This window comes from Ambystoma mexicanum, chromosome 5q (genome assembly GCF_040938575.1).
Source record: "Ambystoma mexicanum isolate Mex_15411 chromosome 5q, UKY_AmexF1_1, whole genome shotgun sequence".
Classification (NCBI taxonomy): Eukaryota; Metazoa; Chordata; class Amphibia; order Caudata; family Ambystomatidae; genus Ambystoma; species Ambystoma mexicanum.
Window position 1 is genome coordinate 933533019 of NC_090933.1, and position 1153433 is coordinate 934686451.

General features: G+C 45.5%; 2 protein-coding genes and 1 pseudogene across 2 annotated transcripts; 2 read left to right on the top strand and 1 right to left on the bottom strand.

The window, feature by feature from the left end:
• Positions 1 to 44547: 44547 nt before the first annotated feature.
• GRHL2 (grainyhead like transcription factor 2) lies at positions 44548 to 611609 on the top strand. Its single transcript, XM_069621448.1, has 16 exons — positions 44548 to 44684; positions 143157 to 143346; positions 159745 to 159812; positions 170228 to 170621; positions 237128 to 237183; positions 249072 to 249228; positions 258897 to 259008; positions 366910 to 367004; positions 433730 to 433888; positions 470796 to 470883; positions 470993 to 471138; positions 536403 to 536434; positions 543670 to 543764; positions 555135 to 555220; positions 607987 to 608051; positions 609867 to 611609. The coding sequence occupies exons 1-16, from the start codon at positions 44665 to 44667 to the stop codon at positions 609979 to 609981; spliced, it is 1878 nt and encodes a 625-aa protein (XP_069477549.1). The 5' UTR covers positions 44548 to 44664; the 3' UTR covers positions 609982 to 611609.
• Positions 602947 to 603087, top strand: LOC138499045 (small nucleolar RNA SNORA49; annotated as a pseudogene).
• Positions 611610 to 720551: 108942 nt separating the features above from the next.
• On the bottom strand, positions 720552 to 994194 carry NCALD (neurocalcin delta). The gene is made up of 4 exons (XM_069621449.1): positions 994004 to 994194; positions 773655 to 774051; positions 741610 to 741715; positions 720552 to 721359 (listed from the first exon to the last, which is right to left on the bottom strand). Exons 2-4 carry the CDS (start codon positions 774030 to 774032, stop codon positions 721262 to 721264), a joined length of 582 nt encoding a protein of 193 aa, XP_069477550.1. The 5' UTR covers positions 774033 to 774051; positions 994004 to 994194; the 3' UTR covers positions 720552 to 721261.
• Positions 994195 to 1153433: the final 159239 nt, after the last annotated feature.

Sequence of the window (1153433 nt, forward strand, 5' to 3'; positions counted from 1 at the left end):
CTGTCTCTTCACGGATGCGGATGGCGTCCTCTTCTTTCCTGCTTGCTCGCAGCTCCAGCTGCTCGTCCTCCCACACAGAGGCAGCCTAACGGCCCAACTCGCCTTGATTCCACAGGTCCTTTGGGATTTCGGCTGACGTCCTGGCTCCTCCTCAATTCCCACCATGGATGTCTCCTCATAAAAAGGGTCCCCTGCTGGTCTCTTCTCCCCCGCAGGCCTCCATGTTGCGCTCCCTCATGCTCTCTGACTCTCTCCTTATACACTTGCAACCACTTGACATGTTGCAGTTGTGGATTATCTATTGGGCTTGCCTGATCATAATTAAAGGGACATACCTGACCATCACAGTATTTTGCATGCATCTTCATCCTCCCAGTACTAGAGGGGTGGAATGGGTTTTTAGTGTTCATCACTCTCAGTCGCCTCTTCCTCGTCCCAGTACTGTCATCGATCAAATGTGGGGAAATTAGGGGAGCAGACTTACAATAGCCTGTACAAGCTGGGGGAGGGTTAAGTTGGTCTTCAATAGGGAAAGGGGATACCATATTTTGCCTGCCTGTGGGCACCCCACTCCCAATCCCCAAAAACACTCCTCTGAGGGGATGCTCCCTCACTTCTCCACCCCCAGGGTTACGATCCAAAAGCGATGGCCTTTTCCTGGCCACCTGAGAAGAGGATCCAGGTGGAGAAGGAGTGAGGATACTCTCAAGATTCTCACACATACTAAAAACAGAGTTAACTGCAGCATTAGTAGAAGTATTGTAAACTTCTTCATAATGTTGTTTTGTAAACAGATTTTGCATGTATGAAGTTTGGGCGGATTGAAATATACTTTCATTAGAGAACTTAAAATGGTTGTAAGCTGTCTCTTTTTTACCTTTATGGTTCCAGTTCAATAGGAATGTCCGTGATTATGAACTTTAAGTCAGTTTAACTGTGCTGAATGCTTTTTTGAGATTTAATAATATGCACACGACTGCAGAATTAGCAATCTTGGGTCCATCTATTTGGGGGAAAGTATCCTCAGTGGCAGTGCTGGCTTACACTGTGGGCACATTGATCATTAAAATGTGACGTGTTGTAAAATGTTCTTGTGTGCTGTTGGGGATATGGAATTTACATGTTACCCTTTAGAACTGATTGTAAACTATGTGGCCTTTTGGACAGTTTTTCTACTTTGAAATGCACCATTTCAACCCCATAGGTGAAAATGTTTTCTTGGGGTGAGAACCCCCCCCAAACCCTCCCTAGATCCTTATCATTCCCTTGCTACATTCATCCACTCCCACTGTTTCAGGAGAATATAAACATCTACACTGAAAGAAATCACAAGCCACTGACCTTTTATCATTTATGATGGACGGGCCCCCTTAGATACTCACTGCCCCAACACCAACAGCTATCTTTGAGACTTGATTGGCACATCACAGCCTGTGATGCTATTGTGTCAACGGTCACACAATATTGCTTTATAACATGCTACTGCATTCAGTGAGGTTGTTGAATTTGGCTCGCCTGCCCACTGGGTAGCAAAAAGTTAACGCTTCAGCCCCACATTCAAAAAAGGTTGGACAAGCCTGTTTTAGAACATAACACACCTCATCTTCTTGAAACCAGATCCAAGTAGGCTGGTATGCCCATTGGAATCAGACTTGCACTGCATGTTACTCAGATCTTCAATTGTGCCATTCGACTTTTTCTCCATAACCCTCCTCCTTGCAATCTGACTGCAATACCGTAATTCTCTCCAACTACTCTCCTACCAGAAAACTTTGATTCGCCCTTCTTCAAACGTCTGGGTAGTTCGATCTTCACCTCAGTTCGAGGTACAAATTACATCTCCTGACAACTATTATTTTATATCATACCTATCCATTCTCTCTTTCACCTTTGCTAAATCTACCTTTACCATCCTGGACTTCCCCATCCACCCTGGACACACATGGGTGTTTGGCTTCCTACCGCTGAATAATTCAAACGGAGTCTCCCCTGTCATACTATGTGGTGTAATCATGTACTAAAAAACTCTTTCCATTATTGCACATCCCAGTCGCTCCCCAAATTGACTGCCATTATAATTCCATTAATTATCATCCTATTGTACCTCCCAACACATCCATTGCTCTTTGGTTGATATAGTGCTGCAGTCACATGTCTGATGCCACCTGGTCAAAAATTCATTAAACACTCTAGACAACCATTTGTGCTCCATTGCCTGTGACCACTGTCTGGGGAAATTCTTCCCTCTAGAATATTGATTCCATAGACTTGATTAGACTTGCAGCAGATGTCCGGCCATTTATACACTAAATAGCCACCAAGACATAAGACATCACGGGTTCGTTTAAAACTGAGCTGCCCTAACAAATTCATTGTAAGCTCATCCCACTGCATACTTAGTGCTTGATGCACTTTCATTGTTGGTTTCTGAATCTTCTGTATTTTTTCGCTCTCCTTACATTCCTCACATTCTTGTACCCCTTTCATGATTAACTTATACATACCCAACCACCAGAAATCTGTAAAAATTATTGACTTGATTTTTCCAATGCCTAGATGACCCACTGCTAATACCCTATCACGCATGTATTTAGGTATCACTAACATCTGCCATCTACAAATGTACCAGTCTTGAATTCCCAATTCATCTCTTACACACTTGTATTCTATAAACACACTATCATCACCCACCATATGCCACCCACGTTCTACACCTTTCTGTAACATGAGGTACGACTAATCATCACGACATGCCACATTCCATGCCTGTGTGTCAATGCCACCTTCAACTACAAAGATAGCTTGCATATAACCTTCTGTAGGCAATACTTCAACATATGTGCACAATACATTTATTGATAGACCATTGACTACCACATTCTTCTTTCCTGTCACATTACACTACAAGCCTCAAACCCTGTAAGCTGGTTTACTATCCTACGTGAGAATCCATTCATCCCTTTTTTATTAAAATATTGCTACCAAGGGTATATGATCAGTTCTTATGATAAATGTCCTACCCCACAAATATGTTTTGAACTTGGTAATCACCCACACACATGGTAATATCTCATGTTCTATTACTGAATACCGTGCTTCTGCTCCTTTCAAAGACGTAGAGGGAAATGCCACCATAAATTCTTCCACACCATCACTCTGCATCAATACTGCTCCTAGACCTGACTCTCAGGCATCATTGTACACAACTGTGTCCAACACTTCCTTAAATCCTCGCAACACAGGTGCTTTGATCACTTCTTGATTAATCCCTTGAAATGTATTGTCACACTCCTGTGAGCATATGAACGGTAAACCCTTTCAGGTTGGCCTCCTTATGTTCTTTGTCTTGTTTGACATATCCTTCATGAATTTTGAATAGTATTCCATTAAACCTAAAAACAAAGCTAACTATAGTCTGGTCGCTGGATTAGGCATCTCTACTATCACCATAACCATGTCGAACTTTGGTCGCAAACCTTCCATTGTCAGCTCATGACTCAGGTAATCCACCTTGTTTTGTCTGAATTTACATTTTTCCAAAGTTAATGTGAGTCCTGCTTCTCCCAATTTCCGTAATACCTCTTTCAGCCTGTTGGTATGCTCATCATCACTACTACCTGTGAGAAACCAAATGGAGTCTCACCCGCTAGTCCTCAAGCATTTGTCATCCAGGTGGCCAGGGGACGGCCATCGCTTTTGGATCCAGTTCCTGGGGGTGGACCATTGTGGGAGGATCCCCTGGGTGAGGGGTCTTCACGGAGTGGGTGTGAGGCAGCCGATGGTGAGACGTGGTATTCCCCTATTTTGTTTATCCAACTATCCTATTTTTTAGGATTCACAGAGGTCCCAACCCCACCCATCTTTTTACACAAACACTGGGCCAAGAAAGAGGGTGACTGAGAGTAGCAACATTAACTTTCACACATTGTACTCAACATGTCCCGCTAATCGGGTCAGGCACTTGACTCAAAGTGCATACACCTGATAACAATGAGCTCTCCTCACATGAATAAAAGGCAGAACCCAAAGACACACTCTGAGCAAGGCAGAGCACAAGTACGAGCAGAGCTTCTGGGACAAAGGCAAACCTACTGGAGCGGAGCGACAGACCCAGGGGCAAGAGCAGCAGGTCAAAAACCCCAAGAGTTCCCTACCGGAAGTCGTATCCTCCAACAGGCTGGGGAAAACACATGGAGAAGGACAGATCCTACAAGTGAAGACTGCATTGTGTTTCAAGGGTGCTAGCGACTCTGAATGGCAGAGTTGGGGAGGCCAAGCCTGTGGTACTGACCTTGGCTCGTTAATTGGATATCACAAAACCAAGAAAGAGGCACACACAGCCGGTGAGTTGGCAAGCGATCTGAGCGACTGGTGTGTGTTAAAGTTTGAAGCAGCAACATTATATCGCAAGTTAAGGCTGTACGATTGTGGATGAGACGCAAGGAAAGGCATACCTGTGAATGAACTTTGAAGTAAAAGACAGCTGTGAAATCAGCGATACTAAGTAACGGAGTGGTCTGGCAAAAGGAAGTAGCCCACTCGAAATTCTCTGTGAAAGGTACATTGTTTGAAGTGATAAAGGGAATGATATAAAGTGAAATAAGTGAAAGTGATATAAAGAAGTTTAACTCCTAGAGAAAGGGAGAGTGAAAGTAAAACTGTAAACTGTGAGTCAAAGTGGTCCTGTGATGGTCTGTAAAGAAAGTCAAGTACAATCGAAGGTCTTCGACCTCCGAAAGTGGTCCGAGCCCAACAGAGGGAGACTGAAGTATAATAACCTTGAGGAAGGGAGCCCCTTGCAAGTTTGTGTTGAACTTTGTCGTGAGAGGTCTGAGCTGACAGAGGTGGACCTACTTGAACTGCATGGTTAAAGGTCTGAGCCCATCAGAGGGTGACCTTTGTGAAACTTTTTGGTTGAAACATTATTTTCAAAGTCAGGAAAAGAGACTTTAATGTAGAAGGCCAGGCAGACCTCGATTCACATTTTTGATTGGTTTGTTGTGTTGGAAAGGAAGCCGTTTTACTTTTATCTGTTTCCAGGCTTCTCCAATTATCAAACTGTTAGTTGCTCCTTCCTATGCGACCTATGGGCAAGAATAAATTATTGAACACAGAAGAAGGAAGACTCACAGTTGACCTGTTCTCAGGTTTTTCCAATTATACCCAGACAGCCACAGAATACAATAAAAGTTCTGGACTTTGCTGTTAAAAAACCAAATTGGTTCTGCCCACAGTATCGAAGACTGTCTACAAGATTGAAGATTCAATAAAAATCTTAGCTTTTCGTGCGTTGAGTGGTCCTTCAAATCAAATACGTTGGTCACCAGTAGAATAGTCCAGGAGCAGCCCTCCTTTCTTTTCTCTGCTAGACAGGTGCCACCACACACGTCACCTAGGGACAGGCACTCCATTCAAGGACAGGGTGTTTTTCCTTAGAGACAGGCACGCAGAGTTGGGTATTCATCATCGGCCCTACCTTCCCTCCCCTCTTCCCCCTCCACCCTCCACTCTGCCCCGAGTGGTCCAGATACCTGTTCTTCCATCTACATTACATTTTAGTCACTTTTGTCCTACAAAACGGTTGTTTTTGTGATACCACATTGTATACCGCTAAACATATTTCAGAAATCCCCCCTTCCAATCCTTCTATTTCACTCTGGGCTCCCCCGGTGCAGGTAAGAATAACACTGGACCTGGAATGTTGCCCATGGCTGATTTAGAAACAGTTTTCTGTATGTATTGCTTGGATTACTACAAATTGCTGGTCCACTTTCTGGATGCATTGCTTAGTTTATCCCTTGTTATTGACCCTCTATCTTTTTTTTATACGTTCTGTTATGTTATGCTATTAAGATTTATTCTGGGCACTGCTGCTATTTTCATAGTCTCCAGGGAATCTGAAAAGGAAGAAGGGACGGGGAGGGCTAGTTAGTGGGACAGAGAGGGATAGTGCAAGAGATCCATTTGCTGTGCTGTTGGTAGCCTCAGTTCATAAGAACAGTCACTGTGTGTTGGGTGTGCTTCCAGATGGTATGGGTCAGTTGTGGTGGTGTGTGGGTCTATACGGGATTGTTTTGTGTTTGTGGTGTTTTGCTCGAGATTTAGTTGGTTGGGTTGGGTGAGATTACAGAGAGGGTGTACCATTTGCTGTGTGGTTTCCGGTTTGTGCTGTGGCAGAGGTATGTGTATGTTGTATTTGGCGGTTGAGCAGTGAGTTTGTAGGAATGTTGAATTTTTTTCGTAGACTTAGTGGTGAGGGAGCTCTGTGCGCTCTTGTAAATTACATTGTCGATTAGGCTGAATGCCTCCTTTTGCGCTTTGTCAACATTATTCTTTCCTTTTGTTGGACCAGTCCAGTTCATTTTGGTTCCTTTTGTTTTAACAATGGTTTGTGGTGCCTTTTCTATTTTTGAGATCAGGTTTCTTTCCTAAGTAGAGATTCCTGGTTAGGTGGGAGGGTTAAAGAGGCAGGTATTTAGTAATTCTCTGAATTTTAGTTTTTTTCTGTTGTTCGTAGTTCCTTTAGGAGTGAGTTTCAATGTTTTACAAGAGAATGCTGATCTGACATATTTCAGTTTCGAGTACTACTTTGGTTCAATGCTTATGTCATTGCTAGATCTCTGAGTGTTCATTTTGATCTGTAGATGGAGATTTACTCCTGTATGAATTCCATTCCTTAGCCATGTATTGCACTTTGTGTTGTTGTGTAGTGCTTTGACTTGTAGCCAGTGAAGCATTCTCAATGCTGGTGTGTTGTGTTCCCACTTGTTGAGTCTGAGGATTAGCCTTGCCACTGTGTTAGTGTTCTGTGTGGGAAGGTGAGGAAAGGTAGAATCTGTTTGATTGTGCATAGGTGGAACAGGAATCATTTATTTATGACTAGGTTGACTTGAGGTTCCATTGTTAGGCTGTTGTCCATTAATATTCTGAGATTTCGACCTACTTTTGAATGTTCCAGTCGATTTCCCATTTCACTGGGGCATGGAATGTGATTTTGTTCCAAAGGATTGTTGGACAGGGTCATGATTTCTGTTTGTCCGGGTTGAGTTTAAGGCTCTTCATGCTCATCCATTTGTTTATTTATGTGAGGCAGTTGGTGAGGGTTTGGTCTCCAGTAGTGTTGATTTTGTAGATGATCTATGTGTCGTCTGCGTAGTTGTAGCAGGTGTATGCATGTCTTTTGATGAGGTTGATGATTGCGGTCATATAGATGTTGAAGAGTAGCGGTGAGAGGGTTGAACCTTGTGGGAAACCACAGGTTAGTGTGAGTGGTGCTGACTTGAGGGGGCTTAGCCATGTTGTTTCCATTCTTTCTCTTAGGAAGGAGTTTATGCATAGCTATCCCATGTTGTTAATCCCTATTTCTTGTACTCTTTTGATGAGAGTTTCATGGTGGACTGTGTCAAAGGCTGCTGATTTGCACTGAGGTGATATTGGAGTCGTTTTTAGATCGTCCCAAGTGGATAGCAGTGCTGTTTTCATTGCTGCCATGGGTCTGAAACCTATGTGTCCCTGTTTAAGTAACTAATTCCTTTCCATATGTTCCAGGATTTGTTCCTATGTGTCTAGGAGTTTTGTTCGGGTAAGGGTTTGTGATAGGTCGATAGTTGGTTAGGTCTTCTGCATTTCCTGAGGGATCTTTGAGGTGTGGTTTAATGTATGCCGCTTTGAAACTTTGAGTTACAACTCCTGTTGCCAGAGAGTGGTTCATGAGGTTCCAGAGGTATTCTGCAGGCATGTCTTGTTATAGGATCATCTTGTAGATGTCCAGTGCAGGGCAAGGGTCTTCTGGGCATCCTGCTTTGTTGCTTTGATTCACTAGGTTGGTAAACTTTTCTTTTGAGATCGCTGAGAAGTATTTTAGTCTTGCAGTTAGTTCCAAAGTTGGGTGATTGGTGGAACTGTTGCTTGTGGTCTTGGGCATAATCTTGATGACTTGCAGGAATGCTTAGGATTTTGTTTTTTAAGTGGTGTGCAAAGTTGTCGCACCGTTTCTGGGAGGGAATGGGTGTGTTGTTGCAGGCTGTTGAGGTTCTTTGTTCATTGATGATGCTCAACATCTCTTTCTGCGTGCTGCTTGCTTTTTTGAGGCCTTCCTTGTGGTATTGTTTTTTTCCCTGGAGGGTTCCTATTTTATATAGTCGTATCTGTCTCTGGTATTCAGGTTTTGTCTGCTGGTCATAGTTTCTCTTGTTCCAGTTTCCTGTTTGTTTTCTTCAGGGCTCTGATTTCAACCATCTTGCTGTCATTTTCTTTTGTGAAGGGGTGAAAGGCTTTTCCAGCGTGATAGCATCTAGTGTTTCCCCGATCAATTTTTGGAGTGTCTCAGTTCTTTCTTCTAAGTGGGCTGAGTTCAGTGGTTTTGCATCTGGTGTTGTGGTCCATGGTGTTTAGGATTTCCAGTTTCTTTTCTCAGTGGTATGGATTTTTAGAAGGTTGGATTATATTTGTGTAGGTGCGTGGATCATGAAGAATAGTAAAAGGTGGTCACTTCAGGGTATGTGCATTGGGGTTGCAGTTGTCAACGGGTTTCTTTTGCATAACATTGCAACAAGGGTGTGCCCTGCTGAATGGGTTCCTCCCTTCACCATTTGCTGTAGTTGGTTATTGTTAGTTGAGATATTAGTGATTTAGCTGAGCTGATATTTTCTTCTTCAAACCATATATTGAAGCCTCTGAATATGATCAGCTGGTCATATTTTATGGCAATGCTGATTATGGCACCTACAAATGTGCCTGTGAAAGATGGGATGCATGTGGGGTTTATGCAGATGAGTAGTAATTAAACATTTCTTTGGTGGTCCATGGCTAGGTGCAGGAGGAGTGATTCACAGTTTGGGATATTTAGTGATGGTGTTGATATGATCTTTAGGTGGTCTTTGAGTGCAACAGCGAGACTTCTGCCTATTTTTCCATCCATGATTGATTGTTTCAGTTTGATGTTGTTAGGTAGGGATTTGTGGGCAACTCCCTTGAATACTTCATTTAGCCAGGTTTCGGTCTGGAATAGGATGCCCGCTCCACCATCGCTGAGTAAGTCGTATATCTATGTGATCTATTCATGGCTTGTAAGAATGTCATTGTTTTTTCCCTTGTTTCCTCCCTTGCCTTGAAGCACTTTGAAACACATTGTGTATAGGCGCTATATAAATAAACTATCATATCATCTTATATCTCTGTGCCGTGTTTTGACATCGATCTGGATTTGACTAGGTTTCAGTGAATCTTTTGTTAACCGGGGTTAGTTTGTCCTTTGGGGGCTATGTTGGTAATTTGGTTTGTTATTTGTATGTCTTTCCTTGTCTTTTGAATCTGCGTTAGGTTTTGGTGTTTGAGTTGTATAGGAGATTTTCTTTGGTTCCATTTCTTCATTGAGTAGTTCAGGACGGTTGCATTTTGGGTTGATGCGTTCTTCAGGGTTGTTTGTAGGTTAGTGTCGGTCAAACTTGTTATCTCTGCAGTTTTTGGTATCCGTCTCAGGTTTGCCCTTGTGTTTCCATCGTCCTTCCTTATATAGTTTTGGTAATTAAGGATTGCTGGTTGTCGAGTTGTGTTATATTTTATTGTATTGTATTGTATTTAGTTACATATATAGTGCTCTTTCCCCACTTGTGTGGCCTCGATGTGCTTTTTCCTGGTTAGAACGTCCTCGGTGACCGTAGTCAATGTGGTGGAAAGATCTAAGGAGTTTAGCTGAGGAGATGCATGTGTGCATATTACCGTTTTAGGACTTGGGTGGCTGGCAAGGCTCGTCTAGGCGGCCCCAAGAGAGGGTGGGCACTGTTGGAGGTTTGCTATAGGTTGCTATTGTTGAGAGAGTCTATATGTGGCCAGCTATACCGAGTTCCTTTTCGTTGGTAGTCGCTGGATGCTAGTGGCAGAGGTGTTGAGGTACGACAGGTGTTTCAGTCTGGACGGCTATATGTGATTCTAGACCGGATTAGCATAGCCATAGCAGCATTCTATCGTGCATGGATGCTTGCCGGTGCTTGCGGCCTGTGTCCACACCGGTGGTGTGAGATATATGCACCGTAAGCTTCAAAATTGTTCGGCTGGGGCGAACTTTGTCCAGTGCATTAGATGAAGCAGGCCTAGATTTGAGATTCCTATACCATTGAAGCCTAGGTTTCACAATGTAGTAGCGTTCACCGTATAAGAGACAAAGATCGAGGATACGCATGCAATTGAGAGTCCTGTATAGAGGTAGAGAGGCCTAGGTTTCACAATGCAGAAGGTTTCATCATATACTAAAGAAAGACATAGGCTACACCTAGATTAGAGGGACCTGTATAGTGGGAGAAAGGCCTAGGTTTAACAATGCAGTAGTTGTCACCCTATAATGAACAGAGATGGAGGTTAGGTTTCACGATGCAGTAGGTTTCAGCATATAATAAAGAAGGACGGTGGCTACACCTAGATTTGAGAGTCCTGTATAGTGAGAGAAAGGCCTAGGTTTCACAATACAGTAGGTTTCAAATCACAGTAGGCTAGGACGGAGGCTTCCCCTAGATTTGAGAGTCCTGTAAAGTGGGAGAGAGGCCTAGGTTTCACAATACAGTATGTTTCACCATATACTACAGAACAACGGAGGCTACACCTAGATTTGAGAGTCCTCTATAGTGGGAGAAAGGCCTACGTTTCACAATACAGTAGGTTTCAAATCACAGTAGGCTAGGGCAGAGACTACCCCTAGAGTTGAGAGTCCTGTTAAGTGGGAGAAAGGCCTAGGTTTCACAGTGCAGTAGGTTTCAAATCACAGTAGGCTAGGATGGAGGCTTCCCCTAGATTTGAGAGTCCTGTAAAGTGGGAGAGAGGCCTAGGTTTCACAATGCAGTAGGTTTCACTATATACTAAAGAAAGACAGAGGCTACACCTAGATTTGAGAGTCCTCTATAGTGAGAGAAAGGCCTAGGTTTAACAATGCAATAGGTTTCAAACACAGTAGGCTAGGACGGAGGATATACCTAGATTTGAGAGTCCTGTATAGTGGGAGAGAGGCCTGGGTTTCACAATGCAGTATGTTTCACCATATACTAGAGAAGAACGGAGGCTACACCTAGATTTGAGAGACCTGTATAGTGGGAGAAAGACCTAGGTTTAATAGTGCTGTAGGTTTCAGAATAAATACAGTAGGTTTAGCATTATAACAGATACATATGGTTTGTCATACCTGTTTTTGAGTGTTCCCTAAGAGAGTGATGCAGGTAACATTTGCAGTTCTATCTTAATAATCAAAGTGTCGCCCCAATGCGGCACTCTCTAAATGTGGCTCAAAAGCAGAACGAAAGGTTTCCAAGGATGTGATGCAGGCTAGTGTTCACAGTACCGTCCCAGTGTAGCTCATTTGGTAATTGGCAGTCCCCACCCTTTCTGGAGCTGGTTGGTGATGGAAGCCTGGTAAACTATGTTCTTAGGTAAGGTAAGGTAGATTGATTGCTCTACTCCCCACCCATGCCACACCTACCTGGGTAGTCACTGCTGGTTGATGGCTAGCTGCTGGCTTCCACTGCTGAACACCTGCAGACACAGTATGGAGCCGCCAATGTAGGAGCCGCCCTTTGCCTTGGGGCTCTTAGCCGCAGGGACTGCACGTGCAGGTGGCTACCCTCGGAGGTCGGGTAAGACTATCTATTGCGTCAATCACGGGATGGGGCGAGCAGGGAGGCGGGTGGAGGCAGGGAAGGGGAACTGGAGGCAGAGGACGATCGGTAAGTAACGGCGGGGGCAGGGGAGACAAATACAAATTTGGAGGCACTGGAATACAGGGCCTATGTTCTGTAGATGAGGTCCCAAATGCGGCCCACACTCCAACCGTCCATTTTGAAGTACCAGGAACATTCACGCCGAAATATGTGACATATGATGAGCAAATAAACCAACAGAGAGCCGCAGTGGGGCTCTGTCCAGTACCTATCAGAAGAACAACTCCTATTAAAGTACCGATACCAAGGAAACCATGGACAGTAAGGTACCCATTGAGAAAACCATATCAACAAATGAAACGAAATGAAGATCATCTAAGTACAGTCCCTGAAGAAACCAAAAAGGTCTTAATGGAAGACAAATGGCGATGACAAGAGAACCCGGACTGACTCACATATAGAAGAAATGACCACCAGGGAATGACGTAAAGAAACGAAACGCCATGGGCCAGGGATATCGTGAACCTAAAGTTTGAGGACGATGTCAAAACTAAGAAGCTTAAGCTGTAAGCATGATGAAGTTATTCGACCAGTTTACACATGTACATATGCTTGGAACTGCAAGAAAGCTAAGTAGATTTTGCGGCTCACTATGCTTCGTAGACCGATAGTGCGGCAAGTGCCACCTATACATATCTACTTCAAAAAAGGCACGTTATATAAGTATATTTCCACGTTGAACAAGAAGCAGAATCAACCCAAAGGCTACTATAGGCCACACGAGAAGAGCTTCATATTTAGCAAAATCGAGAATAAGCGGCAGAGACGAAACTCAACAGAGGCAACTCATGCCAGGAAAACCAAGGTCATATCAGTAGAATAGACGAACAGTAGCTACAATTAATTGAAGCGAAGAACAGAATATCCTGCTCCAAAAGGTCAAGATAACAAAACAAAGGCAGGTGGTGGGTGAAACGAAAATGAAATCCATGAATTACATAAAGAAGAGGCAAATTCACGGTGTCTGAATCACGTGACCAGCCGAGCAAGGAGAAGTGAGACCTTCACATCTACGCATGGCAACAGGCCAGGCGAAGATATAAGAACGTTTCCAGACAGGAGATGCAGTCTCGAGGCCAACCAAAATGAAATAATTGACACATGGCCACTAAAGTGATGATTGATTGTAACAATAATTAGAGGAAGGCTTGGGGAGCTAAGGGGCACCCTGCACCTGGCCGACCATTCTGCGTGCTGCTAAGCAAAGTGGAAAAGTATGAGTGGGGTTGGTGCCAACCCAAACACAATGGACCAAGTAATCTAGGGTCCTATAGTTAGTAGAACCAATAGGACGTTGTACTTTTTGTGACATCTACAGTAGCCATTTTGAAGGACGGGCTTAGATGCCCATCCTGACAGTATTTACCCAATCCACTTACTCCGTTACCATATACAGATATAGTACCTATATTAAAGTTATCTTTCCTGAACCAATAGAAGTGCATGCCAACTTTTAAGTGTTACACGTCAATGATGACGAGTTTTCAGTATAAATGTTATGTTTTTATGAAGTTCGTTGGAGTTTTGAAGCAAGAGAGAAGATCATGGATCCGCTGATATTCATGAGACTCCCCGCTTTTTGTACTTGTCATTAAACGGACTCCCTTTGCCAAACCGTCGAATTGTCATTATTGATTTGGTGTTGGAGTAATAATCTGCACCCCCATCCATCTCAAGGGTGCTGCTATCTTGTCTTAAAGTGCTTCTGGGCAAACCCCGACTCTAAGGGCCGGTTGGGGGTCCCAGAGCACAGGTCACAAAATGTACACCATTCACCTGCAATGCCAAGATGGAATCAGGTGTGCAAATAGAGGTGGCGAAGTCCAGGCAAGGCTGGCTGTAGATGGCCAATCACGGGATGGGGGTGGGCAGGGAGGCGGGAGGAGGGAAAGAAGGGGAACTGGAGGCAGGGGATGATCAGGAAGCAATGGCGGGTGCAGGGGAGACAAATACAAATTTGGAGGCACTGGAAAACAGGGCCTAGGGTCACAAAATGTACACCACTCACCTGCAACGCCAAAATGGAATCAGCCATGCAGGGGGCAGTGGCGAGGTCCAGGCAAGGCTAGCTGCAGATGGCCAATCACGGGACTGGGCGGGCAGGGACCCGGGAGGAGTGAGGGAAGAGGAACTGGAGGCAGGGGACGATTGGGAAACAACAGCAGGGCCAGGGGAGAAAAATACTAATTTGGAGGCACTGGAAAACAGGGCCTAGGGCGACAAAATGTACACCACTCACCTGCAACACCAAGATGGAACCAGGTGTGCAGGGAGCAGTGGCGAATTCCAGGCAAGGTTGACTACAGATGCCCAATCATGGGATGGGGGAGGGCAGGGAGGTGGGAGGAGGGAGGGATGGGGAATTGGAGGCAGGGGAGGATCGTGAAGCAACGGCAGGGGCAGGGGAGACAAATACAAACTTGGAGGCACTGGAAAACAGGGCCTGGGGTCACAAAATGTACACCACTCACCTGCAACGCCAAGATGGAATCAGGCGTGCAGGGAGCGGTCACGAAGTCCAGGCAAGGCTGACTGCAGATGGCCAATCACGGGGTGGTACGGGCAGGGAGGTGGGAGGAGCGAGGTATGGGGAACCGGTGGCAGGGGACGATTGGGAAGCAATGTCAAGATGGAATCAGACATGCAGGGAGCAGTGGCGAAGTCCAGGCAAGGTAGCATGACAGATAAAGTGATATCGGTCCTGTTCTTGCAAGAGAGCTTTCTTCACAGAAAATAGTTTAATGTAGTGTTTCTTGGAGTTCATTTCTTGGAGTTCATTGGTTCCGTGGCATGGTGGGTTGAGATGATTGGTTTCCTTCTGTCTGGTTTGTTCTTTCATGACATCTTCTTGGGTGTCTGTCTTTTCTTGTGCACAGCATTTTGTTGAGGGTTTTTTGCTGGGTAGAGGACTTGCTTCTTGGTTGTCAGTTCCTTCTTTGTATTTGATGTGTATTGATTGGGTTAATGTTCCATATTTAGGTGTGTGGATCTCAAGAGATTTAATTGTGTGTTGTTCAATTGCAGAGTTTTTATTGGTAATACGTTCTGTACCACCGGGCAGGATACTGTAGGGACACAAAATACTGCAGGGAAAGGTACAAGAGGGGTGTAGTATCGCAGGGTTTCAAAGTTGCAAGTGGTGGATACTGCATGGTCTGGATATCACAGAGGATGGATATCACAGGGGCTGGATATTTTGGGGGCTCGATGCAGTAGGGGCTGAATGAAGCAGGTGCAGGATGCAGCAGAGGTGAGATTGTGTGGGGAGGATATTCCAGGGAGGGTTATTGCATGGTGAGTATTTCAGGGGTACAGCATGGCGGAAGCATGGTGTGGCAGGTTCTCTGTGTTTCATTGACACAGTGTTGTAAGGCATGAGGGTCAAGTGAGCACAACTATTGGCTGGTGGTGGTGTTGCTGGTGTAAGAAATCAAAGTGTAATCTCAGGGGCGTAGCAAAGCTTCACACTGGCAACATTTCACAACAGTATGATCTCATGGTGTTTGAGTCCTAGAGTGGTATGATCTCAAAGGGGGCAAGCCTCACAGCAGCAGATGCACAGCAGAAAGCTCACAACAGCAGAATCTGAAAGTGCTGACATCTCACATGTATAATTCCTAACCTGAGCTCACTCTCAGAGGGCCAAAGTCGTATAGTGGTATGCCTTCACTGTGTCACATGCTCTAGGTGATGCAGCCTTGTGATAGCAAGACCTAAAAACCCTCCCAGTGGTGGGTTCTCCCAGTGACAAGGACTCACAGCAGGGAAGACTCAAGGACTCTCACTGGCAATGGCTTACCAAGGAAAAGTCTCACAATAGCAAAGGCTCACAATGGGAAGGACTCCCAATGGGAGGCATTCTCAATGGCAGCGACTCTCAGTGGCAATGATTTGCAATGGCGAGGATTCTCAATGGGAGAACACTCAAAATAGCAGAAGACTCACGAGGGAAAAGGAGAAACTTGCAATGGTGAAGATGTGAAGATTTGCAGTGGCAAAGACTCACAGTGGCAGAGCTCTGCAATGGCAACTCCTCATAGTGGCGAGGCCCCACGATGTTAAGTGTGAAGTTCCAAAGAGCTTTTCACATTGGCAGAGTTTTGCAGAGGCGGAACTCTACAGTGACAGAACTACAAAATGGCAAAAACTCATTGTTGATCATCTTACAGTGGCAGAAACCTGATGGTGTCAGACAAAAAGCAGAGCTCTGAACTCCCATTTCGCTTGAAAGGTTTCACTGTATTTAAATTGGACATTGGTCGGACCGAGCAGTGAGTAGATCCTACATTGGAAAACCCTATGGTGGTAAAATCTCACATTAGCATATTCTCAGTGGCAAAAATCTGTTAATGGCAAAAAGTGACAGTGGTAAAACGGACAGTGGAAAAACCAGCAGTTTCAAAACTGACAGTGGCATAGCCTCACATTAGTACAATCTCATATTATCACATTCTTAGTTGCACAAGTCAGACAATGGCAAAACTGATATTGCCAAACCTGGTAGTAGCGAAACTGACAGTGGCAAAACTGGAAATGTCCAAACTTTATAGTGGCAAAGTATCTCATTAGCACAATCTCACATTAAAACAATCTTAGTGGAGAACGCTGATAGTGGCAAAGTCTCACCTAAGTATAATCTCATATGATCATGAGCTCAGTGGCCAAATCACACAATAGCAATACCTGATAGTGGACAAGTCTCACATTAGCAAAATCTAACATTAAAACATCTTAGTGGAAAACGCTGAGAGTGGAAAAGTCTCCCCTCAGTATAATCTCATATGATCATGAGCTCAGTGGCCAAATCACACAATAGCAATAACTGATAGTGGCCAAGTCTCACATTAGCAAAATCAAACATTAAAACAATCTTAGTGGCAAAGATGATAGTGGCAAAGCTGATAGTGGCAAAGACTCACTGCGGTATAATCTCATATGATCACCATTTCAGTGTCAAAATCACATTATGGCAATAACTGATAGTGCCAAAGTCTCCCAATAAAACAATCTTAGTGTCAAAGTCTAGCAGCATGGCAGACTAGCAGTGTTGCAAAAATATCCTTTTGGCAAAAAGCAGTCACAATGGCAGACTATTGCCAATAGACATCCCTTACCTTGATGTAGCTGTAGCCAGGGGATTGGGCATGGTGGAGGGCTAGGGTGCCCGGAAAACAGGCAAACAGGAAGGCACCCTTAGCCTCTGCCCTTCACCGGCTGCTTGGGTAAGGCTGTCCTAGGCTAATTGTAGAAATAGGACTGAGGGATGGCTCAAGGTGATTTCTTAAAGAGATTGTAGGATTGGGGCGCAAAAAGGCTCCTTTCAAACTGTACTCTGTTGTTTGAAAAATTAAATAGCAGAGGCAAACATATCATTAATTCAGACGCAAACAATACCTCCAGCAGGACACAAATGGCTTTTCTAAAGGCTTAAAAAAGGTAGGGGAAATCGGGATTTAAGCTAAACACCAATCAAAAATACCTTAAGCAGGACACTGAGACAAATTCTTCCAAATGCCAGCACTACCCTCCAAACGAGAACAGAATGTTTGTGCACTGTAGATTCAAATCACACCCATGTATATGAAACATAATATCAACATTCAATATAAAGAACATATCTGAGCAGTGACTGATTTATGTACAACATCATAGTAAGGGCATTATGACGTGTGTACAAGCAACATCCTGTAAATACTCATGTTTAACACGTCAATGAAATTGAGACAAAGTCCACCATACACATATTTGTAAATGCATTATATGTGCACTTGTAGTCATACTTCTGTGTACATACAAATACATGAATATATTATTGATTTGTATACTGGAATTTCCACAATGCAAATAAGCACACATTTACACATTAATACATGTGCATACAAATTGCATACAATGCTGCAAACTTAACAGTTTTCAAGAACAGACACATGTATGCATTGGTGAATTCACATGCAACCTCCACATGCACACAGTTACATAGCTATATCATTTATACTGATTTACAACAGCATTTATAATGCACCCAATCATATAAAAACACGTGTGGAAAAATAGAAACGTTCACATTTACACTTACAGGCATGCATTAAACCATAATACACATACAGTACATACGTATACATTGGTAGTCTAAAACCATATGTAGGCATAACATTAGCATACAGACATTTGTGTATTTACTAACTCATCACAAAACTGTATGCGCCATTAAAATACGTATATGTACACAACATTCCATTTCTGTACTAACCACACCCTCTTTAAAATGGAATACATATTTCACACAAATGTAGTCAATGTTATATGTGTACATTTATATATACATACAACTCACATGTGCACATAAGCATTTAGAAATAATGTAAATATATATATGCAAGTTTGAATCGGGTTCTGTCTGTTTAAATTACACATACATACATGCATAAGCGTATGAAGATACACGTAATACTAACATTACAAAATATTTTATGTATCATGAGAAATAGAATATTTGATGATACAAATGTTTTAGTAGCTTACAAGTAAATGTAAAACTGTGTACATGTTTGCATACAAATTACATACATTTAAATTGTACAATTTAATTATAACACAAAGCCACTTATGTAAGCAGGCTTTTTATCTAAACATGACTTTAATTAATTCAGATGCATGCAATCAAATATAGAAATACTAACACAATTTACGTAAACCAAATCTTGGATTACAATGTGAAGTAAATATGCATGTTGTTATTAAACTTTTGACTTTTTATTTACATTTCCACCTTGTAGTAACACTTTTTATAACAAAAATGCATTTAAAAGACATAAATAATAGCTAAACCCTTATTATAACCTATTGTAAACTATTTACAAGTGAAAGTGCATATTACAGTATAATAATAATTGTATTGCATGGTTTAATACATCATGTTACAGATGGCCTTAAGAACACCCAGACTTCATAGGATGGTTCAAGGAATTTTATTTTGCAGGACTCAAATAATAATTTGTGATAGTATGCAGTGAACATGTGGCACATAAAAGGCTGTTTCTCTCTTGTCTCTTCTGGGCTTCCCACGTCTCTAGTCTTGGCTTACCTATTTCCCCGGTTGGCAACTAGAGATCGATAACAGCTACTATCTATAACTTTATCCAGGGTGAGGGCCACCAGGCCGCAGCCTTATCTATCTTTCCCCCTTCTGGGTTTTTGTACATGAACCTATCCAGTTAACGCTCTGTGATTTGTATTGCGATGTGGTCTGGTGCCTTTCCAAATGTCCAGCTCCGCTCACTCTGCAGCTTTCATACACATATGCTCCTTTCGTTGATGTTCCTTCTCCTTACTCCCTCTCTTTTTTCTCTTATTTACTCCACTCCCTCTCCCTCACCTTCCCTTTTCTACTCCCTCCTTCTATCCCTCTACACTCCACTCTCACCCGTCTCTCTTCTTAACTCCCAATTCTCCTCTATCCATCCCTACTCTCTACTGTCTTCTCATCTCTGTTCTCCTCCCTTTCTCTCCTCTCAACTCTCCTCTCCTTCTCTTTTCCCACTCAATTACTGCTTACATTCCACCAGGCACTCCTCTTGCTCTCACTCACATATTCTTCTACCCTCTCTCTATCACCACTCACACCTCCCAATTACCATGCACACACACTTATATGCACGCACCCCTCTCTCTCTCACAGTCAACACATCACCTGCAACAATCTCCAACACAATCCTCTAAATGCTCTGCTTCTCCATCCGTCCTCGGGCAGGATGCCTCAGCCCGCCTCAACTCCACCTGACCTCACCTGCACAATACTTGCTCTTTTGGTTTCTCGCAGGTTTTTATACCCCTGATTTCCAGTGGTGGTCTTTCCCTTCCGACCTATTGGTTTGTCCGCTCACCTGGCTCTTGAGGCCAATCTGATCTTTCAATTTCCCCTGCGGTCATTCTGCAGCTAAGGGAGTTTTAACATCTTTCTTAGCCCCACCCTCTTTTCACATGTAATGCTCAAGTTAGTTTCTCTGATGCATGTTCGGGCAACCGTATTGCCATTGCACAGATACGGTGAGTCCTATTTAAGTGCAGCAATAGTTCACTTGACCATTGTTGGAATTTCATTCTCATTTGTGAAGCAGACAGTTTCATTCCACAGAGAATGGTGACTTCCAGCTGCTGAAGTGCGTCCTGAAACAGGTAGTCCTTAAACAAGAGAAATAGAATTCTGGCTAGCATAGGGTACCACCGGCATTGGATGATTGACAGTAATGCCTTCCACATGCAACAAGGCACATATAGAGGGGTAGAGACTAGGGCACTTCCAACTCCCTCACCCTGCCTCTGAGGCAAGACTGGTTATGGTGGAAACCCAGGTAAGACTCCTGCCCCAAGGCGAGAGAGTGGCCTATACTCCTCTGGCAGGGACATGACCCTGATCATGTCACATCCCTCCACTCTTTCTTCTATGTTCCCCTCTTCCTTGTGTTTTCTAGCTATCTGGGGTAACTTGAGCAAAACTCAAGATTAGTCTGTTTGGACCCAGCCCGGTGTTCTACTGTAAATGAAGAGGGCTGAGGGGCTAGAAACTATTGTAAAATTTTGATGTTGGTGTCTTTCTTTCTAGCCCTTCAGGCCAAAGAGGTGTGGTCTGCGATTAACTTGAAATGGGGTCTGGTTACATAATATCTCAGGCTGTGGATAGCCCATTTTACAGCCAGACAATTGAGTTAAATGATAGGATAGCTTGTTTCTAATGTTGAAAGTTTTATGCTGATATATAAGATTGTCTTTTTTTCGCAATTCTAAACCTAAGATAAAACTCCCCATAGGCCATCAAAAGAGGCATTTGTTTGCAATAATAACACATGTGAAAAATCTGGCATGGCTAGTTTCAGGATCCGGCAAAGTTGGGCCTTTTTGGGCCGCTTGGTCAAAGCAGATGGAGTTGGGGTGAGGTTTTGTAAACTTGTCTGTTAACGGTTCTGCTAAGGCAGAGAAGTTAGGTATGGACCACCCATAGTATCCCACTAGTCTTTGAGAATTGTACATTCTTGACCACTTAAACCTTACTATGAGGTGGTAATAAAAGCCTTTTAGACAGCTAGAAACCATGATATTTAATTGGCATCTGGGCCAAGTGATATTTAGATAGATTAGCAGTGAGGTCAGCATTCCTGAGACAGTCACTGACGATAATAAGATATGTTAGGTGGTTCATGTCTTGCTATAGATGACCACCTCGTCGAAGTCTAGCCTGAATTCAGTCCATCAATTTTTGAAAGGTGGCCGGTGTGCCTTGTAGGCCGAAGTTTAGGACCGTGAACTGATATAGCCCCTCCGGTGGGAGAAGGCTGTTTAATGCTTTGCCTCCTCATCAGGTGGTACTTAAAAATATCCCTTTGTAAATCCAGAGTTAATATGAATTTGGCATCTTCCAGGATCTCCGCCAGCTCATTTATATGCTGTATGGGATATGCATTGTATAAGGAGATTTCATTCAGCCTCTGGAGGTCTATGCAGAAATGCTAGCTGCTGTCAGATTTTGGCACTAGCATGATTGGGGATGCCCAGCCACTGTAGGATCTCTCTATAAACCCAATATCTAGCATTTTATTCCATTTCTCCCTGATGGTCTTCCTCCTGGCTTCCGGTAGTTGAAAAGACTTCATCTGTATCACTCTTCCCAGCGGGTCTTATGAACAACACCCGCACTCTTTCTGGATTAGGGGGGAACACATTGAGATATGTCTTCAGAAGCTTCACCATATCCTTGTGGCAGAAACAATGTAGATTCAGAGGTACGGTTACCCTCTGGACGTTGGTTGTCAAATGAATCCCTTGGGTGTTGTTTTCATAAGGGGCCAGAAGGAGCGGGTTGCTATTCTCATGGCAGGCCTTTAACCTGATAATGTGGTGTGACCTATTAGCAGACCTGAGTGCCTTGGGGATGAAACATTAGCAACCCTCAGACTTTCAGCATACACTCTCTTGTGTTCCATGCCATGGGCTGGTCATTGGTCTGCTGGCTGTCAGCCTCCTGCCATTCTTCTCTCATGATGTTTAAAATGTCTCTGGGGTTCCTGCCATATACAAGTTCGAACATGGAAATCCTTGTGGGTGTCTAAGGTGTCTTTTGCACTGTGACGGGAGACCACGGGATAAGGTCATTCCAGTTCTTTCCATCATCATGCACCAGTTTTCTCAGGATCCATTTGAGAGTTTGATCGAATCTTATGACCAGCCCATCCATCTGGGGATGATATACCAACATTTTTAAGGTCTTGATATACATTAGGGTTTTCATGTTTGATGAATTCCCATGAGGCCAGGGAGGTGGGAAAATGACACAGGAGTACCTCTGGGGGTAGTACTCAATGGGGGATCCCATGGGTGGGGACCCTCTCTCTGGGAGAAGTGAGGACAGAATAGGGAGAATGCAGAATCCACACAATTGTACGGCCAGACCTCTATCACCCAAAATACCAAAAGGGAGCAGATAAGCCGATCCTCCCTATCTCCTCTAGCTTCTAATTATTTCCTTATACATGTGCATCAGGCAAATAGTACTATGACGAGGAAGAGTGAGGGAAGAGTGAATATGGATAACTCCAAATGTACTGCCATGAGGAAGAGCAGGGTAATGAAGAGGCCTACATCGAACCAATACGAATGTGCTAGCTGTTGGAAGCTAGAAAGACAACCAGGCATAAACACTTATGAAGGACTCTCCTCGTTGTCAGTCCAGCCCCTGAGCAGCTTCATGCTTGGGAGCAGAGCAGTGCAGAGAGGATGCACTGCAGACTCGAACGCCTGGAATGAGCAGGCGGGGACCGAAAAGGTGGAGAAGAGCTAGAACCTACCTAGTTGTTGGGAGATCTGGTGTCCAGTGACAGAATTCAAGTTAGTCGAGTGGTCCAGGCGAGACCCGATGCATGGTGAGAACCCAGCATGGTGGAGCTGCCAGAAAAAAAATGCAAGAGCCCAGGAGAAGCCACAGAAGCTGACCGTAGTTGCTGAGGGCCGGTACCCTCACGTGCCAAGAGCAAAGATACGCAGAGGGGGATCAGGAAGGCACAGTGGGACCCCAGAGGCTGGGAGTGGGAGAATGTGCAGAGGCATCTTTCTCTTCCAAGTGGGGCTGAAGAGAAAGATGAGTTGAGAACGGAGGGGGTGAAGGAGCACCCCAAAGACTCTTAAAGAGAGGCCTGGCAGGAAAGTGAAACAGGCCTAGCAACGAGACATCATAGAGCTGAAAGAAGGGTCAGGGAACCGAATCTTGAGAAACGAGAAGTCCAGGGGGAAGAGATTCTTTGGCACACGTTATGAGAAGTCCAGGGGCAGAGATCATCTAGCACAAGTTATGAGAAGTCCAGGGGCAGAGATCATCTAGCACAAGTTATGAGAAGTCCAGGGGCAGAGATCATCTAGCACACGTTATGAGAAGTCCATTGGGAGAGATCCTTTGGCACAAGTTGCGAGATGTCCAGGGGGAGAGATCCTTTGGCACAAGTTACAAGACGTCCAGGGGGAGAGAACCTTTGGCACAAGTTACGAGAGGTCCAGGGGAAGAGATTCCATGACAAACTTACCTGAAGTCACATTATCTCGTGGATGACATGATAAAGCATCTGCCTATCCTTCCTTATTTCCAATGTGGACAGTAATTGCAAAATGGAATATGAAAAATTAAAATATCCATCTCTAATCACGCATAACAGTTTTGAAGAACACTAGATTTCTTTAATCAGAAAGAAAAAAAAACATCTGATTGTTTTAAAGATTAACAGTGCCTAAAAACATATGTAATCACTTATACAATTTTCTAGCTAAATATATCATCGTGTTTTTTCCATCAGTGTTCCTCTGAGGAATACTGCTCCTAGTACGATATTTGAAATATGTTTCTAAAAGAAATGTCTTATAGACATTGTATTCTGGAATACAATTCCCGACATGCCCATCTCTAAATGCATACTTGGTTAAACTGCATATTGTGTCACAATTCGATAACTCAGTGAGTTAAAAGCTCAATTTTGACATGTGCCAGTCTGCAATTTCTAAGTTCACATTTCATCAGGGCTGAATCAGCGCTTCATCCTTCTGCTGTTGACAAATTAAGCACTAATACATTTTGTAGTGCTGACACTTATTTTTATGGAACTTAGAAGCAAGAGGAATCAGGAGTCAGACATGAAGCGCTATACACCACATATGATATACCAACTATTCTATCCCGATGGGAAAATCTCAGCCACAGTAACATTAACATGTGCAGTATTTGTGCTCAGAATTATAGGTCTCAGAAACATTAAACAATCAAGAAGCCCTTGTTAGAGCATTAGAGAAAGCCAAAACACATGTGAAATAAGGAGGGCATCTGGAAGGGGGCATGTGATGGAAGAGTTAGTCCAACTAGAGTGAACATGGTAGGCTCTTGGTTGATGACCCTAGACACTGGTGGGATGTGATATATTTAGGGAATCAATGACATGATCTTTGCAAGGTTTCCAGTATGCTCAGTCTCTAGTTGTACCCTACAAATCTTTTTGAGAGTAAGTGAAATGAACCAACAGTAAGATTGTAGCTTTGCTCTAACAGCTTTGAGGGACCCTCATCAACATATCTATGCCCTCTACACAGAATCTTGTGTCTTCTATTGCGGTGCAGCAGGTTCGGTAAATAAATAGCAAAGGAGGCATCACCAGATGTTTTGCCCCAGGCCTCACCAAACCCTGTGACTGCCTTGCTCACACACGGAAACTCTACTAAACCTCCTACAAGACATTTTAAAGATGAACACACACAATGTGTCGGAAAAATAACTTACCTCGCCATGGCAAACTTACCTGCAATCACATTATCTCATAGATGACATGATAAAACATCTGCCTAGGCTTCCTTATGTTCAAAGTGGACAGTAATCACAAAATGAAATATGAAAAAAAATATCTATCCATCTCGAATCACACACATCAATTTTGAAGAACACTAGCTTTATGATCGGAAAGAAAATACACATGTTTTGAAATAATAACAGTGACTAAAAACATATGTAATCACTGATACTTATTTAGTGAACATACTGTGGCTAGTCTCAGCTGGAGCACATTTTCTAGCTAAATAAGCCATGTGGCCTCATTACAAGTTGGCCGGTGGGGTAATAACGTGCTGGTAATAACGTTTAACGGCACCTTCCCGCACAGGCCAACTACACGTGTTCTGGTGGGGCCCCTGATTTCCCTCCAGCTTGGAGCTGGAGGTACGTCAGGCACCTTACTGGCAAAAATCGCAAGTATTACCGGCACTGGTATTACCGCTGCTAGTATTACTTGCAAATCCCACCATGGAGTCCAGTGGGACTCCATGGAATGGGGATTTACCACTATAATCGGCACTCATAATCCAGCGGTAATACCGCTGGTCCAAGTGCCAGTAACAGTAATACAGTTTGGTGGTATCGGTCATATTTACTGTCGGGATACCACCTTATTTGTAATGAGACCCCAGGATGATTTTTTCCATAAATCTTCATCTGAGTAATACTGCTCCTAGTCCAATATTTGAAGCATGTTTCTAAAAATAATTTCTTATTTTCGAAAATACCAGACCCAGTCCTTCTTCGAAGGCATCGCCTTTCCATGGCATTGTTTTTTTAGCCCATTTGTGCCACTAGATAAGGGAAACAGAACATGCAAGCCATTCTTGGTTGAAAACCACAAGAAGCCGTCCATGCCATACTGCCAGGCCTCAACTCTTCTGCACGGCTTCACATGTAACCCCAAACGTGTTTTGACCCCACTGGGTATCATTGATGATGTGGAGCTTGGGAAACTCCATTCATATATTCATTTACATGTGTTGAGTTGTGAGACGCCATCCACAGTATAGAATTGTTTTGTGCCGCTCTAAGTGGAAGTGGGGGCAAAGGCAGAGACAAATGAGGGGAACATATAAAACGTAATTCACAGTTCATCGGGCATTCAGACCACTATAAGCATATACGGGAACAGGGAGAAGAGCAGTAAGGCTAGGACACCTAGCAAGTTACACGCCTGGGGTAGGACAAACAAGGTTCCAAGAACTAGTTCCCCACAGTCAGGGCTCACAAGTAAGTCCCGGAGTGCAGTTCAGTAACCGTCTCACAGGAGTTATAGTGGAAGCAATGTAAATGTATGAGTGTGAGGCATTCTGGGTGTAGGCCAATATAAAGAGTTGGTCATCAGCAGTTTTCGGAACTACAGATGTTTTTCATTAATTGTGATGGTCAGAGGCAGATGTTTCCAGGGTTAGAATCACCTCGTCCAATAGACACCCAACCTAATTTCTTTATTGTGACGGTTGACAGGTACACCCTTCTGGCCATTGTCAGTCTCAGATCCCGTTGAGGAAAGTACCTCTTGAATTTGGGTTTGAGGCATGGACAGAGATGTGTATGGAATGTGTGTTTACTTTTTAGTGGTTCATTTAAGAACGAGAAATGTCACAGATCTAGCTCCCCCAATTGCAACAATTCCACCCCATAATTTGGGACAAACAACGGGCATTGTTAATCAAAATGGTTTTGGTTTCATTTAAAATTACAAATCAGGGAAATGCAGGTGGTCCCCTAACTAACAATGCAGGGAAGTCACTTCAAAACATGACAAATGATTTACGACTACAATGATAATAAATGCCCTACGGCCTGCCTGAATTTTTATGAATAACATTTTCATTAAAATTCACTCAAAAATCCATACATAGGAAAAACAAATACAAGAACCTATTTCAGACAATATGATCAGGTATTTCATTAAAAAATTCAAATCTGAATGCTATAAAAAAACAAAAAAACAATGCATAGTAGAGAATTATGTCTAGCTAATGCCAAATCCACCCCAAAATCAAAAGGAAAAGCAGTTTGCGGAATAAAGTTTAAAGCAAAACAATTTACTGAAATTGATCTCAAATATGATTCTCAATACTCAAATAAATTTAAATCTAAAAGGTTGCACATTAGGTATGGCAAACAATCATTTCTTAGCTTGGGAATAGACAATACTTGGCTCTATGTTCTATGATGTTGGATTTGTTGCAAATAATTGTAAAGTCTTGGGTTTCTTAAAGGTTCTGTTTCACTTGGACTACTGGAATAGTGGGCCTACCTCACTCTCTATTTTTAAGGAACCAGGTTTACGTTCACACCTCCTCAAGTTCAATATGTTCCCCGCAGAATGGATTTCAATTACTTCATTTAGTATGACAGACACCAATTAGAGGACCTGCTACTTCATTTAGTATGACAGACACCAATCAGAGGACCTGCTACTCCACTTAGTATGACAGACACCAATTAGAGGACCTGCTACTTCATTTAGTATGGCAGACACCAATCAGAGGACGTGCTACTCCATTTAGTATGGCAGACACCAATCAGAGGACCTGCTACTTCATTTAGTATGGCAGACACCAATCAGAGGACCTGCTACTCCACTTAGTATGACAGACACCAATTAGAGGACCTGCTACTTCATTTAGTATGGCAGACACCAATCAGAGGACGTGCTACTCCATTTAGTATGGCAGACACCAATCAGAGGACCTGCTACTTCATTTAGTATGGCAGACACCAATCAGAGGACCTGCTACTCCACTTAGTATGACAGACACCAATCAGAGGACGAGCTAATCCATATCCAATTTAAGACATCTGCAGTTTCCAGCGATCCTAAAGTGCAGGAGAATGTCCTCATATGATGATGCTACCTACGGTTTCATTGTTTATTATACATCACAAATGATGTGATGTAGCTTTTAAAGACGACTCCCAAAAATACTTTTAAATGGTATCTGGGAAATAGTTCTTCTTAAAGTTTTCTTAAAGTTACAAGATTATTTATTTGTCCGAATGTCTTTCAGGACGGAGTTTCACGGTTTTGCTAAAAGGATGGAGAAGATTGAGTCGACGTTTTTGATTTTCTCACAGCGCCTGGGTGCACCAAGTATGTAATTAGCAGATCTAAGGATCCTTTGTGATTGGTAGGGAATGATTTTTGATTAAAAGAATTACACTTCCTGTCCATATGGTGCTCTGTGAGTGACACAGAATGCTTTGAAGTGGATCCTTTTCTTCACTGGTTACCAGTGGAGGATTCTCACTGCTGGGCTGATGTGTTTCCTCTGTTTAGTCTTATAAGAAGTCCTGCTGCTGTGCTTTGAAAGTGCTGTAATGTTTTGGTGAGGTAGTCAAGCATTCCTAAGTACAGGCTGTTTGTGTGATCTAGTCTCGGCAGCATCCGTGAGCGTCCTATGTGGGAAGATGAGATATGTAAAGGTGCATATGATTGAATGCAGGTGATAAAATCATTTCTGTGGCATTATGTTGACCTGTGGATCTAGTGTGAGTCCCCTGTCCATAACGATTCTCAGACGTTTCATCACTGTTGATGCTGCTTCTGGTCTTGCTCCCATGTCTGTGGGCCAGGGAAGTGGTGCCTGGGGTTCGTTTTTGTTGCATGGCGTGACCATTATTGCTGTTTTGTTTGGATTTCGTTTTAGGTGGTTGTTGATCATCCAGATGTTTATCTCATTGAGCCACTTATTGAAGGAGCTGTTTGCTTCTTTGTCAGTTGACATGTTGAAAATGAGTGGAGTGTCATCGGCATAGAAGTAAGATGTTAGCCCATGCTTTTTATTGGTTTCTTGATGGGTACCATGTATGTTAAAAGTAAGTCATGAGAGACTTGATTCTCATTCCTCATTCCTCAGATGAAAGGGGGTAGATGGCAGGGACATCATTTAGGGGTTGCCAAAGGTCACACTTGCGACCCCTGAGGTCTCCCTTGCTACCCCTGTGGTCTCCCTTGCTAACCCTAAAAAAAGAATGTAAAGAAAATTATTTATTTTTTTACAAATGGAAGCTCCTGGGCTGTGGCCCATGCCATGTGGCTCTTTGTTTCTCGAGGGGCTGGCTTTCTTTTTCAGGCTTCTTTAAAAAAAAAGGGTGTTCCACAAGTGTACCACTTTGAGCAGTGACCCTAAATAAGGAAGAATAGGAATAACAAATAATTTATCTTTCTGGAATTCTATACAATAAATGCTAGACTAATTAAAGGTTTATTTCAGGCACATTTCAGGGGGTGAGTCACTGATTTAGTCTGTTCTTAAACACCTCAAATTCACAATGCAGACAAAATCCCCCCAAAAGCATTTAGAGTATAATAAGCATCCATTTCGGACTATGTATTTTGCTTTTTCGCAAGTTGCAGTTATAGCATATTTTTTTCTGCCGATACATATGGTGATCCATTCTTGTATGAAATGTATATCACATTAGAGGGATAGTGTAACCATATTTTTCATAGTGTACTTAGGAACAATGCTATGTGATGCCACCTACTGTTTTGTCTAGGGGTGAAATGTTGTGTTCCATCGCTTCCTGTGATGTCATTTAGGGATGGGGTCAAATGACATCACTCCTTTGATGTCATTAGAGGTCAATGGTCATGTGATGTCACTTCCGCTACCCCTGGCATTTTGGTGAAATGACATCCCTGGTAGATAGGTTGTTTTGTTTTTTGTCTGTGAGGGAAGATTTTAATCATTGCAGTGCACAGTTGTGAATGCCAGATTCTTGCAGTCTCTTGATTAAGGTTGTGTGGCTCATAGTGTTGAAAGCTGCTGATATGTCAAGTAGGATGTGATGGAAAAAGTAAAATCGTACCATACATTTATGTACCACTCATTTCCGCACTTGTGAAAACTCAGCCACCTGAGGCTGGCATGTTAAAATGTGTTATACTGCCTATAACCGTTTTGCACTCTGTCCTAACCGAAATGTACATCAGGTACTTTGCGATGAGCAGCCTGCTTTATAGTGTGCCTGCTTCTTACATATTACCTGCTTGGCACAGGCAAGCATGTTTTAGATCACTGCCTTTGCAGGTGAGATGGCTTCAGTGCATAGAATTTGCAACATTAGGCAAACCAGGCACTGCGTGAGCCATGTGATAGCTGTAGTCAGAGTAGAACATTCTCACTTGCTAGAAATGTATCTGAAAATGTCTGCTGCATGTTGCAAAGTTTGCTTGCCAAGGTATGAGAACTGCACAAATGTGTGTAGACCATATTATGATAATCATGTACTACAGGTTGAAACCCCCTAAATCATTGTATACTGTTGCCAGTGTAAGGTGCATGATCCAGCCCTTCCACAGAAGATCTGTGACGTTGACAGTATATAAACCATCTAGATCTGGGAAGAGGGGTTGCTGTGCCGGAAACAGTTTGAACGTTGGATTTGTGTGCTGTCTTGTGGATTGATTGTATGCTGCTTTGCTGATTGCCATTAAAGATGCTTACCAACCTAAATGACAAGTGGATTATTGATTCTGTGGCGTTTATTTTTAGATTGTCCAAGATCGAAAGTCGTGCAATTCCTGTTCCTCTCATTGATTCCACATGCTCAAGGATTTCCTTGTATATGTCGCTTTTCAGGATTGGCAGGTTGGATAGTGGCCTATAGCTAGTTGGGTCCTCTGCTCTTCCAACGGGGTTCCCTGCCATTACATTGGGATATGTAAGATAGTAATGACTGTGTTTATAAAATTAGATGCATTCGTTTGGAGACAATCACCTTACCTTTCAGAGGTGGCAACAAAGAACTATTACTGAGATGGAAAGAGTCAACATGGATGACTGTGATAGACATGTCATAATGGATTAAATCAGGATGATGAATTTTATGTCTTTCTATGAAACAGCTAATGTAATTTTGATGTTCTATTAATGCACAATTAATTAATGTAACCCTATATATCTTCACATTTTACTTTCTTGTCTCTTGTTGGTTTCCAACACAGTAAAATGGTCAAGAAAAATGGTGTGAGGAATTCAACCATCCGCATTGTGTGTGTGTGCTCGCCTGGGCATTTTGACATTTTTAATTAAATGGAATGATGGTAGACCAACCTCAGGAAAATATGTGGGGCTAATCCACAAACATATTCCTATGCTCACATCACGACAAACCCATAGACCCCAGGATATCTAAAGAGGGAAGAAAGATCTCTTCTCTAAACATCTCAAAGGGAACAGACTGAGATACAGAAGTCAGAGGACCCTCCAGCCGTTCCAGAACCCGTACCCAGCCATCATACAGTGTGCCCTACTAGGCTCTGCAGGAAGCTGCCTGGGCAGGGAGTGCCAAAAGGTCTCTGAACCTACAACCAAGGACAAGGCAGTTGCCTGCAGCACACTCCAGAGCTGTGGGCAGTCTACCTTAAAGGACAACACAAGCCCATTGAATAAGCTGGGAGAAGTAACCCAACGAGCATCTATGGACGTTCGCCTTAAAGGAGATTTTGGAACCAGTCGATTTCCTTGAGCTGCAACCGAGGGCAATGCTGTCCGTTGTCAAGCACCATCACTTAAAGACATCTGATATGTCACAAACAGTGCTTCAGAACGGCTGATCAGCACTGAGACAATATTTTCTGACCCTGAGCTGCCATATAGGCCAGACTTCAGCCATTCATCCAACTTCACTTGCCAAAATGTCTTGCCGCCTGATACCCACAGCTGACTCCCGTTCGAACTCTGTCGCAAAAGCCTGCAAAGTGCTTGAAGCAGACTTGAACCAGTTGAGCACCAAGAACACCTACAGCACAAGTTACATTGTGGTTCTGTTCCCCTGGTCCTCCCCAAAAGGCCCCTAGAGACATATTAAGACCCATTGCTCCCTTTGTGCTGAAGCCAAGAAACCTTAAACTGTTGTGGTTATTAACCATACCGACAACCCTCCTGTCAGTATCTAGAGTGCACCATTTTCCTTCTTTAAAACTGTCTGTCCTCTGCATTCCTTTACAGGGTGGGTTGTATTTCGAAGTGTTGCTAGAATTGTCTGTTGTGATATAAAACAATTGATATTTTTGACACAACCTTGACTGGACAGTCCCTTTTATCATTGGATAATAATTGTATTTTTGTTGTGTTGCAACTAACCAATGATCCACAACCTTTCAGAGATAAGCCTGCAGTTCGGTTGATGTTTTCAAAATTGGACAAGGTGATTTATAATTAGCTTTTTATTAGAACTTTTTCATATCCCTTCTGGTGTATTAGAGGTGTGGTGCTGACTGATGGTTTAGAAACCGATATTCACCCATGGACAACTGATATCCCGGGAGCTGATGCGTCACAAATGGCCTTTTAAAAACATTTTTTGCATAAATCACGCTTTGAAATCGAGTGTTTGTCAACTTATAAGTCACATGAAAGGGTCACTATATAAAAAGAAAAAAATGCAAACATTTCAAATCTATTTCTCAAAATATTTAACATAATATTATTACAGAATAGCAAATTGAATATTGAAAAAAGGGAACTGGCAGTAAATCCAACACTAAATAGTTAACAAATAGTGCTGATCGAACCTTGAAGGTCATTCGTGCATTCCATAGCGTAATAACATCATACGTGATGTTACAGCACTTCTTCACGCTACACAATGACATCACAATGTCCACTATTTAAAGCAGCCATTTTACTGCTAAAAACGTATAAAACCAGTGTGCTGCTAGTGAAGAGACACTCCGTTACTCACCAGATAAATTATATATTTGTTTTAGGACAAATTAGTTTCAAAATCCTTTTCTCTAATAGGTAACACTTAAGAAGAATAGGGTTAATAATTCACCAATGAGGATTTTCGATTTGAATATTAAGCTTATTTCTTGTTTCTACATCCCCTAGTGAAAAAACGTATCTAGTGAAAAAGCTTAGAAACGTGGCAGCTCGATATTTCCAACTGACACAAATGTATTATAATTTGTACAGCAGAAGACAACTATCAAGCTATTTGCAATAATTAATTGCTTACAAGATTAGATATTATTTCTATTATCACTGAAGACAGTTAGTCATATTTTACAAAACATAAAGTTATTCTGAAAATATACTTTAATTCCATTCTATAATTTGATTCTAGAGTAGATCATCTTTACCAGACATTGGTCAATGAAATCTTACTGTACTATATGATATGACATGATATGACATTTATAACGCGCCTGCACACAACTGTTTCTAGGCGTGACAAGACAAGGAGGGGCAAACAACGGGAGGACAAAATAACGATCTTACTAGGCCTTCTGTCATCCAGATCGTGCAAGTGCGGTGAAGTGGGAACGGGAGAAGTGCCGGGGGGGGGGAAGGGCAGTTCACTCATAAGCGCAGAGAGAAGGGACTGTAGGGTTGCAGATACAGGCCCTTAAATTCTGGGGAGCCTAGAGGCAGTGCCAGGGCAACTGGACATGTAGGAGCCTCGGTCAGAGTTCAGAGGGTGACCAGGTGACCAGTGTGCGGAGCAGTCAGGTCCATCAGCAGGGGATAGGAAGCGAGAAAGCGGAAGCAAAAAGGAAGGTCTTGAGTTGCTTCCAGAACCGAAGTTGGTGCTGCTCAAGTTTGAGAGAGGCAGGGAGGCTGCTCCGGAAGCAGACCCAGCCTAGGAGATAGATCTACTCCCAATTCTCTGCTTGGAAAGTGCCTGACCCTCAGAGAGTTGGAGGTGGATAAACCGAGAGCTCGAGAAGGAAGATGTTTTGGAAGAGAAAGTTGGTGGTAGAGCGGCCCGAGGCCCCAGAAAGCCTTGTGGATGATGCAGAGGGTCTTGAACTTGATCCTTGCAGCCACGGGGAGCCAATGAAGAGATGTCCGACCCCGAGAGATACAAACCCTGGGCTTGAGGCCAAGGACAAGTCTTGCAGTCCTGTTCTAGATAAGTTGTGAGGGTCGAAGAGTAGAGGCAGGAAGATTTAGAAAGAGGCTATTGCAATAGTGCAGCCTAGAGAGGACTAGAGCTCTGGAGACAGTGAGCTTCTGGGGGAAAGTGAGAAAAGGGAGAATAACTCTGAGAAGGTACAGCTGATATTTTCACTTTTTAGAGACGTCAGAGATGTGAGGAGAGAAGGAGAGGGTGGTGTCAAAGATGGCACCCAGGTTCTTAGCCTCACAGGAAGGAGCAGGAAGAGGGCCCAGAGTGGGCGGCCAGAGACAGAGAGGAAAGGGGAGAACAGGTGTCCCAATGAGGAGGATCTCAGTCTTACTGGCATTAAGGCAGAGATCATTGGCGGCACGCCATTCCTGAATTGTGGCCAGTCTGGTATGCAAGAAGAAGCAGAGGTGGCTGAGGGGAGCGTGAAAGAGAGCTGAGTGTAATCTGCATAACATTGAAAATTGGAGCAGAAAGTAGCGATGTAGTGGGCAAGAAGTGCCAGGTGGTGGTTGAAGAGTCAGGGAGAGAGGTTAGCCCCCTGGGGAACAACACGAATAGAGAGAGAGATGGAAGAGAGGAAAAACCACAGGTGGACATGAGAGGGGCCGTCAGTGAGAAAGAAGGTCAACCAGACCACGGCCTGATCACTAATACCAAGGTTGTCGGGGAGGTGATTGAGCAGGATGGCATGGTTGACTGTGTCAAAAGCAGAGGATAGATCGAGCAGAATGAGGGCAGAAGGGAGAATAGAGTCAAGATTGGAGAGCAAGTCCTTGTGTGTGTTCAGGAGAGCAGTGTCCATGCTTCTGGCAGCTATGAAGCAAGGCTGGTGGTCCTGGAGGCAACCAACAGATTCAGTATGTATATTAAGCTGGGAGATGGCCAGCTTATTCAAGCATTTGCCCAGGAAAAGTGTGATGGAGATCGGGCGATAGTTAGCCAGAGAGGAAGTATCGGCCAGGGCTTCTTTAGAAGGGGGTGCACAAGAGAGTTCCAGTGGCAAATAAGTGATTGCAGAAATCGGCCAAAACTGGAGCAAGGGTGTCAATATGGTCCTAGATGGTTCTAGATGAGCAGGGGAGAACCTGCTTTGATGGGACTTTCATAGATCAGACTTGTCGAGAAACATTGTCAGGAGTGAACAGGGGAAAGGAGGAGAAAGGAGGAGAGATGGTCTCAGACAGGCCAGGAGTGGTAGAGGGGGGGGAGAGGAGGAAGAAGAAGAGAGGATGGAAACACATGTAGAGGATACGAATATATTCCTAAAAGGAAATGAGAACACTCTAAAAGAGGATACTAAGTGATTAAGAATACTGAGGATATTTCAATAAATGAGATTGGATATTCTAAAATGACAATAACGAATACAAATATTGAGGAGATTTTTCAAGTATACAAATTGACAATAATATAGGTAAGGACATCACAGAGGACATTCGAATAGGATATACTAAGGGCAAAGAAAAATAAGAGAGACTTCAAAAGAATATACTAATTACAAATTAAACTAGGCACATGTTTTTATGGAAAGAATCTGGACAAAAATCAAATACATTACTGATCGGAAAGCACAAGTTTATTTCCTTCTTTTCTGAATTGATCTATTTGGGACTGTGCAGGTGAAGTCCATGTGGAACAAATATGCTGCTACAGATCATATGGACAGATCATATAGGTTGAATCTAAGTTCTTCTGGTGCACTATCATTAATCTTACTTTAATGAATTCCTTAAAAGAGGTTTAATTCAGGAAGCTTCCTTGTCCAGTTACCAGCTATCGGTTCATCCATTTTTTGACTACAAGGGCTGGGGTTTCTTTTCTGAGTAGGTTTTTGAGCACGCCTGGTGGACGGGGTTGGTGGGTGATCCAACCTAATTTCTCTTGTTAACTAATTAGTGGAGGATCTCTTCTGGAATTGGTCTGAAGTGGTTTAGTTCTGTTGGTGTTGGCTGGTTTTCTGTTTCTGCTAAGTTGGTAATTGTACCTCAAGTAGTTGTGCTGAAGGCTTGCTGGATTTAGTTGAGTTTTCCTCTGAAGTCAGCCGTAATGTCAATGGCAAAGCTTTCATGAATGTCTGGGTGTGTTGTTGTATGAGATAGGGATTTTCATTTCGTTAATGATTTTGTACATTTCCTTTTGTGGGTTTGCTGCTGTTCTCATTCTTTAAATGTAGTGGAACTGTTTGGCTTTTAGGGCAGCTGCTTTGTATAGCTGAATCTGGTGTTGGTATTTGACTTGCGTTTTATGCAGGCTTTCTCCAACTTTTGTTGGTTTTCTTGAGTGCTCTGTGTTCTGGAGTGAACCATCTTGATGCTATTTTTTTGTGATGGGATTAACAGTTTTAGGGGCATTGGGCTTTTCGTAATTCAGGTATTAAGTTCCTTTGCAAAAATATTTGGCATCATTTTGTTTAGTTGGCTGTCATTGGGTTTGGTGCTCTCCATTAGCTCTTCTAGATTTTCTAGGTTAAGGTTTTTCTAGTTACTTTTGGCTATGGTCGTGAGGTGTATATGTGAGTCCAGGGTGCAGGTAGAGATGTTGATGGTAAATTGGATCATGAAGTGGCTGCTTCAGATAATCAGCATGGGGAGAGGGTGGAGGTGGTGAGCCCTTCCATGGAGAAGAGTGGACCCAGCATGTTTCCAGCCAGATGAGTGGCACTGCTGATCGTTTATTTGAGATGAAGTCTTACCAGGAAGGCACTGAAGCAGCTTGCCGGTGTTCCATTTTCTCTCGTAAACCAGATGTCAAAATCCTCTAGTATAACAATGTGCTTGTGTTCCACTGTTAGGCTTGCTATTGCATCTTCAAATTTCTGTGAAAATCTGGGATTGTATGTGGCTGGTCTGTGTATGAGTAGGAAGACTAAGTTCATTTGATTGCTGAATTTGAAGTCAACGTGAAGGGATTTGCAATCTTTGATGTCGGTTGATGGTAGAGATGAGATGAAGAGGTGATTTTTGGGAGCCACAGCAATATCTACCCCTCTTTATTCTTGGCGATCTGCTTGTAGAATGTTTCAAGTTTTTTACGAGGGTTTTGTGGGCTATTACTTTGTAGCCATCTGATAGCCATGCTTCTGTGAAGAATAGCAGGCCTGCGCAGCCTTTGCTTTAAAAATCATTGATTTCTATTTTGTCTTTTGCCATTGAGTGTACAACGATCAGGCTGCAATGTATTGTGTTATCATTTGGTGATGCAGTGGTGTGTCATTTGCGGAGTGAAATGGGTGAGGGGGTGTCTGTAGTTGGTGGTCCTAGTGTTTGTGCACTTGTGTATGTTCCAGTGCTTGGGGACGTTTGCTCTGTTTCATTGCTGAGAAGTTCCAGCAGGTTGTCAGGGTCATTTCCCGGGGGTTTTCCCTCTTCAAGGTTGTGTGTGGGGTTGGTTTTCCCTGCCTAGTTCTCTGTATTATCTATGGTGTGGTAGTTCCAGCCTCTTGATGAGAGTCCATTGGTCGTTTGTTGTTCAATTTCTTGAGATGACCCCTTCAGGTGAGTTTTTAGTGTTGTGAGGTTCAATTGTGGTGAAAACTATTTTTGTAGAAGGGGCGGGGTCTTTGGAATGTGTCTGTGTTTTTCTACTGGACTGCCCCTTCTTATTTGCACTTTGTTACTGGGTAGTTGATTTTAAAGGTTGAAATATAACTTGCAATGTAAATGGTTTTAGGACTTGTTTTTGTAAACGTGATTAATGATGATTTAAAGCAACAGACCACTGGTGACACAGCTGTGATGTGTTGATGGAGATTTGAGGTAGTCTGCGGCAAGGTTTGGGCAATCGGGATGGCACTGTTTTCTCTCCAGCTGACATAAAATGTTTTTTTCAGATTTTCTGGTCTCTGAGGCATACTTTTTATTGACAAAAGTGGGAAGGTTGGGAGGTACTGACCAACAGGGTGGCACCGAGGGGATGGACAGTAAGATGTTGCCACTTGCAACGTTGCAGGTGTGCACAGGAGCCACGTGACAGTGTGCAAACAGTACTCCTTACAGGAACGTGGATTGACCATGGATGGGTGCTTGCACTGGCTCCATCGGAAGGGCCACAGACACATAGAAGACTGATGGGAGAGTGATAGCTCCTTATTTTAGTGTACTTGCAGGTCTATCTTAGAGCACGTCGTCCGTGCTGTTTTTGAACGAGAGCCTATAGCGCTGCTTCTGACATCTGAACGCTCTGATAGCTTTGCCTACCCGGGGACCCACACATGAAAACCAATGTGAATTGATTGTGTGCCTGGTTCCACAAAAACTATAGGGCTTCTCCAACCTGCACTAGTGGGAATGCCCTCGTGCAACAAGAACCGCTGCGGGTGCCACAAACTCGAGGAGCACTGATGAAACTCTGCCCCCATCATGAGAACCTGACCCAACCACGGTGAGCCTTTGGGACAGTTGCTGCATGTGTGTTCGATTGAACATGACTTCTGCATTTCTTCAGCCTCCTTTTGCATCAGAGACGTGATTCTCGGGCATAATTATAACAAGAACGCATTCAGTCATAAATAACTGATTCGATTTTAATAATTGTTTGCTTTAATTATAAAGATCGTGAAGACATATATCTTTCATTATGGGGTTCGTTTAATAAATTATACGAATTATTATTTTAGTTTTGTTTTGGTGTCTACCTTGTTTTGTGTGTGTCAATCAGTTACATTTTACAGTGGATATATGTATTTATGACTGTTAGGTTATGGGTTAATTGCATTAGATTGCATGGTGAAAGTTTACTGTTATTATATCAGTATGAAATACTAATATGATTTAACATCTACAGTTATATGCTTGTGCTGTTATCCATATTATTGGAAATGCATGTTTATTATAAAAGTTTAATAAATTAAAATAAAATATATTGTTATTATTTTGTATTTGGAATTGTTGTTTTAAATTGGTCACATTGTACAAGCTCCAATCTACTACCTTCTGCATAGCTTCAGTCTACCTTTAAGCTCACTGCCATAAACGTACTCAATGATATTTGAGGATAAATGTCTGCCTTTGAAGGGAGTTGGGCGAGTCACCAGGCTCTCAGTGATTTCAAATGGTGCCCTTTAGGTAGTAAATATACCTCCCTGCCTGGCCCCATTATTGCCATCCCCTGAAAAGTGACCTCTTGGAAAGGGTCTTTCTTGACCCACTGGAAATGTCTAACGTGGACTGATCTTCTAACAGGCGCGCCAGCCATCGAGGCAGAGGGAATGAGTTGTTAACGTGCAGAATTACTTGAACTTCAGAGATTCTAGGTTTAGAATTGCTGTAGTTTTGGGGAGCATGGGTGTTAGGAGGCCTTCCAGGGGCTTACGTGCAGAAATGAGTATGGGCATGTTGCTGGATGTCATTCGTTTGAAGTGGGGGTTCATAAGCAAGCAGTCCTTCTGTGACAGCCTTTGGAATTGCAGGATGTGTTTTGCAGCCAGATGTCATCCCGCGTGTTCGTACATTGTATTCATGGATCTTTGGTATGACCATACCACTTTGGATCAAGGCGAAGGGAGACTAAGATAGGTTTAGGGCGTATGAAAAGCATCAGGCGGAGAAAGGAAAGGGGAAGGGTAGGATTGGAGTTGCCAACTCAAGCTTACATGCACAGTGCTTGGAAACGTAAAACATTAGGGCCTCATTGCGAGTTGGGCGGTAGCCCTTGAATGCAGCGAAAATTGAAGTTTTACCTCCAGTTTTTGTTGGAGTTAAGAAAACACCATTTACAGCCTGTTTTTGGTGCTATCAGCGCGGCGCTAATTGGACCAGCGCTTACAGCGCCACCCCAACCCCACTGGGTCCAGTAGACCCAATGGGAATGGGGACTTGCTGCCCCCCCCCCCACAACTCGGGATCCTGGGCAACTTGCGTCAGACCGGTTTGCGACAACGCAAATAGCACTGGGCGGTATCCCGGCGCAATTAGCGCCGGTATACCGCCCAACTTGTGATGAGGCCCTACATTTCATTTCAGCCTTGGGGTATGAACCACTTCTCTCAGTGAGGCGAGGGAATTTTCAGGAAACCATCAGTGGTTGGAGGCCTAGTGTAATCCGTAGTCTAGAACTGGTGACGGTTGATTGGGTAGGCTCAAGTGTCCTAGGTTTGGGCCTACGATTAGGTTATTCGTCTAAGGCAGCGGTCTGCAACCTTTGGCTCTCCCAGGGGTTTTGGAGTCCATCCCCCATCATTCCTAGCCAGCCTAGTTAATGGTGAGAGATCACGGGGGCTGTAGAGTCCTAAACATCTGGAGAGCTGCAGACTCCTGGTCTAAGGTACAAAGGCCTGTTGAAGAAGGAAGGACTTCCATTCAGTGGCACCGTGTGTTCTGCTCATGTATGACTGAGTTATACTCCACTGACTCTAATGAGAGCAAGCCAGTCTTATTAACCTGATTTCAAGTGGGTTTAGATGGTATTTTTCTTATCCAAAAACCAGCCACTTGGGCAAGCTGTAACCTGAGGGGAAAGGCGCACGATCTTCCCATCCGGGCCCGACTTTCTACCTAACGTGCAGGGGGGGAGGTGACTGTTGAAGGAGTAGATGATGCTTTTAATGAGTTGCCTGAATAATGCGCATAATGTGCAGAAGAATGAACGCACTTAGAAAGGGCAGATGCAAATCACACAGAGAAACAGCAGACAGCACAGGCCCAAGGCTCCTTGCAGCTTGATTTCCTACATTAGATCAAATAAAAAAGTTCTCCCACACATGGTTTTATTCTCTGGATGGAAATGTAGCCTGGCTACATAACCAAGGACACCTATTTGTCAATTCCCTTTTCTAACTGCACAATGTGCAATGTATATTCAACCCTGTACGGGTGAGTGGGGCGGCTGGGGCAGCACATCCATATTCAGAGCTCTTTCACTCATAGGATCTTCTGCTATAAAGGAAAACAGCGGAGGCCCCTGGAGAAAGACACTGCTGCTAGAAGCAAACACAAGAACGGCCAGCCAATAACTGTGAATATTTCCAACTCACGCACTGGCGCGGGAAGCCCTAACTACCCATATGTTCAAAGGACTGCTTTGAATCATGTTTTTATAAATGCACAAATGTTATACCTTCTATGCACAGTGCCAAGAACTTGCATGTGTCAAACAATGACTACAAGCAGGTCATTGTCACACAGGCTTTTCTGGGTTGTGGGAAAGATTTCAGGGATCTCAAGTTTTGTCATGCCAAGTGTGAAGCGATGATCAAGTCCTGGCGTGTTGGCTTACACCTTATTGCATTTTGCTAATGTGCACAGGAATGCAAAACGTCTTGCACTACAAATGCCAGGATGATTGGCACATCATGTGAGGGCTCTTCTACTGCATACTTTTAAGAAAGAGCTGCGAGCATGACGCAGTGATGAAAGGTGAGCATGGGTGTAGTGTTGTTTTCCCACTTACAAGCTTGCTCTGGAATAGTCATACCCATTGCATAATGTGCATGCATGTAACGGCTGTGTGGCAGAGGATTAACCATGCATGGCTTTGATGTCTGGCACAGACATCTCTCTTTCTTCTTAATGAAGTCGATGCATGTCATCCCATTTAGCTAAGTAGTAACAATGGATTTTCATGTTATGTATCTACTCATAAATTCAGTGTAATATGATATAATAGGATGCACCATTTATAATGCGCCTGTAGACAGGTGCTTCTAGGCACGACAAGACAAGGTAGGGAGACATAGGGAGGACAAACGATCTTACAAGGCTTTGGGCCTCATTACACGTTAGGCGATAAGGGTTTACCACCGCCTTACTACGAGTTCCCTTTGCGGGACCCGACCTTTACGGCTGGTTTTACCAGCCGTTAAAGTAGTGTGCCGCAAAGGGAACTCAGTGCTAATTACGGTACCGCAATTTGCGGTACCGTAATTAGCGCCTTCCCCATTCCCATTATGCCCTATGGGGGCAAAAATGGGAATGGGGAAGAGCCTTGGTGAATGGGGAATTACCGCCCCACTCACCTTGGAGTAGGGCGGTAATTCCGCCATCCACCAAGGCGGACACGGTAAAATACCGGCGGCAACAATGGCGCTAATAGCGCCATGGTTACCGCCTACCGTGTAATGAGGCCCTTTGTATCATTCAGATCTTGCAAGTGCAGGGGGAGGGGGAGAGGAGAAGTGCCAGGGGGAGGGAAAAGGGAAAGTGCAATCAGGGAACATTGCTCTGAGTAAGTGCAGCCGGGGGAGCCAGCACTGGGTATTGCAAGGAGGCAGGGGACTGTAGGGTTACAGATACAACCCCTAAGTGTACGGATGCCCGGAGATAGTGCAGGTGCTTACACGACGTGCAGGTGATACAGTGATGATTACAACTTTGTCTTTGACAAGTCTTGCAAGTAAGTGTGAATATTTCAGTGATTCACTCTTTGGCGGGTTTATGTGACTTTAAACTCCAAACACAACATACGTTTTATGTTGCATTTTAAATGAAATTTGTTTTCTACTGGCGAGGTAATGGGTGCTAGGGAAAAAAAAGTGGAGGAATGAGGTGCCTGGTAGGTTTTCTGCTAATGATGTAGAGACACTTTTTCATCTTATGATTGTCTGTGACGCCTTGTCTGAATTACACTATGGATTTGTTGGTACGTTTGTTTATGATGAACGTTGTTTAAACAAAGAACAGTTTGGTCGAGAATTTAAAATAGCAATGCAATTTTGCTGAATATTGCAATTTTACATTTTTAGGAAACGATTTTAAAAATACCCTATTGATTAGGTGTGGAAAGGTTTTTGCTTCTGAATTTAAACATGTTAAGAATGCTGACATAGATGTATTTGTTTGTATTGTAATTAATAATTGTTATAATGTTATTGCAAAGGTTTGTTATAAACTATATGCAAATAAATAAATAAATAAATAAATGAAAGGAGATTTCATTTGGGCTCACATCACTTAGCGTCCTGGTAGGAGGTAAGGGACATTTTCGGTCAGAGATAGGCCCTCAAACCATGTTCTGTCCATGGGAGCAGCTAAAGAAAACACTGATAGAAGAGATCTCCTTTTTTGTGCTAATCCCTGCCATAAACCATTGGCTTGGCATGAGCAATGCCTGTGCCATTTTGGGCCCTAGCACCCTTCATGCTTAACTAATCCAGTGGTTAAAAGCTGCAGACAGTGAAGCATTGAGAAGCAACTGTTGCTGGTGACGTGCCTTATGCTCTTGCATTTGAATACTCGCCCCCTAAGCCCGTAGACCTTGCCAATAGATCATCACTGTTACATAAGGCTTGCCTTTTTGAAGGGGTTCCCTTAACTAGGTTGATGTCTCTGCCATAGAAACATCACCTCTTTGGCCTCCCTCCCCTCCGCCAGTCAGTGGTCTCCAGGCTGTTGTCAGAGAGTGCATGATCGCCCCAGGAGGAATGGCCTGTTTGAATACAGGAAATGGGCCAGTAGCTCTGCGTTTGGGATCTTTCTAGATCGACCAAACACGCCCAGGCACTTCTTCTTCTTCTTCTACATAATAGTTACTCCGATCTCTCCATTAACATAGCATCCATTACATCACAATGCATTACCTAATGAAACTAAGCCATCAAATATAACTCAATCTAGTTAAAACCGCCTCCTTTACAGTTTTTAAAATCACCAGCAGGCTTTTCCTTAAAACCTTAAAAAATCTTTCTAGATCGTCCAAAAACGCCTCGGCACTTTTTAAATCGGGAGACACAGGAATGTAGTGCCGCGGCGTCTACAGTGTACACTGGTGAGCAGAGATGTTCTGGCTGCCCAGAACCACGTGCTGACGCTTCCTTCAAATCTCAATGAACATCGGTCATAGTATGGCCTATTACTGACTAACAAGTGGCTAGTGCTGTCTGTGCTCTAACGCCAATGGGATAGCTGAGTTGGTTTGTGCATGGCTGCAGCTGTCTGTGTGCAACCTGCACAGCCCAGGTTTGATTTGCTTGTGGACTGCATTAGACTTCATCGTCTGTTAACCTGACAACAAGCGCTTTACACAACACCGAATAGACATTTCATCGTCCTTAGCTCAGTTAAATTCTGAGACAGAAACTACAAAATCCGCAGGCAAGTCCTAAATGCGAATTCAAGCTTTTTTACATGAAATGCCAGGCGGCCACCCTTGACAGGTGTTGTAACATAAAGGAGGTTTTATGTAATCCTCTCTGGAACGGGAAGCGGCAGAGGACAGGATTGCCATGGACGTCCTAAATGGCCAGGTCCCGACTCCCGATACCATGTCCTGCCCGGCGTGCCCACTGACGTGATTTTGTGTTATGATTGTTTGTTGTTCTCACGCATTGCTGCCAGCCCGAGCCGAGACCTCTTTGTACACACACAGAGAAGAACTCACAAAGCCTCTCCTCTCGGGTATCAGTGGAGCAGTCTGCAGTGAAAAGGCGTGCGTTAACACAAGACCAGTACGGCCTGGGGGAGAAGGGCGAGGTTGGGAGCAGCCCGCTCGCTCTGTATGGAGAAACGTAAGACGAGACCCCGGGAGGAATCTGAAGCAACCCTCCCCTCCCGCCTCTCCTCCTCCCCCTGTGCCCCACTGCACAGTCCTCCTTGTTGACGGGTCCAGGCAGGGTTAGGCATGGGCTCCCCTCCACTGTTGAGCGCGGGTAGCGCGGGCCGAGTCCCGGACAGCTCCCTCCTGGTGCACAGCCTCAGTGGCGCGCACTTCAGCCGCAAGAACAGCCACGGGTCGCCGAAGGGAAGCCTGGCTGCGCGGGTGCCTCTCCATGTGCGCCTCCGCCAATGGGAGCACGCGGAGGCTGGCGCCTGTCCAATCAGCGCGGGGCTCCAGTCGGCGACGCACGGCGAGTGGAAGAATGTGGCTTCTGTGTGAGAAGTACCTGTTGAGCGTGCGGTGGGAAGTGCCACAGAACTTCTAGCACACGCCGAGTCACTGAAAAGAGGGCACTGGCGGGGGGTAGCGGGGGCCCGGGGCAAGAGGGCAGCACTGTGAGAGTAAACGCCGACTCCAGGCGCCGCTCGGCAGCGGCACACCTGGAGAGGTGGGGCCCCTTACCTGTCTCCCTCTCTCTGGCTGTGATTGGACTGAGAGAACAACAAAATAAGAGAGGCAGGAGGGAGGGGGGGGGGGTAGAAGGAAGGCGGGGGAGCGGGGTGGAGGAGGGTGGGGGGGAGACATACCTGTAGCTCGAGTTCTGCCATCTCACACAGGCACACACCTCCACCTGCACAGACCTGAAAGTCCAGTTTCCCCGGCGCTGAGGGAGAACTCCAGGGGGGAGAGGTTACTGCACCAGACATGTCACAGGAGACGGACAAGTAAGTAGCACACTGGCCCGGGCCTGGCTGACAGCAGCTGCGCAGGGAGTCCCCTGGACACTGCGCCCGGAGAGAGTCCCCGGCGGCAGCCGGAACCTCGCAGCCACTTCTCGCCAGAGGAGCGGGCTCTGCTCTCTGGGCTGCCCTGGGTGACACACACACACGTCGCTTCTCTCTCCCGAGCCCCGGCGGCTCTGTCGCGGGCTGCAGGGTGGCTTCTCTCGGTCTGAGCTGCGCTGGAGGTGCCCGGGCGAGGGCCTTCGCAGAGAAGAGCCTTTTGTGCGAGGGCAACAAAGAGCTTTTCTGTGCAGTGGAAACGGCCATCTTCCAGGACTTGACTACCGCGTGGGATGGGGAGACCCCTACCCTACTACATTTATTAGTTAAAAAAATGTGGATTTTGATTTTTTTTGGTTTACGTATTTGAGAATATGGGACCTAGTCCATAGTTTTTTTTTTTTAACTCGTCTCTGCATGGTTAACAGCTTGGGTTCACGTGTCAGCTGTGTGACCCACTTTTCTTTTTAAGCGTTTGGAATGAACATCCTTTCAGGCGGATGCTACTTGAAAAGTTTGCTAATTCGCCACTCCGTACTTTTCACTCATCTCAGACACGGCGCAAAATAAAGTTCCCCCATGCGTTGTTCAAATTACATGACGGTTATCTTTTTTGCAATAAAATGTGATTTTTTCAGCGATGATACCCCTATTAGAGTTCTGATGCCTTTGGCTGCTACTTTTCAAGCAAGAAAGGCCCCTTCCCAATCCCCACAGTGTTCCATTCCCATCACAGTTTTAGAAAATGTGGATTGGAGGGGGAGCACTAATAAGGATGGCCATGCTATATTTCCATGCCAACGGTTTTACGTTTTTCATAAATAAAGGCCAACCCTTCACTCAAATACACTTCGGGGTGCTGGTCAAACATGGCACATGTTTCGAGGCCCCTCTGCGCTTGGCTTTCCCTTTCCCCGGGCGGGCTACAGTGAGTGCAGGCTCTGCCATTTTGTGTACATTTGCTTTATTGCTAATGTTGTTCAGTGGCATGTGCGCCTATCGCCTTTAGGGTCATGTACAGGGAGGCTGGAGATCAGGTGGGTGGCGTTTATGTATTTATCTGTTGACTCGTCGTGTTGATTTTTAGAGCCAAGAAGCCCCCTGGGCCTCTACATCACATTAGCGAAATCGCACGGCGTGTGGATGTAGGCATGCGTAGGGCATTTCTATTATAGCGCAGTCCTAGTTGGAGAGCACCAGGGTGCTGTCCAAGGCACCGGGGGAGGGGTGATTCAGGATTGTTGACACTACTATTACTACAGGGACAGGGGGGTCTGCAGAGTTAATTTAGGCGGCGCAGGGATCTTCCAAAGGCGGACCTGCATAAAGGGGAGTTGGGGTGGTTTGCGAAGAACATTTTACTGGTGTATAATCAACCAGGAAGACTGGGTGGAGTTCAGGGAGAATTTGAACTGCCTTTTTGTGATACCCTTCGTAGCACACCAGCAGGGCTCCGGTTCATCATGTCTATTATGTTTTTAATTAATATGTAATCATGTCATGGCCACCAGGGGACACTGCATTTGAAACCAATCATGGATTTTTTTTTATTTAATATGACCGTTGCCTATTTTAGGCCCGCATCTTGTTTAAGATTCCCCTGTGTACACTTTCACGTCAGCAGGCAATCTGCACAATGGTCTGGACACAGTAAAGCACATGTGTGTGGCCACTCCCTGGCGTCATGCCAGGGTTGCAGCACTAGATGTGACCAGTGCGCCTTCATACCTTCAGAAACTGTCCAGAGACTGCGCAGACCCTTGGCCCGTCCAAGCTGTGCAATACTTATGGTCAGTAGCAGTGGTCGAAGTGTACGAAAAGAAGTAGTGGAACTATGTTCCCTACTGGTCTGCACTGCTCCCCACAAACCCCACCGCCACGCCCCCTCACATGCACAATACAAACCCCAAAACACATGTGCCTGCTGTTTAAGTGAACGTTCAGTGCAAGGCACTGAAGTGCAAGTTGAACTTCTTCATACACTTTTATTTTAAAACGAAACCATTCCGGAACGGTTTCTTTTTAAACTAAAAGTATAGGAACGGTAAAACTAAATTAAAAGAAGTAGAGGAGCACCGCTCCCGCCCGCTCCCACACGCTCCCACCCACTTCGACCACTGGTCAGTAGAGTAAAGCAGTGTACATGAGAAGCAAGCTGGGCCTGTACCCCGCATCCACCATCTAGCCAAACGCAGCAGAAGGGCCTGCTGGCTGTCACGCAACCGCCCAGGCAGGACCCAAGAGAAGCAGGAACTTCTCTCCTCTCTAGCAGACGGCGCGCTTTTTCTAAAGGACGAATCTGCAGCATTTTGCCTAAATCACAAATCACCTAAGCCAGCCAGTATATGTAATTCCTCTCACGGTCTCCCCCCGGGGGCCTGTCGAGCGCGCATCTATCCCTGCCCCTGTCATGGGACTGTCGCAAGCTGACAGCCTGCCCCTCTGCATGTCTCACTTGTTATACCCATCCAAAATAAAAATGATTTAAAAACCATCGGGGCCAGCAAAGGTAGCCCGGAATAAACGTATGCAGTCTGGTCTGCTCTGCCATTTGAACCATGGTCTCCAATCCCTGTTCTGGCCGGCGGGTCTCTTCTGGTTGAGTGGTCTCCTGTGAGTTTGCCATCAAACCGCAGCATTCACCCACACTCACCTGCTGCATGAGAACTCCCCACCAATCGCATTTGCAAGAAGCTTTAACATTGTTATTGTTTCCTTTCATTTAAGAAAGCTGCCTCTGGCTGCATGAGCTGTTTGTGTGACACATGTAATTCAATAAAATCATGTTGAAAACGCAAGCAGTTTGGTTTATCAATCCCAAACTGCTGTTGGTTGGAATATTTGCAAACTAAGTGACACATTCACTGCATACTCACCCTCAAACACCAAACAACAGATAACCCTGCCGTAGTAGGAACCAGAAGACACCATAAAATGCACACACTCTGTAACACCCAGCTGAACGCAACACACTGCAGAAAACTAAACCAATTACACACAACTCATCCCACACACACTCATACAACAAACACCACCTAACCCGCACCGCAGTGACTGCTTTTCCAGAACTGAAGTTACCTACAGTGCATCATCGCTCTCTAGCGCTTTCCCTCACTTTGACAATATCTAAGCCAGTGGTCTTCAAACTTTTTTGGCCTGGCCCCCCCCTGAGCAAAATTTGTGCAGGCCGGGCCCCCACAAAAATGCCAAATGCACAGTATGTATTGTGCGTCATCACCTGCTCCCATCACAGTCGCTGGGCTCCCTCATCCCACTCCTGCCCAGTCCGTGGGCTCTCCCCACCCCATCACACACCCTGGGTTCTCCCCAGCCTACTCCCACCACTATCCCCCCATCCTGCTCCCACCACAGTTCCTGGCCTCCCCCCATCCTGTTCCAAACAAAGTCCGAGGGCCAGTGGTGGCTGGTGAATTTTTTAAGTGGAGCGGCATAACTATTTCCACCAAAAATGCAGTAGCGACCGAGCGCAGAGAGGTTTAAAAAAAACAAGAATGGGTTAAAATGTTGCATTGTAGAGCATACTTTTAAAAAAGAGGGTAAATAGCCAAACAGTTTGCAATTGGTGCTGGGGGGCCAAGGGGCAGGCATGGCATTTTTTACTGCACATCTATGATAGATGTCCAGCAAAAAGATACCATCCCTGTCCCCTGGGCCCCACTGGGCCTAACACAATCAACATGATTATGTGTGCATGGAAGGCGCTGGGGTGCCAAGGGGTAAAGCATGGTATTTTTGACTGGACATCTATGATAGAAATCCAGTAAAAAAATACAATCCCTGTCCCCTGGGCTGCACAGAGCCTCAGAAGGAGAGCTGATTTTGGCAGGTGGGTAGGTGCTACGTGGGTGCAATAAAGGCATTTAGGCATTTTAAAAAAAGCCTTTGCTCTACAACCCTCCTTCCCCCTCTAATCACTACTTGCCAAAATCAGCTCAACTGACCAAAACAAACTAACACACACACACATTCATACAGCAATCACTCTATCATTCACACGAACATCCATCATCATACACTCACTCATAACACAAGCATATATTTATCCATACACGTTTAGATAAAAAAAAAATTAACATAAACATACCTTCTGCATTGGCCTGCGTTTGGGTGCTGAAATGCCCTGCTCCAGGCTGCTCTGTCAGTATGTGCGAGGAGGCGCAGGAGCTCCCCCTCGCACATGCAGTACCCCAGCCAGCATTTCCAATGAGCTATGCAATGCTGGCGAAGCAAAACGCCACAGCCTTGCATGGCTCAGTGAGCATGTGCGGCTGGACAACTGAACTGAACTGTCAAAGGAAATACTGGGCCTCATTCCGGGTTTTGAGCTAACCATGGAGTACTTAGCTCCATGGTTGCCTCCGAAACCGTCCAAAATCCGGCATGGTGAATGGAGTAATTATCGGTCCATTCCAGGGTGGGAGGGACCGGTAATTCCCCATTCACCTTTTGCCCTTCCCCATTCCCATTTCTGCCCCATAGGGCTCAAGGGGAATGGGGAAGGAGGTAATTACAGCACCGTAAATTACGGTACCGTAATTATCTCCGAGGTACCTTTGCGGGTCCCGTACTTAACTCCTGCTAAAAGCAGGAGGTAAGGAAGGACCCGCAAAGGGAACTCGGAATACAGAGGTAAGGGATTACCGGCATCGGCACCCTTACTGGTGCCGGTAATCCCTTACCTCCAACCTCGTAATGACCCCCAGTGTTTAATTTAGTTTAGTTTTTTACTTGTAAAGCACCCCGGGCCCATGGGCATCTGGGCGCTATTCTTACAAGTTACAGAGGATACACAACAAAGAATACAGAGTAAAGGTTACAGAATAACGTTATGTATGTACATCAAATAGTGGAATGATACAGATTTGATGTTTCCCATTGACAGTTCAGCCAGCACAGGAGCACTCCCTCGGCTGGAAAAAGCAGCTGAGGGAGTGCTCACGGTTGCACTGGGCTGGCTCATTCGCTCCTCCATAATGGGTTAGGAGGCCACTGGGTGGGTGCCCCCTCGCCATTATGGATGAGGCGCCAGGCTTGGACTGGCCTGTAGGGCAATAGGGCAATGTCTGTACTAAAAATGCAAAATGCTAGTTTGGCCCAGTCAAAATGGGCCACCTTTGATGAGTTTCTTCACTATGCAGTCAGTCATTTTGACCGTTGTTGCTGAATAAATATTATTTAAATATCACAACAATTTACTTACATTTTAACACAAAGCCCCCCTTGGGTACTATTGAAACAGTCTGTGACTAAAGGAATGAATATCCATTTACAACTGCTGGCACTTTTTCATTGGTGCCCGAGACCGTTTCATGCTTCAGCCCGACCATGTGAGCGGCCCCTGCCCATTACTTCCAATGTAAAAAAATATTAATTTAAAAAAAAAAAGTTTTTTACATTTCCTGCTGGGCTCTCACTGCCCCCCAGGGAGGCACCCGCGCCCCCTTGGGAGGGCGCGCCCCACAGTTTGAATACCACTGATTCTAAGCCCTCCATCCTTTTCAGATCTGCCATAGCGCCTGGAGACCATGAACATGACAGTGGTGTGCGGGACAAATCACAATAACACAAACTATGTGCCTTCTCCCCATGAGTTGTACATATGGGGAGGAGTTGACGTTCACGCTGGCGTTTACTGTATGAGGGACATCCATCTATTTCCCAAACAATAACATGTTCTGCCCGAGTCCGAAACATTACCCTCATGCATTCCAGCTCAACAGATCGGAGAGGTGGTCTCACTTATGTTGTAAATCACACGAAATGTATCTTTGGAAAGATGACATGGCACCATTGGGCGCGCAGACAGTAGTCCATGTGCTGCCCCCACACTCCATACACTCCCGCATTCCCCCTCACACACAGACACGTCGAGGGGTGTCGTTTCAGGGCTCGGCCCTACTTCTTTGCTGTCAGCGCCGGAGTCGCGCGCGAGATGGACTACCTCACTTCCTGCTCCGGGGTCATGTCACGGCATGACCTCAGGAATTCCAGGCTGGTGGGCAGAGCCTCCTGGGAGCGGCCTGCTCCAGGCTCTGGTGTCAGAGTATGCAGCGACTTGTTCTTTCTGAGCGCAGGTGGGGCTGCGCACAGGCTCGCCTGCTTCTCTCCGCACGAGGCCTTTGTACGCCTTTTCACCGCTTAAACCGGCCGAGCGGTTGCTTTATAAGCCCCAGCGTTGCGTAATGTAAGCTTCCATTCCCCATGATGTCAATGGAATCCGCCCCTCTGTGGTTGATGGGAGGAAGAGGAACGCCTTGCTCCTTCTTGTTGGATGAATGACAATAAGTACACGACGCTTTTCCCATGGCTTCTCGTGTCTCGTCTGCCTGCTCAGCAAGTTCACTGAAGCTATGCTTAGCAGTATGCTGTGCTGTACATCAATACACAGCATCAGTACACAACCTAGAATAGCCGCAGAGCATGAACACACAGCATCGCGGAGAAATGCACAGTGGTGCGTGGGTTGTTGGAGAATATGTGTAGAGGGGCGTGTGTCTTACACGGGTGTCACTGTAGAGGTATATCTACCATGTAACTGTAACCAAGCAAGCTCACTGTAACAGCGCCGCAATGCCCCCGGGCCCTGTGCGCTTTATAAATTCAAATAAATAAATAAAATATGTGTGTTATGGAAGTGCTGCACACACATGTGCTTGTGTTAAACAATTATCTTTACTTTATATCATGTGTTTTTGAGTGCCAAGAATCAACATAACTGTGAGCTCTTTAGCCCCCACTAGAAGTCTGGAAGAGTCTGCTGAGTTTGACACAGACTACAGCTACCTTTGACTTCAAGACCTATACAGATATCCTCATGTGACTTTACACATGTGACTTTACACCCGTGTTGATCATTTAGGAGACCCTTATATATTTATCTTAATCACATTTGTGATTTAAAAACAAAAAGATTTCTAGTCATTTTATGTGCCTTTTGGACTGTCGAAGAGTTGAAAGTTAGGTGTTGCACATAGGCACAGCACCGAGCAGATGCCACTTGTTTTACTGGCCATAATCATAAAGAACTGGATTAGACAGGGTTCCCAACATTTGAAAAAAAACATTATTAGTGTGACACGCTTTAAATACACTAGCTGAGAATGCAAAAACAGAAAATAACATGTGACATTCGTGTTTTTGTATTCTGCACAAGGTTTAATTATAACCATATGCCACTTAAAAAAACACAACAAATAATGTAGGGGACCCTGTCTGATCCAGATATTTAAAAATAGGGCCAATAAGGACAACGTGAACGAAATGGCATCTGCTCAGTGCTGTGCCTATGGGCAACACCTGACTTTCAACTCTTCAACAGTCCAAAAGGCACATCAGATCCCAGGGATCTCTGGATTTGCTTCAATTTTAGGATTTTCGAATCGGTTTAAAGGTAGCGGGTTCAAATCTGAGCTGCTTGCGCACCTGTCCTGATTTGCTACAGTGCAATTCTTCGAAAATCAGGCCCCATGTGCCAAAAACGTTACTGTTAAATTTGAAGTTAAAATGAGCATTACTCAAATCTCTTGTTGGAGTCACCCATGCGGCACACTGTACCAGCAAATCGCCCATAGTCTCCAAGAAGTTGCTCCTGGGTGGTCTTTTGTATCCAGGAGCTACATTTTGCTCCTGCTTAGAAACCCCTTAACTTTGATCCCTGGAATTTATGTAGGTATTTTGCATATCACAAAATAAAGAGGCAGAGCGCCTCCCGAGATTTTCTAGATGTTTTGGATGAATTCTCCCTTGATCCCTTGCAATTAACCACAGTGCAGGGCCCTGGCATAGTGTAACATTAAATAACATCAAGGCACAGCATCTGCTTCTGTGGCAAGTAGACCCCCGGGAGAACAAAGAACGTTCCCCTTAGCAAAGGGTGACCAGGTGGCATAGTGCGCTCAGACTACTTCTGCAGAACTTCCCTGCTGTACCTTCCACCCATCACTTTTTTGGCTATAGTTTGTGTCCCTATTTGAGAGAGGGGAGGGCCTGATGTGGGTCCCTTGGTCGCTGCACCATAATGAACTAAGCTGCACCTCACTGATTAGGCCCAACAAGGCCGAAACATGACTGGGGTTGCTTGTGTTTCCGTGCAGAGGGGACCTGACCTAGCAGTTCAGGCTGGGCTGCTCCCACTGGTGGCAGTACTGGACTGATTTGCATATGGCTGGACCCCATTTGCAATTGCACAGACGGGCTAAAAAACTGTGTCGTGGAAGGTTGCCGCAAGAAGTGCCAGTGGTTTAGATTAATTCAAAACTTTCCACCCATCACTTTTTTGGTTGTAGGTGATCCCCTGTGACCACAGAATGCCTTGCATCTTTCAGAAAAGGCATAGATCAAAATTCAGAACTGATTGCAATCACTGCCTCATGACATATAGGTAGGCCCCACTACTGAAGGAAACAGCAGCATTTTGGGAGTGATTTCATTGGCCACCTCCCATTTGAGGTTTTTAATGGGCACGTTTGCATTGTACTGGAACACATCCGATCTCATAGCGTGGATACCTTTCAATTTATATCGAGCGGGCAATGATTGACCAGTTATCAGGCACAGCAAGTCACAATATGCTCGGCAAAGCTTGAGTGGCATAAAAGAATGCAGATGCTATCTCTCTTGCATTTTTAATCTGATTATACCAATGTTATTAAAATATTAATACATCAGCCATTTCAGTGGTGTAGTGAATAACTGTTACCAGAATGAATACACCAGAAATTCTGACTGAGGACGGAGGGCTTTCCCAAGGGCTGGATAGACTTTTTGGACAAGGGCAGCATTTTTTTGTATGGCATAAAAACAAACATTTTTGCTTTATTCACCATTAAGCATGGAAAGAATTGGGCTCGAACGAGCCGGAGCTGCACACTGGAAAAATGGCCAATCCAGGAGCGGCATTCCATGGAGTCCCGTGACCCAACCTCCTTCCCCCCCAACTTGAGGAAGCTCTCTGCCCTGCAATATACAACGACTTTGCAAATTCACAGGAGAGTCCTCCTTTGCTCACCCGTGAAGCCTAAACTCAAACAAAGAAACAGCCCAAAGCTGTATGTGCGTCTCAAGTGTGCACACATTTTACTGTCATGGTAACTATTGTGACTGATGACATGAGCATCACACCAAGTGTGCATTGCATGTTCAGGAGGAATAAGCACATCTGAATAACTATCACAGGCATGTTTGATAAACTGGTGGTCATTCTCAATTTCCCAAAATGCACTTTGTTTTTATGCAAAGCAGCCAGCAGCCTATATTCAGGGCACCCACATTATTTGATACACCTAGCTCTGCCCTTCAGTCTCGCCCACACCACTGAAAATCTGAAACCCCCACCCGCACCCAATCCCTCCTGGTGTGTGCGCGAAGGGGGAAGGTGTTCCCCCAGTAATTTGTGTCCATTTCCAGCACTGCCATTAAAGACAGTAATGTCGGGCACCCATGTAAGCACATGAACTCAGTATGAAGCTAGCAATGGCCACCACCTGAATCATGTGAAAGGTCTGGAAGTAGCCTGCGTGGCTCGACAGATTCCGCGTGGAAAGCGCCCTTTGTTATTTAACACATTTTGAAGCTGAGCTTTCTTCCCGGGAAAATTATGAACACAATGCAATTGATCATGCTGTACTACAAGTTGAAAACGCACTTTTCTTTGGTCACCAATGAATCCATTCTCCTTTGACACTTAGTGATGATAGTGATACAACCACCTGAATGTTTCTAACGATGTTCCCCTGTAACCATGGAACACTTCCACAACAATGTCTCTTAACCTCTGTAATCTTGTTTCAAGAATTTGTTCTTAAACTGTATCTAAGTGAATGTACTGTACCAGCGCCTGAATGCCTTAGGGCCGTATGTGCGCTTTATACATTTAAATAAATAAATAAATAAATAAACCAATAGAGCCTTAATACCATTATAATTGCTTGGATTTATTCTGTGTCAGACCTTAGTAGGCTCATAATATTAGTGCCCTTTAGTTGTGAAATGACAGTTTAACTATCGTATTGTAATCCTTTGCTTGTAGCATTACAATTTCCGGTTATACCACGATCCTCGACTTTGATGTCACAGCTGCCCAATTCAGGTATCATGACGTCGGGAAAGGGCTGCACCATGTGATAATGGCTTCCGAGGTTGACGGCCATTATTACATGGTAGTGCCTTCAACCGAGGCCACTATGGCCATTGGTATCCATTGGGGTGTTCAAAAGGAAACCAGTGTGCAAGCCGTGCTTCATCACTGTGTACCGCGGTGCCAGCAATAAGGTGAGGTGGGCAGGGCCAGGGTACCACACTGTGGCGGGTGCATGCGCGCAGACTGTGAAGCTAGAGGGACAGTGGCATGCGGGGGATGTGGTGGGGAGAGAGCCGGGGAAGCCATGCAACCATGAAAAAGGGGGAGAGCAGAGCAGCAGGGGGCAGCGACAGGCTTATGTAAAGGAGCTGGGGCTTGAAAATGGCAGCGACAGGCTTATGTAAAGGAGCTGGGGCTTGAAAATGGTTCTGGGGTGGTGAAGCAAACCTGGGCAAGGCAGGCCTGTCCTCGGAGACATGCCGGCATTCCACGCTCTGAGTGGCCCCACAACATTCCAAGGGCCTGATTTACAAAAAAGTTCTAACATGCGAAATTCCCATTGAAAAGATGTTTGTAAATCAGGCCCTAAGTGTGATAAAGTAGTGTGCTAACAGCGCTGGGACCTAAAGAAAGATTTACGGACAGAAATAAAAGCACAGACGATTTGGCCTCTGCCCTCAATGGCTTGTCCTCCCTCTGCTCCTAGGAGAAGCACCCAGCTCGCTTCTATCACCGACAGTGGCATTTTAAGAAAGTAAATGCATTGGGGTCTTCCAGCGCGCTTTCTGCTGGAGTCCAGACGTTAGGCACGGGACTGAGATTCTACCCATGCTGTGTGCTCTCATCCAAGACAGGCGCGTGCCGTTGCCCCTGAGCTACTCCCGCCCCAAAAACAGCCTTTACAAACACTGCAAACTGCTTCCAACGTCGTGGGCCCTATTGACTATTTCAGATGGGGATGAACGCCTGTCATGCTGGATTATCTAAAATAAGGCGTCCCAACGAGTACATTAGAACATTACTGTATGTCACCTTGGAAGTGCGTGCGTATAAGGCACACGGCCACAAGCCTCATGCTAGACGCGACATGGAACTTCTCTCAGACTTGCAATGTCCCTTTAATACAGGGAAGCCTGCAACATCTGTCTACACACCAGCGCATGTTTCTTTGCACAGTGCTGCTGGAGCATCACTACCCATCTGTAAGAAGAAAATCAGCCCACCGCCCGACTGTAATCAATTATTACTGTTGTCTGTGAGCTCACACTGCCCACAGAGAACTGGAGCACTGCAGAAAAGGAAGCTTGCTGAAAAGAACACCCGCTGCCACTTAAACACTTCATTAAACGGTCAATGAGCTTTTCAGATTCCTTTATTCTAAAGTAACTTTCTCTGAGAATTCCTAGTGGTCAGTTGATAAGGAGAAGCATGCCCGGCTGGAGTCTGGCACAGAAGGGCAGAGCGCCACCTGCCTGTTAATACTTATTCTGTGAGGGCGTCGGATTGGTTATTTGAAGGGCATACTGCCACCACAGAAGGGGACTCCTGACACTATTTTTGAAGGGTAAATATGGTTTCAAAGTGCACAAAAGGATTGTTTGCAACACATTCCAAGAAGTATGTATGCTGGTGTGCTTCCTCCCCCACATCTGGTAGTATGCATGGATTAGCAGGCATCGTGCATCGCAGGGAGCAAGCCACAGCATATTAAAGGGCAGAGTGCATGCATTATAATGAACCTGGAGAAAGGATGTTATTGCAAGTCACTTTGTAGTGTCTCCAGATGACCTCAGGACTTCCCATTTGCAGCTGTCATTTGGTGCTAATTTATCTCATGTTCAGTGTACCAATGGGCAGGGTATTACATGCATAGTTACCCCACTCACTGGCATCCTCAGACGCCTGAACCACAAAAAATACTGCAAAAGCAAGATCGGGCCATCTGAACCACACCTCTCACAATCAATGCACAAATGAAGGCAAAGACAAGAATTGGAATGAATTTCCATTTAATACAAGAGCACATAATCAAGCAGGGGAAGTAGCCTTCTTGAAAATTCAAAAATGAACTCTAAATGTATGATCCAATTTGACCAATCCTCCTGATGAAGCACTATGTGTTAAGTGGGCAAACACGTGTCGAGGACTTTCAGATATCTAAGACAAAGTTTTCATTGTGAACTACCTAAAAATAAAATTCTATCAACCAAAACAAGTTTATTCCGTTGCTGGATTTTGGAATCCAGTTTTTCATTCATTCACCTCTTAAGGTATTGGGCAGTCTCAGTAAGAGGACACTCCAATTTGCAAACAACTAGATAACACCCAACCAAGCTGCAATCAGGACTCGCCAATGGTTGATCCAAGACTGCAACTTTTATATGAACCACAGAATTGGTTTGACCAAATTCAACATGTGACTTGGCGGCTGCAGGCATGTCTTTGCAGCAAGTGCACAACAAACTGTGATATTTGACCTCCTTAGACCACCATTGGCATTATTGCCAGACCCCTACTCTGCGGAGCCGCCTAGAGACGGTGCATTTTAGAGTGAAAGAAATAATGTGACGGTTGCAAAACACGGTGAAGATAAATTTATAAGGAGGAGTATACCTTTTACTAGGGCACTGCACTACTCGTGCATGGCTGCTAAAACGCGCCCGGGGCTGCTTGCAATCCTATGCAGAGAGGTTATGTTATGCCACGTTATGTTACGTTGATGGGATTTGTACAATACACCGCTGCCATTAACTTGGCCCCCAAGGACACTGGCAGATCAGAAACAGAGAGGGGTGGATTAGGATAGGGGAGGGAGAACATCTGCAAAATACCTTTGCTGCTGTGTTGCCGCATGCAGACCGGAGGTACCCTGAGCTCTGTATGTGGTTCAGCTTTAGGGGTTAGTTGTACAGAGCACGGAGGTGTTTTAACTCCAGAGGGGAGCCCTGTGTGCCCATGGTGCTAGGATGCATTGCAGAGTGTGTGGTATGTAAGTGGGTTGCAGAGGTAAAGTGCTGTGGTGTTTGAAGTCTGATGAAAGGGACCTTTAGGGTGTTGCGAGTGTATAGTTGGTCTGCGTCTAGTGCACAGAAGTTGTGTATGTTAGTGCTGGAGGACAAAGGTGTGGCCCGGTGTGCAGTTTAGAGTGGCCATCTGATGAGTATGTGGCGAGGTCTCAGTAGTAGAGACCTTCAGGTGTGGAACTTGTGAGAAGACATACCGTGGAATCGTGGTGCAGGTTCTAACTCTGGCCGCGGGCAGTGTGCAGCGTCAAGTCCTGGATGAGGGAGTCTGCAGCAGCGGGAAGTAGAGAAATTCAAAAGTTATTGGCTTCAAAGGTCTGGTGTAACATGGCGACATGTTAGTTCATAGACTGTTTATATTCCTTTTCAAATTTGTTCTGTATAGATAGGTCACGTCTTCCTGGATTGTGGTTTAGCCAAGAAAAACCACACATCAGGTAAGTTTAAAAAGGAAACCCAGAATGAAGAATGCACCCAAGAATAAGTTGCAGGGTGATTTATTATTTACAAAAGGTGCCCTTCTTGATGACACGTGTTTCGGCTTTTCTTAAAGCCTTTTTTTTCAAATCAGGGCTACTCAACCGAGTTAGTAGTACAAACTGTTACAAAGCATGATTTTTAGCCAATTTGTTGATTGTTCTATGTCTAGGTCTGGTAGCTAAGATGGGCTCAATTAGTTTTTTAATGTTTCTGCCTGTTTAAAGATAATCCTTGGTTCATCATCAATGTGGTTTGCAATATTCCATCTGTTAATTAACAACAGCGCAAAGCGCTGAGAGAATAGAATTAATCAATGCAGAAGCTAATATGCATTATCTACATATAACTAAGATACACATCTAAATCATGATATTCCTGTCCTGAAGGGATCCAACCCGGATATCAAAGAACACATACGTTATATAAAGTATTAGGGGCATTCAAGACTACAAGGTAACATGCAACCACTTACTCTCTCTTGAATACACACGTTATCTTTGAAAATGACTAAATCCTCTCTCCCCATCTCTTTTTCTTTTTCTCTTCCTATGCATCCTCCCCATTACCAACCCTCTGTTTATCTGGTTTTGTTTTCATCTTTATATATTTTTATTTCCATTGGATTATCTTGCATTTCTCTCATGTTATTACTTTACATAATCACGTATGAAACAATGGTTATCATAATTTCGTTTGCTTTAATGATTCTTTGTTGGGAACATGCTTTGTAACAGTTTGTACTACTAACTCGGTTGAGTAGCCCTGATTTGAAAAAGGCTTTAAGAAAAGCTGAAACACGTGTCATCAAGAAGGGCACCTTTTGTAAATAATAAATCACCCTGCAACTTATTCTTGGGCGCAGTCTTCATTCTGGGTTTCCTCTTTAAACTAAGTAGAGAAAGATTGCGATTGCTTACCATAGAAAGTGTTGCGTAGGGATTCTGAAGCAGGAAGGCTTCAAATGGTTTCTGGAAACACCTTCAAACTTTGCAAATGACAGGGGAAATGTCTAAGAATCGTTCATGTGGATTTACATAGGGCATCTGGCAGGCACCCACAGACATTCCACGGTTAGCTGTCTGCAAACTCAATGGTTGTGATTAGTGGCAACAGGGGGCTTATACTCTGGGTGCAAGAGGCGTTGCTAGGGGGGCTTATGGGGCTCTTGCCCCGGGTCTTTTGGTTTTCAGCCCAGGATAGAAGCTGAGGTTCTACAACCAAAAGGCTAGCTAGCCCCCAGTCCCGACAATCCCAACATTAGCGTAGCCCCAGGTCTTTTGCAGACCTAGCAACACCCCCACTGGGCGCTAATCCGAATGGGCCTCACCGGCGGATTGCAGTAGGGCCTTTGCTGTGCAGTCCAGTGGACAATTGCTTGGTTGCTGTCTTTGCTGGAAAGCCAGGTCTTTAGCCTTCTCCTATCTGCAAGCGGATCCTGGACTGTGCAGAGCCTCTTTAGGAGATAGTTCCAGGTGATGGAGAAAAATACATTGACATAACTAATTTGGAATGTCTTAAAGAGATACAGTCATTTTATTAAACGGCACTGTAACACAACAGCCAGCAGAATGTCACTGTCTAATTCAAAAGCAGCAACATTCACCCAATGAGCAAATCCGTTTTTAGCTCTGACGACATGGCTGTTACCAGGACCTCCTCATTTAGCCTTGAAGAATGATGCAGTTCCAGGGAAGATGCATTCTCGCGTTTCCCGGAGCAAACCAACACTTGTCCATCGTTAATGTTTGCTGCCCCTGCCGCTTCCTTCGATCATGTGACTGTTAATCTTCTTGCAAGGAGGTAGACTGGAGGGCTCTCTGAGCATGTCCGTTTACATAGTCTAGTCCCGCCCCTGTCCCCCATCTTGTTGCCAATGCCTCCCCTGTATCGTTTATTGGTTCAAAGGCCCACGTTGCAAAGTCTTGTTGTTTACTTTTCATCACCCAAAGTTCATGCGAATAGTCAAGAATGATTTTATATCCCCTCGCGTGTATGGCCTACCAGCTCAGAATTTGCATGTTGGGGTGTCTGATTCACATATAGTTTTCAGACTGTAGCCAGTGAAGAATGTTTGCGGGCACAAGGACGGAAGAAGCTGCGCGAGAGTCGTTCCCAGTTCAGGGTGGGGTTAGGAAACACAGTGGGCCTCATTAAGAGTTTGGGGGTAACCATGGTGCTTTTAGCGCCATGGCTGCCTCCAAAACCTTACGGACTCCGCCCAGGTGAATGGAGCTATTACCGGCCCATTCCAAGGTTGGCGGGTCCGGTAATTCCCCATTCACCAGAGCCCTTCCCCATAGGGCTCAATGGGAATGGGGAAGGCGCTAATAACGGTACCGCAAATTGCGGTACCGTTATTAGCTCCAGAGTCCCTTTGCAGGTCCCGTCCTTAACACCTGGAAAAACCAGGTGTTAAGGGAGGACCCGCAAAGGGAACTCGTAGTAGGGTGGTAAGGGATTACCGGAACCGGTGCCCTTACTGGTGCCGGTAATCCCTTACCGCCTTCCTCGTAATGAGGCCCAGTGTTGACCGGTGAAGGGCACTGTACAGATGGCACGTGCTTTGCACGTGACATTAAGGGCTTCCTAGAAGCCCGCCTGTTGAAAAGAGTGTGCAGAAAGGATCTCACACGCAGTCCAGCTAAAGCCCCGACGGTGCAATCCACGCGGGCTCGTGTTTGCCTTTAAATCAGCACCCATTTTATCCTGTTTCTACCTTGTCAAGTGGGAAACAATGCTTTGCCAAATATGGCACAATGCATCAGTCGGCATCTAGGCTTTAAATATATAACAGCCCCAAAAACATCCATTGATACTTGACTTCTCAGAATCAACCAAGGCTGCAGGCGGGCAATTCAATAATTGCATTATGTTCTGTTATTCTATCCAGCATTTGTTCTGCACCAATCACCTGCCCCGAAGCCCTGTTGCATAATTAGGCGTATTGTGACCCTGCCCGAGTGTTGTAAGATCCTGAACCCTCAGACGAACAAGAATGGACTTAGAGATGGAACTGGCAGTAAGACGATAGACAAGGACTGGTAGGATGAGAAAAGAGGGTCGGGGCAAGTAGGAAGCATGTACAGAAGGGAAGTACATACAGGGAGGAGGATGGAGGTATATGGTTGGAGATCATATGGGTGCGTGCGTGATAAATAAAGGTCATGAGAAGCTTTTGTGCAGGTGGATTCATGGTGATGGCATCATCGAGGCCAGTTAAATCTGGACGTGAGATCGGGTTAGTTATTGGTTGTGTGATGGACTTGGGAGGTGCTTAAGCGGGCCCTAGCATTGTGGGGGCTTTACCCAGGTTAGTTGATAGTAATCAGTTTCAAAGCCAGAGGATAACTGGTTTTACCAAGCCCGTTGATTAAGTAATCTACGGCAAGTGTCGATCGTGTTAGAGATGATTGCATTTGGAAAACCGAAGGAGATCAGTGGAGGGGGCGAGGTCATGAGATACAGTTCTGTTTGATGCCATAATGTTTACACTGCTCTCTGAGTTAAGGATTTGACAGGTATTGGCTAATGTACAGGTGATCCAGAGATCATCAGCACTGGAATACAGTTGATGCTGATTATTGTACAGGGCATTTTTATATACTTTTACTTAGTTTCCGATGAAGGTTTTGGCTACAGCACAAGTTCTTCTCAGCCAAAGGCCACCTGTGGCAGTTTCCCTGCAGGGCCAGACTTCACTCCTATGACCAGCAGTGGCCTGTTCCTGGGCCAGGCGAGCAGTGGGTCAGTGCCCTTGTGCAGCGTCCCTGGGATGATACTTTCTAGCAGCCGCCTCTTCACTGCTGTGGTAGAAGCGGCTCCTTCTTGCATCAGGATCATCACCATGTAACTCGGCATGCAGGAGGACAGTCAATGGCCCTCATTACGACCCTTGCGGAATACGAAAAACGATGGCGGAAATGTAATACCGCCATCGAATACCGCCCGTTGCGATCATGACCCGTCACCGTAAAGTACGATGCCATTAGCGACACCGTAGCGAACGCCAACGCTAACTGCACCAAGTACGCGCACGCGCGCACTGCAAAACCGCAATATCCGCCATGGCGCAACGGTACGCGAATGCTGACCCCAGCGGACATTCACCTAACGCCATCAAGCATGGCGGAAAGTACCATTCCGCCATGGCGAGAACTACGGCATCGCGAACCAACCGTAATGGCTCTACTGAGTGCCTGTACTCCACTCCCTGGCCACATTGCACAACTCCTCGTAGGCGCAATGCAGTCACACCATGCAACCAGCGAAATGTACAAGTCACCCATGCATGCCAACGAACAAATGCATGCAGGGGCCCCAAGTGCCCTGTGAGTGGCCATCCACAATTGGCAACACACCATTGCCGTACTGATGCAGGACAGGCATCTGAAGGTGCAAGTACACCAAAATGAACTGAAAATTCCATGACACAAAACAACAACAGTCCCCCATCGCTTGCCACCAGTGCAAATCAACATCCAAAGCAGTAACCCGAGGGAGACTGCACCAGCCCTGTACACATGCCAGTAGTCAAACCAACCATCAGCATAAGGACGTACCACACAACTGTACCCAGAAGCCAGAACCCAATGCAGAACACCTCACAATACATCGCGCCACAAATCGGAATATGCCACATTACCAGCAAAGAATAACGCTACACGGTTAATATCTGAATATAAATTTTATGCACATCAAAATCACCAAGGCCATACAGCCATTTGAACATAAACTCACAAATGATCAGCATTACTGTGGGCTGCATCTGCAATAAATGACCAGCTTCCCCATGTGTGACGCCCTGTACCTTCATGGCACACAGGGGCTACATCAACGTCCAAAAAGGCAACATGGAAGCGCCTAGGACCGCAGGGCCGTCCCATGAAGTAGGCACTAGTCCAGCTGGAAGCTAGGTATGCTGCACCTAGCCACTAGTACTGCGTAAGGGCATGTGGGCCATTGGCGATCGTCCCATAAGATCGTAATGGTGCTCCACTGATTAACTCGAAGCTGCAGGTGTCGACTGTAGAAGCCATCTGCAGGAGTGGCGTACAGATGGCAGCGGCAGAAGGGGAGGAAATACCTGTCACCCAAATGAAAAAAATGACAGTATGGTCATCCGAACTCCATATGCATTACTCACTTCATTCAACACACCAAACCTACAACCATATGCATGCTAGCCCACTCATAAGGATCAATTGCACCCAAAAATCACTTGCGAATCATTACGACACAAATCGAGGTGAATACACTATTTCAAACGAGTGTCTGTGTGCATGCGCCTGTCAGTACAGGATCCATCAGATGGGATCATCAACGTGCATAGACACAAGTGATTGAAGGCGCGTCGAGACAGGGAGGGTTCAACAAGGGCAGACAGACGATGGTCCCACTATGGCAGCTCTGCATCACATAGCGCAGGGGAAGGGGATAGATTCCAAATAGCCATGTACATGGCAGACTCCCAATTAAATCATCTTTCCATGCATCCATTCATCATTCCCTCATCCCGTTATGAAAACGCCTGAATATTCACTCACATAACATTCGAAATTTCCATTGAGTCTGTGCGTAATGCAGCCTTCAAAATCCACTGTGCTCCTGCCCGGATTCCTTGTGTAGTGAAGTCACATGTATTTGGGAACGTCCTGCCTCATCGTCCACAACGCTATGGCGCATCCCATTCAAACCATATCAATCATTGCATTCCCGTCATGGGCCCTGTCCCAAGGACATTCAACAATAGAACGTTACATTTCCAGTCAGACCTGTGGGCGTCTCCACGCCGCTAGTAGAAAACTGAAAGCGCTGTCCTTCGAATTCCTCATTTGCAACATCACGTTGAAAAGGCATCTGTGAACGCTTGGATTCACAAATACATCTATGCAGTGCGGCTGTGTGTGAAAATGGTAACTGGCCTCAATCAGTGATGGGACTCCCCGCCGTCAGTGAACGTCGGTACAGTGCTGCATGAGGGTCCACCATTGATCGAGCACTACATTCCACTGACCCTTCACAAGTCTGCTCGCGAATGCAAATATAGTATGTGCAACAATGGGACCATAGCAGAACTAACCTATAAACCAATATTCCACAGCCATCGGGATCAAGAACATGATAGCAAATGCAAGATGCCATGCGTCGAATTGCAGCGTCGTGTGCGGGACGTGCTCGCACGAAAGGCATTGCAGCTGACACAGGTGGAATGAATCACCACAGGTGAAGGCTATACAGCCTGAAGACACATAAATTGCACACCCAAACCGCTCCCCCAACCACACCCACTCCAGAATGCTACCGGCAGGACTAGCGATGTTGGGCCTGGGGGACCTGATTGCACTGCAAGTCCTCCAACTTCAAGAAGAAGACGAACGCCAACTACTACAACAACCGGCCGCACAGAGGAGACGCAGGAGGAGGAGGAGGAGGAGGAGGAGGAGGAGGGCAAGGCATGGCCAGCAAGCCCCACCAGCACAGCCACTACCACCACGCAGGCAGCCCGCAATCCAACGCATCCGAGCTAATCCGTTCAACCTCACAGCTGAGCAGATCCACACCCTCTACCGTTTGGACCGGGACACCATAACCGCCATTGTCGACATGACACACGCTGACCTTGTCAGCATGATAGATAGCCCAACCGCCATCCCACCCCTACTGAAGGTGGTGTCTGTACTCCACTTCCTGGCCACAGACACCTACCAGCACACAGTCGGACAGTTGCATGGCATTTCACAGCCACTATTCTCACGGACACTATTCCAAGTGCTTGATGCCCTCCTGAAGCACTCAGACGACTACATCTCTTTACCACGCTCAGAGCAGGAGCTTACAAACACAAAAGTGGGATTCCATGCACTTGGCGGCATACCGGGTTGCATTGGTGCCATCGACTGCACCCATGTGGAATTGGTTGTCCCACATGCCATGGAGGCCCAGTACCGCAACCGGAAACAATATCATTCAATCAATGTGCAAATGGTGTGTGACTCCAACAGGATCTTTACACATTGTTCTGCCCGATTTCCGGGATCAACACATGATTCTATGGTCTTGCGGAACTCTAGAATACCACGCTACATGGAGCGACATGCAGGGCGCCGATCATGGCTACTCGGTGAGTCACATTTAATGCATGAGTATGTGGGGTAGGTGATGCGTGAATGACCTGTCAGGAAGGGGGGGGGGTGCGTACGTAGCAATGACATTCCACAAACATCCTTTCTTGTCCACATACAGGTGATTGCGGGTATTCACTGAAGAGATGGCTCCTTACACCAATCTGGAACCCACAGGACCAGCATGAGGAGGACTACAACCATGCCCACTCACGTACCCGTGTGGTCATAGAACAGGCATTCGGCCTACTGAAGGCTCGTTTCCGCTGCCTCAGCAGGTCTGGCGGGGCACTCCTGTACCGCCATGAGAAGGTGGCAAAGATGGTCATGGCATGTGTCATGCTACACAACATGTGCGTACGTAGGAATGTGGCCATGCCCCCCGACGCAGAACTGCTAGCACCTGAAGATGGTCATGATGAGGGTGGGGATGTGGCAGCACCTCAAGGGGTCCGCGAGGCACAGGAGGCCCGTGAATTACGGCAGAATCTCATAGATGCATGCTTCTAGCACTCACGCCTGGTGGCTGTTACATGGACACGGGACTTGTTGCACTGTGTGTGTCTGGGACATGCACAATATGGACTGTACGCCAAGATAGGCCTCGTACACAGAGATCAATGTCCACACATCTCATAGGATGAATATGAAGAATTGTATTGCAGATGTGAAAAGACATTACACACCCAATCGACCCGCCACCCAAAGAAGCCCAACACACCCCCTCCACCCTCCTACCTCCCCCCCGAACACCAGTGTCCAATGACGCTCATTGTCAGTGGGCAGACGCTATTGCAAGCCCCCTCTCTGGGTATCAGGGGCACCCCTGCCTGTGGAGCGCCGGGTCCTCCCAGATCTACGTTGGGGGCTGCCCTGGACGGAACTTGCAACGGATGATGTCTCTGCCTGCTCACGTCCATGCATGTCCCTAAGGGTTTGTGAGAGCTCAGTGAGCACACGGCGCACAGCGGCAAGTTCACCACATACGTCTTTGGACGTCGCATGCAGTTCACCCCTCAGGCTCTCGGTACTTCTCTCCATTTGTGCCCTTAGTGTCTCTGTACTTCGCTCGATTTCTGCCCTAAGTGTCTCAGTAGATATTTCAATGGCTGCCTTAGAACCCCCACATTCATCAGCATGCTCCTTGAGGAGCGTGGCTAGTTGCTGCTGTTGCACTATCATCTGCTCGAGGGACTGTTGCCTCTGCTGGGCCATGCCCATTTGCGGTGGTGTCACAGAGGGGCTGGACGCCTCATGTTGCCTTGCAACAGGCCTTGTGGGGGTTGGCCAGTCGTCGTCTTGTGGGTGCCCCTGCGTGGTTTCCTCATGGTGTACGGGATGAAACATGCAGGGGGATTGGGACAGGTCATGGATGTGTCCTACTTCGGCAGCACCGTTTTCTGTGTCGGAGCATGCTGGCATGAATGCAGTGTCACCTAGGGTGCTGCTGCCACCAGAAGCAGTGCCTTCTCTGGCATCCATTGGGGGGACCTGTGGTGCTGCTGTTGTGGACATGCTGGCTGCTGGGGTGCCTGTTGATGTCCCCTCCAGTGTGCTGCCACTCGATTTGTGCAGCTGCCGTGCCTTGATCCGTGCAGCTGAGGTGGAGGGTCTTTGGCCGTTGGTCTTGGCCCTCTTTGCAGGTGTGCTGGTAGGGGTGTCCTGAAGCTCGTCGTTGGAATCGGACCTTGTGGTGGAGTAAAGGAGGGCGAGCGTTATTCATGGGTCTGTGGTAATTGTAATGGCAATTGTATCACATGCATTGGGGTGGTACCTGGGGGTGATTTGGGTCAGGGCCTTGGAGGTGGTCTCATTTTTGTGTGTATTGGGGATGCAGATATTTTGCAGTCTGCAGTTAGGGTGTGCATGCTGCACATGTAGAGTGTGTTTTTTGGTTTTTTAAATATTTATTTATTTGATCTGACTTTTAAGGGGCGCTGTCATGGCATTGTATGTGGTCGTTCTCCTGAACATGTGTTTCTATTGCACTATGGGGACACATGGTACTTCACACGGTTGGTAATTGGGGATTTGGCATAGTTTTATTTGGGCCACCTACCTGATTCTTCTGATGTCTGCACTCCTTTCTCCATCCCTCCGACTCCCTCTATGCTCTCCATTCCAATGGTGGAGGCACAGATTTCTTCCCAGGGGGTCAACTTGATGGGTGATTCCGATCCTCCCCCGGTAGCTGTGGCAATGTTCCGGTTGGCAGAGAGTATGCTCCGGACGCGTATCCGTAGGTCGTCCCATCGCTTTCTGCATTGCTGTGGGTTGCGGGGTGCGGTCCCCACCGCACTTACCCGCTGTGCCACCAGCGCCCATATGGCCTTCTTGTTCGCAAGTGCCGTCCTGGTCATTTGCGTGGAGAAGACGACGGCAGCATTCTCCTGGAGGGTCTCTGTGAGCACGGTGAGTTCCTCGTGGGAGAGGTGGACCTGCCGCTTGCGGTCGCACGCTTTTTTAGCAACTTTTCCCATATTGATTTTTTGGACTGGGGTGGGTAACGGGTTGGGATGTGTCTCAGGGTCGGATTTTTAATGGTTGTGTTGGGATTCTGCTTTTATAGGTGTACGGCGTGCTGTTTCCCGTTCCGGCCCCATGTTTTTACTTCCGTTTCCGTATATTTACGGTGACCGTATTTTGCGCTGACCGCTCATTACGGTGACCGCTAAGATGGGTGGCGGAATTGCACCTAGGGCGACGTACGACGGCGGTAAGGGGCGTTTTGGGGTCATTTCCGCCATCGCGGACTTTGCACTTCCGCCATGGCGTAATGCTCGTGCCCGATGGGTCAGAATTAGCCGCACTTTCCTCCATCGTGCAGTGGCGGAAACGCTATTTACGCTATGGCGGTCATGTCAGTTGATTTCCGCAAGGGTCGTAATGAGGGCCAATGTGTTTATAGAGTTATGATACTCATGCTCGAATATTTCTGGTGACGGAGGGTGGGAGCCTGGGATCTATGTGAAGGAAGTAGAAGAGTGCATGCTCTGTGCATTTTAAAAGCAATACACAGTTTCCGGCTCCCACTCTGACTCCAAAGCATGTGTTGTCTGGTGGCGGGGGAAACTGGATGCTACCTGGCCTTCCGTAGCAGATTTACCAGAATGGAAGGAGCACTGCTAGGTATCTTCACATGGTGGCCATCCTGCAGAATATCGCCCTACAAGTATTGGGACCATCTGCAGAAGAGCAATAACCTAGCAAGTGTGCATGCATACATACACGTTATAATGAGTGACCAATGGGAACAACCCACTACTGAAATCAAGCAAAAGGCAAATAGCTTGTTCCATGGGCTGTAGCCTACTCAGGAGACCCTCAATGACACTAAATCTCTCTCTCTCCCATTCCACGGTTGAATACCTGTTTGCACAGTGGTCTGAGCCCACCCATAAGGTCCTCCTTAGTAGGATGAACTTGGGGTCAGGATGGGCCTCAAGGCTGCGATGGGCCATGTAGAAGGGATTGGTCTCAGGGGTCTGATAGGCTTTAGGGCATTCATGGGCCTTGTGTTAGGGATGGCCTTTGGGAATTGGACAGTGGTCGAAGTGTACGAAAAGAAGTAGTGGAACTATGTTCCCTACTGGTCTGCACCGCTTCCCACAAGCCCAATTGCCACGCCCCCTCCCACACACAATACAAACCCCAAAACACATGCCCCTGCTGTTTAGGGGAACGTTCAGTACAGTGCACTGAAAGTGCAAGGTTCAACTTCTTCCTACACTTTTATGTTAAAACGAAACCATTCCAGAACGGGTTCTTTTTAAAATAAAAGTATAGGAACAGTAACACGTAATTAAAAGAAGTAGAGGAGCACCGCTCCCTACCGCTCCCGCCCACTTCGACCCCTGGAATTGTATGGATATGAGGGATGGATGGGCACCGGAGCAGGGATGAAGCTTGGATCAGGGATAAATTCGGGAGCCGTGTTAATCCACGATACAGAGATGAGACCCAGGCCAGGGAGGTGCCTTGAAGCAGGGACTGGCCTACAATCGGGGATTGTCCCCAGATCAAGGATTGGCTTCGGAGCAGGGTTGAGCATTAGGGCAGGGATCGTCCTCAGGGCAGTGGTGGGTATGCAGGCAGTATGACTGAGGTCATAACAATGTTGGTTATACTGCTACAACGTAGTACTTCTTAACTTTGAATGAATTGTGCTGCTTAATTACATCTCTCCTCCACACATGTTCTTGATGTAATAATAGATTGTTTTTGATAAATGAATGATTGTCTTTCGTTTATGTACAAAGACTATGGGCCTGATTCACAAAGCATTTGCCTAAGGGTTTGCTCCATTGTAAAAGGCTTCTGTGAATCAGGCCCTTTGGATAGTCACTCTGAGCATGTCCTTTTTGGCCTGTGTCCATGGCCTATGTACTCGCTGTGAAAGCCACCAGGCACCTTTTACCTGGACTAGGCACTTCCGTATTTTATTTGAATCCTCCCTCTTTGATTGGTTCCTTATGACCCACTTTTATATGTGGTATGTCCCAGTTGTATAATTCATTCCAAACAATAAAATCAGGGCGAGGCGCAGGGATGGGCCTCAATATAGGGATGGTGCTTACAGTAGATATGGGCCTCGGGCTGGATTAGCTTTATGGAAGAGATTGCCCTTAGAGCAGAGATGGGCCTCAAAGCAGTGCTGGGCATTAGGATATGAATGGGTATTTGGATAGCAATGGGGTTGGAAGTAGGGATGGACCCAAGGGCTCATATCAGCCTTGCACAAGGATGGTCTCGACTGAGTGATGGGCTTTGGGGCATTTTAATGGAGATTATAACAACACCCATCACGTGGAGAAGCATCACACTTTCAATAAAATGTGATGCTTAATTATAACTTATATAAAATAATCTCATGAGCACAACATTTCACTTTTTACATGAAAAATAAGTAAAGGTGTTTCATGAATGAAATATTGATTGCTGTTTCAGCACATCGGTTCCATCAATGGAGCCCTCGGGAAGTCACTGTGATCAAATAGAAAACCGGTCCCCATACTCATTGTTTCCTTCCTGTGGTTCCACCTCAAATGAAATCACTATTTTTCAGTTATGGAATGCCTAGAACTGTTCTGTATCTGTGATTTGTCTATTTACAGTCCAATATTCTATTCCACCATCGCAAATATAATCTGGTGTTGATCAGGGAGTGGGCCTCTGAGTAGGGTGGGGGTGGTGGTCAGGGTAGGTTTCACAGCCAGGATGGGTCTCGGCTACATGATGGGACTCAGGGTACAGATGGCCTCAGATCCGGAATGGAATATGAAGCAGGGTGTGCATTGCTCCTTTCCCCGCTGAGTGGACAGACTTCTCTTCTTCCCTCCTCACTTCTACCTCTCAACTTCACCTCCTCAGAGACCTTAACATCCACATGGATGCTACCTGCCCTTCTTAAGGACTCTTTCCGAACCTCTGCGATGCAATCTCTCCCTCTATTCTTCCCTTTGGCCCTACTCACTCTGCAGGGCACACCCTGGATGTTCTGATCTCCTCAACCTCCCCCTTTCCTACTCTCTCACCTCTCCTCTCTCATGGAATGATCACTTTCTCCTTTCCTCCCACCTCTCTCTCTCTACACCTCAGGCCACGTCGACTCCAGCACTGTCATCTACCCATGAAGTGTGTGTTGACTGAGGCTTTTGCCTCTACTTTCTCTCCTCCCTTTCACACCCTGACACAGCCCTATCTAACCTTCATCTTCCTGTCTCTAACACTCTTGATGTACTTGCCTCTGTCATGAGGATCCGCTTGAAGCCCAAATCCAAGCACAACTCTTGGTACGACTCCAACCCTGTCTTCCTCAAACGCAAGTGCAAGGTGGCAGAGAGGAAGGGTAGGGCATCAGGTGCACCCTCTGACAAACTGGCCTGCCCCCTGCTCCATAGACAATACAGACTCTCTGTACTCACCAAGAAGAGAGCCCACATCCAAGCCTGCGTCTCTGCGGCATCTAACAAATCGGCCGAACTCTTCAAAATCTACAAGGAGCTGGCCAATCCTGCTGCAGTCTCTACCTCTCCTGTTCCCTCCCAGGCCCTCTGTACGGCCTTGGCTTCTCATTTCATCAATAAAACTCAGGATATCTTGTCCACCCTCTCTTCCTCTTCCTTCTCTTGACTCACTTCCGGCCCGCCTGTGTCCATCTCTCCTCCTCCCTTCTCTACCTTTCCCTTGTTCACCCCAGACAATGCTTCTAGACAAGTCTGATCTATGAAAGTCTCGTCAAAAGAGGTTCTCCCCTGTTCATCCAGAACCATCAAGGACCACTTCGACACCCTTGCTCCAGCCTTGGCTGATTTCTGCAATCACTCCTTTGCCATTGGAACCTTCTCCTCCCCCTTAAGCACTCCCTTGTGCACCACTTCCTAAAGAAGCCCTCTGGTGATCGTTCCTCTCTGGCTAACTATCGCCTGATCTCCATCACTCCTTTCCAGGAAAACTCTTGGAAAAGCTGGCCATCTCCCACACTGAATCTGTTGGTTGTCTCCACAGCCACCAGTCTGGCTTCAGAGCTGCCAGAAGTATGGAAACTGCTCTCCTGAACACATGTGAAGACCTCCTCTCTAACCTTGATTCTAACCTTCCTTCTGTCTTCGCTCTCCTCCTATCTGCACTGAGCCACCCGCTGGCTGCACATTTTGAGTTACCTGCACTTCCCCGTAACTCCTCCCCCCTTGGCACTTCTCCCCTTCCACTTCCCTGCACTTGCGCGATCTGAATGACACAGGGCCTAGTAAGATCATTGTTTTGTCCTCCCTCTGTTTCCCCTTCCTTGTCTTGTCGCACCTAGAAACACTTGTGTACAGGGGCGTTATAAATGCCATACCATAACATATAATATAATTGACCAGTAATCGGTCAAAGAGCAGGCATGTGTTCTATAGCCGGGACTGGCCTCAGGGCAGGGATAGGCATCTGGCCAGAATGGTGCTCGAGGCACGGGCAGGCATCATGGTGTCATAATGAAGGGCATAGCTATGTCAGCCATAAGGCAGGAAAGCGCACCACTTATTAACTTCAGAAGCATTGTCTTGCCTACAAGAACATCTTACACACACACGGAACGTTTGTTTGATTGGTAACGAACATGTTTTAATCAATTAAACATTTTCTGCAGTTCAGGCACATAGCTCACGTCTATGTACCTGCCAGGAGGTCGCTGGGAACATATAACCCTTGGCTGTTGTTGTTCATCTCCACGCTATATACACACGGCACTCACTCTTACTTCCCATAGACATATTAATATATGTATGTATATATATGTATATATATATATATATATATTTGTTTTTTTTCAGTGTAAAAACTGTAGTTGAAGTGACGTTAAAGTGACGGTTTATTGAAATGAAACTGGTGAAATTCGCCATATGTTTAAAGCTATGCCAACCTAAGTCTGAGCCCCCCCCCGTTGCTAGTCCCTTATGACATCACATATGCATCAGTATGACATCAATGGAAACTAGAGCACACTGATGCTATAACAGATAACATCATGGATGACATCACATAGACCTGTGTTAAGACGGATTTCTGAACTCTGTCCTGGAGGCGCAGAGGTTCAGAAGGCCAACCTAATTACTTGGAACAGGGTAACCTCTGGACAAGCCAGACCAATCAGGGTAGCGATCGCGGCGGTCAAGACTAGGTCTCAAGAGGGGTGAGGGTGACTGAAAGCCCGCAATGAGCACACAAAGCAAGGACACTTACAAATTACTCCAAACAGGTGTTATATTAAAAATATATACACATTTATTCCAAGGCCTTTGGCAACGTCTAGATCATGGTGAAAACAACAACAAAAAGTTTAGGGGTTGCCATATGCTCAATAGTGAAGTCGAAGCCTTGTAGACTTATGGACCACCTAAGCAACTTTGGATTCTCTCCCTTCATGTTCATTAGCCACTTTAAGGGCTTATGGTCAGTTTGCACAGTGAAGTGGGTCCCATAGAGGTAGGGCCTCAGCTTCCGTAGGGCCCACACAACAGAGAAACATTCTTTCTCCACTGTGGACCATCTGAGCTCTCTGTCCTTAAGCTGGCGACTAATAAAATCAATAGGGTGTTCCTTACCCTTCTCATCTACTTGCGATAGTACAGCTCCTATCCCAGTGTCAGAGGCGTCCGCCTGCACAATAAAAGGTCTTTGATAATCAGGGGCCCTGAGGACAGGGGCCTGGCACAAGGAGTCTTTTAAGCCATTGAAGGCCTTCTCACACTCGTCGGTCCAAGTTACCTTCTTGGGTTTCTTCGGAGTGGTGAGGGCAGTCAGAGGGGCAGCTATGGTGCCATAGTCTGCCACGAAGTTGCGGTAATACCCTGTGAGTCCTAAGAAGGCTCTCACTTGGGTCTGTGTAGTGGGGGTAGGCCAGTCTTGTCCTGCTTGTACTTTACCTGGAAGAGGCTGCATCCTCCCTCCACCTACTTCATGTCCAAGGTAAACCACTGAGCCTTGTCCAATCGTGCATTTACTAGCCTTTATGGTCAAGTGTGCTTTCTGAAGAGCCTGGAGCACAATCGCGAGGTGTTTCACATGGCCTTCCCAGGTGGTACTGAAAACTGCTATATCGTCCAGATATGCAAGACAGAGGGCCTCATTCCGAGTATGGCGTTAAGGGATAGCGGCCACCGCTAACGAGAGCGGTGGCGGTAATCCCTTACCGCCATACTCCGAGTTCCCTTAGCGCCATGGTGCTTTTAACACCTGCTTTTAGCAGGCGTTAAATACCATGGCGCTAAGGGACCTTGATGTTAATTACGCCACCGTAATTTACGGTGGCGTAATTGACGCCTTCCCCACTCCCATTATGCCCTATGGGGCGAGAATGGGAATGGGGAAGGGTAAATGGGGATTGGGGAATTACCGCCCCGCCAACCTTGGAATGGGGCGGTAATTCCGCCAACCACCAAGGCGCTGCCGGTCCGGGTACGGCGTCAACCAAGGCGTTAATAGCGCCATTGGTTAGCGCCGTACTCGGAATGAGGCCCAGAATTCGTCCAACCCATTCAACACATGATTCACAAGCCTCTGGAAAGTGGCAGGTGCATTTATCAACCCGAACGGCATTACCCTGAATTGGTAAAGGCCGTCTGGAGTAGAGAACGCTGTCTTCTCCTTGGCATGGTCTGCTAAAGCTATTTGCCAATAGCCAGCAGTGAGGTCAAACGTGCTGAGGTACGTTAACCTTTGACTTGTTTACTCCTTTCGCCTTGGGTTTCCCCTTTGGCTGGGGCGGCGTATTGGTCTTGGCCAATGCTGCCATGTTTGAGACCGTGTGCAGGGTTTGTCGGCAGTGTCTCCTACGAGCCCTAAAGCTCTGAGATCATTGCCTAACAAGACCTTTCCTGGGACGTTTCTCTGAATGCTCACTGGAATCCTGACTGCTGTACCATTTAGAGTAAGATTTACAGGTATTACTGGAAACATGCGAGGTGGGCCGTCAGCCAACTTAGTGGGCATCAGAGTAGCTCTGGCAACTTCCTCTGAGTCTACCAAGGTAGAATCCACTAAAGTTCGACTGCACCCACTATCTCTAAGAGCTGGAGTATCTACCCCATTGATCAGCACACTGTCTTTAAAGTAGTGCTTGTATTATCTGGAATCCTAGCATAAGCTTCTGCGACTTTAGGCTCCCAGGAACCCAGGGAAACTAAAACTACCTAAGCTTCTATCCCACTGGGGAAGGAGTCAGAGGAGAAGGATGCTCCTTTAATCTCTTCTTCCTCGTAGGAGGAGAAGGCCAGATTAGCGGAGTGGACCCCCAAAGGTTTAACCTTACACCGGGGATCCCCCTTCACGTGGTCAGTTGCTCCACAAGCAAAACAAGATCCATTGGGTCTGTTTACATAGGGAGGCTTATTGTAACCAGAGTTCTGTTTCAGAGGCTGACCTCCACTACCCTGTGAGTTCTCTTGTGTCTTACCCTTATTTTTCTTTTTGTGGCCCTTTTGAGAAGAAGATTTATCAGATTCTCCACCCTCCTTATCTTTGGACTTTTTCCCTTCCTCCTACTTACCAGGATGAGTTTTGTCCTTATGGGACACTCGATGTGACACCCATAAGTCTGCTGCAATGGCCAGCTTCTTAGGATCTATCTCTTTCGAATCGGCCAAATGCTGCTTAAGCTCCGGGGAAGAAGATGCAAAAATGTGTTCCAGCATGACAAGATTTATCATGCCTTCAAAGGTAGAAACCTTATAACCTTCGACCCAGCCAGTCAAGTTTTTTAAGGATTCGGTTACATAAGATACCCAAGTACCACCTTCTTTTTTCTTGTACTCTCGGAATCGTTTTAAATATTGGGCAGGAGTCTTTCCAAACTTTAAAATGAGAGTTTGCTTTAACATTGCGAAATCAGCTCGCTCAGCCTTCGACATTTCCATAATGGCACTGCAGCCAGAATGGGGCAGTCTGCTGAGTAACCAGGCAATCTTATCAGCATTGTCAACTTGTTGAACTTCACATGCATACTCAAACGTATTCAGCCAGTCCATAATGTAATTCCTTTCCTCGTACACACTGAGCAGATCTTTTGGAAACCGTGGATGAGAGGAGGCCCCAGACCCATGTCCAGGACCCTTGGAACCATTTGCAACCTGAAGCTTGGCCAGTTCCAACTGGTGATCCCTGTCTTTCTGTTTTTCTGCCTGTTCGATTTTTAGCTTGACCCTATTGAACTCAAGCTCTTCCTGTAGTTTGGCCATATTGAACTCAAGCTCCTTCTGCCTAAACAGCAGCTCTTGCTTCTTGAATTCAAGCATGGCCTACCCATCGACACTGGCAGAGGAAACATTAGACATCACATCCTCCCTGTCCTCGTGGTCGCGGTGGATCAGTGCAGTGGCAGAACCGTCGGTTCTACCAGTGAGAGCAGCCCCACCTCCTTCCGCACTGTCCTCAGACGTTATAGCGTCAAGCTGCGCTTCTTGCCACGCCACGATTCTTTGGATCATATCCAATTTGGTGCCTTGAGAGGAGACACCTCTCTCCGCACACATCTTTTTCAATGTTTCGGATTTGGAAGCATTTAAAGTTAACAAGGTATTTGTTTCCATACTGTTAGATAGGACTATGGCCTTTTTAAAGTTATACTACGACAATTCACTACGTGTCCTGGTAGGAATAACTTGAAATGCCTTAGTTTGTGCGCAATACTGGATGCCTTCAGTCGTATCCCACCGCTGTACACCAATTTGTTAAGACGGATTTCTGAACTCTGTCCTGGAGGCGCAGAGGTTCAGAAGGCCAACCTAATTACTTGGAACAGGGTAACCTCTGGACAAGCCAAACCAATCAGGGTAGCGATCGCGGCGGTCAAGACTAGGTCTCAAGAGAGGTGAGGGTGACTGAAAGCCCGCAATGAGCACACAAAGCAAGGACACTTACAAATTACTCCAAACAGGTGTTATATTAAAAATATATACACATTTATTCCAAGGCCTTTGCAAAAATGACCGTAGCGAGAAATCACAATAAAACTCTGGTAAACCAACAAATACCAAACCAATACAATATATATACAAATACAAACGAGTCTAAAGCGTTAGATGCACGAAATGTGTAGTCCACCTAGAAGGGGAGGAAAACAGGCAGTGCGAAATAATGATTAGACCCAGTCCGCCTTCAGAGGCACCTAACTAAGAGGAAGTCCAAGCCCTACGAAGAGTGGAGCCTTGTGCTCAAAAGTACCTGCACACGCTGGTGCCAACGGGCAAACAGGGGAGTCTCTTTGAGGGAATCAGGCAGTTCAGTTTGGTGCACAAATGAAGAAGAACAGAGTTCCGCGACTCAAGCGCAACCTCCACTGTGGGCAGAAGCAGAGCGCGAGTACGGAAAGGCGTGCTGTTTGACACAACGGGGAAAAGCTCTGGCTCCTGCAGGAGGGCGATCAGTTCCTAGCTAGGCTACTCACCGGTCCCCAATGCAAGCAGACCCTGGCTTCTCCGCGTCAGTTTCAGTGCTGGCAGGTTCAGGGGAGCAGGGGACGTCTCGTCGTCGTGTAGATTCTGCAGCAGCAGAGTTCAGTTAAAGATGTCCCAAACTAAGTGAACCCGTACAGTTTATTACCACAGCAGGGCAACGGAGCGGCCGTGTGTATCTCAGCCAAATGTACACTACTCACTTCAGACCTGGGAATGCCAAGTGTACGAATCGTGTGAGAGTGACAAGGACTCGAAATACAACACAACCTGGCGGCGGTTACAGAGCAAGACTCCTGGGTAGGCTGGTCAGTCTGCTGGATGGCCCAGAGACACTTCCGAAGGCTTACGTGCAGGAGATGGTGAAGATGCCGAGAATAGCTGTTCCCGCTATTCCAAGGGTCGAAGTACCAGTACAGGCCTTCTGGTTCGATCAGAGGTAGAAAGGGTTTCACAAGGCGACAGCAGTGCAGAGGAGCAGTCCTTCAGCGGGTCACCAGCGATTCCTCGGTTCAGCCTCGTGGTTGCAGGATACTTGGCTCCTGTATTCCTTTGTTCGTGAGAACTCAGGAGATCGACATGGTAGTGGCGTTTCCAGCCCCCTCTTATCCACGGTTCCCTTCGTGCCAAAGCGGCGGGAACCCAATGGGAGATCCGCTCATCAAACACTCACACCATACGTGGACCTATCACGGACCAGGTGGTCCCAGGCATTCACACCACACTAGACTCTCTGGCACCCAGGATGTGTATTGGGAGCAGATATCCCAGCCCACATCCTGGAGGCACACACAAGGCCTGTAGAAGCCCGCGAAAGCATCTGTGTTTCGCAGGAAAGTACATGCCCAAATAAGGAAGGCCCCAGGTCGGCTCGACCTGGGGAAGGTGAAGGGGGCAAGACGGTCAGCGGACAGGACAAAGGAGCCTCGTGGTCTGGCCATTTTGGGAGCCAGGCCACCATTTTAGGCTAAGCGCGAGAAACGCGCTCAAAACGCCAAAAGGAGCTCAAAAACACAAGAAACGATCGCTGCCACCATTCCCGTCCGTGATTCACTTGCACCGATCATTTACATTCCAAACAGAGTATCTAGGGCCTGTAGAAGACTAGAGACCCAAGAAAGCAGTAACTTAGCTTACAGTGCCCTCTTGTGTCATGTTGAACGAAAGCTGCAACATGATAAAGAAACTACGGAAAACAGCGTTTCCCGGTACTGACTGTCTTAAGGGCATGTCAGTTTCCCCGTAAGAATGTAGCGAAAGCCCAGAGGAGTGCGGCAGAAGGCTGTACTTCTCTGGCAAAGTCTAGATCATGGTGAAAACAACAGCAAAAAGTTTAGGGGTTGCCACATGGAAGGAAAATTACCCACAATTAAGAAATCTTTCCTAACAACCTGCACTTATGACATCATCAATGACATTGAATACATCTCAGACTCGGCATTGACGTGCTTTATTTGCAGACATATGAGAAACACACTGTACAGCTATACTTTTAGTGTGTGTTAATAGGGATGTACTATATATCCTCTTAGTATGTCATGCAGACTTAGCTGAATGTGTGAAAGTAATTTTCCAGTAACAAAAAAATGAAGGTGCCTTTCAAAAGCTACAATGTCATATACACATATACACTAGAAATATTACACCTGTAGCCAGTAAATACCCCTCCCCCCAAAGTAAGTAGCCATATTTCCACTGCTTTGATCATTGCAGGGGGATAATACTAAGGCAAGTATATTTTGCATAGTTGGGGAGTTCCTTCCTCTTAGTTGAACTGACAGTTACGTTGATGTGATATTACAAATAACGAGAGCAGATAACGCATTTATGGTACTACTCTTCCCTTGACTTCTACAAAGCCGTAGCTACATTACTCACAACTCCTGTTGAGTTTATCACCAAGCTCTGAAAGACTATAGTGAAGACCTATTCAGATATGGCTGCATCCGACCGGATTTCCTGTCTACACGTCCTAAAGATGGAATTTCTACATTGTAGGGATGACTTTCATGCAAAAAGTATCCATTTAAGTACAGAGAGGTTTAAATCATACAGAGGGACTAGAATGTCAGTTGTTTGTAAATACACATCCATTATTGCCCCCCTTTGGAAGTATGCAGTGCTAAATGTCACGTTATGACAAACGATTTACTTGACGCCATATACTTCATTCATTTATTAGAATGTAGAAATGTTTTTTATTCAAATAAGGAATCTGTCTCACTTTCACATTGGAATCCGACCAGAAAAAAATAAGCACTCTCATTTTTCTACGGCTTCTGTGCAGGTCTCAATCGTACATCCCTGTCAGGGAGTCAAACTTGGACAGCGACAATTAACAAATCCACAGATCGATGAGACCAATACAAACGGGTACTACACCCTGGTGTTAAATAATTCTCCAAATACTTCCATTTATTCTTCTGATGATTTATTTTTCAAAATTTCAATAAGCATTGAATTCTTCAAACATTTGTTTCATAGTTCCATTTGGAACCATTTTAATATGGCAACCGTAGTGCTTAGCAGCCATGACATGCACATTTTTCCGATCAATAAATGATCACCAGGTGGCTAAAATAAACAAAACAAAAATCTTACTTTCAACTCATGATGCACATGTTTTCCAGAAATCCATGCAAAGACAAAAGTATATAAACAACTCTTCAAAATAAGTCTCGTGACTACAACTTCAAAACCATTCCTATGTGCACCCAAGTTGCTGTTGGCTGCATTCAGCACTCCTACATGCATACAACTTAAATAACATTGAAGTCTTAGAGCTCATGAACCGACTTTACGAACACCAATGATGTCATATCACCCAGTCACAACACCCCGTCCTGTAGAATGCATACTCATGTGTTAAACCATCTAATTCTCGAACCAAATACCCCTACTTTCACTGTGAAGTTTTCAAGCTTACCTCTGTTAACAAAACTTAAATTCCTCTGATGTAGTTTCGTATCTATGCCAAAAGTTTCATAACACGAGGAAATCACTTCAGTTCAACTAAACACTCTTCCGCAGTCAGTGCGAAACATCAACAACGTGGCGTTACCACTTCATTCACACAGAAGCGGCAGCCATCTTGTCGTGTGGCTTCCATACATGATGATTTATTTATGTTTGAAAATTCTTCATAATTTGGCCGACAATCAATCGAAAAAAACAATTTTTTCAGCCTGGTTAAATCAATGTCATCAGATCCTAATGGATTTAAAAAGCGATGTGATCACCCTGATGGAAAATCCAGATGTTGTAAAAAAAAACTATGGGAAATTGATTGGATCAACACCTGCTCAGACAGAGCCAAATACTCGCTTATGAAAAATGTTCCCCCAGAAGGAAAAGCTTATAATTCAATCTATAAATATCTTGAAAAATGTCCGGACAAACAGAAGAGAATTCTGCTTATGAAATTCAGGCTAAATCAATTCAAGACAAAAGCGGTAATTAGACGATGGCCTAAATATGAGAAACTGAACCCGAACTGCAGATTCTGTGACCATTTTGAAGAGAACATCAAACATCTGGTTTTAACCTGTAAAGCTTTCTCTACGAGAAGAATGACACTGCTTAATACAATTGTGGCAAACAAACCTCTTCAAACCATGGAAGAATGGTGGATGGAATGTTTCACAGAGGCTAATAATAAACTAACACATGCCTTGACATTTCTCCTTAAAAACATTGAAGATGAACTAGCAAAATCACATGAAAATGGATGTAAATATTAGCCAACATGCTGTGTGATACATTTTGTCCAATTAAGTGTTTATTTTTTCTATTTACTTATATGACTTTTATCGTTTATATTGTTTATATTCCTTACTCTGTGACATTCTCTGTCTTCACCTGCTTATTGGTCAATTATGATATCTTTTTAAACGAGTAATCAAATGTAATGTTACTTCTTTTAAAGGTTTTTTATAAACCAATAAAAAAAAAAAAAAAAAAAAATTATGTTTTATTAATACTGACACACATCTGAGTGTGTTAGGAATAATCCATATCCCAGTGTATGATTTACCAAACATATTAATGTGAAAAAGTACACTCCCACATCGTCAAAAACCATTAGACTGCTGCTCCACAAATAATATGATGTATGCCCCTTCCATGTGTATTATCCAACTTGCAAAATCATGATCTACCAAACATGTTTATATCACGTTGTGAAATGCTCATATGGGCTCCCTTCCAATGTGGTCAAACGATTCTTGTTGTCGCTGTGTGTTTATAATATGATGTGCACCCCTTTCAATAATGTGGACTAAATGAAACCCAAATTATCCATGTTCTAGCACCATCATCCAACAATCGTGTTAATGTGAGATGCCGTACATATTCCTCCAAATGGCCAAGTGCTTATATGCACAACCTTCCATAGGAGGTTAAACCTGTGTTTATGTGTCGTGCATGCAATGTAATCCCTATGCGCATCGTGTCCTGATTTTGAATCACCATGAGGAGTACGTTAGTGTCCCAGCCCCATAGATTATACAACAATATAGAACATTTAACTAAAGAAAACTTCTACACGACCATTCTTTGGTCATTCCCAAATGGTACATTGACTGGTAATTTGTGGATCCAGAATGCCTCTTTTTACAAAGGTTGTTGCTCTCTGCTACCTCCTTTAGGATGGTTTGGGACCAATTCAATCACTTGGAATTTAAGTTGTGCTACGTGATGGTTAATTTCAAAGAAATGTCCAGCTACTGGTGTTTTTAAGTTCCTGTTTCTGACATCTCCTTTATGTTCTTCAGTTCTTTCTTTTGTCATCCTTGTAGTTTCTCCAACATATACATTGCCACAAGGACACTTCAAACAATAAATGGTGAACTTAGTCATGCATGTAGCAACTTGTTTCAACTTAATCCCCATTCCTGGGTTCGGATGATACAAAATGTTGCCTTTGATAGCATTATGGCAATGAACACAATTTAGGCATGGATACGTGACAACATTTTGTGTATGCAAAAATGTTTGTTGAAATTCTTTACTCTTCAAATCTGCATGGACCAATTTGTGCCTCAAACTACTCAAACATGTGTATGAGATGTGTGGAAACTCTTTGAACATGTTAGACAAGGTTGTGTTTGTTTGTTAGATTGGGCAGTATTTTTTCAAAGAGTTGATGATTTTGGGTGTGGTTGGACTAAACGTAATGGGTAAAGCAATTTCTGAGATCTGTGTTGTGTAGGCTCTCTATACTTCAATAATTCAGTTCTACGAATAGAACTTACTTTGTTTAATGAACTGTAATCACTTGTGCTGGGCAACCACGATTCTGAAGTTTTAAACTTATTACAGAAGCTTCCTTTTCAAAATCTTGAATCTCTGCATTCATCCTTCTTAGTTTCAAGAATTGGGCATAAGGACGATTACATAATAAATGTCTTGGATGGTAAGACTGGCAGTGTAATAATACATTTTTGTTTGTGGATTTATGATGTACCGTGAATTGTAATAGTTTGTCTTGATTTACTATCATATTAGTATCAAGAAAATTAATAATTTCCTTAGAGATGTTAAAAGTAAATTTAATGGACTCATGGATGGAATTAACAAACTTCACAAACTCCAACAGATCTGATTCACATCCTTCGCAGACGCAAAACACATCGTCAATATATCTTACGCATAAAAGACCTCCTTTTTTCCATTGATTTGATGTGATTTCAAAATCTTGGTATTTTCTATTTCTTACATAAACACATTTGCATAGGTGGTGCTAATCGGGCCCCATGGAGGTACCCTTATAAGTTGTTGAAAAAAAGATTCCCCAAATTTGAAAAAGCTGTTGTTCAACACAAATTGTAGTAAATAAAAAAAACGATGATTTACATCATACAATTGTTGTTCTAATGCTTTTGCCACTGCCTCAATGCCTTCCTCATAAGGAATATCAGTACATACACTACAAATATCCAATGTCCCCAACTAACTTTGTTCTGCAATGGTATCCATTTGCTCCAATAAAGTAATGAAATGTGTCGTATCTTTCATGGTTTTAGCCAAAAAGACTGAGTTGAAAAGACCTACTGTGATGCTGGAAATGCATCGGAGGGACAGGGCCTCCGTATCCTTGTCCTTTACTGCCTTTTTATCGTGTGGTCTGTCATGTTTTCCACGCAGGAGTTCATGTGGGACTCCTGGCAGTGCAGCTCTCTCTCTTTTGGTTTGGTGAACAGACCCATGTGATACCATTACGGCACCCATGGGTGGTGGTACAACCCTGTGCCCCTAGTGTATGATTTTTGGACACATGTGGGTGGCCCGCAGAGCAGGGTATGGGCTGGTGGCAGCTCCATGCTCAATTTGACATGTGCTCTGAGTATCCTCCATTTTGGGATACCCAGGCCTGCCACTGGAATCAGTTGATTCCTGATAGAAAACAAGATGGCCCCTGTGGCCTCTTGCTTTCTATTGCCGGTTACCTTGTTTTCCCAAAGTTCTGGGAAGCCCTGACTCTGTCCCTTCCCCCTGACTGGCTGTTGGGTGGAAGTTCCATATATGGTGTTGTTGTTGTTGTGAAGTCCAGTCCAGACTGGCTGGAGCCTTCCCAGTGACTGTATGTTGTGGGTACACCCTGTGGGTGGGACCTGGGTGAATGGAGTGTGTTACCAATATGCACTTCTTGTTGTGGCTGTCTGGTTTCTGGTATGAGAGACAAAGACTGAGACGGCCCTGCCCGAAACTGGCCTGAATGCAGTGTGTAGTGTTGAATGGCTGGGTACTTGTCCCAATCCACATTCCTTGTTGTGAGTGTCTGAGAGGGAGGAGGATGGCCTGAATGCACTGTGTGCCTGATTGGCTGACTGACTGCATGAATGCCCTTATGTATGATTGGCTGCTGAGAGTGTCCCAGCAGTGTGGATGAGAGACAGGATAGTATATCTGGGGACCTCTGACCACTGGAAATTGTTCAGAAGCTGTGTCTACACTTGAAGAGTAACTGAAACTGCTGATCCTCGACGCCCAGCTGGAAGAAGAAGATTTGCTGTTGCATTTGCTTTGACCTGATCTGAAAGCTGCCAAATTCGTTGAAGACTGATCTGAGAGAGGACCTGGTAAGGCGCCCTCTTCCCGTGCTCCGAGGGATCATCGAGCACCACTAACCTTTGCCGAAGCTCCCTGGAAGTTAGACCCTCGAAAGGCTGTCGACCCGAGACAGGACTGCCGAGGAGAACGAAGCAAAGCACCCGGACTTCGCCGCTGTCGAAGTCTATTGCCGTCGACCAGGGTTCGCAGGTTTGTGTAACCGCTGGAGGCCCGTCGAAGTTGTGTTGCCCAGCCGTGGGGACCACTTGATGCCGTGCCGCCGATGACCAGAGCCGCCCGCTCCTTTGCCTAAGAACCTTTGAATCGATGGACTCCCTTGTCCGCAACGTCGACCGCTTTATCCCGCCGGAGAAAGTCAAGGACGACCAACGCGCCGAGGAGAATCCGCCAGTGGGTTTCCCGCCACCTGGAGGCCACAAAGACTTCGGTGACTCGACGCCCTTGTTGGGCCACAGTTCTTCTGAAACTCTTTGCGGTCCTGAACAATCCATCGCCGAGGTGCCCCACACACCTCATCCTCGCAGGACGTCGCTGAAGAGCACCACCTGGATCGACGTCGTGGTCTTGGCACCCTTGAACTTCTCATCGACGCCGTCAACGCCAAGTTCACCATCTTTGACGCCTCTCGACGATCCGTGGCTCCTGCTTTAAAGGGAGTCACTCAAGAAGGATCCTTCGACGCGACTTCGAAGAACTATACTCCACCAGGTAAATTGGAGGGATAAAACATTATAGGAGGAAATAAGACTATTGGACAATATATGGACTTGGCTTGTGCTATATATCTTTATTTTACAGGTTGCCCAGGTGGGGGGATCTCCACACAGACCTGTGTCTATTGGTAGGGGCCAGTATTCTGCCCATTGTTTCAACCCTCTTGCGTTCCTTCCTATCTCTATTGTTGGTTTCCTCGTTATTGATCTGTGTGACATTTTAACCGTACAGTTGATGCACTTTAATGAGATTTGATAACATTGGTGGTACCACTTTAGAATTGTATATCTTTATCATTGTTGATTTCCGAGTACAAAGTGCGTTATTGTGATCGTGCACATACCTTTAAATATTAATTATATAAAGACTGTGTTTTCAGTAATACAGTGTGTGAACATTCCTTTGTGGGGGTTCGGGGACTACACTGTACTTAAGAACCAGCCCGCATCACCTCCTGAGAAGCTAGGCCTTGATTGCTCGTCCATTGCTACCACAATAGAGAATCTTGGCTGGGGTCCTCTGTGCCTCTCCTCTACCATATAGTGAGCGGAAGTACAGGCACCCCCCACCAGTATCTTTACACCTACCCAACCAAAAGTCAGAAATAAGGTACTACCAAATGTTCTACCTTCTAAAAGTTTGACTTGTGGTTGGGTTAAATTCAGTCTAGGGCTGCGTGGGCTGTTGTGTGTCCCCCCAACCCTTGCTTACTATACTGCGAGCGGGAGTTGTGGGGGTGTCCCCCGCAGCTGTCCTGCAGTCCCAAAAAAAGAAAAAAGGGCTGCAGGGGTGTCTCCCGCGACCCCTGCCCACTATACTGTGAGCAGGGATTGCGGGGAACACCCCCACAACTGATGCAACAAAAAAAGGGGGATAGAGCGAGATGGAATGCAAGGTAAGTAGGGGTGCGAGTGGGGGTGTGGGTAGGGGTGTGTTGGAGTGTGGGTAGGAGTGTGGGTGGGGGTATGGTTGGGGTGTGGGTAGGGGTTTGGGTAACTTGGTAATCTTCAGGGGAAGAAAAAATAGTCTTCAGCCTTTTCTCTCTCGAACATTTCCGCTTCGGTATTCAACCCCAAATCATCTTTCACATGATGAACCTTGTTGAGTACTACAGGTTGTAATGTGTTGTCAATATAGGTACACATTTCTTTGAAGATTGAATCATTTTGAGCCCCAATTGGTCGCCCCAGAGGTTTTACTGGATCTTGATAACTTTTGGTAAACAATAATACACAGGAATAATAGGCTCTGATTTTTTAAGTGCCTGGTGTGTGGCTCCACTAATATAGCCTTCCTCAAGAATCAATCCAAGAAATTGTTGAATTCGAGAGGTGGGGTCTTCTGGCAGTAATTTATAAGTAATGATATCCTGTGATTGTCTATGACATTCTTCGATCTAATCTGAAGTATTCATAATAAACATAGCTCCCTCTTTATCTGCCGGCTTCACAATTACATTGCGATTTTGACAAAATGTTTGCAAAATGTCCATCTCTCTTTTTGACATATTAGAATGTTGCAACTTTCTGTTAAATTTTACTTGACTCAAATTTTTATAGATCCTTTCTTTTAAAGATGTTCAAAGCTTGTGATTAAATAGTAGGAATGTATTTACTGACTCAGCAATGTTCCTTATAAGGATGTATATCACTAGTTTCCTCAATCTTTTCCGGAAACTGTAATTTTAATGTGATTTTTTGGAAGAAATGTTCCAATTCAACAAAAGTATCAAAACTTTAATTGTACATCGTTGGGAAAAAGCATAGTCCGTTTTGTAACATTTTGATAACTTCTTTTGGAATTTGTCCATTAGAAAGATAGATCATTAAGTTTTCCTTAGTTGTATTGAACGTTTCTCTTGTTCAGATTTCTTTTGTTGATTTGTTGGATGGTCTTTCTTCTGATGTTAATGAACCATCTTCCTCCACATCATTTGAAGAACTTGTGAGATTTGATGAATCTGTCCCAGTTTGTGTGTTTTGTTCGTAAACATGTCGATTCTATGTGCTTACCAGTCTATCCTCAAGCAAGCTGTACACTTGATCTAACTGATAGTCCAATGTGTCTCTCTTGAATTTCCATAATTTTGTCTGCTGTAGATCAGATTAATACTCTTCTAACCTCTCGTTAATGGTTTTTTAACGCTTCAGTCAACTCTTCTGGTTGAAGAACATGTTAGATTAGCAGCTTAAACCAGAAGTACTATGTAAGTTGGTAAGCAGACTCTTCACCCCTGTTGGACCTTAGATCCCCATTTGATCCTCTTTACAAGGATAAGAAGGATAGGCAAGGCTGCAATATGCAGATGAACTATCCAGAAATGCCCAGCCTCAGCCCAAGAGGAATTCTGCTCCCCACACCACTACAGCCATCCCTATAAAATGATGAGCTGGCTTCATGCACTGCCTGGAAATCCGTCCAGGACTTTGCTCCTAGAGGAGCCACAGTTCAAACCTCACCCCCATTAAAAAATTCCCCATAGTTGTTGCCAGATTTCCTGCCAGTTAAACCTGGATGTTAGTGGCCACGGGGAGTGAAACATTATTACAGTGAGCACTTCACACACAAGGATGCCCTACTGTCTCTGGGCAAACATCTGGCCCCATCTCCTACTATTACCCTCCTTGTCACACATCCACATTTGTTTTTTTACGCCGCATATTGAACACAGCCTGCAGAAGAATCTCTGGTTATATCTTCTCATAATAAGATGGTATGTGTTACTGTAATTTGATAACCTAATTTTGAATTCTAGTACCAGAAATCTCTGTACTAGAAACTGCCCTCATAGAAAATTGCCCGACATCACAGGCGGGTTTCACTCTTTTTCTTCCCAATCGACATTAATTTCATTTACTATCAATGATTGCACATGCCCACCTACCATCACAAGCATACACCCCGCACCTTTACATTGGTTTGGCTGTCTCATTTTTATCCCACTCCTGCTTCTCTTATCCTCTCACACTTTCCCCCCATTTGTTTTCCTTCACAGATGTGCGCAGGGCGCAGGTACACTATACCACTATGCAGACAAGGCTCAGCACAGTAAGACCATTACAGTGGTGATGTGTGCAGTATACATTTTTAACAACATTGTTAACAAACCATAGCATAGGCATTTTTTCTAATCTGAGTTAGACAGGAGAATAGGTTTGTAGGTTTGTGGGAAAGATAGAATTGTAAGCACTACAACAATTATTTTGATCTTTTGTTTTTATAAACTTCAGGAGACGGGGTGAATGTTTTAGATGGCACCTATTGTCTCGCTGTTTGCGTGAGGCCAGATTCACAAAGCATTTTTAAATGGGAAAACCCCATTGAGCAATGCTTTGTGAATCGGGCCCCATGACTCTGATCATAATCCACCAGGATTGACAGACAATAAAGATTTAAATGCTCTTACCTGTGAAATCATTCTGCCCAATTGTTGAGGGAAGAAGCATTGGTTATGGAGTGCATTGGGTTATGGCACAGAGTCAGCCTCGCTCTTTAGAGGACAGGGAAGGGGAAGGGGCAATGAGGTCATCAAAAGCATTGATTCATTGGGAGATTCAGCTAGTAGTGACTATTGACAACCAGTAGCCTTGATTTCAGGATTAAAGGGGTGGGGTTCAGACCCAGGTGCAATTTTTCAAATCTTGTGGTGGTGCGTGACAATAATGCCGCCATGTCCCACCGACCCTATTCTGACGTGTTGTAAAAATGGTATTGTGACATGATGAGAAAAATGCACACAATGGGTTACTCCTCCATCCTTTGTCTTGGCAGAAATGTTGGTATATTACAGGCAGATTTATTATTTAAGCAATAAGCCCCTAGCCAATGCAGCATTACCGAGTCAGGTAATGTCCCGGGGCCCATAGTTATAGGCCCGAGCGAAGTGAGGGCCTTAGCGAAGGCCTCTGGGCATTACCTGACTCGGGAATGCCCCCGCGGTGAGGGGCTTATTGCTATTTCTACCCTGGCCTGCAAGACCGGGGTATTTAAAGCATTTATTCTGTTCCGAAACGCTGCAAAAAAAGTAAAAAAATATGTCCGCCAGGGAAGGGGAAAACGGAGTCTGTTTTCCCTTTCCATGGCAGCCATCGGGAGCGGACGCGCTGGGGACAGAAGTGTTGCCAGCGTGTTCTATCCTGAAAAGGAGAAATAAGAAGGTAAGTGGAGTTGGGAGGACAGGGAGGGGATTGTTTGCGGGGGGGGGGGAAGGAGGGAGGAAGAAGGAAAAAAACGTACCTGAATCCCCAGCGGGGGAGGATGGCAGCCTCTAGCTGTGTGGAGGCTCAGAGCGCGGGTTGCCCCGTTTCGGGCCTCCTCATTGGCTGAGGGGCAGCCACGCCCCTGGGAACAAAGGAAAGGAATCCTGGCCGACGGATTCCCGGTCGGGTAAAGCCCCGGCGAGGGCCAAACAAAATGTTTGTTACACTCTGATTGACCCTCGCGGGGTACTAATTTTGCATAAGTGTTGCAGACACACATTGATGAATGGCAGCACGTTCAGAAACAAATTATTAGCATGCAATGAACGAGAAGGCAGCAGGGGTTTCCGAGCAAGAGCTTCAGGAATGGCCTTTTAACAAATAATGTATATGTGCTTGTGTGTGGGGGGGTGGGGCTGTTAAACTTTTCCATGTATGAGCCCTGCGCTTGCCCCAGAGCACAGAATGCAAGCACAAGCCTAGAGGTCATTTTTACCCAAAAATGTGCCAAACTAACAGAAGAGGGGAGACTCGGTATGCAAACACACACCAATACAGTGATATATGGTGGTGACAGCGCCTATATGTATTATGCCACAGACAATGGTGGGCAACATAAATGTCCGCCACTTTCTGTTACCATTAAAATGTCGTTTGGCGTGAAATCGACAATATTATATATACGTGCAGTGTTTAGAAAGAACCCGCAGTTTGGAAACGGCTTCAATAAGGGCCCGTTGCAAATAAATAAAAATGTAGTTCGGTAACAAATCTGCATGTGTGTACACAGCTGCCCCCGCCACCCCCCCCCCCCGCCCCCCCCGCGGACTAGGCCCAACTCACATGGAAGCCTGAATAGGCCACACATGTTTGTTTAGGAACGATATTCAGATAATATTGCGATGCCTGTAGTATTTATTTAGGCAGCAGGCACCAGGATGTTCACGGAAGTCAGAGGCCTTGTTTCCCGGCTATTGTTCACTGGGGTACTTAATTTAAATACAAATCAGCCTGCAAATATCTGCAGGAAATCAGACTGATCGCATAATACAATGACTTGATCTGTTTTTTGCTGCTATAAATCATGGCAGCTAAAAAAAACTCTGTCAACATGCACTCTTCCTCAGTGGATAGGGAGAGCAATGCACACCAAGCCTTGGCAATAATGTTTGATTTCATTTTAAAGAGTCCACATGTTTTAAACTCTTTATATTGCAATCTTGTCCAACAAATAAAACTGAATAAATAGAAAAACTTCGAAATTTGAAGTAATACATGGTTTGTCGACTTTCTAGTTGGAGACACAGAGTTGCACTCTATGGTAGTCCACCTGTTTTGACCTTCTTTTGAAGGGGGTTAGTGCTTATTGTTTTCTTCTTACCTGTCAACGCTGCCCTGAAAGCCCCGCAGTTTAAAGAGGACTCATCTAAAATGGTAGGCTTTATGGGAAATTGCACCAGTTATTCCCTTCTATGCCAAGGACACTAAAGACATTTGGAGCAACAACAAAAAAACTAAGAAGGATAGACAAATCAAGAGCAAATGTGGGATTTGTGTACATGTCATTTTAAACCTTTATTCAGCAATATAACACATCAATGGCCACAGCTTTAGTTGACCTTCTTCAAACATCCAAAGGGGACCAACCCAGTTATATGCTAAGTATTTTGAAACTGTGGCAGAACCAGGGTTGGGTGCCCAGTGTTGCCCCCCCCACCCCACCCAGCCTCCCGCTGGTGTCCTATTGGCCACCCCCCATTCCCGGCACCAAAAGCTGCTTCCTCTACTGGAAAATAAAACAAATATGGTACAATCATGCTCTATGGGGATTGTATCTCGGATAATATGCTGTTTGTAAACAGTCCTCACATCGAGAACTCCACACACAGTCTTCCAGTTAGTCACTTTAATAGGAACAACATGGTACATTCCTAAAGAAATGTGGCGTGACAAGACGGGACTGTACCTGTGAACTGGACTGGAATATGAAGCGGACGGGAGTGGGCGACTGGAAACGGATGGCACTGGCAGCATAAAGCTACAGGAAGAAGAGAAACACATATATAAATAATAGGCTCAAAGGATGAACATAATATAAAGATACAAAGACCATGATAAGAGCATATTCAAAAGACAATAGAACCGATACAAGACACGAATGAAGAGCACAGAAGACGCGCCTCCATGGAAGAGGTGATAGTTGGTCCGCTGCATGCTGTGACCATACCTTGAGCTTGCAGCGACAGTGCTTACTCTCTGGCACCCTTGCTAAAAGATAGCTAACACATTGAAACAGATACAGAACACTGGGGAACATTGACTGAAAAGATCTCGTTAAGCAGGGGAAAGTGTGTAGGGAATCTAAGAAGGAGTTCTAAGGAAACCCTGGGATGGATCTTGGAGTCCGGGACTGGGACAGTAGTGCCTAAATCAGGAACTGGAATTGCAGGGCAGAGGAAGCCAAAGGCATGAGAAGGAAAAGAACATAATAAGCAGGAAACAAATTTTGACAGCAGAGCTATCTCTCACTCTGGAACGTAGACCAATGAAGTGGGAGCCTTATTGCAGACTATGGCACTGACACAGATAAATTAAATGACACTGCAAACTGGCAGCATTCTATGAAGGAGCCAGGACCTTCCTAACAATAGAGGGAAACCATCCTAATAGTAAGGACATAATTCCGTTACAATACCTGCAAACGGGAAACATGATAGTGGTGCTGCATGAGAAACTTGGGAACACTCATGGATCAACACAGCTCAAGAGCTCTGCCAGCTGCGGCTTTAAGCTGGGAACATGGAGCTTGCAATCCCGCCTTCAGACTGGAGAACAGGGATCTTGCAAACAAAGCCTGAGACTTGAAATGGGGAGACTGACCTTCAGGCCCCAAGCTAGAAAGGAATGCAGGTCGCTCTCCTATCTGGGAACACAGTGGAACAAACAAGCCAAAGGATCAGGGTCTTATTCATCAGAGCGATACAGGTCCAGGTGGAACGCCATTTGCTGGAACCTGAGCTGAGGCATCAGAGGACTTTTAAAGACACATTCACAGGTGAAATCCACTGGCATTTGACCCAGCTGCAAGCACTTAAGACTCCACCTCCTGACTGCGATCCTTCTGTGATTTGAGGAGATGCAAGGCTGCAAGCACCTAAGGACACTATGAACTGGAGTGTTGCTCTGGGACTCATCAGGGAGTCATGCTGAGATGTACCAGGTGTCCTACACAGTGCAGGAGCACGATAGGCTGAAGACAGAACCACACACAGCGCTTGCACCTGTAGATGTTCCAAGATTTCATAAACACAAGGACCACGATGCAACATTCTGGCTGTGCCAGAACTGGATTAGAGAATTCATAATGGCGGTTTGTGGATTGCTAGCAGGACACTGGATTAGCTCAGGAGCACGACCTACTGAAGAGACGACCCGCCTGGCCATTGAGCAGCAGCCCCCCCTGGCAAGATGACAGGATCCGGAGAGGAAACAATGTTGGATGAAAAAGTAGATGAAGTAAAGAATGGTCTCTGTGTCTATACAACCCATGGCATGGGTGGACTGCTGATTGTATTGTGGATTGTGAGCGACATTAAATTGATGAAAACACCCCCCAAAATACAAATGAGGCTGCAAAAACAAAGACACAGCCCAGATTTGGTCACTCTAGACTTACAGTAGTTTAACAGTATGAAGAAAGAGACATGATATTTTGTGTCTGAGATTTATATTTTTGGAGGACAAACGCAATTATCCAAAAGGTGGTAACTGGGTACAAGCTCTCAAATTGAGCGGAACAATGCTGGGTTTCTTTTATTTTATGTTTTCAGTGTGGGTGCAAGTTTTAACATGCTTACTTACAAGAGCACTGTGAAGAACTCAACATCAGTCTTAAAAACTCTCAGTAGGGGACGGGAAGATGACATTGAGCGGAATATTGTGGATGAGACTACACCTTTGGTCCTCTTTGGAGATATTGCAAACTGTGATCTCATCCATATACATTTCATATTTATAACATCAATAATACATCCTGCATTTTTATCAAAGGGGTCTGCAGAACATGAAAAATAATGTGGATGTATCATAAAACATATATACTGAAAGGGTAAAATGTTAAGTTAAGAGTCCCATATGCCACTCCAATCCCCTCGATAGTGGTCTTGTGCACCGACACCTTGTCTGAGAAATAGAGGCATTACGACCCCGCTAGGTATACCCAGACTATAGTCTAGTGTAGGGAGGCGTAGTAAGGATAAATGTAACAATACCCATAGGGAGACAACGCGATGCACGCAATGGGGATGAGGGAATAGGAGGTGTCATTATGTGTATATGAATGTGTATTGTGTCAAAGTGTAAAAATGGTAGTGATGAAAGATAAATGATTCCTTATGGAGAGGAGTGTTGTTTCCGGACAGCAGTTTTCCAAAACTTTGCAGAGAAGTCTTTGGGAAATTAGTGGAGCATGGAATGCGTCATGGACCAAGAAAGCGCTTGGGCATTCTCTGTTAATGTGATGGCTGAAGTTTGTTGGGTAGTGTCGATAGGCACTTGTCCCAGATATGTAAACTGGGGTTGACCCGGCCATTTGTCAGAGAAGATACAACCAAGAATTGGTTGTGTGACTTCTGGGGAGACAGAAGGAAAGTTGGGAGAGAGAACATTTTGCGATCAATATCCTGTAAGGGCCATACCATCATGGCCTCTTCGAGAGGGTATGATCATTTATGTGGGGGTGTGGCAGTGTTAACTTGTTGTCATGAAGCAAGCGGCTAGGCAGAGTGAAGGACGCTACACACATGGATTAGCTCTCCCAACTCACAAACCTGCCTGTTCAATCCCTTCCTCCACTACTGTCACCATGCTTTTCACCATCCATGACATCCCCAATCTCCTAGACTCCTGGTGCTCTAGAGAAGATCCACTGGCTCCTCCAACCCAGAGTCACACAGTCTCCATCTCAATGCCCCAAGGAGTCATGCGTGATTCACCGGCCAATGGGAAATTCTGGTCATATATCCTGCTCAAATTAGAACCATCCAAACCCTTTATGACCCCCGTCCTCAAGCCTAGCACCAAACCAAATTAACAATAATAACATGCAATCACCTGCAAACTGCCTGCAAACGCAGTAGACATGCCAGCAATATATTGCATTACATGACCACTTGTTGGGTTGGTGCCTAGTCCCACCATACTTTGAGGTCACTCATGTGGCCTCACTGGATAAGTCATAGTTTCATGAGGATACACCAATGGAAATAGCAAGGCAACGACTTCCTGAAATACCATTATGATACATAGTGCACAAAAAAGACCACTTACAAATCACTTTTCTATAACATATAATACATGGGAATATATGGGAGAAGAACTCAGCAGTGCAAATGACACCTATATAAAAGAATAGCATTGCACAGCATATGGATCAATCACACCATGTAAAAGTGAGAAACAGGCACCCACTATTGGAACAGTTACTAAAGTTATAATTTTTTTAAGCGAAAGTTGGGTGATGTCCCTTACTTGGAAGAAGCGTCATAAGAGACTGGATCTGGTGTATAGCCCCAAACCACTTCAGAGCTGAGAGGGTAGCAAGCCCTACAGGAATGAAGAAATGGTCAGGGACATCATTTCGGGGTTGCCAGGGGTAGCTGCTGCTTCCTCTCAGCTACCCCATGACCTGTCCTTGTAGGTTCTATGTTCATTCATTGACTGCTGTTTATGATGAGTTTTTAGCAGTTTTTATTTCTTTAAAAAAACCCATCGAAAATTGTATTTTATATTTTTGGGGGTCCCCCCGCCCCGAAACCACCAACCTCCAATATCAGTTTTACTCAATTCCCATACCCTGCATTTAACCACATATCACCTGAAGCACGGGGATAAAGTTAGGACATCAGTCAGATAATCCAAGACCTTTATTCGACCTGGAGCCATGAGTCCTATAAAACCAGGGCAAGAAATATTACTACATTACTCCCATCCTCCCCTATAGAACCGATCAGAGAGGACGTGGAGGTAAAATCTGATGCCAACGAGGGTCTAGAATTTATTTCTGGATCCAAATCTGATGGAGGGACAAGTGACACCATCTCTTCACCTGATGGAATGGCATCTATGAAGGAGGCATTAGTACTACTAGCCAAACACCAGATCGAGGCAGAGCAAAGACTACAAACTGGGTTGGAACAATTAATAGCCGCCCGGAAAAAACCCAGCATTCCCCAGGGAGTCTTACAGCCAAACAAAGAGGGAGACGATCTGGGAAATTGTTTCCTGAACTTTGAAAGACTAGCACACCAATTCCATTGGGGAAATGAACAAAAAATGTGCTATTTGGGCCCCCTTTTGAAAGGAGAACTACAGACATCATACCAACTATTGAATCTCCAAAGGACTGCCTCTTTCGCTGATATTAAGGAGGGGATCCTACAACAGGTAGGTCAAACTGGGAATTTTGACCACCAACAATTTAGGATCTTAAAAATGGGTCCTGGAGAAATACCAGTTGAAATTGGAGAATGGGCAAAATTACATTGTCCTTATGGTTAGGTAGAAAAACTCTTCCCAAAGTATTAGAAGCCTTAAACCTGGAGCAATTCACAAACTCTTTACCTTCTTCACTCCAGTGGGATGTTTTGCAATTACATAAACCCACTCTCCCTCTAGCCATTGAGACCGCCCAAACTTTCTCTGATGCCAACAACTATTTTCACTCTTTACACAAACCCGAGGAGAGGAGAGAAAGTAAAGGACCTCCTAAACCCTCCTTTATACCCAAAGAGTGGGTTGAACTTCCCTACCAGTCTCGAGAGTTACAAAGCTGGGAGAAAGTAAGAATAGAGAAGAGACCTGAACTCAAACTCCGGGAAGAACCAAAGGGAGAAGAGACTAGCCCCACAAAACCCCAAATGATAACATGCTTTTCCTGTAGAGAACCAGGACACTAAGCCTGTAATTTTCCTTTAAATAGAAAAGAGGAACCCATGGAGATAAGATGTATGGTGGGGGAAGAGTGGGATTACCCAGAAAATAAATAATTAAGAAATACAAATTCATTGTAATTTCTTTTGTGGTACAGCTTATGCAGCGGCAGTGGTTCATGTAATCCCAGTACAGGCCTTAGTGGATTCAGGTAGTAAACAAACTGCAGTTAGCGCTGGCCTAGTGCCTCCAGAATGGTTAAAGGGAGCTTCCCTAGTAAAATTAATATGCGTACATGGGGATCAGGAAATCTACCCTAAAGCAAAGGTCCCCATTCAAGTAAAAGGGATCACGACCAATTTCCCTTCTGTCATTATCCCTGGGTTGCTGGAGATTACCATTATTGGAACCGGCTTCCCGAATTGTTCATCATTATTACACAAAGTCTGTCCATCCAAGACATCCTTTTCCCCCCCTCACAGCTGGCGAAAGGATAAGTTTGAAACAAATAACGTATCGGACTGGGAGTAGATCCAGTAAAGATTACAACATGCAGTACCCCTTCGGGACCATACAGCATCAGTCCCTTGTGTGGGAGCCCATTTTCATAGGGGAAGGGTATGTGGGAAACCTGAGGGTATTCTCACTTCCACTCCCTTGGGACCTTCTGCACAAGTGGCCAGGGAAGGGCCATCACTTTTGGATCCCGACCCTGGGGGTGGATAAGCGAGGGAGGATCACATGGGTGGAGGGTCCTTGGGGATTGGGGGTGAGACATACTCAGGCAAGGTGCTGTATTTGCCATGTTGCTTCCAAAATGAACCCTCTATTCCAAAGACAGTAATGGGATATTGTTATTTGTGTTCCATTAATCAAGAAAAAGGTATGAGATACCATCAGTCCAGATGTACCAGGAAAAATGCAAAAATAATTAAATATGAGTTGGGCAAGATATGGTATCCCCCTTTACTAATTGAAGATACACCTAACCCTACCCCGACCTTTATGGGTTATTCTAAGTCACCCCCCCCCTAATTATTCCACATGTGACTTTTGACATTTCAGGGATGAAGAAGAGGCAACTAGGAGTAAGGCACACAACATGCACCACTTTGGTACTGAGACGAGGAAGAGGGCCTCAGAAGAGTACCATTGTAAAGATCAGACATGTCTCGCTAACAAGCCTAACTATATTCAGGCAATTAATTGAAAAGACACACACCTGCAAAACCTTTACACAGCTCAGGTGTATAAAAGTGGTGTGTACAGGAGAGTAAAGGGAGATACGGATGGTAGCAGATGGGTGTGGTGCTGTAGCAATAGAAGCACACAAGGACCGGAGCAGCTGAGGTTCCGGGTGAGTGTGAAGTTGGACCAGGAGCTCTGTGGTGCAGGGCAAAGAAACTGGAAGGCGACCAATTGGGTTTTCGTCCTTCATTCCAATTAAGGAACTGCTGGTTCTCCTGTGGCGCTGCAAGAGCGTGAGTGTGTCTGAGGGGCAGAGTGAATCCCCCTGGATGGAAGTCGTCAAGTTTGTGGCCTGTGCGGTGCAGAAGAGGACTTTCAAGTGAACCAGTGAGTTTTTCAGACCGTGAAACCCTGTGTTACTGTAACTGCAAGATTCGGGAAGAGAACCGCTATTGTTAATGAGTCCGGAAACTGATAGAATGCAGTGGCGTGTTCGCGTGCCTTGTTAAAGAAATAAGCATGTTATCAAAAGCCTCCGAACATTACGAATCCTTCTTTTGTGAACTAATTAAGATTGTTGAAGTGGTCGCGTACCTGAAAGGAATGTTTTTCGAAAGTCTTCAACCACAGAATGAGAGTACTGAAAGCAACGTAGATTGAATATCAAATTAGTGCACATTGAATACTGAATTAAAAGGAAGTGTAAAGGAAGTGAGTGCACATTGAATACCGAAGCAAAAGGGAAGTTTGACTTTAAACCAAACCAGTAAAACACTGAATGCTAACTGCGTATAGCACCACAAATGAACTCAATCCTTGAAGCTGAATACAAATAAGCTACATAATACTGTATTCAACTATGAACTGCAATTACACATCATTGAATGATTGTTACACCATAAAGAAAGTCTAAACAGTGAACCACAAGAAGTATATGAATGTTGACAAGGCTGCCATTTGGAAAGGGATGTGTGACACATGGTGGCAGAGCCATGGGGCCGACAAGGAGAAAGATGCAGAGATGTGAGTTCCAAGGAGCCTGTGTGAGGTCTTGAAGTCTTGGGGAAGGGACCTCTGAGGCTTTGCAAGTGTCTTGGGATGGGATTGGGATCTTAAGAATACCTCTTTTGATTGGTTTGTTGTGTTTGAAACTTGGGAAAGGGAACCTCAGGGGTGACTTTGAATTATATTGCTTTTTGAACTGGGGAAAGGTAAACTTCAAGACCTTTATTCGTGAAGCTTTCTTATGCTTGGGGAAGGGGAGCTGAGGGGACGCTGTGAGCTGGAAGAAGCTCTGTCTATTTTGATCTTGACATCCCTACACATTGGTTTGTTCTAGTTGTGAGGGAAGAATAGATTTTGGACACAGACGGACTATTAAGTTGAACTCTTTCACTCAGACATTCCTGTCATCAGGTAGGGAAATCCCACCTTAGCATAGGGCAAGTTAGGCCTTCAACCATCCTGCAGTTAAGTTAATAAATAACTTTTGCCTTTACAACTCATAGACAGATACATAACTCTGACAGTTTATTATAAAGCTTCAAAAAATTGACAACAAACCCTAATTTAATGTTCTTGCAGATGATTATTACCAGGTGGGACCAATCCTGAATTGCATATGGTCTTTCCTCTTCTGTAATGCATTGGCAGGCTGAAAAGCAATGGTTTGGAGGGTTGCCCAGAGCTGTGCCCGTGGTCATGATTCATTCAAAACCTTCCAGCCATCAACTTTTGATTTTACTTTCGTCACCCCATATGCTTGCATGATGAAAGCTCACTATTACTGTCCAGTTTGTTAGCGACATTTAAACTGAATAATGGGTGCCATCAAATACAGGGTCATTAAGATGTACAAAAGCAAGGGGGTTTTGTGTATTATTTCACTTAGGTGCAAGCAGTCCCCACGTGCTATCCTGATTGCTTTCATGTTGAGGTTTAATCTATGCATGGACATCTGAGTGTTCCCAATTCTCTGTGCTGTGAGAAATCTGAGGGTATCCTCACTCCTCCTGTATCTTCTTCTCTGGAGGCCAGGGAAAGGCCATCACTTTTCGATCCTTACTCTGGGAGTGGAGAAACAAGGGAGGATCACCTGGGTGGAGGGTCTTTGAGGATTGGGAGTGGGGTACCCAAAGGTGAGACATAGTATCCCCTTTTCCCTATTGAAAACCAACCTAACCCTCCCCAGGCCTTTATGGACTATTGTCAAACATCTCAGCTCATTTTCCCACACTTTACCTATAACAGCACTGGGATGAGGAAGAGACGACTAGGAGTAATGAACACTCATAACTCCTTTCATAACTCTAGTACTGGGACGATGCCTGCAAAGTACTTTGAAGGTCAGGCATGTCCCTCTAACTACAGTCAGGCAAATCTGAGAATTCAGATCTGCAACCTGTCAAGTGGTTGCAGGTGTATATGAGGAGAGGCAGAGAGCAGCAAGAGGATGACCAACAGGGAGGCCTGTGTGGGAGAGACCAGTAGGAGATCCTGTTTGTGAGGAAGCAGCCGTGGTGGGACCTGAGAGGAAGCCAGGATGCTGGCAAAAGTCCCAGAGGACTTGTGGAGCCCAGGGTGAGTTGGGCTGTTAGGCTTCCACAGGTGTGAGAGCTTCTGTGGTTGCGAGAAAGCAGCTGAAATTGCGGAGAACGAAGAAACAAGACAGTACGCCATCTGCATCCATGGACGAGGAGTGAAGCTGCTGGCGTGCAGTGGAAAGCATCAGGCCCAGGCCACCTGAGAGGACGGGGACTAGAAGGTGAGGCACCCTTTGATTTCTGAACACAGCTGAGCAGGATATTAGACTTCTCCATACTTTTGGGCCAAAGCCACATCAGATACGTGACATAGTTTACAAACATTGACATGTACGCAAAGCAGATAAGGATCTGTTCACTGTCTTGCCTGGTCGCCCTTGACTCACTTTCTCACTTTTGTAGGGCTCCCTCACTTAGAGACAAACTTTTTCTGAGTTTTCTACCCTTTGTTAAATGTGTTTCGTGGCTTTCACAACACACAAAGGGCTTTTTTAAATACTTAATTGTAAGGTATGTCAGTAGGCTGTTCCTCTATATACATTTAAACAGCCTGTTTTTGGGACTTCATATACCTTATGTTTTAACATCAATTGCAACACGGAATTTGTTTTTTATGTTCTTAGTTTTCGTGGCAAATGGTATGTTGGCAGTACTACGTGTACATTGAAGATTAGGATATTGTAGCACATTCGAGCAATTACACATGCTCACATGCTGACTTTTCCTATCCTATTGCAAAACATGTTCATAAACATCACAAAGGGTAATTGGATGGAGTTTCATTTTTTGATGTGACTCATGTCATTAAACACTCCAGTGGTGGTGACAGGACCCTGAGTTTGAGACAGCTTGAAACAAGAACAATTCTGGACTTTCAAACTAAAGTTCCCTTGGGCCACAACATTGATGAGGAACTCTACACATTCATTGGTGTCTGACATGTTATTTTTACCTTGTGATGCTTGATAGGTTTTTCCTGATTTCTCATTTTATTGTATTCTTGTGTGGTTTATTTTTTTTAATTTTTTTTTGTGTTTAATCAATAAAAGATTTTTACAAAAAAGTATTTTTGCTCTTGTAAGTTCTGATGAAGATGAGCGCACTTAAGAGACCGCTTTCAGTTTCATTTTTTTTTCCCTCAGTTGTCGAGTTCCCCACTGTCTTTTTCAGATTGGTCAATGTCCATTTGAAAATTTGAGTTTGAAGGGTTTGCGCGCTTCAGGGCAATGTCTAAAAGTTTGGCTGCGGCCCTCGACCATCGTGCCGAGTCTCCAGAAATAAGCCGATACCAACCCAACTACTCGTTTAATACCGACGGATAGGATAATAGCGGTGTCAAGTACGCCTCTCTTTCGGTGGACATTGCTGGGCAAGATGTCAAAAGATGCCTCACCGTTTTGAGCTGGTCAGGATTCTCGCATACGCGACATGAAGCTGTTATTGATTTAGATCTGATGGCCAAAATTTCTCTTGTGAGTAAAGTGTTAAGCCGAGCTCTCATAAAAGTTCTTCTCAGAGCTCTGTCCGGAAATATTTTGTAATATTTAAGTGGGGTATTTAGTTTGTTAAGCCCCGGCGGGAGATCTTTCAATAGTTTGTACGAGAGGATTTTTTCATTTGTCAAAATCCAATCTAGCTGCAGTGATTTTGTTTTCACTCAGCCAGGGTTTGAGATTAGCAGCTCTTCAGTGCAGGCTATTTCTTCCAGTTTGTCTTTCCGTTTCTTAACCCAATCTGTTAGGGGTTTGCAACCCCCTTTTTGGAGTTCTTCTGCTACCACCTGAGCAATGGGAAGGCCATTGGGCATAAGAATTTTTCTATACAGTAGCATCGCCCCTTGCTCCACTGTAGAGAGGAGAGGCGTAAGACCAAGGTCTCTTCGAATCGTCACCATTGGGGCTGACTAAGGAAGGCCCAGCACCGCCTTTCATACAAAGCCTTCCAATTTAAGCCAAAGTTCATCCGGAAGCGTTAAATTTGCACACATTCCATAAGCCAGAGCGGGAACAATCTTAGCCTTATAGAAGCGACGAGCTGGTGTCCACAAGAATTTTCCAAATTTTTTGTCTACAGCTTTTAGTTGGGTTGTCAGGTTTCTTGCTTTGTCACAGGGCTTTCGTGGTGGTGTTGTCATTTAGGGAATTATCAATCCACACCCCGAGATATTTGTAGTCTGTCACCACTTCCAATTTGTTGTTTTCCAGGAACCAGGCCGAAGGGGTTTTATAGTCAGATGATGATTTGGTGAAAAGTAAGATTTTGGTTTTCTGGGTGTTCATTTCAAGATTGTTCTCTTTGATATAAACAGACAGATTTGATAATTGTCGTTGAAGCCCTATTTTTGTCTGGTCCATCAGGATCAGATCATCAGCATACCATAACCTGGAAACTTTAGATAGTCCCACTCTTGGCGGGAATGAACAGATTTTTTCCTCGGTATATTGAAAGTCGCCTATAAAGGCGATAAACAGAGCCGGTGCCAGGGGGCAGCCTTGTTTTACCCTGCGCTTTGTCGGGATTTTTTCTGACAGGAGGCCTTGCTGGCTCAGACGGACATGCACAGACGTGTGCGTGTGCAAGGCCATGATTGGATCCAGTAACGGGGTCGGGCATTCCCAGGTTCTCAGTTTTTCCCATAGTTTTTCATGATCGACTATATCGAAAGCCTTCGATAGGTCGACCAGTGCCAAATGGATTTTTGGGGAGCCTGACTTTACGCTTGACTTGATGATGTTTAAAATTAAGATGTTCATTGCTGTCCCGGCGCCCTTCAAGAAACCTGTCTGGAAAATATCAGCTGCAGGGGAGGTTCTTACCCACTTCTGAAAACGTGAAAGCAGCATAGTTGCAAAAGGTTTTCCCAAGATATCAGGCAGAGCAATTGGTCTATAATTTGACGGGTTTTCTCTGGGCCCCTTTTTGAAAATTGGGACCAGTATGGCATCGGTCCAAGACGTCGGGATCTGTCTAGCTTTATGGCAGTGCTTGAAAATTTCTTCTATGGCAGCAGCCCATTCTTCCAGGTGTTTTTTGATGTTAATATTGGTTAACCCAACAGGGCCCGGGGCTCTTGAGATTTTTAGTTGTGTTATTATTCTACGGATCTCGTCCACATCTGTAAGCGAGACCCAGTGGCTGTTGAAATGCTGTATATTTTTGTCTGCAGAAGACATGAAAAAGTGTACTGAAAAATGATACCCAGTTTTGTTCTGAGACCGCGTTTGCTATCGGAGGTGCCCTTACCCCACTGGTAGTGTTTAGTAGGCTCCAAAAGTCTCCTGTGTTTTTTGAGACAAGGGATTTCTGCATGGCTTCAGCGTCATTGTGATAGAGGCTCACTGCGTGATATTTTATCCATGATTTATAATGGGCAGCTTCGTTTCGGTGATCCGACCATGCCTCAGATGTTTGGTGCCTAGTAGCAAAGTTTTTTAGATTTCTTAGCTTCCTTCTCTTTATCACCACCAACCGATCGTAGATGTGGTTGTGTACAGGTTTCTTACCCTTTGTTCCTGAGAAGGGCACCCTGTGCAGTAGCAGTAGAGGAATATAGTCTGGTCTTTTGATGACAGAACTGTTTGTTGTAGACTCCAGGTCCGTAGTCAGCCTGTCCTTTATGGCTCTGATATTCTCGGCCGTAAGGCGCAGTCGTGACTGATGTTTATTTGATTCCACATCAAAAGGATATAATGACCTTTCAGGTAACTGAACTCCCCATGATAGTTGTAACAAATTATGATCGCTTTCCCGCGTTTTCACAACTTTGAAAGACAAAATCCATGGGATCAGCACTTCAGTTACGAAAATGTAGTCTAAAGTAGCAAAAGAAACATTTCTTTCCCAAGTTGGAATCTGAGGGCCAGAGTCGCTTATTGTTGCTGCATTAAAGAAATTCCTTGATTTCATCAAGTTTGACCATTCACGCCCTCTTTTGTCAGCCATTGATTCGGTCTCTACTGATTTTTCAGAAGTTGTATGTATTTTGCATTTAGCATTTAGATCACCACAGATTATAATGTTGTCAGTATCAAACTCTAGATTGATTGTATCGATTACTTCAGCCACGTCGTTGCAGAATTTCTTAGATGACGTTCTCTCCGGGTTCCAATATAGATTTAAAATCGCTAGGTCTGAAGTTATCCATGAGTCCTGCGAAGCATCGTATCGCTTCCATGAAGTAAGGGTGCCGAGGAGACCATATGCTTCAGTGATTTTGTTTTTAGGCATGATCCCAGATCCTATACGGATAGCCGTTAGGAGGCCCGACGATGGTCTTCCCATTAGGGATCTGGAAGCTGGAGAAAATTCTATTGCGAATCCATCCAATGACAGTGGATCAACTAACCAAGTTTCCTGTAAACACAGGATATCGAAGCACCCGCGATTAATGTCACTTGGGGGTGTCAGATGGTTAAAGCCTCTGGTGTTCCACGATGCCAAGACCAGATCTTTTTTTGCCAAATTGGAGGTACGTTTCAGTTCATACCTCAGAAGTTTTTGGATGCTAAGGATTCGCTGCTATTTCTGGTGTGAACGTCCAAACGTATCAGCCAACCAGTTCCGCGGTCCTTTTGAGACTTTCGCTTTTTGCCGGGGAGTTTTTTTTTTTAAGGATTCCTCCCATTTATTCGTGGAGTGGGTTCTGACTGAAGGACTCTGCGCTGTTTTGTAATAGGTTCGCTTCTGAAGAGTCCGACCGTTTCTTCTCCTTTGCAGTGAGGGTTCAGTCAATTCGTCATCACTACTCCCGACGGAGTGTTCTTGGTCATTTGTCGGGGGCCGATGTCTGGTGTCCCTGCTCCTTGAAGGGTATTTCCAGCACCTTTGGTTGTAGAGTGCTTCCGTTCTTGAGATGTAATGCGCCCTGACGGGCGAAGTTCTCCTCTTTGCGTTGTTTTCCAGCTGATTTCGTTGAGGTTTGGTTACTGAGAACAGATTAAATCCGAGTTTTTGAAGATCTTTTAAGACATCGGATGTCATTTCTGCAAGCACTTCGTTTCTTATATGAATAAAGGTTTTAGCTTTATAATCCGATGATAGGGTTCAACTAACTTGACATAATTTGTCATTAGATGTTGTAGCTGTTTTGTTTTTGCTAAGATTTTAAGCACCATTTTTCTGTTCAGGAACAAGAAACCATCTTTAGATGACACTTGTTCGAGTTTAAAGACTGAAGTTCCAACAAGCTTTTCGTCAAGTTTCTTAGGTCCATTTAGGAGCCGAGTGTTTTCAGCCTGCTTCGCCGACCTCTGAGTGTCCATACGGTGATCGTTTAATTTTTCAGGGATCACAGGCTTGCTTTTTCTTTCCTCTCCGGGACTCCTACGATTTCTTTTGACTTCTATTTGCTCCTCGCTGACCGTCGTTTGCCGATGCCTCAAGTTGTTCGTTTCTTTGCCATTTCCAGCTGTGTTGTCAATTGGTTGGGTGGTTTTGCTTGTAGCTTGTTGCATAGGTCTTCCTTCTTGTTGTGGCAATATGACTATGACATGAAAATCTTCTAAGTTATCATAGTGTTGGGACAAGTTCATCAAGTCACTATTTTGCTGGAATTCTTCGATCATCTTTGGTGATGTGGGCAGGGGCTGACAGACTGAATTAGGTGTTGGAGTAATTTGGGAGCGTTCTGTCACCCTGCCTTTAGCCTCTTCTGGTTTCTTTCCTTTTATTCCAGTGCCAAGGACCAGTACAGGGTGTGGTGCCTTAGCATCACATTTCTTTGCTCCCGGTGTGAGGGTCTGATTAGGTTGTTGAATTTCAGTTCTAGTTGATTTAGTTTTATGGGACTTCTGCGCTGCTAGCTCTTTCGGAGTCCTAAGTTCGGCTGTTGCGGACAAGTTCTGCAGAGGTTTTGTACAGAAGATGGGTGCCAGGTCTGTAGAGGGAAACCCCTCACAAGTCTGGGTACCAGTGTAGATTAAAGGTGTAGAAACTTGTACTGCTGGGTCCCTTTTCAAAGGCTGGGCTTCCAATTTGGCGATTTTAGCCTCCATGATAGTCTGAGATAACGTAGTTTTTGAATCCAGGGCTGTGATAAAGCCCTCAATGAAGGTCAGTTTAGTCAGCATTTTAGATGAAGTGGAGGTGTTATCTTTCAGTCCTTCATTGATGGACTCATAAAGTTTGGCAAAGGGGTTTAGGGCTATTGTAAATGATGACATTATGTGTAGGAGATCTATTTTTTTGCTTGGAGAGTCCTTCTGAGCCGATGTTGATACGTCACTCAGTCTTCGACTGGCGATCGGTGTGTGAAGACCCTTGTCGCCATTGTGAAAGTGGACTCGATCCCTGCTAGCTCTGTCTGCGAACAGTGATGAATTTTGAACACCGCTGATTTTCTCGACTGATCGCCCTTTAGGGTGACATGAAGATTCTTGTATGTGGGCTTTTGTCCATACATGATGGTCTTCTGTTGATCCTGCTGCAGGTTTACTGAGATTTCGATCTCCTAATGTCGAGTTTGATAGAAGAGGACTACCGGCCACCTGAATTTGGGGGGGCACTGGTGTCTTCGGTGTTTCGCTCTTTGAGGGGCTCTCACTCATTCTTTGAGGGCTTACAGACACCGACGAGTCCGGTGGCATCTCAACACGATCGTTCCGAACAAGTATGCTAAAACGTTTTACAGCAGTTGATTCCTTAAAGGCTGGTTTGTTTGCATTTTGGTCCTGCCTTGGGAGAGTTTGGTCAGTCTTTCGGGCTTTACTTACAGGCAGGGAATCTTGGACCGCCTCCAAGATCTCAGCATCAGAAAGCTCCGAATCATGATCAGGTTTTCTTTTGTGTTGATTAAGAAAATATTCTTTAAAGGAGGACGAAATCAAGGAAGTTGGAATGCTCTTTGCACTCCCTTGGCTTTTGGAACCCATTTTTCTTTGTGTTTTCGTGTATAGTTTGTTTGGTGTTGGCTTTGTTTTTGTCATACCTTTTGTATTTGACTCTGTTGGGGCCAGATCTGGAAACTCTTTACCCTGATCCTTTGTAAACATTGTTTCCATAATTTGGTTTGTGACCTTTAAGGGGGTGATGATACCCAGTTCCTCGGTGGTCTTAGTCGAAGGGTCCACAGAGATTAGAGTTGAGTCCTGAAGCCTTTTTTTTTGGGCAGAGGAGTTTCAAATGCTTCCTCGAACGCTTCCTCGTCCGAGCTCCTCGGGATGTGGGTTATAGATAAGTCCTCTTGGTCCGAAGTTAAAGAGTCGCTCGGGGCGATTCTGATGGGACAATTAACTAAGGCAGAGAGTGCTTGAGTTCCCCTAGACGGGTTAAAGTTTCTATGGATCAATACAGTCTTTTTGACATTTGCTTCGGAGTGCACCTGAGCGTGACTGACTCTCATTTTTTTTAACTTTGTCTCCCGCCCATTGTCCATGATTGAAGGGTTTTGGGATGCGTTTGACAAAGCATCTTCCGATGCTAAGGAGACGTTATCCGCCCCCCACCGTTTAGGCTCCAGCCGAGACCGTCCTCCGACAGCCTCCGGCAAGGAACCACTCGTTGAAACGGTAGAGCAGGTGGAGGCCTGGAAAACTGTTTCCTCGATGGCTAACGCTGTTTCACTGTTTACCCCTTTCGATGCACCTTTAAAGACTTCTCCATCGTCGGCAGACATTCTGTGTTCCGCAGGTAAAGCCACTCCACCACCCAATTTTAGGCCTATGGCAACGCCTTTGTCTGGTTGGGTGGGAGGTGGTGGAGTTGATTGTCGGCTATTTATTAACAGTTTTTGTTTTGGAGGTGATTTTTGAGCCACAGAGTTCTTTAGAGTGTCTACCACCGGCGTAACCACCGGCATAACCAAAGGCAGACTCCCGTCCAAGTCGTCAGCAGAAAGGTTAAAAAATGCAGACGGCGTATCATTTTCCCCTCCAAGTTCGTTTTGCAGGGTGTCACTTCGGAGCCAGCGTTTTTCGGGGGCTGCTTCGGACGGAATGGGCGGGGGCCATGCCTGGCAGAGGCTCACACCAGTCTTGTACACGTGGTACAGAAGCAGCCAGAGGTTCGCAATGTAGAGGGGGCAGCAAGGTGCTGGGTCTGAGATAGATCCAAGGTGGGGGATAGCAAGTAGACAGAAGGGAATGATGCGCCGTGAAATGAACTGCGTTTACATTAGACAAGTTGTTTGCGTATGTATACAAACAATAGATAGGATGGACTTGAGCAGGACTGGTTTATGTCGCAGGGGAAAGGCCGGGTAGGTCCCGCTTTCCTCGGTTCCCGACTCCGGACACCAGACACATACCAGACACACTGCTCTCAATGGCGATCACAAACACATACACAGAGCCTATGGTGTAGGCGTAGGCAAGGTTAGACGTTATGGCGGCAGGAGGTTGTGATAACTCCTATCAGCCTCGTCACGTACCGCACCGCACCTCTCACCTCTCCTCTTAAATTGTCGGGTCTCCTATACCCACCCGACTTCAGGGGCCAAAGTACTTCCCCTGTCTGCACCGGTCCGGTCGATACACCGATGCCGTCTCTGCTCGGGATCATCCTAACGCCGAGACTCTCTCCGTTGCTTCCGGCAGCACGGCTCGCGGATTAGAGGAAAGGACCAAGATCTGCTAGGTCTGCGTAGCGTAGCGTAGTGTTACTGTCAAGCCGCACCAGCAAGATTCTCCAGTAGGATTCGCACGATTCACGCTGGCCGCTTCCGACAGTCTCTCAACACATGACAAAAGTCTCCTCCATTTCCTCCTTCACCTGCTGAACATCTCTTGTTGGGTTCGCTGTCTTCCTTCAACTTCACCCAAGCACCTCTGTGTGGTTTATTTGTGTGGCTTTCACCCGGGGCAATGAGTGAGATGCCGTAGTGGGATGGAATTTGCGTCACTATATGTGTGGTTTGATTAGCACCACATTTATAGTAGGGTTTTCAGCAGCTCATTTCCATGTGTTCCAGTTTTAATGTTAGTCTTCAGAGGTTTTGGCACTATGCACTTTATACTTGAGCATGCAGCTTTCTCCCTGCCTGTTCATGTTCAATATTTCTGTGAAATTCTCATACTATGCGATTATCCTTGTGATTTTCTGGTTAATGATGAAACATTAATTTTCCGGTTTAGTGTATGTGTTTGGTCCCATTGAATTGTTGTGACTCCATGTTTGTACTTTTTTACATGATCACGCATCTTGCACTTTATACAAGGCTGTTCTTGGTTTGGTGTCTCCTCTCACCTACATCAACATTCCGGCCAGTCTATTCAATTATTTTAAAATTTCGTGTATACTAGTGAGCATTGTACTCCCGTTTAAAGATGGCTGATAGATAATAATGGTGATTGTGAAAGTTGTAAGATGTTCTCACCAGTGGGTGGAACCATAGAGTTTGCACTTAAGCATTTATATGGTGAATTGTGTTCGCCAATTTATGTTTGTGAATTTGTGCATTTTGCACTTTAACTAATTGGTTCTTGCTTTTGGTGTCTTCTCTCACCCCTATAATTACGTTGCCCCCCGTTTTTAGAATTGTGTCTATACTTAGCATTTTACTCATGTTAAAAGATGGCTGCCCCGTTGTGCTTCTTAGCACATGGCCAGATGATAGAGTTGTGGGACTTTTCACAAATAGGTGGAGCCATAGAGTTGTACTTTTGCATGAATGGTTTGCTGTTTACTGCATGCTCCATAGGAACAAGCACCCAGTTGTTTTGCTTTTCTCCCTCGTGGTGGCACCACCTCGTGGTGGCTGGAAATGCAGTTAATACACTTTATATGGACTTTTAAACTTTGCAGTCCTGTGCTTAAAAACACATTGCAGCTGAGTGTGATCCCAGCACATTTGTGCCATTTCTTGGTGTCTATACTAAAAAACAAAAAGAAAAAGTGCTGAGAGCACCAGGACTGCACTCCAAGAACTCCCTTATCATAGAGGCTGCAATTGCCCCAGTTATATGTAGTGGACACACGATTGACCAAAGTGAAAAAAACATTAGACTGAATCTCAAGAAGATAACAACAGGAATGCTGTGGTACAACATGTTTCACAGCCCTCTGGCTCCTTGAACACATACCATATATATACATAGTTGTGTTCTGTCATGTCCTTGATGCTTATCAATATGGAGAATAAAGAATTAAACTGACCACCTAAGAAATGTATTTTCCTTACACCATTTCCAGAGGAACGAGTACCGCTGCCTTACTGCCGAGGAGGAATCCTTTGGCTGTGTTTACATAAATATACATTATACAAAATGAAGTTGGATAGTTATATCCTGCTAAATCTGGCGCTCTCATTGAGGCTCGTAATGAGCTTTGACAGTTCTGCCTAAAGCAATTGAATTCTAATAGCTTCTTTAGTTGTACTCGAACAAAATTTGAGCTGAGGTTTTTAGTTAACAGTCAATGAAAATATTTAGTCTTTGCGAAATAATTCAAAAATCAAGAAGGTTTATTATTCAAAGAAGAAAAATAGCAGGATTAGTGCATAGTTAATTTTAGAGCCAATGCATTTCGGAGTACAACTCCATCTTCAGGGCATCAAATATGCCTTGTATTCAAAATATGTGTAAAAGAACATACCAGGAATGGAATAAATTACACACAGTGCATTTAAACCATAGTTGTTGGAGATTTAACATATGCATAATGAGCCATCATGTAAAACGCAAGAGCCAATTGTTTATGATGAATACATTCATACATACCCGATGTTAGCGTATGTCGAAATACGTAGAGTTGTAAAGAAAAAAAGAAAAAAAAGAGGACAAAAACTAGGATTGGTATTGCACAACATAGACCAATGTGAATAGCAGTACTTCCTATATTGCATATACCATGTGTACATTTATCCAAAGTACCTTAATGTATCTCCGTTAGGTCTCAAATTGCTTCTGTGTGAAAATGTCTTTCTCAAGTGGCTATGCTGCGGGAAATCAAATATTTTGAACTTTGTTTAGTCGTGGCAAGTGAAGTAGCTGCAGCTTATGGGGAGTCAGTGTAATACAATCAGTAATAGAATTAGAAGTATCGCTTACCGATGCGCACTTGAAATCGTGTTACGAAAAGAAACCTTTTTCCGTGTGTACGCGCGCCGCGTTTGTGTGAAATATATTGTTGTGTTTTGTTCTCATGACAACCCAATGTGGCGTTACGGGGCGGCAGCAAACGTGCTGACGTTCCGACGCCTCGCGTCCCGTATCCCCATGGAGACAGGGGAACCAGACGGGCGGGGCGCTTGAGTAGTCTTACAATGGACGCAATGTTTAGAATATGTGATAAAGTACTAGAACTCCTAATGCATGTAGTGAAAGTACGAAAAAAAGAAATGAAAAGATAGAAATGGGGGAAAAAAGAGCAGATATAACTAAGTCAGTCCGCAGAGTGCAGTGGTGAAGTTCTTATGCAAGTTTTGTATCTCAAAAAGCCTGTTAATTAAATAACGAGCGATGCTCACATCTTATTAAGTGTATTGTCCTATGGGGTAGATAATACAAAGTATGTGTGTGTGGGACAGAGTTGTGTGCCTCACGCAATCATGCATCGTTGATCGTGTGTTGATTCAAAATATAAAAAACTCACTGTGTGTAAAATGAAAAAGCGTTTTGCAAACCACTCATATGCAATGTCTCAAAAAATACAAATAATGGACAGATACATTCAATTGCTGACACAAATGAAATGATGTGTATAATACCTAATGTTGTGTATGAGATGATATAGAATACAGTGAAAAAGAGAACCTAATGTGAATGCAGTTCATTCTTAGTGCACATAATGATTATAAACAATCGTGTCCATGTTGAACATTCATGTTTATATTACAAAAAGCATGCCCAATTGATCTCTTCATTCAATCATCGGGGAGTCAAAGTCCCCAAATGTTCGAACCAGAAACATTCCCTTCTGTCAAGTTTGTTCTGGATGTTTTCATGTGGCTCATTTTTGTGAACCACTTCCAGCATAAGAAAACGGATTTGTGCCAAATTGTGTCTTTTGTTTAGCCAATGCATTGCAACAGCTGAGTTCATGGTTTTGTTGCGTATGCATGATTGATGTTCGTTCCAACGAAGTTTGGCTTTCCTTTGTGACTGTCCAACATAATATTGTCCACATGGACATTTAATTGCATAGATAATATTGGGTGTGTCACATGTAGCAAAAGATTTCAACATGATTTTTTTGCCAGTGTAGGGATGATTGGTTGTATTACCTTTCTGTACATAATTACAGTTACTGCACTGTAAGCACGGAAAGGTTCCATTACGTTTGCTGTCCAATTGTTTTCTGGGCAGGCATGTCTGTACTAAACAATCTCTAAAGATACGACTGCGTTGGTATGCAAACGTAGGTTGTTCTTTGAATAATTCTTCGGTTCTTTGGTCACAAGACAACACCTGCCAATGTTTCTTAATTATTGATTTTATACGACTGCTTTGTGTAGAGAATCCTGTTATGAACACAAGTGGTGGTTCTGTTTTGGATTTTCTTGATGCTGTTAATAACTCCTGCCTGTTTTTTTGTTCCACTTTCTGCTTTGCCTCTGTGATTTCCTCTTGCTTGTACCCTCGTCTGGTTAATTTGTCGCCCATCGTCTGTAGTTCAAAGTTGTAATCTGTTGGGTCACTGATAGTACTTTTGACTCTTAGCATTTGGCTGTATGGCAAGCTTTTTATCAGACTTGGTTGGCGAAAACTCAGTCTATGAAGTAAATGGTTCCGATCTGTTAGTTTCGTGTAGATGTTGTGTTTTTTGTAATGCTTTTCCATGGATTGCATATTCACATCGAGAAAGTGTATGTTTCTGTTGGAATGTTCGTGGGTAAATTGGATTCTTGTGTCGATCGTGTTCAAGTACGTGAATAACTCTCCTAGATGTTCCTCTGTATCTGTCCAGATTCCAAAAACGTCATCAATATAACATATCTAAATTGCCAAGTCTGGTTTTCATGTTTGATTATTTAGTACGTGGTCTGTTTCAAATTTGTACATGAAAGTATTTGCATATGAAGGTTCCATGGTGGCGCCCATTGCAGTCCCTGTCATTTGCATGTAGAATTGTTTTTTGTATTTGAAATAAGAGTTTGCTGATATGAAGCGGAGTAGAATGATGATAAACTCTTTGTTTGCTTCAATATTTTCTGTATTCTGTATTTCTGTATTTCTGTATTCAACAGGGAGCACTACACAAGATTAGGACTACAGGTGAGAGCAATAAATCCCCTTTGGTATCAATCTGTACCACAAAGATTTAGTTGGTAGCTGTGGCTGAGTAGTCATACTTATCTCAAGAGGGAGATGAGCAGTATTCAGGGTTTGCACAATAGGCCTTCAGTACTATGGCACAAGGAAACACTGACCAAAGCTTTGTATTAAAAAGTAGTTGTATATTTATTTTACACACTACTAGATAAAACACATGTATCACAGTCATCAAGCAAGTTAAATTAAGTCAAAGGAAAAATATACACACTCCCAAGTTAAATTGTAGATCAAGTGAACCAGAGTGAAAACTGAGCAAAATGGCACAGTGACAACTACACACAAGGGATCCTCTAACAATTCCTCACAAGGGAGGGAAAGCACAAGTTATATAGAAATAGGTTCTTACACACCCTAACAACACTTCCCATAGGTTTGTGGACCAGTTTCAGCAAGACAGTGAATCAGTATAGAAATACCTAAATGAAAACTGAGCAAAATGGCATTTCACAAGGTTTAAAAATGGGAAGAAAAGGGTAGTTAAAAGAAATAGGTGCACCACACGGTTCTAGCTGAGAATCAATCTACAGAAGGCAGATCTAACAAATGTGACCAGAGTCAGTAGGCCTGTGCCAAAGTCAGTTGGTACAGGGCAAGGGCCCAGGAGCAAAATGTTCTTGTAGCTGCAGTCAAGTCTTTGGTTAACGAAGTGGAAAAGGTGGATGCAGAAGTTGAAAAGAAAATGTTAAGAGAGAGGGGCGGCCAGCCCAACAGGTAGGTAAAGGATTTAAAACACCTTTAGTGCTACCGCGAAGAAAGGGCAGCCTGGCGGAGCAATGTACCGTTAAATGAAGAAGTGGCTCCTGCGGTGGTGGTTGTTCCTGGTAGTTCCTGCAGTTCAGGTGATCCAGCAGAGGAAGAGAGGCTCTCGTCGTGGACGAAGGTTTGACTTACTGCATTACCCAGGGATGAAACCAGCCGTGGTGCTGCCCGACGAATAAAAGGTATGCTCCTTTAAATCACGGTCCGGGTGGACTGGTGCCTGGCTATCCGGCCTTAGAGTTCAGGGTATGGGAGATACGACCAAGGCAGGTCCGGGAAGGCGATTGGGAAACTGGTTGGCCCCACCATCTCAAGGGAAGAAGGCTCTTGCAGGTGAAGATCTTCTCTCGTCGTGCGGAGAAAAGTGGTGAGACGCTGTAGCAGGGCTTCACCGGTGGTTCAGTCATTGCAGATGTCTTTGGCTTCTCTCCACTTTGGCTTCTTAGTTCAAGTGGCGACGTCTTGCACTTCCAGTCCCCAGGACCCTGCTTTTATGCAAAAAGATCGCCATTCATACAGCTTAGCTGTCACTCAAACAGTGGAGTGGTCATCTTGGCTGCAGACCCTCCAGCCTATCAGGATAGAGTGCGACATGGGTTGCTGAGGCAACCCTGTCCAGGGGTCCTACTCCCCCTCCCACACAATGGACCCACCCAAGACTCAGTGGCGCCGAAAGGAGGGGATTCTCGGCAGAAGCCCGCCAAAAGGACGAACAAAGGATCCCCGACCTGGGTTAGGAGTTTAGAGAAAGACACGAGAAAGAAGTTATATTAAAGTTCTGGCAATAGAAACCACCGGAGTAAAGTTAATATTAAAATACATCGGCGGTATGTTAGAGGCTGTCAGAAAAAGTGGTAGCCTCGAACAATGGGAAAATCCCATTTGCGGTCGAATATTTATGGTAGTAACCACTGCCACTAGCCCGAAACCTTTTAGAGAGGGACTGTATGGAACCCTCTCAAAAATGAACATAGGGAAAAAACTATTAACCCCTTCCAATATCTCCATAGTAAGATGGGTTGCACTGGTTTAGTTCATAGGATTTGATTGGTAAAGTCAATGGGGACTTTACATGCCCTGGGAGACAGTAGTCAGTCCCAGGGTATGGAGTCTATGTTTGGGGGTCACTATGACACCCCTGTGTCACTGCACTGAGGGTGCTGTGTAACACATGTGAATAAAGATGGTTCCTATGGGGTTCAGAAAGATCCCATAGGCATTAAACACAAAAATAGCCTAGAACACACATAGCAAAAATGCCTAAGAGTGGGAAAAAGAGGCTCACTCTTAGCAGGTAAAAAGAAACAAACCCTTCAAATCCAGCAAAGCTGCTTGGGGATTTGAAAAACTGCCTATTAGAAAGCCCTTGTATAGTTAATATAGTATGAAAAAAACAAAATATTCCCATCAGTAGGTTTTTTGTATGGAGTTCTTCTGTTGCCAAATGGAACTTTATCAATTTTTTAACATACAGCACTTAGTAACTGAACACAATCATTGCATCGTGGGTGCACATGACAATTCAAACATGACCTGTTTTTTAATCAGATTATTTTTAACCATTATTCGTACATCTGGAAAATGTATAGACTGTTTACTTATCTCACCCGTGAATTTAATTCTGTTATTGATCAGGTTAGGTTTCCTGAGCTAAGAAAGTCAGACATTGTCCCTGACTCCCCAACTAAATGCTGAAGATGTCATCTATGATATTGTATGAAATATTAAAGCATCTCTCCTCTTATGGATTTTTGTATACCATCTATTTGTCTAGTTTTCTGGTATATTACATTACTATAAGAAATACAGTTTTACTCGATTATTGCCAAAGAATATTTTCTCCTCCGATCTGGCCGACGGCCACACACACGTTATATTAGTCATTTTTAGATGCATTTTGTTTTACTATCAACAACACCATGATATGTGTGTTTGCTTGCCTGTTCCTCTTATTGGACTCCAATGGTTTTTAAATCTAACATGGATTGTTTCAAAGTGCAACATGGTTTTAATGCCCCAATCTGTAAATATAGATGGTTTCGGATAACATACATCCACCACTTGGGTCCTGAAGCAGATGAGGGAGCATAGGCCAAGATTACCACTTCCCTTGTCAGTAGGTCCTTGGATGGCTTTTTCCTATCGGAGACAATCAAATATCCCTGTGTGGAGCTAGCCAATAGTTGCCCCCCTGTTGCTGTTGCAACCCACCCGGACTCCATTGCAATCCTTAGATGTAACCATTCACTTTACTGATTTGGTAAATGGGAGCTGGAGTACCTTGTTAGCAGGATGAAATGTGCAATTCGTTTTTTAAAGATAAATGAGCAGTAGTCAAACTTGAAATACTTCATTAGGCTAACACATATTTTGATTTATGATATCATAGGTCCCTTTTTCAATCAGTTCTCATACAGCTGAAGCAGATTGACATTTTATATCATTTAAAAACGGTGGTCCCACTCTGTGCTCTGAAACCCACACACGGTGAATATTGTTCACTTTGCAAAGGAATTATTTCAGTGACATGCTACTTTAATTAGTCAAATCTGTGGCAGCGGTTATTTATTTATTGAATGAATCTTTATTATAACAAAAGGAACAGCACATAGTATGAATGTGCAGTTTTCCGTAACAACAAGTGCTCAATTAGAACAACTCAGTGCCTGCCTTGCAGTTTATTACTTTCGGTTTCCAGATTTATCTGGCATTAACATAAGATGCGACCTTAACTCAGAACTAAGCACCGCACCGCACTGACACATCTTGAGTTATATAACCATATACATCAAGCATTGTAATTCTTCCTAACTCCCTACACCTCTCCTGCCATTCACCTCCTCGAAGGAATAAGAATAACATCAACATGTGTCAATGCGCAACAGAATAACCTGATATCCGTGGGTACAGAACACAGAACAGCAGAAAGTGCATGTGAAAACAGAGTAATACAGCTTGAGAGATACATTTATTTAACATTTATAAAGCCCTCACACAGCCCGCAGGCATCGAGGCGCTGTTACAGGAATTGTTTGTTTTTCTTAGTTGCGTAATCGATTTTTTTTTTATTGTCTTAGTTACGTATTTATAACGCGCTTAAACACCCAGAGGTTTCTAAGCGGGGACCCGGGAATCGAACCTGTTGTTGCTTCGTGTCGTCTTGCTTCCAAATCCTCCCGGGAAATCTTATGATAATCTATGCATGGGGCCCAAGTAGCCACTGCCCATTTCAGCCGAGTATGTTTAAATAGTGTGTCAGTGCGTCTTGTAGAACACTTTCTGAAATGTTCGATTCCCCATGTCTATAACTGGTTTTCATAGACAACCAGAGAGCATGATCCTACTTCCTCAAAGAGCTGGGCTTAACTTGTACTCGTGTACTATGCTCTTTCAAAGGTTTTAAGTGTCTGGGTTTAAATGGTGGGCCTACATTTGTGCGAGTAAAGCAATCGTGCCTGAATCATTTATGAAGGGTTATTTTATGGGATCTCCCTCCAAGAAAAGATAATAAAAATTGGGATGAAATGCAGCATTTTCAGTGCAAATCTCATAAATATTTTTTTACAAATTTACAATCGCTTTTGTAGTCAAACACATGAACAAATGTAATGGATGCCTGGCCACCAACCGTACACAAGGATATTTTGCGACACATTTTCAAGCCGACTGTGTCTGGAAAAAAAACATGAAAACTGTCTCAAAGGTATATGTCAGCATAGCCGAGTAAAACATATGTCCATACTGTCGGTGCTCAATAATGTAGGTTTATATTGTCACTGTAAAGCATGCTCATGCTGGTTGTGCCCATTATATTCCAGCATGCCACTGTAAAAACACATTTTCATGCTAGTTGCACCAAATTTATGCCAGTGATAAGAACATATTTTCATGTTGACTTTGCCCAATATACGCCAGTATTACCACTGTAAAACTCTTCCATGCTAGATAATAAATTCCAGTTGATCACTGAAAGAATACACTTTCATGCTGGCTTTGCTCAACGTATGAACATATTGCTACAGTAAGAACACATTTGTATGCTGTCTTTGATGAATATATGTCATTATTGCCAATGTAAAACGATGTTCATGCTGGCCGGACCTAGTATATACCAGCATTGCACTCTAAATACATTCTCATGTAGCCAGTGCACATTATATGCCAGGAAAAACTGTTAAATATGTAGTTATGCAGTCATGGCCAATATATGCCATAATTTGCCTGTAACACATCCTATTGAAGGCAGTGGCCAAAATATACCAGAATTGCAAATGTATGATATGATAGGTTATTTATAACACGCTTAATAACCAGAGGTTTCTACACGCGGACCTGGGCACCAAACCTGTGTTGCTTTGCATCGTCTTGCTTCCAAGGTGAGCACATTGCAGCTGAGCTATCCTCCCGAGACATGTATAGAGAGCCTATGCCCATGCCAGCCCCACAGGCACACACACACACACATAAGAGTAAAGAAAATCCAAATCTGCAGGGCAGATTTTTCTGCAGAAAATACATGTTGTTTTCTTATGAGCACAGACTTTCAAAATTCTCTGCAGCATTTAGAAATCACCTGCAGATTTTGAAATGTTTGAACAGTTACAACAGTTGTCCCCTTTGTAACTATTGAACTTCTGACTCCACAGACATATGAACGTTTTCCAAGGATGTAGACTGCCCCTGCACAATAGCGTGAACGCGCGCGAACAAACACACACACACACACACACACACACACACACACACACCACTCACACATGAACACAAACAATTTTTACACTTGCCTTTGGAGGTAGAGTTGCCAATTGGTTGGCACTGCCACCCAGGAGTCCCTCCTGCACCAATTGAGGAAATGAGGAGAGTTGCTCCCCAAGTGGTTGCAGATCTAGATGGAGTCTCTCAGTGCATCCATTCAGGACAATGCCCAAAATTGGGGCTTTGCATGACAAGGAGGTGAGGGCCTGAGCATAAGGAAGCCAGTTCATAAGTGGCTGAATACTAATGGCTAATACGCACTGGCTACTGTTGGGGTACCAGATAGGCAAAGTTAATTTTAGAAATCTTTTGTGAATAATTATTCAGGGAATTGCCTCAGGAGCATGCCTAAGTAAAGGCGAATTGTCGTAATGCACATAAGAAACTTGCAGTAAGAATTGGCACAGTCCTCTAGTTTAACTTTAGCAGGACTGATGACTGAAGAAAATCATCTTTTGTTTTTCTGGAGCAGTGTTTAATGGACATTTAAAAAGAATAGGACATGTCTGTTCTCTGTAGACGTTTGGCAATTGTGGTACACCTTTGATCAAATATTGACTGACATGGCTGAGCCCCCTTTCTGGTGCTCAAAGCTCATCAAACACCCACACACCCTTCCTCTTCTTCTATTAAAGCTCGGGAAAGATTATTTCTGAAAGCATTCCTAATGTTAGCATTGCACAGTGCATTTGGGCCACACCACTCCTCAGAGAGTGCATCGAATTTAGGAAGGTCATGTTTTGTAATCTGTTTACTCCTGTGAGCCATGGTTCCTGGGAATCTTCCCACACGTGATGCATGTTAGCTACTTCCCTGTACACTGTATGAGTATGAGACCAGGCTATGCGGCGGAACTAGCGGAGTATACACACGGCTGGCAAGCAAATGGGATTTGCCTGCCTTTGTGTGATCACAAGGAGTGGCCGCTCACTTCCAAACAAGGGCTAGCAAGGCTTTTTCCTCGGGCCTCTAAGCTCCACGAGACAGTCTTGTTTAGACAAATGTGGAGAACAGAAAGAATGCGACCAGTTCTTGCATAGAGGAAGTAAAGGAGGTTGAACACTGAACTCCATTAACCCTTTCAGTGCCCCTATGGATGTAAACACGGGTTCAGAGAAAGTGGGCTTAGTTTTCCCTTTGGACGTTTGTATACGTCTTGATCAAGGGGAACAGTTTCTGTGCCCCCAAGCCCTGGGATACTCCAGTTAAATAATTGTCAGTACACTTGGCAATTCGGTCTTTTGGAACAGCAGCAGTAAACCGTTTAAGTGTTATCATATTTTGTTGTTTTGATAGAAGGTCCATTGATCATACATTTGAAACGTGCAATTTTTAGGAAAATTCATAATCCCTTGATGTGCTGCATTATTTTGTTATGAAATAGAACAGGTTTTAAAATTTAAGATCGCAGTTGAATATTATCCCTTTGAGCCTGAGCTGATTTCCTACTGTGTGAAGAATGTGGCCGTGCTAGGAAAAGGGTGTTTTGAGAACGGCCAGCAGTATTTGGTGACTGCAATCAGTGGTGCAATGCTGCCCATTACAGAACAGAAGGGGAAATAAGATCCAGGAGAGTAAGTCAATCCTGCAATCAGCGGTGCAATGCTGCCCATTACAGAAGGGAAAATAAGATCCAGGAGAGAAAGTCAATCCTGCAATCATTGGTGCAATGCTGCCCATTACAGAAGGGGAAATAAGATCCAGGAGAGAAAGTCAATCCTGCAATCAGCGGTGCAATGCTGCCCATTACAGAAGGGGAAATAAGATCCAGGAGAGTAAGTCAATCCTGCAATCAGCGGTGCAATGCTGCCCATTACAGAAGGGGAAATAAGATCCAGGAGAGTAAGTCAATCCTGCAATCAGCGGTGCAATGCTGCCCATTACAGAAGGGGAAATAAGATCCAGGAGAGAAAGTCAATCCTGCAATCAGCGGTGCAATGCTGCCCATTACAGAAGGGGAAATAAGATCCAGGAGAGTAAGTCAATCCTGCAATCAGCGGTGCAATGCTGCCCATTACAGAAGGGGAAATAAGATCCAGGAGAGAAAGTCAATCCTGCAATCAGCGGTGCAATGCTGCCCATTACAGAAGGGGAAATAAGATCCAGGAGAGAAAGTCAATCCACTGGGTTACCATCAGTCCTTACCATAATCGGAAACGGTAGCAGGCGCCCTCTCTACTAAGAACATGGCAATATACCCTGTTCTGTGGTGTTTTACCCTTTGAGAGTCCGCAGGCATTGCTTTTTGCTCACTGCACAAAGACTCATGAGCAAACGGATAGTCTTCCTTAGTGAAAAGTACAGTGAACAAAAAGCGATGGCTGCAGACTCTCATATGGGAAAGAACCACAGAACAGGTTATCGTGCCATGTTCTTTCTAGAGAGGGGTGCCTGCTACCTTTTTTTATTACCATAATCAGTACATGGATTACTGCCAGTGGCGACTGCATTACCGGATTCAAAATCGTTATTCCGTAACGGTGGCTATTGCCACCCAAAATATGATCTGTTTTGAGCTAATCTTAGAAAAGGCCACGGCCGGGAGAGGTTGCTACCGGAAGTGAAGCTGAGGACCCCAGGTGCTCGGATCATGAGAGAGGGTTGGTTTTGACACAAGATGTCGGCCACTTGTCTATCAATTCCCGTGTCATTTCTCTGGGGTGGTATTTCTCATCACTGGCGGTAAGCTTTGACTCAGGAGATATTTGTTTAGCTGCTAGCATTGATGTCAGTAGATGTAAATGATGTGCACCTTTTATATTTTGCACCTCTTCATTCCATCTATCATTTCTCATTTCATCTCCTCTTTTGTAATTTCCTCCTCGCTCTTGCCTACATCCTGGCTCTCCTTTGAATCTCAGCTTTTAGGTCACTTGCCTCTTTGGGCTGTAAGTGTCTTCATGGACTTGTTCCTCCTTATTGTTCCTCACTCATTTCTCTTTAATCTCCACCACGACCCCTGTGCACCAATTGCACTTTCTTCTCAGTTCCAAAGCCACTTTTTACCCAGTCTAGTCTTCACTCTTATTAATTATTTGCTCCTAAACAGTGGACTACTCTTCCGCTCTCGCTATTCCTTCTTCTATTTCACTCCACTTGTTCAGTTCGCAACTAAAGTCTCTCTTACTCTCCTCTACTGCCTAACGTAACTTATTTGTTTCACTCTGTTAATGAATTTTTATTGCGCTGTTTTGTTTGTGTACAGCGCTTTGGCTTAAAGTGCCTATCATTTGATGGGAATACTTTGCATATCAGGTGAGACATGAATATGGCCTTTCTGTGTAACTGGGCATAATGGAAGCTGTCCTTACTGTGACAACCGGCCATAAAAAGATAAACACCTTCATGCTACTAGTACCACTGATTCTATTTTTCCAGACTGTACCTTGGTGAAGAATCCAGAGCTTTTCGTGTGATTCCAGGGGGGGCTTCTTTACTCAGTTTAGCAGTCTCAATGGGAGTATATTCACTTTCTCATTCATAATTTGATTTTCCGGTCAGGTAACTCAGTAAGTTAGGCGCTACAATGGTGTTGTCTATAAAATGTGCATGATACCTATTTGAAGACCAACAGGACCAACTCACTATTTTGTCATTCCAAGGTAATAATTACCTCCCTTTCATTGGTAGCCGTAGCATCCGGCGCTCAGAGTGCTGTAAAATGGCAGAGCGAGCAGTAGCAACAGTTCCATGAAAGAAGGGCCATTCTCAGTGTACTAGCACTAAGTGGAACTTCCGTTCTACCCAGTACCATCCGTCAGCATAAACACAAGGAATAGTAAAAGGGTACAGAGCCAACCCACTTTTTCTAGTGATGCTTAAGGCTTTGATTATGTTTCAACAAACGAAAACGAAATATTTCAGCGATGCAGAAATCTGTCAAAGCACTTGAGATCTCCCTAAATACCTCCCTGCTAGAGTTCTTCAGTCTTCTAGCTCTAACTTTCAGCAAGTCAGGCGCTTCACCAAGCACAGAGTGGGGGGTAGATCTCTCTTTCTTTGGCAGGAGCCTCCCTCTGGAATGACCCTTCTGCCCCTCTCCGTCTTGAGCCGGATCTCCTTAAATTCTGGAAGCTTCTCAAGAGCTTCCTTTTCTCCTCCTCCTTCCCCCTCCGCTTACTCTACTAGTCCCACACACCTCTATGTCTGGTTGCCTGTATCCATCATTAGCCTTACTGGGAACAGTCTCCCCCTCACCCCTTACCAGCACTTGCCCTCGGGCACCCTTCCCCGACTAGCCTACTAAGCCTGGTCCACCCCCTCCCTCAGCTCAAGTTGACACCTAATCCTTTTCCTTGAGCAATTGCCCTCCCGGGCCTCCCTTAGCACTTTCCCGGCTCCCTGGCCCCCTCTCCCCTGCACTCCTCCCTCTTCCCCTCTCCCTGCACTACCTGTTATTGCACTTGCACAATCTCAATGTCACAAGGCCTAGTAGGACCGTTACTGTTATTTTCTCCTCTGTCCTCCTGCCACCCCCCACCCTTGTCTGTGGCACCTGGAAACATACCAATGTTCGATACATTAAATTAAATTCTATTAAATACATTAAATACACATATCTTAAGACTGCTCCATCCACAGGAAACAGTGAACACATGTGTGGCTATAGTGTGCATGTGGTATAGCATGGCTGCTCCAAGTTGAGTATGTATATCGTATATACATTTTGGGATTTGACATTTTCATCCTATCCCAAAATGTGACCCTACATTCATGAAAAAGGTGATGCAAGCTCGAATTATCTTAGAAAGATAACTAAGACACGTATGAACCAATAAAAATGGCGCGAGGGGGTCACCATGCATACACCAGGACAGATAGTAGACCTCCAAAGCAGCAGCATGTGTATGTTAGTCAAATTAAAAAGTGCATGCATGCATGTTAGAATGTATTGCAAGCTGTGTGTGCAAGATTTTGAATGTGTGTAGATGTCTTTATGTGTGAATGAGGCTGTGTGTATTAGACTGACTGTGTGTTTGTGTGTGTGTATGAGTGATGCATGCATGTATTTGGCAGAGGGGGCCTTTGGTGCCTGAGCCATTAACTTTATTTATAGTGCCAATGCCAGCTTCTATGTTGTTTGTGCAGCATCATCAAAGTGCAATACTTGGCAGTCAGGTATGGCTTAAGATTGCATCTTCCTGAAAATGATTTACAGTTATCGTACTGGCATACATTCAGAGCTTTCAAGTTTCCCAGTTCCATGCATGAGAACGTTATCCAGATCAATTTTTTCTTGAGCAATCTGTAGATTGTGGCTTCAGTTTCATTAAAGTGATTTCAGTCTAAAGTGAAGTAACACTGCCTTAATGATTGCATCGTATAACATCTGGAAGATTGTTGATGGCAAACTTGGGAAGGGTCAAGTGGCTGAGTGAGATGTTATTAGCACGGCCTTGAACTGAACCGAGATACATTCCTTTTGAAATGTACATTCTGTGTGATTGATAGGTATATGAAAGGAATCCTATACTTTCTACCTAAAAGCGTTCCGATGGAAATCGTAAGATACGAGCCAGGCTTACACCCATTGCATTCATTTATCATGTGGAAAAAGATTTTGCTGTGGAGAAAGTGTTTAGTAAACTCATCAGATAATCTTTATACTATAGCGGGCACGGACCCTTCTAACTTGTTCACTAACCAACTTAAAGCTAAGGTAGAGGCTTGTCTCACCAATTTGGGTGTCTCAGTTGAAATGCTGCAATCTAATCCACAAAAGGTAAAAATGATTCTAAAAAGTGATGATTGGCTACAGACTGCATGTACAGTATCGCTTTCAAGTAATTTCAATCAAGCATATTCATTATGGAAATGTTTTCCTGGTATGGAAGCTTACTTAGAAAAGTATCCTTGCAAAAGTTTACGAAATGTCTTTATGAGATTTAGAGTAAATGTGATGAGAACCAATAGTATTCTTAAAAGTTGGAAGTTGCTGACAGACCCATGGGTCTGGTGCAGATTTTGTAGGAAAGAGGGGATTGAGGAAACATTGCAGCACATTCTACTCACTTGTCCAGCTCTGCTCCAATATCGTATCTCATATTTTGCACAATTTGTACAGCATCTACACTGTGTAAATAGAGAATTACTGTGGTATCAAATGAGACATGGCCATAACACTGCACTCAGGATTAGAGTGACTGCCTTTTTAAAAATTGTTTGTGATTTATCTTAAATGTCGTCTTTGAAACTTTAAGAGTTTTGATTTTAGGTTTTTCTTGATTTGTCTAGTACTTTGCTTGTTTAATCACAAAATGTTGGTTAATTTGATTTGTCAATCTGTAATGTTCTTCTTGTATAGTAGTGTGTTGAATGGAATAATGTTTAGTACATATTCAATACTGTTTTATCTTGTAAATGTATCTTTTATTCTCTTGTTATAAAATGTATTTTGTAAAGGTTTAAATAAACCACATACAATTAAAAAAATGTAGAATTTTGCTGCTGTTTTATGTCTGTTTTACATGTTTTAAGTGTTTTATATATGAAATATTCATTTGAACTAATATACAAGTTAAAATTAAAATTAAATTTAAAATGTGATTTACAGTAATCACACTGGCATAGATTGTGGCTGCAGCTTCATGTAAGTGGTTTACAGTGATCGTACTGATAAAGATCCTGGTCACAACATAATGAAAGTGATTTACACTGACTATACTGTTATAGACTGACTGCAGCTTCAAGAAAGAGCTGAACTCTAACCAATCTGACATAGGTTCATGATGGGGATTTGTGGAAGTGAGTTACAGTGATGATCATGGCATAGATTGGCTGCAACATAAAAGAAACTTACATTGGGGCTGCTGGCGTACATTATGGGCGCAGCTTTGTGAAGTGATTATAATACTATGGTTCATGGGTGTAGCTACATGCGGGAGACTTACAGTGGTAATGCTTGCATTTGTTGTTGACACACCCATCATGGAAATATTGTAAAATGCTCCAGTGCAATTTTGGTGACATAACATCTACTGTATATTTTCATGTGTTACTCTAGAGAACCAATTCTAAATTATATGGATTTTTACACCATGTATCTCGGATTGTGCTGTAAAATGCATAATGAATCACCTTTATATTATTTAGGTCTTCCTTGCTATGCTCAATCACTGACGCTAATTCATAGGAAATGTTAATGCCCCTTCAAAGAAATATGTCCCTTCTGCCACTGACCTTGAATCATTAAAAACACCAGTGCCCCCTCAGGAGCCACCCGCCACCAAAAGCTTGTGCACTTAATCATTTTAATGTCTGCACAGCCGGCTGGTGAGGCCGAAACATGTCTGGGATTGCTTGTGATCTCGCACAGAAGGGATGTGCGGGCGGTCCCTTTTGGGGTGCGACCAAACCCGATTTGCATATGGTCATTCTTCTTTCTGTAATGGCTTGACAAGCAAAGAATGATGGTCTTGAGCGTTGCCCAGAGCAATGCCTGAGGTTACGATGAATTCTAAACCTTCCAGCCACCCCCCCTTTTGTTGTGCCAGTCCACCCCCCCTTGTTTTTGTGTTAAGTGTAAGATGTAAGGTTTGATTAAAAAACATACCTGCATCTTTCACCTAGTGCCGCATGCAGTGCGCCCCAGTGGCAGCATGTTGATCATGTGCATTGCACACACGCAGTGGCCCTTGCCAGCCATTGAATCAGTGGCATTTGAGGAGCTTGTGGGGCCCCCTCTGCAGGGCTGCATGGCTCCCTGAATTCTGTGTTACTCCACTGATAATGGGTGCAAAACCCTGCACCTGGGTCAGCATGTGTGTGCTATTCTGGGTGAAGCACATGACGTGGTTGATTTGGCCAAGGAGAAAATCTGATGGGCATCATCATAACAATGATCAAAGTCTGCAACTCCTGTTGGGCAAACTCTGCATACTGTGGTTGCCCATAACAGCAAGATTGTCCTATTGATTATCTTGCAAATGTGTAGGCACACAGTCCTCCTAAGCTCTCTAAAGCACCATATTGGTTCTATATAAATACAGGTAAGTAGGTCTCAACACATTGCTCACATATTTACTTGCCTGCCCATGTCATCAATCTCCTGTGTACACAGAATGACATTTCTGACTTTATTTGGGCAATATAAATAATAAAGTCACTTTTGTCTTATTTGTCAGTGAGAGTGGGGTCTCACTTTTTTAAAGGCTCCTTGGCCCATGCCCTGGTGACTAAACTAGTGCAAGAGACTTTTCCCTGCATGAATGAATTTTGCAAGTGGTGTTTTAGTGCAAATATATTTCCAAGCTGCATTACTCCACCTCAACTCCACTCCACTTGCAGGGAAAACCATAAAAATAATTCTTATGAAAGAATATTCTCCGGAACACCATTCTAAATTCTTAAAAGCGGGTACAAGTATAGTTAATCTTAGGAGACGGTGGACTATACCAAATGTTCTTGCATTCACACCTTCTCGCCTTTTTGCCAGTTGTGATTGTAGAGCAAATATTTGAAATGTTTTGAAAGTGGCAGGAAGTGCAATTTGCTAAGCAAAGTCCTTCAGCCATATGTAGCTGCTCCCGAATTGCAAACTACTGTATCCAGCATGTTTCTTGTAACTCCCTGTGATCCGCTTGGTTTCTGCCTGGTGTTTCCTCCTAAACCGCATCAATGGATCCAGCCCTCCAACCCCCAAATGAAGCAAGAAGGTGCTTTTCTAGGATTAGATCAAGAACAAGGATTGGGCCAAAAGACAGCTCTGTGGCTAAGGAGAACCTGGTGCCTGTAGTGCTTATTCCCAACACAAAGTATCAGATTTCAGAGCCACTGCGGAAAGAGTGGCCATCGCTGGTGGTATCCCATGTCTGTAGAGTGCCTTCCCAACCCGACGTGTCCTGGGCTAAGGCTCAGGAGAAACACGTTGGTCTTGGAAGCAAAACAATGCAGAGTACCACAGGTTCGCGTTCTGCTCCAAAAGATTCATTAATTAAGAGTGCAGAACTTTAGGAGATTCTCGGAAACATAAAGCCAATGTGTTTTTCTTGGAATCTCAATTTTGGGAGTGAGTTCTTCTTGGGAGAAGCTTTCTGAGAGTCTGCAATGGAAAACAAAGTGGGAAACTGTCTTAATGGCAGTGGAATCCTGTTTGGGGAAGCAGCATTGAGCTTGCCAGAAGTTTAGTCAGTCAAACCCAAGGCCCATGGTTAATTCAATATTTGTCCATTTGGCCAATGCAGTGGCATGGTCTATGTGTATGCTTTTCAAATCACTGCTAATAGTTGGCTTGTGCAGCAGAAACCAACCCCATAGACATTGTTCCCAATAAAACCAACTTAAAAAATAAAAAATAACCACTGTGGAACCAGAGCAGATGGCAAAATCGCAGAACACGCTGAATGGACGGCCCCTCCCCGTGTCTTTAAAAGATGTGTGTGTGCCTGCCTAGTCTGTGTGCTGAGGAGCAGTTTACCTTTCCTTAAACAAAGCGTTGTGTCAACAGCACAGCCAGGGCACAGACACTCATCTCCGGTGAGGGGCGTGGAAACGTCTGTTGATTGTGCTATAGTAACGATAAAGCACACACAGGCGTGCTCTTACGACCCACACCAACCCCTACCAACCGTTCACGAGACGTGCACGTGTATCAGCAGTCGATTTCACATACTAGCATATTAGTAATTGATCCAATTGTTTACACTTTAACGGTGGCTTCTCTGAATAGCCTGAACCAGGAAGTCCTTTGACTTCCAGTAATTGCAATCAGTGTTGGCGGCCAGGTTCCCCGGTTAGTCCCCTTAAGCGCAAACCTTTAAGACTCAGTGCAGGTGCAAAACATGGACAAACAATTTGAGGACAGTAAAGGGGTTTGCGAACAATTCAGCATAATGTTTAGACTCAGTATGCATATCTACCACTGTTTTGCTGTTCGATGGTTGAAAGTTTCATTAAAAAATGTAATTGGGGTTTTGTTAAAACGCTGTTGCAGAACAATTGTGCTGGCTTGATGAGTAAACATTGGAGAACGGCGAGCCTGGTGCGTATACTCTCTAAGAGCATTGTGCAGTCACAACAATACCAGGTGATATATTCAAGTATAGCCACTGATGGGCAGCCATATTTGAAGACATGATAAGGAAAAAGCCAACTGTGATGGGGATAAGAGCTTCTCTGGGCCCACCTGCTCTCTGAGTCCCCTGCCCTGTCTGGTTATCAACCACCCTCTTATAGTGCCCTGAAGTCTACAGAAAAGGATGGACTCACTCGCATCAGGAGCCAATGGACTCTCTCCCAGTACATGATATGAAAACTACATGAATCAGGGACACAGCTCTGAAACGTTTATCATGGAATCAGTTTTGCGCGGGACACGTTTAGTAGTGAGGAATGCTCACTCTGACATCTCCAAACATTGACGACAACAGGAACCAGGGCAATAATTAATAGCAAAGAGAACAACATTCCCCATTTCTGAGAAACCTGAGCAAAGTGTGATTTGGGGACCTTGTTTGCCAGTGAAGTGCAAACGTGATGGTTTGGTAGATCTGTCAGCATCAACATTTGTCTGAAACCTCCACTGGGTAGAATGTAGATGGATTAAACAAGAAAGACAAACAGTTTATCAGAAGAAGAAACCATGGAGCAAAGAGAAGAAAACATACAGAGCAAAGTTGAGCTGAAAGTAGAAGGACAACAGAACAATTCCGAGATACATGGCAAAGACAAACCGAAATAATGTGAGTGAGCATACGAGGGAAAAGGATAGGGTGACCAGAGTGTCAAAGCAAAAAAACGGGATGGGCAACAACATAAAAGAAGGACTACCCTAGTCACACCTCATCGCCCCCGCCCTCCTCAATCCACCTCAGTCCCTCTCTAAACACTTGCGTATGGGCGGGATACAAATAAACTATCATCTCATATCATATCACTACAACCACCTCTCCCCTTAACTAGCCCACCAGCAACCCACCCCCACGCCCCATTCCACAGTATTTCCAGCACTGTTCATATGCTTTGCTATGCGTTCATTACTCATCCAGTCTCTGTGGTGCAAGCAGTTGATCCATGTGTCTGGGCCTTCAAATGTTGGTGCTTCAAGTCTTACCCGAGAAGGCAACATTCCAGAAGTGTAATAATAATGTTCATTCAAAATAATTGTTGGCAGATTCCTACAACTCGGGTGGGTTTCCTAACATAATAACTGGTTGCACCCACTAAGTTCCCAATTCTGGGGCAGTCCCAACAAAACTGGAACTTTTGTTCACCCTAGAAAAGGTGTGTTTACATTTTTAATACAAGTTTAAAAAGTAGCTTACTGTACACACGACAGAAAAGCAAAGAACAGGTCCCAGAGTAGAAAGAGTGAGAGACAGGAAAGCATGGTATGATTCGAAGGGAGTAAACAAATCCTAGTGGGTGAAAAGAAAGGGAAAGTTCAGGACTGTGGAATTACGTTTTTCAGAATTAATTGATAACACAGAAACGGGTACACTAAAGTAATGGCGTGAATTAGAAGTACTTTACTGTATGTAAAACACCTAAAACAGTTAAGAGAATGCACGAGCATGGTTTTTGTGTAATCTTTATTGGCATTTGTTTTCAATTCACCTTGCACAATCAGAACTAGCATTTGGCTGTCACGATATAAGAGTACATGCTGTCGGGGGATCTGGGAGGCATTTTCTAGTTCTCTATATATCTGGCACAGTGACCATGTTTGATGACCACTTTATATTATGGGCAAATGGGCGAATTTCCTGTGCTTCGTTATGTGTTATAATAGAACACTTATTATTTTGTGACTAGGTATAAGGCTACTGCAAGGTTGGTTTTCTAACTCACATGAAATCTGGAGCTCCCCTGGCTAGTAAATATTCTGGGAAAAACGGATCTTAGTTTGTTGTAAGGTCAATTCCTTGTGTATATACTTACATAATGAAATATGGCCGAGAGTGAACATTTCTCTGGTGTGTGCAGTAGTCTGTTCATCATTGTGCGATACAGGTCTAGAGGTGATAAAGGTATGGCCACTTAAGGGAGACATACAAAAGACGGTTAGGCTAAACATATAGACATTTTAAAGTCTGCAATGCCAAAAGATAGAAAGGGTCCATATACAAGCATTTTAAGGTCGACATACATATTTGGATACACGATGTAAATTAGGGAATGTGAACGGGGTGAATGCACATTAAAATGGGATATAAAAGCAGGACAATCTGAATGAAAAGGAACAATGAAATAGAAGTGTGTATTTCGGCGTTTTCCACTTTATCTTGGGCTGCATGGGAAAAGGAATGGAAGGCCCTGGCAAAAGGGGTATGGGGTGAATACCCCATATTTGCACTTCTCAATCTTTTAAACATACAGTGTTCCACTGTCAAATTTCAACACGTTTTTCATTTTAAAAGAGGCCTGTCGACCTTTCTAGAAAGTCAACATTTCACTATTTATATACATGGGGATATGTTGTTGTACATCAAAAGACACACATGGCATGTCGACCTTTGTACCCGGTCGGCCTTTTACTGTCAATCTTTCAACATGGGGATACCTTTATGTAGATCAAAAGACACAACTGTGATGTGAATGTTATGTATGCATGCTCAGATGTTTACAGAGAATACAATATAAGGGGATTTTTAAATGGGTTTGAAGGATGCAAAGACATGGGTAGGGTATTGCAATATTCCAGGTTGTAAGACGGAATATGTAGGGGGTGGGTAGTCGAACAAAAGAGTATTCATTTATTTTGCCAATGATTGTCAGGAAGGAACATATGTCATGTCTGATGACAATGAGTTCTAGAGTGTGGGAGCATAGTCTGAGGACCCCTGTCTCCTGGTCTTTCCTTTGCATTTATTTTGGCCATCCAACAATATTGCATTGGAGGTGCAGGTAGCATGAGAGGTGTCGCTTCTCCCTCTGGTCATGTGGTCTGTTGGTGCGGAGGGCTTTGAGGAGGATGAACAATGATTTGCATTGCATGTGAGCATAGAAGACGATTTAGTTGAAGTCCATTGGTGTGGAGGTGATGTAGTGAAATGTTCACTAATTGAAGATGATGTGTGCTGAAGTATGGAATAACACCTGGAGAGGGCAAGCAGTGGAATAAAAGTTGATTTGGTGGAGGAAGGGTTTGAATATCTGAAGGAGTCTATGGTTGTGTCAAGCCATCCGTCCTTTCCTGCTGATATGTTCTTTGAATATATGCCTGGTTCTATGTTAATGTTAAACGTATTTGTACTGCACACCGTCAACACCAAAGTGGTCCCCAGGTGCTGTGGCGGATATGAAAAGCAGGTGTGGAGGGTTTTTAGGGTGTTGTGGGAATAGGATAGGAGAGTGATAGCTCTGATGTCCTGTTGGCAGCTTCAGTTCGGTTTGCACTTTCCGCTGAGCTTCAGTGCGGTTATCAGGTCGATGTGAGTTTCCATGTGCTGTTGATACAGGTCATGTGTTGTTTGTCTGTTTTTGCAGTGTGGTGAAGTGCGTGCGGATTGCTGTGCAGGGCAGTGGTTGTGTGGGTTTCTGTGTGAGAGCTGTATGGGGAAAGTTGAGGTGTTATAGTTGGGTGAGTGGTTTTTTGTTGTTTTCTTTTTCTTCTTACCTCTTAGTTGTTCATTGCTCCACATTTTTGGTTAACCTGAGTGTTTGGTATTGTAGTTTGTCCTGTGTGGTTGGTCCTGACCTACCCGTGTTTCCTCTGTGGACTAGCGGTATGTGGACATGGCGTCCCCCGCCCACCCTCCTGGTCCCTCCCTGCTCATTCCCATGTGAGGTCCTGACCTACCTATGTTTCCTCTGTGGGCCAGAGTATGTGGTAATGGCATCCTCGCCCCGCCCTCCGGTTAGGGAATATAAAATTAGGGAGGATGGGTTCCCTCTCTGGGATTCTCTTCCCACTGCGTATAAGCTTCCTGGTTGTTTCCTTCTGGTTCTGGAGTCGCGAGCCACGTTTTGAGTAGTTTTCTGAATTGAAGATGATCCCTTGTGTTACGTATGTTTTTTGGTAGCTCATTCAAGGTTATTGGTGCCAGGTGAGAGAAAGAGGAGCCTCCGAATTTTCTTTTGTTGTACGTTTTCTGGTTCTAGGCATATGTTGTTGCTTGATCTGAGTGGTCTTGTCGGGTGTTAGATTTTTAATTTCTCTTGTAGGAGCTCCGCTCCTTGGCCAGGGATTGCTCTGTGTGTTATGCACATTGATTTAAACTTTATTTGCTGCTTTATTGGTAGCCAGTCTAGCATTTTCAGTGCTGAGGTAATGTGTTCTCTCTGTGGTAGTTTGAGCAGGAGTCTGGCTGGAGCATTTTGGATGTGCTGGAGATTCTTCAACAGTCGTTCGGGCATTCCTGGGTATGGGCTGTTGGCATAGTCTACTCTGGACTTAATGAGAGCCATGATGGGGAACGTTTTGTGGGTGAACAAGAGGAATGGTAGGATCCTTTTTACCGTGTGTAGGAGGAAGAAACATTTCTTGATTATAGCGTTTACTTGTGGCTCAAGTGTTAGTTCATTCTCCATCAAACCTGCCAGGTTCTTTACTATCTTTGATGGAGCTGCCGCTCTACCAAGTTCCGTCGGCTATGGAATGTAGGGACTGTTTTCTCTGCTTTTAGATATGATCATTATTTCTGTTTTGCCCGGGTTGAGTTTGAGGTTGTTTGAGTTCATTCAGCCATAGAGTTCTTGTAGGCAGCCTTCCAGCGTTGTGTTTTCTTCCAGTGTGTCTTGTATTTTGTAGATTATTTGTGTGTCGTCAGCGTAGTTGTAGCATGTGAGGCCGTGTCTTTTAATGAGCTTGATTAGTGGAGCCAGGTATATGTTGAAAAGCAATGGGAAAAAAGATGATCCTTGTGGTACTCCAGAGGTGGATTCTCTTGAGGTGGATTTGAAAGGTTTGATCCATATGGTTTCTGTTCTGTTTGTTTGGAAGGATTTAATCCATATTAAGGCTAGGTCGGTGATTCCTATTTCTTCCAATCTCCTGATGAGCATGTCGTGGTTGACTGTGTCAAATGCTGCAGAGAGATCCAGAAGTATTAGAGCTGTGCTTTTGTCTGAGTCTGCATTCGCCTTTAGATTGTCCCAGATCGAAAGCAGTGCCATTTCCGTTCCTCGCATCGGTCTGAAGCCAACTTGTGCCTAATCCAATAGTAGGTGTTTTTCAATGAATTCTTGTGTTGTTCTATAGACGTATGTTTTTAGTAGTTCTGCTGGGTGCGGGATGTTGGACACGCGTCTGTAGTTGGAGAAGTCCTCCATGTTGCATGGGGGGTCCTTGAGGGGCCGCTTGATGTATGCTGATTTGAGGGATTGTGGTACTTTCTCTATTGAAATTGATTGGTTGAAAAGGTTTCTGTAGTATAGTATTCCATGGGTGTTCCTTGTGCAAGGATTGATCTGTGCATGTCTGGGAGGGGGGGATTGGATGCACGGAGGAGCCTGCTTTGTTGCTATTGTTTACCAGCTTGATGAATGTCTCCGCTGATATTTGGGGGAAGCTTCAGAGTTTGTTTTGGTGATCCTTGTATGGGTGGGTGGGTCGCATGCTGAGGTTGCTTGGTCTGCTTTGTATGATCTGTTGGATAGTGCTGATATTGTTTTCGAAGTGGTCTGTGAGGTCTTTGCATAGTTTCAGTGTGTTGTTGCAGCCAGGCGGGTTTCTTATTTCGTTTATGATTTTAAACAGTTCTTTTTGGGTGTTGGGAGCTTTGGTGATTCTGTTGTCAAAGTATTTCTTTTTTGCCTTTTGGATTTCCTTTTTGTAGGAGTGAATTTGTTGTTGGAATTGAAATTTCTTGGCCCGGTCGTTTTTATTCCTCCATTATAGTTCAAGCTTCCTGTTTTCTCTTTTCATGTCACTGACTAGTGGGGTAAACCATTATGCGGTTGCTCTTTTGCGTGATGCATTAAAAGGTTTTCCTTGGAGATCTTGTGTATTGTTTTGGTGATCCATTTGTGAAGTATTTCTGTTTTTTGTCAAGGTCGGCTTCATCCATTGTTGTTGCCAGGGGTTTGTTGATTTCCAGTAATTCAATTAGGTTGATATTTTTTATGGTTCTCCAGTTACTTTTCATGATAGTTGGCAGTTTGTCTGTTTGGTTGTTGGTGTAGCCAGTGTGATCACGAAGGGGATGTTGAAGTGGTCTCTACAGAGGATCTGCATTGGTGGTGCCGTGGTAATGAGGTTTTTGTTGGCAAAGATTGCGTCTAGTGTGTGTTCTTCCATGTGAGTTGCTCCCTTGACTAGTTGATGTAGTTTCATTTTCTCCAGTTGTTTGGCTAGTGATTTTTGAATGTTTATGGTTTCTTCGTTAAACTAGATGTTGAAGTCACCAAGGATTATCAGGTGTTCTTGTTCAATGGCTAGGTTGGTGATTGCTTTCATGAATTAATTTGAGGTTTATCTTGGGGTCCCTTGATAGGCAAATGATTAGGGATTGATGGTTTTAAATTCTCAATTGGTCTTCTGTTTGAATTTTCAGGTGTTCCTTGTATGCTATTGCCAGTCCTCCTTCCCTTTTGTTTTTCCTGTTTACTTGTGCACACTTGAAGTTGTCAGGGAGTCAGTTATGGACTGTGATTTTGTAATTGTCATCTAGCCATGTTTCAGTTATGAATAAGATGTCGATACCTCCGTCGCTCAGCTGGTCATAGATCTCGGTGGCATGCTTGTCTTGCGGATGTTCAGTTGGAGTGCTTCTGTTTTGTTGTTGCAGATTGGTTGGGGTCTCGGAGAGGCTGCTTCATCAGTGAGGTGGTCAGTTAGATTGATAGTTGGGTTGATGAGTTTTGCAGCTTCACCATCTTTTGTGTTTTGATGTGGTTGTTGACGGTGCCCTTGTGTTTTTGTGATATATGGAGTCAGGGCGTTGGTATCGTATCTTTCTCTTCTTGTGTCCTCTCTTCTTTTTTTGCACGGTTCCAATAGGGTCTCAGCATGTCCTGACATGTCAGTGGCATTGTAGTGTCGAGGTTCTGTGGTTGTTGCGAGGTACGGTGTAAAGTATAGGGATTTTTCTCTTATGATGTTTGTTCTGTTGGTTGTTTTGCTTGTTGGGGTGTGTTCTGTGTTCTTGGCAGCTTTTACTGGAGGAGGGTTAGGGTGTGGATTCTCTTTGGCAGTTTCCAATTCTGTGTCGGGGCCTTTTGTGGTCCTTGATAGTCAGATGGTTTGGGTACTGAGGTTACAGGGGCAGTAGCTCACAGGTAGGGCCTTGCGTTTGGATGATATTGAGGTTTATCCTCTTGCATTGTGATAACTGGATGCCCTCTAAGGGTGGCTGTCTACTTAGTGGGTTAGGTTCAGGTGCTCCTCTATCTATGGGTGGACTGTCTAGGAGGAGTAATACACGTTGGAAGGGGAAGCGGAGTTGGGTATGGGAGGTCGACTACGGGTTCCCGGTTACTTGTGCAGTGATCTGGGCATAGTTACAAGCTTTTGGTGATTGCTGGGTGTTCCTGGGTAACGGGAGGGCCTAGGATTCAGTGATGGCAGGCAGTGATAGAACACACCCGGACTTGAGACACCCAGACAGTGGGAGAAGGCCCAGGCTCCACAATATGGCAGACAGCGATAAAATACACCTAGATTTGAAATACCTAGCAGATTTGAGAACGTGCATACGTTTCACCAGGTGGTTGACAATGAGATAATACACTTAGGTTTTGCAGTCCTAGATAGTGGAGAAAGGTCTAGGTTTCACAAAATATGGCAGACAGTGATACAATTACACCGAGATCTGAGATTCCTAGATAGTGGGAGAAAGGCCTAGGTTTCACAAAATGGCAGGCAATCAAAAATACACCTAGATTTGAGATATCTAGTTAGTGTGAATAAATGCCTATGCTTCATCAGGTGGGTGACAATGAGATAATAAGCTTAGGTTTTGGAGTCCTAGATAGTGGGAGAAGGGGCTATGTTTCACAAAAAGGCAGGCAGTGATAAAATTACACCCAGATTTGAGATTCCTAGATAGTGGGAGAAAGGCCTAGGTTTCACCATACAATAGATACTTCAATATAAGCATGTAAGTTGTGTTCACACTGGATTCCCCAGAGTGTGTCCTAGGTGTGTATATTTAGTGGTTAGATTACTTATTGTAGGAGGTGGTAGCAGTTACTACCAGTAGTTCTCCCTACCTTGTCTGTTGACGCAGGTTGACGGATGTCCTCTTTTGGCACATATGGATACTGTCTGAAGGCGCTTATGCTGTTTGCGGGTCGGGGTGTGAGCGGGGACCTTATTGGCAGCTGCATTGGGAATAGGTGGGCTTGCCACTGCATTCAGGTGTAGGTGGCATGCAGTGCTTTACCTGTTGCTTGGTCTCGGCGTGATGTGGCATCCGGGTAGATGGGCGAGATGTACGGTAGGGTTATCAGGTATGAAATAATATGTGGATGGGGTTTGGCATTAGGTTTTTGATGGCAGGGATTGGCGATTATACTTTTAGTGGTTGGCAACCTTCTTCCCCTGCAGACACCTCCTGGGGTTGCCGGTAGGGTCTGCCCTTTGCCTTGGGGCCCTAAGCCACAGGGGCTTCAATGGGCAGAGGGCTGCCCTATCACTATGACACTTATGGTAACCGTTGGCCAATCAGTGGAGGAGGGAGGGACGGGAGGCGGTATAACAAGCAGGAAACACACAGGCTACAACCCGGTGTGAATTGGTCAGCGCGCAGAGGCTGGGGACAAAATTTGCTTTTTAAAAGTCCAAAGTGGGGGAAACACTAAAGGGGCGATACTCACCTGCACCAGGGACCTAAATGGTGTGGTGGGTGTCGCAGATGGATATTGAACACTTTTGTGTGGTTCACATGGAACTTGGCCAGTCCGGGGAGGAGGGAGGAATGGGAGGAAGGATAACAAGCAGGAAATGCACAGAATACAACCCATTTCGAACGGGTGAGTGTGCCGAGGCTGAGGGACCAAATTTACTTTTTGAAAGCCCAAAATGGGGGGAACACTATAGGGGCGACACTCACCTGCACCAGGGACCTAAATGGTGCGGTGGGTGTCGCAGATGGATATTAAACACTCACGTGTGGTTCACACAGAGGTTGGCAATTAGGGAAAGAGGAAGGGATGGGAGGCGGGTTAACGAGCAGGAAACACAAAGGCTACGACCCGGTGCGAACAGATGAGCGTGCAGAGGCTGGGGACAAAAGATACTTTTAAAAGCCCAAAATGGGGGGGGAACACTATAGAGGTGACACTCACCTGCTCCAGGGACCCAAATGGTGCGGTGGTTGTCGCAGATGGATATTAGACACTCTTGTGTGGTTCACACAGAGATTACCAATCAGGTGAGGAGGGAGGGATGGGAGGCGGGATAACAAGCAGGAAACACACAGGCTGTGACCCAGTTTGAACGGGTGTGCACACCGAGGCTTGGGGACAAAATGTACTGTTTAAAAGCCAAAAATGGGGGTAACACTATATGGGCAACACTCACCTGCACCAGGGACCTAAATGGTGTGGTGGGTGTCTCAGGTGGATATTAAACACTCTTGTGTTGTTCCCACAGAGCTTGGCCAATCGGGGAGGAGGGAGGGATGGGAGGCAGGATAACAAGCAGGAAACACACGGGCTACCTCCCGGTGCAAATGGGTGAGCGCGCCAAGGCTAGGGGACAAAATGTACTTTTTAAATGTCCAAAATGGGGGGAACACTATAGGGTTGGCACTCACCTGTACCAGGGACCTAAATGGTGCGGTGGGTATCGCAGATGGACATTAAACACTCTTGTGTGGTTCACACAGAGCTTGCCAATCAGTGGAGGACAGAGTGATGGCAGGATAACAAGCAGGAAAAACACAGGCTATGACCTGGAGCGAACAGGTGAGTGCACCATGGCTGGGGGACAAAGTGAAGCGCTTTGAAACACATTGTGTATAGTCGCTATATAAATAAACTATCATATCATATCATATCACTGTTTAGAAGCCCAAAATGGGGTAACACTATAGTGGCTACACTCACCAGAACCAGATACCTAAAATATTGAAGACTAGGGGATTTGGCAATGAGAGAAAGGTTGAAGGGGACCTGTTCAAGAGGCATGTTAGAGAACCACTCATTATTTAGAGTCTGAGGTTGACTCCATTGATTAGGATGGATTCAGTTTTTGACGCATTCAAATTGATGTATGCTGTTGACATCATTGGCCTAAAGGAAGTCCTGGCTGGAGCTCGGACATCTGGTGTCACCGGTCAATGACATTTTGAGGTAGCGCTAAGTGTTGTTTGCATAGTGATATTAATTTTTGTTGTAGGATCAAAAAGGTGTGTTGGGAGAACCACAACTTTTATGAATGTCTATCAAAATGTGTAATTGATATAATAGAGTTCGTTTTTTCAATGAAACACACTTTCTAAAAGTCTATACATGTTTCATGCTACAAAGTGCTTCCTCTGGACTTCAAATTTCATAAACTAATTTTTAACTCCATAATATACATATATGTTTTCCCTAACGTTAGACCCCATTCAGTGTAGAGTTTTCTTAACAATATAAAATACAATTAACCTATGTGTGTAAGGCAAGATACACCTTCTGTCTCAGTGTTTGCCATTAAAAAACAGAACAAGGTGTTTTCGTGATTCAATGATATGCCTTACAGTGTTGATTGTGCCCATAAAGAATGGGCTAATATTTGCTTATTATTCTATGCAGTATAAGATAGCAGGTTGTGGAAGTGGATTGGTGCAAAACTGACCAACCTAGAAGAGGACATGTGGAGGTGCAGTTTGCTCTATGAGGATTTGGATGTGTATGTCCAGTAAATTTGTACTCAGGATGTCAGGGAATAACTGTTAACTACTCATGATAAACTGAAAACAAAGTTGTAATACAGACTTGATCACCAACATGTCTCTCATGCATGCCAACAATATCTTCCTTTGCGACTTCAACATCCCTGTCAACCAAGCAACCAAGTCAATGAAGGAAGATCTCCACTACGTACTCAACACACTGAATCTCACACAGCACACGAAAGACCCAACTCATAGGAAAGGTAATATCCTCAACCTCATAATCGCCACTCTGCCCACCCTCCATAACAGCTCTTCTTTCCCGCTCGACTGGTTGGATCAGCTGGCAATCCGCATTGAGATGAGTCACACCACACCTCTCGAGCAAACTCATTGCAAACAAAGCAATCAAATCTTCTGATCCTTCAAGAACTTTCCAGTGGAAGCTCTCATGGAAGACCACAGCAAATTCCACCTCACATGGGCTGATCTACCTGTGACGAATCGGGACTGCAACTCGCTTCCCCAAGCATGCAACACCATCCTCACAAACAACATCAACTGCCATGCCCCAGTGAAACGGTGCACCCTTAAGCCTAAACCTTCCACACCTTGGTAGACTCAAAAACAAAACCTCAACAAACGAACAATCAAAAAACAAGAAAAGAATTGGTGAAAATCCTGCAGCGCATTTAACCTCGCCCTGCTCAAGGAGCTCTGAGCTACACACAGGCGATTGATCAACACTGCCAAGGCCAACTACTACTAAAACACCATTGACAAGGCAAACAATGAAAGCAGAGCCCTCTTCAAAGCCATCACGCACTGCATCAATCCTCTGCCTGACCCACCCATAGCACACACCATCACAAAACCCACCACCATCAACTGGTTTTCGTCAACAAGATCAATATGATCCACCAACACATAGACACCAAAGCCACAACTGACATCACACTACACATCCCATCTTGCAAAACCACAATTACCTGGACCACTTACGGGACATTAACTATTAAAGGCCTTACTGCCACCTTAGCATCTCTGAAGTCCACATCGTATACAGATGATATCTTCCCTGCCTCTGAATTCAAGACCCTTCCAACTGAAGCACTCCTCCCTTACCTGACAATCATCAACAGCTCCCTAACTCAAGGCACCTTCCCCTCGACCCTCAAGACTGGACAAATTACTGCCCCATCACCCATCTTCCCTTCCTAGATAAGATCCTTGAGAAAGCAGTAGCTATGCAACTCCTCCAACGCATTAAAGCCAATAACCTCTTTCAGTCCTACCAATCTGGCTTCAGGCCAAGATGGAGCACAGAAACAGCTACCATCAAGGTGATTGAGGTTACCCATAAAACATCGATGTTGGCCATCCTTGTCTTCTAGTTCTCCTTGACCTCTCAGCAGCATTTAACACAGTACACCCCAAGACACTCACTGACAATCTACATCATTGCATGTGGGTCAGCGACTGTCCTCAGCTGGTTCAAATCAATTCCTCCGGATCACCAACTCTACCCATCTCCTGTGCAGTCCCTCTAGGATCCATCCTGTGTCCCGTGATTCTCAATCATTACATAGAACTGCTCTGAACTCTCCACGCTCTACACAACATCCACATTCCCCAATATGCAGAGGACACACAGATCTACCTCAAGATATCCTACATTGAAGACAACCACATTCTCAAGACCTATCTCACATTGGTTGAGTCCTGGATGTCCAGTGCTTACCTGAAGCTCAAACCCTACAACACTGAATTCCTATTTCTTTTTAAATGCTATTCTGATATGGTTAAGCAAGTCAACCTTACACAAGTACATACAGTTTATGAGAACAATCAATAGCTAAAATCCACAGTTAATATGAAAAATAAAATTAAAATAAATATTTCCACATTGTCCCACTAACATCCATAAAGACCATTTCCAATCTTAAAATCAGCAATTATTTCACTATTACATTACTCATGCATGAATGTTTTTTTGTGATTATCAAAACCTTTGCATATACTAATAATTCTTCTCAATTAATAAGTTAAATATAGTGCTAAGATAAAATTACAAAATAGAGAAGTGAGAAAATCCATCCTACCAAGAGCTCAAATTTATAGAAATACCGAATTCATATTGCTGACCAACAACACTGAACACTCTGACATCCATACCTGACTCTCTGCTATGAACCTTGAGGGCTTCACACCCCCGCTGGGCACCTGTGCCAAGTTCCCTCGGGTTCTACATCGACAAACACCTCACATTCAAAGAGTAGTTAGCAAGGAAGACACAAACGGCCTGGTACCAGGTTTCTCTCCTGAGGAGAATCAAAGCCCTTCATCCCAGAAAACAACTTCAGATCTGCTGGCCAGGACACCAGTAAACTCGTAATGAGTTCCATAGACTTAGGACAAGGAAACTTGCATCTCACGTTTTTTAACTTATACCCACTGCTTACGTTACACTGGTTTCCTCTTTTGGATGGACTAGGCAATGTCCCTTTTTTGGAAGGTGATTTCTTTTTTTGTGGGCTCTGTGTTTGGCTCATTTAAATGTTGGGACACACTTGTACCTCTCTGCTGCACTCACCCCTGCCCACTCGTAACCCTGCTGCACTCTCTTCCCAGACCATGTTTGTTTTTTGCTGTGCTTCTTTTGGCTTCCATATGCCCCTTCTCTTTCTGCATGTACTGACGTGCCCACTGCTAATCCCACTCGGGCTGTTTTCCATTACTGCAACAGACTACCTACCTCACGCATCCGAGGCATGCCATGCACCATTTTCAGAGGATGTGTTCGCTCTTCAGCCTGGATTTGGTCTCATTTGAACAGGGGGGCTTCCCCACCCCCGTTCCACCCAGCTGTTCCTTCACAGCCCTTCTGCCCAATCTTGCCAGTAGACTTTCCACAAGTTACTTTCTGTTAAAAATAGCTGTGGCACAAAAGGGTGATGCAAAAAATAACATTATTTTGAAAATGATATGGCAAATATTATCACTTACTAGCCCTGCACTGATGTGTTTAGACCATAGGTGCCCACAGAACATGCCATATAGAGGGGCTCTGCTCTTGTGTTATCTGATCTGAAGAGGCCCTCTAAGATAAGGAACACCTTTTCATGTGTGATAGTTGCGCATCACTTCCTGCTCACTGTGCACCATCCCGTTTCCGTTTCTTCCACCTTCTTGCTCCACTCCATTGGAACTCCCTTCCTCTCCCTATCCGCTCCATCACCTCATACTCCTCCTTCCGCACTTCTCTAAAATCCCTCCTTCTCCTATCTCCTTCCTGACAGTTCTCTTTTGCCTTCTGACAACTGTCCTATCCAGCACATGTTTACTCTATGATATCTTGTAAATTGTTCCGTATACTGTTATCTGTCACATGATTCATGAGTTATATTTACTTGCTCGCAATGTTTGTAATGTTACCTGTTGTTTCATGTAAAGCACTTTGGTTAAAAGCGCTATGTAAAATTCAATAAATACAAAAATAAATGAGGTATATTATCACAATTAACACTAGACAATAAGAATTTCTTTTTTACTTCCTCAAATCAAATCATTTTATTCTCAACTTCTAAATGTAGTAAATGTAAAACACCTGAAGCTTAAAATTTTATCTTGAGCCTTTTGTATATGAGAGCATTAAAATGCCTCCATTTCTAATCTCTCCGATCATTGCAGCAATAAAAGGCTTGTGGTGTTGTTACCAAATGACACATCATTCAACAGCAGGAGAGTCTACACGAGTGAAGATGAAGCCTGGAAGTCATACTTGGAGAATCCCCTGACAGCAGCAACAAAGGCCATGATGAGCATCAACGGCGACGAAGACAGTGCTGCAGCTCTGGGACTGTTGTACGATTATTATAAGGTACCTTGTTTTGCTACTACGCCTGCTGCTTATTTATCAATTTAACATTATGATACAACTAATTTCCATTAAAGCTAGCGGCTGTAGACTTCTTTTATGAACATCACAATTACCTACGAGTGGCTAGGAAAAGGTTCTGTCCCATTGCATCTCCGGACCCGAGCTCATTTTAGGGGCCTAGTCATAAATAATTTTCTATGCGTATCTCTGACTTACCCATGACCTATTCCTGGAGAGGATAATTAATTCGCAAAAGAAGTTACCCTGTCACATTACTGACTATTAATATTACTCATAGTAAATTCTAAGTCAGTTACATAGTTTAGTAGCATGGGGTCCTTCAGACCAGATCTCACAAGCAAGGGGCCTTTCTGGCTAGGTTTCTCAAGTATGCCATTAGATGTTCACCTTTGCCCATTTCCAATGAATCATTAAGCTGTCATTGGATCTTACAGTCCACCTTTTTCCTTAGGATTCTGAGTGCCACACTCACACTCTGCCTCTTCAGTCTTTATCGTTCTCAATGTAGCATATTTGTCCATCAAATCCTAATGCCAGTTGTCTGGGACATGTGGTGGTAACCTTATGCTCTTGAGATGATTAGGACTACAAGGCCCATCTGCCAAGCTAGGATAGTCAATGGTAATGGATCATGAGAGTTGTAGTCCAAAACATCGGGAGAGCAACAGGTAGAATGGTCTATAAAGGGTATAAAGGTTTGACAAAGCACCGCTTGGCATGGCATGGTTTTTTCTATGAATCCAATTTCGACTAGTCCTTTACTATCTAGATTGTGCTTAGTTCTCCTTTAGTAAATTTTCTTTTTCCAAAGGTGAAAAGAGAGATCAATGGTAAATGTGTCCATCAGCTAAATAATGTATAAACGTACAGCCAGCTGATTTAGAAGATTACAGATCAGGTTTGAAGGCCAGAAGAGGCTCGTTAGCTTAAATCAGACTACCACCATGTGTTACTTTTGACACACACACAACTCACGCTGTACAAATACACGTATTTGACTTTAAGCTGTGTTGGCTATTTGGGATTCCTGTAAATATGCATTTTGATCATATTTTCAGTTGCAACAATTTTCTAAACAATTATACAATATGATTAAGCAGCCATTTGGTATCCTTTTTGGGGTGCAGAATACATCAGAGACATGTGGTACTCATAAGCACAATACTACGCAGACACCCATTCATTTGCGTTATTTGCATTGCGCTGAAATCTGAGAACTTGGTTAGTAATTTTCAAAAGAATTTTCAAAAGACGACATTTGGAGTCTTCTAGATTTTGGAAGTGACATTGCTTGAAGTTCAATGTGTTTCACACTAAATATACTTCTAGCAACTTCTCCAGGTGATGCTCCTGCTGACTGGGCAAGGTCCAATACCCAGAAGGCACGTTTAGCTCCTGCTTAATAACTCTTTACTGCGATGGCTGTAGCAATACCTCTGTTTTCTGCTCGTATTCATGTGTTAGGACGGTTTAGAGGAAACCAATTTTTATTTTGTATTGTAAATGAACAGCTTTTAAGTATGTGATTTGTTTGATTAATCAGATACGGTTGATTTTATTGTCGTTTTTTAGAATGCCAAACTTGCCAGATCTTTTTCATGGCAAAACCTCACTACTCCACGTCTACCATAAATGTCCATATACATCTAACAATGACAATAATAACAATAATTAATGGAGTCGAAACCCTGAGGCCTACGGGTTAGTGGCGCTAGAGAAAAGAACAGATAGATAATTATGATGATAATTATAATGTTGACTATTTATATAGTGCATAGCACAAATTAAATTGTATCTTGGCATGTAATAGGTGCTGTTTATACTTTGGTACTCAATTTACCATCCTCGGAATGATAACGGGCTGACTGAATTCAAATGTGCGAATGCCAGGTTCACACAGATGCCATATGCGAGTGTTTCCCCGACTGTGCTATCTTACAGGCACATACTTATTCGGGAGGTCAAGAGCAGGGGGACATGGATAGAGTTGGCAGGGTGCAGATTCTATATTGAAGATCGAGGGCTGTTGGAGTTTGGCCAGAATGGGGAGGCAAGGCTTCTTTGACATTAGTCGCCCTTCCACGGTGCCCATCTGAAACACTCATCTTTCAAACTTCTTTTCAATGGTCCAGTTTTCCGGAGTCTTCTGAAGAGCAGGTATGAGAAGTTTCTAGAACACCCCTTATTTCTAGGAATCTGGCATCTTGCTTTTGCTGCTTGAACAAAAGTGGTTATGCTGCATTAGAAACAAGTGATCGCTCCACTTTCAGATGAAAACACGTTGCTTACACTCTACGCTTTTACGAGGTTGCTCCATTTTCTCTAAGACACAGCATCTGCATGAAACCTCTGGTCCCCCGGAGACTTTGAAACACTTTCGTCAAGGAGCACAACATCAGCACATCAGGGGAGATACTTTTCTTGCACCTGTTTTTGTGAAAGCTATTCCTTTAGTGAATCATTTCACAAAGCTACCAATGACGTCTCGAGCGCCACCTGCAGATCAGGGCAGCTCATGGGCGCATGTTCAGGTTGATGGAAATCGTGCTCTTGTTAGGAAGGGGCAGATGCTCTCTCCATTCCATGCGTGGTAGAGTATGCACCCTTGCTTGTGGTTCCAAATAGACACGTTTTAAACCTGAAAGACAGGGTGCAGAAGATCCCACCATTTGCAGTCATTATGGACCTTCTCCCATTCTGCGCTGTGATCAGCATTGGAGGTGATTTACCCGCTCTGGGCAAGAAGCCATCAGGTGGGCAAAGCGGTTTGGAGGCAAAACCATTATCAATTCCTATTTTTATCTCGGAAAGATATTTCTAGATCAAATCCAGATGCAGAAACCAAAAATTGCTTCTTACTGCTGTGCCAGCAAAGGCATCAGTGTTTTAGACTCAGGGAAGTAGCTGCAGGAGTGCGGTCACGTATATTACTATGCCAGCTTATTGAGGGGCAGGAGGTGTGGGTGACTGGCTTGGCCCTCGGGATCAGGGCATTAGGAATCCTCACTGAGGGACTTTCTTTCCCTGGGCCTCGGTTAATAATACATTTCCCATGAGAGGCTAAATGTGCATCCACTAAGCAGTGCACTGTGTTCTCACATTGGGGGTCATTTTTTAATTTGGGCTATTAGGGGTCACTTGCGACACCTTTAAGCCTAAACTGTTGCATAAGTGTACAGATAGGAAGAAATGGCATATGAGGAGGGACACTCAGCTTGTAGGTGCTATTTGGTTATTTGCCCACCCATTCATTGCACACGGCCATGCTAATTCCTGTGGCCATTCCCAACCAGTTCCTGCCCCTCCCCGCCCAAAACACCTCCTCATGGGAACTCTTTGAGCTCGCTTTCATCAAGCCTTACCATCAAACCTTGCACTCAAAGTGACTGCCAGTGTTCCTTTTCTTAATTGGAGTTGTAAACCCTCTACTGGTGTAATGAAAAGGTCTTAAACAGGTTGCCCAGCCACTCAATTCATAAACACTCTGCATGTCCTTCAATGAAGTCTTGTTAAAGACAAGCATTGGCAAAGCCAATAGTTTTGGCCTGTGTATAAGTATTGGGCAAAAATAAACAGCATAACAAATCGAACAACATGAAAAACACTGTGACGGTGCAAAAAGAAGGTATCAAGACAATTTTTGTGCAAACTAAGATGCTCCCTGCTAGAGGCCAACGCAATAGAAGCAAAGACTATCAATGCCAATAAAAAAAAGAAAAATGGGTGTCAGTGGGGGGTGAGAAAGTTGCAACCACCAGAATATGTGCAGCTACTAACAAGCCATCTAAAAGGGAGGACAAAAGCCACAACGCTTCCATAAAACAGTACCCGCTGCTGGTAGACACAGGTGCATCAGCAGTGGGGAAGGCTTTTGACCTAAGTCAAAGTCAACTTACCCAGAAGAGGAAATGGCCGGGAAGAGCTATGGAAACAAGGAAATAGAAAAACCACGACAGGACTCATCATCATCCATGAAGGTCTCTCGTTCTAGGCGTCCCTATCTTACCATCAAATCAATGGCAGCATCCCCCTCCTCTGGGACTTCGGGGGGGCGGGGGGAGAGGACTTCGAAAGATGTGGGATTCCGAATCCTGGAGGAAAAAAGAAAAGATTGACCAAAAAGGTCTCAATGACTGGGCCAGTGGAAGTAATCAAGTATACCAGTCCAAAGAAGGAGGTCAGCAATGTATCTGCCTGTGTTTGTTTGGAACGTCTCTTCCAAACGGGTCAGAAAATAATTTTAAAGAGGCAGAATATTCTGCAGCTGTTTAAAGAAATTCCCAGATAACATATAATGGACACATGTGACATTAAACAGGTCGAATCTGTGAAGATAAAAGAACTGATTTGGTTCTCATACATCTCTTTTCGAGACTGACAACGTTCCTGTCATTAGAGAAGGCTCATTCCTTTCTATCACTGGGGAATGACACCTACAGGCCTCCTGGTTTATTTGATAAAACTCATTCAAGTGGGTTTCTGATTTATGATAGAGATGACATCTATGAAGCGTTTATGAGGGCCGATCCTTCAAGAGCAGCTGGTCTAGGTGGGATCCTCATGGTAGTTTATAAACAAAACTCATATCTTTGGTCATAGATCCTATTTTAATTGTTCAATTACATTGTGGCACTCAAGGTAACACCACTGTCTTGGAAGATATTGATCTTGGATCCCCTTGTCAAGAAGTAGAATAGGGAACACCTGCCTAATTATAGGCCTATTGCCTTGTTTGACTTTGGAAGTACAATGTTTACAATGACCCTACTAAAGAATTTGAGAAAGTGGATTGTAGGACATAAAATAGGGAGAAAAGAAATCTGTTAGGCCTAGACACTTTTTTGAACACCTATTTTCTGTCCTTATTCAAAAACAATGCTAAAATCCAGGGTCAGCTAGTATATGTGCCAATTTAGGGTCTATCTCAGGCCTTTGATTCTGTGAACATTTACAGGCTCTGGCTCAAATAACAATAACAAGTTATGGGCTGTCCCATCCCTTTGATCAGCATCTTAGAACATCTACATACAGCCACCTCTGTTCAAGTCCATCTTGATTTTGTGGGGGCTCTATCGTAAGTGATTCTGTTCTATAGAGGATTACGTCCGTCGAGGCTGTGTTTTAGACCCGGATCTTCTTAATTTGTAAATCGATGACCTAGGTCAAGTTCTTGAAGATGTGGTAATTTTTCCACCCAAATTGAGAAGAGATCTGCATATTAGACATATGCTATATGCTGATGGTATTATATTAATAGATTCAACGGCCGTTGGTCTACAGCGCTCTTTAAAGTCTATTCTCCATTATCTGAGCAAGTTGGAATTCAAATTAAATGTGGAAAAAAGGAATATTTTAATCTTTAAGCCCAACAGAGCTAAATTGGGGAACTTTGTATGGTACCCCAATAATACAAAGCTAGATCGAGTAAGCAAGTGAAAGTTTCTGGGCATTAATTATGAAGAATGCAGTTGAGTGAAGCCCTAGATATAGAACTTGCAAATAAGAATTGGCCTCTCATTTCAGAAATGAAGAAAATTGATGGAAAGTATGACAAGTTTTCAATTTTGCTTCTAATTAAATTTTACAAGGGAAAAATGGTTCCCTGCTTAATTTACAGGGCTAAATCTAAGTCACTGAGAATACAGTGCCATAAACTGGAGGGTAAGATATGGAGAGGTGCTCTAAACTTTCCCAAGGGTGTGCCCATCGCACAATCTGACATAAATTTGGCATAGAATCCTTGGACGCTTGTGCACTGTGAAGATCGATTCCTTAATATAGGAAGGTTGTGATCCCTTATGTTCGCTCTACACTAAAATGACAAGGCAGACGTGACCTTCTCTAAATCAATGGACTGGTATGAGGCAAACATTATTGGTAAATATAGACGTATCCGACAATGAACTATCGCTATTTCCTACAAAGGTTTTAAAAAATTGCCAACTCAGGAACTCAGGTACGAGAGATTTAATCTCAAAATACTAACTGTATTGCTCTGTACACACTATTGAGTAGAGTTTGGGGTCTATTGCAACCTACCCCAGTAATTGGGAATATTATTTCCTAATATTAAACCGTAATCTGCCCCCCACACGGGAATTTACCAGCATTAAAGCAGTTCCAGGCGAGGGCAACGATGCCTGAAGAAGATACTGCAAACGGAGGTCTGTGTGCGAAACTCTGGAACATCGATTTACTGACTGTCCCCATTTAATACATAAACTCACCAAGTATTTCAGAAATGTTACCGACATTTTAAAAAATATGGAAGCTGCAGAGATCTTTCAATTAATTATGAGTGGAAACCAGATGTCTCTGTGCATAGCAGCAACACATTTTATAGCGATCTTTTAACAAATAGTGAAGAGTTATAAAGATTATTCTTCATTTAGAGTTTATAGTTATAAAAGTACGATGTATAGTTTGCTGGAAATGTGCATTTTATATGAAAAAGTTTTCTTTCCTCATGTATTTTTCTCCTTTTTGTGAAAGGTTTGTTTAAATCGAAACAAAATAATAAAAATAATAATAAGTATTAGACATTTGCCAGGCTCTGCTATTAGATGCCCACGTTCTCCCATCATTTTGCACCTGCTACTAGCAATTGCCAGTTAATACCAATACAGCGGTGCCTGCCAGAGGCCTTTCCCATGCCTACACAAAAGCCAAAACTGTTGGCATTACCAATTTGTGTTCTATCTTTACCACCTTTTTCAGAATATCAGAACTGTTTTCCAATTGCGCATCCGGTTGCAAAATGTGTTGTGGGCCACTTGCGAGTCTGGTAACATAGAGGCTTATTTGCTTTCGCGAAATCTGTGGCCCCTGAAAGTGCCTGGCCCTGCAGCGGTGTCCGCTAAGCACAAGACACATAGTACCACTAAACAGTACATATTGCTTTACTGAGGTTACTGAGGGGAGTTATAATGCCCTTGATCACCTTGATTGCAGGTCAGTTGCACACGTCTTAAAAAGAGGCCTCATTACGAGAATGGCAGTAGTGGGTTACCAGCACCGGTAAGGATGCCGGTGCTGTTAACCCCTCACCGCCGCATTACGAGGTCCTTTAGCGGGAGCCGCTAAGGGACCAGGGAGCTAATAACGGGCCCGTTATTAACGGGCCCGTTACTAGCTCCCTCCCCATTTCCATTGAGCCCTATGGGGGATCGAATGGGAATGGGGATGGGTATTTTGAATGGGGACTTACCGGGTCCTCCAAGTTTGGAATGACCCAGTAAGTCCCCATTCAAGGAACCCGGACACGAGTTTGGAGGCAGCCATGGCACAAATAGCACAATGGCTACCTCCAAACTCGTAATGAGGCCTGATGACTCCATGCAACACTTCTTATGTAACAATGTTTATGTTTTAATGAATTTATTTAACATTTGTGCAAGTGTATCGCTCAGTCTAGGGTAACTTGCTGCTGGAGAGCCTGGAGGCTGGGCTGGGATTTAATTAGTGGTTGGAAACTTCCAGGTTTGAATTGTTTTGAAGGCTAGGGGATTGTCTAAGTTGCATGTGTTTCCAGGAGTGCATTTTCGTAGATTGCCGGCCTGGGTCGAAAAGGCACCGCCCGCTGTGCCTGTGAGGTAGACGTGGCGAGGCATGAACAGCCTCAGTGCTCTGGTTGGAGTACTTTTGATGAATCTTTCAGACCAGAATCTAGGACACGTACCAGGACGTGAACACTGGAAGATAATAAATGATATTTGGGATTGTCACTGTTTGTGTCATGCTACCACAATGCAGGCTCGGGCTGACCTATAGCACAATGCCTGAAGTGCCGGGCCCCCATGCAAAGGTGAGCCCGTTTCTTTTCTCAAAGTGGGCCAGTCGGATCCGTAACTTCAATGTGCAGCTGGTCGTTTTGCCCAATGTGACAGAACCATCATTCTTTTCGAATGCATTATTTGCACCCCATTTTACCAACACCCCAACCCCCCTTGGGTTCTAATCAAACAGTACGTCATGAAAGGAAGAAATTGTCCTTTGGCCTGTGGTACCTGAGTGAATTGCATGCCCCAGTCCGACCCTGCCCTTATGTGAAACACAGATACACAGATGGTGTTCACTATTGAAAAAAAGTGTATGCACTCGCCTGGTTTGCGTATAAGAGAGACCGAATCACTTGATTTACTCACCGGATTCAGTGCAGTGTAAAAGAACCAGAACCCCAGTATTGAATAAGAGAGAGACTGAGAGAGGGAGAGAAAGAATGAGAGAGAGACAGAGAGGGGGAGAGAAAGTATGAGAGACAGAGAGGGGGAGAGAGGGAGGGAAAGAATGAGAGAGAGGGAGAGAAAGAATGAGAGACAGAGAGGGAGAGAGAGGGAGAGAAATTATGAGAGAGAGACAGAGAGAGGGAGAGGAAGAATGAGAGAGAGGCAGAGAGGGAGAGAAAGAATGAGAGAGAGAGGGGGAGAGAGGGAGAGAAAGAATGAGAGAGAGACGAGAGAGAGAGACAGAGAGAGGGAGAGGAAGAATGAGAGAGAGACAGAGAGGGGGAGAGAGGTAGAGAAAGAATGAGAGAGAGGGAGAGAAAGAATGAGAGACAGAGGGAGAAAGAGGGAGAGAAAGAATTAGAGACAGAGAGGGAGAGAGTGGGAGAGAAAGAATGAGAGAGAGAGAGAGAGAGAGAGAGAGAGAAAGAGGGGGGCAGGAAGTATGAGAGAGAGACAGAGAGGGGGTGAGAAAGTATGAGAGAGAGACAGAGAGGGGGAGAGAGGGAGAGAAAGAATGAGAGAGAGGGAGAGAAAGAATGAGAGACAGAGAGGGAGAGAGTGGGAGAGAAAGAATGAGAGAGAGACAGAGAGGGGGTGAGAAAGTATGAGATAGAGACCGAGAGAGGGAGAGAAAGAATGAGAGAGAGGGAGAGAGGGGGAGAGAAAGAATGAGAGAGAGACAGAGAGAGGGAGAGAAAGAATGAGAGAGAGACAGAGAGGGGGAGAGAAGGAGAGAAAGAATGAAGGTTTCTATCTGAAAAAAGGTGGACTCTATACATTTTCGAAATACCAATGTTACGATGTATCCTTTTATGAAAAACATAAACTAAGCATTAACATTAAACATTAAATGCACAGAATATTAGTATTACTGAAAAGGTATTTGCCAGGTGTTCCGATGTAATGACACATAGCACAGAAACATAACAAAGGTCATATCAAATACTTGGAGTTTCCATAAATGGCCTATTGCTTACGTTACCCTAGTAAACAACAAAAGCCAAGTTCAATATGATATCCTATATATTATACATAAAGTCCTACAACATGTGTATGAACTCTTGTATTCTATTTTCTAACATTAAGGTGGCATTAGAAGTGATGTTACACTGATAATCCTCTGGCATAACAGGAACACCTCTGCCATAGCAGTTTTTCTGGTAATGACAGTGCTGTGTCATATTAAATATCACTTAATGAGATTTACACCAATTGCCAATAAAGCATGTAATGGCACCAAAAGCTCTGCTTTCAGATTCCATGCTAGTGAACTTCCTCTGCGTTGTATATTCATTGGATGATCAGGAATCATTTAGCGAGATATCAGGTGTATTCATTTTGTGCACCTGCGTTTGGGAAATTGTTCAAGTATCCTCTGATAAGTGCTTAAAAAACAACAACCACTAGTGCTAGGCTGGGATTTCTACAAAGTTTCCCCTGATTCTCACCTTGGTGCTGTGATAGAGCAGCCAGCATTAAGAAAAAAATACTAAATTACTAAACATCGGCAAACCATTTACATCAACAGTTAGGGTTCTATTCGCATCCATGGAAGGGCGCTCAGGCAACCAGGTGGCTGGAAACACGAGTGAGAACTTCCAGTGTACTGCCCATGTTTTACCAGCCACCTGAGACCCTTCCCTGGGTGCCACTGTTTTTTTTGCACCCCTGGCCCCTCTGACAGGCCCCTGCTGCTCTCCTCCCGACCCTTACCCAGACCTCAACGTCATATCCCAACCCTCACCACAATTACCTTCCGTGGCTCTCGGCACTGCCGCTTCTTCCTGTCGGGCCACTGTCAAAGAAAAAGAAAAGGGTCTTGGTCCCTTTTCTATTTTTTATGGGTGCTGACATCTTTTTGTATTTACTGGAGATTAGGGTTTGAGTAATAAGCGTGCAGCGTATCTTCCTTGAAATAGGTGCAAATGGCTGATCCCCAGTGTTGGGGAGGGGGTTACTGGGTCAGTAACAGCCCTGATCCCTCGCCGAGGCTCTGTCTATACTCAGGCCTGACAGGTGGGTTGCACGCTGTTTCCACAAAGTAAATTACTTTGTTTTAATTTACTTCATGGAAATTACTTTGACAGTTTACATATGTATGTATTTATTTGTGGGTTAAGGGGAAAAAGGGGGTGGGCAGGTTTTTTTTTTTGGTATGGGTTGTACTGAAGGGGGAAGTGGGTTTAGGGAAACCCACCATGAAAAAATACATTTTGATGTAAACTGTCGAAGTCATTTCCACGAAGCAAAAAGCCAAGAACGGCATTAAACAAAAAATTAGCAAAACATAAATTCAAACTAACTGGACTGAAGTAGATAAGGTCTCAAAGAGTCTCGGAATACAGAATAACCCTAGATGGAACGAAGGAAAAGAGGAAGAGCGTTCCAGTGCTGAGGAGCAAGCTGGGAAAATGAGTGAAAATGCGACTGAGCACAAGGAGTATAAGGGACAGCAAGAAGAAATTGGGATTGAGAACGAAGCGAGCGAGAAGGGTTATAGAATGAGACTAGCGAAGCAAGGTAATCAGGAACAAGGCCATAGAGAGATTTAAAGACAATACTTCAAAAATAAATGTGATGCGAGACTGGAATGAAACCAGCCAAGAGACAGAAGAGAAGAGGGTTAGAAGACAGAGTAGGCGAATGGAGGCGTTAAAGACAGATTTAAGGGGAGCTGAACGGGTAAGGGGGAGACCAAAAAGTGCTGAGGAGCAGTAGAATAAACAATAAATTAACAAAGAAATCCAAAGTTTAGAGGCTTCAAAAGTCATGAATGAGCAAGCCTCCAGGATATTGTAAATGTGAAAATGGCAGGATCGTGATGATAGGTGATGAATTAGACGTCTTCATTTGGAAACCATCATTTTGTCATTCACACCTCTGTAAATCATCTGTACTGTACTGTGCCAAGACAGAAAGCTGGACTAATTTGTGGGTACTAGTCCTACATGAATTCTTAATAGACGTGCACCTAGGTGAGCTTGTCGTCAAATCCACATATACCTAAGGAAATTAGGGTGAGATTTTAATTTGTTTCATCTATCTTTAATGCAAATCTCTTTATACTTAATCATGAAATTGCAAGCAACGCCTGACTCGCATTTAAAATGTCCATGTACTTTTGGGAGACCCCAGATGACCAACAAGAGGTCACGTCTCAGGTTTGAGGACCAGAGGGTCAGGAAAGGAAAGCTACAGAGATAAACCCCAGTATTACAAGCAGACAAAGGTGCAGAAGAGGCACCCCGGAAGATGGTCTGCAAACAGAGCTGCTAAGTACTGGAAATGGCCACCAGCCATCGATGTGAGGCCCAGAGACCACAAAGATAAGAGGAGGCTGCTGAGTCCTGCAGAAATGCACGTGGGTTGAAGGTGTATTGGTGAACCGAGCCGTCCGGATTTTACAGGTCGGAATTCAAACTCTTACTCCAAGGACTGCAGACAATGCCGATGAGCATGGAAGGATAGCCAGAACGAGTCATCAGAAGGCCGTGTCAGCTCATCGAGGAGGTGTAGCGGAGCCGTTAGGAGATATGTGAGGGGGAGGTGCTGCGAGGGAAGTGAAGGACACTGAAGGGTTAAGGACTGAGCGTGGAGGTGCCTCAGGGAGGAAGAGCCAGAGTTAGTTATGATTAAATGGTTAACGACATACAACGCGTTCTGTCGTCCTTGTGCGAGTGTCAATGCGATGATGAGAGACACTAACAGGTTCCAGCAAGCAAGGCAAGGCCAAAAGACTCTTGTCAGATGGCTCTGGCAATAACAGAAATCAGGATAACTGAACAGCAAGATACCACAATGCTGATCCTCAGGGTCAGAGCAGTGATGCTTCATAGAGGACAAAGGACAGCAGGACAGGATGCAGGAAGTCTTCTTGAGGAGGAACAGCTGCAGGACGTCCCACACATGAACGAACACCTCAGAGAGCAACCATAGTGCCTTTTCCAGCAAGGCAACATGGGTCCCTTACTTCTGCCCTAGTCGCCAGAAAAGGACTCAGGAGCTCAACAGGATGCACACAGGGCTGCAGTGTAAAAGGATGCAGCTGCTTCTGGTGGACCAGGTTGGGAAAGAGCCTGAGATAGTAATCCCCTGGGTGGAAACAGCACAAGCTTTGTAATGAGGGAGAAAGTCCTCAACACAAGCTTGCAGCAGCAATCACTATTCCCGACAGATTTGCACAAAGGGCTTCCCCAGCCATTCCGTCAACATCCGTGGGTCATCTAAAGCTTCGGTGGCCAACCAATCAGAGCTTGCCAGGTAAACTCTACTTTTACAGACACACATTCAGGGATGTGGATTGAAGTATCTGATAGACCATCATCAGTCAGAACAGGATGTTACTTGGAAAAGGGAACCTTTTGTGCATTCTGGAGAGAGTTCATATAGGCACACATGGCCAAAATGGCAATTTCCCACAGTCAATCACACAAAATGTAGCCCCAATGCAAAATAGCTACATCACAGTGCTTACAATTCCATTAGCAGTCATTTGCTCCTGTTCATGAAACAATGTGCTACTCATGTGGTAAAAAGGTCCCAAAGCTGTTCAGAAAATAACAAGTATAAAGCTTCCAGATGCCTGTGACACTAACACACATTCAAGCTACTCAGACTCACTATGGGAACAAATGGGGAACATTTGTAGGAACCCCCAGCTGGTAGTCAAATGGGCTACTTGGGGCAGCACAACGAAACAAAACAAGTCAGCAAAAAGTCAAAGAGACTAACAGAGTCAACACAATGAGAGTTAAAACATAACTTTCTGACATTACAACTTGCCTTTGGGACTCAGGAAGCTGCATAGAGTATTTTCAGCACATACATACACATAACAGGGTATTATGGAATTAAGAAATGTATATACAATTGCATTACACAACTCACACAATTAGATCTGGGGTTTGTCCGTAAAGGCATTTCTTACCTTGTAAATGTTAATATTATTGACCAAAGGCTTCCCTTAATAAAGATTTGGGTAGACACCTGTAGGCTCCGTGAATGATGTGACAGCATTTTATTGGTCAAAGATCAGTCAGAGATAGGAAAGTAGTATCTGGGACACAACCAGAATTCGGCAGTGTAGTATTGGATTTTTTACAATGTAGGGAGCAATTTGTGTGTGTGAACTATGTAGATCATGTCTTTGTCGTGCAAGGATATTAATGTGTCTTTCTCTTGGGAGAAAATAGGCAGGAGACATTGATTTAACCATGTAGGTTTACAGTGAGCTGTGTTGATGGCCACTTATTTTGTTTCTTTTTTTAGCTCCCTATACAGCTAGACCACAGGACTGTTCTACTGTGCTTTGACATAAAGAGGTTTAAATTCAAGGATTAATTTTCAGCATGATAGACTTGGTTCAGTTCAGTTGTTGAAACATTAAGTTTCAGCCAGCTGGAGTCCATCAAGCTTCCTAACCACCTCCTGCATTCAGTTTAGATCATCAAACTCGTCCAACCAATGTCAATCCATCTGAGCGTCATCAACATAGTGCCATATGGGGATCTCATTAAGCATGTTAAAGTTTAACAGTAGTGGGACTAAAATATTGTATTGATTACGGCCAAAGTAGCTGGTATTGGGGAACCACACAGCTTACAGTAGTTACTGAAAGTTGAAAGAGAAGTAGGACATCAAGGCTGAGAATGGATGAGCTGAACAGGCTCACTATGTTGATGTTCATCCTCAAATGGATGAATCTTCATAAGTTTACTAACCTCATCAGACTTAGCAATGACAATTTGATATGTGTTCTCAAATACTGCCAGGCCCCATTGTGTGGGCATGTGTTGGATATTCACCAATAGGTTACTGCCTGTAATTAAGGAATAAACCCTAACGGGTGGGAGCATTGCCGGACTAGGTAATGCCCCGGGCCAATTAGAAGCCCAAGATTATTGCTATTAGTATCCCAGAATGCAGTTCTCAACGTAAAAAAATACTGAAAAAAATGGTGCCATGGATCATGGAGAAGGAAACTACACGTAGTCCCTTCTCCCTTTCCATGGCAGCCATTGCCGCGTTGGGGATGCGCCGGGACCACTAGTATTCCCGGTGCCAGTGAGGGGCAACGGGGCACCAGGTAAGTAGGGCAGGGGTGAGGGGGGCTAAATATGTTGATAAGGGTGGTGGGTGTGGTGGGAAGGAGACACATGGGTTTAGGGGAGCACTTACCTCGGGCCTGGCGAGGGAAGATGGCGGCCTCCAGCTCCAAGGAGGCTCAGAGTGAGGTTTTTACTGAGTGGTAAAACCCCCATTGTGAGCCACCTGATTGGCTGGGAGGCCACCACACCCGCTCTCCGGGTACTATGTCCAGAAAAGGCTATTTTGAACATAATATATTGTACGTATAAGAAGCTACACGATGGGGTGAATGACTTAACTTGCTAAGTATTGCGTACATCTACATACATGTTGAAATATATTTCCTTTATCGTATTTCAGCCATGATTGCAAACTATGGTTTTTAAAAATGTCAGATGAGGGCCAACAGGCCCATCACATCTGCCTTATTTCCAACACACTACCATGCCAAAGACCCTGGCTTTTCCCGCACCTCCCCTCCAATAGATGTTTTCCAGTACAATTGCCAGGTTGTCTACTTTCTGTAATTGCTCCCCCACATCCACTGCTAGGCTTCTATGAATCTGTGAGTCTATGACATGCTTCGCTATATTTCTTTGCTTTCCTCCCTTCAGTTGGTTATCATGAGATTTTGTCCAAGGATCTCTTTCCAGATGTGGACACGGTCCCTGGGCCTGGCCTTGTTAGTGGGCGGCAGGGCCATCTGGGGGATTTTTAAGGGAGGCAAGGAATGGCAGACCTGCTGAGTCAGCAGCACCTGCCTGCTCAGCTCTCCTTGTGCGGGTGCAGGAATCTGATATAAATGAGAGGGAATTATAAAGAGAGATACCTGAATTAGAATGGGAAACTCGACAGTCAGCCATCTGTCCATTTCACACCGCCTCCCTTCTCATGTAGGTACGAACAGCAGATAGGATAAGGGTATCGAACCCAGGGACAGGCTCAGGGCATGCCAACAAGTGAAAGGACTGCCTCAGAGAGGGACAGGCAAGCTTCAAGTCCCACATCAGAGTTGTGACCAATTCTCAGTGGAGGAGCCCACCTGCCAATCCCTACACCAGCTGCTTCAAGTGACACACCTGAGCTGTGTTCCCCAGAGAGAGGTTGGAATGTAGCATCAGTCCGTGGCAGGGAAAGAGGGGGCTGGACGGGTGAGCCAATCTCAAGTCCCACATCAAGGTCATAAGCTGTCCCAAGGGGGGAGACCGATAATCAATCTCCACTCCAGCTAACACATCTGAGTCCTTTTTCACCAGAGAGAGGCTGGAAGGCAGGGCCTAAGCCCTTTACAGCCCACATGCCTATCAAACACTAGGACATTTTTGTTTCAACTCTTTACATTCCCGGGGGACTCAATTCTCTTGTCAAGTTTCCCAAGGCGCTACCCAGACCTTGGAGAGTGTCCATCTAGACTGATCTTATCGGTACATAACCATCCCATTAATTATATTTATCATGCTATGGGATTTGACCCTAAATAAGATTCTTGTGTTAAATGAAGTCTGTTGTGGCTGGTCTGTTGATCCTATCACCATACTTTGAGACTATTCACTATTTTAATCACCTTTGTATGTGTGTATGGGATTTATAAAGGGGCAAACGTAGGTTGGAACACTGATGCGCAGTACAAAGGGAACACACACACCGTCATCTATAGTTTTCAGATCCTCACCTCTCGCCTCCTTAGGTCCACCATCCACAGGACGCACACACATGCTAAACCTCTAGATTTAATCATCATTATCAGCACCTTACGCAAAGGTGACTTTCAGAATCTGTATGCACTCTGGAAGCTGGGAACCACCAAGATCACAAAATAAAAGCCATTGACTGAAGGCAAAGATTGCTAAAATATACCAAGTGCAAGATGGATATGAACTTTAATTGCGTGTTTTCAGCTAACAAGAATGAGGCACCATTCCCAGCGAGGGGAGTGAGAAGTGACGTTGTTTTATTTGATAGAAACTGCATGGTGTGGAGGCCACAGTGGTTCTCTCCACCTGACCACATCCAGGTTTACATTGTTTGAACCATATTCCTTCTCGTTGCCTGTTTGCTTTCTTAGGTGCCTCGAGAAAAAAGGTTGCTGTCCGGGAACAAAATGAGTGATGCCCAAGAAGATCAAGACAAGAGGTACAGTATCACTGCAAGGATGTCCTTCCTTGCAAGAGTTATTATGCATGAACTCATGCCACAAGTGGTGTGATCTTGGTGCCATCTGTCGGAAGAAATGTTTTAATGACTGAATGGTTGTGGTTGCCAGGTTACATTTGCCCAGCAAAACATGCGGGTCTTAACTCTGTCATGTATCTGTAATGTTGTACAGCTCTGCAAAGCGCTCCGCTATGTATCTGTATTGGTTAATACTTCTGTAAAGCGCCCTGTTGCTTCTCGAAGCTAGGTCTGCACTTAATAAATACAATAGTAATAATAATAATAGTAATAATAACAGCTTTGTCACGGAAGCCTAGGGTGTCAAAGATCCATAATGATGCTATGAGGACAGAGCAATCTCTGTCTTTTTCGTACTTTTCTAGACAAAGGCACAGCAGTGGCTGCATTACAGAAACTTTGCACCCGTGCAATTGAAACTTTCGATGATATTAACACTAGAGTAAAATTTCCTGAGTGACAACAACAGATGCTTTCAGTGCATTTGTGCACCTGGGCAATGGATGCCCTAGGGCTAATACGGTTTCAAATTGCAGTTGAACCATTGACATTTTCTGTGATACAGTCCAAAGTAGATTGAGAGAGGATTAGTGCAGAGGATAATTTGATATTTTGTGATTGGACATTAAGAAAGGTTCTCCTTATAGAATAATGACATTTTGCACCAGTGTTTACATTGACTGAACTGGGCAAAAGAAGATTTGCACAGACTGATAGGTGCACAAAATGATGCAAATGTCATGTTAAATTGCACAGCACCGTGACAATGTGATCCGGGCATTGTGCATCTTAAGTAGATGTGTTGTTTGCAGGAAAATGCAGTTTCTATTTTTTGAAATTAGTGGCAAATTGCGTTTTTATTTACTACAAACTACAGATAAATGAACATTGTATTCCTATGTTTACGCTATTAATGAAGTTCACGGTGTAATAGTATGCATATATCGATAAGGCTCAGAAACAGTAAACATGTCTGTTTATGGGATGAGGACTTTCATAGTCAGTAACCCTTTGGTGATGAGAAATTGAGCATTATATATCATCTCTTGGCAAATAGGGAAAAGATCAGAACATATGTGACAAGGCAAAAGCATCCCTTGGCAGTGTGGTGTAAAGTGTCATTGCTGTGTACCAGGACTTCTTCGCTAGTATTGGGACTGACTATCGGCTTATGCATACACATGGGATTTGTAAAACTAGAGCCATGCAAAAGCAGATGGTGATGGCAAAAGGGGACTGGCAGATCCTTTGGCTGTGCTGATATCCCTGTGTATAGTACGCAGATAGACCCTAGATGTTCTCCAGCGTTACACGTGTTACTCTGTATTATTGTACAGACACATCTGACCCAGCAACATCACAAGTCTACCCTAAAAAAAACAGTGGCAGTGCTGAAGTGGCTGCTGATCACTCACGACTTCATGCCCTTGGTGGCAGTGTTAAGGCAAGTAGTGATCATGGTCATGATAGGCAATACATGAATGGGACATGCGAATATCAGCAGGGACTAATCCACATAAAAGAGCGAACAACATATATGCTGGGGATAAACTAAAGGTATTTAGACAGTTTGTATTGTTGTACTTAATATTTATGTAAATGTGTAAATGTGCCACAAAAATGAAGATATCCCAACCTTCAGAATAAAAATATATGGAAACACACTTTCCAATGCGAAAAGTAGATTAATAAACACACATCAAGACCAAACTTGCAACGCAAACTATGATATGTGACCATAAAAGTGATAACATCAATACAATGCAGGTTAGAGCATTCTCTATAAAACCTGCTATTTATAAACACCATGTATACAACGTGTACACTGAACATTCTTCAATAATGTATACATTTAAAATATAAAGATATGTTTGATGATTTGTATCAGCACACACATATTGGGCATTTATGCAATAATATTTTTGTCTGTATATATTTGTCATTGTATTGGCTGCATAGGAGATCCTCTAATGTATATGATATTGTCGCTGTCAATTTTATGATTATATATAACCGTTTCTATTGCAATTGTGGTCGATGTGTCTTTATTAGTCTATTTTATTGATTAAAATGTTTCTCTTTTTTATTTATGTACTACTTTATGTGAATGTCAAGATATCTTTTACATTTGCATACGTATTTTAAGAATTGCTAAGTGCTTGAATACTTTGAGGCCACACTGTGTTTACCTTGTGTTCCTTTTCATCTGATCATAATATGGGTAACCAGAGTCCTGGTGCTGCATACTTACCTCTCTGTGCATTCAGCCAGTTTTCTCGTTCAGAGATGGGAGCGCAATGGTAGCCAGCATAGGAAGAGTCCTATACCTCCTATATTGAAAACTCTGTCTGCCCATTGATTTTGAGATCCTACATGAGCTTCGAAATACGACAGAAAACCAAACAAATGTCACCCCTTACCAGGATGCTTTCAATTATCTACTAACTTATATTCGAGATATCTGTGTGCAGGTATCGACAGCAAGCACACAGGTGTTCTAATCTAATTTACTTCGCTTACTCCTGAGCAATTCTCATTCCTTTATAAGGGAATCGAAATATGGAGCCCCCGAATAGATACCTATCCAGCCATTATTTTTAACAACTTGGAATCATCCTCTTCACTCACAAATCTTTTAATGGTGATAGTAAACACATCCCACTCTACTGCAACTGTCCCTGATAGTTTAATGCAGGCGGACATTACAACTGTCTTTAAGAAGCCCCAGGATGATCCAGAGGACACGGCCAATTACATCTCTGATCTCCATGTGTAGCAACACGTACTGACGCTGCTGTGCTTAAACAATTAAACAGCTAAATACAAGAACAATTCTTCTTGACTTAAGAGTAGTGAGGTTGTTTTAACGACCATGTTGGATGACATGAGAAAGATGGCGACACAGATGGCACTGGCGCTGGATCTCCCACTTCCATGGACGACGGTATCCTTTCAGACAGACTGAGCCAAATAGGTATTACCTACCAGATAAATAGATGCAAGCGATTTCCATTGCACCCCACTGTTCTACATTCGAGGCATACTCTGCAGTGTAGCACAATGACTGTTGCTTTCACCCCTTCTATTGGGATGAGACTTCTTGAGTTATACGACAGACACTGCCTAATCCATGCCGATGATGCTTAATTGCTAGTCCATCACCAACCCAGGCCATCAATGTCGAAGAGTGATTTTCCCATCCGTATAATTGATATCCACCACTGGAAGGCGACCAGTAAGACTGAAATGAAACACTGCAGAAATGGAAATAATTATGAGTGACAAAGCTGTATGCACATGTAACTAGACATTTGAATACATACATGTTAAATATTTCAGAAAGGGGAGATTCTCTTTTTAATGAATATGAGCTGGAAACCCTAATGCAGTATGAGGCCGCCGGTCAAAGGAATGAAAGCATATATGACCAGCGATTGGCAATAAGTTCATCATGATTACCTACCGGTGGCTATATATACACGTCATTTGTTTTATCTTTAAACCATCCGAGGTCACTGAAGCAATGCTGGTTACTTGGCATCGCCGAAGAAGCGAGCAGATTAGTGTCCTCGATTTCAGGCTAGCACTGGCACTTGCAGGGGTTAAACAGGTACAATGGGCAGGGAACAACATGAAATCTCTAGAGGCACCGCTGTGATCCTAAAAGAACACAATGAGCACCTTGTAGAAGTCAAACAGATAAAGCACGATTTCCACTCAATGGATCAGCGGCTGGGAATTCATGTTCTCTTGCACATGACTGGAAAATAATCATTATATAAGGGTAGACACCTATTACCTCCTTAAATGCAGGCAGCACCTCGATGCCACGTTCTTAGCAACGGCAATGTTGGAAGTAGTGTGAGAGGTGCATTCTCACTGCTGGCCTTTCCATGGTCTCCAGCCGCTCAGATGAACATCTAGACAACCCTCTGCTATACTGTGGCAAAAAGCCCCGAGCTGGCGGGCCATTACCACCTAATGTAATCCCCCTGGGGCCCATAGTTAACGGAGGCCCCGGGGGCATTACCATTAGGCAGTAATGGCCTGCCAGCGAGGGGCTTATTGCCATTAGTGTTAGCGGGTTTTATAGCCCGGGATACTATTGGTGTTGTTATATTTTTCAATCTGCATTTGTTTTGCAGTTTGAAAAGGCAGCCACTGCAATACGCGTTAGTTCTAGAGAGACTAGAATGCGCGCACTGCTTTCTTACTACGGATCAACAGGGCGCCATTTTGGCCCAAGTTGATCCGTAGTAATGAATGGGGAGGTAATGTGCAACAAAACAGTAAAAGCACAATAAAGCTTGTGAATGGTTGGAACGCAAGGCCAAAGCACTTTTCAGTGATAATGCAGGCTATTTTGAAAGCCGCAGCGCGTTGTGGCATCCTCGCAGGTTCTGCAAGTTTATTCACATAAATGGCGGTGTACGGCAGTGAGTGAGGAGGCTTTCACATCCGGCGCTAGATGCATGCTAATGCGTAAACGGGATTATACTGTGGTAAGGATCGCAATTGAGCCAATCCACGTAAAGTGTTTCCCGTAGCATTGGCGCGCCGGGTACTAATTCACGATTAGTAAGGCATCTAGTATAAATCACACTAAGGCCAATACGCAGATGATCAGGAGCTTATAGAATACATCCTTTGGTCTGGATTTTAGGCTTCAAGAGCTGTTGGGTTTTATAATGGAAATTGCACTTCGCACAAAGTCTCTTCAACAACCAATAGTTTTCTAAATACTACCTGCATACCGAGATTTGATCACAGATGCTGAGTGCAGCGAAAAGTGTCTGGTCTCGCTTCAGTTAGAGGCTCCCCACATTGAACCAAGCAGGTTTCCTCAGGACCTCTGTGGATTCATCCCAGCAATAAGAAAAAGAAGAGTAAAGCGGACGCAGGGGGCCTACATAGGCTCTGAATAATGGGGGTGCTTGTAGCAACATGGACCGTCTAGAATAGACATTAAATTGTTTGTGCTGGTGGTCATGACAACTATTTTTGTGACTGTTGTTTGTCTGTGGAAACCTTTAAATTACTATGACGAACTATATTTACTGATATATAAGTGAGTAGCAATTTGGCAGATTATGTTTTTGGTTTGACCGAGATTTGATAGGCAGTCACACATGGCTTCATGGAGGCTATGCTTAGTCAGGAAACTAGGTGGTGTTTTGGTAAAATCCCTCTAGAGTACTGCGGTCTGCATTTATTTTCCTGGTAGCTGGACGGTGTGTTGCTGTGATGGACAATCTGGAATTTGAATGTGTTGGGCGAACAGGAGGATACCAGTTGATGTGGGCTAGGCAATTGCAATTGCCTAGCCCACATCAACTGCTATTCACCATCCAGCTGCCATGACAATCAGAATGGACCTCCTCTGAGGGTGAACAAGAGTAGCAGGGAGGGGAGAAGAGATGGGGTGGTTGAAGCTAGCAGTTGAATGACTTGGGCTTTGGAGGAGTTTAGAAGGAAGACCTAAATGACATCCAGTAATGGATTGACAGCGAAATAGTCAGACAAAAGCCGGTATTTTGGAAGTTTCTCTTTATCTCTCCAGATAATAGCAGGTTCCTATTGCAGATTGGATTTCTTCAGGATGCCTGAACTCATCAAAAATGGCTGCAGTCTTTGTTTACACATTCCTGATCCCAATGGTGGTTGTTGTGAGGCCAAGTACATTTCCTTAACTTTGGGACTGCTATGGTTTTAAGATGACCTGGAACCCGGTTCCTAATGTGAGACTTGCTTGCTGTGCACTATTGCTTATTTCTAAGAGACTCTGGGTTAGTGATGGTGATTTTATAGGAGGGGGTAGAACGTGATGGCACAATGTAGCCTGCTATGTATTTTGTCATAGGGACATATTTGTTATTAGTGTAAGTGACGTACTCCCCGGCTTATGATGGACCAAACAGACGATATCGAATCCTTCTCAGTTCCTTAAGCAGGTTGCCTGTGAAGTCACTAAACCCATGCGAAAAACTGGTTCAATAAATAGACCAATGGATAGCTGCCATGTTACAATGGATGCAAGTTAGAAAAGCTTTCCCAACCCTAGTTCCAACGATAATAGCCAAAGCATCATGTAGAACAGCTGGCCCACTGGCAGTTCCTACAATCAATACATGATAGTAAAATGATCAGCTAGCTAATGGGATGTTAGGTTGCCAGAAAATTGTTGTATATTGATGAGTAAGTTTTAACAGAACGAATGTAGTTCACTGAGGGGGAACACACCCTGTTTTTGAAAGGTGCCCATCTAGGAGTATATGTTGTGGATGCCCTCCCAACATCCTCTCAGCTATCCCCATAGACCAGCAGTGAAGGGGGTCCAAAGGGGAGGTATGAAGGAAGTAGACAACATGCACAAAACACACCTGAGAGCTCATTTTCCATGAGCATGGAGCAGAAATGAATGACGTAAAAGCCTTGCGTAAGGCTGTTATGCCATTCATTCACCTTACGGCCCATTTTCCAGGATTTTTGTGGTGAGGATGAGAGGCAGACTGCAACTTGTGTTTCCACATCTTCTCTTCCTCTCCACCATACAAATGCTCCAGAGTTTGCACCAACATGGATTTTCATTCCGGTGCAAATGCTGGCGACCACTAAGGGGTTCACCGGCTTTACACACTAGCATAAAGCAGGCGGACTCTGTAGGGATCCATTGTACATGCTGCCTGCCATATGCGCCTGGTACGCAGTTTTCACAATGAAAATGAAACACTGCCCGTCATGCTTGCATGTCGGGCAGCATTTAATTGTTATTGTGTACGCTGCTTGCCAAGCTGCGCTCACAATTAAAAGTTTCCTGTTGTTCTTGCGCACTCTCCTCTTTCCTTACTGTTTGCTCCCTCTCACACAGCCAACACCAATAATTACCAGGTTTTCAGCCAAACACCCAAACCTCCCTCGAATGTCTTCGCTCCACAAGCAAAAAACATGGAGTCTTGACGCCCTCCAATCCTTCTTGAGCTACTCATCTCCCTTCTCTCAGCATGACACAGCTCCATGACAACATGTAAGACGCATGCTTGTTACAGTGACGGGCTCACTGTTGGCTTTCTGTCAAAGGGCAGTGCTATACTCTGACGCAGTACCGTTGGTGAAGGAGGCGCAATGCTGTACTCATCATAGCAGGCCTGCTGCTGAGATCGGAGCAGAGCCTAGGCCGGGGCACTCATTCTCATTGGCTCATTTTGAGATTGAGGGAATCCGGGATAGGCAGAGGAAATGCTGTATTCTGTTCCGTGACATCATCCCCTGGAATACAGGAATACTACTTTCATTTTATAATAGTGGGCGCAGTAGCGGAGGCAGTTTTGGTGCCGGGGGAGCAGATAATAGTGCACCAGAGGGAGGCTGGGGGTGCATGGACACCAGGGGGAGCCAAAGGGGGCCACCGCCCACCCCCTAGCTCCGCCACTTAGTGGGAGATATTGCATGTAGAAAGATGTATTATACAAGGCAAGGCACCATTAAACATCGCCATAGTGCACGGTTAGGTTGAGCTTCGAGGTACTGTTTGGTAACACAGACACTCAGATAAGGAAAGTAGGGCAGTGGCTTTGAGTACATGTACTTGATTTCCCTTCCAATAGTGCCTTTTTTCTATTTCAGCTTAGGGGGATGTAGCGGCTTGCTATTGAAGTCAGGGTTATTGAGCAGGGCTGTAGAACACCTAAAGCAGGCAGTGGGACATGCGTAAGAGCAGTGCAAAGAGAGTCATGCAGTGCTGTCACTGGCCGGCCAAAGCAGAGCTGCCAGGATATGGGACATGCCTAGGAGCAGTGAAAAGAGAGTCATGCAGTGCTGTTACTGACTGGCCAAAGCAGAGCTGCCAGGATATGGGACATGCCTAGGAGCAGTGAAAAGAGTCATGCAGAGCTGTTACTGGCCGGCCAAAGGAGAGCTGTCAGGATATGGGACATGCCTAGGAGCAGTGAAAAGAGAGTCATGCAGTGCTGTTACTGACTGGCCAAAGCAGAGCTGCCAGGATATGGGACATGCCTAGGAGCAGTGCAAAGAGAGTCATGCAGTGCTGTTACTGGCTGGCCAAAGCAGAGCTGCCAGGATATGGGACATGCCTAGGAGCAGTGAAAAGAGAGTCATGCAGTGCTGTTACTGGCCGGCCAAAGGAGAGCTGCCAGGATACTTGGAAATCTTCATCAGGTTTATGATGAAGGAAGCTACAGAGACCTTAGATCCGCCTACACTGGACACAAGGAGGGCAAAGGGGAGGCAACTGCTCACGGGCTAGAGAGGTAGCAGACGAGGGCATCATATATCAGCCAGAGGAGTAACCCTTCAGGACGACTGTTCATGAGATGTGGGAGATGAGTGAGTGGCGTAAAGAGCTTACTCATCAGAGAAAAGGTGTGATTCCATGGAACCGCCTCACAGCAGGAATAAGCAGGGAAACACCAATACATACCATGCAGGGGAGTAATAATTGCGTGTGAACGAAGACTATGTTGGCCGCTAAGAGCCTTGTTCTTTTGAAGTTGTGGAATCTGGCATAAAGACCCCGAGGGCAACCACCTACATGGTCAGCATCAGCTCTGCTGGAGAGTCATCATTTTCTGCATGGTTCTTATCCTGTTTCAGTTCCATGTGGAAAATCCGAATGGACCTCCTCCGAGGGTGTATGTGATCAAGGTGGAGATCAGGATTAGAGACTTCCATTGAAGAAACTGGTTGCCGTCATTGCTATAGATTCTGAAAGACTCCGTCTCACGTTTCACAGGGACAAGAACAGCCTGTCCGGGGGCATCAGAATGCTGATCCTGCGGAAAGGCATGGAGATTCCATGCATGGAGTGGGAAAAGCCAAAGTCCAGATTTCCCGCCAGGCTTCCGCTGCCTGCAGTGACCCCATCCCAGATTAGGGCTGAATTGGGAAACCCCACAGAAATAAGGTTTTCTGCAGGAACCCCCATATCTGGCACATTCAGAATGTAACACAACCAGAGTGTGTCGTGTCACAGTTGATTGAAAAATGCAGGTTCTTTCTTTTGAAGCCAGAGGATCCAGCAGAGTGATCACGTCCACCTCTATGGTCAGGGTGGATCTCCTGATTTCCTGCATGGAGCTGATCTAGCCACAGGAATCCAGTACGTGTTTCTGCTGCAGACGGATGCAGAATCCATGCACAGTGGGGGAAGAACTGTGGTGCACATCTTCCACCCGGAATCCCACTCTGTGAAGGGAATCTATTCCAGAATGTGTCAGGGGCGGGAAACCCCACATGCACAATGTTATCTGCATGTTTCTCCCACCTCTGTCTCCTTCAGAATCATAGTATGAGTAGAGTTCTTGGTTTTACAGCAGATGGGGAAATGGAGGCTATCGACCTCATTCGATGGAAGCTAGAAAATCGAGTGGAAAGATCCTGACTGCATCTGTGGTCAGTGTCATTTCCAGCCACCAGAATCTTCTGATTTTCTTGGCATGGAGGCAGAACCAGGAATCTGCCCATATCGCAGGTTCTCGTGCGTGTTTCTGCTCCATGCCCACATGGCGAATATCAGTAATGGCATCCACCACGAAAAACATTGTGGTGTTCATTACTATTCACTCTGATAGTATCCTCCTGATAGTATTCCTCCCTACCTTTCCTCCCTCCTCTCTTTCTACTCTCCCTCCACCCCCTTCGCTCTGCTTACCTCTTCCTTCTCTCAGTGCCCGCCCACTGTGCTCCTTCTCGCTTCCGCTCCTTTTTGCTCCTCGCCCCACTCCATTGGAACTCCTTACCTCTCCCCATCCGTTTCATCTCCTCCTACTCCTCCTTCCGCTCCTCCTTAAATCTCACCTTCTTCTACCCTCCCCCGAACTGCCCTTCTCCGCTCCCTCCCCTATCCCTCTCCACTCCAGGTTTCCAACCATTCAAACTCGGTAAATTGTTCTTCATACTGTTCTTGTTCATTTGAATCATGTATTTTATTCTACTGCTTCTCATGTTGTTTAATGTAAAGTGCTTTGGCATAAAGTGCTATATAAGAGTTAATAAATACAAATACAAATCCACCTGTTCTCTAGCAGGAGCAAAAACAGCCCACAGGAACAATGTGTTGCACAGGTGTCTCCCACACCGTGTGCCATAGAATGAAGCTGTGTGTGGGGGTCATTTAACCCTATGAATCTGTGTAAATGCACAAAGGTTACGGCTATTGAGTTACTCTGTCAGCTCCAACGAGGATGTCAGTCCATGGAAGTGTAGACTGGTTCCCAGTCATACTTAAAGAGAGATGGTGACAGAAAAGGTCCAGATTGTTTGAAAGCTTTCTTTCTTCTGGATGTTAGTCACACTTCCCTCATGGGGAAAAGGAATATCTAGTTGGAATGACTCATGTATGTGTTTGTATTTTTTTGCAGAAGTTGTCTAGGAAATAACGATGCTCCAAGTAATGTGAGCGGAGGAGAAAACCGTATACAGGTTTTAAAGACTGTGCCGGTCAACCTGTCCTTAAACCCAGAACATCTGGAGACTTCCAAAAGGGATCACTACAGCAACAGCGTGTCCGGAAGCCCCACGTCGATCTCCGTGTCGGGGATAGCGGTCGTGAAGGCCGAAGAGTTCACGCCGGTTTTCATAGCCCCCGCAGGACATTACTCAAGGGGGCAAGGCGAGGAACACCGTGGAGTGATCTTTGAACCGTCTTCATATGACGTGCCGAGCATCGTGCCACATACAGATTACCTGAAGGACGATCAGCGCAGCACTCCGGATAGCACATACAGCGAACCTTTCAAGGATGGGATGTCAGATGTAAGTGACCTCTTAAATATACCTTCTGCCTAGTGTATGATCGCATTTGTTAGCCACCTTGTGGGACTTTGCTGGATTGATCTGGCTGTGTGAATCAAAGCCAGAGTGTCGTTGAATGGTAAGATATAGTAGACTTGTGAGAGTATACCCTATATCAATTAGGAGACACCAGTTCTCTTGTGTTCAGGTGTCTGCTTACTCCTCATTGTCAGTGTGGTGAAGAATATTGATCGACTGCTATTCTGATGGATCAGAGCCATTTGTGGTGCAGTGTGGCGACCTCTTAGCGCAGCGTTTCCAGTGGCTATGCATTCTTTCCACCGGTAGGTTTTGTTAAAGGCTGTATGATTCCTGTGTGCCTTTGCAGGCCCTTGTTCATTGACTTGTACCCAGAATCTTGACTCCTGAGATTCTATCCGGGGCTACAACCAAAAGACCAGGGGCTATAGCCCCCTTAACCTCCCCCTAGCTACGCCTCTGTCCATGTGTGCTAGAAACTCTGATGGCACTTTAGAGACGATTCCTTAAGGACGAAGGATATGGCCCTTACTAAACCAGCGGACTCCAGGAGCCTGTTGATCATGTAATCATTGGGTGTTTGCGGGACAGGTGCCGCTAAAGGCGAGACGTAGTAACCTGCTTTGGAACCTCACCATTTAACATTTCATGCTCTCAGAACCTGCTTTCAGATTTAAGGAGCTATATCTTCAAACTGCTCCAGACCAGGGCAAACAATAGACCTCTTGCTGGAGCCGCAACAACTCTTACTTTGCAGAAGTGAACAGTGTGTCAACTTAGAAGACATAAAAGTTGTCTTCCTACAAGTAGCTGCACAGTTCAACCTGCTGAAAGATGCAGAACACTCCTGAACACTAGGAAGGAAGCAGCAGACTGCATGGAAGGGGGAGTGTCCTGTCTGTGGCAACTTTATTCCTGCGCATGGTTTGTGGTTCAGCTCCCAGTCTCAGGGCTCAACAGCATCAGGAAGGCAATCTTTCCTCCGCCAGTAATGTGAGGACTCGACAGAACCCAAGAGGAGGAGCAGCAGCCTGCTACAACAATATCCCGTACGAAATCCAGAAACGCCATCCCCACAATCCCCCAGTCCTGGTGCACCTTGCTACCTCCCAACCCTCACGCAGGATGACTTTCCTCTTGAAAACCCCTCCTATTCACCATGACCCAAACCTGGACTTCCTCCTCGCTCCCTAAGGGGGGATACCTTACTTTGTCATATCCAAAGCCAGTCTGATTATTTCCACACACATCATGAGGGATCTCTTATCTGACTTTATTCTTCTTTCTTTGTCAATGCTAGATCTCCCAACCCAGTCAGTCTTTTGTGGGTTCAACTAAAGGCTGCACAGCTGCATGGCCCTAAGACATTAGCCCCGGCAGTAGACCCCGAACATAAATCCTAACATGTGCATGCAGACTGACTTTGAATTGAACAAACCTACACGGATTCCATTGTTTTACACTGTTTCCTTGTGGCAGATTTTTCAAATTATCCAATATATTAAAAACATATACTTATTCTTGGACTTGATTTGTGAAGAAACATAATATTTGGACAGCATTTTTTGACCATTGATCAATATTGTGTGTCTCTGGATAAATGTAACTAACCGTTTTTAGAGAATAACTTATTTATTGCCCAACATATGTCATGTGGTTGGGGGAATGGTAGGACATCATGGTTTGAATGCTTGGAAAATAAGATTTTGAAATGTTTCACATTTTAGTTGTTGGGTGTGCAGATAAGGCACACCCAATAACCACACAGGAAGGACATGACGCACAGATGTGTAGTCTGTTTAGTTTTTTTTTTAATGTTATTGATTAGCCACTCACGTGCATAGTGATGGGGCTGAATGCTAGAGTGGTGCGATGCATTCTGAGCCCTGACCCAGGGCACACCATTATGGTTATGTCCTGATGGATACACCACATATGAGAATGATGAGTGCTTACATATTATTAGACATGCAGTATTTGCTTGGAAATATGGTGCTGCGCATCAGAAATGCCTTGGCAGGACGATGCACACCTTTGGTGCAAAAATGGGCCTCTGTCTTTCTTGAAACATGTGCAGTGTCTGCTTCCAGCCCCAGTCATTGCCGGATCAGAGAAATGGGTGTAGTGATTGCTAGTGTTGTCCTGTCATTGCCAGGCTGGACTCGGGACTAATGATAACACATGCACCCAGGGAGCTGATAATCTCATTTATTCTCCCTAATACAATACAATATGGTTTTTACTCATCTGAATGTTGTTCTTACAGGTCAATTTCTGTCTCTCCCCTTAGTAATTATGTCCCTTGTCCCTATCCTGTTTCCTGTCCGCCCACAGCCACAGGAAGTGGTGTCTAGCGACGAGGGCCCGCACCCTTTTTAGTTTGGACTATCAGGTGGCGCTGAAAGTGCTGCCTATAAGCCAAAACTATTGTCATGGGAAGTGAAGAAAGGAGAGAGATGACATGTGAGGGTGGACACATAGCCTGTGGGTGTTGTTTGACTGTCTCTGGCCATGCGGATTAATATGGCCATTTCAACCCACCACCTGCCACTTTCCACCCAAAACACATGCCGCTGGAATCTCTTTGATCTAGCTTTATCAAGCAGTAAGATCAGACTTTCTTCTGTGAAGGCCTACTTGCATTATTTTAAAGACACATTCTGCAAGTTAATGGCTTAATTGCAGCTGATAATGACTACTGGTGTAATAAGAACGTCTTAACAGAGCACTTGATATATAAACCATGTGTGTCTTTGCAGCTAAAGGCCTATTAGGAAGAAGCACCTGAAGTCCTTTGTAGGTGTGCACGTATATATGTAATAGAAAGACGGATACACAGAACAAGGTGTATGCGCTGTTGGTATTAATTGGAAAATAAATTGGAAAGAAGTTGGCTTTGCACTTAAGCCTGGTGGGTGATGGCAAACCTGTTGGCAGGGCAGGCCAGGCAGTAAAGACAGGCTCACTCAATCTCTATTCCACAAAATGACTCATTTAGTGTCAGTACATGCCATTGTTTATGTTAATTTTGCCTTCGGTGCCAATGCATGTGTGTCTTGAAGCACCTTATTGAATGGACACAACCATCACCTGCGGAAGAATGTTCACGGACACTGGAGAATGATGTCTAGGAAAATTAAATAAGCACTGAGAAATACAGTCAGCAATATCATAGCTCAGAAATACTGTCAGCAATATCCTAGCTCAGAAATACTGTCAGCAATATCACAGCTCAGAAATACAGTCAGCAATATCATAGCTCAGAAATCCAGTCAGCAATATCCTAGCTCAGAAATACTGTCAGCAATATCACAGCTCAGAAATACAGTCAGCAATATCATAGCTCAGAAATACTGTCAGCAATATCACAGCTCAGAAATAGTCAGCAATATCATAGCTCAGAAATACTGTCAGCAATATCATATCTCAGAAATACAGTCAGCAATATCATAGCTCAGAAATACAGTCAGCAATATCATAGCTCAGAAATGCTGCCAGCGATATTATACAACACGCACAGAATGACAATTGCCTAAAACATACCAATCTCGCCAGAACACACTGAGTCACCAGACAAACAGCTTTACTCTGCTCTCTTTTGGAAACCATGTTCACATGTCGCTCGCCACCGCTGAGCCTTCGTTGGCACTTGAAGACATTTTAGAGTACCGATGCAATGTTGCCAGTTATATCTTGACCTTGGAAGCTGGCTCAGCCCTGTCGTGTGTGGAACCACCGGCTGCTGGCAGGTGTCAAGAAGCGCAACCAGTCCTCATCAAAGGACCTTTTCATTATAATCCCACTGCCGCCCACTGCAATCCTTTTCACTAGATGGGCCCTTTACCAAACATAGCTGACTTTGTAACTGAATGTTGTTACACGGAACAGACGAAATCCAGGGATACTATTTAGAAAAATAATGTATTGCTTTTTATTTTCAACGTGAAACTTCACATATTAACTAAGCTAGTCCTACAAGACAGAAAACAGACAACAAAAAACTCAAAAATGTTCACATAATAATGAAAAAGTCCTAACAGAATTCTAAAGAAACATCCATCCATACCACAGCCATGCATCATCCATTGACGAACATTCCCATATATCCATATGTGAATTTGTATTTTTAATTTTAAAACTACTGATCGCGGACTAAATATAGTGTAAGGATGGCAGATTTCTTTTATTCATACATGTCTTTATATCTGGATGTGGTGCCATGAGAGCGATTGTATTACCATTACAGACGATGGTACACTAGGACTTGGATGGCCATCTAAACTTTTTATACATGGCCGCCGGCCTCTTTCCGAAGTCCCTCGCATAACTATATGGTTCGGCCTCCATATCTTTACCATTGGTCACTATTCAAGGCAGGGATGAGTAGGAGCCTTGCATCAAGTTTAGTTAGTTGTGCGGTACGCGATAAGCTAATACTAGAAAGTCGAATGCCTGTCTAGTCACACTTGAACGTTTGACATCAAGAAGTAACGATTCCGGGTACGCTAATGGAAATCGCGTTTATAGCCGAATGCTGTGCCATCGCAGGGATTGGAATATTACAACACATGACGGCACATCATGACTGGTATGGCCGCCTTACCCTTTTCAAATGGTCGCCGTATTTGTCTGTTCAGTGTGCTTTACATGTTTTCCATACAATCACATGATCTGTCAATCTCTAGCCATGCCATTGGTCAATATTCAAGGCCGAATGAGCTGGAGCCCTACAATTTGGTTAGCCGTTCTTGGAGTATGTGATTCGCTATCCACATGAAACTGACTGCTGTACCAGTTTTGGGCGTACGCATGTCACGAGGAAATAATCAGTCCCTGAGCACGCTAATGATATCCACTTACAATAACGGCTCTAAAGTAAGCAGGGTTGAGTGGTGGCATTCTTCTGGATTATTCTTCAGTTACGACATGGACAGGCCCTTTATGTTTATAATTGCCTTATTCATTTTAGGCATCTGCCATTGGCAGCAATACAACTCGTGATCAGTACAATCCCAAACAGTTGAAGACCTTAAATGAAGTGGGAATATGCTTGTTGTGTACATCATATGTTGGTAATCAAAAGCACTATTGGCTGTTGGCCTCTGCTTGGCTTTCTTGGTTTTTTCCATCTTGCCATTTAGAAATGTTGTCATTATATTTTTCAAACATGCACTCAGAATCTGCATTCTCTTGCTTGGCCCATCAATTGCCAGTTTTGATCTTTTGAGGTATGGCTTTAGCTTTAAATCATTTAGCTTCTGCAATTTGCTGATTTGTGGCACATTTTGCTGACTGGGCTTTTGTGTGTGATAGGTTCTTGGCTTTTCTCAGGGGCACTCAGCTGAGGGGTCACCAGTTTTTGTCCAACCTTTTGGTTACTGTTTGTTCTAATAAATTTCACACTTCCCTGACAACATTTGAAGCACTTTATTAATAATACTGTGTCTGTCTTCTCTACTGAATAAACAATTGTGTCAATAAAAAGTGTTTGGGCTGTGAGACAGCTTTTCTAATTAAATGTTAATTTTAATTAATTTCATTTAATCATGGTCATCTGATGAAGACGTGGTGAAAAATCAGATCTATACGTAGAAACCGGTCGGGTTGTTCAAGCTAAATGTGGAATTTTGGTTGGAAGATGGAAATTTGAAGAATTGAAACCATCCTTCCTTTAGTGGACAGTTTACAGTCATTTCTCTGTCATTTTACAACATGTGTGAATCTTCTTCAATGGATGATGCCCGGCTGTGGTACGGATGGATGTTTGTTTTGAATTCTGTTAGGGCTTTTTCATTATGTGAGTGTTTTTTATTTTTATGTGTTGTTTCTGTTTTCTAAGATTTTCTTTGTTAATATATGATTGAAATTTCACATTTGAATGAAAAGGAATAAATTATTTTCCTAAATAATACCCCCGGATTTCTTTTGTTCCATTTAACAATAATTATTGTTCCCCATACCGGGGTGGTAGGGACACCTGCTTTCTGCTTGTTTTTCTTTACTAAATGTGTTATTTTAGAATTTTAGAAATACAGATATTTAAGTCCTAATAGCAGAAACGGTTTTTGATGTAATAACATAAAAACGGTTCTTTAACAACTAAGTATTCAATGTTATTATCGTCCCCTTCGTTTAAATACTGCAAGTGTTTACAATATTGATGCAACCAGTTGATTTACTGTTTGAAAGGTGCCCTTCTTAATGTTACACACTGCAAGTTACATGCACGCTTAATGTTACACAATTCAAGTTACATGCACGCTGAGCGCTCACACATCAGCCATTGTTTATAAGTTGTCTGCCCGAGGTAATGGTAAATTGTTTCACATTGGGCCTCATTACGGCTTTGGCGGTCGCCATGCCGCTATTGGCGGTCTGGCTGCCACCAAAACCGGGTCGGGGTTCCCTGAATGGGGAATTACCGGGCCATTCCGAGTTAGGAAGGCCCGGTAATTCCTCCCTATGGGAACCCGGGCCCGGACCTTCCCCATTCCCATTCGAGCCCCCATAGGGCTCAATTGGAATGTGTGCGGGAGCTAACAACGGGCCGATTACGACCGGCCCATTGTTAGCTCCCTGGTGCCCTTGCGGGACCCGGTAAGGACGCCTGGTTTTACCAGGCGTCCTTACCGGGTCCCGCGAGGGGACCTCGTAATCAAGCGGAATGGGAATAACAGGTCCGCATCCATTAGCGGACCCCGTTAACCCATTTCGCCTTACTCGTAATGAGGCCCATTGTCTTTCCTGTGTCTGCATATCAATGTATCAAGGTACATTCATTTGGTTATTCCAATTAATCCAAACACATTTCAACTAGTGTTTTGCTTGGACTTTGCACTGTCAGCCCCTTAATAAATAGGATCTGATGTGGCTGCCTTCCATTGCCATTAGAAGTGTCTGTCATTCCACGTGGTGTGGTGTCGTTTTTCCATTACACTTGTTCACATGTCTAGTATTCTGGGATATCCCTTTTCTCAAGCTGTTCAATGGGGTTTATTAACTATTGAAATAGCCCACACTTTGCTTTTATTTAGTTTTGGTGGAGCTGAAACTGCTTTCTGTAAGCTGAAACTATTGTCATGGGAAGGGAAGATGGGAGAGGGATGTGACTTTAGGTGGGACGCCTGTGGGTGCTGTTTGGTTGTTTACCCATGTATTGACTGCCCCTGGCCATGCTATTTATCATGGCCATACCTGGCCATTTCCTCACCCTCCCCACCCAAAATACGACCCACTGGGATCTCTATGAGCTAGCTCTATCAAGCAGTAGTTTCAGACTTTGTTTGGTGGGGTCTGTGAGTGTTAGGTCATGGTTGTGGTTTCCTTGAGAGCTGTCATTCTACGGGTGACAAGACTAAAATCACATAAAAATAGCACTGTCCTAAGGCAAGCAGAATTTAATCAAATGAAACCAAAAGCAAGCTTTTCAGCTAATGTGCATACTCATAGTTCATTACTGTGTGGCTCTGATCTGGAGGTGTACTTTCACTGATGAGTTCTAGGGGGTTCTGTAAATGTGTGGCTTTTTTGCTGGAATGGCATACTCTACTATCACATGGCAGGAAGAAGAGATTTGTATTGCTTTTTTAAAACCCTTGATAATAGTGATCACAAGTGTATTTCAAACCGGTCATCTCCTGTTAGTTAATGGTTTATTTGTCGCTCCAAATGTGCCAATAGTGTAATAAAAGTGTCTTAACCAGGTGTGTCTTTGGCCACTTGATTTATAAATAGGATGTGTGTCTTTGCATCTGAACTCCTGTTAACACAAGTATTGGCAAAGCCAGACGTTTTCGCTTGTTTTCAGGCATTAGTCAGCCACTGCTACCACATGCTCAGGTACTCACACCATGTTCCAGCAGTTGCAGTCTCATGACTAGGTTGTACCATTATCCAGTCCCTGGCAAATGCCTATGTGATGCCTACACAAAAGCCCAAACTGTTGGCTTTGCCAATACTTGTTTCATTTCATGCAGAACCCCACAACTGTATCCTAAATTAATTCATGTTTGTGTATTGTTAAGTCTTTCACCTAAAGTCAATACAATGAAGTATACCAAAAGAAAGGAGGATGGCAGGGATTTGGGGGACCCCAATAGAAAGATAAATACAGGGGTAAGGCAGACCCTGTGTATGAGTGGACAATGGGGTCAATGAAGCAGGCATCACAAAAAAAAGTTGAATACAATGTATGCAAACAGGTAAATTATGTTGGAACCACAGGAAACACTTTGCCTGATTGTCACACTGCCCAATTTATGGTAAGGTTCCTTGAAAGTGAGCATATTCAGTTTACTCATGGGAATTATAGGTCTGTCGTGGGGCAGCTAATTGTGTGAGAACAAAAATACAGTTAGAGGAAAAGTTAAATGGAGAGATATTGGGTCGCACCGTTCTACCTCACTGTGTGGCAGTATTAGGGCAGGGGTAAGGGTATTTTCTGCTGTATAGTAATGTAAATGGTCTTGTTTAGCGCCCGTCTGCCACTATTCTCACTATTTCCACTATATTTCAACATGTATCAGACTCCGTTCATCAGAATCTTCAAAAAAGACAACATACCATGTTACAACTACGCAGATGACACTCAGATCATCTACAAAATCAAAGACACCGATGCCGACCACTCAACCCTAAGCGATTGTCTAAAAGAAGTCTTCAACTGGATGGATGCCAACAACCTGAAAATCAACCCAGGAAAGACAGAAATCATGATCGTATCCAAAGACCAAGAGAACGAAACCACCATCCCATGGCCTACGGAAATGGGAAACACACCAACACCATCAAAGGTAGTAAAAAATCTGGGAGTCCTAATGGACAACACCCTAACCCTGGAACCATAAATAAATGCAACAGTGAAGAAATGCTTTTTCCTCCTCCACACGGCAAGAAGAATTCTACCTTTCCTCTCCTTCACGCACAAAACAATCACTATCGTCGCCCTAATCATGTCAAAAATCGACTATGCAAACAGCCTCTACCTCGGAACACCAGAATACCTCCTGAAGAAACTTCAACGGATCCAAAATGCACTAGCAAGACTACTCCTCAAACTATCCAGAAGAGACCACATCGCTCCAGCCCTAAAAACACTACACTGGCTCCCAGTAAAACATCGCATCACCTTCAAAACAATGTGCATAATGCACAGGGCAATCAGCGGGCACGGAGCAGAATTCCTACAAAAGAAAATAACAGTCTACAAACCAACAAGACCCCTCCGTTCAAGCAACAAAATCTGCCTGGAACTCAAACCGTGCCTTAAGAAAAAACTTGGAGGCACCTCCTTCTACCACTTAGCCGCAAAAACCTGGAACAACATCCCAAAAGAAATAAGAAACACTGAAGATCACCTAAAATTCAGGAAATCACTAAAAACCTGCTCTTCAACACCACAGACTAAATCAGGAAACCAAAACCGGAAAAAGGATGACTAAACTGGAAAGGAGACGGACATCCCCGACCCGAGAGGATAACTCCCACGGCACCTGGACGGGTGACACCGGATAGACTGGAACACAGGCGGCACACACGGAGACTGAGTCAACTAGCCCAGACAATCCCACCAACACTTCGCCCGCCCTTAGTTACCGCCAGGTACCACAGTGGTATGGAATTGTCGAGATATTGGCAATCACCACACTACCTGAGAGGTTGGCATTGGCAGGTGCACTGGCCACAGAAGTATGAAGGGAGGATAAGAGGAGCTATGAGAAAGCATGTTAGAGATGGGGGCCAGAGGAGTAAGGAACCTTATATGCCAGTCGGACCGAGATCAGGACAGAGCCGCATCAGGGGAGACCACACAAGCCGAGCGCCTCAATTCAGGATAGAGACGCAAACTAACCAACCATACTAACAATTTCCCTTTCTGCATACACCTCTCAAACTCCAAACCAAACACAATCAAACCTACAGCACAACAAACCGCACAAACTTCACTACACTGCAACAACAAAACAAAAACACACATAGTCTTGCACAACAGTACACAATGACTACCGGCCGCAAACACCCCAGGCCCAGCCAACGGACCCACCGGGCTGAGGCCGCCAACAGCACATCACTGCTCTCTTGCACTTTTCCTGCTTCCTCCCACTAACTAAACCTCCCCTCCTCTTTCAGAACCGCCAGAGCGCCAGAGGACCACTCCGGTGGTGATAGTGCGCGGTACAAATGTCCTTTAACATTAACATTAACAATAAGTATTGGCGTCCTTGCTGCGCTTTGCTCTGTAAGAAAAAAGAGGGGTAGGCTTCATTAGTGGGACTGTGGGAAAGGCATATGCGAAACAGGTGGGGTTGATGGGTGCAGGACAGAAGAACCCGATTCCCAGTGCCAATCTGCTTTCTATGTTAGCCATAGGAAAGAGCCCAAGATATGTTCACTACAGCGCTTTGGGTCTGGTTAGCTGCTGATGTGGGAGCGTGTGATAGGGCTAAAGAGGAGAGCTTTGTCATGGCTTGGTTGGTGTTGATGTGCTAATCAGATCATTTTGTCTTGTTTTATTCTTTACTTTTGCACTCTGTTGAATATTGCAAGCAGGGGACCTAATACCATCTAAGTGCAAACATAGGTGGTCTCCATATGCAATGTGGATTTAATTGAAAATTCCCTCTTTTATATTTTCTTTTACTTAGCTTTGCTGTGTGTAGTAAAAGTTGACAAAAGGCCACTGTTTCTACCATTTATGATGGCATTTTGCATGACCTTGAGAAATAAGGGGTAATTATTATTATTATTATTAGGGTGTGTATTGGGTGTGGTTCTAGCTTTGGGAAGCAATGGAGCACTTTACAAGTCATATGGGGAGGTATGCAGTGAGGGAAGCGGATCTCACAAGGGAGTGGGGAGCTATCAACAGGGGATGGGGAGGGTCGCAATTTTGCGTCAAGGAATCCACAAGCAACCATGGCGGTGGCACGTGGGAGCAGTTCAGTCAGTGCTCGGTTAGGTGGCGAGTAGTGGACCTAGGTATTAAGGAGGAGGAGACATTCTTTGAAGAGGGGGTCTTGCTCTCATTCCTGAAATGTAAAAGGGATGAGGCCAGTCTGGTGTTGATCAGAACGAGGTTCCAGACTCTGGGGGTATAGACATAGAAGGCATCTCTTCTGGTGCTTTCCTGTCTGCACTAGCAGAGTTCAAGTCTGCACATATCCTTGTTTCTGGTGGATTGCAGGTAGCTTGGGGACTTGAGGGTGGCACCCGTGTAGATGATGCAACAGGATTTTAAGGTGGTATGTGCTTGCAGCAGTTGCCATTGCAGTTCGATGAGGGCCGGGGTCATGTGGTGGAATTTGGAAGTCGCGCTGTAGCCTCATGTAATGTACATATGTACATATGTGAAAACCAGTTCACACTACACCACGACCCCACAACACACGCTTGTAACATCATTGCTGTAGTCAAAGTGAGGTTCCCTATTACAAACTGTGGCACTTGCACGTAAGTGTGTTGATGAATATAATCTCAACTATACCCTGACCTTTGGCATGAGAATGGAAGACTATGATGGACAGCCAGATGTGAGCTCCTTTATTAGAGCGCCTGGAGACCAACTCCGTTGGCGACGGTGCGCTATATAAATACCTTTAACATTAACATATGAAGCAAGGAATGTAATCATGTATGTGCGTGAAAGGAGGCGACCGTGACCGTGAGGCTGAAGGATGCAGGGCAAAACGCAGCCAACACTTACAGGAAAAGTCTGCATTTCTGGACCACTTCTTTCTTCACAACAAAAGAATAGTGCAGAAACATAAATAGAGAGAAGGAGGCGAGTTCTAAACAATTTACAAAATAGTGCTGCAGGAAGCTACACTGCTTATGGACAATGGCACCAGATGGCATGCTTCCTAGAAAAGGAAAGGAAACTGGAGAGGGTGGCAGTGCCGCATACAGCCCAGCTTAATTGCTTAATAACAGAAGTGGGGTGGGCGCCAGGGAACTGAGAGAGGCAGACAAAGTGGCACTTCACAACAGTGGGAGGAGGATAGCAAATGTAGGCCCTTCAGCCTTACACATCTGAAATTAATGGATCCAATCACATAGGAAAACATGGTTAATAGCTGAAAACGAATAGCTTACCAGGGCCACTGCAACACACTATTATAAGAGAGAAGCAATGTTAGATAAATCCTATATACTTTATTTACTATTTAACCAGGGAAAATGATTATGATATAAAAGTGACAATTGCAAATATCTTTCCAAACTATGGTCAACCTTGACCTATTATTGATCAGCCTTTTGTTGCCTGGATTTCACTGATTACGAAACTGCTGGAGAGGGCATCTTCAAGTGTGTTTGGTAGGGAAATCTGTGCAGACAGCTGTGGGTAGGGTGTCCAACAGAGATGTCATTTCACCAAAATGTCAGGGGTAGTGGAAGTGACATCACATGACCCTTGACCTCTGATGACAGGAAGTGATGTCATTTGACCCTGCCCCCCAAATGACATCATGGGAAGAGATTGGCACACAGCCTTTCACCCCTTTACAAAACAGGAAGTGGCATCATATAGCATTTCTCCTCAGTACACTAAGAAAGATATGGTTACAATATCACTGTAGTATGATATAGATTTCATACAAGAATGGATCACGTTAATATTAGTGTGCATAGGCCCATATCACCAAATGACTGTGAATGTAACCAGATGTCAATTACAACAACCTGGACTATTGTACATCACTCGGGCAAATTACAACAACCTGGACTATTGTACATCACTCGGGCTAAACTGTAAACAGGCAGAGCATCTCAAAGAGGCCTAAACCCCAAAGTGCAGACATCCAGTGCCTACCAAGTGTCTGGCCACAGACGATGGTCTGGAGGGTTGCCCAGTGGTTATGAAAGACACACTCTGAACTGGGAATCCATTTCCATATTTCACACTTCGCTGGAGGACGTCTTTAGCTCCCCAAAAATGGAGCAGAGGTAGCATTTAAGGAGGCTCAACATCGGTGCTTTTAGGTGAATTTAGAGGATGCCTAATCACACTGAGGTATTGCACCACCAAACCATTGTTCACCGATGATTCACCAGGAGACTGGCACCTAGTAACCAAAAAAACAAGACTACCAAATCCCAATGGGGGCCAAAGTGGTATTGGCAAGGGAGTCTGTGCAGTGCCTCTGATCCCAGCCTGGCCGGCTGCATAGTATGCTTTGCATTGCTCCAAAAGCTCCTCTGCGAGTTTTGGCAGTGCACATTTGATCGCTCAGGTATTGCCTTGCGTAGAACCTGACATGAATGTTACATGCTGTGGATATTTTGATCGGCCCTCTAATGTTCAACTCTTCACCAGGAAAAAGTATGTGAATTTGCCGTTATTTATGGGTGCGAATCCAAACTTCCTTTTAAATTCAATGGTCCCTCAGGAATGGCTATGCTGGATATGGTGGAAGGGAGATGCAGCCGAAAACATCTGAAATGCCAAATGTTGCAATCCTCTGACCCTAGCGGTTTAACATATCCATGTCATAATTGCGACTTCTCCGCTTGAACAAACTGTGTGATCTTGGCCAGGGCACCAATGTGCTTCTGTTCCTCTAGCTGCCCCAATTGGCAGAGCTTGCAAACGGAATGAACGCCAGAGCGATATTTAAAAAAGAGAATGTTTACATTCACACATGGCTCGAATGGGGGGGGGGTTATCTCACTCACCAGAAAATTTAGCATAGACCACAAAATATGCAGCTGTGGTATATCACTCTGTATCCAGTTTGCAAAACGGCAATGAAGACTCAGGGGTAAACAATAGAGCAGAATTCAGCTATATACTGAAGAAATGTTGGATGACCCTAAAATGTGAACCCAGACCTAATGCCGTGCACTATGTTGGTGCTAAGGCACACGAGTACTGATGGCTAGAAGCTCTATAGAGAAAAACCCACATAACCATGACCTCGAACACTGGCCTTCCAGTTATGACAGCATCAGTGGCGCTGACGCGCCCCCGGCTGAGGTAGGAGCTTGTGCTTTGCTTTAGTTTGCTGTTTTCAACAGCCCCTGTTGACAAAAACGAACTAGAAGCTCCATTCAATACAAGGTTCACAGGAGAGATTCCAGGGGTAGTGGCTGCAACAACAGGGATCGCAGCTGCGACCTCTGGTGACCCTCAAATGATGTGTCTGGTGCCCTATACCTCTCTCTGGTGTGCTACCATGCATGTGAGCACACAACCTGATCTCCTAAACCCACACATTGATGTCTCCAATAACCACCTGTGCACTGGATCACTGTGGCCATTTCATGCAGAGAGATTTAAGGATATTGTGAGAAAGAGTGTTTATTTTTGCCATTTTGTTTTTTCTTTCCTGGCACACTTGAAGACTACTTTCCAGTGAGAAAAACAAGTATTTATCTGCAACTGTTCTGTATGATGCCTATAGGTTCAAATAATAAGCAAGAATTTCATATTGCTTGTGTGAGTTGACCGAAATGGAAGACTATGCAAGCAACATGCACGCCATGGAGGGGAAGAGCCTCAAGTTGCTTAACTGTAATCTAGTTCAAACCTTTGATTAGTAGGTTTCAATCAGTTCGACCCCATGGAGCACCCCTAGAAATTGCTCATGAGTCAAACTGAGCCAAATGAGAATTTTCCGATTTGGTTCGACCCAATTCAAGCCGTAGGCGACTGTGGCTTGAATTCGGTAAAAAAAAATAATTTTAAATCCATGTACATTTTAAGAAAGGATGTGTCAGTTTCTCAAAACCTTTTGTTGACACAAGTCATGTGATACACTTCTGCATCTCATCCCTATCACCAAATAAAACTGGTGCCCTATTCTCAAAGATGGTCTGACACCCTTTGGGCATTTTTGGAAATAAAGGGTTGTTTTTTCATTTCAAAGCACATTCCCAAATCCACAAATGCAATGCTCTTTAAAGTGCACCAAAATAGTAGCATTCCCCTGCACCTAACTGTATATAATCCTTTACTTTCTCACTTCCATTTCTTTCCCTCAAACAAGGATAGAACTCCTTTTTTTAACATTGCACAATGACATCATTGTGAAATGCCTCCACGTGGTTTCTAGGAGCCTACCATATATTAATGTTGGGGGCATGCTTCCGACGCTAATGTTTCCAAGTGGGCGACCAGGAGCTCACTTGGGCTGCTGCACAGCCGCCCTAAAATGCCAGTACACCTTTGTGGCTACGGTGATCTGTGCATTTCTAAAAATGTAGGCAAATAAAAAAGCACCTCTTTTGCCCTTTTTTCATTTTCATGTCCCTGTTGTATTGTCTCCTTAGCCACCAGTAATACTGCATTCTATCATGCGGGTCCAGTGTCCTAAATCAGGGCTGGTGCAAGGAATTTTGCCACCCTAGGCAAAGTGTCAGATTGGCGCCCCGCACTCAGGGTCGTAACCCTTCTCACCCACTTATCCCCATTTTCTTACTGTTTTACAGGTAATTGTCTGCACTTGGAACATGATAACCTGGGTGAAATCCATGTAGCCAAACACTTGAGCAAGTTTTCTGGCCTCAAAAACACCTGAGCAGGGTAGCATCTGCCCTCTGAAAAAAGTGTGCCTACCCACATGTATCCTCTGCTTGTGCGCTGAAAAGCAACACGTGGGCACAATGAGGGAAAACAACCTCCAGAAATGCATCCTCTTTCCACATCCTGGGCATATATTCATGACTTGCTTGCCCTCTCATCGTTTCTCCTCACCCCATGTTTGGCTTGAACAGTACTCTGTTTTATAAAGATGACTTAAAAAGTACACAGACCATAGTAAGGTATTCACAAAAAACCTACCCCGGCCGGGGAAAGCGGTTTACTCAGGAAATTGGTGAGAGCGATCCTTTCAAAAAGCCCTCCTGCCCCCAGAACTATCTCACAGTCACTTTCAATCCCCGCCATCACTGAATACACAGACATCCATTTATCCTGTCGCAGTTTATCAAGACTTGACTCTTCAAACAGTCGGGTCCCAACCAACCTGCGGTTCACCTGCGTCCATGGGTGCCGCGCCAAGAAGCTGCCTGCCAGGGGAAAGTGGCGCTTTACAAACCTGCATAATACAACCTTCCATAACTGAATTGTCATATATTTAGTACTGCAGTGCCATGGTAATGAAGGACTTTGTTTTGCCGATTAGTGGTAAATACCGCCTTGGGGCGTGATATTGTACCTACCCCTACAATCCTCCCCATGCTACCGAAATCCACAGGGCATCCCATGAAACATATAAAATATGTGGTGTTAAAATTCCCTGGGCATCATAGACAACCCATGATATCGAATACTCACCAAATCTCCCCTGAAAATTCACATGACCAATTCCAGCACCACAACCTTTTCCAATCTTGAAGGCATTCCACAGTGCTGTGTGAACAGCATATGTATGAATGAACTAGTATACCTAATCAAAATTCCAGTACATACAACTCACACTTCATGCTACTGCACTTATCACACATATGGCTCAATTCACTGCCTCAGTCGGGCCATAACATGAATCAAACCCTGCTGCTAACCCTGTACATAACACAAATGGCATGCTGCTACACTGTATATTTCACATACAAACCGATGCTCCATGGTAACTGTGCATGGAGCACACGGATTATTGCTTCACGTCCCTGTACATATCACTCACACAGATCGATGCCCAGCTGCTAGTCTATGCGTAACAAGTATGAATGCATGTCCTGCTGTCAGTTCTCAGATGCTGCCCTCGAACATATCACGCACATGTCCAGCCAGTTTCCCCGAAATTATCAAATGTGAATAAATGCCACGTCACAACCTCTGTATATATCACAGAGAAATTGACGCACACACCAGCCATGGTACTGTGTGGCTGATCCACTGTGAATCTAGGTTACATTACCCTGCTACTGGCCCAATTACGTGCTTCAATAAATGCCCTGCTGCCCTGCTCCCTGTCATGTCAGCTTGTATTCCCCCGCATACTCCAGGTTGCTTCTCTGTCCTCCACTCTCACTCTTGAGCATTTCAGCCCGTCTATATAGACTATTTGCCGATCAGAGCAACCTCCCTCACCTTCCACCCACCACTTTCACTTTTTCCCCACAAACTGCAGCCCTTCTTCAGGATAGCTTCTTCGGGAGGGTAGCTCAGGGGCAATGTGCTCGCCTTGGAAGCAAGACAACGCTGAGCAACACAGTATCGATCACCGGGTCCTCACTTAGAAACCTCTGGGTATTAAGCGTGTAACAAATAACATATCATATCATACCAGCAGACAGACCTTTCAGCAAGCAGCCCAGAACTCCCTGTGAAACATCAAGTAGAGAAATGACAAACAGAAACATTCTCCTGCACAGTCTCATTTCAAAGCAAGGCATGAACCCATTTGAATTGTTGGTGCCACTGCATCCTAGCAAAATCTGAACGTATTTTTGTCATAATGTAGGACAGAGCGCCAAGAGACCATTAACATAACAGTAGTGCACTATACAGAAAGCATGCTATTAGCTGTAGATCGTAGCTGTTCTTAACAGCATACAAACATGTAAATTGAAATTTCATAATACTCAGAGAATCACATAGCCACAAATCCTCCTGTCGTGATACACAAGGCTCCAGCTAGCGTACAGCAGGGCGGGCCACCACGGATGGTCCTGTCACCAGAAGACCGTCCACTCGTCCAGAAGTCGGCAAAGAAAGAACATCTGCACGTGCAAGCCTCAGTCACGAGGGCAGCGTGGACAAGCAGTGCTAATGTCCAGGTGCCCCTTGAGGCCCTGCGCAAGGCACAGCACGCCATGCCAACACCAGATTCTGAATCCAGCCCGAACCTCACAGTGCAGTGCCTGCTCAGCAGACCCTGCTGAACTGCCTACTGCAGTCCTGCAGAGACACAGTGCAGCTGGGAGTGCCGCCCGCCTCACGAATAATCATGCATTTGCAGATCTAACATTTTCACATTATAGGCAAGCGCCTAACCTTGCCTAGTGTTAGCACTGGCCCTGCCTAGAATGTAGCATCACCAAAGAGCTAAATTTGTGCCAAGTCGAACCATCAACCACTCACATCTATACTAGCTGCTTGAATTTTGGTTCAAAAGATTCTAATTATTGCGAGCTTTAGTTCTAAATGGTTCAAATCTTTCCAGCCTAGTCACACCCCCATTGTTTAGATAGTATTGTGTCTTTTTCGAGCAGGTTCGTGCATTCCTAGTCCAAGTTGCACATCCCTTTGTGTGGTCCGAAGTAACCGAGGAATCTAGCTGGGTCCCCTGAAAACTGATGACTCAAACCTATAGCTTTCTGTTTGCTCATTCAGTAAGGCTATCACGAGACAGACTGCATGTTTCTCTATTAGCATCAGTGTCTGGGGTACGGCGAGGCAAGTGTGTGTAGTTTTTCCAGGGGGACAGATTGTGTTCTTTGCTCACACTGTAGTGAAGCGAGGCTGCTGAAGTGCTGCCTATCCAACAGTTGTGTACTATGGTGTGTCTCGTCCTAAGGTTTCTATGGTGTTATTTTAAACTTGCTGTGAGAAATCTTTGACAATACACAACCATTACAAGATATTTAACTTTCAGTGAGAAAGCTTCTTTAGGTTTTAAAAATTGAGTACTTAAGGAGAGTTGGTGATGCCTTTGGCCAATGCTCTGGGTAACATTTAATAGTTTTGTATGAAAAAGAACTTTTTGGAAAAATATCATCTTAAAAATAGTAGTTTTAACAATAATTTCTGTCTTTAGTATTACCTTTGTATTGAAATTATCGCACAGCATCGAAACATTCCAAACTATGACATTTCCTCAAAAGGCTTAGAGCAGGGTTGTCCAACTCCAGGCCTCGAGGGCCGGAATCCTGATGGGTTTTCAGGATATCCCTCATTAATTTTTATCATGAGAAGAAATTTGTATACATTTAGAGTCATTGTATGCAAATTTATTTCATGAATATTAATGAGGTGCATCCTGAAAACCTGCCATGAATGCGTCCCTCAAGGCCTGGAGTTGGACAAACCTGGCGTAGAGAGTGAATCTGGATTTTAGGAACTTCCCTCCAATTGACCCAATCATTACTCCAAAACCTCAGGCATCAGATACAAACTGGACCTGTCTGATTCTTCCGCTAGAGGGATTCTTACTGGGGGCCTCAGGTTGCTTCACTTTTTTAAGCACACTGTGATATTTGCAGGCCTCCACATGCGCTCCTCTCGGCAATCAAGCACCTTCTGTCATTCCAGTTGATTTTAACGCCCAAATCTAGCTTCATTTATTTAGTGAAGCTTGAGCCCGGCCAGGATTGCAGAACGCCTGGATCACTATGAAGGAGATTTACCTCTGTCGTACAGGCACCAAAAAGGGTGACGTCGGTGCTGGGTGGTGGAAAGGAAAAACTAATCCCCTTTGCCTGGATCATGTCCAAACACAACACCGAAACTAAAAAACATATACATGATCTTCCTCTCAGATTTCAATCTCTCTGCAAGGTCATCGAGTACACAAGAGTGACAACTTCCAACTAACCCTGTTCTGAAAGATCCAACCAAACCTACAAACTAAGACAGCGGAATGTCATGGTTACCGGACACTCTTGTGTTTCCAAGACTGGGGGGGGTCTCGAAAATGTGCATCAACGGGTTGCATCAAGTCCAAAACGAAGCAGCCAGTCTTTGCCTCAACATGAAGGACCACAGGTTCAGGACAGCCTCCTTGAGAGCACTCCATTGCCTCCAGTTCTGGGTGAATTTAAAGTCTTCCTCCCAACGCATATAGAGATGCCAGTCTAAATGGGTACATTTTGGGTGTGGAATTCCAAAATGTTTTTCATAACTCAAGAATAGAGCCAGCCTTGAGCAAACCCTACATGCATGTCCTCAGCCATCCCACTTTCCTATGATGTTCACCCAGACCTCATCCACTTATTCTTTGTAAAGGTGTATGGAATTCAGAATGGAGGGTAGGGTACACAGCATTTAGATGCCAGCTGCTTGTGTTCCCTGAGGACCGAAGGGCAACCACAAATGAAAGGGTGAGTAACAGGGTGGCAACAGGGTAAGTGGATCGGTGTGATCGGTGCAGCGAGCTAAGAAGTGGTTGTCGACCCTCCTGACTGGGAGAAATTCCATAGAACAGGGTATCAGACCCATGGTCGTTCTCAGTATAGAGGATCCCACACTCCTTTTTAAATAAGCGGGTAGGTTACACAACATGCAGGCTAAGAAGGGAAATGCACAGGGAAATTAAGAAATGTTCCCAGGAACACACAGTATTGCCCAGCGCGGAAGCCGGGATCAGAGTGCTAGACTGTTGCTACTGCAGCTGATCATTTATTAACTAGACAACCATTCACTGCATGCTTCTTACTTATTGCAGCATGACGGATATATGGCCTTAAAAATACTTATTGGATCAAATACACTTGTGATCATTGTATATGACACGAACATCCTACTTCACTGCCATTAAAACGTTTGTGCTGCTACTAACGTTTTATCCTGGGCCAAGGGACCTTATTTCCACTCTGGTCTTAAATAGCGAGCAACCATCACTGCATGCACACCATCCATGAGACAAACACCCCGCCGCACAGCCAAGTGAAATCGCCGTTCTGGCATTTCAGCCAGTTGGCCTGGAATATTGGGACCAATTGTATTCAAGCAACTTGGAGTTTCCTCTGACATTGGAAACGCAACCAGAGTTACAGGGTGTAGAGTTAGAGCCAACTGGTCACACGCCCTGTGGTCTAAGCTAGGATCTACGCATTATTATTAGGCTATAATTCTAATCCAACCTGGTCCAGCCTTTCAATCACCTGCTAATTAACATGCCCTGAGAATGGAAAATGCATCTTTAATGGCAAATGTAAGCTACTGTTTACCTTTTGCAAGTGTCCTAAGAAAGAATTGAGCTGTTTCCAGTCTTGTCTTGCTCAAAGCATCTGCTATGTGCAAGCTGTGTTCCCTCCCCACCCCCTTCCTGAGAGCTGCTTAAGGCAGAAAGAGGTGTTTCCTTCTTATATCCTATCACATTTCCTTTCATCCAGTCTAGCAAGGATTACATTCTTATCCCACCCCTTCAGGGGGTGGGGCATTCTTGCACACATGTGAACGACTAGCATGGGTGGGGGGGGGGAGGGCAATGCCCTGGTGCAGAAATGCATTGAAAGAATGTGCCTTTTCAGTAGAGCAAGTTTTGCCCTATCGCTAATTTGACTTGCACCGGTGCAACGCGTCTGTAGTACCATTCAGGTGTTTCTGCTTTCTGTCTTGAATAATGATCAAAAGTCAGGAAGTGTTGTTACTTTATTTTTGACATTGTTGGAGGATGTTGCATTTTTTGGACTGGTTTTGTGTTGATACTCATTGCAGTGCCAAATGTGTGCAAAAATGAAGCCCCTGACTCTGACCGGCCTGAAAGTAGAAACCTAAAGATGCATAAATGTGGATGGAAAGCTTTGAATTAACCATGACCTCTGGCACATTGTCTGTGACATTTGCTCTTCCATGGTTTGTACCATTCTGTTTTTAGCGGATGGCAAAAAACATACATAAATCAGCAACCATTCAGAGGCCAGTTTAGGCTGAACTGATATGTCACAGCCCTTGGGCCACCAATCAACCCTAAACATGTTTCATCCTCATTGAGTGTCACCTGTGAGGTGCAGCAAGGGACCCTAGGTTCTGCAAGCTTATAAACTACGCCTTGCTACACCCATAAATCTTTTGGAATGGGCCCAAGGCGGATTTGCTTAAGTTTGTACCACTTATTCTATTTTCTCCAGAAGACTTCAGACTGTTTACCCCTGCTGGGGTAAGCCTAGGTGCTCTGAAACTAGTACTGTGGCCATTGGGTGCAGTATAAAAGCATATTAATATGGCTTTATGGAAAACAGTCTCAATATACAGGAAGTGTGCCATGGACAACGTGAGGGAGCCGTTCGCGATTCTGGCCTTGGGTAAAAAAAACAAGATAGACATCTAGAACTTTGGAGATTAAAGGTGGATAACTTTATGAAGAGAAATGACAGTGTAGGAAACGCTAATGCACAATCCAGTATTGGTAAAAAAAGAAGTTGATGTTACGGGGCTGGATTACCACTATTGATCAATGTGAGAGTCTTAAATTGAGGAAATCACTAACCCGGGAGGATATTGGTGTGAATTCCCTACCAAATTATCTCAGAACATTCCCTTCCCAAGGTATAGAGATGTGCTACTTGGTGTCTCTTGAACATCTTAAATACAAGGGAGGTTCAGTGGATTCGGAAAACACTGGGGGTGGTTAATGCTCAAAGCCGTTATGGTAAGAATAGTGAGGTGGTGGAAACTCCTCGGCACCTGGTAACTGTTTGTGAATCCCTAAAACAGACTAGAAGTTTCTTCCTGGGTGAATATAAATCTATGGGGGAGACTCTTAATGTATTGGATTGGTAGAAATGGGTACTAATAGGGATCAGACCAGGTTAGTAATCGCTGCTATGAAAATGTTGGAATTTGTATTGTCTACTGAGATCGAATAGGAAAATTGTGCGTCTCCTCTGTAGCGATTGAAGTTAGAGATGAATGGGAAAACTGGGTATGTGTAAATTGAATGGTATACATGTGATGAAGAGTTGTACCCAAGGAAATGGGAATGGTCTTTTTATTACTTCATGATGGTTTCAAGATATTAATTGTGTTGGATAGGGAAGGATTTTAGGATGAATATGATGGGATATAATGTTAAAGGTTTTTATTCTGTTCTTATTAACAATCTCTTGTTTTTTTTGACAATGAAACCATTAAAACATTTAAATTTTAAAAAAAAGCATATTAACATACCATAACTTCTCTAATGGCACAGATGGCCAAAAGGGTTATAGAATGGGAGAATTCGAAGAGAAAAGTACACAATACATGTTTTAGTATGTTTTATCCAAAGATTTACATCTTTAACTTTGAGGCTGTTTTTAAAAGTTCAAACCTATGTTTAAAACATGATGACTGGTCCTTAATAAGTGCTTACTTTTAATCTATATCTGACTTTTGTGCAGGTCCCACTCCCCTAGGAGCAGCCAATGGTAATATGTTAGTGCCAAAGAGAAGCAGACAGTATACAAAATTAATAACTGTACAAAGTGTACATATGTTTGCTTTTTTATTTTCATTGATGCAGACTTTCTGGTGTCTTTCATTAAAAGGCTACACTGCACTAACCGGTTCAGCTGGTTTGCCGATACTGGCGAGCTCGCAGAACTGCGTGTTTTGGATATCAAACAGAAGCCTGCTCAGGGAGATTATCAGTGTCCGTAAGTCTTGGGCCCACCTCCAATAACTGGGAATCCGGACACTTTGGTAGCAGGTCTTAGAGCGCCCACATCTGGTCACTGGATGCATCGTCCTGCTCTAGCATCAGATGCCAGAACCTTGCTGTAAATGGTTTTCGATCAGTGGTCGAAGTGTGCGTGAGAGGTTGGGAGCGGTGCTCCTCTACATTTTTTAATTAAGTTTTACCATTCCTGTACTTTTAATTAAAAAAGAAACCTTTCTGAAATGGTTTCAATTTAAAATAAAAGTGTAGGAAAAAGTTGAAACTTGTACTACAGTGCAGTACACTGAACATTCATTTAAACAGCAGGCACGTTTGTTTGGGTGTTTGGGTTGCACGTGGGAGGGGGCGTGGCGATGGGATTTGTGGGGAGCAGGGGCAGGCCAACAGGGAAGATGGTTCTACTACTTCTTTTTTCGTACACTTCGCCCACTGTGGTCGATTTCCTGTACACGTGTGCCTATTTTAGGACATAGGATTTCCTGCAGTGACACCTGTGGTCAGTAGCTGTGTACACGTATTGGGAAGGAACTAGGGTCCTCCGCACCCCCAAGCGGTTTAGAATTAGGCAAGACTTCCTTTAGGCACTACAATGTATTAGGGGGAAGGAGGGGCACTTGGAAGGCTCTCTCATGCAGATATAATCACATACACAGAGATGGACTGAAGAAGGACATGGGCAGACACTGAAGAAGGCAGTTATTGTTTAAATATAAAGCACAACTAACTATTAGCTGGATACATTTGCAATATCAAGATCCTATGCATGGTATGGTAGATGCAAAACTCCCCTCCTTCCCAAGAATGTGGCTTGTGCTAAAAATGAACGACAGGCTTCCGTGGTGTTCGCTAGCACTGGCAGAGGACACGTGACTCACCAGCTGTCTACTGTCCGTCAATAGTCCATGCAGGCTAAAAATGGGATTTTTATGTTCCACGTGCCAAAATGCAGAAATAGGACATATTATGAGTATTAAGGGTGGGGGGAACCTACACAGCTCAGATAACATGAGTAGAATGAGTGCAATATGGATAGAATGAATGAACATTGTTTATCAATGTTTAGGTTGTCCTGGGGATAGGCCTCAAGGTTTGTAAAAGTCTGCAGAGCTGCAGTCTGTTTCTATGTAAGGTATCAAAATGTAGAGCATCATGTTCTGACAGAAACCACTGACAATGAATAAAGGAAGTTTTTGGAGCATCCCTTGTCTGGAAGAAGGATGGATTGGGATGAAGCCATAGCCCGTACCCACTGACACTACTACAGCAAGGCCGGACTGTATAGACTCCTGTGTGTGACCACTGTGGCAGGAGGAAGGAACGGATGAGGGACAGGAGAAGACCGCTCAGGCAGCAGAGTCCTTTGCTACCATCCTCATTTTTGTAAGATTAAACTTGTTGTCCTTACAAGATAAACTATTGGCCTTATTTCCCTAGAAGGGTGTATTTATTCTGGTGTGAGTGTAATTAGGGACACCTTTACAATTAGGGACACCCTTACACAAGGAAGCCTTGTTTCTTCCTCCAAAAGGAAAGAATAGACCACTTGTCATCCTATGGTTTTCAATCATTTGTGTTGTGCGATAAATTTGAGGTTTTATGAAATGAAATGGGCAAAATAAATGTCACAGAAAAATAGCTGTTTTAGACATGCGATATAGAATATTTGAAAGAAAGAGATTTATAATCAAAGAATACATTTCTCACTTTAATATGTTTGTTAATTATATCTCATGGAAAGATATATTTTCTATGATAATGTGCACACACCTCTGATTTCGGGCCCAGGTCCCTGCCCGCCCAGTTGCACACCCGCACTGCCTCTCGGCAACCCTTGCACTTGGGTCTGTATCTGTAACCCACAGTCCCCCCTACCTGCAATTTTGGACACCTGCTGTCTGCACTTTCACTTGCATCTGCCACCTGCTGGCCACACTTCTTGTTATTGTTTTGATCCCATGCACAGCACTACTCCCCTCCCCTTTCCTTTGGCACTTTTCCCCTCTCCCTCCCCTGCACTTGCGCGATCTCAATATCACTTGGCATAGTAAGATCGTTGTCTCTGTCCTCCCTCTGTTCCCCCTTCCTTGCCTCATCACGCCTTGAAACACTTGTGTATAGGCGCGTTTCAAATGCCATATCATATCATACGACATAGTGCCTCAACGAGCATGCTAGGTAGCACTTCAATTTATGCACAGCATAATACTCCAGTGTTCACCCTGCTTAGTACCCTGCGTTATACACTGCACAATTCCCCGATGCACACCACATAGCACACTAATATACACCCCACACAGCACCCCAATGTACACACCAAATAGCAGCACTATGTACACATGGTCTAACACCACAATGTACACACCACACAACACCCCAATACACACCCTGCGTTGCACTCCATGCACACCTCCATAACAACCCAATAAACACAGTAAATGGCACCCAATAAACATAGTGCATAGCAGCCTAATATACACACCATATAGCACACCAATAAACGCATAACATATCACTGAAATGTATGCAGAGAATAACATCCCAATATACATCCTGCAGAGCATCCCATGTACACACATCATATTATCTCAATGTGCACACAACATAGCAGTCAAATATACACACCACATAGCACACCAATATACTTCCCCCTATGACTGTAAAGCGCTCTGTTGCTTCCCGAAGCTAGGTCCACGCTCAATAAATACCCTAATGATAATATACAAACCATATATCACCCAAATGTACAAGTATGAAACCCCAAATATACACCCTAATTAGCACTCCAGTGCACCACCAACGGACCTACACAACTAACAAATACTTGTAAATAAGGGGCACTGTTGAACAGTCAACAAGATGGACGTATCACCATTGCGCTCCATCTCACAAGCTAATATCCTTCAAAAGGATCCTTCATTGGTGCAGAAACCTCAGATTATATGAGGTTGAAACTTAACCAGATTCTGATTACTATTTGACAAGCTTCTCAGGATCTAAATACGCTTCCCCTAACCCTCTCGGTGCAGCCGTGGCCGGCAGAAGTGACTCAGATAGAAGACCTCGCCTTTGAGCCAGTCCCCGAAGGTAGGCGTCCTGCACTGGGCGGTGCCGCTGGGACCTCAATGGTCCTCGTTGTGGGTAGCGACCATGCTAGACATGCAGGCAATAGGCAGAAGAAGCTGCTCCTGGAAGGACTTTGGTGTGGTGTCTCATGTTCTGTTGTCTCTGCAGGGAGCATTCTCGAGCTCTGCATGGAGACCACCCTCTGACACAGGCACAGAACTGTGTCTGTCCCCTTTATCCCCGAAGGGGGGGCATATATTGGGACTTTGACACTGGGGGAACTGGGCTTCTGATGACCAAGCCTGTGTTGCTAATACAAGTTAGTACAAAATAAACACCCCTCACCATCACCTTCATGTAAAAACATATGACTAAACAGTAGTGGATCATGTGTGCACCAGAGTGCCTACAACACTAGAAAACAGACACAGGTTTTAAATTATATCAAAAAAAATATCTGCAACAAAGCCTCCACTTTTATAGACAGAAATAAAAAGAGAATCTGTTATGGAAACTACTACAAAAGCAGAGAACACATTAGAGAGAAGAAGAAGGTGCGATCCTGCACCAGGAGTGCATAATTTGTCTATTGCACTGGTACATTGTAAATAGACTAACTACAGTTAATACCTACAGATACACCGATACTAGAAACAATGACATAAACTGTCGTTGAAGAATGGATTCTCAATGCTTACTCAAAGAGGCTAAAAACAACCTGCCTAATTTGAGTGCAATTAACATAGTAGTAGCTAAGGAAGGATTCATCGCTGAACACAGAAGGATTAGCACAATGTTGGGAATGACATGAGGCACAAAGAAACCAGGCCCAGTGTCTAGCTATACGCTAACATTGTCAAAAGCCTTCACCAAATCTCAACCAGCAGCAAGCACAGACGCAGGAGACGGTGCCGAAACAGAGTTACAACACGACTTGTCTCAGTTGGGTCCAAACTAGATCACTTAAAGGCAACAGTCCATTCTCTGAAAACCAAACTAGACAAGGAGAGTTCCAGATTCACTGAAGCAGAGACATGAATAAACTCACTGGAAGATGACTTTACGTCAATAACCTCCAGGACAACTGCGCTGCACAAAGAAATACGAAAAATAAAGATCCTGTCGCAACAACATCAGAATAGTAGACCTAGCGGAGTCCGGATATGCAGGAAAGGCAGAGACAATTGAAGAAACACTTCTGAAGGAAATACTACGAGACCCCTTCTTCCCTGCTATTGGTATCCCGCCGGATTTACTGGCAGGATACCACTAAACATATAATGAGGCCCACTGTGTTAGGCCCACTGTGTTAGGCATTCTGAATGGTGCCAGTGCTACCGTCCTCCCCATTCCCATTGAGTCGTATAGGACTCAATGGGAATGGGGAGTAAAATATTCTGACGCCTGGCAATGGGGAAATACAGGGTCCACCAGGGCTGTAATAGCCCTTTATTTCCCCATTGCGAGGCACTGGAAAAATGTGTACGTTTGGCGGCAGCCTGCCGGTTTTACCGGCAAGGCTACCACCAAACTTGTAATGACGCCCAATGTGTCCAAAGTACAAACACTTACAAAACCATTACATAAGTAGGTAGCACAGGAATGAAAAAAGTATGTAACAAACATCAAAATTCACTTACTACGTACTGTAATACCCATTTCAGATTACATCTGCCAGCAGCATTCCAGACAGGGGTGCAACAAGGCTACAATTTCAGGGGGGCTAAAGTTGAAATGTTGGGAGAGGAGCTAATGTCAGAGGCTTTGATGGAGGGCCATTCTTACTAGTGTGGGGGCATCTAACTTCTTCACACATTCTAAATAGACTTTTGATGGATTTTCAGTGTTCCCAACAGTTAACTTTCTCCACTTCCGAAACCACACACAAAAGGACTGCTGCGAGAATTAGCTCTGTCTGCCCCCTACCTTTCCAATCACTCCCATGACATGCAAGTAGTAACCCCATCCCAATTTCAATTTGCTACAAATGTATTCATACTAATGTAGCTGCTCACAATTAAATGCTTTACATTAGTAAAACCTGGGCCTTTGTTGACCGTGCAGATGCAGGTAGGGACTGTTTATACTCGGTGTCCTGCCCTCTCCTTCCACGACTCTGTAAATCAGCCAGCTCAAGTAAACATAACCCACATTTTCAGGGACGGGTGCTCTAAAGCCCAACCTCAACCTGCCCAATGGTGATTGCGCCACTGATCCCAGCAATCTCACAAAGGAGCATGTCTCACCTCTGACAGTCACTGGAGATCTGGCGGGAGAGTAATCGCCCCTTATCAGTTGAGAGTGAGTAGCTTTTCCTGACCTGTAGTCTTCATTGAAGCGACGGCATCTCTGCGCCATCTGGGACAGATGTTCCTTGTACCTTCGTGCCTAGATTGCTCCATGCCTGATGTGAGTAACGTACCAAGTAAAGTTGTCTGTTTCATTTGAGAAATAAAACCCTACAAAGACCAGAATGCATAGCAAATACCACGTGTTGCTCAGTTGCACCTGACATGGATAAATGTGGGAACTCACTCTGGCAATGTCGCATACAGTGTAGGGACTCCCCGAATACATATTTCTCTGATGCCTTGAATCGAAGTGCTGTGGCGCAGGCTTAGCACATCCCAGGTAATAATATTGAGTGATAGAGAGAGGGTACGTACTTCAAGTGCAGACGCTGGAAATACAGACTCAGTAGGTAGCTACTCAAGGACGCGCCCGGTCCAATGTTATCACACCGACCTGAAGACCCCATGATGTGGTTTAGTACCGGCATACTGTTTGTTTATTTATAGGTGAACCCAATTGTGTCCTTCCCTTCTGAAGTCTCCTTCCTCTCGCAATGCACTACCCATCATCCACTGCAGCCTTAAAGCTTCAGTGGCCCAATGCCTCAGGTATTCTTGCAAATCCATGAGACCAAGGCCCTTGTCCTAATACCGTCCCTTGAAGTGATAAAGACGATACAAAGTGCCAGGATGCCAGCAAAGGTGACCATTTGCTCTTTACACTTTGAATTATTGTGTGTACAATTTGTACAATGTATGAAACAACTATTAATTGATAAAAAGTTGGAAATAGAACTACCAAGCAAGTGAACTTTTTTAGGCTCATCTCACAAATCCTTTTGGGCATAGATGCAATTTTATATTACAAGTGTGTAGTCTTCAGAACCCAACTATGGAAATCTGGCATTAAGGCACTTCTCACCATAATACCAGTTTCAGCTTACATCTACCAGCATCAGCATCCCAGCTTAGTTCCAACTAAGATAACATTTCAGGGGGGCTAACCCTGTTAAATGTTGGGAGAGGAGCTAACTTCAGAGACTTTAGTGGTGGCCCATTCTTACGTGTGTGTGTGTGTGGGGGGGCGTCTTATGTCTTCACACATTCTAAATAGCCCCCTGAGGCATCTTCAATGTTACAAGCAGTTAACTTTCTCCACATCCAAAAGCACAAACTTAAGGACTGCCGCGTGAATGAGTTGTGTCTGCTCACTACCGTTTGTGACGAATCCAAGGATAACGTCCCTGTGCATAGGCGAGCGAATACTGCTCCAATGGCTAAACCAGGTACTTGCTATTGCCCTTACTCTAGCCACTCATATGTCACCTAGATCAATATACTGGTGTAACGTGGCACCAGTTAAATATGCAAATAGAACTGACACAAGGAAGCCACACGCGGATGCAAGAAATCAACCTGAAACCCGTAAGCAGCGTTCTAGTCCTTTTTCCATAACTGAAACCAATCCAGGCAATACAAGAGAAGAAGGACGAGACTCAGTTGGCTGTTGGAGTGGTTGGGGAAGTCTTGGAAGCAGACAGCAGAACGAAAGCCCAAGAAGTGGTGAAGGAGAAAGGACCTGAGGGCGAAGAGATAGAGACGAGAAGTGCCTGAGCGATCCCAAGGACGAGATCTACAGAAGTCACAAAAGGCATTACGACATGATGCGGCCGCCAGCTTGGTGAATGCAGACGGAGACATGCAGTGTACAATAGCTCAAAGCAAAGTAGTTACAGAAACCACGGCCGGTGTCAGAACGCGGGAAGCGTTTATAGGCAACACCGGCGATGATATACAGAGCAGCAAGGGGGACCGGTGTCAGAGCGTGAAAGGCACCCACCACCAAACCTCAAGCGAGTATCAGCAGACGGTGGAGCCGGGGTACTTGGAGGTGGAAAGGGTGCCCCGCCAAGCTGAGTCACTGGCTCCAACTACCTTGCAGGATTGAAGGGGAAGCCCACAGAATGGAGATTTCCTCTGCTGGTGGCAGCGGTGCCAATGTGGGGAAGAGAGGCAACGTCCCTGGAAGCCCCGCTCAGACCGACCCAACAACTTGGAAGCGAGCCGTGTTGCAGCCGTCAAAAGCTACCGCTTGGGGAAAAGTGACAACATCCCTGGAAGCCCCGCTCGGACTAACCAAACAGCTGGGAAGCAAGCCGTGAATACCAACCCTTTTAGTTAGCAAGCAGACAATGTGATCCTGGACAAATCACCATATCTGCACGCTATAGAAGGACACGGCCCCCTTGTCTTTTTCGAGACTCTCATCAAGAACGACCAGCTAAAAGTCACTATAAAAATTAAATTCTGCGTGATGTACATAACGATAGAATCAGAAGCCAGTTCTAGTACTGTCATCACCACTTGAAGCCACGTGTGATGCTGCCAGTGCGCATGTGTGCTTATGCTACTGATCTTAAAAAACGTGTCTTTTCAGATGTTTTTAATTATGCACACACCATCATGGGCCAAGTACACACATTATGATGTAACATTAAAATCCATCCACATTATCGACATACCTATAAAAGACAGGCGACGACGTGGCCTTGAACTGACCTCGAGGAGGAGGATAGATGGGCCCAGGCGGCCAGCCCAGTAGGTCTGTGTTTATTCTGGCAATTATGCCTTTGAACTTAGAAGCCTTTGGGCCTTCGTGCTTGGCTCGAATGCGTCACGTGGCAGCAAAACCACACCCAGTCCTCTAAAGGGATTCCGGCAGCAGCAGACTGGCCGAGAAACTAAACCAGGTCTGATTGGCTTACTGAAAGGTGCATCAGGATAGGTTGCTACGAGAGGAGGCGGGACAGCACCAGTTCCCCAGGGGCTGAGCAGAGAGAACCTCAGCCATACACAACACGAGCTGGCTGGCCCGCCCCACCCCATCGAACCCTCCATAAAGGATTATTGTTGTATACCATCTTTCCGGTTGCCATAATGATGCCAGGGCCCGCTTCCACACACCACCCAGCAGTGAACTTGTGCCCCGGCCCCAGCACTTGATTGGTTGCTTGCGGCAGGGAGGGAGAGCAGTCCCAGGGTGACTTTTTATATGATGAATGTGTGCCTGCAGGCAGTCCAGGCACACATTAATACTACAGTGTTCTGCTTCAGATTTCCAGGCCCGCCCACCCACTCCACAATACATGTCTTATATATGCAAATGTGACATTTGCAAATTTGAATAAAAGGCATTTTCTTTTTCAATAAGCAAAGGATTAGTCATCATGTTTTCTGTCCTAGCCAGCTTCGGGTCCCCCCTCCAGGCTGGCATCCAGACTCCCCCTCTCAAGTTCCAATTCCCCCACCCTCAAGTAGGTGGGGCCGCTATCCAGGATGAGAGGTTTGGGGCCCAAGGCACGTGCCCCATTTTCCCACCCATAAAGATGTTTCTGGTTGCAGCTTCTCACCTACATATGTAATGTCATGTAGTAGACACCCAGACTGTATATGTGACCATTCTAGGGGATTCCTGGTGCTGAGGCTTGTCCAAGTCCTTAGTGACTATTGCACTAATGTCTGGTTTGTAGACCTTGTTCTGTGGTAGAAAGTGGGTTGGTTGCTAGGGAGTTGAAGAAAGCACACAGTATGCAGTGGGTATGGAAATAAAGTTAAGTGAGGCGGAAGTGAGTTTGTTTAAGGTTGGGTGCAGGCATCTTGTCTTCTCCGGTTCAACCGAAAGGGAGTGCAGAAAATTAGACGTGTAGAAACGAGATGGAGATAACTCTAGATGCGTATTCTAGAGGGCAGATCTGGTACTACCAGGTAGGTGTACTCGGAGGGAGTGCGATTGGTTGCGTGACAGGCATGAGACTTGGTCAAGAAATTTGGTGGTCAGAGTAAGTGCAAATAGGGAAGGTGGCCAGTCCCTGGTCTAGCTAGAGTGACGCACCTGGGTGGCCAACGACCTGTGTTGGTCGATGGGTGTACATGTTTAAACCTAAAGCTGGAGTGGGATTTGATTTGTGAGACCCTCATTTGTAAATTCTGAGTTGCGTCCCTTACACTTGACTATCGCCCCTTGCGGCAAGTGTGGCAGCATTGTGAACCCTTGATGCGCCCTTAAGGGACGAAGTTAGAGTTGTACAGGTCTCTGCTATCCAAACAAGAAGCAGGATTTCAAGGTGGTATGAGAGTGTAACTGGTTAACATAGGCAGGGATAACCCATTTTAGCAATAGTGGTTGGGGTAATCTAGTTATACAAGAAAAAAGGTTCCACCATTGATCATTCATTCTATTTCTTTTACTTAATCTAATTCTATACAAACGGGTATCAGAGCCTGGCATCCCTCTCACCCTATCTAGTGTGATGAACCAAAGATCAAACAAAACAAGAACATTTACTAATTTAACCAATCCATGACTAGTTTGAATAGACACTATATTTATTTACAAGATCTAGAAAGAACAAAAGTATCATCATACAACATAAATTAACACTTTAAATAACATTGTACCCAGGCACAGTACCTTGGAGGATTAGATAAAAGTATTTAAAGATAGATAAAGATAGATAGAAATCCCACAGGGTGTGATTCGCCTCAGTCTTGACACGTATCTCTGATGCCAAGAATGGTAGAAAGATGGGTAAGGCGAGACAAGGAGTGAAAGGACAAAGAAGAAAAAGAAGGACCAATTAATCTGTGGTAGATACAATGCAGAGGAATGTTTCATTACGGATCACTTGGGATGTCTCATATACTCTACTTTCCAGTTTCATTTGTTACAGTAGGGTCTGCCAACGTGTAAGCAGCATTGAGGGCCAAGAGTGGAACTCAGATTCCCTGCATCAGGGCATATTCATGCATTTTAGTATCATGTCAGGGGCTCACCGAACACATTTGGAGTAGCCATTATCTCACCCCAATCAACTTACCCTGAAATGGAGGGAAGAAGGGTGCTCCAGGCTTCTACTCCCTACTCATTAGGTTGTGGGGGGCAGAGGAACTAAGGTTGTGTGTAGCGGCAGGAAATAGCCCTGCAGTCATATAGAGTCTGTAGGTACCCAGGGATGCCAAGGCAGGGTTACCAACAGAATAGGAATGAAGTCAAAGACACAGTAGTGTCAGAGAGTTATGGAGTGCCTGCCTCAATCTGGAGAGACATCTACATCAAGCCGGTGAGGGGCAATGAGTGAGAGTGATCCATGTCTGCTATATGAGGCTGCAAGGGGACCCTACACCCAAGCATTGCAACTTAGTTTGCTTCTCCGTGTGATAGGAGTGTGGGAAAACCGCATGCACAGGAGTAAGTAAGTAGGGATGGAAGAAGTAATCATGTTAGAAATATGTATAAAGTGCCTATGAAGCAAGAAGGGCGCTGCCCGTATTCAGACCTGGATATCATTATGGAGAAGAAAGTCCAAGTGCAAGAGTCTAGTGTTGTGCGTGCAAAAGCACCAATGGCAAAAACCAATATAAATATAGAAATGTGGCACTCGGTACATAGCACTGCAGTTGTAAAGTAAATTTCATGTTGAAAAGATGCGGAAGCGGTAGAACTGCATAAATACCTAATCGCGAGTGGCAGGGAGTCTGTCTCACGGTAGAATGTTGGTCTACTGAGGAGCCAAAGGAAATGCTAGGCACGTTATTATGGAAGCTAATGCACTGTTTCCATTGGTCCGGCGGGCAGGAGCGAGCTCACGTCAGCGCGCCGTTGCCGGGGCAACCCGTTCTGTATAGGGAAGCGGCATGGTCTTCAAGTGGCTCCGTACATGGTTAAAGAGATCCAAACTCGGCCATGGTGCCTGCACTACATTACAAGCAGTAAGATATTATGCAAAATGAGTTCATTCTCATTTGCTATTGACCAAAATGCTGTAAGCCTATTGCGTGTTCTCTAATGTATATGTGTTAAGCTCTCTTATAATCGGTCCAGAATCTAGTGTGCCCGTATTCAGGGGAAATAGCTGGATTGATGAGTATGCAACCACACCATGGTGGAGTCCATACTAGAATAATCCAATGTTGATTTTCATATTCCTGTAGAGGCAGATGGAAGAGCCAAAATGAGTTGCTGTGCAGTGTTAAAAGTATGTCTGAAGGGGAAATGGCAGATCCATTGGCCCAGTTAGAAGCGGGCTTTCATTGATGTTTCGCATGGGGGTACCATTATTGTAACTCAGTATACAGGGGGTGTGGTAAATAAGTCTGGTATTGTAAGGTCCAGGATGTGGTCCCTAGATAGAATACAGTGTATTTACCGCTGCTAAGAATAGTGTGGTCCTCAGTCCGCTGGTAGAGGTATAAGGACCATGTTGGCATGTATTGTAGTCTTTGCACCATAGATGCAAACCAGCTTAATCAGTCACCCATATGCCAATATCAATGCGGTTGACGTGATTCTCCTCTTGGTTTAGTATATGTGTCTGTGCTGCTTACTTTAGGGACCTGAAAGACAGAGATGGATGTTGATTTTGAGATGGACTGAATCTATGTGAGAGGTAGACATTCCTCATTCAGACCACAATTGTACGTGTCCAGTCTGTGGATCCATCTCATTTCTTTCTCCAATAAGCTTCTCTGTACATTTGGTACTCATTTGACTACATCCATAATCCACATCAGCAGATCATTTGGAGAATGTTGGTAATCGATGTAATGGTTCACCATGGGTGCCGTAGTTTTTTTGCAACAGATTTTAGATCTATGTTCTGAGATCCTGACATGAATAGACCGCCTCGCTTGTCCAACGTATCGTAAACCACAAGGGCATTTGTTGCAATAAAAAACTTGATTGGTTTTGCAGTTAGTCAGGTTTCAGAGTGTCCATGTACTCACTCCTATTGTAACAGTTTTAATTTGTCTTGTGAATTTGCAAGCAACACAGTTGCAAAATGATACATGACAGCTCGAAGGTTCCAAAGACCAGAGCGCAGTGCTTCTGTGATGAGCTGAGAATATATCACCATGTCTCGTAGGTTTTTGTCCCTTTAGATGGCGAATCTTGGTACTGGTTCTTCCGGAAGATTAAGCTGTGCTGGTGCCAATATTTACATATCAATGTTTTGACTTGAAAGGTATGTGAGCCGTGTCTGATGACACATGTCATTTGTTTATTGGTGTCTTCCTCTGTCTGATTTGTGGGGTCAGAAAGGCTTCTCTGTCTGTAAATCTTGCCTGTTTCTTGGATCTACACAAGCTTTCTTGGATTTCCACGTGCTTTCAATCTTTCGTCCAACTGTTCCGCAAGTCTATAAAGTTCATCAAACGATGTACAGTTCCTCCTGATTCCTAAGTACTGATCTACGGTAGATTCTCTTTAATATGAGCCGGATTGCTTCCCAAATGCATAAGGGTATTTCTGTCAATACTTTTGCGAAATAGGCTGAAGTCCAGTTTCGCATTGTGATGTTTGATCATGAGGTCCAGCAAGTGTATCTCTGAGTGACTGTATTCCACTGTGAATTGAAAATTGGGGTTACATTCATTGAGCCAGGTGAGAGTGTAACTCAGGGGTGAGCTAGCCTATAGCGGACTCTGGAGATTTCCCGGTAGGCCTCTGCGCCGTCGGCATCTTTTTTTGTGGTATTTCCAAATGTTCCCATAGGAAAAGAGTTGGTCCTTCTGAAAATGTGGAACATGGGGCCACTTTAAACATTATTTCCAGGGCCTCTTTTGGCTCCCAGTCCACCCCTGGTGTAACTGAACAGCTCTGGTGAGACTTGGGGATGTTACCGCACAGTTTTCTTTGTGTGTGTGTGTGTGTGATGTGTGGTGTGTGGTGTGTGTGTGTGTGTGTGTGTGGGTGTGTGTCCCTTTATACAGCACAAGGCTTCAGATCTAAGGCAGGTCAGCTCCCTGCGGGCGTGAAATGGGACGCATGTATAGGGAGTGCGGTGAGAAGCAGAAGTTCAAACATGCAGAGTTTAGAGCTTTCATTGTTTGTTTTGTATATTTACTGGGCCAGCTTTGAGAAGATCAGAGCACTGTACAAAGTAATGGGTGGAGGTTCATTATACAAGTGGGAGAAGGTGACCCAGGTGACTGGTAGACTAGCTGGTAGGATAAGGATCAAAGAGGGTGTCTCAGGGGAGAGGTGACCTCCGGCTGGTTCAACACGACCTACGGGTCCATAAGAGCAATGGGGAATGCGTTCATTCAAGGGTTCAGTTTTGGGCGCTTTCTGTATTGCACTTTCCCTTGAATTGTGTTACTGGAAGAGCCTCAGATGACAGAGACCCAGCTTCAGGAAGGATGGTCATGGTTCATAGGCTATGGCTGGTCAAAAATGACACTCCCAGAGGGCAAATGACAGAATCTATACTTACGTCCACTCCTCTGGCGGATGGAGGAGGCAGCGGGCAACGCCAGTGACGGCGTGTCCCGTGGAGTTGAGTCAGGCAGAAATATGCTCTTGTGTTCCTCCCAATGCACGGCCCTGTCCTAGAATCATGGGAAGAATACACTGTGGGTCGCTACACTGGGCAATCTATTCTCTCTGGAGTTGGGTAAATGCAACAATAATCTCAGAAATGTGTTTTAGTATCATGTTTACTACCATGGACACCTTTTCTTGTACATGTTGTTTATACGTTCTGAATACGTATCGGGGGCTTGACGTGCTCTTGGAGTCGCAGATATCTCAGATGCGCACCAGGTTAATGACACAAGCATATGAAAAAGGGGTGGATTTTTACAAAAGCACACTGCAGTGATCATAGAAGCACACTGAATTCATTAATTATGCAAGAGTGGTATGTGACAAGCCTTATCGCCTGCCCTGGGGCATCCAGTTAAGTGCAATAGGTAGGGTAGATTCTCATCCCCTGCCCCTTTGGGGGGTGTCATTTTGCAACCTGAAACTCCCTGTGGAGCCACCTCTCCAGCCCCTAACCAGCATCCTGTGATCCCGCAGCTCCTGCTTTTACTGATAAAAGAGGACTGGCTTCTTGTTTCCTGTTTAGATATCTTTTCTGATGATGTATTTCCGGGTTACTTTGGGAATTTAAGCGATTCCCTTAAGGAGTTCAGAGCAAAGGGTTGAAATGATTTTTCCCCCTTTCATTCTTCATTCCCTGTTAGCCCCTGTTTCCCACTGGTGGCCAAAAAACATGCCTCATAGAAGGCACAAAACCAACATTCAAAACAAACTCCATCACAGCACTCCACTAAAACAATGAATACACCTACATTCTTCTCAATTACCGCTCTTCACCTGCTCACACAAATGAAATCAATGAACTCATTTGAACACACCCCCCAGATATACTGTTCCTCACAAAAACATGACTCAAACCTCACCACACATCTATTATCCCTAACATGCTTCCCCAGTGCTTTCCCATCCACCACCGAGAGATCCCACAAAAACAAAGTGGTGGCACTGCCATTATATATAAAGTCACTCACACTTACCAACCCCACAAACCCCATACACATCCTTTGAAGCACTCTCTCACTTGCTCCCCTTCATCACATCCACACCTCACCTTTCTCCACATCATGTATTGACCCCCAACACAGAATCCCTACTTCCACATCAACTGGACTGACTACACAACTAACACCACAGCTCCCACTGCATCAATATCTACCTTGGTGACTTCAACTTCCCATCTAGCAATTCCATACTAAAGAGTATCCCCACTCCACTCACTCCCTATGACCTCACACAACTCAGCCCACACACATGGCTGGCAACACCTTGGACCTTTTCATTTCAAGTAAAAATCACGTATCCATGGAAAATCAAATCTGGATATTGTGGTCAGACAACTTTGCTACCCCCTTCTTGTTCACTCTACCACAAAATATCCCTTCACCTGCCACATACCCACCTTCCCTTCAGCCAGATTAACCAAACACATTACAGACACAGCCTTAGAACAACTCATACGACCCCCTTCTCCCGCCACACACATGCCTCCACTCACCACAATAATTACACCACCATCATCACACAGGCACTCAACAAAATTGCCCACCTCAAATCACACAAAAAAACAGCCACCACCAAAAACCATGGATCAACAGCTCCCTCCTTTCTATCAAGCAGGAAGCCATATGCCTAGTAAGAGGCTGGCAAAAAAAAATTAAAATCCTTCTCCAAACCGCCATCCACGCCTTCCACAATCCCATCCACTGCAGTAAGCAACTCCCTCCTAAACTACTTCTTCTCCAAAATACACATCAGGAAATCCTCTCCACACTGCTCTCCCACTCCCACTCAGCTCCTACATATTCCAACACATGAGACACCTTCCACCCCATCGACACAGACACCCTCATCATTCTTACGACCAAAATAAAACCTTCACACTTCCTCGATGATGCAGGCCAACCTCAAACCGCATCCAATTACATCACCGCCCTCACACTCCAATGGCTCAACATCATCAGCTCCCGTCTCTCACATGGTACTATCCACTTTGCACTCAGAACTGGACAAATCTCACCCCTCTGCAAAAAAACATCTCTTCCCTGAGAATTACTACCCCATCACTATCCTGCCATACCTCGCCAAAATCATTTAATGCTTCGTCATTACCCAATTGCAACACATCACCACAAACAACCTACTCAACTCCTTCCAATCTGGATTTCGACCTCGACACAGCACTGAGACTGAAATACTTCAGACCCTCGATGACCTCCACAACATCACAGACAAAGGACACACAGCACTACTCGTGCTCCTCGAACGCTCTGCAGCCTTTGACAGTATGGACCACACAATTCTACTGAACATCCTATTCCACAGGATGAAACTCTGAGGCACCGCCCTCGACTAGTTCACCCCCTTCCTCACTGGAAGAACACACGTTGTCTGATAACCCCTTATCCTTCAGACCCACCCCGGTCAAGTACGGGGCCCCACCAGGCTCTTCCCTGTCTACATTCCTCTTCAACCTATATGTTGTATCCATTGGACAGATCCTTAGCAAACACAACATTAATTTCCACTAATACACAGATGGAACATAAATATACTCCCAAATCTCACCCCCTCACAACTCCACATCCTCAATGGATGTCTCTCCACCATCACCATCTGGATGGCCACCCACTTCCTCAAGCTCAAAGCCTCCAATGGCAATACCATTTCATCTGCTCCCTAGACACAAACCTGAACTCCCTAGGACAGAAGAACTTGCCATGGACAACCCACACATATTCCTCTTCACACCTGTCAAATCCCTTGGCTTTACCATCGACCCCACCTTTCCTTCACACACCACATTGTTGCTATCACCAAAACATACAATCTATAACTACACCTCCTACGTAGGATTCGACACATCCTGACACCTGATGAACTTCTGCACTGCAGTCCAAGCACTAGTTCTCTCCAAGCTGGGTTATGGCTATGGTCTCCTCAGAGTACTCCCCGGCAGCACTCTTGCCCCCAGCAAGCCATACAAAATAGAAGACCGAATCATGCGCCACCTACCCAAACATTCACACCTCACCCCAGCTCTCACCCAGCTTCCCGTACCCCAAAGAATTGCCTTCAAAGGACTCTGCATTGTTTTCAAAGCCATCCACCACAAAGCCCCATCTTGCCTTCATGTAAAACTCAAACACATCACCCGCACAAACAGCAGACAAGCAAGCCAGTATCTGGTACACATTCCACTCTGCAAACTAACATGCACACTAAAATAAGCATTTAACAATGGGCATCCAGGGCATGGAACACCCTACCTCTTTGCAACAACACTGCACTCTCCAGCACCACTTCCAGAACAAGCCTTAAAACATAGCTGATTCCCCAAGCATAGCCCTGCACATGCATTTCCCCTGCTTCCACTTGTCTATTCCAATCTTTCTATCCTATCCTGAATACATTTTGTAACTTCTGTTTTACCTCCCACCTTGTCATCCTTTGAGCCTTGCAAGGCGCTCTGAGACCCTGTGGGTAGGGCCTGCTCTGAACAACAATTCTAATAGATACATGTGTAATCAGGAACTCTTCATTAAAGTCATTGGACTTTAGATGAGAATCTCTGACTTAAAATTCAATTGTAAAATGGAAAGGACATAGTTGAACCTCGTTTTGCCCATCTCATGCTTCACAAAGGGGTGGCACTATGCTGTGGACCTGGGTGAAGTAGTTCTTATGCAGAGTGTAACTGGGACATTCCTTTGAACATGTCAGGGGTCCTGGGGATTTCTCTGTGTGGGGTAGAAATCTTACCAGTATAATGTCATAGCAAGACCTGCCCCAGAGTCAGTGTGATGCAGTGGGGCACGGCCCCTGTGCCTGTCTTCCCAGGATGTGTTGAGTAGTGCATATGCATAAGTACCTCTTTCTCAATCACGGTGCCTACCAGCTTCTGTCCTGGACAGTTCTCTCTTTCTAAGAGAGGGGACTGGCTTAATTGGTCCTCTGGTAGAGGGCATTATAGGAAAGGGGAGAGAGACATGTTCCAAACTAGGAATTATGGACCACAAGGCCGGGGGAGCTGGAGCACCTCCCCCTGGATGACCCTGTGCAGGGAGGGTAACTGCTAAACATCATATTATTTGACAGGGAAAGGATATGGGAAGCATGTAATCTTAACACTGTGGGTAGTAAAGGTACTACCACTGAATTGCCCTATGGAGGACCCACACCTTCGCACACAACATAGGAGCGGTAACCGTAACACACCGGAATGTGCAATGGGGAGGGCTATGGGCCAGAGTCAAAGAAAAAAGAAGGGGCAGAATTGGACACTGCACCTAACCAACCCTACTAAAAAAACACATATTTCCGCATACACCTCTCAAGTCGTGAACTGAACACAACCAGACCGCTAAAGCACAACAAACTGCACACACTTCACTACACCAAAAGAACAAAACAAACCACACACAGCCTCGCCCAACAGCACATGACGGCTACCAACCGAACAACACACCTACGCTCAGCGAACAGTGTCAACCGAACTGAAGCTGCCAACAGCACATAACAGCTCTCTTTCTCTTTTCTCCCACTCATTCCTACTAACCAACCCACCCCCTCCACTTTGCCTTACAGATCTGCCAGAGCACCAAGAAACCACGCAGGTGGAGACAGTGCGCTGTAGAAGAACCTTTAACATAACATAACATAACATAATCTTTCAGGGGATTCACAGGAGGGAGCAATTACCACAATGCACCTGGGTCCTGCAGAAAAGACCCGGCCAAGAACATGAGCAAAGAAGTAGTTGCTCTAGTACAAATGGACTATCCTCCCACATGGGAGCCAAATAGGAGATCCAACAACTACCTCACAACCCCATATTGACTGCAGGGAAGCAGTAGAGCAGCACAACTGGAACCAGCAAGGCAGCACACAATACTAGGGGCGACCGGGGAGCACTCACCAAACGCATTTGGACAACGACTTATCGAGTACGGGAGGGAGAAAGAACACAAACAACGCCAGAGACTGCATGACAGGCTGGACAGAAATGGAGCCTGAAAAGGAGTGAGGGCTAAGAGCCCTTATGAAAACTTCCAGGGAAAATACCAGCCACCCGTGGAAGAGATGGGAGGAGGTGGAAATAGATGAGAAAGAGATTGGCCCAGGGAAATAGCTGACATCTCAAAGAACATTCTAGAGAGGAAGAGGGTCTATAAAAAGCAAGGAGAGTCAGTCTGCATGAAAGGTCTTTGGGTGATATGGGAGAAGGTAAGGATGACCAAGAGAACATAGAAGAGTCTATAGCAGATGGAGGGCAATTGGAGGATAGTTTTGTCATGTTTGGAGAGAGTAAAGGTATGGTGTTGAGATTGAATCAGTAGTACCAATTTTGTTGTGTGCTTGGATGTGAGTGAGATTGAGAGCGAGAAAGAGCTCACGAGAAAGGAGTATGAAAAGGACAGGAAGGAAGGAGTGGCGACACCAGGTATCAGTGGAGACAGGAGGGATGTGGAAAGTAGAGACAGGAGAAGCCAGGAGTGTGATAAGACCAGGAGGAAGAAGGATGTAGAGAGGCAGAGTGAGAGGAGAATGAAAGGCAGAGTGAGATCAGGAGGGAGGAAGAGAGTGGAGGCAGGAGAAGTGAGAGGAGTGATTAGGCCAGGATGGGGTCGTAGGGTAGAGTGGCTGAGTTTGAGACGGAGTGAAGGGCACAGGGTGAGTAGAGAAGTGTCAGGAGTGAGTGAAAATAGGGAGTGAAAGACTGTCACATGGGATGGGTATAAAGATTATACCAGTTTAGATCCCCTAGAAATTCCCTGAGGGGGGAGTTAGAGAGATATGTCCCCTAGGTTAGGTCTGGCTTACACGATAGGAGGTACCCTGACTGTAGTGAACTTGTATCATGTCACGACCTTTGAAGGTCGTACGCCTGGGCTAGGGAGGTGGCAGACCCCTGTGAGGTTGAGGAAAAGCATAAAGGCACCACCCATTGACTGGGAACCCCAATTGACTGGGAACCCCAATTGACTTTTTTTGGTGTTTTATTATAAAAACCGAAAACCTATTTACGTTGTCATGTGAATTATTGAGAACCATATCACTAGATGTGTATACTTGTACACGATAACAACTGTTGGGGGTGCAAATATTTCAGCCAATTAGGATGCATAATTTTGTGTGCCACCTGATTGTCTTAATTTCTAACCATTTCAGCATATCACAATGCATGGAAAGTCCTGACCTCCTGATTGGTCAAACCTTTTTCACACCCAGTACTGGAGTGGGAAACATCTGAATTCCAGGCCACCAGCAGGATAGCAGAGGGGATGGATGTCCCCCCAATCTTCCATCCCATTCCTCCATACGATAGCCTCCAATTTCAACCCACCCCTATTATAGAGCGCCGATGGCTCTCCTAAAAACTTGAATTTACCGCCTTTGGATTTTGGCTATTGAAAATAGAACATATGCCCAAGATATATTTTCTTTTCGTGCAGTCCATTTGTGTTGCAGATGATGGGCTGAATACGCAATGCACAGTGGGACCTGGTAGCCATACAAGCAGCGAAGGAACCTGGGTGTGGTAGGAGGGCCAGGCTGCTAGCACAGGGGCTGTGGAACTAAGCCCTCCATCTATCTGTAAGTGCTGGGCTGGCACTGGATGCTTATAGTTACTGGCCACCTGCGCCACCGTGGAGGCTGGTTACCTGCTAGTGCCAGCAACCCCCACAAGCTCTCCACTCACATGGGTGATGGACCTGGCATTGCCATTTTACATTTCCGCCCCTGATAAAGGGTAGACAGGTTTAAGGGAATGGAAACGGTGTTCCTGTGTATGAGCTGCAGGGCAGACAGGGGCATGAATAGGCATGCGGCTGCCGTGTGCTGCTTCCTGCACATTCCTGGGCCCGGAGGGCCAGGAGCAGGGGGAGACTGTGCACATTCCTTGGCACATCCTTCTGTAAATCAGGCACGCGCTCGATAATGCAAGGCCAAAACTAAAATACCTGAAACACTGATTTTGTGTGTGGGCACGTGCATGTGAAAAGTCACATGTGGATGCACTAATTCCCTTTGTGAATAATACTTTTCAAGCAAAAAACAGAATTGTTTCCTTGCATAATCACTTTTTTCTTTTTGGGCCAAGTTCATCCGGCAGTTTTCCATGTGCGTGTGTTCAAGGGATCCCCCTTTTCCCCATGGGAGAATTAGTGGGAGTAGGCCGAACACAGATCTGGTCAACGCTTAATAACCTTTCGACCATTGAACGAATCTCCCCCAAAATATGCAGTTTGGAGGCACATTTGGCAGGCATTTATTCTGGAAAGTTCCAGCCAGATTTCTGCAGCGGGTCAAAGGTTATTAGAAATAGAATTTTGGGAAAGGTCAATGCAAATTGGTTATATCTTAACCATGGTGCAGCAGCAGTCGCCCTATAATGGATGATTACCATAAGCAGCGATTGAGTGAGGATTAGTCATTTTTTTAAAGGGCAGATTTTATTAGATGATCTTTTTGATGAGAATATGGAGACTTGGTGTAAAATAAAGCCAATCACAGCGTTTCAACTAATGTCAATTTCCCATTCTGTTTATTGACACCTCATTATTGTATCAGATCCAATTAGACATACATATTTTTACACAAACCCTTAAAAAAACACTGTAGTAAACAGTCTTGAACTAGTGATAGGATAAGCATGTAACACTATAAAAAATAAAAAAAAATACAATAAACTCCAAATTCCCAAACCCTGAATACAATCGTGATATGATATGATATGATATGATAAGGCATTTGTAACGCGCCTATACACAAGTGTTTCAAGGCGCGACGAGACAGGGAGGGGGGAACAAGGGGAAGACAGACAACAATCCTACTAGGCCAGGGGTCATTCAGACCGCGCAAGTGCAGGGGTAGGGGGAAGGTAAAAAGTGCAATGGGAAGGGGGAGGGGGGAGTGCAGTACAAATAGTAGAATAGAAATAAAATAATAAATAAATAGGGCCAGCTGAATCATCACAGAGATCAGCTAGAATATAATTAAAGGCATTGCACCACACAGTGTAGTGGTGTGAGCACAAGTATAACAACCTATTGGTTACATTACACCGTTTTCAGGCAGCGGATCAGTAAGTCACATCATCTCCCTCAGTGGTTTTATTTGATAACCAGGCAGCAGAGGTAGGTAGATATGTGTAGGTCGGGAACGAGCGCTATACAGATTGCCCGGGGCTGTTGAAGAGGAAAAACCCGAACCCTAACACTGTTTATTATGTGGACCATGTATTGTTGTCTGGGAGGAGGTGTTTGCATCCAGTTTCCCACCACTCTCCTTTTAGTGACTACCATAGCTTTGTAAAGAAATGTATTGTTCAATTTGAAGTGATCTGCAGATAGCACTAGTAAGCACCCCAATGGTGAAGGAGAGGCACCCACTTCTCTTGGTCACCTCCATCAAGTTTGTGGAGACTTGTCTACAAGATCGTGCCAAATGGAAAGCCAGCAGGGTGGGTTTGCATCTAGGACCCCCATTAGTCCTATCCGGGTCCAAATCATGAGGCTTAACTGAAGTGTTGTGTACTTGCAGTGTATGAGACAGCGTTTAGGGCTAGAGGAGATAATCCCAGTCCAGGAATATATCCACACCCGCTGCTCCACTTTGAGTGGCACCTCAACATCTTCTCCCAACTTGAGCAGTGAAGGAAGCGCTGCCATAGACCTCTTGTCTTGGAGGCATGCATCCAGTCTGGGTATCCAGCTGGCAGTAGTCTCTTCCACGATTGTACTTTCAACATGTCCACTGGTGTGAGGTGGTCTGGGGAGGTCAGGCCAGTGCTTCTTGAGTGTGGCCCTCGGCCTACTTCAAACCACACATTTACGTTTCAGCAGAGTAGCACTGCAAGGCCAACATCCTTGTGAACAGCGGTGAGATGAGACAGAACGGAATACTTGCCAAAGGAGAGCAAGGATGGCTTAACTACCGAGCAAAATAAGAGAATCATTGCACGGGAAAAGTATAGAAAATGAAATACATGTCCATTAGCTTTGCAAATTACGTGAGGAGACAACAGTCATTGCAGTGCTGGAGGATGGTAATGGCAATCCCAGCCAAGAGCTGATACTGACATAGTTAATCAAAATGGCTTCAAATGTTAGGCAAGCTTAGCAGAGCCCCAACGCTCGCTGCCACGTTTTCATGAACTACACTGAACCACAGCCTCTTCAAGAAAACCTATGAAAACAGGAGCGTTCTATGACCAATGCCCATTCTGGGCTGGGAGCCAGTTAAACTATACATAGCTAATGGGTCGAGATTGGCTGCTAAATTTGTCCCTGTAATTCATAGCAAGAAATGCAAATGATATAATGTTAGAAATTCCTAAATAGGCAGTCAAGTTATGCATAGTTATGATGAACACAAGACAAGTGTTGAAACAAATGAAAAAAGGAAAAGCAGGGGTAAGAGGAAGCACAGAACTGCATATGCTTGGCAGAGAAGACAGCAGGCCCGATCTTACCGTGCAGGCGCTGCATGGAGGGTAGGGGAGCATAGCAGACCAGTGGAGAGTGAGCAGAAGGCACAAAATACTGCAGGCCCCCGAAAATGAGTATGTCTTTCCATCCGGCAAAAAACACATGCAGACAAAACGCTGTAAAATATTTTGAAACAATTTTTTAAAGAGAAAAGGCCTGTTGATTTTGCTTTTGTTTTAACCACAAAGGTCTCTGCTATGAACATATACTGTATGTTAGGCAGCTGTTTAGAGCAACAAATAGCTCGGATTTTAACGAGATAAGTTTCAATTAGAATTGTTAGCAACAATATGCCTAAAGAAACTGAGGCTATGAGCCAGAATATAGAAGCATTTTGAAAGTGAGAATAGAATGCTAGTTTCAAACTGATTTGAATGAAGCAACAACCTAGATAAACATTTAACCAGCAGGATGACTGGATAAGAACTTAAAGTAAATTGGAAACATAGTATAATTGTATAATTGAAACCCTATTGTTTTATGAAATCCTGAAACCAATGTTGAATTTAGCGAGAATTTGTGGAGGGTTAACATCATTGATGAATGATTTCATGAAGTATAATGGGTAGAATGTCCCAACAAGTAGATGTTTTGATAAACAGAAATATTTTCAGAACTTTGCCAATCACTGAGTCTGAGCTTTCTGCTCCAGTGAATAATTATTTAATGAGTGATTTTTTTGTCATACATAATGTGCGAATACATATTGTACTCAAACATCATTCAAATATAGACTGATTAACCACACGCATTCATTCTGATCCTATTGCCTTCATAACGTTAAGAAGACAGGAACACACAGTGCAAACAATACATGCCTTTGGCTATGTAGAAATTGTTACTCCTTTTTTTATTTGACATTAACGTTCAAAGTTGATTTTGCCTTTAAAAGTGACGAACTTCAAGCAGAGCTGCAAAGAGTCACGGGAGCAAATATCCCTGGGTTGTACACTAATCCCATCATAGTCTCTGGGAAGGTAATTATCACCCAGAGCAAGTGTGACGAATCAACTTCCGGGGCACCAGTGGTCCAGGGATGGATATTGGTTTCAAAAACATCAATGACCCACACACCTCTAGTACACCACAAGGGATCGGAACAGATTGGAACACAAGTAATTTATAAACCTCCTTGTCCAATTTTTGGTAACATGGACGGAAGGGCAGGCTTACCTCTGCCAGGTCGTGGATTGCTGGTTAGTTGTGACACAGCAGAAATACAATTATTACCCAATGATAAAATGGACTGTCCAGTCAAGGTTGTATACACATTTCTACTTTATTATTACTACAACAGACAGTTCTAGCCCACTACAAAATACCACCCACCCTGTAAAGGAAGAGAGAGGACCGACTGTTTCATAAAGGAAAGGGATGCACTCTGGATACTGACAGGAGGGTAGTTGTAAAGTAATCAGTCTTACTGTTCAAGGTTATTTGTTTCAGCACCAAGGGGCAAAAGGTCGAAACTGTATCTAGGGGCCTTCAGTGAAGGACCAGGGGGACAGAACCACAATGTACCTGGTTCTTAAGAACTTCTTGACGCTCGACAGCGTCGAGGCGGTTCTGGTTTTGGGGTCAAGAATCATTGTCTATGTGCTGGTTGGCGGATCTGGAACACTGGTCGAGGCATCTAGGAGGGCTCTGGTGATTGCAGCGTGACAACAGTCAGTGGTGCAGCCGGTTGCAGTTCAAGGACTCGACTGTCTCGAAATGGTCCTTAAAAGATGAACGCTGGTTGATGCTTGTGTGTCCCTTCTCCTAGCTTCTTCCAGGGCTGTGTCATTCTTTCAAGGCAGACGGCACAAAGCTTAGGAGAGGGTTTGCAGGCAACAGCCTTATCCTTAGTTATGATACCCTCCAACACTTCCCATCTAGGAAGCTTGCTGGTAGAACCTAGCAGGGCACACTGTGTGCTGGCTGGGTACAGGTTCTGGAGCTGCTGGACGGGTCCTCTGAGTCCGGTATCTCCCTCTGTTCCCTGGGAGATGGTTAGGGGAGGGGTCTTGCTTCCCTCTTGGAAATCTGTGCCTTCCTTTACTGGTGGAAGATGTAAGGTAGACTGTACCTTCAGCCCAGGTCCAAATGGGTCCTTCTTCTTACTCCTTTTGAAGTTGTCAGATGATCTGCTAAGTGAGGGGTTCAACTCTCTTTGAAAGCCAAAGGGGTCTCAGTGATTGGTGCAGGCTAAGCCTACCTTAATGAAACAATCCTGGGACCCCACCAACAATCTTCTGTTGTGCATGAGGTCAGGGCCAGAGTGCTCTGCAACAGGAATGGTAAGGGGTGACAACATATACCTAAGTCCCACCCATCTTCCTGTCTGTTGTAGATCAAAGTGTCTCTCTGTTTAACTGAGCCCTCTGTGACTCTTGATTAATGCGCAGGTTTCCCTTGAAGTTTGTGACGAGAGGAGACATCCAGTCTCCATCAAATCGCATACTTCTCCCCTCTGAGAGGGGTCCCCTCTGCAGGGCTATCTACGGTATCTAATGGGCGCAGACATGCCATTCACTGCCTTTCATACAGAGGGGTGGGAACTAGCTTAAAGTTGACACATTGCATACCAAAGGGGTGTTAGCCCCGCCGTCCAATTGTCTGTTCGGCAACCAAGCCCCTTCACCAGGCTTGCCTCAATAATCTCTCATTAGTATGCACTGCCACCACCTGAACTAAACAATAGGAAAGCAGATCCATGGTGCCTTCGATATATATTTTAATTAGGCTGCCCATGGCCGGAAGAATGCATTCCTTCCCCTTACTTGAGATGCTTTGATGTACCCGTGGCTGTCACAGTCCATCTGAACATGACAGGTTAGATGGCACCTGTAGGCTGTGTCCTCAAGGAGTACATGTGACTATGCATTTCATGTGGTGAGCAGAGTAAATGTGTGTGGAATGGCCTCACACATTTTCTGAGGTTGATCTCCCATCATTCATTTTCGTTGTACAAAAATCCAAAAAGCACAGGCAAGCACACACTACCCGTGCCGATGGTCGAATTCCTCACATGCCCCCCAGCCTCAACATGTGAACCACCACCCTACGGAGGGTCTGGTTCATCATCAAGGCGAAGGTACCGGCTGAGGCCATCTGCATTTCCATGCTGGGAGCCTGGCTTATTCTGGATGTCCATATCTAATCCCTGTAGGGATATGGCCCAATGCAAAAGTTCAGGGTTCTCCCCTTGCATGGCCATTAACCCTCGCAGAGGTCTGTGGTCTGTCTGGATTAAAATGAGACGCAAAGATGTAGGGTTTCAGCATCTTTATGGCCCACACGACCGTATATGCCTTTTTTTCTATGACAGCCCAGTTTCTTTCCCTTTTTGTCAACCGCCTGCTAATGTAGGCAAAAAGTTGTTCTACGCCTTCAGAGTTCAGCTGCACTAACATGGCTCCAATCCCAAAATCAAAGGCGTCTGCTTGGCTAATGAATTCCTGACCGTAGTATGCCACTTTCAGAACTGGTGCCCTGCACAATCCATCCTTTAAATCCTGAAAGGAGATTTGACAGGCGGGGGTCCAAGTTACCTTCTTTGGCATCTTCTTGGACGTTACATCATTCAGGGGCATGGCAATGGTCCATACCCTCTGATGAATGACCGGTAGTACCCGGTGGGACCTAGAAAGGCTCTCCCTGCATCTGTGTGGTGGGGATGTCCCAATCCTTCACAGTCTGTACCTTTGCTTCGAGAGGTTGTTTCTTACCTCCACCTACCAGGTGGCCTAGGTAAGTGACGGTACCCTGCTCTTTCTGGAACTTTGTGGCCTTGATAGTTAGGCTTTCACTCTGCAGCGCCTGAAGCACTTGTTTCAGGTGGGATAAATGATCCTCCCAGGTGTGGCTGAACACAGCAATGTCATCTAAAAAGGCGAAACTGAAGTTTTCCAGTCCAGACAAAACCTGGTTAACCATCGTCTGAAAAGTGAAAGAGGCATTCTTCAATCCGAAGGGAATCCCAGTGAACTGATAATGTCCTTCTGAGGTTGAGAATGCTGACCTCTCTCTCGCTCCACCGGTCAAGCCGATGTGCCAACAATACCCCGCTGTGAGGTCAAAAGTACTCATACTTGGCAGCAACGAGCTTGTCAATGAGCTCATATGCCCGAGGAATGGGGTGAGCATCTGTCTTCGTGACAGAATTGAGCCCCCTGTAGTCCACACAAAAGCGAAATTCAGTCTTCCCACTGCTGGTCTTTTTAGGAACCAATACAACTGTGCTAGTCCAGGGGTTGTGGGATGGCTCTATCAATCCTAGGGACAACATCTTGGAAAGTTCCTCCTTGATGCTGTCCCTGACGTTATCAGACATCCAGTGAATCCTACTCTTCACTAGCTACTGTCTCCAGTGTCCACATCATGGGTTCACCAATCTGCGTGACCTGCAGTCCGAGAAAACAGACTTGCATACTGTCCCGGTAAACAGCAACAGTCTGTCAGTTGCTGTTCTGACAGGTCTGTTGCAAAGTTGGCACCTACAACCCATCTGTGGCTTCAGTGTGCAAGTGGTTCGGGAGGGGATCGGTCTCCTCGTCAGTCTCTCCATCTGTCACTAATGCCATGACCAAGTCATCCCGGCTATAATGGGGTTTTAGCCGGTTGACGTGAAAGACGCTGCACATCTGTTTCGGTCCTTTCACGTCAATGAGATAATTCACCTCACAGATCTTTTCCAGCACACAAAAGTCCCAGTCCATTTGTCCTGAAGGGCACTGGGGTTGACAGGCTCCATAATTCAGACACACTGGCCTGGAGAATAGACTGTCACGGTGGCCTTCTGGTCGTTCCACTGCTTCATCAGCTCCTGACTGGCCTTCAGATTATTTGTTGACTGTGCAATGTACTTTACCATTCTAGACTGAAGGCCGAGTACATAGTCCACCGCATCCCGTGACGGGGATGAGGGTTTGCTTTCCCATCCCTCCTTCACTAGACTGAGGGGACCTCATACAGGGTGTCCAAACAGATGCTCAAGGGGCTAAACCCTACTCCGTTCTGTAACACCTCCCTGTAGGTGAACAGAAGGCATGGCAGGAGAACATCCCATTTTCTCCTCAGGTGCTCTTCCAAGCCACCTATCATGCCTTTCAGGGTCTTGTTTGTATTTTATATTTGTATTTTATTTATATAGCGCCCCGAGCCCAAAAGTATCTGGGCGCATTTCTTAAGTTACGGATACAGGCAGACATTATATTTACAATGTGGCAACAATATTACAGTGCAATGCAGGTCACTTTACAGTTGAAACTCTCAACAAGCCCATTGGTTTATGGATGGAAGGATGCAGAGAACCGGTAGGTGACTCCACACTCTTCCCACGTGGCCTTCATATAGGCTGATATGAAGTTTGGTCCCCTGTCAGAAACAACTTCCTTGGGGAATCCAACATGGGAGAATATCCCAATCAGAGCATTCACAACCACAGGGGCTTTGATGCTCCTCAGAGGGACAGCCTCAGGGTATTCTGTGGTGTGGTCTACCACCACTGAGATATATCTGTTCCCTGGGCTGGTTTGAGGAATCAAAGGACCCACAAAATCCATGCCTATTCTCTTGAAAGGCAGCCCAACCATGGGTAGTGGAATTAAGGGTGCCTTTGTGGCACCACCTGACTTGCCAGAAGCTTGACAAGTCGGGAAGGACCGGACAAATTCCTTAATCATCATGCAAACTGGGGCCAGTAAAATGTGCAGACAACCAGTCTGTTGTCTTAGTCACTCGCAAGTGACCTGCTAAAGGAATTTGTTGAGCCAAATTCAAAATGAACTTTCTGTGGCATTGGGGAATCACCAAGCTTCTGGTGTCCTCACCCTCAGAGTCTTTTGGCTCACTGTATAGGAGTCCATCCTTGCAGTACTCTTTTAACAGTCCAGTGGAACACTCTTTCTGGGCTTTAAGGAAGTCAGGCTGATCTGGGTACCCAGCTGATGCAAACTGACCCAGCTTGTGCAGGTCTTTCAGATCTGAACTCACCTGGTGCTCCACTTCAGGTTCCTGTGCTGTGCCAGGCAACTCTGAAGTCACTGATTCCCCTGCTACCAAAGTAGGGTCCTTAGTGGCTACTGGCCCCTCTCCCGCAGCAATAGGTGACTCAGCAGTTTGTAGAACTGGACCAGGGGCTACCGGCCACACCAGGCTCTCCAACAAGCCCTCTGGAAGTACTCCTGGCCCTAAGGTTCTGAGTGTTCAATCTGGCACTCTCTTTGGCCCTCGATCGTGTAGCCACTACGACTATTTCGGGATCAGGAACATCATTACCCACCAGACATGGGACAGGGATTGAATCTTTCACCACCACACAGCGCTGGGTCGTTTCACCTCACCAGATGAACATTACTATCACCAAGGGGCACTTACTCTTACCATCAAACCCACTTACGCACAAATCAGGCCCAGCAATAAACTGGCCTGGCTGTACTCACTGCCGGGTGACAGTAGTGATGCAAGCCACTGTGTCTCGGACCGCAGGAGTTTTGTGTCCATTGATAAACACATGTTCTAGATAGAGTTGAGAATAATTGGCAACTGGGGTTTCTTCTGGAGACCCGGTACCGTTTCAACTCAGTGTAACTAATCCACATTCGACAACTCCCTAGCCTAGTGGGAAGTCCTGAAAAAATAAGATTGGACCAATAGAACAAAGATGACAGGATTTCAGCTAAATTGTCAAAATTGCACAATACGTAGTATTTATTTCATATTTATTCCATATATCAAATACAAATTAAACATGCTAAACAAGGCTCAACAAAAACACTTTTCCCATCATTCGTAACTCATTCATAACTCATATACACCATAATCATACAAAACAAATATTTCATACATGGGTGTGTTAACCCCCATAACATAGTCCAAACTGGAAATACAAATTTTAAACTCTTATGTTTTTTAGATGTAGCCCTCTGTTTTTCCTACAGGGGTTATAATGTCTGTCTGTCGACACGTGTTTCGGTTGTAGTCCACTGTGGGCGGGAAACACCTTGCCCAATTAGTATAAAATCAACCTTCCTCAGGACGGAGTACAACAGTCCATTATGTGTTGCCTCTTGATAGAATGGGATGAGCCTCAAAATCTCCACTGGGATTCAGGGAACGGTGGTTTGATAAAGGGATGTATCCCTAGTGTATAGCCTGTATCATGGTCTAATAGAAAACTGCGTACACCCTTGTCATGTTATCTGCCAGGAATGGGTCTGGCGTTATGAAAGAACATCTCAGCCTTCGCAAGTGCCAAGAACAGTAAAGGATTGGTGGCGGCGCCACTATCATGCGTTTTGTTCTAATCCGTGGTGCACTTTAGTCGTGTGCCAACACGTTGATATGGATCTCTTGTTCATATGGTTAGAAAAGGTAAAGAGACCAATCGGGTGTAGTGTTTAAAAGTCCCATTCTGTGTAGATCTCTTATTCTTTGTAAAAGCCTTGTACTAATCCAAAAAAGCTTCCACTAGCGTCTCTCGATTTCTCACTGTCCATGTCTGTGCGCATCACAATGGATACTAGTGGGAAGTCCTCCTTTGAGAAGCCCACACTAACAATGGCCTCTTCCATGAGTCCAACATTCACTATGGCTTGCTTGGGTAAGCCCTTGCAAGCAGGATCCCCTTTCCTATGGCCCTGCTCCGTGCACACGAAACAACCTTTGGGTAGTGAGAGCGCAGGAAACTCCAACACTGGGACACCACGGCTGAACTAGAGTTTGGGGGATTCCCTTTGTTATTTTGGGGACCAGACTTTGTAGAGGATTGGGTTGGACCTTTGTCTTTCCCATCCTTGTTTACTTTTTTGTCCACTTATTTCTCTTCTGGTTTGGGTGTGCTCGCCTGAGCCTTTTTCTGGACTCGAGTACTCACAAACCTGTCGGCAGCCTTTACAAGCTCCCTATGGTCTGTGATAGTCTTGTCCAGAAGATGCTGGTGTAGGTCAACCTCACAATTTTTCAACACATGCTCACATGCAATCAAATTGTACATCACTTTAAAAGTGTCAACTTTATTACCAGTCACTCAACCGCTCAGATATTTCAACGACAAGTGTGTGAACGCTTCAAATGTCAGCCCACTTTTCTTTCTGAGATCTCTGAAGCTCTTGAAATACTGTTATGGGGTTTTACAGAACTTCCTGAGGAGGGTTGCCATCATTCTCTCATAAATGGGCCTTTCCTCCGGAGTAAACTGAAGAATTGCATCAGTCCCTGGTGTTGTTAAGTCACTCATCAGGACTGCACCCCACAGTACCTCATCCACCTTCTGTAGCTGGAAAGCCAGATCTAGCACTTCATACCCGTCAAAAATATTCTTCCCCACTTGAAAAGCCTGTACTAAGTCTTTGGGGATGTGATGTCGGGGCTTATCCTGGGAACTCTGCTTTGAGCCACTACTCCTGCTTTCACTAGAGGCAGATCTGTTGGCTCTTTATGCACCAGCTTGCCCAGCTCTATGGTGACCTTGTCCCGCTGTTTCTGTTCCTCTAGCGCTAGTCTCCTCTCCTCGGGCAAGAGCTTTCTAGCCGCTACCTTATTAACAGCCGGAATAATTACTGGGCTACTTAGAGACTGTGCTGAGGCCTGGGACCTGCAGGATGCCGCACTAGCCCCTGTCCCCTCTGACACTCTTGAGTCGTCCTTGTCAATTTCTCCCTTCCAGAAGGTCTTGTCCGTTTGGGTACATGGGGCCTAGTCCGTCCCCTGGTGTCTTCTCCCCAACCGCCCTCGGCTCTACCCAAGCTTGGAGGCCGGTCAGCAACTCAGGTTTATTAACCTTAGTGCTGTGGGGATGTCCCCCGTCTTGACATAAGATGCGCAGGATATCCTTAGTCATGCCTTTTACAGTCTCCATGTCAAGCTCTGTGACTATTACTAATACCTAGCAGTGACCAAACGTTGCCTTCAACAGTTCTTTTATCGTTGGGTGACTAAGCAGTGCGCAAGGCTCTAACTGATCCGACCGCTTGCCACCAATGTGACAAATCAACATCCGGGGTACCAGTGGTCCAGAGATTAATATCGGTGTCTAGACAATCAATCAGCCCTACACCTCTAGTACACCAGAAGGGATCCAAACAGATTGGAACACAAGTCATTTATAAACCTCCCTATCCAATTTTGGTAATGTGGACCAAACGGTAAGTTTATCTCCAAAAGGTCATTGATCATTGGTTAATTACAACACAGTGAAATACAATTATTACCCAATAATAAAAAGGACTGTCAAGTCAAGGTTGGATAAAAGATCTACTTTATTATTGTTCAACAGCCACTTCTAGCACACTACAAAATACAACTCACCCTGTAAAGGAATGCAGAGGACATACAGTTTCGGAAAGGAAAAGAGATGCATTCTGGATACTAAAAGGAGGGTAATCAGTAAAGTAATTAACCGCAATAGTTCAAGGATACTTGGTTTCAGCACAAAGCGAGCAATGGGTCGTAAAATGTCCCTAGGGGCCTTTGAAGAAGGACCAGGGGGACAGAAGCACTATGTACCTTGGGCTTGTAGAGGTGTTTGGTGCTCGAGAGGGTTGCCTCGGTTTCAAGGTGCTTTGCAGCTCCTGCAACAGAGTTCCAGATGGGAGACAGCTGGGAGTATCAGGCAGCAGGTGGTTCGGCGAGTGAGGCTGGATGGGCAGCTGCAGGCTGCCCTACACGGCGGCTCAGGGTCAGGAATCGTTGTCTCAGTGCTGGCTGGCGGATCAGAAGCACTGGTTGCAGTGTCTCGGATGAAGTTAGCAACTGCAGCGTGACAACAGTCGACAGTGCAGTCAGTTGCAGCTCGAGGGGCTCGACTGGCTCAAAAATGTCCTTTAAGGCAAACACTGGTTGATGCTGGTTGATGCCCCCTCCTAGCTTCTTCACTGGGCTCACAAACCTTAAGTGCCAAGGACGAGGTATCTCGTCCTTGGGATTACCTCCCCAGTGCCAAGGACGAGATAACTCGTCCTTTGCACTTAAGGGGTTAATAAAGGAGAAAATTTAGAAGACTTTGAATGGTGAAATACCAAAACCACCAAAAAAGGCCTTGGCACTGGGGGGGGGACCCATGGCAGTTAAAGCTGAGGAGAGAGTTGCAGGCAACTGCCTTATCCTTGGTTTGGTTCAGAGACTCTCTGGCACTTTTGACCGAGGACGCTTGCTGCAGAGCCTAGCAGGGCACGCTGTGTGCTGGCTGGGTACCGATTATGGAGCTGTTGGAGGGTTCTCTGGATTCAGTATCTCCCTTTGTTCCCTGGGAGATGTTTAGGGGAGGGATCTTGCTTGCCTTTTTGGAAATCCTGGCCTTCCTTCACTGGGAGAAGTTGTAAGGCAGACCGTACCTTTAGCCGGGGTCCAATGCTGAGTTCTTCTTGTTAATCCTTGCAAAGTCTTCAGAGGATCTGCCCAAAAGATGGGCTCAACCCTCTTTTAAAGCCAAATGAGCCCCAGTAATTAGTGGAGGCTAAGCCTACCTTAATGAACCAATCCTGGGTCCCCACCAACAATTTCCTGTCTGCATGAGATCCTAGCCAGACTGCTTTGCTACAGAAAGGGTAAAGGAGTGAAAACATGCAATACTAAGTCCCACCCCTCTTCCTGTCTGTTGTGGATCAAAAAAGTCTCTCTAGTTAATTGAGCTCTCTGTGCTTCCTGATTAAAGCTGTAGCGAGACCAGACTATTGGTCGCCACCAAACCACATACTCATACCTTCTGGATGCGGTTCTCCTGCGGGGATGACTGCTGTACATAGTACCAGACATGAGATGATACTGAGAGGCGGGAGCTGGCTTCAGGTTGACACAGTGCATATCAAAGGTTGTTGGGGTTTTCCTGTCTTTTTTTAACGTCTGCAGCCAGTCCCCATGTGGGCCTGTTTGAAGTATACTCTATTAGTATGTTCATTTTGTTAATTTCTGCCACCATCTGTAGAGGGTAAACAAATGGACACGGCAGATCCGCGGAGCCTTTGATAGTTAATCAGGCTAGCCATGGCAGGAGGACGTTTTTGGCCCTCCACCTCATGAGATGCATCATGTACTCCACTTGTCAGATTCCAACTAAATATGACAGGGAGGACTGCGCTTGTCCACCCAGAGTACACAGGTCTATGTCTATGTCGTGCGGCAAACATAGGAAAATGAGTGCAAATTAGCCCCACACATTTTCCAGAGGTTGATCTACCATCATTCAATTTCATATAACATTTTTAAAAAAAGCCCAGGTGAGCGCACACACATCGTCGAATTCATAGCAGAGGAGTTCCCCCTCCAATAATAAATGTGTCCACATACCACATGACTGCCAGTGGTTGCGCATGCCACATCATGCAATTTCCACTTTTGGACTTATGGAGATGATGCATATTCATCTTTAATGCCTTGCTAACAATTTGCCAGGCCCAGTGCGTGCTCGCTATTGGATTAAGACCACATGGAGATCTGTCCCGGAGTAGCGTTACTGATCTGTTCAGCGTAATGGGCGCAGCAATTGCCTGATATATCTGCACACGCACAAAATCATCATTTGTGATTGCAAACTGTGCTTGTGACACTAGGTAGTATGCTTCAAAGTCATGGGTAGCGACTACACCCTGAGATTACATCTTGCCAGTATCTCCCAATGCAACCTTGCATATTTCCTAACCCAGACTAATAGTTTATAACTCAGTGAACCATTTGGGAGACCAATATATAGCAATGTGGCCTAAAATAAATACGGACATTTTTTAAATATTATAATTTTAACAAATGCTACTCTGCCAGCCAGGAACAGTGAAATCCATTTCTGGGCATGCTGTTCCGGGTGTGTGTTCATTTGGGTGTAGATCAGAATGTCGAGTGGGTTGGCATCTGCTCCCAGCCTAACCCCTCAGTACTTCATCATATCAAGGCACCATGCAGAATTCTTGTGCATTGTGAATGTCAAGGCTCTGTTTGCTTGGGAGCATTCATTCTGACATAGTCCAATTATTAGAGGACAGCATATGATTTAAAATGAGTAAACGCTGCCATAAATGTATCTAAATGTATCTAGGTTCATTTATATAGAATACCAAATAACTGCCATACGTCGCAATATGTATCCCTCCATGCCTGCGATGGGGACTCAGCCTGAAAGGTAAGGGTCTCTTGATAGTGCAAATGCGATTGGGGACAAGGGGAAGCCCTGATGTGTACCCCTTGCTAAATGGAAACACGAGGAAACATTCCTATGAGTAATTACTCTAGCATTCGGCATAGTGCATACGAGATTGATCCAGTGCATAATGTTAGGGCCCAAGAAGAACCATTGGAGCTTCAGCCGTAAGTATTTTCACTTCACTGAATGAACTTATTTTTCAACATTTAAAATGACAGCTCCTGTATGTTGGGTTTCATCAAACAAGTGGATGCGCTCAAAATAGGCCTGATATTTAGTTCAGTCGATTGTCCCAGAATAAAACCGGACGGGTACAGGCACACCAGATGCTATTCAAGGCGTAAAAGACATTCCGTGTGATTTTAGCTAATATTTATGTGTACACATTTAACATGGAGAGGAGGTGATATGATTCAGAGCCGGCGGGACATTTGTCTGCTTTTCCGCAGGATTATTATTTTCGCTTTGAAGCACTGCACTCGAATGGCTCGTCGAACAATGTAACAAAAGCCTCAAAAGCGATGGTTTGTGAGATGAATCGAACTTAGTAACTGTCCACTTCGACTCATACAGGCTCGAGTTGGCTGATAGGTCACTATGCTTTGAATTTCATTTTGAACAATAGACAGATACTGATTTAGACTTTTTCCAACTATTGGAAACTTGTATTGTATCCACATTTATAGGACGCGAACTATGGTTCGAAGGCATCTAGGCGCTGAGCAAAAACGCAGACATTCCGGGAGAGGCGCCAGATCATGAAGAATGATGTGATTCGAAGGCATCTAGGCGCTGAGCAAAAACGCAGACATTCCGGGAGAGGCGCCAGATCATGAAGAATGATGTAAAAAGATGAGTTTTTAGCGCTTTGTGGAACAGTACATAGTCTTCGATTTCCCGAAAGGAAACTGGGAGCTTGTTCCACAGTGGCGGAGCCAGGACTGAAGCGGAACGGCCCCCAGTTGAGCTTGCTGATAACGCAGCACATTTAAAAACGCAAAGGAGGATGAGCCAGGGTACCTGGGGGGGCGGGGGGTGGTGGTGCACCAGTTAACTTTTCAGATAGGTTGCGCCTTGCTGTGAAGAGCCTGGTGTGAGATACACAGAATTTTAAACTTGACTCGGTCCTTCATGGGTAACCAATGGAGTTGCCGCAGCAAACCTGCAGGAGGAGTGAGTCTAGATGCATTTAAGGCCAACCTTGCAGCAGAATTCTGGAGTACCTGCTGCCGCTGCACATGGAACCAAGGCTGTCCCAGGTATGCCCTGTTACAGTAGTCCAGCGATCCCATGATCGTCGAAGTGACTGCCTTTGTACGGCAATAGGCAGGAAGAAAAGAGAGAATCTTTCTCAATACTTTTAGTTTTCCAAAATCAGTATTGCAGACTACCAGGATTTGAGCTTCACGGGAGCTGGTGGGGAGAATTCTCACACCTAAGCTCTTCACAGTCATACTGGGGGTGGGGCACGGGGGAGCTCCAGGTACTAGTCGCCGCTTGGGGACAAAACATGAGCACTTTGGTTTTTTCCCCATTGAGCTTCAACCAGTTATGGCTGATAAGCATTCTCTCAATTTATGAGGGGGCTCATTGGCAGGGGAGCCAAGATGGAACACCAGTTGTGTGTTGTCAGCCTACGTGTAAAAGTGAACCCCAAACTCTGCCAGTGGACGTAAATAAAGATTATACAGAAGTCAGAAGTGGCGACAGAGCCAATCCTTGGGGCACGCCACAAGGAAGAGAGGAAGAAGAGGAACGACAGGCATGAAAGGAGACAGTTTGTGTACGCTCTGAAAGGAATGAGGCAAACCATGCCAGTGGACCCCAGAAATGCCAGCCTGCTCCAGATGGTCTAAGTGAATGCCATGATCCACCATATCCAAGCCGTGGAGAACTCAAGAAGAATCAACAGCCCAACCCCTCCATGGTCTTGAAGCATAGGTAAATCATCTAAGAGGGAAATCATGACAGGCTCTGTGCCCATCAGGGGCCTAAACCCAGATTGTTAGGGGTGTAAGCAGTTATTATTTTCCAGAAAACAGGAAAAGAGCAGAGTGGCAACAACCTCCATCAGCTTCTTAAAACAAGCAACAAAGATATGGGCCTCATTACACGGTAGGCGGTAAGGGTTTACCGGTACTGGTATTTTACCGGTACCGGTAAATCCTTACCGCCTTACTACGAGGTCCCTTTGCGGGTTGGGGAATTTAACGCCTGCTTTTTGCAGGCGTTAAAAACCAACCCGCAAAGGGACCAGTGGAGCTAATTACAGTACCACAATTTGCGGTACCGTAATTAGCACCTTCCCCATTCCCATAGAGCCCTATGGGGCAAAAATGGGAATGTGGAAGGGCAATGGTGGAAGGGGGAATTACTGCCCACTAACCTTGGAATGGGGCGGTAATTCCCCTTTCCACTAAGGCGGTGCTGGTATTTTACCGCCATGAACCATGGCACTAATAGCGCCATGGTTCACCGGCATCCGTGTAATGAGGCCCATAGACCGATAATTATCAACTACAGTAGGGTTGACAATAGGCTTTTTTAGTACAGGTATAACCAGCTCGTGTTTCAAGGGAGCGGGAATCACCTCTGAGGAAAAAGAGTATTGAAGAGCTTCCATAAACATAGAAATAGCTTTCAGGGGGAGGGCCTTGAGAATATTTAGTGGAACTGGGTACATGGGGGATGCTGCTTTGAGCTGGCTCAAGACCCTGGACACAGTTGTGTCATCGATCAGTTCAAATTACAAAGCCCCACTGAGATTGGTTTGACTAATCCAATAGGAGGCCTTGGCTTCTGATCAACCTCAGTAGACGTCCTACACTCGTCGGTAATGGCTTGCTGGATGCGGCTGATCCTATTAGAAAAAAAGGTATTAAAAGCATCACATTGCATCTGTGATCTGGTCGTATTAACTTTCATCATCAAAGGAAGCAAAGAAAGTTCTTTGGCAACTTTAAAAAGCAACCGCAGGGAGCATGCTGCCTCAGTAATCGGGTTGACATAGAACTTAGATTTTTCCCCGGCAATCATCTTATGGTAGCGTGTCACAGCAAGCTCATAAACTGTTCGGGCTATCTGGTTAAAGTTAGTCCACCACTTACACACCAGGTGACGAAAAACTTGTTTAAAGGTTCACAAATTGATAGTGAACCACGGTGCAGATGGTTTGGACCACCCGAACCCGGATCATCACTGCATCTAGAGAGTCAGCTATCTTTGTCAGAGCATTCAGGAGTGCGGTACACAGTTCGTGTCCGTCACCCACCACAAAGTGCTTGGTAGCAGCCACCAAGCATTCAGCCATTATTAGAGAGTCCACCCTGTTCCAGAACCGACGAATTTGAAGGCAGTTTGAGGATTTATGGGGGCAGATTAATGAGGCAACAGTGAACAGTAACACAAAGTGATCCAACCATAGCACTGGTAGAGGGTTAAAAGTAGCAGTAAGTTTCTTTTCAGAAAAGACTAAATCAAGAGTGTTTCCACTACGGTGTGTGTAGGGAGATGATTATGGAGACTGAGAGAGGTGTCAGCTATGCTAGCGTGCGTGCAAATCTATGGGATTATTGGGTTGAAGATTAAAGTCCCAAACAAAACCAGATTGGGATGCATCAGCTCTAAATCAGTACTCAGCTGTGAGAAATCATTTAGAACATTTGGTAATCCTTGGGAGGGTGCACGATATGTCAACAAGATATGAATTGACATGTTAGGGGTGACCTGTGCCCTTACCATTAAAAATTTGCATGGCAGAAAATGTTCAACTGAAATAAGTATGCATTTTATGGATGCACAATGAATTACTGCCAACACCCCGGCCGTGGGTTTGGGGGGTGCTGTCATGACGTATTATAGTTAAACAGTCTGACAACATTTGTTGAACATCCGGATCAGAATTGCCTGAGAACCATGTCTCAGTCACACATATAAATCAGGAACTATTTCCTCCAAAAGATCACGAATATGATTGTAATGAGCCCCGGCTGATCTGGCATTGATGAAGAGCCCCTTTAAAACCCTGAGGGGCGCAGTCTCGATTTGAATAGTGCTAAATCAGCTCAATATATTAGAGTTTCTGAAAGCAGAAAAAAATTGTTTTATGAACAATGTTCTGAAATGATAACAGATGACAAAAAAGGCATTGTGCTGTCAGAGCACATGCTTAATGTGTCTCTTTATGGGTTTGGCAGTGCAGTGAAATATGTTAGTAATTCTGTTACCACTTTTTTCCTTGGTTGTATTGGAATTACTCCATTAGTGGGGGAATTTCCACAGACAGAATTACCACCACAGTATTTCCTCTAAAGTTTCAGTGGAGTCCTAATGGCTCTCAAAATGGGGATTAGCACTGCCCTTACCGCACTCATAATCTGGCAGTAATTCTGTGAGTAAAAGGTGAAGGGTATCCTATGTTGAAGGATACTCCTGTCCCCTGGACACTATCTAGGCTAATAAATGCCAAATGTTGTGGATAAGGTATGGTATTTTTGGATAATGATATCTCAATAGTAGGAGTCCATGTAAATTCTATGTACTTCCATTAATCCAATATTAATTCAGTAATTCAAGATTTTAAGCGAAATCAATTGGTTTTCATTCTTTACAAGCATATTCTAGCTAACAATCTGATGACCAAAACACATTTGTTTGTGATTCATGTATTCGTATTGGTGAAGTCCAGATATTTTCAGCTCAAAGCGTTTCAGTACATATTGATCCCTTCATCAGAAGCACGAATTTAAAGTCTAATTAAATAAAGAATAAATAAAAAAGTGTTAAGAATACACTAGGTAATTGTATTTTGGTCAATGAATTGTAATCAGAAGTAAACCAGCTCATGTGGTCAAGTCATTCAATGTACCTTTTGTGTGAAAATTCAAAATATCTCCATGTAATAGAGCCAGTTGTGTGGGAGCCTCTCTACTGAGAATGAACTTGGGTCAAATACCCTGTTCTATGCAGTTTATCCCACTCAGCAGGGTCTACAATCGCGCTTTAGCTCACTGCACCCTTCACAAAAGCGAACTACTCATTTGCATATCAGTCTGGTCCCACCCACAAGGGCAGTCCAGAACCAAAATGCTAGGCAATTCTCCTCTGAACAAGAGTACCATCAGCAAACCTAGACATGTGTTTCGGCCTAGTCGGTCCTCATCAGTGAGGCACAGTGGCCAAGGGGTTCACATCTGGATTGCCCTGGGTTACTCAGAGCAAAACCCCAAGTTACAAATTATTACAAGGGTGTGGAAGAAATTCCACAGAACAAGGTATTTACCCATGTTTGTTCTAAGTAGAGGGGCTCCCACACTCCTCTGTGAATATAAATAGTAGTTCCATATTTCAGCTGTGTACACGTTTTCTTCTGTAATATCAACAATTTTATATCAGTGGTCCATGTAGGAACTATTAACTTTAATAACTGTCAGATAATGAAGATTTGTGTGGGCTTACATCCTCTGTGTAAAGTGAGGCGTGAGATAAGAAGGTGCTGTGGTCCAAAGATTCCCTAGATGTGTTCATCCTCATCCTCTAGACAGAAAGTAATCTGTAGGGAAATAGTAGAGAATGGAGTTGTTGTAGCGGAGATAATGAATGTGGAATTAAGGGAAGTGTGAGGGAAATCTCTCGTGAATTACCTCTTCTTGTGCGATGAAACTCCACTGCGGCTTCTGTTCACAAACGCCACCTTTACCGAGGTGCCAAAGATGTCGTGGCGTCAGCTGTAATGACGTCACTAAAGATGGCCGTTGTAAACGTTAGCTGTGATGTAATTACTGCAACCTAAATGTGCGTGTTAAAGTTATGTATTGATGTTTAGAGAGTCCTACAATGTAGCATATGCTTGCAACCTGATATGATTCAAAGTTGTTAGACGTTGATGGGATCTGTTATAGAAATAATCAAGTCTATAATGAATACTATTTGAGATATGAACATATTATAATGAAATGGTGTGCAAGTAAGGAGTAGGTAAATTGAATTGTTGAACGCACATTAACAATCTAAAGTAAAATGGCATAATCAGATAGAAATATTCATATTAGTCCTTCCCATAAATAATCAATAGTATAGGTTCACTTGATGTGCACATTGTATTCAAGGTTTATCTCAAAGAAGGTCCCTAGGTATGTATATACATTAAAATCTTAAACCAGATGCATCTCGAGAGGGAGATAAAAAAAAGTTGATCTGTTTATAAATGTTGAAGTGTAACTCATTGTTTGTATCAGATACATATTAAAGGTCAAAATGAATGGTCTTATTTCATAGGGTGCACCAATGAAGGTATTGATAATATTGTGGTTAACATCAACAGTTGGTGTCACATCTTACAATAGTGGTCTCATTTATAGTACATTATGTCTCAAGAATGAGTTCCATGTTTCTCTATATGAAGACACTAAGGTGAAACCCCTTGTTCGATCAAAGTGGATATAATGATTTTAATTTGTCTATCTCAAGAAAGAGATACATGTTTCTATGTATGAAGGCCCCAGAGTGAAACTCCTTGGTCATCCCAAGTGGATATAATGAGTCTAAGCTGTCTATCCAGTACAGTTCCCGGTGTGCAAATCCCATGGACATGTCTACACCTCTTGGTAAGGGCTGTATTACCTCTAGTACGATGCATCTGAATTGTGATATGGTGTGTTTGTGTTCCTTAAAGTGTCTGTATACTGGAGATTTCAGGTGTCCTGTGCGTATATTGGACTTATGCTCAGTCCAGCAGTCTTTTACCTTTTGTAAGGTCTGGCGCACATAGAACCAGCCACAAGGGCAAGGGTGTCGAATAGAGGGTGTCAAATAGAGTTTCTCTTTATGATATTATAGCAGTTATAGCAATAGAAACATGGATTTGTGCCTGATTAGGTTTTCTAAAAAGGTTTCTGTTTGTCAGGTTTATTCCTCTCTGCTTTCACTAGATCTCTAGAAATCTCTGATTTCACTGGTCTCTTAGGTTCCTCTCTCTTTTATAGGCTAACATCAGTGGTTTTGGGAGCAGATGTGCCAACTGTGGATCTAGTTGGACTAATCTCCAGTTCATTTTGATAGCCATTGCTATGTGGTGACTTTCACTAGAGAATAGCATACTGTGTATGAATGGAAATGGTTGAGTCTTAAGTTTAGGGATTAGGCGTTGTTCCCTCGTTAGGGCTATAATTATTTGTTGTGCCTTTGTTATTACTCTTGCAGGAAAATCTCTAGATTCAAAATGTTCCACTGTAAGAATTTCACTATCAGAGATGATTCTTCTCAACATCAGAAATTGACCATAAATTAGATTGTTTTTGAGGTGTTGAGTGATGGAAACTATGATAGTGCAGCATGCTGTTTACATCAGTAGGTTTCCTATAGATTGAGGTAATCAATGTGCAGTTAGATAATGTGATTCGTACATCCAGAAAGTGCAGAATTGGTTGACCTTTCTCTAAGGTAAACTTAATACGTGGATGGATGTGGATGGGGTGTATTAAGGCACTCTATGAATTGGGGAAGTTCAACTAATGTTCCATTCCAAATCGCAAACTAACAAATCCTGTACCCAAGCATGAGTTTGTAGTGTCGTTTGGGAGTACCCAGTAGAATATTCAACAACATTTTCTTGTTTTTGAGGGGAGGTGGTTCGTCCTGCAAATATTCATGGGTCACTTTTGACAGATCCGGCAGGACATTCCTTCAATGCTGAAAAAATGCACCTGAGTTAAACTGGCTCACCTTTCTCCTGTCGCGTGTAGATTAGCCAGGGTGATACATTATGCACACAACTAAAACAGCATGAATGGTAATTTTAGCATCTGTTGAACTTATTATCTGCAATTTATTGTTTAAAAATAACCATGCTTTCCCTGAGTCATAGCTTATTTTTATTTCTTCTAGAAATATGGAAGCACCTCGGTTGGAGCAGACGAGTACATGTATGAAGACACAGGAAGGTATGTTACTGGGAGTCATTTTGCAGATGTAGTGGGTGGGGCCTATGTGGAATCCAGGGCATGATTCTGAAAACCATTTATTCAGCAAGGGAAGGCTGGCAGTAGCAGCCATCTTCTTCACTTTCTGGGGAAGAAGTAGCGGGCAGTTCACCAGTGAGAATTGAATATATGCATCTGTGACACTGTAGATGCAGAGGTTAGGACGTGCCTTTTGTCCTCTTGTGCAATCATGCCTGTGACCTGGATGCCTGTTTGGACCAAGCACAGAGGAAACCACGTGCAACTACTTTTAATTGGGACGGTCAAGGTATGCACCACTGCTCACCTGCATGCATTTATTTTTTATTTATTTTCTCGATTTCTTTCACTTGTCCCCATTTGAGCACAAAGGTGCATTCAGGTCCTGTCACAAACACACCTGGGATGCTTTACTCTATCCCTTCCTCTGTCTGCCTAAATCAAAGAGACTCTGTTAGTTCTCTCCCTGGTGAAACTTCCTTTGCCCTGGGACCGTCTACCCTTTGAAGAACTGTACCTATCTTCCTGACTTCTTGGTGACAACCCTTTACACTGTGTGAATGCCATGTGACTGCCATGTATCCAAACCACAAGGCAGCTGCTGAGAGGTGACAGTAGACAGGCAAATCAAACTCACATGTATTCCTCATGCTTTTCTAGCATCAAACATCATTAAGGGGGAATGGGGTCTGATTAGCAGACCTCACTTTCAGAGACAGATCAACCCACATCATTTTATCAATAGAAATAACTCAGGCTATCTCACCATCACAAATGGCATTCTGTCATAGTATATTTAACCTTTTATAACGAGAAGTTATTTGAACTTTATTTCCACCAGTGCAATAAACAATACATTTTTAAATTGTACGGAAATGGGTGAGGTACTTGTTTATTCCGGCCTGAGGAGGCTCCTCTTAGAATGTAACACGCAGCACCCACCTAGGAATTATTCATTCATTGCTCTGATAGTGGCCTTCCACAGAGTGCTGACACCAAATACATAATATGGACAACTGCCTCTGGACTTCCCATTTAAAAGATATTTCTGTCATGTTGGAATTGAGAAGTACAGAGTGTGGGCTTACCTACCATAAAACAAATTGCTGAGGATTTGATAATCTCATGCTGTGGTCAAATTGGGTGTATGTCAGCCTATGGACATTTAATTTGTAGTCTAAAAAAGGCTTAGAATATATGAAGTATAGACCTCAAAAGGCTGAGCTGGGAACCCCAAGTTTGTAACACTCTTGGGAGGTACCTTTGCCTCCTGCCACAGCTCAAGGGATGAAAATACAAGATGATTAAAGACACGAGAAGGTTCCAGCAGCATAGTGATTTTTAGATTAGAATACAGGGCTTGGATTAAGGGTGCAACTCAGATAGGGAGTTGCTACAACAAAACAGGGAGACATCTCTTTTCATGGTACAAATATTCAACAGCAACATAAGCAGTGAGAGGGATTGTTCAAAGCCTAGTCTGAATAAAGTAGGACCGTGGTCCCAAGTCCAATTTCCCTCCTTTACAACAGCTTTTGTTTAGGGTTTTATCGTCCTGTGCAAGTCTCGTAAAGTCACACACAGTTTCCTCGCAATCCCAGGTCCTTTCAGGTTTCTGTCTATTTCTTCTTCTTCTCTCTTTTCTCACTCCTCCAGACTATTACATGTGCCACGATCAGAGCTAAAACCTCCAGAGATTTTTGGGCAAGGGTGCTACCTCACCACCACAAGCAATGAGTAGGTTCTTTCAGTTCCTATCTGATTCCCTCTCTCCAGCTGCTCAAGAACATATGACCGTCATCCTCCTCCTCTTGTTCTCCTGTTCCCACTGCCCATCTCCTCCGCACATCTCAACTCACCTCCTCCTTTCCCTTCTCTTGATCTTTCCATCATCCAGCTCTGCCTCTCACTTACACCTCCCTTCCTTATCTCAGGTCTTTCCTTTCTCCAAACCTACCGAGTCCCTTATACACATTCCTTTCTCCTCATTCCTACACACCTCCACATCTTCTCTCACACTACATACTCCCTCACCTCGCCTTGACCCCAACCCTATTTATATTCAACCTCATGAGGGAATTGGGAATTAATAGTTTAACTACTGGGACTTGAGCTTCAGTGGCTGTGGGACTAGGTGATGGGAAGCCATCATCTTGGAGATGAATGCTCTGTAATTGCAGGTGCCTAACTGCTCCATGGCTATGTGTGTGTGTGTCTGTGTCTGTGTCTGTGTGTGTGCCCACTCCCTGTTTTTGTTCATGAGAGGTTTCTTATCTGCATCTTTCTGCCTAGGAAACTTGTTAAGTCGGTGAGTGCTTCTGCCATCCTGTCCATGGACTGCATGCTCTTGTCAGTCCCTCTGTGCAATCCTTACTGAGTCTGCAGTCCTGTTCCCCATAAGTGGCAGGGTCTTTACAGTTTGTGATAAGGACTTCTGGGTGTGTGTTGACCATGTCAGCAGTTTCAGGGTCGGCTAAAGGCTCCACACGTTCCCCCATGAACTGTGTTTGGGTCCAGCATCATAGAGCATGCAGCACCCACTGGCCATCAGAATCACTCTCATCCTTTTGCCCTTACTGGCACCATGTGGCTTAGTCTCCCTCTGCTACCAAGGAATAAGATCAAACTTTGTTTTAAACTTCGCTGCAAAAGACCTGTTCACCAAATGTGGTCCCAGCTAACTTCATGCTTCAATGACAAGTTATGAGGGACCAGGTTTCCTGTTGTATCCAGTTTGCCTACTGTTTCAACCCTTGCCTAGAGCAGCCTGTCCTTGGGAAGAATCTTGGTAAACTGCTGAACTTTGGTTCTGGGCCCTGTGTCTGGTGGACAACTGATAATTGCTTCTCTCTGTGTGTTCCTTACTTGAAGTCTTGGAAGTCCCCAGAAGACAGTGGAGGATTGTGCAACACGCAGAGTGGACTGTGGACCAGCAGAGACATCTCCATGCTGAGAACAATTTGGCCTGAACCCTGGGTTGACATATGTAGGAGGAGGAAGAAGAACACTCTTGTTTTCTTTGAGAATTATTAAAAAATATACATCTAGCCACACATGGAATATATGTTATGGTATTTTAGTGTATTATTATGCAGTTTTCAATTTTTTTACTCTGGGGTTTCTTTAATCTTATATTTAGTTGTGAATGGGTAACACGTGTTAGGGAGAATTCTCATAAATGTGCCAAGTCATCCCACCTTAGAGCCCTCCAGTTCTTTTGCTAAACTTTGGGACTTTGAACTTTTTAATTCTAATTGTTTTTTGTGTTTATTTCTTTTGGTTATGGAGTCTACCCAACTCCATTGACATCATCTTTTCATTTGTGTCACACAGCACCCTCAGTGCAGTGGCACAGAGAAAACTTTTCAGGCTTTCCCAAGGTGTTAATACCTTCTCTGGGATAAACTACTGTTTCCCAGAGTAAGTAAAGTGAAATTGCCTTTACTAGTCTTTTTAAATTCCTAGACCCAGCACACCCTATCTTACTATAGAGTGCTGGAGGGGTTACGTAGTATCCTCTGTGTCTAGATACTCATGTAGCAGCCAAATGCTACCCTTTCCTCTCGAAATGGCTGCTGGCAGTGGTTTTACAACGAACTACCATGATTTTTCCTGACCGCGAGCAGCAGTAGCCTTTAATCATGGGAGCCATGTTTTTCAAGATGGCGTTTGAGCACCCTTTGTTTAAACTGGTCCCTGTCTTCTTTTTTCACCATTTCTTTGTGTAAAGTTCCTTCTAGAGTTTTGCTCTGCGCCCCAAGCCAGGTTTGGTTCCTTTGTTCATTTGCCTTTGGCGGGTTTCCGGACTGAAGACCGCCTCTGGCGCCCGAGGGTCTGGGGTGGGCAGGAAGTGAAGGAGGTGCCTGAAACTCCCTGTGCTTTCTCTCCTAGGAGACCCAAATGCACTTCGGTGTGTTTGGCTGGCTGACTATCTGGCTGGCTACTGGGAGAGAACTGAATAAAAGGCGAGTCTCTTGGCTTGGAGGGCAGAGTCGACCACTGGAATGAAAGAAATGAAGACGAGCTTGAAGAGGACGGCTGCTGCAACTCCTGGACCAGTGATTTGCCTGGTGATGCCCTGCTGCAGGTCCAAATCGCCAAGTTCACCTCGACAGAGAAACCCCTTCAAGGACAACTTATCCCTTTGAGTTGGTGGGACCAATCAACTCGACAGTAAGCCACCTGGACACCTTATCTCGGAGCTGGTTGAATTTCCTCAGAGTGCTGCAGGAAACCGTATAGCCAGGGAGAGGGACACCAGTTTGTGTGCTTTACTCACAGGAACCGAAATTGAAGTTTGCCAAGTTCCAGCCTTTGGAACTTTTGCAACTTGCAGGCCTAATCAGCTTGTGACCCAACATATGATTCTTATTTTTACAAACTACTTCTGAGAACTTCTACAGAGACTTTACCGTTTACTTACTAGAACCGTTTTACCCTATCCAAGACTTTAGCCCATTGACCTTGGCCTATCCTATTGAATTGAATTAACTCTTCTGGTGAACTCAAAGTATCTGCACTGTCTAAGAATAATTGTAATCCTATGTTCTGATAACCTATTCCTTTTTGCTCCTCCTTCAAAGTATTCTGAATGCCATTTTGCTCCTCCTTCAAAGTAGTCTGAATGCCTCAGAAACTTAAAGAGTACGGTACTTAAGTATATTTGTGTATAATATTGAACTGCCTCCTTCTAGTGAATGTTTTATAACTGACTGTTGAATAAATTAATACGTGTTTAACCAAGAAACCTTGAGTGTTAGAGTTTATTTGAACACCTATGATTGTAGACCTCTGTGTAACATCATTACTGCTCACATTCCTCTCTTGAGATAGGCTTGGCTGCTCAGCCCTGCTACCAAAAACTGTGTACTACAGACTTATACCAAAGGTTGGTTTGCTTACATCTGTAGTCTTAGTTGTGTGTAGTGGTCCCAAATGGTACTGCATACAAACTCTGCCTAACAACATGTTTTGTATTTTTCTGAACTTGGTTTGGACCCTATCTTTTAACAGTGTTGCTATTTAGATGCTCTTTACTTCCTTGCATGCTCTAACCTCTCCCCCCGGAGTAAGATGTGAGCTGATCCTAATATACAGTGAGACAAGCAGCTCTTCCTGGCAGCCCGGTAATGCCCACCTGCCCAAGTTGTTTTCTATTTTTGACATTACATTTGTCAAAGTCATTGTTCACTCTTTCCCTTGAGTCTGCCAGGTGGCATCCTGTATTGTTGCGCAGTGCCAGGTGTTGGGAAGGCATGGTATCACAAGTATGACACTCACAAAATGGGTACAATTTGTAAAACATTTATTGAAATTATTGGGGCTGGAGAAACTCCTACTTTGCCCTATAACTAAGATGGGAGTAGCTCAACCATCAAATAATAGATAACGTAAGTTTCTTTTCTTGACTTCCAAAGTAATGTTTAAAATAAAAGCTCACGTAGGTCACCCTCTATCAGGCTCAGACCTCTCATGACAAAGTTCAACACAAACTTGCAAGCGGACTCCCTTCCCCAAGCTTATTATACTTCAGGTCTCCCTCTGTCGGGCTCAGACCACTTTCAGATGTCGAAGACTTTTGAATTTGCGTGGCTTTCTTTACAGACCACCACAGGACCACTTTCACTCAAAGTTCATGGTTTAACTTTCACTCACCCCTTCTCTAGGAGTCAGTCTTGTTTTACTTCACTTTTGCCGTTCATTCACTTTACCGCTTCAAACAATGTACCTTTCACAGAGACTTGCGATATAATGTTGCTACTTCAAACTTTAACACACAACGGTCTCTCAGGTCTCTTGCCAACTCACCAGCTGTGTGCGTCTTCTGCTTGGTTTAACGATTTACAATTCACGAGCCAAGGTTAGTACCACAGGCATAGCCTCACCTCCCCAACTCTGCCGTTCACCTGGGAGGGTCGCTGCCATCCTTGAAACATAATGCAGTCTTCACTTGTCAGATCTGGCCTTCTCCACTTGTCTTTCATGGCCTGTCAGAGGCAATGAACTTCAGTAGGGAACTCTTGGGGTTTTTGACCCACTGCTCTCGTCCCTTGGTCCATCACTCTGCTCCAGTAGGTTTGCCTTCATCCCAGAAGCCCTGCTAGTACTTGTGTTCTGCCTTGCTCAGATTCTTTCTCTATGTTCTGCCTTTTATTTGTGTGAGGAGAGCTAATCAGGTGTATGCACATAGAATTAAGTGCTTAACTTAGCCTGACCCGATTAGCGAGACATGTCTAGTACGATTTGTGAAAGTTAATGTTGTTAAGCTCAGTCACCTTCTTCCTCGGCCCAGTGTTTGTGTAAAAAGGGGGGGGTTGGTCCTATTCTTCAGGTCAAAAGACCTCAAAGATGTCCCTCTTCAACAATTCAAATTCATCCTGGCACTCCCGGGACCAATCAAATCTGACATTCTTTTTCAACAATGCCTTCATACACACCGTCTCTTCTGCATACAATGGTATGAACTTCACATAGTACTCGGTCATACCCAAAAAGGACCTAAGTTGCTCTTTTTTTATGGGAGACAGAGCATCCCTCATAACCCTCACCAGCTCCTCCCTTGGCCTCACACCATCGGTGCTCAAAGTATGCCCTAAGTATCATCTGGTGAACCCTGTCATCGTGCTCCTTCTTACTCCTGCCCCAAACCAAAATGTCATCCTGAAAATAACTTACCCCAGGAACATCACCAAACAACTCTTGCATGAGGTGCTGGAAAACGGCCGATGCAGAAGCCAAACCAAAAGGCATGCAGCAGAACCTATACGCACCAAAGAGTGTCACAAAAGAGGTCAACGGGCACGACTCCATATGCAAATCAATTTGGTGATACGCTGATGACAGACCAAAAGTAGAGAACCACTCTGCATGCCCCTTCATCAGAAGCAACTCATTAATGTTGGGCAGAGGACGGGGATCTACCCAAATACTGCATTAAGTTCCCTCAGGTTAACGCACATCCTCAAACCCCCATCCTATTTCCAAGCCAACAGCACAGGGGATAGCCACTCAGAGCTCTCGATTTCCTCTATCACACTTGCGGTTTTTAACTTCGACAGCTCGGATTTCAACACTTCCCTGGCTAACACTGGGACCCCTCTGACTTTATGTACCTTGGGCACAGCCCCTCTCTTGAGTACAATTGAGATGGAGAACCCCCGTAACATCCCCAACCATTCAGCAAACACCTCTGGACATTAACTACACAAATATTGCAAAGACATCCCTACCTCCGGACCCTCTTCCACACTCAAAACCGGTATATTCTTCCCAGGACATATCTCAATGTCCAGTGCAGCCTGCTCATCCCATGCGAGCACTCTGGCACCCTTGTGTGCCACATAGAGCTTACCCTGGGTGCTGCAACCCTTAAACTCAATCTGCACCCATTAATACCTCATCACCTTGTTTGTTTGTTTGTTTGTTTGTTTATTCATTTGTTATGCGCACAAGACTCGTAAGTAAAAGGGCGCAGCAGTATGGAGATGCAAAGCTTACAGAGGTTGCGAAATATACATAGGATACAGTATTTACATGATAACAGGATATACAAAATGTACAAAATGGGGCAAAGACTAAGAATGTCCTATGTGGTTACAGAAATAAACAATAAGCACTGTACAAGAAATCTGTGTGACAAAAGTGAAGCCCTTCGTATATCACTAGGCTCCCAGGTAGACTAGATTACACATAGTCTTCAAATGTTAACAGGATACAGTATTTACATGATAACAGGATATACACAATGTACAAAATGGGGGCAAAGACTAAGAATGGCCTATGTAGTTACAGAAATAAACAATAAGCATGGTACAAGAAATATGTATGACAAAAGTGAAGATTTATATATCACTAGGCTCCCAGGTAGACTAGATTACACATAATCTTCAAATGTTAACACAGTAGTACGCTATTAGTGCAGGGTGAGAAGGTCTCTTCAGATGTGGGCAAGTCCACAGCGGTTACTTAATGGGCACCTGGCCATACAAACTCGGGTAGATATCAGGGGGATTGAGATCCACCACCCTCTTTCCAAACTTCTCTCTGTACAACTAAGGAGAAATCAAGGTGTATGGAGACCTGGAATCCACCAGCATTTCAAGGGATGCTCCATTCACCATCAGCACATCCCCTGGCCACTTTTTGGTCACTCCTTCCACATGCAGGATCACCCCTTGACCCACCCTGGTGCTATCAACCACCTCTTGACACACCCCCTTCAGATTCAATCATGCCAATTGTCTGTTTTCCCTGTACACTGCCCTCGTCCAAGCTTGCTCTGTACATCCTGGCAAAGTGGCCTCTGCTCTTGCACCGTCTGCATTCGACTGCTCCAGCCGGACACTCCTTGGTCCCTGTGGCATGACTGGACCAACCACAGCACCTGCAAGCCTCCTTCAAACCACCACTATTGTTCCCTCTGTTCGCCCTGGCTCCTTGCTCCTCTGGCTTTTCCACTTTCCTTCTGACATCCCTGGTGCCTCTCCTGTGCGACGGCAAAATGCCTTGAACTGCTTCTCCTTGACCATGGTCGTCTGTCTTCTCTGTGATGATCTGGACACTTGCATGTGATTCCTCTATTGCCCTGTCAATCTCTATCACCTTCTCTAGCGTTGGGTTTCTTTCTATCCACAGTCTCTCCCTGACCTTGGGACTGCTGGTTCTCATCATTATTTGATCCCTAATATACTCCTCCTGGCATCCCGTAAACTTGCAGGTTGCTAACAACGTCCGCAGTGCAGTGACATACGAGTCAATACTTTCCCCAACTCCTTGCGCTCTGGAAAACAAATGATATCATTCCAGCACCACATTGATCCTTTTGCCAAACCGCCCCTCCAGCTTCTTAAGGGCAGTCTTGTAGGGGCTCACCACTCTCTCGCATGCTCCACTGCCAGGTACGTACACTTCCTCCCCTGGCAAATATCTGAACATTCAGAGACCCTCAGTTCCAATACAATTCAAGAGTGCGCTTCTTTCTCATCATTACTGTATTTTAATCCGCCTGCAGCTCTCAAATACACTCGGAAAGCGTCCACCCACAAGTCCCGTGGAACAGGCGGGTCACCAGGACCCATCAGAAAAGCTGGAGGAGGCCTGGCGCTGCTGTGTTGCATGGCTGCGATGTGACGAAATTGGCTTCATTTGCTTTAAATCCTGACAGATCACGTGCCACTAGATGGCAACTCGCCCTGATGAAACCAAGCACAGGCTCCCCAGGCCACCATGTCTGTCTGCTGCAAATACCTCAGTTCAATGTGGTAATCAGCTAATTGGCTCATATACAAATGTACCCTCTCCTGCAACATGCTGCAAGAGCCTGAAACAGTCTGCTGCAAATACCCTGGTCAATGTGCAGCTCTGAACAAGCTCTCCCCTGTGGACAACCAGCTCATATACACTAAAATGTACCTTCTCCTGCAACATGCTACAAGCTCCTGTGGTCGTGAATCTCAGTTATCAGCTAAGTTTTGATTGATTGATTGATATTTTATTTCTATCGCGCTCGTACACAAGTGTTTCAGAGCGCGACAAGGCAAGGGAGGGGAACAGGGGAGAACAAAACAGCGATCGTACAAGGCCCAGTGACATTGAGAACGCGCAAGTGCATGGGAGAAGGGGAGGGGAAAAGTGCATGGAAGGGGGGAGAGGTGGAAAGTGCGAAGCAGAGGAGAAACAGATAAATAACAATAAATAAATAATAAAGGCAACAAACAATGGTAATGCAGCCAGCAATTTGCAAGTGCTAGGTTTAAGGCAGCAGACAGGGTAGGTCCGATAAGTGCAGAAAGAAAAAGGGGGGGCTGTATGGGTACAGATACAGACCCCAGTGCAAGGGGTGGCCCGGAAGGCAGTGCGGGAGGGTGACAGGATGAGAGGTACCTGGGCCCAAAAGACAGAGGGTGGCCAGGTGCACGGTGCCAAGAGAGAACAGATCAGCAGGGGAGAGGGGGAGCGAAGGCAGAAGAAAAGAGGAAGGTCTTGAGGTGCTTCCAGAATCGAAGAGGGTTCTCCTCAAGTTTTAGAGTGGCAGGGAGGCTGTTCCAGAGGGAGGCCCCAGCCGAAGACAGAGATCCCCTAGCTCGTTTCTTAGAAAAACGACTGACCCTGAGTGAATTGGAGGTAGAGGAGCGAAGAGCTCGAGAGGGGAGGTATTTGCGGAGGGATAGCTGAAGGTATTTTGGACCCAGGCCCCAGAAAGCCTTGTGGACAATGCAGAGGGTTTTGAATTTAATCCTTGCATCCACTGGGTGCCAGTGAATAGATTTCAGAGCTGGAGAGATACGATCCCAGGGCTTGAGGCCAAGAACAAGTCTCGCAGTCCTGTTCTGGATTAGTTGCAGAGGGCGGAGAGTAGAGGCAGGTTGATTTAGAAAGAGGCTGTTACAATAGTCCAAGCTAGAGAGAACCAGAGCTTGAGATACCATGAGCTTCTGGGAGAAGGAGAGGAAAGGCAGAGTACCTCTGAGGAGGTGCAGTCGGAAATTTGACTTTTTAGAGACCTCAGAGATGTGGGCGGAGAAGGAAAGGGTGGAGTCAAAGATGACCTCGAGGTTCTTAACCTCGTAGGTGGGGGTAGGAGGAGGGCCAAGGGAGGCTGGCCAGAGAGTGAGGGGAAAGGATGGTGAAGGTGTACTGATGAGGAGGATCATTGGCGGCACACCAATCTTGAATGGCAGTTAGGCAATCAGAGATGAGAAAGGGAGAGGAGGTGGCAGAGGTCAGCCTGAAAATGAGTTGAGTGTTGTCAGCGTAGCACTGGAAATTTGAGCAGAAAATGGCAATGCAGTGGGCGAGAGGTAATGATATATAATGATATGTAGCCACGACACCAAACGGGAACATTCCTCTCCCTTCACCCTGTAGCGCAAAGTCGCCTTTGTTTACAGTTGCTGGGCAACCAGGGCGAATGCTGATGGCGTGCGAACGTAGCGAGGTCCCGTCCTCTAGCTTCCAACATCCGCCACCGGCACAGTCTCGAGCACCCAAATACTTGGTGCCAAAATGCTGCTGTGCACCCCACGCCCAGGAAACTCTCGGGTCCTTCACCTAGGCCGCATGGATGCAATTTACAGCTGGAAAGCCTGGACAGGCCGTTGCACCCCGGTCCACCGGTGCTTTGGGACCTGCATGCGTGGGTTGCTGCTCGGGGTCTGTTCCTCTACCAGGTACCTCGTCACCAGTGATAAAATGCAAGACTCTGCTTAGTTACAGTAACTTTATTAACAGACCCCGTGGTGCACCACCATAGAGTCCAGGCCAACCATCCTCCTGCAACGGCTGGAATGCTGTCTGCGTAAAGTGAGCCAGCATTCCATGCATGCACCACGCACCTTACATTATGACAGATTTCCAACTCTAGGGCTGTTTCTTGCCGTGCCATCCTCTTCCCACCTTTGCCCACCGACGTTGATACTTGGAAGGCTCCATGGCATGGCTGGTGGGAACAAATGACATCCCAAACATGTCACTGCCGTCCTCTATACTCCTCATGCACCCCTGCAGCTTTGGAGACATCTGCATGCCAGGAGCAAGCTGCATGCCAGGAGCAAGCTGCACCATCATAGTGTGGCTGTTGATGCTCCTACGTTTGTGAGTGCCAACGGATGGTGAGCATGTTCCTGCAGCAGCAACCTCCTCCTCTTGCCAAATCAATGTTCAATTCTCAGGGGCATTTACAAGATGGCGGCCCACTCTTACTGCACTTGTTTCACCCTTCCATGTAGCATGTTGGGAGCTCTTTTTAGGCTTGTTTCACACTTTACTAAACTGTATAAACAGCTCAAGAAATATAATAGGAAATGAAATGGAAAGATGTGGACAAGTAATATATAAAGTCACAGTAGGGTTTTGTTGTTTTGTTTTAACAGCAGCACATTTCATTACACTCTGGAAGCGACCAAGTCCCTGCGTCACAAACAAGGGGAAGGGCCGATGACCTACCTGAATAAAGGACAGTTCTACGCCATCACTATGAGCGAGACGGGAGCGAACAAGTGTTTCCGGCACCCAATCAGCAAAGTCCGGGTACGAGAAGAGTTTTAACGAATGGCTTAAGTTCATTGATCTAGTGTTTTGTTGCGAACGTCAGAATGCATGCAGCCCTTACTTGGTACAGTTTGACATAGACCCCACAGTCCCTAGAAAATGCAATATGTGTTCACAGCAGAACTACCTAATGATGAACATCTAAGCAGGAGCTCACACAACTAAACCCCATTACTGAGTACAAGCCATTTCAGCATATGCAAAAAGGAAGTGGCTGCCAGAGATGTCTCCATCACTGCACAGCACTCAGGTTTCCCGTGGCTATGAGTGAGAAGGCTGTCCAGTCAGGGCTGACCTTAGCTCTGGAAGCAGCTGAGGCAAATGTGGCACCCTTCACCTGGGTCTCTCTGGGTCTGGGACCCCCAAATTTGCAGTTGCTCTGCTAAATAGAGCGCCACTGCCAAATCAGCAGCAGCGCTCTATTTAATTAAGTGATTAACTCCCCGCTCCTGTCCTGTACCGGCAAGTTAATCACTTCAATAGGGCGCCGATGCTAGACAAGCATGGGGCAGACTTTAAAAGGCTGCCCCATGCTTGTATAGCAGCAGCACCCTATTGTAATAAAAAGCACCTTGTTCCTGTGCTGGAGCACCCGGCGCCAGCACGGTGCATTTTTACTCCAATAGGGCACCTGCAGGGAGGCTAAAGTAGCCCCCTGGGTGACCGCCCGGGTGGCCCATGCCTAAAGCCGGCTCTGCATCCATCTCTTTTTTTCATTCTATTTCTGGCCTGTGAATTTTATTTTTTATTTCCTATTTTCAAGATAGGAAAACGACAAGTCCCAGAATTCTAAACAAACACAAGACTGGGTAGCTTTTTCATGCATGGCCACAGGAAACCTAAGGGCTCTGTCAGTGGCCAAACTTGAACGTTGTTGGATTTATTGGTTAGCATAGGCCTCCATCCAGTTTGTAATCCTAATGTGTTTTATTTGTTTTGTTCTTTATTGAAGAAAGTAGGTGTTTTAAATAAAAACACTGCACAGAGTGCAATCCACGATGATACCAGTACCGTTGCTGTGGGCTTTAACGTCCACTCTATCGCACAAAAAACATCTGACATTTGACTTTAAAACCCTATCCCTTTCAAATAATATTTATTATATATATATGCGATTGATAGATAGACTCCTCATTTTATTTACAGGTACTTTTCATTTTCAGGTGCCACTTGCAAGTAGTGGCATTGTTGTGATGTGGCACGCTCTCTACCCAAATTGTCCACCATCACCAGACTCTGTGCGTTAACACCATGAAAGAAATCCATACCTCATCTGGGCACGACAGTATTGAGCAAGACTTGTGTGGCGCCAACCCATGCCTCATCTGGCCTCTGCAGTAACTAGTAAAGCTGATGTGGCGTCAATCCACGCCTCATCCGGCCTCTGCAGTAACTAGTAGAGCTGATGTGGTGTCAATCCACGCCTCATCTGGCCTCTGCAGTAACTAGTAGAGCTGATGTGGCGTCAATCCACGCCTCATCTGGCCTCTTCAGTAACTAGTAGAGCTGATGTGGCGTCAATCCACGCCTCACCTGGCCTCTGCAGCAACTAGTGAAGCTGATGTGGCGTCCATCCATGCCTCATCTAGCCTCTACAGTAACTAGTAGAGCTGATGTGGCATCAATCCACGTCTCATCTGGGCATAGCAGTAACTAGCAAGACTGGTGTGGCGTCTCTCTTGGGTCCCCTTAATCATTTGTTACTACGTCTGGGCTTAGTGGCGATGGGGCTACTCAGTGACACCCCTTCCAACAACTGACGGCAAGGATGAGATACGCGAGCGCTATGGCCTGCACTCGGTTCTACGCCTGATCCAGCACTGAGTGTAAAGTGAGACTGGTGCTCCTGCTGAGGTAGCAGAAGCACACCAATTCTCTCTTCATGCAATGATCTCTGGATACTGGCTGGCGGCCCGAGTGAGGGTGCTTGTGTGGTCCACTCGGTACAGCATTATGAAGGTGAAAAAGTCCATGTCACTTTTCTTAGCAGGCCACCAAATACTGAAGATTTTAGTGGCAGGTGACAGTCCAATGCAATGGCGAAGTAAGCTTTAAAGGACTACTTCAGCCCGTTAGTAAATGCTGATTATGAATAGTGCACTGGCATTCTCATTTGTACTAATCGCAATATCTTTGGCATATGATCCGAAAAAACATTTTCAATTAACTTTCTGAAACCCCTATAAATGCAAGAAAATTCAAACTGACCAAAAACACATACAGAAATTCAACTATTATGTTCCACGCTAGAAAGCACACCTTAGATGCACTTGATGACAGACTACCCAAACTTATCAGGTTCCTCAAGAGCAGTAAAAACCTACAGCTTTCCCTTAGCTCCCAAAATAGCATACCATAACTAACTCAGGGAATCACCCAGTGCCAACAACCCATGAAAGCCCCCACAAGCTGCTCCAAAGAGGATTGCACTTATCCTCAGAAAGTCTACTAAGCTTCCGGCCCCCAACATTCCAGCATAGCTTATTATCTACTATACCAAACCCTACTCTATCAGCTTAAACCCTTACAAGCCCAAACTCTCGCCATCACCCAAGGAATCAGAAATCACAACTCTGGAAATAGGCACAGCCAACAGTAGATCAGCTATCAAAAATGCCAACATTCTGAAGATTTTAATGTGGGTTTACTGGGAATCACAGAAACATGGTCCATTGACAATTGTCAAATAGTCATTGACTCCATAATGCTATCTGGCTATACAATATTCATCTCAAATAGAACAAATAAAAGGTGAGGAGGAGTAGCCCTCACCTACCCAGGGAGACTAAGGATATACCAGCTGGACACACATGCCTCTCACAGTTTTCAAAAATGAATGTACAAATGCTGCATCAACAATAACAACACCATGACATTTACTGGGGTCTACCACCCTCCATTTTCCAACCCCTCCTTTATCCTGGAATGGTCAGAGCTACTGGCCAGTATAAAACCCATCTCCAATGAAATCTTTGTAATTGGAGATATTAATCAATGACTCAATCAACAAGTTGATCCAAAATCGAACATATTTACTCAAACCATGCATAATCTGGGTTTCAAACCTTAGATTAACAAGCCTACCCATAAAGATGGGCAAACCCTTAATAGTATCTACTCATTTGAGTTAGACTGCAAACAAACCACACACATGCACCTCTCATGCTCTGATCACTACCACCTAGTAAACAAATAGTAGATCCACAGTCATAACATAGAAAATCTAACCAGAAAAGACAACAAAAAAAACATATTCTTAAAAGGAATGGAAAAACTATACTCTCAAACCCTTACATCTGCTCCACGATGAAAGATCAAAGGAGATTTCCAAATGTATAATCTGCAAACCTCTCCCCCTCCCCACAAATTCCTAGTAAACTACTGAAACCCTCAGAGGAACTGGCTAATTCTCTTGCTAGGGCCTTTTATGATAAAATTGCCAAAGGTCACACCAAAACTGATCACTAGAAACAATCAGATAGAGAAGCCACCATATTCTAGGTCTATCCACCTGAGTTTATAGATTTCTATTGCGTTTCACCTGAAGATCTGACTAATATCGCTTAGAAACAAAATCCCTCTGCTGTAAAATCTCACCAATGCCCAGTCATGCTGATAAAGGAAACATAGCAGAAACACTGACAGAATTTTGTAATTCATCACTAACATCAGCAGTATTCCAACGTCCTTAAATATTTTCATCAAATCCCCCCTTAGAAAGAATTGAGTGGTGACCCAGAGATACCCGAAATTAGAGATCCATTTCTGTCCTCCACAGTGAAGAGAGCCTCCTACTTGCTCAATCAGGAGTACGGAAACAAGTCGCCTTTTCATGAAAGAAGAAAACTTGGAAGCACTTGACAACAATACACCAATCGCCCTAGTGCCCCTTGATCTATTGGCCGTTAACTGCCTAGAAAACAGGAAACTAACAGACACGAATACAAAAATGAAATGTTCCGATTAAAAATGGTGGTGATGCCTTGGAGTGGATCACAAACTACCTTTATGCATGATGCTTAAAATGGGAGACATCAATTCACCAATGTTCCCGTTAAAGTGTAGCGTCCCCAAGGGCTCCAACCTTTCCCCATGGCTTTTAAATTCCTTGTTTCCCAGAACACCACAATATGTGACTAGTCACCTCCAAATATTAATGAATGCCACCAAATGATTTATCATGAACACAACTAGGAGATTACGCATTATGTAAGTTATATTGGGTCCCATTTATTTCCATGGTCAAGTTTAAAACTTTGGACCTGGTGCACAAAGGAATAGGAATGCGCATGGTTAACAATATACACGCCTTGTAGCCCTTTGCAGTCTCAGGGGAAACAACTAGTTATTATTCCGCAAATAAGATTCGCTCATGCTATTGGAAATTCTTTCACCATCCAGGCAGCTCTACTTTGGAACTGTCTGCCTAAAAAGATTTGCATGATAGTGAACTTGCTACCCTTCTGAAGGACACTTAAGACGTGGTTATTGTAACACATAATCTGCTTGCTGCATTGACATTTCTTCTCCTTTAATTCAGAAGCTAGTCAAAGAGCATTTATTTTTGGGTACATACTTATAGACATTATCATACTCTTCTCAAAACCATTCCAATTGTACACAGATGGTTCTCAGGGAACTATGGGAATTGCAACCTGATAAGAACAATCATCACACAATTGAACTCCTCAAGAGAATCCAGGATTGGACCATCTTTGCCGTAAATGTCTCTAAACCAAAACAGATTATCTTCTTTAGGATTCCAACCCTGGCAGCACTTTCTTTCAAATGGCCGCCACCCCTCGTGGGTATAGCATCCACCCCATCGGAAATGGTAAAGGATCTATGCATTATTTTCAGCACTGAACTCTCACTGCAACCACAAATAGACTTGCTAGACCAGAAGTCACACTCCCAACACCGCATCCTTAGGAGATGTGTCCTCTACTTGAAAATGGCACAGAAAATGGAGGCAACCAGAGCCCTTGTTGTTCCCTCGCTTAGTCTATTGTAATACTCTAGCTAGGGCTAAACACAGAAACAGGTAAACCAACTACAACTTACTCAAAATGAAACCTCTCGAGCCTCATTGCGAGTTTTGTGGTAATTCTGTGGTAAATCCATTGAATTACTGACAAATTCAATTACTGTTATCGCCACTTGGGCCTGTGGATTTACTGCAGGATTACAAGTGGTGAAAGGGCAGTGTTCAACCCAATTTTTGGAGTCCAGAGGACTCCATGGGTGCTTTGATCAAATTACCACCTGCAGTAATTCTGCTGGAGGTAATTCCCCTGACTTTGACAATCTTTGGCATTATGGTGGAGGATTTGTATTACTGTGTTGTGGTAATGCAGCGGTAATGAGGCAGCAACAGAATTACTGATGCATTACCGCCATTTTAATATGCAACTTACTTGTGAGTCCCCTAGATTTATTTTGGAATCAAGATCTGGAACCATATCTCATCAGACCTAAAAAGAGAACAACACACAAAATCCACACACAAAATCTACTGGATTATTTTCTGAATTATTCATAACATTGTTCCTAAATCCTTAAAACCTTTACATAAAGACATGGCCATACAAGGCTGCTAAGATCCTCACTGGCTAGCACCCTGAGTAACTACACCTCGGTGCAAAAGGCTGAAACACAGAGGGAAATCCCTTGCAGTGTCATTAGGTCCGCCATTTTGAAAAAGTCGCCTCACAATCCTAATAACAGAATATACTCTCAAAAGGTTCAATAGGAATGTGAAACTCTGCCTCCATATGCAGAAGATCTAACTCAGATGTACCGTGTGCATTAATGAAACAATCTTCCGTCCACCCACGACTCCCAAACTTGACACTAGGCACTTTTACCTTATGACTAGCACTTCCACCCAACTTCTTCATTGAGCCATTAATTGATAGCCTTGAATTTGCCTGCTTTGGCCCTGCATAAGGTTACCTGACGTATTTGTACGTACACTTGTTTAATGCTTCATGTACTGTGAATAACCTGCAAGCACCAGCATTTCCGTAACACAGGTTACCTTAGCAAACGCTTCACCCACCCCATGTAACTGAACTATCAGCTCAGATCTTGGATAATGGTTGTCACTAAACACACTACTTGGGCATGTAACTTAATCCCATGCTTCCTATTACTTGTATATATGTAGCATCTTTGTATTGTACCCCATCTCATGTTTTGTTTCTCCCAGGCGCTATGAAATGGCACTTCCACAAGTTAGCGCAATATGAAACTTAAAAACAAATTTGAGTACCAAGAAAGTATTACGTTTACAGTGTACACTATTATAAAAAGCAACACACATTATTAAATATATAGTCCACAGCCTCACAGACAAAGGACACACAGCACTACTCGTACTCAACTTCTCTTCAGGGTTCGAGACCATCGACCACACCATTCTACTAGACATCCTAGGCCACAGGATGAATCTCTCTGGCACCGTACTCGACTGGTTCACCTCCTTCCTCACTGAGAGGACACACTTTGTCTCTGTGCCCCCTTATCAATCAGCCCCCACCCCTGTGAAGTATGGGGTCCCTCAAGTCTCCCCCCTATTTCCATTCCTCTTCAAACTATATATTGAATACCTTGGACAGACCCTTAGCAAATAAAACACAACATACATTTTGACCAAATAAACAGTTGATACACAAATATACTTCCAAATGTCATCCCCTTCACAGTTCTAAACCCTCAAAACCTGTCTCTCCACCATCACCAACTGGATGGCCACCCACTTCCTTAAACTCAAACCTTTCAAAAGAGAATACCTCCTCATCTGCCACCAAAGCACAAACCCAACCTCACCCCCTGGGTTCAAGAACTTGCCATGGACACCCCCACATATATCCCTCACCACGCCTTTTAAATCCCTTGGCTTCACCATCAACCCCCACCTTTCCTTCACCTACCACATAGCAACTCTCACCAAAACATGCAATCTGCAACTAAACCTCCTATGCACATTCAGATATGCCTTTCCTCCTGACGACTTCCGCACTGCAGTCCAAGCACTGGTTCGCTCCTCACTGGACTCCCCAACAACAGCCTTGCCCCCCTGCACGCTATACAAAACGACGCAGCAGCCAGAATCATCCTCCACCTACCAGAACATTCACACATCACCCCAGTTCTCGCCCAGCTCCACTGGCTCCCCGTACCCAAGAGAATTGCATTCAAAGGACTCTGCATTGTATTTAAAGCCATCCACCTCAAAACTTCATGTTACCTTCATGACAAACTCAGACCCATCAGGCACACAAACACCAGACAAGCAAGCCAACACATTCTAACCATCCCACTGTGCAAACTCACAAGCACACATAAAAAAGCATTTACCCACTGGGCACCCAGGGCATGGAACACCCTACCTCTCCATATACACGCTTCATCCTCCATCACCACTTTCAGAAAGATCCTCAACACATACCTGCTTCCCCACAAATAGCCCTGCCCTTCTCTACTGCTATCACTTGTCTATCCTAATTTTCCTATTCTTTCCTGAAAACATTTTTGAACTTCTGCTTTTCAACTCCCACTATCTGATATTTGAACCATGTACGGCGCTCCCAGACCCTATAAAAATATTAGTGAACGTCAATATATTGCGCAGAACAAAGTTGCTTTTTGGGTTACTCAAGGCAGCATCACATGAATACCCTCACCCCTGTTCTGACAGCAGAGAAAACTGAATGATATAGCATACTGTTTATAGACCCTTCGATGTAGTTGCAAATATAATTACAAATAAACGTGCATGTGCTACTCTGCAGCATCCATCCTTACTGATCAGGGACCCTAGTGGTGTTTGTGCCCTCTTCTGTTTCCCCGTAACTTAGTTCATGGATAGATCAGATGGAGGTGAGAACGCCTCAATTGATGGGGCAGGATAGGGTAGTGTGTTTGGATGGGAGTCCCAGGTCCTTCTATCTGTTGATGGCTGATGGATGAAAGGTGCTCTGTCCTCAACTGGTATGCATGGGGAGGTTGGGTGACTTTGCTATGCACACCACACATGGAATTGTCGTTTCTAGTCTGCGCATTGAATGTCTGAGCCAATCAGGTTTTTAGCCTTTTACATCAAGTGTCTGCTAAATCCACTGAGATCATGCCAGTTAGAATGTTAAGGCTATATTCCCTCCTTGCAGGTCAGTGTCCATGCATGTCCAAAAAACAGGGAGTATTGTGCGCGCGTTTATTTAAGAATCTGGCCCAATTAATCCAGAGTACATCTTTAAAAGCACCGTTTTATAGTGCATTTTCCCATTTTACTGATGCCCCTTGCTATGATTAATGCTTAGTTTGGGCTATTAGGTTGCTCTTAAGCAACACCTATAGGTCAATCTGATTGCATTGCGGTACAGGTAGGAGGGATAGGACATGTGAGGAGGGACATACAGCTGTGGGTGTTGTCTGGTTGTTTACCCAACCATAGACTGCCTTCAGCAATGCTGATCCATATGACCATTCCCACCCACTACATGACCCCCCCACCCTGTCCAAAATACATCTTCCTGGAATCTCTTTGAGTTCCTTCTATCAAGCGAGAACATCACACTTTAGCCTGTTGTTTCTATGCAGTCTGCTGGGAGTTAATGGCTTAATCACAGCTGTAAATGACTACAGGTGCAATACAAATGTCTTAACAAATTGTCCCCTCAGCAACTTGATTGACAAAGGCAACAGTTTTGGCTTGCAGCATTAGAGAGCCATTTGCCAGGTACTGCCATCATATGCCCAGTAAATCACTCTATTTTCCAGCTGTTGCGATCTTATGGCCAGGTGGTACCATTATATCCATGCCTAGAAAAAGCCTATCCCATACCTACACAAAAGCCCAAACTGTTGACTTTGCCAATGCTTGTTTTGTAATGTGACTGTGCTGTCACTCCATGTCACATCATTTCATGTGATGTCACTTCCGGTGATATTATTTTACATGAAAATGGGGGGCTGCAGACTTATCATTTTGCTTCCAGTGCTGTCACTGGGCCGCATCTTCCCGGGTCTGGGATCTGGCAAATAAGGTCACCACGGACCGCAGATCTGGCTCCCAAATCCTCGGGAATCCATGTACACACCTGTGCAAGCTTTACATTTATTTTCTAATGCTGCTCTGCGCGGGCCAGGTGGTCACTAGGTTGAGAAGCCAGACACTTCCCCACAAGACCACTTGATGTTCTGAGCAGGAGTGCTCGGAAATCTCATGTCAGTGGTGCACTGTACTGGAAATATTGATGTGCATTGGGGCAGCGTGGGGTGTGGGGGCGGGTTCAAAGGTGTGAACATTTTGTACTTTGCTGACAACATTACAAGAAATTCTGCTATTTTCCAGGTGTTCATGATTCATCTTCTGAGGGGCTGAGATGCAAATATTTATGGGAATTACTAAAATAACCATAATAACCCCATGTCCGGCCCTGCACTGAATCCCCCCCTGTGCTGGGTGGGATGCCCCAGTAAAAAATAAAAAGTCAATGTCCACCCCAGTTTACCTCATTGCCTCTGAAGCGCTGCCTATACACAGTTCACCCTTGGGCAGACGACACAAGCACCTAGTGTCTGGAAGTTCCATTACCCTGGGATGGGTTCACTAATGGCGATCTCTCCTGCCTTTTCTGCAGAGTGTGATAATGGTCGTGTTCAGCGAAGATAAAAACCGGGACGAACAACTGAAGTACTGGAAATATTGGCACTCCCGGCAGCACACGGCGAAACAGAGGGTCCTCGACATAGGTAAGCGACGACCGGCCGCTGAGCATTGGCATTGGCGGGAAGGCGCGACAGCGCGTGGCTGCAGGCCGCCTCGTGAGCAGCGGGAAGACGTGGGTGCTCTTGTAGCGGCTTCCTGTAGGTGCTCTGTCACGCTTCTTGGTGGCAGGAGGGCCTGTATGCCAGCAGGTGTTTGCTCAAGTTGAGTGAAGTGGTTTCTAATAGGCTAGTCGGCGAGGCATTGAATGGGATGATGTGTGTTTGGCACCTGGGCGCCCCTAAGGCCAGACAAGGCAGGGCGCCAACTAAAACCTCCATGTTTACTCGCACCAATAATTGGCCTGTATCTCGTTTTTCGAACTCGGTTCAGTTCTAATTCCTGATCAATTATTTGACACTAACAAGCAATACTGCATGCATTCAAGGGAATTATTGGGCGCCAAGTAAGGAGTTTCACTATATACATAGTGTGTTTCAAGAGGGTGAACGAATATGTGGAATAGGAGGAGAAGGAAAGTGAGAGTCACGTGACAGGGGAACCGACGACCACTTCTTGTCACTAGCATAACAATTTTATTTTTGAATGGAACAAAAGTGGATTACCTAAATGGAACAAATGGCACAATACAAAATGAAGCAATCTGCAATGCCGTTTTCGTCACCATGTTTTGCCTATGAATTGCGCCATACGCCTAATGTCTTCCAGCCCTGACAGTCTTAACCAGCAACACTGCCTTTTCGGATTGCCACTCATAAGCTATTTCCATGGGGCGACTACACTTGCGAAAATGGTGGCTGGTTGTGCTGTTTATATTGGTCATGGCTCAGTAATCCCAATGACAATTTTGGGATCGGATTGAAGCGATGCTTGCCGTGCTGATATGTACACACATACGCCTGCTGTTGGACAGTCTGTTTGTGTGGCTATAATGAAAAGGGAAGCTGTTGTTCCCGCCCGCCTTGCTTCAGGGCAGTTCGCCCTTGTGAAAGCCATCTTTTTGGTTTACTGCACAAAAACCCAGACTCATTTAAAAGTGGAAAAGGTTGCTTTAATGTGACAGGCCAAAGCTTACAATTAAACGCTTACCTGGCTCCATGGCCTTACAGACTAACGAAATATTTAAACAACCAATTAACTAATTACACATTTTTCATTTTCCCCCAACAATTAAATAATTAAATAAAGCCATTTCCTCCCTAACTGTCCCTTGGACCCTACCGTCTCCTTACCCCTTTTCCAGGCGTCCCGCTTTCTCCCTGGGGCCATGCCCCTCCAGGCTCAATACCTGTTCCCCTGGGGTGGCCCGCTTGTGCAAACAGCACCACCCCATCCTTTCCCGTGTCATTCCCCCATTGTGCTTCCCTCCCTGCACATCAAAAGGGGCCATGCCCCCGGCACCAGAAAAACCCTCCCCCGAGGTGTTCTTTCTGCCCCCCATCACTTTACTTTACTTCCAACTCTTTAACCAATCTCCCAGCCAAGAGCCCAGGTCCACCAGATAATGATGGTTCCCATAAATCGACAAGTGTACACCATCCTCCCTAAAGATCATGAAACCTTCATACACTATTTCCTTATGTTCCATCACCTGCACCGCCACAGAGGCACAAAACTTAACCATCTCTCTGTTGATCCCTTTTCAAAGCCCACTCTATCGCTCCCTCGCTTCTTGCTCCCCTCCACACTCTCCGCGGCAACAACTTAGTCCACAACACCTCTGCTTGAGGCCACATTTCCCGCACCCAGACTAAATCCCTTTTCATTTTCCTTAGCAGAGCCACCCCCGTATCCCTTACCAGGTCATTCTCTCCAGCATGAATAATGAACAACTCTGGAGCCCCGTAGCGTTCCCGCAACCCTGCCAACATAGGAAGCAACTGGTCCCAGCGCAGACCCCCTAACTCGTGCCATCTTACCACGACATCCTTATAGCTACACCCCAGTTGCCTGCCCATAACCATTTTCTCCGCTTCTTTCCCAGCCCATTTAACAATTGAATGGCCGACAATCCACACTTGCGCCAACTCCCCCTCCTTTCGCACAGCATCTGAAAAAGAAATTACAAAATTACTACAATAATACATTCTCCCAACACGCTGTTGTCAACCAAAACTTCTGCCACCTTCCTTCAAAATTCCCCTTTATGAAACTCCCTGACATACCCCTTGTATCTCCCAGACCTCCAACGCCCCAAACTTTTCACCTTATCCTCCGAGAAACCCAACCTATTACCCTCCGATGCTGCGCCCATCCTGAATGAATGTGTACCAAAATCCCCTGCCTTTTCTCCTACCACTACCAGAGCCTTTCCCCAATACCCCCAAGACTTGTGCCGCTGAAACCGACGTCCCATCCTCATGCTTAAACACCAAACCTGTCTTACCCCCACACCGCTCCTTCCACAACCTGCCTGTCTGCACTGGGCATAAGTCCTTGCTCCCCTGACCCAACAAAACCCAAGAACCCTTTCCCTTTTGGTCCATTTTAAACTTATTAATCTTGATGTCCAAACCCAATTCTGTAATTTGCACATCCTCCCACTGCAATCCCCCAGACCCCTGTTTTCTCCCCACCAACTCCGAAACCCGAAAAGCCCCGAAGAATAACCAAGTAAAACAGGTCGCAAACAACTCCCCCTCCCATACCGACCAGCAAACTCCTCCCACTGCCTTAACCAACCTCTGCAGCAATTCTGCCGATATCGGCCTCCTCTTGTCCTTGTCCCTCTTACTCTCCCTTGCCCATCCTTCCAAAATCCTACTCACCATTTCCCCCCCGCTCGGCTGAAAACCCCAGAACCATTTCCCGTAGAAAGCAATCCCTGCTAACTTCCCTGCTATAGTTGCTCTTGGCCAGCCCCTGTCCATGCACCTCAGGAGGAAGTTCATGACATCATCCCTCCTCCGCTCTTCCGCATCCCATCTACCCTTCCAACTACGCGCTCCCCCTTCAATAAAATCCTCCCAGGCCCTCCTGTTTGACTCCTTAGACGCCCCGGCCAATGAACCCTCCACCAAAGCCAGCGCTTTCATCTTCCTAACTTCCACAGCTCCTCTGGAATCTGCTGCCCCTCCTGATCCGCATCTGGAGCCAATCCACGGAATCTCTGCCATTGAAAACGAGATAATGCATCAGCGATGCCATTATCCTTCCCTGGCACATGTGTTGCCTTAAACACCACATTCCATTCCATGCAGCGCAGCACAAATTCTCTCATGAATCTTGCCACCCTCTGATCCCTTGCTGACTGCCTGTTTACCACATGGACCACGCATTCACTGTCAACATTGAAATTCACTTTCCTATCCTGCAAATCCTTCCTCCACAACTCCAATGCCACCAGCAATGGCAACAATTCAAGGAATGCTATACTCCTTCCCTCCTTCAACCACAGATCTGGCCATTTCTCCGCACACCATTTTCCCCCCCAAAATACTCCGAAACCTCCTGCTCCTGCTGCGTCAGAAAATATCTGTACTTCCCATGTCACTGGGTCTCCCTGCAACCACAGTGACACTCCGTTAAAATTCTCCAAAAAAACGCAGCTAAATTCTGCAGTCCTCCCTCACTGCCCCCGATGCTCTTATCCGATGATGTGGGCACTTTGCTCCCGCCATAGCCCTAGCCATGTTCCTACAAAACGTCTGTCCTGGGGCCACCACCTTGCATGCAAAATTCCAATGCTCTACCAATCCCTGCATGTCAACCAGCGTCATTTTCTTGGCCCCTACCGCTCTCTCCAGCAGCACCACCAGTTTGCTCACCTTGTCGTGCGGCAAGCGTGAGGTCATGGCCACTGAATCCAGTTCAATTCCCAGAAATGTCAACACCACTGCAGGCCCTTCTGTTTTGTCTTCCGCTAACGGCACACCCAACTCCTCCATTAGCTCCTGAAACAACTTTAGCATTCCCTTGCACTCCCCCTCTCTTTCTGCCCCGCTAATGAACAGAAAATCATCCAGATAGTGCAGCACACGCTCCCAACCTGAGTTAAATGAAAAAACCCACTGTAAGAAGGAGCTGAATCGTACAAACAGCGCGCAGGAAATTGTGCACCCCATTGGCAAGGCTTTGTCTATGTATATGCGGTCCTCAAACTGCAAACCTAACAACCAAAAATCCTCCGGGTGCACGGGCAATAACCTGAAAGCCGCCTTGATGTCACACTCGGCCATGAAGGCCCCTCGCCCTTCTTTCCTTACCAGCACCACTGCCTGGTCAACACTTGCATATACAACCCCACATTCTTCCGGGGCAATGAAATCATTGACTGACATGCCCTCCGGCCATGACAAATGGTGTATTAATCTAAACTCCCCCGGAGCTTTCTTGGGCACCACCCCCAGTGGGGATATAACTAAGTCACCCGGCAGGTCATCAAATGGCCCTACAATCCTTCCCGCCGCTATTTCTTTGCTCAATTTTTCCCTTACCACTTCGACATTTTCTTTGGCTGACTTCAGATTTTCAGCCCACCGGCGCACCCTTGGGCCCTGGTACCCCAATCTGAAACCTTGACTAAACCCCTCACTCAAAATCTTCACCCCTTCCTTGTCTGATAAAATTGCAACCATTTCTGCAGCACCCCCACTTTAATTGGCGCAGAAGCTTTTCCCCACAACCCCTCTACCTGAATCTCTCCCCCTCCCCCTGTCTCCCTGTTGGAAACACTGAGTAAGAGGGTGCTTTCCTCCACACTTGCTACACTCATGCCTGAACCTACACAGGGTCCTTGTGCAGCCGTCCTTATTAAACGCCCAACATGCTGCTGAGGACTGCCCTCTGCCTCCTCCCCCCGCCCCCTCATGGGCGGGGCGACCAAGAAAGGGCCGGAAAGGCACCGGCAGCCCACTTGCTGTGTGCAATGTCGGGGCAGGCCTCGTTGGGGCCATCCATTGCAGCCAAAGGTCCATGTCTATCTCCCCCCAGACCGCCTGACTGTCCTCCGCCATTCTCACTCTGAATTCCTCATCATACCTTACCCAGGCAAAGCCCCCAAAACTCGTGAAAGCCTTCCTAATTACGTCCATATATTTAAGCAGGGCCACACAACGCTCCGGGAATTTTTCACAATAAACACTGGCATAAATGATAAATGCTGACGTCCAATTCTCAATAGTCACCGGGACTCTTGGGCGCGAAGCCAGTTCCCTCTCTTCTTCTTTAGACCCCTCCTTAGCTCTCACTTCCCTATGGAGCAATTTAAAAACATCTACAAATTCCCCCTCCTGAATCTTCTCCCTGGTTGCTGCCATCAAGTGCGCCCCCAACGATTTTGTTATCCCCATGTATGGCAGTTTTTTCTCTTTTCCTTTCACTTCCAGCTCCTTTTCTTTCCCAGCTTGCCCCTCGAGCACCAATGGCTCCACCACCTTGTCCGTTTGGACCTCCACTGAGCAAATGCCCTTCTCAACCCCCAAAGCTCCAATGGCCTGTACCCCAACGTCTTTCCTTATCCCTTGCAATCCAGCCCCTTCATTTCCCGTCCCCCCTCTTGTGACTCCTCCCTGCCATGCAGATGACCATTCCCTTTCCCGCTCACCTCTTTCCACGCCTGCCGTCTGCGGTCTGGCGTCCACACCGATGCTCCTCATCTCTTTTCTTAGAGGGCTCCTACTGCGGGGACAAAACATGTCAGCAGACTCACCCAGCCAACAGTTCCCCGCCCTCTTGCCCCTCGACCACCCTGCACCTGCCTTTCCAGATCCCCCCCACCAACTTCTTCTCTCCTCCCCCCTTTCCCCTACCACCCTATAACCTTCCACCTCCCATTGCCCCACATAATCCTCCAAACCAACTTCATCACCCCTCAAATACCATTGCGGATGCGAGCTCGTGCCCCAGTCGAGTTGATCTTCCTCTTGCGAGCCCGAGGCTTCCGCCCCGCCACTCCTTTGACGTCTTCTCGGCGGGGCCGCGGAAACCCCTGCCTGGTCCTCTTCAATCGGGCGAGGCGTTCCGACCTCCACCCTGGAGTCCTCATTGCTAGGGGCCGTGCTGCACCCTTTAGGCTCTCCATGCGCTGACCGAGGAGGGGCCGTTCTAAAACCCTCTACCTCCACCTGACCAGCGGGGGCTGCGCAGCGCCCTCTGCCCTCACTCCTCCTACCTGGGGGGGCCGTTCCGCGCCCCACCCTAACCTCCTCCATTGATGGGGACCTCTCCCTCCTTCTCCCACCTGCACTCTTCTGCAGGTATTTACCCCCTCTTCCCCTCTGCCCTGCCACCCCCTTCTGCACCCCATCACTGGCCCCACTCTGGTTCCCTTGAGCCACCTCCTTTCGAGCACTCCCAGCTTCCCTAGGGCTATCATTCACTCCCTCCCACAATGGCTGCCCACCCGAAATCATTTCTCCCCCGGACGCCCTCCTGTCTATCTCCCTCCTCAACTTCCTGCCCCTGGATTCCCAAACCTCCCCTCTCCCTGCCACGGGGGTGCAAGCCACCACTGCCGCGAGAGCCCCATCTGCCGCTGCTCTACGCTGCGGCCTCCCACCACTTATCTCCCCCTCCCCCGTGACCTCTCCACCAGTGACCTCCCCAACTGCCCCTTCCAACTGGGCCCTAGATGCCCTACTAATTAATTCCAAAGCCTCCCTAAGAGCCCTAGCATCAACCCTACCCTTCTTGCTGGCTCCCTGGCCCACCATCGTGCACCAATAATCTGGTTGTGCACTAAAATATATATAATACATCTTGAAAGTTCACTAGCTATCCTAACTCCCGAGCCAAATTCTACCCGTGGACCTGTACCAAATTGAAAACTACTAACTGAAACCTAGTTAACTAAGCACTTAAAAAAAACCAAACGAATAAAATACCCAGCAGCTCTCCTCAAAAATTCCTCTAAAAAATTTTGTATTTTTTTTTTGTTTTTATTCCTAAAATTACCCCCTAAATAATGCCGTAACCCTTAAAACCCCCCAGGCCAGGCAACTAACGTGCCCAGAGAAAAAGAAAGCCCCGAAAACCAGCAACCCAGCTAAACTGGGGCAGAGATGTGACTGTTTACACTGCCCCCTGGCGGCGTATATGCCCCACCGCACCTAAATAGCAAAATTATATTGCGGCCCCTTTAAGAAACCCACACCGCCCCCTCTGACATGCGACGGCTACCGCGTACAGAAAAACCCTTCACCCCACCGTGCACCACATGGGACCCGTAGCTCCACGTATCAATACCCACCCTCCAAAACTAACGGACGCGCAGAAAAGAAACCAGCTAACCGTAAATCCGCCTTCTCCCCTGGCCTAAATCACTCTCAGATGTCTCGTCACAATGCCGTGACCAACGGAGAAACTCTTCACCCGACCCCGGATACGCAGGGAGCGACACCTGAAAACAGTAAGAGGGGGGTACCTTATCTACGGTACCCCCGGCTATGCAATAAACAAATCACACTTCAAAATGTACTAACTACTAATAGTAGATATAACTACTCCCCCAAAACCTAACTCTATCCCTCTCACCTAACGCTATCCTGCAAAACAAAGGCCCAGCTAACTCAGGGAAGGCTCGGGAGCAGGCGACAGGACTGATCGACAATCGCCAAGTCCAACCGTCACCTGCCTCCCGAACCTTCCCTGGCCCCTTAAATACCCCGGGGAGGCGCTCTGCCCCCCACGGCCACTCGCTGGCCGTGTGCAGCGCCAAAAACCTCCCCGGGGGAAACGCTTTGCATTCCCCCTGGAGCCCCCCTTTACTCTGAGCTCGCTGTCTCAGAGGTTATCCCTTGCTCGTATAGTTGCAGATCACAGGGTCCACTTGGGGGACCGATTGATTAAACGTAATGGGCGCAGCTTGTGGGGATGCAATAGACCAATAGAGGAAGCTAAGTAACAAGAGCATGGCTGTCCGCATGCATTGGACTACAACTCCCAAGCGCACCAGCCAGCATAGTTACTGCTGAGGGATCACGGAAGTTGAGGTCCGGGAGATCTGGAGATCCGCTGTTTCCAGCCCACTGGTCTAGAAAGTGGACTCTCACTCACTCTTGCAGTGCTTGGTCATCTTTTGACTAGTTATAGATGTTGTAATGTGTCCGCTTGGCAGAGTGTGCAGTGCACATGGGGGAGCCCTCTTTGCAGGCTATCGTTTTTAAGTTTTTAAAGGCAGCATTTCCTGACGCACTGGGAAAAGTGCACTGGCAACGTTTTAAAAGAAAGTGCTGCAGAATAATACAGGAATCCTATGTAATGAATTCATGTACTGTTTATCAAGACAACCAACAGCAAAGTACTACCGTTTGCCAAATTCATATAACTGAGTTTTGAAGAGAGGTTGAAGTCTTTTTGACTGTGAGTTGTCTTTTTGCGCACTCATATTCCCCCTGATAGGGAACTCTAGAATCCCAACCCAAGCGCCAGGTAAGTGCGGCTAGCCAGAGAGAAACCTGTGGTCTGTGCTCCAGAAACAATGATATGATGTTCAACCGGAGCATTGGGCTGGCATTTAAGATGTTATTTCAAATCTTAAATACAATGTTCCCAATATCATGAACCAGTTTGGTAAACAAAAAGCGCTTTGTCAATATCTCTCACTTGGAGAGAAAGAGTCTCCTGGTAAGTTACTCCAAAACGAACATGATGCAGTCCTTTCTGCTCGGTCTGCAAGCTATGTAGCCACATCCGAAATGCGAATGCTATCAAGACAAACTCATCATCAGTTCTGAGGCACTGTTATTATTGTGTATTATTATTATTATTATCCTATAATCTTAATAGTTTGTATTATTTTTAGGATGTACTTTGATGGCCTGATGGCCGAATAAAGTTGCTTGATGAAAAAAGTATGAATACCACTGCTTTAGGCAGTTACTGTTCTGGCCAGCTGAGATTATTTAGGCGTTGCGTAAAACTTTAGCACACCTCCTCTCCACCTAAATGTTTCACATTCTCAGAGAGCAGGTGATGGTATCTCCCCCAAACACAAAATATATAAATCTATTCCACTAATGTGGAAACATGACGAGGGGTGTGGCCTGCAACCAACAGGGAGAAATGTGAGGCGAGTGAGTTCTGGTGGAACTCACCTTATCCATCCATTATATTGAGTGTGTGGCTGTGCATCAGTGGAAGGGGAAGGTGATTCAGCAGTGCTTAGTCTAGAAGTTGCTATCTTTTCACCACAGTTTACATTTTGGCAGCAGTGTGATCTACTCCCTAAGGACTGCCGGCATAGTCAGCAACGCTCTCAAGATGGCCCCGGTGCAGAAAGTTGTGTGAGTTTCTGGAACAAGATGTGTGGCTGGCATAAACAATAGCGGAATGCGGATTAGGGTAGGAGCCCCACCATAAATAGTGATGGTGTGTGCTTCTGCTAAGACTCTCCTATCTGCCAGCGATCCTGCAGGTTGGAGTACAAAGAACGGGCGAGATATTCAGTGTGGCCCGATCCACAGGGAGAGAAAGATATTACCACACGATCAATGTTGCAGAAGATGAGAGTCCTCTAGTCTCACTGTAAGTAAGAATATCACATATTGCAGATCCCTCTCTTCTTTGTTTTTGACAATTACCACATTTGCATCTATCGATTTTTCTGATCATGATACATGGGTAATATTTGTAACCCTTATCATAAAGCGCTACTGCAGCAATGTGTGTACTGCATCCTAATATTTGGTAGCGTTATTTGAGCAGTGTTGTTCCCTGCATAGAACTCATCTTGATGGGTTTATCCTTATTGTATTGTGCCAGGTTGCTGACCTTGATATATGTCTTGTTTAATCATAGTCCACAATGACAGCCAGTTTACTTAGAAGGGTCCAGGAGATTTTGCCGAAGGCACAAACTTTGGTGGATCCCACTGCTGCATTTGTACGGGTGGGTGATAGTGCAATAGCTACATTAATCCTTGATGGTAACAAAACAATTGGCGATATGATTGATAACTTGAGCCCTCTGAGAAATTAATGGATTTGAAGAACTGCTCTAGATTCAATAATGTATGTATTGTGGGCCTGGCTGAAAATTCTGAAAAAGGGCCAATGGAAATATTTGTTGAGGATATGATCAAATCTATGTTTATGCATAATCATGTTGGCTCACTAACACTGTGTCTGTAGCCCACAGTGCCCAAGGGAAGATACCATCTCGCGGGGTCCCTCCATGACCTATCATGATTACAATGATGTGGTATTGAGAAGATGAGTTTCAAAATAAGGGATGCCTTCACTACCACAGGTCCTTCAGGCTAAATATAATGGAACAACAGACAATGGACCAGGGCGAAATGAGATCAGAACATCTGTTACATATGACATCAACTTTTGTCAAAAAATGTATATTTATTTATATGTAACCTTCAAATCATTTTTTGTTATTCTCAACATCCACATTTATAAACCACCATTCATTCCGTCATTCATTCACACTTTCACGGTATACATACATTTTCCACAATTAGGGTACTGTGTCCACCTAGAAATATATATATTTACATAAATCACAACACTTCTTTGTAGTTTCAGTAAGTGTTAATACACACAATCAAATAAAAGTGAGAATAACAAAAAAAGATTTGAAGGTTACACATAAATAAATATATATTTTTTGTATTGAGAAGATGTACATTTCTCATTGGCTGCCTGCAACCTGGGTGATTTTCAGTATAATGAAAGCAAGGAGTCCTTTTTTCTGGAATTTCCAAGTGCCGCAAGGGAACTTTGCGGAGGGTACCACGCGGTCAAAACAAAAGTCAGTGAAAGTGGCAATGAATATGTGTTCTATTGAAAATAATCCATCATCTTGATGAATTTGCTGCTCAACAAAATGTATATGCTGCTTGTTATAACCAAAAAACTGTAGCCTATCATGTGTTAAAGAATGGGTTGAAACATTGGTTGCCCATTGCGGCTTGATATGCTATTTGTTGCATAGACCGGGTGAGTCCGCAGAACTGATGAGCATATCGAACGGATGAGTGCGTAATGCATGCAGAGTTTAGGAGTGCGTAGAACGGATGAATGCGTGGAAATGATGGATGAGCGGAGCGGGATGGATGAGCTGAGCAGAAGAACGTATCGAGTGGAGGGCCGCATAGAACAGACTAGTATGAAGGGCCGACAAGTATATAGAGCAGACTAGTGCATATGAGCGAAAGAGGGCATATGAAAAATGGGGTGCGTAGAGGGGCTGAGATCATAGAGGGGATGAGTGCATAGAGGGGACGAGTGCATTGAGGGGGCGGGTGCGCAGAGCCGATGAGTGAGCAAAACAGGTGAATACATAGTGTGTGTGAGGGCATAAAGAGGGCGAGTGCCTGGAGCGAACGAGTGCCTAGAGCGAACGAGTGCCCAGAGTGGAACTGACCTGCTACTAGAGCGGACGTGTTGCGCAGAGATACTGAATGCGTAGTGGATGGAACGAGTGAATTGGAGAACGTGGGGCAGACAAGAGTGCATGCATGGAGCAGACTAGAATGCGCTGGGCGGACTGGAGCGTGCGGGGCGGACTGGAGCGCATGAGTGCGTCGAGCGAACCGGAGTGTGTGGAGCAGATTGGGATGCATGGAGTGGATAGGAGTGCATGGAACGGACTGGAGCGCATAGAACTGCGTGACGTATATAGTATGGTTTGGAATGCAGAGAACGTTTTGAAAGAGCATATAACACATCATATCACACCACCACGCTGACTCCCCCCTCTACACCACCACTCAACTAGAACACAGAGATACTATGACACCATTCGGTATAACTGTTCTCATACTAACATCCGCTGCATACTCCACAGCACTCTAAGTAAAACACTGCTGGTTTCACCCCCCCAGCCAGGCGTTCTCCTCAGGCATAATGCAGCCACACCTTTTCTGGATAAATCCTGCCAGAACGAACACATACTCCTGATCTCTCAACCACCACACCTACCGCTAAGAAGCAGCAATTACACGAATACCGCACCAGCTGCACACATAGCCGGTGCTCACACGCACCTTTAACTCTCTCTACTCTCTCTACTGATCTGAACTTCGGTTCCCAAGGGCGTTCAACCTACCAGCACCTTCAGACCATACCAATGGTATATAAGGCGCTATATAAATGCAAAATAACATAACATAACATAACTTGAATGGCATAATACTGTGGCCTCTACGGCAGAGACTGTCGAATCATTACTGGTATTCACTGGTTGTTTTCATTTTGTTCCGGTTGAGTTGAACATGGGGTAATTGGGAAGACCTGAGACTGTGCGATCTGCTCCCCACTCTTTCCCCCCTGGATCTCGAGTTTAATCCAGATACATGCAGTGGTACAAACACCATATCATAGTACCAGTGACTAATTTGACATATGTCGTTTGCAGGTGCTCCCTGATGGCAGTGACAGAAAATCAATTTGAAGAGGAATATTGAGTTGATATGTCACCCATTGAATAGGTTTATGAGGATGTCAGAAAGTGTTATGGGGATACATACGTGGAGTCCTTGTTTTTAAATGAATGTGTCTTAAAACGTTGGGACAATAGAACAGACCAACTAATAGAATCGATATTAGGCAACAACAAAGTTGCACTTGAAATTGTATAGCAAATAGCGTATGCATGAGTGTAAACCAATAAAGGAGTCAGATTAGGAATTAAAAAAACTTATGAGACGAATGCTCCTCTGACGCCTTGGTTGAAAGAGTAACAGTACATAAGTACACTACACTTGGACGAAATCGCTATATGCTTTTTTTTACATATTAGGATTAAAAATTAAATACGATTTCTATTGAAACAGTTAAGGTATCAATGATGGAGGTATTAGAACGTATTCCACAGGAAGTACTAGCAATGATAACAAAAAAACCTGTGGGTTATAGTAACATCAGTTCTATGTAACACCTCAATAAATGCATACGTCTGATTAGTTGCAACACACCGAAAGTACAATTATTACCCAATGATAAAAGGGACTGTCCAGTCAAGGTTGTATAAAAATATCTACTTTATTATTATTACAACAGACAGTTATAGACCACTTCAAAATACAGCCCACCCTATAAAGGAACACAGAGGACAGACAGTTACACGAAGGAAAGTGATGCACTCTGGATACTGACAGTAGGGTAGTCAGTGAAACAATCAGTCCGAACTGTTCAAGGTTATTTGGTTTCAGCACCAAGGGAGCAAGTAGTCGTAAATGTCAATAGGGGCCCTCAGAGAAAGACCAGGGGACAGAACCACAATGCACCTGGTGCTTGAGATGATCTAGATACTTGACAGCGTTGAGTCAGTTTCAGGACACTTTGTAGCTCAAGATGGGGACAGCTGCGGGTATCAGGTGGCAAGCAGTTCGGCAAGCGAGGCTGGACGGACAGCTGCAGGCTGGCCTACACGGTGGCGCAGGGACAAGAATCATTGTCTCTGTGCTGGTTGATGCATCTGGAACGCTGGTCGAGGTGTCTCAGACAACTTTAGTGACTGCAGCGTGACAACAGTCTGTGGTGCAACTGGTCACGGTTCAAGGGCTTGACTGCCTTGAAAATATCCTTAAAAGGTGAACAATGGTTGATGTTTGTTGTGGCACTCCTCCTAGCTTTTTTGCAGGGCTTGTGTCATCCTTTAAGGTGGACGGCCCAACGCTGATGAGAGTGTTTGCAAGCAACAGTCTTGCCCTTTGTTCAAAGACTCTCTGGCACTTCCCACTTAGGATGCTTGCTGCCAGATCCTAGTAGGGCACGCTGTGTGCTGCCTGGGTACCGGTACTGGAGCTGCTGGATGGGTCCTCTGAGTCTGGTATCTTCTTCTATTCCCTGGGAGATGTTTAGGGGAGGGATCTTGCTTCCCTCTTGGAAATCCAGGCCTTCCTTCACTGGTGGAAGCTGTAAGGCAGACTGTACCTTCAGCCAGGGTCCAAATGAGTGCTTACTCTTTTCAAAATCGTCGGATGATCTGCTAAGTGAGGGGCTCAGCCCTCTTTTAAAGCCAAATGGGCCCCAATGATTGGTACAGGCTAAGCCTACCTTAATTAACCAATGCTGGGTCCCCACCAACAATCTTCTGTTATGACAGAGTTCATAACCAGAGTGCTTTGCAACAGGAAAGATAAGGGGTGACAACATGTACTACTAAGTCCCATCCATCTTTATGTCTGTTGTGCATCAAAGTGTCTCTCTGGTTAATTGAGCTCTCTCTGACTCATTATCAAAGCGTAGCTCTCCCTTGAAGTTTGTGGCGAGAACAGACTTTCTGTCTCCATCAAATCACATACGTGTTCCCTCTGAAAGGGGGTTCCTTGCAGGGGTTGCCTACTGCAAACAGTTGTCCCAGACATGACATTCACTGCCCGTCATACAGAGGGGTGGGAGCTAGCTTCAAGCTAACACATTGCATATCAAAGAGGTATTGGTTTTTCCTGTGCCTTGTGTTAGTTCTGTGACCATGCCTTTTCGTAGACGTGTTTTCATTTAACACTCATCAGCATGCACTGCCACCACACAGAACGTTGACAATAGAACAGGGTGGATCCATGGAGCCTGTGATATTTTAATTAGGCTGTCCATGGCCAAAGGAAGGTGTGGCCTTCCCCCTTCTGAGATGGTTTGATGTACCCGTGGCTGTCACATTCCAGCTAAATGTGACAGGGAGGACTGTGCCTGTAGGCTGTGTCCCCCTTGGAGTACACTTGACTATGTGTTTGTTGTGCGGCGAGCATTTGGAAATGTGTGCGGGTTAGCCCCACACATTTTCTGAGGTTGATCTCCCATCATTCATTTCAATTACAAAAGTTCAAAAAAGCAGAGGCGAGCGCACACTCCCTGTGTGGATGGTTGAATTCCTCACAGGAACATAGACCGGCTTGTGAACCTATATTGCTGATCATGTGTCCAAAAATACAGGAGGTTTGTCTATTTGGTTTGGGCGCCATGATTTGATAAGGGAAATGGAAATTGACTGTGCAACCATACCTTGAGCCTTCGGTGTACATACTTTATTTTATATGCATGTACAAGGATGATGATATCTGGTGGGTGCGTGAGGGTGGGAGCAATAGAGCTACTTATTTATGTGTTAATGATAATGTCGATGATGTCCCAAAATTAATAAGTCAATTAAAAAGTGAGGAAATTGTTTTGTGTAAAAAAGAGATGCGTGCAAAGGAAAATATATATTCAGGGACAGCAGTGACAAAATGAGTGCAGCAAAATTAGCAACCAACATTTCTGAGAATACATGAAATGAAGGGTACAAATAATATGAACGAGGAAGACCTCTGATTGATAAATAAACTAAAACAAATAAAACAAACTCAGTGTCATTAGACCTTTTCAGTATTTAATTTCTGCTTTGCGGTTTCTAATTGTGATGGCAATGATAGAATATGATATGATATGATAAGTCATTTGTAACATACCTGTACACAAGTGTTTCTAGGCTCACCAAGACAAGGGAGGGAAGACAAAGGGAGAACAAAACAAACAATCTTACTAGGCGTTGTGTCATTCAGATCGTGCAAGTGCGTGATGCAAAGTGCAAGGGGGAGTCACAGGGAGAGTGCCAGGAGGAGCGAAGGGGGAAGTGCAATCACAGCCACAATGCTCTGAGTAAGTGCAGCCAGGGCACTACGGCTCTGGGGTAAGTGCAAGGAGGCAGGGGACTGTAGGGTTCCAGATACAGCCCCTAAGTGTACGGTAGGCCCGGAGGTAGTGCAGGTGCTACTCGTCGTGGAGAGCCTGGAACCAATGAGACTCTGAGGGTAGCCAGGTAACCAGTCAGCCCATCATACAGGTTGGTCAGCAGGGTAGAGAGAGAGGGAGAGAGAGAAAGTAGAAGCGAAGAGGAAGGTCTTGAGCTGCTTCCGGAACTTCAGGTGGTCCTGCTCAAGTTTGAGAGGGGCAGGAAGGTCATTACAGAGGGAGGTACCTGCAGAGGAGAGAGATCTACCCCCCACTCTCTGCCTGGCAAAGTGTCTGACTCTAGAGAGTTGGTGTTGACTGAGCGAAGGGCTTGAGAAAGAAGGTGTTTAGAAAGAGAGAGTTGGATGTATTGCGGGACCCACCCCCAGAAAGCCTTGTTGATGATGCAGAGGGTCTTGAACTTCATCCTTGCAGCCACCGGGAGCCAGTGGAAAGATTTCAGGGCTGAAGAGTGTTAGGGAGAATGTTCATTTTAGTGCTAAATTCCTCTCACCTTAGAGACCCCCAGCTCTTTTGCTGGACTTTAGTAGGTTTTAATTTTAACCCTGCAGTGAGTGAGACCTTTTTCTCACTCTCTCATGTGTTTTGACCTGATTTGGATTATGTGTTTTCACTGTTTAGGCATTTCCTTTTGTCTGGTGACACACAGCACCTTCAGTGCAGTGTCACAGAGAAATCCCTTGAGATTTCTCACAAGGTTTAAATACCTTTTCTTGGGTGAACTACAGTTCTCAAGAATAGTAAAGTGAAATTGACTTACCTTTTCCCTTTGTAGGTCCAGCACACACCATCTTATGTGGAGTGCCGGGGGGTTACCTAGTAGCCCCTTATCCTACTCTCTCATGTACACATTTTATGCCACCCTCACTACTTTAAATAGCTGGATGCAGTGGTTTAATTCTTCCTACCATTGTGCTTTTCTACCACAGGCTGAACCCTCAGCTGCAGTACAGCACCTATGGGTGACAATTTTTTCAAAATGGCCCCTGACTTCTTTTTTTTGCATTTTCTGTTTGTGAGGTCTTTCTTGCATTTTACTCTGTGCATCAAGGTAGACTTGAGCCCTTTGTTTGTCTTGCCTTTGGCGGGCTTCAGTCCTGAAGCCCGCCTCTGGCTCCAGTGTGTCTGGAAGGGCATGATGTAAGGGATGTTCTCAAAACTCCCCAGTCCTTTTTCGCTAGGAATGCCTGAATGCAACCAGTCCTGATTGGCTGGCTGGCTGTCCTTATGGGACATCCACCCTGCTGTGTCATTGACAGCCTAGGCTGTGCATGAATGGGAGAAGCCTGCTTAAAAGGGGAGGGTTTTGGGACTAGAGGCAGAGTCGGCCACTGAGAGAAAGACCAGATGAAGAAACCGTGAACGAAGCTTGCTGCATTCTCCTGGTCCTTTGAAATTGCCTGGTGAAGCCCTGCTGCTATGCTGATACTCCTTTTTCAATTCGACAGAGGAGCTCTGGTCGGAACAACTTTTCCCCTTGGGATAGTGGGACCAACTAACCCTGAGACAAACTCCACTGGACCATCTTCCCCGACTGTCTGTACTTCTCTGCTGCTGCAAAAACCAATTGCTAGGGGTCGAATAATTCGTAATCGAGTGAAACGTCTGAAATGCGGCTAGAAGCACCAGGAGTCTCCTAACGACCATCCAGATGCAGGGAGACCTGAGCTCGAAGTGCAGGACCCAAGGAATGAAGGAAGACCAACCGGTATCCGAGATCCACAACGGTGCTGTTGCTAAGCGCTGAAACCGCAAAGTGATGCTGAACCGGACAGAGCACGTAGATGCTAACCTAACGACCTCCCAAATACTGCCGCAGGAGCCCTTCAGACGTCCTCCCTCTTGTCCCCACTACTGAGGCTCAGGAGCACGGGGCCTGGACTGCTGTATCAAGACAGAATCCAGCTGGACCACTCTTCTTCAAACCAAAAGTACTGTTTAGGTTTGGGGTACTTAACTCATTGACTTTTAGCTGTGCTTTTCTCAGTTGGGAATTGCAGTGGCTTACCTTTTGAGTTGATTCCAATACTTGTTTCAAAGGCTTAACAGCTTGTGACCCTATCATTGATTTTCTACAAACTCTCTGACTTAGTGCAAGACTGTTTCTGATCTAAGAAGTGCCTCCGCTCCATAGACTGTGTTCCAATTGACTTTGGCTGTCCTGGCTCCCTGAAGACTCTTCTAGTCCATTGACTTTGATATTGTTTGTCCCTCATAAGTGGTAGCTTGTTGTGAACTGTTACTGCTGGGAAAGGCTTGTCTAGATTTCATTGGAAGATTTAGGTGTCCTCACATTTACTGAGAACCTGTTTAGCGTTTTGCCTTAAGACTTTCCTTTCTGCAACCTCAGAATCTGCAAAGTAACTATTGTGATATATAAATGCCATTATTGTCCTTGAGAATGAAGTCACCTCAGGGTGTAGGGATTGTGAAAGAGGCATATCCAAAGAGTATCCACTAACTTGGTCTGGTTCTGATAAGTAATTTAAAAGTATATTTACATTGTTAGATGAATTGCCTTTTTAAAGAATGCTTATTTACAAATTGATGTTAATTAAATAAATAACTATGTATAACAGAAACCTTCAGTGTAAGTGTTACTTGGCTACATGTATTTACTGATTTAATTTGTACAGCTCTACAGCTTACATGTATCCCTCCTGAGATAGGCCTGGCTGCTCAGTCACACTACCAACTTTTGAAGTACAGGCCTGTAGCAAAAGGTGGGTTACCAAATACCAAGCAGATAAGTGTTGTGTAGTCTCACACAGTGTGACTGCATACATTCTTACCTGACAAAGAGATACAGTCCCTGAGCTTGAGGCCAATGACAAGTCTCGCAGTCCTGTTCTGGATTAGATACAGAGGGTAGAGAGTAGAGGAAGTCAGACTGAGAAAGAGGCTGTTTCAGTAGTCCAGCCTAGAGAGAACCAGGGCTCTGGGGACAGTGACCTTCTGGGGGAAAGTAAGGAAAGGAAGAATACCACTGAGGAGGTGTAGCTGGTAGTGGGCCTTCTTGGCAAAGTCTGTAATGTGAGGAAAGAAGGAGAGAGTGGAGTCGAAGATGACACCAATGATTTTAGCTCACATGAGGTGAAGGTAGAGGACCCAAGGAGGGCAGCCAGATTGAGAGAGGGAAAGCAGCAGCAAGGGTCCAAATGAGAAGGATCTCAGTCTTACTGGCATTAAGTCAGAGATAGTTGGAGGCGCATCACTCCAAAATCGTGGATCGACAGTCAGGAAGGAGCGCGAGAGGAGAGGGGAGCCTGAAGGAGAGCTGAGTGTCATCTGCATAACACTGAAAGTTAGAGAAGGTAGAGATAATTTGGGCAAAAGGGGCCAAGTAGACATTGAAGAGCAAGGGTGTGAGGTTAGAGCCCAGGGGAACACCATATAAGGAGCAAGAGGCGGTGGAGAGAAAGGACCCAAGAAGTTGGACCTGCAAGAGTCGGTCCAGGAAGAAGGAGGTTAACCAAGCCAGGGCCTGATCTGTGATGCCCAGGTTCTCATGGAGGTGATTGATCAGGATGGCATGATTGACCCTGTCAAAAGCGGAGGAAAGATCCAGGAGGATGAGGACAGATGGAATGCTAGAATCGAGATTATTGAGCAGATCTTCATGGGTGTTCAGCAGAGCATTTTCTGTGCCTCTGGCTGCTGTGAAGCCAGAATGATGGTTATGGAGACAACCAACAGATTCAGTGTAGAGAGCAAGCTTGTAGATGGCCGGCTTTTCCAGGAGTTTGACCAGGAAAGGAGTGATTGAGGTCGGGCGGTAGTTTGCCAGACAGGAAGGATCGGCAGAAGGCTTTTTCAGATGGGAGGTGCACAAGGGATGCTTGAGGGGAGAGGGGAAAGTTCCAGTGGCAGAAGAGTGATTGCAGAAATCGGCCAGATCTGGAGCAAGGGTGTCAATGTGGCCCTTGATCGTTCTGGAGGGGCAGGGAAGCACCTGCTTGTACGACACTTTCAAAGATTGGACTTGTCTAGAAACCTCTTCAGGAGTGGTCGGAGAGAAAGAGGAGAAAGGAGGAGAAGAGGGAGAGGTGGCCAGAGGGGGGCCAGGAGAGGTAGAGGGAGAGGAAGAGGAGAGCGCAGAGAATGCTGCATTCTTAAACATCGGCCTACAAGGAAGGATGTGAGGGCAATTTATGGCCATGAAAGTTGGGCAGTTCTGCGATGTTGGAAACATACATGAATTAGCAAGGCCCAACAAACTACTTGTGAGAGATCTGGTGGAACTTATTATCAAATCCTCTAGTAGACACTTTACCATTTCTCTGGAACAGGGTTAAGAACTAGGGGACTGGAGAAGAGCAGATGTGCTACCTGCATTCAGAAACCAAATGACATTGTAACTTAAGATTTGCTATGCATGACTTCAATACCATATACATTATAGCAACAGATATTAACTGAATCAATCTATGAGAAGTAGTTCAAACAAACACACATCGCTTAGGACCACTTTCATGTTTGTATTCAAGAACATTGAAGTATGTTGTACCAATGTAATACATTTGCCTTGGGCACTCCAGCTTAAGAAAAACATTTGATATAGTGTTATGATATGGTGCTATGTGACAAAGAAAAGCTGGTGCTAACTGAAGTGTTACATGAATCATTTATTGACCTAGGCCAGAGGCACGGTTGGCTGGTCCATATAGGTCCCCCTGGTGCTGCCCTTCGATATTTCGGGACTCTCTAGGTGTACAAAGTGACTCTACAGTGATCATTTGAAATGTTGCACTATGGAGCAAATGTTTTCCAAAATGTAAAAGTGGTCTTTGCATTTGAAAATGATCTATACATATTTTAATTCTTTGAAAATGCAAAGACGTGTGTCCCTGACCCTCTGCACAGTGTAATGCATGGGCCATATCTGTTGGCTCAGTCACCCTGACCCTGACAGATGTGATGTAGTGTTCATGTTGTTAGAGAGCCCCAAAACCATGTGACACTGATGTCATCAGGGACATCATTTCACCAAAATGCAAGAGGTTGCGGAAGTGACATCACATTACCTATGACTTCTGATGAAATCACAGGAAGTGATGTCATTTGACCCCACCACGATCACGAGAAACGATGGAACACAGCCTTTTATCCCTTAACAAAACAGAAAGTGGCATCACATGGCAATTCTTCCTAAGTACTCTATGAAAAATATGATTACAATATCACTGTAACGTGATAAATATTTCATACAAGAATGGATCACCATATGTATCACCAGAAAAAACCATGCTATAACTAATTTGCGAAAAATGCTTATTTTAATCCAAATGCTTTTTGGAGGATTTTGTCTGCATTGTGAATTTGAGGTGTTTAAGAACAGACTAAATCAGTGGCTAACCCCCTGAAGTGTGCCTGAAATAAACCTTTAATGAGTCTAGCAATTAATGTATATAATTCCAGAAAGACAAATGATTTGTTATTCCTATTCTATCTTATTCAGGGTCACTTCTCAAAGTGTTACACCTGTAGAATCCCTGTTTTTTTTTAAGAAGCTGAACAAGAAAGCCAGCCCCTCTAGAAACAAAGATCCACATGGCATGGGCCACATCCCAGAAGCTTACATTTGTAAAAAATAAAAATAAAAAAATAATAAAAAATGACAAATATTTTTTAGGGGTAGCAAGGGAGATCACAGGGGTCACAAGTGCGACCCCTGGCGATCACTAAATGACGTCCCTGGATGTCACTGCATTCATTATGTTTAGTCAGTGCTGCAAAATTCTATTGTGTTTAAGACAATTAAGGCCTCTTCTGTCCCTGCCTGTCTAAAGAGAGGGGGAGATTGTTAAATGGAGGCTCTTGGCCCTGCTACCTTCTATCGAGGGTGTTTGGGCCATTGGAGAAGAGAGGAGGAGGAGGGCACCATTACCACTGCTATTTGAGCCAAGGTAAGTGTAAAAAAAGTACAAGTGTGCACGCATGTGTCTGTGAATGTGTGCGATATTGTTTGAATGAATGTGTACATGTGTGTTAGTGCGAGTGCATGTTTCCATGTGTCTGTATAATGTATCAATAGATAAATTGATATTGATATAGATATTTTATTCCTATCGCGCTCGTACACGAGTGTTTCAGAGCGCGACAATGCAAGGGAGGGGAACAGAGGAGAAAAAAACAATGATCTTACTAGGCCCAGTGACATTGAGAACGCGCAAGTGCATGTGAGAGGGGGAGGGGAAAAGTGCATGGAAGGGGGAGAAGTGGAAAGTGCGGAGCAAAAGAGAAACTGATAAATAATAATACATAAATAAATAATAAAGGCAACAAACAGTGGTAGTGCAGCCAGCTAGTGGCAAGTGCTGGGTTTAAGGCAGCAGACAGGGTAGGTCTGATAAGTGCAGGAAGAAAAAGGGCGGACTGTATGGGTACCGATACAGACCCCAGTGCAACAAGTTACCCGGAGGCAGGGTGGCAGGGTGAGCAGGTACCTGGTCCCGGAGGATAGAGGGTGGGCAGGTGCACAGTGCCAAGAGAGAACAAATCAGCAGGGGAGAGGGGGTGCGAAGGCAGAAGCAAAGAGGAAGGTCTTGAGGTGCTTTCGGAACCAGAGATGATTCGCCTCATGTTTTAGGGTAGCAGGGAGGCTGTTCCAGAGGGAGGCCCCAGCCGAAGACAGAGATCTACCTCCAGCTCGTTTCTTTGAAAAACGACTGACCCTGGGGGAGTTAGAGGTAGAGGAGCGAAGAGCTCGAGAGGGGAGGTATTTTCGGAGGGATAGCTGAAGGTATTCTGGACCCAGGCCCCAGAAAGCCTTGTGGACAATGCAAAGGGTTTTGAATTTAATCCTTGCATCCACTGTGAGCCAATGGAGAGATTTCAGAGCTGGAGAGATACAATCCCAGGGCTTGAGGCCAAGGACAAGTCTTGCAGTCTTGTTCTGGATTAGTTGCAGAGGGCGAAGAGTAGAGGCAGGTAGATTTAGAAAGATGCTGTTACAATAGTCCAACCTAGAGAGAACCAGAGCTTGGGAGACCCTGGGCTTCTGGGGGAAGGAGAGGAAAGGCAGAGTACCTCTGAGGAGGTGCAATAGGAAGTTTGACTTTTTAGAGACATCAGGATGTCTCTAAATACTGGCATATATGGCCACACTCAGCAAAGGTAGCAGAAGCATGTTTCTACACCAGCAAAATTGACATATTTTGGAACAATCAGCATGAAAATGTTTTAAAGTGGCAAAACTAGCACATACGCGGACAGCCATTGTGTTCCTGCAGTGGCAATAGTGGGATATTTTGTGGGCTCAGAAATCATGAACATGTGCCATACAGTAGCAATGTTAGCATATATTATGATAAAAGTTATCATGATGTGCATTTTTCATTGCCAGTTTTGGCATATTGTGGGTATGGTTTCATGAAAGTGTAGTAATGCTAGATTATATTGTGTGCACCTGCCTCATTAAACTGCTATTCACATTGGCAGTGCTATTTTTAATATTTTATTGTGATATTAGTCAAAATTTGACTTTTTACACATACATACACTTTACATATATGAACACAGTATACAAAGAGAAAAACAATTTAGATCCACACCCAGATATAAGTAAAAAAATAACACATATTTACAGCCAATATTAATTGACCTAAAGATAGAAAAATAAAAATTAAAATTGAAAGTTTTCTAGATCACATTTCGGGTCATTTCAAATCCCTTAGAAGGCAGATCACTTCATGATTTAAAAACATTTCGTGGTCTTGAGCCAATCTTTGACAAAAAAATTCGAATTCAATGTTTTCAATTCATGAACAAATCTTTTGAATCTTTTCATTCTGAGAGTCCACGTCCCCATACATTCTGCTAACAAATGAGGCATTGTTTGTTTCATGCCCTCTTCACATTTATCACAAATATTAGAGGGGAACGCCATTGGATCTCCAATATGTTGAAGTTCCAATGAGGGGAGTAAATTTAACCTGAATCTCAGATAGTCAGATCTGTCCCTTGGATTTAATGATTTTTTTAAATAGGTCGGAAGATGACCAATCAGTTTATCGGTTTGGGTCCAAGACGCAGAGAGTTTTGCAGTTCTCATTTTAGTGATAGTTCTAACCCTGTCCATTCGCTTAACCAATTCTTTAACTTTTAGAGGATTCTGGATTAGAATATCGGTTGAGGAGTCTGCCGCATCTAATATGGTGTTACAATTGAGTCTCAGAGTATTGAGGAAGACATTATCATTCACCTTCAACTGCTGATTAACTTCCTCATACAGAGAAGCCTTCTTGGGGCATAAGATCAGTCTATACAAGGACAACCATTTCCATTCCATTGTTGATAATAATGAACCAAGGGCTAACTCATAACGTACACATGAAATTGGTATAGATTTTGGTAAACCCAAAACATTTTTCCAAAGCTGACCCTCTATCTTATCCCAATTTACCTCAAAGGCCTGCGGATAAGTCTCCAGGCCATAGCAAATCACCGGAATAACCTTCCGCACAAAAAATTTAATTAATGGCACCAGGGAAAATCTACAATGTTTTGAGTATATTCTCTTCATTTGCGCTTCTACCCTTCTTTGTTTCTGGTTGATAGATGTTAAAAGATGATACAAAGAAGGATAGGATGGAATCTGGCAGCCCAGGTAAGTCACTTCTCTTTCTGGAATAACTGTCGAATTATTCAGATACCATACAAAGCTTTTGGTTATTTTGAGCGGATGTTTAAAAATGACAACTTATCTGGATTGATAGATAGGTCATTCAGAAGAGCATATTCGGCTAAAGCTGAAAGTAGCCGTTGTAGGCCGATTTGGGTGTGATCCATCACCACAATATCATCAGCATATGTCAGCCATGAAATTGTATTTGCTCCAATCTTAGGAGCAACAAAACACTTTTGCAACAACCATTGTAATAAGTCTGCCATAAAGAGGATAAACAAGAAAGGTGCCAATAAGCAACCTTGACAGACTCCCCTTTCTGTTTTAATAGGAATAGGTAGGTGGCTCAATTTTGTAAGTCTTACTCTAATAGCTGAATCTTGATGCAGGTAGATAAGAATATTTAGTAAGCCATCTGGCAGTCCCCAGTTTTTTAAATTTGTACCACAATTTATTTATATCTACAGTATCAAATGCCTGGGAGAGGTCCACCCAGGCAGCAAACAGAGGGGTACCAGCTTTGACCATTGGGGATGAAGTAATACAGGTCAAGATCATTGTGTTTAAGGATGTTGACAGGCCCCTTCTAAATCCTGTCTGTTCTCTAGGGATAATACCATTAGACTCTGCCCATCTCTCAAGTTCAGTCAAGAGTAGCCCAGTGAACAGTTTTCCATCTGCATCAAGTAGCGAGATAGGGCGATAATTAATCGCCAGAGTACGGTCACCTTTTTTATAAATCGCAATAACAATGGCCTCTTTCCATGATTGTGGAGTTGTCTTTAATCGAAGGATATTTTCAAATAGATTCTTCAGTATTATGGCCCATAGAGCTGGATTTGTTTTTAGAACCAAGCTAGAAAGACCATTCGGTCCGGGGGCCCTTGAACTGGAGGATTTCTTCATTAGGTGCTCAATATCCTCTATTTAGAATTGAAGAGACCAATTTGCCTCTTTTTGACAAAAAATGGTTTAAGGGGTACCATCAGCATCGACTTTCAGGAAGTGGTCCACCCATGCTATTTCATCGATCAGGGACATTTGAGAGCTGTCATTAACATTATCTATCAAATTGACAATAGCCCAAACATTTTTGGAGTTTCGCAAGGAAAGGGCCTTCAGCATCTCCTCGCCATCTTTGTGAGATAACATAAACCTATGGGTTCTGACCCAGTTCTTATATTGGTTATTAATTTGGTTAAATTGACATAAACAATCTTCCTCATCTTTAACTGTTTTTTTTATTTGTTTCTTCGCTCTTAATTGCCTCTTTTTTCATAGATTTGATTATCAAAAGAATGTTTGTGTTTTTTAGAGGCTTACCACTAGCTGACAAAAAAGGTGGTAAAATTATTCGGTTTACATTTCTGAAACAGTTGGCTTGGGGATGAATGATTAACAGCTCTTTCCAAGTTGTCATTAAGCATTTGACCCCCTTTTTCAAATTTCACAACTCGATTTCCCAGTATATTTGCTTCCAAAAGGGAAGGATATTGTGAGTTAAGAGAAGAATCCCCTATTTTGAAGAAAACATCAACATAGCATGGTCACTATCTTGGGTATGTGTCAGGCTAAAAGTCAAGCATTTATCAAAAATATTCCTTGAGACATACACATAATCAATGGTTGAGAAGGCATCACCTCTTTCCCAAGATGGTGCACATGGGATATCACCCTTCACATTCCTTTTGAGCATGATTAAATTACACTGTGACATAAAAGCATCCCAGACATATCTATTAGTAGACATTTTTTGGTGGAAAAGATGCTAAATTAGTAGTAATACATTGAGTATTCAGATCCCCCAAGATAATTAATTAATCAGATGGAAATTGAGATGTGATCTCAACCAATGTGTCAGACAGAGAATTCATGAAATCTCTAAACGGAGTAGCTATAGGGTTCCAAAAGACTGTGATTATCAACCAGTAGGAGTGGATACCATTGTCATTAAACTGTACTCTGACCACCAAAAGTCCCCAAATCTGTATTTGTTATCAAAGTGCATTCATTAAAGATCTCTCTTCTACATGGCAATAATAAACCTCCACTGGGATGTCCCACACCTCTATAATCAGCAAGCTGTTGAGAGACATAGAAATCTTCAATCCCCAAAACTTCTGTTAACCAAGTTTCTTGAAATGAAATCAGGTCACATTTCCAAAAAATAAGATGTCTCTGATTATCTCTGGAGAAGGAATGATACCCTCTAGAGTTCCAAGAGAGACATCTAAGATCTTGATTCGCTAGAGTTGCTGTTCAGGAAAGCCCATCTTTTGGAAGACCTGAGCTATAATTTCTAGAACCATTTCCCAGAGATTCTGAGAGCCTCCTAGATTCGCCACATCTCTCCTAGGTAGGCTAGCTGGAAGAGAACTGGAATGGGTTTTGGAGATAATGTATCCTCTTTTCTGCCATTCCTTTCTTTATTCAAGCATTGTTTCAGGCGCTAGTCTTGATTTCATTCGAACTTCCGTTGAGCTTGTATTTGGGTAGTCTGGAAAGCTTACTTGATGTTGATCTATATCACTAGAGGTCAGATATTTTAACAAATTTATAGTCTTCATTTCTTCCAAAATAACTGGGCGATTGATAGGGATTTTTGACGTGTTATCTTCCGATTTGGACAAAAAAATACTTTCAATTGTAAAATTAATACAACCATTTCTGGACACTGAGGAAGAAGTTGGGACCCTAGACACTGGTAAGGGTTGCATTGGAAGAGCGGGGTTGCGGGTTCTAACCTCAGCTTTCTCCTTCAATAGTTTGTTATTCTGGCCATCTTCAAATTGACTGTTCACCTTCCCAATTTCTTCACCTTTAGGTAAATCAATTTTTAGTGGAGTATCATGTCCCATTCACAAATTTTGACTTTTCTATATTAAGAGAATATGTATCATTAAATGTGGAATTCAGCATCCACTGGAAATGCTGGCAAACACTGAGAGCACAGGCATCTTGAAAGTGTGTTTTACATAGGTAATGGGGACATATATTGTGGGTATGGCCCCATGATCAGGTGATTTACAGTGACAGTGCACTATATATTGTGGGCACAGGCACAATGAAGACGTGCTTTACAATGGTTGTGCTGGTATATTCTGTGGGCATAGGCATGATACTGCATGCTTTACATTGGCAATGATGGCATATATTTGGGCACAGGCACCAAAAAAGTATATTTTACAGTGACAATTCCGGCATATGTTGAGGGGACAAGCATTATCAAGTGTGTTTGAAATTGGCAATCCTATTATGCATTGTGGGCACAAGCATCAAAACAATGTGTTGTAAAATTCCTCTGTGTACTGGTGGTGACATGTCATCTTTTTGACTTTCTGTGGGTTACCCACAATAACCTATTATACATTTTATGGATTTTTACCCAATTTTCCTCAAAGAATTTGCTTTAAAATGTATCAATTTAACCCATTCTTTTAAAACTGTTGTCACGGGAGAATTCCCCCAAAACCTTGCTTAATCACTCTCATGCCAGTTTGGGTAAATATTGATACCCACACTGCATAAATTGACCATTTTCCACTAGTTAGAGGATAATGGAAAAAGTAGAAACCTCAAACTCCTCCTGAAGCACCATAAGAGTTTTTTTCTGTCAGCATATTAATGGGTTAATTACATGTTTTGTGTTAATGGTATAAAAGTTGCATTTTCAATAATTCCAACTTTTAGAAAACACCTAATTATAGGCTGGCACCACATGGTATATGTATGGCATGGAGTCATATATTTATTTATTTATATTTATATAGCGCGCAAACAGCCCAAGGGCATTGAGGCGCTGTTATGTACAAGAGCTTAGTTACAAGGGCACAGGAATAGTAACATTCAATGGCACATTCTGAATACTGCAAGGCATATTACTGATATTAAGACTGGTACAATTGGTCATAACATTCCTGCATATGCATTGGGTCAAATGAGAGGTATTCAAACTGGTGCGACGCCCCTTATGTAAAGAGGGTGGTTTTTATGGCTTTGCGGAAGGCGCTGACTGGATATCGTAAATATGGGTTACCTACCCCACCCAGTACTTTCTGTGTAGGTATCTGTATTAAATGTGTAATTAGGTAGAATTTCAAAAATAGGGGGCAATTTAATACCGCTCGTGTTATTGTTAGTTAGCACAATACCAGCAATGAGGCCCTAGGACATTATTAAAAGTGGCAATTTATAGCTTTGCCTAAATGTTTTCCAGGGGATGATTTTTGCAAAAATGTTGTTTTCACCAAAGAAGACATGGAAGATTGAGAAATTGTTTGAGAGCAGGCCAGACAGCTGAATTGGGGCAAATGGTATTGCAACTCAATCAGATGTAGTGAGGCAACCCGAAAATGATTAGGTCGATTTGTTAATAAGCACATATGCCAATGCATTTCGGTCTGTGACCATCTTCAGGGCTTACTTAAATTATAAATCAACTAAACAGTTGTAAACAGTAAGACAATCCATCCTATTATAATGAAAAATGTGAAACACATACCCCAAGTTGATCCGAGTGATTGTGGTAAAGAAGGGAGGAAATAAGCAAAAATAATGTCAGAAACGCTATATAACTGTAAGAGTCCAATATATATTACCCCTTGTTACTAAGCAGTCTGTACCTGCTATTTTGTAGTTGTCCTCTCGTCTAAGTGCTCGTTAACGATGTCTCCAACGCTCCTGTTTAACAATAGTTAAAGAATGTGTAAGTCCTTCTATCTATGGAACGAGTGACTTTTATGTGCGTGCGTATAAAGGAGTCTTTTACCTGCTTATCTGATGCTCGCGTGCAGGACCGAACGCCTTCGCTGAGAAATTGAAAGCGAAATGCACGCGAGTGCGGAAGCTGTCTTAGATTCCCAATTCCCATGGAAACGTGGGCGTGGCGATGGGCAGCAGCGTGAACGCCGCTGCATGTACGCCTCGGGACCCACCTCTCCGTGGTGACACAGAGGGGCGGAGCTGTTGCCATGGAGACCCGTGTTATAGTGTAAGCTGTGTCACTGTTAACGCTTGATTTGAGCCCTGGAATTGGACGGTATAAGGTTATGGGGTGTGTGGATGTGTCTGATAGTGGGTGCCTCTAATACTGCATAATAGAGTCCCCGTTTTTTTCTCATTATTGTCATATAGTCGACCAAGGTCAAAAAATATAAACAGTATCCTAATAGTATAAAATCAATTGGGAAATCTAATCAATTGAGACCTTTTATAGACTGGTGGCTCCAGGTCAAAACATTTTTGAACAAACAAATTGCAGTAGATATAACTGATTTCAGCAAAAATCTCTGTGGTGCCCACCTATACTTTGTATTGCAACTCAATCAGACACATGTAAAGGGGGGAATTTATATCACAGTGTTCTAAAACAGAAATATGACACCTCAGTGGGAGTCCTTTGGAGTGAAAACGCAGGGTAGAAAGACCAGGATTAAGCTGTTAATGAATTGATTGTATTCTTTAGGACATTTTGAATGTTTTGTGGGTGGTGTGGGTGCACAGAATTTGAGTACTGTTTCTACCTGCCACTTTCACACAGGCTGTAAAAAAGAAGCCAGGTTTAACTCCAGCCTAACATTTTCATCCTGACGTAAAACCAATGGATACCTATGGAATCTTCCTGCTTATTGCATCTGGTAAAAGCAGGCAGATTCCATAGGAATCCATTGCAAATGCTATTTGTCATCCTTATATGTCAGGCGGCATTTACGCTATTTCCAAAAGAAAAGAAATAGGTGTTTCAGCGATTGCAGTTATTTAAACACCCTTTTTTAACGATCTCTTGCAAATGTGGTAAACCTATGTTTATATACAGGTGTGTATGTTCAAACCCACTGAGTGAACTGTGGCATGAATACGACATCTGTAAGATTCGCTACCCCTCGAAGATTTACATTCTCTCTGAAGACAATTAGTATCACAACATTTGGATATTCTGGCTGCTAGTACAGATAAATAAAAATGGGATGGCTCTTGCTGGGGTATCCACTGAAAATGGTGCCACTGAAAACATCATCAGGAGGCAATATTTGTTCAAACATGCACCCTGACTACTATCAAGCACTTTCCCCAAATATCCTAGCACTGGAGTGTATAATAGTAAATATTACCAGTGCTAAAATATGTTGGGATGGCATTTTAGGAGTCAGGCTAAAAGCTTTGTTCCACTGTCGATGTTTTTAGTGGTTACATTTTCACATAGAACCCTGGCCGGCCCTTGTGCGAGCAAACTTTTATGAAAACATATGTCTCCCTCAACATGTCTAGACTTGGATAGTATTAGTAGATGTTTTTCATTGTAATAATTTGAATGGTAAACCAGAAGCTTGATCAGAAATGATGTATTGCTTTTTCAATTTTATACCATGCTGCATTTAATGTTACCTTTTTTGTCAACATGTGGTTCATAATCCTTACAGTGCAGGGGTTGAAATTAGCATTTGTTGACCAGGAGCAAAAAGCAGCTCCTTGATATCAGACATCACCCATTAGGTAGGAGCTATGTCTCGGGTATCAGAAGTCAGCACACCAAATAATACTTGTTTGCAAGATGCAAACGATTTTTTTGTCCTTTATACATCATCCAATAAGCTTTAAGTGTCCTTTAGGTGTGTCCTTTATTCTCTTGTATACACATTCCCAAACCTACACAGTTAATATCACATATCTATATGTCTATGGCAGCACTTGCCTGGGGAGTCACAAGTAGCTCCTGGTAGCTCTTGGTTTCAAGCTAACCAGGCTCCTCTTGGCTATAACCAGGAGCTAAATAGCTCCCAGCTGTTGGCAATTACGAACCCTGCAGTGTCATAAGCATAACATCTGGGAAGATAATGTGAGACAAATGTAGTAAAGACCCAGTATGAAACAACTGTAATCAATATCCAGTGGAATGTAGAAAGAGAAGTTTACAGTGAAAAACAACCAAATTACTAATAATAGCCTGAGGTAACAGTAACCAGGTATAGACAAGGCGGCCTGCAAGTGTTTCACACCTATTAGCTTTCTCAAGGCTGATAACATAGCCACGGCTGGTGGATTTGTGACAGTCCTGTTCTTGGGATTCATGCCTGTGTCAATGGAATCATATGATGGGAGGAAAAGATAAAATAACAACAGAGGGAACAAAAGGAAACAGAACATGTCTGGTTACCATATAGCATTCAAAGCTCATCAAACAGCCTGTTTTCACAGCATTTCTTTACTTGTATTCAACATATGCAGAAATATTTACCTATTTGGTAAATTACGTCTGCCAGTCTTCTAATTGAACAAAAATGTATGTATGCTGATATTGGGATTTGTTTTATGAAACCATTAAGTGTTTCAAATACAGATTTCACTTTTGGGGATTCACTTGACATTTAGAGGTTTCCTGCTGTAATTAAACAAATTAATTATAGTAGGTGACATGTAAAAACTGATCTTTTAAGAAATATTCTTATGTTTAAGTGCCCAATTTGGTAACCTTGTTGTATGATAGCATCACTCAATAGATTGCAAAGATATTTGCCAATTGGAGCCAATTTACACAAGAAGGAAATGCTCTTATTAAAGTCTAACTAATAGTAGTAAGTTCTCCCAGTCTACTCGTTGATTTTCTTGAACATATTGATCTTTTTGTATCACCCCTTCTCTGCCTCTTTTTCTTCTTGGTGATTTCAAACTCCCCTTATCGTTCCCTTTGCTGCTTTCACTCGCCAACTCTGATCATTTGCATTTCCTTGCCTGCCCCCCTTCTTATCAGTCTGGTTCCTGCATCAATTTAATTGTTTCGTCCCTCCCTCTCCTGTGTTTTCCTGCCCATTTTATGCCTCTTATCACTTAATACTTTCCTTGTTTCCTCTCCCGATCTCCCGACATCTTTTTCTTCGACTACCTTTACTCGCTGTAATCATTTGACTCTTTATCCTTCCTTTCTTCTTTGCACTCTTCTCTTCCATCAATTCTGATATAGCTGCTAGTACATTTTCATTATTCTCTGCTATCATTATTATCTGCTATCTGCTATCAGTGCTTGACTCAATATTCCCTCTGGGCCCATTTTCTCCTACATGTAAAACTCCACAGCCCTGTCTTTCTCCCAAACCTATTACCCTTCTCTGCAGCTTTCGTAAAGCAGAATGGCAATGGGAGAACTCTCAATCTCCTTCTGACCATGCCACTCTCTTAACTTTGTACTCCTCCTTTGCCTCTGCTTTACTTGTTGAAAAGAAAATTGTATTTCTCGTAACTCACACTTTCTCTATCTCACCACCCTCGTCGCCTCTATCAACTTCTTCACAATATTCTGTCTCCTAAAGTGTCTGATCCATCTGCTTTTTCATCTCTCTCTTCCGCTGACTTTGCAAACTACTTTACATCCAAAATAGCAAATCTCTGCTCAGCTTTAATTTCTCCTGTTACTCCTTCCTCTTCTCTCTGCCCCGTCCTACCTCTACTTTCATATTCTTCATGCTCTCCTCTTGCTGGCTCTGACACCTCTACTGCTTTAGCTCGTGCTCACCCTACTGCTTCTCCTTCTGATTCTCTTTTCTTAGCCCTCAAGTATATTCTCATCTTCCTTATCTCATCTCTCTTATTAATTCCTCCTTTGCAAACTCTTGCTTTCCTACCACCTTTAAACATGCACTTATTCTTTCCATTCTGTAAAAAAACACTCCCGACTCACGAATTCCTACGAAATTACATCCTATCTCTTTTTCTCTTTTTTTAATCTAAAATTCTTGATCGCGCTGCCTATGCTCAGGTAAACCGCTTTCTGAATGTTCATTCTCTCCTGCCACCTCTTCAGTCTGGCTTTCGTCCTTCTCACGCTACAGATTGCTCTTTTACATGTCTCAAATTCTCTTCTCCCGACTCGTCACTCCACACTCGCCTCTATTCTCATTCTTCTTGACTTGTCTGCAGCATTTGATACGGTTGATCACTCTCTCCTTATTCCTCTCTTTTTACCTTGGGCATCTCTGGGTCTGTTCTTGAATAGTTCTGCTCCTATCTTTTCCAATGGTCCTACTATGTAACTTGGGCCGGACACTCTGGATGTCTTCTCATTTTCTACATCTCAGTCCTTCTAAAATGGAGGTTATGTTCTTACCATTCCTCCTAGTCTTTCCCCCTCTGTCTTTCTCTTTTCCTCCATCTTCTCTTTCTTTCTCACTATCTGCGTGTAACCTGGGCGTTATCTTTGATCCTTGTCTCTTCTATTGCTCGCGCTTGTCATTATGCACTTTTCAACATCCGCCATGCTCGCCCCTATCTCTCTTTTCATGCCAGGAAGCGTCTTCTACTTACTCTTGTCTTTTCTCGTGTTGATTACTGCTCATCTCTATTGCTTGGTCTTCCTGCCTCCCATCTTCTTCCTCTTTGCTCTGTTTATAATTCCTTGACCTGTCTTCTTTTTTCTTTACCCGCTCGGTCTTCTATTACACCCTCCCTACTTTCTATTTCACTATCCCTTTTGAATCCCGTCTTCTGTACCACTTTCTCTCAATTGTCTTCCAATCTACCCATAGTCTGCCCCTATCGCTCTGTCTCACTCTCGCACTACGTTCCATCTCGCCCTCTCAGATCACGGTTCCCAAACCTCCCTGTGCTTCTTCTTGTTTCCGTTCTTTTGCTCTTCTAGCTCCCAAACATTGGAACTCCCTTCTTCCCCTCTTACTGTCTTCTGCCTCATCTCTCTGTGTTTTCCAATCAAACCTTAAAACTCCTCTTTTGGCTCCTCTTGTATGGTAATCCCCTGGCTTTCCCTTGTTCTCTTTTTACCCATGTCGACACGTTATCACGATTGTACTGTTTTTTTGCTCTATTTTGTTGAGCGCCTTTGGCAAAAGGTGCTCTACAAATCCAATAGGATGAAAATTAAAATGAAATAAATATGGTAAAAACCAAGGCTAGTGCCATTTCCAAGCTTTTACAAATGTGTAACAAAAGTCAACGAAAGGTAGTCCTCATGAGGACCAAGGGGCTCAAACAGGCAACGTGAGATTATTTAAATAACCCTACTATCTTTTGAACAAAGGGTAATTCATTGGAAAAGAAGGGATGTCCTGCCTGCGGGTTAAACTAACAAAGCATAATACCATGTATGTAAGTTTTGCATTCATTTCGCCACACCCATTTCATGGGAGTGCCATTCACAATTGTGAACAAGGACGCATATTTCTTCGCCATTTCAAGACGGCACATGCTGTTCTCGGTGCTGGCCTGGTGCACGCCTTCCTCAGCCACGCCACCCCTGCATTGCAGTGTGTGTGTGCGTGTGTGAGTGTGCGCGTGTGCCATCGTGCCTCCGTGTGCCTTTCAGTCCTGAGAAACAGGGCTCCAGTGTGATCATATTCCGTAAAAACACAAACGCAATGTGGCAATCTCTGCGTCATGACGCGTTGTCTTCTGGCGGGAAACCTAGAGTGAATTGTCAGGCGGTTTATTAAGATATAGAGAATTCCTCCAAAGGGCTTTTTAGTTGTATTGTGCTTTCACGGCGCTCGCTTATCATAACAAGAGCCCTGACTCTGGGCTGTGGTTTAACATGGAAAGGATGGAGGTAAGCGGTTTGAGCTATTCTTGGAATTCCAGGCGGTTTGCTTAACGAGTCCGGGCAGCTTCGTCGTTGCACTTCGACGTGTTGCGAGGTGAATTGGAGTTTTCGTGCTTTGCCTAATGTGTGCAGAGTGTTGTTATGCCTCTCTCCTGGCCGCTGCCATCTCTGGGAGGAATTGTCCAAGATTCTGCCGGGTTACCTGAGTTTGTTGTCAGTACCGTTGCATAATGTTGGTACCTCCGGGTGAGGAATGAGGGCGCTCCCCACTCACGTCAATAACGAGGTGTCTGAGCGCGTAAATCCTGTGTAGAGAGAGAGACATCCCTGAAACTCGGTGTTATGGCTTGGAGTTCTGCGTTTTTAACGAAATAATAATGTACATATAATTTGCACCGAAGTATGTTTGTTTATGGTACATCTTATCATAGAAAATAAATACTTTAAATATGTAAATTGTTGAAAAATAAAACGTTTATTACAATCCCCTTTTGCCCACCTCGCTCCTCTCTTAGCTCTGCACTACAGTGACCAGATTTGTATAATTAAAAATCGTCCCAAGAGACCATGGACATAACAGTAGGACTGTGATTTTGGAGTAACCACGGATGTGGAGAGGGTCCGTGGTGTCTGGTAAATGTTTTAAAGGGAGTTGGACATATGTTTCACACACATATACCGGGCGAGCGAGGCATTGTGAAGAAGCCTGCATCAACCAAGGAGGGTCCAGGGGAGGGGGAATTCACCACCCAAGAAAACAGACACTCTGTGGAAAAAGTGGGTAAAAAGCCACACAATTTGCAATTGGTTTTGTAGGTTAAAATATGAAACAATAAATGCTATGTCACCAACAATGCACAGAAGCCTTTTTCCAGCACCTTTTCATGATACCTTTTTCCACAATACATGCCAGTATAAATATTTACATGCTGGCTGTGCCCAGAGATGTCCATGCTGGTTGTACCATTATATGCTGGTATCCCCACATAAGAACATACTCCTAGTGGCTTTGCCAGTAAATCAAATGCCATGCCACAGTAACAAAACATGATGGCAGTAAAACATGTGCAGTCTGGCTCCACCAATGTAGGTCAGTATGGCCACATAAGAACACACATCGTGTTGGCTTTACCCTTGATGGCAGTGAAAAAAATCATGCCTGAATGAGAAAAAATGTCCACACTGGCTGCACCGATGTAACTCAGTTCAGCCAAATAAGAACACTCATCCTGTTGGCTTTACCCTTGACACCAAGTAAAAAAGCCTGTGCCACAATAAAGAAATGTGTCTAGACTGGCTGTACCAATGTAGGAAATTCAAGCTATATAATAACCCTTATCGTGTTTGCTTTACCTTTGATACCCAGTAAAAAAATACCATGCCACAGTAAGAAAATACATTCAGACTGGCTGCACACATGTAAACCAGTCTAGCAATGTAATAACACTTATGATGTTCACTTTATCTTTAGGCCCAGCAGAAATACCATACAGTAGTAGGAAAATATATCCAAAATGGCTGAACCAATGTAGGCTAGTCTAGTTGTGTAATAACACTTACCATGCTTTATTTACCCATAATGCAGAGCCAAAATGTAATTCCACAGCATGGAATACATCCAGACTGGCTGTAGTTTGTACCAATGTAGGTCGGTCTAGCTATGTAATATGAACTTCCCACACCCCTAGTTAGAGCCCCGGGCCCAGCACAAACTCAAACACACACATAGGGCCTCATTACGACCCAGGCGGTAAGTTACCGCCTGGGCCGTGACTTTACCACCATGGCGTAAACTACGTTTACGCCATGGTGGTTGGCGGACTTACCGCCCCATTCCGACCTAGGCGGGGCGGTAAGTCCCCAATCCCCATTTACCCTTCCCCATTCCCATTTTTGCCCCATAGGGCATAATGGGAGTGGGGAAGGCGTTAATTACGCCACCGTAAATTACGGTGGCGTAATTAACTCCATGGTCCCTTAGCGCCATGGATTTTAACACCTGCTAAAAGCAAGTGTTAAAAGCACCATGGCGCTAGGGGACCTCGTAATTGGCGGTAAGGGGTCGGCGCAGCTAACGCTGGCGTTAACCCCTTACCGCCAGGGTCGTAATGAGGCCCATAATCATACTTTGGAGGTCATTACGACCCAGGCGGTAAGTACACCAACTTTACCACCATGGTGTAAACGTAGTGTACCATGTGGATGGCGGATTTACCGCCCCATTCCAAGGTGAGTGGGGCGGTAAATCCCCATTTCCCATTTACCCTTCCCCATTCCCATTTTTGCCCCATAGGGCATAATGGGAGTGGGGAAGGCGCTAATTACGGCACAGTAAATTACGGTGCCGTAATTAGCACCAAGGCGGTTTAGCGCCATGGATTTTAACGCCTGCTAAAAGCAGGCGTTAAAATTGGAATCAGGCGTTAAGGATTAACGACGGCGTTAACCCTTAACGCCTGGGTCGTAATGACCTCCTTTGTTTGTGAATATGCAAGTGTATGCTGTATGATGCAGCAAACACTAGTACATTTACACAGATGTATCATACAATGCGATTATGCTGTACAACACATCATACACTAACTCATTCTGACAAACTCCTGTACATTATACATACACTCACTCATTCATTCACTCACGCACGCACGCACACATACTGCATACACTCGGTCATTCACACACTCACCCATACTTCATTAACATAGACTCTCTCATTCACAAGGGCATCCATACACCATACACGTTCTCATTCATTGACGTATGCATGCACTTAAAGATAAACCCAGACATACAAACATAAATTGATATATTTATTTTCTTACCTGCAGCCCTTGTCTGGACTCCGCTTATCATCACACTGCCTGCTACAAAGGCCTTCTGGTCCCATGCAGCACGACGCAGGAACCAGAAAGCAGGGAGGGCTTCCAGGTTCCTGAGAGCATGCATGGTGGAGACAGAACTCTTTCCTGCATGCCGTCCCTGGATGGCTGTATTTGTTGGGAGGTGCAGAAGTGCCCACTATGTACATTCTGAAGTGCAATACCCCAGCCTGCAACCCAATGGGCCATGCAAGGTTGGGGAAGCAAAACGCCCCCAGCCTTGCCTGACCCATTAGACATGTGAGCTGTGATACAAGAACTGTCAATGGGAAAACACATTTCCTTGTACAGTATAATGCCACCTTGTTCATAATGGGTGGCAGGTCTGTGCCACATAGCTGGTATAAACCAGCCTCCCTGCATGGCCCATTTCTTGCATTTTTAAATAAGACCTAGAAAAAAACAGGTGTACGTGATACAGCAGATTGGTCTTTCACATAATTATTAATTTATTATTTACATTTTGAATAACTTAATGCAGAGTTACATTCATTTCAGCAATGTAATCTTAATATTATTTTTGAAAAATGGTGGGCAAGTTAAAAGAGGAATTGCTATTAGCACGATATGCATAATTTGGTGAGGATGAGGAATACTGTGCATTTTTACACAGTAGGTATCATTGTGCATTATTTGTGAAAGATAATGTCTGTTCCCATTTCCTTCCCACTCTCCCCCTCCCTTCCTTATCTATCTCTTAGCTCTTGCACTATCTGAAATGTCGTCAGGCCGAGTACGATAGTTTATTTCACATCCTTACTGTTCATGGCCTGTGGTTGTATTTTCCCTTGTTCCCTCCCTTGCCTTGAAGTACTTTGAAACACATTGTGTATAGGCGCTATTTAAAGAAACGATCATATCATATCATATCACACCTGACCCAGTTGTATAAGGGACTACAAGCAGTTCCCAGTGACGTCAGGTCTGTTTACATACTGTTAGTAACCACTCTCGATATATGCAGTTGGGAATAAGGCTTACATTAAAAATCACCACAAAATGCAACTGTCACAACCACCTCATCTCATAATCAGTAATAAGCAGCATGGAAGATGTGGCCTCTCACATACCTTCACCAAAATTCCAAAGCATATGGAAAAAACTCTTCTAACTCGAAGTGCACACCTAGTTGCCTGGGAACCTTTGTACACTTCGAGACGCATTTGCAATTGAAAACTGGGATCACTATGTAGTGAAACATGAGTTTGTAAACCTGTGGCATGTTGATCACTAGGGTCATTGGTTGTTGAATTTGATAACATGATCTGTTAAGCTGGTGTTATGTAAATCAGGATGATAGACATTTGGTCTGTTTGTGTTTATATCCACAGTTCGGCTCCTAAAGAAGTGGACTAGGTCCCCGAAACGTGTTGAGCATCTGCATAACATCTGAATAATAAAGAAACTTTGCATTGGAATATTGTAACATATTTTTTGCTTATTTGTCTTATTTTTCTCTTAAAATACATACTATTTTCAGTGAATACTGTTGAGCTGTTTATTCAGCCTTAAGGTGTGCAGGGGACAGGGGTATCCATAGATTGGGCACCACTGTATGTATTAATTAGCAGCTTCGTATCAGGGCTGCGATTTATCCCCTGCACCCAAATTGTGTTTTAAACATTTTGCATTTCATTTATAATCTTTGAATCTAGGTGTGCATTGTTGAACATTTGTTTTTCGTATCTTTGGTAAGGCAAGCATAAGTGTTATTATGAGGCAAGACTGGCACTTTTCTGAAACCAGTCTAGCCATTTTGTATTGCGGTATGACATTTTGGATTGGGCATCTTTGAAAAAGCAAGCATGATAAGTGTTATTATGTAGCTCGACTGGCATTTTAGTGCAACCAGTTTGGACATGTTTTCATACCTTGGTGTGCATTTTTAATGGTAAAGCCAACTGGAGTATGTTCTTACCTGGGAATACTGCCATATATTGGCAGAATAAACATGGACATGTTTTCCTATAGTATCATTACTGGCATTATGCGCGAATGATCTTATGTTCTTAGATGGGAATACTATGGAATGCTGGTGCAATCAGCATCGAACTGTATGGGCACAGTCAGTGTGAAAATGTTTTACACTGGAACATATTGAGGCAATAAGCCCTGAGACGGCGGGCCATTACCGCCGAAGGTAATGCCCGCGGGGCCCATAGTTACAGGCCCGAGTTTAGCCAGAGCCTTAACGAAGGCCCCAAAGCCATTAACGCAGTCAGTAATGGCCCGCCATTATATGCTTCTGTGTGAATGTGAACGGGTCAAATTTGCTCTCCATCTATATGTCTAATTGTTAAAGAAAATATGCACAAGTGGCCAAAACCTGAAAAGATACTGTCCTCCAAATTTGAGAAACTGCAAAAAGTCACCTGGAAGTAACTATGGGGAGGAAACGCGTAATTGAATTCTTAGGAAGGGTCTTTCCAGGTCCCGGACTATGGGAGGTTTGGCATTGCCAGATATCAACAACCATTCCTGTGCAGCCTGTGTTTCCGAAATATTCTTGAATTTCATTCCTTGCCTTTTAAGGCATCCGAGACAGCTCACCCTATACTGTAATATAATTAAAAGTGCTCTTCTGGATGTTTGGGACAGTGGATAGATAAGTTGTCCCTCGCATCCTTTCAGGGTGCTTCGGCCCCATTCTTTGATCATTCAAAAGATTCCTCAGACAATGGTAATTATGCTTTTCTACTGTGGGGGTGGGGGTGGCTGCGAGATTCTCTCTCGGCTCTGGGATGGGGGCAGTATTAAAACAATTTTGCAATGTGAACAACAGTTCTACCGGGCAGAAAAGGAGGGGTCTATATATTTTTAGTTGCGGCATTGGGTAATGACCAAGGAGATATGTGGGAGCTCTTTGAGAAACCCCATATTGATTGAATTGTCGCATTGGTAGTGGGAGCAACGTAGTTGGCTAACAAGTGACCTTGAGGGTTCTAAACAAGATGTCTGTGTTCTATGGAGTCTGGAGTCCATGTTGAGGGGTTGGTACAGGTATTTGGTGGAAACCCATGTCTGAACCATAATGGGGTACGGATTTAGGCAAGAATGACCGCCCTCGCGCAGGGGCATACAATTGAAGGACCTCAAGTGCTGTTTCGATTTTATTATACTCCTGAACGTCTGAACAGGATTGGCTCAGGTCTATACCCCCAATACTGGGGAACCTGGGGGCCATTCCTGCTGTAGGAATGTCTACAAATTATTCATTTTTGGTCAAACACATTGCAAGTGATTAAAGAAGCACTGGCTGTGGGCTTTCGTCCTCCCCAACAGTGATTCTACTCAACCTACCTCCTGACAAGGTACTGTCGCTGTGGCCAAACTATTTGCTAGTAACAGCTGACAAGCAGGCGCTCTTGTCTTTCTGGAGGAGGTCAGGACCACACAGGAACCGTATCGGCTGTAGAAAGTGTGGGTGACATTGCTGTGTGAGAAGATGACTTTTCTACTGCAGCATCACACAAAATACTTTTTTGTAAATCTGCTTCCCCTTCTTGGGGCATGTCAGTGACTCTGAGCCTGCCTTGACTTGTGCTACAAGACTTCACACCGTGGGTTCATGCGAGATGTAGCGTGATGCAAAAGAGTGACGTGTATGATAGATTGACTAACCCTTTGCTGATTGGTTGGTTGAGACTGCGAGAGGGTGGACATATCTGGAATAATATAGAAAAGGTAGCAGCGGCATTCGTGGTTGGAAACCTCAAGTTTATTTATTTTACTGACCTTGTATCATGTTTGCTCAATACATTTTTTTTTTTAAAGTGAGCAAATAACCTATTGCTTACTTAAGCCAACAGTGTGGTTTTTGCTTCTTGATCGAGGAGCCACAAATTCTGGCATTGACATTCTATAATGCAATTGTTTGATACTCAGTTTTCAATGTCAAAATATACAAGCTGCTCCTTTTTCAGTGGTAGAAGTGCACCAAAAAATAAGTGCTACTCTGACCCTGGCATGGGCTGTAGTAGGCGGAAGCAAGGTACAACACATGTAAAGGACATCTCGTCTATCGACCATATGTAGAGGTACCACTATCCCAGCAAAAGTGTAAGGCTACCAATAAGTGATTTGCCAACAATAACAATGCCATTAGGCCCTGCACCAAGGGCTAGGAATCCTCTGGCCCTACTCCATGTTACCCCCCTAACTGTTCAACCCTGGACCGATTTCTCTCCACTCTCACCCAGGGACCTCTTGCACACACTCACATCCTTAATACCGACCTCTTACACCAATGACATTCAACCCAGTACCGTCCTATAAAAATGCACTGGTCCTGCCCTTACAGCTCTTCTTAAGATAGTCAACCCCACCCTCAGCAAGGGTAAGTTCCTAAACAGCCTAAAAACAGAGCGTATGTGCCCAGGCCTGAAAAAAAACAACCTCGACCCTACCAGCCAATCACAAAACTTCCAGTTTATTGGCAACGCCATTGGTAATGTAGTTGTTAATCAACTTTTTACAAAATTCAAGACACTTCTCTGCTACAGCATTACCTAGCCAGATTCCACTCAAAACGTAGTGTTGAACTAGGCACAATCCAGGTGGTTGACGACATCCTTTAGATTATCGATAAAGTGAACTCATGCCTGCTCCTCCGCCTGGACCTCCTGACTGCATTCGACATGGTCGACCATCACACACTACATACTCACCTGGATCACAGGATGGGCTTCCCTCGCTCCATCCTTAAATGGTTCACATCCTACTTATCTGGCAGACACCATGCTGTCCAGGTGGGCATGCTCATGTCTGAATGCTCATCATCCGTGAAGTCCCTCAGGGTTCCATTCTCTCCTTGGTCACCTTTAAATTCTTATATGGAACTTCTGGACTAACTCCTAGATTACCCCAACATTGCGATACATCAGTACACAGATGGTGCACAGTTGTGCTTAAAGGTCAAGGGCTCGCAATGTATTGCATGCCTTTTACTCATGCCTTGAAACCCTTCAAGCATGGATTTCAGGTGCCTACGTAAAAGCTTAACATCACCAAGACTGACCTCCTATCCCTTGCCCACCCCTCCAAGCAGCAACTCACTCAAGGGTAGCTGGAAGAAATGTGGTTTTATGGGTGCAACCCTCAATCCACCCATATAGCAAAATCTCTAAGCTTAATTGAGGATAGCAAGCTATCCTTCCAACAAAACATTGCAGAAAAGGTTCCTACAGCTTCGCATCATGTCTCATTATTCCCCAAGATCAAACCCAAGGATATCCAAATGGTGCAGGCAAGTCTGCTCAGAGGATTCACTGAAGAACTCACCAGGAGTGTATTACAATCATTCAAGCGATTGATCACTAACGCTACGACTACAACTGCAACCTTGTCGAGTGTCATGCGAGGACAAATCCCACATAGTCAACTGATATTAAAATAGCATTCCTTGCACATGGCCTGGAACTTTATGAACAGTAATATCTAAGCAAGTGGAAAGTTTAAACGTGATCAAGAAAATAGTATGCAAGGAGAAATAACTTCTTAGGGCTTAATTCAGAGTGTAGCGGTAATGGTAAAACATGGAGTAGCAGCAAATACTGCATGATTTACTGCACCGTACAATTACTAGTCAGTTACCGCATGCGAAAATACCAGAGTAAAAGCCTCTGAAAATAATAGATGCTGTAAGCATAACTTACTGCACCTGCGCAATACCGGATGCAGAGAGTGACCAATACCGGATGCAGTATTTACCACACAATTATGACTAACATCGCAGGATACAATAACACAGGAAACACCACAAGAAAATACTGACATGAAAAATCAGGCTAAAATTAAGTGTAACCCTTGAAAAATGTCACCTCTAAATGATTGCGCAGCCCTAAGCGAATGGTAAATATCCTATTCACATTGAATGTGTAACTGGACAACAAATACAGTGAAACAAAGAGTCCAAAGCAATAGATTCTTCAGTCAAAAAAACGCTGTTGAAACAGATTTTATGAGTTGATGCAAAAACAAGATGCCGACACGTGTTTCGACCCAAAACAACGGGTCCTTTTCAAGGCAAGACATATGTTATTCAAACTGAGTTGGAAAACCCAAGCCCTCCTTAGGGGCAGATATATGGGCCAATTCTAAAGTAGTTGATTCTCCTCAAGAATATAAACGGCAAATAACTGAAGCAGTCTCTGTTACTGATACATTGTGGTACATTCCCAGAACATGGGAGTTTCTTCAAACGTTGCAACTGTAAGTTCAGGGGCTGCTTCCCCAATGGGGCCAGAGTCCAAATGCTTCACAAAATCAGTGTTCTGCAGTTCATTCCACAGGTGTGAGACAGTAGAACCACTAGACTGCATATCGCAGTCTAGTGCCTCTGAGTCCCTCTTCCTCATCTCAGAATTTAGGGCATTGTGGGACTTGAAGTCCCCAATGTTCTGATTACCCTTTCCTTCAAAAATACAAACTTCAACTTTATTAGATTTACTCTGTTTATTAAACGGATTGATATGAAAGGGTTTTAGAGGAGTTGATATTTGGTTAAGACTGAAAGGAGAATTATATTAATCAGAAATCAGGGTATTAATGTTCTGATTTCCACATATTTTTCTCCCTTGTTGTTTACAAAAGTCCTCACTACCATCAATGTGGGTTGCTTTGTAAAGGGAAGTTTTACTCTTGCAACAAACCATTAAATATTCGGGCACTGTTGAAATCTCTCTTTCTAAAGAAGATAGATGCTGCATCTCTCCTAAGGGAATTCCTGTGTTCCCTTGGGTGCTTTCTGCTCCCAGGTGATCCACCCGGCTAATACCACCCCCAGGGTTAGGATCAGCTAGTGGCTGCCTTCCCCTGGCCACCTAGGAGGAGACTTTAGGCAGGGATTCTGTGAGGATTCCAATCCTACCATTGCTACTAACCCCATATCAAAACACTCAGAGGTCTGCAGAGAGGTGCTATAATGTGCCACACATCGGAACAGGTGGCATCAAAGAGTGTCCCTTGGAACTACTGAAAACTAGCTTCCATTTTCTACAGAGGACGGTAGGAGCCCTGATAGGTGCCCCAGTAAGGTTGGCGACATTGTCATTGCATGTTGCATGCTCCACAACCTCCACTTACAGCGTAATGTGCCAATTCCCCAGAATGTCACCTTTCCAGAAAACATTGAGGATGAGGATGAAAATGAAGCCCCAACCATACGGCCAAAATGGGCTATGCAGGAAGGGCATATCCAAACACAGCAATTACTGGCCTTGTTGCTCTGAATGAATACCTGGTTGGCGACCAATCAAAATTGGAGAGTAATGTGTATGAATAGTGCAGAATCAGGAAATGTGAACAAATGGGAAGTCAATACATTAAACGCTACACATTAACGAAGTGTGAAATAATGGCTCCACACATTTGAGTTTGTATTATGTTTGGGCGGCGAGTTTCCAGAAGGCACCTGTTGCTGGGGTCTCCCTCTCTCATTCATGCTCATTCACACCAAAGATACGCAGAGCCTCGGTTAACGATAACCTTCTTTATTCCCTTTCACATTCTGCCGTTCCCCTTGTTGTCCCTCCCCTTCTGCCCTCCTCCCACCTTGGTGTGTGTCCTTTTCCTTAAAGGGGCTGTGTCCCTTTTTAGTCACATACAACAGCACCCCTATGACAGAATGCCGTCCGCAAAGGTGTCTCTCCCAAGATTTTTCTTGTTATAACCAAGTGAGGTGCTAAACAGACACACATTCTACATGTCTTCACCAGTAATTGTTGTATTCCAAGCATGGGTCAGAGAAGAATCCCTGACGCGCACGTATCATTTCTAATATGAGTGAGCAGAAGCATTGCTAGGGGCTGGGGGGCTTTTGGGGCTATAGCCCCGGGTCTTTTGGTTGTAGAAGCTCAGGGGCTACAACCAAAAGGCCTGCTTGCCCCGAGTCCTGATAGTCCCAACATTACCATAGCCCCGGATCCTTTCCAGAGCAAGCAACACCCCTGTGAGTGAGCTGGACCCACTGGAAAACATGCTCTACTGCCATGCGTGAACTTGTGAAGGCCGGTGCAGGGTGGTCGAGTATGCTTAATGAACCTGCTGGAGATGGCAGACTCGCTGGCATTGAGGGCCATTCTGATGACTCTCATTGGTCGGTATGGAAACCCAAAGTATTTCACATTCAGATCTGCATCCCCCAGAACTGCCTCTGGAACCAGAACAATATGATGATGGAATGGATGGGTACATACACTTAGGGACAAAGAGAGAATCCATTTTTGGTCCCACCATCGAAATCTGCAATTGTTGAGCGAATGGAAAGTAAGGAATGGTGAATTTCTTCTAATTAGAGAAATCCCCCTGTCCTTCTGTTTGTTGGGGTTGCATGTATTGGGAGAATGAATGCTGTTTTCTTAGGAGTCATGCAGAAAAAATGCGCTCTCATTCTCTCCATTTTTAACTCCCAAGGAGGAGCAACACAGCCTGAGGTGGCCTACAGTGAACAGGGGGCGTGATGAAGTTTTGTGCGTGGTGTAGTGCTTGGTGGCAGAGATCACGTTTCTGAACAATTCCTCCATATTTCCCAGGGACATTCAAAGTGAACAAGTCCCAAGGGTGGCGTGAAGCTCGTGAGGCATAGCACTGATCTACAGCACTCTACAGCACTCTACAGTACTCTACAGTACTCTACGGGCTCCCCCAGGTAATGGACTGTCTTAAACAGGTATTATTTTTATAAATGAAGAACATGCTTGATCTCTGACTTGCGTGCACTGATAAGGTTGCAACCTTAAAGACTGGCTCCCAGACGGAGCGGCGTTCTAACTAAGTGGCCCCGGTTGGACCGTGGCACAAACCATAGCTCTGAAATAGATGATGGACTTCTAGGACCAGAAGCAAATGTGCCTCACTAACTCAAATTTACTGGTAGGAAATCGTCAATGAGAGATAACAGGAATATTGAGCTATATTCTATGGGATGTAATCACCTGGAGGCTAATGAGCATTCAGAATTACACAGCCGGAAATGTTACATTTGCAAATACTGATGTTTTCGGGGGATAGTCATCACTTTTACCATTTTGCTCCTTGTTTTGCTTCAGCTAAAAAGGAGACAGGGATTTTCATGATTCCTAACCTTGGCAAAGTTCTTGCCCAAAGAAACGTCCAAACTGTGATATTCACAGGGAAGTGACACGTGCTGGAAAATCAATGGTGATATTCCTGCCTGTAGGCAAAGGCTAAAATGCAACAAGTCGCATGTTGAACTCCAAATAATGCTTGCGGGTTCTCACACGGACTTCAGCTGTCTTTTGGATCTCTGGAGGTTTTCTGAGACTGGGTTTAACCATGATGCACAATCTTGTTCTTGCCACTTCAAGCAATGCCAGAGTATATCTTATTAGGGCCAGATTAAGAGTCAAGCAGAATGTGGTTAGAAATATGGTCACATTTCACCCTATGTTTATTGATAGGGACTTGCCGGAAATGTGTAGCATGGTTATACTGTGGCTGTACATGATCAGAAACATGATCGGGCAAAGATTGAGTATCAGTAAGTAAGAGGTGTTGAAAATATAACATGATCCTTCAACAAACTGAGGATGTGTCAAAAGAGATATTGACATCCCACCGGAAAAGCAAACCCGACAATTGGAAGATCTCTTGTGGACATTTATAATGTTCAACAGGGTTTACACAAACAAATCAAATCTGTATGACTGGACTAGACTAGACATTTATATCAGGACAAATTGTTTTTACAGCAAAGAACATGTATTTGTTTAACAAGATAACAACTAATTAAGATAATCTCTCATTCGCAACAAGTACAACAAGGCATAGTCAACTAAAGTAGTGGTTTCCAGCTTAGTGGACAGCCCCAAAAGTGGGTTTCCTTACAGGAAACACTAGCTAGGAGACGGGGAGAAAAGGTCAGAAACATTCAAATAAAGTCAAGTGAAACCAGGGACCAAAGACCTTCAATATAAACCCAAACGATTTCGCATAAAAGTACATTTTGAAAATAGTCTTTTCAATTTTGGCACAGGTAAAATTATTTTGTACGTTTGTTCTAAATGAAACCAAATGATCATTTAAAAAAAATGGAATTTGCAAAACAAGCATTAGTATATTTACCTAAAAATGATATGCAATATGCACCAGTTTCTATCAGTTTTGCACCAACAGTTGCACCCATCGATCGGTGTAAAATGCTTTGGTGCACTGATCAGCTGTTTCAAATATCTTTGCAATTATTTTTGAGTTCAAAAGTCTTTTTTGAGCGTCTCTGATAGTGCACATCTCAGTGCAAAATGACCATGTACCAGCGTAAAAGAGTTCAGCGTCTGTGCTCTTTATGTGCTCCTGTCCCCCACCTCTCGACAGCATTATAATTTATTTAATCAATTAATTTGTATACAGGAGGAACAATGTTATTTTGATCACAAAAGAACATACAGTAGATAGGAAATCAGATTTGATGGGAGGCAGTACGCTTCTTACAATGGGGTGGGTTTGAGGGACAGTCACTGGGGACAATACATAAGTGGGCATGCATAGCTTAAGGACAACCAACACTGGACCTTTTTAAGTGGATGTAGACGGTGCAGCCAGCTGTGCTCGGAATGTGATCACGATGGGTGAAGTACTAGACTGGAAGCAGAGGAAGTGAGGGACAGAGGCAGGTTAGAGACAAAGGAAAAATGTTAGGTAGAAAGCAAATGAGAGGTAGGTTAAGATGGTAACTCAGAGGCAATGAGGTAGGCTTTTAGTTCGGCTTTGAACAAATCCATTTTGACTGTGTCTCTGATGTTTGGGGGAAGAGCATTCCACGCAACTGGAGCAAGAAGAGAGAAAGAGTGGAAGCGAGAGGAAGCCCAGGGAGTGTGAGGAGCCAGAAGGGTAAACAAGGAGCCAGAAGGGTAGTCGAGAAAGCAGAGCAGAGATTACAAGAAAGCTTGTATAGGTGGATAGAGGAGGATAGATACAGTGGTGCCGTCCAGCCTGGTGATGGTGCAAAGAAGTAGATGCGAAGTGAGGGAGTTCAAAGAGAGTCCTGGTAGCTCAGTTAATGATCTTGTTGAGAGGACAGAAATCATAGTCGGGGAGATAGAAGCGGATTCTGGCATAGTAGTCGAGTTTAGAGAATACAAGAGTGATTAAGAGTTGCTTGGCAGTGTTGAAATGAAGGAGGTGTCTGAATGTCCCAATATTTAGGAGGTTGAGGTGAGGAGCTGTTGCAGTTTTGTAGATGAAAGCAGAGAAGGTGTGAAAAGGGTCATAGATGATGCTGAGGTTTCTCGCTGAAGAAGAGTTGGCGAGAGTGTCAGGTGGCAACTGGACAGGCAGAGGAGGAGACGAGATAGAGCTTTTGACAGGGAAGAAGAGCACCACTCTTATGGTAGAGTTTAACATCAGAAAGTGTAGTTCATTCAATATTTAATGGCAGAGAGACAGTTGGACATTTTGATAGCGAGATTGGATGAGAGTTCAGGAAAAGAGAATAAGATTTGGGTATCATCCACAAAGAGTTGGTACAAGAAACCAGAGGAGGAGATTAGTGCCCCAAGAGCAGAGGTGTAAAGAGGAGCAGAGCCAAGACATAGCCTTGTGGAACACCAACAGTTTAGGGAGTGAGCTGGGAGGTGGTGTTGCTCCAGGAGACAGAGAATGGGCAAGGTGCACGGTAGGATTCAATCCAGGCAAGGGCTCGATTGCGAATCCCTAGAAGAAAGAGCATATTAAGGAGATCAGAATGATTGACAGTGTCAAAGGCAGCAGACAGAGAGGATGAAATTGGACACATTCATGAAAGCAGTTTCTGTGGAGTGACAGGAGTGTAAACCTGCTTGTAGGCGTCTCGAAGGATGTGGATGTCTAAGAAATTTGTAAGATGGTTGATCACAACACTTTCAAGCCCTTTAGAGTAGTGCAGAAGGAGAGACACAGGGCGAAAGTTAGCTGGTAGGTTCAGATCAGCCCCTTGCTTTTTAGGAGAGGGATGACCATGGCTGTTTTGAAAACAGAGGGAAAGCAAGCAGAGTCGAAGGACAGTTTGAAGAGTTCAGTGAGGTGAGAGGTCACTAAAGGGGCAATAGACTTGACTAGCTGAGGAGCAAGAGGGTCTGATGGGGCACAGGAGAGGTTAGACTTCATTAGTAGAGATAGGTCTTCATCAGTATTAGTGTGACTAAAGTGGGAGATAGAGGTGGAGGATGACGGTAGAGTAGGCAGAGTGTAAAATGTAGGAGGGAGTGTGAGGAAGGACAGGAGAGAGTCTCTAATTTAGGAAATATGTGCAGCGAAGTATTCAGCTAGTTCATTAGTTCATAGTCATATATTTAGGAGAAGCAGTGGCCGAAGTGTACAAAAAGAAGTAGTGGAACTATGTTCCCTGCTGGCCTGACCCCGCTCTCCACACACCCCATCACTGCGCCCCATTCCACACACAATCCAAACCCCCAAACAAACACACCTGCTATCCAAGGGAATGTTCAGTGAAGTGCAGTGCAGTAAAGTGCAAGCTTCGATTTCTTCCAACACCTATTTTAAATCTAAACGGTCCAGAACCATTTCTTTTTAAATTAAATGTATAGGAACAGTGAAAGTTAAAAATAAAAAGTATAGAAGCACCGCTCCCGACCGCTCCCGCCCACTTCAACCTCTGAGGAGAAGTGAGGAGTGATTTTACGATGCCATGTAGCTGGCGAGGATGGTTGGAGTGAGAGTCAATGAAGGTTAGGTAGAATTCGCTTTTTGATCTATCAAGAGTGGACGTTGGAGAGTTTAGAGCAAAGAGGTAGAGTTGCAGGTCCTCATCCAAGTGGGTACACCTCTTTTTGAGCACCAGCCGATGCATGTCTGTGCGGAGACAGCACATGTATGGGTTGACCCGTGGTTGAGGATGCTGAGACTTAGGGTTGAAAGTAAGCAGTGGGAAGTGAGAGGAGAATTAGTCATATAATGGGGATTGGAAGCTGGCGAAGGCATTGTTGGTGGAAGAGGCATCATGTGTGAAGGAGGAGAGTGAGAACTGTATGTCAGAGAGAAAGAGGGGAGGGCAGAAGGTATTACATTTAGTAATAGGTGAATCAAGATATGGATGGTGTGACAATAGTATTAGTGGCTAAGAGAGAGGTGGAGATGAATAAGAAATTCAAAGAGTTACCCCCTGTGTGGGTAGGTAGGTCATGGATAGAGTGGAGAGCGTGGTCACTAACAAAAGACTTAAGATCAGATTTCTGAGAAGTGGTTGGAGAGAGAAGGTTAAAGTCACCTAGAGAATGAGGTGATGTTTAGTGCTGAAGATCATTAAAGAATGGTCCAGTGGGACCAGGAGGACGATATATGGAGATGATGTGAACTGAGTGAGGCAGCGCAATAGTAGAGATGGTGAATTCAGAAGAGGTAGGAGAGGATGTGGCATTGGAGATTTGTGAGGCATTAAGGTGGGAGGAGAGTAGGTGTCCGATGCCTCCACCTCTGCCAGTCAGTCGAGGAGAGTGAATGAAGGATTGTTTGGAGTTGGGTAGTGCTGCCAGAGTGTCAGTCTCAGATGGAGAAATCCAGGTTTCAGTGATAGCAAGAAGGGCTAGGGAAGGAGAGCTGGAGTGAAAGTAATCAGTGGTAAAGGACGTTTTATTGCATACAGAGTATTCAAGAGTGCAATGTTCAGTTTATGAGGTAGGGAAGACTAGCGAAGTTGAGTCTCAGAGGAAGAGAGTTGAGGTGGATAGGTGTTAGAGGAGGTATGGTTAGCTCATCGGCTTTGTCTGTTGGAAGGAAGTGGAAGAAAGATGGAGTAGTGGAAGTTTCGAGTTGTGAGTTTTATAATAGGGATAGGAAAGGAGGATGTAGCGTGACTGGAGAAAGCATAGGGATAGGTGAGTAGGAGGAGCAACAGGAGGGGCAGGAGTTAATGCATTATAGGTGAGTAGCACAGTGTGGAGAGACAGTAAAGTAATTAGGAAGCGTTCAGCACTCACAGGTGCAACACGGAGAAAGGCAAAGGTCACCTACCACTGGAAGCACAATCAATATTCTTGGAAAGTAAGACCTAGCTAACACTACACTCTTTAAATAGAGCCAGATGAAATTCCTGCGGTCGAAGCAAACATGTAATTTAATGATTTATTTTACCACATGGAGTCCTTTCACCCTAAAGCTATCAAAGAATTGGAAGGTTCAAGGGGGCACTTTCAAACTATGAAAATATGTTCTTGAAATTAGCCACGTGAAGCATAGGTTTAATTGTCATTAAACACATGTGCAATGTTTCCATACAAGTGTCTTTGTCTTGGTATTCAAAAGTGACATGCTTCGTGGTTTAGGGGTCTGATTGTGGGATGTCTGATGCTGCCCCTCCGTAAGGATTCAGACAATGGCCCTCATTACGATACTGGCGCTAAACCATGGCGCTATTAGCACCATGGTTGGTGCCGGTATCGTAACGAGTCCGCCAATGTTCAATGGGGAATTACCACCCCATTCCAAGGTTGGCGGGGCGGTAATTCCCCATTGAACATTGGCCCTTCCCCATTCCCATTTTTGCCCAATAGGGCTCAATGGGACTGGGGAAGGCGCTAAGTACGGTACCGCAAATTGCGTTACCATACTTAGCACCAAGGTCCCTTTGCGGGTCCCTACTTTAACAGCTGATCTAGACCAGCCGTTCAGGTCGGGTCCCGCAAAGGGACCTCGTAGTAAGGCGCCAATGGGTTAACGGCGCCACAGCCTTTTACGGTGCCGTTAACCCATTAGCGCCAGGGTCGTAATGAGGCCCAATATGTTGCTTGCCCTAAGCCTGCTTCTCAGTCAGTATCTCCCCATCCCTCTTGTTTCACTCCATAACCCCTATGCCCCACCTTTTCTTTGCATGCCGAAACTCCCTGATGTCCTCTCCTTATCTTCCCCTTATGTTTCACTTTCCCTTACCCACTTACTTGCCCACTGCCATAACTGGCGATCCTGTGGTGGCTAATGTGCCAGCGTCCTTTCTGAGGCATCCTGCCAGCAGTATTGTGTGTACCACTCTTCTCCTAGCAGTCTCTCTTCTTACTGTATTGTTACATGCACAGCCCTTGATGTAGCTTTTTGTGCCTCACCACTTTTAACAACAATAAAGCAGGTTGCTACATCATTTCACATGTTTCCAAACACGATTCTTGGGAGCATTCATGAAGGCAATGATAATGATTCTCCTGTGAGCCTATTCCTCAGTGGCAACACATTGTGTATAGGTGCATTATAAATACCCATTAAATAAAACAAAGCAATAACAAGGCATGAGGGGGGCTGGCCTACCACCCATTATGGAGGAGTGAAGCCCCCCGAGTGAACATCCAGTGTAAGCCCTCAGATGCAGCATGAAACTCAGGAAGCGCTGTCAGGCTTGCATTGTTATGCGGGAAACAACCTTTCCCCTCGGCACGGAGTACCCCATCTGCACATGCTCATAGGGCGATGCAAGGCTAGAGGCATTTTCCTTCTCCAGCCTTTCATGGCCCTTTCAAGTTTATGTGTATATGCATGTATGCGTGCATGCATGGGAGGGATTGTGCATGTGTGTCTGTGTATGCAAATGAGAGGACAGTGGGTATGTGCAGTGGACATGTGCATGGGTGTGTGTGTGTGTGTGTGTGTGTGTGTGTGTAAACGCAGTCTTGACAGTTTGTGGTCCAGAATGAGGAGGGCCGTGGTTACAGGCATTTGTGTGAGTGGCTAAGTTGTGTGTTGGGATACTGGCCAAACAACTTCAAAGCCACTATTGGCATGTTTACTTGTGGTGAATTACTTACTGTAAGGGCAGCACACATGGGTGCAACTTTAGATGGGAATACTGGCAGTTTATTGGAGGAACAAGCATGGGGAGGCTTACTAATGATGGCATTACTTGCATCATGAGCAGATCAAGCATAAGTGTGCTTTTACATGGATGTTATGGCTAAACAACGGCACAGCCAGCATGGATACATTTCCATATGGTACCCTTAGTCGCATTATGGGAAAAGCAAGCAGTAGTGTCCGTTTACATGGGATACTGGCAATATATTGATGCAGCCAACATAGACAGTTTTTCATTTGATTGCATTGCCTGCATTATGGGTACATCAGACATGAATGCATTTTTATATGAAGATACTGGCAATATATTGGTGCAGCCTGTATGGATATGTTTTCTTACAGTGACATTACTGTACAAAGAAAGCGTGTGGGTGCTATTACATGGGGTATTGTTTATATTTTGGTGCAGACCTCTTGGGCATATTTGTACAAGGGCATGATGTATTACTGGCACTAAGGGCAAAGCAAATGATTGTGTTCTTACATGGGCGTAATGATCGCATATTGACACAGCAGCATGAATGTATATATTACAAATTGATACTGGCTCATATTGGTGCAGCCAACATGGACAAGTTTGGTATTATTTATGACTGGCTTAATAGGCAATGCAAACATGAGTGTTTTCTTACATGGGGATACTTGCCATATATTGGAACAGTGAACATGGACATATTTTCTTATGGTGGCATTACTTGCACTATAGACAAAGCAAGCATGAGTGTGCTTTCACATGTGGATACTGGGAATATAATGGCACAGCCTGTGTGGTCAGGTTTTCTTATAGCGGCTTTATTGGCATTATCAGCAAATTCACTGTCTATAAAGAATGGTGTTAACAGTGTGGCTTTCAGGTAGCGTAACTCTATTTCACTTGTGTATGTTAAACTGCAGACTTCCAAGACTCTGCATATCATAGACTTCTCAGATAGCGCACCTGAGTATATTTCCCATCTTATTACTGCTGAGAGTTGTGTGTGCCTGCTGTTGCTATCCACTGCACTCCATGGGCACTGATCCTTTCATTATCCTTTTGACATGATTCTTAATTGGATCATGGGCTACCCTCACAGCCTGAAACTGTTGTTAGCCGCCCACAAAGCCAGATAGTTGGCAATAGTTAATAAATACTTGAACATTTGAACATGAAACTGGACTCTGGGATTGGCTGTACAACCCTGGAAATTAGTAAATATTTCAGAATCGTATGTGGAATTATAGATTTGATCAAATAGATCCAATACTGTGCATATTGGGAACTCCCCTGACTCCTTCTCCGTGTCATGGTGCAATCACAGAAGGATTATTTTGGGAGCCAAAATAATATTGCACAATGTGCCTATTAAAGATGTTTGCATATGTGAGCAGTTACAGAAAGCAGAATAAACTCTAGAGAGAACTGGGAGACCTGAAGGTGATACTGAGTAGAAACCCTGCTAAGGCCAACATTGGGGCCTACAGAGGGAAAGCGGGCCAATTAGAAGTGATAACAACCCGAAGGGCTGAAAAGGAGCTACTGCGCACGAGGCAAGCATACTATTTCTAAGCAAATAAGCCAGATAAGCTTCTTGCCAGGGCCCTTCAGGAGCAGAGAAGTTCGAAGTTGATCAAGGTGATAATTAACCATCAGGGGTCAAGGACCACACAAAGGGAATAGCTGCATAATTTATTAAATACTATACAAATGTATACACCTCAGAGGGACCCCCTGCCTTCGAGTGATGCCCAGGAGGAAAATCTAGCCGATCTGCCCATCCACCACATACCCCTCTAGGTAACGGAATCGCTAGAAGACAAAATGATGAAATAACACAAGAGGAGGTCACCACAGTCATCAATAATGTCCCCAAGAACAGATTCCTGGGAACGAATGGTTCACAGCAGTATTTTATAAAACATTTGCCACACAGTTGATCCCGACCCGGACAAACCTGTTTAACATTATAGATTTTATAAAACGTCTTAATCCTTAAACCTTTAAAAGACCATATGAAATGAGGGCCTTATACCAATCGCATTAGTCAATATAGATGCCATGAAGTACACGAAAGTGTTAGGTAATGGATTGGAGTCTATTCCCTAGCTTGATTACTGAAGGCCCAACTGGATTTCTGAAAGCACACCAAACGTTTGACTTTGACAACGCTGGAAGGGTCTCTCACTTAATTGAGAAGTCTGAGGAAGTGGGCACTCCATCAGTCCTCGTAACTTTAGATACTGAAATGGCATTTGACCAAGTGGAATGGTTGTTGCTCTTCGACACATTTAGGCATATGGGTTTTGATCAACGAATGTCTCTTGGATACCATTCTCCCGCAAAAGGGAACACAACAAGGCTGCCACCATATTCCCTCTTCTCTTAGCGCTTTTCCTAGAGTCCTTTCTGACACACTTGGGAGAGACCGTAAACAACAACAAAATTACCTTCTTTAAATGGCGTCCCCTCTCAATCTCATGGTCAGGAAGGATTGCAATCATTAAGATGACAATTCTTTCGAGGGTTCTCTATCGCTTCCAAGCCCTGCCTATCCAGGTTCCCAATGTTTTTTTTCAAGGAATTGCAGAAGATAACTAATGCATTGATCGGGAGGGGTAAGAGACCTAGGGTCTCACGCTCAGTCCTAATGGCCCTGAGGAGCAAAGGAGGCTTTGCTTTTTCCTGGCGCTCCGTCTCTACTACGAGATAGCGCAAATCAGGGTCTTCAGAAAGTGGTTTATGGAGGACTTGGCTAGAACCTGGACTACAATGGATAGAACCCTAGTGGGCAGGTCTCTTGATGAAATCCTATGGGTCCCCAGGGCAGACAGACTGGCTAATGTGTATCCCATTGGGGGAGACATGAGACAAGCTGCTTCCAAAATACGGCATCTCCACCTAAACCTCTACGTTTATACCATGGTTTAGAAACCACAATTCTATTCTCCCCGAGCTTGGAGGGACAAGATTTTGCAAGGAGGCGATGCAAACGATTGGGGGACCTGTAGTGGTTCTACCATCAAATCATTTGATGATTGTAAAAACTAATTTCAGCTCACAGAGAAGGAGCAACACCGTTACTACCAGCTACGACACTGGATGTCTGGCAGTGACCCTTGGATGGCAGCTTAGCAGCAATTGATCCCGTTTGAGAGATTATTTTAACCTACACCAGTAGCAGGAACCCCCTTGTCATCTTTGCACAAATTACTGTTAGAAGGGGCCCTTGAAACCGAACTGTCATCTGTCAACAAGTAGGAGACTATAGTTAACAGGACCATCTCGGGATGACAGTGGAACTGGCCGTGGAGACACATGCCAATAAAAGCAGAGTGATCCAGATTAGAGAAGTGTGGTACAAAACGATGCTACAAAGGCATTGCACTCCTGCTAGAATATGCACGATGCTCCCACAATCATCACCTAATTGTTGAAGGAGCTGCAATGAAACCTTTCCATCCAGTGCAACAGAAAGAAGCGTGTGTTGGGGCAGTGGTGAGGGTGCAATGTAACTCTGTAGGCCTATACTCTCCCTCCCACAAGCAACACATCGTTTTTTAGGTGACGTTAATCTACTTACGTAGAGCACCTACATGCACCAGTATTTCCTAGGCAGCACAGCATATATTGATGGACAGTCCTTTTCCGGGTTTAAGCCCAATGGAAAGGCACCTTGGGCGGGGCCTTGGGCAGGGTATGTGTTGTGTTTCTTTCCAGTACTTGTACCCCACCAAGATTGTGTTTTTCCTTAGGAAAACCGCTACACAATGCTGTGCTATGTTACCACTAGATTGCCTCTACTGAGCCCCTGAAAAGGTCACATGAGACAGCCACATTAGACACCGCCTCAGACTAGGGATTTTAGTGGCTCCAGGGAAGCCCTCCTCGTGAGATACGACCTGGAGAAGGTAAATGGGGGAATTTCTAGAAGCCCCTCCAAGTGTCTCAAAGGTAATGCTCCCCAGTACTGATAATGTGCACACACTCCAGCTGTGAGGAGTCCTCCCCAAGAAGCTTTGACCTTTTCACACTCCATGGTACAGGAAGCCTGGAAATCCCCAAGCCCAGCCGGGCTGTAGGAGAACCCCTCTTCCTCACAACTCCAATAACCAGCAGTGACCCACTCTATTACTCTCATTGGAACACCCACTCGTGGTTTCAAGGAGCAAACTGCACCCAGTACCAGTCAGATGAAGGAAAACACACCCTGGAACTTCCTTAGAAGCACCGGGTATCGCAAAGACTCCTCGTAAGGCATACAAGGTGGATATCCGGAAATGTTCAAGGGAGAAATGACCGAAGATTATTTGCGCAAAATAATCTTCAGTCATTTCTCACCTGAACATTCCTGATGTGCTCAAACACCCACCCACACCCCTACCCTCACTCCCAACATACCCCACCCCTTACTTACCTTGCCTTCTGTCTCGCTGGACCCTGAAACGGCAGTTCCCTTTCACTTCCGTGATTGGGAACTGGTACTGCAGGGCCCTTTTCTTTTTTTTGGGCAGCTGCATGGGTTTCGGGGGACACCCCCGCAGCCCCAGCAACCTTTTTTTCCTTTTTTTATCTACTCCACCAAAACATACATACCACAAAAGGTTCGAACTTTTGGTGTTCAAACATTTGGTGGTATGCATTTTAGGTCTTTTGGTGGGATAGGAAAATTGGATTCGGTCATTTCGACCAAATCTACCTATCAGCCTCCAAAACATTTAGGTAGTCTTGGGCCCATCTCAAGGCCATCACACATCCATAACCTAACTATGTTATTAAACCTACAACACATTGCATTCCTTAACTGACACAACCATTGATATGCCCGATTATGGACAGCTCCTGACTCTTTTATTGACCGCTCATTCTCAACCTATACTAGTGTACATGCATCCCAGCTTACTCAACCACACAATCCTCGTGTTACCTTCCCCTCCCTTTGTCAACCTTGCCCTCTGATCTCTCTCCTACTTTTTCCCCACTGTTCCCAATTCCTGCTTACCTTTACCCTAATTTCCTTCTCACTCCTCAAACCAAATTGTGCACCCTGGGTGGGGTCACAGTTCCCCCACATGGAAAAAGTATAGGTGTTCTAAGACCACTACGGTGGTGAGGTGTGAAGTATAAAAGCTAATTAACAGAACATAGCATAACGTGCCTAGAAAGATAATGTAATTAAAGTAATTCCCTGGTTACATCACCAAGTAGAGTTCTGTTACTGGTGCTCAACACTCAGGAATAAGGGGAAAGGGTTGTTAACTGCTACCCATTTTCTCACTTTTAAGTTGCCCATTGACAACGACAAATGTACATTTTTACACATTAGTGCAAAAGGGACACCAGTGAAGTGAATCTAGAAAACATACATGTTAAACATACATTTTCCTTTTTCAAGCGATTTACATGTGGGTGTGTTAAGTAACTATTCTTTTAAATAGAATTTTCTGGAAAGCTATTTGAGATGCTTACATCTCTATTTGGTAGTGAGGAGGTGTTTATTTTCCATAAATAAAAAGAGAGGAGTGGGTAGGCAGGGATGTTCTGATTTAATTTTGTTTGGATGTGCTCTCAGGGTAAACCAAATGTACATAGGGTGATGTGTTTGTTTACAAAAGTCTATCTGTAAGTAAGTGTGGCATTGAAAATGTATGTGACCAGTGTATTGATCATTCTTCCTTGTAGTCATCATTGACATTGGAATTTCATAGATGCATAGTTTGTCAATATATACATTGATTTAGGTATTTCTTTTATATTAATAAATGGCCATTATGTGCAACACTGCATGTTTCTTGTCCCGAAATGGGAGGGAAGCTTTAGTGAATGAATATTGTTAAATTGAGGGGGGTTCCCAGGTTCATAAAAAGAACTTTGTTAAATCAATAGAAATTGTGCGCACCTGATTTGGGCTAGGTGTGAAATTCCCACAAACTAGATGTCACCTGATTAAAACATACTACAAACTGCAGTTCATTAAATTCTCTGTACTGAGTAATGTGTACTGTTTTCAGAGGGGACGAACTGCCTGTAACCAGCCTGTCGGCTGCAACCATCCAGCCAATCAAGAGAATGCCCAATGGCTAAGATGTCCGAAAGAAAGAGGCAAGGCTCTGGTCACATGATAGTCTGTCCACCACTATCGTTCAACCAATCAGGACACAGCTCCACTCTCCAACATACTAGGCATTGTAAAACAGGCCGCACCAGAGATCAACTTTGTCCAAGAGGCTAAGAAGCAAAGAAACGGTAATGTGACTAGAGCACCCAGACGATGCTCTAACCAATCAGAGGGCTCTGCTTCTCTGTCTCGCCCTCCTAAAACCTCTTCAGAAGGACCCCAGGGCATCCAACACTCCTATTTGGTCCTTCTCACACAAGGTGGGCCAAAGGCCAAGATTAAATTGCACTTCAGCTCAAGTAACCCTTCATATTCATCATATTTCTCACAATTCCTGCTCCCACAAACAGTCAATTCCATCTTGGTCCTCACCTGTCACTTTGCACTTTCAAAAACATAGACACCAACCTTCCCCTTGATCCATGGGCCAATGCATCCTTCCTGCAATAAATCAAGTAAGCCCTCATTGATCACATTCCCTGTGGCTTGTTTATATGTATGGTGCCCCTTGTATATTTAGATTCATCATGTCACCCCCAACCATACCAGACAATCAAACCAGAGCAAGAAAAATGCACTAATCATTCAAGGGATTTCCTTTTAATGTGCTAGAAGACAAACCCTGCACCTGGCATCACCCTGGACCCCAGCAAGCATAAATAGACTGCTAAGTGCATTCACCCTCACTCTAATGGACACAGTTGACACCTCTGCCCCATTGAAGCTACACCCGAACAGATTGAAGATCTTTGCACCTCGATAATAAGAAGACCTAAAAGATTGCAAACACGCTATTTACGGACAAGAATAATGTTTGGCCGAAATCACTTCAAAAAGAAAACTTGAACACCCTGTAATCCCTCCACTCAGTATGCTTGGAACTCCTCTCAGAAGCCAGGCCCACCTTCCACTTCTTCACCACTGCCACTATATCGAACAGAAGCAGAGCCATTTTTCCGAGCCACTAAACACTGTGTCGTCCTCTACCAAAACTGGACATCCACAGATAAATGAAAATACATGAACACATTATTTACTGACAAAGCAGACAAGATCAAGCATCACATTAGCATCTCAAACCTCACTTCCGATACTCCACCCATCCCTACTCATAGCACCCCAGAATGGACCAAAAGTAGAATAATTATCATTGATGCCATGACCAACATGTTCATTGTCCTAAAAGTCACCACCTGCTAAGACGACATCTGAATAGCGTCCATGCCAAAAGCAACCACGGGTGAAGCACTAAGTCCACTCCTACAGATCATCAATGCCTCCTTCTCGCAGGACATCTTCTATGTTGCTCTGAAAACCTGCTAGAATTTCTCACTGCCAAAGAAGCCCACACTTTTTAACATCATACTAGGTTCTGACGGCATGCTATCCTGTCATTATGCACCATAAAGGAACAAGTAAATATTTTGTTCTTGTTCTAAAGCAATTCATTACTAAGTAAGACAAGTTCTCCACAAATGATGACAATTTTGTGCAGTTAGGTGTTTTGATTAGTTTGTAAAATATAATTTATTTGATGTTAATGGCCAAGGAAAGCTAATATGTGATACATTAAACATCTATGATCCACATTATGTTATTATTATTATTTTTGTTATTTTTTTTATTACTTGTGTTTAATCAAAGTTAAAGATTTTTACAAAGAAGAAGAGTTTGTTGCTGATTATTTGCCGCGGGCCTCTATTTTTTTCATAGCGTGCTGTAAAGTTATTGCCGCAGCTATAGTCCATCTTGTCTTTTCTCCTGAAATCAGGCGTGCCCACCAAATGTCCTCTTCACGGAGCATGGACTCCGAGAGCAATGGGTTCAGGTAAGCAGACCTCAAAGATTTTGTGCCCGTACAGGTCGTTAGCAAATGTCTTATAGTCTCAGGTTGATTCTGGTCAATGCATAGTCTACACTTGCTGGATTTTGAAATAGACCTTATTTCCAAAATTTCGTTGGTAGGAAGGAGGTTTAGTCGAGCTCTTAGAAAGGTGCTACTCAAAGTCTTATTAGGACATTTCTTGATGTATTCTTGGACTTGATTCAATTTATTTACCATCGTCGGGAGGTGGTTTAGCAGTTTGTTTTCAGCCGCTGCCTCTTCAGTATGGATCCAGTCCAGTTGCTCCATTTCTTTCTTGATTCTTGTCAGATTTGTGATTAATTCTTTCTCGGTGCATTGAATAGATTCCAGCTGGAGTTTTCTGTTAACGACCCACTTGTTCAGCATTTAGCTGCAGCATCCTTGGATCTCCAGGTGATATATCGGGGGGCTTTCTTGCACCAGGATTATCCTATAGAGCCTCATACTGCTGCAGTCTACCATCGCTGTTAGTGAGAGTAAACCCAGTTCTCGTTTTATAACTACGATGGAAGTTGACTTGGGCAGGTTCAATTCTGATCTCCAAAAATACCCTTCCAACTTTGACCATATTCTACAAGGGATGTTTGGCATTGCGTCAGCCCCATATTATAAAGATGGGACCACCTTTGCTTTGTAGAATTGTATTGCCGGTAGAAGAGTGAACCAGCCGTATTTCTTGTCTATCGCTGGGGGTTTGAGATGTCAGGTTTCGCGCCTTATCCCATCGAGATTGCTGCATTTTGGCTTTGAATTTTGAGCTATCGATCATGGCTCCAAGATACTTGAAATGTTGGACTATTTCAATTCTGGAACCTTCAAGGTTCCAATTTACTTTTTCGGTTCTTATAGTCGAATTTGCCAAGATCATGATGTTTGTTTTTTCCTTGTTTATTTCCAAGTTGTTTGAATTTAGGTAATTCGCTAGGTTATTAAATTGTCTTTGAAGACCAATCAGTGTCTGATCCAGAAGTATCACGTCATTGGCGTATAGCATTCGAGAAACTGTTGAATGCCCCATTTTCGGCAGAAAGGGCCTGATTGCAGTCTCCATTTCTTTAAAGTCACCAATGTAAGCTATAAACAAAGCTGGCGCCAGGGGGCAGCCCTGTGTTACCCCTCTTTTGGTGGAAATTTCTTCTGAGAGAAGGCACTGTTGGCTAAGACGAACTCTCATTGTTGTATTTGAGTGTAGGGCTCTTATCGGATCCAAGATTGGAGTTGAACATTTCCAGGTTTCCAGTTTGTTCCATAGTCTTTCTCGATCGACTTGCTCGAACGCTTGCGTCAGACCAACAAACGCTAGGAAGACCCTTGGGCTACCTTCTCTGATCTTACTTTTGAGTATGCTTAAAAGCATAATGTTTGCGGAGGTGCCAGAATTCTTCACAAAGCCCGTTTGGAATGGGTCCGCACAGGGAGAAGCCCTTGCCCATGCTTGGAATCTTGTGCGTAGTAGTGAGCCAAAGACCTTCCCAATAATGTCTAGTAGGGCAATCGGCCAGTAATTTTTCAGGTCTTCTCTCATGCCTTGTCTGAAGATGGGTACCACCACTGCAGAAGTCCATGATGATGGGATGGACTTCAAGTCCTTACATCTTTTAAACATCTCACTGATGAAATGTGTCCACTCCAGCGGATGTTTTATTTAGATCTATGTTTGTCAGTCCATCAGGTCCTGGTGCTCTTGATGTTTTCAGTTTGCCAATGACGCCTTTGATGTCGACTTTGTTAGTTAGGTCTACCCAAATTTTACACGTTTTCTTCTTTGCTGGCAAGTTTGAACATTGCGGTAGCTGGAAGAGTGTCGTGAAGTGGGTCACCCACGTGGCTTCTCCTACCGAGTTTGTTAGCACCTTGTCAATTTGGGGACCTGTTGTTTTGATTTAGGACCTACATTTGCAAGGATTCTTGCTGCTCACAGTCTTTAGCATTACCTCTGCATCCTGTTGGCATAGACTGATCTGATAATTTTTAAGCCACGCCTTATATTTCTTTGTCTCCTTCAGGAGGATGTTTCTTGCGTGGTTAGAGTTGTTTTTTGACACCATTTCTATGGTATTATTAGTAGTAAACACACATTACACACATTAGTAATTACTAGGGTTTTCAGGATAATTCCCACACAATTGATTGGTATCTAACAAGTAGTTAATCACATGAATGGCTGTGAAGAATGATATGTTTTGGATCTTTCCTTCTCGTAATTTATCAGCCGGAATTACATTTAAGCAATATTTCCTAGATATTGGCCCTCATTACAAGTCAGGCGTTAAGGGTTTAACGGCGCCATCGGCGCCGTTAAACCCTTAACGCCTGATTCACACTTTAACGGCTGCTTTTTGCAGGCGTTAAAGTCCAAGGCGCTAAGCGACCTTGGTGCTAATTACGGCACCGTAATTTACGGTGCCGTAATTAGCGCCTTCCCCATCCCCATTATGCCCTATGGGGCAAAAATGGGAATGGGGAAGGGCAAATGGTGAATGGGGAATTACGGCCCCACTCACCTTGGAATGGGGCGGTAATTCCGCCATCCACCATGGCGGAATCCGGCATGGAACATGGTGCTAATAGCACCATGGTCCACCGCCTGACTTGTAATGAGGGCCATTGTGTTTGTGTACATTTAATTGCTGAAATGATTAACAGCATTTAAGGTTGGTATCCTTGTACAAGTAGAGGTGTAAGTAATAGTTACCACTGTTTGTTAACTTTTGAAAAACTTAATTCCATGGGACTTCATAGTTATTGCCATACATGAAAGACACCCATGAAGACAGTTTCATAACTGCATGTCGAGACAGATGCTGATGATTTGCTATTTCTTATCCGAGAGTGAATGTAGGGAACTGTTGGAATTTTTACAGATTACATACTTTGGTTGTGTTTTTATTGTAGAATGTGACTTTAGTGGGGTATAAAAATCAGTCCAATTGTGGTGAAGAATTTAAAGGACCACTATTGAATATGTTCATAAATGGTCATTTACTTTATCAAGGAGATTGTGGCTAGCTTCCTTTGGCTTTTAAGAGCAGTCTCTAAACATAGTCCTTTTTCTTTTACTCTTAACTTCTTGGGACATAATGTTAATGTTAAAGGATATTTGTACCGCACACTATCACCACCGCAGTGGTCCCCTGGCACTCTGGCAGATCTGAAACAAAGGGAGGTTAGGTTAGGCGTGTTAGTAGGACAAAGTTTGGAGAAGAGCAAAGGAGCTATGAAGTACTGTTGGCAGCTTCAGTTCGGTTAACACCGTTCGCCAAACATATTGGTGTGTTATTCGGTTCTGAGTCCATCATGTGCTGTTGTTTGGGGGTCTGTGTTTTTAAGAGGTGTGGTTGTGTTTGGTTAGAGTGTGAGAGGTGTGTGAGGAGTGGTGAGGTTTTTGTCATTTTTGGGGTTGGTTAGTATCCTTGTTGTTAGGAGAAATACATATTCCTATTTCATCTCCTTTGTGATTTAGAGAAGGTTGTTTCCTTTCGGTGATTACGTTTCAGCGTGATATGGATTCCTTCTACATGATTGAAGTAGTTAAATGTTGTCATACCTGAGTTTTTTTTATGAAGGCTGCCCTACAGTAGGTGGTTTCTTTACAACACATTAGTTCTCAAAAATTATATTCATCATCTTGAATACTGATAATATATTTTCTATATTATTTTTGACGACTAGAGAACGATGAGGGTTTATTTACTCTGAAATGAGTAGAGTGGATATATATGTCGAAAGATAGAGCAACTACAGAATGTGATTAGTGTAATTGAGGAAGATGATGTCATTAGTTTAGTACCGATCGTGACGGAATTTGTTTCACTATTTCAGTCCATGATGGATGTACTTTAGCCCAACACTCTTTTGTTGTCATTACTTTGTTTGACTGTGTTAACATTGAATCAATACCAGCCATCTTTTATTACAAAAATAATTATGTATGTTCAAAATAAAATGTCATTCGTCAAGGAGTGAAATTGATAAAGACATAAGCATATCACTTATTTGAACAATGAGGGCAACCGAGAAAAGAACAAATAAACACTGACATGTTGCAACTGATGGATGGCTTTTTTACAATGACATCCCATTTTCACTATTGATTAGTACTTGACAGTGTCTAGGTTATCACTCCCGAGAGACGTGAGGGCCAACACTTGAGAAAAGGGTCAATTATGAATGATTCCTCTGCAGCAAATGAAGTCAATAAAGCTATCCGCACTGACTGTCTGCTGTAAGGAAACGAAAGATTGGACATGCCAAGAGCATTGCGTACACTGTGCGTGAAGCAGAAAATGCGCTTCCTGTTTTTGTTCCAGTCATCGCGAGACACTCTGGTGAAGAGGTGAAAGTGGATGGGTGTTGAGCATCAAGATGCATTCGTTTGCGCTTTGTAGACGCATGCAAGGCTGCTTGGAGAAGCAATGTTTGGCCCCTACTGGCCTGCACCGCTCCCCACAGACCCCATCGCCGTGCCCCCTCCAACGCACAATAAAACCCCCCAAAAACATGTGCCTGCTCTTTAAGGAAACGTCCCGTGCAGTGCACTGAAAGGCCAAGTTTCAACTTCTTCCTACACTTTTATTTTAAAACAAAACCGTTCCAGAACGGTTTCTTTTTAAAATAAAAGTATAGGAACGGTAAAACTTCATTAAAATAAGTATAGGAGCACCGCACCCGACCGCTCCCGCCCACTGCGACCACTGACTTTAGAGCATCGTTTAGACTGATTTGTAAATCACATTACAACATCTTGTCATTGCAGTCATTGTGTTGCTGTTACTGCTGCTCCATGCATCAGCAATCAGAAGATACTACGTAGTTATTAACCATCTCACCACAGAGTTGATTGCCTTAGTGGGTGGCCACTGAACACTAAGTGCTAACATGGTGTCACTCAGTATTGTCTAAAATGGTATTATTTGCATGCAGTCTCACTATTGTACATTACTTTCGCTGGGGTTTGTAAATCAATTACTCTATCACTCAATGTATAAAGAATTAAATCAGTGAGTATATAACCCTAATTTTGTGAATAAATAACCTATGACAAATGGCAGGAGGACAAACAGCACCAATGCGGTTTCCTGATGATTGGTATAAAACAAGGAGCATTTCTGAAACACAAGAATGACCACATGATTTTATATTTGAAACATATCTGTGTGATGGGCTTCCATATTCATGTGACTCGAGTTGGGTATGCTATGTAATGTAATGGGTTATTTATAATGCACTTAATACCTAGAGGTTTCTAAGCGCGACCGGCATCGAACCTGTGGTGTTCCATGTCGTCTTGCTTCCAAGACGAACACGTTCCCCCAACCTATTCTCCCAAGCCAAGCTAAGAGAAGCTGTCCAGGCCATAGCCTCAACGAGATGAAGTTCAGATGACCTAGTATAAAATATGATTTATTTCAATTTTTTTTTATAATACTCAGGCGAAAAAAAACAGACCACCTTTCATGGCAGAATATGAAGAGGAAAATAGTTATCTGTATCCAGCACTCAGTGGATATGCAAGGAAGAATTAGGTGGGGCGGGAGCGGTATCAGCCCATTGTAATATTTCTAAATGTCAGCTTCCAGGTAAAGGGGCAGTTGGAGGGTGCTCCATAGCCTGGAATCTTGTGTGTTCACTGATCTTCTCTGATTGCACTTGCACCATGCTAGCTGAATTGGCAGTCTGTTATGGGAGGCTAATTTTAGGCACCTGGCTGACTGATATGGCAGCGTACTTTGATGATATATAGAGGTGGATGAACCTTCAGGGCTTTCTGTGAGGCGGAAAACGTTTGTGCGCACAAGCATTTCAGTGGGTGCACCAGGATTGTTCTTGAACTTTAGAAAGAATGGGAAAATGTGTGATTGCTACGAAAGCAGCATGTATGGCGAGACCGGTTTTTAAGGGTATCTTCTGTTATATATTTGGGAACTAGTGAAGCTGTGTCTTTTAATAATTCGTAATTGATACATTTCAGGAAAATTATAGTCTTTAAGAAAAAATGCAGCTTTCAGAGCCAGACTGAACCCAGATCCAAGGTGAAACCAGTTGACTTTTCAGGTGTCACCATGGAAGACCCTGCATGCAGATCAGTGGCGCCAACCACTGGCAGAGGTGGTCCCAGGATGGGGAGATTGCAACTCTTAGCGAAGGTTGAGGATTTGGCAGAGCCAGGAGTTTGCAGGTGTGGGGCATGCCTAGTCTCCTTCCCAGTCATCGCAGAGTGACTGGGAAAGAGTGGCTGTTGGAAATCCTTGAGTTGAATTGTTCATAGATTTGTAGGAGGAGGGCGCAAGCCAAATGGCACTTAGCATTTGGTACCAGCCATTTTATATAGTTTTCCTTTTTTGAGACATAGAATCCTGGAGCATAATATCTTTTAAGAGGCTGCAGTGATTTTGTTTCGAAATGCATAAGGAATGATTAGCCCAAAAAGAAGGGAAGGCTTAAGTGCTGATAGTTATGGGTTCTTTTATAAAACTAGACTATGGTATTATGCATGATAAGGACCATGACCCAGCCGAGTAAAATCCAAGGTTAAGATGGATGTTTACAAACCTGGTGGTAGTGTATTCACAAGTTTATGAAACCATACATTTAGTTCTCCAAGGATGGTGATCAATTCATTCTAAATAGGCAATGGAACTGGATAATATAGGGATCATGTATTATGTTGCTTATGTTTCGCCCTTTGGGTCTACAACATAGCACAGCACATGGCATTCTGGCTGAGGAGAGCTAGAAGCAAACATACATTCCCACTCTAGGATAACTTCCTGGGTTGTCATATATGGCAGTGGAATTGACTTTTTAAATATTCCCACAATTCCCACACATGTACATATTGGTCGGTCAAAGCCTAGAAGTTTAAACACTGGCAGAATGAGCAAAGCTATGGTATCATTTCTTGCAAGAGTGAGACATGACTCTGTCAATCATAAGGTATATGCAGTCGAGTGTGTCAGCAAATCAGATATTTCTACATTGTGTCCGACTGCTGAGGGTGGGCTCAGTAGACAGCTGGAGAGGGGAGGTTTGGAGGACATTTGGGACGGCAATGTCATGTGATCGTAACAACCTCTTGGGATTGGGTATTCTATGTGATGACGAGGCACTCAAGAATTACTGTTATGGAGTCAGCATTTGGGAACAGCACAGAAGGGTTTGGCTTGGAGTAGTGGAGGCAACATGAAACCTGACATTTTTACATAGAAATAGAGAGAATATAAACCAATCAGGACCTTACATTGCTGCGCTTTTCTGCGCCGCCGGGTCTGTGTACCTGTGAAGGGACTAAGTGAATGCAATGATTTAAAACAAATAATTTTATTCAATGACCGATATAGAAAGGCCGCTCGGAGACCACGATCTTTCCATATAGAACTATCAACCAATGCAATGCACACGAGTACGCTCAGGGGCTGACGCGCACGCTGGAGCTAGACGAGGGAAGTTGCTGGCGGACCAGGCAAGTGTTTGGTGAATGTTTTTGTGAGTTCTTTGTTTATGTGTGTATTTGTGTATATGTGTGTGTGTTTCTGTTATATGATATGATATGATAAGATATGGCATTTATAACGTGCACAAGTGTTTTAAGGCGCGACAAAGCAAGGGAGGGGGACCAAAGGGAAGGCAAAGTCAACGATCTTACTAGACTAGATGATGTTGAATTGCGCAAGTGCAGGGGATGAGGAAAAGGGAAAGTGCGGGGGAAGGGGAGGGGGTAGTGCGATACATACGATCAACATTAAATGATATATATATATATATAAAATAAATAAAACAATAGTTAAAAAGTGCGGCCAGCTTGTGGCAAGTGCAGGGTTAAGTGCAGACATCAAGTGTCAATAGCTGGAGGGGACTGTAGGGATACAGAAACAGCCCCCAAGTGCAGGGTTGCCCGGGAGGCAGGTGTGCAGCTGGCAGGAGAGGGGACCTGGACCCAAGATCAGAGAGTAGCCAAGTGACCAGTGCAGTTTCAGTTAGGAGTTCAGCAGGTGAGAGGAGGTGAGAAAGCAGAAGCAAAGAGGAAGGTGTTGAGGTGCTTCCGGAACCGGAGATGGTTCTCGTCAACTTTCAGGGAGACAGGGGGGCTGTTCCAGATGGAGGCCCCAGCCGAAGAAAGAGATCTACCACGAACTTGTTGCTTGGAGAAGCGACTGACCCTGAGGGAGTTGGAGGATAGATATTTAGGAAGAGAGAGTTGAAGGTAATGAGGCCCCAGGCACCAGAATGCCTTGTGGACAATGCAGAGGGTCTTGAACTTAATCCTTGCAGCCAGTGGGAGCCAGTGCAGAGATTTCAGTCCTGGAGAGATATGATCTCTGTGCGTGAGTAATGGTTGGGTGGGGGCGCGGATCGTGTAAATGGAAGTGTGTGTGTGCTATTATGCGTGCGTGCATTTTTCCCATTAAGGTTATGAGAGGGTAGCCAAGACCCTGCTAGTCACCCATGTCTGAATGGCATTTGAATGGGCGGACAGGGGCTATACTATGAATTAGGCAGGGGGATTATGTTCAATGGGATAGACAATTATGTGAGTAGCTACAGTTTGAATGTTTTGTCCCGAAAGGTAGTTTAATGCTTATGGCAGAGATGTTGTCCAATAGTGTTTCTGTTATATGTGATTGCAGAGGTGTGTGGGAAAGAGGTTGTGCCTTTGGCTAAGTTACAAAGGTCCGCAGCGTGAGAGGAAAAAATGGGTTAGCGGCACAAACAATAATGTCTACTCCCGGCATTCAATCCATGTGCAAAGAGAAGTGCTTAGTCACACCTACGATCTAAGGACAATAAATAGATAAACAAACAAACAAACAAACAAATAAATAAATAAATAAACACCCTCTGAGTGGATCTTAGAGTGATACATTGTCCTCACCTGGTCCTTCAAGTGTGAAAAGAAATGCCCACCTTACATGTCTATTTGCGGCGTCAATGCCCACCCTCATATGCTTTAGCGTTGCATACAGTGTCGATTACAAATGAAGATTCAAATGTAACTAATTAGCCCCGTCCAAGTTGATCCAATTGCTTGACCTACGGTGTGTTTAAGCGTGATGATTGCCCTCCTAAGAGCCCATTTGAGTGCAACGCGTGGCCCACTCTCAGGAATGATGCGCGATATGAGGCAGAGCTCTTCAGAGGTGGGACTGCAGGTACGCATGCCTCCACTTCCCACCTAACCTGAGAATGGCCTACCTACACTCTCTGTTTCCTCCCCTGGTTGCTTGTAGATCCCTTGCTGGCAAATTGAACGCCCCCCCTCCCCTGCTGCCGTATCCAGTGATAATCTTGTGGCAAAAAAGCTGCGGCAGAAAAAGCTGGTGTTTAAAATGCACAATTTTTGATTGATTGATTGATATTTTATTTCTATCGCGCTCGTACACAAGTGTTTCAGAGCGCGACAAGGCAAGGGAGAGGAACAGGGGAGAACAAAACAGCGATCTTACTAGGCCCAGTGACATTGAGAACACGCAGGTGCATGGGAGAGGGGGAGGGGAAAAGTGCATGGAAGGGGAGAGGTGGAAAGTGCGAAGCAGAGGAGAAACAAATAAATAACAAAAAATAAATAATAAAGGCAACAAACAGTGGTAATGCAGCCAGCAATTTGCAAGTGCTAGGATTTGAATGCATTTATATGTGGGGGGTGGGTGCGGGTAATATTTTATGGCAAGGGCAGTATGGGGGGACTGCTGGGGGTCTGCCTCCACACATAAATTCATTTGAATGTGCATTTTTAAGGGCGGCTTTTTCGGCCACAGGATTTTGGGCGGGGCTATCACATAGAACCCTCCCCTTACCCCCTGTTGTTACCTCTGCTCCCTCACCGTGTCCTCCGCCTATGACTTGTAAAGTGCTCCGCTTCTTCCTGGGGCTGGGTCCGTGCTCAATTAATACCCTAATAATTATATTAATAATGACAGCAAAGAAGGCACTGTGAAGCCCTCGGCTGATGCAGCGACACAGGCCCAGAAGGTGATAGTCACTTGGGAATGTTATCACACGGTTAATGAATATGCCAAGCCCGTGGTGAGAAATGCCGTATGTTCATTTTTCATCAAGCAAGGCCACACTATTTTGAGACCGGAAACAGAGGGCCTCTGTTGAAAGGGTGCCATCTTGTCCAGGCTTCACAGTGGTACGTTCAGAGCGTGCTAGAGCAGGAGAGAGCAGCTCTGGTGATTTGCATCTCCGACTAAGAAAAACACATTAGAGTGAGACACGCAGGAGGGTTTGAGCTCCTTTGTTTGGTGAATAAAATAACGTAGAAACAAGGCCATTGTTCATTTCAGGTGGGAACTGGCGCTTGCACTACTGCGCAGGCTGAAATATCAGTGCACAAAATCCTTCCCATCATCCCTAACTTCTGGAAGGTGCTCAGAAACTGTCCCCAGGCACTAAAATGTGTGATTTATTTGCCAGGTGCATGCAGACGTTCAAATACAGATACAAAGAAACACACACAGAGGGGCGTCCCAACAACTCCTGATCCCAAGCTGGAAGGCGACAACGTATTTTTTGGGGGGGGGGGTTTTGTTGCTTCAGTCAGAGAATGGGTGCTATTTTGCAACCTTGGAAAAGGTGAACTTCTTTTTGGTTTTTGAAAAGACAAACGCTTTGCCAGCTTCTCTATTTGCTGGGTGGGCTTCATTACATGCACGGGGTGAAGTTAAGCTGTGGCGGGGACGCGTGATATTTTGATGATGTTATTTGGGTCCTCTTGGGTGCCGCACATTCCTGGGGTACAATGGACCCAGACATGTTCGACGATCATCAACTAAAGGACGTTATAATACATCTCGAATGCTCTGAAATCCATAACTGAAATATGAAATGGGGAGCAGATGAATGGAAGAAAGGCAATCATTTGAACAATGCTGTGGCGATTATCGGGGATGAAACCTTCATAAGCAAGACTTGCCTGGATATAAGTGGGGGTGTGCACAAGCAGGATTTGGAGTTCATTAAGATGTGCATTGTTTAAAGACGAGAGGCAGTATAACACATTAGTCCAAGAAGGATTGTGTGTGTATGTGACACACCGCACCATAACAGACAGAAAGTCAGGCAGTCAGACTGACAGATTGATATAGATATGTAGCTAAGGAAATTAGATAGACAGATTCCAGATAGATAAGCAGAGATACAGCAGGCAGATAGACAAGCACGATGCCAATAAAAACAGAGAGAGAGAGATAGAGAGAGAGAGAGAGAGAGAGAGAGAGAGAGAGAGAGAGAGAGATTCAGGCTACTAACTAGATAGATTAATAGGTAACTGATGTAGTGCAGCGTATAGAAACTAGAAACACCTATGTATGAGCGCGAAATAAATAAAATATCATAACATCAACATCAACATCAACAATGACATCAAGTTATGTTCATGGAACACGCGAGGTCATGTACATCTGACTGCTCCGGGAGGTCCCAATCTTGGAGAATTCCACATAATCTGTCTACAGGAAACTTGGCTGCAGCAAACTCCCACACTAGAAGGTTATCAAATCATTCTATCCCCTGCTGCAAGAGGATCCAAAGGACGTCCAACTTCAGGTCTCCTAATAGCCTGCCGAAACGGTTCTGGAGCCTCCATTGTACAGACGATGATTGCAAATCAATCAATTTTGGCAGTAGAAATTGCCTGGCAAGGTGACGCAAATCACAAGACAGATTTTTCAAAACTGGCTATAATAAATCTCTATTGGAACCCAGCCGCAATCACTACAAAAAAATTCATAAACCTCTGTGAAACAACAATTGACGCAATAAGAACCGAGCACGACATAGAGAATATCCTGATATGCGGAGATCTAAATGTCATCCAAACAATCAACACGAACGCAACGGAATCACAAAAGGCGTCCGTACACCGGACGCACAATCTGGCGAAAGTTCACCGACTCGAGTGAGCTATACAACTTGGATGAAGTGTTCGTGGAAATAGATAGAATAGCAACCTGGCAGAGAGCATCCTCAGCCTCCACGATCGATTATATTTATGTATCCAAATCCATGTTGCAACGCCTACAACTCTTCAAAGTACGGCACACTCCAACAAGTGACCACAACTTGCTGGAAACTGCATGGAACCTCAAAATCAAAAAAAATCGTCAAATGAACATACAAATCGAGGCAAACGCGAAAGGCACTAGAATCAAATTAAGCAGTGCTGAAATTCTCAAAATCACAGCAAAATACAAAGCCATTACCACCCCAGCGACATGCCTCAGTATTGATTACCAACCCTTACTGCTGCCGTATGTACAATCAACAAAAAGAAAAAGAAATGCAACAAACAAAAATCCAAGGCATGCATACAACAAAGTTCTAATTGACAAAAGACGTGAATACAGAAGACTTCTTCGAATAGTCTCCAAGCAAATGCCCACAAATGGCACATCAGAGATGCAAAATATCAAAACAAAATACAAAGCCTGGGTAAAATCATATAGACACAATTTGTAACAAGAGGACGCCGAACAAATAACAAAAGCGCTCATCAACAACAATAGCAGGAACTTTTGGTCCTTAATACATAATGTTGAACAAACCCAGGACAATCAAATTCTAAATAACATCAGTCAACACACATAGGAAAGTCACTTCAGTAAAGTCTTTAAATCTGATTTAAACGCAAAACCACAGGCACAACAACTAACAGGTGAACAATGGGTGAACTTAGACAAAAAAGAAGACATCATTGACATCATTAACAAATTGAAAAATTCACGTGCGCCAGGCCCAGATGGCATCAGTAACGCAGAACTAAAAAATCATCCAGAGGAATGGGCCACCTTGCTAAGCATCATTTTTAAGCGATGCAACGAAACGAGATCAGTACCACAATCCTGGTCCAAAGCAATCGTGGTACCAATCTACAAAAAAGGCAGTCTTACGGATCCATCAAACTTCCGACCTATAGCCTTACTAGATGTCATGGGGAAAGTATACGCCTCACTACTCTTGACGAGATTCCAAAGATGGGCGGCCTCTGCAGAATGTAATGACGAAATGCAAACGGGGTTCAAGAAACACACAGGCACAACATGTAACATACTAGTGTGCAGCATACTAAAAGCAAAAACCCTAGAAAAGAAGCACCGTCTATTTGCAGCTTATATTGACTTTTCGCAAGCGTTTGACAGAGTTGAAAGATCTCTCCTGTGGAACAAACTTGAAGCATGGAAATGTCCCCACGCTTTGCTAGAGCCAATTCAAGCTCTGCACCAGGAAACATCCATGAGAGTCAGACTCAGTCGTGAAGGCGATCTATCATCTGAAATAAACACCACACGAGGAGTCAAACAAGGTTGCCCACTAGCATCAGCACTCTTTATCACTTACATAGGTGACATTCAAAACATGAGAAGTCCAACACGAGTCTTCCCACCAACATTAGGTAAAACACAAATTGGACACTTACTCTACGCTGATGATCTAACGATTTTTGACCAAACCCAAATTGGCCTACAGCGTAAACTTGACGCCCTCCTAATCTACGCCAATAGCAATCATCTGGAAATCAATATTAATAAAACAAAAATCATGATTTTCCAATCCCATTCAAGAAAGGAAAACTTTCAATGGCATTTGGGCAAAACCAAAATCGAAGTGGTCTCAAACTTTAAATACCTAGGAGTCCACATGGACAGTTCCCAACATGAGACCACAATGCAGCAGGAATTACACACAAAAATGAACAAACTAACAGTGCAAGCAAAAAAATTAACAGCAAATTTGGAAAATTCTCCTTGAAACCAATAATAAACTTCTACAAGATGAAAGTCGTACCTACCATCATATACGGCAGTGAAGCCATGCCAACGATTCCACAGAAGGTCTGGTGCAAACTAGAGGCTTATTTTTGGCGCAAAGTTCTCAATCTACCAAATTCGACTCCAGGGACAGCAATACGACGCGAACTAAGCTTACAATCCCTAGAATGTGCCGCTACCTGTAATGGAATCATGCTATACCGCAAATGCAGAATGGACAGCAAAAACAAAATCTTCAGCATCATTAAACAAGAAATGAATGATAATACGTGTAACATGATAACCAACTGGCAAAGGCAAAATCAAAAAGTATTAGAGGCAATCAACTCAGATGAAGACAAACTCATCACAAATCCATGCAAAGTGCTAAAGAAGATAAAAGACATGGACTGGGCCAAAACGATCGACGACACCTCGATGCTAAAACTCATCGCTCACCTACCAAGTTTCACTGCAAAAAGAAACGAACTACAAAACTACATAAAACAATTTCCAAACAGGCAAGCACAGAGCTTAATCCTACGCGCTAGGCTCAACCTGTTTAAAACAAACGAAATAAGACACGTACGAGGACAAACACAGTCAAACATCTGTAGATTTTGCTCCAATGATACACAACCTACAACGGAGACAATAAGACATTTACTCATGACATGCACAGCGACCGCAGCACTTAGACAGTGCTATCTGCCAATGATACCAGGTTTCAGCACACTGCCAGAAGAGCAACTGTGGTGGTGCAGACTCATCGGGGGAGACAAAACAACGTGGCAAATAGCAACTGCAAAAATGTTAGAACATATTGATGCAAAGTTATTAAACGCAAACAATGAATAGAAAAAAAAAAAAAAAAAAGTCTGCAAAACAGAAAGCAAAGACATGTCTTCCTGTCTTCCTGTGTAGTTCACTACAAAAAGTTTAGAATTGTAAAATCATGTTTTGATAAAACAATAATAAAAAAAAAAAAAAAAAAAATATCATATCATATAGATGGACAGACAGTGTGAGGGGCCTGACATCTGTTAAACATTTGGAATATGACAGGTTCAGCATCATAGGATGTGATGAGATGCATCCGTGTTGCTATAGTGATGTGTAAATAGTTAATTCTAAGTCTCATCATAGAGCTCTCAATAGTACAATGGGGATGTCCATGGGAGTGGGGTGTGTTATGCTGTGAACTTCTTGAACATGGCTCTCGCTTCTGGGGATAAGTGCAACCTCTTTAGTTTCAAGGGCTCGAGTTCGAGCCTGGCTGCCTTTGGCGCCTGGTTGCTGAGTTGGACTCGGCCAGTCTGTAGTTGGGCTGCTCCTTGACTCATTTCTATTTGCACAGGTAATATTAGAGCTAGCTTCTTCACTCCTCTTCACTCCTGATGAGTAAACTGAGAGGTAGGACACTTTCTTCTCTTCTTTTTAGACACAGGTGAGAGGTGCCCCTGGTGCCCAGTTATGCCAGTTTTGCTCATTTAGGTTTCATTTAGGTTTGGTTTTGGGTGTTTAGCAAGCCCCTTGTCCCGGTGCTTCCCATTTTCCTTCCGACTCATTTTCTTTTTTTGTCCCACTTCCCTGCCCTACACTGCACCCTGATTGGCTAGTTGAAATTCCAGCTACAAGGAGAGTCTAGACCCTGTGTATGTGGCCTCTCCGTGCCATTTTCGGTCTCAGACACAGGGGCCCTTGGTGCCCAGTTCTAACCATTATGCTCATTTAGGTTTGGTTTTGGGTGCTTAGCAAGCCCCTTGTCAAAGGTGCTTCCCATACCCTCCCTACTTGTTTGATTGTTTTGACCCGCCTACCTTCCTTAACAATGCCTTGACTGGCTAGTTGAATTTCCAGCTACAACGCGGGTCTAGACCCTGTGTAACCTGCCTCACCGCACCATTTCTGGTCCCAGACGTAGGTGGGAGGTGCCCTTGGTGCCCAGTTCTATCCATTAATCTCATTTAGGTTTGGTTTTGGGTGCTTAGCAAGCCCCTTGTCACCGGTGCTTCCCCTATCCCTCATGACTTGTTTGCTTGTTTTGTCCCACCTCCCTTTCCTCCTCTGAGCCCTGATTAGCCCAAGAAAGACACTAAAGACTTCTAATCAGGGCAGCCCTCCTGCCCGGCAGCCCTCGGCAAAGGGCCCCAAGGCAAATGGCAGCTCATAGAGAAGCAGCTCCAGATCGTGTCTGCCAGTGTCAGGCGGGGAAGCAGGAAGCCGTCAACTAGCAGCGACTGACAAGGTAGGTGTGGTGCGGGCAGGGGGCAGCAAACACTGCACCACACTAAACTACCTACTGCTCTTATTCTTATTCCTACTATCTGATTTCATCACCCTTAAACCATGTTCTGACACATGTACCCACACCCATATGCCAACTGCATCCCTAATATAGTCCCACTGTGTTAGCTTCCCACACCCAGGTAAACCACAACGCTTAGCAACATCTCACATCTAGGTGAACTGTGTTGTGAAGCCTTTTCTCAAATCCAGGTGAACTGTGTTGCTTAGCCCTATCTCAAATCGGGGTACACTGTATTGCTTAGCAATATCTCAAATCAAGGTGACTGTGTTGCTAAGCCATATCTCAAATCTATGTGAACTGTGTTGCTTAGTCATGTCTCACATCTGGGTGAACTCTGTTGCTTAGCCATATCTCAAATCTATGTGAACTGTGTTTCTAAGCATTTTCTGAAATCAAGCTGAACCACATTGCACAGCCATATCTCGCATCTAGGTGAACTGCGTTGCTTAGCCATGTCTCACCTCTGGGTGAATGGTGTTGCTTAGCGATAGCTCAAATCTAGGAAAACTGTGTTGCTTAGCCATATCTCAAATCTGGGTGAACTGTATTGCTTAGTCGTGTCTCACATCTGGGTGAAATGCTTAGCCATGTCTCACATCTGGGAGAACTGTGTTGCTTAGCCATATCTCAAATCTAGGTGAACTGTGTTGCTTAGCCTTTCTCACATTTGGACAAACTAGCAATACCACCCACATAGTTGGTACGCCCTTGCCTCCAACAGAGGTGAACCAGACAGGCCAAGATCCAATTACTCACCACTCACCCACCATCATCACTACTAAAGTTTGACAATCCTGCTAGCTCAAGTGTGTTCCCAGTCTGTCATTAGTGCAAGGAAAGGTACCAACCCTGACAACTGAAAGCAGGCAGGATCCCCCTGAAGTAGTAAAGGCAGACCCCACAAATAGGCCAGCGGACACCTACTTCCAGGAAAGAACTAGGAGCCCCCCACCAGTTTTAGCTCACAAGCCATTGCCCACCCTCCCCAGCGAACCATCACAGCCTGATCAGCAATACTGCAACAAATATCATTGCCGCGGCTAAGCAATGGCTGGACAAAGACAAGCTCAATACACTGCAACCCCACCAATAAAAGAAGACCCACAGGGAAACAACCACTTAAAGGAACCTCACACTAAACCATAAAGGAGAACAACCACTGGGGAAACAGAAACACAAACAGTAACACAGGAGGGCAAACGCCTGTGTAACCCCCCCCCCCTCACTCCACCAATTATGGGAAGCCATTTGCAACCATTAGGCAAACAACCATCAATCATGGGAAGCCACTCGCAACCGTGAGACAATCGAAAAGATGCCTGAATAACAGACCATTCCTCACCAAAGAATCAGCCGGCGGAAGAGAAAGAAAGACGAGACATCCACAAGGGAACAACAAGACCCCACACCACTGAACTACAGAACACCAACAGAACGTATACCCAAAAATGGCACAGAAATAGAAGCAGCTCCATAGAAAAGACTAAAATCACTCTACCTGACCCCCTACCTCTCAAAGAGAGACCACCAGAGCAGACGCTCAAACGCGCCAGCAGGATACCAATACCTCAAAGAAAAAGGATGAAACAACTAGAAGACGGAGAAGGAGGAACCACTCCCTCACCCCGTACATCACCAAAAATGAAGGTAACCTCAACCACAACCAGACTGAATCTGAGGAAGAACCATAATGGGCCATCAACCCAATAAGAAACCTAACTGACCTATTCAACGAGGAAATCAGAATAACAAAAGACACTCAACAATCCACAGATGACAGGGAGAACTAGCAACAAAACCAACCACTCAAAGGCGCAAGCCAGAAGAAAGAGAACAACCTTAAAGAGAAAACTGCACTCCAACCTAATCAACACCAGATCGATGTCCAAACACGCAAACAAGATCTATGACATACTCTGCGATGGGGGAATCGACATCCTATTCATCACAGAAACCTTATTAGCTGAAAACTACAAAGTAATCCTGCACAGCTGCCTGCTGGAACATTTCTAATGCAAACAAGCGAGCAGAAAAGGGACAAGTGGAGGAGGTTGTGCAGTTCCCTACAAAGAACACCTAAAATTAAAAACAGCAAACTAATTCAAAATCCTAAATGCGAATCCCTGGTCCTTCAATTTATCACAGAACAACAATCAAACCTCAAATTCATCCTAATCTATAGGCCACCTTCCTAGAACGCCACCTTCCCAGACACCTTTGTAGAAGCGGTCACAAATGTAGCAATACGGCACAAGCATCTGATAATTCTCTGAGATTTCGACCTGTGGTTCAAAGATGTGAACCCCAACTCGCAGAAAGCACTAATCAAACAACTCAAGACCATGAATCTCCGACAGATGGTGAAAGGCATGACTCACACATCATGGCTCACACTGCATGAAATCTTTGCCAAGAAATCTGATGACAACATCAACACCCACCCAAATACTATGGAACAACCACCTCATCATCCCTTTCATGATCCAGATAGCATCAAATCCACCCAAAAAAATCTGAAAAATACCCACCTATTTGGAAATGAAACTGGAGAACCAGCAAGAGCAGCAATTTAAAAGAACAACTAGCAATATCAAAGTCAGCAATCACATAATTAGACGCAATGGTCATAGACAGAAAAGCAAACCTAAACCAGAAATGGATTACAGAAACAATAAATGACATCTGCCTGGAAAAATGCCTCGTCCCCTCAAAAAAGAAAGCTATGGCAAGATGGTTCACACCCAACCGAAAAACAAGGAAAAGGATCAACAGGAAACTAGAACACAAATGGAGGAAAAACCCTAACCAAGACAAAAGAGTAAAATAGCTACTACAAATCTGAGTATACAAATCTGAAATTCTCGAAGCAAAAAAGAAACAGAACGACCGGATTGCGAAAACAACCAACACCCAAAAATAACTATTTAAGATCATAAATGAGATGAGAAATCTGCTGGATGCAACCACTCACTGACACCATCCCAAAATGTGATGATAAGACAGACCATTTCAACAACAAAATCACCAGCATACACTGAGCCATACAACGCAGATCAATTAACCAAACAACCCACCAGCTACCACCAACCCTGGGACCAAGGAACAACATGCACTGCTTCCAACAGATGTTGACAGAGAAACTACTAAATTTGGTGAAAAAGAGCAACAAAGCATGTTCCCCAATGGACCTATGTCCCCCACACATCTACAAATCATTTCTCTCATAGGACACACATTCGGAATACTACCTAAACCTCTTTAACAAATCCCTCTCAACATGAAAAGTACCAAGAGCTTCTCAAAATGGCCTACATCAAACCTCTACTCAAGGACACAATGGGCGATGTGGAAGACCCCTCTAACTATAGACCAATCTCGAACATCCCCTACCCGGCAAAAATACTAGAGACCTACGTCTACCAACAATTACTGGAGCATGTTGAAAATAACCAACGACCAGATCAGGTGCAAGTAGGATTCAGACTCTTGAGAGGGACTGAAACAGCACTAGTCTCAATCCGGGATGACATACAGATGAACACGTCTCCAACACCAAATCAGCACTGATACTACTAGATCCCTCAGCTACCTTCAACACCATCAACCACAACATCCTGATTAAAAGAATAGAAGAAATAGGGCTCACTGACTCAGCAGAAACAATCTGACTAAAGCCTTTCAAATCCACGCTACAGGATTCTGCCTGCATCCTCACTATCCCTGCTTCTCCTCAACATCTACATGACGCCACTAATCAACCTCATCAAAAGACACAGACTAACATGCTACAATTATGCAGACAATTCACAAATCATCTTCAAATTCAGTGACATACAAGAAGAGAAAACACCCTTAGACAGAGTGTCTCAAGGAGCTATAACAATGGATGAACATTAACAAACTCAAAATCAACCCAGACAAAACCGAAATCATGATCACACCAGTAGACAGAGGAAGCAACCAAAACATGCCATAGCCGACAGAACTGGGAAACACACCAACACCATCCAAAGTTGTAAAAAACCTCAGAATCATCCTGGACAACAAGTTAACACTCAAACCCCAAGTCAATGCAATAATCAGAAAATGCTTCTTCCTACAAACAATAAAAAAGATCTTATCATTTCTCTCCTTCAGGCACAAAACACTAGCCATCATATGCCTCATTATGTCCAGGGTTGATTATGCTAACAGCATATACTTTGGAATGCCAGAACGCCTGCTGAGGAAACTACAACGAATACAAAATGTGGCAGCCAGACTTCTCCTCAAATCAACAGAAAAGACCACATCACACACGCTCTCAGGATGCTACACTGGCTCCCGGTAAAAAAAGGAATCTCTTTCAAAACCCTGTGCATAATGCACAGTGCAGTACGTGGCCAGGGAGCAGAATTTATCCAAAAGAAATTCTCCATCTGCAAACCAGCCAGAACCCTGAGATCCTGCAATGATGACTGCCTTGAACCCAAAGGACATGAAGAAAAAGCTGGGCAGTTCAGCATTCTCATGCTTAGCCATGAATCTATGGAGCTACCTCCCCAGGGTAATACGAACCATCGAGGACCATACAGAATTCAGGAAATTGCTGAAAACCTGGCTGTTCAACTCCGAACACAACAAAAGTGACTGAACAATGCCTGCACACTGTGCAACCTAGCAAGCACAGGGAAAAGGAGAAGCAGCCAGAATTAACAAATTAGGGCAAAGACCAAAGAGAAGCACCCCACCCCCGATCCAACCGGAGAACATCTGAGCAAAGAGAAGGTGATAAAGCAGAATCTACAGGGCCAGGGAAGAAGGCCCAGGGAAACTGAGGGAGGGAGATGAGGGAAGGGAGACACACCACCATGCATGCCACGAGTAAGGGCAACATGAGTGAACTAGACTCAGTGCCATCCCTGCCCTACTAGAAAGTTAAACTCCTCAAGGGAACCCTGTCAAAGAACCCACACCAGCCGCAGACCACCCTCGGGTCAGAGAACCAGCACCCAAACAAAAACAGAGCAAATGAGCAGTGTTCAAAGTGCCAACGTACGAGCAGTGCAGCATTGAAACCCATTGCCTCAGATGCAACCTCACCGATACAACTAGAAAGGGCAACGCAGGATTGGTAGGCACTACTAATGAACCAGAAATAGGTTTAGACCTGCCACTAACCAAAACTAATACCAACACTCAAACCTCTGCACACAGACAACCAGAACTCCTTAGCACTGCAAACTGCACATACTTCACAACATTACAACAATAAAACACAGCACACACAAACTGGCACATCACCACATGATGGCCACCTCCTGAATCTCGCACCCAGGCTCAGTGAACGGTCCATCCGAACTGAAGCTGCCAACAGCACATCACAGTTCCCTTGATCTTTTTTCCTGCTCCTCCCACCAACCTTTACCCCCTCCTTATTTGCACATAGCTGCTAAAGTGCCTTTTGGTTACTGGCAGGCACCTTCATAAAGAGTATATAATCTGTGTGTATATACATTCAGGTGGTGCCCACTCACCTTTCTCTTTAATATATTTTCCTACAATAACATATTTTTGATAAGAAGGTTTTCACGCATTGTTAATAATGCTCTATAGTAAGATTTTTCTAGAGTTTTACAATAAAATAAGTGTTGATCTCTCTACAATTAATTTAAATACATTTTGGCATGTTTTCTTAGTGAGGATTGAAATACACCAACACAATATGGTCAATCCTGACTTAGCTGCTTGCTTATAGTTTAAGACTGTCGGAATGTTAGGCCTGTGTACTGGGTACCCCATTTTGTGTGTGAGCCTGAGAAGGACATGGCCGGCCACACTTTGCCTCCACCTGCACATGCACGGTCCACCGAGCGGCAATACCATCTCAGGTGCTGTGGCAGACTCTCGCCTCCTGTGGCCGCATGTACTTCCCATGAGGTTTGGTGAGAAGTCCATTGCATTTTAACCATTTGGTGATGTCGATATACAGTGACTGCTCGGAGGAGAGTGCTAGATGCACATGCCGACAGTCAAGAGAAGCAAGCACCAGGAGCAGGCACACATGAACCTCACTGCAAATCACGGATTTCTATCCATCCCATCTGTCAGAAACAAACAATATTTTCTAGGCAGCAATATGGCGATTCTGATCCATGCAAACATGTTATTTAATCACCCCAGAGGTGCAAACACCTTTAAACTTAGTTCACTCTTTTTTGGGAAAATTAACTAAAACAATCAACAGACAACTCGCATTTGTGAAGCCTTTAAGATTGTAGAAAAATCAAAGGTTTAAAAAGAAAAGGAACTATGTTATATTCGAGAACCACTTTACACTGCAGGTACACCAGTTGTTTAAAAAGGACCTGAGATGCAGTAAATATTTCACTTCTCTGGACTGGAGATACTGAGAATGTGCCTCTGTGAGTAGAGTCGCGATTTAAGAAATTATAGAAATCAGCCGAGGACCGTTCCTAGAGGCCCTTGACCTTAGAACAGAAGGCGACTTGTGGCTCTCCAGATGTTTCGGCCTACAACTTCCATCCAATTTAGCAAGCACAATCAATGGTGAGGGATCATGGGAGTCATAGTCCAAAATAAATGAAGAACCAATTTTGCCTCAAACTGCCTTAGAAGATACTATTAGAGTCTAAGCATCTATAGTGTTAAGTCAGTCCTGTAAGGTTGTGTTATTATCTGTCTATCCCCTGCCTCTGCTGATGAGACTTCCACCGGAGGCTCCTGGTTATAGCATAACTTTAATCAGCACTAGACTAATTTACTGCACCTCAGTTCTGAAGATGCAAGCGTGTACTACTGTGCAAATTGGCCAGCGATCATGTACCGCAACACGTGCGATACAGTGCCTACCATTTTCACTATCCCCTTTCTACGTTTGTGCCGCGTATGAAACTCCAGCTGGAAAATCCTGGTCTATGACTGGCTTATTAACTTTTTGCCTTTTCGTTTCCAGCCGGCTCATGTGCCTGGGGAGCCAGCAATAATACCAATTTGCGAACATTGTTAAGGGGTACATTGGTGGAGACATCAGGTGAGTCTTAGATGAGGCAGGTGACCGGTTTAATGTTTGTGCCAGGCATGCATGTCTCATTTCTGCCAGCATAGTTGCTTCTGAGGTTCGATGTACAAGTTTTAAGTTTTGCACTTTGTGAAATACATGTCAACATTTGCGTCGTCTGGGCTAATTTCAATTTTCCCAGGTGCAATGCTGTCATTTTTAGTAGTGATATGGATATGTTGCTCTAACTGGAGTATTTCAAGACCCACACAACAAAGACATCCCCTAGAGGTTCTTCTGTAAGGACGTTGATGATCAGAAGTTTCTGAGTCCTCAGACTTCCTGATGAAAAGTGAATGCGAATGGTGAGTGCGTTAGTGACTACACTGCTATAGCTGACACTAACCCTTGAAAAGGGCAGTTTTAAAGTGACTTTTCAAGGATGACAGAGCAGTGATTTTACACTTTTTTAGTGGAAGGGTGCTCCCGTTGTTGTCACTTGGAAAGCAAACGGTCTATCTTCTTTTGGAGGAGATGGTGACCTTGGGACGTGCAAACGGGAGAAGGTTTCTGCTGTGCAAGACCCGGGGGAGTGGACCTGATGATTTTACAGGAGAGATAGGTAGGAGATAGGTCTGGTTGGGATTTCGCGGCAAGTCAGGCCCTTTTCCCCTGGAATCAGTTTTCCACCTGTAGCCAGTGAAGGGACTCTTGCCTCAGAGATGGGGTCCCCTTTCCTAAAGCAGCATGCGGGTTGGATCATCGCTTTCTGAACTCACTGTAGTCGGGCAGTACGTTTCTCGGGAAGGATTTTATGCAGGCAGTTGGCATAATCAAGTCGGCGGTGTACGGCTTCTCCCCCCGGTGGGGGATCTGTCTTCAAAGACAATAATGAGGATGATTGTTCAGGCTTTACTCAGTTTCCTGCCACAACATTAATCTGTGGGATCACCACAATCTCTTCATTGAACTAGAGTACATAAACTATCTTTAAAACACGCCTATGCAATAGATTATAAAGTGGGGTAGATAGGTTGGTGGTTGATGGGGTATCATTATTCTATCTCAGGGTATTCACCATGTCTTGTATTCAGTCAGGTATTTCTGTAGGGTGTATTTAATAGCTTCAAGCATGTCAACACTTGAGAGCGCTGTGGTCCTTCATTCTTTTCAATAGTTGCCTGAGTCTATAATTCTAACTGTTCTTTTATAACGCGCGTAATACCAGAGACCAGTCTCTAAGCGTGAAACCTTGCTATGCATTGTCTTGAGTTGCCCGTGAGCTATCCTCCTGGCCTAATACCGGAGACCAGTCTCTACGCGTGAAACCTTGCTATGCATTGTCTTGCTTCCAAGACAAACGAGTTGCCCGTGAGCTATCCTCCTGGCCAAATACCGGACACCATTCTCTAAGCGCGAAACCTTGCTATGCATTGTCTTGCTTCCAAGACAAACGAGTTGCCTGTGAGCTATCCTCCTGGCCTAATACCGGAGACCAGTCTCTAAGCGCGAAACCTTGCTATGCATTGTCTTGCTTCCAAGACAAACGAGTTGCCCGTGAGCTATCCACCTGGCCTAATACCGGAGACCAGTCTCTAAGCGCGATACCTTGCTATGCATTGTCTTGCTTCCAAGACAAACGAGTTGCCCGTGAGCTATCCTCCTGGCCTAATACCGGAGACCAGTCTCTAAGCGCGATACCTTGCTATGCATTGTCTTGCTTCCAAGACAAACTAGTTGCCCGTGAGCTATCCTCCTGGCCTAATACCGGAGACCAGTCTCTACGCGTGATACCTTGGTATGCATTGTCTTGCTTCCAAGACAAACGAGTTGCCCGTGAGCTATCCTCCTGGCCTAATACCGGAGACCAGTCTCTACGCGTGATACCTTGCTATGCATTGTCTTGCTTCCAAACAAACGAGTTGCCCGTGAGCTATCCTCCTGGCCTAATACCGGAGACCAGTCTCTACGCGTGATACCTTGCTATGCATTGTCTTGCTTCCAAGACAAACGAGTTGCCCGTGAGCTATCCTCCTGGCCTAATACCGGAGACCAGTCTCTACGCGTGATACCTTGCTATGCATTGTCTTGCTTCCAAGACAAACGAGTTGCCCGTGAGCTATCCTCCTGGCCTAATACCGGAGACCAGTCTCTAAACGTGAAACCTTGCTATGCATTGTCTTGCTTCCAAGACAAACGAGTTGCCCGTGAGCTATCCTCCTGGCCTAATACCGGAGACCAGTCTCTAAGCGTGATACCTTGCTATGCATTGTCTTGCTTCCAAGACAAACGAGTTGCCCGTGAGCTATCCTCCTGGCCTAATACCGGAGACCAGTCTCTAAGCGTGATACCTTGCTATGCATTGTCTTGCTTCCAAGACAAACGAGTTGCCCGTGAGCTATCCTCCTGGCCTAATACCGGAGACCAGTCTCTAAGCGTGATACCTTGCTATGCATTGTCTTGCTTCCAAGACAAACGAGTTGCCCGTGAGCTATCCTCCTGGCCTAATACCGGAGACCAGTCTCTAAGCGCGATACCTTGCTATGCATTGTCTTGCTTCCAAGACAAACGGGTTGCCCCTGACCTCTCCTCCTGGCCCAATACCGGAGAAAGGAAAGCAGGTGAAAGGCACAGTACCGTGGGTTTCTGAGATGAAGGAACATTCTCTTTGTGTGTGTTGTGGAGGCAGAAGAACAAAAGAAGTACACACCATCCAGATAAATCAGAACCCAATGAGTCTGCTCTGTCTGTATCCTAGAAAGATGCATAAGAACACACTGGCTCTGAGAGCTCTCCATTGGTTGACAGTAGGGCACGTGCTGAGCACCATATGCACTGTAGCATATGGTAGCACATAACATTAATACGTGAATCCCCTCACTGCAAACCAAAGGGGGTCCTGGGTCCAGCAGATCCAAGGCAATCCATCTATTTGCAGAGGCATGTGGCATCCGAAACTGATTACAAACCCAATTTGGGGGCCCCATCCAGCCTACCTGCCATCAAGAGTACCTTGAAAGCTTCTGTCGCCAAGAAGACCTTCTTTGCGTCTCTAAATGCAACAGGAACAATCCCCTCTTGGGGGCGTGACCTGGTCCTTAGCTTGTTGTCTGGTTACAGCAACCCTAACCAGGCGGCGGGCTTTGAGACAACAATCAAAAGATCTCCACAAAAGCGCCTGCCTGTGTCCAACCTCAGGCGAAGGATCTCCTCTCCGGGGCTGGCGATGGCGCAGTAACTGGAAAAACCCATTCAGTCCACTTTGCAAAAGCTCCTGTAATGTGCTTTCACCAAATACGCGGCCAAAAATGATACACTCAACGCATTGCACAACATGTGTTTCTTTTAGGTGGGATATACAGCTTTGCTAGGAAATTCACCTGAGACCATCGGAAGGAGCCAGGGCGAATTGTGCAAGTCCATCCTGTCCCCAACCCTAAACCCCTTTCTGTCACAGCCAACATACTGTTCTCCGCCATCCTGCAAACGCTACATCCTCTCGACGCCTTTTCGGCCAAGGTGTTTCACATTTTCCCATTTTCTGCTCCTGGTTCTCATCGTGAAGAGCCCCCTACAGGATAGCAGTATCATTCCGATACCAAAGTTCTGATGTCATGTCAAAATATGATCAGTTGTGGTTGTTGTTGCAGGGGTGGGAGAAGATTTTTCTTTTGGACTGTCTGAGAAGAGTTTGGGGCTTGTAGGAGACAGCAGGGTAGGCCCTGGGAGAAAGGAGCAGGGATGCTGGCCTTAACAACCAATGCCTGCCCACTGCCCAACCAATGCCTGCCCACTGCCCAACCAATGCCTGACAAGTGCCTTTGTTTCCTTGACAGGCCGTGTCCTCGATGGGCAAAAGTTCAAGAAGGCCACTGAACACAGCACCTGAGCATTTTAGATTGAGGTTTGGGGCATCTCTCAGACTTCCAAGCAACATAATATAGGAGGGAAATGGGGGACTGTGGCCCTCAAATTCCAAGCAGCCATTCCTCGTAACCAACGATTCTTCCCTCCCACGTCCCTTAGAAAGTAGCTCACAGTAATGTCTGGAGATTACAGACTGCCCCAATCCTTATGTGCCAACTCACAGGTGCTTGTTTCTGTTCCTCATGGGATGCAATATAGCAAGTCAGATAGCATAGCCAGCTAAGCGCTCGCCTCTGATATCTGTGTGAAGCTAATTGTGGCAGGTTCGAAACCCGGCCAGGTCAACTCAGCCTTTCATCCTTCTAAGGTCGATAACTTGAGTACTGCTCTATGGGATAACAATGTCTTCTTTTATTTCAGCACTCTGTGACCTATAGGTGTAGTGCTATATAAGAAATACATAATTATTTTTACATAATTATTATTATTTGAGACAGAGATGCGTAGAGTGAGAGAGGGGATTGGCATGTGGCATTGTGAGCTAGAGAAATGGGACCTGTTGTGCAAATGGCCAGTGGTAGGAGGGCAGGGTTGCAGGTTGGAAGGCTTAGTCAACTCTTTCCACTACTAAGTGAATCACTGCTAAGATCTCTTAGCACCTACACTACACACACAGAAACTATCCATAGATGGCTGCAACAGATCTAGCCTTTAGGCCATCAACACTAATCTGAACAATGATAAAGCTCTCCTCTTTAGCCCTAAAACACTCACCCACATCAGCGGCTAACCAGACCCACAGTGCTGTAGTCATCCCATCTTGGATTCTTCCATAATTATAACATACTTTCAAGTTTCTCTGCCAAACTCATAGAAAGCAGATCTCTATGACCCCCCCTCCTTTTCTCTTGCAGATCCACGCACAGCGAGGCCACCAAAAGTGGCAGGATCACTTTATACATAACCACTGACATTACATGGAACAGCCTCCTCCTTTCTCTCCATCTTGTGCCAGATCTCAAGTTCTGCAAGCACCTCAAGACTTTCCTCTTCTCCTCCTTCTTCCCTCTCTCCCTCGGGTGCTAAACCCCATAGTCGCTGGGATTGGTGGCCTGGGCCCTTATGTGTCCTTCTGGGTCCTGGCCTTCTGTCCAATCGGCCCCAGCACTTCCCTTCGGACCCCACTGGCCTGTGATGTCTCACAGGCCTGAACTTATTGTGCTGGCTGATGACCCCTCTTCCACCAACCGGTCACTACCTGGAACTTACCTGTTGCCTTGCAACTGGCTTTCTGGCACTCCCCCCACCCCTGTGGAGCCTCTAGCACTTACCCCTTCCCCTGTCCCTTCCCTCGCTCTGTACTTGCACGCTCTGAATGTTCACAAGGCCTAGTAGGACCGTTTTTTGTATTTTGCTCATCACTGTTATCATATGCCATTTTGGCTTACTGCACAAAAACCCAGACTCATTTAAAAGTGGAAAAGGTCGCTTTAATGTGACAGGCCAAAGCTTACAATCAAACGCTTAACTGGCTCCATAGCCTAACAAACTAAAGAAATATTTTAACCACCAATTAAATAAATTAAACATTTTCATTTTCATTTTTACCCCAATAATTAAATAATTAAATAACCCAATTCCTCCCTAATGATCCCTTGGATCCTACCGTCTCCTTGCCCCTTTTCCAGGCGTCCCGCTTTCTCCCAGGGGCCATGCCCCTCCAGGCTCAATACCTGTTCCCCCAGGGTGACCTGCTTGTGCAAACAGCGCCACCCCATCCTTTCCCGTGTCATTCCCCCATTGTGCTTCCCTCCCCCCACATCAAAAGGGGCCATGCCCCTGCGCCCCGACCCACTTCAACACCCTTCAAACTCCCCTCTACACCCCCTTCCTATGACCTGCAGCCAGCCTGACCTGCCACATCAGCAACATATATTACACACACTTTCACAATGCCCTGACCTGTCACACAAAACTACCAAACCCTACCCTCCTAACAGACCCCAAAACTCATAAACTCTCCATGTCATCTAAAACCCCCCCCCGCATAATCCCATGAACAATGGACCCCCCCATATTACATAACCAGACACTACCCTAAACGAAAATGAAACGGGTGGGAGGGCGGGACAATCATCAAGTCCTAACCAGGCTTTCTGCACCATTTATCTCTCATGCATGGCTTGGAGGAAGGAGAATTCAGATCTCTGCCCCTTTCCAGCCAATGGCGCTATTTATGGCAGGGTGTGTTCATGCTTTTCCAGTTCAGTCCCAGTCGGGCTGCTCAGCTTCGCACTATGTTCAGCTTGTTGATGACATTTTCGGGGAGGCCAGTTCTGGCTGTATTGCACATGTCTAGTACCGCCATGACCTGGGCTTAATGCTGTATTCCTTCCACTTCCAAGCACTGTCTTTTGAGTTGTTTCACCAACTGTAACAATACTCTCTTTATCAACCTCGAAGGGATTAAGAACTGTGTGGGCCCTGCTACAGGATTCAAATCTGTGTTCTGCAGGCTGAATGTAGCTATCTGGAGTGATTGCTTAACTCGCTGAGCTATCTCCGGCCTCTAACATTGAGCTCAGAACTTGAATACAAACATTTCTATTAGTTCTTTTGTTGAAAACATTCGTCCACTATTATTCTGTATCATTCACAAAGATATTGAAGGAAAAGTTACCTTTTCTTCCCTTCTAAGACAATACCATTGTAGTCAGAAGGTTTGTAGGTCAGTTTATACCGTGAGTAAGTAGCCGTTTTCCAAGCATTCTGATTGGCTAAGGATAGGTCTACAATAACATCAATGAGTTAATATGTGTTATTACCCAACTCGTCACTATTGGTTTTACCAACCTTGGAAGGACAAGATGGTCACCAGTATTTGAATCAGTTTACTTATAAATTGATGATTCTTATGTCATAAAATAGGGAGCCTTTATACTGTGGGAAAATCATCAATATTATGATTGCCCCTTCATGAGTACCCAGACCGAGGGCTGCGGAGACTATGGGAGAAGGTAAGAGTGTACCTCAGTGGAGATCTACCATAACCACTGATGTTCTGTATGAAGTCACATTGGATCTGGCTGATGGTTGCAAGAAAGCTGCCTAGAACTACCGCCCATGGGATCTTCTGTCTGAGGCCTTGTACGGCTTAAAATGGATGTGCTTGGGTATATGAGGATGCTTCTGGCATATGTTAGCATCACCTGGGCATGTGAGGCTGTCATTAGAATGGGATCACTATACCTGCCACGTGGGGTATTTATTGGCACAGTGACTTTGAGCAGCATAAACATGATGAAGCCATAACATGATATGCCAAATCCTGCATACAGGAAGCTGCATTTAGCATGTCAGGGCTGGACCTGAGCATGTAATGCAATCCCGTGTATATAAGGACTCCTGGGAATATGGTGTTTTATATGACATGAGTCATAGGTGCTTTGGGGTTTCAGTCAGCACCTGAACACGTGAGTATGAGGATCATACCTACTGTATGAAGCTAAATCTGGCACAAGAAGGACGTACTTGCCCATTTGAGGCGGCACTTTCCACGTGATGGCAGCACCTCGGCATACAAGGCTGTACCTTCCATATTCCTGGTACAGGAGACATTACCCGTCAGAACATGCAATGACAATATTTGGGCATTGTTGCATGTAGACTGCAATATAATAGCAACTCCTGTCCATGTCAAGTCGACCTCCTATGTGTTATGTTGGTTGCGTGTGCAGCTCCTACATTGCCCTCTAGCAGCTTCAAAGCTCTGAGGGTAAAAATAAGAGAGGGAGGGAGAGGTGCATTAGTAGCAGGGAGAGATGGAGGGAGAGGTGAGTTAGTAGCAGGGAGAGAGGGAGGGAGGAAGAAGTGAGTTAGTAGCAGGGAGAGAGAGAGGGAGGGAGAGGTGAGTTAGTAGCAGGGAGAGAGAGAGGGAGGGAGAGGAGAGTTAGTAGCAGGGAGAGAGAGTGGGAGGGAGAGGTGAGTTAGTAGCAGGGAGAGAGAGAGGGAGGGAGAGGAGAGTTAGTAGCAGGGAGAGAGGGGGAAGGGAGAGGTGAGTTAGTAGCAGGGAGAGAGAGGGAGGGAGAGGTGAGTTAGTAGCAGGGAGAGAGAGAGGGGGAGAGGAGAGTTAGTAGCAGGGAGAGAGAGAGGGAGGGGAGAGGAGAGTTAGTAGCAGGCAGAGAGGGAGGGAGAGGTGCGTTAGTAGCAGGGAGAGAGGGACGGAGAGGTGAGTTAGTAGCAGGGATAGAGAGAGGGAGGGAGAGGAGAGTTAGCAGGGAGAGAGGGAGGGAGAGGTGAGTTAGTAGCAGGGAGAGAGAGAGGGAGGGAGAGGAGAGTTAGTAGCAGGGGGAGAGAGAGGGAGGGAGAGGAGAGTTAATAGCAGGGAGAGAGGGAGGGAGGGAGAGGAGAGGAGAGTTAGTAGCAGGGAGAGAGAGAGGGAGGGAGAGGTGAGTTAGTAGTAGGGAGAGAGAGAGGGAGGGAGAGGAGAGTTAGTAGCAGGGAGAGAGAGAGGGAGGGAGAGGAGAGTTAATAGCAGGGAGAGAGGGAGGGAGAGGAGAGTTAGTAGCAGGGAGAGAGAGAGGGTGGGAGAGGTGAGTTAGTAGTAGGGAGAGAGAGAGGGAGGGAGAGGAGAGTTAGTAGCAGGGAGAGAGGGAGGGAGGAAGAAGTGAGTTAGTAGCAGGGAGAGAGAGAGGGAGGGAGAGGTGAGTTAGTAGCAGGGAGAGAGAGAGGGAGGGAGAGGAGAGTTAGTAGCAGGGAGAGAGAGTGGGAGGGAGAGGTGAGTTAGTAGCAGGGAGAGAGAGAGGGAGGGAGAGGAGAGTTAGTGGCAGGGAGAGAGGGGGAAGGGAGAGGTGAGTTAGTAGCAGGGAGAGAGAGGGAGGGAGAGGTGAGTTAGTAGCAGGGAGAGAGAGAGGGGGAGAGGAGAGTTAGTAGCAGGGAGAGAGAGAGGGAGGGGAGAGGAGAGTTAGTAGCAGGCAGAGAGGGAGGGAGAGGTGCGTTAGTAGCAGGGAGAGAGGGACGGAGAGGTGAGTTAGTAGGAGGGATAGAGAGAGGGAGGGAGAGGAGAGTTAGCAGGGAGAGAGGGAGGGAGAGGTGAGTTAGTAGCAGGGAGAGAGAGAGGGAGGGAGAGGAGAGTTAGTAGCTGGGGGAGAGAGAGGGAGGGAGAGGAGAGTTAATAGCAGGGAGAGAGGGAGGGAGGGAGAGGAGAGTTAGTAGCAGGGAGAGAGAGAGGGAGGGAGAGGTGAGTTAGTAGTAGGGAGAGAGAGAGGGAGGGAGAGGAGAGTTAGTAGCAGGGAGAGAGAGAGGGAGGGAGAGGAGAGTTAATAGCAGGGAGAGAGGGAGGGAGAGGAGAGTTAGTAGCAGAGAGAGAGAGAGGGTGGGAGAGGTGAGTTAGTAGTAGGGAGAGAGAGAGGGAGGGAGAGGAGAGTTAGTAGCAGGGAGAGAGAGAGGGAGGGAGAGGAGAGTTAATAGCAGGGAGAGAGGGAGGGAGAGGAGAGTTAGTAGCAGGGAGAGAGAGAGGGAGGGAGAGGTGAGTTAGTAGCAGGGAGAGAGAGCAGAATCACTAGTGATTATAACAATATAATGTTATGCTGATTGCATAAGCAGCGCATAGGCCACCTTTAGGAGGTCTATGCTTGGCATGCACAGCTTTACTTGGTATAAGGTGCCAGTATGTTGATGTTTGATGATACGTCTTCTATATATTATCAGTGCCCGTGAATGTGAGTACTTGACGCATGATGACTAAGCCTAGCATGTCAGGCTATAAGTGGGTGGCAGTGCCTGATTACAGGAGATTGCACGTGGCATATCAAGGGTACACAAAGGCATACGGTTGTATGTAATGTGTATGGCTGTATCTGCCACAAGAGAGAAATAACTGTTCTGATGACACTGTGCTGACGTGTTCGGGCAGTTTTCCTAGCCTTGGGTTGCTCTGCTGGGTATGCACATGGCATAACATGACATCACCGGCGGCACACTCTGGAATACGCCTTCTTAATATATGGTTGATAAATATGCTAGCTTTTGTAATGTTATCCGTGATAGGCCGATGTTAGGTTTTCTTATTAAAGTGATGCCATTTAACTTGTCATCATGGTCACAAGTCATGTGACTTTCACTCGGTCAGTTATCCTTGCTCAAATTACTCCTCTGTTAGGGTAAATACTGAAATCTATGTAGCAGCTTCTGTGATATGATGTAATAAGACATTGATAAGGCGCCTGTTGATGACATGTGTATGGCCACCCTATATGAGCCTAATTGCTCTGGCAGGACCCTTTGGCTATGGTCAGTAGTCCGGCAGCAATATTGTTTGGTGTGGATTTCTCTCCAGCGTGTATTTTTTGTGTATTTGTGAACCTCTTTCAAATATCCATTAGCCTGTGCATGTGCCATCTACATGGGGTTCATTTGGGTGGCTCCAGCGGGGTTCCCATCTACTTGACCCCCTGGCTGTTTTGTGAATGCTGCTGATGATTAATACTGGGATCATTATGATGTCATTACCCCAAATATTAACCTAGCAAACAAGAAGCATCTAACACAAAACAAGTAAAGAAAAATACACAGACCCGGCAATGAATTGAACATAGCAGTGCAAAATGTTTGCAGATAGCAAAGTGGACTGGGAGAAAAATACTAACTATACAGCTTTGATATGACAGGAAAATCCCTTTGACCAACAACTGCAGCAATTACGTGTCATCAGAACACTAGTAAGCACTAGTTCACCACTTGAGTAAGACTGGCCGTGTTGGCAGTGTTTAGCATTGGCAGATTAAGCAACTGTACTGAACTTTTGAAAGTAAAATAAAGGTTTCAGCAGAGCCTCTAAAGAAGTTCCTGTACATATTTCCACACTGAAATGCACTGTTACTGTCTATCTCTTCTAGATTACTGTACTTGCTCAGGCGGATGGTGAACTCATCTGCAAAGAGTGGCAAGCAAGTATGAGGGCGTGGCCTCGGTTCTCCTAATGTGCAGAATTGTGTCCTTCTCCATCAGGACCTCTTACAGCACCACAGGCAGACTAACAGCTATCAGTGCGGCTAGTCACCAAATGCTAAACTTCCCACCTAAGCAAGAGGCAAGCAAGGGTGACTTTTGGAAAACATCTCACTGAAGCTGTGAAAGCAGAAGTGTTTTTTTCATATTGTAGAGCAAGAGAGATGAACGCATTGTGTTGCTACGCTTGAAACAGTCCTGAGGTTATCGGTCTGTGCTTCGTCCAGCTAGTCTCGCAGGATATCAGAGCATTGAGCTGTTCCCAAAGAGATGACCGACCTCTCTGTCTGCAAGGGATGTGTTGGCCATTTCCTTTGCTTTGATGTGACAGTAAATGGCTGTTTCTCCTTTTCCCACAGTCCTACAATGTAGATGCATTCACGTTTTCCATCTGAGTTCCTACCGTGCTACTTGGCAACCCCATAAGCAACTGTCTATGTGTGTAAACAGTGAGCCCACTATGCTCACTCTAGCAAATGATCTGAATGTAGTGGTGGGGGGTGATCTATCACATGCTGCACATGCATAGATATTGCAGTGTGCATCGCTTCTAGTCCACATTCAGAAAGGATCTTTGGTCCAGGCCAATAATAATACTGTTTCCACAGAACACCATGAAATCCTTCAGATTCTAGACCCCAGATCCTGCCAGAATTGATGCATTGCTCTGTTCCTATTGGAAGTATAGGAAGCAGTCATCATTATAATATATTATATACATGAAATTGAATTAATGTAATATATGCGCAACCGCCTGAAGAGCACCCAGACACCGTTTCTTGCTCTGTAAGGTAAATCCGTAACTATAGCAACGTCCTGTGTAATCCCTCTATCGCTGCCTTGATATGCAAATGGAACAGATTATTCTGCGATGGAGACCACTAGTGTTCCACGCGCGGCATACGCGTGCTCCGAACTAATAGAAGGGGTCTCAATTTGCTTCATCCTGAGTGAGACCCCAAAATCTACTGAATTTAAATCTGATGAACGTATGTATTGACTGGTGAACTCATAATTCTGCTACAGGTGAAAAACATGACTGTGTACATGTGTACTTTTGGGGAAGGCCGTGATGTGCAAGGTGTTTGCATGCTGCACCGTCTCCTCCCTCCCCCACCTTTATTGTTGAAGGTCTTGCTTTCCCCTGAATGTTTCCTTTGCATGAAATGGAACCCTGGCAATTATGATGATGGCAGTGAGTACGACTATTGCCATGTCACACCTGGACCTACTTGACATTAAGGTCGAAATAGACATTTTCCTTATGCCGATTTGAGACTGAAGTTCATTGAAGAGAGACATGTCAGCATACCGGTGGAGAAATAGGTGTATAAGCGCAAACATTTTGTTCCTGGAATTTTTACTCCATACTTGTAAACATCACAACTGGGACCTGGCACAAGGTAAGGTATATGTTGTATCATTTCATAAAGTAAAAAGGGCAGTGTAGACAGGAACACATTTGGACCACATACAATCATGAAAAGGAAACAATAAAGGACCAGAGGAATAGACTGACGGATGTAGAAAGTGAGTTAACAATTGAGTGCTGGAAGCATAACCTCAAACAGATAGAACTTGAGTTAATAAATGAAGTAGAAGAATACTAGAATAGACCATTTAGAAAGTGAAATAAAAAGTTACTCCAATAGACATAAACTGGAGTATGTAAATAATGATTTTACAAGTCTGTGCTGAAGACATGGACTGTAGAAAGTTAGTCCATGCGCCCCACAGTGATTTTGCAGAACAAGGTGTAGGGACAAAACCCCTGCTCAAGCCAGAACTTCACTGAGTTCGCCCTTTGCCTTACTCTTGCTTCCGCGCGTAGGGATTACCTCACAGGAGCAAGCGGCATTACTGTTGTGGGCATGTTGGCTGCCTTTTGGTGACCTATAGTCCCATATTAGCACAACTCAGAATATAGGACTGCTTCCTCTAATCCAAGCACCCACTGCTTGCTTTTCTACTGTTTGTAATCCAGGAGAATGACTCCCTTCGTCTCTGCTCTCTCCACTGCCCAGAGGAACCCCTATGTCCCTTCTCTGGCATCTGTGACCAATGCTTCCCATGCCCTCAGGCACAGGCCGGCGACAGTTTTACACTCCCTGAACATCAATTTGCAAACATTTCTCTAAATGAGATCCTATGTTAAGGAAGACTGTGGCAGAAGTGCATTAACATGTTAGCATGTGGTTCTTCAATGTGAAAATGTTTTTTTGGGGGCGTCCAATTCTGAAGCACCCTTTTCCATGGGATTTCTTCAGTTCACCCAGAAGCCCATTTGTTAACCCCAGAAACTCTGTGTTACTGATTCTGGTTTATGCAGTACATGCTGACACTGCAAAGATCAGCACATGTCAACCTGTGCAGGTTCCTTTTGCGACACTTATAAGCCAACACTATTGCATTACAGTAGTGATAGGGAGAAAGGGCATATGAGCAGGCACACAGACTGTAGGTGCTGTTTGGTTATGTGTCCACCCAGTTCCTGCTCCTCCCTATCCAAAACACCTCCTTATGGGGACTCTATGAGCTCGCTTTAATCAAGCATTACAATCAAACTAGCCTACCAGTGTTTTTTTCAAAGCCGTCTTCTCAGAGTTAATGGGCCTCATCACGGCATGGCTGCCACCAAAACCGAGTCTGGATCTGGGTTCCCAGAATGGGGAATTTCCGGGCCATTCCGAGTTTGGAGGGCCCAGTAATTCCTCCCTCTGGGAAACCGGGCCCAGACATTCCCCATTCCCATCTGGGCCCCTATAGGGCTCAATGGGAATGGGAGAGGGAGCTAACAACGGGCCGATTACGACCGGCCCGTTGTTAGCTCCCTGGTCCCCTCGCGGGACCCGGTAAGGACGCCTGGTTTTACCAGGCGTCCTTACCGGGTCCCGCGAGGGGACCTCGTAATTTTGCATAATGGGTTTAACGGGTCCGCCTCCATTAGTGGAGCCCATTAACCCATCATGCAAAAGTCGTAATGAGGCCCAATGACTTAATTGGAGTTGTAAACCCGCTACTGCCGTAATAAAAATGTCTTACCAGGTATGCCTTCAGCCACTCGATTTGTAAGCACTCTAAGGGCCTCATTACACGGACGGCGGTGGACCAAGGTGCTATTAGCACCTTGGTCCATTCCGGTAAAATACCGGCACTGCCTTGGTGGAAAGGGGAATTACCGCCCTATTCCAAGGTTGGTGGGGCGGTAATTCCCCCTTCCCCCATTGCCCTTCCCCATTCCCATTTTTGCCCCATAGGGCATAATGGGAATGGGGAAGGTGCTAATTACGGCACCGCAAATTGCGGTACCGTAATTAGCTCCCTGGTACCTTTGCGGGTTGGTTTTTAACGCCTGCAGAAAGCAGGCGTTAAATTCTCCAACCCACAAAGGGACCTCGTAGTAAGGCGGTAAGGGTTTACCGGTACCGGTAATATACCGGTACCGGTAAACCCTTACCGCCTACCGTGTAATGAGGCCCTAAGTGTCTTTCATTGAAGTTCTGTTAAAAACAAGCATTGACAAAGCCATGTATATTTTGCATTTTATTTAATGTATATAGTGCTTTCACCAAAGTGCTGGACAGAAAATAAACAACGGTTCAAAGAAGCAATAAATGTGAGATTACAATGTTAAGTACATAATATTAATATTAAGTGGTCAGAGATGATATTTTAAGCACAGAATAAAACACAGAGGGAGAAGAGCAGGATTAGATAAGAGCAAAGTATTCCAGGAATTAGAGGAAAGAAGAAGTGAAAATGAGCAAACACGGGAGTGAGCACAAGGGATTTAGGAATAACAAGCAAAAAACGGGTTTGGAAATGTAAAGATCGAGGAGGTTTATAAACTGAGGCAAGATAAGATAGATAAGGAGGAGCAAAGCCATGCATGCATTTGAAAATGATATAGAGAAAATGAAAGCGAAGTCGGGAGTCAATAGAGAGCACTTAAAGGGAAACGAGAGGAGGTGATAGACGTGCGAGGAGGGAGACCAGAGAATGGATGAAATGCCGAACTGTAGCTAGAATGTAGAACTGCACGCTGGCACGGTAGGCAGTAAGTATACTTCAGAGAGCAGAGCAATAGTCAAGACGAGAAAAGACGAGAGAAGTCATGAGCAACTTTGTAGCATGAAAGGCCCCGGAAGCATAATTATACGTATGCATGTGCCGCATGGCCTGCTTAAACTTTGCCTTAATGACTGAAAATAATACTGCGCACAGAGGTTAGTATCCTTGTATGCGCAACACTCAATCCAGACCGTGGGAAAGGATTATGTCACCCACGTGTACATACTCCTTCTCTAGCGAACCCTCCATGAATGCATGATACTCTGAAGGCCCAGCTTTCCGAGATGCTTGACCCTTTCTGGAGCCTGAGACCATGCTATCTCCAACTTTCCATGACTAAAAACTGCCCTGCTTGAGCCCTCCGCTCCTCTAATTCCGACTTTCTGATTGTCAAACACTTCTCCAAGCAGAGAGTGGTGGGCAGGTCTCTCTCTTCGGCCGGTACCTCCCTTTGGAACAGCCTCCCTGGCCCTCTCAGACGTGACCCGGACCTCCTTAAATTCTGGAAACTCCTCAAAACTCTTCTTTTGTCTACCTCTTTCCCTTCCTTGCTAATCACCCCACTGCCGCTGAGACCGGTGGCCTGGTCCTCATGAATCTCACAGGATTCCATGCCTTCTACCCAGTCGACACCAGCACTGTCTATCCCCCACTGCACTGCCACCTGCGGGCCCCTGATTGGCGGCTGTGCATCCCACCCTTGGGATTCGCCCTCCCTAGCACTTAGCATGAGGCCTCCGCCTTGGCTCCCGCTGGCACTTCCCTGTGGGACCCCCACCAGCACTTGTCCATTCCTTGCCCCTCCCCCCTGATCCATCCCTATCTCCTGCACTTCTCCTCACTGCACCTGCACGTCCGAATGCCACCAGGCCTAGTAGGACCACAATTGTATATTTACTGTTTTGCCAATGTTATTCATTCCCCTTCTCAGAGGTCAAAGTGGGCGGGAGCGGTGCTCCCATACTGTTTATTTTTGAGTTTCACTGTCACCATACTTTTGATTTTAGAAATAAACCATTCTGGAATGGTTTAGCTTTAAAATAAAAGTGTAGGAAGAAGTTGAAGCTTGCACTTCAAGGCACTGTACTGCACATTCCCTTAAATAGCAGGTGTGTTTGTTTGGGGGTTTGGATTGTGTGTGTGAGGGGGCGCAGGGATGGGGTTTGTGGGGAGTGGGGCAGACCAGCAGGGAATATGTTTCCACTACTTCTTTTCGTACACTTCGACCACTGCCCCTTGTTTCCTCCCCACTTAGTCTTGAGGCGCCTGGAAACACAATTATGTTGTATAAGCGCCCAACAAATGCCGAATACATAAATAAAATAAATACATTGTATGTTGGTATGTTATTAATTTTTGTAGCACACACTATTGCCAGACGCTGTGTTCTCTTGGTTCTAAAGTGAAGAGAGGGTTTTTATTGACACAATGAAAAAAGACTCTCAGCTCCTTCATGTTCTCTTCAACATTATCAGATCCCCACTTGCAGTCAGAACACGCGTCTTGAAGCCAAGCATGCACATCATGGCTCGAGTCGAGGGTACACGCTGGGGGACGGAGTCCCCCCACTTTATTCAGAGTCTGGACTCAGTCCCCCCACCTAAAATGAGAAACATTGAATGACCTCTTTGAATTTATGAATTAAAGACGACCTCAGGGATCAAACTGCAGTCGTAGGGTTTGTAGGCTGGAGACTTCACCACTGCACTATATAACCTGATGAAACATAACAAGCAACTAAAGGGGAAATATCCCATTTCAGTACTGCAAGTCCCAAGGAAAATTGGTATTCGTTCTTGAAGTTTTAAAACATGCACACCTTTTAACATTTTCAAAATCACTACTAGAAGAAAATATCCTGTCTTGGTTGTGTGTGGGTGTTGATTTTGTGAAAGGCAAATTCCATTCGCCCTGTGCCATGTGGGTGGTTCTGCAAAGCCAATTTAATGAAATGCCGCAGATTTCACCTTGATATGCTAATTTCTGGCGACGTCACCTCCAATTGCGTTTGTTGAGGAGTCCCCCCATTTTAATTTTTAGGACTTGACCCCTGATGCACATGTAGAAGATATGACGACTCATGGAGTGGCCCTCTAAGAGCGGAAACAGAGTGATGCTTTCTGGGAAGCTTGAGGCTGCTGCTAACTCATAGAAAGAGTTATTTTTTATCAATTCAAGAGCTGCCAAAGCCCAGCCCCATTATTTCCCTCACCTCTGCCTTCTCCCAGCCTGCGGAATACAGGAGATGTATTGTTTGCCCGTAAAGCTGCCAAGAGAGCAATCTATGCAGTCCCGTCCCCCACCCCCATCACCAAGTGATGGCCCTCTGACCTCGTCAGAGGCACGCGTTCTTCGCCGGTCTCTCAGAACATGTCATTGACACGAGGCACATCGAGAGGTCACCTGGCGGGAAGTCATGCGCTCTTCTGCTTCCGGTGCTGGGTGAAATCGTATCATGCCGGAAATCAAATAAAAGAAAATGGAGGCGGCGTGCGCCTCTCAGCCACAGATTTCTGATGTGATTGGTGTCCTTTCTGTCCGTTATTGAATCTTAACTCTCACAGAAATATGATTCTTCCTCTAAGAGAAACGTGCATTTGTGGGATGTCCATGAAAAAACAAAAAACAAAAACGAATGGAGAAATTACCGAATTTGTTTTACCTAAAAAGCGAAATTGCTTTATACTTTTTCCACATGTTTTATTAATAATGCTGGGGGAGACCGCCGACGCCCCACTCACCCCCTTCCTTAACTAATACCCTTACCCCACCCCACACTAATATTTTCATTAAAAAGTAACAAATTGTCGACAAAATCGGTAAAAGAAATTCGGTCATGTCTTCCTGGTTTTTTGGGGCATTGGGTTATTTCTACGGATACCGCATGTGTGTACTTGGAAAGAACTGTTGTTACCATGAAAGAGATATTCAAGGTATAACTCATTAGCACTTTCCAATGATAATCAAAGACCTGCATTACCTCCACGTCCACTCTTCCTCGTCCCAGTACTTACTTCATGAGGCACCCGCCTCCGACACAGGACCTTCTTCTATTTCTTTAAAACCCTATAACTCCTCCCCCACATCCATGTCACTCAGTTTAAATTTTTCCTGCCTCCGGCAGGTTGGACTTTTTCTTCCCGGTGCGGGGCACTGGGGAGCACCGATTGCTGGCCCCCTGGGGGGGGCTGTGTGGCGGGGCCCTCGGCTCCCTCAGGTGCGGCACTGCTCCTGGGCCCCCTGCGGGGCTTGGGGTCACAGTTGAGCTGGATTGCCTCGCTCGGTTCTTTGCTGGGCTCCGGACCGCAGTGTGAGCATTGTGTCCCGGGTCCTGCATGGCCCGGGGAAGGTAAGGAGAGGGGAGGACTGGGCTTGATGTTTTTCCCCTCTCCTCCTGTTTTGGCCATCTTGATTCGACTTGGCAGTATGGGCTAGCCTTCCCTTTTGTTGTGAGGCCTCTCTGCTTCTTGTCGTGGGGTGACAGTGGCAGAGAGTCTTTGGGAGTGCGGGGGCTCTGTTCTGTCGCAGGCATGTCACATACCACCCGCTCCTCAGACACACACAGCACAGGATGCACCGGATGTTAGCTGCATTATCTGGGGGAAGGTAAGGAGAGGGGAGGACTGTACTTGATATTTTTCCCCTCTCCTGCTGGTGTGGCCATCTTGACTCCTTCAACATGCCGTTTTCCTCGTGCTTTGTGTGCACATCTTTATTGGAAATGATGGCAAGCACTTGGCAGTATGGGCTAAGCCTTCCCTTTTGTTGTGAGGCCTCTCTGCTTCTTGTCGTGGGGTGACTGTGACAGAGTATTTGAAAGTGCGGGGGCTCTGTTCTGTCGCAGGCATGCCACATACCACCCGCTCCTCAGAGACACACGGCCCAGGATGCACCAGATGTCAGCTGCATTCTCTGGGGGAAGGTAAGGAGAGGGGAGGACTGTGCTTGATGTTTTCCCCTCTCTTGCTGGTATGGCCATCTTGACTCCTTGAAAGGCCGTTACCTCGTGCTCTGTGTACACATCTTTATTGGAAATGATGGCAAGCACTTGGCAGTATGGGCTAGCCTTCCTTTTTTGCTGTGAGGACTCTCTGCTTCTTGTCGTGGGGTGACTGTGACAGAGTATTTGAAAGTGCGGGGCTCTGTTCTGTCACAGACATGTCACATACCACCAGCTCCTCAGACACACACAGCCCAGTATGCACCGGATGTTGGCTGCATTCCTTGCGTGCTGCCTGTGAATACGGCGCAGATTTTGGAAACATCTGCAAGCGGCCGGAAGGGTACCGGCCTGGCATAGTCTACACTTCGGGTTCGAGTCTCAGCGGTGCTGACTCGGTCCTTCATCCTTCCTAGACCGATGCATTGGAACGATTTAGAGCATGGGGCTACCAGCTACTGGATACAGGGCTCAAGCCACCTCTCAGTCATGTGGTGTGTTAGTGGTGTGTTTGGGTCTGTGCTAGCTATGGACGCAGACTCCTTGTCTTGTCCTCTTCCTCTAAACTGCGCAAGGGAAAGTCAAAGGAGTTGATTTGCTTTTCCCTTGTCCGGCATGGGATTATGGAAGATGATCATGGAAGTAACGGCCATGCAGGGGGTTCCCAGTGTCTCTTCTTTTAGGCCCTAGGTCCTCCGGTGCTGACGTGTTGCTTTCACGCCTCCTCTCAGACTTGTGGGAAGTGATAGGGCACATGGTGGCACATGTCTGTGCTTAGAGGGGTTCTCAGAGCCCCTGGTGCCGGTTGAGGGGGATGTCACTTCAGTGGGTTTTCCAGTATAGGCATACCTCAGGTAGGGGGTTGCCTTTGATGTCGGCTATCCGGGATGGATTGCTTTGCCCCGCTTTGTGACAGTACTCTGCCCTTTTGACGCCAGCCTGGTGGCTCCTCTGTCGGCTGAGGGGGCCATAGTCTGCTGGACTTCTGGGCTGTCCAGTATCTTCCTTTTGATAGGTCAAATCTTTTTGTGGGCTGACAAGCATGCTGTTATATTGTGGCGCAGGCCTGTTTCAACGTCCTGTGATTTCCCTCTGGTGCAAGTGCAGTGACTGGCGGTTTTCCCTGGCTCCTCGTCTCTATCTTCTCGGAGGTGTATGGGACCGGTGGGGTTCGGCTTCCTGGGTAATGGGATCCGTCTGGAGGGGGTATCAGTTGCTGTTCCTGTCTCCTCCTGTCCAGGTTTGCATGGTTAGGACTTTGGTACCCAGCTCACGGTCCAAGTAGTTGGCCATGGGATCCGTTCTCTCCGAACGGTTGTTGTGGGTTACTGTCTTGCCCGTTCCTCTCCCTGTTCAGGGTCAAGTTTTCTACTTGCGGGTGTTCCTGGTCCCAATGCCTTCTAGGATGTGTCACCTGCTTATGGGTCTCAAGACCCTGCACTGCTTGTCCGGACGTCTGGGGAGAGCGTACTCTGGATGTTGTGCAGGGGGGGCGCTTGCTGGCTGTTCTGGGCTGGGTTCTCAGAAGGCAGTATGTCTCGACTCACCTGTTGCTGAAGTTACGGGGCACGTGGCGTCTTGCATGTTTTCCAGTTCCTTGAGCCTGTCTTCGGTTACGTCTCCTGGTGTCTTATACTCTCTCCCACTGGCTCCCGACATCTCGGCTTTCGTAGTTTTGTTTTCAGTGTCCCCAGCGCTGCGAGTGTCCCTGCTATGGTGGCGGGGGGTTTCAGGTCTACAGGCTGAGGTGTGCATGGTCCTTCCTCCTGTGACCTCTCCTACTACCAACACCAGCAGAAAGGGTATACATTGGGGGTCCTCTCAGCTCAAGGGTTGTGAGAACTGGGGAGAGCCGGTGATCATCCAATTGGCAAGAGTTGTGCCATTGTGCAAGCTCTGGTGTACTTCGAGGAGTTGCTGGACGGTCGGCGGTTTTTGGTCCGATCGGACAATACGACGGCCTTGGCATATGTGAACTGCAAAAGGGGTTCCGGCTGTTCCTTGAATGCTCTGGCAGCGCTGATAGGCACCTGGGAGGAATCTCATCTGGTGTTTCTGCTGGCCTCACGGATCAGAAGGGTGGACAATGTTCAAGCGGATCTTCTCAGACGCCGGTTTTCACTCCTCTGCAGAACTGGTCCTGTTGGCCCAGGTCTTTGCGGTGACCTGTGTCAGATTAGGGTCCTTGGTTCTAGACCTGTTTGCATCCCCGGCCTCAGCAGAAGTTCCCCTCTTCTGCTCTCGGTTTCAGGTTGAGGGGATTGGGGGATGGACGCCCTCTCTGTACAGTGGCCTTGGGGTTTTCCTTTATGCCTTTCCGCCTATTCCCCTTCTGCCCCGGGTGGTTTGGCGCATCTGAGTGTCCAGGGTGACTGTGTTGTTGTTAGCTCTGTTCTGGTGCCGCCGGAGTTGGCTCCCCTCTCTGTTGGAGCTTCGTTCCTAGGAACCTTGGCTGGTTCCGAGGTGGCCGTGTCCCCTTCAAGGGGATCTGCGGTTAGAATTCCACCGGATGCAATGGGCGGTGTGGCTATTGCTCAGTCTAGGTTGATATCTCAGGGGTTCTCAGATCCTGTATGCTCTTAGACCCTCCACTCTGAAGGTGTTAGGCAGACATTGGGGCCATTTCCGAGACTGGTATGGGCAGTCTGGGATCCCTCCCCTGCGTTCTGGCCTCTGCTATCCTTCGGTTCCTCCAGGAGGGGTTTTGACAGGGGCCTGGCAGTTTTTCCAGGCTTCGCTCTCAGCGGGCCTCCAAGAAATTCCTTTTGGGGGACTCTGACGGTCACTTGTATGGGGAGGTGTTGGTGGGGAAGTTGATCCAGGGTTTTTCTTCTTCCCTTCCTTGTGCTGATAAAGGGCTTTCCTTTTGGGATCTCCCTCTTGTATTAAGGTTCCTTCATGGGCCTCCTTTTGAGCCCATTTCCGAGATTGATATCAAACATCTTACACTGAAATCTGCTTTTCTTATTGCCCTCACTTCTGCCCGTAGGCTTGGGGAGATCGGGGCTCTCTTATGTCACGCTCCTTTCCTGAGGGTGCTGCCAGACTCGGTGGTGCCGGGGTGTGGTCCGAAGTTTCTCCCTTCAGTTGTCTCTCGGGTTTCACACCTCTCAGGGTCTGGTTCTCCCTGACTTCTTTCATGATCCAAGAACGCCTGAGGAGGTGGCTCGGCTTAACATTGATGTCCGGCGGGACGCGTTGGAGTATTTGGCTTGGTTTGCCTTTTCCACCAATCTGATAGTCTTCTGATTGCTTGTGGTCTGGCTGGGGCTGTGCATAACGCATCTGTGGTTTCCATTTTCCGGTGGTTCCGGGTTGTGATCTCTAGGGCCTATGTGGCTTCTGGCCTGCCTGTGCCTGCGCACAATCAGGGGCGGTCTACCAGGGGTTTCGCGGCTTCCTGGCCCGATGTAAGGAGGGTTTTTCTCTGCAAGAGATTTGTATGGCTGCCGCCTTGGCTGGTCTAGGCATTTTCATCAACCGATATGGGTTGAGTTTCTCCCACTCGGGGGTTGGTTCCTTCGTGGTTGGAGTTTTTGTCTGTGGGGATGTGATTTAAGAGTTATTGTGGGTGTGTTTTGCTGCACTGTTTTTGGCTCTGTCTCATTGGGACCTTTTCCCCGTTGATGCTTTGGTATACCTCATGAAGTAAGTACTGGGACGAGGAAGAGTGGACGTGGAGGTAATGCTCTGATTACTTACCGGTAATCTTCATTACTCCTAGTCCTACTCTTCCTCGTCACAGTACTGACGACCCTCCTCACCCTCCCTGCGGGGAAGGTCCCATGCTCCGGCTTGGTAATATGAAACTGAGTGACATGGATGTGGGGGAGGAGTTATAGGGTTTTAAAGAAATAGAAGAAGGTCCTGTGTCGGAGGCGGGTGCCTCATGAAGTAAGTACTGTGACGAGGAAGAGTAGGACTAGGAGTAATGAAGATTACCGGTAAGTAATCAGAGCAACAGCAAACACCAATGACCTTGCTATGACTGTGAGATGCAACATTGGAACAGGTTTGAGTAAAAGGGCTCTGCTTAAATATTTTATAATTCTGCATTTGTCATGCATTGGGACATGCATCATCACCCCATCCATGCGCATACACTGCATGCAGTAGTGCATGAACATCCTGCGGGGATTGGAAAATGTTGTGGATTGGGACCTACCATGCAGCCAGGACAAACCAGGCTCTGCCCCACAGTTAGTTTGCATCTGGGAAGTGCAGGGTGGCAGTTGGAGGAAGAAGGGTGTACGCTAGCAGAGGGGCCACAGTGTGCACACTCAGGAAAGGGCCCCTGCACAGAGCATACGAGGATTCACTGCATGTGAGCTTGCCACGCGCATATGGCGACTCCTTGCATGTTCTCAGAGGCACACAGCTGGAGCATGGGTTGCCCTGGGAATAGCCCCAGTGCCATATGCGGCAATGGTGATGCTCATTTCTGCCACCTAGTGATGAGAATTAAAGTAGCATCCTCAACTGCTCTCTGTAGTGCAATGCGTGACGTCACGTCCCTCCAGCATCATCATATCCTCTTTTCCCCTTTCTCTATTCTGGCAGCTGACTACAAAGAAAGCTTTAATACGATTGGAAACATTGAAGAGATTGCATACAACGCGGTGTCCTTCACATGGGATGTCAATGAGGAGGCCAAGGTGAGTGACCATCTCCATGCACATGTGTGCTCCTGCAATCTACTCTTTTAAGGTGAAACCAGTTTGAACCTTCAGTAGTCCATGATGTGTAAACAAATGATGAATATGGTGATAATGTTTGGAGGAATTCACCCCAATTACACAGTAGTGCCTAGTTGTAAACAAAGTAAATGTTTTAACATGAAAATCATAGGCATTGTTAGTATTTGTCTATTTACCAGCTTTGTTTTATTAGTACTGCTATGTATATTTATATATGATGAATGTTATTGTTTTTTGTTGATGTTGTTAATGATTGTAAATATATATTTGTATGTAGTGTTGTAAAAGTTCTTTATGGACTAAAATACAACTATAAATAAATAAATAATGTTGAACTTTTGATTTTGCAACCTACAGGCTTTTAAGAAAAATCTGTAGTTGTGTAAGAAAATTGTATATAACATAAGAAGGGAACTAATCATTTAGAAACTGTATGTTGTTTCTCTAACTATAAATAATTCAGAGACCGGTGGAATAACTTAAAGAAAGGTGGAGAAGGCCCCCATGCGTTGAGCTATTTTGCGCACCGGGTTACACACTAAGTCATGTAAAGATTGGCTTGAATATTTATACATACACTTTCCGCTGCATAAACCTTTGAGCTGGACATAAAATAACAATAGACATTTTAAATATTTCCAACTGCATGTAACCAATGATCCAGATTAGAAGCAAAACAAAACTAGGTGAAAGAAAGAGAAAATAATGTCACTGATGTGTTTTCTTTTCAATGGGTGTGCGTGAGCTGTTTCATTGGATGCCTTTTCTCCTTTGGGAGAGTCTTTTCTTTTTGTTCATGGATATATTCTAAGTAGGATGAAAACGAGCAGATCACAGGACTGCATTGCTTAAAAAGCACAGGACTACTGCCTTGCTTGCGTGCATCACATGACAGCATAAATGCCTTCATCCTTACAGTCTCATACCTGAGGCTTTCAGAACAATTTGCAAGAATCACAACACTGACTGAATAGCCTAGTAACTGCTGCGATAGAAAGGGACATTTTATAGTAGCACTAACTCTTATAAGGTAGATAGCTCAGTAAGTTAAGTGCTTGCCACAAAGATCTCTGTGCACCCTAAAGCACACAGGTTTGCGCCGCCCACTAAGGTTAACAAACAGAATACCTTAATCGTGTAATCAGAGCTGCTATTACGCTGCTTACAAGAAGTAGAATGTGGTGCTCCTTAAACAGCCTAATATTTTAGTATATGTCATTTTCTTAATGTGGCGCTTCATGTCCGCCTCCACCAGCATTTAGGTGCAGCAAAAATAGGTTGTATTACCCCAGGGCTGATTCGGCTGTGCTGGGATTCGGACTCGCAAAGTGCAGGCTAGGCCAAGGTCTGAGGCGAGAGCTTATCTCGTTTTGAGCCTAATTTGTCTCAAGCAACAGATAAAGAATCCAGCATCTCTCTGATTAACAGGATCATATATGTGTGGCTTCAACCGCGCCCACAATGATGCCGTATGCTTCCACTGGAACAGGTTCGAAGGTAGGCTCGTGACCTCGTGACCCCTAGAGGTGAGACCGTTAGCTGGTTTTAAAAACACCAGGCGGAAAAAATCTCCAAGGACTTTGGTCTGTGTTCCCGGGACGAGAGAAAGGCCCCAGCAGAGGTTCCCTGCAGGCAACAGCATGGAACGTGTTATGAATCAGCACCCTTCCTGCCCAGCACCCCCCCTCCCCCGAATATAGCCACAGGACCCCCTGACTGAGATGGCAGCCTGGAAGAGTGGGAGGCAGATTTGAGCAGAGCTCCTTGGGACGTTGTTGCCATGGCATTTAACTGTAGGCCAGGAAATGGCGGCCAAAGAGCAGACATTTATGAATGATGGACCAATTGTGATTGATGATCTAAATCCGAGCCCCCTGTGCACAGGCCAGTCATGGCTTATCACCGTCACCTTCGATACCAGCAAGCTAAGCCGATGAGCCGAGAGGCCAGTAGAAGGCCGGTGCCCGCGCTCCCGCTGGTCACCGCCCGCACTGTGCACCTCCATGGTGAACCTGTTGAATGGCCCTATGCCCCCTTACCCAATGCCAGAGCCCTGTGTGTCTATGGGAACTGTCAAGGATCCTGGCTTAATAACCGATCACTTATGGGGTAACGCTTTACTCCAGACCAGGATGGTGGCTGTCAAAGTCGAGATAGTTCCAACGCCACGGGCAAAATCTTCTAGGGTGTAAAAGCGTCACCATGGAGGTGCATCCCTCAGACAAACGCCATTTCATCAGGAATAGTGTGTCAAGAATGAGGCCTTCAAAACTCAGCAGTTGGTGCTCGAGATGAGCAACTCTGGGAATAGGCAGAGCACCATGAAAGGCCAGCCCACGCCGTCACCATGGCAGCTCGCCAAAATGAACCTCTTTCAAAACCCAGGGCTGCCACAGTGACACAGCTCCTGCCCCTTCCTTCTAAACACACCTCCAGATGCAAAAGAAGCAGTGGCAAAAAAACAGCCTAACCTCATGGACAAATGTCCAGAACTGCGAAAGACACCGGTACTCCTTATAAGCCGCCAACGCCCTGATAATAAATGATGAAGTTAAACCTCAGTGTTGAAAACAGTTGAGTGTTGCGGGGCTGGCAGGTGTGAGCAATCGCATTTGTCTTCTCCCCCATTTTGCAACCTGCTTCCCTAGCAAGGGTGCGACTGGCACCTCCCCTCCCTATGGGCAGGTGCCCGATTCATCTGCGTCTGACCTCCCTGTGAAACATGCAGAGGGGCAGGTGGGTGCGGAAGGCTCAAGTCTGAAGTGAGTATCATGCTTGCCTCAGAAAAGAGGCCACAACTTGCCTCATGGACTGCTCTTCCCTGATAATGATAATGACAATGATGTGTTCTTTATACAGCGCCTTAATCCAAAGCGCTTTACAGAGCACATATTTACATACAATATCACCCAACCGAAATTGGTACTCATTTATCGACCTCGGAAGGATGAAAGGCTAAGTTGGCCTTGTCGGGTAAAGCTTAATTTATCACATAAAGGGTTCTCACACATATGTACATATGGAGAGACATTGCTCGAAGTCAGTGGCCAACACTGTAACTCCTCGAGAGCTGTCCGTGTTACCTTGGTCATAAGGTATCATTTCTATCTCCCTTTTTTGCATCTGTTGCAATTGTTACTTCTGTAACATCGAACCTGCTTGGACCCACCCACCCTCCCTTTGTTATGTTTCTATCATCTCATGTATTAATGGTGCTCGTCTCTCGTTACATGCCCCGCTCTCAACCTGCAAATAAAGAAATAGAGAATAAACAAATATTTCCCTTGAGGTTCCTGCAAAGTAATCCCAGCTTCCTGAGCATGAACACTTCCTCCTTGTACCAGAGGCTTATTCAGGTGACACAGTATATGTTCAGGTGATGTGGCTGGTGCACTCTTCCCATCTGTGTCTGATTATCTTCTCAGAGTTGAGGTGTAACCCGGTTAAAGGCCATACAACCTGAAAGATAAGGATACCACAACCCCCCAAAAGCTGGTAGCATTATCTTGATGAGGTCATGACTAATCCGGCTGCCGTGATGGCCGTGCAACATAGCAGCAACATGGAATTAGCTTAGCCAATGGTGGGGGGGATGTGAAAGGGCCACATGTCTGTGGCCATTGAGTATTTGCTATGAGAGAACATGCTATAGCCACAATACACCTGGCATGGCCATTTTATGCAGGCCATGCTGAAACTCAAGTGTCTAACTGGGGCATCGCTAACATGGCATGTCACTTTTTGGAAAGTAGCTCAATAACCAATCAAACATCACTTAATTTTTAAAGAGGTATGTCTTTTTCCAAAGTAAGCCAGAGGCGGGTCTTCCTAATACGCTGCCTGACTGACGTTGCCACTCAGAATCTAGAATGACAAAGTACTTAACTGGTGAACATTGTCATGGTACTGTAGAAAGTGCTATGTTAGTTTTTTGAACATCTTGAGACTGGCTTGGTCATTTTCTGGGGCAATATGAAATCTAACACTGTTGCTTGGGATTTTTTTCTTTCCACCCTCTTTTGGCACGTTTTAGAAAATATATCGCCTTAGCGGGCAGGCTTTAGTTTAGCTCTTCTGTGTGCGTGTGGAGGTGTGTGTGAGTGTGTATGTGAGTGTGTGTGTGTAGTTAGTTATCATTTGCTGCTCATATTATATCTTTGTTCGAATATGTGTGCACAGTTCATCCCTATGAGGTTACAACTCATCCCATCATGATCCCTGTGAAACATTCTCCCTTTCTATTTTTATTTTGTTACCATTTGTTCAACCCATTTTTCCTAGTGGACACACACCTGTTTGGCTGTATATGGTAATGAACTGTCGATCATGTGTTCATTATGCTGCTTTAAATCATCAGGATTGTTCTTTTTTCTTTGGACTTATCTTTTGTTACTGCAAACAGGATTAAACCCTCCTCAGTGTCTATTCATTGACATTTTGGTCCCTACAGGATATTGCCTGATTGTCTTGACTGTTGTGCTGGCGAGCTTTGTTCTGATATGATAGTGTATTTATATAGCACCAATACACTATGTGTTTCAAAGCGCTTCAAGGCAAGGGAGGGAACAAGGGAAAATACAATGACATTCTTACAGGCCATGAACAGTAAGGATGTGAAATTAACTATCGTACTCAGCCTGACAACATTTCAGATAGTGCAAGAGCTAAGACATAGATAAGGAAGGGAGTGGGAGAGTGGGAAGGAAATGGAAACAGACAGGCGACTACTGTACTAGGCCTGACGACATTTCTGGCAGAGCCGGAGGAAAACAAAAGGTGAGGGAGAGGGGTGCAGAATGGGAGGTGAGGAACAAAACAAGCGACTATCGTACTAGGCCTGACGACATTTCAGATAGTGCTGGAGGGTGGGGGGAACAAGTAAGGAGAGGGGGTAGGGGGGAGGGAACAGACGAGGTTGCTCTCATACTAGGTCCAGGGACAATTCTGATAGAGTAAGTGCATAGAAGAAAGTGAGGGGAGGAGATAGGAAAAGGGAGAAAGGGAGAGGAGGAGAGAACAGAGAGTACGCAGTCAAAAAGAGTGGCAAAGCAAGAGGAGAGAGCAAATACAATTGCAGAAGTCAGTAATAACACATAATGTTTCAAGCCATGATACAAGATGAAGATGGGAACAGCATGATTCAGGGCCACCATTAATACAAGATGCAAAGGAAGTCCAGCATGAGTGTTGACAAAGGGTGACACACCATGAATCAATGAAGTCCATAAAAGTCAAAGGGTAGAAGAATCAAGCAAAACATCCAACACCTGCTCCAAGAATTAATGTATACATATGATCATTTTAATTACTGTAACTTCTGACTTTTAATATTTGTCAATTTTTTCTGTACTTGTTTCCTCTTTTTGATTCATATTTTAACTCTTTGATCTCACGCTGTTGCCAAAACAAGTGTGTTTTATTGATCACCTGAGGCCAAATTACAGACATTTTACACTGATGCAAGTGCAATTTTGTACAGTATTAATACTAGGGCACAGTTTGCCCTACTGCAAAAAACTTAAGAAAACCTTTACACTATTAGAAGTGCAATTGTGAACGGTATTAGCAGTAGTGCAAAGTTTGTCCTTGGGCAAAAACCTCCTCCTTCAATGCATTAGTGCTAAAACGGAATGGTATTTGCACTAGGGTTAAGTTTGCCTTGGTGCAGAAATACAATGCAAGTATATGTTTTTTGGCACTTTGGCACTTTTTAACCTAGTGCCAATAGCATGCAAGATTGCATTTGCCACAGTGAAAATGTGTTCTAATGTGCCCCCGGTGTTGTTTACACTCGGGCAAATTTGGCCCTAACAATCAGAATCAAGATCACCATTGTAATGTTCTATGTCGGATGAGCAGTTTTCAGGGCACCACAGGTGACGCTACTGCCCAACTCCATGAGAGACTCACAAACTATATCACAGGCTTAATCCTGAACACATTCCTAAATGTCTGACTGGCATGGACAGTGCACATCACAGGAGAACAGACACATGGTTGATCCATAGTTTAAATAGAAATCAAGCTTGGGCAAAATCATAGGAAGCATTTTAGACTGTGCTCTTCATTGCTGCCTCCAGGTGCCAACGAGTTGAGGCGGTGTATCCAAAGGTTTCTCCGCAGTCAAGTCTGGGAAGAATGTCCTTGGGTGGATTACTAACATTCACTTCCAAGATCTTAAAAAATCATTAGAGGAAGCGGATGTCTTTGTTCCATGACATGTCCGGTAATAGGGGAATTTGTATTGCCAGTCTGTATGTTCGCACAGTGTTTGTTTCAACGAATATTTGCTGCTCATTTGGTCTCTACCACATAGTAGTTGCCACATGGACATTTAATGGCATAAATCACACAAGTGGTGTCACAGGTAGCAAATCCTCAATTTGATCTTTTCGCCTCTTCTAGGGTGATATACAACGTCACCTTTGACAATACTGTTGCAGTTCGAACAATCCAAACAGGGAAAAGTGATTGTCCTATTGGATCTCCCTTTCTTAGGCCTTTTAGACCCCTTGTTATCTAGTAAGGATTTACGTAGATTATGACTGCGCCTAAAGGTGAATACAGGCCGATGTGTAAAGAGTGGTTTTAACCTAGTATCAGCAGTAACGGCGTTCCAATGTTTAGAGATTATTCTCTCAATCTTATTACTCTGTATAGAGTATGTGGAAACAAAGGTAAAGACAGGGCTGTCTCTAGGTTTGTGTTTAGTTGAGGTAGATGGCCTATGAATGCTGCAAACCTTTTATTTCAATGGCAAAACCTTGCCCTCCTTATATCCGTGTTGTAGGAACCTAGATGTCATGCTGTCTAATTCATTCCTGCATTGTTCATTGTCGCTAACTAGTCTCTTCACCTGAAGTAGTTGTCCATAAGGGAGATTTCTGATGAGATTGGGTGGATGAAAGCTTAACCTGTATAATAGATTATTCCTATCAGTGGTTTTTCTGTATATATTAGTCCGAAATCCCTTTGTGAGTGGTGTAATGAAAACATCAGGAAATGTATATGTGGGGAGCCAATATCCATGGTAAATTGTTTGCTAGGATCTATGAGGTTGAAATACCCCAGAAAGTCGAACAATGTGGTCTCTGAGCCATTCCAGACCCCAGCAATTCCATCAATGTACCAGCCCCAATGTATCAAGTACTTATGCCACATGGTCTGCTGCAGTACCTGCTCTGTTTCAAATTTAAACATAAAGAAGTTAGCTTAAGTTGGGGTCATAGTGGCTCCCATTGAGTTGCCATTGGACCGTAGGTAAAACAAGACGTTAAATCTGAAGTAGGTGTTCTGGGAAATAATTTCAAGAAGAATAAAGATACATTTTTTGCTAGCACCAATGTGTCCTTCATTTAACAAGGCCCGTTCCACAGCCTCGAGTCCCAAATCATGCGGAATGCTTGTATGGAGACTTGTGACATCTATGTTAAGCAGGATGAAACCATGGTCGAACTGTATGTTGGATATGGGTAAGAAAGTGGGTGGTATCCCTAATGTAAGTGCTAGTTTTCTGGACTTATGTTTGAAGGAAATAGTCGATGTAGATGCCCAGGGTTGCAATATGCCCTTAGTCTTGGCAACAATGGGTCTTGTGGAGTAGGTAGAAAGAAGGGCTGTCGGGATGCGCTTTATAAAGAAAGGCTTTAGACTTATCGCTGATCCATTCTTGTGTCTCGGCATATTCCAAGATACCTTTCAAATGACCAAGAATCTGACATGTAGGATCATTGTCCTTCCGCACGTATGTGGTGATGTCACCTATTTGTCACATACATTCTTTGTTGCGGTCATTAGTGTTACGAATGGCCGGAGCCCCTCCCTTGTCCTCTGGTATTAAAGTTACATTGGTATCACTATACAATGCATGGATGAGAGCCAATTAATTCCCATTTAATTCCTTTTAAGGTTCCCATGCTTGGGTGCTATAAAGGATACTTTTTTTGAGATCGGTCAAGCATTGATTTTCAAAAACCGTCAATGCCTGGAATGGGGATAGGTGGTACAAACTGGCTCTTGTTTTTGAATTCAGTTAAAGGTTCATCATCATCATCAGTGGGAGTCATGGTGGTACTATCAGTATTGTCAGAATCGGCCAAAAGACAATGGGCCTCATCACGAGTTGGGTGGTAACGCCAGTGCTATTAGCGCTATTAGTGCCGGCGTTAATAGCCCTACCGCCAAACCCCCCAGCGCTAATTGCGCCGGATCACGGGTTTGGCGGAACGGGTATTGCCCATTCCCCACTGAGCCCATTCGGGAATTGTCCATTTCCCATTGGGATCAATGGGGAATTTTTGCGCTCCTACCACCGGCGGATTTCTCGCCGGCGGTAAGAGCATGAAATTTCAGCAGATTTCCCCCCAGCTCAGAGCTAAGGAATCTCTCCTTTCCTCTGGCCTTTCTCAGGCTTTTCATTACAATTCACAATGCCAGGGGGAATGGCTCCCATCCCCTGGCCTTTCTCAGGCTTTTTATCACAGTTCCTTTAGTGATTTGTTTTGGCAGACTTGATTCACTACCCTGACAGGTACTGCCACAAAGAAAATCGCTTGTGATAGACTCAATCTCATCTTGTGGTTCCCAGGCCCTGCTCTCTTCTCCTTATTTTACTCCTGGTAGACCTGGTTTACAAACCTGCCAGGTACTATTCTTTAGACTATTCCCCTGTGTTATATGTGGCTGGCAGACCCTTGGTTTCAGGTTTCTCTTGTCCCATTTTCTGCCCCTGACAGCCCATGTAACCTCTGGGCCTCTGTCGTTACTCCTACGGCGGTCTCCCGCACATCCAACGTCCTTTTTAGCTTTTCTTGCTCTCCTGCAGCTCTGTGCCTCCTGCGGCTGCTTTTCAGCATTTTGTTCTGGGTGGGCTGCACATCTCTCCACGACCGCGTCGTCTGGCCGCTTCTTCCTTCAGGACTCCCATTTCCCCAGCTCTCCAGTCGGCTTTTTCATGGCAGACCAGGTAAAGGTGCCTGGGTTTCCCTTCACGTGTCGCGGACAAAAACCTCTCCTTCTTTCTGAGCTGGATGTCCTCCCTGCTGGCTGTTTCTCCTGGGAGGGTATGATGACAAGGTAAGTCCTTCCTTTGTCTTTATTTAGAATGGGCGATGGCATCTAGTCCGCTCATTCAGGTTCCAATGGGGATTCATTATGGCTCTGCACCTCCTCCTTGTCTCAGTAACTCTTACTGAAGTCATAGACAAGTCATCCCTACAGTTCCTCATCTAAGTGACTGCTGCCTCATCAGCCTTGCATACATATATGGGAGAGTGTAACATTGAGGTGTGTGGCATGGGACAAAGGGTGTGAAGGAGTTGGGTGGGGAGTGATGGGTGCTGTACTGCGTTCTCCCAAGATGTCCTCCCTGATCCCGCAGAGGGGAAGTCTCTCCCCGTGAGATCCTCCTGCTGAGTACCATCCCCAGGGATAATTGGGTAGTGGCCTCACCTCCCTGGCCTCATGGGAAGGGGCTCCCCCTCGGAAAGCAACGACATCTTGGGATTCGTCACACCATCCAAGTACACACTTTGTCGTTCAAATAGTAATGTTTGTCCGTTTTGAACTTTCTTCTGTTCTAATTCTGAACGAAATGAATCAAGTCTAGAGTTAATATCAGTTATTATGGATTGTAATTCCTCGTGTGATAGCAAGGTACTGAGTCCAGCCTTTATCTCATGGATTTCTCTATTCAGACCATCAACACATTTAGACAATTCCTGAATTGTTAGTAAAGTTAAATCAAGAGAACACTTGTTCAAAATGTGTTCCCATTTGTTTACAAAAGCTTTTTGTTTTACATAGTTGTGGTCTCAATGGGATGCGTAAACCTCTTGGTATGTGTTGATATCTGTAATATCTACCTAGAGTTACACCATGTAGTTTGTAAAAGTAAAATATTGAAATTGTTTGATTTTGGCATCGCCTACGTTGAGCTGATAACTGCTCATCCGACACAGATCATTATGACGGTGATCTCGATTCTGATTGGTATTGTTTCATTACTATTATTCAATTGTCTACCACATTTGATTATTATCTGTTTTCTGTATTCCTTCGTTTTGCACATGTTGCTGTATTTCACATTGGTACCACAAGGACAGTGCTGACTATTGTGCTCAAGACAGAGAATATGTACTGTTAGTAGTTTGATTTCTTGTTCCTCAGTATCTTACCTTTGGTTTTTCTTTGTCTATTCTGACTGTGTTCCAGTTTTTAAGACATGGACTCATTCTTATTTTTCCCTCTTTGGAATGTCCTCTTACTACTAGATTGCCTATTTCTCTTTTTATTTCTCTCTATATTACATCAACACCAAATCTCAGTCTCGATGCATATCCTTCAGCACGTACTGACGCTCCCCTTTGTTTCTAGCATCAGCATGTCACTACGTCACTACGTCAGATTGACATTGCACTTACTCTCACATCCTCACTGGTTCCGCGTTAAGATGTCACAACACTGTAGGCACCCTTTTTAGGCGTGCCTACTCATCAGTCACTACCCTCTTTTCTATCCGGATACACGCACACCACCATTTTTCCCGACCTCCAGTAAGTGCTTCTACCTTTGCTTGCCACTTTTTTCATATTGTAAGTCCGGCTTGCAGCTTCTTTTGACGCCCTTCATATATGTTCTTCTTTTCAGCTCTCTACCTCAGTGCTGTCATGCACAGCGGTTTCGTACTCCTTTGGCAGCGTATTTAGGAAATGTACTTAATATTACACCCTCGTCTCGTGTTGTGATATATTATTTTACCTAGTTTGTTTACCTGTCTGGCATGTATTTGTTCCTGACAGGTCTATATAGCTTACTTTTGCAATTAAAAGCTAGAAAACGTAGCTATTCTTACCCTCCAACCACCACTAACTATCCCTTCTAGAGTACCTCGCCCTGGCGGGAGCTGGTGCGCCGCTTGTCTAAGGTGAGGAGATAGAACAAGAGAGACTAGCCCTAAGCTTTTATTAGCCAAATTATAAAAACAATTAATTAGACATAGTGGCAACTAATGCCTGAATATTATGAAATCCAGAAACATAAGCCGGAATGGGAGCACAGAAGGAAGTCAAAGCAATTTGCATTTCTCTTTACTCATCTGCTCCCTGGAATTTATACCCAATAATTTCCACCAAGGTGTCCAATCACTAGTTAGGCTTCTCTAATCTCTGTGGTCGACTGGTTTCAGTGGGTTTTATAATTTGTTTTCTCCCACTTTCTTCAGGAGCCAATACGCAACTTCACTTCTTTTGCCGAGAGTTGCTTGCGGGCTTCACTGAGCTAAATGCACACCTCCCCCCCTAGTAGTCTACCAACTCATTAGTATGGTCGCCTTCATTCAGGCAAATGATCGACTACTTGATTTGCCACATTCATTATGATATGATAAGTCATTTATAACGCGCCTGTACACAAGTGTCTGTATGTCATCATTCTCATAGGGGGGAAAGTGACAGTCTCTATCTCAGCTGCTGATTTAATTAAGCGTTCAGTCTAATACACCCCGGTAAATCAATCCAGGGGATACAAAGTTCCCTGGACTGATGTAGCAGGGTGTATGAGGGCTGTATGAGACTGAACGATCATAGAGTGAGACGATCATTTGCCCCAAATGAAGGCAACAATACTAATTAGTTGGTAGGCTATGAGGGGGGAGGTGTGCATTTAGCGGAGTACTGTGACTTGTAAAAGACTTGTGTTAACTTAAACGCCACCATATTGCTATTGCAGCAAATACTTTGCACTGGGAGATTGCGTGAGAGCCAGGACCCTCCAGCTCACCAGTGGTAAGGCATGTGACCCCCTAACTGCTCTCTGCAGAAAGCCTTTATTATTCACCGTGCGGCCCGCGCTTTCAGAGGCATCTGTGTCTTTCTGTTCTCTCCCCAGCTTGTTTTCCCTTCACTTCCCACGCCCTGATAGGCTGTTTGCTTCCAGGGAACACGGTATCATTGTTAGGCCAGGGCAGCCCTGTCCCCTTTGCACTGGAAGGTTGCATGAGAGCCAGGAACCTCCAGCTCACCAGTGGTAAGGCCCTCGAACCCTTAGCCGCTCTGTGCACACAACATACAATTTTTCTATTTCACTGCACTGCCCCTGCTTTCAAGGGCCTCCGTGTCTCCCTGTTCCCTACCCAGCTCCTTCCTGCTCCCTTCCCACCCCCACCCCCTCCCTGATAGGCTGTTTGCTTCCAGGAAGCAAAGCATCATTTTTAGGCCAGGGCAGCCCTCTCCCATTTAGACCGGGAGATTGCGTGAGAACCAGGACCCTCCCGCTCATCGTTGGTAAGGCCTGCACCCCCTAGCCACTCTGCACACACCATTTCTTTTTCTATTTTACTGCACTACCCATGCTTTCAAGGGCCTCCGTGTCTCCCTGTTCCCTCCCCCGCTCCTTCCTCTTCCCTTCCCATGCCCACCCCCTTCCTGATAGGCTGTTTGCTTCCAGGAAGCACAGCATATAATTATTAGGCCAGGGCAGCCTTCTCCCCTTTGCATCAGGGGATTGAATGAGAGCCAGGATCCTTCAGCCGCCCACCAGTGGTGAGGCCTGTGACCCCCTGGATGCTTTCTGCACATGGCATTGATTTTTCTATTTCACAGCACTGCCCACACTTTCAGAGGCATCCATATCTCTCTTTTCCCTCCCCAGCTCCTTCTTCCTCCCTTCCCACACCGACCCCCTCTCTGATAGGCTGTTTGCTTCCAGGAAGCACAGGATTTAGTTGAGAGCCCCAGAGCAGCCTTGCGCAGGCAGCCGGCTAAGGGCCAAGGCAAAGGTAATCTCCCTAGGGCACCTCAATCGTCTGTTTGCATGTTCAGCCTTGGTGCCCCAGTCAGGCCTCTAAAGCAGCCTGCAGCATCCTCCAGGTAAAAGACGACTATTTGGTTGCATATCCATTGTTGTATTAACGATCTCATGATACTGTCTTGTATTTACCTGGACTAAAGTGATAACATGGTTATAACTCTTGCTGTGCGTTGCAGTTTGCCACCAAGTTAAATTCAGTTGCATCTTTCAGTCTAGCCACTGTGTTGAACTTAGCCATACTAGTATCTGTCCCCATCTAAATCTAGCTGTATTGTGATTATAGCCCTGTTTTAAATTCAGCGCCTTTTTGAGTATAGCCACTGAATAAAATTCAGCTGTATTTTTGAGTATAGCTACTGTTATATTTGGGCTGCATTTTAAGTATAGCCACTGTGTTATATTTAGCTGCATTTTTTAGTATTACCACTGTGTTATATTTAGATGCACTTTGAACGTGGCCACTGTGTTATATTGGGCTGCATTTTTTACTATAGCCACTGTGTTGTATTTAGCTGCACTTTGAATATAGCCACTGTGTTATATTAAGCTGCATTATTTAGCATAGCCACTGTGTTATATTGAGCTGCATTTTGTATATGGCCACTGTGTTGTATTGGGTTTTATTTTGAGTATAGCCACTGTATTGTATTTAGCAGACATTTGAATATAGCCACTGTGCTTTATATTTAGCTACCCTTTGACTATATCCACTGTGTTATATTTAGTTGCACTTTGAATATTGTCACTGTGTTATGATTAGCTGAATATTTGAGTATAGCAACGATGTTGTATTGAGCTGCTTTTTGGTATAGCCATTGTGCTATATTGAGCTGCCTTTTTTAGTATAGCCACTGTGTTATATTTAGCTGCACTTTGAATGTAGCCACTGTGTTACATGCAACTGTGTATTTGCCCCATTTAAATCTAACTGCATTGTTATTACAGCCACTGTTTTAATTCAATTTAGCTGCATTTTGAATATAGCCATTCTGTAGAATTTAGTCACGCTTTGTATTCACCACATCTAAACTCAGCTGCATTTCGCGTAAAACCACTGTGTTTAAATGTAGCTGCATTTTTTAGTACAGCCACTGGGTTAAATTCAGCTGCTTTTTTGAGTATAGCCAGTGTGTTATATTTAGGTGCATTTCGAATGTAGCCACTGGGTTAAATACAGCTGCATTTTTGAGTATAGCAAGTGTATTACATTTAACTGCATTTTTGTGTATAGCCACTGTGTTATATTTAGCTGAATTTTGACTATAGCCAATGTGTTGAATGTAACTGTGCTTTGAATTCTCCCCATCTAATTCTAACTGCATTGTTATTATAGCCATTGTTTTGAATTTAGCTGCATTTTCAATATAGCCGCTGTATAGAACGTAGCCATACTTTGAACTCGCTCCTATTTAAATCTAGCTGCATTGTGATTATAGCCCTGTTTTAAATTCAGCTGCATTTTTTAGTATAGCCTCTCTGTTATATTTAGCTGCATTCTAAGTAGAGCCACTAAGTTAAATTAAGCTGCATTTTTAGTATATCCACCGAGGTAAACTCAGCTGCATTTTTAGTGTAGCCACTGTGTTATATTCAGCTGTAATTCGAATATAGCCGCTGTGTAGAATTTAGCTGCTCTTTGAATTCACCCCCCTCTAAATTCTGCTGCATCTATGAAACCAAGAAACCAGCTAGGACACACAGGTATATATCACATTCCATGCTTATGGAAGATAGCCGACCCACACACACGGACATATCACCATACATCCCACTAGCATTGCCAAACCTAAACACAGCATAAATAAGACTACCCAAATCCAACTTGCACTCATTAATGCAAGATCAATGCAAGCTCATGCCACGGAAATCCATGATTTAATCTCTAACTTGGAGTTAGACACACTAGCAATCACAGAAACATGGTTACATGAAGCCTCTGGACCAGCCATATGCCAGTCCCTACCCCATGGGTACATCATCATCCGCCAGGATAGACCCACACACAAAGGTGGACGGGTTGCCCTTATAGTTAAAGAAACACTTAAGGCTAGACAAATTAAATCTGCCACATCAGATCATTTTGACGCTTTATCTGTGAAGATCTCCTTCTCGCCCAATGACACCACGACAATGCACCTCATGTAGATGAGGACGGTAGCGTCCTCCAGGCCCTCTTCTGGACTGCCAAGCCAACCTTCTACACCTCATAGGTAATGACCTCAAACCCAACACTAGAGCCATACTCTTAGGAGATCTCAATCTTGGCTTCAATGATGCAAAAGACAAACACAGTAAAGTCTTTGCTAAAGCCCTCTGAGACCTAGAATTCATTCAAAAAAAGCGACTTTGCCACTCATACCAAAGGACACATACTAGATTGGTTAGCTGACCACAATTGCGGTGTAGACATCAGCTCTAACACACCTCACCCTGGACGGCCCACCATCTTATCCATTTCTATATCCCAACAAGTGCTGCATCCTTACAAAACCTTCCCACGCCAGCTGCCTTTGCTAGAACAAATAACTGCTCACAAAAGAGTGAATCCTCCCTCTCCTAGAAATCTCTGCACTAGCATCACCACTCTCAAATAACCCTACGGAATTGGTCGATAGTTATAATACCACCTTCAAAGAGGTGATCGATACAGTCGCCCCACTAGAGGAAAAAAGCAAAAAGACTCTTTCACGTCAACTCTTGGTACAACCAAAGCTGACCTAAAAGCTGCAGTTTATAACACTAGAATTGACATTGCTAAATCCAACTCGAAAGAATTATTCGCCATCTTCAACGAGCTAGTCGTACCTCCCACATCCAAACATCAAACTGTTAAGGATGAAAAATAGTGTAATGACAACCCGAAAGGCTATGCTGGACAAAAACGACTTACTTCAAAAGAAAATCACAGTTACCTTTGACAACCTACAACAGATCACCCGCACAACACACACTGCATCTAACTCTAAGCCCACTATCCCTCTTAGCAACAAACCACCACCGCCATTTACCTTTAGAAATGTAACCATTCCTGAGGTCTCACTCATAATGAAACAAATAAAACCCTCACCTACTCAAAATTCTGGACAAGGCTGCATATCTACAGATACAAGCCTACCTAGAACTACACAACGTCCTAGGAAAGAGACAATCTGGCTTTCGTCCACGGCATGGCACCGAATCAGCCTTGCTTGACTTAAAAAACCAACTCCTAAGAAATATGGACAAGGGCAAATCAGCTATCCTCTTACTTCTCGACTTGTCGGCAGCATTCGACTTGGTTGACCACAAAGTCCTAAAGACACACCTCCCAGACACTGCTCATTTCTCCACTGAGGCCACCACCTGGATAACATCCTTCTTGGAGGGCAGAGCCATGAGGGAGTTCTCAGATCAAGCATCAGCCACTCCATCCCCTATAAGCTGTGCAGTACCTCAAGGTTCCTGCACCTACCCCATGCTCTATACTCGATTTACCCTACCACTCTTTAACGACCATGAAGAATTCAGCATAACCTTCACCAATTATGCCGATGATACACAAATTCTTCTCTGACTATCTAGTGATTACGAGCAAGACCTAAAAACCTTACGAGACACTTATGCCATCATCCAAGCCTGGATGGCAGCCAATGGCCTCTGTCTCAATGGGGACAAGACATAGATCCTACTGGTGGGTCCAAATGAAATCCTCAGAAAACTAGACAGCAAATACTGCAACTTCAAAATTGAGAACTCTGTAATTACAGTCTCCTCCTCTGTATAAACCCTGGGAGTGTACCTAGACTCAACCTTGTCCATGGATAGACATGTAAGCTATATATCTTCAGCAGCAGCACTCATAACGAAAATAATCAATGCAGTAAAACCCCACCAATCCACTGAATACTGCCGCAAAATTGCCAGAGCTACTATCGGTGCAAAACTGGACTATTGCAACGTCCTCCTACTGTGCATCTCCGCCTAAAAACATTAACAGACTACAAATTACACAGAATAATGCACTAAGAGCAGCGCTCAGTATCCCCAGGAGGGAGCATATCTCCCAAGCAAGACAAAAAGCCAACTGGCTCCCAGTCAAAGAGCACATCTTGTTTAAGACTCTCACCATCACCCATAGATGCCTATCCCAAACTGCTCCAATATATCTAACTGAACGAATACACCAAGTGCAAACACTCAGACCAAAACGGGACATGTACACACACACACTCTCAGTTCCTACCTTCAACAGAACCAAAGCCGGTGGGCCGAGTTTTGAAGTTCTAGCACCAAAATCTTGGAACTCACTACCACCTAAATTGGGATCTGAAACATCACTCCTGGCCTTCAGAAAGGCACTGAAGACCACTTTGTTCAAATAAACCGTTACCTGCCCCACTGTTCCCATGTAACCTTGGAACACGAGCAATGTCTTTGACCAATCCTTTTTACTGTGTCCTCAATATTGTACCTCTTACAATGTCAATATTATGCCTTGTCTAGTGAGCTGTCTGTAACAGCGCCACGATGCCCGAGGGCAGCAGTGCACTTTAAAAATGCAAATAAATAAATAAATGCAGGAGTGCCACTGCGAGCCCCGCCACCAGCACCACTCTCTAAGGTTGCTCCAGACTGATCGCTCCTGGCATATGAGACTCAATTCTCTGACTCTGCCTCCGTCGCTGCAATGAATCCCCACCAGGCCACACTTGACTGATGCAGCCCAGCCTCGACTATCACCCCCACCCCAGCAGACATGACCTATCTCTCCCTCAGTCCATCGGCCTTTGGCTAGGCGCTCCCAGCCAGTCTAGCCAATTCTCTGCAGTCAGTACAGGCAGATTTTCACCCATTTTTCTAAAAAATATAATAGGTCAAAAGACGCTCCCTCAGTTATGGGCTCATAAACCTTGTTAAATGCCCCAGACCTTTAAATCAATCTTCAAGCCCATAATTCTCAGTGCAGCCCTAGGGCTAGGCCTATGCAGCTCTGTTATTGCCCTGTCCTCCCATTCTGAGCAGCTTAGAGAAAAACTGGATCTGTGGTAGTCATCGGAACGGTTGCTAGAAATGATATCAAGTCCCTTTGGCCTTCAGCAATACATGTTCCAAGTATCTGAAGCATAGGATCCTAATTACGAAATTACATTATAAGCATATGAATATCAATTTGGTAACTGGAAAACAGTTCCAAAGTGCATTTGTCCAATTCGTCCCGCTGAAGTTGACAAAGCAATGAATTGTGTAATATTTTGCGCCAAATATAAGGACATTAGTAGATCCACGTTAATTCCTATTCTTAGAAAGTTGAAAATTCATCGATATAGACCGACTTTCTTATACTTATTTGGCTCAAATAAAGAAAGACTCATGTGATTAGCTATTCATTGTTTTTACGTGAATTATAACACTAATGCTGTAATTAATTTTTCCAGATGGTTTTTATATGTTGTTATGAACTTATATGGGAGTTTTTGTCCCAAAATAAAGTTATTTATTAAGTTGTGTTTTGTCTTTTAGCAATTATCTCAGGAACGATGTTGTGCATTATACATACTTGACCAATATTTCAGACAAGTTTCAGTTTCACTGGCACCTCAAACATGGTTGCCATGTTTCCTTGTGTATTAATGGCACTCTATATCACGTACCCACTCCAGCAATGTGTCTAATGTGTAATCTTACACATTAGACACATGAGTTTCCTATTGGCTCACAAATGTGCACCTCTTCAGAACAGACTGTAAACCCTACAGCTTTTCAAACAAAACCCTCTGAAAAATTAACCATTTCAACCCATTATGTTCTGATCATTTTGGAAGAGAGTAGGCGGCCAACCCCACTTTTGAACCTCTGATCCAGACACCCCTTTTCACAGCCCACCTCATTGAAATTGCATCCGCTGCCACTGGTTTGGCATAAACATTGTGTGCTGAAAGATGAAATCAGCCTGCCAGGAGCTCTGTGTTGGCAACACACAGAGACTTTGTTAGCCTCCCAGTGATCATTATCTGGAGATTGTCTAAGCAAGATTAGGGTAAGTGTTTTATAGTGGATGGACATGGGCATTTGTTTAGGGTATTGAGAATCTGTGGTTGTGTAAACATAAGAAGAGAAACAGCTGTACTTAAAGACCAGTCAGCGTCTCTCAGGTAAAACTCTGTTGGTCTAAACACAGCGGTAGGCAATGTGTGGTTCTCTAGATGTGTTGACCTGCAGTGCCCATTCATTACATTGATGGGCCAGTGGAAGTTGTAGGCCAAACCCTCCAAACAGGTTCAGGTGACCTACCCCTGGTCTAAGCAATGGTCAGTCATAAGATTGGGCAAATGTGCCCTGGACCCACAGAAATTATTCCCTCCAACCTGTCATCTACGTGTTTTAGGGAATTTGTCCTTGCTTAGTCATCTAATGACTATAACCATAACACACTGTACTGAATCCAGCAAACAATAACTGAATACATTCTACCCATTATACTCAAGTTTAATGTAGCTCTCGCAATCTGAGTTCTTATAATTTCTACAGTTTTCTCAGACTCCAGGGTCTGAAGGGTATATGCCAAGAAACTGGCACACTTGTGTAAAAGCATTCATTGGTAGCACCAGTCTCGTAGCATTTTCCCCCATTGTGTGTGTGTGTGTGTACTGCTTAGTGCGTTATTGATCATCCAGTGAATTTCTGTCACTTCCTGCCGGACAACAGTTGAGAAAATAATCCGCACCAGCAAATCCCTTGATTAGGTATTCCAAAAACCATCAAGAAAAAGAAAAGTAATTCTTAATATGTGATGGTCTCCGTCACCCAACCCCAATATCTTGATTAACCAAATAGGTATCCGGCGACGTTAACGAAAACCAACACACTGAATCACATAGAAAGCACTATCCAACATTTCCCCCAAATATTCTAGGAATGGAGTTTGATTATAGAATTGCACCAGTCCTGAAATATGTTGGGGAGGGTGTTTAGTACCTTTAAAAAACATATCGAATCACTTTCGATGTGATTCGGTGTTATGGTTTTTGTTAACATCACATACATCCACCGAATAGCAACATCAATGTGTGTGTTATGAGTTCAGTACTCCATGGCCCATCAAACACCTTTCCTACCTTTTATATACTGAAACAGCAAATTCAAAAATTGTCTGAAGAAACGTTGTTCTAATGTTTAATATAACATGGCTTTGCTCTATGTGTTGGTATCTGTGTGTCAATGTCTCTGTGTAGGCGTATGCTTGTGTACATGTGCGTTTGTGTGAATGTGGTGTTACTTGGTTAAGTGCCCCTGTCTCTGAAACATCCACTATGTAAACATTCTTACCCATAAATCTAAGGTTTGCGGAAAAATTGATAAGATCAAGTTAAGGTCATTCATCAAATAGTATCCTCCCCATCTCCTGCAACAGTTCTGTTATGTAATAACCTGCTGTCACTCGTAACACAGACACACACGTGCACAAACCCACACTGTTGCACGTAATTCAGTACAGGTTCGAGATGCTGCTTCTCCAATGAACATCCTATGTGAAGCGTTCCACTTCTTCTCGGTGGTGGATCTGTGCAAAAGCAAATACCATCGTATTTCTCAGCCGGCGGTCACAATATTGTTGTAGCCAGTGGTGAATAAAATAGGAATGCCGATTTGTCAATATAGCAAGCAATACTATTATTAAGGTTGTTTGTAAATTCTTCTCACTGACGGGTGGAGGGGTAGGAGAATCCAGGAACTTGAAGGTAAACATATCAACCCAGGGTTTACCCCAGGGGAGGAAAGCTGATGCTTACACTTCAGGTCCCCTAGTCTTGGGTGGCATATGCATACACAGCACTGGCATTGTCCTCAAGCATTAGTTTCACTAATTCCTCCATATGAGCACCAGAAGCTATGTTGACTGTGAGCTGGTGGTCTTTACCTCTGACAACCTCTTGAATGTGAGTGTTTACTTCTTGCTGCCTCTGGTTCGGGGGTATGCAACCTTTGGCTCTCTCCCAGTGTTTTGCACTACAACTCCCATCATCCCAATCCAGCATAGCCAATGGTGAGGGATCATGGAGTCCTAGTACAAAACATCTGGAGAGCCAAAGGTTGCAGACCCATGATCTAGCTGGCAGGCAAAAGTCTTAATACTACCCTAAATGTGTGCACCTATTGTTACTTCACTCAGCCTTTTCACTCATGCACTTTTGATTACTATCAAACTTACTCCCAACATAACAGCTTTATGCTGGAGACTTTATAGCTCTACCAATGACTTGGGTGTATGCAAACAGTCTCAGGATTAAGCAGGATCCATGGAGTTGGTTGACAGATTCTTTCATGAAAAAATAAATCCCCAAACGAAACACTAGGAGCCGTGGGAACTTCTATAACCACACACATAATAGTACAAATGATGTCATTTTTCCCGTTTCTAACTTCTGTAATAGTAGGTGAAGGGTAGGACAGGCTCCTGAGCCTGTCTTGTGTAGGATGAACATTTGTGATTCAAACACTTAACTTGCTGTGCTAGCTTGGTTTTTTGCAGGTCGCCTAACAAAAATACCGATTTTTTTCAGCCGAATTTAGGCGGCATGATGCAAAAAGCAAAAATATCCCCTTGCCTTGTCCCCCACCCCACCCACTCTGCCCAGATGATTTCTAAATAGGGGGGTTCCACCCCCCCCAATTAACCCTTTCTCACCCGCCGCCGCCTCCCTCCCCACCCCTGACATCCTGTTCCCAAAAACACACACACAAACACACATCACTCAACACACACACAGACAAGCACACAAAGACACACACCCAGCCACATTTACCTCTACTCCTGTGCTTGTCAGCCCCTGTGCGCACTTGTGAGGTCACCTAGCAGTCTCTCTAAATCGATCTTCTTAGAATTCGGGCTAGTGAAAACTATCTTTTCACTTCAGTCGGATAAAGTAATAAAATGTTTCCAAGAGAGCACTTCAATCAAAATATGCATTTCTTTTAAACTAAAGTCTATTTGTTAAAGAAATCTGTAGCTCCAACTTTGTCAAAACTTAATATTACCTATCATTTCCTTAATAGCATCACAATGTATTGCTAATCCCCTGGTGCGGGGCGACATTGGTCGGTTAGGACGCTCCTACACATAGGCCCTCACAAGGACTCAGGGGTTCCTGTAAGGTGAGGAAAATGGAGAGGGAGGCGCAGCTGGAGGAACTGGGCAACAAAAAACTTATCGGACCTGACAGCCCCCATTTTGAAGTAGCTACACTGGACAACCCTTCTACATTACATCATATTCATGACTGCCTGGGGCGTCCCCACAGCAGTTCAAGAAGCCCACCATATCTGGAGGCCAACGCACAACAACATCGCCAGACTGGAAACAAAGAACTGCAAGGATGAAAACAACTGGAAACACATATGTTCTTGCTTTGCACCGGTCTCTGCCAATAGTTAATAATAAAGATCAGACTGGCCCTCTCCGGTCTACACTTCAATAAAGACCCAGATGCTACTTTTTATAGAACATCTTGCCAAACGCTAATTACTCAACTGAACCTACCTCCTCTTCTCTGGAGGTCTCTGCTTTCCTTCCCCTGCCATCTCAACCCATCCTGTGTACATCTGCCACTGCCACACCCTACCAGTAACCCCCAGGTCCTTTATGTATGTTGTCCAGTTGATTCCAATCCAGGTGTGTCCTTCATTAATCCCATGCATACTCCACAGAATAGTAAAATAATGCAACATACTAGATATGACTAAAACCATTATTAATATTGTTATTATTATTATTAGGGGAAGTACACAGTGAGAGAAGCAGATCACAAGGGATCAATACAAGGGAACAGCGACCTAACAAAGGGTTAGGGTGCGGGCAGGCAATTAGGCATCAAGGGATCAGAAAGAAACCAGGGGAGGGAATGGGTGGGCAGATCGCCTAGTTTCATGTTAGGTGGAGAGTGGAGACAGTGGCCCTCATTACGACCCTGGCGGATTTTTTCCGCCATCGGTGGACTTTTCCGCCATGGCGCAAAGTCCCTTTACGCCATGGCGGATGGCGGACTTACCGCCCCATTCCGAGGTCGGCGGGGCGGTAAGTCCCCATTGACCCATTTACCCTTCCCCATTCCCATTTCGGCCCCATAGGGCTCAATGGGAGTGGGGAAGGAGTTAATTACGCCACCGTAAAGTACGGTGGCGTAATTAACACCAAGGTCCCAGAGCGCCATGGATTTTTCCACCCGCAAAAAGCGGGCGGAAAAATGACCATGGCGCTCCGGGAACTCGTAGTTGGCGGTAAGGGGTCCGCGCAGCTAACGCTGGCGCAGACCCCTTAGCGCCAGGGTCGTAATGAGGCCCAGTGTGCGCTTAGGTGTTAAAGGAGAGCAATTTCCGCAAATGGAGGGTCTTGAAATCCTTCCTGAAATGTAGAAGTGTTCTGATGAGACTGGTGTTGACAGGGATGAGTTTCCAGAATTTGGGGGCATAGACAGAGTGGGCCTGGCTTCTGGTTCTTTCCTTCCGACCCAGCAGAGTTCTAGTGTGCACATATCCTGACTTATGGTCGATCCTAGGCATCCGGAGAAGCTGAGCTTCTCTTTGAGGTAACTTGGGGACTTGAGGGTGATGGCCTTGAAGGGTATCCTGTGGTTTCAACGCTGGAAATGACTTTGAAATTATGTATTTCGAAGTGATTACTTCGAAATATATATTTTTAGTTGTTGGTCAAGGGGTTTACAGGGGGTGGGGAGGGTTTGGGACAAGGGTGGTAGTGAAGGGGTAAGGTGGGGGACCCCACCACAAATAAAAAATAAATACAAAATTGAAGTAACATTTCAAAGTAATCACTTCAAAATAAATGATCTAAAAAGTAATTTGTTTTGGCAAAATAACATGGTTCCCCCTGAAGATGATGCAGCAGCAGCCAAAGCTGATACGTGCTTGTACCCTGAGCCAGTGCCCTTCAAAGAGGGTCAGCGTGCTGTGGTTGAATGTGCAGAGTCCTTTGATGAGTCAGGAACCATCTCAGGGGAGCCAGTGCGGTTGCAGGAAGGCATCCAAGCAGGGCATATCCACCATTCAAGTGGGAGAGGACAGCATATCAGAATTTGCTTGCTTGGATTAAGGGCTTGGTTTTCTGCAGGAAGGAAAGTTGGCAGCAAACTTGTGTCTCCGCCAGTCTCAGCTGGAGAAGCTTCCTAACCTATGCACCAGCCCTGGATACCACCCATCTAATGTGTTCTGCTCTACCCTTCCCAGGCCTTCACACACCCCCCTCCATTGTGCCCTTCTCAAAACTAGATCCATACCAGCCCATGCTCACGAAATCTTTGACCTCATCACAGACTAAAACCTGGACATCATAGCACTCACCGAAACATGGCTCACCCCATCTTCCAGCCCCATCTTGTCCATAGCCATCCTCACGGGTTATGCGATGCTTTGAAGCGATAGACCACTCAGAAAAGGGGGAGGAGTAGTTCTTATCTTTAAGGACTCTCTCCCCCTGCATGCCATTAACTCCATCACCCCTTCCAACTGCGAACTCCTCTCGCCAATCTCACCTGCTCACATACTGCCTCTACTACCATCCGCCTCCTCTACCGGCCTCTGGGCCCGACCATGTCCTTCGAGGATGACCTCACCCAGCTAATTTCTTCAAAACTCAAGCCCTCCTCACAACTCCTACTTATAGGGTACTTAAATCTGTGCTTCAATGACCCGTCCGACTACGACGCAACCACCCTCTCCTACGCACTGCAAGCTTTAGGCTGTATCTAACACATCTCTCAGCCCACCAATACCCAGGGCCGTACCTTGGATTTGGGTTCTCGACCACAACAGCAACATCAGTGCTCTGTACCTTTCCCCATGCCCCTGGCACGACCACCACACCATTACATTCTCCATCACCACAATTGCATCACCACCCAAACCAACAGCCACCCCACCACCATTCTGTCCCACAGCTCTCAAAACCTCACATGTGACCGCCTCACGCCCCTCCTCGACCAGCCTGTACCACCTATGTCTGATACCTCTACCCTAGTGGAGCACTACACCGCTCTCATAGGCATGGCCATCAACCACCTAGCCCTCCTCAAAGCTATGAAAGCCAAGAACAGGGCACACCTCAACTCCTGGTTCACCACTGACCTCTGCTATACTAGAGCTTCTAAAAGAGCACTTGAAGCCATGTGGTGCAAAGAACCGACCATAACCAACAAAACCTGCCTCTCCACCACATCACTTCAATATAAACAAGCTATTATAGCTTCCAAAGCTGCAATTTACAACTAAATAATCTCCAAAGCCTCGTCCAGCTCCTGCAAGCTCTTCTCCATTATCAAAGAACTAGAGACCCCCATCTCCCCACCCACGTCCATCCTCAAGAACGATGTTTGTTGCTGTATCTAAAACACTCTCATGACCAAAATCACTACACTGCAAGACAAAATAAAACTCAAACAACAAGCCGTCCTAGCGCAGGCCCCCCACCTCATGCCTAACCTCCACACAACCAGTGCTACGCCCAGTATCCCGCCCTTCCACTTCCAACCGGTGGACACAGTCAACCTAACCAGCATCATCAAAGGCCTCAAGCCTTCCAGCTGTAAGGGTGATACCTGTCCAGATTCTCTAGTCAAGGAGTGCGCAGAACCTCTACTCCTGCTCATTACCGCCATTATAAACACTTCCTTTGCTTCATGCACCATGGCGAGCTCACTCAAACAATCCTGGGTCTCTCCACTTCTAAAAATAAACTCCCTCGACCCAGCTATCCCCACTAACTACCGCCAATCACCACAGTCCCTTTCTTGTTCAAAATTATGGACAGAATTTCCTATTTACAAATCCAATCCTTCCTAGAAACATATCATATCCTGGGTTCCAGACAATCAGGCTTCCGCTCCAAACATGGCACAGAAACGACCCTCTTAGACCTCAAAAACCAACTCGATGTAGTCACCGATCAGGGCTCCCTTGCACTCCTCTGACTACTCCACATCTCCACAGCCTTTGACCTTGTCGACCACGATATCTTGTGCCAAGCACTATTCGCATCTGCACACTTCTCACCAGAAGCTACCAAATGGATCGCCTCCTCCCTAGCCAACAGATCAACATGTGTCTTCGCAGGAGAGTCCACTGCCTTCCCCACTCCCACATCCTATGGCGTCCCTCAAGTCTCCTGTGTATCGCCCACTCTGTATAACATGCATACCAAACCCCTCTTTGACCATCTAGATGCTCTCTGTATCTCTAACACTAACTACGTGGGGGATACAAAAATCCTCATACCTTTTTCTGGAGACTACCCCACAGAAACCTGCCGCATCAACACCATCTACGAAACCATCCAGTCTTGGATGGCAGCAGACACCCTGTGCCTCAACTGTGAAAAAACTGAGCTCCCCATCATTGGCCCAGCATCACGCCCGTCCAAATTACACCAGCACTACAAACCCTTCATTATCGATGGCCACAAGACTTCAGTAGCAACGTACGTCAAAACCCTCAGCGTCTTCCTTGACTCCTCTCTAACCATGACCAGTCAGGTCAACCACATTGCTGCCTCCTCAGAGTACGCAATCAAGCTAATCAATGCTAGCAAACCATTCCTCTAGTTCCAGAATCGACTTGAAATTGTACGAGTATTCATAGGATCCAAACTGGATTATTGCAGTGCCTTACTGTGTGGAACTTCAGAAGAAAATCTGCACAAACTCGAAACCATTCAAAACAATGCTCTGTGGGCAGCGCTTGACATTGAAAGACATGCCCACTCTCAGTTAAGGACAGAATAAAATTTAAGACACTCTCTATCACCTACAAATGCGTTGCCAACAAGGCTTCCCAATACCTCACGGACACCATCAAAAAACACTCTTCTACCAGACCCACCGGGTCCACCTACAAATATCACCTCCTCACTCCTCGCTACAACAGGAGAAGAGCAGGGGGCTCCAGTTTCCTAGCCCGTGCCCCAGCGCTCTGGAATGAACTACCGCCCTACCTGCGAAATGAACCACAGTACCATGTCTTCAGGAAACACCTCAAAATGATGCTCTTTGACTAAGCTCTGACTCTCATGTATATTGTTTTATCATTACCTGGTACTTTCCCCCCTCCCCCCTCCTTCACAACTAGCGCCTAGATACCTGTGGGTTTTGTGCACTCCTACAAATATGCAAAAAAAAAAAAATTAAGCTGTTTGTGTCTCTCTTGCTATGTGCTCCTTGAAGGAGAGGTGTCTGTCAAAGTAGAACCCAAAGGACTTGGCACAGGTGGTCACCTGGGGTGTGACGGCCTCAGGTTAACAACAGAGAGCCAGTTCTGGATGTCTGGCTATTTGTTGTTGGCGGACAGCAGTGGGAATTTGGTCTTGCAATCAATATGAGGCAGGCCATCATACTGTGGATGTCTTTGATGGAGAAGATCTTGAGATAGAGCAGTATGTCATCTCCATACTGGTGGATGGGTAAGTTTGGGGAGCCAGGAGGATTCAGAGCAGTTCTGTGTAAAAGTTGAAGATCAAAGGGGAGAGGATAGTGCCTTATGGCACTCCCCAAGTGGAGGATAGAGTTGGTGAGCTGGAGGTACCCATTTGGATGAATTGGTGGCAGTTAGCGAGGTAGAATTTGAAGCAGCTGAGGATGGTCTATGTGATCCCCTGAGATGTCAAAGAGACCCAGGAGGCAAGGATGGCCATCATCGAGGATCTTAAGAGCCTTGTTGATCATCTTGATGGTATGTGTTTCTGTGCTGAATGTGGGTCTGAAGCCCGATTGGTAGGTCTGAAAAAGGTTATTGGTGTTGTTGTTTTGGAGGAGTTGTGTGGCTACTGCTTTAATTGGGATGTTACAGAGCAGTAGTTGCTAAGGTCATCAGGATTCAGGGTTGGTTTCTTGAGAAATGGAACAATCTGTCCACTCTTGTGGTTCAAGCGGAAGGTGCCTTGAGTAAGGGAGCTGTCGATGGTTGCCGGGTAAGGCAAGAGTGCGTCAGTCAGAAGGATCCTGAGTACGTATATCGTCAGCATACGATAAGGCCTTCGTGGATGTTAGCGTGGAATTCAGGTCTTCCATAGTGATTATCTTGAAAGTTGTTCAGGTAGTGTTGGTTTTACGAGATGGGATGTGTGGTGGACTGTCAGCTGTGGCATTGATGTTTACGTGGTGTTGGATCATAGCGATCTTATTGATAATGAAAGAGTTGATAGCGATGGATTTTTTGATGCAGTGCTGTCCGGGTGTGTCAGGGAGAGGGTTGATACAATGGTTGTTGGCTCTGAAGAGGACCCTGCTTTCACTGTGGGCCTTGGCTAACAGGTTCTTTAGTAGATGGCCATGGCTGCGTTGATCAGTTATCTGCATGTAGTACAGAGTTCCTGGAGCAGAGCAGGGTTTGATGCTCTGGGGTTTGTCTTTTCTTGTCTTCTGATGTTTTTTTCTGTTGTGGTTGAGTTCTCCAGTGTACGAGAGGGCGGAAGGTTTAGGTGTGAACGTGCGCTGGGACAGTGTGCTTGGCTCTAGCATCACACAGTGAAGCGAGTGTAGACGTGCAGCTAGTTATCCGTTAAGGCTATCAGTGTCAGCAATCAAGAAATCCATGTGTTGGAGGCTGCGCACCAGGACGAAGCGTCTCATATCAAGACAAAGGGTGTATCATGTGTCGGCCCATATTACGTATGTCAAGGACAAGTACTGTAGGACCAGATCATTTGTGCCCGAATCTGATTGATTGATTGATTGATTGATTGATTGATAGCCATTCGACAGAGCATCCAATCAAACCATGATCCTTACCCCCAAAGTACTAGGTTTCCTCAGCTGCTGGAAATGAAGCAACACAAGAGTTCAGGATAGTGCTTCCTTGAAGCTTGCAGCCCGAGCTCTGACACCCTATTCTGACACCTCTTCATGACCAACACGCCCCAGAAAAAGCAGCTTAGTTCATTAGAAGAAGAAGCTGTCACTTTTCCCGTAGAAAAGTTGCAGAGGGACAGTCAGCGACAAGGGCTTGTTTCTGGGTGACGTGACAGGCAATTTGTGTTTTGCTTTCGCTCCTATGATATCAATCTTAACCCCCACGTGGAAAGGAACCCTGTTGTTGCTATCCACCAATCTACAATTTGTCTGCACCCGGTACTTGCCGTACTTTGCTCTCGGCATTATTGTGTAGCTAGAGTTTTACACAATCCCAATTCCCACTCTGCTGTGTGCCGCATTCACAAGACCCTCTCTCTCGCGAGACACTTAGATGCAAATGCGTGCCACAGCTAATCAGCAGGTCGCGTTCGCAATACCTGGGCAGTACTGAGATGGTTCTCCGTTCTGCGTGTGCTTATTTGCCATTTCAAGGCTCAGCAAAGCGTGTTCTGTCTGCAGCCGACCCCTAAACGCGCAGTAATTGCTTCCCGGCAGGAGACAGCTGTCTTGTTTGACAGCTGTAGCGCTGAATCAATTTTGTTCAATCATAAGAAAATAGTATCCTCTTTCCTATTTCTAAGTCTCCAACACCAAAGAACCGCAACACAAAGAGGGCTCTCACACGACAGGTGAGTGACATCTGCTCGGCCACAGCACTAATAGGCGCAGAAGGCTGTCTGCCTTGAAAACACATCCTCTGCCCTGATAACATATCGTGCATCTCTCGGCCCACACCAGGGGTGAAAAGAAAAGCAATTGTGACCCTCAAAAAGACAGAACTCTGCCCACTCACCACAAATGAAAATGTGAGCTGGCCACAGCAGGCCTCCTCCTGTCCAATGCGCAGTATTGGGTTAGGAGGGATAGCTGCACACATACAATGCCGTGCCTTGTCTGCCTTGCACTTCCACCAGGAACCCCTTGTCTCTGCAGCATACGGAAAGGCTGTGGGCGTTAGCTGTGCCCGATGAAGAGATTGCACTGACAAGGATGCCGCCTGTCTTTTCATTAGAAGCGGGCAGATGTTTTCGGGCTGCTTATGAATTCTTGACGCAGATAGGCCTTGTGGCCATTCAGAAAATGTGACTTCTGTGGGTCGACGGGCCCACCCCTCATCGTCATTGCTAGCATAACACTGTCACATATTACACACACAAAATGGCGGATCCAGCTGCTGCACTTGCTCTTATGGTTGGTTCACGTTCCAGATGTGCTACAAAGTTGCATCTTACAAATCTTGCTTGCCTTTTGTCAAGGTTATCGAATATTATTATTATTATTATTATTATTATTATTATTATTGTATTTATTGAGCGCAGACCTAGCTTTGAGAAGCAACAGGGTGCTTTACAGAGGTATACACCAATACAGATACATAATGGAGCACTTTACAGAAGTGTACACAATTACACATGCATAACAGAGCGCCTTTCAGTGATAAAAAAGAAAAGCTATACAGCGGGGGGAAGGATACAGAGGGGGACAGAGGAGGGGTACAGCTGTACCGAGTGGCGGGGAAGAGGGGGCGAGCGGTGTTAAGCGAGTCAGGTTGTGTGAGGGGCAACGTGATGGCCTAGGTGTCGAGGAGGAGAGATTCCTTAAGAGGTGGGTCTTGAGTTCTTTTCTGAATTGTAGGAGCATGGGGGTGAGTCTGATGCCGACTGGGAGGAGGTTCCATATTCTTGGGGCGTAGACAGAGAAGGCTTGTTTTCTGGTCCTTTCCTTTTTGCAGTGGCATATTCCAAGTCTGCACATGTCCTGGCTTCTGGTGGCATGCAGTCTGCCGGAGATGCAGAGTTTCTCAGCGAGGTAGGTGGGTGACTTGAGGGTGACTGCCTTATAGATGATGCAGCAAGACTTGAAGGTGATTTGTGTGTGAGGTGCGACCCAGGGAAGGATGATGAGGGCCGGCATGATGTGGTCGTATCTGCATGGACCCGTGATGTGGAGTGCGGCCGTGTGTAGGGCACTTCTCAAGGGCACACGGGAGGATAACAAGAGGCCTTTCGAGGAGTGGATTGCCCCATCCAAGTGGGATAGGATCAATGCTTGAACAGTGGATCTAAAGCTGTCCAGAGGGAGGAAGGGCTTGATTGTTTGCAGGAGGGAGAGATGAAACCACTGTCTGAGGTTTTTCAGCTATGTGTGTCTTGAAGAAGAGGTGTTTGCCGATATGGAACCCGAGGGACCAGGTGCAGGAGGTGAGCTCAGGTGTGAAGCCCTCCAAGTTCATGGACAATAGTCAGGTTAGTATGTCTGGGTGTTCAGTGTTGTTGGTAAGGGGTAGGAATTCGGTCTTGGTGGGGTTGAGCTTCAAGTATGCACTGGACATCCAAGACTGGATCAGGGAGAGTTAGGTTTTGAGCCTGTGGATGTCCTTGATGGAGTCTATCTTGAGGTATAGCTGTGTGTGGTCAGCGTATTGGTGGATGTGGATTTGGATGTTGTGTGTGACTAAGAGGGCTCCCAGAAGCTCCATGTATAGATTGAAGCTCACTGGGGAGAGAATGGAACCCTGCAGGACTCCACAGGTGATGGCAAGGATTGGCGATCTAGAGGAGTCCATCTGAACAAACTGTTTGGTGAGGTAGGGCTTGAACCAACGTAGGACACGGTTGCTGATCCCCATGCGCTGATGTAGGGTGTCCATAAGTGCCTGGTGGGCTACTGTGTCAAAAGCCTCAGAGAGGTCGAGTAGAACCAGGAGGCAGTGGTGGTTGTCATCAGGCATGTTGAGGGCGTCATCGACCACCTGTATGGTTGCTGTCTCCATGATGCATCTGGGTCTGAATCCGGATTTGGGGGACATTGTCAGCGCCAATGTGTTACTGCAGTTGTGCGGCTACCGCTTTCAAAAAATGTTCTTACCTTGGTGATGGGGCGATAGTTACCTAGGTTGTTGGGATCCAGGGTGGGTTTCTTTAGTAGAGGGAGGATTTGTCCTGTTTTTAGGGTTGATGGGAATGTGCCTTCAGTTAGAGAGCTGTTGATGACCACCAGGTAGGAAGGGAGAGCTTCTGCAGGGAGAGTCTTGAGGATGGATGCTGGCAGGATGTCATCTGTATACGATGTGGCTTTGCGGGCAGCCAGGGTTTCTACCGCGTCCTCTGTTGCAAGTGTCTTGAATGTTGTCCAGGGTGTGGAGATATTGCGAGTATGGACGTGAGGTGGGTCTATGGATGCAGAGCTGGTGTCTATGTGCTGGCGAATCTTGCTGATTTTGTCAATGAAGAAGGTGTTGATGGAGGCTGATTTTTCGATGCATTGTAGTATGGCGGGTTTGAGTAGTGAGTTGACGCAGGTTTTCTCTTGTTTCCTGATGCCTCTTTTGCTGAGTTTGAGTTTGTGCGTGTACCAGGGTGCTGATCGTTTCAGTGGGCAGGTGCTTTGTTTCAGAGGTGCGTATTGGTCAACAGAGGCTGAGAGGGTGTTGTTGAGTACTTCCAGTAGAGAGTCATAGTTCAATTGGGGTTTTCGGTCCATGTAAGGCATAGGTTGGTGAGGTCTTCTGTTAGGGCTTCCACTGAGTAGTTCTTGACGGACCTGAAGGTTTGTCTGATGGGTTTCTGCTTTGAGTGCTTGACTGGGGTGTTGTGCAGAATGTTGAAAAGCCCGGCTAGGTGGTCAGACCAGTCAAGCGGAAGAGAACTGTAGTGGAGGGAAGACAGTGCAGTGATGATTAGGTCAAGGATGTTACCTTTCATGTGTGTTGGCTCTTCCGTGTGCTGTCAAGAAGGGTGCTGAGAAAGCATCAGTTTGGTGGCATTGTTGCCTGGTAGGCTGAAGTCGCCTAGGAAGATGTTGTTGGTTTGTGTGAGGGACATGGTGGCAACCAGGTCGGGGAAGTCTTTGATGAAGGCAGTGTTGGGTTGGGTGGTCTGTAGATGAAATGGAAGGTGACTGTGTCCGTCAGGGAGAATGGGAGAATGCGAAGTGGCAGGAGAGGACTTCGAAGGAGCCAATGTTGTCGACACCAAGTCTGGTGCAGGGCCACAAGGTCTTGTGTATGACTTCAAAGCCTCCGCCTGTCTTGTTCGGGCGGTCTCTGTGTTGGATGCTGTAGCCATCGGGGACAAGGACTTCAGGGATGTAGGTGGAGGTGGGTGTCAGCCAGGTCTCGGTGATGAAGATGGCATCAAGTTTGTGTGTAGTGGTGAGGTCTGCGATGTCTGCTGCATGGGTAATAGCTGAGAGGACATTGGCGGGCAACAGCTTCCGTGTTGTGGATGGGGAGGGGGTCTTGATAGGCTTGAGGGAGAAAACACATGTCGGTGCATGCTTACCTGCTGTGTTAGCAGGGGTTTGGGCTCTGGATCAATATTTGAATCTTATAAATTGTTTGATTTGTTAATCACTAAACTTTCTCTAGACGGGTAATCATGAAGACAATAGCTGCTCAGTTCCAAAAAATAAGAACATTCTAAGTTTAAATAGACTCATGTTTTTAAATGTTGTTATTCTTACTGAGTTTATGGTTTGAATTATTAATCCAATTCAGGATGTGTTCCGTTCAAACTTCAAACTTTTTAAAGCATTACATACTATAGAGAATGCACTGGATGTTGGCATGCATTTTGCACTAGTTGTATTACTTTTTCAAGATTAAAACACAATTTTTCTTGACATTTTATGCGAATCCATTTAATTCATTAGTGTTTAATATTGAAATTGATATTCTCTCGTTTGATTTGACGTGTAGGCTCTGTAGTTATTATGAACCGATGCAAGCCAGTAAACTGGGTGGACAGTCATGGACAGTAGGTCTGGAGCTGGAGCTGGAGCGGCCTCTGGGTCCCCTCTGGGTCCCCTGCGCACGTTAGACTGTCTGATATGCGCAGGGGAGCCAGAGCAGCCCAATCTCCAGACCTACTCTGGTGCATCCAGTCTGGATATGTTTTCTTATCGTGGCATGCCATTTCTCGTGGCAAAGCCAACAGGGGGGTACTGGCATATATTGGCAGAGCCAGCTTGGACTTGTTTCTTATAGTATCCTTACTGGCATTATGCTCAAAGCAAACATGAGTATGGTCTTATATGGGATTACTGGAATGTATTGGCGCACCAAGGATGGAAATATATGGGCACAGACAGTTTGAAAATGTTTTATATACTGGCATATATTGTGGGGAAAGGCATCATGAAAGTGTGTTGGGAAATGATCCTGTGCACTGTTGGTGACTTGCATCTATTGGATTTTTTTCATCAGTTACCCTTCAAAATAAGCTTGCAAACTGTCTGGCTTTTTACCCAATTTTTCACTTAAAGTATGCTGTAAAATGCACCATTTAAACCCTTATTGAAAGAAAATGTTTCGAGGGAGAAACCCCCACCTTGCCCCGAAAACCCATAGCTTTGTTTGAGCTCCCTCGTTATGCTCAGTCTCTCTTGCATATTTGTGAGAAATATTTACACCCCTCCACTAGCTGCCACTGGTGGGCAGTGCATTTGTGTTTCAGGGGACATGAACCGCCCCCTTGTTTGTACGCTAGGTGACAGATTTAAGCTTGGATCAAAAAGCATACTTACCTCTTTCCCCTAATGTACCGCGTGGCGTGCCCCTGCAGCTTGATCATCATGGGTATTGCGCATGCATGGTGGTTCAGGCTGTCCCAGATTGTGGAGCGGCCCCTGCTTTGTGGAGGAGCTTTGTGGGGGGGCGGCTCAGCATGGCTCACAGGTGGGCCCACATTTTGCACTACACCGCTGCCATGGATGACCTCCTGCATGTTCATCTAATGGCACAGTGCCTGGTGTGCATTATCGCTAATCTTGGCCGAGTGCCCTAGTGTGTGCTGCTGTCAAGGAAGACAGCATCTGTTGCCCCTTCTAACACATCTGGGAGTGGTTACCCTGAGGGGCTTTTCATTGGCTGATCAAATCTTCTACTGGGGTATGCCATTCACTTAGTCTGTTAGATAACAGGGAGTGTCTTCAGAAAGCCATTTAATTCTTCCTGTGCCCTTTGGAGGGCCCAGGATTCAATCGTCTCACCTTCAGTCCTCAACATGTACATGGAGCTGCTTCAAGAGCTCGTGGCATTGTGGAGTGTTTCTTAATCCATCAATATGAAAATGATAATCAATTGCATCTACAGGTACCAGCTACTGATGATAGCCCCTGCCTGATAGGCTGTCTTGTAGCAATTGAAACTTGGTTGTCCTCGGGTTTCCCAAAATGAAACCCCCTAAATTCCGAACTTATCTTAATATCATCAAAGACAGAAAATGAGGATATAAGTCAAGAGTCACTGATTGGCTATGATACAATTGAATTCTTCTCAGCCCATTTTATCAAAAGAGGCATATGGTTTTATAATGGCAAAACCCCATTGGAAAACACTGTAAATAAGGGCCAAAATTTCTCATTTTTATTAGGGATTCACATCTTAATTTTTAAACCCAGAATGAAAAGAAAGCACACACCACATTTCCTTAAGTTCATCCATTAAAAAAATAAAACCATTCCTCCCATGTAGTAATTTTAGATCAGTGACTTTTATACCTGCGCCCATCTACGGAGGAAAGCTTTAATTGATGGGCTTTGTCATATCACTGTGTTTCAGAATCTCAGTTTACAGCCTGAAAGGTGGTATCTTTGACTTAGTTAGGGGCTCTCACCATAGTCTGTATACATGGGTGTAAGATGTCTTTATGTCGTTTTACCAACTGGGAGTCAACATAGCTTTTCCAGTAGCAGATGTTGAGAGATATCAAAAGCTGCTTTATTGGGAATTTGCAGCTCCGAGATTTTACAAGTAACAAAAAATAAATCACACATTTAGCTATGACACAAAGTCCACAGGATAGAGCCCATTGGCACGCATGCTTTTTATATTGAAAGGCAAGGGCCTGAAAGCCTTGCCAGCGCTGTGGCTGCCTAGCCAGGCGCGTGGCTCCTTTTCATTTATGTCTTAGACTGAACTACCCATTTTCACATCCGCCTTTATTGCCTTCCATTGTCTTGGAATGCATACACGTAAATGACGTGGAGATCCGCGGAAAACGTTAAAGTTGTGCCAATCCCTGCGCTGCACGGCGCTGACGCAGCTGGAAGCTATTTACTCTCCACAGATGCATTTGTCGTGACTGTGCTGTTTTTGTGCCTGGTAAAATGGCTTGATCCATAATAATAATCTATGACCAGACATCTACGCTAAGAGGCTGCTCCTGGAGCTTCAGTATGAGTATTATAGTGTATATCTTAACTACAGAAAACGGCGAAATGACACATTAATTGGTTCTTTAGCTGTAGAAATCCCAGTAGGCCCGATTCACGTGGATTTACAAACTCAGACGATGCCTGTAAGCATCTCAGATGTGCACCTGCTACTGTGCACTTGAATTACAAAGCCTACAACTGGAGCAGATCTGGACATCTGCTGAGCATCTTTCTGTGGCGTTAACACCCCGTTCTAAGGGCTGGAAAGAGAGGTAACGGCCCAGCAGCCCAAGTTAATGGCCCGATCGAAGCAAGGGCGGTTGTTGAGGGCTCCGGCCTATTTCCCCCATTCCAGCCCTTGGAACGGGGTGTTAATTTAAAAATAATTATTTTTAGTCATTGAATGGGCGGTCGTGCGCATCCCGTTCAGTGAATGAAAATACTGATCCAAAATGGCTGCCATGGTTATAGAAGGCAGGGTTCCATACAGGGCCCTTTTTCTATGACCATGTCGGCTGGAAAAGGCAGGCTGCTGCGGTGGGCGGCCACTGCCACAATCAGGTAAGTGGGGATGGGGAGGGTGTTGGGATATTTTTTTTTTAAATACGAAGATACGGGAGGTCGGGGGGAAGATGGCGGCCGTGACATGGGAGACAGACTGCCGGTTATGTGGAACACAGGCTGAGATTATAGATTTCAGCCCGGATCCGTGGAACCTGATTGGCTGAGCCCCACCACCTCGGGTGCTAATGATCTTTAAGGATCACATTGGCAAGTGAGCATCTGAAAGATGCTGCAGGCATCTCCAAAGGCTCCCCAGTTTTAGCCTTCGTGCCTCAGGTATAAAGTAGCAGGTGCAAATCTGAGATGTTCAAAGTCGTCCACTCATTTTGCCCGTTGTTAGCTCCCTCCCCATTCCCGTTCAATGGGAATGGCGATTAATTTTTACCGGGTCCATGGAATGGGCAATTATCGGGTCCGCCAAGGTCGGCATGACCCGGTAATTGCCTATTCCATGGACGTGGTAAAATTTAATTGCTGGCGGCAGCCCTGCCCTTAATAAGGGCACGGCTACCGCCAGGGTCGTAATGAGGCCCATAGGCTTTTATGTTTTGTTAACTGTATTGTGTTCCCTCCATGTTCCCTCCATGTTGATGGCTGCTACTTATTTGCAGCTTGCATTTGATCTCCTGCAACAGAAGCAACGTTGTTAGGTTTGATTAGAGCGAGTGTTTGCTCTGTCATCGCTCAGTTGCTTCTACACAGTGGTCAAAGTGAGCAGGAACGGACAGGAGTGGAGATCCACTACTGTATTGTTTACAGTTTCAATACTTTTTGCAACCGTTTTCACCATTTTGGAACTGTTCTTTGTGAGGTTAAAGCACATTTCTCCACTCTACCACCGAATATCAGTTACAGCTGAACTGAAATCTGTTTCAACTCAATTGGCTGTCAACCAGCATGGCTGCAACCCTTGAAAATTGTGCTGCATGTTGCTCCCCGCCCGGGTCACAGTTCCACTACTTTTTTGGTACACTTCTACCACTGCTTCTACATCTTAAAAGGAGCACAATTGTCATTCAGATGCTCGGTTAAGCATGATGTGCTTCTAATTGGTCAATGTCATCTTGACTGTGCTCTTCGAATGGTGCAGTGTGATTTGCCACATTGATTGGTTGTTGCAAATGCAGTACCATGTACATGTTCGACAAAGAAGCCCTATCCAATTTGGTGTACATTTTGGAGCTAGGCACATGGACTAAGTGCAATGCAACCGCAATCACATGTGGATGAACATAACATAGATGCGACTGCTCTGGACAGCATAGAGGTTTTTAAGAGTTGCGCACAGTCCCTAACCAGGTGTGCAGAGTAGCCAAAAATGTCCACACCTACTCTACTACCACTGGTCTGAAATTCTGTTACCTTTGAAGGGAACCAAAGGAAAATGGAAGAGGCAGTAAAAGTGGGAATGGGCGAAGGTAGGCAGCTCCATGGGGGGGCGTGCGCGCGTCTCCCCGTCAGTAACTATGTGCCCATTTGTGTGCACATGTGTTTGTCTATGCATGTATTTGCGAGAGTGCATAGTTGAGAGTGTCAGGTATGTGGGGGGTGTGTGTGTGAATGGATATGTGTGAGTTTTCATGTTAAAATGTGTGTAACTAAATGTGCTGGTATTTGTGCATGTCAGTCAATGCCTGCATGGATGTGTGACCAGTGCGCATTTGAATGCTTTTGATAGTGTATGTTCCAGGGAGAGTCTATGGGCCTCATTACACGGATGGCGCTAAGGGATTACCGGCACCGGTAAGGGCACCGGTGCCAGTAATCCCTTAGCGCCATACTACGAGGTCCCTCAGTGGGTCCCGTCCTTAACGTGTGGCCAGACCACACGTTAAGGAAGGGATCCGCTGAGGGACTTCAGGGCAAATAACGGTACCGCTAATAGCGGTACCGTTATTTGCACATTCCCCATTCCCATTGAGCCCTATGGGGGCTCAAAGGGGAATGGGGAAGGGCCTTGGTGAATGGGGAATTACCGCCCCGCCAACCTTGGAATGGGGTGGTAATTCCCACATTCACCAAGGCGGAATCGGTAAAATACCAGCGGCAACCATGGCGCTACAAGCGCCATGGTTACCGCCGTCCGTGTAATGAGGCCCTATGTGTGTGTTGTAGCGGCAGGGGCTCTATAGCAGTCACCCCAATTACCAGCAGTGAGGCACTTAGGTCCATCAAAAAACTCCCCACAGCAAGAACAGGAAGACTCAGTCATGGGGAAAAGTTTGCTGTTTTTATTATCTAACAAAACGACTGGGATCACACTAGAAAAACATGAATTCTCCAGGGTTCTCATTTTCTGAGCGTGTGCCACCTGGTTTTATCCAGGCGTGATGTCACAAAACCAAGTTCTGTCCCCGAAAACTACTGGGCATTCATATTGGTCAGTTTAGGCGATCTATCTATGTGTCCAGTAGAGGAGCAGTTGGATGCATTATTCCTAACTTCCACCCCATCACTGCCGTCATATTGGAACAGAAGGAAAAGAGCTCTGTATGGGATCCCATGTGTTATGCCTATACCGCATCGAGTGTACGCGAGACGATATGCACTCAGACAGCCATACCAAATGTACCCTTGCAATGAAGGCGTGGAAGGATGCCATGTGGAAGGATGTCAGCATGCACGATTGCACATCATGGGGTGCTGAGTGTAACCTGATGAGGGCAGAGTGGTGTCATCAAGCAAATATACAGAGCCATATTGAAACGATATGAAAATACTTAAGAGAGAGGATGTAACTGAAGTGACAAGAGAAACATTTATAAAATGATAAAGTAATTATGAATGCAAAAGAAGACCAAGTAACTTGCTGACCAATAAGTGTAAATATGCAGTGACACAAGTTAGAAAAGACATATAGAGGCTCTCTATAGAGGAATATGTAACATGGCTAGGACAGCCATCATTGGAAATTGGACGCCGAATAGTGTCAACATTAAATTCAGCTACCTCAGTAACAGATCAGGGTTGAAGAGTCAGGAGACGCAAGAAGAACAGCTTTGTGTGCAAAACAAAAAGGAGTCTATGTTGGCTTGGCTCAAGGATGCTATTTTTAAGGATTAGCTGCAAAGCACCAAGGGAGGCAGCTGGATAAGCGATGGACGAGCCATATATCTATTAGATTAAAAAAGAGGAAAGCATCTGCAAGAGCCAAGTATTGGACAATAAAAGTGTATAAAGTCTATACAAGATGGAGTGAGCCAGTCTCTAGAGGCCAAAAGGAGCAATGACACCCAGTATAATTAAATCAAAGAACAGTAAATAAGAGGTCAAAATGGACAAATTCGTGGTCTCTTTACATGTGACTCAGAAGTCAAAAACAAGTACTATTCATTAAGCCTCGGATGAAGATAGTGATGTTCTTACACTTCCTTGAATGTCCCAGAACAGAGAGCAGGCAACAAGGTCAACTACAGATGGCAAACATTGGCTCATGGCAAGACTAATGAGAGATGATGGATGTTTCAACTTGCTAAAGCACAGTCCTATAGGGGTTAATTCTACTATTGGGTAGCCATATCTGCTGGCTCCTCCTGGGACCACCTCTGCATGTTTCAATCTGCAGTGTTGTAGGGTCGCAAAGAGACCAAATGCTCTTGTAAAATATTATATCTTCACATGAAAGGTGACTCTGGATTGGGCAGAATGGATCCTGCCAGCCCTAGGACCCTGCGTGGTTACCAGGCTGGGTGGGATTGGTATGATTTGACCGTAGCATCATTGTTCGTGGTGGAATTGACCGCAGTCAATTTTGCCACAACTCCAATTTTTCAGTGGGCAAAATCATACCTATCAATGCCCCCCTTCAGCCCCTCCAATACATCCCCACCCTGCCCCCACTTACCTTTTAGCATCTGCTTTCCATCCTGCAGCGTCAGCTCCGTCCCCGAAATGTGGGTCAAAACTGACGCTGCAGGGTCCCTTTCTGTGTATTTTTTAAGCCCCCCCTCTTCGAATGTCCTGAAGCAGGGGACAACCCCACAACCCCCATTCCCATTATAGTGAGCAAGGGGAGCGGGAGACACCCCCGCAACCTCCATTCCCTTTGTTCGCTATAATGGAACCATTTGGCCCAGTTGACCGAATTTTTGGTTATATGATCATTTCATACAGCCTAAATTCGGTCAACTGGTCCATACAGTAAAAGAATTTCAGTCAAATTGGCCAATGAGAATGAACATGGTGGGGTTGTGTGTTCCCTAATGTTGCCATCTCTGATCACTTAAGCCTGGGAGAGTGCATTCAGTTGGCAGTTCATGAACAACACTTGTGTCTTTCCACCTCTGTTTTGGTGGGAACAGCTTCTCTCCGTCCACCTTGATTGAATGGGCATTGTCTTGCTCTGCTGGGTCACGTGTATTGAGACCACGAAATAGAGTTTGCTTGCCTGGAATTATGTGGATTTTAGTCTGAATTTCTTTCAGGTGGCTTATCGTTTTGGTTACCAGGAACTTTCCGTCTCTACTCGTCTTTGGCTAGGTGCATCGTTTCTGCTTGCCTCTGGCTGCAGCAATCATACCAGTCCTTCCATGTACTCGAAGCTTGTCTCCCCTTCCACATTCATTTCAGTGGGCCTATAGCTTCCATATTTGTCCTTATGGCTTTCCATGACGAATGTGAATAGATATAGAGATACGTATGTGTGTCTGTCATCTACCTGCATGAGTCATAAGCATGTGTTTCATGTCTATATGCAATAAACAAATGCATGTTTGTGTACCTTCGTGAATGGATGACTATGTACTTAATGTATAAGTGTGGCTACGTTGTGATGTCAGCGATGACATCATTGATTTCTTGATTTGTAGTCAGTCAACTTGTTTGATAATGGCATCTCCATCTCCTCCAGATCATTGATTAGGTGTGGTCTGAATGGTTGCCTGAGAGAGTAAAGTTGCTCACATCTCCGATTCATCGATGATGGCGGTGAAGGGCCTAAGAGTGAGGTGCATCTGTCGTGTCTCTGTCTTCGTGTGGGGGTCATTAGGGCATTGCCTGGACCTCTGTCTTCAAACCCCTCTCTTGTCAACATGTCGGCTACATTACCTACACTACTCTCTCTGTTCACATGTAACTTTTGGAGCCAAACCTTTGTTATCCTTCTGAGATGTCCATGGTACTTCGCGTGATCGTGCAAACTCCATGTCAGATAACTGCAGTGTACACCAGGGTTGCACCATCCCCAATAGTCACGGGTGTTGAATGGGAACTGGAACACTGCCCCTGCTGGGAACAGAAGAAGCTGTGTCATTCACGTTTTCATTGTATTCCGTATCGTTGTCTCTTCATCTTCTTCAGTCTCTAAGTCTACCAATACTTTCATCCCTATGGTCTTTTCAGTGGTCTTTTTGCATTGTGTGATGGCTATTCTGATGACATAAAAGGCAAAGAACACTAATACCGAGGCTGCCACCAGTACTTTCAATCTGTATGGCCATCCATGTGCGGATCCATGAGAAGATACACAACAGCCAGCCTTCGTCCTTTCCTACAGTGTTCGTTTCTACCTCCATCTTGGCAAAGAGCTCTGGTATGATATGATATAATATGATGTGGCATTTATAACGTGCCTGTACACAAGTGTTTCTAGTTGCGACAAAACAAGGAGGGGGAACAACGGGAGAACAAAATAACGATCTTACTAGGCATTGTGTCATTCAGATCACGCAAGTGTAGGGAAGAGGGAAGGGGAGAAGTGCCAGGGGGAACCGAAGGGGGAAGTGCAGTTAACTCACCACTGCAGCCAGCGGGTGGCTCATAAGTGCAGAGAGAAGGGACTGTAAGGGTGCAAATACAGACTCTTGGGTGCTGGGGAGCCCGGAGGAAGAGAAAGTGAGGGACAGAGGCAGGTTAGAAGGGAGGCGAAAATATGAGCACAAAGGCATATTAGAGATAGATGAAGAGGCTAACTCAGGGAAGAGGAGGTATGTTTTCAATTTGCCTTCAAACAAATTGGTGTCAACCGTTTCTTGGATCTTCCATTAGTCATAGCTGATCCACCCTAGAAGAAGATGGGTCCAGGATCCCTATTCATGTCTATCAAATCATCAGAAAGCCCAAATGCCTCAGGACACCTAAGGTTCCAAAAGCTTGGTTTCAGCCTCTCTGCATCCTATATTTATGCCCTCTCTATCACTTTGCCCTACTGTAAAACAAGGTTTATTTTAGTCCTCCTCAAAATTATGGATCTATACTTATCTATCTAACCCAATGTTGAATATTGGGCACCATATATAGAATTGCACCACTTTTGCATAAAATGAAGTATCTTTATCAGCCAAATCGACCCTAGTTATGTTTTTGGCTTCCTGATCAAACAATAATATCCGAATGATGTGACAGTCTCTGCAGCGTTCTACGAGTTCCTGTTGGATTCCTGTGTTTTGGAGTCTGTTTTCAGTGCCTACTACTGAGAGGGTTGGACTTTTCATTCAAAACCCCTCTTTCCCGCGGAGCGGCCGCGGAGTGGCTGCAGAGTGGCAGTCTATGCAGCGTTCTACGAGTTCCTGTTGGATTCCTGTGTTTTGGAGTCTGTTTTCAGTGCCTACTACTGAGAGGGTTGGACTTTTCATTCAAAACCCCTCTTTCCCGCGGAGCGGCCGCGGAGTGGCTGCAGAGTGGCAGTCTCTGCAGCGTTCTACGAGTACCTGTTGGATTCCTGTGTTTTGGAGTCTGTTTTCAGTGCCTACTACTGAGAGGGTTGGACTTTTCATTCAAAACCCCTCTTTCCCGCGGAGCGGCCGCGGAGTGGCTGCAGAGTGGCAGTCTCTGCAGCGTTCTACGAGTTCTTGTTGGATTCCTGTGTTTTGGAGTCTGTTTTCAGTGCCTACTACTGAGAGGGTTGGACTTTTCATTCAAAACCCCTCTTTCCCGCGGAGCGGCCGCGGAGTGGCTGCAGAGTGGCAGTTTCTGCAGTCTATGGCAGCTAGGGCAGGGCGGCCTGCCAGCAGAAAAAAGCCGCACTCCCCTAGTGTCCCAAGTGTCTGCCGCTGCGGCGACCAAAAAGACTTTGACTTTGGCTGGCGCTTCGACCTCCGCCACTTACCCGGAGTCAACACTATTACAAACCGAGACCCTGGGTCCCTGATTGCGGAGCGCCAAATCAAAGATGATCCTCGCGCTCAAGCAGCCTCACTCGGATTCCGAGGCAGACTCTTCTGTGTCAAGACTGGCCCTCATCATACCCGGACCCTCTGTAGCAGTGAACCAGGACCCGGGAGCATGCCAGCTGGACGCCCGGGAGTCTTCACTGTCTGCTTGCCCACCTGTTTGTCTTCCTGCCTGTCCCCAGCCAATGGAGAAGTCCCCCGCGACCGCCAGTCACCCCCCGCCGTGTGAAGCGTGTGCAGAGTTCCCCCTCGGAGGAGAGGAAGCGCCGTGTGTCGCAGGTGAGGAGGGACTGGTGGGTCTGGTGGGTGAAGAGGGGGCGGCGGGCGACAAGCTACCTCCCGCTGACCCTCCGTGTTCATCACGCCCAAGGGCTCGAAGCCCTAGTTTTCAGGTTGGCGATGAGGTCAGTGGAGAGGCAGCGCTGGCGGACGATCTGCCAGTTCAGATAAGTTTGGACGCAAACCGCCTTATAGTGGCACCGACCCTGCATCCCCCTCCCCCAGATGTTGGCGAAGCTCAATTAGGGGCGCATCCTCTAGAGGTGGATGCCGGGAGGGAGCGAACCGAGCGGTTTCAACTGAAGCGGCTCCTCCTGACATGGGGTTGTTCGACCCTTTGATAAGGGCTGCGAGGTGGCATTTTGGCTCTCCCCGAACTGGTGTACCACCCCCGCAAATCCCACCTATCAAGCCTACAACCGACCTGGAGAGAGCTACCAACTTCTCAAACTCCCAATCATCATCAGCTGTTTTTACGGCCCTTGAAGCAACGGGCCCCCTTGCCAGGCCACTGCCGGTTGGGTCGGTGGTTTCAGCAGCTACACCATCGACAGCCAAGTCTTTATTGCAAAAACAGGCATGTTTAAGATCTCCGGTGTCCACTATCATCGACTTAAGTGGTGTCGAAGATCCCGCTTTCATTTCCTCTTATGTAAACGACACAGAAATCAGCGTCTCAGCACCTACGACTCCGGATGAATTTGATCAGGGGTCTATCGAGGTGCCCTGCTTAGCTACGCAAGGGAAAGTCCCGGTCCCCATTGAGCCTTTTATGCAAGAAAAGGGCCCCGCAGTGGTGGCACAAACGAGTCCTGGGATCCCCAGTCCTTCCATTGGCCCGCTGTTTGGGAGCACCTAAACGGTATCTAGCTCAACGAGCCCCATACGTTCTAATGAGAATGGAGGAAAGCCTACAAAAGACACCTCGTCTAAAAAGACTGATCTAAGACTCATTATGTCAACTGTAACTCTGGCCATGGCTCCTTTTTGCAAACTATATGAGTCAATAAACGACTCAATGAGAGATCATACCTCCATTATAGCGATGATGAATAGCCGTCTAATTCTTTTGGAAGGCTATATCAACGCACTGAACAACAAAATGGAAAAGGGCGCCAAAGACGAGGGGTTTGGTCAGTCCTCAACACAATCAACAAAAGGCCTCTTGGTGGATGTTAGTTCCCAGACTCTGGCCCCAAGTTCGCAATTCCAACTTGATGAACTAAGAACAACTGTCAGCCACGTGCCCCTGTGTGAGGGTCCGATAAAGACAAGCCACAGTCCACCAAGGCTAAGGGAAATGGAGCAATATGTGATGAACCGAATGTAATCACAATAGACCAGGGGTCTGTTCCGGACAGGAAAGCTAAGGAGGCTACTCTTGTAACAAAAGGTCACCTCACGACCCAAAAGCAAATGACTATCAAGTTCTTTTCTCCTCAACCGACTATTAACAAAGTACAGTCGGGGAAAGACAAAGGCAAAAGGAACCATGGGTCTGAGACTCCCCTTAATTGTGAACCACCTAAAGCAGTGGCTGAACGGGAAATCCGAAGTCTGAAGTCGGCGTCCAATGTACTAGATAGCGTTCCTGTAAATAAGGAATCTGAGCATGCGATAGATGAGGACTTACTGAATTGTAGTGTTTACACACTATCTGATGATCAGGAATCAACTAACAACTCTCATCATATGGACGAGGAGCCCTCTCCCTTTTGTACATTGGAAAGTCACTGTAAGAAGCTTCAAAAAAAGTGTAGCTGGGGGGTGGGTCCGCTGAAGGACAGTAGCCCCAAACGGCACCATACTAACTTCCAAGAAGCGGAAAGGGGAGAGCTCAATTCCGAAAATCCTCGCTTAAGACCGGGGGTTAGAAGAAACGATTCTCCTTTAAGACCAAGTTCCCCTTCTGTAACTAAATGGGTGCACGCCACCCGGGACAAAGGGTTTTCGGATAATCGACTTTCCCCAGCTACAAATACGAAAGATAAGCAAAAGCTGCACCACTCTAAATCTGGTGAAAACAAAGGGCGAGGGTCAATGGCACATGCTTCTAAATCAAAAAGAAACTTCAAAATCGAACAGTTGCCAAATAACAGAAAGTACGTGATATTGAATAGAAGCTACCTGCTACAACTTCTTAAATGCGTACCATCGCTCAGAAAAGTCGAATCAAACGACCTTGCCAGGGTCGAACCTTTTCATCAAGGGAAAATGGCATGCGCTTACTTGCACGTGCAAACGAACTGGGCCAAAGTGAGGATCTCCGAGGCGGCGGAACATCTATTAAAAATGGGCTTTGACCTGTTTGAATTGGAAGAGAGTGCTCTATTTACCCCCCCCCCAGGAAACCATCAGAATCGACTAATTCAGTTACACCTCGTATCGCAGCCACGAGGAGTAATAAACTACAATCGCACTCAAGACCTGGCGAGGAGAGAGGATCCAGACAAACTTCTACACACAATGAGCCAGCTTTACAGAATGCCTCCCCCTGGTCTTCTCCTTTGAACCCCAGTGGCAAAGAGGAGAGTCAGTGTCCCAAAATGGCCACAAAGATAGACGGAATTGCCCTTAAGGATCCTTTGGGTATAGGAAGATGTCCTCAGGGACCCAGGTCGAGAATCATAAGAACCATACATCAATTACCGGGGGGCAAAGAGACCGGCACTCATGAACTTCAACAACAAGTTCCACCAGCGGAACAATGGGCATGGTTGCCCAACGCACTGACGATAAAAAAGAACAAATAGCAATTCGTTGAGCGTCTGTCCGCACCACTTGCCTCTACACTACTAACTGGTAAACCAGATCTCTCTTTGGGGTCATGGAATACTCGTGGATTCCAGCATCTAACGAAACAAGGAGACCTAAACTTGGGGTGTTTAGATATCATCTGCTTGCAAGAAACTTGGATGATAGAACGCCCCTCCATAGACGGATACGATTTGACATTTGCTCCAGCTGTTAAAGGACCTTTTGGCCGACCGTCATCAGGCCTTATAACTGCAATTCGCTGTGGATCCGGCCTACACTTAAAGAACACTCTGAGAGTGACAACTCACTTATTGGCCACGGAAGTTATTTGGATTGATGCCGAGGTGAAAAAGGGAAAGCCCAAAACACAATCTTTAATCATATATGTCTATTGGAATCCCGCGGTTATGACTGATTCACTCCTCATAGCACTGATTGAGGACTCAATCGATGAAGCACGAGTAGGGTGTCCTGAGGCCCTGCTAATCATCTGCGGAGATCTAAATGCCACCTGGTTACCACATGATTCAGCCGGTGACCCTCCTCTTTTTTCGACCTTAAGAAGCAAACGTGGCGTGGCTTGGTTGTCGTTGATGTCATCTCGTGATCTGCTCTGTGCTGAGGATTTCTTCCCCAGAGGTGAGAGGCCGCCCACCTGGGAAAGAGGTAACTCCTCAGCGGACCTCGACCACATCTTCATAAGCAGGCTCTTGGCAGCGTTGACCACTTTGTTCGAGGTACGTAGGTCCTCGGCCAGCGACCATAACCTGCTTGTATTGAAATGGAAGACTACAAGGCTTGTGAACTCAGTTACGCCAGCACAAGTGGAGTTAAATAACCAGCAAAATCGCCTAAGACTCTCAGAAACCTCAATCTTAAAGATACAGGCTCAATATTTGGCAATTGAAAATGAGCACAACCTACTGAGTGACCCGCAATTACCAGACTATCAACCACTTCTGGTTCCTTTTAGAGCTAAACTTGCTGGCCTCAGACAAAATAACGATTGTGCTAGACATCAATACAGCAAAGAACTGGTCCTAAAACGGAGATCAGTAAGGCGAGCCAGAAGAAAATTCGGTGTTTTTCCCTCACCTGAAAATCAGGCAACCTTGAATCAAGAAAAGAAATCTTACAAATCATGGCTCAGGCACCACTGTAGCAATTTTTACCAACAAGATGCCGAAGCCATGTTGAAGCTTGTCTGCGGCCACCACCCCCGAGAGTTCTGGGCACTCTTAAGATCTTCTTTGTCGCCTCACGAGATTCTACCATCAAACCCTATTGGGGAAATAACTTGGATAACATTCTATTCAAATCTGTTCAAAGCGCCTGCACCGTCAAGCCTCTTCGAACTTACTACAAAACTAGCACCATGGATAGATTTGAGCAGTGAATCTGAGATCCTCAAAGTCCTGCATAGACTGAAACCATCGCGAGCACCCGGCCCGGACGGAATAACAAACCTCGACCTGAAGAAATATCCAAGTCAGTGGGCTGTGTTGATAAGTGAAATCTTCAAACGCTGCAAACAGGCAAGGCAAATTCCGTCTTCATGGACAACATCTATCATAGTCCCGATATTCAAAAAGGGCCAGAAAGAAGATCCAAAAAACTACCGCCCTATCGCACTTCTGGATACGGTCGGTAAGGTGTTTAGTTCTCTATTACTACAAAAATTTCAGGATTGGGCCAGGGAGGCCGAATGCGCTGACCCGTTTCAAACGGGATTTACAAAAAACAGCGGTACAACCACTAACATCATGTTTCTCAGCGCACTCAAAAGTAAGGTGTTGGGAGGAGGCCCACGAGTGTTTTTAGCGTTCATAGATCTGGCGCAAGCTTTCGATCAAGTAAACCGTGAGCGCCTGTGGAGAAAACTGAGTCTTTGGAAATGCCCGGCTGAACTCCTCCAACCGATTCAAGCATTACATCAAGAAACAAGGGTGCGAGTGAGACTAACTCAGGCTGGTTTGTTATCATCTGAAATCCCAGTTGACCGCGGAGTGAAACAGGGTTGCCCCCTTGCTCCATCACTCTTCATTGCCTATCTCAGCGATTTCAAAGCCTCAGAGCAAACAATCCGCTCCTTTCCACCAACTATGGGCAAGTCGAAAACATCGAGACTACTCTATGCTGATGACCTAATCTTAATGGATTTGACTCCTATTGGTCTCCAGCGTCAACTTGACCATCTGGCGACATATATTCAAACGAATGATCTAACTATAAACACAGCCAAAACCAAGATCCTGATAATGGAAAAACAGAAACATCCAAAGGAAAAACTTGCCTGGTACCTGGATGGGGTAGCACTGGAAAAAGTCGCAAATATCACATACTTGGGAGTAGCACTGGACTGCTCGAGTATAAACGCAACCCTCCAAAGTTGCTTAATGACCAAAGTAAAAAACCTAGCGGCACAAGGCCGGGCATTGGACAACAAGTTCGGGCATTGGACAACAAGTTCGGTGGTTTTTCCCTGATTAAATTTTACAAGATGAAGGTGGTGCCATCCCTCACCTATGTTGCAGAAGCCCTCCCTCACACACCTACAAACTTGTGGCTGAAGTTAGAGGGTCTATTTTGGCGCACTGTTCTAGGTCTCCCCAAGTCAACATCGGCCCCCTTGATCATAAGAGAGCTTGGCCTATTATCGTTGGAAGGGACCATGGAAATCAAATCGATGATACTGTATAGGAAGTTGTTGCTTTTGGACTGTCCTCATGTGCTAGCTATCGTACGCACGGAACTATTGACATCTTCCCCCTCTGTGCTAAAATCTTGGGAAATGGCTCGTAAAAAGAAGCTTGTGGAAATTAACTCTTCGGAGCAGGATCTCATCGGCAATTCGCTAAAAATAAAAAGGAAAATCAGTGAGCTTGACTGGATTGAAACCTTGAACAATGCATCTAAAGCAAATCAGTCAGCCATTTGCCTGCCCATCAGAGCAAACTAAACATTGTTCCGAACTACTTGAGCAAGTTCCCAAATAAAGCTGCCAGAAACTTGTTCTTGAGAGCGCGTCTGAACCTACTGCCGACAAATGAGATCTTAAAACTCAGAGGACAAAGTAACTCGAACACGTGTCGTTTCTGCAAAAACGAGACACACGTAGAAACCATACGCCATCTCCTTTTAAATTGCCCAGGAACCAGAGCCGTAGGTGAGAAATTTCTGCTACCACACCTTTCTGCATCATAAACCAGGGAAGAAGAAATGTGGTGGACACGTCTGATGAGCGGAGAAAGAAATACCTGGACTATCGCTACTACACAGACTCTGAAGTTTATTTTATCTCTCTGAAAACTTAAGTTCTACTCAACATTCATTCATTTTTTTTTTTTTTTTTTTTTTTTTTCGGTCTCACTTCAGTTTCCCTTTCCTTCTCAGCTTTCAGCCTTCAGCTCTACTCTTTGTTCTTCACTTCATTTTGATTTCGATTCGTTTGTAAAAATCATTAATTTGATTAAATCAACTAAATAAATAAAAATAATATCCGAATGGAAGAAGGTAAATGACAAAGTCATCCCCACCTGTAAACCGTGGTTATAACAATGGACCTTCCATTATATAATTGCTGGATGTTTCAATCATGTAATAGATCACAGCAAGTCTATCTCCCAAGAGAGGACACAGATTGACCTGGCTTCTATACAGTAATAACATATAATTTACTTTCAGGAGAGATGCACAGTAAACCTGATTAACATCCCAGGATATAACAACTTCAGTCTTCCGGCAGTAAAGTACCCAAGAGGTATGCCAAGTGGGGGTTCAAATATATTGGTCAAAATTGGTTTGAATATGAATGTCTCATTGGTTGAGACTAATTGCACCAATTTATTTTGTCTAATATTAATGCGCTCATTCACTCCAGTTATAGTTCTATTTGATGTCTCTATGAGATCAAGAGACAGAGGAATAGAATGTAGTTCATCAGATATGTTATATAAACTGGTAAATGATCTTAGGGAGAAAGTTTGTAAATATTTGGATTATTGTATCAGGAGATGTAAACCTTTGGAAAGCCTTTGTGATTTAACTGATGATGACGATAAAGTCTTAGAACGTAGTTGCTTCCATTTTTAAATGTGTAAACTCTGATGCCATAGAAAATACGTTTTTAGAGTTTGGGTTAATAAAGTTACTTTGTTTAATATTAACATTAATTTACTAGCAGACATACAGAGGTAAAGCTAAGAGAATTGTCATATTTCAATGCTGAAAAATATCTACCATGTATTTATGGCAATTTAATTCCTGTTTTGCACGTTTTTTAGGATTCTATACCTACCAATGATGTTGATATAGATTTCTGCTACTGTACTATTTGTGAAAATCTGTCTCCGTATTTGACCTATGCTAATAACCTAAATGTCACAACGGGGCATCTCCTGGTTTGATGAGGATTGCAGAGTACTAAAGGGAGAATTTTTGAAGAACAGCTCATGATGCCTATTGGTGACTTTATGAAGGTATCTTCACGTGATCATCATGGGCGACTTTAACCTGTGGGCATATCACAAAGATGACTCTGGGGCTAATCCTCTTCTTGAGACCAGCCAGGCCTACGGCTTTAGACAGTTGGTTAAAAAGGCCACTCACAGGGATGGACAAACCTTCCACAGAATCTCTGCATATTTCTTTATGCCCTTGGTCAAATCGTTATCTCATCACCTTCAGTCTGCTCCTACCCATGAAACTAGCTAAAGTGAATTCCAACCCACACTTAATGACCATCACAAGATATATCTGGAATATTGCATCAGAGGGATTCTGTGAACTTTCCTTCCCTTTGTTGAACAATCTCACCCCTACCAACTCGACTGAAGTCCTTGTGGAATATTATCAAAACACTATTTCTGGCATTGTTAATACCTTGTCTCCTCCTATCGCTAGGTCTGTGTGATGCTGGAAATGCATCGGAGGGACAGGGCCTCCATATCCTTGTCCTTTACTGCTTTTTATCGTGTGTTCTGTCATGTTTTTCGCACAGGAGTTCATGTGGGACTCCTGGCGGTGCAGCTCTCTCTTTTGGTTTGGTGAACAGACCCATGGGATACCCTTATGGCAGCCATGGGTGGGGGTACAACCCTGTGCCCCTAGTTTATGTTTTGGGGCACCTGTGTGTGGCCCACAGAGCAGGGTATGGGCTGGTGGCAGCTCCATGCTGAATTTGACAGGTGCTCCGAGTATCCTCCATTTTGGGATACCCAGGCTCTGACATTGATAGGAAACAAGATGGCCCCTGTGGCCTCTTGCTTTCTATTGCCTGTTACCTTGTTTTCCCAAAGTCCTGGCAAGCCCTGACTCTGTCCCTTCCCCCTGACTGGCTGTTGGGTGGAAGTTCCATATATGGTGTTGTTGTGAAGTCCAGGCCAGACAAGCTGGAGCCTTCGCAGTGACTGTATGTTGTGCGTACACCCTGTGGGTGGGACCTGGGTGAATGGAGTGTGTGACAAATACGCATTCTGTGTTGTGGGTGTCTAGTATCTGGTGTTTGACACAATGACTGAGACGGCCCTGCCTGAAACTGGTATGAATGCAGTGTGGAGTGTTGAATGGCTGGGTACCTGTCCCAATACACATAACTTGTTGTGAGTGTCTGGAGAGGAGTGAATGGCCTGAATGCACGATGCACCTGATTGGATGCCTGCCTGCATGAATGCCCTGGGAGATCAACTAGTATATCTGGGGGCCTCTCACTGCTAGAATTCGTGTTCAGAAGCTGAAGAGAAACTGGAGTTGAAACTGAAGCTTAACCTTGAAGCCCTGCTGGAAGAGAAGAATTGTTGTTGCTCTCCTTCATCAATCAGAAAGCTGCTGTGTTTCCAAAGACTGACCCAGAGAGGACCTGGTAAGGCACCCTCTTTCCGAGCTGCGAGGGACCATCGTGCACCAGCTGATCTTTGCCAAAGCTCCCTGGTAGACGGCCCTACGACAGGCTGCCGACCGGAGACGGTGACTGCAGCGGAATCCCAAAGAGAAGCGCCCGGACTGTTGTCCGCCACTGTCGACGACCGCCATCGATGACTGGAGCCCCCGTGCTCCAGTTTGCCTAAGAACTTCATTTTATCCGAGGACGCTCTCGTCTGCATCGCCACCCGCTTTATCCCGCTGGAGAAAGCCTGATCGTCGACGCGCCGAGGAGCATCCAGTTGGACCACAGTTCTTCATCATCTCTTTGTGGTCCAGAACTATCGTCACAGAGGTGCCCCGCACGACTCTTCCTTGCAGGATGCCAACACTCCGTCATCGACGGGCACCGCTAGGAACAAAGGTGCCACTTCACCGCCGTAGTTCACCCTGTTCTCCGTCAGACATTCGACAACCCGTGACTCCTGCCTTAAAGGGAGGGCACTCAAGAAGGGCCGTCGATTTCCCGTCGACGAACGCTACAATTCCAGGTACATTGGGGCTGTAGAACTATTGTAGAGGGAAATAAGACTCATAGAACAATACATGGACAGGGCTTGTGATACATCTTTTCTTTACAGGTTGCCCAGGTGGGGGGATCTCCACTTCGAATTGTGCCTAGGTGGTAGGGGCCAGTATTCTGCCAATTGTTCAACCATCTTGCCTACCTTCCTCTCTCTACTGCTGGTTTCCTCTGTATTGATCTGTGTAACATTTTGACAGTATAGTTGATGCACTATAATGGGATCTGATAATAGTACCACTTTAGACGAAGATTTGGATACCATTCCTCACTGAAATCTTTAATATCATTAACAAAACGCATAACATCCCGAGCTGCTGGAGAACGGCTGATATAGTCAATCTATAAAGGAAAGGGAATAGAGACCTTCCAGAGAATTATCGTCCGATATCGCTCCTCGACAGTGCCTTAAAAATCTATGGTAAGGTAATCTTAGCATGGCTGGAAGAAAGGGCTGTGGATAAAAAGATCATGACAGACTTAAAGGGTGGTTTTAGAAAAAAAAGGGTCAGTATGGAACTGTTCCAGTTCAAAGATGCGTGGTTCAGATTTGGTGGTGTTGATAGGTCATTTCTATGGATAATTTTAGAAACCCTGGAGACTACAGTGTTCTAACAACTCTTGGTGTGAAAATGGGGGTCACACAAGGTTATGTCTGGCCTCCCTTCTTTTTTTTGCGGATATAAATGGGCTACCTCTGAATATCCTTTAAGTAGCTTTCGACGCTCCACTAATATGGACAATAATGAACAGGTAACTAGAATTTAAAATCAGTTTTGTGATGACTGTTGTTTGAACGTTGATACTTCAAAAACAGTATTCATGTTGTGTAATAGATATAACGTATCAAATGCTTCTTTTAATTTCAAGAGGGAAACAAGAAAAAAGTTTTGTTGTTTTATTATCTTGGGATTCGATTGACCAGAAATGGGAAGTGGCAACAACACATATCTAGTAGACAAAGCACAATTGTTCGAAGAACAGGTACCAGCCATGCGATCTCCAATAAATATGGAGGATAAGAGATGTTCCCAGGTGAGAACTTTGACCATGTATGGCACGGTGTGATATGGTATGGTAACAAGGCTTATAAGGCATCATGGTGCTGAAAACACTCAACTGTCAAAGCTGTCCTCAGGATATGTAGGGGGATGAGTTGGGGCGTCACCCACTACAAGGCACATAAGAGGTGGAAGAAAGAAGATTATTAAAGTCTGTCCCTAGCACAAATGTACCATCTATTCCTATGTATATGGCGTTTGTTTCGTTTATGCTCTATTTCTGATCAAATACAATTTAGTACAGTAATGCTTTGTCCCCGAATCATTATTACCAATGGTCTCCTCATTAGTATGGAGCAACTTTGCCCAAAATGGCGCCCTGTTGCTCCGTACTAATGAAGCAGTACGTGCGGTCTAGTGTTCCTAGAACCAGCGCGTACTGCAATGAACCCTTTTCAAACGGCAAAGACATGCCGCATGGAAAGGTTTCGTAAACCATTAGTGGTACGGGGCTGCAAACTCTAGAAAGCCAGTATCCCGAGCCTGCAGACCCCGGAATACTAATGCCAATAACTGCCTCACTGGCGGGCCATTACTGCCTTATGGTAATGCTGCAGGCCCACTGTTAAGGCCCTTGCAGCGCTCAGGCCTGTAACTTGAGGCCCCAGGGGCATTACCAGGGGCATTACCATAGCCGGTAATGGCCTGCCGGCTCTGCGGTTATTGCCACAATAAAATGTTAGACTGCTATTAGCTTAACCCTGCTAACCCTGCTAACACTGAATATAGTCTAATAATGCAATAATATGTCTGTATAATTATGGTAGAATGAGAGTCTTGACTGTTAAATGGCGCACAGCCCTCTGCCCTTAGGCCTAGACCACTCTTCATAAAGCTAAAACAAAGATGAAGGGGTTCATGAAGCAGGGATCTTATACATGCCCAAACACAACTGACTTTGGGTGCTGCTACCTTCAGCACACGACAGGCCGAGTGCCTGTGGGGGTTTGGGGCCTGCCCTGGACATCTAGCTGGCCCCATGGTACTTTGGGACACCAGCACCATCGGGGATGGTGGGGGCACAGCCTGCCAGGCCCCTGACCATGCGGGCCTCTGCCACCGTCATCGGGGGCCTGCAGGCCTGTACCTCCCACGGGTAGACCTGTGGCCTACATCCTCAAATGAGACACGGACTCAGACCATCCTCTTCTGGGGTCTGCGGCAGTTCTGTTTCACGTGCCTGCAGGGGCTCCCTTTAGTAACTTGGGCCATGACCATCTTAAAGGGGCAACACACATGGGAGGGACACATCCCCTTAAAGGGGCAATACACATGGGAGGGTCACACCCCACAAGCAGCACCGATATGAAAGTGGCCGGCTTGAGGACCGGTGAGTCCATGTCCCTCGCCTAGTTACTCTTGATGTCGAGCTTTGATTTACCCCGTGTTGCAGACCGGGCAGCCATGGCGGCTTTGATGCCAAGTGAGTGAGTCACCAGCAGCAGCAGAGAGAGAGCAGTTTCTGATGGTAATCTGGAAAGCCCGGCGCATTCACAGGGCCAGGAAGCACAAGGCCGGCTCCTCTGCTGCCTGCCGCTGTGTGCACAGGCCAGGGCGTGGCGCGGGTTAATGAGACTTCAACAGAGGAAAGCAAACATTTGCCGGAGATTTTACTATTGAAGGGAAACAAAGGCCTGGCCCCTGAATGGGCTTTATAAGCTAATGGAAAGCAAGAGGGCTCGTAAAGCTGCACTTACTGAACATAAAAGCAGTGCTGTTGGACGCCTTTTAACCCGTGAGGGACACCATAGTGTGACGGATTCATGAGGTCGAAGGTTGCCTCGCGGGGCACTTGGTAAACACACATTCCAAGTCTGCAAACTTCACAGCCGGCACTTCACGTTTTAAAGACGAGAACAACCTATCATTTCACGCATATAATTCACCAGAACTATAACTTGGCCGAATATGGGTACACGTACCATTGCTAAAAAAAAAAAAATAACCGGCTATCAAAGCATTTACCACTTCAAATCATTTCAATGGCTTTTTTGTGGGGCTCATTTAACCCGTTTCTTTCCCCTAAAGCCCCACTTCCAATCCAATCTCTTTCAGACTGTGCTGTAGGGCCCTGGGTGTGCTATCTGTTTCATAACCTCTTTGTATATAACCTTTTCTTTGCAAAAGTGTTTTTTTTTCTCTTTTTTACTTTCACTTCCATCTGCCACCCTTCCCTTCTGTTTTTGTTTACCCTTTAAACACTTCGGCTTTGCTCAATATGTATTTTAGGTCGCCCTTATTGCAAAACCCGTCATTTGGGTGATGTGTGCACATGCTATCATGGGTATAAATTCGAGGCAAGTGTTGCATGTCACCCCTCCTGGGTGCATCGTAGCTCCCAGGACTTGTGTTGTGGTCCACAAGGGGTGTGTGACACGTGGTGGCAGAGCCACAAGGCTATCAAGGAGAAGCCAGAGGAGAGCAAGATTAAACACTAATCCAAGAGGCTGATAAAAGGAAACAAGTGAGGGTGACTTGGTGCACAGGACAAAGTGCCAAGCAATCTACGTGGGCTGAGGAGGCCAGGGATTCTGGGTGCGCGACTGTGTGGTCTGTCAACTGCGCCTAGACCAGAGATCCCTGAATGGTGAAAAGTGAAACAGCCGCTGCCAAAGTTACTGGCAAGGAAAGCCAGAAGGAGGGCCAGGTCACCCCAGATTGTGTTAAGACTTTTGGAGAAAAGTGTAGCAAGTGTCAACAGGGACATTGAAGTCCTGGGGAAGGGAACCCTGAGACGTAAAGGACTACACTTGTCTTGGGACCAGAGTCTGAACTGTATCCCCTTGAACAGAAGAAAGGTAAACTTTGAAACTTCTTCATGGAACTTTCTTACGCTTGGGGAAGGGAAGCTGAGAGAACGCTGTGAGCTGGAAGAGGCTCAGAACTTTGAGTTGAACACTATTTTCTTTGACTTTGACATCCATATCCATTGTTTAGCTTTAGTTGTGAGAGTGAGGATAGGTTTTGGACACAGGCGGACTTTTAAGTTGAACTCTTTGGCTTTACTTAGTTTTGTTTAGGTAGGGAAATCCCACCTTAGCATAGGGCAAGCTATGTCTACAACCACCCTGACATACAAGTTAATACATATCTTTTGTTGACTTTTAAGTCTGTTGCCTGTGTCTTACTTCGTGATGCTTTCACAGATGTTAAATATTGGAGATATTTACAATATCAAATGTTTTTACTATCACCACCATTTGCACTTGAGGCCTCGGCTTCTAAACCACGTCTTAAACCATTCCAGTGGCAGACTCGGAGAAGACATTGTAAAAAAGCAAAAGCAAAAATAAAATTCACATTTTTGCACAAAGTTCCGAACTGTACCTGCTATGTAATTGACAACCAACGTATCCCACAAACCAATGATGCTCTCATTATTGGCACAGTGCTGCCTGGCACCCTGCAGTTCAACATTAAATTCTGGATGGCGGAAAATGTCTTAAATCTTAATGTGACAACAACAGAACAATAATGTGCTCACTCCAAACACGCAGCATAACCACCCCTAGAAGTGTATCTCCTTTGTCAGACCTCAAATCCTCACCTTTAACAAAGTGAAAACCCTGTAATTTACCATACGCTCCGCAGTAAACCATAAAAACAACCATAAACTACATCCACCTCTTCATGTCTGGACAGAGCCTTACTACAACTACTTATGCAATGCTTGCAGCAAAGCTGGAAGATTGCATAGTGCTTCTGGGCCGAGCATTGAAAAACAAATCACAAGTAATGTAATGAGATGTAAGTGGTTTTGTATAGCACCATCCGCACCTATTGGTGGCCTTGCTGCGCTTGGTTCTGTAGGAAAAAAGAGGGGATGTGTTCATTAGCGGGACAGTGGGAAAGGCAGATGAGAAACCTGTGGTGTTGATGGGTGGTTCTGAATTAACCAGTTACTGAGGGCCAATCTGCTTTCTGTGGATTTGGCAGAAGAAACTTGGGAGTATGTTATACATAGGGAAGAGCCCAAGATCTGATAGGCTACAGCACTTTGGGTCTGTTTAGCCGCTGAGCTGGGACAGTGTGACAGGGCTAAAGGGAAGAGCTTAGTCGTTGCTCGATTAGGATTGATGTACTAATGGTAGGACTATGGTGGCTGTCTGTGGCAGGTTTTTGGGTGCAGTGTAAGGTGGTAGGCGATCTTAGAGGTGAGTTGGTTAGTCGAAGAAAGAGGGGAGTGAGTTGGAAGAAGAGGGAAAGGGGTGGTGTGAAACCTCATGCATTACAATACCTGCTAAGGCTTATGGAAGGGGGGAATTTAAGGTTCAGTGAAAGGGCATCTTAAATTTTGAGGACTGCAGTCACTCATTTCACTTTCTTTAGTATGTTGATTAGCAGGTTGGGAGATGCCAGAAACTTTAATTTAGCATGCTCAAGTGCTATGCTCAGTGGCCTGCTGGGACGTTGTCTGGCGATGCAGTGCAAGGCATTTGTCAGGCATTTATTGGGGCATGGACAAGAATTCCTGCTTATTTCGCCTCGAGGTCTGCCCTGCTCTCTCCCACAATCCCCACCCTCTTCTCACACATTCCAAAATTAAATCCCTCTTCCCCTGCCACAAACATCAATGACTCACGTTGGTTTTGATGGGCCACCAGGGCTTCGGTTTGTGAGCGATGCTGAAAACTGGCAGGGGATTCCTCACAATGAAACGAGGACCAAAAAAGATGGAAGGTAGAGTGCGGATCCCTCAACGTCTTCAATCAATACAAAGCAGCAAAGTCATAGTCATACCTGAAGACCAAGAGGACACCTGCATTCATTTTATCTTGAGACATCAGCACTGACTTCCACTCAAAGACCAAATCAGTATCAAACACCTCACAACCACACACACAGTCATCTGCAGGATATGGCGCAAGCGTATTACGGCCACAATCAACCTCCACAATTCCGGGCTCAAGTGATTCTGTGACTCTTGCACCCGCAGCTCCACATCCTCTACAGGGGTGGACCCGACTGTACACAGACACCGGGAACAGGTTCACCTAGACACTATTCAAGTAAGGCTACGTCTAGCCTTCAGGTTGACAACTATCCAGTCTCTCAAACACTCCAACACTTAAAGAGAGTACGAAAGCCCCCAATTACAAAGCATGGCTTTTGCCTCAGATGGTTCTACCATCATTAGAAGGCGCATAATATGATAGGATGACAAAGCTTAAATTACGATAGACTGGGATATTTCTCATTACAAGATGTCAAATACCACATATCGTCTGTACATGACAAGAGTGCCAAGTCAGGTGCCCTCTGTAGATTAATCATCCCCAATAAATGCTCCTTGTTGGAAGCCAAGGTGTTCTATCTTCCTCTGCATGGAGGGCACTGGGCCAGGATATCCTCATGACTTGCGAGGTCCTTCCCTGTCCTGGAGATGCTAATGAGGTCAGGATGAGTACAGTAGGCCGATGATTGGACGAAACATGAGGAGCCATGGAGAATGGCATCGATAGTGCCCACAGCTGTGATCAGACTAGTTCCTCTGGAAGGGCGGCCTTCTGATTCCCTTAAACCAAGGGTTAGAATTGAAGCCCGCTCCATGAGGAGCGAGCCTGGGTGCATCCCATTCTGGATGTTTTCAAGATGAACTCAGTGGCAAGGAAGTCCTGGGCATGGGTCTGCTACCGTTTGCTTGACCCCTCACCATGGAAAAGTGCAAAGAGGTAGAGAAGCCTGGAGCTTGTTAAACAGCACCTGTGTAAAGAGGCAAGAATGGGGATTCAAACAATACAATGGGAGTCATTTTATAATGAGCAGTGTGGAAGTGCTGTTACATTTTATATTCCGCTCCAGCCCATTTTCCTGCGTCCTGAGGAGTAGAAGGGCAGCCAATGGGAGACCGCATCTCGGCTTTGCTTGCCTCCTCCATCTTGGAAGAGCACTTGGTTTTAAGTCTACATGAAATGTTCATGCAGACGAAAAGCAAAAGATTCCAATGGAATACGCCTGGATTCAGCTCCTGCCAGCAGCCAGGTGGATTCCACTGGAATACACCTGGATTGGGTTCATTGGAATGCGCCTGGATTCAGCTCCTGCCAGCGGCCAGGTGAATTCCACTGGAATACGTCTGGATTGGGTTCATTGGAATACGCCTGGATTCAGCTCCTGCCAGCGGCCAGGTGAATTCCACTGGAATACGCCTGGATTGGGTTCATTGGAATACGCCTGGATTCAGCTCCTGCCAGCGGCCAGGTGGATTCCACTGGAATACGCCTGGATTAGGTTCATTGCGATACGCCTGGATGCAGCTCCTGCCAGTGGCCAGGTGGATTCCACTGGAATACGCCTGGATTGGGTTCATTGGGATACGCTTGGATTCAGCTCCCGCCAGCGGCCAGGTGGATTCCACTGGAATACGCCTGGATTGGGTTCATTGGAATACGCCTGGATTCAGCTCCCGCCAGCGGCCAGGTGGATTCCACTGGAATACGCCGGGATTGGATTAATTGGAATACGCCTGGATTCAGCTCCCGCCAGCGGCCAGGTGGATTCCACTGGAATACGCCTGGATTGGGTTCATTGGAATACACCTGGATTCAGCTCCCGCCAGCGGCCAGGTGAATTCCACTGGAATACGCCTGGATTGGGTTCATTGGAATACGCCTGGATTCAGCTCCCGCCAGCGGCCAGGTGGATTCCACTGGAATACGCCTGGATTGGGTTCATTAGAATACGTCTGGATTTAATTGGAATATGCCTGGATTCAGCTCCCGCCAGCGGCCAGGTGGATTCCACTGGAATACGCCTGGATTGGATTCATTGGATTACGCCTGGATTCAGCTCCCGCCAGCGGCCAGGTGGATTCCACTGGAATACGCCTGGATTGGGTTCATTGGAATACGCCTGGATTCAGCTCCCGCCAGCGGCCAGGTGGATTCCACTGGAATACGCCTGGATTGGATTAATTGGATTACGCCTGGATTCAGCTCCCGCCAGCGGCCAGGTGGATTCCACTGGAATACGCCTGGATTGGGTTCATTGGAATACGCCTGGATTCAGCACCCGCCAGCGGCCAGGTGGATTCCACTGGAATACGCCTGGATTGGATTCATTGGATTACGCCTGGATTCAGCTCCCGCCAGCGGCCAGGTGGATTCCACTGGAATAGGTCTGGATTCAGCTCCTGCCAGCAGCCAGAGAAGCGTAAAGGCGATTGCCCACTGCTTTACTCTTCTCTTTTGCACTCTGCTTTGAGAGTAATGAAAATTGCATGCAGGGTACCCGACTGCATGGAAGTGCAAGCGTTGGCGGTCCCCTGCATTCCATTTCTGTGTTTTTTTGAACATGTCCACTTTTATTTGTAATAATTTGTCCAAGCATATGGTCTTTTCACAAGTGCACAGCATACATGTTCCAAGGAACTTCCTCTCTCATCTTTACTGAACTGCTTATACTTGCAGACCTGCTTGTAACATTGAACAGCTGTTTGCCGTAGTGAAATTAACGAAAACCATGTAAATTCAAATAAGATTCCAAAACATGTTATGCACATGTTTAGATTTCATCAGTTGCAAAACATTGGGATTTAAAAAATCAGCGAAACGTGCATTACGTTGCCAGCTTATAATAAGAGCAACTTCCTTGCAAAACTCCCGTTAATTCCTGTTGCAGTCACTGCTTAGGTTGAGGATCTGCTTCTTAACATGACCTATCAACACATTGTAAACGAGTCATGCGGCTGTAACAGGGGTAGGGCCCAGGCAAGCAAACAAACAGGAGCCAGTTGCCCATGAGCTAATCACAGGTTGTAAAATGCATTTCAGAGCTACTGTGGGTTACAAGGAGTGCTTACGTTTGGAAATGCAGGTCTTGCTTCAGCATATGCAGCACGCGCTATAGCTCACCCCTGTCTCCTGGGGATATTGCCCTCCTTTTCACTGCCCTGGTCTGGTCCCAGAGATAGGAGATCAATTTTACGTGGAGGACAGTGATCAAGTCACGTTAGGGCTCAGTTTCGAGTTCCTTGGAGCGTAAATGAAGATGCTATAGACTTAACTTGGTCCGGTTAAGTCGTTAAAGACTTGGGAGCTCATGTTCCATGCACACGTAGTGTGAATGAATGGCGTAAAACCTTGTGTAAGGCCGTAACGCCATACGTTTACGTTAAGGCTCATATTCAACCATTTGTATGGTAGAGAGGAAGGGCGGAACGCAACTTGCGTTTCCACCACCTCCTTCCGCTCCGCCATACGAATGCTCCAGCATCTACACGGGCATGGATTTTCATGCGGGCTCAAGGTTGGGCGATCCCTCTGGGGTCTGCCTGCTTTATGCATTGCAGCTCCCAACCGTTGTATAACATCAACACTGGGATGCCACCAGTTTGGGGGTAACTTTATAGCAGTTGGCTGGATGCTGGGTAACTCGGCAAGGTCAATGTACAGTGCAAACCTATGGCCCGAGACGGGTCATTATTTTGCGATAACGACCCCTCCCTCACTCTGTAAGTCTATATCACTACAGCACGTAGAAGCAGGAGGAGTCCAGCAAACATGGAACCATGTTACATTATCACTGAAGTTTCTCCTGCCCAGTATTTAAAGCTCGAGTGTTAAGACTGGTGGCTCTTCCATCTCACAGAAGCCCTATTGCCAGCGCAGGAGCACTGCCCAGGACACGGAGAGACACCAGTGCAGGTGCGGAGCACTACTGCCTTGACGTTATAGTCACAGTGCCAGCGGGTGCAAGAGCAGGGCCACTGAGTGCTCCCAGCAATGGCGTCACACCCCTTCATGCCACAAGCAGAACTGCCTAATGCTCATATGGGAAGTGCTAAACGATAGAACATAATGGTGTCACTAATTCCAAGTATGCTAAAATCATGTGCCAGGACAGGACTACTAGAGCAGGTCAGCATGCTCACCATCCAGAATAACTGGCCTTTAATCGGGCCCCTGGAGTGATGCGTCCGCCCCTAACGACTCAGCCCAGGAAAGGACACCAGCCTATTCCCCGACTTCAAACACCTTGGAATTTGGAGTTGTGGGTAATAGCGAGAAGAGAGCAAATGTGACAGCCTTTCATTCTAGTTGCAACTTTGTTCCATCATGCAAAATATTCCCCAACACAATGATGCAAACACACGGAAATGGCTAGCGGCGCATCCAGACAACAGACGCATCCTGAGTGGCCCTATTGTTCTGGGTGCAGTGCTAGCACGTGCCGCAGGGGAACCTTTCCCTTCTTGCTCTAACACAAACACCACGGTCCATAGGAAGCCATGAACCCCACCCCATCGGGAAGCACTTTCCTGCCTGTATGGCTGAGGTGGCTGCAGAAAGTGAACAGAGGTCTCCACTGTGTGGCAAACAGAGGTTACATGCAAACAGAGACTATTATTCCATACACACACTTGCATGTCAGTGAGGAAGGGAGATGCACAGTCTCTGCACACATGATGCAGTATATTGCGTAGTAACAGCATGGTGCCCAGCTGCTGGCAGAACCGCTCTACCTTCAGGAAGTCCTAGGCACATGTGTTAATGGGGAAACGTTGTGTGCAACAGCCAACAGCCTGAATTGGAAACCTCCAGGGCCATCTTGAAATGTCTCCATGAGAACGATGGCTCGTGGTCCTTTCACCTGCAAATATTATGCAGGTCGTCTGCATAACTGGGCCCATCGGCCATCTTTGCTGGGGCTGTGGGTGTCGGCCTTCCTCGTCACATTACATGTTACAGTATAGCTCTGGGGTACCTACCTTTTCCTCTCCAAATTCGAATAGTTAACAGAACAGATGTGGGTAACAAAGTTGGCGCTCATGCTGCGCCTAATCTGGAGGTCATGGACAAGCTTTTGCGGCACAGGAAGCCCTGTTGTTCTCCTGGGTATATCTCCATTCTTGTCCTTAGTCGCTCCGTTAGTGTGGGATCTCCAACCACCCGTATGCCTCACAACGTATGGACCATTTCTCCTTGCTTTTCACTCCTGGCACTGCCGAGGTCTCCAAACACGCAATATGCGAGTTCTGTGACACAGGGAGCAGGCTCCCATGACTCTCCTTATGCTGCCTGTTCTGCCTTCTATGCGTAGTGTGGTCATGGAGTGCGATGAACTGCTTCCTCGGCCTGGCTTTACCAAGTTCACCGTCTACCGCTTGCCCTCTATAGAATTATCGTTCCTGCACTTCACCGTCCTTTCATCTGAGTCCTACTTGTACTGCGCCTTCTTAATAATAGCATGCAGTCAAAACGGTAGAGAAGCAGAGACAAGTTCCCCCAAACGAATATGCACATGTTCGCCTGCTCACCTGCCAGCAAGTGCACGTTTCCTGTCGACGCAATGCGCCAGGTTCATCGTGGCGCATGCTATAGACAGTAGGCATTCATCATGTTAGGTGTTGAGGAGTTTGGTGCACATGGTGGCTTCCTGCTTGCTTTTCCAAAGACTAAGTAGTATACTTAATAAAACAACACGGTAAAGCTGCTAAAAAAAGAAGAAAAATGCACTCAACACATAGCCTAGTGCGCTAAATCAGCGGAGTGTTTTAGCAAAAACTGGGGTTCTGTAGGATCAAGTCACACCTCTAGTTTAGACCATATTGATACATGGTTGATGAAACAAGTAAAATATATATATATATATATATGACCACATATGCCCCAATGTTTTCAGTTTGTAAATTGTACTGATTTAATGTTGAAAAATGCTGTCACAGAAGGTGTCAATGAGTTCAGTGACAAATTTGAACAAAAAAGATATACACCAAATCTTAAACATCTTGAAAAATAAGGTAATGGTGGCAAGTGAAAAGAGTAGTAAGCGAAACACGAAAACCCAGTGATCAAAAAGAGGAGGAAGAGGGGGAAAAAGGAAAAAGTCCTCTGGTTTGAAGAGGAATAGGAGAGGATAAATGAAACAGATTCATAATAGCCATTGCATATATTCAAATTGTGGACAAAATCCAAACAACTCAAATCAAATGGAGGTCAAAAGTCCCTCGATTCTTTGATATCTGTTATTGGATATTAATGTACAATTTATTCTAAAACCAGTCCTGAAATTTCATAATTGTCTTTGAGAATCTTTCTTTGCAGGACTCTTATTGGGAAACCCCCACTGGGTAGTCTACTTACACACGTAACTGGTTATCAGAGGCTTACTATTTGCAATCCAGTTTTGACATGATGTCAATAATGCATGCTGTGATACCCATGTCCTACATGTGTGCCTGCAAAATAGCTTGAAGGCAAAAATTCAACTCCCAGTAGAGTTTGCTCAGCCCTTCAACCATGCAAGTCTGTTACACTGAGTTCTATGAAATAGATTAGAAGCAGAAGGAGTCTGGCAAGAAGAGGTTTATAGAAATGCAGAGGCGTTGTTAGGCGGGGGCAGTGGGGGCTATAGCCCCCGGTCTTTTGGTTGTAGCCCCGGATAGAAGTTCAGGTGCTATAACCAAAATGCTAGCTAGCCCCGAGTCCCGCCAGTCCCGACATTAGCTTAGCCACTGATCTTTTCCAGACCTACCAACACCCCTGGAGAAATGTGATATTGATGTCATGTGCAGATTGTATTTTTCACAATGCCTTGATACCAAGGCAGGAGTCCCGCTCAGCAGGCTTCCTGTTTTGTCAACAGTTCCAACGCCTTCTTTATGCTCAGATGTTGAGGCAACAAACCTCTCCTGGCAGTCATGGGTTCCTCCTTCCTGGAGCCGGTCCCAGTGATTGCAACTGTTCTTTAGTTAGGGGCCAGTGGTCATCTATATATTTAGATATATTGAAAAAACAAGCCTGTTATCATTGCCCCATAGACGGGACCCTTATTAGAACTTTGCCTCACAGCATATGCTTGATCAGCAAAGAATATGCATTTACCAAGCACTGGATCCCGCACACGTCAAACCAAGATGCCAATCTCTGCTGCTTTGAATGTCTACTCCTTTTCTTTGCCCATCATCACCCGCTGTCCCCCATGCCAACCTGCCTGCACTGGCAGTGAGACTTACTGGCACTTGTTTGTCTAACTTGTGAGCTTTTATCAGGGGTAGATGTTGGGATCCCCCTTGAGTCTACTCTGGCACCAGAATCATTCTAGCAGCTTGACCTGTCAAATCAATTGGGATGCACTTCCCATTGTGAACAGCATTATATTCACGTGTACCATCTGTGCTATTTAATGTAATTTACCCACCAACACTTTGCGTATGTCACACAACATAATGTACCACTCATAGTTGTGATGGACATCTTTTTTTGTTATAAGATTCATGGTCATATCATAGCTTTCATTAATTTCATTGACATGTTTCGGCCATATTAGCTCGCCACAATGGACTTCTTCAGAGCTGAATTGTTCCCATTTGATCTATTATTCCTAATACATCAATCACATAGAATAGTCTACTAGATTTAAGGTATGGTATAGTGTAAAAGACTACATTTTAGTATGAGAAAGCAAAGTACTAGCTTAGTAACATAGAGTATGGAAGAGTATTGCATAGTGCATTATTTTGAGCCCATTCGTCTCCAGGAGCAGTGGTGAATCGCCTGCATGCCTCACAATGTAAGAGTTGACAGCATGGTTTGCAGACTGATTTCATTCATGGGATGAACACATCAAGACTGGGATGACTATTTTAGGTGACAGTTGCCACTTTCTCTTGCAGATTTTCATCACAGTGAATTGCCTGAGCACGGATTTCTCATCCCAAAAAGGAGTTAAGGGGCTGCCGCTGATGATTCAGATCGACACCTACAGCTACAACAATCGCAGCAACAAACCCATCCATCGAGCCTACTGCCAGATCAAGGTCTTCTGCGACAAGGTGAGCTGCTCTACGGCCCTTCTTAAAGGTTCTGTGATCACAGTAGGAGGGGCGTTGATCCCATCAGGCAAATGCAGTGTCTTCATCATCTGCGCGGTCTTCATCACCTTGTACTTCTCGTTCTATTGCCCCTGTTGACTTCATGTAGCCAGCGCCCAGATGCCTCAGGGCTTGTGCGCGCTTTATAAACGCAAAATAAATCCATTTCTGGGGTGTGTAATGTTCTGTACCATATTTCACCCTGTCGGAAGCTCCTGCACAGCAATCAAACACACACGGCAGGTGTCTAGGGGGTGAACGAGGATGGAGGATGTGGGAGGACAAGAAAGAGAACAAAGGGTAGGCATGTTTCACAGTTTCACAAGAATATTGCATTTCAGATTCCTCTTTAATATATAATAAGAACATATTTCCTAGAAGTCCGATCAGCAGAGTTAAGTTATTGGGCTTCCAAAACCTGGTCATTTCAGGAGACAGTTGGACCCGCCATGGGAGCAGGGGATTATTAGTCAGAGAAAGCATGGAAGCATAATGAATTCTTCACTTATTTGCAGATTTTTAGGTGATCTTGTTGAATTCTTGGGTCAAGTGTGAGATTGTTCTTGAACCCAGGGTCGTTTGGCGCCTTGGGTCCTGCCACTATAGTAGATTCTGCTTGAAGATTAATGTGTAATTCATTCCTTGAACTGCAGATTCTAGGTCACATGTTCATATGTGTTTCTAATGTATGCAGAGCCAGATGACTAGAACACACTGGTGGGTCTCATTACGAGTTTGGCGGTATTCTGGTAAACTGCTGAAATACTATCAAACGGAATTACCGTTATCACCACTTGGTCCCACAGATTTACTGCGGGATGACAAGTGGTGTTAGTGCGATGTAAATCCCCACTATCCATAGCACTCCATGGAGATTTAGACAGAATCAGTCGGTGATAATTCCGTTGGTGGTAATTCTGCCGATTTTGACAGTTAGGTGGCAAATATACCTCCAGTATTTCCCTGGAGGTTTATCCTTCACCTTACCACCAAACCTATGGTATATCGGTGCGGTAATGCGGTGGTAACACAGCGGTAACAGAATTACCACCAGGTCACTGCTGTTTTATCCTGCACCGCCATACTCGTAATGAGGCACACTTATGTGGTTAGCATCAAAAAACATGATGCTTTGGTTCTATTGGGATGCAATGGAGGGATTTTACTGATGGTGTGATGTGCCTTCTCTTTTAAGGGAGAAGTAATTTTGACGCTTGATTTTGACCTAGTTGTAGTTGCTCTATGTGCTTTTTAGACATTAAAGTGCATGAGGTCTCTCGAGTTCCTGACATTTTAAAACTGGTTTGGGAGGAGGGCTTCCAAGGTTTAGAAAGCAGCTTAATGAAAAGCTATTGGTTGGTTTTGCTTAATGATATGATATCATAGGTTATTTATAACGCACATAATACCCAGAGATTTCTAAGCACGGACCGGGGATCGAACATGCATTGCTCCGTGCCGTCCTGCTTCCAAGGCGAGCACGTTTTCCCTGAACTATCCTCCAGGGAGAGAGAACTATCATCCTAATCACAGATGTTTCTTTTTCGGAAGCATCTGGAAGGCATGGGCGGCTTGAGCTCGTCCAGACCATTTCTATGTTCGATGTAAGCAGAGTGAAAGATCTCGGTTGGGTTCTATGCCCTTTTCGGTATACGTTGTTCACACCATAGTAGATTACCGAATTTCACTGAAAATATATGCAGGGGGTTGGGTTAGGGTAATAATTAAGGTGTGGGGATATGAGTGGGTCTGCGGGGGTCTCTCCCGCAAATATTTGCTGGGAAATGTATCTAAAAGAAAATCGATCAAATCGTCCTCAAAAAAGAAGAAGAAAAAATCACATAGATCCCCCTTTTCAATGCAAATCATGGTCTGCATGTCAATTGCATAATTTTACAGGTACTGAATAAAGTTCAATCAAAGTGGCTAGTGGCTACATATAAACGCACTGAAAAGTCAGTGAAAGCTGGTTGGTCCTTCTGTGACTTCATAGGTTACTTTTTGGGATCATGAATACATTGGCCTCACTACAAGCACTGCCACCCCCGCGGCAGAGTCCATCACTCCGGATCCGCTTGAACGTAACAATACCACTGTACAAACTCTTCACGAACGGAGTGATGCCACTCTAAACAAGCCCCGTCCCCCACTGATCTGCATATCTCCGCCACACGTGACACAGCCCCAGCCACGACGAATGCAACCACCATGGATGAATCTCGTGCACCTAGCGATGCCCCAGCTATATCACATGCTTCCAGTGCCACTACTCGCGACCTTGACTACGCTACTGTGCACATCATCATGTGCTGTTGATGCCACCTGCCAATCTGTCCACTCCGTCTTGAATGTTGCCACTGTATTTGAACCATGTGTTTCCCTTAATGTCCCTATGAACGAGTCCCCCCGCTGTATACTGTGATCTCGCTGCTGCCTCATCCAAATTTGACCATGCCATTGTGTTTGATGTGAATGATGCCATTGTATCTGAATAATGCGCACCTAATGACACCATCACGAATGAGCCCCTCTCCTCTGTTGATCCCTGTGATTTTGTTGTTGCCACATGTAAATTTGACCATGCCATTGTGTTTGATGTGAATGATGCCATTGTATCTGAATAATGCGCACCTAATGACACCATCACGAATGAGCCCCTCTCCTCTGTTGATCCCTGTGATTTTGTTGTTGCCACATGTAAATTTGACCATGCCATTGTGTATGATGTGAATGATGCCATTGTATATGAACCATGTTCACCTAATGGCACCACTACACACAAGCCTACCCTTCACGTATCCTTCAATAGCCCACAACAACCAGCTATGATCAAAGGTGGACTCATCAATGCCAGGCAATTCTTAGCACATGCCCTCGACAACTCCAACCTCATTATGTTGAACCAACTAGACATACTTGCCATCACAGAAACATGGCTGCATGCTGCAGCCGGCTCATCTCTATCCTTAGCCATCTCAGAGGGATACACTATATATAGGAAAGATAGGCCCCTCACCAAGGGAGGTGGGGTGGCCCTCATAGCGAAAGCCAACATGTCCATCAGAGAGAACCAAATCCAACCCTTCACATCTGGGGAGTTACTCTGTTACTCTCAACAAACTCTCGCTAACTAATACTGCTTTTACTTACATTCTACATCATGTACATACCTCCAGGCCCTATCCAATCCTTCGACGAGGATTTAGACCTCTTCCTATCAAGCAATACCAAACAATCTACAAGAATTATCATCCTAGGAGACTTCAACCTAGGCCTCCATGATAGCTCAGACACCAATGCCACAGCTATACACAATACAATTACTTCACTAGGATTCTCCCAACGCATCAACCTCCCTATCCACAACAAAGGCAGCACCTTGGACTGGCCCGCGGATATGAACGGCATGACTAGCATCATGGCACTCCCCTTGCCCCATTTCTGATCACAATGTCATCACCTTCTCCATCCCGAATCAAAATCCTACCAAAGGCCCGGCATAACTCGCCCCAGCCGCTCAAGCAAGAAACAGTCGCAACAACAACCACACCAACATACTTCCCCTATTGCAGCCTATCTTAGATCACACTCATTCAGCCTGCAACCCCGCCTCAATCGTCGACCTGTACAACACCACCCTCCTACAGGCGCTTAACAAAATAGCACCTATGAGCCCCCGCAAACCAAAACCAGTAGTTCACCTTAACTCCAGGTACACACCTAAACTCAAAAACCTAAGGTCAATCAAGCGGGCAACAGAGAAAGCTTGGAAAGCCTCCCCTACCAAAGCCAATAGAGAGTTCTCCCTCACATCAGCTAGAAACTACAAACAAGGCATACTCCAGGCAAAAAGCCTCACATATAATGAATGATATGATATGATATGATATGGCATTTGTAACGCGCCTATACACAAGTGTTTCAAGGCCAATGCCAAAACAGGCACCAAAGAACTCTTTGCCATTCTGCGAGAACTTGAATCCCCAACCAACCCACTAGAAACCTACCACAAAGACACTACCTGGTATACTGACATCCAATAAGCCCTCTTGCTGAAAATATCCCAATTACAGGCAGAAATTGCCAACAAAAAAAACAGGATACCCCCTCAGATACTACAGCTTACAATAACAGCCCAAACAAACAAAATCCTCAATTCAAATGCATGCCAGTGTCCATCCCGGAGGTCCCCAAGATCATCTCCAGTCTCAAACCCTCGAGATGCCAAGGTGACATCTGCCTCGCTCCCTTCATCAAAGACTGCGCTACCGAGATTGCCCCTTCATCACCTCTCTCATCATTAACTCCTTCACACAAAGAATTGTGCCAATTAATCTAAAAGATGCCTGTGTCCTCCTACTCCTCAAAAAACAACTCTAGATGCTAAGATCCCTAACAACCTCTGGGCTATTACCATCATCCCTTTCCTCCTAATAATACTAGACCGAGTTGCCTACCTACATACTCAAGAACACCTCGAGGCGAACAACCTCCTGGGATTCCGCCAATCAGGTTTCCGCCCTAGACACAGAACAGAAACAACACTCCTTGACTTAAAGATTCAAATGGACGAAATCATGACAGGGGCAACCTAGCTGTCCTACTCCTCGAAGACTTATCCACGGCCTTCGACCTAGTAAACCATAAAATCCTGTGCCAACACCTTTCCACTGCTGGCCACTTCACCCCTAAAGCCATAGCATGGATTGAATCTTTCCTCTCAGAACAGACTATGAGTTTTTTTCTAACATAGTTGATGCCACACCTGCGCCAGTCCCCTGTTGTGTACCTCAAAGATCCTGCGTGTCACCCACACATATGACATCTTTAACAAGCCCTTGGTCGACCGCTTAGACGATCTGTAAGTGTCCTACACTAACTATGCGGATGACACGCAGATCCTACTGAACATCACAGGGAACCACGAGGAGGATTCTACTATCATCAATAACGTCTACCAAATCATCCAATCCTGAATGGCACAACATGAACTATGTCTGAATGATGACAAAACGGAGTTACTACTGGTAGGGACCCAAACTCGGATAAAAGAACTCAATGCCAAATACAATACCTTCACAATAGACGAAACCCCATCACTGTCCTAAAAGAGGTGCAAACTTTGGGAGTCTACCTAGACTCCTCACTAACACTCACCAAACAAGTCAACGCAACAGCCTCATCTGCGGCATACACTGCCAAGCTCATTAATGCATGCAGACCATACCTCACACCTAGCAGCTGCATGTCACTAGCTAGAGCTCTTATCCTTTCCAAACTTGATTACTGCAACGTCCTCTTTGCAGGCTGATCGGCTAGCTCCAAGTCACTTAAAATAACACCCTATGTGCGCCACTAAATATATCCTAAAGAGAGCACAACTCTGAAACAAGACGCAAAACATCTTGGCTACCAGTCCAGGACCGGATTAGGTACAAAACCTTGTCCATTGCCCAAATGTCTAGTCAACAAGGATTAGAATCATATCTTTGAAACAAATTATATTGTTTTATTTCAAGAAAAATTAAGAAATTATCTATCCTACTGTTAAATCTTTATTGGAATTCTGACGTGGTAGGATTGGATATTTTTCTGAATGATATATCGGAAATTTTAGGCCCATGGCTGTCGGCCGGTAAACCCTGTGTGATATTAGTGGGTGATTTAAACTCTGATTGTTTGAATAAAAGTAAAACTGACAGAAGTCACAATGTAACACAATATAACCAATGGGTAAAAATGGAGATCATTATTTCAAGTGTCGGACCTAATGACCGTGAATGGTAATGTAACTTGGGATTTACAGAAAAAGGCAACCTGGAAAAGAGGTGCTCAGTCATCGATTATTGGTTATGTGATTCTATGTAGAGCTATGGCCACAAAACAGAAAAATCATCCACCCACATTTATTCGATAAAGCATTATAGGTTAGGAAACAAACCTACAAAGCACCAGCTTTGGCAGTTAAAATTAAATCAAATAAATGATGAGAATGATTGGGAGAAGAGAACTGATTTAGCAAGAAGGTATAAACAGTGGATTCTGAATCATAGACATCTACTGGCACAAACAGATGGCGAGATGATAGTCAATTCCCTCCCTCAAAATAATTCACAACATTTTTGGACACCAATAATCATGAAAAATTGCAAACCAAATTTCCGAGTAATGGGCTAAGTAAACCAAATTGGCTAAAACATTGGGCAGAAATGAATGGGTGAATCAACTCCTATAAGATTACACATGATTTAATACCTTCGAATATAGATTTTGAGAGGGTGAGGATATAGGAAGACTCATTGTAAAAGCCTCAAATTCTAGGGCTGCAGGCGCAGATGGTCTGTCCAACACAATATTAACACTGAATACGGGACTATGGTCAACACTGTTAACATATCTATTTAAAGATATATTAAAAACTGATTAATGCCAGTAACTTCGAAAGAATCAATCATAATCCCGATCCATAATAAAGGTAATTGTGCATATCCACATAACTATGGATCCATAGCATTACTGAAGTGTTACAGTAAGATCTTCTCTGCACTGATTCTGGAAAAATTGGAAGCTTGGACCTCGGAAAAAGGTATAATTTCCAAATTTCAAACTGGTTTCAGGAAGGGGATGGTGACAACACTGAATGGTCTACTTTTATCGGTGCTTAAAGATAAGGCACAGTCTTGTAAATAAACGTGCATATCCTCTCTCTATGTGGCTGAGATTGATTTTTCAAAAGCTTTTGATACGGTTAACTGTCAACTGCTTTGGCTTCAAATAAAAACATTGAAAATTCCCCCTCCACTATTAGCCATCTTGGAATATATTCACAGGGATATGACGATAAATGTCTGTTAGATACCTCTGGTAATTTGACAGAAAGCTTTAATACAATGAGGGGATTACGGCAGGGATGTATTTTGGCTCCCTGCCTGTTCAATTTGTATTTATCAGATCTTAAAGAGGCTCTGTCTGATGTGGCACTGGTTAGCCCAAAAAAAGGAGACCACAGAATTAGTTGGTTAGCATATGCTGACGATATTGCCCTCCTAGGTCTCACACCAATTGGACTCCAGTGACTGCTAGTGGCTCTGAGTGCCTATGCAGGAAGAAATTACCTGGTCATCAACCATAAGAAGTGTAGCATTATCGAGTTCCTCAAATATAAGAACAATGGTCCTAAATGTAAATGGGCTTTTCTTTTACAGCGCAACATAATAAGGAAACATTGGTCAAAAGAATTGAAAATAAAATAGACCAATTGGTTTTCCAAACGAAGAGACAATATTGTAATTGGAGGGTAGGGTATGGAAAAGAGCCCTAAATTTGCCTCCTTCATTGCCCATGAACCTATCACGCTATGAACGTGGTCGTTCCAGTGGAGAGTCGTAACCCTTGTGGGAACAATCGACTCACCTTGCAAAAACACTTTGTATGCAGAACTTCAATCATCAATGCTTGATAAGTCATCCAAATTTCTTAACATGATGGAGTCATTTGCAATTGGTACTTTAGATCACTGTGGAAGAGAACAAAATGAACTAATTGAAAATCCACTAAAGGTGAACAAACATATAAAAGAAATGGATTGGATAGACACTATAATACGAACACGTACTTACAAAGTGCATTCTACTTTTGCACAAGTGGAGAAAGCTCTGAGATTTGTACCTAAATATCTCATTCAATATCCTTGCTCGATCATCAGGGAACAACATTTGCGGCTTCAGTTTAAATCTCTTGCCCATGGAAGGGAGTTTACACATTTGCTCAAAAAATTGTAACCCAGACATTCATTTTTGTAACTTCTGTAAGGTTCCAGATGTTATACAAACACTCAAACACATATTTGTTGAATGTCCTATATTAGTGGAAGTGATAATAAAATATTTGGGGCATTTATTTAGAGGGAACATTTTTCTATAAAAGATATTTGGAATAGTGTAAGCATAGGTCATGAACTCTTTTTCTCTATTGAAGTTGTGAGAATGTTATAATGAAATAGGTATGTTAGGTGTCAGCTGATATGTGTAGTTTAGAAAACTTAATGGTTGAATATGCATAATGCTTTTTTCTATTTTTATAATGAAATTTGAAAGATGCTTAAATGTCTGAAAGTTTAATTTGTTTTAAAATTGTTTATATATTGATGGATAATGTTTTTTAAAATGTGTAAATGTATAATTGTATTTTGTGAAAGATCATAGATTTGATCATAACACAATAAAAACATTTTTTTAAAACTTGTATTCAATTAATTCTGTGATGTTCATCCTCTTTCACCAATGTGCTTTGACATTGCCCCTTGAAGTTCATCAACTTGTCTTTCACACTTCCTTTTCACTTAATTCATAAGTACTCATTACAGGCTTTTACTCTGTTAATAAATGCTTCTTTACGTTTTTCACTGTGTTCATAACAGCCCATCATTCACTTTCCACTCGGGCTGTATTTTCACATAATTTCCATATCTTCTCTTTGGTTCTGTACTCAATAAATGTTGTTGCATTTTACAAAATACTTGGCAGTTCACTATTCAGTATTCTTCCGTTCAGTCTCCAAACCTGATTTTTAGAAGTTTCAGTTTGATAGGTAATAGTAAATGTCCAATTCCCGCCCCGGAGCGCTCCAGTTTGAGTGTTCCCTTTTCCACACTCACTGGTGCTCGGCTGCTCCTCCAGGCATCTTCCTTCTTTTTTCCGGCTTCCACTTGCATTCTGCAAACACGTTGGGAGTTCCAGCGAGCAGCGCTTGCCACCTGTGAACCTCGCTGCAGCAGCCCACAGCAATTCAGAGTCTTCTGTTTTGCCCAGCTCCAGCTGGGAACATGCAGCATGGGGGACTGCAGGGGCTCTGACCTTCTCATGGCCCACTTGGATCGCAGTACCTCTCTCACCCCTCTGCAATACACAAAGTCCTCTCCATCGGCCCCTCTCCAGCCTGTTCCTTGCTTCGCAGCTACATCCTTCTCACCAGGCAGGTCCTCCTCTCCTCTCTGCCAGTCTCGCATTTTATGCACCTGTGGCCACATAATTAGTTGCAGGTGCAAGTCCTTTGTCTGACCACGGTTATACCTATTAACGGGACATGCCTGACCCTCACAATGGTTTGCCTCCAGTCGGCTTCCTCGTCTCTGTACCAAAATGGTGAAATTGACTAGACATGTTCATTACTCCTAGTTGCCTCTTCCTCATCCCAGTTGTAAAGGCATATGATTGTCGGACAATTGATGTGTTAGTAAGGGATAAAGATTGACAATACCCTATGAAGGCAGGGGCAGGGTAGGGCTCATTCTCATAAGGGAAAGGGAATACCATGTCTCACCTGAAGACATCCTCCTCCCACTCCCCAAAGTCTCTCCACCCTGTGATCCTCCCTTGCATATCCACCCCCAGGATCAGGATCCAAGATCGATGTCCTTTCCCGGGCCACCTGGGGAGTAGATGGGAGGAGGCCATCAGGTTCCTCACAACAGCCACAAATTGAGGATAAAATCAAATCACTACTAGCACAAGGCATAATAGAACGTGTCAAAGGACTGATGCCGTGGGTTTCCCCAACTATGCCGGTACACAAAAAAGAGACATGTGTACGCATTCATCTGTGTGTAGACATGCGCTGCCCAAACCAAGCCATCAAGATAGAGAGAAAGACACCAGACCCGAGAATGACAAATATGATGCATTTATTAAATGAAACCACAGTCTTCTCGAAGTTGTACTTAAATAAAGCGTATCACCAAGTAGGGCGTCTCGATATGGAATGACCTTCATAACCCACCTTTGTTTGTTCAGATTCAAATGGCTTAATTTTGGGATCTCAGCAGCTGCCAAAATATTTCAAAACGAAATTCACAAAGTCATATGCCATGTTCTGGTACGTCTGAATTACAGTGATGACATGTTCGTAAATAGGGCCAATGAAGAAGCCCATGATTATACTCTCCAATGGGTTTGTATGGCCCTACAATACGCTGATCAAACTTTAAATGCCGACAAATGTGAATTTAGCAAGTTCGCATTAAAACATTTTGGACACATATTTTTCAACAATGGACTTCAGCCCGATCCTGAGATGGTCCAGGCTATTGTCTACATACTTGTAGCAACTACCACATCAGCAGTATGGTCTTTCTTGGGGATGGCCAGCTACTGCACTAGGTACGTTCTGAATTTTCCGTCCATCGACACGCCACTGAGACTTGTCACTGGAGCTGGTTCCGTGTTTCAGTGGTTCCCTGATTGTGCTGTAGCATGTTGTGTCATCACAGAACGCATATCATCAGCTGCCTGTATGACGTATTATGATCCAGAACTGGAAACTGAACTCACTGTTGATGCCAGCCCGATGGGTCTAGGAGCCGTCTTGGCACAAGATAGACCGGGTTCCTCATCACCATGACGCAAAGTGCCACATGTCAGTCGCAGCCTGGCTTCAAAGGAATGTGCATTCGCAGGCTGATAAGGACAGTTTTCCAGTGGTGTGGAGGTGTGAACACTATCGTCTGTTTTATATGGAAAACGCTTCACCATCATCACTGACCATCAAGCCCTGATGACAAGGTACGGACAGCCCAGCGCCAAGATGTATCATGGCTTGCTCGATGAGTTCTTCAGCTACAAGAGTATCAATTTGACATTATTCAAGCCAGGAAAAGGCAACAATCCTGCTAACTTTCTGTCTAGACATCCTCTTCCGAACAAGGAATGTGCCCAGGCGTCGAAAGTTGATCAAATACCTTGTTTACAATGCAATCCCAAAAATGTCTCTATGCCCACCATCGTGGCTGAGACACTGAGGGATGAACTGTTGGCAAAGGAAAAAAACAAGTATTTTCAAATCGATGCGCCTCCCAGCTGGGGCAGAAGCTGACACACCAGTTGAGGAGTACAAAATGCTACTGACATTTGCACTCATAAAAGATGAGCTGTCCTTTTCACCGCAGGGTCTACTCCAGAAAAAACATAGGATTATTTCCATCATCTTTGCAAGGAAAGGTTATCGAGTTGGCACGTGTAGGTCACAGAGGAATAGTCTAGAACAAGGGACTGCTGCACTAGAAGGAGTGATTTTGCAAAATGGACTGCAAAATAGAAAAGGATCTAGAGGGGTGCACTATTTGCAAATCTACAGCACTTAGAACTTTCCTGGAACCGCTAAAGGTGACGTTTCCCACGAATGTTTGGGAAGAGGTGACTGTTGATCTGTTTGGTCCGCTCGCTATTGGCAAATATGTGCTGGTGGCCATAGACGAGATGTCTCGCTATCCAGAAGTGCAATTGGTATGCTCCACGGGAGCCTTGTCAGTCATTTCAGCTCTTGACAAAATGTTTGCGGACTACGGTGTGGCAAACATCGTAAAGTCGGAGCAATGGAACCCCTTTCAGTAGGATTGAGTTTGTGTTATTTGCTGAGTGTTTAGGTTTTCACCACACGACAGTCACGCCACTATGGCCTTAGACCAATGGCACGGTGGAAAGATTAATGGCCAAACGTTGCAAATTTGCAACATCACAAAATGATCTTTCATGCTGGCTATTTGTAATTTACTTAGGTATTGCAGAAACACTTCTTATAGTACTATAGGTATCTGCCGTCTGAACTCATATTCATATGGGAAATCTGCTCCAGGCTCCGCAAGTGGCAGTGAAGCAGGGAAAGGGTGAACTATTCAGAAGAGCACAGCAAGGAGATGATTCAAACAAGATCAAAATGAAGAATCGTGCAGATCGACCAAGAGGGGCTGAGGAAATGGATATGCATGTGGATGACTGTGTCATTGGCCGCCAAGCACAGTCGCATAAGGCCATGCTTGCATTTAATCCTAGTCCATTAACAGTGACGAGTGTAAAAGGATCAATGGTTTCTGCAGAGCAGTAGGGACATTCCATCACAAGAAACTCTTTGTTCTCCAGAAGAATAAGGCAGGATGGTTGATCAACCGATGATGGGTCCGGTCAGCAGCTCTGACTACATGGATGGGGACATTGACACTACCAATAGTGGCTGTGAAGACAGCCGTGATCTCTATGAAAGGAGGAAAGTGTCTAAAAGAATGATAAAGAAACGCGTTTGCTGGATTGAAGGGATGGGTGAAGAATTGCATGTATTTCTTTATGTAAGGGGGAGATATAGTGTCCTGTCCTGTTTCTATGCACATGCACTGTTGCATGTGTTAGGACATCAGGACATAAAGGTGATTCGGGAAGAGGAGGATTCAGAGAAAAAGAAGTTAAGTGGATAAAGAAGATGTATGTTAGCGACATTGGGCCTCGTTACAAGTTTTCCGGTCCGGTATTCACGGCGCTGGTAGGCTACCAGCGCCGTTACTACCGGACCGGAAAACTACAAGTTCTGCTTGCGGGTGCCTTTCCGCCTGCCAGGTCTGACCTGTTGGGCGGACAAGCACCGGCGAGCAGAGCATGTCGGATGCACCGGCACCATTTACGAATGGTGCCGGACTGCCGGTGCATCCGGCCTCCCCATTCCTGTTGAGCCCTGTGGGGCTCAAATGGGAATGAGGAGTAATTATTACCGGCACCCGGCAATGGGGATGTACCGGGTCCGCCGGTGCTGGAATGCTGGTACATCCCCATTGCCCGGTGCCATTAAAAAAACAACTCCGGGGGCAGCCGTGCCGGTATTTACCGGCACGGCTACCGCTAACGTCGTAATGAGGCCCATTGTATTTGTGTCATCATTTTCAGTACATGTAGCAGGGCCTCATAAGGCCTGTACACAATAGTAATGGTATTTTAAACATTCTTACTTAAATAAAGCATAAAGTCTCATGTATCTGAAAGTAAGTATAACTTTTCAAATGTTTCAGGAAGTTTGTGGTTCAGTAAAACAATGTTTTACCGGCATTGTGTGTGCATGGGCTGCAGCGTCACGCATTTCTGTGTGTGGTTTTACTATTCACTGCTCAGTTCTTATGGTCTACTCGAATTTAGAACAGCTTCTGCCCAACCCCCAGCCCGGCCCATTCTCTTGCCATTAACCAACCACCCCACCTCCCTGGCACCTTCCATACCTGTCTGCCCTGACCGCCCCCACCCGCCCTACTCGGCAGCCCCGGAATGGCGGGGCTTGCCTTTGTTCCGTTTACGCCGCTACGTGCTTTCACTACACAGAGAAAGAGGACAGTTTTTATTTTGATGTGTTTGCAAAGGGCTTCACCAGTCGAGCTGTTGATTCAAATTGGATGATTTAAAGACTAGAGCGAGGCTATTATTCTCCCAGTATTGTCAGAGCAGAGAGTTTGAGAGCCCGCCGTAAACATCGACTGACACAGGGTTTAATTAAATAGGAAGTCAGATTAGGAATAACTCACCCCTTGGAGCTGGCTCACTGTAATTAGAAGAGAAAATAAATGATGATCGTGGCAGCGAAGGAAAAATAGCAGGCGAGTTGCCTTCGCTGACGAGGCTCGCAATCTGCAGAGGCTCCCAATGTTTGTTTCCAATATCAGGCAATACCTGCCTACATTTGAAAATCAAAATTCCTGAGATGTATGCCCCGCCCACAGCCACACAAGACTCCGCCCATTTACAGACGGCACCGCCCACACGCCCCCCCCCCCCACTGTCAAAAAGGTAAACTCGGTTGTTGTAGCCTTCAGTTTGCTTACTATAGCATTGAAAATAATTCATTCAATGCTATAGTAAGCAAAATGAAGGTGGCACCACCGCCGAAATAATAGTGCTTTCAGTCCAATGATATGGATTGAAAGCAGCATTATTTGGTATTTCGACTGTGGCGCTGCCTTCCTTTTGCTTACTATAGCATTGAATAAATGATTTTCAGTGCTATGGTAAGCCAAATGAACGCGGCACCGCCGCCATAATAATAGTGTTTTCAATCCAATTATATGGATTGAAAGCACCATAATTACGGAGGTCAGGGGTCGCATTGAGGGAGCAGCGGCCTCATATAGTGGTGATGCAGGGAGTGGGCACGAACATTCCGTGCCGTTTCCGGGTCCCGCCCACTTCTCAACCCGATTGGCTACCGGCGGCAGCCAATCAGGTGGAGAATATGACGGGACCCGGAAAGAATCTCAAAATTCCTGAGATTCAAGGCACTTTTCCGGAGACCCGGAGCAATGCTTAAAATTCTGGAGTCTCCGGAAACATTCGGAGGTTTTTTTTTTTTTTTTTTTTTTATTTGTTTAGTCGTAAAACAACTTTTCAAATCAATTACATAACAATTTTCAACATTATTTCATCAATCATTAATAGTGATCATAATAAAAATAATAAAAGATACATAGTACAATCATTTAACCACAATTAGATTTAGATCGTAAAATTTTTTTTTTTTGCCGTTGAGACCTCTTTGGTCTCTACACTATATGGTGTTTTTTTCATTGGGTTCAATGCAAAAGGGGAGAGAAAACATTCATACTTTGCATAGATCAAAGTTCTCAAATTCATTAAAAAATATAATCATCTGGTAAAACTAAGTCTAGAAATTGCGTAATTGCTATTTGCAGAGATATTCTAGGGCTAGAGAAGAGCATTTGCCATTTCTGGAACTGAGTTACATGGTTCTGAAATATTAATTTACCTTTAAAACATTTATTTCTCGCCTCTGACACTGCTTCACAGTCTACTAACAGATGCTGCGTGGTTTCAATTTGAGCTTTATTTTTGCAGTATCTGCAGTAATTTTGCTCACCTGTGATGATCTTTCTTCTATGCAAAATGTCACGAGTGTTATATAGGTTCAGCCTGAACCTCATGTACTTTCCTCTGAAGTGCGAGCTCGGATGTTTTATAAGGTAAGAGGCGGTTATGCCAAGTTTCTTCAGCCCAAAGAGAGTAACATCAAAGTCCTTATAGGTTGAGCACTTATTGATGTTTTCCGCCCAATCATGCTGGAATATTTTTACTTTAGCTCGATCAGGGTTTGATAGCAGTAAATCAAGTGTTATTGCCGCATCACTAAGTGCATCTAATGTATGATTGCGCCACTTGCGAGGGAAGATATTGCTAGATGTTAATAAGTTATGGGCTACAACCTGTAAAATGGTTGATTTCTCCAGCCCTATCATAGCTTTCCGTAGGAATGCACATTGTTTCCATGCTACTTGTGAATAGAGCGATATAAGACCCAATTCAAAACGAATTATTGCCATGGGTGCACAAACAGGGAGTCGCAACACTTGTTTCCAGTAATCTGATTCTATTCTGTCCCAAAATGTGCGGTTCCTATGTGAGCAAGCTTCAACTCCATACAATAAGATGGGTGTTACTTTCATCTTATAGAATGTAATAATGTGCATCACTGAAAACTTCCCATATTTTCGTAAGAGGATTCGGGATTGTGACACCAAAGATTGTAATTTAACTTTCATCTCATCTTTATATTGCTCCAATGTTTTGCTGTGCTGTACCATTACACCCAAATATCTATATTGCTTGACGATATCCATTTTAGCTTGCTGTAGATGCCAACTATAGTTGCTCATTCTGGAGTGTTTTTTAGGGTCACATACAACTATCTGAGATTTGTGTATGTTGATATTCAAGTTGTTGTCCTGAGCATACTCACTCAACCGATTTAACATGTTTTGCAATCCTACAGGGGTCTGTGACAAAAGGACTAAATCGTCTGCATATAATAAATATGGGACTCTCTGTGATCCTATTCTCGGTGGATCACCTGCACAGTTGTTCAAATATTCGCCTATGTCAAGTATAAAGAAATTAAACAAGAAGGATGCCATAGCACATCCCTGTTTTAATCCCCTATATGTTCTAATCCTCGGCGATAGTTGGCCATCAAAGGTAATACGTACTTGCATAGAAGTATTAGAATGGAGCAGGATTATCAAAGAAAGTAACGTGCTTGGGCAGTCATTTTTCTTTAATTTACTATAAAGTCGTTCCCGATCGATTGAATCGAAAGCGGCTTTAAAGTCTATGAATCCTAAATACAAAGGGGCGCCCTGCTTTAGCTGCTGAGCCTGTATAATAGCAAGTGCAAATATATTAGGGATGGTGCCTAATCCCCTCACAAATCCAGACTGGCGAGGGTCTAATAATGATTTTTTTTCAACCCAAGCATTGAGTTCGCGGAGTATGATTCTGCAAAAGATTTTACCTGGGGCATCCAATAGTGATATTGGGCGATAGCTATCTGGGGATTGTTGATCACCCTTTTTATATATTGGGACTGTAATTGCCTGGGTCCATGTTAAAGGAATCATCTGATAGAGATTGATTGCGGTGAAGATGTGAAACAGGATGGTTGCCCATATCTCCGGATGCTTTTGCATAGCAAAGTTGGATAAACCATCTGGCCCCACTGCTTTTGACTTGCTAGCAGTTGTGATCAGTTGATATATCCCCGCCTCATTAAACTCTAGATTGAACGGTGTGGTGCTAATCAAATTGCTGGAAGAGGAGCTACTCTGAGGTGCAGCATAGAGTTTACCAAAGTGCAAGATCCACGTCTGTGTGTCCACGGCAGTTGACTGGGCGCAGATCTGACGTAGACCAACAGATTGGTTCATCTCTGCCCACATTTTGGAGATATTTTTGCTGGCAAGCGTTTTTAACATTGACGCTCCGTCTTTCTGGTAAAGAGCACCTCGATGGCATCTAATCCAATTTTTATATTCGTTGCGTAGCTTCCTAGAGAGGTGTATTCGAATGGCCGGAGGATGTCTCATGAGTTTCCTTAATTCTGTACGATACGCAGTTTTCCTTGCACTTACCAAATTATCAAATATGTGTAGATGTTTTTCGTTGTGTTGTTTACTTATGTGATTTTTGGTCTGCCGGAAAATCTGCAACATATTGCTATATGCAATTCCCGAGTTATCTATTGTATTCTTTTGATTAAGACTTGACTTTTCGAGAAGTTCGTTGAAGTAAATGAGAGCATCCTCCGACCATCGTAGGCGACACCCCCCAGTGTTTACCACTAAGCAGCCTTCATTTAACTCATTTGGACTACCTCTATGTTGCATTTGGACTTCTAATTCAATGGACAACATATTATGGTCGCTAGCTTCTGTGGCTAAGACCACAAAACTACGAACAGCCGGCCATAACGTCGTGTTTACATAGATGTAATCTATGATGGATGATTTTGTGCCTCTATGCCACGTTGTAGCCGGTGGTATGTCGGTTGAGAAAGCTCCGTTCAAAACATGCAGACCCCTGTGCTGAACCAGTGCTAACCAGCGTCTTTGTCTCTGGTTAATCAACACACTCTCATTCCCTAGGCATCTTAAATTTAAGTCACCAGCAAGTATTAGTGACCTTGTGCTGCAATCACTGGCCACCATGTCTAAAAGGTAGTTTAGATCTCGAAAAAAACAGTCATCCGTTATTGCCCGTGAATTCCAGTACAAATTTAACACCGCGTATACAACATCACTGGATATGGTTACCTTGACCAACATCATGAATTCATTCGGCATAGCCCATGGCTGGGACATCATACCAGTTTTTTTCCTTACTGCTATAAGGAGACCCGACATTGGCCTACCCATTTGTGTCTTAATGGCGGGGTTCAAATGAACTTCATATCTGTCCCAAATGGGGGGATTGACCAACCATGTTTCCTGCAATAGTATCAAATCATAACTATTCAAGTGATGTAAATTGTTGTTAGCAAGATGCCTATGGCCTCTAGTATTCCAACTAACTAAAGTTAAAGATTGATCAACTTTATGGCTTAGTTATCTATGCTCATTGCTATTAAAGCAAGAGCAAGGCATATTGAATGAAACGTGATTTTGAGTTTTTGAGGGTGTATTAGCTTTTGGTTGATTCACTTGTAGATTTCGAATCTTAGTTGGATCCCGAATAGCATTATCGATATCAAGGTCAAAGCCTAAAGCATTTAAGGCACCCTTAGATTGCCAAATTAAATTTTGCACCACCCTCGAATGAATCCAGAGTCTTACTATATTCACATTTCTGTGTTCCACAAATTCCACCTGTGCCAAATCTCCCGATACAATATCCTCAAGCTGTTGGATATCCGAAAATATTGCCATAACAGCTCTACGGTTTAAATCGTATTGGGTGAATGGCGGAGGTTTACACGCTAGAATCAGTGAGTGAGGAGCTGGATTAGCTTTGGGGGAACGGTTTTTCTCCGGGGCTTGCTTTTGGCCTGGTTTTCTAATCTGAGCTGACTCCCTCAATGGTGTTTGTGTGGGAAGTGCATTTCTCAAAGCACTCTCAATAATACATTTGATAGAATCTGAGAGATCACTCGTTAGGGCGGAGTCTTGTGCATATATGTTAGATGTGGAGGATGCTTTTAAGCAGCTTTTGCTTGATCTGGGCTCCTCTTGATGTTTTATTTGGGTATTCATAGAAGTACTTATCGGTTGTGTTTGGGAGGGAAATTCCTGAGTCACTGATAGATTCAGATTGCCCTGCTCTTGTTTACCTTTGTTCTGAGAGCATTCACAGATTCCTCTGGATGTGTCTATTTGGGATTGTCGGTTTGACATATAAGCGTCAACAGCCTTCCTAATCTCAATTCTATCGATATTATTCTGTGTGTTTTTCTCACTAGCCTTTCGGCTCGCAGTAGACTGTAAGTCATTTGTGACAGTTGGAATGCAGGGTGGTGGAGATTGAGGTAAATTTTGCGGGCGTAATGCCTGTATGAGGTCATTTAGAGGCGAGTGATCCAATGCTTGAGCAGATTGGCAGGGAAGCACATCCTTATTTCTCGCATTGCACATCTGCAGTGCATATTTTTTCTTAATTGCCTGTGATGCCCGAATCTGGTTTTTTTTTGGGAGCGAAATAGCTTTTAGGAAGCGTTTAGTCACAGCATTTTCCCTGTGTTTTATAGTTTTTTCATTCTTTGAGAGTTTTGGGTGCCCTGTTTTTATTTTTTGAGAGATTTTATTTCTAGGTTGCTGTGATATATCTTCACATGCAGCTACTGCATCCAATATATTCTCGTCACTGTGCTTAATTGCACTCGATTTTTGCAAGGTGAAAATTGGGAACAGGGCTTTTGTAGTGGGTACATTTAATTGTCCCAGTGAAGTCGTGTTTCCACTTTGAGGTGGATTCTCAGGACTCTTACAAGGATCATATATGATGGCAGCTATATGAGGTAGGACGCTTATGGGTTCTTCTCTTAACCTCTTAGTGGATGGGAAAGTGCTATGATTAATGAACTCATGTTTATGGTTGGTTTGAGAGGCTGTGGTGGTAGCAATTAAAGGCGTTGCTGGGATAACAGATCTTTGATCATTAATCAGCACAATCTCGCGCCTCAACATTTCATGGGATGTTAAAATTTTTTGCAGGAGCGTATCCTGCGTCACCAACCGTGCATTTATTGTTTGGTGTGTTTGATTTAATGCCTGAATAGCTAGATTCATGGCTTGCAATGCTATGTTAGAAAACAATTCAGGTGTTTCATGAGGGAGTGACGTGTTCAGTCCCTGCGTTTTAGTGTGAGCAATGCTCCTTTGTGATATTGAGCTAGAAATATTGGATTCTGTTGATGAGTATAAATATGATTCCTCAGGAAAAAGCACTGGTGATTTGGAGAGATTTTCTGACATCAGACCATTCGAAAGTGCCGAGCCATCAGGGTCTAAGTCAATCACAACCACATCTTTGATGGGTGAGGTTGTATGAGACCCAGTCTCGGATACACCCTCAAGCAAAGTGGAATCTGTTACTATTTGACATGGGTGTCTCTTTGCTGACTGCTCATTACACAGATCTTTAGATAGAGCAGAGTCGGCAAATGTAGCAACAACATTTTCTTTAGCAACGGTTGCCTGTTTGTTTGATAGACTAAATTTTGCTCTATGAGCTGACAAGGAACCATTACAGAATTGTCGAATGTCCATATTGTGCAACCTCCCCTTGGGACCTCTAGCCCCATTAGGTGTTGAATTGAGATTAGTGCTTACTTGCTGAAGATCAGAGGATACAAGGTCCATGCGGGTATGAAAAGATTGAGGCATTCCGGTCGTGAGTCCGTACGTCTTCATCATTACGCCACCAAACAGCCGCACAACAGCCGATGGACTTGACTCCTGGCGGGTTTACCGCCGCGAGGGTGACAGCCTCGCTGTTTTGTAGATGGCTGGAATCACGTGATAGTTCACGTGGGCACTATGGCCCCGCCCCCTCCAGGAAGCGCAGCGTTCTCCTCGCAACACACAGCAACACCGGCAAGAGCTCCTCCCTGCTCGCAGTACCGGGTGAGTGTGGATTAATTAGCAGTCTTTGCAATGTCCAAAGTTCGAATGGATTGACACAGCGCTCGGGCGACAGCCTCGCTGTTTTGTAGATGGCTGGAATCACGTGATAGTTCACGTGGGCACTATGGCCCCGCCCCCTCCAGGAAGCGCAGCGTTCTCCTCGCAACACACAGCAACACCGGCAAGAGCTCCTCCCTGCTCGCAGTACCGGGTGAGTGTGGATTAATTAGCAGTCTTTGCAATGTCCAAAGTTCGAATGGATTGACACAGCGCTCGGGCGACAGCCTCGCTGTTTTGTAGATGGCTGGAATCACGTGATAGTTCACGTGGGCACTATGGCCCCGCCCGCTCCAGGAAGCGCAGCGTTCTCCTCGCAACACACAGCAACACCGGCAAGAGCTCCTCCCTGCTCGCAGTACCGGGTGAGTGTGGATTAATTAGCAGTCTTTGCAATGTCCAAAGTTCGAATGGATTGACACAGCGCTCGGGCGACAGCCTCGCTGTTTTGTAGATGGCTGGAATCACGTGATAGTTCACGTGGGCACTATGGCCCCGCCCCCTCCAGGAAGCGCAGCGTTCTCCTCGCAACACACAGCAACACCGGCAAGAGCTCCTCCCTGCTCGCAGTACCGGGTGAGTGTGGATTAATTAGCAGTCTTTGCAATGTCCAAAGTTCGAATGGATTGACACAGCGCTCGGGCGACAGCCTCGCTGTTTTGTAGATGGCTGGAATCACGTGATAGTTCACGTGGGCACTATGGCCCCGCCCCCTCCAGGAAGCGCAGCGTTCTCCTCGCAACACACAGCAACACCGGCAAGAGCTCCTCCCTGCTCGCAGTACCGGGTGAGTGTGGATTAATTAGCAGTCTTTGCAATGTCCAAAGTTCGAATGGATTGACACATTCGGAGGTTAGGCAGGTATGTATCAGGCACAGTGCTACGCTTCCTCCATTGGCTCTCCCTAGAATATGGGGGCATTTATGGGGGCAATCTCTCCACTGTCTCCTGGTGGCTGCAAGGATCAAGTTCAAGACCTTCTACTTTGTCCGTAAGGCTTTCTGGGGCCAGGGCCAGCACAACATCCAACTCTCTCTTCCTAAATAGGTTCCCTCTCAAGCCCTTCGCTTAGCTTCCTCAAACTCTCTGTTGGTCAGACAATTTTCCAGGCAGAGAGTGACCTCTCTCTCCTCTGCAGGTGCCTCCCTCTGGAATGGCCTCACTGCCCCTCTCAAACTTGAGCCGGACCACTTAAAGTTCAGGAAGCAGTTCAAGACCTTCCTTTACTCATCTGCTTTCTCTCTCTTTCTCCCTTGCTGAACGACCTGTCTGCAGCACTGACTGGTTGCTTGGCTACCCTCAAAGTCTCACTGGGTACCCTGCCCCACCATGACCAGACCCCCCTGCACTGCCTCCGGGCCTACCGCACATTTAGGAGCTGTAACTGCAACTCTTCAATCCCCTGTCTCTTTGCACTTGCCCAGAGCCGCGCTGCCCTTGCTGCACTTACTCAGAACTACGCTGCCCTGATTGCACTTTCCCTTTCCCTCCCCCAGGTGCACTCCCTTGTTCCCCTCCCTCGCACTTGCACGATCTGAATGATACAAGGCCTAGTAAGATTGTGTGTCTTGTCTTCCCTCTGTCTACCCTCCCTTGTCTTGTCGCACCTAGAAACACTTGTTTACAGGCGTGTTATAAATGAGTTATCATATTATATCATAATACAAGCACCCCTACTAAAAATAAGACACCCTCCCCAATCCTCTTGTATCTTTCCAATTATTTGCCTTTTAGTTTCTCCTACGGCCACATCCCTTATCCTCTCACCTCTTTGGCCTCATCCTTTCAAGGCAGGGGATACACCCTTATGCAGACAAGGTTATTAACATAACATATGAAGATAATTTGTGACACAGGAATTTATGAAACTCCTAAAGGCAAAGTTGTATTGAATATAGTTATCAACGCAATGATGGATTGCGCCATTCAGTGCAGGTGAAAAAGTAATTGCTGATAGATATGGCGAAGATTGAGGAAGATGCTCATCCTGTGAATTGCTTTTACTGGTTTTTGTAGGTAACACAGTTCCCGAGTAGTGGCCGCAGAAGAACGCACAACAAGAAGTCAATAGGTAGTAACACCTGCCACAAGCGTGCCAGCCACTAAGGGCACTCCAGACTGGAATCGCTGGTATAAGCCTGTGTTCCAAGACAGCTGTTGGCTGCTCCTCCACGTGCCGGGCCACCTTGTTTGTACCAACCTCTTCACTCACCAGCGCTCGTCCTCCACCCCTTTCCGTCTGTTCCCCTCACCTCATTTCTTTTTCTGTATTTCTGTACAAATGGCCAGCATTTTAAATAAAGCGACAACACCAACTCACGTCTTCCTCTGTCCATGCAACACGCAAACAATCCTCAGGCACACTAACCGCCATATCTGCCATGATAGCCGTAACACTGTTGGGATATTTCTCTCCTGGCCTTTGACCGGCTGTGCACACTAGGAGGGAAACTTCTCTCTTGGCTTTTGGCCGACTGTGCACACTAGGAGGGAAACTTCTCTCTTGGCTTTTGGCCGACTGTGCACACTAGGAGGGAAACTTCTCTCTTGGCTTTTGGCCGACTGTGCACACTAGGAAGGAATCTTCTATCTTGGCCTTAGAACAGCTGTGCACACTAGGAAAGAAACTTCTCTCCTGGCCTTTGACTGGCTGTGCGCACTAGAAGGGAAACTTCTCTCCAGGCTTTTGGGTGGCTGTGCGACTATGAGGGAATCTTCTCTCCTGGCTTTTGGCCGGCTGTGCACACTAAGAAGGAAACTTCTCTCCTGGCTTTTGGGCGACTGTGCATACTAGGAGGGAAACTTCTCTCTTGGCTTTTGACCGGCTGTGCGAACTCAGAGGGAAACTTCTCTCTTGGTCTTTGGGCAGCTGTGCATAGTAGGACGGAAACTTCCCTCCTGGCTTTTGACCGGCTGTGCACACTAGGAAGGAAACTTCTCTCCTGGCTTTTGGCCGGCTATGCACACTAGTAGGAAAATCTGCTGTGCGCACTAGACGAAAAACTTCTCTCCTGGCCTTTGACCGGCTGTGGACACTAGGAAGGAAACTTTTCTCCTGGCTTTTGGCTGGCTGTGGACACTAGGAAGGAAACTTTTCTCCTGGCTTTTGGCTGGCTTTGCACACTGGGAGGGAAACTTCTCTCCTGGCCTTTGACCGGCTGTACGGACTAGGGAGGAAACTTCTCTCCTGGATTTTGGCCGGCTGTACACACTATGAAGGAAACTTCTCTCCTGGATTTTGGCCGGCTGTGCACACTAGGAAGGAAACTTATCTCCGACTTTTGGCCGGCTGTGTGTACTAGGAGGGAAACTTCTCTCCTGGCCTTGGACTGGCAGTGTGCACTAGGAGGGAAACTTGTCTCCTGGCTTTTGGCTGGCTGTGCACACTAGAAAGGAAAATTCTCTCCTTGATGTTGGCCTGCTGTGCACACTAGGAAGGAAACTTTTCTCCTGGATTTTGGCCGGCTGTACACACTAGGAAGGAAACTTCTCTCCTGGCTTTTGGCTGGCTGTGCACACTAGGAAGAAAAATTTCTCTTGGCTTTTGGCCAGCTGTGCGCACTAGATGAGAAACTTCTCTCCTGGCCTTTGACCGGCTGTGCGCACTAGGGAGGAAACTTCTCTCCTGAATTTTGGCTGCCTGTGCACACTAGGAGGGAAACTTCTCTCCTGGCTTTTGGCCAGCTGTACACAGTAGGAAGGAAACTCCTCTCCTGGCTTTTGGCCGGCTGCGCACACTAGGAGGAAAAATTTCTCCTGGCTTTTGGCCAGCTGTGCGCACTAGACGAGAAACTTCTCTCCTGGCTTTTGGGTGGCTGTGCGAACTAGGAGGGAAACTTCTCTCCTGAATTTTGGCTGCCTGTGCACACTAGGAGGGAAACTTCTCTCCTGGCTTTTGGCCAGCTGTACACAGTAGGAAGGAAACTCCTCTCCTGGCTTTTGGCCGGCTGTCCACACTAGGAAGGAAACTTTTCTACTGGCTTTTGGCCGGCTGTGCACATTAAGACGGAAACTTCTCTCCTGGCTTTTGGGCGAATGTGCGCACTAGGAGGGAAACTTCTCTCCTGGCTTTTGACCGGCTGTGCGAATAGGAGGGAAACTTATCTCTTGGCTTTTGGGCAGCTGTGCGCACTAGACGAGAAACTTCTCTCCTGGCTTTTGGGTGGCTGTGCGAACTCGGAGGGAAACTTCTCTCCTGGCTTTTGGCCGGCTGTGCACACTAAGAAGGAAACTTCTCTCCTGGCTTTTGGGTGGCTGTGCGAACTCGGAAGGAAACTTTTCTACTGGCTTTTGGCCGGCTGTGCACACTAAGAAGGAAACTTCTCTCCTGGCTTTTGGGCGACTGTGCGCACTAGGAGGGAAACTTCTCTCCTGGCTTTTGACCGGCTGTGCGAACTAGGAGGGAAACTTCTCTCTTGGCTTTTGGGCAGCTGTTGTCATGATCTCTGCTTCCAAAAGGTCAGGGTTTTCCCAACTCCCTTGGAAGCAGATTCATAACCCAGGTTCCGAGTGCCAACCAGTCCCAATTGGGACCTTTTGGACCCAGTCCTGGCGCCAGTGGCACCAGGCTCATAAATATGCCCAGTCCCAGCACTGGAAGCGCCGGGCTCATAATGCTTGGGTGGACTTACCTGCAGCAGACCATGCTGCTTACTTGCCTGCCAGTTGAGCCTCTGATCCTCTTCTGTTTGGAACTACTTTTCCTGTTGGGTGGGGCAGGAGCCACTCCCTAGGTTCAGAACACTGGAACTCTTCTGGAAAGCAGGAACTCTTTTCTTACCTAGGCGTGGCTGTGGAAGGAGACACCTAAGCACTACAGGAGGCTATTTAAACCACACCCGATGGATGAATCTTGCTTTGCATTATTCTGCATCCTCTGCAGCAGAACGCTCATCGTGTCTTCTGCATCTGATCCTGGGCCTAAGGAAAAAGGCTTACCATCCTGAATCCAGTCTTCAACAACACCTATAAAGACAAGAAAGAACAGGTTAGCATTACGGTCTTCAGTGACAGCTCTTCACTTACCTGGGCCATCGGCTGTCACCAACGCCTCGTGCTGCATTCTGAAAGACAAAGGCTTACCTACTCTTCGTGCGCTCCGGAGGTCTTCACACTGCATTCCGGCATCTGAAAGACAAAAGCTTACCAACTCTTCGCACGCTCCGGAGGCCTTCGGCGCTGCATCCCGCATCTGAAAGACAAAACAAGGTGCGTTTAAAGACATTGGGGAACTTTAATACTCACGTGCCATTACTCCTTTCCACATCTAACCCAGTGGGTATTCCGGCACCCTGCAGCCGCTCCGAACTTGTACCTGCAAAATAAAAGACAGTTAGAGCGCATCGTGAAGCAGGCAACAAGCGCTTACTTACGTGCTTCCAGGCGCTTCTATTCATCACACGGGCTCCATCTTCAACTCACTTCAGCCCGTCATCCACCATCGCCGGAACCCTGCAAAACAAGAGACATCATTACTAAAGACTTTAAAGACATTAGAATTACTCGAAACTTACCGTTCGTGCAGTAAACGACGGACAGCAGTCCTCTGAAGTCAAGAGGCCTGCTCCCCTTATCCAGTGAAGAAACTGGTTACAGCACCCTGCCCCGAGGCAGATGGAGAGCACGGCGTTCACTTACCTAAGGTGAGAGCGTTAACCTTCGGGGTTCTACAGGAGAAGAGAAAGGGAAGAAGAGAGAGACATTCAATAACCCAGTTCATTAATCCCATATTTTCTATCTGCAGACATCTTACCCTTCGAGTGAAACATACAGTGCACAGAGGTCCAGCCCAAAGAGCCAGCCGTGTGTTACACATCACCTTTGAAGATACGGTATACGCCCAGTCAAGACCGGCGCCTCTACGGGAATCAGGTGAGCGTTACAGCTGTGCACAGTAGGAAGGAAACTTCTCTCCTGGCTTTTGGCCAGCTATGCACACTAATAGGAAAATCTGCTGTGCGCACTAGACGAGAAACTTCTCTCCTGGCCTTGGACCGGCTGTGGACACTAGGAAGGAAACTTTTCTCCTGGCTTTTGGCTGGCTTTGCACACTAGGAGGGAAACTTCTCTCCTGGCCTTTGACCGGCTGTGCGGACTAGGGAGGAAACTTCTCTCCTGGATTTTGGCCGGCTGTACACACTATGAAGAAAACTTCTCTCTGGATTTTGGCCAGCTGTGCACACTAGAAAGGAAACTTCTCTCCTGACTTTTGGCCGGCTGTGCGCACTAGGAGGGAAACTTCTCTCCTGGCTTTTGGCCGGCTGTGCACACTAGGAAGGAAACTTCTCTCCTGGATGTTGGCCGGCTGTGCACACTAGGAGGAAACATTTCTCTTGGCTTTTGGCCAGCTGTGCGCACTAGATGAGAAACTTCTCTCCTGGCCTTTGACCGGCTGTGCGCACTAGGGAGGAAATCTCTCCTGAATTTTGGCCGCCTGTGCACACTAGGGGGGAAACTTCTCTCCTGGCTTTTGGCCAGCTGTACACAGTAGGAATGAAACTCCTCTCCTGTCTTTTGGCCGGCTGCACACACTAGGAGGAAACATTTCTCCTGGCTTTTGCCCAGCTGTGCGCACTAGACGAGAAACTTCTCTCCTGGCCTTTGGCCGGCTGTGCGCGTTAGGGAGGACACTTCTCTCCTGGATTTTGGCCAACTGTGCACACCAGGAGGGAAACTTCTCTCCTGGCTTTTGGCAGGCTATACACACTAGAAAGGAAACGTCTCTCCTGGAGTTTGGCTGGCTGTGCACACCAGGAAGGAAACTTCTCTCCTGGTTTTTGGACGGCTGTGCGCACTAGGAAGGAAACTTCTCTCCCGGTTTTGACTGGCAGTGTGCACTAGGAAGGAATCTTCTAGCCTGTATTTTGGCCGTCTGTGCACACTAGGAGAAAAACTACTCTCCTGGCCTTTGACTGGCAGTGTGCACTAGGAAGGAAACTTCTCTCCTGCATTTTGGCCACCTGTGCACACTAGGGAGGAAACTTTTCTCCTGGATTTTGGCCAACTGTGCACACCAGGAGGGAAACTTATCTCCTGGCTTTTGGCCGGCTATACACACTAAGAAGGAAACTTCTCTTCTGGATTTTGGCTGGCTGTGCACACCAGGAAGGAAACTTCTCTCCTGGTTTTTGGACGGCTGTGCGCACTAGGAAGGAAACTTCTCTCTCGGTTTTGACTGGCAGTGTGCACTAGGAGGGAAACTTCTAGCCTGTATTTTGGCCGTCTGTGCACACTAGGAGAAAAACTTCTCTCCTGGCCTTTGACTGGCAGTGTGCACTAGGAAGGAAACTTCTCTCCTGCATTTTGGCCACCTGTACACACTAGGGAGGAAACTTCTCTCCTGGATTTTGGCCAACTGTGCACACCAGGAGGGAAACTTCTCTCCAGGCTTTTGGCCGGCTATACACACTAAGAAGGAAACTTCTCTCCTGGAATTTGGCTGGCTGTGCACACCAGGAAGGAAACTTCTCTCCTGGTTTTTGGACGGCTGTGCGCACTAGGAAGGAAACTTCTCTCCCGGTTTTGACTGGCAGTGTGCACTAGGAGGGAAACTTCTAGCCTGTATTTTGGCCGTCTGTGCACACTAGGAGAAAAACTTCTCTCCTGGCCTTTGACTGGCAGTGTGCACTGGGAAGGAAACTTCTCTCCTGCATTTTGGCCACCTGTACACACTAGGAAGGAAACTTCTCTCCTGGATTTTGGCCGGCTGTGCACACTAGGAAGGAAACATCTCTCCTGGCTTTTGGCCGGCTGTGCGCACTAGGAGGGAAACTTCTCTCCTGGCTTTTGACTGGCAGTGTGCACACTAGGAGGGAATCTTCTCTTCTGGCTTTTGGCCGGCTGTGCGCTCTAGGAGGGAAACTTCTCTCCTGGCTTTTGGCCGGCTGTGCACACAAGGGGGGAAACTTCTGTCCTGGCTTTTGGCCGGCTGTGTGCTCTAGGAGGGAAACCTCTCCTGGCTTTTGGCCGGCTGTGCACACTAGGAGGGAAACTTCTCTCCTGGCTTTTGGCCAGCTGTGCGCACTAGGAGGGAAACTTCTCTCCTGGCCTTTGACTGGCAGTGTGCACTAGGAGGGAAACTTCTCTCCTAGCCTTTGACTGGCAGTGTGCACTAGGAGGGAAACTTCTCTCCTGGCCTTTGACTGGCAGTGTGCACTAGGAATGAAACTTCTCTCCTGGCTTTTGGCCGGTTGTGCACACTAGGAAGGAAACGTCTCTCCTGGCTTTTGGCCGTCTGTTCACACTAGGAGGGAAACTTCTCTCCTGGCCTTTGACTGGCAGTGTGCACTAGGAGGGAAACGTCTCTCCTGGCCTTTGACTGGCAGTGTGCGCACTAGGAAGGAAACTTCTCTCCTGGCCTTTTACTAGCAGTGTGCACTAGGAGGGAAACCTCTCTCCTGGTCTTTCACTGGCAGTGTGCACTAGGAATGAAACTTCTCTCCTGGCTTTTGGCCGTCTGTGCAAATTAGGAGGGAAACTTCTCTCCTGGCCTTTGAATGGCAGTGTGCACTAGGAGGGAAACTTCTCTCCTGGCCTTTGACTGGCAGTGTGCACTAGGAAGGAAACTTCTCTCCTGGCTTTTGGCAGGCTATACACACTAGAAAGGAAACGTCTCTCCTGGAGTTTGACTGGCTGTGCACACCAGGAAGGAAACTTCTCTCCTGGTTTTTGGACGGCTGTGCGCACTAGGAAGGAAACTTCTCTCCCGGTTTTGACTGGCAGTGTGCACTAGGAAGGAATCTTCTAGCCTGTATTTTGGCCGTCTGTGCACACTAGGAGAAAAACTACTCTCCTGGCCTTTGACTGGCAGTGTGCACTAGGAAGGAAACTTCTCTCCTGCATTTTGGCCACCTGTGCACACTAGGGAGGAAACTTCTCTCCTGGATTTTGGCCAACTGTGCACACCAGGAGGGAAACTTATCTCCTGGCTTTTGGCCGGCTATACACACTAAGAAGGAAACTTCTCTTCTGGATTTTGGCTGGCTGTGCACACCAGGAAGGAAACTTCTCTCCTGGTTTTTGGACGGCTGTGCGCACTAGGAAGGAAACTTCTCTCCCGGTTTTGACTGGCAGTTTGCACTAGGAGGGAAACTTCTAGCCTGTATTTTGGCCGTCTGTGCACACTAGGAGAAAAACTTCTCTCCTGGCCTTTGACTGGCAGTGTGCACTAGGAAGGAAACTTCTCTCCTGCATTTTGGCCACCTGTACACACTAAGGAGGAAACTTCTCTCCTGGATTTTGGCCAACTGTGCACACCAGGAGGGAAACTTCTCTCCAGGCTTTTGGCCGGCTATACACACTAAGAAGGAAACTTCTCTCCTGGAATTTGGCTGGCTGTGCACACCAGGAAGGAAACTTCTCTCCTGGTTTTTGGACGGCTGTGCGCACTAGGAAGGAAACTTCTCTCCCGGTTTTGACTGGCAGTGTGCACTAGGAGGGAAACTTCTAGCCTGTATTTTGGCCGTCTGTGCACACTAGGAGAAAAACTTCTCTCCTGGCCTTTGACTGGCAGTGTGCACTGGGAAGGAAACTTCTCTCCTGCATTTTGGCCACCTGTACACACTAGGAAGGAAACTTCTCTCCTGGATTTTGGCCGGCAGTGTACACTAGGAAGGAAACATCTCTCCTGGCTTTTGGCCGGCTGTGCGCACTAGGAGGGAAACTTCTCTCCTGGCTTTTGACTGGCAGTGTGCACACTAGGAGGGAATCTTCTCTTCTGGCTTTTGTCCGGCTGTGCGCTCTAGGAGGGAAACTTCTCTCCTGGCTTTTGGCCGGCTGTGCACACTAGGGGGGAAACTTCTGTCCTGGCTTTTGGCCGGCTGTGTGCTCTAGGAGGGAAACCTCTCCTGGCTTTTGGCCGGCTGTGCACACTAGGAGGGAAACTTCTCTCCTGGCTTTTGGCCAGCTGTGCGCACTAGGAGGGAAACTTCTCTCCTGGCCTTTGACTGGCAGTGTGCACTAGGAGGGAAACTTCTCTCCTAGCCTTTGACTGGCAGTGTGCACTAGGAGGGAAACTTCTCTCCTGGCCTTTGACTGGCAGTGTGCACTAGGAATGAAACTTCTCTCCTGGCTTTTGGCCGGTTGTGCACACTAGGAAGGAAACTTCTCTCCTGGCTTTTGGCCGTCTGTTCACACTAGGAGGGAAACTTCTCTCCTGGCCTTTGACTGGCAGTGTGCACTAGGAGGGAAACGTCTCTCCTGGCCTTTGACTGGCAGTGTGCGCACTAGGAAGGAAACTTCTCTCCTGGCCTTTTACTAGCAGTGTGCACTAGGAGGGAAACCTCTCTCCTGGTCTTTCACTGGCAGTGTGCACTAGGAATGAAACTTCTCTCCTGGCTTTTGGCCGTCTGTGCAAATTAGGAGGGAAACTTCTCTCCTGGCCTTTGAATGGCAGTGTGCACTAGGAGGGAAACTTCTCTCCTGGCCTTTGACTGGCAGTGTGCACTAGGAAGGAAACTTCTCTCCTGGCCTTTGACTGGCAGTGTGCAGTAGGAGGGAAACTTCTCCCCTGGCCTTTAACTGGCAGTGTGCACTAGGAGGGAAACTTCTCCTGGCCTTTGACTGGCAGTGTGCACTAGGAGGGAAACTTCTCTCCTGGCTTTTGGCCGGCTGTGCACTAGAAGGGAAACTTCTCTCCTGGCCTTTGACTGGCAGTGTGCACTAGGAGGGAAACTTCTCCCCTGGCCTTTGACTGGCAGTGTGCACTAGGAGGGAAACTTCTCCCCTGGCCTTTGACTGGCAGTGTGCACTAGGTAGCATTGCTTCAGAAGGAATAGTTTGCGTCGTGTGCCTTAGTGTGCAGTGATTGATGCTGAGCAGTCCTTGTTCACCTGGCTGTATAATCATGTGGTAACTTGGGTGCAAGATGTTGCGTTTCCAGCTCTGGCGGCGCACTGGCTCCGCCTTGTGAGGTCAAGCTTACTGCTCCATGGCCGTGCCATGGCAAGCTTCTCCTGGCGTGTGTGTTTTGCTTTGGACAGAAACGTGCACTTTACTGTACGGTTTACACCAAGGTCAGCCCGTTTTATTAGTATGCGTTACCAAAGGTTGCTGTTGTCAAGCTAGAGCTGGCAATAGCTGGCGAGTTAAAGAGCTCGCGCAGACCTGACTCAGCGTTCTCTATAGAAGAACCCAGAACGATCTGCAGCTCGGGGGGTTCCGCTGGTCCGCGTCATGCTGCCACAGAGGAACCCGACCGATCATCACAGAATACGACGCTTCTGGCTTCGATGTTTCGTGCTTTCTTTATTACACGCGAGAAGTGGGGGAAAGAGAAGGGAATGCGTGAGGCACTCTGGGCTCGCCATAGGCTCTTCGAGCCCTGGGACGGCAAGAGATGTGCGAGTCCCCTGATTTCCATAACACTGCTTGACACTCATGGGGATCATGGAAATGCACATTAAAGATGGCAGGAGTAAGCCAAGAGAGCCAAATATACTTTGTTATGTCGGATATATGAATGGTCAGTGTTGTTATGCATTGAGCACTACCACGAGTGACTCGTTTATTTGTAGTGGACAGTGAGAACTGACTATCTTCTAGGAAATCTAATTTTACCACAGATACAATTATATGACCAGGATCACACACTATAGGCAGGTGTATAGGCAAGTGGTGAACCGGGATTGGAGACATGTCTGCAACTCGTGCACGTGACTACATCACTCCCGAGCTGTAGTTGGTCAAAATTGTGTCTGGCTTTCAACAATACTGTGTGTTATGGAGATGACTTGAAAAGCACACACATTACCAAATCACTCCAACGAATCCTTCTGGAAAAGCAGTAAGGGTATGATTGTAGAGTTCTGTTCCCATCTTCACACCCCAACATCACAACTTCTAAATACCAGAATGCAGTGCAGTGTGGGGCCAAATAATTGTCTCTGGGTTTGTAACTGTACTTTAAAGACGCTAAGACACACAACAAACGCTAATGTGTAGCAAGGTTACCTGGTTCTTTTTTGTACATTTTCAAAGAAATGGTTCATACAGGTTGTGGCGACAGTGTGACATTGACGTAAAAAAGGCTTTTTGGTGTGTCAAATAAGCACACATGAAAACATGGGAGGCAATGTAAAATGACTTTTTTGGCCTAACATTTGAATTGTTCTAAACGAAGGCACGTTTTGGTACCTTGCTGGGGCTTTGTATGGTCTTTAAGAATAGAAATGTAGCTATTGCAATTCTTATCACCAACATGGTTCCATTAAGGTCTTGTCCACAACAATGGCTACTCAGAAGAACATCGCTTATAAATAGCTTCCCATTTAAATGCTCTGCTGTAGCAGGGAGTGTAAAGTGTTCAATTTGCAATTCCACAAGTGGGCCTGCTGTTCTGCTGTGTTGCATCTGCTGGGCAGGGGTAGGGAAGGGTTGCAGGGTGGGTGATGGGGGCAAGGAGTGTTCTCCAGGGCCTCACAGAAGGGGTTGGGAGGTGACTGCATAGTTACACTCGTGACTTGCAGGAAACAAACATTGGCAATGCCAACAGTTTGGGCTTTTGTGCAGGCCTGGTCTAGGCATTTGCCAGGCACTTCTGTGGTAGTATTAACTGGCCTTCGATGGTCACAGCTGTAAAATCGTGTGAACGGTGCCTGGAAAATGCCTAAAACTTGCACGCAAGCCACAACAGTTGCCTTTGCCAATGCTTGTTTTGAACAGGATTTCGGTGAAGGACACACATAGTGCTTATAAATGGAGTGGCTGAAGGCAGACCAGATTGACATTTTTATTGCACTAGTAGCACGTTTACAGCTCCAATTAAGTCATTAACTCTCAGCACAAAGTTTGATGGCAAGGCCTGAAAAGCTAGCTCAAAGAGATCCACGGATTATGTGTTTTGGGTGGGGAGCGGCAGGAAGTGGGTTGGAATGGCAATAGGGATGTTCATGGTCATGGGCAGTCAATGTGTGGGTAAATAACCAAACAATGCCTAAAAGCTTTGTGTCTCTGCCCATATGCCATGTCTCCCTAGCTGCACTTCAATGCAATAGTATTGGTTTATATGTGGCACGTAAGCGCCACCTAGTAGCTGAAACTAAAAAGGCTTTCTGGCACAGAAGCAGTGTAGACCCTCTAGTATACACTCTGCATGGAAGCTGGTGGCGGATTGCCCCCCTTCAGCACCATCTGGGTGGGGCACTGGGAGATGCGCCAGGCTTCCTATGCCTAGGTCCTGCACGGAAGACGCAAGAGAGAAAGGTACGGCAAGCACGCAGAGGAGGGAGAGGGAACCACACAGCACACACGCGGGATATGTGTCAGCACAGCACAGTAACAGGAGGGCCTAGCTACTGTGTACTTTAGCTGCAGCAACTTGGAATTTCCAGGGATGTGCAACAGCTCCACACCCCTGAGTAGATACGGAAGCGCTGGCAATAAGCAGCCATACCCTTACTTTAAAGGAGACCCCTCAGTGCGTGGGCACATTTCTAACTTGTGTTTCCACACATATGTGATAGACTGGTCCATGAGACGTTAGCAAATGCACCCCATCCCCTGCCCCTGCATGTAGCTCTATTCAGACCCCTGGCAGAATGTCCCTGCCCCCAAAAAGAAATCCGCAAAATGCGTGTTTATCATTTGTATATATTTACGCCTCCCACGCAGAGGTGGCCATTCGAAGTGTCCTCCTGACCCCGACCCTCCATCCGCGTGAGGTCAGTAAACCAATGTAGGTGCCGGGAACACAAAATATGAATCCAAAAATTCGGTTGAAGCCCTAGCAGAGTAGCTTTCTCTTTTTAACACAACTATATTTTTAAAGCAGATCTACACACTTAGAAAACAATACAAATGAATGCATGATTTTCTGTTCTTCACGTTCTGTTTCATTCACGTCTTACATTTATCAGTACAACTAATGCATTAACGACTGATAATGACAAATTATGAACAAGCACATGGTTAATTTAGCATTGTTAATTGCTGCTTTTTAAAGCTGTTTTTTTCATCCAGGCTCAGAAATGATGGAACGCGGGCTTTCATTCTCTGGCTTCAGCCGGGGAATCATACATGCCTTAAGTCTGGTCTGATAGTACAGCGAGTAGAGCGCTCCCTTTGACATCTGTGTAGCGCCTGCTGACGCAGGTTCGAATCCCATAAATGAGCACCACACACCGTGGGTAATAATAAGCAGCGCTCAGAAACCTGAGGGTGCGTAGCACTATATAAATGCTCAATTATTATTATTATTATGGAAAGGTGCATATCTGGATATTGGCTGCACTTCAAGCCAATATCGATGAGAGGCTCAGATCTCAATGAGGAGCCCATACTCCTGTCCTTCCGGATATGAGGCCCTCAGAGGTTCATCAGGGCCCCTGTTGGAGCCGTTATCTTCCTAATGGTAATCCAGAGCCTGCATTTGCACACAGCAAAGCCTGACTGTCTTTTGACATAATGTACAGACGCACAGAGACCAGACAGGAACATTTCTTCTGCCTGCAACAGAAAGCTCTGTGCTCAGTTTTTGTCAGACTTTGAAATACAGAGATATTGAGCACACGATCTCATCCTATTACTTCAGGTTAAAATATTTTCAACTACTGAATAGCCATCAAGGTTCATATTATTCACCATCAAAAGATAGGTCATGTGTTCCACGAATATGTTTCCAAAATAAGCTCACAATAGGTAGGCATTTGAAAGCTGCGATTTATCTGCAGAAGCTATCTGCACTTGTACAAAGCGTGTACATTGAAGTAGCTGTTTCCAACTTAACATGCTTCCAATGTCACTGTGCTGCCATCTGGTTGTCACAGTTTATTTTGTGGTTACCCTCAACTCAGGAAGTTCCTTTCCCCCCAATGAATGTGGCGCACAACAAATCACTATGATTTTGATTCGGGTTCTGTTTGGTAAGACCTCCAACCCGTCTCACACCCAACCCCAACAAGTAGCCGGTACCAAAATGCACTAAGAACCAGGCCGGTGTGTAGTAAGAATATATATTTATTAATTTATTTAAACCAAATTTGACAAATAGATCAACATGAGCCACCAATGCTGTGGCAACACAAGAACAAAAATGACTTTCATGCAGGCACCAACACAGCGATAACACTGAGATATGCAGTCACAATTATTTCTTTTTAAATCACCCACCAATGCAGAAAAAGAACACTTCAAGGCACACAGTGATTGCTGATTTGGTTATGATACTTTTCTCTCAGCAACCCCCACCCTCCAAACATCAATTAGACTTGGCCTCTCTGAATTGAAGGCCAGTGGCAGAGAGTGGGACCACAGTGGGAAAATCGTTTTGGGATTCATATCACAGATGCAATATGAGAGAAAGAAAGGCAAGTGGAATTTCGTTTTGCCACACCTAAAAAGAACAGGCAGGGCTTTGTGGTTTGGTCAGAGCACAATGGGATCCGTGGGGAATTTCGTTTTGCACCTTGCACACACACATGGAAACAGGGTTTTGGGATTAATTCTTTTGGCAAATCTTTATGTCTATACTGGCTCAAAACACACTGGGAAGAGCGTGTTGGTTTGGAATGCCAACAAAATACATCCCGTGATTTCTATAGGGGAATTCATTGATTTAGTTTAATTAAATATGCCAAGGATCTACACAGACAAACAGGACATTTTGCTATGTGGAAATACCTAAAACAATGCTTGAAGAATGCAGGGCCTACACAATCTATGGCTTTTGGGGATAATTTTACTTAGAGGAGAGGCCTTGAGATGAGCATCAGGGCAGCAGGTCACCGCTGGGACAGCAAGGGTGTTAAGTCCAGAATAGTCCCCTATGGCTCCTCCAAGGGTTCCCAGTCAGCTTCTATTTCTCCAATGCAAGATTAGGGCCTCTCTGCTGGGATGTTTTGCGCAAGATTTCAGCAGCAAGTTGCCTAGCGGAATAAGTGACAAAAATCCCAGATCTAATGCAAACTGGTTTACTTAGAGGGCAAATGACATCAAAAACTACTCATGATTCCCAAGAAAGGGATTGGTTTGTTTTCTCTACCCACCTCCCACCTCTGTGCTAATAAGACAAGGATATGGGGGCGTGAGTTTAGGACAGCTGGTGGAGGAGAAAGCTTCATCGTCCCAATTTGACTGTGGGCTCGGCTTGTTTAAAACTCACAAAATCTCTCAACATGGCAAATACTCTACATTTTGAAATCTTGATGTGCATGAATATATTTTTGATAACTACATTTTAAGGCAAATAAGATGAAGCTAATCTGAAGTCAGCACGCCCTTCCTATGCAGAGATATGTTTTATCTTAATTTACATGAAAAATATGCCACTTCATTGTTCCCATGTTAATTATTTCCTTCACCCTCACACCAACTCTCACATCTTTCGGAATCAATGGAAGGCCCAAATCAAATTTACATTAATAACTTTAGCTATGTTTATCACACAAACATCGTTTTTGCATGGTTCAAAGGGGGTTACTGTCACCTTTAATAAAAGTCTGTAATGACCGTTGTGGCATCTACGATGCCCTTTTTATGCAATAATATGTATTTATGTATTGAAACTGCAGTTTTTTCTATATTCGCAAGCTTCTTTCTCACAATTGTTTCTTTAAATCAGGTCATTGTATAAGCGGCACTGATATGCTGGACTTTCTTTTTATATGTCAGGGGGCAGAAAGGAAAATCCGGGATGAGGAAAGGAAGCAGAACAGAAAAAGAGGGAAGAGTCAAGTGGCGCAGACGCAGTGTAATAACTGTAAGTAAACCTGGAAGGTAATTGGGCAACTCTGCCGCTTCATCAATGCTTATCAAGTCAGGTAGCACAATCACTCATTTTCTTAATGCCACTATATCATTTTGGACAGCAAACAATGGGAAGATTTCGGCAACCGCGATCCCGCTACAGAAGAAAAGCGACATCACGTTCTTTAAAACCATGACCGACTTAGACTCGCAGCCGGTGCTCTTCATCCCCGATGTTCACTTTGGAAATCTACAGCGAACCGGGCAGGTAATAACCGCATGCATTGCACGCTCGGGGTTCATACTGTGCCACACTGTGCCTGATTTCACAGATGGGCGACTGCGGCATGAATACAGGGGACTGGAGGTGACATTCTAGCAAAAGAGCTATGTGTTCATGAAACGGTTTTCATGCTAAGGGCTTGAATTCTATATCACTGCAGTCCTACTTAGAGCACAAATGCAGAGGTAACATGTGAAATGTGTTGTTATTTACAGTGTTTCTCACACTGTGTATTAGAAAGTACACATGTGTGTTTACCTTTTTTAAGAGAGTATGCTATCCCCTTAAAGTCTACGGCCACTGGACACAAAGCGAGCAATCAGCACATGTAATAATGAGTCACTTTTAGTCCTTTATTACTCAATTCCATCCCAATTTACATTGCTCATATTTTCTATATGTCATACATTGCAGTTCTGTAATAGGCACAATTCCCATCTATCAGATGTGCCTTTTGTATAACCCAATGTTAAGTATAAGTGCTATCATTACTCCTATTCTTTTAAACTAGTCATGAACTGAAACATGTTTGCTTTGCACTTGTACAGGTAAAGTGGTGTTGTAAATGTGGACGGATCACGTCAAAGGCCTGTCTAGAAATTGGTTTTGGCCCTTCCATTTGCTTCAAGATTGTAATCTGTTCAAATTATTAGCACTAAAATGGCACAAGTCCACAGGGAGCCATATCTGATTCGGGTGTGTGACTGTGCGTGTGCGTGTGTTTTGTGTTAGAGAGGTAACGGCATTGGGGCCTGTTAGGGCCCCGCTTCTTACGGAAGCGGGCCCACGCAGCAGATCCGGTGCACGCCGGAATAACACGCGGGAGCCTCTGCTGTGCACAACCGTCTTTATTAACAACAGCCGGCGGAACTGCCGGAAACCCCTTGTCCCTCCCCCCTTCCCCTGACGTCACGTCCGGAACGTCAATGTCCTGATGACCCAAACGGGGTCCGCCCACACAACGATGTGGGCCACCTGACATCTCCCCCCTTTTTAACACGTTAGTTGGAGGGCCCCTCTCTTACCCCATCTCCTCGATGAGTCGCATTGGTTTCATGCGACTCCTCTGCGGTCGGAGTGTCTTGCACAGGGTCGGTTCCTCCCTGTCGGGTGTGGAGCGGGGCACTTCGCCTTCGGACTCTTCTCCGTCTCCCTGATACGCTTCTTCGCGTGGTCTGTCCTCTTCGCTGTCACGGTCCCATTCCCAGGGGCCTGCTGGCGTCAGTCTGACTCGTTTGAAGTGCGAGCTGTTCCGGGTTATTGTTGAGTGATCACTCCTTTGTGCCGTGACCATGGAGCCTTTCTTGTGTGTCACAACCAGCGGTGTGGGTGCGAAGGTGGCTTCCTCCTTCCTGTTCTTGGGTTGTCTAAGCCACACTTCGTCTCCTGGTTGCATTGTGTTCTCCCGAGCCCTCCTTTTCCTGTCCGTGATCTCCTTGGTTTTCGCTTTGTTTGCGGTGTCATTTATTTGCGCTTCTTGTTCCAGCGGTGTTGGGCTTTGTGGTCTCGGGTCCTCTGGTAGTCGCGTGGCGATCGGTCTTCGGAACATTAGGTCTGCCGGGCATACACCCGTTGTGCTGTGGGGAGTGTGTCTGTATTCTCGTAGGAGTTGATTGAGGGCCTGTTCGAATGGCTTGTTCTGTATATGGGCTATTTGTAGAGTCCTCTTTATGTTGGCCATAAACCTCTCGACCATGCCGTTGGCTTGTGGCCACCGGGGGGTTATGCGTCGATGTTGAAACCCCATGTATTTTGCGAATTGTTGAAAGTCTTGACTGATGAACGTGGGGCCGTTGTCGGACTTTATGATCTTGGGGATGCCATAGGCAGAGAGCATCCTGTCTATAGCTGGAATGACGCACGTCGTGGCGCTGCTCTCTACTATCTGAGCATCCGGGTATCTCGAGTGCTCGTCCATGAGTACAACCACGTGTGTCCCATTGTTCAGTGGTCCGAATAGGTCTATTGCCAGCTCTTTCCACACTTTGTTGGGTAGCGGTGAGGGTTGTAGGGGGTTCGGGTGTGGCGGGGGTGCCACTTGTGCGCAGACGTGGCAGTTTCCCACTATGTTTTCCACCAGGCGATCGAGTTGGGGGAACCAGACTTTCTGGCGCAGGAGGCGCTTTGTGGCAACTATGCCCCTGTGTCCTTCATGGGCTAGGTGTATTATCCTCTCCCGGAGAGTTCTCGGGACAATGACCTTGCAGCCTTTTAGTATGACGTTATCCTCCACCACGGTCAATTCGTCGCGGACTTGATCTAGCCACTTGACGTCTTCTTTCGTGGTTTCTGCTTCATCCCTGGCCTGCTGTCTCATGAGGGCCATCTTGTCCACTTGAAGGCAGTGCCGGGCGATTCGCAGTGCCGGGTCTGCTTCAGATTGTACGGACAGCTCCAGCCAACCTACTGGCAGTGGTTGTAGGTGGTGGATGATGTAGTTGATGTACGCGTCCGCTATGGACGGTTGGGACGTCGTTGTGGGCATGGGATGTCGGGAGAGATAGTCCGCAGGGTTTTCCTCTTTTCCTGGCCGGTGTTGAATGGTGAACTTGTAGTCCTGCAGCCGGAGTCCCCATCTGGCAATTCTCGGTGGCATCCTGGCCTTTGGGCTGCCATAGATGGTGAGTAGAGCCTGGTGGTCCGTGATGATAGTGAACTCCTTGCCGAAAAGGAATAGGTGGAAGTATTCGCAGGCCCAGACAACCGCGAGGCTCTCTTTCTCCGCCTGAGAGTATGCCTGTTCTGTGGTCGTCAGGCTCCTGCTGGAGTATGCCACCACGTGAGTGGACTGTGGCTCCCTGTGGTCTTTTTGCGTCAATATGGCGCCCAGACCCACGGGGCTGGCGTCCACTATCAGCTCGGTGTCACGGTTGGCGTCAAAATATGCCATGTCCTCCGCCTGTGCGATGGCCCTCCGTATCGCTTCGAATGCTGCTTGGCATTCCTTTGACCATGTAAACGGCGTGTCCTTCCTGGTGAGAAGTCGGAGGGGATTGCTGACGGTGGCATAGTCCTTCAGGTATCTGGAGCAATAGCTGGCCAATCCCAGGAACGATCTGAGGTCGGTGGTGTTGACGGGGGGTGTGGCAGAGTTGAGGGCCTCCACTTTCTCCGGGTCAGGCCTCATGCCTTTATCTGAGAAGATGTGCCCGAAGAACCTCAGCGACCCTTTGGAGAATTCGCACTTAGCTTTGTTTAGGGTGAGCCCTGCGTCGTCTAGTGCCTGGCATACTCTGTGCAGGGCCAGGTCGTGTTCTTCCTGTGATTTTCCGTATACCAGGACGTCGTCGGAGTAGTTTAGGCAGTTGGGAACGTGCCTGATCACCTTGTGGATCTCCTCCTGAAAGATCTCAGCGGCCGAGGATATGCCAAAGCTGAGCCTTTTGTATTGAAATAAGCCGAGATGCGTGACAAACGTGGTGATGTAGCGGGATTCCGGTGCTATTTCGATCTGGTGGTAGCCTTTTGTGAGGTCTAATTTGGAGAATATCCTCGCCCCGTGGAGTAGGTGAATCATGTCTGTGATTCTCGGTGCTTGATGTCGCTCCCTTTCGATGGCTGTGTTGGCTCTGCGCATGTCGACGCATAGCCGTATGGATCCTTCCGGTGATTTTTTTGGGACGGGGACGATGGGTGAAACCCATGGTGTCGGTCCTGAAACGGGTTCTATCACGTTCATTTTAATGAGCTTGTCCAGTTCCTCTTCTACTTGTCTTTGAATGTTGAACGGGATGCCTCGGTAGTGTTGGGCTACTGGTTTGACCTGAGGGTTGATGTGGAGGTGCACTTTCCTGTTGCGGAGTTTGCCCAAACCTGTGAAGAGTCTGGGGAATGATTGTTCAATTGAGTCCGGCTTGGCGAAGTACTTATGGGCCATCAACTGGTATAGAATGTGTACCAGTCCCATGTCAACTGCTGTCCGGAAACTCAGTATGCAGCCGCTGTTGGCTTTGGTGTCTAGAACGTATAGCTGGATCTTCGCCGTGTGTCCTTTGTGTGTGCATGTGGCCGTGATCACGCCTTTGCATGGCAGGGGTGTCGTCGACCCGTAGGGGAATATGTCTACTGTGGCTTTTCGGATCTTTGGTGGGGCGGTTAAGGACTGATATGCGCTTTCGCTGATGATGTTAACCGTCGCTCCGGTATCCACGAGGAATTTTAGTGGAGTGTGGTTCACTTGTAGTGTCAGGATGGGGCTGTGTTGGGTGGCCGTCGTGTTGTCCTGTAGGGCCCACACGTATCCTTTTTTTCTCTGATCTTCTTCTGACGAGAGGGTGTCCGTGCTGGTTGGGAATCGAGTCTCCACGTACCTTACGAAACGCCGCCTGTGTGATCTTCTTGTGTCCTCGGATGACCTTTTGTCTTCGCGTGTGTAGCGACTTCTGCGATCTCCGTCGTCTCTCCTGTTGCGCCGCCGTTCACTGTCCGCTGGCGGCCTGGGCGGACTCTGTGGTGTGGGCCTGCGCCTTTCCTGGTATCGGTGTTTGGGCGTTGAGTGAGTAGGGGTGTTCTTGCACATGGCCCTGTAATGGTCCATACCCCCGCACGGGGCGCACTTCTGCCCTATGGCCGGGCACGTGCCGGAGTGTGGATATTCGTAGCCGCGCTTGAAGCACGTGGCATCGAGGTGTTTGGTGGTTTGATTTGAATGGGTGTAAATCTTGTTGATTGTCTCCGCGTTGTCGCTGGGTTGATGGATGGACACCTTGCCGAGGTTGTCCAGTTGCGAGTCTACCGCTGCTTCCATGCGGGCCAACGCCAGGATTTCTTCTAGTGAGCGTTGTTTTTGTAGCAGTTGCTTGCGGAAAGGCTGTGAGAGGCATCCGGCAATCACTTGGGACCTGAGCGCCTCTTCGTTGGAGTATCTGTGGAATTCGCAATGTTTTAGTTTGATGCGTAGGCGCATCACAAAATTGTCTATGGACTCCCCTTTTTCCTGTCTTGTTGTGTGGAACATGTGGCGCTCATAATCCACGTTTGTGTGCGGTGCAAAGTATTCAGACAGTTTGGCGTGTAGTTGGCTATAAGTGACGGTGTCCACATCCAGCAACTCCCCCGCAATGTCTCTTACTGCTGGTCCCACTGCCATGAACAGTGTGTTTTTCAGCCTCGTGTCGTCTGTCAAACCTATGGCCCCTGTGTAGAATTTGAAGTCTCGTAGCCATATGTTCCATCTGGGCCCTAGGTTGGAAGTGTCTCTGATCTCAAATGGGTTGGGCATATGCATGACTTGGGCTGCACCTTCCTGATGTACCTGCGGGTTGTTGTCCTGTGCAGTGTCAGCGCTTCCAGAAGCTTGTCCTGCTCCCCCTGATGAGGACGCCGGGGTGGATGCGGCATCCGACATGATGATGCCGCCGTACGGGTATGGTGGTGCTGACTTATGTGCACTGTGGTCTGCTGGGCACTGACGTCAGTGTTCCCGCTCAGTGCGGTCTTTGGCCTGTGCCGCTGCTGTGTGCTGTGGGGTGTCTCCCCTAGTTCAAAGCACACGTGTCCTGCTGGCGTCTCAGCACGGGTGTTTGCCGTGTCACACGGGGCCGGGGCCGCGCTCACGCTGTGTTCATAATTGTGGGCGTAGAGTTGTCGGGGGCGTGGCCACCCGTGGCAAGTGCTCTGTGGCGCTTGAGCGGCCGTGACTTGGCTTATTTTTAAAATGTCACACGGGAGCCGGGGCCCACGATGCGTGCTCGGAGGCGCTTGAGCGCCTGTGTTGAGGCTTACCCGTTAAATGTCACACGGGAGCCGGGGCCGCGCTCCCACGGTGTGCGCGTTGCAGCGGAGGGTGACAGGCTAAGGTGAGGCCTCTGTCACGCGGGAGGCGGGGCCTTGCCTTGTGGGCACCCGTGCCCGAGGCGCGCCGACGCGCTAAACTGCTCGGCTGCAGACCTCGGCACGGTGCCTGCGGGGTCCGCGCCTGCTCGTCGCCAGTGTTAGGGCCCCGCTTCTTACGGAAGCGGGCCTACGCAGCAGATCCGGCGCACGCCGGAATAACACGCGGGAGCCTCTGCTGTGCACAACCGTCTTTATTAACAACAGCCGGCGGAACTGCCGGAAACCCCTTGTCCCTCCCCCCTTCCCCTGACGTCACGTCCGGAACGTCAATGTCCTGATGACCCAAACGGGGTCCGCCCACACAACGATGTGGGCGACCTGACAGGGCCCATTCAGAAAGAAGTTCCTCTGACTCACCCTTGCTTCACAAAGGTGCACTTACTCCTGATCTGTTGGCAATAAGTCAAAGCGGCCCCATTGCACTCTATTTTTCTTCACTCCTAAAGTTCATTGAAGATATTTAAGTTAGCGACCTGAAAGCTGCATTCATTTTCAGAGGTAAAATGAATCTAAGCAAAACACTTCATCAAACAACGAGAGACGCTGGCCTGGCAGGGTGTGCGCTATGCTTCTCGGTTACACCGGTGCTTTCCTAACGTCACGTCACGTCACGCCACGCCAGCACACGCTTACTCTCATGTGGTTGCCATGGGTTTATCTGGAGATCACGTGCCCCGCTCGCGGGAGTGACTCGTGAACTTTTAGCCTCGTGCAGTGTAAATATTCGGCCTATTTCTCGCACATGAGAGAAATAAGCAATCGTTGTCCCGAGGAAGTTTGGCGGATTTCCTCCCAAGAAACTTTGGAAAGTAATGAGGCCTCGTGGTGCATATTATATCCCAATATGTGGAGGAGAGTGGATGCGATCTGTAGGACTGCATATTATGCCGAGGGGGGCCATGTAAGGCATTCCCGACGTGTGGGTCCCACTGGACATAGGAGCCTGTATAACCCAGCTCGCTGTCCCGCATCACGTGTGACCGAGATTCTATTGTGGGCGCGAGGCGAGACGCGAGTGACGGTTGGCGGAGCCTTGTATAACCCAACATCTCTACAGAGCCTCTCTCTGACACAGGTTGTGTGTGCACCACACCCGGAGATTGTAAAATTGTGAGCCCAAAAGAAACTGTGGACGTACAGTAAACAAACATCTGGCCCACATCGCAGGGGCAGCAGCGCCTGGAGGTGCCACTGTTCACCGGATGGGTGGTGTCCCAATCATAAATGGCGTGCCAGCAGAATGTGCACCAGTTTTAATCAAAGTACCAGGATACAGTTTGATTTGTTTTAAATCCTTTGTCGGGAGATATGACAGACAATGTGCGTCCTGTCTACAGTCAGCACTTACTTCCAGGCAAGAAAATGCCATTAGAATTGGAATGCCATTCCAAGGGTACTTCCTTCACATGCAGGGTTACTCCCAAAGACTAGGTTCACCGTAGTTCACAAACCTGGCCGTTTCCACCCTGTATTTCCAATAGGCAACCAATGTACACATGTATTTTCCCAGTTTTACATTGCCACAAGGAAGCCTATTCGCATAACAGTTTCTAAATTGCCCACAGAAAATGACCACGTCAGATTGCCTCCCGAAACCGGCAATGCCATTTCATACCACTTAAACAGAGTGTAATGACATTGGCATTCAATCCAACTCACAATGCCAGTGTTACTTTGGCCCAAAGAATTTACCATGCCAGTTTCACGCTGCTCTCATACAATTATTAACCCAGTTTCAACTGGAACTATCTAGTTTCTCACTGCCCCATTTAATCACATTGTAATTTGACGTCATTGTCAACAGAAAATTGCCATGCTGGTTTGCTTTTGCCGCCATATTTATTTATTTACTTATACATTTGAATAGCGCTGCTAACCCTGAGGCAGCTCGGCGCAAATACAATATTCATATTGCTTTGAACAATGCCATGCATGTTTTGCTTCAGTTGGCAGACTTTCACGGCACATCACTGGCCTAATAAAATACCTATCCAATGTTCAAATTGCTCCCAAAGAAGTGCACTGTCCGTTTCACATTGCTCCCAAAGAAGTGCACTGTCCGTTTCACATTGCTCTCAGAGAAGTGCACTGTCCGTTTCACATTGCTCCCAGAGAAGTGCACTGTCCGTTTCACATTGCTCCCAGAGAAGTGCACTGTCCGTTTCACATTGCTCCCAAAGAAGTGCACTGTCCGTTTCACATTGCTCCCAAAGAAGTGCACTGTCCGTTTCACATTGCTCCCAAAGAAGTGCACTGTCCGTTTCACATTGCTCCCAAAGAAGTGCACTGTCCGTTTCACATTGCTCCCAGGAAATTGCCATTCCACTGCCCCATTACCAGAAAATTGCCCCATGTCAGTTTAATGTTGGCCCAAAGCAATTGGCATGCCAGTTTTATATTGTCTTTAAAAGTGTACTGTGGCAGATTTAAATGTGTCATCCCAGCTAGCACCGTTTATGCACATGTTTATTGCATTTTTTATATTGCACAAAGCACTATTACACTTTCACGTTGTCCCCAGAGAATTATAATACCAGTTTCCTATTGTCTCCTGAAAGGTGTTTTCTTCGTTTCAACTGCACCATGCTAGTTTCGCGCCATCTCAGCAAATCACATTGTCAATTGATGCTTTTTCCCCAGAACATGGCCCCGGCTTTGATATTGCATCCAGACAAATGTCATATTGGTTCAAAAAATGGCATGGAGTTTTTCCTCAGATAGGCAATTGCCATGGCACATCATTGATCTTCGAAGAAACCTATGCCACGCTCACCCCACTCTCAGGAAATCGCTATGCCAATTTCACTTTGCTTGCAGAAAGGTATGCCACTGTCACACTGCCCCAGAAAGCAGTTTCCGTTTGACTCAAAGCAATAAGAAGACCAGATTTATTTTGGCTCAAAATGTTGGTCTACCCGTTTTACCTTGCTGCTTGAAAAGACAGCCACACATTGCCCAAGACACATTTCGCCATGTCAGCTCCACAGTGTCCCAAAACAATCGACATGAAAGTTTCAGATTGGCCACAAAATTGTCTTCACACTGCCCCAGGAGTATTGTAATAAAATTGTCCATTGCCTCCAGAAAATTGCTGCCTGCCATGTTCATAGTTCCATACAACACACAGGATATTACTTCATCAGCTGTGCATTTCCACTAGAGGATTACCATTCCAGTTGCACATTGTGAACCCAGAAAATGGACTGATATTATATTCATATTGGCTACTAAAATGTGGCATTCTAGTTTCTCATTGCCCCCTGAAAACCACCATTCCAAATTCACATTGCCCCAGAAAAGTACCCAAGACAATTTCACATTGCATCAAGAAAATGTTTGCATGCAGATTTACCAATGCCTCGAGCAAAATAGTCGCACCGGTCTTGTAAAGTTCAAAGAAAATTACCCTATGTTGGATTCCATTTTGGCTACAAAATGTACCAGGTCAATTTCTCAATGGCTGCAGAAATGTCATCCGTGACGAGTTACCCCAAGTCTCCATTGCATTGTATGCAACGTGTTGCTTTTCATACGCACACCACACAAATAAATAAACCTGGCATGTGGTGGGAAGTAGTATAGAACCCTGCACCTACGCCACCCAATTCCCAAGTATTTTGACAGGCCAACCATCACTCTATCGTAAATTTGCGCCCACACACACACACTTACAAAAATGCACACCTTGCCTTGTCCATCACTGCCACTTGTGTGTGATCTGGTATCCTGCCTCTGTGCAGACATTGAATTCAAGTAAAAAGAGTCTGGGACCGAGTCTTGGACAGGTGTAAACTACCAGCCGGGCCCGGAGCAGACTCCATCAGTCCTGAGTGACTCCCTTCACCCTGCTCTGTCCCTGGTTGTGGCCGGTTCTGGCCCCAATCCATGGTGAACTTCATTCAGCAAATGCAGCCTCTTTCTGTGACAGAAAGGGACAGGGCAGGGTGATGGAGACCTTTACCTCGCCTCAGGGCCAGTATAATGTCCAGGAAAATTGCCTGTGAATGATATATTTTGGCCTGTCCTGTTGGCATGCCCCCCTTGTGCTGTGCTGCAGATGTTCTATTGGAGGACCCACGTGGAAGAGTGACCTCTGCCCTCAGCGCGTGTGCAGAAGCAGTGTCAGGGCCCGGGGAGAAATGTATCCAGGCAGGGTGGTATTGAGCATCTGTGAGCACCTGAAACCAATCTGCAACAAATTGATTTCAGGTACACACCCTACTTTCTCCAGCGTTGATCAGTGTGCCAGAGGCTGGGAGTGGTATGGCAGAGCACTTATGTCCCCAATAGTGCAGCCACCATTGCCAGCACCTGGAAAAGCCTCATTGTCCAACCCCAGTAGACCATGGTTACAACAACCTCTGTTTGGCTGTTGTAAATTTGATCAACACGCTTTCGTCGAGTCGACCACTGACACACATACGTACGTATGTGCATGTGTGTGTGTATGTGTGTGTGCGTATGCTTGTTATGGTAAACAAGGGGAAAGGGTGCACTGGTGGGGTATGCGAAGTGGAGTAGGGTACAGGAGTATGAGGAGACCCTCCTAACAGAATAAACAGTGGGAGGACCATGGTTGGTGAAAAGGTGTCGACCAATTATTCAACCAACAGTGGGTTGTTGTAAACACTTTGGCCCTTCAGCTTTATAGTTTCTATTTCTTGACAGAGGTGTACAACGTCGTGCAATTCTGCTACGGTATTTGAAATTGTACAAAAATGTGTGTAGTTGCATTTGCAGCATGTATATCGAACTGCAAATAGCCCGGTCAATTTCAAACAGGCACCAATAGGTTTGAACACGCATGAACCAGAAGATGTATTAAAACCGCATGTACATTTGGGTGCTAAACCATGCCTTTTATGATGTTATTAAGAATGCCACCTCAGGGTTTGAAATTGAGGGGAGCTGGGGGCTGTTTAGCTCCTGCGTGTAGCCTAGAAGAGCCTGGTTAGCTTGCCACCAGCAGCGACCAGGAGCGACTTCTCTCACCCCAGGCCAATTGATGGTGAAAAAACACACCTATGTGAATTTAACTCTGTGCATTTGGGACACACTATGAATAAACATTAGAACACACCTATACAACATTTACAGAAAAAGGGGTCATAAATAATGGACACAAGTATATGCGTCCATGTTATGTGGAAGCTAGATTTGCAGAATACTAGGTATCTAGCTCCTTGTTCCCCAGTGGTATCTCCTGGTCACTGGTTAATGCTGGATATCCGGGAGTTGCTTTTAGCTCCTGCTAATCCAATCTTAATTTCGAACCCTGTACCTCCTCCCTTAAATGTCTCATGCTCAACTCATTATCTTGAGATCTGCCCGGACCTCCTCCGGGCACCACCTGTCTCTCTTATTCCCTGTACACTGCTAGTTCTCAGAGTCATTCTTTCTAACACTCCTGTTTTGTTTTTCTGCTCCTTATATTTTCCCCATTCCAGAATTCCTCTGTCTCCTCTTAAAGTAATTTCTTTTTCGACAAATAATCTTTACCCCACCTGTTATAACTTCCTGAGTAGACTACAGTGTTTTACTCCAGGTCCCTCCTTGGGTGTGCTGCCCCACTTACCTCTTAACTTCGTACTACTGCTAGACAATGCTTGCTAACACAGCTATTATTTACCAGTAATCTTACTCCTAATTCTTCTTTCCTCATCACAATGCTTACTTTTGATGTATTCACCCCCATTACAGGATTATTTGTCAAAATCCCCCCCATCTGCATTGGAGGTACGTATACCGCCAATATCTCATAATCCCAATATTCTGGACCCCTCCATCCAAATGGGTAGGAGAGGCGGTTTGCAAGGACTGTGAAGAGGAAGTAATGAAGATTACTGGCAAGAAATTTACACATTTCCTCAAAGTAGTTCTTCCTCTTCCCAGAAATTACTTTTTTTCGGATATACCAAAGCCATGAGATGGAAGGGGCCTATGAATAATCCGCACAAACCATGAAGGTACAATTTGCCCTGTCACCGTTTATCTGATGTCTGATCCCAGGGACAACAGCTCCTTCGATGGGTGAAAATGCTCCAAACACTTATACCAAACGTGCAGGAAGCACAGCAATCCACATTAAGTCCGTAGTGCTTCATGAAAGTAATATGGTCCAACAAAGTGGTTGCCCTACAAACATGTAGTGATGGATTGATGTTTGTGCCAGCTCGTGGGGTTGCTATGCCTGTGATTGAATGCCTATGGATCCTGGTTGGAAGAAGAATACCCAGCACCTCTTAGACCATGGTGATTGTTGAGTAAATCCTTCTACTCATGGAGAGGCCTATTAACTAGCCCCAGCTGCTCCATGAAGCTTGTCTGGCTTTCTTAGAGAGAATGTCCTGTGACGATAAGTCAATAACATCTTATTACATCTAATTGATGCAACCATTCCTCTTCAGGTTTAGTTGGTTTTAGAAAAAAAGCTGTCAGTATCACCACCTGTGATCCATGTACTTTTCAGATGGCTTTAGAAAAAGAATCTGCCCCCTACTGGACTGGGCTGCTGTAGTCATCTGGGCAACTGCTGTTTTTTGTGGAGCTACTGCGAGGCTGGTGAGACTTCTTCCCTGCTTCCTGATTGAACTTATTTTTGACTGGGATGGATGCATTGTAAAGCCTTTTGAAACGCCCTAGCTTTGGTTTTTATGGCCGTTGGTTCTTCTTTCTCAGCGTACAGATCAGGTTTGTCGTTTCTGAACACCCCGTTTTCGTAATCTTCTCGACTGTAACCAAACAACAGAGCTTCTAAAAGGGCATCTTCACCTCTGTAGACTTCTAGGAGCCTCTGCATACCAGTTGCACATGAGGTTGTGTTGTCTACCAGAAACTGTAGCATCCAAAGTCATAGGTGAAGTTTGAACTCAGCTCTTGGTGAGGTCAGAAAGAAACTCAACCTGTCTTTTCATGGCCACCAAAATGGAAGAACCTCCCCACCCCCTTCATCTCTAATCCCGTATAGGGCCTGGAAGCCATTCAGTACTCGAACTGAACTCCATCGTCTCACTCTATTGCTCAAAGCTGGGTTTGACGTTGCAGCACTACTAAGAACCACCAAAAGGCATTAGTCACTATTCTCTTATTGCATCCAACAAACATACCCTTTTAAAGAGCATTGTGGTTATTACTTGCCTTACACCCCTGATTCATTACTCAGAGTGCTGCTTTGTGCTATCTTTGCGTATTCTATGTTCTTTCCTAAGGGGTGAGTTTTGTGTAGTGTTTTTCTATTTAATTACTTTTGCAGAAGATGTGTTCTATTAAAATATAGCTATTTTTATAGAACCTGATTTGGACATTCCCTTTATTTTGGACTGTTGTGGCTTGCTGTTTAGGTCGCTGCTGAATCAAAATAACACCCCTCTTAAGAGCCGAGCCTCCCCTCAGCCCACGTTACCAAAAAAGGCAAAGCATGTATATCTCCAAACTGTGGGTGTTTATATGTTTAAAATGTGGTTGGCTCTTGGATTGCAGAAGTGTGAGGCTAGAGTTGGCGTTTTAACCTCTACTCACCCTTCTACTCCTGCAGGGCAGCTCACCCCCCAAAATGTTGAGGTTGACTCCATCCCTGCTCACTGTGCATCATAGCGGTACACCGTGTCAATTGCAGATTATACACTTGGTGTTACTTCTGTACCTGAACTCAGATGAAGAGCTAGAGACAACCATTGCATTTTCCTCCACATGAAGATGTCGCCCACTCCTCATTATGAGAGCAGCAGCCTATGTAGGTCCAACTGTTCTTAAGACCACCTGTAGATTCTGGTCCTCTTCCCTCTGCCTGGATGCAGAGAGATTCTCCTGCCAAGCAGTGAATGTTCAGGTCGAACAAGCATCTGATTGTTTCCTCTGCCTTGCTGGTAGGTCTTTATTCACCCTCCGTCCCATCACCCTTGCCCCAGAGCTTCCTAGGGAGGTTGTTCCCACCGTGCAGCTTGAACCCAGCCCTGCCGGGGTCCACCGGTTAAGGCGAGCGCTGCATTGCTGCTCCCTAAACCCTGCTGTAAGCAGATGCAGCAGTCTGGTGCTGGGGATTGTGGGATATTGGAGCGATATATTCCTCCGAAGGCAAAGAGGGCCGGGCAGTCCAAATTGGGAAATGGATCCTGTAACAGAGGTGGGAATAGTGAGAACTGGGGCAAAGAAGCGGGACATGGTGGTATTCATCAAAACTTCTCCAGGCCAAGCGCATTATTTAATAGCATTACGTAGGGCCTCATTACGAGTTTGGAGGTAGCCATGCCCTTGCTACCTCCAAACTCTGGTCCGGGTCCCGCAAAAGGGGACTTACCGGGCCATTCTGACCTTGGAGGGCCTGGTAATTCCCTTTCGCGGGACCCGGTACGACCCCATTCCCATTTGAGCCCCCATAGGGCTCAGGGGGAATGGGAAGGATGGCAACAACGGTCCCGTTAATAATGGTACCGCTGCTACCATCCTAGTCTGCTCACAGGTGCTGCTCTGCACGCCTGGCCTGAACAGGCGTTCCAAAGCGGCACCCGCGAGCATAACTGCTGAACCCATATGCATGCATTAGTAATGGCCGAACCCCAAACCCTCACCCATAATGATAGGCTCACAACTTGTATCAAGTGTTGGCAATAAAAGGCCGTAGGATTTTATTGTACAGATATGGGTTATGGCAATAACAATATCACATATCATGATGGTATCATACTTTTGGGCACCGGGTCCTGAGGTTACCCCCTCGGATCCGTGCCGCCTTCTTGTGTCCCAAGACTTGTTGTGGGCACCGTACAGTGCCTTGTACTTCTTTTTGCTCTTCTCCCCTTTTGTAGGGTGGGCGGGTTCTGTGGTAAAGAAGGAAGAAGATTTGAAAGACACTGAATAAACAGTGAACCTCCTGTTTGCTTGGGTCCCCGTTCAGGGTCCACAAACCGATTGTGTTTACTCTGAGCATGCTGCTCTCATTTATTGGACCCAGGGAGGCCCTGGGTCTTTGTTGTGTATGTGGTGGGGGCTGCTGTTGTCGCAGCCCCCCGGCCGGATAGCCGACTGTCTGACCCCCTGGTGGGGGCAGATCTTTGAACCTGGGCCCTGCCTGATGGTTGTTTTCCTTATGGCGCTTAGCACCTTGCTGTTTGGAGGGAAGAGTGCGACGAGTGTTCGCACCTTACCCTTCCGTGGCTTTTGTGCTGCCGAGACTGCGTTTCTCCGTAGCTGGGGGGAGGAGAGGAGCAGGCGCGGGGAGGTTGGGGCTGCCCCTCTCCCAGCTGCCGATGGTAACAGCAGTTACCCTGCCTCGCTTGTGGGATGCCCATACAGCATTGCCCATACTCGGAATGTTGCGGCGAGGTAACAACGATGCCAGTAGCACTACCGGCGCCATTGTTGCCTTACCGCAACACTCCTAATGAGGCCCATAGAGTATAAGGGATCTTATACGGAGCATATTCTATTTCACTATTGCCCAGCAAGATAGCTCAGTATGTTAACACCTCCACTTTATACATCGGGTGAATAAAGCATTTAGTTGTGTAATGGTAACATCTATCATTCACAGTGCTACAAGGTTGTAAGAATGTAGTAGCAACCATTTAAAAAACATACCTGGTGTTAGTGAACTCTGAAAATGGTATGTGTTTGCACATTACTATGCTGAGAGGATAGCTCAGCGAGTTAAGCGCTCAATACAGGCATATGGCCAGCCTCCAGCTTTAATTAAGTGCTGCAGTGACAGCTGAACTTCTGCTCAGTGCTGGCTCAAGCAAGAGGCATTGTGATGTCGCAACTGAAGCGTAATAACTGATTGCACCGTAGTTGTGATGTCATGTTCGTATTACAGGTCAGTAGTGATGTCACAACTGGCCAGTAATGAGAAATAGTGTTTATACGGATATTGCAGGCTGCCATGTATGTACTGACATCTGTTGCATTCTTACATATCGTTGGTGTGTTCTGGGTGTCACTAAATTATTCATAACCACATAAACAACATTTCGATGAAGGTTCTGCAATGAATGCACACCTCAACCTTGCTTGCTAGAATGCGCACGCAGATTAGTAAAGGGGAAACTGGGAGCTGAGGTAGCAGTGCCCAGCGCAGTCTGCACGTGCAGAGCCAGAGTACCCCCCTCCTCTCCGCCCTCCCCCCACCCACCCCAGCCTGGCAATGACCCCCTGCGGCGGAAATCACAGGGAACTCATAATTAACAGTTGAATGAACAAGTGAAACTTGTAATTACTTCAAGCATTATCTATCCCGAGAGCAAGCACGTTCCTGGACGGCTACCAAGATCAAAGGAGATGGTTGGCTGCCCGCCCAGCAGCGGGAAAGCCTGCGGCCTAATGGCGGAGGCCTGGTGGGCGAGAGGTCACCACCCCCTCCACCACAACACCTGGCTGACGAGCAGCGCTTGCTGCCTGAAAGCAGCCCTACTTGACCGAGTTTATGCAGCACTGCCATGCTGTGTGCATTATATCAGAACACCACACGTGCTCGCGAGAGGTCATTAGGGGTTACTATGGATTTCATTTTTTTTAAAAAAAAAATCATTCTGCAGCCTCGGGTTTTCAGTAAAATGTCTCATTGGGGTCAAAGGTCGTGTGGTGTCACTTCCGCCATGAATGGAGTGAAAGGATGCCACTGGCTCTGTGGCACGGGAGCGTCGTGGAGATGGTCTGGCAGTGTCCGGGAAGCGCGTGCACTGCGACCGTGGGTTTATTCTCATTCTGACCCCCTCCTCACCCGCCCCGCCTCTTCCGCTTCACTGCGAGTAACGAGGTTCGTTCAGGCGTCGTAGGCGCGTGCAGTCATGAAGCGAAAGCAATACATCACAAAACCATTCCCTCGTTTATTAACCAGGAAGCAATCCTCTCTGGCAGGGAGAGCGTTTCCTCCCCGGAGTTTTCATCTCCTCAAGACGTTGCCCCATCCATGTCGAATAGGTTCTCCAGGAAATATATCAGATTAGAAGCTGCCTTGTTTAACTCTTGCCTCATGGACAGCTGCACTAGGCTATCCTCTGGGCATTAAACTACGCTTCAATCATTACAACAATAACGTTATAAAAAAGAGATTAATGGGAATAGTGCCTCTAGATGTAGTTTCAATTTGAAGTATCAAAGCGCTGTTGCCTGTTTTCACGACACTCCTTTACTCAAAAAGAGGTACAGCCCGCCCGGGAGGGCATCAGTCACATGTCTAGGTTTAGTGGAACTCGCTGTGCAATTACTGCTCACTCATAGACCATCAATTGCAAGAGTTCGGGAACATCGCCACCCGGTGGCCAGTATCCAAATTGCCGTAAACTACATGAAACGGGAGCTCCGTCCGAGGCCTGATAATTCCTCAATATGGCGCCCACGCCAGTTGGAAGCACGCACCTGCATGAAGTCCAAAAAATCACTTTAATATTTGCATTTCTCAGGCTAAAGAGACCCTAAGAGAGATTTTCACGATGATAATGACATGGATGGGCCCACTCTTACTGGACTGAGAGCAGGGCACGTGTCGCTACCTCCGATGACCATCCTTCCCACCCATTGGCCATCATATTGGTTGGATACCCAATTCTCTGGAAAGGGATGGGTATGCATTTCACCCTGGCATGGCAGTGCCCCTACAGTTCAAACGTTTATGCTAAACGCCAACGAGGCCAGGCAGTGCCCACATAGGACACACTTTTAGAGATAAATTGCCCCACCGCAAGCCGGCGGGACCCTGGTAAGCCTTCCACGTGGACATCTGGACATTGGCATCGTGTAAAACAGACATACATTGACTATGAAATGCGGTCATGAATGTCTTGTGCGAATGGTAGAATGTCTTTCTCAGGTGGGGACTGGGAATCAGGAGAGGCCCTGGAAATGTTTTTTCAAAGCAGCCCCATATTACACAGTGTGAGTAAGAAAACTTAGCAACAGAAAAGGTAACCGCACAAAAGAGGCCAATGCTGCAGCGGCCGCCGGGAAGTCTCCGGAGTTCCCTGTAGGCCCGTCCACCACACTTTCATTCTACACACTTGACTTTTGCTTTGAATAAGCCCCTTGCCCAGGGGATTCAACTATAACCTTATTGATGGTCTGAATGTTTATGATATTATTAACATCGACTCTGAACACCGTGGGCTTCATTCCAAATGAGTGCATTGCAGGGAGGGGTATGACCATGTGCCTCAAGGCCAACAGGTTCCCCATGTCCAATGTTCCCATTAGCAAGGCATAGGCCCTCATTACGAGTTTGCGGGTACCCTGCCGGTAATTCTTGCAAGGTACCGGCAAACTGGCCCTACCGTCTCAGCCGCTCAATATACCAGTATTACCAGGGTGTTATGGGTGGCGGAGACAACGGTAAGTTCCCATTCCATGGTATGGGATTGCCTGAATCACTGGCACCAGCATTTATTTTCCGGTAAGGGCCCAATCTACCAGAATTACTGGCATTTTGTCTGGACTGGCAAAGTCATAATGAGGGCCATACTGTCAAATAAAAGATGGAAAACAAGTGAAATCACCTTTACACTGTTTTTATACTTTGGGGGTCATTACGAGTTTGGAGGTAGCTATGGTGCTATTAGCACCATGGCTGCCTCCAAATTCGTGTCCGGGTCCGGGGTCCTTGAATGGGGACTTATCGGGTCATTCCAACCTTGGAGGACCCGGTAAATCCCCATTCAAAATACCTATTCCCATTTCCATTCGAGCCCCCATAGGGCTCAATGGGAATGGGGAGGGAGCTAATAACGGGCCCGTTAATAACGGGCCCGTTATTAGCTCCCTGGTCCCCTTGCGGGACCCGCAAAGGATGTCTGGTCTGACCAGACGTTCTGAGCGGGTCCCGCGAGGGAACCTCGTAATGCGGAGGTAAGGGGTTAACGGCACCGGCATCCTTACCAGTGCCGTTAACCCCTTACTGCCGCACTCGTAATGACCCCCTTTGTGTTGCAAAATGTAAATGCAGCCTGCTTTTCATACATGCCATACAGCATGTACAATGGGTCCCTACGAAACCTGCCTCTGTGGAACAGTTGCAAAATACAGGCGATGCCATAGAAATCCAGTTGTTTTACGCCAGCATGAATGTATCATGCTGCGGTAAAACCATGTGGTTTTTGAAGGCATAGTGTAAAAGGCAGGTGGTCACAGTTACTCCATTAGGTGCTTTCACCCCATAATACAAAAACCCCCAAAATGCTCTGGAGCACGAATAAAGGTGCTAAACCTAGTGTAAAACGTATATGCCAGGTTTGAACCCCTGTACCTGCACTCTGGGGACTTGGTGTCTTGGGGGAGAATGGGGTGTTGTCTTCGGCTTGATTGAAAAATAGGAGAAAGGATCGACAGCCTCTACACATTTATCATAATGGAATTTCTGGACTAGATCGTGCTAGATGGCCCTCACAATATCACCAAACACCGAATATTCAGCATGCCATGCCCGCAGTCTATGCATCCATTATGCATACAACGGCCTGCACACTATGCGGCTCCGCCCTTTCATTCTGCAGAAGGCGTTGCTTGCTTGGTCTCGCCACGCCCCCCTTTGCCCTTTACGCTGCACACCAAGTTGCTCAGACCCAGCCGCAGTGTCTCCAAATTAGGGCTGTACCGAATAGCATATTTAGAATTCGGCCGAATACCAAATAGTTTATCAACTATTCTGCCAAAGCCGAATATGAAGCCGAATAGTTGCTTTATTTAATAAATCATGTTCCAAACTTCAAAAAACATACTTATTAGAAAAACAAAGCACCATTTTAAATGCATTCTATACTTTTGATTTCTCTTCTTTGGAATTAATATAGCATCTTTATTTAAAGTATAAAATCCAGAAATAAAGCAGATTTAACCAAAATGAATGGACAAAATATACAGAAGATTGTTGCATATTCAGTGCCAGTTAAAGTAGGAGGCTTCACAAATGCAAAAGGACTGGGTTTGTGAATCGGATGCATTGCATTCTCTATCCAGTTGCAAAGTCGATGCAGATGAGTTTCGAAACTTCTTTGCAGCTCACAGAGAAATGTATAAAAAGGTTCATGTCGGCTCATGGAGGACACAAGTCAAGAGGAAACCCCACCCAAAAAAATGCTGCTCACTTTTCACTTATCCTAGCCACTCCTTCTTGCCAATACACAACCATATGCAACTTATCATTCCTGATAAAATATCAGATAATGTTAAACTCAGGACTCAAGTCCTTAAAAAAAGAAAAGGGGGGACTATGACGTACGCAGTGGGGCGTGACATGACAGGAACTGAAAGTATCTATGCACATTTCTTTCAGTTTGCCTTTTCCAACTGAAAAAAGTGCACATTGCATATAAACATTTGCCAAAAGAAAAGATGTTCCTGTATTGTTGCAGGCTAAGTATAAAAGATGAGCACCTTTTATGTCTAAGAATCTGTAACAAAACATGCCCTAAAGAGCAGATTACAATATAAGATATTTTTTCAGCTGTGTAATAGCAATTTGTCTGGTCTAATTCTATTCAGTTTTGCAAACTGAAGAATATATTTGCCTTTCGGAGTTCATGCTGCATTGTATTCAAATGAGAATGTCAAAGTATTTGGCAAGAGCCGAATAGCTTTTTTTCAGCCGGAATTCGGCCGAATACTTACTCGAAGCCGAAGTTCGCTACACCCCTGCTCCAAATTCACTCCTTCTAAGTATATGTATGAAGTTATGAGCTTTATGCAGTGAAAACCTAGCTGGTGCTGTACAGAGCGGAAGCACCCATGGGGTTAAGGTACAGCATGGGGGCAGCGCAGGTTGCTTGGGTGGTTAAAGGCAGCATTAGAGCTTTGAAGAGGAAAGAAGAGAAGTAGCCGTGAGTGGAACGATCAGCGGTGAGTGAGTTTTCTTTTGTAGAGTAGGGTCTTCCGGTCCTTCCTGAGGTTCAGGATGGGTCGGGCCATCTGATCCTCATTGGTAACTTACCTCAGAGACAGTGTGCACATCAGGAAACGGTCTCTTTCCTATTCCTTTCTGTCTGACAGCTCTTGATTTCCTCTCTGGCGAGGCTGTGGCTTTGCATTGCTCTCCGGTTTCTCTGCCAGGTTAATTTGTGGTTTGGTTATGCCTGCTTTGTAGGGGATTCAGGCTGTGTTGAGTATGATGCCTGCTTGAAGTGGTACACTCTCCGGCCCCGTGTGGATGTGAGTGATGTGGTTGCATTTTCTTAGGCTTTTTATGAGTGCTGCATGGCCTTCAATATACACACCATCTCCTCTTTCATTCCCATAAGAGAAACCATGAAGGCTGGTAACATTAGCACCCAGAGGCCTGTTGGACTGCTTTATACTGCCTGCCAATTACTCCCTCGCTCAAGGCGGGCGATGACCTGGGCACCAGCTGGGGCCATGTGCTTGCTGAAAACATTGGAAGGGTAAATGGCCCTTTAAAGAAGTTGACCAGAATTCTTGGAATAAAAGTGGTGTCGGTTGAAGCTCTTTTCTGGGAGTCTTGGAACTTTGCCTTACCTCTGCAAACTGATCTTTACAGAGCAGCTTCACAGATTTAGTAAGATGGGAGGTGTTTTAATGTTATGGGGGTCTATACCATTTTACGCACGTCTGTCCACCCTTTACATATGTTTATGCATCCCGTGTTTCTATTTCACCTTTGATGCCTCCTAGGCCTTTGAAGCACCGTGGCCCCTTTTGTAGTCTAGTACTAACTCTCTGCAGATCAGACGCTTTTCCAAGCAGAGAGTCGTAGTAGATCTCGCTCCTCCGCAGGTGCCTCACTCTGGAATGGCCTCCCTGCCCCTCTCAGACTTGAGCCGGATCTCTTTAAGTTATGGAAGCTGCTCAAGACCTTCCTATTCTCTTTTTCCTTCCCTTTCCCGCTCCCCCTCCCCTGCTAATTTCCCCATTTGCCCACGGCTGGCTGCCTGGTTCCCTCAGAGTCTTACAGGGCACAAGCCCCCCCTAGTCCAGTGTTCTCCCTGCACTTGGTCTCCCCTGACCCTCCCTCCCCCTCAACCTGCACTTGCCCTTCTGGGCCCCTCCCCCACAGTAACCTTGCTGGGCCTTCACCCGTGTAGCCCTTCCAGCCCCTCATCGCACACTTAGCTCGTGGACCTTCCTTCCCTTGCAGTCTCTGCTTCCCCTGGCTCTGTCCACCTGGTCCCCCCAGCACTCACCTTCTCTCTGGCCTTTCTGCCTTGACCGGCACTTCCCCCTCCCCTCTCCCCTGCGCTTCTCATTACTACACTTGTATGATCCGAATGTCACAAGGCCTAGTAGGATCATTTTTGTTTTGTCCTCCCTTTTTCCCTCCCCTCTCTTGTCTTGTTGCGCCTCGAAACACATTGCCTATAGGCGCATTAAATACCCAATAAATAAATAAAATAACTTGTATGCCTCGCAATGCACCTTTATGCCTCTTCATGCTTGCCATGCCTTCACTTGCACCTCTGTCCCTTCTTTTACAATCCATTTATTTTCATTCAACATTTTTTCATTTCATGCCTTTCATATTTCTGATTTACCCTTTATGTCTTCTATGTTCTTTATGTCACTTTTGTCCCTTGTCAGTTTCCTAATGCACTCTCTTTGTCCGTTTCTACTTTCCATGCCTTTTACTACACCCATTATGATTTTTAATGCTATTATTTCTATTTTGTATTTATTTAAAGAACGGGGGTGTTCATTTTGGTCAGATATGTTTTACAGCAGCACATTTACAGATGGTAAAGGCATTCCGCGGAAGGGCGCCTGTGCAATAGCATAAAGATGAGAACAAGTGGTGAGCCAGTTTATGAGGGTGTGAAAAATGTGGGACACGTATCAGGGACAAAACAAACAGAAAACAAAATAGAAAGAAAACAAGTGACTTACAAAGATAACATTAACCTAAGAGGTCAAGTGCTTCAAACTAAAGAGGAGTACTATTTAAATATGAAAAATTGCATTATTAAGAGTCAGTTGAGGCAGTGGTGGGGCCATGTAGGGGGTGGGGGAGAGGGCACTATGATTTCCCTTTTTAGCAAGTAAGTGAAGTCTGAGCCGAGCTTTGGAAATATCTACATTCGGGCTGCCTTTGATTGTTATGGGCACTAGGATTCAATGGAGTGGGGCGAGTATGGAGAAAGAGCGGAAGCGAGAGGAGGCAAACGTAGGGTATGGGATGGTGGGGTTGAGTCCAGAGGGGGATCAGAGGGAAGAGATGGTGAGTAAACAGAGATACAGACAGGTACTGAGGAGCAAGGCCATTTACATCTTTGTAGACCAGGGGAAGGAGCTTGAAAAGAGAGAGGTTGTGCATGGTGAGACAACCAGCATCTTGTCAGTAGATAGAAGTGGGGGATGATCTTGGTGGTTTGTAGAGCGTGTGGGTAGCAAAGTTGAGGACTTTAGAGGGAGGAAGGAGTAGAGAAGAAGGCCAAGAAGTAGCACTGCGCTGTAGTCATGATTGCTGAGCTCTAGAGTGGAGCTTCGTTTTTTGTAAAGTGTTTAGTAAGAAAAGGACACATTTTCCAAATGCTGAGGAGGTTGGTATGAGCAGCAGAGGCGGTGGTAGTGATGACTTGTATTCAGAGGTGGCTTTTTAAAGAGGACCCCAAGGTTGAAAACCTAGGATGAGGGAACACAAAGGTCAGATGGAAAAGAGATCAGAAAGGGGAGTGGAGGGATGACCGGGTGAAAAATTACTTCTGTTTTTGAAATGATCAGCTGACTATAGCGGAGAACCATGCAGTGACTAAATGCATTGATACAGTTAGTAACCCCTTCCGAGATGGCTGGATCGAAGGACGGAAAGGAGAAAAAAATTTGAGTGTTGTCAACAAAGAGATGATAGTGAAAGCCAAATGATGAGATAAGTCTTCCTATGTCTGAGGAACAGAGGGTGAACAGCCAAGGCCCAAGGCTGATCCTTGGAGGAGGATTTCAATGCTTTTAACAATGTTTTATTTATTTATTTTCAAAAATCACAGGGGAAGCAATGTAGTTTTGGCACAAAAACGCATACAGAATTTACCATTGATAACAGAGCGGAGGATATGGGTCCTTTTCAATGGGGCGAGAGAATGTGACTTAAAGACGGGTGTTGCAGGGAAAGGTGGAAAAACAAACCATGGACAAGGACAGGACAGAATGACATGTAAACGTGATGGTGGAGAAAGTGCTGAATTAAGGATGGAGCAGTGACGGGAAAGTGCTGTGGGGTTGTCCATGAAGGGTAGGGAGAGAGAGAAGAAAACAGGGTGATGAAGTAGCGTATAGTGCTAGGAAACAGGTTCTTCAGAAAGAATGGGAGATTTGAGGTTGGATTTAAAAAATAGCTGTAGAGTTGGAGCAGTACAGAGAGTGAAAGGAAGACCATTCCAGAGTAGGGGGCTTGAGGAATGCACCTTTTATGTCTCCCATACCAGTAAAGCATCATGTATGCCTTGGGATACTTTTCATATTCCCATAATTGTACCTTTATGAATTGCATGCCTTCTATTGCACCACTGTGTCTTTTTGCGCATCTCATCCTTTTTATTTACCTTTTTGCCTCTTGATTTCTAATCCCTACGTACCCCATTGTGCACTTCAGGCATTTAAATGTACTTTTTGCGCTCAATGCCTTTTATTTCACCTTTTAGACAACACAGGCCTTTAAATGCATGCTTTCCTTCTGTGTGTGTCTTCCGTGTCTTGTAATTCACTTTCATGAATTCCATGTCTTTTTAAGCACCTATCGCATGCCTTTCGATACCATTATGCAACGTTGCCTACAGTCTTCCGGATGCTCGTAAATGTGCAAGTCTCCACTCTGACACTGGCTGACGTGCTTTGAGGATACTTGTGTCTAAGTGTCTTTCTGGGTGTACATAGATATATATTTGTGTATGTCTTGCACAAATGTGTATCTATATACACATGATCAGACACATACATACACGCACATACGCCTGTTCAATTCTTAGATTGTTCATCTGCCATTGCTATCACCTCATAGCGCTTCAGCCAGAGTGTGCCAACTTGCACATTTCTGAGATGAGTATCTGGAGGACTGTAGTCCAACACTGCATGATGGCATTGAAAGGCACGGAATAGTTGTGCATATATAATATTCAATGAAAAAACCTTCTTAAAAGGATGTTATGGTTACAAGTAAAACCAAAGCACTTCAGAAATTCGCCAGTTATGGTAAGCTAAGCAACCATAACTCACGCCACCATCGTGCGCTGCTTAGACCAACACCCAGGACATCAAAGATGACATTACAAATGTAATTGATGACATCACTGATGACATCACATATACAATTCATTTTGATGAAAAGTCTCTACAAGGGGTTGTGTTTATAACATTGGTAACAAGATGTCAGGAGTGATCAGGAGATCTATCCTGAACTACATAATGTATTAAAGAATGTGCTCATCTAATAAAAGCATTATATTGGAGTGTTGTTGTTAATACATGAACCTAATCATACACACACATAGGCAATGGCTGCAGCATGCATCACAGAAGTACAATATTTCTAATCTGGTTATTTTGGATAGTAAAATAATGAATGATACCTTATCAGAGTTTTGAGTAATGTTAAATATGGAATGAATAGCTAATTATTCAAGGCTTACTACACACTTGTTTTCAGTACAAACAACACATATGAACACCCACAATGCATACAAATCAAAGACACATACAGGGAAACTAAAGTAAGGAAGAAAGAAACAACATCACCAGAAAATGTCAATAACATTAAAGTTCATCATCATGAATACAAATGAATTGTGTGTTTGAGGCATGCTTATTACCCCATGCAAAATGAGCTCATACCAAACACTAAGGAAAGTACTTTAAGAACATACAAGATGATGAATGTCTAGATATATAACATATTTTCAATTGGTATACTCTGACTGTCAGTGAACAAAACCGCCTGACATATATATGTCAGTGAACAAAAACAAGTGGCCCAGATATGTGATGTCATCAGTGATGTCATCAATGACATTTGTCATGTCATCTTTGATGTCTTGGGTGTTAGTATTAGCAGTGCACGGTAGTTGCGTGAGTTATGATTGCTTAACTTACCATAACTGGTGAATTTCAGAGGTTTTGCAGTTTATTCATTGAATTTCATAGGTTTTAATTAGTGCAACTGAACCATAACGTCCCTTTAACAAAGTTTTGTTCAATGAATTTCATGTTTTTTCACCAGTGCACGCTAATTTCCTACAATGTACCAATATCATACTTACCCTAATATAGCAAAATGTGTGTCCAATTTACAAAGGCCCTCATTACGACCCTGGCGGAAAGTGACTGACCGGACCGCCACAGCGCAAATAGCGTTTCCGCCATTGTACGAAGGAGCAAAGTGCGGCCCATTCCGACCCATCGGGCACGAGCACCACGGCATGGCGGAAGTGCAAAGTCCGCGATGGCGGAAAAGACCCCAAAATGGCCCACACCGCCGCCGTACGGCGCCCTAGGTGCAATACCGCCACCCATCACAGCGGACACCGCAGTGTGCGCCTACCGGAAAGTACGGTGACCGGAAATATACGGAAACGGAAGTTAAAACATGGGCCCGGAACGGGAAACATCCCGCGTACACCTATAAAACCACTAAAACCACACAACCACTAAAAACACTACCCTGAGACACACCCCAACCCGTCATCCACCCTAGCGAAACCAAGAAAAATGGGAAAAGTAGCGAAGAAAGCGTGCGACCGCAAGCGGCAGGTCCACTTCTCCCGTGAGGAACTCACCGTGCTAACAGAGACCCTCCAGGAGAATGCTGCCGTCGTCTTCTGCACGCAAATGACCAGGACGGCACTTGCAAACAAGAAGGCCATATGGGCTCTGGTGGCACAGCGGGTAAGTGCGGTGGGGACCGCACCCCGCACCCCACAGCAATGCCGAAAGCGATGGGACGACCTGCGGATACGCGTCCGCAGCATACTCTCTGCCAACCGCAACATTGCCACAGCCACCGGGGGAGGTCCTGAATCACCCATCAAGTTGACCCCCTGGGAAGAAATCTGTGCCTCCACCATCGGAATGGAGAGCATAGAGGGAGTCGGAGGGATGGAGAAAGGAGTGCAGACATCCGAAGATTCAGGTAGGTGGGCCAGATAAAACAATGCCAAATCCACAAAGTCCAACCATGTGAAGTACCATGTGTCCACATAGTGCAACAGAAACACATGTCCAGGAGAACGTCCACACACATCGGCCTGATAGCGCACGTTAAAACCCACAATAAATACATAAATAATTAAAAACCCCTAAAACACGCACTACACGTGCAGCAGGCACACCCTAACTGCAGGCTGCCAAACAACTGCACCCTCACTCCACACACAAATGAAAGCACCTCCAAGGCCCCGACCCAAATCACCCTCAGGTACCACCCCAATGCATGTGATACAATGCCATTCCAATTCCCACAGACCCATCAATAACCCTCGCCCTCCTATTACTCCACCACAGGGTCCGATCCAAACGACGAGCTACAGGACACCCCTACCAGCACACCTGCAAAGAGGGCCAAGACCAACGGCCAAAGACCCTCCACCTCAGCTGCACGCATCAAGACACGGCAGCAGCACAAATCAGGTGGCAACACAGAGGAGGGAACATCAACAGGCACCCCAGCAGCCAGCATGCCCACACCACCACCACCACAGGTCCCCCCAACGGATGCCACAGAAGGCACTGCCTCTGGTGGCAGCAGCACCATAGGTGACACCCCATTGATGGCAGCATGCTCCGACACAGAAGACGGGGATGTCGAAGACAGATCCATCCATGACCTGTCCCAATCCCCCTGTCTGTCCCATCCCGTACAACATGAGGATACCACGCAGGGGCACCCACAAGACGACGACTGGCCATCCCCCACAAGCCCTGTGGCAAGGCAACATGAGGTCAACAGCCCCTCTGTGACACCCCCACAAATGGCCATGGCCCAGCAGAGGCAACAGTCCCTCGACCAGTTAATCGTGCAACAGCAGCAACTGGCCACGCTCCTCAAGGACCATGCCGATGAATGTGGGGGCACTAAGGCAGACATAGAAACATCAACTGAGACACTTAGGGCAGAAATGGAGAGAGGTACAGAGACACTAAGGGCACAAATGGAGAGTAGCACCGAGAGCCTGGGAGTCCAAATGGAGAGAAGCACCGAGAGCCTGAGGGGGGAACTGCATGCGACGTCCAAGGACGTATGTGCCGAACTTGCCGCAGTGCGCCGTGTGCTCACTGAGCTCTCGCAAACCCTTAGGGACATGCATGGACGTGAGCAGGCAGAGACATCATCCGTTGCAAGTTCCGTCCAGGGCAGCCCCCAACGTAGATCTGGGAGGAACCTGCGCTCCACAGGCAGGGGTGCCCCTGATACCCGCAGAGGGGGCTTGCAATAGCGACAGCCCACTGACAATGAGCATCTTTGGACACTGGTGTTCGGGGGGGAGGTAGGAGGGTGGAGGGGGTGTGTTGGGCTCACTTGGGTGGCGGGTCGATAGGGTGTTCAACAGGATATCACATATGCCATAAACAGTGCACGATCAACCAATGAGATGTGTGGACATTGATCTTTGTGTACTAGGCCATCATAGGCGTACAGTCCATATTGTGCATGTCCCAGACACACACAGTGCCACGAGTCCCGTGTCCATGTATCAGCCACCAGGCGTGAGTGCTAGAAGCATACATCAATGAGATGCTGACGAATGTCACGGCCCTCCGGTGCCTTGCAGACTCCTTGAGGTGCTGCCACATCCCCGCCCTCATCATGACCATCATCAGGTGCTTGCAGTTCTGCGTCAGGGGGCATGGGCACATTTCTACGTACGCACATGTTGTGGAGCATGACACATGCCATCACCATCTTTGCAACCTTCTCATGGCGGTACAGGAGTGCCCCGCCAGACCTGCTGAGGCAGCGGAAACGACCCTTCAGTAGGCCGAATGCCTGTTCTATGACTACACGGGTACGTGAGTGGGCATGGTTGTAGTCCTCCTCATGCTGGTCCCATGGGTTCCGGACTGGTGTGAGGAGCCATCTCTTCAGTGGATATCCAGCATCACCTGTATGTGGACGAGAAACGTATGATGTGGAATGCCATTGCTACGTACGCACACCCCCCCCCTTCCTGCCAGGTCATTGCCGAATCACATACCCCACATTATCATGCATGTAATGAGACTCACCGAGTAGCCAGGATCTGTTCCCTGCGTGTCGCTCCATGTAGCGTGGTATTGTAGAGTTCCTCAAGACCATAGAATCATGGGTTGATCCAGGGAATCTGGCACAACAATGTGTAATGATCCTGTTGGAGTCACACACCATTTGTACATTAAGAGAATGAAATTGTTTTCGGTTGCGGTACTGGGCCTCCATGGCATGTGGGACGACCAATTCCACATGGGTGCAGTCGATGGCACCAATGCAACCCGGTATGCCGGCAAGTGCATGGAATCCCACTTTTGTGTTGGTAATTTCCTGCTCCGAGCGTGGTAGGGAGATGTAGTCGTCTGCGTGCTGCAGGAGGGCATCGAGCACTTGCAATAGTGTCCGTGAGAACAGTGGCTGAGAAATGCCATGCAACTGTCCGACTGTGTGCTGGTAGGTGCCTGTGGCCAGGAAGTGTAGTACAGACACCACCTTCAGTAGGGGTGGGATGGCGGTTGGGCTGTCTATCATGCTGACAAGGTCAGCCTGTGTCATGTCCACAATGGCGGCTATGGTGTCCCGGTCCAGACGGTAGAGGGTGTGGATCTGCTCATCAGTGAGGTTGAACGGATGTGCTCGGAGGCGTGGGATTGCGGGCTGCCTGCGTGGTGGTAGTGGCTGTGCTGGCGGCCCTTGCTGGCCCTGCCTTGCCCTCCTCCTCCTCCTGCGTCTCCTCCGTGCGGCCGGTTGTAGTTGGTGTTCGTCTTCTTCCTGGAGTTGGAGTACTTGCAGTGCTATCAGGTCCCCCAGGGCCAACATCGCGAGTCCTGCCGGTAGCATTTCGGTGTGGTTGTGGGAGGAGACTGGCTGTGCAATTTATGTGTTTTCAGGCTGTATGGCCTCCACCTGTGGTGATTCATTCCACCTGTGCAAACTGCTCTCCCCTTTGGCCGAGCACGTCCCGCACACAACGCTGCAATTCGGGGAATGGCATCTTGCTATTGCAATCATGTATTTGTACCCGATGGCCGTGTAACATTGGTTGATATGTTCATTCTGCTATGGTCCCATTGTTTCACATACTATCTGTGCAGTCGCGAACAGACTTGTGAAGGGTCAGTGGTACGTAGTACTCGAGTAACGGTGGGCCCTCATGCATCACTGTACCGAGTTGCAACGACGGGCGGGGCGTCCCATTTGTGGGTGAAGGCAGTTGCCATTTTCACACACAGCCGCACTTGATGGATTAATTAGTGATTTCAAACGGCCACAGATGCTTCTTCGACGTGATGTTGCAAATGAGGAATTCGAAGGGCGGCGCTTTCGGTTTTCAGCTAGCGGCGGGGAAATGCCCACAGGTCTGTCTGCAAATATAACGTACTATTGTTCAATGTCCTTGGGACAGGGGCCATGGCGAGGATGCAATGATTGATATGAATGGTTTGGGATGCGCAATAGCGACGTGGGCGATGAGGCCGGACGTTCCCAAATACATGTTACTTCACAACACTGGCATTACGGGCTGGGGCACTGTGGATTTTGCAGGCTGCATAACGCACAGACTCAATGGATATTTCTAATGTTATGTGAGTAAATATTCAGGCGTTTTAATCCCGGGATGAGGGAATGATGAATGGATGCATGGGCAGGTGATTTGATACAGAGTTTGCCATGTACAGGGCTTCTTGGAATCTATCCGCCTCCCCTGCGCTATGTGATGCAGGGCTGCCATAGTGGGACCATCGTCTATCTGGCCTTGTTGAGCCCTCCCTGTCTCGACGCGCCCTCAGACACTTGTGTCCATGCACGTTACCAATCCCATCTGATGGATTCTGTTTTGACAGACGCATGCACAGGTACACTCGTTTGTGATGGTGTTTACACCTCGATATAGATAGTTATGAGTCGCAAGTGGTTTTTGGGTGGTGATGAACCTTTGGAGTGGGCTAGCATGCATATGGCTGTGGATTTAGTGTGATCATTGAAGTGAGTTGTTCGAATGTAGTTCTGATGGCCATTCTGTTCTTTTTCTTTTCTTTTGGTTGACAGGTATCTCCTCCCCTTTTGCCACTGCCATCTGTATGCCACTCCTGCAGATGGGTTTTACTCCCGACACCTGCTGCTTCGTGTTAATCAGTGGAGCAGCATTACGATCTTATGGGACGATCGCCAATGGGCCACATGCCCTTACGCAGTACTGGTGGCTCGGAGCAACATTTCGGCCTTTCAGCTGGACTAGTGCCTCCCCATTGGGACGGCCCTGCGGTTCTGTGCGCTTCCATGTTGCCTTTTCGTACGTGAATGTGGCTCTGTGTACCATGATGGAACAGGGCGTCACACAAGTAGTGGCTGGTCATTTCTTGCGGATGCAGCCCACAATGGTGAAATGTGTTTTGGAGTTCATGGCCTGATGGCTGTATGGGCTTGGTGATTTTGTTGTGCATTAAATTTCTATTCTGATTTGGCCCGTGTAGCGTTCTTCTTTGCAAGTGATGTGGCATATTCCTATTTGGGGAGCGATGTATTGTGAGGAGATCTGCATTGGGTTCCAGCTTCGGAGTTTAGTTGCGTGGTACTGTACTGGACGCGTTTGCCTACGAAGCCCGTGAGGTCAGGGATGGGGGCTGCCAATATGACTGTTTGAATGTTGTCATGCTCAGGGGCGGGGGATTGGGTTTTGTGTAACAGATGCCGGTCAGCCAGGTGGACTGGTGGAATGATGTGATTTTCGGAATATTGCTGGTCACAGGTGCCTGTGTTTGCGTGCGTTTCTTGGTGGGGGACTGTGGTCATGTCCATTGGGATGGCTTCTGTATTCGTGCCATCTGTGCCCTGCAGCTCCCATTGGCCCCTCTTGTGTTTCATTTGTTCGTTGGCATGCATGGGTGACTTGTACATTTCAATGGTTGCATTGTGACTTCATTGCACCTACGGGGAGTTGTACTTTGTGGGCAGGGAGCGGTGTACAGGCACTCAGTGGGGCCGTTTACGGTTGATTCGCGATGCCGTACTTCTCACCATGGCGGAATGGTTCGTTCCGCCATGCTTGATGGCGTTAGGTACATGTCCGCTAGGGTCGGAATTGGCGTACCCTTGCGCCATGGTGGTGTTTACGGTTTGGCATGGCGCGCGCGCGCGTGCTTGGTGCAGTTTGCGTTGGCGTTCACTACGGTGTCGCTAATGGCTTCGTACTTTGCGGTGACGGGTCATAGTCGCACCGAGCGCTATTCGATGGCGGTATTGCATTTCCGCCATCGTTTTCCGAATTCCGCCAGGGTCGTAATGAGGGCCAAAGTGTCACCTTAAAACTCTACCATTTCCCACCTTCTAGCATCATTTGTAACACATCTATACACATATTAAAACTTTTTCCACAGTTTTTGCATCCATCGATTTTCGCGAACGTCTGACGTCAACGCAGACTTTCCGGACAGTGTCACGTGAACCCGTGCGTGCGGCATGATGACGTGTTTGCAAACGCATCTGCACTTAGCGAACAGGTCTGTGCTTCGGGGACAGTTCGGAACTGCATTTTCAGCTGAACTAGGAACTTTGAAGCTCAAAATATACCCTTGCACAGCTCCTACACCCATTCTTACTCATTCTCCATTAACAATCTAGCACAGAGAAGAATATTAGTAAAACTGCTATTTATCTCAGAAAGGGCATTGTAAGCAATATTCAATCAACACTACAGCCAAGTCAATGCCTAGTCTGGGATGCTGAGGAAAACCCTTATTAATGTATTTTTATGTCTAGTTCAGTACTCTGGATAACCACCCTTGTATAATACCCCCTCTTAGAATCCCCCTGACCCCACTGAGCCAAGAAGTAGGTTTGTTTTGCAAATTAAAAGGTTTATTTGAGAATTTAAACAATATATATATATCACACTTTATAATAAATTAATATCTGATAGTACACTTAAACATATGATGTTGATCAACAATGGGTAATCTGGCACTAGCACACTTCTTTACAATCAATGAGGAGTTAGTATAGGATGGATAAAGTAGCAAAAATACTTTTATGATTTCAAGGGAAAAGCAATGAGGAATAAAATGCAGTACAGAAATACTTGATATGATTTTAGCAAAAGATAAGATAATCACTTTTTCTCTGGCAATTCACCCCCCTCCCCTATGCAATGTAAGAAATGGAAGGAGATGGAAAGAGGAGCACACAGTTCTCAGGAATGCAATCAAATACAATACGAAATTCAGTTCCCCCCCAGCAAGCTTAGAGGAAACAGGTAGGAGTTTGAAACACAGGCCCAAAATGCTTTTTAAATGTGATGGCAATGGATGGGAAAATGTGCCAACTGATTTTAATTCCCTCTAGAGATTCAGGGTGAGTGGGAGATGCATGTTGGTATTAGTTCAGGCTCACTTTAGCAATGCTCTATGAGTTATTACCAAGTTGCAACGGATTTTAACAAAAGAAAGAATGGAGCTGCTATTTTGACAAGTGGAGAAATTTAGCCAAAATCGCAAATCGCGGTAAATTTCGCGAGTGCGTGAATCGCGATTGCGGTAAAAGTATAAGTCGGTTCTAGGCTTGTTGGAAAGCTTAGATTCTAAGCTTTCAGAGGAAAGTTAAATCCCGTTCCTAGCCCAAACGGTTCCAGAGATACGGACGATTTAATAAAGGTAGATTTTCAGATTTAAAGTAAAACTCAAAATGACAGGTGACAGCTTGCAGCTGCAGAATTGACAGGTGACAGTTGTGCAGCTTTAAAAATGACAGATGACACGATTTCTAGGAGGCAGTTCTACTTAGGTTAAAATAGTTTGGATTAGATTATTTTAACTAAGAGATTGGTTCTGCACAGTTCTTCTAGATACTCACAATATAAATTTGAACTAGGCCTCGTCACGGATCTGGTCAACACGTCCAGCTGCGGTTCTGTCTGCTCGGCGGGTCAATCAGACACCGGTTCTGCTCACAGCGATCTGGGTCAGCTCTGCTCTGCTGGTCTAGCCTCTCTGGATTCTGGATGTAACACTGCTTTCTGGGTACTGCTACAGGTTCTTGCAAAAATTCTCAGCAAAACTTCAAACAGCTCGCCCGGCTGTTGAATAGTTTGGTTGGTTTTGAGGCCTGCTGAAGAGGATTCAGCTGGTGGATTCAGGCCTCTCTGCTACAAATTCTGGAGTTAATTTCTGCTACAGGTCCTGGAGATTGATGGATTTGAAGTCTGGATCTCTGGATGTGAAGTCGTCGGTCAGCATGCTCCGCAGCAAATGGAATTGAATGTCTCTACCTGTCCCAGCAGTCTCTTTTTATGTGTTTTGGAAAGTGGGTGTGTGCGTTGGTCATAACTAAACCTGTCCCTCTCACTTATCATTGGCCAATTCCTCCTCTCTCCCTTGATTGGGGGAAGGAAATGTGAGTCAGAGTGATGCTGTAGGTTTTATGGTCAGAGGAACCTCCCCTTGTCAGATTGCACACAAATCTATTTATCTATGTACCATTTTTCTAATATTATAGGTCCAGTTAACATATTTTCTCTAGCACCAAACCATCCGATCCCTGTCTTTGTACGATGTCGTGTCCACTGATGACAGAATTCTCCCCTTTTCATCCAGATAACGACCTCTAACACTTTCCAGATTTTACACAAATGTGCACCAGGGATATGGATTACAGATGATAAAGTGTCAGATTTTTAACATGCATACATTTGGAGTGAGACCCTATTTTCCGCTAGCAACCCCCCAGAATACACCACAGGGTCCTAACACCTCTTAAAATGTTCACAGAAAAATCACAAAAATAATGATATTACTTATATAAGTCTGACAAGTCCGCACTATGAGTTATTTATCTTTTTAAAACTATGCTCTGGTCAAAAAGGGGTGTGGCTTCCCACATCACAGGGTGGAATAACTGGTTTATCCACTTCCCTCAAGCCAGCTTGTTCACAGAGGCACAGCTGCCCCCCAGTTTTTCCCAAGAGGAAGCTATTTTACGACGCCCCCAATATAACATTTGCCTGAATCCAGGACAGGCCTTTGTTCAACTCCCTGTAGTCCCCAGCTGCTCCACCCCTAATCTAATCAGAGAGGTGTTAACTCCTTTTGGCCAGGGGCAGAGTGGCTGAGCATCCAGTTTCAACTCCTGTCGGGGGTAGTTGTCAGGCAGAATTCAGTTTCATTAAGCCAGGTTTCAGCTAAATGTCACTTTTTGTTCCCAGTTTTCTACATTCAAATCAAACTGACAATTTTTACCTATACATTAAATAATTACTTCCTTCAAGTCATTTCAGAATATAGTTTTACATTGTATCCACCTCTTAGCAAGTCTTTCCTTGGTCTGGTTTTGTTTCATTTGTTCAGTTTTACACAAAAGTCTGGTGGTTTTAAAACGCCGGCTTTCTGATAGTGGTGAGTACTGGTAATGCAACCATTTTTGGGATTAAGAAAATGAATTCCCCACAGTTCTGGGTTGCTTTTGGCAATCAGCATTGCAATTCCCAATGGTTTCAGGCTACTGTGTGTGTAGCCCAATGGTGGTTTTAGGCAGTGCTCTCCTGTGCTCACAACATAGGAAAAAATGGGTGGCAGCCTATTCTTCATGTTTTCCCTGTGCACTCTCTGGGGAGTTCTGGCCATCATGATGTTTTCCATGCCAGTACTGCACAGTTTTATTGTAGGGCTTGGATGCATGGGTAAAAACATCCCACAGCATCAGTTTATTGCATCCCTCCTCCCCAAGAGCCACCACCACCAGCTAGAGGAGCTACACTACTAAACAAAGACAATGAAGACGACAAAAACAATGAGGTAGAGGAAGTGCCTACCTCTAGCACTCAGAGAGAATCATGGGTGTGACAGTTATTTACCACTGATGTGAATGTACCAAAGTCTAAAGCTACCAAAGTGCCATGTACTGGTACTCAATCGCAGACTACCTGGACAGTACTCCTACAGCACGACCTCCATGCGCCACCACACCAAATCGAACCACCGCAATGCTCTCAGAAAGGTTGTTCCTTTCTTAGCAAGTACTAAGCTGTCTTGCTCCACCTCATCTTCCTCAACCAATACAGCCTACTTCTGTGGGACACAACATCCCACCAGCTACCTTGCAAGCGATAAAAGAGGCTGTTGGTCCATATCTTTCGAAGACAACAGCACTCTGTATATACTGCAACACACCACTCTGCAGGGGGGAACAAATTTGAAGTGCTTTTGAAGCTGCAATCAAGGAGCATGAGAAACACTGCCCCCTACCTTAGAAGTAAGACACGCGCAACATCTTGCCCTGTCCACCTGCTCCTCCATATTACTGCTTGGTGCCTCTTCCCTCATTTCCCTCCCCACCTTACTTTCTGACCTCTCCTGCAAAAAACAAAAATGAAACAACAAAAAAGGTTCCTTTAGGAACCACCTTTCACAGTTAAAAAATAGAACTAAAAATAAATTATCTCATGGACTCCATATACTTTACATTTATCAGTAAAGTACAGAGACTCAATAAGATTTTCCAACATTCCCATCAGCATTTTGTGCAATGCTAATGGGAATAGTGTATAGTATATCCCCCATTCCAGAAACTGGAATGGGGGATAACGGCCCAGCAGCCCAAATTATTGGCCCATGCAAAGCGAGGGCGGATAACGAGGGCTCCAGACCGTTATCCCCCTTCAAACCCCTGCAACGGGGGATGAAGGCCATTAGCACCCCAGGTTGCCAAAGCGGTAACCCGGAGTGCTAAAAAAAAGAATTTTCCTTCCTACAGTGGGACATGTGTGGCATCCCACTATAGGAAGGAAAAATCCTTTTCCAAGATAGCCACCATGGAAAGAGAAGGCGGAGCTCCGTACAGAGCACCTCTTCCCTTTCCATGGCGGCTTGTGGGAGGCAAAGAGAAGGAGCAGATGAGGTGGCAGCCCCCTCCGCCACTGCCAAAATAAAGTAAGGGTGTGAAAAAAAATGGTGGCTGGGACAGGCTGCCATCCGCTGGCTTGGAATGCAGGCTTTTATCAGTGGTTCAAGCCCACGTTCCTACACACCTGATTGGCTGGCTCCCCCACCCACAGTGCTTATGTACAAGAGAAAAATATAAAACGACAGAAACAATGTTCTGCCCCAAATACTTTTCTCCAGCATACATAAAGGACCTTAATCGATGGACCTATCCACGGTTTCCACAGTCCACTTTCCATGCCATGGATCATTAAAAGACTTGGATGGCACGTGCACAACATTGCACAGGGCAGCCCTTCTACTCTTTTTAATTTTATATTTGTAACACTCCCTCAAAACCTGCTTTCAAACAGTCACACATCCATCCACCAATCACTTCCAAAAACTGTAAATATAACCCTATGACCATATTAAGCTTCCACACACCAACAGACAATGTTTTGCATCTGCATTTCCCTTCCATATACAAACAATGGAACACAATGCTCCTATGAATGTACTTACGCAATATGCAGTGAGAGAAGTGCATGAACAGAAGGGGCAGTACGGATGGGCAAATGCTCATGTGAACCCAGGAGTGAAACGCCAAGGTATACCAAGGTGGGACGCCACTTGGTAACTACTGGAGCAGAGGAGTCCCAAGGGTGAGATGAAACTTAACCATAACATCCCTTTAACAAAGTTTTTTCTGTCAATTTAATAGGTTTTTATAAGTGAAAATGTTTCATGGTGTTACATCACTATATATAAGTTATTAATAATTCCTGCATCCTAGCTCAGTGTCCACTATACCCTAATAATGTAACCAATGGCCAGTGCTCAGGGCTTGCAACCATGGCCAGTCTCCAAATCCATGGGACATAGTCTTCGGCCATGCCGCATTCCCCAATGAGCAAATCAGAGTACACGTTTGCGTTTGCCGAGGACCAGGCCCACTTCCCAGACACCAAATGTATATCGTGCTTTCAGGTCCTTGCTAATGCCCATTGCACAAGTTTGTTGTAGCCTAGTCCACCACTTCAGGCTGTAACCGCAAGAGGACATTTTTTTCGCATTCGAACCTACCACTTCGGCCATGTTGCATGCCCCAGAAAACCAATGTGATATCACTGTGCTGTAGACATACATTTTACACAGGCCATATTTGCAAACCATGCTTTCCAGTTCTTGCTGATCCTCCTCATGCATATTTGCTGCAATCCCACCAGCAATTCAACCTCTACCCAGAAGACTGTGGAGAATGATCATGACTGCAAGCCATGAGCACTGGCCACTGGTCACATTATGAGGGTATAGTGGGCACTGAACTAGGATGCAGGTAGATACAGTGGATAACAGGGGTGGTTTGGTGGGGCTGGGGTCATGGTCGAGCCTCATGCCCTAGGCAATTGAACCATAACTTACATCCCCAGCTGATAATGACGCACATCTGTGTGCATTGCAAAAAATATCTTTCTTAAAGGCGGTTTACAATTCTTTGATATATTTTAAAAGAGGAATTATTAATAACTTCTATACAGTGATGTAACATCATGAAACATTTTCATTCATAAAAACCTATGAAATTCACAGAAACAACATTGTTAAAGGGATGTTATGGTTAAGTTGCCCTAATGAAAACCTATGAAATATATATACATACACACATTTATAGGGGGCGAACATGGGCAGGAACTAAAGGGTATGGCTCACCTTTACTTTTCTTAGAAATCGCCCGTCAATCCCTTTCTTTTTTCATGGGACTGTGGGAGAAGGTCACTTTTATTCCGTGTTTTGCTGGTAATAAGCTTGTTTCAGAGCTCACTGTTCTATCTTGCAGAGAATGTCTTGCTTTATGGTATTCCATTGGCATGCTATAAATCCCATGTTCAAACCACCACGTACAAGCACTAGGCTGCGCCAACAGTTTTGGCTTTTGTGTAGACATGGCAAAGGCATTTGCCAGGTACTGCTGTGATGGTACTAACTGGCCATCGGTGGGAGCAGCTGCAACATAGTGCCGGCACCTGGGCATCTAATATCAGTGTCTGGTAAAAATGACTATCTAATACCTACACACAAGCCACAACTATTGGCTTTGCTAGTGCTTGTTTTTAACAGGATTCCAGTGAAGGATGTGCAAAATGCTTATAAATCAAGTGTCTGAAGGCAGACATGGCTAAGACATTTTTATCACACCAATAGCACGTTTACGGCTCCAATTAAATCGTTAAGTCTCAGAAGACTGCTTTGAAGAAACACTGGCAGAAACTTCAAGCTGAAACTTTGAATTTAAGGCTTTCTTAAACTAGCTCAAAAAGATCCTAGGCCGGTGTGTTTTGGGCAGGCAAGGGTAGGACGTGGGTGGGAATGGCCATAGGGTTTAGCATGGGGGGGCAGTCACTGGCTGGGTAAATAGCCAAACAACATCTACAAGCTTTGTGTCCCTCCTCATATTCCATCTCCCCAGGCTTTACTCCAGTGCAACAGTTTCTGCTTAAAGGTGGTGCTTCCTTCTAGCCAAAACGAAAAATTGCATGACAGTGATCAGAGCCCATGACATCGTCATATGCCTTCAGCTGTGTGTGAGAAATTAGGGCTGGGCTAAAGAGTTTGGCGTGTCCCTTACGTGTAGCCAGTGGAGGGCGATCAGATAGGGACAAAGGAACAAAGGCTCAGATAAATGCTTATTTTAAGATGTGTTTTCTTTCACTGAGTCCCTTTCGACCTTGGCAGCATAACTGTAAAACACATGCTTGGGGGTGGCGTGCAGAAGAGACAGGGCGACAGGTAGGAAGGGGCTTTGTTCTATGGGAGTGTGGGCAGGGAGGCACTGCTGGGGCGAGGGAGGCGGGGGTGGTTGAGGGGCATGGAGGCCAAATGAAGGGCACTGATAGTTCCACTTCATTTTTGGTACACGTCGTTAACCCCTGCATATATCTATACATTCACACATCAGAGAGTTATGTAATCACTCTATTTTAGTAACCCGTTATCATCATTGCATTGGAACAAGGCCTCTGACCGCGGTACAGACAGAAACAAGAGCAGATTGCAGATTGATTTGAAAATTTGTACGCGGATATGGACATTTTAATACCACTGCGTTTAGTTGAGCACTTTCACTGGAAACCTCCAGGATATGCCTCCATAGACTTGCTGTCTACCTGAGAATTTAAATTATAATTGATAGAAATTGTTTGAAGAGCTACCGGTCGTCATGGTTACGCGGAGCTAATTGTGCCTCAAATTGCAGAAAAAAATCGTTTTCTTGAAGGTTCACTCTGTCGACTGTTCAGAGACAAAACTCCACGCGGGAGACCTAGAAATGATTACTAGTGTATATTTTCAGGATATGATTTGCATGCTCCAGCACCGCCTAGTGGTGAAAGATAGGCCGTTCTAATGTTCTTTTCCCTCATTGAATTCTGAGTGCTCGCTGATTTCGATACCTGTACAGTTAAATATTGCGGTGCGTGGGCGGATGATGGCTTGCTATGTAACGTTGTTTTGCTTAATTTATTTAGAAGTGTTATGAAGCGCCACCTGTCCCCTTTCACCTGGCAACTTCCGTGCTCATTGCGAGCTTGTTACAAAGTGACGGGTGGCATTGTGGGATTGCACCCATATAGGAGTGGCCCCCGCCTCCTCTGCAATTTCTGCCCGCCGTAAAATGTACGCCAAAAGAATTCGGTTTTCATTAGCTTTGAAGCCAAGGCACTTGGGTTTGGCCTGGTTTGGCGGAGTATCAATGTGTCGGCCCCTGCATCGTCATCAGTCGGTGCCCAATATTCTTAGCTCGTGGCTCAGTACCGTGGAGATTGACTGAGTGTGGCGGATTGCAGGCGGCTAACCAATCAGAAGTAAAGCCGTAGGTGAATTATCATGTGAGGAGGGGAGGCCGTCCCTCCTCTCAGCTGTTCGAGGCTTGGTTACATAACAATAATGCTGCTGGCAGGGGAGTATACAGCAGTGCAGGGAGGGTCCGGGGGAGGCTTCGCCGCGAAAAAAGTCCTGCTAATCCCCCCCCCAAATGCAATGCCATACGGTCTCATTCGTGCCTGCAAACCTCCCACCCCTGGCCCAATCTACTTTCTTGGTAACATTAGTGGCAGTTGGCATTTTAACACATAACAACAAAAAAAAGAAAATCTGCAGGTTCATAACAGGTGCAGGAATCGCTTTTATTAGAGCTCGGTCCAGATCCAGGCGCTCTGGGGCAAAATACATGCAAACCTCCTAATTTGCATATGGATTGCGCCAACAGAAGTGACTTCACAGAAAAGGAAATTGCAAGGAGCATCATCACTTAGAGTCACCATTTATTTATTTATTTATTATTTATTTTTTCATTTATAGCAGCGCACAAAACACTGAGGCATCTAGGCACTAGTTACAATATAAGTGTAGTAATACAGTTACAACATGAGAGTATAGATCATGAATGTGCAGGCTGACACCGCCTCCCCTCATGGAGCGGGGGGCTACATGGGGTATGCAAGCAGACAAGATAAGTATAGGTGGGTAAAAAGCAACATTGGGAAGGGTGCACAGTCTGGCAAAGTCTGGTGAAGCCTCACCTCGAGGTGCTGGGGGCTACATCAGGTATGCAAGTACAGGTGGGTAAAAGACAACATTGGGAAGGGTGCACAGTCTGGCAAAGTCTGGTGAAGCCTCACCTCGGGGTACGGGGGGCTACATCAGATATGCAAGTACAGGTGGGTAAAAGACAACATTGGGAAGGGTGCACAGTCTGGCAAAGTCTGGTGAAGCCTCACCTCGAGGTGCTGGGGGCTACATCAGGTATGCAAGTACAGGTGGGTAAAAGGCAACATTGGGAAGGGTGCACAGTCTGGCAAAGTCTGGTGAAGCCTCACCTCGGGGTACGGGGGGCTACATCAGATATGCAAGTACAGGTGGGTAAAAGACAACATTGGGAAGGGTGCACAGTCTGGCAAAGTCTGGTGAAGCCTCACCTCGAGGTGCTGGGGGCTACATCAGGTATGCAAGTACAGGTGGGTAAAAGACAACATTGGGAAGGGTGCACAGTCTGGCAAAGTCTGGTGAAGCCTCACCTCGGGGTACGGGGGGCTACATCAGGTATGCAAGTACAGGTGGGTAAAAGGCAACATTGGGAAGGGTGCACAGTCTAGCAAAGCCTCACCTCGTGGTGTGGGGGACTATATCAGGTATGCAGGCAGACACGATAAGCTACATATACCGCACAAGACTCCCAGGTCAAATCAGGAGGCTGCAGACAAGATAGGTTGCGTATACAGCACAGGGCTGCAAGGTAGACAAATCCCGCAATTACTGGAATTGCAAGGATAGAATGTGTAGTTGCAGTTGAAGCACGAGGCTAAAGACATATACAGCTAGGGTATAAGCAAAACAGGTATGTTGCGGGCAAGATATATTTGTGGCACGAGGCAAAAAGAAAAAGACATATGCAGGTATGTTGTGGGCAAGTTAACAGACATATCATTCAAGCAGCATGGGCATGAAAGTCATTGTATAGCTAGTTGCAGGACATTGATAATTTGTGTGAATGTGAGATATGCCGTGTCTGTTGGGAACAAATAGCGTGGGATGGAGTAGCATGTGTACGGTAAGGTAGTATTAGTGCAATGACACGAGGCACCTGCTGATAAAGCTGCTCCTACGCGGTTGTGGGCTACTTCAGTGGTGCTAGCAATGGATAAGGGGGTCAGGAGTGCAGTGTAATGATGAGTCGGAAGGTATATTGTCAGATGCAGTTGGATTTAAAGTGCATAAGTCTGTGTAGATTGGGCTCAGGTGTTCGGCAAGGCACACACCTTAGTGAACAGCAATGTTGGAGGCCTTCCTGGCCCTGATAGGTGTTGCTTCGGACCTTCGATTGTGGCCCTTTGAGGGAGGCCTGCCGGCTCCCAGGGCCAACAGACATCATGAAAACAGCAGCCAATCGGCTGCTGTTGGAGGCGGCACATCCGCAGCACAAAGCACCGTGGAATCGATTTTCCCCACTGAAGTGACTTTAGAATAAGTTGCCATAGGTAAGCCAAGTGGCAAATAACTTGGTGGTACAAAATACCTAAATTGCATTATTGTTATATATTGTGAGGAACCTGAAAGCATTCTCACATCTTTTCCCCATGTATCCTCCTCTTGGGTGGCCAGGGAAAGGCCATCGCTCTTGCATCCTGACCCTGGGGTGTGGATTTGCGAGGGGGGATCACCTGGGTGGAGGCGACTTGGGGAGCGGGGATGAGGCACCCTTAGATGAGACATTGTATCCCGCATTTCCCTTTCACAATGAGTCTTCTGTCCCTCAAGCATTTATAGGCTATTGTCAATCCTTTCCTTATTTTACCCCTAAAACATTCCCCAAGAAACACCAGTTTGGTATTGGGATGAGAAAGAGACCAACTAAAGAGACACATCTTCACTTTATTAACACACATACATACAGACATCAATTGTGTACTTGGGAGAGGAGGAGGCCAGCAAGAGTAATGCAGGACTCCTGATTCAACAGTTAGTGGTCTAGTCCTGTTTTCAACCTGACGGAAACTTTAAAAGCAGGAATCAGCTGTGGAAGCTGGTCGACAGACTGCTGGGAGAAAGCAGACCTCTCCGGGAAGGCGCTGTGGCAAGCACAGAGCTCAAGACCATTTGAAGGATGCAGAGTGTATACAGCGGGAAGCAAACCTGAAGGACACTGGTGGCCGGTGGCAGACTGCGGAAGAGGAACCGGCGTGACCAAGCAAAGCTGTCGTTTGAGGCCTGGGCTGCAGGAGAAGCATCGCTGGGTGAGCACAGCCACAGAGAGCCGCTGGGAGACTGAGCAAGGCACTGCATGAGAGTGAGAGAGCTTGTGGCAGCAAGAAGCCTTACTGGAACGCTGTATCTCTGAAAGGTGAATTAATAAAGCAGAGGGGACACTGGGATGCCAGGCGAGCATGCAAAGCAAACAATGAAAGCAAGTATTTTTTGAATACGGAACCAAATGAATATGAGAATAAGCACTTGTAAGTACCTATTTGGCTGACATCAAGTTTATGAAACTTCCGGATACAAGGAACTGTGTGATATGAGAAAGCATGCATTGGTAAGAGCCAAGAGGATTTAAGGAACTGTGTGAATTAAGAAATCAAGCAATGGTGAGTAAGCATTGGCAATAACCGGAATAATATAAAGAACTGTATGATAAGGAAAACACAAGCATTGCCAGGAGAATATAAGAAAGTGCAAAAAGTGCATGGTAGCAAAGAAAGCATTATACAACATCAAGAGTATGTGATATGTGAATGAATCAAGCACCACGGTCAAGCTGAAGCAGTGGCAACGTGTTGGTGAAAAAGAAGCAATCAAGGTGTGTCGGTTGCGTGACCTGTAATGGGTGGACTGTGCAGTCCGACAACTGCGCCCAGACCGAGTGCACCTCTTTATGAAAAAGCCACTGAAAGCACCCACAAAGAAGCTTATGTTTGAATATCAAGGAACTCTTGTATAACCTGAAGTCAAGGAACTGAACTGGGTATATGAGTTGGAGAAATATAACCAAATCACAGGAGCTGGGAAGTGTCCCGAGGAATTGTGTTGTTTGGAAACCTGAAAGACTTGAACTCTTCAGGAAGGGACCCCTTTGCAGTGTGAACTATTTTGAACTTGAGGAAGGGAAACCTGGTTACACGCCAAGAGCTGGAGGAAGCTCTGAACCTTTGTCTGTCTAAATACTACTTATTGTGATGCTGACATCCCTACACATTATGTACATTTAGATCTGAGGGCAAGTATAGGGGTTGGATACAGACACACATTTGCTTTGGACTTCCTGACACAGACTACCCTTAGTTTTCTTTAGGTAGGGAAATCCCATCTTAGCATAGGGCAAGTTAGGTCTTTTTCCATCCTGCCTTTCGGTTAATTAAAGTTTATAAACCAACACTTTAATCTGCTGTCTGCCTCATGATGCCTTCACAATATGGCGCAACTCTATAGTCGTTATGCATTTTTTAAAATAATAACATGATATATTAACATAAGCTATGAAGTGAATCAGAAGAACGTACAGAGCTGCCGATAAGACACAGTCAGATTAAATGATTTGCCCAGGATCACACACTTTGGTTAAATGGTCAAACCGGGATGTGGACAATTTCAGCAATTTACCACATCTTCCCAGGTTTAGTCGATATAGATATTTATTAAGGTTTTGCTTTGCATTTCATTGCTTAAATAATACTTAATGTATAGCAATCCCTTAGAAGCAAACTGCATTACATAATAAACTAGTCTTTTATAGTAAACTAACTATACACTATAACGTGGCTTTAGTTTTATTCTCCCCATCCTGCATGCAAAGTCACAAGTGTAATGCAGATTAATGTGAACCTAACAAACCCCCCTTGTGTTTTAAAGCCATAGTCACTATTTCATAAACATGCAATATTTTGCACCCTTTGCACTGTCAATGCACATGTCTAAAGGGACACAAGTCTCTGCTAATAGCCCCCCGCCCTTCCATCAGTGCCTAATGGCTCACAGTGTAATGCTGTGTTCACAGAGAGCAATGCGAGAGCCACTCTGCAGCCCGGAGCGCCTTGGGACACAGTCCTGGTAGCGGGTCCCCTCTCCCGTTCAGAAAGTGTAAGTTGTCCTACTGCCAGGACAATGAGTGTGCTGAGCAAGAATTTCTCGGCAGACATTGACCTGCCAGCGGGACACCTTTCCTGTTGGGCACCCTCATTGAGGTGCTGAACAGGAGTGCTGTCTCACTGAGCAATATCCAGGTCTAGCTCTTAAAAGAGCCATGGGGCGGGGGTCAGCTTTGCCCCCCACACCCTTCTTGGTACGCCACTTGCTGCTGGGTTAGGCCGGATCCATGTTGGTCACGCTGAACGGCTAAACGATGCCTTTGTGAAGAATGTTGTCTCTCTCAAGTCACGCTCCAGTGTACAAGATCCCGTGTGTTTCATTAATGAAGGCACATTTTGGCGATGAGAGCACAAACAGAGGCCTAACATTGAATGGGTATGGAAGCAGTGCAACTATCACATTTTACTGGGGGAGGGGACCCATAGAAGTTTTATGGTAGGCTTGTGGCCTGGTCCATGGATCGCTGTATCTGTGAGCTGATGTAGTACTGTAGCTGCACAGGAAATTTCAGTGTTTAAGTTGTCAATTAGGGGACATCTGTCACAAGCATTTAATTCACAAATAAAGCATTACTGTGTATTATGAAATGGTTAAAGAAGGATTTCTAGCTTTTCAGGGGCATTTAGTGGTTCAGCTCCCTGCTTGATTGTCGTATCATGGTAATCGCGGCTGTTTGCCCCCAGCTGTGTTTATTTGCCTCCATTATAATATATGCACCCTACGGGTGCCTCAGACAGTTTTCTGCTTTAAGCATGGGGGCCCCCAACCATCATGTTGAAATGGGCCCCCACACATCCTCCGCTGGGCCTGATAAGAGGTAACAGCGCTTTAAAAAGAAACACAGTACCATCGTAAAAACACTATGTAGAGCAGTCCCGTTACTAGGGTACTGCAATGTGGATAAGACATCCAGTAGTTGGTGGAACGAGATATTGGGGACTGAGGGGGTTGCAGAGTTTCCTTGACTACAGCTAGAGAGTAAAATGGTTGAATACGACAAGATCATTGGGGCATTGAATGAGAAGGGAGACAGGCCAATAGATTGCATGGTTGTTGGAGTCAGCCGTTCCTTTCTTCAGTATTATGAAGACAGTGTCTGCCTCCAAATAAGCAGGCCAAGAACTCCGAGGTGAGCACGAGGTCGGTGGGAGCACACAAAGAGTTGGCAGACTAGACAATCCATGCTAGTTCCCAAGGAGCTGTATGAGGAAAAGTCAGAAAAGAGGAAAATTAGGAAGGGTTGGGGATTGAGGAGAAAAGGCGGGAGAAGAGAGACATAGGATGACCTTTAGGGTGTCACTGATTTTGGAAATGTTGGAGAAGTCTGAGGCAATTTCATCAGCAGAAAGTGCGGAAGAAAAGAGCGGGCAAGCATGAACTGTGAGGGTCCTGACAGGCTGACAGGGAGTAGGCTTGGAGAGAAGACCTAAGGTTAGTAAAACAGATGAAGAGTCCGGTGCAGGGGCAAGGCGTGGTCCCTTGAAGGATGTATGGGGGAAGGGAGGACAGCAGGCAGCTGGTTTTACTCCAGACACCTAGATGGATCAACATGGTGGTCCTGAGTTGACAGATGGCTCGTGTGAGCCAGGGTGGGAGGCAAGGGTGACAGAGGAGTGAAAGAGCTGCAGGACAGTGATATTCAAATGGAGCCACCAGTGGAAATTTGAAATCCAGGAGGGCTTACTCTATGGTGCCAGCCAACGGAGAAGAGGAAGATTGGAGAGAGAACCTGACTTGGCTTGGATAGGGTGGCAAGCTGCTTGGATAGGGTGGCAAGCTGCTTGGATAGGATGGCAAGCCGCTTGGATAGGGCGGTAAGCCGCTTGGATAGGGTGGCAAGCTGCTTGGAAAGGGTGGCAAGCTGCTTGGAAAGGGTGGTAAGCCGCTTGGATAGGATGGCAAGCTGCTCTGATAAGGTGGCAAGCTGCTTGGATAGGGTGGCAAGCCGCTTGGATAGGGTGGCAAGCTGTCACATTTAAAACTGCTATGGTGTCTGTATTTGTTGACTGAAAATGCGGCTTCCTTTGTAGAGTCCAGTGTGCTTTTTTCAAAATAAGCACCACTGTACCCTCACTTTCCGAGTGAATCATTCTGCCTTGAAGCACTGTGGGGCCTTGGCCTACTGTTTTTCTGCAAAGATTGAGCTACTAATACATTTTCGCAGGAGGTTGGGGCCTTGGTTTATCAGTTGTGTTGGGCCTTCCTGAGTATTCAAAGTCTTTCTGAAGAAAGTAGCTCGCTCTCTTCCCTTCACCTGTGACCGTGCTTGGGATGTGCTGTCACATTAGCTTCATGCAGTGCCCCAACCAGAAGACATATGATCAGGTTTGGTGGCCATTCTATTGTGTTTGATGGGGATCTGGTTAGAACAGAAATTGATGCCCTACCCATTGTTAGCTGATCTGCTGCCCTTGCTGTGTTCTTCCCCCTAAGACTTGTAAAGCACTCCATTGCTTCCCAAAGCTACACCCACAGTCAATAAATATCCTTAAATTAATAATAATAGATGCATTTTAGTTCCATGTTATTTCCACAAAGTTTGTGGTAATTTACTTAGTGGAAATTACTCTGACAGTTTACATTAAAATTCTTCTTTTATTGGGGGTTCCCCACAAATACCCCTTCCCCATTCACTACCACCTTTACACCAACCCCTGCCCACCCCCTTTTACAACTTAACCCACAAATAAATGCATTTCGATGTAAAATGTTGAAGTAATTTCTACAAAGTAAATTACCACTAAGTAATTTGCTTTGTGGAAACAACATGAGACCATGAATTTCCAATTATGAAGTCATGTTAATTTCCAACGCATAATTCTCCATATATTAAAGAACATAGTTACGGGAATATATATTTAAATCTATTCTAATAGTAGAAACAATGTGTCCACAATGCATTTTGCACTGTTATGCTGGGTTTCGCAACGCTAGTTTTGCTGCTAGGCATGTCAACGTTTCCATGGCAATGCCGTCTAACTTAACTCCTACTTAACTCCTACTGTCAATGTATCTGGTACTAGGTTTGAGATGCATTCATAGTTAAAAAAATCTTTATTTCGGCGACTTCACACCATAAAAGATCACACACAACAAACACAGAGATGACAATCTTAAAAGAGATACAACACATCGTATAGCATTTCAACACTTTAGAGCACACAAAACCGTTTCCTAAAAGCATCATTTAAAAAAGCTGGCTTTGATCTGAACTAATAAAGTACTGCGTTTCAATGAATCAAGCCCAGAAGAAGAAGATTTTACATCTAGGCGCAGCCAGATTGGTTTCATCCAATGGGTTCTTTCCCTTAGATAGGCAGGGCAAAAAGAAAAGCGATACATCTCATCCTCCACTGCAGCAGGGCAGCACAGGCAGACAGAAGACACATTCTCCCCCCATTTACAAGTGCAGCACGTAAACAGCAAAATGACAAGTCTAAATCCCGAAAAGGTGCTCTTACCTTTCGCATTCAAATGGAGGTCCAAATACTGCTCAAACCCCCAGATTTCTTTATTCAACACATATTTAGCCGCCGGTTTACTCATGAGGCAAAAGTTAATCATCCTTCCCCATGCCCAATGACTAAAAGAAGACTTGACACGGCTTTTATAAGCAGAGCCCAATTTTGTGGGATTTGACCATATGCCAGCAAGTCCAAAGTTATTAAACATAGTTTGCACTTGGATAAGCCATGGCAGCGATCTACCTCTAGCCAAGGAAAGCAGCTCTTCCAGTCCTTCCCTATATGGCACAAGACTCTCTGAATTCCAAATGCTCAGCTAGTGCAGCGCGGGAGCAAGCATAATTATATATTTGATCTGTACTCACCCTACTTCAAGCACGGCTGGTACAGAAGGAGCATTAATGGACAGGCCCAATAGTCTTTTAAGGAATTTATTCTCGGACACTTGAATATACTCACAATCCGACCATCCCCATAACTCAACTCCATAGGACATTGCCGGGACCACCTGCATCAAATAAAATTTTAGTGGTCTCGAAATTGCCTTCCCCCTCACATGGGAAACCATACTAGCAATAAGGCCACATTGTCGTGCGCCCGTCCGTGGCGCGCCTTGCTGTCTGGGATAACCATTTTAGATTGTGAGAAAAAAATATACCCAGATAGTTAAAAGAGTTCACCATCTCCAATTGATATTGATATTTTATTTCTATCGTGCTCGTACACAAGTGTTTCAGAGCGCAACGAGGCAAGGGAGGGGAACAAGAGAGAACAAAACAACGATCTTACTAGACTCAGTGACATTGAGAAAGTGCAAGTACATGGGACGGGGAAAGTGCATGGGAGGGGGCGAGAAGTGGAAAGTGCTGAGTAAAGGAACAAAAATAAATAATAAATAAATAAATATAAGTGAGCATTTAGATCAAATGTGGTTGCTAAGCAGGCATATATGCCACGTGGAGCACAACATATTGTCTTCGTCTTTGCCTGGTTGATACGAAGGCCTTTTGCATCACATAAATTCCCAAAGACATCAAGCTGATTTTGGAGCATTTATATAGAGAGCTACTTTCAGTAGAAAGAGGACGACGAATAAACTAGTAGTGTCTCTCGGTGTTGTTTTCATGAGTTCTGTTTCTCACAAGGGTTACTACTTTGCCCTTTTAGCTTGCCTCCAAGACAGTATCAGAGGCAGCTTTTGGTGCCACAAGTGGTGGATAACAGTGTGACAGCGGGAAGCTGTGGGGCGCGCTGGGCACCAGAGGGCACAAGGGGAGTGCCCGCCCACCCCTGACCCTTAACCCTGTCTCTGCCACCGCTCTAAGGTCCAGTTGTGTGGCTAGTGGCACCTGGGAGCTGCATGCTTGTAGGTACAGTAGGTGGAGTGCAGCTGTACTGCCGAGAGGCCTTCTCACAATGTGCAATTATTGAAGAAGGTGGAGAACTGTAGACACAAGACAGCTCAGGAAGAATTGTGTGGTGGCAGTGAGAGCCTTGGCTACCCTTCCCTGCATATTAGAATGAATGCACTAGTGCATGCAGTTACAGAGCGCTCGGGATATCGTGCATTGGCCAAGAAGCTGGTCGAAGAATTGCTAAAAGTTTTTTTTCTGGATCCAACTTGAAGCAGGGGGCTACTAAATATTATCTCCATGGTTTATCAGTGTCTGCAGGTGATGCCCCCTACCTTTACAGAATAAATATTCAATGCTCTAATTTGGTGAAATTATTGTAACCCAAGTTCAAACATCTGTTTTGGGGTAAGGGGCGATATACGTTTCCTGTTTTTTGGCATGTGCACTTTGATATGGTACCCTACCTGACACATGCACTGCTTCTTAACTCATATCACTCCTTAAATATATAAAGATTTCATGCTTTGATCCAAATTACAAAAATGGGCACACAGCATCTTCCTGAACAATCGCGAATGCAATGGTTTGCACCATGCAAAAAAGGCAGGCATTACCCTGTTATAGGAATATATTGTGGTCTTGCATGCATGTGTAAACTGTTATTGTGTGCAGTTGCAGGACAGAGAACACAGAATGGCACCCGCCGCACCATGTATGCTAGGATGGCTGAGGCACCCAACTAGGGTGTTTTCAGCCCCATACTCCACCTAACCCTGTGAGGCGTCCATGGGTTTGTGCCTTAAGGCACATATATTGCTGGTGAAGCCCTGCCTGCACTGAAGGCACTTAAGCACTGTGCCCCTCCCAACTCTATTCCATGTGACAATTGGAAAAGGTTATTACCATGAACAATTGGGCAGACAGACCCGAAAAACGTTCACACACAGCAACCTCACTGTATTTTGAAATTCACAAGATTCATATCAGACACTGTACAGGAATTCAAGGCCTGGGGTGCTCATAACATTCGTTTTTATTGGGCAAAAAAGGCACCAAAGAGGATCATTAACTGTCCGTACCTCAACCAGAAGTATCCTTGTTCTGTGCTGATGAGCCGGCTATCTGAGAGTGAATAGAAAAAGAGCAAATGCTGCTATTTTTTTACCCGTGGGTCAAGGGACCTCATTTGTCATCTTTTGAATGCCACTGTCCAAAAACAGAAAACAAAACACCTCATTCAGAGAGCGAAGAGAGGAACTAAACTCCATACGCTCAGCGCGATCAAAAGAGAAAATAGAAGGTACACTTTTTATGAAGAAAGACACCGAAATAATATACTATTGGGGACTAAATGTTAAATAAGTACTTTATTTCTGTCCTTGACCATATACAGCAGGAGCAACAGATTTTCCCTGTTTACACTACCCTAAAGATAAGAGTCATTACGATATTATTGATAACAAATAGAAAGACCCATAAAAAGCGTACTTACATCATCCAATTACATTTCTTAAAATGTATATAAACATATGGGGAAGAAGTGTGGGCAAACATTAGCAAAAGGAAACAATATGAGTTATGAAGGATAGGGGATTAGCAACACAACTTTATGCACTGCTCACAGTCATTCATCTGGCGCTAAAGAGCAGGGCAGCATCAACAGTGAACAGTGTAGAGACAGAGAAGGGGGAGCATTGTCGTGCGCAGTATCAAGAAGGGTAGCAGTTCCACAATCCATACACAACATTTTCAATATATAACATCATATAGGAAACTGTGCAAGAAGTATGAAATAAAAAGGGGTACTTGAGAGTGATGTTCCCTGTCTCCATTGTCATTTAATTAAAAGACAGAGTTACTGGATGAAGAAGTTAGGCAAGAACATGGAATAGACATGCCCCTAATATCGGCATGTCGTAGAAAGCACAGCGCCTTGGTGTAAAGCGCTTTATAAATCAATAAATCAAATCAAATCAAATATTATTTACTCGCTGTACCAGGCCTATCATTGGCTGATCTAGTGCTCTGGCTCCCGCTCTTTCTCACTCTCTTCCTCTGCAGTCTCATTCTCTCCCCCTCACTCAGTATGTCTCATTCTATGTTGACAGCTGAGCAACCAGATATAAAAACACAGATATCTTGAGGTTGGGGGACAAGGCCTGTCATTTTTGTGTGCGCAAAAGTAGCTGTTAAAAAATACAAAAAAAGTAAATAATTTGCTCTAACATTGAAATCTGGCTCTTCTTAAAACAATGCATGGGTATTTCTAATGATCACTTCCGCAGTATATTGCAGTCATAATAAGAATATTACACTTGTATAGGGCAAAGCACATGATCAGAACCTAAAATGACTGTATATTTTATTTTCTGACAAGTTAACATTTCAAGGTGGACAGCCTGGTATACTCTTATTGTACTCTCTCAATGTGTTGTCTGTGAGGTGAAGGGAACTCATAGCACCAATCTGGGCGCTCGGTTGCTTCACATGAAAGCAAAGAGTATTTTAGGATCATCAGACTGACCATGGATGTTTATATGTGACAACAATGTCCATGATAAATAGGTTGCATGATTGAATCACTAAGTACATAATGCACACTTGGCTTGGTGCTTGGTCTGTTTTTTGCAACACTCACAAACATATTTGTAACATTGAATCATGCAAACAGAGTCAGACAGCATTCCTAGTTACATAATATTGCTACAATATTAGTCATTCCTTTGGTGTCCACTGGCCTTTCTGGCATAATGTTTCCTTTCACAGCCGTGAATTTTGGCCTAATTACAGGGGGCAGGATGGCTGTGCCCATGCTAAACTCTCAATGCGCAGACATCCCAAGATAATTATTTCTGGGGCTTTTGAATCTGCTTTGCATAGCCTGCCATCTAGTGGTTGTCTCAGGGTATTACATATTTTTTCAAATTCGAAAAAACAGGGCTTCAACAGGGCCTGTGCTATCCCACATGCAGAGGGGCCCATAACTCTTCACACATCAATGTCCTCAGATTGTTTTATTCTGCCAGCAGTTGGCAGCAACTTCACAACAGAGAAGAAGAGTTTCGACACCGCTTGATGCGAGATTGCCTTTTCCTGTGCCAAGTATTCATCGGGCAAACATTATACAATTCCTAGGCTTAGAGAATGCCTATTCACCCTTTGCCTCTCTACATTTAGGCTATGTCTAATCCTTGAGACCCAATTGAAACTCCCCCCTTTAATTCTCCCTCCAGTAAAATTCCCACTTTCCCTGGTGGGACATGCACAATGTGTGAAATAGCTCCCCCACCCACGAGATCATGGCGAGGATCACTGCTGGGTGTGCCAAAAATGTAAGCCTAACACACTCTGAGAGCGCTGGCAGAAGTGCTGGGTGGTATGAGCCGACACAGGCCGAGTCCGGCGCACTCAAGTCGGAACTCGAGCCAGGGTTTTAGGTGCCGGGTCAGAGTCAACCCCCAACAACCGATCAAAGAGGCGCCAGCTGGTAAGGCCATGCAGCGGATCCCAGCTCTGACTGCTCATCATTAAAACGCGTTATGGAGAAGTCCCCAGGTGATCGCGAGGCTGCAAAAACACCCAGACCGAAACAAAAACATCACCATGATAGAAGATGAGACAAAGGTGCCGAGGAGTCGGGACCAGCCCATAAGTGCAAGGACACAATAGTTTCTCAGGCGTTGAGCATGGTGGGCCTCGGCGCAGTGTCAACACTAAAGCATCACCATGCAGAGAAGGGGGTGTCGAAACACCCCATTTCCATTTCCACTTGGACCCCAGATAAAGGGGGGGGTTTCGGGGAGGGAGGCACAACGAGTTCAACAGCAATGCAGCTGGAGTACCTGGTTTTTCAAATCTGATAAATCCGTAAAACAAATATCTACCGTGTCGGAGGATACATCTCGATGCCCGAAGGAGTGGTCCATGAAAGATTTTTAGGTAATCTATGTTGAAAATAGTTTCTTTTTATGTAAAAACATGAAAGAACAGGTAAAAGACAGTCAGATTTGCCACAATGGCAATCAATGAGAAAGAAACCAAGGTCAGAGTCCCAGCTGCACACACAGGCTGATCCATCTTCACACCAAGAGTACCATGATGATACAGTGGACATTGCCTTACATCAGGGAGGCCAGTACTGCACGGGCCCAGATGATTATGTCCCGGTGTCACCAGATGAGGTAATCTCATCCTCTCCTAATGAAGATAGCTTCCATCATACAGGTCTGCTAGGCAGAGCGGCACAGCAGTTTGCCATCCTTACAGAGGAACCAAATACGGATGTAGATTTCAACGAGGACATCATGGATGAAAATTTTACACTGTATTCCCCTATTAGCCTCAATTAAACCAGTCACAGAAAAGGCTGTGAACCCGAGGGTAGAAGATATATATGAACCTTCCGCACCAGACCCCATTTTCATTAGGGGTCAGCTACCACCTGACTCTTTAGTAGTAGCCATTGCTCGAAAAAGAGCAGAATCTTCTCACGACCGTCACAGAATATTGCCCTGGTAGGGAGAGCAGATGCAGCGAACCTTTTGGTAAGAAAGCTGCCACTTCAGCAGCGGGTAACGACAGGATAGCCTTTGCTGCAGCTCTTATGTTCAGATGTACGAGGACACAGTTGGATAATATGGAAGAATTGGATAAACAAATTCCTACATGGCTTCAGGGGTCCTTCAGTAAAATAATTCCGGAAGGAAATCAAATAACCAACGCCATCATTACAAAGTCCCTTGGCGCCACTTAAATGCCAGGGTTCCAGGAAGCAGAAGCTATCATAAATCTACATGCCTGGCTAAAGGGGTCTGCTGAGGCCCAAGCTACATTGTTAGATTAGCCAATAGAAGATTCCTAACTCTTTGGGGAGGCAGTAGGCGAGGTGCTAGAAAGAGCTATGGAAGACTATGATACAATTAAAATATTAGGTCAAACAGAAGGCAGAAACCCAATCAGTGGGCTCCCCCGACAAGCCAGTGGTCCTTTCAAGCCGCTCCATATGCACAATTGTCTACCCAACATACCCAAACAACAGACTTGCAGCCGCATCAATACTCCTTCTCTGCACCCTTGCAACATACATGCAGAGGAAAACCAAGAGGAAGAGGACAGATAGCATGAGGAACATCCTCTTCCTCCAAACAATTTCTTAAAGATACAATCCCCTCATAGGCTTCTAGGAGGACGTATAACAGCATTTCCCAACACTTTGCGGGGAAATAACATCAGGCCAGTGGGTGTTAGACACAGTAGCCCAGGGGTACTTGTTATGAAGTGGGGTCCAGGCACTTTAAGCTCACTTCAAGTCAATTTATTTCCAGGTTCTTAGTTACAGATCCACATGAGGACATACAGGACATTAGCTGTGACAACACCGGGTCCCATCACCCAGGCAGGCCAGGTGTAACTACCACTACACAGAACACTCACTCAGAACATTCCATCATCCACTCATAAACATTCCACATGACATCACAAGCTACCTCACATCAGACAGGCACAACACAACACACCTCCCTCCTTTACCAAACCATACATTCACAAAACAAGTCACCTACCAGCACAACACAACACACCTCCCTCCTTTACCAAACCATACATGCACAAAATAAGTCACCTACCAGCACAACACAACACAACTACCACCTTCCAAAACACACGCACATCAGACACTCAACTGGTAGACGAACACTTCCACGGCCAATCCCAATCATCAAAATATCACACCATGACGAACTACATTCCCTGAACCAATCGAAAAGATACTTCCATCCATCTGCCTGTTCCCGCCACAAACAGGCAACTGGGCTCTCACCCCAGGACCAGACGAACCCTGAAACTGGGCTACTTCACCTACATTCCGACACCGCCACAGAATTACTTCACCTCCTACCATCTGCTCCTGCCTCCAACAACGCGGGTGTCCAGGCTGCCACCCTGGATCTCCAGCAGGCCTCTAGACTGCAACTCTAGAGCTCAATAAGGTCTCAAAGCCTCCAAAAAAACCAATCATAACCTCACGCCAACAAGTATTCATAAAGTGGAAACACACAACAACACTGAGATCACAAACCTCCATGGACTGAACACCATACACATTCCACAGACCATGTTGTATAAACCCACCAAACACATTGGGAGCGTTGGTCACACACTCCCAACACCATCATCAATAACTGGTAAGCACTGAACGATCTTCTTCGCTAAGATGGCATCCTCACACAAGTCGAATTATTGAACCCATGGCATACGACAGAAACCACAAGCAAATACCACGAGTAACAAAGAGAACAATTTTCTCATCACTTCAGGACACAGCACACCCCATTCCAATGGGCCATTACCAGACGTCCCCAGCTACTCCTTTACCACCAGCTACCTACTGTCCTCTGTGATGAGAAGGGTAAAGAACCCTAGAGGAGGCGCTACCTCCCGTCAGAACAACAACCTTGCTGTTCCAAACGTTTCCAATATACGAACAAACTTCTTATCCAGACCAGTACCCAGACATTTCTTGGACAAACCAAACCCAACCACTTTTTGCTACACGAGACGAGGCGCTACCTCGCTCTAAACCAATACAAGGGTACTAAACATTTACCAAATCAAAGAAGCTTCATAACCAGACCAATGCCATACTTGGACGAACCAAACCGAAGCTCTAATTGCTAAAAAACGAGCCAAGGCGCTACCTCGCCCTAATCGCTAAAAACGAGCTGAGGCGCTACCTCGCTCTAAACCATCGCCTGGGTTCTCAAACTTTACCAAATCAGATAAGCCCCAAACCAGAACGATGTCCAAATCGAACGACAATAGCTCATACAGCCATCACCCATAACTCAAACAAACAATGCATTGCACGCCGCAACACTTGTATACTCAAATATTCTTCATACCTACACACTTGCTCCCTGACATATCCAAGAAGACCCACACGCATAATCCATGCTGAATGTGAGTTCACCCATTACGAAGCACTCAGTACTCTCTCCATATTATCAGAGTCAAATTTATAACAAGCATTCCAAAATCATTGAATGCTGCAACCATATACTTTGCTGTAAACATTAAACAAACAGCATTAAAAAAAATATTTGCGTTGTAGACATTTGAATACCATAACCATTTTGGTGAAAGAAAGCAAAATCTCCAAAACTAACACTTTTATGAGCCTAAAGGTCCATAGCTATTTGTAGGCTCTAAAGCAACCCTAAAATTCCTTGTCGCATTCAAGCGACATAAATGGCTGCAAATCCTCGAAAGAAGTTAAACACCACACATACCACCCATCATACACTAATAACAACGATTTATGCGCATCAGTGTCCATGTGCCATGGTGCTTGGTACTCCAAACCTGCAATTCCTCAAGATGAGTTAACCTTAGAATGCACAAAACCCAGACTTTCACACTTCCATTTCCATTAATAAAGAACTCACAAAATCAATTTCCCTCGTACACCTCAAACAGCACTGGAACAGTCGCCATCACCAAATGAATGATGAACATTGAACATGCACATTAACCATTACAATCTGTGAGCACAATAATTACAACCATTGACTATCACTTTAAAATATATAGATGTCATTCCTCAGTCCTTTGTCCTGAATAACATCATGCTTCCTCATTTCCAATCTGTTTAACATTAAGAAGCTGAAGAGTTTGCTTCTAACAGTGAGGCTGTTCCACATTGTGAAGCCGTCCCACTTTATGATCTGCACACACACTTGCGCCACCTTCCTGCACAGTTAATTATCCCAAACAGCAGAGCATGACCCCTGTGACGCGTAGTATCCAGTACACTGAATAATACCTGTTTCATGTTTCAAAACAGACATTTCCTTACCACCACATAAGGCAGGCCACGACCCCACGATGCACAAACTTATGATGGGGGAGTCCCTGAGATACTTTAAACTCCGGTCCCTTACTACATAGTTTCCAGAACGGATGCATCATTGGCTCTCTGTGCCGCAGCACCGCAAAACGATGAAGTACCCATTTCCCTTTCATTCACCTTAGTTTAGTGTGACATGAAAGCTTCCCGTTACAGGACAGTATTAACAACCTTCAGGATGAAAGCACACTGGACGCTTCCGTACACCTCGGACATGGGGCAAAACGGCTTACACTCTCTTGCGGAGCATTTCAAATCCAGCTTTCCGGGTACACCCACGTCATCACGTTTATGCCGCCAGAACAGGTCCTCTACTCGAACCCCACCACCCCACTCGTCGTTCCTTCCATTACGCATATGCTCTCCAGAACACCGGCAGTGCTAAATTCCACAGCTCCGCCGAGTCTTACTGCTGGAGAGTGACGTCATCATTGTCATGGCAGGAGCAGAACAGTAAGAAGCTCCCACTGCCCAACCGTCACTAATGCACAGTCCCAACCAGGTCTTCTGGGATGCCGTTACCGCTGGCCGTGAGTGACTGCTGCTAAAGTACAGGTTCGCTTTTCCCTCATGGGTAATGCTCCTTTTCCAAATGAAAAGCCAAGACAGAACATTCCCATTTAATAAACAAGCACTTGCAGTGTCATTTTTCTCCAAGAGGGACAGCTGCTCTCTACAGTTCAAGAAGCCGGGGCCCTTCAAGCTCACACCCCAGCTAACCACTGCACGTCCCTTCCGATACTGGCCCTTCTCTTCTCTTGGCCCCGTGGATCCAGCACTCCCTGAAACTTATCACTAGCTGTTCCAATCTGCTGTGGGCCAGTTCTCCTGTTCCTTCCCCTGCGCCCTGGGTGATGGGACTTACAGTTTCTGGGGGAGGTGTTGTCCTTCTCCAGTAACTTGTCCTTCCTGCACCCACCGCAGCAGGGTCCTCAGTCCTTCAACTTGTGGCACGTAGGTTACCGAATACGGAACATCCTCGTCGCCAATGTTATGAAGTGGGCTCCAGGCACTTTAAGTTCACTTCAAGTCAGTTTATTTCCAGGTTCCTAGTTGTTACAGATCCACATGAGGACATACAGGACATTAGCTGTGACAACACCGGCTCCCATCACCCAGGCAGGCCAGCTGTAACTACCACTACACCCACTCAGAACATTCCATCATCCACTCATAAACATTCCACATGACATCACAAGCTACCTCACCTCAGACAGGCACAACACAACACACCTCCCTCCTTTACCAAACCATACATTCACAGAACAAGTCACCTACCAGCACAACACAACAGTGCTGCATAGAATTGATAAAGACAGTAGATATGTTGCACAATCTGAAGTTCATCATTAACAAAACCCAGTTAAGCCGTTTACTCACACAAAAGAAACTGTTTCGAGGTGATGTGTTATGCACAGAACTAACAATAGTTCCCCCATTTCAAAAGAGAGCAGAAGCAGAAGCCATGTTAGCTCAAGTCCCCCGTTATCACATCAGTGCCCAGATATCGGTGAAATGGGCAATACAACTCTGAAGTGCGATGATGTCTTGTGTCTACATAGCTTTACATGCACGCCTAAACATGCACACCAATCAGAAGTGGCTCTCTATGAAATGGTCACAAGTGTCTGGCAGATGGGACAATCTAGAGGTGGTATCAAAGAGGTAGTAAGTGCTCTACATTGGTGGACAAGAATAAACATCTTAAAGGGAAAACCATTCAGACAGCCACCAGTACAAGCCACAGTGACAACAGATGGCACACTGCCAGGCTGCGAAGCACACTGTCAAGAGCTCACTGCACAGGGAGCATGGACACAAAACAAGACACAGCAGCACATGCATATGTTAGAACCCCTAGCTGTAAAAAGGCCCTGGTGTTGTTTAAAACAAGACTATACAAAAACAGAGTGCTAGTCGATACAGACAACACCATGGCAATGTCATACATAAACAAGCAGAGCAGAACACAGTGCGTAACATTGTCTCTCCTAGCAGAGGACATATGGCACTGGTGTTTCAAGAAGGGAATTTACATTTAAGCACAACATATACCAAGAGGTCACAATTACCTGGTATCAAAGTAAGCAGAGTGCTTCAGCAGAAGCACAAGTGAGAAATCAACACTAACACACTCAAAGAAAATGTCAAGATGTGGTGGTTCGGTCCGCTACAACCCAGAATGCTAAATACCCAAGCTCTGCACCAAGATACCGAGGGAATCAGGGCTTTTGCTAGATCTGGAAGCGATCTGGGGTTGGGTTAATGTTGGGGCTGTTGGGACTCGGGGCTAGCTAGCCTTTTGCTGTAGCCTCTGAACTTCTATCCGGGGCTACAGCCAAAAGACCAGGGGCTGTAGCCCCATTACCCCCCCCCAGCAATGCCTCTGTAGGGAATACTTTATGGATAAATTGGTCTGGGATATTTGCTTACACCTTTCCCCCTAACCGTGCTGCTCAACAAGGTGGTATACAAGTTACTTCATGAGCACCTAATTCTAATCTTAATTGCAGCAATGTAAGCAAGACAGACATGGTAACCCCACCTCGCGAGGATGGTGATTCTACCACCTATAAACATTCAGACAGCACACAACTTACTAATACAACAACGTGGACAATAACGGATTCATGCCCACAGACATTGACCTTGACAGCATTGCTCCTGAAGTCACAGAGTTCGGTAATTTGCAACTACCAACAAGCTGCATTGAAATACTAAAGGAAGCCAGAAAACCCAATACTAGACACTGTTATTTTAACAAGCAGAACCGCTTTGTCATATGGTGACTCGGGAGGGTATCAACCCAATTGACTGTTCACCTGCTAATACTGTGATTTACCTACCTCACCTCTTAGACTCTGGGTTGGTTTTTAACTCTTTTAAGGTACATCTGGCAGCACTAGCTGCCTACACTACATCACAACAAAAAATATCCTGGTGGAAATTTCCTGTAGTCAATTCTTTACTGGAAGGAGTAAAATTAATCACCCCTCCAGTTGCACATCCACCGCGTGGGTGGGACCTCAGCACAGTTCTGCAAGGGCTCTTTGGAGTCCCTCTGAGTCAATGTACATGGCAACAATAAAAGACATCACATGCAAAGGGCCCGATTGATAGAAAAGTGTGCATAGACCCCGCAAAGTTTGCGCGGCGAGAACGACTTTTCATGCCCCTTCGCCCATGAGGCAGCTGTGCTCAATCCGCGTATTCATGGAATATTCCCCGCAAAGTAACCCCATGCTCAAATCACAGCTGGAATGCCCCCGACATGCCCCTGCAAAGCAAATGTAGCCACTAATTCCTATCTATGCATGTTCTTCGGGTGCAAACTCATGGACCTGGTAATCCTGCGCAGAGTCCCCCACAACCAAGCCAACAATCAGGCGACACTGCATAGGGTCCCCAGGAACTGTTCACAGCACCCCGTACTATGTATCGTAAAAGTTGTCATTTCCCCGTAAATATGTGTCTGAAACCCCGTAAACCATGCCTGCACCCCACTACTTGCATGCACTCCTAGGTCAATTAGAGCCCCGACTATGTGCATGCACCCCTAAATCCAACATGCGATCTTACCTCTGTTAGGTGATTCTTATATGCAAGTGTCTGTACGCCTGCCTTCGGGTGGCAGATAGATCGGGAGCTTTGCATGGTCATTTGCCCGACGTGAGGCTACTTGGCCAGATCCATGAATACGATTTGCTCTGCACAGTTGTGGGTGGGCGATCGCCTTGCGGCAGATCATCCCTCGACAGGCCCACATTTTCCCTTGTTCCACCCCCTATTCTGGACTCTGCGTAGACCCAACCCACACTCTTTGAGGAGTCTCGCGCAAGGCGCTGGATGGCTCGCAGAGGCGTGCGGGACCTGCACGAAGTCCACGCAAGTGCCGGAAAAGTCCTGCGCAGTTGATTCCATGAATCAGCGAATGGGGTTTTGGTGCAGGATGGCACGCAAAGTCCCAATTTTACAAGCAGATCATTCCATGAATCAGGCCCAAAGTCACGTTTCTAACAGCAGCCACATCTATTAGAAGAATAAATGAACTACAGGCTCTTTCTGTTACAGAACATTTTGGCTCCATTCACAAGCGCAAGGTGGTTCCAAGAAATCACCTTGGTTCACGCCGAAATATACCATTTGAAAATTCCATGTTTATCAATCCATCGAACCTCTTTCTTTTCCGAAATCCATAAAGTAGGGAAGAAAGAGCTCCATACACACTGGATACAGATCCTAAATATTGAACCTTGATAAAACAAAACCAATAAGAAAGATGAGCCAAATCTGTGTCTCTTTCACAGTGGCCTGAGAAGGGGACCATGTAACCAAGGTCACCATTGGTAGATGGATTGTCAAATGCATTCATATCTGCTATTCACTATAATATAAAACATCACCATTCACCCCAAGAGATCATTTTACACATCACACTGGTGCAAGGTTGTCTTTTATTGCCAATGTACCATTATAAGAGGAATGCAAGGCTGCAACTTGGAGTTCACTCCATACGTTTACATATCTATCTACACACAGGCAACAGCTGATTCAAAGATAGGGCAGTGGTTCTTAATCATCTAGTCTCTACTATACCCACTGCCTGCCTGCCACATTTTTCAGGTACTGCTTGCTAATTTTTGCAAGGCATGTGAATCTAAGCACATTCACAAGCTCCAGAAGACAATAATTCCTAACCCAGTATTCACCTTTCTGTGACTTGTATCTACTTATTGTCACATGCATCGACCCTGACTCCCCGCAAGGGAGAAATTCAACAGTACAAAACATCAGAAACACGCTCAGCTGCATTCATAACATGCATAGACGTCATGTCAGAAAAACAAGCAATTCAGAAAAACAAACAATCTGAGGACGTTGACGTGTGAAGGGTTATGGGTCCCTGTATACATAGGATAGGGATGGTGTGATAGGAACACCCCTGCCAATGCCCTGTTTTAGAATTTGAAAACATATTGAGCCAACCACAAGATGGTGGACTATTTAAAGCACGTGACTTAAGCATAGGTAAGCCATATGCAAGCCACATAAAGACTATTACTGGGTATGTAATACTGGATAAGTAATGTTTGTCATATATAGGATGAGGACAATTATATGTTTTAATCACAGAATTATGCAAGGGAAAAAACATTCAAAAACGTAACAAAAAGGTAAGTAGAGCTGTCAAGGTAACACAAACAAAAAGGGGAAGACAAAAAGGCTGTCATGGAATGAACCAGAGAATGATTGCATTATAGCAAACTTTAGATAACTAGGTATTAATGTCCCTAGGAAATGCTTTGCAGTTATTATAGTTATATCTTCCCGCAAATAGGTTTTTTGTTTCAAGATTTACCATTCATTCCACATGAGAATGTCTTTTTTTTTTTTTAAATGCACGCATATATAGCTGGATTTCTACGGGAAGAGAAAAACCCAAGAATGACATGGAGAAAACTAGCCAAAAATAGAAGGGAAGGATGTTGGGCTCCTTCCAAATTTCAAAATAAACTATTCAGCTGCAATCATGAAAAATAAGGGTGATGATTGTGCGGAGGTTGAGCAATACAGGAGAAGGACTAATGTTAGCTGGAGTTGTGTAACCATGTACCTTAAATGCCTCAAGCCTTAAATGATGTTCTAGTAAATTCAGAAGAGAAAGCCCATGAGATGCTGTCTACTGTTTTTTATCTAACTGACGCAATATTATGAAACGCCTTTGTTGCAAAAATGAGGGGGGATTTAACCCCATTATGGGATAGTCCAAATTTCCCAGAGGTATTTAAGGTGGGCAAAAGATATGGAAGGAAGCTGGTAGAGGTTACGGGCAAGATATGAGTCTAGAGAAAATGAGGAGGTGGCAAGTTTCGAGACTTCTAAAGAAGGACTGCATCTGCTCAAACATATTTCATACAAAGGATGTAAATTGTGAATGCAATGAAAGACATTGGAAAAGTTGATCTTTCCAATTTAAAGGTGGGCTTAGAAGAAGAAGAGGATAAAGGGTGTATATATTTATAATGTATACAAAATTTAATTAGAGGATCATTGAGATGTCACAGAATGGACAAGTTGGTTGAGGGAAGCAGAAATCTAGTTTGATCAGACCACTTACAAATGGCTCACTGAAGTTACAAAAAGGCCTTGCAGACGTCCAACTTAGCACAAATGCACTTTTCCTATACAGCATACATTGTATTTTACACTGTGACAGAGCCGTGTTTTCGCCTAGTATTATGACAGTGCATCTTTTACATGCTCCGAGGAAGGGGATAGAAACCATATAACAGCGGACTGTGAAATGTTGAGGCAATTTTGAGGACATGTTTTGAGAAGACTAAGCGAGATGTCTGGGGTAAGGGTTCTAGGAAATATATATTATAAATTGGCTGAGAAAATAATGAATAGCTCTACTGTACATGGTCAAATTATTTGCCTGGCTACTGAAATTACAAGGTTGCAAATTGCAAAGGGGTGGCATAAAGAAATAACTATAGTAGCTTGGTGGGTACAATCAAAAACAATATCATTTAGAGAGAAGAGGATACTGTGTAGAACATTTCTGAACTAATCTGTCCCAGTCTGGAAACTATATAGCTCATGGGGAAGGCAAGAGCAGAAGCAGTATGAGGGAACAAGGGCCTGCTAGTGATAAGAAATGCAGTGTGAAATAATGCTAGTGTATGATTACTGGATTGTGTTTAGTTTTCTTTTTCCTCTTCTCTTTGTATAAAATGATGTTGAATTCTGTTTTTGTATTAACTGGTGGCACGGACCAAAATAATAAAAGAATTATGATAGTTATTCAGAATCTATGCATTAATGACACATGTAAAAACTGCTACAGCCTTTTCACCCTCCCTTCCCAGAGAATAGAGTTGTAAGTTTAAAAGACAACATATTTAAGTTTCTTACTTTTTAAAAAGACAGTTTTGAATGGGGTTTTAACAGGTGTATATCATCAATTTACAAGACTCGTGTATTGAAATAAAACCAAAGTTAATTGTGTAGTATTTCTAAAGCTGTTGTCTCATTGTGCAGGTGTACTACAACACGGATGACGAGCGAGAAGGGTAAGGAGTTATTTTTTTTAATTAAAAATATTGCCATCAGCCAAAAATATGACTTCTTTTAAGGGGGGCTTAAACTGATCTAATCAGACATATTATATCCTAACAGACGTATTATATCCTAATCACTGCCAGAGTAATAGGAAAGAATCAGTCACCAGCATGTGATTTCTATGCTTGCATCTCGACATACAAACCTACCTCCCCACGGTCACTTAATGCAATACATATCATAGGGGAGTAACTGTGCATTCTGAGCCACAGGTCACTTAGTCACTGGATTTCAACAGGCTCCAGGGCAGCCAGAATATGTTTATCTGGTCCAGACTTTTTAACTTGCAAGAGTGTCCATGCACAGATCAGCAATTTTCCTTTGTATTGTGTGTAGGTACCTTTAAGCCCCAGTATGGAAACTGGTGATGGCTAAAAGGCCGGGTTTAGCTGAAGCTGCTCAGGATGACACGGTCCCTGTTGGTGACCCTACCTATGAATCCCTATGTCACTATAGCGGGTGACATGAGCTGTATAATCTACTTGTGAGATGTGCCTTTCCTACTGCATAATTGCTACTTGATGTGTCCTGATACCGTAGAGTAAATGACCATTACCAAGTACACTTACCCTGTTGCAGGGTAGGGTCTGAGTGTCACCCTGCAAAACCCTGTGCTAGACAGATAAATAAAGCAGACAAATATGGGGCTTCTTCTTTTAAAGAACAGATTATGTCAAGCGGATACCGGGCAGGTTTGCTGTGTTTTTGCCAGTAAGGAACATGGCTGAAACAGGACACACGTCACTTTTTAGCTGCACGGTTGCTCTGAGCCTGTGCTTCATGCCAAAAATCAATCTTCCCAGTGGCACACCTTTGGAAAATGTGATGTTTCCATTTAATAAATGCAGCAGTGCTTTTCCAGACAACACCCATTGATGGCCTTGCATCCTGGCACATTCAAGCCGGGTCTTGCATGCTGGCATGACACTATAAAACAAATACAAAGTGCTCTTGCGCAGTGTGATGTCTTCCTAGCAAAGGACTGTGCATTGCTCTTTTCAGTGTCGATGTATTTTATTTGTCAGTACATGCTTTATTATATTCAAATATACACAGATGTTTATTTGTGAACCAGCCAATAGATAGCATTTGCTCAACAATCGTACATGTGTTTTATTGATCAAACTATTCCCCAATGTAATTTGGCCTCATCCTGTGTTCTAGCAACAGCTAGCTCCGGGGCAACGTGCTCGCCTTGGAAGCAAGACTACACAGAGTAACACACGTTCGATCCCCGGGTCCGCACTCAGAGACCTCTGGGTATTAAGCGCATTATAAATAACCTATCATACCATATCAACTGGAGTAACACAAGAAAATATAAACAGCCGGTTGAACATACAAGAAAATATAAACAGCTGGTTGAACATACTATCCTCAGATAACACAAACCAGCTCGCAAACTGATTTGAAATGCTTGCCCTCACATGCATACACTATATATTGCCTGATCACTACAATATGTGGACACTATAAATGTGCAAACCACAGTGTTCGACATTTCCCAGGTTGATCGTTGGCATTGAAATGATCAGTCAGAATCTCATTAAATGCTGCACCTCTGCCCCATGCCAAAAAGGCCACACCCTCCATGGCAACTAGTTTGGCAACTTCCTTGCTCTGCTTGTCAATGTTGAGTTGTAGCTCTGGTTTACGTTATCACCTTAATGCAGACAGCACCTTTGTAACCCATAAAGATGAATAGGTTCCCAAGCTTCCGATAAGTCATTGAACAGGAAAGGTATGGATCTTGACTTAAACACTTGATCTGCCCTGGTCATTTCCCACCTGGACGGTGGTATCGTCCTACTCTGAAAGGTTGTATACTAATTGACCTTTTCACAATTGACCTCGGGAGAATTGACCTTGGGAGAATTGACCTAATTTAGAAGGTCAATTAGGACATATATGCGGGGGGAACCCCCGCAACCCCCCACCCAATCCATAACCCTCCGCAACCACCCACCCAATCCCCTTATATTATTTATAATCCAAAACCAACCCAATACATAAATAAAATAACTCAAATAATATAAAGGTAAATTGTGCAGAAGGTCAATTAGGACCACTATAATTAGGTCAATTGTTCAAAAGGTCACTTTGGGTAATACCCTCTGAAAGTCATCCATCATGCTGCAGCATGCCTCACGGACTAAGAAAATTCAAGCAATCAGCCCCATCTTCAAGGAGCTGCACTGGCTACCCCTTCAAGCATCTACCATTTGTAAGAGAGCACGCATCACCTACAAAGCCGTCCCAACCAAAACACCAATCAAAAACTCAGCATCTCCAGAGGCCAGTGCACCATCAGATGTCACGACATCACTGGGCTGGAAAGAAAGAACTGCAGGAGGGAAAACACTAGGAAAGAGGCCCTTTCCTGCTACCGCCCGCTCTCTGGATCAAGTTACAAACACAGCTAAGACTGACCCCCTTCATCAGAGTACACCCTTCGGGAAGTACATGGAGACTCTACTGTTGAAAGAATATCTTGCTGACCGCTCCACTCCACTGTACACGTCTACCTCTCTGGCACTGTCCACTCCGCTTCTCCCCTACCCATCCCAGCTGCCTCTGCTACCCCGCACACTAGCTGTAACCCCTGGTTGTGTCCCCTACGTGGACTACTGCTTTGCTTTCTAGCTAAACATGTTCTTTTCAAATTCCATAGATATATATGGTTAAGGGAAATAAATAAGCGTATGGAGTACATTTTGACACCGTCTCTGACCGTGTTTGTGGGTGGGTGTGTGTCTGTATGCTTCTTGAGGCTCGCCACACCGCCAACAGCTCTCAGAGTCCAGTCCACTTGAAGACTAGTAAATTCCCCTTGCCCAATCCCATTTCCTCTAAAATATTGGCATCTGAATCATTGCCTTTACTGTTCTAACTTGCATGTAAAAAGAAAGCTTATTTTTTAAATCTCTGCATGATAACTCTCATATGTGAGCTATGTTACTAGTTCCCAAATGTATTCAATGGTGTCTCATCTACTGTGATCATGCAGAAGAAAAATAATACCAGGTGTCCATTTAAATGGCAACATAGGGTACAAAAGCACATAGTTAACTTTCTCTAGTAGTTAAATGTGATGCGTGATCTAATTCAATATAGCAGGGCAATGCATAGGGAAATCCTCTTCTGCCTGTCGAAGGGTTCGTTGGTATGGACATGGTTTGGCGTGATCTGCTGTTGATTATAATGCATACAGTAAAGTGAAACCATTAGCCATGCTGACAAAGGATCTGTGCTCCAGATCTGGCAGCTGCATGCAATTAGAGCCAAGTGCATAGTGACCCAGGCCAGGGAAAGTAGGAGCTGGGGTTTGCTGGAGATGGGGCAGAACCATCGCCATTGACCTGTATATCTCACTTCTGTCAAACACAAGGGACACACATATCCTGCTAGCAGTCCATAAACTCCTGAAAACTGGCCTTAAACACCACCCAAACCCCCTCAGCACAGGCTCCAACTAGCGCTCCACTTGACATGTCCACCCAGCTCCTGGCTTCCCACCCACTCAGTACCATTACCCCACCCTTTGCCTTCTGTCAACTTCTTTTGCCTATGACTCTCTACCCGCAATTCATGATTAGTGCGCCTCAAATGATCTCTGCTTCAATGCCAGTAAGACTGAGATCCTTCTCATTGGGACCCCTGCTTCCGCTTTCCCTCTCTCACTCTGGCAGCCCTCCTTGGGCCCCCTTCCTTTGCCTTCATGTGAGGCAAAAAACATTGGTGTCATCTTTGACTCCACTGTCTCCTTCTCTCCTCACATCACAGACCTTGCCACGAAGGCCCACTACCAGCTGCACCTCCTCAGAGGCATTCTTCCTTTTCTCACTTTCCCCAGAAGCTCACTGTCTCCAGAGCCATGGTTCTCTTTAGGCTGGACTACTACAACAGCCTCTTTCTCAATATGCCATCCTCTACTCTCCACCATCTGCAACTAATCCAGAACAGGACTGTGAGACTTGTACTTGTCCTCAAGCCCAGGGACAGTATCTCTCCAGCTCTGAAATCTCTCCATTGGCTCCCAGTGGCTGCAAGGATCAAGTTCAAGACCCTCTACATCGTCCACTAGGCTTTCTGGGGCTAGAGACCGCACTACATCCAACTCTCTCTTCCTAAACAACCTCCTTCTCAAGGCCTTCGCTCAGCTACCTCAAGTTTTCCTACGGTCAGACACTTCTCCTGGCAGAGAGTGGAGGTAGATCTCTCTCATCCTTAGGTGCCTCAATCTGCAGTGGCCTTCCTGCCCCCTCTCAAACTTTAGCCGAACCACCTGACGTTCCGGAAGCAGCTCAAGACCTTCCTTTTCGCCTCTGCTTTCTCTCTTCCTCTCCTCTGCTGACCTACCGTCTGCTGTCGCTGACTGGTGGCCTGGCTACCGTCAGAGTCTCACTGGGTACCCGGCTCCCCCACAACCAGTCGCACCTGCCCTGCCTCTGCGCCTACCATGCACTTAGGGGCTGAAACTGTAACCCTACAGTCCCCTGCCTCTGTGCTGCCCTGATTGCACTTCCCCTTCCCACTCCCCGTTACTTCCCCTTCTCCCTCCCCTCTGCACTTTGGGTTACCGCACTTTCACAATCTGAATGGTGCAAAGCCTAGTAAGATTGTTTGTTTTTTCCTCCCTCTGTTTCCCTCCCTTGTCTTGTCACACCGAGAAACATTTGTGTATTGGCGCTTTATAAATGACTCATCATATATCATATACACGTACATCTGCCGCACAGGTCAAAGTAAACATCAAAAATCAGAATAAAATAAATCGCCTGCAGTTCAAGCTGTCACTTTTGTGACAGTCGTTATGCTACAAGTCCTGAGACAAACCTTCAGCTCACTCCAATGGGCCCAGTTGAGCATGTCTATTGGATCCGCTTTTAGTACGAACAAGGAACGTGGCAAGAACCCTGTTTGGATGAATTGTATTTAAATTTAGCTCATGCATATGAATTGTGTCCACATGCAATTCTCAGCTCGGGAACAATGGCAAGTGCAGATTTTATTTATTTTATTTATTTATTGGACATTTGTATGGCGCCTATGCACAAGTGTTTCCAGGTGCCACAAGATGAGTTGTGGGGGCGGGGATGCATGGGAAAGAAGTAGAGCAACAAACAACAAACGGTTATATTTATATTGGCCTTGTGACTATCCTACCGTGCAAGTGCAAAACAAGGTGGTAAGTGCAGGGGGAGGGAGAAGTGCAGGAGTGGGGCTCCCAAAGGAAGGGGGGTTGGGCAAGTGCTAGGGGCCCAGAGTGGCAAGTGCCAGGGGAAAGAGAGGGGGAGGAGAGGAAGAGTGCAGTGGACAGGGGGACCAGGTTGTGGCTAGTCCGGGGAAGGGAGCCCAAGGGCAAGTGCTGACAAGGGATGGAAGACGAGAAAAGGAAAGTCTTGAGAAGTTTCCGGAACTTAAGAAGATCCGACTTAAGTCTGCGGGGTCACAGAGGCCATTCCTGAGGGAGGAACCAGCTGAGGAAAGGGATCTACCTCCCACTCTGCTTGGAGAAACATTTGACCTGCAGAGAGTTGGAGTTAGAGGACTGAAGGACTCTGACAAGGAGGTATTGAGGGAGGGAGAGATGGATGTAGAGAGGTCCGAGGCCGCAGACAGCCTTGTGGATAATGCAAAGGGCCTTGAATTTGATCCTTGCAGTCACCGGGAGTCAGTTGAGATATTTTAGGGCCAGAGAGATGCGGTCACTGGGCGTGAGGCCAAGGATAATTCTTGCAGTCCTATGGATTTGTTGAAGGGGGCAAAGGGAGGAAAGAAGCAGATTGAGGAAGAGGTTGTTACAGTAGTCGCGCCTAGAGAGAACCAGAGCTCTGGAGACGTTGAGCTTCTGGGGGAAGTTGAGGAAAGATAGAATGCCCCTGAGGAGGTGGAGCTAAAAGTTGGACTTTTTGGCAAGGTCCGTGATGTGTGCAGCGAAAGAGGGAGAGGAGTCAAAGATGTTCCCAAGGTTTTTTTGACTCACAAGTGGGTGAGGAAAGGGGACCCAAGGAGGCCGACCAGAGTGTGGGGCGGGGACAAAGTGGAGGTGTCCCAACGTAAGGGATCTCTGTCTTACTGGCATTAAGGCAGTGATCATTGGCAGAGGATCATTCCTGAATAGCTGTCAGGTATGAGGGAGGAGGGGGAGGAGAAAGAGGATGGCAGCTTGAAGGAGAGCTGTGCTTCATCTGCATAACACTAGAAAGTGGAGATCAGGTGGGCCAGAGGGGGTAGGTAGATTTTGAAGAGCAATGGAAATAGGATAGAGCCCCGAGGGACACCACAGGTAGAGAGAGAAGTGGATGAGAGAAAAGGACCCATCTGCACTTGGGAGGGTCTGTTTGAAATGAATGAGGTCAGCCACACCAGTGCCCTGTTCCTGATGCCTGGGGTATCATGGAGACGGTTTATGAGGATGGAGGGGTTGACTGTGTCAAAGGCAGAAGAAAGATCGGGGAGGATCAGAACGGAGGGCGTGTTTGAGTCCAGGTTAGAGAGATGACGACGAGTTAGGCGGTGCGAGAGAAGCGCCTTTGTGAGATTTCAAAGTTTGTACACGCCCTCTAGCCCATCCCAGCTCGTGCATTTCATCATGAGCATATGCTTTGTGTTCGCATCTAGCTTTGCACTTTAGTACCAGCTGGCCCTGAGAGAGATTGTCAAGATATTGTGCACACAAAACAGAAAATAAATGCATCGCAGACCTATTGCCCCGCATGACTTCCCTATTTGGCTGCAGTGATTTCTTATCACAGAAGGACAGGAAATTTGGCAACCAGGCCCACATTCCACAAAGGGTCATCAGTGGAGAAACCGGACGGTCGCCTTGGCAACAGGGAGGGTTTGTAAACAAGGCAGGCCCACCCAATTTCCTATAGCGCGCATAAAAGACATTCTCCGCCGGCTATTTTAGTCATTTATTTACAGCAGCACTTCCCTGTTCACTGACACTTGCTTTATTGAAAAATGCTTCTAGCTTTCGCCATCTGGTTCCCTGGAGAGAAATCGATTCTCTGCTGCCAAAGTTTTAGAGAAACTTCACTGTCTGAAGTACGTTTCCTCACAGGCTTATAACTTTCTGGAAAAGGCTCTTCTGCCTCCAATCCACGGGCACGATCTGAGTTTTGCATTTGCAATTATATTACATATGTTCTGAAAAGCTTTTGTTTTTTCTTCTTCACAGAAGCAGTGTTCTAGTGAAACGAATGTTTCGGCCGGTGGAAGAAGAGTACGGCCCTCCAGTTACCAAGCATCTCAAAGAAGAAGGCCAAAAGAGAGGTACTGCCGGCAGCCAGCATAACAGCGCGAGGCGTGTATGGGTTGCGCATGCGCAATTGTTCAAAGAACACAAACTGAATCTCCTAGCTGCTGCGGTCCAGGAGGACCCAGTGCCACGCTTGAATAAAAATCCTAGCGTGGAGATGCCTGGGACACAGAACATTCTGCCACCTAACCCCACCCCACCCATCCAATTCCCGCGCAGCATAGTATGCACATCCGTGATATCCCAGATATTTGTACCGTGCACCGTCACCAACGGAATTGGTCCCTAGGCACTCAGGCGGATCTGCAAACAAGAAGGCGGGGTGGGGGCCAGGGGGTTAGTCAGGTGAAGAGGGAGTAGGAAAGTGAGAAAAGTGATGTCCTGTTGGCAGCTTCAGTTCGGTTTTCACTGTGCGCTGAGCTTTGGTGAGTATATCGGATCGATGTGAGTCCTCGTGTGCTGATGGTTCAAGTTATGTGTTGTTTGTTTGTTTGTTGTTGCGGTGTGTTGAAGTGTGTGCGGTTTTCTGTGCGAGAGTGTGGTTGTGTGGATTTTTGTGTGAGTTAATATATGTCTCTTAGTCCTTATAATTCTTGTTCTCTGCATCCGGTTGTCCTATGGAGTAGGTGTATCATTTCTCTTTTTCTTTCCTGTCCGTCTAATGTGCATAATCAGGCCATATAAATGCGTGAGAGTGTGTGCGCGCGAGTGCACAGTGCAGTGTTGGACTCTAATTTACAAAGATTCGACAGGTTTTCGGGAAACCGGGCATACCCAGGGCATGGCCCGCTTCTCTATCCTAGCAGAGCATCATTCAGAGAATCATTAGAATCCGTCAAATTATGAGCGGGGGAGAGAGAAAAAGAGAGAGAGAGAGAGAGAGAGAGAGATGGCGAGCGTGTGTGTTGTGTGTGCACTCGTGCGCACCCTGAAATGATTGGGAAAGCTTTACCTTGGTGTAAATCCGGGGTGTATGCAATACGCGTCTGCGTGTGGGTAAGAAGGAGAGGTGGTATCGTGGATAAGCCAGCATACACATCTATGCACCTCAATTACATCCACATGGATCAGAGGTAAGTAGTGCAGAAAGTGTGCAAACAATAACCGATCTGTCAATTCTTTCTAGATGTGTGTAGAAAGGTATTGCATTAAGGGAAACATTCATTTCACAGGAGAAGCAAACACATATAGAGAAAAATGAATACGCAGATGTTCCGCTAATCTGTATTGCATTGTACGCACTGTACACATGAATCAAGTGTGTCAGAGTTGCATGCCAAATTTCTCATACCTCTTAGTGCTGTCATGGTAACTATTAGTATCAGCCAGTTTATTGGTATTCAGTGTATTGGCCAGGAAACGATGAAGGCTGAGTCTGCCCTGATGGGATTCGAACTTGCAAAGTGCAGGGTGGCCGTGTGTCATTACCTCATGAGCTATCCTCCGAGACTACACACACTGGGCTTTAGGAGATTAGATGTAAGTACCCAATGTATGTGTATAACATACGCATATGTATTTTACATGGGTAATAGTTACCTCAGTGGCGGACCATACTAACTGGCAAAGGCCTGTCAGCAGGAGGAACTAGCCACATGGAAGCAAGAGCCATAACTGAGACTCCATGGCCAGCTGGACTTCCTGCCACTGAGGTAATTATGGCCATTAGCACCAGTCTGGGAATGAAAAAGGTAGCACAAATGTTCCTCCTTCTAAATGAACACATGAAACAAAATGGCCACCACGGAATGAGAAGAGGCAGCTGTAGGAGGAGTCATGTTTCTTTTTCCATGGTGGTTCAGAACTTGTTTGCAAAGGTGTGGCCAGGGGCAAAAGGTCCAGGGAGCCGATTTTCACTATTCTAGGGGGAGCAGCAGGGGGAGGAAGACAGCAGACAGAAGAAGGGCTAGTGGGAAGTGTGGCCATCGATGTCATACTGCTTGGAATTCAGACGTTGACCTCCCAATAACACCTGATTGTAAGCAACCTTCTTGACTACCGCACCACGTGTGGGTGGGTGCTCATTTATGACATACACTTTTGGCTGCACAGCGAGGGATTGTACGTGAATACAGAACATCAGATATTACATTACACATGGTGGAGTTTACGCCGGAACCTACGTACTTTGCTCCAACGCAATTTGGAATTGAACCCCAGAAAGCAAAGCAGAACAGAAAGTAGTATTTGTGCATGGCATTGGTGAAGCAGTACCAACATCTTTCTGTCAAGCCCTGCTTTACGTATACCTCTCTGTTCTTGTCATAAACACGATGCTTTGATCTGCCCAAGAGTCTTTCACCCTATCACTGAGGACACTTTCATCACCTGGCAGAATTATTTCAGCTCTTCATGGCTAAGCTGCAGTTAAGAATGAGTGACCGAGAACACGGCTGTGCAGGGGGCCAATCTATTCCCACGTGAGCTCCAGTTGAAGGAAATTGCATTACTGCTCACTATGAAAAATACTAATGAAAAGACTTTTGCAAACCTCTGTTGCATGCCAAGGTCGTGAACTAACAGATAACCCTGCGGGAAGTACCTTTTTTGTGCCTGAAACATACAGAAGATGTTCACTTTGATATGCATTGAAGTAAACAGGAACTCGCGCCATTTGCTGGGATATCCTCTGGAGGAAGCAGGCTCCATTGCACTTGGTCGGATTTGCACTCAGGAGTAATGTCCATGTGAGTTTGGGACATTAGCGAGGATTGGGAAATTCAGCCTCGGGGACCTAGAGCACATTTGCGCTTCTAAATACAGGTGCTCAGAAGCTCCCAACAGCAGAGACCTTTGCAAGCCCTTATTGGACGTGGTGGCATGTCCGTCTTCATTTGCACGGCTATTTGTTAGCATAGAGCCCAGCAAGAGATTTAAAATAATCACGGATAACACTTAATTACATTTTCCCGCCGAACCTTTCATAATAGGACTGCACAGGCGTTTTCCTGAATGCCCGCCTGTTACTGATATGACATTAAACCGAAAAAAAAATCTAAAAATAAAGAGGCCTGGATGATAACCAGTAAAATTATGACCTGCACACAAAGATGACAAAAATAGAGGTACACGCAGGTAGACTGATTCAAACCGTCATTTTGTGGGAGTTGTTGAGGGTGTTTTGCGAGATAGAGGGGGGTTCCCCTCCTTCTCAAGGGATGGAAGGCACGAGAAACGGGAACCCAGCTTGGTGCTTGCAGGGGGATGGCATGAGGCGGTGAACAGGTGTCGGGGTACAGAAGGTAGATAGGTTTCTTTGCTGAAGGTGGGTACAAATATGTTTGTTGTAGTTATTTGTATGGTTATTTACTTTCACATTTAACCAACCAGGGTAAACTGGCTCATTTGACCGTGGATGACGGAGGGAGAATCACCTCCTCTTGTGGGTGGGTGGAGGGATGGAAAGGATGGATGGATGGATGGATGGATGGATGGATGGATGGATGGATGGATGGATGGATGGATGGATGGATGGATGGATGGATGGATGGATGGATGGATGGATGGATGGATGGATGGATGGATGGATGGATGGATGGATGGATGGATGGATGGATGGATGGATGGATGGATGGATGGATGGATGGCTCATGTGACTGTGGATGAGGGAGGGAGGCAGATGTACCTCCTCGAGTGGTGGGTGTATGGATGGATGGGTGGAATGGGTGGGTGGATGGAGTGGATGAATGGATGGAGAGAGGGAATAGATGGATGGAGGGATGGAAGGATGGATGGCTCATGTGACCGTGGATGACGGAGAGAGGCAGAATCACCTCCTCTTGTGGGTGGGTGGAGGGATGGAAAGGATGGGTGGATGGAGTGGGTGGATGGAGGGAGGGACTCGAGGGATGGAACGATGGATGCCTCATGCGACTGTGGATGAGGGAGGGAGGCAGATGTACCTCCTCTAGTGGATGGAGTGGATGAATGGATGGGTGAATGGGTGGATGGGTGGATGGATGGATGGAATGGATAGATGGAGGGATGGAAGGATGGATGGCTCATGTGACTGTGGACGAGGGAGGGAGGCAGATGTACCTCCTCTAGTGGATGGAGTGGATGAATGGATGGATTGATGGAGGGAATGGATAGATGGAGGGATGGAAGGATGGATGGCTCATGTGACTGTGGACGGGAGAGGGAGGCAGATGTACCTCCTCTAGTGGGTGGGTGGGTGGGTGGATGGATGGATGGAATGGATGGGTGGATGGAGTGGATGAATGGATGGAGAGAGGGAATAGATGGATGGAGGGATTGAAGGATGGATGGCTCATGTGACCGTGGATGACGGAAGGAGGCAGAATCACCTCCTCTTGTGGGTGGGTGGAGGGGTGGAAAGGATGGGTGGATGGAGTGGGTGGATGGAGGGAGGGAATGGAGGGATGGAACGATGGATGCCTCATGTGACTGTGGATGAGGGAGGAAGGCAGATGTACCTCCTCTAGTGGGTGGGTGGATGGAGAGGATGGGTGGATGGAGTGGATGGATGGGTGAATGGGTGGATGGGTGGATGGATGGGATGGATGGATGGATGGATGGAGAGATGAAGGAATGGATGGCTATTGTGATTGTAGACGAGGGCGGGAGGCAGATGTACCTCCTCTAGTGGGTGGGTGGATGGAGAGGATGGGTGGATGGAGTGGATGGATGGGTGAATGGGTGGATGGATGGATGGATGGATGGATGGAGAGATGAAGGGATGGATGGCTCATGTGATTGTAGACGAGGGCGGGAGGCAGATGTACCTCCTCTAGTGGGTGGGTGGATGGATGGAATGGATGGGTGGATGGAGTGAATGGATGGATGGAGGGAATGGATAGATGGAGGGATGGAAGGATGGATGGCTCATGTGACTGTGGACGGGGGAGGGAGGCAGATGTACCTCCTCTAGTGGGTCTGAGATATATGTATCATTGCCACACGTCTGTATAATCTGTGTTGGAAAAGTATAAGGTTTGACAAAGGTGTCCTATAAAGAAAAAGCCTGTATCCCCGTGGAGATTTCTGTGCTCCCCGTGAGAAAGTGATCGGATCTTCTCTACTGTGTGACAAACTACTGCCAGTGTGAAAAAGCAGGCACTAAATGAATAGGGAAGAAACGCCAGACATACGGTACAGCGTGCTATTACAATGCAGTGTATGTTCAGTTTACGGAGTATGCATTCTTGCATTTCAGTTTAATGTGGGAAGAGACAACAAACCAATAATTAGATTATCCATGTTACTAACATGATGTTAGCAAAGACAGGGGGTAACGCATGGAAATATAGACGTACTACAGGGCACCTCAAGAATCACATATGAAAACTTGGGCCCAGATTACCTAACATTTGCACGAACGTTAAAAACAAAAACCCTGATTCATGAAACTGTGCAAAGTGTATTTTTGCATCGCAAAGTCAGTACACACCAATTTTTGCAGCACAAAATGACTTTGCACGGACTTTGCACTGCAAAAATACACTTTGCACAGTTCCATGAATCGGGCCAAAATGTGCAAATGCATTTTGCACCAGTTTTGCAGGGTGGGTAACATGCAATGGGGCTAACAGGGTATGGCCACATCCATATTACCTACAAACAATGTGCACTCGGACAGACATGGAACAGACTACTCTTGCAGCATAACATACAAAGAAATGTGCTTAATACATTATTTTGCACAGGCAGACAGTTTGGCTATTCTGGCCCTTCCTTGGAATATGACTCAAACAGGCCAGTCTTGACAACAGAAAAATAATAAAGGCAAGGATATGAAAATGTCTGAGTTGCCATACACAATCACAATCAAGACTAAGAGGATACAAAACAAAGTGCATTGACACCACAATCTGAAGTCCAGACCAAAAGACCCGATGAAGGCCTACTGACTCCCAGAGACCAAAAGACCTGATGAAGGCCTACTGACTCTCAGAGACCAAAAGACCCGATGAAGGCCTACTGACTCTCAAAGACCAAAAGACCCGATGAAGGCCTACTGACTCTCAGAGACCAAAAGACCCGATGAAGGCCTACTGACTCTCAGAGACCAAAAGACCCGATGAAGGCCCACTGACTCTCAGAGACCAAAAGACCCGATGAAGGCCCACTGACTCTCAGAGACCAAAAGACCCGATGAAGGCCCAATGACTCTCAGAGACCAAAAGACCCGATGAAGGCCTACTGACTCTCAGAGACCAAAAGACCCGATGAAGGCCTACTGACTCTCAGAGACCAGAAGGCCCACTGACTCTCAGAGACCAAAAGACCCGATGAAGGCCTACTGACTCTCAGAGACCAGAAGGCCCACTGACTCTCAGAGACCAAAAGACCCGATGAAGGCCCACTGACTCTCAGAGACCAAAAGACCCGATGAAGGCCCACTGACTCTCAGAGACCAAAAGACCCGATGAAGGCCCACTGACTAAGTTCAGCTTTTGCAGAGTACGGGAGAAGACAAAGGGGAGAGGGCAGGTTGCAGAGCACGACGCAAGCCTGCCCCAACTACAAAAACACAAGGTACACAATAGAAAAGGGGTTCTATCCTCCAATGTGCAAGACATCGAAAATGAATACATTAAAAAAGACAATGTGGTCGATTGGAAATGCAACGCTGCCAACCTGGAGTACTTCCATGGCAGTGGCCACACGGGGCCCCCATGAAGAGAATTAGGGGGAAACCGGTTAAAGATCATGCAGTTTAACCATTTCAAGAATGCTCCCTCTCCATAGAGCAACCTCAGCGTTCCAAGGGGTAGCCGGGTGTCCAGGCAGAGATTTCGAGAGACCCGCAAACCATGTAGAATTATGGTTATTTTGAAATGTCATGATTTCGGAAGCTGTTCTGCCACAAGCCTCCAAGGGAAAAACACAGTTCTCCTATTTCTTGAGATCCGATATGTTGCTGGCCAACAAGTGATTGCAGTGGGAATGAACTTGTTATAAAGATACCAGAGTAACAGTTTCTACACAAAATCCACCCACGCTATGTCACATTGATGGGAATAAATATAGTTTTTCCCCCTGTGAGGCGTCCGACCATCGCAGAGGATTTTTCAAATTGTAAAAGGTGACATAAAATAGCAGTCATTTCCTGTAATACAACGTGAAACTTTATGTAGCAACTGCTAACACCGTGGTTACCTCTTGGTGTCTGATTCTGGAAGGAAGAGGGTTGTTAGTAGGAGGAGAGCGAGAGACACGCAGTGGGAATCCTGAAGCATTCATGAGCGCATATCCGCATAACCCATTTTCCGTGTTTCTTGGTGGTGTCTGGTGTGGACGCTTGAGGTACGTGCATCCGGAGTGGTGCTCCAGTTTGTCGTTAGCATCCCGCTTGACTCGCTACCAATGCGGTCTGTCAGAGAGCAGGATGCTCAGTGGTTGTGGGAGGTTGCATGTGGTGGACTAGTGAAAGTGGCGTAGAGTTGTGCAGAGTTCAGCTCTGCACGCTTCAGCTGCAATTAGTGTCAGTGAGTGGTTGGGACGAGCGGGCCTCCTGCTGCGGTGTGCGTGGCAAGTAGTGTGTGCAGTGTAAGGCGGGAAGACGAATGATCGGCGGGTTGGTAGCCAGGAATCATTAGAATGACCATGGACTGAGGATGTTTAGCAGACAGCAGGGTCCTCGCTGGCTGTCCTTTGTTCATCCTTGTGGTGAAAGTGGAGAGTGATATTTCAGTCAGCCCCCTTCTTCTAGGTATCCTTGGACAGCCTTGGACAGCCCTGGCCTTGGAGGCTCGAGGAAAGGTCTTAGCGCCCTGTGTGTATTGTGGAGGGTGCACTGACGAGACTGAACCAACTGAGTGCAGTCTCCCATGCGATAATATCAGCACTGTTTCCCTTCTTGTGGCCAGTAGAACAGCCAGGTTTTACGGTGTTCCGGCAAGTCATGTGGCTGTCCATTGTGCAGCGTCACCTAAGAATGGCTGAGGGCTGAGAAGGACTCCCCGCCTTTGCACGGTCTTTTGAAGCATGGTACTGTCACCAGAGCAATGTTACTGGATGCAAGCCTCCTGCCGCCCAATCGAGTCTGGAATTGTGTCCCTGTGACTTGCGTGCCCCGGTCGTGGAAGGCATGGTGTAAGGTGCAGATTGTTTTGAGGTGGGTTCTGGATTGCGGTGGAGGCCAGTGAGGGATTCAACATTCTGGGGTCATGTGATCATATATTTCCAGTCTCAGGAGGAGTCTGGGTGCTTAGTTGTGTACTCTTTGCAGACGGCTCAGCAGGTAGTCGAGAGTTCTAGATGAAGGCTATTGTCGCAGTCAAGTATTGAGACTGCTAGGGGGGTGAATGCTAGGGTTCTGTGTGGGAGTGACAGGTGTGGCCTGATTTGGTCAACAAATCTCAGCTGAAAGAAGCAGCTTCCAACCATTACTTTAGGTTGTGTCTCCAAGGAGAAGGGCTTAATAATGGGAAATCCAAGGTTTTTGACAGGCAAGGTTGGTTGAGGTCAGTTTGTTAGTCCTTCTGACCAAGAGAAAGTTGTGGGTGTGTTTTGGTATAGCAGACCATGATTTCCATTATTTTGGCTCAGACCCAATATCATTCATCAGATTAGAACCCTGATTTGAGATGCTGGAATAGTAGAGAGTACCTCGTCACTCAATTCACCTGTAATTCCTGTCAGCTGTTTCTCCTTTTTCTTACTTCCATTCTGACATTGAGCCTTTATCCAATTCTAATTAATTTGTCATGATTCTAATGATTCCATGTGTTTTTACAGCTGACCTTTTTAGTGCTAATTTGTCACTGTTTTTTTAATTCAACGCACCGCTAAATACTGGGGCAGCACTCAACACACTCAAAAATACAAACACACCAAAACCACCACCATGAAGCACGGATCAACTATTCACTCATCACCATCAAACAGGAAGCCAGGCATATTGAAAAAGTTTGTTATAGAACCCAGGCCCCACCATCAGGACATCCCTGAAGCAGCAACCCAAACTATAGCAAGATTGCCATTTGCAACACGAAATCAGCCCACTATCTCCAGCAACTCCAATCCACCACCAAGTTGCCCACAGAAACGTTTCAGCATTGCCAAGTCACTATCCAAACCACCAACCGCATCGTCCACTCCCCCATGCACCTCAGTATGAAACACCTGCATTGACTACTTCCACTCTAAAATAGGCACCAGAAAAGCACTCCCTTCTACGGTCCCACTACCACGCTCTACTCGCAAACCTTCCAACGCATGGTACTCACTCCACCCCATTCACCATGACAGCCACATCACCCCCACTGCAAAGAAGAAAAAATCAAATTTCCTGGATGATGCCTGCCCACCCCAATCCACATCCAATAGCAGCACCACACTAGATCCACATTGCCTCAACATCATAAGCGCCTAGTACATTCTCCTCCTGAAGAAACCATACCCCAAACCCACCCACCTTGAAAACTACCATTCCATCACTATCCTGCCATACCTCACCAGAATCATAGAATGCTTCAACACCATGTAGAAAAAGAGGGGTGCCTGGCTATTCCCTGATCTCTACAGATAAATTATAATGTATAGAACAGTTAATAAGGGCGACCCCGGTTGTACAAGAAGACACAAAAACAATTGGCTAGTATTTATACCATCAAACTCATATTGTGTGTTACATACAGAAAGGTTGATTACCACAGGTAAGTGTACCCGACACATTTCCAACATAAAACATATACAACAACGTATCTAGTCATAATAGCAATAGGTGCATTTTTGGAATATCTTCTTAGAGAGGCACAGCTTCACCTCACTGATGATGCCCAACAAGGCTGAAACACGTGTATGGGGTTGCTGTTGGTACTCTTTTTCAGAGGTGAATTGCCTAGTATTTCGGTGCTGGACTGCCCCTGAGCAGGACAAAGACTGATATGCTGGGAAATTTCTTCTCTGAGAAGGGACAGTGAGCTAAAGACTTGGTAGAGTCTCTTCCAGGGGTTATTCACCCAAGAACAGGTCATTGGGCTGTGTTGGTGCTGGTGGAGAGATTCCCAGACCCCCCTTGCTTTGTTTGAGTTGTGGCATGGAGCAAAAAAGGCTAAACAGGTTTTTCCATTACTTCAGATATCCTTAAAAGAGGGCACCCAGGTGTGAATGCTGAAGAGGAGAGGACATTTTGTGAGAATGGGAAGCAGAGACAATTGCTGGGGTGTTGCTGCTGGTGAGCGGGCTGCTCATGTGAGCAGGGTGAGGGTTTTTCTAGTAGGAATGGAAGATGGGACAAAGAGGCTGTCTCCTCATATGTGTGTGGCTGATGATGAGCAGGTCAAGTTATGTAACCATGGATAAGCAGCAAACATGATCTGAGATGAACTGAGTGGAGGCTGGATCATGGCTTTTCAAGCAGATCTGGAGAGCAGGATCCAGAACCTACCTCCTGATTGACTTGTTTCTGTTGTTGGGCAAGCTGGTCTGTCAAATGTACCAAACAGTTAAATTGTAGCCATGCAATTGTGCCATGTATGCTCCAGGATGCAGTTGATACCTTCAAGGATGTTCAGTCAGCCCATGGCTGAGCCACTTTTCCTCCTCATCTTCTATGATACGGTAAAGAATTTGGGGGTGATGCTTTCTGCTGAAGGGAAGATATTTATTGTGAGATGGCGAATCCCGGATCTGGCAAAATCTGGCTCAAAGTCCACCAATGAGGGGGATAGAAAGGGCCATCCAAATTCCTTCACCTGTCTTGGGGGAATCCATAGTCACTTCCAAAGTGGGCATATTTATGTTTTTCCAAGCTTGAAAGCAAATTGCAGACTGTGACTGACAAGTTCCTGGTGGCGTAAGCAGATAGCATTGTGGTCTCTTCAAGAAAGACACTTGGTGACACCAGGTAGCCGAGATGGTCTCTAATGGTGTGTTTGTTGACCTTGTCAAGCAGGTGTTGTCATCAAATAAGATACTCAGTCTGAGGGGGATCAATGATTGTAGAGAAAAGTATGTTACTGAAAGCTTTGCCAAAGGTAGGCTTGTTTTAAGAGTCACATGTCTATGAGTAGGAAGGAGGGGTCTATGTTGGTGCTTGAAGAGTAAAGCTTAAACGTCTAATGTTTGTAAAGAAAGGGGGTCCAAAGAGGGCCAGGTTATATCCCAGATCTCACTTCTAACATCTTGAACTGCAGGTTTAAGTTCCTCACCATGTGGTGGAGATATTCCCGCCTGTACGAAGCAACTATTCAAGCTTTCTGACCCCAGCCACCGCATGATTCATATGTGCAATACCATAGGTGTGGCTGTGGTGTCTCAGATGGAAATAACTATTCAAAAAGAAAAGTCATTGGACATGTAGTAAGACAGGGCAGCCATTTGCTGTATTACTACCCTGAAATATTGGAGTTGTTCGGTTACTGATGGATTCTCTTGTGTCTGTCGCCTCTACAGTGTGATCTTTGTTCTTGCAGTGCTTTTGTATGTGCGGAAAGAGACAGACGAAGTGTTTGATGCCCTGATGCTGAAATCGCCGACAGTCAAGGGTTTAATGGAAGCTGTAAGTATCTTAATAAACGAGCTTTCGATCTTTCATTGCCTGACAGTCGTAGAACAACCAAGAGGTTTCCTGTGTCAGTTTTCAATGCATCAAAAAGTAAAGTCTTTTGTAGCCCATCCGTAGACACTTACATTGGTAAACGCCCAGGGTTTGCAATGCAGTCTACGGTGGCTGCAAAGAGCCACATTGCAGTAGTGATTGCTATGCCTAACTACTCCCAAATGAAGCCTGTGTTTTTGTGTGACACTGTAAGGGTTATTATATGCCGAGGGAGTGACGTGGCAACCTTGTCCCCAATGTCCAGGCTATGCATGCCAGTATGGCTTGGAACATCCGTATATGACACATGCTCCTAGAAGGAAGAAAATAACTATGGGAGTATAACTGCACATTGCACTATTTCTGAGGCAATCCTAAACAGAAGGATTTAGTTATCATTCAAAAAACAAAAAAAGGCTGATACGTGATCTACTAATCCATTCTGAAACCTATTTTAATTTTATGACACTAGCAATGTGGCATTTAAAATACATACAATACAAAACACTATGCATAGACTAACAGCCAATAAAAAATACAAACATGACAGTACTCCAACAATGTGCGAAATTCCCAAAAAGTGGTTGACGTGACAATATGTAAACAAAAAAACTGTGCAAAAAACGCAAATAGGCTTCTTAATAAACCACGCTGGCAGAGTTTTGCTACTCTGAACTACAATAGTGACATTTGTATTTATCCCACTATATTTGTCATAATATAATTTCACAGAGCTAATATATAATGAAACAAGGAACTGTGCAAACAAACGTGAGCCGGCCATTCTAACAGAGTTTCACTACTCGGAGCTACCGTAGAGGAGTGTACATTCCGCCAACTATATATAACACATTCACAATTTCCCAGGGTGTATGTCTACAAGTCGCGGATAACTGCATGACTGAAAAGAGAGTCGAAAGAGGGCATGCCTACTTGTACTAGACATTTTGGAGATGGCAATTATTAAACCTAGCCTCCAGCTCACCATCTTTAACACTCTTGACACCCTTGTCCCTGCCATGAGGATCTGCATGAAGCCTGTCTCCAAATGCAACTCTTCGTATGACTCTGACTTGGCAGCTTTTAAACAAAAGTGCAAAGCTGCCGAGCAGTAGTACATCTTCTGATAAACTGGCCTGCCGCCTGCTCCAAAGGCAATATCCTCTCACCATCCGCTCCATGAAGAGGGCTCATGTCCAAACCCTCATCTCTGGGGCAACTAATAACATGGCTGAACTTTTCCAAATCTGCAAGGAACTTGCCAATCCTACTGCAGTCTCCTCCTCTCCTCTTCCCTCCCAGGCACTCTGCACTGCACTTTCCTCCCACTTCTCCACCAAAACTCAGGACATCCTGTCCTCACTGTCATCTACTCCCCTCCCCACCCCCTCTTCTCTTGCCTCCCTTTGCCCCCCCTTCTCCCTCTCTTATTCTCTCCTCCTTCTCTCTAATTTCACCAGATGAGGTCTCTAGAATAGTCTGCTCTATAAAAGTCTCCTCCAAGCAATGTGCTCCCGTGCTCTTCCAGAACCATCAAGGACATCTCCTCTCTTGACCCTTTCTTGACTGACCTCTGTAACCACTCCTGTACCACTGGCTCTTTCCCACAACCCCTCAATCACTCTGTTGTGTACCCGCTTCTAAAAAAGCCATCTACCCTTCATGCCCTGCAAACTATCGCCCTATCTCTATCACCCCTTTCTTGGGTAAAGTCATGGAGAAATTGGTCATCCCCCAAATGACCCACCACACCAAATCGGCTGGCTGCCTCCACAACCACCAGTCTGGCTTCGGAGCACCCAGAGGCACGGAAACTGCTCTCCTGAACACCTGCTCTTAAACCTGGACACTAACTCTCCCTCTGTTCTGATCTTTCTTCTGCCTTTGACACGGTCAATCATGCCATCCTCATAAATCATCTCCATGATAACGTAGGCATCACAGATCCGGCACTGGCGTGGCTGACCTCCTTCCTTTCAAACCAATTGTCACAAGTGCAATTGGGCCCCATGCTTCCCTCTTCAGGGATCTATCCTATTGCCATCTTCCTTGCCCCCCTAGCCCACGTGACCTCCACCTTCTCTCCTCACTTCCAGTGTTATGCTGATGACACTCAGCTTTCCTTTAAGCTTCCATCCTCTACCTCCTCCCCTTCCTCTCTCATACCTGACTGCCTGACTACTATTCAGGCCTGGTGCTCTGCTAACAATCTCTGCCTTAATGCCAGTAAGACAGAGATACTTCTCACTGGGACACCTGCTCCCTGTTCCCCCCACACTCTCTGGCCACCCTCCTTGGGTCCCCTCCACTCACCCTCTTGTGTGGCTAAAAATCTTCTGGTCATCTTTGACTCCTCTCTCTCCTTCTCTCTGAAAATCACGGACCTTGCCATGAAATACAACTTTCAGCTCCACCTCCTCAGAGGCATTCTCCCTTTCCTCACTTCCCCCCAGAAGCTGAATGTCTCCAGAGTTCTGGTTCTCTTTAGGCTGGACTACTGCAACAGCCTCTTCCTCAATCTGCCTTTGTCTTCCCTTCGCCCTATTCAACTAATCCAGAATAAGGCTGCAAGACCTATCCTTGGCCTCAAGCCCAGGGACTGCATCTCTCCAGCCCTACAATCCCTACAGTGGCTCCCAGTGACCGCAAGAATCAGATTCAAGACCCTTTGCATCATCCACAAGGCTGCCTGGGGCATGGGACCTCTTAACATCCAGCTCCTCACTCCATATACCTCCCTACTAGATTTCTTTGGTCCTCTAACTCCAACTCTCTGCAGGTCAGATGCTTCTCCAAGCAGAGAATGGGAGGTAGATCCCTTTCCTTGGCAGGAGCCTTCCTCTGGACTGGCCTTTCTGCCCCGGTCAGACTTGAGCTGGATCTGCTTAAGTTCCGGAAACGTCTCAAGACATTCCCTTTCTCCTTCTTCTTCCTTCCCCTCTCCCGTGCTAATGTCCCTCTGCCGCAGTGACTGGTGCAAAGACCCTCTTACAGGGTCCAGGCCCTCCTTGACCAGTCCCCTGCCCCAAAGCATCCCTACCAGCACTTGCCCTCGAGCGCCCTTCCCGGACTAGCCTGATTCTGGTCCTCCCCATCGATCGCAATTTTCCATTTCCCACTTCCCCTGCGCTTACCCTTCCTGGCTCCCCTCAGCACTTGCTCTGCCCCCTAAGCCCCACTCCTGCACTTCACCCCCTCACACCCATGTCAACTTCCCAGCCCTGCCCCCTTCTTCCACCCTCACTTGCACTTTTTGTCTCTGCACTTGCACGGTACGAATGTCAAAAGGCCCCCTTTTGTGCCTTGTGGCACCTGGAAACATTTGTGTATAGGCGCTATACATATGTCCAATAAATAAACCGCCTTCTTCAGGACCAGCAATGCTTAAGGACCCTGTATAGAAATTATTTTATGTAAGTGTCTAGACACATATGGCACTACTTAATATGGAGGTGAAAATCAGTACAGCCTGGAAATTGGCCAATGAGGGAAGTCTCGCCATTCTATGGGATCACCACGCTGGTGGTAGGGCTCTCAGTACGGCACTTCCTCTCCACATGGGAGCGTGCGCTGACAGCCATGCTGCCAGCGATGCATGGCTGCCAGTGCGATGCTCATTCTCAACATGGGAGTGTCTGGCCGACAGACATGTTACCTGCCCCACTTGTCTCTCTGCATGGCAATCCCTCTCTTCAAGGTAGAGCGGTGCTGACAGCACCACTCTCCTCCTTGCCCAGGCCACACCTGGCAGATGCGGCCGGGGAACCAAATTAACCCACCTTCCTCCCTCCATGCCTTACCTTCTTAGCACGTGGGGCGTAGTCCCCTCTGCCAGCTCTGCTCTCCTCCTCACTGCACAGCGCCTTGGTGTAAAGCGCTCTATAGATAAATAAATAAATAAATCACTCAGGCCTTTAACTCGGTCTTCAGGGCCTCGGGCTAGGTTTATAAAGCTGATTTATAAACTTCATGTTCTTCACTAATTTCATTATCGCTCTTCTCACACAACCTATGAGGCTTACTTGGGTTTCATTATTTATTTCATGAAGTTGCAATGACTTTTCATTACTGCCTACAAGCTCAGGTCTATCATTAGTCTACATCCGAGCGCTTGTCACCGTCAGTGGATTTAGTCTCTGCTTGCGCCGCATTCACTTTTTCAGAAATGTGTGAAATCTTGAACTACTCATTCTTCCCTTTTGTTTCTCTTCTCTTTAGGATGACATTTTTATCCTTTGCACTTTCAACATTTAATAATCATGTTATGTTATGGATTTATATAGTGCAACTCTAGCTCGGAAGCAGAATAGCACAGTGCATTCCGTGGATAGCAAGATGCAGAAGAAGGAGGAGTTTAGGGGGAATTCATGGACCCAAGTTTCCCATGGTTTGAAGGCCAGTGTCTTCATCTCATCCCTAAAGTGCAGGCAGGAGCGAGAGGGGCAGCCTTATGTGAGTGGGTACAAATGGATCATTTGCGCATTAGCGCATTAGCACATTAGCACATTAGGCACTGCTCTTCTGGATATTGCAACAGGTATTTGATAACGTTGACACATTAAAATGGAACTGAAATGTAAGCCATATGTATATCTCAGAAAATAAACAGATTATTTGCCAGTTAAGGCTGGCATAGACACAACTAGAGCACATGTTTTAGTTCTGGGGGGAAATCCCAGGGTACTGTGAGGTGTGTTTATTTTTATGCTAAGTCTGCTTTCTCTACTGCCCGTTACAGTTAATTTCTCTCAGATTATGCGAATGTCCTCCCCCTGGTGAGCACCAGACAGTACAACTGACCTTTGATTATGGAAACCTTTAAACATGGCTGCCACTGCTCGACTTTTGCATGGCATCTCGGAATGGATGGCTTAAGAAAAGTAGCATGTCAGAAGGCAGCTCCGGGAACAGGAATTTTCAAGACACTATAAGGGGTCAGAAATGCGAGATGGACACAAAGATAACGTTTTGTCAAGGTTTTCCATTTATTAAAATTAAAAAGTGTTTTTAATAAACGCCTAACTTCCCCTAACCTAATAGACAGGTCCCTGCCTAGCAAACTAAAACTAAAGAAAAATGATCCTGTGTCCAAAATATCTCTGGCCCTCACATTAATACATACAATACAATGATACAAGGAAAACATGGCTGCCTTTTGGTTCAACAAAACAGTTTTGTAATTCAAATTCAAATGTTTTTGAAAGCACTCCTTGCGTCCAGGGTTGTATTCCCTAACCCTTGATCGATTCAGGAATACTTAGATTACAGCTCTGATTCAACAAAGATCTGTTCAAGGAAATAGAAAAGTCTTATCCAACCATTGCATCTTTCTCAGCGATACCACAAATGTCCTTTTCACCACAGTTGGTTAACTCAAAACAAGTCAATGGGCCTCATTACGGGGTTGCCGGTAAAACCGGCCGGGCTATCACAAGCGGCGGCGGTAAGGGTTATTCCCCCTTTCCTTTGCGTAGTCCATGGAAATGGGGACATGTGTCAAGGGTGGCGTCCCAACGAAGTTTCGTACCTGATTTGTTGTGGTGATCCGTTGCAATGTATCCAAATGTGTTGCCTTAGCGATGCAGGAAATCGGCTTGACAAAACCCCAGGGATCTTATACCTAGGTTTGCCAACCCAACTCCCCACACCACGGAAGACCTCCCCTGTATTTACTTGGTGCGAGGACAGTGCGAACACTGGCAGGGGAGACACTAACAGTAGTGCAGGTCTGATGGCAGGATGAAAATTGACTTCCAGGCAATAAACAGCAGCCAAGGCGGATGATACAGTGCTTCCAGGTGATGCTCAGTAGCCATGGAACGGTACTTTGTGGCCCAACGGGAAGAAAGGGTGGAAGGCAGGAAATGCAGGTTGACAGAAGGAAAGGCAAGAATGCAGCAAGAGCAGCAGGCAAGGAGGGGGCAAAGCAAGGCAAAGACAACTGGCCGAAGAGGAGGGACCAAGCAGTCGGGACAACAAACAGAAGGAACCTAGTTACCCGCTGGAGTGCAATAAGACGCACTTTGCAGATGTGCCCGAGGGCTTAAATTAGCCCGAAGCATGAAAGTAAGGCTTTCCAGAGACTGGTTGGCAGATTTGGCCAACCAGAGCCATTGCCGCCATACCGAGAATGCACAAACGTGGGAGCCGTGCCCTGACGCATGCACGATATGATGGCAATGGCGGTGCCCATGGTGGTGCGGCCCCCATCCGCTGCTGAAGGACCAACGCCAGCGCGGGTACAGGCACCAGGATACTGTACGCTGATCGGTAAGTGGGAGTGTGTGACCTTGCCTGGGCAAGGGGCGAGGGTGTGCAGCAGCGCACGTAAGGCATGGGTGTGTGACAACCGCGAAGCACCGGCACTGTTGCTACTGGTGCTGGTGCTTCTGTGACAACCATGCTGGTAGGGGCCTGAAAACCTGCCAGGTCAGGCTGCCGGGCGATCCGTGGCTCCTACTGGCATCATTGTAGCATGGCTGTCCAGAAAGGGTGCCGGTACGTTTCTATCGGCACCCTTATTTCCAGACCGCCATATTTGGAATGAGGCCACAATATCCCTTTTGAAAGGATGATTGATTTTCTCCTCAAAACACAGGTTCAAAACCAAATGCAATTGTTCTGTTACCATGTAACACTTTCTTCAAAGAAACTACTTATCAAAATAGCACTTCACTCTTTTGCAATACTTCTTCTTGAAATAAGATACTTTTGTCAGAAGAGCAAAAAGCAAGTTGTCTCAGTGATGCTACTGCTTGTCAAAAAAATGATAAAGTACATGAATTCTCTTAATTCAACAAAGGTTCTTGCCACACATCTTTCTGCCACAAAAATATAATTGTAATTTTTTTTTATCAAGCCACCACTTGACATAATGTGTTCAAGTTTCCCCTAAACTGAGAATTAAATGTACAAAAATTATTCTCAGAGGGTCTCTCAATGACTTCTAGACAGTCTTTTAACTGATAGAAGTTTAGGTTACAAGCTTCCTCCAGTTGAAATCCCAAATAGGAAGAGTTGCACCTTTGTCGCCTTAGTATGGTTTCACAGTCTCAGGGATGTTGACAATGTAAGATAGAAGCTTTCCCAAAGGTATATCTCTGAAAAGGGGATTTATGCTTTGGCTGCTCTATTAGGATTTTCTCACAACTTCTTGGCTGATGGTAATGCTGGTTATGAGCTTTTGCCAGTGGTTGTCTTGATATGGTATGCCTGTAACCTCTTGGCTGTGGGTAGTATTTGTTAGAGGCTTTCCCCATTGGTAGTTCACCCAAAGTCTTTTGACAGCCTCTTGGTTGTCGGTAGTACTGGTTATAAACTTTCTCCTCCTGTAGTCCTTTATAAGGGAACTTTCTTCTTTGCCTTCTCTAACTATTCGGCTTTCAGTAAATACGTTTCGCTTTAATTTGGCAATTGTTTGGTATTCAAAGTGATTGCTTGGTAACAGCTTTCGTGTACGTAGTGGCCTGTGCTCAGCATTCACTCTCTGCCAACTCACTGGTTCTCTGCGACGGCTCTCTTGCTTTTAGGCTTCACGGCAGTTCTTCAGCTTTCGTCTGCTTTCTCTTCCACTTCTAAGAGCCTCGGGTAAATTGCCCTTCAGTCTTTGGGATCACTGACAGCTCTGTCGATCTTCCGCATCTTCACTGGGTCTGCCACACACTATTCTGGGAGCACGTCTCCTCAACTGGGCTTCTTCTTAGTATGCTGCTTTCTGCTGCGCCTACTCTGCAGTTCTGCTTGATTTCACCCTCAGGGTGACTGCTGCTGGCGGGCTTCATTGCGTGGCTGCACCTCTAATAGCTTCAGCTTCCCCAGCTATGCCTCCCGCATGGCCATTCACTGCTCCTCAGCCTTCTTCCTCTGCTTCACCTTCATTCTTTTCATTCCTCAGCTGGGCCTCATCTTGGGTTTTAAATATCTCGCTCACATGCTTTGAGTGACATCAACTAGACTGCACCTTTGATTATTCACAATTCTGAGTCCTTATTGCCTCTGAACTCCTCTTCTTTGTCCCAGTACTTTTAGCATTATGGGAACTGAAGTCCATAGAACAATGTATAACATTAAGTTGTTTCGTGTTATTTTTAACTGAGTCAGACTGTTCTATGAACTGAGAGTTATTACAGTAAGGGGAGATTATGGAAAGAGTTTGTAATTCCACATTACTAGAGACTGGGTGTGCTGACAATTAAGAGCCCATGGCCCACAAGGCCTTACACCTGGCTACAACCTTATTGTTCAGAACAGCTCAAGAAGAGCTGGGGGACTAACGATACTACACAAACACCAATTTCCTCTGCTTATCAAGGACACCTCAGCTGGTGCCAAAGACTATGAATCCCATCTTGTAAAACTCCAACTCTCACCCTGCACCCTGCACCTCGCACAGCTTCCTATTCATTTACAGACCCCCTCCAACAAAGACTTTGCAGAGACACTCAGCGACGCTCTGACAACTAACTTCAACCTACATCCAGCACTCCCCATCCTAGGTGATTTCAACATCTGGTTTGACTGCCCTTCAAACCCTATGACCTGATCTCTCACAGACAACCTAGAAGCCTTCAACATGACACAACGCACCTCTTCGCCCACCCACACTGGAGGCCACATCCTTGATGTGGTCTTTAGTGCCACAAACATCATATCCACTCTGAGTCCACGCCCCCTAACATGATCACTCTGCAATCTTCTCTGTACCACTCTCAACCGCGGCCCACACCCAAGGACATGGCCAGCCACCACCAACCTCCACACCCGTCACCCCACTCTGGAACAAAGTCATTATCACCCTGGATCTAGCCAGCTCCCTCTTTAACTCACTCCCAGCACTCTCTCTCCTGGAAGCACTCCCCATCAAACTCTTCGACCACTGGCTCCCTAACGCTTCGCACCCCTCACCCTAATATAACAACCCTCTTAGAGATCAGGCCCCACACCCAGCTGGTACAGCGCCAACCTCTAATTGCTAAAGACCCTCAAGCACCATCTGGAACGGACCTGGAGAACCAACCCAACCACCCAAAACAAAACTGCCCTAGCAAGACTAACAAGGGCCTACAGATTGGTAATCATAAAAACCAAGATAGAATTCCATGGGAACAGAATCTTGAACTCTCGCAACCCAAGCAAGGAACTGCATAGAATCATTTCTGAATTAAGCTCTCTGGGTACGCCCCTCCTCCGAACTCCCAATCCCTATGCGATGCCTTATCAGAAAACTTAATCAACATCGCTATCGAGAGACACTCTGCCATCATCTCTAAATTAGAAATAATGCCCCCGCCCATTACCCACCCATTCCGCATCCAAACTCCTGCCTGATACAAACCTTTGATTCTTTTTCTCCGATCTCACAACAGGAGTCTCTCTCACTCCTAGAACAAAGCTGCCCATCAGGTTTCCCTGAAGACCCTTGCCCGCCAACCTGCCTCAAAAACATCCTAGCCTTAACCTGTTCAGGCAGTATCGCACACTCAATCCTTAACCACTCCCTAATATTGGGAACCTTCCTGGAAGCCTTAAAAACCTCCTACATCAATACCCTCCTCAAAAAACCTACGCTCGACCCACTCCTCCACCAGAACTACCGGCCCTTTTCCAACACCTGCTTCATGGCCAAACACATGGACCCCACAGCATACAAGCAACTCTGCCATTTCACTGAAGCCAACAACCTCCTTGATCCTGCCCAATCTGGATTCAGACAGCTCTGAGGAACGGAGTCCTCCCTACTGTCCATTTGTGACGACCTAAAAAGAACAGCAGACTTGGAAGAATGCGCTCTGCTCATTCTATTGACCTCTCTGCCGCCATTGACCACACCATTCTCCTAGGGAGGCTACACTCTTTAGTAATCAAAGATAGTGCCCTCACTTGGATCTCCTCTTTCATCTCTAATCGCTTGCAAATCATGCTCCTCCACCTTTTTTACCTCTACATCCCGACCAGTACCAAAAGAGGTCCCACAGGGAGCATCGCTATCTCCCCTCCTCTACAACATCTATCTGAACCCACTCCCCCCACTCATCCGCTCCCACAATCGCACATGCTACAACTATGCAGACAAAACCAAGATAATCCTTAAAATCCCAAAATTGCCAGGCTCCAACAGTCCAGATCTGTCATCATGCCTCTTGGATAGTGACTTCTGGATGATGACCAACCACCTGATCCTCAATCCTAGGAAAACAGAAATCCTAGTCTGTGGCAAAACCTATTCCCTCACCTCGCTCCCTAGCCCCCCTTCATCCCTCCCGGCAATTTCCACATTGGTGAGAAACCTTGAATGCACACTGGACACAGATTTATCCCTCTCCCAACACATAAACTCTGTATCCAGAACCTGTTTCTTCCACCTACGCATTCTCAGACGTATCTTCCCATTCCTCACCTATTCTCACCGTTTCTCTGCAATCATCTCCACCATTGTCTCGTTCTTAGCGTTTCAGCTAAGGAAACTGCAAAGAATCCAAACCGCTGTGGCCTGAATGCTCATCAGCCTCCCTCCCAGGGAGCACATAAGCCCTACACTAAGAATCCTCCATTGGCTTCCTATTGTTCATCGCACTACCGTTAAAGCCATGATAAAGACTCTGGTTGAGACTCTAACCTGGCATATAGGCCGGTAGTAGAGAAAACTCTCAGATTCCCCCCTTGGTTTTGCATCACTCACAGTGCCATCCACAGCATCGCCAGGAATTCCTCCAAGACAAACTCACTCGCTACCACCTCTAAAGGACACTAATATCTGGCACAGCATCTCTCCTAGTTGTTCCACAGTGTGGTCCTCCTTTTCTGTCCAAGCGCTGATCATCTGGAACTCTCTACCCCTGCACATCCATAACACTGACAATCACTTGGCGTTCAGAAAGCCCATCAAAACCGGGCTCTTCCCTTCCTCCGCTTGAAACCTTTTCGCACTCTATACTGTTAATATGCACACAGAAACACTGACCCAAACTCGACAACAAACCTATCCACCTTGACCTGCATGGATGCTGGCAGGGTTCGCAGCGGCATGCCACGATAAATTTGCCCGCCCTCACCCACAGATGATCATACATCACTTCCCGTCCCTCAGGGCCACCCTCCCACTGCTCAGGCTTTCAACCTAGGGAGACCACAACTGGTGAGACCGGCCAAGCACATTGGACCTAGAAAAATGACATTGAAGATGAACTCCATCCGAGTTTAAGGTATGCATACCTTGCACCATGTCTTTGGACACAGGTCGCCAGTACGGCCGCCCATCCATGCATTTTAAAATGCAGCTATGGCTAAGCAATTCCGGTCTAGCAGCTCGCATAGCCGCCCACACTGAAACCACTGACATACTTCAACACCTCTGCCAATAGTATACAGTGACAACCTACGTAAAATGTTGGTCTTGCTGGGCACACATCAAATCTCCGGTATTATCACTCTATCCTAAACCACCAACAGCCCCCACCCATGTGCCTGACCTCCAGGCTGCTTACTGGAGTTTAGCCAGCCCAACTAAGTCCTAACCTGGATTATTCACAATTCTGAGTCCTTATTGCCTCTGAACTCCTCTTCTTTGTCCCAGTACTTTTAGCATTATGGGAACTGAAGTCCATAGAACAATGTATAACATTAAGTTGTTTCGTGTTATTTTTAACTGAGTCAGACTGTTCTATGAACTGAGAGTTATTACAGTAAGGGGAGATTATGGAAAGAGTTTGTAATTCCACATTACTAGAGACTGGGTGTGCTGACAATTAAGAGCCCATGGCCCACAAGGCCTTACACCTGGCTACAACCTTATTGTTCAGAACAGCTCAAGAAGAGCTGGGGGACTAACGATACTACACAAACACCAATTTCCTCTGCTTATCAAGGACACCTCAGCTGGTACCAAAGACTATGAATCCCATCTTGTAAAACTCCAACTCTCACCCTGCACCCTGCACCTCGCACAGCTTCCTATTCATTTACAGACCCCCTCCAACAAAGACTTTGCAGAGACACTCAGCGACGCTCTGACAACTAACTTCAACCTACATCCAGCACTCCCCATCCTAGGTGATTTCAACATCTGGTTTGACTGCCCTTCAAACCCTATGACCTGATCTCTCACAGACAACCTAGAAGCCTTCAACATGACACAACGCACCTCTTCGCCCACCCACACTGGAGGCCACATCCTTGATGTGGTCTTTAGTGCCACAAACATCATATCCACTCTGAGTCCACGCCCCCTAACATGATCACTCTGCAATCTTCTCTGTACCACTCTCAACCGCGGCCCACACCCAAGGACATGGCCAGCCACCACCAACCTCCACACCCGTCACCCCACTCTGGAACAAAGTCATTATCACCCTGGATCTAGCCAGCTCCCTCTTTAACTCACTCCCAGCACTCTCTCTCCTGGAAGCACTCCCCATCAAACTCTTCGACCACTGGCTCCCTAACGCTTCGCACCCCTCACCCTAATATAACAACCCTCTTAGAGATCAGGCCCCACACCCAGCTGGTACAGCGCCAACCTCTAATTGCTAAAGACCCTCAAGCACCATCTGGAACGGACCTGGAGAACCAACCCAACCACCCAAAACAAAACTGCCCTAGCAAGACTAACAAGGGCCTACAGATTGGTAATCATAAAAACCAAGATAGAATTCCATGGGAACAGAATCTTGAACTCTCGCAACCCAAGCAAGGAACTGCATAGAATCATTTCTGAATTAAGCTCTCTGGGTACGCCCCTCCTCCGAACTCCCAATCCCTATGCGATGCCTTATCAGAAAACTTAATCAACATCGCTATCGAGAGACACTCTGCCATCATCTCTAAATTAGAAATAATGCCCCCGCCCATTACCCACCCATTCCGCATCCAAACTCCTGCCTGATACAAACCTTTGATTCTTTTTCTCCGATCTCACAACAGGAGTCTCTCTCACTCCTAGAACAAAGCTGCCCATCAGGTTTCCCTGAAGACCCTTGCCCGCCAACCTGCCTCAAAAACATCCTAGCCTTAACCTGTTCAGGCAGTATCGCACACTCAATCCTTAACCACTCCCTAATATTGGGAACCTTCCTGGAAGCCTTAAAAACCTCCTACATCAATACCCTCCTCAAAAAACCTACGCTCGACCCACTCCTCCACCAGAACTACCGGCCCTTTTCCAACACCTGCTTCATGGCCAAACACATGGACCCCACAGCATACAAGCAACTCTGCCATTTCACTGAAGCCAACAACCTCCTTGATCCTGCCCAATCTGGATTCAGACAGCTCTGAGGAACGGAGTCCTCCCTACTGTCCATTTGTGACGACCTAAAAAGAACAGCAGACTTGGAAGAATGCGCTCTGCTCATTCTATTGACCTCTCTGCCGCCATTGACCACACCATTCTCCTAGGGAGGCTACACTCTTTAGTAATCAAAGATAGTGCCCTCACTTGGATCTCCTCTTTCATCTCTAATCGCTTGCAAATCATGCTCCTCCACCTTTTTTACCTCTACATCCCGACCAGTACCAAAAGAGGTCCCACAGGGAGCATCGCTATCTCCCCTCCTCTACAACATCTATCTGAACCCACTCCCCCCACTCATCCGCTCCCACAATCGCACATGCTACAACTATGCAGACAAAACCAAGATAATCCTTAAAATCCCAAAATTGCCAGGCTCCAACAGTCCAGATCTGTCATCATGCCTCTTGGATAGTGACTTCTGGATGATGACCAACCACCTGATCCTCAATCCTAGGAAAACAGAAATCCTAGTCTGTGGCAAAACCTATTCCCTCACCTCGCTCCCTAGCCCCCCTTCATCCCTCCCGGCAATTTCCACATTGGTGAGAAACCTTGAATGCACACTGGACACAGATTTATCCCTCTCCCAACACATAAACTCTGTATCCAGAACCTGTTTCTTCCACCTACGCATTCTCAGACGTATCTTCCCATTCCTCACCTATTCTCACCGTTTCTCTGCAATCATCTCCACCATTGTCTCGTTCTTAGCGTTTCAGCTAAGGAAACTGCAAAGAATCCAAACCGCTGTGGCCTGAATGCTCATCAGCCTCCCTCCCAGGGAGCACATAAGCCCTACACTAAGAATCCTCCATTGGCTTCCTATTGTTCATCGCACTACCGTTAAAGCCATGATAAAGACTCTGGTTGAGACTCTAACCTGGCATATAGGCCGGTAGTAGAGAAAACTCTCAGATTCCCCCCTTGGTTTTGCATCACTCACAGTGCCATCCACAGCATCGCCAGGAATTCCTCCAAGACAAACTCACTCGCTACCACCTCTAAAGGACACTAATATCTGGCACAGCATCTCTCCTAGTTGTTCCACAGTGTGGTCCTCCTTTTCTGTCCAAGCGCTGATCATCTGGAACTCTCTACCCCTGCACATCCATAACACTGACAATCACTTGGCGTTCAGAAAGCCCATCAAAACCGGGCTCTTCCCTTCCTCCGCTTGAAACCTTTTCGCACTCTATACTGTTAATATGCACACAGAAACACTGACCCAAACTCGACAACAAACCTATCCACCTTGACCTGCATGGATGCTGGCAGGGTTCGCAGCGGCATGCCACGATAAATTTGCCCGCCCTCACCCACAGATGATCATACATCACTTCCCGTCCCTCAGGGCCACCCTCCCACTGCTCAGGCTTTCAACCTAGGGAGACCACAACTGGTGAGACCGGCCAAGCACATTGGACCTAGAAAAATGACATTGAAGATGAACTCCATCCGAGTTTAAGGTATGCATACCTTGCACCATGTCTTTGGACACAGGTCGCCAGTACGGCCGCCCATCCATGCATTTTAAAATGCAGCTATGGCTAAGCAATTCCGGTCTAGCAGCTCGCATAGCCGCCCACACTGAAACCACTGACATACTTCAACACCTCTGCCAATAGTATACAGTGACAACCTACGTAAAATGTTGGTCTTGCTGGGCACACATCAAATCTCCGGTATTATCACTCTATCCTAAACCACCAACAGCCCCCACCCATGTGCCTGACCTCCAGGCTGCTTACTGGAGTTTAGCCAGCCCAACTAAGTCCTAACCTGGCAAAATGCACACACGCATCTTATAAATTAACTCTTAGAATCACCCACACATGGACTACGGTCCCAGAGGGCGTTCCAACCACAAAGCGCATTGAGGCCATACAATTGGGGAAAGGGCGCTATATAAATTACCAATACAATATAATTAGAGTAAGGATTTCTCATTAAGTCAGAATTATGACAATTCACAGTTTTCATCTTTAATCCCTGAACCTTTGAGGCACCAACTTGCTTCTGTTTAACTGACTTTTTATAACAGGCTCTTTGGACTTTGAAATTAGAGGGATTGATAAATTGATAGCATGTCATTAAGTATATGAGTATGATTTAATCTTCACCCTCAGAAGAAGATGAACACTGCGTCTCTCCTAGTGGAGTCACCACTTCCTCTTGATAACCATCTACTCCTACGGGGGGGTCAAAGGGCAATGTTATGAGATGCTCTTTAACTATCACTAACGTCCTAATAACACTTCTAAGAAGAGCCCAAAGACAGGATTGGCCAGACATATCTTCAGTTCAAAATTAAACAATGGGACCCCCCTCACACTCACGCACAGACGATTGGGCCTAATCAGCTGAAGAACACATCCTACCCTTGTGTTGTACCACTTTGCACATTAATGAAACTTCCACTTGTGCTGCAGGCACCTCTGCACCTGAGAGTGTCAACTGCCAGACTTTGAAAGTGCCATGAGGTGCCCATACAGTGTCTTGAAAATGCTTACCAAAATAAATTAATAATATAAAACGCAAGCATATCAAAGTTAAAATGCTACACCCACAGCTTCGAGTTGTGCCTTAAGAGAAACAATGGTAGCACAGTTATTTATTTATTTAATTAAGTATGTATGTATGTATGTATGTATGTATGTATGTATGTATGTATGTATGTATGTATGTGTGTATGTATGTATGTATATACAGGGAGGATAAATTCTCTTTTGATCACAAAAGAACATACAATAGATAAGAAATCAGATTTCAACGGGAAGCAGTGAGCTTCGTTGAATGGGGTGAGTTTGAGGGACATTCTGGCCAGGTTGTGGAGGGGAGTAAATCAAACAGTCACTGGGGACAATACATGGGTGGACAGACATAGATTAAGGACAGCCAACATTAGACACGTTTAAGTGCAGGTATGTGGTACGGGCAGTTCAGCTTGGGATGTGACCATGATGAATGAAGTGCTCGGGTGGAGGCAGAGAAAGTGAGGGACAGAGGCAGGTTAGGGCGAGGGGAAAATGTTTGCTAGAAGGCAGATGAGGGGTAGGTTAAGAGGGTGACAGTGAGGCGGACCTTTAGTTTGTTTTTGAATAAATCCATGTGGACTGTTTCTCCGATGTCCGGGGGAAGAGAATTCTATGCAAGTGGATCAAGAAGACAGAAAGAGTGGAAGCAAGAAGGAAGAACAGGGAGGGTGATGAGGAGATTGAGTGGAGATAACGAGAAGGCTTGTAGTGATGGCTAGAGGAGGATATCTATGGTGGTGCTGTACTGTGGATGGGTTTGTGATCCTGGAGAAGAAATTTAAATCTGGCCCTGGTGATGGTATGAAGAAGTAGCTGTGAAGTGAGGGAGGTCAAAGAGCGTCCTGGTAGCTAAGTTAATGATCTTGTCACAAGGACAGAAAGCATAGTTGGGGAGACCAAAGAGGATGCTGGCATAGTATTACAGTTTAGAGAAGACAAGAGTGGTAAATATATACTTGGCGGTATTGAAAGTAAGGAGGTGCCTGATTTTCCTAATATTTAGGAGGTTGAGGGGAGCTGCTGTTGCATTTTGGAGAAAAGAATAGAGAAGGTGTGAGAAGGGTCAAAGATGACACCAAGGTTTCTAGCTGAAGAAGAGTGGGGAGAGTGCCAGGTGTGAACTGGATAGGCACAGGGAGAGATGAGGGTGAGCCCCTTGCTCCAACCCATCACTAATCACTCCAGCCAGCTTTCTAACCATAAACGATCTAGTTGACCTGTACAATAACACCGTCAACTCAGCGATCGACGCCATTGCGCCGCTGAAACCCACTAAATCAAAACCCATTGCTCATCTGAACACGTGGTTCACACCCGCGCTACAAGCCTTACGCAAAGAGAAACGACATGCAGAAGCCTGCTGGAGAAAAAAACCCTCCTCTCACAACAAAGACCTTCTCACTGCCCTCTCTAACAGCTACAAAAAACAAATCATTCAGGCTAAAAAAGAGACCTTCAATGACAGAATCAAAAAAACCAATTCGAACACCAGGGAAATCTTCTCCATTCTGAGAGAATTAGAATCCCCAATTGCACCCATAGACTCTTGCATCAAAGACAAAGTCTGGTAAACTAACATTCAAAAGCCCTATGCAACAAAATCACAATGCTACAAGACAAAATACAAGCTAAAAAATCTGCCCTCCACAACATCGCCCTCTCCACGCAAGAAACCATCCTCCAGGAACTTGCCACTAACCAAACCCCCTAACCAATTTAGCTTTAGAGCCATCTCCACTGCAGAAACTAAAAATATCATCTTGTCCTTGAAACCATCCCGATGCCTCGGGGATACCTGTCCAGCCCCAATTATCAAAGAGGCTGCTCATGAACTAGCCCCCTTCGTCACATCATTCATTAACTCCTCATTTAAATCATGCTCTGTGCCAACAAACCTTAAAGACACATGGATACTACCTCTACTAAAAAAAGCTAACCTGGACCCCAATGTCCCAACTAATTATAGGCCAATAACAACGGTCCCGTTCCTCCTTAAAATCTTAGATAAAGCCGCATACCTTCAGATCCAAGATTATCTGGAGAGCAACAATCTACTAGGGTCAAGCCAATCTGGATTTAGACCTAGACATGGAACCGAAACGGCCCTCCTTGATCTTAAAAACCAGCTAGACGAGCATAAAGACAGAGGAGATGTGTCTATTCTCCTACTTCTTGACCTATCAGCTGCTTTCGACCTGGTAGATCACAAGGTACTGTGCAATCACCTCAAATCAGCAGCCAACTTCTCCACAAAAGCCACGGCTTGGATAAATTCATTCCTGGACCAGAGAACTATAAGAGTCTTCTCTCCTTCATCAGCAGCGGATCCAGTCCCCATCACTTGCGGAGTCCCTCAAGGGTCATGTGTTTCCCCCACGCTATACAATATTTTCACAAAGCCTCTCTTTGATATATTGGATAAACTAGGGGTCTCATATACCAATTACGCAGATGATCCCCAAATCCTCATCCCAATCCAAGGCGACTATGAAAAAGACACCAGACTCATAAACAAAATTTACCAAATCATCCAAACCTGGATGGCCACTCATGGCTTATGTCTTAACAACGATAAGACCGAGCTCCTAATCATTGGTTCTACCAATAAACTGAACAAACTACCCCAGCTTTACAATTCCATCACGATCAATGACGTCAAAATAAAGGTAGCCAAAGAAGTAAAAACCTTAGGTTTCTACCTAGACTCAGCCCTCACCCTCGACAAGCAAGTAAATGCTACAGCCTCAGCAACCAGCTATACCTGCAAACTTATCCATGCCTGCAAACCATACCTTTCGACAGCTAGCTGCACCACCATTGCGCGAGCCCTCATCCTCTCCAAATTAGATTACTGTAATGTACTGTACCTGGGCACCAGCAAACATAACACTAACAAACTCCAAACCCTGCAGAACAATGCCCTCAGAACAGCCCTAGGCATACCCAAAGGACAACACATATCTACCCACAGAAGAGTCGTCAACTGGCTGGACATCAATGACCGTATCAAACTCAAAACCCTGAACATTACACATAACTGTCTAAACAATAAAGCTCCTGCATACCTGTCAGAAAAATTCACCAAGCACACATCTGAACGTCCCATCAGAAAGGCCCTCTCAAATAGCATCAAAGTCCCTAACTTTAAACTAAAAAGAACCGGTGGGTCCAGCTTCCTGGTTCGAGCAGCGCAGCTATGGAACTCCATCCCAGATACACTTAGAGCCACCCCCTCCTTCCATGTGTTCAAAGCTAACGCTAAACTCTGGCTTAAAAATAACGACCGCTAAACGCCCCAACTATACCAAAAACGTTGTATTCTCATTGCAAACATTGTAACTGGAACTTAGCTATACTGTAAGTCATCCGACAGTGCTACACAAAAGATTAAGATAAATGTAATATATCTCTCTTGTAAGTAAATATTCCTTGTAAGTAATGCTCGACATATGAGCCTGTAATATATGATACTGTAACTTAAGAAATGTAACGGAACTGTAATATATGTATGTAACCTAAGAAATGTAACGGAGTCATGCACCTGTAACCTAAGATTTATTTCACTGCAAGCGCCCAGTTGCTCAACGGCCAGGCGCGCTCTATAAATAAATAAACAATACAATACAATACAATTTGGCAGGGAAGTAGAGCACATATGGTTTGATAAAGTTAATATCAGAGAGTTACAGTTGGACATTTTGATAGAGAGATCAGAAGAGAGTTCAAGAAAAGAGAAGAAGATTTGGGTATCGGCACGAAGAGTTGGTACGAGAACCCAAGGGAGATTCAAGCCCCAAGTGCAGAGGTGTAGAGTGTAAAGACTAGCAGACCCAAGACAGAGCCTTGGGGAACACCAAGAGAGGAGCGAGTTGAGAAGTGTTGTTGCTCCAGGAGACAAAGAATTGGTGAGGTGCCAGGTAGGATAAATCCAGGCAAGGGCTTGATCACGATTCCCTAGAAGAAAGAGAGTATTAAGAAGTAATAAGGAGATCAGAGTGATCAACAGTATCAAAGGCAGCGGACAGGTCAAGGAGAATTAGGATAGAAGATAGGTTGAGTGCTTAGCAGAGGCCATCAAGTTGGAGAGCAGTTTCCGTGAAGTGACAGGAGCGGAAACCTGCTTGAATTTAGTCTCAAAGGTTGTGAATGTCTTAGAAATTGGTAAAATGGTTAAACACAACCCTTTCAAGCACCTTAGCATATTGGAGAAGGAGAGACAAAGGGCAAAAGTTAGGTTCGGACTAGCTTCTTGCTTTTTTAGGAGAGGGATGACTGTGGCTGTTTTGAAAATGGAGGGTAAACAAGCAGATTCGAAGGACAGTTTGAAGAGTTCAGTGAGGTGAGAGGTCACTAAAGGGGCAATAGGCTTGACTAGCTGAGGAGCAAGAGAGTCTGATGGGGCAGAAAAGGGATTAGCCTTTATCAATAGAGATAGGACTTCTTAAGTACTAGTGTGACTAAAGTGGGAGATAAAGGCAAAGGGTGATGCTAGAGTAGAAGGAGTGTAAAATGTAGGAAGAAGGAGTATGGGGAAGGTCAAGAAAGATTCTCTAATTTTGGAATATTTTGCAGTGAAGTATTCAGCTAGGTCATTAGCTGTCAGAGTGGAGTTGATAGTCATAGATTTAGGAGGAGTAAGGAGTGAGTTTAGGGTGCCTGTACCCAGCGAGGACGGTTTGAGTGAGAGTCAATGAGGGTGACGTAGAATACCCTTTTTGCTCTATCAGGAGAGGACTTGAGAGATTTCAGGCAGAGAAGTAGAGTTGCAGGGCCTCATGCAAGTGGGTGCGCCTCCATTTGCGCAGCAGCCGATGCCTGTCTGTGTGGAGAGAGTGTATTAATGGGATATCCGATGGTTGAGAATGCTAAGTCTCAGGGGTGAACGGTAGCAGTGGGAAGTGACAGGAGAATGAATTATATAGTAATGATTGGAAGCTGGAGAAGGCAGTGTTGGTGGAAGAGGCATCGGTTGTAAAGGAGGAGAGTGAGAACTGTAGGTCACAGAGAATGTTTAAATTTCCTTTTAGTAATAGGATGAAAGTGGTGAGGAGAGGTCAGAGGGTGGAAAGGAGATGGTGGTGGAAACAACTGAGTCATCAGATAGGGATGGTGTGACAGTTGTATTAGTGGACGAGAGAGAGAGTTGGAGATGAATAAGAGATCCAAAAAGTTAAACCTTGTGTGGGCGTGTAGGTTATGGATAATGGAGAGTGTGGTCACTAAGCAAATACTAAAGTTCAGATTTCTGAGTAGTGGTTGGAGAGGATAGGTTAAAGTCACCTAAGAGAATGAGGTGATGTTCAGTGGAAATAGAATCAAGGAGTTGTCCAAGATCATCAAAGAATGGTCCAGTGTGACCAGGAGGGCGATAGATAGAGATGATGTGAACCAAATGAGGCAGAGCAATAGTAGAGATGGGGAATTCAATAGAGGTAGGAAAGGACATGACATTGGAGATTTGTGAGGCATTAAGTTGGGACGAGAGTAGATGTTATGTTCTGTTATGTTATCATTACTTATATAGCGCGCGGTCTCCCAAAGGCATCATGGCGCTTAAGGAGCGAGAGAGAGCAGGCAACTAGGAGAGTTAGAAAAAGTGGGTTTTGATCCTCTTTCTGAACTGATGGAAGTTAGAGAATTGTTTGATAGCCAGTGGAAGTTTATTCCACAGAGATGCTGCGGCAATCGAGAAGGCTTGCCCGCATACACGTTCACGCTTGTATCTAGGTACTAAAAGCATTTCGGCAGCGGTGGAACAAAGATTGCGAGTAGGATAATAGCGCAAACATTTTGCCTGGAGATACTCCGCTCCCTGATTGTGAAGAGCACGATGAACAATACACAGGGCCTTAAACTCCACCTGTTGGGCCACTGGAAGCCAGTGTAAAGTCCAGGAGCACCAGCGAGATGTGAACTCCGTAAAGGGTATCAGTGGCCACACGAGCGGCCAGGTTCTGTAAGCGCTGCAGTCATTTTATCAGCTTCTTAGGTTGGGCCAGATATAGAGAATTACAATAATCTATCCGCGATAGTACCAAGGCAGCAGCTACCGGGGGACGAAGAGGGGCTGGGTTCAGGGGCAGCACTTTCCTAAGGGTTTATAATTGGTGGTGACCGGCCTGGCACACTGCCGTAACCTGTTGGTCCATAGACAGGGAGGCTGATAGCATGACACCAAGGTTTTTTACTTTCTTAACTGGGGTAGGTAAGGGACCCAAAGAAAAGGGCCAGAAAGAGGACAACCAGAGGTTGTCCGATGCCTCCACCTCTGCCGGTCAGTGCAAGAGAGAAATTTAAGGATAGTTTGGAGTTGTATAGTTCTGGCAGAGTGGCAATGTCAGATGGAGAAATCCAGGTTTCAGTGACAGCAAGAAGGTCTAGCGGAGGAGATCTGGAGTGAAAGTAGTCAGTGATAAAGGAAGTTCTGTTGCATAGGCTGAGCATTCCAGTGTGCAATGTTCAGGAGATGCAGTAAGGAAGAGTAGATATCTCAGAGGAAGAGAGGCGCAGTGGATAGGTGTTAGAGAGGTATATTTAGCTCATCGGCTTTGTTTGTTGGAAGTAGGTGGAGGAGAGATGGAGTAGTGGGAGATTTTGAGATGTGAATTTTATGATAGGACTAGGAGAAGAGGAAGTTGTAGTGAGATTGGAGAAAGCATAGGGTGTGGTGAGTAGGAGGTGCAGCAGCAGGAGCAGGAGTGAATGCATCATTGGTGCGTACTGCAGTGTGGAGAGAGAACACAGTAATTAGGGAGGTTGGGGTACTCACAGGTGCATCGGGCAGGAAGGCAAAAGCAAAGGCTCATAGCCTAAGGGGCAAAGAGGTTAGTCAATGGCTGGTCTTCACCCTTCACTGTACCGCCCACATCATTGATATACCAGGTGGAAGCAACAATGACATATAAAATGACATCATACAAATTAAGATTGTTGTCACTCCTCACATCCACCGAATCAAAAAGTGTTTGTTGTGATACATTGGTGTGTCTTAACTATGCCTTAACTACAGTTTTTCACTCGATTTAATGGGTTTGTCATGCTATATCATCTCCAGGTCCCACTGGTATTGCTGCACCAATTACTAAAAAAGACAAGAGGCTGACTGGCCATGGTGTTCAATGGAAGCCTTTGGCCATGGCCAGTGGCTTCAGCCTACGGCCATGGACCATATCCCCAGGCCTAGACAATAACCAGATCCCAAGAACCATGGCCTATTACTATGGCCTTCGTCCATGTCCACTGTCTCCATTGCACCCAAAATGCTAAAAGACCATGGCAAGTGGACCAGACCTACATCCGAGGCCACTATCCCCCTGACAATTAAATTATCAGATCCCACTGGCCATGGACACTGTCTATGTTGCGCATGTTGCACCCTGGGAGTCTGCCAGCCCATAATATTGCAAAATGTCCACTTGGATACATTTTGAATATGCCAGGGCAAGATATAGCCCTCCCAGACCAGTCCAACAAAAAGGACAGAAAAACAAGCAAAGCAGGGAACACCTTTCCCCCACATATTTAAGTTCCCTAGGTCAGGCCAACACCTGGAATGGTCCCATGCAATCCTCCACCTGCCACAGGGATCCTGTATGCGAGTGATCCAGAACTGGAGAAACAAACTACAATTCCCAGAGGAACAGTAGTTTTTGTTGTAATCACACAGGATGTTTAAGTCTCAGTGGCCGTTTCGGGCTTAACCCCATATATGGCCACATCCAGTTGAACATTTTCTTGGTTTTCAATTCGTCTAGTATATGCCACCTACCTGTGGCACTCGAAAAATATCAGTGGAGATTTAGAAGCAAAGAAGAAGAGACTAAAAAAGAAATGAAGACTTACCTGCATGGAGAGAAGTGGTGCGTTCCAGTCACGTCCAGTTCCGGAAGACACCACCTACTAAATACAAGAAAAGGGAGTTAAGTACCAGCCATGTATGCTTGCTTCGAAAGGTGCAGTGTTACATAGAACAGTGACTATAATGCTGATAATGAAAAGAGCAAACAAGGAATGGTGAACGAGAGTGCGTACAGCTTCTGGCTGGAACAAACCTGTGTAAATGCAACAGCCGGACCGCCAGAGGGCCGAGCCAGTGAAGGAACTCAGCCGGAGACCTTAACCCATCAGAGTGGAGCAACTCTACATGGGCCTGGAGGGGAGTGAACGCAACTCAACCCTAAGCACAGGCGATAGCTTGGAGCCGAAGGAAACTTGTGGTGAGTGTTCAGGTAACTGCAGGAGACATAAGGTCTGAGCTAGTAATACTCACATGTGTATCTCTCCCCTACACAGGGAAACCAAGGGAACAGAAAAAGAGCCCAGCAGGCTAGGGGTTCACGCAGGAATGGCACTCATAGACCCCACTCCTTTGAGGGAAATACACGGGACCCACTGTCACTAGTGTACACGGGGTATCCCCGTCTAGGTGTCAGGGCGGAACTTCAGCCCAGAACAGAGACTGGTGGCCTTCACTGCGCTCCATGGGACAGCCACTGTACCAAGTCAAGGTGTTACAGAAAGAGTTTTTTGGGTGCCTCTTTTTGCTTCCCACGTAAATGTATTGCAGAATTACAGTGACATTACAGCGATTGTACCATGAAAATAGCTCACATCCATAGAAAAAAACTGATGGCAAGGTTTATTTACTGTGAGAATGGGAAAACACTTGACAGTTTGTGGTCCCCAACCCCACTGCAACTCCCCATGTGACCCCCCACCTCTTTTCGAGGCCCCTTTCTCTGAATCCTCCTTTACCCTCCCGTTACCTTCTTTCCCTCACCGGTTTTACCACATCTTCCAACATTTACACGTGAATCCCTCACAAATCCCACACAATTCCCCCGGTAAGACGAAAACAGTCTGGCACAAAATGTCTCGCCATCCCACCCCTATCTCTTCTGCTTAACATGTGACCCCTTTTCCCCCTCCCCACCTCTATCCTGATAGAAATCCAAAGCATTCCCTCCTCCAAATATCTTTTTGAGCACTTTCTTTTTTGGCTACCCTCAGGATTACTGCGGAAATCGCATGCACCGAGAACAAAAGTGGCGGGATTTCATTTCTGAAAAGTCTCAGGGCTGCAGTGCACCCACCATTGGAGATAAATAATTCAGTTCTTTGGGCCCAGAGGGTACGTCCTCGCCATAACATTTTTTTAAACTACTACACGGTTTTACCCCAAACCCAAAAATACACATCTACAGCACTTTATGCCAAAGTTGTTTCTTATTTGGTGAAAAACCCTGCAGCGGTTTTAGCGCTACAGGTGTTCAATGGAAGCATTTGGGAAAATGAATGGAAGTAAGATCAATAAAATAGCTTTTTTTGTTTTTATGAATACCTTTTGAACCATTTAACAATTTTACCCCACACTTTTCAGTTTGGAGGAGCTGTACTAGACACTGTTTTTGAAAAATGTTGTCCAAATCCATCCAGGAAGTCAAATGTTATTACGAATAGAAGTGGGGGAAAAGTCAATGCAAATTGGTTTTATCTGAACTCTAAGGCGGCAACCAACACTATACATATATAACACATAGCAGCCTGCAATATCTGTATAAAAGCCTGGATATAATGTTCTTATTACAGGCTAGTTTTGACATCACAACTGACCTGTAATTAGAAAATGACATGACAACCGCTCTGCAATCAGTTATTATGCTTTGGTTGTGGTGTCACAATGGCTGCTGCTTGAGCCAGGGTCGAGATTCCACCTATCACTGATTCACTTAAATCCATGACAAGCTTTTCCAATTCTGTTTATAAAACAGTTCAGTTAAACTTTACAGACAGTCATTGCCAAGGAACTGTTGATAGAAGATGTTCTAATGTGTGCATTTCTGGAGTTTGACACACGTGAGCAAGAATCAGCTTGTTTTTGCTTATTTTAAAGCACAAAATGAAAACTTTTTTTTCTCTGATTCATTATATTAAACTTCTCAAACTATTTTTCTGCAACCCATAACAAACTGCAGGTTAGCTTTTTAAATCCAAACACATGCTACATTAGTTATATGAAGCAGCAAATGGAAGATCTCTTACGTTAGATTAAGCAAGAGGCCAGGTAGTAAGCGAGATGAAACTATGGCCATGTATTATAAGGAATAAAATACCCCCTACTGTACGCCAAGAGGATACGTGCAGGTCCTCTCTGAGTTCCATGCCCATATAAAGGAACTCAGCTTTGGTCACGGAACTCCTCTGTGGCTTGCAATAGCCTTAGAGCATATGGTGGGGGGTACTTTATCATATATATGTAAACACTGACAGCAAAACAATAATAAAAGGTCTTTAAGAGGGCATGCAGGCGAATTTAGAGAAGGGACATGGAACAACAAGGAAGATGTGCTCTTTGGGATCAAAAGGCACTGGTCCTGTCTGACGAGTCCCTTTCCAATGAAAAAGGGAAGACGTTGCCAATGGAAGTCCTCTTATTTTCCCTCCGTGGGGGTTTGCTCTATTTAGTAGACGGACTCCTGCTTGGCAGAGAACGGCCACCTCTTGGCATTCGCTCAGTTATCTCATTCTGAGCTTCGCTGAAATTGCTCTCGCCCGGTAACCTTTTGGCAGAGTGCCGCTCCTCTTCCTCAAGGGGCTAGGGGAAGGCGGTTCTGGGCGCCACCAGACACGTGATAAGCGGCTCCTCTGCTGTGTTGCGTTGTGCGTAATCACACGGTAAGAGCTAGTGGCACGCCAATGTGCGCATCCGTGATACGGCGGCCACACCCTCCCTGGAGGGCCTTTGGCCGCCTGTAGTCGCCATTCATTGGAGGATGTGCCAGTGCCCTGTTCTGATTATTTAGCTCTCAGGTGACGCGAAGCAACATCGTGTCTGCTCTTTTTGACTTCGCCATTTTTCACACAGATGGAAAACCGGAGTTTGGTGAAAAATATACGCGAGTGTATAAAAGAGAATGTACAATGGATTGGGGGCTCAGTAACTTTGCCTTATGTCCGAATATATGAATATATATCTATATATATTTATCTATATATATATGTATCGCAAGAACTATATTAGGTCGGAAATGTGTGCTACGATGAGGCAACTTAACAATAGCCCTTTGTAATTTCATTTATTTTGAAATATAAACAGAGCCTTATTTCTGGGCGATCACATAATTGGAATTTACATTTTGTCTTAAAAGTATCACCAAAAACAAGACATTGAGTAATCGATTAATGGTTCTGTGTGAAGTGCGACTATATACCGTACATGGTATGGCATTAAAATGGACAGCGATGGGAAAGGCATTCGCCCTTTCTGAGATCCACCCTTGTATTTAACATGGCTGTGTTAATACATGAAACCGCATTGTAATAAGGATAATGCATCAGTTGATGTGTGCACCACAAAGTATGTGACTTGACGAGACACCGCCAGACCACGCCAGAGTCAAGAAATGGCAGGTTGCGCTGCCTCGCGCTTCCTGTGATTGACTCGGGTTCTATGAGGTGAAGAGAACATGTCTCGCTCACGACTCCACCATGACCAATGTACTCTAGACAATGTAATGCATGATTGCAAAGCACACGTCATGGTGTTCTTAATATGGTCTTAAAGTAGCCTGTGCCCGAGATTTACATTGGGGGGCGGGGGAGGGCGGTCTCCAGGAGTGTAGAATTCGCCATGGATTCCCACAAGACAAAATCCAGACCACTGATGTGACCCGTTCAGTGGATCTTTAAGGTAAGTGCTGCTCCCTCAGAGTGGCGAGGAACCCCAGTGGTGAACTCGGATATAGGAAAAGGTTGGCTCAGCCTGAAGGTTGGCATGTGGTGTCAGGCCATTTGGTCTGTGGAAGCCTGGCATGGTGATTTGGTGCATCCCACACTGCTTGGAGTGCTGTCAGTGTGCAATGACCAGCGCACCCGCTGTCCCCTGTATTTTAATGACTTACTCTTTATGGTTTTGTAAGTTATGCAGAACTGAAGCAGGGCTCGGGGTGACTGGGAGACATGGCTGGGCTCATCATCGCAGTAGAGAAGAGGGCTCCCCCAAGACAACAGCAAGAGAGTGTATGACACTGCACTGCAGGGGGTGTAGCTGCTGTTAGTGGAGTCGAGCAGCCTAGGGCTGGCATTAAGTCAGGCGAGGGATCTGGGTGGAAGGGATGGGCCTAGCAGGAGGGTGCATCTAGGAAATCGTGCCTGAAACAGATGCACAAATGTTCATACTCGTCATTTGTACTCGAAGTCGACCTGAGCAAATACACACGCTGCATTAGGAGCCCAGGAGAGCAAGCTGCAAACCCCGTGCAGTGTGGCATCTAAACTAAGTCAGCGAGGCAGGAGGTTGTACGTGAACAAATACAAGGTAGGTAACACCTAGACAGATAGGAATAATCTTTGTTCAAAGCCATTGGTGTGCTAGAGAGCATGCCCTCAAAATATGTGGAACACGGCCTCCGGCGGCCCAAACTCCTAATTTCCTCCCAAACAGAAAAGATCAAGAGTAACTCTAGAGATTTAAAAACAAATCTTCAATCAACAGGGCCACACCTTCTACAAGGGAAAGATTTATATCTTCAGACATGTCAACCACAGTTCCTGGCACCACAAGTTCTTTGGGCCTCATTTCAGCAGCTCTTCTGCAGGGCCTGAATCAGCTGCATACAGAGATCAAAGAATATTTTCCAAAAAGATCCCACAAACTGAAGAAAGAGCTGGCAAGTGGCCTGGCAGAGATGACCTTAACTCTGGGGTTGTAGGGTGCATGCTTTTGAGACAGTCATGGAAGGACCGGGGAACACTCAACAGCAGCCATCCATAAATATGAGGACACTGAAAACTGAGCAATTAGAGAACATTTAAGAATTCAAGACCCCATGAAATGGGGGAGAATGTAAATATAGAGAACCAAGCACAAGTGCTGTTTTCTGAAATATTAGGTGAAAACGAGAAGGCAATCATTGAAGTTAGCTGAGTACAAAGGTTGAAGCCTAAATGCTCACAAGATGGAGCTACCCCCAGTTACATCCTTGCAAAAGTTGCATAACTCTAAAACTAAAGAAAGAGTCCTTTTTGCCACAATGGATCCATGGAACAAAGCAGTGAATACCCATACATGCCCGGTCTTTCACCTTCAACCCTGAAACAGCAACAAGTCCTTCGCCCGGTCACTGAAAATGTCTGACATAATAGAATGAATTACTAGTGGATTTATACTTTCAGTCTAGCTAGCTTCACCTTCCAAGGTTCAATTTGTCACATAATTTCTTGGGCACAACCCAGATGTGCCACCCTGACAGAGACTTGCAGCGTAGCGGGAGAGTCCATCCTTGAAAGCTGGCCGGGAGATGCTCCAGACACGAAAGTAGAAATAGGACAAATGTGAAGGAGGGATAAGGGTACGAGACGAAATGAGACCTATCAGGTGCATTGTCAGCATATAAAGATATGGGAAGCCAAGCCAAGAGCAGTTATGCTAGCCTGGTGAGAACATCAAAACTTCATCACATGTTACCTATGCATTCGTTAAATGCTCATGACTTCTGCCTGGTTTTACATAGGGCAATGTCTGTATATTAGTCTGTGTCATCTTGCTGTTGAGGTGAAAAGGCTGCACAATCATTTTAGGATCAAGAGTGTGAGATCTCAGTCTTTTTCCTACAAATGTGTGGCGGGCAATAGGTGGGGTTCAGAGTTCTGCTGCTATGACTACAGCAAATCACTGTTAGGGAAATATTTCTTTTAACAACTTTTCAACCACTGATTTCAATGGAACCCATACCATATCTATCATGGACTTGGTATTCTGGCTAATTCTGAAGACAGTAAGGTATTTTAGTCTCACTTAAATGCTAACTCACATCCTTGGGTGCAGAGTGAATAAAATATGTACATTCTAAATAATTAATACGTTTTAATATACACTTCTTAGATGCATGTAAATGGGACCGCTCCACTGAAGTTAAACCTAGTCTTGGGCACCTCATTCCAACCCAGGTGGTAAGTTCCCTACTTTACCACCATGGTGTAAACTCTGTTTACACCATGGTGGATGGCGGATTTACCGCCCCATTCCAAGGTGAGTGGGGTGGTAAATCCCCAATCCCCATTTACCCTTCCCCATTCCCATCTTTGCCCCATAGGGCATAATGGGAGTGGGGAAGGCGCTAATTACGGCACCGTAAATTACGGTGCCGTAATTAGCGCCAAGGACGCTTAGCGCCTTGGTACTTAACGCCTGCTAAAAGCAGGCGTTAAGGTGGAAATCAGGCGTTAAGGGTTAACGGCGCCGACGGCGCCGTTAAACCCTTAACGCCTGGGTTGGAATGAGGGCCTTGGTTTTGAAATCGGACAATTGGTTAAAAAATATGAGCTCATAATGTATTTCATTATTCGTCATTTTAAAAACCAATCATTTGTAAGGCTGCACAGAAAGTTCAAGTTTTTTGGGTCTTGCTGTCAACAGATATATTTGAAGTTTCGATTACTGGTTGGGCATGAATTCACCAATGGCATTCCACAGTGGCCATCCAACTTAACTTAAAATAAAAGCAGCATGGAAATCCTGAATTTGGAATGCATTTCTTGTTTTTCTTTTCTTTTACATGCATGCCTTTGTCCATGTTACACACACAGCTGTATCCATTAACCTCTTTTAATAGCGTAGTTACAGTGATTGATAATAGTACCTGTTTTACAGACAGATGGCCTCTGCATAACAACCTTTTCAGAGTTCAAATTAAGGTGATCATTTCGAGGTTACATTTAAATGGAAAATGGTCCCTTTGTTTAATGTTGTACTGGTAATGCTAATTTAAGGAAGTGTTGGCTTAGCAACCAATTCAATCAATGAGATAACATGGAATCCACATTCTATCATTTTGTTGCCAAATACTCAGAAATAATTTGTATAAATCTGCATGTTCTTCATGCAGCACAGTTGCATACATACTGAAACGTTAGCACTAGCTAATTTAGGTTTTCAAATAAAACACTCTTGTGTTATGTTTAACATTAAGTAACATGACATGTCAATGCAAAGCCCTCACAATACACATTATGTCCTTACTATCAAATAATGCTAACTACTGTGCAACATTCATTTTACTGTGATATTGCCATTTTGAGCACATACACTCATAATAGCTGCACCTTATTGTACAAGATCTGTCCTTTGTGCCATTTTGCTTTTAGGCAGACTCCCTGCCCTTTGAGACCAGGAAATCCCAAATGAGGTAGTGCACTTTTGCAAAGAACATTCGAACCAGGGTATGTCTGTTGCTCGACAGATGTTGGGCAGCTGACTGCACATGACAGCGGTTTGAATGATTCAGAGCCTTCATATTGGTGGGCTGGGACAGGGATTTTGAATAAGAGAAAAGAGTCTGGAGCCATTCTTGAAGCTGTTCAATGTAATAAAGTGTTGGAAGATCAAAGACAATGGAGAGGAATTAATGCTGCTGAGGAACAAGCATTGCTCCATCACCATTCTTCATCGATCTGGTAAGACCTTCAATGGACGCCTTTATCCTCTAGACTGGTGTCCGGAACAGTCTTGTGTCACGCGCTGCTGTCACGCGGTCAGTGGACTTCAGAAGTGCCCCTGGAGCATCTCAGAAGCTGATCATCCACTGAAAGTACTGTTGCTGGTAGCAGCAGATTTCTTCAAGAAGAGTGACCTTGGTGGAGGTTGAGCTCTACCACCTGCAAGACTGGAGCCTGCCTGACCCTGACCAGGGTCACGCTGCCGACTCACCATGACTACAGAACCATGGGGATTGTCCTACATCATGGAAGACCCAGTGGTAACCTTTCATTGTCATCTGTCACATCTACTCAGTGGATCCCTGGAGCCCTGCCTTCTTCAGGAGATTGGAGCCACTGCTAGCCAGACTCAACCCCGACACCGAAAACAACCTCTACACCATGACCCCTGGATGACCTGCTCCTGGAACAAAGGTGTGAACACTTGTCCCCAACAACCCCTATTTACCTGCCGGTGGTATTTTGGCAATGAGAGTTCGGGGGCAGGGTTTACATTTCACTTTTGGTGCCCCCTCCAGCATTAGTAATTAAATGGGCATATAGTGCAATCTTTGTAACGACACTTACCGGACTGTGGGTGGCGTTGAAGTCCAGACCATGGATTCCTTCCCGGGAACCAACTCCTCGGGGAGCTGGAATTGTGAGTTGTCTCCTTCCTTTTGGGAAAAAATAATTCTGACTAAACAGTGTTTTGTTTCTTTAAAAAACGAACATGTTGGATTTAGCCAAGTCCCTCTTTTTTAACATCTAATGCCCAAAACTGTATGGGCACCATCTGGTCTTTCATTCCTCCTTCCTCCGATATCTTTTGGGACCAGGTGTACTGTTGTTAAGAGCATGAGAAGGGGCCTGTGCCAACCAAATGCTTGAGACGTACCGAATGTGGCGCAAGAAGACCTCCAGGGGTGGACTGGAAACCAAAAGAGGCCCTGGAAATAATTTTCAAAGTGGCCCCATTCTACACATTTTCAGCAAGCCCAACCCTTTTCCTTTATTAACATTTGGAAATATCACACAAGAGGCTCGGGGTGCAGAGGCCTACCGGGAAACCGCCAGAGTTCCCTACAGGCCAGTCCACCCCTGAAGACCTCTAGCCGAAGGGGCAGGATTTTCAGTGGGAGATGTGATTATGTGGGGAAGGGGGTTACATCAAATCCGTGCTAAGGGTCTGGACAGATGTCAACCAAAGTGTGTCAATTCACTGTTGCTTTTAGAGTTACTTAGATGCCAGATGAAGCTTGATCTAAAATAAGGCTTTAGAGGAAGCTTCTTTTTAATGCTGGGTTTCACGTTATGGAACAGACTGCTCATTATGCAGTTGAAACTTTATATCTGTAATCCCATTCTCCATTTGTCAGTAAATAGGTGCAGAGGGAAGTACCATTCGGTATCTGGAAAGTAGTGGCTTTCCCAAGGATAAGTGGGTGCATTGTCTGAAATGTATATATATATATATATATATATATATATATATATATATATATATATATATATATATATATATATATATATATATATGTGAAAGCAAAAGACAAAGCATACATGTAGATCAGGTAAAAGAAACAAAGACCTTTCTAATAAAACTATGTCCCAAAATGTTTCCAGATCATGTCCATGCAGTGATCATTTGATAAAAGCAGAAGGATGCATATATCATTTCTGTCAATGCCATCAGTAGATATTGGAATGGCTTCTCTGCAAATGAAGCGCTTATGACCACGTTTGCCGTTAAGTAAGGTGCTACAAAATGCTGGCTCACCCTCACAAAGATGCCAACTAGAAAATGTCTTAGACTAGCAAACAGGCTTTCTAACCCTCAAAAAGATGGCCAGGCAGATACCAAGCCAAGATAACAGTAGCCTCCTCTTAGAAATGTAAATGCAAGCATTGGTGTGCTTAACGACATAATGCTTCTGCTCAGCCTCTCATTATAATACAGACTGCCCTGTATCCAACCTAACCCTTAAAACGTCTGTGCAAACCTGACAATACAACTCTTCCCAGTAACATGTTGTATCGTGTTACTAATCTCTGACTGCGGTCAGTTTTGTGTTGTAGGGCTCCTGTCTAATTTTAGATTCTTTATCTAGTACTTCAATACGTTGTCAGTTATGGTATCCCAGGAAAAATGATTCACAGCGTTGCCACATTGCAATTGACAAAACTGTACATAAATGTCCCAAATAAATTACTGTACACAGCCTCAAAGGATAAAAAAAACAATCCAATGCAGCTGCTGTGCAAGAAAACAAAACACTTCATTGGGATAACATTGTTGTGGGTTGTAGGGGGTTCACATAGAGTCTCACCGGTGCTTTGTCTGCTGTGAGAAAGGGTTCCTTCAAAAGGAATTGTGTAGTGAATAGGGACACACACCACAGTTAACGCCACAGTGTGCTTTGTCCTTGTCTTTTGTTTGATAGCAGGAGCAATCACTACATTCATTTTGGGAGGTGCCGTGTCAGGGTACGCAGCAGGGGTCCACCGCAGCCTCAGAGCTGGCTTTTCTTGAAGTTCGACAAAGCAATCAATGGTTGTCTGTATTTTCTTTGCTTCACGGAAACATAGTAATGTTTCTTTGTGGCAGAGACATGCCGATAGCAATATGAAAGGAACTCAAGGTTTTAGCTGCGGCTTAATTTTGTGTTCAGATATCACCAAAACATATTGAACAACTCCATTATCTAGAAGGAGACAAAGTGCACAAAAACAAATCTCTTGGGAACAAAGGGTGTGTGGAAGTGAGCCAGTAAGACTGCAAGATATCACGGCGTGTATGTTCGCAGCATGCATGCTTCTGCCACATTCCCGGGGACAATGGCGGCAAAGCAGCCACTGTGTGTTCTAGCTCTTAACAGTTTGGACAGACCCTTAAAGGTGACGTGAATCGTCCTTACCTTCCCCCATCTTTCCCTTGAGTAGCCATCCAGACTCAAACCATTTCAAGTTCAATTTGTGCCGAATTGCCGTGTTGCTCGTCTCTCAGTTGACCCATATTTGGAGGGGGTAGTCACCCGGCAAGCACCATGCATCTATACACCTTACTGGATTACCAACCTTGCAACACCTTTTTTTCTGCTGCCAAAACCGTGCCAATTTCCATTGACTTCAAGGAGATCATCGGCCGTAAATAGCTGACTTCACCCATCTTTGAGACTCAACAGGATGAGCGATATGGGGTTATTGTAGTTGCTTTATGTGATGGAGGCCATACTAATATTCAGATAGGCACAACCCATATACACACACACACACCCATGCACAGAGACACCGGGAGGAGGGCTTAGAGCAGAGAATCCACCACATATTCAAAGAGAATGCAACCTGCCTACCTAAAGGTGGATATATATGATAGAAGGATATGTAAGATTAATGGCCCACCATTGGGTCATCGCTCAGGGACAAGGCGTTTGTCTTGGGAGCAATAAAAGGCAGAGAAACACAGGTTTGAATCCCGGCCCCATGCTTAGAGACTGGCCTCCGGGAATTAAGTGTGTTATAAACAATGAATTACTCAATTGTATCCACTCTCCAGCACTTCCTGTACACATACACCAAGGGCCTCACTTGGATTTGGCAGAATGCAGTGTACATTTAGATCTATAGTTACTCAACGTGACCACATTTTATCCTACTGAATGACTGAGAAATGCAGTACAATAAGCAATGATACGGTGTTGATATTTTTATCATGGGGCCCCACAATTGAAATTGGTCCCTGGGATGGATTTTAAATTTGCTGCTCTCTAATGGCTATTTGTATGTGGTTAAGTTGCCAGCATTCAGCATTCAGTCGATCACATAAGACATGCCATTTTCATCTGTGGGAAACCAATGTCATTGATGGATAATCTGCTGCACGGCACTGGTCCACACCAGAAACTCAGTAAAATCTACAACCAAGAGCCAGGAAGCAACACTCTAACTGCACACCACCCCTCCACTCCATCCTGCCCCTCAACTAACTCCTCAGTACAAAAACCTTGCATCCTTACACTACTCGAGCTCCTTCTGTCTGACCACCAACCAGGTTTAGTGTACTTAGCAGACTCATATCTATCCATCTACTACCAACAACTATTCTGTCAATTTCTGCACTCCACAATGTGGGGGCTGCCCATATGTCTAACCGAGTGTATACCAACCACAAACAACATAGAGATTTTTATATTGGCACAAAGGTAACGGGTATGTATGCCCTGCATCCATCAACACCACAGGTTTCTACATCTGCCTTCCCTCTATCCGACTAAGACACCCTGCCATCCTTTCTTGCAAAACAACAAGAGAGGGGGATGGGATGCTGCAAAATTAGGAAGTAAACTTTCAAAAAGAGTCAGAGCTCTGCAATGAAAAATACCAACTTAGTAAGGCAAATTGATTTCAGTGAACAATAAAGTCAATATAATTACGTTTGGGTTTTACATGTCATGAATCAAAGAAAATGCAATTTAAGACTCCACAATACCGGATACAATAAAAAGAGAATTGAATTAATAGGCAATTGAAAGCCAACCAACATCACCAAAAGTGCCATGAACAACAACACATGTGTACACATCACCACAACAAATACAACAAAGCACTGTTGGTTTATGCAAAAAAGAAAATACAAATATCTCCGGTTTCAATTACACCTTGGGATGCACTTGCGTGTCAGCTCTGGCACCTTTGAGTTTTATATGTGCCTGAATTACTTAGAAAATGGGTAGACATGTGCAAACCAATGTGCATCTATCCCATCTGTAATATTCACAAGCATCCAAACCCTCATTCTAAACTGCCTACTCGAATTTCGGCTGTGGGTGGCTCGAAGTGCTTTGGATGTCCCAGCCTTCTTCAGGGTAAAAAAAAAATGTGCTGGCAGTGACAGAATACTCAGCAGATTGTCTATGCTAGCAAGACCATCTAGAAGGGTAACATTCAGCATGGACCAAATTGTCAATTTGAAACTGCACAAGATATCTTTTCACAATGGCTAGTCAGCACCACATATAGAGGGAGTCTTTTGTAATCGCTTTGATGATAACTGAAAAGAGCAGGCAGGCTGAACACCATGTCGAGTTCCTGCCTGACTATGGAGGATACAGCACTCTCGTCCCCCACCAAACAAGGACATGCACAAATCCATGCGCAGCGAGGCCAACATAATTGGCAAAAGGGATCTATATAAAACCACTTTACATTACATCATATTACAGAATGAATTGAGAATGTCAGACAAAGAATTAAGTGTGGACAACATCAGAAGGTGGGTAAAGAGAACATTATGAAGGAGGTCAGTGGAGATCAGCAGGAGGTGGAAGAAGGAATCGGGGTAGAGGTTGTTGAATATCAAGAGGAGGTGGAAGAAGGGATTAAGGCAGAGGCTATTGGGGATTATGAGGAGATGAAATAAGGAATTAAGAGGAGGTTGATGGAGATCAGAAAGAGGTGGAAGAAGGAATTGATGGAGAAGGTTGGGAAACCTCAGAATTAGGTGATAGTAAGGAGAGGGTGGTGATGAAAAGTAAGGAAGGATGTATATGAAGATCAGGAGGAGGTGACAGGAGAAAAGAAGGAGGAGGTTGGCAATCATCAAGATGAGGTGGTGTAGGAGACCCAAGCAGAGGTTGGAAGAGGTTGTTAAATAACAAGGGGGGCAAGGAGATTAACACCAGAGGAGGCAAGAAGGGCCCAAGGCAAGGGGTAGGTTCATTGCCCAAGCTGAAGCAGTCAGACGCACAATGAAGGAGCCATGACAGCAAGATGGCAGACCAGCCATTTAAAGACTTTCAACCGCCCTAATCAATTAGTGAGAACATATGAACTTTATGACCACAACCAATCCCAGTCCCTCACCAATTGGGGGCTTCATGTGCAGACTCTCACAGAGTCCAGCCCAATGGGAGAGCTTACAGAGCTATATGTGGCTGCATTTACCGTCAGACAGTGTAGCTATTTGGAGAAGGAGCATTTGGAAAGGTGGAAAGAGTTTGGAGATGGTTTTAGAGAAGGAGGAGCATGGAAATAGAAAGACACCAGGAGAGTAGAAGGAGATTAGAAAGAGCTTGGCGAGGAGGTTAATGAGTCGAAGGAGAAAAGGGGCTGGGTGAGGGAATCCATGACGAGAGCATTCACATAATTGAGAAGGAGGCTACAAATTATCAGGAGAAGGTGGTATTGAATGAAGATTAGGAAGGTGGTCATGGAGATTAGGTAGAAGCAGGAATTGTGAAGGTTGTTTACAATCAGGAGGACGTGAAAGAAGGGAACAAGGAAGAGGTTGTTGGAGATCATGAGGAGGTAGGAAAAGGAGTTAAGTATGAGGTTGTTGAATATAAGGAGGAGGCGGAAGAGGGAATTAACAAGGAGGTTGAAGACACAGAGGTGGCGATTGAAAGAGTTAAGGAGGACATTGTTTGTTACAATGAAGAGGAGGAAGAAGAACGAAGTAAGAAAGAGGTGGTTGGAGATCTGGAGAAGGTGAAAATAACAATTGTGAAGGAGATTAGGGTCCATTAGAATGAGGTAGTAGACAAAATGGTTCCATGTGTTAATATCCCCGCAAAAATATTGCGATACAAAAATATCACCATATATTTCCTGCGATATTGACCCATGCACCCTGTGGGAGATACCCATGCAACCGCTGCATTATTTTAAAATGTGCAGGGGACACCCCCACAACCCCTGCTCCCACAAAATATCCTCCCCAAAAATATCGCCTATGGCAAGACAAACGGCCATATGCATGGTGATATTTTTTGTGGGGATATTTTGTAGGGATACCGACAAAACAGGGGAGGAGGTGGTGAAGTAATGTGTAGTGGAGAAGGGTGAAGAAAAGACACAGATAGCATAAGAAAAGAAGGTGCATTTTGGCAAACACCAAGGAGAGGTGGTAGAAAAGACCCTGGAAAAGAACCAGAGAAACAAGGAGATAGATATCCCATACACGTGATAGGAGGCTAGATTAGCATAAGGCAAAGGGTAGTCTGTGCTGAAAGTCTCAGATCTATGATGGGAGAAGCCCTGAGAGCAAGATGCAGCATTGATGAGTGTCAAGACCAGATAGAGAGAAGTCTCTCAGACTCTGGGATTTCTGAGAACCTGCTGGCGCCACTGGAGAAGGTTGTGCTTGTCCAAGCTCCTCAGCTCTACCTGACACTCTTTAGGAAGCACCTTCAAATTCCACAGAGTTTCAAGGCGGACTGCATCACCTGCGAGAAAATGTGTACAGCAAAGAGTGTACCAGGAAATGAAACATGAGACTGGCCAAAGAAGAAAGCGTGCATGAAACTGGTAGACAGAAGAGAGATTGGAGGAGATTCATTATGATCTAGACTGGAAAAGAGAAGCAAGGGTGCAAAAAACCCTTAATCCAAAGATTCATAGAGTGAAACAAGGGTGCAAGAAACCCTTAATCCAAAGATTCATAGAGTGAAGCAAGGGTGCAAGAAACCCTTAATCCGAAAATTCATAGAGAGAAGCAAGGGTGCAAGAAACCCTTAATACGAAGATTCATAGAGTGAAGCAAGGGTGCAAGAAACCCTTAATCCGAAGATTCATAGAGAGAAACAAGGGTGCAAGAAACCCTTAATCCAAAAATTCATAGAGTGAAGCAAGGGTGCAAGAAACCCTTAATCCAAAAATTCATAGAGAGAAGCAAGGGTGCAAGAAACCCTTAATCCAAAGATTCATAGAGAGAAGCAAGGGTGCAAGAAACCCTTAATCCAAAGATTCATAGAGTGAAGCAAGGGTGCAAGAAACCCTTAATCCAAAGATTCATAGAGAGAAGCACGGGTGCAAGAAACCCTTAATCCAAAAATTCATAGAGTGAAGCAAGGGTGCAAGAAACCCTTAATCCAAAGATTCATAGAGTGAAGCAAGGGTGCAAGAAACCCTTAATCCAAAGATTCATAGAGAGAAGCAAGGGTGCAAGAAACCCTTAATCCAAAGATTCATAGAGAGAAGCAAGGGTGCAAGAAACCCTTAATCCAAAGATTCATAGAGAGAAGCAAGGGTGCAAGAAACCCTTAATCCAAAGATTCATAGAGTGAAGCAAGGGTGCAACAAACCCTTAATCCAAAGATTCATAGAGAGAAGCAAGGGTGCAAGAAACCCTTAATCCAAAGATTCATAGAGAGAAGCAAGGGTGCAAGAAACCCTTAATCCAAAGATTCATAGAGTGAAGCAAGGGTGCAAGAAACCCTTAATCCAAAGATTCATAGAGAGAAGCAAGGGTGCAAGAAACCCTTAATCCAAAGATTCATAGATTGAAGCAAGGGTGCAGGAAATACCTTAATTCCAAATGACTGGGAGAAAGAGAAGGGTTGCAGAAAACCCTAAACCCTGATTTTAGGTGCCAAGAAGGCAACAGCGGACAGGTACAAGAACTTTGAGCATGAATTAAGGGACACTTCAGTCCAGGGAAAAGTTTGAAGTCAGGACTTGGATATATCTATATATTCTCTCTAGTTCTATTTCTATTTACCTCATTTCAAAAGCTCAGTACAATTATTGGTGCACAACAACTGGTTGAATTAGCTTACTAAACTTCCGAAAGTCAGATGGATCTTATATGTAAGGGAAGGAATTTTCCACAAGCTTGAAGTACTCCAGAAGACATTTCAGCCCCTCCACTCTGACTTTGTTAAATCTTGGAGCCGGATGCAGGCCGGGAGGATAGCTCAGGGGAAACGTGTGTGTCTTAGAAGCAAGACAACGCATAGCAACACAGGTTCAAATCCCAGGCTTGCGCTTAGAAACCTCTCTGGTATTAAGCGTGTTATGAAAGAACATTTATAATTATATGTTTTCATTGTGTGATATGATATGGCATTTATAACACGCTTATACACAAGTTTTTCAAGGAGCAATGAGGAAAGGGAGGGGAAACAGAGGTAAGAGGGGGAAGGGGAAAAGTGCGGGTTCCCATCCCATGGTAATGAGTAAACTTCTTGCATTTATATGCAAGAAAAAACAATTGTTAAACTATCTTGTGAACCAAGCAGATCATTTCACATTTCATTTTTAGTCTAGCAGGTAGCCAAAGCAATCTTGCAAGAGACAGATTATCCCTAGCACCAAGACTACATAAAACTAAGATTCCAAACAAGATAGGTCCAAATGTTACAACAATCTAGCTGTTAACCTTTGCCGACATAGAGAAGTATTTAAAGATACTGTGAATAACCTTGAGCTGAGAAAATCTGGCTTTAGACACCAAATTTAACTGGGAGGATAGATGAAGACTGGAACTAAATTTTACCGCTTTATTTTTCACATCTTCCTAGATATTGGACAAGGGCCAGTACAAGAGGGTCAGATATCTCCTGACTAAAGATGACATTTGTCTAAAGGGATTAACACCTCCATTTATGAGCCATTTCGTTTTAATCTGCTAATACACATCCAGCGTTCTATGGCAGACAGCCCACATTGAATATTCTTTTTTTGGATTGATTTTGGCCGCCAAGCCCCACAATGATTTGCGTATTACTGGCATAGGTGTAAATATGCAGCCAAAAGGATTCCACCTATTCTGCTATAGGTGAAACATATAAGATAAAGGCAGAAGGGCCAAGCCCTGAGGGACACCAAATATTGAAGATTATGTGCTGGATTCAAATGGACCCAACACCACTGATTGTTTTCTGTCAGTGTGGTAAAATATAAAATAATTCCATGTGACTCTGGGGGCCAGTGACTCTGGGAAGCTGGCCTACATGACCGGTCCTTTTGTTTCTTGGTAGAAATTTCGGATACTGGGCGGTATCCAACCATCAGGTTCCACAAGAGGGGGTGGGATAAATGGTGATTACACCTCTCCAGGTGGGTTCTGATAGGTGGTTAGTTCAAGTTCAGTACAGTTTGTTTTGGTCGCAGCATGGCTTAGCATTATATGACAGAATAAGTCAGGAGTGTTTACAGGGGGGAATGGGTCGAGGGTGGAAGAGGGCGCTCTGGGTGCCTGTGACAGGGGTCGGGGGGAGGGGGTCAAGAAATGGTTAAATGACTGAGTTGCTGAGAGTATCCTCCTGGAACGTCAGGGGATTGAGCAATTATGTTAAGCAGGTCAAGGTGGCTTTGTATCTATGTCGAAAGGGGATTGGGGTAGCAATGCTACAAGAGACACACCCCACAGTAGAGAAACAGGCTTGGGTACTTCAACAATTCCGAGGGGTGGGATATGGGTCAGCCTTTTCTACTTACATGAGAGGAGTACTAATCGGAGTAGCTCCAACAGTGCTTTTGTGAAAAGAGGTGTATCTTACAAATACCTATGCTCCTACCCATGATGGGTCTACCACCTTCCGCTCCTTGTACCCCAGGCCCGCCCCTTTTTGAGGGATGACATGGATCTGGGTGGAGATTTTAATTGTTCTTTAGACCCAACATTGGACTGATCAGGCAGCGGGGACACCACGCCATACCCACCAGTGCATGTTTTAAAGACGCTACTGGAGAAGTTGGATTTGCAAGAGGTCTGGCAGTGGTTGATGGGAACTAAGTTGGAATTTGCATGTTACTGAAGTGTGCAAAGAGTTTATACACGTATTGATTAGTTTTTCACAGGGGCAGATCAGCTTGTGGAATTTGTGGGAGCCTCATATGGGGACAGGACACACTCTAATCACCCGCTTTTGACTGTAGAATGGGTGATGAGCAATCACCCTGCCCTCGTACCCATGTGGAGACTATAGGCAGAGGCCCTTCTGGAAGGGCCATTCCGGGATAACATGGCAGGACTTATAGAAGAGTATTTCTGTATCAATGAGGAGAGTGTTAGTTGCCCAGGAAATGTATGGGATACTTTCAAGGTGGGGATACAAGGAGCTGCTATCACTAAAGCCGGGGGGATTAAGAGGGAGTTAGTGCAGAAGTTAGCAGAATCAGAGGCAGCAATTAAACAAGTGGAGGGAACCTATCCAAGGGAGGATGATGTGGAAGGGAACCCTATCAAGCTTAGACAGGAATGCCTGGAACACTGGGAACAATCAGGTAGATATAGCTATGCGAAATACACAGAGAAATTTCATGGGCAGGGAGATAAGCCGGGCAGGTTGCTAGCATGGCTTTTCTGTGGGGCAGAAAACCCTGGTGGGATCACCGAGATAGAGGACGAGTGAGGGGAACTATGGAGATTGCGGCGGGAGATCACAGAAACACTGTCGGAGATAGGTTTACTCACCCAGCAGGGAGCAGGCAGAGGTGCTAGGCACACCGCTTACGATAGAGGAGCTCAGGGCGGTGATCTGGGCATTGCCCACGGGCAAGATGCCAGGAGGAGTATAAAGAATTTGTGGATGAGGTAGTTCCGAGGCTACTGCAAACCTTTGAGGAAGCATATGAGGTGGGGCAGCTACCCCCAGCATGGAATAATCTATTATTGTCCTGATATTGAAGCCAGGGAAAGTGGGGCAGTATTGTGAATCGTATCGCCCGATATCTGATCAACCAAGATAGTAAAACCCTTATGCCGGTCCTGACGGAAAGGCTGAAGATGGTGATAGGGGCATTGATCCATCCAGGCCAGATTGGATATGTCCCTGAGAGAGCGACGTCTGGGGACTTGAAGAGGCTACATGCAGTCATAGACAGGATGCAAACGTAGTCAGAGAGTTGCGCAGTGGTGGCTCTGGATGCAATTAAAACATTTGACTCAGTAGGGTGGGAGTGGTTGCATGCCTCCTTAGAAAGATTTGGGGTGCGAGAGGGGTTTATGAGGTGAGTCCAGAGGCTCTACTTTATACCGCTAGCGAGGGTACAGGCAGGCAGATATGTATGTCCCCACTGTCCCCCATGCTGGAGTCCCTCGCAGTGTTCTTGAGAAAGGGGTTTAGGGACACAGGGATCCTGATGGACGGAGTACATTATGTGGCCTCACTATACGCTGATGACATGCTGGTGTATGTGCGTAGCCCGGAAGATAACCTAGCGCAATAACTAGAAGTGTTGTATAACTTGGCAGCACTGTTTGGGATATTGATCAGTAAGGCAACGTCCTGTATATTTACATTGGCAGAATGGGTGGGAGTAGAGGAGTCACGCCTTTAAGACTTGGAGCTGCAGTAGAGGGTACAGACATTTAGATAGCTAGGTGTTAACATATATCATGATATTAAGATGGCTCACCAGGAGAATAAGCTGCGGGCCAAGATGTGGCTGGAGAACTCAATTAAGTTTCGGAAGAAACTACCACTCTCAGTGATGGGAAGAATTGTGCTACTGAAGATGGTTGCTCTCCCCCGTTTGTTGTATCACTTCCTGAACATTGCATATCTCATAAAGAAGTCCTTCTTCAAGAAATTGTGTACAGTAATAGGGGGCTTCATATGAGGATCTGGCAGGCACAGGGTGGCCCTAGACACACTGTGCAGGGACTACAAAGACGGCGGAGTATGTCTTCCTCATTTCGAATTATAATATTTAGCAGGGCAACTACAGCACATGGGGCGCCTCCAAGGGATGGCCAAGGGGGGCCACGGCCACCCTTATAAAAGCATGTGCCCCCCGACCGGACCATTCATTTATGTATGTTTGTTTTGGTAGGCCACCCCAAGACTTCAAGTGTGGCCACCCCTATGAAAAATGTCTGTGGGCGCCACTGCTGGGTGGCTGTCAGCCCAAGAGACACTAGAACACACCCTGATGCGGGTGGTGACTGCTCCTTATTTGGTGAGGGAGGTGCTGTGGTTGGGGAAGGGTAGAATCCGAGACCCCCTTTTACCTCTTACCATTGGCAAGGAAGATTTGGGCCAGAACCAAGGTGCTGCTAAAATTACGAGAACCCTACTCTTCTCATGTACCCCTGGCGGCGATTAATGGAGAAGAAACAGCAGACCGGGCATTGGTGAGGTCACAATGAGAGGAAAAGGTACTATTGACATTGGGGGATTTGCTTTCGAGAGATTGAAAAAAAAAGGTTTGGGATGCAGAGGGGTCAGTTCATGCCATATTCCAGATTGGTGTATGGGGCACGGAGGAGGTGCAGGGCATCCCGAATCTCCTGGAAGAAGAAAGCACACTGGGGCTGTTGTATGACTTTTCAGAAGGGGGGCATGGAGTGTCCCGAATGTACCAGGAACTGCTAGCAGCATTATTGAAAGATATCACCAAAATAAGGCGCAAACGGGAATTTGACATAGGCAGGGTATTTACAGAACCAGAGTGGTCCAGAAGGCTGTTATACCCCATAAGGTTTCATGGTACGCTAGGCTTAAGCTGACCCAGTTCTATGCGCTTCATAGGGCCTGTATGACTCTGCATCTCATTTTACAATTCCTGGGCTAGACGGGTGGGGCAGGGGGTACCCCAGGTGTGGAAATGGAGGGGCAGATATGATGCCCATGTGACTAGATTTGCCTGGTTGCCAGAGGCTTGTTTACTCTGGGTGTTCCGGCACCCAAAGAGTGCTAAACCAGTGAACAGATTGGTAGACCTAGCCTGGGTGTTGGAAAAGAGGAGGATTGCCAAGGCATGGACATCTCTAGAGAGTCCACGTATAGAAGGGTGGTGGAATGACCTGCAACACCTAACTTGCGTCGCATCTAGATAGAAATGTGACTGTTAGCATGTGCCACACTCGTATGGAATTCTGAACTTTGGCTTCTGTCGCTTCTGGATGGAAGTGTGAGTGTCGGCATGTGGCGCACCTAGATGGAATTCCATAATTGCAATATTAGCATATGCCACACTTAGATGGAATTTCTCAAGCCTAGTCTGTGCCAGGTCTAGACGGGAATGTGATTATTAGCATATATGATTCTCAGCATGCACCACACTTAGAATTCTTAACCTAGCCTGCGTCGAATCTAGACCGACATATGATTATTAGCATGTGCCACACTTAGATAGAATTTCTCAAATTTAGCCTGTGTCGCATCTAGACAGAAATGTGATTGTTAGCATATATGATTCTCAGCATGCACCACACTTAAGAGTTCTGAACCTAACTTGCGTCGCATTTAGATAGAAATGTGACTGTTAGCATGCGCCACACTTAGAATTATGAACCTAGCTCGCGTCAAATCTAGATAGAAAGGTGACTGTCTCCAGGTGCCGCACCTAAATGGAATCCCACAATTGCAAGGACAGCAATGCCATCTAACCAACCAACTAACAATTCCATCCCTCTGCATACACCTCTCAAACTCTAACCAAACACAACCACAAACCTAAAAGGCAGCAATCTGCACAAACTTCACAACAATGCAACAACAAAACAAACCACACATAGACTTGCACAACAGCACACGACGACTACGGACCACAAAACACCCCAAGCCCAGCCAACGGACCCACCGGGCTGAGGCTGTCAACAGCACATCACTGCTCTCTTGCACATTTCCTGCTTCCTCCCATTAACTCAACATCCCCTCCTCTTTCAGAGCCACCAGAGCGCCAAGGGACCACTACGGTGGTGATAGTGCGCGGTACAAATGTCCTTTAACATTAACAATAACATTGGTCCATAGCCGAGGCTGCAGTGTGGTATAGTGCTATGCAGGCTGGAATGAAAGAAAGTTCAGAGAACGTGGCAGCCTGGAACACCCTGGTGTACTCACTGTTTAGCTCGATGGATGACAAACCCCTTTGGACTCCTGGTCAGGGGTGGCAGGACAGGGGAGAGGTGGGATATGGAGGAGACGGATGGAGGGTATGGAAGGCAGGATGAGCGGGACCTGAGGGAGGAGGACGGGGGTGCACCTGGTGGAACTTTTGTAGGTTACAATCCACGAGTTGCTAGCTTTTCTAGTTATGTGGGGGGGTGGTTGTATTGCAGGGTGGGATGTTAACGACAATGTGCTGAGATTGAATATTGATTGTTGTACTGTAACATGATGGAACACATGGAAATAAAAAGATTTTTTGTTAAAAACCTTTGCATTCTCAGTTAACACATTATTTTCTTTTTAATTTTTTTTTAATTAATCTAATATGACTTTCATCTATAAAACAAATTAAAGTACAAGGAAGAAATTATCATCATACCAAAATAAGATTTACATAAACAAATTACAAAATTCATTGTTTACAGAACAACACGTTAATAAACATCTTGAAATATATGAAGTAAATACCTAATAACAGCTAAAATCAGAGACATTTGATTACACTACAAGATCCTAGCCTATACGACAACTGGTGTTAAAAAAAGCTACGTTCCAAACTAGCCTAGAGAAATGGACACATCTCAAAGGTTGCAAGTATGTACATTCTACTTCTAATATATAAAATGTGTGTGTCCAGAGGGGAAATGAAAGTTACACCATGTGGTTTACACCATGACTTGAATGTAAGGTTGGGGACAGGATGGGTGGTGAGTGGATAAAGCCCTCAGACATCCTCTTTGCGGCCTAGAACCCCCTCCAGATGCCATAGACAGGAAGGCTGGTTGCCCCACGACAGTGCCTTAATGGTCTCCGCTACTGGAAGTGAGGTGGGCGTCACTGCAATCCTCCTTGGTGTAGGCCTGAGAGTGCTGTGGCAGTTACCATGTGAGGTAGAGTGTCGTGGTGGTAAGACTGAATCACGCGCATGCGTAACACTGCGATAAAAAGGAACCGTTTAAGTGCTGTCAGGAGATAAGAATGTGGTGGAGTCTCGGTACAAGGGCACAATGGGCAAAGATGACGGTAACAAGTGTCCGTGCGCAGCGAGCCTTCTTCGTGGCATATTACTCCACCGCACTGCTTGCAGGGGCTCCTTTGCGTGCCCCTTTATTATGCATTCCTCGTCAGGTTCCATAGACATAGAAATAGGGATGACATAGAAATAGGCATTCCGTGGAGGAGAATCACCATGATGCTGTGGTTTTTCCTCTTATTCTTTGCCCCACTTTGTTCACAACCTCATAAGCTGTCTCAGCATTTGTTACCAACTTTGCTCTATTGTACAGGCCCCCTACCTGAGAATTCCTCCGCCATCTGTGCATGTACTATTGTAAGTCATTTCTGTTGGAAAGTGACATCCCTGTTCTTCAAATAAATACAGATACAAATACTGTGGTAAGGAAATAGCTGAGTTTGGAGGGGAACACAAATACTGATAACCACTTTTTGTTTCCTTTTTGACAACCATTGCAAAGCTTGTGGCTCCATCGATGTGTTCTTTCTCAGCAGCCTGTTAGTTTGCATATAACCTGCTTCCAGAATTCCTTCTCAATGGCCGACTATCCTGGTTATGGCCATGTCAAATTCCTAGCTGACAGGCTGATGAGAAAATATCAATTTATTTATACAGTGCTTCAAGAATGGTTTTGCCGACACGAAGCACTGTGATTATACCCATTATCAGCAGACAAAGGGCCTCATTATGACTATGGAGGTAGCCATGCCGTTTTTAGCGGCATGGCTACCCCCATACCGGGTACCGGGTCCAGGTTTCCTGAATGAGGAAATACCGGGCCATTCTGACCTTGGAGGGCCCGGTATTTCCCCATTCAGGGAACTCGGACCTAGTACATCCCCATTCCCATTTGAGCCCCCATAGGGCTCAATGGGACTGGGGAGGGTGCTAACAACGGGCCCGTTAATGACGGGCCCATTGTTAGCATCCTGGTCTGCTCGCGGGACCCGCTAAGGACGCCTGGTTCTACCAGGCGTCCTTAGCGGGACCCGCGGGCAGACCTTCTAATGAGGCGATAGGGGGTTAACGGAGCCGGCATCTCTACCAGTGCCGTTAACCCCCTACTCCCAGGGTCGCAAAGAGGCCCAAAGTATTGGTACTCACTTTATCAATCTAGGAAGGATAAAGGGTTGTGCGGGCCCGTGCTACCTCCGGCATGGACCTGAGATTGCCATCTAGTCGGGCACCACCGAAACTGAGTGGTCATGCCATTGATCTTGGGGTGAGTGGAACTAGTGAAGAGGTTTACTGGACGTGTATAGCTGACCATGGGAATGAATGGAGGTTTTGCAGGCATCCTGGAAGAGTGAAAAAGACAGGCAGCCAGGAAGCTATTTCCTGTTTCCAGGTGTTTTTCCTGTTTCATCCGTCAGTAAGAAGGAGGGGGATGGATGAAAGGAGGGATATGGGGCCTCATTACAACGAAGGCGGCCCCGTAATGAACGGTGCCGGTAAGGGACCGGCACCGTTCATTACTGGCCTCCACATTATGGGTCTGCTCGCGGGTGGAAGAAAGGACGTCTGGTCCTTACCGGCATGGCTACCTCCATACTCGTAGTGAGGCCCATTGTGTTTGATGTTAGCCAATCCTTCAGCCGGGAGAACCCTATGTGTAGTGACATATAGTGACTACTTGCACACAGACCGTCCGTAATAAATGATTCCTTTAAATCGATCCCATTCTGCCATCGCTTAATGAAGAGTGTGTGCCATATGATTTAGAGCAGCATCTATATACTGCTAACCAACGATGAAGATCCAAACGACAGGTAAACCAGATATCAACAACAAATAAACCTGAACAGATAAGCACAATAAACATAAACATATATCAAGTCATTAACTGCTCCAATAAATAAAGCAACAGTTTGGGTAGTCAGCAGCAAGAGACTTCTAGCAAATACCTGTGAATATGAAATCTGAAACAGTCATATTGTTAGATTTGACTGAGCTCTTTGGAAGAGAGTTTTGCAGCAACCCTTCTCCAAATAAAATTGTGCAGGAACTATATTAGTGGCATGCAGAGAGCAGAGCTGCTGGCTTGCGATGAGGTGTTGTTTAATGTACTACACATTTAGGTAAGGCTAGATAAAGTATCAACAAAATAAAGCAACGCAATCTTCAATATTGGAATTAGTCCCTCAGTCCTTCCCCTCTCCCTTACTCTCCACCCTCTTGATGGTGGTAAAGTGTCACTCGCAATCCTACTGGTCCTTTCATGGATGCTCTGTATTTCTTTTCACAACGTTGCAAGTCTGTTTCTCATCCTGGATCATATGCTGCTTCTCGTCCTGGTTAATCGGGATGCTGTGCTGACCCAAAACACCATAAGGCAAAGGGTTTGTTAAACCTAACCCTCTCAAAGGCAGAGGTCGAAGTGAACAGGAACTATCAGGAGCAGAGTTCCACTCATTTTATTTTTCACTTTTAACAGTTCCACTTCTTTTAAAAATAATTTTCGCCATTTTGGAGCCATATTTCTAGAACGTTATGTATACCTCTTCAATTTACCACGCTACGTCAGTTGGAGGTAAACTGAAATCTGTTTGACCCTACATTTTTGAAGGCTGAGTGACATATCTGGCTTAATCTTAACCAAGGGGAGATGGAGGAGCTATTGCTAACACTAAAAAGGATACATTCCTCACACCATACCTCACCCTGATTTGTAGAAAAGTTGTTCTCTCAGGTTAAATGCCTAGACAGTATAGTTGATTAAGGCCTGGCCACTTACAAGGGTTGCTTTTTCATTTCAGATGTGTAAGGAAGGCATGATATCAACAGTAAGACAGACACAGGTGACCACAGTTCAAGTGTGTTTATTGAACTTCAAAAATGGTTTGAAAAACACCTATCTAATCCTAAATCTACAGATGGAAGCAAGCTACGGCCATCAAATAATGTTAACGCAGTCCTAGTGCTGTCTTGTCAAAATTAAAGGGCCTATACTAATAAACCTATTGCCAATCCTTACCTCTAAATGCAAATAGTGTGGGAAACAATGTTTCATAAATCAAAGAAGTGTTAAAGAAATGATATGTCAGGATGTTCAGGCTGTTGGCCTCCCTTCCCCACGTTTTCAGCTTGGGATAAGGCTGTACACTCGAGCTTAGCACAGTCTCTGGCTTCTTTAGCATGAGGGTGCAGTTCAAACATTAGCATCAGGGCCTTTTGTGTCCAAGTCTCTTTGCCTTCCAAATTCTCTCCTTGCAGAAGTCCTGATGCGAGGAACAAACAATACATTCTTTTCCTCACCGGAATTTCACACATACTCGATTTTTAGGTGATTCACTGTTCACCTTAAAACCCCTTTAGCTGGGCTCAGATCCCCTTAGATACAAACTTTGTAGGATTTTCATGTGTGCAATTTCTCGGGTGATTCTCTATTCTACACGGATCCCCCTCAGATCTGTTTTAACACAATGTTCAAATAGTCTCCCTCTGCTGGGCTCGGACCAATTTAGTTTACTTTAACACAAACTTGCTTCATCCCAAAAGCTTTCAATTGATATCCCTCGTTCGGGCTCGGAACAACTTTCTCTATTTTGTTATCAACTTATTCAATTGATCTCCCTCGCTCGGGCTTGGACCAACTTTCTCTATTTTGTCATCAACTTGCTTGGCAATATCAACATTGAAGATGTTTGATTGTGCACAGGATTTTGCTTGACCCATTGCAGGACCACTTTGATGTACAGTTCTTTGCCACTCTTTCACCGTTCTCAACTCTCAGTTGGATACCATACAGAGACCTTCAAATGAGTACACACGCGGTGCTGGACCACTCTGTTAAGGGTATCATATTTTGGTTTAAAAGTTCAATCACTCATCTGTTGTTCAATTTTTACTCGCATTGGTTATCACATGCATTTCATAAACTGTTCGCTTCAGGGCTCACCATACAATGTTGCCGCTTGCAACCTTGGCTGCAACACAGACTGGTCTGGTATCGGTCTCCCCAAATCACCAGCTGTGTTGCTTTCACTGGCACTGCTTTGTTGTAGGAGCCAAGTACAGTACCATGGCAGCAAGCGATTCTCCCCGCCTTGATTATCGACACGGGAGGGCCCCGTCTACCTCCGACACACAGTGCATGATACTTCAGCCTGGTTTCCTGGTTTTACGCTTTCTATTCTTGAGGGTTCATAAAAGTAACAGTTTCTCTTTGAAAAGGTCAAGGGCACCGCCCTCCTTACGATCCCCTTCTGTTTTGCCGTATTTCTCCTCATGTTAAACTGCCATATTGGAACTGCTGCTTCCTTGTGTGCTTTGCCTTGCTCAAAGTGTGCTCTCATGCTCCACCTTTTATCTGTGTGGGGAAGTATAATGGAAGTCTGGGGTGTGTGATGATCAGTAATTGCTTGACCCTGCCGGACCATTGTATTGGGACATGTGAGTTATACAGCTTGGGTGTTAGTCTGTTTTCTCTCATAGCGAGCTGTCCGTGAGAAAGTGTTCATGTTGTAAAGGGGGTGGGGGGTAGAGTTCCTAAGTATCTGACCTGGTAGGACAGGGTAAAGGTGGTACAGGGAAGGGGATACTGCATCTCGCCATCCAGTGTTCCACAAGACCCCTCATGCAGGGGATCCTCCCGCACTGGTCCAACCCCAGGAACTGGATCCAAAGGTGATGGCCATGTCCTGGCCACCTGGGGGACTAGCGGATGAGACACCATCAGGTTTCTCACAGATGTCTACATGGGATTCATCCCTTCATACCACTGGACACACATGTAGTTGTAAAAAGAGCCTTTGTGACCAGACCTTACAAACTGCCCTGGCTTTAACCCATTGAGTCGTGATGCACTTTGCTCTCACCGAGGTCACATCTACGCTACTTCTTTTGGTACAACTCTTCTAAAGGTTAAAAGACAGCCAGAGACAAGAGGATCCAGCCTTCGTCACCAAATTCAATGTTTTCTCCGTGTGTCTACCTCCGTCCTGCCTTCTCCGGTTTCTCTGTCAGACTTATTTACTTTCTCTGTTTTGCTTACTTCACTCTCTCTTTCTCCTCCACCTGTGTCTCATTTGCCACCTCAATATTTTGCCAAGTTCTTATCTGCGACCCTATTCTGCCCCCCTCATTGAACCACAACGCTCTCTTTCTACGCCTTCTGTCCTCTTCTCCGCTGTTCTCTTCTCATGGTTTGTAGCAAACTTGTTATTTGTATAGACTGTTCAGTGTATATGAAACTGAGGTAAGTCCATGGCCATCCTTACAGTTTTGTCGGTATCCTGCCGGTAATTACGGCGGGATAACGGCAAAACTGCTTTACTGGTTCCGCTGCCTCATAGCCCAGTCTTACCAGGATATTACGAGCAGCGGAGACACCGGTAAGTTCCCATTCCATGGAGTCTCATAGGACTCCATGGAGGGGATTGCGAAATTACCCTCACCAGCAGTACCAGTGGCAGTGATTCCAGCATTTATTTGCTGCTAGTGGCCTGAACTCCCAGCAGATCAGGCCTGCCGGTAGAACGCTGTCCACAACACAAAACATGTGTATACCCGGTCCAGAAATAAATGCCAGTAATTCAATGCCAGTGCTGGAATTACCAGCATTTTTTCGGGCATTTTTTCCGGTTTAGGGAATTTATAATGTGCCCCATGTGTTTGTTTTGGTTTGAAAAAATGTGTTGCCTGTATTCAGACAATACACAGGAACATTGGTATTCATGTAAAAGGTACCTCTCATTCTGAAATGTGAACTGAAATATGCCTTTTTTGCTGTGCTGATTCCATGAACGTATTACCAGGCATTTGTCATAACATATTCTTTTTAACTGTTATTGTAGATATCAGATAAATATGGAATTCCAATGGAAAAAAGTGCAAAACTTTACAAGAAGAGTAAAAAAGGGTAAGAAGAGCATGTGTAATATGGTTTTCAAAATATGCCACTTGCAAGATATATGCATTAAAGCGCAAATAAAGCGTTCTTTCTGCAGAGCAGGTGTTTGTAACCTGTGGTTCTCCAGACAGTTTGTTGATTGCCACTGCCAAGATCCCTTACCATCGACCCGCCCTCCCACAAGATAGGATACAATATAATGACCATAAGGCCAAAGATATCTCTATGAAGCAGGAGGGACATGATGTAGCCCTTTCTCCCAGAGCCCCAGGGCTAGACACGGGTCCACGAGCTGCTGTCTGCTCCCGCAGGCTTTTGCCTTAGCATCCCATAAAGGCGCAAAAGCTACATGGAAATAGTAATAATGTGTTCTTATAAAGCACTTCATAAAGCACTTCATGCCAAACTCCTCCTGCTTCTAAGCGCTGTAATAACAGATGTTATTATCACCCGGTTATGAATGGTGCCTGATTTATCAACATCAGAAGGGTGAAAGTCGGTCCTTGCAGGCTGCCCTCATGTCAGAAATCAATGTTTGATTTGTGCATCTAACTACCCTAACTACCCTTGCATGTACTTTATACTACAATACTCTGAAATAACACTGATTTTGTTAAAATGTTACTGAAGCAGTGCTTCAGCGCTACCAATCAGCTCCATTGAAAGGGAAATTGAGGAATGAAAGTAGTAGTTGCCTTTGTGTGGTTAGCTATTTAAGCAATTGGGGTCCTTTCTGGAAGGCGGTACCAACGGATAATGTACAACCCGAGCTCAGCAGTGCGGCCAGGCCCTTACCAGGTGGTGTAGTCCACCCGGAGGGGCATGATCACTATTAGCAACCAACATTGTGGCTGAAGCAAGGGCGACAAAGAGAAAAAGAGAAGTGAGTGTCGGCATGTGGAGAGAGCGATGAGCAATAGCAGCAATTGCACAGGGCTAGGGCGACACAGGAGAGGGGCAACAACACGGGACAGCGGGTCGGCGAGACTGGAGCATCCGGGGCAGAAGGCGGAAAGAGCCCTTGTGGCGAGGAACAGTAGGTGTGGGGTTTCGGAGGAACGTTGAACCATTAGAACATGGGGAATGCGGGCTTATCCCCGCAGATAGAGCCCACAATCGGCATGTCCTGATTGGATGATGAACGTTCCAAGGTTGTCAAATTACTGTGACGGAACCATCAGAGACGGCAAACCCAATGAAATCCCAATTTACGCCAATGGACTATAATGGAGGCTAACACTGCCTTACCATCACTCGTAATGGCGCTGTAAATCCGCAGAAGCTATTGGTGGTAGCAGTAAATGTGGTTGTGTGCTAAAGATCTTCCACTTAATTATAGGTGTCGACAGAAACGGTGCTTTCTGCTGCATGCGGCACTTGCAGTCCAATAATGTAGCACAACTTGAGTGTAAAAAGCTTCTTCATATGGCTCTTGACACCTAAATGTGAACACACATTGTTTACTAGAAAGCAGTGTAGACAAAATATTTGAGGTACTAATGTAATCTGAATTATTAAAAATGCTCATAGGTACATTGGATTCTACTTGTAATTCTAATGCAAGGGTATTCTTTTTGTGATAGAACATTTGTGTATTGTTTAGAAATGTTTGCACGACAAAGAGACTGATTTTAGCAACAACAAGCTATTTGTGAAGTCCAATCTGTGACTGATTTTATCCCAATACACTGCATTATGAAATGTGTGATCTTAAAGTATGTCCTCGTATAGAAGAAACATGTCCAACTTATTCCTTCTTCAGCCATTTTGTTTGAACGTTCCATTTTCAATCATTGTGTACTAATTTTGATTAATTTTCAACAGTATCTTAGTAAACATGGATGACAATATCATCGAGCACTACTCCAACGAGGATACTTTCATACTCAATGTTGAGCACCTCATGGACGGCCTTAAGATCACACTCACGGAAATCTAGCCCGAATCGCAACGTTCAAAGAGCCGTAGCATTTCATGCCTGGAGCAAACCGAGTAAGAATGTTCCTAAGAGCAGTGCAGGCTTGTTCAAGCCAATCAAAAACATGCTATTGGTCTGCATGGAAGGAACTTGTGAAGATGCACTTCTGCAGCATGGCAATCTGCTTCCTTTTATTTAATACCTATTTGCCAACCAGGATACAATGACTTGAACGTGTCAACATAATTTTAACACACGAGTCTTGACTCGGACATTGGGAACAGTATACATTTATGTTCATATTTATTGTACATGATTCTTTTATATGTAAATATCTTGAGCCAGGATTCCTTTCCCAGGCCTTTCATGGTCATCGAGGACCACCTTTTATTTTTTTTTTATCAGTGTATATGTTCAAGAATGTATTCAGTTGTTTGCAGTAGCAAAAAAGGTTCCTTGTCCATCAATATACATGACTGTTTTTTTTTTACCATCATCATTATCTGATATGCATTCTTATTTCTCGATACCTCCAATTCATAAGCTCTTGCCGTGCATAGTAGCAACGAGAACATAAGACATTCAGATAAAATATAAGATGTAAGTAACCGAACAACATACCCTTCTAGGATGTACAGAATGTTTCTAATGTGCAATAATATATTCAATCTCTTTTGGTGTATCTACTGCCTGCATTATTAGGAGGAATAGATTGTCTTAGATCCATGTTTAAAACTCTGGTATTAAGGAAGTTTATTATTTTTTTTCTTCCAAATGCTGGGTCGCAATTTACAGAGTCTCAAAGAGATGTCAACAAGTAATGACATATATATTTTTGTTTGCATCTTGTAACATATCTCAGCAATTGTGGATTTCCATTTATGAGCAGAAAAACCCAGGACATCATGGAATTCTGCCATTGGTGCATCAAACCAAGACAAAAGAGGATGCAATTGCAAAATGATGACAAACATGCTCCAAACCATTCCATGGAGGCTGTGATAATTCACTGTGCCTTCCACTTTTATAAAATATATTTATATTAAAATTGAAAATGTACTGTGTGAAAATATGCAAGCTTTTATTGAAAAGTACCAAATGAACTGAATATGCTAATTCACTTGTCTCACAGCTTGAAGCTAAGCACACTATATCCAATGATAATATCATATGTGATTGGAGATTACACCATTGCTCTACAAGGTCAGGTCAGCAGCAGGGCGCATTGAATCACTATCAATACAACTATCAGTCTGCCTCTTAGCATCACCAATTATATATTTATCTTCTGACTGAGACAAGCTATGTAGCAGGGATGATGAGTTTAATGGGTGGGCTTAACCTAATTTTCCTATTTAAAATTAGCCTCTTTACTGTATGTTCTTTTTACCTTTTATTATCAATGTGTACTTTACTACTTATTTGCTGCTGTTATTTTCAAAGCACAATGTATGTTTCTTAAAAGCCACATTTTTTATAGTTCACTTAATTGTACATAAAGAAACTCCAATTTTGTTCCCACAGAAAAAGGGCCTGTTTGTCTATAAGAAAAAAATAAACATTTTATATAAAAAATTTAATGTTATGCTTTGCAGAAACTAAAACTGTAACATATAATAAAAACTACACTGCTGAAAAGATTAAAAAAAGACTCGGCAAAGGATGCATGTTCACTAAACCTCAGTGAAGTAAAAGGTGAGGTTTTTTTTCACTGATATTTGATGGTCTTTTTTAATGGCAGATCTTAAAGCAGATAACCGGTGATACATTGACTTGTTCATTTCATTTTGTACAGATTTTCAGACTATTACAATGTAAAAACTGTGTGAATTTACTTACAAAATGTGCACATCTTTATTCCTTATCTATGGCATCACGCTTTGGAGATGCAACATAGGGTAGTGGACAGATGCAAGGGACTATGGTAAAAGTCACCCTTACTTTGTGACTTAATGAATTAAACAAGTGTTTCTAGGGTTCCCTAATATTTGGATGGCATGAACTGACAGACTGTAGAAACTAGCACCCAGTCTATTGAAAGTTCTGGTTCACAGCCAAATTATGTACGGCTCTTGATCCAACTATTGTCTCGAGGAAATTAAATTTTTTTCGGTGATTGTGTCTCAGGCATAAAGTCTCCTTCAGACCCTAATGTAGGTTGTGTCATTAACACTCACCTTTCTAGATGGTCTATTTATGACTATGCCATTCTTGGCACAGGCTTGGCAGTCCCTAAATTAACATTCTGGAGTTCGGCCCAAGGAACTAGGATTTGCCAAGCACATTCTAGAGCCCCTCACGCATCCAAACACTTCATTCAATTGTTGCACTTTCTTACCGTCATCAAAATCTGTCTTGGAAACACAATCCACTTATCACATCACTGTACGATATACACTTCTTTCTGCATTTTGGAACTATAATCCATCCAATAGGACGACATCCTATTAAAAAAACACTATGCTGTTGCTGCATCACACCCTCCCTTTTTTGTGCAGCGTCGATTGCTGCTTTCCTGTACTCTTATCTACTCAGCGCTCACCTTTTCATCCTGCAGACTTAAGTCTAAAGGCCCCTGGTAGGCACATAATATGCTGCTCCTCAGACAAGCCTAGATGCTCGTAAACTATTGTAGAGGTGATTTGGTAGAGAACAAAAGCCTTTTCACATAACATTAGGCCATGTCTTGCAGCGGGCCTCAACCTTTGAGCAGCCTCTCCTATCCCATCATGGTGCAGAATGTCATCTTCAGCACATTCAAGTTTTGAGCTTGATCTTTAGCCAACAAAATGTTTCAAATATGGTCCATTTTATCCTTGAATTTGGTTCTTTAGCGATATCACATAACTGCTGCGTTGTGACAAATCAACTTATGGGGCCCGAGTGGTCCAGGGATGAATATCAGTTTCTAAATCATCGATCAGCCCCACACCTTTACTACACCAGAAAGGATCCAAACAGATTGGAAACAGAGGCAAATTATAAACCTCCTTGTCCAATTTTGGTAACGTGGATGGGATGTCAGGCTAATCTCTGCAAGGTCATGGAACGTTGGTTAGTTTCAACACAGCGAAGATACAATTATTACCCAATGATAAAAGGGGCTGTCCAGTCATGGTTGTATAAAAATATCTACTTTAATTTTATCACAGCAGACAGTTGTAGCACACTACAAAATACAACCCCACCCTGTAAAGGAATGCAGTGGACAGGCAGTTTCAAGAAGGAAAAGGCATGCACTCTGGATACTGACTGGAGGGTAGTTGGTAAGTAATTAATCTCAGTAGTTCAGGGATACTTGGTTTCAACACAAAGGGAGCAATGGGTCATAAAATGTCAATAGGGGCTTTCGGAGTAGGACCAGGCGGACAGAACCACAATGTACCTTGTGCTTGTAGAAGTACTTGGTGCTCAACGGGGTCAAGTCGGTTTCAGGGTGCTTTGCAGCTCCTGCAACAGAGTTCAAAATTGGAGGCAGCTGCGGGTATCAGGCAGCAGGCAGTTTGGCAAGCGAGGCTGAACGGACGGCTGCAGGCTGGCCTACAGACCAGTTTGCGTCAGGAAACATTGTCTCATTGCTGGTCGGTGGGTCTAAAGCACTGGTTGAGGCATCTCGGACAACATTAGCGACTGCGGCGTGACAACAGTCAGTGGTTCAGTCGGTTGCAGCTCAAGAAGCTCGACTGGCACAAAAATTTCCTTTAAGGCAAATGCTGGTTGATGCTTCTCAATGCAATCATAGCTTCTTCACTGGGCTTGTGTTGTTCTTTAAGTCGGATGGCCTATCGCTAAGGAGAGTTTTGCAGGCAACATCCTTGTCCTTGGTTTAGTTCAGAGACTCTCTAGCACTTCCCACCTAGGAAGCTTGCTTGTAGAGCCTAGCAGGGCATGCTGTGTGCTGGCTGAGTACCGGTTCTGGAGCTGCTGGAGGGTCCTCTGGATTCAGTATCTCCCTCTGTTCCCTGGGAGATGTTTAGGGGAGAGATATTGCTTCCCTTTCTGGAAATCGTGGCCCTCTTTCACTGGTGGAAGCTGTAAGGCAGACTGTACCTTCAGCCAGGGTCCACATTATTTCTTCTTGTTACTCCTTGCAAAGTCTTCAGATCATCTGCCAAAAGAGGGGCTCAACCTCTTTTAAAGCCAAATAGGCCTCAGTGATTAGTGTTAGCTAAGCATGCCTTAATAAAACGATCCTGGGTCCCCACCAACAATCTCCTGTATGCATGAGGTCATAACCAGAGTGCTTTGTAACAGAAAAGGTAAAGGGGTGAAAACATATAATACTAAGTCCCACCCATGTTCCTGTCTGTTGGGGATCAAAGAGTCTCTCCAGTTAATTGAGCTCTCTGTGGTTGCTGATGAAAGCAGCAGGTCTCCCTTGAAGCTGCTGCAAGACCAGACTTGCTGTCGCCACCAAACCACATGCTCATACCTTCTGAATAGGGTCCCCTTGTGGGGATGACTAATGTAAATACATAGCCCCAGCCATGATAGGTCACTGCCCTTGATACTGAGAGGGGGGGCTGGCTTCAGGTTGACACAGTGCATATTAAAGGTTTTTGGGGTTTACTGTCTCTTTTGTGAAACTCTTCACCCAGGCCCCATGTGGGCCTGTTTGAAGTATACTCTATTAGTATGTTAATTTTGCTAATTGCTGCAATCATCTGCAGAGGGTAAACAAGTGGGCAGGGCAGATCTATGGAGGCTTTGATAGTTTATTAGGCTGGCCATGGCAGGAGGAAGTTTTGGCCCTCCCCCTTCTGAAATGCATCATGTACTCCATAGAAAATGGGACGTGGGCTCTAGAGTTGGAAATTACCATGCCAAGCTCTGTTATTCTTGGTTCATCTGGGTGGGGGTCATAGGTCGCAAGATCACAGGTTACTGTTTGAGGTATTGCCAAAACCTTGTTTGTTTGGTAGAAACAGGGGGGGGGGTTGTTTCCTGGATATCTTGCTTCTGTTGCTTTAAGGAAATTAAAAAAAAAATTCCCACGCTGTTTGTTGCGTTTTGGTTTGTTTATTCTTGAAATGGTTTATTTATCTTGAGTCATGGTACACATTGAAGTACATCCGGGGCTCATATAACCCCATGTGGTCAGCCAAAACGTGTTTCGACCTATAGCGGTCGGTCGTGCGCTTTCCCGATCCGCTGAGGCCGAGGCTCGCCTGGGACCGCTGATAGAGAATGGAGGTGGAGTTGCTATATGCCAAAATATCACGCTATACGTTATATATCCTACAAGCTCCGTAAAATTCTCTGTGAGTGGAGCGAGCTAGGGGGCGGCTGTCTACCGCTGATTGAGAAAAGAGGTGGAGTTGCTATATGCCAAAGCACCACACTATATGTTACATAGGCTACACGCTCTGTCAAAGTCCCTGTGAGCAGAGCGGGCTAGGGGACGGGCTGTTTATTGCTGTTTGAGAAAGGAGGTGGAGCCGCTACATGCCATAGCATCGCACTATATGTTATATATGCTACAAGCTCTGTTTAAAAGTGCCTATGAGCAGAGCAGGCTAGGGGACAGGCTGTTTCCCAGTGATTCAGAAAGGAGGTGGAGTTGCCATATGCCAAAGCATCACGCTATATGTTATATATGTTACAAACTCCGTAAAAGTCTATGTGAGTGGAGCTAGCTAGGGGGCGGCGGTCTCCCGCTGATACAGAAAAGAGGTGGAGTTGCTATATGCCAAAGCATCACACTATATTTTATATATGCTACAAGCTCCGTAAAATTCCCTGTGAGCAGAGCAGGATAGGGGGCGGCTGTCTACCGCTGATAGAGAATGGAGGTGGAGTTGCTATATGCCAAAGCATCACGCTATATGTTACATAGGCTACAAGCTCTGTTAAAGTCCCTGTGAGCGGAGCGGGCTAGGGGGGCAGCTGTCTATCGCTGATTGAGAAAGGAGGTGGAGTTGCTATATGCAAAACATCACGCTATAGGTTATATATGCTACAAGCTCCGTAAAAGTCTTTGTGAGTGGAGCAAGCTGGGGGAGGGGTTTTCTCCCGCTGATTCAGAAAAGAGGTGGAGTTGCTATATGCCAAAGCATCACGCTATATGTTATATATGCTACAAGCTCCATAAAAGTCCCTGTGAGCAGAGCGGACTAGGGGGCGGCTGTCTACCGCTGATTGAGAATGGAGGTGGAGTTGCAATATGCCAAAATATCACGCTATACGTTATATATCCTACAAGCTCCATAAAATTCTCTGTGAGTGGAGCAAGCTAGGGGGCGGCTGTCTACCGCTGGTTGAGAAAAGAGGTGGAGTTGCTATATGCCAAAGCACCACACTATATGTTACATAGGCTACAAGCTCTGTCAAAGTCCCTGTGAGCAGAGCCGGTTAGGGGACAGGCTTTTTCTTGCTGTTTGAGAAAGGAGGTGAAGCCGCTACATGCCATAGCATCGCACTATATGTTATATATGCTACAAGCTCCGTTTAAAAGTGCCTGTGAGCAGAGCAGGCTAGGGGATGGGCTGTTTCCCGCTGATTCAGAAAGGAGGTGGAGTTGCCATATGCAAAACATCACGCTGTATGTTATATATGCTACAAGCTCTGTAAAAGTACCTGCGAGTGGAGCGAGCTGGGGGGAGGCTGTCTACCGCTGATTGAGAAAGGAAGTAGAGTTACTATATGTCAAAGCATCATGCTATACATTATATATGCTACAAGCTCGTAAGAGTCGCTGTGAGCGGAGTCGGCTAGGGGGCGGCTGTCTATCGCTGATTGAGAAAGGAGGTGGAGTTGCTATATGCAAAACATCACGCTATACGTTATATATGCTACAAGCTCCGTAAAAGTCCCTGTGAGCAGAGGGGGTAGGGGGCGGGCTGGTTCCCGCTGTTTGAGAAAGGAGGTGGAGTTGCTACATGCCTTAGCATCATGTTATATGCTACAAGCAGTGTAAAAATCACTGTGAGCGGAGCGGGTTGTGGGGCGGGCTGTTTCCGACTGTTCTCCGACACCTTGCTTTCTTGCTATTTCTCTTCAGAAGAGTGCAAATTTGGTTTTATGCCGCAAGCGCAAGCTATACTATTTGTTAGACCGTCCTAGCTAAATATCTGCCATACCAGCTTCCTGGGGCATGGTGCTTTAAAAGGACCACTGAAGGTGTGGACCACTGGATGCTTTTTCCTTCTTCTCTACTGCCTGTCTTTTTCTAATCGTCCCTGGCTATTTCCATTTCTACAATTCAAAGTCATTTTGATGTCTGCAGCTGTTCTATCTGGAGTGTTACAGCACGTTCAATGTAAAGGCTTTAAAGACTCACCTTTTACCCTTTAAACCAAAGGGAGCTGGTGGTGGAAAGTGCCACTTACGGTTTCCGCTAATATTTCTAATAGGCTCAATTTCTGTGAGAGGTATTTTAGACCCAGACTGTGCTGAAAGGGCCCAAAGGATTTTGCGGCACTTATATTTTGACCTGCTGTTATGCTGCTCCTACATGTTGCTGCCACACGTATGGAGCATAGGAGCATAGTACTGGGGGCGTGGGGGTGGGGGGGTGGACTCGAGCTATGCCTCTCAAACGAGCTGAGCATTCCCCCCCCCCCTCCTGTGGGACCACGCTACGCATTCTATATCTGGATTACGCAAAGAGGGGACAGGGAAGACAGACTTGATTGTAAGTCCCCAAAGCCATCCAGGCATGCCCCCTCCTGCCCTTTGGACTACATATGGCAGGTTTAAGTTTCATGAAGTGTTATGATTTTTTATTTTTCGATATACACCCTTGGTTGATTATATTCGTTATCTATACTTAAGCATTTTGGGTGTGTGCTCATAGCATTGTGTATCCTTGTACTTGGTTCTAGGATTTTAGGCTTTTTCAATGTTGCTTTATTTCTGTTTTTATCAGCCTGGTTCATTAATAATTGCTAAGTTGCTATTTCTGCAGTTAAGCACTCTGTGTTACGCATATATCACTTCTTTGTTCCGCTTTACATTTTATGGATTGCCTCTGAGTTTACTAATATCTATTCAGTTTTGTATTCGGATTTGCATGACGTATTACTGCATTTTGCACTCTACATTTTGGTACAATTGCTTTTTAGATCTCAGTTGTATTTAAATATATTGAATAACTTAATCAGAGGATGGTTAAATGTAAAACCATTGATCGGTTGGGGGTTGAAAAGAAATAAAAAGTGATAAGGTCGGTAAATGGAAAGTTGGGATTGGCGAAAGACCCGGGGGGGGGATGGGTGGAAGTAAGGGGATGTTAAATGGGAATAAGAGCAGTAAGAAGATAGTACATGTGTTGGACACTCTGCAACGCGCCCTACAGAATGATGTATGGGTCCTGGAGGAAAAGGCTGTGTTAGCTGAAAAAGAGAGCTCGGGTAAGGACAGCCGGGATGCTATCCCTGATGATTTGGAAGATATTTTTCACCAGGCAGAAAACACTATGGGCAACATTAATTAAGACTTCTAAATATAAGCAGGGGGGTTATGATAGTAGGGGGAACAGAGAAGAGGGGTGGTTGTGCTGATACTAATCCACATTTTGCCATTAGTTCTATTGCCACCCATAGTCACTAAATTTGAAGGTAACCTACCCTAAATAAACCTTTGGGAAAAGATTGTTAATCATAGAAAATCAGGTTTTGTATATCCATGAGGTTCTCCTAAGATTGGAGAACAAACTGGATATGCTTACAGGGGTGCGAAAGGGACACCTGGCATCGAAGAAGTCAAATGAGATCACTAATGATAGTTAGGGGTCTCAGAAAGGACAGCCTGGACTTTGCAGACATGAGGAAGGAACCGGTCCCGTATCTGGAGCTGTGAGGGCAAATGGACTGATGCTGATAAGAGAAATAGAAGATCAGGTCAAACTATGGATACAGGAGACAGACAAAAATGCCAGGGACAGGCTGTTAGGGTAAAGATGTGAATGGGAAGAATGGACAAAATACTATTTTAGAGCTTTTGCTGACAATTGGGCAAACAGGCAAAGTCCAGAGACTGGGGATCTTACCACATCAGTGACAAAACGAAATAGAGTTGGCCAAAATGCCCATTTGAAGAATGTGGGCGGATCCCATTTGTGGAAAAGAAGGCTCTATCATGACATGGATTCACGGGTAGCTGAAATAATTTCAGCTTCAAGCTACTGCCTTAGGTTTCTCCCTTAGTGGTGGCAATAACCACAATTCCCGAGCTCGGTTTTTACCGCAATTATCCTTGCTAGACAGAGCCCACAGAGTTGGAAAATTGGAATTATAGTAACCATCAATAAAAAAAAACGGAATAAATTCCTTCTGGCATCCTACCGCCCTGTCAATTTATTGAATGGTACATTTAAGCTCTTTGCAGGGAATTGACTAGAGAGACTAAAGGAATGGGTTATAGAGCACAATATTCTATCTGACACACAACTGGCATTTAGTACGGGCACATCCACTGTACATCAGTCCCTTAAAGTGTATTTGATACTGGCTAAATATGCTCCTAGGCTGGGGTCTCCTGTCTTCATGCCCGTTAATGATCTAAGTTTGGCTTTTGAATGCATGGACAGGAGGCTCCTTTGGCAAACCATTGGTGAAACCTCTGATATATATTCTGGATGCCTTTCATGCTGATTCACAGGTTTGTCTTTGTTGTGGAAAAGGTATGCGTGCTTGCATCCCTTCTGTGTAGCGTCTATGTTAATTCTCTTGCAGCATTTTTGGAAGATTTAGGGGCTGATGTTCCTAATTGTGGAAATAGAAGGCTGCTTGTCCTGAGTTATGCTGATAATGCAGTCTTATTGGCTAGAACCTTAAATCTTTACAGCTACTGGTAGATACATCTGGCAAAATACATGTGACACCAAGGTCTTAAGGGAGATGTGGAAACGTGTCAGGCCATGTGTTTCTCTAGTAAAAAAAGGAGTTTTTATAGTATATGTTTGGATGGTCAAGGGCTAACATTCTGTGATCATTTGGATTATTTAGGCATATGATTTAATGAACGGTAATCATGGAAGGGTAATAGTGACAAACATGAGACCAAGATGAGACAGCCAGTAGGTGGGCAGCTAGACTTGCCAGAACCTTGCAGCAGTACTCAGTTGAGCGTGTGTGGATAATGATTTGGGGTACGGTATCAGCAGCAGTACTTATGGGAGTGAGCTTTGTGCTTCTGGGAATCTGAACGATTTACAGAGATTAGAAAATGATTTCCTTGTATGTTTCTTAGGTGTTTTAACACAAAGAGGGGCACACACACCTGATTATTATCTAGTGCACCATACTCATTATTCAAACAGAAAGCAGATGTCCTAAACATCCCAAAATCCTTGACTTCTACGCCCTCCTAAGATACATAAAGGTAAGTCCCTGCCACCTGGTCGACCCATTGTGACAGGGATCAACTCTATTCTTGTGCCCCTGTCACAGTTGGGAGACTTTTTTCTAAAACCAGAAATACCCAAAATGCACTCATATTTGAAAGACACCACTGGAGTCTTAAATATGATTGAAACAATGGCATTCGACCCCCCTACTCAGATCGTGGTTACTCTTGACATAGAATCACTCTACAGCAACATCCCCCAAATGTGGACACTCATGATCATTGACATGGTACTTGAGGAACACTTATCAGCAATAGAAATCCCATGGCTGTTCATTCTTCGGCAATGGAGGCAACTTTTGCACCTATCTAGCCAATTTGTATGTGGCAGACTTTGAGACCATTGTTACCAAAAAACAGGTAAAGTTCCCAAACTTTTTTATCGGGGGACCCAGACTCAAAGGGAACTAGCTCGTAGATGAGCATAATATGCAACATGAAAGTGAGTCTGGTACCCCTCTTTCCATTCCCCAGTGTTCTAAAACGAAGCCACAATTGAATCAACCACAGATGCCTCACATGTAGGCTACTGTTTACAAACCTAAACCCAAACTGTGTATAATGATTAAAAAGGACTTGATTGAAAAATTTATTATTTGCACATGTTGTATAACATTAAAAGGCACTAAGTGCCAAACACACAATAAGACACATTTTAAGGCACTTTGCCAATGAATTAAAAAGGTATAAATCACAAGAAAAAAACACAAAAACGTTGTTCAACAATCAAACGTCTCAGAAAGGGGATACACACAACAAGGTCTTATAACAAGGTTTCATATCATTCAGACCACTTTGTTCATGTGAAACACAATCCCATAGTGAATTAGCATGGGTATTCTAGATCGTTGTCGACATGTTTCGGCCTTTAATTTATTCCAGACACTATCCCTAGTGTCTTTAAACTTTCTTTTCTATGGCCATCAAACTTTCATGTTGCAGACTTTGAGACCAGACACATTTAGGGGCAAGAAAATCCATTCAGTGAACAGATCACGTTGTGGACTAGTTATATAGACGAAAATACTCATCATATTCACTGGCAACCAAACAGCATTTTTTTTAGGAATTGATAGCATAGATGAATTTGAGAAAAAGGTATCTCAACTTCTCCTATACATTGAGCAAACTATCCATCCACTTTTTGGATGTAGAAATCAGAACCCACAATGGGAAGATTTCCACCACTTTTTTTCAGAAAGAACACAGATCTTAATTCCCTCCTGGAATACACAGGTTTTCACCCAAGGAATCTTCAGGATGATTTACCATTTGGGCAATTCTTAAAATACAGAAGCAACTGCTCCTAGATCACATATTATGATACACAAGCGCTATCCTTGACAGGTCACCTCAAACAAAGGGGATACCCGAAAGAATCGATTAAACACACCAGATAGAGCACAGAACATTCCCAGGGACATAACACTACAACAGGACAGGAGACCTGGGGGAGAGCAACAGATAGCAGCGGTTTTCAGCTATTCAAACAAAACCAACAGAATAAAACAGGAAATCCAAAAATGATGGCCATAATGAATGTGGGGTCTTGTATCTTGCCAAAACCGTGTTTTGCGATGAAGAAACAACAAAACCCGAGAGACATGCTTGGTAAGGCTTACTAACCTCCGGCAATTACTGAACACCAAGACACCTTGTGGGGCACCGCTCAACCACTAGAACATTCTCCCTGTGGACAATGTAACGCATGTTCACTGACATCACTTACTAAGACAATAGCTCTACATCTTAGAAAACTGTGGAAACAGAACTCTTTCACAAATTGCAATAACAGTAATGTTGTATATCTGATTCCGATGCCCTTGACAGCTGAAGTGTGTGGGGATGATGAGCCGACCCATAAAAAAAAAGCATACAGCAGCATATGTCATGCATTAGATCAGGGCATGACAATGCACCTTTGGTGGCACATTTTATAGCACACCACCATACCCCAAAAGATATACAATGCACAATTATTGAAAAGGTAACCTGCCCTTTGAGAGGTGGAGATATACAGGCCTTACTGTTAAAGAGAAAACAAAAATTGATTTTTCATTTAAAAATGGACCAAATTGGACTAAACAAAGTTATTGTGTGGCAAACATTAGCAGTACTTTACCAGACTGACAACGCCATAGGGATGCTGATATAAAAACCCAAATAACACACACACAGAATGTGGGTTAGTGATATGTATGAAAGACGCCTAACAATGTGGGCCTCCGTTGTCCAGTCCACAGTATGCAACACACTGGACAGGAGTACTGGAATGCATCATGCTGATGACATGAAGGATAACAGATGCATCTTCCAGAGACTGAAGGAAAAAATCAGGGATAGTATGCAATATCTGCAGGGCCTGAGACTGACTTGGGTGCTAATCCCAGCTTTACCTAATGTTCACAAAACAAAGAGACACTTCCTACCAGAACATCCACGGTGGATTAAACAGCTGCCCACCATAGTAGGGGTCAATCATCCTAAAAATGTATGCAACACTCTGGAGAGGAATACTGCAATAAATTAAGCCCATGACACAGAGCCCAACAGGCACTGAAAAAACTAGGGATGATGCACGGTTTCTAATGAGCTCAGAATTGATTTGAACAAGTTCAGTGGCACTCAGTATTTATAAAATTGAGAAACAGCTGTTTTGAATATCTACAGCTAACTTAACATTTGTCCACCCGTTCGGGTGTTGGACGCTCCAAAAAAACTCTGACAACAGAATACGTTCTGGCACTAGACAACACAGTCACACACAGTGCCTGACCTGCCTGACTCTGAGACCGGGGTGAACAGCTCACGTGGTCAACTCACGCTCATCACAGCATCATCACAGGAGTACAAGTGACCAACAGCGCAACTATGCGACTTGTTAGATATGAGCCACAAAGAGGAGACTATCACTACCTTACGGAGCATACAATGAGGACCCTGCAATGCTGGGACCATGGTACACCTGGAGGTAAAGCCGCTGGGGGTGGAGCAGTGACTACTAAAACACAGGAGATCCAACCTGCTTTATTCACGAGCCTGCCACACACTCGTACGGCATGATAGACAGACTAGCGTTCCCTTTAAAATCATAGGCAGCTAACAAAAAGGATACTCTGCTAGGAAGTACAACTAATGATTGAACATTTGGACCATCTCCCTCTCTCCTTTTTTCTATGACAGAAATAATGTGGATAGATGACAAACTGAGGGCCATTTGAGAGACAAAAACTGCACAATAGTACATTTCGACTCTTGAACTACTACACAGAAACCCAGGTCAGCCCAATTTTGAATGTTATCACTGTGACCTAATAATCATGAACACACAGTTTCACTATCTTCTGTCAATAAGTTGAAAGTATTTCTGGTCATTCCGATGTGGAATCATCTGTGCAATATGTGACGTGCAATCTAGTCTTTCATTATCCTGAATATTTATGTATATGTGCAACAGCACTGTGATTCCTTTAATTTCCCTTTCAGGGTTACGGTTGCAGTCTCAAAAATAGTAAGAAAATAGTTATGTGGTAAGGAGCTATGCACATAAATGCTGAAACAACATTTTTGATTACATCACAATTTATTTTTAAATGAAGACAGTCCTGAAGAAAGGGGGCTTAATAACTTCAACCACTGAAACTGATAGACAAAACACACTGGAATAAGAGTACCAGGATACACACCCAAAGGTATAGTTTAACACCTGATCATTGTGGACCGGTAATAATTGATCAGACTATGTGTCTTCACATTCTTTTAAAATAAGGCTACTGGGTTTTTGGAACAAGAGACCACATAGACTACTGGCTAATAAAATAGGTGTTGCTGAAAGTAGTCTTGTGCACCTTTGACAGCCCTTTTATGTATATTGATGTAACAAGTTTGAGGCATGGGAGAATGAAGTGATCCACAAGTGACGAATTTGTGATCCACTGGTAAAATAAAACTCAGAAGAGGAAATAATCCGTGTTCTTCTTATTCGATCCACTTTTAGATGGGCAGCATGCCAGCCCAGCCTAGGGGGAGTTTACTCACAGGCAGTGATAGTTAGACAATCTCCCAGTCCTGTCTTGACACTCCTGCAAGGGACATAATTTCACCAAAATGCCAGTGGTAGCGGAAGTGACATCACATGACCCTTGACCTCTGATGACATCACAGACAGTGATGTCATTTGACCCCACCCAGAAGTTACATCACGGGAAACGATGGAACACAACTGTGTATCTCTTAGGAAGTGGCATCACATGGCATTGTTTCTAAGTACACTATGAAAAATGTGGTTACAATATTACTGTAACGTGAAATACATTTCATACAAAAATGCATCACCATATGTATCGGGAGAAAAAAACATGCTATAACTGCAACTTGCAAAAAGCAAAATACATAGTGCGTAATTGATGCTTATTCTACTCTAAATGCTTTTTGGAGGATTGTGTCTGCATTGTGAATTGAGGTGTTTAAGAACAGACTAAATCAGTGACTAGCCCCCTGAAGTGTGCCTGAAATGAACCTTTAATGAGTATAACAATTATTGTATGTAATTCCAGAAAGACAAATAGCTCAAATAATCACATGGCATTGGCCACAGGCCAGGCGCTTCAATTTGCACAAAAAATAGAAAGAAAAACATTTTCCTTTTTTTTTTAGGGGTCGCAATTGCGACCCCTAAATGCGTCCCTGACTCCTGCCCTACTTTCAAGACAGATATAACACCAGTTAGACTTGAATCACTTCTGCTCCTTTTCTGTTTGAATATTGAGTGTGTTGCATCAGATAGTAATTGGGTATGTTTGCCTCTCTTTGTATAAAAATACCTATGCCTGCGCTTATCCTGCGTGCAGCGATTATAGGCACCCCCGTAGTTTTTCTTGGGTGTCCCTGCTCCCACATCAACTTATGCCACACATTTGGAGTCTGGTTCAATGTATCCAACCAATGTATTATCTTTTTATTGTCGTAATCACTGTGATTAGAGAAGAGGGGGAACTGACATACATTTTAGGACGGAAATAGCTGTCTATGGCAAATTGTCATAAAATAGGGTGTTTGTCGTTCATCAAGAAGACATTACAGGAAGTGGGGTTGGGTACCTGTTTTCAAAATCCCAAAGGTATTGCTAGAATTCCCCTAAAATGAAACATGTGGCATTTGGGAGCAAAATATTGACAAAAATCTTTGTAATGTCTTATCTAACTGTCTCTGTGTTAGTGGGAGCAGCCTGGTATCTTTCTGTGGTTACACATACCTACCATCTGATCCTTTTGACTAAGGCCCGACTAAATGTTCTTCCTCTTAAATGTTTAACATGCCAGTGGTCAGGACATTGAATTGAAACTGGCGAATGCTGCTTTTGTGCTGAGAGGGAAACATCATTTCTTACTTTCTTGCCTATTTTACAGTCATTTTAGCAAATATTATTTATTGAGTTTCTTAAGGGGAAGGGGTTTGCGGAAATATAGACCCACCTTTCTACCGCTACTGACCCTTCCAGATGCCAATGGGGCCTTTGCTTTTGCAAGTTCTTTAAAGGGACCCTGGTAATGCAGAACAAGGGTGCATGCAGTAGACTGGAAGTAATTGATCACATGCTATATGGGGACTGATGACATTGTATCTTGATTATAGGTTTTTGACTTTAGGTTTATATATGCTGCTGGTTGTGATTTCGTTTTTTTATACATATCTAGTTTTTTAGAGTGTTTGTTTTAGGAACTTTGTACTGTATTATTTTATTTTAAAATGTTATGGATTATTCAATCTGAAATAAGATAAAGAAACTGAAACTGATAAGCAGGGGACCATAGTCCTATTGAGAGAACAACAAGCCAAAACCATTGACACAAGAATCAAATGTTCTTTTATGGATGTCGGAAAGGTGAAGGTGAATGGTCCAGATTTCAACACGCGTAATGCCCGAAAGAATGGTGCTGTTAAATAATCACAACGATGGTGCCTTAAGTGAGATACAAAAGAACCAATGGGTGTGGTTACATTTATAAAAGAAGGATTCCTGCTAAAGATGTACAGGACAGTCAGCCCAGATGGCATATATCAACGGCTATTGGGGCGGGGGGCACTCAGGTGATGACAACTATAGCAGTAACTCAGTGCATTTACTGAAAGGAACAGAAAGGTTCCAGAGCATTCACAAGGAGCAGTGGTCACCACACTCCACCAAAGTTACAGCATTTACAAAATCCATAGTAGACATCGTGAAGATAGCAACTAAGGCTCCTAACATCTGAGTGTAAAGAGGAACATTAGGGGCTGTGCTGTGACTAAAAGCCTGCTAGCTGAGCAAATGACAATCAGTTCTAAGCGTGGCTCATAGACCGCACTTAGGTCTTACAGAAAGGTCTACAAAGTACCTTCTGTAATATGACTGCTGTGCCTCTTGTGCCGTGGACTGGCATTCAAAATGAGAAGTCATCTACTTTGCATGTCTGCGGTCCCCATGCAAAGGGGGTGTGTAGGTGCCGTCTAATGCTGGCTTATGTTCCCACTATGGAGCATGCTCTTGGCCAAAGTATGCAGAAAAAGCAGACCATCCATGAAAGGGTTGCTCATGTTCCTGTGTTGTCAGTGAATTTGGAAAGAGGGAATGAGGGTCTATAAGACACACCCAGGCTCGGCTCCTGGGTACGGACTGGAGGTATCTGCCATTTTACAGCACAGTGGCTTCTACTGGAGCTCCTACTGCACAGTTTTGTATTTATTTTATTTGTATAGCGCACCAGGCCGGAGTGTCATGAATGGCCGGTTTCGAACCTTCTGGACTTCATGGTCCATGATGCACCGCGGTGTTAACGCTGCAACCCATCCAAAATGGCCGCCAAGTCAGAACTGTTGCGGTCTAGCCTTTGCGTGCACTCGCCAGCTTCCTAGATAACCGGCACGCCCCAGTGGCTCCGCGCGTCTCAACTCTACCCCTATAAGTTACTAGACATTGTTCGAGTTCGCTCTCTGTGCTTCGTGCTTCTATTTTCCCTTCGCTCCTGGAACCCCCCTTTTTCTATCCCTTACCTTCCGATATCCTCCTTCCTGGATTAATTGACTTTGTTCCTGGATTTTCGAACGCTACCGGCTTGGCAGCCAGCTTCCACGCTGGAACCTGAGGACTCACGTTCCGGTTTGTACAAGTCACGGTCGGTGAAAAAGAAAGAAGCCTCATCCCGGAAGGACACCAGCAAGGAGAAAAAGATGAGAAAAAAGGGAGCTTCTGACAGATTGAGACACGCAGAACCTGATACGGAAACAGATGTGGAAGCGGCAGTCCAAGACCTCATGAGAGGTATGCAGGAATTAACTACCGAGGTTCAAAATCTTAAAGCCGAAAATGCAGCTTTAAAACAGCTGATCCTATCCCGGGATTCCGCAGTCAAAGAAAGCATTCTGGTAGGAGGTGTTGTGGACAAGTATGATGGATCTTCCAGGTCCCCACGTTCCTTGATTCATGCTTTGTGCACTTCACTTTCAAACCCTACTACTTTTCAACACCACGAGCAAAGGTTGGATTCATGATATCCCTATTAACCTGGGCTACTCCCTTGGTTAATTCTGGAGATCAGCTTTTGGATAATTACAAAGGATTTGTGGATGCCCTAAAAGCCATTTTCGATTGACCTGAGCTTGTCTATAGCGCACAAGAAAGACTTCTTGAATTTAAGCAAATGAGTCAGGATATGCTCTCTTATGTGACTCGCTTCAAGCAGCTAGCCAAAGAAGCAGATTGGTCACAAGAAGCCAGTTTCACTCTCTTCAGAAGGGGTTTAAATGATGAAGTTAAGGACGAGTTAGCCAGAGTGGCACGTCCAGGAACCTTCCAGGCCCTTATGGATCTTTCCTTGCAGATAGATTTTAGGATCCAGGAGAGAAAGGCTGAGAAAGAAAAGGTGAGAACATTTCCAAAGGCAACTACTGAATACCCAACTACCAAAGAGACCATTGCTCCACGTACCCCGGATCCAGAACCCATGCAACTAGGTGCTTTTAGGGGACCAATTTCTCCACAAGAAAGGCTCTGCAGACTCGATACTGGTCCTGCATGTACTGTGCCTCGGACAAACATCTGGTAAGAGAATGTCCTATAGCACCACCCCGGCGTTCGGGAAACGCCTGCTCCCGATCCTAAACACAGCACAGCTTCGGGAGAAAGATGCCTGCTCCGCATCCATTCCCTCCTTGAATACTCCTGGACAGAACACCTTAGTGCTTCTACAAACTGTACTGACATCTACAGAGAATGAATCCTTTCCCATCCTGGCTCTCGTGGACTGCGGTGCCATGGGAATTTTCATTGATCACGATTGGGCCACCGCTCATAAAATTCCGAGAGAACTCAAAGAAGTGATACAACCAGTGGAAGGAATCGACGGTAGACCTTTGTCTTCAGGTCCTATTACTGACCAAACAAAGGAACTACAACTGTCAATAAACAACCACCAGGAAAGAATATGATTTGACATCATAAAGGCTGCCCACTATCCCATGGTGTTAGGCATGCCCTGGTGACAGAAACACAATCCTTACATCAATTGGACAGCAGGTTCCTTGTTGCTTGGCTCAGAGTTTTGTATGTCCCACTGTTTAAGTCAGGAAAATTTCAGATCTCTTTAGTAAACTCTCAGAACCACGAACCATCCTCCTTAAGCATGTCCAACATTATCCAAGTACTAGAATCTTACCAGTCCTACTCTGACGTGTTTTCAACAGACATTGTTCAAGCTCTTCCACCCCACAGACCGGAGGATTGTGCCATTGAAACAGATTCTTCTGCTGTGATTCCATTTGGGAGAATGTTTATACTATCCGAGCCTGAAAAGAAGGCCTTACGTGAGTACCTGGATACCAACTTAGCAAATGGAACCATCAGGACAAGTCTCCCGCTGGTGCGTCCTTGTTTTTTGTTCCCAAGAAAAACACAAAGGAGTTACGACCCTGTTTGGATTACCGCAGACTTAATCAATGTACCCTGAAGGACTGTTATCCATTACCACTCATATCAGATATTCTGGAGGCCGTTCGAGGAGCTGTAATCTTCACCAAACTCGACCTTAGGGTTGCTTACCATCTCATTAGAATCAAGGAAGGTGATGAATGGAAGACAGCCTTTAGAACACCTTTTGGCCACTTCGAATATTTGGTCATGCCCTTCGGTCTTGCCAACGCTGCTGCGGTTTTTTAACGTTTTATGACAGAGTGTTTTCGGATATGTTGTTCCTTTTTGTTATCGTGTACCTGGATGACATATTGATTTATTCTAAAGATCCTCAGATTCATCAAGAGCATGTTAAGGCAGTTCTACAGCGATTACGAGAAAGCAAACTCCTGGCCAAGCCTGAAAAATGTCTATTCCATGCTCAAACCGTTCATTACCTTGGATTTGTGCTTAGTCCTAATGGAATTGGAATGGACCCAGGTAAGATTCCATACTTTCGTGGCCGGCACCCACCACTGTGAAGCAGATACAATCCTTCTTGGGACTTGCCAATTTTTACAGAAAATTAATTCCTGCGTTTTCTGAAATTGTACATCCCATCGTGGCACTTTTAAAGAAGGATACACCGTTTATATGGTCTACAGAACAAGAGAAGGCCTTCCAACATTTAAAAAGAAAATTCACTGAAGGTCCTATCCTAGCCCAACCCGACATTGATCGAACCTTCCTGGTGGAAACCGATGCTTCTCACTATGCCATTAGGGCAGTCCTAAAACAAGAATTTGAGGACAAGGTGGAACATCCAATTGCCTACCTATCCGGTACCTTGACCCCAAGTGAATGTCACTATTCTGTCCTGGAGAAGGAGCTATTAGCCATCCGACAAGTATTCACTGATTGGCGTCATTTACTCCTGGGAGCTAAATATCCAGTACAAGTAAGAACAGATCATCGGAACCTACAAGTATTACAATCCCTGGAGTGCAGAAACAGTCGCCAGGCCCGTTGGGCTTTCTTTTTCGCACAATACCAGTTTCAAATCAACCATCTTCCTGGAATCAATAACATCGTCGCTGACGTCTTGTCCAGACGTCCGGACTACGAATCTGTCGAAGTCAGGGCATTTCCCAAGATGTTTCCAAAAACAGTGTTTGTGACACAAGCTAATTTCCTCCTGGAAGATATCCATGCTCATACTCCTTCCTCAGATCTCTGGAAAGAATACACCCAGAATAATCTTTGGAACCTGAATACAGAGGATGGTTATCTCTTCAAGGACCAACGACTGGTCATCCCTACACAAGGTCTGAGAGATAAAATCATGAATCTCTGTCATGACACTTTTCATTCTGGACATCGAGGCATTACTACTATACTTCATCTCACACAGAGACAATTCTGGTGGTCAAGAATGAATACTGACATAAAAACCTACATTCAATCCTGTGCTGTGTGCAATCAAAACAAACATGACAATAGAAGACCTGCCGGTCTTCTTCATCAACCTACATTACCAACACGTCCTTGGGAGTTCATCGCCACAGATTTTATTGTGGAATTACCACCATCCCATGGATATATAACCATAATGGTTACAATTGACTTGTTTACCCATACAGCTCATTTCACACCTCTGTTCAAATTGCCCTCTTCACTTGAACTTGCTGGCATATTTATTGAACACATATTTAGGCTCCATGGATTACCTTCCAAGATCATCTCCGACAGAGGTCCCCAGTACATATCCCAGTTCTGGAAACACCTCTGCCAAATACTAGGCATTCAGCGGGCATTGTCTTCAGGATAACATCCCCAAACCAACGGGATCACAGAAAGAACTAACCACACTCTAGAACAATATCTCCGCTGTTTTGCTAGCAGTGTCCAGGATGATTGGTCGCTATTGATTCCGGTAACTGAATTCGCTTACAACAATTCAGATCATACGGCCATCAACGTTCACAAGGATGCTAAGGAACATTTGGAAAAGGCCAGGATAGCTGTAAAATGATATGCAGATGCCAGGCGAAGGCCTAGCCCTTCTTATTCAATAGGGGATGAGGTCTGGCTATCCTCCAGACTCCTTCCTCGACATCTACGGCCTAACACACTGGCTCCCAAGTATTACGGACCCTTCACCATAAAAGAAATCATTAACCCAGTGGCATATCGACTCCAGCTCCCAGATTCCTGGAAAAGAATTCATCCGGTCTTTCACACCTCCTTATTGAAGCCATATGTACAATCCAATCAGACAGTTCCAAGACCTAATCCTGTGCTCATAAATGATAAGGTCGAGTTCGAAGTCTCCAGGATATGTGATTCCAGGTATAGACGAGGACACTACAATACTTGGTAGAGTGGAAAGGTTACCCCCCCAGCGAGCGTACATGGAAACCAGTTTCTAACATGAATGCTCCTCGTCTACTGCAAAGGTTTCATCGAATACACCCGGGCAAACCCGGTGGGTCTGGGCTCAGGAGGAGGCATGCTGTCATGTCTTATCAGAGCCTCTCCCCCTCCGCATTAGAGCTTCTCCCGCCGGGGAGGGGACGGGGACCCCGCCGGGGCTCCCCGGGACCGCCCTGCCAGGCCTGGGGGGGGGACAGTCGACACAGCACCCAAGGCCTGGGTCGCAGCAGCCTGGAGCCCCCGGCCCAGTCTCCCCCTCCGCATTAGAGCTTCTCCTGCCGGGGAGGGTACATGGACCCCGCCGGGGCTCACCGGCACCGCCGCCGGGCTTGGGGATGGTTAACCCACTCGTGAGGCAGGCACACACAAGGCCAGGGGCCAGCCCCTCCAGCCGCCCCGGGCCTTCAGCGTGAACCCTTTAGAGCTTTTTCCCTGTGGGGAGCGATGGGGATCCCGCCGGGGCTCCCCGCGACCAGCGCTGGGCCCGGGGACCTTGGAGACAGGGGATGGGTGGAAGCTGCCCCGGCCACCCTGGAGCTCTGGCCGGGCCCCCTTAGAGCTTCTCCCTCCCCGTTAGAGCCTTGCCCCCCGGGACTGACCTGGAAACGCTGTGGAACTCGGGTCCGGCCACCACGAGCGCCCCTTGACACACGCACCACCCCATTTTGGACTTGACCGCACACGGGAGGCACTGGGCCGAGGACCTGGGGTAACCCACGAACGCCATGGAACTCAAGGCCAGACACTATGAGCGGCTATAGCCCCGTGGAGGGAAGGGGCCCCGCTCAGGGCGCCACCTCGACACACAAGCACCACCCCGTTTTGGACTTGAACGGGAGCAGCCCACGAATGCCATGGAACCAAGGCCAGGAACAGCGCCACGGCCGTCGTCCCCGTCCCCTCCCCTGGAGGCCGCAGGGTGGCACTCCCACTATTAAGCCCTCACGCAGTGGGAGCTTACGCAACTCCACCGGAGACAAATGTAGGAGCCAGCCACCCTGGCCGCGACACGGGCCATCTGGTCCGCCGGCCGCCACTCGGGCCATCTGGTCCTGCTCCCCGGCCCATCGGGCGTGGGGCACAGGCTTAAGGTTCCACCCGCTCCGGGGGGGCTTAAGCTGCCTCCCTCCTCCCGGCCCCGTACGGGGGCTTAAGGCACCAACCTCCTGCGCGCTCTGGCCCGGGAGACAACACTTCCCCGCTGACTAATAAGCCCCCATGCAGTGGGGGCTTGAGGGGGCGCTTAAGGAGCCCGACCGGAGGGGACAAGTGCAGGAGCCAGCCGGGTCGGCCGCGACTCGGGCCATCTGGTCCGCCGGCCGCCACTCAGGCCATCTGGTCCTACTGCCCGGGATGTTTGTTCCGGCGGCCCAGTCGGCCGCGCCTGCCCCGACCCCACCCCACCGCCCGGGGGCACGGGGTTTAAGGAAGGTTCCGGCCTGGGGGTGGCTCGCAGCCTTTCTTCCAGGGCAGTGGGGGGGCTTAAGGCACCGCCACCTCAACGCCGGCCCGGGGCCGAGGACATCTGGTCAGCCGGGCTGACCGGGGAAGGTGAGGAGAGAGCGGCTCCCCGCCCAGCCAGCACATCCCTGCGGGTGTGCCCCTAGGGCAGGTGGGAGTTTCCCGTGCGCCCGGCGGCGTGGCGGGATGGATGGAGACCCTCGCAGAGAGGCCCTTTTGCGACAAAAGCTTGGCTCAGAGGATGACTTTCAATAGATCGCAGCGAGGTAGCTGCTCTGCTACTTACGAAACCCTGACCCAGAATCAGGTCATCTACAAATGATTTAGCACCAGGTTGCCCACGAACATGCGGTGCACTACGGGCGAGAGAGGTGGCCCCCTTCTGTCCACACTCGAGTCCCGAGGCGAGCGGCTCTACGCACTGGCCCAGAGGCCGGCTATCCTAGGCCAACCGAGGCTCCACAGCGCTGCGGTATCGTTACGGTTTAGGCGGGGATTCTGACTTAGAGGCGTTCAGTCATAATCCCACAGATGGTAGCTTCGCCCCATTGGCTCCTCAGCCAAGCACATACACCAAATGTCTGAATCTGCGGTTCCTCTCATACTGAGCATGATTACTCAGTACAGCCATCAATTGTGACTGTTCTTGGTCCTACACAAAGTGTTCACGAAACTCCCTGGAATCTAGTGTCTGTAGCTTTGCTCATATTTGGGATAAAAAGGTATTAAATTATTACATTATTAAATTATTCCATCTGAGGAGGCTATGTTATCATTTGCCTGATAAGAGCAGCCTGTGAGGAGAATCAGATATCCACTGCTCCTACATGAGGAAGCAGCGGCGATGCTCAGGTCAATATCTGGCAAAGTGAAGTCCCATATATGCAATACGTGACTGACATCGTATATGTGGTGTCAAGTGCACCCTTAAGCAGTTGTGATATGTCTAATATATCACACAAGTGTAAACTATGCTCCTATGTCCTCGCTCTGTGGCAGTCTGGGGTGCTTCTCGTTAGGTTCCCAGCACTTGTGCTGTTTCTCTAGTATCCTACACAGGCAGCAGTCGTAAGCTTCCCTGTCATCTAACACCTAGACCATGCTAACGCTCTCTGCGCCAACCTTATCGCTGTTCCACTCAAACGACTCCAGTTGATTCAAACCCTGTCAAGTCGCCCCGTTGCTGACATCGTTCAGTGGCTCCCCATGTCCCGCAACTCAATAGGCTTCAGGTAGCAAAAAACGAACTTCACATTCCTCCAATGTTCGGCTCCTTCCTAATACAACCCTACTTACCTGAAAGCTAAAGACTTGCGATCTGTCAATCGACTGCTGGTGAGAGTCCCCACTTCCAAGCACATTGCCAGTGGTGACCGGAGGTTCTCGGTGGCTGCCCTGACTCTTTGGAAACTACTGAAGATCTGGATATTCAACCTCATATGAGCCCCCCCCCCCCCTATCTCTCTGCTATGCCCACTGTTGGCTTCTGCTCTTGATACCTCTTGACCACCACAGTGCTTATGTAATAATTATCATTATAGTTAGTTATTTATAACACGCTTAATACCAAAGAGGTTTCTAAGCACGGAACCGGGATTCGAACCTGTGTTTCTCTGCGTCGTCTTGCTTTTAGCACAGGTAGTAATGGTTTTGTGTGGCAGTATTAACCACCACATGGAAACAGCCAAATTATTATTCACTAGATAAATTTGCATACAATGATTCTAAATGTATGCATATTTTTCCTCATAAATATTAATTAGGGATATCCTGAAAACCTGTCAGTATTCGGGCCCTCGAGGCCCAGGGTTCGACAACCCACAATAACATTTTGTACAGTGCCCTCCACACAAAGGAATAGATGTTTACAATGGCTGCACATCCTCACTCTTGTGTTGCCCTGTGCAGCCTAATATCTTTCTAGATCACATTGTACTTTGTCACATGTTTGGCCACTTTAAGACCTGATTCAAAAGCAAAATCTTACTCTTATATGTCGATCTTCAAAACAGGCCACCCATCCTATACTGCTGCCCAGAGTGTCTCCATTTGAAATGCATGGCATTAATGGTAAGAATTACAACTATTAATACAGTGCACAACACAAACTGAATAATGTGTATTATTAACTAATTAAATGTGACTGATTTTATCAACCTTGGATTATTCAGACACCCACAGGCTCAAGACCTGCCTCACATTGACCCAGTCCTGGATGTCTAGTGCTTACCTGAAGCTTAACCCCTTCAAGAGCAAATTCCTACTGCTGACCAACAACACTGAACACCCTGACATCCAGTCCTGGCTCGCCGCTATGAACCTCGAGGGTTAACACCCCTCCTGGCCACCTGCGGCAAGTCCCATGGGTTCGACATCAACAGACACCTCTCCTTCAAGCAGCACATAGCAAGGAAGACAAAAACAGATTGGTACCAACTTTCCCTCCTCCAGAATATCAAGCCCTTTATCTCAGAAAACCACTTCAGATCTGCTGTCCAAGCCATGGTCCTCTCCCACCTGGATGGGGGTAATGCCTTTCTGAAAGCCTTTCCAGTAACTACCCCTACATCCCTGAAATGTGTCCTGTACGCTGCAGCACAACTCATCAAAGGACTATGCACATTTTTGTTTAAAATATTTTATTATATGGAATCATCTATGCAAATTTGATCACATCACCTCAACCATCATCAACTGCACTGGCTCCTGCAGAAATAACGTATTATCTCCAAATTATGCTGCATCATCTACAAGGCTGCCGCCCTGAAGTCCCCCAAGCTAATTGGATAAGAAATGCAGCATCTGCAGAGGCCTACAGTCCACCAGAAGCCAGGACATGTGCTGACTTCTGCTGGTGTGGGAAGGAAAGAACCAGAAGACAGGCCTTCTCTGTCTATGCCCCCAGACTCTGGAACCTCTGCCACGTCAACACCAGACTCGCCACCTGCTGCTACATTTCAGGAAGGAGCTCAAGACCCTCCTCTTCAAGAAATGTCTCCTACCCAGCACCTAAAACCACACACTCTCCACTCCATACCTAACCTGAGGCCGGGTGATTTTCTTCCCCGGTTTCCTCCTGTAGGTGCTTGCAGATCCCTGCTGCCAAATTGCCTGCCCTGCCCCCATCCTTTAAATCCCTGCTCCCTTCTGTCTCTGCTTCCCTTACCATGTCATTACCCATATAACTTGTAAAGGACTCTGTTGCTCGCCAAAGCTTTGCCCGCGGTCAATAAATACCCTAACAATAATAATAAAAGATTGAAAGGCTGAGTCAGACCTGCGACAGGGCCATGTCACTGGTGGATGTGCCCTGCAGTTCTTGTCCTTTAATGTTTCCTTATTTTCTCTGTGCTATACTTCAAGTAGCCAGATTCTCTTGCAGCTTGACTAAATTCATTGTTTCTAATGCCTTTTAGCTACCCTGGGTGTCACCTGTACGGTTCTCCTTTCGTCAAAAACTTCATCAGTGCTATTTGACTACTATCATTCATTCTGATCTTAACCTTGGCCACCCAACTCCCTCCCTCCTCACAGCTGTATGACTGGTTTACTATAAGTCTCTGTCTGGGCTAGTATCCAGGGCTTCACCGCAATCTCTAAAACCATATCACATCTCAGTAGGCACCGATGCAGCGTTGGCAGATGTCAGTGTCACTGAACATGTTTTCATGTACCCAAGGTTTTATGGAAGGATGAACAGCAGCTAAAACCAATGAAATGGGGAAAGTGGATATCCTTTGGGTACAGCTCCTGGGCTAGTTGCAGGTTTTGATAGTATACAGAAACATCATTTCACCAAAATGCCAGGGGTAGCAGAAGTGACATCACACAACCATTGACCTCTGGCATCACAGGAAATGATGCCATTTGACCCCACCACAAGTGACATCACAGGAAACGATGGCACACGACCATTCACCACTTGACAAAACAGGAAGTGCCACCACATAGCATTTTCCCTCAGTACTCTAAGAAACATATAGTTATGATATCACTATAATATGATATACATTTCTTACAAGAATGGATCACCATATGGAGAGTTAATATCAGTGTTATAGGTCTATTTTACTGCTAATGCAAGCAGACGTCCAAGGGCAAATGATGCCATGCAATGGAAAGAAAATACATGTGGCTGTTGCATGAAATGAAAGGTGTGTGAACCCTTAGAAACAGAGCCAGAACCAAGCAAATCTACAGTCATCCCCTGTCGGGATATGCAAAAGAAGATATATATATATACATATATATATATATATGTATATATATATATATATTGTAGCAGGTTATATATATTTACAGGTGTTGGAGATTTTCTGGAGCATTTCCATTTGTTAGACAGCTCACACATATGGGGCCTCATTACGACCCAGGCGGTAAGGGGTTAACGGCGCCGTAAAAGGTGGCGGCGCCGTTAACCCCTTACCGCCTAATTATGAGGTCCCTTTGTGGGTTCCCACCTTAACGGCTGGTTTTACCAGCCATTAAGGATTGGACCCGCAAGGGACCTTGGAGGTAATTACGGTACCGCAATTTGCGGTACCGTAACTACCGCCTTCCCCATTTCTATTGAGCCCTATGGGGCAAAAATGGGAATGGAGAAGGGCCAATGGTGAATGCGGAATTAACGCCCTGCCAACCTTGGAATGGGGCGGTAATTCCGCCATTCACCATGGCGGAATCGGTAAAATACCGGCGGCAACCATGGCGCTACTAGCCATGATCTAATGCAAATCTAATTTTCCCTTTTACCACTTCGTGATAATGCACTGAAAAGGAAGGAGCAAGATTCTGCATCCATTTCTTTTTTCCGGAGTCAACAACAACTTCAGGCGCCTATCAGGCAATTTTATTTCACTTTTCAATTACGAGAATGTATTATGCTTGGAATTTAAAATAATATGAAATAGTTTATGTATCCTGTCGGTTGTTTACACTATGTGCCATTTAGCGGTTACTCTTTATATGTACCATTGTCTGCATCCCATTGTCTCTGTTCCATTTCACTGTTTTCATCCATACTAAAACAAGTACTGTGTTACAGGGGGATGCTCGTTCTTCGACTACAATCACATCATCCTTTGGAGCTGGTCCAGAGTATGAGGTATGCGTACTGAAAGTTCCCTTGAATTAAACAAAGTAAATCCTACATAGGATACTATTAGACAGTGACAGTCATATAAACGTGCAGTGTTTCAAATTTTTATGATTTCAGTCCTAACGTTACACTTCCTCCCTAATGCAGAATACATTGCAAAATGTTTGAGCGCAACATTACAATCAGTATGTTTTGCAAGGTGATCTCTGATCGAGTACACTTGCCATCAATCAGGTGAAATTCGAAATTTATATTTTGACTAAATGACGTACACTGTTTGCGAGGGTATGTATGTAAGCAATGTTTGCGATGAAAAACTTTAATTTCCAATACGTTTGACTTTTGTTTTTTTAATGACTATTCTATTCAAGGAATGTATACAAGGTGTGGAATTAGAAGAGGAGGCACATGGATCAGAGGTGGTGGACCAGCTTGCTGGTGCGGTCGTTACAGAAAAGACCACGGTTTCACAGAAAATCAAGAAAACAAGGGTAACTAACAAACAATTTCATTTTCTAGGAGTGTTTTGGGCTGGTGTTTTCTTCATAACATGTTTTTTTTTAATTTAAAGTGCTATCTACTGTATGTGTGATTTACATTGAACATGTTTTTACAACCCATCTCCTAGAGGCCCAGAAACAAAAGAAGTATAAAGACACAGACAACAAATGAAACCCAAGATGATGCTTGCCAAACAGTTTTCGCCATGGAACAACTACTATTTGAGGCGCAGCGTGGTCCTGTCAATAAGTAGACTCGAGATGCTTATGTCCAATGGCCAGAAAATGAATTGAATGTGACCGGCGAAGCCAGAAAAGTGTTGTTGGACCATTTCTACAATGTAAGAACTCGAAAAGATGAAACTGAATATAATGAAGATGCTTTTGAATTCCTCACTGACCACTTGATACAATATACATATATACATCTGCAAAAAAAGGTCCACCCAATAAACAATCGACGTTGATGCTTTCTCCAATTCATGTGCAAATAACACAATTCGAACTACCAGAGACGGATGCTTCAATGCAATTGACCAAGGAACTTGCCAAAGATTTCGACTACAGTTTGTCTAGTTTGGCCGATTTGTCCACCACAGTTGACTCACAAACCACAATCATGCAGGATGATTGGCTAATAAAGGAGCAGAAATACATTGTATTCGACAGCTGCCTGGTAGAGATTATACTGATGCTGAAATGTGTACATCCAGTGAGGGGGAAAATATGCGGGAAGCCATTGGTGAATGTGACTCGTGTATTACAAGACAATGACCTGAAAATCCAACCCACCTGTGCCCACCTCCCTGATACATTTTTATGGTCCGTTCAACCGATGCTGGGCAAAGTGCCAGCTGGAAATCTATTGTGTTTAGCAGCTTTACTTTTCAATGGCTCGACTTTTAGTAAATTGTCCATTTTCTGTCTATTTGTGGGACTTCAGTTCCTTACTAAAACGCAGTACCACAAATATGAAAGAGCATTCTTATTCCCCGCTATTAGTCAAGCTTGGAAAATGGAACAAATGTCAATTGAAAGCACATTCTCTGGCAAACGGTTCAGGCTAGCTGGGGACGGACAGTGTGACAGCCCCAGATTTTCAGCAAAGTACTGCACATACCACTTTCAGGACATGCAAACTAAAAAAATTGTGAGTTCGGAGGTCGTGCAGGTGTCCCAATGTAAATCCTCAGTGGCCATGGAGAAGCATGGTTTCATAAAATCCCTTGAACATCTTCAATCGAGGGGAATGCAAATAGACCTCTTAGCTACTGACAGACATGTTTCAAGAGGCCATGCGAGAGCAGTTTCCAAACATTCGCCATCAATTTGATGTATGACACGTTGCCAAATCAGTCAATAAAAAAATCACAGCTGCTGGTAAAAAAAGGGTTCGGAAAATATTTCACAGTGTTCTTAATCTCTCAGCAATCATCTTTGGTTGAGCTCCAAAACTTGTGATGGGTCTGTGGAAATTCCACTTGAAAATTGGCGCTCATTGATGCACCACTGTTCCAACGTTCACTCATAGACAGAAAAATAACATTTTCACAAATGTGCACATGGACCTTTATCGGAGGAGCAGGAACACAAGAAGAAGTGGTTGGTTCCATTTTCACCTCGAAACAAAGCTCTTGAGAAAATCGTGTTTGATAAAACTCTTTCAAGAGACCTGAAGGGACTCACAGAATTTTGTCACACCAGAGATTTGGAGGTGTTCCACAATATGTCCCTAAAGTACAGACCCAAAAGGTTGCATTTCGGCATAGACGGTATGCAATTTAGAACATTATTAGCGCATAACAAGAATCTAGGCAGAGAACAATTGAGAACTGCATGAAACTTTGGAATGCTTCGTTACACAATGGCCTTTGCAAAACAAAGCAAAAAATGGATTGCCAAGCCAATATACCAGGAAATAGAATTCGATTTTGTGAAAGATCTCACTTTGACTGTGTTGTCCATGCATACTCATGGAGTCGATCCTGATTATGTTCCTAAGACACATGCATTGCCACAAAACATTGCAAACAAGCCCTGTCCACCAAAAGCGGACCTTGTTGAACAGTTGACTTCCCGGTATAAATGATTAGCAGCGGGGTGTATGTTCCACAATGTTTGTACATTGTACCTGTACAATGGAATGCTAGTGAACTCGATTTTCAAAGCTATTAAAAGTAATTAAGAAGTATTTAAATATTCACATTTAATCCGGTTTATGAATCATTCATTTATATCTCGGACGATAACATGCATGTCTGTGGTTGCTTGGTGTCTGTAAAGCTCAACATAAGTGGCCATAGCGTCCAAATTGTCTTTTCAAAAGTATCCTCTTTGTCAACTTTTTTTGCAAGAAGTGCCTGTTTTAGGATGCAATACAGTGTAACTCTGTGATTTCCCCCTTCCCGCTTTTGGCCAGCTCTTGTGGGTCCTTCACTGATCAGGGCACGGGAGGGTCTGATGGATATCAGCATGAAAGCAACTGCGGGGTCTGCAGTTGCCTTAGCATGCACGTGTCCCAATAGACAGAATAAATATGCGTCCCACTAGGGAATGAGACAAGGAGAGTAATTTCAATGGAACCAGATTTTATATAAGCAAATAAATGGAGCAAAGGACTCTGCTGTCTGACAGTGCTCTGCCGAACATTACAAGAACAGTACATTATAAGTTCTCGAAACGTCACTACTGATGTTTCCCTATAGGTGCATAGTGTTACATCAGGATTGGAGGAAGACATGAATACAGTATGTAGATATAGGGACTGGCTTCACAGGATTGGCTGATGTCTTGGAGATCCGGCAGGCTGCACGTGGGTCATCTGGGCTCCTCTCGGTGGGGTGAAGGTCGGGCAAAGTTCCACAGAGATGAAGTACTGCTATCTGACTAAGATAAATAACAAACTTGGCATGCAAGAACTAATGACTGTAAGCAAAACACTTCATGATTTATAACAGCAGGGAGGGGGCGTAGCGGTCATGAGTCGGTCAGCAGAGATGGATGGGCCACTATGGTTGGAGCAGGCCTTGGTCTCACATTCTTGGATGAGCACATTTCGTAAATGAATAGCTGCCTTTCTGTGAGAACAGGAGACGCGCTGAGCTGACAGAGGACAGAGGTGGTGGGGGCTTGCTGTGCACAGCACTGGGAGAGGGGGAGTGAACATTTCACCAGAGGGGCAGAGGGCCTAGAAAAAGGACACAAAATCTAGTGCAAAGTATACACATTAGCTCACCGTTAATACACTTATTTGAAACATGGGTGTGGAGATGTCTCACCCCTTACCTTATACGTCATTTACCCAGTACGAGAATGGTGCACGGGGGCGGAATATACCACCTCTCCTCCTATGTTTGTTATTGCACCGGAAGTTCAGTAGAGATGGAAGGGCACTTGGATTTATGACTTGTCAGTGTCTCATGTTATCCACAGAGCACATTCCTCCGTGAAAAAAGCGCGTGCACAGATGTGACAATGGCGAGGACCCTAACTGGAACTGTTGTCATAAAATAACTAAATCACTATCAATATAGAAGAGTAAAAAGTATTCACGATAGCGCGGCATTGGTGGATGCCAGCAAACAATTTGTTTGTTTTTCGAACATATTTCAAATGCCACGTTGGTCGGACGGGCTAATCGCTCCCATGGAGTGACGGTCACTGTGTTTGATGTTGCTTGTGGGGAGTTCACACTGACGCATCTTGTACAGTAGGTATTTGATTTGTGGCTTTCCTTCACCAAAACGATACTTAGCAGTGGCGCTCCAAAGAAGGTTCAATTGTTGCTCGTCCTTGGAAGAAAGGGAGGATTTGCTATGGATGGAAGGACGGGAGGTGTGTAATTCCCGCAAAAAGGATTAGGTTCACCATTTTAAAACTGGACAAAGGAACATGCAATTTCATTTCATGAAAACCGTTGATCTGAGCAAACACTCTGCGTTACGCCAAGAGAATGGAAATACCAAATATAATGTAAGTTTTACTGAAGACGAGTTTATAGACGAACGAGTCAAGGTTTTATTTTCTGACCGGTATTGTGTTGTTCGAATGATTCTGTCAGCTTTCGCATCCCATTGCGAGCTAAACATACTCCACAACACTAACCTCTAAAGCACATCGTAGACTCCAACTTTCCACAATGTTTTCTCTGTGCTTCTATTGTTTCTGGTTTGTGTTCCTTATTAGGTTTCACCTAAAATTCGAATAATAAAACGGCTACTGAAGTATATTTGTTACGTTTTCTACATTCTGCCTTTCTGCAAATGTCATAGTTCCAGATACTGAGAGATGGTTTCTTCAACTGGCAGTGGCAGATACACCTAAATGTATGGATCACTAATACGCTGATGTGGGACGATCGCCCGGGATCGATATGCCCTTTGGCGGTACCAGCAAAAGGAGAAACCTGGCATCTTTTATGGTGGTATAGCAAGAAGCTGATGCCGAAGCCTTGCGATTCAAGGTGTGTCAAATGCACTTTTTCTACCGAAAGGAAAACCGTGTGCCTCATGATAAATATTTGATGCTCGAACAAAACGAAATTAAAAATGTGGTTGATAATCGAAATTGTCAGATGTTATCAGAGCGTTTATTGTGAAATAAAAGCACATTATAAATTGCAGAGTATTGGTGTTTGCTTTAAAAATAGTGTTTTCTATTTTCGATTTTGGACGAGCTGTGCTGTGAGAGGATGTGTGTGTTGATATTCTGGGTTCTGCGTCAACTGACGTTTATACGTAGGTGATGACTGGGCACGTTTGGCTATTCTGCCCACTAACATCATGAAAATAGGTGGAGAATATCGCTAGGGATACTATTGTCAGCTTCAGGGGCGGGGGATATGATTTGGTGCCACGAGTGCAGTTCAATTTAGGGCAATGCGACAACGGATAATATTAGCACAAGATGGCCATCCCGCTCGTTGATTTCGCATATGTAAAAGTGAGGAAAACTAAGGTAAGGTGCAGAGGAAATGTTTTTACGGTCGATCACAGTTTGCATAAAACCACATGCCCGAACGCTCTGGACAATAAAATTGTACAGAGCCCTGCCTTCCCTTTCCAGGGTGGCCATCTTGGAAAAGGATTTTCCTTCATACAGCGCAACACCAGAGGTGTCCCACTGTAGGAAGAACAATCTATTTTTTAGCGTCTCGGGTTCCCGCTTTGGGAACCAGGGGTGCTAATGCCCTTTATCCCCCATCACAGGGCATGGAATGGAGGATAATGGTCTGAAGCCCTCATTATTTATTCATTTAGTTATAACTCACAGAAGCCCGCAGGCATCAGGGCGCACACAGACACATTTCGTTTCGGCCGATAACTTGGGCTGCAAGGCCATTATCCTCCGTTCCAATGCCTAGAACTGGGGATGAACGATACATGATTCCCATAAGCATAGCACAAAATGCTAATGGAAATGATGGAAAAACGTATTGAGTCTATGTAGTTTACTGAGAAATGTAAAGTAGATGGAGTCTATAAGATTTCTTTTTGTTCTATTTTTTAACTGTGAAAGGTGATTCCTGAAGGAACCTTTCTTTTGCTGTTTAAAAAAAAAAAAGAATGTTTGCAGGAGAGGTTAGAATGTAAGGTGGGGAGGCAAATGAGGGAAGAGGCACCAAGCACTAACATGGAGGAGCAGGTGGATAGGGGAAGAGTGTGTTACTTCTAAGGTAGTTGACAGTGTTTCTCATGCTCCTTGATTACAGCTTCAAAAGCACTTTGAAATTGCTTCCCCCTGCAGAGTGGTGTGTTGCAGTATATACAGAGGACTGTTGTCTTCGAAAGATATGGATCAACAGCCTCTTTTATTGCTTGCAAGGTAGCAGGGGGGATGGTGTGTCCCACAGAAGTAAGCTGCGTGGTTACAGTATTGGTTGAGGAAGATGATGTGGAGGAAGACAGACTCCTACTTGCTAAGAAAGGAACAATCTTTCTGAGAGCATTGTGGTGGTTGGTCTTGGTGTGGCAGTGTATGGAGATGATCCCGTAGGAGTATTGTCCAGATAATCCGCGACTGAGTACAAAGTTGCACTCAGTGCATTTCATTTTTGTACCTTTAGCCTTTGGTACATTCCCAAAAGTGGTAAAGAACGGCCACACCAATGATTCTCTCTGGGTGCTAGAGGTAGGCACTTCCTCTACCTCATCTTCTTGGTGCTCTTCATTGTTTTTGGAAATACTGCACTTTTTTTGTTGTGTGGGTCCTCTAGCTGGTGGTAGTGATGGCTCTTGGGGAGAGGGGATGGCAATAGGTTTTGCCATTTTTAAGATAAATACCAGTTTTGCTACTATTGTTACTTAAAAACCTCAGAAATTCACCAGTTATGTTTTGTTTAGATTAGTACATTCTTTAATAGAATAGGTAGTTCCTGATAAGTCTCCCGATCACCTCTGACATCTTGTTACCAACATTATTATCACAAACCCTTGTAGGGACTTTTCATCAAAATACATTTCAAATGTGATGTCACCAGTGATGTCATCAATTAAATTTGTGATGTCATCTTTGATGTCCTGGGTGTTAGTCTTAGCAGTGCACGGTGGCGGCATGAGTTATGGCTGCTTAGCTTACCATAACTGGCACATTTCTGAGGTTTTTCGGTTTTACTTGTAACCATAACGTCCCTTTAGCAACATTTTTTCATTGAATTTCATAGGTTTTTATTAGTGCAACTTAACCAAAATGTCCCTTTAACAAAGTTTTTTCATTGAATATATATGTATACACAAGGTTCCACCCTTTTACAGAGGAAAAAGCCACCATGTAAAGACGTGGAAAGTGGAGCAATTAAATACCTTTGGGTAAACATAAGTGCAGGCCAGGTGATTCCCTGCTTTTAAGCATGAGTGAGAGGCAGGGTGGGTGCAGGAAAGAGGCAGTGGGAGAGTGGGGGAGAGGATTAGGGGAAAATGGGGAAGAGGAGGAGAGGTGTGGGAGAGGGAGCTGAAAGTTACAAACATATGCCTACAATAAGTGCATTATCCTACTAAACTCTCTTTCAAACCGCTAACATGTTAAGTGCTGAAGGTTCTAAAAAACATTCAAAAACAGACCGGAGAGAAAGAGTCTACAATGAGTGAAGGTAGGTCAGTCTATACCAAATATAATAAAGCACACAAGTGAACATTTGGATTCAAAAGCTGTCGATGTCAAATGCTAAGGCAATTCTAAAACGCAATTTAAAAAACTGCCCAAGATTGGAGTTCAAAGGTTTTACTTGTGATTTATATATTAGACGATTCTAAATGGGTCTAGACTTTTGATCCTTCAAAATTGCATATTTGAAAGCACCAGCAGAGCCCTCTGAACACAATCGGCATCCATGTGCCCACAGAGCAGAGAGCACACCGGTGGCCAGAGGAGCGGGCCCAGCGCTGAGACATTCAGGGAAGCGGCAGAGCCCAGCACCAACCTTTGCGGGTGGAAGCTAGAGGCAGACACCCAACTGAACATCAGAATTCGGCTGAAGCCAACACAAACAGGTGATGTGAGTAGTAGGGGGAACTGCAGTGTTCAGTGTCTCGGTAGGACCCTATACCTGCTTGTAGGGCCTCCTGCAGAATGCTACACCTGGTAGCACTAGTCCCAGCAGGGCCCATGCACTAAGACGTAGGCCCATAGACATCTTTCTGCCTGAACATGGTAGACATGAAACCTACAGGGCCATGAATTTGGCAGTGAGAGTTTTTGATGGGCCTGTGCACTTGGCTTTTCTGGATCCACCAGATCACTGCTGCTGCCGATAGCATTGGTTCCTGAGGACCCTGTGCACTTGGTCCTTCTGGATCCATTGGTCACTGCTGCTGCTGATAGCGTTTGTTCTTGAAGCCCCCCTGCACTTGGTTCTTCTGGATCCACCAGATCACTGCTGCTGCCGATAGCGTTGGTTCCTGAAGACCCTGTGCACTCCACAGTTGTGGATCTTGAAAGCGCCATGCTAAGGGGAGAAGTAGTTCTTGCAGGACCCTGCAATGCATTTGTCCCACAGGATCAGCTCCTAGAAGTAGTGGCGCCTACAGAATCCGTGCACCTGTGTATTGGAATATCTTGTAAGCCTTCTGTATATGATGGCCTTGGACCATGCAATATTGAACCCAACAGGCTTTGTGCACATCGCAGTAGTATTTCCTGCATACACCTGGTGCTGCACATGGTGGCAATGGTTTAGTGGTTTTTGCGAGGACATCCTGTCAGCTAAATGAACACAGTAGTGCTTCGTGCTGGACGATGACCTAGTAATAGCGAATCCTAACAGACAATGTGCCTGGTCTCTGAAGTATAGTTTATATCTGCGTTTGATGAAATTACTGGGGTGTTGTGGTCTCAGAGCAGAAAGCCCCCTCCCTCACCACACACCACTCCAGGAAGTTGAAGACACACACAGTTAGTTGAGATAACACTGGAAACTCCGATGACCCTTCAGAGGGAGGGGAAGCAAAGACTGCATGTCGTGACACATCACTGGCCTTTGAACAATGTCCACTTGAGCCCTCACCCACCTTCACATTGGTTCACTTCTCCCATTGCGAGCGCACATCCACCCATCATGCTTCAAATTCACTCAATTCCCCCGCTGCACACAGATCTCACTCAAGAACGCATCCCTTATTCTGGTTTAATGTCGTTTCGCCGACAGGAATTTTTACTACTGCCTTTTTTCCATGGACACTATTACGAAAAAGTACATCGACATTTTTTGGGGGGGTTGCCCCCAATGTCCCCCTCCCCACCTATTTTTAACTATTCCCGACCCCCACCAAAATTGATGACTTTTTCGTAATAGGGTCCACGTAAGAAAGGCAGTCGTAAAAATGCATGTCGATGAAAAGACGGTATACCCTTATTCTCTACACATCACACTCATCATTGACCCAAAACATACACGGACTCCTCGACGTGTATTTGTACATTCCTAAATGCACACAGTCACATCATTCCTCAGTCTGCACACGCACCTACGCAGCCTATAGTACATGCACATACACACTTCATGATATATGCACACATACATTACATATAAAACACACACACACACACACACACACACACACTTGGTTCCTGTCATGCGCACCACAGCAGAGGAGCCACAGGAGCCAGAGCTATCCATGTCCTGGGGGGCTAGCGAGGTTGGTTACTGCAGAACCGAAATGGAAATAATTTATTTTTGAAGTCAGAGTGATTTCTAAAGAAATTATTTATTAATGCAATCCAAGCCTCACATCCCCCAGGAGTCGCAAAGGCCTGGCCAGGGGTTGCTTGGGGAATGCCAGGGATTGCACTTGCGACCACTAGCTACTCTCGAATGACATCCTTGATAGTATAACGTCTAGTGCTGGCATTGCCTAGTGTTTGATGGATTGAAAGTGCTCATTTAATGTCAGTACAGTTGGTAAGAGGGCCTCCTTGTTATAGGCTAGATGTCCCAATGATCAAGAGACAAAGGTGTTTCTTCTGCAAAAGTGGGGTTTTTCACCACCATTGTAAGAAGACCGTTCAATTTGCAAGGGTGTGTAGCAGGTACCCACACTTTTGGAATGATTTCATCACTGCAAAATATGCATTTTCACCTGAGCCAAAAAAGAACCGTAATGGAACCCATTACCGTTGATCAGATTTTTGGAGCGGGCCAATGGAGCGCCAAGCCTGAGCAACCCACCCATTGTGTGCTGGAATACAGGGTTGAGCTGTCCAGACTGAAACGTACAAGCTATGAGATAATGCAGGGGGGGCTTGCTGGACCCCGGCAGGGGTTTCAAGAGAAATAGATCTTTCTTTTCCACCTCACTGAACAGGATAGGGAAATGTTATATCACCCCACATTTTAAGAGTAAGGGAACAGTTCCTATCAAGCACAGACCCAACTGCAGGCCACTTAATGCAAAGGCTTTGCAGTGCTGAGTGCCATGCGGCTCTGTTCCCATACTGGAGTTGACAGCGTAGTTTAACTGGAAGAGGCACCCAAATATTGGGGCAGTGTTCTCCTACCTCGAACCCCCCCCCTCTATTGTGGTATGTAGTCAAGAATGGGATCAATTTAGGCAGGAGAACAGGCGTGGGCAAGTGGGACTCAATTGTGCTTAGCGTTATCTCCCCTCCCCCCACCCCCCCGGGTAAGGGGGAGGAGTTTAGGCAAGCCCGGGAAAAACAAGAGGGGCAGGAAGCCCGCCAAACAGACAAGAATGAATGTGAAAGCCAACAAAAGAAATGGGTGTGCCAGGGGGCTTATAAGCCACCAAGTGATAGGCTGACCGATCATTGCAGCCCAAGGACGTCAGACGACCTGAGGAAGGAGGTAGAAGTTTTTGTTTTGAAGGAGGAAGCAGTTTTTGGTTTGAGCGCCACGTGTGAAGCAACTGCTTAGACCAGTGTTCTAGTTCCGTTTCGGGCCGGATGCGCGTGCGTGTGCCTGTTGGTTGCTGTGTGCATTGAGGTGCCTTTTATTAAGTGGATCTGCGGCGGAGGAGGAAGTGCTTCCGACGTTGCCAGGGAGGCACCAGGAGCATCGGCGGTGCTGCGTGGGAACAGAGCCGCAGAGAAGGAGAGGATCACCGGTATCAGGAAATGCACGGCGAAGCCGCCTGTCGGAGCCACTGAATTTAAAGGTGAGCAGGAAGCAGAAAAGAGGAGATAGAGTGCCCGGCTGCTCATGCTCTCACCGCGGCACCGCGGCCTCGCTGGTAGGGGTCCGGTAGTTTACAAGCAGGGTTCGGTGTGCAGTGTGCTTCCGGGCTGCTTAAGGGTGAAAGGAAATTTGGTTGACTAAGTGGTAATTGTGGGTACTTTGAGAGTATTGGACATCAAGGGGCCGGGGCTCTGAGTACGAATGAAGTCTTGCACAACACTCTAGTTCAACATGTTGTGGCTCAAATCACGAACGGAAAAAGGAGTAATTAATCCGGACAAGTGCGTGTGCTTCAAGGCAAATACTGTATGACTATGCATTTTAACAGCAGGTGCGCAGCTCTTGATTAAGCAATATAAGAAGGAGCCCTAACCCCAGGCAGTGCATGTGCCCAAGGGCCGCTGCAGGGGCAACAGAGTAGTGCAGGCAAGTGCACTGTAAAGCAGGAGAAGCATTAACAGCAAACCAGGTGGTGCGGGTGCCGTGAGGGCTGCTGCAACACTTGAGAGCAGTGCGTGTGCCACAAGACTGCTGCTACAAGCCAGGATGTCACAAGGCGGGGGCACACCAGGATTCTGCTGCCCCGAAAAAGACATGGAACAATTTATCATGATGGCACGGATGGCGGCTGCTAGACATGGGCCCAATTGGCTGCAGAAGGTGGTGACACAGCTCGATGGGGAAGCGGCTGGGGCAAGCAGCAGGTCACAATCCCTATTATTGTTTCCTAATTTCACAGAGGAGGAGGCAAGACAAGAGATTCAGGCCATTGAGGAAGAGGAAACTGGGCCTAGCGAGGAGGAAGAACCGGTGTCAAAAAGGAGCAGGAAATTGACCGCCAAAGCCAAAGCAATCAGGCAGCAGACAGAAGTGGTCAAGAAGCGGAAAGCAGCTGGGGGCGATAAAGGCAGAGGGAAAAAGCAGGCAATTGTTGCCAATCCGGCGGCCTTGCCTGTGGTGGTTCCAAGGAGAAGCGGCAGTGCTCCTAGGACAAATGCCTCCAGCACAGCGGTGGTGGCATTAGAGGGACCTGCTTCCTTGGAACACGTTAAAGGTATGGTTATGCACTGCTTGCAAGCATGGGGGAATGGGGAGAATGGTCAAATGTTGTGTGGAAATGTCATTGCATTTAATCAAGTGGGAAGGAATGCTGAGGCGGTGCATCAGCAAGGGGAAGTGCAGAGGTTGAGTGGCTCGGGGGTGGGGGAGAATGAGCCCTGCGCCCATGAGTCAAGCCACTGCATTACCTAGGGAAACCAGCAGGCAGCCAGGGGCAAGGTATGGTGTGGGGTAATGGTATGCAGTATGGGAGAGCGATGCCGGACTTTTCACCATTATGGGCGGCGGGGAAGGCTTTAGTATGTCACATTGCTTTGGGCTACTAGGAGAGGATTTGGCAGAAGGAGTATTTTGAGATCTTTACCGTGCTAGACATAGAGCCACTGGGATTTGGTTTAGGGGAGTTATCAGAAAGGAAAGGGAGAAGAAGGACAGGGAGAAGGTCAAGAAAGAGCAGAACATCCACAATTGGTTGGTAGCTTTCAGGATGTTGGCATCCATTATGAAAGAAAAGTACCCACAGGATGGCAGGGCATTATTTGCATATGAGCAATATATCCATACCGCATATCTGACCTATGGCAGCGAAGCTTGGTTAAGGTATGATAGGGGTTTTAGGCTAAAGATGCAGATCTGGCCTGCTATATCCTGGGATGAGGTGGATGTTACAGGTTACATCGAAAAAAGGATATCGGCAAGGGAAATGGGGAGATGGTTCAGGGCGAGAAGTCTTATCATAAGAAGGAGAGATGGTTTTATGGGGACAGGCTCAGGGGGTCCTTTTGCAGGCGCTCCTCCTGGAATACCAGACCAGTTACCAGCAGGGGGAGCAAGCAAACTGCTGGAAATTTGAGCACATAGGCAAAATCTGCAAATTCAAGCCCACATGTGGCAAATGTGCAGGGAATCACAGCACATCTTCATGCGATGGGGCAAGAAGAGCAGTAGCGCGAAACCCAAAGATAACGCTAAGCGCAATTGGTTCCCACTTGCCCACGCCTGTTCTCCTGCCTAAATTGATCCCATTCTTGACTACATACCACAATAGAGCTGATGCTAAACTGTTTTGGGAAGGTTTCAGATTGGGGTTTGTTATGCCTTACATCGGTGCCATCGGGGGCAGGGAAGCTGACAATCTAAAGTCGGCATTGAAATTGCCAGAGGTAGTGGTGCAGAAAATTGCAAAAGAGATTAAACTCGGTAGGGTGGTGGGCCCATTTACTACCCCACCTTTCAAGAACATTGTGGCGTCACCCCTGGGCTTGGTTCCCAAGAGGGAAAAGGGGCATTTTTTGCCTCATTTGCCTCATGCAGCAACCATCCTTCCCTGAGGGTGCATCTGTGAACGATGGCATAGCTGAAGAGAGCTGTAGGGTTCATTATTCTTCCTTTGATGATGCAGTAGAACTAGTGAGGGCCTCGGGGAGAGGCGCATTGATGGGGAAGGCCGATATTGAGTCAGCCTTCAGGCTACTGCCAATTAGCAAAGAAAGCCACCACTTGTTGGGTTTCAAAGTAAAGGACTCTTACTATCACGACAGGTACTTACCGATGGGTTGCACAATTTCTTGCCCTTATTTTGAAAAATGCAGTACTGTTTTGGAGTATGCATTGAAGCAGAGGTCCCAGGGCAGGGTAGTAATGCACTACCTCAACGACTTCTTGTTCATTGGGAAAGAAGGGTCAGATGAATGTGGTGCTCTTGTGAACAGGTTCCAATCATTGATGGACGAGATGGGGGTCGCCTTGGCTAAGGGGAGGACAGTGGGTCCACTCATAAGCTTACATTCCTGGGAATAGAGATAGACTCAGTGGATGGGAATCAAGACTGCCAAGGGACAAAGTGGTGAAACGTAAAGAAACGATCAAGGAATTGAGGGGCAGGAGTAAGGCCACTTTGAGGGCGCTGAAATCATTGGCAGAAAATTTGAACTTTGCAGGTAAGGTGATCCCGGCAGGAAAAGTGGTGTTTGCCAGGAGCATTGAACTCAAGACTGTAGGGCTGCAACACGCTTCCCAGCACGTGCGGCTGGCAGAACATGTTAAGTAGGAACTCAAGATGTGGGATGGTTTCTTGGATGATTTCAATGGGTACTGCTTTGGCAGGAGCAGTGGGCTACTAGCGAGAAACTCAGGCTCTTTACTGACTCTTCGGTCTCCCACGGATTTGGGGCTATTCTGGGGAATGAGTGGTGCAGGTTGGCCTGGCCGGAAGCATGGCATCAGGAGGGAATTACCAGAGACATCCCTTTGCTGGAGCTGTTTCTTATTGTAGTTGCTTTCAGGCTACGGGAAGAGTCATTAGCGAATAGGAGGGTGATTCTGTGGTTGGATAACCTGGCAGTGATGCAAATCATTAATCAGGGGACATCCAGCAATTTAAGGGTACTGAGATTACTGAGGGAGCTGACAACAAGCCTGCTCAAGTCCGAGGTAAGAGCACAACACATTCCAGGATTGAAGAACATGGCAGCTGACTCTCTCATTTGCAGTGGGAGAAATTTCGGGGGAACTGTCCGGAGGCAAGCAAGAGGATGACTCTGTTCAATGTTCAGTGGTGGGGCATGATCATGGGCATAATTTTAGGGGAGACAGGGGTGTTTGTCCCCCCAACTTTCATGGCATACCATATTGTCTCCATTCGTTTGGCTGGGGCACATTTTCTTCAGATGTCATGTCCCCCCCAACTTTTTCAGCAAAGTTACTCCACTGGACATGATTGGGGAAATCTGAGCTCACTGAATCCCTGCTTCCCGCCCCTTTGCTGCTTGATCCCCAGTTATAAAAATAGGGCCATTCGATGGAAAATGAGGAAAATAACTCAGAAAATCCAAATCTTGATATTTCAGATACTGGCACCAGCAGGAATGGAGCAGACAGGTTTTGCTCCAAGTTTAGGCAAGCTCCTAGTCCATATTTGTTATCAAAGAGCAAGGAAAGGAGCAAACTGATTTGAACCTTATTTTGCACTGTTTTTTCTGATGAACGCAGCAGACGCACACTAACAGTCCTCCTCCTTTTAAGAAAAAACGTGAGATTCAGTTCCACAGAGAAGCAGTTTCTTTGCTTCCTTATCGTGGACACATGAGATCTGAGGCCACAATCAGAACCCTTTTTTCCTTGCAAGGAAGGGGCGCTTTCATGTTTTGTAAATACAGAGTGAACTTTCCATGCAAGGAAAAGCCCCACACTTCCCACGCCTGCTTGGAAACGGCAGAGGGTGATATGCAATGCACAGAAGTGATTTTCTTTTACTAGTGTCGGCATTGTTTTTCACTTGGGTCAGCCGTGCTCTGAATCGCTGCTTTTCCGTCTACATTTCTCGCTCAGAGGTAAAGAAGTGCATTTTTCACATATGTCATGATGAAACGGGCTCCGGTTCAGGAGAGGCAGACAGCATAGCAATTGCTCCGCCACTCACTGCACGAGAAATGCACATAGCACATTCATGACTAGGATGAAGTGTGCATTTTTCAGAAGCAAGCAAATAAATAAAGGTTCTCCTGCAGGCTTTTATTTGCCTGCTTTGCTCATTTTTCACACCCATGCAAATATGGCGCCTTAGAAAAACCTGCTATTTCCATTTGCTGGTATGAAGCAGCCACAGTTGCGCCATTGTTGCCCCAGTGCACATTTGTGCTAATCTGACCCACTGAACTCGCAGGGTTCAGACCTGAACACGCTGGTGGGTCAGTTTAATAAGGATAAGGAATCCCCAATGTGGGCCTCGTTATGAGTTGGGCGGTGTGTAAAAAACGTGGCGGTAATACCATTACCGCCGCATTGCCCCACCACCAAGATATGAGTTTGGTGGAAAGTTGGAGGATTCGCCATCAGCTATGAGCTGGAGGTAAATCTGCCACTTTTCGGCCAAATTATGGAGGAATTACTGCTTGGTGAATTACCGCTACAGTAATTCCACCAAAATCCCCATGGAGTCCTATGGACTGCAATTAAATGGGCACAAACCCCGCCACAACCACCTGTAGCCCAACGGTAATACCGACGGACAAAGTGGTGGTAATGGTAATACAGTTAGGTGATATCTCGGCAGATTTACAGCTAAGGTACCACCAAACTCGTAATGAGGCCCACATGTACCATACTGCATGCGTACATTGTTCAGGAGAGATTGTTTACATAGGCTTCATAAGAATAGACGGTCCCAGGAAGAGGCAAATAAAAGATACAAATGCACACAAGCAAATGTAGCAAATTCAAATGCATAAACATGTAAATGCAGTAGATGTAAAGACATGGAACCCTTGGATTAGTATTTGCACTCATGCAATTATTCTCAAACATATATTTTGCAGAAGATCGAGTTTAAGTGTGGCCTGTTGACAGGGACGTCGTTTCACCAAAATGCCAGGGGTAGTGGAAGTGACATCACACGACCCTTGACCTGTGATGACATCCCAGGACGTGATGTCATTTGACCCCAGCCCCAAGTGACATCAAAGGGAAGGGATGGAACACAACCTTTCACCCCTCGGTAAGACAGGAAGTGGCATCGCATAACATTGTTTCTGAATACACCACGAAAAATATGGTTATACTATCACTGTAAAGTGATATAAATTTCACCATATGTATGGTTAATATCAGTGTGTATAGGCCCACATTACCAAATCACTGTGAATGCAAGCAGATGTCCAATGCCAAATGCTAATGATTAGTTGTTATATAGCACTTACGCTTAAGTGCTTCATATACAACAAATATACTTACAATATAACCCAACCTGTGTTGGTACTAATTTATCAACCTTAGCAGGATGAAAGGCTGAATTGACCTTGCTGGGAGTCCAACCTGCAGATCACACACCCATTGCAGCAGCCAGCGCCCAACCCACTCAGCTTTCTTACCGGCTATAGCTATCAGAAAACCAGCCACTCCACAAAGAGCCACATGCTGCTGGCCACAGTTCATGAGCCTCAAAGTAAAAGTTTTTTAAAGTTTATTTTTAAATATTTTTTAGGGGTATCAAGGGAGACCTCAGGGGTCGCAGTTGCGTCCCCTGGCAACCCCTAAATGACATCCATGCCCGTTGAACCCCTATTCCAGGCACACTTTTGCTTTTCCTGGGTATTTTATTAAGGGCAAGCCTAACAGCAAGGAGCAGCAAAGCACTTTTAAATAAGCATGTCATTGTACCATAAGCATACGAAACATGAGGTGAGGAACACAGGCGTTTGGTCCCCTTGAGACCATATTGCCCAACCAGGATGTGAAGGACAGGAACATGTAGTTGGAAGACTATACAACACTGTTTTCTGTTTTATTTACAAGAATCCTTTTTAAATCTTAGGCATGGGGAGATTCATATTTCCCCAGATCTGGAGAATTTATTTTGATCCAGTGCTGAAGGTGGGATTAGAACTCAGGTCTTGACGTCAGGTTAGGAACTGAACTACGAAACTGCATCTCTACCTACCAGAAACAAACTGCCCATGCATACTCATAAAAGGGGTTAATGCTTTGAGTGGGTGTATGTGAGTAGCCTGAGTCCCACATCATATGGTGTCTCCACGCTTTGAGAATTTGTTTTGCAGTAATTCAATGGTGGGGTAAAGTCCTCTTGGAGCTTAATTTAATGGCACAGCTCAAACTGGAGAAGACAGTGCTATTGATGGGACGCCACATGCTGAAATCCTGGGGTGTCTTTTTTCTGATGCATGACATGAATAAGCACTGAATAACGCCCTGGAAATACCATACCTGCACAGAGCCGAAGGTTAAGGCGGCCGACGAATCATCTGGGAAAATATCTGAGTGGGATCTACGCCAAGAGTGTTGCATTCTCACTGAAGCACCAAAGAAGGCAGGACCTTCTCAAAGTTTCCCTAACTCTGAGAAATGTGTGAAGTTGCTCACCAAAGACCCTACCTGCTGATGCCTGATCCCTGCTCTGGCAGGTGCTGGACACTTTGCAGGTGACCTTTATTGTAAGGCTCTGACCTGAGACAGATACCATGTCCATTACTGCCAATGCAGGAGGATGGGAGACTGGCCAAGGTCTACATCCAAACTCACAGAAGGTGCTGTGTCATGCATGCTGCGTCTATAGGTTGGCCGATCTCAAAGCGATTCTAATTGCAGGCAAAGGATTCACACCGTGGGCAGATTCATAGGAAAGTGTGCATTTATCCCGCAAAGGATGCGTGCCGTGAACGACACGGCACAAGCCTGTGTGCAGACTTTCTTCTGCGTGCTCTGCCTATTCATTGAATTGTCTGTGCAAAGTAACCGTATACCAAGTCGCGGCCGGATCGCCCCCTACATGCCCCCATGCAAAGCAAAAACAGCCAGAACAACTACCTTTGTGTGCTCCCCCAGGTGCTAATACATTCACCTTTCTAGCAGGCCTGCATCTCCGGGACCCTATGCAGGGTCCACCGTATCTGCTACCGGCACAAAGACAACATGTGTTTGATCTATCGTAACTCGGGTAAAACTCAGAAAATATGCGTGTGAACCCCCATAAACTGTTCCTGTACCCAGCTACACTGCGTACATGCACCCATAAGTCAGATTGGAACCACAGCTGTGTACGTGCACCCGTAAATCTGACACCCGATCTTACTTGTGTGCAACAAATCCTATGCGCAAGAGTGTCTGTATGCCTGTCTTTGCATGGCAGATATTATGAGGGCTTTGCTTGGCCATTTCCTCACCGAGTGTTTGCGTGTTTGGATCCATGAATATATATCATTCCACGCAATAGTAGGAATGCGATGGACTGCCTGCGGGCCGTCCCTCGTAATGCCCACCTTTTGCCTTGTTCCTCATTTTCTGTGTTCCACCCCTACCCTGCCCTCTGCCCAAGCCACGCCCAGTCTCTGCATAGGGTCTCGTGCAAGGCACGCAGCCTCTCGCAGTGATGTGCCGAGTCTGCTTGAAGTCCCCCAAAGTACAAATAAGTGCAGCGCAGTCGATTCCATGAATCAACAAATGCAATTTTGCACATAGTTTGGCACGCAAGATCCCGATTTTCCATACAGATAATTCCATGAATCGGGCCCAGTGTCTTTAATTCGTGGAAAGCACTTTCCCAGAAAGTATTTAGAGGAAACATGTTCACAGTTTAGCCTGCTGCTCATGCTGTGGAAATCCCTTTCCCAGAATGCATTTCATGGAAACATGTTCACAGTTTGGCCTCCTGCTCATGTGATGGAAAGCCCTTTCTCAGAATGCATTTCATGGAAACATTTTCACAGTTTAGCCTCCTGCTCATGCTGTGGAAAGCCCTTTCCCAGAATGCATTTCAGAAACATTTTCACAGTTTAGCATCCTGCTCATGCGTTGGAAAGCCCTTTCCCAGTTTAGCCTTCTGCTCATGCGATGGAAAGCACTTTTACAGAATGCATTTCATGGAATAATGTTCACAGTTTAGCCTCCTGCTCATGCGTTGGAAAGCTCTTTCTCAGAATGCATTTCAGAAACATTTTCACAGTTTAGCCTCCTGCTCATGCAATACAAAAGCCCTTTCCCAGAATGCATTTCATGGAAACATGTTCACAGTTTAGCCTCCTGCTCATGTGATGGAAAGCCCTTTCCCAGAATGCATTTCAGAAACATTTTCACAGTTTAGCCTCCTGCTCATGGGGTGGAAAGCCCTTTCTCAGTTTAGCCTTCTGCTCATGCTGTGGAAAGCCCTATCCCAGAATGCATTTCAGAAACATTTTCACAGTTTAGCCTCCTGCTCATGTGATGGAAAGTTTTTTCCCAGAATGCATTTCATGGAAACATGTTCACAGTTTAGAATCCTGCTCGTGCGTTGGAAAGCCCTTTCCCAGAATGCATTTCAGAAACATGTTCACAGATTAGCCTCCTGCTCATGCGGTGGAAAACCCTCTCCCAGAATGCATTTCAGAAACATTTTCACAGTTTAGCCTCCTGCTCTTGCGATGGCAAGTTTTTTCCCAGAATGCATTTCATGGCACTATGTCCACAGTTTAGCCTCCTGCTCATGCGGTGGAAAGCACTTTCACAGAATGCATTTCATGGAATAATGTTCACAGTTTAGCATCCTGCTCATGCATTGAAAAGCCGTTTCCCAGAATGCATTTCAGAAACATTTTCACAGTTTAGCCTCCTGCTCATGCGGTGGAAAAATCTTTCCCAGAATGCATTTCAGAAACATGTTCACAGTTTAGCCTCCTGCTCATGGGATCGAAAGCCCTTTCCCAGAATGCATTTCAGAAACATTTTCACAGTTTAGCCTCCTGCTCATGGGATCGAAAGCCCTTTCCCAGAATGCATTTAATGGAAACATGTTCAAAGTTTAGCCTCCTGCTCATGTGATGGAAAGCCCTTTCCCAGAATGCATTTCAGAAACATTTTCACAGTTTAGCCTCCTGCTCATGGGATCGAAAGCCCTTTCCCAGAATGCATTTCAGAAACATTTTCACAGTTTAGCCTCCTGCTCATGGGATCGAAAGCCCTTTCCCAGAATGCATTTAATGGAAACATGTTCAAAGTTTAGCCTCCTGCTCATGTGATGGAAAGCCCTTTCCCAGAATGCAATTCGTGGAAACATTTTCACAGTTTAGCCTCCTGCTCATGTGGTGGAAAGCCCTTTCAGAGAATGCAATTCATGGAAACATGTTCACAGTTTAGCCTCCTGCTCATGGGATCGAAAGCCCTTTCCCAGAATGCATTTCAGAAACATTTTCACAGTTTAGCCTCCTGCTCATGGGATCGAAAGCCCTTTCCCAGAATGCATTTAATGGAACATTTTAAAAGTTTAGCCTCCTGCTCATGTGATGGAAAGCCCTTTCCCAGAATGCATTTCATGGAAACATTTTCACAGTTTAGCCTCCTGCTCATGCGGTGAAAAGCCCTTTCCCAGAATGCATTTCATGGAAATATGTTCACAGTTTAGCCTCCTGCTCATGCGTTGGAAAGCTCTTTCTCAGAATGCATTTCAGAAACATTTTCACAGTTTAGCCTCCTGCTCATGCAATACAAAAGCCCTTTCCCAGAATGCATTTCATTGAAACATGTTCACAGTTTAGCCTCCTGCTCATGTGATGGAAAGCCCTTTCCCAGAATGCATTTCATGGAAACATTTTCACAAGTTAGCCTCCTGCTCATGTGATGGAAAGCCCTTTCCCAGAATGCATTTCAGAAACATTTTCACAGTTTAGCCTCCTGCTCATGGGATCGAAAGCCCTTTCCCAGAATGCATTTAATGGAAACATTTTAAAAGTTTAGCCTCCTGCTCATGCGGTGGAAAGTCCTTTCTCAGTTTAGCCTTCTGCTCATGCTGTGGAAAGCCCTATCCCAGAATGCATTTCAGAAACATTTTCACAGTTTAGCCTCCTGCTCATGCGATGGAAAGTTTTTTCCCAGAATGCATTTCATGGAAACATGTTCACAGTTTAGCATCCTGCTCGTGCGTTGGAAAGCCCTTTCCCAGAATGCATTTCAGAAACATGTTCACAGATTAGCCTCCTGCTCATGGGATCGAAAGCCCTTTCCCAGAATGCATTTCAGAAACATTTTCACAGTTTAGCCTCCTGCTCATGGGATCGAAAGCCCTTTCCCAGAATGCATTTAATGGAAACATGTTCAAAGTTTAGCCTCCTGCTCATGTGATGGAAAGCCCTTTCCCAGAATGCATTTCAGAAACATTTTCACAGTTTAGCCTCCTGCTCATGGGATCGAAAGCCCTTTCCCAGAATGCATTTCAGAAACATTTTCACAGTTTAGCCTCCTGCTCATGGGATCGAAAGCCCTTTCCCAGAATGCATTTAATGGAAACATGTTCAAAGTTTAGCCTCCTGCTCATGTGATGGAAAGCCCTTTCCCAGAATGCAATTCGTGGAAACATTTTCAAAGTTTAGCCTCCTGCTCATGTGATGGAAAGCCCTTTCCCAGAATGCAATTCGTGGAAACATTTTCACAGTTTAGCCTCCTGCTCATGTGGTGGAAAGCCCTTTCAGAGAATGCATTTCATGGAAACATGTTCACAGTTTAGCCTCCTGCTCATGGGATCGAAAGCCCTTTCCCAGAATTCATTTCAGAAACATTTTCACAGTTTAGCCTCCTGCTCATGGGATCGAAAACCCTTTCCCAGAATGCATTTAATGGAAACATGTTCAAAGTTTAGCCTCCTGCTCATTGGATCGAAAGCCCTTTCCCAGAATGCATTTAATGGAACATTTTAAAAGTTTAGCCTCCTGCTCATGTGATGGAAAGCCCTTTCCCAGAATGCATTTCATGGAAACATTTTCACAGTTTAGCCTCCTGCTCATGCGGTGAAAAGCCCTTTCCCAGAATGCATTTCAGAACCATTTTCACAGTTTAGCCTTCTGCTCATTCGATGGAAAGCCCTTTCCCAGAATGCATTTCATGGAAACATGTTCACAGTTTAGACTCCTGCTCATATGATGGAAAGCCCTTTCCTAGAATGCATTTCATGGAAACATTTTCACAGTTTAGCCTCCTGCCAATGCGGTGGAAAGTCTTCTCCCAGATTGCATTTGATGGAAACATGTTCACAGTTTAGCCTCCTGCTCATGCGGTGAAAAGCCCTTTCCCAGAATGCATTTCTGAAACATTTTCACAGTTAAGCCTCTTGCTCATGTGGTGGAAAGCCCTTTCCCAGAATGCCTTTAAGAAACACTATCACAGTTAAGCCTCCTGCTCATGTGATGGAAAGCCCTTTCCCAGAATGCATTTCATGGAAACATTTTCACAGTTCAGCCTCCTGCTCATATGATGGAATGCCCTTTCCCAGAATGCAGTTCATGGAAACATGGTCACAGTTTAGCCTCCTGCTCATGAGGTGGAAAGCCCTTTGCCAGAATGCATTTGAGAAATTTTTTTTACAGTTTAGCCTCATGCTCATGTGATGGAAAGCCCTTTCCCAGAATGCATTTCATGGAAACATGGTCACAGTTTAGCCTCCTACTGATGTGATGGAAAGCCCTTTCCCAGAATGCATTTCAAAACCTTTTTCACAGTTTAGCCTCCTGCTCATATGTTGGAATGCCCTCTCCCAGAATGCGTTTCATGGAAACATTTTCACAGGTTAGCCTCCTGCTCATGCGGTGGAAAGCCCTTTCCCAGAATGAATTTCAGAAACTTTTTGACAGTTTAGCCCCCTTCTCATATGATGGAATGCCCTTTCCCAGAATGCATTTCATGGAAACGTGTTCACGAAACGTGGAAACGAGCCTCCTGCTCATGCGGTGGAAAACCCTTTCCCAGAATGCATTTCAGAAACTTTTTTACAGTTTAGCCTCCTGCTCATGCGATGGAAAGCCCTTTCCCAGAATGCATTTAATGGAAACATGTTCACAGTTTAGCCTCCTGCGCATGTGATGGAAAGCCTTTTCCCAGAATGCATTTCATGGAAACATGGTCACAGTTTAGCCTATTGCTCATGTGGTGAAAATCCCTTTCCCAGAATGCATTTCATGGAAACATTTTCACAGTTTAACCTCCTGCTCATGCAGTGGAAACTCTTTTCCAGAATGCATTTCATGGAAACATTTTCACAGTTTAACCTCCTGCTCATGCAGTGGAAACTCTTTCCCAGAATGCATTTCAGAAACATGTTCATAGTTTAGCCTCCTGCTCATGCGGTGGAAACTCTTTCCCAGAATGCATTTCAGAAACATGTTCATAGTTTAGCCTCCTGCTCATGCGGTGGAAAGCCCTTTCCCAGAATGCATTTCATTGAAACATTTTCACATGTTTAGTCTCCTGCTATGGAAAGCTCTTTCCTAGAATGCATTTCAGTCACAAAAGTGCACCCTTCTTAATATCTTTCATCCCTTTTATCAATGAAACGTGAAAGGAGCCTCAGGAATGTGCATTGCAATTGCATTCATGTTTAATTATCTGAAGTCTTATCGAGTAGTTAATTCCGCCGCGCTGATTAGCACCGTTGCCTTAAATTGCGCATTAACCTGCAACACGCAGGGAATTGGTCTATCAGTCAGAGGGCAGATGAGCGGTCTTTGTCGATCAAACACTTTTTATGCTATAGTGTGTGCCCTACATTAGAATTGTGTAAACAAAACAAAAATTACAACTGTTCCAAAATTGTGTAAAACGCTCAGACACGTGGGTGCTCAAACATCTCCACAATATGCATCACTACTCGGCAATACTTTGCCATTTATAAATTATGGATTTTTAAATGGGAGAGGAGATCTGTAAGTGTACAAAAGTGACAGTAGTTTGTTTGTACATTTTTAAACATAATAAATGTTCAAAATGTAAAATTGAATGTTTACTGAAGGTTTAAATACAATGATAGTTAAATCTTTCCTATGTTACCTCAATTTTTAGTTTGAACTCTGAAAGGGGACATGAATAAGTGCCTAATCCATGGAAAGTTTAGCGCAGTGCCGGTGCTAGGTGACTCTCCACTGCCAACAAACACTTTGACCCGGGCTTAATTCACAGAGCGGTGCAAAGTGTATTTTTGCAGAGTAAAGTGACTTTGCTCTGCAAAAGTACACTTTGCAGCGTTCTGTGAATTAGGCCCGGTTCAACGTGTTTGTTGGCAGTGCAAAGTCACTTTGCACCATGCTAAACGCTCCATGAATTAGGCACTAAGATTCTGGGGGATGGGCGGCTTTGCAATGAAGGGTCAGTGCATGATTTGTTGTAGGGTGTGTTCCTGCAATGCATTGCACAACACTTGGGAGTCTTGCAGAAACACTAAACTGTGCATCAATCTCGATGACGTCAGCATTAGCCAGGGAGCAGAAGGTTCATCTGCACCAGTGCGCCTTAAACTCAAAGAGAGGCCCTGATGCAGATCGATTTCACTTTTAAAAAAATGACTTACTTGAAGCCACGTTTTTGTTTGCGAGACATGCCGAGAAAGACACTGCGTATTTATGGAATTCACTGCGCAATGTACCTGTATTTGCAAGTCACGCCCAGAGCGCCCCTACATGCCCCCACACAAAACAAAAACAGACAGAACAGCCATCTTTCCATGCTCTTCCATGTGCGAATGCACGCACCCTTCTTACAGTGCGTGGGGGCCCCCCGCAAGGCTTGCATCTCACAGACCCTGTACAGGGTCCCCCGTAACTGTTGCCGGCACCCCGACAACGGAAACTGCTCTCCTGAACATCCTTGAAGACCTGCTCTCCAACCTTGACTCCAACAGCTCTTCTGTCCTCATCCTACATTATCTCTCTTCTGCCTTTGACATGGTCAACAATGCCATCCTGCTCAACCGTCTCTGTGATAACCTGGGTATCACTGGTCAGGCCCTGACCTGGCTGACCTCTTTCCTCTCTGATCAACACTCCCAGGTCCAACTTGGGTCCTTCCTTTCCTCTATCTCACTTCCTACCTGTGGTGTTCCCCAGGGGTATAACCTCTCTCCCTGGCTTTTGAACCAATACCTGGCACTCCTTGACCAGCGCATTGCTGCTCTCTGCTCCAACTTTCAGCACTATGCGGATGACACTCAGCTCGTTTTTAGGCTTCCCTCTGCCACCTCTGCTCCTTCTGTCATCTAAGACTGTCTTTCTGCTAGGCCGGAGTGGTGTGCCTCCAATGATCTCTGCCTTAATGCCAGTAAGACAGAGATTCTCATCATCGGCACACCTGCACCCTCCTTTCATATCTCTCTCTGGCCGGCCTCCCTTGGCCTTCTTCCCTCCTTTCATATCTCTCTCTGGCCGGCCTCCCTTGGCCTTCTTCCTGCGCCCACTTGTGAAGCCAAGAACCTCGGGATCATCTTCGACTCCACACTCTCCTTTACTCATAACATTTCTGATGTCTCTAAGAAGTCAAACTACCAACTGCACCTCCTCAGAGGTATTCTTCCTTTCCTCTCCTTCCCCCAGAAGCTTACTGTTTCTGGTTCTCTCCAGGCGGGGCTATTGCAACACCCTCTTTCTAAATCTGCCTGCTTCTACTCTCCGCCTGAAGCAACTCATCCAGAACAGGTCTGCGAGACATGCCCTTGGCCTCAAGCCCTAGAATCGTATCTCTACAACCCTGAAATATCTTCATTGGGTCCCAGTGGCTGCAAGGATTAAATTCAAGACCCTTTGCATTGTACACAGGGCTTTCTGGGGCCAGGGTCCAAAATACCTTCAACTCTCCCTCCTTAAATACCTTCCTACTCGAGCCCTTTGCTCCTCCAAGTCCAACTCCATCAGGGTCAGTCGCTTCTCCAAGCAACGAGTTCATGGTAGATCTCTCTCCTCGGCCAGGGCCTCCCTCTGGAACAGCCTCCCTGCCACTCTGAAACTTGAGGAGAACCATCTCTGGTTCCGGAAGCACCTCAAGACCTTCCTCTTTGCGTCTGCCTTCGCTCTCCCTCTCCCCTGCTGATTTTGGGGCCAGGTCCATGCCCACCCAGCTGCTCACCTGCATTGCCCTTAGCAACCCTTGCACTTGGGTCGGTATCTGTTACCCTACAGTTCCCTTACCTGCACTTACCAGATACCCCTTGTCTGAGCTCAATACCTGCACTTGCCACCTTGTCGCTGTACTACCTTGTGTTGTGTGTATCCCGTGCTCAGCACTTCTCCCCTCTCCCTTCCACTTTCCCCCATCCCTCTCCCATGTACTTGCGCGTTCTCAATGTCACTGGGTCTAGTAAGATCATTGATTTGTCCTCCCATGTTCCCCTCCCTTCCCTCGTCGTGCTCTGAAAGACGTGTGTATGAGCGTGATACAAATAAAATATCATATCATGCGTATAGAAAATTGTCACTTGGTAATTACTCTGGAAATCTGCGTGCAAACCCCCATAAACCGTTCTTGCAACCTGCTACACTGTGTACATGCACCCCTAAGTTAGATCAGAAACCCGGTTGTGGACACACACCCCCATATCCAACAAGCAAACCCACCTGTGCCCTGCAATTCCTACACGCAAGTGTACTTACACCAGCCTTTGAGTGTTGTAGAGATTGAGTGATTTGCATGGCCATTTCTATGCCAAGAGGCTGCATGGGTGGTTCCATGTATACGTGTCGTACGGGGTACTTGTGGGCGTGCGAGGTATTGCCCCCGGGCCGTCCCTCGAAAACCCCACTTTTTTGCATGTTTTTCCCCCATTTTCTGTGTTCTGCCCCCTTCCCAGCCCTCTGCATAAGCCACACCTATACTCTGAGTGGTGTATCGTGCAAGGCGCTCACCGGTTCGCAGAGATGCGCCAAACCTGCGCAAACTCCACACAAGTTCAGGGAAAGTCCTGCGCAGTCCATTCCATGAATCGACAAACAGGGATTTGCGTACAGAATGGCAGCCAAATACCCCATTTTAGAAGCAAATTATTCCATGAATCAGCTCCTAAATCATCTGCAGTTCGTTTCATACCTTTTTGTGAATTGACCAAACTAAGGCATCTGTCTGCTCTGATGCTCTCTAGCACATACATTTTCTGCAAAAAGAATTATTATTTTATCTTTTGTGATGCATTAAGTACAAGGGGAAAAGTGTCTGCCAAAATGTTATAAATTGTGCTATGCAATACCACGCCATGAAACGTCTTCATGCAACTGCCAGTCAATACCTATGCTGATGACAAGTTCCCAAAAGTACTATTGACAAGAAAGCCTGTCTCTGTCATGAATATGTGCTCTCCAAAAAGGACACTCATTTAAAGTTTTAAATGATAACCTATTTCCATTAGTTTGTGGACACTGTAAGTAAAGGAGTTTTGAAGCCATACAGATCATGTTTAATTCACAAACTGCCTAAAAATGTTATCGTAGGGAATCTTTTAACCAGCCATATATTTAGATCTGGTTCGCAATAGAGACAAAACATGGATAAAGAATCACAGGCCCTTAGGAGGATTGTCCGCAGGGCAGTTTCTAGACGACAGACCGCAGAGACCAAAAACATGACAATGCAACTCCATACTGGGAACCCTGCCCTGTAACCACTCCCCAATATTGTAAAACCATTGCCATATAAAACAAACCTCGTTTTACTAAGTTAAGGTACTTAACATGATATGACATGATGACATGACAGGTTATTTATAACGCGCTTAATACCCAGGGGTTTCTAAGCGCGGACCCAGGGATCGAACCTGTGTTGCTCCATGTCGTCTTGCTTCCAAAGCTATCCTCCCGAGAAGCACACACAGTAATAAGTATATATGATAAAGTACACAACAGCATTTCGAACTAGACTTCTTCTCTTTCATTATCACATTTAAACATTCATTGTCTAAAGGGTGATCTCCTAGATTTTGCCGCTGCAGAAGTGTTTATTTTTGTTGCATAATCTATTTTTGTGATGGTTCTACTCTTAATTATGGGGTCGATTCATGGAAATGAGCACAGAAATCCCACAAGGGGCGAGCGCTGAGAAGAACCCTCTGTGAGCCTGCGCACAGAATAAAAACTGTGCACCCTGCGTATTCATGGAATTTGCTGCGCAAAGTAACCATATTTGCAAGTTGCGCCTGGAACACCTCTGACATGCCCACATGCAAAGCATAAACAGCCAGAACAGTTACCTTTACACGCACCCTTCAAACAGTGTGTGGGGTCCCCTGCAAGCAGACTTGCATCTCGTAGACCCTGCACAGGGTACCCCGTAACTGTTGCCGGCACCTCAACAACATGCATATAAGAAAACGTAACTCAGTCTGAACTCGGAAAATCTGTTTGCGAACACCGGGAAACCATTCCTGCACCACGCTACACTGCATACGCGCACGCCTAAGTTAGATTGGAACCCCGGTTGCGTACACGCACCCCTAAAATCCAACATGCAAACCCACCGCTGCCTTAAAGACCAGCCTCAGGGATTGGAACTGAATCCTTGCCACGACAGGCAGCCAGCGAAGCTTCTTTAGAATAGGAGAGATGTGCATTTTGAATGACAGGCCGACTACAGCACGGGCAGCCGTGTTTTGGATCATATGCATTTTATTCAGAACATATTTAGGGGCGCAAAGCGACAGAGAATTGCAATAATCGAGGTGCAAACTAATGGTGGTACAGGCAATGTTAGCCGCACAGAGTTCTGAGGTGAAAGGCCTGATCTGCTGGAGGATCATTAAATAGTAGTTAGTCGTACTAACTAGCTTACTTACGTGTTGGGCCATGGAAAGTTGGGAATCCAGATGGACCCCTAGATTCTTCACTGATGGCAAGCAGTGCTCGAGATAAGATTTGGAAGTGGGAGCATTTCACTCCCTATTTTCTAAAGTTGGGAGTAAAAATGTAAGTCCTGTTCCCAATGGGAGTATTTGATGAGAGGGTAAAAATATGTGTTAACTGGAAAACGGAAATATTTGTTTAATAATTATTCCTTTGCACCTAGTTATTCATGCACATTAAAAGATACATGTTTACTTCTTCCGAGCAGGCAGTAATAATAGTAGTTTCTTCCTGTGGTACTATGTGCACTACTGGTCCAAACATATCCAAGGAGCTGTGTGGGTGAAAGCAGGAGCACAAGGTCTTTTGTGTCGGTTTGCTATTTTCTGTTGGGAGTATTTCTACGCCATATTTTATTTTTTGGCAGTGTTTGCCTCTTTTTAGGGGTAAAAGTGTCCGATAGAACCCTTCCTTATAGGGCTGATGGTAAGAGTTTAGTGTTGGCTTTGTTCAAGCAAAGCTGCTCGTATGGTGGGTTGGGCTAAACCGTCAGGCTGGACTTCAACATTTCATAACTAAGGCTTACAAGCTCGGGTTTCAGCTCAGCGTGCTCTGAGCCACATATCTTCCCAACTCCAGATGGCGCATTTAGGGAAAAGGATATGTGTTAAGGGGAGTTAAACAAATCTTCTCTCAGTTTTGCAGCTGTCCCACCCTTTCCTCTTGCTACTGCAGGACAGGAACACGTGAGTAGTTTGGCATCCCTTTGCATCCTAGTCTGCTCCTGTTTTTTTATGTGAGTACCAGGCCTTTTAGGGTAATGGCTGGCATACAATGACAATAACTTGACATATGGTATGACTACCTGCCCAAATGATGACAATACCTGTCAAGAAACAAGAGCACAAGGGTCAGTTTCACTATAAATGATCTCAAACTGCTGTCTTTTCGGGTGCTTGTTTTCAGTTCCTTAGGAAAAAGGAGGAAGAGTAGACAGAGGACAGGACAAAACTGGTGAGTCACTAAAGCCAAGATAAAGCTTGGAATAGCGAATAAGTGCTGTGCCCGATTAGGGCAATGCCAATGAACGTGCCCGATGTCGACATGATGAAAACAGTATGAACATGTCTTCAGCAGCGGAAACACAGGGAGTTGCCAACTGCTCCCATGTCATCGCCAGCATCACATTCACCCGGTCTTCGTGATTTAGCCAACAGCACTTTGTGACGCACACACTTGGATTTCAAACATAGAAACTAGTACCCAGCATTCCACAAACACTTTTACCACACTACAAGCAGTATAACATTAGTGTCAGGAAAAAGGTGGGGGGCATGGAGCCTATCCTGTCACCACTTATGACGGGACTGACAACACCACCACCCACAAACACTCCACAAAGGGCTTTTCTGCAGATGAAATGTCATCCCGGAGATCCTTTAAACCAGTCTTCTCAGCTTTGGTGCTCTAGGCTGTGACATATGTGGTGAACAAAATTAAATTGTGTGTGATAAATCGAACATCTTTGCTAGCATTTCCCATGGATGTAATGATGGGCTTATAATTGCAAATGCACTTAAAGGTTTAATCTCTTTCGATATTATTTGCATTATTGAGAGACTTGCTTTTGTCACTGTGTCCAATGGCAACCATTGAACTATTTACCTCACCTTTGGTGCATAAAGGTATTGAAAATCCAAAAATCCAAAACAACATTTGTTGCAGTATTAACCTTTGTTTCTGGATTGGCGCCAGCAGAAAGCTCTTGACACTTGATGTCTGCACTTACTTCTGCACTTGCCAATAGCTGGCCGCACTTTTACCTATCGTTTTATTTATTTATTCTTTACTGTTGATCCTATGGATTGTACTGCCCCCTCTCCGTTTCCTCCCTCCCCTGCACTTGCGTGATCTCAATGTCACCAGGGCTAGTAAGATCGTTGTCTTTGTCTTCCCTTTGTTCCCCCTCCCTTGCCTCGATGCGCCTTGAAACACTTGTGTATAGGCGCGTTATAAATGCCATATCATATCACTTTGGCTAATAGGTCATTATTTATGTCTTCCAGTGGCATGACATATGCATAATATTTTTCAATACATTTTAAGACAGTCTTATCACTGTCATGCCCAAATTCAACAGTTTTTTTTATCCACAAAAGCATACGACCATGTGGCGTTCCTCTTCACTGGTATTCTTTTCTACAAAAGAAAGTGAAGGACAAACTTTGATGCAGATGAAATGTAAAGTGAGCATAAAACGGTGTTGAAAGTAACATTAAACATGTGTTGGGTCTAGTGAACAGACTTCTGCTGTCCTCTTTAAATTCATTCCTTCTATATTTCGATTTGCAAGTCATAGGAATTCATGCAAATTGTCCTGTGCATATTATGTACAATTAAGGGTAATGAAGCAAGTGGGAGGACCCAGGATTCTCAGCATCCAGCCAACATCACTGTGAAGTGAGAATGTGTTTTCTTTTGTACCACGCATGTTTGCCAATTAAGCAATATGACCCGAGCTGCGGGGGCATTACCGACTCAGGTAATGCCCCGGGGCCCATAGTTATAGGCCCGAGCAAAGCAAGGGCCTTAACGAAGGCCCTGGGGATTTACCTGAGACGGTAATGCCCCCGCCACGAGGGTCATATTGCTTTTAGTACCGCATTATGTGCATGACCGTGGCACTAAAAGCATTTCTGTCCCGAAAAGCTGCGGCGTTTCAGGACAGGAAAAAAAAATAATTACCAAGAAATTAGGACGCCGGTAAAGGGAAAACGGGAGTCTGTTTTCCCTTTCCATGGCAGCCATCGGGAGCGGACGCGCTGTGAACACAAGTGTTCCCAGCGCATCCGCTCCCGAAAAAAAAAAGAAGCAGAAGGTAAGTAGGGTTGGGAGGGCGGGAGGCAGGGGATGGTTGGAAAAAAATGTACCTGTGTCCCTGCTAGGGGACGATGCAATCCTCCAGCCGTGTGTCTCCACACGGCTGGAGCCTGCAATCTTTCCCCAGCGGGGACGCAGCAGCAAAAAGGTAAGTGGGGCGGGGAGGGCAAGGAGGAGGGAGGGTAGGAAAAAAAAAAAAAAGCTTACCAGAGTCCCCGGCGTGGGTGAAGGCAGCCTCTCAGCTGTGGGGAGGCTCGGAGCGGGGATGGCCGCGCTTCGAGCCTCCTCATTGGCTGAGTGGCTGCCACGCCCCCTGTCGGGGACAAAAGCCGTGGAATCCCGACAGAGGGATTCCCGGCCTGGTAATGACTCGGCGAGGGCCAATCAGAATGGCTCTTGCATTCTGATTGCGCCCTCGCCGGGTGCTAAAATATTGCTAATACTTGACTAAAACATTTAATTTTGGTCTTTTATCTTTTGGAGTGGTTCTATCATTGATTTGTTGGCAAAATGGATGTATGAAAAACACCATAGCCTAAGGTTGCAAGTTTACTTTCAAACAAAAGGTGAAAAAAGAGCCCTCTTTGCTCAGAAAACCTGGACCATCAGAGTACATTGCAAGAGAAAGTTACTCTCATACCGTGATCTGCAAAGGTCTGTCATCATGTCTTCCTCCTTTTTCTGCAGGGAAGAGTAGTGAAAATACTGTGCTTATGAAGCTTTTCCCAGCTTTTCCCGTGCACTCATGGGATAGACCTTTGCTTGATGTTTTTGGTATGTTTCTAAAGCATCTTCCATCTTATCTCTTGAATGCAGTGTGCAGATCGTGTAGTGGTCATAGGTGTTATCAATATTCTTAGGATTAGCACATTTCAAATTGACCAGTTTGTGGTTTGCCTTCATTTATTTTGGTAGTTATATTGTAGATGTTTATGTCTTTGTTGTATTCATTGCACTCTTGGCGATGTAGTAGAGCCGCTTCTCCTTTCTTTACACAATTAAAGATTGATGTAACTGAAGTCTTACTCCCAGAGTTTCAACATTTTCCTTCAGGTTTAATGACAAAGATACAGCCTTGCCACAAATGCCTCTAAGAAATTCTGATGAAGACAAATTGTTGTAGTCATATGATCGCATGCAAAGTGTGTATTGTTTGAATTGCAGTGCTCTCAGAATGGGTTGGTTGTCTTTAGAGCAGGGTGCGTGTTTCATCTGTTCTCTCTCTCGGCACCGTGCAGCTGACTGGCTTCGGCTGGGGCCTCCCTTTGGAACAACGTCCCTGCCACCTTGAAACATGAGGAGAACCATCTCCGGTTCCGGAAGCTCCTCAAGGCCTTCCTCTTTGGCTCCGCGTTTTTCCCCTATTCTCCCTTGCTGATCTGTTCTTTCTCTCAGCACTGTGCAGCTGACCACCCTCTGTCCTTCGGGCCCAGGTACCTGCTCACCCTGCCACCCTCCTGCACTGCCTACGGGCACCACTTGCACTGGGATCTGTATCTGTACCCATACAGTGCCACCCACTTTTCTTCTGCATTTATCAGATATACCCTCTCTGACTAACCTAGCACTTTCTCTGCACTACCATTGTTTATCGCTTTTATTTATTTATTTAACCTACTAATTATTCTGTTCCCTCCTCAATTCCGCACTTTCCACCTCTCCCCCCTTCAATGCACTTTCCCCCTTTTCCATTTCCCTTGCACTTGCACGCTCTTAATGTCACTGGGCCTAGTAAGATCATTGTTTTTTTTTTGTTCTCCCCTGTTTCCCCTCCATTTGCCTGGTCGCGCTCTGAAACACTTGTGTATGAGCGCGATATTAATAAAATATAATTTCAGTTCATTCCAAATTGTTCGTGCCTGCATGTTAATTTCTTGATTTATGTCAGTGTTCTCCTTTAGTTGGCATTTTTTGTATCCGTTGGGAAAAAATAATATTGCAATTTGGTCTTAGTAAATGTTATCTAAATAGTATGGTTGGTGTGTAATTAAGTACTGTTTTACACATTGTAGCAAACAAATGTAGAGAAATAGACAGTATTAAATGCATTTCTAAATATATAGAGCCACAGTCACACAAACTAACCCAAATTAAAAAAAAACACTGAATCTGGGTTTTTCCTTTTATCGTGGCCCTTTAAAAAATGTGCAGATCACTATATTCAGAAAGATGGCCTGCGTATTTCTAGGGGGTGGTGGCAGTGCAAAAGAAATGACAGGTAGTGGACTTTCATACATTGTAGTTGGGACTATTTTTACCAGTAATGCATTGTAGGAGGTTAGCTTCCAGGCGAGTGTTGTGAGCGAATTTCACAATCGGGGGTGGGAGGGGTTTGGGAGGGGGAGTCCTTCAAAGGGCCCGTTATTGAAGACATGCAGAATTCTAGATGCACAGCTGTCAACTATGGGGATATGTTGATGTCAGTCAGAACCCTGGGGTAAAAGGCCATCCGTAGTTCAAAGCTAACCGTCTAGAATTGTATGTTGTATTTTCGTGGCCGCCACCTGCAAAATCCCCGGATGTGGCTTTTGTGCGGGCATGGGGAACTAGCTTGCAACCAGTGCAGGGGGACTTCGTGGTAAGGGTGACTCTTAAAAGAGCCTGCTTTCTTTTTGTTTAGATGCTTCTACAGAAACACTTTTTCAGTTTTTATTAGCTTTTGTGTTTTCTTGTGCTCACATTAGTACAGTAAACTGCATCACCAATGGGTGACAACAAAAGGCCATTTGCTTGGAAAAACTCTGCATTTCCACAACTAATGAGGTAATTGTTGCAGAAGAATGTTCCACGAGCGGACAAAAAAAGTAGACATGCTTCTGTTGATGAGACATCTTCCTGCATCTGGCTCGGAACAACATCCATGAGCAGTGGGCCATACACTTTGTGGTATTATGGATGAGAAAAGCACCTTGGCGGTGAGAAGAACAGTCCTCACGACATCCAGCAATCGCCTCAGTCTACGTAACAAATCTAAGCAAGCCAGGTAACCCATATGCATACCGCCGTAATGGATGACGATAACATCTACTGCTGGAAAACTGGCGATGACTTTGCAAAGTGCATGCATATCAGCGAAATTGCACTCATACACAGCGTTCCACAATGCGTCCACGCCTTCCAAACCAAAATTGCCATCAAAGTGTCTTTGCAGGGCATAGTTGTGCAGATCTATGAGAAAGGGATCACCTACAGTCAACACAAAGTGTTTCGCCATGTCAGCCACCCTCAGTAAGCAGAGTATAATGTACAACAGTTTCACCTCCCCTTCCTGTTTACCACACCCGCACTACCTGATTGGCTAATCCCCACACTGCCATGGCAATTGGGCAAGGTGGTGTAAAGGGCAGATTTTGGCACGTGCGCCTCCCAAAGAAGCGTGAGGGCCGCACCCCTGTAAAGCTGGAGCAGTCCTTCCCTTTGCACTATCTTCTCTGCAGCTCTACTTCATTGGGTTACGCGTAAATAGGTACACACGCATCCACCAATCGCATCGAAGCCGCCATCATCCAACACTGTCACTCCTGTACAACAATGGAAATGTGCCATTACACATTTACAGTACAAATGTGGTGCCATTCCAAAGCATGTCCACTACAAAGTTCAATGAAAGTATGCAGCGATTTCTCCATCCGCATACATCCACATAGCCACCCAGGATGTGGCACGTGTAATCCTGAAAGTACTGCGCAATACACTACCTTTTTGTAGTAGTGAGTGGGGGTTGCCGGAGGTAAACAATATCAAACTCGGTAGGGGATGCAGTCTTCCAGGTACTTGTATAAAGGTTTTTTTTTTACGTGCATGGAAGTAAGTTTTTTTTAATTTGCTCTTTATATGTGTTTGCTTGCCTCTCCTCACATTTTTACCGGTTTATAGTCATTCCATTGACAGGCAAAACATCTAATGCATACCATCTAAAAAAAGCACCTAATGCATTTTATATCATTTTTTTTTAATGGAGGGGTTCCCCCTCAACCCACCTTTTTTAACCTTTAAAACCCATTTTTATTAAACTAAACTCTGCATTACATGTTTTTTTAAGATGCTTTTTTTAGATGGGTTGGCTGTCGATGCTTTGGTTGTCGATGCAATGACCGGATAGCATTTTTACCACATTCTGGTCTATGCTTCTTGCACAGTCTAAAAGAAAATGGCATTGCCAATGGCACTCAAATAAATGCCATTTCTACAGAACCACTGCATATTTTGCAACCTCATGATCTCATAGTGGGTGGAGAACATGCCAGCAGTCTGAATAACTCACACATAATTCTGTTAATAACACACCTTCCGACCTCTGGCTGGGGACAAATTACACCTTCATGGACCCATACTCCCCTTGGCGTTATGCATGAGAAAAGGACCTCGGCAGTAGGAAAAATAGGTGCGTCTCTCCATCTCAACCACCTTCACGACACAGTATTTGGGACGAAATGGTACCGCCTCTTCGCGTCAACCACGCCCTAAAATCCCATTGGCCCATTTCCCACAATTCCATTTGCCTTTCCACCCCGCTCATAATGGCAGGATTTGCACATGCGCTTTCCCATCTTCAATAAGGGCCACGGCCCAGTAAAGCTCACACAATACTTCTTCCCATTGCATGGTTACTTTTTGCAGTACTCCCCCATTGGGTGCTGTAAAATCTTCAAACATGCATGCAGCAATCACATACAAAACCTCTGCATTGCAAACTGTCATTTCTATACACCACTCCATATTTACTGTTAAAGACTCTCAGTACACATTCTGTTTGATTGCAAAGCCCCACCACAAGAAACTCCTGCTAAATAATGCACAATTGCAGCATCCACAAAGATCCTAAGACGCACCCAGCACACCTTTGGCCATGCACACAGCATTGCAGCTCTTGCCACACCCACCACAACACTATACATCAAAACAAGCAACCATTTGGACACCTAACATTATGCACAAACGTAACATACGTAGCAGCACTTCTACCCAATTCCCCCACACCAGAAAACACCCATTTACAAAAACATGTCTTACTTATCAGAATCCAAAAACATACCACAGCCTGCACCACCCCTACGCACTGACATTCACAAAGTATTGTGTCACTGGCAACCTATGCACAACAGCTGCACAACATTGGGCCTACTTCAATAAATCTGCACACAGGAGAGTAACCAACCACATATAAGCCGCACTTCAACCATACCCACTTCCATACACACATTACATACACACTGCACCCTATGGCCACACTACACAACTTCTGACTGCACCATCTCCTGCCACACAGCAAATACTGTAGCATGTTGCAACTATCACCACAACCATGGAATGCACAATACACGCTTTGCAACTCACTTGAGGTGCTGTAGCACGTCCCCAATGTACTCCACACCTATTCTCCAAAGATCACCACCCTGTGCCTCATGCACTGTCAAACCTGCATTGCTCCAGTGGATATGCTCCTTGCACACATTCCCTACACCGTAATGCAACCATGCATGTCAGCAACTACCACTATACACATACGCACCACTGGCACCAGCACTCCTAACCAACCTCCACACCACAATGGACATGCACAGCATTGCATGAAACAGTTACCATAATGTATAAACATTACAATGTCTCTGGCACCCCTACGCCCTTTCATTCACATACTATTGTCTTACCTACTTTACTCAGAAAGTATTGTGTCACTGCCAATTTAACCACAAAATGTTTACAACATTGCCCATACTGCAAGTATTGTGCGCACAGTACACTATCCAAGCACATATAAGCTGCCTTTCGACTCTACCCTCTACCATACTGACAGTATGCAAACGCTGCACCCAGTGCCCGCACTGAGTGACTTTTCACTGCAGCATCTCCAACCACAGCGCACCGCTATGCAGCAACAAATTGCAACAGTTACCATAATGTACAAACAAAACACTCTCTCATGCCTCCCTGTGCACTTTCAATCACATACTACGGGCGTATCCACTTCCATTCACAAAGTATTGTGCCACTGCCAACCTACCCACATTTTGTTTGCAACACTCACCTATGAGAGTTGAAATGTGCTCCACAACCATTCCTTACACGTCACCACGCTCTAACTAATACACAATAAAAAATGCTTTAGTGCTGTGAGTGTCCTCAAGGCCTATGCTTTTGAGTGCATGGCATATGGCTTACAGCCTTCGGTCATGCACCCAGTAGTCTAGGCCTTGAACACTCCCACGGCAACGTAATGTAACCATGCATGTCACCATGTCAGCAACTACGGCAATCCACATACACATCACTGCCACCAGCACTCCTACCCAACCTGTACACCGCCATGGCACAATGCAGCAACAAATTGCAACAGTTAACACAATGCCCATGTGGGCAGCTAACATTATGCAGAAATGTAACATACGTAGGCAGCAGCACTTCACCCCAACTTCTCCACACCATAAAACACCCATTCATGAAAACAGGTCGCAATGACCAGAATCCACAAACATACCACAGCCTCCACCACCACCACCCCTACGCACTGCCATTCACAAAGTATTGTGTCACTGGCAACCTCTGCACAACAGCTTCACAACATTGGGCCTACTTCAATAAACCTGCACACAGCAGAGTATCCAACCACATATAAGCTGCACTTCAACCATACCCACTTTCATACTCACATTACAGACACACTGTACCTTGTGGCCACACTAACCCACTTCTCACTGCACCATCTCCTGCAGCACACCAAATGCTGTTGCATGTTGCAACTATCACCACAACCATAGAATGCACAATACACGCTTTGCAACTCACTTGTGGTGCTGTAGCACATGACAGTGTACACCACACCCATTCTCCAAAGATCACTGTGTGCCTCATGCGCTGTGAAACCTGCATTGCTCCAGTGGGTATGCTCCTTGCACACATTCCCTGCACCGTAATGCAACCATGTATGTCAACATGTCACCAACTACCACTGTGCACAGATGTACCACTGCCACCAGCACTCCTAACCAACCTCCACACCGCAATGGAAATGCACAGCATTACATGCAACAGTTACCATAATGTATAAACATTACACTGTCTACGGCACCCCTACGCCCTTTCATTCACATACTATTGTCTTATCCACTTCCATTCAGAAAGTATTGTGTCACTGCCAACCTACCCACATTCTGTTCGCAACACTGGACCTACTGCAACCAATCTGCACACACCACACTATGCAAGCACCAACCGAATGCTGAGTCAAACATGCGTTCCTGCGGTGGGTATCTTGCAGCCCTACGCTCTTGTGTGCATGCCCTACACCCTATGGCCTTCGGCCATGCACCCAATAGCCTATTCCTTCCCCAGACCCACTGCACCTTCATTTACCCATGCATACCACCATGTGCCCAACTACCGCATTCCATCCGCAGCGCACAGCCACCTGCGTTCCCACCGAACCCATGTCATGTGCAATTCAGTCCCCTCCTGCAATTGACCTGCCACCACTCACCATGAAAAGAGGTCACCGCAAACAGCTTGCGGCAGAAGCTATGGGGGACGTTACGACAGCTGCCTCCAATCACCACAAAAAGTACTCGCCTACATATGTCATATGAACCACTTCTCACTCCCCCACCCGTTCCCTCCCTTATTGCCGCCAACACATTACGTACGGTACATTATCCAGACCCTTCCACCGCTGCACTGTCCTCCGATCTACCATGGCGTCTGTCCCCAAAAATATTGATGCACACCACGCTTCCCTCCAGCCAACCACCGGCCGTGTCCAAACTTCTCCTTCAGCACGCCATACCGCGAGCCAATGACACTTCTGTCCACGCAGCGGACCCAGAAATCACGCATTTTTTGGGACATGCATTTCAGTTCTTTGCCACAAAAGTACTGGTCAGATTTCCACCAAAAACACAAAAACACGCTTTCTGACACAAGCCCCCGCTTGTGAAAATCCGCCAAGCCGTTCGCCCTGTAGCCATGCACAGTTTTTCCCCCATTCAGTCTATGGAAAAAAATATTAGAATTTGGACCCCCCTATAACTTTGCCCCCCCCCACACGAAACGTCACCCAACTTGGCGATACAATTCAGAGCCAGCCATATACTTTATTTTGCAAAGTTTGGTGAGGATTCGTCCAGGGGGAGCAAAGTTATAAGCCACCGAAAAAGTGCTCTTCCTATGAGTTTAGCAGCTTAACCATAACTACCGCGGGCCGTGTGAGGTGTATTTTATTTTTGAGATGGGAAGAGATCAGATGTTCCTCTCTATGTACAAATTGTACTGTGTCACCATTTGGAACTAATAGTGTGCAAATGAAAAACTCAGCAAATGCAATTTCTGCACGCACTAGCATATTTCATCACATCACATTCTAAAAATAATAACTGAATATGGCATGTAAGCATACGCATGAACTATATATGCATTTGAATGTCTTTAATTTCCATTTTGAAATATCAAAATCAGCATTATAACAGCAGAATTTAAGTGGCTCATGTTCTTAGAAAGAAAATGCACTTCAAAATATAGTTAAAATTTGTGTTTTTGTGCATATATTTAAGAGGGACGTAGAGCTGTACAATATCTGCCTCACTACAAATTTGGCGGTAAATCTGCTGAATTACTACCAAAATTGCTTACTTTCACCACCACTCAGTCCATTAGCTTTACCAGGGAATTACGAGTATTGGTAGGGCCGTGTAATTACCCATTTCTGCAGTCCATAGGACTCCATGGGGATTTTGGTAGATTAACCATAAACAGTAACCCGTCCACGGAAAATCCACAGACTTTTTTAAGGAAAGGTGGAGGATTTACATCGAACTGTTTGCTGGAGGTAAATTCTGCACTTTTTGCCCAAACTCGGAATCAGTGTAGTACACATGGCTGTAATTATGTTACTCCCAAAAGCATACTGCACCACTGAACTCATTGCTATTTCAAGTGTAAAGAGTTTTCATTGACAAAAATGTTTATAATTGGGATAAGACATTTTGTTTTAACTAAAAATGTACGCTGCTGGTGCATTGCACATTTTTCCAGGTAACTACTGTGCTGTTTTACCAAGTTTGGTTTCATATTTAAAATGGTTTATTGTTAACATACCTGCAGGGTACCTCCTTATATGTTGATGGCTGTAGATGCTGTAATAAAGTGGTACACTCAATGTTTTGGTACACACCGGTACACACAGTGTAATAGAGCTGGCTTTTATTCACAGCCCAAATGCACTCTCAGAAGTGAAAGGTACAGCTGAATTGTGCAGTAAAAGGTAAAAAGAGCAGCACTGCACATTTAAAGTGCTGCCTGCAGGTGACAGCACTTCGGATTAGAAAAAAGGAAAGGCATCACCTCAGGGGCGTCATTTGGGATCACTAGGGGCCTCCCTTGCTATCCCTGTGATCTTTCTTGAGACCCCTAAAAATAAAAATAAATGTGATTTTTTTTTTCATTTTAATGGAAGTTCCTGGTCTTGAGTGAGTGCCTTGTGGCTCTTAGTTTTTTAGGATTGGCTGGCTTTCTTGTTCAGGCCTCTTAAAAAAGAAGGGGTTCCACAAGTGTAACACTTTGAGCAGTGGCCCTAAATAAGAAAGAATAGGACTAACACATAATTTGTCTTTCTGGAATTCTATACAATAAAAGCTAGACTCATTAAAGGTTTATTTCAGGCACACTTTAGGGGATGAGTCACTGATTTAGTCAAATTCACAATGCAGACAAAAATTTGCAAAAAGCATTTAGAGAATAATAAGCATCCATTTCAGACTATGTATTTTTTGTGTTGACTCTGTTGCAATCATCAAAGGCTTTACATCTCGGTGTCCTCGATCACTTGACAAAATCCTTGTGCTTAAAAGCATGTGTACAGGGTAGAAATGTTTGAACATAGCACATAAAGTGTCCCTTGATTTCATTGTGTCACAATGAAGGCTTTGTCTTAATGTGTCTATCTTTCTTATCTCCATGGCATGCTGTTAAAGATGTTTGTATGTATGTATGAGGTCATGAGCGCCCAGAGTACGGGATGCTGTGTGAGTATGCTGCTTTCTCTGCGCTACTCTAAATTCTGTTAGGGTAATTTCTAGGGCAGGCAAGGTCGTGCCACGGGTCAGTGGACTACCAGCTCACGGAAGGCCCCAACTCCTTCCCTGGTCCCAAAGAAGTCAAGGTCCACACAATAAGCAAACATTACTGTGGTTTATTATACTGAAAACACACAGGGGTCATATGCACAGAGCGATCCAGACACATGTAGCTGCATTCTGGCTCGCAGGCCAGTTTTGTATGTATGGAGTTAGAAAGTTATTGCTTTCCTTAGTCTGTGTCCCACTGACCTGAAAAGCAACTGTAATAGTCTAACAATAGGTGTTACCTGCCTAGAATAGCGGTGATCCTCGCCTTCACATTTCTGCAAGATGGGGAGCAGAGAAGAGGGGTCGAGGGGAAGATGTAAAGCTGTGGAGGGTTAGTTATCCAGTTGACAACATATCCAGAATGTTGGTCAAAATTCTCTGGCACAACTCAACCTAGAGCTGGCTTCCCATTCTAGTCTGCATTTGGGTTGGGTGGCCACTGTAGCGGACGACTGTTCTGTAGGTCCTCTTGGATCCTTCTGGGAGCCAAACTGTGTTTGGGTACTCAACACTTATCACTCCAGTTCACTTATTCAATGTTCTGAATTCTGGAGCTTCTCAGGGTTCTTGTCATAGATGGTTACCTGGATATTTCACCTCAGGATTGAAGGAGACCCCTTAAGGTCTTTCAGTGTGGAGGTTGGGGTGGTCGACATTCGCTTGGCAACAGACCATGGTCCCTTTGCAGGTTGCAGTAGGAAGGGCTGTATCATTGCTTGTATGTCCCTAAAGTAGACTGCATAGTTTCAAATCTGGGAAAGCCAAGAGGAGAAGGAAGCTTCTTTCAGGCCAGGAAGATGGGAGGGAGGGGTTCCATGCCATAGGGTGAGCCTTGGCATCTTGAATTGGCTGTCCAGTTTAATCCTTCACAATACCAATTTTGACACCAAAAGTCACATACGCCACCCGGGATCAAAATAATGCTGAGACCAAGTATTTTCAAGTTAGAATTCATTTTCTTAGGGGGATTATATACAAGTGGGGAAGCTGAACTCCAAGAGTGGGATCTTCCCAGAGAACATTTACAAATAACAGCCAGAATGGCATTTTCCCAAAACAAATGTCTTTCACCGGACAGTGGGTTGTTGGGCCTATGTATGTCTTTGCAGTCTCTAGGAGGTTCCTTCACCTCCCTCTTTGTTGCAGGTTTGTTTTGTCCTTGATTGACTCATTTCTCCATCTAGTTGCTGACTTTCTGGGGTCCCATGCCACAAGTCTGTCTTTCACATCAAGTGCTGCACGTAGATGAGTCAGCGGTTCTGCTTTGCAGGGGGGACCTCTAGCATCCCTTAATCTTTCCCCCCTTCTACATCTCTAAGCTATATGTAACCTCCCTGTCCCAATCTTGCTCCTCCACTCACTGTCTGATCCCGCCTTGGTCCATCTTGGCCCATTGCAACCTCTGTATACTTGCTGTCTACTGCCTGGTCATTTTATTATAATCTCCTTCAGACTTTTGAGTTTCCTGCTCAACTTCTACCCCCTTTTGCTATTTTTAAATGATTGACTATATATTAATCACAGGATATGATTGGGGTAGGATTGGTGATTTTGCAATCTATAGCATACCAGAGAGCGACCATTATCCTCTAGTAGCAGAAAACCATTGACACAGTAGGGAGGGGAGTTGGGGCTACAGTGTACCATTTGGACCAGCCAATGGTATTTACCGGCCATGTTCGAAAGGGGGCCAGATCTGCTGAAGAAGGGCTCAAAAACACCCATCTATGCCTCTATTCTGAATAATATCACGCCAATTTGTGACACAAAACCTAGCGATGACATGATATTGTGAGAACTCTAGCGACTAAAAAGAAACATAGCTCCCCTTGTGTCTTTCCCTGTGAACGAAGCGAAGAAGCATTCCCTACCTAGGGTTAGTTGGTATGACAAGGATTGTCACAGAGTCAGAAGGGAGATGGCATCCTGTGTAGAAAGCCCAGAGGGGGTTGATACATCTCACTCCAAGCCCTAAGATTAAAATACAAAGAGCTAACTGGAAGAAAGAAGAGAGAGTTTGTGACTGAACAATGGGGTAGGCTACATGGAGTCCTGGAATCAAGGGATTCTTGCAACTTTTGGAAGCTGGTTACTGCTAAGGAACTAAATGGGGATAGAGACTTGATATGTAACAATGGAGAGCGCAAATGGCTATCCCATCAAGCTGCAACCCAACCTGCTCCTAGCTCAGTAATATTTAAGACCACTATCACCTGCTACCTTTTCATTTTTTGTTGGCGAGGTGGCAGTCACTCTTAATTCTTTTAAAAAAATGTAAGGCGGTAGGCCCAGACATGATCCCAACAGATCTCTTTAAGGAGGAGGTAGAGATATGGGCCCCATAGTCTCTTTAATGCCATCCTGCGTAGTGGCGAGATACCAACTTCTTGGTGCAGGGTGATAATTATCCCCATCTATGAAAAAGGGCAGGAAAGACTGCCCTAACTCCCGTCTCATTTCTCTCCTGGATGGTGTTGGCAAGCTTTTTGGGAAGCTTATTCTCACACTTAACCACATTGTCACAATCCGCCCACTCCTGGTAAACTACCTCCAAGCTGGGTTTAGGCCAAATAGGGGTACAATAGACCATTGCTTTTTGTTCTTTTTGATCATTGCCAAGTATACCATCTTGAAGAAAACATACCCCTATGTGGTCTTTTTGGATCTAAAAATGGCCTTTGATATTGTGTCAAGAGATTGATTGTGGAATATTCCGTTGAGGCGCAGGGCTCCGCCTGACCTGTTGGCAATCACACGTTCACAGTACTCTGTTGACAAAGCAACCTTTAGGTAAGGCCCAGGTGGGATTGGGAGTGGGGAGGGGGACAGACTGAGAAATTTGAGGTGAATGTTGAGTAAGCCAGGGCTGCACACTGGCACCCATATTATTTAATATCTATATACAAGAAAATATTAATACCTTGATAAGTGGGTGCCAGGACTGCCCCAAGATGGGAGCTGACACATACCTGGCATTTTCTATGCAGTCCTTCTGTCCACCACGCCCAAGGGCCTGAAGCATGCTTTGTCTATTTTTGCTACCAAATGTACAGAGTTGAACTTAGCTCTAAACATCCCAAAATGCAAAGTGACAGTCTTCAAGCCGCCCCATGCTGAAAGAACACTAAATTTAAGTGTATGTGACTCAGGTATTGAACAAGTTAACCGCTTTGACTACCTCAGAGTCCGTTTTGAGGACACAGGTAGTTGAAAGCCACAGGCAGCCAAATCAACACTCTCACTGACCAAATACTGTGGTGGTATCTCATCCTTCTTTGCCAAGCATGGTAGAGGTGCAATTTCCCCCGCACTGAAATTATTCCACAAACAAGCCACAGCAGCAGCTATGTATGGATCTGAACTGTGGGGACATGTTAATATTGCTGATTTGTCTACCTGTGAAAACAAGTTTTTAAAGAAACTATTGCTTTGACCTGTGTCAGCCCCCTCGGCCCTGGTCCACCTCAAACTCGACAATACAAGGATAGAGGCTTGAACCTCTTTTAAACCAATATTGTTCTGGGCAAGGGTCTGAAATGGAGAGGGACTAGAGCCATATAGGAACGCCCTATCACATGTCTTGAGTCTCGAGGAGGGGGTGGGGGCGGTTTAAAATGGCTTGTACATGTAAAGGCTTGTCTTTTCCATCTAGATATGCCTGAGCTGTGGAATAATCTCCAGGTGTCTCGGGTATGGGGCCAGAATACCCTGAAGCTCAAGCCAAAAATTTCAATGTATGAAAACCTGATGCCTAAAGCCACGAAGATAACATTTGGAGTGGAACTAGGGTTCGAGGTTTATTTGGATACCATCCGCTCGGCAATGGAAAAGTCTGGTCATGCAAGCTATTGGCAATAACCCAAGCTTGAATCGGACATAAAGGGTGGGTGGTGAGGGCACAATCGGATCTCTGCCCAATGTGTGGATCTCAGACATAAAACACTGCACTTTTTACTAATCTGCAGTAAAAAACATCATATAAGATGCATGTACACCTTTGACCTATTCTGAATAATGCAGGCATTTGTCATGTAACCGCTGTAGTTAGGTGTCTAAGAAAATGTTCACTTCCTCGTGTGGTTTTCGGAACTGCAGGTTTTATCTGTAGGGCATGGTTGCGGAGAAACAGGATCTTGAACAGTGGTCTTGGCATGAAGGCCAGTGATAAATAAGTGCTTCAGGCTGAACGTTCTTGCTCTCCTCAGTCACTATTATGATAAAAGTTGATCTGTTGATTATCTGTGCACTAATATAACTGGCACTGTGTGGGCCATGCTTTTACTCCTAACCTTCACACTTTTATCCTAAGCAACCTTGAACAAATCTATGCCCTGTATGCAAGAAAAACACTATGTATGACATGCGGTGGAATTGCACTCACTGACCTGTAATTTTTGTGAAGCTTTTAGTTTGTTCAGATAATTATGCATTTTATATCGAATTTGTTGCTGATTTGCACTGATGATTTTATATAGATGAGGATTGTTTATTGGAACTTAAAGGCTAAATGCCGAATACAAGTCTGAAATGGCTAACATGATCCATGTCCCTCTCAGACCCTAGTGGGGATCATGCTCCTGCTCCTTGTCTCCCTTCCACATGTCTATATCTGGGTGCAGAGGTTATCCCTTGCTCCTCCACCTGGACCTGACATCAATATTACAACCTTACCTTTTGTTCTCTTACATCGTTTCCCCTGTACTCCTGGTGTCACCCGCATCCTGGGTTCCTCCGGATGCCACCACACCCTTCATATAGCTGCCTTCCTTCTGGCCTCCTCCTGATACTGCCTCCTTTCCTTCACGATCCACCGTTGTTGAAACCACCTCCTCCTAATACTACTTTCTTTTCCTTTGCTCTCTGCCTTTGATATTACCACCTACATCAGCTCCCCACTGCCAAAACCCCTCTTTCTCTTCCATCCCCACAGCCTGATATCTTCAGCTGCTTTCACTTACAACAGCCACCAGGATCCTGCAACCCACACTTATCAACTAAGGCTTGACTTTTTATAGCAAATTGCCTCCTCACCAAAGTGGGTTTTTATCTGAGGGTTGTACATGTGAGCATTGATGGAATGAGGGCCTTCATTGGCTACTTTCACTGAGCACAACTAGGCCTGGTGAGAGCTCAGGGCTTTTACCCGAGTGTAGGTCTAGCTGGTCGTCCATTTTGGATCTTAGACCTGTGATTTGCTTCTCCCCAGAGGCTTCCAGCACTGGACAGTGGGCTTTGCTTTCCGTAGCAGGAGAGTCACTTGTTAGAAATCAGCCAGATAAGCCTTCAGTATAGTGAGTTTCTGGCCTCAGTGAGTGCGTGGGGAGCAGAATAATTAATTGTTTTCCGTCTAGTTCGTTTCACAGCTGGGAACCAATGGCCTGGAACTGGTGCTTCTCTGGTGGGTAGGTTTGTGCTTTTAATGCCACTGACTTGAAGCACTGTAATCCTGCGACTGCTGCATTCAGTGTGGATCCGGTGGGCTTTCAAAGAAGGTCTTCCTTACATGTCACATGAAGTAGTCATTTTAGCACTGGCTTTATTGCCTCTTCTAACAATAGAGACAAGCGCCCCGTTAAAAAAAACGTTTTCCACCATTGGCGATTTGGGTCTGGCTCAGCTCCATTTCAAGCCATCTCATTTGGAAAGCGGAAGTCCTGCCATGCGTGTGTAGTCTACAGTGAGGGTACGATCAGTGCTTGAGGTTCCAGGGTTACTTTTCCCAATGGGTCAAGGGGTTGGAGTGACAGGGCAGGAGCAGACTCATCAGTATTTTGTGGAGAAAAAAAATGGAATAGTCTCCCGTCAAATGCCCACAACCAATGCTAGGTGATGAGGGGATTTAACCAGTATAGCCCCCCGGGTCCAACATTAACTGTCATGGGGTGATGCCCAGCCCCGTTCCACTGCTCTGGTAATTACCAACATCACGCAGAGGACTTTGTCACATTGGTCCATGTGCAGTGTCGTATGGGGCCAAAGCTATGCCTTGGTTCCTTTGCCTGCACAAACTAGGAGGAGTAAGATAAATTAACACATTTGTATATAAAAAGTGGCATTATGTTCAAAAATCCAAAAGGGAAAAAAAGTGCCCATCTCCGGAAAAAAACAGGGGTGCAGCAGGGTTAGGAAAGATAACATTGCATAAAAGAGCAATGCATACCAAAACGCAAAAAGCATAGCCCTTCAAAGCAAGGCACAGTATAACAAAAGTATTGTGGGGTAACAAAACAAAACTGAAAATGGCACAGAGTAGCATACCAAAGCATAATGTTACATAGCGTAAGAGCACCACAAAGGTTGCATGTACCAAGTAAGCTTTTAGAGTGGGTACTGGGAAAAGGGCATCAGGAATAGGCCCAGCGTGACCCAGGGACAAAGAAAAAAAAGACTTCCTTTAACCACCCCTGCCCAACAGTGTACGTACGTACGTACACACACGACCCATTCTGTCACTTCATTTATTGTTGATGTATAAAGTGCCAACTGCCATACAATCTTATTTTGTGGTGCCAAATCAAATGTTAGCCATACAACGTGACTAGATTTGTATGTGTTGTGTATAAATCGGTATATTGGTGCTGAGTGAATCAACGTCTAGATTGGTATGCATTTTTGTCACTGTTTGTGCTTTTGCATTGTGATGGGGATCGCATGACCAGGCAAAATTAAGTGTTTTATTCTGGAATGTGTACAGTGAGTGGGGAATATAAATAACAGGATAAGCACAAAGTGGGGTACAAGTATCAGGAAAAATGCAGTGCCTCCTCTAAGGTGGGGTGCAGAGAAACTGAAAACTCGAAATGGCATCTTTCCATACGGACAAAGTTATGGGGTTCCCTTCCTGAGTGGAGAGTCAATTATTTACAATGCAAAAGTGTCCATTTGAACATTTTTAAGATTCCCAGTGACTGGTATGCGTCTTGCCTATGCTTTTTGGCAGTCGGTTGTGGACCTCCGTCCTTCTCGGGGGTTCCCACCATTTGCTCCTCACAATGATCTGCCACAATGGAAATGTAGGCTTACGGGTCCGGGAAGCAAGAGACCTGGCTGATGAGCGTGGCAACTCCCAAAGTTTGGGGAGCTCCCAGTGGAGCTTAGCAGGGTCAGAGGGTGGCCAGCTATCCTTTGATCCCTCCAGTTCCCAGCAATGCCCACCTTTATCCCCATGCAGCAGAGCTCCCTCTTACGCTCTTCAACTTCCTTAAGCCACTATTTCCCAGTCTTCCTCTTCTTTCCTTATGGCATTCTTCAGTTCTTTCCTTTCTGATGGTTCCTTCTCTATCCCTCTACTACTTCTCACCCCATGTTGCTTACACTCCCTTTCCCACTCTTCAATTGTACATGTCTCTATTACGATTTCTACACTCTTTTTCACCCTCCCCTCCAGGGCTCTATCCTTCCATAATCACCTCTTATGTGTATCCTCTCAGTCTCCATTCTCTTGACCCCTTCTTCCCTCCTTGATGTAGTACTATCACCAATGTAATCTCTATGGGCACTATTATCACTGCCTTCACCTCTATGGGCATTCTTGACACTACCTTTTCCTTCATGCTGTTCAGCACTGTTGTCACTATCCCCATCCCCTTTGGACACTGTTACTGTGCCTTTTGGTACTGCCGTTACTATCCCGACCGCCTTCATCCCTTGAAAACTGTTCTTACTTTCGCTACCCTGCCTTTGCCTCTTAACACATTTTTCATCTTCAACTTCTCATTAGTATTGCCATCTTTGGCCACCACTCCTCTACTCCTTACAAGCTGCCCCAGTTCTCTGAACTCCTCAGTTTGGTCAACTCGGCCTTTCCTACACTTCCCAGTGTGGACCAGCTTTCTGGACCTCTTCTTCAGTCTCCGGGGCTCTGCTCCAACTCCTCCAGCCATCTCTGTAACAACTACTGTGTCCAATCGCATCTGCAGCTCATGCTCCAAACACCCAAACTGACAGACAAGGGTTATGTGCCTGCCTTCCGGATGGGATAGGAGTGGACTTATGGGCTCGTCCTCCCTGGGATGCCTCAAAGACCTTATATGCGGCTCTATATAGCTTGCCCCTCCCGGGGGTTGCTCTATCTGCCTGCCATACCCTGGCCTTACCATCCAGCCTCTATCTCTCTAGGATAAAGGGACCTAGGTGGGAGTCCTCAGGCAGCTGGTGTTGTGCCCCCACCCCAGAAGATAGCTTCCAGTTCTGATGAGGAACTTGGGGATGGCTAGTCCTTCCTTTGGGGTGGGCCTATCTGGTTGTTACACCAGAACCCTGCCCCGGTGTAGACTTCCATAGTCTCTCTGTTAAGTGTATGGGAGAAGAGGACTTGTGAGATGCGTTACTTCCCTTGAAAGGGGCAGTGCCTAGTTGGCGCCTTGTGACTGTGCCCTGTGTGCCATGAGTAATAAGTGGGTGACCAGGGGATCCTCCCAATACCACCCACTGGGCCCAACATCGCTAGGTTGGGGAGGCATTTTAGCCCTTTGGTCACCTCATTGGAGGTCCCCAGACTGAGGCGAGGGACCTTGTCATAGTATGTAAGATGGCAGGAGTGGATATATGCTTGTGTCACCATGTAGGCTTTGCACCATTTCTGTAATTAGTGTCATGGTGTGGCCAGTTGTTGCAGTTACATGCTCTATATTCGGATAATAGGCAGTTTCCTTCAGGCACTCCCCCCCCCAATACAGATTTCACAGAAGTGCGTTTTAAGGACTTCATTAGGATGGGCTTGGGTTCACATCCTTATGGTGTATGGTTAGCTCTACAGCTAAAAAGGGATATTTTCCATCAGAAAAATCTAAACAAATGGTGTTATGATAGTTTGAACTATACGGTGTCAGAGTTCCTAATCTAATAAGGATTTTGGTCTCAGGTTCTCTAATCCACTGCACACTCTCAGGGATCTAGAGCTTGGCACACTTCCTAGCTCTGAAACATAAATAGGATGGATTGGGATGAAGACATATAAGGACTAGGGGTTTACCTATAACAGAACATGTATCCCTTTTGGGGAATGGTCTAACTTCACATTATCAGGAGGAGCCACATGATAATTAATCTGGGTGTTTAAGTATTAGTGGGATACTGGTCTCCCAGACCTTTTCTCAATACAGAACAGTCTTGTGGATTATGGCACCCAGGCAACCTTGGTTCAGAACAGTCACCAGGTCATAATGCCCTGCTCCTTCTCTCTCCAGGTTACAATTCAAGGGATATAGCATCCAACCACTTCTTTGCCATAGTTGATCTTCAGAGGGATATAGCGCCCAGCTTAGTACTTGTTATCCAGCCAAGAAGGTAAGGGCTCGGGTCAGGTCTTTCCGATCAGGGCTAATAGCTCCTTTTTCACTTTAAGTGATAGCGTGCCCTTCCCACTACGAATTGATTTGATGCTCTTTTCACTTAGAAGGGACAGATGCACTTCCCACTCTCAGTGGTCTCTCACTCCATCTGCACTATCCAGATGAAGAAGCCCTTCTCACCTGTCAGGTGTATTGACCCACGTTCGAGTTATTATGCTGCAACATTTGGTGCTGTGGGCTTAGAAAATCCAAGATGGCCGAAAAGCCCACATTTGCGCCAGACTCCAGGAAAACCGTGCAGTTTTTGCGCACACCAAAATGGTCACCTGACCTGCCACCCACCAGTGCGAGCGTGATGGGCCAGAAGCGCCATGAGTGAAACGTGGTGCCAAAGGAAAAACAGAAGTGCCTGTTAGCTCAAAAAGCACTTTGAAATCACCTTTGTTTCTCTGAATGCAAGCTCAAAAGGCCTATTTCAAACATGGCAAGATATTCAAAAAGCATACTGAACACGAGCAGACATCTGGTAGAATGAATTCTTGTGTGCATACAAAATCTGGAAAGATGAAGAGCCTAAAATAATGTTCATAACAAAACTGGCTGAGCTGTGTAGCTTAAGTGAAATTGGATTTAAAGCCACTAAAATTGAAATGTTTAACATAAATGAGTGACCTACTTTTGAGTGTCGCATAGGTTGTAACTGTTTAAATGTCATAGTTTTGAACTTAGAATCAGTGTTCTAGCTGCATGTGTAAAAATGTAAGTTAGATTTGAATGAAGAAAAATTGGAACAAAAGTGACATTTGGCTGAGGCCTGACTTAAAGGGATTGAATTCTGCCCGGCAACTACCCCCGACAGGAGTTGAAACTTGCCCAGCAACTGCATTCACAGGCCTGGCCTACCATCTGCTGCCCCCACCAAAAGGAGATTACACCTCTCTGATTGAATCAGGGGAGGGGTACCTGGGACTGCAAGAAAACAGAACAATAAACTTCCCTTGGCTCAAAGCAATTGCTAAATCAGGAGATCGTAAATGACTTCCTCTTGGAAGGAACTGGGAGGGGCACTGCCTCTGTGAGCCAGCTGAGCTTGGAGGCGGGCACAAACAAGAAATTACCCCATGTTCTTTGGGACTTAACCATATCCATCTGGGCCAGAGCATAATTTTAAAAAGACGGATAATTCATAGTACAAAATTGTCAAAATTATGTAAATAATATCATTATTCCTGTGATTTTTCTGTGCACATTTTAAGAGGTGTTAGGACTCTGTGGTATGTTCTTGGGGGTAGTAGCGGAAAATAGGGCATTACTCCAAATGTCTGTATGTTAAAAATCTGACACTTCATCATCTGTGGCCCATATTTCTTGTGGACATTTGTGTAAATTCTGGAAAAATGTAGATATTGTGTTCTGGATGAAAAGGGCAGAATTCTGTCAGAAGTGGACACAACATCTTACAAAGACAGGGATTGGATGGTTTGGTGCTACAGAAAATATGTTATCTGGACATATAATATTAGAAAAATTGTACATATATAAATATGCATTTGAATCAAAAATAGATTTGTGTACAAAGTGACAAGGGGAGGATTCTCTGACCCATAAATATACCTCATCATGATGACACTCCATTTCCTTCCCCCAATCAAGGGAGAGAGAAGAATTTGGCCAATGATGGTTGTGAGGGGCAGGCTTAGTTATGCCCACGCACACACCCATTTTGGTGATGCAATTTCTGCTATAAGGATGGCAAGCCTTAGTGGGAGGACTTCCAGATTCACTCATCAGCTGAACATTGGTGGGACGCTCTGCACAAGAAAACCAGACTCCAGAACTTTGAAGCAGGCAAGCTGAACTCTTCTCAGCTGGCCTTCCAATCTTGCAAACTGATTTTACCCCAGACTTCTAAGGGGCACATCAGAATAGAACAGCCGGGCTGTGCAGTTTCTGCTTTGCCAAGAACTTTTGCCAGAACCAGAGACCCAGACCAGACCGCTGTGCAGCGCCGATAGCAGACCAGACCAGACTGCTGTGCAGTGCTAGACCCAGACCAGAGGCCACACTGTGAGCAGAACCAGTGGCAGAGGCCGTCCTGTGGTGAGAGTGCTTTCCAAGGCCCATTCCGGTCCAAAATTAGGAGCGAGTATCCAGCCAGGACGGTGCAGAACCAATCTCTTAGTTTAAAGTAATCTTATCCCATCCATTCAACCTGTGTAGAACTGAATTTAGAATTTTGTGTCCATCCTGTTGATTTAAAACCTTCCACAGCGCATCTGTCATTCTGAATTCTTAACTTTATTTCTGAAATTCTACCTCCAAAAAAACATCAGCATCTTTTGAACCGTACGTGCTAGGAACAAGATTTAACTTTCATTTTAAAGCTAAGATCCTGAGCTTTCCAACATATATTGCAACTCCTTGTAATTTTTCCATAATCGCGATCGACGCACTCAGAAAAAGTGCCGCGAATTGCAATTTGTCTCCATTTCACCACTTGCAAAAATAGCTGCTTCTTGCTTGCAACTGCTGAATTTCGTTTCAACCTGATAATCCCTCATGAATCTTTGCTAATGCTGACCTGGACTAATTCAAAGTAGCTATCACCTACCCTAAATCTCCTATAGGGAATTAAAATCATTTTTGGCATATTTTTCACTTCATTGCAATCACATTTAAAAGTATTTAGCCTGTGTTTTAAAATCATCCCTGTTTCTCTAAGCTGGCTGGGGGGAACGGGAACTGAACTGCTTCTGATTGTATTCCTGAAAACCTGTGTGCCCTCATTTCCATCTCTTCATATTGCATAGGGGGGAGTGAGGAAAAAGTGATCAGATTATCTCTTGTCAAAACCATATCCAGTTTATTTCTGTGCTGCATTCTTTCCATCATTGCTTTTCCTTGAAACCATACAAAGTATTCTCTGCTACCTTATCCTTTCTATACCAACTCCTAAGTAATTAAGGAATTGTGCTACTGTAATATTATCCATTGTTGATCACTGTTCATACTCATAAATGTGCTATCAAATATTAATTTATTCATAAAAGTGCGATATATATTGTTTAACTTTTCAAATAAATCTTTTAATTTGCAAAACAAACCTACTTCTTGGCTCAGTGAAGTCAGGGGGATTCAAAGAGAGAGGCGTTATATAAGGGTTCATCATCCAGATTTATGAACTTGTCATAAAAATATATAAATAAGGGCTTCCATTGGGCATCCCAGACCAGGCGTTGACTTAGTTGGATTGCTAGATTGGAGTCACTTACAGAGTGGGGGCTCGAGCCGGGACGTCTGGATTAGATCTACCACTTGTGCAGCTTAATACAGTGTGCTAACTGACAGGATACATAATTCCTGTTGGATCACCATGCTGTGTTACACTGTAAAAGCACCCCTCAAAAGACGGACGGTCTGTTTTGCAAAATAAAATACAAATTTCTGTAAGTCAGGAAGGAAATCAATTTCCTGAATGACGACCTTGGTAGATATCAAAATAGCCAGAGAGCACCTCTTACATAAGCTATTTGTGAGAGGCGAATGGGCGGAACCGGACCAGACAATGTGGTTGCAGGCAATCGCACCCCAGATCACTGCAACAGGGTCAGACATATGGAGAGATCAGAGTCCATTACATGTGGCCCTGAGTGAACTATATATGGCCCCTAAAGCCAAAGATCAGCACGACAAGATTGCCAGGATAGTGGCATATTTATATTTATATATGGGAGCAATACAGGACAAATGTGCTGAAGGCCAAGATCTGGCAAATGGGCAACAGATGGCATTAGAGAATGCCCAATCTGACTTGGTCTCTTCTGAGCAGAGGCTGCACAGGAGCCAGGAGTCAGAAAATGAGAGTAGACAGTATCTCATTAAAATAAAAGAAGATATGGGTATCCTGCAACAGGAAAAGGCAGACCAGGATACCAGTTTTCTGGCCTTGAAGAAGGAGTACCAAGACAGTTTGGACTCCCTACTGCAGAGCCAGAAAAAGCTGGAGCAACAACTGGACTGTTACGCTCACCTGGACCCCACAGGGGTGTCAATCGGACCCGCACAGCTGCGGTCCCCGTCAACGTGATGCGTAGTGCAGAGATGACTGTCTGGACTGGCCCGCCTAGTCTTGTCTGCTGGACCCGAAGAAGTATTTTCCTGCAAGTGGAGACAGGGATTAGCCACATGTGGGTTTTAGTGATGGCCTCCCAACTGTTCTCGCTCTCCCCCACTAATCACCTACGATATCCCCTTAGTAAGCTCACCTTATGTTTGCAAAAGATGAGCTCTCCATCCTGCGTGTCTTGCAGGGGCGCGTAGATACCAGTTACTTCACTGGTTTGAAGGCGTTGGGAGAGTTCTGGTAAGCATCGACTCTGAAGTCCCAGGCGGGATTGGTAAGTATCAAGTTCAAAGAGTTCAATGTGCCCGATGTTCACTCTTGTCCCCTTCCTTCCTTAAGTTGCAACTGAGTTCGTGAGAAGAAGGTCTCGTAGCTGCTGCTGGCGTTCAGGTAAGAGTCTGTGTTACCCAACGCTGTCCGGTAACTATTGCATGCGTTAACGTGTTGTTTTTCTCCCTCTTTACAGATGCGGCATATGAAGATATGGAGAATAATACCGCCGGTGGTAAATCAGGTAAGTCTATGGTGGTAAGAGTTATTTTTTGATTTCCTTGGCTCACCTTGTTATTCTTGTGCCCAAAGGTGCCGGAGTACGGCGAAGAAATGATGGAGACATTGCCAGATCGAAAGATGCTTTGAGAACTGGTGAGTATGCCCCCGTGCTGGAGCTGGCGAAGCGACACGTGCAGGGCTGATGTACTTTCCAGGTTGGGAGATGAAATGGATCCGGAATCAGGTGAGGAATTTGAAATAAGTTTGTTTTCTAACCTAGTCCTTTTCTTCCTCTTTATTATAGGAGCTCCGGATTGAGGCGGGCGTGGCAGAAGACTGGATGCTGGCTGCAGGCACACGGGCGTGGCAGAAGACTGGATGCTGGCTGCAGGCACAGTGAGAGTCACGCTGCTGGATGCAGAATAACACGAAGCATGTGCTGCTGTTCGGGCGTGGTTTAAATAGCCTCCAAAGTAGTCCCAGGAAAGAAGTTCCCCAGGACCACACCCGAGTAAAAAATAGTCCCTGTAGTAAAATAGTCCCATCCAGGCCTCACGTTGGTTGGATTTATTTGCAGCATGGTCTGCATGAGGTAAGTAATGTCTTTGAGCCTGGCGCCATAGAGCCTGGTGCCTACGGCGCCAGGACTGAACCCAGACAGCCCCTAGCTGAGGCTGCTTGGGTTTTTGTAAATGTCTGGATGCCTGCTCCCGGGGCTGATGGGCTTGATCCGGATGCCCGGGGGGTAGGCATCATGACATGGACTTCAACAGGGCATGCGCAGAGCAGGTAGTCACCCTGCAAAGCCACCTAGATAGGGAGAAGGCAGAGAGCAACAAATTATTTCTAAAAGACCTGGACACCCAGACAGAATTTGAGGAAGAGCGCCAGAAAGCTGGTGCCCTTCAAAGGCAGAGGGACGACCTGGCAGCACAGATGCAGGCTCTTAATCAGGAAAGGGACACCTTAGACCAGGAAGTCTGCCAATTAAAAGGGAAGTTGGAAGAAAATCACTTGGCCCTCCAGGGACTGGGTGTCCTCCAAAAAGAGCATCAGAACTTGTTAGAGCACACAAGGAGGGTGGAAGATGCTCTGGCAAGAAAGGAACAGGCCAGTAGGGATGTGACTCAGGAGGTAACCCTCCTGCAGCAAAGACTGGCCCAGTAATTCAAGACTAACCAGGAAGCACAGACAGAGAACGAGGCTCTCTGCCAGCACAATGATAGGCTCCAGCAACAGGTAGCCATGCAGGAGAGACTGATAGAGTTTAGTAAGGCCTTGATTGAGGAACTGAAAGCACAGGCTCTTGCATGGCAAGAGGGAGCAGGGGTTGATAGAGATGAGGTTCGCTGGGAAAGGGAAACACCTGAGCATAATCTCAGGAGCCCTAGTACTAGAGGCCTTCATTTCTCCCAGTCCCTGGACTCTGCCACCACCATGTCCCCTGGCACACATGAGCCCAGGGCCACGGGGATGGCAGATTTCTATCCAGTCAAAAGTATGGGGCTCATAGGCCAGTACCTCTCAGGCATGGATGGGCGGGCGTCTGGGTATGGGCATCCAAGTACAGTCCAGTTTAGTGGGGAACCCCAGGAGAGTAGGCCCACTAAGGGCATCCTAAAAACCTCTGCCCAGTTAGGTCAGTGGGGGGGGGGGTACTCATCAAATCCTGGCAGCAAGGAGGCATCTGAAGACTCTGCGCGTCCCAGGACACAAGAGACTAGGTCCCCACATTCTGCCAGCCATTCCCAAGCTCGCAGAATTCAGGAAAACCTGGACGATCAGACGGGCACCTCTGGGAGCAGTGCTTCTGAGTCAGAGGATGAATGGACCAGGGTTACTCGAACCAAGAAGGCCAATAAGGCAAAAAGGGCCTTGCTTAAGGACCCCTTAAAACAAATTAAGGCAATAAGGAGTGTCATCACGCCTTATCACAAGAATGCCAAGTATTCTGTGTGGGAACACTTGGAGCTCTTTGAGCAAATGATGGAGACTTTCCATTTGAAAGACAGCAGTAGCTGCATGCAGTACGTCAAATCGACATTCTCCCCAGAATACTCAAGTTTCTTTGCAGGGCTGGAGGACCAAAACCATTCAAGATGGTCCACATATAGGGCGGCCATCTTGAAACATTTTTCTGTTCACCAGAATTCCCAAGAGGCTCGCAAGGCAGCCTACAATTTGCAATGTGGGGCGGATCAGGCCCCGCAAGAATTTGTGCAGGAGTTGAAGCGTGCCTTTGCGCAGACTACCAAAAGGGTGCGCACGGACAGCAAAGAATTTGTTAACACTTTTTTCCATGCCTTGCCCAAATACATCATGACCCAGCTAGTGAGAGATTTTCATGAGAAAAGGTCGCTAGACTGGTTCATTGAACAGGCCACCCGAATCTATGAGGTGCAGAAGCCCATAGAAAATAAAAGTAACGCGCAGAAAAGCCCCAAACCGACCAGCACCCCTGCTGCTGCCAAGGTGGCAGAGGTAAAGGTTGCCCCCATTTTGGATTTGGAGATTGGGGGGCCTAAAAACTTGCCTGCGCAGAATAATTCTAAGCCCAGAAGGCCCTCGGGCCTGTCACAGACAGGGAGTCAAGGAGGTAGTCCCACAAATGGGGTCCCTCACTTCCCTGACTATGTAAGTCCCCGCTACAAGGGAAACCAACCCATCCTGGGCTATGTGTGGACTCCTCCAGCCCAAGGAGGGGGGGGGGGATCCAGCCAAGGGCCTAACCCAGGGAACTTCCCTACTAACCACCCCCAGGAGGGCAGAAATTCACCAAATCCTGGGCAGAACTTTCCCCCCCAGGTATCCACCCAACTTCCAGCCCCAAAATCATCCATCCTTCTTTCCCCACTTCTCTGAGCCCAGACCACCTAATCCGGGAGAGGGGAGGCCAAGGGTGGAGGGGTACCCAAATCTTCCCAACCTGGGGTACTACCAGAGAAGGTATAGCTACCCTTCCCGGGATCAGCCCAGGGGAGAAAACAGAACCCCGTATCAGCCTGAGCGGGTTTCACAGTTAGAGCACCAGGTCCAAAATATGGCACAGGAGCTGGGTCGCATGCTGAGGGCTCAGCAGAACCCCAGATGAGAATGCCGGTGCAGAATGCGCCAAACTCTGGGCCTGGTGCTCCAGAACAATGACGGGGGCAGCACCCCGATAACCCACCGGTTCCCAGGGAGGAGGCAAAAGGGGAAGGGGGTGTAAAGCCTTGGAGGAAGCATCCTTCCCCACTTGTAAACAGCCCCTGGAAACCCAGGAACCGGAAACAAAATCTCCTACCCCTGAAAGTCTGCCACCCAAGGAGCACAGAGGAGGTAGGAGAAACAAAGGACCCAAACAGACTCACTTTGAGGAGGAGGTACAGATCTTCCAATTTGAGGGAGAGGGATCCTCAGAGGATCCTGGGAAAAGGATCTTTTCCTTCAGAGATGGGGGAACTCCTCCCAAAGAAAAATGGCTCCCAAGGGATTCGAATCCAGACTGAGTAGATGTGGGGACTGAGCTAGCGCCGCCCGTCAACTCAACCCAGAACCAACAGCATCAAAATCCCCTGGTTCAAACCCATTCTGGTGACTGCATCCGAAAAGGGGGGGTGGCCCGGAACCGGAACCAGGGGAACCCACAACGTCTTCCATTTCCAGTTGCCAACATTTTCATGCAGATTCCCATGACTCTCCACAGAATTCTGCCCAAATCTCTTCTCTCGCAATGTCCAAAACTAAAAAATTGGCCCACCAGTTGTCCAAAAATGTGCATTATCTGTGCCCTCTTGAGGAGAAGGAGGGAAGATACTATGCCCCGGTACAAGTACAGGGGCAGGGTACAATTTTGGCACTGGTGGGCACTGGATCCCAAGCTACCCTTCTGTCCAGAAAGCCTTTGATGAACTAAATTCAGGTAGGGGGAGAAATACCAAATTCCTCTCACCTCCCTTCCTGGACGACTTCAGAACTTAGACGGGAAGGAAATTCCCATCGAGGGGATTGCGGATTTGGACATTAAAATTGGGTAACACAAGGTGAAACACCCGGTCATAGTAGTGACTCCAGAGGGCACCCCTTGTTTACTAGGGAATGACCTCCTGAGAAGGTTGTCACCCCTAATAGATTGCATAAACAAGGTTCTCTGGACCCAGACTAGCCGACCAATAAAATTAAAACAGAGTGTCAACCATGTTAGTTTAAACGGCACATGCCACATGGTTGAACAGAAATCTGACCAAGTAGAATTTCACTTCCAGAACAACCAAATTCCAGACGTGACAGGAATAGCAATAGGACAACAGACTGGTGATGGGGGGGGTCCTCTCCATTTCTGAAAATCAACCTTCCTTCCAGTTTAAGGTGGTATTCCACACTGGAAGGAAACACTCTGAAATTCTTTACTAATCCACAATCAGACATTCCCACTCCTATAGTCCAGAAAGATGTGAAATCAGCTCAGAGCCTGGCTGATGTTCAGCAAATTGGAGAGCAGTTGTTCATCCCTGTTCAGTTAAATGAAGGGTATGACTCTGTTCTCGCCGAGTGTGTGTGAACAACGGTAAGAGCTTCATCAGCGAAGCCATGTTCCGCCAACTCCCAAAAGATCCTGCCATTCCCACATTCAAACTGATAAACAAATGGGAAATGGACCTGGAAGCACCCAACTCCAAACATCTCCTGCCAAGCTGGTGTATGCTCAAAATCTCCATTGGCAACAAGAGCATAGTCCATAATTGTTGGGTCGTGCGCGACGTCACTGCCACCTTTTACTTAGGCAGTGACATTCTCAATCGCTTTGCCATTAGTTTGGACCTAATAAACTTCAAAGCTTGGTCCCGATTAGCGGATAATCCCATGGGCTTTTATGATCCAGAAAAAGCATTTAGGTCAGCTCAATTGCTACCTTATGCAGTTGAAATTCAGATTAAAGAAGAAGTCACCATCCCAGAAAGGACCCGAGAATTCTCCTTGGAAGTGAAAGTTAAAAGAGGAAAAAAAATTGAAAAACCCTGATGCTTATATTAATCTAAATGCTTCTCTCCAACAGCAAGGGTTGGGGGTAAACCCAACACCATTAGTCAATATAGAACATGACACCATTCCAATAGAGGTGGATAACAGCGACTTAAAGAGTATTACTCTAGCCGCAGGCACCATTATTGGAATGGCGGGTGATGACCGACATTTCTCCATTGATTTAGGAAATGAACTGTTAGGATCAATCCCCAAGGACTGTTTTGACAGTGACAGTTATGACAATACAACACCAGACAGGATCTTTACCCGGCATGGGGGGGGGGGGGACTTCTTGGTGTACACTACCTGCCCTTATGGTAAGGAAGATGTGACTTGTGACTTCAGGAGGGATGAGGTGATTTTCCAGGTCCATGAGGGCTGCCTTTCCCACCTGAAGCCTCCAGTCCAAATCATCACTCTGACCAGGGACTTCTCCACCCAGCTGGAGGAGGCCGCTGAGATAGCAAAACCAGATGTCTTCCTAGGCTTCAGGCAGATGGCTGAAGAGAGAGTCGACCCAGCTGATCCCTGTGTGACTCTGGAACAGAAGCAAAAGTTGAAACAAGTTTTCTTGGATTTTCAAGATCTCTTTGCGGTAGACTCATATGACTGTGGTCGCACCGACATCCACACAACAACAATTCCCACGGACCCTGGCATGACTCCAGTGTTTGTGAAGCAATATTGCTTGCCTCTCGCATCCATGGAGTCCCTTACTGAAATAATTAGGAACCTGGAGTCCCGGGGAATAATCCGTCCAGTACACAGCACCTTCAATAATCCGGTGCTGGGAATATTGAAGCCAAACGGCCAGTGGAGACTCTGTGCCAACCTTAGGGAGCTCAACAAACAGGCCCATACTTCCCGATGGCCTCTTCCCTACATTGACCAAGGGCTGGCCCAGATCCAGGGGTCACAGGTATTCACTGCAATATACCTGACCAATGAATACTGGACTGCGCCTGTCAGTAGGGAAAACCAATACAAACTGGCTTTTACCTTTGGGGGCCAGCAGTACACATGGTCCCGGACTCCCTTCGGATACCTCAACTCCAGAAATTAATTCAACATTTTCCTACACAAGGCCATGCCCGACCTAGGTGCTAGGGGTAACCTGGCTTATGTAGATGATGTCCTCATCAAAAGTTCATCTGTGGAGGAACACATAGCGGAGATCCGTTATGTTCTGACACAGTTGAGGGCCGCCAGAGCAAAACTTTCCTTTCAGAAAGCACAGTGGTGTAGAACCCGTGTTAATTTCTTGGGGCATGAGATTACTCCTCAGGGTCTCTGTCCCCAGGAAAAGAAAGTGGAAGCACTCCAGAAACTGAAAGAGCCCACAACTCTGCGGGAACTAAGGAGCCTCCTTGGACTGACGAATTACAGCAGAAAGTTCATTGAGGGCTACGCAGAGATCACCAGACCCCTGATTGATCTCCTGAAGGGGGGTTCAAGAGGGAATGCAGTCCAGAACAATCCGAGGCAGTAAGACCGCTCAAAAGGAGCCTCTCACAAGCACCCTGCCTAGCTTACCCTGTCAGAAACAAGGAGTTTTTCTTGGAGACAGGGTTCTCTAATACATGCTTGACTGCAGTATTATATCAAAAGCATGACAAGGTCTATAAAGTAATCTCCTATGCGAGCAAAACTTTATCCTATCCTCTGTGGAGGAAAAATTCAACGATTGTGAGAGGCACTCCTGGCAACGGTGTGGGCATTGAAGAATTACCGCCCGTTTATCCAGGGGGAACACATCATAGTGGATACTCCACACCAGCCTCTGCAATATCTCCAAAGTGACAGAATCCGGGTCGGAAATGTGAGTAATTCCCGAATTACTTCTTGGATTCTGCCAATGCAAGGCTTTCCTGTGGAGGTCAGATATGGCCAAAACAACAAGAGTCCCCTCGCGCAAGGTCTGGCTGAATTGCATGATTGTGCCAGAGAAAGTCTAAAAATCAAGGACAACATGGAGGCATACCTTAATTCCCCACACCAAGTCTTTGAAGAAGACAAGTGTGAGGGAATGCTCACTGTCTATGTGGATGGATGCTCTTACCATGTTGGCAACAACGGGGAAAAAGAACTTGTGGCCGGCGTAGGGAATGCATGGGGGAATGAGTCCCGAGGACCCTCCACTGGGTACAAGATTGGTCCCCGAAGTAGTCAGGTGGCAGATTTGATGGCTGTGCATCAAGCCATCCTCACTGCTGTCCAACATCAACTCCACAAACTGGTCATAATCACACATTCGGATTATGTACGGAACGGGTTCGTGGAGCACCTGGTTAATTGGAAAACCAGAGGCACGTTATGCGCTAATAACAAACCCTTGAAACATGGGAAGTTAATACAAAATATTGATTATCTGGTCACCTCAAATGGGATGACCATCTACTGGAAAAAGATCAAGGGTCATTCCAAAGTAGAGGGACCAGACAAAACTGGAAATGACTTAGCTGATCAGCTGGCCAAAACTGGGGCAATCCAAGGGATTCTAATAGAGATTGAGTCCCTGTTGGGGGAAATCCAGGTCACTGCTATCACTACGTCCCAGACAAATGCTCACAATGATCTTTCAACTGCACAATGGAGTAAGTAGACCCCAGATGCTGATTTGATTACGGCTCAGAAAGGGGATCCAATAATTGGTAAGTTTTACCAACACATTGAGGACCCTGAGAACTTTCCCCTGATGGATGCCGATTACATTGGGAAAGAGGACCTCAGAGTGTTGATGAAATGTCCAAAAATGTTCCGAATCCAAGACGGTTTGTTGGTAAGGAAATCCCAAGCTAGCCATGATCAGTGGGTGGTCCCTACCTCATTCCGAAGCCTGATGTTAAGTCACGCCCATGATGCGGCCACCGCCGGTCATAGGGGGTTTCATACAACACTTGAGATCTTAAGAGAGGTTGCATACTGGCCACACATGGGGCAGGACCTTGACCAATACTTGAAGTGGTGTCTTGCGTGTGCACAATTTCAGCCAACATCCCTCACACACCGTGCGCCTCTCCAAAAGAGGGGGATGACAATCCCATGGTCAGATTTGCAAGTCAACTTCATAGGCCCCGTGATTCGCTCCTCTAGGGGGAATAAGTACATGTTGACGGTGACATGCTTATTTACTAAATGGGTGGAATGTCTCCCGGCCCCAAACTGCAAGGCAGAAACAGCAGCTGCCCTGATGATCAACCCCATCTTTTTGCGTTTTGGTCTACCCCAAAGGATTGAGTCAGACAGAGGTAGCCATTCCACTAGCGAAGTAATGACAAAGATGTGGGAGATACTTGGGGTTAAAAGGAAGCTACATATTGCTTACCGGCCAGCCTCTTCTGGTGCAGTAGAACGTTACAACTAAACCATTGTGAGCATCTTAAAAAAGTTTGTGGCAGATTCTGGGCCAAGTTCGGATATTTGATTACCTTTTGTCCTAATGGCCATCAGATCTACCCCTTCATCTGCAACCAAAATGTCGCCGTTTGAGCTGATGACTGGACGCAGGATGGTGCTTCCCCAGCATTTTCTCTACAGGACCCAAGAGCAGACATTGATCAATGCCTCCACAACTCATGAGTATGTTGAAAATTTAAGGAAACACCTCCAACATGCTTTTGCCTATGCTCAGCGAAACCTAGAAAGATCAGCCGATAGTCTTCAAATCATAGTGAGTCTTCATGCTACTAGGAAAGAATACAATGTAGGAGACCGGGTCTATTTATACAATTTCCAAAGGAACCAGGCCAAACAGCGGAAATTTCTGCCTACATGGAAGGGACCTTTTGAAATTGTAGACAAGATCTCACCAGTCGCCTACAAGATCTGCATCCCCAAAGGCAGTTTGGCGGAAGGGGAAGACAAGTGGGTCCATATTAATCAGCTAAAGTGTTGCCATCCCAGGCACACTCTGCAGCAACTGGAGGAGTCCTCTGCAATCCCAGAGGGGGCCGCTCCAAATTAATAAATTTCCAACCCTAAACTATCCCACATATAGTCTCTAAAATACAATGATAAGAATGCAAAAGTCTCCTGATTGATAAAATGTATATGTTCACCCCACCACATTAATAGTGGTGGGGAAATGTCTACAAATGTTTCTGCCGCTTTTGCTTTGTCATCCTAGGTGAGAAGAGAGCGAGATAAACCATGGAGACTGCCCAAGGAGGACAACCCAGGGACCGGGAGCAAAGATCTGAGGGGCCCGGGGTACCGCCCAATACTCCCAGTCAGAACCGGTTGTGAGAACCAGATGATCCAGCACCGAGGAGAAGAAGCAGATGACCCTCTTCGCGTGGATCAAATCATCCTTTGCACCCGACTCCCCCTTGACTCGAAATCAAAGCGCAGTGGGGCGGGGGGGGGGGCTTGTCAGGTTTATTGACCCACGTTCGAGTTATTATGCTGCAACATTTGGTGCTGTGGGCTTAGAACCAAGATGGCCAAAAAGCCCAAATTTGCACCAGAATCTAGGAAAACCGTGCAGTTTTGTTTTTGCGCACACCAAAATGTTCGCCTGACCTGCCACCCACCAGTGCGAGCGTGATGGGCCAGAAGCGCCATGAGTGAAACGTGGTGCCAAAGGAAAAACAGCAGTGTCTGTTAGCTCAAAAAGTGCTTTGAGATCACCTTGTTTCTCTGAATGCAAGCTAAAAAGGCCTATTTCAAACATTGAAAGATATTCAAAAATCTTACTGAACACCAGCAGACGTCTGGTAGAATGAAGTCTTGAGTGCATACAAAATCTGGAAAGATGAAGAGCCTAAAATAATGTTCATAACAAAACTGGCTGAGCTGTGGATGTCAGCAGCTTAAGTGAAATTGGATTTAAAGCCACTAAAATCAAAATGTTTAAAATAAATGAGTGACCTACATTTGAGTGTCACATAGGTTGCAATTGTTTAAATGTCATAGTTTTGAACTTAGAATCCTCGTTCTAGCTGCATTTTTAAAAATTGTAAGTTTGATTTGAATGAAGAAAAATTGGAACAAAAGTGACATTTGGCTGCAGCCTGGCTTAATGGGATTGAATTCTGCCTGGCAACTACCCCCGACAAGAATTGAAACTTGCCCAGCAACTGCATTCACAGGCCTGGCCTGCCTTCTGCTGCCCCCACCAAAAGGAGATTACACCTCTCTGATTGAATCAGGGGAGGGGTAACTGGGACTGCAGGAAAACAGAACAATAATCTTCCCTTGGCTCAAAGCAATTGCTAAATCAGGAGATTGTAAATGGCTTCCTCTTGGAAGGAACTGGGAGGGGCACTGCCTCTGCGAGCCAGCTGAGCTTGGAGGCGGGGACAAACAAGAAATTCCCCAATGTGCTTTGGGACTTAACCACACCCATCTGGGCCAGACCATAATTTTAAAAAGACGGATAATTCATAGTACAAAATTGTAAAAATTATATAAATAATATCATTATTCCTGTGATTTTTCGGTGCACATTTTAAGAGGTGTTAGGACTCTGTGGTGGACTCTGTGGTATGTTCTGGGGGGGTAGTAGCGGAAAATAGGGTATTACTCCAAATGTCTGTATGTTAAAAATGTGACACTTCATCATCTGATGCCCATATTCCTTGCACACATTTGTGTAAATTCTGGAAACATTTAGTTATTGTGTTCTGGATCAAAAGAGCAGAATTCTGTCAGAAGTGGTTACAATATCTTACAAAGACAGGGATCGGATGGTTTGGCGCTACAGAACATATGTTAACTGGACATATAATATTAGAAAAATTGTACATAGATAAATATGCATTTGAATCAAAAATAGATTTGTGTGCAAAGTGACAAGGGGAGGATTCTTTGACCCATAAACATACCTCATCACGATGACACTCCATTTCCTTCCCCCAATCAAGGGCGAGAGGAGAATTTGACCAATGATAGTTGTGAGGGGCAGGCTTTGTTATGCCCACGTACACACCCATTTTGGTGATGCAATTTCTGCTATAAGTAAGGATGGCAAGCCTTAGTGGGAGTCCTTCCAGATTCACTCATCACCTGAACATTGGCGGGACGCTCTGCACAAGAAAACCAGACTCCAGAACTTTGAAGCAGAGGGCCTACTGCAAGCTGAACTCTTCTCAGTTGGCCTTCCAATCTTGCAAACTGATTTTACCCCAGACTTTCAAGGGGCACATTAGAATAGAACAGCCGGGCTGTGCCGTTTCCGCTTTGCCAAGAACTTTTGCCAGAACCAGAGACCTAGACCAGACCGCTGTGCAGCGCCGATAGCAGACCAGACCGTTGTGCAGTGCCAGACCCAGACCAGAGGCCACGCTGTGAGCAGAACCAGTGGCAGAGACCCTCCTGTGGCGAGAGTGCAGTCCAAAGTCCATTCCGGTCCAAAATTAGGAGCGAGTATCCAGCCAGGACGGTGCACAACCAATCTCTTAGTTTAAAGTGATCTTATCCCATCCATTCAACCTGTCTAGAACTGCATTTAGAATTTTGTGTCCATCCTGTTGATTTAAAACCTTCCACAGCGCATCTGTCATTCTGAATTCTTAACTTTATTTCTGAAAATCTTCCTCCACAAAAACATCAGTATCTTTTGAACCGTACGTGCTAGGAACGAGATTTAACTTTCATTTTAAAGCTAAGATCCTGAGCTCTCCAACAGACATTCCAACTCCTTAGAGTTTTTCCGTTATCGCGATTGACGCACTCGGAAAAGGTGCTGTGAATTGCAAATTGACTCCATTTCACCACTTGCAAAAATAGCTGCTTCGTGCTTGCAACTGCTGAATTTCGTTTCAACCTGATAATCCCTCATGAATCATTGCTAGTGCTGACCTGAACTAATTCAAAGTAGCTATCACCTACCCTGAATCTCCTATAGGGAATTAAAATCATTTTTGGCATATTTGTCACTTCATTGCAATCACATTTAAAAGCATTTGGCCTGTGTTTTAAAATCATCCCTGTTTCTCTAAGCTGGCTGGGGGGAACGGAAACTGAACTGCTTCTGATTGTATTCCTGAAAACCTGTGCGCCCTCATTTCCATCTCTTCATATTACATAGGGGGGGAATGAGGAAAAAGTGATCAGATTATCTCTTGTCGAAACTATATCCAGTTTATTTCTGTGCTGCATTCTTTCCATCATTGCTTTTCCTTGAAACCATACAAAGTATTCTCTGCTACCTTATCCTGTCTATACCAACTCCTAGGTAATTAAGGAATTGTGCTACTGTAATATTATCCATTGTTGATCACTGTTCATACTCATAAGTGTGCGATCAAATATTAATTTATTCATAAAAGTGTGATATATATATATATGGGATACATTACTCACCGTAATCGTATTTCTGATGCTTGTATTTGCTTAGATTCACATGCTGTGCATAGGCCGACATCTAGTGGAAGCTGCGGAGTATTCAGTTTGTTTTTCAAAACTCGAAAATGGGCGTCGACACAGGGCGTGTCAGTAATACTATTCCTAGTGTGACGTCCACTGTACCCAAGATCCCTTGCGCGTCTAGGATCCTCAGATTGTATTTTTTCTGATATGAGGTGGCATGAGGAGTAGCGCGAGTACAGATAATCCAAGCAGATAGACAGAAAGGTAAGATTACAAGCCATCATGCGCCTTCTCTCAGAGGGGAGGAAGGGTGGGTCACATGTGAATCTAAGCAGATACAAGCATCAGAAATATGATTACGGTGAGTAATGTATCCCTTCTGAGGCTTGTGGAATCTGCTTAGATCACATGCTGTGCATAGATTAGCGAGCAGTACCTGAAGGAGGTGGGATGTGAGAAGGGTCATGAGCAAATAAGTGTCTTAGAACCGCTTGTCCCACTTGTGTATCTGCCTTGGAATGGGTGTCAATGCAGTAATGCTGAGTAAAAGTGTGAATGGAGCTCCAAGTAGCTGCTTTGCAAATGGTGTCAAGGGGTACATTTGCAATGAAAGCCAGAGTGGCCCCAATGCCTCTAGTAGAGTGGCTCTTGGCGTGAAAGGCAGAGTTCTTTCAGAGAGTGAGTAACACAGCTGGATACAGTTAATAATCCACTTCGAGATGGCACCTTTAGAGACGCGATCCCCCTCTCTGCCTGTAGCTACGGAGACAAACAGTTTATCTGTTTTTCTTAGCGGTCTGGTTTTATTTACATAGTAGAGGACCGCCCTACGCATATCTAGGGTGTGTAGTTTCACCTCAGCCGAGCTTTGCGGGTTCTGGAAGAAAGCCGGAAGCTCGATGGACTGGTTTACATGGAATTTAGATATAAATTTAGGTGAGAACCTAGGGTGTGTGCGTAAAACCAGTTTGTCTTTATGGACAGTAAAGAAGGGATCCTGCACTGACAGAGCCTGAATTTCACTGACCCTTCTTATAGAAGTAATAGCTACTAAGAAGGCCGTTTTATAAGTCAGGTGTTTGAGACTGCTTTTATGCATGGGTTCGAAAGGGGGGCCCATGACCTTGGCTAGCACCACATTAAGGTCCCACCCTGGTGGTGGGTTTGAAATAGGAGGGTGAAGTCCCTTTACTCCTTCCATGAAGGCTTTAACTACTGGTACTTTCCACCACGAAACCTTGCTATGGGAAGTGGTGTAAGCCGACAGGGCTGCCAGGTGTACTTTCAGTGAGTTAAAAACCAATCCTGCATCTAGCAGGTTGAGCATGTATGTAACAATAGTGGAAGGAGTGCAATCAACAGGGTTGATTTGTCTACTCTGGCACCAGATAACAAACCTCTTCCACTTGTTAAAGTAACAGTGCCATGTGTTTGGTTTCCTAGATTCCTTTAGGATGTCCATACACCTATGTGGCAAATTGAGATGTCCAAACTCTATGACCTCAGGAGCCATGCTGCCAGGTTCATTGAGTTGGGTTGCTGGTGCACTGTTTGACCTTGGTGCTGGGACAGTAGGTTGTACCAGGCTGGGAGTTTGATGGGCTCGCACACCGCCATCCTGCGTAGGTGTGGGAACCACGGTTGTCTTGCCCACATGGGAGCAACTAGGACGAGCGTCACCGATTCTCTGTTCATCTTGTTCACCACTTTCCTGATGAGAGGAGTTGGTGGAAAAGCGTACGCAAACATCCCTGACCAGTTCATCCACAGGGCGTTCCCCTGGGAGTCTGGTTGGGGAAACCTGGATGCAAATCCTGGGCAATGTCTGTTTTCGCTTGTGGCGAATAAGTCTATAGTGGGGAAACCCCACTGAGAGAAGATATCTTCTAAGACCTCTCTGTGTAGAACCCATTCGTGTTCCTCTGGGAGGGAGTCTCTGCTCAGAGCATCCGCTATGGAATTGAGCTCCCCTGGAACATGTTGTGATGACAGGAAGATGTTCTGTCTGAGTGCCCATATCCAGATTTTCTGGGCAAGCTTGGACAGATTTGGCGAGCGAGTCCCTCCTTGCTTGTTCAGGTAGAACATGGCTGTTGTGCTGTCCGTCCGGATTTGCACTGACAGGTTTAGTAGGTGGGGCTCGAACACCTGAAGCGCTCTGAATACTACCAGAAGCTCTAGCAGGTTGATGTGGTTCTTGGCCACTGAGTGAGACCAAAGACCCTGAGCTGTGTGGTGGAGATGGTGAGCTCCCCACCCCGTCAGGCATGCATCTGTAGTGACTATTGCCTGTACTTCGGGATCGTAAAAGGTTTTCCCCTGTGCGAGATTCTCTCTTGTCCACCAGTGAAGGCTTTGTACCAGTGTTGGCGAAACAACCACTAGATCATCCCACTGACCACTTGCCCGAGACCACTGTTTCGCCAACCATTCCTGCATGGGACGCATGCGCAGGCGCACGTGGGGGACCAGGTAAATACATGACGCCATCATGCCCAGTAAACGCATCGCTTTGCGTACCGTTATTTGTTGACCGGACTGATAATGCGGAATTTGCAGTAGTATATTCCGAATTCTTTCTTCTGAAGGAAAGGTCAACCCCTCTTGAGTATCTAGGATTGCTCCTAGGAATTCCTGGGGTTTCCCCCGTTATGAGCCAGTCGTCCAGATAAGGGTACACTGGGATTGCCTCCCTGCGTAGGTGTGCAGCCGCCACCGCCAGTACCTTGGTGAATACCCTTGGTGCTGAAGCTATCACGAAGGGCAGTACCTTGAATTGGTAGTGTCTGCTGTCCACCTTGAAGCGCAAATGCTTTGTGCGCTGGGAACATGGAAATAAGAAAATAAGCATCTTTTATATATACATGGTTGCCATGTAATCCCCCTTTTTTCAGCAGGGCGATTACCTCTTGTAGCGTGGTCATATGAAATTTTTGGGGCTTGACATACTTGTTGGCAGGTCGTAAGTCCAATACTGGGCGCATTGTCAAATCTTTCTTTGGCACAAGGAAGTAAGTTGAATAAATACCCTTGTTTACCTGGTGTCCCTGGACGAGTTCTATCGCGTCCTTTTCTAGCAGAATGGCGATCTCCTCGAGGAGAATCTTCTGATGTTCTAAAGAGTGTACTCTTTGTCTTGGAGGATGGTTCCGGGGACACTGCAGTAGTTCTATACAATATCCTGTGGATACTGTTGACAGCACCCATCTGTCTGATGTGATCCCTTCCCAAGCCTGGGTGAAGTTGGAAATGCGTCCCCCTACTGGGGTTGCGTGAGAAGGGACCCTGAACTGAGCGTCACTGCTTTGGTGGAGGCGTGCCGCCTCCCTTGTTGGGGCTGCCTCTGCCTTTACCACGACCTCTCTTATTACCCCTGCCGTAACCCTGGGTAGACTGTTGGTTGTTGTTCCACTGTGTACCCTGCCCTTGGGAATATGTAGATCCTCTGTGGGAATTTCGGCCGCGTGGGCGATGAAAATTACTATTCCCTCTCTGGTTAGGGGGTTTATTGGTTAACTGGCCAAGGGACTTGAGTGTTCCACCGGTTTGTCCAACAATGATGCCTGGGTTTCTGCCTTAAAACCAGACTGCCCTAACCACGCATGTCTTTTGATAACAGTGCCTTCCGCTATCAATCTGCCTGCGTTGTCCGCAGCGTCGAAGGTTGCTTTCAAAATGCAACCAGACACGGCTCTACCCTCTGCGGAAATCCGAGCTAACTGGCCCTTTAAAGGTTCAGGAGCAGAGGCTATGAGTGCCGCGACTTCTTCCCACTGATGGCAGTTGTAGCTGGCCAACAGGGTGGTGGAGTTTGCAATCCTTGCTTGATAGGCGGACGTTGAGGCTACTTTCCTGCCGAAACCGTATAGTTTTTTGCTCTCCTTGTCGGGAGGAGCTTCGGACGATGACAAGGGTGTTCCAGCCCTCTTACGAGTGTTGGTGACCACTAGGGAGTCTTGCTTCAGATGTCCTCTTATATCGAGAGGGTCAAACTGGGCCGCCCTGAAAAGTTTTTCAACCCTGGGATTGACTGCTCTGGTGTGGTTCAGGTTCACCAGGGACGGATCTATTCTCCGCTGAATGGACTTAAGGATAGGGATGGTCTGGGCAACAGGCCTCCTTTCTCCCACTAACTCTTCTGCGAAGTCCCTTTCCTCCTGGACACCGTGGGTGTCAATGTGGAAATGTTCTGCTGCGCGTGCGAGAACCTCGTTTAGGAGGGGTTGGTTATCGACCGGGGAGTCGGTAACCGGGGCTTCGTTCTCTACCGGGGAATCTACTCTGTTTGTTTCCGGGTCCTCCTCTTCCTGGTCCTCATCATCCCCATAGTAGCCCGTCCCGGTTTGCTCTTCTATCATACCAAATTCTTGGTCCTCACAAAAAGAAACCTCTCCCTGATACAGTGAGTATGGTCTTGCGTATGGTTGTACCTCGAAGGGTTCTGACCTCAACGGAGTTTCAAACCGGGGCTTTTTACTCGGGGGGGATAGGATCAGTAGAGCCTGAGGGTGTCGCCCCCTGTGGATCATACGAGAGGAAATGTTCTGGATTTTTATCATAAAAATCTGCCAAAGAAGACATTCTTGACATGACCCTATGTCTTCACTGGACCATTTTTTGGAACTAGGAATGACTCTCTCAGCAAGTCTATGGGATTTATCTTGAGTAGCTTTGCTGGTTTTAGACATATCAGCAGACCTGGTTTTGTCTGTCTGTTTAGGGGGAGTGGTGTGTTTCACAGGTGTGGAAGAGTGCAAAGGTTGTTTCTTCTGCTGTTTTCCCCCCCTCCCCGTGAGTGGAAAAATGTTTTCCCTGTCCTTTAGTGGCTCCGGAGTTTTTTGACACCTGGCGTCGGGGATCGGGGGTGATGTCCCTGTCCTTCGAGCGTGGGGCCTCGCTGGTTTTAACTGCGGGCTCCGACTCCTGGAGCGCGGCCTGGGGGTGGAAGTCGTCTTCCGACGATCAAACTTCTGTTAGCCTAGGGAGCGAGGCACTCTTGGCAAGAGTGGATGATTGCCTGGAGTAATGCGGCGATCTTGATCGAGAGTGCCCAGAGGACACCGAATCGGACCGTTCCGTTTGTGCCTCTTTCCGAGAACTCGACGTCGTCGAGTCTCGGTTGGACTTAGTGTGTTTAGTGTGTGTAGTATGTGAAGCGCTTGTGTCGCCGGGGGTCTTCCCCATAGCCGCCCTGCCGGACGACCTTCCGAGGTCGGGGACCTGCGCTCGGCTGTCTTTCGACGCCGTAATGCCCTCGCCGTCCGAAAGTATGGCGTTGCTGCCGTCGCTGAAGGCGCCCTTCGCTGCCATGGCCACCTGCCTGGCGTGGTGGGCCCAACGCTTCGAACGGTCCTTACGTTGGGGTGGGGAAGGATGTCAATAGATTATTAAATTAAATTTTTAGCAAAAGTATGGCTAAGGCCAGGGGACTCCGCAAAATGCTTCCGACCAGTATGGCGGAAAAAAACAATCTGAGGATCCTAGACGCGTGAGGGATCTTGGGTAAAGTGGACGTCACACTAGGGATAGTTTTACTGGCACGCCCTGTGTCGACGCCCATTTTCGAGTTTCGAAAAACAAACTGTAATACTCCGCAGCTTCCACTAGATGTCGGCCTATGCACAGCATGTGATCTAAGCAGATCCCACAAGCCTCAGAAATATATATATATATATATATATATATATATATATATATATATATATATATATATATATATATGGTTTAACTTTTCAAATAAATCTTTTAATTTGCAAAACAAACCTACTTCTTGGCTCAGTGAGGTCAGGGGGATTCAAAGAGGGGGGCGTTATAAAAGGGTTCATCATCCAGATTTATGAACTTGTCATAAAAATATATAAATAAGGGCTTCCATTGGGCATCCCAGACCAGGCGTTGACTTAGTTGGATTGCTAGATTGGAGTCACTTACACACCCATAGTTGTGTCTGCATTGCTGCCCTTAGGGTTTACCTATAGATTTCTAAATCATGTACATATACAAAAAATAGGAACAAGTATAGTGCACCATCGCATGTGAAAGCACACAACTTTGAAATGCGTGCACAAAGTGCAATTAGCAAGTTTGTCACACCCCGGCGTCGGAGAACAAGAGCCATTACAGCATTTGACAGTTTGTGTGGATGGTTCATATTCACCTTGGAAACCTCGCCATGAAGCACACTCCTGCTATGACATGCACCTTACGTGTTACAGCAGCAGACTTCACTCAAAACGGAAACCAGCCACGAAAGGTTGCACAGCCACACATCGCAACACTCTCGCGAGTGAGGTCAAGAAAGACTTAAAGAAACAGACACTTCCTCATAATAAAGATATAATTTTTATTTCACAAACAAAAATCACATTAGCAGTAAGAATCGTAGTTGAGGGCCTCAAATGAGATTATTAAAAGTGGATTCAAGAGAAAGGGGGGCTGGGAGGGGCAAACATTACTCTACAGGTCACCCTTGCTCCACAGTGAAATGTATGATTAGATAAAAACTTCTTAGGTCTTGGCTATTTGATGAAAAGCAGGCTTCTAGTGTGAGAGAGCCAACTGCATCTAGCTTGTAGCCACCGTCATATGCCGTCAACAAATGCAAATTAGCAGTCGTCGGCGAAGAGCTGGTCTAAACCAGTGGGATCTCCTGACAAACCCAAGCTGTTTGAATGGTATGTTCGCTTATGGAGGTCAGTGCTTCAGCGCCAATTTGCTATGTGCCAATCTCCATCCACGGCTTAAACTGATAAAGTACTATTTGCATAGGCAACAAGAGTGTGCAACAGCTTTCTTCTTCGCACTGTGCTGGGAGAAGTACAGTAGGCAGATAGCCCACAAATCAGCGTACAATCGCACCCACCTCAGATATCTAACCACACCGTTTCCCGACTGCTGCACAAGTGGAGGAAATAAGTCAGGGGCTTTACTGGAGCATGTCTGTCAACCTTTCTCATTTATTTTATGCCAATCTTAACATTGTTGCAGGTTATATTTTGTACAAACATCATAATACTACTTCATTGTTAGGTGCAATGAGAAATTCTCGTACAGAAAAGCACCAAGTCACTGAACAGTTGACATTGCAAAAAGGTTTCAAAATCCAACATTTAAAAACATTATTTGTTCAACAGTAAGTAATAACACTACAGTCAAAAATGCATAATTTCCCTTAGCACAATACTGCTCTTTTGGTTGGCACAGAAAACTGAACAGTCCCAAAAGTCACTTCAGCCACGTGGTGTGCTTGGAGCACATAGCGCGGAGCACACATTTGTGACCGTCATAGTGGCCATTCCAGGTCCTTATGTTGTTCAATGCCAGCAGCATTCTGTGGGAACAGGTAGCAAATCACAACCGACTACGTCAGGTCAGCTTTATCATTGGTAGTGACCAGAAACACACAAGTAAATGCTGCTGTGTCTGGAAAAAGGGACAACAAAAGAGCATGAAAGACATGTTTCTGTGGCTTTGAAAAGAGTAATGTAGCCCAGATGTGCAGCACACGTGCAGACCTGACCACTGGACACACGAGAAGAGGACATTGACCTGTGAGATGAACAAAAAAGCAGGATTTCCAGGCAATTTGGGGGTGAAACCAATGGTACAACCCTGCAGACATTTTGGTAAAGTACAGATGTTCTACTTTGAAACACAATGTTATGTTTCCCACAGTGAGATAATATCCGAATCCCAGCCAGGATGAGAGCTGAGATTGCTAAAATATGCAATGTTAATGAATTGTACATCTTAGGACAAAGTAGTTGTCACTTTAAAACTAAATATTCAGAGCATAGGGAAAGCCAAGTCAAATCTCAGAAGACTGACTCTGCAGAGGATACATTATGCACACACATCAAGAGACATAAATTACAAAAGAGCAGTCACTGTAGAAATACTTATTCTCTTCAGAATAATGCACGAGCAACGCCAGTATAAGAAAACGCGTCAATTCCCGGTTCGAGAACACACAAAATCCCCATAAAATAGACAATCCCCAATTACAAATCTTATAAAAGGGCAGAAAATGTGCAGTGTTTCACTGCTGAAAACGCATGCACATTGCTTCTTGATCCACAAGTCAATTTATAGTCACATGTATTGGTCTAGAGTAGACAGTGGCTGTGCTTACAGATACGGGTACAAATAGGCAGCAAGTTAAGGTTACTTTTCAGGAAAACATTAAAAAAAATACAGATTAGGACCCACAACAGTCATGCATATTACAAACACATAACCTCCTTTCCATACAATAAATTCCCCACAAAAATAGACTTTTAGTACACTTCACATGACACATTTGCAGATCATCTTCATGCGTTTAATACGAATCCCTGTAGGTTAGTTAATAGAGGTCCTGATGAAGTGCAAGGAAATCCTAAATACTTTACTATGTCAATGCACTTAAGAGGCTGCTGACCATTGCACGCCAACAAAAACAATACATGCATGCGATTTTGAACTATTTTCTAACTATTTGAGGTAATCTGTGATATATTTTTGCAGCATACAGTAGGCTGCACACTACTCAGACATGTTTCTGCTCCTTAGGTTAGTCATCGAGCAGTGCTACAATGGGCTAATGGGCAAGTTGTAGGTCCATCCTCACAAATACAAGCATTGCTTGGCCGCGTTAAAAGAATTTAATGAATAAAAACAGAACTTACGTCAAATGAAAGAAAACAACTCCATTAGAAGTATTCCACGAGTATGAAAAGCGCATGAGGGTAGTACACTGCAAGAGGAATTGCAATAGACACTCTGACTAGCTTTGCATCATGCTCGCGGAAGAGATTGGTGGACTGGACACCATACCAACGTATCTGAACTTTTAAACAGGAAATGCCTAGGTTCCCCTAAATGGCTGAGCTCAGAATAAGAATTCACCCGAGAGGTCTAGATTTGCATTTTATAATCGCTAATTATTACTGGCAGGGAAAAGAATTGAGGAAGTCAGAACCATACAAATCCATAATATAGGGTTTTAAATGTACAGGAGGACATGATGGAAAGTTCCTAGTTTGGGGGAGGAGGATACAGGATGCCAATATTGCAATAGTACATTCACACGCTTGAAACATAGCGTCTCACCATTTCATCTTCTAGTGGGAAGAAAATGTGGAGAGAAAATTCTGAGATCCCGAAAAGCGCGCAGTAGTCAAGAAAGCAACTGACATAATACATGGAAGTCGCTGGCCTCTGAAATCCCTTCTGGTATGGCACGTCAGTAAACCAGATTAACTATTCGGAAGGCGTGTGCATAATAAAGAGTTAGCAGCAAGTCAGATAGCAGCCACCGACACTTGGGTGGGGCCGAGGGAATGTGGGGCTACTCTTACTGCCAGCGTTTCAATAGAAAATGTGAAAACTAGTCGCTCTACTTACTTGTAAAAACAAATGTGGACGCACAATTGTAAAATTGCCACCTGAAAGTGGTTCATGTCTCTGGGCGGGTTCCACGAATGATGCCATAGTTGATGGGTCGCAGTCCTTTCAATTTCTGAGGGGACCGCATTGGAGAAGGTTTAATGCAGGAATCCGAAGTCATCGCCTTGAATAAACATCGCCAGCCAACTTAACTCCTATTCAATAAGCAAACCGATTCCGCATCTTCACTGCCATTAAGTCAGGTACTGTTTAGAAACTAGCTCGAACGCAAGCTTCCAAATTATGTTGCTCTCGCAAGAGCTCCTCTTGCTTCGATTTCCCAGTAGCATCATCTAGGCTTCTGCTGCTATTTTAGTGGCCTCCTGCTTAGCTCATGAAGCTGCCTGCGGGCATGAACTGCCTTATTCTTTTCAACTCGCCGGTCCTATCCCAGAAAGTTAGTGTTTGAGTGCACCCTTAATGAGGCAAAGGTGAAGCATCTGCCCTTCATTTTCCATCGCCGGTACACCTATGACTCATGCTTCTCATCATCTCTCCCAACTATGGTCATTGTCCACATTTACATCTCTTGCTACTCTGCTTTTTATAATAGTGTTTTATATTTCTGTTAAGACTGACTGCTCATGCCCCCACTTGCATATAGTCATTTGACTTTCCACACAGCACACACAGTGGGTGCATCTTACTGAAGAGGCTCTCGCCCGGTTGAGAATTCCAAAAACTGGATCCAACCCATTGCAGCATGAAACACTCCTCAGCTCACTCAATAGTTCCATACTCAAAGAACAATTCTATTTTCACTTGGCTTTTAACAGTCTGTGTTGGAGAAATGGCTCTAACTGTACATGGCATTAAAGAAATAGATCTGTTTCAACACTTTAAACTCTGGAATTGTGCACTATAAACCACTTCCACTAAATAAAGAAAAAACGGTATCGATTCTTCAAGACCAAAAGACACCGTAGCATAACTCCAGGTCTGCAAATTTAAAATAGTGAATGCAAGGAATTGCATCTTGCAGCTTAGCTCCAATATATTTAAATTTTTGTTAGCTAAAAACAATTATCAAATTGGTTGTAATCTGACTATTTAAAGTATACTTTTTATGGCAGGGGCCTGCTACCTACAGCTCTCCATGTTTTCAAATATAACTCCCGCCCTTACTCACCTCCGAAATATCTGGAGAGCCAAAGGTTGCAGACCCCTGTTAAGGTATGTACATTTGATATCTAGTTACTAACTGCAATAAACTATTCTGAACATGTTGAACTTTAGTCAGTTTCTTTTCCGGTGTCACAAGCGGTTTGGCGATGCAGTCCCATGGAAAAAGTGCAGTTGTGTTCATTCATTTTTTGTGGTCTGGTATGTGGTGAAGCATCAGTTGTCCTGTTTAATGCTCCATAAACTGCATAGAGGCTGAAGTGAGATGGTCAATAATGCACCGTGTAAGCTATGGATGATAATGCTGGATATTAGATATAAATGGAATAAATGACTACAGGAAAAGCTACAACCATTTGAAGGCGAATCCCCTGAGCCCCAAGAAGCTGGTGTACTCTACCAAGTAGGGGTTCAGATAAATGTTTCAGACCAATACATCCAAATACACTGAAACTACAATACAGAGTTAATGTTGGGGATTGCCCAAAGCCATGGAGGTGAAACCTCTTTTGGATAAATCATAAAATGGATTAAAAAACAGAGAGGTGTATGTTATTAGCTTAAAGGAATCCACACCACCCGTCTTCATGGCTCGCCCAAGCGATATGAAGGCATGACCATCATGCCAGTTAGGCTCATTGATCCAATCAGATACCTTTAACATATCTTGCCACATCTTTAAATGGCGAGAGATTGAAGTAGCACCATTATATCGATAGAAACCCTCCCCTTATACCATGCTACCCCACCAAAATCTTTTACGAGCCATTGTGTGGGAGGGCCTTAGCATGGTTGATTACACCATACTACAAATGCTGTGTCCATAGCACAGCTAAAGCCTCGTCTACATTCCTGCAGCCCCAGAACATCATTCCAAAAGAATCAGCCTTGGTCAGTGGACCACTGTCTATGGCTATGACGGCCTGAAGGACGGGCATGTCTCAATGTAACAATTCACCGAGATAGGCCCTTTCTTAAAAGTTGCCACCACTGGGGGTGTAAAAAGGATTTATGTTCGAGTCAACCAAAGGATCCCTAGTACAGAAGATCCAACCTTTGCTAATGCACAGAAGAAGTGCAGTGCCATCAAATGAATGCATAACAAACATCTCCTTGGGTCACACTTTATTCCTATTGTTCTAATGCCACGTTCAGAATAGCTTGTAGCAGCTAAAGGCAGACTTGCAAAACAGAGTTTTTGACCTAGTCAAATAGATTTTCAGAATTTCATAGAACAGAATAGGCGCTAGATAAAAAGAATATTAGTATGCGTCCACAAGGATTAGAGTTTAAGTCGTCTCGCATTCAGTTCAAGAGGGTTTATAGAAAAGAAAAGATTTAAGAGCACAAAGGGAATAGAACCGCGTAAGAGGATTAGTGTCGGCTTCACTCCCATACTCTTATGCGTCACGTGGTCCAATGCCCCTAGAAAGCAAATCCTCCAATGAGGTGGTTATGAAGGGCAAACGCAGGTGCAGCCCCCTCCCGCGCGGCACAGAGATTGCACCTGGAGAGGGGCAGCGCAAATCACACAGTTTTGCCTCTGTTCCTTTTCTTCGCCATCTGCTATTCACAGTTCGTCACTTTCGTTTTTACATTCTCTCTGAATACAGAATAGTGACAGCCCAATGCTTTTTACCGATATCCAGGCAAACACTGCCAAACCTAACAAACTCAAACCGTGCCAATGGAAGCAGGTTTCACAAATGCTTAAAACGTATTTTGCTACCACTGAAATCATAACTACTAACTTGGCATTTGGTTCACTCTGTGACTTTAGGGTCTCAAATGTTTTTATTGGCGAAAACGACATCACGAGTGATCGCTTGAGAACCACTCTTAGGGGGTCACAAACTCCTCTTGAGCGAATAGGAAATGTTGTGAAATCTTCATAGTCAATCAGAAGTGTTTTGCGGCCCTTATTTTTCCCTAAATCATGGCATCGATTTATGAATTTTCCCCTGTTGCCAACTCGGGTGTAACACGCTAAAAAGTAGGTTTAGCAAGGTGATTGCGGGAAATGGTTGAGTCATTGTTTAGATTGCATCAACTTCTCACCCGCCACGCACAGTTTCTACCACAGAGCCACCTTGACACAGTGCCCTTGCACCAATGTAAATGTCACATGAATGCACTTGTGAAAACTTCTGATATTTTCTTCTCTGTACGACAAGAAGTGACCATTTCTGGGGATGCCTTTGCCACTGCATGACGAGGTGGTGTATTTCTTGTCAGAAGCTGCAACATTTCCAATAAATGAACGAAAACGAAATCTAAAATTCACAGTATAAGCCCACGTGCCTCCCTCTTACTACAGGGAACCTTTTGAGTGCCCACCCCAACTGGGGAACCAGAGTGCCGGATCTAAAACTGCCATGGGGTCTCGGTGGCAGGATAGGCACAGAGGTTACTGCCCCCTGCAGAAAATAGAACGAACACACCCGCACAGACATACACGCGCACCCTTCCTCCACGCCACCAGTAGTTCATGGAAAGCCATCAGAGATGAGGGAAGCATTGAAGCTTGATGCTTCCCTGCTTGGACTACAGTAATGTGCAACCCAAATGGTTGCGCACTGGTGTGACGCAACAGTAGTAGGTTTCCAGAGCTCGGAGGAAAAAGTTAGAGAAAAGGAGCTCAGTCCGTTGCTTTCTCAAAGCTCACCTCTGGCGGCTCTCCTTGGACACATCTTAACCAGTGAACCTCAGTCACATCATCTTGTCTTGTTACAAGTGGCAGCTGTGACTGTACAAGAACAAGAATCCAATGCTGACGTAACTATCAAAAAGGTTTTGGGTGTTACAGAAACAAAATCCCCACTGTACACAATATAAAAATGGAGCTGGGTCAGCGTCTACAACGGGTTGTCCACCTAATCCCCCCAGCCCCCAATTGTTGGTACCTGCGCATCTACCTTTAAAATATATTCTTACACTGTGCAGATAATTGTAATTTTGAGATGTATCGATAATGCAGTTTGTGAGGGTTATACTGCAAGAATGCCAGGAATAGCAACTGCTAAGCTACACAAATTGTGTTGAATTAAGGAAATTCAGTTTCCCGATCAAAAAAGTAAATTCAGATGGTTTTTCAATAGTGTTTATGCCACAGCACGCAAATGTCCTCAGCATAGGTTAAAGAACAGACACGTGCAGTTATTACCAACAACTGGGAAATGCTGTTCGAACCAGCATTGCTTTTTACAAATATTGTAGGCAGCAACATACTCCTACTCAACAACGAAACTAGTGGTGTTGTGGCAGGCCACGGGTCAGTGCATGCCCTCCCAAAATAACTATAGCCTTCGTCCATCTTTTGCCATTGTTAGTCCAGTATTTTGCCCTTAAAACCGTCTTCTTTGATCCCAGTTAAAATCTGCTTTGCAATTAGGTAGGTTAAGGAGGATTCCAGAAAACCAGGACCATTCTACCAATGCAGACCCTGTGAAAAAAACAGAACTGTAAAATGCCTTAATATTCACAGTTTAGAAAAAAACAAACATGGCGGCCGAGCAGGAAATGCATTCAATGCCTATTTGATGCGAATGACCATCAACAAGTATGTGTTGTGCACACTTTAGCATGTCCCGCATTTACTGCACGTGTTCATTTTATTGGGAAAATCGAAACTATGAAACTGTCCACTTAGCCCCGGTTTGAAATAATAAGTTACATTGAGGAGTCCATACATGTAAGCAGCTATCTAAATCTGTCAGTTATCGACAATGATGTTATTCCGGGGTTTCCCTCCTCTTGCTGAGGTTTTCTTAATGACACTCACTGTTAACAATACATCTTCAAAACAGAATACAAAAAATTGTCCATTTGAAATAGTATGGTCAGTGTTCTTGACAAACTGTTAACAGCATTCAGCATTCTCATAATTAATTCACATCAAAGAACCTAAAAGGTGCCACAAAGGAAGGCATGTTTGGCCGTACAGAGGCAACACCACCATGTTGTTTGGCAAAATAAAAATAAAAAAAGCAAAAAATAAAAAATGCGATTCTTCGACTCGGTTGGTTCAGAACTGTCCAGCACTACTGGGATCGCACTGGAGGAGACGCACTATGGACGGGTCGCTCTTCGCCCCTCGGATGAACTCTTCCAGAGAAAGTTTTCCTAAGAGGGAAGAAAAGTGCAAATGTTAGACTCACACACAATATAAAATGGCCACACTATCAATCTCAAATGCAGGAACAGTGTGGCATTCTCTCCTCACAGTTCATCTCCCACATGAAGACACTGCACACGTTTTGTATATGATATGATATATGATATGGCATTTGTAACGCGCCTATACACAAGTGTTTCAAGGCGCGACGAGGCGGGGAGGGGGAGCAAGGGGAAGACAGACAACGATCCTACTAGGCCAGGTGTCATTTAGATCGTGCAAGTGCAGGGGTAGGCGGGAAGGGGGAGAGGGGGAAGTACAGGGTAAGTAGAATAAAAATAAATAATAGGGCCAGCTAGTGGCAGTGCAAGGTAAAGTGCAGACAAGTGCTGGGAAGGGGGGGCTGTAGGGATACAGAGACAGTCCTGCAGTGCAGGGCTTGCCAGGGAGTCAGTGCAAGTGGAGAGTGGCTGGGCCCAGGACCGAGGTCAGAGAGTGGCCCAGTTGCAGATTTAGTGCAGTTTCAGTGAAGAATTTAGTAGGGGAGAGGGAGAGAGAAAGCAGAAGCCAAGAGGAAGGTTTTGAGGTGCTTCCGGAACCGGAGACGGTTCTCCTCAAGTTTCAGGGAGGCAGGAAGGCTGTTCCAGAGGGAGGCCCCTGCCGCAGAGAGAGATCTACCCCCAGCTCGTTGCTTCGAGAAGCGGCTGACCCTGAGGGAGTTGGAGACGGATGAGCGAAGGGCTCGGGAAGGAAGATATTTAGGAAGAGAGAGTTGAAGGTATTTAGGTCCCAGGCACAGAGTGCAAGAAAAGGAGGGCCTTGCCTATAGAAATTAAGCAATTCAGAGTGAAGACCGACTGATAAACAGGAGCCAACAATCCAGTGAATCCATTGTCTAACATTTATGTAAATCTGGTGTCCTCCACCCATCATATTGGGAAACAACCAAAAATTAAACATTACAACTAACATTTAAGTTTATAACCTATTCAGTTTTGCCATCCTTAAAAATATGATACGAGATTAAGGTACACACAATGGCACTGTTGAAAGGGTAACATGTTTTGGCATTCTCTGGCATTGTAAGCTTGTTATTAGGCCTCATTACAAGTTGGGCGGTGGCGGGTAAAATGCAGCGGTATTACTGTATACTGCTGCATTACCGCTCCACCCAACTATACGTTGGGCGGAAAGTTGGAGGACTCACCCCCAGCTATGAGCTGGAGGTAAAACTGCTGAATTTCGACCAGATAATGGCTGAATTACCACCGCAGTAATTCAGCCAAAATCAATCTATAAAATCCTATGGACTTCAATTAAATGGGGGCTAACACAGGCACCGCCACTTGTAATCCAGCGGCAATACCGGCAGACCAAGTGGCGGTAACAGTAATTCCATTTGGTGGCATCTCTGCGGATTTACCACCAAGATACCACCAAACCTATAATGAGGCCATTATAAACCGCCATACAGAAGCCACCAAAGCAGAAGTGTTTGAGATTCAACTGAAACAAACTGGCCGCTGTGACGAAGCCCTGGTTTCCAATCCCATTTTTGTCATCGTCCGTCAGCGATTCACTTTATCAGGTGTATTTGGCATCTGAAATTCCCATGTAGCTTCTTTTGGGGGTGGACACGGGGGTAACAGGTATAAGACTCATCTCAGGGGAGTGCAAACATACCAGAGGGTACGCAGTGATTATAACGAACACAAATGTATGAAAAAAAAAAACTGAATGCTTATACATACATAAGGGGTTAAAAGGTGTGTGGGGCGGTTCGGGTTCGAAGCATGGGAAAACGCAATTAAAAATAAATAAAATCAGTCTTTTTTTCTGTAAAGTTGCTTTTGTTATTTCTCAATTAGTTCTAATCAGATGTAGCCATGCAGGAGAATGACAGTCACTGTTGTCCTGTGGCAGCAGTGTATTACTATGAATCTCTGGCAGAGGCGAACAAAAGACAACTTCAGGCTTCAGCCCTTCATGGCCGTCACGTCTCCAGTTGAAAACCAGAGGACACGGTAGCTGGAGTGATTTGACCCCTTAGTCCAGAAAGGGCCTTTGATAGAGTGATTGCAGGAGTGTTGGAATGGTGCAAAATGTGCCAGCGGACATGAACAGAGGCAGGAGACACAAGTCGCCTTGGCAAGCCCTTCATTCAAACACCGGTTACACTGCTCACTGCCCGGGCAAATCATGTGCCATGTAAGAACTTGCAAGTAGTTTGTTTAGTAATAAAAGAGGATCATTCTTTGTAAAGACACATTGGGGTTGGCGCTTTCATCGAATCTAATGAAACACCTCCCACGGCTTCTCAGCCTGGCACCTGAACGGGTAACTTCAAGAAGCACGAGGGTATGCAGCGATTATATCGAATAGAAAATAACGAATGCAAATGTACAAAAAAAAAAATACTGAATGCTAAATACATAGGGGGTCGGGGTAAGGGGTTAAAACCTCGGGAGGATAGCTCAGGGGCAACATACTCACCTGGGAAGCAAGAAGACAGAGCAACACAGGTTCGATCCCCAGGTCCGTGCTTAGAAACCTCTGGCTACTGAGCGCGTTATAAATAACCTATGATATCATATCAAGCATGGCTTGCCTCTGCCTGCCAGTGAACTGGATTACTCAATAGGGCCTGCAATTATCAGGTCCACCTGCTTTCCCTCAACCCAACCAAACTCAGAGGAAGTACAATGATAGACGTAATGCAAATGTGTCGCAAAAATCTTTTCACTCAAATTTGCTCGTTGATGAAACAATTTGGAAACGTCAAAACAAACAAACATTTATAGGAAAAGAATTATAGACAAAATAATCCTACAATCCAATGAGGCTTTCAGAATAACCAACAAATATGCCTGTAATCTTCACTTCAAACCCAGTATCTGCCATTTCGTCACATGCATATTCATTAGAGATCTCCTGAAACCCGTGCTGGATTATAGGATTCAGTGGATCAGGATCCAATCCCACTTTGAGCTTTTCTAGTGCCAGGGGACTTCAATCAAAACCTGGAAGGGAACCAGGAGATGGTTTAAATAAACTAAGTTATTTATGACATCATGGAACATACACTAGGGAACATTTCCTGAGGTTACAATATGGAAAGGTGTCAGGATTTGTACAAACATGCAAAACATGTATGCAGTTGGGATGCCTTACTGTGGCCATCCCTATTAGAGTGATCGTTGTCAGGCAGCCATAAAACACTAATTTCGTAACTGCCCTAAAAATGCAGGAAAATGTGGATAACTGAAAAAGAGACTCCAACAAATTCATAGTGTCTGCAGAGAGGATGATCGTTTGACTTTGATCACAGCTCCGAAGGATGGCAGCCTACTGGACATGTACCAGAGAACTCGAGGGCATGCCATGCTGTGAGTGGAAGGAGAAGAAATCCCTTCCGAATTGTCACATACAAAGTTTCTACAAAGTCCTCTGTAACACATGGAAACAAACATGTGTGAACCTGGGAAACACCCAGTTCCCTGGATAAACAGTCAGACAGATTGTGCAGTGCCATGCCATAACCTCAGGTTTTCTCATTGCAAATGTTCTCATTATTAGTATATCTGATGGGTCTACAGTAAGGCGATCTGCGATTTTGTTTGCTTCCTAACCAATTTATAATAGCAGGTGCGGAGAGAGAATGTGCAGAAGCACTCCCAACACCAAATATTTTCCCAGACTCTTGTGTAAAGCTTGATATAGAAATACAAGCTTGTCACAGAGTATTAATTCCTAGGAGGATCATCCTAAGGACTGTTGTAAAGAAAGACATGACACAAAACCTGTACGATATATACAATCCAAGAGACCAAATAACCACTGCACACTTTGCAAGGGAAAACAAGGTTTGTTACATGCATAAAGGTCTCAGACGGTCCCGTAGAACCGAACTGAAACAGAGATAGTCACACCCCAAGATGTTACAGGTTATATAGTGGAAAACCGCAAATCAGCACATTGGATTACGTCATTACACCACCCTCATTGGCTACCACCTATAGAACATGCTAATAACCCCCATATTCCCTGGGCCAATTGGCCACACCTTATCAAAACCCATTCCCCTACCCACGTGGCACACTACATTGTTACTATTGAATCCAGGTACATGATTGGTCTACAGGTACACAAAAAAATCATGACGGTCACGTGATGTGCACCCCTCCAACCCAGACACATTCATAGTAAGACTGGCGAGGCCGACTCTGCTTTGATAAGACAATGGGCCTTATTATACCCGACGCCACGGCACATACAAGCTGCACCCTGACCGTGTACTAAATTTACTGGCATCACCTCTGCTCCTCCTATCCAAAGACATGGCTCCCCCTTATCTCATTCAAGCCCCAGGTGCCCAGTAATCACGTGACCAGGGCACCCTCAGGAGTTTGAATTTAAGGGACTTATTTGCTTTGGCTATGCGTTTACTTGTAGTTTGAATGGGGTGACCTCTCCTTTGTTGAGGGCAGTAGTGCTCTGAATCTTCGCCTGGCCTATCAAAAAACCTTGTGCCCTAGTCCGATTAATTTGTCCTTCAAAGGGTGCATCCCTACCTGCCCTACCCACAGCTAATATTCCGTTCCCACCGCTTTCAGGCTCTGCAGCTGGATACAATTAGCATTTATCTGTGCACTGTGCCTGTCTCTGACCTTGGCTTCCCTCTTGGGGAACAAAGAAGGTATTTGTCTTGGGACTGAGCTAAACACAGCCCCAGCTCCACCTCAGGTCCTTCATTCTGTTCATTTTGTACTAGGGCTTAAAATCCAATATGGCATCCCTATGCCATGTTGACATGCTGCCCTCGCTCTTACCACAGTACATTTCTGACTCCATCTTCCACCTACTTCAGCTATGTTCTTGAACCTCCCTGAAGAGCATAACTTTGTGTAGTACTTCTAAACACAGAGCCTATAACAGTGCCCTATCTATAACCTCTGCAACCGCAACATTAATATATTTGTTGCTCCTTCAGTGTTGCTAAATGCGAGTATCTATTAGGTGTCAAAACTAACTACAAGTGCTACGTGCGCATTCTGCCGTGCGAAACTCACCCTGTAGCACATGCCAATAGGTTTTTCTCAGCCTAAACCTTTTTGCCTGGCTGGAATGCTGCAAGTGCACCCCAATATTGTCTGACTTATAACTTATCAACTGAGTACCTCGTTTCTAGAGTTGGTACTGGGTCACTGCTCCAACCGTATGAGACAAAAAGGACTACTGAAAACCCAATGGTTCAACATTTTTCATCCTATCCTGAAGCAGGCCTAATAAGGAACTACGTTCAGATTGCATTCTTTCTGCCACTTTAATGCTAAATGCTAAAAAAGGGTATGCAGGTATCCAGGGAATGGTTGCCTTGGTTCGGAGGGCAGTAAATTCCAAAACAGGCCCGTCCGATCTGAATGACACAAGGTCTAGTAAGATTGTTCGTTTTGTTCCCCTTTTGTCTTCCCCTTTCTTGTCGTGCCTAGAAACCCTTGTGTAGAGGCGCGTTATAAATGACTTATCATATCCACTGTAGTCTACAACACTGTGGCTAGAGCACATACACTCCGATACACACACCTACTGAACAGGACAAGCTTAGATCAGCGAGCCTGAAGGCAAAGACCAAGACCATGGATCCAACTATATACATCAAATGAACAAAATAGAGTAGAGTAGAACCAATGTACTTATACTTTTTTACTTTCCACCAGTTGAGTATGAGACCCTCTTTAGATTTGTTGCTTCGCCCCCCCCCCCACTCAACTGTGCTTTGAATGAACAGAATCTCTTTCTAGTGGGCGACAGTAAATAAGCAGGTCCTGAAACATGCAAGGCCTTTCATCTGAATTGGAAGAGAATTCCAATCAATGCATTATCTTCCATAATAAATAGTGTCCCCTCGAACGAGATAAACAATCCAATATAGCATGAAAAAGATGGGATGGGAGAAGCTTCCCTCCATGTAAGAGAAACTAGTAACAAAGCCCTTTGGACAAACAGCAGGAATCTTTCACTGCAGAGACGTAGCAAGGGATGTTGTCTGGGTTGGAATGTTACAGACCTGCGTGTTGTACATACATATATTATTTTTGTTAATAATATTCATGTTACATAGATAGTCTGTAATTCACTTCTTCATACTTGTAAAATATAATATTTCACAAAAGCAAGGACCATCTTCAGGGACCAAGTTCAGCCTCTATGGCCTTCCCTTTTTACTTCTGTGGGAGCTTAAGATCTTCCCGTCAGGCTGTGGAGTTTTCTTTATTCAGGTCTGCTTCTATGACCCTGGGTCCGTATGTAGGATCTTAGTTAGGGCCTTTAACTTTCAGTGGGATTCTTGTCCTGGTGACCTTTGTTTTTGGGGACACAAAACATGAAAGTTGATAAAGTATATATATTATCTATATCTAGTGAAAAAAACCTTGTTAAAGGGACGTTATGGTTACAAGTAAAATCGAAAAACCCCAGCAATTCACCAGTAATGGTAAGGTAAGCAACCATAACTCACGCCACCACCGTGCACTGACAAGACTAACAACCAGGACATCCAAGATGACGTCACAATTTTCATTGATGACATCACTGACGACATCAGAAATCTGGGCCACTTGGTTTTGTTCACCGACATAACTAGCTGGCTGGTTTTGTTCACTGACAGTAACAATTTAAAATGGAAAAGGTGCTATATATTTAGACGTTAACCTTCTTGCATATTGTAGAAGTACTTTCCTTAGGGTTTGAAGTCAGCTCATGGTGCACAGATATGGGGCATTAAGCAGGCGTTAAACACACAATTCATTTGTGTAGTTTGACGATGAACTGCAATGTTACTGACATTTTCTATTGATGTTGATCTGTCTTCCTTACTTTAGTTTCCCCGCTTGTGCCTCTAATTTGTATGCATTCTGGGTCTTTATATGGATTGTAGGTGTTAACACAAGTTCCATGCTTAACATTACTCAAAACTATCCAAGGATAGCTTTCATTATTTTACAAGCCAAAATTACAAAAATACAAATATTGTACTTCCATACTGTATGCTGCAGCCATTTCTCATGTGTATGAGTAGGTTCTTGTATTAAACAACAACATTCCAATATAATGTTTTGTTTAGATAAGTACATTCCTTAATACATTAAGTAGTTTGTGATAGGTCCCCTGATCACTCCTGATATCTTGTTACCAAGATTATAAACACAGCCCCTTGTAAGGACTTTTCATCAAAATTAATTTCGTAGGTGATGTCATCAATGACATTTGTGATGTCATCTTTGATGACCTGGGTGATAGTCTTAGCAGTGCACAGAGGTGGCTCGAGTTATGGTTGCTTAGCTTACCATAACTGGCACATTTCTGGGGGTTTTCAATTTTACTTGTAACCATGACATCCCTTTAACAATGTTTTTTCACTGAATTTGATAGGTTTTTATTAGTGCAAATTAACCATAAGGGCCCTTTCTCCAGCATGGGGTCTGGCATGGATTCACATGCTCATGAATATTCCTTGTCATCAGGCTGGGAATCCTTGGTAAATGAAAAAAACTGTTTCACTTTCACTTACAAACAGTCTTTCTCCTATAAACCAATCACTGAGCTCTGGGCCATACTGCCCCCAGCCAATGACTGCCCCCTCTCCCTAAGCCCCACCTCTGGAAGCCATCTTCCGATTTTGACCACATGTTTAAGTGCTGGGAGTCCTTGTGTCTTGCTCCAAGAGCTTTTCTACGATTTTGTGCTTTTTCGTTAAAAGTTCCTATTTTTGTCAAATAGAGCCTGTGTGCTTGTTTTGCTCCTTTGACCGGCAAGCAGGGATCCATTTGTTGGTGTCTTTCAATGCCCCTCAAGGGCAAGAATCGTCGAGTAGGGAAACTGCAGGAGAAGCCAGAGAAGACCAAGGCGCAGGGTAAGGTGCCTGACCTAACCCCGAAGGCCGAGGTAGTCCAGGCAAAGTCATCCATGATGATCGAGCTGGTGGCGGCCATCCTCTCGAAGGCAAAAGGGGCTGACCCGGTCAAGGGGACCCCAACAGCGCCCACAGTGGCCCTTCCTCCCAGACGGGAGGCTTCGGCCAAACCGGTGGAGAAAACGCCGGAGAAGAGGATGCTGTCTCTGAGCCCTAGACCGACCCCTCAGGGTGCAAAGAAGGGGAGGGTTTGGAGGCCTCTAACGTGCTCCAGGGCATGTTTATTTCTTCTTCGGATGAAGAGGACATGGTGTCTGTTCAGACAGCTCCGGAAGACGTGGCGAACAGTAGGAGCGCCGAGGAGGACGGCGACGGCAGAAACGCAGAGGAGGACAGCAACGGTGGGAATGACTACAACGTAGGCGCCAGGCCCAGCAAAGACCCCCCCACCCGACACCTCCCAGGAAAGTATCGCGGAACATCCTTTACAATCTCCACACGCTGGTGTAGGAGATCCAGAAAAGAATGCTGAAGGCACCCCTGGTGCCGGACCCTGTGGCACCGGGTCCCTGCTGGTGAAGAAGAGTAAACGGCCCCTACGCCACCTCATCAACTGCCGCACAAGGCCTCCCCCCTAGGGACTTGGGGATGGACACAGCTATGGACACGGCCATATACTCTTTCTGCAGGGTTTGGTAAGGATTCGTCCGGGAGGGGGGCAAAGTTATAAGACACCCAAAAGGTGCTCTTCCTATGGGTTGAGCAACTTAACCATAACTACAGGGCGGCGACCGCAGGCCCTGTAATATACATACAAAACACAAGTGATATATTCACACAGGTCCATCCAGACGTCTGGGATATTCCAACCCAGATAACTTCAACTTCTCGATACATTTCTGACCCCACTGTGCAAGTGGGGCTTTTTCTGGCAACAGAACCAAATAACCCTTTGGAACTAAAAAATCATCCATCGGATACAAAGAATATAAAGCCAGTTTATATTTTAAGTGCCCACTCAAACCCTTACCTTACTAGATACACTGCAGCCAGGAAGCAACAGTTTACCAAATACACTGTATGCAGGTGGAATCAAGAGCCAGATTTGGCAGAACAAGTGCCACGGCATGGGGCCCATAACAGGGCCACACATACACAATCTCTGCTGTTTGCCATTCTGTTTTCGGGATGCTCCCATTGCACAGTATAGCAGCGATAACATGAATCCATGGAAACCATGGAATAAACAGTAGAGAGAACCTGTAATAAGGCGGACGGACAGGGCAGGTAAGTTGTATTTATATTAAATTACATTGGTACTAGGAGCTCCCCTAGTACTCCGGCTCTGTCCTCCACACTCCTTCACATTCTTGACAATTGGGCCTCTCCTCTCACCACTCCCCACGTTCTCCTTCTGGCTACCATTGATACCGCAGAACCCTATAGATTTCCTACTTTTTTCTTGATATTGAACATTTAGATGTTAATTAGCATAATGTAGAAGGGTATTTCCTTTCTTCATTGGTGGGTTTTCAAGACCAGGATTTTCATTTTTTTTCTTTAGAACAGAGAGAACCGTCTGTACTATTCCCTGAACAGTTTATTTGTATTAATTTATAATTGAGGGCAGCCACTATCAAACGAAAACGGTATGCGGGTTCAGGAATCAAACTTGCCCGTGTACAAAGTTTCATTTCATGTGAATTAACCAAAATAACTCAAAGACAGGCCTACAAAAGCAGTGCAACTTTTGTGCTCATATATTTTCGAGCAAACGAAGAGGAGCAAGAGAGCCATTCCACCCAAACTTGCCTGAAACGCAGCCGGCAGCTGAGGGAATGCTCAGGTTTTCAGTGGCCTGGCTTTGGCTAGTCCATAATGTGTGGCAGCTCGGCACTACTGTACCCCAGACATGAGCAAAGTTCTTCAAGAGGCATGGTGCCAGGCACAGTTGCAAGCTCTCTCCCCATTCCACTGCAGGGTAAAATACTGCTTGTTCCAGTGACATAACCCTGTGAAACCCTGCTTTGCTAAACAGCATCTTGATCACAAGGATTTCCCATCGAGGGCTCCTTCCATCAACACTTAAGGAAGCATCCAACTATCTGGCCTAGCATAGAATGCTCAAGCAATATCTGGCTAGAGTGCCGCCGCCACCCCTTTATTTCTGGCATTGATGTTAGATCAGTACTTTGAAGCGGTTCACTCTGCAGGAATTGGTACCTGCAGGAATGTCAATTCATTCATTTGTTCACTTGGTGTAATACCTATGGAAACAGGCAAATCAACAGGTTGATCTCCCCAGACTTTACCCCCATCCTTGAGAAGTGTACTTCCCACTAAACAAAAAGAGAAGAGAGAGTGAAGGTGAGAAGAAATAAAGAGCCAGAGTGACAGGAAGAGTGTGGGAGAGGGTGAGAGACAGGGAGAGATGCAGAGAGGGAGACAGAAGGAGAGAGAAAGAGAAATGGAGGGAGAGGAAGGGATGGAGGGACATGCCTAGTTATTACACCTAGCTGAGAACATTTTAGATTAGAAGGTTACACTAATTGCTATTACCGGGTCACCTGGGTGAATGGAAAGCGTTTTCTCCAAAGCAGCAGAGCAGACCCGCTAGTGTAACTGGAATATGAGCAAACCAACGAATGACGCAATTCTCCTTTCGTAACTGGCATGGGCCTATTAGGAAAAGGGTAAGCTCCACAATTATTTGTGAGAGAGTGACATTTTTCTGCTACCACACGGAATGGGAACTAACTGTACATTTTGAAGCCGAATGCAACTGAGATGGATCTCTAGAAAAGGTCTAAAAACATATGGATTTAGTTAAGACGCTCTCTAGGGGGCCTGGCAAGCTAGAATTGGGAACTACAGAAACTGGGTAAACTATTCGGAGCCGGGAAACATTGGGTTACCTTACCAGTAGCAGAGAAAGCATGCATTTTGCCGGTGAGTATTAACATGGTCACACAGGAGGTTTATAGTGCATCTGTTACACTTCTGGGTTTTAGATTTTTTTAATCATATTTGTTGTGAATTACACTTGTTGCCTTTTGATGCTGGATATCAACTCTGGAGAGGTTATTACTAGCAGAAAAGGAACAGGTGGCCACAGGGGCGTTTCAACTACCCCAATTAACACAGCAATACATTAGCAGGCCTCACTCATTCTGCACAAGCCCACTAGAGTTGCAGGGCGAAAAACTTTATCTAATCAACATAAGGGAAATTCACTCGACCCACGATGACTGGTGACAAAACATTGGCAGCGCTTTCTGTAAAATGCTGCATGTCACCCTTAGCCCACTTCATGTTTGGTGCACGGTTCACACCCAGAGTCCAGCCATGCATAGTGAAACCTATTTTACATTTATTAACAATGTTTATTTGCAGTAAATATCAAATACGTTTCAAACATCCCAGAATTTGATTGTACTCGACCTTCATGAAAAAAGGACTATGCAAGTAGTTCCAGTAGATTTTGTGAGGTACAGTTATTTTAATAAATTTAAGAGGGATGTTGACAGCATTTATACTAATTGCAATTTACAGGTTTAGAGCTGAAAAATGACATTTTTGAATTACCCATTGTGTAACACTTCCAGAATGCCAGTAGGTTTTAAGATATGCTTACATTTTCTATTTAACTTATTTAATAAAGTATTATTAAGATAGTGCCAAGGCCTTCAATAATTGTTAAAAGCCTTAGCACGTCACAAGCCACTTGTTTAGTGCAATTCGCACCTTTCTTAACTGTAAATAATGCAGAATGTATGCAATGCACACTTTTATATATTAAGATGTTAGAATCTAGAAAGGGTTTCTTGCTATCCACAATGAGTAAATCTGACAAATATTTGATTAGCTGCTCAGGTATTGGAAAACACAAACCAGATTGCACTATTTGTGGGCTCCGTGGGCCCAACCCTTCTTGGGAAGACTGGCGAGGCTTGCTGGTCTAAAGTGGCCCTCAGAGTGATGACCCAAATCCCGTGTTCGGTACAAACAGAAGTGGTGGACACGGTTCAGACATAGAAGCATCTTTTTTAAGATGAGCTGCCCCCAAAAAGTCTGGGAGCTGATTCTTGTTTTTAGTAACTCCTTGACCAGTAAAATCAAGGACCCAAGTACTGTAAGTCACACTGACCCAGGGCGATGACAAAGCAAAATATCGACCTCGAGTAAGTAAGCATGCAACATTTTAGCTGACAGGAAAGTAGTGAGCAAGGGAAGGGAAAGATTCTACTGAAGTATCTGTGTACCCTTTATAGGTGTAACATTAGCAACCATATAGGGCGAGCCCCTTCCCTGGAGATGGGGCACATCAGTAAAAAGAGGGACATTTAGACTTGGGGATTTAGACCTTAGGATTACATTTTGTTAAACAATTTGTTTCTGTCTAAATGGTGTTAAAAAACAGTCAGGCGAAGAGAGAATAAGAAAGCCTCTGACTCCAAGTTGTTTGTATATACCTAAAGCGGCTCTCACCAGCCTAGTGTTGGGTTAGAGAGAATGCCCTTACTGCCTCAAAACGCTGCTACTGATCCCAAGAAATTAAAATACAATCTCGATACTGCTATGAGAACAAAAACAAGTCAATTGAATAAGATTCGAATTAAAAATACCAGTGTGTCACTATAAACATGATGTGTTCTCAGATTTCTGTGCAGATAGTGATAAGGAAATGTGTTCTCAAAGCGTAGTCTGTATTGTGCGCCCTTGTTTTGTTTGAATAGTGGGCAAGAGACCATCTGGAAATAAGGTTTTGTATGGCTTTCTTTCGGATAAGGATGGGTGCGAGGCTAGTTGTCCTTCTCCTTCACCATCCATGCGATTTCCTTTATTGCTGCCTCAAGGAGCAGTGAAGGTACTTCTTTAAGGAGGATATTCTTGTCATAGACTTCTAAGAAGAGTAGAAAGCACAGGGAGTCTAGATGCAAACTGCAAAGACCCTCCACATACACTTCATGAAAGCTATCATTGCACCCAATGATTGAACACTGGTCATACTTCCTTGCAGTGAACAAGTGGAAGGCTAGAATGCTTGCTCTGTTTGAAGGCGCCCATCCTTGGTCTGTGTACAGATCAGGGAGGCATATTGGCTTCTACAGAAGTAGATGGTGCCTGGAGGAGGTTAGTCTTTTTTTTGGCTAGAAAAATTGGTCTCTGCACCCTCTTTCTAGGGTAGAGAAAATCATCCTTCAGTCTTCTTTGTACCAGGGAGCACCTTGCTCTGTTAGGAGGTTGGATTGGAGCGTCTAAAAAGATGAATCAAAGATCGATCCAAAGAGTTCCATTCCATTGACAGGTATATCTCCAATAGTAGCTTTTAAGGGAGGCATTAATCTATTATTATAGGCATGTCCTTGTACACACCGCATCTCTGTTTGCCACATTTCTAAAGCGAGACGGCTACATACACTACTGAGATCACGGCTGAATTGGCCACCAGGTGCACCGAGGCTAATACAATCTTGACTTCCAGCTATTTTTCTTCTGTAAGAAAAGAGGGCCAGATTGTTTTTAATGTTTTCCCAAATGTTCATGTTACATTTTATTGTACAAGGATTATAAAAAATATGCACACTGCTTGTGGGTGATGCAGACACTAGCACATGTATTTCCAATGTCTTTAATACACTGCCTTACAGAATTTCCCCTCTAGTCTAGGGCCCAGAGACAGTGTAGGAGCGGCTGTTCTTAAAAACAAAGTACAGTTCTAGTTATTACTTACATTCTAGCTAAGAGGACATGCGTGTTTAATTTTTTCCTAAATACAGAAATCCTATTCATGAGCTTTCCTCATAAAGAAAAGTAAGTCATATCACCTGGTATGAACTTATAAATGTGAGGTTTTCTTTGGGGGTCATCAAATCTTCCCACAGATTCAATCCTTGTCCTACCACTGGTTCCTGTTCTCGATTTTGTCAGCCTATGTTTGGGGCCACTTCTCGACCAACTGCCATAAATTAGCATGTATTCAAAATGTTCACTGTATTGTTTCATCTTATTTCTGTTTTTCATTGTTGCCGACACAAAGCATGTCCTCTACCTATCGAGCGTCTGAGAGCAACATGCAATCGCTTGACAACAAGGAGGTCCACTTATGGTGTGGTCTTTCTTAGGAGTAATAAGGATCTACCTAAAGTTAAGGTAATCTTTGAGGAAGGGTCCATCAATAAACACTTGAATCTTGATGAGGTCTTCTGACCTGAAACCATGGTTGTCAGAGGTGGATAGGAGGAGTAGCTTGCTGATGAGAGTCCTGAATATGTGGGACTAGAAGGCCGGTCACTGAACGCCGCAGAGGAAAGCAGCTACTGTCGCGGCTACTGTCAAAGGCCTTGGGACCTACACGTTTACTATTACATTTGTTGTGACTTAGTAGCAATGTCAAACATGAAGTAGTCGCAGCTTCATCTTCTGTAGTTTTGAGGGGCTCCTCTAAACCCTGTATTTTACTTCCATCTTCAGGAATCCTACCTTTTTTGGGATTACCTTCAGGATCTGCAGGATGACACGCCCCCCTGAACATGCACAACATGATGTTCCGTCTTTTCTGGTTCTCCATAAAATAAATTATCATTTTGTGGACAATCGAATCTCGCCCTTGAGAGGAAAAAAAAGCACACATTCCATGTGATGATTATACATAGAACGACTACTTGCTTATATTGGTTTGCCCCACTCTGCTTGACCCACCCTGTTTTAGGTGTGCAATGGTTACGGACATGTAGCCATTTGTTAATTTTCTCTGATCTTTTTGGCCAGTGGCCGGACTAACTCTTCCATGCAAACTACTTATGCAAAGCAGGTGCACCCAGAAACAACACTTAGACTATAACCCATTTGAGACAGGAAAATACGTTACCATTCACGGGAACGTGGCGACACGAACCATCCTGAATTTTAGAACATGACATTTTGCTAGCCCCGTGCCAACTGAAGAAATAACAGTTGCTAGGCAACTACGCAAAGCAGTACAAGACACTTATGGCTAGGATCAACGACATAGGGTCTCTGCATTTATTCAGCTCTCTTGATGGCGATGCATCCTGTGCACTATCAGAGGTAGAAGTTTGAGAAAATCATCAGTGTGATCTAGGAGTTAAAATGAAAATGCCAGGCCCTAGAGCATGCCGCCACCAAGTACCACTATTAACACATCACTATAAGGATGGCACATATTGCCCGTTCAGATCACCTCCCAAACTATGAGGTGTTGGGTATTTACTACATGCGGTACCCATAAGAAGAATACAAGTGGGAAAAACTGCCTGATAAGGAAATTACTCATAAAAATACCACTACCTTTTACTTCCACCCTAGATGCAAGGATAAAAAGGTGTACAATCTACTTAAAGGCTTTTCCAAAAGGTGTGTGTTCCCTGTGGGAAAGGGCAGTACAACCTTTCAATGCAGGAAAACAACTTTGCTGCATGTGGACAACCCATGGGGCCTCGACCCCTTACCAAAGCACTGCATAAAAGTGTCACTTCTGAGAATCAAAAAATAAATCTCGACAGTAGCTGTGTGAACTGCTTATTGTGCACACTGCATTGGCATCTACAAAATGAGGATGGAATTGGAGAAATAAAGGAATCGTATAACTGAATAAAGCAGGCCTCTGCAGCACAAACCACGCCTCCAGAATAACCAGTGTGTTATGTCCACACACATGGCAAATGCTTCACAATGCATCAGCCAGGTAGGTGTTGTGCAATTTTGTTGTTTCAAAATAAGTCAAAAAAACACAATGAGCTAATTTTATTTTGGTCATAATTTCACCTACTGTTTGGCTGATGGAGGAAAATCGATGCGCTGGTAGTGGTTTTGTCATTGGCAATTTACTTGGCACGGTAGCTTTTTCTGCTGAGCCGTATTCGCCCCTTCTATGATGGCTAGTATTTTACACCAGGTAGTAATTGGCAGTTACAGGTTTGCATGTCATGATAGGTTGCTTTATACAGCACACTGCTGCCATTTGCACGGTCTCCAGGTGCTCTCATGGCTCTGTCAGAATGTGGAAGTGGGTTGGTTAGGGTGGAAAGAAGGGATAAGACCTGTGTTGTGCTCAGCTGTTCTGTGTAAAACCAGGAGTAACTGGCTTCTATGCTGGTATGCTTCCTTGGTGTGTCTTGAGCACTGGGATGTATGGTTTCCAGAAGGGCGACCTCTAGTGTCTAGACTAGTCGTGATTCTGTGGCACAGTAGAAGCGTTTGTGTTGGCTTGAGAAATGTGTGGTTTAGGGTGTTTGGTGGGTGTTTTCCTAGCCATCTAGGGTGTTTGTGGTAAGTGTATGAGAGAGAAGTTGGTTAGTGGGTTTAGGGAATTGAGAATTTTGGATAGTCCCATGGTTGTTAAGCGATTTGTTGTTCTCATTCTTTTATTTTTACTTTGGGGAATTCACCTTTCTGTGGCATAGGGATGGGTTTTAGAAATTTGTGCTGCAAAGTTGGGTTTATTCCAGGTGTGGAGGACAGAAACTCGAGGAGAACTGGTATTGTAGTGGTTTTTGTTTTGGGGCTTTCACTGGAGTCAGATTGGAGAGTTTCTTTTGACTTGGCTGGGATATGGGGGGCATGTCTTATTGGGTGGGCTGGATCCTATTGATCCACTAACCTTGTGCAGTCGGGTTTGGGAAGGTCACTGTGGAATGGCTTGGGTGTAGTCTAAAAAAAATTCTGACTTTTTTTCTTAATAGGGTGATGTTTCTCCAATTGTGACAATTTCCTCAATTGTGACAAATCAGGGGATTCAGTCACTTCCCCCTGGGGGTGAGGGGGGCTTCCTGTGAAGCCAGCAAGTTGAGCCCGCTACGCAACAGTCACCCTAGGGGTGGCAGTACATAGGACCTTGCAGGGAGAGAATCCCCTCTTGGCGTTAAGGTCTCCCTTCCCCATAAGGGACTTCTTTCTTACTAGCCCCCAAAACTCAACACAACCTCACTGACGGACAACTAAACTCCTCTCCCATGTATTATTGTAATATAATACCAGAAGAAGATCTAATACTAATACTGTGAAGAGTAAGAACATGAGTAATGCAGCATGCTTTCCTATCAAGTAATGAAATTAAGAAGCCAACAGGAGGCATACTCAATATGAAGCTAACACAAAGGAAGGACTTTCTTTGGAAGCTGGGAAAGCCCCGGAAGTGCGTCATAAAAAGAGGAGAGTCAAGAGAACGGGGTGGTGAGACCCGGGAGTTTCAAATTGGCCGGATAAAGGAGGCTGGCAAACCACCTTGTTTGTTCAAAAACAGCCATGAAGAAGGGACAGCAGCAGAGCTGGGACAATCCCTGGAGGGATGCTCAAGAAGAGATGGTGAATAGCCCTACTGTTGGCATGCTGAGTAAGCGATACACCAATAACAGACCCAAGGAGGTCTGTTCATGGAAGGAGAACCCGACCAGCAGCCCAAAGGGAGGTGGTGGTGGTGTGGAACAGAAACAAAAGCATAATCCTTTCTTCGCCAAAACCAAGAAAGAAGAGCGACACAGGTGGAACCAGAGAACCATCCTGACCGACCAAGAAGGAGGAAATGAGAACTACAAACAGTTGTCGCAGAACCCCTTCCATACAGGTACAGGTGAGAGCAGTAGATCCGGTGAGTAAGACGTAAAGAGTGAAGATCAATTAGGGACCCTGCCTCCCCATCCCAGTGATTGGCAGAAATATATCAAGAGTGAAGATCACTCAGGGACCCTGCATCCTCATCCCAGTGATTGCCAAATGTACATGAAGAGTGAAGAACATGATACATGCTCTTGTGAGTGGCAAGACTTTGAGAGGAATAAGAGTAAGACTAAGACTTTGTCTACATAGTTCGAGAAGAACAAATTAGTTGGAGAAGCAAGGGGAAGAAGTACATCAGGGCCCACTGAAAGAACTGAGGGAGCTAGTACAAGGAATAGCCAGAGAAGATGTCATATAGAAGAAAACTTGTGCTGAGAAGCATCCCAGTAGAGGGAGTCATTCTCCTGGTCTTTTGTTATGTATAAATAGTGGTAAGGTCGGCTTAGGCTCGTTTTGATGGAGGATGGACTATTACGTTTGGACTTCACATCTGACGACGAGCACCCTAGTTTTATTTTGTTAGGTAGGCATCCCATAGAATAGGGCTAGTGAGGAGTTTCCTTTATTACTTAAAGTTGAACATGAAATCTTCTAGTCAGTGTCCTCCTTCCGACCTACCACACAATCCATTGCTTACCATCTTGTTTTTCAAAACTCCTTTGCAGGAGTGGCCAAGACATTGCATGAGGACGATTTGATGCCTTTGAAATTGTTGATCGCCATTTGGTAGTAGTTGGTCCCCTTCTATTTTGGCGAGTTGAATAGCCAGATTCTTTGCAGTTTCTGAAAAGTCAGGTTATCCTTGGGGATCGAAATCCAAAGTTGGCTTGGAAAATGGAGAAAGCGGTTCCCCCAAATTTGGTTCTTGTTTCTATGTAGAGGTGGGTACTCCATCTCAGGGCTCTTGTCTGATATTGGATGAATGGACCATCACAGGCTCGGAGTCTGTAAATACGACATCTCAACTGACCCGCGCAGTAAATACACGCAGAGACATGAAACCAATCATGTATAAGAGTACTGTTGCAACTGTATTAAATGTAGAATTCCCTATCCATTCTTTTACATTACAAGTTACTTCTGACATCCAAACTTGCTTGTATTAAGGAAATGATGTCACTACTCATCTGTAATACCGGTTCTAAGAAAATGTACTGTTTTTCACCAACCTATAGTTTTGAGGTATTATTTTTGCCAACTTTTCTGCTTTTTTTCACACAAAAAATGCAGGGAATGACAACCTGCTCCCTTACTCCTCCCACCCCAATATATACCTTACCCCCACTTAGCATCTTTATTTTTGCAAATAAAAAAGTGGAAAAACTATTTGGCGAAACTGTAGGTCGGCAAAAGTGGGCTAGTCCGTAGTAACGTATTAAAGGTACGTAGTAATGTCACAGAGCACCTCCCTAAACAAATGGAACAGGTGTCTTGTACCCCTGCATGTCATCCCGAGCCTCAAAAGCAGATTACATGCTGGGCCCTTGAACCCTTACTTGTAACCCCCTCGGTGCATCCCTACACAATAGCGCTATGTTGCCTTCCAACTGGCTTGCATTTTAGAAATGCCATACAAACATACAGGGCCGGCCTGTGAGTCGCAGCTGGCAGTGCCCCTCACATTCCAAATGAAATTTAAAAATGCCTCAGAGCTACACCACAGTCTCAGAGTCTGAAAATGCGACACCTCAACTGACCATGTGACAGACAACAGGTGACGCCTCAGCATCATTTGAGGAGCAGTTTTTGACTGGTGCTCTCCCAGCAGCTGCAGCAAAAGCAACAAGCTCCTGTGACTGCAAGTTCCTCAGAGAACTCGAGACCGAGAGCAAGCACAGCCCGTGTGTTAGCAATGTCGCATGGAGCATGGGAATTGCCCATGCATGCGTTTAATCATGTTAACTTGTGCTGGCTAGTTCTTCCTTTCAGAACTCTGCATTACAAGAGGTAAAGAGATTCCCCAGACCATAAACCTGAAGGATATGAAGGATATTGCAAGCCTCCTCCCAAAGTTCAGAACCATTAGATATACAAAGAAACGTTCATCTTTAAATTAAAGCATAGCTTAAAAGAGGAACAAAATCTGGTCCTATCCTTCTGCAGTGGTCTCCAAACTGTGGGGCTGGCCACCAGGCCCGAGGGGTGTCCAGGGGGTAGTGGGGGGTGCGGAGCTCTTCAAAAAGAGGACTGCGACTGCTTTTAATAGAACACGTAAGCATATTTGGCATCTCAGCATAAAAACTTTGAATACCACCGAGGCTTGCCCAGCTTCGCTGCACCTATTGGAATGTGTTGCAAAGTGGCAATGTTTGCCATTAATAGTCTGGAGCACATCAGCTGTGTCTGAAATAGGTATTAGAAAGAAATCTGATATTACAGATGGTCATGCTCGTTTCGAGGACGACAGTCTCGCTCATTTATTAACTATCCAAATTGGCCAGCCTACCTATCGATTTAGCCCAAAACAAAGCTTGCAGCGAATTTTTGATCTGCATTTTTGTTTGTTACTTTATTATTCTGTTAAAATGCCTCACTACCCGCTCTCATCCCGGGATCCCGCCGTAGCAGGAGCAGCGACCTACTCGTGTATCTGGTAAAGGGTTACAGAGATCTGAAGGGACGCTTTCTCATACATCCTCAAGCATCCCTTCTTTCCTTTCAGAAATCAACATTAACCATCAGAAATAACTAAAACCACACAATCCTGGATTTCCTCTGTAGCTTTTACTGGACGCAGGCGATCATGCAATTTCTAATCCGACTGTACCGTCTCGATTTGTATCCATTTGACGGAATATTTTCTCTGTTCTTTTTTCTGGCGTTGACTCATCTTCGGGCATCTTCATTACTGAGGAGACCATCTTGTAGATTGCCTGAAGGGGACAGGAGAACAAGGTTGACAGTAGGTAGCACCTGAACCAGTAAACAAAGCTCCATTTTTAACGGTCTTAGAAAATGACAAAAGTATAGTACAAGGTTCGGTCTACCACGACACTAGCTTCCTGCTCCAATGCAACCGTTTCTTTGCAAGCAGCTAAACCCATTATCCATTGCATCAGTCTGCCTTGTAATCATCAACTCTAATGTATACGGCATAGTGCTTCAATTAATAGCTTTAAGTTTTCATATTGTATATGACTGTTATATGCATACAACAGAACGCCAAGGTATGTCCTTAATTAAAAAGAAATTTAAATAAAGACTGATACAATCATGCCGGAACAGAAGTAAACAGACGCGTGCAATGTTAGACTGTAGAGAGACACAAACAAGTACAAGTCACACTACACTTCCATAAGTGATCATTATTTGACCCTACTAGAATCTCGATTCCTCAGCATTGCATGCACCTCTGAGAGTTGTATTCCAAAACTTAACGGGAGCCAAAAGGTCACAGGCCTCTGAGCTTGTGCAACAGAAACATAATAGCCAGGATAGCAACGTAATACACTTAAGCAATAATACAGATTGGTTTCGCTTGGGCTTAACGCCGGCCCTGGTGGTTTCAGGGATGTCATTAAGGGGTCGCCAGTGGTCTCCCTTGTGACCCCTGCCTGAGGTCTCCCTTGCTACCCCTGTGGTCTGCCTTGCTACCCCTAAAAAAAACAACAAAAACAACTTTTTGGTTTCTCACAAATTGAAGCTCCTGGGCTGTAGCCAAGGCCATGTGTCTCTTTGCTTCTATAGTGGCTGGCTTTCATGTTCAGGCTTCTTAAAAAAAACAGGGGGGGGGGGGTTTCCACAAAACACTGAGCGGTGACTCTAAATAAGAAAGAATAGAAATAACAAATCATTTGTCTTTCTGGAATTCTATACAATAATTGCTAGACTCATTAAAGGTTTCTTTCAGGCAAGCTTCAGGGGGTGAGTTACTGATTTGGTCTGTTATTAAACACCTCAAATTCACAACACAGTCAAAATCCTCCAAAAAGCATTTAGAGTAGAATAAGCATCCATTTCCATTGAATGAAATGTGTATAACGTTACAGTGATATTGTAACCATATGTGTCAGGGTACTTGGAAACAATGCTATGTGATGCCACTCCCTGTTTTGTCAATCGGTAAGCGGTCATGTTCCATTGCTTCGCGTGATGTCACTTCGGGGTGGGGTCAAATGTCATCAGAGGTCAAGGGGCATTTTATATCACTTCCGTTACCCCAGGCATTTTGGTGAGATTATGTCCCTCAGTGGTTTACCGGCCAATCAAGCCTGCACCCGTGGGTTGATTAGTATCTTGGAGTCAATCCCCAATGCACTGATTAGGAAGATCCTTTGTTTGCATTTTTGGATAACACAGAACACAATGGCTTTAAGCTTACTGCCCTTAAAGTCACCTGAAACTGGTGATCTACAGTCAGAGCACAAAAAAGAGCCACACATGCGGGGGGCGCCGTGTATGGAAAAGGAAGAATACGCGTGGAGTGAACCCCTCTTCTAATTCCATTGTCAGGGGAAATAGAGACAGCACACCAGAGCAGCAAGGTGAGAGCCCAGGTGGGAATAGGATCCAGGCAGAAGAGGAAATAAGGAAACAGAGGGCTGGGGGAGCGATGGGTGCGAGACTTTCAAGGGTTGGTCAGGGACTTAGAGAGCTACACAGGCATACACGTCGATCGCTCAATTCGCTTGGAACACTAGTTTGCATAGTTAGTTGCACACCGTGAACTGAGCGAGTTGACCAATTCACACATTCTCCCTCGGTGCTAATGTCAATTTTTGAAGGGCAAGGTTCAACACCTTTAATCTATGCATAGCTCAGGAACACATGGTCTGTAGTTGAAGTATCAAGCAAATGCAAGCACGTGGAATCCCGGGTGTTAATACTTATTTCACTGTCAGATGTAAAGTTAGTACAAGTGTGATTGAAATAGCAAACATTAGTTTCTCTGCAGATAGCTCCTGTGCTAGGACTAGAACTGTTAGCGGACTACGGGAGGTCCTTTCATAGCTTCGACATGCAGCTGTGACCCAATTCTAGATAGAAGCATCTTGGGAATTAATTCAGTGAATAATTCCTTCAGAATTCCTGATCCAGAACAGACTGAAAAACTTGTTTAAGCTTTGAAATACCCATCACCCCCATGTACCAAACAATAACCCAAACAGCAGGAGAAACCCAGACCCAACCAAACCAAGAAACTGACTATAACCCGGGGCAATGCCGCAGAGGGAGTGGTAACCCATGGACCCACCATAGTTACTGAGCGCCACCGTTTGGTGGGAGCGTTGGGGGCCAAGTGGCCACTGTGCTAGTGGGAGCCCATGGACTTGTCACAGCCAGTGGGCATGGCTGCAGGCAAGTAATGGGGATAGTGGATTGCTTTTGGGTGACTGGGGCATGGCCAAAGACCATGTGCCAGGCAAATTGGGTTTTGGGTTTATCCACTATTTCCAGAAGATATACTAGATGACTGGAGGGTGCAAGGACCAGGCCTAAAGCCATGTCCTAGGCAAAGCCACAAGTAATGCACAGTTGAAACATTGGGTAGCTCGGGGTTGCCATGTAAGAACGTCTGTGCCCAGACACAGCTGCCACTGAACATTGCAAATGTGTCCAGCGGGTAGCTCAGTTGTGCCCCATGCATGGACAACGTGGCCACTGGTCATGGCTATGTGCCATGCTGTTTCTGGGCCCACTGAGCGGTTCTGGGATGCCTCCAAAGGTCAGGTCGCAGTCATGCCTAGGCCACTCAATGGGCCCAGAGGGCATAGCGCAACACCATGATGAGTGGCTACTTTGTCCATGCCCCAGGCACTACTGAGCCACCCAATGGAAACATTGTGCATGACGTGAAGCAAGGCTTACATGTAATCTGGGCAGAGAAAATAGGTCACTCATTGGTGGCTTGAAAGACTGTGGCATGGCCGAAATCCATGCTTGTGGCAACTGGACATGGCCAGGTGCTACATCAGGGGATTGGAACATGGCCAAAAGGTGATTCACTGGGCACAATGGCCAAGGAACATAGCTGAAGGCCATGCCCAGTTGGCACATGATGGCCATACATTGAGCACTAGGACCTTTTGATTGTCTGGAGGTTCTCAGGTACCACGAGCGAAATGTCCACTGGACATGGCCACAAACCATGCCAAACGAGCACAGCTGGTACAATAGTGTGCATCATTAAACAAAGCCTAAACCTTCGGTGGAAGAAAACTTTGGTTAAGATACATTCTTGTTGCAGAGCAAAACAGCAAACTCTTAGAAATTCACCAATTATGGTAATAACGCAACACAACTAGTCCACTGCCACCATAGGGCATCCATAAATCAGCAACCACTGATCCGTGCTCATGAAGTGGCATGCTCATTGAAAGGGAGAACCTCATCTACAAAATAATGCTTAGAATCCATTGGGTTATGTTTTGTGCTGGTCATCCTTAGATACTACTCCCTTTCCATAGCGTTTTACATTCTCATGACGTCCTGTAGGAGCAGTGGGTATGTGCATGTAATTGGTGATGTCGTTTGGTGACATGAGCAGTGGACGCAGGGAGAGGGTTATGGTTGCTTTAGGAATCAGTTTGCGGTTTTGTTGTTTTGCCTTGCAACTATTTGCCTTTAACTAAGATTTTTCTCTGAATATGTAAATGTTCAAAGGGTACTCAGATGGTGAGCAGCTTGAATCTCCTTTAACCTTCTGAGATTTCCCAGTCTATTTAAGTGGGAATCACTTCGTTCACATTTTTGGATAACACAGAACACAATGGCTTTAGCTTACTGACCTTAAAGCCACCAGAAACTGGTGATCTACAGCCAGAGCACACCGAGTTACTAGATGCATTGCTTCCTAGAATGGAGAGTGCAGACTCAAAAGTGAGCAGCGTCCACTGGTTCAAGATTTCTGTCATAAGAAAACATTAGGGCGTGCATTCAATGCTTACAGACTAAACTGCACCACTTGAGTGTTGCGTCCTTTAAAACGTTCTGTCAATATTTTCTGTATTATACCAGCACACCAAGAGGTGAAATAATTACTTTTCTATCCTTGATTGCAATACTTCATTAGGAGGTGGCATTCTAACAGCATCGCCCTTAGTGCCAATTCTTGCACCTAAATCACTACTGCAGACACCACAATCCAGTCATCCACAGAAGGTCATTGCATGTCTATTTCTATTATTACAACCAATGTGTAGGCATTACAGTGCTGGGGTGGTGTGGAAAGGTCCCCATGATTAGGAGGGATTCATGTTGCGCGCACCGTATGACTAACTGGGGGTGGCAGCGAGCTGCGCACGATGTTGCAATTTCATAGGTATCAAAGTGTAGTTAATTATGGATGGGTTATGTTACTTTAGTGTTGCTGTTGGTCTAGAAATTGATAAATATTAGCTTCCATGCAAGCAGAAAGATAAAATGTTAAACCCATCAAATGTAAAAGCATACATATACAATAATATAAATAATTGGGGAATTCATGCAGGAACACAGTAGTTGGGACCCCTTTTGCAAAATGCTCTTTCACTTTAAAACTAAACTTGCCATGTTTTCAGAAGGCAGGTGAATGAGTAACTTCAACCTTCGTGGTAAGTACAGCTGTAAAAAATAGCCATGTGTTTTTATGGTCTGATAAGTCTTGTAGATGGTAGATGTAATCTCCTGCTGCCTGAGAGTGTGACAGAAGGAGTTTCATTATTATTTTGGCCAGTAGTGAAACACATGGTAAGCCAGTGCCTAAAACTATTCAGGAGTTTCAATTGAACGATGAAGTGGGAGTTTTTGTAGATTGGAAAGTTTAGATGGAATGGTGACCTGGGGAATGAGATAGCATCTCAAACCAAGATAAATCATTCACTGAGCCTTCCTCATATTGCAGGGAATATTCATCATGTCATGTGCAAATCCAGAGTTTGGGTTTATACAGCTTGGGCCAATTATTGCTAGTAATTAATTATGTTTTCAATATCAATGTTTAACCATTTGTTGACGTCATGACCTACTACAGACATATCATAAGAAGCGGTGTGTTATGAATATGATCTGAAGATAATTATCAAGATAAAACTGGCGAGTGAAAAAGTAGGAATTGTGAAAAGATGGGATTTCTTCGTTGAAGGTTTTGTCCAATCACGTTTGTCGTTTGGATTGTAAAATAATTTGTGAATGATTTAACTGTTGTATGAAAAGATGTGAACTGATGTGGTCTGTTGAGACTTGGGTTAGTTGGGTCCTGCAACACCTTCTAACTACTCCCCAAGAATTGTACAATAAACTTGCTTTATGTACAACAGTGTACTCACTTCTTAAGTGATGGGCCTTTTTGGGTTACAGTTATTAAAGGCCCATCCGCACAACAGCTGATTGGAGTTTCAATAAGCCATATATAGTGCACCATTCCATGGGTTGAATTCCCATAGATCCACTGTTTCTTCTTTGTTCCCCCTTGCATTAATTTCTGTGCCCAATTCTGTATTAGCAAATTTCAAAACAAAGCTCATTAATGAATGTTAAATGAGGCCAATCCTATTATTTATCACTGAGATTGTTACAGTTCCAATCTCCTGCTTGTCTAGGGCTGCTCAATTGATCATCACCCTTCTAAGAAAGGCATGGCATCAACAGCAGACACAGACACACTCGATGCAAGTTTTGAAAACCTTTATCTTTGTATTTGGTAAGGTTGGAAGAATTCCAAACTGGCCCTAATTCTAGAATGGGAGTAGTCTCGACCATTAAACAAATAACAAACAAGTCCAAGTCAGTGTAGTCAAAATAAAAAAGCCTATGCTAGAAAAAAACGAACTTTCCCCTCCTTCTCAAATGACCAATGTGTAAAGGGAATATCAAAAGGAAAAACAGTGTCTTAAAAGAAATGTCAGAATGGCTTTAACAACAACAACTCCCTGCCCCACAATCAGAAGCACAGGGTCTTGGGAGTTTCTGAAAAGGAGAGGTGGCTGGCACAGTTCTATCAGTCTGGCACACTTTGGCTTACTGGTACAATTCAACAGTTCAGGATTGGGCTTCAAACCTTTGACAGTCCAATCAATTATTTAGGCTTCGTCTTCCTTGCCATGAATCCACAGTTCAACTCTTGACTTTCACTATACCACAATTCAACACAGGTTTCCCCCTGGCGGGCTTGAGCCTGTCTTTCCTCTTTGTGAGGGTTCCCTTCCCCTCTTTTTGTTTCATCCAACTTAAATGTCAAAGCATTTCGTAACAGCAAGGATTTTACGTATACCTGTGCATGACCACTTCAACCTCTCTTTAACCAATTTGAAAACAGTCATCTATTCGTAACACCAATGCTTCTTAGAGTAAGTTGTTTCTAAGAAATTACTATTTCTTTACTTTGCCCTCTTGGCACATTTTAAATTTCCATATCTTTGCTTTTCACTTTATCACAACTTAAAACATTTCACAGAGATTTTCGAATGTGCGATTCCGCCTCGCAAGACTACTCTATTACTTTGTATACTTTCATTATGCTTCAGCAATTATTCTTTCCTTTGCGCGTTTTACTGGGACACATGCGAACCTTCAACTCTTGTTAAAGTCACTTTAGCTTGTAACACAAACCAGGCCTTTGTTGCCTTCGATAATTCACTGGTCTGGTTAATTGGGTTTCTTTCGTCAATGCTTTCCATGTCGCTTTTCATGTAGCCATCAACGCCGTTACCAAGAACTCCTCTAATCCTCCTCAACTCTGTTGTTCACCTGGGAGGGTAGCGAGCTGCCTTGAAGTACTTTGAAGGTATGTTCTTTCTCCGCACTCGGTTTCAATCTTGGAACGCTTACGGCTTCCTGAAAGTATGGAATTCTCGCCTGGCTCTCTCTTGTCCTCCGCAACTTGAAACACTTGTGTATATGCGTGTTATAAATGCCATATCATATCATAACTGCCAATCAGCCCCTTGGCCTTCCAACTTTGATAACCTGGTTCACATCAGCCACGGAAGAGCGGCTCCTTCGTGTACCCAGCTTTGCCCTCTGTGTGCCTGTGAGCACCACCTTTCATCCTGACGGAGTTTTAACAAGTGGCAGGTGTGTGTAGTTAGGATTACGTGCCCTACTCTGCCTGGTCTCATTAAAGGGACAGAGCCATTGCAAGTCAGAGGTTATCTTCCTGGCCTCATTGCTCATCTTCCTAGGCTCAGTAGTGTGGTCTGTGTGAAGTGGGGAGGAATTATGGGAGCTGTAGTTGCCCACAAAGTAGGTAGGGATAGGGGTTAGATGGGTTGTGGAAAAAGGGGGGATACCATGTCTCACCATCCGGTGCTTCTCCCCCAATCCCAGAGGACCCACTAACCATGAGATCCTCCCTCGCTTGTCCACCCGAGTACAGGATCCCCAGGGACTAGGTTGTGAAACACCCTCTGGTTTTATTTTCACACCCACCACCTGCATCAGCATCACCAATTCCATAAACACAGTTTTTTGAAGCCATACGAATGCCAGTAGATTCTATACAATTATCAAGTAACTGTGACAAGGCTAGTAACCAGGCCTTGTCACGAGGGGACAGAAACCCTCCTCAGCCAGGTTTGGGAGGCCTTACACAGCCAGCCCCACCCCTGGGCAAAGAGGACCCCAATTACCATCCCCAGCCCTTGTGCCAGACTGCTTGCATGCAAACCCTCGACTCCAGCCTTAACTCTATGTATAGATTTACATCATTATTTTCTCTCATTTTCAGATACTTTACGACTGAAGAAAGAGAACAGAGATGAGGAAATTTAAAGGACAAGATCAGCCCCTCATTCAATGAATGAACAGAAGAAAACCTCCAAGACAGCCACAGCACTGCAGAGACCCGACCGCAGCAACTGGCGCAAGAGAGACATGCTGCAGCCCTGCGGCACTTCAACACAAAACTCACTGCACAGTAACAGCAGAATCTGCCGGCTTTGAAATCTGCAGTCCCCTAGACCAGCAGGGATTAAGAGGGGGAAAGTGAACACTTCCCATGAAGGTCCCAGGAAACTGGCTCAAACTGTGCAGGTGATCTTTAAACACCACCAAATCCATTACGCTGCTAGCCTGCACAGAGAAATAGGTGGTGCTTAACCCCCTCTTATAGACTTTCCCCTGAATGTACACATCCTGGGGGGAAGGCAGGGGCAGATACCATCCACATGTGACAGACATTTTCTCAGGATGTCCAAAAGGCTTCCATGTGACCTAAGCAGTATGTATGTATCTTTGCAGTAGTAATAAAAGTCTAGTAAGTTTGAATGGATACTGTGGATGAAGGGACAGATGTACATATTAAGTAGGAGTGGGCTCATTGGAACAAGGTACAAAGGAAAAGATAAAAAGGTACATCAAGCCAATTACACATCCAATCAGAATGGTTTCCATACTCTCACAAACCCGGGTCAGTTCCAGTTAGGTTCCTTCATCTGATGCAGTAGCATTTCAGTTTTCTCCCTGCAGAAGTGTTTCATATGGCATAGTGTAAAGATGCAAGCGGGCAGTGGAAGAAAACAGAGGCTTAATTCTCCCCAACCAGGGTTGCACAATGCCCTAATTCCAGCAACCTGCAATGTTGAACCAAGGCCCATAATGTATGCTTATTCCCCTTCTGGTAGCTTTGCACAACTAGAAGTCTTAACTCCCCCCACAGGAGCTGGTCTATACAAGAAAGCAGCATAACATTGCATAGTCATGAGGCCAGGATAAGATACAGAAAAATTCAATATATGATACTAAGAATGGATTGGCTAAAGGTCACAAAAGCGATACCGGTGGGTGGAGAAAATGGCAAGTAGAATACAAATAACATTAACTTTTACATACTGTTTGTGAAAGGGGTGTTTTAGTACATTTTTACTGGGGTCCATTACATTTTATTGGTAGCTAGAAATGTTAACATGTACCTCCAAGTGTCTTCATGACTAGTCAGAGATGCCGAGATCAATTGCAAGGCAATGCGAAGCGTGGACAAGGTTAGCCCGATACGGAGGCCGAGTCTGCAGAAAAAAGTTAACTTACAACAATTCATAGAGCTCAGTGAACTTAAATGGGACCAGTTCACAGGCAATGTCTGAAGGCGTTTCATAGCCTTGTGCTGGCTTGATGGAAGGTCTCTGTAAACCTGACTTTGTGAAGAAAAAGCTTCAAGCAGGAAAATGCAGTCTATATATTTCCACCAGATCTGGGGACTGAATTTCCTAATGGGCTCATTTTCAACAGAGGTCAGAGGCACATTTCTACAGGGAGGCAGGTCTCAAGTGGTGTCTGAAACCTGGTCCTCAACCTTTAGATCAGCCTGCAGGATTGTATCGCAGCTGCAGGCTCACGGTCTGACTTTTGCAGGGGCCTAGACACAGGAGGAAGGCCGCAGTGGTCATCCAAGGAAGATGCAGCACTTTCCGATGGGCTAGTGAAGAACGCACAGTGGGCAGGAACTCAGTGCTTCAGGAAGCAATTCTGAAAGCCGCCCTGTGATCTCCAAGGTCAATGGGAAAGAGTCTACCTTCACTTTGAAAGTGAGGGCAGGGGTGGTCTGCTCTACGAGTCCATGGACTTCATATTCGGCTACAGCTCCGGTCCTACTCAATAAAGCGGACCCAGCTCCCTGTTCCCGAGCAGCGGCCAGAGAAACAGATGTGCTTTTGATAGAATCTAGAGTCCAACGCAGGGTCTTGACAAGGCAGAAAGGTTCTCAATTGGCAACCGACCTTGCCCCAAAATGATCAAAGTCAGTAGCTTTGGCAACTGATAGGGGGTTCAAACCAATCCTGTGGGATTTCAAGCCGCACACAGCGAGCAACAGGAATCTCCTGGGTATGGAGCAGCCGTCTTCCTCTTGCTTACAGAAAGGTTTGGGAAACCCCTTCGAGCAATGCCTTACTCCATTTCCAGGGCTGAGACTTCTCCATTTCCAGGGCTGAGACTTCTTGACCCGCAAGACTTGGCTCCTGCTAGGTAGTCTAGGTCAATCCCTTTATGTTTTAGGGAACGAAGCAGGGTTTGGGGGATTAAGGATAGACGCTAGATGCTAGCTTTCTGATGGAGGTCATGGAGACCTGCCTTGAGAATAGAATGTGTGCTCTGTAAAGCTAAACAAGCCCAAACGTTGCGAACATAACTGGATTCACCGGTGAGATTTCAAAGCATACAAAACCCAGCTGTGCAAATTCTCAAGTGTCCAAACTTAATTATGCTCAAAGGTTTAATTGCACAGTTCATAAATCCCAGTCAAATCTAAAGCGTTCATAAAAAAAAAAAAATGTATTTTGATTTGTACTTAGTTATGGGTTGATGACTTTAAAGAGTCTTTTCAGTAGGGAAGTCAAACTGTTGTTAAATGCACGCATTGTGGCTGGACGTCTGGTGTCCCTGTTGCATGCTGCCAGTGACAGTTTCCAAAGTTTCAATCCCAAGTAATACATGTGCCTCCTGTGAGAGGCCCGACACACCAGGCCCATCACAGGACATATTATCAGTGTGGCACGACATGTCAGGAAATAGTGGTCTTTTGCACACATCATAATTGGATTCTGTCAATAGTGCGTTGGCCCGCTTCCTTAGAAGTGGAAGAGTCCAAGCGGAAGTGCAGATCAGTTAAAGGATATGGGCTTCAGCAGATGTCAGGAAAATGCCCACAATGAGTTAAGGACCTTGATCAACCTCTTAAGCCCAGACTATAAGGTGCTTGCTATTTTGTGCATTTCCCTGGCTACACAGAACAAGCGCCTGAGCAAGATCGGTTGCCCTGACATTCAGTGGGCTTCAGAACCCCTGCGCTGAGGAAACTCTTGTGATGGGGCTCCTTGCTTACATGATACTCGATCTACTGGAAGCCGGAAAATGTAACCACTACACTACTGCACAGGTGCCACCCTCTGATCTGCAGTAATCTAGTACATTCCTACCAGTCACCCCGTACACGCCACAGGGATTATAGCACCAAACAAACTATGGCACCCGAGTTGCAAGCACACAAACGCAAGGGGGCAGAAGGAGCACCACTGCATGGATGTGCCGGGCGCCTTGGGCGCAGGGATCTGGAGTGTGGCCCGGTGCAGTGTGACCAATCCCCAGCCACCTGCAGGATTATCCATCCTAGATGGCCTTACTCTGGTATAGATTTTCTTTGATGATGCCACCTGCTCAGTTTAGGAGGCTGCGCCTCAAAATACATGCCAAATGCGGGCGAGGTCACGCTTTCTATTGTACTAAACATCTAAGGTGTGCACAGAGGAAATAGCAAAGCATGGCTGTTCAGCACGATCACTAACTCAGCAAGAGAGACGCCGATGTGTCACTGAACAGATTACAATAAACTAATTTAAATAGCTTTCTCAAGTGGAAGGCCTTATTAACAAACTTTCCTTTTGCAAGTAGTTATTTTGTGGTAGGTTGACAAACATCTCATGGCATAAACAAAAGCACCTAACGGAGCAGTTCACATTTAAACATTTCTGCTTGACCAAAAATAAGGATGCGATTAAAAGGCGCAGTGAACGACATGCATGGACGCTTCCGGCTCTTCTGAATGCAGCACGTGGAGGTTTTGCCTGGGAAACGTTTGAAGGCCCGCCTATCCTAGTGTCTCACAGCAGAAGCAGCACGATGCAAGGCATGGGCGGGGACACACAACTACAAAAGGGCCACCCCCCCACACCCCCCCCCCCCCCCCGCAAGACACCCGGACATGGGGTCCATGGCGCTGTGAGGCAGCGCCATCGTTTCCGGACTTCACAGGGTACTTCTAAGACACGTCAGATGGACATTGATAAACATGAAACTGCAAAGAAATACCACATCAAACTTTGTTTAAATTCATTTACCATTGTAAAGATGGCCTCCACACGATGCTTAGTTGGCAGTAAAGCATTTATTGACGAGTTATATGAAAAACAAAGACCCCCAACTTGTGTCCAGCAAATCCTTCAAGTTACTAATCTAAGATGAGGAATAACATTCTGCTCAGGTGCTGGACACTCCACATTCCATCCCCTTCCCTAAGCCCATACATCACAACCATCCTCATGCTTTATCAAATAGTACATTATACCTTGCAAACAAAAATGACACTTTGAAAAGTGAAAGTAATCCACGACTCTATGGAGGTTTAACTGCGCACAGAATTCGCTGCTTTAGACAAAGGGCCTCATTAGGAGGTTGCCGCTAGGCCTACCAGCAACCTCCGTTTACTGTTTTTGCTGCCCGAAATCTCGGTAATACCGGGATATTAAAGGCGGCAGCGGAACATAGGACTCCATGGGAATGGGAACACTGAAGCAACGGTACTGTTCGTAACGGTGCCGGTGATTTATCTGCCGGTAGGGCCCCGAACCACTGGCAGGTCAGGCCTGCCGGTCGTTGGCAGTCCCTACCGGCAGACTCGAGTTAGCGGGTCTAAAAAAGGTCTGGAAAAGTTGCCGGTAAGATTGTTACTGGCACCTTATTTCCGGAATGCCTCACTTATAAGGAGGGCCATAATCTTCATGAAGGAGGCAGATTGAATAGTGCAGGAGTCATTTTCAAGAGGAAAATACCGCCCAAACCAATGAAAAAATATTCCAAATGTTTATCTACAGAAACAATGGTTCACCTACCATTAAAAAAATAAAATATGAGCAACTGGTCAAAACCCCAATGAAAGAAAACTAGATGTTGTGAACATCGTATCTGCTGTGTATATAATGAAGAACACTGCTCACCTACCATGGCGCCCAGATGCTGATGCCCTCCTGCCAGTAGCAAGTTACAAGGGAAGGTGGTGGACAAATACTTGCCATTACAGGCTAGAAGGGTAATTTTAAAAGTCCTGTAGAATGGAAGGGGAGGAAGGATAGCTCAGGGGCAAGGCGCTTGTCTTGGAAGCAAGGCAATGTGGCAGAACACAGGTTTGAATCCCGATCATACGCTTAGAAATCACTCGCTGGTATTAAGCGTTTTATAAATGAACAATAAAATAAATAAAGACCCTATCACAGCTTTTCGGCTGGTGATGTGCCCGAATATTGTGCTTTTGCGACACCAACATATCAGCAGCTATGGCGTAGCACACCCCAAACCGAACAATCGCTGGTGAACACCAGTCAAAACCAACAGTAGCATATGTTCTGCTTGGAGTTCCGGCTTATCAAGTGTGTTGCTGGAGGCTAACAACTGTGCTGCGCACGCATGCAACGTACTCAAAGGATATCCGGTCATTTCATCTGCCGATATATATTCACTGCAGGCGGTTTACGTGAATATATGTATTTCCAGCAGGGGGCAGACCAATCTCGCTTATACATTAACAATGTTAACATTGTCTGCATCTATTCCATTTCCACACCTGTATGATTAAAAAGAAATGATTGTGGGGTTGCCCCTTTAAGAATATGAGTTTGTCGCGAGCCTCAGCCAGACCCACGTCAGACTCAAGGAATGGCACTTCTGTCTCTGTATCTCATTTATGGGGCCTGCAGGCCAACACTGTGTAATCACGGTGCCCCCAGATCAGCATGTGTAACCCGGGAGCCCCTGGCAGCTGATATCTTGCCGTGCGACCAAAGCAATCAGGGTGACACCTGCAACTGTCTATGCCATGTCTCCTGGGTGCCCCAGCAGTGATTCAGCCGGCATTTGTGTGACCACAGGTCCAGTCCCAACAATTACGACACTACGGTAGTTAACCAGCAGAAGAAGAAGGTGTATAATGGGCAAATTGCTCGAGGTTACTTCATACCATGGACCTTTACAGTCAGGATTCCGCAACCCGCAATGGAATCAGCTATGCTGGCCAGGCCTCCGTTTATGTCACAAAATGAAATTTGAAGTTCATTCGCATGAAGAGTGGGTGGATCCAAGGTGAGAACTCCCCCTACAGTGCTCGTTATCTATACCCAAAGTAGAAAAATGTTCTCCACCTGGAACCACGCTTAAACATCCTGAGCCACACAGACAGGGCCCCTTAGTCCTTTTCCAAGCGGCACGCCATATAGGAAGCTCTGCATACCATTCCAGTCAGCCCACAGCATTAGCTTGGAAGCATGCAGCAGGGTACCACACCTTGAATGGTCACGAGCGTTCAATAGCGTAGATATAATAGGTGTGCATCTTACAATGGACCGTTTCCCATTTCTAGGCAGGACTCTTCGAGCCAGTGCTTTTATTTATTTTTCTCGCACAGCTTGCTGGGACTTGTAGTCCCATTCTTACAATGGAAAAAACAAAACTACAAGTTCCAGCATGCAATTGGAAGCAAAAACCAGGACTTGCTCGAGGTGTCGTGCATAGAACTGGGAAACCTGGCAGGTAGGCCTTTTTTGGTGGGGAGGGGGGGGGTGAGTGCTCTGACCAGAGGACCCCCTCCACTTATGGACGTGGCTGATCTGCTTTGTATTGTGTTGGGTAGAAACGCTAGAAGCTGAATGGGGCATCGCACACTTTTTAAACCCATGAGCTGTGACTTTTCTTGCACTTGGTAAGTCTGAAGCCAGGTCCTGATAATGCACCCTCACCCCTGCTTAGGCCTCAAAAAAATGGGAGAGGGGAAAGGCAGAGAAATCCATGTTATGTGTTTGTACCGGTCACATTGGAGTCGGAGCAGAAAATGAAGACAGTAGGAGCTTCCCAGTACCACACAAAGTAGTGGGGGTGGGGTGCTTGGGTGCTGCAGCATAGTGGAGCAGCTATGATCTCACACACACACACATCTCTGCTGTGCTTTCAAAGCAAAAGGGGGGGCACTGGGACATGCAGAAGCGTTGCACCCGGGGGGGGGGGAATTTTTGGTGGTGCACTGGCCAGCGAGTGCAAGGGGGTGGGGGAAAGCGCCCCCTGGGTTATATCACACAGCGGGAGTAGCTTTGGGAACAGTTGCTGTCTGGGCCGCATGGGAATAGGGGAGGGGGTGTGCACAGAGGGGGATTGCCTAGAAGCGTGAATTAATTGCGGTTAATGATTTGGTTAGTCTGTCAGGAGGACGGGGCTAGTTTAGCAATGTTTTGTAAGCTTGGGTCTGTCACATTAAAGCAGCCTTTTCCATTAAACAGGTTTTACCGTGTTTTGTGCAGTTTCGCCCAAAGCCAGCGCCTGAATCACTGTACAGTCAGCAATACAAGAATAGGTATTCATGTGTATACAGTAAGACTATTCATTTCCTGTTTCATCTTTTTGGACCATAGCATGGTTAGAAATTGGCAGCCAGCCACGACAAGATTTGGCAGAGCCAACAATTTTAGCTTTTGTCTGGGCATGAGGTAGGCATTTTCCAGGCCCCGTCATGGCGGTAGTACTTGGCCAGAGGGTGGCAACAGCTGGAAAACGACGCGATTACCTGGGCATAGGACAGCAGTACTTGGCAAATGCCCATCTAATACCTTCACAGAAACCAAAATGGATGACTGTCAGTGCTGGTTTTTAACGGAACTTCAATGCAATTAACAGATGTAAATCAAGTGGCTGAGGGCACACTTGATTAAGACATTCTTAATATACCACTAACACATTTAAACCTGCAACTAAGGCACTAACTCTCAGCAGACTGCTTAGAAATAACACTGGCATGCAAACGTTTGATACTGCTTGAAAAGCTCACTCAAAGAGATCCCAGGAGAGAGTGCTTTGGCAGGAAGGGGTAGGTTGTGGGTGGGGATGGCTATAGGGCAGTCAATGAGTGGGTAAACAAGCAAACCCCTACAAACAGTGTGTCCCTCCTCACTAATCCTCACCCTCCTATCTGTACTCCAATGCAAAATATCAGCTTTTATAAGCGCCACATAACAGCCAAAACTAAAAATGGTATCCAACATTATACTCACATCGTGAACACTGTTGGATTTGATTGAAGTAAAACACAACATAAAACAGGTTCAGGCCAAAATAGACGAATGGTTAATTCAATAGGTCGAGTGAGGGTCTTAGTCCAAAACCTCTGACGAGCCGCAGGGTGGCGAACACTGCATGATTTAGACTGATATCTTCCCGTAGACCACTCGGGGGGGTGCAGGCACCGGATTAGTTAGTCAAATAGCTATACATTTATATTGTAGTTAAGAATTCTTTAAACATTTGTTTGTGCTGCTAAATTTTGTTTTTAGTTCATAAAACAGTGAAAATATCACTCTCTACTAGGTTGGGGGCCTCATACATGTATTTGTATTTATTTGAAGAACACAGATGTTAGCGATTTCGATCAGTAAGGGATGCCTGTACAATAGAACAAATATAAGAACAAGTGGTGAGCCAGTTTATGAGTTTATGAGCTTAAGAAAGCGGGACATTAACCAAGGACAAAAAAAATATAATATCTATCTCGAGGAGAGGGGCGCACTCCAGTTCCATATTTCCAGGATTTTGAAGGGTGGAATCTTCAAGACCTGATAGGGTGCTGCACCGAGGGGACATATGCCCTGCTTTGGAGTGCCTCACTGCAGGCTACCCCCCCCTTTCTCCATTGTGGGATAGGGCGTGAGCTTTTCCTTGCTAACCTGATGACTACATCTACCAGAAGCCTTTGCAGCAGAAATCATCATTGATTATCATCACCTGCACTTGCTGTGAGCTGCAAGTTAAGACTGCCTCCCTGATGACGTGTAAGAGCACAGAAATCGGTCGGAGGAGAACACTAGTGGCTGAGAAGGTTGTGCAGGGATATATATAACAGGTGATCTACAAAAGGTAACATTAACCTAAAGGGGCAGTGATTCAAATTAAAGAGGCGTAATATAAAAATATCCAAAATTAAATTAAGCATCTCTGGGCAGAGTGGTCTGGTCATTTGGATGGGGGAAGAGGATAGCAGGAGCTACCTCTTTAGAAATGAAATGAAGTTGAAATAGTGCTTTGAAGAGATCCACAGTTGGGCTGGCTTTGAACGTAAAGGGTAGCGGGTTCCAGTGGAGCGGGGCTAGTAGGAAGAAAGAGCAGAAGCGTTAGGAGGCATGGGACAGTGAAGTTAAGAGCAGAGGCAACAAAATGGTGAGTAAACAGATGTAATCAGATAGGTACTGATGAGCAAGACCATTAATAGCCTTGTAGACTGGAAGGAAGTTAAAAAAGGACCAGTTGTGCATGAAGAGCTCAGCAGGTTCAGCGCTCGCTGCTGCGATCTGAGCATGAACTGTAGGTCGCAGGTTTGAATCCCGGCAAGGCCAACTCAGTCTTTCATCCTTTCGAGTTCGATAAATAAGTACCAATTTCGGTTGGGTGATATTGTATGTAAATATGTGCTCTGTAAAGTGCTTTGGATTAAGGCGCTATATAAATAACACATTATCCTCAGAAGTGGGGGAGCCTCTGGGTACATTGTAAAGAGTGTGGGTAGCAAAGTTAAGAACTTTATCTAGATGGAGGAAGAAGTAGAGAGGAAGTACAAGGAGTAGACTCGAAAAGTGGTCAAGTATGCTGAGCGCACATGGGGAGATTATAGAGTTTTCATAGACGATTTCCCAAAGGAATAACATGTGTAGTGTAAGAAACCGGCTGAAGGAAGAACTTGTCCCGTTGATAGAGTGAGGCATCCACTAATTATCCCTCACACCAGACTCCACTTGACTGCGTTTCCTACTATAAAAGGTGTGGTTCTACACAGGTGAGAGCAATCTGGAAACGTTCTTTGGACCAGAGAGCAGCAGAGGAGAACGGTGTGCAGGAACGCTGGCACAGTGTTTGTGAGGGGCTGCATCGTGGCTAGGGAAGCGTGTCTCCAGAGAGCCAGAGCGAAGCACCCTGCAGGCTGCTGTTGGCGGTCAGAACGTTGCTCGCTCCCTTGGGACCTGTGCCGGCGAGACCCTGACCCCAGGCCCGCACAACCAGAAGGGACCGCTTGTCACTGCGTTGTTACACGGGTGAGTCTCGTGAAAGAGAGACAGACTCAGGCACATGCGTCTGACTGAAGCGGAGCGGGCGAAAGGAGTGCATAAAGTTGAACGGAGCTCAAAAGATGAAAGAAATGAAAGGAAACTAGAAAAGCAATATAGATTGAAAAAATAGTGACAAGATCAAGAAAAGTAAGAGAAAGCAAGAAAAGCAAAACGCGCAAGGGGAACGAAGTGAAAGAACTGTAATAAAGAGGGTGCGAATGACCAAAACACGAGGGAAGGATGCAAGCGACCTGGCAGAGTGGAAAGTGTGCAAGTGTGCACAGGAAAGCTGCAAAACGTGCCAGTGGGCGCAGAAAGGTAAAGAGTGCATGTGTGCACGGGAAAACTAAAGACGGTTCCAGTGGGCACAAGAAGGTGAGGAAGGTGCTAGTGTGCAGGAGAAGAAAAGAAAGATGCCCGTGGGCACGAGAAAGAAGCCAAGAAAACAGAGGAACAAGAAGGGGTGCATAAAGCCCCTGAAAGCAAAAGGTTAAGAGAAGGAAATGAAAGGGGGTTAAAGCTTGGAGTGGGTGCGCTTAGGAGAAGCAAAGAACCTGGCATTTTCGAAAGTCTCTGATGCTACCCCTTTGAGAGAACTGTGTATGAAAGAAAGGTACATCCTGACAAACTGAACTCGTGTTTTGAAACTCAAAAGAGGCCTAAGCTCGGAGAAGGGAACCCTAAGAGGCCTATCAAGGTGGAATATTGATTATTTTGTATGACTGAAGGAATTGAAGCTTGGGGAAGGGAACCCCGAAGCATTAAATACATTGTTTGAACTATGTAGAAGGCCCTATGAACAGTTCCTTTTTGATTGAACTCATTCTTTTGAAGCTGACCAACCTACAACTGATGAGAAGACCACCCAAAACCAATTCTGGTTTTCCTATTTTTGTTGTACCACCCCTTTTTGATTTGAAAGACTTCCTAACACATTTCTGTCAAAGTGTGAGGGCAAGCATAGTACACAGACAGAATTTTATTTTGGACTTCCAGACTGCGACAGCCCTTAGAAACATCAGTTAAGAGAACTATGCCTTTAGTGTTAGGGCCAGTTGAGCATTACACCAACCTAGGAACGTTGGTAAATTAAAGTTTCTTGAATGAATATCCGAGTCTGTGTCATCCTTGATACCATGCCTGTCTCACAGTGAGCAGGATAGTGTTGTTCAAATAGAGTCATGAGCGAACAGTGAAAGTCAGAAAAAGCACAGTCCATAGAAGAGGCATGAATACAGGAGAGAGAGAAGAGATGTCCTCATATCAAGAGAAGGGGAATGAGTCCTGCCTGAATTTCCTTTTAGTTATTGAAGAGGGGGTGAGTAGGGGTGGAGGGACCAAGATGTTAAAGTGAACAGAGGGAAAAAGGGGGTTGGGGGAAATCAATGCAGATGTCAGAAGAGGAGAGTAAATTAGGTAGAAAAACAAGGACATGAGAGTTCCCACCAGAGCAGGTAGGCTGGTCGTAGAGGTAGTAAACTCAAGTGCTCAGAGGGGGGAGTTAAGTTCAAGGCAGGTGGGCCGCAGAGGGCTTAGGAAGGTTAAGTCCCCCAGCATAACAATGGGATGTTGGCAGAAAATGGCTCAAGGAGAAGCTTCAGATCAGGGAAGGAGTTGGGGATCAGTGGGTCGATATAGAGCCAGAACAGTGAGAGTAGAAGGAGGGAGGAGTTGAATAGTGGCATATTCAAAAGAGGAGGAGGTGGTGTCAAGACTGGAGTAGCGGGCATTGTCTAGGGCCTTATTCATTTCATTTTCTCATTTTCTTTATATAGTGCCTTTCACCATAATTATGGTCCCAATGCGCTTTCGGTGGTACGCCCTTGGACGGACCGGGATTCAGAAATTTGGGGAACAAATTTGGGGAGGTGCTATTATGCGTGTGTACGGTTCAGCCATTATAATTATGCGGGGTGGCCAATACCCTGGTAGTCACCCATGTCTAAATGAAGTGTTTATGGGTGCAGCAGATGAAAATATACTGGACTAAGGGGTTGGGGGAGATTGTATTTAAGGTTATAGAGAGTTATGTGGGAAGCTACAGTTCCAACATTTGCCGTTAAAAGTTGCTTCATTCTTATGGCAGAGAGGTGCAAGTGTGTTTTTATTGTATGTGTGTGCTATGTGTGTGCAGGGTGTGTGGAGTGAAGCTGTGCTTTCCATTAAGTTGCTAAGGAGAAGTGTGGATGCATAGTATTCGTGCTCCGAGAGGTTCTAAAAGAGTGATTGAAATTCCTAGTTCCTTCTAGCGCGAGAACAAGGACCCCATTTCATGATTATGTGCTGCGGCCTGGCCTACAATCCTGTGCTGTGGCGTTAACTGCTGTGCCAGGCCTGAGCGATGGGTCAGTGTTAGGCAGAAACCTGTGCAGTTCCCTTGGGGACCACTGCAAAAGATTTAGGACTAAAGGTGTTGGCAGTAAACCCACTTGGTAGCAGTCTGTACCACCCAGATTTACCTGGTAGCTGTGGCTGAGCAGTCAGACTTCCCTCAAGAAGAGTTAGGCAGTATGCAAAGTATACACAATAGGCACTCAGATACAATAGCACAAGCAAGCACTGACCAGAGCTTTGGTATCAAGGTATATAATTATTTATTTAAAAACACACTTATTGAAACATTCCAGCACTATTATTGTAAATCACTCTAAACACAAATACTATTATTATATATACACTCCTTATTCCTTATCAGACAAGTCTTAGTTAACACCACTTATTTCCAGACAGAGGTGAGTGCTTAACTATAGATGGCACTCCAATAAACGAAAAAGGGAGGGAAAAAGGCAGAATGTAGGAAAATACACCACACTAATACTTAGGAACTCTTAAGCAAGGCAGGAAAGTCAAACGTTACTCGTGAGCCAAAGTCCATCGGTCGGGCCCACTCTTGGAGAGAGCAGGTCACAAATGCACCCAAGATCACACAATGACAACAAGCTTAAAAAGTCTTGCAGGGAGTTCAGAAAGGTTGTAGTTAGGTTTCAGAAAAGTTTAGCCAGGGTGTCCCAGGCTAACCCGGGGTCGAAACCCGGGGGCTAAATCTACCCCGTACAGTCGGTTGCAAGGGAAGCCAGGCGGAACACGGCACCTTATGTGGAAAGGATCCTCCAGCGGGGGCAGTTGTTCCTGGCAGCGGTTGCAAGTCGCGGCGTCGTCCAGAGGAAGGGAAGATCTCGACTTGGAGGAAAGATGAAGGTCGTTGCACTGCCAGGGAAGAAACCAGCCGCAGAGTTTTCCGGTTAAAGGTACTACCCTTTTGATTCACGGTAGTGGTAAAACGTGGCATCCCGGTTGCCGGGGTGCTTGGCACAGGCAAGGCGGCCACGAGATGCTCCAGGAAGCGAAAAAGGAAGCAGACTGGTTATCCCCACCAGTCGAAGGAAGAAGACTCTCCGGGCTGGAGATCTCCTCTGTCGTTGGGAAGTGGTGAGACGGTTCAGCAGGGCTCCACCGGCGGTGTCGTCGTAGCAGGTCGGCTCAGCTTCTCCCTCGTCGGATTCTTAGGTCCTGTGGTGACTTCTAAACTTCCAGTCCCCAAAGCCCTGCTTTTATGCAGAAAACCCACATTCACTCAGCCTAGCTGTCACTCAAACATGCTAAGTGGTGAGCTGGCCGGCTCACCACTTGGGCCAATCAGGACGGAGTGCGACTTGAGTTGCCTAGGCAACTCATCCAGGGTGCCTAAATCCCCCTCCACCCCTCCTAAGAACCCCAGACAGAGTGGCACCACTTTGGAGGGCTTCTGTGGAGAAGCCCGCCAAAAAGTGGAACAAAGAGCTCAACTTGGGTTGGAGTCACAGAAGCGAACACAAACGCCATTTTAGAACTGAGCTCTGGCAAAAAATACCAACCGGAGAATTAATATTAAATAAATAAACCGGCGGTATGTATGAGGCTAAATTAATTAAATAATTAAAGTTGGTAGCCTCGAACAATGGGAAATCCCATAGGGATATATTCGCGATATATAAAAAGTAGTATCCACTGCCACCAGCCAAAACTCCATCAGGGGGGACGGAGACGTGCCCCCTCAACTAACAGACCCCGGGGCAATTGAATTGCTCCGGCCAGTACGTCCACAATATGATGGTTTGTACTGGTTCTGTTCAGAATTTGAGACTAGTAAAGTCAATGGTGACTTTACATGCCCTGGGAGACAGTAGTCAGTCCCGGGGTATGGAGTCTATACTGGGGGGTCACTATGACACCCCTGTGTTACTGCACTGAGGGTGCTGTGTAACACACATCACAAAAACACATGAAGCCATATGGAGTAAAAGACCCCATAGTCCATTAAACACATCTAGAATCAAAGAGACACACTGAAATCATGTCCAAGAGTGAGGGTAAAAGAGTCTCACTCTTGGCAGGAGAAAAAAATAAACCCCAAAAATCCAGCAAAGCTGCTGGGGGACTCACTAGGTTAGGAAATTCAGCCTAAACAGAGAATTCTCCCTAACAGTCAGTGGAGCCAGATTGTGCTCCTTCAGCTTGGCTGGCTTGATATTCTCAAGGAGTAATTTAAGTGCAATTCATTGCCACCCTCCAGGCCCAAAAGGTTTGATTACCTGGTCTAGTGTCAGGTTTGTTTTAAGTGCAAATTGCTGGAGTGACTACTCAAGTCCTCCATGAGTGCTTAGCATTCCACACTGAGGGTGGATGGCAGAAACAAACTATTGAGGAAGAAGAGACTAGTGGCTGATCGTGTGGTCTGGGGGGTGGGAGGGACAGCCAGGTTTTAAGGGCTTTCCTGAAAGCTAGGTGATCCTCTATGTGGCGGAGCCAGAGGGGGTATGGGTGGGGGGGGAGGAGTTCCAGAAAGTGGGTGCAAGGACAGAGAAACAGGCCCTCCTAATCTGGAGAACTTGAATGGAGGGAATATCAGGAGGTGTGCATAGCCTGATCTGAGGATTCTGGAGGGGTGGTAGGGGGAGAGCTTGTTTTGGATAAATTCCAGCCCTTTCTTTTCGATTGCACAGTGGGTAATGCACATGGCCTTGAAAGAGGCTAGAAGACTGATCGGCAGCCAGTCCTGAGCGCTGGGGAGGTATGTTCTCTGGGGAAGAGAGCAAGGAGGAGCCTAGATGCAGATTTTTTAACCCATTGGAGCTTTCGCATTTGGTATGTTGGCGTACCTAGGTAAAGAGTAGTCTAGTCACGAGAGGATGATGGCCATGATTGCAAATACTCTATAGGAGTAAGAGAGATAGGGAAAAATCCACCTGAGGATGCAGAGGTGGAAGGTGCACGATCTGGAGACACTATTGATGTGGCAGGAAAGGATCAGGTCTGAGCTGATAGTGCATCCTAGGTTTTTGACAGAGGGGGATACAGTTGGGGCGGGACCTAATGAGAGTGGCCAAGGGATAGGTTGGGGAAGGAGAGCAGTTTTGCCACAGATTAGGATTTCTGTTTTTCTAGGGTTGAGGAGGAGGTGAATGTGCGTCATCCAGAAAGGCAGGAGGCGAGGTCTGGAGGGGGTTGCCGAGGGGAAGTTGGGAATATGGAGGATGATCTGGGTATCATCTGTATAGTTGTAGAAAGTGAGGTTGTGGGAGGGGGGAAAGGAAAAGGTTGAAAAGAGGGATGGAGGCAGACTCCCTGGGGGCCTCTGGGAGGGGGGTAGAAGAAGGGATGATTTGGAAGTAGTCTGAGAGGAAGGAGGAGATCCATCTGAGGGTGGAGCTCCTTATGCCAAGGTCAAAAAGTCAGTTTGTGAGGATGGAATGGTTAATCGTGTCGAAGGCTACTAAGAGGTCTAGGAGGATGAGAGCAGCACAGCTCTCAGTCTGCTGTTCTTTTCAGGTCATCACACATAAAGACCAGGGAGGATTCTGTCCATGGAGGGGTCTGAAACCAGACTGGGCAGGGACAAGAAGACTGTGTGCCTCGGTGAAGAGGCTGAGCTGGGAGTAGGCAGTGCGGTTTAGTAATTTGGCTATGAAGTAGTTGTTGGAGAAGGGGCGGTAGTTGGACGGGACAAGGGGGTCAAGAGAGGGCTTTTTTAGGAGTCGTTTCACATGAGAGGTTTTATGTTCAGGTGGGAAGATACCCGATGTCAGAGTGGTTGATTATGGATCTGGCGAGGGTGCCTGTACAGGTGGAGCAGAGGATTTTTTAGGAGGGCTTGTGGGCACGGATTTCCCGGAAAACCCGAGGGCCGGTTATTGAAGTGAAGCTTTGAGAACTCTGGAAGGGAGATGGCCGAGAAGGATGTGAAAAAGGTCTGAGTTTGGGCCACAGGAAGTGGGGCTGTCAGTATAGGGGGGGGCAGGGTTGCTAGTTTAGTATGGATGATGAGTTCCTATCAATGACAGTGCCTGGGAGACGATGGGCAGGGAGGAAGAGCAGAGGGGGGCCTTGAAATCAGAGATAATCTTGTCAAGTCCTTGGCATGAGTTGTTTGATTTAGCAATGCAGGAGGTGTAGAAGGCATATTTGGCTAACCTGATTTCTAATCTGTAGGATCTTGTCTGCCTAGCCAGAGTGGCTTTGTTTTGGGAGAAAGGGTTGGTCCGCCAGTGTCGTTCCAGGCAGTAGTTGAGGAATTTGAGGTGAGCATTGCACCACCTGGGGAAGGGCCTGTGAGGTTGGATGGCAGTTTTGTGGGTGTTAGGGGGCACAAAGCATCTGAGAGCTATTTGTCGAAGAGGTTTGGGGAAGGGGTAATTCCCTGGATGGGGAGATTGGGCAGGGAGGAGAGTAGGGCGGAGGAGAGTTCGGGGCAGAGGATTACCTTGTTCCAGAGCAGGATTCTGGGGGCGGCAGAAGGGGGGGGAGCAGATGGCAAGGTGTCACAGGAGTCAGGGTTTGAGAAGAAGATAGCAGAGTGATCAGTCCAGATGAGAGGGCGGATGAGGGACGAGGAGATCAAGTTGGACGAGCTGAGACTACATCTAATGTGTGACCTGCAACGTAGGTGAGGCCTGATATCAGTTGGGACAGATTAATGGCTTCCATGTTGTCAATGAGATGGCGGGTCATGGGACTGGAGGGGGTGTCGAACCAGATGTTTACATCCCAGAGAACAGGGAATGTTGGGTGACAAAGAAGTATGACTGATACAGTGTCAGTCAGGGAGTCTGCAAAAGTCCCATCATAGGCGGGGGGCCTGTAAAGGAAGAGGAGGCTTAGGAAGAAAGGGGGGAGGATTGGAATTTTACTAATAGGGATTTGCAGTCATCACTGCAGGGTTGTTTATCAACATGTAACAATGTGAAGAGGGGTTCGTGGAAGATGGCTATTCCCCCTGCTCTGCTGGCTCTGTTGTGGGTGATGAGGGAATAGCCTGGTGTGGAAGGCCTCGTGTGCAGAGGGGATGAAGTCAGAGAACCAGGTTTCAGTGATGAAAAGGACGTCAGGGTTTACATCGGGGATAAGGTCAAAGATCATGCGTTTGTTTTTGGTGACTGATCTGGTGCTGATGAGAATGTAATAGAGGCGGAGAATGGGGCAATGTGCAGAGCTGGAGAGGGGTGTGGATAAGGAAGGAGATGCTGCAGGGGTGGCATGGGTGGAATATGAAGAAGGGAATGGAGAAAGAGGGGAGAAGAAGAGTGGATGGACAGGGTTGAGCAAAAGGGGGTAGGTGTGTAGCAGAGAGGGGAGGAAAAGGGTCGCTGAGAAGGAGGTGTGAGGAGTGTGGCTGGTCTCTGCTGAGGATACAAGGTCTTTTGCACCTGGGCCGGTGGGAGGCTGCAAAAAAGGTGAGTGGGTGAGGGTGGGAGGGTCTGCAGAGTGCAGAGTTTTGGCCAAGGATGAGCAGGCTTCACTTAATTAATCGAAGGTTGAGTGCCTAGGCGATGGCCAGGAGGGAGTGGGAAGATGGTGGTAAGGGCAGGGGTCAAGGGGGGGCGAGTGAAATTGGGGTGCGGGTGTAATCGGGGAGACAGAGGATGGACAGTGTTGGGGAGGGGTTTAGACTAGTAGGAGAGGGTGGAGGGATGGAGTTGAGGGGGAAGATAGCAGGAGGGGGTGGGGGCAGCAGTGGATTAGAGGTCTTGTGGTCCTGACCGGCAGGTGCCAGGGGTGTCTGGGTGAAGGTAGGGGGGTCAGCTGAAGGGGAAACTTTGGCCAAGGCTGCACTGAGGGAAGGGAATGCTGGGTGTAGGACAGGAGGGGTTTGGGCAGGACGAGTAAAGGGGGAGATGGACAGGGGCGGACATAGTGGGGGGGGAGGTTGATTGGTTGGCCTGGGCAATGACCAGGGAGCAGGTGGGGGTGTTGGGCAGGGTTGGGATGGTGCAGGATGTCTTGCAGAGTGGGGAGAGGAGGAGGTGGAGGTGTCAAGGTAGGAGGGGGGACGGATGGCAGGATAGGGGACAAGGAAGAAGGGATAGGCTTCCAATTCCTGAGGTGCCAGAGGGCTCCTCTGGCCTTGGAATTGTTGGAATTCATGGTTGAAGGTTAGTTGCAGGAAAGTGGACTGGCTTCAGGGTTAGATGGGTTGCATGCAAAAAATATGGTTACCTTGTAAAATAAGGCTGGATGCCGAAAGATGGCTCCTTTGAACAATTACGCTAAGTGTAAGATGTTGCTAGCTGACAAAGAGGACTAAAGGCGAGGTAGGCTAACTCACACAGGTAGGCCGAGTGCAGAGTATGGCTATTTTACACAAATAGGTTAAGTGCTGTTAGTGTCTACCTGGAAACAAATAGGCTAATGCAAGGTAACGCTAATTTACACAAATAGGCTTAATGTAGAAGGGTAAAAAATGGAGTCATGGGCGCCCCTCTATGAGAACGAACACAGAAATAATTGCCTGTTCTTTGGGAAGGTAGGCACTCTAGAGTCCTCAGCCACACTTTAGCTCACTGTACCTTTCATAGATGGGAAATATCCATTTGCATAACAGTTTTTGTCAGTAGAAGGGGTATGCCTTAGACCAGTAGGCTGTGTAGAGAAGAAGCCAAGTACCCCCCATCAAAAGCTCCGCCCCATGTTGCCTATATGCTGTGAGACATGTGCAGTACCAGTGAAGAAACCTATACCGCAAAGAATCATGGAAGTAAGGTACCCACTAAGGAAACCATATATGCATTCACGAAAATACAATGGCCATTTGAATGAAATCCCGGAAGAAGTGTGAAAATGAGTGAGAAGGAAGACTGGTGACGTCATGAAAAGCAGAGTTGACGCGCCCAGAAAAGATTCGGAGGCGAAAGAATAAATATTCTATGATATCTAAGGAGGAGGTGGTAAAGATGAGCAACATTTCGGGCTCGACATGAAGATGCTCATGCTACAGAAATAACAAAAGAAAATGCAGTCATTTTACAATTGTACAGACGCAGTAACTCAAGCAGACAAAGCAATCGTAAGGCTGGCTATCTAGTGAATAGATTGCGGTGATGCGTCAATGTATATGCATAGGAATGCATGAAATATGGATGTTCCATAACACTTTAGCAGAGTCTGGACACTGTGAATAGAAAGGCTTTTTCATTGTGGCGCAGTTGGAAAACAGCTAATGGTGGAGGTGAAATCAAGAAAGGCTTGGCTGACCCAGCACCAAGAAGTCAAGGCTACCGTGAGCCTGGGTGTTCATTCAGTAGTTGCAAAAGTGAGAAAAGAACAGGCCCCTGTCTGAGGTGGGGTGGAAGAACACTGAAGACGTCAGAAGTTCATCATTTAAAAATATTTAATACAACAAAAAGCTCAGAAACGTGGTCTTCAGTCATATGGTCAGATGAAAATAGATATTTGGTCGAGCGACACTGAAAACAAGAGAAAGTATGCCTATACTTGCTTTTATTCTCAGGCATGGAGAACATTTCCAAGGCCAAGTTCAAAGCTTAATTGACTGGCAGACTGTAAGAGTGATGATGGATGTCAGGCTAATTGGGTGGGAAGCTATAGTCAAGACCAGCCAACTAGCACCTGGGTGCCAGCCTGCATGCTGTTAGCGTGTGTGGAATATTACAAAGCGGTACAAGGGTGCCAACCAATTGTAGAGGGCCGCGTACCAAAGAGCCCTATAGCTTGAGAACCAATTAATCTTTGTGTAATTTGTGACGATACAGATGACATTTACTAGAGGAGGGCTTAGGTGCTCACCTGATGTTAGAGACACAATCACTATCCCCGTGAAGTATGGAACGTATACTTAGATGTTCCTTTTAAGCCCATCACTTTCCCAAGTAGGTGTTTGTAGTTTGCCACATATATTGACGTCAATGATGATGAGTTTTTACTATATAAATTGTGTTTTTTTATTAAATTCGCTGGGCGACTCGAGAGAGCGTCTGATGATGTCGGTTGTACTCCCTGTTTTTTTGGACAATTGCAAATAAAACAGACCAACTTTTGCCAACTTCCTGAGTCGGTCTGATTATTGATATTGGAGTAAATCATCCCCATCCATCTCAAAGTATTGTTACCTTGTCTTAAAGGGCCCTGTAGCTATACAGGTTCAGCTGTATGTAAGCTAAGGTTACATTTACACAAATTAGGCTAGCATGCAAGAAAAGGCCTGATAACACTGATAACTAAAACAGGCAATTTACTTGAAACCAAATAGGCTACATGCAACACGTGTATACCTTAGGCAAGGAGGGCGAGTGCAAGAGGGGGCTAAAATTGCACAATTTGGCTGAATGTGAGATAAGGCTAACTAACACAGACAGGCTAGATGGGAGAGGAGGCCTAACTTAATAAGTGCTGCGATACCTCAGGGCACTAATATATATATATATATATATATATATACACACACACAATTAGGCTAAATGGGAGATAAGGCCGATTTACATTAATAGTCTTGATACAGTAACTACCGCTGGAGGGCTGGATATACAATTACAGAAGTGGGTACAATGCAAGCAGCTTTGTGATGATTAGATAATAAGAGTGGTAGGGTTTTACTGGAGTGCAGTCATTTCTTCACTCCCCGCCCACACCACATTTACCTTGTCAGTCGCTGCTGGTTGACTGAAGCAGGTTTCCCAGGAGAACGCGGGCAAACACGGAGTCGAGTTGCTTCTTCGGGAGCTGCCCTTTGCCTTGTGGTTCTTAGCCACAGGCTGCCCTGGAGGCTTGTGTTAAAAAGGGGCAACCAGGCCCAATCAGAGGGCAGGGCCAGGGTGGGAGGCGGTTCGGGGTAGAGGGAAACAGGAAGAGGGCTGTGGGAGTGCAGAGACACGCAGCAAAGTGGCAAGATGGGCAAATTAAACAGAAATTGGCAGCTAATGTGGGCAAAAGGAGCAGAAAGCTCAAATCAAACTGCGGGCACCTGCAGAGGCACTCACCAGGTCAAGTGCGGCAGATGGAAACACCCAGAGGGTCTTGCCGCCTCGCATGAGCTCCTTGTGGCTTTTTCCATCTGCCGCACCTGACCTGTCGAGTGTCTCTGATGTGCCTGCAGTTTGATTTCAGCTTTGTGCTCATTTTGTGCCTGCATTGGCTGCTTATTTCCATTTAATTTGCCCATCTCGCCACTCTGCAGCGTGTCTCTGTGCTCCCACAGCCCTCTTCCTGTTTCCCTCTTCCCCCCAGCCCGCCCGACCCCTGATTGGGACTGTTAGAAACCCCCGAGGGTCTTACCCCCTCGCTTGAACTACTCGTAGCTTTTTCCAATGGACACCAGGCCCAAATCAGGGGTGGGGCGGGGTGGGGGAAGAGGGAAACAGGAAAGGGGGCTGTAGGAGCGGAGAGACAAGCTACAAAGTGGCGAGACGGGCAAATTAAACATGTACCATAGGGCCTACCGAATCTATACAACTTTTCTCTGTGTGTTTTAGTTGACACATATGAACTAGAAGTGAATTAAATCTCCCCTCGTCTGCATATCTGAGGTTTGGGGGATGGGGAATCACATCTTACAGTGTCCCTCCCCATCTAGAATCCATTATCATTTTGGGTGGGTCGCTTGTGTTAGGTGCTCACTTCAGACAGGGAGGAATCCTGCAATTTGCAAGTTGAAACCCCAATTTGTACTTCATCCATCTGAGGTCAATATACCAAGTACCATTAAAATGGGTAATAATAATTTTCAACAACTGTTATTGCAGCACTAAGAAGTGTGAGGAATGCAGCATGAAATGCTATATAAAAACACAAATGAGGCTGCCTCTCTGCCACTTCCCCATCTCTATGACAATCGTTAACCCGCCCACCCTACAACAAATACTTCTTGATCTGAAACACCTGGACAACACAAGATATCCAACAAGCCAGTTATAGGCATTTACTTATCACACAATTTCCACCAATAGTCTTCCTGGCACTTGACGTGCCATGATGTACATTTTGAAACATCTTCCTGAAGAGCGGGTCTTCAAGGCTTGCTAGAGCCCTGAATGGTCGCCTAATACATGACTGAGAAACAGAAGCAGAACACAAGGTCAAGCTGCTCGCACTGAAACATCTCTACGAACACAGCAGACTCAGTAAATAGTTAAAAAAATGGGCCAATCATAATGAACTGCGCGAGCAGAGTATTGCACATGGAAGAAGAGCCTATATGATGACAGGGTCTAGAAGAATTTGAATTCATTTGAAGAAAAGTGATGTTGTTTTTCGATCAGAAATGGCTTACAATAACACATTTACAGACGTTGGAGCCATCACCCGGAAGGATGCCTGCACAACAGCGGGCAGATGGGAATAAGTGGTGAGCTAATTTATGAGAGTGTAAACAAATTGGGATATAGACCAGGGGCAAGTACAACAGAAGACATGTGACTTACAAAAGGTAATATTAACCTGGGGGAGGGGGGTTCACACTAAAGAGGAATACTGTACACATGCACAAAATGACATTATGCAACACTGGGAGGAGTGATGGGGTGGTGGGGAGTAAGGGGCCGGGCGAGCTCCCCCTTTAGCAAGTATGCAAAGTTTAAAGATGCAGAGGGAATTGCATTGTACTCAGTTTTGGTAGCCAGTAGGAAACATGCCAAAATACCCCCTTTCATTGGAGAGGTGCTAACCCAGTCCTGTTCTGTTCCCCTTGTATTCTGGGATTTGTAGTTATGGATTTTCCCCATTCAAAATCCAGGTCTCTCATAAAACAAAGAAGAGAAACAGGACTAGATCATCTCATGAACGTAACGAGGTGGGCTGGCATGTAAGCAGTAAACAGTACAGTGCAATGAGGGTCTGCAGACCCGCTTTCAAAATGAAGCGTCTTACTAGGAAAGTGCTGTGTTCTGAACACTTCTCTAGCTATCAGAACAGTCACAGCCACTGTTTGTGAGGCAGGACAAAAGACATCCCAAAGCCAGACCCCACAATTCCCACTTGCTGTAGGATGCTGATAGGATTAAGGCACTGAGACGGTCACCATCGGACGAAAGTCAACCCAATGTTGAAAGAAGAACATGCTCTGCCCCAATGCAGTTTCCATGAAGAGGAGCACTTCTGCCAAGTGATCCTTACACATGTGGAGCCTCGTCACCCATCATGTGTTAGAACATCGGTGATCATATCACTCTGTTGCAAGATCTTCTTAAATCATTATATTTCAATGGTACCAAATCAACAGCTGACAACGGATGGCCCTAGACGAACTTGAGCAGGTCTAGAAGTGCAAAGATGATCCTACAATAGATGCATCTGTGTTCCTAATCTCAGATGTACATGTCCAAAACTAGAAGCGGACCCAGCAGATCATTTATACACCTCCAAATATCAAAATGTGTGACATCACCTTTCATAATCGGCTCATTTAAAAACAATGCTGGCAGCATATTCTACCCTAAAGCCTCTGAACATCCTTTCTAGACAGATCCAGGCAATAGATAGGCAACACATGTGGACCAACCTCGGTGGACCTGTTCTACCGATGTGCTTTCCCCACAATGTACCCATCACCACCATAATTAGGCATTCAAAAATATTAAAATAATATTGTAGGGAACTCCTCCAGTCCAATGTTCTATTCAATACACATTGAGTACTCTTCCACCTTGCAAGTGTTTCAATTGATACTATTTTTCAGTGGATCTTACCATTTGTTTTTATGACACATGGGTTGGAAATCTACTTAAAACTGGACAGTTGACAGCAAACCGTATTTTAGATCAAATTAAAAAAGATACAGGTCCCATACCTGAACTATTTCCAGCATTTCGGATTTACTGATGTATCCGTTCCCATCCAGATCATACATGCTGAACGCCCACTTCAGTTTCTGCTCGAGTTTACCCCGGGAGGTCACACTCAACGCGATGATGAATTCTCGAAAGTCTATTGTCCCATCACCATTTGCATCAAACGTGCGGAATACGTGCTCTGCAAATTTGGAAGCATCCCCATAAGGGAAAAAGTTCCCATAGATTTTCTTAAACTCCTCCATTGATAAATGTCCGCTTGGGCAATCCCTCAAGAAACCCTTGTACCACTCCTGAATTTCATGCTCAGTAAAGTCTGTGCTTTCTAGTAAGTCCTGCATGACCTCAGGACGCAATTTGCTGTTTTGCTTCCCCATCTTGCGTTGTTAATATTATCTGTGAATAGAGAGAAAAAAAGACAGTGAATTCAGTATGATCAATACTCTTGTTTTAAACACACATATCCTAAAATTAGCACCATAATTCGATTACATTAGGTGTGCCGTGGCGTTTGCTAGACCTAAGACTCCAATTAAGCAGAGAATAACATTTTGGATATCCAGGAAAGCACCAAGGTGGGAGAATAAACATGATAAATTAAAAGTCTGGACATTTTGTGATCAAATATAAACAATATTCATTGTACTCAGAGTACATTACTGTATATAACTTGCAATGAACTAGGCATTGTATTTATTCAACTTCTTGGTGACCCGGATCACGGAAATTCCTGCAAGGGATGACTGCATATGTTGTTTTAACTAGACATGTTCTGGTATTTTTTTTCTATTAAAAGCACTGTTGGTGGTAGTCGTGATGCTGGTGGTATATTCACATTCTTTGTGCACTTTAGGACGATTATCACTACGTGGTGGGCTATTTTAGCCAATATTTGGTTCTAGGGTGACAGACCTTTGCAGTTAGCGGCACATTGAATAACATACAGAAATGTATAATTGTTAGTTTTAATTTGCTTATTTGTTGATGCTTACAGTTGCGCTCCTGAGGAAGGGGAGTGTATCCCCGAAACGCGTTGAGCGATTGGTCTGACCTTTGAAAATAAAGAATCTTCATCAAAGCCAAAACAATTGTATTTATATTATTTTGGTTATGAAATAGGGTTGCCAAAGTAAGTATAAGTGCTCTTGAGAATATTGCTGTTGGCTGAATTATCAGCATTAAGGTGTGCAGGGAACGGGAGTGTCCAGAGATTGGAGCCCCTTTTTGTTACATTACTGTTTATGTCATAGTGCTGAAGGCACAGTGAGGACCAGCCACATACTATATCTCAGATGGTTTAAGTAACTTACCTGTAACTATTGTTCTCGGTCATGGGTCTGGCATGGATTCACATGCTCATGAATATTCCCCATCAGGCTGGGAATCTTTGGTAAAAGAGAAAACAGTTTAACTTGCACTTTAAAACTGTATTTCTCCTTATACCAATCACTGTCCTCTGGGTCAAAATGCCCCCATCCAATGACAGTCCTCTCCCTAAGCCCCGACTCTGGCAGTCATCTTCAGATTTGGTAAGCACGTAAAGTGGCAGTATCAAGAAGAGTCGCAGAGGGAGGGTTTGCATGTGAATCCATGCCAGACCCATGCTGGAGAACAAACTTAAACCTTCTCCAGCATGGGGTCTGGCATGGATTCACCTGCTCATGAATAACAAATACACAGCAGTACAACATTACAAAACCACAGGAGGTGGCAAGGCTCAACAGAAGCAATTAACACTTAACAGACACACCGTAAGCAAACAGGTTGTGTAGCACTACCTGGCTGACTCTGGACTCCTCCCTGGAATCCCGATCAACGAGGTAGAACTTTGTGAAGGTATGCTTGGACCTCCACGTTGCAGCCCTGCAGATGTCAAGCGGGGCAGACTAGAAAGAATGACGTCGTCACAGCAATCGCTCTGGTGCAATGGGCTCTCAGATGGCATAGCAGAAGCCGGTTCGCCAGCCGATGACAGTGCACGATGCAACTGGAGAGCCACCTTGAAAGAAAAGCCTTGGACAAGGCCTTCCCATGGTTCACAGGACCAAAGTTCACTAACAATTGAGAAGCCTTCCGAAAACTATTTGTGCAAGTTACTCAGAACTTCAAGGCATGAGCAACGTCCAGCGAGTGCAGGGCCCTCTCCGCCAGCGACAAAGGTGTTGGGAAGAAAACTGGCTCATTGAGGTGGAATTCCGATAGAACCTTTGGCATGTAAGAGGGCTGCGTATGCAATACCATCCTCAATTAATGGAAAGTCAGATACGGTTGCTTGCAGGATAGGGCCTGGATCTTGCCCACACGTCTGGCAGAGTGGTGATGGCCACAAGGAAAGCAGTTTGTGGGGCTGGATGCATAGGTTTGAAAGGTGCCCCCATGACCCTCGTCAGAACCACGTTGGGTTCCCAAGCCGGGGAAGGAGCCTTCACCGGCGGGAAAGAATGGAAAAGCCCCTTGAGAACTCCTTGATGAGTCTTTGGGACCCCAGCAAGGATCTTCCCAGGGATCTGGTGTAGCAAGAGATGGCCACTAGGTGTACCTTGATGGATGCGTGGTCCAGTCCAGATTTTGCCAAGGACAGCAATTATGGAAGGATCTGTGGAGCCATGACCCTCAGAGGGGTAATCTTCTGTGACCAGCACCACGTAGCAAAATGCTTCCACTTATGGCCGTAGCACATTAGAGTCAACGACGCCCTGGCTTTGGGGAGGACTTCCCTGCAGTCTGCTGGTAACTCATAACCTCCAAACTTTAAGGCTGCAGAAGTCATGCCCTCAGGTTCAGCGATCCTGGGTCGTGATGAAGGATTGCGCCTCCCTCTCTGGCAAGCACATCTGGAAATACCAGCAACTTGACTGGAGGCGACGCTGACAGGCTGACTAGGTCCGGATACCAAATCTGCCTCGGCTATGCCGGGGCGATGAGTATCATCTTGCATGGACACTGTCGTGGACACGTAGCAAGAGCAGAAATGGGAAAAGCATACAGAAACAGACCTTCCCACAGGAAGGAGAACGTGCCCCCCAAGCTCAGTTGGTGGAATTTGCTGGAAAACGTGTGGCATTTGGAGATTGCCACTGTGGCAAAAAGATCTATCAGGGGTCTGCCCCATTTGACAAACAGGATGTCCACCGGATCCTGACAAAGTTCCCACTCGTGGCAGGAGCGCAGTTCCCTGATGGAGTGAGCAATGGTGTTGTAGACGCCTGCCAGGTGGAAAGGGACGAGGAATATCTCCTGTCCGATGGCCCATTGCCACAAGTCCTGAGCTTCCTTGGAGAACGCTGGGGATCAGGAACCCCCTTGTTTCCTGAATTAGAACATGGTGGCAGTGTTGTCTGTGAAAGTCCTCATCACCTTGCCCTTCAGAGACGGTAGGAAAGACTTGAGGGCCCAGACCACAATAGCTCCAGGATGTTTATGTGCAGATCCTTCTCCTCCGGAAGCCAAAGACCTCTGGCATGTAGACGTCCAGTTTGAGCCCCCAAACTTCCAGAGAGGAGTCTGTGGTGACAGTCTCCTGCTATAGCAGGGTTTGAAATCCTGTCCCCTGGGCATTGTGGGAGCACCCCTCCCCCACCATTCTATCGCCCGCCAGAACTCCTTATTGAGAGGGATCTTGTCTGCAAAACTCCCAGACACTTGTATCCAACGTGCATCCAAGAATTCCTGTAGGGGTCGCATCTACAACCTGCAGAGACGTAGTGCGGGCCTTGCACCACGAACCGTAGGAACTTTCAATGTTTCCTGTGGATGGGGACATGGAAGTACGCGTCCTCTAGGTCCAACAATGTCAAGAAATCCCCTTCCTCCAGTTGGTCAAGCACGTGCTGCAATGTGACAATCCTGAATTTTTGGGACTTCGGTACTTGTTCAGACAGCGCAGGTCCAGGATCGGTCTTGAACCCCTGTCTTCTTTCTTACCAGGGAGTATCTGGCATAGACTCTGGAGCCCCGGAGTCATTGGGGAATGAGCTCCATCGCCCATTTCCTTAACAAGGATCGCACTTCTTCCAGGAGCTGAGGATGTGAAGCTCTCGATAGGGAACCAGTGGAATATGTGGGCTCCTGCGTTGGAACTCCAAGGTGTGTCCCTGGCCAAGAGCATCCATCACCCATCCGTCGGTGGTGATCTTTCTCCAACCGCTGACAAACCTCATCAGCCGGCCTCCCACCGGGCTGCACGTGTAGGGACCAGACGTCTTGGCCGGTTCAGGCTTGCTTGGGTGCCAGCGCCCTACGATGCGGGTGACGGCAATGCTCAACTCTGCTACCGTAGGCCCTGGGAGTGACCTCTGTAGGCTTCCTGCCAGGAGGTTGTCTGTATGATGTGGAGAATATCATTTACTGCTGGAAGAACGAAAAGACAAGCAATGCTGTTGAAGAGTGCCAATGGAACTTACTGTCTCCATATCTGTCTTCATGGCTTGAAAATATTTGTTGACTGCGTTCCCAAACAGCTTTTCCCCATCGGAGGGCATGTCCATCAACTTCACATGAACGTCCAGATGAAGGTTTGTGGCATTCAACCACCCCTGCCGACGAAGGCAGACTGTTTCCCATCTCCGGGAAACCAGTGTCGGCGATGTCCACTGCCACCGTAATGGCATGGTCTGATGACACCTCCACTTCCTGAAAGAGGGCGAGAGCTTCCATTTTTTGTCATCGGGGAGGAATTCCAGGATCGGGCCCAGCTTGTACCAAAGCTCCCAGTCGTATCGGGCCAAGATAGCCAGAGCATTAGCCGCCTTGACCGTGGATGCCGCCGTGTAAATGACTCTCTTCCCCAAGGCATCCAACTTCTTACCCTCATTGTCCAGGGAACTGAAGATGATGAAACCAAGTTAGCTGAACGTTTCCTTGCGGCAGCCGACACTACAGAGTCCAGCAATAGTTGGAACCGCAAGCACTTGGATGCAGAGTCCGGCACCCTATATTTCTTCTCCAACCTGTATCGCTTGGTTGAAGCCGTGCATGGGTTCTTTGTGAAGGCTAGGCCTTTCTCAAAATTACAATCCAAAAAGGGCACCGGCATGATAGTCTTCCTCTTGGACTCTCGTCGCTGATAAAAGAAGCCCTCTTTCCTGGTTTCCTCAGGCACCAGCTGGAACAGCTCAGAGGCCCTGGAGATCGAGTGGAATAATCCCACTTCATCTTGTGGGGAGGCTATGAGGGGCGTCCAAGTGCTGTGATTCATCATCGGCCAGGACAAAGTCCTCATCTTCATTGATTTCCGTGGCCGTCGTAGCAGTGTCCATACCAGGGTCCGGGTCCGCTGGTGGATTCGGGGTCCGACGTGGTGGAGGAGGCGGATTAGGATGTGTTGGATGACGCTTTCTCTTCTCACGCGGAGGCTGTTGTCAGGGGCCTCCGGCACCACAGGTGTCAGTGCTGGGGGCAACCTCTACCGGATCTCCATCACCAAGGTGTGGAGAGTCGACAGGATGTCCATGGATATGTCCCTTGGCTGCAAAGAGAACTATGACTTAATAGGCCCTGCACCGTCGTCGTCCTCATGGACCGTATGGATGTACTCTTGGTTGTCGTCATCCGTGGATGAGATGTCCATCGGTTGAACGCCTACCTTAGAGGGCTGTTTTTGGGCCTCCTTGCCCCACTCCCCTTTTTTCCTCACTGAGGATTTTGAACCGGGATCTGGACTGGTGCCTTACACCCCCTTTCCCCTAGGGGTGCTTTCAGCCTTTGCTGCCGCTTCAGCAGTCATGTCGCGCCTTGGGATCAGGGATACCCTTTGGACCATAGGAACCACCCTCGTCTGATCGGCACCTACCTCCACATTGGTCGTCACAGCGGGTGTCGACGAAGTGGTCAGCGAGGATTTTGGCTGCACCGGTTGAGCCTGCTTAGGCTGTGTGAACTTCTTCTCATCCTCTGTCCTGGGCTTATCCAATTTCTCCCGTAACTTGGCAGGGGTGGATGACTTCATCTTCGAAAGGAGCTCGATGGCAGGCTGGCTCTGGAGGCAGATGGCAATGGTTATCGCGGCCTATCCAACCTGGGACCCGCATCTGCGGCGAACCCGGTGGAATCGGACTTGCAGTTCTTGGCCTCATCTTTGACCCCCATGGATGGGGCGACTTCAAAGGACTTTGGCATCTTCCCAGAGGGAGACCGCTCTTTGGACCGGCTAATCCTGGGGCAAGCATGACCCTGCTCGGAGCACATGGAAGAGGTCTTGTTCGAATTGAGCCATGCCTGTTGTGCCAGTCTTTTATTGTCTTCTTCGAGAAGCCCAGGCATATCACGCACTCCACCTCATTGTGGTCCGGGTTCAGACAGTAAAGACATTGTAGATGTTTGTGCTCCATTAAGGCCGCATTTGGTGCAGGGCCTGAAGAGGGTCCTTCCCTCCTTTTCTCCCCCATCATTGTCAGAGGGACGCGAAGTAGGCCCAAGATGGCTTGCCTGAAAACTTTTGATGAATCTTCACCCTTGAGGGGTGCAAAACTTCAGACAGCAAATCCCTGTTGCCGCCCGATGAGGAAAGAGCACACAGGCTCTGGTGGAAACATGAAATAGAATTTTTCATTGAAAAAAACATGGAAAAAACTTACAAATAGCTCGAGAGCAACCCGAGGACTCCCAACACTGAAGCGTGTGGTAAAAATCTGAAGATGGCTGCCAGAGGCTGGGCTTAGGCAGAGGACTGTCATTGGATGGGGGCATTATGAACCAGAGTACAGTGATTGGTTTAGAAGAAAAATACAGTTTTAGAGTGAAACTTCAACAGTTTTTTCTTTTACCGAGGATTCCCAGCCTGATGACGGGGAATATTCTGGAGCATGTGAATCCATGCCAGACCCCATCCTGGAGAAGTTACTTACCAGTAAGAGTCACGCTTGCGTAGGTCATCAGTTCTTGGTGAAGAATTGTATAGGGTGTTTTACTCTAAGTAAAATGTGCCAACATGGTTGGCACTACTACACGATCCCTGCACTACACCAGACAGATGTTCTCATGATGCTGCACTTGTTGACGTCCTCACATTTCTTGTCTGAGAGGTGCATGAGTGTGATAGCAGAAAGAATAGAAGTTGGAGACAGTGTTATGAAGCTGCCATGTGAGGAGGGTCAGTGGGCACATGTGCTCAGATACCTGAGGTTTTGTAGCGCTATATAAATGCGCAATTATTATTATACAACTCTAAACAGATACATCCTACAGAAAGACTCTTACTGGAAAGTAATGTCTGCCTTCTGAGAATAGTGAATCGGTTTAGCCTCATATGTTTTGCATAGACTAGCAAGCAGTACCCGATGAAGGCAATTGGTGAGCTGAATTAACAGTGGTAAATAAATGTTAAATACAGACTTGGTTTATTTCTGGCAATACATCTAAGGGCCATTAAACAATCTCGTAGAACAAGCCTACTCCCACACCGCAGCCTTGCCCATGTTCTCCCACTCATAACACCAGCTACCCCTCATCCCGACCACGTTCCTAGATCAGACCCTTTGCCATATTATTTTCCTCATCCAATCGGTTATTGAGCCCTAAATTTTCTTGTTTTGCCAGCCTCATTAGTTCATACGTTTTTTCCTCATTTAGTTTCCTCTCTTTTTCTCATATTTTTGTGAAATCATTTCCCTGGGATACACCCATTATATGTTTGTAGTATCCACCTCATCATTCCTTTTATGCTTACACCGAAAGGGCAGCTTTACACTGCTCAATGTTCACCCCGTTTTTTTCCCCAGAGCCTTAGGGGACTCTCCCCATTTGAACATGTGGCCTAGCATTTTCTCGGTCCCTTTCCCCATGAAGTCGAACTGGCTGCATTTTTGCACAAAACATCCTTCCCCACCGTTTTATGATGTCTGCAGTCCTGTGTTCTTAATGCTCGCACCAGCAACTGGAGACCGGGGGCCTAGGTTCTTATCTGATCGCCACCCCAGGCCCCACCCGCCTGGCAGGAGACGTCTGTAGCATTCCACCTGTAGTTTAGATTTTCCTCTTTTACTTCACTACAGCTCAATACAGAGGTAAGGCACTCCGTTTACTGTCCTCCATAATATCTCAGTATATTTTTAATGGGCTCATGCATTGCGTAGATATAGGCACATGGATGGACTGTGGAGAGGAGCGCAGCCTCTTCTTTGGCCCAGAGAGCCCTTTATCCGGATAAAGTACCAATTCTGTCCTACATTTTTGTATGTAAATACTCAAAAATGCACGCAAAACTTTATGGTGGATTTCAAAAGGCTTGAAAAAAATCTTCACCTGAAATGTGAAAGGTGGATAGCCCGTTTCAGCAAAGTCGCATTTTCTGGGGGGTTGCATTTGGGCTAATTTGCATACCCACAATGCCTTGCTGATGTGGCTCAGAACTGAAAGTGAACTTCTTGCGATGTCTACTAGGTGGGGTTGAAAAATGTGTGACATGTCCCAAATGGACAATCCTACGCATTACACACACACTAAATCACATGTTGGACCACGAAAACTGTATGCACTCCAGCTAAATTAAGGAGTCCTCCTTTTTACCGAAGCCAAGTAGCAATTCGGATTCAAACAATGATGTTGATTGGGATGTCCTGGGTGACCACGGATCTAAATAAATAAACACCCTAATCCTTCTGGAAGTTGGGATCACCACGGCTTCTTTCCCCCCTTACCAAAAAATGACAAACTTGCACTAGATTTCTAAAAGGCACTTGTCTGGTCCACAAACCTGGCACAATTTAACTTGAAACAGAGTTCATGGCATTTGAAAAAGATGCAAACTCCACGAAAATATGTATTCAGAGAGTATCATTTTGAATCCAGATTTATTTTGTGGTGAAAAGTTTCGATTCGGAGCATCGTTTTAGTAGGATTTTACAGTCTGCACAGAATATTCGATGCACTTTTTAAAGCAAATGCGATCCTAATAATGGGTCCTATTGACAGAAGAAAAATGTAATGCAAAATGTCCACCTAAAACTGGTTGGGAAATATGCAATTTTAATTCACACAGAAATTCACAGGGCACAGGGAGATACCGAGCATTAAACACACAGGGAAAGCAAATGATTAGCAGGGCCAAACTGGGGCCTAAAATTGGCCTGGTCACCAAGGAAGAAATGCGTTTAAATATAAAGGTCTGTATCTTCCGCCGCTGGAATTTTTTTCTCCAAAAAACATCAGGTAGATCCCACCAGAAAAAGCGGAGCTAAACTGTGTTCATCTTGATCTAATAATGAGAACGGCAAAAGTGGTTCCCGACTTGCATCAGGTTGTGACGGGGGAGGTTGCACCAATGGAGGTATACATTGCTTCCATTTTATTAATCCCAATGGGTTTCATGAGCCTGTGTCCCTCATCAGTGTTGCCTCTCCTAAACCACGCCTTCAATTCCTACCATTTTACTAATTGGGTGCACTCACAGTTGCAGTCCCCTCCGGGCCACCCATTCACCTGTGTGCATCCTTCTGTCAATCATGTGCTTTTCGTGCAGGCAAAAGCTGCATGTTTCTGAGAGCACAGATGCATTTCAAAAATTGGCTCAAAAATAAAAGAAAGGCACACATTTCAATGGAAGAGTTGTGTACAAAAAAAGACTCGCATGGAAACCATGGCAGTGCTAGCCCGGGAATAAGTCCTAGATATATGGACCATCATTTGATTTTTGAATAAGCCTGATATGCTGGTTTTCCATGTGATTGACCATTTACAAGGACAGCGTAATCAGGTGTTGCTGTTATGCAAGGTCATGGAGCACTTACACTGCATCCATCGCCCTCAGAGTTGTCTAAAGATGCAGAGGCTTGTCCAGATAGTCCGGTTTATCCCCAGGCAGGGCACAGTACACAACTGTAGTCTGTGGGGTAAAGGAAAGAGGGAATCGTGGTAGGATCAGAAGCGGGATTGGAATAGAAACACCCATTTGGATTGCTACAAGACTGTTTAGAGGGCATGCACGTGGTATGCTAAGCAATTGTCCATAAAGTGAGTTTCTAATTTGTCCATAAAGGAAGTTTCTAATACATTGATTGCATGATATTACAAACTAGCAAGTTCATGGTTCTGGGATGGTCTTGCAGCAAAGTTGGCCGATGGGTTCTTTTCCGAGAAGATACCATCCAAAATGTGCTCTGTGATTAATGGCACTGCTGTGCCTTGGGTAGAAACTGCTAGGATGCTTCGCAGTAGGTCCTTGGACTCTGAATCGGGCTCTAAAGAGAAACCAGCTATCTATGCTGCTGGAGAAGGGAGAGGAGATGGAGATGCCGAAACACACTGTTAGTAGATCAACTGTTCATCTGAAAACTCTGACATAGGTCATTCAAGGGCCAATCACAAAGCCTGGTCCACAAGCTCCTAACTTACTCCATGATACATCTGAATACAATGAACCTCAATGAGTTATTGACATGGTCAGTGGGGATCCTGAAAACGTAGTAGTTACAAGCTCTCTAGCCCGAGGAAAACTCTGGTTCATTCCTAGGGAATGTCCCCTGGCAGCTCCCATGATGGGTATCATCTTGAAACCAATATTGGAGGCTGATCAATAATCACGAACAGTCAGGCTGGAACTGGTCCGCTATGGACAGCAATAGTGATTTGATGGGTTTGTTTCTGCTTTATATTATGTTTTACATATTCCCACAGTTTCGTGGAACTCACGTTTTGCCCGGTGTGATGCGAACCCAATTAAAATAGTGCGGCAACTCTGCTGTGGGCCACAGTGCTTCAAAACCAATGACCTAACAACCAAAAACCACAAACGTATCTATATCCAAGATCCACGTCTATGCTGCGGAATCCCAGAGTACTGGCACTTCTGGCGAGATCTGTGTGAACTCCTGACCGAGCGCAACGCGCAGGATGGATTCAACAGCATTATTTCCTCCACAGATCTGCACAAGCGTCTTGAGAAGGCAGATCTTCGTTTCAGAGCTGGATGGTGTCTTGCATAAGGGCCACCACCCTCTTCTTCATAGTTTAGGTCTGGGATGGTTGAAGGTGGCCCAATGAAGTATCCGCATCTTGACGTGTTAGTAGCAGGGGAGCAAAGGTACTGGGGTGGAGGGTGCTATCTAACATACATGCAGATGTCAAGTTAATCCACACACCAGCGGCGTTCCTGGAAAAGGTGGTTTGTGCCCCTTCTACACAGGAGGACAATCAATCGCAGGCATGGACACTGGAAACTATTTGTAGGTACTCAGAGAAAAGATGATATTGGAGATCTCTCTCTCCCCCCAACCCCTGCAATAACTCTTGTTTGCTGTTCCACTTCACAGAATTGCACCAGTCTCTTTTTCAACATGCATACTGTTAATTTGCATGTGCAAAACGTGGTATACATACATGCATGCATGCGTGCATAGGTTACAGACGCCCACATGCACAAATGATATCAATGGCACTGCTACCCCAAATGGAAATCCTTGTTAATTTAACTCTAGGATATCAAATAACTTGCATCAAAAGGGTCAGACCAGGGTTCAGCACATAGATTGTATTTCTTTGTAAATTGGGAGATCGATCTACGAAAAAGTAATGCGCACAGGACACAGGTACAACACAAACGCCCCAGCCTGAAGTTCACGTCGCTCCCATTGCTGCTTGAATGACCTAGGCAGTTAGAAGACGACAGTTAGCACTAGATGTAAACATGTATTCATATTTGGAAAAAAAAATCATTAGACATTGTGACATACCCCTTTCAATCTACACAGCAACATACAACAAGGTCGTAACATCGTAAGAGCAATTGTCCCTTACACAAAAAGACTTCCAAAACACAAAGCACAACCCTAACAATTTCACCTGCAACCGTCACACCGCATACAATCCTTTCATGCCCATACACCCAAGGGAGAAAACATGCAACAAAAAACAATGAATTGAATGAAACGGTTTAAAGCAATACACGTGTATACAGAACAGATTGCGGAGGTTGCCCCCAAGTAGGACACCCTTACAGCTCTGTTCAGAGCAAGCCAGTTAATGAGGGGGGTAAGGGGGCAGCATGACAACAGACCGGGCACAGTGACGAGGCAAAGTCACTTAGCTGGCCTTGACCCGGGAGAGCATGAACGGTAAACTGGGCGCTCAGGCTAGGCGGGAAATCAGTGGTGGGGTCAAGGCCCACCTGTGATGCTTAGCAGGTGGATCCTGAGCCAGTTTTAAACAGTTGGATTGGTTTTATTGCTAGGCGTGTTGGTGAAGATGGACAAAAAAGGAAGGGTGGGCTGCCAAAAGTCAATTCACTGCCACCATTTTGACTGCCGCCATAATCACATAGACCGGTTGGTCCGATAGTGTTCAGGTCACCAACAGCAGGAGTTGATGCAGCGTGCGAGATGTACATTTAATTTTAATGGTTTGCCTATTTTAGAAGTGGTTGGACCCAAACGAAAGATCCCCATAGAACTAAGATCGTGTGGAGCACGTAAAGGTTTGTATAGAAACTCTTTATTGTGTAATTACGGAGTGCCCGGCTTTAACATCGCAGAGGATGACATATCTTGGTGGGTGTGTATCCTCCACTTCAAAGGTCAGATCACAAATACTACAGGAAAAGCTCATGAATGGTGCACAAGTACCCTTAATATTAACATTAATTTGGCTTTTTAATGAAATGTTTGTATGAGAGGATGAAGTGGTCTGAATGAGGTTTTAGTATTTGTGGTAATTATGCCTTTTTTTCTCTTTATTTGATGAAGATAAATTAGCGTATAAATAATGTTTGTGCCTTTGAAGATTATGAATATGGTGTCTAATGAACCGTCATGGAATTGAAATTGTTTTCGATAAAAAAAGTATTTGGGATTTTTATGTTTCATACCTAAAACACAATAAATACAAGTGTTTTCCTTGCTTAGCAATGCACTTCAGTCGACACCTCAAAGTACAGAAACTGCTCCTCCTGGGGTGTGTTGACTTACATGACCAGTCAAAGCGGAGGCACTAGTGGCCTATTCACTGAAAAAAACAAATCTGCGCATAGAAACTCTGGTATCGAAGCAAAGTACGATTACAAAGACAACTACAAAACAACCAGTCACACGTTGTTTCCCTAGGCTCTGCCCAGCATGACAAGGTGTCCATCAGTCGCGCCTTCGGTACCATGCTTTCACCCTTGCATCTCCGCAGCACACACTGTCCACCATCTTGGCACAGATATTGAACTGGATCGAGGAGTTAGAAAAGGAAGGAAACACATTAAATCAGGAGATCTGAAACGCAGCAGAGCAAAAACAAAAAGCATGGCCAGGCATGCAAGGCTGCGTCTGTCATGTGTCAAAGGCGACCTCGGATGATTATATGGCCAAAGAACAGCTCTCAGGCTCACAGCATTACAAGCGATGACAGTCTTTAAAATATGTAACAGACAACAGACACACACTGCAAACAAAACTCGGAGCACAAAACACTGCTCCTTCAAGCCTCCAGTTTCCCCATCAAACTGACATCTGGGACTGCTTCCATTAAATACACAGCAGAGGTAAACACTTGCTACCAAGGTACAGCGAACGTTCCCCCTTCAGCAAATCAAAATGCAAGCAATACAAAGACTCAGAGACTAGGGGAAGAGCACCAAGATGGATGTGCTATCCTACACATTTGCCATCTATCACTATACATACCAATAATGCTTGCTCCGCTGGGTGTCAACCATCACAAACGGATGCAGGAACAGTACGCACAAAGACTGCACCTGAAGCCCTTCTGATATGGCAGGTGCCCAAGAAGGCTGCGTTTTCCGTGCATCCCACTCTGAGGCCAGCTTTGCCTGCTGCGGCTCTCAAAGGGTACCAATATGGTGCCAAGTAGCAGGGGCAGGTTGACTGTGTCCAGTTGCCGTCATGGAATACTGATGGTGCTGGATTATTGACGAAATCTTTGGCCTCCTCTCTTGCGTGCGTGCGTGCATTGCAGCAAAGTGGCACCGACCATAGAGTGGCCGCCCCCCAAAAACTGGACAGAGCAACTATCGAAGCCAAAAGAAAGGTGGATAAGACTCAGTCCTGGCAAAGATTGGTGGAGACGATTTGTGAAGGAAAGACTTGCAATATCTGGTCACTTTTGGGTGAAGCACGGGGTGTTGTGTAAGGTCCATTAGCTAACCCTATTGAGGCTGCGGTATGGACAACATTCTTGGAAAATCGGAATGCCCAGGTAGGTCACTGGGCAATCCCCCATTAGTTTCAGTCATTAATACATCATATGAAGCTGTGATGAATAAGATTAAGGAGCTAAAATCTTCCAGAGCGCCAGGACCGAATGGACTGGCTAATATTGTCATGAAATTCCAACCTGAATTTTGGGCTAGTTTATTGGTCATCCTATTTGATAAGATCTTAAAAGAAGGGAAAATACCATTATCATGGCAAACGGCGGTCCTTATTCCCGTTTTCAAAAAGGGAAATTACTTAGATCCTAGTGATTACAGGCTGCTCTCAAGGTTAGACTCTACGGGGAAGAGATTTGCCTCATTGTTACTAAAAGAACTGCAGCTTTGGGTCAAGCAATCGGGCATCCTATGCAAATTCCAAAGTGGGTTCAGACAGGGATACTCTACCGCCCACAAATTTATGGTAATGTCCCTACTACTGTCCGGAGCAAGGAAAGGGGGGGGCAACCTCCCTTACATGCCCTATATATAGATTTCACTGCATCATTTGATTCTATCCCTAGGGGACGTCTGTGGCGGAAACAAAAACGTATGGGCTGTCCTGAGGGTCTAATATACCATCTCAGACTGTTTCATCAAGATAACTCAGTAAAATTAAAATTAGATCAGGAAGGTAACACTACAGGAAATGTCTTCCAAAATAGGGTGGTAAGACAAGGATGTGTCACAGCACCTCTAATATATAACCTGAATGTCCATGACATCCCTGCAGCCATAATTGTTGCGATAACTGTCCCCCTAAAATAGGTGAGGCCCTTTGCCCTGTATTAGCCTATGTGGATGACCTGGTAATTTTCGATCATACCATAAGCGGGATGCAAAGGTCGGCCTCAGCCCTTTGGGAATACGCAGAGGAAAACGGCCTCAGTATCAATCTGGAAAAAATGAAGGTCATGACGTATACCAAGAGGAACAATTCTCGAGTGCAGCTTAGGGTAGGCATGGTAAACATTGCTTATACTCCACAATATCGATACCCGAGTATTGAGTTTGAACTCACCGATGACTACGTAACATGCAAACAAACACGTGCTTTAAGAGCAGCACAATTGACTGCTCTGTTCTGTAGATTTACCATCAAGCAGGGAGGTTTTACTCTATGGGGCATGCGTCAACTGTATATGCAAGTGTTTTCCCCTGATGATAACATATGGTCTTGAAGCTCTCTATTCGATATAGACCTGAAATGGTTACAGGTGATCGAAGGGAAATTCTGGCGACGCATACTGGGTCTACCACCTTGTATACCTATGTCGGTAATAAGGCTGGAACTCGAGTTGATTCCCCTAAAAGCCATAGTACTGAAGACGCGTGTGGCACTATATTTGAAAATGATCTGTAGCACAAAGAATGGGCTATTAATAGCAGTTCATCAGGAAATATCTAGGGAAAATTCACGGTGTGCAGTTAAGAGGCAGATTAAATTATTTGCCGAAATAGGTTGGCAACTGAGGACAGGACGTGACCCAGAAGAGGCACAGAGGGCACTGGTAAAACATATAGAGCTCTGGGACTGGTTGGAGAACTATGATCATCTCCGAGAGTTAAAAAGTATCAGTTTGTTCCGCATAGACTGTTAACTTCAAAAAGCCCCAGAGATATCTGAGCCTGTGCCCAGCGGTAAGACGTAGACGCTGTATATTATTCCTCAGATTAGAGCAGCTACCTTCATTAATGGTTACTGGGAGAAGGGATAGGATTGCAATGGAACTCCGCTTATGCGGTCTATGTAAAGAGCAAGATCAGTTTGAGACGGCCAAACATCTCTTGACAGAATGTCATGTAATGACGAGTGTAATTAACCTTCTCCTGGGCAAGCATGCTCATAGCTATGAGTATATTAAAGAGGATCTATTCTGGCTTCACTGTGTTAATTTTAACAGCATGTGCTTGTTGATTGCATTATATAACATCTGGTTGAAGGTTGAAATCAACCTGGGTATAACAATATAAGGAGTCAATAAAGAGAATATGTTTAACCCGATCTGCTAGAAAACAAAGCAATTATCATTTTCGACCTGGGAAGGTTGCCACATATTGTAAACTTTATGCCATCGAAAGCTGCTAATGTTCCTCTGACTAAAAGATTAGGAGGACAGCCTGAGGCATTTATCTCATGTTGATGAAGTAGAGATTTCACTCCAATATCTGTTCTATGTAGGCTCTATAGCTCTGATTGAGAGAGTAATGAAATGTTTATTGTAAGTTAGAAGCATTATTGTTTGTTTATGAAATTTTTGTTTTTATTGCAGATTTTGATTTAATTATCTATAATATGGTTTTATATGATTTTTATTAATGTTTGTGTAAAGTTTCAATGTAAACTAAATCACAATAAATATTATTATTATAAAACTGGAGAGTAGCCACTGTGGCCAGGAATGGGCTGCGGAGGGCATCCAGAGAGCTTCTGACTCACAGCTAGGGGACACGGTTCGTTCCTCGTCATGGAACGATGGTCAGGGAATCGCAAGGTATTGGTGTGCCTCAGGAGGGCATGAGCCCCTCAGCAGCCAATATCTGGATACCTGTGTTTGCTTAGAGTCCTATGTGTGCCTATCCGTTACTTCCTTGGCAGCCATCTTACACTGTATAGGCTACTACAGATCACGCCGGACCAAAGGAAAAAAGAAACCTGTGAGGTGCCTTTACAACTCCTGGTCCTTCCCAATAGAAGGCTTGAAAGTTCTAATGTACAGGGGACTCAACCGATGAAGCAGAGTAATCAAGTGGCGAGAGGAGGACACTACTACAAAGAGCGAGTAACACTGAGATGCCCGTCACAGCCGTGGCACAGCGCTCCATATGGAGCAGGTCCAGAGAATGAGGACCACAAGTCAGCATTCGCTCTAATAGCATCAAACTGGTGTGTCAGCAGCACTTGCGGGGATTGACTCATTTAAATGAGGTGCCAGCCAAAGTATTGCTAATCTGAATCTCAAAATTCTTGAGAACATCAGGAGAGGCGCTAACCTGCAGATACCAGGGAGTCCCCAGTGGGTTACAGTGGACAATGCAAGACCTGATTTTAAAAATTTTATTGGTAAACCTGCTGGGGAGCTCGGCGGAGGAAGCCAATCCAATAGTATGAAGGGCCCGCCAACTCCTGACAAAGGCTGCGTTCGTGGAAGTAGATGGGGGAGTGGGGGGGGGGGGGGTGTCCTGATGATTCTCAAATGTTTGGTTAAGAAGGAGACGATTCAGCAATTGGAAAGTAAAGAAGGATTTTCTTTGGAGAGAGCTGGGTATTCCTACTCTGATCAGGGAGTAGGAATACTCTGCTCTGCCCAAAGAAAATCCTTTTTTAATTTCCCCTTGCTGAATCGAGGAAATTGAATTGGAAGTAGCGCTAGTCAATGGGCCAGCTCTTGATGCCGGATCTCAGACCGGGCCGGCCTCAACTTCCGACAAGGCTTTGCCAAGACCCCAGCTTCGCATAGCGAAGTTGGGGGCTCGGTGGTGTAATCTGCTCTGCCCTTTCCCCCAGCCGGCGCTCCCAAGTTTGCAGGCTCCATCTGCTCTGCCGGTTTCTTTCTTCTGGCCTGAAAGGGGCACCACAGGAATCAATGGGCCCTGACTATCACTGGGGTGGGGGCCATCACTGTTAAAAGCAGGCTTTCTCCATACTGGGCACACAATTGGTTAACAAATGTGCATCTTACACTTCCATAGAAAAAAAGGCCATTTCCAAACTCAGAAATGCTGCTTAAACTTGCATTCACTAGTTTTCTTTGAAATGTGTTTCTTTTTGTCTGACTACCACACAAATAACCCGCCATTTATTGTGATCCTTTGTGTTTTATCACAGGTTATATTTATAAAGATGTTATATGCTTGTCAAACTGCTTAATCACAAATAAATGCTTCTGTTTTGCTGATAGTTATTAGGAAATTAAACTGTGGGTTCACGGGTGTCAACCTTTGATTTTCACTATGGGGTAGAAATACCCCCACCTCCGCTCTGAATATAAGCAAGTGACCAGCCCAACCCATGCCCTGGCCAAACACATTTTATAGCACTTATTTTGTATAAGGAAGGCACACAGTCATACGATTAACCAGTTTAATATATAACATCTCAGCAATGGTCTCTCAACCTGCTGAGCTACCCTGGTAGCCTTCTGCAGAAGAGTGTGTCCATCCATCTCTTAATGTACTAAAAACCACTGCATTACCAACAGTATTTTGGGTGCACCACTGCCAAGGAAATGATTTCAAGCGGAATGGACGTACACGTGAAGTTTGGAAAGAAGCAGCATGAAAGAAATTGCCCCATTTTAAAACTATTATTTTGAACATTTTCTTCGAGAGGAGTTCAAATGCAAACTCCGCCCCTCCTCCAAACTCCGCCCCACCCTGGCCCTTGTGGGATCCCCCTTTACATTGTTTTCATTTCCACCACTGGAGGTGAGCCCCCTTGGGGGTGAGAAACTGACCAATACCGGGATGTAGGACTCTGCTGGATTCGGCTATGTCTTACAGTGGTTCAGAGGGGAGAGAGATGTGTAAGGAGGAGACTAAGATCTTTTGTGGAGGGGTAGAAGAAGGGCGAGAGGTAACCCGTTTTAAATGAGCCCGATGCCACTGGGGAGGCTGGCACCAACTATCCACCCAGGCAGCACTTGAGGATGGAGACAAAGGGAGCAGGCTCCAGTGGGTGATTGTTGTGTCACTAGTTTGCGGTGTTGACTGTCCTGTACAGTGTTAATATTTACATGTGCTTGATTTAGCTCAGGCACTGTTAGGACTGTGTGGCTGCCAGCATGAAACGCCTTGCACAAGAGCACACCTGCAAACAAGCTGCCAGCCAAAAGCAGCAAACCGCCAAAAGAAGGAGGAGCACCCCAGGGGCGTGCACCTGGGCTACACAGAAAGGGACTTGGAGAACGCAGTTGGCCTGATTCTTGCTCTCCCAGTGGCCTCCTTTGCCCTATCCAAGCAGTGTTCCGCTGCCCGGAAGCCAGAGCCATGAGGTTTAGCTAGGGTGACCAGACGACCCGGGACAGTCCTGGCAAAACCGCAATTGGGCATGTAATGTCAAACGGAGTCACGGCTCCTTTTGTTAGTAACGTGCCAACATCCGCAGACAAAACCTTGCAATTTACATTCAGATCATTCGGAATGGGGGTGATGTGGGTCAGGTCAAAGCGGGGAATGAGGGGGCGAGGAGGGAGTGGGGTAGTCCCTCATGTGGTTGGCTGTCCCGGTTTTTTGTCTTGAAAATCTGGTCACCCTAGATTTAGAACAGGCTGATCAGGTGTGAATCCTCCAGAGTGGACTAGATCTTCCATGAGGCCATTCCTCAACATGCGCAACGGAATCCCGGCGCGTCACCACTTCCTCGTCCATCTGGCAGGCATCCCACTGGGCCACACTGCTCGATTGTTCAGAGATGTTGGCACACATCCACCAGGGAATAGGTCGACTCGATACACTTTTTTCCAACTTTAGCTGCAGCGAAGGCACCTACTATTCGAGCGGCAGAGGAAGCCCAGTCAACAATGCTCTTCTATAGTCCCGGGAGGATAGCTCAGGGGCAGCGTGCTCGCCTTGGAAGCAAAACGACACTGAGCAGCACAGGTTCGATCCCCAGTCCGTGCTTAGAAACCTCTGGGTATTAAGCAAGTTAGAAATGACCTGCTGTATCATCACGTCATTGTAAGGCATTAGGCGAAGAGGCAAATCGCTGCTGCAGTCGCTCAGCAGACACATCACATAGGCATTAAGGCAGACCTACTAGACACGACACCAGTGTACAACCAGTAAGGTTTGCTGTAGGACCCTGCAAAGAAAAACTCTTGAAAGCATACCCGATGAACATACAAAAGAACCCAGCAGGTCAACAAGATGCCCCCCTTTACATGGGCGAACAGAGCTCAGATCTAGAATGCTTCCAGGGCGAAGCACGGAAGATGGGCCTCTTGGGGCGTGGAGAGGAATGGTGTGGTGTTGGGCGAAACAGTGGGTGTTCACCTGTGTCTACTTGCAATCTGCAACTCCCAAAACAAAGAATAAAGGGCACAAAGTTACCTGCATACACACGAGACGGCTTAGTATTAATTGGACAACATGTGGAGATGTAGCGCCTTGCAAATGAGGGACCACCGAGGCCGGCCCAGCGTGACCCCTTCGCACGTTAAGAATGGGCAAACTCCAGAGCACTTAGACTCGCTATCCGTTTCCTGGAGAGCGCGAATACATACACACGTTGCTGCGAAGACAGTGTGCACGTGCACGGGGCATTTCTGCATTGGAAGCATCAACCTCAGTTAGGAAATCACTTTGGGCAAACCGTGCTCTCGCTAACAATGCCTGCCAAACTGCTGCGTGGTGTCAATATTCCCCCTTTTCCCATTTTATTGTAACTGCTTTATTGAAATGATTGTACTGTCGTGTTTTGCCGTCGAGGGCCTTGAAGCTGGTCGAGACATTTGCATTGCTCTTTACAAATGATAAATGAACGCTTGCTCTTGGGTGGGTGCGTGCGTCTACCGGCACAGTTGGACCCTTTGTCCCCACAGAGTCGGGGTTCTTTTCACTGCTTGTGAAGCACACTCTTCCCAAGGTAGCCTAGAAGTGCCTGGTTAGCTTGACAAAAACAGCTTCCAGGAGCTACCTTTGACTCCCCAGGCCAACTGATGCCAACCAATCACCTGTGTGGATTTAACTCTGTGCAGCTGGGACAGTGTATAAACAAACACCAGGACTCCATTTAGAGCACAAGGGGTCATCAATAATCAACATGATTTTGATGTACATAGAGGCACTTTGGGGACAAATGCACACATGTCAACAAAACTCAAATGAACGGGCCTGTCCTCCTCAAAATGCCGGGGTGCCGCGCACAGGTTAGAAGACCTAGGCAGATTACTGCTTTTAACAAGCATTGGCAATGCCTACAGTTTGAGCTTTTGTGTAAGCACGAGAAAGGTGCTTGCCAGGCACTGGCGTAGTGTTATAAACTGCCCATTAATGGTAGCAGCTGCAAAAAGGTGCGAGTACCTGGGCATCGAATAGCAGTGCCTGGCAATGCCCAATACTTACACAAGCCAAAACTGTTAGCATTGCCAAGGATTGTTTTGAACAGAACTTCAGTGAAGGACACGCAGAGCGCTTCTAAATCGAGTGGCTGAAGGCAGACCTGGTGAAGACATTTTCATCACACTAGTAGCACGTTTACAGCTCCAATTAAGTGATTCACTCCCAGAAGTCTGCTTTGAAAAACACTGGCAGGCATTTCGAGCGCAAAGCACAGTTTAATGGGAAGCTTGAGCTGAAAGAGTTCCCATGAGGACGTGTTTTGGGTGGGAAGGAGAAGGAACGGGGAGGGGAGTGGCCATAGGGATTAGCATTGCCATGGGCAGTCAATGGGTGGGCACATAAACAAAAAAAACGACAAGCTTTGTGTCCCTCCTCATATGCCATTTCTCCCTATCTGTACTCTAATGCAATAGTTTCAGCTCATAGGTGGCGTTAAAGCACCATTTAAGAGCCAAAACTAAAAAGGACTCGCACTATCAAAAGTCACTGTTCTGGGGCAGTATTGGCCGGAATATTTCCCTTACGTTAAATAAACGCAAACTGGCTTTTGCAGGTGTGCTGGTCTAAGGCATCCATTCACATTAGTAAATGTTTTGCAGTACAACATCCACGTAAGACACACAAACTCTGCCTGAAAATCGACAACCCCTGGTTCAATGTCAGCCACACGTGTGGTGGCAACATGCCTAGCCACGGTGGTGCCGATGAGATTATTCCCTGAACATTCTGTGAGAAAAAGCACAGGCTCGCAGCATAAGATGGCAGAGTAACTGCTCACATCCACCCAGGCCCTGCATGCGCAATTTACGACAGGCTTGCAGCATAACATGGCAAAGTAACTGCTTACATCCACCCAGGCCTTGCATGCGCAATTTACGACAGGCTCGCAGCATAAGATGGCAAAGTAACTGCTCACATCCACCCAGGCCTTGCATGCGCAATTTACGACAGGCTCGCAGCATAAGATGGCAAAGTAACTGCTTGCATGCGCAATTTACGCCATTCAACAGGAACTGCGAAAGAATTGGCTGGCAGAAAGATGCAGAGCAATGGTGCATTTAATATCGCACACTAGACCATTAACAAAGCGTTAACTGCCTGGTTTAGGGGTGGGCTTGGCTGTTGGCATTACTGACAAAGTCTGCCTAATACACACCCAGGGCAATATTATGGCTCTCATGCCCTGCCAGTAGGGAACATATGGCCTTTAACTGCCCGCCAGCCCGAGCAAAGGCAGGCCCAGGCTGAGGATCCTGGCAGGGCTTGTCGCACCAGAGGGTACGTCCAGGGTGCTAATGGCTGGCTTTCACAATATTTTAATCGGGAGATACGCGCTGCTAGCACAGCCGAACTCCCGATTACATTTTTTCTACTACATTTAGAAATTATGCTTGCCGCCACATGGAGAAGGGATTAAGTCCCCTTTTCAGGTCTATGGCGGCAGCCCTGCTGCTTCCACGCAATGAAAAGGAAAAAAGTGCGCCACCCGAGAAGTCCTTGGGTGCCTGGGACAGCAGGCGGGGATGGTGCATTCTCACCCGCTGTGATTGGCTGAGCGCCCTTCCCCGGGTGCAAATTACATGTATGTGCATTGATTTAAAGGAAAATGGGTCAGTGTGTTCCAGATTTCCTTCAAAGGAAAAACTACAAACAAAGATGGCCTGTTTCTAGGGCCAGGCTGCGGGTGGCCCGAATGAGAACAGAGACATGGAAGGGAGGGTGTGGGGTCAGGGTAATGTCATCAAGCATATGGGGGTTGGTGCAGAATTTAGGGTGTGGCAGAGGGTAGTTAACTTTGAAATGGATGCGCAGGGGAGTGGCGCTGCAGGGCTGTCCAACTCCAGGCCTTGAGGGCCAGAAACGGGTCTGATTTTGAGTAATACCCATCATTAATATTCATGAGATGTATTTGCATATGATTCTAAATGTATTCACATTTGTTCTCATGAATATTATTTGCTTACATTTTATTTATTGTGCATTTATAAGGCGCGTCTACGTCAAGTAAATTGTGTTTCATAGCGGCAACAGGGCAACGGGGCGGGAACATGGGAATGAAAGGTAATAAACAAAGAGGCAGTCCTCCTAGGCCTTGCGAGCATTCAGAACGTGCAAGTGAGTGCATTAATGAGTGATATTGTATTAATGAGTGATATCCTGAAAACCGGTCAGGATTCCGGCCCTGGGGTTAGACAACCCTGCACTAGAGGAAGGGATGGAATGAGGACTTCCACCGGCGACTGGGGCCCGTATTCCTAGCCCCCTGATTGGATGGCACCACTCACCCAGGTACTAATATCTGTAAATTACAATTGAGCCAACTAGCTCTGGGGAGGCCATGGCAGCTTAATCTGTTGACAATTGCTGGAGTGGCTTCAGCTGAAGTATTATTTTATTGGTTGAAAAAGAAAACGTGAAGCAGGAAAAGGACAAACGCATCTTAAGGAGTTTGGCAGACTGCTTTTTCAGTCCTCCAAATTATGAGGAGAGTCCCTGAAGGAGGAAAATACTCCAGCACCCTCATGCAGGTATCTGCTGCAGCAACAACGAAAAGTAGTAGACGTAGCACCCAGGAATTCCTACAATCCCCAATGATGACCTACAGGGGGATTGACCAAAACTCAATGCAGTGGGTAACCCTGACAAACCCACCAGAGTATGCGCTTTGGCTCATTTGCCTGTGTCAGTATTAGCACCACTCGCGCGGCCAAACTCGTAATGAGGGCCACAGTGTCTATGAAATAAATGTACAGTAGAACTGTACGGTGTTCATGCCGTCACCCAATTACGGCTCTTGGGGTGCGCTGGAACTAGAGTCAAAGAGACTGCCCTCTAAAGGGGTGCATGCGAATTTTAGCCACTGTGCAAAAAGTTATCAAGGAAGAAGACAAGGCACCGGATGGTGTATACAGTGTATACTACAAGGCACAAGATGGTGTATACTACAAGGCACAAGATGGTGCATACAATGTATACTACAAGGCACAAGATGGTGTATAGTGTATACTACGAGGCACAAGATGGTGTATACAGTGTATACTACAAGGCACAAGATGGTGTATACAGTGTATACTACAAGGCACAAGATGGTGTATACTACAAGGCACAAGATGGTGTATACAGTGTATACTACAAGGCACAAGATGGTGCATACAATGTATACTACAAGGCACAAGATGGTGCATACAATGTATACTACAAGGCACAAGATGGTGTATACTGCAAGACACAAAATGGTGTATACTGCAAGACACAAAATGGTGTATAGTGTATACTACAAGGCACAAGATGGTGTATACTACAAGGCACAAGATGGTGTATACTACAAGGCACAAGATGGTGTATACAGTGTATACTACAAGGCACAAGATGGTGTATACTACAAGGCACAAGATGGTGTATACAGTGTATACTACAAGGCACAAGATGGTGCATACAATGTATACTACAAGGCACAAGATGGTGCATACAATGTATACTACAAGGCACAAGATGGTGTATACTACAAGGCACAAGATGGTGTATACAGTGTATACTACAAGGCACAAGATGGTGCATACAATGTATACTACAAGGCACAAGATGGTGCATACAATGTATACTACAAGGCACAAGATGGTGTATACTGCAAGACACAAAATGGTGTATACTGCAAGACACAAAATGGTGTATACTGCAAGACACAAAATGGTGTATACTTTTTAAACAGGCTATGCCAACAGGTTTGCTGTGTGTTACCTTATGATGTGTCCCTATGGCGAGGTCTCGTGCTCTCCACCACAATGGGTGGCTGATCCATAAAGCAATTCTATTTGGGTTTAAGGTTTGGGCAAAAGCGAAGGACTAAAGTCTTCCACCCTTAAATTTCCAATATTCGTGATGTAGGTCAAGGGCATTCCAACACCATGGTCGATAGTATAAAATACACTCTGCCCACTCCCGGAGATTTAACCCAGTAGAGCAAACATACTTCATTGGTTACTTCTCTGCCAGGGCAGGGGCTACAATGGGACTGGCAATCCTTCTGTTTTCCTTTTTGCATCAGGCTTCACTGAAGACATGTGTGGAAATGAAAACAGCGGTTGGAGGTGACCTGCCTCAGGATGCATTGAAACCCCAGTGGCAAAACCCCTCAATTATGCTAGAGGCCAGGTCACCATCGTACCCTGAAGTACTGCTCCTAATAAGGAGGAGCCAGGCGCTGGCCTTATTCTGGGAGGCGTCTCCACTTTCACTGCCAGCACTTTAATACCTAAATAGGTTATCGTTCTGGGAATGGGACCCGCATCATCAGGCACACCACAGTGCAAATAGGCCCATGAACAAAGGTGAATGGTGAGCACAGGCAGAGGGGGAATTCCAATGGCAGAACTCGCTGCTCCGTTTGGATGCTAAGTCTGTAATATAGTGATAGGGAAAGGGATGACTAAACTGGAGTGGACACGGACAACTCCCAGAACCGACTAGGGAGCACCTACGTCACCTGAACAAGTGACGCCGGGTAGAGTGGAACACAGGCGACACCCAGGGAGACGGAATCAACAATCCCACCCTAATCCCACCCTACAGCTGCACTCGCCCCTTAGTTGCCACCAGGTACCACAGTGTTGCAGAATTGTCGGGATATTAGCAATCAGCACATTAGCCGAGCTGTGGACTTTGGCAGGTGCACTAGCCGTATGAGTGGGAAGGGAAGACAGGTAGGGCTGCGAGGGAGGCTGGGGTAGGAGGGGACCAGATGTGAAAGGGACCTTGAAGGCCGGACGGACCCGGATCAGGATAGAGGCGTAACGGATGCTCCCGAACCCCATCTGGGGAGATTACAGAAGCTCAGCGCCTCAATTCAGGATAGATATGCCAACTGCTAACCAACTGCACTAACAATTTCCCCCCTCTGCATACACCTCTCAAACTCCAAACCAAACAAACACAAACCTACAGCACAACAAAGCGCACAAACTTCACTACATTGCAACAACAAAACAAAAACACACAGACAAGCACAACAGTACACGACGACTACCAGCCGCAAACACCCCAGGCCCAGCCAACTGACCCATCGGGCTGAGGCCGCCAACAGCACCTCACTGCTCTCTTGCACTTTTCCAGCTTCCTCCACTAACCTCCCCTCCCGTCCTCTTTCAGAGCCGCCAGGGGACCACTCTGGTGGTGATAGTGCGCGGTACCAATGTCCTTTAACATTAACATAAAGCCAGAGGTGGCGGTCTATATGACCCTAAGTGCCCAGAGTGAAATGAGGTCCACTGCCAGCAGTGAAGGGCCAGTTGAGTCCAGCACTCAAGCTAAACAAACACCATTAAAGGAGAGCAAATACGATGGGAATGCCTGTCTGGGGTCCATCGTTTATTTCTATGGTGGTCGCCGGAAGAGCAGGATGCATATGAGGCATAAGAGCCTGCCCTCTGCTGAGATGAGTGGCATCTGTGGCAGAGCAGTGCCATAGGGAGGAGATCTTCGAATATTACCGCCTGATCTGAAGACTCACTTAATGCATCATTCACTTTGCACAAATCACTAGGTGCAAACAACTATGGATGACAAAAGCATGCGTTTAGGGTAAAACTAGGTTTTTTGCCACCTAAAAAATATCCGCATTGCGAAGGTGAAATACGTTTTTTACCCCCACCTTAAAAAAAAATATAAAAAAATGTGGGTCATTGGTGTTTAACTGACAAAGAGTTTGATGTGGAGGGAGAGATGGGCGCCTCGAGCTGGGACTGCGGCAGGGGAGAGGGCACAAGCAACTAACCATTTGCTGGGAATGCGGGCTGGTGCTGGTTGGTAAAGGCCACGATCCAAACAACCCAATTGGTTGCTCCCACCCTCCCCGGCGCTTCTGAACGATATCCTGCGACCAGGCAGTAAGTAAACTGTGCTTCCTGGTGATATGCAAGCGTCTGTTCTAATGCAAATGATGTGTTCTTCTGTATAGCCAGTCAGATAGCAAAACGAGCAGAGCGCCCGTTTCTGACATCTGTGTGCAGCCTGCTGATGCAGGTTCGAATCCCGGCAGGGCCACCTCAACCTTCCATCCTTCCGAGGTCGATACATGGAGTACCACGCAACACCACGCTGTGGGATAATAATATCAACTGTATCTCAGCACTTAGAATGCCCGCGGGCTTGTACCGCTAAATATCCTCCGGCTTCGAAGCTCTTTAAGAGAAGATAAACAGCTAGGCCAGCTCTGCCCCAGGATTAAAACGTCCCAAGTGCAGGACGCCCGCAATTCAGACACCCAAGTCATTGAAAATCGGGCCCCCCGCAGGGTGGCACGAGTCACCAAAAAATCTGGCGAGCTAGGCGGCTGCTGCTGGAAACTGGGCGAGGGCGTGGCCTGGACCCTCTGCCTGTGGATGTCGCCGGGGGAGCCTCTGCTGCTCTCGGTTCTCGTGTTTCCATCCCAACCGCCCTATTTTTTGATTGGATTGGGAAGCGGCAGAGGTTGGCAGGCGGGGGTGGACCATGTGGTCAGTGATTTGCCCCTCCTGGGGAGAACCTGAGGCTGGTTAGTGGGAAGGGCACGGTCTCGCTTCCGCCCGGAAGGGGTGTCCGATGGGGAGGTGAACGAAGAAAGGGGGAAGTGGGTCCAGGAGGTGAAAGGTGTCAGCAAGAGAAGGGTATCTCCTGGGATCATCACCCAACATAGGGTATGGCGGGGAGGTCCGCGACAGCATAGGGGGACCTCACCGCCGTACAACCCCATGAAGGGGCGGAGCTTAACGGTTCCACATGGGACTACCCGTCACAAGGAGGAACCACCGTAAATGTGTATATGATGGCGTTTCAGTACGTAGTATGGTTATGCAGTGTTTCCTAGGGTGACGTTTAATAATTGGATGTATTGATTCTGCTTAGTAATGTTAAAAGGATTACACGTGACCGTATAGTACCAAAAAGGAAACTGCCAGGGTAATTTTCTCCAGTCTGCACTGGCATGGCCTCCCTGCTGAGCCCACCATCTGGGCAGAGCATCGTTTCATCTGCCAATCCAGCCCCCCCACCCAGCCCCCTTCCCCCCCCACCCGACTGAGATGGTTGGGAGGAAAGTGATATTTGAAATCTCATCCGTGAATTGTAGGATTCTGCAAATGAACTTCGAGGCACGGTCAGAGACGGGTTCTGTGGGGCTGGGGGTGTTGCAAACGCCAGCATCCAACGTTAAGGCGGCCAGCAACGCTGCACTTAATGTCGCACAGCATGCACACCTTGTATCATAGATTAAGAGGCGCCGGCGAGGTGCCACTGTACTGTGCTGCGAAAACCCTGCACGTCCAAAAAGGTCTAAGGCATGTGGACTCTGGACTACAGCCGCCCCAACACAGAAGTGGTCCTGAGCGCATGCCAGCTAGCCACAGATGACAACGAAACGGCATGCCCATGAAAGAGGCGGCCGTGCACCGTGTTAGCTGCACACTAAGGTAGAGGCGTGTCTGGGCCGGGAGCACGATTCCCATTGGTTCGCGTTAAGTCCCGGAAGCACAAGGTTTGACTGGTCAATCACGTACATGAAAGGCTCTCATCTTGTGCCATTACCAAGGGAAAAAAGTACAACCACTACTGGGTTTGGTTCTTTTGTTAGGAAGCGACAACTTTATTACCATTCTGCAGCCTAACAGCGATCACCCCCAGCAGGGAAGAAAGAGTCCGTTCCCATTGCACAATAGGGCATCCTCAGTGATGGGGTGGATTCCAAGCTCGCCATGCATTCAAGTGCTGTGCTAAGTACAGGGTATTTGCAGTATTTGTAAACACTGGTGTTAAGTGAACAGCAGGGTAGTTGGCAGAACATCCCAGTCATTTCTTGGCAGCGAGGGACTATCTACAAGCGACGTTGCTTTCAAGAAGGCTTCAAATAGGTCAAGCTCTTATTTTAGAGGGTTACTTGCCATCTGCCAGCAGCTCTCGCTCAAGCTCCTACAGGACACTACAAACCCAATGTCCATGGTGCTACAATCTGTCGCAGCATAGTCCCTTACCTAGCGCTAAATCTGCTGCCGCGCCAAAGCTTTTATCTGGCTCCCTACCATTCATGTTAGTGCAGAAATACTGACAGCAATTTTAACCTCAACAATAGGATGTTTTCAAGCAATGCCTTTATTCAACTCCCTGCAATTTTCCACAGTTCACCAGGGTTTGGTGTCCAAATAATGAGGCTCGGGCCGGGACAATATTTAGTTTTTTCCCCATTCTCCCATCAGACACGTTGAATATTGTCAAAGAGATCGAATATACAGGTCTTGTCAATGCAACCATGAGGTCCAGACAACAAGCGGGAACTCCAGCGAAAACCTTCCAAACCATTTATCAAGCAATTTTTGGCAACCTGTGGAACACCGGGGATCCACATTGAAGATTGAAGGTGTACCGCTCCGGAATAAGCAGGGGCACGCACTTAAGGGCAGACGCACACAAGCAAGGAATAAGGAAGGAGCGCAAACCACACTTTTCAGAACAGCCTACAGCCAACAAAGCTGCTTAGAAGGGATTGGTGTTGAACGACTGAGTGAAATAACCTTCGGTCTTTTCTCCCCTGATCATTTCTGACTTGGCCAAACAAACCCCTGCCCACACCCCCACGCCAGTACTTACCTTGCCTCTGACTCACAGGTCCCTGCATCACCTGTTCCCCTTCACCTCCGTGATCGGGAACCGGCGCCTCAGGGTCCTTTCCTTTATTCTTTTGGTGACAGCTGCAGGTATAGTGAGCAGAGGTTGTGGGGGACACCCCCCGCAGACCTTTTCTTTTTTTGGGGGGGATGGCTGCAGAGGACACCCCCGCTCACAATATAGTGAGCAAGGGTGCGGGGAAACCCCTGCATCTCCCAGCAACAAATGTGTGTTTTGGTCAAACTTTTCTGCCGTTCTGAATTTTCGAACGGCTGAAATTCGGCCAAATCACACAATCAGACAGATATTTTCGGTCATTTTGGATGAAATTGCTCAGAAGACCACCACCTTCCCCTTGTTAGCTGCAAGGAACCAGGTCCCCACAAAACGAGACGATGACCAGACCGAGAAACGGGATGAGGCCACAAGCAAAACATGAAGAGGAAGACCTTTCGAAAAAAAAACAATCCAAGAAAAAAATAATAGCAAGGTGAACAAAAAAAACTCCTCAAAGCAACAACTCAAAACAGCAGTATGGACTCTTGACCCCGGAGTGGACTATCCCCAATAGGAGGGCCAGCATGGGGCTCATCTCATAGGAAGAACCATCTCCTAATGGACTGAAATACATGTAGGGCCGGGGGCTACAACATCAGGAGGTGGGCTGCCACTAAACCCAACAATATGTACCCTGGGCCATTCAGTGCCCCAGACAGGCACTTCCATTCCTACATTTCCAAGACCACCGCAACTCTACAAGAAGAGAAATCACCCACGGGTGGAAAATGAAGATGCAACAAGGGGTCACGACCTGTGTAAAAATACTAAAGCCAACTTGGGGGCAGAAAGCCAAAGGATCCTTCACAGGTGCCCTTGAAAGCAAACGCTGCGGAGCGTTTTGTTAAAAACAGACGCAAAGCATCTTCCAAGCGGGCATTTGATGCTCAATGTCTTTCCAACTCTATAAGAGCTTTACTGGTAGCCTCTTGTCTGCACAGATCCAAGATTGTTCAACTTGCCCATAAGATGGTAGGTGCCAGATCGCTCATTATCTTCCAACTCAATTCAAAATCTTGAGCTGAGCCAGAACCACTTTATAGAGGTAGCATAATTCTGTGAAGGCTGTAAATACCACACAAGGTCTCCAAAGCCGCCCAGGTCCCTTCTCCGTGAAAAGCAGGAACCCTTACTTCGCTTTAGAATATTCTGGTGAAGACCGCTTGTTTGGAGTTAATTGACCCGGAGGATGATACACGTTTCTTCTTAGATGTGTGGTGTGTTGGGCTTTCCTGGTTTCTCAGCCTGGCCCAGAGAAGAGAACTCTGCTGGATCCCCCAGACACATGCTTTTGCTCTTCACCCTTTAAACTTCCGTTGCAGTGCCCAGAACAAACAATTGCTCCCTCCCACTCTCTTCCTTGCGGCAACAACAAGCAAAACTGTTCGTAGAGGGCATCTTAGAAATTATAATAAATGAGCTTGGGCTGTAGGATGGACTGTAGCCTGAGGTTACCTTACTGCTGAGTTACAATTCTTTTTACTGCACTCTGTCACTCTCGTTTTGTCTTACAAATAAATATATAAACTATAAATCTAAAATATGTACATTCTATGCTAAAATTTTGGATTAAGGGAGAGATGTTGGGGGAGGGGAGAAATTAGGGTAACCATGGAAACCACAGCACCATTCCAGAGGTAGAAATTGCAATAAAAACATTTAATAATGGAATAGTGTGTGGTTTCAGCAGATACATAATTTTAAGCAAAGAGTAATCGACAGTAAAAAAGTAAAAAGATGAAGGCATGAAATACCCCAAATTCCACACTTCATCAAAACTCAAGCCGAGGCGCAGAAAGACAAGCGGATTGCTTCAAGTTAAGAAATTAGAGAACCAGAAGAAACGCGCCGGACAGGGATTGTGATGTGACATTAGAAGATACTGCTATCAATTTCTCTGAGATGAAAACAGTCCTCCTCTTTCCAGTCAAGGAACATCTCTGGATCTGCTAATGCTCAGACGCATGGACTGAAATGGCGCGGTTACTTCCTTAGGCGGTTGGCCCTCAGCCTTGGGTTAAACACTATGGTTGTTAAATGTTTACTATCTACCTAATCACATTTCCTCTAACCCTGGGAAGGGATGAAGTAAAATGATTATTCACCTAGCTAGCCAGGACTTTGGCCCGCTTTGCATACAGCGGTTGGGAGGGTGAAAGTCAAGGGTTAATCGGGCACACGGCTTGGCCCATGAAGATGAGGAACTTATTCTGGACTTTCAGTGCAATCACCTGCAAAGGAGGGGTTCCGTGGTAAAGCCTGGATGAGGAGAGTCAGAGATTGCACACTTTGCAAACAGGTTATACTGTGACGCAGGCTTGTTTTCGGCATTTAAGAGAGTATACATGACCTGCACTGATGAGCCTCGGTAGCGACTGTGACCTGGAGGTGGGATGCCTCAAAATGGCCGAGATGCCTCTTGGTTGTTTGCTGGATGGAAGCACTTCAGTCATTCTCCTTCGATGCCCAAGTGTCCGCCAAGGACTTTCCGCAGAGTGGACTCACGAGTATGTAGTCATCTACCCCCTACACTTCCATATTGGACTGGATGAGTGAAAGTAGAATTTGGGGGACCTAAACTCGAGAAACACTATGGCCGACAGGTGGAAAAACATTGGAGATCTAACATGGGGCATGACCACACAATGCCTTGTGGGTGAATCACAGGGTTTTACAGTGGTATCGTTCCTGGGTTGAAAATCACTGAGGGCCACAAAATGGGCTTATGTGACTGTGGGATGCCAGTGCCAATAGGACCTGTGCTATGGGGTCTGGGTCCTCTGGAGCGTTTTATTTTTAGGATTTGTAATTTATGATTTGTAATAGTCAAGTCATTCATTTATCACTAAGTATCAAGTAGGGTTTGTGAAAGAATTACAGGAAGGTGAAATATGTGGAATAATGCCTTTTTGGTGGCTGCATCAACATGGGCATGAATATTATGTTATATTATATGGTATTTTTATAGTGCCTACTGCCATTGGTATGGCCTCAAACCGCTGCGAGGTTGAATGCCCTTTGGAAGACCACAGTCAGAGGACTGAAGAGATCGGTGGAGTTGTAAAATGCCTGTGTGCATTTATAGCCAATCACAAAGGTAGGTTGTAAGGGATTGGCTAGGTTCGCAAGAACAGCCTGTAATCATCAGAAGAGTGGACGGGTGCTAGGACAATTATCGATGGGAGTCAGAAGAGCCAGTACAGTCAAGCTGTGTGGGGCTCAGCTGTATTCTATTGGAGGAGCCGCTCGGGCTGAGGGTGATGTGTGTTTAGAATGGGTGTAGTGTGTATCGCAGAACTGAGCGGCTGTGCGGTGCAAACCACCAGGGGGGGGGCACAGCTGTAATCCCCGAGAGGCAGTGCATGAGTGAGGATGCAGTGAAGAAGGACTAGGACCTGGCTAGGCTTAGTCTTGCAGCACACATCATATAGGCTTGGTTCTGTAGTGCTATAACACCACCTATAGGCTTCTCGCATATGCCCGGATTACCGAGAGGGGTGGGAAAATCATTTGTGCACAAAGCGATCTGGGGCAAGTCTGTTAGGGTGCTGCTGGGAACCAGATTTGAGAGCCTTTCAGAAGGTGAGGTGGTCCTCTATGCAGCGGACAGATAAAGGGAGGGAGATTCAGATGGTGGGAGCTTGGACTGAGATGGAGGACCCCCCCGCCAGCCCCCCGTGCAGGTGGATTGCGTTACTGTAATGATGAGAGAAAGTGCAGAGCCTGATCTCCGGTTTCTGTTGGGCCTTAGCATGTAAACCTATGCTGCACGTATTGGTTGTGAAGAGCTCGATGAGTGATGCACATGAGAGAACACAATTTTTAAATGCACCCAGGTTGGAGGAAATCCTTTCAAGGCTTGCAACATAAAGAGAGGAGGGCACCCCTGAAGCGCCGACCTGAGTCTCTCAGCAAAACCCATGCAATCTGTCAAACTGATTATCTACCCAATAGAGAAGACACCGACGTCTCTTGCATGGACCGATAGCCAACGTTACCCTGGGCTTCATTTTAAATGCACAAGGCATTTCTAGTGTTTCAATTCCCTTGCCTGCAGTAACCTCATATTTACTTAAGTCTCCAGCTTGGTCTTTGCTAGCACACTAGGATTTTCAGCACGCTGCATGTGGATCGTGTTTGGTTATGCCCAGGTGCAACGGAAAGGGCCTTTGATTATGGGCAGCATGTTGAATGGTGTCTAGTGACCTCATAGGACAAACATTTTTATGAATGGTAAGCGTGAAGGTATTTTCTCCTTGGCCTATGCCATCACATTAGGCTTGGGAGTAAGAAGAGCCACTGGCGTCAGAAAGAGGCAGTCAAGATCTGCATTAGTCGTGGTGAGTCCTTCCGCCTGGAAGCATAGTGTTTGCATCAGATTTACTCATGAATTCCATTCCAGAAACGCAGAAATCATAAACATAGTGAAGATACTGCAGCAAGTTATCTACCGAAGAATAGACTTCTTGGATGTAAGCCCTCACGGGCGATGACCATCACACCCAATGCAAAGTCTAGGGATGGTTTTATCCAGCTACTAAAATGTGATGACAGCAGCAGAGATGTTACTGTTACTGGATGTGGACACCACAATAGATTCCAGTGCCGCAAACTAACAGCGGCATCTCTGGAGGATACCACAACAAAAGGAAGAGCTCCAGGACACCTCCACAGGCTGAAGTGCGACTTTATTTAAATACAGATCGTTATCCACCCGTTAAGGATTTGCTGAACCTCCTGGAAGGGCTTGGACATATCAAGAGGAAGTATCTTTGTGCTAGGACAGGGTCTGCATCGATAAGATAAAAGGGGATCCCTAGCTAGAGGTGCCCGTGGTTGCCATAGCCGCAAGTAACCCCATTATTTCCAAACTCGCAAAAAAGGAAACCTCTGCAGGGAGATGGGTGGCTAGTACGAAGGCATTTTGCTCCAATGAGAAACTGCAAAAATGTGAATCCTAGGAGACACATCAATTAGTCAGGAAAATTACTACTAGGGAGATGTTCAAGATTTCACAGTCCAAAACATGAAGCTTGAACACAGCATTGTTCTGATAAATCCAGCGGCAGTGGAACATTGGCCATGTGGCTAGTAACAGGCCATGGTTCAGTTGACCTTTGAGAAACCTTCACAGCTGAGAAATACTAGCCATGAACAGGAAACCTCATTGACAGACACCAGGGAATTTAAGGCAGCGTGGAAGTTAACCCTGGTAAAGTGACTTGCATTAGAACCAAAAAACGTCCTCCGATGCAAGTGCAAATGGTTATTTAGGTTGCATCCAATGCGAGCCGCGCAAGGTTTTCCATTGACCGGAGCGTTATACGTCGGGTCGCAAAGGCCGGCTGTTATGGATTCACTTCCCCTACCATAAAGGCTAGCGACATTGTTGGACGCGAGCTATAAAAGCTGTTCCCTACTGAGCGTAGCCTAGAATCCCCCACACTATTAGGGGGTTCAACTGCTATCTTTCCTGGGTGAAGAGGGCACCTTACGCTTGAGAAACGTTTACATAATGAAGTGATGTGTTTGCATCAGGAAGGCTACCACTAAATTCACCTGATAACTTTCTGGGACGGGATGCGGAGTCTGAAGGAAGAGACTCAGTATTTGCACACCGCTACAAGCAAGTGGTTTTGCACACAATATTGAATTGTGAGTCGAATCAAAGGGCTTTTTCTTGCCAAGCAGACAAGTATCCAGCTGGCAGGCTAAACATTAACGTAAGGGTTTAGATTGTGAAATCCTTATTGGTGCAGGAAAATAACAATAGCCTATGTGTTAAGCATTAGAATGTGCCGCTTACGAGGAAGTGCAGCTAAGCAGATGAGGCAGATTTAAACTTTGTGTTTGTAAAATGCTGTCTGTTAATAGGTGGCCTGAAGTACATTTTCATTGGGTTGTCGTGTTGCCAGAAACATAAATATAGCCCCTGAAGAATGGCCTTGATTCATTCTGTTAAAAAGGACTGAAACATGTAGGGCAATCTTATTAGAGAACTATCTTTTGTGGGTTTGAAAAGTTGGCACTAATTATTATACCACTCAGGGATAAGGTGTGTACAGTTTACAGTCTACATTTAGCTAGCAAGATAGCACATTAGACCTTACTATTTTGAGATTATAGATATGGTTTTCATTGATGTAAGTCTTGTGTAATGTTGTATATGTCTAAACTATATGTTTATATGTTTTTATGACGCATCCGTTTTTTCTGGCAAACACACCCCAGAGAAACAAATATATGATACATTTTTTTTGCTGAACAATAGTATTGTATCACGTTCTAAATAACTATTTGCACTAGTAGCGTGGGGTTGTTTTTTTATTCTAATGCAAATTAAACCGGAAACCAACACTAGCAATCAACGTACTAGCTGTGGCCTGCTAAGAGTGGGTTTCTGGTTGTGTCAGCGTACTAAAACTCACACAAAAATCCAAATAATGAAAACAGGAAAAAAAAAAAACAAAAAAAAATATGAAAAAGAAGGGAGAGAAGTTGAAAATCGGAGAATGAGGCTAGCAATAGAAAGAGGGAGCAAGAACGAAGGAGGCAGAGTGGGCAAACGAAAAGGGTGAGTGAAAGAAAATAAAAGTGGGGCGAGTTCTAGAAAAAAAAGTATGAAAGAAAAAAAGAGGTATAGAAACAAAAGAATGGAAAACAAATGTGAGAAAGGGGTAATGAAACTAAAACCATGAAGAGGGAAAAGGTAGAAGTAAAAGGAGTCAGACTGAATAAGAATGTGGGGGAAAGAGATGCACGACCCTGCCATGTTTCTACTTAGCAGAGGCCCAGGACATGTTATTTGCATTTCAGGAGGCTTCTTTCCGGGCTTCCTCCTTTCTGCAGGGTAGTGCCATCATCGCCGTCTTCTACCCTCCCAGTATGACCAACTGGAACCTTGGTTCACATCAAGGTTTTGGTTAAAGTTTCACTTGCTCCTTTTCTGGTCAATCATTATGGTGCCCAACCACCATTTTGCAGTGGTGTATCGCGGCCTTTGCTTTAGGTATTCTTCAAGACATCATTTGTGGGTCATGTTCCTCGTTATTTTGTGCTATGAATGAACACAGATCTGGAATTTACAAACAGGCCTTGATGCACCACTCAATCCCAACACGAGGCTATTGGAGATGTCTGCGCTCGTGCACCGCGAGTCAGCCTTGCATCCAAGTTCACCTCTTTCCTCCAGAACATGCTTCCCATTCCACTCTTCATTCCTGGCAGCATTGTTTTGCACTGTGAAACTGAATGCATCGATAGCCTCACGGATGCCAGTCGCCTCCTCCAATGGGAATAAAGCTGCAGACCCCGGATCCATGGTTACGCTGCATCAGCAGCACCGCCTACACACTAGGGACCTTGAGCAAGGGGGTGGGAGGCAGAGCCCTTTCTTTCCTTCCTGCCACCCATGCATTCACTGTGCATAGCAGACACGCCTATAAAGCCTTCATCATTCAAGAAGTTCACATATGGCCTTTCAGTAGATCTCTGTAGTCATCGCCAACCAAAGGTTAACTGATTTCAAGCAGGTTATTCAGGTATTCATTTTGAAAACCTGTTTCTTTTCAGCATCCGGAAAAGGCAGCTGATTTTAACTCAGAGCTGTTTTTCCGGTGGGGGTGGTAGGTCGGGGGTGAGGATGGTGCAGTGTTAAAGGCATCAGCTAGTACACGACTGCCAATCCTAGATGGCCCAGACACTGATTAACCTGAAGAGAAGAAAAAAAACACACTGAGGGGTTGCGGATCAATTACTACTCCTGACAAAACAGCACCAGCAATCCCTGGTCTAAAAAATGAAGCCGATTAAAGATCAGCTCTGTGAGGGTCTTAGAAATACCAGGTTTGGGATGGTGCAATGCAATGGATTGTGTACAGGGACCATATTTTACCCGCAGAGGACCCACCACTGCCCCAGAGGTCTGCATTTGTTTTTGCAGGCGCGCATGTATTTCGGACTACTTTGGTGCCGTCGGAATTGAGGGTGGTGCAGATGGCATTGGCAAGTGTCTCCAGCCTGCCTGCCCCATGTTTGCCGCCACATAACTGATCACCGGCGGCATTTGGCGCGCCAGATGTAGGATAACTTACCGGTGGCGGAGGAGTAATAGGCAGCAGGGGGCCAATCCAACACGATGCAGACTAGGCCACGCTCCGAGCAGACCGTGCTTATATTCTTACTTTTATTTCCACCCCCCCCCCCCCGGGTACAAATTACACGGAGCATCAGAAGATACAAGCTAACAAGTAAACCTGGGGGTCGGCGGGGCTGTGCTGCAGTTACATCGACAAGCGAGGAGAAATGTCTGTGCTGGGGCCGCATCCCGGCTCTACTCATCCTAGTAGGGGGGTCAGACCCCAGGAGGCAGTGTAGCGCCCTCTGCTGTGGAACTAGCGATAGCGCCTCCCAGACTCCTGCACATTGACCAACACACACACACACACACACACCGCCTAATGGTCACTGTGCTGCAGTCCTCAACACGTGTTGCCCACTGCAGCTTCAACTTTTTTTTACTTTAGATTTTTAAATTTGTTTTTAAAACGAAAACTATACCAGAAAAATAGAAAGGAAACCAATCAGCGCAGCTGGCATGATGGGTCAAAATATACATTAACTACAACTACATAACCTTACATAACTCCCGTAATCCCCCCGCCCCTGTCTTTGACACAGATTGGTTACATTTACATTTGACTTCGCACATTTGAAGTGAACTCTGCCCTGTGGTGTACGGAGAATGCCGAAGGGTAAATGGGCCAGCTTGCCTTCGGTTTTGGCTCACAAAGCTTTGCAGGTGTTTTCTTCTGGCATTTGTGGAGGGACAAGAATTCTTCAGCAGCCAATGCCCGGTTTCTATTTTCGTTCCATTTATTTATTTTAAAATCGCCTTTTCTGCCTGAAAGGGTGCGGGTTAATTGCAGCTCTCAAGAAGCTTCTGGCACGATGCGTCTTCTTACCAACATGCCTCTGCTGCCGTTTTATTTCTAGCAACACCGCATCCCACTACACAGACCCCAACTGGCCTGCGCTCATCCGCTCTTCATTTAGTGTAGGAAGTGTGAAGAGCAGCCTTCGCGTTCTTTTTTTTTTAATTTGCCAAAGAAAAGGACAATACCACTAGTAGCACGTTATTAAATCTAACTGCGATCATGTGTAGAATATTTCAATAAACAAAAGTTTCTCCAAGAAAATCCAAGTGTCCCTTCCCTCCTGATGGCACCCCTAACTGGAAGAAGCACTACCGACAGAACAAGTATCGACTATCCAAGATTGCACCCAGTCCCACCGCTCCCTATGTAAGCTCACATTACGATAGACATCCAGCCATCTGCCCGATCCACCCCACGATGGCAAGAGCCTTAGCCAGCACAACCAACAACAACCAAGACCGAGCTGGAGACGACTACATTAACCAATTTGATTGAGATCCCCACAGACCATGTTGCAGGTCGTTAGAGACTCCATGACGACTTAGCCGCGTTGGACAGGAAGCACACGTGCAAAAGGCACAATCGGAAACACTCACTAATCCACACGAAGAACATACGCGGCCAGTTCTATGAGCTAGAGGACAGTGACACACATCCTGCCTGCAGGTTTGTTATTTTTCATATAGGCTGCTATCGCACCGCAGAAATGCAACATGCCAGAAAAACTCATGTATATGCTTGCAGATACTAATCGCTATTTACTCTATGGATAGACAGGAACACTCAAGGAACCTGACCACCCACTGCATGCTTTTAAACTTGAGCAATCATAGTGGAAGTATAACCAGAATTTAGGTAGGGCTCGGATTAATCCAGCACACTAAAACAGAGATCTCGACGCCTCAAGCTGCTGAGCGAGCAGAATCGCCCTGGCAGGGACTTCCACCTCCAAGGCCATAATGTTGAAATTAAGATTCCTCACTCACGGTGCCACGATGAGATTGGCAACAGAACAGGACACCTCCAGCTAAAATACAAATCAAATCGAAGTAATTCGACTTCCCTAGCAGTCTCCTCACACATGATCTGGCCGACCTGACCTGGAAGCTGGGAAGATGCAGCCATCCCATGTCAAACTGAACCTTGGCACATAACTGCAACAATCCACCTACAATATGCGCTGGGACTGGACTGCTCTCATGGCATTAGCAAAGACCTCATTGTTACTCACTGTCACATAGTTATACCTTGTTGCTACATAGTATACAAGAGCAGGTGTCTCACGGGTTGTATACTAATTGACCTTTTCACAACTGACCTCAGGAGAATTGACCCAATTTACAAGGTCAATTAGGACATATATGCGGAGGGAAACCTCCCGGAACCCTCCCACACAATCCAAAAACAACTGCAACCCCCCACCCAATCCCCTTATATTATTTATAATCCAAAACCAACCCAATACATATATAAAATAACTAAAATAATATAAAGGTCAATTGTGCAGAAGGTCAATTAGGACCACTATAATTAAGTCAATTGTGCAAAAGGTCAATTGTAAAAGGTCAATTTGGGTAATACTGTCTTGCGGGCTGGGAACGACGTTGGTCCCAGGCTTGGGGGCCCACAGCCTGACCAATCAGTACACTGGGGGACAGGGGCTGGCGGCCAGAATCTCCAGCCAATCATCAGGGGTTCCAAGGTAACAATTCTCAGGCAGCAATTTTTACGGATGAACCAAGTGTACCACCGACAGTGTGCCCACCAATAACACAGCACCCTATACGTCTCCATACTAGACCTACCACTCTGGGAGCCAATCCAGGGTGGTGTTAGGTTTGGGGAAGGATTTTGGTAAGTGACAACAATTGTGATGTCACAAGTGTACAAAAAGGGCCTGCGAGCCTGAAATTGTTGAGACGTGCTCGGATGAAACTTGATGCCTATTATGTTGTCCCTGCTCGTTTGATATAATAAAAACGGCAGTTATCCTTTGCTCCTTGTGTGGACCTCGACTTATTTGGGACGTTGGAGGGAGCTGGGGCCCTCTGTGAGCTGGAGGTCCGAGGAGCCTAGGTAAGGCTCTGCCGACCCCAGAATCTACCCTTACATTAAAAATAACCAAATAGACAGAACTTGTCTGATTCTATAAAAAAAAAAAAAAAAAAAATCAGAAACTGTTGGCTCTGCCAATGCTTGTTTTTATATCCTTCCATTTTCTGCCGTTCAAAAACCAGACCATTTTCTTTAGAAGGCCACCTACAAAAAGCCGCTAATGCAGTGTATTTGGGAATAACATGGGCGTAGCGCACATATGATAAGACAATAGAAATGTATTCATGATGTAACCTATAGTGCAAAACTCCCCCAGAAACGCTAGTGCCGATTTCTTTCCCTGAATGAAGGTCAGCTGACCCAGCAGACCATTTCCACAGTAAGTACTAGCTGCAGGCGATTCCCACCACCTCGGTTATCATCAGATTAATTTACTGCGACAAGGATGGCTGAGTGACCAAGGTAACCTGCCACACCAAATCAAAAGCCGTCAAGAATAATGTAGGTCACCTCGTCGCTAAGGCAGAGATAAGCTATGCACCCTTCACTCGCTGTCCACATATCTGCGGCATGGAAAGGACTCACTGGTTACTCATTTTAGAATACCTGTATACAGACACACTCACTTCTCTGGTTTGCATGGATGCCTCGGGTTTCTGTGCATGAGGCCAGTCTCTGCTAAATTGCGACTAAGGTTCCCCCGAAGGCAAAGGACCGGCCCTTGCAGGGATGCCGTGTTGGACGGGTCCGGGCTCGGCCTGGAGGAGGAGGAAGTGGCTGGTGGATGCTGGCGGGAGGCACTGGTCTCCCAGTGTGTGGGACGGCGGGGCTTCACGGCCTCGGCATGTGGCGGAGTGGGGGGTGGCGGTGCCAGAATTCCCCCATAAAAGAGGGACCAGAGGGCGAGGAGAGCACAAAGATCCGGACAAAGATCAACGTCTACAAGGCGATCATCAGTCCAACCCTGACTTATGTCTCCCCAGCATGGATGACCTGCCATGAGCAACACCGGAAGAGTCTTCAGATAGTCCAGAACAAGGCCCTGCGGATATCGTCCGGAGCACCAATCTTCACAAGGATAGCAGACCTTCACAGAGACCTGGACATCGAGATGTTGGATGAACATCTAGCAAAGCTGAGTAAGAACTTCTGCCAAGAACTGGATCAGAACCCGAACCCTCTGATCAGAAGACTCACTGCCACCACTGCAAACCCATTCGACCACTACCCGCGGCCCATCACTGCGAAGACCCTGTGAAACCAGCCCTACTGTGACAAGACCACACAGACCAAGAATACAAACCCACAACTACACACTCAACCCGAGAAGATGGAGTAATGAGGCTCAAGCCTCGGTATCCAAAAAATCACCGCTGATGGATAAACATCTATCAGCAAGAAGAAGAACAAGCGCCGAGGAGAGCACAGTCCGCAACCTCGTCCTGCTGGAGGGATTCCCGCCGCCAGGCACCTGCTTACTGGGCCTCCGCAGCCGCCAACCTCGTCGTTTTTTAGGCGGGGTGGACAATGGGAACACTGATATCACCTCCCAGGGGACTCCAGAGCTGGCATAGTGCAAATGAGAGGGCACTGGACCCCCCCACCCCCATCGCAATGAGTGTACAGCCACCAGAGGGTCCCGGTGAGGAGGGTATGGGTTCAGGAGGCAAAGGGGCTGCCTCCGGGTATCGCTCCCCTCCGAGGCCATGGTGGGGAGGGGCCGTGCCGATCCACCATGCGCCGCCCTAGAAGGGCAGGAGCCATGGTCCGCCTGGACCACTTGTCAGTATAATGATGTTCAAATGCGTTAACTTTGTTGAAGAGGGTATTTGTTAGGAATGTCACATTTTTGGTTGGTAAATTTACGTCTTGCTGTGTAATAAAACGTGGCCGGAATGGCATCCAAAAAGAATGCGTCTGGTTTGCCGACTTCTCCCCTGGCACTGCCCCCTGCTGTTTTGTCTTTATGACCGAAACACCACAGAGGCAAGTTGTGTACAATTTCAGGCATAGCGCATAGAAGCCTTTCCTCGTCCTTACACTTTGGACCAGGTTCGATTTCACCACACAAGTAAGCAGCAAAAGAAGGCGTGCATTGTAAGGACTTGATTATTTCCGTACCTTTTCCGTCTGCATTTATCTATATTTTTGCGTGTGGCCATTTTGTGCGTATTTATCCACATTTATTTTTGCTATGTAAAAAAATAAGTCATAACTAGTATTTTTCCACATTCATTTACATGAAAAAAAAAACACATTAGCACTTGGAGGTCTGCAATGGGATGCTCCCGCCTCCTAGAGCGGCATTCTTCCACTAGTGGAAGGCTGTACACCTGCAACCATTTAAACAACTTCAATAGGAATCCCATTCCTTTTTAACGTGTGTTATGTTCCTTTCCACAGTCCCTGACCTGCAATGCATATGTCACAACTTCAAAACCCAACCAGGATTGCAAATTAATACCTAAAGGAAAAAGAGTCTGTGTTTATGTGTAAAACCGGAAGCCTTAATTAGGCTACAAGTTAACCATATTGCTTGGGAGTGACTTAAAAAAGGCTACAGAGTACCTCCGCAGGTGCAGGCCGATTGCGCAGGTCAACGCCAGGGGGCGAGCCTGCAAAAATGCCTCCAGGGCACACGCCCACCATTTTGGGCGGCACCGTTGCACAGTTACGCACCAGGCTCCTTCCGTTTAAAGCAGAGGGCGGTCTTGCCTGGGTTGCTTGTGCACCCCCTTCCCACGCCCCCAGTCCGTTGCTGTATGTTGGTGATAAATATTGATGCCAGTTACTTGCCAGGATTGTGGAACATTTTCTGGGTTTCTAGCAGGAGTCCTAAGGTGTGTTGGGGCACAAGAAAGCGGATATGGGGGGGGGCATGGCACAATTTCCATTGCATTTTGCATCCTGCAGCAAAAGGTGGGAGCCACGCAGACCTTTCACTCTTGCAACAATGCACTGGTGGGGACCGGATAACACAACGAGGCCTTAATACCCTATAAGTGCACTGCTGCTCATAAGCCACAAAGCGGTCATCACAACAAAAACAAAAAAACAGTCATGACGCTGGTGGAAAACCAGAACTCTCAACATAAATGTCAGAACTGGTCATGCTAACACATCTTGAGCACTTTATGGAGCTTGACGCATGCACAGTTTTGAAAAAAGACAGCCTGGAGTGCACCCAGAAACTTAACCATTGCGGCCGCGTCCGTGAGCCATCTGGGGGAGAATGTGGAGGCAGCCAGTCTAGAAAGCGCCATCTGGGGGGAATGTGGAGGCAGCCAGTCTAGAAAGCACCATCTGGGGGAAATGCGGAGGCAGCCTGTCTAGAAAGCGCCATCTGGGGGGAATGCAGAGGCAGCCAGTCTAGAAAGCGCCATCTGGGGGGAATGTGGAGGCAGCCAGTCTAGAAAGCGCCATCTGGGGGGAATGCAGAGGCAGCCTGTCTAGAAAGCGCCATCTGGGGGAGAATGTGGAGGCAGCCAGTCCAGAAAGCGCCATCTGGGGGAGAATGTGGAGGCAGCCTGTCTAGGAAGCGCCATCTGGGGAGAATGTGGAGGCAGCCTGTCTAGAAAGCGCCATCTGGGGAGAATGTGGAGGCAGCCTGTCTAGAAAGCGCCATCTGGGGAGAATGTGGAGGCAGCCTGTCTAGAAAGCGCCATCTGAGGGGAATGTGGAGGCAGCCTGTCTAGAAAGCGCCATCTGGGGGAATGCAGAGACAGCCAGTCTAGAAAGCGCCATCTGGGGGGAATGCAGAGGCAGCCAGTCTAGAAAGCGCCATCTGGGGGGAATGTGGAGGCAGCCAGTCTAGAAAGCGCCATCTGGGGGGAATGCAGAGGCAGCCTGTCTAGAAAGCGCCATCTGGGGGAGAATGTGGAGGCAGCCAGTCCAGAAAGCGCCATCTGGGGGAGAATGTGGAGGCAGCCTGTCTAGGAAGCGCCATCTGGGGAGAATGTGGAGGCAGCCTGTCTAGAAAGCGCCATCTGGGGAGAATGTGGAGGCAGCCTGTCTAGAAAGCGCCATCTGGGGAGAATGTGGAGGCAGCCTGTCTAGAAAGCGCCATCTGGGGGGAATGCAGAGGCAGCCTGTCTAGAAAGCGCCATCTGGGGGGAATGCAGAGGCAGCCTGTCTAGAAAGCGCCATCTGGGGGGAATGCAGAGGCAGCCTGTCTAGAAAGCGCCATCTGGGGGAGAATGTGGAGGCAGCCAGTCCAGAAAGCGCCATCTGGGGGAGAATGTGGAGGCAGCCTGTCTAGGAAGCGCCATCTGGGGAGAATGTGGAGGTAGCCTGTCTAGAAAGCGCCATCTGGGGGAGAATGTGGAGGCAGCCTGTCTAGAAAGCGCCATCTGGGGGAGAATGTGGAGGCAGCCTGTCTAGAAAGCGCCATCTGGGGGAATGCGGAGACAGCCAGTCTAGAAAGCGCCATCTGGGGGGAATGCAGAGGCAGCCAGTCTAGAAAGCGCCATCTGGGGGGAATGTGGAGGCAGCCAGTCTAGAAAGCGCCATCTGGGGGGAATGCAGAGGCAGCCTGTCTAGAAAGCGCCATCTGGGGGAGAATGTGGAGGCAGCCAGTCCAGAAAGCGCCATCTGGGGGAGAATGTGGAGGCAGCCTGTCTAGGAAGCGCCATCTGGGGAGAATGTGGAGGCAGCCTGTCTAGAAAGCGCCATCTGGGGGAGAATGTGGAGGCAGCCTGTCTAGAAAGCGCCATCTGGGGGAGAATGTGGAGGCAGCCTGTCTAGAAAGCGCCATCCGATTTTTGTCAAGAGCTTTTTTTCACCCCTTCTGTGTGTTTTCAAGCCGATGGAGATTATTTAGAAAAATGCGTATCCTCCCGGGCGTCCACTTTATCAAAACTTTGCTTTCCAGGGCACTGCTCCTGCGTTCAACGACCCCTCATAAATCGCGACTCTGACGGAACAGGCAGGAAACGCTCCAAATACATGTAGAAATTCATCAGACTTCAAAATGAGCAGTGCGCACCAACCGTAGCTTCAACAATCCACATCTTGCAAGAACCGTTACACTGTGGAAGCGACGCACCCGGGTGCACGAGACGCGCGCAATGCACCCTTGTCTGGGGCAGACCGTGCATGCGGTGGTGGGTGTGGAGGGCGCCACGCAGCGCAACGATGGCGTCGTCGAATCGTGACGCTTTATACACTTCAGACGATGGTTCCTTTTCACGTTTATTGAACTGGATGTATCCACTTAAATATTTATCCCCCCCCCCCCAAAAAAACACGATGGGTTTGATGAAAAACAAAAGCCATGCAAAGTAATGTGTCTCTACCATACTGCGCATCCACTGACTGACTCAGACAGACGGACAGACACATACACACCCCCCAATCCCCCCCCTCCATTGTCATCCTTGAACGTGGTTCCCATCTTTCGGGGAGTGAACCATTTGACTTTCACTTGCTTGAATTGCCAAACTAGTGCCACTCCTCCAGACACGCACACACTTTGCATGGGCGTTTAGGAGGCACACTGCCCTCCCACCCATTCGGTTCCGGGCAGCCATTTTTACCCCTTTTGTAATGGTCTGGAGGGTTGCCCAGAGCAATGCCAGAGATTAGGAATTATTCGAACCCTTCCAGCCATCACCGCTGTGTTTTGCCGCAAATAGAGAGTTCTGGGAGTAAGGTCAAATGTGTACACCCCCTCCAGCCCCCCCCCCCCACACACACACACACACACAAATTCACTTGCGGCAAGGATTTATTCCTGGGTTTAATATACAAGTAGTATTGTCCCTTTTCCGATGACATTTGTCCAGTTCTGTCAAGCAACGAATTGATCATTTAAGTTTTAATAATATAGCATTGGCCGATAACTTGGGAGGGTTAGTTATCCCACGCGATAAGGACCACTCCCAAGGTCTACAGAGTGATTCGCATGTAGTGATAGCAGCAATACAAGCTTTGGAGTAGTGGCGACGAGCTATAATTGTGAGCGAAGTACACAACATGTACATTCAACGTTTCATTTCGTAAATAACTAGGTTGCCTTTGCAAGGTAAACCGTTTAATTGTACACTTGGTTGCGCTGGAACGGTGTCGGCACGAGCTTGCTTTAGCTACTATGTTAAGGGCAATCTTTTTTCTTTACAGAAATAAAAGCATTATTCTAATATCTGTTTTAGCTTTCACTGTGTAAAATTGAGAGGGGGTGTCTTGTTGGAAAATCTTGCTGGGAAATTGCATTGCTGTTTGAGTGCAGAGGAATGCTTTCCGCGGTTTCCCTGGCTGCTCCTGAAGTGCTGACATTGCCAGCATTTACTGCCCGACTTCCCAACATTCTGATTTGCTAATCATGCACGGGGAAGCCCGAGGCGTTGCTTTGAACATCAAGGTTAGCCCCAGAAGACCTGTGCTCAGGGGCGGAGCCCTCACTGGATCCGAGCCACTGGGGGGCCCTTATGCAAACTGGTCAAGTGTTGGTTAAGGGTAAGGTGACCAGACGTCCCGCTTTTCCCGGGATTGTCCCGGGAAAATCGCCCTCGGTCCCAGGAGTTTTTTTTAATGTTGTAACCCCCGTCCCGGGATTGGAAGGGTGGGTGGCTATGGTCCCGGTTTTTGCCAGACCCTATTTCGAAATCCCGAAATCAGGCCCGACGTGACTCTTACTGCACGTGAATGAGGCCATGAATGCTTTTCACGCCCCCATTTCCTCCACCTTCCCTTCCCCGGCCGCTCTCTTCCAATGAAAGGGGTGTGCATGTGAGCACACACCCACCTCCCCCAGACCCACGCAACATTGCAGCGAAAATAAAAGTAGAACTACAGTTGTGTTTCCTTTAGTCCTACCTCTATGTCTATGGCCTGTCCCCTTTTTTTTATCTGGTCACCTTAGTTAAGCGTCTATCTGAGCAGCCTTGACCCATGCACAGTTCAGATGTGTAAATGAAGGGACTCCTGCAGAGAATCGCAGGGGGCTGAGGGGGCAATAACGTCCTGTGCCCTGTGTTTGCAGATGGAGTTTGTCCCCACCCACGGCCCAGGTTTGTCACAGGCTGGGGTGGGATCTGGGCTGCTGACCGCAACCTCAGCCTGCAAAATGCATGGGCAGGGTCAAAGTGGCAATCAATCTGTTCATGATCTGCCCCAATTCCAGCCCCGAGGGCCGATGCTATACCCAACGTATGGGGCACGCATGCGCATACACACACACACACTTGCCCAAATGAACCGAGGCCTGAAGATTTTCTCTGCATATGCGCGTTTCAAGATGCAGAGCCCCTGGGAAGGGCTTGCAGCGCCTTTTTGGTGGATCAGAGGAGCCCGTGAACAGAGCAGGGGCCCAGGTGAGTGAGACCAAGTTAGAAGCAGTGAAGCCCGCTGGCCTTAATCGAGATGTCATCCATATCAATCACTGCTATAATAAGAATCCTTTTTATTGCCAACAAGTTGGTGTCTGTTGTGCGTTGGTCTAGTGGTCCCCGCTGTGTGCGTGTCATGACTGCGTCATGACGCTTTAATAATAAAAGGGGCTCTGCTGTCACTGCGAGGGCAGAGCAGCAGAGCCCCAGGAAGCGGCAACTCGTGTCTGTGCTTTTGCGTCCTGTGCGACTACCACATGGTCGTGGCCTGGTGTGCAGCGCGGCCTGAGTGCCCTCAGAGCCGGGGCTGCAGGTATTGGGGTGTCCCCCCTCCCCACTGTGGATTGCGCCCGGTGACCCTGGGCGCCGTAGCGTGTTCCCCTACCAACGATCGGCGGAGCGCCCTCAGCCCATCTGCCGTGTCGAGTGATCCAGACAGCATCGGTGGCCCGCCCCGGTGAGCGGAGGCGGGCCGCCACAGTGTCTAACCGTATTTACGGAGTATTGGCACGCACACTGGCAGGCTGGGAAGAGTACTGGAAAGCAATAACCTGATGAAGAAAGTAAGATGCCTTAAAAACATAATTAGATTTGGCACGTGGGGCTCGCGATTTAGCGCGGGCTCCTTCAGGTGAGATGTAAGCACTCATTGGCGAGATACCCTGTGTGCATGCGCGTTTAAGTAGACTCCAGCCTTCCTGTACATCTCCGGTGTTCGAGAAGGCGGCAGGGTGCCCCCCCCCCGCCCCCAACCCCTCTCAGGGAATGGGCTTTTGGAAACTTCTACTGCGCAGATCGAGATGAAATGCCACGTTCCCAGACACCCATCCTTTGTGAGGAGCTGTTAGGGAGAGATGTGCTTTACAAATGCACAACATTGCAATTCTTGAAAGCATTGGTATGTTTCGGATAAGTTATGCTGTGTTCGGATATAGAAGGCATGCTAGATTTGAAGAGGCGTGCTTTGTGAGAAAGCGCTTGTTTTGCTTTGGAGATGACCTCCTAGGTCCATTTTCTCGAAGGGCTTGCTTTTTTTTTCTAAAGCCTTGCTGAAAACTGCTTCTAATAGATTTAAGTGGACCGTACTTAGTTAAAATGTCATTGCCTGTTGGTATGAAGAGACAGCGACTTTTCTGAAAAATCACCATGTCTGTAGATTTCTAAATGAACAATATTTTGATGTAGGCCCTTTTTCTGTATTTCAGGAAACAGACTTCTTGACAATAAGTACATTGGTTTGAAGGTTCGTGAGCCTTATGGGAAGTCCTTGTATGTAGGTTTGATCAGACACATTTACCACACATGTTTCTCCTACAATACCTGGTCTGTAGACCTGGAGAGAGACATGCTTTTCTACACGCTCGTTTGTATAGTCTTGAAGACGCCCAGTGGGTTCCGAATGGTCCTTGAAGGTAGATTAAGAATCAGGCTTCTATTAATCTCTTTGTTGCAAATGATTTGGGGTTCACCCGTTTCTCTAGTACAACACAAGCAGGAAACTAACGGCGACAAGGGATGGATTTTGGGAAGGGTTTGCCTATGCAGCAGATTCTCAGAAGAGCCAAAGGGTCCGGACTTCAGAACAACATGAAGCCCTCAAAAGGAAAGCGAAAGGATTGAGGGCTGCTGGAGCAGGCGCATGGGCACTGCAGATTTGGGCCTGAGAAACTGAAGCCCATGCTTATTTAAAGGAGGCTGCTAGTCCTCCCAGCATGTTCGACTACAGAACAGGGAGTATGGGGCTTCAGACCCTGCCTGGGCCCCAGAGCTGGGCCGCAGCACAGTACCTGGAATGCTCCAATTGTTGCTAATCTCGGAAGGATAGCTAAGCGGCAACGTGCTCGCCTTGGAAGCAAGGTGACACGGAGCAACACAGGTTCGATACCCGGGTCCGCGCTTAGAGACCTCTGGGTATTAAGCGCGTTATAAATAACCCATCATATCTGTGTACTGTGGCTGGCAAAACCTTGCTTTTTGCTGGCATGCAGCAGGCTGAAGGCAGACAGCTTGCCAAGACACCTTAAAACACCAAACACACATTCCTACACGCTAGAAGCTATTGTGCTCCGAGCAGCAGATATTCCTCGTCAGGGATGTGGGTCCCAAACATGTTCCTGAACACAGGACATGTCCGCTCCGGATCAATTTGATGAAATGTTACAGGTGCGATTGGCTGGTTCCCGTCCAGTCATAACGCAGAGTGCCAGTACGCTTGTTAATGATTTGGGTATCATCCTGCCTAATTGGAGCATCAAAAGCCTATGTTATTGATCAGTTCTATCCAAGAAGAGGTCATGTGGTCAGAGGGTAGAACGGCTGGATCCTTGGGGATCTCCACAGGTAAAAGTACGGGTTATGACCCGTCAGACGGGTCCTGTATCTGTGGGCGATGACGTAATTCAGTGTAGTGATGTTCACCAATCTTTTGGGCAGAAGTGTGTGGTTGATTGTAGCAAAAGCAGCAGAGATGTTCAGTAGCACGAGGGCGTTTGGCGAGTTTGGTGGGTCATTGTTGTTTTTCAGCATTTCCCACATAGAGGAGAGTGTAGATCCTGTTACCCTCTTTGGTCTGAATCTGTGCAGAGACCAGTGAAGCAGATTGTTGATGTGTAAACCCTTCGAGCTCGCTCTGCTTTCGGGACGTGCTGTGCGGGAACCGGTGGGCCACTGTCGTAGGCAGTTCCTGGGACGGGCTGCAGATAAGGAAATACTGTATGAGTGTTTGTATCCAAGTGGGCGCATGAATGAGAGGGTGTTTGTTTCTGTGCACGTGTGAGTGAGTATATGTTGTATGTGCGCACTAGTGAATAAGATGAATGAATGTGTGCATATGGGGTTGGGAGAGCGGGACTCCCAATTGTTGAGCAGTGGTTGGTGCAGCGGTAGCAAGGGCACAGTCTTCATTTACTGCGGCATGGCATTTTGTACTGGGAATTGGAAGTAAAGAAAACACCACAAGTGTCATTATACAGCAAGCCTTGCCTACGTTGGTAGTGCCAGCCATGAACTATTTTCTTAATGCAGCATGGACATTTTAATGGCCATCAAGAGAGTAAAGCAAACAAGTGTTATTATGTGACAGACTGGCAATACTATGATGAAATACATCTGGCAAGGCATTCTTACTGTGGCGTTTCATTTTGCACTGGGAATCAAAACGAAAGCAAACAAGTGTTATTACATGGCTTGACTGGACTACTACTGCAGCCAGTCTGGACATGATTTCTTACTGTAGCACGGAATGTTTACGGGCAAAGCCAACAGGAATATGCTCTTATGAGGACGGTATTATTACTGGTATTATGTATACTCTCATGAAGGAATGCTCGCATTGATTGATGCAGCCAGCATTACATTCTGGAGAGAAGCATCAAGAAAAAATGTTGCAAAATATTCCTGTGCACTGTTTGTTACTTGCATTTATTGGATTTTGACATGGGTTACTCTACAAAACTGATTGCAAACTGTGTTGCTGGGAGGCGTAGGCCATTCTGCTGGACGACTATGGATCTGCAAGCCATCTACGCTCCAGGATATGGTTCAAGGTTTTCCGTTTTTTGGGGCATGGGGTGAACCATCTTGGTGAATGGCCTTGTCTGTTAGAGAAAGATCTGATGGGGCGAGGGAGCCAAGTGCTTCTGAAAGACAGTGATCTAAGTTATAGATGATATTCTGACCTAAATAGAGGGGTGGAAGTCACTGAGGGTAGGAGGGTTTTTCCCGGGACAGGAGTCACTTTCGTTTCCTTGCCAGACGTAGGATTGGGTCAGTGGCCCCGGAGCTGTGGGTGCGTCCACAGAGAAGAGGGTGAAGAGTATGGCAAAGTGGCCAGATCAGACAAGCGGGTGTGGTGAGAAGGTTTTGTGAACCGTAGATTGCATCTAGAGTGTGACCAGCAAAGTGGGTTGGCCCTAAAACCAGCTGCGTTAGATGCAAGGTGCAGGTTGTCCAGTAGTGGTCGGGTCTTTGGGTTGTGTGTCACGTCGACTCAGATTTAGAAATTCCCCAATACTGGGAGGGGCCGTTCGTCAGGGTGCAAGGTGGATGGGGAGGTTTTGGGAAGGATGGCAATGTTGCCTGCCCTGCTGGCCCAGATTTGCACAAACTAATGTAAATGTGGTTCTATGTGATTTTAACAAAACAATTTAGTAGAAGCATTTTTTAACGAAATAATTTTACTGAAAAAATATCCAATTTATTGTATTTGGGGGTTCACACCCCAAACCCCCATTTTTGTAACCCACCTACCCTCTCCCCACCAATTTTAACCCCTTACCCATCTCTCTCTATAATATATATATATCCCTTTACACATCTATAGATCACGCGACTGGATTGGTAGCCTGCAAACATTTTCTGGACACTCGTTCTTTGAACTATTTGGGGCACAGTGGTATGATTTTGGATATGCTTCTGTTCTGTTTAACTAACAATGTATTTCTTTTTGAGGGTTCCTTTTATCACCAGGTCAGAGGTACTGCTATGGGTAGTACATTTGCGCCATCCTACGCTAACCTCACCATGGGGTGGTGGGAAGCTACTTTCTTGTCTGAGTTACTTTCAGTTAGTTTTTCTACACAAGTTATTGGTTGGTGGCGGTACATCGATGATATTTTTATCATCTGGAAGGGGAAATGAGAATGAGTGGGGATCTTTTGTGGACAACATTAACAACAATGTTGTGAATTTGAGATTCACTGAATGCCACAGCTATACTCAAATTGTTTATTTGGATGTTAATGTAAGATTGGACAACCTAGGCATTCATACTTCCCTACACAAAAACCCCACCAACACTGGCCTTCCCCTGCATGCAACGAGTAGCCATCCGCTCTCCTGTAAGAACAGTATCCCTTATGGCGAATTTATTCGCTTTCGGCGCAACTGCACAGACATTCAAGAGTTTGATCGCTGTTGCAGGTTGGCTGCCACTGATTTTCTACGGCAGGGGTACCGCAAAAAAGATTATTGAAATGGCTTTCTCCAAAGCACAGTCACTTTCAAGGGAAGTGTTACTACATGGTTCTGCCAGTAGGAGGAAAGATAAGGGTCAGGATGAACCTCGCCTTATTGTTACATTTAACAAAGCCTCTTATGATGTTCGTAAGATTGTTGCGAAACATTGGCATATTCTCTGGCTGGACAAAGATCTTGGCCCATTACTCTCCAAGTGTCCCACAGTAACCTACAAACAGGCACCTTCGTTGAAGGATAGACTGGTTTCCAGTTATTTGTCTCCTGTCCAGAAAAATTCCACTAGGACCAATTGGCTACCCGCCTTACCCAAGGGTTTTACCAAGTGTCAAAAGTGTAAAGCCTGCCCTCATGCCACTAATTGTCAATCTTTTGTACATCCAATCACGGGTATGGAATTCAGGTTAAAATATTTTATCAATTGTGAGACTCCGTTTGTAGTGTATGTTTTAACATGCCCCTGCCGGAAATGGTACGTGGGATCCACTACATGTGTACTTAAGCTCCGTATTTTACAGCCTCTCAGAGCGATTAAGAACTTTGACCCCACGTATCCTATGGCCAAACATTTCAGGCAGGAACACTACAGTGATGTTCATTTGCTTACATTTTTTGCTGTGGCTCATGTACCGATTGATCCGAGGGGAGGTGATCGCACTCTGAAATTGAGACAACTGGAAACAAGGTTTATCCTAGACTTTGACACCAAGTATCCCAATGGGCATAATGTGGATGAGGAGTTACATACTTTTATGGGAACGTAATTATTCTGTTTCTTTATGCGCCTACACACACCTCTCCTTTTCTCTTGCTCTGTGTTATGTGATCTTGGTCCCTTGCCGCTATATACTGCTTCTCCCTTTTGTTTATTTGGATTTTGGCCTGGAATTGGTTGATTTATTTAATTTGCATTTTTTCAAGTTTTCCAACTTTTTTAATTGTTCAGTTGGTCTATGTTGGCTGTCTTGCCCTTTTCTGATGTTTAGGGGGTTTGAATTTTGGGAGTACACGATTGTATCTGTACTCTGTAATTCTGGGTGTTTTTGACAGTGCTTTTTTCATTGTAAATTGCCTTTACTTTTCCCACAAGCTTCAATATTGCATTTTGCACCAGCACTTTATGATTACCAATTTTTCTGCCAATCTAATGCTGCTAGAGTCATACGTTTACAATCTAATGCACTTGCACTTTACATTGCAGCCTGCAACATGTTTTTATCTTAAAGGTCGCACATATTGACTGTCCTCAAACTGTCAACAGAGTGTTCATATTAGACAGCATTATCTTGTCCCAGCTGTGTTTTCTCTATGTATTATAATCATATTGCCTTGGTGAGCTAGACATGCACTCGCATTTTATATATATATATATTTTTTATATATATTTTTTTAGCTATTGCCTGCATATTTTTTCATAAGCTTACATAGGAACGCATTTGCACTCTATGTCACAGCTGTGGACTGCTAATTTTTGCTAATCTGTGCTAATGTTTGCTTTGAGTGAAATTTGTTGACATCTATCTCACTGCATGTCCTTTTATTATATTTCTACATGTTTGGTGCTGAATTTTAATGTGCTATTGATTTTACTGCTATTTTTAACCTGTTCTTTTTATGGTTAATGCAGTTTTCTGCTACACTCTAAAATGGCCGCCATGTTATTGCGCCAAACTGTTAGCTTGTGTTGGTAGGCAACATGGAAGAAGGACCCATTGTTAATATCTACTCTCATTGTTTTCATGTCTCCCTAACGTGATCAAGCGCTCGGAGAAGCGCGAAACGCATCGTTAAGGACACTGCCCTGGCGTTCTGTTTTGTTTGCTGTGTGTTTTTTGCCTACTATTTTTAACCATCTATTAAACTCGTTTTTCTGTTACTTGGATTCGAGTTTGCTACTTTGTTTACTGGGACCTGCAGACCTCATGCTTGGAGTGCGGTTTTTTCCTTCCTCCATGTATTAACGATATATACCACAAACAAAACTAGCATTTTTTCAGCAAAAATGTTGCATTAAAAAGTGCCTCTACCAAAATAAAATGTTTAGTTAAAATCATTGGATACCTTGAATGTAAAAAATTAAAAGCACAAGGGAAGGCCCTCCAAGAATACACGAGAGGAGTCAGTGGTACAGGTGTATTTTGCTGTAGTTTTCAATCGCCAAGCAGCTCCATCAAAAATGGAATACTCCAGGAAAAGCATGTGTTAGGCCTTGGACCATTCAATCATCGAGGTGAAAAATGGCCAAGGATCCAACTTTTCTAGCCGTATTTTGTGCAATTTCATATGCAACAATCTGGACATCTGATAAGTAAAATAAAGGAAGGTAGGATAACAGCCCAACGCAACACATTACTGGGTTACCAGGATGCTCTGTGCAAACAGAATGCCCAATAGGATGGCAATTTGCCAAGCATTCCAGTGCTCTGTCTAAATCAGCCTTAATCGGGCTAATCTAATGGCTCTGGAGGGCGCCAAGTAGAGCACAGGAAACGTAGGCCCTTCCTGCATCCACAGACGCCCCCAACCCATGCGCCCAGGCACGCCCCCAGCCCCGAGGAGAAGCAGCCTCGCTGCCACGGCCATGTGCTAAGCACAGGCAGCTACTCCCAACCAAGAAAACACGGCAACAAAAACACTCCCGACATCGAAAAGGAAGCGGACACCTAGGAGTCGCTCTGCCCTCTGCTTCCATCCACACAGCTGCCTGGGTAGTTCGGCTCACCAGTACCAGAGCTCGACTGTCACTACTCCCTGATCAGAGCAGAAACTAAGCATCTTTAATTTGTGTAAGCAACACATTGCAAAGAAGCATGGATTACAAAATGCACCGGAGTTGGTGTTAAAATCCATTTCACCCATCAAGAAAATACACCGATTGGGAATGGGAATAACTTTTATGAACCATAAAAATGATTTTAAAAAATGATTTTAAAAAGCAGAGTCAAATGCTCGCAACTGAACATTACATCCGATACCCTGGTTGCAACAGCAACGCACTTGATTGGGGCAAAAAGATACTGGTCTGCCTGTCCATCCATGTTCTCCCACGTTACTGTGACTTTGGGTTCCCTATGTGGGCACCAGTTTAGAACATTGTTATGATCATTTATCATAACAAGAACTTTGATCTCCCATACAGAGGCTTCCTTACAATTGGCCATTCACTGTCGCTCACCGCGATTACAGACCCCAGATAGGACATGCTACGGGCTACAATGGGGAAAACGGGGGACCAACAGAAACGCAATAATTGCTTTAGCAATCTGAAAGCACTTCTGGTTCATAAGTCGAAGCTGAATATTTTGCAGACTTCTGGGAGGAGGAGAGGATAGAAGTTTAATTTCTCTATTTTCAATGCAGACCAAAGTAACACAAGAATGTGTAGACTGCTGCCAAGATTCCTTCCCAATTATTGGAAGACACAAGTAATAGCACACCCATGAGAACTGTAGCCTGATATTTGTCACCACATGTTTCAATGAATGCCTCCATCCTGGCTGCCATGGCATAATTAAGCAAGAAGGCCAGAGCGGAGGGGGAGTTACCACTTCAGGTAATGCCGCGGGAACCATAGTTACAGGCCTGAGCGAGCCTCCTCATTCGCTGGCAGGTCTAATATAGATCTTCATAAATGGTAGCGTATGGCCAAGTGATGGATTGGAGTTGTGCCCAAGCGACCCTTTGAAGTGAGGAGGATTTTGTCATCTGACAATGCAATTAATGTCTCCAACTACAACACTAGCATAGTAAAGCTGGGACTGCAAAGCAAAGAGGACCGTCTCTGCCAAGTGCAGGATAATCTGTGCGATAGGTGGCTGCAAACGGAAATGTTGTGGTGAATGCAGAGCTTCATTTACAGAAGTGCCAGGGCCCACAAAATCTTTGCTCACTAATGCCGGCCCTGTCGGACCAGCCCATCACACTGCTGCTGTTCCATGTCACATGTTTGGCGCTGCAGCAACTGCTGGCATGGGCTAGTAGCGGGATGGATGGGGAAGGAGCACACATGGGTTGAGGAAATATAATGAGTGTGCCAAGAAACAAATCGGGATGCGTTAAATGCCAGAGGTCCCCATTACTATACATGAAGCAGTGCGAACACCAGTTAAACCACAAGTGCAGATTTTTTGAAGTGCGCACACTGAGAACTAAATTACTCTGAGGAGCTGACCATTTTGAAATATTAGGAACTGGCCCTGGTAATTATTACAGGTTAGGCCAGAGATGGAAGTGTAGTATAAATCATAGGTATGCCGTACCACTAATTTTTACAGAGCGTACCTTTAGTTTAAAGGCTCAAGGAACGCGTCTTTGACGCTTTGTCTTTCTGTAGCCAAATATATAATCAGCCCAGGCCGGACATTCAAGCACTGCCCGTTTCCCAAGTCAAAGCCAGCCAGCCAGATAGCCAGCCAGCCAGCCACACAGCCCCTTACCCGCCATTCGTGGCTCTGCAGGTCGTTAAGATTCTCAGGCTGCACACACATTTCTTTTATCAGTTTCATATGCATGATGGAACATTTCCAACTCAAAGAGCTCACAAAGCACCAGTTACCTTGCAAATCCGTGCAAGTTCAAGTGAGCAACACAAAGGTCCCATTTGAAGATTTGTTTATATCCATGATGTCTACTATTGTGACATGCAAAACAAAGTTGCTTTAAGCCACTAATCAAATGTTTTCAACATCATGAACAACAACGTGCTGGAAGCGTGTGACAAAGAATCTGCATATCAATCTTTGTTTATTACACAACTTCTTTTATTACATATCTCAAATCAATGAAAGTACCATGGAGTTAACTAGATTTTTCAGGATGGCATTATCTTGCATTCTGGGACTTATAGTTTACCATTCTGGATGCGAAACTTAAAGCCACAATTATATTCTTTTTGCTTAACATGTTGCTATAAGGATTTACATGCTGTCATGCGGCTTTATTATGCAATTTGTGTTTTTTTTAAAGTAAACTCTAAAAGGAATTACTCTAGACCTTGAAATCCAACTATTTGAGGTAAAGTGTGTAATCCTGGTCAGACCCCCTCCACCCCATACCCCCCAGCCGACCCATCCATCTGTCCGACCATCCCACTCACTCCTTTTTTTGATGCAACCAGAGTACCACTAGTTATTTTTCCACTTCCATCCCTGGGTTAGGCACAGTGAGATTGAACAAGTTGCCTGGGATGACGGGATTAGACATTTATTTTACTGACCTTAAGTCGAGAACGTGCTCGGAGCGGGAGCTGGAGTGGAGCCGGAGAAGAGGACTCCCGGTCCCGATTGCTTCAAGGATCGAGAAAAAGGCTCAGTAGCCGCATGCCAGCCGCCTGCCTTTGCTGTGGCACTGCCATCCTGGGGGTGTCTAAGAGTCACTGAGTCTGCGCACCATTGTCTGGCTGGCACGCACGGACAGTCACACAATGCACACGTTAAAAAAAATGGGTGACCTGACAAGTGTGACACCCTGTGTCGCAAGAACAAAAAAAAAAAAAAAGAAGCTGGTGCGCCGGTAGGAGCAGGATTGCTTACCTGGCAGCGCAGCAGCATTTTTAAATGGGCAACTTACTTAAGTATTACTGTTCCTGTTTTGTTGTGGATGCAAAAGATGGGTCGGGTCCTCCAGGCCAGTTGACTACCTTGTAAATCAACTGGCCTGGAGGACCCGACCCGCTGCATATTCATCATCGTCATCCATGGGCCCGACGGGGCTGCGCCGGCAATGGGAAGCATTGCTGCATATTGCTGGCCCCGACCCGACAACAATCAGCATTTCATTGCTGGGCTGCCAGGCCTGTGCGTTGCTGGTGCATGCAGTGCAGTAGCACTACAGCAGCAGAGTTTCAGTGGAGTGCCCAGTGGTGATCCCCTTGATTGATTGTCTATTTATTATGTGCTTATTCACAAGTGTTTCAAAGCGCAATCATGCATGGGAGGAGACGACACAAGGAAGACAAGACAAACAATCTTACTAGGCGTGGTACATTCAGTCATACAGGAAGTACATGGGGGAGGGAGGTGGCAGTAGGGACCAAGAGCGCCCAGACCCCTCAGAACATTGGCTAAGTGCAGAGAGATACCACTCTCATGGGTCGTAACGGAAGTGCAGTAGTGCTGCAGCAAGTGCAAGGCCTGGAGGCAAGTGCAGGAGACTGGTGAGGAAAGCTTGGGACCTGTGAGGCTCTGATGGTGCTCCAGACAACCAGTCGGCGAAACTGAGCAGAAGTAGAGGAAGAGAGGGAAAGAGCAGAAAGAGGTGGGTATCAGGGGAGAGGGAGACAGAAGGAGGAGGCGAAGAGTAAAGTCTTGAGGTATTTCCGGAACTTAAGGAGATCTGGCTGGAGACGGAGAGAGGCAGGGAGGCTGTTCCAGAGGGAGGTACCTGCAGAGGATAAAGTCTCTGCTTGGAGAAGCGGCTCACCCGCAGAGAGTTGGAGGAAGACGAGTGGAGGGCTCGGGAAGGAGAGTATTTAGGAAGAGAGCGTTGCAGATAGAGTGGACCCCGGACCCATAAAACCTTGTGGAAAATGCAAAGGGCCTCAAACTTAATCCTTGCAGCTACGGGGAGCCAGTGAAGGGATTTCAGTGCTGGAGAGATCTAGTATCTGGGCTGGAGGTCAAGGACAAGTCTTGCGGTTCTGTTCTGAAAGAGTTGGAAGATGGAGAGTAGAAAAAGGTTGAGAAAGAGGCTGGTGCAGTAGTCCAGCCTAGAGAGGACCAGGGCTCTGGAGACACAAACACTCCCCCCCATCCCCCCCAGCAAATTTCAAGAAGGTAGCCTGGCAGCCGCACAGCACGCCAACACCTCTGCAGCTAGTCTGCTACAGAGTGCTTAATATCAGGCCAGCTGCAGAGGTCTTGGTGCGCTGTGCGGCTGCCGGGCCGCCTCGTTCATGGCATTTTTTTTGGGAAGAAGATGATGATCTTACTTTCTGCTCCGCAGTGGTCAGCAGTGTAGTCCGATCTCCCCCCAAAAATGCCAACATCGTGACGGCCCGGGGTGCGCACAGCACACCAAGGCCTCTGCAGCTGGCCTTCTATTAAACACTGTGGAGTGCTTAATAGCAGGCCCGCTGCTGCAGAGGCCTCGGTGCACTGCGCGGTCACTTCCTTGTTGGCATTTTCTTTTTTGAAGACGATCCGAGTGTTTGCTCCGCAGCAAATGATATGGCATTTAAAAAACGCCTATATACATGTGTTTCAAGGCGCGGGCACTGGGAGCAGTGACAGTCAGATCTCCACAAAAAGAAATGCCAACAAAATGGTGCGACCAGGCCAGAACGTGACTCTGCAGCTGCAGACCCAAAGAGTGCCAGCGTTGGAAAAAAATCAAAGAGTGCTGCTGTTGGCCACTGGCAAAAATTAAGCACTGGGTGAATGGTTAAGGGTAGGAGAACATCAGTCTTTCTGAATGTTGTACAAGCGTTTGCACCCCAAGCGTACTAAATGTTTCTTGGGCATCAGTGCGTACATCTAGTAGTGAGTATCCATGCACTAAAGTAAGCTGAATAAAGAGCCCCTAAACGGGGAGTACGACAGCCCTGGGGTGCCCGTGAAATGATGGAAGGCCACCAACGAGTGCTTCCTTCCTCCCTCGCTCCTTCGGAAACCCTTCAGTATCTCCAGATATATAATAATGATGGAATTGTCTCACCCAACTTAAATGGAAAGTTAAGTACTTGAGCAGAGTGATAGTTTCTAAATACCTGCTTAGTGGAGTTTAATATGTTTCCAAAACTGATTTGCCCTTCTCACCATCCTAAGAGTAAGGTCTCGAAGAAGAATCCCAGAGGGCCATCATGGGTGTGACTGGAAGGAATTCTCATCAGATGATCCACTCCACAGAAGTACTTTGCCCTCAAGCCTATCAGCCTGGCACCCGCTCCCATCTGAGCAAGCCTATAGGCAATACGTCGGGAGGCTAACCTGCAGCACGCACACAACCCTCCCTCTAACCCAGAGCCAACCTTTGAAGCCGAGGACTTCCGCAACCCATCACATGCCCAGCCAGGAAACCCTTACTGGCCACACGGCACGCCACCCCACATGCGCTTTACTAGCACGATCAGTAAATGTTACATACTAAACGATACATTCCATGTGCTAGGTACATGTGCAATACATGACGTCGGGTCATCAAGCACATATGAGATTCATCAATTGAGATTATCTTAAACAATAGGGAAAAATAGCCCGCTTATTAAAATGCTGGGTTTGATATATAATAATAAATAGGTATGCTCCCCCCACCCCCCGCCCACCCCTCAACTACAAGAATGAATGCTAATGCATTAAATAGAGCAGGCTTGCACACGGAAACGTAGCACACAATGGGCCTCATTATGAGGTGGGCGGTAAGGGATTACTGGCACCGGTAAGAGCACCGGTGCCGGTAATCCCTTACTGCCCAATTACGAGTTCCCTTTACAGGTCCTCCCTTAACGCCTGGTTTTTCCAGGCGTTAAGGACGGGACCCGCAAAGGGACTCTGGAGCTAATAACGGTACCGCAATTTGAGCCCTATGGGGGCTCAAATGGGAATGGGGAAGGGCCCTGGTGAATGGGGAATTACCGGTCCCGCCAACCTTGGAATGGACCGGTAATTGCTCCATTCACCAGGGCGGAGTCGGTAGGGTTTTGGAGGCAGCCATGGAGCTAATAGCTCCGTGGCTACCTCCAACCTCGTAATGAGGCCCAATATGTCTGTCTCTGTCCCATACAGCTAAACTAATACATCCCGCTTACTGATCCTGCTGAGAGTAGGGCGCCATTGAGTAGAACACACAAGAGGATTCCAAGAAGCAGCAATTGATGTGTCCAGGAAGGCTACACCATCCCCCGGGAGTCCCACCATGTAGTTCAAATAAAACCGGTTCCTCTACAAAAATAGCCTCCCAAAATACTGCAGTGCAAGGCAAAATCTAATCCAGAGAACTAGGCTGAAGGAAAATCAGCGAAAGGGATCTAGAATTGGAAATAGCCAGGTCGTTTGGCTTTTTAATGCTGGTCCCGATTCAGTGTGCCAGTCACTTCCAAATTTGTAGAGTTAGGGTAGAAAAAAGACCCACCCCCCGCTCCCCCCCAGGTATGTCATTTGTTTGGGCTATTAGGGGTCGCTTACGATTCCCATAAGCCAAAACTATGGACTATTGCATTAGAGGTCAGACAGGGAGGAATGGCATATGAGGAGGGACACAGCCTGTAGGTGTTTGGTTATTTGCCCACCCACTGACTGCCCATGGCCCTCAAATACCTACGGCCATTCCCACCCAATTGCTGCCCCTCCCCATCCAAAACATCTCCTCATTGGAACTCTGAGCTCGTTTTAATCAAGCCTTACCATCAAAATTTGAACTCGAAGTACCCATTAGGGCTTTTTCAACGCAGTCTGAGAGTTAATGACTTAATTGGAGCTGTAAACCCGCTACTGGTGTAGTCACAATATCTTACCAGGTCGGCCCTCAACGAATCGATTTATAAGCACTCTGCATGTCCTTCACTGAAGTCCTGTTAAGAACAATCATTGGCAATAAATAAGTATTAGGCATTTGCCAAGCACTGCTACTATCATAGGCCCAGGTACTCGCACCATTTTGTGCTACCATCAATGGCCAGTTATTAGCACTACGACTGTGCCTGGCAAGTGCCTTTCCCATGCCTACACAAAAGGCCAAACTGTTGGGATTGCCAATGCTTGTTTGTTTTATTATACAATGTATGAGACTAGCTGGACCCCCTGCAAGCGTGGACTCACCTGTGGCGGGGAGCTAAACGTCCAGTGATGCAGGGCCACGCTTGAGCAGAAAAGTTTGGTAATCCTGCTGCGCCAATGCAACCCTTTGCCCTCAGTGTCACAGTCAGGCAAAGTGGTGTGGGCGGCCTTACGATAGCAAGACAGAAAGCAGGGCACCAGATCCAAGTGGCCATGGCGGACTGGTGCGGGGTTGCACCAACTTCCCCCACGAAACCCAGCATGAGGGATAAGCTCTCTGCCATATTGTAAGCCTCCAACCACCACTGAGGCATATTCTTCCCCCTCCACCATGACTAGGTGATGCAGCAGGAAACATTGAAGGCTGCAGCCCGAAAAACTGGACCAAGCCACTACTTACAATCAGTTCCAAGAGCCCTCTCCTCCATCATCTGCCAACCTATACACCTGTCCACCCTCTCCTGAAAGAGCATCAGAAGCCAGAAACCAAGGGAAAAGACACCAAACACAAGGACTAGAAAGTGCTTTCCATGGAGGAGGGTCCTGCTGAGTACGCTAGCAAGTCTTCTGCACAGACTTTGGTGTGCACCGGCCAGTAAGGGGGTGCAGCATGACCTGTAGGGGAATAAGGGACTGAGGAGGGGGAAGGGGCAAGGAGATGAGGTGTATGGTGACCGAAGGGGAGGGGCTAAAACTGCGGGGATACAATGTCAGGGGGGACTGGGTCGATGGTAAACCTGTGAGGGGTTTATAGCGACAGGGCGGCTGCAGGCTGGGAGGAGGAGGAGGAGGAGGAGGAGGATGATAGACCACGAGGGGCACAGTAACCAGTGAAGATGATATAGGGCTCTTGTACGGCGTGCAGTTACACAGGGTTGGGGGAGAGGCATGCCAGTATGGCTACAGTGACAAGGCGGGTGGTGTCCAGTTATCGAAAGGATGAAGTGGAGAATTAAGGGGCATGTGGTCCCCAATGAGGGAGGCAGTGGTAACAGATCCCAGAGTAGGACCTCAAGGGCAGCCGACACCCACACTATGGAACACAGGAGCTGCATAGAAAAGGGAAGTGGAATGGACCCATGGTGTTGCATCATCTAGAGGTAATGACATGTCCAGGGTCATTTCATACACAGACTCCCTGGCTCACCAGGGAGGAGATAGGCCTGCCTCCAGTGGAACAGAGATGATCTCATTCAAACACTGCATCGACAAAAAACAAAAAAAAAATGACCTGCCATGAACCGGCACTTCGACCTACAGTGCCCCCGCACATGCAAGCATTCTTACAATGAAGCTCGTCCTTCCACCAAATGAAGTCAGGAGCAGCGTTCAATCACTGGTCCTATGGCACGAGACAGTAACAACATTTGCCAGGCATTTGTCCCCAGGCCCTGCCACAAGTGCCCTCAGGGCGGTACAGCAGAATGCAGCAAGTCTCACCGGCAGCATCAGGAAGATTGAGCTTAGTCCACCACCCCTCCCCCACTGCCAAAACCCTGAGGGAGAACACTATCTGCCAATAGCAGCCTGAATCCCGTTAAAAACTGCCTTTATTAAGTGCAAGGCAATAGCAACACAAGCACAACAGTATCAAGACCTAGTCCTCTCCTGGGAGCAGCACAAGTTCAGAAGCCCAGAAGCTGCACTATCCAAACTCTTCTGGAAAGAAAAAACAGGAAAGAGGGCTTCTCTTGTCATGTACCCGAGATGCGGGACACCATTCTACCAGATATACACGTCACTCGGGTATTCGTACAATTGAGGAAAAAACAAGCACTGGCCATGCCAACAGTTTGGGGTTTTTGTGCAGACATGGAAAGGGTTTTCCAGACACTGCCTTAGTGGTGATAATGCACCATTGATGGTAGCAGCTGCAAAATGGTTCAAGTACCCGGGCATATAATAGCAGTGCCTGGCAAATGCAGAATGCTTATACACAAGGAAAAATGATTGGCTTTGCTAATGCGGGCCAACCAGATCAGGGCTGATCACTCCTCCTGGGCGGGTTAGGGAGGTCCCGTTGTGAGATGGCCCTGTGTGCTTCAATTGGAAAGTCACTTGAAGCATTGAGTATGCCCCTCACCGGTTTTTCTCTGTGTTGTGCGCCGTGGCGGCCATTACCACAAATGACAACCCAGGACTGCAAGCAGGTTACAGCACAAAAGAAGAATAATCCTTAATCACTATTGTACTACTTGAAAGCAACATTGCATACTCAAGCAAAGGAAACATTTGCGTCGGATGTGATTAACAATTACCATGGTAACAGCAAGACTAGAATCCCTCAATGTTGAAAAGCTGCTGTCTCAAAAGTCTGCTTCCTATCAGACAGTCGCTATTCGAATCAAATACAAACAGTAACAGGCTGTCATTTCTCGGGCGATTCCGCAAACCTGTGTGATCTCTTCTTGTTAATATGCAATGTACACTATATGCAGCCAGGGAAGTAAACTACACTCTTTAGTAGCATCTGTACCAAACATTCTTTGCACTAGAGGGGAGAGAGAGAGAGGGCTTTCCATTTTCTCAGGATTATCGTTCAAACTGGGTACAACTCCAAACTGCACATCCTCACACAAGTCCCGTTTCTGTTTCAAATATGTGGTTTAATGACATCATTCTACATGTTCTAGACCAGAGGCTAGACATGGGCAGAGGTGGTTAGAAGCAAGCGAGGGCAGGTTTATATATATTTATTCATTCAGAGTTTCCCACAAATGCACCCATGAAGTCCTTCGCGGCGCCCCATCTATTATATGGTGAACTCATGATCAGACATGGCAAAGAGCAGACACGTTCCACAAGCATGCCGAAAATGACAAAACGTGATCATTGCAATCAACACATCACGTGACCTATTAGGATCATTACAACAGTCAAACATACAAGTGCCAGACTAACTTTCACAGATCTGCCATAGGTGACCTAGTTTTAATAAGTTTGTCTGCATGTGTGCCAACAACAAAAACTATTCCAAAAAGAAGGTATTTGTTTTACGTTTGTCTCAGCAAAATAACTTTTGCCAGCTCTATTCAAATGCACTCTGTGTCCTCAATCGGTGTTCGTAACTATTTCCTGCACCCTTCATGTGCACACAAGATGCCTTGCTGCCAATGGGAGAACGCCAGGTGAAGTTCCACTAGCCATGTAGTGTGTCTCAGAATTCTCACGTTCCATCATTTCACTGAAAAGTAGTGACATGTATACAAGGCTCTGCTACAAACCATAACGATCTTTAAAAAAAGAACTCCATGAACTCTTGCAGCATTTTAAGGTAACATAACGGAAATTAACCGTCTGTGGGTGCTACAGGCCGATGTATACTAATTGACCTTTTCACAATTGACCTCGGGAGAATTGACCCAATTTAAAAAGGTCAGTTAGGACATATATACTTCCTGTTTGCTCCACAAGCCCAGGAAAACGTCTTTATCAGCACCAGGAATACAACCCCCCCCACACACACCCACAACCCCACTGCCCCCCACCCCCACAGTGCTTTAAGTGGGATAGGAAGGAGAGTTGGAGTTATGGAAAAGGAGGTGTGGCAGAATTGTGCTGGGTGTGGCCCAAAGTAGTGGCAGATTGCATGGGGTAGGCGGCCCTTGCGTAACCAAACAAAACAGGAGTAGGCCTTACACACATGTATTTTGGGTCAATCAGCACACTCTCAGGTGGTCTTGTCTATGTACTCTAAATAGAGTTTCCTCTGGGTCAGTTTCTAAATAAACTTGCCTGTAAATAAACCCCTTTCTCCCCCAAGATATAAGCGATTACAGGGGTTTAGAAATTAAGATTTGATGAGCACAAGCTAAAACCTGCTCCTGGGTGTCGGGCATCACTCAGTAGGAGGTAGGTACGGTTGGGTAACCAGGAGCGAGCGCACTGCCCTGCAAATCTAAATTCCACAAGATGCAAACTTAAACGTTTTGCCCGTTATTTATGATCCATTATATTTAAGTATGTCCTAGATATGTACTAATTCTTCTTTGTTTACATTATCAAACATTCAAAGTTAATGTTATATATGAATGTTTGTAAACAACTCCTAATGTTGGTTTTATGCAAAATCGACTCTTCGGTAGATGAATAGCTTTCATCCCCCAGCAGTTTCGAAAATTGAATTAAAATCAGTGTGTACATCACCTACAATCTGTAAATAAATTACCCAAACCCAGTATGCTTACTAGCTTTTCTTAAGTGCTTATTTACAGTTTCTGCTCCTCTGTTGCCAGACTCCTGATAATCTATGGCTATTAACCCCTTGTAAGGAGGAATAATAGAATGCATGTATTCCCTAGTGAGTCTCTGATCTTCTCAAACTAAAAGCTCTGTCATTTCAAATGTGCTTTTGTTGCCCAAATACAGGCCTCAAGGTGTTAACTTTTCAGCTCTTTGGTGCGGGGCAGGGAGCATGCTCGTTGAATAATGAAGCACAAGGTGGGAATTATCTTATCCATTGGACTTTGCACTAGGAAGCATCTCCCATTACAATCTACGCACCAGACATCGGCCTCGAGGCAGGTGAGGTGGCTGGGTGGCCACCAGGAGCTGCAATGGATCTTCAGCCAGCCCAGAAATGATCCATGAGAGCACTGGTAGAAAAGGAAGGACAAACAGAACCAATGTAAGCTACTTGCTGCTTTGCATGCAATTAAGGAGCATTTTGGGAACCCTTCAGAACACAATGCACATTGGCCTTCCAGCTTATTTTAAGCAGTTAACCTTTGGGAGTCCAGTGTTGGCTCTTCTGCTTTAGAAGGAAGATGGTGTCTCGTACATATTTCTTTCACAGTGTGTAAATATCTACGTCCCTTACCTGTGTGCCCTCACAGACTCTTGATAACAACAATGTCACTGGATGCTTACCTGTGGGGGGCTGCGGGAGCACTGGCAGCACCTCACCTCAGGGACTGATTGTGCTGACTTAGGTAAACATTCACTTACTGCTATTTTGCCTCTAGCTCCCCCAAACCTTTTTGCTTGTGTTTCAGCCGCCTGTCCTGACTTCTGCCAGAGGAAAATAGCTTTCAGCCGCACTCCTCTGGGCTTTCACTCCTCGTTCTGGGGAAACCGACTTGTCCTTCCGACAGTACTGGGAAACTTTTTTTCCCTTAGTCTTAGGACTTTGCGCACTGAAATACAGTTGCCAAAAGGGGCAACAAAGTACATGAACGTACCGTGCACTGGAGTACTTGCATTTTAGGGTCATAGCTAACCACTAAGGATTTGTTCTGGTAACTGGTCAACATGCCTAAGAGTAGACTAGTGGCTGCAGAAGATTTTTCATGTATTTTTATGAACTTTTACCTAGCCATACCGCGCTTGGCCTATGACTGTGGCTAGTGTCCGTCATGGACGTGCCACAAGGTCTTTTGTCTTCTCCTTTGGCCATTTTGTTCGTTGGCCTTCATCCTGATCTTTGTGACCCTGGGAGTCCTCATTTAGGCACACATTCACCCGCGAAAGCCGGGGCTTTTCGCAGGCTAATGCAGGTCATGTTTGCGAGTACCCAGGAAGTGGGCTGGGACTGTCTTGTCTCAATACACACTACTGCTGCCAGGATGGCTAGTGTGCATGAAAGCCCGAGAGCTGCAGTGATCCCTGGTTGGCCCACTGCTGGCATGCATGAGTGGGGCAGATCTCATTGGCCAGCTAGGTGCAAGCTCTCCCCTGGACTCTGGGATATGAAGAGGGGTTTTTGGGTTATGAAGAGGGGTCCCGAGTGCAGACCTGCAGATCACCCATAGGTCCGAATTGACCTATACACAGAGCAAAGTATCCAGAGATGCAAAGCAGATCCCAGGACTATCCGGAACCGTGCAGAGAAGGTTTGGCACCCTGAGCCCACTGTTGTCCCAGTAGAGCCCTGCTTTGTGCTCGATCTCCAAAAGGCCTGCAAAGGTGCTTCAACCCCTTGGAGTGGTGGGACCAATCACTCTCGATGCCTCCTTGGTGCCCTCCAGTGGACTGACCAGCTTGTGCCTGGTCACCCGAGCTCGAGCGTTGTTTCATCGAGTTTCAGCTCGAGCTTTAGGGAAATCCTAGTTTGCACTGCAAAACATCTTTGCGCCAAATCTCGTCATCCCAGTAACTTTCACAGCCTCACCAGAACACCCTCACCAGATGGAAATCAGTCACAATGTTGTAAAAGATTAACTTTTTACCTGGAAGCCACTAGATTTTGTTTGTGCCACACACACTTATTTTCAATTGAAGACACCTTCTCATTGCCTAGTCCTAGGGCAGATTTCAATTTTAGGTGCCCCTCAACCTTTTGCTTTTTCCCTACGACCTCTGACCTTTTTTGCGGTCAGAGGGAATTCCACTGAAGTCCCCCTGCCACTGCACTCCTTTTAGAGTATATGGTCCCATTGTAGCCTAAGTGGTTATTGGACACATTTTGGCCCTGAGATGATTATATCACCCTACATTTGGTTTTAGGGAGTAGGCTGATGGCAGCTGTAAATTAGTTTTGGCTTCCATAGAGGTGCAATCCGATCAACAATTAGTAGCTGTGTAAATTTTGAATGGCCCTTGGGGTGCTTATGTATTTTTAGGTCCTGCTTTCAGCCATTTTGCTTGTGGGGCCTTTGCACAATGGCAATTTTTAGGCCTGTCATGTGTTTCCATAAACAGACACAGGCTCACTCTCCAGTGCAGCGCCCCTCCAACTGCTTTAGACCGGTCACTGGCCCCAAAAAGGCAGTCGAAAATCCAGTCCAGGTTTTCCTAAAAGGTTTGCAGTTCTTGAGGCCATGCCGATTGGCTGGCCACCAAAACCATATTTAGGTGCTCCGGGATGTGACTGTGCTCATGAGTGCGAAGTTTTTTCTGAGGGAGAGCCCGATACTGCACTCAGTTTTGCTTTATGTTTCTGGGAAGGCTACACGTTTACTTAAATCGGATGGAAAGGTTTGGACACCGAAAAGTTTCTGCTGAATTTTGAGGCCAAGTTTGGCCATATTGGCTGTGCTTGTGTCTCTGTACCTAGCTCCAGCTTTGATTTTCGGTTGCTGGACATCCTTCCTGGATGATACTCTTCCTCACCCTGGTCCCCCTTGTGGTCTCGGCTGGTCTTCGGTGCTGGGACCATCCCTGGGTCGTTTTTCCACAGTCTTCCTGGCTTACCACATTGGACCACTGCCTTTGTGGAAGAAGCTACTATTGACAGAAGGTGCTTGGTATCCAACAACCACCTTCCCTGTTAGTTTGAGCAGACCTGTGCTGCCTCTAATGTTGCGTCCGTCATGGGTCCGTTTTCTGCTTGTTGGGTGCTCCTATTTATCCATTAAGCTATCGACTAGGTTAGGTTCCCATACCCCGCTTGAGACATTTTCAGCCTTGTTTTCACTTCTGGATGGCGAGTCCTGTGGTGAGCCAGAAGGACATGGACAGAGGACATTTTACATGACCTTTGATTGATGTACAATTATGAGGCCTAACTTTCCCTATCACTATGGGTGGTCCCTGCCTATGTTATAAAGGAATGAGTCCACTGTCCAAAGGGAGCCCAACTGACCCAACCACTGTGAAAACTAACTTGAGTCAGGAGAATTACTTCACTTTCCAGGGGAAATGTCTAGTATTAGTCTGTAAGATTCTTGAGTAATACATAATTGTCAGATAGTCTCTCATGTTTTCTTAGATCAGTCTCCCACTCTTCAAAGGGATTATTGCCTTTTTCCTCCACTTTGGCAATCCCTTTTGGGGATCTTATATAAGATCTATTTTCCGGCTTGCTGGTTTCAGCATATCCTTGGAAAATACAATTTCTCTGGTAGGCCTTCCCTATTGGGGAATTATAGTTCAACTTGTTCTGGTCTATTTGATTTTGTATCTGGTTCCGTTGAATAGTTCCTTTGAACACTGGATCTTTATTTCCTCTCTCTCTTCTATTATGTGCTTCTTGCATAGAATGTCGAGTTTCTTCTTTTCTCTCTATATTCAGCTCTTGAGTAATCCTTTCTCTTGCAGCATGGCACCAAGTTAATCTTTTTCAGATGCAACTTTTCCTCATGACTCCCACTGCGAGGAGTGGCTTGCACGGCATAATGATTCTATCGGGGCCTCCAGTTATTCCCGTTCTCTAAGTTACCTTTGCGTGTGATGGAGAACATCCTTCGAAGCCTGGTATCTCAGGGACATCCTCTCTGGTTTTCGCACCACCGCTGGCTTATCTCTGTCAGCTTTTTCTCCCTCTGGCTTACTTTTCTCCTCGCAGTGTCTGTGTTCCGAGGACTGACCGGACACCCTATTGCAATATACTCTGTGGTCTCTAATGGTTTGTGTACCGGCTGACCACCACAGATCCTTTGTGTGCTCCCCACCAACTTCCTCCGGGCTCCTGTCCTCCGGCTTCTCTCGCTGGGGACTTGCCGTAGCTCTGGCTCCCACTCCTCAGTATCGAGGGAGTTTGAAATTCCTGGCTTACGCTCACTCCACCTTCTCCAAGTGTTACACGGCTCGGGGGTCTTCCCTTGCCTGTGCATTATTTAAAAAAGGGACATGTTCTTTTTCTGTGTGATAATGACATCTAACAAGTGTTTTTTCATCCCAGTCTTGTTGTTCAACAGTCTCTGGTATGGTAGATAATCTCATGTAGGCCATGTGAGCACAGCTTTAGGGATTTCCTCACAGGAACGGGAGTCCTTATCCTCTAACGGGGAGTCTCTACCCGTGAAGACATGTGCCTCAACCCCTAAGGCAGAGGTCTTCAAACTGTGGGGCGCACCCCCACCCCCAGGGGGGTGTGGCCGCATCTCAAGGGGCGGGGCACCAGAGCCCAGCATGAAATGTAAAAAAAAAAAAAAACATGTTTTAGATTGGAGGAAATGGGAAGGGGCAGCTCACATGGTCAGACTGGACCATAAAACGGTCTTAGGCACCAATGAAAAAATGACCAGCAGTTGCAAATGGATATTCAGTCCTTTAGTCACAGACTGTTTGAATAGTACCCAAGGGGTTGTTTTTTGTTCAAATGTAAACAAATTGTGATATTTGAAGAATATTTATTCTGCAACAATGGTCAAAACTACTAGCTGCATAGTGAAGTAACTCTTCAAACTGACCCACATTGGCCAGAAAAGTGTCCCATTTTGACTGGCCTACACTAGCATTTTACATTTCGTACGGTCATCGGCCTATTGCCCTATAGGCCAGTCCAAGCCTGCCGGCTCATCCATAATGGGTGAGGGGGCGTCCACCCACTGGCCACCTCCCCCATTATGGTGGAGTTGAGGCGCCAGCCCAGTGAAACACTGAGCACTCCCTCAGCTGCTTTTTCCAGCTGCGGGGGTGCTCCTGGGCTGGCTAAACTGTCAGAGGGAAACACTGTTTGCGTTTGACAGTTAATTTCCCCAGCCGCACATGATCACTGAGCCATGCAACGCTGGGGGCGTTTTGCTTCGCTAGCCTTGCATAGCTCATTGGAAATGCTAGCTGGGTCACTGTATGTATGTATGTATGTATGTATGTATGTGCGAGGGGGTGCTCCTGCGCCTCCTCGCACATACGGGCAGAGCAACCTGGAGCGGGCATTTTAGCAACCACGTGCAGGCCACTGCAGAAGGTAAGTTTATGGCGATTTATTTTTTATTTAAATGTGTATGGATGTGTGTATGCGTGTGTTATGGGACTGTGGTGGGAGCAGGATGGGCGGCAGCAGTGGGATAGTGGTGGGAGTAGGGTGGGGAGAGCCCAGGGTCTGTACTGGGAGTAGGGTGCGGTGACGGCACGCAAAAGTTCATAGTGATTTCTACATACTGTCCATCTGGCACTTTTGGGGGGGCCCGGCCTGCCCAAACTTTGCTCAGGGGGGGGCCCAGACCAAAAAGGTTTGAAGACCACTGCCTTAGGGAGAACGACGCAATGCAGGACCACCACCAGAGCCTCCCAGGTGGGTGTGGGGAGCACCCCCTTGGGAGCAAGGGACGAATTCCCTACATTTATCCCAGTCCATGTGACGGAATGCCATCTGCAAGGTATTGAAAGCCTCCATTCTTTTTTATTTTTAGAAAAATAATCATGCTGGCGATTCTGTTCCAGAAAAGGAAATCTGCTAAACAGAACCCTCTCTCATAACAGTCCATGCTAAAAATTATAGAATACTTGTGTGCCTTTGCTGTGACCGGTTTTCCGACATCTCCCCGCAACTGCCCTGCAATGTCGTCAGGAAAAGTTTAAATGGCACATGTGTATTCCCGACAGCTGCTGGAGCACAATTCCATCAGGAAGAGGTGGCGCTTCAATAATCCCACCCCAAATTCAAAACATAAGTGTGTACCCTTAGTCAGCTTGGTGGCACATTAACCTCCAAATATAAGCCATGTCTGGTTCCGACATGTGGCCACTTCAGTCACAGAATCATACAGTTACATAATTCAGATGTCAGTAGTCTCACCTTGGTGCACAGCGCACAAGTCGTGTGTGTGTGTGAGAGTATATATATATATATATATATATATATATATATATACACACATACACACATATACACACACACACACACACACACACAACCTTTGTGAATACATGGGTTAACAATGTTATACCAAAAGACGCTCTTTGTACCAAGAGTATATTTGATCTACCTTGAATCAAAGGAGGTTGAACCACGAGGAAAGGAACCACGCCCGAGGATTGGCCTAGCACTGCCACTGGATCCGTTTCAAGCTTCAAGCTTATCAAGCTCCTTAACAAAATGATGTTTGCCATCCAATGGTTTATTGATTCAATCTGATTACGTTTCAGGTTTGAATCCTTTTACCTGTAACCAAGCAGAACGCTTCAAAGCGGTGGCATTGGCTGCTTGATGGACAGTGGGTACAGCTGCCTCAAGGCTGCTCTCATGATGGAGTTGGCAGCTTATTATTTTATTTATTTTTGCATTTTTAAAGCGCTCACACAGTCCGCTGGCATCGAGGCCCTGTTACAGGATTTTTCTTTAGTTGCGTATTTATAACACGCTTAAATACAGAGGTTTCTAAGCGCGTACCCTGGGATCGAACCTGTGTTGTTTCATCTAGTCTGGCTTCCAAGGCGAGCACGTTGTCACTGAGCTATCCTCCCGGTATCCCTCCTTAATGATGTATTGCGCCTTAGTACGTGTACTGTCAGGCAATTCTTTATGTAGGACGTGAATAGAAAAAGACAAAGAGAAGTCCCTGATCTTTCCCCTTGCTGGTCTGAAGCGGGTTCCTCCGGCAGAGCTCCCAGACCTGGGTTTAACTTGGGCACCGCACTCCTTCCGATATCTGGGACTAGAGATACACCATGACGCCGCAGATTCTCATCAACATAACACGCAGGCAGCTCTCGAAAAAACACAAAGGTCTATGACATTCTGTGGAACACTGCCACTGGGATGATGAGTAGGGCGGCCCTCTTGAAAATGGTGGTACTCCCACGCCTGCTATACTACCTCACAAATATCCCACACAGTATTCCCAAGGCCTTCTTCACCAAATTGAATACAATAGCAGGGAACTTTCTATGGGCAGGGGGGAGAAGCAGGATTGCGCTGAAGACTCTGCAGAGACTATGAAGAAGGGGGCATTAGTCTGCCGGACTTTGAAAAGTATTATTTAGCGGGCAGCTGTAATTCGCAGTCAAGTGGCTGGGTGAGGAAGAGACAATCGATACAATCATCTTTCAACCAGCACTAAAAACATACTACTCGAGAGAAATATTATGGCTGGACAAACCCCTGCTCGGGACCCTGCCATGCCTGCTTAACCTTGCGGTGGGGTTATGGAACAGAGCATGGAAATTACAAGGGACACGGGACCCCCAGTCGGCACAAATCCCTCTTGTGGACCTTGTGGGCATGGACAAACATGTTAGCAATATACCGAACCCAGTGGGAAGCCAAAGGCGTTGCACAAATTGGGTACCTGAGGAGGGAGGAGAGGTGGGCAGACTTCCAGGAGATGGTGGAGGAATATGATATACATGAAGGCCAATTCATCCTCTATAACAGAATAATCCTTAAAATCAAGAAAAGATGGCCAGAATTGGAAGACCAAGAGGACGCCACAGGGGAGCTAGACACGTGGTACGATATAGCCGAGTGAACACACACAACCTCCAGGTTATATGAACAGATGCTAAGAGCCAACAACGCGAAAGAGCTACACATAAGACAGAGCTGGGATGAGGAACTTCACAGGCCCTTTAGTGACCAAGAATGGAGCAGGGTGTTAAAATATCCCAAAAAAGTGTCTAGGAACGCAAGGTTCAGCTGTACATAACACACAGGGCGTACCTCACACCCAAGAGGATGAACATGATGTACGGGGGTGATCCTGGAAAGTTCCCCCGATGCTCAGCCGACTAAGCAGACATGGTCCACATGTTTTGGACTTGTCCAATTATACAAACCTTCTGGAAAGGTATCAGAGCCAAAATAACAGAAAGTGGACTCCAAATACAGGCAGAGCACCTAGAGAGGTACTTGCTGGGCATCTTCCCGTGAGGAAGGAGGCAGACATGGGATGCACCTAGCAAAAATGAAGGACTTGATATGTATATTAGCCAAAAGAAGGGTAGCGATGTCCTGAAAATCAAGAGAAGGCCCGACTGTAAATTCATGGTGGTCGGACCTCTGCAATTGGACACTAGCGGAAACTGCGGTGTGGAGAAGAGCAGTGCAAAGGGGGGGAAGGAGAAACGGCACAGAAAATAGCTGCATGGAACTCCCTGGTACAGGACTTATTCAGACAAGAGGGGAAGGAAGAAGAAGAAGGCCCAGAGGAGGCGTGAGAATAATGATGACACAAGACAGTGGTGCAGAGGTAACTAACCAAGACAGTACAGGCGGGAGGGGCGAACCTGCCCACATAAGCCATTATAGACGAAGATGGAAAGGTCATCAGAGAGCTCAAGGATAATGAACCCATAGAAGAAATCTGTAGAAATGCCAATATGCCAATTATGTTATGTGTTTGTATGTTATATCTCTTGTTTGTTTAAAAAAATAAGAAATAAAAAATAAAAAAACAATCCTCTCAATATTGCAAATAAGAGTACATTTCCTCCAACCATACATCCTTTGTTGGGAAGATTGCAGATGTTCAATTTCGTATAATGATCCTTTTTGCAACCATCAAAGCCCACAAGATCTATGCCACCTGATGGTATGACAGTTCCTCCAGATCAGTGTCTTCACCCAAAATCAGAGTTCCAAAGTAATTTTCTCTGTACACTCCCAGAACGTTATTCATCACACTCGTTACATCGCCCCAAAATGATTTGCCAGTATAACAATTCCATAACATAGGATTAAGTGTTCCTCTTGACCGTCCACGTCCCCAGCAGGCATCTGACTGGCACAGTCCTTGCTTGCACATGTGCTCTGGTGTCCAATAAACCCTATTCAGCAACTTCACCTGCCGAGCCCGCTCTCCTATATGGAGGGTCATCCGGGGAATATTTCTACAAATTGCCTCCCATCTTGTCACCGTCATTTCTTCCTGAGGGCGATTTGTCCAGGATTCAAGGAGTTTTGTATTCCCCACCTGACCACCCACTTGGAGTACATCACCGAGGTCATATGCTCCTGGCTTCCTATGTGTGCAATGGATTCCAGTCGGTCAGAGTTCCAGGGTTCAAAATGGAGGGGAGCTGGGAGCTTTTTAGCTCCACCTTGAAGCCTAGAAGAGCCTGGTTAGCTTGAAACCAATAGCTACCAGGAGTCACATTTGGCTCCCAGGCCAACTGATGCCAAAGAAACATCTATATGAATGGAACCCTGCATAAACTATAAATACAGATTAGCACACATTTAAAGCATGATGGGTCATAAATAAGGCAAATAAAAAATTTAAATGTTGAATCTTATGTGGCAATTAGTTTTGCGGAACACTATGCACTTGCTCCTGGTTCTCTAGTGGTAGCTCCTGGCCACTGGTTAATGCTGGAGACCCAGGAACTGGTTTTAACGCCTGCTTATCCAATCTCAATTTTGGTCACTGGAGTTCTTCAGTTCACTGGTACAGCAGCCGCAAAGGAATGATACTCTCCATATGTACAACCCTCAAGACCACATTTGACATTCAAGGCACGAAATGAGAGCCAAGACCCTTTTTCAAAAAGGTCACCAATCATTCTTACTCCCTCCAAGTACCAATTTAGCCAAAAAGGAATGTTATTGTTGAGCTTAATCTAAGGATTCAGGCATAGAGATGCAGGGCCAACAAGACCAGTTCCATTTTAAAAGATACCACTATATCTTTCCAACAAGACCTCAGAAATTCAGTCAATACAGACATCTTGCCCCACCCTCTGCTCGTGGTGGTTAGTAAAACTGATGGTTTCAGTGGACAAACCATGCTCGCTTCAGCAATCGACCAATCATCAAAAGGCTCCCTCAAGAATGGTAAAAAGTGCCTCGTCATGAACGCCTGGTGATATCTAGCAAAGTCCTAAACACTTAGCCCCTCTTTCACTCTGAAGTTGCAGTTTCAAAAGTTTCAGTCTGGGTGTCTTGTCAATGTCATTCCCCAATGTCATCAGGGTGCCACTATGGAAAACATAGCCCGTGTGGTGTCACTGTAAAAAAAATTCCGATTCTACTCTGGTGATCAGAACAAAGGCGTAACATTTTTTTAAAGAAAAATCCGAGGCCATACTTTTACATCGAAAATAAACAAAGTGCACTACTCTGGACCAACCACTAGATGGTGGCAAATGCAAATATAGATTCAAAAGCCCCAGAGCTATACAAAAACAGACATTTTCTTTTTAAAAGAACATATATATCCTAGGGGAAATCAAAGGATTGACTTGGATACTGGCCGTCTCAAGTACAGATGTATTTAGAGTGTTGTTCTCTTAACTATGGTGTGAAGGGGGGAACTCTGGGCTGAATGGCACAACTAGGTTGTTGACATGTTAGGATATGCGCAGGGTCTCTCCTAGGGGGCACATCCACTGAATTGCAAAGCCTTCAATTGCACAATCGCCTAACATGAATGCCTCAGCTTAACACAAGTACGCCATCTCCTGACCCTTCTCTGCGAGCAGGAGTCCGTAACATTTAGCTATCCAGAGGTTTTGGACTTCAAATCCCATCAGCCACAGCCAGCATAGTGAGGGGTGCACGATCATGGGCACCGGTCCAAGATCTGCAGGTTGCAGATGGCTGCCCTACAGTATGGGGGCATGCCGCGTAATGCAGTCCACTCCGCAGCTCACCCCTATGTGTTCCTTGCACCCGGCTGCCCATACCTTCCATCAATCTGCAGGCTTCCCAGCGACTTCTTTAGCAACGAATAAGCATCTCTGCAGCCTTAATGATCGGGCAGGCCTCCAAAGAAACGTTGCTAGGAAAAGGAGGAACATAGTAAACAAATTCCTTTCGCTTCTTAAAGATTCCCGAATGTCAGCAGAGCATGGAGTAAAAATAGAATAATGATGCACCTGCGCTTCTATTCTTTTTAATGACTATGAAATAAGTACAATATTAAAAAGGTTGTAGTCATGGAAACCGACACTGTCCTCGCACAAGTCTATAACCACAGTTCCAATTCGACGTTAGGTGCTCAGGTTTTTAAATGTATATAGTGGGCAGGTTTTCAAACTTTCAGTATCACAACATGGAGCTTAGAGAAGGCGAGCCCATCTTCCTGCGCACCACTGGCCAGGGGTGGACGGCCTGCAAGGAACTTGGGAGATTTCCCGGCAGGCCTCTGCACCCTGGGCCTCTTGTGTGGAATCCCATTTTATTGTCACATTTTCTCATAGGAAAAGGGTTAAATCTGTAATGTGGGCCCACTTTGAAAATTATTTCCTGGGCCTGTTTTGGTACCCAGTCCAACCCTGCCACTGACGACGCCGGTAAAGGTATTTGAACGGCATCTGAAATCCAGAGGGGGGTCTCCGGGGGGGGGGTCCCCCTCATCAAGGCTCATTAGGCACTGGGGGCACACGCACTGCTGATGCTGAGCGGGTGCAAAGACATGGCAAGCATTTTAGGTTTTGGGCCATCTACCAGTGTTCTTTTAAGGGGCAAGTTCTTACTGTAACTCCCATCAAGGTGAGCAGAGCCGAGAAAAGTATGTAAAATTCAGGGGACAGGGTGCAGTGTGCTGCCCAATACATTCCAAGTCATAATCGCCCACATAACTCAAGCTAGGATTATATTAAAGCAAATCATCATCAACTTCCTCGCCAGATTCCTTCCTTACATGAGGTGACATGCCCACCACCCACAACATGCGCCCACACTGCCCAAATGCAATTCTCCTTTGAGCCCAGTCGCGCCTCCCTCCTCTGCGTGAGGCGCAACAGGAGGATTCCCCTCCCATCATGCATCCAGCCTGGTTTGTCATCCACACCTATGGAGTGGACATTCAACAGGCTAACGGCCGCCTTTAGCAATTAAGACTTGCATGTGGAGACCCCCCACCCCCCCGAACTCTAGTCCCCTTCCAAGGTTTCATCCTTCTTTCTACTATCCAGAGTCCTGGTACTACTACTGGTGGTGGTTCTGTAACGCCGCTCCGATTCTTTAACAGAGGCTGTCTCCGACTGCATTTATCCTACTAGCGATCAACCCACTTAGACACTTGAGAGAATTGGGTTCTCTAGGGCCATGTTCACTTCAGGAATTTCCTCAATACTGTGTCCTACAACTGGGCCCAGGGTTTGTCCTCCAGGTGGTGTACACTGTTCAGTACAACAAGCAGGGAGCTGGTGCGCCTCCTTCAATGATGCTTGGATTTCAGGAGACTAGATGAAGTGAGAGCAGTGGAAATTCATGTAGTCAGAATAGAGGCAATCAGACACGGTCACCAGCTGTTTGTAAATGGTGGTCCTGTCAGTACGAACAAGGATCTATCGGTAAGTATTCTGGCTAGACAGTTCCTGGAATCTGCTGTGATGTTCCAAGGGCCTTCCACAATGGGCGTGGCAGCCTCTTTGTCAGCTACTTGCCTTCCCCATCAGCCTTTCTTATTTACTACTATTTGGAGGCGTGGGCCAGGTTGCAATGTCCTTGAGAGCCAGTGTTAAATTGGGCTGTACCTTTGTAAGGATATGCTCTTATGAATGCAAAAAGCACACAGATGCTGCATACACCAATGGTTCTCATGCGTTTTAAAATGTGGCTGCTAGGCGCAGGCGAAAGCACTAACTATTGTCAAGAGAAGTTAAGATCAGAGAGGGAGGAGTTGAGAGGAGGTGCAATGCTACTTCCTATGGCCATTCCCATTCAGTATGTACCCACATCACCAAATACATCCCCTGGGGAGCTCAGAGTGTAGCTCTGGACCTTCTGTGCAGCCCTTCTGAAAGCTAATGGCTTAGTTGCACCATACACCATCTTACCAAACTCCCGAAGTTATAAAACTGTCTTCTCAAGAGATTTCTAAGCAGTAAATATGTGTCCTTGCATCAGTCTCTTGGACTGAATTCCTCTGAAATATGCATCCGAGAAGCTAACAATGTTTGCTCTTGTATAGGAATTAGACAGGCATTTGCTACTGCCATAAAATGTCCAGCTAACAGGACCCTTTGACAGCATTGCTATTATATCATGCAGTATCACTATAGAGGTCCGGGAAAAGGAGAGCCCTGTGCTTAAGTATCATTAAAGCATGTATCGAGTTCAAACTCCCCTCTATCACGTATCACTGCAATCACAATACTGCCCCCCCTACTTATTCAGCCACATCACACAAAAAAACACCACTCATAGCTTACGCTCCTCCTCCTCCTCCTCCTCCTCCTCCTCCTCCTCCTCCTCCTCCTCCTCCTCCTCCTCCACACTTCACCCCCAGGTTCAACAGAAAGGGTTGGAGGCTACAGCTTCACTGCCATCACCCCCAACTTGTGGAACGCCCTAGCCCCTTGTATCCAAGAAGAACCTTCATACCCTCTCTTCCGAAAAAAGCGAACCCAATCTTGTTTAACAAATACATGTAACTGCTTATTCTGCTCTATATGAATGCCTAGAACTATAGGGGTTCTGCCCACAGCATTTTCTATCACTTGTAATCAAGTTGTAACATCTACTACCTGTATCGTACCATTCCTTTACCGTCATGATACCCTTGGGTCTGGGCGCTGCCAACAAATGAAATAAATAAATACTCATTTTGATAACAAATAATTGCATCATTATCTGGCAAATGCAATTCTCTCCACGCACACCACAATGACAACTCACATTCAGTTGCTGGGGGATGCTTGCAACATGTGGGGTGTAACAAAAGGCCCCAAACCAACAGAACTGAAGGGCCCACCCAAAAAATTACCTGCCAGCCTTTATAACAAAACCTTCACACTGAAAATGGGCCTATTAAGGCAGACTGTGGGGTTCCTGCAAGTAATACAAGGAGGTGCCATGTGAGAAAGGCCTACCTGTCATTACAAAAGGAAAAGTATTTGAATTTGGTGGCAGAAGCAATGCAAAGGTCCCTTTAACATGGAAAGCAGGATTTTCAAACACTGACACCAAAATGGCTTTGTATTGGTGTTTACAGTCTAAAGCAAGGCACAACAAAAATGTACCCGTGCTAACATAGATGTAACATAGATGTCAGGGAAAAGACACAGTGTGTGTTCGAATAAAAATAATATATAATATGCTTCACATGCAAAATGCCAGAATAAATTTGAAAAGAAAAGCCCACTTTTCCATAAATTTGTAATTTTATTTGTATAGCGCAGACCAGGCCCGGAGGCTACCGGGCGCATTTCTTAAGGCAATGGTTACATACGTTGCATACAGTGATGATATATCAACAATAAGTAAGGCATAGAAAGACATGTGTAGGTGGTACATGGAGTGTCAAGCAATGCATCCTTACTGATGTTGTTGCAGCACGTTTTAGGCATTGGAGGAGGCGAGCCAGCATTTGGCTTTGTGTTTGAAGAGGTTGAAGGAGGGGAGGTTTCTAATAGTCAAGGGGACAGTATTCCACAGTTTGGCTGCCAGGACTGGGAAGCTAGAACCACCGGCTGTTTGGAGCTTGTATCTAGGTATCGATAGGCTCTGATTCAGGGTAGATCTAAGTGATCGAACTGGAGTGTACATCGTGAATCGTGAGGAGAGATACGTGGGGGCCAGATTGTTCAGGCATTTGTAAGTAAGGGCAAGCGATTTTAGTGAGATCCTTTGGGTGACTGACAACCAGTGAAGGTTCTTCCTAGTATCCGAGATGTGTGCTGATCTGGGTATATTGAGGGCTGCCCTGATGGCGTTGTTTTGTATAATTTGGAGCTTGTCTAGGTTGCACTGATTAGTGCCCTGGTACAATGCATTGCAATAGTCAAGTTTAGACATGACCAGGGTCCTAGCTAGGGTAGTGCAATTGTGCGAGGAGAGGAGAGGACGACAGGCTGTGATCAACTTGCAGGTATAGGCGGCGGCGGCCGCAACTGCATTGGTGTGTCTGAAGGGAGAGGGTGGAGTCAAGGTAGATTCCAAGTGTTTTTGTGTCTTTAGAAACTTTAGTTATGTTTCCATCAATGTTAAAGGAACTAAACATAGGGTTCAGTTTGTTTAGTCTTTGCTGAGTACCTAGGATGAGGAGCTCTGTCTTGTCATCATTAAGACAGAGCTCGTGTTGGGCCATCCAAGTTTGAATGACATGGTAAACATCATTCAAGGCTTTTGAGTCTAATATGTAATCACCCGTGATGGGGATGAGTATCTGGGTGTCATCCGCATAATTTGTGTAGGTAACACCCAGATAGTCAAGCACATCGAATAATGGTTTAGTGAAAACATTGTAAAGGGTGGGGGAAACACACGATCCTTGGGGGACTCCGCACGGGACTGGTGCAGGGTCAGCCGCAGAGGTGGGCGAGAATACCCTCATCTGTCTGTTATTCAGGAAGGATTGAATCCAGTTTGTGGCCATGTCAGAGAAGTGAGCTGCAGTTTTCAGGTGGTGACAGAGGATTTGGTGATTAACCAGATCAAAGGCAGCAGATAAGTCTAGTAGTAGTAGCAGGGCTAGTTTACCTTTGTCTTTGATATCCTCGATTTGGGTCTTGAGATCGAGGAGGGCTGTCTCCGTACCATGCTTCGGTCTGAAGCCGGATTGTCGCATGCCTAGTAGGTTGTTTGATTCCAGATAGTTCTGTATCTGAAGATAGGCTGCTCTATCTAAGATCTTTAGCAGAAAAGGGACCGTTGTGATGGGTCTATAATTGGTTGGGACCTCCGGGTCTGAGGTAGGTTTTTTTAGGAGAGGGATAACCCAAGCATCCTTTAGGTTATTGGGGACCACTCCCGATTGAAAGGAGGCATTGATGAAAGAGGTTATAAAAGGAGCGAGGTCATGAGCCGACTCCTTAATGATCAGGGCTTGACAGGTGTCCCCTTGGCAATTTGTGGGTTTTAGATTGCAGATGATTTTTTCAACCTCCAGAACGGTGAGTGGTGTGAAGCTAAACGGCACTGGGGAGTCGAGGGTTGTTATTTTGGGTGGCCTGGTATTGCTAAATAAAGGGGTGTGGAGGGTGTTTTGTTTGGCGTTGATTTTGGCTTGTAAGGTGGATATTTTGTTGAGAAGGGCATTTTGTATGTTGTTGCACCAAGTGCTGTCCTTGTTGCACGTGTCCGGTGCAGGAGAGGGAGATTCTAGCTCTTTGAGGATTATGAATAATTCCCTGGTGTTCGATTCTGCCTGGCATATTCGTGTGTTGTATGTCTCCTTTTTGGCTTGTAGTATGGCCTCCTTGTAATTAAGAGAGGTGATTAGAAGGGAGGCTTTGTTAGCAGCACTGGGATGGCTTTTCCAGAGGGCTTCAGCTTTGCGCTTTTCTTTACGCATCGCGTTGAGCTGCGGGGTGAACCAAGTGTTCAAGTGGGACTGTTGTTTGGCTTTACGGATTTTTAGAGGAGCTAAGCTCTCAATGGCATTGGTCATTAGGCTGTTATAAGTGTCTACTAGGACAGTGGGGTCCTTATCCTCCTGCTGTGCAGCAAGGGTGTTCAAGCAAGGGAGGATAAGAGGAAGCAGTTTCTCCCTGGTGATATCTTTTTTGTTTCTGGTAGGTATAGCGGGGGCTATGGTAGGTATGGGTTGGGGGTTGGTGGCTGGAAGGAGGAAGGTAATAACATGATGGTCCGACCAGGCGCATGCATCATTAGAGGTGACATTGGTGTTACAGTTAAGGTCGGCTAGCCAGTCGAGCGTTCTTCCTTTGATGTGTGTGGGATCACGAATATGCTGCTGGAAGCCTAGGTTGGAGAGGGTGGTGTCTACTTCAGTAGCCATGTGGTCCTTGGGATCTGAGAAGGTCACCTAGTAGCAGTATCTGAGAGTTGGGCTTGGTGTTAGTCGACAGGGTGGATGCAACCTCATCTGTGAATGAGCCTAATGGGCCTGGAGGTCTGTATATAAGGTGGAGTGTTGCTGTATTGGTAGGAGAGAGTGATAGTTTCACTGAGAGAGATTCTGCAGAACTAAATTGTATGAGGGGAGCAGCTCTCATAGCGATTTTGTTGCTGTGAATAAAGGCGACTCCGCCTCCTTTCGACAAGTTGGAGTGGCGGTCGTTTCTGATGATGGTATAACCCTTGGGTAGGGATAGAGCGAGGAGAGGACCAGAGGCGTCATGTAGCCAGGTTTCGGTAATAGCTAGGAAGTCAAGGTTCTGGACGGTGATAAGGTCAGCGATGTCAAGGGCGTGTGCTGTGAGGGATCTAGCATTGATAAGGGCTCCCTTAAGTGCTGCGATGGGTAGGGTGGATGGTGGAGGGCTAGGCGTTGCTGTAGGGATGGGTAGTGGAAGGGCGGTGCGATTGTGCACAATACAAGGTGGTCTAGGCAGTCTAGTTCTAAGTCTGCTATTCCTTTGCTGTACAGTACATGGGATGTTTGGGGTGGGTTTGGTAGCAAAGTGCTTGAGCCAGAGGGCTGGGTCGTTGAGGTAAGGGTTCGATATAGGCACAGGTTGGTAGAGCATGATTGATGGGCGAATAAGTAAGATCTTAGTTTTACTTGTGCGGTGGCTATCGGCAGTGCAGGCTGATAGTCCTAGGAGGACTATACATAGGATAATGCTGGCAAAGGTTCTTGGCTGCATGTCGCAACTTGAATTTCTCAGTGTGCAGAGGATATATCTATAAGGGTTCAGTGCAAGTAGTGTAACTCAGGACAATAGGCACAGTCCAGGGACATCTATATGCGAAATGGCACAGTTAGGCAGCTAGCAACAGTGCAGATCAGGTAAGTAGGCGCAGTACAAGAATAACTGACTGCGAGATGGCACAATTAGGCAGCTAACAGCAGTGCAAAACAGGTAAGTAGGCACAGTACAAGAGTAACTGAATGCGAGATGGCACAATTAGGCAGCTAACAGCAGTGCAAATCAGGTAAGTAGGCACAGTACAAGAATAACTGAATGCGAGATGGCACAATTAGGCAGCTAACAGCAGTGCAAATCAGGTAAGTAGGCACAGTACAGGGACATCTAGATTCGAAAATGGCGCAGTTAGGCGGCTAGTGTCAGTGCAAAACAGGTCAGTCAGCTCAGTGCAAGAATAACTAGATGCGAAATGGCACACTTGGGCAACTAACAGCAGTGCAGATCAAGTGAGTAGGCACAGTACAGGGACAACTAGATTCGAGATGGTGCAGTTAAGCGGCTAGCAACAGTGCACCACAGGTAAGTAGGCACAGTACAGGGACATCTAGATTCGAAAATGGTGCAGTTAGGCGGCTAGCAGCGGTGCACCACAGTTTACTCGGCAAAGTAGAGGCATCAAGAAACAAGATGGCATTGGATAGGCTATACAGGATATACTTGTAAATAATGGGGATGTAAATAAAGGTCTAAAGGAGAGGTGCACGTAAGGGTAGCACGAGGTTCAGTCGTGGGTGTACAGGACGTGGTCCATAGTAGTTGTAGCTGTGGGCAAGTGACAAAGGTGTCAACTAGGTGATTTGGGAGGTGCTGGGCATGGACAGCACACCCATGTGTGGGGTGGCAGCGTTGGCTTACCTGGAGCGGAAAGGGCAAAGTTCCTGGCCCCTGGCTCCTATGGCTCCAAACAGGCACCCAACAGGCCTTAGTGTGGCCTTTGTGAGGGCCGGCGTATCCGCCTGCCGGCGGATGCTCGTTCGAGCAAAGAGGCGGTCTCAGCCTCGTTTTGGCGCCGCGCTGCGCCCGGCATGGAGAGGTCAGGCAGGCCTCACAGACCTAGTCAGGCAGGTGTCTGGGGACCTCGTCGATGCTGCTGGAGGCTTCGGGGAGGGGGAGAGGGCTCCTGCCCTCTTCCCTGGGCAGATGATGAAGAGTGAGTTGGGACGGGCACCCAACAGGCCTTAGTGTGGCCTTTGTGAGGGCCGGCGTATCCGCCTGCCGGCGGATGCTCGTTCGAGCAAAGAGGCGGTCTCAGCCTCGTTTTGGCGCCGCGCTGCGCCCGGCATGGAGAGGTCAGGCAGGCCTCGCAGACCTAGTCAGGCAGGTGTCTGGGGACCTCGTCGATGCTGCTGGCGGCTTCGGGGAGGGGGAGAGGGCTCCTGCCCTCTTCCCTGGGCAGATGATGAAGAGTGAGTTGGGACGGGCACCCAACAGGCCTTAGTGTGGCCTTTGTGAGGGCCGGCGTATCCGCCTGCCGGCGGATGCTCGTTCGAGCAAAGAGGCGGTCTCAGCCTCGTTTTGGCGCCGCGCTGCGCCCGGCATGGAGAGGTCAGGCAGGCCTCGCAGACCTAGTCAGGCAGGTGTCTGGGGACCTCGTCGATGCTGCTGGCGGCTTCGGGGAGGGGGAGAGGGCTCCTGCCCTCTTCCCTGGGCAGATGATGAAGAGTGAGTTGGGACGGGCACCCAACAGGCCTTAGTGTGGCCCTGTGAGGGCCGGCGTATCCGCATTCCCGTAGGCCTGTGGAAGACCCCATTGCTTGCTGTGGGGCCAATATCACAAAGGACTCCCCCACTGAAAGCTAGGCTTGCATCCCAGCTGTTTACAACTGCAATATAGTGTGGCCGCTAAAGGTGTTGAAAACAAACTGGTCTCTGGGCTTGTATCTTTATTCTACAGGTTGCCCAGGTGGGGGGTGGGCGGGGCGGGAATCTCCACACAGAGCTGTGTTTAACGGTAGTGACCATTATTCTGCCAATTGTTCAACCATCTTGCTTTCTTTCCTCGCTCTACTGCTGGTTTCCTCTTTATTGATCTGTGTGACATTTTGACAGTATAGTTGATGCACTTTAATGAGATCTGATAATATTTGTGGTACCACTGTAGAACTGTATATATTTAACATTGTTGATTTTCTGAGCACAAAGTGAGTTATTGCGATAGTGTACATAACCTTATATAAAGACTGTGTTTTAACCGATACAGTGTGCGGACATTCCTTTGTGGGTGCTTGGGGACTACACTGTACTTAAGAACCAGCCTGCATCACCTCCTGAGAAGCTAGGCCTTGATTGCTTGTCCATGGCTACCACAATAGAGAATCTTGGCTGGGGTCATCTGTGCCTCTCCTCTACCATATAGAGAGCAGAAGTACAGACACCCCCCGCCAGTCATTACACTCGCGGAGTAGTGAAACTGAATAAAGCTGACCAGAGCATATCAGACAATAGAGTGCAACAAATGTACTAGTCTCGTATAAGCGAATATGCGGTGGAAGTACGTTTAACCCTTAAACAATTTCAAGACCGCTTTAACAATGTTAAGCATGGTCGTGTGCACTTAAAAGTGAGTTTAAAACAAATACCAAGTCTCTGTAAAGTCCTTACAACATTGTAGCTGGTTAACCACGTATTAGACCTCTATAAAGTTAACGAACAAGCATTACCTTAAGTCAAGAGTAAGTATTGTCCTCAGCCAAAAGAAACTGAAATAACCGTTCCTTTGGGAATAACCATTACTACCAAAGGAAAGGGGGTCGATATGACACCTTTAAAGGTAGAGCTTGTACATGAATGACTATGGTGTGGAAGACCCAGCTACTGGTCAGGAACATACATTGTCAAAGGCAATAGAGGTGGAATTGGAAGATACTTGGTTGAAGGCTGAACAAAAGGCAAGACTGTTTAAAAAAGTAGCCCTAGAAGGAAAATTGTTTTAAAAAGAGGCAGCAAAAGACATCTTTTTCCTAGCAGAGCAAAAAGGGCATTGGTGAAATTGTATTTATTATAACGTTGTACAGAAATGTTAAGAGCTGTTTAAACTCAACAACTTCTTTCACTTTAAACGCAGAAGAGTGTGTGGTATACACTTGAAGTAGTTAGGTCTGGCAGGAGAGTGGACAGACAGAAGCGGAGGCAGACGACTGGGAGTGGATCACCCCAGTGAAAGTTGAAGCTGGGGTGTTTCATGGTGCCAAGGAGGAAGCAATGTGATACTCAGAGTCAAGACGTTATTTTGTTACATGGCACTGCAAGAGAAACAGTACATTTATGTTTAAAGAACTTCTTGAACTATATCTCCTGGAGGATAATCTTCTCTGGGGTGAACTGTGAAGTGTTGGACGTTTCATTCAATCCAAATAGACATTACCAGGACCTGTGTTGGAACTTAGGTTCAACACAGAACAACAAGCAAATCCAGGATTGAAACAGACTTGGACTTAAAACCTGGGGAAGGGTTCAAGTTGTGATTATCAAACTCAAAGGTGTTAACACACAAGTGTTCAACTTACAAATTGCCATATACTTTCTTGTTTGTTATTGTCTAAGTGTGAGGGCCAAAAATGTTACGTTAGAGTGTTTTGCTTTAGTGTACTTAGGCAGGGAAATTCCTGTCAGAGTAGGGCAAGAAAGGTGTTGCATTTTCCATTTTGTGTAATAAAATGGCATGGTTTGAAACCCCCTCTAAAATACGTCCGCCCCACATTTCTGACCCTTCAGAGTCCACTGGTGGAGATGAGAATTCTGTAGATCTGGAAAAGGTCAGCTGAGAGGTTAGGCATTGACGCGATCTGGTCATGAAGAAAAGCTTTGATCTTGAAGAGGACTGTTGTATGCGACCCCTTGAAAGTCAAACACGTTTGTCTTCCACAGGTTTGAAATTCTGCCAATGATGCTCGAGCACCCAGTGTGGTTTGTTAGTGATGAATTTCACTGTCACTCCAGGTGTTTGATTGTTTTGGGTTTTTTTCAGTAGGAGCCGTTTTTTCAATGTGGGGGGTCTCGCAGTCAGTAGAGGGCTAGAGAAAGATACAGTAGAGGAGCCTTGGATCACTTTCTTTTTTTATTTTAAAAGTGTTTATTAAAGGTTAGACAATAAGCACCCCTCTGGTACAGACATGGGCCTCACTTCAATGTGGCCAAGTGTTGCGTGTGATGCTTGCCGCGCTCCATTCAGTCTATCCACCCTCATTTGGAAGCGAGAGTGGTCAGACCAAGGGATGTCGTAACTGTTGTACGGTGAGTTTTAGATCTGTCGGAGACAGGATATCCATCTTGTGACCACCAAGGTGGGGGTGGGGGGGCCTGAAGGACAGAGTTTAGTCACACATGTTTGAGAAGGCAAGGGAATTATCAAGCCAGATACTAAAATCCTCAAGAACCAGGACTGTATCGGCAGTAGACCGTGTTAGAAATAAAGTGGAACCACTCCTTGAGGAAGAGTGCTGGATCCCCAGGCACACAATAAATGGTCACAATGGCCCAGGAGGAGGCGTCCACAAAGCATCTGCAAACCAAGCTTGCACATTAGACATTATTAGTTATTGATCAAGTTAGTCTTGACAGAGGCAAAATAAAATTACGGCCAGAGCATCTTCCAGGCCCATTGAACCTATTTCAAACTTGCTTCCTCCTTGCTTCGGGCAGCAGTCTGTCAAGAACCAAGCCTGTGCTATTCCAAGAAAAACAATAAGTCCTTACCGATTCATGGGCAATGCAAGTTTTGATGTTGCAAAGATATGGCGAGACGATTATACATTTCCTAGCACCTTAGAGCAGTTGCCTCTGTTTAGCAAAATGTACAACTCAATTATTTAAAAATAAAACTGTTTTTTAATCCTAACTTCTGGGACCACATTTTTGTTATTTATAATATACTGCACGATTGAATTCAGGACATTAAAAAGGTGCATGTTAAATTGTTTAAGGTGCAAAACAACACATTTAGGCCAAAGCTAAACACAGACAGCTGCAAAGGCGGGATTGGCTGCAGTCGTCACATGGCAAGGGGCACTTGGCAGCTACGTCAACAGGTGTGCTATCTGGTTGCGCGGAAATCAATTCCACCAAAAATGCACCAGGATAATATGAAAATCCAAATGCACTTCTAGGCAAGTGTGCACTATATTTAAAAGCAACAGCCAAGAGTGTCCCATAAGCAACACATGCTTAAGAAACACCCAAGTCAAATGTTCTTTCTGGCACAAGTTATCTGGAGTTTGCATTATTGTTGCCAAGTCACGTAGGCTTCAAATTCCAGTTTCTAGTGTTGCAGCTGCTAACATCCAAACCTCCTGCCAAGCGCAGCACCTGTTGAGTTTCAGACACGGCCTCCGTGGCCACCCATATGCTTTGATGGACAGCAGATGGCATCAGCATAAGTACCCCCTTCCATACAAAAGATCCAATGCCCAAAAATCCGGCACCCTCCATATTAAAACACTTAAAATGCCATGACCTGGTCTTCGGTTCATATGGCAAAAAATAAGCCTCAAAGTAGTACATTCTGAGATAACAATGTACATTCAGAAAAATACAGTCGATCATTCGATTCAGGGCTTTCAGGAAGATGGCGGATTCATCTTTGCAAAGCGTTGCAACCTCGCCGAATCCCTGTGCTGCCTTTGTCATTTGCTTTCGTGCAATCTAGCCAATTAACCCTCTCGCTTTTGTTTCTCCAACTCCAACCAGTTTCTCACAATCGCATTGGCTCCCTCAAGTTTCTCATTCCCCACAACAAGGACTACTCACTCTCCAAGCAGTTGGATGATGCTCTAGTACAATGGCTTGGATAATCGGAGTAGGAACGGGCCGACGCCTCGCTAGACCATAGACTGGCCTCGCATTTCATCCACCCTTTGTACTATCCTTTCACCCTCTCATGCAGCCTCCATAGAGTTAATGCACTTGTGACGCAGGAGGTTTCAGGAGGGTCCGTTGGAAGCCTGCCAGGAGGTAGGCAGAGGCTCCGGGACAAGGCTGGACACTAAAGCAACTGTTAACATACCAGTGGCACGTGCAACTACTTTGGGAGAGCAGGATGATCTTGTCCAGAACATAGAGTAATATGTGGAATAAATCATTAACTACTGTGTGTTATAAGGGTACTGCAAGTCACCAAGGAATTCCATGACCAAATAGAGGAGTAAGGCGAAGGCAGAGTTCATCGATTCAGGAGGGGACTTGCAATATTCTGGGGGTCCCTCATTCCTTATGCTATTTGGTCGTATCATCATCACCTTTAATAAATCACTTGTTCACTCTGATGCAAAGAAATCTTCCAGTTGTTGCAACGTAGGATCTGCTCGTCTCAAAAGAACACCAACATACAGTGTGTAATGTGTTACAAACAAACATTTTAATCAGTTGAATAAAAATGCAAAATAAGCATTGTGATTTAGAATAAGGGGCCGCATGCAGATATATGCCACCTATCCTGTGCTAAAAAAAACAGTCCACTAAATAATACACTACCATTTATCAACTATGGTGACGCGACAAATAAAATGAGTTCAAAAGAATGAAATCTGACAAGGAAGACACAGAGTTACTGGAATTTCCCTGCAGTGTACAGACTGGCAGCAGGCATGATGACATCATGAATCAAATGTAACGTTATAAGCATAGTGATGTCATTTTCATATTACGTTACTGTCAGCAATTGCCATTTGGCACAAGAGTGTAGAAGCCTTATTCATTAATAAAGTCAAACCACCAAAGGCCTCTCGCCTATGTCAGCTACTGAATTGTTTTTTTCTGATCTTAAGATTTCTTTCACAGATTGATCAGAGTGGTATCCAAATCCTGGCACTTTCACCTCTACAAGTTCAAACACATTGCAGGCAATTCCAACTCTGAGATGGTAATCTGCTAAACAGACTCCCCTTTTATAAACTCCATGCCAAAAGGCATAGTGTTCATCTGTAGCCTCATCTGCAGCACCTGCTCTCCAGTGGCACAGACGGTTCAGAGGTCACAGGTGCCCATTGGACAGGTGCAGTAAGAGAAAAGTCTCTGCAGCACCCAGGTGCATACATGCACCCCTGTGGCAAAACTCCATAATTATGTGTATTCAGTCCCGGTGGCAGAATAATCTTGAAATAGAAGCCATTCCCGAGTTAATGTATGGTGGATACTAGGTCTCAATTATTACAGCCACAGCAATTTGACATCACACCTGTCAGCTCTGAGCCCAGCTCACCTCTGCAAGGATCATGTGTATTCTGGCCAGACGGGCTGCTCTTGCCATTACTGGCAGGACTGGAGCCTTGGGGTTGCTCCTCTTCATTCCTTTGAGAGGGCAGGTAACACCCTCTGAAGAAAGACCGCCACACCACAGGAAGCTGCCCTGAGAACAAAAATCAAAGAGCACACCCATTCACAAAAGGGTTGACCCCACACCAGGGTGCTGCAGATCCAAGGGCCTTTGAGTCTATTGAGAAGAGAAGGGGGTGGGGTTAGTGTAGACAGAATGAGCTCTTTACAGCTGTAGGTAGTTTCCACCATCTTGTTTCACTCTGCCCTAGTCCCCTCCACAGAGCACCTTGGGTGTGATGTCAGGTGGCAAAGTCCACTGAAAACCTTTACAGGGCCACTGCAGTTGTATGCCAGTCCTGTGTATGGAAGCCCGAGAACAGGACCCATCTTGTCCCTCAGCCCCTAGATTGGGACACTCAGCACCCTAAGAACCAAGCCAGTCAGGATCCTAATGTTTTCACTGTTGAACTGCTTGCAGCCATGTTTCAAGAACTGTTCGACACATTCAAACTACCAGGACCCTCTGATGCTGCCTTCTGCACTCTTCAAATCACTCGCACATCGCCAAGAAGTCTGCTTCGCCACTGCCAGACCACCCTAACCAAAAAAGTCGTTATTAAATGCCAACTGCCCCCTGGTCCATCTTTGCGCCCTAGACGCTAGCTAGTAGAGCCTTGCCTCAGTCCACATGACAACAAAAGGTGGAGGAGATATATCTCTTAACTGTGCCTGTTTTACCTTTATGATTGTGTTGGCTCTTGGTTTGTGGAAGTGTGAGGGCTGCAGCCTCTACTCATCGCTGTACTCTTGCAGGGCAGAAGTCAATTTGTCACAATTAGAGTATTATGTTAAAGTTGACCTATAATAAGAATATAATGTACACGCTTGCATACAGATAGAACCAAATATATAATACATGTCTGTACTATGTTTATTTATCGACATGCATTTATTCAATGGGTTTTTGCGGAATGGTTCTCTTGAGAAAAAAATGGAAAATAGCTTTTTCTTTTTTCGGGGGTTCCCTAGCAAACCCCCAACCCCTTGTAAACCAACAAAATTCATGACCCCCACTCCTTATATACCCTTGCGCGCACCGTTGCGAAGTACCTTTCTAAGTACCGCTTGGCCGCTCTACGCTGCTCTACGCTGCTCCCTAGTTTGGATTCTGCTAACTTTGCTGCTTTTGGACGTGCAGGACTTCATTAACCAGCAGGCACCGTGCTGTTGCCACCTGACACGCCTAGTGGAAGGCGTGTATATATTCCTGAACGCACGCGCACCGTTACGAAGTACCTTTCTAAGTACCGCTTGCCCACTCTACACTGCTCTACGCTGCTCCCTAGTTTGGATTCTGCTAACTTTTCTGCTTTTGGACGTGCAGGACTTCATTAACCAGCAGGCACCGTGCTGTTGCCACCTGACACGCCTAGTGGAAGGCGTGTATATATTCCTGAACGCACGCGCACCGTTGCGAAGTACCTTTCTAAGTACCGCTTGCCCACTCTACACTGCTCTACGCTGCTCCCTAGTTTGGATTCTGCTAACTTTGCTGCTTTTGGACGTGCAGCCGTGCAGGACTTCATTAACCAGCAGGTGAACTGGGTCACTCAGCAACAGGAGGAAATTCCATTGCTTTCCATTGCTTCTAGCTTCAGCTTATGTTTGTTTCTTTATTTTGTGTTTTATTGTTGATTAGGCACCGTGCTGTTGCCACCTGACATGCCCTGTATGTCGCGGGTGAAGCGGCCTGCCGTACTTATTGGGTATTTTAATTCAACCTTTTGAAAACTGCTTTGTTCGGGTGTTTGGGGAATTTAGAAGGGGTTCTCGCATTTGAACATGTGTACATTAACTTCAGGCATGCCACCTGGGTCCCTTATAGCTGGTATATGGGAATCCTCTTCTGGACTTAAACGCCTTCGCAGAGTAAGAAGCGTTCATGGAGTGTGTCCACGCCCTTTCCCAAGCCTGCTAAATTATATTCAAAACAAATGGAGACCCCCGTGAGACACACGGACATTCGTACCTTTGATACCAGTTTGCCGCAGGTTTCTTTACCTGTATTTAGCAAAAGGACACCTACGTTACAAAGAGCTGTTTGCTTGGCACCTCGGGAACCTATGGATCATGGTAAATCTGACTTAGCGGCTACGATGTCACCAGAACTACCAGTAAGTGCTGTTGAGGGCTTGGGGGACCCGAATTTACTGTCTCGGGTAAATCAATGTACTAATGCACCGTTGTTTGTGTCTGAACAGAATGTTTCATTGTCTGACAGTGTGTTATTATGCAATGTTATGACTCCACCAACTTCCACACTTGGTCAGACAAAAGAATCTCAGGGTCACCAGTTAAAAGATCCAGCGATAATCAATATTGATTAAAATTAGTCTAGTTTTGCATCACAAACATTGAATGATAATTTGTCAGCATCTCCGGTGCTTTACCCAAGCACCTCTCAGTCTGTTGTTTCTAATCTATCGTTTGCTATGCCAACACCAAGGAAAACCTCCCACCATGTTCCTAGAGAAAATTAAATTCCGGTGGAATCTCCAAATAGATTGCTGGAGATTACTTTAGATTCAATGAATTTGGCCATTCAATCAATGGCCATACTATTTGGAACTCAAACATTTTTGCTCAAGATAAACAAATCAAACAGCTACTGTTGTGGCAAGACTCTGTAACTTTAAATCTAGAGGGAAATAGGGAGAGTTTGACAAAGTATGTGGTCAAGGTAGATTTGAAATCTCAAATAAACAAATTTACTCAAACACTTGGCTCAGCAGGTGAAGAATCAGGATGGGATTTGAGTAAATCTGTTCTCCCTCACTTTGCAGAAGTCATAACTGAGAAAACTGATGTCCCACAGGGGGAAAATGATTTGGGTTCCGGACACGAAAACGGAATAGTGGGAAGTAGTGGTAACATTAAATCTGTGATTAGTAAATCTCCTGTTGTATCCAAACCACTATATCCCATGTTTGTAGTAGATAGTCTAAAAACTCAAGTTCCAAAGACGGACAAAAGGTAAGTTTTGTTCCGGAAAAAAAGACGAAAAATCAAAAAATTGCAGAGTCCAATTCTACATCTCGGACAAAACAATTTGTTAAAAGGCTACCTTGTCCAGAAACTAATAAAAACATTAAAGAAATCACAAAGAAGTATCAAGCACATGCCCAACTAGCGCAGAAAAGAAAAGTGATTACATTACTAAAGAGGACGATTCCTATTCCCTCGTATAAACCGCTGGATGATTTAATTGATGCGGTTTCAGTCTCCAGTCCATGCAATGACATCCCTCAAAGGAATAAAGGTAACCCTAAGAATATGCTGAAACCCCAAATACCACAGAAGTCTAAATCCATTTCGAAAAGTGACATCCACTTACAGGAAATTCAGCATGCAGTCGATGAATACATGGGTGCACAGTCACACCAAGCATTATTCCTAAAACATGTCTCTGAACGAAATTCAAATTCAAGCAAAGAAAACTTAAAACAAGATTTCTTACCGTAGAGTGAAAATCTGATGGCCACTATGAGCGTTGTTTCCGCAACACCTGGTGCGGTTGACAACCCAGAATTATGTAATAAAGAACATTAACAGACTGTACCATTGCCAAAGTTAGGCCCCGGATTATCTCACTCAGAAATTAAACAGATAATTACCTCTACCATCTCAGAGGTTTTACAAAATAGACACGTGGAGTCACAACAAGTACTCCACTCACAGGTCGTACCAGATAGAGATCCTAATAAAAGTGCCTTGAAAATAAAGCAGCCAGCTTCCTTTTGTTTAACATTAAAATGTTGTCCTCCTCTGGCTCCCCAGTATTTACTTAATCAAAAATCTGTCTTAGAGATTCTCTCGGAAATTCCAGCTCTGGATGACATAAAATCAGTTGACATCGAACAGGTAGAATTTCATTTGAGGGGAGGCGAGTCTGAGGTAAGACTATGGATAAATTCCAAAGTAATCTGGAACATGATTTGGGTAGAAAAAAGCTCATTTATTAAATCTGGGTTTTATACTCTTGAAAGAAGTGTATGCTTCACAACAGTTGAAGGGGGGTTTGGCCTCTCCAACTGTTAACAACTTCCATGCGGACATGGGGAAAGAAAATCAAGGAAAAGAAAATGTAGCCTGTGTTTGTAAGCAGCAAGGCAATTCTCATTAGAGTTTACCCCAGAAGGTTCAACTCCTGTCATTGGTTAGCTGGAATTCAAGAGGTTTTAGACATCTTTTAAATAAACCTACAGAGCTATCCACACATGATATAATAATGCTCCAAGAGACGTGGCTCGTAGAGCCTCCTGTGTGGAATGGTTTTGATCTCCAAGTAATTCCAGCTAACAAGGCTATGCGGGGGAGGCCTTCATCAGGTTTGCTGGTTGCTGTTAAACAGAGTTCACTCATAAAAATTGAGCATTGGGCTTCACCAAATCTGTACATTCAGTTGGTCGGAGCTCAACACAATTTAAAATTCTTTGCTCTGATCAACTTGTACTGGAATCCTGAGGCTATCTCAGACGATCAATTCTTGGAGGACCTTATGGGTGTACTTGATATGACCGTGTTCGATACCTACATATGCTACACCATCATTGCAGGTGACTTCAATCTACACTGTTTTTCTCAGCAACAAATTCATCATAGCAGGCGCCTGTCGAAATGGCTGTATTTGGCAAAAACAAGAAATCTATTAGTTTTGAATGGCTCCTTTCCTTCTGACAATCCTCCTAAAGTGACTTGGCAGAGAGGAAATAGCGCCGGTATAATCAATTACATTTATGTGGACGAGAACATCATGTCACAAATCAGGTCCTTTCAAGTGTGCCAAAATACTCTGAGTGATCATAACATGTTGTGCATGGTATGGGTAGTCCAAAATCTGTTAAATAAAGCACCTGCTGAATATATGCAAGGCAATGTAATTGTGAATACGGCCTGAAATAGACTTTTGTGGAACAACAGCTCGCTTAAAGCATTTGGGGAATATTATGCATGGTTACTTGGTCAAACAAATTTAAATCAAAAGTTGGAGGTAGTAACTTATGCTGATGCCATGCAGAAGTTCCAACCCATTTTAAGATCACACACGCAGAAGCAAGCCTCACATTTTCACAACTTTAGTAAGGAAGTCAAAGACAGGAAAATTCAATTTAGACATGAAAAACGTCAGGCATTACAATTATCATCAGCTTCAAGAACTAAGGCCTTAACATAGATTAAAACCAAATATAAAAACTGGTTGAGGACGAGGAAGCACAACTTATTCCAGATTGATGGTGTTACCATGTTACAAACGTTAAGCAGTAAAAATACTAAACAAATGTGGTCCTTGCTAAACCATTCATCCGCGGGAAATCAAGTGGCCATACAGTCAAACTGCATTAGTGAACAAACGTGGGTTGAATATTTTTATAAGATCTACACACAACAAGCAGATCTAAATATTGATCCTAGTCCCACTTTGATTGGGTCTTTCTATTTACATTTTGACTTGGAAGATATTTTATATTTTATACACAAAGCTAGCAAATCCAAAGCCCCAGGGCCAGATCGGCTTTCAAATTTCATGTTGAAACAAAATCCAGAGACATGGTCTAATATCTTATTTGACATGTTCAATAACATCAATCAAATGCAAAAGATACCCGAGTCATGGAAGTGTGCTCATATTATTCAGATTTATAAAAAAGGGGATCGAAACAATCCAGCAAATTATCGTCCGATATCTTTGCTAGACGCACCTGGTAAAATATTTGCGCGGATTGTTTTACGTGAATTTAACTTGTCCCTAAATACCTACAATCGTGATCCCTTAGAGTCTGGTTTTGTGTCAGGTATAGGCACTATTCCAAATATGAGGACTCTAAACATGCTCAAATCCCAAAGTGCAACAGAAAATCAGGCGTTATATATGGCCTTTGTAGAATTCTAGATGGCCTTCTATTCCATAGATCTGAATTTGCTAAACACAAAACTGTACCGTTATGGATGCCCTCCTTCCTTAATTGCGCTTATAAAGCATCTACACACTAACACACAATTGTAAGTCCGAATGAATACGGAGGGCCAATTACCATCCTCAATCAAAACGAACCGTGGTCTGAAACAAGGCTGCATATTGGTGTCCACACTTTTTATTTTCTTTATATTAGATATTGGTGAAGTTTTTCTTTCTATTGCAGCAGATCCACCAAAATTAGGAAATCAGCGAATACCGTGGTTGCTGTATGCGGATGACCTGGTATTGTTGTCTCGCACTCCGATAGGTCTACAAAAACTACTAGATGGCTTGGCACAGTATACGAGTCAAATCATCTATCTGTAAATCAAGACAAAACGCAGATACTGGTATTCAAAAGAAGGACTTCAAATAGATTTACTAAGTACATCTGGCATTTTCAACATGATGTTTTACGTTCTGTTCCTGAGTACAAATACTTGGGTATTTATGTTCAAAATTCTTTATCATACGTGACACATTTGCATAATCTAGATAATAAAACAACCACACTGATTTCTCAAGCGGAAATCTTGGTACACAAATTTGGTAAATTTTCATACAAACATATTATGTTTTTATACAAGCAGAAAGTTGTGCCGGTTTTGACTTATGGCATGGAGATATTAATGAATAATCAACAACCCGCTTGGCATGTTCTTGAAGCTAGATTTTGGAGGAAGGTCTTGAGATTACCCTCGTGCACACCGATGCCCATTTTGCGACATGAATTGGGATTAGTTCCTTTAGTAGCCCATGTAATGTGGAAGAAATGTGTCTTTTTTCGTAAATGTTTGGTGAGTTTACAACTAGATAACATCCTGTGGGTAGTGGCTCATTATTTGATTTCTTCAGTGCATGTATTTCCGCAAAAGTGGTGACAAGAGGTATTCAAGATTATGTCAGATGCTTGTATTACTTTTCATTTCTTACTAGAAAATCCAATTGTAGCAAAAAGGAAATTATACCAGTTTTACTGGATTACGAACACAGAAAGGTGCATTGCTTACAAGGAATTTTCAATTGTATTATTTGGTCACAAGAGATATCGCCAGATGTCAGATTACTTGGTTAAATGTCCTTCTCCATATATAAGAAATAAATGTTTAAGATTTAGATTAAATCTATGGCCGACAAATGATATCTTGGCCAGGAGAAAACAAATTCTAAAGAGTTCAAACTTCTGTGGTTTTGTAAGAATCTTACCCACAAAGAGAATTTATAACATCTTATCTCTTGTCCTAATTTAGAAGTTCAGCGAAATTTGTTTTTCTCAAATATATTATGTATATTCACACCAACTGATCATAAGGACATTTGGCGGCGTGTCTTTTGCAGCACAAAGTTTGCTATGCGGAAAGCAATTGTTCATTTTTTAAATCAGGTATTGCCAGATTAGTTTTAAATTTTATCAAAGTATGTGACAAGAAAACATGAAATGAACTATATGCGAGTTTGTTAGTTAATACATTCTATGTGTAAAACTTTCAAGTTTTGCGTTTTTTTATGTAAATAGGAAGATATGAAATAATTGTATATACATGATTTTGTAATGCTGAATGAAATTTGAAAGGTTGAAGCAATTCAAACAAACAAATTAAAAACAATTTAAAAAATATACCCTTCGACAGCCACCTATTTTTTCTATGTGTTTTTTCAAAGAATAAAAAAAACGCAAAATACACATTGAAAAAATGCATGTCCATGAATGGACGTTGTACAATATTATTTATTATAGTTGGGTATTTAGCAACCATGGGGTCATATTCCACAGAGGAGTTCCGAGTAACATCTGATAGACCACTCTAGTTTCATTCATTGTCAATGTCATTCGGACACCTGAGGTGGAATATACGCCCTGAAGTTGATGGCCATTCTCAATTTTATGTTGTATAGGAATTATATTGCATCTAAAATGTCTTTTGTGAATGGAACAGTAACAGCTGTTGTAAGGATGTTAGTTTTAAGGTTTTTGTTCATATTTGCATTGAAGTGGAGGCGGACAGGCTTGGGTTCTCTTTTGTTAAATATTTTTGCAGGTTCAAATGGGTTGTTCTTGTGGCTAAATATTGTCCCACTGCGTTATACTGGAGGCGAGAGGAGTAGTTTATGTTTCTGCGAGCTGTCTGCTGTGCTGTTTGAAAGGGAACGTTTCCCATTACGTTACTTTGTTTAGAAGGTAGAAGACAGTCTGGAGGCGGACGCTTGCAGCATATGCCCTGGGTAAATCCTTACACTGGGCACGCCATTGGAATGCCACAGAAACCTCTTGAACCAATCAATCGCTCTCAATGGGGAGAGTACAGCAGGCTTTCAAATCTGCATACATGAAATCCCTCCTCAAGGATACTACGGGCAATGTGGAAGACCTCTCCAACTACAGACGGAATTAAACATTCCCGATACGGCAAAACCGCTAGATTACTACGTCTACGAACAAGCACTGGAACATGTAGAAAACTACCAACTATTTGACCATGCACAAGTCGATTTCAGACCCATGAGAGGGACAGACAGCACTTCTCTCTATCTGGGATGACTTAAAGACCAACACAAACTCTGCACTGATACTACTTGACCTCTCTGAACGGTGTAAACCGAACAGCAGCACATCACAGCTCTCTTGCACTTTTTTTCTCCCACTCAATCCTACTAACCTACCCTACCCTCTTGCTTTTCAGATCCGCCAGAGTACAGGGCACCACTCAGATGGTGATTGTGTGCGGCATAAACATCCTAGTTACTAACATCCACTCTGGTGCTCAGATTCATTCGTCCAGGTTTTTTTGTTGTTGTCATTGTGCGACCTCCCAAGGACACACTTTCAAAATGAACACATGCGGACTTTACTGAACGAGCAGAGCAGGCCGTTAAGAAACCATTTGTAACGGAATACAGAAGGCCATCTGAAAACACAGCTTTCCTAAAAAGGCACAAATCCACTCAAGAGTAAATGGTTAAATGGCTTTGTGACACTGCCTGACAGCAACAGCACCATGCTCAATATATGGAGATTTTTTACATTTCATTTAGTTAAGTCTTTGCGTGCAGATGGCATGCTTTCAGCTATGCAATCTGTCTCGATAAAACGAAAGCTAAAGAGTCAAGTATAAACATAATGCTCAAAGGCAACAAAAAAAAGAGCGAAGGGAACATTTGCTCCTCAACCACAAAACGTATATGTTCGATGCGAGTGGGCTAAAAGTGAGCGGGGTTTTAATAGCAGATGCTTTGGTTTGAAAATCTGTACTCTCCGATCAAGAAGAAAAATGATTAAGTGTTGATAACAGGATAACTTATTCCCATCTGTCCCACTTGCTTCTTTTGAGTTTGGTTTGTGTATTTGGCGGCCACGATCATTTCACTCTCTCCCTCTGTTCGCCGCCATCTAGTCGTGTTAAGATCCTTCTTCGATTTCACACAATCTTGCCATGCCCTACTGTCTTTTTGCATGCCCATACAATAATGAACGGGGCACCTAGTGACATTTTGTGTTGTACCCTTTACAAATGCATGAATTTCACTTGCTGTTCGTTCATTAGTTATTACAATAAATTATTTTGAACTTTCAAAAGAAAGAAAAACTAAAATGAATGTGTGCAAGATAGACCCCCAAATGTACATTACATATGAAGCGAATTTATCACCTTCCATACTTTTAGAAGAATGATACAAAGGATTGTGAACTGCAGTAACCAAAAGAGAAAAAGTTTGAAGATCGATGTTAAGGCCACTTAGAGGATTTAAGATCATTCTTACATTAGCGTCCATCTAATTCTTTATAACACTTGTTTACACCTTGACCCCTTCCATACTTGACATCTAATGCATCAGTGCAGTGGAACATACATCCACATGTGAAGTGAAGCATGTTACAAACAATTAAATAAAAATGATTTTAAAAAGCAGGCTTTGTACGGCATCCAGTTCACGCGTTTACGTCAACAGTTTGAATTTGTGGTACGACGTTCTTACATCACCTCCTTTTTTTGATGAGTTTTTTCTGACCGTTTTTGCTGGGAAAAAACTCATAGAAAAATATGGGGGTGGGGGGCCCAAAGAGGATATAAGGGGGTGAGGAATTGGTAGCAATTAATAGGGGAGAGAGGTATTGGGGGGTAACCCACCCAAAAATAAAGAAATCCAAAAGGTCAATGATTTTTTGGGGCAAAAAACGGTCAGAAAAAAACTCTGCCAAAAGAAACGGGCAATGTAAAAACATGGAACCGAATTCGTGGTATGTACTGTCGCTTTGATTTTACCTCAAAAGTGGGTGTTTGTAGACCGCACCATACGGTTGTCTAGCAACGTCATCTGAAGGCGCCCATGTGCACAATCAGTAGAAGTGTACATTCTGAAAAGGCCATCGCTTGTTTTCCAACAGAAAAGAAACCATGTGACTGCATAGACAGTCATTCACCTCTTCCGCATGCGCCTTCCCCAGAGGAGCTCACCCTTTACTCTAGCGTGCAAGAGCTGTGAGCTAAACCTACTGCATTGAGCAAGGACGAAAGTGAGTTAGGCAGTGGGCCAACTTTGGAGACAAGTTTGGAATGGAGGGGAGGCCACATCTGCCTGCAGCTTCGCTGTTCTGGGAGGAAGAAACAATCTTCTGGCACTAGACGTTTTACAGCATCACTAAATATAATCACCATCTTTTTCATAATGAAAAAGTCTTCAAATAATGAGAAGCACGTGCAAGTAAGCTCCAGTTCCACAGCAAAAGGAGACCAATTGAAGCTACTGCGTACTTTTTGTTTTTTGTACGTTTTGTCTAATTGGAGGCGCAGCCATCACCTGTCACGGTTTATAGTGCACATGGTAGAAAGCCGAGGATATCGATTGAGGTTGTACAACAACCCACAAATTTCGGGTTCTGTGCATCCTTCCGCACTGAAGGTAGTCCATTGCCAAAGGATGTAGGTGGCTCATGAGAGCAGTCAATAAGTTCAATCTGTCCAAAAAGCATGAAAGCACTATTCTAGCATTGAAGTTTAGCAATGGTTCTTCAGCAGGACCAAAGTAAGTCTTTGCAAAGAAAATATGAATGTGTACCTTATCGCGGAAGTAGCAATTTACAAACCTTAACATACATGATGGACCAACACCATTTTGTCGCTTTAAAAATGGTTTAAAAAATATGCTTTCCTCTAGAGAGCAAAAATGGAATGACCCCAAACGGCAGCCCCATGATTAAAACGGTGTCATGTTCACTTTAGGAAGGAGATTCTTTAGGTTAATAATAGATCCGCAAAGTTCATGACCATCCCAACCCCTTCACCAATATCCTTGCCTTGTTAGAGAGCCTATTTGAGTTCCTGCACCAACTAACAGAAGAGATGCAACAAAAGAACAGGAACATTCAGAGGCAAATGTCTACAGAAATACCCAGAAAACATCATTGCAAAGTTTTATGGATACTAGCCATCAACCTTGTTGTCCTCACTTCGGACTGCTGACGTGGGAAAATACTTTTTCTAGCTCACTGGGAAGGCACGAACTCTCCAGTTGGTTCTGGTTCAATCAATCTTTTTAACCAATCACCATTCACCACAGTGAATGGGAAGGCAAAGCTGCAAGCAAGTTATGACAACCTGAGTCGGACAACAGCTTACAGCTGGAACCTTTGAGATCAATCTCCACCTCTTACTTTACAGACCACTATTATTTCCCACCGCCTAACCCCCAACAAAATATACAATCCGACCCTCTACCCCTTCACACCACCTACTAGCCTCTTTGACGAAAGGTCCACCTCGTAGCGTAGACCCTATTACAACCTCAACATCCAGAAGAGTATATATCCTCCTGCTTCCCTGGAAAGGCTTAAATGCACCAACACTCAGAAAGAGAAGATCTGTTCATTTCTGCCTTTTGCCACTTTGAGTTTAATCCTCCTATCCTGAGACAATAAACTCTGCTTCCTGCCAGACTATTGAATCGCAAATCGTTACACATACCCCACTCCATAGCCATCCACACGTTCAAATGTCCTTGCTTATAGCAGACCAGTCTCCAAAGATGTCTGCAACATCTGTAAAATCACTGATAAGGCACTCCATATCCCTGATCTCACCGAGGCCTGGTAGATGGACATGTCTGGCACAAACACCTTTAATCTCCTGCCCGGTTATTACATAATTATGTACAAAATCAGAGACTGGGGTAGAGGAGATGGGACCATTGTGGTTTCCGGTTATGTATATGTAAAGAACTCCATAGCCCACTTCATCTCTGTCATATGCAGTCCTCTACCAGCTCTGCAAAAAAGTTAGGTATGCTGTTAACAGGAACTGGCTTTACCCAGCTTAACACTAACTTTCTAGTCCCAACCATCACCTTATTCTCCGGGAACTAACATCTAACAATGTCTTAGTGGCTGCCACTTGCACATGCAGTTTACTTTCCTAGGAATTTCGGATCACTCTGCCCACTTTGTCATTGTCAGAACCTCATACTGTGGATTCTGGGTCACTCATTCATTCCTAAATTACATTAGCACTTTTTTTTTACCAAGAGCTTGAATACCCCTCCGCAACTCCTATGGGAAAAACTACACATTTTACATCCAGATTCCAAGCACAGGATGGGTTGGCAGGGTTCCATGTTCTTTTGCTGAAATAAATTACTTCAAGGTGATTATTAGGGAGAATTGTCTTTTCTGTGCTAATTTCCTTCAACCTTAGAGACCCCCAGTTCTGCTGCTAGACTAGACTTTTACATTCTAACTCCTGAGTGAGTGGGACCTTTTTCTCCCTCTCTCATGTGTTTTTACCCAATTTTGATATTTTATTTTCACAGTTTGTGGAGTCTGACAAACTCCATAGGCATCTACTTTTTGTATAGTGACAGCGCCTTCAGTGCAGTGTCACTGAGAAATGCTTAGATTTCTCCGAAGGTTTAAATACCTTTTCTTGGGTGAACTACAGGTCCCAAGAATAGTAAAGTGAAATGTACTTTACTTGCCTTTTCTCTTTGTAGGACCAGCACACACCATTTTATGTGGAGGGCTGGGGGGTTACTTCGTGGCCCTTTGTCCTACTATCCATTGTAACATTACCCTCACTACTTTAAATGGCTGGTGGCAGTGGTTTAATGTTTCCTACAATTGTGCTTTTCTACCGCAAGCTGAACCCTTAGCTGCAGTACAGCACCCATGGGTGACCATTTTGTCGAAATGGCCCCAGTCTTCTTTTATCACCATTTTCGGTTTGTGAGGTCTTTCTTGGCTTTTACTTTGTGCGCCGAGACAGGTTTGAGCGCTTGGTTTGTTCTGCCTTTGGCGGGCTTCGGCCTTGAAGCCCGCCCCTGGTTCCAGTATGTCTGGAAGGAAAGGATGTGAGGGAGGGTCCCGAAACTCCCCTGTCCTTTGTCTCTAGGAATGCCTGAATGAAACTAGTTTTGGGACTATAGGCAGAGTCGACCACTGGAAGAACAATCTGAAGAAGAAACCATGAACAAAGCCCGCTGAAACTCCTGGACCTTCAATTGCCTGGAGAAGCCCTGCTGCTGTGCTGACTTCCTTTTTCACCTCGACAGAGAAACTCGGCAGGAACGACTTCTTCCCTTGGGTTAGTGGGACCAACTAACCACAAGACAAACTCCTCTTGTGCATCATACCAGACTTGCTGTGCCTCTCCGTTGCTGCAGAAGCCCAATGGCAGGGGTCGAGTGTCCACGGTCGAGTGCAACGTCTGCCGTGGAACGAATCTGCCAAAAGCTCCAGGAACCTCCCAAGGAGCTCCCAGAAGCAGGAAATCTTGATCCAGAGTCCCCTCACCAGAGTGCAGCACAGAGGGCGCACGAAAAGTCCAACCAGTGTCCAGCATTCTGCATCAGTGCTGTTTATCAAGCGCTGAAACCGCAAAGTGCTGCTGATAAGAAAGCCTGTAGCTGCCGACAACCTTCCCAGTACTGCCGCAGGAGCCCTCCAAACGTCCTCCCTGTTGTTCCCACGACTGAGGCTCAGGAACCAGGGTCCGCTTGGCTGTAGGAAGATGGGTACTTACTTTGCCTTAAGTCGTGCTGTCTCACTGGAGACTTGCACCTACTTACTTTCTGGGTTGATTTCAACTACCTTTACACAGGCTTACCAGCTTGAGGCCCTACAAGTGATTTTTCTGAACTCTCTAACTTTGTGCAAGACTTATCCAAGAAGTGCATCAGATCCATAAACTGTCCAAATGACTTTGCCTGTCCTAGCTCTGTGAAGGCACTCTTCTAAATCCATTGACTTTGATATTGCTTGTCCTGCATAGGTTGTAGCTTGTGTAATATGGTTACTGCTGGGAAAGGTGCATCTAGACTTCATTGAAGGATTCAGTTGTCCACACATTTTTCTGAGAAACTGTTCTAACCTTTTTGCTTCCCTTAACCTTTCCTTTCCGCAACTCAGAATCCGCAAACTAAATTAGTGTGATATATAAATGCAACTACTATCCTTGTGATTGAAGTCACCTCTGGGTGTAGGAGAAATGTATTGAGCATATCCAAAGATTATTCACTGGCTTCAGTGATTCTGAAAAGTAATTTTAAAGTTTATTCGTATTGTTACAAACTTCTGCCTTTTTAAAGAATGTTTATTTAAAACTGACGTTATATAAATAACTATTTATAACTGAAACCTAGAGTGTAAGTGCTACTTGTATTTACGGATTTCAATTGTACATCTCTACAGCTCACATTTACCCCTCTGCTCAGACACACTACCAACTTCTGTAGTACAGACCTATACCAAAAGGTGGGTTACCCAATACCAAGCATATACGTCTTGTGTAGTCTTACACAGTGTGACTGCACCAATTCTTAACGAACAGTAATTTACTTCGAAGGCATTACTTCAAAATTTCACTTCAATAGTTTGTTTTTATTTTTCTTTGGGCGAAGAAGGTCAGAGGAATTTCATTCACGGTGCTGAGCCGGCCACCTCTTTTAGCCAGGCAAGAGAGGGGCGGTTAGCAATCCGGATTGCACAGCTTTGAGAGGGTCTGTGTGGGGAGAGGTAATTTTGTGTACAGGCCATTACTGATATATAGTATAACACACGAGTCAAAATGGTTGGTAAGGAAGGAGGTTTCTTTACAGAGTGATTGGGCATTCCACAGACCAAGAATGGGGTTCAGTGCGAGCTGGTGCTCAATCAGACAGATGATGCATAGGCATAGGTCAGGACTCAAAGTGTGCACCCGCCGCTAGTCATCAGAGAGAAATAACGGACTCTTGGAGAGTAAGAAATAGTCTGCTGTGTGCATGTGGAGAATTGAGTGAATGCGTGAATTCATGTCTGGCTAGTAGCCTGCAACTTGAAATGCATATCCCTGGTGTAGGTGGGGAGCATGGATGAAGTGGCCAGGGGTCTTTTATGAGAGGTAAGAAAGATGAAAGTGGGTAAGGAGGGAGGCAGAGGTGGGGTATCATGAACCGGAGTAAACGGAAGTCCAAGAAAACAAGATAGAGAGAGGGTGGTTCGGGCAAGGATGAAGGCAAGGATGTGCATAGTATTAGCGACTGGGATGGAAGCATAGTGTTGGGCTTGTTATAACTAACACTTTAGTTGTACTGGCAAACAGGTTTGATGAAATCAACAGTATAATGTACTTGAACCATTGCATCACAAAGAAACCGCCCTGTTGCTCACTCCACTCCTCTGACCAGCTCAACCTAGCTGTTCCACGTTTTAAACTAGCCAGAGCAGGAGGGGTGTGCTTCAGCAACATAGCCCCCGCACTGTTGAACTCCTTACCTCCAGACTTAAGAAACAAGCCCTCCTACCCAGCATTTAAGAGACGGTTGAAAACTTGGCTGTTCAATAAGTTTGACTAACACTCTAAGCATGAACTGTCCCCTACTTTGCCCATCCTACTTCCTACTAACAAAATGATCTGTAAAGTTTTTACTCTGTGATTACCCTATAGAAACGCTACGATACCCGTGTGTCTGGGTGTTACATAAATGTTAAAATAAATATTAGTAGGCTTGTTGCAGCCATCAGTACAATAATGAGGTAGAGGCCAACGGTACTATTCTAGGCTAATGGCGACCAGTGGTACAACAATGGCCCAGAGAAATTAAATAAGGGCAGTAGCGGCCAACAGTATAGTTAGAGGACAGTGTCTCGTGTTCACTGAGCAGTGTGTGTTCAGGAAGATGAAAGGTTCCTGGATGGTGGTGGCAGAGGTCTCGACGTGGGAGCAGGGGTGTTGCTAAATCGGGAAAAGCTCAGAGGTTAAGCTAATGTCGGGACTGGTGGGACTCGGGGCTAGCTAGCATTTTGGTTGTTGCACCTGAGCTTCCATGCGGGGCTACAACCAAAAGACCCGGGGCTATAGCCCCCTTAGCCCCCCCCCAGCTACGCCTCTGCGTGGGAGAGCAGAGAATGCAACATAGTAAAACAATTGCCCTCCAACACTCTTCCCTCCCTAGAGCAAAACACCATTTAACAATAGCAGTTGTCTTCGGTCACTTAGCCAGTTCCCGAGCAGCTCACTAAGTTTGGACTCCCGGTATGAACAGTGCCCAATAGACTTTTTTCTGTGGAAAAGGCAGGGGTGAAATTCAAGTACATTAAGCCCATCCTTTCCTGAATGAAGCCTTGGGCGGTCAGTGGTGAATATCACTCCGATCAGATACCTCCTCTTGGAAAAACCACCCAACAACATACTATTGCAGTTTCACTTCTTTCAGCAATTGTTCTTGGAATGCTGTGTGGGTACTTTCCTGGCCACGTACGTCATGCCGATCGGCATACCAGAACAATTTTTGCCTTACACTCTTGTGAGAAGAGACAATAGCACATCTCAACCCTCAGATTCCATGCCTGCTCCCTCTCTGCATTTCCACAAGGTTGTTGGTGGAGCGCCCAACAGTTGCCGGACCTCCATCAACGTCTTAGGATGATGCTGTATCCCAGCGGATATCTTCCGCCTGTAGCTGTGCTAGTTCCAGCCAGACGCATCACTTGTCACGCTGAAGAGATTCTCTGCATTGTGCAATGCTCGGTGCAATGAACTTCTGCCCCTTCGAGTGTTTTGGCACAGAAATGTGTAATGCGCCATGGGCTGACCCACAACTTCCTGTAGGAAAAGCAGCAGCCCCTGTTGCGCGTGGTGTGGATTTTGGACACCAAAGGTACAGTGAACAGGAGCTTCCGGAAGCAGATTTGCTCTGTCCATGCATGGAAGCCACACCTCATTGATGACAGCGGGGTCTTTGCAATCATCCCTGAATGGATGTGTTCCGTCACCAGCAAGTTTGTGAAAGTCTACAGAAGGTGGCTAGGCAAACACCATCACGAGATCATTAAACTGCCATCACTTCTTGCTAAAACTGCAATGACAAGCTGCTGCCTTGAAATCCCCTGATGTCCAACATAATTGAATATGTGATGACTAATTACAAAAAACAAAAAAAAAACGAAAAAAAAAAAACAGACGAGTTAACATCTTAAAAAGATTGCCATCAAACATTAAAAAGCCAGGACTCCAGTCTGTTGCTAATCAACAAAAGTAGTAAGCCGCCACCAGGAAATCGTTCACCTGGGGAAGAGGTGAACCCGGATACGACCAACCTACTTCCATCTTCACATCACAATCCGTTTTGATCAGTGTACACTTTGTGATTTATTTACAAGTTCTTCTTTAGGGAAAACAGCACCCCATATGAAAATTATGAAAAATGAACGTAAAATATTTAAAGCAATAAAAACCGAACACAACTCGGGTAAGACATTCATCAACGAAAAAAAATAAAATACATTTCACAGATGAACAGCAACAACTGCCCAAACCGTCTTCAACTATTCTAACGAAATTGTAGTACATCTTGAATCCGGTGAATACCAGGGGCAACAGAATTCCAGGAGGTCACCGCCCAAGCCAAGAAGAAAGGGGGCGTTCACACTCCTAACCACCGGACGTCAACAGAGGAACAGAGCAGGCCCTATGCAGCACTTTACAAAAGGTAAGTAAGGGGGTTATTAAAAGCAGCAACCCTGCTTTCAGGCAACGAGTTTGTTTAAAATCTCTTGACAAGACTAAGCCCCCAAATGTCTAAAAAGGCCTCTGAACCAGGCCAAGGTGACTCCGTATTCGAGAAGAATACCAGTGAATGGATTTCTCCCCGTCCCTCCGCCCCCCCCCACTCTCCCATTAATAAGGAGCACATTGTCAAGTTACAAAGTCTGTTCCTTGGGCTGCTCAGAGGCGGCTGGAGTTTCCATGCAGATGACATCACCAGGAAATGGTGAAGCCGTTGGTTATAAACAGGAAATATGCAGAGCAGCCAAACGCCACAACGCTCTGCGCAGCTTCCCTTTGTACGCAGTAGCTCGGGGGCCAGGACAGCTAGAGAGGCTGGCCCCTTTAAGAGGCAGTGATGGAAAGGCTCCGAAACAAACAGGTGCCCGTCATGGCCAAACAATCAGGGCTGTTCCGTCTTAAGTTGAGAAGACCTGCGCACGTTAAAGAGTGAACTATCAACCACAAACCTTTTTCTTTTTTTTCTGGGATAAAACAGGTAATAGAGCAAATTGGGGGGCAACTGGCATGCGGGCGTGCCACTGGGAAGGGGGAGGAGTATCTGGGGCAGAGATGGTTCTGGGTGGAATGGATCAACCCATTGGAAGAAACGTTATGTTATGTTACTTTGCATTTATATAGCGCCTTATGTACCATTGGTATGGTCTCAAGGCGCTGGTAGGTTGAACGCCCTTGGGAACCGAAGTTCAAGTCAGTAGAGAGAATAGAGAGAGTCAAAAGGTGCATGTGAACACCGTATATGTATGCAGCTGGTGTGGCATTCAAGTGATAGCTGCTTCATAGTGGTAGGTGTGGTGGTTGAGAGATCAGGAGTATGTGTTCGTTCTGGCAGGTTGTAATCCAGACCGATTCTGGCTGCGTTAGGCCTGAGGAGAACGCCTAGGCTGGAGGGTGTGTAACCAGCAATGTTTAGTTAGGGTGATGGGCGGTGTGGGACAAGTGATGGTATGAGAACAGTTATAACGAATGGTGTCATAGTATCGCTGTGTTCTATTTGAGTGGTGGTGTAAAGAAGAGAGTAAGCGTGGGGTGTGATATGGTGGTTTACCTTAGGTGGTTGAGATTGCGCCCATTCCAATAGATCCAGGTACACCATCCGTTCCATGTACTCAGACTGTTCCATCCACATATTTCACCCCATCATCCACATACTTTACCCGTTCAATCCACATGCTTCATCTTTTCCCATCTACATACTACACTCTTTCCTTCCACATATTTCACCGGTACCACCATGTTCACTCATTCCACCCAGTTCGTCCGTTCTGCCCAGTTCGTCCGTTCTGCCCAGTTCGTCCGTTCTGCCCAGTTCGTCCGTTCTGCCCAGTTAGTCCGTTCCGCTCACCTACTTCACCCGTTCCAACCTCATACTTCCTCCGTTCCAACCACATTTTCATTTGATCCATCGATTTCACCCATTCCATCCACGTACTTCAATCATTCTATTCAATAAATTCGACCCATTTTGTTCAAATACTTCACCTGTTCTTCCTCATACTTTATCCGTCACGCCCATATACATTGCCCGTTCTTCCAGATCCACCCTCCGTTCCCATGTTTACTACACCCGTTTCTTCCAACCATTCACCCGTTTCCTCCAACCACTTCACCCGTTCCATCTACACACATCACCAGTTTGCTCCGCACTCGTCACTCGCTCTGCACTTGACACCCGCTGCTCATTCCGCATTCTATACCCACTCCGCACCTGCACCATACCCTACATCCGCTCAACACCCGACATCGGCTCAATACCACCGCACCCAGCATCCGCTCAACACCCTAGCTCTGTTCAACACATACATCTGCTCAATACTATCATGCCCTACATCCTATATCTGATCAACATCCTACATCCACTCTACTATCCACCTATACCCTACATCTGCACTACAACCTACATTTGCACCATGCTCTTATCTACTCCACGCTCTCATCCGGTCCGCACTCTCATCCGCTCTATGCACTCATTCATTCTGCGCACCCATCCGCTCAACGCGCATCATCCATGCCACCGACTTCATCCTCTCCACTCACTACGTTTATTCTTCTTGCATTATCGTTTGTCGCACGCACTCAGTCTATTCTGTGCTCTCCATCTGTCCCATGCACCACACCCGTCTTATGTACTTGAATCGTCTATTCTGAATTTTCCATTTATACCATGCACTCATACATTCCATCTGTCTGTGCACTCATCCGTCTTCTGTATTCATCTTTCTATCTTCTTCATTTTATTCCTTTCATCGATTTTGTTACTTTCATCCATTGCAATAGTTTCATCCATTTCATTAATTTCCACCACTTTACTGCTTTAGTACTATTCTTTCTTTTTATCCACTTCACTGCTTTGATCAACTTTACTCATTCTATTCTGTTTGTCCTTTTTTAGTTTACCTTAGCGGTTAATAGTTTTTGATTTCTCGGTTGGATCTTGATGTTGAATTGTTGTTTGTTTTATTGCTATTTAAGATCTAGTAGTTTGGGTTAGTTGAATTGTTATCCGCTTTATTCCTTACGTCTACATTGATCCTCTTGTTCATTACATTTGTTTTGTCCATTTCATTAATTTCAGCCACTTTACTGCTCTCATACAGCTTATTCTTTTTATCTACTTCGTAGGATTAATCCCTTTTACTTAATCTAGTTTGTTTGTCCTTTTTAGCTAACCAATAGAGGTTATTTTCGATTTCTCGCTCAGTTCATGATGCTGCATTGCTATTTATGATCTAGCATTTGGCAAAGTCATTGAGATAATGTTTTCCAGTTTGAGTTTGATTGAGTTTGGGTCGGTTTTAAGGGGAAGAGCCAGGTTTTCAGTAATTTGCGGAAACACATGAGGTCTTCAGTGAGTTATGGAGAAGTAGTTTGTCCGTTTTCTCCTTACATAAAGCGTTACAAAAATTCAAATCAAGTGCAGGGACTGTTTTTACTTGAGCCCCTCCTGGGCTTGTTGAAAAGTCTCGTCACCACGACAAGTGGGAGACGTGTCATCCTGCTAATAAAAGGTGCGCACAGCCGTCCGTGCGCCAATCTCATACCACCATGTCTTCTGCCTGCAGCGTTTTATTGCAGAGCATGCCACCGCTGCATAGGCAAGCAGAGGCCCTGCCTGCAGAACCTTTCATTCTGATCTCGGGTCCCGCAGTGATCCAACAACTGGCAAGGAGGAGTTCGAACCAGGCGTGCTGGTGCACAACCCTGTATGCACCCGCCTGCCGGTGCGTGTTGCTGGTCGGGTCGTGCCCGACAACATTGTCAACAAGGTCCTGCTTGATGCTGGAGTCCCCGGTGCATGCGACATCAAAGCCCATGTTTTTTTTTTTTTAATGATTGATGTCAGTCGGCAGCAACTGTCGGCATTGCCGGCAAGGTCCTGCTTGGTGTGGGCGCACGCCCCGGAGTTCTCAGTGTGTACAGCAAAGGCTGTGAAGAAAGAAAAAAGGAAGAGGAAAGTCAGGGAGCTTCTCCCGCCTGGGGACGAGAGGTGCGGCAGCGAGAGGTGCGGCAAGGACTGCTGTCGTTTCAAGGTCACATCACACTCCTGCCTGGGGGAAGAGACGTGGCATGGACCGCCACCAAGAGGATGGGCAGTGGACTCCTGCCTGGGGGAGAAAATGGGTGCGGTACAAATCGCTGCCACTACAGCTGTCACAAGCTCTGCAACTGCCAGGCCATGCCTGACAACCATTGGCCACACCAATGAGGTCCTGCCCGATGCAGGCCAATGCTGCCATAGAGCCCTGAGCACCATCATCCATCGGCCTGTCCATCCTGGCGGCCCGCTGTGCAGCTTGGGCTGGGTGCAGGTCAGTCTACCACATAACCACCACGTGGACCTTGCCTATCCTAGCGACCCCGCTGCGTAGCGTGGGCAGGAGTGGGTCTGCCCCTTATAACTTCTTCACTGTTCTCCCTGCAGAGAGTCTTGCAGGAGGCCCACACTGCCTTCCCCTGGATGCTGCCAACAGCCACCTCCAACATCTTGCTGGCACGCCGTCAGCAGGGACTACTGCCATTCAAGCACTGGTACACCCGAGCAGATGTGGCTCCCGGTAACACAGGCACGGCTTTGCCTGCATGCGGTCTATGGACAAGTTGCTCCAGAACTAATAAGAGTGTTACTCCTTTTATGTGCATCCCCCAATGCTCCATGGAGAGTGAGATGTCTTGATGCTGTGCTGTGCATCGAGCGGGTTTAACGTGGCCACAGTCCAAGAGAACGTTGTCCGTAGCCATGCAAATGTATAATTTGTGTGCTGCTTTGTGTTTGCCCAAGTAAGCACGGTCCAGAGAATCATTGTGTGACTTCTGAAAGCTGTGATCCCACATGTAACAAGTGGATTAAAATGGTCACAATAAAAGTTGATATTTTGCGTATGTTACATGCTTAAATAAGTCTCTGCAAAAGCTGTGTTCATGCATGTCTCACATGCTTCAACACACCCACCAATGGGTACTCCACCTCTCTTGGACGAAAAATGTTTTATAGGGGTGCGTGCTGCCCAGCGCCCCATTGGCTATTAACGTATGTGATCAAAGAAACAACATGTAATGTTAAGTGTTTGGCGCTATGTTTATTGTTGCATCATGTCATTTGTTTTAAGTTATACCCTTGGCATGGGATGTTGTAACTTGAGCCCCTCCTGGGCTCATGGAAATGTCACGTGCACCATGACACGTGGGAGATGTGTCCTGCTTATAAAAGAAAAGCGTGCATGGTCGTCGGCGAGCCAGGCTCATTCCACCATGGCTCCTGCCTGCAGCATTTTAATACGGCGCGCCACCGCTGCGTAGCCAGGCAGAGGCCCTACCGCACAGAGCCTTTCATTCTGATCGCCGGCCCCCAGCGATACCACCGTGACGAAGCCCTTAACGGAAACAGCCACAGCACCCAGTTTAGGCCAAGGGACGGTGCACCCAGCTTTGTGGACCACTTCGGGGAATCCGCACTCTGACGTTTCCTTCCTAGTAGACCTCCGCTTGAAGCCGCCCTGAAGGTTTTCAGCAACATTATTTAACCCGAGTTATTAAGAGGCAGCACTAGATGACAGGAAGGAGGCTGAAAGGAAATTCCTCACTGGGAGAAGGCTTTTCGGATTTTTTTCGTGATACAGAGGTATACTTTAGGAAGAAATGAGAAGGATTTCTGTCCACTGCCTCACGCTGCTGACATGCAGCATGTGTTGCCCTTCACAGAAAATGCCCCAGCACGTCCTCCACGCACAGCACTGGAGCGAGTTCGAGTGAGGTTTGAGATGGCTCGCAGCATGCAAACCAACATACTGAAAGCAGCGGAATTCCAGATCTTAAGCAGCCCTTTCTCTAAACGACAAGTGAACGGCTCCCATAACCCTTAGCACTCACTTAATGTAAGGAGTGCAATCTCCAGCCTGCCCCCTACCGTCTAACAGCTCCCATAGCCTTGTTGCACAAGGATTACCATATTGCGGAGATAGAGTGCGAGAGCTGCCTGCAAAGGCAAGAGTTAGGCGTGCCTCAGATGTTTGGTGTAGCCGCTGTATGCAAGGCACCTACAAAATAACTGGCACGCAACTGTAAATGCACAGTGCCAGGTCCTGTCCTTGCCCTATACGACAATGTTACGCTGGTCATATCTGTTAATACCATGACAATGTACAGTTTAAACATGTAATGTCTACTAGATAAGCCAGATACGCTTGTGGTGTGCGTGTATATATCATTCTAGAGTACGCAATCAGTTGCTCTGGGGTCAGGTAGTAATGTTTATACATGTTATGTACCTTTTATTAGCACGTGGAGATTACTGAGCACCTGTCAGCCTTTCAGATTGTTCAAAGTTCAGTCAATAACTACTTGTATTGACTCCATTCTGAGCGCTTTAAAATGTTTTGACCGGGCGATATCTATGATAAGAAATAGCACACTAGTCACGTCCGTTTTCAATGATACAGTTGCGGAAATAGAGGCTTTAGTGACACACCTCATCATAGGTATCTATGCATTTAATAGACCCCGACATGCAAGCACCATGGCTCCAGGAGGAATCTTTCTTTTGTGAAAAACACCACATTAGTTTAAAATATCCCTGCCTATCCAATGATCGCTACTTCCCCTTTATTCCCAAGCCTATGGCTGGAGTTCAACATCAGTGCTTAACCATACACTTTGACTTTAAAGCACGCATGGCCCGCATCGTCTATTTACTGATGACATGACATGTGTTATGTAGCGTGTCATGAGCGCTATTTCAGCACAATTGACAATATGGCGTTCGCGAACCCAGACACCAATCCAAGCCAATCATGACGCGATTCACCATATAAATAAGTACAAACAATACGACTAGTTCTTTCTCTAATCACGGCTGTTCTTTGTCATCATCGTGTGGACAGAAACCTAAAGGAGACTTATGTTAACGATATTTCTAGAGCACAAAGTCCTCCAAAAAGGAATCTTGGCGCTAATGAAACCTGGGGCAGGATGACAGCCAGGAAAATAATTTAAATAGTCAAAAAGAACTAGGTTTTCATTGAGCATCTAAACAGGAGATCATTCTCCATGGCCCGAAATGGACACAGGAGCTGCTTCCACAATCGGGCCGCCGCCACTGAAAAGGCTCGGCCCCCGATACGAGAGTTTAAACGCGGGACCTGGATGAGACCAGCATCTTGCGAGCGAACAGCTAGAGGGGGGGAGAGACGGAATTCCAACAGGAGGTATTTGGCACCTTTACTATAGAAGGCATGATGTACAATGCACAGAGATTTAAAGATAATCCCTTTAAGTACTGGGAGCCAGTGAAGTGAACAGAAATAGGCGTGACATGAACTCCAAAAGGAGTTAGAGTTGCTTCTTTAGCAGCAAGATTCTGAAAGACTTGAAGGTGTCGAATAACATATGGTGGTTGCAGCAAAAAAGAGAATTGCAATAGTCCAAAGACAAAACCCAGTGAAGCCACAACTGTGCCCAAAGGTGAGGTGACAAATAAGGGAGAAGTTTCCAGAGCACCTTCAGTTGAAAATGGCCCAATTGGCAGACCACACTGACCTGGGCTTCAGCCGAGAGGGAGGCTGAAATCTTGCAACCCAAAATCGTGTACCATGGGAACCAGCCAAAGAGAGGAATGCCAGAAAGATGGGAGTCCAAAAAGAAGTGGTGGAAGGAGAATCTATGACCAGCACCTCAGTCTTGTCACCACTCGGCTACAGCCAATTGTTACTCATTCAGTTTCCCACCGATTCCAAGCTGGACTTCAGCTAAACCGTGGTCTCTGTTTGAGCAAGATTTAGGCGGACAATAATCCGAGTATCATCCGTGTATGAATAGCAAAGGAAGCTGTGGTAATGGAGGCATTTTCCAACAGGCTGAATATAAACGTTGACAGGAGAAATCGCAAAGCCCAGAGGGACTAAAGGCACTGGAGCAGAACGAAAAGCAGAAAGTGAATGTGACCCATCATTTAAGAAGGACCTGATCCAAGACAGCACTGAGCCAGCCAAACTCGCCCCAGATGATCCAGAAAGGCTGAATGATCAATGGTGTCAAATGTGGTTGATCAAGAAGAATCAGCTCCCCAACAGCAAGCACCTTGATCACGCAACCGAGCCAGATCATCAACGACTGAGACAAGGACAGACTCCGTGCCACGCCCAGGACGGAATCCAGATTGACAAAAATAAAATAGTCTTTCAAAAAAGCATGCAGCAAGGGAATAACCAAAGACAGACACAAGGTGTATCATTAAAATAGGTAACAAAAAAATGGTCTGAAAATTGGCAGGGAGCATAGGATCCAAAGAGTTTTTTTTTTAAAAAGGCAGATCGCCAAAGCATTTTCAAATCAGAAGAAATAGTACCTTATGTAAAGGAGTGATTAAGTACCTGAGCAACCAAAGAAGCATTGACAGGCATAATCTCTTTCAAAATAGTCAAAGGAATATGGTACGATGCATGTGCTTCTTCACAGATTTCTTTTTACCTATACCCAGCCCACCAGTAGGCCTTCACCAAGGATAGTAAGGCAATGCTTGAACACCCTAATTTGACAGCAGGAAAAGTTATTTCTCATGTTCCTAAATGTTCACTCCTGCCTAATTTTATTAGCTACAGAAGACACGCAAGTGGACCTGTGAATTTATTTCTGACAGCACATCCCTATACTAAGATGCAATACTCCTTAGGAATATTAAGCAATTACAATCTACAATATCCATTCCACCTCATCTTGCGAGAAGCAGGCACTAACAATCTCTTTACCTTGTAGAAACTTGGGAAACACACCCTTACTACTTTTATTTTTTTATTTTGTTTATTGGGTATTTATAATGCACCTATACCGCAAAGGAGGTTTCAAGGCGCATCAAGACAAAAGGGGGTTGGGGGGAGGGGATGAATAATAAGAACGATCCTACTAGGCCTTGTGGCATTCGAATCATGCAAATGCAGTAACAAGTAGTGCAGGGGAGTGGGGAGGTGGGGGGGGTGCTGGTCAGAGCGGAATGTGCTAATGCTAAGGAGGGAAAGGAAGTGCAGGTCGGAGTGGAGAGCGTGCGATTGCTGAGGGAGGCAAGGGGAGAAATGGGGGTCGGGGGGGGAGGAGAAGAGGGCCCCTGGGCTAGTTGAGTGCTAATGGGAGGCCAGGTGGACAAGTGCCAGGGGAATTCAGAGGGTGCAGGTGAATGAAGGACCACATGCTAAGTGCGAAGACAGGGCTGGATGTCCCCAATAGGGGGACAAGCCCAGCCAAGCTGGTGCGGGGGTGCAGTAAGGCAAGTGCAGCTTAATGGGGCAGTCAGGAGAGAACGAGGTGCATTGGTAGACTGGGCGAGGAGGACCTAGTGCCCTGTATGAATCGGAAGGAACCAGGCAGCCAGTCAATGCGGCAGAGGGCACTAGCAGGGGAGAGGGAAGGAAGACAAGAAAAGGAGGGTCTTGAGAAGCTTTCGGAACTTAAGGAGATACAGCGCAAGTCAGAGAGGCAGGGAGGCCATTCCAGAGGGAGGCGCCTGTGGAAGAGAGAGAGATCTACCCCCCACTCTCTGCTTGGAAAAGCATCTGATCTATTATTAGAGGTGAAGACATCGAATTGGGGGGATTCTTCTATAATACTATATTGTCATGTGTTTATAAAATTAGTAGCATCAGTGAGAGGGAGGTCATAAAACCTAGGATGAGGGTGGGCGACTCCAGAATTCAAACCTCCAAGCGTAATAAATACAGTGAAATTAAAGCCTTGAAGAAAGCCTTGAAGAAACTGCCCATTCCCTTTTTCGAATTACAGCTTAGAAAGAAAAAAATTATATTGAAACACAAAAATCTTATCAAATCACTGAGAATGGATCAATATCATGAAGCACATCAATTGATGATGCATAATCTTTGTAAGGGCAGAGATGTTAAATTTTGGGCAACTATTCACTCTATGCTCATGCCTGCAAAAGACAAACATGACTGCCCGATCCAAGCAGAAGTGTGGAGTGCCTTCTATAAGCAAAAGTTTGCATTACCTGTTTACTTTACAAGGGAACAGGATTTCGATTTAGGTCCCCCCCGTGGTGGAAGATTGTGGGTGGGATTTAGAGGATATCAAATGGGCCATTAATAAACTCAAACCTTCTAGAGCACCAGGCCCCGATGGCATTCCCCCCTTCGTCATAAAGACATCCCCTGGAATATGGGCTGATTTGCTCAAACCTATATTTGATGATATTTTTAAATACCATACTATTCCTAAAACTTGGGCCCAGAGTATTATTGTCCCTATATTTAAAAAAGGGGACATTCTTAACCCTCAGAATTATAGACCTATAGCCCTTTTAGATGCAGCTAGTAAGGTCTTTGGCATTCTACTTTTAAGGGACATCAATAAATTTACTAGAAAGAAATGCCTGCTTCAATAAATTTCAGGTTGGCTTTAGAGAAGGCTTGGGAACAGACTTGAACGGAAATATTTTGGCTCATTTAAGAGATACAGTCCATCAAACTAAAATGGGCGAAGTCTATATGGCATCCTTGGACCTCTCTAACGCTTTTGACGGGGTCATTAGAGATAGACTGTGGACCAAAATGTTAGCAATGAATTTTCCACGTAAGACTGTTCAACTCTTGGCTCTTTTACATAGAAATACCTCTGTCAGGGTGCGCTTATCCTACGAAGGTTCCCTTTCTGATGCCATAGAGACTGAGGTGGGGGTTAAGCAGGGCAGCTCACTTGCACCCACGCTCTTCAACCTGTACGTCAGCGATGTGGAGGATATATGGCGGGGTCCTTCCATCGCTCCCGTTAGGATGGGTAGTTTGGTTATTGAGTGGATGGCCTTTGCGGATGATTTCATTCTTTTTGATCGTACCCCACGGGGTCTTCGTAGAAGGATGGATATTTTCTATCAATATGCTATGATGAATAATCTTTCCCCCAATGCATCGAAATCTCGAATGATTGCAATCTCTAAGAAGAGAGTTGTCAAATCTTATGTCTGGAATATGGGGGACAATCTGGTGGAACAGGTGCAGGCCATAACATACTTAGGCTATAATTTTTCTAACAATTCTAGCCTAAAGAGGTGGAAATTGAGCCTTGCAGAAAAAGCGTCTAAATTAAAGACTCAAATGAAATTTTTGAGGGTTCGAGTATGTAAATTTTCGCTCCTACCCATTAGACGTTTCTACCTTGCTAAATGTGAGCCGGTTCTTTTATATGGTCTGGATATTTGCACCAAGGATAGGAGTTCCTATTTAAATGTGGTTCAGGGGAAATTATGGAAGGAAGTAATGGGCCTTTCCATGGCAATCCCCAATGCCATTATCCGGCACGAACTATGTCTAGTCTCACTCAAAGCCAGATATTTGTGGAGACAGCTTTCCTTTTTTAGAAAAATGAATGATCCTTGTATAAATACCCTGTATGAGTTGTTGAATAGGGTGATTAAATCTGGGTCAGTCCAATCAATTAAGGGATTCAGCGACAGAATGAATGCTCTGTTATATATTTTAGGCTCTAGTTTAGACGACTTGGTGCAACGACCCGGCCTAGTTAAGAAACGGTTACTCAAGGCGGATTGGGTGGATACAGTCAATGAAATAGAGTCTTATGCAACCTATAAGGAATATGCTAAATTTGTACATGCAAGGGAATGTATCCCCGTTTATTTACTTCGATTCCCCTGTTATAGGGCGAGAACTACATTTATGCGTTTTAGACTTAACCAGATGCCGACATTAGAAAGAATTCACTATTGGATACATAAAGAAAAGGTGCTTAATTATATTTTACCTAGCCTTACATGTCGTTTTTGTGGAGAAACTGACATGTTAGAAACTCTCAAGCACCTCGTCTTAACATGTGTCCATTTTGGGTCGAAACGAGCTCTATACCTCACCGATAGATTTGATGAGGATTTAGAAATGTCGAAAAATCTGTTCTGGAGTCGCTGCATGTGGGGTGTTAATATCTCCCCAACTCTCGCTTTGAATTTATTTCTTCAAAATATAACGGAGGAATTGGAAGCCAAAAATAAAGAATTAATTGTGTAGGTACCTATAGGGTAAAAACGGGTAATGATATTAACAAGGCATATAACTTCTATGTAATTTGATTTTAGGGCTGGGAAGGAATCTTAAGAATTTTGTAAAATGCTGACGTCTTAGATGTTTTAGATGAAATTTCTTTCTCTGTTTCTTTTTTTTGTATGGTATGATAACTTTGTCTCCATCTTATATATCAGTGCATTCTTATATGCTTATGTATTGGTTGTATGAAAGGTATAAATGTGTTTTTCTTTTGTGCTATATGTTGTATAAGGTTTTATGCAAACTAATAATACAACAATAAAAAAAAAAAAATCATCTGATCTGCAGAGAGTTGGGGCTAGAAGCTTGAAGGGCTCTAGCAGGGAGGAATTTAGGGAGCATTAGATGTAGCGGAGACCCAGGCCCAAGGCCTTGTCGATGATGCAGAGGGTCTTAAACTTTATCCTCGCAGCGACTGGGAGCCAGTGGAGAGATTGTAGGGCGAAGAGATACAATCCCTGGGCTTGAGGCCAAGGATAAGTCTTGCAGTCGTATTCTCGATTAGTTGAAAGGGGCGAAGAGAGTATTTAGGCAGATTGATGAAGAGGCTGTTGAGTAGTCCATCATAGAGGGTTCCAGGTCTTAAAATCGCGGCAAAAATGGCCATGAATACAAAATATCGCGGCAGAAATGCAGTGGTTTTGCAGCCACAATGATGTAAAGGACATCCCCGCAACCCCCGCTACCCTTAAACAGTGTAATGGGGTACACCTTTATCAGGTCAAACCACAGCATTTTTGCAGCGATTTCTTTTTTTATCAGCGACAATTTTGCCATGATTTTATTACCCGATACCGCCTAGAGAGGACCAGAGCTCTGGAGACATTGAGTTTGTGGGGGGAAGGGGAGGAAAGGGAGAATGCCTCTGAGGAGGTGCAGAGAAAGGCATCAAAGATGATCTCTCTCGCCTCTCCCTCTCCTTCCTCCCCCCTTACTGAATAATCTTCGATTACAATTTTGCACATTGCCAATTGGGCACATCCATTATGGTTTCTGCCTATGTATTCAATCTATCTATTGTTGCATCATTAAAACACGGGTTCGCACTGTTCACTTGTTATTCACGTTTATTGATCACATTTTTACTCAAATTTGGAATTTCTAGGGTTATGTTTACTTTCGGGCTTCAAGAAAACCTGGAATGGTCGAAACATGTGTTTATTTGGGTCTATTTGGTTGACAGATTGGAACGAAAACTGATATATAGAATAATTTCTGATGAACCTAATGCCCCCATCCAAGGGGCATTACATCAGAATTGGAGGGTGCGACCTCTATGCAGTCTGCTTTCAGGGCAGATTTCATAGTTTGACACTAGGCATTAACCTTCAAAACATGCTTACGCTAAAGGTACTAAGATAGCAGAAGCCTTCTTAAACGTATCCATCGGCTGAAAACCACTCCAACCTTAAAATCATAAAATGCCCCACGGTTGTGGGAGTATCCCAGGGGTAGCGAGTATCTGCACCAACTACTTCACAGGCTCTTCTTCAGTCATGTTCCCGTTGGTAATTATGGCTATGTTCCCTTCAGATAGCAAAGTACTGCTCACTGCTGGACCACAACTCGCTACTTCTAGCCCCCTTTTCCTCCCAGAGCCCTTATTCTTCCACACAGAGTTGGACATACGAGTCAACTCACGGTTAACCAGGCTCACCGTGCGAAAGACGTAACTGGAGGACTTTGCCCAATGGCCTTTTTTTCTTTTTTATCTTTTCTGATTTTCTGACCTTCTTCATTGAGGGCTGGCCAGTCAACTTTGGTGCCTTGTCTGATCGATTCATCTCAGGAGGCCCCACGTTAACACACCTCTTCCACCCCCTTTGCGACTGGTCCCTGTTGATTAATAGGGACAGCGGGTTAAACATGAATAACCTCCTGCTGACCAACTACACCCAAACCTACTTGAATCCTTTTTCCAAATTCACCCTCCCACTGTATTTCATTTTTTTCCAAGCGTAGAGCTAGGTTGCTTAAATAGCTGGTTTGGTCTTTTAATTAGTCATAAATGTTCTTACAAAGCGCCTCAATGGAAGTGAAGACTAAATGAAAATCTGCCCAGATTCCCCCACATCAGGCTTAAGGGCCGACCCCCACGCTTTCAACGTCATTCGCAAGGAGAGATTTCAGAAAGCGGTGACCTCACCCTCTGCAAAAATGGGCGGGGTGTTTAATAAGGAGCGGCTCCATAAGTGGTGAACGGTAAACCTCAGTCCCAACCGGTACATAAAAACTGTCCGAACATCTAGCTATTTCGAATCGCCCCAGTATAATATTTTCCACTGTCGTCGGAAGGGATCTCCTGATGTGAACGACCTCCCCCCTGGTTTTAATAACAGGGGGAAAGTGGTCTTCAATTCTCTCTTTGTGATTCTTCTTTTTAATCTCTTTTGGCACCGATTACTTCTGGGGAAAAGAAGGGCAGTGGAGTAGCCATTGCGAGGCTTAGATGGCCCTTTTTAGTGGCAAAGACCAGTGGAGTCATGATTATGTCTGGGAGCACCACTTTGTTCTCTGTTCTTTAAATTATACATGTGCACCTTTGCCCAAACACGGATCATAGTGAGGGGAGCGCCGCCCAGACCAGTTGTGACTTTGCCCGGAGAAAGGTCCACAAATGCAGGGAGAATTCAGGAGGTAAATTGTTTAAAGTTCCCAACACACCAAGGCTCACCTTTCTTCAGGTGGCCTCTCAGAGTCTCGTCACCTGCCGTCTCCCACCTTCTGCAGCCGGCACCTGCCGTTGACTGCAGCACGTTTGCAAAGTCTCCAGGTTGTTTTGGCAGTAGATGGATTAGTAACTCTGCAGCCTGCTGAACCGCTGACGGCTGACTTTGCGCTTGCAAGGGGTTTTTAAACAGCTGCCTTAGTGAAGTTAATTGGCACCAGGTAATTCCAGCAAAGGAAATTCAGAGGCTCCTACCGACTAGACACCCCTTTCCACACAACACCACTTGGTGGGTTTAACTACTGAAATAGCCAAGAGTTTGGGAATAATGTCTGCTTGGCCCTGGGGGTGCTATACTTCTAATTAACAGCCCCTGAAGTAGGCAGAACTAAATGTGGAAACTGTCATATCAGCCAGTGTAGCAGAAAGTAAGTACCGGGAACATCCTTTGAGGAAAGGACACAAGAACTGTATGCTGTACGAGCTTTGGTAACCCACAAAAGCAGCTCATCGAATAATTTTGCCTCGGAAGAACAAACTTTGCCCTAGGAAGCAAACCCTAACCAAAGGAAGATAATTGGCGATTGTGGAGGACACCACAAACAATGGTGCCTACTGAGCTTCCTCTCAGTAGGTAACCCTTGATTGTTTTTGAAAACGTGATCGCGATACTAAGAAATCAAGTATATTTGCCCAAAACTGTCTCCATCATTCGTGTATGTAAACTAGGATTGCAATCTTCCATCATCCATGAAGTACACCCTTTAAGGAACAATGACCTAGTTGTTATACGCAGCTATCAAAACCCATCCGACTCTCTTGGGATACAAAACATTTGGTACACTTCGATGTTAAATAGAATTGGTAACAGGGTGTGGGGTCCTTGGGGGACTCCACAATATACTGATGCTGCATCAGAAGATTTAGGATGACACTAAGCACAGGGGTGGTTAGCAAAGGCAGAAGGCGAAGCAGGATTGTCCTCCTGGCCAAAAATCTCATGTACGCAAACAGAATCTGGTGGCATGTGTAGCGATTGCAAACACGTTCTTACCCGAATTAAAACGCGTCTCTTGGCTTTCATGCACAGTTGGTTTTGAAGCTAAAAATACCGATCATGAACAACCAAAGAAAAGAAAGGGGTCCTTTTTGGCTGACAGAAACATTTCGTTCAGCTTGGGCCTCTGCTACACTTGGTACAGTACTTTGCCAACATGGAACATGCACACAGGAGGACATTGTGGATGAGGGAATGCCCCAAATGCATGCTTTGAAATGTAAAACTCCATTCCGCTTCATTTGAAGCGTGCTGGACTAACAGGGTTATTCAGCGCAATGGGTACAAAGCTTTCAGAAACGAAATCCCAACTCTTCTCCTCAGCCTGAACCACGAGCCCTGCATTTTAGAAAGTGGACACGGTTAGCAAGCACAGTCGCACGGAATATCCCAATGCATTGAAAGGCAGGAGAGAAACACTCAAGATCACTGGGGGCGGGGGGGGGGGGAGATATGTGGCATGGGGTTGTCACATAAGTTTGCAAGAAACCCTTTCCAAGTATATAGCCCCTGGGGGAATTAATTCAAGGTCTTTCCTGATGATACCTACCAACCGAAAATGTAAAATAAATCATTCAGGAAGTGAAAGAGGGTCGACGGCGTGTGGGGTGGCATCTGAAACATCCGTGAAGCAGTTGAGGGGGCTAGGGGGGGTAGCATGGTGGCTCAATAAGGGAGAACCATGCTATACTCGCTAATACAACTTCACAAATGGGCACACCCCCGGCAGAGAAGGTGGAAGCCTGGTCATACATAGCTTGGAAATATCCAGTGGCAGTTGGCAATTTTTTTTTTTTTATTCGAGGGGTATAAATATTAGCCACAAATGTTCTAGAGCGACCGACGTAGCGTGGGAGCCTGAACCCTAACCCACCAAGGATCGTCACGGTAGGGTGGGCCGGTTGGCTAATCGGTTAAAAATTGTGCATTAGACAGCACACTTTCTGTGCAAAAATTGGATAAAAAGCCACAGTTTGCACTCAGTTTTGCAGGGTAATTCATGTAAAATTCCGAGAGATGCAAGTCACCAACAGTGCACAGGAGCATTTCCTCACAATGTATACCAGTAGTAATTGCCCCAGTCGCCATCTTTGTTTCCTTGTAGTGCCCTCATTCCATACATGATTTTTTTAGGCAGTTTCCAGTGGTGGTTCCAGCCGGGGTTCTCATTGGAGGAGATGGATCTTTCCCTGAAAGACATCAAGGTTGGGGCGACTGTCCAGTCCCGTGGTAGGGATTGCAGTCAATCGTCCGGAGCCTGTGGTTCTGCATGCCTTTTTTGGGATTAGCGGACGGTTGGCTTGGGCAGAGCATATGGCTCTGTTGGTTCACTAGACGCAGATCTTTCCTTGCAGGAAGTATGGTGCATGGCCTTCCCTGCATTCATGCCATGTCAGAATTGCATGAAAAGCAGAGGCTCTTGAAGGAAGGTCGCTTGGTGACTGGTTAGTCTTTCCAGAAGCCAAATATGACCTAACCTGCAACAGTCCAGACTTTAAGCCTTTTCATTTCTAAAGTCAGCGTGACCTGCATAGAGGTTCTAGGATTCCCCCAGTGATCAGCTCCGTAGATTGCAGACATCAGGCAAATATGTTGTGTGCCGACTACATAGTCAACCTTGAAAGAGAACAGAGCTCCAATTCGGTCTTCCTCACTGGACAGAAGTGTGTGATCAGGAGGAAATCCCAATCGCTCTATGCTGCCAGCCCAGTTTCCTGAATAACTAGGAGGGCGGCTAAGCAATGGACTAATCAAAGTCATGACTTGAAGGTGGCGGCTTTGGTCACCATTTTGTTTTCCTGTACAAGCTCCCAGTCAGTAATCAAAAGGGGTGGAGGGGGAACTAAAATGTGCAGGAATCTTGCTGACAAATCACAAATCCCTGATGTGTAGGCACTCGGTGGGACAGAGAGATGGCAGGGGCATCAATTATGGGTCTTGCGAGGTCACAACGTACAGGTATGTTCAACCCTGCCATATTAAGCCGCACCTAGATATTTTGCCCGGGAATATTGACCCAACGCCCTGTTTTTACAGACGCAGCCTAGAATATTGGTAGAAACAACTCAATATAAATTGCCACTATCATGAGGAGTGGTGGCAGCACACCAGTCATGTCATGGAAGCCATTCTGAGTTCTAGTGAGCGGCCCAATGCCAGAGGAACTAAAATGCCAACATTATATCGGGTACAACGTCCCTTTCATCGTGGGATGAAAGGACGCTGGGTTTTTCAACGTTGTCATCTCAACGTGAAAACCTCGAATTTTGTAGGGGGGTTTAAAAATATATATATAGGTGGGGTATGGGTCTTCGGGAACAGTTATTTAATTAAAGGGGATGGGGTTTGGGGGGAACCCCCCAAAAATAAACAAAAAATAAACGAGTTTTCACGTTGAAATATCAGAGAAAACGTAGTTTCATCCCGCGATGAAATGACATGGAACCTTATATCATTGGTAACAGAAGAATGGCGTTATTGCTCTTGATGCAGGTTTTCAATGGGCATTTTCTAACACTTTTTTGGCGAACTGATATATTTCAGCGGGTCACAAAGCACTTCTATTGGCCACATAAATACATCTGCAACTAAAAGAGTAATGCCGCAGGGCTACGCCTTGATGCATGGAATTATTAAATAAGCTTCCCCATGTATAGACAATTTTCTCAAATCAAGGCAAAATACTTCGCCCCCTTTCCTAATATATTCATGCAGAGTCTGAGGGGTGGGGGTCAGAGGCAATTTAAGAGGAACAGCTCTTAAATTCCTAGAACAGACCCTGGCTCACTCGCCTACTTGCACTCCGAATGCACCCCTTGCACGGCCCGGGCCGGTGCTCTTTGCAATCACTAGGCTTCCATTTTTGTTGAAAACCTGCAGTATTAAATCCCCAAGCGCCTAAGAGCAGCATTTAATGCAGTATAAAAGACTGCATGTGACATCACAGCAACATACCAGAAAATGCACCAGGTCCCTGCAAAAGCACGTGCTGATCTTCATAGGTTTTAATGTAATTAACATATGCTTTCTGGGAATTTCAGGTTTAAATTCAATTAAACAAATGAGGCGGAAGCAACAGATACCAGTGACTTGTTTAGGAGAAAAAGAAAAGATTTTTAAAAAAAGGACACGAAAACTTCACATCAACGAGAGAGATATGTCAGCCTACGTATATATGGGGCTGGAAGGCAGTCGGATGCCTCTACAGCTCGGGGGTGTTGGCCCTCTGAAACAAAGTCTCCTCTTGGGAAGGTCCATCCAAGAGGATGCTCTGCAGGGGAGACTGGTCCAGAAGACCTCTTGCTGGACTTTTTTGCTTTGGGGGTTATCCATGCTGGTGCACCAAGATCCCAATTAAGAGGTTCTAGTGCCTGGAGGAAGCCATCAAACATGAAGCAAGCGGCTCCCGGGTTCTGGATGCTCCACTTCCAACCAGTGGGGCTACAGCAGACACTAGGTCCTACATTTAATGGCAGGAACACTCCAGCAAGGGGATGCGTGCTACAGGATTTCTCAATGATATTCACCGACCAAACCTAGGGCACAATCATTAGGAGGTTAGCTGTTCTTGCCTAACGGATGCTTCCTGTATATTTCACTAGATTACACACACCAAAAGATGTCATGAAGGTCTATGAATGCGTCCGGCTAAATGCACGCTTTTCTTCGGAAAAGTAAAGCGAAATGAAGACCCGAAGTGTGGAGGCTTCGCGGCCTCCCCCCAGCCCCCTCTTCCATGCTGCCCTTGCATTGTTCAACAAGCGGCGGCAGAGCTTTCCTCATGCGCGGCAGCCATGTGGGGGGTGGGTGCAGAGGGAGGCTCAAGATTTGTCTCGGTCAACAAACGGAGTCTCTTGTCAATCATTGCAAGTGTCAGTGGAGAACCCAGACCATGCCCCCCGCCCCTGCCCCTCAGCCCCGACTTCATTACTGGAGAAAACATCCGGTGTGTCAGTGTGTCTTAAAAACCAGCGCAACAGGGGCTTTTCTAGTTCTTAGAATTAGGTCACCAAATTTACTGGAACAGTAGCTTAATCCAAAAGCGCATTAACGACGCATCCGATGTCTGCACTCGGAGCTCATTCTGTCTTTGGAGTGCATTTCCAGGCTCAGGGAAGCAGTATGACAATGTGCAAAACCTCTTCTGTATCTACTATACAAAAATAAAAAATAAAAATCACAAAAAGTCACGGCAGCGAATAGGAAACGCGTGAAGCTTCGCCTCCCTGTTGCAAGCCATCATTATTTACTGAAACGTGTTGCACAAGCACCCCTTAAAGAAAGCAACGGCAGGCTAAAGACGCCCAGAAAGCAACGGCAGGCTAAAGAGGCCAAGAAAGCAACGGCAGACTAAAGATGCCCAGAAAGCAACGGCAGACTAAAGAGTCCAAGAAAGCAACGGCAGACTAAAGATGCCCAGAAAGCAACGGCAGACTAAAGATGCCCAGAAAGCAACGGCAGACTAAAGATGCCCAGAAAGCAACGGCAGACTAAAGATGCCCAGAAAGCAACGGCAGGCTAAAGATGCCCAGAAAGCAACGGCAGGCTAAAGATGCCCAGAAAGCAACGGCAGACTAAAGATGCCCAGAAAGCAACGGCAGACTAAAGAGGCCAAGAAAGCAACGGCAGACTAAAGATGCCCAGAAAGCAACGGCAGACTAAAGATGCCCAGAAAGCAACAGCAGGCTAAAGAGGCCAAGAAAGCAACTGCAGGCTAAAGATGCCCAGAAAGCAACGGCAGACTAAAGAGGCCAAGAAAGCAACGGCAGGCTAAAGAGGCCAAGAAAGCAACGGCAGGCTAAAGAGGCCAAGAAAGCAACGGCAGACTAAAGATGCCCAGAAAGCAACGGCAGGCTAAAGAGGCCAAGAAAGCAACGGCAGACTAAAGATGCCCAGAAAGCAACGGCAGACTAAAGAGGCCCAGAAAGCAACGGCAGACTAAAGAGGCCCAGAAAGCAACGGCAGACTAAAGAGGCCAAGAAAGCAACGGCAGGCTAAAGAGGCCCAGAAAGCAACGGCAGACTAAAGATGCCCAGAAAGCAACGGCAGGCTAAAGAGGCCCAGAAAGCAACGGCAGACTAAAGATGCCCAGAAAGCAACGGCAGACTAAAGAGGCCAAGAAAGCAATGGCGGGCTGAAGAAACCAAGAAAGCAATGGCGGGGTGAAGACACCAAGAAAGCAACGGCAGACTAAAGAGGCCAAGAAAGCAACGGCAGGCTAAAGAGGCCCAGAAAGCAACGGCAGACTAAAGATGCCCAGAAAGCAACGGCAGGCTAAAGAGGCCCAGAAAGCAACGGCAGACTAAAGATGCCCAGAAAGCAACGGCAGACTAAAGAGGCCAAGAAAGCAATGGCGGGCTGAAGAAACCAAGAAAGCAATGGCGGGGTGAAGACACCAAGAAAGCAATGGCAGGCTAAAGACGCCAAGAAAGCAATGGCAGGCTAAAGACGCCAAGAAAGCAACGGCAGGCTAAAGAGGCCCAGAAAGCAACGGCAGGCTAAAGAGGCCCAGAAAGCAACGGCAGACTAAAGATGCCCAGAAAGCAACGGCAGACTAAAGATGCCCAGAAAGCAACGGCAGACTAAAGATGCCTAGAAAGCAACGGCAGACTAAAGAGGCCAAGAAAGCAATGGCGGGCTGAAGACACAAGAAAGCAATGGCAGGCTGAAGACACCAAGAAAGCAATGGCAGGCTGAAGACACCAAGAAAGCAATGGCAGGCTAAAGACGCCAAGAAAGCAATCCACCAAGAAAGCAATGGCAGGCTAAAGAGGCCAAGAAAGCAATGGCGGGCTGAAGACACAAGAAAGCAATGGCGGGCTGAAGACACCAAGAAAGCAATGGCAGGCTAAAGACGCCAAGAAAGCAATCCACCAAGAAAGCAATGGCAGGCTAAAGAGGCCAAGAAAGCAACGGCAGGCTAAAGACGCACAGAAAGCAACGGCAGGCTAAAGACGCTAAGAGAGGAATGGCAGGGTAAAGACGCCCAGAAAACAACGGCAGGCTAAAGACACCCAGAAAGCAACGGCAGGCTAAAGACGCCAAGGACGCACCTCTATAGTTCCATATGCAGGAATTCGCTTCTATAATTAGGAATAGAGGGTCCCGTTAAAGTCACATAATGCTTGCAGTAAGTGGTGTACCCGACAATCTATAAAACCAAGCGCATACGTCACACACACACACACACACAAACAGGAGTAATAATGCTTCGTGTAAATAAGAAAACTCGAAAGGGGACACAGTAGCTGCCTCCACCCTCATGGTGGTGTCATTAGCACCTGTAGACCAGGGCCACTGGACGCAGCTCAATCATTACTCCCTGAGCCGAAGAGGAATTTCTGGATAAAAACGCACATTTCGCTTGTATGAATTACACATCACACAAAAAGTACAGGTTTACCAGCTGAACCAGTTCCCACTTTTGCAAAGGGAATTCCTTTTTTGAACCTGAAAAAAAAAAATCAAATCATTTAGCTCCCAAATTGAAAAATCGTAGCTGGAGCCATTTAAAAAAAGCACTAAAACAAATATTAAAAGCTATTGTGACATCCATGAATGATCTTGCAAACACATTGGGCAGCTCAGTTGTGTGACTTAAATCGTTTAAAACGTTATTTATATATTCTAGGAGACGAGGGGTCTGTAACGCTAACAGAAAGGTTAGGATTTTATAGATGGGTACATAAATATTTGGTAGCAGTTTCAAGCATTAAGTGGATTTGTACAAACAGGTGTTACATTAGATGTATTTATTTACAAAAGAATAGATTTTTATTTTTTTCCCTGGAAAGTTGGTGGTGAACATGGAGCTTTTACAGGAACATGCCATAGAGTCTGACCAACCGGGCAAGGCTCACATGCGCCTCTCCTTTTTATGGATTGTTAAGGATGCCCGCGTGGCAGGCATCTTAGTTTAGAACCTGGGCGCCGCTGGCTTGTTCTCTACGATGAAGCATCTGAAAGGGGGGCGGGGGAACATGGCCTAAAATGCCAGCCTACTTTGAGGTCCCAGTAATCAGCCTGGCAGCCGCTTCTTGGACCCCTACACAGCTTAATGGCAGGTCTATGAAGACCTTGCAGCAGGCCATGCGTTACTGGACCTGCATCATCTTTGAGGCCTCAGTAATCAGCCTGGCAGCCGCTTCTTGGACCCCTACACAGCTTAATGGCTGCTCTCTGAAGACCTTGCAGCAGGCCATGCGTTACTGGACCTGCATCATCTTTGAGGCCTCAGTAATCAGCCTGGCAGCCGCTTCTTGGACCCCTACACAGCTTAATGGCTGCTCTCTGAAGACCTTGCAGCAGGCCATGCGTTACTGGACCTGCATCATCTTTGAGGCCTCAGTAATCAGCCTGGCAGCCGCTTCTTGGACCCCCTCATAGCTTAATGGCTGCTCTCTGAAGACCTTGCAGCAGGCCATGCGTTACTGGACCTGCATCATCTTTGAGGCCTCAGTAATCAGCCTGGCAGCCGCTTCTTGGACCCCTACACAGCTTAATGGCTGCTCTCTGAAGACCTTGCAGCAGGCCATGCGTTACTGGACCTGCATCATCTTTGAGGCCTCAGTAATCAGCCTGGCAGCCGCTTCTTGGACCCCTACACAGCTTAATGGCAGGTCTATGAAGACCTTGCAGCAGGCCACGCGTTACTGGACCTGCATCATCTTTGAGGCCTCAGTAATCAGCCTAGCAGCCGCTTCTTGGACCCCTACACAGCTTAATGGCTGCTCTCTGAAGACCTTGCAGCAGGCCATGCGTTACTGGACCTGCATCATCTTTGAGGCCTCAGTAATCAGCCTGGCAGCCGCTTCTTGGACCCCTACACCGCAGAATGGCTGCTCTCTGAAGACCTTGCAGCAGGCCATGCGTTACTGGACCTGCATCATCTCCGAGGCCTCAATAATCAGCCTGGCAGCAGCTTCTTGGATCCCCTACACAGCTTAATGGCTGCTCTCTGAAGACCTTGCAGCAGGCCATGCGTTACTGGACCTGCATCATCTTTGAGGCCTCAGTAATCAGCCTGGCAGCCGCTTCTTGGACCCCTACACCGCAGAATGGCTGCTCTCTGAAGACCTTGCAGCAGGCTATGCGTTACTGGACCTGCATCATCATGCACACTTGCCGGACCATTATTTCTAAGATAACACGCAGTACATGCTTGGGTTTGCAGACATCCTTCAAGATAATAAACATAGCATAATAACACAAGATAACCTGTGTATTTACAGAGTGCAAGTCCCTGCCCCCACCCCTCCGAGGAGGTAACCTTGCGGCTAGACTCCACTAATGACTATTCCCCTCCTCCCCCCCCCCGCAACAGCAGCTGCTGGTATTAAACCTGTGGCAGTGAGCCAACACGGATCCCAGAGATGGACCACACACCCACCTCTGCACTCCTTGAGACAGAGGCAGTGGCCACAAGCTGCCTAGATCAATTGAAGGCGAGTTCCTCCAAGGGAAAGTTTGATACCACAGTACATATGACCCCCCCAAACACCCTTCCTACCGAGAGTGCAAACAAGTTTAATGGCCGGGACACATACCGAAATTGTGCAAGTACCTCCTACAGCTAAACGTACAAGCAACACAGAGGTAACCCAAACATTTTGAAATGGGCGTGTTTGTAACAGGTTAGGTTGCATCGTGCTCTAAATGGGTGCTGCCCTTGGGGTGGAAGACAAGTGGTCCCCTTTCTGGCCATATGCCTTGTATACAATCAAAAACACAAATGTCAGCATTCCAGAATTCTGACCAGCATTTCAGAAGAGCAAGCGACCAGACACGGGCCATCCATTGAAGCAGCAATGGGATCTAGAGCAATAATTGGCGCGAGTCAATTTCTCCTGGTCAAGTAGATCCAGCTTTTCCATGAACATTTTCCAGCTGAGTCCTTGGCGAGGAGGGGGCGTCGAGGGCCACTGGACACTTTTTGTGGGAATAAATAATATTTCAAGGAGTGGTCTCCACAGAAAGAACTGGGTGAGAGAATTTAGGCTAAAACTTGTTCACCAAAATAAATTACTGTTGTTGCACAAAGATCTAATTGCACGTGTATATCTATTGTGTATCTATTGTTAATCATGACCTGCCATTAAATATCAGCCTAGTATTATCCCTCATTACTTATCAGGCGCGCCTCTTTAGGACAAACACCACCGTTTTCTCTTCTAATATTCTCATGACCCATTTGTCAGGCATATTTTCTTAGTCCACAGGATTATTCACCAGACATGCCAGCATGCCCCATTCCAAGTCCAGTGCTGTTTTTTTCTTTGCATTCTGGGACTTGGAGTCCTGTGTGTATATTGTGGGGAAATCCAGGACAATAAATCCGAGAACGCAAATAAAATAAAAAGACTGGCCTAGCATCGCCCAAATTCAATATGACATATTGGCATGTATGAATCATAGTGAGTAAGTCAGTAAGAATGACTCCCGGTACATCGGTTACATTCCTTCCTTCCAGATTTCTTTTCCCAGAATTAAGTGGTAACCCATTACTGGTTATATGATATGATAGGTTATTTATAACGCAATACCCAGAGGTTCCCAAGCGCGGACCTGGGGATCGAACCTGTGTTGCTCCGTGTCGTTTTACTTCCAAGGCAAGCACGTTGCCCCCGAGCTATCCTCCCGAGATTCGGGCTGTTAGGCCCTGCTGTAGGTTGGGCCCTACAGCAAAAAAAAATCAAAAATAAATACTACTCCTTTGATTGGAGGTTCTGTTTTAACCTCGCCACCTGAATCACTAGACTCTGTCCGCCCCTCTCCTTCCTGCACCCCTGTACCCCATCCCTGTGCCCCTCTGTGTACTACCCCACTGTATAGCTGTTCTGTTACCCCTGTAAAGCGCTCTGTTGCTTCTCGAAAGTTAGGCCCACGCTAAATAAAAACAAGAATTATTAATGAAGGGCTTTTTGTAATCAGACATAGGTTATCAGTAGATAAACTAAAGTAGAGGAAATAATGATTGTGCAATGTTAACATTACATGGCAGTATTATTTCAAGGTACAGCCGTGTCGATTTAAGTCACCCACAAAGTCAACATCATCTTTCCCTTTCCGAACGCCAACAAGCAAAGGATCACAGTACATGCATTCAAGCGAAGAAGTCTCTTGGTCTGAGTGGGCAAGAACATAAAAAAATACCCTAGGCCCCTGTATGGGACGCTGAGAGCGGCCAGCCAATCATCACCTTTCAATAACAGACCACAACCTGCGAGCCCCAAGAAGCCTGCCTAGATAAAAAAAAAAATTTAAAAAAAAAAAATCACCAAACAAACATGAAACACGTTCCCGCTGCAGTCTAAATAACCACATCTGCAGGCATTGGTCACAATTCTTTCATTCCCATTGGGACAGCATGTAGGCATATTGAAGACGCCCACCGCCCGCTCTGCTCTTCCCTTCCGGACTCAGTCCATCCCACCTCCTACTGCCTACATACAGTGCAGGCTACGCTCTTCTAAGAGTCTACCCTCTTTGCATTGCCGAACCATGAAAGGGGGGAGGTCTGTCCTATATGGGCTACAGTGGTGCTGAAAGGCCTGTGCCTAGGTGGGATTACCCTGGATCATGCTCTTTTCTTCAGGCACCTTTTGTATTCTGCGCAGAAGAAGGGTTTCCAACAGGAATTAATCGTATGAATCGGACGCTATGATTTGGAGTTTGGGGGCCCTTCTTCTGTCTTATGTACTTTCTCCTGGTCCCACCAGAGATGGAGAAATCCCCTTCGTACCATACGACCTTTTGTATTCGGGTCATGGTTACGTTTTTAGGTCTGGTAAGCGAAGGGGGAACACCCATCTCTTCACCCTATATGCACTTGCAATCGTACGCCAACAGAGCACTTCGGCCACAGTTCTGACAACCGCTGCAGGTTTATAATCGGTTTGTGCACAGTTTGATATTTTAGGTTAAAACATGTGTTGTCATCGTCTTCTTTCCTTGCAATTATACCCTCGCCTCCTATGGGTGAAGTTTCAGACTTTTGGCGGGGCGTGTGGAGGGACGCTAGCTCTAAGGAGAAAACTCGAATTAGAGACACGGATAGTACTGGGCAGTGCAGTACTTTATAGCAAATAAGAGAAGCCCATTGAGGTCATGGTGCAAAGGACGTGGGCTAAATGGTGAAGGTGGGTCAAATCAACACATGCCGAGCATGCCGGTTCCACCTGCTCCTCCGTACATCGGGTCTCTCAAACGGCCTCCAAGCATTGGCCCGACGTTGCCCAGGAGTTCAGCTCTTTGGACTGGTACCGTGACAATAGATTCACTTAGTGTAGAGGGCTGGTTCATGCTTCTGAGGTTTGCACCCAAGCTGCCTGGCCCCTCTCCAGCACTGCTACTGGAAGCAACTGAAGACCAAGGCAATCCACCCAAACGCCATCTCCAATGTGGGCAAGCACCTTTCACACTGATCTCAGCACATTTGCCGCACGTGCTGGTTGCAGTGGTAGTACAGGCCGCCTCATGAATTTGTAAGGCAACAAACCAGGTGTTAGTCCTATGTCCTCCACTGGCACTTTTCAGTACACTGTTCCAACAATCCCCACCCTTAGCCGTCCTAGCGCCTTGCTGTTCTAGTCATCCTCCTCCTTCGCGTTCACACTCTTGCGCTCTGCAGGTTACTGCCCTTCCTCTGCCTGTTCCTGGGCCTCACTTGGTCTTCCAGGAAGCTTGGTTCAGGGCCTCACTTCTGCGGTCTCTCCTACTTCCTGGTTTTGCCCCCAGCCTCGCTGTGGAGGCGGCACTTGAGCCTAGCTCCACCTTACGGCTTCCCTCCACTCCTCCGCTATCCCACGTGTCTGCATGCAGATCCTTGCTCACCGATGCAATGTCCATGTTGCATGGCCTTGGTGCAAAAGGTCGAGTTTCCTCCGCTCTTGCGAGGCTGTGTCACGTGGCCGTATTCCTTTTCCTCCCCACCATTGCCCTGTGCACTAGGATGTCTACCTGAAGTAAGAGTTGATCTTAGACGGTTCAGCCTCCGTTGCTTTGTAAACCATGGTACGTTCTAACCACATGCTTGTTAGATATGTAGCAAGCGGGGGTGAGGCTTTTAGAGTCAAGATCGGATCTCACCGACCTCATCCTCGGCAACGGCTTAATATTAATGTCTGTGCAGCCTCAATAGTGTACATTGCACTCAGCCACCGTAGCTGCTCCCCGCACTCCCTGGTGTGGGTAATGCCCATGTGACATTCTATTGTAGGGGCATGGCTGGTGTCTCGTTGACTACCACTTTGCTGTGGTTACACCTGAATGTCCAATTCGAGCTTTCCCCTGTAGCCACTTCTTCCGAACCATGGGGAGTGCCTCAATGTGATCTGCCTCAGACCCTAACCCTGCCTGCCTGCCTGCCTGCCTGCGAGACTGGATCATTATTCAGTGTGCTCTGTCCCCATCGCTAGTGGGTCGCTTTGACCCTTGCCCCTGCCCCATCCCCAGCAGGATCAGTTTGAAACCCACTGCAATACTCGATTAGCTCCCCGATTTTTTAAAACCAGTTTTTACCTTTATTTTCCTCCAACTGATTGCATCTTCAAACCAGATATGAAAAAAATGCAAATAACTGCTAAACTGAACCCCAGGATGGCAATTGCTGACACTGATGTTAACATTACATGTAAAGAAAATGCAACAGACCTGCATGCTAACGCGTTAGCCCTGTCCATGACTGACCCCCATGTTATCTGAACTCTCCCCCCTGCCCCCCCGCAACTGCCCGAGGAGCTGGTGGTGGCACAAGATGGCATATCCTCCACAACTTGACCGCGAGTGAAGGTGGTTAGACACATCCATAGGAATGGTTCCATTATGCGCCAGGAAACCAGAAGAATCTCATGGTTTTTAATGCTCTCCCTCCATCCCTCACTCACTATTCTTACTGCTTTTAAGGCTTGTTAGGAACTGCAGGCCCCTCCAAAGCTCCGGATCTCTCGCGCCTCACAGTACTGCCTCCGAACACCAGTCCCTCCTCCCCCGGGGCGTTAAGCCACCAGGCCCAGGCAGCGGTACCTGCATTTCATCCCGCCGCGGTCCAAGACATTAACATTAACTCCAGGTTGGCTAAAAAACACGCTGCTCCATATTTTTGACGTTATTGAGGACTCTTTGGGATAAAGGACTCCACCGACGTGGTGGATACTTCGGTGCCTGCTGGATATTACATCCATGTCAGTAACAGATTAAACAAGGCGGGCTGCTCCAAGCTCCAAGCTCCCCAATGGATGTCCCCACAATAGGCAATCCATCCTTTCAAAGCGTACCTTGAAAATGTTTGTTAAACCCAAGCATGTCTCCTTATTGTCAGGATGTCCCCCTCCTAGTGAACCCCCCCGCCACCCTCTATCCATCGGTCTGATTACATTGCCTTTCACCAGAACATCTTTAGCAGGTGTCAGCGATTTTCAACATTTGGCTGCCCTCTCCAGGGACTCAACAACCCCTCTCTTCTCAAACTACTGCGACTCTTTGTCCCATCAATAGTTGGTCTTCTGCACCCAATTATTTTGTGGGTCATGATTTGCCCGACAACCTCTCAAAAAACATGTCCCCTCTCCAGCATACCTGCGACTCCTCTTCCTGATCGACCCATTACCTACTCCTAGAGAATAGGCAACCAGAGTCCCCGGACAACGCTTCTCCTGCTTCGATCCATGAAACGAGATGCCCCCATTCACTACTGCAACGTTCAAGCCCCCAACCATCATGGATGGTTTATCAGATGTCCCCTCCAAACTCCATAACGAGGCCACTTGATCTCCTAGCCCCCATTGTCAGCTAGAAACAGAAACCACCTTAATAACTGGCAGTACACTAAACTTGCCCCCCTAAAAAGGGAAACCAGAGCTCTGGAGCATCACTGGAGGAAACCCCCGGATCTGGAAGACACATGGATCAGTTTGAAATCTAAGAGGCTATTCAATAACAACTTAACATCAAGCTGAAGAGGGAAACATAAAAGTTTCCGATACAATCCATCTGCCCAGGCTGCTGACTCGCCTTCAGACACCTTCTGAAAGCATTGCTGTTTCTGCTGCATTACAAGACCCTGCCAATAACACAAAGTCACCATCAAAGCAATAGAAGGGACACACTTCCAAGTCTACCTCCTCTGCCTTTAAACATTTTAAACATAAAATCACTAATACGATTAAAACGAAGGCTTTGTTGGAGTAGGCCTTCCCCTTTCCAGCCATCGTTATAGAAGCTCCTTCATGGGCAACATGGCCGACTGGGCCATTAGCACTGGCCCTTTTCCTCAGGTCTTAAAGACTTGCACTTCTCTGCTTCTGAAGAAAACCACCGATGACCCCAGCCAGACTCGACAACTGCTGCGAATACACAAGCCATAGGAAAGGTACACACGAAAACGGTTGCACGACAATCCCAGTATTAAAGAGAGTCAAACAACCCCCGCCACAATCACCACGGGGGTTGCCAAGTTGCAGAGGGACTGGATCAAATCTGACCTCCTGCAATCGCCCGATGAAGGGCACCCCAGCCATCATGAACCACGATGCTCCATTAAACCACGTGAAAGGTTGGAATTGCTGGTTGTGCTCTAAACTGGATCTCGACTCCATCATTGAAAAACAAAGTAAGGTCTGCGTTTCCGCCCCAAGTGTTTGCAACCGTCAGGTCTCGCAAGGTTTAGTTTTCCGCCTACCTTGCCTTGACGCTTCACTTCCTTGCTGACGTCATCGCTCCCTTCTACTAACAAAGCTGTGCTGAACACACTGCGATTGCAGTCACATTGGGAGGTGCAGAGCCAGACCACCTCTTATAATTCACTCTGCCGTTATCCCAAATGACAGCAGAGGGCGTATGAATCGCAATAATATACTGTGCATTACTGGATGATAACAGCAAATCTCTAAATGCCCCTAAAACAGAGTTGCATGTACTTGCGCTCTCCCCGCCTTCTCCCAGTCACCTGGCCTGCCACTCTGGGCAGCCCTCCCAGCATTGTCCCTTCATCTAGTCATTATGCACGTAACGCGTGACGGACACAGGGGCCAATAACATCAACTGTGCACGGGGCAGAGCACCACGTCTGCAGGTAACCCATGTAGTCCAATACAAGCAAAGCAGCACTGGGCAGAGCACCTGCTGCAAACACCTGTGTGCAACCCGAAGGACAAGTAGTCCAATGCCAGCAAAGGAGCACTGGGTTCAGCACCTGCAGCAAAGACCTGCAAGTAGTCCAATGCCAGCAAAGGAGCACTCGGCAGAGCACCTGCTGCAAACACCTGCAAGTAGTCCAATGCCAGCAAAGGAGCACTGGGCAGAGCACCTGCTGCAAACACCTGCAAGTAGTCCAATGCCAGCAAAGGAGCACTGGGCAAAGCGCCTGCTGCAAAGACCTGCATGCAACCCGAAGGACACGTAGTCCAATGCCAGCAAAGGAGCACTGGGCAGAGCGCCTGCTGCAAAGACCTGCATGCAACCCGAAGGACACCTGCATGCAACCCGAAGTACAAGTAGTCCAATGCCAGCAAAGGAGCACTGGGCAGAGCACCTGCTGCAAACACCTGTATGCAAACCGAAGGACACGTAGTCCAATGCCAGCAAAGGAGCACTGGGCAGAGCCCCTGAAGGATACATGGTTCAATGCCGGTAAAGGAGCACTGAGCTGAGCAACGGATGCAGACTGTGCCAAATGCACTTCACAAATTGTAAACTATGAAGTTGTGACTTACTTTCTCCTCTTTTGTAGTGCAACAAGAGGAGTGCCACAGAGTTGCGGGAATTACAATAGTAGGTTGTGCGAGACCTTGACCATGCCATCTTGTTCAGGGCCGGCCTTGGGGGCAGCAGCGCCTTGGGCGAATTGGCGCCACCCCCTTCCTAGGGGGTGTGGCCAAGGAGTGTCACTTTTTCTTCTTTCTTTTTTTATAAACCTCTTCGCTCCGGCGAAGAAGTAATTCTATGAATAGGGTGCATCAGCACCCTATTGTTCCTAAATGCACTCCGCTGCTGCGGGCACATTGACTAACAATGAGGCGCCTGCCGCCACTATGCAAGCTCGGGCGAGCCCCTGAAATACTCCCCCGAGCTGGCATAGTGGCAGGGGGCTTATTGTGGTTATTTGTTGGTCAAAGCGCCTTCTCCCGCTACACCAGCTCGGGGGAGCCCTTGAAAGACTCCACCGAGCTGGCGCCCCGGGCGGTCGCCCGGCTCGCCCCCCACTAAGGCAGGGCCTGATCTTGTTCCTCCTGGAATGCGTACCAATTTCATTTAGTCTAGACCGGAAGTGGTGCAGCGTGCCCCATGCTCAGGAAGCCTGATCGCGAGACCAAGACTAGACTTGAGCACAAGCCATCCGATCTGCCAGGATTCCGGGTCGCAGACAACCCCTGTTGCAATGCAGCTTCATTTAAACGCAGCCATGGTATTTAGCCTTTTTGTACGGTGGGTCATGCAACGACTTGGTATTCCTCTTCCAACTGCCAGGTGTCCTGAATTTCTTCTCCACCCCCAGCCAAGGTCCACAGAATGTTGGCTTCAAAGTCAGCTGAAGTTCACACGCAATTGGTGGCAAAAAGACACTTAGCAAAAAGACTAAAAAAGGGCCATCGACAGAGCTGCATTGAAAATAATGCAGACAAAATAAATATTGAAACACTAGTCCGGACTGAATAGTCTTTTTGTAATTACATTTGTTACTGACTACTGCACCTAAAAGCAGAACCTAGGCTGCAAGGCGGGAAGAGGGGCAGGGGGGAGGAGAAGGGGGGCGGAGGCGGGAAACGGCAGTCATCGTTTGAATTGAGAGGACGGAGGCACTAAAGTGAAAGAGCCCTCCTCAATGGGTGAAAATAAGAAGTTTAGGGGCACATCTTAACACAGCGGGAGGCGCTCAGCAATGTATTCCGTTCATAAAGTAGCAAAGTTAGGCTTGCTTTTTCCCCGCGGCAGTCTCTTGCTGATTATTCTCAAGGCCAGCGACTACCGTTCGAAAACAATTGCACATAGTGTCCAGCGATCTGCCCGGGACTTGGCATTAACAGGATTGTGATGCAGGCCTAAGGTCTACTTTTTAGTGGCAAGCACATCAAATTGTCCTGCAAGGTCACATCGGAGGCCAACACTTTTTGTGAGCTCTGCTGGCAAGGATCATGGCCTTCTATACACAGGTGCTCTACGCTGACCAGGGCCTGCTGAGGGGCCCAAGAGGACCGAGTCTCTCTCCACTGTCATTTGCAGTTCCTGCTGCTGTGCCAGCGGAGCAGAGAGGGCCCCAAGATCCAAAAGGATGGGAGAGTAGTGTGTGGCAGGGCTCTGGACCGGTTTAAGGAAGAGCACCCTACAGGGGAGTACCGACTATGGAATCCCTCTGCTCTAAATGCAGAGCATAATCGACCTCCTGTGCCATTCCAGGTGTTCATTTGGAGAACCCCAAACAAGAACTTACTTTTGGATAAGAGAACTATATCTAACCACTGTTAAAGATTAAAGGTTGAGAAAAAATCCAGGTAACAACCACAGGGAACAGATTGAAGAAAAGGATCATGCAAGGACAGTAGAGGCAAACTAAAATAGACGTCCCTGTCCCGAGCGGAGAGGCTCCAAACTAGACCTACATGGAGATGCTGTCTCGTCCATTCTGCAAGTGAACTGGATTATTTCAACTTCGCGCTTGCAGATTATCGTCTCTTGACTAAACAAGCAGGACGACTTTCAGTGGCATGCAATTATGAATATCCCAACACATCAAGGTCCAACTTTACATCTGCTCCCGTGTGGATCCAGGCCCCCTGCAAACCATGGGCGGGCAGGATAAAGCTAACAAGGCACCCTTCCAATTACCAGCCGATCAGTGCCCACAGGACATTCAGTTCAGGTGTTGCACAGCAGCAGTCCCCACTCTCACTCAGCAAAGGGGATGGAATATATTCCTGCCGCTTTAGATTAAAATATGCCAGACTGCCCGAGGAAGAGACCCGTGTAGTCTTGAAAGCCATCCAACACATGGAGTTAGCCTAATAACGCCATCATCGCTGCAGATCCCCATGTGGCTTTTGTTTGTTTGTTTGTTTTATTACTTATATTGCGCACCAGACCCAAGGGTATTAAGGCGCATTGCATAAGACATCTTAAAGTTTGGTTACATAAAGAGTTTAAATACAAAAATTGAGCAATAGCTATACATAGCAAAACAAATCAATGGCATATATACATGTGGTGCCAAAGGTAGGCACTCGTAGGCACTAAGAAGAAGCCCTGCAAGCAAGAGGATCCTGTGGGTCAATGAATATGTAGAAGTATACAAGATGGCCAGACAAGGGTACTCAAGGGAAGAATCAATCTTAGTTGGTATAGGGCCTGCCCTTATTTGTCAAGGGGCCTCATTACACGGACGGCGGTAAGGGTTAACGGTCACCGTTAATGGCAACGGTGACCGTTAACCCTTACCGCCGTACAACGAGGTCCCTTAGCGGGTTGGTGCTTTAACGCCTGCCTTTTGCAGGCGTTAAAAACCAACCCGCTAAGGGACCTCGGAGCTAATTACGGCACCGCAAAATTGCGGTGCCGTAATTAGCGCCTTCCCCATTCCCATAGAGCCCTATGGGGCAGAAATGGGAATGGGGAAGGCAATGGCGGAAGGGGGATTTACCGCCCCACCAACCTTGGAATGGGGCGGTAAATCCCCTTTCCGCCAAGGCGGTGCCGGTAATTTACCGGCATGGTCCAGGGTGCTAATAGCACCCTGGATCACCGCCTTCCGTGTAATGAGGCCCAAGGTCTTTAATCCACCTTATAAGGTTCTGTCGGAATGTAACGGAGGGTTGATCTGATCGCAGTGAGTGCGGTAAGGAGTTCCATAGTTGAGCTGCTTTGAAAAACACACGCAACCTGCACTGTTTGTCTGGACCGCAGAGTATTCCGACATCTCTCTGGAAGATGTACAAAGTGACACTCTAAAGCAGTGGGGTCTGCAACCATTGACTACAACTCCCATCAGCCCTAACCAGCATAATCAACGGTGCGGCATCATGGATATCCTAGTCCAAAACACCTAGAGAGCTGCAGGTTTCAAACACCCGCTCTTAAGTTACACAATTCTTATTGGAGAGACTCCTCCTGCAGACACAGGACTGTAAGGAGGGAAGATAGTTCAATGGAGAAGCACTCCATGAGGGAGGTTGCATTTTACAGGTGAAAGGCTCTCTTACTGGGTTAACATTCATTGCTCACAATTATTATGTAGATTACGGTCGCTCAAGTAAAGTAGGGTTTTCCTACGAATGTTAACTCAACAAAATCAAATTGTACAAGGGACTACAAATAAATAAAATGGCTGTTCTAAATCATATTTAGCAATTTAGCGGTTTTAACCTTTCGAATGAAAACAATACACAGCCTATGTTTAAAGTGAAAACAGAAACATGTTTTGTTGTTTTATCTTTAAAAACCGAGCAGAGGCGATGCATTTTTTGCGCATCCTCACTCCACTTGCAGCAGGGAGGGGAAGACACTCTGCTTCCTGTTTGCAAGGAGAGCAGGATAGTCTCCACCCTCGTGATGTTAGCAGGTCTCCTAGACAATACACAGGGGGGCTACACTCCGGGTAGGACTGCGGCATAAAATGGTCTCGTGCACCAATGAAAAAGTGTCCCACAGTTGCAAAAGGCAATTAATTCCTTTTGTGATAGACTGTTTGAATAATAATCAAAGGGGAGTTTAATCCAAAAAAAATGTAATGTACATTGTGCAATTTAGAGAATATTTATTCAGCAACACTGGTCAACACTACTAGCCATATAGTGAAGTAACTCATGAAACGGGCCCACATTGGCCCAAAAAGTGGCACACACTTATTTTGCGATTTTGGTTCGGCATTGCCCTATATGCGAGTCCGAGCCTAGCTACACTTCCACAAAAGTACCTTTACCCCTTTACTGGTGCATGCGTTTCTTTGCACTTCTAAGCACAAGCAAACGCATTCAGGGCGTATACGTCACGTTCTTCGGTCTGGGGATGCCGTGGTGACAAGTGCCTCGCGCAGCCTCAGCAGTACAGTAGCTCCAAAGCAGGACAATGCAAGGTAACCGACTAGGACACCGACGGATTGGCTTTGCACGCAGCGAATGAACGCCAAGCAGAGCGGCCGTACACGCTCACCGTGCTCTACCCTGTGCAAATCCCCCCAGTAGGTCTCATTACAAAACAGAATGCAGATCCAGCTAGAATCCGACCAGGACATTATGCGGTATCATTATTACAATAGCATGGCGGAACAGGACGTTCAGATGGAGTCATGTAATCTGTCAAATGTTTTCTCTGCACAGTTAAATCGTCGGGCTTGCCAGGCTTAACTAAAGCAGCCCGAGTAATCTCCTGCAGCAGATTGGCAACTGCACACATCATTGATGTATGTATGTATGTACACACACTCACTCACTCACTCACTCTCCCTCTCTATGTACAGCGTTTAGGCGTAAACGCGATAACTAACCAATCATCATGAAATCATCACAACGGCCTCCACATGAACCGACAGTCCAGGCAGACTATGCCACCGGGCGCGGCTTGAAGATAGTTTACAATAGTTCAGCGAAACAGGAACCTTCCGTCGCTCCAGAATCAGCCGAGAGGAACTGCTCTCCCGCGTTTATAGTACTGCGCGGTAATGCCTTCCCTTCTGAGCCAACTATGCTAAAGGGCTAAACGGATTTACACTACCATTAGAAGAAGAATTCACCAGGCCATAAATAAAGCAGAAGCGGCGTGAGGGCACAGGAAAGCGGACTCTTAAAACACTTAGCGGCACACGTTGGGTTGAACACCTCCGCTGACTTTCGGCAGGAGTGTTGGCTGAGGGAGGAACACTGTATACTCGACTGTACAGGGTGCACAGCAGTGACAGCCCACCCGTTACCCATGCAGCCCAACAAGCCTGTCATCCCCAACAAGCACCTCACAATCTCCCAATCCACCTCCCCTTTGTGCATTATCTTGCAATCAATAACAGGACACAATTATTTGTGGGTAGGAAAGGCTGCAGTTGCTTTATTAGGCAGGAGGCATTTTACAGGTGATCCGTTTCTACCATGCATACTCCGAGTTCTACATTGATGATGGGGTCCTTACAATGACTGTATCCCCATCCTAGGTTACCTGCACTTCTGCATGGCTTGCACCCTGCCTCAGTTTCTCAGGTCACCCGACATCTTCCGCCCTTGCAAGTTAACCAGATCTCCCACCCCCTAGCGATCTTACTCAATTTGCTCAGTGCATCCCCACCTCTTCATCCTTGCGGATTTCCCAGGTCTTACACCCTTTACACCATTGCTCAGTACTCCCAGGGGTCCCGACCGGTTACACCGTTCCCAGTTTCCTAAGCCTCCCAGCCTCTTACACCATACTAGGTTTCCAAGGTCTCTGGCCCTCATACCCAAGTCCTTGCTTTCCGATATCCTGCCCCTTGATCTTCCATTTACTTAGTATCCCAGGCCTCCTGACTTTTCACACCCCCACTTGGTTCCCCCAACCGCTTTAAGTTTACCAATTTCTATTTTCCCAGCCCATCTGACCTCCTCCCTCCACAACCTTCCTCATGCGCTTTCCTTCGTTCTTCTCCAATTTGTTTTCCCTGTTGTTCACCCAGGGCCCACCTCCCCATAACCCTCGTTTCACCCCGCTTTACTTGCCCCCACCCAGCCATGTCTCTCTGGCAGCAACCGCCATCAGGGAGGCCCCCCACTTCCTCTAGGGGGACTGTGGGTGTGGAAATATGCTGAGGTGCTTTGACCTCTTATACATTTCCCAGGTCTCTTGACTGCTTACATGATTCCCCGTTTCACAGGTCTCCTGACCTCTTACACCATCCCTCCTGGCCCAGGTGCTTTGACCTCTTACACATTTATACATTGCTACCTGGTTCCCTGACTTATCCAATCATTTCCCAGGCCTCTGGACCTCTTTCACCATTCCCCGTTGCCCAGGTGTCTTGACCTCCTGCACCTCTTCCTACTAAACCTGGGTGTCTTGCCCTCTTACTCATTTCTTCCTTTCCCTGGTCTCTTGACCTCTTACACCGTTTCCCGTTACCCAGGTACCTTGACCTCCTGCGCACTCTTTTCCATTCAGCTTCCCCCAAGCCAGCCCCACCCTGTGGTTGCAAACAGGACCCCGTCCTTACTTGTTTTACTCCGACCAGAAAATCCCGAATCTCACCGGGGAGCCAACACTGCTAACTTCCGCTGTCAGGTACCATTGACTATCATTTTCCTCCCACTTCACCTTCTTTCTCATCCTCTGTACGTTTGACCCTCTACCAACCCTGCGCTGATAGCCTTCCTACTTCTGTGCATGTCCCCACTGCCTACCACACCCCCCTCCCAGTTGCGCCAGCCAGAGCACCCCACTCCCCTGCACACACTTGCCATGGGGAGAAAGGGATCCAACCGAAGCACCCTACACTACACTAAACACGACTTGGTACTAATCTGTCCCCCCCCAAAAATTCCTGCCTGCAAATGATACTCTTCAGTTCTACCGCTATGATGCCTCATGTCACCGCCATGCATTCCAACTGTGGCCGTCCATGCTCATCTTTGCACAGGTTTCTGAACATTGCTGTGCGGGGTTAGCTAAGCCCACCACCATGGGCAGGTCCACTGCCCTGTGGTAAGTATCCCTCTTTTTTCTCATTTATTCCGTCCCCATTCAATATTTTCTATGCAAACCGCAAATAAACCTACCCTAAATGCCCATGGTCCTTTATACTACTCTGCTGAACAGTGAAGCAGCGACCCTAATCCACTCTTCAAATTTGAGCACATACCTTCCAAGCTTTACTCAGTGCAAATAGTTTGGATTTCAAGGCCTACAGTAATAAGATCTTCAAGAGTTTCCTCACAAAAGCACCAATTGAATAATAAAGCCTCGTGACATGTAAAATCCCTAATGGAACATAGTAAGCCAAAAGCATATCGTGGTAGCGAATGCACACGCCCACGAGGGTCCAGCGAGTGTTATGGTCGTGTTCGGGCTCAATGGTTAGCTCACAGACCAGCTGTGGAGCCTCAAAGATTTCACTGAGTCCCTGCCCACAATTCAGGAAGCACTATAACATCCACTGCCACGCGCATCAGGCACGCACATCGGGAAGTGTACTGTTCACTGGTTGAGCAGCTGAGCAGAACCTGTGCCTGTCCCCTTTGACTGTTAGCTGCACAAGAAAGCCGATGCAGTTTAAGACTCCAACCTCAATCTCGTTTCTAAGAAGGTAACACATCACCGCATATCCGACCAATTACGTGAGTTTGTTCAAACTCAGCTCCCCCTGCCAGATTAAAATGGGAACGGTTTACCCGGCCTAAGATAGATGTTGGTTCCTGACTTGCTGTATTAGACCCCAAGTAGTCCCCGAGTGAAAGTCGAACGATTCATTGCAGTGACAGCCTTTTGCCTGAAACTAAGACATGCACAAGGCAAGACCGGGTGAAACGTAGGGAAGGGCAATCCAGATAAGAGTTTCACTATAATGAACTCCACTATAGAGTGGTGTGAGGCACCGATAGCCTGTGTCAGTCATAATGCAGGAAAATGTGTGGAAAAAAAGGATAAGACTTCCCCTAGTAGACACGATATACTCTTGGTGCCACTGGTATTCACTAACAGAAGAGATAGCCCCTCTAGAGCTCAAGCACTGCCATTGCTGCGTCACCTCAGGAAGTGGGAGAAGGCGGTAATAGGGGGTGGGGGATGTTGTCCATTCTCTCTGCCCCGCAATCCCCCCCCCCCCCCAATTCCTATACATGGATGATGTAGATTCACTGCCTCAAACTATTTTCGACCAAATAGAGGGCAGAAATTGTCAGGGCCAATTCTACAAACATAATAGCTCCTCAAATATTCCAAACAGGTGAACTCATGATGCTGGCCCTGACAGAACACAATGAGGAGGTGGCAGAGGAGGGTATGGGTCTTAACTCAGTAACCAATCAGCAAGATCAGGAACATTCCACGGAAGTAAATATGCATCTTCTATTTCTGGCTATTGAAACAGCAGTATGATTGATGAACTTAAGACCCCATACCTCCCTCTTGTTAGAAATGTCTGGAACACTGAAAGCAATAAACTCCAAACAGGGGTTCAAGACTCAGGTGGGAGCTGTAGTCGCGAAGATGACAGCGGGTGGTGCCCCAGGTCTGCTTAAATGATACACTTATTATCACAACATTTTTGCAAAGTAAATATAAGACCCTGAGTAATAGGAACTGATCACCTTCAGATGGTAACCCATATAGAATGCCATTCTCAAACGTTTGATTTCTCTAGGGACCAGGAGCGAGGGTTCAACACTGTTGGGACCTTGTCTGGTCCTGCTTGACACCTAGAAGAACCTTGGTATCTTCTTACCAGCAGCTACCCTGGACCACTTGACGCTGGATGACGTGAAAATATACCTATGTGATGCTAACTGTGTGCGTTTGGCAATGTGTATAAATGTGCATTTGGACACATCTAGAAGACCCTAAAAGCATACCAGGTCAACGGACAAAACGTTTATTTGCATCTCACGGGGAAGTTAAATTTGGAGCACACCATGTAGTAGCTCCTTTTTCGACAGATGTAGCTCTGCTTACTGGTTGAAGCGGGATACCCAGCCGCTGCAGGTCGCTCCTGCCCGTGCAATCTTTATTTTGATATCTGCATTCATACTATGTCAGACCATAACTGGGTATTCACACAGACCCACTTCATAAACTCGAAGATGTGGAAGAATGCGTGAGTGGCAGCTCCGTGGGGCGAAAAAGCAAGCAGTGGCCATTTAAGACTCTTTCAAAGCCACCGCCTAACCACCCCATTCCTCGCGTGCTTATCCGCAATCAATGCAATTGGGTCAATTGCCTTTATGGTGAATTGTGTGAAGCTCCAGCGTTTGGTTCAAGCACGTGGCAGCAGCGAACCTGCAAGAGAAACTTGCTGGACACAGACAGACGCCATGTTACCATTGCGGCTAGTTTCACATGAATCATGGACACGTGGGGGGAAGAATTGTTGAGCATCTGTTCATCTCTCGAAATAAATGCAAGTGTAACTGGAGTTCTCCCCCGTATCCACCGTGTAGTGGAAACAGTTCACCATAGGCCATATATCTCACTCCTGGGAGTGGTTTGGGAATTGAACAGCTCTGGTCCCAAGCGCAGCACTGCCAGTGGCTACAGGAATGCATGCGAAAGTAACACGAGGTATTTGTACTCAGCAAGGAAAGCTAAATGGTCAGCACCACATGAATCTCCTATGGCAGGACCGTCTTAAATTGGGCAGGTTATCACTAATCTGGAGCCTTAGAGAGCTGGAAACAATAGGGCTGCCTGTCCTTGCTGTTCAAGTCACTTTTGGGAGAAAAAGTGGCCGCTATACCATAAACAGAACTCACCTAGAGGAGGGTCTCCTAAAGACAGTCTCTCCTTGCCACGGAAATAACCAAGAACCAACAGCAACAAGAAGGTTGGTATACTCAACTAGTCTTGTGTACCAAATAGTGAAATGACTATTCGGGCGAATACCAAATAATTGATCCAGCTATTCAACCAGATCCAAATAGTGAGGCAAATTGTATTTGTTTTTTTTTTTTAACCAAACATGTTCTAGAAGAAACATTTCATTGAATACAATCAGGAGACATTTTATTGCAGGAGTATTCATGCTTATTAATTGGACATAATCTTATTAAAAGATAAAATGATTTCAAAGAAAAAGATTATCCCCCATTGGGTGGATACAGCCAGGGGTGCCGAATGGATAATATTTCAGGGGGTCAGGGGGTACTTACACTTCAAATGTTGGGAGACACGCTAACTTCAGAGACTTTGGGGGAAGGACAACCTTACTTGTGTGGGGCATCCAACTTCTTTACGCATTCTATTGAGACTATTCTGGTGAAGCTTCAATGTAACAAGCAGTTAACTCTCTTCACGTCTGAAACCCCACACTTAAGGACTGCTGTAAAAATAAGCTGCCTCATGTCCTTTATACCCTTCCAATCACTCCCCAGCATGGAAGTACTAACGCCACATCACGATTTCAACATGTATGCATATGAATCCGGAGCCACCGCTCGGATCGACGTAACCCGCTTGGCTTGCCTGAAAGCCTGGATGAGTCAGGGCTCAGTGACATGAAGCATATCACATTTACCACAGTAGTATTAGCATGAATGCATGGTAAGGGAAAACTTGAGAGCTCTGGCAACACAAATGTTGCACATATTTACAAACACAGGTGGAGAATGTCAACTCACAAACACTGGCAAATCGGGCTGCCAGGTGCCTTGTTCCAATACAGTTTCAGGCACATCTACAAGCAGCATTTCCCCCTTTTTACACTTTCTTTTCCCATCGTGTCGCACCTCCATAGCTGTCTAACAATTTCTTGTTTTTACTTTTCGCCTTCCCATGTGAAAGTTCCCCTCTTCAAACTGCTCCCAGTGGCTGGCTCCTTCATCTGCAGTTAAAAACTCTGCCAGCTGATTTTAGTGACACATACAACATGTCACTGTTTGTATGCAATTCTTTGCTGATCATCATGTGAATTGGTGCTAACTTATGTGCATTCAAGAGCATAATATGGTAGCCACAATTTGCGCTCACTCTACAGAAACGTAAAGAATCAGGTGCTATTATGTGCAATAGTTTAGAACCACGTGGTAATTCTACAGGGTTCTGAATTTTTGGAATTCTTTTCTTAACGGGGGCATGTCAAGAAATTGATGGAAAGCACTGCAATGAAGTGTTGACATTTTAACAAGAAAAAGGAAGCGAAAAAGCGTTTTCCTAGAAAGCAGAGCATTTCCCAATACAGTTGCGTTGCCCATGGGATCTATGTGAACACGTTTGGCTGGACTTAACATGCGCCGTGTCATGAAAAGTCATGTGGAAATGTGCAACCCCTTTATTGGCGGAGCCTAGTCCTTGTCCCAGTCCAGCTTTGTGCTGTTCTGGTCCCTTTCCCCACCAGAATGAGTCCCGCTGCTGCTCTGGCTCGTCCCTTGAATGGTTTAAGTCACCATCTTCCTTTGTGTGGCACAAGCTGCAGACCTCAATACCTTTCAGAGTCGGCTGTCAGACGTGTGTCTGAAATTAGTGGATTTGTGTTCTCTGTACGGTCAGTTAATGTGAGCGATGCTTAATGCGGGCGTGAGGGGCTAGGAGGAGGAGGAGGAGCCACTTAAAAGCAACCACCACTCCCTACTTTCATCCTTCTCTTCAATGAACATTGTCAGAGAACAGTTAGCGCAGGCAGGGCTGCCTTTGAAGCTTCTTAAAGCACACTGTGCCAATAACATTGGGTAAAAGTACCAGCTGCACAGTGCCATGGCGGTAGCTTTGCACTCATCAGCGGGCTTTACGATGCCTCATTTCCCATTATATGCAGCTCCATGTATTACTGAAACAGTCTATCATGAAGAGTCCCAAACTGCAGGTTGTAAACATGGGCCACCCAAAGATAATGAAGGATTCCAGGCATGAAGGCAAAGAGGAAACTATTCAGCTTCCAGTGATAATTAATTATTCGGCCGAATGCCAAAGAGGTCATTTTACAGCCAGAATTCGGCCAAATACTCAAAGCCAAATTTCGGTACACCCCTAGTCTGAGTGAGGACCCCTTGCGCTCCCCTGCTCCGTGACGTAATTTGGTACCCAGTTGCCCCTGAAGCTGAACTGGACCCCGAGTGTTCCTGGCACTTTGCCTTTCCTTCCGCAGACACTGGTAGTGTGCCGAGGTTGGACTCAAGCAATGCTTGTATATGCCACACTCACCCCTGAAGCAGATTTATATGCACACCAGGCTCCATTCACAACTACACTACAAGGAGTAGGGCAGACTTACCCTGGTCTTGCACAGAAAAAGATACTCCGCTAAACAATTTACTCCCGACTTACACAGATACCATCAGTTACTCAGATGAGCTCCTTTTCTAAACACTTCTGCTAAAATGATCTGGGAGCATCGGATATTTGGCAATGCGCATTATGACAGACCTTAGTAGGAATGTGCAATGAGGCACTACGTAAAAAAATGATTCATTATAAAAGTAAATGTTTCCATGTGTTTCAAATTTGAAATTGAAGAGTACGTTCAAGTAATCGTGTAAAATAAATGCTATTTGGAACTTTACATTTTTACTTCCAGAAAAAAAAAACATGTGCGAATGAAGACTCAAAGCGGGTGCTAAATAAATATGAATAGAAAACAGATGGCACTGTAAAAAAACGCAAAACAGAGGGCCTCAATTATAATCAAATCAATGAAAAGACGCCCCTAACCCACTTCACAGTCAAATTACAATTGAATGATGGTCACCCTGATCTTTCACACTGTGGTGAACAGGGAAAAACCAGGCGCTCAGTAGCTGCAGCTTCCACCAATCCAGGCGGTTGCCTCGGGGATAGAGGCAGAGGGCATGCAGTAGACGGGGCGGTGGGAGGAGTTGTGAGTTTATGTGGGCTATGTGTTGATTGGTGGGTTGGTGCACATCATCCTATTGGATGGGGAAGCGCCTGCGTGGGTCCGCCCACGCTTTCAGTAATTAAGAAGAAGAAGAAGAAGAAGAAGAAGAAGGCAACATTAGTAGACAGTCCATTTCCGCAGAATTCATGGTGTAACCTTGCGGGGAAACGTTGCTTTCTGCTCGGGGGAAATGTGTCTGGAATAGGGAATCTGCAGACATTTCGGTGTCGCTTAGGGGAAAAATCCATGACATTTCCCCATAAAATATTGCGCTTTCCGTGTACATTTCTTAACACAGGTAACCACAGCGAGGTTAGTGAAATTTTCCAAAAGGGGTTTCAGCACGTGGACAATTCTCACAGTACCTTTTCAATACAACCAAAAAGACACATTGGTCAAAGTTCCCTCACCAACGTGGAGGGCGGATCTTTCCTTGGGATGGGGAAATGACTAGTAGCCCTGGCAGCCTGTGCTTCTGAGCCACAGCCCGATTAGTGGTTTTATCCCTCGGGGTAGCCCCACAGCGTCCCTACATCGACCATGGATTGGGATTAAAAGCACACGAAGATGTGATACCGCCGGGTCTGGGTGCTACCAACAAATGTAAGAAATAAATAAAAATAAACAGGACGAAACTTGGGCCACAGCGTCTGCAGTCCGGTATTTCTCACTGGAGTGCCCCCAAGATGTACAGAGCGTCAAGTACCCTGTAATAGCCAGCACCATTTTCCTCGCTTTGAGTCTCTACTCTATATTGATTTTTTTTAATCTAATTTAGTTTATCATTTAACAAAGATGCAAGAGATTTAACAATAAACAGATCAATACACATACAATCAAGTTTCCACATTTCGGCATCAATACGGTTTCAAAGAATGCGTTACAACAGACCATCAAAAAAAAAAAAGACACTGCATTCAAAGCTGGGCTGCATGGTGGCCCTACGTCAGTATAATGGTTACAATGCATGCCGCTCCACGGGTTGACGATCACTAAAATTACTGCATTAAATCATCATTAAAAAAGAAATCCATGGTCTCCATGCTCATACGCCAAGATAAAAAATCTGGTACTTCTGCTGAACCCACTCAGTTATCTGCAAGCTATAAAGTCTTAGTGTCTCAATCTCACTATTACACAATCGTTGGATACTTCCCGCTTGGTGGATATTCCTGCGTACCACAGACTTCTGCAGTTTTTAGTTGGACTATGAAATTGAGGAACGTTCCTGCTCTGAAAGTTATCGACATGAGCCAGCCAATCCCTGCTCTGAAAGTTATCGACTTGAGCCAGTCAATCACTATAGTCCTTTATAAAATTCCCCTGCGCATTGCTGAGCAACCAATGAGATCACATGTTCAGATTGGTCATTGGTTTGAAGCGTTTTTGCCTGCTTCAGAACTTGTGCCTCGGCTGTTTTCTTATGCCCCCAACCCCTCAGAATCAAAAATAAAGGGTACCTGGTAGAAATCTATGGTCCTCCAGGTGATTATACCAATGTAACAAAAAAGTGGACAAATAGATAAAGATGACAGAGTATTCCTTTTTCTGTTTCAATAATTCACAGAGAATGATTTTAATTCATCATATATCAATACAAAACAAAATTAATATCTAAAAAAGAAGCTCATAGCCTTTGAACCACCATTCATACTCATTCGTGCAAACAGACTCAAATGTTTCCAAAAACAGTGTCCTAATTCACCAGGTCATAAAACAATACAAATATAAACTTAAACCCATCCTAATTTTCAGGTGTGTCCGTCTGCATCTATTACAGGACATCTAAAAGTCAACACGCGTTTCGGTTGATATTAAGTAGGGCATCATATCTCTTGCCCTTCAATTCTGCCAACCTTCATCAGGACAGAGGTCAACTAAGCTATATGTTGCCTCTCAGGAGGTTGGGGTGAGCAGCGCAATCTAAAAAACAATAGTAAACTAATTACTTTCTTCGTAACTCAATGTCACCTTAAACAATTTACAGATTCAATTGATGTAAGAACAGTAACTTCTCGTGTTGTTACCCATATCTTACTCACCTCCGTTATACAAGTGTTGGAGGCGAGTATACATATTCTAGGATGATTCCTGTGTATGCTCTGTCTGGAGATAAATAATGGATATTCATAGAGAGCCAAAAAACAAACGAACAAACAGAGGGTCAAACAGCTTAACCCTGGCCGCACATACAAATCGCATTAGAAAGGTTTTAGTACTCACTTATTTAGTGAATTTATCATTACAGAAATCCAGTAGAAATCTTGTGGGTTTGTCAACATCTTCTTGATTGATCTATTTCAAAGTAGAGTACCCTTTTTAGTTATGAGCAGTACTCGTAAGTTTGACAATAGCATCTGCCTATAAATGCTAACACAGTTCATCTGTGTTCATTCTCATGCATATCTTACCAGGAGCCGGTGTGAATATTCACAGGTAATCCTATGTGTCAAAGGGTTGATTGTAGCCCAAAAACGTGAGGATATAGTAGTATTACTATCCTGTCTGCATTTGTGTTGCAGTCACAGACAAAAACGTTTGTTTCCAGTTCTTATTTGCCGTAATTCACAATAGTGTCAAGGACTCTGCTTCCCCTACTGCTACGTCCCGCGCTACTTGTGTGGATCCAATAAAGAGATCCATATTCCTGTTAGTGTAGCCATTCCTTGAATGCAGCGAGTATGGCTTATGTTCACATTACGATCGTGCATGACTTTCAATGGCAGCTTCAACCACGTAATAGCTGGTCAAATGTATTGTAGCCCTGCTAATCATAATATTGACATTGCTTGCACATTTTTTATTATTATTGTTTTTACTCTATGGGTGCCGTCCCAGGCGAGAAACAGTAAGCATGAGTGAAGCTACCTATTGCTGCCCATGGCTTGCTCCTTATCCCGACAACCGGCCTCAACATCAAATGCACCTATACTTTCACGTGTTAATGCGAGCCCAGACACGGTACGTTGAACATGAGTCAAGCTTCCCTGTGCGACTCGTGGCTTACTTTTTATTCATATACGTGGGGTAAACAGCTTACCTTCAGCTAAATGGAATGACTTCAAAGTTCCGTAGGGCACGTCCACAGCAGTAAATGCTCCCGCAGGACTATACGGGCGGAAAGGAAAACACTTCTAATCGCAGCACCTGATGTGCCAGTGAAATCATGGTCATGGAAAGAGGACTGTATGTTGTTTCCCGTAGTCAAAAGAGCGACTCCTGTCAATGCACCAAACATACAGAACAGCAAAAGAAGGGCCCTATGTGAAACTCCGTGGGTTATGCTTATACAGTGTACGAGATACGCTATGCACTCAGACAACCATATTGAATGTACCCTTGCACTGAAAGCGTGGAAGGATGCTGTATGGAAGGATGTCGGCACGCACCATTGAACATCGCGGAGCTCCGAGTAAAATTGGACGTGGGTAAAGTAATGGCATGAAGAAGCTATACAAGGACATGCTGAAACGATAAGAAAATACTTAGGGACAAAGCAACTGAAGTAATAAGAGAAACATGCATGAAACGACAAAGCAGTCATGAATGCAAAAGACGACAAAGTAACTTGCGAACCAATAAGTGTAAATACGCAGTAACGCATGGTAAAAAAACATACATAGAAGCTTGCTATACAGGAATATAGAAAGGTCTTAGTTGGAAAATGGACACCTGCGTGTGAAAATATTCACTTCAACAACCTCAGTAACAGATCAGGGTTGCAGAGTCAGGAGACGCTGGAAGAATAGCTTTGTGGGCAAAACAAAGAGGAGTCTATGTTGGCTTGGGATCAAGGATGCTAGTTTTTAGGAATAACAGCAAAGCACAAAGGAATGCAGGTGGATAAGCCATGGACAAGACATATTTCTCTTAGATTCAAAAAGAAAACATCTGCAAGAGCCAAGTATTGCATAATTAAAAGTGTATAAAGTCTATACAAGGTAGAGTGCACAAGTCTGAAAAGGCCAAGAGGAGCAATGACACTCAGTAAAATTAAATCAAATAGCAGTAAATAAGAGGCTGAAATTGATAATCCAGAAAGTATATGAGTTACTTTATTAGCTCTGGGCTGTGTTCTACAAAGTAATGCTTGGTGCAAAGTGTATAATTGTACCTGGGTTGGTTTATTAAGTGATTTCTGTAAGTGTCACTGCATGACTAGACATGGTCACCCATGAACTACTGATTGTATTCTAAAAGTATATATAACCTGGTTACTTCCAATTAAATCAAAAGTGGCTCTTTGGATTTCCCCAAAAAGAACAGGGAAGGAAACATTATAGTTGCCAACTAAATTCATTCCTATGGCCGCCAAAGAGTCCAGGCACGCTGCGCCTTCACTAAATCTCTTAAAACGTGTTCTGTTGTGTTCCCCCCTCGGGCATGTTATTAGCATTCACACTGTTCATATGTCTTTTAAATCGATTCAAATTTGATCTCTGTAAACTGGGTCATTTACCACATCATTTGTCAATGCAAACTTAATCGAAGATATATTAGAAACGATTCAGAGTGAATGCACCCCTTTCATTATTCACTTAAGAGGCCCTTTAGAGAGTTGCGTGATGATCAGGGGGTGTGCTTGGGGACACAAAACGATTGCATTAGAAATGGGTGCCCGCATTGAAACTGGAAAGGGGAGACCAGCGTTCAAATTCAGCAGCCACGCTACACCCGCTGCGCATAAACACAACCAAGAAAGAAAAGTCCATCAAAAAGAGATTGTGGCCGTGATGTTGCCGTCCTTTCAAAGAACGGAACTGCTATGCAGCACGTGAACCTGGGCCACAAAGGAGTCCATAACCAAAGAGATGGGCCTTGAAAATTTTCAGTGCTCTCAGGATGGACACAGGTCTTGAAAAGAAGTCTCATTTTGCTACAAGTCGATTATGTAGAAATACTCAAATTTGGTGGCAGGCAACAAGGCAGAAAACCAGCCTCCAACGGCCCTCCCCCAATGCCAAGTCCTGGTGGTTCGCATTTTGTGTGCGTTTTTATTTATTTATTATATTTATTTATTATTCTTTTTTTTTAATAGGCTTGCCACAGCCTATTACTATTGAAAACCCTTTCAGCCGGATGGGTGCCCAAGGAAACGAGCACTTTGCCTGGGCCAGCTTGTATTATCCTTCTCGCAATCAGAAAAGCCTCATCAAATTTGATCTTAACAAACGAGCAAAAGAAAAAACGCAGAGCACTAATGTTGTTTACAAGAACAAATGTAGCCGCACTGTCAGGGCCTGAACAGTGTAAGCCCCCAGCGACATCGGATAATGCCATTAATTAGCGGGGCCCGGTGAGCTATGCGTGCCTGGGCTGCGGCCATTCGGCCATACAGACGGGAGGGTCTCCGCAGCAAGTGCCGCGCGGGAACATGAAATCGATGGGATGGCGGACCAGACACGGGGCAGATGCAAAGCAGGCCCCAGTGCCGCTCAGACGGTCTGCCAGCAGGGAACAGCCACCCCCCCCCCCTGTGCGGCCAGGCCATGAAACGCCCAGCACGTGGATGTTGCAAACAGAGAACGCACCCGTAAAAGCAGCACCCGGCTCCGCGTTCAGTTAGCGAGGCCAGGCAAAAAATAATCCATGAACCGCAAGAAGTGACAGAACGTGCGGTTTCGACGCCATGATGTATTAATGGCGCACTGAATAAAGCGTGTCCACCAAACGCAGGGAAAGATCACACAGTGGCGGTAATCTTTTCCAGCTACCGTCCGTTAGGTATCCTTGGCCTACATTCGGCGCTTGAAAAAAGCCAAGTGGGAGATGGGCGCATGCATTCAAAGTATTGTGGGGCTGGCTGGGGGTATAATAATGGCGACGAGGGAGAAGAACCTATGCGATATGCCCCATTCCTAGCTGTCCCTCATTTTACAAAAGAAGGGAATAAGGAAAAGGAGGAAGCAGCATTCATCGCCGTGTGGAAGGGAGAGAATGGATGCCCAGCCCTAGCCGGCGGAACTTCCTTGGCCGCGGACCTCTGTGAAGAGGGTGCTCGTGTGGCCAGGGTAGGGGTCTTCCTGCGGCACCTGCTGCCAAGTGATTTTGTTTCCTCCCGCCTGGGGGAGAAAGTGAGCGATCTCCTGCTGGGGAAGGAAGCGCGGCCTCTGCCGCAACTGTAATGGTCTCCTGCAAGAGGTGAGTGGCCGATGGCCCCTGCAGGAAGCAGCGCCATCCTGCCTTATGCCATGCCACTGAAGCCCCCCCACTAAGATCCCAGGCTGTGGCGGGCCAGAGACCTGTGTTTCTCCACCTTGAGGGAGGGCATGACCATTCCCACCACCTGGGAGAGGAGGAACAGCCATGGCAGCATTAGCTGAGGAAATCTCCCGCCTAAGGAAACAGTAAAGAGCGGCCCACACCGCCGTTGCAATAATTAGATTATCTCCTGACCAAGGGGAGAAAAGAAGTGGCCGATCCCGGCCATTGTAATTATATCGATAAACCCCGCCCCGGGAGAGAGCGTTCTACCCCAGGGAAGCCTCGGGCCAAGCAAGAGCCGAGTGCCCGGCCCCCACACCTTAAGCCGTGGTATCAGCCTGCGTTCCACAGCCCAAGTCCACAGTGCAAACGGGGGCCAACCAGCGGTGGATAAAGAATCCGCTCTATGTCTGTGCAGCGTGGATAGGAGCATGGCCCCTTGCATGATCCCAGGCCGCTGGCAGTGGAAACAACGCAGCGCTCCATGTCGGCAAAAGTGAAGATGGCCCTCTACAGATCCCAGCGGCCTGGCAGTGAACTATGCCACAATAGAGTGCTCCGGTGTCGGAGCTGTGAACAAAAAAGCCCAGGTAAAATCTCAGGCCAAGAGGCGGTGACTAATGAGGTGCTCCGCGTCAGAGCGTGCATAGCAAAATGCATAGGATTGTCTGCAGATCCCGGGCCCGCAGTGAAATAAAAGTACTCCTGTCAACAGACTATCAAACCAGGAAAATGCTGCACAACACGTCAGTAATCCTGGCCAACCCAGTACCGAGTGTCTCGCAGCTGCACAACACACCAGTGCCAACAGCCCCATGCCTGGAAAGGGGAGTAAGAAGTGGCCCGCACCCTGCCACCAGGATAGGTTTACTTCTTGCCCACCAGCGACTACGTCTGCCTGCACCTACTATAGAGGTTCTACTCCTGCACCCTGGGCCGTGGACGGTGATTGCAAAGGAAAAGGGGAAAACCGAAAGGAGAAAAGGTTGCAGTTCAAATGAGTGCTTGTGCGCCCCTTATGTGCCACCAGGGAAAGGCGACCCCTGCCTTAGGGGGGAGTGAGTGAACATCACCCACCTGAAGGGGGGAAGAGACCAGGAGCAACTATCCTGCCGACAACTGGGCAACCTATCCGGTCCACAAGTCATTTACCTGGCTGCGGCTCTCGTCCCATGAGAGTGCACGTGCGGTGAGGTCAAGAGTACCGCAAAACCTCCTGCTGAGAAGTGGGGGCGTGAGTGACATGCTGCCACCCCTACCCTGTCAACACCCAGAGGCATTCCCGCCTGGGGGAGCCTGAACTTAAGTCACTTACTCGGACACCTGGTGGACTGCCTTTCCACCCAAGCAATGTGTGCATTCTTACCAGGCAACTCAAGGGTTCTCTAGACTAGTAGCTCGTGAACCAGGTAGCCAAGGCGAACTATAGAGCGGTGGCCCACCAGGCCTCGCAACGATGATCCGCCAACTTATCGGAACACATACTATATCTAATTTATTACAATTATGGGTTTGCTACTTTGGGGGATCAATGTACAAGCGTCTACTGGATCTTTAGGCAATGGTCTTGTACAAACACAAAAATAACAAACACCTGACAAAGAAATTTTAATATACTTTTGAAACTTTATATGTATTCAACTACAGAGGCTTTTGAAAGCACCGTCTTTAGCAATGTAACATGCGCATTGGCGACGTTCATAAAACGGAAGGCTGCAGGTTTGGATCTTTTAACTACAAACCTCTTAAAAGCAAGCTTAGCTTAGCTCCCCAGTTTATCCACTGTCCCCTAAACGCCGAGCCCAATGTCCCTTAAAGCGCACCAGAAGTTCCGCCATGGCTTCGATGGACTCCCGCTGATCCGGGATATAGCCACTTGCTGCATGTCTCATGCAGTGGAGCCATTTACATGATACATTGATGTGATGCTGTGGGGCGCCTGCGATGTGTGAAGTAATTCCTTTACTTGCAACACTGGCGAATTACCCATGGCGGCTAATCAGCCAATCCAATGCGGCAAGATCATGCCTACCTATTATTCCAAAGAAGCCAGCCATCCATCTCCCTTTCACTTCTCTGTCAGGAACAAACCCACTTAAGAGTCAAAGAAGTCTGGACTTGAAGATTTTGCGCAGGATTAAGCTGCACGATTAGTGTACGCAAGCTAATTGAGATTGTATAAAAATTGGTTGCGCACAGAGCAATCTTCCTTTCTTTCAGGCAAATTGTAACACGTTTTCTAATATGTCCTCGCTCCTGAAGCCGATTGTAGATCGTGGTAACTTTATTTTTGCTATACTCCTAAGTGAGTTACTCCGCTATCATCCGACTTCGCATTCTGGTTTCCCTTTCTTTGTCTTGTAATGTTTCTTTGTGTGCCCTGAGACCCATGGATGTGTGTGGCACATCATACAAATTAAATAAAAAAATAAAAGACAAGACGTCACTGAAAAAAGAAAAACTGCTTTTGAAACCAGGGCAAACGATTGCCAGATCATACAATGGCACCAGATAAAATGCCATTTTATACACACACGCCCCAAGATATAATATATGGGAGACCGATATCGCTCTAATGAAGCCTACAGTTTATTGACTTTTTGCAAGCATGTTGCAATATCCCATCTGGCTTGCCATTAGAATGTAGAAGAGGCCATTTCAGTCAAAGAGCCACGAATCACAGAGCCACCTAGTAGCATGCTTGCAGGTTCACCTCCAGTGCAGAGCCGCGCAGCAAAGCATCGTCTGCTCTATTTGGCAACTCTATTCGTGCACAGATGCATCAGCCCACGTCCAGCAGCTCTCCTGGATGCAAGAGCTGCACGTGCACTTCACTCTCATCATGGATTGTCCGTTTGGTGGGGGCTGTGGGTGTATCCATCTTTTGAATATCCTGTTTGCTCATATGGGTGTGTGGTGTATGTGTGGCGGAGGTTTGGGGGGATGTGGGGTGGGTGTGTAAACTCCAGACCCTGTGGTATGCCAGCATCGGTGTGTCAGTGCAAATATTCTCCCAATATGCATATTTTTCCCCACATACAAACTTGCTGTGTTGTTTTAAATATTTATTTTGATTGTATAGTTGCTTTATTAAAACCTTTATAAAAAAATAAAATCAACACTGACACGTAGTTGAATTACAATATCAATTGCAGTTAATTAAAAATATTGGTGCACAACATCACACTTTCATTAATACATATTCTAATATACAAAAAACTGAAAACGACCCCCCATAATGAACCATTGCAGTTCATTTTCGATTTTCAATTGAATCACCCACTCCTGAAGGGCCAGGTTTCTCCCACGGGTTACATTTTCATAATAAAGCGAATGAGTGCAATCATTATCCTCAACTGTCGCCCTATTACAGTTAAAGTCAACGACACATATTTGGAAAAACGAAATGAGGTGTTTCCAAGTCTCTCAGACAGCTGGCATTCTGCAAAGGCGACGGCCTCTCAGTTCCTTGGACAGTCACCCCATTGGGCCCCAAACCTCCAGAGTGTGTAGTGGGCTCAACCCAAGTCTCATACACATCAGATGATAGTTACTGTTGTGAAAAAGTGTTAGGTAACTGAATAGTGTTGCAATTCCTTATAGCATTAAAGTATTCTTTCAAGGAAACATACGAGTTAGAAATTCCCTCCGTTTTACCCAGTGAAATTCACGTATTTTTTATTTGACTAACTGGGGTTACCTCCAAAAGGTCTTTGTCACAACCAGATTCCCATAAGGCATCCTTGCATTCCTTCCTAAAAGAATTTAACACAGCCGATGATCTCCCCCCCTAACAATTCTTTTAAAATACTGTATATAGATGCAATATAATCACTTTCCAGTTAATAACTAGTGACGATAGTGACTGCCATTCCAGCTCCAATCTTACAACTGCCTTCGCTGTGCATTTAGGACGGCCTGGTGTTGTTTTCCAAGCAAAGCCTTCAAGAACATCTAGGTCTTCATCTCCAGGCATGTCTATCTGTCTCACGGGAGAGCATGATCCCACAGCTACGTCACTGAGCCACGCGATGATCAGGGTCTTCCACCATTTTGAAGTCAGACAGACCAAGAGTTTAAGCTCTTACTCTCCTCCAGAGGAGGAAACTATGTAACCAAATAATATTGAGGATGAAAAGGAGAATGGCTGAGCGGCCTGAAAGGGAAACAAGAAAAACCTGGGCAAACACCCTGGGAATTAAAACAGGGTCAATCACAAGAAGAACAGGGAACAAGGTAGGAAGAGAACCAATTGGGTGATCATTCAGCAGGATGAGAAGGGCAATCAGTGAAAACTATTAAAAAAAAAAATCCCTGCAAACTGGAAGTAGGATTACAGACAGGTCTACCAACCTGGAGGCAGGTGGAGAAAGGAAAGTGCCAAAGAAAAAGTTGTGTGTTATAGCTCAGATCCAGACAGAGTTCAGATCAAGTGGTGGAAGGACAGTGCAAGCCTACTGAGGGCTTTATGTCAGACACTGGTTGAGACCAGAACAAAGAAAGTTAAGGATAGTGCTGCAAGCCTACTGAGGGCTATAGTTCGGACCCGGACAGGAGTCAGAGGCCAAAAAGACATCCAAGTGCCTGTTAAGGGCCGTTACCATCTGAACGCTTTGATCCAGGAGGGCAACCCATGGCTGGTGGAAAAAGAGTATCACAGCCTAAAAAAGCGCCAAGCAAGGGTCGTGGGAGACATTTGTTGGAAAGTGTGGTGGGAAATACCCCAAGCAAAGCAGGAGAGCAAGAAATACTTGCTAGATCCCATTGGCCAAACAGTGAGTAGGGGTCTACATCCTGAAGATTGCCAAGAAGCTTGCAGGGTGCTAGAATTCTCAGACTGAGACAGAAGTGGGATGGGCATTTTAACCATGGATGTGGGAAGGCAAAAAGCGGGCTAGGCGCTACAACCGTGGGAATGAGAAATCAGTAAGTGGACTGATCACTATAAGTCTGAGACTGTATATTAGACCAGGGAGGCCAGTTGTCCCTAGCTAGTTCTTTTAACCAGCTTCCCGTAGTCCAAGAAGGGCTAGATGTATGTCAAAAATCTAGAAAACCCCACAAAGCACATACCATGAACTCCAAAAACCTCATAATCAAACATGATGTTTATGTCACTGAAGAGGGAAAATGCGCCGATCCCTTTCCCCTGTTCCCGTCCAGACCATGGCCTATGATGTCACAACCTAAGCACCCACCACATGATGAGTTCAGCCCTCTGACTGCTGCCCCGGACTTCAAGATCCACCGTTGCCACGCCCCACCCCCCCAGGTCAACTGCGTGCCATCCAAAGCACGTGGTGGGACCTCAGGTGGAGCTGAGACCGACCATATGGACCAACTCGACTAGATGTCACCCACCAATATCGCCATTGTTAGAGAGGACATGACGACATAGCCACAGCAGACAAGAACACACATGCCACCAAGCACCTGGATGAAACACCAGCCCACACGGAGAACATACTCAGTGCTATGACGTAGAGGACCGCTCACACTCGCACACATGCATCGTTGTTATTTTTCACATAGGCTAACTACTGCACCGCAGAAACGCAAGATGCCAGAAGAGCGTGTGTATATGCTTGCATACGCTTTTTGCTACTAAAAATCCTGAAGATGTCACCCTGTAAATGGACTAATGTATAGGGGCCAAAGTCGCATCTCACAACTCCCGTTTTATGGACTGTATACCGCCACCCATAAACTAGGCCAAGTTAGGCCACAAACCAGAGTCCCCAGAGCAGCTCAGACGGAGCTGCAAGGTGCTGATCATGCAGAATAAACCCTGACCGGAGTCCCACAGCCAAGGCCACCAAGTTGCAATCTACACGCCACGCTCTCAGCACCAAGGTTACACCTGCCACAGCTAAACACTCCTCAGAGCAGAAATACAAATCAAATCCCCGTAATTCTGCTTCAGCTGCCGTCTCTTAACACGTGACCAAGCCCACCTGATACGATGCGAAGCTCCAAGGACCAGAGAAGCTCTGGGGTCTCACGTCTGGGACCCGGACTGCAACAACGAAGTTACAAATTGGACACCAGCGGCGATGGGAAAGGAGCACCCAATAGCCAGTAGCAAGACCTGTCCAATGTCCGCCACTGACACATTGCGAGCTGGGAACGACGATGGTCCCAGGCTCGGGGTCTCGTGGATGAACCAATCAGAACACGAGGGGCTAATCACGGACGATACTATAACTCAACCAATCACTAACTTTCTTCATGTAACACTTTCTATGTACCCATTTTTAGGGACAACCCAAGCGTACCACCTGACCTCTTCTCCACCACTAATATTTTCTCCTATACCGATCCATACTGACCCTACCATTCGAGGAGCCAACCCGGGGTAGCGTTAGGTTTAGGGGCAAACTGTCCCAGGTGATGCACATAGTAGCGTCATCCGGCTAGGAAAAGGGCCCGCGAGCCCATCATTGCCGAGATGTTCCTTGGGTACCTATGCTCCGAGAACCTGTCCCGGTCTGTTTTGTGCACTAAACAGCAGTAACTCTTTGCTCTTGTGTGTGCCTCATACTCCTTTGGGACACGGGAGGAGTTGGGGCCTCCTCAACCCCGGAGGTTTGTGGACGGCCCTGCCAACCCACAGGAAATTACCCCGACATCACACTTCGCAGTGCTCGGGTTCAGGACAGTTAAATAGTCTAGAATTGTGACCATGGCCACTAAACACAAGCCTTCAGTGTTTGACAGCCAAATGGGAAAATCCCCAAGGAGGCATACAGCCAAATCCAATGCTCATATGGATATAGAAACTGTCAAAGCACAACAGCACAATCCTCTTCCATCACCAGAACAAATAAATGAGACATTGCGAGAATACCAAACAGAAAAACATGGGTACCTGGAGGTAGCCAAAGAGAGGATCAGTGAGGGTACTGCATCAGTAGGTTTCATTTGAAGGAATCCAGGTCCCTGTCTGTGGATCACGCAGAGATCAGATCAAAAGGGATCAAAGAAATTGAGACTGAAGATTTTGCCCTCAATCTCATGAGCTACCGAATATAAGAAGAACATTGCGGCTGGCAATTGCACATTTAATGTAGGCCTTCCTTCCAATTTGCATACTCCATGCATTGCTCCACTTTTCAGAACTGGGGGACCTTTCGGTGGATGGGCGCTGGATGGTGCCGAGGCAGGCGTGCTCTTTAGCTGAAATGACCTATTCCATCCTCACATTTCAAGTATATTTTTGTGCCCAGCATAACTTTAACGGGGTGAGCTATGAAAAGACACTCTTTCAAATGGAAAGGTTTCAGATTTCCGCAATGCGACGGCCTGGAGAATGTTCTTGACACCACCTGACTTTCTGGATTCTAGTCACGATATCGATTCGATTTTTCATATTTCTAATTAAGCAAAAATGTCCATTGGTGAACACATTCACCAGAGCTACATCCGGCGGTCAGATACTGCACTTCTAAAGAAGCCCACTGCCATCTGTGGTGGATTATCGATGCAAAAATATTCTGGGAGTTTTGCTGTGGCGAGTACCCAAAGCTGCCAACATCCCTATCCGCCATTATTGATAAGCTGCACCATACAAGCATGGATGATTGACGGGACAGGATAAGAGCATGCAGCGGGAGCAGTTGGCAGGAAAGTGGGACATTGTTTGTTCAAAGCAACTGCTAAAAACAGCTCAAATAGAGAATGCAGGTTCAATGAAGCAACATTCTCTCAAAATAACACAAACGTAATGACGTCAAAAGAGCGGCTTCAAGGTAATATCAAAGCATTTACAATCTGACTTTGGGGGGGAAAGTTTAAAGAACGCAAATCGCATGCAGGAGGGAGGGAGGGCAAGTGCATCTGTACATGTGGCACGAGAGAAGAGAAAGGGGCAGCTTAAAAGAAGTGCTTCCATGGTGGCACCAGAAACCACGGACAATGCCCAGGTATGGGTGTGGACATAAGGATCTGCCTAGAACTCCTAGGCAGGGGCAGTGCCCATTTGCCCCCCCCCCCCAAAAGTGAAAACGTCCCGCCCTCTTAAAATCCTGGCTAGGTCACTGGGGTATGTGCCAAAATATTCAGGGGCACGATTGTTTGCCCTCATATTTTTATATTAACACCATGTTATTTCACAAAGCGTTATTTAAGGAGCGTCTTGTCGGGGTAGGAGGATAGCCCCATTTTATCGGGTCCCTTTGCAATGAATATTTACCTTATTTTTTTTTTTTAAACAGAAAGCTTTGAACATAAATATATATTTAAAAATTACTATAAGTTATGTAAAATTGCATTTAGCAGTAGGTCATTCTGCATATAGACAGCAGAATAATTTGTATTTTTTACAACAGAGTTTAGACACTTTTCAGAACCAAAATTGTGCTTTTGATTAACAGGGTTAAAAGCACCACAGATGCCAATAAAACTCACCACAAACAGAAGCGACACGGAATTCACCATGACCAGCGGAAAAAGAAAAAACACTTGTTGAAAATAAGGAGGTTCCAAATAGGGAGGGGAAAGGGTCAACTAAGTAAAAATATTTGTAATACATAATTCCATGTAATATAGTTGGTGAGGGTGCTCTATAGGGCTTAAAGGGCGAGCAGAGGCACCCCAGGCCCACTGTTGACACACAGCAGAAGCTACTGTGGTATTGGCTGCACTTTACTCTCCGTTGTTCTGACGAGCATGCAGGTAAAATTAACCCACTTCTGCAGCCAAGACGTGGTCAGCGATGAGCGAGCCCACGAAAGTCAGGAAAAGTGGTAAAATAGTCTCTAAGATTTGGCAGGACTGGCGGAGGACGGGCCTGGAATACAGTAGAGCCAGAACTCGAGAAACATGGCTGCGGAGCAGGGAAAGGCCGGGAAGCCACCAGAAATCCGGAAAACATCACGCGCCGACTTCCACCTCGACATATCCACCACGGACCAGAACTGCCCATTTTTCACCAGAAATGCAAGTGGGCATCTTGTGATATGAGTAGACACATTTGGGCACTACCATCTTGCAGCTGGCACCACTCATGCAGACTCTCGGTGGCTTCCAAGACGCCACCAGAACACGTGACCTCTTGCAGTGTTCATCGTGTCACTGCTACCCTACAACCAGGGGTGTTGCTAGGTCTGAAGAAGATCTGAGGCTATGTTGGGACTGTTGGCACTCAGGGCTAGTTGGCCTTTTGGTTGTATCCCCGAAGCTTCTATCCGGGGCTACAACCAAAAGACCCGGGGCGCCTCGCCTAGTAACGCCTCTGCCTACAACACTCATATGAAGGGCGCATCCATGCTGGAGTCTAGGAGTGACAGGGGAGTGCAGCACACCTCTCAATATGGAACTCAATCGCCCATCATCTATAGCATTTCAATGGCTACAGACGTTAGGTTTAATACAGCATATGCGCCCCCGATCAACATTATCCCAGGACAGCAATAACAGCGTGCAGCAGGCGGGACTTAATAGAAGTCCCACCCTTCTAATCTGCCAAAAGGTGCTTCCGGGTTCTACCCCTTCCCTTCAGACTACACACTTCAACTCTCTCTCATCTAAGGGGGCAAACAAAGGCACAGTTAAGAGTGGGGTTTTGCCATCCCTTTGTTATTTGGCTGCAGTTTGGGATTCTGCTTATTGCATGAACGGTTAGCTTGCTGCTCATCACGTGCACGTTATGACACAAGCGAAGTACTTTAGCTGTCCACATAATGAAAGGCAGGCCTGTGGGCTTGATTGGAGTGGCGCAACCTTATGCTGTACAGTATCTCTTCTCCTATGGTGAACTGGTTACCTTTTGCAGGCAGTGGTTTTGTCCATTGGGGCATGGCGCTAGCACTGCCTTTATTCTTGGCGTAGTCTCAAGGCAAGTGGAGTAACGCATGTTCAGTACGGCAAAGATTATCCAGGATTTACACAGAGCCACTGTAAGGTTTCCACTAATGGCGGGAAGTTATATCCGTCAATCCCACCAGGCCACAGGACACAAAAGCAGTTGTGAACTCAGGCGTGGGAACTGTATCTTTACTGGGTCAGCGAGCAGGAATCATTAGCCAGACTAGAAAGACCGTTGTGACAGTCTCCACAGAAACAAACAAAAGACTTCAGTCTACACGTCTCCCGAAATTGAACTTTTTAATTGGCCTGGGCCCACATAAGGAAAAACAAACGTGAAGGGGGTGAAAATCCTTGCCTAGTATGATAATGGTTGTTAGGAGTGCACTGTACAAAAAAATATGAACATAAGAGTTGTTTTAAAAAAACACAAGCAGCCGCTGGAATTCTTCCTCTTCTTAAACACTACAACAACGCCGCTTGGCTTGGGCCAATATACACGGCTATCCAATTGTTCTGCGCTTAGTGGGTGAGGAAAGTACCCAACAAAAGATAACAAAAAAGGGATCCATTACTACTCGGATATAAAACAGATCACTTCCCCCCCGGGTGGAAATTCAAGGTGACTAATCACGGATAGTTTACACTGGACCAAGCTGCTGCATATGGGTTACTGGTCTTTACTAGTCCAGCAGGAGGGAGCTACCACAGTAGTTACACGAACAGTAGTAAATGAAACCAATAGCCCCAATTGGAGAGCAATAACCAGGATCAACAAACGAATGGCATCAACCGGAAATTCTACCCCACCCACAAAGCAGGACAGATTTTCAGATCTCCAACACCAACAACTGGATCCAGTAGAAGATCCTGGTTTTAACTGATGTAGTGGAATTCGCACCACATGGATATCGATGAGTCACAGCAATATATATATATATTTTTTAACAGTCACGGTTTCTCTCTCATAAGACGGTTCACACCTAGAGAACAACATTGTGTCTGTAAACTGTTCTGTGCAATCATACCAACAGAATCCTGCTGTGATGCTGGAAATTGCGTATGGAGGGACAGGGCCTCCTAATCCTTGTCCTACCACTTCTTAGTGTATGTTTTCTCTAGGTTGTCTGCCACTGAGGTCCAGCTGGACCTCTGGCAATGCAGCTCTTTGTTTTATTTTTTGATGAACAACACACATGGAATACACTTACAGCATCCATGGGTGGGGGTACAACCTTCATCCCCATGGGTGTTTTTGTGCACCTGTGTGTTGTCCACAGAGCATGTTATGGGCTGGTGGCAGCTACATGCTGACTTGGCAGTGGCTCAGAGTATCCTCGGTTTTGGGATACCTAAGCCCTGCAATAGGAATCAATAGATTCCTACACAAAGGCAATATAGCCACGGTGGCCTCTTGGCTTCTATTGCCTTTTACCTTGTTTTCCAAAGTCCTGGGAAGCTCTGACTCTGTCCCTTCCTCCTGAATGACTGTTGGGTGGAAACACCATATATATCTCTGTGGCTGCATCCTGTCAGACTGACTGGAGCCTTTCCAAAGGCTGTGTGTTGTGGGTACACCATAGGGGTGGGAGGTTGTAGGTCAAAGGATTGACAACCAAAGGATGAAATGGTCAAAGGGTTGACACCAAAGGACTGAAAACAAAAGGATCGAAATGTATTTTTTTTTATATTTTTTTTTTCCACCCTGTTTTTTTGTGGTAAAAAACACCTTTTTTCCATAAACGAACCCCCCAAAAAAAATGTAATTAAAAAAAAAAATGTGATACTTTTGTTTTCGGTCCTTTGGTGTCGATCCTTTGACCATTCGACCCTTTGTAGTTGACCCTTTGACCGGACGCCAGGGTGGGACCTACATGAATGAAGTCTGAAGTGAACGCACATTCTGTATTATAGATGTGTGCGTCTGTCTGTGTGTGCGTCTGTCTGTGTGTCTGTGTGGCTGTGTGGCTGTGTGGCTGTGTGGCACAATGAAGGAGACAGCCCTGACTACACTGCATTCATGTCAGTTTCAATGTGCTGAAAGGCTGGGTACTTGCCCCAATCCACATTCTTTGTTATGGGTGTCTGGGTGGAGTGAATGGCTTGAATGCTTGTGATCCTGATTGGCTGCCTGCCTGCATGAATGCCCTTCTATGTAATTGGCTGACGGAGCCGGGCTCATCGAGAGTGAATGGGGAGCAGATGTGTATATCTGGGGACCTCTCACTTACCAGTTTGTTCAGAAGCTGATGTCAAAGCTGAAGCAAGAAGAAGCTGTTCTTTGAAGCCCAGCTGGAGGAGAAGTCTGCTCATGCCTTTTCTTCATGTAAAACAGAAAGCTACTGTGTTCTTCCAAGAACTGATCCAGAGAGTACCTGCGATGGGAGACCTCTCCCCGAGCTACGAGGGACCATCATGCAACGTGCTACTCTTCATCAGAAGTACCCTGGAAGCCAGTCATGTGTGCCTGCCGTTCTGAGAAGGGGTCTTCATGAGTCCTGAAGAGGAGTGCCCGGACATCGAGTAGAATTCCATTGGTGTCACCCATGGTCCGAAGGTGTTTCGTGACCGCTGAAAGCTCTTGCTGCTGTCAAATTCTCAGAAGAGAGGCGTACCCTAGCATAGCGCTGCTGGACACCCGGTGCTGCGAAAGTTCCAAATTGCCTAATAACATTTTAAGGGACATCCTTGCCATCATCACGACTACTTTTTCCTGTCGGAGAGAGTCCAGACTCGCTGGGTGCAGAGGAAGGTCCGTCAGTGGGTTTACTGCCACCAGAAGCTAACAAAGGTGCCCCGAGGTTTCAGACTTGGCGAGGGTCTGAGGTCCACTGCAGTGGTCGAGTCCAGGTTGCCAGGAGCTGTCCAGACATCAGTGCTGGGGATGCAGCAATGAAGAACCGAAAGTCGGAAAACCGCGTTATTCCGAAACCCGACACCAAAAGTGACACATGCGCCTGTCACCGCCAGAAGTAATCAAAGGGTCCCAGGGAACTTATTCTCCCACGGCAAGTTTCATCTTCTCTGGACTTCTACAGTCAGAAATCGTTGACCAAAAGGAGAGAACAGCGAAGAGTAAAACGACTGCACTTCTGAAAGACTTTGGATCCATTTCTCTTGTTGACTCCGCATCCCAGTGGCTCCTACTCCAAGGCGGAGGGCAGAGGGGAGAGAGTCCACCCTCAGATGGAATCTTAAAATGAAACCACTAAACTCTGCCTCTCGACCTGCCAAGGCACCAAAGGTACTGTGATGAGGTAGAGCATCTTCTAGCCTCTGGAGTCGTCCAGGGGTCCCAAATAAGTCTTGGATCCTGTTCTCCTGTGGCCACGCAGGTACTTTGGGATTGTAGAACCTTTTAAAGAAAGCAGAAGGTTCTTGAATATTATTAGACTGGACTGTAAAAGACAAAACAAGTAACTTTTCCATTACAGGTTGCCCAGGTGGGGGGTGGGGGGGGAAGGGGAATCTTCGGACAGAATTGTATCTAGTCTAAAGAAAGCATTCTGCCACTGTTCACAACTAACCTGCCTTTCTTCCCTATTCTATGCGGATACACCACACTTGGAATTCACATGCCTATTTAAAACTGTCTGCAGTTAATGCATCTATGACTGAATGTAAGTATTGTGTGGCAGCACATAGAGTGAATAGATTTGCCATTCTTTAAATAAGTATTTCAAAGTACAAAGTATTATTATTTAAATTAATATATATTCTTGAATCTTATTTTATATAAAGAAGCTGTGTTATCACCCAACATGGTGTGTGGACATTCCTTTGTGGGTGCTTGAGGACTCACTGTACTTAAGAACCAGCCTGCATCACCCCCTGCAAGCTTAAGCCGGTCTGATCATCCACTGCTACCAAATTGGGAGCCCTGGCTGGGGGTGTTCTGTGCCTTTATCCTGCCATATAGACGGTAGAAGTACAGATACTCCCTACAGTCTTCACACCTGCCTACACAGAACACAAGGCAAATGGCAACCATTTTATTTTTGATGATGTTCTCTGTACTTTGTTTCACTCCCAAAATGTCTCCATTTATCATCATTTGCATTTTCGAGCATGTTTCTCCATAGTTCAAGATTTTGCTTTGGAAACATTTGAAATGACCATGGTTGTTTACATCCAAAAACAACCTTTACAGGACTAACTTTAAAAAATGAAGCAAAAAAATAAAAATCCAAAAAAAAATGTAGGTTTTTTGTATTGATTCAGCGGAAATTAATCAACTTTTCTAAAAATGGTGTATAAACATTTCCGCCTTCACCAAGTTCTAATAAAAAAAGTAGCATGTTGTGCTTGAACGTTTTAGGCTACGTTGAGTCCATCTGACTGTTGGCAGAAATGGCTGCTTAGGGCGTGGGCTCCTGGCGACTGAGTGAACCGAGAACCCTCCTGGCCCAACAACATGTCAGCTAAACATCATCCTTCACTTGTGGCAACATCTGAGAAGCATATCAAGAAATGCAAAGGTAGTGAGTAAAAAAAAAAGCCAGTCCCCTTGGGGAAGAGGATCAGGGTGTCCTGGTGAACGCGAAGCCTGGAGGAGAAGCGGGATGGGGAGAGACTGTCAGGAATTCTAGCAGCTTAAGTGGAGAGGTAGAGCCCTTCAAGCAGGGATCAGAGAGTCACAGCGGCTGAGCCAGGGGGTCTTCTCTGGAGGGTCGATTGAATGGGGTGGTTACGGAAAATCAAGAGCTTAAGGTACACATTCTTGAGAATGGAGATGAAATGTCAGCATTGGAAGGTCAGTGCTGTAGGCATGAGCTTGGCATTTGGTGGCTTTCCAGAATGTTGCAAGAAAAAAAATGTTCTGCAGAAAGAACTGCTAAAGTACTGGTCCTACCTCCAAACTCCCTGCTAAATGAAATGGCGCATAGGACTTCAGGGGCGAGACTGTCCACTTCCACTCATTATGGAACTACCCATGCACTGGTTATGATGCACAACATTAAAGATAAACCTTTGAGTGGCAGATCAGCAGTGTAATATTTCAAGAGAGCAGAACTTCAGCAAGTATGTAGTGAACCCAAACAGGACATTGCAAGAGACAAAAAAAAAACAAAAAAAAAAAGATGGCAATATAATTAAATTACATCACTATTATAGAACAAGCATGGCTTATACGTGAACAAACTGTACATGTAGCATTTGTGGACTATAGTGCGGGCTTCAACTCTGATGATAGGGCTAGGCTATGGTGGAAACTGGCCAAATGGAATATACCCGGGGGTTTACTGAACATAATAAAGGCCTTACATGAACACACGAATATCAGAGTAAGAATGTATTACTCTGGGGGTATGACCAAGCAGGTTGACACCTGCTTTGGTTTTTAACGGGGCCGCATACTTGCACCCACAATGTTTAACGTATATCAGGTGCATTTGGGTGAGGGAATTGGAAACACGACACGGATCCCACCTAAGCTAGGCAGTGTTGGTGTACAGTGGCTTACGTATGCAGATGACGTGGCCCTGCTGGATTTAACTCCGAGGGTTGCAGGCCTCACTGGACCATCTAAAACTCTTATACTGTGATTAACACTCTAAAGAACAACACTGGCAAGACAAAGATCATGGCCTTACAATATTACTCTGGTAAAAGGTGCAGTTAACCTGGACATTAAACGGGGAACCAATAGAGATAGTTAACACCTCAAATATTTGGGAGTAATAGTTGACCCCAGATTGGACGGAAAGCTACACCTCTAATTAAAGACAGCCCAGATTATGGGGGGTATTAAGTCACTAACCCATAGAGTAGGAGGATGCACTGTTGGAACAATCATTCCAATGCATCTGAGTAAAAAGTTGCTCCCTATCATACTCTACGGGATTGAACTTTGGGCTCTATGCATGACAATGAAACCAGCATTGCTGGAGAGAGGTACACTCCAGAGACTTTTGCGACTAAATAAAAATACTCCAGCTGAGTACATCTTGTTGCAATATAATATTGTGAACATACGTGCTAAAATGGATCAAAGCTGTTGGCGTATGTACTGGAAAGTAATGAATGCCACACCGGGAACGTTACGTTGGTGTCTGAGACGTCCTTGTGCGTAAGGGGATTTTATAATAACTTGTGTCATTTGTAGACTCTCTGAACGGTGTACTGTCATTGCCATACTCGGGGTTTAAGAATGTGACTCGGATGATTCCGAGTAAACACAGTAGAGAGCAAAATCTAGTGGACTTTGCTGGTAAATCGCCTGCTGAATTATATATCTCGCATAGCCTGGGGTAGGACCATGTTCCACTGCATAAAAACACTTTCTTGGGAATCCTCTTATTTGGACTTGCAGAAGGACTAAGTTTAACTGGGTCCAGAGCGATGAAGTAATTGGAGCATACATTGTAGTGTTTCCAGGGGAGCAAGAATGCGCCATCTGTGATGAAAGTCTGCTAAACATCTTTTGTTGCATTGTCAAACTTTGGAAACTGTAAGGAAGAAGCACATCTTGGCTTAGGGCAAGGATGCATCTGCCAACGACCAGGACATTTTTAAGACAGGTTGTATTTTCCAATTGGAGAAACTGTGGAAGATAATTGAAGAAATATTGAGGATCATCAACAGACATTTCCTTGACTTTTTCTCTAGAGGCTGTATTTTTATTTGACGAAGTTATGTAAGAGAACTGAATCAACATTAAGGATTAACAATCATTTTGTATTGACTTTGGATTTAGAGACTGATGTATGATTTTATATGAATTTATTAAAACTTTACAAAATGGTAAAGTGTACAATACTAATTATAAAACATTTGAATTGTTTTGGGACATCTGGCCCTTACAAAAGCAAATGTGGGTGAAGCCAACCATGCAATCACATGCCATTGGCTGTTCTGTTTAGAGAACATACGGTTCTGCCTCATTGGTTGTTTTCGATGATATCTTCATGTACTTGGTGATCGGGTGAGCTGCTGATCAATGAATAATGTAATGAATGGCAACAGAATGGTGTACATTTCTGGGTTCTGCCTCCCACATTCCCCACCTTGCTGAAGCAGAGGTGGGAGTGGCCGGGGAAGAGTGATAAAATTGGTGTAATTGGCTGAGTAAAGTGTAGGAACCGTTATGAAAGTTGTCTGTGTGTCCTGCACGGAAAGGGGGCTCAGTCGACAAGACATGCGCGTAACACAAGCGGGAGTCTCGGACGATGCAGTGTCCTCCCAGTTTGCAGGTTGAGAAAGCATGGTATGTGGAGGCTATATGCCATGCTGCGTAGGCACGCGCACCGGGTGCATTCTAAGGAGAGAGGAACAGGGTGGCATGCACAGGGAGGAGCTCCGAGTGACCATTATCACTTCGCAGATTTATCAAACACCAGCAAAGTTATGGTTGGTCTAAAAAGGCTTGAAAAAACCATTCCCCTAAAACATTAAAAGTAGAATAGTCCATTTGAGCCAAGTCACGCCTGCCACAGCGTCATCTAGAAACCATCTCTGGAAGTTCACCGCCGCATCAGCAAGGCATCGTGTCAGGGTTTGAAATTACTGGGAGAATGTTCGCTCCTGCTTCTACGCTAGGCGAGCCTGGTTAATTTGAAAGCAACAGTTACCAGGAGCTATTTAAGAATCTTAATAAAGAAGAATTAGGGCAAATGAATGACAAATTTAAACATAATGGGCAAAAAGATATAAAGTGTGCATCTCACGTGGACTGTGTCCTCGCTCTTGGTTCCCAAGTGGTAGCTCCTGGCTACTGAGTGATGCCCGACACCTCGGAGCCGGGTTTAGCTCCTGTTCCTCGAATGTCAATTGAATGAAAAGCAATGCCGCTCACAGTTCAGCCACACAATAGTAGGCACTAAGCAAGAAGAGGCATCCCTCCGAGTTCAGCTCTGTTATAACATATTGTCAGCACAACGGGGGCATTTCACTTCAAACGGGGAGCCTTGAAAGGACATCATTGGGAAACTCAAAAGGGAGAGGTCGCAAGAAGTCGGTGGTATTTGTGGGGGGCAGACTCATAAAAACACTTCACAGAAATTATGTAAACCAACTGGTAGTTTTAAGTTTAAGGAAAGGGTTTCAATTTGCTAAGGAACCCCATGTTGTTTCATATTAGATTGTACGCAGTAGCAGCTATCCTGTGGCACAGCATGTGGAAATTCAGCTTCTAGTCCTGAGATGCTCAATCTATTCCCTGCAGTGTCTGCGCCAGGCCACGAGAACAGGCAGCCTAAAGCAGAGCCTGTGATCAATGCGATCTGTCTCAGGAAGATAGCTCAGGGGCAACGTGCTCGCCTTGGAAGCAAGACGACGTAAAGCAACACAGGTTCGATCCCCAGGTCCGCGCTTAGAAACCTCCGGGTACTAAGTGTCTTATAAATAACCAATTACAATCGCCAGCCTCTTAGGGGACACTTGACAAAACTAGATGGATGGAATGGCCCTGATCACCTTTTTCTCCCCCACTCTCCAGAGAAACCAATCCTTTCATTCAACCCCAGTTAGTAGAAAGAGTGCCATCCCCGACAAAAGTTGCCACCGGTGCTACAAATGTAACAGGCTGCGTGACGCGATATAGAAAGCTTTCAAGGCCTGTATTGGGGTCCAGAGGCTGTGCACAAGGGTGCATTATGGCAGCAGTCTCTAGTTCAATTCGGATTTCTCAGAAGTGGGTCTAGGTGCTTGAATAGTGTACAATACAAGCAAAGGTTTTCTACCAATGAACCATGGGTGCCGCTATTCAGGGCTTCTCACAGAAGAGCAATACCAGCCGCCAGGCAACCATTTTGAAAGTGCCGACTCAGGCATGTGGGCCTGTAAAACGGTTTCCATGCGACACCCTGCATCGCCTGTGGTGGTATCCCTCATGCGCAGAGATATGGCTTCCACAGGCTATTAGAGGCGTAAACAAGGCCCACCCAAATTCTGTAAACGCCCCCTCGGTAGTGCTGTGTGGCCACTTACAGATGTTATGGGCCCACATACATTAGCTTCAGGCCCCACTTGTTAGACAATCCTGGTCACGCCCCTGCTCCAGGACTCGGCTTGGAGCTCTCAAACACATGCAACCATTCAGCGAATTAAACTCCTCGCTTTTACGGAGGTAAACATGTACAGGTTAATTCACAAATGACACGTGTTCTGCGGCACTTACACTGTTGCGGGCCGTTTCCCTCCCCTACAGAAGGGAGCTGCTCCATTTCTAAAGAGATGTTTCCGACCTCATGGTTTGTGCTTTGCTCTTGGCTTTCCAGCAGAAACATTTCCAAAAACAGGAAACGCCATATTGTCACGTAAAATAATACTACATATCCTATGCCCTGCCTCCACGAAGAGAGGTGGCGGGTGCGTGGTGGGGTGGAGGCTAAGTTGTTGGGGGGAAATCGAGGGCCCGGGGGTGCCGTAGGAGGCAGGGCGCATCCCGCCGACGTTCGCTTGCCAGCGGGGTGCTTTTGGTGGCTAGAAACGGTGTGCTGGGCACTGTGCACGCAGCGCCGGCGCTGTCTTTCAGGGCCCTCCTCGTGTGTGGGCGGCCGCCCGTTATTGTGAAGTAGACGGATTTAGAGTCTACGCGGGGCACAGTAGCAGGCTGGGGCCAGAGGACGCAGTGTAGTTCCATTAAAGGGACAGTGCGATATTGTTGGTTTACTGACGGTGCGGTGCATCTCGTGATCCACCAGGGGGCAGTGTGACACGGTCACTCCTCTGCCTCATTGCTGGTTGGGCTGCTGGTTTTGGGGGCTTTTTCTTGTGCCTGCGACGGTTAATTGAAGGGGTAGGGTGTGTTAAGGGTTATAGCAGGATTTAGGGGGGTATGTAAAAAAATAAAAATGTTTTTAAAAAAACAAATATTTCATTTTAATTATTTATCATTTTGAGAATAGTGTGGGGCAGGGGTGTTATTAACGGTTGAGTGTTCTCAAGCGCCTAGTTGACTCGTTTCCCAGTTTATTAGCTGGGCTTTTGGGGGGTATATGTCCAAGGGTAGTTTTGGCTCGGGGCTTAGGAGTTGCTAGGTTAAGTTTTCACGGGATACATTTATTTAGTGCACAACCAGATTAGTAGTGCACAATGGTTGGCCAGGGAGCCAGCAAGAGAGGGCTGGTTGATGCTAAGGCTCTGAGGGAGGCCTTGGAAATAATTAGTAGGGCATCTAGGGCCCAGTTGGAGGGGGCAGTGGGGGAGGTCACTGGCGGAGAGGTCACGGGGGAGGGGGAGATAAGTGGTGGTAGGCCGCAGCGTAGAGCAGCGGCAGATGGGGCTCTCGCGGCAGTGGTGGCTTGCACCCCATCGGCGGGGAGAGGGGAGGTTTGGGAAACTAGGGGCAGGAAGTTAAGGAAGGAGATAGACAGGAGGGCGTCAGGGGGAGAAATGATTTCGGGTGGGCAGCCATGGAGGGAGGGAGCGAGTAATAGTTCTAGGGAAGATAGGAATTCTCAGATGGAGGTGGCTCAAAGGAATCAGAGTGGAGCCAGTGAAGGGGTGCAGAGGGGGGTGACAGGGCAAAGGGGAAGAGGGGGTAAATACCTGCAGAAGAGTGCAGGTGGGAGAAGGAGGGAGAGGTCACCGTCATTTGAGGAGGTTAGAGTGGGGCGCGGAACGGCCCCCCCGGGTAGGAGGAGTGAGGGCGGAGGGCGCTGCGCAGCCCCCGCTGGTCAGTCGGAGGTAGAGGGTTTCAGTACGGCCCCTCCTCGGTCAGCGCAAGGAGAGCCTAGAGGGCGCAGCACAGCCTCTAGCAATGAGGATTCCAGGGTGGAGGATGGAATGCCTCGCCCGAGAGAAGAGGACCAGGCAGGGGTTTCCACAACCCCGCCGAGAAGACGTCAAAGGAGTGGCGGGGCGGACGCCCCGGGCTCGCAAGAAGATCATCAACTCAACTCGGGCATGAGCTCGCATCCGCAATGGTATTTAAGGGGTGATGAAGTTGGATGGGAGGAATATGTGGGGCAATGGTAAGTGGAAGATTATAGGGCGGAAAGGGAAAGGGGGGAGGAGAGAAGAAGTTTGAGGTGGGATATGGAAAGGGAAGTGTAGGGTGGACGGGGGGGAAGGGGTCAGGGGAACTATTGGCTGGGTGAGTGTGCTGACATGTTTTGTCCCTGCAGTAGGAGCCCTCTAAGAAAGGAGAGGAGGAGCATCGGTATGGACGCCAGACCACAGGCGGCAGGTGTGGAAAGAGGTGAGCGGGAAAGGGAATGGTCATCTGCATGGCAGAGAAGGGGGACAGGGGATGAAGGGTCTGGACTGCAAGGTGTAAGGAAAGAAGTTGGTGTGCAGGCCATTGGAGCCGCGGGGGTTGAGAAGAGCATTTGTTCAGTGGAGGTCCAAACGGACAAGGTGGTGGAGCTATTGGTGCTCGAAGTGCAAGCTGGAAAAGATAAGGAGGTTGAAGTGAAAGGAAAGGAGAAAAAATTGCCATACATGGGGATAGCAAAACCATTGGGGGTGCACTTGATAGCAGCGACCAGGGAGAAGATTCAGGCGGGGGAATTTGTGGATGTCTTTAAATTGCTCCATAGGGAAGTGAGAGCAAAGGAGGGGTCAAAGGAGGAAGAGAGGGAACTGGCTTCACGACCAAGGGTCCCGGCGATTATTAAGAATTGGACGTCGGCGTTTATCATTTATGCCAGTGTGTATTGTGAAAAATTCCCGGAGCGTTGCGTAGCCCTGCTTAAATATATGGATGTAATAAGGAAGGCTTTCACGAGTTTTAGGGGCTTTGCCTGGGTAAGGTATGATGAGGAATTCAGAGCGAGAATGGCAGAGGACAGTCAGGCGGTCTGGGGGGAAGATAGACATGGATCTCTGGCTGCAATGGATGGCCCCAACAAGGCCTGCCCCGACATTGCACACAGCAAGTGGGCTGCCTGTGCCTTTCCGGCCCTTTCTTGGTCGCCCCGCCCACGAGGGGGTGGGGAGAGGAGGCAGGGGTCAGTCCTCAGCAGCATGCTGGGGGTATAATAAGGACAGCTACACAAGGACCCTGAGTAGGTTCAGGCATGAGTGTAGCAAGTGTGGTGGAAAACACCCTCTCACACAGTGTTTCCAACAGGGAGACAGGGGGAGGGGGAAAGGTTCAGGAAAAGGGGTTGTGGGGAAAAGCTTTTACTCCAATTAAACTGGGTGTGTTGGAAAAATGGTTGCAATTTTATCCGGATAGGGAAGGGGCTAAGATTTTGAGTGAGGGGTTTTGTCAGGGGTTCAGATTAGGTTACCAGGGCCCAAGGGTGCGTCGGTGGGCTGAAAATTTGAAGTCGGCGAGAGAGAATGTTGAGGTGGTAAGACAAAAATTGAACAAGGAAATAGCGGCAGGAAGGATAGTGGGCCCATTTGATGACATGCCGGGTGATTTAGTGATATCCCCATTGGGGGTGGTGCCCAAGAAAGCTCCGGGGAGTTCAGACTGATTCATCATTTGTCATGGCCGGAGGGTATGTCAGTTAATGATTTCATTGCCCCGGAAGAATGTGGGGTTGTGTATGCAAGTGTTGACCAGGCGGTTGAGCTGATAAGGAAGGAAGGGCGAGGGGCCTTCATGGCCAAGTGCGATATCAAGGCGGCTTTGAGGTTATTGCCGGTGCACCCGGAGGATTTTTGGTTGTTGGGATTGCAGTTTGAGGACAGCATATACATAGACAAAGCATTGCCAATGGGGTGCGCAATTTCCTGTGCTTTGTTTGAACGGTTCAGCTCTTTTCTACAGTGGGTTTTCTCATTCAGCTCGGGTTGGGAGAGTGTGCTGCACTATCTGGATGATTTTCTGTTCATTAGCGGGGCAAAAAGAGAGGAGGACTGCAAAGAAATGCTAAAGTTGTTTCAGGAATTGATGGAGGAGCTGGGTGTACCCTTAGCCGAAGACAAAACAGAAGGGCCGGCAGTGGTGTTAACATTTCTAGGAATTGAACTGGATTCAGTGGCCATGACCTCACGCTTGCCGCACGACAAGGTGAGCAAATTGGTGGTACTGTTGGGGAAAGCGGTGGGGGCCAAGAAAATGATGCTGGTGGAGATGCAGAGATTGGTTGGGCATCTGAATTTTGCATGTAAGGTGGTGGCCCCAGGGCGGACGTTTTGCAGGAACATGGCAAGGGCCATGGCGGGAGCAAAGTGCCCACATCATCGGATAAGAGCATCGGGGGCAGTGAGGGAGGATTGCAGAATTTGGCTGCACTTTTTGTAGAGTTTCAATGGAGTGTCAATGTGGTTGCAGGGAGACCCGGTGACATGGGAAGTTCAGATATTTTCGGATGCAGCAGGGGCCGGAGGTTTCGGAGTGTTTTGGGGGGGAAAGTGGTGTGCAGAGAAGTGGCCAGCCTGGTGGTTGAAGGAAGGGAGGAGTATAGCATTTCTTGAATTTTTTCCATTACTAGTGGCATTGGAGTTGTGGGGGAAGGAGTTGCAAAACAAGAAGGTGAACTTCAATGTTGACAACAAATGAGTGGTCCATGTGGTGAACAGGCAGTCAGCTAGGGATCAGAGGGTGGCAAGACTGATGAGTTTGTGCTGCGTTGCATGGAATGGAATGTGGTGTTTAAGGCAACACATGTGCCGGGGAAGGATAATGGCATCGCTGATGCATTATCTCGTTTTCAATGGCAGAGATTCCGTGGATTGGCTCCAGATGCAGATCAGGAGGGGCAGCATATTCCGGAGGAGCTGTGGAAGATAGGAAGCTGAGAGCGCTTGCTCTGGTGGAGGGTTCATTGGCCGCGGCATCTAAGAAGTCATACAGGAGGGCCTGGGAGGATTTTATAAGAGGAGGAGCTTGTAGTTGGAATGGTAGATGGGACGCGGAAGAGCGGAGGAGGGATGATGTCACGAATTTCCTCCTGAGGTGCATGGACAGGGGCTGGTCAAGGGCAACGATAGCGGGAAAGCTAGCAGGGATTGCCTTTTATGGGAAATGGTTTTGGGGTTTTCAGCCAAGTGGGGGGGAAATGGCGAGTAGGATGTTGGAAGGATGGGCAAGGGAGAGTAAGAGGGACAAGGATAAGAGGAGGCCGATATCGGCGGAATTGCTGCAGAGGTTGATTGAGGTGGTGGGGGGAGTTTGCTGGTCGGTATGGGAAGGGGAACTGTTTGCGACTTGTTTTACGTGGTTATTCTTTGGGGCTTTCAGGGTTTCTGAGTTGGTCGGGGGAAAAGGGGGGCTAGGGGGACTGCAATGGGAAGATGTTCAAATTACAGAAGAAGGTTTAGACATCAAGATTAAAAGGTCTAAGACGGATCAGAAGGGAAGGGGCTCTTGGGTTCTGCTGGGTCGAGGGAGCAAGGTTTTATGCCCAGTTCAGGCAGGCAAGGTGTGGAAGGAGCGCTGTGGGGGTAAGACAGGCTTGGTTTTTCAGCATGCGGATGGATCGCCGGTTTCAGCAGCCCAGGTGCTAGGGGTATTGCGGAAGGCGCTGGTGGCAGTGGGAGAAAAGGCAGAGGATTTTGGGACTCATTCCTTTAGGATGGGAGCAGCATCTGAGGGTACCAGGCTGGGTTTTTCAGAAGACAAGGTGAAAAGATTGGGGCGTTGGAGGTCTGGGAAATACAAGGGTTACGTCAGGGAGTTTGATAAAGGGGAATGTTGAAGAAAGGTGGAGTAGGACTTTGTGGGCCAACTGTTGTTGTTGAAATATTTTTGACTTGTCAGTGATTTTGTAATTTCTTTTTCAGATGCTGCGCGAAAGAAGGGGGAGTTGCCGCAAGTTTGGATTGTTGGACATTCAATTGTTAAGTGGGCTGGGAAAGAGGCGGAGAAAAGGGTGTTTGGAAGGCAACTGGGGTGCAGTTACAAGAAGTGGGGGTGAGATGGCACGGGTTGGGGGGCCTGCGGTGGGATCAGCTGCTTCCTATATTGGCAGGGATGAGGGAACGCTATGGGGTTCCAGAGGTGGCGATTATGCATGCAGGGGAGAATGACCTGGTGAGAGATACGGGGGTGGCTCTGCTAAAGAAAATGAAGAGGGACTTAGTGTGGGTGCGGGAAATGTGGCCTCAAGCAGTGGTGGTGTGGACTAAATTGTTGCCGCGAAGAGTTGAGGGGAGCGAAAAGTGAGGGAGCAATAGAGCGGGCCAGGAAGGGGATAAACAGAGAAATGGTCAAAGTTTGTGCCTCTGTGGCGGTGCAGGTCATGGACCATAAGGAAATAACATATGAGGGTCTCCTTATCTTTAGAGAGGATGGGGTACACTTGTCCGTGTATGGGAATAATCACTACCTGGCGGACTTGGGTTCTTGGCTGGGAGACTGGGTAAAAAGTTGGAGGTAGAAAAAATTGGAGGGGTGGTGGGGGGGCAGAAAGAACTCCTCGGGGGAGGGTTTTTCTGATGCCGGGGGGAGGGAAGCACAATGGGGGAATGACACGGGAAAGGATGGGGTGGCGCTGTTTGCACAAGCAGGTCACCCCGGGGGAACAGGTATTGAGCCTGGAGGGGCATGGCCCCTGGGAGAAAGCGGGACGCCTGGAAAAGGGGCAAGGAGACGGTAGGGTCCAAGGGATAATTAGGGAGGAAATGGGTTATTTAATTATTGGGGGAAAATGAAAATGTTTAATTTATTTAATTGGTTGTTAAAATATTTCTTTAGTTTGTTAGGCCAGGGAGCCAGTTAAGCATTTTGATTGTAAGCTTTGGCCTGTCACATTAAAGCGACCTTTTCCACTTTTAAATGAGTCTGGGTTTTTGTGCAGTAAGCCAAAAAGCTTCACAGGTCTCTGTAGGTTGCACTGCAAAACCGGCGTTCTGCATAAACGTATTTAGAACCTCCCTCTGCTGCTCTTCGGAGCCAGCGCTAAAAAATTAAACAATTACCAGGGGGGTTTACACCCAAGCGGCGGCCAGAGCAGTGGGGTGGGATTAGGGCGGAGTTATAGCAGGTAAGTGATAGGCATGCGAAAAATAACACTCCACTCCAGAGAGATTAGCTGAGAAATCAATTTCAAAAAAACAACCTTACAATAACTCAATTAACATGTTGAAGTACATCTGTAGCTTAATTACCCCCCCCCACCCCTCACCCTCCTATCCCATGATGGGAAGCCTAGGTTGACCATTATGGAAAGGAGTGGGGGCATAAATAAAAACTCTGCTCTAAAATAAGCTTGCAGTCATTGTTCCCCACACCAAACAACTGTACATGCCCCCCCCCCCCCCATGTAATCGCCCACCATTCGACCCGTTTAAGGGACATGCACACACCACGGGCAGCCCATTACCCACACTCTGCTCGGACTGTAGCAATCCAATGCAGACCATCCCTAAAATGTCAAACAAAAAGGCAAACCGGAGCAGAACTCGGAAGAGCTGATCACTGCCAGTGCAGTGTTAGACAGCGGCCCAGCCAGCAGGTTTTGCTTTCCTCGGATTCGTGATCCGGAGAGAGAATGTTCAACAGATTGCGCATCCGACGAAATCCGGCCCATTTCCAGCACTGTCAGAAACCGCGCTGCTAAACGTAGTCGAGGGCTAGCAGGTGAAAAATGGAAGGGACAGTCAGTTAAACTTAGTCAGTTAAACTTCCACGGCGGTGGATTAAAGTGACCACAACAATCTATGGATCCCAGGAAGGATCCGGAGGACAGGACGAGCGACTTCAGCAAAGGCGGCATCTAGGAGGGGCAGGCCGACGGTGGACACAGTGATCATACATCCACTCCCTCGTGGGCCATGTGCGTTGGCATGCCGCCAGGCGATTCGTGATGCAAACCAGCGCGGCACGGTGACATTAAACCAAAACAGTGCTCGTGACTTAGAGAAAGAAACGTTAACTGCAATGAGCCCAGACCTGCCCATTACCATTAAAAGCTCCCCGTGGCCTCTCCACACTAATTCATAAACAGGTGCCAAGGAAGGCTGGGGCAAGAGTACATTCCGACGGCAACAGCTGCTGCCAAAAGTAGATCCTGGTAGCAGCTTATGCTAAAATAACCCGGCTCCTGGCGATTACAATTCCCAAGCTGCAGCTGCGGGGCAGCGGCGGGCGGCATTTCGCAACTCTCTGGGCCGCTTAAAATTAGAAAGCTAAACGATCGGCATTTTGGACCCGTGCGCGGGAGTGACATGCTCCAACTAATTAAGGACATGCGTTTGGCAGAAGGGATTTGTAAAGCGGGCAAGGGTGAACAGTCTTAAAAGTGCCAGGGCCACTCCTAAGAAGGTGCTGGGGAGGAAGCAGACGGCCCCTGATGATAGCAAAGCAGGGGATGGCTGGAAGGTTTAGAATGAAGATTAGAATCTGCCACTGCTCTGCACAACCCTCCAGGCCATCCTTCTTCACCTGCCAAACCATTACAGAAAGGGCAAAGAGCATGTGCAAATCAGGTCTGGTCCCACCCCAAAAGGGGCAGTCCAGCCCAGGAAGTATGAACTCATTCTTCAGCTGCCCAGTAGCATGAGCTCCAAGATCATCACAACCTGACCCAGGAAGTGTGCAGCTGCCCGGTAGCATGAGCTCCATGATGGACATCACACCTTGACCCAGGAAGTGAGAAATCATCTGTCAGCTGCCTGATAGCATGAGCTCAATGATCAACATCACAACCTGACCCAGGAAGTGTACAGCTGCCTGGTAGCATGAGCTCCATGATGGACATCACACCTTGACCCAGGAAGTGAGAAATCATCTGTCAGCTGCCTGATAGCATGAGCTCAATGATCAACATCACAACCTGACCCAGGAAGCGTGCAGCTGCCCGGTAGCATGAGCTCAATGATGAACATCACAACCTGACCCAGGAAGTGTGCAGCTGCCCGGTAGCATGAGCTCAATGATGAACATCAAGCGTGCAGCTGCCCGGTAGCATGAGCTCAATGATGAACATCACAACCTGACCCAGGAAGTGTGCAGCTGCCCGGTAGCATGAGCTCAATGATGAACATCACAACCTGACCCAGGAAGTATGAATTCATCGTTCAGCTGCCCGGTAGCATGAGCTCCATGATGGACATCACACCTTGACCCAGGAAGTGAGAAATCATCTGTCAGCTGCCTGATAGCAGGAGCTCAATGATGAACATCACAACCTGACCGAGGAAGTATGAATTCATCCTTCAGATGCTCAAGTAGCATGAGCTCCAAAATCATCACAACCTGACCCAGGAAGTATTAATTCATCCTTCAGCGGCCCGGTAGCATGAGCTCCATGATGGACATCACAACCTGACACAGGAAGCTGCCCGGTAGCATGAGCTCCATGATGGACATCGCAACCTGACACAGGAAGCGTGCAGCTGCCCGGTAGCATGAGCTCCACGATGGACATCACAACCTGACCCAGGAAGCGTGCAGCTGCCCGGTAGCATGAGCTCCATGATGAACATCACAACCTGACCCAGGAAATATGAATTCATCCTTCAGCTGCCCGGTAGCATGAGCTCCATGATGAACATTATTGATAGATTTGAAACCTTTGCATTGCACAGACAGACACCGGAGGGCGCCAGTTGGTTTTACACACGTGCCAGTTAACAGATCTGTTCCCCGTTTTCCAAACATGATTCACAGGCAGATGCTGCCCAGTTTGGCATTGGGGATACCGGCCTGCTCCAGGGTCCCTCCAATCTTCTCATCACAATTATCCTACCTGAGGTTCAGAACTACGCAATCGCCACACCGGGTAGTTTCTATGAAGCGTTGCCGCATTTTTTTTGCTGAATCGCAAATTAGCACTTTTTTTTCCTTTAAATTTGCAGTTCTATTTTGCCACAAACGGGTGGCAGACCCCACTTTACACCCCATCCCAATATATATCTTAGTAAAAAAAGAAAATTACTAAAAATGCACAATAAACCTCCAGTATTCCCTAAAGTTACTATCTGGCAAAAGTGAATATACCCACCGGGTGGATGCTCCGAATACCCATCAGGGTCTAATTGGCATGGCAATTATGCCACCGACACATGACTTCTGAACACCCCTCCCAACAGACACCAGGCATCAAAAGCCTACTCCTCTCCAGACACCTAAGACAACACAGCCCCGACCAACAAGGCTCCCCTTTATCCGTACACATATACCTCAAGCGCACTTGACACAAACCATCTAGAAACACACCAGCACAAAGTACCCTGGTACTTCTGAACTGCACCCTTCCCTTGCTCCCCACAAACCAAACCCACCTCCCCTTTTATTTAGATCTACCAGAGCACCAAGAGATCACAATCTGAAAGTAGCATAATAGATTGGGATAATGAGCAAAGTCGATGTCACAGAAGCATGGAAGCAATACCTGGGCACCAGACACACGGAAGAGATAAATAAGAGACCTACAATGCAAAGAATATCCTTTGATTCCCAAGGAAGGATCCGGAATAGCGATCTTCTAGATCACTCCTTGCCCTTGGTTAAAAGGACAGTCAGTGATATGTACAGAAATATTACTTATTACAGGTGCAAATAAGACACATAAACGTATTACTCGTGGTTATCGAACCAATTGTAACCTATACCCTTAGGGGTAGGTGATGCTATCAGTGCCTTCTATATACTGGAATGTGAAAGCATTGACCATTTGATATTAGTTATGCACAGTAGGTGACTACTTTTTAAAAATAATTATATAACTGTAAAGCACTAATACATTACCAATTAAAAACAAAATGCAACATGGGCTGGAGAAAGGTCGTAGGGGTTTTCTGGAAGACCAAATCCTTGGGCATGTGTCAAAATTTCCCAGGAATGTTAGTCGACACCTCAGGAGAGCAGATTGGGAAGTTGGAACCCCAAGAAGGGAAAGCACCCAAAGTAATTAGTTAGTTATTTCTGCCTCAAAGTCTCACCTTGAACACTGGGGTCCACAGTAGAGAATAAAGCCTGTCCTCCTTTGTGGACTGCAGTCACCTTGCCCATCTTACTCCAAGCAATAATCCAGTGTGAGGCAGAAATCACACAACTGATGGGAGAGGGGCCCTGTGATGCCCCCTCCCAGGGACGGTGACTTGTTGTCCCTCCTCCAAGAAGTGAGTCCTATACCGTAGGTAGTCCCAGTGGCAGAACTCCCAAACCCCCAAACACCACCAAGAACCAGACCCGCAAAAGGCTGGTCTTATTTTGAGAGTTATTCTCCCTGCACCCATTGGTACTGTAGTCAAATGTTTGACAACAGAGACATAAGGAGAGCCTCATTTTACTGAGAATCACCAGTGTGTGCCGGCGCAACCAAGAAGAGCAATGTGCCAACAACTAGGCACCACTCGACTATCTTGGAATGGCTGGATTTAACCACTGTCGGGTAATAGGTCTTTGGGGGAGAAGAAGAGGAGGGAAAGGTTTTTCTTACCCTCATTGTAATTGTTTAAAGGTACCACATTAACTACAGTAGGCCTGAGACTACGCAGAACTAATGAAGCGTTAGATCCCACACCACAAGGCTCTAGTGTTGGGTAGGTGACCAACACACATTAGTAGTCCAGAGCCAAACACGAGAGCATCTAACAAGCTCGAAGGGCATCAAAGGACTTTGTCACAGATCATGTCGACGTCCATTTGCCCAGGGCCTGTGTGTACACATCACAGGCAATTGGAGCTGCCATTCCAAGGTTGCAGATTGGCTAGTAAGCTAGGAACACCGGCGAAGAACAAAGGAGAGCATAGAAGGCAGTCTACTTGGTGGTTAGAGCCCCCGTTCTACACAATCCCAATGCCGAAAGAGAAGAAAACAAGCTATAACGTGCGATGAAATCACAGAACCAACAACCATTGTGCAGTCACAGAAGGTTGGAGGAAAGCAGATAAAAAAAAATATTCATAAACAATTGACCACTGACCAAACGGCTCTGCAGGACTATCTTCATCGCAAAGAAGCAAGTGTTAAGTCATTGGAAAAGGCCGGAGAAGCCTTAGAGAATGAGTTAGCTTCAGGGTAGTCGCAACGTATAGCAAAAGAAGAGATCCTACCAACAACGAGACCCCCTTGAGTCCATCTGAAATGACTTCAATGAGCTTTAGCATCTTAGGAGATGTATGAAGGGTCTACTGGCATGAGGATTCGGTTTGGCACCATGGTTTACTTCATGGGAAATGCACTGTTCTACCCGATCCATTCCCATGTCCCACTTCTTTACACATCCTGGGTTTACCCGGCCTACACCGTTGCCGTTTGGGTTGGAGTTTGGTGTCACCATTGGATATCCATGCTCCCCCATTCTTTGGGAATGCTATGTGTAACAAAGTGGTATTGTTCATCAACACACCTGCGCCAGCAGGTAAGTTAGTATGGGTTTATTAGTAAGTAGTACAGCAGAAACACCGGCACGTCCTTGCCAGCCAGCTCTCCTTCTCCAACTGCCCTTCATAGAACATACATTCAGATAACAACACTCCATCCACAGTGACATCACTGCATTCCACACGGACATCACCACACCAGGGGAAGTGGAGGGAGACACACATTATAACACCTCTCCCGCCCTACATTTCCGATAACAGGAAAACCTTTAACCATTAGTAAATACTTAGTACATTCGTACACACTCAGAACCTTCCTACACTATACCATTACAAATACGTGTGGCCACCACGTACCTGCCCCAGCAACACCCAACCCCGAATGGACAAGACACCCAACCCTAGGAAACTGTCCACAAGGAGCCTATTCACACCCCAAAGGCCACCAATTGAGCATAATTACTCTACACAACACATACAAGCACTATGTAAACCCTGTGCTACACTAATAAAACCCCAAAACGGCACTTAATAGATGAAACCTTAACAGTGCTCATTGACACCATCACATTTGGAAATCAAATCAACACCATAACTCCACTACGTTCACTCACACAAATCTCACAAAAAGAGGAACCCACCGACATATAGTAAGGGCTACACCTCCCCTCAACTGAACTGGAAATACAACTTGAGGAACAAAAACAAAAACCAAGCACTCCACCGGTTTCAAGCTGCCCCTTGAAACCTAAGACCTGCCACACCCCAGCGTTCCCACCAAGGTTACACGACACTAACAATCAAGACGCTTCAGTGCACCTACATCCTTCCACCCTGGTCTGCACCCCAGGGCACCAGGGCTGCCACCCCCAGGCACTAACCCAGCTCAAAAGAGCAACAACAAGCACAACTAACATCAGTCCCAAAACTCTCTAAACACAGAGAACACATTACCTCCAACCTAACCAAACTTGATAAATACACCCCAGCACTCTAGTCCCTGTAAAATGCAGTACCTACACTCACCACGGATCCTATAGACCCTGCCGAATACAGTACTCCCTAAGTACCACAGAACCCCGGGACCTCTAGTCCCAGCCAAATATAGTAAACCTGCACACACCACAAAACACCTAGTCCCTGCCAAATACAGTACCTCCACCACCACGGGACCCCGTGTCCCTGCCAAGAAACATCCCAAACGGCACACCACCTCCTTAATGTGGGACCCCCAGCATCCACTAGGCTACCACAATGGTCACACCACACTACCACCTTAATGTGGGACCCCCCAGGACAAAATAGGCTACCACAGTTGTTACCCCATACACATTGTATAGAACACTCTAAACACGCGCACACGCACCCACACCCACACTTAAACAAAAGACACAAAACTGAATAATTATCACTTGATTTCTTCACACTAGCGTGTGCTCAAACTGACGATGTTTCTATAGTTGAAAAACAGAATTAGGAAATGGTCACAAAATGTAACGAGGAAAATAAGCGCCAACAAAGTTCCTATGTTGATAAGTCAATAATGTGTCCCCCCACAAATCTAAGTACTGCAAACCGCCCTAAAAAACGTGGAAAAGGTAATATTAAATGTCTCCGTTAATTAAAAATAATATTTCCTCTTCAAAAATAACATTTCCTCCATCGCCACAGTCCAAAACCACTCCTGAAAGAAAACATGTTCACACACATGACATTTTAATATAGCATTTAACGTTGCAAGAATGTGGCCACATCATGGACATTCACACTCATTTCACACCCATACTGGTCAATACGAAAACATTTCCTAACATAAAAGGGCCACAACACACATACGCTACTCCATGCAAACTGGCCCAACACCTACAAGATACCATTACTGTATTACGTAACGGTTCTCCCTGCTCTTGCCCGTCAACATCAAAAATCCCCATCGCTGTTTTCTCCAACAGTTACTGCAGACGAAGCCATCGTCCGCAACGCTGTCCTCACCACATGCATCAGGGAATGACCCGGACCATGACACCCCGCCACTTCCAGCATCACAAACAATACCTTATACAGAGTCCACTCCCGCAGGCCACCAACGCCCCAACAGCCAGACTGTACTATGTTGGTACGGACGTTGGACCAGTGTATTTCACTTCCTGGATGAAGAAACACACGTCGGACTGCAACCTGCGTGTCAACAATGCCATGCATGCTGTTACATTCCAACATTCCGACCATAGAGACTGGAACGTATGGCGACACCCCCCCCAACGTCATCATTATCCTTGGAGCGCCGCAGTGGCCGCATCATCCCGCTGCTCAACTGCTGCGACCCCTGCCCAGGCAACACTTCTTGCCATCTCCTCCACACCGGCACCTTTAATCTTCCGCTCCGGCACAGGACCCAAAGACCGCAGGGGCCGTATCATCCCGCTGCTCCACTGCGGAGACCCCGCACAGGCAACACTTTTTGCAAACTCCTCCACGCCGGCACCTTTTATCTTCCGCTCCGGCACAGGACCCAAGGACACACGCTCACCAGGTCCCATCTCCTCCACGCCGGAAGACGCCGTCGGCAACTCAAGCCTTCCGCTCTGGCACTGGACCTGAGAACCCACGCTCGACAGGTTCCTGCGACAGACGGTGAAAGACCGCCACTGGAGATTACACAGTGCCTCTGCTAAATTTGGCACTTGCACCACCCAAACCTCTGTAGATGTTCCAAAACTTGGCACTGGACCCGAGGGCAAATGCACCTGCAAGCCCCCGCTGCAGGCTTGAGGGGAACACCTTTGGGCACTCCAGACAGTGCAGGCTCCTGCTGCCTCTATATAAGGAGCCTCCTCCTCTTGTTCAACACCACCCGGTCTGCTGAACAGCAAACTACGGTCCGGACCCAGAGCTGCAAACACTGCTGGCTGCTACCCAGGATGTGGGTACTTGCAGGGCGGTGTCCTGTCCAACTGCTGTCGCCTCCACGACAGGATCCCATCCTCGTCGCTAGTGTAACAAAGTGGTATTGTTCATCAATACACCTGAGCCAGCAGGTAAGTTACTATGGGTTTATTAGTAAGTAGTACAGCAGAAACACTGGCACGTCCTTGCCAGCCAGCTCTCCTTCTCCAACTGCCCTTCATAGAACATGCATTCAAGTAACAACACTCCATCCACAGTGACATCACTGCATTCCACACGGACATCACCACACCAGGGGAAGTGGAGGGAGGCACAGATTATAACACTATGCATTCTTTACTCTTCCAGTCTGCTTACTAGCTGCTGGTCTACAGCATAAAATTGCCTTGGCAATAAAATGCATGGAAGATCTTAGTGTTGGCATGGACTGCACCCCTCCAATAAAAAAAAAAAAAATATATATATATATATATATATTATATTTTTTTTAAATGGAGACAAAAAGAGCATTCCTGATGTTCAGACATTAACCACATGCTTCCGATCATCAAAGAAAGCTATTAAAAAAGGCATCATTTCACATGAGATTCAATCGATGTTGAACATATGAGCTAATCTAGAACACGGCAGGGCCTAACAAAAAGACACCCCCCGCCCGGTCAGGTCGTTTGGTGCCCTCCAAACAGCTCTTACAAAACAAGAGTGCTTCTCTCCATCAGGAAACGAGAAGAAGCTCAGAGCAAAGCGGACACCACCAACCTTGGCGGAAGTCGTTAGGGAGAGGTAAAATGCAAGACAATCAAATCATTCTGCACGGCTATCCGTCCACAGATGCAAGCCAGCGAGTGCTCTTTATTGATGCAATTCCGGTACAAAAGAGGTTGAAGGAAGAGGTCAGCTTGAACCACAGAGCTAACGCGCAAAGTGCTGAGCGATTCAGGAAACCACACAGAAGGCTTTGCAGGCGTCTACTTTCTCCATGAGGTAGAGAGAGACACGCTTCGGTGCGAAACAGAAAACGGAGCTGTGAGCGGGAAAGAAAAACTATAATAGACAAAGCGTGTGAATCTCCACCCTTGCGGCATTAATTCAGCACGACAGTACCGCTCGATACGCCTGGTTCAATACAATGCAAGGCCTCGGGTTGATGCATGTGCGCGCACGGTCTCAGGCTGATCAGCGAAGCAATCATTGGACCATGTATAACCAGAGAGGAGCAAGAAAGACAAAAAAGCAGGGGGCTGAGGGCATGATCTGCCAAGGAGAGAGAAAGGAGCTGCACGGTGCGGAGTCCCCTGAGCCACAGCCCGAGGCCGGTGCGGGGAGGTGGGCAGCAGCAGCAGAGCAAAGCAGCCCTCTATTAAAACACATCAAAAGGATCGGGCACACACCTAAACATGCTTGCCAGACCACCAAATGCCTCCAGTCTCCATTATTAAATTGCCTCCAATTACAAAGTGTCAATTTTTAGTGTGATCCTTCATTGGAAAATCCTTATTATAAGGGTTTAGCTTTCACTAACCCACTCTTGCAAGAAGAGGTCCATCTGCGACAACACACAATCCATCCGTAGGTCACTATGCATCTTCCACATTACACACAATCCATCCGTAGGTCACTATGCATCTTCCACATTACACACAATCCATCAGTAGGTCACTATGCATCTTCCACATTACACTCAATCCATCAGTAGGTCACTATGCATCTTCCACATTACACACAAGCCATCAGTAGGTCACTATGCATCTTCCACATTACACACAATCCATCAGTAGGTCAGTATGCATCTTCCACATTACACACAATCCATCCGTAGGTCACTATGCATCTTCCACATTACACACAATCCATCCGTAGGTCACTATGCATCTTCCACATTACACACAAGGCATCAGTAGGTCACTATGCATCTTCCACATTACACATAATCCATCAGTAGGTCACTATGCATCTTCCACATTACACACAAGCCATCAGTAGGTCACTATGCATCTTCCACATTACACACAATCCATCAGTAGGTCACTATGCATCTTCCACATTACACACAAGCCATCAGTAGGTCACTATTCATCTTCCACATTACACACAATCCATCCGTAGGTCACTATGCATCTTCCACATAACACCAGCCGATGTGTTAAACTATGGCGCTCAAAGGCAACTCACTGTGATCTCGATTTAGTGACCATCATACAATGGGTCAAACACCACAAGTCAACTCTTGTTCACACAACCCCCCCCCTCAACCCCCTCGATTCCTCCATGCAAGAAATTAAGGAGGCAGTATTCTGCATTGAAAAGTCTTTATTTCCATTGAACTTCAACATCTGTGCAAATGTTGCCTTTGATGTAGCAAAGGAGATGGGGTTCCGGAGCACACAACCACTCAGCGTTTGCGACTGGTGCAATATCAACATGGTGCGTTACGGGTCTTTGCCACCTCGTCATGGGCATGTCAGGCCAAGCCACAGCCTTAACTCCATCGGCTGAGAAGCCGGCCCATTGCCACCAGCTTCCGCGTGTGCCTCCTCCCTGCCACAGGGCTTTTTAAACAGTTTACGAACATGAACGAGATGAAGATTTAACGTGGAAACACAACACTGCAGAAGATGTCCATGTTCTTCCCCTCCTGTTACGGAGAACAAAACTTGAACCAAGGCTTAATATGTGCACTCACCTCTAGCCATTGGCTTGTGATGATAGCCTCTTAGCGAGAAAAACATGGTGTAGAGGTAGAGGTGGCAAGTGGCTTTTACGCGGCCGCCTAGTAGCCTGCAACCCTGCTAAAATAATCAATTTTTACTCCACACTTTTGATTAGTGGTGGACAATCTCTCTATCACACACACATACCTCCGCCCCCCTCCTGATACTCCAAAAAGAAACGAAACGTTTTACCCTGGGCCCCATTTGAAGTTGAGAGCAGAGCGCAGCAAGCATGCCTTTAAATCCCCATTTTGTGAGCTCACTGTAACATGGGAATACCAGGATTTTTCAAATTGTTTTCCTAGTCTGGATGTGGTCGTTGTTTCACTGTGTCCTATAACATTCACTGGCGTAGCGGGGCAGGGGGGGGTGCCAGTACATGTCCTGTGATGGGCCCCCTCAGGAAAAAATAAATAAAATGTTGAAGTCTGAAGGCTGCCCCCACCACATGACATGGAAGCCTACAGGCTGGAGGCCTCCATGTCATGGGGTGGGGAGAGCCCTATGACTTCAAAAAGAAACATTTTGTTTGAAGTCACTCTGCCTTCATAAAGATATTATTTCCGTTATGTTTCGGTCCTTTAATGGAAATAAATTTCTTTGTGAAGTCAGAGGGACTTTAAAAAAAAAAAAAAAAAATAAATAAAATAATCTTTTTGAAGTAATAGGGCTCCCCCCCGCATCCCATGTCACGGAGGCCTCCAGATCCTCTGAAGATGGTGGGAACATGCGGTACTGGCTGCTGCCGAGGGCCTCGTTCCCTAGACCAACGAATTAAAGGTAAGAAAATGTATTTTCTTTAAATGTGTTTGCGTGCGTGTGTGAGTGTATGGTGGCTTGCCTGGGTGTGCCTGTGTGAGTGTATGGTGAAAGGGTGCACACTTAAATGTACAGGTGGCTGGGTGTATGTGTGGTTGTGTTCAGGGGTGCAACGAAATGGAAATTTAAGGGGAGGCTAACCCTTCAAATGTTAGCAAAGGCGCTAATTTCACGGGCGGTGGGGGTGGTGCAAATGTATTTGTGTGGGGGCATCCAGCTTCTTCATGCATTTCATGAGACTACTCTAGTTCAGCTTCAATGTTACAAGCAGTTAACTATGTTAATTCTGAACTCACCCACTTATGGACTGCTGCGAGAATGAGCCGTCTCCTGTCCCCTCTCTACCCTTTGAATCACTTCCCTGGTACGCAAGTACTGAACCCACATCACGATTTAAATTGCCTGAAAAATGTCAGTACTAACAGTGTAATGCTTTATGTTAGTAATTGCCGGGCCTTTATTAACAGAGAAACCCGGGCGCCATTTAACATCTGTGTCCTGTTCTGTCAGGCAATGGCTCGGTAGGTCAGCTAGGTCGAGCCAACATAGCCAAACATTTCACGGTGGGGTGAGGGGGGGGGGGCGCTGAAGCCCAGTCAGATCAATGGTGTTGCGCCACTGCTTGTGTTCAATACCTGGCTTAGTTACTTTTCCTTGTCCCAGTGCTTACGTATGCGGCACCTTGCCTCATAGGTACATACTGGGATGAGGAAGAGTGGCAGTACGAGTAATGTAGTGCCACTCTTCCTCATCCCAGTACGTACCTATGAGGCAAGGTGCCTCCTATGTAAGCACTGGGACAAGGAAGAGGGACGTGGAGGTAATTCTAGGTTGAGAAGAACATTTTGGGGCTTGGGGTAGGAGAGAGGGGGCTGTGTGGGGGTGCAGTGGCCGGGATTGTGCGATAAATTCTAATGGTCATCCATGTGCAGGCTAAGCAGGTATGATATGTGCTATTAGTGGCTAGAGAGGCCTTTTGGTGCAGACAGTCTAGTCATTTCTTAGTTTGGCTTGACCTCACTGGGCATCTCTGATAAAGCAGTCTTGGTAAGTGTAATTACCCGACTAGACTGGCATTGGAGTGCTGCCAGTGTAGCCATTTTTTACTGTAGCATTGTATGTTTTTCTGGGCATCCTTGATGAAATAACCATGATAAGTCTTATTGCTTCAACTGGCATTTTGGCGCTGCAACCAGTCCAGGTTTATCTAAATGTGGTCTAGACTGGTCTACATTGTGCAGCCAGTGGGACATGTTTTCATTGTGGCATGGCATTTTTTATTAGCAAAGCATTAATGTTTCTATGCACTGTCGGTGACTTGATTGTATTGGATTTGTGGATTGGTGTAACTCTACAAAACAATTGCAAACACGCTGCCTTTTTGGCCAATTTTTCTCAGAAAGTGTGCTGTCTATGCATGAAAACGCATTTATATCTTTCCTCCTAGTCCACTGTGCGTTGTACCCCTGCAGCAGCCTGTTTGTGCGTATTGCGCAAGCATGGTAATCTAGACAGGCCCAGAGTGTGGCGCCACCCGTGATTTTTTTCCAAGCTGGGGGTGGGAGGTACCCTCAGCATGGCTCGCAGGGGGGCCCTCACATTTCGTGCTACGCCACTGGTAACATTGTGGAGATGTCTGTGCTGGAGCAGTCCTGGCTGTGCAATTACCATGTGTATTTTTAGGTAATTATGGTTCGTGTGCTGTTTTGGTCCTTCGTGGGGGCACCAGATGCCAAACAATAACATGCTTGTACATCTTACAGATAACCAAACATCCAACTCGAAACTAGATGGAATGAATGGTGTAGACTCCTCAAAATTAAGTGCACTTTCCCTCGCAATGCACACCAAGTGTACTGTCCTCGAACTGCTTCAAAGGGGAGTTAAGTTTCTTTAAATAAAATGTGTCAAAAAAGAAACACATGCATGTGCATTTCAATGCACACATTGCATGTTAACACTTTGCTAAGTAGTACTACGTTCCTGTGGATCTCCTCATTTCCTGTAAGGTGCCTCGGGGAAGAACGTTCATAGTAACATTTTTGTTAGCATGTGGGAAAGAACATGTTTAATACAGAATGTCGACTCAAAGCAATATACTTCTGTTCTTTTTTTAACCCAATACTTGCACATTCACTGCTGTGGTTCCCACATATCCTTTGTGTGAACTTCCAACTCACACATATAATGGTTTAGAGTGCTTACTTAACTTAGAATCACCTGTGGATAGAACAGGTTTGGCCAAGGCCAAGCAACAATGGATACAGAGGCTTTTCACTCCCAACCACGCAGGATCAAAGATCACAGCTACAGACATCAGGTACATTGCAGAGCAGTTGCCAACAGCCCTACAGAGCCAACAGACCATGAACGGGAGAATCCCTCGACTGGGAACGAACAAAGTCAAATAACCTGTTCTATTGGGGGCCTAGGATCACGCTTTATTTAGCAAGGAAGGACTGCACTGAAATGACATGCCAACCTGGCGGGCCACGAACCATGGCCACATTGGACACATCAGGAAACACCTTCCGGCTGTGGCATCTGATGGCATGCTACTGCAGGTGAAAGGATTCCGAGGCAGTAAGCAAGCAGGGGCTTCCCTAAACCAAGGCGTGTCACCGGCCACTGTAGCGAGAGATTGTTTTGGCAAGCAAGAAATGGCGACATGTGCAGAGCTGGCCTCCCTGCTAGGGGAGAGGGACTTATGCTTTCTGAAATGCTGTGCCTTACCTTAAACTCATCAGTAACCTGCATGGTGAGGGTTTCCAGTAAAAGATCATTTCCTGGCCCGGCATTATTCTCCCAGAGGGTCCATCTATAATTTCCCCTTCATCATTGCCGACGATGCATTTAGGTTGTCAGTGTTGGCTATACATGAAAATCGATGGGCTGGGTGGATTGTGCAAGACCCTCTCCCCACATGCAAACATCCACATCTATCAGCTCAAACAGCGGACAGTCTACAATTCAAGTGGATGAGCCTTAACTGGCTAAAGTTGAATGGGGACAAAACGGAGGTGTTGGTCGTGGGTTCCCACCCGGACCCTTCTCTTTGGATCTCAACTTTCTGGCCCTCTTCCTGTGCCTGCAGCAAAGGTAAAGAATTGGAGTTATAACAGCTACTCTCTCGATGGAAGCCCAGATATCATCAGTCTGCCCGACTGGGTTCTTCCATTTGAAAATCCTTTGACAAATCTTAGATTTTATACCACCTGCCTTGCGGCCACCGGCTGTATCCGCAATGGTTGTTAGTGGATTGGATTACTATGATTCTTTGCATCTTGCACAGCCCAAGAGGCTGATCCATCGATCATAGCGCCTTCAGACCTTTGCAGCTCGGGTAGCAACTGGATTACCATATGGTGTCTACATTTCTCCAGTGCTACGCCGCTTACATTGGCTACCAGTGCCACAACGTATTGAGTTTAAGGCACTTTGTATTGTGCATCGGGTGCTTCATGGCCTAGGAGCAGATTATCTCAGAGTAAAATGTTCTCGCAATTTCCCTAGGTGCTCTTTGAGATCTGAGTCAACTGGCCTGCTGTGTGTACCATCCTTTCGCCGTTCCCGATTGGGTGGACATGCTTTTTCTGCGGCAGCAGCACAGCTATGGAACAAGCTTCCTGCTGAAATGAAAACGATCCATAACCATCTGGGCTTTAGGAAGACGTTAAAAATGTTTCTTTTCTGTTAAAAAAAGGGGTTGTCTATGGCAGGGGGATGTCTGTTGGGATGTGCCTCTTTCTCTAGCGCCATGCCGCCTTCGCCGTGCGCTTTACAAGAAGCCATAACATAACAAGAGTTACCTTTATGCCCTGACACGAGTCCTAATCTGAGATATCAAGCAATGTTCTGCTCATCTTCTATTCAACAGAGAATGCGCAAACACAAATATCCATCCAAAACATATATATCTTTTATTCATCTTCTTAAAAACTCAACAGCACTTCTGTCGGGTCACAGGTACAACCACTTTTTGGTCTCACAGAAAACATTTGTGACAGGGGTTAGTACTAATGTGACTTCATCAATTGTGACAAATGCAGGTCATTCCTCTGATTGAATGTCATGCTTTTTGATGAGAAACCTCCCAAGTTCTTCAAATTAATATTGTCTGATTACATGATTAAAAATCTAACCCAAGTCCTCGACCAATAGGAAAAGAATCAAAATGGCAATCTCTCTGATCACTTCAGTGCAGACCTTCCCAAGGTAATCTTGATCCACATTACAGCTAATGCAAAGTCTTAAACAATCATGTCGACACAACCGTGTATCAGCCATTACATTTAGGTACAGGTGTCATCATGCTGTCCCCACGTTTTATCTTCGGTCTTAATCAGTACACAAATACTTTCTGTAGGCCACTGGTTCACCCCATTCTGCTTATTGTGGTCTGTTATGCTACCACATGTCTGTTTCAAGACCCTGCAAAAACATTCAAACCACAACGAATATATGAATCCTCAAAATTCCCAAATGATTCACCTCAATTTCTAGTCTCTAAACATAATTAAACATCATTTTTTTTTTTTTTTTACAAACATGAGCAGTTCCAAACGTACTTCTATCATTTAACTTCTATTGTACGGAAGAAATGTGATTGTGCTGATCCAATTGCTGCACAGAACCACTCCCCCATTCCATTTTTCACCCGAGTACCTTCACGATCAATCTAAAGAATTGGTTTTCACCCATATCAAGGAATATAACCAAGCTCTCTTTATTACCATATTTAAATCTACATACTAGCCAGGTGCTCGTGGAACTTGCAAATGACACATTCACAAATCACTTGTATAGTGCAACCCATTCTGTACCGCTCAACTCCCCGTCTCTTCGCTCACCGTGCTACCAACGGAGACATCCTCTCTCCCCTTCAGTTTCGATGTTTGTTACTTGTGCGCATTCACATACTCGGCGGGTATTAGTTATATTCTACGATCCTCTTTCTTAGAGCGGCTCATCTCAAATTACACCTTTGTCTCTTCTTAATCAAAATCTGCCTAACAACTGTTCACAGCATCATGTCTCGCGGCACCACCATAGATGTCGGCTGCCCAATGTATGCCTCCGATACATTTAAACCAACTGGCGTCACCACCCAGGTGGCTGCCGATTGGCCAAAAACTAGACCGCCACTGTGAAATTCGACATGGAGTGTACTGGGACACCATTTTCAAGTATTTGTGTTGCCTGCCGCCCCTTGGTGCTGGTACCCTTATTGTTGTGCATTGTTGGGTACCTTACATCTCAGTTTTCCTCAATATGCAGAGTCTAAGTCATGTTGTCATCGCCTCTCTCTATGCTTTGATACAATGAGAGGTCCCCGTTCAATACAAGCATTCAGACTTTGCTTAAAACAGTGTCAAATCTCTCAATTAGCTTCTGTTCTGCTTTAATCAGAGGAATATCAACATTACCTCATCTTGAACTCATTTTTACCTGTAGCAACACAAACCAAAATAGGTCTTCTGCATTGTTGTGTTTGAGGGTAAAATGCTCCACTAGTGGTTTTTCTGGTACCTTATTCGACATGCAAGATTTGTGTTCACAGAGCCACTGTCTGACTTCTCTTCGCTTTACGAATACATAGGAGATTGCATGGGCATTTTATCCCATATATTATGTTTTTTCTTCTTCAGTTAGTGAATTCTTTAAAAACCCACATGTTGCCATACAGCTCAATTTTTTAAAAATGTCTTTTTGTCTGAACATACTGAACACTGTCCACACTTAAAGTGCCCTGTGACTGGTGGAAGGCCCCAAAACCCATTAACGTCTCTGGACTTAAAATCTAGTACATGCTCAGCACCTTATGTGATGATTTTTCCTTTTTGTTTTTGAGTGCATACAGTGGTTCTGGTAGCCTAACGTCCTCTTTATGAATTAAAGGCCAGTGTTAGGGGATTATCCTCCAAATAGGATTACTCGTAGGGCTGAAGGTAGTAACACACACCAATCTGTCTTTTTGCTCACGTGTCTGTTTCGCGATTTATATTGGCCGCTCTCTTTTTCAGCGAGTTATCATTTTCAGGGGATATCCACATCTTGAAAGATTCTGCTCTAATCTTTGGGCAGGTGTTGTGAAATCCGTTTTTTTGGAGCAATTTCTTAAACTGTCCAAAAGGGAGCTTGCGACAATCCGTTCTTTATCGTCATCTTTTTTGGCGAGTACCAAGAAATAAATGCTTTCACACCTTTTCAAGTTTCTTTTCAAAGTAATGCCTTATTTTAATTTATTCACATTCCAATTGTTACTTTCTTTGACATTCCAATTGTTACTTTCTTTGACATTCCAATTGTTACTCTCTACAGGTGTTTCACCCTTGTCTGAGTTACAAGCGATCATCAGGAGAGATTTGTTACACTATTTTTTTCAGCATAAAATTTGTTTGCCATGATTCAATTAATCAACTTTATTTCATGGGTTCATTTCTTCAGGGCTCGGTTTTACAAACACTTTTAATGTTAAAGTTCCCTTCCGTATTTGCATCCTCCGGTTTTCTGTTCCTTTCGCTCCTTGTTTCGGCGCGTACGCCAAATCCTGACAAACGAACTCTATGCTGAAAGAAATAGTGTAACAAATCTCTCCTGATGATCGCTTGTAACTCAGACAAGGGTGAAACACCTGTAGAGAGTAACAATTGGAATGTCAAAGAAAGTAACAATTGGAATGGGAGTAAGGATTAAAATAAGGCATTACTTTGAAAAGAAACTTGAAAAGGTGTGAAAGCATTTATTTCTTGGTACTCGCCAAAAAAGATAATAAAGAACGGATTGTCGCAAGTGGGCATGCATGTTATGGATAAATAGTTCAATTATATCTACAGCAACATAGGTTTAAATGCAACACCACAGAGCTGACATCCAGAAGGAATCATAATTAATTTCGAATACAAATTTTTCAAAGTTGAAACTCGCCAGGGGACAGAAGTCCTGAAAAAGTTGCAATTCAGTAGTGTGACAAAAGGGAGCTTGTCTTTAGGGACCTGGGTATTAAAGCATTATAATGGAGACAAGTGTTCTTGTCGTTGATTTCCTGCATAAGGAAGTGATCAAAAACCCCCATTTTCTTTTTTAATCCAAATGTCAAGAAAATTAATGTTTGTTATTTTGTGACATCGTGAATTTCAAATTCTTGCCTCTGTTATTAAGCCAACCTAGAAACATTTCCATTTCATCAGTTGGTCCTCTCCAGACTACAAAAATGTAATCAGTAAAGCGGCACCACACACCAATATGCTCATTAAAAGGATTAGAAGTGTCAAAGATAAATCTCTCTTCAAATGCTCCAACATACAAATTAGCCATGTTCGCGGCAAAAGTTACCCCATACCAGTTCTCTTGATAAAACCGAGTTTAAAAAAAAAAAAAAAAAAAAAAAACAACACACAACTAAAAAGTTCTCCATTATGGTCAACTTCGCACAATCGACTATGAAATAAGTCGGAAAAAGAACAAGCCCTGGCACCCTCATATCTAGAAATCACTTTCAAGCTTTCTAGTTGTGGAATGTTCATGTGCCAGGATTCCACAATTAAAGTGATTAAAAGATCATCCGGTCCTACCTTTTAGTGCTTCTACACATAACATGCCAGTCTTATCTTTAACGTATGACCATGTCTGTGTCGCAAATAGTTTAAAGAAAAAAAAATAATTAAATAAACAAAGCTGGATGATGGATCCAACAGGGATTTGAGAGCTGAAACTATGGGTCTAACGGGTCTAACAAGAGGATCACTGGCATTCTGATTTGATCTAGGGAGGATGTAAAATACTGACACTAGGGATCCGTTGACGCAAATAATCCTTTTCATCTCCACAGATCCCTCCCCCACTGTCTGCTCTTTCACCCCTCTGCATCTACTTTTGTAAGCGGCAAGTAGGATTTTCATTGAATCTCCTATAGTGCTCAGTGTTCTTCAAAAGCCAAGAGAGCTTCTCGCTCATAGGCCTTTTTTCCCCCACATAACAATCCCTCCCCCTTTGTCGGCTGGTTTAATGACAATATTGTCATAGTTTTTATTTATTTGCGGACAGTGCTATTCTTTTGCCGACTGTGTGTAATTTCTGACCTAACTCGTACCTGCCACAGTACTTTGTTTTCCAATACTTTAATTTGCTTGAAAGTCCTAATCGGCCAGTACTGATGCCACTGCCATTCTGTGGCTGCAAGACCTTTTGCGAGACCAAATTAGTTATTGGCCCAACGGACTGGTCACATGACAAGTCTTTCAGTCGGTCAGTCCTTCCTTCCTTCAGCCTTCTACATCATTTCAGTGATAAGCCAGTGTTGGTTATTTAGAAGGATCAACCACTCTCTTTTAACACCGATACACATCACAGTGAGACAAGATAAGGCACACAATACCATTATCCTGTTGCTCCAAAATGTTCATTACGCTCTATCATCGAAGAAGTCTCATCAGGCATACAGGTGAGCAGACACAGATGTAAATTGGCAGCTACCAATAAATGATTCTAGCAAAAGATGAATATGTGCGCTTGCAAACTTCCGCGGATTAGGGGCTATTAACTTCCTTGACAGATAATGTTCCAAATTCTGGTAATGTTCAGATATCTGAAATGTGGGAGTTCTCAAAAAACATCCTCAGCGGCAATTCTCCCGTTGGCAAACTTAATGGGGGTTGGGGAGGAGGGGAGCGGGGGGGGGGGTCATGGGAAGATTTCTCGCTTCGACTATGGTGAATTTGAGGCCTTTAACATGAAATCAACCTGAACTAGAGCCTTCAGATAATCGAGTGCATGCTAAATGTTTAGACCCGAGGTGTAGCATAACACTTCTTACTTGAAGCTGGGTTAAAAAGGCAAGAATACATGCTACAGACTAGTTAAGAAGTCCTCAGAGTGTGAGGTTGAGCTCTGCTTTGCTGTGCTCAAGTACGTGTGAATTGGTTGATCTGCTGCTATGTTGGGTGAATGGGAGCTGTCCTGTAGTGCCCAAACAAAAACTGTGTAATAGTTAATGCCCCATTTCACACGTGCATGATTAGTAGATAATACATCCATCAATTGAGTTTCATAAGCTGTTGAGTACTCGAGAGAAGAAATCTAATATGTTCAATCCCAGGCCTCACAAATTCTTAAAAATCCCATAGACCAGCAGGGCGAGTACATTAATTTACATACTCGACCTTAGAGAAATTCACTCGCCCCCATGGTAACAGGTGACAAAATATTTACCTCTGGTGTCTATAAAATGTTGCTTGTCACCAAAAGCACATTTCATATTTGGTGCAATGCTGCCACCGAAAGGCTAGCCATACATCCTGAAACCTTTGTTTGCCATTTACTGCAAACAAAGTTGTTTTTAGTAAATATCAATGTTTCAAGCATCCTCATACTCGCCAGCACGGTCGAGTACCCTACAAATGGTACTCACCCATCAAAAGATCTCCTCTCCAATGCAAGTGGGCTAATACATTTTGCAAGCCATGCATCCTCTTGAGAAAATGAAAACTTGTGTATTCATTAGATTTGGCATAGAATGTAGCTTTTTTAATGCCAATTCATAATTAACACGTGCTCCAAATGCCCTTGTGACAACACGTTCCAACCTTTTCTTGGTCTTGCTTAAGGCTGCGAGTACTACTGTATTGTGAGTAGCATATGAAGCACTTTCTATAGAGCTTGCCAATTGACCTCTCGTCCAAATTGTTACACCTGAATAAGGTCTACCTGCTTGTACTCTAGAGCATAGGATCACCCTCTATTTTTGGGATAGTAGTTCCATGCAACCTGCAATATATCCCTGCAATGGATCACTCTGCGTTACAGAGCGGCCTGACCCAGTTGGCGTCTGTGAGAAATGCTCGCCCTTCAACGCCATCCAAGCTACTGCATGGGAACCGCCGGAGACCTCGACATAAAAACCCCCCTCTTTCTCAGAGTTTCGCTCAACTCGGAGGCTCTACATCCGAGACCTGCCGAGTCCAACAACCCCAACTCAACACCTGGTCAACAGCTTAGAGATCCAAGCCGATACAACTGCAGTACCCCAATGCTGTATTGAGCGAAATGAGCCCATTGGCTGACTAAGGCCAGTCTCTGCTTCTACGCACCCGAGGACGCAGTCTTCCAGCGCTGCTGACCCAACATCACCTGCCACAGTGTGTTCGACCCACAACAAATCGCTGCTGCTGGACAGCACTGCATCACTGGACCTGGCGCTAGCACTATTCTACTAGACACCATCCCAATGCCAAAAGCACAGAGACTCCCAGTTCAACACCAAAAAGCCTGGCTAAACGCAGTTGAGTCCCAAAGACAAGCGGTACTGTACCAAGGCCCCACGCCATGGGCCTCTTTTTTCGGACAAGAGAGACCTTTAAGCCCCCTTTTCTAACTTGTTTTTATAAATCATATCCTTTTAACAGTATGCCAATATTATGCCTGAACACTCCTGCTCATATACCCAGAGTGCCTTTTCGTAAAAGTCTATTTTCCGTTTAATTTACTGGGGTGGGTTTTACTTCTTTGTGATTAGTCGCTTGCATTTTATTTTTTCATTAAAAACCTATATTTGTTATAAAATCTTGATTGGACATTCTTTTATTTTAGACTATTGTACTCAGGTTGGTTGGGTTACTACTGCCATCACCTCACACTCCTCCTGAAGAGTATAGCCTGCCCTACCACAAAAGGCGAAGGAGGTCTACCTGTCTATTTTTAGGTCAATCCTTATTTCACAGTAGTGTGGGGCTGACTGAGTAGGCAATGAAGCCACTACTCATTTCTGTAATGCTTCAGAGCAAAAGCCTTTGCCACATACAGCATTACTGCTTTTTTAGCTGAAAGCGCTACCTATAAAGCCCAATCTATTTTCATTGAAATAAGAGCTTTATCCTAAGAGCTTGAAATAGGGGCTTTGAATGTAGGTTTGTAATGCTTTTCAATGCAGGTTGACATAGGAGGAGGGATTTATGTAGTTTGGCTCTGCGCCCCACCGATTGCTAAATGAATCTTTAGGATTTTCCTCCCATTCCCACCCATTTTCCCTCCAACCACACCTCTTATTGCACTCTTTGGCTGAATTTCTACTGTGTAGTGCATTTGTCAGCCATTTTTACTTCCAATATGGCAGCCACCATCTGTTAATGTTATTTAACTTGATTGATGCTGTCAAATATATTTATTGCAGCTTGCAATTTATGTTAAACATTTCACGGTGTTTTTAAAAATAAACAAGGTCGTGTAATACTATGTTTTGGTATAAAACGGCACTGAAAATGTACGTCTAGTGACTTATGGGGGATTGATAGAGTGTTTTTGATGTAAGGCGCACCTGATTGGCTGTGCAGTTATGGATGTGATTGAATGTGCAGTGTTTGTTTGTTTTTTTTGTTTTTTTTTTTTTAGAAAGAAGCCATTTTGTTTCTATATTCCAAGTGAGGACAAGTATGTGAATTTGTGTTGCTTTGTATTTTTTTTTTTTTAATGTTCCAAATCTGTGCAGGCGTCAGCTTAACATCAAGCAGCCGCCGGCACATATTTGCAACGTTAGTGCAATTAATTGAATGTTGGTGGTGGCTTGGCATTTTTGTTTGATGCTGCCACCGGCATAGAATTTGTTTTACTAAGGTTAAAAATGTGTGCTGGCGGTGGATTAATGTTGTTAACCCACCGCCGGCACATATTTTCAATGTTAGTGAAACCAAGAGCCGGTGGCGGTTTCGCTTCCCCGATGTCACTGACTGCTTGGAGTTTGGTTTTGCTAAAGTTGCAAATACTTGCAACATTAGTGAAACTAATTCAGAGCCGGCGGCGGCTTGGCTTTCCCAATGCCGCCATCAGCTCTGATTGGTTTTAGTAACGTTGTGCAAAACAAAAGCAGATATCAAATAAAAGGGCAAAGTGTATCTATTCTACTCCTTTTGTTAAGTTCCATTTTAAAAAGGCTAGGTACTGAAAGAAAAATTATAAATCAATTTCCGTCAGACACCACAAGTTACAAAGCTACAAAATACACCAAAAAAAGTAACAAGCAACACCAACTGTTTGGGCTTGTGTGGGTACTTTCCAGACATGGCTGTAGTGGCTATTGATGGGGGCAGGTGAAAATTGATGCAAGTACCTGGGCATTAATAGCACTGCCTGGCAAATAGCTAATACTTATAGCAAGTCAAAAATGTTAGTATTGCCAATGCTTGATTTTAACAGGACTTCAGTAAAGGATATGCATAGTGCTTACAAATAGAGTGGCTGAAGGCAGACCTGGTTAAGACATTTTTATTACACCAATAAAGTCATTAACTATCTTAATACTGCTTTGAGAAAACACTGTCAGGCACTGCGAGTGCAAAGAGTTCCTATGAGAAGGTGTTTTGGGCTGGGTGGGGCAGGAACTGGTTGGGAATGGCTAGAGGGATTAGCATGGGTAGTCAATGCATGGGGGGAAAAAATACCTACAAGCTTTTCGTCCCTCCTCCTATGCCATTTCTATTAACTGGTCATTGATGGTGGTAGCTGCAAAATGGTGCGAGTACCTCGCCATCTACTAGCAGAGCCTGACAAATACTTAAAACTTATACTAGAGCCAAAACGGTTGGCCCTGCCAGTGCATGTTTCAACATGCATTCAATTTCCGTCCAAGCACAGATCCTGCTGCATCAGTCTGATTTGTATACGCCTCAGGGCCGGCCTTCGGGCAGGGCGGGTCGAGCATCCGCCCAGGGCGCCGTGTCACCCAGGGCAGCATTAGCCCCTACCACGCCAGCTCGGGGAGTCTTTCAAGGGCTCCCCCGAGCTGGCATATTGGGAGAAGGCGCAGCAGGCGCATTTAATAACAAAAGGGCTGATGCTTTGCATCAGCACCCTATTCACAGGATTACCTCCTCGCTCCTATGCGGGAGCGAGGCCGTTTGCATTGGAATAGTGCGCTCATGCAGTAGCATCAGCATCCTATTCTAGTGATTAGCTCCCTGCGAGGTGCCGGAGCGGGGAGGTATAAAATAAATGTGGCGCAACCTGCCCCCCCGCCCCCTGTTGACCAGGGGCAGGAGCGCCAACTCGCTCAGGGTGCTGCTGCTAAGGCCGGCCCTGATCAGCCTACTATGCTGCTACCATGTTATAAATAACACAGAGCGCTGCTTGAAACTTTCAAATCTGTCTGAACAAGAACTTGTTCTCAACTGCCTCAGTCAACTTCCCTTCTGCGTCTGCCCGCCTTACTACAAGCGGTGTGAAACTATTGGACGGTGTAGTGCCTCCGCATCCTGCATACCTGCCACCATACTGCACAGAGCTACCGAGTGCAAGGGCACAGGTGAAAGAATGTTCTATAGCCTTTAGACAACCCATGGGGGGCTTTTAGGAGACAACAGGGTGGGGTATCTTCAGAAAGCAAAGGGCACAATTCCATGTGCTTGAGGATGCCATTTGCAGACACGATGCAACAGTTGTTTGAAATGGACCGAACTGGACCAAAATGAGTTTTTTTTTTTAAAGACAGTGGAGTAAAAGCAAAACCATTAAACATCTGTTATAAAGAGTAAACGGCCCATGGAAAATGTGGCGAAGGGAAGACACGAGAAGGTATTTTCTACTGCAGGGTGGTTTCAGACTCTGGCATTACGGGGCATGGTGAAGCGTTAGGCTGGCATGGGGACCAAACTGCAGAACTCGTGATGCCACCAGAGCATACGTGCAGGCACGACGAAAGCTGTGACATATATGAATAGACGTGTAGGTGGCCAAATATGTATCAAACAGAGGCATCAGGAATATACACATGCCTTGTGACTAGCATGCGCATGTATGTGTTCACACTGTAGGCTCCTTCTCTGGGCGCAACTGGATTGCACGTGACCTGTGGGAGGTTATTGGGCGACCGACGGCCATGCAAACGCTGAGGCAGAAGCGCAGATTGCTCTGCGCGCGCCCAAAACGCGCTCCAGATCGGCAGCTATCTAGGCCACGATGCCGGGCCTCCCCCTAGAGACTAGACTGGAAGGGGCGCACCGAATGCTCGCTTCCTCGCCCGTGCCAGCCCTGCATGGCATTCTGAGAAAACTATGAACTAATGCAGAATGGGCATCCGAGTCCATGCCACCTTCGGCCAGCCCAGGTTATTTAGCTAAGAGCACTGTGCATGCTGGGGGCTGTGGGCGCCTTCTCTTGTGTGCCTTGAGGCCCGCGGGCGATCTGGCGCGTTAATAAGAATGAATATAAATAAATAAACACAAACGTGCGCGTCCTAGTAGATTGGGTGAAGACGTGTGTGAGGGGGCGGGGGGCATTTCAACGTGCTGGTTGGGGGCCCCGCTTAGATCGAAAACAGTACGAGGCAGCACTGGCGTGCATAAATTACAATGGCGACAAAGATACGTTTAATAGCCGCCGATTCTCACAAGACAGCCAGCCAGCAGGGATCTAAAACACTAAATGCCCACTGAAGAGCTATAAACCCTTCTTTGTCAGCAAGCGGCGGATGTGTCAGGAATCCGTGTTAACTTCTGTATATCCCGTTGGAAGTGGCGGCAGGAAGGGCTCCAGGAAAAGCAGCTTGTAACGTGAGCGCTGCTAAGTGGACATTTTAAGACCCAGAACGAAAATAAATAAATAATATATTGCTAGTTTACAAGACTGCTGACTGGCAACATGGACAGTTGCTGCAGGCTCACCCGATGCCCCTTAGATTTGAAAAAATGGAAAGGCCCCTACACCGCCCCAGCGTCCCAGTAACCCATGTGCTGCTGGCTAAAAATGAAACAGTGGCTGACACAGAGCCACTTGGCAGCCATGTACACATACACGTAAATAAATAATGACACTTGCAGCGAAGCAGTGCAGATGCGCGTCAAAAGACAAGAAAATCGGCCATGTGACCAGGGACCACTGATGGAAGGATTCCGGTCACTAGATGGAAGTGAAGAAAGGCGTTTCTTTATGACAGGGGAGGAAAGGACTGCGCTCGTGCACTGTGCGCCTCTGGCGGCCATATTGTGCCGGACTGTCTACTGCTCTTTGCTGCCAGTAGAAATGCCACAGAGGTCGCCAAATACCGTGGGGGAACCTGGGCTTTGAAAACACATGTAGAAAATGGTTTCTGTGGAGGAATTCTAACCAGACGGGGTGATTCCTCACGTTACAATTGAAGAGAGTGGTAAGGTACATGGAAAGCATTATCCGTTCTGGTAAAACTGAAGCTGGGACATAAAACGATGTAGTCTTAACTGTAAACTAAGGAACAGGGGATAAAATCCTAGCTTCTCACTTAAAACATTGTGGGATCTTCAGCAAATCACTATCTCACGGTACCTTATTTGTCTTACCTTCCAAAGCTGGGCTCACCCGTTTGTCATTCCCTGTATTTTCTCTTCGTGGTCTACTAAGCTATAGTGTTGCCCCATAAATAATTATAATATTACCATTTAAATCGGTCACACCGTCTGCGCGCTCATTCATGGCAACATCACTTGCGAGCCAAGGCTCTCTCACAGGTCGTATAAATACTAGACTGGTAAACTGCATGGTTACAAAGACACCAGCACACCTTTACAAATAGACACACCGCATTGTTGTCAGAGGTCAAAACGTAAAGTAGCGTGATACTCACCAGCCATAAAAAGTCACTTGCCACCTCAATGCTACACATACACAGCACGCCGTTTCCTATTCGCCAAGAGCCAGTGGCTAGCAGCGAGCGCACCTTCTTAGCAATGCGTTTCTACGGGCCCACACAATGCTAGGGGCACACCAGTTCCTCTTTCCTCTTCAGGAACTTTGTTCATAACTACATGCAAATCACACCTAGTTTTTGGGGGAATTTCTGCACAATCACATTAAATGACAGGCATTTTTTTTAGGGTTAAGGGGCATGTGTGGGGCATCCCCCAGGGAGAGCCCAATTATAGAGTGGAATTCTGCCCCCATTGTGAAAATCAAACGTTGCCACTAATGCACAGAGCGGCAGCCACCTATGGCATATGTGGATTAACCGACTTGCCCAATTTCTCTCCTGACCTTTCTGTAAGCGAAGTGACCCGATCCAGCCGAAAAGCGACAATGCGCAGGGAAGACAAAAGATGGAGGGCAAAGAGCAAGCAGACAAGGGGGGCTAAGGGGGTGAGCGCGCTACAAAAGAGGAGCGACCATCCGACTGAAAGCTTAAACGGCGCCAAAGACATCTGCTTCCGCCACCAGCAACACCACATTGGCGGACAGCAATCGCCCGCCAGTGTAATAAACCAGCGCTCATCTACAGATGGGCCAGAGCCTAGTTCTAGATCATTCTCGGAGGATGACACAAGGAGAAAGGGACAGGAGCATGCGCACAGCGATCCGTAGCCCGACACCCACATTCTGTAGCTATCGCCAGGCAGCCGCTGTGCCCCAATAGAGCCGATATTGGAGCCCTTCTGTCCTCGCATTTACATCTCAGGCCTGGATGAACCGGTGTGTAAAGCTCAAATGTTACAAACGTTTTTGATATTAGTGCAAATGTTGGTAAAAAAAAAGGATGAGCATCAGGCCCACCTGCATTATGTGCTTAGTGATTCAAGCCCACAACCCTCGTATCACAGGCAAACGCGTCGGATATAAAAAAAAAAGGTATAGTTATTCCTGTTCTCAAAACCCCCCTTGCTTTTTATGTATAGGAAACGTGTCCCCTTGCCCGATTCTCAAAGGGGTAGTTGAAAAGAGTACAAGGCTAGCAGTACACGTCTATGGGTATCCTAGGTTATATAGGTATCCTAGGTTATGTGGGCATCCTAGGTTATGTGGGCATCCTAGGTTTTGAGAAAGTGCTTTGCTTGGTAAGAGAAGTGTAATGTTCCTATGACTTTAATTATATACTGGAAGTTTTTAGAAACAAAAATCCTACAATTGTAAAGAGATGGAGTTTACAATCTTAGGGCAATTCAAAAGTTCCTTTTTTATAGCTGCTTTTGCCAAAAAATAGAGGGCACCCCAAGATCTGTTTCCCTCCCTCTGGTTCCACAGCTGTTGCCAACAGCTGGGGAGGCTCTAGCAAAGTTGCACCCAACAAAGTGACTCCCCTCGGCCCCCCCCAAGCTGAGAGAGGATTCAGTTAGTTGAGAGAGAGAGAGGCAACTAGATTGGCTTACGACATGTCAGGTATAGCTGGCTATCCAGCCCTCATCTACACAGGGCACCTGGAAGTCATCTACAGTCAAGCGTGCACCCGCCAGAATCTCAGCATGGACAGTGCACAGGCCATCCCAAGCAGAACCGTCTTACTAATGCGGGCTTAGTCTCACCTCTCCCACTGCAATGGCCTACTTCTCGCAACTTCTTCATGTTACAATGCAATGCTGATCAAAGGTCCTACAATGACTCGGACTGCGCCAGTGCTTCGAAGTCATACAAATGGCAGTCAAGTACTTTTCAAATATTATGTCGCATATTGTGGCACCAAACCACAAAGCTGTATAATAGCTACACAACGATCCATATCCAGATAACGCAAATCAAGCAGGGCGGGGGAGGGCGACCGATGAAGAGAATATGGAGGGCCTTCTTATCAGCACTTCCCTTCGGGCCTGTGTTCCAGGGTATGCATCACTTTTCCGGGATGGCAACTTTGCTGAATCCATTTTTTCCGTTTTTTTTTTCCAACCACAGACCTGTAGATGGTAAGTTGGGTAAGGTATATGGCAGGGTGGAAAGGGGGTCTCCTCCTGCTGTTAGTGGTATAAAAAAAAACAAGCAAAAAAACAAGCAAAACAAAAAAAATACAATTACCAAAAAATAACTAAAAATTAAAATCTGCCAAATTTGCCATTCGGCAAAAAAAAGTAGCAATAAGCCTGGAAGTGTTATAGTGCGGGAAGTGCTGCAAGTATGCATGAGTAACAAACGCCAAACCTTCCGGCCCCCCCACCGACCTCTCTCCCTACACAATTAACATGAGCAATAATCAGGAACCCAAACCAGGTAAGGTGGACAAATTAGGCTGTAAGTTTTATTACACAACAAGATGTCATGAAAAACAAACAAGATAAAAGAAAACAGGAAATGGTCAAAAAGCATTTTGGGGAACGTGGGATCAGGTGAGCGGGGAACCTGCTCCATCGTAGGGCCAACTGGGGGCTGAACCCTCCCACCCTTAATAAAGATCATGATTTTACTTGCACAGCGTTGAGCCGTGACATACTTTCCATTTCGCCACTTCCTTTAGCCATGATTTTTTTGCCAATCGTAGCCTTAGTTACCACCATGCCTCTTTTTGAGGCGTTTGTGCTGTGCCATAGTTTTCATTTTAAGAACTTCATGTATCCATTCTGACCGAGTGTTGGCAATGTTTCCCCCCTGCCTCTCTTCAGGATGGGGGCAAAGGTTTTCAGCACTTCGTGTGCCATGCCGAGCTGCAGCGGATAGCAGCGCAGAGCCATCTCCAGATATAGGCCAAAACTGGCACGAGGGCAGAAGACACCTCTTTTTGCATTCTAAAGGACCGGTGGCCCCCATCCGTCAGGACGGTGGCTATCCGTTGGCCTTTTGTTGGCTGGGACCCCTGCTGGACAGGCGAGTCTCACCTACCCCAGCCACCTCCTCCAGGACTGGACACCCAGTAGTCTGGGGTTGCCTTCGTTTGCGCCTCCCTGCACACCTGGGTGCAAAAAAGGAAACGCCCCTTTCGGCTGTCGCCAGTTTCCTTTCGTGATGAAAGAGGAGGCCCTTCCTCCCTTCATTCCCACCTCATGCTTCGGGCCTTCGAGCTCCGGGTCCCAGGGGAAAGAACCGTGTCCGGCAGCCCCCATCTGCTAGAAGGTGGATCGGCCAGTAAAGTGTGTCAATGCAGTTGGAGAAGAGTCATGAACAGTGCTGTCATATACAGTATCAGCCCACACCCTGTGTTATGAAAACGGCTCTGCATTCGAGACCCAGCCACATCTCTAGGTACTGTGAGCGTGCAACTCACACTCCATGACCTCATGGAGTAGGCAGCCGCTGAATGCCCCAAGGAGCAGGACTTGCAATACACGTATTTCCATAAATAGATCAGGAACTCACTGGTGAGGAACAGGATTTGCCCAACAAAACATTCTGAAACATGCCATTATAGGAACAAGCCACTCCTGTATGTCTTTTTACTATATTGACACTAATGTTTTAATCAAGGGCTGGCTATCGTTGCCATGGAAAATGGCCCCAGGGGGCGAGATGGCACATCGCAGAAGCAGCATCGAGAAACAGGACTCATCCAAAAGCAGCCACCGCTATGGTTCAGTCTTCAGACGTAGCATGTGCGGTGGCAGCTCCACGCTGCTAGATACGTGACAGGTGTGGCAACAAGACCGAACCTTAAGCTGGCACATTTCTGAGAATCTCCCACAACCAACAGACTAGCAGCAACACTGCCTAACTCATCCAGAAACGGCCACCTCTATGGTTCAAAGTCTTCAGACGTAGCATGCGCAGTGGCGGCTCCACGCTGCTGGATACATGGCAGGTGTGGCAACAAGACCAAACCTTAAACTGGCACATTTCTGAGAATCTCCCACAACCAACATATCAGCAACACTGCCCACACCCCACACTACCCCGTCAAGAGCAACTGCAACCACTGTGGGGCAAGTGACTTACGCCGCATGTTAACCTACTATCCGCCCACACGGAGGCATTATTCTGCCTAGCTCTGATGTAGGGCAGTTAATCCTGCCCTCTTCAGCCAAGCCCTACCCAAATGAGTCTAGTTGTGAGAATTAGTGCACGTGTCCTCCGAACGCACCTCTTTAACCTGCAGAAGACAGTTCAGTGCCCTAGGCAAGTGGAAATGGCGTTCCCTTTTCAAATCATAGGCAGACCATTGCCAAGGTGTCGGGTAAGGTCCCAAAACTAGAGCCTTCATGCCCGCTCCCACCCAGTCTTCATCCTGCAAGGAAAGGAGGCAGCTGTACATGATGAGTAACGTAGCAAACCCTTGTGTATTTAAACAATTTCACGTGAACAGACTTTATTGCTTAAAATGCGTACTCTGATGTTTGCACAAACTATTGCCACAGTAGTTTCCTGCCAATAAGTTTCTACTCCGTTAATCAGTGGTCACAGTTTTGCATGAATAGACCCTCTCCTCTCCTTTAGACCCGTGATAGAGGAACTAGTTCTTTATCAGGGAAACCTAAAATCGAAATGACGTACAGGGGATTGGATTGACAATATGGAATGTCTTATGAAATATCAGGTTTTATCATTCGTGGGTTCAAATGAAGTCATTTACTCCGATTTGCATCTGGACTATTCAGGAATGATCGTATTCGTGTAAAAAGTGAATTTACTGACAACAAACGAAATGTTAGAAGCTAGAAAAAAGATCGAGCAAAATTAACATTGAAACCTTAAAACATGTACGTATTGCAGGTCACAGTTTATTGTCAAAGCGTAACCAATGGTGTCTTAAATGTGTTCATAACGAGGAAAGTTTACAAACGGAACATTTTTGGGAACGGATTATTATGCACATCAAACGCCATTATCTATAGCAGGTTAGCTTTTATAAAATATTTAAAAAAACCTTTGTACAAAATTAACTAAACATTGGTACCTTGAGTTGTTGTTATAAATTGAGTTTTTTTTCTCAAAAAAAAAAACTTTATTTTATAAACCAAACCACAATTAAAAACATGAAGCCTCTACTGGGATGTTAAAATGCTTTACAAATAACACTTGCAGAGACAACGCAAGTTGCTTAGAATAGAGGGAATCTCAGTCAGGGCAGCCTCATTCATGGTTCCCCTCAGGGGCGTTGCTAGCTCTGGAAAAGACCCGGGGCTAAGCTGATGTTGGAACTGTCGGGACTGGGGGCTAGCTAGTCTTTTGGCTGTAGCTCCTGAGATTCTATCCAGGGCTACAACCAAAAGATCAGGGGCTATAGCCCCCTTATCCCCCCCCCCTAGCAACGCCTCTGGTTCCCCTTATAGCATTGCTACACATGCTCCCCTCCACCCCGCCTGGCACACAACTTCCCAGTAAGAGAACACTCAATTGCCTCCTGCACAAATCAGTCCTTTTCACAGCCACTCTTGCCGCCGGCCTTCAGCACCGTGACGTACTGTAACATTGCTAATCCACACATGCACCCCTCATCCACGCAAAAGACATGAAACGCCAGTACTGTCAAACGATGTCCGGCTGTGAGGTGGCACTGGGTCACCCGTTTACACAAAGCGTGCGTCAAACTTCCCATGGCGCACCGGTGTACTTCAGTGGCGAGGTCTCCATTCGGCATAACGCAGTAATAACGGTGTCGAACGATGCAGAGGCAGCTGGTCTCACGACAGTGCACAATGTCAACACTGCGTGTGTGCACGTCACGCTGGGAGCAGCACGCCCGTTTGCAGGCCGTCTTCATTGAAACCACCGCTGTACAAAAGAGTGCGGGCCTTGCACCATTTTTGCAAGACAAAAAAAGTTACGACTCGCCCCTGGCAAAAGCCGGAAACTGTAGGAGGCATTCATGTGTTAGTCGAGAGCATGTATGGACTACTGGCTTTAAGAGGGCTGCACAGGCGTTAAGCCACTTAGGTGAAATCTCCCTGGTTGTGCTTGTGGTGGGAGAGGGAAGTCGAAGGGAGAGAGGACGCCGTGTCCTGGTGACCATGAGTTTGGACTGTTCCTTGCGCCACGTGCATTATTGCATCGTTTGTCGGGGCCCATCAGTCGGGTACGAACCCTCAGTGGGTCCTTCTAGTTCCGAGTCTGGTTGCACACTTTCGCCTCCCCTGCATGTGCACTTAACAAGAGTTCCATCCAACAAACTGGACCCCCGGCTGCTAATCATGCATGCAAAGGCACGGGCTGCAAGCGGTTAAAGGTTGCGACGTCTGTTTGAAAGAGAAACCAGACGGGACTTGAAAACATGTATCATGAGAATTGCCCCACGCGAGGAGTCATATGCCTTCCCCCCATGTGACCCCTCTGTTGGGCAGGGAGCCGTGATCAGCGTCTCCGGGGACCTGGCAAAAGCAAGGCTGGTGGAAACACCAGAAGCGACAAGCAAGTACACCACATGCATGCGTGCGTGCGTGGAACGGACACTGCAGGTCCAGGGCATTTTCGGGGGGTTTTGGGGTGGGGGCGGAGCGCGACGTTCTCAACGTGGAGAGAGCAAGGAGTGGCGGAAATTACTGTATGAAGAAGGCGGTCAGAAGAGAGGGGGGAGGGGCTCAGAAAGTGATCACAATCCGTCACCCTGCAGGTCATTAAATAATAGACATCCACCCCCTGCTATACATTACACACAAGTAATCATACACAACATATGGCGCAAATGCATGCATTTCACACGAGCCTCGAGGACATCGCAATCCATACCGATACGCCTCGTTGATGTGCACTGTGTCACTCAAACAAATACACAACTTCCTGCAGGATGTCAAGACGGTAAAGGCACTCACACCACGTCAACCAGACGCACACCATGCCAGGCACATGTAATGTCAAACATAACACCGACCCGCGCAGCACAATTCTATACAACCATGTCAGTCAGTCCCAACACAGGCAAGATGCCACACACACACACACACACACACACACACACACACATGTCTCCAATGACGAGCAAAGAAAACAGTCCCTGGCAGAACAAAGAGTGGGTTTGGATTCTGCTGCTGGGCATGTACCCCCGAGGTGCTCCAGTGCCCGTCTGCGGACACGTGCTGTGCCCCGCTTCCAACTGGCCACATTCTGCCCCAGGACGAGAGACCCACATCCTGCGCTTGACGCACACAGTGCCGGCACTACTTCGCCTCACCTGGCCGTCGGTGTGCAATCAGCGGCGGCTCTAATAGTCCATGCTCCCGGCACCTCCTGGAGACAGCAGCGACGGAGGAGGAGGAGGATGGGAAGAGCCCGGCGCATTCAGCTCCAACAGCAGACGCTTCTCTCTCCAGCCCCTGGGGCTGTGCCTGCTCCACCGCGGCCCCGCCCCCGCATGACGTCAAAGTCCGGGTCACGTGCTACAGGAGAGCCAAGAGAGCATTGGTTGTCTTGGCAACCGCGGCAGGCCTAGGAAATCATTCTCCATAGGTCACCCGTCACTCTGTGTGCGCAGCTCAGCCACCGCCACCACCGTGGCTGCCGGCGAACCCGAGACGGAGCCGGCCGCTGTCACTCTTGGCAGTCTCACTAGGCACACCCCACACCACCCGGGAAGACCCACGGCCCCTAGCCCCACTAGCACAAACAGCAATTTCCCCACTGGTGTCTCTAGGATAAATGCCGAGAAAATACCCTAATTACATCCTGTACCGCTGTAAAAAGTAATTATAGAGGCGTAGTAGCGGAAAACAAGCACGCCCCACTCGCCCGGAAGAAATAAAAACATGTCAGAGTTCTAATATGACTTCAAACTAAACATTTAGAAATTCTCAATAGATACTATAATTGTCCTTAAATGTACATCCGTGAACATTTTTCCCGTACACATGGATTTGTGCTTTGCAAAGTTTACATTTAAGTTTCACATATAAAACATTCTGCGCACACCCACCGATAGTAAACACAATAGCACAGCTCTCTATAGAAATATAAATGCTAATAATGAAAACGTTTAGTTTCTTTATAGCAATGAAAGCAGCTCGCCCACCTGCACGAGCTACCTTGGGGCGGCTTCCACTTGTACAGGCAGCCATAGTCCTACGTGTACTTAGCGTGTCAAAGTCATAATGAATTATATCAGACCAGCAGTGTTTTTTGTAATGGCTGGAGTTAGAATCTCTGCGGTTGAAACTCCTGCAGATGCATCTAAACGTGTGCAGTCATAAGATTGTCATCAAGTCAGCAGCCGAACCAGTGTCTCATCCAGTGAGACACATTCCCATTGCTTTGAGAGAAGGAGTGAAAAAGGAATTGGAGCGAGTGCTCAAGGAGGGTGTACTAGAACCAATAGAAGTATCTCAGTGGGTCTTGCCAATAGTAGTGGCTCGCAAATCCAGTGGCAAAATACAGTCTGTGTTTTCTGTCTCTGCATATTCTCTATGCACCCCCATGCATCTCTAGAAGAGTACTGATTTCCCACGGCTAAATCTGCCCAGGTCACCAAACTCGCGGCTCTCACCCGGGCATGTACCACGGTTCGGGATAGATCAACCACGATCTGCACCAACTCCTGGTACGCTTAAGGTGTTGTACACAATTTTGGAGTCCTCTGGAAGCAGCCTGGGACCTGAAATCCACCAGCACCCCTATACAGAATGGAAAATGTATCAGCTTTACTGACTGCATTGCTACTCCCTGCTGCCCTAGCCATCGTTAAATGCAAGGGACATGATCCCTCTCAGGCCTTCACTGCCCACTAAAATGCCCTAGTGCACTATGCAGCTCCTTCGGCAGCCTTAAACGGGCCCCCGGATCCTAATGAAACTCTGTTTTGCGCTGCAGTCGAACAGTCACCAATTGCCTCCTTTTCCAGCCTGGCCATACTCCAAGACCAAGCCCCTGAAGCAGAAAAGGTGACCTGGACTCAGCAACGATGTAGGTTGGGGTTTGACTCCCTTTGGCATTCCCCAGATGGCTGCCTGGTGGCTCCTAAGGTACTCCTTCCCTGCCTGGGCTTTGAGGCTCACATCATTGCTCATTCGGGTAAAAATGCAATGATTGCTACAGTAAATCGAGACTGGATCACTCCTCGCCACGCCACAATAGCATAAGACTACTGTGAAAGGGGATCCATATGTTTAACTCACTATGTGGGGAGAGCGATGCCCACAAAGCTGTCTGCACATCCAGTACCATAGAGTCCCTTCTTAAACATGCAGACAGATTTTATGTAGCTCCCCACTCTAATGCAATTTTCATACTGCCCTGTGATAGTAGTGTTCTCAGGGTGGGTGGAAGCCTACCCATGTAGAAGGGCAGACACAGTCACTGTGTCCAAGAAGTTATTGTCAGAATTCCTAACCCTTTTCGGGCTGCCCCTGGTCATAGACACTGACCGAGGAACCCACTTTACTAGTCAGATCATTAAAGGAGTGCAATGCACTAGGAATAGCTCATCAGTTCCACTGCACCTACCACCCCAGTCAAGCACTCATGAAGAATGCCGAAACAGCCACCTCAAACTATGCCTGTGCCTAAAGTGTGTCAATAAACTGGGCTGAAATGGCCCCAGGCACGGCCCCTAGCTCTGTTTGCAATGCATGATATTCCGCAAAGTAAGCATAAACTGTCTGCACACAAGATACTCACAGGTCGCCTCAGTGTGAGTAGGAACAGCTCCCCCGCAGCTCTGCACCTCCAGAACCTGCATCTAAACGATGACACTGTGCTTGAGTACTGTTGCATGTTGGTTAAAACTGTTTGCTCTCTTCATACTCAAGTCTGAGTTGCCCTGCCAGAACCGGCGACTGAGCCCTGCCATCCTCTACGCCTGGTGATTAGATCTTGGTAAACGTCCATCAGCGGAAATCAGCACTCCAACCCAGGTGATGTGGATCATATCAAGTCTTGCTGACCACCCACACCACCCTCAAGTGTGCTGGACTGACAGCGTGAGTCCATGCTGCCCACTGCTGCAAGGCCTCCACACACCCCGCTTTGACCAATCTTCCCAAGCCATGCCCAAGCCCCACCAGGACCACCAATACCTGCTCCATTAGCCCCCTCTCCAGTCTGCCAATGCCTTCCAGCAAAGCAGGCCCTGCAGGAACAACGCCGGCGTCAGAGACCGCTGCTCTCAGTCCACCAGTACATGCATGTACTCGATCAAAAGCTGCGGCTCTGCCAACTGTTTCAGGTGGTGAGGTCCCTATGGGAACAGCTGCTAAGGCTCTTTCATCAAGCGGTCAAGGCCCTGAAGGGCATGGCCCCAATTCAGATCCTGCTCCTGGTGTACCACCCCAATGTCTTACTCCCCTGGATCTCACAATACAGATCTCTGCGGTTCCACGGGAGGCCACCATAGTGTGAGTGACCCAGGCCAGAGTGGCAACTGGTCAGCCCACTTGGGACTGTCCCCTCAACAACAATGAATCCACCGGATGTGGCAGTACACTGGCAAAAGTTGCAAGCGGCTACCTCTGATATGCCAGTGCCTGCAGGTATTGGTGCATGTTGCTATCACCTCTTGGTCATTCTCTTTGTCCTGATGGCCAACAGCCTGTGACTCTGGTACTGCAGATATTTTTATATTTAACTTTAAGCAAAGGGAGTACTGCCACTACAAACAAACAAGAACTGTAGTTCGGTTCCATGTGTTAAAATCATGGCAAAAATGGCAGTTTACACAAAAAAGCAGTGGTTTTGCAGCCGCAATCCATGCGAGGGTAACCCCCGCAACCCACGGACCCATTATACCATTTAAGGGGAGCAGTGGACACCCCCGCAATCCTCGGTCCCCTTAAATGGTATAATGGGTACACCTTTACCGCATCAAACCACAGCATTTTTTCACACACTTTTTTACCGATGACTTTCTTGCCGCAATTTTATTACTGCACATCCTGTAGTTCTTTTGCTCAGCACCTGACCCCACAGTGAACTTTGGAACTTTGATTTTGCCTACCTTCAGAACCTACCGCCCACTAGAACTTTGGACTGTTAAGCCCCAGGCCAGAACCAGTACACAAGTAGCTTAAGAAATTAGTAGGTATGGAGGCAAAACCTTGGCCAGAAATACAGCTCACAATAGTAAACTATTGTACACTATTGCAAGAAAATGTGAGGAAAAATCATGAGGCAAGAAAGCAAGAGGAAGCATAGTTAGTGCAGAGGAAGATATCTAAATATGCCATGGAAGTGGCAGTGCTGACAAGTACGGGAGGACAGGGGACACTACAGCCACAGTATGCATAGCCACCCGCGTGGAGAGGATTCATGTATTGGGGGCACATTCAGCACAGGTTTCGAGGATGAGGGGGCACCCATGGGATGCATGCATGGGCCACAGATACATCACAACCAAGGGGGATTTCCAAGAGCGTTTCGAGGATACGGTCAGCAGGTGCAGCAGGGCCCAGGGGAGTTTTCTGGGGGTTATCAAGGGCAGGGGAGGGAGTCACCACAGTGCTGGGTGTGCGGCCAGGTAGGGCACATTTCGAGAGTGTGCAGAAGCAGGGGTATGCAACAGAATGTGGGGATGCAATACCAGCCAGCATATCGGGGGAACAGGAGGAGTATTATACACAGGACCAAACACAACAACAAGGTCAGACATGGAACGCGTACCCACAGCCACACCAGCCCATGACACAGACACCACAGATGTCAGCGACTATACCGCAGTACCTACAGTCACCACAGATGCCTCAAACTCAAGGTAACACACTGCACCACAAGCGGCACAGTAGGTGCCACAAACACAGAATGGCATATAATCAAACGATGGGACAGTAGCACGGACAGACTGCATTGCCACGGCCCCCATTAGGAACCTGGGAGGGATCACCATGGTAGGGAACAATCTACTCTCAGGGAATGGGATGTCCTTATACCCTCAATAGGACAGCCCACAGATGGACCTGATATGTTGCATCCTGTCAGTTACACCCAATCCTGCGGAGGTACCATGTATAGGGTTGACAATAGGTAAAATAACTTTTTCCCTTTATTTTAGACACAGGGGTGACTAAATCCTGCATTCGTGAGGGAAGATATAGGTTGTCAAGTGATCCCATGAATACTCAAGGATTTTCTGGGGCTGCAGAAGTGGTTTCTTTCACAGACAATATTTCACTTTCTATAGGAGAACATGATCTATCCTTACCCCTACTTTACTCTTGACAGACACCTGTAAACATACTGGGGAGAGACATTATGAGCAGACTTAATATGACCATTTCATCACAGATAAGGGAATAGTGTGCTCCACACCAGGGATACATTTTCTCAATGTACGTGAAATTATTCAAGCCTATTGTGGATGAAGGTTACAGAGGGGGGTGCCAGTGGATGAGGAATCTTTTCGATATGGAGCTGAGATCGCAATAGCATGGCTGCCAGGGATCCAAGGGAAGATGTGGTGCATTCCAAATGCGTACTTATTCAGACCAGAGATACCATTGGATGAAGCAGAAGGGACAATAGTGCCACTAGAACTAGAGGCAGTGATAGTGGGTTTCTGAAGGGGGGAGGAGTGAAGATCGAGCTAAAGCCAGGAGCAATCCTACCCTGAGTAAAATAATACCCACTTTCAAGGAAGGCAGACGAGGGAATTTATGAGACAATTGCAGCCCTGGTGGAGCAAGGCATCCTAGTGCATCAGAATCACCATGCAACACAGTTGTGTAGCCTGTTAAGAAAGCAATCGGAGGGTCATGGCATTTTATACAACCTCTGAACCATATTGTAGAGGCAGAATATCCATTAGTTCCATATCCAGCAACAATTTTGTGCAGCATTCCAGCGGAAGCTGCCTGTTTCACGGTCACAGACTTGACAAATGCTTTATTCTCTATACCACCACACCCAGACTCACAAGACCTGACTTAATTTCTATATAGAAATAGGAAGTCGAAACATACAAGACTTTCTCAAGGGTACTGCTGATCACCATCCATATTCAATGGGGTCCTTCAGATGGACCCAGGTAACGTACAGATGAAGAAAACAGTCATACAGTACTAGGGTGACATATCTGCAGCACAATCAAAGAACAGTTTAGAAATGACTCTTTGCACATGCTGACACTGTTAGCAGACAAAGGATACAAGGTGGAAAAAGCCAAACTACAGTAATGTCAGAAGGAAGTGCTATACATTGGACAGATGATTTCCCAAAATGGCCAACAGTTGACGCCAGAGACGGCATAGGCAATACGCAGGATAGCAAAACCCACAACATTCAGAGAGATGCAGCAGTTCTTGGGGTTATGCAATTACTGTAGGGCATGGGTCCTCGATTACAGCACTTACACCAGGCCTCTACTGAGTGCACTGAAGGAAGCACAAAAAAGGGACAAAATGGTACAGAAATGATTGAGGTCTTCAAAGAACTGAAGGAAGCGATATGCACAGCTCCAGTGTTAGGAATCCCAGACTACAAATCGGAATTCTTTGTGTTCTCACACTCCGATGGGTTAGTGATGACAGCAGTACTGACTCAGAAAACAATCTTGAGGCACAGGCCACTAGCATACTACAGCAGAAAACTAGAACCAGTGATGAGAGGACATTATGCATGCAAACAAGCTTTGGCTGCAGTCGTATTCGCAGTGGACAAGTCAGTGAGCATTACCATGGGGTGCAGAACCACTCTTTACGTGGAGCATGCCCTCTTCACAATACTGGAAAGACCAACAAGCATACTGACAACACAAAGAGCATCAGGATACAGGGTGTTACTAGCAAATCCAGATCTCAGGGTAGTGAGGTGTAGACTTGTCAATCCGGCAACTTTTCTCACCGAGGTTTTGCAAGAGGGTGACTACGCACAAGACTGCACATCAAACTTGCAAGAATTCAGTGACCCTCACAACATACAGAAGTAAAGGGCACGCATTTTTGAGGCTGTTCGGCTGTGCTAAAAAGCAATACTGTGGCTGCTGATACTGCTGATACTGTAATTTACCTGGGAGCACAAGTGGAGCGGCGTGCGTGTGTCTCTTGTGTCTTAGACCACAAATCCTGCAATTGCACCAGAAGAACTTTTGTATTTAAAGAAGGTGCGCCTCCCTTAAGAGCTACGAGACGGTTGCTCCGCCCTTCCATCAATCCAGGAAGTGGACTAAAGCAGAACATCAACACCCTTACGGCGTGAAGCCCGCGCACGTAAAGGGTGCGCATTTTCGAGGCTGTTTGGCTTTGCTGTGCTACAAAGTGATACTGTTGCTGCTGATACTGCTGATACTATAATTTACCTGGGAGCACAAGTGGAGCGGAGTGCGTGTGTCTCTTGTGTCTCAGACAAGGAATCCTGCAATTGCACCAGAAGAACTTTTGTATTTAAAGCAGGTGCGGCTCCCTTAAGAGCTATGAGACGGTAGCTCCACCCTTCCATCAAACGAGGAAGTGGACTTAAGCAGAACATCAACGCCCTTGCAGCGTGAAGCCCGCGCACGTAAAGGGCGCGCATTTTCGAGGCTGTTTGGCTGTTTGCTGTGCGCTGGATGCAGGACGGGGGAAGAAAGCCTCAAGTGCTCGTCTCCCAGCTGTGATAAAAGGTACTGATTATTGGTCATGGTTTTGTCGAGGTTCAATAAGGCCATATCAATGATTGTTATGCAGGGCTGATTTGAACCTTATATTCTCCTTATCACGGTACCACTGGATGGTAGATATCTGGGGCTGTTAAAAAGTGGTGCCTATATACACATTTCTTTCCTGTTGTATATTAAATAGTCTCTTGGGGACTGCTGGCCATTGAGCCTTTGACCCAAGGGCAGTGCGCCGGAGTGGAACTACCAATAATTTTGAAGCAGCTGCACAATGTATAATCTGCGTAGTTCAGGCAATCCTGATGATATTCAGTCAAAAAATAAAACAACAGAGGGCACAGGTAAGGATCAGGACGAGAGCCTACAATGTATGCAAAGTAGATCCTTTTTGAAACACTATGAGACAGGTGGAGGCATCCTTTGTCCACCGCCAAGCGTGTTTTCTCTGGTTAATCAAACACCCTCAACCTCTGTTTTTTTTAACTCATCTGTGGACCTTCGGTCCCTGCAGGGCCAAGAAGTGGGAATTTCGACACCAGTCAATCATCCAATTTGGGATTCACTGCCCACCAACTTAGAGTATACTCTGAGGACTACTACAATGAAAAATGCAATATTTACCCATTTCTCTCAAGGCTTAAAGCCAACAACTACTTGCTCCTTAGCAGATCTTCCAACAAATGAATTAAATGAGGTAATTGCGCCAATCCCCACTAATGGAATAGACCTCGGTGATGAAGAGCTGTTGGAATTAGAAATGCAAACACCAGTGAGCTTATCATATGAGTTGAACAAAATACCAGAGGAACAACAAGGTAATTTGGAAAAAACAAAGCCACGCTCTATGAGCTAACTAGGTCGGAAGACTCTTCTGCAAATATCTAGCAACAAAGGCAAATCGATCCAAATCCTACCTTAATTCCTCCAACAATTACTGTTCTGAATTTTGTGTTAAGCTCACTAGCGAAGGTCTTCGAATCTATTAAGTTGGAGGTACAGCAACATACGGGTATACTGTTCGAAATATCGAAGGAATTCGAATTAAATGACATAATGGCGACGGCAATGAAAACAGCTGTAAATGATGGCATGGGAGTAATCCAAAAGGAACTTTAGGAAATGTCAAGAGATCATGCTATGAAACTGGACCTACTTTCGGATGAACATGCCCAGATGAAAACAGATTTAGATACTCTATTGAAGAACTTAGAGTCACCTTCAAAGGTGAACGAGGAGAGCTGCAACTTTGAGCAACCTATGATAGCCACTGAGCCATTGCTTGATGATTCACCCCTGTCAGCATCAGTGATGGAAGAATTCCTCCGAATGGCACAGGTGATAGATTTAGATGTAACATCTAAAGAATCTGCTTTGGAGCCTCCTGGAAAGATGTCTATAAACTGTGAGGAGCGGGGTGAAGAGGAGAAAAACAAACAAAACAAGAAATTGTCAGGTAAAGCAAAAAAGAGAAAGAAAAAAATGGCAGGGGAAGAGGTGCTAAAATTATCAGAGGAGGTGAAAGGAAAGTGTAAAGCTAAGAGGAAACATCTGACAACTGATACGAACCATTTTAAGAAGATCCTTAAGGCAAAGGCTGGAAAGGTGGGAAAAGTAGAAGAAGTGATTCTGCCAAAGAGAAGAAAAGAAATAAAACAGAAAAAAAATAATAAAGAAAAAGATAAGAAACAAACTAAAGATATCCCTGAGATGGACAAAAAAAAATGACATTGGGCATTCAAATCTTAATGGAACCTCCAAAGTGCATTGCCCCAATTCTTTTGCTATCAAAGAAAAAAACAAAGATGGTGAAACCTGCAATAAAGATAGCCCCGATTTTTCTAAAAACTAAACAACCTCAAGAGATAGGTCTTGGGGTTTTGGGTCTAACTCCTGCCATAAGCAGCTGGATACCAATATCAGGGACTAATGTAGGTTTACATCTAGCAGCTCTGGTGAACCCGGTGTCTGGCGGCATTAAAGAAGTCGTCCAAAACCCTCCTTGTTTTGGTGAGGGGTTTGAGCCAAAGAAAAACATGCTAACTCAACCTCAGTTGAACCAACGCCAAACATGAGTAATAAAAGTTCAAATATCTCTAATCAGTTGAAAGATCTAAAAGTATATATATGAAGACTGTCCCCAATTTCCCAAAAGAGGGATCCGTTGAATCGTTCCAGGATCCTATCAGAAAAATGAAATTAATCCCAGGTTTGAAATACCTCTCCTCAGATGATATTGAAGGGGTAAAATGTCCCCTCTCTCTACACACAAATATGGCAGAATTATTATTAAAATCAAATTTGGGTCTGGAATCTATTCTGGGGAGACAGAAGCTTGGGGAAAAAGAGGTTATAATGTCTCGAAGATATGCCCGATGTTAATGAATACATCTCCCCAGTTGAAAGGAAATCAGCTTTGTAACCAAACCCAAAATAATATCAACCGTACAGCTTCAGGTTCAACGGCTGCCTGGGAATTGGTTTCAGAGATAATCACACAAGTTTTCCTTAGAATGGGTATTCAACAGAAGAGCCTCTAGCAAAAAACCACTCCAAGGTACAGTTATGAAACTCCAGAGGCTATAACTCTCTAGTCTTAGAACCAAGAAAATCCTATATCTTTGGATCTTTTGACCTGATTTTACTTCAGGAAACTTACCTGACATGTTTTATCGGAATAGATGAATTTACCACGTTCCAACAACTAGCAGAAGTGTCGGATGGAGGGAGACCTTCTGGAGGACTATTGACAAGTTGTAAAATAAGTGCTTACTATGAATCCAGGCTACTATCAAATGAGGAACAAGGTATTTTGATAGTGAGGATTGAGTTTAAAGCCCCAAATATGGGTCAGAGATGGATTCTGGTAAACCTATATTGGAAACCTTGTCGGGGGGACTTTTGGACTTCCTAACAAAACTTGCTGATTTGCTGATTGATATATTCTCTCTCTAGCCAATGGACGAAGTGCTAATAGCAGGAGATTTAAACTCCCAATGTCTGACAACAAAAGATCAAGTCACAGGGAAAACACGCCATCAAACACATAATGGTATACCTTGGGTAAATTTTATGAAGGGTTGGGACTACTGGATGCTAAATGTAAATATTAGGGGTGATATCCCGAGTAATCCAACCTGGCATAGGGGTTCAGCTTCCTCTACAATTGACTATTTCTTTGTCTCTGGAAAAATCTTTGAAAACCGTGTTACATTATCTGTAGAAGAAGGTAATGTGGATGACCATACAATGCTTAAACTATCAATAGATATCAACTTGTCCACAACTGTCCCTTTATATACAGGTAAACTGACTGTGAATTCGGCTGGGAACTGCATTAGAAAATTTGATAGGGGTGGAAAAAGTTTGACCAACAAATTGCAAAATATGGTGACTAATGTTCCTGAGGTTCAAATGTATGATTCCTGTGATCCATCTAGTTTTTATTTGTTATTATTGGAGTTGGACCCCCAGAAACAGAATAACCAATCACGTAAACTGTTTCATAAGCATTCCTTTAACTGCCAGATAATGGAACAGAAAAGGGTTATAAGATCGTAAAAAGCTGTGTTAAAAAGAGCTAATCTTGATAGGAAGTCCTTTGAGATAGCGCTAACCTCCATTAATAATCATTATAGAAATTGGAAAGATCAATTAAGCCAATCATCTTTCAGCAAGATGGGGAAGCTATGCTCAGGTCTGTGATTAAGAGAAACTCAAGAAACTTCTGGGCTTTTCTGGGGGCAAAGCAAGATCAGCAATTGGGTAACCAAGATGCCGTTATACAAGAACAGACGTGGGTGGACTATTTTGTGTTCGTATATGGGTCTCCAGGTGCATATATCAATGTCAAGTGGGAAATGGCTTAGTGGTCCCTCTCTTATACTAAAGCTGACATAGAGCACTTAATAAGGAGCTCCTCTACATCGAGAGCGGCCGACCCAAATGGGCCTAGCAATTGGACATTGAAAATGAATCCATCATTGTGGGCCCACATACTCAAACTACTCTTCAACCAAATAATTAGATCAAGACGTCTCCCAGAGTCGTGGAAAAATTCAATCACAATCCCGATTTTTAAAAAAGGAGACAGACTCCCAGCAGTGAATTATAGACCAATTTCACTATTGGATGCTGACAGTAAAATCTTTGTCGGCCTAATTTTAAGGGAGTTAGAAGAGTGGGCCAAATAAAAGGGTATAATTCCGAAACAACAAACAAGTTTTAGAAAGGGACTATCCACCTCCCTGAATGGTCCGGTTCTCAGCAGCCTGAATGGAGATCTGGGAAATAAAAATCGTATACCCCTTTTTGGAGCATGGATTGACCTTACTCTAGCATTTGATACCGTCAATCAGACTTTTTTGTGGAAGAAATTGCATGCATGGGGAGTCCCCTGTCACTTACTCTCTATCCTAATTGAACTCCATCAAAATGCTCAGATGAGAGTTAGACTCTCTAGGAGGGGTCAATTAACAAACACAATATGGGTAGATAGAGGGGTGCGTCAGGGTTGCCTGATAGCACCTCTCCTCTTTATCCTGTTTATGGCCGATCTGGAAATGGATCTGGAAGATAGTGGTCTAGTATCACCGCGCCTAGGCCCAACTAAAAGCAACTGGTTGGCCTATGCCGATGACATAGTGGTACTGGACCACTCACAAGTAGGCCTACAGAGATTGCTTTCTGCACTTGAATTGTATGCTACCAAAAAACTAGGCACCTTCCCCTGCTTAGGATGTATACACTGTAATAACACAATCAAAGGTAATGTAGTGACTCACCCCAGGAATGGTCAAAAAATCAAATTAAGAGACTATTCTACGTGTCTGACATCAGGTGTCATATATATGTTGAAGTGCCCTTGTGGCAAAGTGTATGTAGGACAGACCAAAAGACCTGTTAAATCAAGACTGTCTGAACACAAGTCGAACATAAGATGTAATAATCAATACTCACCGGTAGCTCGCCACTTCAACATGCAAAAACATACAATTGCCCAACTAAAATACCAGGTGCTAGAAGTTGTTAAACGACCTACAAGAGGAGGTGACTATCAGTCACTCTTACTACAAAGAGAAGCTTATTGGATTGATAAGTTAAGCTCTTTACAGCCCTGGGGTCTAAATGAGGATTTCACATTGAACTGTTTTCTGTGATTTGAATTTGACAATAAGGAATGATTGATCTTCAACATAAAATTGAGAGTCACATTGCTATTCCTGTGTCTGACTGTGATCTAAGGCACCACTTTGTTGAGACTAGTAGATGGTTGCCATAAAAATAATTGCCTGTAAACACAGTGTAAAAATTGTTCTTATTCTTAATTTTCATTGTTTGTCATTCTGTTATACTTATCACATTTAATTTTGATCTTTTGTAAAATAAATGCATTTACCCCATTGAGATTGCTATATTGCACTAGGTTGTCCATGCAATGAGAGAGAGATTTAAGGTTTTTTTTCCCTCTTCCTGCATAATGTGAATCCATGTGATCCACCTATTTTGAACTGATAGGTTACACATGGTCATTAAATGACCTTAGCCAGATAATCTGAACATTATATTCATTTTTTCCGTGCTATTTTTTTTCCTTTTAAGATCCGAGCGTTTCGTTCGATTCAAGACCCTTTGTCATTGCTAATTTCGACTCTATTTCACATGGTACACTATTTTTCTCAACTTTCCTCTCCCCGTTCTACGATGTGCGGACTAGTATTTGTAATGTCCGATTTACATCGCACAATAGGTTTCTGTACTGTATGAATTTTTTCCTTTTAATTTATTTAGTTACGCACCTTTACGCTTCCCGATTTAAGTTACTTCTTGTCATTGAATGCCTAGAGATCTACACCTTCATTACAATATAACCTCGTTCCAAGATGGCCGACCTTGAGGCCCATTTACTTCTTAGTCCTTTTTCTTCACCTATTACTTCAGTCCTCTATTTATCTCCATGGTCACATGTAGTCTCCATGGTTTGTGAACAACAAGCCACTCGGCTGAACAGACTCTGTTCAGGATTGCCCCCCTATGCTCCAGGTAAGCGTGAATGCATGTGCATTTATCTATCTAGGGACCAGGGAAATAGTTCCTTAGTCTCATGATTCTCCCTTTTTTTTCTGTTTTCCTTACACTTTCTTTAGTTGATACTCTAACTGACCTATTACTGCCGGATTCTTCAGCTGTTGACCGGCCACACAATCTTGACATCAGTTGCACATCAGCTTTGAGAATTGTGCCATTTGCACATTCTTACCACGGTAATTCTTTACATTTTTTGCCTTGATTAAACACCATATTATGTTTCCATTACTTCATATCAGATTGCTAGGTATATTATACTAATCAGGACTTCATTCCTGTTCAGTTTGGCTATTCGTATGACAGAATTCCCACATACTGAGGCACCTCTGTAGTGACGGCGGGATACTTAAGTTCTACATCCTTATGTGGGCCGCTGTATTGATTATTTTCCGCCCTCCATATTTTGGTTAGGTATGTTACTCAGTTTTTTTATCTCACACCTATGACTGTTACGTTTGAACATTGAGCTTGGCATTGATCAGGCTTTGTTTTCTTTAGATTTCTGGTATCTTTTTGGGAATTAGCCATGTTTTAAGGAACTAACTGATGTACGAAGACTGTCTATCTATTTTCACCGCTCCGTCCGGTTCTCTGTTTCCGGCACTTTCTACTCACAGAGGTAACGATTTTTGTATTTCTTCCATATTAGATTGATATAGCCTAAGAACTATCTGTGTGTTGTTTTACCTTCATATTTAATTTTCTTTAGCTTATGTTTCACCATCCACGTGATAGATCCCATTAGAGGTAGTACTCTACTAAATTACAGTATGATGGACGTTATACAGTTAATTTTGCAGGAATAGATGCTTCAGTAGACCTTCAGCCCCTCTCTCGAGCAGGGGCAACCTAGTTAATCTTATAATGTTGCATGAATTACAATGCATATTAGAACATGTTACATTGTTTCAATTCCCTATTTTTTAGGGACAGATTAATGTTCTAAATACAATTAATGCCATTTATTTTTTAACTGTATACATTTAATATGACATGAACAGTCTATGCATTGTGCTTACAAAATTTTCTTTACTGAATTTATGCTTTCCTTTTACATTAAGAGTCCAAGTGTGGCCTTATGAAGAAGAGGAGAACTTCCTCGAAACGCGTCGCTAATCAATTTGGACTCCATTTTTCTTCAATTTGAGCTTTATCTATTGATACTGTTTCTATGCACTGTAAATAATCTTTGTCTGAACTATAATTCTTGCTGAAAATAATACAGCCTGACTATAAAGATATATATTTTTTTATCTCACACTCCTGTGTCTGACCATATGTGTTAGAAACAAATGTATGTACAATGCATATAACGCAGTTTAAACAACTGTATTGGATTAATCCAAACATTTGAAAGTGTGCAGGGGACGGGAGGGTTCCCAAGTTGAATCCTCTTTCCGTTTACTGTTTATTGTCGGGGTCTTGTGCCATGACCTCTTTTTTCCCCCCCGCACCTAAAAGTTTATACAACATAATCCTCGAATCTCTTTACTAATCTTACTTACTATAGGTGTGCGCTTCTATCTAAACCCTTCGCTATTTTGTTCACTAGTCATCTAGTGTGGCACAAATCATAGGGTGCACCCACATTTAACTTAACTAACTACTTAACTTTAGAATGTCCTTCTCAAGGTTAAATGAGCTAACCGACAAGCACGCCACAACACTAGCTTTCAGTGCAGAAGAAGCAACCCGTATCTTAGGTCTCATCAAAGATACTGAAAAAACTTTACAAAGTGAAGACAACCCCGAAAAAACTATTCAGAAACTAGAAAAACTCATTAGACGTGAGATCTCCCAAAAATTACATGCTAGCACACTAGTGGAATATTATAAAGCTAAGAAAATTCCCAGAGGTCTGAGGGTTTACCTAAGACCAACACTTTGTAGTGAAAATAAGATATTTGTACAAAAATGGGACCAGATCTTGAATAAGTGTTCTTTGGACCTTATACTACTAACTATTGAGGAGCTGTCAAAATCCCTTGTAACTATTGATTCTGAAATTAAAACTCTTCAAGACCAAATATCTAAATTTAAATCGGCAAAAGATCTCTCTGAGATACTAGAGGATATCAACCTGAAATTGGCAAACTATAAGACTGAAATTGAACAGAGGAAATTGAGAAAATTTAAAAGAGACACCTTTGACTATCTCAATGATATAGTATACAATTGGCAAGAATATTACCGACAGCGAAATTTTAATCGTAATAACCAACAAGACTCTAACTTCGCAAACTCAGGTAACAGTAGCGACAGCAGTGTTGGTGAACCCATCCAGAGGCCTTCCACAGACCGCACTAGTGAACGTGAACAAACAGAAGACACCAATAGACCAGGGGTGTCCACATCTCCAACTAATAAAGACGCTGAACCTTATACATCAACGGGGTTTTTTTTAGGCATAAGAGAAAGACCCGGAGAGGGAAGAAAGCCACAAACAAAAAAGAGAAACAAATAAAGGACAATAATCTAGTGGTGAATATCTCCAGCAAGATTCTTTCAATAGAACAACTTAACATTTTGAACAAAGGATTATCGTTTGTTCCTACGTGTAATACTTCATTATTTCAAGAAAAAATCTGTCTACACAGATTGATGCGAAAATTAAGACTTAAAATTTTCTTTGACTCGCAACCTGAAAAGGAATCTAGACTACCAGAAAGTGATTTACTGGTAATACGTCCCAAGAGTACATTTGACCCACAGGTACAAAATTCAATTTTGAATTTATTTGAGAAGAGTGTCCTACAAGATTTAAGCAGAATTGACTATAGAAGAAAAACACCCATTAATATCAAAAACCGCCAACTAGATCTAATAGATAAATTGGCGAAAAGTGAAGACATTACGATTAAACCGGCTGACAAAGGGGGAGCAATCGTAATCATGGATACATCCTTTTATGTCAAAAGATGCATTGAACTCCTTAGCGATACAGACACCTATGCCATACTAGATAGGGACCCGTTACCAGAAATCAGAGAACTTATTAACAATACTCTGTTAAAAGCCAAAGAAAACGAATGGATTAATGATAAAACACATCAATATCTCACTAATTCCCATCCGATTACACCAGTCTTTTATGGGCTCCCTAAGATTCACAAAGATAAACAAAATCCACCCCTCAGACCGATTGTTGCTGGGACAGAAAGTATCTTCGACCCACTGGCAGTCTACATTGACAGATTACTACAACCGCTTATACAGGCATCATCCACATACCTAAAGGATACAACAGACTTCCTTAATGGACTTAAAGACTTTTCAGCTATCAGTGAAGACTGCATACTATTCAGCCTGGACGTATGTAGCTTATATACCTCAATACCCCATAGTGAAGGTATAGATTCTGTTGAATGGTTGTTACTTAACAATTCAGGTGTGAAAGGTAATCCTCAATTCATTCTGGAGCTACTAAACTTAATCCTCTACAATAGCTATTTTAGACATCAGGGCAAATACTTTTTACAAACATCGGGTACCTCGATGGGATCATCGATGGCGCCCGTGTACGCTAATACTTTTATGTTTCAGTTCGAAAGTCAGCATGTACTGGAACATCCCACATGGGCAGCATACATTTTAACCTGGAAGAGGTTTATTGATGACATTTTCTGCATTTGGTGTGGCACACGAGATGATTTGGACCAGTTTTTTGAATACCTCAATTTAGTGCATCCTAGGATTAAATTTACTATTGAGATTGGTAACCCTTATTTACATTTTCTTGACGTTAACTTAAGCATTGTTAACAATAAGATAGCTACGTCTATATACCACAAACCGACTGATGTAAATAATCTGCTTCACTATTCCAGCTTCCACCCGAGGGCGATGCTCCAAAGTCTACCATATAGTCAAATATTACGCCTGAAAAGAATAATTTCTGACCCAGAAGTTCTAGATAAGGAATGCACAAATCTTGTTAGTAAATTTCAGAACAGAGGCTATCCACCAGAAATTTTGGAAATTGCCAAAGACAGAGCTTCAGAGATCCCCCGTACAGATTTACTGAAACCTAAATCGGAGGTTAAAGACACCCCACTTTTATACATATCAAAATTCTCAAGACAGAGTTTTCAGATCACAAAAAGTATAAAGAAACATTGGAATATTCTTCATAATGATCAAACTCTATTGGAATTGTTCCCCACACCACCAATGATGTGTTTTAAAAGGGGTAAAAATATAAGAGACAAGCTGGTGAAAGCTGAAAGAGTACCAAAGGAGAAACAACTTTTCCTAGCTACCAAAAAACTAGGCACCTTCCCCTGCTTAGGATGTATACACTGTAATAACACAATCAAAGGTAATGTAGTGACTCACCCCAGGAATGGTCAAAAAATCAAATTAAGAGACTATTCTACGTGTCTGACATCAGGTGTCATATATATGTTGAAGTGCCCTTGTGGCAAAGTGTATGTAGGACAGACCAAAAGACCTGTTAAATCAAGACTGTCTGAACACAAGTCGAACATAAGATGTAATAATCAATACTCACCGGTAGCTCGCCACTTCAACATGCAAAAACATACAATTGCCCAACTAAAATACCAGGTGCTAGAAGTTGTTAAACGACCTACAAGAGGAGGTGACTATCAGTCACTCTTACTACAAAGAGAAGCTTATTGGATTGATAAGTTAAGCTCTTTACAGCCCTGGGGTCTAAATGAGGATTTCACATTGAACTGTTTTCTGTGATTTGAATTTGACAATAAGGAATGATTGATCTTCAACATAAAATTGAGAGTCACATTGCTATTCCTGTGTCTGACTGTGATCTAAGGCACCACTTTGTTGAGACTAGTAGATGGTTGCCATAAAAATAATTGCCTGTAAACACAGTGTAAAAATTGTTCTTATTCTTAATTTTCATTGTTTGTCATTCTGTTATACTTATCACATTTAATTTTGATCTTTTGTAAAATAAATGCATTTACCCCATTGAGATTGCTATATTGCACTAGGTTGTCCATGCAATGAGAGAGAGATTTAAGGTTTTTTTTCCCTCTTCCTGCATAATGTGAATCCATGTGATCCACCTATTTTGAACTGATAGGTTACACATGGTCATTAAATGACCTTAGCCAGATAATCTGAACATTATATTCATTTTTTCCGTGCTATTTTTTTTCCTTTTAAGATCCGAGCGTTTCGTTCGATTCAAGACCCTTTGTCATTGCTAATTTCGACTCTATTTCACATGGTACACTATTTTTCTCAACTTTCCTCTCCCCGTTCTACGATGTGCGGACTAGTATTTGTAATGTCCGATTTACATCGCACAATAGGTTTCTGTACTGTATGAATTTTTTCCTTTTAATTTATTTAGTTACGCACCTTTACGCTTCCCGATTTAAGTTACTTCTTGTCATTGAATGCCTAGAGATCTACACCTTCATTACAATATAACCTCGTTCCAAGATGGCCGACCTTGAGGCCCATTTACTTCTTAGTCCTTTTTCTTCACCTATTACTTCAGTCCTCTATTTATCTCCATGGTCACATGTAGTCTCCATGGTTTGTGAACAACAAGCCACTCGGCTGAACAGACTCTGTTCAGGATTGCCCCCCTATGCTCCAGGTAAGCGTGAATGCATGTGCATTTATCTATCTAGGGACCAGGGAAATAGTTCCTTAGTCTCATGATTCTCCCTTTTTTTTCTGTTTTCCTTACACTTTCTTTAGTTGATACTCTAACTGACCTATTACTGCCGGATTCTTCAGCTGTTGACCGGCCACACAATCTTGACATCAGTTGCACATCAGCTTTGAGAATTGTGCCATTTGCACATTCTTACCACGGTAATTCTTTACATTTTTTGCCTTGATTAAACACCATATTATGTTTCCATTACTTCATATCAGATTGCTAGGTATATTATACTAATCAGGACTTCATTCCTGTTCAGTTTGGCTATTCGTATGACAGAATTCCCACATACTGAGGCACCTCTGTAGTGACGGCGGGATACTTAAGTTCTACATCCTTATGTGGGCCGCTGTATTGATTATTTTCCGCCCTCCATATTTTGGTTAGGTATGTTACTCAGTTTTTTTATCTCACACCTATGACTGTTACGTTTGAACATTGAGCTTGGCATTGATCAGGCTTTGTTTTCTTTAGATTTCTGGTATCTTTTTGGGAATTAGCCATGTTTTAAGGAACTAACTGATGTACGAAGACTGTCTATCTATTTTCACCGCTCCGTCCGGTTCTCTGTTTCCGGCACTTTCTACTCACAGAGGTAACGATTTTTGTATTTCTTCCATATTAGATTGATATAGCCTAAGAACTATCTGTGTGTTGTTTTACCTTCATATTTAATTTTCTTTAGCTTATGTTTCACCATCCACGTGATAGATCCCATTAGAGGTAGTACTCTACTAAATTACAGTATGATGGACGTTATACAGTTAATTTTGCAGGAATAGATGCTTCAGTAGACCTTCAGCCCCTCTCTCGAGCAGGGGCAACCTAGTTAATCTTATAATGTTGCATGAATTACAATGCATATTAGAACATGTTACATTGTTTCAATTCCCTATTTTTTAGGGACAGATTAATGTTCTAAATACAATTAATGCCATTTATTTTTTAACTGTATACATTTAATATGACATGAACAGTCTATGCATTGTGCTTACAAAATTTTCTTTACTGAATTTATGCTTTCCTTTTACATTAAGAGTCCAAGTGTGGCCTTATGAAGAAGAGGAGAACTTCCTCGAAACGCGTCGCTAATCAATTTGGACTCCATTTTTCTTCAATTTGAGCTTTATCTATTGATACTGTTTCTATGCACTGTAAATAATCTTTGTCTGAACTATAATTCTTGCTGAAAATAATACAGCTTGACTATAAAGATATATATTTTTTTATCTCACACTCCTGTGTCTGACCATATGTGTTAGAAACAAATGTATGTACAATGCATATAACGCAGTTTAAACAACTGTATTGGATTAATCCAAACATTTGAAAGTGTGCAGGGGACGGGAGGGTTCCCAAGTTGAATCCTCTTTCCGTTTACTGTTTATTGTCGGGGTCTTGTGCCATGACCTCTTTTTTCCCCCCCGCACCTAAAAGTTTATACAACATAATCCTCGAATCTCTTTACTAATCTTACTTACTATAGGTGTGCGCTTCTATCTAAACCCTTCGCCACTCACAAGTAGGCCTACAGAGATTGCTTTCTGCACTTGAATTGTATGCTTTAAATAACAACCTCAGGATAAACCCAGAGAAATCTAGGATTATTATTTTCAAACATCCGAATAAAATAGTAAAGAAGTATTCCTGGGTAATGGACCATAGAAAAATAGAGATTGTGTCTGAGCTGACTTATTTGGGTTCTGTAATTAAATCATACCCAACTAAGATCCATCTATTAGAAACGATTCATTTAAAAACTATTAAGTTGGGAGCCCAAATGGAAAGGATGAAAATGAAATTTTGTAAATTCTCTTTGCTTTCTCTGGTAAAATTCTATTTAGGAATGGTGGTCCCGATCATTCTGTACGGTATGGATAGAAATCTACTTGCACTGGATATTAATTGGGATGCGATAGAATCAAAACTCTGGAAAACAACATTATCCCTCCCAAAATGTGTTCCAATTGTATCTCTGAGGTTTGCATTGGGGCTCTCCTCCTTAAGATCGCGGCTGGAGTGGAAATGGATTTCCTTCTATAGGTCCCTGATGGTTCCCGTAGAGGGATCTTTATATGAGGATTTGTCCATCCTGCTCCTGGGCAATACAAACAAATGTCTTGAAAAATTAAAGCTGAAATGCCAAGAGCTTTTGGACAACTCAGATTAAAAATGTATAGGATGGATCTCCTTGCCAAAAAAAAGAAATTAAAATCCTTGTTAGACATCAGACCAGATGAAATTGACATAAAAAGAAGCAGGTGAGTGACCATGCAAAAATATATCATGTCACTTGTTCTTGAGGTGACTTTAAATACAAATGTTGCCCCTAATGTTTGTTTAAAATCAAAGTGTCTTTGCCACAGAACCTTGTATACTTCATTTTTTCAAGGTTGACTGATTTAAAGGTTGGCTCTTTTTTAGTGCAGTGATAAATATTTCCCCATTTTGCTGTTTGGACATGCCTTTTGTCCTCCTCTTCAGTGGCGCATACACTCCATGGTAAATTTATCCATACAGTTCTAACCTCCAACCCTCAATATTCCTTCAGACAGTGGTCGAAGTGCAAAGGATTGGTTGGGAACAGCACTGTTTTGCCACAGTTCCTACCCTTTTGTTTTAAAAAGAAACCGTTCTGGGACATATCTGGGCCGTGCAGGTGAGTGGCTGAGCCCCCCAGCCTCCTTAGGCCTTGAATCCAATGCCTGTTACCACTTTAGAGCCCCCAACCCCTCCATACCCCCCAGCGCAGGCCGCGTCTTTCCCCGCGTCTTTCCTGCCTCCCCTTGCGCCCGCCCTCGCTCCCTCCCACCATCCCTGATCGGCTGTCTTGATTTCCGTGTGTTGCTGCCACCTCGACTTGCACGCCACTTCCATCTGGGCCGTGCAGGTGAGTGGCTGAGCCCCCCAGCCTCCTTAGGCCTTGAATCCACTGCCTGTTACCCCTTTAGAGCCCCCAGCCCATCCATACCCCCCAGCGCAGGACGCGTCTTTCCCCGCGCCTTTCCTGCCTCCCCTTGTGCCCGCCCTCGCTCCCTCTCACCAGCCCTGATAGGCTGCCTTGATTTCCATGTGTTGCTCCCACCTCGACCTGCACGCCACTTCCATCCGGGCCGTGCAGGTGAATGGGTGAGCCCCCCAGCCTCCTTTGGCCTTGAATCCACTGTCTGTTACCCCTTTAGAGACCCCAGCCCCTCCATACCCCCCAGTGCAGGCCGCGTCTTTCCCCGTGTCTTTCCTGCCTCCCCTTGCGCCCGCCCTCGCTCCCTCCCACCATCCCTGATAGGCTGCCTTGATCCCGACCAGCTTTCCGATTGTTATTTTCCCACCCCCCACCGTGATTGGCCACTTGACAGACAAATCCGAAATCCCCAGGGCAGCCCTCTGCCCGGCAGCCCCCTGCGGCAAAGGGCCCGAAGGCCAAGGGCGGCTCCTACATTGGCGGCTCCAAGATGTGTCTGCAGGTGTCCGCAGGGGACGCCAAGGAAGCCAGACACCAACAAAATCCGTGAGTGTGGCATGGGTGGGGAATAGAGCAATCACTCTACTCCAGAAAACCTCTGTCACTCTATCTTACCTACCAATAACATAGAGTGCCATAATACTAGCATGTCCACACTTAGATGGAAGTGTGAATGTTAGCATGTCCACACTTAGATAGAATTGTGAATGTCAGCATGTCCACTCTTTGATAGAATTGTGAATGTTAGCATGTCCACACTTAGATAGAATTGTGAATGTTAGCATGTCCACTCTTAGATGGAATTGTGAATGTTAGCATGTCCACTCCTAGATAGAATTATGAATATTGGCCTGCGTCGGATCTAGATGGAATTGTGAATGTTAACATGTCCACACTTAGATAGAATTGTGAATGTCAGCATGTCCGCTCTTAGATGGAATTGTGAATGTTATCATGTCCGCTCTTAGATGGAATTGTGAATGTTATCATGTCCACAATTAGATAGAATTGTGAATGTCAGCATGTCCGCTCTTAGATGGAATTGTGAATGTTATCATGTCCACACTTAGATGGAATTATGAATGTTAGCATGTCCACTCTTAGATGGAATTGTGAATGTTAGCATGTCCACTCTTAGATGGAATTTTGAATATTGGCCTGCGTCGCATCTAGATGGAACTGTGATTGTTAGCATGTCCACACTTAGATGGAATTGTGAATGTTAGCATGTCCACACTTAGATGGAATTGTGAATGTTAGCATGTCCACTCTTAGATGGAATTGTGAATATTGGCCTGCGTCGCATCTAGATGGAACTGTGATTGTTAGCACGTGAAAGTTGCATTTAGAAAGTGTGCCCTATAGCCTCTCCGTGAATTTAGAAATGTGCCCAACAGCCTCGCTGGTAAATCGAATTTAGAAGTGTGCTCAAGACCCTCTGTGAAAGTTGCATTTAGAAGTGTGCCCAATAGACACTCTGGAAAGTTGCATTTAAAAGTGTTCCCAATAACCTCGCTGTGATTTCAGAAGTGTGCCCAATAACCTCGCTGTGATTTCAGAAGTGTGCCCAATAGCCTCTGGTAAATTGAATTTAGAAGTCTTCTCAATAGCCTCTCTGGAAAACTGATTTTAATAGTGCGCCCAGTAGCCTGTCTGTGGAAAATTTGAATTTAGAAATGTGCCCAATAGCCTTGCTATGAAAGTGGCATTTAGAAGTGTGCCCAATGCCCTCTGTGAAAGTTGAATATAGAAGCGCATCCAATAGACGCTCTGTAAAAAAATGCATTTAGAAGTGTGATCAATAGCCTCTGGAGAAAATTGAATTTAGAGCTGCTCCCAATAGCCTTTTGAAAATTGATTATACAAGTGCGCCCAGTAGCCTCTCTGTGGAAAATTGAATTTAAAAGTGTGCCCAATATCCCCTATGAAAGCTGCTTTAGAAGTGTGCCCAATAGCCACGCTGTGAAAGTTGCATTTAGAAGTGTTCCCAATAGCATCGGTGAAAGTTGATTATAGAAGTGTATCCAATAGACACTCTGGAAAGCTGCATTTAGAAGTGTGCCCAATAGCCTCTCTAGAAAATTGAATTTAGAAGTGTGCCCAATAGCCTCTCTGGAAAATTGAATTTAGAAGTATGCCCAGTAGACGCTCTGTGAAAATTGCATTTAGAAGTGTACCCAATAGCCCTCTGCCCAATAGCCTCTCTGGTAAATTGAATTTAGAAGTGTGCCCAATAAACCTCTCTGTGGAAAATTGTATTTAGAAGTTCGCCCAGTAGCCTTGCTATGAAAAATTGAATTTAGAAGTTCGCCCAGTACCCTCTCTGGGAAAGTTGCATTTAGAAGTGTGCTCATTGAAAGAGCATATAACCCATCATATCACACCACCACGCTTACTCTCTCCTTACATCACCACTCAACTAGAACACAGAGATACTATGACACCATTCGGTATAAATGTTCTCATACCAACATCCGCCGCTTACTCCACATCATTCTATGTAAACACTGCTGGTATCACACCCCCAGCCAGGCGTTTTCCTCAGGCCTAACGCAGCCACATCCGTTCCGGATAAATCCTGCCAGAACGAACACATTCTCCTGATCTCTAAACCACCACATCTACCGCTAAGAAGCAGCTATTACACGAGTACCGCACGAGCTGCACACATACCCGGTGCTCACACGCACCTTTTTGACTCTCCGTTCTCTCTCTACTGATCTGAACTTCGGTTCCCAAGGGCGTTCAACCTACCAGTGCCTTCAGACCATACCAATGGTATATAAGGCGCTATATAAGTGCAAAATAACATAACATAACATAACATCAGATCTTTTGATACAAAATCCGATGAAAGTGAAAGAATGCCTGAAAAGGTGGGATTGGGTGAACACAGAAGAGAGGATGAGGTTGACAAAAATATCGCAATCCTTCTCTAGCATGGGTAAAAAAAAGGACGATTCTTCCCCAATACTTAATAAAACATCCAGATCCAGGCTTGAGGGACATTTTCCTGAGGTTCAGACTCAATTTACTCCCTACTCTGGAAATTCAATCAACCAGGGATCTAATTCAATCAGATAATTGCTGTATGAAATGCGATACTAATGAATGCCAAACATTAAAACATCTAGTAATCAAGTGTACTGGCATAAGGGAGTTGAGAGTCTTGAGACTGAGAAGACTTGTCCATGATATTAGCTGGCTATACACTGAGGAATTTTGGTTTAGAGCCTCTTCTGGGGAGGAAGCTTTTTTAACAACAGAAATGGTAAGACTGTTAAAAGATTTAAAGTTAGTTAGTCTCTAAGAATGGAAACTCAGGGGACAGTTGTAATTGTATTATTAATTTAATCTTTCTTTGATATATGTTAAAATGTATTTTGATGAATTGTTCTAAATGTTTAGTATGTAAGGAAAATGTGTAAAAAGTCAACATTTTTGGCTAAGGCACAATACATTTTAAAAAAGATACAGAAGGATGCACGTGAGAGGGGAGACGTGCTTTACATTGACGGGTCATCAACAATTGACAAGGCAGATGGGCTCAGACATACGGGGACAGCAGTGGTGAGACTAAGAGAGGACAGAACCAGTGAGGTAGTGGTCAGTGCATGATTCCCGGTTAAGGAAGGAGAGAGAAAGAGGTGGGCACTACCTTTGGTTTAACAAAAGGTTACTCTTTTAATCAATTAAATAATTACACTTCTGGAGCTGACAGACTGTTATGGGGTGCTCTGACACTAGGGCCCTGTGTCCACACAATGTACAAAATTAAAGTTGGATAAAACTATCCAGCTAGGTCTGGCGCTCTCAGTGAGGCTCGTGATGAGCTGTGAGAATTCGTTTAAGGTTTGTTAAATTACAATAGTTTCCAAAACTTCAAGCAATTCTTTAGTTATGTTCAGAATATGGTACGTTGAGGGTTAGTGGTTGGCAGTCTATTAGGTACAGAACCAAGAAGCAAACTGGTATGGTTGGTGTGCAGTTAGTTTAATGACAATGCATTTCTTGAGGTTCAGACTCAATTTGCTCCCTACTCTGGAAATTCAATCAACCAGAGATCTAATTCAATCATCAGATAATTGCTGTATCAAATGTGATACTAATGAATGCCAAACATTAAAACATCTAGTAATCAAGTGCACGGGCACTAGGGAGTTGAGAGTCTTGAGACTGAGAAGATTTGTCCATGATATTAGCTGGCTAGACACTGAGGAAAAATTTCTGTCACATTTTTCAGCACAAGCAGCAGAACTAGTGGCCTTAATATTGGCATTGGAGCACAGCAGAAGGTGGGAGGTGATGATCTGCTCAGATTGAGCCTATGTGACATCCACAGCACACTCAGGACTGTCACGATGGATGAGGAGGGGTTTTAGACGGGCTGGCGGGTCACCAGTGTAGCAAACACTCCAATTGGCAAGACTAGTGGACATCATACATTATCCCGAGCAAATAGCAATAATGAAATGCCAAGCACACACCCGAGGGGAGGACCCAGTTTCAAGGGGGAATGAAGCAGCAGAAGAAAAGTGTGCCTCATATTTTGGAGAACTCCTAGAGATGGAGGCATCGTCACATGCAAGGAACATGATACTCAAGAAAGGGTACAATGTATTACCAGAAACCCAAATTATGGAGCTGCAGGGAGCTGCACCCAGGGAGGAGAATGACCTGTGGACTAGGAGGGGATGTACAGTATCTCCGACAGATGCCCTATGGAGGCAGGGTAACACAGGGAAAGTGGTTATGCCACTCGCATTGTTGCACACACTACTGACACAGCTACATTAACTAACACATGCAGGGAAGGAGGTGCTTGCCACCCATGTTGGAGAAACATGGTTCTGTCCTAACTTGGCGGGACAAGTCGCCCAATATATGACCAACTGCTTGGTTTGCAAGCAATTTACTGCAGGACATACATTGAGAGTTGTGAGAGGAGCCATATCTCGCCCAGTTGGTCCATTCCAACACCTCCACGTCGACTTTGTTGACATGATCCAAGTCTGCCAAGGGGCTACATGATAGTGGTTGTATGCGCATTCTCTCCATGGATTGAGGCAGGCCCCTGTTCTCATCCTGACGCCCTGAGAGCAGCGACATTTCTGGTCTGGGATGTGTTCCCATGATGGGGCATGTGTGGGGTCCTACAGTCTGACAATAGCTCTCAATTCGCCAACGAGATGTTCAAGCACATTACAACATTGCTAGTTATCCAACACAAATTCTCCTGTGCTTATCACCTACAAGCAAACGGGATGTGTGAAGGCCTCAATGGCCTCCTGAAAGAATCGTTAGGCAAAACTAGAAAAGTACTATTGTAAACTAAGAAAAGTACCAATAAGAAGTGGCTGCATTGTCTGCTTCTAGCCCTGTTCTCATTGTGCAACAAGCACGGGTCTGACCACCATTTAACCCCACACAAGGTGGTGACAGGACGGTGCATGCAACTTTCCCTGGCTCCTCCCACTAGGGAGAGCAAAGATGTACAGAGTTCTGAGAATGTTTTGGTTAAAGAAATGTATGATTATGTTACTTCCTTAATTGCTAGTGCCTCTTTTATCTCTCCCCAGATACAATTACACCAAGGTGGCCCTGAAGCCAGTGGGGGGAAGCGACGGCACCAACAGCACAAAGGACTTACTTAAGCAACCACCTGTCTTTCCTGGGGACAGTCTCCTTCTCCGCAACTTCACCCGGTGCTGGGACGCACCCAGATTCATGGGTCCCCACATTGTTGAAGCAGTAACTGAAAGAGCAATACAACTTGAAGGGAAAACAGTGTGGAATCACATGAATGACGTTAAGCCCTACAAATCTGTGGCCTCACCTGGTAAGAGAGTGACAGGGCCAATGAGCATCGGCAAGAAGAACAAGGAGATCATTTTAATTTGGAACAAGCACTGCAGAGTAGAGGACACCCAATGGTTGCTCACCCACGGGCAGCAGAGCTAGGGCAAGGACTTCCTACACATCCAGAATGAAGGTACACTGTCTCTTTGTTATTTTCCTCTCTACACACATTTGTTGAGAAAGTGCGACTGTCTTATTGCACAATTGTCCATGTTGGCTAAGGATTCACAACCTGATACTTTTTCAGGACAATTAGTCCACTTCATTAGAAGGTCCAACAGATTTCAAGTACGTCCTACTAGTGTGTACCATCACGTTTTTCTAGCATATTTGGCCCAAGCTTACCCACAACTCGAACGAGACAACCCATCTTTCCTCACAGTACTCAGAGACCCTAGAATTAGAACTGTGTGGGAACAGCTATTCATATCTGCAATGTCTGACTATATGATCCACAGGGCTTAAAACAAATGCAGCACTAACATATTAAAGCACAGGTTTTGCACATTTCAGGCGGGCAACTGATATCTTCCAGCTATACAAGTATCCAGCAGCACAGGTAAATGGGAGAAATAATACAACTTATGCTTATGTTGTCATGTCTTTTATTCCCAAGTGGGGTCCTCGCATTTATCGTTTGGCGAATAGTGTGTCTAGTGAAACTGCTGTATCCTCTACTAACAATACCCTGACAATACCCTGACCCAGCAGGTGGAATGACCAGGACCATGTCAGGTGGATAGGAAAGCACTGCAAGCACGCTAAGGGGAGGTAAGCGTAGTGCTGACACAGACATGAGGGGGTGGACCTATATCTCACTGACACTGCTCGAGTGTCTAATAACATGTGGTATAAACACATGACCACAGTAGGCAAGGAAACTACCGGTGAGAGCTGTTACATCTGTTCACTAATCCCCTATGTCATGTCAGCCTCCAGAACATTCATAGCAATTGAAATATCAGCAACAAGAGCACAATGCCTTATGTACGTATCCATGGTTACAACCCGAGGAATATTTCAAGGGAAAACAGCAAACCTGAGATAGATGTCTCAAACAACTTTCTCCTATGAAGACAGTTAAAGCGTCTTGAGATGTTGAACAATTATTGGCAGTTAGACCAAGCTATACAATAAATAACTGATGGCACACAGAAAGGTGAGACAAAAACAATAACACTGAAGAAACTACCTTGCCCGAAGAGGGGGAGAAATAGGGCCCACATTGGGTATTCTCTCAGATTATGTGGTGAAGAGATTGAAGCATCTGGAGCTGTCCTGCCCTAGGTTGCTGAATAGGAGGATTGCAACTTTCAGTCCCTTTATCAACTCGCTGCCCAAGGTCGTAGTGGCAGACCTATGGCATAGGCTTATGACGACCTCCCATCTGTCCCTCACGCTAGCTTTCGCGACATTTCTGGCATTCCTCTTTGACAGAATTGAGGAGGTGATGTCTGGAGCACAAGTTGATCTAGAAAAGATAATTGCCGACTAGGTTAAGTGGGTACGAGCCGACTCCCCCTTTTAGACAGCTATGTGGAAGCTACCATACACGGTGCATTGTTCTGTGTTAATGACTTCTAGCTGCCTGCTCATAGGCGATGTAGGCAAGAGGGGAGAGGAAATGGTCTTGCTCAATCGGATTGTATTATGTAGAATTTATATAGTAATTTTTTTGCATTGTTACAAAATGTTTATTTCTGTCGTGTTGGATGTATCATATTTTAGTGAGATTCCATTTGTTTTGGTCCTGTCGTTTTAAAACATCTTTTTCTTATTTTATTGTTTGTGTCATTATATAAAAGTACCTTGCATACTTTTAATTCAAAAAAATGAATTAAAGAATCACAGTCATATATCAGTTTCTTTTCTATATGTTGGAGTTAAAGTTGATTGTTGTGTTGAGCTCTTAGTATTATGCTTTCTCTCATCTTTTCTCTTCTTCTAAACACAGTTGTTTAAATCATTTGTTTAATAAACATTAGTTCTCAGAAACGTTTAACTCTGCATAAGGATTAGAAAGAAATGTTAATTGCCCTTCGTATAATGTTTTTTTATTCAAAAGGGGATCTGGGGGTGTGTATTGACTAGTGTTGGAATCATCCGGGAGTTCCAGGATCTGGAGCGCAGGATGGTTGGTGAGAAAGCCTTTGAGGGATTGGGTGAAAGGTGGAGCAGGAGGTGGTAGCAGGGTCACTACAGTTTTAAGTAACACACTCATGAAGTAGTTGCATCATGCCTGCATGTCCGGATTCTTCATTGTTCAATCAGCAAAACAGATTAGTCTTAAATGCATCCATTTCTAACATACCAGTGTGTGGGCTAGGGGTCGCAGTGCCAGTGCCCGGGGTACTAAGAGGAGTGCCAGGGGTAGCAGGTGCTACCTCTTTCAAAACCTAATTGACATCGATGCCCGAGCACAAAGACAGCTATAGGGTGTCAAACATGAGCAGAAGGGGGCTGGGATTATCAGTGGTAGCTGAGAAGCAGGGTTGGTGTGAAACACGGATTGTTAGGTGGTGCTTATTGCTGAGATTAAAAGCTGTGATGTGGCTCCGGAAGTGAAGTGCTACATCCGGGTCATGTGGCGGAACTGGCAGCTTGCAGAGGGTGGTGCAGCTTTCTTTTAGACACATCAAACCCGGGTGGAATGGTCAATTGAAACCATTTGCGCCATGCAGGTTTTTGGATATTGGATTATATTTGTTCAATGTAGAAAGAACAAGTGGGATTCTACTGCTTAAATACAAATCACCTCTGGAAGAGTATATTAGAGTAATTTGCTTCTACCGTTGTATTGTTATGTTATGTTATTATCAAGTTGTTCAATTGTGCAGCGCTTTGGCGTAAAGCGATATATAAACTAATAAATACAAATACAAAAATACAATATTAGACACCAGGCAACAAGTAATCAGGGTCATTTGAGTGAGGAAGAACTGGCACATTTCCTAGCAATATGGGTGTTTGATTGGACTAGGGAAGGAGTGGCATGGATCACAGAGGATAGGGTTGCGAATGGGAGCGTTAGGTTAGGGAGAGAGTGGGATGGGCCACATGGCATAGGGCTGTGTTTGCTAGTGTGTTACACTAGGGAAAGGGTGGTTGACATGGGATAGGGCTGTTTGTAATGGGATATTGGGTTAGGGATGGGTGGAATCTGCAACAGGGATGTGTATGCTAGGATGTTGGGCTAGGAAGGGGTTAGGATAGGCCACAGGGGGCATGGTTGCGTGTACTTGATGGTTGGGTAAGGGCATTATTTGAATTGTCATGTCATAAATATGGTTTCACTTTCATGCATGCCTTTGTTCGCTCCTCTGATGTGGCACAATGGGTGGGTGAAACATAGGGACGTGAGTTGTGTTTAATTGCATAGGTATTTTGGCTTCATGGAGATGATACTCACTTTACGTCCTTGGCTGGACAGTGATCTTGTGTTGTAATACGTGTCTGCATGTCATATACTCTTATGTGTCCATTTCCCTAGTCTATGTCATCTGGTTACCCTTCTGACACAGTGAACTGCAGGAGGCGGAGAAGGGGTGTTGGATGCTGAGGGGTCTCGATGTGGCTTAAAAACCCAGTGGATAATGTTTTCATTTCCACATGCATCATTACAGTCTTTGCATTTGCTTCAGTTGCTGTGCATGAACAGTGCAAGCCCCGGAAGGCTATAGGAAGGACAATATCGACATCTCTACTGTTGGGCACCTTGAGCAAAGGAGTATTTGGTTTACCTGTGAGATTGAGTGATGGGTGTATACAATCTGGTATTCAGAGTGATTGATTGTGGTTATGGGCACACAATGAGTGGTACCATGATGTTGATTGCATCTTCTTATTTGGGTACAACGTCGTTCAGGACATGTGGGTGCATCAGCATGGTCCCCCTGGAGAAGTTTTCCTTTTGGCCATGTCAGGGATTTCTGAAGATAAAATGCCAGTGTTCCTGTATGCTCCAGTGGGTATTTGATGCTATCCCAGTTAGAATGGGTTGTTGCAGGCATTGGCTGGTCTGGGTGATCAGGAGAAGCATTTAAAACCAGATATATGGTTGGGCCCCAGCCTTATATCTGTGGGACATCTGCCCTTTACACTGCCGTTAAGCTGCCTGGGTAACTTGATTTGCATTTGGTGCTCCCATTATCATGTTCGTTGGCCGGTTCTGCGTTGTTATCATGAAGTGAATGACTTTGTGGTAATTTACTTCGATACAATTACTCAATTTGTTCGTTGACCTTTTTTAATATAATGACCCCCAGACCCATCTCCAACCTACACCCTACCCGTCCCACCTACCACCTACCCGCCCCACCTACCTAGCCCTTTCCACCCCGTTATAGCCCTTAACCCCAAACATACATATTTAAATTACCTCCACACCAAGTAATTGCATCGAAGGGAATTACCATGAAGTATGTCACAAAAGAAGGCCAGCTTTTTCTGTTGAGCTCTGCATGTTATGGCTTCATTTCAAGGTAGTGATTGAAATGAATAGCTGACAGAATCCCTTTCTTTGATTCCCAGTAGCCTAGCACAGATTGCGAATTTATTGCTGAGCTAATATTAAGGTTAACATTGGAAATGCCTCTGGCCCCATTAAATCCTAGACCTATCCCCTATGTGACCACCTCTCAGATTGTATCAGCTATTGGGACCCTGGATTGAGCTCTTTCAATGCATTTGTAAGGTTTTGCTGCTTTAGATACATCCTTTGATCGGCCAGATGGCGTACCTTGTGACTTGCTAGATTTCTCCAGTTTTAGTTTTTCAGGGCAGTGCAATGTGAACTGAAGTTGTCATTTGTCAATGTTTGTACTTGAAAACAGACCAGACAAAGTACAGAAAAGCCAAAATCAGGGCCATGCTATTGGCAATGCATCATAAACAGAAATACATGTATGGTTTTAAAATCTACAACACTATCATTTATCGCTGTTAGGTTTGAGCTGGCCAGCCAATCTATCAAATCATCACACAATTCTATCTCACATTTAACCTGAGTGAAACATATGACATGGTGGCTTATGAAATTTAAGGTGAATTACTTTGCTTGTTGAGGTACGTGTCTTTGAAGTACATTTTTATGGTACAAATTGGAATTGCTTCTGTACACAGATAATTTGTTTTCAGTGATGTGCAAAAGAGGCTGCAGTTCTCAGTTGGATTTCTCCTTGCATTTTATCTTGTGCAAACTCGGTAAAGGTTTTCAGTGATCCACAAAACCTGTAGAAAATTGCTTATTGTTTGAAACACTTTCATTCTGTGCTTAGCAGGCTTACCATTTCTTGCTGTTAATTGAAGGTTTAGCAAACCGTATGGTGCTCCTTACATGAATAGACATGCACTTCTCAGCGCCACATGCAGTGATTCAATTCCTCTCTAATACAATTAATTTCCCCCTATATGGTACATAATGTTGTACATAGCATCAGAAATAGTCTATTAAAATAAGATAGAGGGGGCGTGGCCAAGTGCCAAAGTGGATGGCCGCCTAATTCCGAGCTACTGACTCGGCTTCAAGTTTTAAATGTTTCTGTGTGCATATACTAAATACTACAGCTTTCAAACTTACTGGTGTTACCTTAGAACTTCTGGCAGCTGTGTTTTGGTGCGGGACGTGGGTCATTCGTGATAGAGTGTGGAGTTCCTGAGGATCTGCATAGTACGGAGCGCACGGCCTGCAGAGCAGCAGGGTTGTGTTAGACTGCAGCCATTGCGACACATCAGCTGATCGGCGTGTGGAGAGGCTCCATTGGTGTTAGGAAGCACGTTTGCTTTACAACAAAGACAGTTTCCCTCATGCAAGTAAGATCTAAGCCTATCATACCTTTAAATACATAAATATAAGGTATTTTTAAGATATAACAAGTTACACCAACAACTATTACTATTTATAAAAAGGAGAGGGAGTAATGGAATTTGGTGCATTTATTCCCTTAAATTCACGTTCGAGGTCTCATTCTGGGCTTTAATTTTACTTTTAACTGATTATGTCTCGATAACATTAACAAGGAAAAGAAACATCTGAAGAGCATTAACATATGTGATGTGCCTCTCGGTATATAAATGACACATTCTTCCGGATTTACTGAGCATGGCTAATTTTAACAATTACTGAAATTGGTAATAAAAGGTATTAGTACTTCTCAAGTGAATTAAGCACCTGGAATACTCTTTTCCGGAACATAATATTCAATACCTGGATTGCCTCCATCAAACAAAGCTACACATACTTATCGTTATTAATTTATAGAACAAGTCAATACTGCCTTGTTGATGCTTGCATGGTGAGAGGCTAATGTGGCTGCTATGAGATTATGACCAATGTACATTGTGAACACTGTAAATTGAGGCCGCTTCATTGGACATGCTTTTATCAAGATTTCCGTGGAGGAAAGCTACGTATAGGGCAATAAAGAGCTCTTCTGTGGTCCTAGCTCAATCATCGATAGACAACCTTTTCAACCTTTGTAGAAGGCATTGTTACTTCAAGTAATACCTGCAGTGCCTCAATATGGCCTCAAAAAAGGGGCAACCTAAGGAAAATGCATCAATGTCTAATAGCAACGCCCCCAAACGACAGAAGAGTGACTCTCCTACGCCAAAGGTAGATTTGCAAGATCCAGTTATGCAGGCTATCCTAATGGAAATTAAATCCCTTAAACCCTTTATGGAAGCCACAACAGCCAAATTACAAATGCTTGATGATAAGTGGTCTACATTTGAAACCAGAATAAACGAAGTTGAAAGAAGTGTGAGCGACGCTGAAGATGTTGCAGGAAGTGTGCATTCTTTCGAAAACACAGTTCTATCCCTGCAGAAGCAAACAGAGAAACCTAGAAAAGGAGGAACAACATACGTATAGTTGGTCTTCCCAAAAACATCAAAAATGACAATCCTACTCAGTTCCTTTACCATATGTTTCACATACTTTTGGATCTTCCCACACCCCTGCAGTTCAACATCCAGAGAGCACATTGCATTGGTCCTATAAATCCATCTCAAAATATTCAGAGAACTCTGATCTTCGCTCTACTTGATTATCCCCACGTCATGCTCATATTGGAGAAAGCCAAACAGAAGAAATCTCTGATATGGGAAGGTACCGAGATCTTCATAACCCAAGACATCTACAATACCGCAGCAGCGAGAAGGAAAGAACGTTTGATGTTTAGACCAGCACTACGGCAGCTCAATGCCAGATATGGGATAATTCACCCAGCATCCCTAAAAGTTACCCTTAATGGCAATTCGTACACTTTTCAAGACCCACTAGACTTGCACAATTTTATTCAAAGCCATAGAAGGGAAGAGATGGATATCACCAGACCGCATATTTGAAATGGAAGTTGCACACAGAATGTTCTGTTCTATAATATGTGAATTATTCGGGAATGGGGCACTGAGTGGCCCATCCAGACCTGGCTATCCACCCCCCCACCTTTAATAGACTTAATATGAACATGGTTTGGAGTGGCTGTATCCAGTTAGCCACTACTCCTTCATATACTAGTAGAATGTTATGCAAATTGCAAAACTCCATGTTCTTCATTTTTGTCCATCCCTCTCCCTTTTGTTCCATTCCCCTATGTGTGTTACCTCATCAGCCTATTACCATAAATACAAGATTGATGATATCACCTGCATTGCAACTCATGGCACTTAACGTTGTAACATGGAATGTTAAAATAAAACATAATCCTGTTAAAAGGGAAATAAATACTGTCACACCTCAACAGAGCTAAACCAACCATTGCAAGCCTACAAGAAACCCACCTCTCACAGAATGAGGCTGCCAAATTGAAACGATTATGGGTGGGTCACGTTTTCTCGAGCGCAGCAGATGGGTAAAATAATGGGGTTATTACCCTTATTAACAAACATCTTCAATGTAATATCTTCAGAGACAGATGATGTTGGTAGATGGGTTTTGGTGAAACTGTTGATTGGCTCCATTGAGTACTCCATTTTAAAGGTATATGGCCCCTCTAATGCAGACCGAGGATTCTGGTCTCATTTAAGAAATCACATATCCAAATCTTGTCCCAATAACCTAATAGTGCGCGGGGACTTTAACAAAATCATTGATCCCATCCTTGATAAAAAATCAAATGTATGATAGCAAACCACCAAGTCCCACCTACAATTTGTCAACCTTGTGTCTGAGCTGGGTCTTATTGATACCTGGCGTATTACCCATCCCTCAGATTTAGACTATACTGTCCTCTCTCCCCCCATAACCCCTTCTCAAGGATAAATTACAGTTTTATATCTAAATCCCTGACCAATGGCCTATCAGATGCAAAGATAGAACCCACTGGGGACAAAGCAGGCATAAGGTAAGTGGGGGTGGGTGGGAGGATGGGGAAGGGGGATGACAAAAAAAAATATCTGAATCCCCGGTGGGGGACGAAGATGGCCTCCAGCCGTGTGGAGGCTCATAGCGGGGATGGCCCCGCTTCGAGCCTCCTCATTGGCTGAGGGGCTGCCAAGCCCCCCGCCGGGGACAAAGGCATGTAATCCAGGGATTCTCGGCTGCGTAATGCCAAGGCAAGGGCCAATCAGAATGGACACTTATACTCAAAACACATATAAATATAATAGACGGAGATTCAATTCAGCCCTCTTGAAGGATGAAGAGTTTGTTAACTCTGTACACCAACAGCATTCGTATTTATTCACAGAAAATTCTCCTGCAGATACATCAGTTCACAACAATTGGGATTGCTATAAAACATTACTTAGAGGACACATTATAGCTTATATGGCGGCTGAAAGGAAAACAACTTAAAAAAGAAACAGAAGATATTGTCAAACAAATCAAACTACTATAATCACAATATATGCAGTCTAATTCTAACCCTATTCATCTACAACTCATCAAACCCAACATACAATACAATAGCTTAATCTTTTAAAATACAATTCCAAAATATATAAGTTCTCTAACAAATCTGGCAAAGCATTGGCACCATACCTCAAATTTAAAAATGATAAAGCAAGAATTACTGTCATAAAAGACCGAAATGGTAATAGAGTCCTCACTGACAAAGACATATTGCAAGTATTCTCAAAATTTTACCAAAAATTATATTCATCTGATACCCTCCCTAACAGCACCCATGCATCAGACTTTCCTAAAAATACACATTGTAATTTATATACTAATCCCAACTTCCAATCTCTAAACAACCCCTTATCTTCAAGTGAAATCTTTAAAGCCATTAAAAATCTCAAAAAAGGCAAAGCCCCAGATGGTTTTTTATTGATTATTTTGCCCTTTTTAAGGAAATATTCGTTACCAAGCTTAAGGAATTATATACATCCTTTATTAATAATAAAAAAGCCACCAATTCCTTTTCGGAAGCAATGCTGATTGTATTTCCCAAACCCAATAAAGACCCTGAATTAGCCCAAAATAATAGACGCATATCCTTAATTAATACTGATTGTAAGATATTTGCCAAGAATTTAGCCAATAGGTGTTTTCCCTTTCTCCCAAAATGGATTAAACATTATCAGTTGGGATCAAGGGTAGACGTCCTCAGTGAACATTCAACTATTCAGTAATATTATAAGTATTATTCATAATTCGCCTAATCCCTACGCAGCAATAGCACTAGACGCTGAAAAATCATTTGATAGGGTTGAATGGGATTTTATGTTTCAATCTCTGGCCTGGCATGGGATCCCTGATTCATTTATATCAATGGTTAAAGTATTATATTCCAATCCTGCAACATCAATTTTGATAAATAACCAAATGTCCCCACTATTTCCTCTTCATAGAGGCTCTCGTCAAGGATGCCCTTTCTCCCCTCTTTTGTTTATATTGGCATTAAAACCCTTTTTAGAAGCAATTATGCAAGAAAGTAATATAATTGGTATTCAGTTTAAACATATTAAGATCAAAACAGTTTCATATGCTGAAGATGTAATACTTTTATTAAAGGCAACAGACACTCGTCTACAACAACTGAAACACATCATTACACAATTTTCTAAGACATCAGGGTATAGACTTAACACGGATAAGTCCAAAGTTTTACCACTTAATATATACTGTACAAATACTCATTGTTTGAGCCTTGGTATGAAATGGTGCCCAAAGGATATTAAGTAACTAGGTATCCAAATCACATCCTCAATTAAGAATATTGTTAATCTAAATACAGCTGACATCATTACCAAGGTGAAGGAACTAACAAATACATGGTTACCTCTTTATCTTTCTTGGTGGGGGAGATTGGAAGCTGTTAAAATTATGGTCTCACCTATTGTATTGTATTTTCTTTATATGCTTCCTATTCCTCTTCCTGTACCTTTCTTCAAATCTTTACATTCCTGTATCCTCAAATTTTTATGGTGGAAAAAGAAAAGAAGGATATCATTGTGTAAACTTAAGAAACCCAGATCTAAGGGCGACGTGGGCTTCCCAGAATATAAAAAATATCATGTTGCTTTTGTTCTAAAACAAACACAACTTTGTTTATTTTCCTGATAGTACTGATCTGCCAAAATGGCTGCTTATATAGAGAGCGATGGTCTCCCCCCATGTTCTTCCTGACTGTCCATACATCATTAATAATAATAAATGCTTTATTTGCATGAGTATTAATATTGCCATTAAAGGGGTAATTCATGGATTATTTGCGCAAAAAAAGGCGGGATTTGTGCACCATTCTGCCCGCAAATCCCTGTTTAACAAATGGGGATTTGCGGGCAGAATGGCGCACAAATCCCATTTTTTTGGCGCAAATAATCCATGAATTACCTCCTAAGTATTTACGTTCATACCTATTTCTACTCCATACAAATAGCTCTAAGCTTATCTCTCAGTATATTTGGATGAACCCCCTGATAAAAATTAATAAGAGAACGATTTGTTGGAGACCATGGCTATCTCTTGGCATTAAGTATATAGGACAGTTGTTTCCACAAGGTACTCCATTAACTTTAGAACAATTTACTGCTAGATTCCAAGTTCCAAGGTTTTTCCTCCAGAAAAACATTAGGCTAATTAATGCTGTTATGGAAAACTATGAAGTGTTAGTTTTCAATTCTACTAGCTTTCAAGCTCAAAGACTGCTCCATTTATCCAATCCTAATGTTACAGCATCTATGTTTTATAAAGTCTGATCCGCTACATCAACAGATGAAGTTCTGCTTAAATGCCAAGAAGCTTGGAATCAAGATTGCTCCCCCAGCATCACACAATTTAGATGCCTTTGTATATGGACCAATATCTCTAAAGTAATTGTCTCTGCTAGCTTGCTTCAAAACACTGTAATTCTTCCACCATAGGGCTTTCACTATCCCACTCATGCTTTTTAAAACTGGAATGTCTCAAAGTGACAAATGTTGGAGCTGTCTAAATTATCAAGGATCTTTCAAGCATATGATTTTTGATTTCTTTATCTTAAAGCATATTGGGAACAGATTGGGGAAACCCTTAGTAGTATCTTCCAAATACAGGTGACTATCTCCTTTAATGTTTTATTCCAGGGTAGCGAAATGATCCAACATGCCATTGATAAAAATAAAGGTTATTTGTTTGATTTATTTCTTGCCATAGCCATCCAGATTATTACCTCAAATTGGAAAAAACTTAAAGGTGTGCACTTTAAAATGTGGTGGAATTCAGTTTGTAATATTCAAAGGAAGGAAAAGTGCAATGCTGTTTCCTTACTCTTATTGCAAAAACACCTATTAAAATGGCAATCTTTCCTAGAATTTTCGAACAATGCAATACCCAGTTAACATTAGAGAATATGATTAAGCATTATTAGTTCTTACTCTTGTACATTATCACCCTCTTTCTACCCTCCTTATTTTCATGTTAGTCCTGTATGTCTTGTACGTCCATATGTTTTATCTTACAAATATGCTATATAACTATTAGATTATTAAAACTGCATCTTATGCATTATAATATAATATTATACTAATTGTATAAGGTTCTATTGTTGCTTCAATGAAATATTAATGAACTCTTCATACTATATCCATGTGTGGCATTGCAATATTACATTTGCTATGTCAATTGGTATATGAATCTTATATATCTACTGTATTCAATAAAATACTTAAACATAAAAAAATAAGAAAGAACTCAGGTTTAGTAATTAAGTATAACTGGCAGGACCCGAGTGATGAAAAGGATTCCAATGTTGGTTATCAACAGGGTGTAAGACCACAGATATTTTCCAAACAAGCAGGATAGAAAAAAAGTTTTGCCTAAGAGCAGGATAGAAATAAATACAGAACAACATTTGTCAAACTCCCAAGAGCAATTTTATATAATAACTAAGGGGCCAATCGTAGTAGTACACTGATAAGAGAAGGCCAGAATTGCTTAATGAAGTATACAGTTTTATCTAAAACAAAATAGTTAGAATCTATGGATATCATATAGCAAAGGCAAGGTCTACTATCATCAATAGCTGATTATGTCCTTCCAGGTTATAGACTGATACAAAAGAAAGGAGATGAAATTGGGAATGTTCCTCAGACATAAATGATCCCTAAATATTTAAAACATTACAGGTCAATGAAGGATTTTGCAACCCTATTAAGGAGATGTTTTATATAACAATGAAGAGCTTTTAGCTGAACCTTCATCTCTGACGGTCATATTAGTAGAAAGTTACATCAGATTCTTTTGTCAATCCTAAAACCATGGGAGAAAAACACAGAAGGGTTAGATAATCAAATGCTTTTATTGACAAACCTGCATAAAGTATTAGTGAGTGAAGCTAATGAGCAACATTTTAAAACAGATAATGGGAAATGGCTAAATGTATCAGATGCACACAAAGGAAGTGTACTAGAAGAAGAAATATTAGCAACACCGAAAGAAGGTGATTTGAAATATTGGCAAGATAACACAATAAAAGAAAAATACAAAGTAAATGTAGATCTTTCATCTCAAAGTTTGAATGTTAGGAAGAGGAAGAAAAAGTGGTTATGGGACAAAGCACGAAATTCAGATAAGAATGAGTCAAGTAATATCATTTCTGATGAAAAAATAAATTAGGAAAAGTGTGTGGAGCATATTAGCTTGACAACATAGAGGATGAAATACTGAAAGGATGAAAATAAAATCCAAGAAGTTAATTCATAGCAAAATTACATTCAACACATGTAAGGATGTGTTGAATGTAACTAAATTGCACCCTTTTTAGACAAAGTACAAAATAATGCTATGGAAAGCTTTATAAGATAAAATAATGTATATGAGAAATTGCAATTATCATTGAAGTACAAAGGATAATTTGGAAGATTGTGATTTTCAGAGGTGAGCAAAGAACGCAAGGAATCTCAAATGGAGACAATTGAGATACATTAACAAATGTGTCCCAATAGGAAAGGGTTGGACCCTAAGTATATGATGTTGTCCTCTAACGAGTCAAATATATGAGGTGACTACATTTTTGAAAGTTGTTTGCAGATTCAGAAATAACATTATTAAATAGATCATAAATTCTATGTTTATTACATTGTATCCTGTCAGGGCTGACCATTGAGGATATTGCGGTGGTCCCTTTTCAATTTGTCAAAGGAGATGGGACTCTTCATTCACATTGTTTGATGTTCCCTCAAAAGCTATACTGAGTACAATTTTGGTTGTAGGTGATGAATAATGGGAGTTGATATCTATGAAGATACAAAATGTGTCTCCCTGATTTCAAAACTACCCTGAAAGATAAAGATATAAATCAAGACAAGAAGGTAATGGAAAATCTAGACTTAGATTCTGAAACAAAACCTTATTTTAAATTCTTTTTTAAGAATGGATCAAATATAGTTTTGTCTTATGAAAATCGAAAGAGTACAGTAAACAAAAAATCAAGACAATTAAAATTGGTTATGATTGGCTGAGATTCTTCAACCACACCTAAAAAGCACTCCTAATATCAATGAGATATGGAAGAATGAGTATAATTTCTTGGAATATATCTGAAGACATGAAATTTAGACATAAAGAGGTTATGAATACCCTTAGGCAAAATATTGTTATGTGCATTTAAGAAATGTGGTTAATAAAAGATAGTATGAAAGATACAATTGTCGGTTATCAGAAGGCAGTTATTAAATCAACAAGAAATAGTTGGTTTGGATTATTTAAAACAGATTTGCATTATGCTGGATTTCATATTACTAGTAATTCAAGCTTAAATTATATACTAATAAAACTATCATCAGGGGTTGATGTGAAATACTCCATTTTAATCTTTCATTTGAATATATTCCGGTTAAAGAATATGATATGATTTTGAGTATACTAATTAAAGACTATAGAAAATCAGTGAATGATCCAAAGGATTTGACTAACATGATAGTGGATTTTAATGCAAAGATGAATAATATCTGTTTCACAGATAAGGAGCTGGAGTGTCAAGATGAAATATGACTTATTTTGAAGCCTTCATGGCCTATTTATGTGATGAACAGAATACAATTTATGCTGTTTGATTTTTTTAAAAGATATAATTCAGGAATTGCTGATGGATGATCATCTCATGATCATTTTGATAATTATACTTATGATAAGAATATATGTAATTCAATTTTAGTTTGCTTAATCATTCCAATTATGATTTTGAAGAAGTGTGCCAATACTTGATAATGGCCATCATCAATGTATGTCCACATTTGAATTTGACAACTTATTGTTGTCCCCTTCGATTTATAGAACTGATACTGTAAACATTGATCACAATTTAAGCTTCTTTTGGACTGCTTAGACATGAACTAATATCCATTGAGTTTTTTGGGGGGTGGGAAAGGGTAGATAAGGGGTTGGGGGTCTGGCTATAGTTACAACTAGGAAGGGGAAAGGGCTGGGGGACCCCAGCAAAAATAAACCGATGAACATTTTCGTTATTTTATGCACGTTTGAAATGCCGGCTTTGAAATGTCTAGCGATGGAAGGACATAGAACCACAAAAATATGCAGGCATATAAATATATGAGAATTAAGGTAATGTATGAATTAAAAAAAAATAACAGTGCAATCATTTACTAATATGGAAGAAGATAAATAAACTATTGAAATATGTTATTATAATCCTGTATGCCAGGGAGCAGTAAACAAGTTTGGAGAATTTCAAGTAGAGGATAAGTGACAACATCAGAAGTCCCCACAAAAAATGGCAACCTCATTTAATAGCATATATTAAGATATAGATTGTGTTTCTCCTAGCAGGTCTTCTATTGATAAGGACACTTTAAACAAGTAAGTATTAATAGAACAAGAAAAGCCAATTCATTATATTTAAAAATGAAGGAATGCCCGGTGCCTGGTCCCAATGGACCTCCTATTGATACTGTAAAATATAATCATATATTTTGACTCCTCTTTTTAAACATGTTTTCAAATATAAGTTAATACGCGAAAGTTGGAAGGGGAGTACTATGATTCCTATTTATAAATCTTGTGATAAGACTCTCTCAAGTAATGATAGAATGATCATGCTCCAATATCTGGCCTGGAAAAGTTTTCTGTTAACAGGTCCAAGAAGATGTACAATCTGGGTGATGGAAAATAAGATCCTGACTCCAAATAAACAAGCTTTATTAAAGGAACACGCATTCCAGATAATTTGTTTTTACTACATCATTTGAGTTCCAAATATATTAAGGGTAAAGCAGTCCAGTGTATAATGGACTTATTTATCTTTCTTATGCTTTTGACCAGGTTCACCAATGTGTTTTATGGCGTAAATTGGCAAAAATAGGCATGTCTTGGCCCTTGTTAGCCATATCAGTTGAACCCCATTCTGACACCTGGAGTCATATTTGTTATCCCTAGGAATGGTGAGTTAACTATTAAAATTAAAACCCAGAATAGAGTAAAACAGGACTGTTTTAATGCTCACCCATTTTGTTTAATGTATATGTAGATAGTGTAGCCTAAAACGTCAGCAGTGATACTATTTAATACACATCTAAAGATGAGAAAATATTGCTGTAAATTTGGAAACTAATTAGAAACAGTGAGTTATTACTCATATTTAGAATTCTATTTTAAAAATAAATTGATCAGTGCATAAGAGGATCTTAAATATTTGTTTGCAATATATAATATTTAAAATTGGTAGGATAATTTGTGTAGCAAATTATGGATACTTATTATAAAACTGTATGCATCAAAAGTAATCCCCATTTCAACATGTGTCATGAAAATTCTGTATATTATGAATATTTTGTGTATCAATGATTTAGAATGTTTTCTTTGCAAAGAACTGTTGACTTGCTGAATTCCCTAAGTGTAGGATTCATATTTCATGAGATGGAAAAAAATCGGAATTCATAAGAAAAAATGAGGCTTCGGAATGCAGTTTTGTCTAAGTTGAAGAGAAGTACATACTGGATCAGTAAAAGAAATATTGTGGAAAAATATACAATCAGCTATTTGGGCCAAAAGTAAGGAGATAAGTGTGATTTTAATGAGGAGTACAGCCTATCAAGATACTTTCTTTAATTCTAAGCAATTCTTTGAAATACACTGGCTATTTACTTCTAGAATTATCATGTCTGGCTCCTATGCAGCTCATGGAACTATAAGACCATGAAAATGTTTGGACAGGTTTGAGTGGTGGTCTAATTTTTGAGGTCACACAGATCTAAACCTGTAAACTCCGGAATAGCAGGATGAGATCCTTTTTCCTAAAACGTAGACTGGATATTATATTGTTTTAGGATATCAATGCATCTGGTATAATATTAAGAAATAAGATAGGGAATGCAGATGATGTACATTAGAAATAAAAACACAGGAACATATGTTTTTGAAATTTGCCATCTAACATAGATCTATCGAATGCTGATTGAAAGACCTATAGATAGACTTGCCAAAGATTAAATTAGATGAGAGAAGGAAATTCTACAATAGTTGTACTTCAAATCAAGCTTGTAGTGCACTATTATAAGTTATTATGAAATGTACGTAAGTGGATTGGTTCATCCAAGTTTGCATAAACTTGTTAATATCGACTGCACAAAATCTAGCTAATTTGTTTTAAACTTAATTTATGAATCAGTTAGATTGCAATGTTTAGATATTTTGTTTCAGACTAGTGATTTGTTATGTTCTTATGATATTTCTTTCTGTTGACCAATTATGGTGCTTTTATACATTGGCGGAGAGAATAGCTAAGGCACAGCTTTTTGTGTCTTGGAAGCAAGACAACACAGAACAACACCGGTTTGAGCCCTAATTGAATTTATAAAATAAAGAGCTGTTGGATTTGAATGCCAGTATTCTATAACCATGGAAATTAAGCACAGATGATTGCTCATGTGGATTACAACTTTTATCCTTATTCACACCAGATAAAAATGATTCTACATACATTATCTAATTCAAGCAACACAGGTGAATGTTATTGATTTAAGGTTTAAAAAGATTATACATATCATGATCACTTTCAAGGTTTTCTAAGAAACACACTGGCTATAGCATTTATTGAAACTGTAACTAGTGTGCTCCAGTTGAACTAAGCAATACATTATTCCCAGACACCCCTTAATCTGTCCCTCATACTGAGTCCTGGGAGATAAATTAAGCAGCTGCATGTGCTAATGCAATGTGTCTGTTTTCTAAAGTCATGAAATACATGAAATACATCAATGAAGGCTTTAATAAATACGATATTCTGGGCCCTAATTTTACTTAAAATGGTAATTTGAAGAAAATGTTATTTTAAAATATCGTAATTTCATTCGCAGATACGTGGTCATTCATGAGCATATGGTCAGGAAATCATTAGCCTTTGGCAGTGAATATATTTTCACAAAAAACTTGAAACATTTGTAACTAACTAATGTACAGATAAAACCACAAAACGAGACATCTCTAAAGTTAAAGGAAACACCTCTGAAGACCCCATCCTTTATCAAAACCACATGGATGGCAAATGTTGAAGACATTGGGTTCATTTCAAGGGTGCATCAATGTTCAAGAAATAAAAATATAAACCTCATTTTAAAATGTTACACTGGAGGATACCTCAATGTGCGTATTTCCCCTTTCAAACAGTTTATCTCACTGAATTATCAAATACATTTTGCAATCATGTTTATTTGCCTATTAAGACCATAGTAAAACCTAATTCTGAAATACATACATTTTCCTAAATTCATACATAATCATAATATTACTTTTCGGAAAGAACAGTGTAAAGTGACGAATAGACCCACAAAAAGACCATTTTGTTTTGAACCACCTCAAATGGTTACACTAAAATGTACACTAGAAATAACAATATATATTTTAACATAGTTTTCCAAAGGTGAGTGTCAATATGTTACTCACCAAGTTCATGGGTCAATGTAAGCTAAGGGGAGATTTTCTGGGGTGTGCATTAAAGAAAGCAACCAACAATTAGACCTTCCAATCAAAGTTGTAGTTTCATATGACACAAAGTGGGTGTCATTTGGTCAGTACAAAAATTCATGACTGTATGGGAGAAGGAGATTGGATCACTTGTCTTGCTACCTGTTGAGAACGCTATTCTATTAGATGTAAATCCTAAGGGACTAATGAGCAGTTTGAGGTATGGAGCTGTCTTTTTTTAAGTCAACGGTATAATCCTGAATATAAATAAAACAAAGATCGTGACTTTTGGCACCAACAAAAGGAAATATATGTGGTACATAAACAACATTAGTATTAATGTTATTGATTAATTCTCCTATCTAGGTGTCCTTTTTTGAGTAATTGCTTGTGGTCTGCACATTTAGAGCTGCTGGAAAATCATCTACAGACAGACCTGGGTTGCCTGAAGAGACTTTGTTATAAATATGACACTTTCGTCTTAATAAATGTATTCAGGTGCTTGAAGCAAAGGTAAATTCATCTGTTTTATATTTTAGTGAGATCTGGGGCAGTATGTGTTGTCTGGCCCTGGATCGCATTTTGCATATTTATTTGAGGCAGTTGCTCGGACTCGAACCAAGCACCCCAGACTTAGCGCTTGCCCTCGAAATTGGGGTTATAAATATCAGCGTATGGGCTGAATTTAGATTTCTTGATTATTTTCGGAAGTCACCTTCATGCCCTTCAGAGCCCGAATATTATGAATGTGATGGAAGAGTTAACAAAAGCCGCCATCCATGATATTTATCACTGGCTTAAGAAATGCTCTTTATTATGTAGAAAATGGAGCATTGATATTGAGCAGATGAAAGGGGCTTGATGACTAAGCTGAAACACGAAAGCGAGCAAGATAAAATTTGACCAAGACATAAATAGTATGATAAACTTACGTTCATTGGGACATCTAATGGTAGCACTTTGTATCCACTATGAAATATATTTGTTGAGTCCGATTTGCTCTTCCACCCAAAGACGTATGTACCTGCGGAAGTGGTATAAAAGCAAAATCAAATATCGAGGCTGAATAAGCAACAACACAGTGCCCTCCTTACAGGCGCTCTCTGAGTCAGCAGCTAAAAGTAGATCGTCTACATACTGAAGCAGTATACAAGTGGTAGGCAACTCTATGTCGAGCTGCTCTTTCAAAGCCGTACTGTAGATGCTAGGACTCTCCATGTAACCTTGTGGCGCATGGGTGAAGGTAAACGAGCGTCCCCCTAAGGTGAACGCGAACAGATATCTACTATCTTTGTGTATAGGAATACTAAACAAAGCGTTCTTAAGATCCACAACACTAAAGTGAGTAGCAGAAGCCGGAATCATAGTTAATATTGTCGTCACATCAGGCACAATAGGAAATTGTGGAGCAACGATCTTATTAATGGCAGGTAAATCAATAATGAAACAAAAAGGAATTGCATTATCGCCTTTTTTGTACACGGGCAAAAGCGGACTATTCACAAACTACCTGCAATTTCCTAGATTACCCCACGATGCACACAATCGGAGACTATGCATTTCAAAGCTTGCTCACCATGGACCGAGATCTTATACTGAGGAATACGTGGCAACTTTACTTCATGTTTCAAAATAATCTTGACAGGTTCAATTTGTAAAACACTGACATCATTATCATCGATTGCCCACAAACACTCCGGAACATCACTAAATTCCGACGGCAAAGGTATGGTCAAAGACAGAGACAGAAAGTTGCTGTGGTGAAATCGTCAAACGCACTCCATCAGATGAACAATGAATTACCGCATATAATTCCTTCAACAGATTCAACCCCAACAAATTCTCTCCTGTCAAGACTTGATGGTCGTGTAGGCGATGATACCTCTGTCCCCAAGTCCCACTCGAGCAAACAATCAATATACTGCTCGAGCAGCCCTTGAGGCCACAGGTGGTGAATGTCGTCAGCCGGAACCAGGAATGCCGGAAGATGTCCCCCCGACCACTGTAAGGCAAACACGCGGGTTAGATAACAAATATACCCCGTACACAATCCTTAATGTTATCTACAAGGGAGCTTACCCTGAGTGGTTGTTTGGAAACCAGTGTTGATGTGGTGTGTTTGTCTGAGGGAGCCGGCAGGGTTGACGACAAGGTAGCAGCCTGGCAATGCACTTGAAGGATGGAATCACCACCTGATACGGAACTTGGTACTGGGAGCCAAACAATATGGCACGTGATCCAGAGAGCAGAGTCTAAACCAAGGGGCAATCCAATTGCAGTCCAGGAGGAAAGCTGAGGTCGTGTCCAGGGGGAGCGGTTCAAGACAAGGTACCAAACAAGGGAAATCCAAGAAGCAGTCCGTGGGAGGAGCCGAGGTCAAAGCCAGAAGGAAGCAGGTCCGGGCGAGGTACAAAAGGGGAAGCGGGTCGGAGTCCAAGGCCAAAATCCGAGATCAAGAAAAGCAGCGTCAAGTCCGTAGTCCGTAGTCCAACCAAGATCAGCTGTGAAGCGCGGATGGGAGTTCGCGCGTCGCTTTTGAACGCTCACTCCAGTGACCATGTGACCCACGCACGTAATCGTGATCGGACGCTCCTGCGATCACGTGGCTCACACACGTGATTGGCGCACACGCGATTGGACGCGTGGAGGAAGAGCGTCCAAGCGCCGGCAGCGGAGACGCGGAATGCCCGTGGCGCATCTCCATGGCAACCCCCAATGCAGAAATGGAGAGCGAGGCATAAACCAGCACCGCTGAGTTCGGCCAGCCCCTTGTCGGCAAACCTGAGGGTGAGGGTGTGCAATGGTGCGTGTGGGGACTTGCTGTGCTCTATGTCTCTGCCATGTACTGATGGAATTACGGGGTGGAACAGGAGGGCTTGTGGATGTGGATGTGGATGAGGGTGTGACAGAGCCCCCCCTCAAAGGCCCACGACCCCGTGGGCTTGAAGGGTACTCACTGTGGAACCGAGCCACCAACAACGGAGCATGGACGTCAGGAGACGGGACCCAGGACCGTTCCTCAGGACCATAGCCCAACCAGTCTACCAGGTACTGCAACTGCCCTCTAACAATCCGGGACCCCAAAATAGCGCTAACCTCATAATCCTCCTGGGAGACCAGTGGAACAGGACCGGGAGTGGGCGTCATGCGAGTGGCATCGAGGCAGGGTTTGAGGAGGGACGTGCGAAAAACAGGGTGCAGTCTCCATGAAGCGGGGACAGCGAGCCGGTAAGGTACCGGGTTCAGGACCTTGCAGACCCTATATGGGCCGACGAAATGGGTAGTAGTTTACGTGAACCCGGTATGCGTAGGTGACGCGTAGACAACCACACCCGATCGCCGGTGAGTATGATGGGGCTACCTTTCTCCTTTTGTTAGCGACTGTCCGCATCAACTCCTGTGCCTCCCGGAGATGGACAAGGGTTTGGGCGTGTACGGATGCGAGATCCCGGGCACAGTCATTTGCCGCAGGAGTCCTGGTCCGTAGTGCGGGGGTATTGGCAAAGTCGGAATCGGAAAAAGGGAGAGTACGTGGATGTTGGCCGTAGAGTGAGTAGAAAGGGGAGAACCCAGTGGATGAATGCAGGGTGTTGTTGTAAGCAAATTCTTCGTAATGTAGTGAGTCAAGCCAGGTGTATTGGAATTGCAAGGCCAAATACCGTAGGTACTGTTCCAAGGCCTGATTTACTCTTTCGGTCTGGCCATCGCTTTCGGGATGATAGGCCGACGAGAAGCGTGCGTCAATACCCAGTAGTTTGGTAAGGGCCACCCAGAAACTTGACGTGAACTGTGTTCCACGGTCTGACACAATGACACATGGCAGACCGAACAGACAGAAAACAGACCTGAAAAACATCGGGGCCAAGGAAGGAGCGGTGGGGATGCCTTTACACGGTTCAAAGCGGGCCATTTTGGTACACAAGTCCACTACTAGCCATACCGTGTCATAGCCCCGAAAACGTGATAATTCTGTTATCAAATCCATGGACACCGTATGCCAAGGTCTCGGGGGTATGGGTAAGGGCTGTAGTAATCCCAATGGACGGCCTCTCCGTGTTTTGCACTGTGCGCATGTAGAGCAGGTGTTGACATAAGTCTCCACATCTCGTTGCATCGATGGCCACCAGCACCAGCGTTTCAATAATTCCAGGGTTCGTCGCTGACCTGGGTGGCCATTGATGAGAGCATTATGGGACCATTCCAAAGCCTGGTTACAAGTATCATTGGTGGGTAGGAATAATTTCCCTTGAACAAAAGGCAAGCCGTCTTGTATGACGGTATCCCAGTCAGCTAGTATCTGGGGATGTTGTGCAACCCATTGTCGAATAGCAGTCAACATAGGTGGGGGTGGAGTGCAAGCACAAACTACATGGCCTTCGCCTAGAAGCATTTCGGGATACGAAGGAAGGGGTACCCCCCCTGGTGAACGGGACAAGGCGTCAGCTTTTCCATGGATCGCCCCAGGTCTATGCTTGACAAGGAAATCATAGGCAGAAAAGAAGAGATGCCAACGAACCTGTCTACTGTTGACACACTTCAATGACGCTAGGTCCTGTAGGTTTTTGTGGTCAGTGTAGACTGTGGTCTGGTGTTTCGCCCCCAGGAGATGATGTCCCCAGACCAGAAACGCATCTCTGATTGCTAGGAGCTATTTTTCAGTGACCGTATAGTGTGTCTCGGTCGGTGTGAATTTCCTGGAATGGTAGGCCATCGGGTGGAGTGCTCCGGTGGAGGGACATGGTTGGGACAGGATGGCCCCCAAAGCGAATGAAGAGGCATTTGCTTCCATGACATATGGGAGTTCTGGGTCCGGGTGTTGCAAGACAGGAGCCGTGGTGAACAAGGTTTTGAGGGTATCAAAGGCTACTTGATGTGTAACGGTCCAGTCAAACAACACTGCGGGACTGGTCAATGCGGTTAGGGGTGCCACAATGGAAGAGAAATTCGCGATGAATCTCCGATAAAAGTTAGCAAACCCCAAGAAAGATTGCAGTTGTTTCACAGTGACAGGGATCGGCCAATCTATGATGGCTTGGACCTTGGACTGGTTCATAGTCAGCCCCCCAGGGGAGATATGAAAACCCAGGAATTCGACTTCGGCTGTGTGAAATAGGCATTTATCGGGTTTGGCATATAATAAATGTTTTCTGAGTCGTGTGAGTACTTCTCTAACATGAAGGACATGCTCGGCCATAGTTTGGGAAAAGACTAGTATGTCGTCCAGATATACTACGACATATATGTCCAGAATATCACTGAATATGTCGTTTACGAACCGTTGGAAAGTGGCTGGGGCATTGCAAAGGCCAAAAGGCATCACCATATACTCATACAACCCCTGACGGGAGCAGAAGGCCGTTTTCCACTCGTCACCAGAGCGCATACGGACCAGATTGTATGCTCCCCGGAGATCCAACTTGGTATATACGGAAGCATTGGTCAGCTTGTCTAGCAAGGTCGAGATGAGTGGGAGAGGGTAGCGGTTTTTTATGGTGACCGCATTCAGGCGTCTGTAATCTACACAGGGACGGAGGTCACCCTCCTTCTTCGGAACAAAGAAAATTGGACTAGCCACAGGGGAAGAAGAAGGCCTGATGTGACCTAATTGAAGGGCATGACGTATGTATTCCTTCAGGGCCATTTCTTCTGATGGTGATAGCGAATATATGCGCCCCTTGGGAAGCGTTGCCCCATCGATCAGATCAATGGGACAATCATACGGTCTGTAGGGTGGTAGTACTTAGGCAAAGGCCTTGTCAAAAACCGAATGGAAATCGTGGTATTCCGGGGGTACCCCTGACACAGTGGCTCCCACTGTATGTGCCCATTCAGGAGGACTCTCATCCACTATGCGTAGCCCCCCGAGTGCCCTTGCGTGACTGATGAGGACATCGTCCTCCAGTAGGCAAAAATGCTGGCAGACCTCGGATTCAAATGAGACCTGACCAGTACCCCAATCGATGAGAGGGTTATGCTTTTTCAACCAGGGAAGGCCCAGGATTATCCCGAACTGTGGTGTGGATATCAGATCAAAGGACAGTTGTTCCTTATGGTTGCCCTGGATGGTCACGTCCATCTGGGCGGTCTGTTGCTTGATCGGACCGGATACGAGGGAGGACCCGTCCACTGTCTGGACTGGTTCGGGATGTATCTTGGTTACCAGTGGAAGGTTCAGTGACTTGGCCAATGATATGTCGATGAAGCAACCGGTAGCTCCTGAATCAATGACGATGTGGACTTCATGTGAACACTCCCTGGCCGGGTGAAGAACCGCTTGAACAACTACTGGTCTTACTGGGCCGAATGAAGGAACCCCGGGGTTATAAACTGAGCTTGCCTTGTCCCCCGTACTCAAGGGCGAGCTTTCTGAAAACCCAAAGCCTTGTTCTTCGGGTGTCGAGGGCACTCCTTGACAAAATGTCCACTGAGGCCACAATAGAAGCGTGCATTGTCGGTTCTCCGACGCTCTCTTTCGGTTTGGGTAATAGGGCTTCGTAGACCTTCTATTTGCCTGGGTTCACCAGCACCATCTGGGGAAGAGGGCAAGGGTTTTACGGAAAGGCCTGACTCCATCCGGCGTTCGGACTTCCGCGCATCTACCTGGAGGGCTAGGTCTACCAGATCAGAATAGGTGTCAGGAAGGGAAGGAACAACAGAAAGGGCGTCCTTCATAGTGTTACACAAACCTTTGTAGAACACCACGGCTTTCTTGTTTTCTGGCCATGAGGTTTCAGCCGACAACTGGTTGAAGTGTGTGATGTATTCTATCAAGGATTGTCTGCCCTGGGATAGCTCTAGCAGCTCCAGGTCCCGGGACTGGGCTTTATACCTGGTGTCAAATATTTTGGCCAACTCACTCACCAGGAGGTCTAAATCATAAAAGGCCGGGTGATCGTTTTCAAGGAAAGGATTAGCCCAAGTAGCGGCAAACCCGGACAGATGGGAAAGCAGAAAAGCGTCCTTTGTGGTGGAATCATGAAAGACTAAGGGCCGACAAAGGAAATTAAGCTTACACTGATTGATAAAGGTGCAGTATTTTCTGGGGTTCCCCTGGAACTTCTCAGGGGATGCCAAAGGAAACTGGGTGGGCAATACCACGGGAGCAGGTGGCGTGAGGGGTGCAGAGGGGCCCGGGGTTGGTGGTGCCGGATCCCCAAATTCGGCATCTGGCGGTAAAGGGTTGCGGTTGCTCTGGATGTTGTCTAAGCGATGATGAATCGCGGTTGTGGCAGCCGCCACCTCCGTTCTAAGGGATGCAACAGCTTGCATTAGAGTGGCCACGGGATCCCCGGCAGCGGGTTCCATCACCTGAATGACCAGAAAGGGCTTCACAGTCTGTCAAGACTTGATGGTCGTGTAGGCGATGATACCTCTGTCCCCAAGTTCCACTCGAGCAAACAATCAAAATACTGCTCGAGCAGCCCTTGAGGCCACAGGTGGTGAATGTCGTCAGCTGGAACCACGAATGCCGGAAGATGTCCCCCCGACCACTGTAAGGCAAACACGCGGGTTAGATAACAAATATACCCCGTACACAATCCTTAATGTTATCTACAAGGGAGCTTACCCTGAATGGTTGTTTGGAAACCAGTGTTGATGTGGGGTGTTTGTCTGAGGGAGCCGGCAGGGTTGACGACAAGGTAGCAGCCTGGCAATGCACTTGAAGGATGGAATCACCACCTGATACGGAACTTGGTACTGTGAGCCAAACAATATGGCACGTGATCCAGAGAGCAGAGTCTAAACCAAGGGGCAATCCAATTGCAGTCCAGGAGGAAAGCTGAGGTCGTGTCCAGGGGGAGCGGTTCAAGACAAGGTACCAAACAAGGGAAATCCAAGAAGCAGTCCGTGGGAGGAGCCGAGGTCAAAGCCAGAAGGAAGCAGGTCCGGGCGAGGTACAAAAGGGGAAGCGGGTCGGAGTCCAAGGGCAAAATCCGAGATCAAGAAAAGCAGCGTCAAGTCCGTAGTCCAACCAAGATCAGCTGTGAAGCGCGGATGGGAGTTCGCGCGTCGCTTTTGAACGCTCGCTCCAGTGACCATGTGACCCACGCACGTGATCGTGATCGGACGCTCCTGCGATCACGTGGCTCACACACGTGATTGGCGCACACGCGATTGGACGCGTGGAGGAAGAGCGCCCAAGCGCCGGCAGCGGAGACGCGGAATGCCCGTGGCGCGTCTCCACGGCAACCGCCAATGCAGAATTGGAGAGCGAGGCATAAACCAGCGCCGCTGAGTTCGGCCAGCCCCTTGTCGGCAAACCTGAGGGTGAGGAAGTGCAATGGTGCGTGTGGGGACTTGCTGTGCTCTATGTCTCAGCCATGTACTGATGGAATTACGGGGTGGAATAGGAGGGCTTGTGGATGTGGATGTGGATGGGGGCGTGACATCTCCACAGTTCGTAGTCAAAAGGAATGGACAGTGGTCAGTAAATGGACACAATGTAATTGGTACTGGCGAAGAAACAGGACAGACTACTGGTGTGCCAGAAAACCCTACAGAAACATTGGTTTGCCCTGACAGTGGAATGTTTGGAAACTGTGAGTGGTCAATGGAACACTTCTGAGCCCCTGTATCTATCAAGAATACATTCTTCCTATTTCCCACTTTCATCTCAACGCAGGGACCTTTCTGATTAACGGGAATAGGCGTTGGTTCCAAACCCTGCTTCGGGCAATCCTAACGAAACAGAATGTTGTCAAAAGGAAGTTCTTCAGAGAGGTAAGCAGCAGAAGGATGATCAAAAATGTTTCTGTTATCCACACTCAGTGCCTGATTATCCTGCGAAAAAGGTTGCTGCAAATCTTGCAAAAACTGACTTCTACCAGGACCCCCTGCCCCTGGACGGCCACTGGATCGTCTACACATGTTACTAAATGCGTTATTTGACCTCTGCTGGAGGATCGGGCATTGTGCACGCCAATGACCCTCCTGTCTAAAATAAGCACACTGGTTTATGTTTACAGGACCCAATGGCGCATTTCCCTGTGGAGCATACTGACCCCTAAACTGTGCATTACCCCCTCTGGTGCCTCTAACAATTTGCTGTAATAGAACTTTTGTTTTCAAGTCTCCTTTCCTTTTTTTCAATTCTTTCTTTTTCGTTATTGACACGATTTTCATAGTACTGAGCCATATGCAATGCTTCTGACTGAGACTTAGCTTGCCAAGCGCTCTCTGAAGACATAATTTGCGACTGCATGTCAGGCAGCAATCCACGCACAAATTTGTCCACAAATAGTCGTTTCCCAGACTCTGTGCTCAAATCTTGTCCACTGAAATCTGAAAACACTTGTTCGAACCGATTAAAGAATTCAGGAGCACCCTCAGATTTCCCTTGGATACAAGCAGTAAGTCTGTCCCAAATAATCCTTCTCTCAGGAATTATAGCTTTTAACTTCGTAACTATCCTATCAGGCAAAGTCAGTATCACCTGTGGTTGTCTCTCGCCAGCTGGCCTCTCACTATCTAGTCTAACCATATTATCCCACGTATCCCCTAACCCTGGTACATCGTCTACAGTCCTAATCTGTTTCCACAAATCAACAGGTAGGAGCACGGGAAATAACAAATCAATATCGCTTAAGGTAAATACTGATGACTGCAAGATAGACTCTATCTGTTTGTAGAACCCTGTTGGATTCTTCCTAATATCGGGAATGGATTGTTTAATGGTGTGCTCTTCCTATCTCGAGAACGGGAAGTGAACAAATTGTGACACATAATGTGCAGGGATATCCTGAGCAGGTGTACCTGCTACGACATTAGCTGGAATGTCAACTAATGCAGCTGAGGAGGTGCCGAACAAAAAAGCTCTCTTATAGATATTCAATAATTCTGCGGGACAACAAATATTTATTTTTATACATTCATCCTGCAGGTATTCTACCATAACCTGTATCACTTTCCTCTGCATTTCTGGCGTATACTGACTATACGTGTCATATACTTCTACGGGAGTTATCGACATATCTGAAATCCACCTAATCGCATCTTTTGTGCAAATTCGTATTTCCTCATTTATTGGCTTACGACAAGGAAGGAACCGTTTCTATACAAACATAGCGTCCAAACTATCACCATCAATATCTTCATTCCATAACCTTTCCAACTCCCTTCTATACTCAAAAACCCTCTCGACATGCTCATGTACTTTGTCCGCAGTATCTCTTGAACATGCTAAAACATTCAGATCCCTCAACCCTTGTGGGAGATCTATATCATCTAATCTGTTCCACATTATCCGTAAATGAACTCCCAACCCTTCAATACAAATGTTTTTCTCAGGAAAATTGTCTAAGTTAGAGAGTGTGGCAAAAACATCAGCTCGTTCACCCTTCTCCATGCAGTGTCTAGCCCATGCAGTCAATTCATGCTTTCTCTCTGAAGACACAGTATTACAAGTTACAACCCTCGATCCCGCTCCCCGATCAACTACAAGTGGTACAAAACCACTTGGAAGAGGAAGAGTAGGCAAATCTTGTACATTCGGCAAAAGAGGTGCTGTCACTGGTGCAGCAGGCAAACCCACAAAACCCGTAACAGCAGCAAAAGGTGGAGGAGCAGGTGGAGGAGCAACAACAAGAGAAGGAACAACAACTGGAGGAAGAGGAACAACAAGAGGAGCGATAGGAAGAACAGGAGGAACTACGGAAGGAGGAATAACAGCAGGAAGAGGCAAAACAACAGGAATAGGAACATACGGAGGTGGTGCAGTGGCACCTGGCCTTCGTTCATTTAGAAGTTTGTCAATCAGCTCATGAAAGTCTTTAGAAGGATACATTTTCTGGATACCAAGTGAAAAAGCCCTATCCATATTCCTAACTGACTCAGACTGTTTATTGTGATCATATAACAATGCTTTTTCGGCGTTGGTTATATGGCGGCGCGCATGTTTTTCCGTACTTTCAAGTTGCTACAAAGCTTCTTTCTTACAATTCTATAATACATCAAATGCTGCAGGTCTAGCCTTTTTCTTTAATAAAATAGATTCTAAGTATTCTATGCGAGGATTTTCAAAACTACCATTGATTTGCCACTGAAGTTCGGAAGCATGTCTAGTTTGTCTGTGCCAAATATCATTAAACACTATACTACCAATGCCGTGCTTAGAGTACATTGTACCTGCCGGCGACCCCCCCATTGGCGCCGGTCGGCCAAATTCCAAAGATTGTCTGTCACTGCGGAATAACTCCCTGAAGCAGGCAGACAATTTCCCAGGCATATCAGAATACTGGTGTTACCTGGTCAATAATTGTACTTGCAAGTGCAATACGCCAAAACAAATTATCAGGTTACTTAAGAATTGGGTCACGACACACCTGATCAAATTCTAAGGAGGTCCGATCGGATTTCTAAGAACTCAAAGGACTCATGTGGTTGGTGATTTCAGCAAATCCGCCAGCCTCGATATATGGACCCTTGTCAAGATGCCGTCTTGGACCGCAGGGGGCACCGTCCAGGGATCGGGTTGTGCAGTACTGCTGAGGTATCGCGTCTCATCCAAGAAAGGGGCCCCCTTTTTCACTGTTCGATCCTGGTCCGATAGCCACGTCAACCTTCAACGAGATGGCATCAATCTTAAGGGTCCCTATTCGGGCACCATCTGTAAAAGCAAAAGGAAATATCGAGGCTGAGTACCCCAAAAGGAAATACACCAAACACAGGCTTATAAAGATTCACAGATCTTTATTCTAATACTGTACAGTTACAAAGAAACAAAATCAGATATAGATAGTTATCTGGCCCTCAGTACATCACAGCGAATACCAGCCCTTTCAGTGTGAGAAGTGAGAGGTACTGGACGTCTAAACAGTTGTGCACTTTATACATTTTTCGATAATACTGTCCAGCCCCTCTGCAAGTTAATAATCCATGGTCTAGAGTTCGTGCCGAGTTTACTTATGGCCTGCATGACAATATGCACATGGATCATCCTCAGTTTACATGCAAACAGGTTACAATGGCAACAGTGTATTCTTGGGTTTAACAATAAGCCTTGACACATGTCCTTTACAATGCAGTTCAGCTAGTGTCCACGTTCAGTATTTGCTCAACATTGTGGTCGATGTATGTCCATGGATCAGACTTATTAGTGCAGACAATCCTCTGTCTACAAGTCAGGCATGGGACAAGGTCTCTTTACTCAACCCAAACATTCGGCCAATGGACAGTTTACACATTAACTTTCGTACAAGGTTCAGGACGGCTCAGTTACAAGCGGGAAACACTGTCCACCATTTTAGACACAGAGTTACATTGAAATGGAAATCAAAATGGCGGATGGACCTAAAATGGCGGCGAAGTCGATCTAGAATCAAAACTTTGCAACGCGGTCTTCTTCGCAGAGCGACTGGGCTTAGGCCAATATATATAAGAAAGAAGGCACAATATGATATCCTGTTTAACAGTGGTGCTATAGAGGATTTAATGCATTCTTTGCTAATTTTCACAAGAGTACAAGATTTAAGACGACAGTGATTGAGAAGACATTTTATCTGCAATAATATTAGATCTGTTTTAGAGGCAAAGAATTCTGTTTTGTCTAGTGTTGATGGATGTTTTGTAAATGATTTATATGAGTATATTATTGCTTCTTTTAAGCACCTGGAGAAAAAAAAAACCTTTGATTCAATTTTTATTAGTAAGTATGGCTATAGGTGAATATTCCGTATTTTAAGTAATTATGTTTACTTGAGTATTTTGTATTGTGTTGTAATTTTGTTTGTAAATGGTGTAAACTGAAATAAAGTGAAGTGGGAGAATGGAAGAACAGGCTCCCGCCCTTCCCCTCTCGCGCCTGGCCTAGAGGATCACGGCCTAGACACCCGCCACGAGAGGAGTTTGCCTATTTACCAGACGACCAAATACCCTGGTACAGGAACATACGGATGTGCCCATCTACCTGTCCAGCAGCCCGCCCTGTCCATGCCGACACCTGCGGCACGGATCAACTCGACTAAACCTACACGTCGTTAGAGATGCCATGACGACCTAGCCAACGGTCAGCACACCTGTGCAAACATGCACACCGGACACTCCCACACCAATCCACACAAAGAATATATTCAGTGCTATGACGTAGGCGACAGACATACTCACGGACGTGCATCTTTATTATTTTCCACATAGGCTCTCAAGATGCAGAAACGCAAGACGCATCATGAACTTATCTAAAAAGGCTTGCTCACGCTTCTTCTAAGAACCATGTACCATAATGAAGAATATAACGGAGACACGATACTGAGGATAGAGCACTATGATACCGTAACCTAAAGCGCTCTGCATCAAACGGTTCCACCTATGCACCAGGCCCAAGTAGGCCGCAAGCAAAAGCTTCCATGAACATTGAATGAGCAAGAACTGGGTTGCTGACCCTGCAGAATGAGCCCGGCGAAAGCACACCGCCAAGGGCACGATGTTGCAATCTCGCACGCTGCAAGCCAACGCCAAGGTCGCACCTGCAAGATAAACCAGGCACACAGTAGGAAAAACAATATTAATTGTGTTGAATTTTGCCTCAAACACGGTCCCACCTCACGTGACAAAGCCAAACCTGACAAGATGCCAAGCCCAGAAGGAAGGAGACGCCTGAATCCCACGTTTCAAGACACAGGCAGATACAATTAAAAGACTCATTGGACATCTGCAGCAGTGGGAGTAGTCGACCTCCCAACATATGAATAAATCCTCACATTGTTTACACCTACCCATATTAAAACATTGTTGCAAATTACAGGTGCACCGCGAGCTGGGAACAGCGATAGTCCCAGACTTGGAGGCTCGCGAGCGGACCAATTAGAACATGGGGCTCCTATCACTGACCCCATTAACATTGACCAATCCTCAGAGGTCTTCATGTAACAATTTTCATGTATCAAATTGAAGGGACAGCCCAGGTATACCACCTGACTAACCCTCAACCACTAATACCGTTCTTTATATGTATGCTATACTAACCCTACCACTCGAGTAACCAATCCAGAGTGGAAGTAGGTTTTTTGTTAAACTTTGTAAGGTGACGCAAGTAGCGCGTCATACTAAGGTAAAAAGGGCCTGCGAGCCCCACGATTGTGTGTGTGTCAGGACGGACGCGTACGCTCCTTGACCCATCCCTGCCGTTTTGTCTAATAAACAGCAGAGTCAGAGAGTTGAGAGTTGAGAGTTGGGGCCTCCCTGCCCGGAGGTCTGCGGACGGCCCGGCCGACCCCGGCAGAATTTCCCCCCAACAAGTTGGAGGCACCGCTGAGATCTGTTTAAGATCTGCTTTTTTATTTTTACTTTTTCCAGGTAATCCCGTTGCGAGGAGGCCCGGCGGCGCGGCCCCCTCTGCCGTTGCCCCCTTCTGAGGACTACAGGACCATCGCGGAACTGCGAGAAGACCGGACAGCGCAATCCGGATATTGGCCTTCGGGAGCCGGTTGAGAAGTATCCCGCCCGCGGTTGGCGAGTGTCCAGACGTGGTCCAGACGAGGGGAGGTGGCAAGCCGCTTGGAGGGGTGCACGCAGTCGAGCGGCCCCGCATCAAGAGAACTTGGTGAGCATGCCACGCACAACAAGCAATGTGAAATTGTGAGGGAGGGGGGAGGAATTAAATACGGGAGGTGGGAGGTGTTGCACAGGTGCGCGGCGAAGGTTTGACAATTTAGTGTTGGCAATGAAATGAATGGTAGCCGAACGAGTGAGAGAGCAGTCGGCTATGTTGCGCGAGAGAGGGGGGTGGAGCACGAAAACATCACGTGCGGCCGCTCGTAGACACTGATTGGCCTAGGTCGCGACTACGTGTAAGGGTATGTGTGTGTGTGGTTTCCTACGATTTGGCATTTATTGATCAATGAGTAGATGAGGATCCCTATTGTTCGAGCAAGAAACTCGATAGGTAGATGACGTTTCCCTGTAGGCGGTAGCTAGTTAGTTGCCCAATACGGAAGATAATTGGCTGGTTAAGCCCTCCTGTTGAGGGGCGTATCACACGCGAGGTGACGCAGTGTGCGCAGTCCGATTATATTATTGATTACCTTGTTCCAGGAGTGACAGGAAGACAGCTGTGAGGTTAACGGGGGTAGATTGCAAGTGTATTTTGAACTTAAAGAATATATGAAGAACTTACCAGTAGCTCGAAGAGATCGGTGACGTCACCAGTAGGGCTTTCATAGGATATCCCGAGCACAAGGCATCTTTCTTTCTGAGAGTGGTGGGGAAGAGAACTGTGGTAAGGGAGTGGAAACGGAGACAAACGGTAATGAGTTGATCGGGGAAAGGCGAAACGGGGGACGTGGCTGCGCACGGAGAACGCCGGCCACGGCAAGTGTAGAAGAAGGAGGAGGAGCAAGTGAAAATAGGACAACTGTATAAGAACGTCATAAGGGGTACGCAGCCGCAGGGGGCTACGTGCGCCTCAGCCGCAGGGGGCCGTAAGGATGTCATGTAAAGGAAGAAAGACAGAAGAAAATATACAAATGTAAATACTATATTTTTATAATTTTCCTTAGCGGACTATCGCAAGTCCCCAAACTTACGGGGCCAGGTAACGATATAAGGCTGTATATTGTAAACTGCTAGTGAGATAACCGCTACCAAATAGGGGAAGGGTAACAAGTGGAGCATTACTATGTCACACGGGACAGGATCGGGAGGGTGGGGGAACACCCTCACTACCCCACTACAACACATATGTACCACACTGTCACCCCATAGGGAGAAACTGATCAAGTATAGCATAGAATGGACACAGGGGACGGACAACAAAATAATAACACCATGGCCGCCTAATGGTAGCTTCGATCCATATACCCAACATTCACTATTAAACCATTTGCATAATACATACAAAGGGAAGAAGTTGACAAACCACGTGGAGGTGTTTAACTTATGGAGGATGTTCCAGGGGTCCCGACCAGGACCAAATGGAATGTTCACTGTGGGGGAAATACCGGAAGAAAAAGAGATTAAGGAGGAAGGAGAGGATGGGAAAAAGGGGAGTGAAGACCCAAAGAACACGGGGAACGGACAAGAGGGAGGAGAAAAGAATAATAAATCAAATGAAATAAAAAAGGAACCGAGCAACGATATACCCCTCGTAAAGGTAGTGAAAACAGAGGGAGAGGGGTTGTACCCTTTAAGAGAATTAGGAGAAATAGAAAGAGGACAGTTAAGGGCGGCTGAGGGGTACTCGAACCCGGCATACAGCCCTCCACCATATGTGGCTCATAGGAAGATGCCAGCAGGGGAGGGGAGGACTGGAGAAGAACAAACTGTGGAAATAGGACATGATGAGTGGGTAGCTGCACAGATACTATTAAAATTACAAGGTTCATTAACAGGAGAAGAGAAGGAGGTAGTAAGGAAAACAGACGAGGATAATACCAGGGAGAGTGGAATGAGAGGGGAAGAGCTGTTACGACAAAAGGAAGAGATTTTGGAGGAACGACTAGCAGAGTTAAGGGATGAGCAGAATGAACTGATCAAACAGCTCGAGAGGGAGGAAAGAGGGAGAGCGAGGGAAAGGAAAGAAGGTAAGAACGAATTGGAAAAAATAAGGGAACGAACTGAGGAGCAAAGGAGAGAAGCTGAAAGGGTAAAAGCAGCAGCAGAAAGGGTATCAAGAGCAGTGCTGCGAGAGAGGAAAAGGGAAGAAGAAGAGAAAAAAAGAGAAATGGCAATGTGGAAGAAGAGATTACTATCAGAAACGACTAAGAAATACGAAGAAGGGAGGGTGATAGAGAATATATTAGAAAGGGAGAGGGTGAGATGGGAAAGGAAGAAAGAGGATGAAACGATATTGGAAAAGGTGAGTAGTGAAGTAATGGAGGAATTAAAAAGGAAAAGGGAGGAAAATGGTAGGGAGATGGAGGAGAGAAATGAAGGAGAAAGAGAAGATAGGAGAAGGGAGAGTGAAGTAAGGGGGGATGTATATAGAGACACAGAAGTAGCAACAACATCAGCGCAAAGGGGAGCGGTTGGTAAAGGAGAAAAGGGAGAACCGGACCTGATAGACTTAAAAACAGTAACAATCAAGGGAAAAAAGACAGAGTGGGGGCTGCCGTTTATGAATGACTTTTGTAGTGAGGAAGAAGAAGGAGTGGAGAAGGAAGGAAGAAACAGTGAAAGGGAAAGCCTAGATAAACTATACATCACCCGAACCAACACAGACTCACCATGGATCCGTAGGAGAAAGGATGAACTGGAGAGAAGTGAGGAGGAAGAGCAAGGAATAGCGGAAAGAGAGACACATGAGGCCTCACCGTCCACATCACGCCCTCTCCCACCCCACCCTACATGCTAAACCACCTCACGCTCATTACGTACAATAAAACTTGCGCCCTTCACAGACGAACTGACACCCTATGCCTATCGGCTTAGAGACCTCCCTAGACGCAGACAGGAAGGACGAATACACATGCCCACATTAAATACAGGAAATGATGGAAGAAGGGGACAGGATGGAGAAGAAAGAGTTACGAGCAGGGGAAATACGGACGAAATTGACGATGTAGAAGAGAGGGAAGAAGAGGAAGGGTGTGAGGACTCGATTTTATGGAACACAAAGGGTAAAACGAGACATAACTTAATGCCACTTCTGGAGAGGGGAGGAGTTAGACCACAGTACGTCCCTTGGAAGCATACAGACAAAGAGAATATAAAGTGCAGGCTCCCATCACTAAGTGGAGGTGCGGGTAAATGGATATATGAAATGGAAAAACACACCGCAGGACAGAAACTGGCAGTGGGAGATGTAAAGGGCCTTCTAATATCGATATTACGGGATGCAGCGGATGACATTTGGAAGAGAGCGGGATTCCCTGGGGTAACAATAGTAAACACATTGCACGATGGGGCACCATTCGCAAACTGCAGACATGCACTATGGCAGGCACTGAGGGTACAGTACCCAGACACATCAGACATAGGAGCAATTACCTCACGCAAGATGCGTGAGAACGAAGATCCTGTTGATTATATCCAGGAAATCCAAGAGAAGTGGCGCATGGAAACTAGAGAACAATGGGATAAACACCAGCAATATTTTATCATATACTAGTACAAGGGCTCCCAGAAGGAGTTCAGAAACAACTGAAGAAAGTAGTTGGAATGGAAGCAAAAGCATGGCCAGAAATACAACTGACAATAGTGCACCATTGCAGGACATGGCAAGGAAAAATGAAACAAAAGGAAGAGGACAGGAAAACGGAAGAGGCTAAACTAGTACAGAAAAAACTTACTAAATACACAATGGAAGGGGCACTAATAACTACGCCTACAACAATGACCCAAAGCCCCACACAAGTAGTGGCCGCACAAGATCCCTGCCAAATACCACCCTCACAGACTATAACACAACAGGTGCCGCCACTCCAACCATACACGACCAACATGGGAGGAGGATACTCAATGCCAGGAGCTGGGTATTATAATTACAACAGGGGAAGAGGAGGAATTATGAGAGGGAGAGGATACGGATATAACACACAACAGCAGGTGGGAGGACTTAGAAATTCCTACCCCACAGGGCAACCAGTATACCAGGACAACACAGGGAGCTTTCCATGGCAGAGTAGGGAACCACCGGTGTGTTGGAGTTGTGGATTATTAGGGCACATGTCACGCACATGTAGAGTAAGACCAGGAACACCATCATGGAGTGAACAGGGACAACCGAGGCCCACACAGGAACAGCAGGGCATACAGCAACAGCAGACGTTGCAACAGGGAAATGAACAGCAACAACTAATAACACAACAACAGCCACAGACATATTCACTGCCACAACAACAGGTAGCGATAACACAACAACCCCAAGCACAACAAACACAACTGGGTAGGGTGACGTTCCTGGGACACAACCCTTACACAGGAAATGGTCAATCGTTGTACCCTCAATAGGACAGCCCACAGACGGCCTTGGTGTGTCCCATCCAGTAACACCTAATAGTGCGGAGGAACCACGCATAGAGGTAATGATAGGTGACAAAAAATTATCATTCCTTGTTGACACCGGGGCGACCCGGTCTTGCATAAGGGAAGGTAAATTTAAGATGTCAGGCGAAGCCATGAACACCCAAGGATTCTCTGGGGCTAGAGGGTTGGTTCCTTTTACTGATAACATCCCCTTATCTATAGGAGATTATGACATGTCAGTTCCACTTTTATATTATAGTGCCTCACCATTAAATATACTGGGGAGAGACATAATGAACAGGTTGAATATGACGATCTCCTTTACTGAGGATGGCATAATTTGCTCTACTCCAGGGATTAACATGCTCACAGCACGACAGATTATGCAAGCATACTGCGGACAGACAGCGATTAGGGCGGAGCCAGTAGATGGCGAACTCTTCCAGTACGGGACAGACATGGCATTTGCATGGATGCCAGGGATAGAGGGAAAGATCTGGAGGAGGCCAGCAGCCTATTTGTTCAGACCAGAAACACCAGTCAATGAACCAGAAGGAAAGGTGGTTCCAGTGGACATTGAGAGCATTATAGCAACAGCTGATTACATTGCTGTACATGCCCAAGACAGAGAAGGAAGAGCATGGAGGGCAGTGATAGCACTAGCAGAAGGATGTAGGCTCACCCAGGTGTCAGATGAGGAGCTGTTCTCAGAAGAAAAGGAGGAAGGTGAAATGGTGTTTATGATGAGTGTGGAAATATGGCTAAGAGTGGCTTACAAACAAGTAGCACAGAAAATTGCAATGGCACTTGAGGCACCCACATCCACCCCAGTTCCCTTCTTTAAGGAGGATATGACAAAGGTACCCACATCATTGTGGACTACTAGCCCCTATGACGTGGGGTGCATAAAAAGTATAGGAGGAGTAAGGATAAAATTGAAAAAAGGTGCAATACTCCCCAGAGTGAAACAGTACCCACTATCAAAAGAGGCAGATGAGGGCATATATGAAACCATAACGGCCCTTATAGATAATGGCATATTGGTCCCCTCAGAATCACCATGTAACACGGCTGTATACCCAGTGCGCAAGGCTAAAGGGGGGTCTTGGCGCTTCATACAGGATCTCAGGCCCTTGAACAACATAGTAGAAGCAGAATACCCCATAGCCGCAAACCCGGCCACAATATTGTGTGGCATTCCAGCGGAAGCATCACGATTTACGGTGATCGACCTTAAAAATGCTTTTTTCTCAATACCATTGCACCCAGACTCACAAGATCTGACAAGCTTCACTTACAGAAACACAAAGTGGAAACACACCAGATTACCACAAGGGTACTGCGAATCACCCTCAATATTCAACAGAGTAATACAGATGGATTTGGGTAACATTGAAGTAGAAAGTACAGTGTTGCAGTATGTCGACGACATAATAATTTGCAGTACAAACGAAAGGACATGCAGAGAGGACTCATTAAAGATGTTGACAATATTGGCTGAAAAAGGTTACAAGGTAGATATGGAAAAGTTACAGTACTGTCAAGAACAGGTACTTTACATTGGTCAGCTCATATCCCAACATGGAAGAAAGATTGCACCACAAAGGGCACAGGCCATTTCAAAAACGCCAATCCCACAAACAGTGAGGGAACTGCAGCAGTTCCTGGGTCTGTGCAACTACTGTAGAGCATGGGTATTTGATTACAGCTCATACATAGGACCCCTGCTTGAGGCGTTAAAGGAAGCTAATAAAGGGGAGAAAAAGTTGGGGGTGGACAATGGAAATGAAAGAGGCTTTTGATGAATTGAAAGATGCGATATCAACTGCTCCGGTACTGGCAACCCCAGACTATGAGCGACAATTCTTTATATTTTCACATTGCGACTCAGCAGTAATGAAAGCAGTGTTGGCTCAAAAAACAAGCATGGGCTACAAACCAGTAGCATTTTACAGTGGCCACTTAGATCCTGTGATGTTAAGTCATTTCCCTTGCGAACAAGGTCTCGCCGCAGCTGCTTTTGCGGTAGAAAAAGCATCAGCAATAACCATGGGGTGCCCAACTACACTGTTTGTGGAACATGCACTATTTGCGATATTGAATAAACCTAAGTCCACCCTAACCACGCAAAGGGCATCAGGTTATGAGATCATCTTATCCAGAGCTGAACTATCAATTGTTAGATGTAGCACGGTCAACCCTGCAAGGTTCCTAGCAGAAGTACTTGAGGAAGGAGATTATGCCCACGATTGTACGCAAATAACTGAAATGTACTCATGTAATAGAAAGGTTGAAGAAAACGCACTAGAGGGAGGTGAGCTCCTGTTCATTGATGGGTCATCAACTATCGACCAAAGGGATGGTATAAGGAGGACTGGGGCAGCAGTGGTAAAAATGATGGAGGTACCGTGTGTGTGGCAATGAAATGTGTACAATTGCCACAGCATTACTCCGCTCAAGCAGCAGAATTAATTGCACTGATTTTGGCGTTGAGGGAAAGCTTTGACAAACGAGTGACCATATATTCCGACAGCGCATATGTTACGTCCACTGTCCACTCAGGGCTGTCGAAATGGAGAAGAAGAGGGTTTAGGAGAGCTGATGGCACTCCAGTGCAACACGCCCTCCTATTGGCTGAATTAATTGAAGCAATAAATGACCCCCAAGAATTAGCTTTGGTCAAATGCACCGCACACACCAATGGTGAAGACCACATTTCAAAAGGGAATGCAGCAGCAGACGCACATGCGAAGTATGCTGCATATTTTGGTGAGATATGGAACCCCCCAGAGTCACAGAGAGGGAGAGGGAGGGGAATGGCTAAGGAGATGTTGATAAGAGAAGGGTACACTACAAGCGGCTGCACCAATGGCCGAAAAAGAAATATGGGTAAAAAGAGGATGCACAATGTCACCAACCGACGCACTATGGCGCCAGGGTGACACTGGAAAGATTGTAATACCACTGGCACTATTGAACACCGCCCTGAGCCAACTACATCACCCAGCCCACACAGGCAAGGAAGTAATTGCAGCACGAATTAGGGAAGACTGGTTCTGCCCCGAGTTAAATTCTCATGTGTCAAATTTTATCAGCAATTGTCTCACATGTCAACAGTTTACGGCCGGTCACACTCTGAAGGTGATAAGAGGTACTATACCCCGGCCAGAGGGACCTTTCCGACATCTCCATATTGACTATGTTGATATGATCAACGTATGTCAAGGAAATAGGTATATGATTGTAGTAGTATGCCCATTCTCGAGGTGGATTGAAGCAGGGCCCTGTTCACACCCAGATGCATTTAGAGCAGCTAAATTCCTAGTGAGGGAGGTCTTCCCCAGGTGGGGAGTGTGCGAGGTACTGAGGTCAGACAATGGCCCACATTTCGCAAACGAAATGTTCCAGCACATCACATCCTTGCTGAACATCAAGCATAAATTTGCATGTGCATACCACCCACAGGCCAACGGTATATGTGAACGCCTGAATGGCCTATTAAAGGAGGCAATTGCAAAAATACAGCAAACAACAAAGAAGAGTTGGTTGTATTGCCTTCCACTAGCCCTATTTGAGCTAAGGAATAGACCAGGTTCCGACCACCACCTCACCCCTCACGAGGTGGTTACCGGACGTCAAATGCGCCTTCCCCTAACGCCAACATCAAGAGCATTTACTGACCACGAGAGTACTGCAGATGTCCTTGGTGATGAAATGTACCAATATGTGTCTTCTTTGATTACTAGTGTAGTGTTTGTGTATCAACCGCTCGAGCGCACGCGGGGCGGGTCTAACAGCGATCAACAAGAAGACGTGGATAAAGAATTGGAAAAGGAAAGACTGTGCAAAGTTGCTAAAGGTGACCACGTACTACTTCGCAATTTCAACAGAAAGTGGAACAGTCCACGATTCACTGGCCCCCATCTGGTAGAGGAGGTATCAACGAGAGCAGTAAAGCTACAGGACAAACGTGCCTGGAACCACCTACATGACGTAAAGATCTACAAACTCCAGACCCGCCCCAGCGCCACCGACAGGGCCACTGAAAGAACAACAGCAGCGTCACCAACGGAGGAAGAGACTTCTACCACAACTAACGGCCTAAGTGTCCCCATACCCTGCCACCCCCCAGATTCCCCAGAGACAACTATTAGAAAAGAAAGGGGTGATCCCCATACCGCCCACCCCATGGTTACACGATCAAAGGGTAAAGAGACTTCCGCCAGTTGAGCCCCAAACCCTCTGCCCATTGACCCCCTACCCACTGTAGTAATAACGGAACTGAAGGACATTGTTTTGCACATATACACATGTAAACACCTGAATGTTCTCTTTCTTTTCTCTCGCACATGCAGGTAGAGCGTATTATTGTACTGTTAAGAAAGTAGATAACTAACCAATTCACTGCCCAGGAGTAGATGGTACCCTCAGACGATAATTACCTGGAAGAATTGTCACACCAATTTGTATATGAAATAAAAAGGCCAACGTACCTGAAAAGAAGGAGGGTACGTGTCTACTACACAGCATTCCTCTTGGCCATAGAACATTCAATGCCCCACCTCCAACCATACTTGCCTGCCCTAAGAGATAGATCGCTTAGATTGGCGTGGGAACAGCTCTTCGCCTGGGCACTGAATGACTACCTGATAGGGAGAGCTTAAAAAAAAAAACTACAACTAACATCAATAACAAGCATATTAAGAATTTTCAGGCGGGCAACTGTAACGTCGCAAGAATAAGCTGCCGGACTGCAGCAAGGTAAGAGCAAAATGCTGGTGAAATTAGCATTTGTAATAAAATTGATAGGGATTTTAATGATCACCGGGTTCTTGGCTGCCTCTGTATGGCAGTACAGCTATGCTATTGATATTACTGCTGTACCCAAACCTAATATACCCCCACCCCCAGCTGCAACAGGTGTTACGTCAGGTGGTACTAGTAAAATCCCACACAAGGAAAATAGAGTTAAACGCAGCACATACTCAGATAATAAAGGCATTGACAACTATGTACAAGATTCAGCACACATCTCAAACAACATATGGTATCAACACATGACCCACATAGGTAAGCAGACAACAGAAGACAGCTGCTACGTTTGCTCATTGATCCCATACGCCATGAGCGCTTCTCGAACATTTGTTGCCACGGAGATAGATGGACAAATAGCACGATGTATAATATACCTGGCACTGTTCCAGACGAAAGGAAGATTTCAAGGGACATTGGTGCATCTGGTGTGGAAAACACGAGATACATATCCATATGAAAACAACTTCCTCAAGACTTATTTGAGTTACCACAAGAGCAGTTTACATGCTGAAGGATTCAAATACATAACAAGTGGTCCTGAAAAAGGAGAAACAAAGAAAGTAACACTGCAGTACCTACCATGTGATTGGTACGCCGCTGAAGTCCCTGGTAAAAACGGATGTTGGGAAAGACCACTGATGATAATAACAGGGAAGGTGTACCTGGACAACAAATGGGACATAGGAGTGGTTGGCAGCAACATGGTAACAAGAGAAAATATTTCAACTATTGATGGACATAACCATAGATGTTGGATGACTTGGATCAAGTACGTACCCATGCTCACGTGGATGGAGAAGGATGAAGACCCAATAACAATACTGCCGCTAACTGCGCCTAAGGTATGCTACCAACATAAAGGAGAGGTGGATGTAGGATACAACACCAACTGTGAAAGCGTGATGGAGTTACCTGAGGGGGGAGCAGGAACAGCAGTAGTAATGGACCATTACTGGGCCTGTGGAGACAAGGCGTACCACACACTGCCCCCTTTGTGGAATGGTGTATGCACTATAGTACACGTTAATGTACCATCACTAGTGGTACCCCAGAAGCATGTGAATATGGCGAATTTCCCCAAGATGGATGAAGGGAACAAAAGGAAGAGGAGATCTGCACAGCCTCGGAAAGGGCCAGAGAACCGACGCAACGGCAACAACACTGTCCTCAACAGAAGGAAAAGACAAGGAGAACCTCTGACAGGAAATTACCTGTGGGGAAGGTCGGAAACAGCACTCACCTCAATTCCGCCGGAACACAGACTATTCAGCAGAGCAGCTATGTTCTTCTCCTCAATAATACATCCTGGACTGCAGGCCTACGCAAACGTGAAATGGCTCCAGATAACTAGGTGGGAACTAATGATGACAATTAACTCTACAGTAAATGGATTCAACGCAATAAAAGAGGAATTGCGAGCAGTAAGAATGGTTGCACTACAGAACAGATATGTACTGGACCTCCTCACAGCAATGGAAGGAGGAGTTTGCGCAAAGATAGGACAATCATGCTGCACATTCATTCCTGCTAACGATGCTGACAATGGTACACTCACGGAAGCTGTATCACAATTGGCCCAGATGCACTCAAAAATGATGGATGAAAGTAAAGGTGTGAAAAAGTGAGAGCTGGTTTTCAATATTATGGTCATGGATGCCATCTTGGCTGTCAGATGGACTGAAGATTATAGTTGGATGTACTATTTTGGCTGGAGCTGCACTGATCATAATAAGATTTTGGAAGGCCCGGAAGGCACGCACCACAGACGAGATGATCGAAATGGTTGGTATACACCTCTTGATGCCAACAGATGACGGCCAACACACAGGCACAATCATAAAAGAGAGAGAGAAGTTGCGCAACCAGATCATCACCAACCACCTGGACCCACCATCTGTGAAGCTCGAAAACCCAAGAAACCCAAGGAGCTACATAGGGAAATGGGTATACTGCACTCCTGGAGGAACCTGTGAATATATGTATTGGTCATTTGAAGACCATGTTAACCACTATGGACATTTGGGAGGAATAACTAAAATATGGAGAGTAAGAGGAGATAAAGAAAAGGATATGTTTGTGGTCGACAAGTCGACCAGAGGGGGGACTGAAGTGGGAGAATGGAAGAACAGGCTCCCGCCCTTCCCCTCTCGCGCCTGGCCTAGAGGATCACGGCCTAGACACCCGCCACGAGAGGAGTTTGCCTATCTACCAGACGACCAAATACCCTGGTACAGGAACATACGGATGTGCCCATCTACCTGTCCAGCAGCCCGCCCTGTCCATGCCGACACCTGCGGCACGGATCAACTCGACTAAACCTACACGTCGTTAGAGATGCCATGACGACCTAGCCAACGGTCAGCACACCTGTGCAAACATGCACACCGGACACTCCCACACCAATCCACACGAAGAATATATTCAGTGCTATGACGTAGGCGACAGACATACTCACGGACGTGCATCTTTATTATTTTCCACATAGGCTCTCAAAATGCAGAAACGCAAGACGCATCATGAACTTATCTAAAAAGGCTTGCTCACGCTTCTTCTAAGAACCATGTACCATAATGAAGAATATAACGGAGACACGATACTGAGGATAGAGCACTATGATACCGTAACCTAAAGCGCTCTGCATCAAACGGTTCCACCTATGCACCAGGCCCAAGTAGGCCGCAAGCAAAAGCTTCCATGAACATTGAATGAGCAAGAACTGGGTTGCTGACCCTGCAGAATGAGCCCGGCGAAATCACACAGCCAAGGGCACGATGTTGCAATCTCGCACGCTGCAAGCCAACGCCAAGGTCGCACCTGCAAGATAAACCAGGCACACAGTAGGAAAAACAATATTAATTGTGTTGAATTTTGCCTCAAACACGGTCCCACCTCACGTGACAAAGCCAAACCTGACAAGATGCCAAGCCCAGGAGGAAGGAGACGCCTGAATCCCACGTTTCAAGACACAGGCAGATACAATTAAAAGACTCATTGGACATCTGCAGCAGTGGGAGTAGTCGACCTCCCAACATATGAATAAATCCTCACATTGTTTACACCTACCCATATTAAAACATTGTTGCAAATTACAGGTGCACCGCGAGCCGGGAACAGCGATAGTCCCAGACTGGGAGGCTCCCGAGCGGACCAATTAGAACATGGGGCTCCTATCACTGACGCCATTAACATTGACCAATCCTCAGAGGTCTTCATGTAACAATTTTCATGTATCAAATTGAAGGGACAGCCCAGATATACCACCTGACTAACCCTCAACCACTAATACCGTTCTCTATATGTATGCTATACTAACCCTACCACTCGAGTAACCAATCCAGAGTGGAAGTAGGTTTTTTGTTAAACTTTGTAAGGTGACGCAAGTAGCGCGTCATACTAAGGTAAAAAGGGCCTGAGAGCCCCACGATTGTGTGTGTGTCAGGACGGACGCGTACGCTCCTTGACCCATCCCTGCCGTTTTGTCTAATAAACAGCAGAGTCACCTTGCTTCTTGCGTGTGTCTCATACTCTATCTCTTTTGGGATATACGGGAGGAGTTGGGGCCTCCCTGCCCGGAGGTCTGCGGACGGCCCGGCCGACCCCGGCAGAATTTCCCCCCGACAAAAGTATTACCCACCTACCTGTTGACATTTACATTTTGACTGAGGAAACCTCTATTACATTTTTAGGTCAAGGGCTGAGACACTGGAAACAGGAGGATTTTACAAATTATCCAGATGGGGATCAGAGCTTGAGATACCTTGTTACCTCATTCCAAAGGACTGAAGAGGGAAACTGCACTGCTTTCAGCCCAGTACCTTATCATCGAGAAAAGGACAGTGCAAGCAACAGGGGCCCTGAGAAACCCAGAGGTTGATTCCTGTCCATACAAAATAATGTGGCATCTAAAACCTATGTTCAAGCGTGCCCCATTTTGTATAAAAATAGGAAACCGCTTAGCACTAGAATCCTGGAATAGGGTGACATTTCACTCTCCAAATGAAATAAAATGTTAATTTCCTGGATTTGTTTTAGAAAGCAAAGCGTCTCCTAGTACGTGTGACTACTTCATGCAATTTAACAGAGTTGGCAAAGGCATTACTAGACCCAACACTCTGTGGCAGCCTACGATAAATAAAGTCCAAGGGTATGATATTTTCCCAAGTATATAACATATTGCCTGTGGAGCTCTGTATGTGAAATCCAATTTCAGGAAGTTGCTAATCAAAATGATTCCTTTTCTACTAGCTCTCGTTCCAAATTAACATGTACACCATTTAGTATTTCTCCTTCATGTCATTGTCAACTAGAACACCAAAATCACATTGGAAATGCTCAGTTCATTCTCTCTTAATGCAAGCCTTTTCTGATTCACATAATACCACCCTTCCATATTACTTTCACATGCACATCCAAGTAGATTATTTTAGTCATATTTCTCAATGTTTATTCTGAATTACATGTCTTTTGTAATGAAACATCTAAAGGTGTGTGTCTAAGTTGCCACAGTAAAATTAAGAAGCCATTGTTTGGAGTGTCCCCTTTAAATCAGAATTATAAATCTATCCACAGCTTGCATGTTAGAAATGTTATATTCTGCTGATACATGTTTGTTTTACTGAGATTTGAAGTGCATTTCATTTTAGTGCTGACAACTATTCGCTTTTATTTGTGAATTAAACATCTAAACTAGTCATTTACATCTGGCTTATATATGTATAGATGTCTGTGGGAATATGCAAAGTAAACCTGATGTTTTATGTTTTGGGGAAAATGATTAGTGAAACAAAACTAGGCAGGCTGCAATTTTGGTTAATTGTTTCATGTAATCTGTATTGATTTGTAAACTTTTGGGGGGCTTCCCAAGATTTGTGAGTTTGGTAACCATCTACATTTTGACACCTGTATAATGTTTAATAAAACAAAAATATTCCGATTGTAACAGCCTGTTTCTTATCCCAAAACAGAGGAGAAAAAAGCTGCACTCTGCATGAGGCATTCGGCATCTCCTATGCTCAAACAAAGCAGAAATCAGGCAACTCGTGTCCAAAATTAGAGGCGAGTTTATTATATCAAGTAAAAAATTGATATTAGCATAGACAAAAACAGGCAGTGGCAGGACGCCATGGGGAATCCTTAAGCACTACGCGCTTTGCGCTTCCCTGAACGCTTGTTCACGTATATATATATTCAGTGAAAAAACTTTGTTAAAGGGACGTATGGTTAAGTTGTGCTACTAAAAACCTATGAAATTCAGTGAAAAAACTTTGTTAAAGGGATGTTATGGTTCCAAGTAAAACCGAAAAACCCTTGAAATTCGCCAGTTATGGTAAGCTAAGCAACCATAACTCGCGCCACCACTGTGCACTGCTAAGACTAACACCCACAACATAAAAGATGACATCACAAATGCGGCGGGTGGGGGGAACAGGGGAGACACAGGGCATGAGCGGGGGGCCACAGGAGGGAGACACGGGCATAAGCGGGGGGTGGGGGGAACAGGAGGGAGACACAGGGCATGAACGGGGGGATGGGGGAACAGGAGGGAGACACGGGGCATGAGTGGGGGGGTTAACACGAGGGAGACACGGGGCATGAGCGGGGGTGAAGGGGAACAGGGCAGACATTGGGCATGAGCGGGGGTTGGGGGGGTACAGGAGGGAGGCACGGGACATGAGCGGGGGGTGGGGGATACAGGAGGGAGACACGGGGCATGAGCGGGGGGTGGGGGATACAGGAGGGAGACACGGGGCATGAGCGGGGGGTGGGGGGTAACACGAGGGAGACACAGGGCATGAGCGGGGGTGGGGGGCAACACGAGGGAGACACGGGTCATGAACGGGGGGTGGGGGGCAACACGAGGGAGATACGGGTCATGAAGCAGGGGGTGGGGGGAACACGAGGGAAACACGGGGCATGAGCGGGGGGTGGGGGGGACAGGAGGGAGACACGGGGCATGAGCGGATGGTGGGGGTAACATGAGGGAAACACGGGGCATGAGCGGGTGTTGGGGGGCAACACGAGGGATACATGGGGCATGAGCAGGGGGTGGGGGGCAACACGAGGGAGACACGGGGCATGAGCGGGGGGTGGGGGAAACAGGGAAAACACAGGGCATGAGCGGGGTGGGGTGAAAAGGAGGGAGACACGGGGCATGAGCGGGGGGTGGGGGGAACAAGAGAGACAATGAGCAGGGGGTGGGGGGAACAGGGGAGATAAGGGGCAGGGGTTGGGGGGAACAGGGGAGACACAGGGCATGAGCGGGGGATGGGGGGAACAAGGGAGACACGGGGCATGAGCAGGGGGTGGGGGGAACAGGGGAGACAAGGGGCATGAGCGGGGGGTGGGGGGAAAAGGAGGGAGACACGGGGCATGACCCGGGGGTGGGGGGAACAGGGGAGACACGGGGCATGAGCGGGGGGTGGGGGGTAACACGAGGGAGACATGGGTCATGAGCGGGGGGTGGGGGGAACAGGAGGGAGACACGGGGCATGAGCGGGTGGTGGAAGGAAACACGGGGCATGAGCGGGTGTTGGGGGCAACACGAGGGAGACACGGGCATGAACAGGGGGTGGGGGGGCAACACGAGGGAGACATGGGTCATGAGCGGGGGGTGGGGGGAACACGAGGGAAACACGGGGCATGAGCGGGGGTGGGGGGGACAGGAGGGAGACACGGGGCATGAGCCGGGGGCGGGGGGAACAGGGCAGACACGGGGCATGATTGGGGGGTGGGGGGAACAGGAGGGAGACAAGGGGCATGAGCGGGGGGTGGAGGGTAACATGAGGGAGACACGGGGCATGAGCGGGGGTGGGGAGCAACATGAGGGAGACACGGGTCATGAGCGGGGGTGGGGGGCAACACGAGGGAGACACGGGTCATGAGCGGGGGGTGGGGGGCAACACCAGGGAGACACGGGGCATGAGCGGGAGGTGGGGGGAACAGGAGGGAGACACAGGGAATGAGCGGGTGGTGGGGGGTAACATGAGGGAAACACGGGGCATGAGCGGGTGTTGGGGGACACACGAGGGAGACACTGGTCATGAGCGGGGGGTGGGGGGAACACGAGGGAAACCGGGGCATGAGCGCGGGGTGGGGGAACCGGAGGGAGACACAGGGCATGAGCGGGGGGTGGCGGGTAACACGGGGCATGAGCGGGGGTGGAGGGGAACAGGGGAGACACGGGGCATGACCGGTAGGTGGGGGGAACAGGCCAGACACGGGGCATGATTGGGGGGTGGGGGGAACAGGAGGGAGACAAGGGGCATGAGCGGGGGGTGGAGGGTAACATGAGGGAGACACGGGGCATGAGCGGGGGTGGGGAGCAACATGAGGGAGACACGGGTCATGAGCGGGGGTGGGGGGCAACACGAGGGAGACACGGGTCATGAGCGGGGGGTGGGGGGCAACACCAGGGAGACACGGGGCATGAGCGGGAGGTGGGGGGAACAGGAGGGAGACACGGGGCATGAGCGGGTGTTGGGGGACACACGAGGGAGACACTGGTCATGAGCGGGGGGTGGGGGGAACACGAGGGAAACCGGGGCATGAGCGCGGGGTGGGGGGAACCGGAGGGAGACACAGGGCATGAGCGGGGGGTGGCGGGTAACACGGGGCATGAGCGGGGGTGGAGGGGAACAGGGGAGACACGGGGCATGACCGGTAGGTGGGGGGAACAGGCCAGACACGGGGCATGAGCACGGGGTGGGGGGTACAGGAGGGAGACACGGTGGATGAGCGGGGGTGGGGGGCAAGAAGAGGGAGACACGGGGCATGAGCAGGGGTGGGGGGCAACACGAGGGAGACACTGGTCATGAGCGGGGGGTGGGGGGAACACGAGGGAAACCGGGGCATGAGCGCGGGGTGGGGGGAACCGGAGGGAGACACAGGGCATGAGCGGGGGGTGGCGGGTAACACGGGGCATGAGCGGGGGTGGAGTGGAACAGGGGAGACACGGGGCATGACCGGGAGGTGGGGGGAACAGGCCAGACACGGGGCATGAGCACGGGGTGGGGGGTACAGGAGGGAGACACGGTGGATGAGCGGGGGTGGGGGGCAAGAAGAGGGAGACACGGGGCATGAGCGGGGGGTGGGGGGCAACACGAGTGAGACACGGGGCATGAGCGGGGGGTGGGGGCAACACGAGGGAGACACAGGGCATGAGCAGGGGGTGGGGGAACAGGGCAGACATGGGGCATGTGCGGGGGGTGGGGGGTAACACGAGGGAGACACGGGGCATGAAACGGGGGGTGGGGGGCAACACGAGGGAGACATGGGGCATGAGCAGGGGGTAGGGGGCAACACGAGGGAGACACGGTGCATGAGTGGGGGGTGGGGGCAACATGAGGGAGACACAGGGCATGAGCGGGGGGTGGGGGGAACAGGGCAGACATAGGGCATGAGTGGGGGTTGGGGGGAACAGGAGGGAGACACGGGGCATGAGCGGGGGGTGGGAGGCAACACGAGGGAGACACGGGGCATGAGCGGGGGTGGGGGCAACACAAGGGAGACACGGGGCATGAGCGGGGGGTGGGGGGAACAAGGAAGACACAGGGCATGAGTGGGTGTTGGGGGGAACAGGAGGGAGACACGGGGCATGAGCGGGGGGTGGGGGGAACAGCAGGAGGGAGACACGGGGCATGAGCGGGGGGTGAGGGGTAACACGAGGGAGACACGGGGCATGAGCTGGGGGTGGGGGGCAACACAAGGGAGACACGGGTCATGAGCGGGGGGTGGGGGGCAACAAGAGGGAGACACTGGTCATGAGCTGGGGGTGAGGGGAAACACGAGGGAGACACGGGTCATGAGTGGGGGGTGGGGGGAACACGAGGGAAACACGGGGCATGAGCGGGGGGTGGGGGGCAACACGAGGGAGACACGGGGCATGAGCGGGGGTAGGGGCAACATGAGGGAGACATGGGGCATGAGCGGAGGGTGGGGGAACAGGGCAGACACGGGGCATGAGCGGGGGAGGGGGGAACAGGGCAGACACGGGGCATGAGTGGGGTATGGGGGTACAGGAGGGAGACACGGGGCATGAACTGGGGGTGGGGGTAACACGAGGGAGACACGGGGCATGAGCGGGGGGTGGGGGGCAACGGGAGGGAGAAACAGGGCTTGAGCGGGGGTGGGGGCAACACGAGGGAGACACAGGGCATGAGCGTGGGTGGGGGCAACACGAGGGAGACACGGGGCATGAGCAGGGGGTGGGGGGAACAGGGCAGACACGGGGCATGAGCGGGGGTGGGGGGAACAGGGGAGACACGGGGCATGAGGGGGGGTGGGGGGATTGTGAGGGAGACACGGGGGATGAGCGGGGGTGGGGGGTACAGTAGGAAGACACAGGGCATGAACGGGGGGTGGGGGGACAGGAGGGAGACACGGGGCATGAGCGGGGGGTGGGGGGAGTGTGAGGGAGACACGGGGGATGGGCAGGGGGTTGGGGGGAACAAGGGAGACACGGGTCATGAGCGGAGGGTGGGGGGAACAGGGGAGACACGGGGATGAGCAGGGGGTGGGGGATCATGAGGGAGACACGGGGATGAGCGGGGGTGGGGGGATCATGAGGGAGATACGGGGCATGAGCAGGGGGTGGGGGCAACACGAGGGAGACACGGGTCATGAGTGGGGGGTGGGGGCAACACGAGGGAGACACGGCGCATGAGTGGGGGGGTGGGGGGAACAGGAGGGAGATACGGGGCATGAGCGGGGGGTGGGGGAACAGGGCAGACACGGGGCATGAGTGGGGTATGGGGGTACAGGAGGGAGACACGGGGCATGAACTGGGGGTGGGGGTAACACGAGGGAGACACGGGGCATGAGCGGGGGGTGGGGGGCAACGGGAGGGAGAAACAGGGCTTGAGCGGGGGGTGGGGGGCAACGGGAGGGAGAAACAGGGCTTGAGCGGGGGGTGGGGGAAACACGAGGGAGACACAGGGCATGAGCGGGGGTGGGGGCAACACGAGGGAGACACGGGGCATGAGCAGGGGGTGGGGGGAACAGGGCAGACACAGGGCATGAGCGGGGGTGGGGGGGCAACAGGAGGGAGACACGGGGCATGACCGGGGGATTGGGGGGAACAGGGGAGACACGGGGCATGAGCAGGGGGTGGGGGGAACAGGGGAGACACGGGGCATGAGTGGGGGGTTGGGGGATCGTGAGGGAGACATGGGGCATGAGCAGGGGTGGGGGGACAGGAGGGCGACAAGGGGCATGAGCGGGGGGTGGGGGGATTGTGAGGGAGACACGGGGGATGAGCAGGGGGTGGGGGGTATAGTAGGAAGACACAGGGCATGAACGGGGGGTGGGGGGACAGGAGGGAGACACGGGGCATGAGAGAGGGTTGGGGGGATTGTGAGGGAGATACAGGGGATGAGCAGGGGGGTGGGGGATCGTGAGGGAGACACAGGGGATGAGCGGGGGGTTGGGGATCATGAGGGAGATACGGCGCATGAGCGGGGGTGGGGGGAACAGGTGAGACATGGGCATGAGCGGGGGTGGGGGGAACAGGGGAGACACGGGGCATGAGCAGGGGGTGGGGGAGAATGGGAGGAAAACACAGACATAAGCTTAGTGTGCAGGCGGCAGATCCCGCTCCTCGCCCTCCGCAGGCCACCGTGTGCCGATGGCGTGAGCGGGGGCTGGAGGAACAGAGGAGATACAGGGCATGAACGGGGGTGGAGGGACAGGAAGGAGACACGGGCATGAGCGGGTTGGGGGGAACGGGAGGAAGACACAGGCGTGACCTTACTAGCAGGTGGCAGATCCCGCTCCTCGGGATGAACAAAGATGGAGGGCGTCTTTCAAAATACGACGCACTGCACGCTGCACAGCAGCCAATGGGAAAGCACGTATCATGTCCGCGGACACCACGCAAGCCGCTTGCCCAATCCCTGTCCTGTCCGCGGAGCGAAAATGGAAGTGTGTCCGCCAAGCGGACACAGATATCACTAATTTTTTCTGACCTACTTTTTGGTCATTTTTTTAAAAACTACTGGATGGATTTTCACCAAATTTGCAAAAGCACGCTTTTGGGACCAAGACACTGCTCCTGGTCCAAATTTGTTGAAAATCCGTCCAGCAGTTTGAGCTGTAGGCATGAGCAAAGTTTTTTTCCCATTCAGACCCCCCGTATAACTTTGCCCCCCCCCGGACCAAACCTCACCAAACTTTTCAAAGAAATTCAAAGTGGGCCATATACTTTTTTTGCAAAGTTTGGTGTGGATTCGTCTGGGGGAGCGAAGTTATAAGCCGCCCAAAAAGTGCTCTTCCTATGGAAACAGCAACTTAACCATAACTACATGGCCACTACCGTGGCCATGTAATATATTTTTGTTCACACTGTTTTATTCTCTGTTTTCTCCTCCTCTCCTTTCTCCCTTCTCCCTCTCTCTTCATGCCCTCCCTTACTTTTTTTCTGTGTACTTACTCTATCACAATTGTCCCTGGATCTAGTATGATAGCAACAATGTTTGTCTCCTCTCCCCTCCCTTTATTTGTCCCTCCCCACCCCCCGAGCACTATCTGAAATGTTGTCAGGCCTATTACAATAGTCGCTTGATATGTTCCTCTCCCTCATTTCTCCTCCACCCTCCCTCACCTCTTGTTAATCTCTGGCTCTACCAGAAATGTCATCCGGCCTAGTACAGTAGTCGCATGTCTGTTTCCCATTTCCTTCCTATCTGTGTTTTAGCTCTTGCACTATCTGTATTGTTGTCAGGCCGAGTATGATAGTTAATTTCACATGCTTTTTGTTCATGACCTGTAAGAATGTCATTGTATTTTCCCTGTTCCCTCTCTTGCCGTGAAGCGCTTTGAAACACATTGTGTATAGGCACTCTATAAATACACTATCATATCATATCATAAGAATTTCTTCAAATTGGGAGCTTTCGAGCCAAGATGCGTAAGGTAAATTCCACTGATGTCAACACATGAACGAATTGTGTAACACTGATTGTGCATTCGCAATCTTCAGGTGTGAAGTTCTTGTGTTGAATTAAATGCTCTCAGGTGAATGGCCCCATAAACAATACTTGTTGTGTTCAGAATAAGACAGATTAGAGGTGTATTGAGAATTATTGATGAATATTAATTGACTAATAGTCATGAATCCAAGATTGTAGATATTCAGATGAGTTTTCTGTTTTTGCAAAATTGTTGTCTTGATAAAATATTGATATATAGTTAAGTAAGAAATATAATTTATACAGATTTTTATGTGATCACTCATTAATGATAATTATGTATTGATCATGTTTTGTGATCAAATATTCCATCTGAAAATGTCTCAATAAGTGGTAATTGAAATGAAAATGTCCCAAAGATCATGCTGTGTGTTTTCTTCAGAGGCAGCGGGTGATAGAAGATCTTGAGTAATAGACAGACAAATTGAAGGATAAAGTGAAAAAGGTAGGAATAAACATTCACAGGGTCCATTATACTAGTCATTACAAGACTTTCTGTGACTAGTTCTAACAAAGAAGGGAGACATATGCTTTTTGCTGGTTGACTGATCTCTTCTATCACCTCACATTCAAGGAAAACAGACTATCACAAGGGGAAATAGACATTAATACATATGAAAAACTGGTAGAAAGATGGCAGCCGAGTCGAAGTCAGTGATCAGAGAGCAAAAGAAACAAAGCAATTGCACGCGGTCCTGGCTAAAAATGAGACATCAATGCAAAGGCAATAGTGTCTCTTTGAGGTAACAAAGGTTGAATTAAAAACATGGTGTTTATTTTATTTATTTATTTATATTGCACCAAGACAGACAAGCCCGGAGCATCAGAGTGCTCACAGCAACATACAACATAAAATCATTTATTATTCCTAAGCCAAATAGGTCTATTTCCAGGTGAAGATAGAAAGGAAGTACTTCATTTATTAGTTACGCAAATAGGTTGGCTTTCAAGGTATATTTAAACAAAGTCAGGGAACTACAGCCCCTCAAATCTGGTGGGAGTGTATTCCATAGTTTAGGTGCTGCAATGTAAAAGACTCCCTGGCTCACTACTACCAACTTTGCTCACGGGCCCAGTAACAGGTTGGTAGAATTTGATCATAACGTCCTACGAATAGGTCACCAGGAGATACCTTTTGAAAGATTACAATGGCTATTAACAAAGAGGCATTTATGCGTTAGCATCAGGACCCAAACTGAAATCAGGACTTCAACTGGTAGCTAGTGTAACGCCAGTCTGGCTTCTGAAATATGCTCTCCCTTACCAAGCCATTCAATCACGTGAACCGCATTGTTTTGGATCTCCCTTGTTGATCCCATGAAGGAAACTGCTGCAATAATCCAATTCCCCATCAATTATTGCTCTGGCCACAACTGTAAAACTCCTTTCAGACGGGAAAGGCCACAATTGCCTCCATAATTTGAGATGGTAAGTAGATGTGGAGACAATATTGTTTACCTGTGCCTTTATGTTCATCTCAGAGTCCAAGACGATGCCCATGGTTTGAATTCTTTTTTAGTTGCTTTGGTGCACCCAGCTATGACAGAGCTGTTATATACCATACCTAACGTGATTAGTCTATTTCCTGTGACTACTAGCATCAGCTCGGTCCTGGTGTCATCCAGGACCATACCATTGATAACCATCCATTGCTGAATAAGACAAATTCAGGTTTTTTTTCATGATCTCCTGAGATCGGGATCAGACACTTTGCATCATCAGCGTAGTTGGTGTAAATTATTCCTTGATCATCCAGTGGCATGGTGAAAATGTTATAGAGAGTAGGAGATAAACAGGATGCCTGAGGTACACCATGGGGCAGTTTGACCATGTCGGCTTCTGCAGTTCCACTGCATACCCGATCTTATCGGATAGAAAGGACTTTACCCAGTTTGCTGCTGATGGAGAAAAATAGGCAGAATGTAGCAGTCTCTCAACCAATATCGAATGGTCAACCAGGTCGAAGGCAGCTGACAAATCTAGTAACATCAGCAACACAATGCTATCCTGGCCCATTGATTGCAGTATATTCGCCTTCAGATCTGGCAACGCCGTCTTTGTGCTGTGCGCTTGTGTAAACCCAGATTTGTATGTACCCAAAATGTTATTCTTCATTGGATAAATATTGTTCTTGAATATGCAGGTAAGCAGCTTGATCTACATTTTTTAGCAGAAAAAGCACATTGTTGGCTGCAATGTTGAGATCTAGAGATGGTGTTTTTAGAAGGGGAGTTCCACACATGTTTTATCAGGACCGACACCGGTTCCTCATCATAGGAACTGTTGATGAACTTAGTGATAATTGGTATTAACGCTGGTGTACGTGCTTTAACAAGAGCCGCCGGACAGTTGTCACCTTAACAGGTGGTGGGTTTGAGTTGCGCCACAATGCCTGTTCCACTTTTTCCACCACTGATCTAAAACTGAACATTCCCAGTATAATACCTGGGTTGGAACCCACTATAGAGGTCCCAAGCAGATGTTCACCACCCCCAGGTCCGCCGTTGGTTAATATCTTATCACTCATAACAAATTTGGGTTTTTTTCCCCCTCCTTTCCCATAGGATGCACCATCTTTTTTGAATCAATAAAATACCATTATTAAGGGAGAGACACTGGGCCTCATTACAAATCCAGTGGTAGCCATGCCGGTACAACCGGCAGGCTGCAGTCGGACTTGTGAATGTTTCTGGTGCCTGGCTTCACGGAAATACCAGGGGTTTACGACCCCAGTGTCCCTGTAAGTCAGGCGCCGAAAAACCATAAATCCCCATTCCCATTTGCATCCCATAGGATTCAATGGGAATGGGAATGACAGAAGTACCGGCACCGTTAACAACGGTGCCAGTGCTTCCGTTAAAGTCTGCGGGTGGCTTCCGTCCCACCCACCAGGTCAGACTTGGGAGGCGGGACGGCATCTGCCCGCAGACTCGGAGTGTTACCGGACCGGCACAATCCTAATGAGGCCCCCTCTCTGTAAATACAGGTGAGAACTGCCATATGATGATTCACAAAGAACTTTGCTAACTGATAATTAAGTTTGACCAACCATTTATTTGCACATTATAAAGGGTGTTAAAGAATCTGTTGTAACCTTATATCCTCTAAAGTATCACAACTATTAAGATTGGGTGATCCAAATCAATTATGCAAGAGGGGTAATATCACTCAGCCAAAAGATTTCCCTTATTTACAGTCTAACCACACATTTGGTGTTGAGACTTATAGGCTTAATGGCATGGAGTGATGGCATGCAACTACCACTCTTATTGGCATGGTTACTAGATACCATTTTTTAATAAGGAGGAGTACCCCGCTTTAACTAATGTAATGGTGATAGAATTAATCCAATTTATTTTAGCCATGTGGTCAACCTAGACGTAATCCCAACTAAGATCTTCTAAACCACCTTTTCTGTTACAATTTCTCGGAAATTGAGTACAGCGTATTTATTGCAATTAGGCAACTGAGTAATCATTAATGGTAAACCGTATAAGCCCAGCCTTGATAAAGACCTAAAGTAAAGGTCAAAACACGTATTGACAAGATTTGTACATTAGGTTTTCTGAGATTAGAACTCTGTGCTACATGATAATGAAATTTTGGCACAGGAATACAACACAGTTTATATCCATATGAGATCTTGAGGAATGAGCATTAGTAACCATAGGTGTAGGACAATATTTGTACATCAGGTACTATTTGATTAGATTACTGTACTATATGACAAAGATGCGTGGACTACTCTGCCCTCAACCAAACATTAAACAAAATGGCAAGAGTGTATGCAATAATGACAATGCACTAGAACCAGGACAGGCAATGTGATAGTATTTAAGGTCAATATGTAATGTTTATTTTTACTTTGTTATGACTGAACAGAAATAATTCACCCTTGCATATGAACACTACTATGAAGGGATAACGTTGTGATTAAAAGGAAGTGTTATTAGCAATTTTGCTTTTCTGGTCTCATTAGACTCACTTAAATGCACCAATACAACTAAGTATGCTGGACTTTATTAAGAATGTTGCTCACGGTGAATGGTGTAATATTGTTAAGTATCTTAACTTTATCTTTGATATTTTCACTAACCTTATGCACCTTACTAACCAGTGCATCTTGAATAGCCAGACACCATGATTTTTTTTTATTAGTTTCCTGTCAGGTGGTGCTGGGTTTTCTAATTCCCTCAGGATTTGGAATATTTCTCCAGAGTCAGACTGGGCGTTCTGAATTCGTACATCATAGGCAGCCCTCTTTGCTTCTATGATGGCACGTGTATGGTCCTTTGCAGCCGATGCATACACCTCCTTATCCTCCCGTGTCTCTGATTTGACCCAGATGTTATAGGACTTCCACTTCACCTTTTTTAGACTATGCATCTCTGCAGAGTACCAACATTTTGATTTTTTCATGGGTAATTTGCTATTTTTTAGTGGGACGATTTGATCCACCGCTCTTGACAAGGATGTTTGATATGCTAATGACAAATCGCCCGTGGCCCCATAATTGTCAAATTTCTGGGTCACTGAAGTAATAAATGAAGTCATCGCTTTAGCGGTAAGGAACCGTGCATTTCGCGACACAATAGTCATCCTGCAGGGTTTCTTCTTCCTCAACTGCAGGGGGTACCTGAATCTTGAAATGGATAAAGTAATGACCCAACCGTGCACATGGAAGGACATTTACATCCATTATGTTCTTGTTGCAACTGATTAACCAATTCACTGTATTTCCCTTTACATGGGTAGCTCCTTCAATATGGTGCCTAAAACCTATACCTACCAGAGTAGACTCGACCGATAGTGTTGTCTAAAGATTGAAATCCCTGCACATGATACATTACCCATTTGTCTTAAGCAAAAGGAGTAACATTGCTACGAACTGGTCATGGAAATCGATCCTAGGCAAAAGAGTTTGCTAGATTAAAATTAGGTTAAGAGTCGTACTATGGTCAGTCAGTATTTTGATTTTTTATAATATTGCAGCCCTAAGCACGCTCTAACCTGACCTCGTGAATGTCCATATCGCCAAGCAATGACTAAATCAATAGTTATAGAGTCTGAAGGAAAGCCATAGACATTGGTTACAGACATATGCTAAATTAACACTGACACTAAAGGATCAGACCATACACACATGCTTTATTCGACAATATTATGACCCTCAAAACCTAATTCAAAGAAATACAAGACAGGCTGTAAGAATGATGGGGTAAGAAGTGACTCACAGGTTGAGTTTGATCAACTACAACATTTAATTTTAATTGAGCAGGAATGTACCCAAATTGGTCTGGAAAGAGACACGGTCATCCAAGAAATATACCAACTTTCCCTGCGGTTTACATAAGCACAGGCACAAGCAGATTAGAGTAAGGTGCCAGAACAATCGTTAGTCAAAATGATATAAGTAAATATAACGCTGAGAGAGAAATTAGAAAAATTAATGAAGGATCTCACTGATGTAGAGCTACAAGCAGGACAACCGAGCAAAGAGGAATTTACATGGTAATCTTTGAAGCAAGAGTCAGTGAATGCAATACATTCTTGCCAGTGCGCACACTATTTGTTACAAAACCGACAAGAATCATTGTCCCTGAGAACCTACAACCTCATATTTAGAGTCCTGTTGAATCTAGTGAAAAACCAGTACAATGCAAACAAATGATACAATACGATATTGAAATGGATAATAATGGCTTGCTAAGGCAAGAAATGGAAAAAACAGGTTGAGGTCTGATCCAGTAATTAAAATTCAAAGGCAAACAAGGTTGTTGGAAGGGTGAGATTCACTTCTTTCCCACACTGCCTAGACCATTTACAAGTAATTATAGTGGATCAGATACACCTGGTCCTCAGAAAATGAAGGGGTAAGGTGTACTATTTCCCCTTCCCTAATATACCAGGAGAGACAAGAGGAGCAGGATTTCCTGTCAGACATGGAGAAATACCTAGACCTTGAGGTGAAAGGCAGGGGGTGGCACACTCAGCATGGCAGGAGTGGACAGGGGGAAGAGGGTACTTCCAAGCACCAAATCAGTGAATAGATGTTCCAGATATGAGTTAAAGGAACACAAGTTGCAATGCATGAACCAAACAAGATATCATTCAGGCTGCCTTGCTAACCTTGATAGAAAAGGAGAACAACAGAGAAATGGCCTTTAAAAAAATCCTTCCTACAGGAGGGACCATGAGGGAAACACAGAACCACTATGACGATGAGGAAACATAGGGGGTCATTACGAGTTTGGAGGTAGCCATGGTGCAAATAGCACCATGGCTGCCTCCAAACCCGTGTCCGGGTTCACTGAATGGGGACTTACCGAGTCATTCCAATCTTGGAGGACCCGGTGCGTCCCCATTCAGAAAACCATTCCCCGTTCCCATTCAAACCCCCATAGGGCTCAATGGGAATGGGGAAAGAGCTAATAACGGGCCCGCAATTTGCGGGCCTGTTCTTAGCTCCATGGTCCCTTAACGGGTCCCTCTAAGACAGGCTGGTAAAACCAGCCGGTCCTGGTGGGACCTGCTAAGGGACCTCGTAATAGGGCAGTAGGGGGTTAACGGCACCAGCATCCTTACCGGTGCCGTTAACCCCCTACTGCCAGGGTCGTAATGACCCCCATAGACTTTGAACAACAACTGGAAGAAACAACATATTATCCAACCCCTGTGGAGTATTTCTGGGCCCACATCCCAGATGAGCAATGAAGAAAAGAGAAAAGGATCACTTATACAGTGACCAGAAAAAGCCTTTCTGTGCAGTCATCATGACAGGGAGAGTAGGTATATAAATAGAGAGTGTGATTCAAGTAGTAACTCTGACAGTGATGGGGGAAGTTGGGGGCGAGTGAGAAGACATTAAAAAAGGAAACCACTTTGATCTGATCAGTCAGATCAAAGCAATAAAAAGCTTTATGACTCCCTAACATAAACATACAAAATATTCTGTTTGGAAACATTTAGAATTGTACAAACTAGGGGTGTACTGAATGGTATATTTACTTTTCAGTCAAATACCGAATGGTTGGTCAACTATTCAGCCAAAGCCGAATATGAACCCATTTAGTTTTTCTAAATAAAATAATGCCTCATATGATAAACACTTTATAGAAAATATAAAACAATCACGTGCCTTGATGCTTCTTGTTTTCCTCTTCATTTTCATGAGCACATCATATTTATTTACAAACCTGCAAGCCACGAAATAATGTTTTATCGTGAAACTAGTAAATGCAGTGTTTTTTACTACATTGGGAGAACCCTCAGATTTCTCGCCCCTTCTCTCTCCCCATTTCCCAATATCAGCATATGCCGCTTGCTCTGATTCTAGCCCAAACAGAACCTATAAGTAAGTATTTACCTCTAGTGGTATTCCCCCAGTATACCAATGAAGGTATATATCTCAGTCCTTTCAATCTGGTGGAAGGCAATAACAGTATTTTGGGCCCTTTTTACAGATACATCCAAGCATGTAAAAGGGCCTGTTTCACCCTGCTAGTCTGTGGATTTGTGACTTTCAGCTTCCATACAAGTTTGTTCAGCAGGCACATAAACCTAGTAAGCTATATTAACAGCCAGGTCGCACAGTACAATACAATAAAATGCATTAAATCTGCATTAGGCACACATTATGGCATCCCTTTCCTTTTATAGATAGACTAACATATTTTTCCTTTTTATTGTTATCATTTTCATAACTGTTACTACACTTTACTGGGCCAACAGGCCAATTACACCAATGTTATCACTCTCCCCGGCCACTCCCACCTGTGCTTCAGCAAGGTGGGGAATGTGGGAGGCAGAACCCAGAAATGTACACCATGCTGTTGCCATTCATTACATTATTCATTGATCATCAGCTCACCCGATCACCAAGTACATGAAGGCATCATCGAAAACAACCAATGAGGCAGAACCGTATGTTCTCTAAACAGAACAGCCAATGGCATGTGATTGCATGGATGGCTTCACCCAGATTTGATTTTATAATGGCCAGATGTCCTAAAATAAGTCAAATGTTTTATAATTCGTATTGTACACTTTACCATTTAGTAAACTTTTAATACATTCATATAAAATCGTACATCAGTCTCTAAATCCAAGGTTAATAAAAATGTATTGATAATCCTTAATGTTGATTCAGTTTTCTTACATAATTTCGTCAACAAAAGATGTTTAGCGGACTCGATATGCCTTTCATCGCAGACGGCACATTCTTGCTCCCCTGGAAACCCTACAATGTATGCTCCAATTACTTCATCGCTCTGGACCCAGTTAAACTTAGTCCTTCTGCAAGTCCAAATAAGAGGATTCCCAAGAAAGTGTTTTTTATGCAGTGGAACATGGTCCTACCGCAGGCTATGCGAGATATATAATTCAGCAGGCGATTTACCAGCAAAGTCCACTAGATTTTGCTCTCTACTGTGTTTACTTGGAATCATTCGAGTCACATTCTTAAACCCCGAGTATGGCAATGACAGTACACCGTTCAGAGAGTCTACAAATGACACAAGTTATTATAAAATCCCCTTACGCACAAGGACGTCTCAGACACCAATGTAACGTTCCCGGTGTGGTATTCATTACTTTCCAGTACATACGCCAACAGCTTTGATCCATTTTAGCACGCATGTTCACAATATTATATTCCAACATGATGTACTCAGCCGGAGTATTTTTATTTAGTCGCAAAAGTCTCGGGAGTGTACCTCTCTCCAGCAATGTTAGTTTCATGGTCAGAGCCTAAAGTTCAATCCCGTAGAGTATGATAGGGAGCAACTTTTTAGTCAGATGCATTGGAATGATTGTTCCAACAGTGCATCCTCCTACTCTATGGGTTAGTGACTTAATACCCCCCCTAACCTGGGCTGTCCTTAATTGGAGGTGTAGCTTTCCGTCCAATCTGGGGTCAGCTGTTACTCCCAAATATTTGAGGTGTTAACTATCTCTATTGGTTCCCCGTTTAATGTCCAGGTTAATTGCACCTTTTACCAGAGTAATTTTTGAAGGCCATGATCTTTGTCTTGCCAGTGTTGTTCTTTAGGGTGTTAATCACAGCATAAGAGTTTTAGATGGTCCAGTGAGGCCTGCAACCCTCGGAGTTAAATCCAGCAGGGCCACGTCATCTGCATACGTAAGCCACTGTACACCAACATTGCCTGGTTTAGGTGGGATCAATGTTGTGTCTCCAATTCTCTCACCCAAATCCGCCAGATATACATTAAACAGTGTGGGTGCAAGTATGCAGCCCAGTTTCAAACCAGAGCAGGTGTCAATCCGCTTGGCCTTGCCCCCAGAGTAATTCATTCTTACTCTGACTTTCATGTGTTCATGTAAGGCCTTTATCATGCTAAGTAAATGACTGGGCATATTCCATTTGGCCAGTTTCCACAATAACCTACCCCTATCAACAGTGTCAAAAGCCGAACTATTGTCCACACATGCTACATATACAGGTTGTTAATGTATAAAGCCATGGTTGTTATATAATAGTGATTATTATTCAAATTATATTGCCATCTTTTTTGTCTCTTGCAATGTCCTGTTTGGGTTCACTACATACTTGCTGAAGTTCTGCTCTCTTGAAATATTACACTGCTGATCTGCCACTTAAAGGTTCATCTTTAATGTTGTGCATCTTAACCAGTGCATGGGTAGTTCCATAATGAGTGGAAGTGGACAGTCTCGCCCCTGAAGTCCTATGCGCCATTTCATTTAGCAGGGAGTTTGGATGTAGGACCAGTACTTAAGCAGTTCTTCCTGCAGAAAATTATTTTCTTTCAATATTCTGGAAAGCCACCAAATGCCAAGCTCATGCCTACAGCACTGACATTCCAATGCTGACATTTCATCTCCATTCTCCAGAATTTGTACCTTATGCTCTTGATTTTCGGTAACCATCTCATTCTATCGACCCTCCAAAGAAGACCCCCTGGTTCAGCCGCTGTGACTCTCTGATCCCTGCTTGAAGGGCACTACCTCTCCACTTAAGCTGCTAGAATTCCTGACAGCCTCTCCCCATCCTGCTTCTGGTCCAGGCTTCCCGTTCACCCGAACACCCCGATCCTCTTCCCCAAAGGGACTGGCTTTTTTTTCTCACTACCTCTGCATTTCTTGATATGCTTCAGATGTTGCCACAAGTGAAGGATGATGTTTAGCTGACATGTTGTTGGGCCAGGAGGTATCTCGGTTCACTCAGTCGCCAGGAGCTCACACCCTAAGCAGGCATTTCTGCCAAGCCTATGGAATGCCCTTCCCTTGGGCCTAAGAATTTTGGCTAATTTGTTCCTTTCAGGAAAGCCCTGAAGACACATTTGTTTAGCCTATCTTTCCCTCTTTGTTGAGCTCTTGCCGCCTGTGCACACTGAGTCCCCCCCCCTCCTGTCAGCACCTAGACGCCCATGGGCCTTAGTTTCTGTGATGCTGGAAATGCATCGGAGGGACAGGGCCTCCGTATCCTTGTCCTTTACTGCCTTTTATCGTGTGTTCTGTCATGTTTTCCGTGCAGGAGTTCATGTGGGACTCCTGGCGGTGCAGCTCTCTCTTTTAGTTTTGGTGTACAGACCCATGGGATACCCTTATGGCACCCATGGGTGGAGGTACAACCCTGCGCCCCTAGTGTATGTTTTTGGGCACCTGTGTGTGGCCCACAGAGCAGGGTACGGGCTGGTGGCAGCTCCGTGCTGAATTGACTGGTGCCCTGAGCGTCCTCCATTTTGGGATGCCCAGGCCCTGTCATTGGAATCGAAAGATTCCTGATGGAGACAAGATGGCCCCCGTGGCCTCTTTCCCTCCATCGCCTGTTACCTTGATCTTCCTGAAGTCCCGGGAAGCCCTGACTCTGTCCCTTCCCCCTGACTGGCTGTTGGGTGGAAGTTCCATATATGGTAGTGTGTTGGAAGTGCTGACCAGAGTGGCTACAGCCTTCCCAATGACTGTATGTTGTGGGTACGCCCTGTGAGTGGGACCTGGGTGAATGGAGTGTGTGACGAATACGCATTCTGTGTTGTGGATATCTAGTATCTGGTGTTTGACACAATGGGCCTCATTACACGGATGGCGGAGAACCATGGCGCTATTAGCGCCATGGTTCATGCCGGTAAAATACCGGCACCGCCTTGGCGGAAAGGGGAATTACCGCCCCATTCCAAGGTTGGCGGGGCGGTAATTCCCCCTTCCACCATTGCCCTTCCCCATTCCCATTTTTGCCCCATAGGGCTCAATGGGAATGGGGAAGGCGCTAATTACGGTACCGCAAATTGCGGTACCGTAATTAGCTCCCTGGGTCCCTTTGCGGGTTGGTTTTTAACGCCTGCAAAAAGCAGGCGTTAAATCCCCCAACCCGCAAAGGGACCTCGTAGTAAGGCGGTAAGGATTTACCGGTACCGGTATTTTACCGGTACCGGTAAATCCTTACCGCCATCTGTGTAATGAGGCCCAATGACTGAGACAGCCCTGCCCAAAACGGGTATGAATGCAGTGTGGAGTGTTGAATGGCTGGGTACTTGTCCCAATACACATAACTTATTGTGAGTGTCTGGAGAGAGGTGAATGGCTTGAATGTTCTATGCACCTGATTGACTGACTGCCTGCATGAATGCCCTTCGCAGTTATTGGATGCTTGAGTATGACCCAGCGGAATGAATGGGAGATCAACAGTATATCTGGGGACCTCTCACTGCTAGGAATCGTGTTCAGAAGCTGAAGTCCACTACGACGAGTAACTGGAGTAAACCTGAAGCTTAACCTTGAAGCCCTGCTGGAAGAGAACAATTGCTGTTGCTCTTCTTCATCAGTCTGAAAGCTGCTGTGTCTCCAAGGACTGACCCACAGAGGACCTGGTAAGGCGCACTCTTCCCGAGCTACGAGGGACCATAATGCACCAGCTGATCTTTGCCAAAGCTCCCTGGTAGACAGACCTACGACAGGCTGCCGACCGGGGACGGGGACTGCTGCAGAATCCCAAAGAGAAGCACCTGGACTGTTGTCCGCAACTGTCGCCGACCGCTGTCACCGACCGGAGACGCAGTGTTCCTGTTGCCTAAGAACTTTCGATTCACGGACGCGCTCCTCCGCACCGCGCCCGCCTTATCTTGCCGGAGAAGGCCAGGCCATCGATGCGCCAAAGAGCATCCGCCGGTGGGTTTCTCTCCACCCAAAGACCACAGAGACGCCGGAGACTTGACGCCCTTGCTGGGCCACAGTTCTTCAAACTCTTTGCGGTCCTGAACTAGCGACACCGAGGTGTCCCGCATGCCTCTTCCTTGCAGGACATTTACCCTTCCATTTCTACGAGCACCGCTAGGAAAGAAGCTGCCACTTCACCGTTGTAGCTCACCCTGGTCTCTGTCGGACGTTCGACGACCCGTGACTCCTGCCTTAAAGGGAGGGCACTCAAGAAGGGCTGTCGATTCCCCGACGAGGAACGCTACAACACCAGTTACTTTGGGGTTGCAGAACTATTGGAAAGTCTCTTGTGAACAATGTATGGACTGGGCTTGTGATATATTTTTATTCTATAGGTTGCCCAGGTGGGGGGATCTCCACACAGAACTGTGTCTAGGTATCGGGGCCAGTATTCTGCCAATTCTTCTAACCAACTGCTTTTCTCATATCTATTGTTGGTTTCCTTTACATACTGATTTGTGTGACATTTAACTGTACAGTTGATGCACTTTAAAGAGATCTAATAGTAATTGTGGTACCACGTAGAACTGTATATTTGCCATTATAGATAACTGAGTACAAAGTGAGTTATGATATTGTACATAACCTTGCATATTAATTATATAAAAACTGTGTTTTAACTAATACAGTGTGCGGGCATTCCTTTGTGGGTTCTTGGGGACTACACTGTACTTAAGAACCAGCCCGCATCACCTCCTGAGTAGCTAGGCCTTGATTGCTCGACCACGTACCAATAATAGAGAATCTTGGCTGGGGTCCTCTGTGCCTCCTCTACCATATAGAGAGCAGAAGTACAGACACCCCCCTCCGGTCCTTCACAGTTGCGCTTTATACATTTTAAATAAATAAAAAACAGTCAGATGGACTCAACGTAGCATAAAACGTTCAAGCACAAAATGCTACCTTTTTATTAGAACTTGGTCAAGGCTGAAATGTGTATACAACATTTTGTTGCATCTTTCATTTTCGAAAATTAGTGCTGTAGATGTTGTTTTTGGTTGTAAACATAACCATGGGCGTTTTAAATGTTTACGAAGTGAAATCTTGAATTATGGAGAAACATGATCAAAAATGCAAATGAGAAATGGAGACATTTTGGGAGTGAAACAAAGTACAAAGAACACCAGGCAATTCAAAAATAAAATCTTTGCCATTCACCTTGCGTTCTGTGCAGGCAGGTGTAAAGACTGGAGTGGGTTTCTGTACTTCTGCCTTCTATATACATGATAAAGGCACAGCCACCCCAGCCAGGGCTCTCAATTTGGTAGCAATGGATGAGCAACCCGGCTTCAGCTTTCAGGCGGTGTTGCAAGCTGGTTCTTAAGTACAGTGAGTCCACAAGCACCCACAAAGGAATGGCCACACACTATGTTAGGTGATAACACAGCTTCTTTATATAAAATAAGATTCTGGAATATATATACATTTACATAACAACACTTTGTACTTGGAAATACTCATTCAAAGAATGGCAAATATATATATGCTATGTGCTACCACACTATACTTAAATTCAGCCGACAGTTTTAAATAGGCATGTGAATTCGAAGTGAGGTGTATCAGCATAGAATAGGGAAGAAAGTCAGGTTAGTTGTGAACAGTGGCAGAATGCTTTCTTTAGACCAGATATATAATTCTGTGCGAAGACCCCCCCGCTCACCCCACCTGGAAACCTGTAATGGAAAAGTTATTTGTTTTGTCTTTTACAGCCCAGTCTAATAATCAATCACCTTCTGCTTACTTGAAACAGTTCTACCACCCCAAAGTACCTGGGAGGCCACAGGAGAACAGTATCCAAGATGAATCTCGGACCCCTGGACGACTCCTGAGGCTAGAAGATACTCTACCTCGTCACAGTATCTTTGATGCCTTGGCAGGCGAAGTGGCAGAGTTTCAGGGTTTCACTCAAGGATTCCCTCTGAGGACGGATTCTCCCCCCCCGCCGCCCTTGGAAGAAGGAGCCACTGGGATGCTCAGTCCATGAGAAAAATTGATCCAAAGTCTTTCTGAAGTGCAGCCGTTTTACTCTTCTCTGTGCTCTCCTTTGGTCGACTATTTCTCTGACTTTAGAAGTCCTGTGAAGATGAAACTTGCTGTGGGCTCCTTAAAGGCTTGGCAGATGAGAATAAGACCCCTGAGACCCTTTGATTACTTCTGGCGGCAACGGGTGCATATGTCACTTTTAGTATCTGGTTTCGGAATATCAAGGTTTTCTGACTTTCGGTTCTTCAGTGCTGCAGCCCCAGCACTGACCTCTGGATGGCTCCTGGCAACCTGGACTCGAATACTGGAGTGGACCGCAGACCCTCACCAAGTCTGGACCTTTGGGACATCTTTGTTACCTTCTGGTGATGGTAAACCCACTGACAGACCTTTCTCTGCACTCAGCGACTCTGGAATCGCTCAGGCGGGAAAACGTGGTCCATGATGATGGCTGGGATGTCCCTTGAAATGTTTTTAGGCAGTTTGGACTTTAGCAACTCCGGGTGTCCAGCAGCACTATTCCAAACGTACCCCTTCTTTGGGCGGTAGACATCAATGGCTTCCAGCGGTCACAAAATGCACCTCCGGACCGTAGGCAACACCAATGGACATCTTCCATTCAAAATGTCCAAGCACTCCTCTTCAGGACTCACAAAGACGCCTTCTCTGAACGGCAGGCACACATGACTGGCTTCTAGGGTACTTCTGATGAAGAGCAGCAGGTTGCATGATGGTGCCTCATAGCTCAGGGAGAGGTCTCCTTCACAGGTCCTCTCTGGATCAGTCCTTGGAAGAACATGGCAGCTTTTGGATTACATGAAGAAAATGGAGCAGCAGACTTCTCCTCCAGCTGGGCTTCAAGGAACAGCTTCTTCTTGCTTCAGCTTTGACATCAGCTTCTGAACAAACTGGTAAGTGAGAGGTCCCCAGATATACACATCTGTTCCCCATTCACTCTGGATGAGCCCGGCTCCGTCAGCCAATCACATAGAAGGGCATTCATGCAGGCAGGCAGCCAATCAGGATCACACGCATTCAAGCCATTCAATCCACTCAGACACCCATAACAAAGAATGTGGATTGGGGTAAGTACCCAGCCTTTGAGCACATTACACTGCTTTCATGTCATTTTCAGTCAGGGCTGTCTCATTCATTGTGTCACACACACAAAAACCAGACACTCATAACACAGAATGTGCGTTCACTTCAGACTTCATTCACACAAGTCCCACCCGTAGGGCGTACCCACAACACACAGCCCCTAGGAAGGCTCCAGTCAGTGTGGCAGGATGCAGCCTCAGAGCCATATACAGTATTTCCACCCAACAGCCACTCAGGAGGAAGGGAAACAGACATATATGGTGTTTCCAACCAACAGTCGTTCAGGAGGAAGGGACAGAGTCAGAGCTTCCCAGGACTTTGGGAAGCAAGATAAAAGGCAATAGAAGCCAAGAGCCCACCGTGGCTATGTTGCCTTTGTGTAGGAATTCATTGATTCCTATGGCAGGGCCTGGGTATCCCAAAATGAAGGATACTCAGAGACACTGCCAAGTCAGCATGTAGCTGCAACTAGCTCATACCCTGCTCTGTGGGCAACAAACAGGTGCCCAAAACAAACATAAGGGGTACAAGGTTGTACCCCTACTGATGGGCTCCATAAGGGTGTCCCATGAGTGTTGTTCACCAAAAAATGAAATCAAGAGCTGCACTGCCAGAGGTCCAGCTGGACCTCAGTGGCAGAAAACATACACAAAGAAGTTGTAGGACAAGGACTAGGAGACCCTGTCCCTCCATAAGGCATTTCCAGCGTCACAGCAGGATTCTGTTGGTATGATTACACACAACAGTTTACAGACACAATGTTGTTCTCTAGGTGTGAACCATCTTATGAGGGAAAAATTGTGACTGTTATTCGCAATAATAATATAAGAAAATCGTAATTTTAGTCGTGATTCACCGAGATCCATGGTTTGAATTCCACTACATCAGTTACAACTGGGGTCTTCTACTGGATCCAGTTGTTGGTGAATGAGATTTGAAGATCTGTCTTGCTTTGTGGGTGGGGTAGAATTTCCTGTTGATTCCATTCGTGTGTTCCTGGTTATTGCTCTCCAATTGGGGCTATTGGTTTCAGTTGCTACTGTTTGTGTAACCACTGTGGTAGCTGAATCCACCGCTAATGCCGTGTTGTGGGAGGGCATAAGTGCTATCAGCGCTTTCCTCGGTGCCGCTAAGGGACTTTACAGGGCCTTTAGCGGCATTGCGGTAGGGTCCTTAATGGCATGGTGCCAAGCTCGTGCCGGCGTACTCGTGATGCCACGTTATTAGCGGCCAGCGTCCTACACGGACACGTTATTAGCGCCATGCTGGTAAGGGCAGTGACGTACCGCCTACCGTGTACTGAGGCCCATAGAGTTTATAAAGCATGGGAGCCACCACACATCCCTGCTTAACCCCCATGTTGACACTTATACATTCAGTCACTGTACCTTCATTTTTAAGTCTAACCCTAGCACCATTCTCACTGTGTGGAGCTTTTAGAATCTGCATTATCTAGCTGGGACAGTTAAGACTAGCAAGCTTAGTCCAGAATTTCTCTCTCGGTACCTGGTCAAAAGCACTAGTAAAGTCTACGAAGACTACATATATAGTAGCTTCCTTGTTACTCAAGGTGGTATTTATCAAGGAATCTAGAACTCTAATATTATGCGTGGTACTAGATCCTGGTCTGAATCCAGTCTGCGTAGAGCTAAGCACTTGATTAGCAACCGCCCAGGCCTCCAACTCTCTAAGTACCAGTGTTGAAAAATCTTGCCCGTCACGTCCAACATGGACAGAAGGCGGTAGTTGGTCATCTCCTTCCGGTCCCCCTTTTTATGGACCGGAATGAGGACCGACCTTCACCATGTCGATGGTATGGTGCAAGACCTGCAAACTCTGGAAAAGAGGGTCAGTAAAATCTGGGCCCAATTAGTAGGGTCTTTTTTCAGGACAGAATTTTCTAGACCATTCGGGCCAGATGCATTGGACGTCTTGATATTGGTAATAGCTTATTTCACAATTTTGAAGCTCATAGGGAGCGGCCAGGGTACAAAGTGTTCAGTCACACAAAGAGAACAGGTCAGGGTCTTACAAAACTTGTCCTCGACAAAATCCAGCCACTGTTTGGCCGGAATAGGATTCACAATTTTCAATTAAATGGGTGTACTCCAGTTGTCACCAATCCCAAGATGCACAAAGTGTCTTGACTCTGTTGTACAAAATGCAAATTATTCTGCTGTCTTTATGCATAAGACCTACTGGTAAATGCAATTTTACATAAAATGTAGTGTAATCAGTAACAATTAAGTAGACATTGATATTATCCCTAAAACGTAATTTAAAAAAAAATATTTTTATGTTCAAAGCATTATGTTTAAAAAATAAATAAATAAGGTAAAAATAATTGTAAAGGGACCTGATGCCATGGGGCAATCCTGCTACCCTGACAAGACGCACCTTAAATAACCCTTTGGGACATAACATGGTGTTAATATACAAATATGAGGGGAAACGATCTTGCCCCTGAATATTTTGGCCCACAACCCAGTGACCTAGCCAGGATTTTAAGATTTTAAGGGCACTGCCCCTGCCAAGGAGTTCTAGGCAGATCACTGGTGTCCACACCCATACCTGGGCATTGTCAGTGGTTTCTAGTGGTACTTTGGAAGCACTTCTTTTAAGCTGCCTCTTTTCTCCTCTCTCAGGCCAAGTGGACAGATGCACTTGCCATCCTGCCTGCATGCGATTTGTGTTCTTTAGACTTTTTTTCCAATGTCGAATTGTAAATGCTTGGATATTACTTTGAAATGGCTCTTTTGACGTCGTTACGTTTGTGTTATTTTGAGAGAATATTGCTACATTGAATCTGCATTCTCTATTGGAGCTGTTTTTAGCAGTTTGACTTGCTTTGAACAAACAATGTCCCACTTTGCTGTCCACTGCTCCCTCTTCATGCTCTTATCCTGTCCTGGCAATCATCCATGCTTATATGCTACACCTTAGCAATAATGGGCGGATACGGGTGTTGGCAGCTTTGGGTACCCACCACAGCAAAACTCCCAGAACACTTTTTCATCGATGATCCACCAGAGATGGCAGTGGGCTTCTTTAGAAGTGCAGTATCTGACTGCCTGATTTAGCTCTAGTAAATGTGTTCACAAATGGCCATTTTTGCTTAATTAGAAATATGAACAATCTAATCAATAGCAAGCCCGGTGAAACTAAATCCTATACACCTTGACTAGAAGTCAGGTGGTGTCAAGAACATTCTCCAGGCCGTCACATTGCGGAAATCTGAAACCTTTCTATTTGAAAGTGTCTTTTTATAGCTCACCCCATTAAAGTTATGCTGGGCACAAAAATATACTTGAAATGTGAGGATGGAATAGGTCATTTCAGCTAAACAGCACGCCTGCCTCGGCACCATCCAGCGGCCATCCACCGAAAGGTCCCCCAGTTCTGAAAAGTGGAGCAATGCATGGAGTATGCAAATTGGAAGGAACGCCTACATTAAATGTGCAATTGCCAGCCGCAATGTTCTTCTTATAGTCGGTAGCTCAAGAGATTGAGGGTAAAATCTTCAGTCTCAATTTCTTCGATGAGTTTATTCCCATTGATCTGACCTCTCGCGTGATCCACAGACAGGGACCTGGATTCCTTCAAATGAAACCTAGTGATGCAGTACCCTCCCTGATCCTCTAATGTCTTTGGCCACCTCAGAGTTCCCATGTTTTTCTGTTTGGTATCCTCGCCCCGTCTCATTCATTCGTTCTGGTGATGGAAGAGGATTGTGCAGTTGTGTTTTGACAGTTTCTAGATCCATATGAGCATTGGATTTGGCTGTATGCCTCCTTGGGGATTTTCCCCTTTGGCTGTCAAACACTGAAGGCTTGTGTTTAGTGGCCATAGTCACAATTCTAGACTATTTGACTGTCCTGAACCCCGAGCACTGGTAAGTGTGACATAAATATCATGTTTGAGTAGGTTATTTTTGGAGTTCATGATATGTGCTTTGTGTGGTTTTCTAGATTTTCGACATACATCTAGCCCTTCTTGGATTGGCGACCGTTGCTAAGGGAAACTGGTAAAAAGAACGAGCTAGGGACAACTGGCCTCTCCAGGAATCCCTGGTCTAATATACACTCTCAGGCTTATAGTGACCAGTCCACTTATTGATTTCTCATTCCCACGGTTAAAGCACCCAGCCCTCTTTTTCCCTCTCTCTTGTCCATGGTTAAAATGCCCACCTCATTGCCTTCTCAGTCCCAGAATTCTAGCACCCTGCAAGCGTCTCTTCGCAGTCCCTATAGGGTCCTGCAAGCTTCTTGGCAATCCTCTGGATGTAGACCCCTACTCATTGGTTGGCTAATGGGAACCAGCAAGTATTTCTTCCGCCCCCACTTTGCTTTGGGTATTTCCCATCACACATTCCAACAGGCGTCCTGCCCACCCTCCTACCACCACCACACCCCTTGCTTGGAGCCTCCTGGATCAAGGCGTTCAGTCTGTAACAGCCCTTAACAGGCACTTGGATGTCTTTTTGGCCTCTGACTCCTGTCCGGGTCCGAACTATAGCCCTCAGTAGGCTTGCAGCACTATCCTTACCTTTCTTTGTTCTGGTCTCAACCAGTGTCTGACATAAAGCCCTCAGTAGGCTTGTACTGTCCTTCCACCACTTGATCTGAACTCTGTCTGGATCTGAGCTATAACACACAACTTTTTCTTTGGCACCTTCCTTGCTCCACCTGCCTCCAGGTTGGTGGACCTGACTGTGACCCTACATCCAGTTTACAGGGATTTTCTTTATAGTTTCCACTGATTGCCCTTCTCATCCTGCTGAATTATCTCCCGATTGGTTCTCTTCCTTCCTTGTTCCCTATTCTTCTTGTTTTTGGCCCTGTTTTAATTCCCAGGGTATTTGCCCAGGTTTTTCTTGTTTCCCTTTCAGGCCGCTCAGCCATTCTCCTTTTCACGCTCAATATTATTTGGTTACATAGTTTCCTCCTCTGGGGGAGACCAAGGGCTTAAACTCTTGGTCCGTCTGACTTCAAAATGGTGCAAGTGTCTGATCATCGCGCTGCTCAGTGGCCTAGCTGTGGGATCATGCTCTCCTGTGAGGCAGATGGTCACACCAGGGCATTTGTTTCAAAAGGGTTGGTGTGAGACTAGTCTGATGAATGCAGTCTGTGTGATCACTTGCAACTACAGTGTTTTCTCTAGATTTGCACATCTGTGAGTGTTGTGTGTGTGTGTGCCTGTGCACGCTAAAGGGAAGTCTGCTCTAAGTATGGGAAGTGGAGCGCTCTCTTTAGGTTCTTCCTGCCAAGGGAATGGAGGGTTTGACGTGGTTTGGGCCAATCTAAATTGAACTGATTTGGTTTAGAGGTAAGGAGACCTTCGTCCTTTATTAATTATTAGTAAAAGGATGTATTCCTCAAGGCATGAACGTGTCGAGGGGCCTGGAAAAAACCCTCCAACTTATACTTATTTCCAATGGGAAGCACATCACCTCGCTCGCCCCTTTCAAGAGGCTCACACGATAGGACTTTGTCACAGCATCTAATATATGAAATAAAATAATTCCGATAGCCCAAATGAAAAGAATAACACAGAAAGTTTGTAAATATACCTACATGCCACTGCCGAGGCTTTATACCGAAGGTGCTACTCTCCTTATGATATGGGTAGAAGTGGACATGTCTGGAAAGAAAGACGTAGATGTTCTTGAAGACTTGGCTTGGAAAGCAACACCAGGCCGTCCTAAATGCATATTGAAGGCAGTTGTAAGATTGGAGCTGGGATTGCAGTCACTGTCTTCACTAGTTATTAACTGGAAAGTGATGACATCGCATAACATTTTCATTCTCGAAAAGCCTCTATATACGGGATTTTAAAAGAAATGTTACAAAGGGGGATCATCGGCTGTGTTAAATTCTTTTAGGAAGGAATGCAAGGATGCCTTATGGGAATCTGGTTGTGACAAAGACCTTTTAGAGGTAAACCCAGTTAGTCAAATTAAAAATATGTGAATTTGTCTACGTAAAACAGACGGAATTTCCTAAACTCGCATGTGTCTTTGAAGGAATACTTTAACACTATAAGGAAATGCAACACTATTCAGTTACCTAACACTTTTTCACAACCGTAACTATCATCTGATGTGTATGAGACTTGGGCTGAGCCCACTACACACTCTGGAGGTTTGGGGCCCAATGGGGTGACTGTCCAAGCAACTGAGAGGCCGTCACCTTTGCAGAATGCCAGGTGTCTTAGAGACTTGGAAACACCTCATTTTAATTTGTCCAAATAGGTGTCACTTGTCTTACTGGTTTGGGGGGTTTTGTTGTTTTTCCTTGTGGTGAATTTGCTTTAGACTACACTCTCGGTGCAGCTTATGCATTTTGGCTTCAACTATAATAGGGAAACAGTTGAGGATAATTTTGCACTTTATTTATTAAGGAAATGTAACCCGTGGGAGAAACTTGGCCCTTCAGGAGTGGGTGATTAAATTGAACATCGAAAATGAACTGCGATGGTTCATTATGGTGGATCGTTTTTAGTTTTTTGTATATTAGAATATGTATTAATGAAAGAGTCATGTCATGTACCAATATTTTTAATTAACTGCAATTGATATTGTAATTCAACTATGTGTCAGTGTTGATTGCATTTTTGGATAAAGGTTTTAATAAACCAACTATACAATAATAATAAATAATATTGGAAACTGTTATGATAATGTCTTAGCATCATCAGTGCCTGATGATGCTAAGTGGATCTCTGGTGTACTGATGTGAGGTCATACAGTTCTGGAGTGGCTTTCTGGAATGTTATTGCTTGACAAACAATAGTTGATTATATGCTGTGGAGCTGGTTGGGGGTCTCTACTACCTGATCTTCCCTACAAGCAATAAACAGTTTGGTTATCTCACCTGGTCTGGTTTACTGTCCCAACACTGGCGACGAAGATGGGATTGCTGTGGTAGCACCCATCAACAAAGGGACGACCTGTGACCAGTTGTTAAGTTTGAGCCCCCCAACCGCAAGTGCCTGGTGAGGAGGAGCTGCCTTCATCCTTTGTTGAATTCGGGTCTGACGAAACGGATCTTCTTTTTCTTGCGCCCATCCCAGAAGCTGTTTAGGATCGGGTTCTCCGCTCTCTGTGCCTCACAAGTGCAGCGGAAGCCTGGTAAGGGGCGCGACCCTCCTGAAACCGTCTTCCGTGGGAGACACGACGTCCTCTGTCTCTACACGTCATCCGCGTGTGACTGGGTACAGTGGTGAGCTCTCATTTAGCCTGGAGCCACATTGGTTTTTTTTGGGAAGCCGAGCGCGGGCTCTGCGAGGAAAGAACCTCGCGTCCGGTCACTTGTCGCGTGACATCTATGGAGCCAGCTTCACGCCAGCGTATTCAGGAAGTCAGGCAGAATCCTGATGTTTGCATCCGCTCAGGGCCCGTTGTGGAAGGCGGCAACGTGGGATGAGCTGTGAGGCATCAGCAGCGTTTAACTCGCAGGGGGGCTGCGATTTGCATCCGGTGGATCGTTTGATGTGTTGGCCCCATTTAGGTATGTGAGCGTGCACAACCAGGAGTCCCGGGTCATTGGATTTGACTGTGAAAATATTATACAGGTGAGGAGAAGTTAGCAATTCTGCAATAGTGTGTGGGAGATTTCTTGACGTTTTTTGTTTTTTTACATACTGTGCCAGCTGGCATTCTGAGAAGTACTACAAATTGTGTCCAATCTCCATTGCAACTATTATGGCTTTATCTGGGGTTCCTGGACCGCAAATGTTTTTGCCAACCCCTGGCCCACCAAGAATAAAATGGGGCCCCTGGAAGAGAAGTTTCCTACATTATGTGAAAGCCACGTGTGGTAATGGTATGTCGGTTGAAAGGAAGGTATCCATGCTCATGCACTTCCTGGGTTATGAGGGCCAGCACATTTATGAAACACTTCCTAATTTGAGTGAATTGGATGTAGAAGAAGGCATGAACGAATTTGATGCAGCTCTGGCAAAACTTGACAAACATTTTGAGTCAAAGATAAGTACGGTGCTAGAACGTTACCACCTTGGCATGAGATTTCAGCATGAAGGTGAGACGGTGGAAGAATATATTACTGCACTGAGACATTTATCACTTAATTGCAAGTTCGGAGAGAGTTTGGATGAGCATATAAGAGATCAGTTCATGCTGCACTGCTCTAATGACAAGATTCGGGAGGAAGTGTGGTTAAAAGATGATCCTTGCTTGAAGTTATAGGTATTGCAAAAAGGATTGAACATACTTTGCAATGTGTTGCCAAGTTAGCTAATAAAGAATCCAAAGCTGCCCAACAAATTAAAGTGCTGAGAGTGGGCGACAGGAGGAGAGATGCCATTAAAGAGAGGAAAAGACAGAAGGCTAGAGCGCCCAAGCGGGGTGATGTTGCCCAAGGGAAAGGCGATGGGGTCCAGATTGCGAATAAAATTACCCAAAAAGATACTTGCAAGGAGGAAAAAGGAGGGATGATCGCTTATGCTTCCGGTGTGGGGGTGCTCGCCACCTATCGACCTCTCCCATGTGTCCTGGGGGAAGGGCCAACTGCAATATTTGTAAAAGATGGGGGCATTTTGAAAACTGTTGTAAGAATTACTGTATTGGTGGTGGAAAGGGTATCATGTTTGTTGAGGAGGGTGATGGGGCATCATCAGAGGAATGTGAAGGGTCAGAAAATGAAATAGTTATGGTGAATATGGTACAATGTTCTGGAGTTGATGAGTGTGAACACCCGTCTGCCTGGATCGAGGTAAATGGTCATCAGGTCAAAATGTTGGCAGATTCTTGTTCGAAAATCACCTTGATGTCGAAGGCGGTGTATGAAAATGTTGTGTGTGGCAGGATGGATGATTTGAGCCCGTCGGACAAAGCACCTGGGGGCTATAATGGAAGTAGAATTGAGGTATTAGGATGTCGTACTGCTCTCTTCAAATTTAAAGATAGAGTTACGTATGGAAACATATATATCACCAAGAAGGGTGAGACTTTATTAGGATGGAAAGAGCAAAGAGGATTGTGTATTAGGTTAGATCCCAATAGCAAAGAACAGGTGCTGAATGTGGGGAATACTTCAGATGTCAATAGGTTGGATGGTGGTCTTGATAACTTAATTGACAAATATCCAGATGTTTTCAAAAAGGGTGTAGGTTGCCTCAAAGGGATGGTGCACAGAATTGTTTTGAAAGATGAATGCACACCTGTTGCGGCAAAGCTCAGACCATTACCAGTATCAATGCGTAATGCTGTGAGAGTGGAGCTGGAAAAGTTAGAGAGGGCTGGCATTATTGAACCAGCCAAGGACGTGGAATGGATTTCCCCAGTAGTTGTGGTGAGAAAGTCTAGTGGGAATTTAAGAGTATGTATTGACTTGAGAGAATTGAATCGTTGTGTAATAGCTGACCGACATCTGCTTCCCAATATGGATGAACTATTGAGTAGAATCGGGAATGCTAAATACTTTTCCAAGTAGATATGGCGAGTGCATATCACCAAATTAACATAGATGTATAATAACGAAAACTGACTGCTTTTATTACGTATGAAGGGATTTACTAGTTCCGCTGCATGCCATTTGGATTAATATCTGCTTCTTCTGTTTTCCAAAAAGTCATGGACAAGTTATTCAAGGGAGTGAGTGATGTCTGGTGCTTTCAAGACGATGTGTTGATTTGTGGGAGAACTGAAGAGGAATTAAGAAGAAAAGTGGAGGTGGTGTTGGAAATTTTCAAAGCACGTGGTATAACTCTGCAAGGTTAGAAATGTGTCTTTTCTACTCGGGTTGTGGAGAATTTAGGGCATGAAATATCCGAAGAAGGATTGAAGCCAAAAAGAGAGTTGGTAGATGGAATAAAGAGAATGCAACCACCCAGAAATAAGGCAGAACTACGATCATTTTTGGGGACAATAGAGTTTTATCATTGCTTCATAGAAGATTATGCTGACAGTGTTACTGCGCTGAGGGCATTGTTGAGGAAGGGAGTGGAATTTGAGTGGGACAGAGAGTGTGAAAGGGAATTTAATGAAATTCATTTGAAAATAGATATGGCCAAACCTCTAGCCATGTATGACACTAGGAAGAGGACTGTGCTCTCTGTAGATGCGAGTGAAACGGGCGTTGGAGTGGTGATGTCTCAAGTGGGAATAAATGGTACAGAGTCAGTGGTAATGCATGCCTCCCGCATGTTGAGGGGTGCCAAGCTCAATTACTTAGTCCTAGAAAAAGAAGCTTTGGCGTGTCGTTGGGGCATAGAAAAGCTGAAAAACATTGTGTGGGGACAAGAGTTTGTACTGAGAACTGATCATAAGCCGTTGAAAGCTATATTTGAAAGTAAAGGTTTGGATAAAGTTTCAAGGAGGGTTGCTTGTTGGGTAACCAGGTTACAATGTCACAAATTCTGTATCGAGATCGTATCTGGTAAAGTCAATGTGCTGGCTGATCATCCGTCTAGAGTAAGAATAGATGATGAAAATGATGGAAGGTGGTGTGTGGAAGTTGAGAACATGGTTTTTGCCAGCGTGGAAGGTGTGATTCGCAGAGAAGAGTGGATTAAGGCATTAGAATCAGATGAAATGTGGAGTGCATAGTAAATTTTATCAGAGAAGATTGGCCTGAGAAGAGATTATTATCTGGTGAAAAAAGAGCTCTATGGGAGGTGAAATTTGAGCTGTCGGTGAAGGATGGGTTAATATATCAGTGGGACAAGCTGGTTGTACCTGGTTGTCTGAGGAAAGGACTCATTACCATTGCACATCAAGGTCATATTGGAACATACAAGACTAAGGAGGTAATAAAAGGCGATTATTGGTGGCCGGGCCTTGATCGCGAGGTTGAGAGGGCTGTTGTAGGATGCGTAGACTGTATTAAATCGGGGAAGAATGTATCTGTGGTGGTCCAGCGGGTGAGGGAAGTGAAAAGTCCAAGGGGTGTCTGGCAAGATCTGGCCATGGATGTCTTAGGCCCAGTAGATATGGGTAAGGGACGAGGTAGATTTGTGCTTGCTTTGGTGGATATGTTCTCACGCTGGACGGAGTTCAAAGTAATGAAGGAAGTCACTGGTCAGAGTATTGTGGCATTTTTAGAAGAAGTCTTTGAGAGGGAAGGGCTACCCAGGAGTGTGCGGATGGATAATGGTTAATGTTAATGTTAAAGGTCATTTGTACCGCGCACTATCACCACCGGAGTGGTCCCCTGGTGCTCTGGCGGCTCTGAAAGAGGGAGGGAGGGGTGGGTTAGTGGGTGGAGGCTGGAAAAGTGCAAGATTGCAGTGATGTGCTGTTGGCAGCTTCAGCCCGGTGGTTCTGTTGGCTGGGCCTGGGGTGTATGCGGCCGGTAGTCGTCGTGTGCTGATGTGCGAGTCTAGAGTCTATGTGTGTTTTGTTTTGTTGTTGCAGTGTAGTGAAGTTCTTGCGGTTTGCTGCGCTAGAGGTTTGTGGTTGTGTTTGATTTGGAGTTTGAGAGGTGTATGCAGAGAAGGAAATTGTTAGTGGTATTGGTTAGTTGGTATCTCTATCCTGGATTGAGCCAGTTGGGCTTGTGTAATCTTACACGCCGGGATGCTTGTACGCCCTGTGCCACTGGAGGTATGTGCCCGTTTTTGCATTCGAGGCCGTTTGAGGATTTAGCTGTCCCCTCCGCCCGCTCCCTTAATAACTTTGCATGCTCCTCACCCCAATTTCCTGGGGGTTTCTTTCAGGAGTATATGTACAAGTGTGGGATTAAACACAAAAAGACTGCACTTTACTATCCCCAAGGTAATGGTATGATTGAGAGAGTCAACCGCTGCATAATGGAGGGTATCAGAGGGGCAAGTGCATGTGGATTGGATAGGAAGGTAGCAGTTAAGGAACGGATGTATGCTTTGCAAATGGCTCCCAATGTTGAAACAGGCGTCAGCCCTTTTGAGTTAATGAGATGTCGGAAGGGAAACACATTTTTGTCTCCAGCTTGGCTAGGTTGGGCGAGAGAGACTGATAAAGTAGTGGATGAGGTAAAAAGGAGAATGGATGAGCAAAAAGGAAAATTGGTTAAGAAAACTAATGAGAAATTTCCCAGGAAAAGAACAGCTGTTGAGGTTGGTGATCTTGTTAGAATAAGGAGAGCTGTCATTGCCAAGAAGGGTGATCCTTTGAAATCAGATCCAGTTAGAGTTGCCCAAGTGTTTCAGGGTGCTGTGAAACTGGAAAGTGGTCAGGTATGGTATTTATCGAGAATTGCCAGGATGAGGAAATGAGAAATGTGTTTTTCTCTTTTTTGCTTCCACATTTTGGCAGCCTATTTTATTCTATGTATGTTTATCTTGCAACATATTGAAATATCCATGTATATAGTTTGTCTTTTGTTCAGATAAGGGAGGGGGTGTGTTATGATAATGTCTTAGCATCATCAGTGCCTGATGATGCTAAGTGGATCTCTGGTGTACTGATGTGAGGTCATACAGTTCTGGAGTGGCTTTCTGGAATGTTATTGCTTGACAAACAACAGTTGATTATATGCTGTGGAGCTGGTTGGGGGTCTCTACTACCTGATCTTCCCTACAAGCAATAAACAGTTCGTTTATCTCACCTGGTCTGGTTTACTGTCCCAACAGGAACCACACCCCAAGTTTGTATGTGGGAAACATATGCATATTGGGAGAATATTTGCATTGACACACCGATGCTGGCATACCACAGGGTCTGGAGTTTACACACCCACCTCACATCCCCCCAAACCTCCGCCACACATACACCACACACCCATATGAGCAAACAGTATATTCAAAAGATGGATACACCCACAGCCCCCACCAAACGGACAATCCATGATGAGAGTGAAGTGCACGTGCAGCTCTTGCATCCAGGAGAGCTGCTGGACGTGGGCTGATGCATCTGTGCACGAATAGAGTTGCCAAATAGAGCAGACGATGCTTTGCTGCGCGGCTCTGCACTGGTGGTGAACCTGCAAGCATGCTACTAGGTGGCTCTGTGATTCGTGGCTCTTTGACTGAAATGGCCTCTTCTACTTTCTAATGGCAAGCCAGATGGGATATTGCAACATGCTTGCAAAAAGTCAATAAACTGTAGGCTTCATTAGAGCGATATCGGTCTCCCATATATTATATCTTGGGGCGTGTGGGTATAAAATGGCATTTTATCTGGTGCCATTGTATGATCTGGCAATCGTTTCCCCCGGTTTCAAAAGCAGTTTTTCTTTTTTCAGTGACGTCTTGTCTTTTATTTTTTTATTTAATTTGTATGATGTGCCACACACATCCATGGGTCTCAGGGCACACAAAGAAACATTACAAGACAAAGAAAGGGAAACCAGAATGCGGAGTAGGATGATAGCGGAGTAACTCACTTAGGAGTATAGCAAAAATAAAGTTACCACGATCTACAATCGGCTTCAGGAGCGAGGACATATTAGAAAACGTGTTACAATTTGCCTGAAAGAAAGGAAGATTGCTCTGTGCGCAACCAATTTTTATACAGTCTCAATTAGCTTGCGTACACTAATCGTGCAGCTTAATCCTGCGCAAAATCTTCAAGTCCAGACTTCTTTGACTCTTAAGTGGGTTTGTTCCCGACGGAGAAGTGAAAGGGAGATGGATGGCTGGCTTCTTTGGAATAATAGGTAGGCATGATCTTGCCGCATTGGATTGGCTGATTAGCCGCCATGGGTAATTCGCCAGTGTTGCAAGTAAAGGAATTACTTCACACATCGCAGGCGCCCCACAGCATCACATCAATGTATCATGTAAATGGCTCCACTGCATGAGACATGCAGCAAGTGGCTATATCCCGGATCAGCGGGAGTCCATCGAAGCCATGGCGGAACTTCTGGTGCGCTTTAAGGGACATTGGGCTCGGCGTTTAGGGGACAGTGGATAAGCTGGGGAGCTAAGCTAAGCTTGCTTTTAAGAGGTTTGTAGTTAAAAGATCCAAACCTCCAGCCTTCCGTTTTATGAACGTCGCCAATGCGCATGTTACATTGCTAAAGACTGTGCTTTCAAAAGCCTCTGTAGTTGAATACATATAAAGTTTCAAAAGTATATTAAAATTTCTTTGTCAGGTGTTTGTTATTTTTGTGTTTGTACAAGACCATTGCCTAAAGATCCAGTAGACGCTTGTACATTGATCCCCCAAAGTAGCAAACCCATAATTGTAATAAATTAGATATAGTATGTGTTGTGATAAGTTGGCGGATCATCGTTGCGAGGCCTGGTGGGCCACCTCTCTATAGTTCGCCTTGGCTACCTGGTTCACGAGCTACTAGTCTAGAGAACCCTTGAGTTGCCTGGTAAGAATGCACACATTGCTTGGGTGGAAAGGCAATCCACCAGGTGTCCGAGTAAGTGGCTTCAGAACCAGCCACTGAATATTGACAAGAGCATGAACATGTTCATCTCGCGGTCTTCCTTCGATAATTCAAATGATTTATTTTATATTTTTTACACCTTGAAAGATCGGGTATAGCCTCGAATGTTGTGTTGGCATTTACAGGGGCCCACAGGCGGTCTGAGCAGGGAGCATTCTCTGCTGAATTCTTCAGTTAAGCAACTACATTGCTGGCTCCAAAAGCATTTGAACCCTTGGCCAACAGTCACCTTAAACTGCTTGAAGAGGCCTTTTGTCTTGCCTTTTACTCAGCCAAATAGTTGAGAGGACTGCAATCCGTACCCACTGTTGTCCAGACCAGGAAGTTTCATTGCTACATGCAGTTTTTGGTGTCCAGCCTTCTTTTTTGCCAGAATTCTGTCTCAAATCAATAAGGATATTTGTCTCCCTGTGTTTTACCCACGCCACCTGCTGTGAGCACTGAAAGACTTTGGGCCAATGTAAATGGGGTAGTCTGTTTATCAGCACGGGGGTTTGAGACCCAGGCAGAAATGTATCTATTGCTTGCTTGGTGGCCTCTTGCATTCTAGAGCGCTACATGGTGCTCCGGTGGTAAACATGCATGTGTCATACGGGTGATAAGGTCTTGGAGCTAGAGGAACAGGATGAGAAATAGATTGATCCCAGAGGAATGAAGGCATTGCAAGCAAAGGAGCCCCCCCCTCAAGAATGTGTTTGATTCATTCCACGAACAACTTGAAGAATAATTTGGAGCTTTCTTAAGGTTCCTAAGGGGTTGGATAGGTTCATGTCCTATTGCAATGATGACACTTTTTACATACAATTTTACAGTCAAGTCATTTCATCTCATTTCCTAACAATCCTGGGATACTGGGGCCACTTAACAATGAATCCAATATGATAGTTTTGCTGTGCCCCTCACTCAATATCAAAGGTCCGTTGATGCATTCATGCTGCCCAAAACTGGTAGGAGAAACAAAAATGCCCTCTTTGAAGTCAAGATTTATATAATGAGATCATGGTGTATTTTTGATGTTTGTTGTTAGATAAGATCTGACGACACGCGGATTTGAGCCATGATTTACCTTAATCCTGTGTCAGTATTTTGATTTGCACATTGAGCATATATTGCTACTGTGATTAGAAAATATTGAAGCCTCTAAGCCACACGGAGATCTTCAGCAATGCATACATTCATAAATACCTTCCAGGTGTTTAGACCAGTCCATCATGACCAAAATGCAAGAGCTTGGCTGGTGGACCCTCTCCCTGGAAAGTGGACCCTGTCCCTGGATATGCAAGAGCTTGGGAGGTGAACTGTGTCCCTGGAAATGCAAGAGCTTGGGTGTCAGTGTCTGTCCCTGGATATGCAAGCACGTGGGAGGTAGAGCCTGTCCCTGGTTATGCAAGAACTTGGGAAGTGGACTCTGTTCCTGGAATGGCAAGAGCTTGGGCGGTGGACTCTGTCCCTGGATATGCAAGAGCTTGGGAGGTGGACTCTGTCCCTGGAAATGCAAAAGCTTGGGAGGTGGGCTCTGTCGCTGGAAATTCAAGAGCTTGGGAGGTGGACTCTGTCCCTGGATATGCAAGAGAGATCTTGGGAGGTGAGCTCTGTCCCTGCATATGCAAGAGCTAGGGAGGTGGACTCTGTCCTTGGAAATGCAAGAACTTGGGAGGTGGATCCTGTCCCTAGAAATGCAAGAGCTTGGGAGGCAGACGTTGTCCATGGATATTCAAGAGCTTGGGAGGTCGACACTGTCCTTGGAAATGCAAGAACTTGGGAGGTGGATCCTGTCCCTGGAAATGCAAGAGCTTGGGAGGCAGATGTTGTCCCTGGAAGTCCAAGAGCTTGGGAAGTGGACTCTGTCCCTGGAAATGCAAGAGCTTGGGAAGTGGGGCCTGTCCCTGGATATGCAAGAGATTGGGATGTGGACCCTGTCCCTGGATATGCACGAGATTGGGAGGTGGGCCCTGTCCCTGGAAATGTAAGAGCCTGGGAGGTGGACTCTGTCCCTGGATATGCAAGAGCTTGGGATATGGACCCTGTCCCTGGATATGCAAGAGCTTGTGCAAGAGCTTGGTAGGTGGATTCTGTCCCTGGATATGCAAGAGCTTGGGACGTGGACCCTGTCCCTGACTATGCAAGAGCTTGGGAGGTGGACCCTGTCCCTGGATATTTCTTAGTATAGGTCCTTTTTGTTTTGACACAACGCCACTAAGACTGCCTTATTTTTTATTTGACCGTTAACGCTTTCTCCCATCTTAAATTTCGATTTAGGATAGGCGTTTTTCCAACCTGCATACGACATTCATTGTTCAATAAACACCCTCGAACTGTGATCACGTGTGTCTGTCTTACTTGTTGCCAGCAGGAGTTCCATACTCATGGTGTTAGAAGTAGGATATGATCCAATTGATAATAGTTGGAGAAGAGAACACAAAGAGAATCCAAATAGAGATTTCCATGCCCTATCCACAGAAGTCTCAAAATCAAAAGACAAAACCTATCAAACCTCTTTTCCCTTCAATTGTGAGAAATCGATGGAGAGTACAAACTCTCCCTTCCAGCCCTTACAACAGAAAATGCGAGTCCAATTTGTCCCCTTGACCTCTCAAGCTATTTGTCCCGACCGAAAAACGATGGAGGGAAATAGATATTACCTCAGATGTCCCTACAACTGCCACATCCCAGAAAGAGGTAAAATTGAGATATCCTTTAGTTTACGGATGGGTTATTCTATCACATTTGTCACTTATGTGCTACCCATCAAAAAGCGGGGCAAAGAGATCTTTCCCCTTATATCATGCAGAAATGAGTAGAGATTGGCTGTACTCAACTTTTCTTCCCTTCCCAAAACTATTCAGCGGGATGAAGTACTAGGAACTCTTACATATGAGAACCTATGGAACTCCCCACCTGAGAGAAACCTGAAAAACGTGGGTTTGATAAGCCTCCAATAGACAATCCCTTCCTCTCCCCTGAAATCCCAAATCCTACAACATTAAAAGTAGAATGGTTGATAGATCACCATCTCTCTTGGCAACGGAAGTGCAAAATCCCATCGTTAGAGAACATATTCGCGACCTCATCCAGAAGAGAGGCAAAGGTGTACAGTAAGCATCCCATTTCTCCAGTTTGAGGACAGAAAAAGAGGGAATTTTGGGGCAGAAAACACTGAGGAAATCTGAGTTGAGCGAGATGACCAAAGAAAACCCAATATATGAGATCTCGGGGAATATATCAGCTTGTGAAACATCAGAAACAGGTATTAAAAGCCCTTCTACCAAAAATAAAGCCCCGGAACCCCATTTTTACTATTTTAAGGGGGCAGTAGAGGATGAGCAAGGGAGCGAGAAGGAGAGAAACCCAAGCGCGGAGACACAAAGAAATCCCGATATGTACCAGGTGGGTCAAAATCTAGAGAATTATAACACCTTAGAAATGTTTTAAGCCCACTGAATAAGAGCAGAAGGAGGTCAATATCTAAGGTTATGATGATATGATATGATAAGGCATTTGTAACGCGCCTATACACAAGTGTTTCAAGGCGCGACGAGGCAGGGGGGGGGAACAAGGGGAGACAGACAACGATCTTACTAGGCCAGGTGTCATTCAGATCGCGCAAGTGCAAGGGTAGAGGGGAAGGGAAACGTGCATGGGGGAAAGGGAGAGGGGAAAGTGCAGTACAGGGTTATAAGCATACAGCATACAGGATAAATAACAAGGGCCAGCTGGTGGCAAGTGCGAGGTAAGTGCAGACAAGTGCTGGGAAGGGGGGCTGTATGGATACAGACACAGTCCCGTAGTGCAGGGGTTGCCGTGGAGGCAGTGCAGGGGAGAGTGGCTGGGCCGAGAACGGTGAATGGCCCAGTTGCAGATTCAGTGCAGTTTCAGTAGTATTAGCAGGGGAGAGGGGGAGAGAAAGCGGAGGCAAAGAGGAAGGTTTTGAGGTGCTTCCGGAACCGGAGGTGGTTATCCTCAAGTTTCAGGGAGGTAGGAAGGCTGTTCCAGAGGGAGGCCCCTGCAGTGGAAAGAGATCTGCCCCCAACTCGTTGTTTGGAGAAGCGGCTGACCCTGAGGGAGTTGGAGGCGGATGAGCAAAGAGCTCGAGAAGGAAGATATTTAGGAAGAGAGAGTTGAAGGTATTTTGGCCCAAGGCCCCAGACGGCCTTGTGGACAATGCAGAGGGTTTTGAACTTGATCCTCGCAGTCACTGGGAGCCAGTGTAGTGATTTCAGTCCTGGAGAGATACGGTCCCTGGGCTTTCTCTTGATGAGTTAGAAACCTCTCAACTCAATTCAAACATTGTCTATTCTGCAGAGTGTGGAGCCACACTATTGAAGTCTGCCATGACAATCTAGAAGAAGAGTTGATGGACGCTCAGGAAAGGGTTCAAAATTACAGCAGTGACAATTGTGATAATATGCTGGAAGGCTTGGACCAACAGTCTAGGTGTTCCTTTGTGGAATTTCCCCATGAAACCCACCTGTCCAACCAGCATAGGGGAAGGGCATGTGAGAAACCTGAAGGTATTCTCCCAGCTAGAGCACTGTAATCCCTTATCCAGGTGGACAGGACATGGCCATCGCTGTTGGATCCAGTTCCTGGGGGTGGGCGAGTGGGGGAGGATCACCTGTGTAAGGAAGACCGGGGTTATGCTTGGGAGGATATCCAAGGTGAGGCGCGGTACTGTACCGAGGAGGAAAAAGAGGACGTGATCCCTCAGGCCTTTGTAGGTTACTATACATCAGCCTTCCCCCTCCCATTAAATCTCTCCGGACCAGATCCAATAAACCCTCTAAGATCTATAACTCGCTTTCAAACAACTCAGAGCATTCCTTTTCAGATTCCTCTAGATATTTTGTCCCGAACACATACTCTTCTAGGACAGAATACTACTATTCCCACAATCCCCTATGTTCTGTTCTCCATCCTGGTCATTCTTGTCCATTTAACAAACCTTCCCTATCCCGTCCCGCAGGATACTCTGACAATTCAACCCCTCTCTTTTCCAGTATGAAGACTATAATTCCTGATAATACCTTATCCTCATCCTACCACGCAGAACATGTAGAAACTCTACCGCTCCCCTTTTTCGACACCAACATTTTCCCAGATGTAGAAAACAACAGACTTGGTAATAAGACTGTTTTCCTGACATATCCCGACACAAGGGTCAGGCACAGTCAGGCAATTGACTTAAATTACACACACCTGACGGCCCATCCTTTTCCCCAAGGGGGTAACAGGTGAAGCAAGAAAGAGCAGTATGAGCATGGCTGACAGCACGTCAAGATGGCTAAGCAGGCGCAGCAGTTCAAGAGAAGGAGAAAAGCAGCAGGAATCGAGAGGGTGGCGAGGAGAGAAATGACCTTTCCCTTTTTGTCCCAGCCCCATGAATCCTTCATGGATGAGAGCCTAAGACAAATAATAGCACAAGTATCTTGCAGCAGATGTCAACGGTATACGGGGCAAGCCTATGCCGATAAGCAGGAGCGAGAATAGAGATGCCAAGTGGTTCATCACAGTCGGTGAGTCGAGGGGAGAACTGAAAAGAACCAGGCTGTGTTCATTGAGAATCGCAAAGTGGCAAGTTTGAAGCAAGTTCAATGCACTATGAAAGAACAGTAAAAGTGTTAAAGGGAGACCAGCTGCAGAGGGAAACCGGCACCACGTGGGTGTTAACTCAAGAGAATCTGGTCGATCTCCACCTGAGCGAAACTACAGAAACCAAGAGGCTATCGGAGGGCCACTGAATTAGGTCAAAGTGGTCATATTGAGGGTCAAGAAAAATCCCTGTACAATCGAAAGACTTTGATCTACAAACTGTGTGAAAGAAAGCGCAGTGAGTCCCACAGTGAGAGGAAACAAGAGAAGCAAAACCCACCAATCTTGAAGTGTTTAAAAAAAGACGGCCAGAGGGAACCTGAGCGAGGGATGCCAGTGAGTAACAGAAACAACAAGAGTGAATCCAACCAAGGGATGCTAGTGAGAAGGGGCAAACTCTAAAGTCCAGAGAAACAGTGTGTTGACAGACATGAACTCGGGAAACGGATGTCCACTATGAACTGTTTGAAAATAGATTGAGAAACTAAAGGAAGAGAAATCCTGCTAAAGAGAAGAGGTGTCCGAGCCCGACCGAGGTAGATCCAGGGGTGAAACCGTCACCCAGGTACTGGCAGTCAAGAGGTGTCTGAGCCCAACCGAGGGAGACCCAGGGGTGAAACCATAACCCAAGTACTGGCAGTCAAGAGGGGGTCTGAGCCCCACTGAGGGAGATCCAGGGGTGAAGCTATCATCCAAACTTCATTTGAGAAAAGAACTGAATATATAAATGAAGGAATACGATACATGAAGGGTCAGCGCCCAGAAGAGGGGGACCCAGGGGTGAAACCATCACTCTACGTGAACTGTGGATAGAATCGAGAAGGGTCAGCGTCCAGAAGAGGGGGACCCAGGGGTGAACCTTTTTCACCCTAACGATCTTTCATTTGGTTAAAAGAACTTTTGGTTTGATAGCTGAACACGCCAGGCCCTCGAAGGCAAGAGACTTTCAAACAAAACAAGACTTGGCCATCGATGGTCTGGAGAGTTGCCATTGGAACTGTAATCTCATGCTGGAAAGGCCCAAGAGTGTACTGTGCTCCAAGCTCCCATCTTACCCCATGCCCAAAATGGGAGGAAGGGAGCCCCAGCGCTACCGCATGCTGACATATTATTTGAGAACACTTCTTCCTTTTCTTGAAAACTATCCCACAGCCTCTTTTGTATTAGTTGTAAGGTTTGGCAATAGGTTTCTTAGTATAGGCCCTTTTTGCTTTGACACGATGCCACTAGGACTGCCTTATTTTTCATTTGATGGGCGATCCTTTCTCCCGTCTTAGATCTAGGTTTAGAATAGGTGTTTTTCCAACCTGCATACAGCATTCATTGTTCAATGAACACCCTTGAAATGTGATCACTTGTGTCTGTCTTACTTGTTGCCACAATGAGTCCCTTACACTGCCAAGTATTAATCTCTTAGGGATTTTGCTCAAAATTTAATTTTGAATTTACCCTGATTTCTTGATATGTCGATATTGACTGTCGGAACTTTAAAACTACTTTCTTTCTCTCTCTTTGGAACTAGGTGGCCACTCAGCTACTCTGTGATTTTGATGATTGGAGATTGCTGGAGTGGATGATCACTAAGGCTGCAAGGTACTATGAGGTACATAATCCCACAGACCAGAAAAACAAAGAAAGGAATCCCAAATGGATGACTCCACCAGCCACCATTACAGGATCTGAGGTGAAGGCTACTCTTCTTTTGGGGGAAAAGGCCATAGGGGCTCATTACGAGTATGGCAGTATGGGAATAAAGTGACAGTAGCGGAATTACTGCCACTTTTTCCGCTCCACCATACTATGAGTTTGGCATACTAGAGTGGGGGATTTATCTCCAGCAACATGCTTGAGGTAAATCCTCCCACTTTCCGCTGAAAAATTGTCAAAATCGGCAGAATTACTACTGGCGGAATTACCGCTGTCGTAATTATGGCAAAATCCTCCATGGAGTCCTACCACTTGTAATGTGGCAGTAAATCCGCTGGACCAAGTGGCGATAACAGTAACAGTAGATCAGTTAGCTGGTATTCTAGCAGATTTATCACTGGAATACTGAGCAACTCATAATGAGGCTCTAGCTACTCCTCTGCTGTTAGGGATACCAGCAGATATAAAATATACTCTGTTCAAAGTCATCAGAATAGTCCATCACCTGGCCTGCAAAATACTGATCCAATGAAACTAGAGACTTACAGTAGTCCCGTGTACTTGGGCTATAGGCCTATCCTGGTTACAGACATACTTTTTCACCGGAGAGATAATCAGAACACAGGATCAGATTACCAAGGAATCCAAACCAGAATTTCTCTCTGGAAATAAACCAATCAACTGCTCATAGAACCAGTTATTAAGACAACCTCCTTTCTCCTCTTCTACACTCCCAGATAATAGATCCCAACACCAGGGTGAGTGCAGGTCAAGCAATACACTCAACCACAATTGTCAGAATTTCCAGAACTACTCTCATGAAAAGTCAATTATGCTCAGATGGAAGAACAAAGGTAACAGCAAAGACCACCTTGCAATCAAGAGGGCGGGAACATATTTCTCAATTTGTGTGACAAGTGAAACAATTGACAGAGAGCACTGGTCAAGTGAGGGGTCCAACAGGTAAACCCCAATGCTAATGATCCCTGATGAACTTTGCAAACTAAATCAATGGTTCAACGTGGACAATGATGAGAGGAACACATCTCAATCAGAAATACACCCGGGTAAAGTGGGAAATGGGGGCACCATAAAAAATATATAACAAACCTTTGAGCAACCTTCTTTTACACTTGAAAGTGAGCGTCCCCCAAAAAGGCATTTATACATCCTGAGTGAGAGTCAATGATGGACACACCCCAGATGGGAATGAGACCAAGACCAAGTGCGGGAAGTCAAAAAGTAAAAGTTTATCAAAACCAATATAGGGCAAGTAGAGAACTCTGCAAACTCCGAGAGCGCTCTGCCAAACATCAGCAAATATTCACATTTTGTTACAAAACCGCGTCACCTATGACGTGGGAGCTAAGGGATACATCAATGATGAGATTGGGCACTGGGGAAGAGCACATATGGATGTATAGGGGCGAAGCTTCAGGATTGGCGAGGCTCCTTGAGGTGTCATGGTGATGCTTGCAGGTCAGCTGGACTCATCAGGGTGGACCTCTGGTCAGACGATGGTTGATTGATACATCTTGACTACACTGAAATTTGCTCTTGTGGCCACACATATGGCCACACATACTCATCCAGAGTTAATTGTGATTCATGATGCCCTGTACATCCTACAAATCGTTATTCTAACATCAGAAGACATATAACACACAACTCTAGGTGTGAGTATTTCATCATTCTAAAGAAAATACTATACACGGGGTGAGCAATAGGTGAGCAGCTTTCATGGGTTTAGGTGGCTTATCAGGGGGCATAGGCAGGGATACATCTATCATTCTCCTTTGTTAGATCTAGTGAGGAACACCTTTTTAGTATGTTAGTACAAGAAACAATATATGGCTTCTATGGTCAGTCGGGGTTTTGGTGAACTGGGATACTATCGGGTCAGAGGGCACTTAGCCGGTACATCAAGAGGTGGTGATATGAGATGCTTGTCACTCATATTTCTTTTAATCCGAGTCTGGGGGCTTAGGAGGGTGCTCGCTAGGTGCAAGCACAAGGGAAGGGCGAGGGGTAACAATTATTGCATCACATCATCCGTAGGGCCAGGGCTTTTCATCTCAGCCCGGCCAGAGGGGGAGAGAAGGTAGGGGCTGAGCATGCAGTGTTGCATGAGAAGGGAAAAAAGGCTCTGTAGCCTGTTGGGCCGTATATTGTTTATGTTGCGGAGGGCACACATAGAGCAAACAAACCAGGTAGAACTAGGTTAGTGTGTGTATTGCTACAATAAAAAGGTGTGCGAAGTTCTGCTTACACTATGGGGTGCACAGGGATTTTACATATGTTACAAAGGATACTCTATTATACAGTCGACACACATCATAATAAACCATACATATTGTGATACTAATTGAATATATTCAAAACCGTACATTTTTAGAAAATCATTGAGTATATATTGATGTCATACATTGCTTTGTGTATTCTGTAACAACAAATAATCCTTGCTTGGTGATAAAAAAAGCTTAAACATACAATTCAAGGATCCGTGTGCAATCTGGGATAGGTGAGGGTCACCTTACTCCAATTTATAAAATCAATCTCGTGACATACAACAACGGAAGTAAATTTATAGTCCCTTTAGAGGGATTAGCTGTATGGGTGAAACAGGGTGGCACACAGGCTATGTATGCGTATCTGGCACTTCAAACGGGGAACAGGGTTGGGGGTTATCCACAGCATATGCCATAAATATGGGGTCTGTGAGGGGACAGGGCAAGTTTTATGGAGGTAGCTTGTTTTTCTCAAACCCCAGCTTCGGCCCGGTCATCTGCGTGTCACTGATGGACTGCGAAAGGTGAAAGATACAGTGTTTGTCATGTGACTTGTTCGCGCCTAGTCTCCTGTGAGAACAGGCCTGCAGCAGGGACGCTGAGGGGAGGAGGGCGATGGAAGTGCCTGGCTCGCTGTGCGCGATGAGGAGAGGAGAGCTGCAGCCCTGCAGGCCGCTTTTGTTTGTGAGGCCGAAGTTATTATGTTCGAAATGGAGTCTGAGCGTGCCACAAAATGGAGTCTGGTACCATGCTGCTGGCTGAGTGTTGCAGCCACATGTGTCGACCCGCAGCCGTCCCGCATCCCTGGCCACAGGCGCATGGGTGGCTGCTGGACGAGTCATAGTCTGCACATTGGTGAGAATGAAGGGGAGGGGGGCCTTGAAGACCCTTCCTTCCATACATTCTCCCTTTCATTACTTAAGTAACGAATACTGCAGTTCACCCAACCTCTTTCAGTCGTCCTCCTCAGCCACCGCTTCGTCCCTCGCAGGTGTTCCCTTTCGTGGCATCCAGGCCCTGCAAACTCCCCGGAGGCTCTGTCCAGCTCTATCATATTCATTAGGAGTGTAGGTCATATATATTCCATCTCCCTCCAAGTCCATCCATACTTCCTTATACCACTCTAGTGTGCAGGGTTCATTTATTGTAGTGTGATATAATCTGTCTACTATGTACCCGTCATAGTACAGTGGTACCATTCTATATTTAGGCCCCAGGTCCTCTCCTGTTTGTGTCTGTGCCTCGTGTGTCATCTGCGTCACTCCCTTCGCATTTCCAATTGTCACCATCATCATGGCACTGTTGGGTACTGTGTCTACGCAGCACCGAAGACCAAGCTGGCACTCACAAAAAATCAGGAGAAAAAAGACGATGGTGGGCACTAATAGTTTGGCGGCCATTCCAAGACAGGAAGGTACCCACGAAAAAAGTTCATCGAACCACGAGCTGGGCTGCATCCCTCCTTCTTCCTTCATCCGGTCGCCAAGGTTGTGCACGGCTGCATAACGTGTGACTGAGTTCCATTGTCCGCGTCTGCAGAAGGTACGAAAGTGCAACATGCGCTCCTGATTTCTCAGCAAAGACCTCCATCCATGGCCGTCAACAGTTCTAGGACGTACCTGTTCTGCATCGTCATTAGTCGTAGGTCCCTTAGCTTCACCTTTATTACGTTGAATCCTTCTTTTGTGTCGTTGGCCAGTTGGATCAGCTCCCGCCGCGTAATATGGAGCCATTTTGCGTTGGCTTGTACTTGGATACTTGGGATGAGGGAGGCGAAAAATGTTTTAGAGGAATTGAACAACCGGAAACTGTATGGAATTTGTGCCAAAAGTTGTGTGGATGCCTTGGATATGTAATTGGACGACCTTCTTTTTCTGGATACTGAGCTTTGCCTGTTCTCCGGGCCGTGCAGGTGAGTGGGTGAAACCCCAGCCCCCCTAGGCCTCAGCTCCGCTTCCATCTAGAGCCCCCCAACCCCTCCTGTGTCCCCCCAGCGCAGGCCGCATCATTCCTGATTTCCCAGTGCCCGCCTTCGCGCCCTCCCACCATCCCTTATAGGCCGCTTCTCTCCCGTGTAACATCCCCCCCTCGACCTACACGCCACTGCCATCCGGGGCGTGCAGGTGAGTGGGTGAGCCCCCAGCCCCCCTAGGCCTCGAGCCTCAGCTCTGCTTCCATCTAGAGCCCCCCCAGCCTACCGCGTGTCCCCCCAGCGCAGGCCGCGTCCTTCCTGATTCCCCAGTGCCTGCCCTCGCTCCCTCCCACCATCCCTGATAGGCCGCTTCTCTCCCGTGTAATATCCCCACCTCGACCTGCACGCCACTGCCATCCGGGCCGTGCAGGTGAGTGGGTGAGCCCCCAGTCTGACTAGGCCTCGAGCCTCAGCTCTGCTTCCATCTAGAGCCCCCCCAGACTCCCGCATGTCCCCCCAGCGCAGGCCGCGTCCTTCCTGATTCCCCAGTGCCCGCCCTCGCTCCCTCCCACCATCCCTGATAGTCCGCTTCTCTCCCGTGTAACATCCCCACCTCGACCTGCATGCCACTGTCATCCGGGCCGTGCAGGTGAGTGGGTGAGCCCCCAGCCCCCTAGGCCTTGTGCCTCAGCTCCGCTTCCATCTAGAGCCCCCTGCGTGTCCCCCCAGCGCAGGCCGCGTCCTTCCTGATTCCCCAGTGCCTGCCCTCGCTCCCTCCCACCATCCCTGATAGGCCGCTTCTCTCCCGTGTAACATCCCCACCTCGACCTGCACGCCACTGCCATCCAGGCCGTGCAGGTGAGTGGGTGAGCCCCCAGCCCCCCTAGGCCTCGAGCCTCAGCTCTGCTTCCATCTAGAGCCTCCCCACCCCCCACGTGTCCCCACAGCGCAGGCCGCGTCCTTCCTGATTCCCCAGTGCCTGCCCTCGCTCCCTCCCACTATCCCTGATAGGCCGCTTCTCTCCCATGTAATATCCACACCTCGACCTGCACGCCACTGCCATCCGGGCCATGCAGGTGAGTGGGTGAGCCCCAGCTCCACTAGGCCTCGAGCCTCAGCTCCGCTTCCATCTAGAGCCCCCCCAGCCTCCCGCGTGTCCCCCCAGTGCAGGCCGCGTCCTTCCTGATTCCCCAGTGCCCGCCCTCGCTCCCTCCCACCATCCCTGATAGGCCGCTTCTCTCCCGTGTAACATCCCCACCTCGACCTGCACGCCACTGCCATCCGGGCCGAGTGGGTGAGCCCCCAGCCCCCCTAGGCCTTGTGCCTCAGCTCCGCTTCCATCTAGAGCCCCCCGCGTGTCCCCCCAGCGCAGGCTGCGTCCTTCCTGATTCCCCAGTGCCCGCCCTCGCTCCCTCCCACCATACCTGATAGGCCGCTTCTCTCCCGTGTAACATCCCCACCTCGACCTGCATGCCACTGCCATCCGGGCCGTGCAGGTGAGTGGGTGAGCCCCCAGCCCCATAGTGCGGTGAGTGTGTGCCCGGAAGAAACACCCACCTGGTGTGTGATTTTGGCCAGTAGTCCGTGGGTCCGTGCCAAGGAGCAGGCCCTTGCATCCTCTCCCTCCCTGCACCCCTTCCTGGTTGCCCAGCCCGCCTGCCCGCCTCTCGACCCGCCCTCCCTCCCTCCCATTGGTGCATCCACACTTCATCACCGGTCCCCCCAGGGCAGCCCTCTGCCCGGCAGCCCCCTGCTGCTAAGGGCCCTAAGGCCAAGGGCGGCTCCAACAGAGGCAGATCCAAGAAGTATCAGCTGGTGTCTGCAGGGGAAGCAGTGGCCAGCCGTCAACCATCATCCACAAGGACCAGTAAGGTAGGAGTGGCCTGGGTCAGGATTAGAGCAACTACTCTACCCCAGACTCCGAGCCACTTACCAAACCCAAAGTAAAAAAAAATGATTGCATGTCATGATGTTTAGATTGCACTGATAGGCCTCTCTCCCACTGTGCGGGTATCTCAAATTTAGCAGGGGCTCTGTCCCCAAACTGCATTATATGATGTTTAGATTGCACTGATAGGCCTCTCTCCCACTATACAGGTCTCTCAAATTTATCAGGGGTTCTGCCCCCAAACTGCATTATATGATTTTTAGGTTGCACTGATAGGCCTCTCTCCCACTATACAGGTCTCTCAAATCTAGCAGGGGTCCTGTCTCCTAATTGCATTGTATGATGTTTAGGTTGCACTGATAGGCCTCTCTCCCACTATACAGGTCTCTCAAATTTATCAGGGGTCTGCCCCCAAACTGCATTATATGATGTTTAGGTTGCACTGATAGGCCTCTCTCCCACTCTGTGGGTCTCTCAAATTTGGCAGGGGTCCTGTCTCCTAATTGCATTGTATGATGTTTAGGTTGCACTGATAGGCATCTCTCCCACTATACAGGTCTCTCAAATTTAGCAGGGGCCCCATCCCCAAACTGCATTACATGATGTTTAGATTGCACTGATAGGCCTCCCTCTCACTGTACGGGTCTCTCAAATTTAGCAGGGGTTCTGCCCCCAAATTGCATTTAATGATGTTGAGGTTGCACTGATAGGCCTCTTTCCCACTATACAGGTCTCTCAAATTCAGCAGGAGTTCTCTCCCCAAATTGCTGTGTAGGATGTTTAGATTCCACTGATAGGCCTCTCTCCCACTCTACGGGTCTCTCAAGTTTAGCAGGGGCTCTGTCTCCAAATTGCATTGTATGATGTTTAGATTGCACTGATAGGCCTCTCTCCCACTATACCTGTCTCTGAAATTTAGCAGGGGCTCTGTCCCCAAACTGCATAATATGATGTTCAGATTGCACTGATAGGCCTCCCTCCCACTATACAGGTCTCTCAAATTTAGCAGGGGTTCTGTCCCCAAACTGCATTGTGTGATGTTTAGACTGCACTGATAGGCCTCTCTCCCACTATACAGGTCTCTCAAATTTAGCAGGGGCTCCGTCCCCAAACTGCATAATGTGATGTTCAGATTGCACTGATAGGTCTCTCTTCCACTATACAGGTCTCTCAAATTTAGTAGGGGTTCTGCCCGCAAGATGCATTGTGTGATGTTTAGGTTGCACTGTTAGGCCTCTCTCCCACTATACAGGTCTCTCAAATTTAGCAGGGGCTCCGTCCCTAGACTGCACTGTGTGATGTTTAGATTGCACTGGTGGGCCTCTCTCCCACTGCGCGGGTCTCTCGGATTTAGCGGGGGCTCCATCCCCAAACTGCATCACATGATGTTTAGATTGCACTGGTGGGCCTCCCCCTCACTGTGCGGGTCTCTCAGATTTAGCGGGGGTTCTGCCCGCAAGTTGCATTGTGTGATGTTTAGGTTGCACTGATAGGCCTCTCTCCCACTATACAGGTCTCTCAATTTTAGCAGGGGCTCTCTCCCCAAATTGCTGTGTAGGATGTTAAGATTGCACTGATGGGCCTCTCTCCCACTGGGCGGGTCTCTCGGGTTTAGCGGGGGTTCTGTCTCCAGATTGCATTGTGTGATGTTTAGGCTGCACTGATGGGCCTCTCTCCCACTGTGCAGGTCTCTCAAGTTTAGCGGGGGGTCTCTCCCCAAACTGCTCTGTAAGATCTTTAGATTGCACTGGTGGGCCTCTCTCCCACTGCGCGGGTCTCTCGAGTTTAGCAGGGGTTCTGTCCCCAAATTGCATTGTGTGATGTTTAGGTTGCACTGGTGGGCCTCTTTCCCACTATTCAGGTCTCTCAACTTTAGCAGGGGCTCTCTCCCCAAATTGCTGAGTAGGATGTTTAGATTGCACTGATAGGCCTCTCTCCCACTGCGCGGGTCTCTCAAGTTTAGCGAGGGCTCCGTCTCCAAACTACACTGTGTGGTGTCTAGGTTGCACTGGTGGGCCTCTCTCCCACTGTGCAGGTCTCTCAAGTTTAGCAGGGGCTCTCTCCCCAAACTGCTCTGTAAGATCTTTAGATTGCACTGGTGGGCCTCTCTCCCACTGCGCGGGTCTCTCGAGTTTAGCAGGGGTTCTGTCCCCAAATTGCATTGTGTGATGTTTAGGTTGCACTGGTGGGCCTCTTTACCACTATTCAGGTCTCTCAACTTTAGCAGGGGCTCTCTCCCCAAATTGCTGAGTAGGATGTTTAGATTGCACTGATAGGCCTCTCTCCCACTGCGCGGGTCTCTCAAGTTTAGCGAGGGCTCCGTCTCCAAACTACACTGTGTGGTGTCTAGGTTGCGCCGGTGGGCGTCTCTCCCACTGTGCAGGTCTCTCAGACTCAGCAGGGGCCTTGTCTCCGAACAGCATTGTGTGATGCTTAGATTGCACTGATAGGACTCTCACCCACTATACTATACAATAATCGAACTGCGCTTAGTTCAGTACTCTACCAATCCCGGAAACCCACCACCACCTAACTCAATTATATCCCATACCAGCAGACCGTTAACACCCTAACCGCCCCGACAGTGCACCCTTAAGAAACACACCCTACCCACTGACAGAAAGCAACACTGAGCCAGAGCACACCACAGCGTATCCAGAGAAGGAAAACCGAGGTCACTGCGACCGCACAGTACAGCATAGAGGACCAACTACCATACTCCCCCTACATCTAGACTGGAAAATGGCCTGTACCAGAAAGGGATGCAGAGAAAGAGAACAAGATCGTGCAACAAGAGACGCGAACACACAACACTGACAGAACCCACAAGAAACAGCCCCATTGGAAGAAAACACGCCTAAAACAGCCACAACCGGAACAAAATCCACAAGAGAAAAATCCTTATACCTCACACCTTACCTCACAACAACCACGGTACACTGACACCCCAACACGGAAAACTCGAAACATGCAAAGAATTTCCTGATACACGCGGAAAAAAGATGGGGGCACTCAACAATTGAGTGGGAGGGCTCCAACCCCATTACCCCAAACATTACAAGAACAGAGGGGCAACATCGATTCCCACTACATCCTGCACAATACGGCGAAGTACCAACAACCAACAACGCAACCTCCCACCCAACAATCAGACCCAATGAAGAAACCACTGCTGATCTTCATCCGAGTAGCATCACAGCAGAAACACCAAGACTAATCAGCCCTGTTATCAATTTACTAGACCGCTTCAATGAAGAAGCAGCTGTCGCCGTTCTTCATCCTACCGACATCAATGCGGAAACTTCACGAACAGATAATTACAAACTCAAACAACAAATAACCTGAAACAAAATCGCACCCAGAGAATCCACTGTAACCTAATAAACGCAAGGTCAATTTCCAAACACGCAACGGAAATATACGACCTCCTGTCAGAAGGAGGCATAGACATCCTATTCGTAACCGAAACATGGCTAGAGGACAAGTACAAGATCACCCTCAACAACTGCCTGCCTGAAGACTTCAAATGCAACCAAACAAACAGAAAATCCAAAAGAGGGGGGGGGACTAGTGATCATCCACAAGGAACAACTGGCCATCAAAATGGAAGATCCACTAAACATCGATAAATGCGAATCCTTAATACTACGACTTTCAGTAAACCCCAAAGCCAACCTAAAATTCATACTGATATACAGACCACCAACCTACGATGCAACTTTCATAGACGCTTTCACGGAAGCAGTCACTACCCTAGCCATCAACTACAATCATCTGATCATCCTTAGAGATTTCAACATCTGGTTTGATGAAGAAACCACAACTACACAAAAATCCCTAACCGCCCAACTAGCAGCCATGAACCTACAACAACTAGTCAAAGGAGCAACCCACTCAGCAGGGCACACACTTGACGCAATCTTCGCCAACAAGGATCTCATCACCACGGCACCCCCAACTCAAATACTTTGGAGCGACCACCTCATTATTCCATTCATAATCACAACAGCCGCTCCAACAAAAAGGCAACAAGAAAAACAACCCATCATGATGAAAAGAAATTGGAGAACCATAAAAAACTCCAACCTAACCAAGCTCCTAGAACTCAGCCAACCACAAGCATCAACCATGGAAGAAGCAGACCTAGACAAAAATGTTGCCCTACTTCATACCTGGATCGCAACTACCCTTGACGACATCGCCAAAGAAAAGCCCTTCACCCCATCACGCAAGAAAACTACAGCAAAATGGTTCACCCCACTGTTCAACGCCATGAAAATGAAAAACCAAAAACTAGAATCTGAATGGAGGACCAACAACACCAGCGCAAACAAATTGAAATTCCTACAACAGATCTGTGCATATAAATAGGAAATACAAAAAGCGAAGAGGAAACATTACGACAACCGAATCTTCAGAGCACCAAACGCTCAAAAAGAACTATTCAAAATCATAAACGAAATAAAAAACCCATTGGCCTGCAACAACACGCCAATCCCATCGACAAAACTTTGCGAGGACCTCGGAGACCACTTCAATAACAAAATAACCTCCATCCAACACACCATACAAAACAGATCAAGTGTTCACAGCTCAAACCCCACCGACACAGAGGAGGAACATGCAAACAAGCTGCGAAACTTACCAGAAATATCAGTTGAGGCTTTCGTCAAACTGGTAAAGCAAAGCAGCACATCGGGCTCTCATGAAGACCCTAGCTCCCCGGAGATATAAAAAACAACTCTCAAACAAGGAACCCCCATGGAATACCACAGGAACCTCCTCAATCTCTCAATCTCAACAGGTAAAGTACCTCAGGCCTTCAAATCGGCTTACATCAAGCCGCTACTCAAAGACACAACAGGAAATTTAGAGGATTTATCTAACTACAGACCCATCTCCAACATACCCTACATAGCCAAACTGCTAGAAACGTACGTCTATCAAATAACCCAAGAATTCATAGAAGAGCATTGCCTACTAGACCAGGCACAAGTTGGCTTCAGACCTATGAGAGGAACAGAATCGGCTCTCCTCTCAATATGGGACGACCTAAAAACAAATGCAGACTCAGACAACAGCACCGCCCTGATTTTCCTTGATCTGTCTGCAGCCTTTGACACTGTCAACCACGCCTTGCTCACAAAGAGACTAGAAGGACTAGGGATAACAGACACTGCCCTACTATGGATCAAATCCTTCCTAACAAACCAAACAGAAACAATATGGATGAAACCTTGTAAATGCAAACCCAGAGTCTCCACGTGCGGAGTACCACAAGGATCATCCTTCTCCCCGCTTCTATTCAACATCTACATGTACCTATTAATCAAACTCATCAAAAAACATGGCCTCACATGCTACAACTATGCCGACGATACTCAAATAATCTTCAACATACAAGACACCCGAGAAGGAAACAACACACTAGAGAATTGCCTTTGTGACATATTCAACTGGATGAAACTCAACCATCTCAAAATCAACCCAGGCAAAACAGAGATAATGATTGTCTCAAAAAAGGGAGGAGACATCAACTACATCCCCTGGCCCAGAGAGCTCGGCACCACACCAGAACCATCATCAACTGTAAAAAAACCTAGCGGTCCTGATGGATAACAATCTCACTCTGGAGCCACAAGTAAACTCAGTAATCAAGAAATGTTTCTTCCTCTTGCGAGCAGCAAAAAGGATCCTACCGTTCCTGTCGTTCGCCAACAAAACACTTACCATCATCGCTCTGATCATGTCCAGAGTAGACTATGCCAATAGCCTATACCTGGGCTTGCCCGAACGACTTCTAAAAAAACTGCAATCCATACAAAATGCAGCAGCCAGACCCCTCCTCAAGCTACCCAGAAGAGAACACATCACACCAGTGCTAAAAACACTACACTGGCTACCACTGAAACGACGAATAAAGTTCAAGGCCATGTGCATCATGCACAGAGCAATACACAAACAAGGCGCAGAGTTCCTAAGCGACAAACTACGCCTACATCAACCGACAAGAACACTAAGATCAAGCACCGACATACGCCTGGAACCAAAACCCTACAACAGAAAAAAACTCGGACGATCGTCTTTCTCTCACCAGGCACCCAAAACCTTGAATGACCTACCTAAGAATATACGGAATACAACAAAGCACCTAGCATTCAGGAAACTCCTCAAATCATGGCTCTTCAAAGCGTAACCACAACAGAGACGCACTAGAATGCCCAGACATTAAAACAATGATGGAAATAACTCCAACCTCGGCCACTCTGAAATTGGACAAACACTCAAACCAAAGAACCAACCACTCGACAGAGCATAAGACATCATGGAAAATAGCCACAAAGGAAGGCTGCAGAGACTGACCACATACCTAGACCCAGCCGAAAGCCCTCAAGTGACTCCCCCACTCGTACGTACCGGACGAACATATCCAGACCGGCAGATGCACCTACATAGACATTGGCCTGCATCACATATGGATAGGATTGACTGAAGAATAACATGCCCGCTCCTAGAAAAAACGTGAATGCTAGCATGTGCCACACGTAGAGTTGTGAACACCAGCCTGCGTGGCGTTCGGATGGAGTTGTGAATGTTAGCATGCCCATACCTGGACGGATTTCTAAACTCTAGCCTGTGCCGCATATAGATAAAAGTGTAAATGTTGGCATGACCACACCTGGTTGGAGTCCTAGGCACTGGCCTGCGCCTCATCTAGATGGGAGTGTGAAGGTCAGCAAGTGCCACACTCAGACAGAACTGTGAATGTTAGCATGGTAAAGGTCAGGTAACCCACTAACCAATATAAGCTCAAACTCTGCATACTTATCTCACTCAATAAACTCACACAACCATCTCTCGCACAACAAGCCGCATGCACTTCACAACACTGCAACAACACATAAGCCGGAACAACAGCACACGCGGACTGACTCTGATCCGATACCTGCACCAAAGCTCAGCACCCGGTGTATACTGAGTTGAAGCTGCCAACAGAACACCACTCCTCTCACTATCCTTCTCCCTTCTTCACCTTACTAACCCATCCCACCTTTATCATTTACAGATCCGCCTGAGCGCCTGGGGACCAATTCCGTTGGTGACGGTGCGCGGTACAAATACCTTTAACATTTAACATTTAACATTCTCCACGGATAGGGCATACACTGGGGCCTCGTCGGTTGGTTGTGGAGCCTCTGGTTCTCGGACGGCTGACAGCCCCTTCCCATCTTGAATATGACTTTCAGGGACCACCATCAGGGCGGAATGCAGCGTTGCCAGGGAGCACATGCCCCTCCATGACTGTGGGAGGTGTAAGTATGTCTTCTTACCGCAAACCCAGTATGTATCCATTAATGCAGCTGTACCTTTTTTCATGCCTGGGATGATGAGCGTTTTGTTACAGTTCTTGTTTTTGCCCATGTTTATATTTCCTTCTCCGAGAAAACACAGCTCGTACGTAATTTCGTTTTGCAGTTTGAAAGACTTTTCCAGGGCTGTTACCAAAGTGAGCTTTGAGCGCATGTTTTCTCGATCCACTGCAACTTTTTGACTGCCAACCCTCGTAGTGCCTCTGCCTTGCATGTGATTTGCTCGTCTTGCCATTTATTGTCCGAATACAATGTTACTTTAATCACTAAAATGGTTCCCTCAGGTACACCACTCCTTTGGGTCTTGAGTCGCATGTTTTTTCGTTCTGTAGCATTTCAAAAAAGACGGTGTGTGCCCGGAAGGTGTTCTTTATTCTGTATAATGCGAGATGAAGGAGACATTGGGAATCTGCAATAGGTGATTCTTCTGGTAGGAGTACCTTGGGGGTACCCGAGGCATGGGGGATTAGAGAGCACACGTAACAGCTCTCATTAGATGTTTGCTTTGCAGTGGAGCTCATGTCTGCGTACCATTTATTGCACTGGTGCGGGTGTTGTGGATCTTCTATTGTGTCTAGCCCTAACCCGGAATATTCATCATACTTCCTCCTCCCCACTCCCCTTCTCCGTCTTTTATTGCCTTTAGGATGTTCTTTTTCTTTCACTGCTTCATGTTGCATTAAGGGTATTCCCTCCTCCCTCCCTTTTCCGACTCATTGTATAGTGCAATAAGCCTTTCAGCCGTCTTTACATTTTCTTGCTCCACACTTATGGGGGATGGTTTCCATATAGTGGCTTCAGATAGTTGTGTCGCAGTTGGAGTGGTGTCATCATATAACCAGGGTAATTCAGAGAAATTGTGATAATTTAATCCATAAATATTATATTCAGAGGCATTATATGGGGTGGGGAGGGCGTGTTGTTACACGTATATCACTTGTACTGTTCGTATGCCGTGTGCCACTGTTGTGTGTCCCGTGTCCCCAGATAAGTTTGAACCAATCCCACATGAGGTGGGTACCCTGTGTTATCATGCTTGTCCCATTACCTCCCCCCTCATTTATGTCTGCTGATATAAATGCTATTGCCCAATATATTACCAGTCCATACATCATTGAAAAGAATATCACGGCACACATAAACAAACCACATTCATAACAATATCTACTCAAGTCAACATTTCTATTGCCATTCCTATCTATTCTAATGCTGTTTACATCGGGGGGCCCCCTCCGTTGCCATGGTTTCTCCTACATGATGAGACATAAAAGTGTATTAAGCAACTCATACAAATAACAGTTTTTCTTATTTACATTCTTCTTCTCATTGTGCATTTATCATTACCATTTTTTAACGCAATTATTGTTAACATATTATGACATTTTCTAATTATTTTTAAGAGAGAGAGAGAGAGAGAGAGAGAGAGAGAGCAATTTGTATTTCTCACATTAACCTTGTCAATAACATCATTATACTTTTTTCTTTTAGTGTTTCTTCTTCCTGTCACAATTTGTAAATCTTAACCTCCATCTTTCCCCTTCTACGTTTACGTTACCTCTTCTACCATTCCCATTTCTATTTCCTGTGTTACGCTATCATAAGCTTTTCGTACGTCCGTCAAATGTATCCAGTATCTCAGCCCTTTCACTTTTACAGCAGTGGGTGTGCTATATACCACTTCATATGGGCCATGAAATCTTGGAGAGTTCCACCGACGTACGAAACTTCTCACATATACCATGTCCTCTGGCATGAGCTGACCTGTCGGACTGTCTGTTGCTGGTGTTATTGTGTCACTTGTTGCTTCTTGTGTGAACAGGGGTGCTAGCTGTCTGGCAATCAAATGGCTGCTTTAGTGAGGTTTGTTAGGTACTCATTGAATTCTTCCCCTAGTACTGTTGCACTTCTGTGAGTATCTGAGTGTCTGCGTAGTGGGGAGTGTGCTATATACATGTGTCGTCCTCTCACAATCTCATGGGGGGACAAATGGTGGTCCTTGCTGGGTTGATTTCTCAGTTCAAACAAAGCCATGGGTAAACAGTGTGAAACCAGAGATTGTATGGAGAAGCCTGGTTTGGTATCATTAGAGAATCATTACCCATTTAGGAATTTAGTTATCCATCATTCTGATTAGTATTGACATTAGTTATCCACATATTATGTAGCCATTTGCAATGCTAGAATGAGGCCTGTTATATTTGGAGTACCATGTAGAGATATGTTGTTATGTATCATGTATGCATTTAGAGACACGCATGAGTATGCATTGAGTCTGCATTATAGATAGTGCTTGGAACGAGTGAATGTGTAAGGCACTACATTCAAGAATCAAAAGCATGTAGATGAGGCCTATGATTCTGAAGCCATCCTGAATGAGACAGACAGAAGAGAAATGCAACTTGGTTCTGTGGAAAAGTTGTTTTGAGTTACAGGGGAATGAGGAATGCGTAAAAAGGTTGGTTGTTCAGACACAGATAACGTGATTCTTGCCTTAGTAGAGAACGGAGAAGGGATGCTGGCTTATCAGGCCTGCCTGGCTGGTCTTCGCAGACAGAGATAGTGGTGGCATGCAGGGAGTGCTTTGACAGAAGAGAGGGATTTCAGTGAAGTGAATAGAGAAATGTGGGGAGATGGTAGGATGGTGTTTTGTAACGCAGACAGGAGAAGGCCATGGTATAGATATGATGTACAAATGTTGCGATGACAAGAACACAGGCAGTGCATCACAGACTTTTAGGCACTGCTCGGATTTAGAAATGCTGACAGATAGAAAGAGAGTGCATTTTAGCTTAGAGAGACATGTAACCATAGAGATTTATGTACGTCATTAAATAGTATATCCAGAGGTGAGGCTTTGGGAGTTTCTAGTTCTAGATGGAGATTTAGATGGAGCTGACTCTGACTCTGAGATTGAGAGCGGCGTTTGGTGTGGCATTGATGGAGGCATTGGCATGTAGCCTTGGCAGATCAGCTTGGGAGAGTTTGATAGCTTGGCAGAGACATTGAGGCAGTTCGAGTGACCAGACTGGCAGAGAGAGTTGGCAGGAAGACCAGACCACTGAGAGGAGAGGCCCTGACTGACTGGCTGGTTGCAGAGTGGGAAGCATGCACATGGCAAGAGGGAGTATTGATCTGAATAAGACATGTTCCAATGGGGAATTAGGACAGACACTCACACAGAGCTTTTGGGTTTGATAGGATGGGGAAATCAGACAGGGACTGTTTTAGAGAGAGAGAGAGAGAAGTGTGGTGTGGATCGGAGAGGAATGCTGAATGCTGACACTTGCCATATTTATGAATACACTGGATACATTGCTATTAGAGTGCTTGCATTAGAAGCTTGTAAGGCAGTTATTGCATTGCATTGTAGATTTGCACCAAGAGCATAAAGGTTGCAAATTCGAGATTTGCATTATAGTAGTGTTTGCATCATGCATTGCTGTGTATGAATAAAAGTGTTCTATTGTTGAATTGATTCATGTGTTTTCTTTGTGTCTTATGTTTGTGTGTCCATAGTATAGTAACATAAGAGTAATTTAGGAGTAACACAGTGCACAATCGCCCTGAGATCCAAGAGCAAGGGGGGAGCATAGTGATCCACACCCCGAGGTAGATTTGGAGAACTAACAAATGGCACCCAACGTGGGGCTTCACTGATGCTGATTGATAACATGGAACAGAGGGTTTAGTCTGCAGAGTTCTGCAGCTGTCTTTTGGTCCACTTATCGATGAGCTGACGAAGAAGTTTGAACATCGTGTGCAGCTGTGTTTTCTGTTCGTTCGTGGAAATTTGATGTTTTATGTTTTGTCTTTTGTCTTTAAAGGGAATGTTATGAATTAAAGCATGCTTTTTGCACAATTTTGTTCACTGTAGGAAGGGGAATGTAATTGTCTGACTGTGAATTTGAATCCAGAATTTGAATTGGAATTGATCCTGGGCAGTGTTTCATGACTGGGAATTTTTGGGAATGAATGTACATCAATTTGGCCAAGCTAGAGAAACAATTTTTTTCTTGACAAACCTTGTGGTACTTTGTTTGGAACTCCACGGAGACTGGCCTTTTGGGGAAATCTGACCATTGTTTTAGATTTCTGTTGGTTGGAATTTGTGCACATTTTTGGCAAGTTGACGACTGTATCTGCATGTTTAGAGAAGTCTTGAAGCTTGTTTTTTGAAACTCACATAAGCTGTGAGGTTTGGTTGAAGAAAATCCTGAAGGTGAATTAATACTGCAGAATGAGCTCATTTTTTTGTGACTTCAAAGCAATAAGAAATGGGCTTAGACATATGCTTGATGCCTGGGAAGTTTTGCCGGCACCAACCATAATGATGGAAGGGTTGAGAGAGAATAGTGAAGAAGCAGGAACAGAAATGACACCATATATTAATGGCTTGCAAGCAATAATATATCATCTCAGACATGTAATTGATAACTGGGAAGATGTCCCAGCAGCATTGAATTACCCATTGAAACCTTTGACAACAGAGTTCCTAGATAAAACCTGGCAGGGGTGAAGCAGGAAGAAGTGCATGGTGAAGATTTGAATATTGTTCATGGGGAGAAAGAGTTACCTCAGAATAATGACAGAAATAGTGTTACCCAAACAGTTTGTTCCACAGTGCGGCAATAACTGAAGAGATTGCAGCAATAGCAGAGCAACAAATTGAACAAATTGAACAGAAAGATGTTTGCTATGAAGAGGAAATGGAGAGTGCATTTTTTATAGACATGTGCAGTATGCCTAGAGGAATGCATAGAGGGTTTGCCTATGAAGATATGCATTGTGAAACTGTATCATTCGAGACACCTTTGCATGGAAGCAGTTATTTGCATGGAAGCAGTTATGTGAAGCACTTGCAAACTAGGTTTGCGAGAAGATATGAGATGATGAAAATCTTTGGTTTGAATGGTAATGGCATTTGTAATGGCATTTTTTGCAGAATTTGTAACAGTGCTTTGCCTACGTTAGAGAGTGAAAATCTTGTTTTGACTATCGACATAGAAACTTGGATAGCAATGAAGGAGGAAGTGAATCGAGTCAATCGTGCTAAAGTTGGATGTTCTGAGATAGGGCATTGTTTGAATATTTTCAGTTGTTCGAATGAACACATGGAGAGAACGATTGTTTACATTATGCAGAAACATTGCACGGCATTAGCAGATTGTTGTTTTGAAGAAGGAGTAGGCAGAGACGGGAAGGAATGTTTATTGAATCTGAATTGCATTGCACATGCGGGAAGCAGTGTCTATTTGGATGAAATCAATTTGTTTTGTCAACATTTAGTGATTCAGCATTGTGAATACATCATGTGGAAAGGGTAGTCTGTGGCTAGAACGCATGAAAATGACACAGAGAGCAACGCTTTTGCAGGACATGGAGTACAATTGAATGCAGGAATGCATCTGTGGTGTGAAAATGAATGGATTCAGGATGAATCACTGATGTTCAAAAGAGAAATGGATTCTATTACTAGAAAAAGTTTTGACACACAGAGGAATGCAATTCTGCATTTGAATTTGCATTTTCGGAACTATGTGAAATGGGCTGTCCTGTTTTATTTTGAGAAGGACAGAGATGGAGGTGGGAGTAATGCATTATGCAGTATGGAGAGACAGGCATGGTTAGACAGATGCACTGGCACATTTAATTAGACACTGACTGACATTGGGGTAGACACTGAGAGAAACTAGCATTGATGTCTCTTGAGAGACATGGTAGTTTAGAACTAGCTATGTGCACTGAAGCACAGAGAGAATCCTGTTTTGTTTTTAGTTTTGAATACATCTGAAAACTGATTGAAAACGGATACTTGCACTTTTGTTTTCTTTTTTTTTCCTTCTTTATTATTTTATTGGCCTTTACAACCCTTTAAAAGGAAACAAAAAAGAAAAAACACAGAACAAAAGGTCACATTTTTCCATCTCAAGTACGTAGAGTCATTTCCTCCTCTGTCAGTAAGCTTCTTGCAGCCACCACACCGCCCATTATGCAGCAATGATCTGTGGGTTCCAAACATTTTTCAATCTCATCTAGGAACAGGGTTAGGGCAAATGTCAATTTTTTGTTCTCTCCGATGTACATCATATGCCACCACTCTTCAGCGTTCCTCGTAGATAGATCTGCAATCAGTGGTCCAAAAAATGTGCTTCTTTGCGGTAAGAGTAGGGGACAAGATAGAACGAGATGTTTGGTTGTTTCCTCACATAGTTCACATAGCCTGCAGTTCACATTCGTCTTGTCCATGCCAGCCCAGTTTTTGGTTCTCACTTTGGTCTTTAACAAGTTTAAACGGAAGCGCATATATGTTGATCTTCTCTTATTGTCAGGAAACAGAGCTACATTGTTTGGGAGTTTGTTGTATGCTCGAGCTTCCCACGGTACGTCTTTCATTAGTTTAGTGGCAGTTCTTTCTTCACCAGTAAGGATCCAATCGAGTCTCCAGATCTTTTTTTTCACTAAGTCTGGGTTGTCGCAGAGAGATATGGAATCTGTTTCATCCATTGTCAGCAGCTCCTCATATTTTACACTCCATGAGGATAATAGTCACTCCGGGTTTCCGCTACTTGGCTTGCTCAGGATTTGAAATTGCGGAGTAACGTTTGTCAAAATGGTTTTCCTGTATAGCGCAAGCGTGTTCCAGCAGATACGGGCCTTGATAGAGATCAGCCCTAGCTCGTATTGTATACAAGCTGTTGAGGTGTTATTGGGTAGATGAAGAGTTTTCACCAAAAATATGTGTTCCAGGGTTGACCAGAGTTTTTCCGGGCATCCAAAAGCGTTTCCTGCCCCATAGATCAAGGCTGGGACCAAGTTCTGTTGGTAGAAGGTTATTACAGGCTTTAGTGGGAACTTCCTGTATTTTCTATTCAAAGTCAAGGCCTTGACAAATTGACGACATTTTATTTTAGCCATCTCCGTCCAATGCTTATCATTCATAGTTGTGTCAATCTGCATCCCAAGGTATCTACTGGTTTCTACGGTACTTATCGTTTCTTTTCCTAGGTGCCACTTAAATGTTTTGTTGTGTCCATGTCCACCACGTTTTAAGTTCTGTAGCATTAGTATTTCGCTCTTTGCGTTGTTAATGACCAATCCGTTGTTCTCACCATAGCATTTTATTGGGTTCATTTTATGCTGTAGACCGATCGGTGTTAGATCTAACAGGATCAGGTCATCCGCGTATAGCATCCAACTTAGAGCGGCCCCATTAATTTTTGGTGAAATTGATTGTGGCTCATCAATTGCGCTGCCTATATCGGACAGAAACAGGTTGAATATTATGGCCGCCAGTGGGCATCCCTGCTTCACTCCGCAGAAGGTGTTTATTTCCTCTGTTAGGGTTCCACGCTGATATAGTCGCACCTTGATGGAAGTGGCAGTGTGGAGTTCTTTAATTGCGGCTAGTAAGCTAACAGGACATCCCCAGTTCGACATCTTGGTCCAAAGGAGCTCTCGATCAATGGAATCAAAAGCCTGAGAAAAGTCAATCAGAGCTAGATAGACCTTTCTGCCTGATCTTAGGTTCCAGACGATTCCCTTTCTTGAAAATGGGAACTATTATGGCCTTCTTCCATGATCTCAGAGTGACACACTGACTACAGATTCTGTTGAATAGTTCTTTGAACACCTCAGCCCATAGTTCGGGGTTTTGTTTTGAGATGAACTTCGTCAGGCCATCAGGCCCAGGTGCCCGTGAGGTACTAACGTTGTTAATTATCAGCAATACCTCATCTATGTTGAAATTAAGGTTCCATCTTTCCAGTGTCGAAATTGGATGGTATTTCCACCTACCTTTTTGCGCTAAAGCTCGGAATAGTGGGATATCCACACTGTTTCAGGTACCATGTTGGTTATTAACGCTGATTGAGTGGCACCTTCATTGTTCAAAATTTTCCAAAACTCAGCTGAGTTTTTATTTCCCATTTTTCCCATCAGATATTCTGCGTCATTTTGGAACATCAGGGCTTTGTGGGCTCTCAGCCAGTTTTTTATATTTTTGTTTGGCAATCCTCTTTTCATTCAGGTAGCCCGTAACGTCCTTAGCACTTATATTTCTTATGGTATTACGTAAGTCCCGCTTCCGTCTCATAACCTCTGCGTCAAATTTGTGTTTATTAGCAAAGCCGACCTTTCTCGGGCCCTGACTTTTTTCAGCAAGTTGTTGGAGCAGATGAGCATATTCCACTCCAATTTCTTTGTTGATGTAAATGTTTTTAACCATAGACACTTCATCTGTTTGGAGTTTCAATCTTGTTCTGTTCGGCTCTACCAATATTTGATGATTCCATAGCCCATGTTCCATTTGCCTTGGACTTGCGATAGACAGAATCACCATCTCGTGATCACTATGCAGGCACTATGACCAAAGATGAAGTCATTTCTGCATTTTTCCAGATACGAAGAAGTAATCTAGAGTTGAGTTTTGATCTTTACTCCTCCATGTTGGATTAGCCGGTATGTCGCCAAAGGTGTTTCCGTTTAACTTGGCGATATTTCTCACGTCCATCTCTGACATCCACCTTGCAGCCAGGCTATTATGTTTGTAAATGACTTCTCCGTTTTTGGAGCTAACAGACAAGCAGTTGATGTTTAAGTCTCCACAAATTATAATGTTTGCTGTCTCATTCGCTAGCAGAAGTTCGTCAACTACTGTGGAGACTTGATCTATGAATATCATTGTGCCAGCTTGCAGGTGGTTGCCGGTGTCGTTTAGTTTCTCTGTTACGCTAATCGTGGTTACCTGTATGAATGCCGAATAATTTATAGAGTTAATGATTCGGCAGCCCAAGCCTTTTTTTGCAAATGTTAGTAAGCCAGCCATTGGTCTTCCTCTAGTTTTTTTAACAGCAGGATTGATCACCACTTCATAGATGTCTGAAGTCGGGCAGGTATGCAGCCAAGTTTCCTGAAGACAAACTATGTCAAGGTCTGCTGGCCAAGGATCCTGAAATAGGTGTGAAAAGCCTCTGGTGTTCCATGAACCGATCTTGAGAGAGGCTCGCTCCTCTTTCTCTTCATGTTATGATCTTGTAGGTCTATTGAGGGCTACTGCCAACCAGCGCCAGTCGCTTGAGACCTCATTAGAAGTCATTGGAGCTGTCTGGTCAGCAAACCTCTGGTCCGAGTTGGTATCACCTTTAATTGTGATTTGGATGTTATCTTCTTTGATCATCTTTCCTGTAGGTTAGAGAGGTGCACAGGTGGGAGCCATCATTTTATCTGTGTTAGAATGTCGGAGAGAGCCACTTGCTCTTGGAATTACCATGCGTCTGAATGTTGTTTCTTCAGTGTCGCGTTTGGCAGAGGATACTTTGTTAATTTGCAACTTGTCCATGTTTGTCACAGTTTCAGGCTCCTGTTCAGTTTTGGCTTTGTCCCATACTTCCAAAATGTCAAAACCCAATGACATAAGTATTGGGGCTGCATCCAGTACTATGTTTAAAACTATTTTAGATCTAAAGTGAAGAATAGTTTTGTCATTGTGGGCTTCTTCTGGAAATTCCACTATTTGTATGTCCTCTGATTGAATGGTTCTGAGTGAGGGCACATAGTGAAATAAGCGTAAGACATTAGACCTGTTGAGTATTAATTTGTCGCTACTTTCAATGCGTTCAGCAAGGCCCTATGTGATGTTTGGTCTTTGCTTCGACCGCTACTGTCGCTCTTATGCGCGATCTTTGGCTCGCTTCGAGTGGCGGTTTTGTTCTGGACGTCGGCCTGATTGGCAGCAGATCTTTCTTTGCTCTTGGGCACTTGGGTGTTTTCAAAGGCTTCATAAGTCTTAACGCTATCGTTGGAGGAAGACGGGGCAGAGTCCCTCAGGTTTGCATCTACGCTCTGCTCAGATCTCGAAAATTTCCATATTTGAGCGAGCGCTTTTCGCCTATATTCCAGTGTTTTGAAGTCAGGACTCTGTGACTCTGCCAGAGAAGTAACTTGGATGGCCGATTTTTCGACCATTGTACAGAGTATGGTGGCTCCATCTAAGAATTGAGTGGACACTTGATCTCTACCTTTAAGTCCAGGTGGCGAGTGCTGGGGAACCGCTAGGACGGCGCCCTCATTGGTCTCCACATCTTCGTCCTCAATTGCTAAGTCTTCATATACAGACAAATCCATGAGGTCAGTTAGAGAGTCTTTGCCATTGTTTTGTGTGACCAGGCCCTTGGCTGTTTCAGCATTCGAGAGCTCCGGTAAGAGCTCAATAGTGTTTGCTTGACGTGATGCTTCTAAGTTACTGTTGTGAACAGTGACATTAATGGTCTTTAAATTTCGCAGGAATTTTCTTCAGTCATTGCCTCGCTTCTGTTTTTTTTGTCGTTGTTTTTTTGTTTTTTTTGTTTGATCGGGTTTGTCTTTGTGTGCTCCTGTTTTGTGAGAGTCAGTTTCATTACATGTATCAGCTATGGAGCTGTTTTTATTGGCCGCCAGTGGCATTGATAGCAGAGAGTGCTGTTTTTTTTGGTTTTCTCTGATATTGTCCCAGTTGCATCTAATTTGCGAAAGGCATCTCCTTTAAATATTTTGCACATACCTTTGTTTTTTTCCGTTGACATCTGTGTAGGGATAGCCAGTGGATCCTGAATGCAACTCGGCCCTGTAGCTGTGGCTGACGTTGAAGGATTTTGGGGATCCAGCAATGCATGGTTACTTAGTCCTCTGCTACTTTCCAGAGCACTGGCAAAGCTCATACTTGTGACTGGTCCTTCCGTTGCTTTAATAGGGGCCTCCCCGATCTCTGTACATGGATTAAAGTTGCTAAATGGATTTTGTCTATACTCCCCTGGTTTCGTTAATCCAGGGATGTTCAGGATAGACTTAGGTCTGTCCTGAGAAGTTTGCTCTTGAGTATTGACGATTATAGCCAGATGGTTGGAGTCGGCTCACAATGAACTTATTACTTCATCTAGCTCAAGATTCTCCGTTGAAATTTGAATCCCGTTAGTGCCAACGTTCATCGGAGGAGAGTTTGGGGGCACTGAAGTTCGGTTCAGGGGTACAAGTTGCACGACAGTTTCCTTTGGCGTGCACTTTGTCTCAAGCGTCTCATGATCTTGTTTGCCACTGGGCGTGGTTTGGCTGAGTTTCAATAGGCTCAGAGCTTCTGTAGCAATCTCGGCTAATAGTTTTTTGTCAAGTCTGTTGTTTTCTTTTTGATCTATGATTGTTTAAAGTGATGAGTCTAAATGTTTCCTTACTGCCATAGTTTCCTTACTTGCTATATTAAAGTCTCTTTCCATGTTTATTAGTTTTGAGTTCATTAGCGCAACCAGCGTTGCTAAGTCCTTAGAATTATCGTTCATTTGTTCACATAGTTTTAAGAACGGGGCAATCGTAATGGCCATGGAAGACATCAGGATCGGTTGCAAGTCCTTGCTGAGTCTCTCGATCAAATTTGGGTCAGAATGGTGCTCCTTTATGGGCTGTGTCACTTTTAAGCGTCTGACTTTTGGATAGTCCCGCTCTATAATGGAAGAGTCAGTTGAGCAAGTTCCAGCGGAAGTGAAGCTAGTGTCAGATGTTTCATCATCTTCGTTGTTATGGAATAATACTTGTTTCACTTTCTCAGTGTTTTTGATAGAGGGCTGAGTCTGATTTGACATAGAATGATGTCTTGCTTGTGAGCAGGCTAGAGAAGGGGAAGGCGTATGATCAACTTGTCTTTGGTGTTCCGGTGCGGCCTTCTGTGTTTGGTCTAGATCTGCGTGAGGGGTGTTGCCCCTGAAGTCCAACATCTCTTTAAGAATACACTCGAAAGGTGACAAAGTTCTTTCAGGTCTTGTTAGTGTGGAAGCACAGTTGCTGTTAGAGTTACAAATCTTGTTTATCTGAGTAATGCCCTCCAGAATTTTGGTCACTACTTCAAGTGAGTTCCTTCTGTTGTTAAAGGTTAATGGTGGATCACTTTTTCCATTTAGCAAATGTGTGTGTGAATTTGGGGGGCAAAACACTTCGTTTGAGGTGATTCTTTTGTCAGGGCGAGGTGCTAATTCAGGTTGAAGGCAGGCGCTTTCAGTGTTTGTTGTGAATTGAAAGGCGAGAGGGCTCCTGACAGACACTATGTCATTGTGTATTTTAATCCGGTATGTTTTACTGAGGCTGTCAGTTGAAAAGCCCAACAGCTTGACAGAGCGCCTGGCGAGCACCATGAGTTTAGGAGCATTCAGATGCAGAGGGTTGAGTGAGGTTTTTCTATTCTGTGCGTCCGGCCAACAAGGGGTTAAGCAGTCAGATGCCGTGAGCGAGTGGACTGCGCACGCCTCACCGCCGCAGGACAGACCCAGGGGCGGGGCACCAGTGACAGAGGGCAGTGCCGGAGGGCAGCTTTTGTTTTCTTTGCATGACACTGGAGAGAGACACCTTGACCAGACCGAGATTTGCAGACCGTGAGACCTTGACTGACGAGATCGCATCGCATTAATTGACCAGACCATGAATGAATTGGCAGCAGCATGATGACTGAAAGATTGACCAGACCTTGATGACACCATCTGACTTTGCATCTTGGCTGTTTGAAGCAGCAATGAAAAGACATTGGCATTTGACACCTACGCTTTGCAGCAGCACTTCTGGGGAATGAGGCCTTAGCCTGTAGCTTTGTAAATGGCTGTGCTCTCAGAAGGTACTCAGAAGACCTGTTTGCTGCCTGATTTCCTGGCATGATAACTGAAGCCATGGGAAGTGATGATACTGACATTTTGTGCAGAAAGAGAGTGAAAGATGTTCAGCAAAGGAGAGAAACCGTTTTGTGGGCTGTTTTGTAATCTGCAACGAGAAGAGAATCCATTTGGAAGACCTTACCTTGTGGAACTAGACAAGCTTGGGGCTAAAAAGAGGAGACAATGCGAATGAGCAGGATGACACGCTCTGTTGAAAGCATTTGAATTCCTGGTGCTAACCATGTTTGAAAAGCAGTGAAGTTCTTTGTCTCTTGTGGGAATGAGTCAGAGAGAGAATTGATCTGACGCCATTGTGCTTTGAAATCTGCACTTGCATCCAACGTTGGCTGGTCCCTCATGAGAGGAGCAGGGACTAGCATGGCATGGCTGGCATGGTATAGCAACAACTGGCAACAGCATGAATACTGGCAAGGAAGGAGAGAATTTGAATCTGGAGTTTTGGCATATGTGCGGGGCCACTGAAATTGCATGGAATTGCCACTGGAGAGTTGCCATCTGCATTGTTTTGCATTGTTACACTCCGAATGAGTGTAACATGAATGATACATCGGTATCAAAAAGAGGATAGACTGGGGAGAGCTTTGGAATAGGGATAGAGAGGAACATGCTTGAGAATCTGTTTTGATTGGCTGCAACGTAGGAAGCTTGCAGCAGTGAGGCTCTGGAATCTGTCACTGGAAATTGTCAGTTTGCAGGACACACACACTTGAGTTCCGTTTGCAGCTGGAACACCACTTTCTGCTTTGGGCTATGCTTTGATGCCCATACACATGTTTGCTGAATACACACGCTTTTTGAACACATTTGTGAACCATTTGTCAACACATCACTTTGTTGACACGCTTTGTTGACATTCCTTGGATGAAACATTTGCATTAGAACTGGATCTGTGCTTACTTGGAATTTTGCCCAGATGTGAGGACACACATACTGATTGGCTATAACCTGAATGAAGTGATCACAGACTGACATGCAGTGAGAGACTGGGAATGAACTTAGACTGCAAATGTAACTGAATTGGCCTGCATGACCAATACACTGGAAATGTATACAATGAATGCTTTGACACCTTGACACCTGTGAAAGTGATATTGTCATTTTGTGCTTGACACACTCACTGAAATTGAATACATCCTGATGTCCACAGCACACACACACATTGATTCTATGCATTGCATTTTCGTTTTGAATAATCTGCTTGTAGACACTTTTGTCTTGACTTATTGCTATGATTTGACATTAGAGATTTGCATTTGAAATGCTTGCATTGTTAAGGTTTTTTGTATTATTGAGATAGAATGTTTTTTCCCTTTGCAATTTTGAGAAATTGTTAGTAATGATTATATAATGATAAGAGGAGAGATTTGTGAAACCAGAGATTGTATGGAGAAGCCTGGCTTGTTATCATTAGAGAATCATTACCCATTTAGGGATTTAGTTATCCATCATTCTGATTCGTAGTGACCACCCCCCCCTTTGTCCTCTGTACCCACCTCGTCCTCCACGGGCACTTCTTGCTTGCCACTGCGGGCCTCCATATTGTTCCTCACCATTCCACTGTTCCTGCCTGTTACCTGCCCAATTAGCTGCCATTCTAGCTTGTATTACTGTTGACCCATTATCCTCCTCTCATTCTCTTTCTGTGGGGAGTGTGGCTACAGCTGCTGTGACCTTCACCAGTTTCGTCTGACTTAATTTTGCCTCATCTGCCAGCCTTCTCTGTGGTATCTCCTTCTCCCTTTCTTTGATCCTTTTGCAATAGTGTACTATAATGCTCTGTATCTCAGGCCAGCCTTTGGCTTCAATCCCAGCTATTTTATCGAGCGCTTTCTGAACTTCCTTCAGGAGCCCTCTCTTTATTATAGAGTAGAACAGGGAGGTTGATTGATCCCAGGCCGTGCCCGTCTCCGCTCTCCACATCTCCTGCACCCGTAAAATGAAGGCCATTGCATCTTCCTCATCACCCATTGTGCATTGCTTTACTGAATGTAAATCAGGCGTGTCTGGGAATGTATCTCTTAATGCGTCCCATATTCTTGCTCTTACTGTGTTAAAGGAAGCACCGTCATGGTGGTCACAATCCAATGTTATCCCCGGGAAGCCCAAACACGGTCTGCTGGATCACCTACCGCAGACACCAGCAAGCTTTTAACATCACCTACTGCCAAAGGGACCCCTGCAGTGTTCTTCTCGAATGCATATATCCATTTACTTGCACCTCCTGAAAGTAGGGGTAATAACTTTAATAAATGTGTTTTATCCATCAGTGCCCAGGGTATGTAATTTGGCCTCCCTCCTCCCCTGTGTATCAGTGGCAGCTGCAACTTGCTTTTGGTCCCTTTCCCCATACACACCTTGGTCCCTCTTTTCCCAGTACTGCCATCTTCCCCATTCTGTTTCTTAACCTCCCATTCCATTCTTCTTCTATTGCCCGCCTCAGAGGTGTTTCGTCTATCCTCACCGGTGCCACTCCTGCTGCAATCCCTATTCTCCTTCCTTCTAACTCCACTTCCTCTATGTCGCACCAGAGTTCTTCCGCTCCTCCCAATGCCATGCCCTCTCTCATCGTTTCCCCCTCAGGCGTGTGTTGCTCTAACTCTATTATTCTTGTTGGCTCATCATTTATTCGAAATAGTATTTACCCCTTCTTTTACCCTTTTTCTATTGACCTGTCGTGTGTCTGTGACCTCTGTGTCTGATCTATTCTGGAAGTACCTTTGTTCGCACATATCTCTTAGTCAGGACAGTTCACTTCGGGCCATTGATAACCTTGAGTCTAAATCTTCTGTAAACTTTTCAATATCTATTGCCGGGATACTTACCTGTCCACACGCTCTCGGGCACTCATATGGCGAGGGTGCTGTGGGTTGTGGTGTGGTGTGGTTGGGGAGGTAGCTTTTGACACACACACCGGGTCACTGTATCCCCCAGATGGTACTGGTTTTTGTATGAGGGGGTATATTCGAACAACCTCTACTGGTCCCTACTTTTCTCTGCCCTCCTTCCCATTGTTCTCTATTGCCAGGGGAGATGGAAACTGTGCTTTTATTTGCTCTTTTCTTTTTATTGGCGGCACCTCTTCAAATAACCGCCATAGATCTAATATTTCCCTTCTATTCTGCAATTGTTTTCCTTTATATTTTACAAATAGGCATGTGGCAATACATTCTTATCAAACGATCCTCCCTGGGGCCAAACCTGCGGCAGCCCTTCCCCCTTTAATTCCGTGATCCATTGAACACGGTACTTTGTAATTCTCTCTGCGTAACCTGGTAGACTCTGACAGATGTGGGCCAATGGTGTTTCCGCGCCCATTCTAACCTCTCGCACCCTGTGTTCCCCTAGCTGATATGTATTATACAGTCACAATTCTAGCTATACTAGTGTTATTTGTTGGTTGTATACCACTTTTGCATGACACTATAGGCTTACTCTTTACAGGGTCACACTTGCAATGACCACTATTCATGGGACAATAATGCAACAATTTTAATCATTACCAAAACACAGTGATCACAAAAAGACATAATGAGCCCAATACATAACATTGACCAATAGACAGTTCACATACAACATATAACATATATCCTCCCTACATCCTCTCAGAGTTCTACTACCCAAGATCTCCCTTGTCCCAATACTTTACACCCTTTACCCCTTAGTTGTCTGGATATTTTCCTGTTGATCAGAAAAGAAAAAGAATAAAGCATTTCTAAGTTATATTCCGAGTCTTTTCCCTATGTGAGACTCCCACTGATTACTTCTATTTTCCACTTATTCCCAGTACTAGTCAAGATAGCACTATGCAGCGCCGCGTTCCACCCCCTCGTGGAGCTAGGTTCCCGTATTCCGTTTTCACCTTGTAATCTCCTTAACTCATCCTAATGGCCATATGCAGAGAAAGAAAAAAGAATAAGATAATTTCTATTATACCCAGAAGAGCTCCCTACTTGTTTTTCCCCTCAACTCGATCTGACCCCATATACTATTTTCTATATCCACCTCCTTTTAATGTCGCTCGCACTTGGTACTCACGTGTCCGCCTTGATACGAGACCCTCCGGACCTGGACCGTCCAGGTTTTGCCCCACACTCAATGGCAGCCCCTGGCTCCGGTGAGCAGTACAGAAGGTTTTGCAAAGGGGGACCCATACCCTCTCGCCCTACTGCGTGCGCACGTCCAGGTGTACCGGTTGGGGCAGCTCTCTTCAGGGAGCGTGCCGTGGGTCTCTGCTGTGGGCGGGGACGTCTCGTGCCAAACGGAACGAACAGACAAATCACATCCCAGGGGTCACCGCTTGAAAGTGAGCATCCCCCAAAAATGCATTTATACCTCCCGAGTGAGAGTCAATGATGGACACACCCCAGATGGGAATGAGACCAGGACCAAGTGCAGGTGAAGTCAAAAAGTAAAAGTTTATCCAAACCAATATAGGGCAAGCAGAGAACTCTGCAAACTCTGAGAGCACTCTGCCAAACATCAGCAAACATTCACATTTTGTTACAAAACCACGTTACCTATGACATGGGAGCTAGGGGATACATGAATCGATGAGATTGGGCAGTGGGGAAGGGCACATATAGATGTGTAGGGGCGAAGCTGCAGGATTGGCGAGGCTCCTTGAGGTGTCATGGTGATGTTTGCAGGTCAGCTGAACTCATCAGGGTGGAGCTCTGGTCAGATGATGGTTGATTGATACATCTTTGACTATGCTCACATTTGCCCTTGTGGCCACACATACTCATTCATTGTTAATTGTAATTCATGATGCCCTGTAAATCCTACAAATCGCTATTCTAACATCACAAGACATATAACACATAACTCTAGGTCTGAGTATTTCATCATTCGAAAAAAAATACTATACACAGGGTGAGCAATAGGTGAGCAGCTTTCATGGGTTTAGGTGGCTTATCAGGGGGCACAGGCAGGGATACATCTATCATTCCTCTTTGTTAGATCTAGTGAGGGACACCTTTGTAGTATGTTAGTACAAGAAACAATATATGGCTTCTATGGTTAGTCGGGGTTAGGGTGAACTGGGATACTATCGGGTCAGAGGGCACTTAGCCGGTACATCAAGAGGTGGTGGGATGAGAGGCTTGTCGCCCACATTTCTTTTAATCTGAGTCTGGGGGCTTAGGAGGGTGCTCGCTAGGTGCAAGCACAAGGGAAGGGCGAGGGGTAACAATTATAGCATCACATCATCGGTAGGGTCAGGACTTTTCATCTCAGCCTAGCCAGAAGGGGAGAGAAGGTGGGGGCTGAGCATGCTGTGTTACTTGAGAGGGGGAAAAGACTCTGTAGCCTGTTGGGCCGTATATTGTTTATGTTGCGGAGGGCACACATAGAGCATACAAATGAAGTAGAACTAGGTTAGTGTGTGTATTGGCACATTAAAAAGGTGTGTGAAGTTCTGCTTACAATATGGGTGCATGATTCAATGCTCAGGGGTTTTACATATGCTACAAAGGACACTCTATTATACAGTCGACACACATCATAATAACCCCATACATATTGTGATATTAATTGAATATATTCAAAATCGTACATTTTTAGAAAATCATTGAGTATATATTGATGTCATACATTGCTTTGTGTATTCTGTAACAACAAATAATTCTTGTTTGGTGATAAAAAAGCTTAAACATACAATTCATGGCTCTGTGTGCAATCTGAGATAGGTGAGGGTCACCTTACTTCAATTTATACAATCAAACTTGTGGCATACAACAACGGAAGTACATTTATAGTCCCTTCAGAGGGATTAGATCTATGGGTGAAACAAGGTGGCACACGGGCTATGTGTGCGTATCTGGCACTTCAAACGGGGAACAGGGTTGGGGGGTTATCCACAGCATATGCCATAAATGTGGAGTCTGTGAGGGGACAGGACAAGGTTTATGGAGATAGCTTGTTTTTCTCAAACCCCAGCTTCGGCCCGGTCATCTGCGGGTCAATGATGGACTGCGGAAGGTGAAAGATACAGTGTTTGTCATGTAACTTGTTCACGCCTAGTCTCCCGTGAGAACCGGCCTGCAGCAGGGATGCCAATGGGAGGAGGACGAGGGAAGTGCCTGGCTCGCTGTGCGCGATCAGGAGGGGAGAGCTGCAGCCCTGCAGGCCGCTTGTGTTTGTGAGGCCTAAGTTATTATGTTCAAAATGGAGTCTGAGCGTGCCACAAAATGGATTCTGGTACCATGCTGCTGGCTGAGTGTTGCAGCCACATGTGTCGACCCGCAGCCATCCCGCATCCCTGGCCACAGGCGCATGGGTGGCTGCTGGACGGGTCATAGTCTGCACGTTGGTGAGAATGAAGCGGAGGGGGGCCTTGAAGACCCTTCCTTCCATACACACTCTATGAAGACACCCCTGTCGTTGCTGAAAAACAGGTGGAAACTAGCACACATTTTTATGCCTTAATTTAAAACAAAGTAAATGCAAGAAAGTGAAGTTCAGTGAAGAGAAACATGTGAGAATCACCATCGAGAGAGGTGACAACTCCCTGGAGACAAGACAATGGGCGTCATTAGGAGTTGGGCAGTATTCCGGTGGTAAATCCGCTGGAATACTACCCATCTGGAGGATTTATCGTCGGATTACAAGTGGTGGTGGTGTTGTTAGTCCCCATTCATTTGGTGTCCATAGGCCTCCATAGGGGATTTCAGCATAATTACCATGGCGGTAATTCCACCGGTGGTAATTCTGCCAATTTTGCTGATTGATTTTTCAGCAGAAAGTGGGAGGATTTACTTCCAGCATGATGCTGGAGATAAATCCCCCATTACAGGGCCAAACCCGTAGTATGGTGGAGCGGGAAAAGCAGTGGTAATTCGGTTACCACCACTTTTTTCCCACACCGCCATAATCATAATGAGTTTTCTCTTGCAAAGATGGAGTGCCTCCTCAAAAAGAACAACAAATCATGCCTCAAAGAAGAGCAATGCATAGTTTAAAAGAAAATAATAAGACTTCCCCGGAAACTACTAGACACAAGACCCAAAATAAAGACAATTACATAGATTGTATCTAGAAACTGAAAAATACATTGTTTCTTCTTCTTTAGATGATTCTATGCACTCCAAATGGCAGATATAGTACAGAACAGAAGGAGTGGGGGAGGTCCCTGATTCATTCTTGATTTCAAAATGGATTTTTATTCCTACAGATTCTCTGAAGAACCCTCCTGAGCTAGAGTTTGGGAAGGATGCCATCATGCTGAAGATGAGAGGGAGCAGGATGGATTTATATTTTTTCTAGTTTTTATTCCCAATATATATAATTGTGCATTGGATTGGGCATTAATTTGACTTTTAAAACACAAGGCTATGTCCATGCCTGAAACACATTATGCAGTCCGCAAAGTTTGGATGGAGTTTTCACTTTTGCAATTGGAACATATTAGAATTAGAACACACATTGGTAGCTTGATAACTGATTATCACAGGAAAAGGGTGCAAATATGGAGCTTATATTAGCTGCTCTAAGTTTTTAAATGACAAAGGCTCTTAAAAGGGTACACGCTATTTAATTGGTGTGAAATGCTTTTAGGTTCAAATTTATATGTGGCTTATGTCAAAAGAATATTTTGTTACACTCCACCTTATACTAAACAAAATTCCTCTGTATTCTAAGAAATTCATAGCCCCAGAGTCGTCAAAGCGGTAATAACATTGCAAAAGGTTCTTCAAATTTCACTAATTGAAAGTTTTAATTCAGAAGCGTATGCTGAGCACAGGAAGCTGAACTGCATCTTTGATACTGCAAATGGAGGGCGAGTTAGGATATCTGCAAATCTAGCCCTGTCCTTCAACTTATAAAACCTCATATCTGTTTGCGTGCAAAATGTTATTTTCTCACCACTGTGGAATGTGGCTAGTATTGTCCTGCTCTGGGACTGTTTGTAAACTCAGCCTACAAGACTAAATCATTTTCTACCCAAGAGTCTGATTTTCCATCAATTCAGCAGCTCCCACATATTTCTCGCGTTGGCAATGGACAAACAGTGTGGGGTTCCAAGACTGCAAAATATGAACATTTGTAGTGTTTCTAAGAAATTGTGTGAGGAAGACCTTTAATTTGGGCAGCAGGTCCTCGCCAACACAAGGCTCGTTTTGACCAACTTAATCTGTAGTTACGAAGTGTAGAACCAAGAGGCCACACAGTCCAAAATACAGATGCATTTCATACTGATAAACCTTTAACCTTTACCTTGCATTCGTTAGCAGTGTTCAGGAAAGCAGCATGCATGGAAATCAATGAAAGGGGCCCAACTCTGCAATTAACCCGTTCTTTAGACTGCACCGAGTAACTGTTTAATACTACTAATTTATTTTCCTGTCGACTATTTTGAATCTAAATTAATATTTGCCTCTGCACGAAAACAATTTCAAAAGGTATTCAAACTAAATGCCTCATTACAACTTTGCCGGTCTGGAAAAAACGCTGGGCCTCATTAGGAGGCTGCCGCCGGTATTTTTTTTTTCGCCACCCAGGAATGGGCAATTACCGGGTCATTATGTCCTTGCCCGATCCGGTATTTGCCCATTCCTGGGCGCCGCAAAAATCTCTTCCCCATTCCCATTTGACATGTTCTGCTCGCAGGTGCCGGTCCGGTAACTATGGTACCGCATGCTTACTGGTACCGTAGTTCCCAGACCGGCAACCTTATAATGAGGCCCGCTGTCTGTTAATTCTGGCACCAACATTTTTTACGAGCTTGCAAAGTACAGGTCTGCCAGTGGGAGCCACGGATCTCCCGTGGGGCCTGACCTGGCGGTAGACTGAATCAACGACACCGCAAATGCCAGTGCCGGTGGTTCAGTAGTTCCCATGCCATGCAGTCCTATAAGACACCATGGAATGGGAACTTACCACCATTGCTGGCAACCGTAATATCCCGGTAATGCTGGGATAACGGGTGCCGGTAATGGTAAGGCGGGATTTCCAGTAACCCTCTGGAAATACCGGTGGATTACTGGCAAACCCGTAATGAACCTCGAACATTGGCTTCAACACAAATGTTGAGGGTATTTAATCAAGTGTTTGCCGTTCGCGCAAATGCCACTCAAACGTGTGAATTGCTTTAAACAGTCACCAGTGTTTAGGTGCTTCATGGTGTAGATGTGTCAAAATTGGCCTAGTGTTTAACAAATAATGCACTAAATCATACTTCTGGACTGTGTGCCCGCGTTTATAAGGCATACAATTACATGGATTCAGTGTTTTGTTAAAAAATACGAGTTTTTGATCAAAACTCTTTCATAGGCGAAAATGAGAAAAACACTGTTCACTTTAAAAGAGTACATTTGAACAGTTTTTTTAGTTGCATGTTTTTTTACTGGCGAGTGCTTGCATATTGCATGGCTAATGTTTGTGAGACATTGTGACTAACACTTTATACCCTAGAGCCACCCATCACTATACCACGTGTGCCTTGGCTTTTTGCCATCATACTACATTCAGTTCTTTGTACCCATGGTTCAACATTGTAACACTTCGTTTAAAGTGTGGTGGGTACATAATGGTCAAGAGAAGGGACAGTAAACAATCATGAAACCAGGAGTGGTACAATGCGAGTAGGCTTAGCAAAACAGAACACCTGAATACATTGGCAATTGACAATATTCTGACAAATAACCTCTCTGACAAATAGCCTCTCTGTGAAAAGGGCATTTAGAAGGGTACCCAATAGCATCTCTGTGAAAAGTGCATCTAGAAGTATGCCCAATAGCCTCTTGGTGTGGAGGGGATGGGTGCGTGGAGGGGATGAATGTGTGGAAGGGATGAGTGCGTAGAGGGGGTGAATGCATAGTGCGTATGAAGACATAAAACGGACGAGTGCGTAGAGCGGGTGAGTGAGCAAAACAGATGAATGCATGGTGCGTGACGTACATAGTATGGTTTGGAATGCAGGGAATGTTTGAAAGAGCATATAACCCATCATATCTCACCACCACGCTTACTCTCTTCGTTACACCACCACTCAACTAGAACACAGAGATACTATGACACCATTCGGTATAACTGTGCTCATACCAACATCCGCCGCTCACTCCACATCATTCTAAGTAAACACTGCTGGTTACACACCCCAGCCAGGCGTTCTCCTCAGGCCTAACGCAGCCACATTCGGTCTGGATAAACCCTGCCAGAACAATCACATACTACTGATCTCTCAACCACCACACCTACCGCTAAAAAGCAGCTATTAAATGAATACCGCACCAGCTGCACACATACCCGGTGCTCACATGCACCTTGACTCTCTCTACTCTCTCTACTGACCTGAACTTCGGTTCCCAAGGGCGTCCAACCTACCAGTGCCATCAGACCATACCAATGGTATATAAGGCGCTATATAAATGCAAAATAACATAACATAACATAACATAACAGCATGCAAAGACAAAGAAAGTGTGCTAGGCCGTAGAAGTTGAAAGCTCTGAATCAAACATACCTGTAGCTTAGCCTGCGATAAATTACATAATTAATATAACAAATTAAGTGACTTCAGCTGAGAACAGATGTTGGCTGTCTGATCAAAGACATTGTTTAAGGAGGTTCTGAGGAAGGCTTTCCCGTGAAACCAGGATTTAAGTTTCCCTTTGAAGCTGTTCTGGTTGCTGGCGGTTTTTGGGCTTTGAAAAGTTTGTTGAAGAGAAAAAGGAGCGGTGGAAGCAATAAGACAGGCTCTTGTTCACTTCTTAAAAATTGACAATGCAAGTCTATTCTCCCAGATGAGTGCAGTATTACGGGAGAGTAGTTGGCTCAAAGACAAAGTTTGAGGTACATAGGGCCAGTGGAGAAGACATTTCAATGTGCAATGCAGTTGGTTTTAAATTTGATTCTAGATCTGATTGGAAGCCTCGATCTGGTATTGACTTTTAAGACCTAAAAGTAGTCCATCACTTCTGTATTGGAGCATTTGCAATTGCTCAGCATTAGATTTAATTATTTATGACCATGCCGAGGCTATTGCAATATTCCAAATTAGAGAAGACGAAATTCCAGACTAGTACATTTTTGGGTCATCTCTAGGGATGGTGTGATTTGTGTGATGTGCAGGTAAAGTTGGATTTCTGGGTGATCTCCTATATTTGACGAGTGAAGAAGTGGGTGGGATTGAAAAACATCTTTGTTTCTTTTGTGAGCTTGCAAGGGGTGTTGCATCTGGTCAATCAAAGGGCAGGGACATCTGGGAGAGGGTTCCAAAGAACATCACTTCCCTGTTGGTCCCAGTGAGCCACAGATTGCCCTCAACCGTCCCGCCCTGTGAACTCCGAAGGGCTTTGGTGATGGGAATATTGTGTACAATTCTGTTGTTGAGGTTGAAGGGGATCTGCAGATCATCGCCATAGAGGTTAAACATCAGTGAGAATGCTCCATTCAGATCTGCCAGGGGCTTATAATGTAAGTGTTAAGAGGCTAGAGTGATACGGTGGAACGCTGCAGGCCACCCCTAATAGCTGTAAAGAGGGGGATTTGAGTTTGACCTAGGGTGATCACCCTCCAGGCTATGGTGAGAGCCAGTCACGTTAGCTCCTGTGTGCCCCAGATTGCACTCTAATCTTTTGAGAGGGACAGAATGATCAACTGTGGCCGGTGCTGTGGATCTGGCTAACACTGTAAGCGATCACTGAGATGCTGCCATCTAGCAATTGTAAGGTTTGTGATCTTGTGAAAAGGAGAGCGGTCTCTGTGCTCTTCTGTGGCTGAAACCCTGATTGGTGTTCATGGAATAAAGATTTGTCTTTACTGATGAGCAGGAGTTGGTGGGGTGTGATCATTTCCATGATCAGACCAAACATTTAACCTAAAGGTAATCGTTACATAAAGATCATTAAAAAATGTATTTATAAAAGTGTGAAAATAGTATAAAATGTAAATTTAACACACACTATCAATTTGCACACAATATATAACAGTTGCATGTATAAAAAATATAATAAAACAATAATAGCAATTATAAGTTCATCCATAAAGTACTCAACAGTGGATCATTACGTGTAACTGCTTCCATCATAACCTTTCTCACGTATCTTCATTATACAATGCATTCTATAACAGTGATGATTTAGAGCAACTTCCCTGTGCGATGTTCATTCTAGCGGCAGGCCCCAGCGGATATGAAAACCAGCCCGCTGGCTTGAAGAGTGTTAACCTGGATGCATGAACATTTGTCTGGGGTGGTGTTACCTGCCTCTGCCGCTTTAAGGCATAAGCGCCAAAGCTGGAGGCGTACCCGCAACGTCAGAGGGTGAGGGGAGGAGTGTCAAGGGAACGGCAGTTCCTAGTTTTTAGTCAAATAAAGTAGACATGTTGCATAAGCTCTGGTCCCGTGTCCAGTTATTGACAGGCCCATCCGGGCATCAAGATTCATAAGTGCTATCACCACAGATACTTGTCGGGCCAGCAAAGTAACAAGTCCAGAATCCAACTGTGTCTATGAGAGAGGGACAATGACAAAATCTATCTAGGCAAAGATACTTGACCCTACCCCATGCACCACGCACCACATTGAAGTTACATCTGTCTAGCTGTTTCTTGTTGTCCCAACACAATCTTCAATTTCTTTCCTCTGGAGGCATAACCAATATGAGGCCCAATGTGGCCATACATGATAGTTGGTTAAATCGCAATTTTAAGAACAAACGCCTAATGAGCAGACTAGGGAACTTTAATAAATATGGCTACATCTTTCCCATGATGATGATGATTAGGAGTAATTTGTAATGCACCTGTACACAAGTGTTTCTAGGCGCAACAAGACAAGGTTGAGAGACAGAGGGAGGACATAACAACGATCTTACTAGGCCTTGTGTCATTCTCAGATTGTGCAAGGGCAGGGGTGGGGGGGAGAGTTGAAGTGCCAGGGGGAGGGAGACGGGAAGTGCAGTCAGGGCAGCAATGCTCTGAGTAAGTGTAGCCGGGGGAGCCAGCTATGGCAAGTGCAAGAAGGGGGAGGGGGCTGAAGGGTTGCAGATACAGCCCTTTAAGTGCGCGGAGGCCCGGAGGCAGTGAAGGTGCATTCAGGTCACGGAGGAAGCATGGTGTCATTTGAGTTCAGAGGGTAGCCAGGTGACCATCTAGCGCGGGAAACAGGTGGTCAGCAAGGGAGAGCAAGAGAGAAAGAAGAAGCAACAAGGAAGGTCCTGAGCTGCTTCCTGAACCTGAGGTGGTCCTGCTCGAGTTTGAGCAAGGATCAAACTCAAGACCCTTTGCATCATTCACAAGGCTTTCTGGGGACTGGGATCTCTTTGCATTCAGCTTTCTTTTTCTAAATACCTCCCTGCTAGAGTACTTTGGTCCTCTAGCTCCAACTCTCTACCGGTGAGACGTTTCTCTAAGCAGAAAGTGGAAGGTAGATTGCTTTCCTCGGCAGGATCCTCCCTCTGGAATGGCCTCCCTGCACCCCTCAGACTTGAGCCGGATCTTCTTAAGTTCCATAAACTTCTCAAACTTTCCCTTTCTCCTCTTCCTTCCCCTCCCCCTTCCGTGCTAATGTCCCTCTGCTGCTGCGACTGGTGCCTGGGCCCTTCTGAGTCATACAGGGGCCAGTCCACCCCGACCTGTATCCCCCAGCATCCCTTGCCAGCACTTGCCTTCGTGCTCCCTTACCCGGACTAGCCTGAATCTGGCCCACTCTGTCCATCACACTATCTGCCTTTCCCTTTTTTCCCCCTGACTCTGGTCCTCGTTGGCACCCCTCAGCACTTGCCCACCCCAATGGGCCCCCCACTCCTGCATTTCTCCCCCTCCCATCCTGGCCCCCTACTCCTCCCTCCCTTGCACATATCACCTTTGTCTCTGCACTTGCATGGTAGGATTGCTACAAGGCCAAGATAACCGTATTGATGTTTTCTTTTTCCTATGTCCCCCCAGCCCCAATTTTTTGTCTTGTGGTGCCTGGAAACACTTGTGTATAGACGCCATACAAATTCCCAATAAATAAATAAATAAAACAAATAAATAGGAGTGTAAGGCTGCACATACAGTGAAGAGGCCAACAAAGAGGAGTTACGTGAATGTGACTCTGAACGCAGGGACAGTACAGAAGATCCTGTGTGGGCTGAGGAGCCTAGGGATCATGGTTGCGTGACCTGTGATTGGTGGATTGTGTGGTCTGACAAATGCACCTTGACCAGCGAGCCCTAAATTGTGGAAACTAAAGACATTGTGAAACAAGCCAAGAGTAGTGCTGAACATTTTTGAAAAGACTAAAACAAATACCAGTTGTAATGTTGACGTCTTGGGGAAGGGAACCCTGAGATGTGATGAATTGCAAATGCTGTCCCGAGGATTGAGCCTCAAGACCCTTTTCTTTGGAACTTTGTTGCAATGAACTTGGGGAAGGGAACCCCTATCTTTTCGTTTGGCCTGTGTTGTATTGAACTTGGGGAAGGGAACCCCGAGAATCGTGTGGAACTATTTTACCTTGAACTTGGGAAAGGCAATCTTGAGGCTTTTATGTAACTTTCTTGAACTTGGGGCAAGGGGAGCTGTAAAG

Excerpts from the sequence above, each read along its gene's own strand:
- GRHL2 (XM_069621448.1), top strand. The coding sequence starts at position 44,665 with ATGTCACAGGAGACGGACAA. Across the intron at positions 159,813-170,227 it reads CAAGAAGATCAAGACAAGAG|AAGTTGTCTAGGAAATAACG; the intron begins GTACAGTATCAC and ends ATTTTTTTGCAG. Across the intron at positions 543,765-555,134 it reads AGAAGAAGGCCAAAAGAGAG|TGCTTTTGTATGTGCGGAAA; the intron begins GTACTGCCGGCA and ends TTGTTCTTGCAG.
- NCALD (XM_069621449.1), bottom strand. The coding sequence starts at position 774,032 with ATGGGGAAGCAAAACAGCAAATTGCGTCCTGAGGTCATGCAGGACTTA. Across the intron at positions 741,716-773,654 it reads AAATGCTGGAAATAGTTCAG|GCAATCTACAAGATGGTCTC; the intron begins GTATGGGACCTG and ends TGTCCCCTTCAG. Across the intron at positions 721,360-741,609 it reads AATGGATACAAATCGAGACG|GAAAACTTTCTCTGGAAGAG; the intron begins GTACAGTCGGAT and ends CTTCCCTCTTAG.